Source organism: Ambystoma mexicanum, chromosome 10 (assembly GCF_040938575.1).
Source record: "Ambystoma mexicanum isolate Mex_15411 chromosome 10, UKY_AmexF1_1, whole genome shotgun sequence".
Taxonomy (NCBI): Eukaryota; Metazoa; Chordata; class Amphibia; order Caudata; family Ambystomatidae; genus Ambystoma; species Ambystoma mexicanum.
The window spans coordinates 1457642253-1458791841 of NC_090932.1; the positions used below are offsets into that span (position 1 = coordinate 1457642253).

A 1149589-nucleotide genomic window follows, 5' to 3' on the forward strand; every position below is an offset into this window, starting at 1 on the left:
ATCAAGTAGATTGGGTAGGTGAAGTTTGAGATTCTTGATTAGAATAAGGATATCAACAGCATACACTGCTATTTTAGTACATGATGCACCTGCAGGAATGTCCGTGATATTTTCGCTGGATCGTGAAAGAATATATAATATAGGTGAAAAGGGGCATCCCTGCCGAGTTCCTCTTAGTAGAGGAAAGAAGGAGGACATTTGGCCATTTAAATAGATAGAGGATTTGGGGGATGAGTATAAAAGTTTGACCAGGGTGATGAAATTGTCGCAACATCCGTGCCTGTGTAGGTCTTGAAACATAAAGTTCCACTTGACACGGTCAAATGCTTATTCCGCATCTAATGCTACGGCTGCATAGCCTTGTTTATCTTTTTTGTCTTTAGCCGCTAAGTTAATGGCATTAAGTAATAGCCTAGCATTTAAGGATATGTTACGTCCTTTCACATAGCCAGTTTGGTCTGATTTAACGAGAGCAGGAAGTGAGGATTCAATCCTATTAGGTAGTACCTTTGCGAAAATTTTACTTTCAATGTTAATGAGGGAAATGGGTCGATAATTGCTAGGAATTGTAGGGTCTTTATTTGGTTTGGTGAATATAATGAGTAGTACTTCTGATAATGAGCCAGATGATGACTTTTGAGATATAAAATATGAGAATAGTGTTTTAAGTTTGAGCTAAAAATGTAGATAAGTTAGAATAGAATTCAGTGGATAATCCACCAGACCTGGTGCTTTCCCTTTGCCCAGGCCGTTAATAGCTTTAATAATCTCTGTAGATGTAATGTCATTATCAAGGTGGGAAAGGTCAGTTTGAGGGTATGAAGTTCGGATGATATTAATAAAGGATTCAATATTTTCACTAGGAATGGGACTTTCGGGGGTGTATAAATCAGCATAGAACTTCCTAAAGCAATCCAGTATGTCTTTTGGACTGTGAGAAATGCCCTGGGTATCCTTGATGTGGGAAATATAGAACTTTTCCTTTTTTAGTTTTTAAATAAGAGGCAAGCATTTTGCCAGCTTTACTTAATGTTTGATGTATTTTAGTTTTATATGTCAGTATTGTCCCAGCAGCAAGATCTGTAAATTCTTTATTGATTTTGAAGCGCAACGCTATGACCTGCTGAAGGGTGGTCGAGCTAGAGTTTAGATAGTAGCATTGCTCAGCTTGGGTAAGTTGGGAATAAAGGTCTCCTAAATGTTTTTTTCTTAGTTTCTTTTTTTTTGCCTGAAAAAGCCATAATATGACCTCTTAAAGCTGCTTTAAACGCATCCCAATTATTTACAACTGAAGTGTCACAGTTTTGATTGTTAACGAAATTTTGTTGGATAAATGATTGAACGGATTGAGTGAACTGTGGGTCCTGTAGAAGGAAATTAAGCTTCCATCTACTAGTGGTTTTGTTCACATCAGAAAGACAGAAGGATGTAATTACAGGAGCGTGGTCTGGGATAATAATATTAGAGATTTTAGAATCTACAATGGAGCCGGAGAGGGTTTTAATTGCAAATATATAATCCAGGCATGATAGTGTATTGTGTGGGGGTGAATGGAAGGCATAATCTAATTGTGTGGGATGAGCTAGTCTCCAAGTGTCAATTAATCCTGTTTCGGCTAGACAATTAAAGGATTTATGGGTTTTGTTCGTTTTAAACATACAGCTGGATTTTCCATCCAGAAATGAAGGACCTGATTAATATCCCCAAACATAATTATATTAGTAAAGTTGTTTTTAGTATCATTTGTTTGATAGATGTCCAAAAGGTGGGATCTGGTAATGTGGGACCATAAATGTTTAAGATACAAACTTGTATTGTATCAATTAGACGTTTTGCCCAAACCCATCTTCCATTGGTGTCAGCATCTTGGTCTAGGATTTTAAAGGGTAGTTTTTTACTTATTAATATGGCAACTCAATTTGTTTGGGATACTGCTGCACTGGAGATAATCTCCTTAACCCATAGGGACATAAGCTTCATTGTCTCTCCAGTGGATAAATGAGTTTCTTGTATACATACAACCGATGGCTTACATTTATTTAGGTGAGCTATAATTTTACATCTCTTAATGGGATTCTTACATCCTTTAATATTCCATTTAATACACTTAAAGATGATTTAAACATATAGGTAATGGTAAGCATGCATTTTATATTTGTAGCACATTATTAGAATCTTGACCATATTAATGTGATTTGAAACATATATACCCAAACAGTGATACAAAAGGATAATAAATTGGGGATCAGGGAAGGGAGTAAGGGGTTTGATCATAGACTGACAGAATATGAGCAAGGAAACAAGAATGATTTCAGAGATCAAACAGGACATGGGGAATGAACATGGAAGAAGGATGTAGCAGGGGTAGGTTACACCAACTGGGTCATCAAAAGAAACAAAAACGACCACTCTGCAAGAGTGCCCACCTCAACTTGGTATAGTAATTGGGTACTGATTGCATTAAGTAAGTGGTAAAAAGGAAAAGATAAAAAAAACCTGAGCAAGTCAAGTTCTCAAGTTGTAGATGAGGTTGAAGCACTTGTAGGTGAGGAAGTGTCCATGCCATCACTTTTAATGGATTGAATGAAGGACCGAAGGTCTGCTGGATCATCAAACACAGCTGTACGACCTTCATGTGTTACTTTAAAGGAACATGGGTGATATAATCTGTATCGGATGTTTTGCTGCTTCAGGGCAGGACAAAAGGATAGGAAAAGATTTCTGCGTTGGGCTGTACTTCTGGCCACATCTTGGGAGATGAATAGCTTGTTTCCATGCCAAATGAGGGATTTGCGTTCCTTGGCTGTAGATACGATGAGTTGAAGCTGAGTATTTCAAGAGGTAAAATATGAGTGTTCTGGGTAGCTGGCGAGAGGTGGTTGAGACTGTATGTTGACCAATTCTATGGGCTTGCTTTATGTTAAAGACTGTTTCTGAGGGCAGATGTAGAATGGTTGGTAGGATTTTTTGTAGAAAAACAATGGGGTCAGTGCCTTCAGAACCTTCTGGCAGGCCTGCGATACATAGTTTGTTGCACCTACTGTGATTTTCTAAGTCTTCATTATGTTTTTGGAGCTATTTAATGGATTTTTCTAATTGTACAATTCTAGGGGATACATTTTCTACATCCCCAACTCTTTTTCACTTCCTCTATTCTGTTGTCCACTGCCAACCATCTGTCGTCTAGATGCTGTAGTTTGATATTTGTCGTTGCAATGAAAGGTTTAAGTGCTCTAATTTCAGCAAGAATGGTGTCAATGCCTGGGTCAGAAATTCCAAGTAGAGGTGGTGAGTCACTTTTAGGTCTCTTAAGATTTGTTGAAGAGGAGGTGGATTCTTTTGTAGTGGATATATTATTTTTATTTGCTTTATTATCGGCCATTTTGACACTTAATATAAGAGCTTTAAGTGTGGAGCAGTTTTCTGAGGCCGATGCTTGGAAATAGGTGTAGATCAATACAATATTCGACTTGCAGACCGTCGCGTGGGCACTTTTTTGTAATAGATTGGAGTGATGTTCTCAACTTGAAAAGGTTTAGTGGTACCTTTTTTTTATTTTCTATGACATCTCATAGTATGCAATTATTACATCCTTATTATGTATACTATCTTACTCTTGTAATAAGAGGTCAAATGAACAGACAGTAGATAAAAAGGTGCATACTATTGATAATAAGGAGTATAGTTAAATCACCAAATCAAGTGTTGTAGTGTAGAACCGTTCTTGTGCACTCCAGCTGCAAACCAAGGTTTATTCGAGGACTTAGCAGGTATTGATAAGAGGGGTATAGAATCCAGATGATATCTGCCAATGCTGTATATTATGAGGAAAGGAGCAAGCAGATAAAGCAATGAAGCTTTGGCGCTGAGATAAACGCTGCTAATGTTATCTGTAATGAGGTGAAGAGGTCGGGCATAAATGTTCAAGGCTGTATAAATTGTGCATTTGCACAATAACAGAGCAAAGCAGTGGATATATTGGGGTAATTTAAGTAGCACACAGCTATAATTCTTGACGGAAAGATGTATTAAGCTTAGAGTCCTTTGATTACTTTGAGAAATGCTAAAAGGAGGCGATATTTATGCTGCTTAATTGCATTAGTATTTATGAGTATGTCCCAACTTTATTATCATATATTCTTTCTTGTCTTCTTTAAACTCACTTCTCCTTCCCCTCTCCTCTGCTACTTCTCCTTATAATTCTCTGCTATTTCGGTTTCCATTTCCTTCCCCCCTTTATTTTTTTTTTATTTCCTTTTCTCCTTTGCTTTACTCCCCTTCCTCCTCTCACCTTTTTCTCTGTTTTTCCTGTCTCACATCAGACCTTTTTGTTCCCTTTTTCTCCTTTAATGTGTGTTCTTTGGTAAATGCTTCTTTCTTCTTACTGCAGTTGGCTGTTACGCCGCAGGTGGCGTTATATGTTCGAGGAAGTCCGTGTTGCTAGGCCCAAAGCCGGCGCATTACATGAAGCGCGACACTGCCCCTCTCCACATGAGGGCCGGTACACTTCAGAGCAGATGTCAGACCTCCGAGTCGGAACGCGATGCGGCTCCCAGCAACACTATAAAGCCTCAAAGCTACCGCAATTCTACGCAGACCAGCAAGGCAGCAAGGGATGTTGTTTGAAAGGTAAGTAATATCTGAAAAAAAGGCTTAATGCATATATATATATGTATTTTCCTGAGGCGGAGCGACCCTTTTAAGCGGCCATCTTCTCCGGCGTCCAAGCCACACCCCTGTAGTAGAACTTTTATCTTCAGACCAGACAGTACCATTAGACCTTCTCCCTGTGGCACTGCTATGCTGCTACCACTGATCCAAATGTATCCATGCAGCTCGGTTGGTGGAAGCAGGGGCAAGGGTCAAGCTTCTATGGCTTCCTATTATTTGTTGGCAGTATTTTTAACATCTAATTTCTTCATGGAGGTATCTGTCTGTTTTAGGGAGTAAAAGTGGCTGCTATGCCGCTTGTCCCTATGGCAGCCCACACCAGCATACCAAAGCCTACAATGTTTCATTGGAGATGATCTCCAGCAATCCTCTTGGATAGCCACCTTCCATTTCTACTTGCAATACAAGGATGTGGATATTGGCAGGCTCTGTGAATGTTTTCAACTTTTCTTACAACAATAACGGAACTGCACACTGCTGACAATCGCCAAATTTATGTTTGGCCGAAGCCCATTTTTTAGCTCGGTGTTTAAGGAGATCCCCTGATGCTCCAAGTCCCCCATTTACTTTTAAGCATCAAGTCCTCCAGAGGCCAGTGCATCCAATGCCCTCTACATTGCCAACACAGACCTTTCCAAGTAATTTGTTTTAGCGCATGCCCTCGCATGCCCTCGAATTAAGACCTAAATAACGGTTCCCATTTAGTGAGACTTTCCACCTCAGAGAAGGTAGAATTCTCCTTTATCCTACCCATAGTAGATTTAAGTGTTAAGGACATTTGCTCTGGGAAACCCACAAGGATCTCTGAAGAAAGGCATCAACCATCTTAGAATGCACATGGCTCCATCCTAGATGTTCTATTTTACAGAACAAGAAAAAGAAATGCTACCTTACAAGCAAAATTATAAACATATTTTTATTTGCTTTAGAAATATTCACAAATTATTTCAAAGTGAATTCTACATAGAATTTTATTTGCATAGAAAGACTGTAGAAAATGGAAATGTGTCTTTTAACCTATGGCTTTTAGGTTGTATCACAGTGTTATTTTTATAAATACAAAAATACCTTGTATTCATAATGCTTTCGATAAAAGAATCCTGGCAATATATAAAAAAGTACAAGTTAAAACATTTAGAAAGCCAGTTACATTTCTCTAAGTTATCACTTGAAGCAGGGTTTCACAGGTAAATAATGCTATCATTTGTATCTCCTATACACAGCAACATCCCAGTGCTTACATAATAAATATTCTTTTTAATACTTAAAATATCCAGATTTACATTCATATTTCCTTAGAAATCTGCAATTTCAATGCGCACGCAATGGTCAGTAGAAAATTGGTTAGGTACATTGTGTATATTTCATTAATTACAAGTTTATTCAAACTTGCGTTTAGTTGGATTGATTATTCTGATGTCAGTGTAAATCCAGGGAGCAATAAGACAGTACAAGGAACCGGATGCACAAATGCTATAGACCGAAAGCAGCTTGAGCCGCACGTATGGTCACTGCAGAAAACGCTGCTATCTGCAAAGTGTCTTATTGCACTTATTTTTCCCCAACGCGCCCATAGAAAATGAAAAACACCAGATCTTGCATGTTCTGACTTTTTATAAAGAACTTTAAAAAAGAAAAAAAAATATATATATATATATTTGCTCCTGTTTGTGATCTGTTTTTTCCATCTGTAGTGTCAGTACTACGTAGAAGAATGACAATCAGGCACGGTCATAAGCAGTGTGCTATTATGTTTGGGGGAAAAACCATCCAGATTATGTGAAATTAATATGTTTCTTGCATATAATGATTTGGCAAACATACATTTGGCATCATTCTTAGATTTTTCTTTTTCTTGGGTGAAATTAATGTGTTGAATACAACTTCAAGATGTCTCGATTTCCACAGTTTACAAAAAGGTTACAGCCTCACTCAATCATGTTGAAAGCAACACCACTGGTGACATTTATAGTATTGTTCTTGATGTTAAGATCACAGAATTAAGTATAGAAAAATGACTTCAAGAGAGAAGCAAATAAACACTGAGATCACTATCATCAAAGTGGAGAGAAACTAGAAAATAGGATTGTGGTCTATTAAAATGCTTACTTTTAACACCATCATTGAGCAGTCATGAAACAGTAAGAAGATGTCCCAAATTGGCCAGCTTGTAGTACGATGGACGATGTTTCTGACATTAAAAAGTGAGTCTCTGCAGAAGAATGGAACACGCTTACATCTTATCACTTAAATTTGTTCATGGGTTCTGCCAGTTCCACCCTCGAGTGCCCCAACACCAGATGCTTAGAAAAACATCCAGCTATGGAGAGAACAGCCATTTAGATCCACGGAATTCAAACTAATTTTGTGTGCATAGCATAAAAACATGGAAAGGACTTAACTGTCAAGAACCTGGCCTGGAGTCTCCTTAATTGTACGCATCTATGTTTGAAATAGAAATATTTCAACATATACCACTGTTAAAAACTTCTACTGCATTTATCCCCTTTAAAGGTTGAATTACGCCAATGCTTGGTCAGCTGTATTCCGTTGTACACTTCCAAAGGACTTGTGCAAGTTAGATTAGCCTTGCGGGTTATACGTTGTACGAAATTCCCTGCTCATCTATAGCCCAACCGGCATATTCCCAGACATTCCAAGGAACTGGCTTTTTTGAGTCTTCTAAACCCGAGTATCAAACGTTTCAGTGCTGCGATCCCATTTCACTCCAATAACCCACGTGCAATTGTCAGGAGCCCGCTAAAGTTAATCTGAACATTACTATGTTGGTTAAGATCTAGAACTGAATCAAGGCCTTCCAGGTGATCTTTCTTCTGAAAGTGCTGTGACCCGAAACCTGCAGTTTGAGAAAATAGCCAAGGGACACCCGCATTTCTTGACCATGCAAACAGGCCACATTCTTGAATCCATATTCCCATCTCATTTGTATAAATAGTTCTAATTATGCAAGCCCCCACCAGGCAGTAAAATGACACGGCTCGTTCAATATGCACAAACAAACCTCATCATTTACCAAATTAAATAAGAATGTATCAATGTATTTTGCTGGAACAAAAACAGAATATAACCCATACCCCATAGCCCACACTGAGGACGTTTATTCGGTTTTGAGCCCCGATAAGGTCTTGGGAAGTACTTTAGAAGTAGTTGGTTTGCAGATGTGTACCCCAACACGACTTCCCAAGAATGACATTGGGTTTGCACATGACGTGGCCTCCTCATCGTGAACCGAGGGTGGGTGAAGGATACAGGATGATCATCCTGCAGGTTGGTTTCAGGATATGTCATAATGGGGGGGGGGGCAGCACCCACCACAACGCACTTATACATGCTTTCTTAACTTTACCTTTTGTATATAGCCATGGTGCACTTTCTCGCTTATCGAGTTCCACTTGAAAAATATATGAACAATCTGGTTTTTTAAAAGGAAAATCTACAGAGTTCTTAAATTCTCACAATTCTTTTTTGAGCTCCACTTGTTGGAAGGTTGGACATGCTACAGTGGTGAGCACTGTTCTTCCCACATTTCTCCAGTGACAACAGCACAATATATGTTCAGACCCTTTAGTGTCTGTTTTTCTTTCTTCCAACATGCATTGATTGTTTAAAATGTATGGGCTGTGGGCAATGCGTTGTGTGACTATTTACAGTGATGCCATTGGGAGGAAAATGCGATTCCTGCAAGCTGGGGTTCTACAACTATTCAAATCCTGAAGCTGGGGCCCCACAAGTATTCTGAAGCTGGGGTCCTACAAGTATTCAAATCCTTGCAGTAAGTGCAGGGGCTTGCTCAGAGCAAATGTGAATTATGTGCAGAAGAAATTCAGTGCAAGAGAAAATATGTGCAAATTATACACTGATTGTGAAACCAACATGACTATCAATACACCGGCTAAATTTAGTTTGTTTTTTAAACTCACATTTTTAAAATTTTACGCTGGAATCAAAGCAACCAGTAACTTAATATGGCCTTATGCGCCACAGAGGCAAATTCACATATCCTGGGCTGGTTCCGGTCTTGCTTCTCATAAAAGCAAACCTTACAATGAAAACGTGTTTTGTTGGTGCCAACCGTTCCTTACCAGCAGGATAAGGAATGGTTCTGCACCAGCGGGGCTATGAATGTGGTCCCTGTGCTTCGAGTGATTCACAAGATACAGCACGTCCGACCCAAATCAAAAGCACCTTCCAAAACAAGCAAGTGCTTGTATACGGTTTGGTACTGGAAAAGGGTTTAGTATTTAGCTAATTCTTCAGTTTTTAAAGGTTAAACAGTTTCTAGATCAGCATTCCAAGTGCCATTGCCAGTTTGCTTGCTTTTCTCCCATCCCTGTGTTGCTACAGCACAACCTAGAGTTGAAATCGCTGTGTTCAAAGTTGCTCAAGAGATTGCTTCAAGAGTGCCAAGGCTGCTTAAGGTTAGACAAATGAACACCCTTTCTTAGGGTTTGAATGCCCACGCCTTCATATCATGGCTGCATTGCATGCCGTATAGCAACACAAAAAACCCTTTCATGTCTTCTTTATGTTGTTCCAAAAGGTTACATACCCCTGGACTACTTCAAAATGGAATCCCAAACAGGTTTCGAGTAATGTGGTTAGTCCAGGGACCTTCTCAGTGAGAGGAGGCGAACGTTTTAGATGCACATTGGGTGAAGGCATCTGTGGAACTCCATTTCCTACTGGTTTGGACTTCTATGACATGAATATAAATCTTTCCAGGATTAATGGTTGCGCCAAACAAAGCAAGCAAAACCAGAAACAGGAATATAAGGGCACACCAAACCACCTGGAAACTACTTATTCAATTATGGGTTGTCATTTTAGGAATATATTCTGGGAGTTGCGGACAATGGCAACTCCAATTCAACCAACTTCATTAATGCACTGGATACGAATGGTGTGTGAAAGGAAAGCCCAGGGCCGGAACAGCGGTGCCTGTGATATGGAGCTGTGCCGGCACCCAAAACAGAAAACCATTGTGGTACCAAAAGATGACAAAACGTGTAAGTTTCCACTTTTGTGGAAGAAATGGCAAACAAATGCACAATACCCAGCGTCCTTCCATGTAGCAATAATCCCAAAGGGTAACGCACCGCAAGCCCATTTTGCAGATATTACAGAGAGGTTCAAGGGGGCATCAAGCATTTCTTAAAATGCCTTTAACTATTTCAAAAGACAGTGCTAGTGCTGAACTATTTCAGGAGGAGATGCAAAGATGTTTTAGTACAGGAAACAGAATTTCTGAAAACGGAAAACATGCTTCAGATGTAGACAAAACACGGAATCAATATATGAAAAGGTATATTTTGGAATCCGTCTTCTTGTACTCCCGGCCTACTACCGGGAGCGCAATCAGTCTATCACTGAACTACCAGATGTTAAAGGTGGGCCATTTCGAGTACGTCCCCAATTGGAGCCAAATCGTCCATACATGGACAAAACACATGAAGCATCAAAATAATCAACGGCAGGATTTCCAGAAAATATGGAAGAACCAGTTTACCTAAGAAAGAAATGAACAATATATATACATTTCCTATTCTGCATTAGACACTCAGCTAGAGAGATGTAGGATTAGCGATCTGCTTAGCTTTCTTTAAAACAATTTCAACATGTTTTCTGGTTTCTTCCAAGTCATGTGCAAGCAGTGGCTAAGGCTCATCAAAACTCTGTTTCACAAACAATACTTGAGGACACATGCCTGGTTACTCATTATGTGGCCCTCCAGATGTTTTGGACTTGGGACTTCCATCATGCTTATCCAGCATAGCTAGTGGTTAGGATCCTCGGAGGCCAACGGTGGGTAGCGTGGACCACCCGTTTAGATGCGTCTTTAAAGCTCCTATCCTCCACGTCCTCTTTGGTTTTCAAAGTTCATTCCTTGTGGGTGGTTTTAGGAATCCTTTTATTCAGTTAACAGATTTGTATCTATGTTCCTACTGCGAATCCTTGAAATGTAGTGTTTCTACTTTTTTCATAAACACTTTTGGGAGACATAGAATTGTTGCCACAACAAGACAATAAGTGGTGGAACGCGTGTAGCTTCCTTCACTCCCTCCCTCCCTCCAGTGTGCTTTTTATGAGCACACGAAGCATGGAAGGGTAATGAGTGCATGCGCTCCAGCTGTCTTCCACAACTCGTGTTCCATACTGCAGATTGCTTGTGAAATAGCAAGATGTGAGTTACCGAACAGAGTGCTTTGATGCTGGACTACCTTGTGGACGTATTAAGAGACATGCCCCAATTTAGTGGTCTTATTGTGCCCTTATGATGTATATAAACACACATTCTAATTGCCAGTGGGGACTTAGTGTATGAAAGCTCCCATGTTTCCCATGGTGATGCGTGAGAAAGCCACCGAGTCCTGTTTTTGCTTGGAATTCTGGGACTTGCAGTTTTTTCAAACTCATTTGAACCTAAGGAAAACTCCAAGACCCAGAATTGAAAGGAATAGGTAGGACTGGATGGCCTTCTCCCGCATGGCCACAGGAAACGTGAGATCTCTGCTGTATGCTTCTCGGGACATCCTGGCAAAGTTCCAACAGTGCCCCTGGCCCAGGGGTCCACTAGGACACTTTGGCGGGTAAAGATTAGCCCTCAAAAGAGAGCTTGGTGGCTTGGAAGGACACTGGTCTCTGTTGAAATGTGTACATGAAATTTGTATTAAGCAGGTATGAACAGATTTTGTAACGTATTTTTCATTTGTACAACAGGTGTCGGGTCCCCGAGTAAGTGAACTGTGCCCGAAACACTGTCCACACTCTGCAGGTAAACTATTCAGCCTTTCCATGCCTCTGCCCAGTCAGAAAGTTACTCCTCAGGCAGGCTTTCCTTCATCTCCACGTTCTGAACTTCTACGTTTTAGAAACTGACTGCCCACCATTTTAAGTGAGAAAAGCATGAATGATCCATACAGCATGGAAACCCAGTATAGTCGCAATGAGAGCATTTGTTTTTCAAACTCGCCAGTTTCAGGAGGCACTTTGGTGCTGAAGTGTCATAGCTGTGACCATCTACCTGGCATAACACTGTGGAAGGAGCCAGATCTTTGCGGCACCTTTAAGCCCGAGATATTCCAGGCACCGGTGTGGAAGGGACAGTGGTGTGCTGGGGGGGAGGGGGCTTGGGGGGGGGGGTCGAGTAGGAGTGTGGGTGTCTGAAATGCAATTAGGCGGCTAAAAAGATGCCTGTTAATGATCAGCACCCTCATTACACCCACCCTTTCCAAATTAGGTAAGTAATGAACAATAATTTTAAAATAATATTTCCATAGACTACTCATAAAAAGTCAAGCACTTTAAAAAACCTCAGAACATACAACATGCCAGGAACGCTAGAGCTGCATAATCACCTGGCGCTTGGAGCCAGAGCGAGCTGTTGAGATCAAGAACGTTAGGCACATGGACAGAGATCCAGGGATCGGGTACACTCAGTCCACAGGCTTGAAGGTTTTCCGATGTCCATCACAGGCTACGCTGTGCAATCTTGCATTGTGGCTGAAGAGTAACCTACACTGTGTGTACCGGAAGTTAAGGCACAAGTCTAAAATGGTAGACTCTGGCAAGCCAAAAGGAGCTAGATCTGTAAACAGTAATGAAAAAAAAGCTGTGTGGCTGATTATAAGCTTTAAACAGGCCCTTCAACAGGCCGAATACAAGGTACACGCCCAAACTGGCGTGTACAATTTAGACACTTTGTTTCCCATGCCACCTAAATAACACAAAAATAAAAAGTTACATTCTTCTGGGACGCATGAGGATTTTGACAAAAGTCCTAAGAGTTGACCAGTACGATTGTCCATCTACTCCTGAGCCAACGCACGTGCCACCTTGTCAGAGTGGCGTGTATTGATTGTCAATCGCTCGGATGCGTCCCCTGGATGGGGAATCCGTTTCATAGTCCACGTCACGCTGGCGGCTTCCATGCACGCCACTCGCTTCGCTGTTCCGTAGGCTACGGTTGAACTCTTCTCTTGGAGGCAGAAAGTGGAAGATTTGCTCGGAGGGAGGCAAGTGATGTAGGTCGTCCATATAGTGGGACCGGGAGCGGATAGGTGATCGGACGTGCGGGATGCTGTGGTCTGAACTCCAGCGATGTACCGATAGAGGCGACTGTAATGCATTTGTTGAGGTGCTTGGCCCTGCAAGAAAAGTAAAGGGGGGAAATTAAGTCACTCATTTTCATAAACACGAGGCACACTTTAATGCTGGCATGAATATACTTATCTATGCCCTTTATTGAAATGCAAAACTGTCTCAGGCATAGAGCACAATGTACAGCAAATTAGATAAAGGCAGTACTATACAACACAGAAGCATGATTTAAAAACAATCACAACTATAGAAAAAAGCACAAGGCTTTTACAGCACTGTTCATCATAACCTATTAAGATTTAACGCCCCCAGCCCCCAAGAAAATAGTCTTCAATTTTTCCAAAAGTTCAGAATGGTTGGTGCAAGACACAATGAAAGTAGCTAGTCTTGGAATCCCATGTGAGAAGGCCTGAATATTGGTGCATGCTTTCTTTAGTCAGGGACTATCTGGGCTAATTAAGGATTTACTCCCAATTTCACACGCTTCATATTCCAAATAAAACCACAGCTACTAAAGAATGGCTTCATAGGCTAACCATCCTCAATTAAATTGCATGCCGCCTTCATTGAAAGCCAAAGTAGTCTAGAAAGAATATAGAAAATGTGGTCTCTTTTTTGCAACCCGCGATGTGTTCTGCATCGTGAAAAGTAGATCTCAGCGGTCTTAAAGCACATTGTGAGAAACCCCCTGCTCCCTCCCTAACCGGGATGTCCACATTATTCTGAGATAAGCCTTCTGCCTGCATAGTACATCAGTTCAAAAGGTCTGAAGCGGTCAGCTGGATTTCATTGGTAAGGGAACCCTAAACGGGGATGCGGCTATCAGGAAGAAAATCCAGATTGGGCAATAAACGTCAGAGTTTGAGACGCAGCATCTTTGGCTAGAATGGAGAATCACGAGTACAACAATGCTGCAGGGAGAAGGTGAAGACACTACACTTGATGGATTAAATTTAAGACTGCCTTTAGCATCTGGGACTCAATCACAGCCAGACAACTTCACAGCACTGAATGTCTTCAACAGAAGGCTCATTTAACCTTTCACCTCTTTTAGGGCATGTGTACACACCCGCCATACATTCTGGAGGAAAGCACTGAAGTCCCAGCAGTGAATGGGGTTAAGGTATAGATGTGTCAATGGCACATCCAGCCACTAGATCTCCCACGGGGTTCCTTATACAGGTGGAACAATGTTGAGGCCAAGGGCACCGTGAGGCTCTCGACATTGCATGGAGAGAGAACAGATTGGAGACTGCCCAGGAGAAATGACTGAATCCACTAGAGAACCTTAGGCCCATGCAGGCAGCTTGTGTAGACAGGAGTGCCTTGTAATCCACTGCATCTAATCCTGCAGAGAGATCACGCAGAACGAGAGGGCAAGTGGCGTCACCGTCCATGGCCTGGAGGATATATCCCATCTCCTGCAACTGTGCTGTGTCAAGTATGGAATGTAGACTTCTGGGAACAGAAGAGATACAATTTTGCGCTGAAGCTGGATTCATCTTTCCCGACATTTTGCCCAAGAAGGGCAGACTAGTGAAAGGTATAAAAAACTAAGTACAGTGTAATATCCAGAGTGGGTTTTTACAAAACAGGGGAAATGTATGCGTTATGTTTTTGAGGGATCAGGAAAGATTCCTTGGGAAAGCAAAACATTAAGAATAGGACACAAAGCTTCTGAAGATGGTTCCTTTAAGAAAGAGCATGGAAAGCATGACTGTGCGACCAACTCCTGATTTTTTTCATCAGACTCCAGATTTTTTTCACTAACTTTCTGCCACTAAAAATCGATATTTTGCTCCCTGTGGTTAGGAAGCAGCCACAGAGGATGTTGCAGATGGCCCCTCACTTTGTTGGGTGACGGTGACACTGGCCTCTTCCCTTTTCCCACATTGCCCCCAGTCGATTCAGAGTTTTGCTTTTCATCCTATTCATTTTACGTATAGCTCTTGGATGAGCCAAGATTCAGTTCCCAGACGCTGCTTCCAACCCTGCACCCAGCAGAATCTCACCCGCTCACAACTTCCAACACATCACCACCACATAGCTCATATCAAACGGAAGCCCAGCCCCAAATTCACACTCAAACCTTCAGTTTGTCCCCTAAACCATCCTCATCATCAACTTCAGACGCCAAACATTTCCACTGCTCCTCCTATCACTGGCAAGGACCTCACCAAAATCCACAGTCTCCCACATAACCAAACATCACCTACACAACAGACACCTCCCCCACCTCCTCACTTAGCCTCTCAGATTCAACCCATGCCACCTGATAAAGACTGTCACCTTGCCCACTAACTCACAGCCCTTCTTGACATGCACCTTGATCAACGCTCGATCCCTTCCTGCCGCTCGATATCCATGACCTCATCACCAAATTCAGCCTCGACACACTAGCCATCACTGAGAGTTGGTTTCATGAAGCTTCTGGCCCTGCCCTAGCTGTAGCCTTACCCATAGGATATACTGTCCTACGAACGACAGACCCACCTCCAGGGCGGCAGAGTAACTATGATTGCAAGAGATTCCACCCCCCCTTAGACAAGTTGACACGTCCATTTATAGAACTACGGATCTTCTCTCACCATCCCCTACCGGAACTATCACCATTCACCTTATCTACCACCCTACTGGCCCTTTTCCTAACTTTGAGCAAAACATACTTCATATCGTCCAGGATAACCTCAAAGCTTCCTCAAAAATATTCTTACTAGGAGACCTAAACCTGGACCTCCAGGACCCGAATGACCTACCTTCCAAATCATTATCTGACACTCTCAACACACTTGGCTTCACTCAACGCATCACCAATCCCACAAACAACAAAGGCCGCGCTCTGGAGTGGATTCCAGGCCACTACTGCCAAATCTCCACCAGCGCCAACACACCTGTGCCATGGTAGGACCACCATATTATCCATTTCTCCATCGCACAGCCAAACAAGCCAATAACACTACCAAAGCCACTTCCTCCTGCTGTTTGAAGGAGCGCTTAGAAGCTCACCAGAGACAATATCCTACCCCTGATCAACACTCCCTGCCTTCAGGCTCCCTTCGTCTCAAACCCCACCAAACAATCAGAGCTAAATCAACTCCTTCAACACTAGAATCAGCAATGTTACATCAGACGCAAATTAAATATTAACCACCACTAACACCCCGATGGGAACCAACCTCGCTGGAAGGGGAGAGCAGGTTGGCTCACCGGGTGTGACGAGGGCTGAGAGTCGACCCATGCTGGAAGTGCAGAGCCCAGACATTTTGTTTCCAAGTCTTGGTCACAACAGTTTTGTTCTGCATGGGACGGTGGCGACGATGGGTCAAAATAAGGCAGAGAGGGGTGGAAGCTTGAAGTTGAATTTAGATCTACTGGTTGTGCCGAGCATTGCCCCTTCTGTTGGTTATTTGGAGGGATGCTCTAGCCCAGACTTGAGCGTTGGCGCAGATGGGGCTTTTCGTGCATCTGGTGCAATCGTGGAAGGATTGGCAGTGGATTACAGGAGTAGTTCTCCCCTGGTGGCTAGTGCAGAGCTGCCCGTTTCCTCAGTGAGGCTTCCTCCCAAGCCTGCCTTGGATTTGAACCTAGGATCTTTCAATAAGTGGCTAGAGGCTGGTGGGGGCTAGATGATCAAGGATGGGGGTTCGAGGCAGGGGCAGTCACCCGAGGGGCTGGTAAAGATGGTGGCTGCTTATCAGTCCTTGTGTCACTTACAACCACAAAAGTGCTGATCCATGAAAATCAGCAACGGACTCCAAATCCTCTATTATCTTCTGTCTATAGGTTTGGCTCTGGGTCTAATGGCATAATAGAGGGGTTGTTACAAAACAATTTGGCTATCAATGGACGGGATCCATCAGCACCAGTGAATAGTTTTGAAATGGAGACCTTCCAAACCCGCTATGAGCTGAGAAGACCCCAACACCTTGGAGCCAATTTGGGGGGGGGGGTGAGGGGAGTTTCAATTTACCATCAAAATCTGCTACTGCGGTTGGTGCAAATCTCAATCAGATTCAAACTAAGGTGGGGGGGTCAACTACGCTAGTGGATTGATCACATCTTTTTCCTTTAAAAAGTCGTGCACAGCAGGTCTGGCATCCTGCCCCCAGAAATGTCAGAAATACTAGAGGGGGGAGTCTGTGTGTGGGGTGCTGGCCCCGGTTGCAACTCTTGTGTTGAATGGGTGTACAGAGGGCCACCTGCTGTGTTTTCAGCAAATTCTGAAACTGACACGACTAAGAATGTTGCTAGAAAAGAACCTGACATATTAAATCGTCTGGAGGCAGGTTTTGGACCTCTCCTAGTTCAACAAACTAGCACACTGGGCCAAATTGGGTTTGCAGAGGCTAAGGCTGGTGATAAGGCAATGGAACGCTCATTGAGGCACGACATTGCAAGAATTGAAAAGCTGATATATCTGGTGGATGACGGTAGGCCTTTGGCCCTGCCAACTCAGGCAAGCCAAACTAAGTACCTTGATAGGAGTACTGGTCATGAACACTCCATGGATAGAACCCTCATTGAGGCGGCACAGGAATTATTTGTCAATCTGGGGGGATGAAGGGAGGCAACCGCGTGTTCGCCTCTGCACATTTTTCCCCTTCAGTGGAATCTTCCGAGTTCATTTCAGGTACTGACGGGGGACGAACTATCGTAAGATAAGGGTCCCATTATCCCTGACCTCTGCAGCTACATGTCAATGTTAACTTTTGCATTGGCTTCGTCTCTAAAACTTTATGAGCCAATTAATGATAACATCAAGGACCAAGCTACACTGCTTGCCATGCTGCTTAGTAAGGCTCTCTTTATAGAGGGGTATATAGTCAGGATATCGAAGCTTCTCTTCCAACAAGCACATCACCTCCTCCTATATCTACTTGTCTTGCTTTAATCTCCCATTTTGCTGCAGTTTCCAATGCAGATGTTCTTTTTCTACTTGCGAAAGCTCACCCTCCTTCTCCCACTGACCCAATTCATTCTGCCCTCATCCCCAAGGTCTATCCTCTTCTTGTACTTTATTGTGTCTCCTTCTTTAATATCTGTCTTTCTACGTCTATTTGTTCTGCATCTTTTAAACATGCATCTATTATTCCTATCTTAAAGAAACCCACAGCTAATCCCTTGATTGTTTCTAATTTCCATCCTATTTCTCTTGTATCATACCCTTCAAAACATTTAGAACGTCTTGTTTATTCCCAGCTCTCCTTATTTGTCACCAATTCTTCTCTTCTTCCTCAATTTCAGTCTGGTTTTCGTCCTCTTCTCTCCACAGAAACTGCCTTGATCTCTGTGCTAAATTCTCTTCTTTCAGCTTGTTACTCTAAACCCTCCTCTTTTCTTATCCTTCTTGATTTATCTGCTGCATTCGACACTGGATCACTCCCTACTCCTTGTGTCACTTTCTTCATTTGGGTCTCAAAGGTCCTGTTCTGTCCTGGTTCAACTCCTATTTGACTAACTGTACTTTCTCTGTCTCTTGGGCATACAAGACCTCTGTCTTTCTCGCTCAATCACGGGGTGCCTTAAAGGTAAGTTCTAGGCCCCTTTCTCTTTTCTTTATACAGATCACAACTTGCTGCTATCATCTCTTCCTTTGACTCATCACATCATTTCTATGCAGATGACACCCAACTATTCCTATCCTTTTCTTCCTTCTCCCCGGATATTCACCACACTCTCACAGTCTCTCTCATTGCTATTAAATCCTGGATGTCTTCTCATTTTCTCACCCTTAATCTAGGGAAGACGGAGGTACTGTTCTTCCCTGCCAACACTCATCCTCCTCATCTTCCACCACCTTTTATATCCTTCCCACCCTTCTAAGCTCCCAATTTCAACTACAGCTCGTAAACTTGGTCTCCACTTTGACTCAAATCTTTCCTTTTCTCATATCCCCTTATCTCTCGTTCCTGTCGCTTTCATCTTCACAACATCTGCAAAGCTTGTCAGTTTCTCACCTTCCAAGCATCTACACTTAATTTCCTCACTACTCTTTTCCCCGACTTTTCAATAGTTCTACCAGTCTGTTTGGTCTCCCCATACCCCACCTTGCCCTTTTAGGATAGGTCTTCAACTCTTCTATTCATCTATTGTGTCTTCTTCCCGATCAGGACTCTATCTCCTCTTCTCTCGTTACACTTGGTTGGCTGCCCTTTCACTCTCAAAGCAAATTTAACTTTCTTGGCCTTGTTTTCAAATCACTCTACGGTCTCGCTCCTAACATATCTTTCTATATTCATTCTCGCCCTCTCCGGTCATCTTCCTATTTTAGAGTCGTGTTTGCTCGCCCCCCTTGTGTTCAGACCCGTTTCCGATCATTCGAGCTTCTTTCTCCTCGCTCCTCTCAACTTGAATGCTCTCCCACTTACTCTTTGGTCCATCACTGTCTATTCTCTTTTCCGTGGTTCTCTAAAAACATAACTACTTCAACACCCCTGAGTGATTGTTATCTGGATTTAACTGCCTACTGAATTGTATGGCACCGTGTTCAGTTTTAATGTTCAGCGCCTCCATTTAAGGTGCTCTATAAAAGACAAAATACAAATACAAAAATATCACAGCCCACAAGGAAAATGGCCCTTTGGCTGTAAAATAAACTGTTGTACTATTTAAAGGAGGGATAGAGGTCTCTTCTCAAGGCCTTGTATGGGTTGCATCTCCTGGATTGTTATGCAGATCATCCCTCATTGTGCAAATAACCCCTCTTTGCCTAACAAAGTAGTGGATTTGGAATTAACTAAACCAGACGGCCCAGTCTGTTATTCCACAGAATGATTCTGCGTAAGTACTGATGTGTGGCAGGACGAGGACCAACCTTTGATGGGCCCTCAGCGGGTGGTCCCTGACATATCAGCAAGTCATCCATGACGCAATTTGTTTTTGAGACAGAGGTTGAAGAGGTGGAGCTGTCTCAGGAGGTTTCAAAATCCTACCCGATTTTTGGCAGAAGAAAGATGGGCTGGGTTAGACAAACTCTGAAGACAAAAAATCAAAATGTCAATCCATTGGTCATATCAAATGACAAGACGATTTCTTAAAAATCTCTCCATTCCATCAGTTAAACCTGGCCATATAGGGAAAGGTTTGAGACACCCAAATAATAGGTTCCAGGGGCTTTGGACATAGACTTGATGGAGGCAGAACCAGCTGGGGAAGCCGCAGTCCAGAATTTGATTTTAAAGTGGTCGGTTTACTCAACCGGATATGAGGTGGTGGCTGAAAGCAACAAATGATTGGGGCAGATTCTGTGTCTCCGGAGTCTCCCATTTTGCTTCCTTCCTGCAAAGTCATGGACGTAAGGTTTCATAGCCTGGCCGAAAAATGTGTGGTGGCCCACTTAAGATTCCTGGCAAGCCAAAACCTTGATGCAGTCAATACTGCTCTTGCACCGGGAAGTGGGCGCCCTCTGGCTTTCGGGCCTTTTAGAGCCCTAACTGGGCCTGATGGTAAGCAAGTCACATTCTTGGGTGTGGCAGATGGTTTCTCTAACAAAGTAGATGGTTTCTCTAACAAAGTAGATGGTTTCTCTAACAAAGGAGGACTGTAGGGGAAATGTCGGTTGAAGAAAATAAGATGAACTTGAAAGAGGGTCAGAAGCAGAGGCCTAACACTGACAAGCGGGGGTCAACGAGGGAATGTGCCACTTAACCGAAGAGATGAGTTTCTTTATTTGCATTTGGATAGACTGATGCACTGCAGCGAAAGTCTATTTTTGAACAGAAGAAAGGTCTTGGCACTCTTTAACTGCATGCAGAGCCTCTGTCAAATTCTCTCAGAGGATTTGCAAGTGATTGTATTTATTGACGAGGTTCGTATGGATGCTGTCTTTTTGCACATTCCGTCCTCATTAGCAAACTGGAGCGTTTGCCTGTTGGGCTATGACTTTAACTCTAACAGATGTTTGTTCTGGAATTCAGGAGGTTTTGGGAGATAATATCTTTTTAGTGCCAAAACTGTTTATTGACAAAGAAGCTTCAAAAGGGGACGGACAGGCCACCAGTAACATTAGAGGTGGAGGAGCCAGGCTTTGGGGCAGAGTAACCTTAAGGGGCCACTTCCCATTGATGATCCTCCTATCGACCCGAAACAGATCTTGAGAATGATGGTTACGACAAATGGTGGCCCTTCAGCTATAAGAATGGTTGCAATTCCTAAGAAGATCTTTTCGGATGTTCCTTCACAAGCTCAAGGGTTTTGGCCTCCCAAGGGGCAACTGACTACAAATATGCAAGGGAGGCTTGAGGCTCTTATCTGTGGCTCTTGGAAAACTAGGTGTTTTTCCCCTTTCTTTAAAAAGGTTGCTGTTAATTTGTGCGATTGTGCCACTATTTGCTTCCAGGAGACATGGCTCTGTAGTAAGCTTAACTTTGATGGATTTACCGTGATATTAAATCCTGCCTCATGTGCATGAAAACGGGGACTGTCTTCAGGTTTAATATTTGCAGTGAGAAACTGAATTGGGCTAGAACCAAAAAGTGTTGATAACCCTAATTCAAAAATGCAGGTGGTGACCTTATATTGGAAAAATCATGGCCACCGGTTTGGGAGGGAGGGAAAACTTGTCTGTAATAAACCTTTATGGGAACCTGACTGAAATGGTCACTGAGGAGTTCATTGAGAGGGCCTCCAACCTCATCGATGAAGTATTGCTGACATGGAGGAGGGGTCCATTATAATTTGTGGGGACTTGAATAACATTTGTTTGAATGATTCGTGGTTCATAAATCGAGTCGATAGAATAAATCTGTTCCACTCTAAAAAAAAAGGGGGGTTGGCATGGTCTAATGGGCTCAATGGATTTTCATCTTGTCAGTGGTTATTTTGCGGGTGATACCCCATGTAAGCCCACATGGTCTAGAGGTACACAAGTGGCCAAGATTGATTACGCGTTTGTTTTCTGTGATTTATTCCAAAGGGTGAAAGATCTTGAGGTGGTGGGGTCTTCAGCGAGTGATCATAACTTGTTGAAACTGCAGTGGTGGGAGTGGGTAAAGAGGGTTGAGGCACGATGGTTCTGACTGTAGAATCGGTGAATGGAGGATGTGTATTAAGAATTCCCAGAAAGAATGTAGAGTCTTTGGTCGCCCAATATACAACAAGGGCAAACCTGGATAGTGGAGCTCTTTCTCAGTCCCCGACTAATTTGTGATCCTGAAGTCCTTTATGGCCAAAAAGCATGGCCGCTTGACTACCTTGGTGGAACATCGTCATAAATATGACGAAAAGATGGTTGGGAAAAGAAGTGAGTAAAAATGGCCATTAGGAGGGTCAAACTGTTTGGTACAGACCAATCAGCATCTGTAATCATTAAGTTGAAAATTGGCAACAAATACTGGCTTTGGGGATGCAAATCCTCAATGTTTCAACAAAACGCGGAGAATATGTAGAGGGCCACTAGCAAGAAAAATACAGTGGAAATCCGGGGGTTAATTAAGTCCACCCATATGACTCAGGATGCCTGCAGGTAAATGGGGTACCCGAGTCCTCTTGGGTGCATCATTTTAAAAATCTTTATTCTGCTCAAACTGTTTTGGAGCAAGCTGTTTGTATGGGAAACGTATGTGCTTTGGACGGTTCTGCAAACCACTGATGACATAGTGGAATTAATCAAAAGGGCAAACACATCCCGTGCCTCTAGCCCCGATGGGCTCACAGAGGTAATGCTTAGGCAGGAGCCAGAGATGTGGGCTGCCCCCCTACAGGTAGTGTTTGGGCAGACTGCGCGCGATCACTCCATCCCTGACTCATGGATATGGGCCACTATCGTCCTGAGGAGCCGTAGGGACGATCAAAACAAATATTGCCCTATTACTAATCTGGATGTCATGGGAAAGATGTATGGCACTTTCCTACTGAAGAGACTGAATGAATGGGCGGAAAGAGCTGACCACCTGGCTGGACCCATTTCAGACTTGTCTTGTTAAAGGCTTGGGAACCAGCCCTAATATTGCCCCGATTAATGTGAAGGGCAGGGAATTTAAAGGAAGGGGAAAGACATACAGGGCCTCGATAGTGTGAGTACATAGGTTGTGGGACAAATTGGAGAAATGGAGCTGTCCCAGGGACCTGGCGGAATAACTACGGGCACTACACGCAGGAACTAGCCTGAAAGTGAGGTTAAATAGAGTGGGCATGCAATAAAGATATTGACCCTGGAGAAAGCACAATTGGGAGCTAGAGGGTGGTTTCAGTGGTGTCTGAGTTTGACAAGGATGGAATTAGTCTAATCATTCCAATACCTGGGTGTTTGTTTAAATTCAAGTGTGGTCGAAGCCAAAACTGAAGCGTTAATAAAGATCAGGGCTAATATGTTAGCTGCTCAAACCAGGGTTTCTTAATAGGCGATTCAGCCGTTTCACGATCAGACGGCTGGTTGACTTTAATAAATTGAAGTTGAAGTCCCTTTTTTATCCACAAATCAATATGGCCCATAGCCGAGGGCCTTTTTCGGAAAAGAGTGTTGGTGATGTCGAGAGCAACCCCAATCCAGGTGATTAGATGGGAACTGGGGTTGATTTCCTTAGAGGGAGTGGAAGTCTGTTTCTGTTCAGGTAGCGTATATTGGAATATCATCATGTAGGGATAAAGCTCTTTTTAAATGGGAACTTTATTGTGGGGAGTTACTGGAAAAGGCTTCTGCCAGTATGGAAGATTGTTATTGGTAATTTATAACACGCTTAATACTCAGGATGTTTCGAAAGCACGGATCCGGGGATCGAACCTGTGTTGCTCTGCGTTGTCTTGCTACCCTGAGATTAAACCCAAATAAAGTAAAAAAGAACCTGTGGAGAGTTGACTGGATAGAGACCTTGGAAGAGGCAAACGACTTTGAACTCTTCTATAATTTAAAGTATGCAGCAAGGGCAGTGGGTACTCTTCATAAGTATCTTATCAAATTTCCAAATAGCTATTACAGAGCCCATTTCATGAGGCTAAGGTTTACCTTTTCCCCTCTAGTGAGGTCTTGGCTGTGAGGTTGGGTAAAGGACTGGGAAATGCACAACGTCGCTTCTGTACCCAAATAGGATCTGTGAAAACCAACAGGCACTTACTGTTTTGCAAATCTTTTACAGACAAAAGAACCAGGTTCTTTGCAGGTTTCTTGAGTAAAGCAAGTACTTTGACCGCGGCGGAGTGGTGGAAACTTTTGAGTGGGAAATGTTTTTCATTGATTTTATCAGCAGTGTCTTTTTTTCCACAGCATACTCTGGAAACCATGAGGACTCTTTCGGACTTGGAAGGTCTTAATGGGTTGATACATTGATTTACATGTGATAAATTGGGGTAATTGCTTTTTGATTAATTTGTTTATATGTGAAAATGGTTTGTAAAAGAGTTCTAGGCCTACCTCAATCAGTTGCTAATTATAAGGTTTAGAGAAAATGTAATTTGTCCTATATTGAGGATGCTTTGTCTTGTGTACCAACTTTCTGCTATGCAAACCAAATCTCGACAAAGGTTTGATCTAGTGATCGGGCTGTTGACATACCTTGATTAAGAGCACTGGAGAAGGATCTTGCTAAGCTCTGTACTTCCATCGCAGATGGTCTTAGGTTACCACCAGGTAAAAGTACAAAGTCATGTTTGAAAGGAGTGCTTTCTAATCAATGCATTTCTGAAAGATTTCAGGTAGAAGCGGTCTTGCAAACTAACAGACATATTGAGACGGTATCAGTCACGGTGTATGGTTGCTTATTTAGGTTTTTCCACCATATATACACCACCGTTTTGTAATAACAAGCGCATTTATTAACAGTTTAAACTTTAATTTCATCGTGTGGGGTTTGGCAGTATTGGAGGAGAGGTTTTCTCTATTCTGTCCGACTACTTTGGGAATTTTCCATCTCTTGTTATTTTGCCCAAAACATTCTATGCCTAGGAAATGCTACATTTCGTCTGTGCAGCCCCACCCTTTGTTTTTCTTATGTGGGATAATACCCGGGCAATGGCTTGGGCCCTTATGACGTTTCTGAAAACCACATTAAAACTTAGAATCCTGACTTAAAATGAATTCCCTTGGTCTTTGGTTCCTTCGTTCAAGTTTGTGAATATGTATACATTTTTTGCAGAATGTGTGGAAGATACAACTCGATGCTACATAAAATGCATATAAAATCATGTATCCAGCATTACATATGTACTTGTATGGGATTTGTTTCCCGAAATAAATGTTTGAATTAAGAATGCTATACCTCTCCTGACAACTTCTATAATCACAGTCGGGACAAACCCATCGATGGGCACCAGGCTCCCCCCTCTGGAAACAACTAAAAATATCCCAACAAGAACCACTGAGAAAGAGACCCCCTGCACAGAACGTGGGCACTTTCTGAACTGCACACATCAACACAACAGCATTGTTATCCTGTAGTGTCCCCTCTTTACCCACAAACCAACTCCCCACCGCCCTTCCAGATCTGCCAGAGCACCACGGAGGCATTGCAAATGGCAACAGAGCACTACACAAAGGCCAGAAACATTAAAAAAATGACAACACCAGCCAAATTCAATAGTGTGGACGGCCACCTTATTTACACAGCAACGGAGCTGGCCTAATCTCAACATATTGCCAGGGAACCTGCAAGAGTGTTTAAGCAACACAAATAGGACGGGTGGTTGGCCGGAAGGACACCCTACTCCAGTAAACAGCTGATTGGATGTAGACTGGGATTCTTAATATTTACTCCAAGGATTGGCCCACCCAACTAGTCTGCCAGTGTCTCGGGGCTGGTGCAAGAACGTTTTTGCTAACTTCCTATGCCACCTATTCTGGTGACAGCAACGTGTGGGTTTGTAGGGGCACATGTGTGGCCATTGTTGATGCCCTTGGCAGCAGTCTATTCTTGCCTAGGAACCAGCCATGCTGCTCCAACGTGAATCGAGTAGGCCTTTGTTTTCACACACCTATCCTTGTCGTGCTTGACCCACGCCATTTTCGTAATTCACTTCCTGTTTGTACCCCCAACAGCCTTATTCGCACATCACGTGTTCCTGTGAAACTGAATTACTGTTCTCCCATGCGTCGGAAGGCATCTGCTGAAGAGCTGCCATCCACTGGCAAATCTTGCCCGTCTAAAACTCCCCAAAAATGTGAAAAGGACGTTTTTTAACTGTTCAAGACCATTAACCTCTACAGACAGTCTTGCACGCAATGCGCTCTACTGAGACATCTCTTAGACTTAACTGAACATGTATTACGCACCCTCTGAACTGGAATTGGTCTAAATTCTTAATCTTTCTTTTGGAGATGTGGCTTCCATGACTATGAATGCACAGTAGTCAGTTCAGGTCTCACTATTATTTTCCGTTTAGTAGAAACAAGACCGGCATTTTTACATTGGTCATATTTTTACTCATCGATTGGTCCATATCAGTATTATTGGGTCCATCAATAGCATTGATGGACCCACTGCCAGACGTCAGATAAAATGATTCATTAGTATGTCCAGCTGCCTCCTTTTTCTGTGATACTTGCTTAGGATGCATTGTCCTGGTAAAGGAAAGTGAATATATAAAGGCTGAAACACTCAACACACATGTTTAGGGATTGATAAGTCTGGACTGGATGGTCGATTATGCATGAACACTGAAATTAACTTTAAAAGAACCACAAGCGCCCACATTAAACCTCCTTCACTTTCAAAGCACAAAAACTTTTTTTTTTTTAAAGCCTTCTTTGGCTTAAGCCGTTGATCACAAACACTTCATTCGATGATGTGTTCATAAAATTATTACATTAACATTTCTAATATTTCTAATTTAAAAAATACATAATGAGGACTAGCTGGTAAGCAACTTTTACTTCTCGCTTGCCCATTGTTTGGAGTCATAATCTATTTCACAATCTTAAAAACAGAGCTGTATTTCAACACTAATTAGGAATACACTTGCCGCCACAGGTCCTCTCTTGAACATTGTGAAAACAGGGCAGCAAAAAAAAAAAGGAAAAAGATTAGGCTTTCCATAAAATTGACCATTTCGTTTGCTTATACAGATAAGGATGGCAGGTGCAACCAATTATTACGACGCAGGGCTCGATTGGGGATTATTTGATTGTGTTGCCCCTAGTTCTATTTGTTAAAACAGGAAGGCCTTTGCGCTAAGATGCAGAGCCAGCCAGGCTGCAGGCTTCAGTGACATCACAGGGGTGTTTGCAATTTCCCCTCCACAGTACCAATGCTATCATGTGTACAGTTGTTAGAACGTGCACTACTTGGAGGCCACGGCCACCCTAATCTTATTATTAGGCTGATTACATAAATGTGTGGATCAGGTTTTGGGCCGAGCCATAGATGGGCGCTATTCCTCTTAGGATGCAGGGGCAGAGGGTGGAATGTCCCATCCTATTTTATGTGACACCGGCTTGTTTTATGGCTCAATGCCAAGATAAGTAAAGAACGATTCCGAGGGTATTTAACACAGCTTTGTGCCCTATACATACCTGGCATATTGGGCGTTAGATGAACTGGAGGAATTGAATACAACGGGTTATGGGGGCTCATTTATGGGGCTTCTTTTCTAAAGCTCTATAAGAAAGCTAGCAAGACATCGCCACAAGTGAATCACTCACCCAGACATTTTTGTTTAGTCTGCTTTACACAGGTTTGCATCCCGGCAGGGATGGGGGTAAAGGGTTTCAGAACTTCACCCTTCAAAGGTCGATAAAGGGAGTACTATTAAACTGGGCAAGAACACCCATAAGCATCCGAGGGAGGGGCTCCGACAAATCTGAGGGCCTGGAACTTGAGCATGAAACCATAATCACAGCTTGCGTTCTCTCCTGGACTTCAGTGTCCCTCACCCAAGTTTGTTTTTTCTTTTACTCACTGCTCCCCCAGACTCTACCATCCTGAAGCCCACCCCGCCAGTCTAGCCAATCTCGCTCCCCAGACTCTACCATCCTGAAGCTCACCCCGCCAGTCTAGCCAATCCCGCTCCCCCAGACTCTACCATCCTGAAGCCCACCCCGCCAGTCTAGCCAATCCCAAAACCTGCACTTCACCCACAATTTACCTCAGCAGCCTTCTGCTCCAGGTTGCCTCCTCACGCAATTTCACTGTTGCCATAGAAATAAAAAATGGACTTACTCCTTTTTCTGCTTTCTATTGCAGCCATCTTCATTTGCTTTTTTAAGGGAAATTGAACATGTGCAAAACGCATCAAGCAAGTTCCCTTAAAACAAATGTAAAAATTCCATGCGAGTAAATTGTAGTTGTGATAACCCCTGCATTTGGGCATGGACAAAGAAGTTGGCAGCCCTGCCTGCCCTTGAACGTGGGGGGGTATCACTATGTTATTAAATTGTATAGACGCAAAAGGAATATGGCATATAGCATATCTCCCTCAATTAAATTGCTTTCTCATTTCAGCCCAGAGTAGGAAGCCCACGCTTTCCTCAGGTCAATAGGGAGGTATGGTGACCTTCTAAAGCATCTTTTGCTTTAGAAATATTTTTTCATTTACCAGCTAAAGGCTTTAAATATTACTTTTCCTTTGTGGTCTAGAAAAACTTTACCAGATGTTTATTTGGGAGGGTAAGGGATGTATGAGTGCAAAGAGGATCCCCTCCAGACACCAGCAGTGCAAATCCGCAGGATACATCCATTTGAAGTGATGACATCAGATCAGTGCTGGGACCATCCTAGCCAATGAAATTCATTATATGCGTTACAAAATGTATTTTATTAGGGCATGCAAAAAACAAAGAAGGCCACCCCTGTTTGCAGTGGTGGTGATGGAGGGGCGGGGGGGGGTCATGTAATCATCAAACAAAATATATAGCCCCCGCTGCATAAATACTTATACATTTAGTAGAGTATTATTTCAAACTAATTGCATGTATTTATAAAGATATCACGCTTGCTGCCACCAAGAGTCAAAAGAGAAAAAAAAGGCAAAAAGCCGGTGTTCACATTAAATTGTGTGATTTATTCACACACCAGTGCTAATTAAGTTCAGAGTAAGAACAATAAGGAGACAAACAAGGGGATACGAAAAGGGACCAGAAAATTCAGTTTAGGTTATGCTTTACAAATTACATAATACATACAACATCAACGAGGTCTATAAAGAGAAAGGGTCTATAAAACACAACTAATGAAAGCACCTCTGCCCACCCCTGTAAGGGAAAACACAAAGTAGACTAGAAAAAGGGCATGCTGGGTTTGTAGACACGGGTGGCCAAGCCACGAGTTCAGCATCAAAATGTTAAGTTATTGAATATTGCGAGAAACCTAGGGGTATTCTCCGATTAAGACCCAAAGAGTCCTCTATTCAGGTGGCCAGGTGAGGGCCATTGTTCTTGGATCCCAACCCTGGGGGTGAACGAGGGACATGAACAAGCGAAGGAGGATCACCTGGGTAGGGTAACCGGGGTTGCCTTTGTGGGTATACCCCAGGCGAGACACAGTATTCTGACAGGGTGACAGAGGAGGAGGAAGAGGAAGTCCCGGCTGCCTTCATAGGATACACTGATTCCCGTCACCCTGATCCAGGTCTAATTTTCCCCAATTCCAATCCTGTCACCAATGACCCAAAGGGGTGGAAGGAAAGAGTTAAATGCCCATGGTGGGGAAGGAAGAAAAGCCAACTAAAACAAAGGTAGGAGTCTGATATTAATATCCATTCATCCTCTACCAATTTAAATCACAGGGATTGCCATCAAAGATCATGTTTGTATAATCAACAATCAGGAATATTGAAGGGGGCAACCATCCCCTTGAGGTAAAACCAGGCTAAAGGATTTCCCCATGTGCATTGTCAGTTACCTGATAGAGTAGCGGGCAATACATCTATCCTCCAAAACCCTTCTATCACCCCTCCTATTTCCAACTAATACTGGGACGGGAAAGAGGCAACTGTGAGCAGTGAAGATTACCCATAGAAATAACATGGGGAAAGGAAGGGAAACCTACTATAGAAAGCTCAAGTCGTCCCATTAATAGAGCCAGGCAGGGTCAGGCAATTAAGAATGACCACTCTCACCTGAGTCCACTTGACTATTTTTGTTTTAACTGTAAAAAGTGTGGTTTTTCACAAGGGGGAGAGCGAGCTGGGGATGCTGTCTGGACCATAGAAGCCAAGGAGCATAGAGCAGCAGGAGTTAAAGCCTGGAGGAGAGCGGCGTGCTCAGACACTGGCCAGATGTTTGCGAGGGGCTGCAGTGTTGCTAGGGAGCCGTGCCTCCAAGGAGCCGGAGTAAGGCAGCCTGTATCCTGCTGGTGGCGTTTGGTAAACTGCTCGTTCCCTTTGGACGTGTGCTGGTCCCAAGGAAGCCTGAGGGGCAGGTAATGAGACACTGACCTCAACCCCAGTGTATCCAGAGGAAGCGATTGTCAACGTGAAGCTGCCCAGTGGGTGAGAGAGTGTGCGTTTGACTGAAGCGGAGAAGGAGAAAGATGCAGTTTTAAAGCGGAACAGAGTGGTAAGATAGATAAAGTGTACAAAGGACAAAGCGTGAAAAATAAGCAGAAGAGAAATATAAAGAAGGAAGTTGCGCTAGCGGAGCAGCAAAAAGGCATTTGAAAAGTGCAAAGCGTGCACGATAAAGAAAGGACAGTATGTCAAGCATGCGGGAAGCATGAGAAAGAAACGTACAGGTGCAAGGATGCAAGTTAAGGGAAGAGAAAGTAGGTGAGGTGCGCAAGATGCATAATAAGAAAGCAAAGGAAAGTGCAAGTGTGCACAGTGGAACAAAAATAACAGCAAAGGGAAGGTGCAAGTGTGCGTGAGGCAGAAACAAAAAAGAAAACAAGGGGTGCAGGAAGCACCTAAAGGTGAAAGTTTTAAAAAGGAAGAGTTAAGGAATAAAGAGATAGGGGTACAGATCAGAGTGGTCACGCCTAGGAGGAGCAAAGAACCAGGTGTATTAGCAAGTCTCTGATTGTACCCCATAAGTGAAGTGTGTGTGAAAAAACTGTGTATAAAAGGAATGATACATCCTGACAAGTAGAACTTTGTTTGAAACCAAAAAGGGGCCTAAGCTTGGGGAAGGGAACCCTGAGAGGCCTGACCAAGTTGGAGATGTATTGCTTTTTACTGTTGAAAGAATTAAAGCTTGGTGAATGGAACCCTGATAAGCTTAAAAAATAACATATTTCTTTTGTGGTGTATTGAACTTGGACAATTGAAAGGGGCCTAAGCTTGGGGAAGGGAACCCTGAAAGGCCTGACTTATTGTTTTGAATGAAGCTTGGGGAAGGGAACTCTGAGAAGCTTCAAAAGGAACCGTTATATTTCTTTTGTGGTGTTTGGAACTTGAAAAGGTTGAAGCTTGTGGATGGGAACCAAGGATTCCAAAGACACTTAAGGTATTTGAGAATATTGCCAGGGCTCTGTGGAGATGCAAGGTACATGTGCGCATGATGCTTTTCTGTATGCAGCATTGGAAAAGTGGGATCTGATGAGCAGATCTCACTTTCAGAAACAATTACCTGCATCATTGTACTAGTAAACATAAAAAAATCTCAGGCTGTTACCCCTTGAAAATGGCGGAGTTGAAGTTTCAGCTCTGTCCAAATAGTACGTTTTCCTCGTCTGAAAATGGCTTTTTTTGGAAAATGTATACTTTTTGTTAGTGTTCTTCTGTGTTCCAAAAGATAGATCTCCAAGTGTAGTTTAACCCTGCAATAGCAAGAAGCACCACCATCAATATTGCGTATTGCTCTCCGAAGGATGTGGGATACCATAGGAGTCCCCTGCTCTTGATTTATGCATGCATTCCTGAGCCCATGGTCATTGTGGACCAGCAGTGGGCTCTGCCTCCAGCGATGGGGCCTGCAGTTCCAGGAACCACTGTGAAAGTCGCTGCTCACCCTATTTCCAGGGAACCAGTTCATAGTTGGCAGATTCGTTTTTTGGTTTGTAACTCAACTAGAGGCCTACATGATCATTTTAAAGTCTAAAATAGCTTTCACATGCATTTTCTAGCTCCTTAAGACTTTCCACCAGAGTCTGCTAAATATTTTAAACTCTAATACCCGTGCCACACCAGGACCACACGGTGAAATTGTGGAACACGATTTGCTCGGAGGATAGACCGGGTAGCTGTTAAATATTTGCAAACAAAAAAAAATCCAATTCCATTTGAAATTAAATGAAATGACATGGTCGAACTAGAATCCTGCGCCAGATCACACACTCAAAACAATATGCCAGCCTAACTTAAAATAGTCTAACACATATAGCTGCCATCACTTGAATGGCGTATTGCGCATTATGAAGGAATAGTCCTTAATTGAAAGGAAAAACTAATTTTATAAATCCAAGTCCTCACTGCTCATGAACAATAAAATGCTTAATAAAGTTCTCCTTATTTGTGAATGCAAAATTGATTTCGGCATTTGCAATTTGATGTCATGAATAGGCAATATTGATTTAGAATAAGCAAACGCAAATCTGTTTAGATAAGTGGTGGGCGGGCTTTGTGTTGGTCTTCCGGTTGCTTTTTGGAGATGTTCCAAAGCACGGGATGCAAGATTGGCATCGTCGGGAGCACCAGTTCTTATTCAAAACTCTTCCAGCAAATCCAGTATCATGAACACTGCCCGATACGAACACCTTGCAAAGGTGAGGGCGGCGATTCATTTGAATAAGTCAATGAGGGCGTTTGCACGCTCCTGTAGTATGCTCAAGCAAATCGATCGCCTCAGGCCATCACTGGGACTATAATGCCAAGCTTTTATGCAAGGGGGAAAGAACCAGCCTTAGAAAAACAAGCACATCGCCCATGCATTGAAAAACGCAATGTGGAACCAAAAAACCCCATAGAATAGCGTTCTAGAGTGGTGTGGGTCCCTGCCACGTGCAGAGTAGAATCAGGGGGCATTACACAGTTCTGCATGGGTAAACCGTAAATGAATCGAAATAAAACAATATTGGCTTATTCATGAACACATTTTGTTGACCAAGCATATTTCTCAAAAACACCTGCCTTGATCTAGGCAGCCTACATAATCCATACCACGGTCAAGATCAGATCTGGTTCTCTATACTGCGGCCAACTACATCTCTGCAATTTGTCAAAACATTTTGTAGGTGGCCAGAAAAAAGATTTGTTACTTTATTAATGGTTTCTCCAAAATGATTTGTTACGTTGCCTTTGATTCAGCTTTGTGCAACTGCAACCAGTTCTGCTGCTGCCACTGAGAGATGCTCCCATCAGACAGACGAATATAAACAAGTAGGGTCGGCACCAGAGGAATATAAAGAAGTAGGGTTGGCACCAGAGGAATATGACCAAGTAGGGTTGGCACCAGTTCGAAAGTCATACGCCAGATCTTCATGAAGCAGGCCTACGAGAGGAATGAGGAACCTTCATTGCCTATTTGGTATGCTCCATTTCCCATCGGAGAGAAAAACATTGCTGCACACAGTCGTTATCTTCATCTACTCTGCTTATTTTGGGGAGCTGCCTGGGGGTGATCAAATTGCAGCAGAGGACCCGATCAGCATCACCATGGATAGCCGGCCATCTCAAATCTTCATCACTGTCGGTCCCTGGTTCAGGATGAAAGTCTTGGTAATGATACAACTCACCATACAACCAGAATTGCAGATTGAGAAACGGGTCCAATTAGCTTTGGGCCTGTAACTGAATTGACCACACGCATCTATTTTGCTCTTTGTTTTGGTAAAAGTGCAACAGTGCCTCTATGAACAACAGCAACAACTTATTTTATTAGTAAAGCAGGTTATGATCCAAACAAAGATGGGTTCCACTGCCAGGAAATGGCTGTGATAGGCACAACCCTTGTATGCATTAGCCCAAGCCTGTCCCAAAAGCTGCAGCCTGGCCAAAACTGCTAGTCCACTTCAAAAGGGTCTCTTCCAATAAGCTCTTGAGACTCAGCTGTACCCTGTAAAACTAAAGCGTGTTAACTGCATTGTTTGTAATGCTACTGAGATGAGCTCCTGGCCCCCATTTCCCTCTAACCTTAGCCTCTAAAACTAAGAGTGCCCTCAACTATGGACAACAGCAAGAGCAATGGGTTCCTTGTTTTGGTGGGAGTTGGCATACGTGTGCCGAAAAGCCTAGCAGTATGATCTGGAATGTTTCGATTCTGTCCGGTGACCAGTGGCCTATAAAGGGGAGGGGTCCTGAGGGTGGGGCAGGTAAGCTTTCCTGTTAGGTGTAGGTTGCGAGATGCTCCGTTTACCATCACCTTAAATTGATGCATTCACCTGGTTTCTCAGACAAGGGTCAGGTCGGCACTTGTAGCGGGGAACACTGGAAAGAGGCGATCGCAGACAGTGGCAGTGTTGAGCTTGGCTAGATGTGGCTTTACAGGATGTGTACTGCGGTGTGCCAGATGTGCTTGGAAAGAGCAAGTAGGGTGAGCAGGCATTGCATTGTAGGATGGAGAGGGAGCAAAGTATGAGCAAGGAATACTAGGGGTTTGAAGCAAGCGGCTCGGATGGTGGAGATGATATTGTGAGATTGGATAAAGTGAAACTCCCAGGTGTGATCGGCTTTTCGGACCCACTGCAGGTAGAGCAGCACCTGATCCGTGCTGTGAGGAGGCACAGGGCACAGGTGTGGGCTGCAAGGAGAACAGAACATGGAGTTAATGTACAGGCTCTACTTTCTCCATTCCAGTCCGCTTTATTGATTGTGTGCGGGTGCCTTGCACTGTGAGAAAAGGGTGAGGCATCCTGCTGGGGTACATGATGCAAAGTGGGGGTCTTGATGCAATGTTCAGCAGGTGAGTGGTGTGGAAAGCACAGAATCTTCTTTTAGGGTTACTCTTGAACTGAGGTGTTTGCATGCGGGACAAGATTGCTTGATTTTTACAGGAAGAAACAGCCCTCTGTGAGCGAAGACTGTCCCCTGCCTTCAATGGCACAGAACAAACCAGTCAAACTGTTACACACAACATCCTCTACAAAACTGTCAACGGTGTCATGCCTTCTCTTCCTGAAATAGGATTCTTTGCCAAAGTGAAAGTGCCTGGGAAGAGGTGTACAGGCAGGGATGTTACCCTGTTGGCATGTAGTGTGGATTTCTTGGGTGAAAGCAGTTTGGCCCCCAGTGTCCCATGCAGGCCTGATCAGCCTTGTTTGCCGGAGGGGGTCTAGCACCCATTTCTAGTTTCACCGTAGCACTGCAGAGTACACCTCCAGCTGACGCATGGGGCATTATGAAACTAGCAATTGCCTGGCTGACTATGGCCATAGAATGATCAGCCCTGCCCAGAAAAAAAAGAGTAGCAGGTGGCAACAGCTTTCATTTTACAAGGTTGGAGAGTCCTGATGTTTTTGGACCATATATCAGTGCTCTCTGCAGCTGGAAATGTACAGTGCTGTGTTGCGTTTTTGTGGTTAGATTCACACTACACAAAGATCTTAATTACGCAAATGTTAAGTGCAGAATGCGCCCCTATAAAAAAAAGTGGCTGTCTGGAAAGTAGCAGAATACTCAGTGCCAACGGCTGATGCAGAAATTGTTGGTAATATCACCGAGATCCAACACAGGAAAGTCATGGCAAACAGAACAAGCACTGTCAATGCCAACAGTTTGGGATTTTGTGTAGGCATGGCAAAGGCACTTGCCAGGCACTGCCATAGCGGTACTAAATGGCTATTGATGGCAGCAGGTGCAAAATGGAACGACCACATTGGCATCTAATAGCAGTGCCTGGCAAATGCCCAATACATAAACAAGCCAAAACTATTGGCTTGACAATGCTTGTTTTTAACAGTACTTCAGTGAAACACATAGTACCTATAAATCGAGTGGCTGAAGGCCGACCAGGTTAAGACATGTTTATTACACCAGTAGTAGGTTTACAGCTCCAATTAAGACATTAACTCTCAGAAGACTGCTTTGCAAAAACACTGGCAGGTACTTCGAGTGGAAAGATTGATGGCAAGGCTCTATTAAAGAGAGCTTGCAGTTTCCATGAGGAGGTGCCTTGAGCGAGGAGGGGCAGTAACTGGGTTGGAATGGCCATAGATATTAGCATGGGTAGCCAAATAACCAAACACCTACACGCTGTGTGCCCCTCATATGCCTTTTTTAAGTCTAATGCAATAGTTTTGGCTTATAGAGGGTGCTAAAGCGCCACCTAATAGCCCAGACCTTGAATACATGGGCACAATGCAAGAGAGGGTGAGCAAGATGCAAGCTGCTATGAACTCTGAATGCTATAACTTGCAGGAGAACTTGGCAGACTCCCATGTGTTAAGGAACATTTTAAAGCGATGTAGGTTTGTGATCGCATGAGAATTTGAAGAAGCAACTATAACGATGTACTTGTTTTCACATAAGTCCTGTGCTATGGATATTCCAGCCCATTTTAATGTAATTCCATAAACATTCCCTAGCATGTATTAAAGAGCATTCACAAATGATCCCAGGTTTGACATCTGCTCATCGCGTACCACGTAAAGGAAACAAGCGGGTCCAAGCAGAGCAGGATATGAACACATGCTTGTAACAAACGGATGTCTGCGTTCTTGTAAATATTTACCACCCAGATGTTGCAGTCAAGACCTCAGCATCCACAAGAATGCAGAAGCTGCCTCTTTTGCAGTTCCGGTTCCTACCTTGCGGGTGAGCGACTGCTACTATGTAGCTGGACAGCTTGACGTCGCATGCCGCCCCGCATTCCAGGGGGATGGCGTGCTGATGGAAGTAGTGGATCATGTCTTCAATGGACTGGAACCAGAGGTGCTGAACCCGGCAGAACCCGCTCTCAGTCAGGGAGAGCCGCAAGTGCTGCAAGGAAGCAGAGCAGGCAAAAAACATGAGTTTGGCTTGAGATCTACGCCTCCCCAACAATGCGTCCGTAGATCCGTGCACTGCTAATGGTGGAATCCCTTCATGAGGCAGGTAATCTACCCAAAATTCACTTAAGCCCACAGTTCCACCTATGAACACAAACAAGCACAAACGATCCGTTAATGGCGATTATAATTTCTTCTGGTCAGACTCTAGCCACCTGCATTTGTTCAATTTCTTAGGTACATTTCTGTTCCCCAGACGGCTAAAGCTGCTCTCTAGCACACTGCTGCCATAAAACGTCCCAGAAACATACATTACTGCGGGGTTTATAGTCATTCCATCGAATTCTTACCATCGACAGACCATTGCATCGAAAAAAATGCACCGAAAAAAATTGCATCGAATGCATTTTTTTTAAATTTGATATGGGGGGTCCCCCAACCTCCCTTTTTACCCTTTAAAACCCATTAAAATTAAACTAAACCCTTTACCTTAAAAAACATGCATTCAATGCTTTTTTTTTCTAGGACATTTTTTAGATCAATGCAATGACCAGATACCTACTGGCTGTGGAGAACACCCAGATAGGGTCAATTTCTCCAGTTAATTATGGAATTGGCAGTCTTATAATTAACAAATCGATGTGGTCTGTGGCTTGTCCAACAAAGATGAACAGGGTCAGGCAATGATGGGCTTGATGGATCTCACAAGTGTCAAAATATCCAGTGGCACTACTTGCCTTTTTAGGAAAAGGAAGGCCATGGTGCTGCATATGTATGTTTTGGCTGCAAAGACATCCTGCAAACCTTTCAATAAAATGTTCAATTAATTTCAAAGCCCATCTTGTTGTGATTGGACTAGAAAATAGTCCAAACTAACAAAAAAACGAATGTGTTGAGAGACAGCCAAAACATATCTGCATTAATTGAAGGATACACATACTGAAAATGTTTACTGGAGGGCTCCTGAGAACATATTATTTAGAAACTGCAACCACCCTGGACCAGAGGATAATCTATGGGGCTCATTTGCTAATCTCCTTTTACCAATGTGCATTCTATCAAACAGTGGTGCCTTCGATTATTAGTGTTAACCAAACGGAAACAAAGAAAACAGGAAAAGCCCCACAAAGCATAATCCCCAAACACTCCATCATGCCCACTTTGATTTCATTATCTTGAGACAATATTATTTCAGACACCCAGTGAAGAACAGTCCAAGCTAAATAACACCAGTGACATGAACAGGGTGGACTACCTTTGCTCTTGATTGGAAATTGAAAGTGAGGACGTACTCCCCTCGCCTGGTTTCACTCTGCCGAACTAGAAAGATCCCGTGTCCGTCGACTCCTTGCGACTGAACTAGCTGAGCGGCTCTGAATCGCGAAATGGGGCCATGGAACCATGGACAGGAGGAGAGGAACTGGTCGGTTTTGTGGCACGATGGTTCGGATGATCCAAGCTGAACAGCACCTTCAAGAACAAGCAACAGTAATGAAACGACAGGGAAAAAGAGTGGATGCAATGCACTGACGGCAAACACCCTGCCCACCTTTGTTCAGCCACAATCCGAGAAAGCAACATGAATATGTTTAGAAATAGAACCACAGTCTGACTTTACAATCATAAATAGGATTATAATAATAGAAATGTTAATGTGGCATCGTCATTGGCCAATCTGCAGGCTCTGGTAGAGCTTGTAAATGATACGGAATACCACATTGCAGGGCTAGCAGCAGTGGGACGCCCACTGGAGCAAATGCTCAGACATTTTTGTACAGTCAATAGACCACCTATATGTGCAGCCAATTCCTCACAACTGCCAATGCAGACTTAAAATTTAACAGTCCCATGCGAACATTAATATCATTAACATGGGCATGGCATTACCCCCAGGAAATAGAGACCGCTAATCTACTTGTTATATGGGCCCAAAAAGACATTACTTGCAACCACCGTTTATGCCATTTTCACTCTCTTTCAAATCAAAGAGTGATGTGTATTATACCAGCTTTCTAAACCTCATCCCGTGGTCCTAACAGGTGCTATGGACCCATAGAGCGCCTTAAATGCCTATGATGCCCGGTGGTGCCCCGAGGGCAAGAAGGTGGCTGTGTATAGTTTAAGCAAACACATTAAAACAAAAATGTAGTTCATCACAAATCTGGTCCATTGGGCTCTTAACAAGAAATGAAAGATCCATATAATCCATTAATAATAAGAAGGTTTTATAAACACAGAAGCATTAATGGACTCATACATCTGATTGGGTAAATGCCCTGAATCCATAGCAAATGTTACAGAATAATTCTGTTGGTCTAAAGAGAGCTATTCCATGTTCCTTTTACATCTCCTCATATTGGAGCCAGGAAGGTCCCATCTTTTGGTGATCAACTCATGATAACACCTTCAAGTCCACATTTATCATTAAAAATTGTGTCGCAGATGGAACAGAAACCACTCTGAGTCTCAAGGCCAATTCAAAGGTTTTTATTGATTTCTTTCATCTCGCCCTCTCATCTCCCTTGGGATGTCCTCTATACCCCAGGTGTCCATAACCCCTGGCTAGTTCTACCGAATGGTAACCCCTACTGTCTGTGGTCTTCTCTTATCCTGGAAGGCTGCCTAGCTGATACTCCACAGGGACTTCCCAACTTGCCCTACTCTAGCCAAGCGTTAATAATGATCTAATGGACTTGGACCGTGCCTTGCACTTTGTCAGGCTAGATCAATCGCTCCCACTCAACTCTAGTCTTCTACCATTGCTACTACCTCTCCACTTACTCCTCCCTCCAATGTTTAATTCTTTTTACTCCTTGCCTCCACCCTTTATTGTAACCACTCCTCCCACTCCACTACATCCTCCCACTACTACACTCCTCTGCCCCCCCCAACAGTACTGTCCTCTGCACCACTGCTACTACAACACTACTCCCCCTTGCTACTACACTCCCCCTCCCTACTACTCTCCTCACGCCCACTCACTACACACTCCCCCTACGCCCACTCACTACACACTCCCCCTACGCCCACTCACTACACACTCCCCCCCACGCCCACTCACTACACACACCCCCATGCCCACTCACACTACACTCCCCCCACGCCCACTCACTACACTCCCCCCACGCCCACTCACTACACTCCCCCCACGCACACTCACTACACTCCCCCCACGCCCACTCACTACACACTCCCCCATGCGCACTCTACACACTCCCACTTTCTCACACTACACAAACAACCTCCATTTACCCAGTATCATTCACTTCACATACACTCTTTAAACCATCTTCTACTCGCACGCCACACTCAAACTGCAGAACCACTTTCAATTCTAAAGCAATACCTCATCTGCTCCAACAATCTCTTCTCGTTCTGGTCTCATGGTTGTCATTCACCTTTGACCCCACCCGGTGAACCCACACTTCCCACTGCCTTTTCCCTCCTTTCCTAGTGATTGGTTCTCTTTCCTTATCCAAGCTGGGCTGCTCTGCCCGCCCCGGGACGTGAATGAGCACGGGAAAGCTTTGAAAAGGAGCAAGTGGAAGATTATTGTTGTGTAACTCTTGTCAGTGTTTCCTCGCCATCTCTAAATGCTGCGTATGCCGGTGGCTTCCTCTTGCAGCTCGATCTCTCTATCCCATTCAAGTAGGCACTCACCACTTCTCCGAGATGCGAGGGTCGTCCAACATCTTTAGGAGGTTTCTGCAAGTTTTGTCAGTTTTTGCACCACTTGTGTTCTTCTCTAGGTCATGCTGCTTCTCTCATGTTACTGCTGATCTGTCACAATAAGAAACACTGCCAAACTGTCTGTTCAAGAGGCATGGTAGGAGATGAGGGTTTGCATGCAAGCATTCTGGTGCCATGGGGGTGGAGGGGTGAGAAGACTGAGGGCCCTCTCTGTGCTGCCACCGTCCATCTCAGGGTTATGGCTGGCTCTGGTTGCTCCCTGGTAGGCTGCCCACTCCCATATGAGAGGTCTTCCAGTGCCCTCTTACAAGGTGAGGTTACTGGCCTTGTCACAATTGCTACTGATGAATGCTCCGAAAGAACATTTGTATTCTAAACCTTTTCACCTCTGATCCTCCCAAGCACAGATCCTATATATATTTACCAAAGAAATGTGAAGGGCGGACGGTTTTGAATTATTCTTAACTGCTGGCATTTCAATCATAAATGTTGGGACATAATTGAAGGAATAGGATTTTCTTCTTGTCCAAAGAAGAGTCCACATAAGGCATTTCAAAAGTGCTACGGTTCATTATTCCATCAGATGATCCGGTCACTTGACAAACCTATATATCTTAACATATTTCACCAACTTGAGTTGTTTTTTAGAAGGAATTCCCCTAAAGAGGGCGATTTGTGGAGTTTGTTCAATTTGTTTTTGTGTATTTTTCTGGATTTAACTGTGATATGCAAATGTATTCATTTAATATAGGTATTGAGGAAATACAGGCGATCTACTTTAACATTCTGAAATAAGCCAATATTAGTATAAAAAAAAAACGCATGTTAAAAACATTACATATAAGAACAGGTTGCAGTCTCCACTTCTAACCACAGGTGTGGCAGAAGAAGACTGGGTAAGAAGGGTACGTTTAGGAGGGGTGGGGAAGATTTTGCAGGAGAACCACAGGCAGCATCTCCTAACCCTGTCTGAAACACCAAATTTGATAGCGATGACTTCAAACTAATTATCTCCAACCTCAGCAATTCACAGGCTAGTGGCCCAGACGGGGTGACGAACAGCATCCTGAAGAACAATACTCCTTCTCTGGGCTGACATCTTGGGACACCCGTTTGAGCAAATAGCTAGCCATGGCAAGTGTCTCGATTCTTGGATTGCTCAATTTTGATCCCAATCTTTAAAAAAGGAGATAGGGCATCCCCGGGGAGCTACCGCCTGATCTCATTGATAGATGCATCCTCCAAGGTATTCGCCACTATGGTGTTGCAGAAGTTGACGTCCTGGGCAGAGGCCACCAACTGCCTACACCCACTCCAAACTGGGGTTCGGAAGGGTGCGGGAACCCTGCAGAGCGGGCCAGTCCTTCATGCCTTTCTCTCTGAAGTTAACAGTAAGGGATCGACACATTTGTATGTTGCAGCTATAGACCTCTCGGCAGCCTTCGACAACGTGGAACTTCCACGTTTATGGAAGAAGCTGGCAAGTCAGGGTATTGACCCGGGCCTTCTAACCATGATACAGATGTTATACTCCTATAACATGTGCAAAGTGAGGTTAAACAGCAGAGGAGACCTCTCCAGATCCATCTCTGTGGCAAAGAGAGTTCGATAAGGGTGCGTGGTTGCAACCACACTCTTCAAGATGTACCTAGCAGACCTTTAGGAGGAAGCCAAGACATTGGGAGGATTAGCCCCGAAGTGGGGGGACTTCTTGGTGGGATGTATAATCTACATGGATGTTGTTGTCCTGATCGGCTACATGCCGGCAGGCTTAATGCGCTGCTTGACTAGCCTCATAACGTATCTTTTAAGAACCATCTCACTGTTAATCCAGCAAAATCAGTGGTGATGATGTGTAGCAAGAGGAAGAAACAAATCAGCTACAGGTGGAAAATCAATGAGATGTGGATCAAGAAAGTGGAGCGTTAATACCTCAGCTTCCGGTCTCCTATAAACGTAGACAAATAGTGGCAGAAGCTAAAATGGAAGAGAAGGTGGGGTCCAGCCTGTCCCTTGCGAAAGCAGTGAAAAGCAGACTGTGCAAATTCTCCCTCCTGCCCCTAATTGAGTTCTACAGGGCCAAGATCTCGGCGATCGCCTCGTATGGAGCAGAGTTGACTCAGGGCATGAGCAGGAAGTTCCTGGACATACAGGAAGGGAGGATCCTAAAGAGTCTTGGGGCTTCCAACCTCCGTTCCAGTGAGTCTAATCAGACGAACTGGAGCTGGTGTTATGGTGGGCACAAGTGATAAAGTGCTGCCTCTCACTGTTCTTTAAATTGGTGAGAGCAGAACGTCCACATATCATCCACTATCTGAATACCACTATGTGGAAGGGATTCACTCAATTTCTGCATAAATTTAAGAATAGGTGCGAGGCATTCATGGAACAGATGGACTTGAAGGGCCCGGTTTCTGATAACCTTTTAAAATCTAGGGTGCTGACTGCCGCCAAGATCTCAGTGGCAAGGCTCTGGAAAAATGTGGAGGGCCCATCGGTCCAAATGTGGTTGACTAAATGCTGGGACATAATTGCGGCTGAAAAAATCACTGCTCTCAGGTTCGGGAACAGAGACAAATTCTTTCTTACATGGTCTCCCTTCCTGGACTACGCACAGACATACCCAGGCCTGGCCTGGCAACCCCCCTCTCTTCGCTGGTTGGACAAATATGATTGAAAAGAATAGATGGATGGGCTGTCGGGAAGCCCCCCCTGGGGAGTTAAACTCCTGCAAGCAATAGCAGGGCCAAAACAGTGAAGCCCCGGGACGGGGCCCTCCCCCCTCACCCAACGGGATCTCGGAGAAATATCAACTGTTAGGAGCCCTTAACCCAAAGGGAGTCCTCGTGGAGTGCACACGCACCGAACCAAGACCTCCCCATGCATTCATCTTATCCTCTGACCTACAGTTATTGTTTATGTTTCATGTTTATTTTTTCGTTTATGTATCTTCAAGCTAGACAGTGCTGACTGAATCACCCACATTGCACATGCCATAATGTAGATCATGCTTGTTGAAAAACCAATAAAAACATGTTTGGAAAAAAAAATAATCTAGGGTAAAATAAATGGGACAGAAATAACAAACCTTCAAGACCTGGGCCGCCTAAAGAGAAATGCTGGGCAGGTAGCCTGGTATTTGCCCCTGAGAGAGCTTAGACTTTACATAAAAGAAATTCCCCTCAACCAAGCTTAGAGTTTGGTACCTCAAATTGAGATTGGATTGTCTGCCGACCCTTGTTGTGGTAGGGCCTACATTGGGGATTCCACTGGAGCTTAGACTGTGGGGTGGGGAACTGGAGTCACTGCAACATATGGTGACGTATTGTCACAGGGTATTGAAGGACAGGATTGCTACTTTCACCCCCTTCATTAAGCCCGGCAGGTCTCATAGCATCTGATCTATGGCATAGACCTAAAAGCACTGCCCACCTGTCCCTTACTCTGGCATTGGTAAAGTTCTTGATCTTCATCTTCTCCAGCCTGGAGAAGGTGATGCAAGGGGCCCTCTTAGAGGCAGAGCCATTGTTGGGCATGTGGTGGGCCCCCACGCACATGGAGGGCTATGCCCTCGGATCCGGGGCAGGTCTGTTGAAGGGGAAGGTTGCGGAGTGTATTTCCCAAGGTCAGCGAGAATAGCACTACGGAGCGACACAAACCTGGGATGTGCTTGGTGAGGGAGAATTCAGAGATGCTGATTTATGATTTTGGTGTATTTTTGCATTTTGTGTTCTAATTATACTAATAATGAATTGTATTTGTGATAGCATGTCTCTCACGTGGAGAGAGAGAATATTTTGTAAAAGTAGCTTCTGCACTGAAAACATTTTTCTTTAATAATAAAAAAAAAAAAGAAATAGAGACTTGCATTCATCCTTTGTTGGGATACTTTTCCCATAAAGGTTACTTTTTGCTGAAGTCAGTTTGTTCTATAGCGTCTGACAAGGCCAGTAGTCTGTCCTTGTCAAGAGGGGAATGGAAAAGACTGCCACAAAGTAATCCCAAACCAGTCCCAACCAAGATGGGGAACAGCAGCAATTCCTATTCCAAACCCTTGTCCCAGCAGGTTAAATGCTCGCCAGTGTTTCTCTTTTCGTTGCACAAAGACATGAAAGGCTCAGCAGGAGGGGAGCCAATACCACTCACACACAGGAGATAACAACCCCCTAGCAACACTCGCAGACAGCAGTTGATGCATGGGAGACTGCCCCCAAAACTCAGAAAGAAGCCCTCGCGCAGCCAGGGATGCCAGTGCTGCTACACCCGAGTCAGCAAGTGAAGCCCCAAAACAGTAGTGTTCGGATAGCAGAGAAGTGGTCGGATGGCAGAGAAGTGGTCGGATAGCAGAGAAGTGGTCGGATGGCAGAGAAGTGGTCGGATAGCAGAGAAGTGGTCGGATAGCAGAGAAGTTGTCGGATGGCAGAGAAGTTGTCGGATGGCAGAGAAGTGGTCGGATAGCCGAGAAGTGGTCGGATGGCCGAGAAGTGGTCGGATGGCCGAGAAGTTGTCGGATGGCCGAGAAGTGGTCGGATGTGAAGGAGGGACTGGTAGTGTGGAAGGGAGAGTAGTAGCGTGGTGGGAGGGGATAACATCTAAGGGAGGAGGGCGAGGAGTAGTGGCGTGAAAAACATCGGAGGGACAGAAGAGGGATAGAGAGACAGGCGGGGGAGAAAGGAACAGAGTGTAGACGGAAGTGAGGAAAGGGACACAAGAGAGTATGCGTGGAAGTACACATTGAATCTTAAGAGTATCTGCAAGGTAGAACACGCACAGGGTAGCGTATGGACAGTTAGAAAGTCCCTGAGGAAGACTAGAAAGCCATCATTTAGGGAAGACGCCCTATAGATGAAGCCAGAGATTGACAGTAGGGGTTGCAGATGCTTGAGCTAGGGAGAGAATGCCATGGTAGACGAGACAGAGGGGGACACCGTAGGGCCTTCAGAAGAAAGCATAAACACCCTAGAACTGTTATTGAGATTAAGTGTTGTCTGTGCCATGTAATCTTGACCTCGCACCGATCTTGGAAGCACTGGTGGAAGGTGTCCAGCAGATTTGTTTCTGTAACCAGTCAGCAGTCAGATTGTACTGAATGACAGCCTTTTGTTTCATCAACTGGATAATAATGATCTCCTTTCATGAAGGATTCGTATTCATGGTACAAGCTTTAAACCATGGTTCCAGGCTAGAAGTCCAAATATGTATAAGATCACCCACCCTAGCTTTGCATGTGTCATGGATTGGTAGTATCAATTAAACAAATGATGGAAGAATTAGCCATGGGGGCCAAGGTATTAGCCTCGATGGTAGGATTGGGTTAACCCAATATACAAGTTTACGAGTCTGCTGCTGGTTAGTTAAGAATACAGACCATTCTTCTTTGGAGACTATGACTGTCCCAATTGGTCTTAATATGCACATTCCTTTGAATGTGCATTCATAAAAGTCACCTGCATCCATTTGTTTCCATGCTGTTTCAAAGCTATAAATAAGGGTCCTTTGTTGCCCTGTTCTGCGAACAGTGTTTTGTGTAATCTTTTTTAACTTCCCTTTTCCCCTGTGAAGGTCTTGGTATCTTGTTTCTATGTAGATTCCACTGTTCTGCACCTTGCATGCAAAGTACACCTCTGGATTGTACCATCAAGCTGGGGGGTCCAAACGAAAAAAAAGGCACACATCCATTTGCAACTCGACTCTCACTTTCCTTCTACAAAATGCCACAGGCCTAGGCGACCATCCAATTATTTTCCCACCCTAAATGTTGATTTGCCCATCTTGGTTATACAATAACTTTCTTCTCACACATGTGTTAAATAAAGAAGGCAATGATAATCCCTGCCTGAGTCTAAGATCACTTTGATGCCAACTCACACGAAATAATAGCGACCGAGCGGGTGAAGTGATTCATGCAAGTTCCTCTTGTAGGCAAATGCCCGGCTACTCTGCCATTTGGGCAGCGATGACTTAAGCTTTAGGCCATTTACAGAACTGTTCTCCTAGGCCGATTTCCTTTCTTTTACGAGAGCAATCGGTCAGGTGCTCTCAAGTGCTTAGTGCAATGTTCTCATTCAGGTATGAGTCACCATTAGGTAAAGAGTCTTTGCAGTCCCCACCCAGCATAAGAAGAGGCTTAGGGAAATGCCAATGGAGTGTACACAGCGCATCTTCAACAGTTTCTAAGCTGATATACATTTGAGACGATGCGCAAATGTCAATATTTAAAAACACAGTTAACTCCTTACTGTGCCCAGAATCAAAAACAGAAAAGGCACCAGCGATTTCCAAAGCCAACATGGCCGCATAACTACATGGAATGATTGTGGCGTAGGGAGAAGCTTGAATATATACGTTTCATTGTAACCAACCGCCCCCAGCTTTGATCAAACTAAGATCCTTCAAAGCGTGAGTCGTGAACATTCCAGAGAAACTTTATTTTTTACCATCCAGGATTCTTGGATGCATATTAGGTGTGCGGATTAAAACATGTTCTTTTGCTCCGGCCATCTCATATCTATTTACGCTGCAGCATTCCAAGTTCTTTGCTGAACTGCATTAGGTACATGCAACTGCCCAAGCACGGTTGTAGTTTACTTGCAGTGATCACGCCAACCAGTCCCAGATTGATGTTTGAAGCACTGGTCTTTGGTACATCTGCTGTAGAATTTCCTAATCTTGAGCTATTGCACTAGGGCAGAGTAGGCGACATTTGTGTCCAACCAGTGCATTTGCTAAATATATAAAAGGAATTTAAAAACTATGAACACATTTGACGCACTCGTAGACACCCAACTAGTAAATAGTAAAGCCTGCGAGAGATCCTTAAACAGTAAAGGTCTCCGGTCACTATGCCCTCTGGTACTACTAGACCCATCAGATGCATTGAATTCCTCTGTAGAGATAGGAGTAGTTCTGACAGAGCTCAAATCTGCAGTTCTAAAGCCATGAACATGGAGTCGACCTAGACCCCGCGATCGCAAGCCACATCATTTACCGAATCCAGGCAAACTACTCAACAGATTATAGCATCTCAGGATTTTTTCCAGAAATAGGAAAAACTGATTTGATCACTACACTGTGCAAACTCTGTATTAGAGCAGTGGCTGAAGACACTGCCACATTTGTAATACTTGATGTCTGAGCAGAATTTGACACTGTAGGCCACCAACCGCTCCTTGACTGACTTTACCATCTCAGCTGGTAAGGCTAGGTCCACGAGCGGTTAAAATCATATTTCTGATGGCTGGATGTCTGGGGCCCTACTTTCCTATGAATCAACTGTGATCAGTCTCACATTTGGAGTCCCACAGAGCTTTGCCCTCTTTTTTGTATAAACTATTTTCATATTAAAACAAATGCACAAAACATCAATGTGAGTTGCCCCCACCTGCACCCCTAAATCCAATCCCACTCCCCCCCACCTCCCGTCACAATTGCCCGCTCAGTATGCAAAAACAATTCACCAGCAGTCTTTGCCCCCCCCCCCCCTTACCCTGAACCTTCTTCCCATTCCCCCATATTTTCAAGTATTTCCCTTGGATCCATCTACTCAGATAGATGATTTTTTTCCATGCTTCGACAATGCACCATGCCCAAATCCCAGTTAGTGATCGTCGGCATGTCTCTGGGCCCCCACTTGAATACCAGGTCCCTTTTTGCCACCATTGCTATCAGTTTGTTGTCCCATCTTGCCCCCTCAAATTCTCTGCTAGTGTGCAACAGCAATATTTTGGGGTCCTTGGGGACTGGTCTCCCCAGGATCCTAGTCATCTTGCCGAGGACCTTGTCTCACAGGTCCAAGATCAGCTGACATTCCCAAAGAAAGTGGTAGAAGGTACCCACTGTCCCCCCACATGAGGCACGTGTCATTCTCGGCTCTGCCCATCCTGTAGAGCGGGTTCCTCGAGTAATATGTCCTTCGCAAAACGTTATATTGATCACACTCATCTGCAATATATTGTCCTCCCTCACCACCAACATAGCCTTCACCCACTCCTCACTTTCTAGGGTGTTGAGATACCTTTCCCATTTTTGTTTTAGCTGTGTACGTAGGGGGGAGGAGGGGCGAGAAGTTATTTACGGCTTGGTAGAGTGTCGATATACCTTTCTTTTTCAATGCCTCGGTAAACGGATTCATTTCTAAGTGGCTTTGTTCTGGTAGGTCAAGATCTCCCCCGAAATGCGGCGCCACTGCATGAGCCCGACGCATATACGTGTATACTGCCCCTCCCGACCCCCCCGGCACAGGCCGTATCTTTCCTGCACACCCAGGGCGGGCAATAGAGCATTATTCTGAATCATGCCCCCACTTTAATGATCCCCACCTGCACACCCAGGGCGGGCAATAGAGCATTATTCTGAATCATGCCCCCACTTTAATGATCCCCACCCAGGCCCAGCTTGGCTGCTCCCTCAGTTTCCTAATTTTCCCCCAGGCTTGGGTTATCCCATAGTCCCATAGTGGCTGCAATCTGGTAATCTTCCCTTTCCAGCCCATTGCTTTTGTGGTTTCTTACCGTATGTGCACTAGTCTCTGACCCGCCGGGGGATGAAGATGCCACCAGGTGCTCCCATACAGTACATGCAGCGGTTCTGCGCCTTGCATCGAGTAATTCTAACCTTGTGTGAAAAAGTCCTCTCCCCAAACAACCATTCAGTGGGAGGTCCAATAGTATTTCCGAATGTCTGGTAGATCCATCCTCCCTCCCATACCGATCTGGTGAAGGTGTGCAGGGCTATGGGTGGACTCGTTTCCCTATGCTATCCCCCTCATCAGGGCGTTGATCACATCGAACTGCCCGTTTGTGAGTCGTACCAGTGTGTTTTCCAATACATACAACAACCAGGGAAGTGCTAGCATTTTGAGCAAGTTGACCCTCCCTAGCAACGTCACCTCAGTGTGGCTCAATGCTTTCGGTCCTCCCGTAGCCTGTTGACCACTGGGTTGAGGTTGCTCTCTAGGAATTTGGCCATATCCCGCTGTACTCTTATTCTCATGTACTTAAAGCCATTCGCTTCAACTCGGAGAGGACAACGCCTAGGTATAGCCGCCATTATACGCTTGACCGGCATAATCACTGATTTCCCCCAATTTATTATTAGTCTGCAATGCCACCGAAAGTCCTGTAGCAACTCGATCATTCTCAGACCGGATCTCTCCGGGTCCCTCCCAGGTACAGCAGGAGCTCGTCCGCATATAAGGATATTCTGTCCTCCCAGCCACTTGAATCCTCAGATGTTTGGGTCTGTTCTAAGGTTTGCACTAATGGCTTGGTCGCCAGGAGCAACAATAGGGGAGACAGTGGGCAACCCTGTTAGGTGCACCTTTGCAGAGGGTTCGTGTGAGATGTCGGGCCGTTAACCCACACCGAGGTTAACAATCGCGGGAAGAGCATCCGCACCCATCTCGTGTATCGGGGATTCCAATCCCATCTTGGCCGTCACTGCACAAAGGAAATCCCACCCGACCAAGTCGAAGGCCTTCTCAGAGTCCAGCGCCATGACCACGTGAGGCCACTCTAGAGACTCAATGCTAGGGGATTATGGAATATTTGGAAGTTCATCCGAGTGGCCCTCCTGGGCATAAAGCTGCACTAAGGGGGCCATTTTGGAAATCACAATCCATCAAAAATCGTCAAAACAGAGTGCCATCCAGGAGTACTGACAAGTGGAATCATGTCAGGTGGAAAGAGGAAATCAAGGGTGCCAGATCTGAGAATGTGGAAACAAATTTACGGAGCAGGAGCTCACCGTATTGGCTGAGCAGGTGGTGGCTCACTTCAACGAGTTGTATGGAGACCAACACTGGCAGACCACCCAGAAAAGCAAAAACGCAATATGGGCAGACATCCGGGACAAGGTGGTGGCCGTAGGAAATGTCCAACATGAGATGGACATGAAAAAGCGTTGGAATTAACTCAAGTGCAGGGTACGGACCCGGATTGCTCTACAACGCAGGGAGACAGCTGCCACTGGAGGCAGCACTGTAGAACCACTCGTGCTCACACCATGGGACGAGATGGTCGCCGGCATCATCCACATAGTTGGCATCGAGGGTGTGGGCCCTGCAGACTTCGGAGCCAGCAGCCAGGCAGAATCTGGTGAGCACCCGTGTGAAATGTGCATCCATACATGGACACCCCTGCATGCATGCTGCTTAGAATATAAATCCATCGAAGTGACATGAGCCCCAGCCAGAATACACAATCCAGGCCAGGTCCAAGTCCACTGTGATACCAGTCAGCAAACCAATGGCCCACATACAAGGAAGCCGGGTAGGAAGTGGAGGGGATAACGCCCAACCATCACCATTGCCAGGCAAGCCTCGAAGGCACAATGCACACCCATGGGCACACGCCCCGCCCCTTTTGGCACATGGTGACCACCCATGCACATGCAACACATACATCATGCAACCATATGACAATAGCATGCGCATGAATGTCAGACACACAGCCCATCAGCAGCAATGCGCAATGGAGGCACTCATTGCACACTCCATGCACATGATCACATCCACCTGACTTGCACACAACTCAATGCAGTGCAATCACCTTACTGCTGTACCACAATCAAAGCCTCAACAGTCCTGATGCATGTCTGGACAGGACAACCTGTAAGCAGTGCACCCCAACACCTGTCACCTAGTTGGCCATACTCAATGCATGGTCCCAACACAGTGGCAGACACATATGCATGCCCCCCCTCCCGGAGGAACATTGCACAGCGATGAAATTGTACAAGTGAAAACCAATGTCGTATCGCCATGCACCTCACCAAAAATGTGTTCATGGACATCTGAATTAAACCCCAACAGGCACTCAAGACACCCAGGAACAGGAAGATGTCACCGGACCCTCCAGGACACCAGCACCAACCAGCACTAGGAAGCACACACTGCCAGCCAGTCCTGTGAGTAGGACAGTGCCACCCAAAAAAAGGCACCTTGTGAGTATGCAATCCACAGGCCCAACAAGTGTTGTGAAGGACACAGTCATGGTGCATCCACAGACGACCATCACGAAAACAGCACCACAGGCCAAAACACAACCACAGCTGGGACGACTGTAGCCCCTCATGTGAGGCACAGTGTTGATGACAGGACGCAATCCCAGCAGGCCACTGCTGGCATGGCAGACACGCTGTCAGACTCTGCATCCCCTGCTTAAAGTCCACCACATTCGCCTGCCTGCCAGTTCTCCCCAGAATCCTCTCCCCATTGCACACCCCACTTTCCAATCGGGAATCACGCTGTGCACTCCAGTACCGTTATGATTCCTCCTCCTATCGCCAGGCTGAGGCAGGTGTCCATTCACCCCCTCCACTACAGCAGGCCAACCATGGCAGTGGCCATTCACCCCAGCCATTGCTTGCCCCCACAATGCAGGACATCTGGGACCATCTCAACAGGATGGAGCAGAGGCAGGCTGAGATGCACTCCATGGCCGAGGAACAATTGGGTCATTCCCAGGCCATGCGGGACTGTATCCAGGGGGCAGCCCGGCGTGTGTCCAAATCCATGGGCAAGCTGTGCAAGAGCACAGAGCGCAGTAACGCAAGCCAGTGTCTGATGAGTCAGAGGGTGTGTGAATTTGCTTAACAGTTGTCAACCTCCCATGAGGTCAGGGCCATGATATATGATATTATATGATATAGCATTTATAACGAGCCTATACACAAGTGTTAGCCAAAATTCAGACAAATATGCCATACGGTTTTTATTTATTTTTTCAGGCTTTTTGGACAATTCCGTGAGGATGTATGGCCTGAATTTGTTTTGAGGAATTCAGCCCCCCATAATATACCCGGTTTACTAGGCCCAGGGTTTTAATCTTAATTCTCTTTGCCACCAGGAGTTGGGGGATCAGCGTGTAGGGTAGGTGGAGGAGTTGGGGATCAGGATATGTCAGGTTCTGAAGAAATCCTGGTTTGAAGTTAGTGTTTGTGTAAAGTGATTATTCTATGGTTGAGTGAGTTGTGTATTCAGTGCCTCATTGATGCCCTCAGTGTTGCATAGGTGCATAGTCAAGGCCAATTGGCCCAGAGGTCCTTGCAGACCATCAGTCCTTCCATCACATGCCAACGTATGCCCTGTGCTGACCTGTTTACACCTTCAGAGACATCCTCATCCGAGCTAGGCTGTGTTTGGCCTTCAAGCACACAAGTAGTGCATCTTTGCAGTGATGCATACTATCTTGCCTATTTCATCCGGTGTACACATGAGGGCACCAACTGTGGGGCATAGGCACCTGAATCTGGCTTTCAAAAATCCAAATGTGCACTCTATGCATGGCGTTGTCCTTCTCTGCGCATCACCGTAGTCCACCTACTGTGGTTAGCCATGGTTCCTCACATGACTCCTCAGCCATGGTGACTGGATGGCCAGCTTCCCATACAAGACATGCATGGACTGCGTGAGGTTGATGTGACTCTTCAAACATGGTATAATTGCAGGCAGTCACATTGCAGGATTTAGCCGTAATCAAGGATTTCTCAGTGTCATGTCGTCTGCAAATCACTTTTCAGTTATGGTGCTGCAGTACATGTTTATTATGGTTGTGGCGGGTGGCCTGCATGCGTTGTGCTGCCTTGCATGGCAGGATACCCATAAGTACTGTCTGTGTACCGGGTCAGTCAGTGTACTAGGTCTGTTCTGTGTACTTCTGGCATTGCATCATGGGACTTGTAGTTACACTTTGCTGAACATTATGAAACCTAGGTGTGTGGCGGTGGCCCTGTGCGTCAGGTATGCCTATTTCTTAACCACGAGCCAGGTGAGCTGTCTTCTGTGTCTCTGCATGAACACCGGCAGGGTGCTGTTCCTCAGTATCATGGCATCATGTGTGGCCCCAGGGTATCGTGCGCAGCAGTGGGTGATTGTGAAGTAAGTGTCACATGGCATTTGCACATTAATTGATTACTACAGTTTCCTGTTCTTGTATGCCTGCTCAGTTGCCTTGAGGGTAGGGAGTGCTAATGCCACATTGGTCGCTATGGTATTGGTCAAATGGGCAATGTTGTTGAAGTGACTTTGCTACATGCACCTGCGCCTTGGTGATGTGCATGCCACATTAGCGCATCCATGCCTTGGTCCAGCACCTTAGCAAATGTGGGCTGTGACATCCCATGCAGTGTACCCACAGTGTGCTGGGATTTACCCATGGCACAGATATGAAGGACCAATGCCAAACTTTAGCAGGGAGTGGGGGGTGGCAGTTCTGATTCCAATAGCACTCTGGAGATCAGCCTGGATCAGGGTGAGTAAGTCTGTGGTGGTCGGGTGGTCCAAACAGTAGAGGGTCACTGATTGGCTAACTGTGTGTGTCCATGGGGGCGGGTGGTCACGTGGTATGGGTGCCCCCCATGCCATGCGTCTCCTGTGCCGTTGTGGTGCTGGTCTTCTTCCCTGCTGGAGTCTTGCATGCTGCTGCAGCTGTATGTGGAGTAGGGGGTAGTGATGCCCATAATGAATGTCTGCTTGTGGCTGCATTTTAGCTGCATGTGTGTTGGGGGAGGGTGTGGCCCTTACACACTCCTCCTGAGGTGATCTGGTGCACCTGCACTGTAATTTCAATGGCCTGTCTGCATTTACCTCCACCATTTTGGTGGAGGTATATCCTCTCTGTTTTTGCCTGTAATTCCTCCAATTTTTGGATGAAATCTGGCAATTCCGAACTTGTAATTCGGCAGAAGGAACAAGTTACTTACCTGTAACTGTTGTTCTCCAGCATGGGTCTGGCATGGATTCACATGCTCATGAATATTCCCCGTCAGGCCGGGAATCCTCGGTATAGAAAAAAATCAGTATCAGTTTCGTTTCTGATCTGTCTCTTAGTAGTAACCAATCACTGGTCTCTGGGTCATACTGCCCCCAGCAAATGACTGCCCTCTCCCTAAGCCCCGCCTCTGGCAGCCATCCTCAGATTTGGTAGCACGTAAAGTGGCAGTATGACCAAGTGAAGAGCTGCAGAGGGGTAGGCGGGAGGGTTCGCATGTGAATTCATGCCAGACCCATGCTGGAGAACAACAGTTACAGGTAAGTAACTTGTTCCTTCTCCAGCATGGGGTCTGGCATGGATTCACATGCTCATGAATAAGAGAATACATAGCAGTACGCACATGCACAACCACGGGAGGTGGCAACAGGCTCAACATTAAGCAATACAACTACTCAGCATTAAGCATCTCTTACCTCCTCACCAGGCTCACCTTAGGCGAACAGGTTGCGCAGCACTGCTTGGCCGACCCTGGACTCCTCCCTGGAGTCCCGATCGACGCAGTAGAATCTTGTGAAGGTGTGCGTCGACCTCCACATCGCAGCCCTGCAGATGTCTAGCAGGGGCACACCAGACAGGAACGCCGTGGTAGCAGCGATCGCTCTGGTTGAATGGGCTCTCGGACGGCCGGGCAGCGGTCAGTTCACCAACCGGTGACAGTGCATGATGCAGCCGGAGAGCCATCTGGAAATGGAAGTCTTCGAGAGAGCCTTCCCTTGATTCACAGTCCCAAAGTTCCCAAACAGCAGTGACGTCTTCCGAAAACTCTTCGTGCGGTCCACGTAGAACTTCAGCACTCTAGCTACATCCAGCGAGTGCAAAGTCCTCTCGGCCGGCGACAAAGTCGACAGGAAGAAAACTGGCAACACTAAGGGCTCGTTGAGGTGGAAGTCCGACGGCACCTTGGGCATAAAGGATGGGTGCGTCCTCAGCACCACCCTCGTGTCATGAAAAGTCAAGTATGTGGGCTTGCAAGATAGGGCCTGGATCTCTCCCACTCGTCGTGCGGAGGTGATGGCCACGAGGGAAGCTGTCTTCCATGACAGGAACTTCAGAGGCGCCGAATTCATAGGCTCGAATGGGGCCCCCCATGAGCCTGGTCAGCACCACATTAAGCTCCCACGCCGGGGCAGGAGCCTTCACCGGCGGAAATTAATTCTTCCTTCATGAATTCTTTCACCAGGCGATGAGAACACAAGGACGCCCGTCCCGTAGTCCTGGTATATCGGGACATTGCAGCCAGATGCATTTTGATGGAGGCGTGAGCCAGTAAAGCTTTGGCCAGCGACACCTCCTTCTCTGGAGAGAAGGTCCGTGTCCGTCGGCAGCTTGACTGGTGTGGACGTTGACAAGTCCAGAAGGTCCGGGAACCAGATCTGTCTCGGCCACGCCAGTGCGACGAGGATCATCCTGCACCGGGACCTCTTGAGCTGGTTGATGAGCCGGAGCAGCAACGGCAGCGGAGGGAATGCATAAAGAAATAGGCCGTCCCAGGGGAACGAGAAAGTATCGCCCATGCTCCTCGGCTGGGGGAACCTGCTGGCGAACCTCCGGCACTTGGAATTCGTCGCCGTCGCGAAGAGATTGATTTGGGGTTCGCCCCATCGTCGGAAGAGTCGATCTACTTGATCCTGGCGTAGTTCCCACTCGTGGCACGAGCGCAGCTCCCTGCTGAGTGAGTCGGCGATCGTCTTTTTTATTCCTGCCAGATGAAGAGGCACCAGAAACATCCGTTGGGCGACGGCCCAATGCCACAGATCCTGGGCTTCCTTGGATAGGGCCGGGGACCTGGTTCCGCCCTGCTTCCGGATGTAGAACATTGTGGTGGTGTTGTCGGTGAAGATCCTCACCACCTTGCCCTCGAGGGACGGGAGAAAGGACCTGAGGGCCCAGAACACTGCGCAGAGCTCCAAAATGTTGATGTAGAGGGACTTCTTCTCCGGGAGCCAAAGGCCTCTCACGTGAAGATCTCCGGAGTGCGCTCCCCAACCTTCCAGGGAGATGTCTGTCGTCACCGTCACCTGGTGAGCTGGGATCTGAAAGGCCGTGCCCGCCGACAGATGGGAGCGGGTACCCCACCACCAGATCGCCCGACGGAACGTCTCGTTGAGAGGGATCCTGTCCTCGAAGCTGCCCGTCGACAGGACCCAGCGGGCGTCGAGGAACTCTTGTAAGGGGCGCATCCGAAGCCTGCAAAGGCGCACCAGATAAATGCAGGAGGACATCATCCCGAGGAGGGACTTGATAGATCTTACCCTGGCCATGTCCGTGGCCAGCAGACGTTGCACCTTGCCCAGAATGGTCCTGGCCCTTTCCTCCGATGGCGAGGCCAGCCGCGCCACTGTGTCGCGCTTGGCTCCCAGAAACAGGGCGACTTGCGACGGAACCAGGTGGGATTTTGGAAAGTTGATGGAGAATCCCAGGTCCGTGAGCAGCTGGACGATTTTCGCAGTGTGCTCCACGGCGAGCTCCCTCGTCCTTGCCCGGATGAGCCAGTCGTCCAGGTAGTAGTAGACGTGGATCCCCTGTAGGCGCAGCCGCGCCACCACAGGTGCGAGGCACTTGGTGAATACCCTGGGCTCCGACTTCAATCCGAACGGGAGGGCCTTGAACTGGTAGTGCCGCCCTTGGACCACGAACCTGAGGAACTTTCGCTGTCTTTTTAGAATGGGGATGTGGAAGTACGCATCCTCCAAGTCCAACGACGACAGGAAATCGCCCTCCTCCAGCTGTCCCAGCACGTGCTGGAGGGTGACCATACGGAACTTCTGCGCCTTGATGTACTTGTTCAGTCGTCGTAGGTCCAGGATGGGGCGGCATCCTCCTGTCTTTTTTACGAGGAAGTACCTTGAGTAAACTCTGGAGCCGCGAAGCCTCTTTGGGACGAGCTCGATGGCACCCTTCTTGAGCATTGCCCTTACTTCCAACAGTAGTTGAGGGACGTGATTTTCCTTCCTGGCCACGGGTGGAACGCGAGGGCACTTCTTCTGAAACTCGAGGGCGTACCCTTGGGCCAGGGCGTCCAGCACCCAACGGTCGGTGGAGATGGACTCCCACACGCTGACGAACCTCGCCAGCCGGCCTCCCACCGGGGTGCTTCGGCGGGGGCCCGACCCCACGGTCGGTTCAATCCTGTTTGGAGGCCTCCTTGACCTCCCTGTCGACAACGGGCACCACCTGGCTTGCCGCGTCCCCTGTAGGCTTCCTGGGATGAAGATCTTGCCGCTTGGCGGTACGTGGAGGAGCCACTGCCGGATCCCTAGGAGGCACCTTTTCTGCCTCCGGAGCTCCGAAAGGACGGCCGTCGTTGTTGGAGCACTCCCAGTGCCGGGCAGTCTCTGTCTGTTTTGATGGCCTGAAGGGACTCATCAACCGCCTTCCCAAACAGGTTGTTCCCGTCGAAGAGCATGTCGAAAACCTTGGCTTGTACGTCCTGGCAGAAATCCGTGGCCTTGAGCCATCCTCGTCGTCTCAAGCAAACGCTGTTGCCCAATTGACGGAAACCGGTGTCGGCGATGTCCGTTGCCACTGTGATGGCGTGGTCCGAAGCAATCTCACCCTCCTGTAGGATTTCAAGGGCCTCAGCCCTTTTGGCGTCCGGAAGGAAGTCTAACAGAGGGGCGATTTTGAACCGCAACTCCCTGTCGTAGCGGGCTACGATAGCCAGGGCGTTGGCCGCCTTGATAGACGTTGCTGCGGATGAGATGATCCGTCATCCCATCGTGTCCAACTTCCTGCCCTCGCCGTCCGGAGGGGAAGTTGATGTCGAGGCAGATGCCCCCCACCAGCTTTCTTCTTTGCCGCTGCCGAGACGACCGAATCCGGGGTAGGTTGTGCCCGAAGGCATAAGGGGGCAGCGTCGGGGACCCGGTACTTCTTCTCGTACCGGTCCCTCTTTGCCGGCGCTGTGGCAGGGTTCTTGAGGAGGGCAAGCTCCTCATCCCAGATGTCATCAAGAAGCGGTACGGCGAGGACAGTCTTCCTTTTAGCCTTGCGCCGTTGGTAAAGGAACCCTTCTTTCTTCTTCTCTTCTGGACAGAGCTGGAAAAGCTCGGATGCCCTGGAAATCATGGCATGAAAGGATCCAATCTCGTCGGGCGGGGACGCCCGAGCATGGGGCGACGGGGGACACGTCCCGTCACCTCCGTAGTCATCTGTACCTGTCGTAGCCTTGTCCGTGCCTGTATCATCCCCGTGGGTAGTAGACCGGGGGGAAGGCAGAGCAGGCCGCAGAGGTGGGAGAGGTGGCGTAGGATGCGTCCTCCTCCTCTTATGCAGTGGACTTTCCGAAGGTCCTGGCTCCGGTTCCCCCGTCGGGGGAAGGGGCAACCATGTCCTTATCTCCGAGCATAAGGACTGAATCGCTGACAAAATGGCCGCCGAATTGTCCTGCGGCGCCAGAAACGACGGGCGTGAGGGCTCTTGAGGAGCCTTGTCGGCGACACCGTCGCTCTCGTCATCGCCCTCGTCGGGATCCCTCCCGATGGGCTGGGCCTCTTCCACGACTTCGATGAGCTCTTCTTCAGAGGTCGTGTCCGTATCCATGATGGCCACCAGCCCCTCCCCCACCTTTTCCAACGAGGACTTTGTGGGGGTCTTCTCAATGGGCCTGAAAGACGACTCCCTCCGCGGTGGCAGGGAGACTCTGGGTCCTGAGGGCGCCTCCACTGGTGTAGCCTCCACAGGCTGAGCCAGGGCCGCGGCGACATCCTCAATCGAGGTCTTAGCAGGGTGATTTAAGGCCATTGTCACCTTCTGGACGCCTGGGGCCTTCACCTTGGGGGGGAAGGTCCGAGCCACGCTCCCCCTCTGCCGGAATCTTCGAGATCGACCGGGGCCTCTCCAGAAGCTTCACGGGTTCTCGGACTTCCTCTTACCCGAGCCAGAGCGTTGGCTCGTGGTTGATGGCGCCGGGGAGGATGCGCCCTGCCTGGCAGCCAAGGAGCCCGACCGTTCGGCGCTCCCGGTGCCCGCGGACTCGCAGTGCTTAGCCTTTTGTTGGGCCCCCGTCGCCGGGGCGCCCTCACAGGACTTAAAAGACCGCTCGGACTTCTTTTTCTTCTTCTCGCCTGACGGGCTCTTCTCTTCCAGCCAGTTGGTGAGACGGAGGTGGCGATCCTTCATGGTCCGCTCCGACATGTTCCCACAAAACGCACAGTCCTTCTGTGTCTTGTCCTCATGGAGACAGAGGCATAACGAATGCTCGTCCTCCTTGAAAACATTCTGAAGCTGGCATCCAGGGCAGGTCCTGAACAGCTTCCCGGGCGTCGAGCTTCCTTTCTCCTGGGCCATGTCCGGGGTAGGCCTCGGAACTTCTGGAAGCCTCCAAAAGCATAACTCAACGAAAACTTCACCCTTGAGGGGCGTAGAAAACTCCGAAACGGATCCCCGTTGATCGGATGTAGCAACGGTGGAGCTTGAGGCTCTATTTAACCGAAAAATGATAAAAAACTCCTGAAAAAGCGCGCAAACGCAGCAAAAGCTCGAGAGCTAAAGCACAAGGACTCCCAACACTTGAACCTGCGGTAAAAATCTGAGGATGGCTGCCAGTGGCGGGGCTTAGGGAGAGGGCAGTCATTGGCTGGGGGCAGTATGACCCAGAGACCAGTGATTGGTTACTACTAAGAAAGACCGGTCAGAAACAAAACTGATACTGATTTTTTTCTATACCGAGGATTCCCGGCCTGACGGGGAATATTCACGAGCATGTGAATCCATGCCAGACCCCATGCTGGAGAAATAGGTTAATTTTTTTGGGGAGGTAATTCCACTAATGACCTTGGCTCCGGGGCTAATCCGTCCAATTGTTGGAGGATTTACCACTGGAGTAAATTCCCTGCGAGGAATATCCGCCAGTAGATTTAATGCCAATTTTCTGTGACTCAGAATTTGGCAGTAACAGAAATACCTCCAATTTGACTGCTTACTGCCAAACTCGTAATGAGGCCCTATGTCTCTATCGGAAAAACGTCTCCCGAGATGATTTCATAGGATCTATACCATTAACAATATTGGTATTGAAGAGGTTGACAATGACGTCTATTTGGCGATATGCAGAACAGGCAGCCAAGCAATACGGCAGGAGAACATTTTCACATGCAATGGAACTACATAAAATGCAGGCCATTACTGCTGCAAACCATGGCTGTGAATTATGGGGCCACTGCAACGTAGCCATATTAGAAAAGGAAGAACATTTAAAAATAAAAGAAATAAACAAATCTTAGTCTGCCACGAAACACCCCTTCTGCTCCCACAAAAGAGTAACTAGCTATCTCTCTTGGCCCATTGCCTGCTCCCACCTGTGAGGCTAAAAACATGGGGGTCATCTTTGACTCCACACTCTCCTTCTCTCCTCACATCTCTGATGTCTAAGAAGTAACACTATCAGCTGCACCTCCTCAGAGGTATCCTTCCCTTCCTCTCCTTCTTCCCCCAGAAGCTCACTGTCTCCAGAGCTCTGGTTCACTCTAGGCTGGACTATTGCAACAACCTCTTTCTAAATCTTCCTGCTTCTACACTCCGCCCTCTACAACTCATCCAAAACAGGACTGCAAGACTGGTCCTTGGCCTCAAGCCCAGGGATCGTATCTCTCCAAGACCGAAATCTCTGCACTGGCTCCCTGTGGCTGCAAGGATTAAGTTCAAAACCCTCAGCAGTGTCCACAAGGCTTTCTGGGGCCTGGAGCCGCAACACCTTTAACTCTCTCTTCCTAAAGATCTATCTTCTCAAGCTCTTCGCTCATCTGCTTCCAACTCCCTCAGGGTCAGTCACTTCTCCAAGCAACGAATTAGTGGTAGATCTCTCTCTTCGGCGGGGGCCTCCCCCTGGAATGGCCTCCCTTTCCTCCCTGAAACTTGAGGAGAACCATCTTCGCTTCCGTAAACACCTCAAAACCTTTCTCTTTGCTTCAGCATTTTCTCCTCTTCTCCCATGCTGACTTCCTGGTTGAAACCTAACTTGCACTCTTTACCTGGCCCCCCTCTGATCTTGGGCCCAGGTCCCCTCCCCGGCCAGTCGCACACCTGCACTGCCTTCCTGGCAACTTGGTGACAGTTTCTGTATCCCTTCAGTCCCACTCCAGCACTTGATACATGTTGTCTGCACTTACCCTTGCCACTTGCTGGCCGCACTTCTACTATTGTTATTTATTCTTTTTCCGATGTACTGCACTGTCCCCCCCCCCCCCCGCACTCTCCCCCTTGCCTTTCCCGTGTACTTGCGCGATCTGAATTACACCTGGCCTAGTAGGATCGTATGTCTGTATGCCCCTTGTTCCCCCTACCTTTCCTCGTCACGCCTTGAAACACTTGTGTATAGGCGTGTTATAAATGCCATATCATATCTATGGCATTATATTCTATATTGGTTAAAACAGTAACGTCTCTGAGCAAAAATTATATATGGACGCACTCTGTGAGGTGTTAGTACTGCAGGGAATTCCAATACTTCCATGATTTGCTTATGTAAAAGTAATGCTGGGGCAAATGTGCCTACCCTGTCTGTTGGATAACCCTCGCACATATGGTATCCAATGCAAACCTCTGGTACAAGAAGCCGGGTTCCTTAGGAGGCTGTGGGATTCCCATGAATAGGAAAGCTTGTCTGCAGAATACCTTGCACTAAATCCCAATTCTAATTTTGCAAAGGACCTGAACACCCCATGCCCCAAGGCAACCAAAACATGAATGACTAAACTGTACCTTAGTATTCCAACACTAAATAAATAAATATACTGCCAATTATTCTGGCACATGGAAATACCTCCCCATGTTTTTGCTCCTATGTCCACAGTGCAGCACTCGCAATAATTTACCTTAAGCCTATTTTTAAAGAGCACAGTATTATATCTTTAAATGATGCACTCTACCTGTTAAAAATGACGAGCAAGGAGCACGAACCAAGAGCGATTCTACTAGTCCTTGAAAAAGCTTGGCACCGTCAAATTAAATGTTTGAAAACGTCATAGGAAATGAATTAGCTTTCAATTGAAACAATTCGAACCATCATGAAATTAATCATTTTAAACTTGTATATTATATTAGGTTAATCATGTAATTTGATTTTATATATCGTGTGTCTGAGGCACTAAGCAACTGCTGTTTTGACAGGTGTAATGATCTATTACTTCGTTTAAAGCTTTTTTGGTGCTTTGATGGCTTGCAGACAAACTAAAGCTAATTATGAATGAACAAATGATGTTCGTTCTATAATGAGAAACTATTAAGGGCACACTTTAAGGCGACATGGCAACAGGGAGTATAGAGGGTTACTGGCAGGTGGTGCAGCTTAGGGCGGTTAAGACAGAGCCGATCTTAACAGGTTGGGGGTCAGGGGGTCTGCTGCTGTGTTCCAGTTGAAGCTATATTTCGAGGGGTTTCACACGAACTGAACTTTCCAACTGCACTGTTGAGATCCTGGATATTTCTGATAGGATATCGGAAGCAAGCATGTTCACTTTCATTCCACCTCCCCAATGAGACTTACATGGTAGCAAGTCTGACTTCACATTTTGGGTTTTATTAAAGAAATAGAACTAAAAACACAGGGGGAATTGAAAACTCCAGACAGGCCTCGCCACATGAGAACTGACCGCCAAGATCAGAACTGGTCACAACAGCATTAACACAGATCCAAGTTGTGTGTGTATGCAGCACACACAGCACACAACTGAAAACACAGGTGGGGTTACTCACTCCTCGCAGAATGGGAATGGATTCCTATTCCAACAGGCCAAGCTCCATCACCTTTAGCACTTGGTTCAGGCAAGGCACAGAATTTACCTAGGACACAAGTCTCCTAGTCGAAAACTCGTGTATTGTCCGACAGGAAGGACTGACCCAGTTTGAAGCTGTGACCGGGATTCGGTCTGTGTTGTAGTCGGTGGACACGGATATTGTGGTATACACTGAAGACAGCAGAGTAATGCATAGGCATGCAGAGGGACCTCCAGTCTTAGGTCTAGTATGTAGTCCCATCCGGAGATCTGGGCTGCTTCTGCTCCAGGTTTGGAGTGGAATCCGGAGTAATGGGTGTCTCGGATGACGTGCGCTTCTATGTCTCAGCGGGTGGGCACTAGTTATTCAGGTCACCAGACCGGGTGTGACTAAGGACCGATTTAGGGATGTGTGCATATGGCCCGATTGAAGGGACCTGTTGAGGGTGCAATACATGCCTGCGACAAGGACCATTGGGTAGGGATCATTTGAGTCTTTGCCAGGTCTGAAGTTTCATCTTCTGTGGTGCACGACAACCTTGGTATGACTAGGGTGTAAGTAACTTCTAGGGATGGGGGGGAAGTTTCACCCCCCACAGGTTTGCCTTTATCTTGAAGACTCTGATTCCGAAAGCTCCTGCATCTGGGTTCTGCTTGTGTTTGCGCATTGAACAGACAGGACGTGTTTTTGACGGTTGATGAATAGTTCTCTTGGACGGTTACTATGCTGAATTTTTGCAGGTAAAGTGTTTTTTGCTGACTAGGCGTCTTTGTGGCATGTGGCTCTCTTGAATTTGCGGTCAACCATTTGTTATGCCACTGTAAATTGAAACAAGTATAAATGGTTGGAGCATGGTTGCCCAATACAGAGTGCCTCATTCAGTGTGTCTTTCGAAAAGGCAGAAAAGGAGTTTCTTATTGGAGCAATACCATGTTGTTTTGGACTGTGGTTTGTGATTGGTATGGAGCGAGGGTAGCTTGATTGGAAAACGAATGACCCTGTGACCATGTGGGAACAAAGAGTGCCTATGATCAGTCTGTGCTGGAGGACTGTTGTAACCAGGCAGTATCTTTTGTTATGCAGTACTTAAGAGTTATTATGTGTCCAAGCTGAGACCTTCAAATATGTCAAAGTCTTCGGTGTCGCCATTGGCTGGACGTTGGGAGGAAAGAAATTGCTGTTCAACCAAGGAGGGAAAGTGCAAACAATTCCCTGGATGGACCTGGTGGGCTGTAGTAGGACACACATGTATAGTATGACTTAGTTGAAAGCCAAGCAGTTCGCCATCATTGCTTAGGTGTGGGAGTTAGATGAGGAGCCAGTGATTAGGTTCTTGTGTAGAACTGTCCCCTCCAACATGGCCTGTAGAACCGCCAGCATGGGGGAGGGAGTAGTTCAGGGGGGACAAAGCTGCCAGCCAAACCTCTGATGAAATGCATATCGTGATTTTCCATGGAAATGGCTGTGGATGTCTTGCACATATTTAACAGCAGACATGGCTTTAATGATGAAGCAGGGAAGCGAAGGGCATTTTCAGACTTTGGACCGGGAGCTATGGCAGCAGGATGGGATGCCCGAGAAATGTGGAGTAATCAGAAAGTGGCGAGACCGAGCTTACCAATTGTTTTTTGCACAGTGCAGGTGCCATAGGTCATGCCAGATGTACTGTGTGGGGTGTGTACCCGTACCTGGGTATTATGGCTAGGTAGTATGGGTCCTGGTTCATAGCCCATTTTTGGTCTGCATGTATATACTAAGTGTTAACCCCAGTTGTCTTGGAGGTGAAACACCAATCCCTTTCCTAGTGACTGGGGAAAATTAGACTAATCAAAATATACTAAAGGAAGGGATTAATAGAGCGAACTTAACGTCAGTAACACTCAATTACTCATTTAAAAAGTACACTTTCTTTATTCATTGTTAAAAAAAATATTTGTTCTTACAAGAGTAAATATAAGTGTACAGAAATTGTGAAGGAATAAAAAGCACAGACTGACTGCAACACAAACATTTGTTTTACAAAGAAATTTGACATAATCAACATCACAACCATTTACTACAACAGTGTGTTTATAACAAATAGATTAACATCACAGAAAATGGGAATATAAAATAATTTGTGAAATTTCATCAGTAGTTGCTAATCTTTGGACTAATCCTCGGTCTTAATGTACTAAGTGTGTACATCTTATAATATACAACCTAACAGGTTTCTGTCCCCTGTACTGCAAATGTTGGACATTCTTCAGGGATCTAGAAATATTAGTCATCCAGTAGGTTATGTGGTGTAGTCAATAAACCCCACGCATATTGATAGTACTGGAATCTCTTTGAAATTGATGCGTGATGTAACACATTCATTAAGGATCACAGCTCCCCTAGACATTTCTGTAAATGGTACTTCTTTGAGATCTGAATTCTCGGAATTTCGATTGTCCTAGATTTCAATTTTATATCTCCCAAAATGTCCGATTCTTACCCAGGATCTTAAAAGGGGAATAATTAGTATTCCACAAAGGAATTCTTCAATACACAGCGTCAGAATCTTGCTTGGATGTCCACTGGTCCCTGGTGCACAGGATAAGTGTAGCAATCTCACATCTTCTGAGTGACTTCTAGTCCTACTCCTCATCCCAGACCTTACATTTGAAAGGCACTGCTGCTTTCTGGGAATCTTTCTTCAAGCTTTTTCCTCTGTTGGCTCACCCCTCCTTGGAAGGCATGAACAGGGCAAAACAGTGGTTGCTTTGGTTGGATTCCATCCTTTGCTGTGGGACACCCAGGCCTAGGACCTCGTGAGAGCCTCGTAGAAGAGAGAATTAATCCAAGGCCACTTGACTTTCTGGGTTCCAACTGGGAGAAGAACTTGGGCAGCAGGAAAAGAAAATCTTAAAAGAACAGATATGAGGTGAAAGCTGGGTTAGGGATTCCTGTTGCTGCTGTTCGGAGTTAATCTGCCTGGAAATGGATGCATCCTTAAACAGCAAAAAAAAGTACAGCAAGCTTGCTAGTAGTTGTAAATATGGTGTACAACCTCCTAGCTTCATTTAACTGAAGTCGTTTCCAATTAATATTATATGTTCAGGGTGTTCCAACCCCACTCATGATCTTCCGATGTAACCCTGGATTATCACTTATAAAAAGACACAAGCTTAATATATTTTGTTGCATGGAGTTCCAAATGGGGGACCAAGTGCAGCGTATCAAAACCCCTCAGCCTATTCCTCAGCCAGAATTCAGCAGAATAAAATATTCTGGAAAATGTATGGATTGTATGGAGCACCTTGCTGAGGGCTCTCTGCTGCAACGATGGTGTCCCCAACCAAAGACCATCCCGCTGGGTGTTCAGCGTAGCTGCTGGGGCATCAGAGAGAGCAAAACGTAGCTACACTTGGGGTAAGACTAGTATGATGCCATGTCCACAGATAGATTCCCTGCATCCTATTGGAGATCATTTTGATCAGATTGTTTTTCCATCATAAACGTAATTCCAGGTGTTTTGTTTTACGATCATCTCTTGCAAATTGTATTTTATTCCTATCTGGTAGGGGAATAGCTAAAACGAGGGTGGCAACGTTGGTTGGGCGCCAACATGTCTGGAATCGCGCTGCAGTCTGGAAGAAGCGATGGCCTCTAAGTATCCGCTCAGCCTATGTCTGCACTACCAGGGGCACAGCAGGTTAGAGATAGAGTTACTATTGTTTTTCTTCACATACTTGCCAATTGCAGCTTCATGCCGGATGACGCGCAAGCATGAACCCACGTGGAAGAAGATGGACAAAGCGGCTGGGATCAATGGCCTGGCATCCCTGGGTCTTAACCAACCAGCCACGCGCTTTTGTATATTATGTCATTTATGTCACTGATGACGCTGTGTGCCTTCGTAAAGTGTTGTTCATACTGATTTTGCCAGCAGCAGAGTTCTTTGCTGGCGCACTTCCATTTCTTGCAAGAGGTGTGGTTGGCCTTTTTCCCTAACGGCAGGGGTGTTGCTAGGTCTGGAAAAGACCCGGGGCTATGCTGATGTCGAAATTGTCAGGACTGGGGGCTAGCTAGCCTTTTGGTTGTAGCTCCAGAGATTCTATCCGGGGCTACAACCAAAAGAGCAGGGGCTATAGCCCCCTTAGCCACCCCCTAGCAACGCCTCTGCCTAGCGGGCTGGGTTTTTTCCAGTGTGAGCGTTGAGGGACTTCTCTACTATTACAATACTACATTCACAGGTGAAAGCTTGGTCCATTTCGGTCAGGAAATCGGCTCTGAAAGTATTCATTCTTAATGGGCAGGAATATGAAGCACAACTCGAATGAGTACATTCAATGGGTTACTCCAACTCAACCCAGACCTTGAGGAATAGTACTCAAACAATGTCTCTGTATTTCAAAAACAAAGAGGCTTATTGTTCCAAGGCTACACTGCATCAATTGCTGATGAATGGATAGTAACATTGGTTCGGTTCTTTGTACAAACCTTGAAGACACTATTTTATTAAAGAAGTTTTTGTCAAATCAGGATTCCTTAATGTTTTAGCCAAAGTTACAGGGCAGGACTAGGATGCACACACAGTAGAAAGCCCTCCAACCTACACATGTGGGGAGATGCTCGGTGCCTTCACCTTTCCAGAGTGAGTCATCTTGCAAGAATACATCCGTAGGCCATGCCACATGTCAAGAGCAAAGACATCCCTTGCTCGGTTTGAACATGCCATATGAAGATTACATAATCAGGCCATCGCTTATTGATTGGATGAAAGAATAAGTGGGGGATTCTGCTGCAGCAACCTTTGGGGGGCTTTACAAGACCATGTACAGTAACAGGAAATGATGCATGGGTTAAGGAACCAGAGCCACGTGTAGAACGTAGGTCTTAAACGCCATTTTGGAAAGGTAGAATTCAGCCTTGGGTGCTATCCTTGAACGGTAATGTATTTTGGCAGACACACCTTTTCTGAGGGACATAATGTAAGGCACTGACGTTGCACGCGTGTTCTGCACGTGCCTGCTTCTTCAGCTCTTTTTTCGCCTCTACTCACGTTTCAAACCGATTGATTTTGAAAATACCTCAGAACAGCAGTAAATTGAAGAGTACAACTGTCTATTCATGCAAGAATAGTACGAAATGTAAAGGGCTTTCTAAACAGGCAAGAAGGCAGTCTGAACCGAATGCACGCAGAAAGGCGTTACAATTAAAGCTATCCGGATGGGCAGTACTGCAATGTACTATTTTCAGTGACTAACATACTGCTTTTCTTTTAAGAATGAAAGTTGTGGGTGTTGTGATAACTTGCGGGTAGTCCATGTCTCATGTAATGTGGCTTGCCAGACTCCCTCCCATATGCTTGTTCTCAGATGGCCTCCCTTCCCTCAAGTGAGTCAGCAGACAAATGCCAGCGTGTCAGAGAAAGCAAGATCTTTAATGACACAATTAAGAAAATCAATTTAGAATGTTGCGCCGCGAAACATTCTGCATTCTAACGCTGAACAGTGAGGCTGTGCCTGCTGAACATTGTGGAAAGAATGTTTTGTACGTGATCCAGTTACACAATTCGTCATCTGCGTGGGAGCGGGGAAGAGGAGGCACGTCGGGGGAAATGGAGTGGGAAAAGGAGCAAGCAGATTGGGAAGCAGCCTGAGATGAATGGGCAGGTGAGCGGAGGAGCGGGGAGGAGAGGAAACGGGTGGATACCCCAGAATACTCATAGGGAGTGGCCTGGGAGGTTAAGGGGGCCTCCTCATAAGTGCACAAAGGACGTTGCGTTGGGGTGTCGGGGAGGGGCGAAGACCCGTATGAGGAGGAATCAATTTTGCATTTCCTGTTGTGCGGAAGTCATGCCGCAATGGGAGTTGGGAAATGGATTGATTTGTAATACCGCCTTCCACAATATGGATGCAGAGGCAGTCAGCAATGGCAACGGGAGCTACTGGTGTACGCTAGATGGCTTAATGCATGCCAATTCTGCGGCTGGACTAAGGTTTGGGGCAATACAGGGGGTCTCTGGTGTGATGAATGCATTTCACTTGACATGATTTCATCAGAAATGGCAGACTGTCCAGAGAGGATTTCCCTGGTGTGCATACAGTAGGCATCATGCCGAGCTTTAACGCATGTTGGTCTTCCGTGTTCGGTTGCGGCTCGCATCGTCTAAGCTATAGTCTTCCACTCTTCAGAGATCTTAGTAAAATTAAAGGAAGGAGCAGGATTTACAGTAGGGTGGATTGGACTCAATTGTAATTTACACATCCAAAACGAGCAATACGTTGTAAAGTAAAGGCTAACCCTATTTTGTGTGGCAGGGATTGTACTGCTTAGTCCAAAGGTTACAACTTTTGGCAAGAGAAAGACAAGCGGGCGGTTGAACTAGGGTGTCACTTGTGTGAGATCACGGCATTTCACTTGGTATGCTCTCGACATAAAATGGCAAGCTCCTCGGCTTGCCTGCAAATATGTGTGTATGTGTATTGTACTGTACTGTAAACCCACTCACACACTGTTCGGTGGGGGCACCTTTCATCCATCCTTGCTAACCCCTCATCTCCAGCTGTACGAGTAATTCTTTCACAAGAGGATGCGTCTGCAGTGATGGTCAGAGTGGGACTGCCCTTCCACGTGCAGAATTATTCCCACTTGCAAAACACACCGCTACTGCTACACATATCAAGGAACTGTTAAAGTCATCAGCTGCAAAAAGGCTTTTTACAGTCAAGAAAACTGCAAGGTTGCTAAAACCATGAAGTTATCTTAAACGTTTCCCAGTTCAGATTGCTGGAACAATTGACAATATGTGATCCAACAGCTGACAGAAAGCACTGGGGAGAAACTCTAAAATGGGCCTGTTTTCTACATTAAATTTTAAGATTGCTTGAATACTTAAAAGCAGAAAAAAACATCACTGCCAAGTCCATCAATAAGTCATACGTGAACGGCTAAAGTCAGAGGCTCTCCACAAGGATCAGGCAGGGGCCTGCTGCTCAGTAAAAGATGCACACAATCCTACACGAGCCAGCCAACAAGTGTTCGCAGAGAGGAGTCATCCCAGACGACAGCACAAGCAACCGCGCAAGTCTTATTGGATCATTCCTAGGATAGAGATTCGGGCCAGTATTGTTAAAAAAGACCGGAATAGCAGTGTTAGGGCTCATGGAACAGATGTCAGCAATATGCTAAATTCTTTGTGCATCCCAAAAGAACCGAGTAGACGTGTATTATCAGTGCTTAATTTGTGGGGGTGGTTGCCAGTGGCCAACACTGGCACTCTTTTTTGGGCACCGGAACTCATGCAGGGCCAGCGCACATGCAATTGCTTTGTTTGTTCTTCCACTTCGCTTTGCATCGATTATAAATCATTGGGATTTGTCATTCTGATCTCGATCTCTCTCGTGCTTGCAGGTTGGAGGCCATGGCTGGCTGAGCCTGGGAGGGGCCAGCAATAGCAATGAACAACAAACTGTTACAAACAACAGCCAATGAAAACTACCATTCTGTTGTTACTATGCAGTATTTGATACATTCTTTATAGTAACACAGAATGTGCAGTTTTCATTGGCTGTTCTTCGGAGCCAGTGAAATTACATGGTGATGTGTTGTTGCCACTGGAGGCAGCGCGGTGCCACCTTCATTTCACGAGTTACTGTGAAGTGAAGGTATAGAGGCGTGGCGTCGTCGGTCCTGACTTGTGAGAGAGCGAGTCTGCCTTGCGTGGTGCGGCCTAGTTGCTTCCTGGGACCACATCTGCCTGCTTTTTCATTTGTGTGGGTGCCAGTATGCGCACCAGCCCCCCATCCCACCCTGAGGCCCTGACAGGAGACCAAGTCCCAGCCGTCAAAGCAGGTATGTCACTTTTTTGCGTGCGGTGCAGCCTGAACCTGTCACAGTCAAGTGATCAGGCAAGGCCCAGGTCGGGGCCCGGGTGGCGGCACGGTCCCCTGGTGGTGTCCTGACTGCCCAGGAGTCAGGACCCCACCAGGGACCCATCCACACCCGGGCTTCTGTCTGTGTGACCTCTGTGCAGTGTGCTGCTGACTGCAGTCAGTGCCAGGCCCAGGCCAATTTCTGTGACCAGGGGCTGCTGGCTGCCACAGATGACTCTGCCGCGGGCAGCCGGGCCCATGGATTGTGCCCAAAAGTACGTTTTTTACTTTTTTCTGTGAAAACCTGACCTTCCGTGGGGCCAGTGGCTGGGGCCCCGCCCCACGGAAGGTAGGTTTTTAAAGAAATAACTTATTTTGAGTGGCGGCTGTGGCCCATCACTTCGGAAGTGATGGGCCCCAGCTGCCCAAATATACGTTTTTTCTTTTAAAATCTTACCTTCCGTGGGGCCGCTGCGCGCGCACCTATTTTTGTCAACATCAGGCTCAGCATGGCCGTGGTGGTGGCGGCCCCACGAAAGGTAGCCTACGTGATTGAGGCAAGGCGGGGCAAGGCCCAGGACCGGGCAGACACAGCCAGCAGCGTGGGCCCACTAGTCTGTCACAAAAGGAATGAAATGTCATTTGGAACTTTGGCCACTTTTTCATTGGTGCCGAGCCCGACTCGAGACAATTGTATGCCCCAGTCCGACCCTGGATAGCATTCATCTAAGCGAAACATGAACTGTGAATTTTTGCCTGGGTGTTTCCGTTCTTCCTTTTAATGTTATCGGCCTCATTAGTTCACAAACGAGCTTCAGCGAGGGGACCCGGTCCAGAACGGTAAACGTATTGGGCCGAAACCGAACCGGCTGTACTTCGCGAGAAAAGCCCATGCAAAGACAAACTTCTGAAATGTCATTTCAGGCAAAGATACACACATGGAAACTAGATGGGGATAAACATGGTGCACGTACCCACTAATCTGTCATCATAAATAAAAGCACTAGTTGAGTATTCGTATATAATTCTCAACCGTCTTTCACTTTTTTTTTTACATAATTCCAGCGCATGTTTTCTATCCTGATGTGTGGTTTATACACCAGATGTGGCCCCTTAACCTGGGTACAATACGCTCCGAGCATGTGCTCCGAATGAGAGTACATGCAATCCTCAGATAGGAATCCTCAGATAGGGAGTTGGGTGCCTGTTACACCCCGCAGTTTAGTGAAGTATGCCAAGAACATGTCAGTGGGAAGGAGATATCTGAATATGCATTCTCCTCTGGCTCCTGAATATTGGGTGACAAAACATTTAGTTTTTTTAATATGTGTTAAGGTGGAAAGAGGCCCTAAAGCAGAAGTAGCACAGGCCGTTGATTGCACAACAATGTCTTGCAGAAATGACTTTTTCCAAGTTATGCATCACCATGCTCATGCTTGAAGGAAGGGTGAAGGGGGATGCATTTATGATATGTGATGACTGATAAGGGCTTGAGAGTAAATTGATTACACAAAACACCTGGATGAGGTGACTGAGGTACGGGCTGAGGGGAGGGTGCTCTTCCTGAGGTAACCAATTAACAATACTTGGTGTACTTTAACAGACTGTCAGATGGGGCAGAAGGGGTAGAGACAAATACAGTGCAACAGTGACTGAAACAGAATGATTTTTTTATTTATTTGCATTTTTAAAGCACTCATACAGCCCAGGGGCATCGAGGCGCAGTTACAGGAGGAGCATGTCTTCGTTGCGTATTTATAACGCGCTTAATACCCAGAGGTTTCTAAGCGAGGAGTCAGGGATCGAACCTGTGTTGCTTCGTGTCGTCTTGCTTCCAATCGAGCACATTACTGCTGAGCTATCCTGAGCCCCGGGACAATGATTGCAACGCAGCTCCACTCAGAGCCATTTGGGAAACAGGGCAGTTGGAGAGGGTGGGACGGGTGGTGGGGGGTAATTCTACAAAATTGACAAATAATATAACATCCACAGGTTTGCAACAATTTTATCAAATGCATTATCACTTCGAGGACAGAACGTATGGTCCAGACGTCTAACAAGTGTGGTCTAGAACTTAGAAGTGTGTTCAAATTTGCCTCTGGGTTTGCCGGAACCACTACACCGACCATAACCAGTGTTTTCCAACTTTAAAGCATTATACTTTCTCAACCCATGTGTGCCCTTACCCATCCATCCCACTACTAGCCTCTGCCAGCTGTTGCTGCAGCGCCAAACATGTGACATGGAGCAGCAGCAGTGTGATGGGCTGGTGGTGGACCGATCTAGGTAGGTCTAGCACTGAACTGGCACGGCCGGCGCGTCCGCGCTGAGGGCAGCGCAGCGACCGCGCTGAATGCGGAGCCACGCCTGGCATTTTGGGGCCAATATTTTTTGGGCACTGGCACTTATTTTTTTTTTACAAATTAAGCACTGTGTATTATTTGGAGATGTAGTGAACAAATGCACAGGCCAATTTGGTAGTTTTCATGGTCAGACTTTTCTATTGCTAAGCTTTGCATTCAGGGGAGTACATTTTGGTAATGTTCCACCAGCCAGGGCTTCGTAGGCCAGCGTCTAGTGAGGACATTGCCATGAGCACAGGTCGAGAGGCGAAAGAGAGTCTTCGGTACTGTCGAATGGAAAAATGGTTGACCACTGGAGAGGCCCAGGTGGCCAAGATGGCATGTGGATATCTTCCCCATTCCTGGTCACACGATTGCCTGCCACCACTCTGATAGGTGCTCTTTTTTCATTTTTATATGTGTCATGGTTATGAACGGCTTTAATTAGCAAATTTCTATCTTGACACTTCCTTTGAGATGATAGGATATTTATAACGCGCTTAATACCCAGAGGTTTCTAAGCGCGGACGGGGATCGAACCTGTGGTGCTCCGTGTCGTCTTGCTTCAAAGGCGAGCACGTTGCCCCTGAGCTATCCGCTCGAGACTGATCCAGTTTACTTTGGTTTCATCCTTGTGGAACCACTGCACGTGTTTCACTGTATGAACACAGCTTCTTCAGGAGATGACAGAATTCATAGTTGTAGTCTGGTATTATGTGGAGACTGGCATCCTTTTCGGCTTGCGGTTAACGAACACCGGCTTCTCCGTGGCAAACTATTATATACTTTGACTAGGCCTCTTCGATCATTTATTGAAAATAGAAGGCCTCATCAATTCAGTTTCCCAAGTCCATCCCCTCATTTACCTCCCCGCACCTGTACATGCCCTTTTAAAAACAGATGTAATGCTGCTCTTTAAACAGTTTTGATAAAGACATCTGATCAATAAGAAAGACTTTTACAATCCATACTATATTAATTCTTAATTAGCTGCCCATTGTAGTTATACCCATAATTCTGGCATTAACTAAACATCTTGGAGCCGATATATGCTGCATGAACAATAGCGCTGTATGGAGAGGGGGGCGGGGGTCTTCATTTTATTGTTGTCCGACGAGGTTATGCGATAGCGTGTCGACTTTGGTGTTTGATCGTGACCTCATGTTTAGGAGGTCTAATTGTATTCCATTTTAGAATGTAGAGCATCCTATGAGAGAACCGTTGTAGGATTTACTCCCTTATGTGCAGAATGGGAATGCCCAGGGTAGTCTGATAATGGGTCATTCTTCCACTTCCATTTTATGATCATGGTGAGCCTTGTAGGAGAATAGGATCCCATTTCATGGTTGTTTATTATTCATATGAATTCTTGAGTAACTTATACTGTGATCGATTCATTAATTCATAAACATGTATGATTGGATCGTTGTGATAATGTCATGTGAATTTTGTTGTGACGGTGTGTTTTTTGATTCCGAAATAAACATACCAAGAATTTTTTAAAAAAGAAGACTTTTACAACCAATAATATACTTATTAATTACTGTACCCAGCCAGTGCTAACAGAAACGTTGTGTAACAAGGAGACATACAATAAAATAAAAAAATATTCGGAAGTCATTTCCCTTTTTTTGAAGTCTAAATACTTCCATGGTTAAGGTTCTGGGCATTAATAAATTGCAAGACAGAAAGCTGACAGTTAACAATTAGCCATGGTGCCACGTGGAATTCTCCCACCTTGAGTTCATCAAGAGTGACGGAGAAACGCAGAAAAGCAGCATGGGTTTCATGTGGCCTCAAGCAAAAAGGCTACTTTCCCCCCCATTAGCAGGAGGCAGATGTTCTGTTTTTAGGGCCACTTCTGCCTCCCAAGTGCCCACACGCAAAGAAGATGTTTGTAAATGCCACAATATACTACCAACTAACAAAACCCAAGAAAGGGCAGTTACTTGAATCTGGGCACAGACTGTGGCGGGAGCGGCAGAGGGAGATCCTCACGGACACATGCGCCCACCCTGTTTAGGAATTCTTGTACAACAAATGGAAGAAAAAGGTCTTAATAAACCATAGTGTATGGGGGTCTTTGACTCCAAATTGGCACTTCCGGATCTTCACAACGTCTACAGGGGCGGCGTAACAGAAGCACCGATAGTCTACCCATATAAACATCAGTTCTGTAAACCGACGACTATACAGACGTTCAGGCAACACAAGTGACGCTCCTTCACGATAGCTCTTTTACAATTGAAAAGCAGTGCATGTATGTCTAATTTAATGGAATCCATGCCCCTCCCCAAGGCAACATGCTACTACTTGTAGCATTTACATCATGGTGCCCAGAATGCCATTCACAGCATGCAGTCTTTCCAAGGGCAGTCATGCGTACAAGGAAAATTCCGACCAGAGACTAAGAAGATTCCTCATTCACCAATCTGAAAAACAAAGATAAATGTGTTCCGGCACTCACCCTGGTTAATGGAATCGGATGCTTCGGCCTCTGGGTTGGCAGACACTCTGTCAGAATGTGGAGATGGAAGCAACTCTACATCAGAGTCATCGGATCTGGTGGCAAGAAAAAATAAACATTTCATTACCGACTTAAGAAGTCTGCTTGTTTGACAATCAGGTGATTGAGATGTGCTAAGAGGTTAGTTGGTGAACAAGTACTAGTTACTTGCCTGTTAACGAAGGAACTGTCATTAGTAGTGCTCTATGGGAACACATTAGAAAAGGCTAACCGCTCAATGGCAGATCAGAATGCTTTGGAAATCAATACTGAAACAAACATCTTAAATGTTTCTGATCTCTTCAGCTTGGTCATTCAGGTCGGGTCAGCGGCTTGGTCATGGGTCAGATTGGAGAAGTCATGTCCAAAATAAGACCACCACTTGATCCTATTAAGGTAATTGTTGAGCCCAGAGCTAGCTACAGGAAGCAACGGGGTGCTTTACAATCACAGGGGATAAACATGGTGAGGGAAGCAAAGAAACAAGGGAGCCAACAGGGGAGGACGGGTAGTTTGGTAGCAAGGTGTATACAAGCAATCGGTGGAGGACAAAGTGGGGAGCAGATGGCCCAGTCTCAGGTAGGGTGGTGTGAGGGGTCAGAAATGAGAGGCGGACAACTCGGTAAAGGTTTTTTCATAATTACCCATTTTATCAGTGGAGTAACTATGCTGAAAATGTTGGGGGGGTGGACATGACATTGAAGAAAAGGTGCCCGAGCCAAATTAATGGGGACAAAATGGTGTGCCATGAAAGTTGGGGTGGGAAAAACACCCCTGTCCGCCCTAAAATTACGCCCATGCATTTTATCAACTCATAAGAGTGTGATAAATGCCTCGCTATCCCTAAGCTAAAGAGGATTGCCCTACCCATCGAAACAGAACTAAAGGAAAACACTCTAATAAAGGGAATCTGTCCCGCACACTTATACATACAATAAACTCAAAGGTATAATATGGCATTTCAGATTCAACAAAAATAACAGTTCACTCAATATAAACCTGGAAATTATGTATACTTGTAACATGGGACGAATGCCCTTCCTCAGGTACAAAGCATGATCTCCAACCAAAGTTCAAAATAAGAAAAGTTTCTTTTTGTAACCAAGTTATGTTCAGAACGTTCTCCTTGTTCCAAAAGTATCTCACTTGACCCTTGACAATGTTTCCACAAACACAAAGGGCCTCATTACGACCCAGGCGCTAATGGGTTAACGGCGCCGTAAAAAGCTGCGGCGCCGTTAACCTATTAGCGCCTAATTACGAGGTCCCTTTGCGGGACCCAACCTTAACGGCTGGTGTAGACCAGCCGTTAAAGTAGGGACCCGCAAAGGGACCTTGGTGCTAATTACGGTGCCGCAATTTGCAGCACCATACTTCGCGCCTTCCCCATTCCCACTGAGGCCCATGGAGCAAAAATGGGAATGGGGAAGGGCCATGGAGGAAGGGGGAATTGCCGCCCTGCCAACCTTGTAATGGGGTGGTAATTCCCCCTTCCTCCATGGCGGAGTCGGTAACTTACCGGCATGGACCATGGTGCTAATAGCACCATGGTCTTCCGCCAGGGTCATAATGAGGCCCAAAGTCTTTTATCTTCCAACTGATATTCAATATCTCAAAAACAGTTCTTGGAAAACAAACGCCACCATAATTCTTCTCGATTCACAACAAGGTTCCTGTCAGGATGAGTTTTAACACAGTTCATCAAACACAATAGTGGCTTTGCCACTTTCATACCTTCACAATCACAACCACAATGCAGTACTTCAAGGTCTTCTTCCTGGTTCACTAACCTGCCAGGACTACCACTAATAATTCCTTTCCTGGTATACTCCCCCTGCCAGGATAAAAGCTCCGAACACTACTACAAATACTCTGTGGTGAGGCTTGCTTCATACTTTCAGAAAAGTCATCAACTTTCAACAATTTTGAGATTCACAACTTCCTCTGGGAGGACACAATACACATTGGTGCTGTTTGTTCCCATGTTTCATTTGCCACATGCAATGCAGGTTATATTCCCCCTTCTCCTTGAAACCTCTTACAAGGATGGCTTCTCTCCTGCCACTCTTGATCTCTCGATTTCACATCACACAACTGCTTCCAATGCCTCTATACAACATTTGTCTTTCTTTGGCTTAGGCAACGATTGTTGGCGTATTGTGCAATTATTGCCTCTTCTCCCTTCTGGGAACATTGGCTACAATTCTTCTGCAGTATCGTTCTCTCATTACTTGGTCAATGTGGGTTATAAGCTTTCTAAAGGTTTGTCCCCTCTTTACTTTGGCAATGGTGGTTATTGTTCTTCAGTATTGCCCCCGTTCTACTTTGGCCATGCAGGTCTTTATATGGTTTCAATATTGCCCCCTCTTCGTCCTGGCAATAATAGTTGTAACCTTTCTTTTGTGACTTTCCTTTAAAGTGATTGTAACAGCAATAAGACTTCCTTGCATTAGTTAGATATTCAAAATATGGGTTAGCGGTCAGCGTTCGACTACGGAGCGTTCCAGGGTTACCTAAGAAATGCCAACTCGCCGGTCTCTCTACACGTATCCACCCAAACCGTTGCCTTCGCTTCTTCTGGTGCTCTTCAAACACTGAACAGCTTTGATCGTGTTCTTGCAGCCTGCTCCGCTTGGCAAAAGAGCATGCCTTGCTCTTCCTGTACTCGGTGCTTGCCAGCCACCAGGACCAGGCACAAAATAAGGAGAGCTCCTCTCTCCAAAGGGACAGCCTATCAAAACACTGCTTCCCACTGCACAAACTCTACACTTCAGGTTAAAGATCCTCTCAGGACCGACATCCGCTTCAACAGCAGTGGCTCCAGCGCCTTCATTTTCCCTGCTTCAGCTGCTACAACTGCGGCTTAACTCCTACTACTAACTCCACCTTCTTGTTCCAATAGCCTGCACCTGAGGGGGCCTTAAATACCTGAAAGTCCCACTCAGGTGTGGATCATTTAACTGTATACTGTAGTTCCGTGCCTCTGAGCTCCTCTTCCTCGTCCCAGTACTTAGGGTATCGTGGGACTTTAAGTCCCCAGTGTTCTGATTACTTTTTAATATTACAGGCCCCAATCTTACAGTAGGCCATTCAAACTGTAGGGTCTCTAGGAAAGTTATTTATAGGGTTCTCTCCAATTCTCCTGACCAGAGTACCCTCTCATGTGATCCTCCTGCATTAAACACCCCCAGGGTCAGGATCAGGAAGTGCCTGCTTTTCCCTGGCCACATAGAAGGGTCCCAGGTCAGGTTAATCACCTCCAATTCATCACATTGGGGAGTGGAGGGTGTGTGGACCCAGGTCTTAGGGGGGAGCCATTCATTGAAGAGAAGGGTCTTGAACTCTTTGGCAACTGTTGAAGCGAGGGGGCAAGTCTGATGTTGACGCGGAGGTGGTTCCAGAATCTTGGAGCATAGACATAGAAGACCTGTCTTCTGGTTCTTTCCTTCCTGCACATGTCCTTACTGCTGGTGAATCGTTGACTTCCAGAAATGCTGAGTTTCTCACTGGGGTAGAGCGTGGGGACTTCAGTGCGACCTAGACACAAGAGCATTGAAACTCTACTCATAGGGATTGCTACGGTTACTGGGTACATAATCGAACTAGTTATTCTCTTCCAGACATTGTTCATATATTGAACTTTAAATGGACGTTGATGCAGGATATAAAAGGGAAAACTAGCGTTCATGCATTTCCTTGGGCAAGGAAACCCTGCAAAATCACCTCACCAAATGTAGAATCCAGAATTGACTGGAAGGCAAAAATGCTTACACCAAGTGGGGAGAGACAGTCCGTTTTAGCCCTAGAGAACACAAGACACAGGCCTTGCCAGAAGCAACAGGAGTTGGGATACCTTCTGGTCTAGGCTTTCCTGGCACCACATTAAAAGAAGCATACTAGCCGAAAATTCAGATGGCTCGGTGACCGCCACAAGTAGCATACAAAGGTCGGGCATATCTGGACTATGCAGACGAGACAAACCATTTCAAATGCTTTTGTATATCCGGCTCATACATTTCATTACACTATGAATTGCATGAACAAACAAACCCAATGGGTTTATTTCGAGCGAATGCCAATAAAACACAACAGTACAATAAAAAAGCACAAACACCCCCCCACATTAAATATTGTAATTGATCCAACAACATATCATGAAAAGAAAGCGATGTAAATATAGCAGAAATATATCTTACGCAAAAAACAATTGCAGTACATTGCCTAGGTCGACGAGTGCAAGTTTGCCTGAAGTAAGAACAGTAATGCTGGGCGGCATTGTCTAAGATGAAACATTTATACAACAGGGATCTACAAATGCTTCCTCTGCAGTTTATATTTTGGACAAAATAACAGAAAATGAATCAGCCTCTCTTTGTCCCCGGGGGTAAAAAGAGAAGAAGCTCCCATCAAGCAAGTTCCCTCGCCGCCTTGAAGTCACCATGTTCAAACAAAAACCATTGAATCCGAGTCTGGACATACAAAATCGACGATTGATATAAAGGGGCCAGGTAATATGAGGCTGCAGAACATCACTTGATTTAATTCTATCAGTAGTTCTACCTCCTTTCTTCCTAACTCATGGGATGACAGCATGGCCAGTTTCTTGGGGCGTTTACAATCATGATAATTACAAGATTACTCAATAGCTCAAGCTTAAAAGGAGGTACTAGGGAGTACCCCTCTACTTCTTTATTCATAAGGAAACACATCAGGATGTTTAAGACCGCAAATGAACTCCAAATGCCAGCATTTATTTAAAATTAGACTAACATTGGGATTTGATTAACAGCACAAAAAAGGGTCACATAAAACAAACCCATTCGATATTGAAGTCCAAGCTGCTGGTGATGTGCAGGTTTAGGATTGTAGCTGTTTCTAAGTCAGCTCCTTTTACAGAAAATGTTTAACGGTTTCAGATCTTCGACATTATTAACACCCCAGAGCTCAGCCCCATAGAGAGCCACATGTAACTTTAGCTTCATAGATCTGAATCATACATGCCATGGGTTGGGCCTTAAAGGTTTCTTGCAAACTTAAACGATCCCAGTAAGGGCTTTACATAGTTGGTCTGAGATTATGACTTGGACTGGAAAAAGAAGCAGTAAATCTCAAGCCCAATAAATCTACTTCAGAGACCACTTTGATTTGGGCACAGCCAGTTAAAACCCAAGAGGGCAACATTTGCTTTCTAGGAAAATATTGTGGCTGATTTACAGACATTCATTTTTAGCCACAAGTTAAACATACATTTAGGTGTAAGAATCAATCACGGTCTGTAGGAATTGAGAATTGAGAGTCAAGAGAACATGTCATCAGCAGAAGATAAAATTGGTACTTTAAATTCCCCTCCCAATACTGTTACATCTACCAACATGTCACACAAATCTGCACAACGAATTTGTGAAAGATTAAAAGTAAAGGGACAAGAACACACGGTTGACGCACTCCAATAGTAATTGCAAAAGGGTGAGCTGTTGGTCATGGAGGGCTGTCCCCAAAAGCAGCATTACCCTCATGCATCCATGGAAGAATACTTAAAATAGCAGAAGGTAAACCTAAACCTCTAAGTGCAGGCCGCAGCTAGGAGCAATCCAATGTGTCAAACACAATTCCCCTAAAGGTTGCATGCACTGACTCAATGTACAAAGATCTTAAAATCAACAAAGATTAAGTTCAGAAGTTCAGTGAGAACGCCTTTGTTAAAGTTAAAGTGAACTGAAGCCCAGATTGTGGATTATCGGTAGTCCAATCAATAGGCCTAGCCAATAAAACTTTAAATACTTTTGAATGAAAAATCTAAAAGATGTAGGGTGCTAACTCGCAGATAAAGAGCGATCACCCTTTAAAAATATGGAAAATATGTGGGCACTTCAACGTATGGGGAAAAAAACACCAGTCTTGATTTAATTACAGAGTAAGGGACCCCATAACTCAATGTGCTTTTTGTAAAAGGCAGGCTGGGTTCTATCTGTTCCCTGACATTTGTTTCTTTATGGTAGAACGTCAAGCTAAACAAAAATAGTCTGTACATGGGTCGATGGTAATAGCAGCCAAACTATAATTACACTCCTCTTTAGTGGAACACTGGTTATATAGCATTTGGTGAATGGTCATACAATGTAGAAAATAAATGCGAGACCCAGCCATTTGCAGGAACGTTGTTGTCACAGGCCAAATTTATTTTTCTTATCTAGGGCAACACAATCAGTTCCTAGAATCACTGAATGTCTTTATAGGAAATTACCATAACCAATTCATCCAATGCTTTCCCCAGATGTTTCCATCTATGTGTGGCCATTCACTTTCTATAGTGCTCATTTTTCTGTATAATTAATCATGTACAAGGGCTAGTACATTTCATGGTGTGTAAAGGGTCTTTCTGGGCCACCTTTAAGGGAGCATCTAAGGGAAACCAGCCATAACATCAATGCTAAAATGCCGACTCCCATTACTGCGCCCAAGTGGAGCAGGAGTTGCAGTAACGGAGTCGGGGTTGCAGGGGTGTCCCGCGCTTACCATTACAGTAAGCACAGGAAAGGAAAGAAACAAAAATGTAAAAAGGCCCCAGCAGCGTCAGCACCGCCCCAAGTAAGTGGTAGGAACAGACGCCGCAGGGGTACAGGACAGTACAGGTAAGTGGGTGGGTGTTGGAGTGTTGCGGTGCATCTGGGCAAAAGTGAGCTGATCACTGCGCCGTGCCGTAATCGGCATCGACATTTCCGTCGCGCAGTTACAGGTGCCGCAGTGATCACATTGCTTCCATCTAACCAGATAAACGTTTTCCTAGACACAGAGGGGTTTACATGATTTGCTCAACACAGCCAATTTTGTTGAATGCATCCAACTTACTCAAACTCGATGGGCCCGTTTCACTTTCAAGGCAGGTCCCAATAAGATAATTGGAAGATGTAAAAATGATTCTTAAAATCCCACTACTCAAACAGTATCCCACTTTATATGCAGATGACAATTGGAGAGCACACCCCCATGAACATCTGGTAAAAGTGTAGGCTTACAATTTGGCAAAAAGACGCTTCAGTAGCAACATTAAAGTAAAGTGGTCACTATCAAGTATAGGATTAACCTTTAAATCAGAAAGCCATTTCCAATAAATCGGAGAAAACGAAGAACAGAAAATGTTGATGAATCACAGGCACAAATAAAAGTCTGGTTCCCAGTGATATGGGCAAGTACTCCATCAACAGAATGATTTAGTAAGTGTTTAATGGGACCCCTAGCTTACTTCCTCAGCATCAATGAAATCTGGCAAATTAAAATGCCCAAGTTTACTGTTAAATCGCTGCATTAAATAATGATTGGAGGAGAGCTTCCATTAATATTTAGAATGGCGAGTATTTTATTATTTAGCCAAACGTCCTCTATTGCCTGAATAGAGTACTAATAGTTAATAATCCATATATTACAGTTCGCATTTAGAGTTAATTTGACAGTCAAAATGTTTTTTTTTTTAAAACAACAAGCTCAACATTTCATTTACAAGCCTTCAGGCAATCCTTTACACGTTTTTCAGTTACGGTCTTCCCCCCACACCCCATTTAACTCATGCTTGCACCTCAATTCCTTGGATTACCTTTCTGTGAGGCTAGTCCCCTTCGTCGTTCTCGGACATGTCATATTCACTAGAATCAATCTGTGTGGATCCCGACAATGTGGCTACCATTTGTCTCCAAGCTATCAGAGAGCCCACTTCCCCATCCTCCCCTCTGTTTGCTGCCTCGTGCCATACCACTGTCTCTGCATCTTCCCATTTCAGAAGGTCATTCCACCATGCCTCTAGCCTGGGTCTGTGGGTTGCTTTCCAGCCCATGGCTAGTCTTCGCTTTTCCAGGATGTAAGCCAGGTCCCTGAGTTTGCAGACATGTTGCAGGCTACGTGGTCTGGTGAACCCCCCTAACATGCACGCCCACACTGATTCCACATCTAGCTTAATTCCCTTATCAGACAGGCGCAACCTGACTTCCTCCCAAAACTTTCCAACCTCCAGGAACACCCAGAACATATGGAACATCCCGGCTTCTACCTCCCCGCACTTAAGGCATTTTTGTGCTTCCGTACCCCCGAATCTAGCGATCCTTTGGGGGGGGGTCATGTAGGCTCTGTGGGTGACGTATAATTGGAGCTGCTGCAGCCTCGCATTCCTAGACACCTTTTTACGATATCTTTGGACCCTTTCACACTGCCCATCCCACATTGGTATCCTAGCTTCCTCCTCCCAGTCCCGCCTCAGTTGGAGCAGCTCCGTTCCCACTCCAGACATCACCAGTTCGTAGATCCAGGATACCCCGTGCCCTCCCTCCGAGATGTCGTACATTGTTTCTATGGCGATGTCCGGTTGTTCTGCTAGCGCTATTTCGTACCACCTCTCTTTCACCAGTTTGATTATTCCAGTGTATGTGATGTATTGCCCAGCGTGTACTCCCGTTTCATCAACCAGCGTTTGGAAATCTAGTGCCTTCCCCTCCTGCCATAGGTCTCCAAGGGTCACTAGGCCCACCGTCTCCCAGTGTTTACGGATCCTCAGTTGTTCGCCTGCGGGGATTATGGGACCAGGTTTCCCACGGCCCGGCACGCCCTGCGCCATGTCTTCCAGCCCAGTTCCAGCAATCTCGATCGCCCGTGCAACTCAAGTTTGGGCAGCCATATCAATTCTTTTAAGAAGTAGGGGTCGCATTCCCTCCTCAACAATCTTGATTCTGCTGTCTCATCTTCCGACAGCCACCTTACGACGTGTTGTAGCTGCCCTGCCAAGTGGTATATTTCAAAGTTCAGCAGGTTTATTTTTCCCCCCGTCATACGTGCTGTTTAGTTTCCATAGGGCTACTCTGTTTCTAGAGTTGTGCCACAGGAAGCCTCTACACAAACTCTGGAGTTTAGTAAAGAAACATCTGGGCAACACACAGGGGATTTTTGTAAAGAAGTGCAGCTGTCTGGGCAGGACAACCATCTTGAGCAAGGCTGCCCTTCCTACCATGGCCAGGGGGAGCTTCGCCCAGAACCCCATGCGGTTCTTGATGCCCTCCACCAGCCTCTCTGTGTTATATTTATGCTCATCTAGGGCCTTATGATATATATTAATTCCAAGATATTTAAATGTGCTGGTCTGCCAGACTATTTCCAGAACAGGCAGGTTCTCCTGTGGGACTCCTCTGTACCTCCCTAGGGGAAACATGCATGATTTGTCGGGCATTGCGGTGAATCCCAAAAATGTTGCATAGCACTCCATCACCTCTAGGATATAGTGCAAAGTTTCCTCTGGGTACCGCAGATATAGCAACATGTCATCCGCATACGATATCAGGTGTGGTCCCCCCTTAGTGTGGACCCCCATTTCTTCGTACTGCTGTCTCAAGCAGATCGCTAGTGGTTCCAGTGCCAGAATATATAGCATTGGGGACCAAGGGCAGCCCTGTCTCAATCCTCTACTGAGTTGCCATTTTTCCGAGATCATCGCTCTCGTTTTGACCCTGGCTGTTGGGGAACTATACACCATCTTTACCCATTGCATATACCCTGGTCCCATCCCGTATTCCTTCAAGGCCGCCATCATCCATGGCCATCTCACAGAGTCAAAAGCTTTTACTGCATCTAATGAGACTACTGCTATTTCGCTTGGGTCATCCTCTGCCTGTTCAATGATATGGTGGAGCCTCCTGTGGTTATCGGATATGCTTCTGCCTGGAACATATCCAGTTTGGTTGGGTGTAGGAGTTTATTTATGACCTTCTTTAGCCTATTCGCCAGCACCGCTGTAAGGATTTTGCTATCCTGATTAAGCTTGGATAGGGGTCTGTACGACACACACTGTGTGCTTGGCTTGCCAGGTTTTAGGAGCGGAATAATCACTGCTTCCCTAAGGGATTCCGGCAGTATCCCTTACTCAAAGGCCTCGTTGAGCATTGCCAACAGCGGGGGAGCACTTCTTGCCTATATGTTCTATAAAATTTGCTGGGGAGCCTGTCTGTCCCCGGGGCTTTGCACGTGGGTAATTGGGTTACCACTGCCTCTAGTTCTTCTATGGTGATTGGGGTATCTAGGTCCTCCCTGTCTTCCTCATTCAATTTGGGTAGACCTATGTCTTCTAGCGTCTCTTGGGACTCCTGCTCTGTCATCTCGCCTGCATCTTCAGGCATTTATAGAATCTGAGGAATCCCTTGTTCACGCTCTCCTGGGTGTTCCGGACCTGGCCTGCCTCCCCCACTATGTCTCTAATTGCTAGTCTTGGTGTCTCACTCTTGTATAGCCATGCTAGGAGCCTCCCGGGTCTGTCCCCCCCCTGCGTGTTGCCTTTCAATGTATTTTTTGTAGTTCAAGTTACATAACCTCTCCCAGAGCCCCTCGCAAGTCTGTTGTAATTGGCTCACCTATTTTGCCTTTTTTTGTAAGGTGCCCCCTTTTCTCGTAATTGATTCTATTTTCTCTTCTGTCTCTTGTAGCTCGTGCTCTATGCCCGCCTGGAGCTGTCTAGATTTAGATATGGCCATGCCTCTCACCACCACTTTAAAGGCTTCCCATAAAGTTCCCTCTGACTCTACGCTTCCCATGTTATTTTCAAAATACCCGATTATCTCCTCCCTTAGGTCCTCTCGAAATGCTGTATCCTTCATTGTCTCTGTTCTAAGCCTCCAAGTTGGAATTCTGGCTCTGGGAGGCTAGTGTCTCCACGCCAGGACCAGGGGGGAGTGGTCCGATAGTATTCTTGCCTTGTATTCAGAGCCCATCATTTCCCAGACCAGTCCCGGCGTGGCAAACATGTAGTCCAGTCTCATGTACAGGTTGTATGGGGCGGCGTAGTGCGAGTAGTGCCTGTCGGTAGGATGTTGCTGCCTCCATATGTCCACCAGCCAGAAATCTCTCAGCAGGGCTAGTAGTGTCCTCGCTGCCGCGGTGGGCCTAGTTACTTTTTTATGTGACCTATCCATTCTGGGGTTTAGCGTGCAATTGAAGTCCCCCCCCCCATATATGACCGCGCCTCCTATGTGGGGCTGATTGTGCTGTATAATGTTTTAAAATAGGCCACTGTATCTTGGTTGGGGGCATATGTGTTTATAATGCACAGTTCTCCGTTTTCTACCAGCCCCCGGATTGCTACCATCCTCCCATCTAATTCCACCATGGCCTGTAACATCTGGAAGGGTACGTGTGGCGCCACCCAGATAATCGCCCCTCTGGCATACGCCGAGTACGTTGCTCCTATGGTGGTGCCTTTCCACTTTCTCTTTACCACTTCTTGTTTCTCTTTAGTGAGGTGGGTTTCTTGCAATAGGGCTATATCTACTTTCTGCCTTCTCATGTACATCATTACCTTGTTTCTCTTCAGGTAGCTGTTGAGGACTCTAACGTTCCAAGTTATTATTTTAAGGTCTCCCATTGGCATTTATGACTTGTCCTTCCCCCTCCTTCCTTATCCTACCCTTAGAGTTTGTTTGACGTGGGTGTAAGCCCGTTCCCCCTCCAATATAAACAAACCTCCCAACTAGCCCCCCACTCCCCCAAACTCCCCAACTAAAAACAATGCACTCCTCCCAACTCCCTTCCCTCCCCCCTCCCTTCCCGTTCCCAACTGTAGCCCAGCTCCATCCCTGGATCTCATGCCTTCCCGCATTTGGTTCCTATTCGGCATGCCGGTACTAGGGACCCAGCAGGGGGTTACCACTCTGATGGCGACCCAACTATCCTATCTATACGGGTGTAAGAAGGAATCCGACGTGTCTCCTGCTATTGTGCAACATCGCCTTATGCTCATGCATTGCGGCTTATGTGGCATGCGGCTTTACCCTTCCATGACTGTATTACCCTATCTTATATTCAAGTCCCAAAGTCATAGTTTACAGCACCTCAGCTCCGGTATCGCGCCTCACTCCTCTGTGCTGTCTAATTTCCGGCCCTCTGCTCCTGATGGACAGTTCTGGGCATCCAACCACTCCGTTGCATCCTCTGGAGTCTCGAGAAAAGGGCCTTGTTGTTATGGAACACCTTCAGCCTGGCCGGGTACATCAACATATATTTGAAGCCTGCCTCACGCAGTCTCTTCTTCACTACCCCATAGTTCAGTCGCCGTCTTTGTACCAGAAGTGTATAATATGGGTACGCCGTGATGGCCGCAGAGCCTCTCTGTATTATACCTCCTTTCCGGAAGTGTTCAAGTATTTTCTCTCTGTCTCTGTAGTTCAGAATTTTTGCAATTATCTGTCTTTGAGGTGCCCCTGGGGGAGGTCTTCTTGAAAGGGCTGTGTGTGCTCTCTCCACTGTGAGCCCCTGGGTGAGTGACCGCTCTCCTATCTCCTGAAGAAGCATGGTCTCAACGTAGTCTGTTGGGTTGGGGCATTCGGCTCCTTCCGGGATGCCCACTATGCGTATATTGCTCCTCTGGGTGCCTCCTTCGGCTTCATCCACCCTGTTTTCTAGGTTGCTCACTTGCTGTTTCAGTACGTGGATCTCCGAGGCATGGGTTGTGCGTGCTACCGTATTTGTGGACGTTTCTTCCTCCAGTTCATCTGTACGCTCCACTATTTTCCATACGTCTTGTCTAAGTAGGTTAACGTCCTCCTGTACAGCGCCCACTTTGAGTTCCAGCGCTGCCTTGAGTTCGGCTGTGGCTGCCTCCAGTTTGGTCTCCCACGTCGCCTTCAGGTCCGCAATCACGTCTAGGATCTGTTGGTCATTGCACATGGGGGTTCTTTTCTTTGTTTCTGGCCCCCTCCGCTGGTGGAGGGGTCTTCGTGTATTCCTCCATCGTAGGTTGCTTCCCTTTAGTTTTGGGGAGTTTGGATGCCATTGTGTTACTTTAGTATGTTCCAGTGCTGAGTAGCTCTCCCTTCTTTCCTGGGGCTGGCTTGTGAGGATACCTATCGCATTGACCGAAGCCCCCTTAATGCTCTGCCTGCGGCAGGAGTGGTCTTGGCCGGTCCTTGCGCCTGCGGTTGTCACCACATCCCCTCCGCTCCCGGGGCCTCGGCCGGGTTTTTAATTTTTTTTTATTAGCCTTCTGTGATGTGTGCTCATAAATGTCTTTGTGCCATCCACCTCTCTCTACCAGGTGTCATCATAGTGTGCTTATTTTGCCATTGTTGCCAGTCTGCCTATGCCGTGCATCCGGGCCTTTTTGTCTCGGGGGAGGGGGTCCTCATTATTCCACTGCGGCCTATGAGGTGGGCCAATCCGCTGTTGCCTTCTGTGGTGCTCGCAATGCCACCTGGCCGCCTCCTGACACACCACCATGATCACACTGCTGGTTTCAACGTTGTTGCTGCGGCGAGCCGCTGCCCAAGTCAGCAGTATTTAGGAAGAGGTTCCAGCATGTATCAGCGTGTCCCATGTGGCGCTGTACACATGTGTACTATCCCATACGCCCCGGGATCTTGTTCTTTTGGGCCTGATGTTCTAGTTCCATATATGGGCGGCGCTACACCCCACCTTCCTTGTTGGGCTTGCTCCACGGCCAGTCCTGTGGTGTCCCTGTGGCTTTAGCTATGTTGTGGCCCTTTGCTACAGTTTACTTTCCTGCTCCGTTCCTGACGTATGTTGCCTCCTCACTGTTCCATCTCATCTTGTTAACCATTGTGGGCCATATATTCCCCAGGATCCGGTGTTAGTAGATAAAATACTCAGACTCGCAGCATAGGGCTGTATAATGTGTGGTGCCCCTGCTCCGTCCGCTTATTCGTCGGGCCACTTCACTGCTGCGGTAGTAAGGGAGCTTATTTGGTGTCCTCCCCCCCCCAGTGTGTGGACTGGCACACCCTCCTGAGCCGTTTTCCCAGTTCCCCTTATGCCGGGGTTCTCCTCCATCCACGCATCCCTTAATGCGGCGAGCTCGCTTGTGTTGGGCCGCCAGTCGCTTCCACTGCAATTAGGGCCCCCCTCAGGCTCCAGCAGCCGCGTCAATTTCGGCTTTCCAGAGGCCCGGTCCGAGCCTTTATTGTGTTGCCACTGTTGCGCACTGATTAATTTGTACAGGGTTTTACAGTCCCTCTACTCTGAGCTCCGCTCCGAGTTTTTGCTACTGTATTAGTTTGTATTGGCCGTTTTTTAATGTCTGCGATCGCCACGGGCAGCGTTCACCTGCTGGCAGCCAGGAGTGCTCCAATCTGCTCTCCCGGCCCGATGAGGCTTCCAGACCCGTACTGCCGCTCCCTTTGTCGTTCAACCCCTGGCCTACGGTGCCAGGGTGTGTTACGCTCACCTGGTATCCACAGGGACACCACCCAGCCGGGTTAGTCGCTGGTATGCTTCTCAGTTTTGCCCAGGTGTGGTCTGCGGGGAAGGTTCTGCCTGAAAATACAGGAGGACTGTGTTCAAGACTGGCCGACTGGGGTAAGTATCCTCCCTCCACCCCCGTATGATTTCAGCCCCTCAGGGGCCATCTCCTCACCTTGTGGTAGAGTTAGGCGTGCTCTCTGTCCTGCCTTCTTTGCAGGGGCGCGTTGTCTTTCGTGGGCGTGTGCGGTCCAGTTACTTCACTGATGCCAGCCCGTTTGATATCGTTCAGGTAGGTCTTATTGCTGTTCTTTAATATTTGTTGCTATCCTGCATGCCTCTCTTTGTTTAATAATGTCTCTTTTTCTCCCTTAGGTATGCAGAGCTTCAGCACGGCGAACTGGCTTGGTTGAGCCCCACTGGTAAATGATGGTGCTTTAAGAGCACTATGATTCGGTAAGTAAGCGCTATGCGCAGTGCTGTGATGGCTTGCCTTTGCTAACTTGTTTTGTCTTCTTTCCTTGCAGGTTGTGGTGTTCTTCTGCGCGTGTGGATCTATCAGAGTGGTGCCAGCCGAGAGGCGACCAGCCAGGTAAGCCTTTTGAGCAGTTCGTAATTTGCAATGTCTCTTCTGCTTTCTTAATGTTGCCTCTATCTTCCTCTTGCAGGTAAGATGCTGCTGCTAATGATGTTCCTTTTGTCTCCATGCAGGTTCTGCTTCTCCGAGGTTCGGGGTATAGCTAGATACGGTGAGCGTCACGTTGCAAGCTGCAAAGTAACACAAAGCGTGTTGTCTTGCTCGGGTGTGGTTTAAATAGCCCCAACAAAATAGTCCAGGTAAAGTAGTCACTAGACTACCACACCCAAAACACTAGGCTGCATAGCTTTGTTCCGATGTACCAAGCTATGCGGATGCCTCCATGTTGGCTGACAACACAATAAAGTAGTTCCCAAGCACATTGTTTTTCAAAACCCAAGAGGGTTTTGGAAGAGGATGCCAGGCTCTATAGGCACGAGTCATGACTCCACCTGGCCAATGGGTTTGACAGAGGGGATTTTGGGCGAGGGTCGTGACAGTGTGTTGCTGCGGATCACCTGGTCTGATGGTGTCCTTAGCACGCTTCCTCAGCCGTTCCTCTCCACGGCCGAGAAAGTGGCTTTCAGTGCTATAGTTTGCCTACCATCGCACGCCAGTGCGGGCTTGAATCGCTGGTGGCAACTTTGTGTCACAGGTTTCGTTCATTACACAAGCCCTCCGGAGGAATCCTCTGTTCTCTGCTGATCACCATCTTGGTATTTCAGCGAGGGGACACTGCCCGTCTTTTCCTCATCCAGATTCCAACTTCTACACCGCGATTCTCTGCGTTGATCTGCACGATTTGTTCTCTGCATATTCATGCATCCGCACATGCAATTTTCATGAAAGATGGCTCTGTATGAGCATATCTTATGGCAGGATCATTCAGGATGGGCAGGAGCCCCGCAGGAACGCTTCCTATCGCATGGCTCTGTAGCCACGCCACTCGACAGTCAAACTGTCACCAGTTTTAGACACATTCAATACCAGAACACATTGATAGAAGTCTTATGGTTGCCAACTTCCTTCCCTCACCCCTTGCACTTGATTCTGTGGTACTCGGGCTGGCATAGCCATCTTTGTCCTGATTAGATACTGCTGCATGATTTCTAAAGTGCCAGAGTGTCAGGGTTATCCGATGTATGGGTTATTCCTGCAACATTATAGGACAGAATACCTACACACATGAAATTGCTACAGTCCTCCAACAGAGGAGCACAACCAGCCACCCCTATAGTGAAAGCCTTTAGACCGATCTCCAGGGGCTCGTGCATCAGTCAGTCGACCTCTTTTAGATCCGAAATAGGAACAAATCTATTGGACGTTGTCATCATGTGTTGCAGGTTTGCTTGCTGCTCCATTTCAGCAAAGGAGTTTCCCATGGTGGCATTTGGCTGCATGCAAGTTAAAATTAAAATAACAGGCGCACGTGAGATTGTATTCTCCTTGGAGCCAATCGTGTCATAAGGGGATCATTAGGAATAGCTGGATTAGCAAAGGTAATTAGAGAGCAATATCCCTGCAGGAGATTAGTCTTCGAACCAATAGGTTGTATCCACCTGGCTGTGCTTAACTTGGCAGGATCTATCGGTGCAGCTCCAAGATTACCATTGCGCCGATGGGGACATTTATCGAGTGAGGAAGTGACTCCACCTATTCATTAAGAAAAACTTGCGTTAAAACCACAGCCGGGGGCTCAGCTGCAGGGGTCCAGACAGCACTCCAGATAAGATTTTGAAGTTGGAGTATTTTACTCCCTATAAATCCAATTCACAACGAGTGTATTTTATAAGTGGGTAAAAATATGCTTTAACTGGAAAACAGAAATGTTTTTGAAATAATTACTTTGCACCTAGTATTTCATGCACATTAAAAAGATACACGTTTACTTCTTCCAATTAGACAGTAATAATAGTAGATTATTCCTGTGTTACTACTTAGATGACGACTTGAAGCCATGTGGGTGAAAGCAGGGGCACAAGGTCCTACTTGTCTGTTTCCTATTTTTTGTTGGGAGTATCTTTACTCTTCATTTTTAGGGAGTATTTGCCTATTTTTATGGAATAAAAGTGGCCGATACACCCCTTAGCTGAAGGGCTGTGTACGGAAAGAAAAAATAATGACTCGAAGGGTGGGGGATCACATTTTACAGGGCGCCCAGATTCAATAGGTGACTTGGAAGGGGAAAAATGAGTAGATTGTAGTTAAGGGGCAGCACAATTGTATCACTTTTTACCCAACACAGAATCTGGGGCCTCAGGATTCATTTTCACAGGAGCCTTGTTGATTAGGTGTTCAGTGCACATAGACTGATACACACTGGGTGGGCACATTTGACCACAAATATGCAGTATCTTGGAGATGCTACTTGGAGAGTTCTCAGTATCTGAAAGCATCACCAGAAGTGGAACTATCAAATTGACGGGCGTGGCCGTAGTTACGTCAAATGAAGGGCCATCCCACGGGTCTTTAGACAGAGGTTTGTCAGAGGGCCCCGAATATTTGTGCAGACATCATATTTTGTTTTAAACCCCTGTATTTGTTAAACACTTCTGGCCGGGAAGTTAGAATGGCCTGCACACTGGACTCTTCACCATTGGGGGTGTGGCTGCGGAGGAAGGCTTATTGAACTAATGAAGCTTTGCAGAGTGATTAAGCTTGTCCACTTTACCAGATGTATCCCGAGTGTACTGAACACAATCGCTGGATACAGCCAACGCACCTGAGCCTTCATGGCCATTTGCACCATTATCTGCAGAAGTATCTCGATTTCCCTTTGGTGGAGTTCTTACCAGCCTCATTAGGTGGCATCCCCTTTAGGTTTCTTCAATCCAAAGGGGAAGAACCCCAGAAGTCTGTGTATCCATTAGTTCTGATTGCCCACTGGTGACCGTACTGACCGCAGCATCAGCTGCCAGAGCCCGAAACCAGGTCAGGGACAGTGTTGGAGTGTCGATCATTCTCAACGTCAGCAGTTTTAGCTTCAGCGTCCCCAGCAGTTTCCCTCAGGAATACATACCGTGGCCACCGGGGGAGTTGACTACATTCCTCTGGACTCATGTGTGGGACTTCTGGTTCTGTATATTACAGATCAGTTACTTAAAGCTGAACTCTGGTCAGACTGTGGTTGCGCTCACACCGACACCAATTTCTTGAAGCCTCGCCAGTCATGTTCTCGGTCCTAAAATGATCCGACAAAATCACTGGCAAGCCGTGGAAGTGCGGGAAAGCCACCCTGCTTCAGTGAACTAACATAGGACTTGGAAGCAAAGCAGCATGTTAGCGTGTTGACTCCACTTGCCAGAACTAAACCGACAAAGAAGATAAAGGCTTGTGTGAAAGGTAGGGTGTAGTGCCCATTTTCCTTACCCCTCCTCTATGTGGCGAGGGTAAAAGAGAATGCACGCATTCTAATGGCAACAAAGTGACCCCCAAATTCAAACAACCTGCGTCTTTTAGGCCGAGTTGATTAATGGGCGTGGCTCTTACCAGATTCAAGTCACCGGGAATTTGCGGTTTTTATCCACTTTTTTCCTAAACTGGCCCTGAACCCACCCCTTTTCTGGTGCAGATTGGCACATTGGGAAATGCCTGAAGAGTTGGCCAATCAGCGCGAAGATGAGCTGGTTTGAAAAAGGTGCATTGTGCATGTGAATGGCTCTATGTACTTTAAAATGCACAATTTTTCAAAAAGGCTTCCAAAATGTAACCTACTGGGTACTTCGCAAACCGCTTCTTGCCCAAAGTCACGAATTGGGGTTTATGATGTTGGGTCACTTATTTTCGGTGTCTAGGTTTACTTATTGTCCCAGTTCAACACAGACAGCTTTACTTTCAAAGAGAAAAAGTGTTCTGGCTAGGCCACCTTCTAAGCGCTGGGGGAAAGGCCCCTTTTGATTACTTTTGGAGGCCAGCAGAGTTCAGCCCACTAGAATAGCATTCCCTGGATAAGCAGATTTCGGACCTTTGCACCACATGAAAGATCAACGCAACTTTTAGCTGTACAGGTAAAGTGAAGAGGGGTTTTGTAGCAGATATCACATCCAATGTCTCCCACGTGGATTGGGCTACAGTGTTAATGCACTGGAGTAACAAGGCCTTTGTATTCAGAGGGGGGGACCGAGGGACGCAGAAGAAGACCATCACACTGGCTTGGATTATCTGACTCCTAGCGCAATGAGGGACATCGTCCTCACCACAGTGGCAAGAGGACAGAGAACCCTACATGGCCCAGTCCAAGGATAAGAGGGACCTGCCCCCTTCTAAACTCGAAAGCTTTTAGCTGCTTTGAATACTTTAGGGGACGGCTTGGAACATGGTACTTCACCTGATCGGCCCTTGGGTAATGCGCAGCAGCAGGGCACTTTGGCATCGTTGGTAGGGCCCTCTTTCTCTGAGGCACTTAAAGGGTCATGCTTAAGGAAGAGTGCTGCCTTTCTATCTCTACACCGGTGTGCTGTTCCACTAAAGCCTACCTTGCATGGCACTTCATGAAGGGAGACATTAGTGTCGTCTCAGTCCATTGCCAAGCCACCCTCTGTCCCCTCCACCTGGAAGGAGTAGAGACAACGGGGATCTGCTTCCCCCCCCCCCCCCGAGAGCCAGGGGGAGCTTATGATACGACAGGTGCTTGGACTGTTCATTCCGCTTCTGGCATGAAGAGATCGAGACAGGAGAACAGATCCCATTTGCAAAAACCTGCAGCAAGGGCAAACCGCATCCATTGCTCGTTTCTTGGCAGCAATAGACTATTTGTTCTATAATAAATGGGCCATTAATATAAACCAACAGACACTTTCAAAGTGAAACACGTTGCTTAAACTTAAAGCCACCAGTTTATTTATTTTTTATGGGCATTCACCCACAAATACCCTGCCTTTTATATGCCCCTTCCTTTTAGTATTTTATTGCAAGGTATACTCCTAAAGTTGGCATTGGCGTGTCAAACTGCTCAATGGAAGTTACATGCTTTTATTAATCCGACAGCAGTCCTTGGAAATTGAACAGTCTGTGTGTGTGCCAATGTCTGATTTTCACCGTTGGGGCAGCACAGTCGGCTGAACATGAGCAAGCAATCAGTCCAACCCCTGGTCCAATGGTGCATTCTAAGGTACTTTTCAAAGCAGGATGTTAATCTTATCGCTTTTTAAACATCTCAGCAACAGTCATTGAACCTCCTGTGCTACCTAGGTAAGATCAGGACGTGACAGCATTGGACGTGGCCCGGATTCTGCTCACACGCACTGCATTAACCACGGTCAAGATCACATGCATGACTTTAAAGTCAATCGCATTAATCCAGGGCCACACTGAACCCGAGTCACATGTCGGGGTTACTAACACTAAGCATCCCAGTGGGGGCTGAGCGAGACCCGGCAGTTGCCTACCATCCACAGCTATCTTCTGTTAAATGGATTAAAATAACAAAAAAGGGTCACACGGAACAGATATGGATTAACTGTTAAAGCACCGAGAGGCTACTTAATGGCAGAGCCTTGAACTTGTAACATGTGGGTGTGGCTGAGGTTCAATTCAGGGTGACCTTCAAGGTACCCGATGAAGAGGAAGAGTAGGGGCGATTTCAGAACGTTAATTTATTTTGTCATATTTTGCCCAGGAATAGATGTAGAGCTACTGCAACAAAAGATGGCAACATGTGTTCAATAAAAACACACAGTAAAACACTTCATGACCAAATGTCCTTGGAGGTTTTTCGGGGCTTTTTTGCAACCGTTGAACATAGGTTTCCTCTTCGGGGTGCATATAAATTTGATGCAAACCTTTCATTTTCTTAAACCCATTCTAAACGTGCATAATGTCAGATTTTCAATAACTACAAACAGCTTGGCAAAATATATATCTACTCAAACCAGTTTGGCCTTTTGGCTCTTATTTGTGGCCCGAAGGGCTCTTGTTTTAGTTGTGCCCTCTGGTTTGCCACCCGCCTCCCCACAATCCCATTACCTGGATTTCTAGAGATGCCATGCACTAGATGCTCCCCATTTCCAGAAATGCATCCCCAAAGAATTGCAATGTATAAGCTCGACAAATCTGTCAAGCCAACAAAACCCGAAATGGAAGAGAACCTTCAAAGGACATGCAGGGCGCCAAAAACCTCAATCTGGCCAAAAATTAAATGTTTCCGGTAATCTGTAATAACTGCCAATGGAAATGGCACAGCGGGTTCAGAGCCCATCATTATTTGGTAGGAAGGAAGACGTTGACTGTGAGCACTTGATCTCCAAGTCCGGTGCAAGAGAATGAACTCCCCGCCATCATTTCTGGCCATCCACCCAAAATAAAGTGGAGCACAGAGAATCAAAATAAATGGGAGACAAAAAAATTCAGGGATTATCCTGAAAACCTGGTGCGGGCTCAGCCGTCGAGGATCTGACTTCACTTCAGGAGGCAAAGGCTGGCACGCCTCAGCCATTTTCTGACTGGAAATGTACCATTGGTTTTAACAGTAAAGCTGGTCGGCAAAAAAGCACATATCTGATTTGGTAGCATAGATGGTATCCATCTGTGTGGAAAATGGTGCCCACACCACTGTCCTCAACCGACCTGAATAGGAACTGCATCAAAGAGGGTTTCTAAACAATTCGTTTTTCAAAGGATCCTGCACTGCATTTTTCAGATGATCTTTGCTTTTCTCGGTGTGTGCTGCATTTATTTCCTCTGCGAGGCAAGAAAAAAACCAAACGGACTGAATACACGTTTGACAGCTAGCGGCTGCCAGTACAAATCGCAATTCTTTCAAAGGCAAACGCTTGAAAATTGAGAATATAAAACGAATCCTCTTCAGACGAGGTGTATTACACGCACATGTTGGAGGGGTAGGGGGCAGCAGATCAGGGGCACGAAGGCAGGGATTGCGTCTGGATTAATTCATGCGTCACTAACCACCTTCAGGCTCAGCCAAGCTGAGGAGTGGCTGAGCCCGGAAACGTGCTCATCATTCTTGAACAGGCAGGAACCCACCAGCAGGCAAAGAGCACCGAGCTCCCTAAGCGGCACCGCGATTAGTCGCCAGAGTTTCTCTGTATTTCAATAACAGGAAAGACCTCTAGGCGGGAGCGCTGAAGGCCCGTATTATACGCAAAGCCTCTAGGCCAGCTTGCACTTCCTGGATTTCCTGTCTCCGAAACCGCCATTGTCACTTTCTACGGTGCCAAAAGAAACAGGCCACTGTTGGCAAGGGGACTACGTGGACTCACTAACCTCCAGAAGGTATGGTCTATCTGGCTTTGGAGACCCTTATGCCAGGATGAGAAAAAAGGACAAACCGTTGTTGCCAAAGGCAATACATTGACGCGTATGGCAAGGACACCCAATTGTCCGACTACAGTAGGGGCTAGGGATGGACTGGCCTACAGGGAACTCTGGCGATTGCTCAGTGGGACTCTCCACTGGGGGGCCTCGTGTATCCCCTGGTTCTCAGATCTTACCCGCTCTCCTATGCTCCCTTTCAAGGAAAGAATGTTTATAATGATTCCAGCATGTTATTCCTCGCGCTTAACAAATAACTATCATACGTTTTAAAAAAAATGGTTTCTAATGCATGTATATGGGTAAATGTGCTTCAAATGACACTTCTCTCTACCAATGTGTCCTATATTTTCATGTGGGAGAAACCACATCCCGAACACCAATTCGAGGGATTGGGCTTGCTTGCATTGAGTAATACAGGGCCCTCTTTGAAAAGACTTTGAGGGCCACTTTTGGCCCTGTCTAGGAGAGTGCAGTTTTAGTAAGGCTTTTTGGCCACTAGGACATTCAACCATCTAACTACAGTAGGGGCTCATTGGCCTTTCCAACATTGGGAGGGGCTGTTGAGGGCCAGAACTTTAGTAGTGGCTTTTTAAGTAGAAAAACATCCAGTTGTTGGACTATAGTATGGTCTCTGTCCACCAAAGCATCCAATCATCTGACTTTAGTCAGGGGTCTCTGACCACTAGACTATGCCACACCAGCCACACACAGATATGCGCCAGTGGAAGACTATTAAAGTCTCCTAGGTCATTGGTTGTAAATGTTGACTGTTGGGTTATCTTGGAATGTTGCTGTTCTAGGAAAATAAAACTATACAAGCCCCCTTTGCCTCACTTTGGAGAAATGAAACATGAAATGGCCGCGAGACGCTATTGTGTTTAGTAGGTTTGAGCAACTTTAAAACTAGTGTGATTTGAGGATTCAGGGTATAACTCCAGCAAATCAACTAACCAATTTTGGTCTACTAGTTTACATACAATAGGTCAACTCCCATGCATTCTGCAGCCTACCTTGGACACCACTAGGCAAACGCCAATGCCGCCATATAGTGCCAGAGCTTAATAAGGAGTGCACTCATGGCAACATTAGTCTCTCCAAACGTCACCCATGTGGACTTTAAAGGATATTCACAGTAAAAGATACTTCTCAGAAGGTTGCAATATGCCAATCGGGGATACACAAACCAATGCAACTGAACTTTTGATATAGGATAGTGTTGGATTGTGGGTCACAAAGAGGTTGCCTGTCACAGGTTCATGAATTAGAGCAAGAATTATTTCCCCCTTTGCAAAGTTACATTTTTCCGGCTCCATCATTTCACCCTGAAAGCAAACACTCTGGCATCATTACTAATTTGCCATCCCCTGTTGATGCCACCTACACCAGCACCTTCTATGTTTTTGCACCCAAGCCCATACTGGTGCAGGTATTCTATCTGGGAGCAGGAACAGGGGATCAGCAAAGAAGGGCAAAATGAACTGAACCACTAATGGAGAACCTGGACATTTTACACACAATTAGAACTACTTGAGCAAAGGTATGTTTGAGTTTAATGCTTGTTTAATGTGAAACCGAACAGAAAAGAGCTACAGGAAAGAGTGACAGTAGGAGCCGTATGTCTGGGAGAGGACAATGAGCCCCACAGCGTACGCACAGACTTGTACAAGAGACACAGAGATGACCACCCACCGTGAACATGAACACCCAGGGTAACGTGGCGGCCATATTGGCCACGCAAGGGTGACAATTGCCAGTGTGTCCAATACTTAATACAATTCAAGACAATGAAAGCTCAACACTGCTACTCTCATTGTAACATTGAATGTATGTACCTTTTCTTTTTTTCCTTTTGTGTCACGCAACAATATGTACCTATGTTGTCCACATGATTATGCACCCAGCTACCTGAGGGTTCGGCTGCGCTCTATAAATAAACTAAACTAAACACCAGGAGTGCACACTTACCCGCGTGTTATGCATTCTTTGATTTCTGACGTCCAAGAATTCAACTGCTGATCGTCGTCAGTCTCAAAAATAACCTCGGTAACTTCGGTGGAACTATTCACCTACACAAGGGAACAGAGAGATAGAGTGGTCTTATCGAATATTCGGTTATAAAACACAGACATGCAAATATAGTTGCGCGCCAGTGGGCCACATCAAAGCAGTCGTTTCCGTTCTTGCTCCGAGAACCAGTCTTGGCACCGTTTCTGATTTTCCTCTCCCCCCATCCTGTGGGACTCTGACTTCCTTTGTTATTCATCTCTCTCATTCTCTTGTATCCCCCCCGACTCCCTCAGTATGCCTCAAATACTCTTAAAGGAAGTAGACTGCGGCATAGCCAAATTGAAACGTACTCCATAACATATTGTTCACAGAGTTCATCATTAAAGGGGCAAGCTAACGAATGATGCCAACATAGGTCTGGAAAACGTTCTGGAATAATTCAAATTGGTGAAGAGAGAGAGAGAGAACTGGGTGTTTTTCCTTTCACTACAAAGCACCTTTAAACATGGTTTAAATCAGTGTGAAGACCAGATGCGTTCTCTTAGCAGCTTTGACAACATTACGAAATTGAAAGGTGACAGACAAAAATCGGTCCCTTGGTTTAGCCGAAGGTTACATTCACATTTCAGTCCTTGGAGCATATGTCCACAATCTCAAATAAAACCCATGTACAGAGTGAACAGTATTTAAAAAATATATCAACCTGAAAGTGGTTGCAAGATTTATTTTTTTACTGAATTTAGTTACCACATTTATTGGGATTTTTTTTTACCATTAATATGTTATATGTATTATGGACCATATGTATAACCAGGATTGCATCATTTTGAACAAACCAATATACAATCAATTAAAAAAGTGGTTGCAGTTCTAGTTACTTTGGTAAATCAGAAACTATATAGAAATACTTAAATACGAGTCTCTGCTATTTCTGCTACATTTATTTTAACATTTGTGTAACGCCCAGGTATCACGACGTTTGTACAGGGTAATAACAGAGTAAAAACTGTACAGATCATTGCGTCAGTAGGAAGTAGTACCGGCAAAGTAGGGGACAGTCATGCTCAGAGTACTGAACAGGCAAACCTTCAGCAGTCACTTGAACGTTGGGTGGGAGGGCTCATTTCTTAAGTGTGGAGGTAAGGAGGTCCACGGGGTGGTTGCTGTGGTGCTGAAACTAACCCCACCTGCTATGGCTTGGGCCCAACATGAGAAAGCATCCCCTAGCATGAACTTTTGAGAGGATCGCGGCCACAGTTTTCCTGCCTATGGATGCATGTATTGGGCTAGGATAGAGTAATAAGATACAATAACAGGAATGCAATCACGAGGGTACAGCTCAAAAGATATGCAGAGATCCGACAGACTTGCTCAGTCCTGTGGTCAACGTTAGAGTTTCTCTGCTTGGCTGCCTTCTGTTAAGGGAGAGGAAGAAGAGGTCATCACTTTAATCCCCGAAGCTCCTCCCACATTCCTAATGCCTTTTTCTATGTCAATGTTTAGCAGCTTCAGAAGGGCAATGCTCATTTCTGGCGTTGGGGTGTGGGGCGGGGGATGGAGTTTGCCAGGATTCCACCCCTTCAATGTCTAATTAAGTTGAGTGGGTCATTTGTACTTCTTGAGCTTTGAGGTATGGCTATCACATTTTTTTAAAACATCTGATTCTGGATAGGCAAAGCGAACTAGCACAGAGTGCAGGACAGCACGTGTGACTGTGCCATTTGGGGTAATCCAAGTATTGCTGATGACCATGACTGAGAGGTGAGGGCGATACGAGTCAAAGTGGTTTGTGTTAAAGGAAGCCTTATCAAGGGGTGATGGTGCATCACGGGTCCAAAAGCCGAGGTTGTGCGGGTTTGGGGGAACAAGGAAACAAGGCAGTGGAAAGGGGAATATCATACATGGTGGTGGATTGTTTCTTTAAATAATTTTTCATTTTCAAAATTATTCTTTCAAAATGTAAACCTTCCAAAGTGAAATATCCTGCCGACAACAGTCTCTGGGTGCAGAAGAAAGGGCCTCCGTTGAGTAGGAGCGAAGAGACTGCTCTTATTTTGAAGACTCAGGGGCCTCTTCTATATTAGACCACTGTTGTGAAGAAATAAAGAGCAATGAGGGCCACCCCAAATGACACAATGTAAAAATGCACCATCAAATTGGAATCAGACTTCCAAGATACCCGAAATGTTGGACCGGGGCCCAGTCGATCTAGATCCAGCGATGCAGACTACCCTCCTCTGGGGCACACAAGCAGACATGACGCAGGCCGCCCACAGCATGGTCCAAGGTGTATAGTGCGCAGTGGCGAGGCCTTCTGTAAAGTTAAGCACTGCTGTCCGCATCTCATTGCCAGTTATTGCATCCAAGTACACTTTACCAGATTAAATGGATTGTGTCAATGTAAATATGCAGAGGTTTTAGCCTACCTTATGACAAGCCACAAATTGGGGAAGATCCTGTTACTCATTACCTGTGCCATCTACAGTCACAACATGAGAATAGCGCACACACAGGTGAATTATCACTCACTAAGTGAGAGGAATGCTTCCCTTTTTAGGCTTTCTTAATGCAAACATAGTTTAGGATTAGATCATCTAGATATTGTTCTGATCTTTACCTTAGGTGAAAAGGGTTTCCTAGCGCTAGCACCCAGTAGAAAGTAAATTGGCTTTCTCCAGGAACCCAAGATCCTCCCAATGTAGGGTGAGTTATTTTGTATTTTATCTAATGTGATAGAACACATTATGATTTTGATTTGAATGCCTAGCTCTCCACAGACTTCAGCATCTTAGTTCATTCTGTTTTTTAAGACAGAATCTAGTTTTGAATGAAGGGAAGAGGTTCCTTTCATTAGTAGTTCCAGCGCGGGATATCACAACATTTGACACTTGTCCACCTTGGGACATACAAGGTACCTTTGTTCAATCGCATAAAAACTCATCTAGAACTCTATCCCATTTTTTCTAATATGTAGGTCGGGGGTTTAGAGACCATACTTTGTTGGTGTTCTCAATGAGTGAAAACCTTTAGCGATTACCAATTGCTGCTCGTGCTAGTAAAATAGTAAAAAGTAACCATTGTATTCAAAGAACATTTATAAATTCAATACATTTCTATAAATCCCTTCTATGTGATCCCAGTACATAATACATAATTTCTAAAAACAGCAAATTCATTCACTATATACAACCTTAGAAAGACATACAAGTGACGTTTTCTATTATTTAACCACCCTTGGATTTTTGTACCAAGATATGGTAGGGGGGAGGTTAAGTCAATAGATCATCCTACCTCTTACTGTACTCAACATGTTTCAATTCTAAAACCCTAAATGGTGAACTTTCTTCAGGAGACTTTCTTATAGTCACTTCTGAACAAGTTATATTGACTTTTATTCATTGGCGGCTCCTCCTCATTGGCTGCGGGGGGGTTCTCTGGAAAACACTGGTGGGTTGGGCATCCACTACTCTTATTGTGGGCTCTCCCTGTTTATCCACTTAATAGGTCTTCTGGCGTACAGATACTCTTCAGTTTTTACTGGTCCTGTTCATTGTCTAGCGTAGTCTTTACATATGGCATGTCTCTACACAAGCGGCAGAAGGACAAGCAAAGGAAATCTTTTAGTTACGCAGCGTTTAGTTCCACTGCCTTACCTCTCTGTCATCTGCACTCTGTTCTCACCATGCTCCTCAGCGTTTGTTGTCGTAATGCTCCACTATAGAAGGAGTGATCCGTTTGTAAATTAACCTATTGTTCAATAACAGACTTACTAGTATGAATAGAATATGCATGAGATGTCTTGCTACATTTTACCTGGAGAACAGTACTTATATATCTTTGTATTTTGATTATTTTCTAGAAACTATTGAAAACATTGCCCCTGATGAAGAGAAACGATCTCGAAACGCGTTGGCTTTATCATTAAATATATATCATGTTGTATTTTTTTTGGACTACTTTTTGTGCAATTACTTTGCCTATGAGATTGCCAAGATAAATCTATGCACATATGAACATTAAGATTTTAATAACTTGATTGGTTATAATTATGATTTGAATGTTTGGCTGCATTCAACGGCCTGTGATAGTGTGCAGGAGACGACAGTTCCCGATCATTTGGGAACTCTGTTCTTTTTTCTATTACCTATTCATGTGTCAGGGTGAGTCTTCCCCCCCCCCCCCCACACCTTAAGATTGATACCCAGACTTACTGTTTTATTTGAATCCATTTCGACAAACATTCACCAAAGTACACAAAGGTGTTCATTGTACGTCACTTTTTGGTCCATATACCGATTTGGACATAAGTAACAAAGGATTTAATAACACTAGCTGTCAACTAGAACTTTGCAATGAATGGACAAATGGAAAACAATCATAACATTTTTCTTTGGGGTGGTGCTCAATATCTATGGCCCTCTGTGCCGGACCACAAAGCCCAGGCACTGGCAGAACTCGGGAGGGTGTTCAACCCGACAGAAAAAAAAAATGAATCCTGGTAATTTCTCAGGGCAAAAAATGATAATTGAAAAAAGGCATGGAGTAGAGGCTGTCGCAAACCCTACAAATCACAAATAAAATAAAAAATCTGTCACCCCGTGAATCAATTACTTGCTCTGAGAAATTGTTTTTGTGCATTGATTAGAGCTCCATTAGAGGACGATGAAACACGTCAATGTTCGAAGACTTGCTCACATGCCGAAGAAACTTCTGCAAGGTCTTCACCCCTGAGGAGACCACATCTTCACCCTCTTCAATCTTAGGAGTTTCGCCGCCTGACAGGGTGCCCATATAGAAAAAGCTCTACGTGTGTTTGTCAAAGACCACAACTAGACTGTATTATGGGGTCTTCAAAACACAAAAACAAAAACAGAGAAGAGAAAGAAAAGGATAACGGTGCCCAGTGCAAAAAACAGATCAATCCCACACTAACAACGTAATCTGGTCCCAGTCTGATGGCAAGCAGACAGGCGTTGGCAAAGCCAACAGTTTGGGCTTTTGTGTTGGTATGAGATATGCCTTTGTCAAGTAGCCATAATGGTACTTGGTAATAAGGTAGTGACAGCTGGAAAATGGTCTGAGTTCCTGGGCATGCAATGGCAGTGCTTGGACAATACCCATCTATTATGCATACACAAACTAAAACTGTTGTCCTGTTAAAAGACAGCATTGGCCATGTCAAGGAACAGATGTAAGGACACACATGTTGATTACAAATCAAGTGGCTGAAAGCACACTTGGTTAAGCCATATTTATTGCAACAACAGCGCATTTATAGCTGGAAGTAAGACATTATCTGTTACTGTGTAATATGGTTAGTTCAAAGACATCCCAGGAGTGTATTTTGGGAGGGGGTACGTAGTGGGTGGGAATTAATACAGGGCTTAGCATGGGCATGCATAGTTATTGGGCGAGTGAGTAAATAACCAACACTCACATTCTATGTGCTCCATCTCACATGCCATCCCTCTTATCTGTACTCCAATGCAATAGATTGGATTCTCCAAAGCACCACCCAGTAGTCAAAACTAAAATAAACGGACATGCAGTGTGCCACAAAGGAATTAAAACAGTCCCCCTAGCCCCCACACCTCGATCAAGAAAAAAACAAGGAACACATAATAATCGTGTTTCATACCTTCAGTAAAAATGTGTTGGGATTGTCTGGCATTTCAAGACACGTGCACTTCCTTATCTCTTGGACAGAAGAACAGGATGTATGCAGCTTTGGTCTGGAACACTGCGCAAGAGGAAACAAACACATGCAATTAGCAATGCCTCCACACACAGGAAGACACTCAAATCCGAAACAGTAAATGCTGCCCGGAACACATCTCACTCAACATCTTTTTTTAAAGGTTTTAAAAAATATTTTTATTACGTTTTTACTTTGTAACAAACGACAACCAAACATAATTGCATAATACGTCACATTACATTAACATGAGGGTCATACCCTATTAACTTACTTCCCAATTCTCCCCCCCCCCCCGCCCTGCCTATGCTTACTTCTGCGTTATCTGTTATGTCAATTGTCTTACAATTGGCTTCATGTGTATCTTCTAGTACAGCGACTTCACATATGTCTGGGTTAAACAGGGTCACTGTCAAGGCAATCCACTGCAGTATGGCCATGCCCAGATCTTGTTTCTGTTCCCTTAACGCCTTTTCTCACACCCCTGTTTCACCTGCTGACCATTTCTTTAGGTCATCCCACCCGCTGGCCACACTTGGTCCCTTTGCATCTTTCCACCTCATGGCTATGCATCGCTTGGCTATCTCCCTGTTTCAGCTGCTGCCCATTTCTTTAGGACATCCCACCCTCTGGCCACACTCGGTACCCTTCATCTTTCCACCCCATGGCTATGCATCGTTTGGCTATCTCCCTGTTTCAGCTGCCACCCATTTCTTTAGGACATCCCACCCTCTGGCCACACTTGGTCCCTTTGCATCTTTCCACCCCATGGCTTCCTGTGGCAGCACTTAGTGGTTGACTTGTGGGATAAGCCCAAAACTCCATTCCTACAATGTGTGGGATTCCACCTAGAATTCGACTCATGCTGTAAGTAATTGAGCAAACCAGAGTAGCAAACTTCAAATTCGCCTACTCTGGTTCTCACTCCCATTGGAAATGGATGTTGGATTTCATGGTCTTCATGAACTGGTCCCATTTTGTCTGGAGCAGTAAAATGTATTGAGCCTTCCCCCTTTCTCCCCCCCGAACGTGCTACTCCCTACTTCTATTCCGACATACTTGCAACACAATGAGGAGATGTTCTGGGGCAGTGAGTGCCAAAATGGTGGTATGCCACAGCCCGGGTGCGACAATTTGGAGATGCCCTGGCACAGTGGATGGCACAAGGATGGGATACAGGAGCATAGGTGCAACGATGGGGTGTCCTCAATAAAAGGGGCGTTCTGGCAGAACGAGGGGTTACTCTGCCAACATGATGGTATCTAAAATGGTGTGTATCCAGTGCACTGTGAAGCTCACACAACAAACAGTTCGCTAGGGCACTACGGGATAATAAAGGCCTTCAGTATATTGCACTGGTTTCCTGATATAGGTCGGTCTCAATAGGCCCCCACAGCTACATGTCTTGGTACTTTAAGACCCCTAAGGTGGTGATGTGCGCAGTATAAAAACTTAACATAACAATCTATCTCTGGAGCCATTTGTGTACCTTCCACTGTTCCCTTTCCTAGAAGAATTTAGGAGTTTTCCCTACACAGCCCCCACCCCTCGCACCTAACTGATCTGGAATATTCCAAGTCAATGAATGATCAAAGCCTTCCTTCCCTCTTCTCTCACCTCTCACCCCCCCACATCTTCCTCTTTTGCCCGGGTGCCACTCATTAGGCAGCGACTGTGTGGCAGTCTTGTTATGGTGCGTGCGTACCACCAGTGTTCTGGATTGTCATCAAGCTAAGCAGTTGCTACTTAATAAACCTTGGGGTGCAATGGCGGAACTCATCTCCGTGTCTGGTGTCTTCTCGGTGATCCTAATCACCACAGTGCTTGAGGTTGGCGCCTTACAAAAACATAAATAACCAAATGGGACCTTCTGCCGCGGCGTTGGATGGTGGCCATCGGGCATGTGATGGGATGCAGCAAAGTTTTGGTGCAATGATGGGAAAGTCTGGTGCTGTGATGGCGGGAGTCTGGCACAGTGATTGGGGTGGTCTAGAAGAGTTGTAACATAGAAGCAATACGCTGTAGCACGACTGGCGCAATGAGGAATTAAGCCATTGTAATGAACAGCCGCCACCCCCAAAATACCAGGCTTGATGGTAACTTAGTTGCACAGATGTATACCTGTAGAAATGCCCCAAACTCTGCCCTTTTCTCTCAGTTGGATCATAGCAGTTAGCCGTAGGTTATCACTGGTGAAAAATGGTTGATTGTGTGGCTCGGCTCCCTACATTTCCTGTCGCCCAATGTGGCAGCCAAAGACGCCAGGGCACAGCGTTCCTTAACATTACTTTAACACTACAAACAATATCACGGTCCTACTCTACAAAGAGAAAGCAACGTTTTAACTCAATTTTTCTACATGACAGAATAGACCCAAAATACAGGGTGGGCTTTAAATTGGATACTTCCGCTTTAAAAAAACAAAATTACTTTAGCAGAATAGTTTTACATTAGCGAGCATGAGCTGAAGAAACCATGGTAAAGGTTTTCAAAACCTGGAAGAAAGGCTCACATGCCAGTACTAACCTAAAAGGAAAAGAAAAAAACAAGATATAACTTTAAATGCCAGTCAAGTTTTTCAACCAACATAAAAAGGAGACTAACTATTCATTATCATTCGAGTGATCTGTTCCCCTTTCGCCTTATGAGGTTTTAGTGGGCTTTTAATACAGCTATAACGGTAACATAATTAGCCAGGGTAATAATGAGGAATAGTTTTACAAAGGTAGCGGGCGCCCCTCTCTCGCAAGAACAGACATGATAACCTGTTCAGTGGTTATTAACCACTTGAGAGTTCGCAGCCACTGCTTTTACTCACTGTGCCTTTCACAGATGGGAAATATCCATTTGCATATCAGTCTTTGTCCTGCCCAGGGGCAGTCCAGCACCGAAATACAATGGCAATTCCAATCTGAACGAGAGTACCACCAGCAACCCCATCTGTGAAAGGCACAGTGAGTAAAAGCAGTGGCTGCGAACTCTCAAGTGGTTAATAACCACTGAACAGGTTATCATGTCTGTTCTTGCGAGAGAGGGGCGCCCGCTACCTTTGTAAAAATATTTTTTAAGGAACCTGGGATTGGTAACCCTAGGTCTCCTGGGGGCAACCAGACGTGGTCTCCCTCTCACTGTGCTTAGAGAGGCATCAGCTTCACCTCACTGATGATCCCCAACAAGGGTGAAACACGTGTATGGGGTTGCTGGTGGTACTCTCGTTCAGATTGGAATTGCCATTGTATTTCGGTGCTGGACTGCCCCTGGGCAGGACAAAGACTGATATGCAAATGGATATTTCCCATCTGTGAAAGGCACAGTGAGTAAAAGCAGTGGCTGCGAACTCTCAAGGGGTTAATAACCACTGAACAGGTTATCATGTCTGTTCTTGCGAGAGAGGGGCGCCCGCTACCTTTGTAAAAATATTTTTTAAGGAACCTGGGATTGGTAACCCTAGGTCTCCTGGGGGCAACCAGACGTGGTCTCCCTCTCACTGTGCTTAGAGAGGCATCAGCTTCACCTCACTGATGATCCCCAACAAGGGTGAAACACGTGTATGGGGTTGCTGGTGGTACTCTCGTTCAGATTGGAATTGCCATTGTATTTCGGTGCTGGACTGCCCCTGGGCAGGACAAAGACTGATATGCAAATGGATATTTCCCATCTGTGAAAGGCACAGTGAGTAAAAGCAGTGGCTGCGAACTCTCAAGTGGTTAATAACCACTGAACAGGTTATCATGTCTGTTCTTGCGAGAGAGGGGCGCCCGCTACCTTTGTAATAATAATGAGGAATAGTCTTAGCCTTAATTAATGCAGACCACAAACTTAATTATTTTAGGTTCTTAAATCATAAATGCTATAATTGCGCAGCTCAACCGCTTCATTGACCTTGGAAGGCTTAAAATGATCAGTCGATCCTGACAGCAGTTGATCAAGTGACCTGCAGATCTCTGGGATGGGCCTGCAGCCTCCTGCCCCCCAGCTATCTCACGGCCCTCCTAATGACCTTGGGTCACTAGAGGTGTGGGGGCTGGGGGCATCTTAAAATGGCGTTATGGTCAACTGCAGTCAATAGAGGGCTATTCTAGCATTCCTGAAGACCATCACCTCAGTGATGTCTGGTCCAGTTAGAGTTCTGGAGCTTTGTGGAGAGCTATTACTGTGTATTGCAGCTTGGCAAAAGCTCCGACCACAAAAATACATCACCAGTCCCTAAAGCAGTGGTGGACTGGCCTATAGGGAACTCTGGAGATTTCCCGGTGGGCCTCTACACCCTGGGCCTCTTTTGTGTGGTATTTCCAAATTTTCTCATAGGAAAAGCATTGAGCTTGCTGAAAATGTGTACTATGGGGCCACTTTGAACTTTATTTCCAGGGCCTCTTTTGGTCCCCAGTTATTATTTCCAGGGCCTCTTTTATTTCCCAGTCCACCCTTGCCCTAAAGGAAACCATGACCATTTTGTATTCCCTTTACCACGCTTCTGTCTTGGCTATTTGTTGCCAGGACTGTCCTTGAGCTAACCCGATGGCGATCGATCACAAAGGGCCAGAGTTGCTACCGCTCAATGAACTTTTATCCCAGGTGCCTTGAGGTGGATGTGCCCAAAACAGACCGGTTGAGCGAAATGCTCAGGTGTGGGTGTCACCCTTCTAAATAGATATGACTGGGAACATGAATGCGGACGTTCTAGTTTAATTAACAGCTCAAGGCCGCAGGGACTTTCCTTCATTTGGGTTTGCAATACGTGCTGTTGGGACATCAGAAGATCTGCCTTTCTTGAAACACAGCAACATACGGGTTAATGCTCTGATCGAGCCATTCCGTAAATAAAAGGAGGCTCACAACCTGAACTTTCCAAAAAGGTCATGGGTCAAATGCTGTCGGTCCTGAATGATCGGTTGCCAACTAGAAACCTATTGGTCATTGCAGAAGGTGACCTGTAGTCTTAGACCCGAATAACTAGAATCCATAAGGGCGAGCGTCCTCGGCCGGGATTCCCATATTCCCAATGGAACGTGGGCCCAGGTCCATGCCTGTCCAGTTGCACCTCACACTGCCTCTTGGCTCCCCCAGCACTTGTGGTCTGTATCTGTAACCATACAGTCCCTTCTCACTGCACTTATGTGCCACCCGTTGGCTGCACTTTCTGATTACCTGTACTTAGCCACCCGCTGGCTGCACTTTCTGATTACCTACCCCCCCACCCCCCCTCTTTTAGCACTTCTCCGGTTCCCCTTCCCTACACTTGCACAAATTGAATGACGCAAGGTCTAGTAAGATCGTTGTTTGTCCTCCCTCTGTTTCTCCCCTTTGTCTCGCCTAAAAACACTTGTGTACAGGCGCGTTATAAATGCCATAAGGAATCATTGCCGACTCCGGCAATTGGGATTTAAAACAGTGCACAGACTGTCTTCAACTCGCCATCTCAAGGTTTTGTGAAAAGGAAAACGTTAAAGTCTTGTATAAAAAAAAGGTTACACCAGGTTTAACACCCCTGTTTATGCTCCAGGAGATTTTTTGCGGGGCAGAGAATGGGATGAGCGATTCAGTGGTGCATTCCTGCTCTACCTGACCTGCAAAAATATAATGGTTTTACACCAGCATGACGTTTTAATGCTGGTGTAAAATGAATGGATTCGTATGGAATCCGCCGTTCTTTTAGCACCTGCTGAAAGCAAGAAAATTCCATGGGAATCCATGCAAATGAATCCCATATGCTTCCTTGCGGTACGAAGCATGAAACAAGCACTTTAAGATGGATCTGGCACATGTAACACATTTGTATTGCGCTTCGTACGGCCAATTTGGAAAATTGACCAAAGGGGTCCTTACTGCATCGAAGTACAAAAGTAGGCAGTCTCCCTCCCTGCAGTTTACACTTCAGGGAAAATGAGCCCCTGTGTCTTTAAATCCTTCCCAGGTTGATATTGCCTGGGCTACTTGATTTTCTGGCCCTACCTTTTGCAATCGGATGCCTAAAATGCCCCGACTGGCATTGAAGGGGCACCAAGGTATACGTAGTACAGATCACTGGGTAAAGAACCAGCATTGGTTACTATTGCCCCATCTCAGTAGTACATGAATGAGTTGCTCCCCCTTTAGAGGTAAGCGGAGAAGTCGCCCACCCACCAGGCAGATGGTTTGCGTGGTCTGTAGACCAGTGGAATACGGCTTGAGCAGGTGTAATGGGGCGGCGGGTCTGCTCTGAATACAATAGCAAATCCTACGACATCTGAGGGAGAGACTTGGGAGTGAACCAGCGAGTGGGTATACTTAAGCAAAAAGGGTTCCAAAGCATTGTCAAAACCAGCAGTTTATTTAGATGGCGCTCCAAACCCAAAAGGTATCCGGGTGCAAATATACATGTTGCATACATAGGTTGCATTTAGACCAGGGGTCGGCAGCCTTTGCCTCTCCAGATGTTTTGGACTACAACTCCCATCAGCCCCATGCAGCACAGTCACTGGTGTGAGATCATAGGAGTTGTAGTCCAAAACATCTGGAGAGCCGCAGGTTGCAGATCCATGATTTAGACAAAAAGAGTTGGTGATGCCCATTACAGTTGACAAGGACTACAGTTTAGCAAGTTGTGAAAAAAGCAAGCTAAGAGTAACAGGTTAAATAGATCCATATCTTAGTATTAAAGCATATTGCAGTAGGGTTGTCATGGTTCACGAGTTACATATAGTTGATCATGCAGATGCAGTGAGTGGCCGGAAGCTTGGCCGGAATCATATCATGTTGTGGAAGACCATGCTCAGGGTTACAGGATTGAGCAGGTCACAGTATCAACAAGACTTACTTCTAAGACATGGATAATTCTTGCGCAATTAGCTAGGTTCTTAGTTTCTTTCGAAAGGGCAGGTAGGCTGCCACAACTCGGATGTCAGAAGGCAGTGCGCTCCACATTTTGGCTGCCAGCACTGGGAAACTCTTTCCTCCAGATGTTTCTAGTTTGTATCTTGGGATAGTGAGTCGATTCACCTGGGCGGATCTGGTGAGTCCGTCAGAGAGGTTTTTTGAAAACTTACAGGTGAGGTATTTCGGAAAAGTGTTGGCAAAGCACTTGTGTGTCAGGGATAGGCACTGATGTTATGGTAGTATCTGGCAATAGATGGAAAATGGTGCGATTATCTGGATATATGACAGCAGCGCTTGGAAAATGACTATTTATGCCTATACATAAGCCCCAACTGCTGGCTTTGTCTATGCATTTTTATAACAGGACTTCAGTGCAAAGAACAGATAATTATCCAGAGACTGAAGGCACACTTGGTTAAGACATGTTTACTGCACCATTAGCCATGTACTGCTGCAAAGAAGTCATTACCTCTCAGCAGACTGCTTAGGACCAACTCTGGCAAGCTAAGGTTTGATCGTACTGCTTGATAGTGTGCTTAAAGAGTTCCTAGAGGGTGCGCTTTAGGCAGGAAGGCGCTGGTAGTGGCTGGAAATAGCCATACGTCTTAGCATGGCAATGGGCAATCAGTGGGTGGGTAAATAACCTAACACCTACAAGCTGTGTGTCCCCTACCTCACATGCCATCTCCCACCTAGCTCTACTCTAATGCAATAGTTTTGGTTTATAGTTGGTGCTGAAACACCACCTTATGACCCAAACAAAGAAAAGGGCATTATTTTGAGTATCCACTTTAAAGTTTCCTGGTGTTGGGAAGGAGAGAGGGTCTTCCCACCCCCTGGGCAAAACCGAATAAGAAATAAATGCTGAGAGTACATATGTAGAGCAGGGGGGAAAGGGAGTGCACATAGAGGAGAATGCACAATCACCTCGCTGCATTAAGATGGTAGATGCAGGTTTGAATGCCATCTTGGCGAGCAGCAGCCATCCTAGAATTTAGGCCCAAGCGCGGCGAACAGCATTATATGTTTTAGTATTAGATTCCTTGCATGAGTGCGAACACCAACCCCCACCCGGGCCAGGTCTCATGAAATCCTCCATTCTTCTACAAAGTTACGGGCCCGCACGCACAGGGAAGAATGCACTCAGCAAGGTCATGAGAAGGGAACAGCACGCCTCCTGACAGCACCATCCCACAGTTAAGATAGCAAGGCCCTCCTGCCACCAGTGATCCCCACACAAGAAATACAGCCTTGCAATGCTTTTATCCTGGGACCCCTGCATGCCACAAGACCATCCAAACCCAGACCACCAACCATAAAACTTGTACACCCCTCGATCGATCACTAAGATCAGAAGGCTAGGCCATCATGCCTTCACAAGTGGGTCACGTGATTTGTGCAGTGAGGTTCAGGGTGGTGGCCAATTATAGCCCAAAACGGAGGTGGAGGACCTTGGGAGTTGTTCATCTGTCTGGGAAATGAGTGGAGCATGTGAGTTAGTGCGACTTCAGCCCTCCCCCCAAGCTCATCCCTGTATCTGCCAGGTGCACAGTTACTAAGATAAAATAACATTGTTTGTGTTAGTAGCCAATTCATTGTTCGGCCAACTTTACCTTGGATGACGAACCCAGCAGCGCCCACGTGTGCGAAGATGGACAGATGAAGATGGACCAATGGCCTGGCATCCCATATGGAACAGTCCCTACCGTTATAGAGACCTTCCTATTAAGATTGTAGAATTGTACTATATATAATTTCATCATCAGTGACGTTGTTTGTGCTTATAATGTTCTGCATGCACCTACGGAGCTCAGAACATTCTGCAGCAGCAGAGTTCTTTGCTTATGCACTTCTATTTTGTAAGAAATAAATACTTGTTATCCTTGCAAGGGTGTCTTGGGCCTTTTTCCCTAGTGGGTTGTCTTTTTTTCCTGGTGTGAGCATGCGGGGGTGTGCCTTCACTGGCCTATCTGAGTTTGCTCTGGGACTGAATGACGCAGTCAGCAATGACCCATTATATACATTGCAGTCTTGGAACAGAGTAAGGTTAAGTAGTCTCCACACAAAACAATAGAATAAACTATCCAGATTGGATGAATTATGAAGCTCAACCAATGGGCGGAGGGGTCACATGTGCATATGCATTGGTTTGAAGCTAATGATCAAGCATAGTTCACCTAACAGGGCTTGGTCAAAATATAGCTGCAAACATTGGCGGAGACCGAAGGTCAATAACGAGCCATATACCTCCCGGGAGCACTTTCAGCCACACTGAGCATATAGGTCTTGCCAGGTCAGAGCATGCTCCAGTCTGAAATTAAAGTGCTATACATTTTCAGACAGGCCCCAGAGCCTGGGTCCTATAACCCAACCCACTTAGGCTACTCAGGGTGGAAGCCCAGTGTCTTTGCAGAGTGCCCTTATGGGGCTGACAAACCAAATGACTCACAAATTACATACTTTAGTACTACTCAATAAAAATAATCTAGGATCTAATCAACAGCTCTACATCCCATTATTCATAAATGATCAGACAATGCCGACAGGAATAATGTACAAAGGCAACCCTAAAAAGTCCATAAATAGATGTACAAGGCAGCATCATTTCAATGCCATTCAGAGAACAAATTATCTTCAAAAAGATTATGCAGGCGCAGATATGGGGTACGTCCAGATGTGGGGTGTAATCAAAGGGCCAAACAAACAGAACTTAAAGGCCCACTGTGAACATTACCTGTCAGCCTTTCAAACACCTTTGCACTGAAAATTGGCCTATTAAGGCAGACTATGTGGATGTCCTTCTGCAGTTGAAATCCAGAGAAAGCGGAACAAATTTAATCAGAGTGCAGATTACAAAGGCACATCACAGTTCTGGCTGAAAGATAAATGCATCATTTCAGTGAAACTGCCACCCATCAAAAGGTGGTGCACTAGGACAACTCAGACCCATTTTCAGCATGAAAACGAACAGCAGATAATTAAAAATATATTTGTATTTATGACGGAAATAAACAGCCTTGTACTTTCAGTCGTCAGATTTTAAAAAACAATGCTGTGTGAAAAGAAAGAAGAAACCCACCGATGCAAAAGCAAAGTGAACCATGATCAGTCAAATGCACGTTATTTCACAGAGTAAAGGCCGATGTTAGACAATGCAATATGCGAGTTCTTTTCAGCCAAGGACAAACGGTGGGTCTCTGGGCAGAATTCACAAATGGCTTCCCCTACTGCAAGCCTGTTGGGCGCTGGACCTGGAAAGGAATTCCCTTGAAGCTCTTGTATCCCAGCTATTTACAACTGCAATAAAGTGTGGCCTGCCCTTATTGGTGTTAAAAGCAAACTTCCCCTGTTGCCAGACCGGTTGTCTCTGAAGGCTCATTATTTTGCAGGACAAATGGGCTAGCCAGTGTATGAATGGAATGTAGGCAGGATCTGCAGTGGGAGGTCTCTGTATAGCCGATGCATCCCAACTATTTATGGGACTGCAGCCCACCAACTTCAAACAACAAAGAGGCTAATGGGTTTTAACCCGGTCTTACAAAAAATGTTTAAAACAAAGTCCAGGAGGTTCTGATCACATGCTGGCCAAGAATGGAAACTGGCCTGAAGAAAAGAGCTGGGATTTGTATAAATACAAAGATTGACCACTAGTTTAAATGGACTATCATAACTGATGCATTTTCTCAGTAACCACAAGCCGCACTGCATCCATTAATGTGTCAAGATCATTTCAAGCCGATTTAAGTGAAATAAAATGTATTTACATGCGACTTATGGAATTGTAATGGCAAGCTAAAATGTGTTTCTGGCTGCTCTGAAAAAGTCCTGAATTTACAAATTGGCGAGCTGGTGGAGGGTAAAATTAGGTATTTGGAGAGTAAATTGCATGATCATAACTATTATGCTTTTTGTATGAATGGTGAAAAATTGTCACATGCCCATGCAACATGGTGCGAACCCGGCTGTTTTATTAAATTCCCAATGATTAGCCAACAAAAGGTCAGCTAGGGGTGGAGGGGGGGGTGGACGGGGGGTCTATTTAATTAGTGGGTGGGAAGGGTTGATGGCAAACTGTATAGATCCGTAGCCTGTTTGACTGAATATTAATTTAATTCCCCTTCGGCAAAACACCACAGGGTGATTTTTGTTAACAAATCGAAATTAACAAAGCTCATTCCCAGTGTACGCAGAAAACTATAGCCTGTGATGTAATTGGGTAATCCTATTTTTCCTCTTGACCCAGACTTTTTTTTAAGGAAGAGGTGTGTCCTTGTCCCTAAACTAAAAGAAATCCCTTAACTGCCAACCTCCACAACACAGGCCTTTAAGTGGAGAGGGGTCTGAAAATCCAAAATTCCTAAATCCCCATTTTTCTGTCCCACTTCCCCAACACAGGCCTGAGGTGGGGTCTGCAAAACAAACTTCTAAACTGTCCCCAGGCCCTAAATCTGGCCTTTGAATAGAAGGGTGCTGCATGTAATTGATGCTTTGGTTTTTAGGGTTCGGGGAGAAGTGCTTGCAAAAGCGAGACCTCATCTATCCAACACTGTTTTAAAGCACGCAGGAAAATTGAAATTGCACAGCACTGCATATGTAAATTGATTTTATTAATTGACCAGTGTTGATTATTCCCTGAATTGAAATCTGTATAAAGTAAAGTATTGATTTGTGTTTTCCAAAACAACTTGTGTGATTCATGTAAAAAGAAGTTTTATTGTGAGCCACAGAGAAGGTGGCATGTGTAGTTTTAGTGTGATCTCCATTACCTATAATTCAAATAATTATAACTAAATTTTCTGTACACTGGCCTGGTTCTTGGCTTATTGGTGGCACAGGGGGGAGGAGTCCAAGTGGCATGATCTGCATCTGAAATAGTGCTGAACAAAGAATCCATTAAACAGTTTGTTGTGGGACACCTTGAATGGGAAGGGAAGGAGCTCCCTGGGTTGAGAGTGGCCTCTCAAACCGTTACACAGATCACAGGGAAATACACTGTTGGTGTGTTATGTAGCCCCTGTTAAGGGAGCGGAGGCAATTCATACATGCCAACATGCTGGCTTGTAGTCCTGAATTTCCCCATTAGAAGCCCAGAACTATAAGATGCATCTCATAGGACTACACAATGTAAATATTATGCAAATACTGACCCTAGACTGACAGAATATTTGTTTTGTCCTCATATCTGTCTCCAGTCAATGTTCCCATAATACCACATGGATCACCCAGCCCCCCTCATCCAGCCAAACAGTGGATCTTGCAAAGGCACCCTACCACCCAGGGATTGCATTCACCCTCCGTTACCGTTTACTCTAGGTTATTGCTAAACAAAATGAAACCCCTTTCTTTTATGCTCCCTGGTGGCTTTTTGGGCCTTTGATCAATCACTATGAGTTACCCTTCTATAGTGTTGAAAGACAGAAAAAAAGAAAGACAGAAAAAAAGGCAACGGTCAGGTAATGACACATCCTGTGAAACGGGTCATCACTGGAACGCACAGAACTCAAAAAATTGAGGATCTAGGGCAGTGGTGGTGACACCATAATGGGCAAGCTGCCAGCGTAGACACTGCCACTGACAGAGAGGGCTCACAATTAGTCGCTCTGGTGGTGGGCTCGCTGCATTTCAGAGCTGCCATCTTCTTACAGTCACAGCTGCTTTCCAAGCCCTGATGCATGATGAAACATGGTCCTCCCCGAGGGTCTGCAGAAGGCCATGAGAACATCTTCTTTGAAGCCCCGCCACATGCAGAACAGTGGCTGACAAATTGGGCTTTGAAAAACGGGTAACGTGTTTACAAAGGGGCATGGTTGTGTAATGAGAGAGGGTTGGGCTACCACTAGAGGCATTGGGCAGTTAGAGACACCTAGGGAAGCCGGAGTGACTTTTGGGTAGGATTGGGGCAGGGAGCGTGTTATGGATCATAGCCGGGGTAGTGAGAGCAACACAGGGCAGATCTGGAGCAGCCAGAGTAACATGGCGCAGAACGTGTCATTGCCACCTTGGGCCACATTGGGGCAGAGCAACTGAGTGATACGGTTGAGCGACCAAGGAGGGCATTTGGGGGGGGGGGGTTAGACCTGGCTTCTGGAGCATTTCATGTGTTTATCTACAGAGCTGCTTGTAAATACTGTTGCTAAAGCCCCCCCCACCCCCTCCCAAAAACAAAAAAAAAAAAAAAAGAATCACACCTTTTACTGAATTCAAAATCTTAAAGGTCCCGAGCTCCGTTGGGCTCTGTCAATTAATATGCACCAAATGGGCGACAACACACCAGGAGCCCTACTGGCCCAGGGAGTGTGGCAGCGGGTACCTCATAGCTGACTTCATGTACAATTTTCATGTTAAGAAAGTTGTACTGCTCTTTGGGAGTCAAATAACCAAGCTCTTGTCAGACTGTATCCAATCCGAGGGTGAACGGTGATGGTGTATGCGCGAGTAAGCACAGCTTTAGGCCGAAATGTAAAGCTTGTAAAAACCCTGGCTTGGTTAGTGTTGGCTACCGCTATGCACAATTACAAAAGTGAAGTCGTCACTGGGGCAAAGCCAGGGCAATCTTAATCAATTTTGGGGCCCTGTGCATGGACATCTTTGGGGCCCCACTCCACCAAACCAAAGGAATTAAGTGAGCAAGAATATCTTCCCCATCCCCCCACCACGATCACAACCCATAGGGTAATATGTTCACTCACAGATTAAAAATAAGCATGCTTACTCCTTTTAGGTCCACTTACCCTCTTCATTCGTGTTCTAATCAGAATGATAAACAAGTACCATTTGAAGGCCAACATTATCAGTCTACGAAGAGGTTACTTCTGTTCTAGCATAGCTACAGGACACTTGTTATCAATAGCATCCAAGAAGGTATGCAGCCTGTATTATTAATGCAGGACTGTATGTAAAAAGGTACATGTAACCCAGAATAGACAGAGAACTTACATTTGCTGTCTCACAGAAAGCAAACGTGCTCAAGCATGGATAGAGGAGACCAATTGGGAGGAAGGAGAAAGCAACACATACCATTGCATGGATAGTGGATGCAGATTTGAAGCTAGCAGGAAGGTGTCTGTATCCAGACAGACTGAGATTATAAGTGGGGCATGGTTTTCAAATAGCGTTGCCATTAGAGATCAAAAGAATAAGTGCCTGTGTTGTGCAATATATCAATGCTCACTATTATAGTGGATGGAACAGTATAGCCAGTGAAACCATGAGTGAGGCTGTTTTGAAGATCATACTCTGAGAAGGAAATCACTCTGAAGGGCTGACAATTTTGAAAGGTTAAGGGACCAGCAATTCTGAGAGGCTAGGCAATACACAATTAAATTAGATGCACAGCATTACCCACACTGGTTGAGGAGTGAATCTGGGATTTGCGCCAACTATGCAATTTCTGCATTTGAACACTTTCATTACCAGTTCTCACCATGAACTAAAATAATCTACTTTTATAAAAACAGACTTGGAAAATACTCACATTACCAAACATGACAATTTTTTAAAACAAAATAGTATATAAGGGTGTAACACAGAATGATTCTAGCTTCATTCTCTCTATCATCAAGAGAAGTATATAAGTACCAGCATACCAATCAGTGTGACTTAACAGATTTAATCTGGGTTTGTCTTGAATCTTAAAGCTTTACATACTTCCAAAACACTGGCTTGTAAAATTGTCATTTATAAATGTGCAGAAAAACCTTTGACTTTTACAAAAATGCAAAGTTCTTTGTGTCAAATGAGCAGACTTTAAAATATGCTTGCCCGAGTCCTGCACCATCTGGTCCGCTCCCTTCTGTCTACCACCCCTTCCACTCAAATGGCCTACATAAGAAGAAAGATCAAGTAATGCGCTAAGTGATGCCACCAGCATGTGAGAAGGCACACTTCTCAGAAGACAGTACAGTAATGTATGAGATATTAGATGATTTGACCAGGATCACTGTATTTTTTGCTGGCAAATCAGAACAGAATACAAGCATGAATGCTTTGGTTCCAAATTTGGATACTTATTCATCTCTTGGACTAACAGTTTATGCTCATCGTTGGAGGTGATTGCCTGGGCTTTACAACACACCATCTGAACAGACTAATTTCTAGACCTTCACCATTAGGATGACATGTTCGTTTTTATTACAACCCATATCTGGTGCAGGTACATTGCTGATGATAGCAAGACCAGCACATATTCAGTAAGGTTTATAAACTTCAGACATAGGAAAGGCTCAACCATCCTTACAGGAATGTGCTATTCTAATCTTACATAGGAACACATCTCTGCAATGTGTGCTTAACACACTGAGCTAACTTCTGAACCACTGTGGCACTCAATTTACCAATATATATATAGAGCCTCAGCAGCATGCCATAAAATATCATGATGTGTGCTTTTTAAGTCTTGTGAACAAAGGAGTCTTACTTTTTTAGATCGGGCAGCTTTGTGGGGCCCCCGGGCAGGTGCCCCTTTTTCCCTCCCATAAAAATGTCTCTGGGCACAGCACTCCAGTTTCCCCTTGCCATGCATTAAAAGGCCATCTACTACTGTTTTCTTCTTGGAATTCTGGGGGTTGTAATTTTTTCTAAATTTAAAAAATGGGAAAGGAAAAACAAGTCCAAGGACTTAGAAGAAACAAATATAGGGCTGGTTAGTCTGCTCGCACATGGCAAGGGGAAACCAGGTGGCTCTGCAGGGGCTAGGGGGAAGCCCTCGGTCCCCCAAAGTACTACCTAGAACCACTTTGGAAGTGGCAAAAATGAATTACTATTTACCAATGCCTTTTGGCAAAATAATGCGGTGGTCTTGGCCTAGTGGGGTTGGAGTCAGATACGAAGTCTAGTTGGCATCCTTTGACTCCTGAAGCACTGGAGAAGGCTGCAGTGAATATGAAACATGGATATCGTTTAGATATTCAGGCAAGTTTGTGGCACACCAGCAGGGTGGGTGATGTGCAGGATGAAGTCAATCCCTGTATGCAAAACCGAACAGCTCTAGGGACCGGGGGAAGTCACAGCCTAAATTATCACCAGTGCGGATGCATTATAAATGTACGCTTTGATTCGGGCGTATCATGAGCCTTGGACTGCATCTGCCAAACGTGCATAAAAGGTTGACTTTAAATGCTCTATTGTTCCGTGGGAGAGTTGGCAGGTCTCCAGATCACGCACACCACCACCGTACATGCAGCGTGCCCCATTCTATTTGGGAGATGCCAGTCCAGTGCTGGTTTTAACTTTGTATTCAGGGGCTTGCATTCCCGGATTTCCCCATCATAAACCCAGAACTAGAATATTATAATAACAAACCCAAACTATAGAGAAGTGCAAACTTACCTCAGCTGGACCCCTACAGTGACCAAGAACCCAACGAGAGGAAGAAACTAAACATTTTTCTGAGTAAAACTTGGACAAAATGACGGTCAGATCACTAATGAGTGTTCTGAGGGCAGCGAGGCACCCCCGCATTCCAACACAGGGGGGTCTACAAACTCTGGGCCTCATCACGAGTTGGGCGGTAACGCTGGCGCTAATAGCGCTGGCGTTATCTGCCCTACCGCCAAACCCACCGCTGCTATTAGCGCAGGATCATGGGTTTGGCAGAATTGGAAATCTCCATTCCCCATTGAGCCCATTCGGGAATGCCCCATGCCCCATTGGGCTCAATGGGGAAATTTCGTGCTCTTACCGCTGGCGGATTTCCCGCTGGCGGTATGAGCGCGAAATTTCGGTGGATTCCCCCCCCAGCTAAAAGCTGGGAGGAAATCCGCCGAAGCCTTGATTTGGCGGACCCTTAAATCCGGCGGCAACAGCCTACCGCCGGATTTAAGAGTTACCGCAAAACTCGTGATGAGGCCCTCTGTCTCTCCAGATGTTTTAGACTACAAATCCCAATATGGCCAGCTTAGTCAATGATGCAGGATTCTGGGGGTCATAGTCCAGACTGTATGCAGAGCTGCAGGTTGTGGACCCCAACCAGGAAAGAAGCATGGTTAACCAGACTACAGATTCAAGCCCACCCCATTTCCCAAAAAAACCTATGTTGCTGCACCTATATTTTGGTCTATTAACAGCCTGAAGATGTATGTTAAATTAAAAATAAAGAGACTTTTTTGCAGCAAACACACAATATTCTAACGGCCATGATGTCTTTCTGAACACAACATTGCTTTGGGAATAATATGATATGACATGTATTACGTGCCTATACAAAAGTGGTCTTTTGTCTATTGCTGGATGCACATTCTCCATTTTAGCTAGGGATTGTGGTACTGCTCAAAGCACCACTCTATGCAGCGCATCCACTACGTAGCTTCCTCCTCCCGCGTGGGTGCAAACCTTCTGCTGCACATCTGGCCTTGGGCCTTGTGTCTCTCCCAAGTTTCCAACAGTGGCTGCCGTCCTGCCGGAAACAGGAAAGAATTGTGCACGAGACAAAAAGAAAGAAAACACGCTTGAAAAGTTATATAGTTCACAACTGAGTTTAAACGGGGCCAAGTAAGTTGAAATTTTCCCTCATCAGCGCCATGCAGCAAGTTCAAGCCTTTTGTGGTTGTGTGCTGTTCTTGCAGTTACCCAGAATGCCCCATTGAAGTTCACCTTTTTCAATATGCTAGACAATAAACTCGCCCAAAGTATGAATTTGAGCAGATTGCTCAAGTTCACATTTTTGGTGAAGTTCCGGCATCCAAGTCTAAACCCTGAACGTGACTGAAATATAAACTAGAACATTACATCTAAATAAAAATGGGAGCTGTCCTTGATTATAACAAAAACCCTAAGTTGGTCTTCAGGGCTGGGCATAAATTCCAAACAAGAAAGTAGAATAAATTGGAGCAAAATCTGCAACCACCGCCATCACTTCACTTGGCAGTGGGAAAGTTGAGTTGGCCCCACCTCCACCCTTTCCGATTGGCTCCAAAAACAGCCATGACGCCCAATCACAGCCAGTGGGTGGTCGGAACGTTTCCTGCATTGTGAATGTGCATCATTCCAGCTAATCCATTGTGGTGAATGGAGGGCATTCAAGCCAATCCTCTGGTACTCTCAGCCCAGTCCACTCTCGTAGCTAGCAAAAATCACAAAATTCTGCTGCGCATGCAGTGAGAATAACACAGGCAGTATCTGTGTTACTGCAGCACCTAGGAATGGTGGGCAGTACATGAACAGCACGTCGAAGCAGCGTGTGTAGTGAGATCAGCCCGCTCCCTCATCGCGCCACAACCTGTACTAGTCTCCATGGAGCTCTTATGCAGTTATGGATCTTGAACGTACCCTATTCACTCTTCCTCACTGTGGCTTCCGCGCATTCACCTTTTTTGCACAGCCAATCCATGGTTCTGTTGGTTGTCCCGGAAGACCAAGACCATGTCACTGGTATCTGCGTATAAAAAAATTTAAGTAATTTAAAAAAAAACCTACAAGACAGTTCTTGCTGCCACAAATCAAGGGCTTCCCGAGCACCTTTTGGGGCCATCACACAATTAGGCTTCCACCAACACCAGTACTTCTCCCACAATACTATGAACTGCCATCACTGGTAAATGGCTCGTTAGGATGAGATTTGTTCCACTGCACCATTACACACACAACACACTACTTATACAGCCCTATTCCCTTTACCTCAAATCAATGGTATCTTCCCAATGGGAATGTTCAAAGCATTCCTTACCTTTTCCAGCTCCTCCCTTCCCCTCACTTTTGTCCTTTTTCCTTTCTTCTTCCTGTACAGCAATGGTATTCAAACTTTATGCCGAGTCCCTCCCTTTACTAAAGTGTTGTTGCCAACCGACCCAATGCCTTATCTGCTTATGTGTCCTATTAAAAGCAGTCCCCGTACTTGCTTTTCAAAGTGCCTCGTGCCCCCTCAGGGTGCCCGAACCACAGTTTCAAGACCACTGCTCTGTAGAGTGGTCGAGGTACCCCGTAAGGGGGCACAATGTGCTATTTTCTTAGACAAGCTACTGGCACTGTAAGACCATTACATGGTGACAAGAGTAGTGTAAAATCTCTAAATACTACTTCAGTTCAGTTGTGAACTAACCGACAGCGAACTCTGGAGATGTCCTGGTGGGCCTCTGCACCAGGGGCCGCTTTCGTGTGGGTCCTCTATTTTTTGCATTGCTGCATGGTGCACACACAATGATGTGGAAAAAACAGAACCCTGCACACCCTACGGCAGCTCGGATAGGCAGACCAGTGTATTGTTTCTCGAAAATGTGAACTATGTGGTGTCAGATTCAACTTGCTAATGTGCAAGAGCCGTGTTGGCAGGATATCCATTCTGTGAGTGTGGGCAGAAGGCTGGGTGTGGGGTGCTATTAGGAACACCCTATATGTGCAGCTGTGCAAGGAAGGAAGTGGTCTTGCGACAGGTCTAACTTGCTAGGCCAGGTGATCTGGATGTTCGGCACTGTGTATGAGAGCTATACTTGAGAGGCAACCCGGTGGAGCGTTGGGATGGAGGTTTCTGCGAAGCAGGAGGGGAAGATTTCAGGATTTATTTGCATTTGATTTATTTGTCTACAAGGGGAACAATGCTCATTTGATCACAAAATAACGCTCAATAGAGAAGAAATCATATTTGACGGGAAGCAGTGAGCTTCTTACAGTGGGGCGAGCTTGAGGGACATTCTGACCAGGTTGTGGAGGGGAGTAAATGTAATAGTCACCGGGCACAACACATTGGTGGACATAATTGAAGGACAATTAAAATTTGAAATTTTTAAGTGCAGGTACGCAGTACGTCCAGCTGTGCTAAGGATTTATTTTCGTTAGAGCTTTCAAAGGAATTGGGGATTGCAAAACTAGCATATGCGTGTGAGGTATCACGGCAGTGTAGCACTAGCTCACCTCATGTTCCGTGCGGTCAATTCCATCAGTGGGACAGTGATAAAAGCCTGTATTCAGCGATTCTCAGGTAGTTGCCGACAGTGCCAAGTCCCTCTTCTTGAGCACCAGCAGCAGTGACCAATGTAAATAAACATTCAATAAACACCAATGAAATTGCACTATGGCATTCGCCCTTTATTCCGGAGATACCAATGGCTCCTTGCGAACTTAAATTCACAGAATGAGGAATGCATGCTACTGCCTAGTGCCCAAGGCCCCCGGCTGTGGGATGGGCTATGTCAAGGCATGAGAAGAATGGTCAGGGGGTTATTTCAATCTGGCTTTGACCTGGCAAACCATGGTTTGGCTTCAACTGGCAGATCATAATGGGCACCTACACCCATGTCAAGAAAGTCCTAGTTGACAACCCCATGGATATAGGGGGAATAATGTAGATAGCCAGTACACACTTGCGAGAAAGGAACCCCTTATGTACCAAACCCCAAGATGGGGACTAGATTAGCTTACCCATAGATGTATGCATGGCTGAGGTTTGCCGCAGGAAGATTCCTGGAGAAATATATCTTGGAAGTCACTGTGCTGTTTTGCATTCATGTCTATCGGGTCAGGCCGATATCGCTCAAGTCAAAGTCATTGCTCACTTTCTCGCAGGGATTGACTATTTCACATGCATGTCATGATCACGCAAACCCCTCTTCATTGGTCTCTGATGTCATCTATTGCAACTTCGGGAAGAGTTTACCACAGAATGGAGTCTTTCTGAGGTTACTTTGAACGTCAGGACCAGGCATAGCAGATGCTTAGAATATGCCTTCCTCTCCCATTAACATGCAATGCCTGTACACCCTCTTTCCACAGCCTAATATTCAGTGCCAGACCCAGGTTTCCCTGCACCCTGTTCGAAACTTTTGGGTGTGCCTCCTCAACGTTCTGGTCCACACACGTATAGTTGGCCCAGAATAAAATGACATGACACCATTTTTTAAAAAACCGACGTTGGGTATATTAAAAGTCATGCCGCAGTACAAACGCGCTAGACAGGCTGCTGTAAAATGCCAGTCTAGCCCAGTAATAATATACCATGATTGCTTTATCCTGGATGCCCAGAATTAAAAGTCATACCACATCCATACACACATTCACTCACTCATTTTCTCAAGCCATTCACTCCTGCACCCATACACCCATACACCAAACTACACTCGCTCATTCAGTCTCACACACAGACACATTACATGATACTACATAATACATCCTTGCGTGCATGCATACATCACAAACATGCAGCACAAATTCACATGTGCGCGTGAACACACACACAAAAAACATGTGTTCCGGCCTAATGTGTCTTCATATGGAAGACCTCCCGTGCTCCAACCTCCACTACGTGCAGTGGGTCCAGGCGGGAAGTAACGTTCTAGTTTCAGCCCCTGGGCAGTCTTAAGTGCTTGGATTGATGTGGTTTTTGCTCCTTTAAATCTCTCACACAGCCATCCTACCATCTCTCCTCATCTCAGCTCCATGACAAAAATAAATGATCTCACCAGCAGCACTGCTGCCCCACCTCCCCCAACCCACCCTGCAAAGAGGTTTTCTAATTTTGGGAGGTGGCAGGAATAAGTTCCATATCTTTTAGAGTTAGCTCTCATATCTGCACTAAGGTCAGGGCTGTCCGGTTGGCCTAATACGGCCCCATACCTCTGCCACCCAGAAAGCAGTGAAAACGTATTGCCTGGTGCCATATGGGGACCCTTGCTTCATTTTTGTACCTGAGCCTGCCATTGTGATATGATATATGGCATTTATAAACGCGCCTATACACAAGTGTTTCAAGGCACGATGCGGCAAGGGAGGGGAACAGAGGGAACAGAGACAGCGATCCTACAAGGCAGAGTGTCAATCAGATCGCGCAAGTGCAGGAGAAGGGGAAAGAGGAAAAGTGTGAAGTGGGGGGGGAGGGTACAATGCAGTACATGGGGTAATAGAATAAATAAACAATAAGAGAAGTAGGGCCAGCTGGTGGCAAGTGCAAGGGTAAGTGCAGATGGAAGAGGGAGATCGGTACAGCATGTCGGGCGTTGAGCTGGAGTTAAAGGCCCAACACTCCTCTATGGGATACTTTCCGCTCCCCCAGAAGCATGCTTGGTGTTAATGCGGGACCTTATGACTGCTACATGACAAGGACCTGGCTGTGCAGCATGTGCTACGAAAAGTATTGTTTTTACCACCACAGGACATACGTGTATTTGAAGGAAGTCAAAGAAAATTGTCATTTGCTGTACCCAGAGCGCTGAGGCTGGGATTCAAACCATGTCACTCGGGTTCAAGGCCAGACACCTGACCACAGGATTTTCTCATTGAGAAGCCTTACAATGGCTCATATTGACATTTTGCTATTCAGTGCACGTTCACAATGTTATAGGAAAATGTGTTCTATTCACAAATGCTCATTTGTCCTGTGAACTTCCTTAAACAGGGAAAGAAAACTGGAATGAAATCTGCGCATTTGACTTTAGGAAATGTTCACTTCCGGTGGCGTTCTTTCCCATTGCGCACATACGTCAGCGTTTATGTTCGGGCGGAAGCCCTGGACACAGCAATCATGCACTTTGTATCTGCAGTATCCCTTTTAATGGCCTTCTGTCCTGCTCTCAAGAGCCCACACGGTGATCGCATGGCTGCCGCTGCTCTGTGGTTCGGCAGCCCACGGCCAGGAGACGGGAAAGGAAACGGAAACCCATCCACGCTCTCCAAGGGGAAGGTCTGTGCGGAGGAATACCAGGAAACCGACTGCACCAGTCGGGGGCGGATGCACACACTCGTAACGCAGCTCGCGCCCGCTCCCCGCCAAAATAAGGGTCATTAAAGACCCTTCAATTGCACAGGGCAGGGCCAAAGTACAGGATCTAGGGTGGCCAACTGTCCCAGATTTCGCGGGATTGTCACGCAATTAGGGACTCTTGTCTCGCCGTTTGCAGAGTGGCTGTGCGGGACGCAGGTTGTCCCGACTTTCGTTGAGACAACCTGCCTCTGGCACAGCCACTCTGCAAACTGAAGTGGGCATGTATACAGCACGGCGCTGCCGCCTGCTGCTTTCTTTCTGAGGGCGGCTCTGCAGCCCTGGCTCCTTTAGAGCCGGCAGGTCGAGCTGTATTGTTCGACACCTGGCTTCATTCAAATGCTAATGGGTCGTGATGGTCATGTTTGCAGTTACAAAATGTGACCATCACCTCCCAAGGACAAACCATTTGCATTTCAATTAAGCCAAAAATTAATAGCCATTAAAAAAATGCTTCGAGTGTGGGATATGGCCTTGTGGGGAGACGGTGTGTTTCTGTATGGATCGGATTGTGGTGGTGGAACTGTTGTGGATTTACGTTGAGGTTATTGCTGTGATATGGAGTTGTTGATGTAATTTGATCGAGTTAACTTTAAGGTTGCCCTTTTTGGGTTCCAGGGGTTTTTATTGGGGAGTTTGGGTTATTTAGGAGAGGAGTCCAGGGTGTTGGGCTTCTTGGAAGTCCTTCAAAGATGGCAACCTTCTCCACATTGCCACACTTAATTCTCGCTCTGCTGTCAAACATTCCTCTGATATCTGCTGCCTTCTTGAGGAACTGGACCTTGACGTGCTCGGTCTCACTGAGACATGGTTCACGGCCAGTTCTGTCACCAGCTTTGACACACTCTTACCTGACGGTTACAAGATCCTCTCCGGGGCCAGGCCCAACCGTGTTGGGGGGGGTGTGGCCCTTATCTTCCCGGAGTGGATTCCTGCCACTGTTACTCCCACGCAGATCTACTCCTCTTTTGAATGTCTTGTCTGCCGAATCTCTCTCTCTCTCCTAGCCATTCCCTTACCGTGTCTACTATCTATCGGCCACCTGGTCAAATCTCCTCCTTCCTCTCTGAGTGGGCGGACCTCTCCTCCTCACTCCTGTACTCAACCACTCAACTCCTCCTTCTTGGAGACTTCAACATCCACCTGGATGCCTCCTGTCCCCCCTCTGGACTCTTTTGCGACCTCTGCGACTCTCTCTCACTTTCTATCCTCCCGTCTGGGCCGACTCATTCTGCAGGGCACACTCTTGATGCTCTGATTTCCTCTGACCTTCCACTCTCTGTCCCTCTCTCCACTCCTCTCTCTTGGAGTGATCACTTTCTCCTATCCTCCCACCTCACCCTCCCTACCCCACAGGCAAAGCCACAATCTTCACTGCCACCTACCTTCTCGGTCATCTGACCCATGAAGCGCGTGTCAGTTGAGGTTTTCGCTGCCACCTTCTCGCCCCCTCCTCTCCCTTCGGCTGACTCCCACCCTGACACAGCCCTCTCCACTCTCCTATATCTGATACTCTTGATATCCTTGCCCCTGTCATGAGAATCCGCCTGAAGCCCAAAGTCAAATGCAACTCCTGGTATGACTTGGATCTCGTCACCCTTAGACGCAAGTGCAGGGTGGCAGAGAGGAAATGGCGGGCTTCATGTTCATTCTCTGACAAACTGGCCTGTCGCCTGCTCCAAAGGCAATACCGGCTCTCCGTTCTCTCCAAGAAGAGAGTCCTCATCCAAGCTCGCATCTCTGCGGCATCTAACAATTCGGCTGAACTCTTTAAAATCTGCAAGGAGCTGGCCAACCCCGTTGCAGTCTCTACCTCTCCTGTCCCCTCCCAGGCCCTCTGCACAGCACTGGCCTCTTACTTCATTTAAAAAACTCAGGACATCCTGTCCTCACTCTCCTCCTCTCACCTCCCCCCCTCTATTCCCTGCTCTCCCTCTGGCCCTTCTGCAGCCACCCCTCCTCTCCCCTTCTCTGCCTTTCCCCTTTTTTCTGCCGACGAGGTTTCGAGACAAGTCCGATCTATGAAAGTCCCGTCAAAACAGGTCCACCCCTATTCCTCCAAAACTATCAAGGACCCCATTGACGCCTTGGCCCCTGCCCTTGATGACTTCTGCAATCACTCTTTCACCTCTGGAGTCTTCCCATCCCCTCTCAAGCACTCCCTTGTGCACCCCCTTCTTAAGAAACCCTCTTCTGACCCCTCCTGGCCAGCTAACTATCGCCCAATCTCTATCACTCCCTTCCTGGGCAAGCTCCTGGAGAAACTGGCCATCTCCCAGCTAAATCTCCATGCTGAATCTGTTGGCAGTCTTCATGACCATCAGTCTGGCTTCAGAGCTGCCAGAAGCACGGAAACTGCTCTCCTGAACATCCGTGAGGACCTGCTCTCAAACCTTGTCAACCATACCATCCTGCTCAACCGTCTCCGTGATAACCTGGGTATCACTGGTCAGGCTCTGGCGAGGCTGACCTCTTTCCTCTACAATCGACCCTCCCAGATCCCACTGGGGTTTTTCCTCTCTGACATCTTTTTCTCTACCTGTGGTGTCCCCCAGGGATCTAACCTCTCCCCCTGGCTATTCAACCAGTATCTGGCACTTCTCGCCCACCACATCGCCGCTCTCTGCTCCAACTTTCAGTGCTATGTGGATGATACCCAGCTCATTTACAGGCTACCCTCGGCCTCCTCTTCTCCTTCCCTCATCTCCGACTGTCTTTCTGCTATCCAGGACTGGTGTGCCGCCAATGACCTCTGCCTTAATGCCAGTAAGACTGAGATTCTACTCATTGGCACACCCACTCCCTCCTTCCCTGCAGCTCTCTGGCCGGTCTCCCTTGGCCCTCTTCCTGTTCCTACCTGCAAGGCAAAAAACCTCGGGGTCATCTTCGACTCCACACTCTCCTTCTCTCCTCACATATCCGACGTCTCTAAGAAGTCACACTACCAGCTACACCTCCTCAGAGGTATCCTTCCTTTCCTCGCCTTCCCCCAGAAGCTCACTGTCTCTAGAGCCCTGGTTCTCTTGAAGCTGGACTACTGTAACAGCCTCTATCTAAATCTGCCTGCCTCTACTCTCCGCCCTTTGCAACTCATCCAGAACAGGACTGCAAGACTTGTCCTTGGCCTCAAGCCCAGGGACCGTATCTCTCCAGGACTGAAATCACTATACTGGCTCCCAGTGATTGCGAGGATCAAGTTCAAAACCCTCTGCATTGTCCACAAGGCCTTCTGGGGCCTTGGGCCAAAATACCTTCAACTCTCTTCCTAACTATCTTCCTTATCGAGCTCTTCGCTCATCCGCCTCCAATCCCTCAGGGTCAGCCGTTTCTCCAAGCAACGAGTTAGTGGGAGATCTCTCTCCGCTGCAGGGGCCTCCCTCTGGAACAGCCTTCCTGCCTCTCTGAAACTTAAGGAGAACCATCTCCGGTTCCGGAAGCACCTCAAAACCTTCCTCTTCGCCTCCGCTTTCTCTCCCCCTCTCCCCTGCTAAAGTTACTGAAACTGCACTGAATGTGCAACTGGGCCACTCACCGTTCTCGGTCCTTGGCCCAGCCACTCTCCCCTGCACTGCCTCCCTGGCACCCCCTGCACTATGGGACTGTGTCTGTATCCCTACAGCCCCCCTTCCCAGCACTTGTCTGCACTTACTCGCACTTGCCACGAGCTGGCCCTTGTTATTTTCCTGTATGTTATTAACCCTGTACTGCACTTCCCCTCTTCCTTCCCCTTGCACTTCTCCCTTTCCCCTCTACCCTTGCGGGATCTGAATGACACCTGGCCTAGTAGGATCGTTGTCCATCTCCCCTCGTTACCCCCCCCTGCCTCGTCGCGCCTTGAAACACTTGTCATATCATATCATATCAATGTGTTTTAGAATTTTTTTTCTATAAGCGGTTCTTAGTATTTTGCATCTGTTTCAGAGGGGGAGGGGGTTGGCGTTTCCGGTTGGGGTCACAAATAATTTGGAAGGTTGGTTGCAGGGATCACTTTTGCATTGGCCGGAGGTGGATAAGCTGTGTTTGAAAATGGGGGATCAAATGCGAGTTGTCTCGTGGAATGGGAATGGTCTGAACAATATACAGAAAAGACGGAAAATGTTGGCTTATCTGAATGACCTAAAAGGAGACGTCCATTTTCTCCAGGAGACACACCTTTTGAACGGAAATTTGGATGCTTTGAGGAAAGGTTGGGTAGGGAGGGCTTATGGTTCATCTTTTGAGTCACGGTCCAGGGTTGTGGTTATTCTTATTAGGAAACATGCACCGATCAAGGTTGTCAAAGAAATATGTGACAGGGAAGGTAGAATGGTTGCTATTTTAACTAATATTCAGGGTAAAGAAGTGACCTTTTGTAATGTTTATGCTCCAACGTCGGATGATGGTACCTTTTTCAGAAAGGTGGCTCAAACAATTCAAAACCTTAAGCCCAGTAACATAATCTTAGGGGGGGGGGACTTCCATATAGTTATTGACTCTGCTATGGACAGGAGTAGTACCAGACATTGCAGGAGACTTCCATAATGCAGTTTAGCCAAATGCACCATCCTGATCGGATTTCTCAATTATTGTTCGGATTAGTGAAGTGCAAATACGCGAGCAGTTCCAGAGATCAGGGCAAGGAAAATGTGTGGGGGAGGGGTCGGAGAAAGCTTTTTCCAGCCATAGGCATTCAATTTTATAAATGAAAGCATTCTGGGAGTTGGTCTTGGGGGGCTTTGCAGCTTCTTCAGCGGGTGCCTGAAAGTAGTAAAGAAGGGCCTGGCTGGGAGCCATTCCTCCCCTCCCCCGGCAGAGAAGAAAAAGACTGGAGCGGGTATGTCAGCCATGCTAGGGACGCACAGCCTCGACTGCTGTTGGTCTTGCAATTTATTCTGGAGGGCCAGAGAGGACAATCTTTCCCTCAGGCTGTAACCCTATCACCATCTAGCGAGCACAAAGCCTAGACCAGCTGGACCCACAGCCAATGACAAACGTCACCCAGAAGACTTTCACCATCAACATGAAAGCAGGGGGCAGGCCTTCCAGGAAGGAGGAATATGTCAGGGCGACAATGATAAATGAGCAGGGAAAAGAAAAAAGAAATCGGCCTTCTGTGAAATCATTCAGCACCACTGAAATCCAGCGAAACCATGAAGAAACTCGCAACTGCTGGCAAGCAGAGCATGTATGCAGGCCCTCTGACATAGCACTTCACTGTCACTTCATGTCACAGTAGCTGCCATTTGACACCAGGCCCGGCTGAAGATGCATCACGGCTCGCGGGGGCCCATTTCAACATAATGGTTGGGGGGGGAGGTGGCACGGGGCTTTTCTTATAGCAGAAAACAGTCTGAAGCAGGCGTGGGGGTGCATACATTTTAATGGGGGACAAAGAAATACAGCCGGATGTTAATAGCCTCAGATTATCAAGAGACGGCCAGCCAGCAGGGAGCTGAAACAATAAATCCCCACTGAAAAATTAGAAATCCGTTGTCATCAAGGGTATGATATGCAGAAACCTGTGTTGAAGGCAACGAGATGATAAGAAAACTCATGTATACCCAGAGCGAGGTGACAACCTGAAGGGCTCCAGCAAATGCAGCGTATAATGCGAGCACTTCTAAGCACACATTTAAAGTCCCAGAATGAAAGGAATATAGAAAGGAATATATTTCTGTGTTTGAAGACTGCAGACTAACAACATGGGGGCAGCTGCTGGGGGCCCCTTTCAACTGAAAGACCCCGACCCCATCCCTTACCTATACGCAAGCCTAATTCCAGGGTGTTCAGGCGAAGCAACATCTGCCCATTAGTTCGCCAGCCATAATAACCAGAGGCAGAGGGGTTTGCAGCAATGGGGGCAGTCATGCAGATCCCCATCGTGTGCACGTACAAAGTTGGTGTGGGTATGCAGTCAAAGGGCCGAGTCAGCCCCCCTGACTCCCTAATCTGTTTGTTCTGTGTGCCGAGACGGTTCTGAAGAATGACTCACCAGGTCCAGAATTACTCCAGGTCTTTCCAATGGCTAAATTCATGAGATCATGAAACGGGTACAATAGTGTAACAGTTACTGTACAAGGTCTCAGCTACGATAGACCACACCTGCAGCCATCAGAAGCAGTCCCATGTCAATGTTATGTAGAAAAGCTTTTATACTGCGCCCATCTCCACTGTTGTGGTCTTACCATGCCGAGGCGTATCCAACCCTTGATGCTGAACAGCTTTCCACGCCATTTTTTTTTTTTGGTACTGCAATTAGTCAGAACATGCTTGTGTGATGCAATTGAGTTGTGCTCAAGTGTGCCTTTGAAAACTCTTTATTGTATTTTGATATTAATCCAATAACTCTACTTATCTTATAATTATCTTGTTGTGCAGCAGCAACCATTTAATGATGCAAGGGAATGCTCAAGTGAGAGGACTGAAGCCCTTCCAGGGCCTTCCTCCACGTGTGCTAACCTAAAGACAACTGCCCTTCCCTACAGGGCTGGCCTTGGGGCAGGGCAGCCCGGGAGGGTTACCCGGGGCACCTTTTGCCCCGCCACACCAGCTCGGTGGAGTCTTGCAAGGCCCCCCCCTCCAAGCTAGCATGATGGGAGAAGGAGGAGCAGGTGCCCTATTCACATTCAATGCGCCCCGCTCTCGGGAGCGGGGCGCATTTAACAATACGACATTGATGCTTTTGCATCAGCGTCTATTGAAACATATGGTGTCTCCCCGCTGCTTCCCCCAACCCCCTGCAAAATGTTTGTTTTGCTGCCTTGGGCAAAAACTCTGCGCTTCTCCACCTCTTGCCTTCTTTTCCTTCCTTTCTAATCACCCCACTGCTGCTGCGACTGATGGACCGATTCTCATGAATCTCACTGGATCCCAGGCCCTTCCTTCCAGTCAATACCAGCACCCACCCCCCACTGCACTGCACGGCACTGAGGGCCCCCCCTGTGGTGCCTCATCCCACCCTGAGAGTCACCTGAACCAGCACTTAGTCTGAGTTTCTTCCTCCTTGGCTCCCCTTTGCACTTCCCTCTCGGTCCCTCCCCCAGCACTTGCTCACCGCTCTGTTCCCCTCTCCATCCACTTCCCCTCAATGCCCCCCTGTTTCCTTCCCATTTAGCCTTGTGGCACATTTGAAACACACTTCTGTTGTATAAAGCGCCTTACAAATGCTCAATAAAATAGGGCTCTGCTGCCGCTAAACTGGCCCTGCTTCCCTAAACACAAACGTCTTTCTAAGTACAGCAACAATTTCCTTACTGCAGAGAACCTACTGTATCAACTCCTTCAAAAGGAGAGGCAGAGGATCATCTGGCATTATACAGCTTAATTATACCCCCACCCCAAAACGATTACTTATTAGTACCCCGTTGGAGGGGAGGGGGCATGTCACCTACCAGCCAATGAGGCGGGCCAGAGGAGGGGGGCTTTACTACATTGTAAAGCCCAAGCTCGGAGCATCCTCAGAGCATGAGGCCAGCATCTTCTCTCATCGGGTTCTGCAGCATCCCATCCCCCATCCCCGTTTACACACAAGGCACCCCCTGACCTCCCACCCACTTACCTTCTGCATCCATGTCTGTTGGCTGCGCTGGGAATAGGGGTTTTCTTGTCGCAGCTCTGACGCCAGCAAGGCCGCCATGGAAAGGGTGAAGGCACTACGTATAGTTCCCTTCTCCCCGACCTATGTCGGCCATTTTATTTTTTAAGTTGCATCGTTAGTATCCTGCCACGTAGAACCAAGATACAAATATCAATAAGCCCCGGGATAAGGGGCAGGGAGGAGAGCATTACAGCTTCAGTAAATTCCCCGGGGCACATAGTTACAGGTCTGAGCGTAGTGGTCAGGTTCTAGTAATTGCCACTTGCATGATCTTTCAACAGCTCGCTTAGGGAAAACATGCATGTTACAATAATTCCCTGAATGTTGTACAAAGGGAAGCACATTTCTTGTTTGAAATGGAAGGGGAAACACAAAGAGGTGATGGCTGGAAGGTTTAGAATGAATCTTAACCTCTGGCATTGCTCTGGGCAACCCTCCAGATTATCGCTCTTCGCCTGCCAAGCAATTACAGAATGGGAAAGACCATATGCAAATCAGGCTTGGTCCCATCCCAAAAGTGGCAGTCCAGAGCAAACTGCTAGGTCAGATCCCTTCTGCACGAGACCAAAAGCATCCCCAAACATTTTTCGGCCTTGTTGGGCCTCATCAGTGAGGAGTAGCTTGGGTCTCTAGGCCCAGCAGGCATGGGACCCACGGGGTGATAAAGCACAAACCAAGAGGTGATGGCTGGAAGGTTTAGAATTAATCTTAACCTCTGGAACTGCTCTGGGCAACCCTCCAGACCATCGTTCGTCACCTGCCATTCCATTACAGAAAGGGAAACACCATATGCAAATCAGGCTTGGTCCTACCCCAAAAGGAAGGAAGCGCACCAGAAAGCATGTTATTAGTCCCCCTTTGCTCTACTATTTCATTAACATGAAACCTTGAAACAAAGGTGTTAAGAGAACACAGGGCTTCACCAGGGGCATATCCAAAAGAGTACTTAAGCTGCTATTAAGGGGTGCACATGGACAAGGCCACATTCAAAGCATACGAAGAAACAACTGGGTACATTCACAGCGCTAAACTTCATTGAAATATTAGATCTCTGTCATTGTGTGGCAAAAAATGAATGAATGGAACATATACAATAGATTTTCTCCTGTCCTATTCCATGGGATCGATGGATCCCGAGATTACACAACCCAGCGCTATGAAACAGCCGCTAATAGTGCTTTGTTTTTGTGAAGTGCTTTCACCAACACAATAAAGACACAATGCTTGGAGGCTAATCCCTCCAACGCGGATGAAACTGATTGGGCGCAGAACTCTGACAGGTACACTTCATGGAATAAAGAATAAAGATGGCGTCCCTTCTAAAGAGTTCGTCCAACTTCAAACTGTGTACTGCATGCATGCCAAAATTACGGAATAACGAAGAGGGGGATTTTGCCGCACAGCTGGAGATTTTCGTTTGAAAATGGACTTTATTGGTTAGTAGAGTAGTTTAGGAAGGAAGGGAATACTATAAATATTGGCTAAACAAATAAGAGGTGGTCTTCTTTCTAGAACGGGCAGCTTGAAATGTCTTACACCCATTGCCCCAAAAGGAGAGTACCAGCGGTCACATTGACCACCCATAGAAAGATTATGTGCGTCTGTGTGCATAAACTAGAACATAGCTTCTCAGTAAATTCTATTTGTCCAAGATACTGCCAGGGTTACATTATTCAAAGTTGTTGAAAAAACTCAAGCATACTGTCGGTACCCCGATTGTTGCACTTGGAACCCATTTCGGGGTATCTGCGAGTGCCCAAAGCTCTTGAATTTGTTTTCAAAGTGCAACTCAATGCCCACATCGAGCAAAATGGATTAAGTGACAGAAATGAGGCTTCTGCCCTCACCAAGACACAAACTCCACTAAGGACCAACCAAGAGGTTTAGCTCCAGGCCGATGGGGTCTCTTGCACCTTGACCCTGCTTGACACACCAGTGGGCTTTTATACTGTGGATCAGGACATTTAAGCAAACCAGTTAAAAAATGCAACAGACTTCACAGGTTTTGCTCTTGAATGGTTTTGGAGAAGCAGCGCACACACAATCGTTATTGTGAAATAGCAAAGAGACAGCTTTATTGTCTTGCAAGACCGTCTACAGAGCCAGAACAATCCTGCAACAACCTGACCCCGCCCACCAGACCTCCACCTTTATAGGTTATGACCATGTGACAGAAACTTACAGCCCATTGAATACAATGGTCTACTATCCAGTGTATTGGAGGAGGCCTCTCTTCACCATCAGGCTCTTTCTGGGACGATCAGAAAGAATCCATCGACACAGATCTGTCCACCACATTGATCACCTGACCTGGATCCTTCTGGAAGGCTCCTGTCCGAGCAATGATCATGACCACCATTTTTCTTCGTACATGTGTGTAACCTTCCATTGCTACCTGCGCAAAGCCTTACGTTGGTATTGTTTGTACCATGTGACACCTTTGGTGCCTCGCTGCTAACTGCAGCCTTAGCAGCTTCCATGTGTCAATCGACAATTGGTCCAAGCAGTGAATTGAATGGGGAAACACAACACTAATAATAAATCAATCGTAAGAATGGAGTTTGACATTTCTTTTTCTTCCCAGCTAATAACAAACATTGTCAGAATAACACATGGCACAATGAGATCACGTGAACAATCATAAAAGCCAACATAAGGAATACATCTGCTTCTCTGAAGGAATGTACTCACTAGGTTCATCACCTGATCCATGCATGTCCCGTTCTGCAGAGATCCACTGTGGGGGCCACAGGGATCATCTCACTCAACACCCCTATTCAACATCTACATGACCCCAATTACACATTCTCTGCAGCGTTGGAATTGGTTTCTAAATGTTTGGCAATGATTCTCCATTTCACCTCAAAATACATTATAGCTGCGGATGTATTTTGGATGATTTCCTCATCTAAATCCAAGGATGGATGGCTTCTAACCGCATCTGAAATGTGCTCCACACTAAAATATATAACGTGGTGTTAGATTATTATAGGCAGGGCTCATACAATGAGGCTGCCCAATGCCTGCCTCCTTGATGTGACCTTTGACAGCAATATATCCTTTTGCACCTTAAGTGGCATTAATATTTATGTTTATTATTTGTAGAGCGCACCTAACCCAAGTTGTAGAAGCAACAAGAGGATTGTAAAGCTTAGTTACAGGGAGCGTAATAGATGGAGTCCAACTGAGGTTACATTGCTGGAAACATCAAGAACAATGAAAGCCGATACAGCAAATTATAGTTACAAGAAATATACAATATTTACAAGTTATATAATATGTCGAAACATAGAGGATCAGTAGATATACATAGTTATACACAATTTACAGTAATTATAGTATAGCACAGCAAGGAGAAACGTTAGGTGTCATGTTCCTTGAGCCAGAGGATGGTATTAGATCTGAATTGTAGGTAAGGGAGGTCTTCCCTGATGGATGGTGGAAGGGTGTTAAAAGCTGTTCCCTCAAGACATAGTACGTTTGAATCTTGGCACTAGAAGGAGATTAGAGTTGACCTTTCTGGAAGGGCGGCAGGATACTGGTCTAGTGAATCTCATTATCAAGTATTGAGGGGCAGCTTGGTGGAGGCATTTGTGAGTCAGAAGGATTTAAGGAAGATTTTGTCTTTCGTTGAACGCCAATTGACAGATCTTCTAGTCTCTGAGATGTGGGCTTTCTTCGGGAGGCTTAGAGCAGCTCTTAAGGCATTATTTTGTGAAATTTGAATTTTGTTCGTGATATATTTGTTGCTGCCTACATATAGAGCATTAAAATAGTCCAGCTTGGACAGGATCAAAGCTGTGGCTAGGGTGATACAGTTGATGGGTGAAAGGAATGGTTTAGCTGCTCTAATAAGTTTGCATGTATAGGATGTGGCGGATGCCATAGCGTTAACTTGTTTTTTGAAGGTAAATGTGGAGTCTAAGTAGAAGCCGAGGGTTTTGACCTCCTTGGCTACGGTGATGTTGTCATTGGCAATTACTAAGGAAGAGTAATTTTTGTTTATTAAGGTTGGGTGTGGTGCCTAGGATGAGGAGTTCCGTTTTGTCATCATTCAGGCATAGACCGTGTGAGGCCATCCATGCCTGAATGATGAGGTACACTCTATTTACAAAGGCCAAATCCTTGTCATAATCCCCCGTCAGCGGGATGAGGATCTGGACATCATCAGCATAATTAGTGTAGGTGATACCCAGACCATCTAGATCATCGAAAAGAGTCTTTGTGAAAATGTTGTACAGGGTAGGGGAGACACAAGAGCCCTGAGGCACGCCACAGGTGATGGGCGTTGGGTCAGCAGCTGCTAATGGGGAAAAGACTCTCATAGTACGGTTGTTAAGAAAGGATTGATCCAGTCGGTTGCCTCTTGTGAAAAGTGGGCTGCCGATTGTAAGTGATTGCAGAGGACCTCATGTTCGACCAGATCGAATGCAGCTAAGAGATCAAGAAGTAGCAGTAATGCAGTCTTACCCTCGTCTCTCAGCTCATCTATCTGTGCCTTAAGATCTATGACTGCAGACTCAGTTCCGTGCTGGGGTCTGAAGCCTGACTGTCGGACTTCTAGAAGGTGGTAATGTTCAAGGCAGTGTTGTATTTGTTGGTACGCTATTTTATCAAGGACTTTGAGTAGGAACGGCACTGTGGTGATGGCATAGTAATTAGTGGGAGTGGAGGGATCTAGGTTAGGTTTTTTAAGGAGTGGGAGGACCCGAGATTGTTTCAGATTATTAGGTATGGTGCCTGATGTGAAGGATGCATTTATTAGTTTAGTGATAAATGGTGCAAGTTCACAAGCTGCATCTTTTAGCAAGTGTGCAGGGCATAGGTCCCCAATGCAATTCGAGGGTTTGAGAGCAAGAATTAAATTTTCAACCTCTTTGGTGGATACTTTATGGAAGTTGAAGTGGGGAATTGGCGCAGGAGGAGGCATCCGGATGGATTGTGACGTTAAAAAAACTAGTGATGCTGGGTTTGGAGGTGGAGAGAAGGGAGTCTGTTTTAAAGCTGATCTTTGTTTGCAAGGAGGTAATTTTATACGCTAGGGCATTTTGTATACCCATGCACCAATTTTTATCCTTGAGGCAGGAGCCGGGCGTCTGTACAGGGGATTCTACCTCTTTCAGAATTACAAAAAGCTCTTTGGTGTTAGATTTGGCTTGGGAGATTCGGAGGTTATAGGAAGTTTGTTTAGCCAGGATAATTTCTTTTTTGTACTAGGAAGCTAGTTTGCTCAGGTTTTTCTTATTGTTTTCTGAGGGATCTGACCTCCAGATTTTTTCACAGCATCGTTTCTCCTGTCTGACAGCCTTAAAATGGGGAGAGAACCAAGTATACACATGTTTGCAAGGTTTACTCTTTCTCATCTTCAGAGGTGATGTGTCATCAAGAGATGATAGCATTACTTTATTATACAGGTCTACCATGTGGAAGGATCTGTGTGGTCTGGAATGGTGTTAAGGGTAGGTAAGATCAAGGGGATAAGGTTTTCAGGAGTAATGTTTCTTTTGTTTCTGGTCGGGACAGCTGGAGCTATACTGTCAGGTTGCAATCGTATAGCCTCTAAGGAGAACATGATCACGTAGTGGTCAGACCACGGCTGTGGCATTATAGATGAGGCCAGGACAGGGCAATTATGCGCAGCTAACCAATCAAGAGTTCTGCCTTTGATGTGGGTGGGATCTGTGATCTTCTGGGTAAAGCCTAATTCCTCTAAGGTGTTGTTAATTAGAGTGGCATTAGCATCTGAAGGGTCGCTGAGACCAAGGTTAAAGTCTCCTAATAGGATGCTTTGGGAGGAGTTCTCGAGATTGTTTGATAGGATGTTTGCAAAGGATCCTAAAGGGCCGGGAGGTCGGTAAATAAGGTGAATAGATACAAACTGCGTATTAGATAAGGTTAACTTCGCAGTTAGGGATTCACATGATCCTGTGTTGTGGGGTGGAGAGATTTTCAATGTTAGTATAGTTTTAGCTATTATGGTAAGACCTCCACCTCGAGAGTTGGTACGATCAAGTCTTAGTAGGGTATAATCGTCTGGTAAGGCTAGCATAATTGTGGGACCAGCTGCTGGGTGGAGCCAAGATTCGGTGACAGCTAGGAAATCTAAATCTTCATTGTATAGTAGGTCGGCTATGTCTGTTGCGTGGGCTACCATAGAGCGGGCATTTATAAGTGTGCCCTTTGTCCCAGACTGTACTGGTTTCAAGAATGATGGCTGAATTTTATGAATGCCTTTCGGGGCGAGGATAGGCTCTCGGAAGAGTCTGCTGTTGAGTTGAAGAGGGTGCTGGGAGTGGCTGGTGTTGCAGGGACTAATTTTGGCATTGTTTTGCACTTATTTGGTTAAGGGGTCATAGAGCCTTGGCAGTCTGGCACATAATTTGAGTTTCCTCTGTAGTACAGTGCAAGGTATAGTGATCATATCGATCTGTTTGATGAAGTTAAGCATTGGCGCGAGTAGAAGTGAGTTTAGTAGCATAGTAGGATATTGTAAACTATTAATATATAACAGTGATCTTAGTAGAACAGTGTACAGCAGTGGGAGATACATTATGTACGAGGAGCTAGTTAGGAATTATGCAGTGTGGCTACCGGCAATTGGCATACGTGGCAACTTAGATCTCACAGTTCTGACACCGTAGGATGCATAGGAACCTGGTGTTATACGGTGGGGGCTAAGCAAATACCACACATGATAAGGTAGTCGTTTGCATTGAGAGCCAGAAGGCAGCAGTTCAATATGCACAAACAATAGAACACCCAGATTCGATTTTTGCAATGGGGCCAGAAAGGCAGCAGTTCAATATGCACAAACAATAGAACACCTAGATTCTATTTTTGCAGTGGGCCAGAGAGGCAGCAGTTCAATAAGCACAAGCAATAGAACACCTAGAATCGAATTTACAGTGAGGATTGAACAGTGTGTAAGTGTACAACAAAATGCAGAGCACGCAGTCAGGGGTGCATCTGAATTCAGGCTATGCAGTGGAGGCTACCGCTGAATAACACGCAGTATTAGCCATAAAGTAGTGGAGCACCCAAGTCCGATTTGTATAATGCAGGCTTAAGGTGATATATGAGTGGGCGTGTAGTGCACAGGCAGCAAACCAGCGTTTAAAGACTAAGTAAGCGCAGGTCATTGAAGCAAAGGTTGTCACAGTAATTAGATGGCATACCGAATGCGAGTAAAATGTTGAGTAGGACTGTAAGTTCCGGGTGGCTGGTTATATTGAGTGTGCAGAGGCGGAGAGATAAGGCAGTCATAGGTTACTCACAGTCTCAGGACAGTTGTTGGCCTTGCCCTCAGGGCCTTTCCAGGAAGGGCCGGCTTGCGCCTTCCCGTGTCGGATAGGTGGAGAAGTAGGCTGCAGAAGCCAATCATCAGACGCCTCTCGTCTGATGAGGAAGCACAGTGAAGGGGATGATTCAAATGGCACGGGCGGCCATCTTGGAGTTGTTTCCAACTCGTGTGCTGCAATGGAGACCTTGTAGCAAAGGCTCAGCCAGATGGGAGGCCACAGCTTAAACGATGTTGCACATCTGATCAAAATACGTGCGTTTCGATTGGCAGTATTATGATGAGAAAAATAATGCAAGCGGTTGCCGCGCCTATCACGCTAAGAATAACCAAGTAGGTAGGCTAAATTCATTCACTTTATGGTAGCATACCTTGGTGTAATCCTGCACTGGAGGTGCCAGCTATGGTCCACTGCTCCTGCAGGGGACAGGAGCTCCTGCTCCCGCTCGGAAGAATTTCGAGTGTGTTAAGTCGGTTTTCGTTACATAAGGGGTGCCATCTTGCAGGCTCCTTTACATAGACGTCATGCAAAAGTGATGCAGGTCAATCTTAAATAGACCAACTATACATCAGGTAATGCTACAGAATGAACTATTTGTTAAACTTTTCTTTTTTCATAGTCCGAAGGAAAAACAAGGGCCATGTAAAACATAAGACAACCCAGGGACACTTACTTAACACATTTTGCATACAATTAACATCAAATACAGATGCACATATGCAAGACTGTCACAAAATAGTCTACACAGGCATTGACATACAAAAACCAGTGAACTACCACATTCTTGTGTGAATCACATAATACTATTATTTGGAAACCCATATTCATGTTCCCATTACACCATACTATCACTGGAGATGTACATTTATTCAGTGCGAATTAGTAGTCTACTGAACAATATATGTGTTTGACATTGTGGAACACTTTTTGACACGTAGTGTTTCGGGCCCCGGAACTACTCTTTCCCAGTATTAAGGCCTTCATCAGGACTGAAGCAATTGTGGATGTCTTATCAATGGATTCCTGTGAGTTCAGTTGTCTGTATTTTTCTATTTTTTTTTAGTGATTAAGATTAAAGAAAAAAATGATTATAGTTTAACAAATTATTAATTCTGTAACATAACAGGATATATAGTTGGTCTATCAAACATTCACCCTGGTCACTTTTGCAGGATGTCTATTTTAAGCCTGCCATCTCCATTTAAAGCTCCAGCATAAATGATCCTTCAAGTGTCTCAAAGGACCTCATTCTTCCCTGCAGCATTTATGTCCCGGCTAGACTACTGCCAGAGTATACATGTTGAAGCCCCTGCTAAAAACACTTCACAATCTTTAGGGGGTCCCAGAACAACCATGCCATTCGCCTCAGTCGTCAGCAAATACCATCAATGGATGGAAGTCATGATAACTCTACATCGACTAGCCACAAAAAAGCTTTCTGTGACCAGGAACCCTTTACAAAGTGCTTATTTGCTACCATTCAATCGGATGCCTAAACCATGGTGTAAAAATAACTGCTGGCTTCAATCTACCAAATTATGCACTTTTGGGGGGTAGATCACTACACCACAGAGGCTCTGCCCTCTGGAATTTGTTTCCAGCGCCATCTCCATCTACAAATATGAAGTTTACAACAGTGATAAGACATGTGCCCTGGTGTTGTAAGCACTTTAAATAAATCTACTATGTATCAAAAATACTATTTCAGCCAAAATTTGAGCGCTCTGCCTCAATTATGCGGCTGGTGCTTAAGGGCAAGGTAGGCTACACCTCAAATGTACAAAAACACAATCCATTACATGCATGGCGTAGCAACCACCTAATAAAAGGATAACAAACTAATCAATGTACTTTAATCCGGTGTCTGCCTCTCGAGCACAATGTAACCCGGTCAACTGCACTTACTGTTATCTTGTATGTCTATATTCTGTTGTAACCTGCTCTAAGTCTCCGGCGCCCCGTTACCCCAGGGTTCGGCGTGCAGTATAAATAAAGAAACTAAACTAAAGTAGCCCGAGCACACGTAGTAAAGTGCTTGGCTTGCTTTTTAGTAGTGCAAAAAATACAAACGCGATTCTTCACATGCATACAATCCACATAGACCAAACAGGATTAACCACTTAACCCCATGGCTAAGAAAATGCCCTGTGTTCCCCCCCCCCCCCCAAACAGGGGCTTCCTGAGGCTGTAAACACATCGGGTTGTATTCGTTTCCTTCCTTAGATCAAAAACGCTTGCCTCAGGTTGGTTCACCTGCTGACATGATGACCATAGAAAATGGCCTGGCGAAACTAAGCGCCATCTTGGAATAGGCATGGCTTCTGTGCAACACCAGTTCTAAAATCTATATATATTTCAGACATGTGGCTTAAATGCATCACAGACATCACTTAATGAGATGATGCTTCTCAGCAGGCGATCACACAGAGGCTTGCGATATACATTTTTCCAGTTCTCTTGGGAAACTAGATCACGCTAGTGCGAGCAGTTTGTTTAATCTTCGTTCAAAAGAGATGGTATAGTCTCAAACTCTGGTAAAATAAACCCATGAGGCAAGTGTAAAGCATGGATAGCCAGCAGCAGTTAAGGCATCATCTTATCTCAAGTGTGTATTGAAATCAGCATTGTCCATATATCAGGGCTGCATCTTCATTGCCCAATCAGCAGGAGCTATTGCTCCAGTACAGAGTGTACCCTTATCAATGCTCGAATTTCTCCCCAAAAATAATCGATGTGAAAGTGACATTGCATCCATATAGATCGATATTAAAGTAATATTTACATACATCCCAGCATTAAAGTGCATCATTGACACCGCTGATGCTATTGTATACATCTGTATGGGACACAGTAGCAGAAGTTCTTCTCCCCGAGTAATGATCATATTATAAGTATGAGATGTTTGATCATATTGATGCATTGCCTGGGTTTCAACAATAAAGTGCAATTGTAAACAAAATGTTCAACTAGATGATTAGTCAATAAAGGAAGCCATCATATTAGGTACCTTCCATAAGTTAAGGTCCTTGCAAACACGATAAAAAAAATGAAACGGGTTACCCTTCTTCTGTATCGATACCAGTGGCGTTCTACAGGGAAAGCTCGAAATGAGGTGTGTTCCCAGTCTCCCGCGTAGAACTTCCTTGCTGGCTCTTCTTGGCCCAATGCATGCACTAGCGCAACCCTTCGCACACCATCATGACTGCTGTTGTGTTGGGAAGCGGCACATGGTGTCACTGTGGGATAGTGAAGTCACACCTGGATCACTTGCATCAGTTTCCAGCATGGGGACACTGCCCTCTATGCAGATACATGTGCCCGGGCAAATTCATGCATAGACTACAAAGGAAGTAGCAGAGATCACCTTTCCAGTATACGATGTTACTTCAGGATTATGTGCAATTTGCGTGGTTTGTGCATAGGGCGTATACTGGGTATATACCTGCATATATTCACTAAAAGGTTGGCGATTTGCTTGGGCACGTGGACGAGAAGGTCCTTTTTATGATGATTCTGTGGCCTGCGTTATGCAAGGTGGGAGTTTGCTGCTGGACCATTTACATTTTGGCAACTAAGCAGTGAATGCTAGTGGCAGCCTTTGTACTCGGATTTCTCTGCATCACTTCTGGTCTCCCTTTAAGTGGGAAACTGATCTCGGCAGACAACACTCCCCTAAGGCAAGGCTTAAGATATGCAGGACGACATCGACAACCTCCATCTCATGTCAGTATAAAATGCACGGCATCAAACTACTATATAGATGGCATTATGACCCACTCAGACTAGCTAGAATGTTCCAAGATGTAAGCCCTCTCTGTTGGCGGGGATGCGGACAGAGGGCGGACTACTGGCATATGTGGTGGGGGTGTAGATCGGTCCAAGCATATTGGGATGAAGTCCTCAGCTGGATTAAAAAGCTCGAAGAGGAGGAAAGGGAGAAGCAATCACTCATGATCTTATTTCGCCTAGAGGAGACAGATGAGACAATGATTAAACTACCCAAAATGACGCACGGCCTCCTCTTAGCAGCAAGAGCTTGTCTCACAACCGTGTGGAAAAGGACAAGCCTACCAACGAAAGCGGAGTGGATCAAGATCTCCCGTAACATTTTCTACATAGACAAACTTACGGCAGCCATCCATGGAGACCGCACCTCCATTGATTAGGAGTGGTCTGAATTTCGAGCCAAGTACATTACGTAAAACCAAGTGTGCAATAGAATTTGTCTGAACCCCATTGTATCGAGCAGCATGTAATCTCAACCGTGTCGTCTGTTGTCACTCGATTTCCTGATCTCTCAGTATCTGAATGCATATAAGAACTCCCCTCACAGACTTTTATTTAATTCTACTGTTTACCGTAACCGTCAGGGTTGGTGGGTGGCGGGAGGGGGGCGGGGATCAAAACAGGGATATTTGGCATCAAAAGAAATGTAACGCAACTTCTTCACTTTCTTAATCCTTCTCTCTCACTCCCCTTCTCTCTCCCCCATCCCCTTCCTCCCCTCCACCTCCCTCTCTCTTCTCAGTTTCTAATTGCCTTGTTACTCTTTTACAAATGTATCGATATCCACAATGTCCTTGTTTTAAAAATCAATAAAATCAATTTTGAAAAAAAAATTTACAATTGTTTCATTTATTTGAACAGAGGATGCATTTTTTAAAAGGTGGCCCAAACAGAAATACTGATATAGAAAAAGGTCCTGTAAATTCAATGAGTAAGCTTGCAGATCACAGCTCACATCAACATCCAAAATTAAACCCGATGGTATTTTGGGTGGCTTGCGGTCCCAATGTGCTCCCGTGTCCTACCAGATTCAGAAGGGGATCGGCTACCATATTGCATTTGTGTTTAGGTCTAAAAGGTATCGTGGGCCGAAACATAACAGGGCCATTGAGGCTCCTGCGGGTATCTGGCCTTCACAGGGTCCAGCCACCACTTGATTTTACGCTACCAGATAAGTAGCGTAAAAATCAATGAGCCCCTAACTTTTTCCCTTATTCCAACTCCTGTAGGTCAGGTTAAACGGTCAGGGGTATAGTCTCTCCATCCATCTGGGCCGCTGCATCAGAGCCACAAGTTCTGTTGCATTCCAAAGCTGGAAGAACATGACAGATAACATGATTACACGGGCTCAGACGCCATTTTGGATTTGTGGTCAGTTTCATATCCTGATTCTGCGTTAAGAGCCAAGGGTTAGCTCGTTGCAATTTTGACAGTAAAGTGATGAGCTTGGCCCTGGTGCATTTGTGGAAAAAGACCCAGCGCAGTTCTGCTTGCTACCATAGTTTAAATCTGACAGATTCTCCAATCTCCAACAGTTTCCATGAAGTAATCTGTAGTGCGACTGCATAGTTTTAGGTTTAGGGACACTGATTGAAAAATGAACCCGCAATCCAGCACTCCTTACAGGGTGCAAGCTTTTTGTGGGTAGTTCTTGTGGTGCTCTCTTTGTGGACCAAGCACTTAAAGGTTTTGCCAACTAGTGGCACACAAAAATGATGTCACCCATTGGGCTTGCATACTGATAGCCCAAAATTGACAAACTTTTTTGTACCTCAAGATTTTAAGGTGGTGTCATGAGGCGACCTGCAATTCTGAGCCGTACCAAAGTCTAAAATTCATTTTAAAAACACCAAGCGCCAACCCAAAAATGCTAAACTTAGTTTCGTTTATATTGTACTTGCAATACTTTTCACGCGTTTTCTGTTATGGTTTAGGTTTGGCACTTTATATGTTCTTACGTTTATAGTGGTTTTTAGCCTTTCCCTTCCAACTCACCAGTTCAAGCAAATAATATCCAGGGACGTGAAAGGCTCTGCGATACATTTACCAAACATGTGACTGCGCACAAAGGAATTTATGCCGCTCAAAGGACATTTTGTGCCTATCCGCTAATATCTCCCAATACACAAAATTGCATTATGCACATTTGTGAACAATCTGGCTCTTCTGTGGGTGGGATTTATGCAGGGCCAGTGCTGGAAATGGAAAACATGTACTCCTTGGACCGGAGGGGCGTGGCCCCATACCAGGCCAGCCCCAAAGTACCTCTTCATAGAACCCAAGCCCGACGATTTGCATAAAAGCAAAGAGCATTATGGAACATTGGAGGAAGGCCCACAATTTAAAGTTTGGAACACGTCAGAGTGATTCAGCAAGCAACTCTTGAGCAAATAATGGAAGCGGGACGCTGCGGTTTCCATTGGTCACAATATTCACCCTAACAAAGTCCGTCATTGCAAGACATATACCAATTTGGACAGAGCATGCAAGGCTTGGGCTGTTTCTGCATTAAGTCTCCCATGCCGAGCCTTCTGAAGCACGGGCTGCTCGTGCACACGCGAGCTCGCCTTAAGAAAAGACCTGGGTGTTTTTCTTGGACTAGCCCCATGGCCTCCGGACAGAGCAGCGCTCCGGCAAGATGAACATTGCCGGAGCTCCGCTCCACCTTGTTCCGGCCCATTTCCTAACCTGTGCAATGCATATCATCCATTCTGAAATAACCTGACATTCCCGCCTCAAAGCTTGCCTTGAATGTACTCAGTGACGCAATGTTTCAGAACCAGTATGTAGACTGGACGAGTGGATTAACTACACGAGCATGTAGTCTGGACAAGTGCAAGTGTCTAGACCTGACGAGTGTGCGGACAGGACGAGTGCGCGGTCTGGACGAGGGTACGAACCAAACATTGGCTGCTGACTGGACGAATGGTGGAGCGGTCAAGTATGAGGAACGGACGATTATGTGCAACGGACGATTCTTAACATGCCTTGGAATGAAGGAAACGTGTGAAAACATACATCATACCACACCCCACTCTTACTCTCACCCTTACACCACCACTCATCTAGAACACAGAGATACTATGACACCATTCGGTATAACTGTTCTCATATCTACATCTCCCGCTTACTCCACATCACTCTAAGTAAACACTTGCTGGTTTCTCACCCCCCAGCCAGGCGTTCTTCTCAGGCCTAACGGAGCCACAATCGTTCCGGATAAAGCCGACCAGAGTGAACACATACTCCTCATCTCTCAACCACCACACCTACATCTAAGAAGCAGCTACCACTTGATTTCACACCAGCTGCACGCATACCTGGTGCGCACACGCACTTTTGGACTCCCTCTACTCTCTCTACTGACCTGAACTTCGGTTCCCAAGGGCGTTCAACCTACCAGCGCCTTCAGACCATACCAATGGTATATAAGGCGCTATATAAATGCAAAATAACATAACAAGAATGGCGACACAAGCAAAAGTGCTAAGGAAGCTCACCTCCAAGCGATCTTCTCATGCAGCGTTTCCTCTCAATTTTACGAATTGGATTCTTTGCCTCCATATACATTCCTCGGGTCAGAACAGACACTACAAGAGGCCCCACCCCCTCCCAGCGGAGTGCCAGCCCAGAACAGGTTGTGTCACGTGCTGATGAGGACCACAAAATCATTGCCACCCAGTAGTAAAATGGTTCATTGTTCCAGCACACCCGGGCAGAGCGGAACCCCACGTTACCCAGGCTTCTCCACCGGGAGGACAGAATTTGTGTTTGTCTCGGCAGACAACGGCTATGTACTAAGGGCCAGGGAGGGAGTGAGCCCCAAACATGTTAACTGTTAAAGTGAAAGGATCAATAGTTACCTAGGGCCCCGTTGTTACATCGCCAGGCTTTCTTTCATGGAGTATTTTGTTGAACATTTTCGACCGAAAAAACTCATCGGAAAATATGGGGGTTGGATAGGGGAATTAAGGGATAGGGGGTGTGGGGAACTCGGATTAGATAATAGGGACAGGGGATCTGGGGGGGGAGCCCCCCCAATACATTTTTTTTTTTAAAAGTGTTTGAATTTTTTCTGCTGAAAACATTTGGCAAAAAGCTAATCAATAAAAAACCTGGCGATCTAAGAACATAGAACTGTTACATGGTCATGTTACTGAGTAACATGCCCGCTCAAACTGAGTACAGTCAGCAAGCAGACTCAAACACAATTGCACTCAGCCAAAACTTGTTGCTTGCTGAAGGCATCACTGAATAAGCCACTTAGATGGTAGTCGGGTCGTGTGCTCAGTAAGGTGTTGAAAGCAAGAAAGCCTCCCCTTATATGGACCTGCTCCAGTGTTCCATCCACTAGAGCCATGACAGAAGACATTATTTGCGTGCTTATAGGTTGGAAGCTTCTGTGGGGAGGGCAGTTCGGCTGGGTTCTGGGAGGTAGGCATTAAGCCTTGTGCACAGTGTGGATTGTTTTGCATCTGATTTTAGGTCTGGTTGGCATGGACTACACATTCTGGTCTCCCGATTTTGTACTTTTTCTGGTTTGTGGGTAGGTTTGTTTGAGTTTAGGGACAGAGGCGTAATCCAGCCACACCAGGTCTAGGGATCACAGTAGCTAGTTGTGCAGGTTTGGAATAATCGCGAGTACGGTTTGGAGAATGTCCTAGTTGGAGGATTGCTCTTCACTGATAAGGTCCTCAATCTCCCTGATTAACAGACATCAGAGGGATCATCTTCAATCAAGAAGCTGCTAAAGACTCACTTGTTAATCCAGACCTTCCAATATTATTCCGGACCAGCTGCCCACCCGCCAGCAGACCATCAATGGGATAACAGACTAACGGGTATGGCCCCTGTTATCCCACCTTTCTCAGCCAAACCTACACTAGAATGTTTTCAAATGTGACTCATGACAATATGTAAACGAAAGGTTTCTCAGATGAGAGGTTTCCCCGAGTGCACACATTGGTCGTTTGGCCTAGTTTACAACAAGCTGGTCCTTGCCCGCCTTTTGTTCTCTTTCCGTCCCCATCCGATTTCTCTTGTTGCATTCAAACTTCGTTGCAGGGCAGTGCATTATAAAACCCACATGCAAAAATAAATCTAACCATGTATCGAATTGCATAATCCCTACTCATAATATGAAACCAAGTTATCGATTCTTACGTTGAGTCATTATGCGACAGCCACATTCAGAAATCGCACAATATTGCCCCGGGACACCTCATCTAGACACTTTCACTAACAAAACATCCAGAAACCACATTACAGGTTCTGAAAATAACCGCTCAAGAGACAGGATTCTTGATTTTAAACATCTCATAGTGAGGCACAGGCTCAGAGGCGCAGTGGAGCGCTTCGTAGAACATGGCAGCACATCTCGAACTCAAGAACTGCTCATAGGATGGAGAAGTGGTATTGGCACTCAAAAAAGGAGTGTGCCAGGGTTAAGTTCCAAGTTTAGTATGTAGGTTACAAATATGGGTTCATTAGCAGTCTTAAAAGCTGTAGTAATAATTTGCAGCATTGTGCTATGTCGAGACAGTCACTGTCATGTATAACCATCTACAGTAGGATGCAATGATGGTGGCCACCATTTCACAGGACCAGAAATGCAGCCTTTGTCAGGATACGAGGTGCCACAGCGCGGTCTCGATTGGCGTCTAAAATAGGACCACGAATAACCAGGCACCATGAGGCTGTGCAAAGGGTCCACACCACACTCCATGCAAAGCAGTGCTACCGTTGACCCAAGACGGAGAGGAACGGACAAGTTCCACATTCACAGTGGGGTCTGCGTGCACTGCTGCATTTCTGCAACACACAGGGAGGTATTAGCGTACACTGAAGATCTTTCTGGATGAATTGTCAGAGGGGCCAAGATTCACGAATTCAAAGTCATGACTTTTCACGACAAATTGGCGGTGACCAACACGATTTCAAATGAACAATTTCCCACAAATGTGTGCCAAAAATACTTCACAGTGCCCCAAGTCATTAAAATGCCCCCACATTCACCCAGAAAACTGGCTTATGAGGCTGGACCTTCGGGCATTGACCTTTGAGCCAATGCGACCCTGTCTTCTCCAGCACGTAGCACGATTTCAGTGTGTGGAAGGTTGGGGGAAGACATTTGAGTGAGCACATCAGGTCCGTTAAGGTTGCGACCACAGCTCTAATGGAAGTAGAAATGCTTTCTGTTGGAGCAGTGAGGAACAGGACTCCCCTAAGAACGACGCCCCTGAATGCTCTCCTTCCTGCTCTCTCTCCCGTCTACTCTTTCGCCTGTACGCTATTGCTTTTTGACGCACACCCTTCTGGCTCTGTTTCTTTGCGCGAGTGCCCCACAGTAGCCCATTAACTTAAACGAGAGAAAGCCAGACTAACCATGACCCCAGCAGGCTAGCCTCCTAAGGGAATGGCCAGAACAGGACTGGTTTATGCACGGTATGTCACTGTTGTATTTTGAATTACTGATCACAGATCTAATGGTTATAAGGAATATGAATTTTATAATAATTTAAGGATAGCATGTGAACTTTTTTTTGTAAATGTAGCATTGATGCATAAAGAAGCCCTGTTTTTATTTTTTTATTTTAAAACAGGTTAAATCAATGTTATTTTTGCTGCCGTTTTGTGGCCAAAGCCGAGGTATAGCACCCAGAGTAGGATTCCAGCAGGAAAGGCCGGTCCTCCTCAAATGTCCCCCTTTTTAGGGTTGGAATGTACGAGGAAATGCACAGGATTCTGCATTTCCCGACATGCTGTGAACTGGAGTTATAGAGCCAGTCAAGACCAGAGAAGGTCACATTCTTCAGATTCAGTTTCGGGGTGCAGCTCCTGTCCAGCATTGCTGCCAAGTGGCCCCACGTGACGAGGATGCGGTTGGCGCGCACACACACACATGACTTGGGGCCACTTGGAAGCTACGCATGACCAGAGCCAATTGCCTTCATGGGCAGTGTGTGCTGTAAAAGATCTGGTCATGATCCGAGGAACGCATACAACACTGGAGGCCGGCGGGCGTGCTGGGGGAACATGCGTCCACACGCCAGCATTGGCTTTTAGGCAGGTGTCGTCGGGTGACCAACTGGGCCAACCACCAAAGAGGACCACATCCTAGTGCTTTATTTACTCTACTTCAGATCCCATCCTGGTCTCACCACTGCAGAGTCTGAGAAACCTGAATAAAGTTTGAATGTACTTGTGCCCCGGCTAGGGATGCTGTCATTGGTCGCTGATTTCTCTCTGTCTGCTTAGCAGATGGATACCCCGTTTGCTGTTTCTAGGTGAAATTTGCTGTTTTGGCGAAGGTTTCACAACTTCCTAAAAGGCTGAAATCTTGACAAAAAAGCAATTTTGCTTTCGCCTGAACTTCTGATGGGAAAGCAACTGAAATGGCAATTTTCACTCCTCTGAAACATTTCGACGATGACGCCCACCCCATTACCGAACATCAAGGTTGGGTGACATGACTGAACTGGAGACAAATTAGCTCAATCGCTTTAAACATTATGTATTCTCGAAAGTTCCTTTCAGAACAAGACAATGCAACAACCACAGAAGTGACAGCTTTAAACCTTTCCTCCCGAATTCCAAATAGGAGCTTTGAGGAGCTGACCTCCCAAAGAGACTGAATGAGCTTCTGGGCACACTACACAGGTCTCGAGGATCGAGGAAGCCTCAGAGACTACTAGTGTCTCATGCCTTCCCAACTATCCGAGAGGACTGAAGGAGCTTAAGAGACTGTTCAAGCATATACTGCAGAGAAGAGACGGGGCTGACCTAGCGTGGGAGATGGGGGAATCATACCCCCAACAAGAGAAGAAGCTGACGGGAGACAATGGAGGTCTCACCGACATCCCGAAAGAGTGAGACACTGAACATCTGCTAGCTCCGTAATACATATTTTGAACCACAATATATATTACTGCATTCAGTCCGTGATCCATGAGAGAAGATTTCCTTCAGAAAATGTTTTGCTTGACGATCCACCTTCAGGCTGGGGTCAGTAGGTATGGAACAGCGGGCACCTGTATAGTGGGACGCCTGAGGTGGCCGGGCCGTCGAGGAAAGCATAAGCCCTCTTGATAAGCTCCTGCGACTGATTTTTGGAAGGCCTAATCTTTCACATAGTCGAGTCCACTTTCCAAGCAAAGCACACTGGATGCATCGCCATGGCCATCAATGGGGCATTGGCAGGAATGCCGCCACGGTTTTAATTTTCCAAGCTGGCTATGTGCCCTGTCCTTCAACTGGGTCCCCCCAATGAATCGCCACAGAATCACAATTCGATGCAGCTGTAAAAGACTGGTGGGCTCATCATTGCCAGATTGTCATGAACGCCAGGCTCCCCAGCTACTGGACCCTGCCAATAAACAACTCACACACTCAGCAGATGGTTCACGTTTTAGTTTGTTTGCTAATGTTTTTCCCCGATCCTCCAGCATGAATAAATGTGTGTAGCCTGAACTCGCCAATAGGTTTATGTATTTCCGGTTCAGAGGATGCATCTTTGAATAGCACCATGGGGAGGTGGGAGAGAGCTCAAGAAAACAGTCGCCAAACAATTGTTTTGGCAGTAGAGTACAAGATGCATATATGGATTGAAGAGGTCTGAGCTTGGAAAAAGATTTGCTTTAGGCTAATATTCAAACAGAATTAGGTTTAAACAAAGAGTTTCACTAAGAAATGGGGCATGTGAACGACTCGTTTTAAACTATCCAGATGATTAAAAACAGTTCCAGCACAGAATAAGCAGAAGCAAAAACAGCCTCATTTATGACCGGAATCTCCCACTGTGCTCTCCCTCCCAAACACCCTGTCTCTTGCCTGGTCTCTCCAACTCCCCCTGTGTCACACTACAATAACCCCCCAGCCATTCTGCTGTATACAGCTCTTCACCGCTCCACCCTGCTGCTCGCTTTCCTTCACCCACTCTTTCCCGTTCTGTCCCGCTCTCCTGCTCGGTCCGCGTCAGCCTCAAAACCCATTCCTCTCTCCTACTCCGTCCCTCTCTCCATCCCAAATCCTGCCTCTTTCCCTCCTGCACTCCAGAAGGATGCTGACGAGAACCGGTAGATCTCAAAATCCAGACACGCTCCAAGGGCTGTAAAATGGGGGTGGGGGGGGGACGGACGGTCGACGGGGTCTCATAAGCATTCAAGGACAAATAGCTGACAAACCTTCACTGTCTAAACACCTCAAGACCGAAATATTGCGACTAGAAAATAATAATTATTATGGTATTTTTTTAACGTGGACCTAGCTTCGAGAAGCAACAGAGTGCTCTACAGAGGTAATATGGCTCGTTTGCATTATGTTATTTAAATTATGTTCTTATATATGGCTTTTGGGGTGGGACCATGCCTGATTGGCATATGGTCTTTCCCCGTTTATAATGGCTTGGCAGGCAACGAACGATGGTCTGGAGGGTTGCCTAGAGCAATGGCAGAGGTTAAGGTGAATTCTAAACCTTCGAGCCATCACCTCTTGTTCTGCTTATACATGGCTTAATCACAGTTCCTCGTGCTTCTAGGCACCGTAATAACCGGTGCCATTACCCAACACAGTGGTACATGATTTACTGAAAGGCTGAAACAGTTCTGCCCCTGGCTTCAAACTTGCAAAGGGCAGGTTGACCCCAAAGGCAGAAATTGGTGCTTAACATGTAAGGTATCCTCTCAAGGTCGGGTGCCCCATGGCTGCCCTCCTGGTTTCCGAGCCCTGTATCCAAGTCGACAGGTGGGAAGTTAACCTTGCTTAAGGTGCGAAGGACAGGTCTGGGTCAAACAGTTACCAAATCGGCCTGCTCTCATATGAACTGCGGGTACCTTAATGGACCCCACTTGCCCTTGCAAGAGTCCTGCCCGACTCGAGTACTGTACTGGAATGGCATTTATGCTGTCCCCCCCCCCCCCCCCGTCCCTGCTAAAACCCTACACAATCTTCCTAGGCTCAAGAACCACACTTCCAACCTAATGAGTCATCCCATTGAAAATGCATCACACATCAGCGAACGATGAAACCCTGCACTTATTTTGTGCCTCACCAACGTAGGTTTCCATGGCCAGGCACAGCTCTACATCAAAGGGCTACCATACGAAAACAAAATGTGCCTTTTTTAGTGATCGGTCAATTACAGTTTTCTGTTCCTCCTTTTCATTCTGCAGCTACCATTTGATGAAGTCTGAGATTTACCCATCACTGTTCTTGCCCTTGACACACACTTGCATACTACCCGGCCACTCCAGGTCTACCTGCCCCAACACAGCAACCAAGAGATCTTGCATTTTCCCCTTCTCCCCACTAATGTACCCTCGCTCACTGGTTTTGGTACTCAGGTTTTGGCACTCAGGTCAGGTTATGGTTGTACCCATGCTCACCCCATTTTGATAAAACACCCCCTTTCCTTGTTTTCAACATTCATTTGAAACACCCTTCATTCATGAAATCAAGAAGCTTGTACACCCTGATACATGAAAATGTCTTACCTGCACAAGACAACCAGACATCCGTGTTCCCAGTCAAAGGATATTTTTCAAAAGATCTTTTCACTAAATGGTTGCTTTAGAAAGACTGCTCTGACCGCACGCAGTGAGCTGTGACTTGCCAGGGAAAGGGGCCATTCACACACTCTTGGGGAATGGCTAGGGGCCTGTGAAGCCCAGCTATGGCTTTTACCATCACTGTACTTCAAAGCCCTAGTTCGTGCCAACCTGCAGTATGCACACAAAAAACACACAAGAAAACCCTTTCGTTAGGTTTTCAAGGAGGCAGACCTGCGGGTTTACACTTCAAAAAAACATCCCTTTCCACGTTTTTGGGGACGAGGATGCATACCAGAGAGCAGTTTAAGTGCCACTACCACCGGGCCTCTCCCCCCTCTGCTGAATTCTCCAGAGCTCGTGGGGGGCCACGCCGATGGCGGCAGCGAGTGGTCTACATCTCAAAAACATAACTTGGAAAGCTAATGCACGGTTCCATAGGAGAATATTATTCACAGTGCGACGAATGAAAGGTGTGAAAACTGGACTTCTACATTAGGAAGTCGCCAAAGGTCACCTGGTGGAACTGAGCGCGGCATGAGGAAGTCAGTCAGACTTTCACACGCAGCAATGAAGTTTCGCATTGCTATTCGAGGATGTGGCTTTCACTAAAGGGTACATCCTACAAGCAAGGAGAAGTAGCAATAATTAAACTTGAATTATTTTACCGCACCAGAAAGGAGGCGGCTTTGGAGGGTTTTTCAGCAAAACGATCAATTTAAGCAACCCTCTCGGCATACAGGTAAGCGGCATAGCCGCCAGTTTTACTCCCTAAAACTAGGCAAATACCCCAAAAACTAAAATAGCGAGCAGAAAAATACCCCACATAAACAATTAACACACAGGAGCCACCCCTCCCCCCGCTTCCATCCACACAGCTTCTCGCATGGGTTCAGTTTTGTGGTACCAGCAAAGCAACGCCACAGGAAGGGGCGTCAATATTTATCACTGCGGATCTGAAGAGGAACTTTAGGCAGGAATTTCTAGGTGCAAGTAAATATGGTTTACAAATATATATATATATATATTTCTTTAATTAAAATAGAACCACTCATCTAAAAAAAAAAAAAAATACCCCCAATGGTAACGGGCTGTTATTTGATCCTTCTAGAAAAGAACTACACTACTAACTTCCAAAGATATGCAGTAAAATACTCCCACTTCAGCATTTTATCTGGAGGTCCTCAAACCCCTACTAGACATTTACTCCAGTAGATGCTTGGGACCTCCGATCACTTGCAGGCCGGTTGCACCGTTTGCCGTCCCCAGACCCCTGAGCGCAAGCGCAATGCACCAAAAGGCTTTTCGTGCTGAGGCTGATGCATAGTACAGGCTTGGGTGCAGCGGGCCGAGGCGGGATGCAGCAGTGGAGCAGGCCGCAAGAGAAAGAGTGGGGGAAATTGCGGCTGGTGCTGTAAGCGGGACCTTGAGGTCACAGAACGAACAGGGGTCCAGATGGGACTCACCCAAATGCTCTTGTTTGCAGTCTATGGACCCAGAAACGGTTGTGCACTTTGTCAGCACTCATGCTAAAGTGGTGATAAAGACTATGGGCCTCGTTATGGGACTGGCGGTAACCGTTCCTGGTAAAACCGGCAGGCTGCTGCCGGACCCGTAATGAATTACCGACACCTGACTTCCCGGTGCCACCGGGCTATTCCAAGTCCAGCGGCCGGGAAGTCAGGCGCCAGTAATTTGTAATTCCCCATTCCCAGGGAGTAGGACTCCCTGGGAATGGGGACCAGGGAAGCACTGGCACTGTTAATAACGGTGCTGGCGCTTCCGTGAAAATCTGAGGGGGGGTGCCATTCTGCCCTCCAGGTTTGACCCTGGCGGTCAGGACGGCACCTGCCCGCAGAGTCGTACTGTGCCGGTCCGGTAACAACGGTGCCGGTAGACTTACCGGCACCATTGTTACCGGACTGGCACAGTTGTAATGAAGCCCTGTCAACATTCTCCAAGCCCAGTTCTCAAGATCAGAATCCACGCCATGATTTGAAATTACACTTTATTACAGTGAATCTAAACTGGAGAGGGCGATATTCTCTGGTTATCCAGAGGCGAGGCTCTTGGAAGACTGGAACTGCAGATCCCTGGCTCATGCCTCTGTAATATGGTACTCTGCAGGTTGTGTGCATGTCGGACAATCGGTGCTGGATAAGGCCAGATTTCCTCAAAATGCTAAAAAATGGTCTACGATTCCTAATCCAGGATAATAAAAATCCCATGAATTTGTTGAGACGCTGTAGTAAACTGCACCTGCAGTGATCAGCTGTTCAGTCCGAGACGTTCAGAGCGCAAAATAAAAATGTCCAAGATGGCTTTTTGCTATGAACTTGCGCACATTTAAGTGCAGCTCGGATTAGACGGCTGCAGACACAGCAGCGAGCGAATGACTGGGAGCCACTATTGCATTTCAAGAGGTGCGTATGATTGGTATTACACGTGAGAGGCGTGCATAAAGCTGCATGACGTGCAACACAATGACCACAATCAGTTGCATTTTCTTTGACTTTGTTTCTTGCCAGATCCCGGGGCTTCTTTGAGGCTTCCATTAACCTGAATGCTGGAAATTGGAGGCTTCCATTCAGGATGGGGGAAATAATTCAATTAAGAAAGAGTAGGATTCTAGGTATGTCAAGTCAGGTTGGTTTATTAGGTCATTTCTTCACGTTTCAAGTCATCTCTGGAAAACAGTGTTTTCAATCTTGTCTTTGCAAGCCTGTCACTTGCCTGTCATAACTCCACCCCTAGTCACTCCCACAGCCCCGTGGAATCCCAGAGTCATTGTGCCCCCACAACCTTCCACATACGTTTCCAGGCAGGTTTGTGTTTTCTGTGTGGTTGTAGGTTTTTGGATGCCTGTGCACACTCCCATCTCATTTCCTTAAGTCTAACAATTTGTGAAAATCTAAATGGGCAATTTTGAGATATTTGCCCCGAAAGCACATTTTTTTTTGCATTTATTGAAACCCCTTTTCATGAAATGCCACTAGATTTCGCATGTGCATGGTTCTGTCCCGTGGATGAGGTCAAAGGTTGCAGAGGGACATCATTGTACAGTTCCCTACAGTGAGGCATCGGCCTGGAACTCCTGTGCAGAGTGCGGCATCCTGCCTGGTAATGCACGCGCTGCCCCGTTACTTCCATTTAGTGTTCTTGCCTTCTAAATGGAACATTGTCCCCTAAAAAGTACGACTGGGGCTTGCCAGGAGTTGAAAATGCCCTGCTCTCTCAAAGTCCTGGGTAGCGCGCTGTTATTTGCAAATTGCCCTGTAATCGTATCTACTGCGAGCAGTTCCGCAAGGCAGTGGCGCAGATATAAAAAAAAGCCGCTTCAATAGAAAGGAAATATTGCGGCGCAGATCTGTACATGCATCCAGTGACCTCGCCAGGAATCAAATTTAGGAGGGGCAGAGGGGGGCCAAAGACAAAAGTAGGGGGCACAGACAAAAGTAGGGGGAGAACATGGTCACTGCTCGTCTTAGGTACGGGGGCACAGGGTTTCACAGGGTGGGTGGGCGGCCCCCCCAGTCACCCCTCTAGCGACGCCAGCATCTATTTAAACTAAGAAACAGGCTGCCACTAACATTTCCGAACTCCAGTGACGCGCCTACGTTTGGCACGTGCACGTACACGTAAATGCCGTGCTGGGCTGGGCAGCGCAGGTGCGCAGGGCATCCGAGAACCTTAGGAATCAGCGGGTCTTTCCGACTTGACTTTCACACTAATTCAGCTGACTGGCAGATGGGGAAAATAGAAAATCTCCCAACGTTTCGGAAATGCGGGTGGGGCATTTCACAGTGGCAAGAGCGAAATTGCTTTAAGCTCGTCCAATAGCACTGCCCTCCCGCCCAGAACCTCACGAATCTGCCGACGGGGCGCGTTGCACAGTTTTGTCCGCTTGGGGCATAAGCTTCTCCAAGTTGCCTCCTTTTTCGAGCCCATATGAACCATAACACATGTGCGCCCTCGCTTCTGCAGATCAAGGAGGAGCCCAAGACCCTCCTCCCCAACACCTGGGTCCACACACGCTGCATTGCCCACCCAACCCGAGACTAGGCGGCCTGCTCCCCATCATTCCCTCCCCGGTTTGCGTGTAGACCCCTTGCTGCCGTATGGCCCGCCTTCCCCAGCCACGCTCTAGGCACCCCGCTGCCTTGTAATGTTTTGTAAAGCCTCAGATGCTTCTTGAAGCTAAGTCAGCACTCAATAAAATGGCCCAATAAGAATATGTGGCTTTTAGCAAAGGTAAACAATGCATGAAATCGAGACACATTAGTGATCCTACCTGGTCGCAACTGACAATGGCTCAGAATATTCGGATATCGGCAGTGTCCTGTAATTGTGTGCTTAGTATTCAAGAAATGTGTGAAATATTGTATATAAAACCTGAGTCAATCAGGGGTATATGTGTTGTTCCTTAATTGGCAGGCCGCACAGCTGAAGGAGTCCGGGTTGCCGCCTCCTAATTTCAGGTTGTAATAGCAGTGACCAGACCAATGGCAACGTATTGCTAAGCAAATGCTAAAGGAGGGTCAGAGTCGAAAATGCTGCGCGGTGGAGATGGGCTTGCGCGCGGAGGGCGGTGGATACCCGGAAGCGCTTCAGAGCCAGGAAGCCTGTCTTGTAAGGGAAGCGATGGAGGGCAAGTGTCCCCATTGTCCCACTGTCCAAGGGCAAGCCTGCGGGCAGAGGAGCAGTGCTGACAAACCAGCACGATTCACCAGCTTGCAGGAAGTGCTCACGCGCAATTCTCTTCCGGAAGGAAGACATGGCTGGTGTCAGATTAGGGGGTTGAAACGGTCCAAGGATGCTACAACTGACAGGTGCCGCATGACTGGGAACGCAGCCTCCCTGCATGCATCTCGTTGGTGCTGGGAAGCTGCGCTAAGCTCAGCCTACCCTAATCCAAGCTTAAATGGTGCGGCAGGGTTGTAATCGACAAGATCAAGCAGAAGTAAGTTAAAGGTTTTCCACCACAAAAGGCCCAAGCCCTCTACCCCCCAAAGCAGCACCACCACCTGCAACAACTTTTTTCAGTTTCTTTCCCCCACACATGTAAACAAATTAAAATAAGTGTCATTAAACCAGATCTCACATATAAACCACTTTCAGTACTACCTTTCAATTCTTATTTAAATCTATCACCATTTTAAAACACATTTCTTAAACTCTTTACTCACTGAAGAAGAGTTTCCACGATTGTATAGCTTTGTTACACGAGTCATATAAAAGGTCTTGTGTTCTTCGTACACTGCGCTGTATTGTAAATGTCTTAAGAAAAATTGCTCCCCGATTGCTATGCACAGCATAATTGGAGGGGTGTAAATGTTTCCCACAAAAAAGTGAGCTACCAAGCATATCAAGGGAGTGCAAACCAACTAAGGGGCAGTTTGGGGGTGATCCAGCCCCCTCAAAGAAATCTTTTTTAAAAATTGGTAAATAATGGGTTAAAATTGTGCATTTTACGGCATACTTTCTGCGAAAAATTAGGTCACAAGTCAGTCTGCATTCGCTTTTGTAGGGTAACATGAAAAAATACAATAGACAAGTCACCAAAACTGCACTTGGCCCACAATATATGCCAGTATAAAAAAAAACATGTTCATGCTGGCTGTAACCTTACAAGTCCATGCAGAATGTACCAATGCATGCCAGTATTCACATAAAGCATTCTCTTATTAGCTTTGCCAATTAAAAATGCCATGCAGCAAGTTACAAAATATATCCAGACTAGATGCAACAATTTAGGCCAGTCTAGCCACGTAATAACACTTATGCTTAGTTTACTCTTGATGCCCAGCAAACCATGCCATGCCAGAGTCAAAAAATGTAACCAGACTAGCCAGCAGCAATACAGGCCCGTCTAGCCATGTGACACTCATCAGGTTTGCTTTAACCTGGATGATCAATAAAAAAATGGCCCCAGCCTCCCAGGCCCTCTCCAGAGAGCACATCTAAACAACCACACGCATTCATTCAGCATTCATAACTTTCACCTGCGCACCCATAACATACACGCTCATTCATGCACGCACCCAAACACACTCATTCCTTCACATGCACACAAACATTTTTCCTTACCGGCAGCCTCATTCCAGAATCTGCTCTACCTCCATCAGGACATGCTCCCACGACGGCTCTCTGGCTCCCGCACACAATGAACAGGTACCTGGAAGCAGGGAGAGCTTCCTGGTTCCTTCACATGCGCCGAGGAGCCACAGAACTCCGTGCACGATGCCCCAGGCTTTCTGAATGTGCTGAGTGGTGCAGGAGCACCCCCTATGCACATTCAAAGCTGCAGTAACCCAGCATGCATCCTCAAAGGGCCATGCAAGGCTGTGGAAGAAACACATCCCTGCCATTGTATTGCCCATTAGACATGGCACTGCACACTGGGGTACCCAAACTGTCAAAGGGAATCCACGATTCCCTTTGACATTTTAAGCCAGGCCATGTGTGCACTCGGTTACCTGCTGCAACTTAGGAAGAGCCAAGTGGTTTCACTGGGCTGGTTTGCCCACTCGTCCAAAATGAGTGGTCAATGCCCAGTTAGCCATTATGGATGAGCCGTCCCTGTTGCATAGTACACGCGAGCACTTTGTTTTATTCTGAATGTTCTATTAACCAGCACATAGCATGGCCATTAAATGGAAGCATGCCAGAAATTGTCCCGGGAGGATAGCTCAGCGGCAACGTGCTCGCCTTGGAAACAAGACACCACAAAGCAACACAGGTTTGATCCCCGGGTCCACGCTTAGAAACTTCTGGGTATTAAGCACGTTATAAATACGCAACTAAGACACATCGCTGTAACAGCGCCTCGATACCCCCGGGCTGTGTGAGCGCTTAATAAATAAATTTAAAAAGAATCACCAGTTGCCAGTTTATGAAGTTTAAAGGATGCATAACAGGGTTCTCATGGTAGTGTGCCAGATGGAGAAAAGAACTACGCAGATGTCCAGGATGCTTGGTTATCTGGACTTTTAGAATTGTTTCCTGGCTCTATGCCATTCAGAAAACAAATTCTGTTAGCCAGAAAATATTGTTTTTTTTCCATTGATCCCTGCCCCAAGTGTGCAGATTGTGGCTTTCACTGTACGCCATAACATGGACAACAGCAGTAGAGGTCTTCAGGAAATAAAATGCTAGCTCCAGCAAAGCCTCGTTGGAGTCTCCAAAGTGGGGTCTGCACGGCTGTCGTGGCGCATAGGCCGGCCATCATGATTATTATTATTATTATTATTAGGGTATTTATTGTGCGTGGACCTGGATTTAGGAAGCAATGGAGGCTATAAAAGTCCTACGGGCAAGTGCATGGCCAGGGAAGCAGATCACAAGCGATCAATACAAGGGAGCATGGGAGGGGCAGGCGAATGGGGGGGGGGAGGGGGTCCTGAGCTCCTTCCTGAAATGTAAACAAAGTGTCATTAGATTTGCTGACTGAAGTGTAAATAGGATCTTTTCTATTATGATATGATATTTTATTTATATCGCTCTTGTACACAAGTGTTTCAGAGTGCGACAAGGCAGGGGAGGGGAACAGGGGAGACAAAACAACGATCTTACTAGCCTATAGTGACATTGATAATGCACAAGTCCATGGGAAAGGAAAAAGGGGACAGTGCATGGAAGGGGGAGAAGTGGAATGTGCGGAACAGAGGAGAAACAGATAAATAATAAAATAAATAAATAATAAAGGTAACAAACACTGGTGGTGCAGCCAGCAAGTGGCAAGTGCAGGGTTTAAGGCAGCAGACAGGGTATGTCTGATAAGTGTAGAGAGAAAAAAGAAAGGGGGGGCTGTATGGGTACAGATACAGACCGCAGTGCAAAGGGTGGCCCGAAGGCAGTGCAGGAGAGTGGCAGGGTGAGCAGATAACTGGGCCCGGAGGACAGAGGGTGGCCACGCTTTAAGATAAACCCCCATCCCCCGTCTTTGGATTTGTGGGCATTTAGCATGGTAGGCAGTATTTCATTTGATGATCTTCTCCAGTTCTAATACAGTGCGGCCCATGTCCACGTCTCTTGTCACTCGTCTGATGCGAAGATAGAAGTTCTTCACAATTCTTCCGTTCCTCATGGTGGGCGCCAACTTCCACACTTTCTTTCTTGTCCTTTGTTGCATGGAACCCCCTGTTGGGTTCCCTTTATAACCCCCTTTTTGCAGACTGAGGCTGTGCTCTTCGTTGGAAACCTATTGCAGTGTGTATTAATCCTGCTGGCCTCTGTACTGATATCGCAGAACACACTGTGGCTACTGCAAGGACACCAGACCCTGGAACCAATTTCTTTAAACACAGGTGAATAAACTGCAATTATTGTGATAATCACCACACTGGCACAATATCGATAAAGAGCACAATGAGGTGGCCTTTCAATCAATAGGTCAGTGGGGCCAATGCAGTCACACCTGGAATGTGCAGCAGCCTCTAGCTCATAGGGAGGACGTTTGCTAGTATCAGAAATAAAGGATCTTTACAAAAACCTTCATGACATATTTCTCCCGCTCCGAAGCAATGCGAGAATAGCTGTTATTACCCCGTTTATTGGCTGAGTCCGCCCAGCCCGGATACAAACTTTTGAAGTGCAGGCTTTTCCCATGTCAGAGGTGAGGACCATCCAACCGGCAGACTCAAGCGGCAACCCACCCTCCAAATCCAAATAGAACAGCCAGCTTTTGTGGTGATAAAGTGATCAGCTGCAAGCGTTGCCTATCGTCTGCTAGGAAAGATACGGGAGTCATGCATGCAAGCAAGTAATATGGCTTTCATGTCCTACCAGGAGGGAAGACTTGGCCTTAAACAGTCCACCAGCCCGAGCTAAGGCAGGCCCGAGCTAAGCGAGCGTCTCCACTCGGGCTGTGGGCCGTGAAAGGCCATGTCCACCCGCCTGGCAGGGCATGAAAGCCATTTGTACCCTGGGGTTTGTCTGAGGTGCAAATAGCTTTCACAATTCTTCATCTGGAGATCCTGATGAAAAATAGAAAGAAAAAAAAAAAGATGGCAGCTGCCATATGAAAAAGGGACAAAGTCGCTTTTCCACGTCTATGGCGGTGGCCAGACAGGAGGAGCTCCGGGACCAGAGAGCAATGCTCCTGTCCCGCAGTTGAGAGCAGGGGAAGGTGAGGCAACAGAGAGAGAGGCTCCCTGTTGCCTCCCCACAAGGAAAAAAAAAAGGAAAAAAAATACACCACCTGTGGAAGAGCCTCTGGTGGCTAGCACAGCAGGCAGGGATTGTGGATTTGTGCCCGCTGTTCCAGCCACCTGATTGGCTGAGTGCCCTTCCCTGGGTGCGAATGTAGCTTTCACGCACCCAGCAGGGGGGCGGACATGGTGTTCAATGGCCCGCCAGCCTGAGCTTTGGTAGGCCAGTGTGAAGCAGCTCGGACTGCGGGCTAATTGAATGCCATGCCCAGCCCCTGCCAGGGCGTGAAAGCTATTGGCCTCCTGGTGTGCGGATACATTTCTTTATTTTTTTTTTCGGCAGACAGATGAGCTCAGCGCAAGCCCATCTCCCACTGGAGAAAACAAAATATATAAAAATAAAATGGCCACCGCCATTAAAACGTAAAAGGGACTAGGTCACTGTGGCCATGGAAAACATGTTCCAAAATGGTAGCCATTGTCCGAGAAGGGACCTAGCCCCTTCTCCATTTTAATGCTGGCAGCCATTTTTTAGCCATTTTTGGTCAATCTGTCTTTCCCAGGTGCAAATGAAAGTTACATCATTTCCCTCCATGAACTCGAGGGATTGTGAAAAATTGTATTCACAGGTAAAAGTTGGTTTTACTGTTTTAATCAGAGTTACCAGTTGACAATTTACAAATGCAGCCTCCATTAGGTCTACCTGTGGTTGTGATTATAACTGGAAATGTTAGTAATTGAGAAACTATGCATAGGCGCAACATATATTGAAAATGAGTTTTGCAATTGGTAGCAATTTATAAATTCAGTGTGCCTGGGCCGAATACGTGGCCGCAGGTAGCCATGGTCGTCTAAATGCAAGCAATACCCCTAGACACCATTAACACAGAGGAAACCAAGGATTTCCTTGAGGCAAAAAAACAACATTTCCAGGCCCGGAAAGTTCAACTCAGCCAGTCCCATGAAGTCATTTCAAAATAAAAGATTATCTTTTGCAGTGCTCTCCAAAAAAGAAGCTTAATCAAGCACCCTTTTCTTGGAAAATACAAAAAGATCAACAAAAACAGTACTGGGAGCACTTTCTAAATTCCTCAAAAACCCTGTTCGTATTTTGCCAACTTCTCTTCTCGCAAGCAAGGGGGTGGGGGCAGGGAATCCTTCCATCGAGAGGCTGCGTGCGCCAGCTGATAGACCATCAAAGCCAAGCTTCTTGTCCATGATGTCAAACCGAACCCAGAAGGAAAAAGCACCTACAATTTTATGTAGCTTACCCTCCCCACCCGTCACTGGCTCCCTCCGAACCACCAAAGTAAAACCTGTCGTCCTGACACCTTGTCGCACCTCCCTTACTGCGCTCTCCCACCCCCCCAAAAGTATTTGAAAAAAACAGAGTTCTTCGTGTGCCTGCACCTCATTTTTCCTCAATCCCCCCCTCCCCGCCCCTCCCCTTCAATAGCAGGGTTGATTACCAACACTGAAGCCACAGGCCTGTCTATGAAACAAGGCCATGGCTCTGCTGCTGTTAGCAAGCAAGGTCATTGTCGGCACCAACGTCATGCTCGGCAGCAAGGTCACGCTCGGCAGCAAGGTCACGCTCGGCAGCAAGGTCATGGCGCTGGCCAATGCCCCAAGGCCAACACTGCTCAAACAGAAGGGCCGGTTTCTCTGAACTGTGCGTGGCTCCAGTGCAGTTAGAGCAGCGCAGGTCAAGTGCGCACCTAGCCTTCTCCTAGGACTGGGGGGTGGGTTAAACGGAGTGGGAGGGGGGCCAAAAGGGAGAGTAACTATAGCACAAGGGTCTGCAGCCTGTGGTTCTCCAGATGCTTTGTACTACAACTCCCATGATCACTTCCCCATTGATGATTTCAAGCAGTGCTGGAAATGGAAATGAGTTACTGGGGGATCCCACCAGCGGCAGGGTGTGGGGGGGCTGCGGCAGGAGGAGGAGGGGTATTTTTCTCAACCCTCTCACCCACAAATTAATATGTGCCTTTCAGGAGAGGTTAAACATAAGCCCATGCAAAATAACCCACAAGACGAGCGTTTCATTTTTCTTAATGTTGCAAGCAAAGCGTGTATGGTGCACACCTTTTAAACCCAAAAAGACTGTAGTCAACTATTTTCTGCAGGGCACTATTCTAAGAAGCGATTTCACAGGCCTGCTGACCAGACATTCAAGTGGTCTTGTAGCTAAGTGTGTGGACCCTGGCCCTAGAGTGATGGGATTGAATCCCATCTGGGCAAGATCAGTAACAAACTCTGCAAAGTTCAAGCAGGTCAAGAACACTGAAATACTGTAAGGGCCTAATTCACATTTCTGGTAGGGTTTTGCCATTAGAAAACGCTTCTATGAATGAGGCCCTAAGAGTGAAAATTGAATTCCTGGATCCAGGGATCCCAGATCCAGAAAAATCCCACGGATTCCACGTACCTGCACTGATGTCAAGCAGTGATGGGAATTGCAGTCCAAAATATCTGGAGAGCCAATAGTTGCAAACGTCTGAGAGAACATAAGGACAGGACTTTGCTTAAAAAAGAAGAAAAAAAAAGCTTGTGATATTAATTTTCTAGGTCTCCAAAAAGCAGCAGGGGGGTAGTTTGTAGATAGCAAAACTATAGATGTAAGGAGGATTAACTGGATGAAAAAATAAAATAGAAACCTACACCATTCCATCCTGTCGAGACAGGGTAGCTATCCTTTTGTCTGCAGTTTCGGATCCTGGCAGATATTAGAAGCTAAAACAATATTGATGTTGGCGTGAAACTTTCTCTTAAAGATAGTGGTGTGGATTAAAATTCGGTTCCCAAACCTAAGAAGGAAGGTTAGACGAGAAACATCTGCACATCCCCTGCCACTTTAAAGAGCAATATATTGAAAGCGAGACTTGCTGGAGGGAAGATGCGTTTGCCGCCTGCAGGACACAGCCACTGAAAATTAAATGCGGCCTTTGTGGGTTGCACGGGGGGGGGGTATGAGACTACTCCGACTTCTTACAGTGAAACCATAAACCCGGGGTAATTCAGTCCGCCGCCAACAACAGGAACATAAGAAAAATGTTCCATTTTGCTGGAAATGCATCTGCTGCCCTGGACGTCATTTAGTTGGCACGTTCACACTGGGCATCAGAAGGCATAAGTGGGTGAGCGAACACACAAGGTGCTCAGACCATGTCAATCCAGCCTCCTTTCTTCTCTCCAACCTGAAACCTATTTTGCAAACGGAACCCCTCCTTCCCAGTCCCACTGAAAGGAGGTAATGGCTGCACAGCAGGGTTTAGACTCGTTGCCTTTCGCATATGGTTTTATAAGCCATCTCCTCGACCAAGAAAGAAGGGCAGACGCACAGACCCTAGCCTATTTTAAAACCAAAAGGTTCGCACATTGGTAGCCTTTATCTACTCCAAAAACCTTTCCTAATGAAATAAAACACTCGGGCTCAGCCTCGGGCCATGCACATTCCCGCCACTGTTAGAAGAAGTGGTACAGAATGGATGCAAAACCGGCGTGAAAAGTGGCAGCGCATTCCTTGGCCTCGATCTGCAGGTTGCAACCCTTGGCTCTCCAGAGGTTTTCGATGGCAATTACCATCATTCTTAGGCAGCACAGTCAATTGTGAGGGGTCATGGGAGATGTCGTTTAAAACATCTGGCGAGTTAAAGGTTGCAGACCACTTACCTCGATGGACACTGAAGCCGTACCATAGTTCAGAGAATGTGGTGGTGGTAGAACCACAAAGACCCTCTCGCCCGAATTTTACAGAAGACTCAGGACTTTTTAGCTTAAAATGTTGGTATTTTACAACATTTTTTAACTATCTTCCATATAAAATGTTCTTTCCATCACTGCAACTTATGGGGGGGGGGGGGCAAACCTTCCTTATCCTGGTGAAAAATGGCCCTCTGAAGTGATCTCAAACGTTGGATGCTGCGGAAAGACCTTTTATGCAAGACTACACAAAATGTCTACACAACACCAGATTAGAGCCTTCAACAGTCTTAAAAATCCCCCTCAAGCTCCTTTCACAGACTGATCCATTTTTCTTGAGCCAAGAAAGCCAGTAGTACATCACAATGTTGAGTACTCGCGGGCGCTGAACAAGGTTCTCGTTATGTTGAAAGAACTGTACGGAGCCACACGGCGTGATGATATCTGGGGCGTGTGAAGCTTAAAAGCAGAGAGCCGATGTGATCTTGTGCCAGTGCCTCTGCTACTCTTGATACGCATCTGCCATGTTTGATGCCCTGCATCACTTGACACACCACAGACAACTAGCACATAAAGTGCTTACCACACAAGAGGAAAACCAATCCCTTTCAGAACTGTGGGTGCTTTTTAGACAAACATGCCGACATATGAACTGCTGTAGACCAGTAACCTGCAGATTAATTTTTGTAGAAAGGGCGTTCATTGTGGTTATTTTGGAATATCAGCTCTAAATGTTTTTGGAACACTTGCAAAAAAGCACTTTAAAAAACGGTTTCCGCTTGCTTTTTTTGCAGCCTTTGTTTGCAGGTTTTCTGTCTGAGGGCGAGAGGTAGAATTCTGGTTTTAGACTATTTGAAAATGCAGCACAGGATGGTGGACAAAGACCCCAGTTCTACATTTGGGAAAACCTTCCCCCTCTACCTCAGACTAAGGCTATCCAGTGATAATGTTGCCAGGTGGCGACATGTCCCTACAAATGCATCCTCTAGGCAATCACTTTCCCCAAATATTCTAGGATTGGAGGTAATAACATATAATTAACCCTCCTAGAATATTTGGGGGAAAGAATTTTAAGGCTAAGGATAAAAAAAAGAAAGTCGCCTGCCTGATGACTTTCACGGGCGACATTATCACATGGGACCAGACCAAGTCATTTCACTTGTCCTCAACTCCTCTGTTCAGTGCTGCATACGGCCATCAAACACCAGGATTAGCAGAAGTACAGTAAAGCACACATCAAAAGGAAGAGTTGTCCACAATCTTTGGGTCAAGACTAAGTGGGACCGGCCAGACACCCTCCGACTCTAATCATCCACCAGACAAAGTTTTGATCCTTTCTTGCCTTCTCCAGACCTGTGCCAAATATTGCAGAGCTCTGAATCGGTTGGAAAGCAAGCCGAGTGCTTCACAAATCTCAAAAGTAATAAAAAAATAATACTTAAAACAACAGGTTTTGGGTGCTTTCGGCCAGCTGCAACATGTAATAGAATAATTCAATGCGAACTATCACAGCACATAATATTTGTCCAATGGTGCGTACCAACAGGGAGCTGGAAATCGACTTCAGTAACACATCTGTGCAGTTTACTCTGGCAATCATGAATGTTTACCCCCTAGTTACTAAGAGAAGGCAATAAAGGTGGTGAAAGAAGGGTACCTCAAAATAAGATCAAACCCTACCAGCAGAAGACAACATCTAGAAGTTCAAAAGAGGCAACATCAGAGGCCAACACAAGTTAGGGATCAGAAAGCTTAGCTTCCACTGCCAGGCTGAGCAGGGCTACACCTACGAAAGCATGGAGTAATATCCATGGTGCATGGAGCGTTTTCTAGGCAGACGAACAAAAATAGACATGGAAGGTAACACCTGGCTGTTAGTGTAGGAGGAGGACAGCGTTCTCTAGACTGGCCCGAGTTACTTCCATAGCAATCCATCATTAACTTATGAATCCTTCTCTTACGAAATCGGAGACTTTTAGAACTGAGTATATGCACAGCAATCCTTACCCAGAGACTTGGATGAACTGATGCACTCCAGGTGGCCCATGGACCCTAGTGAAGGGACTGATTTTGCAGCCATCTGGCGTCACAAACTTTTTAAAGTTAGAGTGAATTCTGTGAAAAATAAGAAAATCACCAAGCCAAGTGTGCATTATGTACTTAGTGATGCACCCCTTTCATCACAGACATGTATTAAATATAAATATCTGCAGTCACTCTTATATTCCCAAAATATGGTTTGATTTTAGAAAGGAGCGAGGAACCCTCATTGGTGCCATTTGCTTTCTTTTTCCAATAGGGGCCTTTCAAAAGCGCTTCAGTTGAGACGTCAAAATGCCTGCAGCTCGAGCCAGCACAGAGCAGAAATCCAGCGGTCACTTTAGAAATAAAAGATTTCCAAACTCCTTTCTTGTAAAATATATTTGACACATTACTACCATTGACTGTTAAGGAACTGTTTATGGTAGTATGTTTATTGCGTGCACTGCTGGAGTTTAACAAGAGTGCATGAACCTGCATGTTCTTGCTTATTTTAAAAACACAAAACAGAAACGTTTTTTCGATCCATTTAGTTAAACTGCTTACATTATTTCTGCAACACATTGGAAGCTGTATATATATATATTTTTGTTTTATCGAAGCAGATTCTAGTTTAATGATTTGCATAGGCAAGTGGATAATTAGTTCACTTCATTAAGAGGCTATGTATTAAAGTTGATGACAATGTATGGCCATGTCATGCAAGGAATAAAAGAACCCCTTGCCACAGGTTATAAGGATATTGCAAGTCACCTCGGAATCCCGTCACCTTAGAGGGATTCGTCCTTCAGCCTCGTACCTCCATTGGGTTAAGGAACCTCAGTGACTTGTAATATCCCTATACCAAGAGGCCGCGGACTGGCAGGGTGGCCATCAGCACCAGGCCACACCCCTTTTTTGGTCACACCCCCGAAAAACCCCGGACTTGATTTTGCAAATGCATGGCAACAGGCAGCATTCAGGTAAGTGTTGCCTCTTAATTGGGTGCCACCCCCTTGTCGGGCGGGGGCCGACGCACAATTCAGAAAGAAAAGGCAAGGCTTTTTTTTCTGAAGCCTGAACCTCTTGCTTACACGCGAGAGCTTCAGGCTTCAGAAAACAAGGCATCTTCTAGCGGCGTGGAGTTACTTGGAGACTTTGGGGAGCCCCGAAAGGGCCCGGCTCAGACACCATTTTTGGAGACTGCCAGGACTCTGCCCCAGCCCACCTAAAGCCCTGGTAGGGAGTAATCAGTCCCATTTATCACCATTTAACTATATAGTGGCTAGCGTTGCCATTGGAGATAAACATATTTTAAAAAGAAACATTTTACAGTGTTAGTACAACAATCCCATATTTTATTTTTTGATAAGCAACTGCTTTTGTTTTGCAAAAAAACCCACAAACATGACCACCCCCAAGATAGCGACGCCCCCCCCCCCCACCCTCTGGTTGTGCAGCTGTCAGCAACAGCTGGGGTGGCTTCAGCAAGCACGCACCTCATAACGCTCCTCTCCCACAGAGTGAGAGCGAGGGAGAGTGGAAGAGTATAAGAGAAAAAAGGAACAAAGCGAGAAATAGTGAACGAGAAAAGGAAACCGAGCAATAGAAAGAAAGACAGTAAGCAGGGGAGAAGGAGGAGAAGGGGGAGAAAGGGAAAGGGGGGGGGAGAAGGGAGGGAAGGGGGGGGAGAAGGGAGGGAAAGAGGTGGGTGAAAGATCTAGATTGGCATTTGGTAAGCCGGGTACAGCTGGTTTATTATGACCTTGACCCAACTTTGTTCATGCGGAAGAGTGGCAAGCGGGAAGCCGCAGGTGGTATTTTACTCATGCGGGAGAGTGGCAAGCGGGAAGCCGCAGGTGGTATTTTATTCATGCGGGAGAGTGGCAAGCGGGAAGCCGCAGGTGGTATTTTATTAATGCGGGAGAGTGACAAGCGGGAAGCTGCAGGTGGTATTTTATTCATGCGGGAGAGTGGCAAGCGGGAAGCCGCAGGTGGTATTTTATAGTAACTCAATAGTACAATACAAAGACACAAACGGGTCCTTTATACAAGACAAGCACGTACTGCTGCCACAACCCGATGCACACACTGTGCACAGACCTGTTCTCACGTGCAGGGCATGCATCACACAGAAAGGGCTGCTCTCTTATACTGATGTAAGAAAGCAGTGTCTGCAAAGGCGCGGACCAGGACAAAGGGCTCCCTCGAACTGTGGAATTCTAGGAAACGGACCCTTCCAAAAATATAGATAGAGTGAGCCCCAGCAGAAAAGTATCCACGGGCGGCGGGCGAGTCCGGGAAGAGCCATGGCGCCAGCTTTCGGAATCCAGAAATCGGTGGCTCCAGGGAGCGAGGTGCAGGATCTTGACGGTGGATCCTAGCCCAGCACTGATAACAGGCCCGGAAGGAAAGCTGCAGGCACTTACCCCGGCGGTAAATAGTTCGCAGTCACCTAAAGAAGGGGGCTTTATGGGTCTTTGAATGGTGGTAAACACCAAAGGGCTGGAAAAACAATGGGCTTCAGAAGAAGGTCAAGTTGTGTTGCTTGTAAACTTTCAGCAGGGGCGTGTTTTAGGTAGCTGGGTATCAACGAACCCCCCGCCACCCCTGTGCTACATTAGAAGGGGTTGTGGGGGCGTATCGGCCATAGGATTGCGCCCCCTCTTTGGCACGGTGGATCGCTTTTCATTCTCTCACTGACTGCGGGAGGACCTTGAAGATAAAGTGACCTTGGATTAGGGCCAGGCACGGCTTTCAATAGGCGGTTCCAGGGCGATCAGCTGATCAGCGAGCAGGAGAATGCAGCGACGCAGCCCTGCATAGGGTGATCAGGCTGTCTAGGGTGACATTCGGGTAGGGAGAGCTGGATGCCTCTGAAAAGTTTGGGCTATTAAGCCAGAATGATTGCATTAGCATACAGATAGGGAGAAAACGCATTTGAGGAGGGAACACTGGTGTTGGTGATTTGCCCACCCGTTGACTGCCCATGGCCATGCCAATCCCTATGGCTATTCCCACCCAGTTACTGCCCCTTCCCGTCCAAAACACCTCTTCAAGGGAACTCTGGGCTCGCTTTAATCAAGCCTTACCATCAGGCTTTGCATTCAAGGTGCCTGAAAGTGTTTTTTCAAAGCAATCTTCTGAGAGTGAATGACTTCTTTGGAGCACTCTACAGGTGTAACAAAAATGTCTTAGCCAGGCTCTGCCACCAGCCACTTGATTTATAAGCACTATGAGTGTCCTTCAATTAAGTAAAACAAGCATTGACAAAGCCAACAGTTTTGGCTTGTGTATAATTATTCAGCATTTGCCGGGCACTATTAGATGCCCAGGCACTCGCACCATTTTGCACATGCTAGATCCATGGCCAGTTGGTACCACTATGGCAGTGCCTGCCACAAATGCCCAAAGTGTTGCCATTGCCAATGCTCGTTTTCGTTGTGCGGAAGAGTAGCGGCTAAGCCTCCAGTAATGCCACAGGAGTATACAAGCAGGAATTCTGAAAGTCCAAGCTCCAAGACAAGTGAAACAGGGGTAGCACGAGGGCAGCCCATGAGCATGGATGGTATCACGCGGTGCATGCAGCAATGAGGCAAGGCAATGGTTTTGAGTAGCGCAGGGTGGACACAAAGGGAATTTTCGGCCGGAAATCAGCGCAGTGGAAATAAGATTAACACACGAAGGTCAATGTGCAGCGATGGCATCAAGCAGAACTCTGCCACTCAAGGATCAGTTACATGGACATGGGGCAACGGTGGCAGAAAATGTGGCACAAGGCACCATGCACTGGTGTGGGGGCCACTGGCTCCGAGGCTGAACTAGGCCCATGGCACAAGGTAACGGGCCGTTTCAGGCAGTACTGCCTTCTATGTTGCAGCACGGCGCCTTGCGTGCGTAGTCGGACCCTCAAAAATCTAAATTCTCTCTCGTGGGGTCAAAGCTGTAGGTGGGTGGCAGTTTTCACTTTTCCACCTCAAGAGATGTAGAAGGCGGGAAATTGTGACTTTTGTGGACTGCCCTGGCGGCATCCACTTGCAAAGTCCACTTAAAAGGAGTAGAGTACTGGGGTCAGCAGACATCCTAGACTATTACACTATGCAATTAAGTGGTTTATGACGAGCATTAAAAAAATAAGCTGTTAATTCACTAAGCCAATGATTTGTACACTTCATTCGCATTTCTAGTTATTCTGCCGTCTTCATTTCTGAGGCTGCCTTAGGCACTCGGTGAGTGCTCTCTATGGCAAACCCTCAGGAAGCGCAAGGAAGATGGCGCAAGCAGCGCTCGCTTCAGCGATCTGCATGCAGGCCCACAGCACTCATCCCTACAGCCGTCAGCAGTCAGTTGGGTAATAACCATTACAGGCCTAAGAAGTGGGGTGAATTAATCTATCAAACATCTCTATATTAAAAGGTGATTGTATAAGTCACTTACAAGACTTCTATGTACAGCTAAAAAAACGGGGCTCGGCCTGCTAGCGAGAGCTAATATTACATATACTAACTCCCGGGAAGTACCAAATAGTATGCATTTATGTGGAAGGGATTTCTAAAGTCCAAGTCTAGCTATAAAGCATCCCAGAGACGTACAATTAGAGGAAACCGTACACAAGAGAAGCTGCAGGGGGGGGGTAGGGATAAGAACCGCATGCAGACTATCCATGCACATTTTTCCATCAAATCGGTTTCCATCGAATTTGGTCTGAATGCATATTTTTGGGGGGCAAAGGTTACATTTGTTTTTGGTGTGTTTTTAAGGGTTAAAAACGGGGAGTTGGGAGGAAATCCCCCCCCCCCCCAAAATTACATGCATTCAATGCACATTTTGTCGTTGGAAATGATTCGATAGTACTTACCTTCGATGGGGGGAAAAAAAATTTGATGGAAAGACCATAAACGGATAAGAGCGTCTTTAATGACAACATAATGTGACGGGGTGCTCAATGAATCCCCCAACGACCAATAAGACAACTTTTATTCTTACAACCGGTAGAGAAGGCATTTGGGCTGCCCATTCTAGGAGCTGTTGCTGTACTTCTTTCCTCAACCTTGAAGGGGGCTCTCTCCTCGCTAGCGCAGACTCCCCATCACACTACTACTGCCTGTTCCAAGATCGGTTGACAATGGCCAGGGGACCCCCGACTGTCCAATGCCCTCCTTTGACTCGTACAAAAGGTACGGGCATCTTCTACCTCGCACACACATACTGTGAAATCCCACTGTAGGGGGGGGGGGCACACCCGTTCTGCACTGGGTGGTGGGACTTATTCTTACAATGTTGCTAGGACCATCTAACAGATCAATGTGTCATAGGGAATCTCCGGCCAATTGTTGATCCATGACCCATGAACCCTTAGCTAGGTTTACAATTATAATAACAAAGTGGACACAATCACCAATAAACAGGTCCTTGGGGTAACTGAGGTTACAATAGCCTGAAAGTAAAGGTGTCGACAGTGTTGAGGAATCCCTCAACATTTCGTCGATGGCACCAGCTTCCCATTTATCATGAAGTTTATTAGGAATCAGCTGCGACAAGGCCAGTACCATGGTCTTGTCAAGAGGCAATAAGAGCCCATTTCAGCCAGATGCCAGAGCCAGTTCTACCCCCGAGGTGGACAGTGGTAGCCGAGGAGCCCAAATTCCCCCCTGCAGGTGCAGTGTGTTCCTATGCAAGTATTACATCACCCAATATCTGTGAACCAGTATGCTGGAAGAATGTGCTCTTCCAATTCCTGGAATACAGAAAACCAGGAATTACTACGGAGAAGAGGCATCATAGCGCTCCGCTGGGAGACCCGGGAAACATCCCGGCAAACAAGATCCATGGCAAGAGCGATGATACCTGCAAAGAGTATAAACGCAGCCCCAGCTTTCAGCCACTCACGAAGGGTTGAGACCGGTCAACCACACAGCACACGCTAGACCCCAAAGAGGAGTCACCTGCGGGGTCCCTAGACCACCAGAGACTTGAAAGGAGGTAGAAACTACATATGGAAATCACCAGAAGGGGTCCTCTAACAAGAATTGAGACAATGCACAATGAGAGCCGCCATTGTTGATAAACAGCAATGCCACATGTATGAAAGGTTCTTTTTTTCACTGCCTTGTAACTAAGTCTGCTTCTTGCAACCAGTAACAACTACTGTAACAGCGCCAAGATGCCTATGGGCTGCTTCGCGCTTTATAAATGTTAATAAATAGATAAATAAATAAAAAGGGGCAGGGGGGGGAAATCAACCCGACATTTAAAGCTTATGCCATTTGGCAAACTACCAATTCGTAGACAGGGAGGTGGGATAAGACAGCCCCCTGGAAGACGGAAGGTGAGATCAAAGGAGGTTGAAGACCAAACGACCAGCAGTCCCAGTGTTGGTTAGTGAAATTCAAGGCAAGTACATCTGTGGTAAAAGTGTGCGTAAAAGAGTAAGGAGTGTGGTTAGGTGAGATAGTGCAAGGAGTGACAGAAGTGACTGAAAGGTGGGTAATTGAGTAGTGTGGAGGAGGGAATAGTGGTGTGATAAAAGGTGGAGATGAGATTCGATGGTGTGAGATCAAAATAGAGGAGAACGTAGTAGATGGTGCAGTGGGGCCGGGAAGTCAGAGTTGTGAGCCAAGGCCATCAGATAGTGAGAGGGAGAGGAAGATGTGGGTGTGAGAAAGAAGACTGAGTCGCTGGGTGTCTGGAAGGCACACATCCTATTTCTCCGAGTAGGGCGAGCTAGGAAGTCCCTTAGGGAGTAGGGATGGATAATGCCACCCACGTGCGTTTAGGTGAACAGAGCAGTTTATTGAACCTTTCAGCATACTGAGGGCGAAACAATTATCATGGGGCTCGCTTCCTTCAAAGCCCTCAAACCTCTTTCACACCACTTGTGAGGTGACCGGTGCCCCGAGTCTCCCTCAAGGTATTAGCCTGCTATCCAAGCATACTAATCAAACAGTGTGAATGGACCATCTGAGCAGCCCAAGGACGTTGCATTCCTGGAGGATAGAGTGGTTACACCCTAGGGTATTAAGGGACATACGCTTCCTTCTCCCACAAAACATGTGTGCAATGCAGAGCAGAACCGAACCATTAGACCATCTTTGAATATTTAGGGACATCTACCTGCCCCCCCCCACCCCCGGCATAGAACTAGGACTTGAGCTAGGAATGAAGAATCGGACCATCCACGAATTTTTCAGAAACCCTACTTGTTCTCCAACCCCAGAACCCTCAAGAAGTATTCCAGAGCCAGAATTAGGAAAAATCAGTCACAAAATATCTGGTGAGGACAGATCGATTTCCAAACACTCTAAGGCAATATCCCTCAGCATTTCTAAATCTGGTTAGGGATGATTTCCCAAAACACCTAATCGAATGGAGGGGGCCTTCCAGCGTGCGCACTCAAGGGTGGAAAAGTAACACGTAGATCCAAGCAGACTATGCTCACGCGTCACCTTAGCATCCTTCATTGAAAGGAATCGTAAACGCCTCCCTCCCACCATGCACACATGGTAGGGGGCACCCAACATGGACGGCAAGGGATTCCATCCTTTTGTCAAAAGCGGTCGGTTTCCACAGAAATCCAATGCATTTAGGGCGGTGTGTAGGAAAATGCATTTGTTTTTGGCAGGTGGAGTGGATAGTGGGGGCAAAAATGGCAGTTGTGCTCCGGGCCCCTGCCTTGCCTCCCCTAAACATGATCGGAATGCTCAACATCAGTGTAAAACCTTGCAAAGGTTTTCAAGCACTTTTTTTTACAGACAATTTCCTGCTCTGGGAGAAATGGGAATATTCCCCCACTGTGTAAAGAGCGAGCACTGAAAGGAGTTCTGGGAGTTTTGTTGTTGAAACAAAGCATTTGTGCGCGGTCTCGCTAACCACAGAGGCAACCACCTGCGCAGAATTGTGCCGCCTTCACCGTTACAAATAAACAAAACGACCAAAATCAAAAGATTGATCATCATATGATATGGCATTTGTAACACGCCTATACACAAGTGTTTCAAGGCGCGACGAGCAAGGAAGGGGGAGCAGAGGGAGGACAGACAGCGATCTTACTAGGCCAAGTGACATTGAGATCGCGCAAGTGCATGGGAGGAGGGCAACAGTGCCAGGGGAAAGTGGAGGGGCAATGCTGTACATGGGATCAAAACAATAACAAGAAGTGCGGCCAACAGGTGGCAGATGCAAGGGTAAGTGCAGACAGCAGGTGTCTAAAAGTGCAGGCAGGGGGACTGTAGGGTTACAAATTACAGACCCAAGTGCAAGGGTTGCAGGGAGACAGTGCGGGTGTGCAACTGGGCAGGCAGGGACCTGGGCCCGAAATCAGAGGGTAACCAGGTGACCAGTGCAGTATCAGACAGGAAATCAGCAGGGGAGGGCAAGAGAGAAGGCAGAAGCAAAGAGGAAGGTCTTAAGGTGCTTCTGGAACCAGCGATGGTTCTTCTCAAGTTTCAGGGAGGCTGTTCCAGAGGGAGGCCTCAGCCGAAGAAAGATCTACCACAAACTCGTTGCTTGGAGAAGCGACTGACCGGGAGGGAGTTGAAGGTGGAGGAGCGAAGAACTCTAGTAGGAAGGTATTTAAAGAGTTGGAGGTATTGAGGACCCAGGCCCCAGAACACCCTGTGGACAACGCAGAGGGTCTTGAACTTAATCCTTGCCGCCACTGGGAGCCAGTGCAGAGGTTTCAGTCCTGGAGAGATGCAATCCCTGGGCTTGAGGCCAAGGACAAGTCTTGCAGTCCTGTTCTGGATGAGTTGCAGAGGGCAGAGAGAATTGAAGCTGGCAGATTTAGGAAGAGGCTGTTGCAGTAGTCCAGCCTAGAGGGAACCAGAGCTCTAGAGACAGCGAGATTCTGGGGGAAGATGGGAAAGGAAGACCACCTCTGAGGAGGTGCAGTTGGAAGTTTGACTTGTTAGAGACGTCAGAGCTGTGAGGAGAAAAGGAAGGTGTGGACTCAGAGATGGCCCTGAGGTTCTTAGCCTTACAGGTGGGTGCAGGAAGAGGGCCAAGGGAGGCCATCCAGCTAGTGACGGGAAAGGAGGGTGCAGGTGTGCTGATGCATACTTCCTAAGTAGGTCTGGAAAATAAACTGGATACCTTTTTTCCTTTAACTAAATTTGATATTTTTCAGTGTGCGCATCTATATTTTAATTGGAAACTACTACAGACTCCCCAATCAGAGAATGGGCTAATTCCCATTCATGATCGTTATTGAAAGCATTATTTTGCAATATTAAATTCAATGTTTTGAGAAGGATAGGGAATTAGCAGAGAACATTGTTGCACACATGCAGGATACTGACCTTTGTACAGTGCTGGGATTGGAGCATGTTTTTTGGGAGGCACTATGATAAAATGAGGAACGGACACAGCACTGCCTGCTTTACGCTTGAAAACATTGCGGGGGTGCAACCCCCGAATGCCTGGCTGTGGATCACCCAGTTTTTGTATTTGGAGCTAGTGACCCCCTAATTGCGAGTGGTTGAGAGTCTAGTTAGCCACACCACAGGGGATCTGCATTGCCAAGAGAAGCCTGCAAGAATTTAGGGAATACATGTTGGGCATGTGAAGGTGAATAATGAGTTCTCCGCTCAGAGGATACTACTAGGGAAGGAATGGTCCCATATTACATATACTGCAGTAGTACAATTTTGCACACGATTTTTCTCTGAGACAAAAAAAAAAAAGAACCGAGGTAATATGTATTGCAACAATGCAATATTTTTTTATTTTTTAAAAAGGCAACTTTTCATTGAAATGAAAAGTCATGTGAAATTACACTGCAAGGAATATGTATTATGGACACCACCATTTAACAAATATACTTAGTAGTGCAAGTCTGAAGGATAGGAAAAAATAAATTGCTTAAGTAGACAAATGTTAACTAGTGATGACCTCGCGCCCTCCTCCACAGCTGCTGGTTATACAGATCATAGACATTAACCATTTCCTGCCACTTTTTTTGCTCTATTTTCGTCGTTTTTGTTTCTCGGGTTAAAAACATCATCTTGTCAATTGGCAATGCCTCCTTAAAATTCCTGTCAATTTCCATCAATTTTATTTTCTTTCCTACAAATGCCTCCGACTGATACCAAACTGAGCAAAAAAGTTATTAAAACATCTCCTCACACCAGGGCGAGTCTTGGCCTGCTCCGATTACACGATATTCTGCAGATTACACTAATCAGCCAAATGCCAACTGTCCCCTCCTTATCCACGCCACCAACTGAGAGCCGCATCTTCTAGCCGAGATCGTCACGTGCCTTAGCTCACAGTCACTTTGTTTTTGGGGCTGGTCGTATTTTGACAAAACCAAATAGAAAGGGAGCTGCTGGGTACCGGCTTCATGCCACGTTGCCATCCAAGCTGCCTTTTGGCACCGATGGCCATTTCGGATTCATCAGCAAATTGCCCTCTGCTAATCGTGGATCACCGTAGGGCAGGGGGGCAGTCAGATTCTGTCTTGCAACCTGCCTCATCTTTGAAGAGTACTAGTCAGGCATCCCGTCTGCGCGGATGTGTTGCCCTATAGTGACAGATGTTGTGGTGGCAGGCGCGGAGGGTGTGCCTTGGGATCTTCCCAAACCCCTGTGCGCGTGTAGACGTAGACAGGTAACCAATATGCTTCAGACTGTGTGCATCAGGGCACGTGTAGGACTGCTAGCTGCTAAAGTGCCCGCATAGCATTTAAAACACCTTGTAGTGTGATGCTGTATGAATTTTTGGGACATGTCCGAGGTATGTTCTATGCACTGTTGGGCACGTGCACTGTTTTACTTGGGACTCAGTTGTGGGAGGCCCCCTGGATGTATCTGGCCTTGCCATTTGCATAAAAAGACGCGTTTTGCTTGCTAGTGCTTGATATACTGGTTCTTGCTGGTTCTGGGGCAGTCTCCTGTGGGGTCCCAACAGGGCCATCTTAAGCACTTTTGGGGCCCGGGGCATGGACACCCTTCCGGGCCCCCTCCACGGAATCAAAGGGATTGAGGGATCCGAATATCTGGTTGCTCGCACCTCTCTTCGCGATCACCACCCATACATAGCTTGATATGCTGGCTTGCATCGATCAAAATAAGCACGGCTACTCCCTTTCAGTCCCTTTATCCTATTCATTCTTGCTGTAATAAGAATGATAAACAAGTAGCATTTCAAGGGCACCATTAGCTGTCCACGGCAAAAGGTACTTGTTTTCTAGTATAGGTACATGCCACTTTTCATCATCAATAGCAGCCATGAGGAAGGTACACCGGTCATAGTATAAATGCCGGACAGAGATCGTATGAAAAAGGTGCACATAACCCAGAACAGACAGAGGACCCAGACTTTCTGCCTCAAAGAAAGCAAAAGTGCTCAAGCATGGCCACAGGAGACTGACTGGAAGTACAGAGCTACATATACCGTCTAATAGATAGTGGGTGAGGATTGGAAGCTGCAGGAATGTGTCCATATCCAGAGAGGCTGAGATTAGAAAAGGGACATGGTTTTCAAGTAGAGTTTCCATTAGAGAGCAGAGCAAAGCAAGGCAAGTGGTTGTGGCGTGCATACATATAAATGCTCACTATTATTATAGACTAAGCAAGTCTATAGCCAGTGAAACCACGAGTGAGTCTTTTTTGAAGATCACACTTTTGAAAGTTTTAGGGAGTAGTAATTTTGACAGGTTAGGCAATACGAGATTAAATGAGATTAGGATCACACATGGGTTAAGAAGTGATGCTGGGATTTGCACTCATTCTGCAATTTCTGCACTTTACAACTTTATTTTACAGTTATTTTCCAGTTCTTATCATAAAAAAAACGAATCCAATTTAAAAGACTGACTTGGAACGTACACAAATCACAAGTCAAAATGATTATTTAAAAAAACCAAAAGTTGTAGCAGCATCAAGGAAAAATATACAAGTACCAGCATACTAACTGATGTGATCTTAAATGATTGTGTCTGGTATTCTCTTTTGTATTATAAAGCTCTTTAAATATGCCCAAAACAAAGGCTTGTGTAATTGTTATTTATAAATGTGCAGATAAACCTTTGAATTGTATAAAAAAGCAAACTGTTTTGTGTCAAATGAGCACACCCTAAAATACCCTAAAATATGCTTGCCAGAGGCTTGCCAGAGACGTGCAACATCTGGTTTACTTTCTTCTGTCTAGAACCACTTCCAATTAAATGGCATTTATATATACAAAATATATAAAAAGAAAGATCAGGTAATGTGTTAAACAATGCCACCAGCATGTGAGAAGCTAAACCTTTCCACAGAACACAACACAGTATGGTCAGTCATATAATATGATTTGTCCAGGATCACTGTATCGTCTGCTGGCAAGGAGCGCCTTGCTTGCACGGTCCTGAATTTGATTAACTATAACTAATCCCATCACCAGACTAACACTTTATGCTCATCATTAGTGGTGGCTGCCTCGCTTTTACAACCACCCATCTCAAGAAACCAATTTCTAGACCTCCACCTTACTGATGTTATGTTTGTTTTTATAGACACCGCTAGCTAGTGCCAGTACATTGCTGATAATAGCACCTGATGTGCTAAAAACAAAGTACCTATACATGCAGGCAGTGCTCCAGATAAGATTTTGAGGTGGGAGTATTTTACTCTCTATTTTTAAACTTTGAGTAAATGTGATTTTAAGAGAGTAAAAATGACTTTTCTCCTTTGCAAGAGTAAAATGTATGCGACATCCAGCCAACGTGTGCAAAAACTGTATGGAAATCATTACTATGCGGCAGCTTTCTGCATTGTGACAGAATACACCTTTCATTATTTCTGGCCATTTGATCTCTCCTTTATATATTTAAATGTTGAAATCACAAAAACCTAGCAAAATTATATAGTAAAGCATACATTAATTTGTATTGTGTGTTTTGAGATGCAGAATTGCCTTTTGATGTTTAATGAAAGCCCTAATTTTCTGGAGCTATTACTACCTAATGGTATGGCAATGTTATGATACAACAGTGCAGAGAGGCAAGGACTCCATGCTAAATTCTATTTCTAATCTAGTGGTCATATGGTTATTTATATAGCTCTTTTGGCAAAGCGCTGTACATAGAACTTATTTATCACAATTACCACCAAACCAAAGTCGGTACTCCTTTATCGACCTCCAAAGGATGAAAGGCTGAGTTGGGCTTGCTGGGATTCGAACCCGCAACCCACAGATCACGCAGAGATTGCAGCAACGAGTGCTCAACCGGCTGATCTATCTTATTGGCTATTCCTTCAGAGGTTGGTTAACTGAGTATTGACTGAGGTATAATGATCACAGTACCTAGATGTATGACAAACCATGTATGAAGCGCTACATAAAGTTAAATACCTATCTGGATTATCACAGGTACAGGTTTTGCTGAGTGTCTATTTCAATTACCAATGTAACTTTCATTTGTTCGTTTTTGAACAGCGCTTGCACTTTCATGAGAGTCAGGTTTTGGATGTTTTATTTGTAGTATTGAATATTTGAGAGGCAGGAACATCTGTGATCAGTATAATGACAATTACCCTTGAGCAAAGACTCTGCTGCCACTGACCATTTATAGTAATGTACCCCATTGACTGCAAGGTTGAATGGATATAAAATAGATTGTGCATAGTCATCATTTTACATACTGTTTTTATAATTAGACTGTAAATTAAATTAGAAGTGTAAAAATGATCTGCCTCATGATTATGCACACAGCACCGGAATTCTGAAAAAAAGCATAACTTGTTAAAAAAAATTCTCAATTGCAACTTAGTTTTCCATCTTATTCATTATACAATCCTAAAATTCTAGGAAAACATGCACAATGCTTCTGAAGCTGAATGGAAAGAAACCATTCCTTTTATCAGTGTGCAGTTTCTTTTTTTGAAAGGCTTCAGAGAAATACATTCTGTGTCAGAGGTGGCTTGCAATTGCATCCATGTAGATAAAAATCACAAGAAGCCTTTTGGTTTCTGTCAAGTAACCGGACCTTTGCATTGCCTTCTGCTCTACACCTGTGTGTAAATGTACCCAGGAAAGTAATAAAGCGCCTTATCTGGAGCCCTGCATGCACGTTATCAACCTCAGACATAAGAATGTCTGGATTTGCTTGCTGGAACTTGGTTTTGTAATCTTGCATATGAACACAGATCTCTGCAATGAGTGCTTAACACACAGATATAGTCTAAACCATCCCAGCAATCGAATGCATCAATATGCATTTCAACTTAATCTATTGCACCTGATCACCATGATCCCCACAGAAAGGTCAGAATGTTACAAGAGTTGTGCTGCAGTGAATTCACAAACTATGCATACCACAGTGAACACAGCAGCATTACAGGATGCATTAATCGGAGCAGAATGTAACTGAACAACAGACAGGCAATAGGTTTGGCCACAGCAGCATGCCATACAATATCCTGATGTGTGCCCTTTATCTTTGGTGAATAAAGGAAACTGACTTCTTTAGATCAGCCAGCCTTGAGCCCCCCCCTGCCCCCCTTCAAGGTGGGGACCTGGGGCAAGTGCCCCATTTTCCCTACCATAGAGACATCACTGGGTCATAAAGGTCAGGTGGGACTGGAGGTCCTACCTGATACTCAGCTGTAACATGTATGGGCAAGTGTGTGTATAACGCCCTCCCCTAACTGTCCTTGATATGATAGGTTTTCTATAACGCGCTTAATACCCAGAGGTTTCCAAGCGCTGACCTGGGGATCGAACCTGCGTCTTCTTGCTTCCAAGGCGAGCATGTTGCCCCTGAGCTATCCTCCCGAGCTATTCTCGTTACCTCTGCTAGTCCTCTTCCTATAACCCCAGGCGTTTCCCCCTTGCACGGGGCTCTGATGCTTCCCAGAAGGATTTGCACTGCCATGCATCTACCAATTGAAGTCAATGTTATTTTCTGTAACTGTTTTGTAATTTATGGTGAAGTTCTGGTCTGGCATGCAAGGTTCTGAAAGCCATGTCCACTATACAGATGTTGGAATAGCCAACCAAAACGATGATTTGGGCGCTCATTGACCGCAGATAACAGCAGGAAGCCACGTGACTCCCCTGCTTCGCACTAATCTACATGGCAGAAATGCCGAGCACAGCACTTCCGGTCGGGAACGCCCCCAGAAACACAATAACTGGATTCAAAGGTATGTGCTGAAGGAGAGACGCGGGCCAATGCATCTTACACTACTGTATGTATTTCGTTTTCCAAACGTGCATTTATTCTCTAGCTCGATACAAGGTGCAAATGTTATTGCATGTGGCCCAAAGAATTCCAACTGACTGATGACCCCACCTGAAGTTTTAGCTTCACAACGCCACCAAAACACCCCCTTTCAATTCCATTTAGCAAGAAAGAAATGGATCGACCACGGTGAGAATAATGATACCTAGTAACAGCACACATTTGGGTTCCAATAACTCACTCAGCAGATGTTCATGCAAGCTTTACAAATTAAGAGATGGAGACCGGCTGTCAAACTAGGAGCGGGGAAGAGGGTAATGCAACAGTGCAGGGATCTGCAACCCCTGGCTCTCCAGAGGTTCTGGACTACACCTCAGATCAGTCCTAGCCATCACAGTCAAAGGCGAGGGACCATGGGAGTAGTAGGTCCCATAAGACCCCCTTAATAGTGGGACACTAGTATTAGAAAGGCCAGCAACTGAATAACTTCTGTAAAAAGGTAATTTATTAAAGAGCTCTCCCGTCAGATGTCCGAACTGTTTATTTCAGTTCCGAGGAGGCTTTGGACAAGATGAGCAAAAACGGTCTATTAGCATCTCCACTCTAAGAAGGGCATTGGCAGCCTTTGGTCCATTGTAACAGTGTTCAGATTGGGTTTAAACATTACAAACTTGAATAACGAATGCAAACTTCTCACATTCACTCAAGAATGCCCACAATGCACGGGCTCCCCTAACTTCTAGTTGGAGAGCAGCTAGTGTTTCATCTGCGCTACATGTACATCTTTCTGATGGCAGCACTCGCCATCCCCAGGAAATTCAAAGTGCTTGTCCCCTAAAGCAAGGGGTTTCTCAAACATATGCTATCGCGAGGTCACAGTCTTAGTGTATTGTAGGCTGAAGTGCTTGAGCCAGCAGAAAAGTCTGGGATTATCAAATGGCAACTGATGGAGATCCGTGATGGTACATGGACTCCTATGGGATATGTTGGGATAAATGGCACCGAAGACTGTCACCCTAAAGCCAACAGAGACTGGAAAAGCTGCACTGCTTTTTTTCTAGTGAGGCGTATAGGAGTCCATGATCTGGAGAAAACTGAATCCAAAACGGAATAGATGGTGCATTCTGTAAGGTACTACGCCTTACACTAGGACATGGAGACGGCCTCAAAATAATGCTGGAGGTGCTAAAGGAACATATGTTGAACAAAAATACATGTATATCCATTTGCGTCACTGAAAGACAGCACTAGCAACACGAGAATTAGCTAGCTGGAAGGATAGCTCAGGGGCAACACGTTTATTTTGGAAGCAAGATAACCCAGAGCAACACAGGTTCGAATCCCGGCCCCCTGCTTAGAGACTGGCCCTCGAGTAGATTAATCTGTTGAAAAGGAAACAGGGTCACATTGAAATGTGTTAAGGCTCAAGCATTTGGAACGCCATTACCAGCAAAATAACTTTGTTTGGGCCCCAGTATATTTATTTTGAAGCTCTGAAACAATTGACCAATCTAAGATTTTTCACGGTGAGGTCATATTCCTGATGTCATTTACAGAGGAAAATGCACTTGTGAATTACAAACTATACTTGCAATTTATTTCATTCAAATCAGATGAAATAAAATGATCTTACATTGGGTGAATAAAAACAAATCGTAGCTGTTGAAGCTTTTAGTATGTATAACCCTGAATTCTGTTCAGTCTCGGCAGGAAAGCTCAGGGGCAACATGCTAGCCTTGGAAGCAAGACGACACAGAGCAACACAGGTTCGATCGCTTAGAAACCTCTGGGTAATTAGCGCGTTATAAATAACCAAATATATCATACCAAATATCATATCCAAGTTTACATATATTCAGAAACATTTCAGCTTGGAGCAGTTTAAGTCCCCACCCGGGAATGTGGGTCATAAGACTCAGTTCATGAGATGTTTTGTCCACAGTAGGAACCACATGCCAGTACTGGTTAAAATCAGTTATTAACTCCAAATCACAAGTTTGCACCTGAAAATTACATGTTTGAGCTTTCCTATAGCAGTATCATAGAAAAGATCTTGTTGGTAATGTATCGCTGATGACATCTTGCGCCGGAAACTGTATTTTATTCAGATGCATTCATGTCCAAATGACCAAAAAGCTTCATGTTTTGTTAAGTAACTAAAATATTTAATCAATTCAAAATCAATACCTGTATAGTGGAAAGTGCCTGCAACCTGACACGAGTTAGGAGTTGTAGTAAAGAAAACATTTGTTCACCAAATGTCAAATTTGTGTTTGTTTACAATTAGAACTATGAAAATTATAAGAAAATCAATAACTCCCAGAATAAATGTTACCGACACATGTAATAGGTCTCTGTGTACAGAGCAACACAGTAATGGTTTTGTACATTTTTTGTAAAACGTTACAAGGGAAAAACTGAATCGCGATCTACAAGACTAGGAGTGGATCATCCCACCTGTATGGTCACATGATTAGGGGAAGGTTTTGATGACTATACACATATAGGGAGATTATTATTAATATTAACCCAAGAAGCTGGCTGGCATTATAGCAGCTGACGTGCTGGATTCCATAGAGGCTGCTGAAAAGATAGGACCCGTAGTCTAAAGGGGATGAGCAGTCTGCATTGGAACCTGGCCACAGCATACTTGAGGGACCTTGCAGATTGAGGAATTCCAAATTTAGGGAGTCCAGGCTGATTCCCCAAAATAGTAGGCAACATTTGAATGCAGGTATTAGGCCCTAATGTAATTACAGATTGTCCTGTACTTCCTGGGAGTTGGGCAGTCTGGGAGGAAAAGGGGATGCTAGATTCCAATAGCCACAAGAGCATTGTAAGATAATAGACACTGTTTATAATTGTAATAAAATGCAAAGCGAGACTCTATTCTAGGAGCACTCGTTGCATTTCTGTGTGGTGTGTAATGTAACACTGGCTGTGTATGCTCACCCAGACTTACTAGCCAATGCAGCCTACGGGTCAGTCAAATAAAGTGCACAGTCTGATAGCAAATGAGAGAGGATTTGCCACCTGTAGGAGCCATAGAGAATTAAAAAAGATTTGAAAAAGTGAAGGGAGATTAGATGTGTTATTTCCCAGCTCACATAAATTGATGTTAGGTGAAACCCATCTATTCCTAATTTTGAAGCTGCACAAGGGGAATCATATATGAAGTGAAAGGGGAGGTGTTCATGTGCCTATGAAATAGTACAAAGGAAACATTGGGCCTCATTACGAGTTTGGAGATAGCCATGTCCCTAATAAGAGCATAGCTGCCTCCAAACTCGGGTCTGTGGTCCCTGAATGGGGAAATAACGGGCCATTCTGACTTTGGAGGGCCCGGTATTTCCCCATTCAGGGACCACAGACCATCCCCATTCCAACACCCATAGGGCTCAATGGGAATGGGGAGCATGGTAATAACGGGCTCGTTAATGATGGGCCCGTTAGCATGCTGGTCCCCTCGCGGGACCCGCAAAGGACGTCCAGAGCGGGTCCCGCGAGGGGACCTCGTAATAGGGCGGTACTGGGTTAACAGCTCCGGCACCTTTACCGGCGCCGTTAACCCTTTACCGCCCTCCTCGTAATGAGGCCCATTATCTTATATTGAGTGGGTAAACCAAGGTTGTGTACACCCCAAGAGTCTTGTTTCCTAATCCAAGCCTGCAGGAATACATGCATTTTGTTCTTGCGTACATTTAAATCACCTGCACATAGCGGATACTTTCACAATTCCACAATCATATGGTGGAGGCATGGGGGGATACAAGTGGGATGAATATGTGCATGCAAATGTCATATGCCCAAGTAACTATTCTGTCACCATACTTGTTTTGATATTGGAGAAAATCGAGAATTTTGAAGAGTTTTGAAGGTGAACACACCAGCCGACATGTGGCAGTGTTATCATTGAAGTCCATTGTATTGCTTAGATAGAACCAATCCCAGGAGTGACAGTGTACGTGTGTGTGAATTGGCGATGCGATTTAAGCAGGCAGGTTATAAATTGCCTGTGGATGAGATGGATAGACAAGGCATTTTCATTTTTGTGCAGAATCGGTCTGTGATTGAGTAATATTGTGGTGGCTTCCCCTGCATAAAGTTGAACAGCACGTTTGTTTGGATTTGACTTTAATTTTCTTTAAATAAGTCTGGGGTTTCAAAACATTTAGATTCTTACCCGGAATTGTGGGGTGGTACTATATCAGTGGGGTTTGTTAAATAAGCGGTATTGCGCTAGCATAGAATGTATACATTCATTCAAATAATAGATCTCAGATATTCATTGGCGACTTATTACCCAACAATTTTGAGCATTACTGATCCCCAAGAAAAAAGTTAGGCGGGAGTACATGTGGGGCCTTGGAACAGTGAGTGCAGGGAAGGCAGAGGAGGGGGAGGGGAATGCAGAAGAGGCAGAGGGCAGTGCCAGTCAGTAAGCAGAGCAATTATGTGCCACAAGGTTAAACAAAATAAACACAAAATCAAGGATATGTCCTAGCAAGTACAAAAACAGTAGGATCAGGGGGTTCCACTACTGCATGACTATTGATGATCCTGGTCCATCACCAATAATACCGCTTCTAGAACGGTCCATTTCCTGGGCCACATGTCACTTTTCTTTTTCTACTGAAATGTCTTTGGTCTTTTTCTGAACAGCAGGGCATGGTGTTCTGCTCTGGGCTCTTTGGTAGGCAGAGCATGTCCCGTGCTTGCACCTTCAGTACCCGGTGTCCTGCCGCCAGCTGCAGGACAGTACTTTGCATCTTTTGTTAGAGGCATTTAGGACCAGAGCCCCAGTAGGTAGTGTGAATGGCGCAGTGCCTTGAAAGTGGGCAGTATATATCAAGGGTGCCAATGTAGGGATTTGAGATGGCATGATGTGGGCTCTAGGTTTGAGCCCAAGCATTCGTTTTGGGCCTTATTTTGGACGGTCTAGGTGTGGCGGCTCACGTTTTACGGTAGCACTGGTAAAGACTGTTAAAATAATGCAGACAGAAGAGGCCCATCGCTCTAATCTCCTGCAAACAGGGCCACACATTAAGAAAAGGAAATGTCTGTTTAAGTGTGTAGAAAAGAAACTAGCTTTTTTATTATCCCACGCTCACTGACTTGAAGGGAGACGATGAGAAGGCCATTGAAGATTACCCCCCCCCCCACCCCCAAATTCTTCGATATGGAGAGACGAGTAGGAGGGGTTTTCACAAGAGAAAGGGAGAGATGGTGGCAAAGAGGCACCCGAGTAGCGGATTTCCGTTTTAGAAGTACTTAAATAGCATTTCTTAATGGGACGGTAGGTTTGCAGCAAATCTCTAAGTGACAGAGTAGGGAGGGAGCCAGAACCAACCAAGGGGAGATCAGGGATGTTCGACTACCCCATGAACATTTAAAAAAAGGTTAAAATTGTGCCTTTTACTGCACACATTTTTGACAAACTGGGGAATAAGCCACACAGTGTGCAATCGGTTTTATAGAGAAACTCATGAAAATAATACAACAGATGCAAGTCACCAAGAGTACACAGGAGCATTTTATGCTGGGTGTGCCCATTCATTTCCCTACCAGCTGCAGCAACATGGCAGTATGCCCACATCAGAACATACTCCCGTCTGTTTTGTGCAGAATACCAATAATTATGCTATAAGGAAACAGGGCTGTGCTGGCTCAGAAAATATTATAGTATCACTACGCGAGAACATACTCCTGGTGGATTTGCAGGTAAAAATGCCATGCCACAATAAAGATTGACTGCACCAATATAGGCCAATCTAGCCACATGTTTGCTTTACTCTCAATGCCCATTAAAACAGGGCATGCCATAGTAAGAAAATATATCAAGACTGACACCAACATGGGCCAGTCTAGCCATGCAACACTTTGTTTGCTTTACCCTTAAGTCAAGTAGAAAATGCTATGCCACATTAAGAATACTAGCCCACTACATGCATGCATACATTCTCCAATTTCTCACACTCACAGATTCTACACAATCGCCCACACATTGATACAAAACACTAGCATGCACACATACAAAAGATAAATAAATCAATTTCTATGCTTACCTGCTGCCGCAGTCCGAATGCCAACTTTCAAGATGGCCGAAACGTGCAAGAAGGCACGGGAGCGCCCCTATACTCATTTAGGCCTGTGGTTCCCCAGCCTACATCCCCAATGGCCCAAACGAGATCAGGGAAGCAAAACTATCTCGGCCTCGCATTACCCATTGGGAACGCATGCTGGGGAAATGACACTGTAAGAGGGAAAACAGGTTGCCCTCAGATAGTTAAAGCCGGCCCGGGAGCACTTTCGTTGGGCTGGCTTTGGCTTGTCCATGATGGGGGATGGTGGTGGGGCGGCACCCATTATGTATGAGCCACTGTTGCTATCACCATTCACAAACATGCTGCTGATGATGATTATTTTAAGGTTTTAAAATAAACATTATGCATAATACAGTACTTTAATGTACTGGTGAATATTGCTACAATGGGCCCGTCCCATTCTCAAAGACACTCCGCACCAGTTAGTGACCGAATCAGCACCTTCCTCCAAGACAACAATTACACTGAGTCATAAAATAAACCCCCTTCTTTGAAGTGTGTGTGCGTGTGCGCACGTGTCTTTATGTGATTAAAGTAAAAAAAAAATCCAGGGGAGAAATGTTGTCTTTAGTTTGTTACAGGGGAAATACAGTAACACTAGTAATGTTTTAATGAATACGTTAATTCAGGATTTCTTATAGTAGTGGTTACTCCGTATGTAATAGTAGTGAGAAATCATATATCTTGGACAACTGTCTCTTGACCCCACCGCATGGAAACCACAGGGGACACTGTGGCCCTCTTCTGATTGAAAAGTGAAATAAATTCTATATTACACTGCTTAGTTGCACTTTCGATTTAATTGGATAGCTCACAATTAAAGTGCTGCTCTCCGACACGGGGGCTGCATTAAAACACTGCAGCAGAGGCCAATCACATTTTCATCCATCTAAGGTCAATAGATTAACTACCAAAAATGGGTGATAAAAAATAAAATAAAAATTGTATTCAGTCACTTAGAAGTGGGATGGTACGTCAAATGGCTATATACGAACACACATTCCTGTGTGTGATTATATGCATCACCCTGAATAAACCCATTCTCCACTCCTTGGCATACAGTCTGATTGCTTGGTGGACCCTAATTGTGTTTGCTTTTCACTTTTGTGTCCTCTTAACAAAGACTGGATAAATGTTAGCAGTGGTGGCTTGTCCATAATGGGTGACAGGCCGTTTACCCAACCATTTTGGACACTCCGCCACTAAGACCTCCTACAGATGCTTGTTTCAGCTGAAGAGTGCTTTCTGTGCTGACTTGAGTTCCCCTCTGACAGTTCGTACCCCCGCGCATGCTGAATGAGCCATGCAAGGAAGGGGCGTTTATGTCCTCAATGGGCATGCAGGCTGGGGTACTGCAGCTCTGAATACAGAGCTGTCAGAGCGTCCTCCAGGGAATGCTCCTGCACCCATGTGCAGGAACCACTGAGCAATCCCTGGTTCATGTTTCACAGGGGACCGCTCCGGGACCCGGAGAAGCCGATTCTGGATCGGGGCTGTAGGTAAGGAAATAAAATTGCATGTAGGTGGGTGAATGATAGAGGGCATGTTGTGTGGGTACGCTTGTGGATGAGAGAATTAATATGTATTTGTGCATGAAAAATTCAGCCCCTAACCCCAGAGCCCCAAATCAGAGACCCGTTCATGGGCCTCATTTGGGGGGCTATAGGTGCACCCAAAATCAGAGGCCTGCTCACCAGTGAGCAGGTCTCTTATTTTAGGCACCCCCCGCAGTCCCAAATCAGAGGCCTGCTCTTTTTTGGGATGAGGGGCTGCATTTTGTACTGGGCATCAACAGTGGGGGAGGCGGCTTTTGGTGCTGGGGGTGGGCAGATAGTTCCTGAAGTGGCACCAAGATTTCTAAACGATTTATGGGTAAGCAAGCCCCCGTGGGCTGCTGAATGTTTTCAGTGGAGGGTTTTAAATTGTTCCTCAAATTAGCACAAGCAAATCGAGCATAGCAAGGGAGCCCCCCCCTCCATAATGTTAGTTTAGGTGGTCACCCCCAACATTTATTTTTAAAATAAAGTACCTGAAATGATCCATTTTGTAGCACAGTTTCTGCAAACAATGAGGTAAAAAGTGATGCAATATACAGATGGTTCTCTAGGGTCCCACATGAAAAATAAAGCATGAAATAAAATAAAGTAAATGCCATGCCACCAACAGTGCACTACTGAAAGGTAGCACAATTTACAGGGATACCCCTTAAATACAGGTACCCCTAATCATGATCACACCAGATTAAAGTTCACCCCTCTAGGAAATTAAGGCCAAAAGGCTTGTCTTGCAAGGATAACAATTTAATCTGTACAAAAATGAGGATGGGGGGCAAAGGCCCCCCCCGACCAGCATTCGGTCGTCCTTCCGTGGCCGGCTCCGCCAGACTGATGCTAAGCAGGCGCTTTATATACGGTTGAACTTGGTTACTGGATACTGGCATAGCTCATCCAAAACTGTTCTTCTTGCCTTACAAGAGCTGTTGCAGTCTCCCTTCTTGCATGGCCAGGTTACAAACTACTTAGCAAACTGCTGCCTATGCAGGAATACATTGTAGCTCCCATTTGTCATCATTTGTTATATCACTCGCAACACTTCACTCAATATTCTTATATTTTAACTGGTCCAGTAATTCCGCTTAAAACCCTGGTTTTCCCATACTGTTACATTGTGTATATGATCACCAGCCTGCCTGGCTGTTTTGATGGGCAGGGTACAGTTGCCGAGTTACCTTGTGTGCTCTGCCAGCCTTAGCAAACACTACGGCAGTGCCTGTAGTCTATTTTTAATACAGGCTGCATTTCTTTTGGCACAGAGGCTTCTGCTCTTTACCGTGCTCTGAGAAAACTAAACACAATGTACCATTTTTACAAATTCATTCAACTAAGTTATTTGCACCGTATATTTAAATACTAACTGTTTTCATTTAGTGGCACCCATGTCTGTATGTGATTATATCTGCATGAAAAAGGCTTTCTCGGTGCTATAGTTCTTTGAGAAGTCTTGCCTAGTTGTAAAGCGCTTGGGGTGTGCAGGAAGGTGATCGCTCCTCCCCAACACTACACAGGAGCACTTCTTACTGTTTTCATAAGGCGGCAGCCACAACCTATCTATGCTATTAATGGTCAGTGTAAATTGCATGCATGAGGCTGCTGTCACATTCTATGCCAGTTACGGTCACTTTAAATTACATGCAAGAAGTGCTTCAGCCTTCATGCATATGATTTAAAGTGACCACTGCTGGCATAGATAGGTTGCGCCTATCTATGCCAGTATTGGTAATTTCACATCATATCCATGTGATTCACACAGCAGCGGCTCATCCATAATGGGCTCGGAGGCGTCGACCCTCCTCAGCCCTCACCCATCATGGAGGAGCCACACTAGCCCAGGATCCCTTCCTCAGCTGCCTGATGCAGGGAGGCTGGAGGGTGCACTGAGCCCCAGGGAGGAGCCAGAGGGCAGTCCCCCCCCCCCCGTGGTCCCCTTGCTCCACCACTGGGTGACAATGTTAAAGCAAACCTGATATCATGTTTGCTTTAATATGGATGCCCAGCACAAAACGCAATGCCAGAGCCAGAAAACGTAACCAGACTGTCGGCAGCAATGCAGTCCTGTCTAGCCACGTAACACTTATGCATGAAAAGTGTCTTTACACGGGTAGGCTGCCATTTTCATACAGCCAGTCAAGCCATTTCATATTGTGGCATGACATTTTGTTCTGGGCATATATGATAAGGGCAAGTGTTATTTGTCAGACACCTATTCTAGCATGGCATCTTCAATGACAAAGGCAACAGGAGTGTGTTCTTATGTGGCGGCACTGGCATGTATTGGCACTACCAGCATGGACGTGTTTTCTCGTATTATCATTACTAGCATTTATGCACAAAGCAAACAGCAGGATGTTCTTATATGGTAATACTGGCATGTAGAGGTGCAGCCAGCAGGAAAACATGGCGACAGCCAGCGTGATTTTTATTTGTTTATGCTGGCATATATTGTGGGGAAAGGCATCATGAAAATGCATTGGTATATGGTCTTGTGCACTATTGGTGACTACACATACTGCATTTTTTTAATGGTTTACCCTATAAAAAACGATTGCAAGCGGTCACAAAAAGGGTGCTGTATACCGCACCATTTTAAAAGGCATTATTTTAAAAGAAATGTGCGGGGAGCACCCCCGAAAGCTGGTAGCTTGCGCTTATTTGTGGCAAATATGAATGTCCCTCCAATTAAAACATTCACCAGCCACCACTGAATGTTAGGAGGTAAGGGTTTCCATTCACGGATCTGGAGAGAATGGGCTGCTAGGTTTGAATTGCAGCTCCAGCACTACCAGGCAGAACAGCCCAATACCCAAAGAGTAGACCTGTGGTTCTAAGAGTATCGAGCACGGGTGAACATTTTACAGTACACACCACAAGACACTTCCTCAACCTTAAAGGGGTGAACAGCTGCCCCAATCCGGACCCAAACCTTTTCCCGAAGTTCTCTGATCAGCATTTCCAATGCCACACACTCCGCACACTTGGGTAGGCAAGCAGCTCAGTGGCCATGTAGGGTAGATCATGGAGAAATCTGTTGTCAGTGTAGATGCATTTAAACTTGAAATGCATTTGTACCAGAGTTATTGATGCTACTTCCTGTGATTGTCCAATATCACCTGCTGACCACGCCCCCCCCCCCCCGTTGGCCGCTGGAAGAAACAGCTCACACACTAGTATTCGGCCATTCTTAAACCTGTGCACCAAATCCCCCAGATAGGAAAAGCTCCACTACTACCAGTGAGCCAAGAGTGCACTCCCCCACACTGAGTGGGAGCGATACCAAGAGGCCGCTCATCCCAGAAGACGCACACCATCAGACCCCCTGATCCCGCTCCCCTGGCCTCCTTGCCCCTAGCCCACAGGCAAGCGCCCAATGCATCACTCCACTGACTGACACCCCCATACCTGGGACTACTTCCAGGGCCAACTGACCCCAAGACAAAAAACTTTCCCTATGCTTCCCACAGCTCAGTGACCAGCACTCCCACTTCTGCGCACACCACACTATTGTGCCCAATGTTCTGCCAGTGAGTACCCATTAAGACCTCCTTGCCGGACAACCCCAAACTCTGGAACAGTTCCTTGGGGCAGCTGACCCTCGGGAACCCACTCATTTTTTGCCCAGTACTTCTGCTGACTCGTTCGACAGGCCCTTAAGCCCTTCCTTCGCAATTGTGCCCGATTAATTGTGAGCGTGCTCAAACACCCAACCGACTGATCATAGGACAGCTCTGAGACCTCATTTCCTCGAGGCACGGACCGGGGAACTTAGCCCTCCCATCCACTGCCCGGCTTGCCGATAAGCCATCGTGCTCGACCCATCTCTCCATTTCTTGGACTCAGCACCTGTTCTGCCTTCACTTCTGCACAGGTCTCGGGCTGGTGCGAAAGAGGACCACTCGCCCCCTCTCTTTTTACACTGCCCAAGACCCTCAGTTTGTGCTTCCGGTGCAGAGCAGCGCCGCCCGAGAATGGCGTCATCATGCCTCTCAGCGTCCGAATGACCTCCCCCAAGTCTTACTCCACTCATGACGTCAGCCCGTCACCACGCCTCCCAATGCACCGCCCGGCAAGGCGCCATTGATGCTATTGTTTTGCGACAATTACATAAAATGATTGTATAAGACAAGTGTGAAAATCACCCAGCAGACAACTTTGAAAAAGAGCACTGCAAAATGTGCCAGCACAGAGCCTAGGCGGGCCGAAAAGGGGTACGACTGTGAGGGGGAACAGTAGCGGGACTGGCGGTACGAAGCAGGAGTAGCAAGCCCAGAACTGAAGCTTGAAGGTTCTTTCGTAAAATATAGTTGCCTTGTGCTCGCTTTGCTGCTAACTTCATGCACTGTAACTGGGGGGATTTTAGATTTTAAAAGACTAACTGTGGGAAGTGATTTTAGAAGTTTTTAATAACACGCTATGTAACTGAGCATTTTAGCCTGAAGCGCCCCGAGTTCTAATATACTGTTTGCTACTGTTCGTATTGTGTTTTCTGCATACAACGGCATTCTTTTCCGAACTACAAATCAGAGCATTATTGTAGTTTCTATGCTTTTTTGAGAAGTAGTAAGACGCGTCAGTGCTGGCGTGTCTAAACGGATTTGTGTGCCAGGTCGTGTACGGTGAGGGATACCTACACAGAGTTGCGCTGCCCCTTTATCCCTCAGATTATCCATTAATAAGGTTTACACATGTCTACACGGTGCAGGCTTCTAGCTGCTATCCAGAAAAACCGTAAGGCACGACTTCAGGCAGTGTCGGAGGACACCATCTTGGGAAGTTGATCCAAACAAGCAGCAGCAACTGAAGACACAGGGATTCTGTTTACCTTCACCAGACAGTTTAAAACAAATTGCCATGATTCAAATTAATTTCCAAGTTCAGCCAGTCAATCTACTTAACCATAGCGACTGTGTAAGAACTCGGTCTGCTGCAGTAGTATCCAACAATATACTGAAAGGTGGATTATTAAATACTCTGTCTCTGGTACAGCATGCAGTTGAAATGTCTGATTTTATACTGGAAACCAATCTCGATGTCTTGGCAATTACCGAGACTTAGCTCCATGAGGCAGCTCTTCATGCAGTATCCTTGGCCACCCCTGATGGCTACTCCTGCCTCCAGCCCGATAGTTGAAGGGAGTAGAGGTGGGGGAGTAGACGTGTTTTTCAAGCAAGATATGAAATTCTATATCTCTGCCCTTCCAAAGTTTGATCAATGTGAGGCTATGTTTTTTAAATTGAATATGAACTCTGTTAATTCACTTAGTGTTCCATTCTTATAGTGACCTCCAAGGACGGCACTACTTTTTGAAGAACAACTATTAGCATTTATTGGTAGTGTTGTCAAAAACACAACAGCATTTATTATTCTGGGTGATTTTAATCTGTGGGCGAATAATCCACTGGATCATGAGGCCTCATCATTGTTACAGACCCTCCAATCCGTTGGTCTTTTTCAACATGTTAATGCCTCAACACATATTGGTGGTAACACGTTGGGACTGGATTCTATCCAAGAACCATAATGTGTCCCTAACTTCCGTGGAGAAGTGTATCTGGTCTGATCATCACTCCTTTTTGAGGTTCCTATCCCTCATTTTCTAAATAAAACCCTGAAATTTGATAAATCATCAGGAATGACTCGAAACTGCAGAAAGGTTACTCATGAGGCTTTTGACTGACTGGTTATACCCTCACTGGCAGAGAATATCTCTTGAAGTTTGTATATGCTCATTCAGAGCCGCAACTAATCAAGCCTTTGATTCTCTGGCTCCACTTAGATCTGTAAAGCAAAATAAAGAGGTTAGATGCAACCAATGGTTTACCTCAGAGGTTTTGTGTGCCAAACAGGTGAAATTTTAAGCCAGAACTCACATGGCGAAATACGTCCCTCTAATGACATGGCTGTGGCCTACAAGCTTGCAGCTAGGTCTTTTAAGACTGCAGTGTTTGAAGCTAAAGAAAAGATTTAAAATTTAAGGATAGAAATGACCAAATCAAGACCCAAAAGTAACTGTTCGCATGACATACAGGAACTAAAAGGAACCGCTGTTGAGTCATTCATGGTTGTAGATAATGACTGGTGTCGACGTATTCATGAAGGCTTTGTCCAAAAAAAAAAAAAAAAAAAACCACACATCAACGTATTCTGGACCAAGTTAAACTGGTACAGCCCACAGATCATTATATTTCCTTTTGGTAGCACAACGAATACAGAGACTGTTCTTTTAGCTTTTAAAGAGCTATTGGAAATTGAGGTTATGGAGACAATATATAAGATGAAACCTACATCATGTAAGGGGGGATATTTTCCTGCTTCACTTTTCAAGGATTTCTCTAGAACTCTCGTTGCATGGGTCGAAAGATTTATAAAAAGTTATTTTCAGGATGCCTATATTCCTGAGTGTATTAAAGAGGCACGGATCACACATCTAATAAAAAAGGAGAATCTTGATTGAACAGCCGCTGGCAATTATAGGCCCATTACGTAAGTGTCCTTCATCTTAAAAATAATTGACAGAATAGCTTGCTCTCAATACCAAACCTTTGTGGAGAAACATGAAATCCTGGCTAATAAACAGTCCGGATTTCATGTGAATCACGGGACGGAGACTGCTCTCCTGGATTTAAAAGCTATGATCACAGCAACAATTGAGAAAGGTAATGCAGCATTGCTCTTACTTTTGGATCGCTCTTCCGCTTTTGATCTGGTCGATCACGTCTTGCTGGCGGACCGCTCTGCTGCATGGTGGTTCAACTCTTTTCTGGCACCTAGGACGGCGAATGTGGTTAAGGGAAATGCCCAATTACAAAGAACGTTCTTAAACTGTGGTGTTCCACAGGGATCGTGCACGCCTTGGTTACTTTTTAATGTGTACTCCAAACCTTTATGCAATCTTATTGTCTTCTTGAGGGTCCTGTTTGCAAACTATGCAGACGACACCAAGATAGTGATTGAACTGGGTTATATAGTGAAGAGTCAACAAAGTCATAGGGCCATATAGGTGTGGGTGGCCCTTAACTCCTTGTACTTGAACAACTCCAAAACTGAACTGATTATTCTTGGCACCCAACAAAAGTTAAAAAACCTTGATGCACCGTATAAAAGTTTCATAGACAATGGTAATGCCAAAGTCTCTGCCTCCATTAAAACACTAGGGGTTTTCTTTGACTCACATCTATCTTTCAAGAAACAGGTCTCATATCTGAAGTCCTCTTTCTCCTACTATGTTCACCTATTGTGGAAGATTCGCCAATATCCATCAGAGGCAAATAGAGACTTAATTACAGCGGCTATTGTGAATACAAAGTTAGACTAGTGCAATAGTCTTCTGGTAGGCACATCTCAAGCTAATCTAATAAAGTTACAAGTGACACAGAATGGAGCAGAATGTGCTGTCTGGGCTAGGTTGATCTCAGGTATCCGAGACTCACAGGAAATTGCATTGGCTTCCTGTTGAACAAAGAATTCAGTTCAAGGGTTCTGTGCTGGTGTTTGAGTGCCTCTTAGGTGAAGCGCCTCAAGAGTGAAAAGAATTCCTTTTAGGTGGACTCTACACTCGAACAAAAGTGTGACACATCATCAAATGCGAGTCCTCTTAAAAAGGTTGGTGGTGCTGACTTTAACGCATGGGCACCTACCTTATGGAACTCGCTCTCCCCAGATATTAGTGACTTTGTATCAACGAACCAGTATAAAAAGCATCTGAAGACACTTTCTGATAGAGGGATGGATTAAATAATATGGTTACTGCTCCAAACTAGCTAGTTATGGCCGACTGCATTTCTTCTATGTTCTTTGTTGTAGGTCTTGTGAGCTCCTTGAGGCCTTGGGCGAGTGGTGCAATATAAGAAATATATAGAACAGGAGGAGCAGTCGTGGGAAGGAACAGAGAAGCGCGAGGAGGTGGTCTTGGTGATGTGTTAGCGTACATCTTGCAAAATTAGCAAGTGCGGCTCACTTCAAAGTGGGAAGGCTGTCTCATAATCGCCTCCGTCTTGATGGAGGGTAGGTGAGGACAAGCAAGAGCTGTTTGCAGGAATGGAAGGAGCAAGGAAACCTAAAGCAGAATACTGCAAAGACAGCTCAGGTGGTTAGGCGACTCATGTTATTCAGTATTTATACTGCGCCCATAACCACCAGCTGAGATTTCCGCGGCCCTGGACACCCAACTCCGCACAAATGCTGAAAACTCTACAGTTGCCCCACCCCCATGTTAACAAAGTGATCTGTCTCTGTGTCTCTCGTTTGCTCTTTCATTTTGCTCTGGGTAAAAATAGGCACAGTGAAATAAAAAGATTTGGTGAAGAAAGGATTTGGGGCTAGTCTGCAAACTAAGGACTTCACTGCATTTCTTCTCATGTTTTGTTGGTAGAAATAGACGTTAACGTTTGGCTTTCAAGAAACCCTTTTTTTTTTATAGAGACTTGAAAAGTACACAGGTCCTCATAAAACAACTGGACAAATATATTAATCCTTAAAGAAATTCAGGAAGCAAAATCTAAAAGTCGAAGTCTACGAACGCCAGAATGGAACGTAAAGCAGGCATACAAAACATTTCTCTGGGTCAATGTGTTTTAAGGAACAAAAACACACACAAAGATAATGCTACTTGCTTGTAGTCATTGATCGACACATTCTGTTATTTTACATAGTGTTGAGGATATTTCAAGTTCCCAAAAACAAAATGAAAAATGAGCGCAACAGTTTTAGAGTTGTGCGTGACTCAGTTTGGTAGCCGTAAAAGACAGAACAGATTTGGGTAGTTTACTTAATGATTATTTGGACTTTTAGAAACATAACTGAACCATTGACTTTTCAGCCAAGCATTAACATCTACAAGATCTTTACATTAAAATGCTCCACCAATAAAAAAAAGTTTAAGTATTTGTGAGCAGTGCCGGTCTTACGGCAGAGTCGGGCCGTGCGACTGCCCTGGACGCCATTAGCCCCTCGCCACGCCAGCTCCGAGGAGTCTTTCAAGGGCTCCCCTGAGCTGGCGTAGTGGGAGAAGGCGCAGCAGGCGCTCAATTGGCATTAAATGAGCCCACATTGGCGGGGAGCATTTAACAATAGCGTGCCGATGCAAAAGCATCAGCACCGCATTGAGATGATTACCTCCCCACTCGGACGCGGGAGCAAGGTGCTTTTCCCTGCCAAGTTATTTGTTTGCGTGTTGGGCCTTTAACCCATGCACTTGTAACAGTTAATCCAGGACTACAAGTCCCAGAATGCAAAGGAGAAACAGAACCTGATAATCCTCTCTCAAATGGAATGGGATATAGTGGCATGTATGAGATTGGAATATATACACATTGCGCTTCATATTTTTCCTCTGTACCTCATCACGGATAACCAGTTAACGGTAGGGTCGTCTGTAGAGCGACAGCATCGCCAGGAAGCTGTGCTTGGTCACATAAATGGGACATTAACTTGCGCTGTAACCGATCTGGGGTTAAAGGGGCAACTTCTGCCTCGAGAGCGCTGCTATGCGACCGTCTCTTCTTACAGCAGGCACCAATCAATCATGCCATCCGATCCGGCACTAAACACTCACACGCAGGTGCTGCTTTCAGGATTGTGTTGCGGCCTCAAGACCCTTCCAGTGACCGGATCAACTTGCAACATGTTTAGGCGGGTGCAGGTATGTTACAGTGCCGCTTTCACATGAGAAGGCATGCGAGACTGCGGCTCGCCTCTGCGGTCCCCGGCAAGACCCACCTCCGGGGAGAGCCCGCGCTTGAACCGGAGCACGGCGCTATTCATCGCATCAGTCAGCCCGTTACGTTTTGGGGATCCTTTCCTTTAACTGGTTAAACCCTTCCTGACTGCTTTAAGTGGGTTAAGAAATCAAAGTGTGGCACAAAACAGTGCACGACAGCGCCAGTTCTCGCGAGACACGTGCTGCGAGAGGCGCAGAGACCGGGGAAGCCCACACAGGAGAGACAGTGAGGGAGAGCAGTGGGGCACCACGCAGCTCCTGACGCTCCTCCTTGGGCAGGAGAACAGCTGCTCCCCAGCTCGCAGAGACTAAGGAACTTTCAGAGACTTGCTGTGCCATGACAGTGAAGACAACACTCACTGATGTATATACTTAAATTGCTTTTCCCATGTAACTATTAAAGCAAGTTATGACACCACAGTAAGGCCCGATTATTGTACAACAGATATTTAAATATGAATTCCAAATAGCTCAATGCACTCCTGCGGAGTAGAAGGGATGTTTATTAAGCATTTGCCCTTCTCTGACTAGACCTACAGGGAAATGCGTTGATCGCTCTACATGACTATATCCCTGCAAACGATTATGGAGTTCCTCCCTACCCCTCATTACCTTTCTTACTTTCACAACCTTTCATCCATTGCCCTCCGCCGCTGCCCTTTTTGCCTATTCCCTCGCAGGTCAAAGTCTGGATACCGCTGGCGGGGCAGGAATACACCACTCTCCAGACAAGCCTCAGCGCTGTCAGACCCCTAATAAAACACGCTTTACATTATAACGGCAGAATAAAGAAAGGCAGCCAGACGTGGAGCTGAATTCCCACAGGGCCAATTAGGAGAACAAATAAGCTGCGTCAGTCACAGCCGGGCCCCCCACAAGGGGCGAGGGCCACATTTCAAGGGAAAAGGTTGAAACGCCCAGACACTGGTTCTGCAGGCCACCAACACCACCTATACGCGAGGCAACATATCCCCAGACCTACATTAACACAGTATTACTGCAGGTCCCTCGCTTTAGCTGCAACGTGGCCCCAGGTCATGTGTGGGCCCTGCGACACATGACGTTGGTTCCGGCTTTTCAGCCAGGGGTCAAGTCCTAAAATTTAAAGTGGGGGGACTCATCAACAAACGCAATGGGATGCGACGTCGGCAGAAATTAGCATATCAAGGTGAAATATGCACATTTCATTAAATTGGCTTTTCATAACCGCCCAAATTGCACAGGACGAATGGCATTTGCCTTTCATAAAATCAACACACACACAAATCCAAGAGAGGATATTTTCTACTAATAGTGTTTTTGAAAACGTTAAGAAGTGTGCGTGTTTTAAACTCTAAGAACCAATGCATAGGTTTTCCCTGGACCTTGCAGTACCGAAATGGGACATTTCACCTTTAGTTGTTTGGTATTTTTCATCAGGTTATATAGTGCAGTGGTGAAGTGTCTTCCTTGCAAACCTGACAACTGTGGTTCAATCCTTGAGCTCGGCTTTAATTCATAAATTCAAATAGGACATTCAATGTTTCTCATTTTACCTGGGGGGACTGAGTCCCTCCTCTGAAAAAAGTGGGTGGACTCCATCCCCCCCCCCCCGCGTGTACCCTCGACTTGAGCCCTGTTTTCAGCTAACACCCCCTTGCATTCTGGGACTTGTGTGCTTCGCCTTTAAAACATCTCAAATAAATATCTTGCCGTTTAAAAACAGCGTTTGCCTAGAAAATATTTTTTAAAAAAGGACCCAGGTTATTCGTCTAATTTGAAAACAAACGCTTGCCTCATTTCTCACTCTGCTTATGGTGAAACCTCTTTGTGCCTATAGAATGACGTTTTTCACTCGCCATCTTTCACAACTGCAAACGTGCATATTAAAATGGTCCCACTTCGTGTTGCACATGTCGTCATTACTTTTATTGCCACTAGACAAACAACAAATTCCAATTGTGCCACAAGAACACGACCGCTGGCTGCTGTACCCATCCTTAGATTACAATAGGAGGCACCGCCACCCTCTGCCGTTACCACACAGGCCCCATTTCTACACTGGCACAAGCTGACACCCGATTCTTAATGGGAGGGGATGCCCCAGAAAAGCCGCCTTGCCCTCGTCGCACTGGACACCCACGTTAAGCGTTAATGTTATCTGCTTTCCCATTGGTATATCTTGGTTGTGAAAGTTGGAGACTGATTTTGCCACTGGGCATTTCTTGTTCTCCCCGTGACCCAGTCCTGGGGAAGGTTAATGGCCTGGGTGTCCTGGCCATCGTTCAGATCTCAGGCCAGGCTGGTGCCCTGGCATTTAACTTTCTTCAACATATGATGACGGATCTCGCTGTGTACATAGTACTGTGTAAAATGTTGTGCTTTTCTTGTGTTTTTTTTGTTTTGTTCATGTGTTATTTGATATACGCTGATTGTATTGGGATTTGTTATGGATGTTGTGTAAATAAAGTTTCAAAAAAAATAACATGACGACGGACCGCCCCCTTCGGGTCACTGGCATCTCCCCTTAATTCCTGCAACCAGCTTCCAGCACAGATATCAGATGGCCTTCATTCACTAATTGGGAAACTGCTCACCACTCCCACCTGTGGGATGATGACTTCTGAAATCATGTTTCTCTAGCGAGAAAGACACGGGTGCTTAGCAGGGCACGCTGTGAAGCCTAGCGAGGCAGCGCCAACGGAAAGTCGTTTGGAGCAGGAAATGTTCTCACCCAGAGAAGATGTTTCCTTATGATATGGTATGATATGGCATGTATAACGCGCCTATACACAAGTGTTTCAAGGCGCGACGAGGCAAGGGAGGGAAACAAACAGAGGACGGACAACGATCCTACTAGGCCAGGTGTCATTCAGATCGCGCAAGTGCGTGGGAAGGGGTTAGGGACAGTGCAGTACATGGGAATAGATAAAACAGTAAGTAAAGTGCCAGCCAGCAGGTGGCAAGTGCAAAAAGGTTACAAAAGGGATTAAAGTGGTGGGTTTTAGATGACACGTTGCAAATTATATGGCTTTTTATCTACTTTTCACAATTACTTCTGTAGGGTAAAATAAAAAAATCCAATACATGGCAATTTGCCAACAAAACATAGGAACAGTTGCATGCCAGCATTGTCACTGCAAAGCACACTTCATGATGCCGGTGTTCAAAATGTAAGCCAGTATCCTGTGAATGCAAGTAGACTTGTTCAGGCTCGCTGCTACCAATATATATGGCACGGTCAGAACGCTCATGTTGGCTGTGTCCAATAATGTCACTATCAGAAGGCCACGCCTGCTGTGCCAGTCTTGCCACTGTAAGAGACTGCATCCGGACTGTGCATAACGATGCTAGTATTGCCACTATAGCAACACGTATTGATGTGCCCAGTAATGCCGTATGTCCTCTGTAAAATGATATAGTCTTGCTGGATGTGCCGACATATATGGCTGTGGCGCCACTGTAAAAACACCCAATGTTGTGCACAATAATGCCATTATTGTGAATGGAACACATTTGTGTTCCCTGTGTCCAATAATGCTGCATTGATATTGTAAGAAGACAGTCATACTGGCTGTGCCAATACATGACAGTATTGGCCCGGAATACGATCTTGAAGCCAGTGTTAAATTACAAAATAAAACGTCTTTATCGTCCCAAACCACCTCCTGTCCGCAATAACGCCGCAGACCCACATAGACACATTCGCAAGTCTAGATTTACATGAATACACACACCTGTGCACACAGAACTGCTCAGTGTGCACATAGCCAACCCCTCACATGCATGCATCTCACCTGCTCCACTGGCCGCCTCAGTACTCCACACTGCAGTCTCGGGCTCCCTGTAATAGCTCACCCCTTGCCCTCTCCAGACAGGAAGCAGAGCCAGCAGACGGACACCTGCATGCAGCTTGGTTCCTGAGCTTGCACGAGGTCCCATAATTCGGGGCCCCAGACAGTCGCACCAGTGGGAATACGCAGGAGTTTCCAGTTCACAAAAAGTGCCCCCGCCCCCCAAGATCCCAACGAACATGCCCAAAGGAACAAACGAGGCTGGGTACGCCCAATGCCACCGGCATTGCATGTACCATTGAGAGGGGGGGGGGGGGTGGAGTCCCCCTGCTGGGGTCTCCCACCAGGTTCCCCCGTAACATCAGACGGATTCTCGATGTGTGGCGAGGCAGTGCCCCGCCATCCATTAAGAACGAGTCAATCCTACACAAACGTATTGCAACGCGTTCAAGGCCAATAACATAAGCGTTACATAGTGCGGACAAAGCCTCGTTTTATTTCATGTTGGCATTATATATATATATATATATATATATATATATATATATATATATATATATATATATATATATATATATATATATATATATATATATATATATATATATATATATATATATATATATATATATATATATATATATATATATATATATGATCGTGACATTCATCAACTCCTAGGAAATGATAGTTCCCAGAAGCTGCTTGGCATAACCAATGTTCCAATGGCAGAGTTTAAGGACTGATATTTTTCTAGGGTATCGCGTATCTTCTCAGAACAATGGAAACCCCAATAAAGACCGCAATATTGAGAGACGTGCATCATAAGACAGGATGACGAGCTCTTCCAGTCGAACTGAAACCACCTCCAAACCTCAGTGGAGCACATATGACCGTGCACTTCACCACTCGCTCGTCTCCTAGCGTGGGGGATGGGGGGAGGGAGGGCTCTGCTGGAGAAGCTCCAGGGCGGTTCTGTTGCACAAGCCTATATGCGAGGAAGCAAAGACTTCATTCAGAACGCCCTACAGCGCCCTCTTGCTCAGAGGATGGCACACGCCAGCTGGCATGAAAATAGGCGCAAGTACCAGGCAGCAGTGCCGGCCTTCATGGAGACGGCAAACAGAATCCCTGGGCAACATAAAATCACGCAGACAGCAGCCGCTGCGCCCCTTTGCCTAATGCGATCATCTGGAAAAAGATGGCAGATGCAATAACAAAAAAAATGTTATCGTTGTAGATACAACTACCCTCGTGTAGACCCATGCCCGGCTGTAGGACACGACTGACAAATGTGGGGGTCAAAATCAGTCTGTGTAAAAATGTGAACTATTTCCAGAAGCCTCCTACCCACGGGGAGCAAAGCAGGAGACGAGAACACTCCCGCTCCAGACAGTGGAGGTCTCCCACCAGCCGAAGACTTCAGTCTACCAGCAGAAAGCATGAATCTCCCCAAAAATATAGACAACAAAGAGGCAGGAGGGACGACACTCATCAAAAGCATTCAACGGACGACTCAAGGAGACGATCAACTCATCATAAAATAAGGTACATGGAGGCCTCGCCCAGACGACACAATGATTCGGATTCATCATCGTCCAGTGGTGACCGTAAAAGGGGCTACGTGCACGCCGTAGGAAATAAGACTGCAACTGAATACAGCCCAACATTATGGCTGCAGATCAATGGGAGGTCTCTGGAATTTTTAATCAACACAGGAGCCATAGTCAATGTGGTGAATGAAGAAACCTACCAAGGACTCACAAACCATAGGGTGCTACAACCACCTGACATCAACATCTACCCCTATGGTACAAACACACCACTGAAACGCAAGGGCATGTTTAAAGCCACGTGCACTTACACGGACAAAACAGCAAAGGGGACCATGTATGTACTAAAAGGCGAAGTGCCTGGAGGCAGCATTCTCAGTTTTCAATCCACCATACAGTTGGGACTGGTGCACATCATGTACCAAATCATAATAGCGCATACCGTAAAGCTAAAGGACATGATGGTGACGATGTTCCCAACACTATTCAAAGGCCTAGGCCAGCTGAAAGGAAAACAGATTAAATTATCCATCAACCCAGAGATCAAACCGGTGGCTCAACATTACAGAGGAATCACTTTTAACATCCAAAGGCAAATAGAAGGTGAGATCCATTCACTCCTCAACAAAGACATCACAACACGCAAATGGACCCACGCCCTGGGTATCGCCCATCGTTCTATTTCCCAAGAAAGAAAATAGCAACACTATTTGCATCTGTGTGGACATGAGGGCACCAAACATAGCCATTGAAAGAGGAAGACACTTAGTGCTGAGAATGACAGATATGATGCACCTGCTGCATGGAGCACAACATCTTCTCCAAATTAGACCTCAACAAGGGGTATCATCAACTTGAACTACATCCAGGGTCCCGCTATATAACTATATTTTCAACTCATCTAGGACTTTTTTTGCTACAAGCGAGTTAGCTTGGGCATGTCTTCTGCAGCGGATATATTTCAAAACGAAATACACCAAGTTATCAAACATATTCCCCAATGTCTGAACTATAGTGATGACATCTTAGTATTCAGAGTGACACAAGCAGCTCATGGTGATGCATTACGCCAGAAATGCATGGCACTAGAAGAGACCAATCTGCCCGCCAACTCCTAAAAATGCGAACTAAGTAAATCGACACGCAAATCTTTTGGACACATCTCGTAAAACGGAATGCAACCAGATCCAGACAAAGGTCGAGCACTGGTTGAAGGGCCCACATCGGCAGTCAGATCGTTTCTAGACATGGCGAGCTATTGGACCAGGTACATTGAAGACTTCACCTCTATAAGCATGCCCCTACGCCTTTGCACAGGAAGAGGGCAGGACTTTGAGTGGTCCACAGACTGCGAAGATGCATTGCAGGAAATCATGAAACGCATCACATCTGCGTCTTGCATGGCATATTATGACCCTGACCTGGAAACAGAATGGACCGTAGATGAAAGCCCCGTAGGGCTGGGGGCCGTTCTTGCTCAAGTCAAACAAAATTCATCATCGTCCTCTTCTGCATTCGCTCACCAGATTGTAGCCTATGCAACCCGCAGTTTGTCACCTACGGAGTGTACCTACTCACAACCCGAAAAGGAAAGTCTAGCGGTGGTCTGGGCATGTGAGCACTACCATCCATTTCTATTTGGGAGAAGATTCACCATTGTCAATGACCATCAGGCACTCACCACCATTTATGGCAAGTCTACAGCCAAGATGCCACCTCGCATTGCACAATGGGAGTTACGACTCCAAGAGCATTCATTCATGTTTGTTCATTGTCCGGGGAAGGACAACAATTCAGCCAATTTCCTATCAAGACATCCACTGCCTGCAAAAGAGGCACAATCCACCAAAGCTGATCAATATATCAAATACATTGTCAGCAATGCGCTTCCCAAATCGCTCACTATCCAACAAGACCATGTACTCAAGACAGTGAAAGACAGCTTGTCCTCAGGGAGATGGCATGAAAGGAAGAATAGAGGAATGCCCCTCTCCGAGACGGAACAAACACTGCTTCAAACATTTCACCTACTGAAGCAATCTCTACCCATTTCCTCACAGGGTCTGCTGTTGAAAGAAGACCGAATTGTCATCCCGGAGGGATTATAGGGCAGAGTCATTGTCATGGCACACGGGACAAATGGGAATCGTGTCCACCAAGAGGCAACTTAGGACAAAAGTGTGATTTCCACAAACGGACATGAAGATTGAAAAGATACTTGGAAACTGCATCGCTTTTAAAGCGGTTGACTACGCACATTCCCACAACTGCTCAAAATGACCTCAATGCCACTACAAGTCTGGGACGTAGTAGCCGTTGACATGGGTGGACCTAAGCCAAATGGCAAGTATGCTTTAGTCATCGTTGATGAAATGTCGAGATTCCCAGAAGTGCACCGGATACATTAGACAGCAGCACATGCAGTTATCCCGGCGTTGGACAAAACGTTCGCATACTATGGTATCCCAAGCACTGTAAAGTTGGACAATGGCCCACCGCTCAGTGGGCATGATTTTGCTATGTTTGCCGTGCATCTGGGTTTTCAACACAAGAAACTCACTCCTTTATGGCCTCAGGCAAATGGCATTGCTGAGAGGTTTATGGCCAACCTGAAGCGCACACTGCAAATATGCTCCATCACGAAGGGGTCGTTCATGCAAGCTATTTGCACTCTTCTCAGAGACTATCGCAACACAACTCACAGCTCCACGGGGGTGTGCCCATCAGAACTGATGTTTGGCAGAGTGATAAAAAACACTCTCCCTGGAAACCACAGACAGGGAAGCAGAGGTGGGTGCAAACGCAAAAGCCAGAGACAAAGACAAAGAAAGCAAGGAGAAAATGAAGAGATTTGCCCATGCCAGGAGGAAGGCAAAAGAAACAGAGATCCACAGAGGAGACCAAGTGTTGGTCCGACAATCACAAGTATCTAAGGAGCTGCCGGCATTCAGCCCAGAGCCTCTGGCAATGACACACAAAGGATCCATGGTGACAGCAGAAAGTCCAACTGGCACAGTCACCAGAAACTCATCCTTTTTCAAACAGATTGACAATGATGCAATTCAAGGACGTGAGACTCTGGCTGTCTCAGAACTCATCTGACAGTTGCTCGGAATTTGTAGACTGAGATGTAGACACTGATGAGTGACAGTGGTAGAGAAAACTACACCCCAGCGAGAAAACTGCACCCCAGCAGTCAGAGGTCCATCGAGAAGAACTATTCGCAATCCCACTAGGTGGATTGACGAGATGGGGTAAAGAAGGACCTTTGGGTTTAAGTGGGGGGGAGATGCAATGACCTCTGTCTATGTCCACTAGGGACAAGCAGCCTCCTGTCCACTTTCTTTGTTCAAGGATTAAGGGGCGGGGCAACAGCACAGCAGGGTTACCGCCAAGCAAGAAGGAAGGGAGTTTCAGTTTAATAAAGAAGTTTGAAGACACTGCATCGTGTCTGTCGTTATTGTGTCGCATTACATTGCCTGTCGAAAATAAACATTGCGGGAAGTAAAAATGTTCGGAAGTTAAATATTCAAATTTCATTCAACGTATCTTTCACAGTTGAAGAAAGTGCACAGGACAAACATTTGCCAATAGATTATGTGTTCCTACCGAATTGCTGGTGGCTAGTTACAAGGTCTAAGAATCCCTAACAGAACATGTCCTGTATAGCAGGATGCCATGCGAGACATTTTACCCGCTCCACCACAATAGGCGATTTGTGTTGTCTAATGGTGAAGTGTCATTTCACATCCGCACTACCCGGGGTTCGAGGCCCGGCCGCAGCACTACACTCGACAAATGGGGGCATCACATTTCATCACGGGGGGGGAGGGGGACGTCCGCCCGCGTGGTCCCTCGACTTGTGCCCTACTTCCTTTGCCTACTTTTCTTATTTAGATTAGTGCACAAAGGAAGTTCAGTCACACCCCTTAGCATCCAGCCCTGCTGTTAGATGGCGAAGATCCATGTCTAGATGTTTGGGACTACGACTCTGACCCGTCACCATTGACTATGCTGCCTAGGACGGATGGGTGTTGTGGTCCAAAACTTCTGGCGAGCCAAAGGTTGCAGATCCTCTGGCCTAGGGAGATCAGGACCAGGGTTCGTCCATTAAAGCTTCCTGCCGTGCTGTCGGATACGTTAACATTCTGTCACGTCCATATTTGCTTAGCGTTGCTATCGAGCAGTAGGCAGCGCTTAATGGGAACTGGGTCATGAGGGCTAATCTCGAGTGCACATTTATGTTGAAAAGGTCAAACTCTTACTGAAACGTGCTAAAGTGACGAGCAATGGCCTTCCGAATTTCAGTGTCTATCTCAGAGCCAGGAGTTGAGGGATACTTTTAATTTGATTGCTGCACATGATAAAAGCAGGGTCTTTTCTGGTTAATATAACGATGTATGGAGAGTTGACAGACATCTCAATTTGTTCCATTTAACCTGACATAGCACACCCTACTCCCTTTGCTGGAGTTCTGGCAAGTGGAGAAACAAAACTACACGACTTCATAGAAACAGCAGAGGAGGCGCCAATCACTCCTGGCATGAGACAGGCAGATATTTCGAGTTATCAAATTGTGGCACAGTATCATTTGTACATGCAGGCCATGGTGCAAAGACTGCTCAGGTTGTCCGCATGTCCTGCCGGACCAGCCTATCTCATCCACACAGTCTTCACATTCCTGTACCTATTGCACTGCTTTTAGAATAGCATCACCATAAGGATGGCTACAAGCAGGGCTTTAAGAGGGGTAAGAAATTGAGGCGGGGCCTCATTTGGGGGCGTGGCTGGCACGATGGGCGTGGCCTGAAAAGTAAACAAACCACAGTAAGGTACGGAAACAAACATATGAATGGTCACATTTATAGATGTGTGCATGCTATACTATGATTTGTGTACTTCAAGATGGCTTAAAAAGTACACCATAGTAAGGTTCTCACACAAACATATAGCATTTATATATTTGTGCGTACCTTACCAAGGTTTGTGTACTTTTCAAGCCTTTTTTAAACAGAGAAATATGTAACCTATTTCTAGGTTTATAAAAGATAACTTGAAAAGTACATAATTCAATCCATCTTTTATAAAGCTTTGATGACGGACAAAGCCTGAGGCGTCTTTGTCCGTCGACAATGCTTTATTAAAGATGGCTTGAATTGTGTACTTTTCAAGCCATCTTTTATAAACACAGAAATATGTCAGAGTCCCCAGGTTCGCCAAGGGTTAAAAATGCCCCAGTGACCTGGGGAGGGTAGGCAAACAAAAAGGACAGTAACTTCCTCTGGTGACCCCACCTTCCTCTATCCTGCATGCGAGGGCTCACCAGAGGAAGTTTAAGTGTCAGACAGCAGTGCCAGACAGCCACAGCGACGCTGTGTCTGGCACTTCAGTCAGCTTGCATGACGTAATGGAGGGTGCATCTCCCGGCCTGGCCATGGCAGGATAATGTGTACCGCCGTGGTGTGGTTGAACCGGGGGGCCCCCGGCTCAGCCCCCACTTTTTGGAGACTGCCGGGGCCCACAGGCCCCACCCCACTTAAAACACTGGGTACAGTCATGCAAAGAAACGAACAAAGAAGGGTGTACCACTCATTCCTCAAATGGTGCGAGGAAATATACATAGCACTCCTTCACAACCACCATGCAGGATAAGTAGGTATTTGTAGGTTAATAAAAAAGTGAAATTGGCTTCATGCCAGACTCTAGCCTTTAAGCACGGGACAGGGAATCGAACCTGTGCAGCTGCTCAGTGTCTTGTTCCAAAGACAAGCTCGTTGATACTCCAGCTAGCTCATAAGTGTACAGTATTTGTGGTTGTCACTTGCACTTTGCATGCGAGTATTTTTTATTTTTAAGACCCTACTTCGTGTACAAAGCAAAAACGGAAGTCAAATTCTATATTGTTCCGGGATTAAATTCCAAGGGGCTGGATGGAGGTTTCAAACATGCCATGGGACCAGGCAAGGGTACGTTTGAATGTTAGTCAACTCTCTGCACATCTGTCCAGCTGTGCCATCGCAAGTGTGAAGTACTTGCCAGTTCTAGTCCCAGCCTGCAGGCCCACATTACCCTGCATTTATAATGTGATAATTAAACTTAATTATTGTGTAAGAAAGCAACAGGGCGCAAGCCAGAAACCGACAGCTCGCAGAACATGCACAACCTGACTCAGTAGTTCCTTCACATTGTTTAGCCGCGCAATAGTAATCTGCATGCAAAGGACACTGCTGCCCCACATGTCTACTTCTCATCAGACTTGCACCCCAAAGTTTCTGACTCAGGGAATACCCATGGCAGAAGTATCGCCCAATTGGCTGGGATCTACCTTGCTTTCCCCATGTGGAGTCATTAGGGATTGCTTCCAGCAGATGACATTATTGAAATTGAGACTTTTGAAGGTCTATAGTGCTAGAATTTGTTCCCCTTAGAAACTGGTCCAAAGTCTTTATTGTCGCTGCATTTATTGATAGAAATGTAATTATTTCATACTAACAATTTTAATGACCTCGGAGGATAAAACAGTTCAATAGTATTAAGATTTAAAGTTGTGACCTACACACATACGCAGCCAGCCCTCAACACATTGAGCTATTGTTTTCCATATTGAAGGCATATGCTTAAATTATTGAGCATTATTCTATAGAACAAACAAAACCTCAAGATCGCGTGTCCATGCTGTGGACTCCAGAAGCCTCTTCCACATGTACAATCAGCACAATCGGCTCTTAGCAGGCCACGCCAGTGCTCTAGAGCCCTACTGGACTGATGTTCCTGCCGCAGGGACCCCCGGTCACCGATGAGCACTGCTGGTGGAAGCAAGCGGAAGCAGGAGATGGACATGACCACATAGTGTCACGTTGGTTGAGGGAAGACGGGGGAAGATGGCCCGTTACAAGTGCTCTTTGTGACTTAAATGAGGGTAGAATTAGAAGAACTTCAGAACAATGGCTGCCCCATTCAATCTAATGAAGCCAGAGAGAAGCAGGGCCTTGCGATGACCAGGGCGTGCAGCCCGCAGAGGGGCGCAGTGATGATCTATCAAGAGCTGAGTGGTATGGGCTCTGGTGAGGCCAGCTTACTGTGCTGAGCTTCAAGCTGCAGCCTCTCATTGAGCAAAGTCACACACATCCTCCAACTTCAACACAACGATCATTGGCAAAGCCAAACGTTTCAGTTGTGTGTAGACCTCTGATGAGCATTTGAGGCACTCCTATAAAAAAAGCACAAGTCATAATTGAGTTTTCAAAATGGTTTAGCAGTTTGCTAATGAAAATATTTTTGATTAGCAAACAAACCCATTTCATTAGCAATGTTATGTCACCAGAAGTTATTTGTACCCGAGACACAAAATGGGCAAAATTTTTGTGTACCAATGAAGTAATACATTAGTGAGATGCGTCTGTCAAATATAAATGTTTGCTGCATGAATAGACACTGGTTTGCAATTATTTTAAGAGAGAACTTTTTAGGCACATCACTCCCACACAGGTCTTTGGCCATTTTAAGCGTAGACGAGATCATTACTGCTGCACTCTCTCCCCATTCGCCCCTTTGAACTTTGGGAACAGAAGAACAAAGGGTGGAGAGAGCCCTGAGGGCAAGAGGAATGCAGGGTGAGCTGCGCTTTCATTAAACAGGGTAAACTAAATAGCTAGCTTTGCCAAACAAATGTCAATTTAATCAGCAAACCTACAGAATTGCATAGCAAATTGCTCTGCGGCACTGCTTATTGTATGCCTTGAAACACTACCTGGTTATGAGATGCCAACAGCTAAAACATGATTTGATAAACTGGGCATAAAATAGCAGTGCCTGACAAATGCTGAATACCTACACAGAAGCCAAAACTGTTTGGTTCCTCAATGCTTTATTTATTTAGCATTTTTAAAGTGCTCACATAGCCCGTGGGCATCGAGGCGCTGTTCAGGAATGTTTTTTTTGTCTTAGTTGCATATTGATAACACACTTAAATACCCAGAGGTTTCTAAGCGCGGACCCGGGGATTGAACCTGTGTTGGTTCTTGTCTTGCTTCCAAAGCGAGCACGTTGCCGCTGGGCTATCTTCCCAGGACTTATTTCTAACAGGGCGATATTGCAAGAAAAAGATACATCAAGAGGCTGAAAGCGCATGTGGTTAAGACATTATTACATCTGTAGCACATTTACAGCTGCAATTAATCTATTAACTCTCAGTAGACAGACTACCAATAAATACTGGCAGGTCAGTTTGTAATACTCCGTGACAGATCAAGCTACCTCAAAGATAGCCAAGAAGAATGAGCTGTGGGTGGAGTCGGCAGGTAGTGGGTGAGCATGGCCAAAGGGATTAGCATGGTCATGGGCAGTCAATTGGTGGGTAACTAATAAAACCCTCACAAGCTGTATATCCCTCCTCACATATCTCCCATTCAGCGCCAATTAAAATATTTCAGATTATAGGTGGCGCATAAGTGCCACATAAAAGCCAAAACTAAAAAGGCAGTTCTCCAGCAGTGCTCTGTGCGACGAATCAACTTCCGGGCATGGCCGGTCTTTGACGTCAGTCAGCCTCTAGGGGCCGCTGCGCCAGCAGTCCACAGTGCTAGAATACACGTGTAACACGTTCATTTCCTAACATTATAAAAGTGAATGTGCCTGTTCATTTTTATAATGTTAGGAAACAAACATGTTACACGTGTATTCTGCCACTGGCACTGCTGCAGGCTGTGACCTCGGCAGTTTCTAGTCCATTTGGTGCCCAGGGTGAAACATTAGGAATGCGCCCCCCCGCACCATATGCGTCACTCCCACCGCACCCCGCGCTCCACTCCCGCTGCACCCTGCACGCCATTCCCAAACTACACGGTTAAGGAACTCCTACCCAAAGTCAAACAGTCCGTCACACAAGGAATGAATTGTCATTTGCAACGGTGGGCCACTTTTTCACTGGTGCCCAAGACAATTTTATGCCACAGTCCCACTTAGGCTGTAGATAATGAGGACTGGGCACACCAACCAAGAGACCATGAATATGGCACAGAATGCAGTATATACAACCAACAAAGAACACAAGATGCTGAAGGGGGTTTGGAGGCAACCTAAGCCAAAAGGGAGACACCTGAACCCAATAAACAATCACTTTAACATTATTTGAATGGGAATCAAGGGTTATGCTTTCATACAGTAAAGTCTTGACTGTTTTAAGGATACATGGAGCAGGATTATTTATTCATGCAATGTTTGTCGGGTACCTGCATATTTATTTATTTATGCAATGTGTGTCGGATACAAGTATCCGACACATTGCATAAATAAATAATCCGTCTCCATGTACCCGACAAACATTGCATAAATAAATAAACCGGTTCGTAGCTTAAAGAATACTTACTCACCAACACTGGTCAAAACTATTATCCGCATAGAGAAGAAATAGCGCTGCTTTAAACTATTATTTTGGCCATTTTCTGGGCTTGCAGGGACGCACCATGGGCCCAAACGGGTCTCCGTTTGTACCGTGTCGGGGCCCACGGTGCGTCCCTGCAAGGCACGCACACTCCCCACAGCCCACTGCACCTCCCCTCCCATCCCATCCCAATGCAAGCACGAAACCATTTAGAGACTAATGGGCCACCATTAGCAGTTTCCTGTCGGCATTGTGATGGAAGGGGCTGGTCTTAGCTGCAGGGGGACCTAAGGTGTTTTTATTGGTGTGCTTATGGCCCCAACCCAAGTGGCGAAAAGTGGTCAGAGGGAGCCTCTGACTTCTGCAATGTCACATAATACTTTTGTACTACATGACATTACAGTCGGAAGGGGCTGCTCCAGCACCTGACCGGCGGAACTTTCCCCACGTCAATGCACTGCCCCACAAAACTAGGGAATTCCATCTCCTCCAGAGGCTCCAGGCACCGGGGCAATTGCGTCCCCCGGGGCTATTGCGCCCCGGGCAGTTGCCCGCCTCGTCCGGGCCAAGAAACAGGCCTGGCCTCGGCCCTCCTGCAGGGCAGGGCAATTGGCAATTAAATTAGCAACATTTGTTGCTTTATTACCTTCCCCCAGACCCGGCGCTGCTGGCGCCAGCCAGGCCCATGGGCGCACGTGTGGTGTGCCCTCTTCCAGGCTATGGGCGCGCACCGACACTGAAGTGTGGATCGATTGGGGCTGGCTGGTGTTGTCGGCCCCGGCCATTACAGAAAAGAGGAGCGAGTGGGTCACTAAATCCTGAAGTTGTTCCCATCACAAGCACACACTGCCAAGCAGCAGCACAATCAGCAAATACAAACAGTTGCTGCATCCTGCCCTCGCTGATTGGCCTTGTTTCTGGAAACCCGGCAGTAACTACAGCATGCCGAGGCAAGCACACTTCTTTCCTCCTGCTCACGTCCTCGCAGGTGGGGCCTATTGCTGCATAGGTGTTTTATTTATTTTAAAATGGTATTGAGGAGATGAATGGGCCATCCAAGAACAGCCTATGGAGGCCACAAAGCTAGACACTTTTGTCAAGGCTCAAGTAGTCATGAAAAAGGAAGCAAGCACTGGTGGTGGACTCTGCTCAGGAGATCAAAAGGCCGGTTCTCGGAAGACCTGGGCAGAGTTTCACCGTCAGCAGATCTTAGACAGTTGCACGTTCCAGCGGGGTTGGATTGGTCGCTCCGTTGGCCGGATCAAAATCACTTCGAGGGCGAGGCCCTGGGGGCCGGTACCACGCTTGGGCCGGTCTGGGGGTTACTACGCCCCCCCTAGTTCCCGCTCCCAAGCATATTGTTCATCGTTCCCTCTTTCCTGGGCATGCACTGCTGACTTTTTTTTAGTGCAAGAGTTTCATACATTTCACTGTTCGCTCAGACTTGTCTTATACTCTTCTATGTCGTTGTGCTTCTTTTGTTTGGAATTGCAATCACGCTAGTCTAGCGAGATAAACAAACACCTACACGAACGCGCCTTGTGAATGATGGTGTGAAGGATGGATGCAGGCGCTGGACCAAAAGCTGAGCGAAGTCTGCACAGCAGCTCGCTTGGGAAAGCGACTCAGCAACTACAGTAGAAACCGTCTCCGTGGACGGTTGGCCCGTCTTCCGTATAATGCAAATACCCAGACTTGTAGGATGCATGCTTCACTTTCTTTGTTCCATTGGGGCGACATGCTGTTGCATCAATTAATTGCCTTTAAAATACCCTGCACGGTGCAGCTTCCGATCTCCTTTAACACAAACACTGGGAAATGGCCATGACTAGCTAACGCCACATTAATCAAAGCCAGGTTTCTAAAGAATGGTTCAAGTGTTGGGGAATCACCTGCTCCCACTTTCTGTTGTGTGACCAAACAGTGTGCAAAAGATGTTTCAGAGCGTGGCCTCTTGATGCCACCCATTTCTGCATTTGAAACACCAGCAGCTAAACACACCCTGGGGAGGCAGCTCCTTCTGCATAGTCCATTTCTCTCCCAAGCTCGGGCCAATGTTCTTTACCATAATGGAGAATATGAAAAAGCGCAGGGCTGCAAGGCTTGGGGTGAGGGTGGAGGGCAAAGCGCACTACGCTTGGGGTACACTGGAGATGCTTCCCCTGATACCTGCAGTACTCCAAGTCCCTTGAAATGAAATTCGTCTATACACTGCACAATGTGCAAGGTCCGCTGTTATTCAAGCAACACGCGACTAGTAATTTGCAAAAAGTAAACTTAAAGAGTCCCATGAAAAGGTCATCTTCCACCCTTTAAGAATTTGATTGTTTTTGTTTTATGTTGGGATGGTAGACATCATTTTTCTTTGCGATTTCATGGTGCTGTCGGGAGCTAAAATGAGTGATCACGAAGGAAACATTTAAGAATTCTGAGAGTTCACGAGCATGAGCGAAACAAACCCCAATACTCGAACTGCCATGTCTCTGCCGCAGTAATGCACTGCAGTGTGTTTCAATGTAAAGTCCACATTGTAATGTCATAATTTTAGAACGCCACCTCTCCAATATTAACATTGGGAGCTATGTTGAATTGTACATGCATGTTAACTCTCTGCATATGTTTAAAGTATACTTTACCACTCACATGGAGTAGTGATATGTTTACGTGTGTCCCTCCTAAATATATTTAACTTCCCGTGAAATATTTGATGCCATACATATTGCATAAATGCATGTATTTTAATGCCGAGAGAGACAGGCTTGTACAGCTATCGGTGGGTATGTTGCTGGTGCTTGTTCTTGGAGGTTCGAATAACACTGTTCAAGACCAGTTCATCACCTTTTAAGAGTGGCTAAATGTTTGAGGTCATATGAATGACATTAGTGTAGATCTGAAATTGTCGATTCTCTGACCTGAGTCACAGCAGCAAACTGGTCATTGTTATTAAAAATGAAGAGCAAAAGTAGACTAACATAACCAGGCCTGTTCGGGTTTGACCCTCTTATTGCTGTTTTCTGAGGTTCATGAAATTCAGCAGATGCCAGCATTGACAATTTTGTCAACTCATAGTCCCCACTCCCGCTGCTCCGCCCATGACACATGCATGAGATCACAGGTCAGGGGAGTGGGGGTGCCAACGATGCTTCCCGCCTGGGGTGCAATCTGTTGTAATACCGGCCCTGCTTCCGGGACACCAGTGGTCAAGGGATGAATATCGGTTTCTAATGGGTTTCTAAACTATCAATCAGCCCCACACCTCTGGTACACCAGAAGGGATCCTAACAGATTGGAAACAAGTAAATTATAAACCTCCTTGTCCAATTTTGGTAACGTGGACGGAACAGGAAGCTTATCTGTGCAAGAATGTGGTGCATTGGTTAGTTGCAACGCAACGAAAAAACAATTATTACCCAATGATAAAAGGGACTGTCCAGTCAAGGTTGTATACACATATCTACTTTATAATTATTATCACAACAGCACAGTTCCAGCAGACTACAAAATACAACCCACCCTGAAAAGGAACACAGGACAGACACAGTTTCACGAAGGAAAGGGGTGCACTCTGAATACTGACAGGAAGATAGTCGGTAAAGCACTCAGTCTTAACTGTTCAAGGTTATTTGGTTTCAGCACTAAGGGAGCAAGGGGTTGTAAATGTCAGTAGGGGCCTTTGGAGAAGGACCCGGGGCATAGAACAACAATGTATGGGGTGCGTGAGATTATCTTCATGCTCAACAGAATCGAGTTGGTTCCAGGTTGCTTTGTAGCTCCTGCGACAGTTCAAGACTGGAGACAGCTGCAGGGATCGGGTGGCAGGCAGTTCACAAGCGAGACTAGGCGGACGGCTGCAGGCTGGACTACATGGCGGCTCAGGGTCAAGAATCATCTCTGTGCTGGTTGGTGGATCTGGAACGCTGGTCGAGGCATCTCGGATGGCTTTAGCGACTGCGGCATGACAACAGTCAGTGGTGCAGCCGGTTGCAGCTTGAGGGACTAGACTGTCTCAAAATTGTCCTTAAAAGATGGACGCTGGTTGATGCCTGTCGTGGCACTCCTCCCACCTTCTCTGCATGGCTTGTGTCGTCCTTTAAGGTGGACAGGCCGAAGCTGAGGAGAGTGTTTGCAGGCAAAGGCCTTGTCCTTTGTTCAGAGACTCTCTGGCACTTCCCACCTAGGAAGCTTGCAGGCAGAACCTAGCGGGGCACGTTGTGTGCTGGCTGGGTACCAGTTCTGGAGCTGCTGGACGGGTCCTCAGAGGTCGGCATCTCCTTCTGTTCCCTTGGAGATGCTTAGGGGATGGATCTTACTTCCCTCTTGGAAATCCTATATAATAGGAGCGAGTTAGCAGAAACCCAGAGCTAGACGGCAAATCCCTCCAGTCTGTAGAATATCTGCACTGGAACGCCTCCAAAATATCAGTGTTTGGGGCCGAGACCATACATCCAGAAAGTGGGAGGTGAAGACCAAGAGCCATCATTGCGATCTTGGGGCCGAGGGGTCATGGTCATTTTTTTTAAGACCCAGAATTAGTTTGCTGCTAACTAGCAAGATACGTGCTGGCATCAGGGGTTTTGCCAGCCTGCAGTTTGCAATTTTCGAATCCCAACAAGGAGACTCCGCAACCTTTGCTAGGCAGTTTGGGGCAAAACCCTGTAAGACAGTTCCTTTATGGCAAGGACAGGAGGTTGCACGGATACTTGGGAAGAAAAGTCCGAATGGGGACATATAGTGGCAAAGGGAAAAACAACCTGTAACCAAATGTGAACATAACAAGCACAACAAGTAGTGCAGAATTAATGATTCTACTACAAGTGTGTTAGGCATGAAGCGCCATGCCCCTCCTCCCCCACAGGCTTCAAGATGCTGGGAATGTGCTTGGTCAACATGGAAGCACAAGTTGGTTCGGACAATGTATGACAGGGAATGAATGAGTGGGCCTAAGAACTGAAGCCCCCCCCCCCACCCCTGCCCCTCCACCCGAAACTGCGCCTTACAGTGTACTGCAAACTTATATTAGCTTTCACAAAACAATTCAGCTACAGCACACACCCCAACACGCAGACCTATGCAAGATGCTACAGTGCACCAAACATCAAGTAAATAAACTGCTTCAATGCTGTCACAACATAAGCAATGCACAGCCTCTTTTTGGAGTCCTGCTTCAGAAGGACATTCTGATGACTGGATAGGATGGCAAGCAGCCTCGTTATGGAGTCCTGCTTCACAAGGACGTTCTGATGACCGAATAGGATGGCAAGCAGCCTCGTTATGGAGTCCTGCTTCACAAGGACGTTCTGATGACCGGATAGGATGGCAAGCAGCCTCGTTATGGAGTCCTGCTTCACAAGGACGTTCTGATGACCGGATAGGATGGCAAGCAGCCTCGTTATGGAGTCCTGCTTCACAAGGACGTTCTGATGACCGGATAGGATGGCAAGCAGCCTCGTTATGCTTCACAAGGACTTTCTGATGACCGGATAGGATGGCAAGCAGCCTCGTTAATGAGTCCTGCTTCATAAGGACATTCTGGGATGGCAAGCAGCCTCGTTAATGAGTCCTGCTTCATAAGGACATTCTGGTGACTGGATGGCAAGCCCCTTCACTGAAAGTGCAAAGTGGCGTGCTGGAAAATAACTGACAATTCGTTCCAAGACTGCAACTCTTACTACAAAGCAACCTGCTCCCCTCGTCTGCTCGGGCGTTATCCAATATTGTACAAAATGGGGACACAAGCTCAAAAAAACAAGGCATCCAATTAATGACAACCACAAATAAACTTCGTGCTACTGCACATCCGAAGTGAGATTAAAACAAAAACGAATGTGTACGGAAATGTGAAAGGTAAATTGGAAATTGCCAAATGACAGTCATCCATTGTGTTTTTCAGTACGAGAATTGTAAATAATGGGTTATTATTATAATTATTAAATTATAATTGTTATTTTATAACACGCTTAATACCAGAGATTGGTTTCTAAGCACGGGATCGGGGTTCGTACCTGCGTTGCGCTGTGTTGTCCTGCTTCCATGCTTAAAGCAGGCCAGCAAGCACAGAACCACTATTGGCACTTCCATTCTTGGTTTGAAGGACTTTCGGCATCAAACTGAGTCTGAGCACTTTCAATGTCGAGTTGGGGACCAGTGTTGATCGAATGCAATGACATGGTGCAGTTCAGCAGCGATGGAGGCGGCTTGGGTGTGGACTACGGTAGGAAAGGCCAGCTGGTGTCGGTTCAGTGGTGCTGGACATCTCAGCAGCCTCCGATGTAGAGAAGTGAAGACTTGATTTTGGAGGCCATCAGGTGCAACACATGGTAGTGTTACTGCAGCAGCTACAACTTGAGACCCAAAGAAACTAGTAACCAGGCAGGTGGCATCGACTTGGGGATGCTCGAAGAAAAGTCAGGTCTCTGATACAGAGACAGCAGAGCTTAGGCATCGACTAAAATTCTGATGCGTGAGACAATCCAGCTAAGTCAAACATGACTTGACTCTTTTGCAACAGCTTGGATGGAGTCAAAGGTTCTCAAACGCGCATTAAGGGGTTTGGAGATGCATGGAGCTAGGGGTCACATCCTTGGTCCTTTTGTAGCGGACCTATCCAGGGCTCCTAAGAGTAAAGAGTCCTTTATTCCGCACTCCACATGCAGGAAGGTTTTAGAGAGCACTTTCAGGGGGCTGTCCCCTCCAGTGAGCAGGATTTGGGGGACAAATGGTCTCAATTGCAGTTTGCCTCGTCTAGCCAGCAGGTTGCAGCCAAATATTTCTCCCTTCTTCGAACCTGGATCTTCCTCTGTGGCAGAGGACTTTGGAACCGACTATACCGCCTATAAAAGAACTAGGTGTAATCCTTCAGACGCCCAAAGATGATTCAACAACTTAAGATAGGCAATCGTCCACAGTGGATTAGTTGCCTTCTACCCTTCTGTAAGGGGTGCAATCCTGGTTGCGGTTTCAGAATCCTTTGCCTGCTGATGTCATACCCAGAGAACTTTGTTTGCAGGAGGGGGTGGGGGGAGGGGTGCACTGAAAGTTTGTGACTCCTTGGGAGAATCCACAGTGGTGGGACCCTTCTACAGACTGCTTCTTCGCTTCAGGCTATTCTAACTCTGCCCCAATCTCCTGTCTGCCTGCATGAAAAAGTCACTGTTAATTAGCCCACCCCCCTCAACCCCCTGGTGTGTGTAACTGTGGCAAGCAGAGCCTGTCCTTTGAAGAACTGAACCTCGCCATGCCCCCCTGCCTCCTCTCCACAGGCATTTGATGTCATCCTGAGAGGTGGCAATCATTTCCCAGGGAAGGCAAAGGCTTTTGCTGGGGTAGAGCCCAAACGGTCCGTTTTGGGTGAAACTCAGTCTCAGATTGAGTACAGAGTAGACCTGGACAGGAAGGTCACCAGATACAGCTCAATTTGAGATGTGTCGTCTGCCACCAGGTTATGGGAGCACGCAATTATAGGACTTCATTTAGATTCAGGACTGCCCACGTTTAAAGGCAGGCACAGGTTGCTGGAGATTTCAGCCCCATTAGTCAGATGGCAGGAATGCATGCCGTTCTGTACTGCCATGTTGCCAAAATACAAGGCAGCTGCTAGAGGGGTCAGCCGACTTTCACGATTGCACGATGCTTTTATGAATGGAGCATTATAACAGCGACGGGGGTCTGATTAGCAGAGACCAAACTACCTGCATCATTTTATAAATTCAAAAAAATAAAAAGAGCTCAGGCTACCACGCCCATGGCATTTGGTCACAGGGACCCATGTTTTGTTTCTTAAACTGGGGGCAAACCAACCATGCCACTACACGGTTGCCAGTCAACGCCAGAAGGAAAGGATTCAGAAAAAGAAAGGTAAAAATGGCTTTTCAGCAAAAAAACAAAACCAAATACGAGAGGGTTCTAGTTCCCGAAGGCACACGCGTGTCACAAGACAACAAAAGAGAAGTGACAAGACATCAATATAGTCATTATAGAACGTGTGTATTTAGCTATTAGTACTATAGATGTCAAACCTATCACTCGCCCTTAAGTGTTCCCCTGATCTCAGGACAGTGGTCTGGGCAGATGTGCAGAATAGCAAGACAGGAAACGGTGGGGCACAGCACCTTCCGCAGGGTGGCTGTCCAAACACTAATGGCGCCCTTGGAAACCGGCCTCTAGGTGCAATTGCACAGTGCCAGAGATAGAAACTGGAGGTACTTGCCCTTGGAAGCTGGAGGAGTTTGGCAATAAGCGCAATATAAAATCACCAATAAAGACAAAAATTCTAATACAACAATGAACTGGTAAACAAAGGAATACAAAGTAGCCAATCAAAATTGAGAGAAAATGCACAATTTAGACGTGTAACAACTATTAAAAAAATATATGTATGTAAAACTGCAGATAATGCTGATGCTGTGTATTTTATTTTATTTATTTATTTTTTTTAAAAAGGAAAAAACAAATACGGAGGATCGCCACGTTTTTTCCTTTTCCTTCACCTTTTATTCCCCTACATATTAAAACACCACCCTGGTTGTGACCAGTACCGCTCCAATGCCCCAAAATTTCAGAAAACAGTTTAGGACCCTGCTTTTTTTAAAGGGAATTCCTAGGTGTGATTTACGAACGCATCTTGCACTACCACAGCTCAGGATCGTCTTGTAAATGTACTTATCATTTTCTCACTAATGTATGTTAATGTTAAAGGATATTCGTACCGCGCGCTATCACCACCGGAGTGGTCCCCTGGCGTTCTGGCGGCTCTGAAAAAGGGAAGGGGGGCGAGTTAGTGGGAAAAGGCTGGACAAGTGCAAGGGAGCAGTGATGTGCTGTTGGCAGCCTCAGCCCGATGGGTTAGTCAGCTGGGCTTTGGGTGTTTTACAGTCGGTAGTCGCAGTGTGCTGTTGTGCGAGTCTATGTGTGGTTTGTTTTGTTGTTGCAATGTAGTGAAGTTGTTCAGAATGTTGTGTGGTAGGCTTGTGGTTGTGTTTGGTTAGAGTATGAGAGGCGTATGCAGAGGAGTGAGATTGTTAGTGGATTGGTTAATTGGCATTTCTGTCCTTGCAATTATGTCTAGATGTGATGCTTGCTAGCGTTCGCTATTCTATCCGAGGGTGATACTTGCTAATCTTCAATATCCTATTCAGATGCGAGGGAGGCTAGCGATCACGATTCCATCTAAGTGTGGCACTTGGTGACATTCCCAGTTTCATTTAAGTGTGGTGCATGCTAACTTTCACATTTCTGTCTAGATGTGACGCAAGCTAGAGTTAGGAATTACATCTAAGTGTGGCGCATACTAACATTTCACAATTCCATCTAGATGGGATGCAGGCTAAGGTTAAGAATTCCATCTAAGTGTGTGGCACATGCCAACGTTTACCATCAGTCTAGATGCGACACAGGCCAACCTTCAGTTCTCCAGGTGAGGCACTAGTTAGCATACAATTATGTTCATATGCAATGCATGGCAACATTTACAGTCCAGCCATAATAGATTTAGGCTAGTGGTCACAAATCTCTCCAAGTATGCCTGGGGTAAGTTCATGGCAGTCTACGTTATGGAAAGGTAAGGTAGAGTGAGTGGTGGGGGCTTTCTGGAGTAGAGTAATTGCTCTACACCCCACCCATGCCACACTTACAGTTTTTGTTGGTGTCTGTTGACTGGTGGCTTCATTGGCTTCCGCTATGGACACCTGCTGACACTTTCTGGAGCCGCCTCTGTTGGAGCCGCCCTTTGCCTCAGGGCCCTTAGCCAAAGGGTCTGCCGGACAGAGGGCTGCCTTGGGAGGTCAGTTAAGACCAGGTGAGTCTGCCAATCAGAGAGGTGGGCGTGGCCTGGAATCTTCTATAGAATAGCCTCAAATTGAGGAGCGGGGGATTAGGGCTCCACTCACTTGCTTTGTTAGGTGGGAAAGAAGCAGGGTTCAGATAGAAGGTCGCTAGACCTGAAACCAATCACCTGTAGAAGAAGGACCAATCAGGGGAGGTGGTCAGGCTTGGGAGGCGGGAGCAGGGAGGGGAAGGGACACGGAGCAACGCATGGGCAGCATGGAGGCAAGGAAGGACGCTGGAGCCTGGGGGGCTCCAACAAATTTACAAAAAGGCTAATCAAGGCCCAGTAAGGCCACACAGGCAGCACTCACCTGCAGCTCGCCAGATGCAAATGGCCTGCAGATGGTGGTGCCGGGAGTAGGCATCCACGGCACAGAGGGAAGGGGTACCAATCAGGGGAGGAGGGCAGGCTTGGGAGATGGGAGTAGGGAGGGGAAGAGACACCGGGGCCTGGGGGGCTCAAACAAATTTTAAAAAAGGCTAATCAAGGCCCAGTATGGCCATACAGGCAGCACTCACCTGCAGCTCACCAGATGGAAATGGCCATGTATGTACAAAGCGCGATTGTTCCCGAGCCAGGTCTGCACTATATAAAACCCAAGCTAGACAGGTCTATGGGGAAATGGTTGAACTAGAGACTGGGCCCACTGGTGTAGCAGATTAAGCTGCGACAGACCTGCGACTGATTCACCCCAGCCCTACCAGCTTTCCACTGGATGTGAATGCTCAGAATGAAAGCTAGTGGGACTGGGGTGGTCGCAGTTTCTAGAGAGGCCAGGGCCTCCAAACCGCAGCCTTCTGGGAACCTGGGCCAATCCCCTCCTGCAAATGGCTGAGAGAAAGGGAAACTCCAATGAAACAAATTCAAGTGATTGCGACCATGTTTTGCTTCCTCCCCTAGCAACTGTTCAACACGCACAGATCCCGCCACGCTAATTTTTAAATCTCAAATGTGTGTTCGGGGAAATTCTCTTTTCGCTTTTGGCAAGAGGCACATGGCTATGTAGCATATTTGCTTCAGTGTATTCTTGGCCGCAACAAAATCACTTCATATGTTCCTTCCGCACCGTTCCTCACGGCAGTAACGCAAAAAGGGAAGGGTTTTCAGATGGGATGGAGACAGCAGAAGGTCTCCAGCTGAAGCCCACGCTCGCCGCCTTCACAGTGATGAAGGTTTCCTTAAGCTCAAGAGGTGAGGCCCGTACATGCACAGGCCCAGCTCGGATACTGCCTCGTCCATTTGGGACAGCACGTTATCCCTACAAGCTGCAACAGGCGTCTGGGATTGAGCAGAGCTGGTAATAGCTTAGGGAGCAGAAAGCAGGGCCAGAACGTTTCATTTGGCCCAAAGGAAAACATCTGCTGGAATTCTGAGTGGCCCGGCCTGCAGGATGCGGACGGGCCACTGCCTGCTAGCGATGCTCGCAGGTAGGGCCGCCAAGGGTTTACCAGATGATGCCATGGAAACAATGCTGCCCTCAGCAAGAGTGGGGGGACGAGCCTAACTTTGGCTGGCCTGAAGGACGCAGGCAGGCCGCTGCCTGCTAGCGATGCTCGCAGGTAGGGCCGTCGAGGGTTTACCAGATGACGCCATGGAAACAATGCTCCCCTCAGCAAGAGTGGGGGGGACAAGCCACAAGTGGCCGGCCTGCAGGACATGGGCAGCGGGCCACTGCCTGATAACGAGGCTTGCAGGTAGGGACGCAGAGGGTTTACTAGAGGACGCCATGGAAACAATGCCCTAGTCAGGGGAGTATCCAGCATTGCATGAGTGGGTGGGGGTCGAGCCACGAGTGGCCAGCCTGCAGGACGCGGGTGACGGGCCGCTGCCAGCAGGTAGGACCTCCAAGGGTTTAAAAGATGACACCATGGAAACAATGCTCCTGTCAGGGTACTATCCAGCAGTGCAAGAGTGGGGGGGGGAGGGGCCTGCTAAAGATGATTGCAGGTAGGGCCGGCGATGATTTACCAGATGACTCCATGGAATCAATGCTCCCGTAAGGGGACGATCCAGCATTACAAGAGTGGGTGGCGATCCACGAGTGGCCGGCCTGCAGGACGCTGGCAGGCTGCTGCCTGCTAACGATGCTTGCCGGTAGGGCCGCTGAGGGTTTACCAGATAACGCCATGGAAACAATGCTCCTGTCAGGGGAGTATCCAGCATTGCAAGAGTGGGGGTTTGGGGGGTGGGGGGGGGGGGGGAGTAGGGACGAGTCACAAAAAAGGTCCTCATTTCGCACCCACAAACCACCCAGCCCTGTCCCAATCTACTTTATTGGTAACATTAGTGGTAGATGGCATTGTAACAACAAAAAATAAAACTGCAGAATGATTACAGACGCAGGAAACTCAGCTGTTAGAGCTCTGTCCAGGCACTCAGGGGGCAACATACATACAAACCTCCTAATTTTCATATGGATTGCACCAACAGAAATGACTTCACAGAAAAGGACATCACGAGGAGCATCATCAGTCTTTGATACTTGGAGGCACTATGGAAGCGACGTTAGAATAAGTTGCCATAAGTAAGCCAAGTGGCAAAAAACTTTATGGTGCAAAATACCTAAATTGCACTATTGTTATTTATGCAACAACTCTATAGTCAGGCTTTTTTTTTAAACAACAACATGATATATTAACATAAGCTCTGAAGTGAATCACTGAGCTGCATATAAAACACAGTGCGATTAAATGATCTGGCCAGGATCACACACTTTGGTTAAATGGTGAAAGCGGGGTGTGGACTATTTAAACAACTGAGCACATCTTCAGAGGTTTAGTTGATATAGATATTTATTAAGGTTTCCCTTTGCATTTCATGTGCTCAAATAATACTTTATTTAAAGCAATGCCTTGGAAGCAAAGCACATTACGTTAATGTTAAAGGACATTTGTAGCGCACACTATCACTACCAGAGTTGTCCCCTGGCACTCTGGCGGATCCGAAAAGGAAAGGGGATGGGGTGAGTTAGTGGGACAGAGCGGGAAAAGTGCAAGAGAACATTGATGTGCTGTTGGCAGCTTCAGTTCGGTTAGCACTGTTCGCTGAGTTTAGGTGTGCTTTTCGGTTGGTAGCTGCTGTGTTCCGTTGTGCAAAGCGATGTGTGAATTGTTTTGTTGTTGTGGTCTAGTGAAGTTTGTGCGGTTTGCTGTGCCTTAGGGGTGTGGATGTGTTTGGTTAGAGTTTGAGAGGTGTATGCAGAAGGGTGAGATTGTTAGTGGGTTGGTTAGTGGTCTCGCTAGCTAGATATGATACATGCCAATTTCCAAATTCTTTCAAGATCTGGTGCGTGAATATCTCCCAATCTCCATCCATGTGTGGTATCCGCTAACATTCACAAACCTGTCCAGATGCGATGCAAGCCAACATTTACAGTTTTATCTAGATGTGGCACTGGCAATATTCACAATCTTGTCTTGATGTGACGCAAGCCTATGCTCACAATTGTATCTAGGTGTCGCACTGGCCCACATCCACAATCCTGTATAGAAGTGATGCAAGCCAATATTCACAATTCTATCCCGGTGAGGCTCTGGCAGTACTCGCAATTCTGTCCAGATGCGATGCAAGCCAACATCCACGAATGTGTCGAAATGCGGGGCTGGCAATGCTCGCAATTTTATTTAAATGTGGCACTTGCAATATTCACCCCTCTCGGTTTGGCTGTACAGTCAAGGGTTCTGTCAGCCTGCTCTTTTGCATTTCCACTTTTATTGTTTCAGTTGCTTCCGTCTGGTTCCCGAAGAGTTAAAGAGGCAGGTTTTTTTGTAGTTTTCTGAATTTTAGGTGGCCTTTGGTGTTTCTTATTCCTTTAGGGAGGTAGTTCCCGGTTTTTGCTGCCAGGTGAGAGCAAGAGGAGCCTCCTAGTTTTTTTTGGCGTATGGCTTAGGTTCCAGTTGGATTTCATTGCTTAATCTGAGGAGTCTCGTTGGTTTGTAGATGGTTATTTTCTTCTGTAGGAATTCTGCTTCATGCCCGCTGATTGCCCTGTGTGTTATGCACATTGTTTGAATGTGATATGTTTTTTTTTAACGGAAGCCAATGTAGCATTTTTTTGCGCTGGTGTGATGTGATCTCTTCTAGAAAGTTTGAGGAGGAGTCTAGCAACTGCATTTTGGATGCGTTGTAATTTCTTCTGGCATCCTGAGGTAGATAGAGGCTGTTGGCGTAGTCGATTCTTGACATGAGGGCAACGATTGTCAGTGTTTTGGACAAGAATGGTAGGATTCTTTTTGTCGAGTGAAGGAGGAAGAAGCATTTCTTAATTATTGCATTTACTTGTGGTTGTAATCCAAGTGCGTTGTCCATTAGGACTCCCAGGTTTTTCACGTTTGATGGTGTGGGCGCGGTTCCCAATTCCATCAGCCACGTTATGTAGGTGTTCTTTCCTGGGTTGATTCTTAAGTTGTTGGCATTCATCCAGTCGTAGATTTCTTTGAGACATTCTCCTAGAGTTCCGCATTCTTGAGCATCTTCGATTTTGTAGATGATTAGTGTCGTCTGCGTAGTTGTGGCACGTAAGATTGTATTTTTCAAAGATCTTGTTTAGCAGAGTCTGGTAGATGTTAAAGTACAGTGGTGATAGTGAGGATCCTTGTGGTACTCTGCAGCCGTTCACTTGTGGAGTAGATTTGAAGGGCTTTATCCAGACAGCCTCTGTTCTGATTGCTAGGAATGATTTTGTCCAGAGTAGTGCTAAATCCGCGATACCTATATACCTTATACCAGTGAAGATAAAGCTTGAGGGGATGGAGAGGGTGTAAGATAGGAGAGCTGGGGAAGTTCTGAAATTGCAGAGTTGGAAGGGGGCATTGAGGAAAAGGACAACTGGAGATGGTAAGAGAAATGGAGTGGGAGTGGCAGAAGGAATAGGAGGTATGAGCGGAAGAGATGATCCTTACGATTTACATTGGATGAAAGATAGAAGTGGAAAGGATGTCTGGTGGAAAAGATTTGAAGAAGCGAGAGCTAGAGCAGTTGGACGGAAATACATTCTTCAATCACAACGTAATCACATCTATGCAATTGCGACATAGCATCGAGTGGAACAGGGGTTGGGAGTGGGGAATAGCCATGGGGGTGGGATGGAGTCCGGGTTCGACCAGGTTTAGTGAGAGGAATTGCTGTGCGTGGCTGGGTGGGGCGTGTCTGCATCCAGAGCTTTTGATTTTTAGCTGTTGACAGCGCTATACCTCAGGGCAGGTATCAAACAGAAAATCAACCTAAAGATCATGTGCGAGTGATATATTAAATGCCCGGACGAAAACTAAGGCAGAAAGATAAAATGTGGCTATTACTATGCAGCTCGACATGCAGACTTGTGTGAGGTTGTACCATGAGTGGTACAGCCCCAGACACGAGATATACTCGAAGTTCGAGTACCTTCACATTCCAATATAGGAGAATTGCTATGAGTGAGGACTATAGAGCATTTCATATGATCAAGATGTGATATATGATGTGATAGTTATAACGCGCTTAATATCCAGAGGTTTCTAAGCACGGACCCGGGGGATCGAACCTGTGTTGCTCTGTCTTGCTTGCAAGGCGAGCAGGTTGTCCCCGAGCTATCCTCCCGATAGCGATTGTGGGATACTGAAATACCAGCGCATCAACACAAAAGATGCTTCAAAAGAACATGCACACTAAAACTACCTTTAAGAAATACAGTCCTGAAAAAGAAGCGGTTACAGGTTCTTACTGAAAATAACCAATCTAAAAATTAAGAAAACCAAAAATCATCCGACTAGCAGTCAAAAATATTTATTTTATTTTTTTAATGGAAAAATCTGCCCAGAAGCACCATTATTGAGAGCAGGGAGGGTAGTGGAGGAGTGTAGACAAGAGACCCGAGGGATAGGGGCGCTACTCACCATTAAGTATGAAAGTACGCAAGCGCAAATGAGGGGGCGCAACAACATGGTCTGTTAAAGTGATACATATAGTTAGTACTTTCTTCATTTAAAAAAAGAGCATGGTTCCTGTTTACATTACTTTCAATGTAAACTTGCTTTTATTCAGCTCGAGTTAGAAGCCCTGGGATATGACCGCACAGACCGAGAGAGGTCTTGCAGTAAAAGGGAAAAGACGAAGCAGCTTCACGTTGACATAGAGAGGCCATCTTGGTACAGAACTGGTGCTACATAGTCAACACTTGCCGCTCACCTGATGTATTATGAACTAAACACACCTTTACTTGAGAAAGGAATTGATGCCGGTTGTGGCATGTATGCAAAACCATTCTCATCTGTGCTCCAGAAACCCAAGAGGAGCCGGCCCTGGTGGCTCTACCCAGCTGCGTGCCAGTGGGATTAAGCTAAGCCTGTTGGTAGCGAAGCTACAGGCAGCCACCTCATTTCAGTAGACTTGGCGACGCTGGAGTGCACAGCCCAGGGAATGCGCATGGCAACGCAGGCTCAATTCCCTTTTGGCAAGATCCATAGAGAGAAGTGACGTGCTGTTGATCTGCAGAAAGGTGAAATAAGGACACGCTGCATGCATCTTTTCAGCCAAGGGTTACAAGGCGCGGCCACCTGAAGGTCTTGCCTCTTCCAATACTAGTCTGCTTGGATTAACCATAATCCAATGTATGTACAGTGCCTCTATTCCTTCCTCAGTAAGGTGCCCAAAAGGTAGACACACACACACACCCCTTCCCCCCCCAAAGTTTGGTCCGGGGGGGGGGGGGGGGGGGGCAAAGTTATAGTGGGGTCCCAAAACTTATTTTTTCCCCCAAAACCAAATTTGCAGCAGGAGCAGCGGCTTGGTCCCGAAAGCGTGCTTTCGTTAATTTGGTGTAAAAAACGTCCAGTAGTTTCTTTTTTTTAAAAGACCAAAACGTAAGGCAAAAAAATGAGTGATATCTATGTCCGCTCCGCGGACCCACTTCCCTGTTTGCTCTGCGACAGGCCACGGATTGGCCAAGCGGCATGTGTCATGTCCGCAGACATGTGATGTGCTCTCCGATTGGCTGGGGTGAAGCGTGAAGTGGATCGACGCCCGCCATCTTGGATTCTCGTCCGGTGTCCGCGGACATCGCGGTAAAACATATTAAAAAACACAACATTGCACTCGTCAAACTTTTCAAATAATGTTTGGGGAGGTGAGCAGTGATGAGGATGGGATGGAATATGGCTGCAAGAAGCAAAAAAACATGTTAACTAAAATCCGAACGCGAAGAAAGCACGAAGCGGTGTAGACCACGCTCACGCAGTAAAGCACACGCGCACAACTACTTCACCCGCTTTTGACATATACTGCACCAGTCAAAACACGCAGACACTTTCCTTTTCAAACTCGCACACGTGCCTCATCTGAACACGAACACGGACACGGACACGCGTTGAAGAATACATGCAGAAATGATGACCGCGCACAGGAATTAACGGAAAACACGTAGCAGTGAAGACCGCGCACATGTGCTGTAGAAAACACATAGCTGCAAAGACTGCACACACGCGATGTAGATAACACATAGCTGCCAAGACCACACACACGCGCTGTAAGACCACGCACACGCGTTGAAGGAAGCACGTAGCAGTGCATCTTTTTCAAACTCGCACGCACGCTTTAAACAGATGAATCCGAGCTCACACACGCCTCATCCGAACACGCACACGAGCTCTAGATAACACATAGCTGCAAAGACCACGCACACACGCTGTAGATCACACGTAGCTGCGAAGACTGCGCACACACGTTGTATGAAGCACGTTTCAGTGTATCTTTTTCAAACTCGTACACGCGCTCTAAACAGATGAATCCGAGCTCACACGTGCCTCATCCAAACACGCACACGCGTTGAAGAAAAACATGCAGAAATGATGACCGCGCACAGGCATTAACGGAAAACACGTAGCAGTGAAAACTGCGCACACGCGCTGTGGAAAACACATAGTTGCGAAGTCCACACATGCATGTTGTGGAAAACACGTAGCTTCGAAGACCATGCACACGTGTTGTGAAGTGAAGAGGGGCCCTGTATGGAACCCGCCTTCCCTTTCCAAGGTGGCCATCTTGGTAAAGGATTTTCCTTCCTACAATGGGACGCCGCAGGCGTACCAGTTTGGGAAGAAAAAACTTTTTTTTAGCACCCCGGGTTCCGGCTTTGGGAACCTAGGGTGCTAATGGCCATCATCCATTTAAAAGGACGTTATGGTTAAGTTGCACTAATAAAAACCTATGAAATTCTGTAAAAAAAAAAAAACGTTATTAAAAGGGACGTTATGGTTCCAAGTAAAACCGAAAAAACCCTGAAATTCGCCAGTTATGTTAAGCTAAGCAACCATAACTCGCGCCACCACGTGCACTGCTAAGTCTAACACCCAGGACATCAAAGATGACATTACAATTGTCATTGATGACATCACTTACCATAACTGGCTAATTTCAGGGGTTTTTCGGTTTTAATTGGAACCATAACGTCCCTTTAACAACTTATTTTACTAATATATACACACACACACACACACACACACACACACACACCGCACCCAATCAGTAAGCCATGCATAACATCTCCTTTAAGAAGCAAAACACTTCACATTTGCCTTTCAATTCCTCAAATAAAATGCGCCCCAAACACTGCATAGCATGGCAAGTGCTAGTGTCTGCTCTGGGTCCCCTCCAACACTGTATAGCATGGCGAGTCTCCTCTGGGTTCCAGCTGACATCATACCATTCCACTGCCGGCACCGGTGCACACAATGCAAGCAGATACTACACAGGCAACGAGGATGGGATACAAATGAATCTGCTGAGCCCACAGATGAAGATATTTTGGAGAGTGGCTGTGATTCATGAAGTGTCCAGGAGAAATGAAATCATCAATGCAGAGCTAGCCAGCTGCCCTTGGAGAAGTATCCATAAGCCCTGTGTGATGAAGTTGTTTCCTGATGGGGGCTACAGCAGGTATAAGCCCTGTACGATATGTGCAGGCAGCCAGAAGACAGCTGGCAGTTGAGAAAGGTGCGGACTCCTTACTATTAGGGTACTGTCTATGCTATGCAGGCATTGTTGGGGTGTAGCAGCGTTAGTCTAATTTCTTGGTGTTCTAATCCGCGTCGGAGAGTGGAGCAACAGTTGTTTATCCTGTTCCGTATGATGAAGTGAAAACATTAGAGGAATGGCACTACTAGCGTGGATGAACGTGATGACGTACGCGAAAGGTCTGCATGGTCTCGGCCGATGGCTCAGTGGGAACTAGTCGCGAGTGGTACTGGCTGCGAGAGTAGCAGAAGTTGCAAGAGAGATCGGAGGGTGTTGCGCGGATGGGTTTGGAAGTGGCGGGTAGTTGGCGGAGCTGGAGACGGGGTGCGAGTTGGTGGGGGGCGTTTGTTTGCGGTAGGGTAGCTGTTGGTGTGGATTGGTGGGGTGTGGTTGTTTGCGGTTGTGTGGCTGGTGGTGTGGAATTGGGGGTAGTGGTTGTTTGTGGTTTGGTGGCTGGAGGTTCGTGTGGAAGTGTGGGTGTCGCTCGGGTTGGTCGCGGTGGGTGGGCGGCAGCGCGCGGTGCCTCGTCTGAAGCGCATGTGTAGGCGTACGGGCTGGGGTCTCGCAGGTCTGCGCGCCGGTCTCCGGGCTCGCTGGGTGGTGTGAGTTTGGGATGTTGTGTCTGTTGGTGTGGATTGGTGGGGTGTGGTTGTTTGCGGTAGGGTGGCTGGTGGTGTTGAATTGGGGGTAGTGGTTGTTTGTGGTTTGGTGGCTGGAGGTTCGTGTGGAAGTGTGGGTGTCGCTCGGGTTGGTCGCGGTGGGTGGGCGGCGGCGCGCGGTGCCTTGCCTGAAGCGCATGTGTAGGCGTAAGGGCCGGGGTCTCGTGGGTCTGCGCGCTGGTCTCCGGGGCTCGCTGGGTGGTGTTTTGAGTGGTGGTGGTGTGTGTTTGCGGTGGGGTGGCTGGTGGTCTTGGATTGGGGGGTGTGGTTGTTTGTGGTTGGGTAGCTGGTGGTTTGTGTGGAAGTGTGGCCTGTGTGTTGATTGGTGAGGTTGGTGCACATCATCCTTTAGGATGGGGAAGCGCCTGCGTGGGTCCGCCCACGCATTCGATAATTAAGAAGAAGTAGTCTCGGACGATGATCCTATAGGATATAGCGTGTTCTGTGGAGCTTCGCCGGTACAATGAAGACGTGTTTTGGTCGAATTTAATGAAAATGATTTGCGATACGGTTGCAGCGCTGCTACTGTAATGGAACACAACGAGATTCTGTTCTTAGGCTGTAATGCGTGGCATTATGTTTTCTGCCTCAAAAGGACGATGCTGCATGAATACATGATGGAACATTGGGGGCACCAGCAATGTTTCGTTTCGTCTAACAAGAGGTACCGTTCGCCGGAGAGTTCGACGTACAATTTATGGACGGTTTGCAAACTTATACATATGGTTTTACTGTCTGCAAATGTATATATGTGTTTTAACTGCTTAGGTGCAGGTGAAGTATGTTCAAATAGGTATAAACAGTCCCTATAATAACATCCTACTCTACTGACAGGGATATCAATATGTATAATACAATAAAGAGTAAGATAACACGTCTTGTTTTACTTACATCCAACCCCTTTACACAGGAACTCTATAAGGTTTTCCGGCATCACTAGTCCTGAAAAAATGGACCGTCTGCTATGATTGATTAAAAAAATGTGTATAACAAATTTTTATTCAAATAATTCGAACTGAATTTAAACATAAAACACTACCCTCACCTAACACAGTGTACTAAACACTAAAAAACAGTTACTAAAACATGAAATACAAAGTTCACTTATTTGCATGACACAAAAGATATCACATAACATAACACAAAAAAATCTCAAAGTGTCTCTAAAACAACAACCATCCCAACATGTTTCTGTTCTGGCGAACTGCCCAGTTCGGGCGAACATTCTTCAGGGGAAATTTTTTAAAAAAAAGCATCCACTAATCTCTTCAACACCGTGCTGAAAGGGTAGATTCAAACTTCTATACAGGCAAAGGAAGGAAAGAACCTCCGAGCCTGTAAGAGTAAAAGGAAAAACTAATGAGTTCCAAAAAGAGGGAAAGGAAGTACTACAAAATGTAGAAAAAGAACATGGCATAGAAGTTATGCCACACTCACACGGGTCCCAACAGGGCACCCACAAATTTACCTTTAAATGGTGAAACTTCAAAGCGCGTCACAGGATGACAAATTCGCTGGTTTCTCGCCAAATGAGAGACCACTACTTCACAAAAGCGTCATAGTCCGCTAAAGTATCGCCACACCTAAATGAGACAGAACCAATACAGAGAGACCACATGCTCGGTTATATCCAGAAAGGGGCTTCAAAATGCAATTACACATGAAAACAGGGCTCCAAATATCATAAAATAAATTACCTTCACAGATGTAGGGATCAAGATTGTAACAAGCAAAGCAGCAATCAACGTGTTTGCAAAGGAGAAATCCACACAGTCAAGCCGTAAAGTATCAATCTGGAAAACAATGGATGCATGGCAATGAACACCATATGTCTGGCATCACCCTTCAACATGTACCGATGGGAGTGCTTTTATTTCACCCTCGTGATTAAGACTAAGTGCCCGTACAATATATAGAATGCAGAAAAAACTTCCATGCTGTCCATCCTACACAACGTGGGAAACCCATGGCAAAAGATAACCAAACTACCCCACGCGTACAGGAAGGGAATGTACCGGCAGTGGGAAAATTATCACACACAGAACCACAATGCTAATGACTCACCTGTACACTCAGAGGGATTAAATCACTCTAATGGCAGCTTCCAAACGCACACAGCCAACACTGAATTCAGTGAAACCAAAAACTGCTGCACACTAACAGTAAGTCTATGGTCGTGCGGCAACACAAAGGAAGGACTACACTACTCAGTGTAGGAAGAGAAGTCCATCAAAAGGAAGGGCCATGTTGGAACGGACCCGGCAACATAGAAAAAGGACTACACTGCTCAGTGTTGGAAAAAAAGTCCATCAAAGGGAAGGGCCATATTGGAACGGACCTGAAGCCTACTGGTGTAGAACAGATTAGTGGACACCACGAGCACTAAACAGGTGTTTTTTAAAACAATGATATGCTGGCACCAACACAATATGGTATATGCATCTCACACTGTCAAAAATCATACTTGGCTGACCAAATACCAATCAATGCTTTCGTTGAGACCTAGCACATTACTCTGTAATTTAAAAATAATTTTTTGCTCTACATTCAATAATTTTCGATCCGTTTCAATTTTGGTATGTCCATGCACCTTTTTCAAAATCAGCCATGTGAAATCATTAAAACCATGTTTCTTTTCAATAAAGTGTTTGACAAGGGGAGCAGTAATCACCTGGTTTTTGAGACAGCTGCGATGTTCCACCATTCGAACTTTACATTGCCTATTCGTTTTTCCCACATAATGTAGGCCACACGGGCAAGTGATTAAATATACAACATTGGCTGTGTTACAATTTGTCATTTCACTGAAGACCCACTTTACATCAGGTAGAATTTGCAATACTCTAGTTTCTTTTGTTTGTCCACACATGCTGCAATTCCCACATGGAAAATGTCCTTTCACTTCAGGCATACCCCACAGTCTAGTTTGTCTAACCTGTGGAGTTCGCATTTCTGTCACATCATTTCTGATTAGAATATTCCGTAGATTCTGACTTTTTCTAAACGCCACTAAAGGAGGCAACACTTCTTTACCACAATAGACTTTCTTCCAAGTTTTCATCACAATGGTTTTGATTTTATAGGACAAATTCGAAAAAGTGTTAACAAAAACAGTGCCAATCTTTTTAGTAGTCTTGTTACTTTTCTCCAGCAATGCCTCGCGATTGTTATTGTAGGCTCTTTTTGAAGCATTTCTTATTACTCTAGACGGATAACCCTTGGCCAACAGTTTGTTGGTCAATACATCCGCACTTTGAGCAAAATCATCTTTTAGACTACTGTTAGGTGCAGGTGAAGTCATTTTCAAATGGATATTTAAATGTATGTGATATCATTTTCATTTTTGAGCACATAGTGTGAACACTTCTGTTTATCTATGTGCATGACTTTGCAATATATGTTTTCATGATATTTTGGATTGTTATGTGCATTGAGGCTGCAATGGATTTTGATGGATATGATTTAAGCAGTATGGTTACTGCAATTATATAAATGGTGTGTTCTTGCATTTTAATGGGACAGGATGTTGTGCATGTTTGTTGTGCCTGCATGGGAAGGTGCATGGTGGATGTGAAAATGGTTGGTGGTGCATTTTTTATGTGTATGCCCAGAGAATGTATAATCTATTAAATCTATCTAGATATCATAAAATAATACCAAAATAAAACATTTAGTTTTAACATTTCCTAGGATTTGCAGGTTATAAGTTTATGGACTGCACCTATGGACTTCATGTGCCAGGATTCGTTTTGGATATATATTGTGCTCTGATATTTTTTCTCAGCATTACTATAAAGCTGGTTATAGGAGCAATTATACATGATGTATTATTATATAGATTTGCATATGTGAAAACATTTTTTTAAAAATGCAATGATGATATCTAGTTATATGTATATAATGTGATAGTCATTAGTGATATTTTATAGGAGTAGTGACACTGTGCGTGACCTGATGTCATGGTGTTTTTTAACGATAAAAAGATACCATTACTGCGTCTAAAACTGATATCAATGGTACCACCTCTAAGACATCCACGAATGCCTCACCACCGCAATCAACCTCAACTCCTCCTATATCACTGACCCCCAGATTCCACTTTCGTAAAGTATCTACCAAAGAAGTTGAGAAAGTTATCCTCACCCTCAAACCATCCAATTGTCAAGGCGACCCATGTCCAGCCCAAATTATAAAAGATGCTGCCCGTGAACTTTCCCCCTTCATTACTAAACTTATTAATGCCTCATTCACATCAGGCACCATACCTAGCAACCTGAAACACTCCAAGGTCCTACCCCTCCTCAAAAAACAAACCCTCGACCCTTCCATCCCAACGAATTACCGCCCCATAACTACAGTGCCTTTCCTACTAAAAATGTTGGATAAAGTAGCATACCTACAAATTCAGCACCACCTGGAACAAAACCACCTTCTAGGTGTTCGCCAGTCTGGCTTCAGACCTAAGCATGGTACTGAGACTGCATTTCTGGACCTCAAGGCACAAATAGACACACTAAGAGACAAAGGTAAGACGGCACTCCTGCTACTCCTGGACCTCTCAGCCGAGTTCGATCTGGTGGACCATTCAATTCTATGCAACTACCTGGTCTCCGCGGCCTGCTTCTCACAGGAGGCCGTCGCTTGGATCGAGTCTTTCCTTGATAATAGAACAATGCAAGTATTCTCTCCACTAGCAGCTGCGGACCCCGCGCCTATATTATGCGGTGTTCCCCAAGCCTCCTCCGCCTCGCCCACTCTGTACAATATCTTCACAAAGCCCCTTTTCGATGATCTAGATGGTCTAGGTATCACCTACACTAACTATGCAGATGATACACAGATCCTCATCCCACTGATGGGAGATTATGATAAGGATTTGGCCTTTGTGAACAGAGTGTACCTCATCATCCAGGCATGGATGGCCGCCCACGGTCTATGCCTGAATGAACTCCTCATTCTAGGTACTCCCTCCAACATTAAAACACTGGGTCCTAATTATGCCTCCCTCATAATTGATAATAACCTCATTACCGTTGCCAAAGTAGTCAAAACCCTTGGCTTGTATATAGACTCCACGCTCACCTTTGGTAAACAAGTAAACGCACTGGCATCTGCCACATCCTACACTTGCAAACTTATTAGAGGAGCCAAGCCATTCCTATCACCTAACAGCTGCATCACTTTAGTGAGAGCCCTAATCTTATCCAAACTGGATTATTGCAACGCCTTATACTTAGGCAGCAATAAAATCATTACTTCCAAAATTCAAACCCTCCAAAATAACACCCTGAGAGCTGCTCTAAGTCTCCCCAAAAACGCCCATATATCTGATCTCAGACGATCCATCAACTGGCTCTCTACAAAAGATAAAATCCTCCTTAAAACCGCATCCTTAACACACAAATGCCTTAACCATACAGCCCCACAATACCTCACGGACAGACTCATTAGGCAAACAGCCTCCCTCCCCTTAAAAAAAGCCAACTTCAACCTGCTACTAATACCTAGATTTAAGCTCACTAAATCCAGTGGGAGCAGTTTCCCTGTTAAAGCAGCTCAATATTGGAACTCCCTTCCGCCTGCTCTTAGAGAAGATTTAGCCTACCTACAATTTAGATATAGTCTCATTCACTGGATAAAGGAACATGATGTCTGACCCACCTGACAGGCACAATCACCTGCATCCCTCCTAGGATCTTTTTGTATATACGTGACTTCATTACCTGTGTTATTTCCACGTGCCTCATACTTACTCCCGTTACTTACTGTATATACCTACCTGCTCTGCCCATTGTCTTCGCATACAGCATTGTAACCTTAGCTGTACTATTCTTGTATGTAACCATGTAACCTAAGCTTAACAACCCTCTTTATGCTTTCGCGCCCGAATACCTCCGGGTCTGGTGCGCAATATAAATAATAAAACAAACAAACAAACATGAAGTAACGGGAGACTGCATGAGGTGGATGTGATGTATATAGTAGTGACACTGTATGTTTCAGTTGTGAAGTGCGATAGTGCCATGAAGTATTGTATGAGCTCAGATGAATTTGATATTATTGATAATTGATAGCCCCGATGATTGAAAGGCCCCAATGCGATATGTGATGTGAGGGAGTGGGCGTTATCTATGTGCATGCTATGAGCGCATGTTAGTGCGAATATCTGATCTATTTGGTGTTGAGTGTAGTCATGATTGGTATGTGCTTGCAGGTGGCAGCTGTAAGACCCGGGGGTGGCAGTCCCGGGTAGATGGTGAAAAAGGGTTTTATGTTGGTGCAGGATGTTAGATACGAGATTGTGGAATACGCCTGTGAGGGTTTGTGATTTCGGTATGGTTTTCTTGTGTAGGTTGCAATGGATGTTGAATTTTGGTTGTTTCAGAGAGCCTGGTTGTGTGAATCTTGTGTGTTTTCATTGAAAGGAAAGAGGATGTCTAGTATCTGCTTGCACTGTATCCACCGGTGCAGGCAGTGGAATGGTATGATGTCAGCTGGAACCTTATGGGCCATCAGGGTTCTGAGACTGTCTATTGGTACTTCAGGATGGGAGAACTGATCTGACAGGATGCTTACTACTTCGCTCCTGCTTCCCTTCACCCAACCAGCCCTGTAACTACAATAAAGCTTCTTACTTTAATATATATCAGCCTCAAGCGTCATCTCTTCTTCCTGGCGACTTCTCCTGTATCCCCAATACTACAACTGCATAGCATGGAATGGCATGGCATGGCATGGCGAGTGCTAGTGTCTGCCATGTGACACGGGAGACCAGGCACTGGAGAAACAGATGCAGGGACAGCCAAGAGCACATCTCATTGGGAATCAGGGAGGTGGTAGCCACTTGCATGGTTCACTCCCTATATGCACCTTCTGCACGAGGGAAGCGCGGCTGCACCTGCCATGTGACCAGTAAAGACCAGTAGACCAACCTAAGACCAGTAAAGTAGCGTGCCCAGTCATGGGTAATGATGGCATATCTTCAACCTAAGACCAGTAAAGTAGCGTGCCCCGTCATGGGTAATGATGGCATATCTTCAACCTAAAACCAGTAAAGTATTACGATCAAAAAAGGCAGACGGCTATTCTGAGATCCAGCTGCATCTTGCCATTTATTTCTGCAAAATGTGTTTTCGGCTGCAGTTTTCTGATAAATGCAAAGAGCTACACAAAGCAAACCTAGATCCAAGTCCCGAGAGTAGACAAAACCTTGGTCAAGCCACAAATCTCCAATCCCGTTCAAGGCGGGAGTGTGATCGGATATTCACCACTAGTTTTCGGAGGAGATGGGCGCAGTCTGCTCTGCACTGGAATGGAATGTAAAAGAGAAGGCATTGAAAAGCCATAGGCGGGATGGTGGACCTTTTAGGCACTGCACATCTGGAGCCATGTCACAAGTGGCACAAACTGTATTTGTATGTTATGATTTAAAGCACGGATCTAGTTGAAGAGCAGTGAAGCACTGTACAGGGTGTGGATAGCCAGCATTTGGGCTTGCATCTTTTAACAGCAGTGCAGTACTGTGAGTTGCAGTCTGTGCGTCCATTGGGATCAGTCCTTGGTCAGGTGTTAAATGAATCGAACCAGGACAGGGGAACTCCACCCATTTTCAAGTTTAAAATTTAGGAGGCCAGGTGTCAGAAATTCGACCATCCGCACGGCGGGTGTGCACTCGGCTAGGCTTTTTTGATCTTTTTTAAAGAAACTGAATGATGGGAGATCAACCTCGGAAAATGTGTGGGGCTAATCAAGCACACATTTTCCTATGCCCACTGCACAACAAACACAGTCATGAGTACTCTGGGTGGACACAGCCTACAGATGCAGTCCTCCTGCCATGTTCAGTTAGAGTGTGACAGCCAGGAGTACATGAAAACAGCAAGAGGAGGAGGGCAACACCTTCCTCCTGCCATGGCCAGCCTAATTAAATATCAACAACTCCATGGATCCGCCCTATCCTTTGTCCGTCTGCTTGTGGCAGCGCATACTGATGAGTTAATAGAAGCAGGCCTGCGGGAGGCCTGGTTGCAGGACTGACAAAGGACAGGATACCCAACAGTCTTTTGATCTACATCTGTGTCAACTTGAAGTCAGCTCCTGCCCCTTAGTATGAAGGGCAGTGAATGTCATGTCTGGGACAACTGTTTACAGTGGTCATCCCTGCAGGGGGACCCCATACAGGAAGGTACAAGTAGGTGATTTGATGGAGACAAGGTCTGTTCTCGCCATAACTTCAAGGGAGACCTTCACTGTGATTAGGGACCACAGAGAACTCAATTAACCGGAGAGACTCTTTGATCCACAACAGACAGGAAGATAGGTGGGACCAAGTACATGTTTTCACCCCTTTACCTTTCCTGTTGCAAAGCACTCTGGCTATGACCTCACACATAACCAAAGATTGTTGGTGGGGACCCATGATTGGTTCATTAAGGTAGGCTTAGCCTGTACCAATCACAGGGATCCATTTGGATTTTAAAAAGGGCTGAGCCCCTCACTTGGCAGATCATCTGAAGTCTTCACAAGAAACAGGAAAGGACTCATTTCGACCCTGGCTGAAGGTACCGTCTGCCTTGCAGCTTCCACCATTGAAGGAAGGCCAGGATTTCCATGAGGGAAGCAAGATCCCCTAAACATCTCCTAGGGAACAGAGGAAGATACTGAATCCAGAAGACCCTCTAGCAGCTACAGAACCAGTACCAAGCCAGCACACAGCGTGCTCTGCTAGGCTCTGCAAGCCAGCTTCCTAGGTGGGAAGTGCCAGAGAGTCTCTGAACCGAAGGATAAGACGTTGGCTGCAACACTCATCAGCTTTGGGCCATCCGCTTTAAAGTACGACAAGCCCAGTGAAGAAGCTAGGAGGAGTGCACTGACAAGCATCAACCAGCATCCACCTTAAGGACATTTGAGGCAGTCGAGCCCCTGAAGCTGCAACCAAGTGCACCCTTGACTGTTGTCACGCCGCAGTTGCTCACACCGTCCGAGACACCTCGACCAGTGCTTCAGACCCGCCACCCAGCACTGAGACAACGATTCCTGATCCCGAGCTGCCATGCAGGCTAGCCTGGAGCCGTCCGTCCAGCCTCGCTCCCCGAACTGCCTGCCGCACGATACCCGCAGCAGTCTCTCATCTTGAACTCTTATTGCAGAAGATGTAAAGCGCCCTGAAACCGACTTGATGCTGTTGAGCACCAAAAACTTCTACAAGCAAAAGGTACATTGTGGCTCTGTCCCCATGGTCTTTCCCCGAAGGCCCCTAGAGACATTTTTTGACCCATTGCTCCCTTTGTGCTAAAACCAAGTATCCTTGCACATTGTGATTTATTACTTTACTGACTACCCTCCTGTCAGTATCCAGAGTGCATCCCTTTTGTTTCTTGAAACTGTTTGTCCTCTGCGTTTGTTTACAGGGTGGGTTGTATTTTGTAGTATGCTAGAACTGTTGTGATAATAATAAAGTAGATATTTTCATACAACCTTAACGGGGCAGTTCCTTTTATCATTGGGTAATAATTGTATTTTCGCTGTGTTGCAACTAACCAACGATCCATGACCTTATGACCTTGCGGAGATAAGCCTGCTGTTCCGTCCACGTTACCAAAATTGAACAAGGTTTATAATGTACTCGTGTTTCCAATCTGTTCGGATCCCTTCTGGTGTACTGGAGGTGTGGGGCTGATTGATGGTTTAGAAACCGATATTCATCCCTGGACCACTGGTGCCCGGGAAGTTGATTCGTCACACCAGGGATTATGGAACAGTCAACACGGTCACACATGACACGGGTAGTAATGGAGGAATGGCAGGTAGCCTGCTGTCCAAGGATGAGAGGGGACTCTTAGGGTTAAAATCGGACAGTCATGCCATTTATCTGGTGCCAGGTTCAGTAATGACGATGAGTCCGTTTTACTCTCTAAAATCAGGCCAATAACCAAAAGAATAGTGTGCAAAACATGCAGACTCCTCCATTGCTGCGTTCATGCGTGTCCACACAAACACGCACCATAACGCAGCGCTCACCTGGTGTCTGCCTTTCAAAAGGGAAAACACAACTCTTCCTTCATGCCTATTAAGAACATTGGTGGCAATTACGAACGTCAACAAAACTATACAATACGAGAAAAATACTGTCGATTTCAACTTTGACATACGTTTGACTTGCCTACTTTGCACTTGAGTAAACTGTGGGTCCTCTTAAAACGCCTTTTGCTCCCAACTGTGAAGCGATCCTGCCTGGAAATGTTCGAGTCTTTCGGGGAGCAGGTGTTTGCATAGGCCTTGGTTGCCGGGCACAGGGGAGCCCACGGATGGACTGGGCCACCAGGGGCGTCCCCTTGCGGGCCGGCATCCAGGCCAGGCATCATCACAGACGTCTTGCTTCGCACAAGAGTCTCCTTCTGAGCGGCTGGCAGCATGCCCAGTTCATGCATCACTGGAGTCCATGCAGGAGAAAGCTCGAGGCTGGACCAGCACCGTCCTTCCCAGGGGCCCACGTCACCTTTGGAGCTGTGCAAAGTTCTTGGATTTGCATCCCCTACACTCAGAGGAAACCAATAGAAATAGGTGGGGAGGTTGGGGGGGGAAGGGGATCAACACGCCTGCGCCTCGCCTGAGAAATATACATAGGAAACGTGACTCGAAAGGCAGATGTGTGGCTCATTAGAGACAGGATCTTCAGTTCAGCCGCAGGCCACCGCTGCCCTTCTTGGAGAATGCACGCACTGCACAGAGGACTGGCCTATGGGGACCGCTGGGAATTTCCCAGCAGGCCAGTGCCTGGGGACGATGCCAGCCTCTACTGGGCAGGGTCGCCCATTCGGAAAATGCAACTCATTTGCGCTTCCATGGTCCTCTGAATTTGGAGCACATGTAGACGGGGTGCACGTGCCAATGGGCTCCTAGGTTAGGTTGCTGCCATATGCACAGCACACTCCCGCCACTGGCATGGGCTCCATGCCCTCTAGCAGATTGAAAAGGGGGGGGGCAGCACAAAATGCAAGATAGCTTTGCGGTGGTGTTGTGCAGTGTTCTGCGTGCGCCTCTGTTTCTAGGTGGGCGGTGCGCCGGGCATGGAGGCAGCCTTGTGTGGCCATGCTGGGAAGATTGACCGAGTGGTGGCATGGAAGCTGCTCAGCTGTAGGGTTCCTCCTATGCGATGTCTGGGTAGGGACTGACAGTTACAGAGCGAGTGGCATAGTTGGTCTGCATATAGTGTGCTTGAGAGTGGGGAAGAGTTAGTGTTGGGAGGTAAGTGGGCCATTTAGAGCATCCAAAAAGAAAATGGAGGATCAGTGGCGGGAGAAACGCTGCTGTTCTGCCCAGGTTTCAGTGGCTGTTTCTGAGTTTCTTTTCAACATTTAGATTTTCATAAAATATGTACTTTCTGTAATTGAATGATGGATTTGTGCAGCAGCTCGTACCCTAGTCTGGGAATGGCTCTTTGGGTAGGGGACCCCTCCCAAGGGCCCTTCTGGGTGATTAGGTCAGACCTTGGGCCGGTGCATGGCTCTTTATAGGGACTGGGGACCCTCCTAATGGCCCTTCTGAGTGATTAAGTCAGACCTTGGGCCTGTGAATGCCTCTTTTTAGGGGCTGGGGACCCCTCCTAAGGCCCCTTCTGAGTGATTCGTCATAACTTGGGCCGGTGCATAGCTCTTGGGGTAAGGGACCCCTCCTAAGGGCCCTTCTGGGTGATTAGGTCAGCCCTTGGTCCTGTGCATGGCTCTTTGTAGGGACTGGGGACCCCTCCCAAGGGCCCTTCTGAGTAATTAGGTCAGACCGTGGGACGGTGCATGGCTCTTGGGGTAGGGGACCCCTCCTAAGGCCCCTTCTGAGTGATTAGGTCAGACATTGGGCCTGTGCACGACTCTTTGTAGGGCTGGGGACCCCTCCTAAGGCCCCTTCTGAGTGATTACGTCGGACCTGTGCGTCACTTGGAAGCTGCTGCTACATGGAGCCTGGCACTGGTACCACGACCCTCCAAGCCAAAGGAGCTCAGGGCAGCTTGGATCTGCATAGCGGAGTCAGCGCATCCGTTTTTGGGGGGCACTGCAGTGGAATAGTTATGAGAGCCACTGCAATACTGGGTAATGCCTCAGGAATTTGGATGCAAAGGTAGACTTGGGGCTGCCAGCTTTTATGGGCCACCAGAGGGGGTAGGGCCGCTGATGGCTTTGCCTAGGGTGGGTCTCCCGGCCGGTCCCCTGCCGTCATAACACTAATGATGAGGCAATTGCGCAACGGAAGGGGCTGCCTGTGGGAGTGGTAGCCATCCGGCGAGGACTCCAGCCATGGCCTTCAGCTGCTCAGGTCTTGTTGGGGTCCCATCCTTCCGGTGCAGGCAATGTTTATGGGGCCGGAAAGCAATTCTGCTTCTGTCCAACGTTCTTATTTTTGCTACTCTGTTAATTAGGCGCACTTATTTTGCATTGTGATTCATTCAGAGCTTTCCTCCTCCCATCGCCAACACTGCCCACACTTCGAAGTAGTTGCAGGGCTCTCGTGTTTCCCGCAGCCATGTGTGAAGGCTTTCCAGTCCTGTTTTCCCTTTGGCTTCTGGGGCTTAGTTTGTCTTTGCCATTTCAGAAAACTTCAGGTCCCAGAATTCCCAGCAAAACCAGAACTGGATGGCGTTGTCATGGCCATGGCAAACGAGCTTGAGTGCTGTGCAGCTGGACTGCAATTTAACACGTTATTTAAAAAAAACAAAAACTAAACAATCATGGAAGAGTGAAACGTTCTTGATACAGAGCTCACCCTGACCGCTAGACGTCCTGTGGCACTTACTTCCTGGACCAGCTGTGTCCAGCAGCAGAACTAGAGGAACACTGGCCTACTGGCAAACTAGGAGATCACTCCCCAGACTGGATGCTTTGAAAGGCCTGAGGCGTCACTAGGGGGGACGGGGGTGGGAGGGGTAGATTCAGATAGAAACTCAGGGCCTACAACCGAAAGGCTAGCTGGCCCAGAGTTCTGACGGTCCCGACTTTAGCGTAGCCCCGGATCTTTTCCAGACCTAGCAACACCCCTGGGAAGAGCCAGTCCTGGCCAGAAACTCACCAGCCTGACAGAAACGTGCGCCCCATTTCAGGTGCCACTTTTGCTTTGAGACACTTTGATCCAGGTTGATCACGGACAAGTGTCTTTAAAAGTGGTGTGGGGCAAATAAATATGGCTTACGCTACATCATCAATCTGCTTAGCAACGACCCACGGCGCCTCATGACTACCATGGATGGGCTTGTTATTTTTCTGTGTCTTTCCTGATCATCAGTGGTGGACTGGCCTACATGGAATTCCGTCGGCAGTGTCTTTCCTGATCATCAGTGGAGGACTGGCCTACATGGAACTCCAGCGTTTTCTTAGTGGTCCTCTGACTCACAGGCCTGTTGTGTGGGTACCTTGGTTTTTAGCTCCAATTAACCTGTTCCCCATCCACAATACTGCATCCTTTTTGAAGTAAAGCATTTGTTACAAAACTCCCTATTACGTTCTTTCGCCTAAAAAAATCTTACGTCTTTTTTTTACTTTGACTTTTTAACTTATCTCTGACTTTACAAGGAAACACAGAATTAAAGAACTCCTCCTCTCAGGAGGATCACAAACGACGTTCCCGCATGAACACACTTACGCTACCAAAGAGGTCGGTTTACCGTTGCATGCCAAACCAAAACAGAACATTGGGACTATCTCGTCATAAAGATCATGGTCTAACATTACAGGTCAAACAGGCTTTACAATTGAAAGTTTGGACCCACTCTTGCCAAGTTGTCTTGGGGTAGGACCCCCCTCAGTTGGGCTGGTCTTGCCTGCTACAGTCACACGCACAGTGCAGTATTGGGCCACTTTTGGCTGCCAGTCCAACCCTGTTAATAATCATCGGAGCACTGTGGTGTGGGATGGAAAACGCAGTGGCGGAGCAGCTACTTCCCAGCTGCACTCCAGAGTGGGAGGGTGGGGGGGGGGGGGGTCGGCGGAAGTTTGACAATCTGCTGTTACTAAAGCCTCAGACACAGGTGGCGCGCAGGCATGCTTCCCCCACCACTCCAAACACAAAGGCTGCAGGAAAATCAAGCCCCAGTTTGCCCAGAAGGCAGCCGGACTCCCAGAGAAGCCAAGGTAGCCCCAGTTCTTTGCAGAGAACAGATCAAGGTTTCAGGCGTCTTCTTTCCACACATTCCGCATTGCACAATTCCTTGTGGGCAGTTGCCTCCCGTTTGGGAGATTATTTGCAAACATTTGCAGTCTCCCTTTCCTGGAATCCGTTTGGGACCGTAAACAAATGTGTTTTCAGCGATGAAAAAAGGCTTAAAAAAATGAAAGCAATTCATTACAATCCGGAGAATAGCACAATTTTTTTAAAAAAACTTTCCTGTACAAAATTTGCTAACGTGACAAAGAAATAACTAAAGGAGATGTGCCATACCTGGAAAAAAAATAACGCTATAGAGAAATGGTTAATTCATACACTCGATGGGGGTTTATATGCAGAAACATAGGGTGATCAGAGGACTCCATGTTACCGTAGACACCCCACAGCACTCCTGTCCTGGACTTTGCTTTTATTTTAGATTTACGTTAGTAAATTTTACTCAATTGGGTGGGGAAGGGGGCGACATAAGGTGATGATCTGGCCCTTCTGGTTTATCAGGGGAGTGTCGGCACAGTTACACCATTATTGCGTTCGATACAGTTGATCATCCCACCTGATCCGGGCTCTCCGGCAAAGTACTTGACTGGTTCATTTCCTTTCTGGCCGATCGTTCGCAGTTGCTTTCTCATCCTCCTTTTCGCTCAAGTTCAGTCTCACTTTCCTGTGGTGTCCAGCAGGGATCTGCCCTGTCCTCAATTTTGTTTAACCTTTATATTAGGCCTCTTCTGTTTCTTATCCAGTCCCATGGCTTTCATTATTATTCCTACACCGACGACATGCAAATTCTGGTCTGTTTAGATCTGAATCAGTCTGATACAGCCAGTCGGCTTAGGAAGTGTCTCGAGGATGTGGGGGCATGGATGACGGCTAACTGGCTGTAATTAAATGGCAGTAAGACTGAGGTGTTGGTTGTTGGTACTAACTCTCCTCTTGGTTTCTGGACCACTGACTGCTGGCCTGCATCTTTAGGTCCCCTTCCTGCATCGGTTTTATCGGTCAGGAATCTGGGGGGTCAACATCTCTTCCTCTCTTGCCATGGATGGTCAGGTTGCGGCAGTATGAAAGAGCGGTGAGTTCAAACTTCGCATACTGAGGAAAGTCTTCTCATTCAAGCCCGCAAACTGTCAGGCCCCTGTGGTCGCAGCGCTTGTTACGAGTGGCCTAGATTATTGCAACTCCTATCTAGCTCAGCCACGCTATCTGATAAACCGGCTCCAGTTACTGCAGAATGCTGCTGCTAGAGCCATCTTGCGTTTCCCTTCTGCAACCAATATGACTCCACTGCTGAGACAGCTCCACTGGCTCCCAGTGGAAAAATCGGATTTTGTTCAATCCATGTGTACGGTGCACCGTGCCTTTTATGGCCTGGGGGCTGAATACATACAGGACAAATTTCCTCATTATACCCCAACTCGGTGTCTCCGATCTCAGACCGCTTCTCTTGTTGTGGTTCTTTGGTTTAGACTGATGGGGACAGGTGGACGTGCCTTTTCGGTAGCTGCTGCTAAGGCCTGGAATACTCTCCCTCTCACATTACTTGAGACTGTGGACCACTTTGCTTTTCGATGTTTACTGAAAGAATGTGTGTTTTAGTCTCTGATTGATAATCTATTCTGCTCACGTTTCAGCACCATGGTGCCTTTGCATGCTTAACAAATCCACATAACACGGGCAGTGCTGGAAATGGAAAAATATTCACTTTGGGACGCTTTGAGGAATTCGACCATCTGCACTCTCGCCTGGGCTTTTTTCAAATTTTAAATGAAATTGAATGATGGTGCATCAACCTCTGGAAAATGTGCAGGGTATTCCACACATTTTCCGATGCTCACCACAAGACATACGCATATACCCGTGTACTCTGGGTGGACACAGCCTACATGCGCAGTCCCCCCGTCATATTTAGTTGGGATCTGACGGGTGGAGTACACATGGTATCTGCAGAAAGGCTAGGGCCAAACCGTCCCAGCCGCGGCCAGCCTGATTAACTGACAAAGGCCCATGGATCCACTCTGTCCTTCTGTTGAGCCCTGCAGATGGTGGCAGTGATTAACCTCATTAACATACAAATAGAATGTACTTCAAACAAGCCCACATGGGGCCAGGCTGCAGAGGCTAACAAAGAAGACAGGAAACCCCCAACACCCGTTCATATACACGGTGTCCACCGGATGACAGTTCCCACCCTTAGTATCGATTGACGGTGAAATGTCATGTCTGGGACTGCGTGTATTAAAGTAGTCTTTCCCGCAGGGGGGCCCCCATTCAGAAGGTACAAGTGGAATGACAGCATCAGAAAATCTGGTCTTGCTGCAGCTTCAAGGGAGACCTACCGCTGTAATCAGGAACCACAGAGAGCTTCATTGACCAGAGAGATCCTTTTATCCACAACAGACAGGAAGATGGGTGGGACTTAGTATTACATGTTTTCACCCCTTTACCTTTTCTGTAGCAAAGCACTCTGTGTATGACCTCATGCATACAGGATATTGGTGGTGGGGACCCAGCATTGGTTCATTAAAGTAGGGTTAACCTACACCAATCCATGTGGTCCATTTAGCTTTAAAAGTGGGTTGAGTCTCTCTTTTGGGCAGATCTGAAAACTTTGCAAGGAGTAGCAAGAAGAACTCGTCATTGGACCCTGGATGAAGGTACAGTCTGTCTTACATCTTCTGCCAATGAAGGAAGGCCAAGATTTCCAAAGAGGGAAGCAAGATCCCCTTCCCTAATCATCTCCCAGGGAACAGAGGGCGATACTGAATCCAGAGTACCCTACCGCAGCTCTAGAATCGGTACCCAGACAGCACACAGCGTGCCCTGCTAGGCTCTGTAGCAAGCTTCTTAGGTGGGAAGTGCCAAAGAGTTTCTGAACCAAACCAAGGACAAGGCAGCGGCCTGCAACACAATCCTCAGCTTTGGGCCGTCCACCTTAAAGGACGAGGATCAACAATCTAACGCCGTCCGCCTTAAAGGACATTTTCAAGCCAGTCGAGCCCATTGAGCTTCAACCGACTGCACCACTGACTTGTTATGCCGCAGTCGCTTAAGCCGTCTGAGTTGCCTCGACCAGTGCTTCAAAAATTCAAACCAGCACTGAGACAATGATTCCCAACCCTGAGCCACCGTGTAGGCCAGCCTGAAGCCATCCATCCAATGGTTGCATGTGATTTGAACAAATCCAAAATAACTCAACCGATTACAATTAATAACATATTGAATTCCAAAATAACAAATTCATTTTCCGTTGTTTGGGGTGGGGGGAGGACCCCCCCCTCCCAAGGCCCTCCTTTTTTTGTTCCTAATACTTTCACCCCCCCACTTCCAAAACCACTATTCCTACTCCCAACCACTTTTGTTTTCTTCCAAATTCGTTTTTTTTGGAATTCGTTATTTTCGGTTCGTTGTAGTGGGATTACTTATTTTGTTATTCGTTATAATCCCTGCATGACCCGTCCAACATCGCTCGCCGCCTGATATTTCACGATATATTATTATGCAGCACAAGCAAGTCAGGGATCTCTTTCCTCTGGAATTAAAGTAGCGCACAATAAAAACGCTTTTTTAATTTTTTTTTACACCCGATTCTTTTAAGGAGGCCTCCAACCAATCTCACACCCACCTCCACAAGCACCCAGAGATCAGTAGACCAAATATGATTTTAACGGAATATTTAATAAACAAGTTACAATGACCACCAGGGAGCAGCAACACAAACCTCAGGGTATTCTTGGTCAAGTGGCACACTAGGACAACTCGAACAGGGATGGCACACGGGTTTGCTTTACTGATTTACCACTACAATAAAAAGTTCAAAACACCATGCAAACGAATGCAACCCACAGGAAAGTGCATGCGCACATAAAAGACTTGAGTCCAAGCAACCCCTTGAGTTCCCCCCCCCCCCAGACCTCCAATAGGCTTGTCAGCTTTGAAGGGAAGGCACCGACAAGGACTGAAAACACCAGGTTAAAATCGGATTTAAAATGGGGTTTTCAGAAACAATATGGGAACAGCAATGAATTGGACAATTCGTTTTCTGCACCAGGTAAATGTGTTTTTACTTTATTAAGACAACTGCTATGGGGCAGCACACAAGGGCTTTTTGTGCCGCTTGCTTTTAGAAGACAAATAGGGCTTCAGAACAGACTAGCTAGCACACAATAGGAAACTCGATTTTAGTACATAAAGCATATGAACAAAAATAAAAAGGGAATATAATTGTAAATCCGTTAATCAGAATACAGTAGGGGAAGAGGGATAGACAAGGAAGAAAACGGTTTTAGACAGGTTAAGCGAAACTTCCAGGAAAATGAAAATTCAAAGGACACTCGTTTTTAATATGGCTGCAAATGACAGACACGCTTTAAGCAATCGGAAACTCCCATAGGAAAATCTATTTTCAGTTAAAATGACAAGAGGCACATAACGGCTAGGCTCGGGGCAAAGGGATTACTCCTAATAGGAAAAACGGTTTGGGTTTAAAATGACAGATGCAAGTAGAAATTCATTGGGTAAAACACCTTTTTAACGCATGGACAACTTCGTTTTTGGCTCGCAATGAATTTGGTTCTTTGGTGAATATTTTATACTTATAATGGCTCACAAGACACTGGGAAGGAATAGTTCTATGTTGTGAATATATTATAGGCAAAGAGGTAAAGCCTCAATATATAACAGCATATCCCAATAGTGCAATAGCAAGGCAATACATAAGACTTAAATTTAATGTGACCATTGCCTTACAGACCATGGGTGCTCGACTGGGGTTACCACATGATTAAATGCTATTGTAGGCTGTGTGGAATTGACATACCTGAAACCCTTGAACATCTTTTGAGTGTGAAAGTCTGGCTGGGTTGGCAATATTTAAAATATGACAACAAATTAATACAGCGGATTTCATTAATATATGGCCAGCCTTTTTAAAATTATGTTATTTAAATTTGATTTTTTATATAGTAAAATTGTATTGGATGTGTAAGGAAATTATAAAGATATTTTATCTGAATTGTTTTTAAATAGAAGCTCTCATATTGTGATCTTAAATACCCAAATTGGGGAAATGATCTACATAATGTATTATGAATGTATTTTAAAATGGAAACTGGCATATGTGTTATGTTGCATACACAAAGCTTGTTGCCAAATGTGTATAAATAAATAGTTTTGAATGCTAACTATTCCAATCCCGTGAAATAATGTGGAAATTAATTGATTTACTGACAAAATATACTAGGGATCTACAAAAGCAACTGGAACTCTTTCAATGGTAAATGACAGAAATGCACGGGCAAACAGCGGATTTTCAATGGAAACAATGACTACAATGCATGGACAAGTGAAATATCCTTTGATGGGAAAATGACTGAATTACACAAACACAAAGAGGATAGGGCGTTTTACCATGGGGGAATATCTATGCTAATGCTGAAGAATGTAGGGCTAATTTAATCTATTGGTGGGGATGTCTATACCTGCAAGAGGAGGGATTGATGGACATCAAGGGGCACCAGGTCCTCACTTCTGGGACAATCAATGGGTTAGTCAAGGCCTCTCTCTGTCCTCCAAAATCAGCTACTCCAGCTCCTGGCTTCACGCCAAGATTTAGGTCCAACTCTGCAAGGATGGTTCCAAATTTGGTCATCTGCACCTCAGGTTTAATAGGGAGAGTCTTGATTTGAGGCGGAGCGACTTATTTATAAGGCAAATGACATCTTTGATGTGTTACGTTTCTGGCAAAATTGATAGGGCAGTGGGCAAGGGTTCCCTTCCATCTGCAGGCCGATAGGTCCAAAGAAAGTGGGCATGTTTTGGGAAGCCAAGAGAGGATACCTCATCCATCATCTAATTTAGACAAGGGTTTGGGTCTGCCTTTTTGCACATGGAAATGTCACTTATGACAAATGCCCTTTCTCATCATATTATGACCCATATGTCTGCATTTTTGAATACTCCATGTTTCAGGGAATCGCATAAACCTTGCTTGCTGTCTGTGTGACCTACTGGTGAGAAGCTACAGTATTTTCTCGTATATTAATGAAAAATCCGGCACTCGGTGGGCAGAATATGAATAACACTTTATTTTTCTTCCAATTTCCATGTTTCTCAGTTATACAGAGATCACCACCAGGTTTTCACTTGTAACGTGGTGTGTTGGTGTCACAAAAATCGTTTGGCTCACCAGAAGTGGGTCACTGACAGCTTTTCAGAAATCCGAACATGAACCGTGTATGATTAATATTTCACAAGCTATTCCCCTAAACAGATCTCCAATTTTGTGCACTGGGTGTTGAGCTGCGCTCCCACCCATAGAAGAGATCTGGTTTTAGCTCTCACGTCAAGAGGGATGCTTTTGTTTATAGTAGCCCAGAGCTGATGGGCAGTCTTTATGACGGCCTAAGTGGTTCTTGTCATACAACTTGGGGGAGCAGGGGAGTCCCTCATCTCGTCCCCCTGACCACGGGGCCTTTGGAATTTAGTTTCACACTTGAAGAACCCGCAGCAGAAACAAAACCAAGACTTTGGCTTTTCCCCCCACTGCAAGCATTTTAATCTTAAATCCCCTCCTAAAAATCGTGCAATTTTAACATGTAAGACTCTGGCACAGTGGTTACCTAAAAACAGTTCTGACAGAAGGGCACCATAAATATATGTGTCAAGACTTTATCTGCACCTTTGAATGCTTAAAGTGTTACTGTTAAAGGCACAATGGCAATGTTACTGGGGAAAGTTCCAGCCGTGAAGCCTTTAATTTTGTTGCAGTTTCACATTTCCTTGTAGATTTTTGTAAATTAAAGGATTCTTCTGTGATGAGCTCCTTAAGAACAGAACCCCAGTTCATTTGTTGCCCCTCTATAACACACATTTTAAGAAGCATATCTTTAATTGAAAGGGAAAAAAGGGATTTTTACATATAATGATTTCTGTCACAGTGGAAGCTCCTTTATGTTGCACAGGGTTGCACAGAATCTTGACACTTTCATTTACATGCTGGACACTGCCGTTTCTGCCAAAAGGACTTCAGCCATGTGAGAATTTTTGCAAACATAGCCTTGTGTCTTTCCTTTCGATGAGCAAATGAACATCTTTAGGCATCTCCAAGTTTTGATGCCTAATTTCACTCCTTTTCTCTTCGACATTGCAGGGCCTCATTTTGCACAATACTCCAGCGCAGGCCTTTCATTTTTGGGAGCCCTCATACTGACTCTGGCCTGTAATTATGGCATTCGGGGCTATTTCACTCCACAGATACCGGCAGCGGTCACCCGTTTTGAACTCTGTTGCAGAAGCTGCATATCGCCCTGAAACCAACATGACCCTGTCAAGCAATAAGAGCATCCACAGCACAAGGTACATTATGGTTCCGTCCCCGTGAACATTCTCTGCAGGTCCCTAGTGACATTTTACGACCCATTGCTTCCTTTGTGTTGAAATCAAGCATCCTTGAACTATTGCGATTAATTACTATACCAACTACCCTTCTGTCAGTACCCAGAGTGCATCCCTTTTCCGTCTTTGAAACTGTCCTCTACAAAATGCAACCGTACCCTGTGAATGAATGCATCGTGCTAGAACTGTCTGTTGTGATAATAATAAAGTCGATATTTGTATACAACCTTGACTGGACAGTCCCTTTTATCATTGGGTAATTATTATATTTGTGCTTTGTTGCGACTAACCTACCATCCATGACCTTTCGGAAATAAGCCTGCCGTTCCATCCAAATTACCAAAATTGGACAAGGAGGTTTATAGTTGACTTGTGTTTTCAATCTGTTCGGATCCCTTCTGGTGTGCAAGCGGTGTGGGGCCAATTGATGGTTTAGAAACCGATATTCATCCCTGGAGCACTAGTGCCCCAAATGTTGATTTGTCACAGACGCACACCCCCTTTTGGGGAGGAGGTAAGCTAAATGGGAAGGGCTGCGGGGCAGAGCCCCAGCCAAAGTTAAACAGCACCCGATCATTTCAAGTAACCCAATCCTGGCAATTCGCACAAAAGCAAAGAGCATTTTGTGATCGTAATTCAGGATACAACCCTTCTGATCAAGTAATTTAAGATGGTCTCTGCGGTTTTCATTGGGTTCATTATACACCCTAAGCCTAAAGGGAAAAGATTTGTAAATCGCAAACATATATTCCCATTTGAGTACTTGGACACGGGATGGGATGCAAGACATGAGCGGTTTCTGGACGGAGCTCATAATTTGAACTTTTAGTAAAGCGTGCTTCTTCTGAACCCTGCTTGTCGATGAAAGCGACCGAGTCCCAGTGCCGATTTTGGGGACTTTTGGGCTAGTCTAGCCCCAGGGGTTTGGGATTTGGAACAGCATTCAGGCAAAACAAGCTGTGCCAGAGCTGTGCTCCATCTTGCTGCGGCGCATTTCCTATGCTGGGTGTAGGATCTGAAGGTGTGTGCAAGTACCCCTTTCCATTTACGTGCTCTAGACAGACTGAAGGGCAGAATTCACACAAGACACACCTTTTACATGTATTTGTCACATTGTTTATTTTGCACCCAGTGGCATGGGAAAACAAGCCGGTCTCGTCAAGGGGGTGTGGCCTAACAGCGGGGGTCACCTGCTGGCCCATTCGGCCATGCTCCCTTAACAAGCCCCAGCTTAATGAACTGCGGGTGATTCCCCCCCCCCCGCCCCCCCCCTGCCAGTCAGCCCTTTGCAGAGATCAGCACCCTCTCCCCTTGAAGGGGTGGAGGTGCTGATCTCTGCATCACTTAACTAAAGGGATACCTAGCGGTGGTTGGAATCACTGGTTTACTTCCTAATGGTGGCACTGACCCCTGCCAGGCATCCATTTGCAGGATCATCACCCTCGCACCCCAGGGTGATAACTGCATCCCTTATATAAAAAGGGAAGCCTGGGGAGGGACAGCACCAAATGTTTTCATCGTTAATGGTGCGCTGCTCCTCGCCAGGCATTCCTTTAACTAAGAGGCCTGGAGAAGAGCCGAGCCAACCATTAAGGATGAAAAGGTGAGGCCGCTAAAGCAGAGGCTTTTTTTTCCCGAAAGCCTAAATCTCCCTCGAATGAGCAAGTACTTCAGAAAAAAAAGGCCTTGGCTTCCAGCGGCCTCACCTTTTCTTCCATAATGGTGAACGCTCGCCAACGGCCATCGCTTGGTCAAAGGACTGCCTGGCAGGTGCTGGCCACCACCATTATGTAGAAAAGGCCTTTTTTTCTAAAGCCTGAAAGCTCTTGCACATGCGCGAGCGCTTCAGGTTTTAGAAAAAAAAAAGTCTTGATCTCTTGCAGCCTTATCGGCTGGGGATGTCAAGGGACATTAGGGAGCCTAGGCAGGGCCTCAGTCTCGGAACCCTTTTTGAGAGACTGCTGGATCTCTGCCTCGGTTAGCCCTGGCCCACTTAAATCCCTGGTTACACCCATTACTAAACCGTGAACCAAAAAAAGTCAATTTTATATAAAAGGACCCCCTCCTTTTTGCTCCAAATGTTCCAGTCCACAGGTTCAAGCAAAAACGTAGATATGCCAACTCCCCTTATCCCACAATTACAAAAAGTCTGAACACACAAATAATCGCACCCACAGGCCACAGTGCAAATTTAAACATCACATTGTGTACAAGGGCATATTTATTTAAATCCACAGGAAAATCATTCCAGACCGAAGCCTGAAGACATGACGTCAATTAGTCAAGTAGCTACAAGTAATCCCACATGGTATTTCTACTTACAGTGCCAGGAAACTAACATCATGAATTGTTGACTTAGCTTAACATTCCCATTGGAGAGCCATTGCTCACGGTAGCCAGAACCAGTGCACCATAAGCTCAAGGAAGGCCGACCCGGCAGCAGGCGGTGCAGCACCAGCAGCCGTTTGAAGCAGCAGCACTGCAGCAGGCCAAATCGATAACCGGCTAAACCGACAACAGGAAGCGCCAGCAGCCACGCACTGCTTGAGAACACAGTTGCGCGGATCTCACAGAACGCTTAGAGGGCAGTAGAGTGGGAACACAGAAAAAACAAATAGACACTGCGCAAACAGAAAGTTAATGGCAGATACACATTTCTCAAGTTTAACCATGGAATTTTAAAATGCAAAAACGACACCCGTTTGATAGTGCGACGGTGCTCGGCCACCGCGCTAGATGTTGAACATGGCGCTCCCTAGACAGGGGATTCTTTCCAGTATCTTTTTTTTGCCTTTGCATAATTCACGAAAATGTGTAATGGAGCAAATTTGGTGAAGGCAGCAAACCTCATATTCCTGCCCGATTCTTTAGACCTTCTTCACAAAGCCTTAAACCGGTGCAAACGTGGGCATTCCCAGAGCGCCATCTGGAAGCACCGGGCACATTTCTGTTAATCATATTTGCATGTGAGCATCTCAAACATGCCCCAGGAATACAGCATAGGCTACAGCATGTGCAAATCTGGGCTTCAGATCTGCGCCAACGCAAAGCGGGCTCCTTGACTTAAGGGAGTTGCAAGGCGGAGCATTCTTACAGGAGCGTCCATCAGCTAAACTCTCTCCAGGCCCTGCTAAGAGTCATTCGTCTTGCCTGGCTGGACGGTGCTCGGGTTATGCGCTTCAGGGGGCACAAACATGCCTGCCTCAGGACTTTCTGTGGTTTATAAGAAACCTTTCCAGAACAATCCACCATCCCAATGCTACTTCATGTCAGGGGGTTCTTCCTAAGGACAGATTCTACAATGAACAGAACTCTTTCTCCAGCCCCTTTTCTCATCAAATCCATTTTCTGGGTCTATGGGGCTTCATACATTGCTTTTAAAACTACATTTAGATGAATTTGATTTTAAAGTATATGAATCTCACAGTCCAGAGGCGTCCCCTTCCCCCTTTCAAGCCCTGTGAAAGGTCACGCTCTTTAAAGCCACAGTTCTTGGAGGGAAAATAGCTACATTATTATTAATAATAGAAAGTAATACGAATACATTTACTTGATCCACTAATTCTAGTAAGACACGAATACATTATTGATAATAGATTAAGAATAATACTTTCTAAGAGCAGTAACAAATGAGTAGCATAAGAGGTCCTTTTCTAAATAAAGGAGTACTGTAAAGGTTCACCTTAATGCGCTTTTAACAATGAATTAATGATGAAGACATGTTGCATACCACAGTGTATGGCCTTCAAATACACCATTTTGTCATCATTAGTTTTGGTCATAATAAACCACAAAGGGTGGCCTTCATGATGTGTTTCGAGGCGCAGAAACACTTGTGTATAGGCGCATTACAAATGAACAATAAATAGAATGCAGGGATGTTCTCCCCACTCGATGTATCAAGCTCATGCGGGAGGGGAGCAGCGGCGCTTTCCGGTGCCCTAAGGAATGCGGGCGGGTGGGTGGGCGCCTGAAAGCCGATTAAGTGAAGAGTGGCTGTAAATCAGTGAGCTTGGGTTGAACCTCCCTCCTACTGCCCACCACTTCTGGGCGAAACCTTTGGTTGTACCATATGGGAATCTGCACTACTACTTAATTTGACAGCGTCCTCCCCATGACACAGATGTAAGCGTTCTGCCTCTTGCTTCTCCGAATACAGAGGAAGACGTCAGCTTGGCTCCTTGTAGATACTCCGATCATTGCCCTCAACTCCTTTACGGCAACGCTTTTGGGCTGCCGGAACAAATGCAGCTAGTAGAGAACATTTCCGTCCAGGCCACTCAACTTGCAGGCCCTCTACTGGCTTCCGTTTCGACAGCGCATAGGTCTTGTTGTGTATGGTTTACAAAGTTGCGTTTGCATCGTTTCATGAGGACACACATACTTATTTATTGACCATAGTCTCTTGCTCTCGTCTCCAAAATGTTTTGAGTATCTCTTGGTTCCATTGGCAATGTAAAAGAAGCCGAATCTTCTCGGCCTTGGCCTTCACTTACTTTCTTCTCTGCAGACAGACAGACAACCTGCGTTGGACTATTTTTCCAAAGCGACCTTTGCATTCTTAATAGCTCTTTTTTCTTTTGTTGTATGCTAATTCCCCAGCAGAAAGACTAACATGACAGATGCATACCTCAGAAGGCACAACCTTCATAGGAAGCACAACAGTCTTAAAAAAGGATTGCCCCGTATTCGTTGGTGCACAGATTTTACTGCAGGCCAAAAATGAGAAAGCACAAATATGCTGCTAACTTGTGCCCTAAATATTATTCAAAATACATATTAATTTAGCTACAAAGCTTTAAATATGTTGCTTCTGCTAGATAATGGCCAATGCTTCATAGAAGGTGTAGACGTAAGTAGCACCTCATGTGGCTGCACACCCACTTCCATTGTTGGGACCGGTACTCATACTGAAACACCCAACACAGTAGGATGGATTCTGGGCTTCAAAGACTGATAAATCCTACAGACTCCTCATTAAATCCCTGCCTGGTCTCCTCCCAGGTGGCCAGGGAAAGGCAGACACTTTCTGGCCCTGACCTTGGGGGTGGTGTTCTGTGGGAGGATCACCAGGGAGGAGAAAGGGCCAGGGGAATAAGCGGACTTTGTGGGGTGAGACATGGCATTTGTCTTCCTCTAGGGAGGATATCTCCTCAGTGGCAAAGTATGCAATGGCATGCTGGAATAACCGTATTTTTGTTCCACAAGCTAAACATAAATTTGGGTGAGAACAATCACAAAGTCTTAGGCATCAGGAGAAATAAGAACCCTTCCAAAATCCTTAACACTTATAAAGCTAAAAACCTCCCTAACGCCCAATAGGTACAGTGAATGGAGATCTGCGATTAATAACGGCTTAAAAGAACTGCCTTCTTTTCAATCAATTCTGGTAACTGATCCCTATAATAATCTTTAAAGGAATATAAGGAACAGATGAGTTTAAAAATTAAAATCAAACTCTAAACACATTTCTTCTCTAGGACTTCAAGTCCCACAATTCCCCAAGTTCTGGGACGGAGAAGAGGACGAATAAAGTACAATGCTACAGGAGTGGTTAGATCATCAATTCAGATAGCCCACATCTGAGGGAGACTGAGGCTTAAAATGCCCCCTCAGGTGCAGGCCATTAGCAATGGCAAGGGCAAGCAGCAGCAGCAATGTGATTCATGTAGGCAACCGATGTGGAAGCTGGAGGAGGGAGAACACGCCAGGACCACTGTTCGGCAGAAGACAGCTGCTGGTCCTGAGGCGGTCTGTGCCTCCAGAAGCCCAAAATGCAGAGGTCACGGCAGCTGGAACAAGAGGGAAGCTTGCCCTCTTCTGCACAGGTTGCGCAGCGGGAAGCGAAAGCGAGGGGAGCTCTGCTTTCGAGGAGGCTGTCTCTGGTGGCAGGCATGCACCAGAGGACCTTGGGAGCAAAAGGAGCTCCTGTTGCAGGTGGCACGGCCGACGGCGGACCAGGTGAAGCAGTTTGTCAGGATTCGAGGAGTCACATAAGCAGATGTCCTGTGAGCAGCGAGGGGGGAACGGATGCGCACACCTTACCCAGTGAGTTCACAAGCTGGTAGTGACCCTGGAGCTCTTTGCATCCGCTTGCGTGTTCAAGGCAGGCGTTCACAAATTAAGCAGCACTCACGTATGAGTGAAATGGATCCTAAAAGGGACTTTGGATCTTAAACTATTAAAAAGCAGAAAAAGCCACATTTAACAAAACTAAATGACTAACTGCAAGCATGTGAGTTTGTGGAGTACTCAGCATCCCGATGGGGTGTTATTATTAAGAACTAATACATACAACCATTGTCCAAGCCAGGAGAGACTAATATCAAGGCAATTCAAATCCAAGAGTTATTGCCAAAGGTAAAAGGGGGCTAATGAGAGGCCCATACATTGTGAAACCTGTTGCCCATACTTTGTACAGCATATAGAAAAAGCTGGTATACACTCACATTGCCAAAGCCAAGGGAGATACAGAATAAGACCATACCCTTGCCAGTATTTGGTTACTTGTGCAGTGGAGAAACAAAGGCAGCCCTTCTGGAAAAGGTTACCCAGAAGGAGAGGAGCATTTGCAGAGGAGTATAAAAAAGAGCACCAATGTGAATCTCGTTTTACCTGAAGAGTTGTTCAAAGTTTGAAACTGCAAAATGAAGAATATTTAGAAGCTGTTGAGAACCTATTGTCAGTTGATCTTAACTACAACAAGGATTTAAATTGGGATTTGTTGACCAGGAGCAAAAAACAGCTCCTGGGTTATCAGGCATCACTCATAGGCAGGAGCTATGTGTGGGAAACCTGGAGCTAGAACATAGTGTTTGAGATGCAAACAGTTTTTGTCCATTATATATTATCCAATACGATTTAAATGTCTTAGTTGTGTTCTCTATTCTCTTGTATACACATTCCCAAACCTACACAATTAATATTATATAGCTATGTTTGTATGGCACCACTTGCCTGGTGAGTCACAAATAACTCCTGGTAGCTCCTGGTTTCAAGCTAACCAGGCTCTCCTTGGCTATATCCAGGAGCTAAATAGCTCCCAGCTCCTGGCAATTTTGACCACTGTACAAAAGCACTTGTGGATCACTGAGTGTTGGAACCTTCTGTTGACAAATTGAAGATGCAAAGAACTGTGTTGGAACTTTGTTGCAAACCAGGATTTCCTTATTTCTTTTTGGAACTGTGGAACAGAATCCTGCTTAAATCCGGGGGAAGGGGAATTCACCTAGGTTATAAGGAGAGACTGTGTGTTACATTACAAACTGAATCATTACACTATTGTCTTCAAACTGCCATGCATTACCTCATTTGTTTATTGTGTGTATTAGTGTGAGGGGCAGATATCCTTTGTTAGAGTGTTTCCTTTCGTTTGTTTTAGGCAGGGAAATCCATGTCAGGGTAGGGATTGTGAAGTGTTTATCCAACCTTTTAATTTAATAAAATGGCATTTGTTGAAAAACCTTCACAAAGTTGTCCGCCTCACGTTTCTGACCCCTCACAATACCCACTGAGGACCATCTTATAATTTGGAGAAGGAACACTTACGAATTTTCCATTTGTACAACAGGCTGCTAATCTCGACCTTTAAGGCGTCTGGAAACGGCAGGCATCACCAAACTGCTCTGGCTGGTAAGTGTGTGGCCTCTTTGATCAATACACTAGAGGCATACCAATGTTACCTTCAGTCGTGCATGTTAACCACTAAGGAGCATGGCCAGCCTGCTAAAGCACAGAACAGGCACACCGTAAATAAAACACTGCAACAAAGACATAAATCATACTAACAGTTTCACAATGGTATTCACCAATTTTGAGGCTGTGAGTTAGTCTTCTACAGTGAGAAAATAATTAAACCGTGCACTGCTGCTGACTGGGAAGCATCATGTAATGCAGGGGTCTAACATTTGGTGCTCCAGATGTTTTGGACAGCAACTGCCATCAGACCTCACAATCCTAGTCAATAGCGAGAGTTGAAGTCCAAAAATATCTGGAGTGTTAAGGTTTGCAGAGTCCAGATATAGTGCAAGACGAAGTGTGCCAATTGTAGACTGTGCAAGCCTTTCGATCACCCATGGTAGTGGCTTCAATACAGATATGATGCTGCATATCCACTGACTTCATTAAGGAGGGACCTATAAGGGAAGGAGGTCCTTGCATCCTTGCAATACTTTGACGCGCAGCCGACAGAATGCCAGAACCGAGGGTAGGGCCCCATGAAGTCATAAGTCATGGATTCCTATATGCTGCAATGAAACCCTGGTGCATGGGTTTTTAAAGAACCCTGCACAAAGGGAGGCTAACACCAAACTATTCATCTTCTTAGATAACTTGTTAGGGGGCATCACCCCTACCAGATTCTTCCCCATGGGATGGCACTGTCTGTCCCGTCAAGGCACAATTCAACTCAAATGCACATGTGTACACTGCACCTATGTGAATACTGGCACACATTTCTGTATGTTCATAAGCATCCACATAAAGTTCTATGCAAAGCCTCTGCCCGCTCTGCTAGAGGCCCTGAAGACACTGGATGTGGTATATGGACTTGAAGACAATCCCTGGACTTGACAAGTAGGGAATTTAGCATCCAGATAAGTATGGTCCGCCTGAAAAACCAATGGCAATCATTTGCCAGTAGCAAGTCTACAGCAGAGATCAAGGTCAACAAGAGTGATATGTCAAGGTTTTGGACCAAAGGGTATTGAACAGAACATTTTTATTCCCAAACGTGAGCCTCAGCCACTGAGGCCTGGATTGAAAGGTCTGAGACTCGCCCAACTGTCATGTATTCTGCTTTTTCTAGGGTAGAAATATGTTTTGAAATCACAACATTCAGCATTTTGACCTGCTGCCGGGGTATATAAGGATACATGGGTTTATATAGAAAGCAACATGCTAAGCTCATGCATTCACAACAGGTACATAGACCATTACTATATTGCCAACAAACGGCCTCCAGTAGCTACGCATTCAGGGCACACACATACACCTTTCTAAAGCACTTAGAAAAAGCTTGCTTATTGAGAATAGTTTGACACAAATACTAGGTTTTATAGTTAAATGGCCACCATTCAAGGTTCAACAATTGGAATACCCAAAAGGTTATTTTGCAATTTGCTGACGCACAGTCAGGAACAACCCTCTTTAGAAAAGACTTAATTTGAATCAATTCGGCCAAGCAGATGAAAGACAAGACAAGAATCCAGATAGATGGGGAAGGAGACAGACCCAGTTTTATAGGGATGTTTTTAGTGAATAAGATATCCAAACAGAAAACAATAATGAAACCACATCAGTGTCCGGTGAGATAATGAAATACTCAGCAAATCACACTTGAGATTAGATTTTAATTAGCCCCAAAAACAAAATAAAAGGGGGCATAAATTAGCTTGTGAGAGCAGCCTCAAAACAACTGAACTGAACAATTGCACTCACAAGACCAATGGAAAAGATGTGCGCTATATAGAAAATGCCTGTTAAATCTTGCTTCTTGCTTCTACTAATGTAGTAGGAATATTAGCATGTCATCTGGCGACTGCAAAAGACACCTTTTCCACTAGATGGGACTCAAGACATACTAAATATTCTCGCAGATTCTAACATCTCACTAGAAACGTTGCTACACAACCGCGCTAGAACAAAGATGAGGCTATTCCAAATGGACTGGATTGTTACTATTGAGGAATGTTCTCGAATGAAAGATTTTGACATAACCATATTTGGCCACAAAAAATTGGGAACCTTGGCTGGTTATTTGCAGAAATATCCGTCTCCATACATGCGTAATCAATATTTGCGCTTTAGATGTAACTTATGGCATACTAGGTCAGTACTGGCAAGGAGGAAACTTATACCAGAGAATGAAAACTTCTGTAGATGGTGTAATATACCATCTCAGAAAGAAACTCTGAAGCATTGTCTAATAGAATGCTCGAACTTGCTGACATGCGAAAGAAATACTTTCCCAAAGTTACTTCTTCTTTACTTCCTATGAATCAGTCTGATGCTTGGAAATGGCTCTTTTCCACTTCTAACGTATCTGTGCAAATTGCTACTGTTCAATTTTTGAATGAATTATTTAAATCCGAAAATGACTAAATAAGCAATCTTACTAAGAAATATAGAACTCTAATTTTACTTTTGTTTTAGTTTTGGCCTATCTTAAAGTGAACAAAAATTTGGTGCATATATGTCGGTGCAATTGTATATATTTAATGCTCTTCTGTTTTAATGCAATGTTGGATCGTGTTTAAGGACACTATTTATCTTTTGTAAAGGCAAATTAACTTTAAATGATATAGTAGATGTTGTATTTGTATTGTACTTTCTGGTGACTTTTTTTGATCCTCTTGTAAAAAGGTTCAATGACTCGAACTAACAAAAAAAAGAAATAACAAAAAATAAAAACAACTGAAGTAGGTGTAGGTGCCGTACCACAGCTGTGCCGGCAGAGCAGAGGAAGATCTGAAAAGAGGAGAAAAGCTGAAACACCCCTGACAAGATGCATGCTGCTTGCAACTGAAGACATGGTTATGATCAGGCAGGGGTTATAATCAATACAAGATCGGAAGTATTTCTTTAGAAGCGCACACATGCTATTCAAATTACAACAACAAACATTAATCAACGAGATAGAAAGGCTTTAGTAAAGACTTTTGAGAACTGATAGTGAGATACAGGGGAAGCATTTTGAGAAACTCTACTTTTGATTATTTAGTATTACATAGAGAGATGGGAGACATTTCAGCATGTTAGTTTGAAGTCCAGAGCCAGAGGCCTACATATCAGTTTTCATTGAGCCCAATAGACTAAGCATGATTGAGGTTAGATCCACCTGTTCATTGTAGAGACAATACATGCCAGACTACATGTTTGAGTATATCATGTACAAACTGACAGACATGGAGGGTAAATGCAAATGCAACCATTGTACAGTACTTTATTGTAAAGAATGGATTCATACATGGTGGATACCTTTTGTAAGAAGATGCATCAGCCCAAGATGTGTTTTGTGTTGCCTGTGATGGTTAAACGAACATGGAGAATGATTTTTTAAATAAATATCTTTTACAATATACCAAACTGATATTCTTGCAAATAGTTCAAAACTAAGCAGTGTCGAGTTAAAATGTATATATTTCTTGTCATTAAAACGCATATGTGAAATATCCAAGGACAGGCCATTTCCGCCTAGAAATAACAAGAAAGCCAGAGAGAGGCATGGTATAAGATGGACAGGAAGTAGCGAGAACAGATTCACAGACTCACACCAGTCTATCTGATTTTTATAGACAGCGGGATAAAGTCAAATGTTACATTTATACTGTATAGTCATTTCTCTGAGCACAGGCCTCCATATAAATCAGACAGATTAAGTGAGAAATAGGAAGCCCTTTTGGTAATGAATAGGATTTTGTAATCTTTGCTATGAAGGAAACTTACTTTCTTTTAGGGCAAGTGGTCACAATCACCAAAAGTGCAACTTGCATCACAACCGAGTGTGACAAGACCAGGAACCGGACCCTGTCAAGAGGGGATGAGAACCCTCTCAAACGGAGGCAGGAGGACCCCCATGCCATTTCCCCAGAGCCAGTCTTGCCTCAGAGGCAGGATGCGTGAGTTGGGAGTGCCCCAGTCTGCCCCTTCTACCTGTGCCTGTCTGTGAACCAGGTACCACCTTTTCTGGTCAATACCTGCTCTGCAGAAAGCTGGCTAGTTTTTCTTTTTGTCCCATAGGACTACATTACCCAGAAGAGATGGGCGTCTAGCCTACAGGGAAGTCTAGCGTTTTCCTGGTGGGCCTCTGCACCATGGGACTCTTCTGCGAGCACTATTCCTGCATGCAACACACAATTAGGGTGCTAATTTCTCTTGGACAGAGGAATACGGGGCCACTTTAGAAAGAAGAAAAAAAAAAACAACAACCTCTTTGATCCCAATCCACTCAGGAAAGAGCAAGCAACCCAACTCGGAAGGAGCATGCAAGGACCTATCAGACCGCAGAGCGATTAGCACTTATAATCGTCAATCCAGACACTAAGTGACATGGACATTGAGTGTAGCTTCCGGAGGACTCTGGCACAGTCTGCATATCAAACCGGCTTTCCAGGTGTTCCATGTCATCTGGATATAAGTGCGGACATCGACTATTTAGTGAGCCACCCTTGTTGCATAGTGATGGACATACAAACTCTAAAATTGACTATACTTTGAGCAGGCTGCCATTTCCAAAGGATCTAGGATGGTTTGCCGATTTTATTTTGTTGCCAAATGACAATTTCAGTGAATTTGTTTTGGCTGATTTTGGCTCTTCGTTTAACCACAAACAGCGAGGGGCGACCCCCCTTCATACCTTCTTCCACCCCACCAGTCTCCTCATCTATATCTCGTATCCAAACTTACCATCTGTACGTTCTTAGTAAGAAAATAAAGTGTCACAAAATACGGCAAAAATAAAAATCAGTAAAATTGCCATTCGGCAAAAGTGCATCATACCATTTCCAAACACCGGCGAACGACCAACCTAAAAAGGGGTGGGGCGTAGATCCAGTTATATGAGCTTGTATACCTGTAACCCAGCCCCTGGGTTTAAAATTGAGATTCGAATTAGGAGTCAAAGGAGGAAGGCTACTCTGTGTTAACAGAAGGTTGAGTTACTTTTTATTTTAATTTCAGGTCGCCATTATTGCATAAAAGCGATTGACCATGGATGATTATTCCTACTTAATTTATGATTTCATCAACTAAGGACAATTTAACAATTTAAAGACCGCACAAGCCTCACAAGTTGTCATGAACTAATTGTGTTTATAGACCAAACACTGTCCTCGAAATGTGAGGACATTATGTCACTATTAGCCTTGTGTTTTTTTGTGTTTTCTAACTGATGTATTGTACCAGCAACACATTGATTGTTGCGTTTTAGAGTCTAGGAACTTTGATTAAAATTATATTTTTGTAATTGAATATAATTGCATTCTTTGGTCTAACTGTTGATAGAATTGCTAACTACCTCCTGTAATATTTAAAGGATTTTTACTTCAACACATTTTAGTTTGAGGACATGGGCAGCACTGATCCTCTATCAAGGAGCTTTAATTGGCGATAAATGTTGATATTGAACGCTACGCAAAGATGCCCTGAAGGCAGGCATTGCCATCATTCAAAGAGGATTTCTGTGGAAACTACTCGACTACAGATTTCTGATTAATTGGTAAACTCTCCACCCAAGTGGATTAGAACACCTTGGAAGTCAATGGCTCCTTATTGAAAAGGTTATACACCTTAGGAGTCATTTTTTACAAAGCACAAAAACAAGCAACTATTTCTTATTTAATGTAATAAAGTAATGACTATGGAGATGCGTCATTTACTCCCTTGTGTTGCCTTTGAGCAGTGTGAGAAGTTGAACTGTGGAGACAGTAAGTCTCCAGTCTGTTTACCTGTATCTCTAGTTGTCCCTTTGGTGCCCATGTACCAGGCAGCAGCAAACAAACTATTTGCAAACCGTCTGCATGAACTATTGAATTTGACATATATTCTATCAGAAACTGGTGGGCTAAATGTTTTTGTGAGGTCACCATCTCAGAGCACACTGTAAATCCATATAGTACTTAAATAATGCACCCATAGCAAGAAAACACTTTTTACTACATAAAATTCGTGTAAGTTAAGAAGTGCACACAGGAGCAAATAAAAACCGTTCACTGTCTTTCTAGACATGATCTTAGAAAGCTGGAAGCCGGTGGCATTTTGTAAATTGTTTGCCTTTTTTGTTTGTTTATGCGAGATGAATATTTATGTTTGTACAGTGAATAATTATTAAATTCATTATTCTGCTTACTCGAGTCAGTCAAGATTTGTTCATTTAATGGTCTTGTCTCGACTCCATGCTCGTTCTTTCTATGGAATCAGAAGAACCAATACAAATGATGATTTACTTGTGATGCCAATACACCCTGTAAGGAAAGCGCTTTTGGGATATCCTCGAACATCTTCAGACATGAAGCTACTCTGCATGCTTGGAGAATAGGAAGCGCCGCGCCAAAGTCCAGGTAACGAAGGAGCGCCTACTCCATCCTACCAGCAAATATCATTAAAAACCGCGGCTTCGAAAACTAAAACGGTATGAATTGCAGTAAGTGCCTGCCTAACTCTTTTAATTGCATTTCATTTACTTTTAGACAGAAATACAAGCAACATCAGACTTGGACTATGCTGCAAAGAGGGGCGGGATCCAAGAAATCATTGAGCAATGGAATGGGAGAAACAAAAAGGGACAAAAATAGGTTGGTTTCAGAATATTTTACCTCCTTCACCCAGACATGGCAGCTATCCCCCTCCCCCATCATTAAGGCCAGAGGATGATTTTTGCCCAGTCTCTGGTCGGTTGATCTTGGGCAGTTTTGAAGACATGTGCATCAGAAATGTAATTTGGCAGTCTCCAATTTCTGTACTCGTTTCTTCTGACCGATATTTTATGTGCATTACCCATCGGGTCCAGTCATGGGGTCCTTAATGGACAAATGGCCGTTAACAAATGCAAAATTCTAAGCCCCATGAAATCTCCACAATACGCTCCGTTCTTCCCGAGTTGGCAACTGCATCCAAGTCATAAGGATCATCCTTATCCAGTAATTTCTTTCAAGCCACAAGCACTTTGCATGCTGGCCTGGATGGCCCCAAAACCAACAGGTTACAAAAATCCAATCTTTTTAAGAAAAAACAAACAAGATTATAGGAAGTTGGGTCAATTGGCTTGGAGTCTGTCCTCCGTTGGATCCTCACTCATTGACAAGCTGATTTTGTAACACTTCCATCCAAAAGGATGTGGCATCCAAGTAACGATCTTTATTGTAAAGGGCAGGTGTCTAAATAAATGTGCGCTCACCACTAGCAATTGGTGACAAGTAGGAAATGGAGTGCTGTGTGGAGTTGGAGAGTGAGGTCGTGCCTGTCCAGTAGCTTGCAACTTGAAATTATGAACCTAGCTAAAGAGTACTTGTTTGCCTTCACCAGGACCTCTAAGGTGCAGAAAAATCAGGAGATCTATCAAAGAAGATGAAACAATAAAATTCACTGTAGGAGCTAAGGTACAAAGAGCGGAAAAGAAAAGCAGGGGCACAAATACCTACAGACATAATTCTGGGCAAAAACAAATACTTTTGTGCCTCTCATCTTCTCTAGATTAGAGCCATGTAAGAGGAGGAAAAGACAAGCAAAAATTCCACGGGAGGTCTTTCAGTGAGAGGTCATTGTCAAATCCAAGACATTTTCTTATATCCGGGAGCCAGGTGTCCCTGTCAAAGAACACGAGCAGTTTGGCCTACCACAGATGGTTGGGTGAAGTACAACTGAACCCCAGCAAATAGCAGAAGCCTATGCCCCACTGGGAGAAGAGACCCACTCCTCACATGCAGACATCCCTTGTATGGTAAGTTGAGTGGGTAAATAGGAAGGCCCTATCTAGAAGTGGGCAGGAAATCTTTGCTGATGTTGAGTATGAGAAGTCCCTCACCTAGGGCACAGAGTTCAGGGAGGAGGTTAATATGTGATTGGTGCAAGGGTCCTGGGAACACCAGTCCTCTCGCAGCCAGATCACTGCCGTTGCCTGGATCCACATTCTGGATGTGTCATGGCGGATCCTGAAGACCTGGAACTAATGTGGGTATTGGACTAGGGCCGCCTGTGTTTCAGCACCCCCCTAGCAGTAGCTCACCAAGGCCTGGATGCCAATTCATTGTCAAAATAGCCTTTTCTTTCTATGCCCCATGACTAGCTTTGCCCGTGAGCCGGCTGGCTTTCCAGGACTGGATCCCAGTTTGCGACTCAAGAGCATTGTTTCCTTTGGAAATTCAGCAGCCCTACCAATATCTGCACCTCCTCACATATCCGATTAAAGTCACAGAAAGGGGCAGATTACGCATTTTAACGTGAATTAAAACAAATGTTTAGGTCCCTGTTTCCGGGCTACATTTTTCAAATAGCAAAATAATGTTCTTGTAAAAGCAGAGCGGGAATCTCATCCCCCGGCAAGGTCCACTCTAATATTTTAAGAAAATTGACCTTCACGTCTCCAGACTTCTGAAAAATGCAATCTACATCATGTGACTAAACAAAACTGTGAAGACTTGTCCTGCGAGATCTCACGAGAACACGGGCGCAAAGTGCGCAAAGGAGAAGAAAAGCGCCGGACATGGAGGTAAACGGTCGTGCCCCAGTGCTCCCCCTGAGGTGAGGCTGAAACCTCCATTGAGCAGCCAGACACCCTGGTGCTACTCATTTCATATACAGAGCGTAATTCCATGGCTGACAGATGAAGTCTCCTGGGAGCTCTTGTAACTAGTTAACACATTGACCCAGAGACTAATACTTCAGTGCATTGAAGCCAACTGCACTGACCCTTCCAAGGACATAACGGAGTTCATCCAGTTCTCTGCATTATGCAAGGTGCCTAATAAAACACCTTACCCTCATCCTGGTGTCCTGTGTTCATTGGGCCACAACATAATTGGCCACGAGGACCAATGACGACCCACGCAGCAATCAAGCAAGGCGCCACGCTGTTCCCTGCTTTCCTCCAGTCCCCGGGCATGCCTGCTATTCCCTGGCAACAGTGGGAGCTGTTATTTACTCATTAGCTGGAGGCTTTGGGTGGTACTGGCTATTCAGCTGCCAGGAAGAAAGCCATGCTATTCAACACCATGGGTGTTGAAGGACAATGCATTTTCACGTGCCTAAAGACTGAGCCTGCTGCTGGCGATGCAGACAACATGTACAAAGAGGCAGTTTTTCGCATCATAAAACATTTCTCAAAGAAAACCGAGTCCTACACAGGCTCAAATTCTACACAAGGAAGCAGTGAGCCAGTTGACGACTATATCACCCACATGAGAGCTGGCGGCCCTATGCGGATTCAGGGACAATGTGAAGCAAGTCATTTATGGCATGTTGGTAGTACACACCAATTCCCACGAAGTACAGGACATATTCATCCAGGAGAAGGAGCTAGACCTGGACAAGTCAATTCAGATAGCAAGAGCAGAGGAAGAGACATCAATGGGGGGGGGGGATCTACGCCAGCCCTAGAAATGATGTCTGACCAGTGGAAGGTATGCAGTGACAAACATTCTCGAGACTCCACCAGAGCGAGAGGACCCAAGTGGAGACTGAGAGTGCCCCAGAAATGCTAAAGGTGCGCCAGCACCAGGCACTTAGTCAATGATAAGGACTGCCCTGCCAGGAACAAGGAGTGATCCAAGTGTAGGAGAGTTCGTCACGTTGCTGTTGCCTGCACCTGGAGAGAAAAGAAAGGTGCGTACATCGAGGGTGAGGGAGGTACAAGTGATTAGGAGGAAGCAGAAGACAGATCCACAGAGATCATTTCTAAACTCGACTCGAGCAAGGAGAGAGAAACCTCATTGCATCCTAAAAATGGACATCAATGAAACCTGGGTAATGGCCGACTCAGGGTCAGATCGGACTATCCACCCCATACAGACCTACAAAAATGGTGGGGCATGACTTGGTAGAGATCAGAAGCACCAAGCACAAGCCCACACTCTTTGGGGGGGGCCAAGGTGGACCTCTTGGGTTACATCAAAGTGAAACTTGAATTCAAGGACAGGTACACCACAAAGAAAGTTTATTTTTCGACCAAAGGTCCCGCTGGGCTGGGATGATCAGCACGAATTGAGTATTTGGGTAGACCCCAGCACAGAGGACCACGTGTTGTTGGTCTCCTCAGGAGGAGAACTAAAGCAATGATTTTCCCCACGTTGTTCTCTGAGGCACCAGGGAAGATAAAGAATCATGTTCACAAGATTTGGTTAAGGCCGCATGCCATGCCGGTGAAGCACAAAGTCAGACCTGTCCCAGCGACAGCAAGGTTGGCGTTAGTGTCAACTCTGCAAGATGGTTGAAGAGGACACGATTGAGACAGTTCAATCCTCAGAATGTTCAAGTCCTGTTGCGCTCATCAAAAAGAGATCGTCAAATCACTTAAGAGTGTGCATAGAGACGCCTGTCGGAACTCCTGAACGCGGAACTCACAGAGACCGAGGTGCAAGAGGCGCTAACACAGCTCCAACCCGGGAAAACCCCGAGCCCCAACGGCTTCCCCACAGAAACATGGAAATACCTCGGAGGTGGGCTATCGACCCATATGCACCGCATGTTCCTACGTAGCAAAGAACTCGGGGCGCTCCCCCCGGACCTCAGGAAGGCATGCATCATAGTCATACATAAACCCGGGAAACCTCCGGAGGAATGTGCCGCCTATCGCCCCATCTCATTCATTAATGGAGAAGCCAAAGTCCTCGCCAGAGCACTCGCCAACAGGCTTCTGACAGTAATAGAGACCCTTATTCATCCAGACCAGCGCGGATTTATGCCCAACAAGTCCACTCGTATGAACCTACACAGGGTCCAACTGGCGCTGTGCAGAGCCAAAGAGATACCGGCCCCACTAGCCCTCCTGGCGGTGGACTTCGAAAAGGCATTTGATTCGGTGGGGTGGGACGCTCTGTGGGCAATCATGGACCGGATGAACCTGGGACAAGCATTCATATCATGGGTCAGGCTGCTCTATGCATTCCCGGAGGCCACGGTAAGAGTAAACGGCAGATCCTCTAAACCATTCCCACTGGGTAGGGGTACGAGACAGGGGTGCCCGCTGTCTCCGCTTCTCTTCCTCCTGGCTATCGAACCACTTGCTATTGAGCTCAGAGCTAACACCAACTGGAGCGGGTTCGCCTGGCCGGGAGGGGGTGAAGACCGCCTTTCGCTATATGCGGACGATCTCCTTGTCTATCTCAGTAACCCATGCATCTCCTGCCCTATTGTTTCCCTCATCCTTAGGGAATATCAGAACTTTGCGGGTCTGAAAGTGAATGAAACCAAAACCATTTACTTCCCAATCCAGGGTGGTGATTCCGCGATTCCTGAGGCCTGCCCATACCACATCTCTATCAGGGAATTTACATACTTAGGCATACGACTCGACCCGACACTTGAAAGGTTCCCCCAACTGAACCTACAACCTGTGCTTGAGCGGTTCAACAGAGACACTTCCCACTGGCAATCACTCCCCCAGTCGCTGTTAGGTAGAGCCGCACTATTTAAGATGATGACCCTCCCCAGACTCCTCCACGTCCTCCAAAATGCCCCATTCGCCATCTCCAAGGAATTCTTCGCACTTATCGATAGGAATCTCCACACACTATTATGGGGAGGGAGGCAATCCAGAATTGCCCTTGATACGCTCCAAAGATCGGTCTGGGAGGGGGGTATCAGCTTGCCCTGCATATGTACATACTACCTTGCAACACAGATCGGAGTGGTAAATGATTGGATGCATGCTGACCCCACACTACCGCACATCCGTATCGAGCTGGAGACCATGGCCCCGTTATCCCCACTCCAGACACTGTATGCCACCCACAACCGTCTCCCGAGGCTTCCCAAGACGATTCACCATGTCCGTCGTGCTTGGCAGGAAGCACACAAACTGGTCGGCTGAAAAGGAATTCCAACACTGTCCCAACCTATATGGCACAACGCACTCCTCCCAGAAGTAGTGAAAATGGGTGCTTTGGCCCACTGGCACGTAAAAGGGATACACACACTGGCACAGGTGATACAGGGGGGGCGCATCCTAGACTTCGAGACTATGCAAGTACAGTTTGATCTGACGCCCATGGACCGGTTTCGACATGCGCAGTTGGCCCACGCCATCCACACCCAATTCCCAGACACGACAGACATACCCCCATGCTCGCCCATTGAGACCAATATCCTCCCCCAAGGCATCCCTTCAAAGGTCACCTCCACTCTCTATCAGGCCCTCAATTATTTTGGGACTACGCAGCTTGACAAGCTCAAAGCACAGTGGGAAAGGGATGTGGGTCAACTGGAGCCGGAGGACTGGGTCGATGCATTGATGTCCCCCAGGGAAATTGGGATAGAAAATAAACTCAGACTAATACAACTGAGAATTCTCCACCACTCTTATCACTCTCGGGCTGCAATGGCCAGATGGGGGGGGACTAGATGATGGGACATGTATCAGGTGCAAAACTGAGTCCGCCACCTTCTACCATATGATATGGGAATGCCCAGTGTTACAGCTCTTCTGGGGGGACTGCATTAATACGATCTCTGCCGCCATGGGAACACCAATCCCTAGGGACCCCAAAATGGTACTCCTGGGCATCTGGGGGGAAGTAGACCTGACAAAACATGGGAAAATGTTCCTCTCAATAGCATTAGGGGCTGGCAAGAGACTTATCGCGGCCAAATGGGGGTCCGCAGACGCACTGTGCCTGAACCAATGGAGGAATGACCTGAACAGGTGTGCGGCTTCGGAACGCCGGATCTACAACGCGCGGGGTTGCCCCCGCAAATTCAGGAAAATATGGGACAAATGGCTTGATGCGCAGTAAACCCCGCCGGTCGATACAGCTCAGCATCTTGAGTGACTTTATCTACTCGCCTTGACCTGCAACTGTCCTTGGCCCCTGGCCCTTCGATGCCCCCCCTCTTGCCTTGATAGTGTCTTTGATGCTGCTATGTTATGCTTTGCCTTTCTCGCTTGTCGTATGCCGATGATTCATGTTTCTTGTTATGTTGTTAAGCTCTAAAACTCAATAAACAGAGTTATAAAAAAAAAAAAAAAGAGTGTGCATAGACCTGCGCAGCCTCAATTTGGAAGTGGTCACGGGCAGTTTTCCTTTGCCAAGCATCAATGAAATAATTTTAATGATTTAAGAAGCAAAAACAAAAATACAAACTAGACATGCGAGACGCCTACGACTGCATAAAACTTCACATCCCCTCACAGCATTCATCACGCTGTTCGGCACATGCCAGTATACCTGCATGCCTTTCAGTTTGTCATCGGCTGCATCAGCATTCCAGAGAAAGATTAACTCCCTGCTCAACAGCCTCGACAAAGTCTTATTTCCAGGACGATATTGTGGTGTATGCCAAGGATCTGAAGACCCATGATGGGGTACTAAGACAAGTCCTCAACAAGCTCCAATATGCAAGAGTCCGCCTGCACTGTGAAAACATGCATATAACTGGTGGGTTTGTGGTCTCATGCAGGAGGCATAGCAGTTTGGGCTTGATTGCCCCTTTTGGGCAGGACTAGCCTGAAGCCCGATTCTAATATTGCCCATCCCTTTCTCGAATGGAAAAGCAGGCTGGAGAAAAAGAAAAAAAATAATGGAACGGAAGGCTGCCCGAAATAATTGCCAGCCCTTATGATTAATTGAAGGTTTTCCCATTCATAGATCTTCAGTGTTGCATAAAGTATAGACATCCTTTGCTGATGTGTACTGCATTACACTACAGAGACGAACATGTCCCTTACATTTTTTGGCAGATTCTGAAACCTGCTAAAAGTACAGTTCGGATCTCACAGCCAGAGTTGTGTAATATCTCACTCTGATGTAACGCTCTCTATTTACATAACTTTCTACCGGTTGTTTGTGGGACATACTTCCTGCTAGGCATTTGTGGGATAGGTGAATAAGGCCTGCCCTCACCCCCACGTAGGCTCATCCTTTGATATACAAGCAAATCATGAGGACTTTGGCGGGCCATACGGAGTGCTAGTGGCATATAGCACAGGTTCAATTGGGTGGTGGGCTGTACCACCTGCCAAACGCATTGCTGCTATTCGCACCTTGCTATATCTGGGGCGCAAAAAAAACACCACAAAACCGTTTTTTCACAAAATACCCCAAAACGCAAGTGGGAAACATAAATGCTCATTTACATTGACTCATTCTGCCACCTTCTTGTGGCGTGAAATGGTAAGATAGCCATGAGGAGCCAACTCCGACCCACCCATGCCCCCCTGAAAACCCCCACCAGCCCCCCACCCGCTCCACCAACACACCCGTCCGCAGCCAGACATGGGGTGAAGAGACATGTATTTCCATGCAACGGCTGAAGTTTTAGCGCCCATGCAGTGACGTCGCCCTAATGTCTCACATAATACACGGCAGGGTGCCTCTGCCCCGGCCCCTGTGCAGCCACATGGAAGTGGGCACACCACCAGTCTTTGATTTTGTAGAAAAACGAAACATTTAGAATCTTGGCAAATGCAAAGGCTACATTTGCATTACAAATACGTTTATGATGTGGGTGTGGGGCCCTGGTGCCCCTGGTTATGTATCCCTTGTATGTCACTTCTGTTTTAAATATTACCCTTTGACGCAATATGCCCCGAGGTGGCGGGCTCATCCTGTAGGTAACGGCCCACCACCCAAGTTAAGGACTCAAGCACAGCAGTAGTCCCTGAACAAGGGGGGCGGCTGGCTGTTACCTACAGGGTGTGCCCAGCCACCAAGGGGCATATCGCCATTAGCGCCCATGTAGATCCCTACATGGGTGCCAATGTTATTTTTATTTTGTAAAAATGAAATAAAAAATGTACCTTTATCGGCACCCGACGCAGCACAGTGCCTTCTGCCAGAACGTCAGTCTTCAATGTTGATGACTGAGGTCATCAACATTGAAGAGGGACTGCCTGACTGAAAGCACTGTGGGGAGAGATCATTTATTTATTTGAATTTTTAAAGCACTCACAGAGCCCAGGGGCATCGAGGCACTGCTACAAGGATTAGTCTCTTAGTTGCGTATTTATAACATGCTTAATACCCAGACGTTTCTAAGCGCGAACCGGGGATCGAACCTGTGTTGCTTCAAGTGGTCTTGTTTCCAAAGCTAGCACGTTGCCGCTGAGCTATCCTCCCAGGGCAATATATAAGGTAGGTTCTTTTTTAATAGAATTGTTTCAAAAAAAGTAATACGACCATTAGGACCCCTGTAGAGGGGCATGGGGAGCAGGGAAGGGTCCGACAACAAGCGCTCGAAATGCAGACTTTCCTTTGTGAATACAGCCCCGCGTTCTGAGCATTTTCATTAGCTCTGGTTGCCTCCCAGGGTGCTAATGTTTAATAACTACAAGCACAAAATACAAAAAAGGGGTGAATGGATGCAGGCGAAATGGAACACTGCGCATGCAATCATTAATAATTAGTAGCATATTCAGCTCTAAAACGAAGACGAGTTTAAAAGTGTGTGTTGAAATTAAAGTGTACAGCTACGTAAGCTCAAAGTGATTACGGCATGGAAACCCGATGATAATTTGCCTCAACTTTAAACAGGAGCTAGAGGTATCAAGGCTGCGGCTTTCATTACTCACCGTGCTGGTATTCGAAAAGAAAACAGAGCAAGGAAAATAAAGATTTGAAAGTCAATGAGAACAGAATTCAGGTTGGGTAGGTTCCTCCATGGACAAAAATCAACCACATTGGTAGATTTATTTCAGCATTTGTTTGAAGTGTTTTAACCAGGATTGGTCTTCCGGGTGCATTCAATGTATCGCTACTTCGGCTGATGAAAGAAGAAAACATGCTTCCACAAGCCTGTGAAAATGTAGCATTACCGCGCAGTATTCAGAAAATGTTTGACTGCATCACAAACAGCCAAAGACACTAACAAAGTTCAGTGGAGATAGAGTACTTTTGGAAAATCGAATTCCTGGTCTCCCCCAATTAGCACCAACGAGTGATGGATAGAAGGTTTTGTAGGTCCTGTTTTGTCCATTCACTTGCTACAATTGTATCTTCAACAAATCGATACTGTGGGTTTTTGTGTTCGAAATATGTCTTCAAATTCCTTATAAATGTATCACTCTGTAGATCGATGTAATTGCTCCCGATAGTAGGTGCAAAAGGCACGTCTTTGTTTAGTACTTGCATTTCTTGGTTAGATAGTATCCTGTCCGGGAAATTAATCGCTGGGTTCAGCTACTGCCCTCCTGGCTTCCCTATACTTGATCTTCTCATCTTGAATTTCTGCATCTTCGTTTACCACTTCTTGTGCCTCGTGTTCTGTATGGAGTATTCTTATATTTTCTACCGGGGCGTCCGTCTTATTGTAGTGTTAATTTTGTATCTGCACTTGGAACGATGAATTTGATCTAAAAAATACTCCTTCCTGACTGATGATCAATGGCATTCGAATCTCCCGTTCGAAAGTTCTGTCAGCTGTTCATTGTCCAACGCCAAACTCCCCGGACTCGTGGTGGGGGCATTTTGTTTGGATTGAGATGTCCTGGTTTTGTCATACTTGGGCTGAAACGTGTACACTGTCTTGCCGATAGTCCCTGTGATCTCGGAAAAAAAACTTCCTAGACTTCCCAATTTTCACTTAATATTGTTCATCAGACTTGATATAATTTGCACAATGAACACACCCATGCTTCTAGCAGTACATCTAAATGTATATAGCAATAGGCCCAAGACTGCAACATACCCGTGCTGCTCTCCCATATGCAATACAGCAACACAACAGACCCTGCATGACAGACCACCACTGAGAGCCATAGAAACAGACAATTGCTGTTCCGCAGCAATGGTTGCCATAGAAACCTTTAGACTTGATGAATCGAGATATGCCGACACAGGATGTCGCCCCTGTTTTTCTCCACCTACACACAGCAATCTGCATGGATTGGCGGGAGCGGGTGAATTGCCACTGTGTTTTCATAGCGATTTGATCCGCATGTTTATAATATTTATTATAATTTGTTGGTGGTCGTACATCTATAATTCATCACGTATCATTGGCATCTTAATAGATGCACATTTTCGAATTGGTAACTACAACATGACCAGAATGCCCATCAGATGTATATGGGAGGCCACATTCCAACATGGCCGCCCTGTTGAATTAGTCAGAACTGAGGCTGCAATGCGCACGTGTATCCTGGCAAGCCCGGGACTCCGATTCATCAAACGAGGGTGAGGGAGGCCACACACATTGTCTTGCAGCTGCATGGCGCATCACCGACCTTAGTCGCCACAAGATTAATGGCATATTAGGTAAGAGCTTCAGGAGCTACCTACGACGAGTGGGTTGATTATTTCACTTTCCTCTGGTCCTAGAATGCCCCCTTTGGACAAAGTATTAATATGCGACACAGAGCGCTAGCAAAAGAAATGAATGGTTTGTTGCCATGACCCTCTATCCAAGACCTGACGCAGTACCTTTATGATTGTGTGCAGGTCTGAAGCTATATAGAATTGAGAGGCTGCCACGCTGCTGCATCATATTAATAAGTTTCTGCATAATTGGGTAAGCATTTGTGTTTTTTTATATCCACAGTAGAATCTTACAACACCAGACAAGGTTCATTTTAACCCCAACCATATCCCTTTGCCTGCCCCTGCCCTTCCTGTCTCCCCACAGGAAGCAGAACTTTTCTATGCCCAGCCAATAGAAAAACATAGTAGAATGCATCCAGCAGCACCGGAATAAACGTGCTATCATATTAATAGCAACATCCAAGGTCCTGAAGCAAGTGGCAGTAGCATTGTCAGCTACTGAAACCGGTCGACCAAGCTTACTAAGGGATATCCCAATAATCATGGGAAACCCACGATACAAAATAATATGTGCACCCCTTGGGTCCACAAGCATTTTTTTTATTGCAGATATTGAGTTCCAGTGAACAGGAATATTAAAAGTAATTGGGATTCCTGCTTCAAAATGTTATGTGAACCCACTCCCATGTGATCAATGGGTTTTATAATAGACTAGCAATGGGGTCAGTCTCTTCTCTGTCCCCTCACCCTAGATAGGCGGCACGTAACCAACATCTAGGGGTTAGGTAACACCTGGAAGGACAGCTAGCCTGGTTGGGGGGCCAAATAGCGCTCATTAACAGAGGACGTGGAAATAACTGTTGCTCCACACCTGTACATATTTGTGTGAAAGTACATTGGGAATCTGTACAGTGTCTTTACTACCCCCCTACCCCCTCATGTGTACACAGACCTTGGAATACAGCTCAACTACTGGCACTCCCTCTGGAAACCTTGGATGCCATCGTTTAACCTGACATTAAAGAAGTGCCATGCCATAAGCAAACCAGTTTTAATCCTACCATTCCTTTTGAGCCAATTTCCAACGACTTTCTATTCATGGCTAGGGGTGGGGGTTGGGGCGTTGCAGCGAAGGCGTTTGGATGCACGCTCTGCCACCCAGGTACACTTGGCCCAAATAGTACATCCAGATCAGCTGGCCTGCTCATCACTCAGTTGCGAGAAACGAGCAGGTTAACGGGAATGCAACCCTTTGCTAGCATCCAATGTGTGCAATTGGTCGGCACAGACTATAGTCGAGTTCCTCAGTACCAACTCGCAACAATTACAGTCTGTTGCACTGAAGCCACCCCCTCCCCACAGTGGATCGTCCGCCGATCTCTATTCCTGCTGGGGAGCCGAATGGCCTACAGGCACCCCCTTTTCACTCCTCTAACAAGGTGCCGTGGAGCAGCTGAAAGGCAGCGTGTGGGGCTTCAAAAATCCCTTAAAATAATTAACTCTTACCCCTACCCGTAATCTCTGAAATGTTGTGATGATGTTTTCTGTTTAAGTAGGAGTAAATACAGTAAATTAAATTGTGGTGGGCCATTATTCAGAAGGAGCAAATACATTAAGCAAAATTCTAGTGGCCCATTATTCCGTTGTAGGCCCATTATTTAGTAGGAGTAAATACAGTAAGTGAAACTGTGGTGTGCCATTATTCAGTTGTTGGGCATTTATTCAGTAGGAGTAAATACAATAAGTGAAATTGTGGAGTGCCATTATTCAGTTGTTGGGCCATTATTCAGTAGGAGTAAACACAGTAAGTGAAACTGTGGTGGGCCGTTATTCAGTTGTTGGGCATTTATTCAGTAGGAGCAAATACAATAAGTGAAATTGTGGAGTGCCATTATTCAGTTGTTGGGCCATTATTTAGTAGGAGTAAATACAGTAAGTGAAACTGTGGTGTGCCATTATTCAGTTGTTGGGCCATTATTCAGTACGATTAAACACAGTAAGTGAAATTGTGGTGTGCCATTATTCAGTTGTTGGGCCATTATTCAGTAGGAGTAAACACAGTAAGTGAAACTGTGGTGGGCCATTATTCAGTTGTTGGGCCATTATTCAGTAGGAGTAAACACAATAAGAGAAACTGTGGTGGGCCATTATTTGATTTAGGTGCAGGTGCTGGAGAGGTTGTAAAACAAGACTCCCCTGAATGGACAGGCCCTCTACCATAACACGGCAGCATTGAAGAAGGCCACACTGATCAACATTCCAGTGTTGTGGAAGGCCACAAGCCTCCACTCGCTCACACAGAGCCCTAGGTGGAAACTTACATGGGGCAAGTCGTAATCTGGCTCACCCAGCAGGGTTTAGTCCCCAGTGCCCATGCAAACTGAGAACATTACCCTTTAGAAATAACTTGTCGCAGAAGGCAAGAATGTGCAACGACAGTGGTGTCTCTTTTGCAACTACAATGATGCAACATGAACCTCATTAAGAGTGGGTTCGAAAGGTGGGACTTCATTAATGGGTGCTGTGAACAATATGGTTTGTTCTTTGGAGATGTAAGCCTTAAAGGAGAGCTCGCGGTCGATGGTGAATCGGCGTTATTAAGTGCTGGGGGTGAGCTGTTGAACCTCATTTCAGTCAGCCATCTTTGGAGCAGTGTGTGATTGGTGGGGCTTCCCAGAAGGATATATGCTGTCCTTGGAAGACGCAGCTTCAAGTAGTCAGTTGACATCCAAAGCCTGCAGGAGGTAGAGGCAGGCTTTCCGTCGATGGATGTTGATACAGTAGATTGTCCAGGTAGATCTGTGCAGCATGATTGTAATGATGTAGCTTGATGTGGTTGGCCCGGGGTTCATCCAATGGCTGAACGTTGACAGAATAGTGACCCGGTGAACCCCCCCCCCCCCCCCCCCCCCCAAGGGCTGAGCCCTGTGGGAATACCAAGGTCATGAGGCAATAGTAGAATATATTGGCACACATTTGTAAGACAATAGGAAGTGGGAAAACCACCAGTCTATAATAGTAGTATCTAACTATAAGATGGCAAAAGGTGTTCTGGTGCCGATGTCAGTTTGCAGGCTATGAAGTGCACCAGCGTAGGGCAGCCTTGTCGATTCCGTGCAGTAGGCCAGTGTACTGTGCATAGCCTTGCAGTCTGTTGGCTTGCCATCGATGGAGGCCAGTGCATGGTCCAGAGCCTTGTGTTCTGTTGCCTTGCCATAAAGGGAGGCCAGTATACTGCCCAAAGCCTTGCGGTCTGTTGGCTTGCCATCAAGGGAGGCCAGTGCACAGTCCAGAGCCTTGCGGTCTGTTGGCTTGCCATCGCGGGAGGCCAGTGCACTGTCCAGAGCCTTGTGATCGGTTGGCTTGCCATCGAGGGAGGCCAGTGCACGGTCCATCTGTTGCCTTGCCATCGAGGGAGGCCAGTGCATGGTCCAGAGCCTTGTGGTCTGTTGGTTTGCCATCAACACTTCATGCACTTGCACTAGCAGAAATGCCGTCGGGCCTAGTTTTTCTGTTAGATCATGGGTGCACAACATACGGCCCGCCATGCTGTTTTGTCCGGCCCGCGAGGCACAAACACTTTCCTAATGGCGGGCGGCCCGCACGCAGCATCGGCCGCCCTCCATTAGGAAAGTCTTTGTTGTCTTCCGGGCCAGACAAAACACTGGCCGTCATTGGCTCAACACACGCACCACGCCGCTCCTACGAGCCACGTAGTGCGTGTGTGCTGCACCAATGGAGGGCCAGCACTACGGCTGGCGTGGCCAGTAAGGCTTGATGCCGGAAGGCATTTCAGCCTTGCTGGCCACGCCAGCCGTAGTACCACTCACCTCGCCAGCGTTCCAGCTTACCTGCCTTCCAGCACGTCCGGTAAGTGGTCTGTTTGTTTGTGTTTATGTGCCGGGTCTGTTCTGCTGTATGTTTGTGTTGTGTATGTTGAGATTGTCGGATGTCTATGAATGTTTGTTTTTGAGTTTTTGTGTTGTGTATGTTGAGATGGGGGTTGGGGGGGGTTCGGGTCTGTATGGGTGCATGCTTGAGAGTGTGTTTGGGGCATAGTGTTTGGTTGGGGTGGTCGCCATGGGGCATAGTGTTTGGTTGGGGGTGAGGGGGCCATGGGGCATAGTGTTTGGTTGGGGGTGAGGGGGCCATGGGGCATAGTGTTTGGTTGGGGGTGGGGGAGCCATGGGGCATAGTGTTCGGATGGGGGTGGGGGACATGGCCATGGGGAATAGTGTTTGGTTGGTGGAGAGGGGCCCATGGGGCATAGTGTTTGGTTGGTGGTGAGGGGCCCATGGGGCATAGGGTTTGGTTGGGGGTGAGGGGCCCATGGGGCGTAGTGTTTGGTTGCGGGTGGGAGCCATGGGGCATAGTGTTTGGTTGGGGTGGGGGACATGGACATGGGGGGGCATAGTGTTTGGTTGGGGGTGAGGGACATTGGGCATATTGTTTGGGGGTGAGGCGGCCTTGGGGCATAGTGTTTGGTTGGGGGTGAGGGGCCCATGGGGCATAGTGTTTGGTTGGGGCTGAGGGGGCTTTGGGCATAGTGTTTGGTTGGGGGTGGGGGACATGGGCAATAGTGTTTGGTTGGGGGTGGGGGACATGGGCAATAGTGTTTGGTTGGGGGTGAGGGGGCCTTGGGGCATAGTATTTGGTTGGGGGTGAGGGGCCCATGGGGCATAGTGTTTGGTTGGGGCTGAGGGGGCCATGGGCATAGTGTTTGGTTGGGGGTGGGGGACATGGGCAATAGTGTTTGGTTGGGGGTGAGGGGGCCATGGGGCATAGTGTTTGGTTGGGGGTGAGGGGGCCATGGGGCATAGTGTTTGGTTGGGGGTGGGAGCCATGGGGCATAGTGTTTGGTTGGGGGTGGGAGCCATGGGGTATAGTGTTTGGTTGGGGGTGGGAGCCATGGGGAATAGTGTTTGGTTTGGGCTGAGGGGCCCATGGGGCATAGTGTTTGGTTGGGGGTGGGAGCCATGGGGCATAGTGTTTGGTTGGGGGTGAGGGGGCCATGGGGCATAGTGTTTGGTTGGGGGTGAGGGGGCCATGGGGCATAGCGTTTGTTTGGGGGTGAGGGGGCCATGGGGCATGGGGATGAGGGGGCCATGGGGCATAGTGTTGCACTCCAAGAGTGAACCCAATAATAAAGCTAAAACAGGCACAGTTAGGAGATGTACATCCTTTGCTTTTTTGAGGAAACTTGACTCAACAAAGGCCATACTCCTCTTGGGCAACCCAAGCAGCAAACTATAGCAGTCCAAAGTAACGGAATGTCCAATCATAGGTCAATAAAATATATATAATTTAATTAAACAGACGATATACAATAACTAAATCGAAATAATTATAATAATGGAAAATATGTAGTACAACATGTAAGTTTGAAATGCAATAAAAATAGTTACCCTCAAAAACATTCTTTTTCCATGTGTTTAATACAAATTGGGGGTTGAAAAAGCCTCCTGCCACGCCCCGCCCACATTTACTTTTTGGCCCACTTTAGCCCTCATGTAAGGTACTTTCGGCTCTCTGTCAAAAGTAGTTGTGCACCCCTGGGTTAGATCATTTGGAGAATTTAAGGCCTATGAATGACTACTGTATTCCCTTGCTCCCTTCCTGCCCTGAAGCACTTTGAAGCACTTCACTTGTGTATAAGCACCGTACAAATAAACTATTACAATCGAGATCCAGCTTTATGACAGCTCATGCTGCATTTTGACTGGTAGGTTATACCGGGTTATTGTCGTGTAGCTGGAGGGTGAAAAGTGTTTGGTTGACCTTTTTGATGAGGGGACCAGTAGTTAACCAAGTCGCGGGAGTCCAGTGTGGGCTTATACAGAATTGGGGGGGGGGGGGGTCTGGCTGGTCTTCAATGACTCTAAAAAGATGACTTGGAAAAGGGCGGCATCGGTAGATTTTTAAAGAGGTAGCTTTGAGCCCTGTAACCCCATTGGTCAGGTGTTTCAGTGGGAGGGGCCATGAACTCAGTGCACTTTGGGAAGCTGCATAGCCGGATGGATGGGTGGGTGGGATGTCACAGGTCCAGTTGGGTCGGTGAATGAGATGATGGTTCAGGTACATTGAAAAACGTGTTGATGATGGCACTGCACTGGTCTGGGGATTGAGGGGCAGACTGTTGGCAAGGGTGGATGACGCGCTTGGCAGGATGTATCTGCTTTTGTTGGAGGGTAGCAGGTTAGTGGCATTTGTGCTGGCTGCGAGCCTAACCGCGATTCTGCCGGGGCACTGCAATGGGCAGCTGATGAACTGTGTATAGGGTGTCCCGCTGGCTCCATGCCACCAGGACACCACTTTCCCAGTGTGGGCTTTTCTTTTGTAAATAATTTGAATCAGGTGCTGAAATCCAATTTGTTCTTTTGAACCCAACCAAGTCTATAACTTCCAGAATGCGCAAAGCCCAGGGCTGAAAGCTTTGTGCGCCCTGAGAAGTCTCGTGGAAGACTGCCACAGAGACGCAAGCACACTTGCAAAGTGCTTCTGGAAACGATATGGAAGAAGAAAAAAAACAACTCAGAACTTGGGACGGCCGTGGGGGAATTCCATTAAAAAAAATCTAAATACATATAAAAAAATAAAACATGTGTGCGTCTGAAATCTACTGAATATGGAGTTGCGCTGAAATAGTTCACATGACTTCCCCCTCCTGCGCCGACAGCAGCCCAGTGAAAGCACTTCATCCCCCTCCTCCGGCAGCTGGACTAGGGCCGGGGACCACAAGGCCTCCGACTCCCAGGCTCGACCCTGCGAGCACCCATCAGCATCTGCCATCAGCAGCCCCGGTGCGATAGCAGCGCAGGCGCAGAAGCCACAACCTCTCCTTCAAGTAGTTCCGGTTCTGAAGCTTCTCCGGACAAGATGCAGAAAGGTCGCAGGGGCGTTGCTAGGGGGGGGCTAAGGGGGCTATAGCCCCTGATCTTTTGGTTGTAGCCCCGGATAGAATCTCAGGAGCTACAGCCAAAAGGCTAGCTAGCCCCCAGTCCCAACAGTTCCGACATCAGCTTAGCCCCGGGTCTTTTCCAGACCTAGCAACTCCCCTGCGCGCGTGCGCCTAAGATGGTCCCCCACCCAGTCTCCAGGCCCCCAACTGACTCCTAGAGCAGAAGCTTCTACAGTGAGTTTAATGGGATATCTGCTATTGGATTACTTGTTTTCCTACAGACAGAACTGTTCCGTCAACATTCCTAAAACGCCCTGGGCTGCACGCATGTACTGGGGCATTCCTAAATCACATTTGTGTACCATGCGTGCAGCAAACAACTCATCAGTGGTCTTTGCATCGATTGTGAAGCTTTAGGTCGACAAAACGCCACTTATGTAGCAATTTTGGACTCTATTCAATTGTTCCACAATGTGTTTTAGGCAAATAATCCTTGCGCGTAGCTTAATTCTTAGCCAGATGCACCAATCGATCATTACCGAATCAACAATCCACACCCAAGCACACAGTAACATTTCTGATGGTGAATCACACAAATCACTCTTGGTTTCAGCTACAACTCTCAGTTTAACGAGGACATCCTGAAAAGTGTTCTAATCCGTGTCTCCTCCCGGTTACATGGGCTACTGGTGGCCCACACTGTGGATAAGTAAAGTCGAGTTGGCACGCCGTTCCCTGGAAGCGGTCATGACTGTGCGTGCAAACTGCAGACCTCGGAGGCACGGCCACAGGTGCTCCAGCACCCCTCCACTTCTTGCAAGGCCTCCAGTACTTCCCAACAGTCCAGATGCATGGTGGCACCTGGACATTCGAGAAATGTTCTTCATGACATTCAATGCCCGGTACGCCGCTAGGATAGTCCTATTATGCATGGCTCGCTAGCCACGCTGCAGGACCATTGCCCAACGATAGAAACTGGCTGTGTCGGGGACTTAGTATTCGAGTAGTACCAGTTTGAAGCTAAAGGGCCCTGCGCTCAAGATTGGAGGCGGGGGACTGGAAGTAGGGGTGCAATGGAAGGGCCAATGTTTGCGTTACTCAATATAGAGGAGGTCCTACAATGACTCCAGATGGAAAATCTAACATGCTACCGGGAAGACAGTACTGGCCGGGAGTCCACTGTCAGTCTTGATGACCTGCAGTGGTGCAAGGATCTCTCCACAGCTGCCGGATGAGTGTGTTGGGAGATAGTGACCGCATCTCTAAATAGCCAAGGCAACCACGGCCGGAACAAGCAAGCAAGCAAGCACCACTTCAAACTTTCTCTCCTCCATATGTGCACAGACAACGAATTACCTTCCATGGACCCCCATCTTTTTCCACCACTACATACTTCACCAAGATCAAATCCGACAGTCCTAAGAAATCCTTCATTCAGTAACCGGAGAAATTGACAGCATTTGCAGCTAATACAGTCCACGTGTCAGAGTGCAGTCCTGCCACGAGCTTCAAGTGCGCGACTGCTTTTATGAACCCGTTACGGATGATTAAAAAGATATAGATTTTTAATATATAAAAATGCAGATTATAAACTGTGTATTCTATTTATTTCAAAATAAACCCTAATATAGAAAGCATACTTATCTTACGTTACTCAGGGACTTCAGACCTTCCTTTGCTACTCAAGAAAGCTCCCCCCCCACCCCCCCGATTTTCCACTGACTGGGCTGCACTGACCCACGCCCAAAATAAGCCACAGCTGTGTGCTTCTAAGGGGCAAGGTGAACCAGCCAGATTCCACCAGCATAGACCTACCTGGAAACTTTGACATGTCTCGACGGGACAAATTATTCTAGAAAATCTAAACTTCTAGGGAGTGTGTCGGGGGGGACGTGGGAAGGGAGAGAAAGAGAAAGAGAGAAAGAGAATCCTCTTAAAAAAAAAAGTCGTAAAAAAAAATCTAAAGAAGTTTGTGTGATTGGTATCGGAAAAAGAAACATCCGTTCAACTCGCATGGCCGCTGTCCCGGAGAGAAGCCTTCTTCCTAGTAATAAAAGCAAAATGTTTGGCACGCAATTCCACTCAGAGCTTTCCTTCGCCCCTCCATGTTCATGGAGTGGGAGCATAAGTTCTTCCGCATGAACTTGGGTTCTCCAGTGGCTGCAGCTGATGACCTAGGCAGTTGGGTCATGTCCGCCCCCAACCCGTCAACATATTCCCAATTCCTCTAACTTACTTTGTTTGAATAACTGGGGCCAGACCAGGCTCTTCTTATTGAGGCGCAACAAGGCCACAGTTTATTATTACATATTTACAACCATAAACACACATTAACTTTTAACCCAGATGATCACCAGCACCTTTTTGTTTAGTCTACTTCATCTTCAGCACCCCCTTTTTCATTTATCTCTTCTCCAGTCAGCTCTTTCTTTTTTCCTTATCAACTCTTTACAAAGTATACTTATGTCTCACTCTCCGAACCTTCCCGAGCCTCCCGCTCAGGGTGAAAACACATTGGCAGCCGCCGCTGTTGTGCTACGGGGAGCTCCATTATGCTTTTCTTTCCACCAGTCAGGGCTGGAAGCTGACGACCAAACAGGGAGGCACCTCTTTATCCGACCTTGCACCCCCCACTATGCTAGGCTAAGAGGGGCCATTTACTCCTGGTTATCCTTGCTCTCAAGGAGGTTAGTTTCGAAACTGCTCGATCGCCTGAGTAACCGCCACAGCAAAAAGGTTTTGTTTGCCCCCTTGCCGCCCCCAGCAATGTAAAAATTTGCTTTTTAATTCACAACCTTGCTCTCTTAAAGCGTCCTCTAAATTTAATAAAAAAGAGGTCCAACCCAATTTCTGAAAGATGAACCCTGTCCTTCTCACAGTACCCAGGCACTCTTAGGTTTATCAGTCCGTGCCTAATCGTTGGAAAAGCCAGCTTCCCCCTTCCATTGCTGTATGCGATTTTGCCCCTCTCCAAGGAAACCTAGATATCATCTCGGACCAAATCAATTCACAAGCCCCCAGGCCTTTGTTAAAGGATCATCTGAGCCAGGTCTTTCCCACCTAAATGAATAACCACCATATCAGGAGGGGCTTCCTTCTCAATCAACCTCTTCCTCATGCTCTTAAGTTTGTCCCAGCTCATTCCTCGCTTACCAAACCATTGAATGGTCAGTCTTTTCAAAGGCCCTCTTTTATTCATCCTGAAATTCACCCATTCAGCTGCTCTCACTACAAATGAGTGGCCAATCACCCATGCTATTTTTCTGCTACTCGTGGCATCCTCCATCACAGGGGAACAACAATATATAACCATCATTGGTGTGCCCTACATCCTTTCAATCCTAATATACTTCTTGTAGGCACCCGTTCTCCATTGCCCTATATCTTTAATTCCTTGAACCACAAGGATTACCATATCGTTCGCACACAATGGATGGGAAACGTCCAGATACCACTCCAGAGCATACACTCACAAACTGGAATTGCACTATGTTGCACCACTGCAAGCTGATCCGAGATACTACTACAGGAGGCCCAAATAAATGATTTTCTCTTACCACTCAAGTGTTTTTAAGTTGGTGTTAACACATAAAAAAACAACATTTCCGATCAATGTCTGGGCTTTAAGGATTACTGTACAACTCCCCCACAGTGAGTAGGATGAGTTAAGATACCTCTCCCCAAAAATCCTACTTGCGAAACTTGTGTCACACCTTATTGCTGCACAGAACGTCATGCTCTCATCAATCATGTAATGATGTGTTATTCATTTAGTGCTCACACCCAAGTGCCTCACAAGAACATATGTGCCTACTTACTATATCACCCAACCATAATTGATTTATTGACCTATTTATTGACCTAGGAAAAATGAATGGCTGAGTGGGCCTTGATGGACTTAGATTCTGCAGGCCACACACAAATGGCAGCAGCGAGGCGCTCCACCCGCCAAGCCATCTGACCAGTGGCTATTATCTGGGAACCTCACTCAAGAACACCTATCTCGTTCCAAACCTCGTGCGGTGCCGGCTACAGAGACATTTTTATGGAAGGGCAAAAGGGGCACTTGCCCAGGGCCCCCCACCTTGGAGGGGGTCCCCACAAGGCTACCTGATCTAAAGTAAGATTCCATTGTTCATCAGACTTAAAGGAATAGTTCACCCAAAAATTTTTATTGCAAAAAAGATGGGCAATAATAATAAAAATAGATAGGCACTTAAAAAAAAAAGTGCCAATGTAAAATTTTGAGCAAATGAAGCTCAAAATGTACAAAAGGAAGCACATGGGGGCATCCATTTTGTGAAATCGATGCCCGCCTGTGCTTGCTTTTGCGGCACTAATGAAGGAAAAGCCAGCCAGCTGTAGTAAACAAAAGCTACAGGCAGAAAAGCTGCAGCTGCATCTCGGTAAGTGCTATTTATATTTTTTTTAAAAGCACTAGCTGCGTTTTTTTTCTCTAAGTTTTCTGGGCTGGAGGAGCCCGGAAAACTTAGAAATAAAACTGCAGCTTTAAAAACGTTGTATTAATGTTTTGGGTAGCTTTGAAGCTACCGCAAACATAAATACAACGTTATCTTGAAACACAACCGCGTTGTGTTTCTGCCCCCAGGGGAGCACCGGAGACCCAAAGTGAAAGCCAAGGCAGGCAGAAACACAACACGGTTGTGTTTCCATGCCGCGTTGTGTTTCTGCCTAAAGCTGTTTTCCCATTTCGGGCTCTCAGGCTCCCCGTGGGGAGCCCGAAAGCCCCAAATGGGAAAGCAGCTTTAGGCAGAAACACAACGCGGTTGTGTTTTGAAAACGCTGCAGTTTTTCTTTCTAAGTTTCTCAGGCTCCTCTGGCTCGGAGGAGCCTGAGAAACTTAGAAAGAAAAACTGCAGCGATTTTAAACACAATAACGTTCTATTTATGTTTGCGGTAGCTTCAAAAGCTACCGCAAACATAAATACAACGTTTTTAGAGTTGCGGTTTTAGCCCGGAAAACTTAGCTAGTGCTTATTTTAAAAAAATAAATAGCACTTACCGAGATGCAGCTGCAGCTTTTCTGCCTGTAGTCTCCGGTCTGCGTCCTCCAAGTCCCGGCACCAATGAAGGAAAAGCCACCCAGTGGTAGCTTTTGTTTACTACAGCTGGCTGGCTTTTCCTTCATTCGTGCCGCAAAACCAAGCACAGGCGGGCATCGATTTCACAACATGGATGCCCCCATGTGCTTCCTTTTTGTAAATTTTGAGCTTCATTTGCTCAAAATTTTACATAGGGACTTAAAAAAAATAGATTGCCACTTTTTATTTTTTTATCATTGCCCATCTTTTTTTGCAATAAACATGTTTGGGCGAACCATTCCTTTAAATAGCACACGCCAGGAGATTTGATGGCATGCTGCTGAGGCTCTAAACCCATTGCCTGTATGTTTAGACAAGTACATTCTGCCTTGATCAATTAATCATGTAATGCTTTCTGTGTTCACTGTGGAATACATGGTTTCTGCGGCACAACTTCTGCAGCATTATTTCCTTCCTGTGGGAATTATGTTGATTATTGCAATAGCCAAAGTTGAAATCCATATTGATAAATTGAGTGCCACAATGGTTCAGAAGTTAGCTCAGTGTGTTAAGCACTCATTGCAGAGATATGTGTTCATATTAAAGATTAGAAGAGCACCTTCCAGCAAGGCTGGCTGAACCTTTCCTATGTCTGAAGTTTATAAACCTACCTGCATATGTACCTGGTTTTGCAGCCTAAGAGGTGCTATTATCAGCAATGTTCCTGCACCAGACAGGAGTTGCTATCAAAACTAACATGTCATTCGTATGGCGAAGATCTAGAAATTGATTTGTTCAAATGGGGGCACTATAAAACCTGGGCAATCCCCACCAAAGATGAGCATAAACTATTAGTCCAAGAGGTGAATAAGTACCCAAATTCAAAACTGGAACCAAAGTTCTCATGCTTGTATCCTGGCTTTGCCAGCAGACGATAGTGATACTGGTCAAATCATATAATATCTCTTGCATTACTTTGCTGTCTTCTGTGCGGTTTGCCTTCATGCATGCTGGTGGCATTGCTTAGCTCATTACTTGATATTTCTTCTTATGTAGGCCATTTAAGTGGAAGGGGCGGTAGACAGGAGAGAGCGCACCAGATGTTGTAGACTTTGGGCAAGGATATTTTAAGGACTGCTCGTTTGAGACAAAAAACGTTTGCTTTTTGTATTAAAGTCAGAGGATGTTCTGCACGTTTATGAATGATGAATTCACAAGCCATTGTTTTGCAAGTATTTAAAGCTTAACAGTACAAAAGTACCTAGATTAAATCTGTTAAATCACATCGATTGGTATGCTCGTACTTATTTACTTCCCTTGATGATGGAGAAAATAAAGCTAGAATCATTCCAATTTTGCGTAACACCCTGTAGTATTTTGGTTTTAAAAATTGTCAGGTTTGGAAATGTGATTTCTGTACTTTGCAAGTCAGTTTTATAAAAAGATTGTTTTAGTACATGGTAAGAGCTGGAAAAGAAAGTGTTCAAATGCAGAAATTGCAGAGTTGACCCAAATCTCAGCTTCACCCCTTAAGCAATGTGTGATCCTGGGCATCCAATTTATTCTTGTATTGCCCAATTTCTCAGAACTGCTAGTCCCTAATCCTTTCAAAATGATCATCCCTTCAGAGTGATTTCCTTCTCAGGGTATGGTCTTCATAAAAGCCTCACTCATGGTTTCACTGGCTATAGGGTTGCTTCCACTATAATAGTGAGCATTGATATACTGCACGCCACAGGCACTTTTTCCCCATGATCTCCAATGGCAACACCATTTGAAAACCATGTCCCACTTCTAATCTCAGTCTGTCTGGATAAAGACACCTTCCTGGTAGCTTCTAATCTGCATTCACTACCCATGCTATGCTATGTGTAGCTTTCTTCTTTCTTACAATTGGTCTGCTCTATCCATGCCTGAGCGCTTTTGCATTGTCTGAGGCAGCTAATGTGAGTTCTCTGCCTATTCCGGGTTAAATGTACCTTTTACATACAGTCCTGCATTAATACTACAGGCTGCATACCTTCCCGGATGCTACTGATAAAAAGTATCCTGTTTCTATACTAGAAGAGAAGTAACTTCTTCGCAGATTGCTAATGTTGGCCTTCAAATGCTACCCGTTTATCATATGGAGAGGGTAGGGGGCCTTAAAGGGAGTAAACATGCTTATTTTGAATGCTGCGAGGCAGCATATCAACCTATAGGTTATGATCATGGTGGGGGAGGGGTGCCACCAGATATTCTTGATCACTTAATTCCTTTGGTTTGGTGGAGGGGGGCCACACAGATATCCATGCCCAGGCCCCCAAAAATGATTTAGATGGCCCTGACCGGCTGCCCGTGAAAATTCCCTCATTGCGAATAATAAAATTAAGTAGAGCTTGCCACCTTCCTTCAATCTGGTTGCGAAACATTCAGCCAACAGTTGCAACTTGTTTAAGGGCATAGCGTGAGCGTATTATGAGCTAGGGATTTTTTCCTAGTTCCTCTTTTCTGGATTCTTTACATCCTTGTGCCAAGGTTTTATTGGTTCGCACCGATTAATTTTGGACTAACTATTTTCTGTGTAATCTTTTATTACTGTTCAACCAATTAGTGGTGCCCAGCCTTCCCTCCTTTATGATTTTGGTTATAGACTTATTTTTAATCTCATTGAAAACTTAACTGTCCCCATCTCAAAAAGGGCGTTCCCTGCCTCAAAACTAATACTGAAGAGGCTGTCAGAAAGTCTGTCAAATTAAAGTCCCACCATCCTGAGTCAAAATCCTACTCTAACCCTCACACTACAACGAAAGGATAACTAACAAAGTTCCTTCTTCTGGAGAATGACTCCTTTCCCCAGGCTTACGGGTTTCACCCAGTCTTTATGCAATTTCACACCTAGGAGAATGGCTCCCTTCACCTGGTGTAGATCTGTACAGTTTCCAATGTAGTCGGGGGGGGGGGGGGAAATGACTCCTTCCCCTATGTCTCCAGCACACCTGTCAGTCTGTGACCAAGAGAATGCCTTCCTTCTCCTGGCACGATTCAAGCAGGGATTTGGAGGGAGATCCTTATCCTCAGCAGGTGCTTCCATATGGAATAGCCTCCCTGCCGTCCCCCGTCTTGAGCCTGATCTTACGTTCTGGAAACTCCTCAAGACCTTCCTCTTCTCCCCTTCCTTCTCTCTCCCTCTACCCTGCTAATCTAGTGCTCTGCTCCTTCTCCCTCTCCCTCCTCTTCCTTACAACTTGCTGGCTTGCCGCCTGGTGTACCTCAGAGTCCCTCAGGTCATGGAAAGCCCCACCAGTCCTCTTTCGCACTTGCCTCAGGGCCCTACACCCCACCCACACTCACTGCACTTGGGAAATAACCAAAGAGTGGCTCTCTCTGCACTTACCCAGTCTCAACCAACTGGGCGCACTTGGACCTCCCCCCTCCCTGTGACCGTCCGTGCACTTGCACGATTTGTAAGCACCGCGCCTGAAGATTGTCTGTCTGTCTGTTCTCCCTTGTCTTCACCCCTAAAACTGCAGAATCGCTGTCAGGCCTATTTGCTGTATCTCAACTGTTATATGTACTTAATGCACTTACCCTGCCTGTGCTGACTATTAACGTCTCCGAATTTCAAGGGCTCTGAGCAACTGTTTTTTCCTCATGTTCCCACCCTCCTTGAACGCTTTGAAACACTTGCCCGTGTATAGGCACTTGATAAATAAACAAAACCATACCATATCATGAAAAGACCAGGGGTTGGGGCGGGAATGACTCCCTTCACCTGGAGTCTTTAACCCCAACTCCTGGGTCTGAACCAGGAGAAGGACTCCCTTCTCCTGGTGTTGCTTGTTTCAGTTCACAATAAGTCTAGGGGGAATTACTCCCTTCCCCTGGTGTCGTTTACCCAACTCCTAGTTTGGTACCAGGAGAAGGGCTGCCTTCTCCTGGTATGGTTTGGCACAGTTCTTTCTCACTGCTTTCAACGTGCCATATCTTCGTCCACTCCTGCTAGCAAAGTTCGAAATCATATTTGGATCCCAGACCATTCTCTGGTGGCCAGTGGTTTCCTCATTACCAGTATGCTGAAGAAGATTTCTTCTGATGCTCCCCTTCTCACTGTTCGGGTCCCAGACCCTTCTGGTACTCTGGTTAGTGTCCTCAGCCCTTCCTGCATTTGTGTTAGGGTCCTTGACCCTTCACTGGTCGTCAGTGGGTTTCACTCTGCCAATGACATGAGAAAGATTATACTGGAGGAAAAACTGACACTGGCTAGGCCAAATCGTTGGTTCACTCCCACTGGGCCATTTGAAAGCTAATTTAGCGACTCTCCCGCCCCTGCATCCACTCTGGTACCTCCCGATACCTTCTATCCCATTTTGAAGATCTGCTACACCAGTTCTCTCGGACGGCTGCATTCAGCTCGGCGGCAGGGCTTGACACATCCGATAGCCCTTTGTTCCTTTTTATACATTGCAAGCAGTTGCTCGCATTCAGATTACAAAAGTACTTCATCTCAGTTAACAACTGAATTCTCATGCCTCCTCAGGGCCACGTTGACCAGTGTTAACATAGTCCATGATCTTCAGGTCTCCTATGCTCTTCCTCGCCCTACTACTCTTGGCTTCCTCTCCTATGTTACAACAATACATAGGTTTGCTTTCAATGTAGTGGTTCTGGACATTAAGGAAGGCTAGGGAACGTCAGGGAGTAACGACATTTAACGGGTTGTAACCAAGAGGATTGCCCTTATCCCCTGGGGGGGCCTCCCCTTGAGGTCCTCTCACATTAAACCACCCCTAGGAGGGCTATTGGGTAGCGGCCGCACCTCCCTAGCATCATGGGAAAGGCTCCCCCCCCTTGGGGAGAAGCAACGACACCTTGTGAATCATCAAGCTTGGAGTGAAGATGGGGAAGGAGAACAAGATGTGTGTGTCAACGACAACAATGAAGCAAAAACCCAAGGAAGAGTTTAGCTTACCAAATGGAGATGCAGAGAATAAACAGGAGATGACAAAGGCCAGCACCTTGTGGAAATCATAATGGTAGAGGAGTTAAAGATGACATTTCTGCATTCTAGAAGATGGAGAAAAGAAAACAGCTAAGAAGGGGGCAATCCATGCAAGAGCATGGCAATGGAAGATGTAGGTACGAGAGGCATGAGTGGTCAGAAGCAGGAAATGAAACCGAGCAACCAAGGAGGAAGAATATGGAGTGAAGCTGGGAATGATGGGCAACAATAAGGATCAAGCATGAGTTAGCACTGTTTTCATTGAGTGTGCCTTGGGGAGGCAACTGAATGGGGTTGCCAAGTCCGTGCTGCTCAAGGTAAGCAGTGATGCGAGAGGGGTATCTAGCAAAGTAAAAATAAGCAGCGAGATTCCAGGGTTCTTTGGAATAGTGGTAAGGATTCTGATAGGGAGTGATAGTGGGGGGCCATGCAGGTGGGTGGAACACCTTGGTGAATAATAGGGCTAGAAGGACTATGAGGAGGATCAGGATGAAGTATCCTTCACTCACATCCACTATGTAACCGCACCATTTTTCTCACAGGATCCTGAGGTTACAGAGCAGATGCCCGAAGGTCTACCAGGAGGTAGGGCCTGACATGCGCCTTCAAAAGTAAGAATGGAAGCTCTAGTCAATGCCAGCCACCCACGGAAACCTTCAATGGTTAAGGAGGATCTAGAGGTGGACTCGCACGTTTAGCTGGGATGTGTAATGCACTCTAGGGTGCCACATTTGAAGCAAAATTAGCAAATGGGTACGCCCCCTATCAAGGATTGTGACGTAAAGTCCTGCCACTGCTGGAGAAATGAGGCTGCCTTTTCCCTCCAGTCACGCGTCGGTGGATGGCAGCACTGCCGCTTAGCTCTCCAAACTGCTAGGCCTCTGAACAAATGGCATGGCAGGAGCTGCCAGATACTGTCAGGTGTGTGCAGTGGGAGGGGTCAGGGATATGTTGTGGCAGAGTGCAATCATTTTGGGCTTAGTGTCTCTGGAGCATGGAGGGCCGTGTCATGGGTCTACTGAATTAGGCATTAGACTGTCAACATTGCCCTCAGTGTATTCAATACCTAACCTTTCTCAATGAATTTGATAGGTTTGTCTTCTATCCAAATGCATTATTCAAAGTGTTTATAAGTTAAAATGTAAATGTGGCCGAGTTTCTGGATTTACTTTTTAATTACAGACAGTGTTTGCGATTAAATGATTATTGCTCTCTTGAAGTATGGGGCTTAGTGGATAAAACTCATCAGGCCCACACTACTACTAAACCAGCAGTGATCCCCAATCATAACAGTGAAGCGTGCACAGCTCGACCGGTACACCACCTTCGCCCCCTTTTGGTAATGTGGGCCAAGGGCAGTCACTACTCTGCAAGAAGGAGGTGAGCTGCCACAGAAGTACCCATAACAATAGTACTGTGGAACCAAAATAAAAGAAAGTGAAAGGGGGGGGAGCGAAAGAGCGACCAGGGGGGGACAGAAACACTTTAAATAACCTTTAGGCTTGATCATGAGTTACAGCGTTGCGACAGGCTTCTATGTCATTTTCAGCAGTTTGAGTCAGCGTTGAGATGGAAGAGTCTATTGCTTCCAGGGGTCAAGACACCATAGAGACTGGTTGGGACCATTGCTTCAAGTCATTGGTTTCTACTGGGCAGAGTCCACATGGTGAAAGATTACAATGTGTTGGCAAATAGTGAGTTGTCCATGGCAGCTCTGGTTACTTGCAGCGGCTCATAAAGTCTTCTTGACACGTTCAAGCCGGCACGAATGATGATTGAAGTGGGCAAACAGTGCCCAGAGGTGGTTCTTGCCGGGTAATCGGCTTCAAGAAAAGGGCTCTGCTGAGTAGCAAGCGTAGAGGGCAGGCAGGCCTCTGCATTCTGGATGTGTAGTCAAAGTGATCTTTGAAAAGATCACTGTGATTGCACATCCTGACTCAGCAGAGCCCATTTTTTGAAGCCGATTACCCGGCACACCTGCCTCGAACTACCTATAACCTGCCTTGATAAAGAACACTGTTGGGTCGAAACACGTGTCGGCACCATAGATGTTAATAAACCAACACCCAAAAGTAATTGAGCTGACAAAGACTGCTCATTTCTTGTGCTCCATGTATTTAAATCGAATTGGACAAACTAAGCACTAAATATCCAGTGCCCAGGTGCTTGTGGTTCCCACAAACCTTTTCACCTACCTAACTATTGGGACAGAATAGCACTGTCCCCTGGGAACCCACAAACCCGGGAAGCAGGATCCACACTCCAAGATTACTATGATCTAACTTTCCCAGTGCTCTACCTCCTACCCTTATGTGCCAAATTAGCTGCAGGTTTGCGCCAAAGGATGAATGTTAGAAATGTAGTTCAGCCCTTTGCACTTAAACGTTTTACTTATTTTCCATGAGCAAACGAAATAGGTTATGCAGCAGAAATCTTAGTGTTGAAATCACATACGTCTCCATCTTGAAAACCTCTTAAGTACATGTTATAAATATATATACACCTATCGAAATAAACATGGTCTTTCTTGGGAATGCTACAGAATAATATATATTTATACAGTGCACCATCCACATTACATGTCAGGCCGAATGTGTACTTTTCATGAAGACTGCATTCTGGGAACCCGATGTCCTTCCCGTTTTCAAGGCCTTTTCCTCACCAATCATCACCACATAGAGCGTAAGCATTTTTCACATCCTCACTTTGTGCTCAGTGTAAGCAAAACGGGTTACGAAAGTCAGACATGAAAATGATTCATTTCAAAATGTCTGTGGCCTTTGTTCATGCGCTTTGTGACCTTACTCCCGGCGACAAAACAGTGGAGTCAGACGCGCACAAACAATTTGGGGGTCCCCTGTGAGCCATGCTGAGCCCCAAGCTCCTGAACAAAGCACGCCATGCTCCAGACCCTGGGCCAGCCTCGACCAGTACGAGTGTGCGATGCCCATGATCATAGCGCTGCAGGGGGACACGCAGTCACTACACTAGGTGAAAGATGCATGCCTGTTTTTTTAATCAAAGCTTAAATCTTTCACCTGATGTGGAAACAAGGGGGCACTGCCTGGCCCTTGTCTCCCAAATTTTATTTGTTTATTTAATTTGATTTAGTTGATACACATCTTTTCAAATATTAGTCATATACATATTAGTCATATACATATAAAAAAAACAATTTCAATAAAGAGTTTTCCGAGGGGCGTGGCCAGCAACGGGACGATGAGGACGTGAGCTCCTGGCGCTCCGACGGCCGCAGCAAACAGCTTGAATAAATAGCCTGCTACGAGTGGCAAATCCTTCCAAAAACATACCCTCCTGAAGGCAAGTGCCCCTGGCACACGCAGAGAAAGTTCTGGGCCGAAACGCACCACTTTGAGCGAGTTTGGAGCGGTGGAAAGGAGGTGCCGCGCGCGCGGCATCGCACGATCAAAATGGCCGCCCTCACCGGAGCGAGGCGGAACAGCGTTCTGAGGGAATACCGCGACCATCCACCGCAAACCGTACAGCAAAACGCCCTATACGCTACATATAACAATCTGCTGGGCGGCTCTGGACGACGAGGGCGAGACTCTTACCGCACGCCCCGAGCGGCACGACAGGGCCAGGGTCAGTGGAGAGGAACTGGTCGAGGAGGTGAACTGGTTGCCCGCCACACACCGCGGCGAACGAGGAGAAAAGGCGCCGCCGAGTGGAGCATAGAGGACTACCCCGGTGTCGAGACCGGTGAAAAGTGTTGCCGCCACCCCTTTACAGCAGTCTGGACTGCAATACATATCGGCATCCGGCATGGGCAAAGACAAATCCAGAAGATTGATATCCCAGAGCAGGATTGATCAATTTACTACGCCAACAACTAACGGCCAGCCAGAACAAGTGCATGACCAAACGGACGCCATGGCGGAAACAGAGGGCACTATCTCCCTAAAGGACATCATGGCGGCCATAGCCGACTCGCGCGCTTCCATGCAGCAGAAAATGGACGGCATCAGCATGGGCGTTTCCCTCCTGCGACATGACCTCCAGAAGCTGACATCGCGCACCGGCGAGGCAGAACAACGTATTTCGGGTGCGGAGGATGGAATAAGGAACATGGAACAGCAGTTGGCTAGAGTTACAACACGATTGAAAACCATGGAGGAACGGGTGGATGAGAGTGAGGGCAGATCCAGGAGAAATAACTTAAGGATCCTGTGGCTGCCGGAAAAAGCAGAAGGCCCACATATGGAGCTGTTTCTGGAACAGTGGCTTACAGTTTCTGGAACAGTGGCTTACAGACATGTTTGAAGACAATACATTCTCCAATTTCTTTTCCATTGAACGAGCCCACCGAGTGCCAACGGGTCGTCCAATTCCGGGCGCCCCGCCTCGCACAGTGATCTAAGTGATCACACTTTTGAACTATCGTGATCGCGATGCGCTGATCCAGTCCGCAAGGGCGAAAGGCACCCTTCACCTATAACGGATCCAAAATAGCATTCTTCCCAGATTACACCAGGGAAGTGCAAAAGGCTAGACAATCGTTTGACCCATTAAAAAAACACCTACAAGCCCTCAAAGTAAAATATGGCCTGATGTTCCCTGCCCAACTTAAAATCTACCATCGTGGCACAACAGCCCACTTCACCGACCCTGGAGAGGCGAGGAGATGGGCGGAACACCACATCGAGGGAGACTGGCAGGCAGCGAGGGGCAACAGACAGAGAAACAGAGCACCCCACGCCCGACCGGGTCCTGACCCGCCAGATCTACAACCGCCTGCACCGGGAATCGCACCACAACTGCAGGGATAACAGCACTGACTCCCAGAAAAGATGCGAACAGAAACTCTCGAGACCGGACCGTGCGGGGCCTAAGGTACTGTACAAGAACCTTATACTGACCACGTTTATGGACTAGCCGTGAGGAGACACACAGTTAAGTGGCCAGTCCAGATGGGAGAGCCCCCCCCCCCCTCTTCCTCTGGTGCGACCGGAGCCTACACAACTTCGAATAGTTTATTTGTTCATTTGTTAGCGGGCGCACTCAGCGGTTAGCTGAGGCTTGTTTCGTTGAATGTTCGGGCGACAGATGCTTCGAGTTAGGAGTATAGGGTGGAGGTTGGGAAGTTTGTTTAATTACGGTTTTGTTCAGAAAAGGGTCCAAACCTAGAACGCCATGCCACAACACCATCCGCAAATGGCATGTGCACATAGTGCTATCAGCCGATGATCAACCTGCACTCTTTACCAGATGGCCTCCATTAACACTGATGTCAAGACCCTACGACTCCTAACCTGGAATGTTAATGGGATGGGAACAGGAATCAAGAGACGACTTATCACACAACTCCTAAATCGCCACACACCAGACATAGCCTTCCTTACAGAAACAGCAGGCACTACATGTACTCTATTTAAACGCACCAACTATAGAATTGCAATACATGCTGGGTTCACCACGGGCTCCCGGGGGGTGCTTATCTTAATACATAAACGATTACCCCTGACCATGACACGGGTGACTCAAGATACCGGCGGCAGATACACACTTATTACTGGAACACTATGGAACCAGACGATAACTTTACTCGGGGTCTACTCGCCACCGACACTGCTCACCACCCTACTACAGGACATTACACCTCTGATCTCGGGAGATAACTCAGACCTACTAGTAATTGGGGGTGACTTCAACGAAGTCATGGAGGTGGGGATGGACCGTTCACACTTGAGAGGAAGAAATCCCACTGTTCGCACCAAATTAGCGGCGTTTACCACAGCCATGGGACTGCAGGACGTGTGGCGCGACCTGCACCCGGACGCAAGGGAATACTCCTTCCACTCAGGGGCACACGCCTCATTATCGCGATTAGATTACTTCTTTCTGCCCGTGCCAGAGGCTCACAGGCCCACAAAGGCAACTCTGCTGCCGTGCGGCATATCAGATCACTCCCCCCTGCTAATTGAGCTTAACATGGCTAGGCGACGTCCGCCCCCCTCCTGGCGCTTAAATAACTATTACTTGGGCTTCCCAGACTTTCTGGAGCAAATACAACGAACGACAGAAACCTATTTTGAGTTAAACACAGGATCAGTAGATGATCCGGAGATCCTGTGGGAGGCACTCAAACCAGTGCTGAGGGGTGAGATCCTAGCATGGTCCGCTGCACACCGAAAGAAACACCAACAGAAATTGGTGGAGGCCGAAGCACAAGTGACCCAGGCCGAACTTAACCACCTAGCACTAGATCAGATAGAAACAAATCGAGCGCTAACACTTGCTCAAAAACGTTTACAGAATATTGCGTTAGATAACGCTAGGCAGGCACACATGATGACGAGAGCTAGAATATATGAGACCGGCGATAAAGCCAGCAAAATGCTGGCATGGTTAGAGAAACATGAGAAAGGCAGCGGCCAGGTCAGGGCGCTAAGATCAGAAGGAGCTGAATCCTTACGGACCGACAGCGATATAGCCGAGGGCTTCGCGGCCTACTATACGGAACTTTACAGGTCACCCACATCGCCCATCAATAGATCGGTGCTAGATGACATAGCCCTGCCCAGTCTAAGCGCTGAGCACCAAGCTCTACTTGAGGAAGATATCACAGAGGAGGAACTGATAGCGGCCATGTCAGAACTCCAGACGGGAAAGACACCAGGGCCAAATGGCTTCCCGATTGAGTTGTGGCGCAAACTCGGAACAAATGTGATTGCCCCCCACCTACTGCAAATGTTCCTACAGTGCAAGGAGAGAGGACGCCTACCGGTAGATCTCCGGAAGGCCACAGTGATAGTGATTCCCAAAGCAGACAAACCGCCGGACCTCTGTAGCTCATACCGACCAATCTCACTCATCAATAGTGAGACCAAAATAATAGCGAAAGTACTGGCTAACCGATTACAAAAAGTCATCACAACACTAATTCATCCCGACCAGTGCGGTTTCATGCCGAAACAGTCGACCCACATGAACATCCACAGGCTACACACTGTAATAGAGCAAGCGCACTCCACCCGAGGCCCCCTGGCTGTACTAGCGATTGACTTCGAAAAGGCTTTCGACTCGGTGTACTGGGAGGCAATTTGGGAAATAATGGGCCGAATGGGGTTTGGTCCCCAGTTTCTGAGCTGGGTGCAACTCCTATATGAATCCCCCGAGGCACAAATGAGAGTGAATGGGTGGCCATCGCACACCTTTAAGCTCGGGAAGGGAACTAGACAGGGATGTCCATTATCCGCCATGATATTTGCCCTGGCTGTGGAACCGCTAGCTGAGGCATTGAGAACGTCACCGGCTTGGTGTGGTATCCAGTGGGAAGATGGGCGGGAGGATAGGGTCTCCCTATATGCGGACGACTTGCTTCTCTACTTAAAAGACCCACACCAGGCCTGCTCCACGATCGTAGCCATACTAGACAACTACAGTACCTTCAGCGGGCTAAGAGTAAACTGGCTCAAATCAATACTATTCCCAATAGGCACCACTACTTTTACTCCACCAGCTAACTGTCCCTTCCGCCTAGAAACCGAACAGTTTAAATACCTTGGCATACAAGTTTCTAACGACCTGAGCAGGTACGTGGCTAATAATCTTCACCCGATAATGACCAGGTTCATAGAAGATGCTAGGCACTGGGTCTCCCTCCCACTGACCCTACTGGGAAGAGCGGCATTGTTTAAAATGATGGCTCTCCCACGCTTCCTATACATTCTACAAAATGCCCCGCTACACGTCCCGGCGGAAGAATTTAAAAAGATAGATAACACACTGAGGAAGCTCCTGTGGAACCACAGACATCCACGTATTGCGCTGGGTACTCTACAACGCTCCATCTGGGAGGGAGGGATAGGGCTCCCCCGCCTACAGTACTACTACTGGGCTAGTCAAATGGCAGTGGTCAACGACTTGCTGCACGGGGACACTACGTTGCCGCACAATAGACTGGGGAGGGCCAGTGAACGCGCTAGACCACAAACTGAACTCCTTTACAAAGCGTCTCATAACTCAGCTCCACAAACAATGCTCTCACACATTGCCCGAGTATGGACAGACACGCACAAGTTCCTGGGATGGGAGGGGAAGATCACTCCACTACAGCCCCTGTGGAACAACAGAAACTTACCCGAGGTAAACAAACTGCCGAGATGGCGTACATGGTTACAGTGTGATATCAGCACGGTGGGTGATATCGTAGAAGGGGGCAAATTGGTGTCCTTCGAAACACTAGAGTCCAGGTTCCACCTCCCTGACACTGAACGGTTCCAATACACACAGATGCAACATGCCCTACAAGCCCATCTCCCGGCACTTAAAGACATGGCCGAAAGCACTCCCCTCGAAAGAAACATAGTGGAGACAAGCATAGAGGCCAAAGTAACGTCTACCATGTATACTGCCATCACTTCCTTTGCCACCACTGAACTAAACAGCCTAAGGGCAAGTGGGAAAGGGACCTAGGACTCATACAGCCAGAAGACTGGGTGGGGGACCTCATGTACCCCCGGGAGGTGGCCATTTCGGCCAGACTTAGACTTGTACAACTGAAAATTCTGCATAGAATTTACTACCCCAGGGTGGCATTATATCGTTGGGGGAAGACATCCGACCCACACTGTCTCCGATGCAAGAGGGAAGAGGGAACCTTTTTTCACCTACTCTGGGACTACACCCATATAAGACAGTACTGGCAAAAATGCTGCGATGAACTCTCACGGGTACTGGGGAGAACGATACACAGACCCAAAGCTACTCCTGCTCGGGATAGAGGAAGAGGGAGAGGCATCTTAATATGAGAAGCTGCTTTTATCGACGGCCTCTGCAATTATTAAAAGGAACATTGCACAATTATGGGGTTCGGAAACCACGTCACAGTACGAACAATGGGTGACGGACGTCAACATATGCATCGCGATGGAAAGGAGAGTATATGCGGCCAGGGGATGCCCGAGGAAAGCAGATAAGATATGGAACAGGTGGGAGGAGGCCCAGTGACTGCAATAACCTGAATAATGGACGGTAGGGCACAATTTGCATTGTGTAAGAGTACTCTGATCTGGCACTTAGCGTGAGAAACAACGGACACCACAAGACCCTTTTCTCCTTTTTCTTCCTTACTTTCATGTTTTCTTTTTGCCTGGCCAAGGACTGTTCCACTGGTCATACAGGTTGTATGTTTAGAAGAAGAATGTATGTTTTATGATGTTGAACCGAAAATACAATAAAATGTGTTATCAAAAAAAAAAAAAGAGTTTTCAATTCTTTAACAATATACATAAAATAAAAAAATTAAAAAAGAACTAATTCGCACCCAAACCCAAGCCACGAATACAAAATACAAAACGCAAGGGCACAGATTACCTTCATCCTTGACCATAACAACAAATCAGATGAATAAGAGAGCCATAATCAATAAAACAGAATCAGTAAAACAATGAAACAACATCAATAAAACACCATTCCACGCACAGAGCGCTTTACCCCTCAGCATATTAAAAAAAAAAAAAGGCACCATTAACATTTTCACCAAGTAACCCCACAGGGAAGAAATCGTCAGAGGGAATAAAACACCCTTAACCTAACTCAGATTCTCGTCGGAGCAAACACCACCAATTATGCCGATAATGTTAACTCCCGGAATCTTGTTGGATTTCTTCTCCACAAGGCAATACCAATCTTAAAAATTGCACTATCGCTATCTGTACCCTCTCTCTTGGGTTTGAGAACAGCATTTGCCAAATTTGGTCAGAAGACATTTGATTGAGAGTCATAACACATCGTTAAAGTATCTTACACGGACCTTCGTTAGGGCACCACACTCAACCAGCAGGTGTTGAAGAGTTTCCCTTTGCTCAGCCACTAGGCAATATCTGCAGTAATTTCGTTCTGTGGGAATCAGTTTCCGCCTACACAACACATCACGGGTGCCACATAGGTTAAATCTAAACCTTAGAAAGTCAGCACGAATGCGTGGCGAAGGGTCTCCCAAATGTACCAGCCACCAGTTAAGGCTGGTAAATCTTTTAATTGGTGTGGCGTAAATAGTTGCCACACATGTGAGGGTGACATAGAAGGGGTGATGGTGGGGGCTCCCGCCATACCTCTCACGAGAAAGCATACAGCACGCATTCTGTAAAAACAAGTCTCAACAGGGCACCGCAGGATTTCCCAATGCATTTTCATGCCACTGTCCACAACATATGCAATTGCAAAAAACATATTCACGCTGGCTCTGCCCATATATTTCCATGCTGGCTGCACCAATATATGGCAGTTTGCTTTGCGCATATCAATGATACTATAAGTAAACATGCCAAGCACATAGGGACATGCTCCTGTTGGCTCTGTCATTGTAAATCCCATGCAACAATAAGAAAGCATGCCCAAACTGGCTCCAATGTAGCCAGTCTAGAAAAGCAAGAACACGTATGCTCCCTTTATCAAAGATGCCCAGTAAAACATGTCATGCCACAGTAAGAAATAGCTAGGCTGGCTGCACCAAAATGTGAGTATAGCCACATAATGGCACTCATTATCATGGATGCCCCTTAATACAGTAGTAGCGTTTCCCCCACCTGCCCCCAAACCCGGCCCTCTACCACTTATCCCCAAAATCAGCTTCTCAGCCTACCACAAGTTCACACAACAGTCACTCATTTACATACATCACACACACACACACACACACACACACACCCTTTTTAGACCTGTTTCCAGTCACCTGGTTTTGGAGGGACTCCTCTCCAGCAGGCATCCGGCTATGCGCTCCACCGTGCAGACAGGAACCAGGAAACTCAAGCAGGGAAAGCTTCCTGGTGGCTGACATGTGCAGGGAGCCAGAACACATCCCTCTCGGGCCACAACGGATATTAATATTTCCTTTGCAGCACAAGGAGAAGCCAGAAAATGGGCTGCAAAAAGAATAATTTCTTTCTGAAGTCTCGAGGCCCTTTCAGTAAAGGCCCGTGTTGGGGAATGTGGACAGTAACATTTCTTTAGTGGGGCCAAGGGCATACCTTTGTTAAATACAATATTGAAAGAGTGGCACCAATTGGGAATTTTGTCTTAAGAAGAGTATACCTTGTATGTAAAAGCAAGGTTTTGGAATGTGTTTCAGTTGGGAATTTCCGTTTTAGGGACATGTATCTTTTGGTCTGCAAGGTAAGGTTTGGGGAACAATTATCAATTTCATTTTGGTGGCAAGTATATCTTTTGTTTAAAACAAGTTTTGGTAAGGGGTATCAGTTGGGCATTTCGTTTTAGGGAAGGACACCCCTTTTCCTTAGAGAAGTTAGGGGCGAGTAGGAAAAACCAAGGCACCCCAATTAGTTTAAATGACTATCTTGTATCTTTCCACTTGGCGAGAGGGTGAACATTTGGAATGTATTCATTTATTTTTACATTTGGGTAAGGCCCAGACCCACAGGTATCAAAGCGTTTGTACAGAGTAATATCATGAGAAAGGCTTAACATGTCAAAGTTACAAAGCAGAATGGATCGGTCATAAATGCAGTGTTAGTCATACTTATTGAACAACCAGGGATTCAACAGTTTCTTGAATGCTTAGTAGGAGGGCTCATTTCTTATGTGAGGGGGGAAGGGAGTTCCACAGGGTTGTGGCCATGGAGCTAAAACGCACCCCCTGCTTTGTCAAGTTTGTAGTGGGGGACCGCTAGGGTAAGCTGGTTAGAGGAGCGGAGTGAGCAACTGAACTGTTTCTTTGTGATGCAGCAGGTAAAGTAGGCGGGGCCTCATTGTAGATGCAGCAGGGTGCTAATTTTAAAGTTTTAAAGTCAATCTGTGCTTTTATAGCTAGCCAATGGGCTTCAATGGGTGGCAGAGATATGGTCAGATTTGTGAATGTCCAATGCTTCCCGCAGGGCTTTGTTTTGAAGCAGCTGTAATTTGGATAGGTTGGCAATGGAAGTGCCTTTGAAGAGGGTGCTGCAGTAGTCTAGTTTGCTCAGGATGATGGCTCTAGATGGCGTGAGGCAATTGTTATGGCTTAAGAATGTTCTGCTTAGTGACAGGAGCCTGGCAGAGGAGATGCGGCAGATGCCAGAGCATTGACGGGTTTTGGCATCTTTAAGGACAGGATTGGTGGAACCCTCAATGCTGAAGACAACATAGGCAGGGTCAAGGGATTTTAGACTGGCAGGTGAACCTACAATACGTAGCTGTCTTCTCATCGTTAAGGCAGAGGTTGTGGGTCGCCATCCAGGACTGGATGGTGCAGTAGACTTCGTTGATGGTATTGGTGTCGTTGGTATAGTTTCCTGAGAGGGGAATGAGGATTTGTGTGTTGTCCGCAAAGATGGTATAGGTGATACCTAGGGTGTCAAGAATATTAAAGAGGGGTTTGGTATATTTGTTGTAAAGAGTAGGGGACAGACAAGAGCCTTGCGGGACACCAAGAGGATCAGGGATGAGGTCAGCGGAGTGGTTATCAATGAAGACTCTAGACGTACAATCACTTAGGAAGGATTTGATTCAAAAGACTGCTTCAGGTAAGAATTGGAAGGACTCGCAGCGGTTTTGGTAAAGTAGGTCGTGTTGCACAAGATCAAAAGGTGGCTGAGAGGTCTAGGAAGAGTAAGATGGCGACATTACCAGTGTCTCCAATACGGTCAAGCTGAGTTTTGAGATCGATAAGGGCAATTTCAGTGTTATGTTTTGGTCAGAAGCCAGATTGTCTGACACTGAGGAGCGAGTGCTGTTCGAGGAATTGTTGGCATTGTATGTAGGCAATGTGGTCTAGGATTTTGAGCAGGAAGAGCACTGTAGTGATGGGTCTATAGTTGGTAGGTATAGTTGGGTCTAGCAAGGTTTTTATTTTAGTAAGGGGGTGACCCTAGGCTGCTTTGATGGTGGTGGATACTTTGCAGGAGTTGAGAGGCGTTGACAAATTTAGTTATGATGGGGTGAGACTGGGTGCACAGAGCTTAATGATATTAGCAGGACGGATTTGAGGGCCTGGATGGCCTTCAAGACGGATTCTTCAGATACCGGATGGAAGGAAAGATTTGGGACAGACTCCTGAGCTAAGTGGGGGGGGGGAATTGTGGTAAGGCGCTGCTGTGGGGGACTGATGTCTAGGTTTAGCTGCTAAAAGTGCTTTCTTAGTCGAAATGTTGTTTCAAAGTAGATTGGCGGTGAGCGCAGTTTGTATGGTGGTGCACCAAGCTTGGTTAGGTTGTACATAGGAGGTAGGTGCACACATGTTTTCTAGTTCGCGCAGGATGACAAAGAGTTCCTTAGTGTTGGAACTGGCCATACTGATTCTGTTATCGTAAGAGGCAGCTTCTGTTGTAAATATAGCATCCTTATAAATCTTAGAGGTGCAGGAGAGTGGCATTTCTGGGGGTAGGGTGTTTCTTATGTAGGTGCTCCGGTGGCTCTTTTCTGCCTACCAAGCTGGACTAATCCATCTGAGAACCAGAAGTTAGTAGGTTTGGCTGGTTTTAGGGATTTATTTTTTAGGGGGTTGTGTTGGTTTAGCATGTCTAAGAGGATGGCATGGTAGTGGTTTGCAGGAGCTATGGGGCTCTTGCAGTTAGTTGGGAGGCTGTGTTTCTTCCAAGCCCCCCCCCCTGCGTCAATCTATTTGGGAGTTAATACAATTATTATACAGTAAAATATGGCAAGGGTCTACACAATTTTCCCCCCACCGACTAATGGGAGGGAATCCACCAATGAAAGGGAATGGATCCACACGCTGACATTTGGTTCGACAATCTGCCTACTTTTGTAAATCTCTTGGCACTCATGGAGACTGAGCAGGGCTTTGCGTTCAGGGAAAAACAGGATTCTGGACAGCACTTCAGTCAACTGGATCCCACAGCAATCCTCCCTCCAAGGCTCCAGGGAAGTATCACAGCCTCCGATTTCTCGTCTCCTCAGCAATATAAATCTCCAGCCCTCTTTCTCCTTTGGTGATTTTTGGCAGCTGTCCATCTTTCATAGTGCAAGACTTTCACATGGAAAGAACATTAGGCGGTGCCAACTTCTGATCTTGCAACCAGGATTGGACAGTTACATTTCTCTCCACCCCCCCCAAAGTCCAGCCTCTAAGGATTAGTTCAGGAGTCTAGAGCAGAAATGTTGCAACTCCCCTTTGAGATTCACTTTGTTCCCCCATGTCAAAATGTTGCACTTTACCAATAAATGCCATGATGTATAGATATTAATATTCCTCTCCTCAAGACGGGTCAGTGAAGCTTACTTTCAATTCGGTACTTTATTGCACAGGTGAGCTATGATTATTTGCCCTTTTCACAAAAAGTACAAGAGCTATGAACCTGACATGTCATTTCCAGATAGCTAATTGTATAAACAATAAGCCCACCAATTCTTATGTTCAGGACATTTTAGGGACATCTACAAATAGAATTCAGGTGATAACAATTTCCAAAAATCACATGTGGATCATATCGACATCATAATAACCAGAGTGTTACTAGCTTTTAAATAACATATGAACAGGCGCAGTGAGACTTATCGTTGCTGAGAAAGTCACTAGTTATGATAGTGCATTTAAACTTATAGGAACTCTTCAGCGTGTATGCAAATCTGATTTCTCCATGTGAGTTTCGGTTCTCTGCAAGCACGTGCCCCAATCCCCTTGGGATGAATGATGGTTCAAGGCCCGAGTAAGCCATTAGCCTTTTGTTCTTCAAAAGTTGATGGGCTGAGGAGATCCTCATCATGCAGCAGACTGTTCACTGGTGCCCTGTGATGCCATGAGGCCATGCCGACATCTGGCATGGTCTCCTGTAATCTGAAGTTGACTACAGTTTCAATCTAAAACCTTCTATTTCTAAGCATTTTCCCCATCCAGGGATGGGTCTATGTTGATCTGGCCCTGTTGTAAATGCCTTGGGTGTTGATACGCTTCACAGCGATTTACCTTCCAGATAAGGAGCCAGGCAGGCCTTGAAAATCTGCCCAACAACAAGAAACATGGTCTGTCCTGGTCCTAAATGAGATTTAAATGTGACGCATGAAAACAAAACAGCCTATTTCAATAGTTGCCAGTATTTTGTGAAGCATATTACACATTTTAATACATGGCATCTTGCCAACACACACCAAATCTTTCCCTAACATTTTTTGTAGCAGAGGAACATTTTTCTTCATATCTTCATTTAAAACTGCAAAACGCACATGCAAGGTCATTTTTGTTTTAGTATTTAAAAACCCTGCTTTTAATGTCAAAGGGGCCTTTGATTTTCTCTTGCAAACACAAATTAAAGACTGCTTTTTCTTCAATTCCACCTTTCCCTTTATAATGAAAGATAGGCCTTTTGATTTCTAGTACTTGGCCATTTACATTGCATTTCATGTTATTACAACCCTTCCTTGTGTTACTTGCAGAAACACACAGTCTGCATTAATGGGCACATTTAAGTTTTTGAGGGCTGGCAGGTCCTTTTTTCAGTGGGCCTCTCCGTTATATTCGTTTGGGCTGTGATTAGACCCCACAGTTATGCCACTGTAAAAAAGAGATGTACTCACTGCTTGCAAAGTCCTGCCAATGGCAAAGGGATACAACCTGTATTCTATGCTCCCGTTCTCTAATTGCGGTTATATTCATCTGGCACCATCGATCAAAGCCTAAACGACTGAGTATACTTCAATGGGAAGGCAGAACAAGTCAAAGTAACATAGGGACAGATTCCTCAAGTCTACTGCGTGTGCACAGGTTGCCACTATCAAGACCCTGATTCTTGCAGGGTCTATAAAGTGGCTGTATGGGCCTGACTGCAGTGCAGTCACTAAAATGCACAGCCAAAGCAACAAGCCTACTTTGGAATATGTTAGTAGTTGGGGCGCTTCAATCATTGATGTTTTTGTTGGTCGGAGTTGTCCAAGTGATTGGAGGGCTACGGTCAGGCCCCCATCCTTGTCATAACCCAAACCACGTGGACAGTAAATGGCCTTAAATGCTGATTGGGGTAAGGAAAAGGAAATAGTAATAGAAATGGTCATGCTAAGCATGATCATTTCTATTCGGTACTGGGAGAGTTTGTCACGGATGTATGATGGGTTGCCATTTAGCAAGAGTGTTAATTTTTATTACCAGATGTGGGTAATTCCAGCTCTGAAAGGGAAATCTGCTGATCAGATTCCCCTTTCATAAGCTCCATGCCAAAAGCATAGTGTGTGCCTGTATCCTGATGCATCAGTATCCTGATCTGCACCACCAGTGGCACATAGCAGGTTCAGAGATCACAGGTGCCAATTTAACCAATGCAGTGACAGCCAAGTCTCTGCAGCACAGTGCTTGCATTTAAGATATGCACCCCTGTTCCAAAACCCTATAATTAGGAGTCTCGGAATAAGGTTTGGCAGAATAATCTTTAAATATAAGCCAGCTGTCTCGGTCCAAGGAGCACACCCATTCAAGGGGAGTAGCCTCACACCAGGGTTCTGCATTTTTAAAGTTCTTTGCTCCTTGTGAAAAGGGAAGGGGCAGGCTTAGAATACACAGGGGAGCGCTGCACAGTAGAGGACTTCCACCATCTTCTTTCTCTCTGCCTCCATCTCTCTTTCCTGTCCCCTCCACTTCCTCTGGAGCAAAGCACTTTGGATGTGATCTCAAAAGGGCAAAGTCAACTTTTTTCAAGAATAGGGATTGGACTGCAAAGTCCAATCACCTACAGGCTTACCTTAAAAAAAAAAAAAGGGTCACCCACCATTTCATTCAATCATCTTTGAATCATCTTTTGGGCTCTAACTTTTCAAGATTTCATTGGACCTCTGTTGAGAGAGTTGATCTTTCCAAAGTCCCCCAACCATCTCCAGGGACCGGTGGAGGCAAACTACTGCTGGAACAAGACCTGCCTGTCTGCTGGCCACAGCGGTACCCAGGACTTCTCTGTGTTGAAGAAGCACTGCAGTTGTGTGCCACCCTCCCCCACTTTGTTCACCTTGCCCCTATATTGGGACTCACAGCAGCTTGACAGCCATGGCAGCTGGGATTCAATAGATTCCGAACTGCCAATAACCGGAAAAAGGTACTATTGACTATCAACTTCCCCCTGATCCCGTTCTGGGCCCTATAGAGTAATTAGGTTACTAATTATTTTTTTGCAGCCAAGAAACCCATCCTTTTAAAAGAACATTGTGGTTTTTACTTGCCTTACAATTCCGATTCATTCCCCAGAGTGCTGCATAGTGCAATCCTTTCGTACCCATTGTTCTTTCCTCAGGGGTGTGTTTTGTGTAGTCTTTCTAGTTATTTTGCAAATTGTGTGTTTTATTAAAATACATCTATTTGTATAGAACCTTGTTGGACATTCTTGATTATGGGCTGCGTTGTTGTTAGGGTTACTACTGAATCACATTCACACCCCTCTTAAGAGCATAGCCTTCCTTCGGCCCACGTTACCACAAAAGGCAAAGGCAGTATATCTCTTGACTGTGTATGTTTTACTGTGCCTGTTTAACATTTATGATTGTCTTGGCTCTCTGTTTGTAGCAGTGCGAGGGCCAAGTAGGTGCTTTATCCTCTACTCATCCTTGTACTTCTGTAGGGCAGAATTTAATTGGTCACAGGATGGATCTACACAGACACCAGCCATTGGCAGCATCGTTCCTCTGCGCCTCTGAACCAAAGCACTGGTGCAGGCTGGGCCAGCCTTAGCACCGCCAGCGGGTGGGGTGTGTTAAGCCCCTCCCCTGCGCCTGTGAACCGAAGCATGGTGCAGGCAGGGCCGGCCTTAGCACCGCCAGCGGGTGGGGTGTTTTAAGCCCCTCCCCTGCGCCTGTGAACTGAAGCATGGTGCAGGGGAAAGAGCTCCAAGGCTGGCACGCTTCGACAGGTATCCCTTTCAGTATCACGATGCGCTATGAAGGAAGGCTGTCACGCCCACTCTCCACCCAGGGCCCGCAAACAGAATCCACACATACTTAAAACAGCGTCTGCAGTACACAAAATGCCTCTGCACGTTGATACTTTAGAATCAGGTCCTCACAAGCACTGCATGTGCACATCAGGGCCAGAGGGTAAAATACAAAAATAAGGTACCTCACAAAAGCCTAGAGTCTGGCTAAAGGCGAGACCAATTGGGTATTTTAGGCAGGGGCCTTCCGGTCCTGTACACCCACTGGAAAACAACTTGGGCAGGTCTCCGGTCTGCCCATCGTTCAGGTCCCATAACTTTTCCTCATCCTTTCGTCGGTTCCACACTTATTACGCGCAATCTACACAATGCATCTGCAAGGACGGCCTCCATATTCCAATCCTGCTGATAGACTTGTGCTCTGGACTGGACCCTCAGACCTAATTTTCACCTTCCCCTTTTTGGATTATATGATACAATATGATAGGTTATTTGTAACGCGCTTAATACCCAGAGGTTTCTAAGCACGGACCGGGGGATCGAACCCGTGGTGCGCCGTGTTGTCTTGCTTGTAAGGCAAACACGTTGCCGCTGAGCTATCCTCCCGAGACCCTCCCCTACACATGCTATTCGGACCCAAATTCCAGGCATACGCAGAGAAATCTGAAAGCTGCCTCATGCCTTCTTCACCCTACTCTGTCTTTCGCCTCCCAATCTTCAATTCCCCAAACGAAAACACACAAAAAAATATTAAAAAAATCAAAGTTAGACATGGAAAACTTATTTAAATGACCTATGCGGGTTGACGAGTACAGAAAGCTTTGCATTTCTTTCCACTCCCCTGCACAGCATGCTTTGAAATCAGTGAATGAAACTCACGCACGATCATGTATTGAGTGACACGTGCCTTCGAATGTTTGGATCCCACCACCCCCACTCCCTTTTGGGGTTGGAAATATGTCGGCTGCGAGAACTGATGCCATGTGGGAACTTAAATTCCATGCGGCAAACGGTATGGTAGCCCGAATTACACAATTTAAATTGATTTCTAAAAGATGGCTTTGCACCTTAGTGCCTTGGGCAAGGTCAGGAGTGCGGCACAAGCAATGTGTTCTGCAGTGAGCCAATGAGCGCAGAGAAACCTGCATCAGATGGGGCGGCCCATTCAAGAAGCGGTCTTGAAAGCAGCATTTGGTCTTTAAAGCTCTTCCTATCGTCTGGTTTTCAGTGGAGCTGGGTGCACCTGGTGAGGCTCGGGCTGCAAGGGCCATAGAAGCAATCGCAAATTAGGGCGGTGTCTACCTAACACACGGGACAACTGTCAAGCCCCACTGTGACGGCCCAACTGCCCTGCTGCATGAACATTTACTGTGCGGGTAAAGTTTCAATTAAAAAATGTGGAAGGCAAGCTGAAGCACATGTCTGTAACACACATACTGCTGCCTGACTTCCCGTTTCCACCCGCCTCCCCCATACCGCTGCTCACTCAACACAACTCTAGATTGGCTGATCATTGAAGCACCCACAGTGACTAACAATCCCAACCAAGCATGTGGGCATTACCAAATCTACTGCCGACATCCAGTGCATCCAATGAAGTCAGACAAAGCCACTCAAGCCCCACCTTTTGAGGGAGGGGTTGAGAAGATAACCAACCAAATTAATGTAAGCCATTTGAAACACGGCCCAGGCGGGCCTTCATAACAGGACTGGATCTGTTCAAACAGGCCAAGTGGATGAGAAAAGTGGAGTTGGAGCTGTAGGATCGACGACGAGGGCAGTGGGAGCACAGCTGGAACGGCGTGAGGCTTACAGATCTGGGGGGGAGCAGCGGTTTAAGAGAAAGGGAGCGTGGGTCAAATGAGACAAGAGTTTCAGGAGGTGTAGGTTGGAAATGGGAGACGAGGATATAGGAGGGCAATCAAAGAGGGATGGAGTGCACAATGGGATGGCACAGGGTGTCTTTTTGTAGATACAGAAGATGCAGTGTCGGGAAGAGACCGAAAGCATGCAGACAATGATGTAAACGATCTACTACCGCCGCGGATCAGGCCCAGCCGCACCACCATTTGAGCAGTATCCTGGCTGCAGCCCAATTCCCGCTCCATCATCCAGTGCTTCATACACCCTAACCCTCTCTCCCCCACCACCAGCATCCAAACAGCCTGGTCCCTGTCGTATTCATGCATCATCATTCATTCTGTGGAGCAGGATCAGGGGGTGGAGAACACTGGCATTTTAACACAAACCAGTGCTTCCCCAGCACCCACCATCAATCCCATCCATGTTCTCTGTCCATCACACCCCACCCCTGCCTGTCCCCACAGCATGTTCATGATTAAGAGACATACAAGAGGTTGCCAAGAGCCAAATAAAATTGTGGTGGGCCATAAAAGAATGGTCACCATTACATACGCTGGAGAAATAGGGAGGTCTAGTAAAGCATGAATGAGTTTTCCGCCCCCCACAACATACGTTGCAAACTTAATCACTTCAACTCCCAATGTTGGCAGACAAAATGGTGAGTTAAACTGATTTGGCCATGATAACACATTGGTTAAGTGGTGAACCCAGGATTTAAGCCCAGCCTGAGATTTGATCACATCTTCCTATGCTCACAGGTTGTACTGCCCCTTAAAGCCAGGTCACACACCCTGGCTCGGACCTAATGCATTTCCAGTTTCCCCAGATCTAGATTCCAGAATCATTTTGAAAGGACTCATCTGGTGATGCCAGACCCAACATCAACCCTAAAACGTCGAGCAACCTTGTTGGAGGTCTAGCAAAAATCTCCTCGCTGAATGTAGCAGTACGTTTCGAGCGGGCTCTCAAGTTTCAGATACTGGCTGTTCCTCCCTCTGAACCCCATGCTTTTTCCTGTTCTCTGACCCAGTCACCATTCCCATTGCTGTGCCGTGAACCTTCCATATTTGTCAAGGATCTCACCACCTTGAGGTTTATGCCCCAGCCCACTCTGGTAACTCAAACCTACCTTCAGGTGTTGTTCAGACAGTAGAGCACTCTTACAGAGCATGAACTTACAGTTCCGATTATTCCATTGTAAATACGTGCCCGCAAGAGCCAGCATGCAAAGTCCCGTTGACTAGAGCCAAGACAAGGTCACCACAATGTCACTGGGTCATCTGGCCCTCATAGGATGAAAGCATGTGCGCAAATGTGGCTTTAAAGAATTTAGGCAAAAGACCATCCTCTTACTCAAGGAAAAAGAAATGTGCATGGCAAGTCCCTTGAAGCACAACTCCACTGCACCAAACAGGAATACTTGATTTAAAAAAAAGTGTTCAAGTCTGGAGCAAGACCATGTTTAGAGAAGTGGACACTAAAAGGGAGGAGTCCTATGTGTTCAAAGATTATCCCAAAACTCAAGTCCTCTGCTGCATGGACTAAAATGGTACCTGCATACTTTGGGCCAGGGATCTGCAAGCTGAGTCGAAAACATTGAGAGCCAAACTCCTGTCTGGTCTAGCTAGCATGGTCAATGGAGAGGAATATTGGGAGCTGCATTAGGTTGCAGGCCCGTGCTCTAGGTGCTTCCGTGGCCGGGGCTGGCGTCCGGAACATTCATGTCCCTGTCGGCAGTGGATTGTTCTCGGGTTACATGGAGTACTCCTCACGCCCTAGCTAGCATGGTCAATGGAGAGGAATATTGGGAGCTGCATTAGGTTGCAGGCCCGTGCTCTAGGTGCTTCCGTGGCCGGGGCTGGCGTCCGGAACATTCAAGTCCCTGCCGGCAGTGGATTGTTGTTCTCAGGTTACATGGAGTACTCCTCACGCCCTAGCTAGCATGGTCAATGGAGAGGAATATTGGGAGCTGCATTAGGTTGCAGGCCCATGCTCTAGGTGCTTCCGTGGCAGGGGCTGGTGTCCTGAACATTAAAGTCCCTGCCGGCAGTGCTCGGGTTACATGGAGTACTCCTCACCCAACAGGTTTCATTTTTTAGGAACCTGGTGTGAGAATGAAGAAAATAACCCGCAAACAACCCTTCTCTCGTCATTCACTCACTCTCTGGAACTCGATCCTGGTGTCGGCTCGGGATGCCCCCACAATTCTCCAATTTCGCAAATCTCTCAAAACATGTCTTAAAGCCAGACCAAGGACTATGCCAATGGATGCACGTTCCGACGCACAGACCTCACAGTACTGCACTACTGTTCAAAGAGGCCAGCCCAAATGCCGGCAACCCACACTCTGTACAGCGCTCTGCTGCTCTCAAGCTAGGTCTGCGCTTTAAACAAAAAAAAATAACAGGTTTTAGATGGATGGCTTTATTCATCCCAAACGACCAAATGCATGTACCCTGTATCTGCTTTCTATCACGCCTAAAACTCTCGTGTATTCAGATGTTAAAGTCCCATTTCCTTCTACCCCAACGTACCTATATTCCGACCCTCAAGGCGATCAGCTCCTTCAATTCCTCTCTTCTGCCCCCCCCCTCCTGTTCCCCTATTCTCTCTCCCCCCTCCCCCTCCTGTTCCCCTATTCCATTGTCACGTCCACAGAGCCAGGACTAGTTACCCCAGGGATGGGCACCATATATTCACTGGCCAACTTTGGCACTGGAAGCCCACTATGGTGATAGCAGTGTAAATTACTGTTCCATTTTACAATCTGAAAGAATATATTCAGGGGCATGGGGGATAACAGCATGGCACCATTAGTAGTTGCCTTTTATTCACAGTTAAAGCTCAGCGGGTTGAGTGCTTGCTGATGAAATCTGTGTGTGATCTGCAGGTTGCAGGTTCGAATCCCAACAAGGCCAACTCGGCCATTTATCCTTCCGAAGTCAGTAAATGAGTACAACTTCGGTGGGGTGAGAATTGTATATATATAAAGATGCTCCAGGTACAGCGTTTTGACAAAAGCGCTATATAATTAACAGATCATCATTTACATGTCTTTCACAATTAAAGATTACATTGCTGACGTTAGCGGCCTGCGACCAACTCGCGCCAATTAATCGTGAGCATGCTTCTCCTCAGCAACACAGGCCCCAAAAGAAGAAAAACTCTTAAGCAATTAACATGGTGGCTGTGGTTTTGCTGCTAAAAGGTTTTCTTTCCGTGCCTTACTCAGGATGGAAAATGCTGTGGTTAATACATGACAAATAACTTCTTGTTTTAACGCTCTTTTTTCAAGAATCTAAATAATACCACCAAAACCGAAAAAAAAATGACTAAGAGCTCTGTTGCAGTCAGCTCAGCCCCGAGCCTTCGAAGAACAACGATTCAATTTAAAAGTGGAAAGTAAGAGCGGGGTCACCACATGCAGAGAAAGAACCGAGCAGCGAAAGTTGCCGCATGCAGACTCGAAATCGCCCTCCAGTGCAGGCAAAGCTTTGAGTCTGTGCCTGAAAGAATAAACACGCTTCTCGCCGTTCAGAATGAAACGGACTGTGGTTAGTTCACCTTTCAAGCCTAAGGGTACATTACCCCGAGCAACAGACTAACCTACGCCTCGAAATGTATATTTTCGGCACCTTAAAGGGTTCTTTCTGGGGAGGCAGGCTGGTAAATAGTGGGTAGAAGTTATGTTAAAGGTTCTTATATCACGTGCTGTTGCCACCTGCATGGTTTCTTGGCGCTCTGGCAGATCTGGAAAGAAAGGGGAGGGGGGGCGCTAGGACTGTGCGGAGGAAAAGAGCAAGAGAGCTGTGATGTGCTGTTAGCAGCTTCAGTTCGGGTTGACACCGTTCACTGAGCGTAGGTGTGTTTTTCAGTTGGTAGCCACCATGTGCTGTTCGGCGAGGCCATGTGTGGTCTGTTTCGTTGTTGTGACGTGCGTGCGGATTGCTGTGGTGTACAGGTGTGTTTAGTTCAGAGTTTGAGAAGGTGTGTGCAGCAGGACGAGTTTTTAGGAGGGATAGTTAATGACATTATCCTTTCTGGTTCTGGCTAACTGTGGCCATATCCGTTCCCCAGTCGTCCATTCTGATGTGCAGCAATTACCACCCCACGAGTTCCTCCAGGGGTGATGTGCTCCCTGTGCCCTGCGGTCTGTCCATGTGAGATATTTCTCCCCAACACAGATGGGCCAAATGTAAGATAAGGCTCACTAACACGGATGGGCTAAGTGCAGGATTTGGTTCAGTAACAATGAATGGGCTAAAAGCGAGACTAGGATCCCTAACAAAGATGTTCCAAATGCAAGATGTGGCTCACTAATACAGGTGGGCTAAGCCCATGGAGAAACGCCTACATTTGAGATACCCAAGCAGTGGGAGCAAATGCCTATATTTGAGACAGCAATTAATCGAAACCGGCTACTTTTGAGATCGGTGGGATATTGAATAGTTTAGTTGCACTTTTAGCTTTATTTTGCTGTATTTTGGATATTTGTATTGAGTTTCATTCGTATAAATGAACCTTGGTAGTGAAGCCCACAGGGGAGCTAAAGTCAAAGCAGTCTTTTATGCACTCCGGATGCTGAGGAATGAGCTTCCTTTTATCCCAGAAGAAGATCATGCAGTAGTGGTGGGAGCCATGACTAACCCCCACCTGGACTATTGTAATAGTCTACTGGCAGGAGCCCCAGCCAAACAGTTTGCCAGACTGCAGAGAGCACACAATGCTGCAGTCAGGCTAATTGGAATCTTGGGAAAAGGGACCAGGTCTCTGCCTTAGGAAGATCCCTACATTGGCTCAAGGTAGAGGACAGAATAAAATTTAAAGTGGTGTGCTTGATTTACAAGTGCCTGAACGAACACGCTCCAGGACATCTGGTAGATAAGATCCCCCGATATTGCCCGCGAAGAGACCTCCGCTCAAGAGACCAACTCCTGATTTGTGTGCCAAGGTCCAATTTGGAGTGTTTGGCCCGAAACTATGGAACCAACTTCCGTTACAAATCAGGTCCTGCAAATCTTTAATACTGTTCAGAAAAAGCCTGGAAACTTTCCTATTTAAATAGTCGGTTGTTCTTATAGAATGCATATTGAACTTACACTTATGAAAAGTCTATATATTAGTTGACATCTGGGCCCATATATAGTTTGCTCTGTTTGGTGCGCAATAGAAATATTCAAAATTAAAAATCATAAAGCAAACGCCATCAATCGAGAAGCAAAAGAAAGTACAAAAAGAAACATTAACTGTCTCCGCCACTTCCCCTTGCATCCCCTGCAAACCCTACTCCTCCCCCACGTTAAGCCCAGTCTGGATATTAAAAAAATAATGGATCATTGTAGGTTTAACAAGAGAGTGGGACTTCAGACTTAAAGTCCAGGGGGCCCCTTATCCTACCCTGCCACAAGTTAAACGTTCCACTGGTTAACTATCATGGGGTTTAAAGAAAAACAAGTGTCACTTATTTTCAGATGTGTAGCACTTATCAGCCTCTGCTGCTGATGCGTGTGCGCCACATGAAGCACCTGTTACCTAGTGCCATAGGATCTGTAAAGGGCCGTAAGTGACAATTTTAGGGAGCAATTTCAGCTTACATAAAAAGGGTTGCGGATATGGCGTCCACGACAGCCACTTGTGCACTGCACATGCACAGGTCTTCAGATTGCTTAAAGCAGTCATTGGCTTCCAGAGCAACAAGACAGACAATTACTGGGCTGCTGTGGCTTTCAGCTTCAACCAGCCATTTTCCAACACACCGGTCAAGATGGCTGCCAAAGTCAACAAAGCTGCAAGCCAAAGTATGCTGGGTGGATTTGTCTCCACTCTCTCTTGTCCAACCCCAGAATGAATAAAGCAGTCATATTGACCGGAGTGTCCATTAGGCCAAGTAGGCACCAGCCTATGGGCCCCACTCCTTTTAGAGGCTCAGCGACAATGAATCAAAATAAAGGAGTGCAGAAAATGTAAAAAACGTATTTGGAGATAATTTGCGTGGTGGGCCCGACATTTCGACTGACTAGAGGCATCCACAGTTTAAACCAGCACTGACCAATGGGCTTGCTTTTCCATGTATATGAGACAATGTGGCAGAACCCACAACGTCCTTCTGAAGGCTGCATGTGGCAGCACCCTTCACTTCCTGCACAAAGAAAATCTATGTCTTGGGAGGATAGCTCAGGGGCAATGTGCTTGCCTTGGAAGCAAGACGACACGGAGCAACAAGTGTTCGATCTGCGGGTCCGCGCTTAGAAACCTCTGGGTATTAAGCGTGTTATAAATCGATCATATCATATGCCAGCACACTTCACATTCTGCTGAAGGGCTCAGCAAGGCCACTGTGCACCTCTTCCTGAAAACGGTCTGTGGCAGAACCATTCAGCGCATGCACGAGACTCTGTGGCTGCACTCCCAAACTCTTTGCACCATCCACCTCCTCATTAAGGCAGTAAATACCTACTCCATGCGATCATGTGATCTGAAGAGCACTCTTCACCAGTGGCATTAATGGTCTCTGGTGAGCAGCCCTCGTGCCTGCACAACATAGCCTGTGACAGGAGACACAGCCACTTGCACAAGAAAGACTTTGGTAGCACTTGACAGTGCAAGCACAAGGAGGACTGCCAATACTCCCCACCTCCTATGCAAGTCTGTGTTGCAGCGCCATCCACCAGCAGCAAAATCCTAAGTGGCAGCAGCCCCCAATCCGGACCATGAAGCATAAGCACTGATTTATGTTTTGGGTTTTCTTTTGTGCTACATGACAGAGTGCACATCCAGCTCCCCAAAATAATGAAACTAAAGTCCCAAAATGTGAACTTCAGTGAGACTTTGTTTTAATACTTGTATTGCGCACCAGACCCGAGGGTATCAGGGCGCATTGCATAAGACAACTTGCTTGGTTACAGAAAGTACATTTACATAATACAAGGGTATACAATCCAGGATAAGATGATGTTGCATAGTCGGGATACAGATAAAATACTATATACAATTATGGTAACATGTTATGTGCAAGGGTAAAGCAAGAGGTGGAATGGAGTCATATGCCAGATTGCTGGTCCGGGTCTCTGAGCCAGTTTATGAGGTTCTGCCGGAATTGTGGGTAAGATTGATCTTCTCGCAGGGTAGGGGGTAAGGAGTTCCACAGTTGGGCTGCCTTAACCAGGAAACTGCGTCCCCCAACTCTGGAGAATTTAAATCTTGGGACCAAGAGGCAATTGGTGTTCGATAATCTGGATGGTTTTATAGAGGTTTTTCTAGTGATTCTCTCAGTAAGGTAGCAGGGAGCCGCATTGTTCAGACATTTGTATGTGAGAGAAGCCACTTTCAACTGGATTTTATCCTGCGTGGATAGCCAGTTGTTTAATCTTCTTGTTTCAGAGATCTGATCTCTCCTGGAGATACGGAGTGCAGCTCTGAGAGCATTGTTCCGGAGGAGCCGGATTTTCTTGATAGTTTCAAGTTAGCCCCAAAGTAGAGAGAGTTACAGTAATCCAGCTTCGACAGAACAAGAGCTCTTGCCAGGGTAATGCAGGTGTTGGACAGGAAGGGGTTACCTGCTCTGATTAATTTACAAGTGTATGCTGTAGTGGATGCCATTGCATTAACCTGTTTCTTGAAGTAGAGGGTCAAATCCAGGTAGAAACCCAGGGTTTTGACCTCGCTAGCGACCGTAATGGGGTTGCTATCAATATTGAATGTAGGGTATTTAGGTCCCAATTTTTTGAGGGTTAAGAAGTGCCCAAGATAATGATGTCAGTCTTGTCATTATTCAAGCATAGTCCATGGGTGGCCATTCATGCCTGGATGATGAGATATACCTCTGTTCACCAAGGTCAAATCCTTGTCGTAATCGCCAGTAAACAGTAGGAGAATCGGAGTAACATCTGCATAGTTGGGGTAGGTGATACCAAGAAGGTCCAGATCATCGAACAGGGGCTTCGTGAAGATGTTGTACAAAGTAGGAGAGACGCAAGAACCCTGAGGCACTCTTCAAGAGATGGGTATGGGGTCTGCGACTGCAGTGGGGGAGAAGACTCTCATAGTCCTGTTAAGAAATGATTCAATCCATATTATGGCTTCTTTAGAAAAGTGAGCTGCCGGGTCCAGATGCCTACAAAGGACCCCAAGATCCACCAGGTCGAAAGCAGCCGATAAGTCCAAAAGCAGGAGGAGGGCCGACTTCCCTTCATCTTTGAGCTTGTCAATTTGGGCTTTTAGGTCTATTAAAGTGGTTTCAGTCCCATGCTGGGGCCAAAAGCCTGACTGGCGAGCACCCAGCAAGTGGTTGGATTCCAGGTGTTTCTGTATTTGTAAATAAGCCATTTTGTCTATAATTTTTAGAAGGAAGGGCACTGTTGTGATTGGACGGTAGTTAGTGGGGATGGCAGGGTCTAATGTCTGTTTTTTAAGTAATGGGAGCACCCAAGATTCTTTTAGGTTGCTTGGTATGGTGCCAGAAGAAAATGAGGCATTGATAAGTTTCTTGATAAAGGGGGCCAGATCTCTGGCAGCATCCTTTATCAGTTGGGCAGGACATTGATCTCCCTGACAATTAGAAGGTTTGAGCGATAGAATCATTTTTTCAGGTCTCTATGATGGAGACTTTGGAGAATTTAAAGCGGGGGGGCAAACTGTATCTATATGTGGTGTGTTCGAATTTATGGGGGAGGTATTCGTTGTTCGTGACGCTTTTTTGTGGCAATTTTAGCTTGTAGGGTCCAAACCTTCTCAGATAGTGCTTGCTGTATGTTAGAGCACCAAAGTTTGTCTTTAACACAATTATCAGGTACTGGGATTCTAATTCCTTCACGATAACAAAAAGTTCCTTTATGCTTGAATTGGTTTGTGCAATTCTGGAATTGTAAGTTTTGCGTTTAGCTGCTATTATTTCACTTTTGTATAAGGCAGAGATCGTATGGAGGTTGGCTTTATTTTCCTCGGAAGGAAGTAGTCTCCATGCTACCTCACATTGTCTTCTTTTAGCTCGTAATGTTTTCAGGTGTGGTGTGTACTAAGCGTTAAGGTGGGCTTTAGGTTTATTTAGTAGCATTTTAAGAGGTGCGATTATGTCTAGTGAGGTAGACATGATTTTATTATACTCGTTCACCAGGGCTTCGGGACCCACATTTTCCAGTAAAGAGTTGAGTGGGGAGAATCGGAGGGAGCAGGTTATCGGGGGTAATGGTCTTTTTGTTCCTAGTTGGTAAAGGTGGGGCAAGCTGGGTGGTGCTAGGAGTTTGTCGTTTAGTTGCTAGCGAAAATGATCTGTCCAAATTTGAGGGGAGATGAATGAGAGAAGCATTACAATTGTAGTCTGCCACCCAATCAAGAGTTCTCCCTTTGATGTAGGAGGGCTGGCGCACTCTCCGAGTAAAGCCACCGTCAGTTAGGATATTGGCAACACTTGAAGCGTGTGGGTCTTTAGGGTCATTGAAGCCCAGGTTAATGTCCCCTAGTAAGGGGTCTTGGGAATAATGTTTTAGGTCATTAGAAAGGATAGTAGAGATATCCTCCTCGAATGTTCCAATAGGACCTGGGGGTCTGTAAATTAAGTGTATAGTGAGGGGCTGGGTTTTGTTGATAGATAGTTTAGCTGTGAGATTTTCACATGATTTAATATCAGAGGAGGGTGCTAACCTTATCGACAAATTAGATTTGGCAATAAGGGCTATACCTCCTCTGCGTGCTTAATTTCTATCAGCTCTTAAGATGTTGTAGCCATTGGGAATAGCCATCATGAGGGCAGGGCCTGCGGCAGCATGTATCCAAGATTCAGTGATAGCCAGGAAGTCATAGTTTTCAGATTGGATAAGGTCGGATATCTCAGTGGCATGAGCAACCAACGATCTGGCGTTTATTAGGGCGCCTGTAAGGTTGGGGCTCGAGATAGGTTCCTGTGGGCTGGACCTTGGGTGTGGTAATGTAAGTGCTGGGCCTATTAGGGGTAGGGTCAGTGCTTGTAATTTTTCGTTTTCAAGTGGCGGTTGGTTTTCTGAGTGGCTAAGTGCATAGATCTATTAGTAGGTTCATAAAGTTCTGTTAATCTAGAGCGTAGTCTAGCGTTCCTAGTAACAGTGTTACACAGGTACTTTGGGATTAGGCTCGAAGTGGGAATACATGAGTTTATCATAGTAGATGCGTTGCCTAGCTTCAAATAAATAGGATTTGGTTGGCCTCAGGGGTGAGAAGGGCAAAACCAGGCGAGACCCACAAAGCTGATAAATGTGAATAGGAGACCAAGGGCACAAATGTGATGACTTGTAGTTCGCATACTGCAGCAGGTGGGTGTAGTCTATAGACAGACACAACTATTATATTAACACTTCTAAATTAGCTATGTAGGCTAAGCTGATGATAACATGGCTGTGGAGAATTGTTTGACTAAAATGGTTAGGCACAGGCAGTACCAATAGGGTGCAAATACAAGTAATAGGCGAAGGCAGTGCAAAAACCAATAAGATGCCAATACAAATAGTAGGCAGAGGCAGTGCAAAAAAACAATAAGATGCTAATACAAATAATAGGCAGAGGCAGTGCAAAAAACTAATAGGATGCTAATATAAGTAATAGACAGGGTAGTGCAAAAAACCAATAAGATGCTAATACAAGCAATAGGCAGGGCAGTGCAAAAAACCAATAATATGCTAATGTAAATAAAGGCAAATGCAGTGTAAGAAACCAATAGGATGCTAAAGCAAGTAGCAGATAGGCTAATCTGAGCATAGCATTTGTAGGCTGAGTCAGTAGTCTAGGGTGATTTAGTCTAAACAGAGTGTCCCATTTAGTATGGTTATGATACATTTACCGGCTAGGCTGGTTTGGTGTTCACATGTTTAGGGTGAACCTGTGGACCAGAAGAGGAATTGGTGTGACCATGCACTGGGGTGGCAGTAATGGTACAGTTTGGACAATAGTAAGGCTTCACAGAGGGCTGCCTATGGCATGGTTTGGTGTAGCACAGTCTTCAATAGGACTGACAGCGTACTAGTAAACAAATCTAACTTCCATTTCTGAATAGGCAAGAATTTAAACACAGGCAAAGCATGAGGGCAGATCGACAGCAAAGCACAGTTCGGCAGTCACTGTATATAGGCTCCAAATATGACGGCTAGAGGCCTGCAGGTGGTAAGATCTGGATTGGTTATGTACTCACTGAGTAATGTGGCTGCCGAAAGGTCTTGCAGGGCTGGGTCAGTAAGGCAGTTCATGAAGAACAGACCGTGTCGGAATATGTTTGCTGCTTCTGCAATAGATATACTGTGAAAGGGGTTGCCTCCCGCTCGTGTGTGCAAATATGTTGCAAACACGAAGTGTAGCTTAGGTAGAGAATATTTTCAAAGAGGGGGCAAAAAGGGGTTGGCTATGCCGCGCTGCAAACGCATAACAGGCGCAGAACAGGCCTTTTCTTCGGAGGCCTTCTCCGAGGGAGGCCGGCTTCTGCCTGCCGGCGGGGGCCTTGTGGGTAGATTTAGAAGCTGTTGCTTGGCAACAGCAGGGACAGCCTCGCTTTCATGCCGAGATTCAGGTCGGCCATCACATGATACCAAGAGTACAGTGTGGAGAAACCATGCCAAACTCTTCAGGGTGCTACATCTGGCCAGTGAGCCCTTCTCTGCGGTCTATTACATATTTTTTGAAAGATAAATTGGTCTCCAGTTTTTTTTTTTAATCTCCATTAATACAAGATCAATGAAGAATACATGGTTGTCGCAATGAGCCACAGGTTTTCTTAAGTGCCACAAGTATCAAGTGTGTGTCCTCATGCAGTTTCACAGAACACATTTGTTGATCCAGTGCTGGATATATGTAAGCGAGAGGTAGTTTGATACTATCAACAGTTATGCCAAGAAAACCAATTTATCTCAAAAAAATACATTACATTTATTCAGAGTATAATATAAAGCACAATAATAGCATATTTTACAAAACTACAATGCATACAATTATTAAAAAACTATTATTAAAAAAACACAAGTCTGTGTGACAAAAAAGCTCCTTCGTAGTAGGAGACGGAGTACTAAATCAACTCTGTAAATTTTAGGACAACATCCCAAAAAAAAGGTAGGGAAATCACTAAGTAGTGATATTTTTGGGATTCCCCTTTTTGATATAGAGATCTATACAGCGCCACATTACATGTGAGGATGTTCGTGGAATATGTATTGAATTGTCCATGTAACTAATGGTACATTGGGAGTACCACCTGTAAGCTAAAAATTCGAATTTTGCAACATCTTCGAGTCATCAGGATGGTGGACCCTTTGTATCCGATGGCAAAACACTTCCAAGAACATAAAGAACATCTTGCTAGTAATAGACTGCTTTTAACTCTTTAGGGAATTGGTCATGTACCTGTACATCCCTGAGGTGATAGGACCTTAAAGGACCTTAAAACTTCAGCAAATGTACACCAAATTGATGTTGGATCTGGATGCCAAAATGCCTCCTGGGCAGAATAGTGGTGAGGAATTATACACTTTCATTGCTGGCCGATTATGAATTCAGCTGCGGTCTGCTTTTTTTTTTTATATGTCTTTGTGATTTATTTTCTTCATATTTTTGAATTTCTAAATAGTTTTATTGTGATTAAGTCTTTTCTCTTTCGGAGCTATAATATTGCTCTCATATGCTGATGATCGGTGTGGCTTTTCTAACTAAGGTTTGCATATATTTGTACTTTATGTATGGGTTGGGTTTCCATAGTTGCTATTCTAATTGCATTTTGCACATCTGGATCATTGTCGAGACAGGTATCTTGTATTCTCATTAGAGACCGATGTGTGAATACCTGCAGGTACTGGCTGGCTTTGCTGCATTTGCACTCTATCATATTCTGCTGATTTAGTATTCAGTGTTATTGTGCCTGAATTTATTCAATAGTGTTTTTCACTGCATGTTTGTTTCAGCACCATGTACTTCCACATAGTGTTGGGATTGTCATAGGCATTGAGCCAGGATTGTGATTGGGCACACGATTATATGAATTTTCCTGGCATTTACTGTGTGCAAGGTGACATTTTGGCATTTGAATGACTTATTGGGAGTTGATGTGTGAATTACCTCATATTGAACATGGCATTATTACATCCTGTAGTATTTGGCACTTGCCCTTCAGTATGTCATAACTGTGTACAATCAGAGGTTATTGTTGCTGTTTGCCAATGTTACTATGCCATTGCTATTGGAAATTATTGTCTAAGGCACCAAGTTACTATTGTGTTGTAGCTTTGCCTTATTAACCATGTCTTGGCAATAGAGGAAGGAATCTAGTCCATTTAATAGTTTTGCTTTTGATAGGTTGTGTGAACAAGCACCTTGAAGGTGTGAAGTGTGTAACCTAAGCCCCTTCCCATGAGGCCAGGAAGGTGAGACCGCTACCAGATAGTACCCCCTGCGGGTGGTACACAGTGGGAGGATCTCATGGGGAGAGACTATCCCTATGGGAGCAGGGACAGACATCTAGAGAGAACACAGTATGACTCCCTCTCAATAACCCCTCTCCACCTACACCCAAGGTACACCACAGTACCATGCTCAACCACCCCATGTACTTGCATAGTAGCAGAAAAATAAGATTCACTGATATGAGGAAGAGTAGGCACTACCTAGGCATGACTCCCTTAACTACTGACTTGAGGAAGAGTAGAGACTACCCCAGTAGGATGTATATGACAACCACTGGGACAAGGAAGATGTGCAGAGCAATGAAGAACAGTAAAGGGAAGAAGGACTGACCAGAGAGAGATCCTCCCAGGAGGAGCCAAGGGCCAGGAAGTTGTCCGACCTGGCGTGAAGACCGCTAACCAGGAGAAACCTCTCCAGAGGAGTCTTGATCTGGTCTGCAGTCAGCTGACCGAAGGAAGAGTTAGAAGGAAGGAGGCCAGGCAGAAGCAAGACCCGAACCAGGCAGTCATGGAGAGCCTACAGCTACCCAGCCTTCCTTGCTGCAGAGCTGCCTCAGAAGGAACCAACCCAGCGAGAGAGCATGGTAAAGCATACAGAGCTGCTGGAGCAGTCTGGACCAGGGGAGAGGTAGTGATCTTGGAGAGAGCCTCCAGCCTTCCTGCTGCAGAGCCGCTGCAGGGAGCATAGAGGCCGTGAGCGGGAGCACAGGAACCTGCACGGAGCTGTTGGAATGCTCCGTCCATACAGAGGAGCCCGAGTGTTGAACCCGAAGGTACCAGAATTGTTGGGGAAAGATTGGAAAAGCACGGAACACCCGAGAAGCAGGGTCAGCGACCCATATCCATATGCTGAGACTGTCTTAAGTAAATTCAATCAAAAGAATACCTGTCAGGGTGGTGAGCCAGGTGTACAAGTGAGGAAGAAAAGCACAATCCCTCTTGGCTGCAGTACCTTGAAGGAAACCAAGTCTGGATCCTGCATCCAAGACGAGAAGCCTGACAAAGGCCAGGGGAAGGGAGACAACCTGCCTCGCCCCCCCCCACCCTCCTAATCAGTGGAGAGTGAACTGTAATTTCAAAGAACCTTACAATTCAGAACTTTATACTTTGTTTTCTAAATGCACTTGCAACCTGGGGATAAGGGAACATCTTAAGGATCTCGTATCATCACGTTGGGGAACTTTATTTTGTTATTCAGAGGAAGGGAGACACCCCTCTGGACCAAGGAGACACTTATTTAGTCTAATTTGACAGGTCTGCAGTTTTACCCCTCTTAGCGTTAGGACAATTTATAAGAAAACTGTTTCCCACACCACTGCAGGCAATAGCCTCACAAGCTACACAGAGAAACTAAACAATGCCAGAGCACTCGAAGCCGTACGAAAAGAGTTAATTGCTTTATTGAATTCAATGCATCACATTGTAAACACATACATGGCTGACAGCCAATCTTGGTGAACCAGGAGAAAACACACTCACCCATCAGGGTTTAAAAAAATGCTACACGTTCCACTCTTCCCTCGAGCTTCCTCAGGCAAGAATTAATCGACATGTTCATTTGCTTCCCAACTAATTTAAAGCAGTTTGCCATGCTGCGCCTCTCTGCCCCACAGTCATGTGACTACAGGTCATGTGACCGCAAAAAAGGATTGCTCTCCAAGCTGGCAGCCCTATTGGAGAATCATCTAGGTGATGTAAATCTTATCTACGGCATACTACCATATAATTAGTAAAGTATGACTAGCGATTTAAACGTGGCACTATATATCATATCAAGAGCTTTGAGTGGCAACCTGGTTGCAAATGATCTGACAATAGCAGAAGCATCTTGTGCAAGTGCCCAATCTAATCATATAGGCGGCAACAGCCAATGTTACTCAGTGTGATCACTGACAATGTGTCCTTTAAAAGAACGCTCTGAAGCTTCGTCTTCAAAGTTAACACTCATGTAGTGTACCGTACACAATTATTGTGGTTGCATTAAAATCATAGGTCAGCGAGAGAGGAGGGCCTGCTCAACCCCACCTGAACAACAGTAAACCAAAGTTTAGAGATTGACCAGAATATATAGACAATGCTCTCTTAATAAAGTGCAAGTGCATAATCGAATACCCCTTATTGCACAAAGTGTCAAATTCTCACTACGTCACCTACAGCTACTCTAATGAGACTATGAGGCATATGTACGTGATGATGCAATTCTATAAAATTTGCATAATGTTCAAAAATAAAATCCTGATCATAAAGTGCATTCCAAGGTAAACTACCCCACAATAAAGAGTCAGCTCACAAAGCTCAAATTAATAATTATGTAGGCATACTGTATAAGTGGAAAAACTCTCAAAGTGCAAATGTAGACATGAAATGGATAATATGCAACGGTTGCAAATTCACATGTTATGTAAGAGTACAATTCTTATGAAATGCATGCAAGGGTAAATCACTGTACAGTGCAAGGTAAATTCACATAAAGTGCAAGTGTCATATCAGGTAAACAAACTGAATTAGAGACTGGACTGTCTTAAAGTGCAAATGCGAACATGGAAAAAGTGCATATTAACTGTCCAACCAAAGGAACATCTGTGGAGGGTAACAGTGCAATGCTATTTTTTTTTTTAATTTGTATGGTGTTCAAAGAACCTTTAAAAAATTATACAACAATACCTATTTGAACAATTTTGCAAAACAATACATTATTCAAAACAGTTTTTAAATTAAAAGAACAATATATCATTAAAGTAACAGAATCTCTTTTTCAATTACTTTTAGGAAAACAACCAAAGCAAAAATGTATGCCTTCTCATTACCTTGCATAAGTCGACTCCAAAGTGAGATCATACAAGGTTCATAATTCACATTGATAGATCTTAAGACTTTGTCCTTTCATCCCTAAAGAAAGGGCATTCTAAGATAAGATATCTTAAGGTTTCGTTACGTTGGGTACATTCAGGGAACCGACAATTAGAAATGCCCTGCTTATTTTTTTCCTGTTCCCCAGTACTTTGTTCGTTCAAGGGTGTGATGTTGGTTTAACTTGAAGCGCATATAGTACATTCTGGTTATGTTACATGGAAACATCTTAAGGTAGTCACTACAACCATCTCTTTTCTGGGGAAATTTCGCATATTCCTTGTATGTGCACAGAGTAGCAATTTCATCAATGGTTTTGCACCAATCATTCTGAAATAGCTTTTGTTTCACATAATTGGACGCTTGTACAAATCATCACTATCAACACTCAAACTAGTTAGGGTTTTGTCCATAGTTACGTAATAGCTGGTAATAGAACTAGAGGAGCAACCCTTTATGAAGTCAAAGAAATCTTGATAGATTGAATTATCAGGACAATTCAGAATTGGAGTAGTTGAATAAAGCACGCCATGTAAACCTGGTGGATAAGGAAATAAGACCCATCTCGTGTCTGATAATACAGTTGGGAATGGATAAAGACCAGCGCAGAGCTTTTTAACCATGCTGCCCTGTAATGAATCCAATTCCTTAAGCAGGCTACCAGGACAAATATCCAATGCATACAGAAGAATTGGTTCCACTTTTAATGTAAGGAGCCCGAGGAGCGGTAACATTGAGAAGTTGCAGAGTTTAGAAAAAATTAATTTCATGTGACTCAATAGAGGTCTAGCTTTTTGCTTGGAGTAGTATACCCATGAGTTAATGGTAGTTACATTACTCAGTCGGTATCCCAAATAAATGGTCTCTTTTAGTTCAGGAATGGGGATATCACCAATACTCCATCTAAATTTCTTAAGCTTTTTGCAGGATCGAAAAATCATAACATGGGTCTTGGATGGATTGGGTATAAGATCATGATTATAGGCGAGCCTTGAGAATATGTCCAATTTCGATTGAAGACCGGCTGGAGTTAAGTCGAAAAAAATTAGGTTGTCTGCAAAGGCTAGCCAGTGTAGTCTAAGTGCGCAAAGCCCTGCAGGATATGTGGTGCTGATTCCCAAAGATCGTCTATATCTGCAAGATACAGATTAAAAAGCAAGGCTGCAAAATTGCAGCCTTGCTTTAATCCAAGATGGAGAGGAACAGATTCAGTTAAAGACCCCGCCACCTCCCCGAGTCAAACGAATTCTGCATGAAGTGTTGGTATGAAATTTGGTGATCCAGTATATAAAATATTCTGGAATTACAAACTTACGCATTTTGTTCCATAGAACATGACGCACAACTGAATCAAATGCAGAAGACATATCGATAGAGGCAATGTAGACGGTACCAAGTTCCTTTCTTTTAACTCCAGCAATCAGATAGGCCATGATTGTGGCATTTAGGGTTGTTCCCATCTGACGCCTAAATCCAACTTGACATTTTGAGTAGATATTTTTCTAAGTCATAAATGACTAAAATAGAAAAAAAAAACCTTTGCAGCTGCATCTGTCAAAGATATGGGTCGATAATTCTCAGGCAAGCTGGAATCACCCTTTTTATAGAGAGGTATAAGAATAGAGGTGACCCAAAACGTCGGAATATAACCCTTTTGAAGGATACTGTCAAATTTGATCTTTAGGATCTTTCTCCAAAAGATAGGGTCAGATCTATATACACAAGATGGAATCCCATCAGGGCCCGGAGCACGGGAATTAGACAATTTTTTAATGGCCCACATGATGTCATACGTGGACCAAACAAAGTGAGTGGAGGGAGAACGGGGATCTATGTCATCATTTAGATTGATAAAGCGGGCTGGTATTGTGTATTTCTCCTTAACATAGGATATCCATGTTTCAGCTTTTATTTCACACTTGTCTAATCTATCTGACACATTACCCTTTTTCAGCGCAGTCCAAATGTCACGTGAATTGCAACAACAAATAGCTTCAATCATTTTACAATTTTCATCATTGTATTGCTCCAGATGAACACCTTTAATTTTGTATTTATATTCGAGGACAATACGCTTCTTTAACATGTGTTGCAAAACCGGTAAATTCCCCATTTCTAGTCTTCTAATGTCACGATTTTTAGATTTTTTCAACATTTTGATTTTGTAGTTGAATCTATGTTTGTGGGTAGACTCAGAAAGAGGTATTTTGGATCTATAATAATTAAGAGCGTCAATCATTGATGATTAAATTCACATAGAGTATGAGTTAGTGGAATCCCAATTAGTCAAGCCTTTAAGATGATTTTGCACCCGCTCTGCTAACTTCATGCATAAAGTGGGATTCCATCTCAAGGAAGTGTTATCCCTTTTGATTTCGATCGTGAGTAAACAGGTGTTAGAATGCCATTGATCGGTATCGAGTGAAGTGGTAAGAACAATAGGTGCATGATCGCTGTAGGAAATGTCCCCAATTTTAGCAGAGTTGGTTTTGATAACAGTGAATCAGAGAGACAAAAAAAATCAATCACAGAGCCAATTTTACCTCTTTTCCAGGTGTGTACATTAGAAGATTGACTGAATATGATAAATGACATACCCCAATTCTCAAAGTATTCACGGAATTCTGCCCCTCTTTTCTGACTATTTGAATTAGATTGATTACACGCAAGATGATTTATGAGCAGGCCATTACATTGCGAATTAAAGTCCCTGCCTACAATAGTCTCATAGTTGGAGTAAATGGTTGGGGCTTGATCATAACAACAATCTAGATCATCAAAGATATCCAGAATAGAATATTTCAAGGGATTACAATACACATTAATTATCAGGATTGCATTTGTCTCGTGCTTATCGAGGCACAAAATTACCACTAAAACATGAATAGATGAGTACACCAAAGTTATCCTACAAGCAACAGCATTATTAATTGCGATAGCTAAGCCACCAAAAGGCCTGCCTCCAACACCTTTAGAGGCAGAAGAGCAGTATGAATGGTAATCTGGGATAACTAGTGGATCCATTTTCATTGTTTCTTGGAACAAAAAAATTGTTGGTAATTTTGCAAGCGTGGAAATCCAAAGAGGAATGTTGCTAAACCCACACGAGTTCCATGAAAGGACAGTAAGGACAGACTTCTCCTTAACTTATGATGTAAACAAGTCAGGATTTGCAACAAATAATGTTTTTAGCAATGGTTCTAACCATGCCATTTCTTTATTGGTACGGGCGATTGTCAAGAGTTGAGGTATACAAAATGTATCATGTTTAACACTAGTTGTCGAATCGCCATCCATTTTCTGCTCATTTGAGTTACAGCGCTGGTTAGCATATAAAAATTCATCTTCCAATTTTTCATCATTAAATGTAAACAATGAGAATCCCATTTCAACAAGTTCGCTTCTGTATGACCAAATAAGTTTCAATACATGTTCAGAGAACAAATGACATGTCATACGAAAGTTGTTAGTTGGGGCTAATGCGATGTGATCAATATCGCTAGATGATATAAATCTCAATGACGGAATTACATAGAGAAGATCTAAGAGATATTTTCTACTGATTAGAGCACCACGTAATATTTCCTGCTTGCCTTCGAGCCCTATCATGTTAATGTGTTTGTTATTAGCATTAGAACATGACGGTCTAGCATCATCGGTGTTATCATTTGCAAGCAGGGTGCTACCTGCGTGGACAGCATTGGTTGGGTCCTTTTGATCAAGCAGGTGATCTTTGAGATTTAGAATGCTTTTTAGGTCCGTTAGATTTTTACTAATGGGACCAACAGCTGGTCCCATGGACACAGGTAGAGTATCAAATTGGACATTTACAGGCAATAAATGTAGAGAGTCAAGGTGCGCGTTAGAATCATTCCCAGAGGCTTGTGTATTTAAAAGCTGATTGATTATTTCAATTGGAGGAATGCCAGCTGTTAACGCGTTCCGCATAGACTCTTGCATATTTAAAACAGTAAAATTACTGCTCTGCGATGGTTGTTTGTCTATTTCGTGTACAACAAAAACAGAAACACCAGTTACAAACTCATTCTTTGCGGGAGTCTTACCATCAGATGAATCATTAGGTAGTATAGCAAGCTTTCCACTTCCATTTAAGGTAATAGGTACATTGATAGAGTTCATAGCTTGAACATTCACTGAATTTTTTAGTAATGTTTCCGAATAGTGCAGAGAAGCCTTTTTAGCCATTCCTCCAATAGGCTGATTGGATGCTTTATTTAGATCTGTGTAGATCTGTTAGAAGTTTTTTCCTACCAGCACTTTGAAAGTAATTGGAAAGTATTTTTGGAGTTTTCAGTACTTCCCCTTCAGTCTCATTCATATTATCTGAACCAGACTTTAGATCATGTTGGGGCGAGGTATCTGCCGATTCTGCATGTACCTCGGCTGAAACTATTAAGATTGTCGCAATCTATTAATTTGGCTTCTTTTATCTTAACTTCATTTTTACGGTCAGCACCCAGATGCGATTGACATTCCACAGAAAGCTGTGCCACGTCTATCGCAACCTCACCGCCACTGTCTGGGCTCACCAGGTTTTCTTTTTTGGAATTTCTTTTTCTTTTTTCATTGGCTGATCTATGTTTTTTTTCCCCCACACGTTTGACGCAGCGTTTTTTGGATTTTGTGGAATCTTCTGAATGAATAACCAATATATTCAGATTCACATTCCGCATAGCCTGTAGACTGTTTCTGTTAATCAATGAGCTTAAGTAAAACAGAGGGGCTATGAGCAGATTTTGCCCTTTTTTCTGGTGAAGAAATAAGGTTGGATGAATCAAGCTTATTCCTAAGATCGACTAGGGCGGAATTGATAGTCGCTAGTTCACCTCATAATAACACAATTTCATTTGATGGTTCAGTCACAGGGCCCGCTGTGTTATCAGGACAGGATTCTATAGTCTGTGTGCTTTGTTCATGTTTGATCTTAATCCTGGCTTCTATAGGTGTCATTGTTTTTAAAAATAGACCATCTAGAGCAAGAATTAATCCTTCCATCCTATTCACCTTGGAAACGATCTCATTCATGGTATATTTAATATCTCTCAGTTCTAAATGGGTGACGTCGTGCCCTTTATCTAGCAAATCAAGGATTCTTATCATTACCGGAAAAGTAAAAGTTTCTTGGTCTTTGGGGGTGTGAGGTATACTAGAGTCACTACCATTGTTCTGGGAGTATGGAATACCAGGATCGGGACTTAACGGAAGTTCTGAGTAGGAGGCTACACCACAATTACTGATATTTGCCCTAGACAGTGGCAGAGTGGTGTTGGATGGCAGGTGAGCATCATTTCCAAATACATTTTCTTGTAGGTCATGATTTCTGGGAATAGGTGGAGTCAACAGACCAATGATAGTCTAATGCGAGAATCCATGTCAACCAATGCTTTGATATCAAAATCGCTCTTAAGCGAGTTCCCTTCCTTGGCTCAACCTGGAGACACGATAGTTGATGTATTAGGTATCGTGACCTGTGTATCAGGGTTAGTGCTGCCAGCATCAACATCACAGTTTAGAGAGGGTATGGAACATTTCGCAATCTCGGTCTCATTACTAATACTAGTGGGCTGTGCCATGCCTGAACATTTGCCGCTTCTGAGACCATTTGCCATCGTTTATTTATTTTAAAGGGGAGTAGCAGAGCCGAGAGCTTTGCAATAGTCAGTTTACAGTGTGTATTAGTAAGTTCAGAAGGATATCATTGGACTATTAAACACTGTTACATACACTCAAATGTCTAGGGGACACTGTTCCTACCTTGATACTGTTCGAATAACGCAGCATGGAAGGTTAGCGAACAAAATAAAAAAAATAGAGAATTAAGTTCTTAAGCCGAACAGCCAAACAGCCTGTAACACTTGCAGGCACTAGCGGTGCGCGTGTACGGTTATTTTGAAAGAATGTGCACCAATCCCAGTAGGAAGGGGGAGGGGCAGCAGGCAGCACCGGGGATTATGGTTCATGAAGTCCCAAGGCACGTTTCAAGTAGAGAGCGCTACCTCTTGCTGACTACTCGCAGCAAAGATAGTAGGTCCAGCAGTCAGTCAGTCCAGGAGGTCAAACCAGCAGAGTCTGCAGCCAAACATCCTGTAACACTTGCAGGCACTTGCGGTGCCTCCAAGTGCAATGCTATATACAGTGCAAGTTCCCATCTATATCCCTATCTATTTGATGGTCATTCTAATTAATTCAATTAAGAAACACATACATTTCTGAATCTACATTGAGACCAAATGGTTTCAATGTGTTGCATTTGCATATCAATTTAGCTTTTAGTTGGTGCAGCTTCAGTTCTATTCCCCATTCTCTTGTGTTCTGGGATGTGAGCTAAACCATTCCCGTTGTGCTTTTCCATAAATTGTTGGGTGAGAGGATAGCTCAAATCACCATTCGTTATGGCTCTATAATGCTGCAATATGCGCAACTTCGGAGAACCAATTGTGGATCCAATATAATTGAGACCACAGCCGCATGACATAACATTTACCACAAATTTGGTAAGACAAGTTATTCTGTGTTTGTATATCCACATTTTGCCATCCAAGGTAGTAAAGGGCTCTTTTGTTACAAAATCACACATTTTACATTTTAAGCAGTTTTTAAAGGCCAATGTCTTTCAAGAGCCAGCCTTTAGATTCCCTCTCAGTTTTCATCATGCTCGGAGACAAGATGTTCTTTAAAGTGTGTGCCCTATAGAAAGTGACCCAAGGAGATGGGCCCAATACTCTATTGAGATCTTTGTTACTTGTAAGTATTTGCCAATGTTTTTGCATGGTAGCTCTAACTGTTTTGGCTTGATGGTTATACCCTGTGATGAATCTGATGTCCTCTTTGGGTTTAGCCTTGGGCTTTAAAAGGTCGGTTCTAGTGTACTGTTTGGCATTTTTGTACGAGTGTTCTATGGTAGTATGTCCATAACCTCTATTGACAAATCTTTGGCAGATTGTTTTCCCTTCCGTAATCTTAGTATTTACGACAAATAAGTTTTGCTCTAAGTAATTCTCCATAAGGTATGGATTATTTAAAGCCATGGGGTGATGGCTACTGGCATGAAGAGTGGAGTTGGAGCTAGTCTCCTTTCCATACAGTGTAGACTTTCATTCGTTATTGACAATTTGAAATTTGATGTCTAGAAAGACCAATTCCTCTTTGCTAGTAGTGATGGTTAGCTGTAAATTAATTCCGTTATCATCGAGAATGTTAATGCATTGGAAAAGGCACTCTATAAAAGCCATCTCATATGACAAAAGGTCATCTATGCAACGATACCACATTACTATATATTGTGTGTATGGCTCCAGCTCCTCTCTCCATGCCATATTTTCTTCCTGCCGTCCCATGTAGAGGTTAGCATACGTGGGTGCCATGCACAAGCCCATAGCTGTACCCTGTACTTGCCTGCAGACAATGTCCTCGAACAAAATAATTGTGTTCAAGACAAAACTGTAGCATCAGCCATGAATCTGATTGTGCTGCGGATCTGGTTTCCAAAAAGTGTTGGCATGCACCCAGGCCATATTGATGCTTAATTGAAGTGTAAAGTGACACAAGATCAAGTGATGACAAATATTGTGATTCATAGTTTACATATATATTACTTTGTTACTTGTAGGGCACTATATGCCAGTGTCTCCCTGCAGCGTGCCGATGCAGAACAGCCCCATATAATAGGAATATAATCCGCTGCTGGCCTTGAGAAATAGTACCTACATTGTGGGTCAGACATAGTTCTGTAAGAATCATGTAGGGCTCTCATGTTTCCCATGGCCATCCAGTCATTCTCTTTTCCCTTTGGATTTCAGGATGTATAGTTTGGTGACCTTGGGTACTTACGAAAACTACAAGTCCCAGAATTCCAAGCAAACAGGACTGGATGGCATTCTCACGTAAAACTTTAGAGTTCTGATCAGGTGTACCACTGGTATATAATCCGGTTGGAATTTGCAGGTTATGCACAAGGAAAATACAGAGAAACTGTGGCTAAGCTCCCATTTTAGGTGGACAGTGCCCCACAAGAGATGCATTGATCACAGAAAGGGGCACTGTTTTTCGGCTGATGATGAGCCTTTATTCTGGCAAAGTCCTTAAGCATTGGATCACTAAACACTATGCAGGCACAGTTGCTTTTACTATATTGCAAGCTGGCTTTGACAGTATTTGAAGCTGTAGTGCTCTGCTCGGAACGATCAATGGCTCATTTTCAGCCTCGTGTGTCTAGGATTTACTGATCCAATGTTAAAGGTATTTGTACCTCGCACTGTCACCAACGGAGTTGGTCCCCAGGTGCTCTGGCGGATCTGCAAATTAAAAGATGGGTTGGGTTAGTAGGTGAAGCGGGTTTAGGCTAGTGAGTGGAGTGGGGTTCTGTTGGCAGCTTCAACTCGGTATACACTGGGTGCTGAGCTTTGGTGCGAGTATTGGATCGATGTCAGACCTCGTGTGCTGTTGGTGTTGCTTATGTGTTGTTGCGGTGTTGTGAAGTGCGTACGGGTTTTTGTGTGAGAGATGGTTGTGTGAGATTTTTGAGTGAGATAGGTCTGCAGAAAGGCTGAGTTTTTTTGTTAGTCGGTTGTATGAAGGTTAACAGACGTTCAGAAATCTGTCCGAGTGTGGCACTCGCCAATCCTCCCAGTTTCATCAGGGTGGGCAAAAGGGCTACGCCTGGCAGGGTTTGGTTTGTGTGGGGCGCTTCCTGTGCTGTTCTAACGCACTTTGTAAGTGTTCCGATTGCTCCTCGCCGTTCTATTCTACCCAGTTCTGTAGGTGTTCTGATGCTGATGGATAGGTAGTTGTGGATTGGGTGTCTATTCTCATTCTTGGGTGCTGGTCTGGTGTAGCGGACTCCTCTCAAACTTTCTATCTAAATGCATCAGCCGGTTTGGATATGGTACGATTAGGGGAGTGGGTGAGTCATTTAGGGCTTTCATCTGGGTCAGAGTATGTGATCAGTCTCCGGAAGTCTCCTTTTATGGATATTTCCCATGATATCTTATGGTCTGTCGTGTGGTCGTTTCTTTGGGTACAGTGTTTGTCCATTTGAGAGTGGCCGAGGTTGGTGTTATTTTCGTTATTGTTTTAATAGGGTAGGCATTTTAGTGTGTCACTGTTGTGGTTATGCTGTGAAGAGCCATGATTTGAGGAGTTTCCTGAATGCTAGGTGGTTTGTTGTGTTCCGCATATTCTTAGGTAGGTCATTCCAGGTTTTCGGTGCCTGGTGAGAGAAAGAGGATCCTCAGAGTTTTCTTCCGTTATAGGGTTTTGGTTCCAGGCGGATGTTGCTGCTTGATCTCAGTGTTCTTGTCAGTTGATGTAGGCGTAGTTTGTCGCTTAGGAATTCTGCGCCCTGTTTGTGTATTGCTCTGTGCGTGATGCACATGGACTTGAACTTTATTCGCTGTTTAAATGGTTGCAAGTGTAGTATTTTTAGTGCAGGTGTGATATGTTCTCTTCTGGGTACCTTGAGGAGGAGTCTGGCTGCTGCATTTTGTATGTGTTTTTTTAGAAGTCGTTCAGGCATGCCCAGGTATAGGCTATTGGCGTAGTCTACTTTGGACATGATCAGAGCGATGATGGTAAGTATTTTGTTGGCGAACGACAGGAAGGGTAGGATCCTTTTTGCTGCTCGCAAGAGGAAGAAACATTTGAGGAGAGAGTTTACTTGTGGCTCTAGAGTGAGGTTATCCATCAGGACCCCTAGGTTTTTTACAGTTGATGATGGTTCTGGTGTGGTGCCGAGCTCTCTTGGCCAGGGAATGTAGCCGATGTCTCCTCCCTTTTTTGAAACAATCATTATCTCTGTTTTGCCTGGGTTGATTTTGAGGTGGTTGAGGTTCATCCAGTTGAATATCTCACGAAGGCAATTCTCTAGTGTCGTGTTTTCTTCTCGGGTGGCTTGTATGTTGAAGATTATTTGAGCATCGTCGGTGTAGTTGTAGCATGCAAGGCCACGTTTCTTAATGAGTTTGATTAGTAGGTACATGTAGATGTTGAATAGAAGCGGCGAAAAGGATGATCCTTGTGGTACTCCGCACGTGGAGCCTCTAGGTTTGGATTTAAAAGGTTTCATCCATACGCTTTCGGTTCTGTTTATTAGGAAGGATTTGATCCATAGTAGGGCGGTGTCTGTTATCCCTAGTCCTTCTAAACTCTTTATGAGGATGTCGTGGTTGACAGTGTCGAAAGCTGTGGACAGATCCAGGAGAATCAGGGCGGTGCTGTTGTCCGAGTCTGCGTTCGTTTTTAGGTCGTTCCATATTGAGAGGAGAGCCGATTCTGTTCCTCTCATTGGTCTGAAACCAACTTGTGCCTGGTCTAGTAGGCAGTGCTCCTCTATGAATTCTTGGGTTATATTGTAGACTTACGTTTCTAGCAGTTTGGCTATGTAGGGTATATTGGAGATGGGTCTGTAGTTGGATAAGTCCTGTAAGTTTCCTGTTGTGTCTTTGAGTAGCGGCTTGATGTACGCTGATTTGAAGGCCTGTGGTACTTTACCTGTTGGAATTGAGAGGTTGAGGGGGTCCCTGTGGTATTCCATGGGGGTTCCTTGTTTGAGAATTGTTTTGTATATGTCTGTGGGGGCAAGGGTCTTCAGGAGAGCCTGATTTCTTGCTTTGGTTTACCAGTTTGACGAAAGCCTCAACTGATATTTCTGGGAAGTTTCATAGCTTGTTTGGGTGTTCCTCGTCGCCGTCTCTTGGGTTTGAGCTGCGATTGCTTGGTCTGTTTTGTATGGTCTATTGGATGGAGGTTATTTTGTATTTGAAGTGGTCTCCTAGGTCATCGCAAAGTTTCAACGGAATTGGCGTGTTGTTGCAGCCCGGTGGGTTTTTTATTTAATTTATGATTTTATAGAGTTCTTTTTGTGCGTTTGGCGCTCTGAAGATTCGGTTGTCGTAATGTTTCCTCTTCGCTTTTTGTATTTCCTTTTTATATGAGCGGATCTGTTGCAGGAATTTCAATTTGTTTGCAGTGGTGTTGTTGGTCCTCCATTCAGATTCTAGTTTTCGTTTTTTTCTTTTCATGGCGTTGAGTAGTGGGGTGAACCATTTTGCTGTTTTCTTACGTGACGGGGTGAAGGGCTTTTCTTTGTCGATGTTGTCTAGAGTTGTTGCGATCCAGTTGTGGAGCAGGGCAACTTTTTTGTCTAGGTCTGCTTCTTCCATGGATGGGGTTTGCTGAGTTCTAGGAGCTTGGTTAGGTTGGAGTTTATGGTTCTCCAGTTTCTTTTCATCATGATTGGTGGTTTTTCTTGTTTTTTTTGTTGGAGCGGCCATTGCGATTATGAATGGAATGATGAGGTGGTCGCTCCAGAGTATTTGAATTGGGGGTGCCGTGGTGACAAGACCCTTGTTGGCGAAGATTGCGTCGAGTGCAAGTCCTGCTGAGTGTGTTGCTACTTTGACTAGTTGCTTTAGGTTCATGGCTGCTAGTTGGGCGGTTAGGGATTTTTGTGTGGTTGTGGTTTCTTCGTCGAACCAGATGTTGAAGTCTCTGAGGATGATCAGATGGTTGTACTTTATGGCTAGGATGGTGATTGCTTCCGTGAATGTGTCTATGAAAGTCGCATCGTAGGTTGGTGGTCTGTATATCAGTATTAATTTCAGGTTAGTTTTGGGGTTTACTGATAGCCACAGTATTAAGTATTCGTATTTCTCGATGTTTAATGGATCTTCCAGTTTGATGGCCAGTTGTTCCTTGTGGATGATTGCTAGTCCCCCCCCCCCACCCTCTTTTGGATTTTCTGTTTGCTTGGATGCATTTGATGTCTTCAGGCAGGCAGTTGAGGGTGATCTTGTAGTTGTCGTCTAGCCATGTTTCGGTCACAAATAGGATGTCTATGCCTCCTTCTGATAGGAGGTTGTATATTTCCGTTGAATGTTTCGACATTGACCTTGTGTTTATTAAGTTACAGTGGATTCTCTGGGTGTGATTTTGTTTTGTTGATATTCGTTGTTCAAGTTTGCAGTTGGCTGGTCGTGGTGTTTCCGCATTGGTGTTGGTAGGATGAAGAACGGCGACGGCTGCTTCATTGAAGCGGTCGAATAGGTTGTTAATAGGGCTGATCAGTCGTGGTGTTTCTGCTGTGATGCTGCTCGGATGAAGATCAGCGATTGCTTCTTCATTGAGTCCAATCGTTGGGTCGGAGGTGGCATTGTTGGTTGTCGAGGCTTCGCCGTATTGTGTGTGATGTTGCAGAAATCGATGGTGCCCCTCTGTTCTTGTGATGTAAGGGGTGATGGGGTTGGAGCCCTCCCACTCTCTTGCTGGGTGCTCCCATCTTTTTTCCGGGTGTTTCGGGAAATTCTTTGCGTGTCTCGAGGTTTCCATGTTGAGGCGTTGATGTTCCGCGGTTGTCGCGAGGTAAGGTGTGAGGTAGAAGGCTTTTTCTCTTACAGATTTTGTGCCGGTTATGGTTGGGTTAGGCGTGTTTCCTTCCAATGGAGCTGCTTCTTCTGGGTTCTGTCGGTGGTGTGTGTTCGCGTCTCTTGTTGCACGATCTTGTTCTCTTTGTGTCCTTTTCTGGGTCGGGACATTTTTTGTTTAAGGTGCAGGCGTAGTAGGGTAGTTGGTCCTCTATGCTGTGTTGTGCAGGCGCAGTGATCTTGGTTTTTTCCTTCTCTGGATACGCTGGGGTGCTTTCTAGCTTAGTCTGTATTAGGGTATTAAACAGTCTAAACATCATACCATACAATTTGGAGACAGAACCTCAGCTAGATTTGAGAGACCTTTATAGTAGGAGAGAGGCCTATCAATGCAATCTAAACGTCATAAGTGCAATTTGGAGACAGGACCCCTGCTAGATTAGAGAGACCTGTATAGTGGGAGAGAGGCCTAACCCTAACCATGCAATCTAAACGTCATAAGTGCAATTTGGAGACAGAACCCCTGCTAGATTTGAGAGACCTGTATAGTGGGAGAGAGACTCATCAATGCAATCTAAACATCATAAATGCAATTTGGAGACAGAACCCCTGCTAGATTAGAGAGGCCTGTATAGTGTGAGAGAGGCCTAACCATGCAATCTAAACATCATACAATGCAATTTGGAGACAGAACCCCTGCTACATTTGAGAGGCCTGTATAGCGGGAGAGAGGCCTAACCATGCAATCTAAGCATCATACAATGCAATTTGGAGTCAGAGCCCCTGGTGAACTGGAGAGACATATATAGGTCTATACAGAGGAGAGGCGTCTGTGCCTGGCTAGATCGGTACAGTATTAAATAATGATTAAGTTTGAGGGTGAGGGAACGAGATGCAGAGGGGGCTAATCACCTTCTTTATTTTGATTTTGGCAAGTGGCTCGGAATCCAGGATAGAGTAGTTACTCTACTCCTGACCCGGGCCACTCCTACCTTACTGGTCCTTGTAGATGATGGTTGATGGCTGGCCACTGCTCCCCCTGCGGACACCTGCTGACTCTTCCTGGGGCTGCCTCTGTTGGAGCCGCCCTTGGCCTTGGGCCCTTTGCCGTGGGGCTGCACGAGCAGAGGGCTGCCTTACGAACACCAGTGATGGAGGTCCACGGACCAATGGGAGCAGGCAGGGGCGGGATGGGAGGCGGGAGGGAAGAGATGCAGGAAGCGGTCGCGGGCTGCCTGGAGCGGGTATGGAGGGGTGTGGGGGCCTCAATGGAGTTTAGGCAGGTGGGGTGGATAAAGGGCGACACTCACCGTGCTCCGACGTTAATGGAGCCGGTGCAGTGTAGCCTGGAAGGTAGGCCAAAGCACCAGGGTCCACAGACCAATGGGAGCAGGCAGGCCACCAGAATGCAAGCATGTGAACAGGCAAAATAAGGGTCGGTGTGACCGATGCATCTCACTTGGGATGCTGCAAAGCTGAAGAAACAGGAAGCAAAAGGTCCAGTTGCAAGCTACTAGCCAGCCATACATTAGTCACTTGCCACCTCAATTCTATGCATACACACAGCACAACACCTCTTACTCGCCAAGAGTCAAATATTACCAGCCAATGACTAGAGGCGAGTGCACATTTTGCACACCGATGGAAACCTACCAAAATGTCTGCATAACCCTATGCCTTCAAGCTTGTTTCAGAGGTTTATATTCCTTTTTACTGTAGGCTTTCTGTATAGAACTGAAGCCACTTCTTGCTGGCCTTTTTTGCTTGGACTGTCACAGCAAGCTCGTTTTGGGAATGCCTTTGTTATAGGCGATTTAGAAGACATACGAAGAACTGACATAAATAACCAGGAACACAAAAATGTAAATACTGACATTTTAAATCTTGTCACAAAGACGTACTAACAAAAAGGTAAATGTAAAGACTTTCCTAAAACTAGAACTAACGAAAAGATGAAGAAAGGTCAAGCGAGCGATGTGCACCAAGGAAGTAATTGAAATGACCATTAGCCAAGGCATGTATTCCTCAGCAACCTAAAACAGACTTGAACCTTGCCACAGCAACTTCACATCTGGACTACCACAAGGCCTTATCCATAGAACCGATGGCAGTCACCCATCAAGCGCCAGAGACCCAAACACTACAGAGGTCTACTCATCTTCTACCTACAACACAGACCTCATCAAGGCTGCACTGAAGGACACGCATTGGCTACTAATCAAAGAACAAAATAATACAGAACTACCTCTGCAAGCTAGAGCACGCTGCCCATCTCCAAATATCCAGATCTCACCCACCCACAACCCGCCTACCATCCAGGAAGCCAAATACACAACACTTGACAGGAGAAGCCTTCACGCCCTGAGCTACAAACTCTACTCTTGGTCCCAGACAGGAGGGCTTTCTCATGGAAACATGTCCTCAAGCACTTTGGTGTCGCGTTAAGTCCCACACGTAACCCGGTCTTTACATCCAACTACGCATATAGACTGCCACTGAAGCAGTTGGGCGGACCTCATCTTGAAGGCCTTTGTCGCTTTCTACTCCCTCGCTCAAAGGGCACGGACCCAGTCAAACAGCAGCAATAAGAACTTTATTAATAATAATAATAAACTTTAGTATTTTTGGAATAAAGCCACTTCAACTGAGGGAACCTACAAACGAAGCGAGCAGGTTGGGTACCTGAAAGACTACAGGATATGGTCGACAAGTTTGAACAACTTCTGCAAAAATATTTATACCAACAAAATAAAAAAAAAAATAAAGACCAAAAAAAAGTAGACGTCGCACAAGAAAAGCACAGCCATAACCAGGGATTGGCACACAAAAGTAATAAAAGACTTAAAGAAGAAGAAGAAAAAACAAAAAACACAAAATCAAAAACACCACCTGTGTGACAGAGGACCTTTCTACATCACAATTTTAATTCAATATAAATGAGAATAAGATTTTTCAATTAGATCCTAATTGTATATTTATTTTTATTTTTGCATTTCATATTTTCAAAATGAAAATCGGTACTCATTGTATTGATCCGCGAAAGGTGAAATGTTAAACTTCTTGAGTACTTGAACACAGGTTTCATGAGAGGGTCCCCCTCTGGGGAGGTATTTCTCTGGCCTGGTTTGCACTTCTAACCGGGCAACATAAGATGGCTTCAAGGCCCAATCTGCACTTATTGGAAGATAGCATTTATCACCAAGCTTCTGCGAAAGCGGAGCAGTGCCAGGGACACAGAACAAGAAACCCACCATAACAAGCCGAGATCCGGGTATCAAAGCAATGGCGAAGCGGGGCAACACAGGCCCCAGCTTTGAAACTAGAGAGCAGTTGATAGAAAGGTGACGGGTCGGACAATATTAGTCTTTACGGGTCAGAAGGGACGTGGCTTACTTTCCTGAACAGTAACTGGACACTGGGATGAAAGGCCAGGCTTCGGAACTGAAAAAGAATAGCGAGGCAAATGCAGAAAGAGCTCCGATGAGTGATTGGGTGGTTGGGGGGGGGGGGGGGGAGAGGGGGCGCGTCGGTACACCAGTCATAACAAAATAAAATGAGCCCTAGCAAACTGTAGCAGGAAGCCACCCACATCTTACACAGTTCTATGGCCAATCTGGGCTGTAGGGGACTGAACGGATGTACTTTGCACATCAGGGTGTCCAACTTAGAAGGCTTGGTGAGAACAGAGGAGTACACCCTTTAACGAAAAGCACTAGAAGGCCGGCAATCTATTCAGAAATGGGTCTCAGTGGTTTTGGACAGAGCCCATGTGAGCAATGTAGCCTAGGAGACGAGCCAGGAGAAAAAAAACATCTGGAGAAAGGTTGGTGAGAGAAAGCAGTTAGAAGGAGGAGGGGGAGCGAGGAAAAGGTTTGAGAGAAGGGACAGAAAAGAGGAGGGGCAGAGAGCTAGGGAAAGGCTCGCAGAGGACAGCTGAAAGAGAAACACAGATAGGAGGAACTAACAAGGAAAACGTTGGCAGAGGGGAAGTGGCGGAACCAGAAAGGGAGAGAAAGATCCCAAGAAAGAACTACAAGGAGAAGGGAATGGCCAAGAAAGAAGGTGCAAGAAAAAGGAGACAGTCGAGGGGAAAGGAAATTATTCTGATGCGGTTCCTGGAAGGTGGAGGTGGGGGCGTGCTCAATTTCTAGTGGGAATCACACCTATGCTCATTACAAATGCAGAACTTAATAAGGAGGAAAAAGCACCAATGATGGAGCAGGAAGTGGAGTCTTGGGATTGCAGAATACAGACCCTGTTCACGGCCTGTTGGGAGCTGTAGCCCAACTCGTCATCCCACTCAACCAGAGAAGACGATGCACCCACTGTTCCTTTACTTCACTTATTGTAGGGCCTCAAACAAGATCCCCCATGCACAGAAAAGGAGTAGAACTATGTCAGCGAGGACACGGTGGCACGCCGGTCTTCCTTTGGGCTAGACATCACTTATATAGGGCCTCAAACAAGATCCCCCATGCACAGAAAAGGAGTAGAACTATGTCAGCGAGGACACGGTGGCACGCCGGTCTTCCTTTGGGCTAGACATCACTTATATAGGGCCTCAAACGAGATCCCCCATGCACACAAAAGGAGCAGAACTATGTCAGCAAGGACACAGTGGCACGCCGGTCTTGCTGTGGGCTGGACATCACTTATTATATGGCCTCAAACGAGATCCCCCATGTAAGGAAAAGGAGTAGAACTACACCAGCGAGGACAAGTGGCACGCCGGTCTTCCTTTGGGCTAAACGTCCAAGTCATCCTTATCCATTCCTGGCTTTTTAACAAAGCACATGTTGGGTCTTCTTATTTTCTGTGACAAAGACTGACCTACACGTGTCAGCATGCAAAGTACTGTTGAGTAACACTACAGGACGCAATAACAGACAGATGGCATTTGGCCTGTTGCCAACTATGCATTTTAGAGTTGTGTAGCGCAATAAGGGCATGAGTCTATGGAGAGCGATGGTCATGGTTACCAAAGGCGGATCTGGACTGGTAACAACTGCAGGTGTGGCCACTGGCCCATGGGTTCCTGGAGCAGAAACCATGCAGGCCAGTTAGAAATGCGTCATGGGCGTTCCCTCAGAATCTGGATTGAATGATCTCCTAACAGATTCCAAACGCAGTTCCTCCAAGAGTCGCGCCCTAATGCCGGGATAAGGAGATTCGCCCAAAGGCACGAGCGCTTTCTTCATGGAGGAAGAAGAAAGCCATGTTGCCAGGAAGTCGGCAATGAGGATTTGTTCACGGGTTTCCTTTGTTTTTAAATCAGGCCTCCTGTATCCACAAGGTGCAAAATGACTCCTGGAAAACCCAACTATTCTGGGTCGGACTACACGCTTTTGATCTTAGATCATAGTAGCAGAGACGAACACATAGCATCCAGAGCTTACAATGCACCTAGAGGAAAGATTTACACTCTACATTTCAAACCTTGAAATTGCTGGGGGTGACATTCTGCCTCTGAAATTCCGACGGAAGCTACCAATTCGGTGAACGGACAGGGGCGGTCGTTTTATTTTTAGGGAGGCACCGTTTTAAAAACATAGCTATGAAGTGACCCTATACCATGTGTCAGACTTTGAGCTAGCCCTTTTTCCCATATTCACCTCTTTGGTCGCGAGTGAAAAAGAAATTTGGATTTGAGATTTTTGTATTTTGGTATACAGAAAGGGGGTTGGGGTACGTGAGAGGTTGCAGGCAGAGTCTCCCCGCACATCTTGTGGGAATAAAAAAATGATTTTACCCACTATCAAAAAAAAAAATTGGCGTTCTAACATAGGACCGTTTTTTCAGCCAGCAGCACTCAAAGCCTCATATGAGCTCTGCGCCGTGCAACCTCAAGAGTGCGCTGCCACTCTACCAGGCTGAGCAGATACCCAAAGTCTAGTGGTGGCAACCACTTCACAGGCATTTTAGAGGCGTGAGACCGGCGCTCATCCCTCGGGCTCTCCTTCCCCAATCTTCAGCCTACAGCAGAGGCAGAAACCCAGAAGGCTTCTAAAAACGCACCTATTCTACTCAACCTGCTGCTCTTCTTGCCAGTGTCCAATCAGAACGCATCTCCTCCTAGCCGCAAACGCCCCAAGGAAGGCTCCAGGCAGTGCATTTACAGCTGCTCTTTGGGTCAAGAGGAACAGCGCTGGAAGAAAACGCAGTCCCGTCAAGATCTCGACAGACCCATCACGATCGACAGACTGTCTTCTCTTCACACTTCCTACAACTCTTCGCTTCTGTCTGCTGAACAGAAATATTAAGTGCATCTTCTGAACCTTTCCCATCCTCGTCCTCACATTCCTTTCCCCCCCTCCTCATCGCTTACTGCTTCTGATCTTGCCAACTATTCAACCTTTGAAGTCGCTCTTCTTCCCACCGCATTTCCCATTAATTCCACTCAAGATTTCGCTGATCTTTCCATCCTCTCTTTTCCCTGCCCATGACCTCTCCTCCCAGCCCATCCCCCATGAGGGATAGATTGCTACCTACTTAGCTCGGACGCACTCCACGGCTGCTCCCTCCCTAATCTGGTTTCCGCCCTTACCACCGACCTTCTATAGGCCACTCTCCTTTCAGCCCGCTATGCTAAACATTCTACCCTCCTTGAGCCCCTTGATCTGTCGGCAGCATTTCATACTGTTGATAACGCTGCTTCCCTCTACCCGCCCCCCTAATCTGGGCTTTCTGAAGTCGGTCCTTAACTGGTGTAGCTCATCTCTCTCAGTCCACACTTGGGCTAGCAGTGTCTCTCCTACCATCTGCCATAAATTTGGGGTACCCCAAGGCTCCATCTTTGACCCTCCCCTTTTCAGTCTATACATCCAAATCACCTCCTCAATGACATTTGTGGTTTCTTATTTTTATGCAGACAATTCACAAATCTTTCTGTCTCCACTCTTACATCACTCGCTACCTCCTAGCTATTTAATCTTGAATTTATGCAAACTACCTCAATCTCAATCCAACCAGGACTGTTTCTTCCTCTCATCTATTCCTCACCCCCCCCCCACCCCCTGCATCGGCTTCACTCCTCTCGATATTGCAGTCCGACATTAATATTGGTGTAATTTTGATCGCTCACATTTCTTATCACAACCATCGCTGTACCTGTCGTTTCCAACATTTATAAAATAGGCCCTTTCCTTTCCTTCCTTGCTACTAAGCTTCTGATCACTGCCCTCATCTTGACTACTGTCCGGCTCTTCTGTTAATCGATTGGCTGCCCTACACTCAATTTACAACTCAATCTTCTTTATAGCATTCCGCCTTCTAACTCCATCATTCCTGCCCTACCATCGCTTCAATGGTTTTATCCTTTGAATCTAGTATACATTTGAGGCATTGTATTCCAAATTATCTATGGTCTACCCCCCGCCACCCTATTTTTCTGCCTTGGTTTCCTTTTACTCCACGGCTCGCTCTCTACAATCAGAATTTCTGTTATCTGTCTCTCACCCCCCACCTCCCGATCCAGTTTCGTTCTTCTGCTCTTTTGCCAAAATACTGGTACAAGCTCCAGCTTCCTTTTAAATTACTTTAGTCCCTTCCTCTTTTCCATTCATAAATAAATATGAATAAAATCATAAATCAAAGATCTCTGATGCAATGGTGGGTCGGAGGTCCTACTTTGGTATGCCACGAGCAGGGGTGTTGCTAGGTCTTCAAAAGATCCAGGGCTATGCCAATGTCAGGACTCGGGCATAGATAGCCTTTTGGTTGTAGCCCCTGAGCTTCTATGCAGGGCTACAACCAAAAGACCCAGGGCTATAGCCCCCCCCCACCCCTAGCGCGTGCTGCTCAGACGTCCTTCCCATCTTCCTCTTTTTCTGTTTTCCACTCCCCTCCTTTCCTGTGCATTAGTGCTCTCAGCCCCTGTTCTTCTGCCTCTCGTCTCTCTCGCTTGTGTTTTGCTCCTTCCTCCACCCCTTTCATTTATTTCCTCTGTCCCTGAACAGAGGGAGGGGCTCCCTTTTCATAGACAAACTGTTGTATGCATATACATTTCCATGCCAAACACAGAAGTAGACCACTGGATAAAAACTACTGATGCTGTCTGGGGGTGGGTTTCACGGATCGGGTATAAAGAGCGGTTCTTTTTTTACTAATCATCTGTATGTAGAAGATAACATAAGTTCCCACATCTTGTTATATGGCAAGCTAACAATACAAAAGGAACGTTGGTTAATGAATGTTAAGAAAAAAAATATAAAAATAAACACATTGTGAAAAGGGTAATCGAGAAAGAAGAAAGTTGTGAATTCTCTCCAATTTGCCCTTAAAATAAATGATTTAAAAAAAAATCCAGGTGGGGTGAAATGTTATGAATAAAATACCACTGCCCTATCAGATGGAGGCAATTTTTCCTGGAAAATAACTGCTTGCATATTCAGAATGCATTGCTCACGAACAAGAGGGGAAATTCGAGTGATGGCTACTGGGTGCTGCTGTGGTATGCATGACTTAGCTGAAAATACCATCTCCTTTCACAGATCAGGTGGAATTCTTTCAAGCCCAAAAAATGCACCATAATTTCGCTTGGGTTTCTTACACATACCCAAAATGCTTCAACCACAAGGATTTCAGGCTACATTACACCTATCGCTAATTAGGATGAAACCGGTACACATACCTGCCTTGGGTTGAAAAAGCCATGTATAAAACAGCACTGCCTTACAAGACAAATAATTTTCGGGAGCAAAAAGGCATTCGAGTTAAGTTGCATTCGCCCAATTCCCAGGCGCTTGAGAAATGCATTCTAGATGAACTTCCAGTGATTGGTACTGGGTTGCGCGGTGGCATGCGTGGCTGAAATGACTTCAACGTTGGAAGAATACCTAAAATACAAACACACCAAAAAAAAAAATAAAAAAAAAAAAAAAAAAAAAAGGACAGACAATCCAGCCAGGTCCACCCCAATCATCCAGCCAATTTCAAAGAGTAAAACTGGAGACCAAATGGACAGTTTCCTTCGATAAATTAGATAACTCGGCGTTACCACTGCCAGCAGTGTTGGCCGCATAATTGTGTCATACAGCCAATACAGTTTCTAATGTGTAAGTTAATTGATCCTGTATAGCGAGAGCCCTTCTGGCACTTTTGGTGGCCTTTCTGTGTGTGGCTCTAAGAAAATAAATGGGGGGCCTGGAGGGGGTGCGTTTAGTGGGGTAGTGGTGGCAGGTGCAAAACTTGTGGTGTTGATGGGTGCCGGTCGGAAGTACCCAGTTCCGGTGTGAAAATCTGCTTTCTATTGGTATGAGAGAAACTTGGGAGTAGGTTATCTATAAAGAAGAGACCAAGATCAGACAGAATACAGCCCCTTTGGACCGGTTTAGCCGCTTTTCTAGCCAGACAAACCAGTCAAAGTCTCATCTGTTTTCAGTTTCCTTTTCTTTTGAAGGCACTAAAAATGGCGCAAGTAAAAACTGGATAGCATCTGCTTCTGATGTTTGCAGTTTCAGTAACACAAGTTTACGTTTTTGAACAGGAGTAAAATGTGAGTTCTGGCTTAAGCTTTTTCCTGTAGTGTTCAACAGGACAAGACAAACGTACTCTCCAGTTTCAGGCTGCACTAGTCCGCCACAGAAATGTGTAAGAAAAAAAAAAATCCAAAAAATTTTACAAAAAAAATAAAAGTAAAAACAAGAACAAAAAAAAAAAATCAACGCAGATCATAAAGTGAACACAAGTCATATTTATGGATTACCTACAATTACAGCTAGCAAAGTTTCCGGCTACCTGAAAAAGCATTAGTTGGAAAGGGTCCGAAATGCAGCAAGTAAAGATTTACATGTAAACACAAATAAAAAAAACATTCCAAGGCTGTCAGACTCCCTCAAAAAAAAAATCTTTAAAAACACACACAATTGCCTGGGGGTTTTAGGGACTGCAGGGTGTGTGCAGTGCTTAAACCCCAATCAAAACTATATATAATCTCCATACATACATCCCAGGGGCAGTCAAATTGTTAATTTGCTTTATATACGCTCAAGGCCTTTGCACGAGGCACAGCAGTTCCTTCAAGTGCAAGCGCGGAGGGAGACAGTAGATGGATCAGGGACAGAGGAAATAAATGAAAGAGGAGGAGGAAGGAGCAAAACACAAGCGAGGGAGACGAGAGGCAGAAGAACAGGGGCTGAGAGCACGAATGCACAGGAAAGGAGGGGAGTGGAAAACAGAAAGAGAGGAAGATGGGAAGGACGTCTGAGCAGCACGCGCTAGCGGTGGGACGTATTGACCAGTAGCCCCGTGGATGGTGTAATGGTTTCCACTGACCCGTTTGCTTCTGGGGAAATTGCGTGCTCTTTGTCACACGGTCCAGTTATAAAAGCAAGTCTGGATTTATTTTTTAAACTTTTATTTCAAACTTACCTGGCGATGTCCAACAATTCACTCCTTTAGCTGGATGCCAAATTCGTTGTGGTGTGCTTTTCTGATTTGGTAAGATTGTGAAGCAGTGTTCGGAAAGTATTGTAGCACACACACGTTTCAGCTTTTAGCCATGCACGAGGTAGCAAAACGGACAATACAAGTGCTCCGATCAGCAGCGCATTTGACTTGTGCATGCATTATCTATCTATTGCAGAGGGGAGTACTTTTGTTCCCCCGTCAGCCACTATGGGCATTGTGGTAAGACACTGGAGTACAGAATTCAGATCTACAATGTCTAAAACAGTCCCACCTTCCCACTCGCCCTTCAAATACTGCCCTCGTCACAGTATTTGCAAGGCTGTATTATGGATCATCAGCCACAATATCGACTGCGAAACATTAAGTGTTGGAATGCCGAGTCTTTCATTTACGTAAATATTGTTTGGCTTTACTATGCCAATGGATTGCCATCACCACACCCGTACTCAATCCAGGGGCGGGTAATTCATCAAGAGCCATGAGCCCCCAGCCCCCTCCTCCCCCCATTCTTCTTACTAACAGAGATGCCTTTAATGAAACCAGGTCAGGCTGGCTCTCCAGATGTGTTATACTACAACTCCGTCCAGCCCTAGTCAGCATAGTCACTAGGGGTGCTGCAACCTGTGGCTCTCTGGATGTTTCAGACTCCGAATCCCATGATCTCTCACCATCTACTACGATGGGCAACCCTGATGGGAGTTGTAGTCCAAAACCTCTGGCGAGGCAAAGGTTGCTGGTCCCTAGCATAGTCAATAGTGAGGGATCCTGGAGGGCATAGCCCCAACACGGGACTATAGATGCAGTTTAGCAGGCCTCTCTGCAGTGCTCACAGGAGATGAGGTCTTCAGGCAGACCTAGAAGCCTGTGCAAATGTGCTGGATTTCTAGGGCTAGCAAGTGTGGGTGGAAGGGCGTCAGTATTGATAAAGCAGAAAAACCGGAGGCAGTGCCGAGTGGGGTGGTTGCCGGAGAGTTCAAAGGTGGGCACATTGCGAGGTTGCCAGATATGGGGTGTAGGGAGGGGGTGGAATAAGTCTGCAGTTTGAAGACTAGGACTAGTAACTTAAATAGTGATAATACATTATTATAGGACGCCACACGCCCATAAGCATCAGAGCGCACAATCACCACCACAAGTCACACAATGCACAAAAGCCAACCTGCATGGGGGCAGTGGGAGGGGGTTCCGGGAGGATGTAGAGGGTTTGGAGTCAGAAACCAAGGCACAAGAGCAGGATTGCAAAGTAGCGAAGGAGACTCAGACCCAGACTAAAGTTTAGGCCTTTTGGAGAAGTGATGGGTAAGGAGCGGGCAGATTTTATGGATGTTAAAAGTGTTCATTGTAGCCACTTGTGGCACTCAAAATAATGAAATGCTGAAGTGAGGTTGCTGCCAAAAAGAACCCAAGGTTGCAAGCCAATGGGGGATGGAGGGGGTTTGGAAGGAGTGGTGGGTATATACGATATACATGAACTATTGACCACAGTGGAGGAACAGTCTAGATCTATAGCATCTAGAACCCAACAATGGTTGCAGGGAGTGTACCGTCTGAACCCGCAGGTCAAGTGCTAGAGGCGCACAGTGATCCCTCAGGGGTCACGAAGACCATGCACCAAAAATGCAGTCATGTTTTATAGAACATCTTTGATAAATCGGCAAGAAAAATGCCATGTTGTGCAGTGAGAGGTTACTGTACGCAACATTGAAGCACCACAATACATTAAAAGTGAATTAGTGCAGCACTTTACCCGCAATATGGCGGACATGGTTAGGATCTCCATCACAGTGGTCGGAGACGAACCCCTAACCTCCAGGCGGATACTCGCTTCAGGATGATCCTTCGCACCTGAAATGCATTGCTGGTCATGGAGTGTAAAACACTGCAGAGCCCATTTACAACGGGCACCTAGCAAGAAACTGCACCATGAACGCGACAAGGAATGCACCACAGAAACATTGCAGGGGTTTAAGAGTGCATAGTACACCATCAGTACAGATACTGGAGATTTACAGAAGGCTACCTGCATAGAGAACTAGTTTGGAAAGTCAAGAATCCATGTGGGCGACATCCAGTAGTAGTAGAAATTGCCATTTGATATTTATCCTGTAGAAGATAGAAGATGAGGGTGAGGGGCAGAAGCAGGGTCCCACTAGAAGCCCCCAAAGAAATTCATCATCATCATCATTAATCATAATGCAAGAAGGAATATGATACTTTGTTTTTACTGAAGAGAAACAAAAATAGCAAGCAACAGACGAAGGAGAGAAAGGAAGTCGCAAGAGACATCCGTGCAAGCTTTGGTCTGGTCGCCTGCCAAACAAAGAGGCTGATAAAAAGTACCTCGTTGCGCAAGGTGATACAGCAAAACTTTTTGGGGGATGGTTCATCTAGTCTTAATATCGTTGTTTCGGGTTCTTTATCTGCAGGAATCAGGACGTGTTCGGACTGCGAGCGGAAGGCCTCTTTAGGACTCCTCCCTTGATAAGTCAACAGGCCATGTCTGTTGGACATTATTAATGCTGTATAACAGAGGTGACCAGAGGACCCCATCCATGCCTCCAAGACACTAATTCTCCGTTGGTGGACTCGCGCAACAAACTGAAGCATTCAAGTAATTATTTGTAAAGGAAATTCCTAGGACTAGAGAGGTGGCATCGAAGCGATACGGAGCGACTACGTAAGCCTATTTGAGGCAAGGAGGAATAAATCACCCTGATCCGGAAAGATGAGTTTCTCCATCTAATCCCTTTCCCATGTTTGGATTCATCCCTAGGTGCATGATTTTTTAAACAATGTTACGATTGAACTTGTCTTAAAATGTCGGATTCTGGCCTCTCCAACTCAACGGCTTCTTTGGTTCCTCTGAAAATGTGAAAATACATGGAACTGGAATTTGGTTTCCCATGGTGACATTTCAATCAATAAATCGTAAAAATACTAAAAGTAACATGTAAAAATGAAGAAAGTAAAAATGATCAGACTACCATTTAAATTAAAAAGATTAATCCAAGCAAAATGCAAACAAAGAAAACTGCTTCGGCCAGGGGCAGTATGGTTTAGAGCGGTGCAGACTTTTAGGGAGGTCAAAGCATTTGTGGGCGCCTGTTTTCCAAGCATACCACAAATAGAAATCGACAATTGTCATGGAAGGAGTACAGAATTCAGCTGGAAGGAGTTAATTCACCCCCCCCCGCCCTCTTACTACTAAACCGATAAGAAAAACGGACCTGAATCTGAAAAGAATTTAGTTTTTCACTTTATTCATTTAGATTTGATTGTATTGTTTGCATTTATAATTAAAATTAGTTTTTGCGATTCATTCAGTCGCCGGGGTTCTTATTACCAGGATATTGTTACATTATTGCAAAATCTGATGCAGCGATAGGCTTTCAATGGAAATGCGGATGAGAGGAAGCGTCAAAGGTCGACAGGTAGATTTCAGCACTCTGGGACTAAATTGTAGGTTTAAGAGGGATCTCGGTCCCCAAAGGCAATCTGCTGTGCAAACATTACACGGCCGAGATGGGTTTCTCCTCCAATGAGATCACCGCAAAATGTCCCTCTGGCGTAGTAAGCAGACATTCCGTTGCCATGCACCAGTAGGGATGGGCAGGTTCGTGCTGCCATGGGGCAGTGCCAAAAGCTTTTTGGGTCCCAACCAAGACCTACCGCTAAAAGGCACGTGAAAGGGCCAACCTGGAGTGAAACGTGGACAAGGGAATTCAAAATCAAAAGATCCTACCCAATAGCATCTCTGTAAATTTACTCTGTGAACGCAAGTGTTTGTGCAGGACTATTAATGAGCAACAAAGGGTTGGGTAACCCAAGTCAAACACTGCACCGGTCTGTAGAAAACCGAGCCAACCATCAGATTCAGTAAAGGTTTACTTTGGAGTCATTTCAAACAACCAATACCTCATCTCAACACCACACGCTGTGAATTGATAGGATGCCCGCTGGCTAAGAGGGAAGAACATGAAAAGGCAAGGGAAAATTGAACGTTTTTGTGAAGTCCAGCCCATTTGTTTTACAATGGGAAGTTTTTTGCAGTAGCAGCACAGGCTGGGTCATTGCAGGTGAGGCTGGATCCTGGCCAGGGTATAGATGGCCAAACCTTTTGTTTGCACGTTGGGTGTCAGCTTTAGCCATACTGTTCAGTATCACCTACCAAGCACTGCCACCTTGACCTATTGGAGCACAGCCAATGTGCCATTGAGTTGGAAACCATCTTGAAATAGGATCTAAAAATCATGGCTAGACAGTGGAATTGCTTTGTGTCATAGATGCCTCCCCTTACCAGAGAAATGTACAGGCATTTCAAAATGTATTCTGGCTATGCCCATCAAAGGGAAGTCAAAACAGGCATGTCTTCTGCTCCACTCTGTGTCCTGTGTTTGGAAATCGGTGTACAGAGAGAACTTTCATATCGATTTAGAAAAGCTGGGTAACGCCTTCTGTAAATTCCACTTTGTTCGGTATAGCACCGAAGTCCACCACCAAGGTTACAACAAATGGCACATAAGACTGTGCCTGCGGCTTTCCATAGCACACTCCGTATAGGTGGCATCCACCTGGAGGGGTGGGGGAGGGCTATGGGGTACTCCTCCCTTCTCTTTACACAAACACTGGAGGGAATCTAATAATTTTGCAGGACACTTCACCACACTACCCCCAATCAATGGGGTGCAACTCTGGCTCTTGAGCAGACAGGCCTATCTGGTTTTCAGGATACCAATGAATGTGTAAACTACTTCACATTTGGATCAATCATATGCAAATTATGAATGACTATTCCTGATGAAGGCCCAGAAATCCTTTTCCGACAGCGGCACTCAAGGACCGGAGTGGAGTGTTCATGCTCTATAGAGTTACGAGAGGGCGAGAGAAGCAATCTCCTTACTTACAACCTCTCCCGACATTACCAGCAGAGGGCGTTGGCCTGCTTGTAGGGAATGGGGTGAGGTGTCTGGGGGAAATAGGAGCTGGAAACTGCAAGTAGGCTGCAATAGCAGCATGGCTGTGTGGTCAGGGCAAAGAAATGTTTCAGTACCTCACTCTTGTCACCATACTCTTGTCCACAGGTTTTAAGAGCTACATTGACTGGCCCACAATCTTAGGAATGAATGCACATACACAGACCCATGTACTCTGAGTGGACAAAGCCTACAGGGGGAGGGCAAAATATGGCCCGCATAATTAGCCAACAAGGGTCCATGGACCTGTCCATTTGTTAGCTCTGCTGCTGGTGGCAGCTTTGCATACTAATCAAAGCTTAAATCAAACAGGCCTACATGGGGCCTGGATTCAGAGGCTATCAAAGGAGCCAGGGAACCCCCCCCCCCCGCAACAACCTTTGATATGCACTATCACCCAGAAGCCAGTTCCCGCCCTTAGTATTAAGGGACAGTGAAATGTCATGTCTCAGTAGTTACAGTAGTCATACCCGCAGGGAGACCCCATGCAAAAGGAAGGAGTATGTGTTTTGATGGAAACAAAGTATGGTCCCACCACAGTTTAAAGGGAGACCTGCTACTTTAATCAGGAACCACAGAGCTCAATTAACTAGAAAGACCCTTTGACCCACAACAGACAGGAAGATGGGTGGGACTTTGTATTACATGTTTAATTCTTTTACCTTTTCTGTTGCAAAGCACTCTGGGTATGACCTCATGCATACAGGAGATTGTTAGTCGGGCCCCAGGATTGGTTCACTAAGGTAGGCCTAGCCTACACCAATCATTGTGGCCCATTTTGCTTTAAAAGAGGGCTGAGCCCCTCTTTTGGGCAGATCTGAAGACTTTGCCAGGAGTAGCAAAAAGAACTCAACATTAGACCCTGGGTGAAGGTACAGTCTGCCTTACATCTTCCACCAGTGAAGGAAGGTCAGGATCTCCAATTGGGAAGCAGGATCCCTCCCATTAAACACCTCCCAGGGAACAGAGGGTGATACAGAAGCCAGAGCACCCTCCAAGCAGCCCCAGAACCAGTACCCAGCCAGCACACAGCATGCCTTGCTAGGCTCTGCAGCAAGCTTCCTAGGTGGGAACTGCCAGAGTCTCTGAAACAAACCAAGGACAAGGCAGCTGCCTGCAACACTTACCTCAGCTTTGGGCGGTCCACCTTAAAAGAATGACAATCTCACTGAAGCTAGGAGAAATTTATCCACAGGCACCTTACAACGTCCGCCTTAAAGGAGATTTTTTTAGACAATTGGCCCCTCGAGCTGCAACCAACTGCACCGCTGACTGTTGTTGCGTCAGTCGCTAATGCCACCCGAGACGCCTCGACCAGTGCTTCATACCCAGCAACCAGCACCGAGACGTCAATTCCAGAGTCGCCATGTAGGCCAGCCTGCAGCTGTCTAGTTTTGCTCGCCAAACTGCTTGCCGCCCGATACCCACAACTGTCTCCAGTTTTGAACTCTGTCGCAGAAGCTGCAAGGAGCCCTGAAACTGACTCAACCCTGTCGAGCACCAAGAACATCTACAGCACAAGGTACATTGTGGTTCTGTTCCCCTGGGGCTTCCGCGAAGGCCCCAAGTCACATTTTATGACCCATTGCTCTCTTTGTATTGAAACCAAGTATCCTTGAACTATTAATTACTTTACCGACTACCCTCCTGTCAGTATCCAGAGTGCATCCCTTATCCTTCTTTGAAACAATCAGTCTTCTGCATTCCTTTACAGGGTGGGTTGTATTTTGTAGTGTGCTAGAACAGTCTGTTGTGATAATAAAGTAGATATTTGTATACAACCTTGATTGGACAGTCCCTTTTATCACTGGATAATAGTATGTTCAATGTGTTGCAACTAACCAACGATCCAGGACCTTTTGGAGATAAGCCTGCCATTACGCCCCCATTACCAAAATTGGACAAGGAGGTTTGCAAATTGCTTGCATTTCCAATCTGTTCGGATCCCTTCTGGTGTACTAGAGGTGTGGGGCTGATCGATGGTTTGGAAAAAGATATTCATCCCTGGACCACTGGTGCCCGGAAGTGGATTAGTCACGCACGGTTCTCCTTTTCATTTATATTATGCGTGCCAATCCAGATCTGCAGTTTGCTCATTGCACTCACTATGAGGGCCTAGTACTCGCTCATCTCCTTCAGTACACTCTAGCTCTACAGTTTCTACTGTATCGCCATTATATAATACAGGTTAAACTTTTGCATAATGTTTTGATGTAACGTTTTGCAAGCCTAAATAGGCATAACGGGGATTTTGCCTGGTTTGATGTGCAGACAGGTTTGTGGGCATGCCAACGCTAGGCAAAGGCTGGAAGATGTGCAGTAAAATGTGTGACTCCAGGGAATGAAACTGGGGAATGTTGGGGGGGGTCAAAGTGAAAAGATGTACCCCTGCTATCGCCTAGCTCCCCAAAGCCCTGGCTTGGTGCCGTTAATCCAGCCCATGAGTGGCCCAGAATCGCTCAAGGGACTGCGTGATCAAGGAGTCTACATGGGGTGGGGGAGGTCTTCTGTCCCCGCGGCAACCACTGGACTGGAGAGGAGCTAAAACATTATGGTCAAACATTAAGCTCTTCTAGAAATCAAAACTCATTGAACCATAAGCAATATACGGGCTGCCCATTTCACAGAGGACTGAGGTGTAAACTGCGCTGTACTCTCTCAAAAGCCCATCAGGCTAAAGGCTCCAAATCAGGCAGCGGCCATCTGCAGCTCTCCAGATGTTCTGGACTCTGATTTCCAGGACCACCACCACTGACTCGGGCTGATGGGAACTGTTACCCAAAACGCCTGGTAAGCCAATGGTTGCAGATTCCTGGCCCAACTTCTTCCAGAAACGGACATGTTACGAACCTGAGAAAAAGCCGAGATAAAAGAGTTCTGAACTACTGCATCAAACAAAATACAAAAAGGTAAATGCAGTGGCGGATCTCCTAGGACCCATGCACAGTGGCAGACCACCCAGGGCCCGTGCACACGTGTGGACTTCCCAGGGCCCGTGCACAGTGGCGGACCTCCTAGGACCCGTGCACAGTGGCGGACCTCCCAGGGCTCATGCACACGGGCAGACCTCCCAGGGCTCATGCACACGGGCGGACCTCCCAGGGCCCATGCACACTGGTGGATCTTCAAGGGTGTGGCATTGTGGTTGATCTAGGGTCCAAGCATGGTGCCCGAGTGCCAAAGGTCAAGGGACCTCAAACCGCACCTAGGTTTACCACCTGTGAAAAGGTAAAGGAGAACCTGATTAATCAAGTCCCAGTTCTTATATTCCAGCAGAGGCCCAATTTCTTAGGTTCATGTATCTAATGAGAAGTTCTCTTAAAATGGAAAGTTTGAATTTCATCAAATAAATCATGGAACTGAGCAAATACTTTAACACTGCACGGTCAACCATATACATCTGATTTGTTTTTAAGCCGAAGTCCACTCTTCAGCTGAAAATAGACACTGCCTCTACATTTCGACGCTGGTGCGGCAGAAGCAGTCTTGGACTATTGTGCAGCTGCAGAACCACCTGTCGGGTGGACACCCCAGCCTGACCGGAGCCTTCGTTCCCACAGACGCACCAGGTGGAAATCCCCAGTTCTGTGAGCGAGCGCTATCGGTTCCTCATTTGCCAGTGCCACTTCTGAATTCCAGGCACCAGTTCCTCAGAGGTGGGTTATAAGCAGTCTATGCTTCCTCAGGAGGCATCTGCTTCTTGGGCCGGCCGGTCAATGATGGCCACGCCATCCCAGTCAGCAGAAACTGGGGAAGCGGGGGACCAGCTGCCCTATATCGGAACTGCTTAACCAACATGCGGGTGATTCCGAAAGGCCTTTGGGGCCCGTGTGGAGTTAGGCACAAGCCAGTCGCATATCTGTTGCTCTCTGGCCTGCACCAGACCCTGAGCCTCTACCAGTCAAGTCTATGAAACTCATGAGTGGGCGCCATTTAAAGTCTAGTCTTCAAGAGCACAATCCAGTCCACGTTTTCAAGCTATCCACACCAGACACATGTAAATATAGTAATTCCGAAGTAGGAGCTCAACCTGAAAACCTGGTGCGAAATTGGAGATACCCCGACCCGAGCCCAGCGAGTAAGCTCCCAGTTCCGCCTTCTCCTGCACCCCCAACCCAACCATAAGGAGGGTTGGGAGGGGGTGCCCGTCAGCGCACGCCCACTTACATACTGTGGGTAGACAGACTTCTGCTACATGTGGGGGGAGGGGCAAAGAGGTGAAGCAAAGGTGAGAAAAACATGGGGGATTTGAAAGGGCACACAAATAGGATGTACAACTACAAAGTATTGCAGGATGTGTCATACTAAAACACAGAGGACTCATGGTTCAGCCACTGGTGCAGCCAGTTTCCAGTTCTGCCGCCCTCCCCCCTCTCGCCATATCATCCGAGGGTCCACGGGCACAGAGCCGTAGTGCCTGCCCCGTGCACCTCACACTACAGCCCTGCTTGTTGTAGGGTGTGGGCACAGTAGTAGATGGCCATTTCTGCACGAGGCCTGCCGTTTACCCTTTTCCTTTGGTAGTGGCGACTGGAGCATGGCTAGGTTTCCTGCTAGAGAGGACGTGCCTGCCCTGCCCCCCATGAGAGAGGCACATGGTCCCATTCTGCACTCATAGGCAGTCGTCACGCCATATTCTCTTTGGCCCATCCTTCTCAGGGAACTTCCAATGCCTTAGACCTACTCGAGTTTTAAGCGGCTCACAGAGCAGCAGTGTGAAAACTGCAAAGCTGCAACCCTCCGCCTCCCCCTCACAGGGGTTGTGAGGCTCTGAAAAAAGCAGATTAGGGGGCTGATTCATGGAATTTGTGCGCCGAAAAACGTGGATATGTGAACCATTCTGCCCGCAAATCCCCATTTGTGAAACAGGGATTTGCAGGCAGAATGGCGCACAAATCCCCGTTTTTCGGCGCACAAATTCCATGAATCAGCCCCTAGATCTGTGGTAAGAAATATTCGAGCAGTTCCACTGGCCCCAGTCAGCATTTATTTCTTACAAAAGAGGGTTCAACATAAAGAGCTTGGCGACTACCGCAGTCAAGAATACCTGTACTATTGTCATGTTAAGTATTTAGAGAAGAGTGGCGGAACTTCCTTGACGTATATGGCTGCGTTATCCAACCTCATCCCCGCTTCATCTCTCAGAAAAGGAGAAACCCTTAAGTGCGTAAATGCCATTTCCCTTATTTTTGGTACACTGATGTCTTTTTTTTTTTCATCGGGTAACCACTTCCCCCGTCCTTCGGGGTATGTGATGATGGGGAGAGGAAACTCCCTAGACAGAGCGGCACCAGGCACCGCCATTTAGCAACTTCTAGCTGTGCCGTGAGCGACACAGGTTCTCACAATGAACGTCTGGGCCAAGGCCACTTCCTCTGCGCGTGGGACGCAGGATTGGGTCATCTCTTGATGAGGCGCCCTGGTTTCTCTCTCGCTACCGCAGGCGCTTCATTAAGGTTCCAAGCATCAACAAAAAAATCCATGAGTGGTCTTGCAGCCAAGTTTCCCGAAACAAATTATATTTAACGGTACTTGGGGGGGGGGGGGCTGCAATAGCGGGCGGAGAATGTATATCCAGCCATTGGATTGGCCAATGGTCCTTCCTTGGGTGCGAATAGATCATTTGCATCTCATATAGAAGCTACAATTACTCTTGCCATGTACTTGATTCCTTGTTCCCCAGTGGTAGCTCCCGCTTACTGGGTAGTGCCAAGGACCGACATTTAGCAACTACTTACAAAATCTTTATTTCAACACCCATAAGAATATTGCACAGTCTCGTCACATTAATTTAAAGATTGGTGGCGTCGGGTTACAAGGCAAGGGGAGGCCATCTGTGTAAGGGGGACTGAGCACTTCTCCAGGGTTCCCACAGAAAGACAGTAGGTAGGGCAACCACTTCCAAGTTGCAAATTACTAGCCAGACAGAAAAGACACTTTCCCGCAGCATGAATGCCACACCGGTTTCTGCTCTCCCAGAGTGAATATCACGCGCCAATTGCGAGCGGCGAGTGTACATTTTATGGTCCAACCCCCAGAATGCTGTTATCCAGAACAGATTTTAGAACCACTTTCCCAAACCAGTCTTCCAAACTATCGCAGTTACCTCTGTTTACAGAAAAGCTGTGAGAAGGATGAATAGGACAAGGCAGATTCATACCCCCCCCTACCCCTTTCCCACAGTCAAATGGAGTCATTATTTAGCTAACAGATTGAACACCATTTGACAGGCAAGTGTCTCTGAACAAAAAAGTCCAAAGGGATTCGGCAGAGTCACGTTCACCAACTACGAGTTGGTGAATGGATGCGGTTTTGAATACAGGTCAAGGGAGAAGGAAACGTCAGGTGCTGGTCGCAGACTGGAGCATCCACAAGTGAATGGCAGATGTGCGACTCCGAATATCAATGATCCCCAGGGCTTGGCTGGGGTTAGACTAGTAAGAATTCGAAGTCCTCTCCTTCCACTTCTTTACATCCGTCAGCTTGCAATCCCCCCCACCCCCCACCTCACCATCCCTCCGGAATAATGAGAGCAGATTTAACATGTCCGAGTGCAAATTGAAAGTAGCGCGATCAGGTGCTCACGCCTCGCAACTCTACACTATGCAATAGGGATGGAGAGGAAGGGAAGTCTTCCCAAAACATGGCAGGATTAACCAATACAAGAAGATCAATGCTCTTCCTAGCCGCCCGCCACAATACAAAGATTCACGGCCTGTTCTAGAAACAAGTTGGGTGGCAGGCAGCTGAATTCTGAGGTCCTCACTGCGAAATTATCTCTCCAGGTCTTTGATTGCCTTGGCAAACCATTTCCATGTCTGCAATGGTTGAAGACACCTCGTTAAATCCCCTTCATTCAGAACATTGGCGATAGAATCAACAGCGTCCGAATGGCCAAGGTGACGACCCATCTAGACATTCGGGTGTTCGCATAAGGTTGACAGCTGTACTGCTGCACTTAGACTTGCGCTGTGCACTGGATCGGCTTGGCTTGCTCTACTTGCCCGCCCCCTCACTTGCACTTCTGTTCCAGAGTGTTCCAATGCTTTGAATGTTTGGAAACACCCCTCTCAACGCCCCCGCCAACCCACACGCGCTTGGAACTGCATTGCGAGCTAGATCCTTTTTAAAACAATAACTAGAATGGAAGTTGCAAGGCTAACTCTTAAGGGGAGATCAAGGGATACGTAACCGATTCATAGGGCAGAGAATGTCACAGGTGTGGAGCCCTGCGTGGAATACAATAATAGTACAAGAATGATAGAAAAAGTGATCATGATGGTAGCATGACAAAATGTGCCTTTGAACTGGGATATGAAGGAATGTGTCATTTGTACAGCACTTACCATTGGTATGCCATATCATATGGTCCTAACACACTGTAGGCTGAACGCCCTTTGGAGACAGAAGTCCAGGAATGGGAAATTCATCAAAGGGTTATAGAATATGAGAGAGAGAGAGAGAGAGAGAGAGAGAGAGAGAGAGAGAGAGAGAGAGAGAGAGAGAGAGAGAGAGAGAGAGAGAGAGAGAGAGAGAGAGAGAGAGAGAGAGAGAGAGAGAGAGAGAGAGAGAGAGAGAGAGAGAGAGAGAGAGAGAGAGAGAGAGAGAGAGAGAGAGAGAGTATTTTAGCCAATACGAAGGTAGGTAGGGGTGTCCACGTCCCTGCTAGACACCCATGTCCAGCAGGCCTGTGGATGGGTGCGGAAAGGTACTATGAGAATCACTGTGTGCAGCTAGACCGAATGTTATTGTGGGGGATAGGTGGATTCTAACGGCAGAGGTGTTGTATTCGAGAGCATGAAAGCAGATGTGTGCGGGTTGGTAGCCATGCTAGTATTCATAAGCATGGAGTGGGATACGTACCCATATGTCCTGGCTGGTTCCTGGTCGCGTAGATGCAGCGGGATTTAAAAGGGGATGAATTTAAAGCGTGGCTAAATTCTGGCCATTTGCTATATATATGCACCTAGCATAATACAGTATTGCCTACCCACAAAGATTCACCTAGATGCAATACACTGACTGCCCTCAACAATTCTTCTGAATGCAATAAATTGGTTACCCTCAAAATTAATCTCAATACAATTGAAGTAGTTGACAAATGAACTATTGGATTCCTTCAGGATTTTATTATCCTACCTAGAGCATTTTTTCCACTCCCAAACTATGAATGCGATACTATAGCATTAACTAGGAATTGGAATACACAGGTGGGAAGGTTGCGAGTAATCAACGAGGGGGCTTACTCTTTCATTGTGCCAGTGGGTGAAGTGTACTCGGGAGGCTGCACCCAGTGGATCATTTTGGGACCTTTGGGTTCCCACCAAAGGTAGAAAGTAATACTATGACGGACAGAGCTGGAGATTGTTCTACTTGTGACCAGACAGGAGCTCGTATCCTGAGCAAAAAAAGCATTTCAGGTGCTTCAGGGGGAAGTTCAGTTGAATTTGGGATCGTTAGGTCTAAAAATTTGAAATTTTTAAAATTCTGTTTTCATGAACACATTTTCTAGGAGGATACGTTATTTCTTTAAGTTAATGTATTCAAATAAATCTTTATATTCTAGCTAGAACAGCAAACAAGAATTCAGTAACGTTAAATATTACTTAAAACACATTCTTAAGAAAGGCCCATTTCCTGTGCGCAATATTGTGGATAGGTTTTTCTCTGAATGTTTTATCACAAAGCAAAACAAGACAAACAGGTGGGACTTCAGTTCTGCATTTATTAAACACAAACACAGTACCAAGAAACCTTATCCATTTCAAAATGGCAAACAGTTTAAATGTGTTTCATGTAAAAAAAAAAAAAAAATACCCCTGGATGCTTCAACATTATGTTCCTAACACTTGTTCTCATGTGCAATCTCTGGAGGTCCTCCTTGCTTTGTCGACGAGGATCTGGAAAAAAGTGGACCCTTCTTGCAGCAGAAAGGGATATATTTGAGATTAATTCTCTCATCATTTGGAACCCATCGTGGCTCAGGCTGCAGAACAAGAGTAAGATATACCCAAGCATTTTTGAGGATAAAACAGGAGATGTGGTGGATACTTTCAAAACTCCTTAAAAACAATTTATATCACAAGTCAGCACAGTCAGCTCGGCAGTTACGGTTCAGTTGGACTCCCGTGGAAGAACATTTTTGGATAGCTTTTAAGTTTAGTGCTGTTGGATAAATCTACGCAAAGCTTTTCAAGTTAGACTTGACTGAATTTTTTGGAAACCTTTATGCAGCTTCACAAGAGGTTTTTATGGGGGCTAAGAGGGGGGGGCGCAGGGAGGGGGTCCCAAAACTTAAAAGGTCCCATTCATTCTCCATAGATACATTTTTGGTCACACCGACAGCCTGACCCTCTAGATTGATGCAATGTTTTTTTGTTCTTTCTAAAGACCGGTTCAGCGTTTGGTTAAGAGGTCAGCGCCCAGGAAACGGGGAGGCCTCCAATGGATTCATCACATACCCTTCCCCTTATGACAGGCCCCTTAAGAAACCAAAGCTGGTTATTTTTACACCCACCCCCCCTTGCGCTGCAAACATAACGTCCCATTAAGAAATCTTATTTTTTTTTTTATTTATTTTTTTTACAAGCTTGAATTTTGTCGGGCTTTCGACCATAAGCAAGCATGAAGAACCTGAGCAACTGTAAGAAAGAAAAAGAAGAGGTTGAGCTTGCAGTCTCACCTCATTGGGTTTCAAGCACCCATAGCTCAGTGCGCTTCCTCCAGAGCCGACATACCTCCGGTGCTCCCAGCCTTTTATGTAAACCAGAACATTTACTTATTTTGCATACATTTTCCCTCTGCTGGCCTCACCTTCTGAAAGAGCCAAATCAAGGTATTCTGCTGAATTGTGATGAATATTTTGTTCTAAACCGGTGCAGCCCAGATAATAGAAATATACACATGAACAGCAACAGGATCTTTCACTAAATAACCACTTAAGAAAATGGAGATAAACAAGTAGTGAGGGTAGATTTTAGAAACACTTAACTGCCAAGAGCAGTGAGCCGACACAATAATAGTCGCCTCTATTGGGTTTCTCCAAAGGATAACAAAAATCTTAGACGAAAACAAGCACAGGCAGTTTTGCTTTTGACTAAGTTGAAATGGTTGCGTGGGTGAGTTTGGGAGCTCCGCTGCTCAAGCAAATATGAGAGAGACTTGCAAGACTGATCTTTCACAAGAGGTGGCAGTGAAGACAAGCGCTCTGATCGACTACTGGGCAAATATCGCAGTACATGCAGACCCTTCCAATCCGCTTGGCCTATATTTCCGGTTATCGCTTCCAGTGTATGCTGACTGCCCATAACTATATGGTTCACCTAGATTTCATGTTCTCCATTTGTGCGGGTGGTCCCTAACAATAAGGTCTACTTCTACTTTGGGTTACAAAAATCAATATGGTCCACCTATAGGCAGAGGCCAAAGTGGGAGAGAACAAAAAGGGTACGCCATCATCGTTCCCTTACTTTGTGAGACCTGGAGTACATTAGGAAAGACCACCTTTGTTTTTATATTATTTTTAATCTTTCCCCTTTTGGGGATTCGAACCTAGGCCCTGCCAATAACAATCCAGCGTCAGAACGCATGTGCTGGATTGGCTTTATTTCAATAGACTCCCTATGACATAAATCCCATTCCCAAGCAGTCAAAAAGACCAGCTCAGCAGCGACCTGGGAATTGCTGTAAGCGCAGGTGTTTGTAGGTAATGTGAGGGGTGGGGATGTGGCTATAGACATGGTCATGTCCCTTAAGAGGTGTGAAGGGAAGGGGAGGCTGCATAAAGTTGCATGCTGAGGGGAACAATGAAACTAATGGTGGTCATTTAAATGAATATTCGTCAATGTGCTTTCTTCAGTACTGCTAGAACTATTGTGAAGCAAAGTGTTGTGGAGTGGAGGAAAGGAAGGACACAGGGTGTTTCAATTGGGGGGCAAGGAAGTGGGAGTGAAGAAGTATGGTGGGGAGTGCAGGGAGCAAAAAAGGGGCATGGCAGAGGGAACATTGCTGCACTGTTTATTTTAACACTTCAACCACTGGCTATTGGTTTGTGTATGGGGCCTGTGGCGGGTCTGAGGAATTCAACCATCCACATGGTGGGTGTGCGCTCGCTTGTGTTTTTTTAAATTTTAAAAAAAATTGAATGATGGTAGCTGAACCTCTGGAAAATGTGTGGGGCCAATCTGCACACATTTTCCCACTGCACGACATACACATAGACCCGTGTATTCTGGGTGGACCCAGCCTACAGGCAGCACCCCCCCCCTTGTTATAATTAGCTGGGAAATGACAGCCAAGAGTACATCAAGGCATCTCAGAAGGGGGAGGGAAAAACCTTCTTGCTGCCATGGCCAGCCTAATTAACTAACAAAGACGCCATGGATTCGCCCTGCCCTTTTGTTAGCTCTGCTGGTGGCAGCTCTGCGTACTACTCAGTTAATTCAAACAGACCCACAGTGGGCCTGGTCAGAGGACTAACTAAAGAAGGAAAATCCCAACAACCTTGGATATGCTCTGCGTCAACCAGATGCCAGCTCCCACCACTCAGCATCAAGGGCAGTGACCAGTCATGTCTGGGACAGTGGTTTACAGTAGTCATCCCCGCAGGGGTGCCCCATTCAGGAGGTAGACATATGTGGTTTGGCAGCGACCGAAAGTATGGTCTCGCTGCAGCTTCAAGGAAGACCTACTGCTTTATTCAGGAACCACAGAGAGCTCAACTAACCAGAGAGACCCTTTGATCTACAACAGACAGGAAGATTGGTGGGACTTCGTATTAAATATTTTCACTCCATTATCTTTTTGTTGCAAAGCACTCTGTTTATGACCTCACGCAAACAGGAGATTGTTTGGTGGGGACCCAGAATTGGTTCATTGAGGTAGGCTTAGCCTACATCAATAACTGCGGCCCATGACCCTCTTTTGGGCAGATCATCTGAAGACTTTGCAAGAACTCAGCATTGGGCCTTGGCTGAAGGTACCGTCTGCCTTAAAGCTTCTGCCAGTGAAGGAAGGCCAGGATTTCCAAAGAGGGAAGCAAGATCCCTCCCCCAATCCTCTCCCGGGGAACATATGGAGATACTGAATCCATAGGACCCTGCAGCAGCTCCAGAACTGGTACCCAGCACACAGCATGCCCTGCTCGACTCTGCAAGCAAGCTTCCTAGTTGGGAAAGTGGCAGAGTCTCTGAACCAAACCAAGGACAAGGCCGTTGCCTGGAACACTCTCCTCAGCTTTGGGCCATCTGCCTTAAAGGACGACACAAACCCAGTGAAGAAGCAAGGAGGAGTGCATCAACAAGAATCAATCAGCGCATGCCTTAAAGGACATTTTCGATCCAGTCGAGCCCCTCGAGCTGCAATCGACTGCACCACTGACTGTTTTCACACTACAGTCGCCAACGTCAGAGACGCCTCGCCCAGTGCTTCAGACCTGCCAACCAGCACTGAGACAATTCCTGACCCCAAGCCGCTGTGTAGTCGAGCCTGCAGCCGTCTGTCCAGCCTCACTCGCCAAAGCCTGCCGCCTGATACCGGCAGCGGTCTCCAGTCTAGAACTCTGTTGCAGAAGCTACAAGGCACGCGGAAACGAACTCGACCCTATCGCGCATCAAGAACTTCTACAAGCACCACGTACGTTGTGGTTCTGTCCTCCTGGTCCTTCTCCAAAGGTCCATAGTGAAATTTTATGACCCATTGCACCCTTGGTGTTGAAACCAAGTATCCTTGAACTATTGTGATTAATTACTTTACAGACTACCCTCCTGCCATTGTTCAGAGTATCCCCTTTCCTTCTTGAAACTGGCTGTACTCTGCATTCTTTTACAGTGGGGTCCACCTATACATCTGGTTATTGCTTTCGTAGTGTGCTGTCCCTTACAATGGCGTCTACACCTACACTTCCAGTTATCATTCGTCTGCAGCAGTGGCGGGGCTGAGGTCGTGGATGGGGACCCTAACACAGCGGCGCTGATAACATCACTACAAGGAACTTTGGAACCGAGTTTTTAAATGTGTAAAATCATTGGAGTCTTTATTCTTAAAAATTGCTCAGCTACTTTGAAGGGGTGTCGCAAGCACGAGCGCCGTGCCCACATCTGAACAGGAAACCGTGCGGGGACTCCCAGAGCAAGGAAATGGGAAACAGCACTGCGTGGAAATGGGAACCATAAGAGGCTCGCAAGTTCCCGCCGTTTTTATGTAGCACGCCTAGTTGCCCTTTTCTTTAATAGCACACATCTTCCAGAAGAGAGCAGTCGGGACAGAAGGAGTGATTTAGGGCTGCAACATTCCAGCGATGAAACCAGAAGCAGATGCTGCAGACATGTGTCCAACATCGCGCGCTCAACAGAATGCCATTTTCTTTTAAAAACAGCATTTCCAAGCGAACTATACACATGTAGGCGGCGGAACAGATTTTCAGTGCCCCCCCTTTAAATACCTTGACATCCGTACGTGTTTAATGGTCGCTGAAGCCCTAGTACACAATACAGCAAGAAAGCAAGCACAACCAAAAGAACTAGCTTTGTGTAACGCTCTGTGTGCTCACCGCAAAGATGTGGTTATTTTTAAAAAGGTTGATATTTGCAGAGGACAGCCTTACTAACGAGTTGCAGGATGACCACACACGCTATAGGCCCATATCTTGTGAGGGACGTGGGTAGAATTCCTTGCTCAAAAACTTCTACCATTTATTTTGCTCGTTTTCCCCCCTCGAATTATAGTACCAAATGTAGATGATGGGTTGGAGTTGGGCAATATTGCTGAGCGAGGAAGGGGGGGCTCACGCTGCATTCTGTGGTAAAAGACATGTGAGGAGCCCCCCCCCTACACCCCTGAGGAATAGACATACACCCTTTATTAATACCTTTGCCGCAACATCCTTTTATACATTTTAACAAGGGCTATGGTTCTCTACGACGACCTCAGCCTTAATGACAAGGGTCTATGGTTTGGCACAAGGTGGGGAAACCGGCACGCTGGCTAGGCCGGGGTGGTCCTTCTCTTCCATCCAATTATATTTACAGTGCTGGAAATGGACAGAATGTACTGGGGAAACTCCCTTCCCTGCCCCCTTCGTGGACGTAGAGATTCAGTGGTGTGGGAGGGACTGCGGGCCAGAGCTAGGTGTCAAAGAATGCGCGTGGCCTGAATATAGAATGCTGGCTGCTTTGCATAAAAACAAAGTGCATTTTGGGAGCTAAGCATGACCACCAACTTCTCAAACATGTCTAATAGTAATTCAAAACATGCATTCCTTCTGGGCATGCAATGCGCACTGGGTATGGTTTGGGCTGGGCTATCATGGTGAGCAACTTGCAGACGCAGTTCATGAAGTCGCATATCGCCGCACTGATTGGATCCCGTTGGGATACAGGGCCACATTTCAGAGGTGCACGATGCACAAGGGCTAAATACCCTGGACGCCTTCAGACCATAGCACGCAGCTCCGCCCAGTCAAAAGACCCTGCAGCGGTTGGCATTCAGCAAATCACATCTCCTGCAAGGTTTCCAGCAAATATGCTCTTGGAACCTGTTCGCGAACTACAACTAAGCCTGCCCAGACCCGGCCCCGGAGTTGCAGTCCATCAGGTATTGGTTTGAAAGTTTGGCCACTTTCCTAGCGGAGGCAATCCCCAGACAGTGGGGAGCAGCATGCCCAACTGAGAGATACTGACCGCCATCATGAAGCTGCCATGGTCAACATCTTTACAGGTTCGTTTCACAGGTGGCTTTAAGGAGCCATAGTTACCGTTTGTACCCTGGGAAGTGGGGCGTCAGTTCCGCATTGGTGAAACGCTGCTTTGCCTATTGTTTAGATTAGTTCCAGATTGTCTGGGTGCGGTAGGATTGTTTGAGTCTTTTCCCAGTGGTTGACTGGTCATGACTCCAACCTTTTGACAGATTGCTTGTGGAGGTGTACAATCCTCAAGGGCTGTGTAGCTTACCCGCCAAGAACGATGTGCTCCGTGCAAGACAGCTTTGTAGGTGAAACATGGAGTTTTGAATATGATCTTCTGGGTGGGAGGGGGCGGGGGGTCAGTGACGCTCAATCAGTGTAAGCAAGAAGGTCAAATTTGCGGGCACCTGTAGTAAGGGCGTGCTGCGATGTAGGCTGCCTTGGGGTGGGGGCAGGCACATTGGCTGAAAGCCCAGTAAGTAGGGCACCTACCTCCCCAATCAATGTGTGTAATCATGGAGGGCTTCGACCACCATGAAGATGTCATGCAGAGGAAGAAAATGATTATGATTGGTCATTTATAACATGCTTAATACCCGGAGATTTCTAAGTGCAGACACAGGGATCGAACCTGTGTTGCTCTGCGTCATCTTGTGTCCAAGGCGAGCGCGTTTTCCCAGAGCTATCCTCCCAAGACTATTGCTTTACATTATGATTAGATGCATTTTGCAGCGTTTGGAGATTTGTAACCACGCAGTTTGGTTATGTGCGTTTGAAAGGAAAGGTTACTGGCAGAGTGACGGCTGCAGGGTGAATCCTTCAGATGCATGTTGTCCAGCTATTGTTACACCTGTTTTTGTTTTCCTAAGGGAACCAATGAAGACAAATGTAGTCTTGGTGGGGTTCAGTTTGAGGTAGACATTTGTCATCCATGTAAAATGGTAGCCAGGCATTCAATCAATTAGGGAACCAGTGTACTGAAGGTCATTGACCTTAAGATACAGCCAAGTGCACTCGGCATAATGATGGCTGTGTTGGGGTCATTTATGAGAGTTCCCAAGGGTTTCCTGTAAAGAATTAAGGTGATTGAGGAGAGGACATAAACTTGGGGACCTCACATGTGACTAGCCATCAGTTGGTCTGAATGAGCCCATCTGTACAGCCAGGGATCCGCCAGAGAGGTAGGACATGAACCATTTTAGAATGGTTCAGAGAATCCCATTCTGTCGGCGAGGAGGGAGGGGAGTGCTAGGTGGGCAACAGTGTGAAAAGGCCAAGAAGTGCAAGTATTAAGGCACCAGTCTTGCATCACTGATTTGGAGGACATGGTCCACCACTTGGATGGTTGAAGTCTCAGTGCTGCATGTGGGGCAGAAGCCGGACTGGTAGTCGTGAAAAAAGCCAAGTTGGTCAATTCTGGCAAGTAGTTGTGTTGTAACTACTTTATCGATGATGGGGAAGTTCCTGATGGGTGTGTAGTTGGCCAACTCCTCTGGGTCACGCATGGGTTTTTGAGAAGGGGTCATGCGAGACCCGTCTTTAATGCATTTGGTAATGTACCTTCACTGAGGGAGGTGATCACAATGCCGAGAAGTGAGTTAAACGCTGGGTGAGTGAACTGTTTAATGAGGGTGGGTAGGGGGAAAAAGTAATCTGTGTAAGAAGTAGGGTTAAGGGAAGCAAGTGTGTCGGAGAGATCCTTAGGAGAGAGGGGTGTGACGTTGGTCCAGGAAAGCAGCGCCAAAGGGGTACAGGGGATGAGTAGCAAGGTTCTGTCCGATTTGGAGGAGTCCATGAGACCTGGCATCTTATCAGTTTAGTTCATGAAGAAGGTACTGATTCCGTCACATTTCTCTTACGAAGATGGCAACTCTGGTTGGCTGTGCACTTGGTGCAGTGCAGGGATACTTTGCTCCCATTCGAGGCTGCCACAATTGAGGTGGTGTAGTAATCCGACTTGGCTTTGGGGATCTTGTGCCTGTTGAGTGTAAAGGGATTTCAGGAATGAGAGATCCTTTGATCTGCACTGCAGCCCTTGTGCGAGGGCTTTTCAAGGAATGGGATTGAATTGTTTGCGGCAAGCTCAGGTGTGTACCTGGCTGATGGCAGTTTGACTTGTGTGACTAGATTTCAGGGCAAGTGGTCGACTGTCCAAAAGGACCAAGGAATTCCTATGGTGGGATTACTGTGAAGGCTGCCTCTAGCAGGAAATTCTTGAAGGAGCAGCGCTTACTCACAGGGCATTTTTAAAGTAGCTTTCGTGGGGCAACTTTGTGTGTGATATGACAAGGGGGACTGCGACGTGGTCGCTCCAGTCAAGGAAGTGGGTGATTGAGCATAAGAGGAGTGGGGAGTAGGTGAACACCAAGCAGAGCGCGTGGCTTTGGCACGCCTGGGGAAGGAGTACAATCGGTTTCAAGTTCATGGTATCGGCCACGTAGTCACATGGGTGGTTTGTTGGTTGTGACTCGGGACATTGAAATCTGTGGACGATGGTATGAGAGTAGGAGACCGTTCCCAGAGAGATGTTTGCAGGTATAATTGATGTAACCAGTCCCCTAGGGGGCCTGTAAATAAGGTGGAATGGAAAGGAGTAATTTGAGATGGGTGAACTGGCGTGAGAGGTAGTCAAAACTGCTGTGTTCGGGGGGGGGTTGTATTATGGTCTAGGGCTAGTCAATCTTCTGGATGACTGCATCCCACCTCCAGCTTTTCCCATGAGTTTAACATTTTGGTTACTGTAGTCGTGGGGGTAGCTGGACGTCAACGATGGAGGAGAAGGATGTAAATATATAATTCTGAAAGCAAATTTAGGCAGGCACATAGTTGGAGTTTATATCAAGAGAAGTTGCACAGCTCCCTAGGGCCAAAAGCTTAAGTCCTTAATGTACTGTGGTGCTGTCCTTTTCAAAGCATCCTTAGATGAGTTTATGTGAAGCAGGATTCATTAGAGCGATTCATGGGATTATGCGCAGATACATTTTATTTTCCATTAGAGAAAGGTAGGGGTCCTTACACTTTAACACTCCACCTCCATTAACTCTCATATCTGGATTTCTCAGTCTGAATCATTCTCGGGGGCACACTCAAGTACCGGGACATACCCTAGTACTAGGATGTCCAACCAATTGCAGTGGTTCAAGAGTTTGGATGTTGGAGAAACCTAACACTTTACCTTGTCAATTCCATTTTATGAATGAACACTTGAGTCATCATTGAAGTGTTCTTTGAATGATGGAGAGGCGCATGCACAAAGAAAGGGGCAGGGGGACACCAATGACTCAATTTCCAGACTAACCGCAATGGATTCACAGTGAGGTTTCCTGCAGCACAACTCCAGAAGTCCCTGTGCCTGGAGGGAGTGGGTTGCAATCCGACAGCAAAGCTAAAGCCAGCTGCACTGTCCTTCAAAAAAATGTTTTTCTTCCACTGGTTGGCATCATTCTACCTGCTTGCACGCCCCCGGTCCCCCTCCTCTCCAAAACCTCTTCTGAGCACGACTTTGCTGGTGTATTCAGGTGGTCTCCCTTTATGAATCAGTCCCAGGGGTGACTCAAAAGGTTGGATTCCAAGCTATCCATAAAGAGAAGACTCTCTGGGCTCAACCCTGGCAGAGGCTCGACCTGTCCCCACCATCCTCCTGTCCTGCAAAACACTAAAAACGTGGCTCTTTAAACTATACCTGCCGGGAGGATTAAAATCCCCATCTCCCACCCCAGCAGTACAGCACAACTTTATAAAATGCCAGGCCTAATGCTGGTATCCTCCTGAGCGGTCAAGACACTACTCTTCATCTAATAAACATGCTTCACTCACACAACACTGTCAATATGACCTGCCTGCAGCATCTCCTGCATGCTTACAATGGAGAATGTATGGAACCAATCTGTATTGACTCCAAAAGGCTGTTCCGATGTCTCATGTAACTAAGCTCATCACATGTAACAACGGCTCGATGCCCAAAGGCTGTTTGCGCGCTAAATACATTTAAATAAATAAATGAAATAAAGCGCTCCGCTGTTCTAGAGCTAGAAGCGATCAAATAAGCGGAAACAATAAATCTGAGAGATGACCACCCCCCACAAGCTCAACCGACCCAGAACTATACATGGGGCAGGCGGGTCCCGTCCAGGCGGCTTCCGATAACAAAAGGTTGCCAAGGGCAATACATGCGATGACGCAACACCATGTAATGACCCAGCAACACCAATCGCCAAGAAATGATCAGAAGGTATATGTGGCTGCCTTACATTGGAAGAAAAGGATTCCATTTGTTGGTGCCTGAAATTGTAAATCATTTCTTAAGTTGGCAACGTGCATTACGAGTCTCCCTAATTAGCCCACAAAACACGTTAGGGTAAACCGAACTAAAATAATTTGGTGGAAACTAGGGAGAGTGGAGCTGCCTAGAGTCCAGTCAGTATGAAAGTGGTTTGTATGGAATAGATTTACTATTACTAAAATATGTCAGTCTTTCTAGGTTGCAGGCATATTCAAAGAAAAAGAAGCAATGCCACACCCTTGTTGACTGCAATGCAGGACACTCCTATGACGTCACCGACCAGGCGAGATGCATCCACTGCCAAGAAAACGGAAGGCGCAGAGTGCAGCCCTAGCAAAGGCAGATTCAATGGCCCATTGCCAGGTGGCAGCCGCTTGCTACGTGCTTTTCCCAGGGCCCGGCTGCTGCTGAGGTTCCAAACTTCAGTCGACCCACAGGAGGGAGAGGCCAAACAGGAGAAGCCCTCTGGTGTGCCAACTTCAGACATATCAACATGCCTCATTCCATTTTTGAAGATGGTTCTGCAGTTAAGGCTTCACCTTTGCATTCTGGAATATGTAGCCCTAGATTTAGGATAGGGAAACCAAGAGTCCCAGAAGGCCAGGGAACGGTCATGACTGGACCATCATCCACCAAATGGAGTGGTGCATAGGGTGACCAGACTTCCCGGTTTTGACAAGACTGTCCCGGTATTTAACCCTTGGTCCCAGAGTCCCGAGAGTTTTTGGAGATTTAAAGCCCTATCCCCCAGATTGGTTTTTGCTGGGACACGATTAAGAAATCCCGAAACCGGGCCCTGAACCGCTCTTCCTGTTCGCATGAACGTTTTTCACATCCACATTTCCTCCCCCTTTCCCTCCCTGGCCGCTCTACTTCAAAGAGGAGTGTACCTGTGAACACACCTATTTAACAGTCGAGCGACATAGAAGTAGGACTACAGTTTTATCGGAGTCTTGTTTGTGTCTAATGTAGTCCTACTTCTATGTCTATTGCCAGTCCCGGTTTTCTTGTTTTGTTTTTTTAATCTGGTCACCCTAGTGGTGCAGGCAAGTACTTTACTCTAGGTACTGTTTGGCTCCCTCTTTGATTTGTCCAACCTGATAACTTATCACAAGTATGTATGCTGACATGATTTGTCTTTGATACTGGAAAAAGCACTCAGCTACTAACAGTCATTGATCATTTACAAGCTGCAGCCTCGATTACCCCCCCTCCCCACCCCAGTGTTGCTCCAGTTCATCTGGTTCAGAGAACATGCATTTTCACTTTATTGACCCCCCCTAAAAGAAAATGCACCCCTCCCTGCGGGTACATGCAAACGCCAGTCGCACCGCCAGGACATACGGACAGCCAGTCTGGTGACAAAAAAAAATAATATTTTTTTTTAAATTATGAAAAGAAGCCGTATGGCAACAGTTGAGCCTTTCTCTGAGTAGGGCTTTTTCAAGGAAGATTGTGCACACACAGGCTCAGTTCTAGTAGGATAGCTCAGGGGCAACATGCTTGCCTTGGAAGCAAGACGACATGGAGCAACACAGGTTTGATTCCCGGGTCCACGCTTCGAAACCTCTGGGTCTTAAGTGCGTTATAAATAACCTATCATATCATATCATGTTGATGAACTCTGGCAATTTGCAGTTTACTCAAAATTTCACCAAACTTTTAAAAATAAGTTCACCTCCAAATAGGGTTCGGTTGACAAGGCGTCTCAAAGTGGTAGAACATACCATATTTAAAATTCCTATATTTTTTAAATAATACTCTCCAATTAGAAGCTAGGATGGCATGGGGTATTGATCGCATGTGGCATCGAGAAGCAGGACATGCAGTGCCAGTAGTAGTGAGTCCGGCAAGAGTGAAGAAAGTCCAAGGAGGAGGCAGAGAAAGCAAGCACATGGTACTGGTCCTACCTCAACGGCCACCACTGTACGATAAGACATATCTGGGCTGTTAATAACTCCCTTACTCTTGGCACACAGATTTCCAGCTGGTCTTTTCAATAGGAAGTCGAGGATAAGGCACAGGATAGATTCTGCCCAGAGTGAAGGCATTCTGAAAAAGGCGCTGGCAACAATTTATTGTTCATAATTTGAGCTGGTTTGCCCAAAAATGGCAAGGCGAGGACACTGTTCTTAAACATTAAACTTTGGAATGGAGGAAGACGTGAACATAAAAGATGTACCCCCCAAAGACTGACAAGAGGTCGAAGCGGAAAATGGTGGTCAGTACAGTCCAGCAATTACAGACCAGAAAACCCACTACGATTTCAGGATAGAAACGGGAACCAAAGGCCTTCAAGATTCCTGGTTCTCCAACTGGATTTTTCGTTGGGTGATCTTCCTCCAGGCCATCTTCAGAAGCATCATGCGTCAAGCTGCAGAGATCAAGGAGATATAAAAATCCCACTGCAATGTGTCTAGTCCATCGGATAAAGTGAGCATAAACCCTGGCCTCCTGGAGTTCTGCACCCATGTATGACCCTATAGTTCCAGAAGTCTGCATGCAGCACCAAGAAGTTCGGTCTCCGGCCTGCCAATCAACAGCCTGTGACCAACCAAAGTTCAGTGATATTTGCACAAAAAACGGGTTGTCGAGGTCCAATGTGCTCTTTTTTTATTGTATATTTTGGTTTGCAATAATACCCAATTGAAAAATGTACGAGATTTTACAATTTTATCAAAAAATTACAGCCAACCAGTAACTGTTGTAAAGCTTTGTTTGTTTTCCAAGTGAGGGTCAGGAGGTATTTAAACCGGTTGAAATGTTCAGTCCATCACCCATCACTTCATACGTATCCAAGAAAGGTTTAGTCTACACTGAAAACCTAGACTGCAACAATGCCTACATCTTGATTTAGAAATATTTTCACATGCCTGTTGCCATGACTTTATCCTGGAAATAAAGTAAGTTCTCAGACAAGTCGGTTTCCTTTAAAATATACTTAATTTCCTGGTCCTACAAACGTTTGAGTTTTGGAAACAGATGACATTTCTCTTCCTTCAAAACAAAAAAAAAAAAAGTATTATACCATCGGAAAGATCGAAATAAGAAGCTCTTGGGTACTTGGCATCACCCAGTAGGCAGCAGCTACTTCTGGGCAACCAGGAGCTATTCGCTTCGCAAATGTACCTCCCATACGAACTGCCATTTCATTTTGCCCATTATGTATGACCCACTATGCTTAAAACAAATTCCAAATGTGTCTGAATAGTCATTTATACACATCCCAAACACAGAGTTAATCTCGCTAAGGTATGATTTTATAGCACCAGTTGGCCTAAGGAGCAAAGTGTAGCTCCTGGAAGCTCTCGGTGTCAAGCTATCCAGGCTCTCCTAGATTATAACCAGGAGCTAAATAGCTCCAGGTTCCCGGCAATTTCAAGCCCTTCATCTGACTGCATAATTAGTGGTTCTTTACCAAATGACTATACGATATCTTGAGCAAAGAGTTAACCCTACCATACTTCCTGCTCACGCAGCACACAAATAGCTTTATTTCCAGGGGTCAGGTCCTTAAAAATAAATGAATGAAAGTGGGGTGACTCATTAACATACCAATTGAATGTGGTGTCACCAGAAATTAGCATATCAAGGTGCCCTCTGAAAAAGGTGCGAACCGTGTGTACCCTCAACTTGAGCCTGCTTGATCTCAACTAGGAGGGCCAGACCCAGTGACGGTTTCCATACATTACCATCTAGTCCAACCAGCCGATAAAGATAACCACCTACCCATAACTTAGCCCCAGAAAGGATACTCTGCACCATCTTAACGTTAGAAGCAGCCAGTGAAAATGTATTCTCTCATATTTCACATCAAATCCCATCCTCCCCAAACACCTACGCCTCAATATGCCATCAAGCCTGGTTACCGACAATCACGCTTCGGACTCTATTCGAGGTAATCAATTATTACACCAACGTATTTCAAATTCACGCACTACTTCAATTTTTAAGTAAGTGTTTTATTGGTCTGTATTATTCTTCAGCAAGCACTTGATTTTAGTGTTCCCCAAATTCATTTGAACTGGAAATACCCAGAAAATTGTGAAAATGGTTACTCCGTGTTACGGGGACAGAAGATATGGTTGCATTAAGACAGGATCCAATGAGATCGGTCTTGAGATTGGGCGCAGCTATGGGTCGCTCATTTCCTCATTCTTCCTCCCTCTCCAGAAAGCCTCAAGGATAGCACATGATTGGAGGAACACATAAGGCTATGGATGGAAAGATCATGCCCAAAGATAGATGATGAAATCCAGGCCAGTGTTCCAATCTCAACTGGGGATAGCCATGATGAAGCCTGAGACCAAGCAAGGTGGAAAATCTCTTGCCCCTTAATTGCAGGAACACCCCAGGGCCCGTACAAGGAGCTCAGGGCCCGACTTCTACCCAGATGAAGAAACCTACAAAGTAACGGTTGGGAACTCAGACCCGCAAGTGGAATTCACCCACCTCCCCCCCGCACCCCTGTCCATACTGCACCCTACCTATGATCTGAACCAAGCCTTGAAGTGTGAACCTTTTGCTCAAACACACATGTGCTGTTGTTAGAATGGAATGCATATCTTCTCTCAATTTGTCAGGCTGGCAAAAAGAGCGAGGCATTAGATCACCTGTTAAAGTAGAACTGTACCAAGTAGAATAAGAACATATTTATGTTTCCTGAGCCTGACGAGGCCAGCTGCCCCCCACAGTAGCTCATAATAGCCCCCACAACAGCGCAATGATTTTCCTCACTTCAAGAATGAGTAAATGAGTTTTTTGGACACCCTGGCATACCACAGCAAGAGTTGTATTTTTATATCCTGATCGGATTAAGCCCCTCAAAGCTCTCCTAATCACAGCAACAGATACCCCAATACATTTTCAAAACAAACCAATTGCTGGGCACATTTAATACAATTCTACTTTGGTATTTTTAACCAGTATTGCTTTTTGAACTTCTGATTCCTACATCCCAGAACACTTATTTGGATATAAGCTTTCAAGCTCTGCCTGCGTTACTATTGGTAAGTCAAGCAGTAATTCAGTGAAGCTTTTGGCTGGTCTCTACCGCCAAGCCCCTAGAAGGGCATTCAACTAACACAATTTAAGCCACTGCCACTGCCCCGCTAGTGCAATTTATCTCAAGGTTGATATTTAACAAATTCTGACAAATGTGTGTGTCTACCATCTCTCAAAGTGCACGGAAGCTGCAGTACTGGGTCCGTGTTAACTAAAGAGCCGCAAAAGATTGGAAAAGTCACCTGGCATTTCCTCAAGCCAGGCTCTGCGTGCTCCCTAATTGATAAGCGATTCAGATAACGATTTAAAACTGCGTAGGAGGATGTCACGTGTATTTGCTTCCCTCTTTTACAACGATTGATACCAATTAGTTTCTGTAAATAGAGATTAGTCCAGTGAAGGGAACGTCGACAAAGCGAAATCTGTACTTTACAGGGATCAAGTCCTAAAAAAATAGAAAGTCGTAGGACTCATTAACACACACAGTGGGATATCATAAATTAGCATATCAATGTGAGATACGCAGATGTGTTTCAATTGACTTTGAATAACCATACAAATTGCACAGGAAAGTTTAAACCCAGTGGTCGAAGTGTACAAAAAGAATTAGTGGTACTATGTTCCCTGCTGGCCTGCACCCACTCCCCACAAACCCCATCACCACGCCGCCTCCCACACACAATGCACACCCCCAAACACATGCACCTGCTGTTTAAGGGAACGTTCAGTGCAGTGCACTGAAAGTGCAAGTTTCAGCTTCTTCCTACACTTTATTTTTAAAATGAAACCATTCTGGAACAGTTTCTTTTTAAAATAAAAGTATAGGAACAGTAAAACTTAATTTAAAAAAAAAAGTAGAGGAGCACCGCTCACGCTCACTTGGACCACTGTTTAAAACGTGCACAATTAAACATTTTAAAACACTATTGGAAGAAAATATCCTCGTCTGGTTGTTTGTGCTTTGATTTTATGTAAGAGAAATGCCCATTGTGTACACGTTTTGGGCATTTCCCTTTCATAAAATCAAACAAAAAACCAAGCGAGTTTTTTTTTCTTTTAATATTGTTTGAATATGTTAAAAACTGCACGTTTTGAAGCGCAAGACTCAGTGCTAGTTTTCCGTGAAGACTACAGTCCCAAAATGTGATATTTCACATCTACTTCATCCAGGTTATTTGGAGCAGTGGTGGAAGCTCTGACCTACAAATCTGGCGACCACAGTTCGAATCCCTAGGTCACACTTCAAAGTGTGAATTTTTACACACGGCCTCTAAAATACCCAAGCGGCACCCCCCACCCGCGTGCACCCTCGGCTTGAGCCCCGATTTTGTACTAAGCTCCATGTAGCCAGTAGCAGAGCCAGTTTTGGGGCGGGCAGATAATAGGACACCTTTGAGAGGCTTGGGGGAGGGGGGAAGGAAGAAGAAGAATACAAACCCACGGCTACATACTCAACCCAAGAAGATGGAGTAATGAGGCTCAAGCCTCGGTATCCAAAAATCACTGCTGATGGATAAAAATCTATCAGCAAGAAGAACAAGAGGGCTTGGGGGGCAGCACACTGGACAGCAGGTGGGGGGTGGAGGGGTAGCCGCTCAGCCACTGCATGCGGCCTGCAATAGGGGAGGGAAGGTTGCACTACAAACGGCCAAGCTGCATTAGGAACTGAGGTCAAAGTTAAGTGATGAATTGCAAGAGATGGCCTCAAATTATCGGTTTAGGATTCTGGGAAAGCGACAGAGCTCAGAAACAATGCTGGTGCTGTGGCAACTCAAACCATAAAAGTCAGAGGGCAACCACATTTCCCATCCCCCTTGGCCCTCTACTCGTATGGAACTACTTTTACAATGGTTAACCCTCCAAGCTTGCATCACCTAAATCATCTACAGGCTCCAATATCCAAGACGCCATTATCCTTCGCTGAAAAGATCACAATTTCAGGATCTCACTGCAATACGATGAGCAATTATATCGCCAGACTGGAATCCAATAAGCGTAAGGAGAAGACAGAGAAAACAAGCATTCTCCCGCCATGCTCCTGCGCTCTGGGAAAACCTTCCTTCCAACATTGGGCTGGCTGCCTCCCTCCTACGATTCAGGAAAGATGTGAAGACCCTGCTCTTCAAAGAGCAATTCACATACAAACGAGGACCACCAACGACCGACACGAGAATCCCCTCACCCCCCCACACCTTACTTGTACGACGCTCTGTTGCTTTCTAGCTGGGTTGCATACTCCTCCCCAATCTCCGGGCCTTTCATCTACACAAGCTATAGGAGCACAAACACGCAGACGGTTGTTTTCACCATCTACTCTCGCTCTGCTGAACTACAGAAGAGCACAGTACTGGTGACCTACGCCTGGGTATGCTGCTGGAACAGTGCATGCCGCTAGAAATCTGGGATAGCCCCCTCTGTGGCAGAGCCTCCAGCAGCACCTGCTGGATGCTGGTGGATTTATGATGAATTTTTTGATGAAGACCGGTCCAACTGCAGGAAATCAGCTCCTGGAGAAGGGCTCGTCTTCGGCCTCCAACACACAGAGCCTCATAAATGGGCAAGTTGCTATGAAACAGTTCACATAGCAACAACATATGGAATGATCAATATTATAGCGTTTACTTTGAAAAATGAAGGGAGGGTGGAGAGAAGCTGGCAGTGCGGGCGAGCAGCCATTGGGTTCCATGGAACGAGGGCTGAGATTAGCAGTTTGAGCCAGCAATCCAAGGAGCTCGATTGGCTGCTCCACCCACCACGGGTGCTAACAGAAAATAAACCAAATAGTGCAACTACCAGTTATTAAATGAGAACAATACTTGCAAACTCTTATTTCTAAGATGGGACAGCCTTGGAACCGGTGAGCGGTCAAGCGTGCCCTCAAAAGTGTGACCCGGAGACAATGGCAGGATGCCAGGATGGCAGTTCAGGAGGTAGACAGAGAGGGATAGCAGTAATAGGCACAGAAAGAAGCAGGCACAGAGGCACGGCGAGTACAGTTGGGATGATGGTGAAGCAGAGGATGGAGGCGATGTGTCCAGTCATGAAGGGACTAGTGAGCAAATTGAGGTTGGGGATCAAGGGGAGCTGGGAGAACGAGGGAGTGAAAATGTCCAAGAGCGTGGGACTTGGAAAGTCTTGGGATGAATACATGAACGAGGACAGGGGATGGTATGGAAGAAACACAAAATGGTGATAAAATGCAAGTCACATCAAGGAAAGGTGGGTAGAAGAAAGTTGAAGGGGCCAAGCACAAATGCTGTGGAATCACCCACAAAAGAATTGGTGGCCAAGGCAGGAGATGATCAGGGGGAAGAGATTATAAAGGAAGTCAATTACCTTAAATGGCATGGGCCAAGTCTCTAGGAGAGCATGTACCAGCAAATGCTAAGGACAAGATATGGGCAAATGAATCTGTGGGAGCGTTCAAACCTATATATAGGGGAATACATTGTAAACATGTGTCTAAATCAGGAAGAATGAGATTAGCCAGACCTAGAGTGCCAATGAATATTAATAACCATGCATCAGCATGCCTAATCTTGGCTAGCATTTATTGTGCATTTACCACATCGGAGCATGACACTGAGAAATGCATGGTTGTGATTAGCAAGGCACACGTTAGCTTTGGGGGTTTTGCATGGCTTGGGCAGGGTTAAGCATTCTGGTACTAGTTTGGGAGGAACGGATCATGGTGTAGGAAGAATTGGACTCGGCCCTGTGGCTACGACATATGGTGCCCCCCTCCATGGTGGGGCTGCACCTGGAAAGTGGTCTACCAGTGCCCCACACTTTGTGGGGTGCATTTAAAGGCCCTAGATAGAAGCCCCTCACCTGATCAGCAGCATTTAAACACTGCAACCAAAAACAGCCTTGTTCTGCTTTTATTTCATCTGAAAGGCCAGTTCTAACCGGCAGCCAGAAACGGCCCTGCTTTGCTTTTATTTCCTTTGAATGACAAGAAGTTCTACATTGCAACCAAAAGACGGCCTGGCTTTACATTTTCACCTGAATGACCAGCCGTTATACACTGCAACCAAAAACAGCCCTGCTTTACTGTTATTTCACATGAGGGGCAAGAATTTCAACACTACAAATAACGGCTTTTGTCTTCCCTTTCACATGAATAGCAGCCCTTTAAACACCGCAAATGAAAAACGGCTTGGCTTTTTCTTTTGTTCACATCAAATTAAAGAACAATGTGGAAGGGGGCCTACCCCTCATTATCAATGGACCAACAGCAAATGAAAACTTACTCAAAAAGGAGAAATCAAAGAATCCTGTGACCTGCAAGACAGGATTTTAAACATTAGAAGCAAAAAGCCTGCACATGTGTGAAAAGAAAAACGGCTTTAAAAAGCCACAGTGAAAATATAGCACTGCTCACGCAGAAAATGGCAAGGAAATATGATGTGGGGGGTAGACCACAGCCAATGTACATTACGTTCCAACCCACAAAACTCCAGTCACCTTTGCAGAGAGCCTTACTGCCAGAAAAACCAGTTTGGGCTGAGGCACAAGCTTCAAAAGCAAAGGCCCACTTCCCGCTGAATATCACCAGTATCCTATAACCATCCAGCAATAAAATGTGATGCTGGAGAGGGTGTCATAATTCCCTGCTCTGCAGACCTGTAGGCAGGAGGAGGCAAAGTATGGCTAGAGCTTGACCAGGTTCTTCAAAAGAACCCACACCACTTCAAAGAGACTTCTAAAAAAACTCTGGTTACAGGCTGAGCCCAGGGAGACAGATGGCTGTGGGGAGGAGGGGGGGTAAGTGGCCCTCCCCCAGGTGGAACAAGACACGCCCAAGTTACATTAAAAGACATTTCATTTTAGGAGCAATCCGAATAAGCAGCAATTTCGTTTTATGCTATTTTTTTAATGTAATTTCCAGGTGGTTTTAAAGAGACTAATTGCATTTCCCTAAGACTCTGGGGAGTGAAATGGCCAGTTAAGACTAGTTTCTGGCTGATCTGAACAGGTGACAAATATGACAGTTGATGAAAAGATGGAAGGAGAAATTAGGAACATGCTGGATCATTTGCAGAGTCATAACGGTTATACATTTCATGAAAATGACAAAAATGTGCCAAAGGGCCATGCTATCTCGTACGGAGTTGGCGATAGGCTTAGCTAATTCCCCATGAGCAACTGAAACCGTATATCTATTTGATATGGCCAGGGCTAGTAGAAGTAGCAAGTTATGAGACATAGCTGGCTTTTGCCAAAAAGTGGTCATGGGAACAAAGAATTGTCATAAATGCAAAAAGACAGGTGGTGCTCTCTTCCCTTGAACCAATCATGCCAGGGGCTGAAGAGAGGAATGGTAACCGGTCTTATCCGAGCGGCAGGGATAATCACAGGGTACTCCCCCCTAGATTGTAAAGTTAGTGATGTCATTTGTGTTATATAAGGGGTGCTGAACTAGGTCAGAAGACACACAGACACCAAAATCTGGGGAGACAGGAGGACAGATAGAATGCGGCTGAACCTTACCATCTTTGAGGGTGCCGTGACCAGACCCCTTGCCCTAGCTGTCCAGAGTGTCCTGAGATCCAGCTGGTGGTCCTGAATCCTAAACCAAGGCTTGCTTTGTAAGTAGAATATACCCCAGCCCTAAATTGCATAAGCCCTTCATTTTTGTAGCATTGCATCTAATATTTGCCCATTGAAAACTCCATTGAAACCCTCAAATTTCCAGTGTAATTCAGTCACCTTCCCATAGAAGAATCATTTGCTTGTGTATGTTAGCATATCTCATTTGGAAAAACCTCTCAGTGTCTATGTAAATCCTTAGTGTACTTTTAAGTAAATCAAGTAATTTCCCCATTGAAACTCACGGTACAAGATTGTTGAAATTCGAAATTAACCATCTTGTACCTGGTGTTGTATTTAATTATTATAGTCATTAAAGTGTTGCCTCAAAAGAATTAATCTCCTTGTAACTAAAAACCAAATTTGTCTGTGTATTGTGTGCCTTAACAAACAAACTCCCATTTGCATCTGTCCTATTAAACCCCAAACAGTTGTTCCATTGTGAGCAATCAATCCCTTTTGCCTAGATGTCTACCTGTGATGTGCCTGTGTCCGTGTCAATGAAAACCGATTTTCCTATTGTGAGCTAAACCCCCTTCCCTGAGCTGCCGGTCATTGTAAACCCAGTGTAAACGAATTTTCATTTGCCACTGGATTTTCCCTTTGCATTTGCTATTCTCCCAAAGCCGATTTTCCCCCATTTCATTTCTATGTTTGCCCTGGTGGGCTGATTAGTAGTCCCTAAACTTTCCCTATCCCCAAAGTGTAAGCAATCTGAATTTCCTTCCATTCTGTTCCCTAGCAGTTGAGAGTAAGAATCAAAATCCCATTCTGACATTTTGCTCCAAAAACGGGTTTTCACTTTCTTTGCTGGCTCCCCATCTGGGGGTGGTGGGCTTTACCCCAAATCAGATTTTCTCTCTCTTTCTACTTCTTGCCACTGCCTTCCATTCAAAGGAATCAAGTTCAATTGATGTTTGGGGGTGAGTGTTGCGGGCGGGCGGGGGGGGGGGGGAGTGCTAAAACTGTAGCGCTATTACTTTCAACCTGATGGTATTTTCCTGTTTGTCATAACAAAAGTGAGTGTAACAGCCCATTTCCACTTGGTCACTCTAGAAAGGATATTGCATTTGTGTTCCCACAATTGCGGTGGCTGCTGTTTGTTGACATTTTCCTTTTACATTCATTAAATAATAAAATAAATGCCTTATTGATACACACCGACCTGGTTCCTAGTCCATTGGACATGGGGTGTTTGTGGAAGTTGGGTGCAGACGGGTTGGAAGATTACTAAAAAAAAAAAAAGAACATGTGGTTTATTAACAATAAAAAACACTTTATTGTGTGCCACATTCATTGTTGGAGAAGGAGTCCCTGGCTGGAGTGTTTCCCGTGTAATAAAACTGACAATATCTTTTCAGGGTCACCCCACCTAGCAAGAATGTGTCTTCATCCATGTAGTTTCAATAGGACCTACTACAATAGACACCAGTCAGAGAAAGACACAGATGGGCCGGAAAGGCAAGGTAATGTTTGTGGACAAAGTGCAGTGGCTGTGGTGAATTTGCAATTGACAAGGGACCCTTCGGTGTCAGGCTGCAGAGGAGAATGGTTTTGAGGGGGGCACACGGGGATGATCAATTTCAAAGCGCACATATTCTCTCATTCAGAGACTGCGATGTACCATGGGTTGGCTAAAGACTTCTCCCATCCAGAGGTCAGGTCACACCGCCTCCGCAGTGTCATCCGGGCAGGTCCTCTTCTCTGCACGATTCCCAACCACTTCAAAGTACTGGCCGCAAATCCACATTTCCTTCCAGGCACCACCCAATGTAAAAAACACAGCTGAGAAATAAACAATTTAAGAACCCTTAATGTCATGCCGGGAATCATAATCGGGAGAACAGAGGCCAATTGTCTTCGAGGAGACAAGGGTACATGAACAAACATGGGGTGCCTCTTAAGTGCCAGGCCTGGGTGCCAGGAAAGGGAGGGCTTCTAGTTAGAAGGGTCCTGTTAAGCTGCTAGTTCGGGTACAAGCGGTAGAAGTGGGCCTACCTGGTCCAAGAACAAGCAAGTAGATCTAGAGATGGAAACACACTGGGGATTTCACAGAGGGTCAGTGGCGGGGGGGGCATAAAAAGGTAGCCCCGGGTCAATGGCTATGGAGACCAAATCAGTGATAAACTGGGTTTAGACCAGCACGTCCGGAATGCAGTGACGGGACCATAGCAGCATATGTGCAAGGGTATGTATCTTTAATATGGAAGGCAAGCAGGGATGGAGTCAGGGCATATCAACCTTTTTAGTTCAAAGTGGCCAAGGGGGCTTCAACAACTGCCCCCATGTTCCCAGTCCGCCATGTTATAACTCTGCAATACATTCCCTTCTTTCGTTGTGGGGCTTTAACTGTGCACTTTGCAGTGCTCACCTTGCAAGCTGGGTTTGTTGGAGCCCCTCCGGCTCTCACTTCGGGGTATACAGAAGGGTCATCCCCTTGCTGCCTTTTAACACTGGTTCATCCACATCAGCCACTTGCGGAGAGAGGGATTTATAGCTTTTCAGTGTGCATTTAGGGGCTCATGTTCAAGTTCCCCAAAATTTTACGGTGGGGTCCTGTTACGTTTACACTGTAATGTAAGCAGGTGCCCGTTGCCAAATTTTGGTCATTTGCACTGCAGGGTGCAAATGTGAAAGGCAAAACACGGCGTACAAGCGTGCACACCACCTTTTGCTCTTTACATTTGCACTCCGCAGTGCAAATGAGTAAACAATGCCTGTCACGCCAGGCAGCGGTTACTTTGGATTGCGAGTGCCAGCATGGAAGGGGCGCTCACAATTCCTATTAAACACTCTCTGCGATACCAATAAACGGAATTACTATTACTGCCACTTGGTCTGGTGGTATTACCGCCAGATTACAAGTGGTGGTAGGTGGTTCTAGTCCCCATTAATTGGAGTATATAGGACTCCATGAGGGATTACCGCCAGCGGTCATTCCACCGAAATTGTCATTTTTTTTGGCAGACAGGTAGCGGATTTACCACCAGCTCTTATCTGAAAGTGAATCCTTCACCTCTCTGCCAAACTCATGGTTGGTGCGTTAATGCAGAAGTAACTATTACTGCCACATTTTTACCGCACGGCCCAACTTACAATGAGGCCCTTTGTCTCCATTATAATGGATGCACCACACAGGCCACTGAAGCGGTTTCCACTATAAGCAAGGGTGCCCCAACAATCATGTTGAAATGGGCCCCACACATCTTCAGCCGTGGCTGAATGAAAGGGGGTCATGGATGTAAATTGGATGACCAAACAGCGCAAAAAGACCCCGCAGATGAATTTCTCCTCTTGTGTGGTCTGTTCCAATGGAGAGAAAAAAGCTAAAGTGTGGTTGCAGAGAATAACGGGAATGATCCGGATACACGGAGCTGTTTTTCGCAGTTGGCCCACACGCACGGAAAATCACCTACATCAAAACACAGGGCACCCGGGCTCCTGTTCCAGAACAAAAAGGACAAAGTCAAAGGCATTCCTACCCTGCTGGGTATAAAACAGACACCCCGGCGCAGGTCTCGCGGCTGCAATGCTCATGCATGGTTGCGTCACTCGCAGCCCCGCCCACCGCCCGTGTCCTCAGATCCTGGAGCCCAGCCACGGCGACAAATGGCAAGTGAGGTTACGGTGAGGCAATGCCGCTGAATTCCGGCTCAGGGAGGAAGTGAACACAAATAGGCAATTTTAAAAAGGTACACAATGCGCATATCCAACAGCTGGCCCCAGGGCACTCCAGGCTAGAAGCCATGCAGGGTCCACCCTTCGGTCCAGAGCAGGCCATAAAAACAGACACATGCTTGATCCAGTGCTGGAAATGGAAATGATTAACCATGGGGGATCCCAGCAGCTGTCAGACGGCGAGGAGTGGGCTTTGGGGGAAGAGGAGGCATCTAGGAGTTGGCAAACGCAGGACCATTTTCTAAGCCCCCCCGCCCCATCCTCCTCACACATTGAATAAAATGTCAATTTTAAGAGACTAATTAGACCTGGCAAATAACCCAAGAGAGGTCCGTTTCCCATGATACTGCTAGCAAAGTATAAGAGGTGCACACCTTTTAAACCTACAAAGAGTACTCAAATATGTTCCTCAGTGTGCACTCCTAATAGATGTGTTCACATGTATCCCGGGAAGACGTTGGCTTTGTATTTTTGTATTTTTAAAGCACGCACAGTCTGGGGGCATCGAGGCGTTGTTACTGAAATATGTCTTAGTTGCGTGTTTATAACGTGCTTAATACCCAGAGGTTTCTAAGCGCGGAGCCGGGGAATGAACCTGTGTTGCTCCATGTCGTCTTGTTTCCAAGGCGAGAACATTGCCGCTGAGCTATCCTCCCGGGACATCAAGTGTTCCAGAGGGGAAGTGTCTCGACTTTCATCCCAAGGCCCGTGATCGAATCCCGGCATCCTCACAAGTAAACTAAAACATCAATGGTTTTCCCACAGGAGACATTTAAAACTCCGGCCCAATCACCAGCGCTGGATTGATCTAAAACCAGTCGTAAAAAGCTGGTTTTATTTGGCGCATAATTATCAAGGCCTTTCCTGAATCGATATATTTCTTTTAAAACAGAGTTGCTTTCTTTACTGCCTTACCCCGTTGCACCAAATGTCCTCCGAAGCCAAGCTGCTGAAAGCTGGGTTGTACTACATTCCTGCACATTAAAAAGGAGTGGTTTCACGCATCATTAAAAAGAACGAATGAACCATCAGATGCACTTGGGAGAATAGGAATAGACTGTTACTATACAAATAAGCTACATCTGCAAATGTATGTAGAGACCTGCACACCACAGCGTGTGCTCGCACACGCCTCTTTGCGCATAAGCCTCCAGCAGGAGACGCAAACCAAGACAATACATTTTTACATTTATGGTCCAATGCAAACCGTAGCTCTCCTGGTGTTTCTGGCTATACCGCCCATGGTCCCGCATCATTGACTATGCCATCTAGGGCTGATTGCAGTTGTAGTCCGAAACATCTGGCGAACCAAAGTTGGCAGGACGCTGCCACGCTGGTCTAATGTGCAGCACAGCTGCACTGTAGCCCAGTATTTACTTTAAGATTCAATGTGGCATCAGCTGAACAATGCCAGGCTTCCAGTAATGAGACCATTTCAAGTTCCTTTGTAACGTTTGCTGCAGAGTGGCAAAGATTTCTTCTAAAACAAGTGGATCGCTTAGCTTGGGTGCTAAATTACATATAGTCTATTGCAATTCTCCAAGATGCCACGGTTTGTTTTTCTACACAAAATGATTCAATGATGCACAACACCATGCCTTTAACTAAAAGTGAGGCCTCAGTCCCATAGTTTGTCCCCACATTTTTACTAGTTGGAGGGGTTTCATTTTAACTATAGATTAGTTGTGAGGGCAAGTATAGGTTTTGGACACAGATTCCTAAAGTGGACTTTGACCTTCCTTAGTGTTGGTTTGGTAGGGAAATCCCACCATACGATAGTTTCCATCCTGACCTTTAAGTTAATAAACTTGTATTGTTCATTCAGAGTCTGTTATTGTCTGCGTCTTACTCCAAGATGCCTTCACAGAACCAAGCGTTTAGATGCAAGCGGCCACCTACAGATCAGGTTTAGAGGAGCTGGTTCTATTCAAGGTGGTAATGGGTAAGGCTACTGAAATCCAGGGTCATAAGGGCAGCCAGTTCAAGTTCATCATTTAGAGGTGGCTCAGTAAGAGAAGAGGCTTGTTAATAAACGTGGGTAAAGCCCAGGAGGATTAGAAGGGGTGTGGGTACACTCCAGGGACATTAGGAAAGCTGGTGTAAAGCTCCAGGAGGATGTTAGGAGAGTTGGTTTAATGCGAGGTTAGTCTAGTGTCCACACCCAGAGCCGCAAGTAGCTTGGTTTCCACCCATGGTCATTAGGAGAACGAGTTAAAGGTCAGGCTCATTAGGAGAGCCAGTTTAAGTTGATGATCAAGAAAACCAGATGTACAAATCTTGGGCATCTTGAAGAGTGGGTTACGATCTCACCTTATGCAACCTCATGAAAATAATCATTCACCACCAGTGACAAAACTGCCTGGTGCATCAGCTCCAGTGAAATGCAACCAATGAAGATGTCGGCAACACATGCAACACCGGCTTGGACAGCAAAGACCCAATCGTCCATGGTCCTTTTGCGTGTGTGGGCCATACATTGGCCTTCCTGTGCTACTGCTCATCACAGACCGATGTTGTTCTCACTTTTGCAGTGGAGTAATACCAAATAAGTGGGGTCTTCATTGCCCCACAGTGCAGTGCTGAGGTTGGCCCTATAGTTTACTTAAGACACTGCCACAGCATTGGAGTGGTGCTTTCCAGTATATATCATACAAAAAAGAAAAAACGTATCGTCTACAGTTACAGTGTCCAGTTAGATCAAATACACACGACATTAAGGGCCTACAAATAAAAGCATAAAAAGTGTTCCTTGCACTTCTTTATATTATTTCTAAATATGTATTTCAATCTGATTGCTCTGCCAAGAAAACAGATTCTTGCTAAAAGAATTGGACATCTTTGGTAGCTATAGCATACAAATATCACATTTCATATATCTCAAAAGCTACACACACACAAATACATATATCATAAAAATAGTTTTCTACAAGTACATGAAGGATCAGAATAACGCATCGAGGCGCTGTTGGGAATAAGATCTAGTTCGCATTGTAAAAAAAAGGCTTTTATAAGAAGAAAAAAATAAAATAAAAAAAATTATGTCACTGGTGCAATGTTTGATCGAGACGCAACATGTTTCTGTACCCAGGCCAGTGTGGGCCCTTCAGAGCAGTGTATTGAGAAAAGTGTTTTTTAATATTCTCCAATTTTAAAAAAAAGTTTAAAAAAAAGATGCGAGTGTGAGCAATGGGATATAGCTACTACTGATGTACGTTACAAGTATGATTTTGTAATCAGTTCATTAAACTCTGTATTTTACCAGCTGGCAATCACTTTTTCCCTCAAATCCAACCATCTTGCCAGCTTGGGTGAAATAACTGGGAGTGTCACCGACCCCGACAAATCCAATTAAGCAAGTTGAAAAAAAAAGTGCTTTGTCTAGAAAGTAAGCAGTCGTTCAAGGGTTAATAATCTGAGTTTGTTGTCAAAAGCGAGGCCATCCTTTGCGTGTCCTGTCTATATAGTGGGCGGTGACCAATGGTGAAGTCAAACTCTTTGATAAAACTGCAATGTCCCAGTCATGTTTTGATACATCACATAAGCATGCCATCTTACGAGGTCAAAATAGAAGATCTACCACATGAGTGGCATTGCAATTAATTAACCTGGGTTGTGTTCCGGGCTTTCCATATTTGTGTTCATTTATTGCGGATAACATGTGTTCCGACCAGAAATACTAACAAAGCACTGCATAGTCAACAGAGCAATTCTGAGTAAGCTGCCATTCTTTATGAGTGGGGATGGTGAGCAAACGATGGATGATGGGGAGCACAAAACAGACAGAAGGCCAAAAAGACTGGCTAAGGCCGCGGCCTCGCAGGACAAGGCCGTGGTGTTGAGCGACGCAGGTGTGCAGGAGATGCTGCCCGTCGACCACGAATACATTGTGCCTGCGTACAAGTATCCAAACCTTTAAGAACCAAGGATCGTACCCTCTGCTGCAAAGCCCTCGCAGGACAAGGCCGAAAGTGTTGTGCGACACAGGTGTTTGGTGACGAAGGGGTAGCGGCGCAGAGTGCGATAGCGCAGCACAGCAGTCGCCCATCAGCGACCAAAAGGTAAGAAAGGTGCGGGAAGTGGGAGCAGCCGCTACTGCCCTCTATTAAAACTTCCCAGCCTTTGCGCCTAATTCCACCTTACCGTCTGACACAACATACTCTGTCTTTGTGCAACGCTAAGCTCTCCCCTGCAGCGGTTAGCCGTACTTTGTGTTTGGTGTCCTTTCACTAGGTCCCCTCATTGTGGGTAATATTGTAATGTGATCTGTGTCCTTGAGGCTCTCTCCCACTGTCTAGGTTCCCCCCCGCTCCAACTGTGGTTACTGTGGTCTGTGTCCCTTAGGCTCTCTCCCACTCTCTAGGACCCGATCGGGGTAATGTGTGTACGATTGAGTATACCGTCTGCCCCTTCTGTGTGAGTTCCTCCCCCCCCCTCTAACAATACGACCACACTCTTTAAATCTGCAAGGAAATGGCCAATCCTTCTGCAGTCTCCACCTCTCCTGTTCCCTCCCAGGGCCTCTGTACAGCTCTGGCTTCTCACTTCACCACAAAAAACTCAGAACATCCTGTCCTTTCTCTCCCCCTCCTCTCCCTCTACCTTCCTCAGCCCCCTTCCTTCTCTCCAACAACACCTGAAAAGGTTTCTAGACAATTCCGATCTATGAAAGTGTCATCCAAACAGGTGCTCCCCTACTCCTCCAGAACCACCAAGGACCACATTGAAATCCTCGCTCCAGCCATGGCTGATTTCTGCAATCACTCTTGCCACTGGACCTTTCCCCTCAAGCACTCCCTTGTGTACTCTCCTGAAAAGTCCATCTGCCAATACTACCTGTCCAGCAAACTACTGCACGATCTCTATCACTCTGTTCCTGGGCCAACTCCTGGAAAAGCCAGCCATCTCCCAGCTTACTCTCCACACTGAATCTGTTGGTTTCCTCCATGACCTCAGCCTGGCTTCAGAGCAGCCAGAGGCACAGAAACTGCTCTCTTGAACACCCGTGAAGATCTGCTCACTAATCTCGATTCTAGGCTTCCTTCTGTCCTCATCCTCCTTGACCTTTCCTCTGCTTTTGATATGGTCAATCACGCCACCCTGATCAATCTGCTTTGTGAGAACCTGGGCATCGCGGATCAGGCCCTGGTGTCGCTGACCTCCCCCCTGGACCGACCCTCCCAGGTCCAGCTTGGGTACTGTCTCTCCACCACATCTCTCGCCACATGTGGTGTTCCACAGGGCTCTAACCTCTCAGCCAGTCTCTTTAATGTCTACTTGGCCCACCTTACCTCTACCTTCTCCTATAACTTTCAGTGTTATGCAGAGGACTCGGCTCTCTTTCAGGCTACCCTCAGCTTCCTCTCCTCTCTTGCTCATTCCTGAATGTCTATCCATGATTCAGGAATGGTGTGCCTCCAACAATCTCTGCCTTAACACCAGTAAGTCTCTCCTCACATCACGGCCCTTGCCCAGAAGGCCCACTACCAGCTGCACCTCCTCAGAAGTGTTCTTCCTTTTCTCACTTTCCCCCAGAGGATCACTGTCTTGAGAGCCCTGCTTCTCTCTACGCTGGACTACTGCAACAGCCTCTTTCTCAATCTCCCTTCCTCTCTCTCCACCCTCTGCAACTAATCCAGAAAAGGACTGCGAGACTTTTCCTTGACCTGAGGCCCAGGGAACATATCTCTCCAGCCCTAAAATCTCTGCACTGGCCCAGGTAGCTGCAAGGATCAAGTTCAGGACCCTCTTCATCGTCCGCAAGGCTTTCTGGGGCCGGGGCCCGCACTTCATCTAACTCCCTCTTCCTAAACACCTTCCTTCTCAAGCTCTTTGCTCATCTACCTCCAACTATCTGAGGGTCAGACGCTTCTCCAGGCAGAGAGTGAGGGTAGATCTCTCTCCTCTGCAGGTGCCTCCCTCTGGAATGGCCTCCCTGCTCCACTCAAACTTCAGCAGGACCACCTGAAGTTCCGGAAGCTGCTCAAGACCTCTGCTTTTCGCCTCTGCTTTCTCACTTTCCCCTGCTGACTTACCAGTCTGATGTGCAGACTGGTTGCCTGGCTACCCTCAGAGCCTCACAGGGTACCAGGTACCTCCATGACCAGCCCCTGCATGGGCCTACCACGCACCTAGGGGCTGAAACTGAAACCCTACAATCCCCTGCTGCCTTGCACTTGCCCAGATCCACGCTGCACTGGCTGCACTTATTCAGAGCAATGCTGCCTTCATTGCACTTCACCCTCCACCCCCCCCTCGGCACTTCCCCTCTGCCTCCCCCCTGCACTTTGCGTTAACACACTTCACCATCTGAATGACACAAGGCCTGGTAAGATAATTTGTTTTGTGCTTCCTCGGTCCTCCCTCCTTCGTCTTGCAGCGCCTAGAAACACTTGTGTCCAGGCGCGTTATATCAAGTAAGCTCCATCAAGTTTTTTTTTTTAAAGGTTAATTTCAGATACAGAGCTATAAAAGCGTTCACTAAAACACATTCTCAAAATATCACAAACGAAAAAATAAATTCTTTAAAACCCCAGATTAAATTAATAGATATTCAACAACCTCTCAAAATCCAAGTTCAATACTTCAAAAAAACCTGAAAGGAGAAACAATAAGTAAATAAGAAGGCACCATCACAATTTGTGTTGCACCAACAGTTTTAGGTTATGCATTTATTTCGCCAGCTCCATGTTTGTTCAGGTAACAAGTGACCACAAAAACAGGAGCCTCGTGGTTGGTGGATTTCCACAAGTTTAAAGCCTCTTTAACCGCGCTTGTCTGGAGTGCTTTAAACATGGGTATAAGCCGGGTTCATTTCAGGCCTTAGGTTACCAGACAAAACATGAAATGCAAGCCATCCTCCTCATTGTTGCCTATAGGATTAATCGATTACATTAAAGCTAATGTACCCATTCTAATTTTTACCAGAAATACTTTAGCATAAAAAGTCAAATCCTACTCGAATAGGACTCGTAACCTAGAGAAATGTGTTCCAAATAATTCATTACTAGCCTTGAAAGGGAAATACTTTAGGGACCTACCCTCAGATTGGGTTTTTACCCTGTTCTATGTAAAACTATTTTTTCTGGATGTCGCATAGGTGGGAGACATTGATTTTACTAAGAGGGCTCCATAAATACACACACCATGGCCACAGTTTCTGAAAATCATCCTTCAAAACATCTAGCATAGCCAACTTGTAATTAACAAGGGAGGAGGTTAATCCATATTCGTTTCCAAACAAGAGGTCTGTGTAATGTCAATGACAAAGTATCGATGCAACCAAGCTCCAATTTCAGGGAAAGAAGGGTGCTAGCAGGAGGGATGGTAGATGCTTCAGAAAGGAGGGATTTACAATAGACACATTTTCATTGTGTGCTCCCAAAATTCAGCTCCATACTTAACAGCAGTTTTAGATGGTCTTCTGGCCACTTCTAAATTGTCTGCTATAACCTCGCGTCCACATTATTTTTAAAAGCCGAGTTCATCTCTTGAGCTACATTTATAAGGTTTTTCACTGATCAGCTGTTGTGGGAGCCAGTTGCATTTTGCATCAAAACAGATACCTAGATATTCAAAATGCTCAACATTTTCTATTGTTATGTCATGCAATTTTATTATATGGTGAGGGTTCTTTGGATGGCAAATCATACGCGTTTTTTCTGCATTTATCACCAGTCCTTTCATCTTGCATAACATACCAAACTCTGTTGCCTTTAAGCCACAGCATCATCGATACAAGCACAGCATCATCAGCAAATAATATGCTCAGCCTTTTATTACTTAACATGGGGGCATTGATTGGACCAGATAATGGACCAAGAGCAATATCATTAAGAAGTATTGAAAATCGTAGTGGGGCCAACACTCATCCATGGCGACTCCTTTGTTAGCAGGGAAAGCAGGGAAATGCCCCCCAACCCCTATACCCACCTCACTACAGGTCATGTGGGGATCTGGTGGGTGAGGGAGACAGGGTGATGTGGAAGGAAGATCCTTCTCAAATGAAGAGGTGAAGTTCTAGTGCAGATCTGCAAGAGTTGACTATTGGGAGCATTGTTTACGCGAGTACGAAGAGTTCCAGTGCAGTGAGTGAGTCGGAGCAGAAGCAAGAGGAGGCACTCGGTAGAGGGGCCGGCAGGGGGGGGGGGGCAGGTTGGCGAGTGTACTTGGGCAACAGTCTTGGATAGTCCAAGGTCAGGTTCAGTGCTGGTTTCCATGAACTTGCACATGAGATTTGCCACAGGTGGAACCCTTTTATTGGTGGGAGATCCTAAAATTCTGTCAAGATGGGTTCAACTACAGATGAAGGAATGCGTATGCCAATATGTACGAGGTGGCCACGTATGCTGATGCAGCTCTAGGAAAACCGGCTTTTAAGTTTAAGATCCATGTTTGTAAGATTCCAAAGAGGCGTTCATGCCGAGGGACCCCCCTTGGTTTGATTTGTGTGAATACATATTAAGATCTATTTTATAAAAAAATCTGGGTAATCTTGTACTTTTCTTGAGCAAAGCTATCTTTTTTTTTTAATTTAAAGTTCCCTTTTAACTGGTTTTGGTGTGTATACCTTAGTCACAAATTTTAGGGAGCACAGTCGCCCCTTTCATAAGCGCTTCCATTGGTATTACCCGAATTGTTCGTTTACAATTGTTCGAATGACACAATTGTTAGAATAATAGGGGTCGGAATTGACCTTCTGCACAATTGACCGTATGGTCATTTTTATATATATTATGGGTTGGGTTGGTGTAATAATAATATAAGGGGATTGGGTGGGGGGTTGGGGTGGGGGTTGGATTGGGTGGGGTGGGGGCCTGCGGGGTGTTTCCCCCCTGCATATTTATCCTAATTGACCATTTAAATTTGGTCAATTGTTATTCGAACAATTGTCATTCATACAATTCGTATACAACCGCTTCCATCTATAGTACAGAAAAGAGCCATATGGTGAAGTAGTGGGGATGGAAACTGCCTCATCCTACTAGAGAATTACTGGCAGTAGGTTTTTTTTTTTTTTTTAAAGGGTCATACGTTAAGTCGGCTGTCATTAGAAAAGATTGGGATATCCAAGAAGTCAATTTCTTTTTCATTTATAGATGAGGCGACTAGAATTAGCAAAATAATACATTCCTGTGCATGTTCTTAGTTTCCTTCCCAAAGGACAATAACATTGTCAATAAAGAAATCCCATAAAAGGTTATAAATAAAAAACATACGCTCTACAGAATATATGTAGGTTTCTTCCAATGCCTCCTCAGAGATTTGCTACACTGGGTGCATAGTAGGTCCCATAGCTGCCCATTCGATTAGGTGACTTGAATCCTCTATTTCTCCACTGTGATATGTTTTCTGATGGTTAGTCACCATTTTGATTGCTGCTCTCTGGGGTATATGGATATAGAGAGACTACATCAAATGCGAAACACTGAGTAGGATATGTCAGGTTTTCAACCAAGTTTATGTTGTGTGTGGTGCCTTTTACAAAGCTCCTAGTGCTTGGGATATGTTGGCCGAGGAAGGTCGAAACATTTTTAAAGTGGCTAGATGATTGAATTAATAATACCTCACACAATGGAATGCCTGCGGGATTCACCAGGATATTGTGGACTGTGGGAAAGAGTGTAGACAATAGCTGGTCTAATTTTACCCTGTATCAGAAAGGGAACCCCTAATTTGTAAAGTCAACACTTTTCCACTCCTGCTTCCACTCGAGTGAAAATAATGTCCTTTAGTGATGTGCCAGGGTAATCTGACTGATTTGCAACTGATCTAACTAATGTAAGCTTTAATGCATTGCCATCTGGCAAGGGTGTGAAAGCCCTGTTTTTTTGTATTCATTTATGCAAGTTATTCAATCTCTGAAAGAATAATCTGCTGATCATATTCACCTTTTATAAACTCCATGACAAAAACAGTGTGTACCCGTGTCCTACTGCATCAGTATCCTGATCTGCAGCGCCTTATCTATCAGTGGCAGAGAGCAGGTTCAGAGGTCACATGTGCCCATTTGACAGCTGCAGTGGCAGCCAAGTCTCTGCAGCACAGGGGCTGCATTTAAGATATGCACCCCCATACCAAAACTATGAGGATTATATGTAGCCCATGCTAGTGGCAGGAGACACTAAATATAAGCTATGCACAGGTTAAGGCATGGTGCATGGGACTGCTCATAATCATTGCAGCTACATCCACAATTATATCACTCTTGTGTCAGCCCTCTAGGTCCAGTTCATCTGTGGAAGGGTTATGTGTAGTATCCCCAGACAGGCTAGACCTTGCCCTACTGGCAGGATTGTAGCTGGGGATAGGGGTGGATGAATCACCACTTTGTTTGGGCAGGTACCAACCTTTCCTAGAGACAGCCACTCCACAGGAATCTGGCCTGGGAACAGAAATCCATGGACACATCCAGTCACAAAAGGCTTGGCCTCACACCAGGGTGCTGCATATCTAAAGGCCTTTGATACTATTGAGAAAGGAAGGAGCAGGGTTAGTGTAGACAGGAACACTCTGTACAGTTGAGGGAAGTTTCTGCCATCTCGTTTCCCTCTGCCTCTCCTTCCTGTCCCTTCCACTTCCTCTAGAACAGAGCACTCTGGGTGTGAAGGGCAAAGTCTGCTTCTTTCAACAACATGGGAGGACTACATGATACTACTTCCTGCAATGGGTGGCATGAATGCAACACAATCCTTCTAGCTTACTACTCCTCCAAAGTAAAATGGCACTTAAGTGAGAGGGCTGTGCTCCGCACATACAGAGTTCAGAACCTGCTTTAGCCACTTCTAGATTTTCAGTGGGAAAATCTAGGAGAGTCACATTATTTATTCCTATTTGTTAAGCGCGCAGCAGCCCGGAGGCATCGTGGCGCTTGTTACAAGAGTTTCAGAAGACTTAGTTACACATGAAGGACATTTACAGGCATGATTATTGTACAATTGCAGGACAGTTTGTAGAGACATGTAGTAGCGAGCGATTTAGATAGAGAGGGTAGTTTTAAGGTTTTTTCTGAAGGCAGAGAGTGAAATTTCTGCTCTTAGAGCAGTGGGGAGCGCATTCCAGAGCTTAGGGGCTAGAAATGGGAATCCTATCCCTCCTGCTTTGGCCTTGTTAATACGAGGTCCAGTGAGTTGGTTGGTGTAGCAATATCTAGTGGGCCTAGTTGTGAGGGATCTATGAATAGTATCTGAGAGATAAGTAGGAGCAGTGCGGTGGATACATTTGTGTGTGGTAGTGAGAATCTTGAATGCAATGCGTTCTTTGACTGGGAGCCAGTGCACAGACTATCTATTCAGCTCAAGACATACTTCGCAACATACCAGTTTGAAGGCATAAGCTTGCAATGAGGAATGTACAGTACATGTTGGACTACCAAACAGTACTACCACCACATCTGTTCAGATTGTAATACTCAACTGCTCCTCATTGGCAGGGTTGCAATGAAATATTAAACACCACTTGCTTAAGGGATCTTGACCAAGGATCTTTTTAAAAGGTGAAAACAAGCAAAGAAAGAAAATCATTCTCAAGAATAAGCCATTCCATCCTTCCATAATGGGAATAAGATACTCCAGAATTGCAGGCATGGCGATTGGGAGCAGAACCTATGGAACGGAACACAGCCATAAAGGTCCTAGAAGCCATGTATATGAAAATAAATTACCTAGAGAAACCACAGTGCAAGAGAGTGAAACATTGGCACATTTCAGATAGCGGTATCAGAGAAAGGTGCAAGACAACATGTACTATGCCAATCGTATCATTGAAATCAACAAAGGGAAGCAATGTAGATTGCTGGATTTAAACGCTGACATTGCTTCTCTAGCAGCAAAGCCTACTGCCCCACCAAATAATACAAACACTGATTGTTATCCCCACTGCAGAGTACTGATGCTCCTCCAGTTTAGTTCTATGCATTTTCAAATGTGTATATTTTATTGTACAGCCAACACATGGTGAGAGGTTGTCAAACACACTGAGCATCATTTTTATAAAGAAATGCTTCCTTTGGTTGGACCAAACCCAGCCATCATGGCCTTACGTTCAACTCCTATAGTGCTAAAACATTTACTAAGAGGAAACGATGTACCTAATCTAGAAATACCCAAAGCTAGGGGATCCAATCATATTGCTCTCTTCCATCATAGAAGACAATACAAAACCGAAAAGCAAAACAAAACTATTTCTCAACAAACCTCATCAGTTCATGGTACATCCTAGAATTCCAGAGGCAATTTCACTCCAACCAAATGTCCTTTTCACAGATAGCAAAATAGATATGGCACAGAGTATCAAGCATTGTCTGAAACTGGTGCCCATCACCACTTTATAAAGAGTATGGTATGATATAGACTACTTACCTTCGGTGGATCAAAGAGCTCCAACAAGTACTCATCACCATCCGAAATTCCGGCTTTGCGTAATACCAAACGGCACCTTTGTAAAATAGCTCCACTGTCCATGCTGACTTCGTCCACCATCCCATACTTTAAATGTCCTTCTTTCCTCACTTCGCTAGACGGATCTCTAGACACTTTCCATGGCAAGACTCTTCTGGTCAACCCATGCCAAGAGTTCGGTTCATCTGCCTCCGCCTCACTGTTCTCCGTGGGACTAGAGTCTGAAGATTTCCGTCGAAAGAAGTTCCGAAAACTTTGCCGTAATCTGCTGAAGCGCGATTGCCGTCTCCCGGGGGATTGGCTTGAACCTACAGGAAGCTCATCTGAACTCCATCGTTTTGGCGAACTGCGGCCATTAGAGTCCGATGGCAGCTCGGAGTGGTCAGAATGGACCGTCAACTCCACTTCAGTCTTGGCTGCAACCGTCCCAGTTAAATCTTCCACTACCCTCCTGCCAGTTTCTCTGTAATCATGTATTCTACTGAAAGGAAAGAGTCGCCACTGGTCCATAGCACAGCCCTCCTTCACCTCATTCTTGAAGTACTGCTGGAAGAGGTCTGTGAACTGTTCCGAGACATTCTCGACGGCCAGGATGTCATGGTGGGGGTTTTCCTTGGCAAAGAGCCAGTACTGCTTCGCGAGCTCTTTTGCTGTGGTGATGGCATGCCGCTCACAGAATTCATTCCAGCCCTGAGGAAGCGGGGATGTCTCTGGTGGAATAGTGTCTCCATTCATTGCAGTAACAGGAACATTCGCAGAATGCTGAAACACAGAAATAAAAAGGCAATTGTGAATGAAGGATCTTGCACAAAGATCACCAGACTCAGCTTACATAACCGGAAGGAGCTCTGCAACCCATTCAGAAGGTGTGTCTGGCAAGCAGCACTGTTTCTCTGTAGGCTGTCGCGCGCGCAGAGAGGAGATTTGCCCACAAGGGCCAGCAGGTACATTCCTGCCTAGTGACTAGAGCCAGCCTAATGTGCGACAGAAGTACAGCTGCCGTTCTGAACGCTAACGCACGAAGACTGAAGAAGACGCTGAAATAAGGAAGTAACATACTAATAACCAGCAACTTTTTAGATCACATATGGTTTAGAAACGGTGAGAAGGGCGGAAGAGAGAATGCAATTGTACTTCTGGAAATGGGTCGGCGTTTCCCCAATTTTTACAGTACTCGATCACAGATGAAAATACATAAGTCCAAAAGGGGTGGTGCAGAGTTGATGTGGCTGGTTACGGGCGATTGCCACCCCATACGAATAGACAATTAAAACCCCAAAATCACATTCTGAAAATAAATGCATATATTTGGACAGAATTTGCCTTCATAAAAAAAAAAAATATAGAAACACATTTGTTTTTACTGCATTCATTCTAAATGTTTTAATTTTTAATGTTTATTACTTTCAACTTAAATTTGGATGTTTGGTAAAATTCCTTCCCCCTTCACCGCCACAGGAGTTTATACTACAGCATAACAAAAAACTCATGCAGCGTCCACTTTTATGTTACGGCTCGAGATCAGCGGAGCACTTTACAATGGGAGGGGGCGAGCATTGGGGTGGACATTTTATACAGTAGCGCGGTACTGTTGGTGGGAGCGTTGGGGGGCTGGGCGGGGGGGACGACCCTTCCTACACCGCTGCAGAACACTAAAAGGCTTACTCCTGAAGTAATGTTAACCTGAGCACTGGGCTGAATCTGGTAATTGTGTGCATTAAGGGCCCCCTTCACATGTCTACTAATGGTCAACGAAGCGTGCAGAGCATCCAGTGACCATGGCTGGGCTGCATGAAGCAATGGAATATGCAGGACTGGAGGAGAAGGCTTTGCCTCCAGACCGGCATTCATGGTGCCTTCTATGCTAGGTGATATGGGGGGGGAGATTAGAACATGATCCCATCCTTCTGTGGCACGTTCTAAAAAGGTCAGTACAGTACACCAGAATACATCAAAGTCGCTGGTAACCCAAATCTCCCCCACCACCCTCACCTGCGAGACACAATGGGGTGGTCATAAGCCGGACAAATACTCTTCTGAGGAAGGAGAAAGGATGAATAGATAATACACAACATTTGCGTTTACGTACTTATGCACAGAGAGCACCTTTCGGTGTAATATGCAGTTGTGCATACCAGAACCTCCTGATGCAATCGGTGGCGACTTGGGATGAGCCTCCCACTCAGAACAGGGGCCTAGGAGACGGTGTGAAAAGCCAATAGGTTGTGCGAGAACACTTGGAAACGACCCAAGCGCTCAAGTAAATCAGCAAAGCTCTGCGGATCGCAGAGGCGTTCAAGTAACGATTAAGGTGATAGTAAGCGGGGCAAAGTAGGTCACTGCCTTTATATTTTAGTAGGTTAACAAATATTTGTGGAAGTCTCCAGATAAGCATGACCCCAGATAACCATGACCCACATAAAAAATCCATGTGCATCCTCTTTTCACAGATTTGGTCTATCTACAAGGAAGCAGCAGTTTCATAAGCATTGGCTGCTCAACAGAGGAGAAAAATGCAATTCTGGAGCCAATAGGGGTGGGCTTTCAAAGGAGTCGGCTCGCTCCTCTACAGCTTTTCATTTGGCACCCTAGTCTCTGGAATGAAGTCTTACTAGCGCAACCAATGACTGACCGGAGAAGAACTAATAAACTGGAGGGTAAATCCCTACTCTGTATGGGACTGAGATCTGGAGCTAACAAACATACATGAAAATGTGTCCCAGCAGGAAAAAAAACCCACACTTTTACAGTGCTGAAAGTCACTGTATGCTGTCTTGTTGAATCACTATAGAGAGGATCAAACTCCACGAGGTGTAAATGAATACCTCCAGTGAGGTGTCCTGATAAGGGCTCTATTCAAAATAGAGAGCAAGCAACCTATGTACATTAGTAACACATAATAATATGCCCTCATATTGGCTCCCTTATCTGCAGGGGCTAGAACACACTGGGCTAAATATTTGACAGTTATCTTGGTTTCACATATTTTATTTTTTTGAAACAAGTAAAAAGTTTTTTTGGAATAACAATATCTAAATATACATCATATATACAGACAAAGGTAAATAAAATAAAATAGTCCTAAAGTCAACATCAGAAGCCAGAAGGATATAAGGAAAGGAAGTAGAAGGATCAAAGCAAGTGCAGCTGGTATCCAAAACAGAGCAGTGTAATGACACAATCGATGAAATATTTCAATTTCTGGTGGCTCATGAAATATTCGGGGTCATTCCGACCCTGGCGGTAGGGGGTTAATGGCACCGGTAAGGATGCCGGTGCCTTTAACCCCCTACCGCCCTATTACAAGGTTCCTTTAGCGGGACCCGTTAAGGGACCATGGAGCTAATAAGGGGCCTGCAATTTGCAGGCCCGTTATTAGCTCCTTCCCCATTCCCATTGAGCCCAATGGAAGCTCGAATGGGAATGGTTTTCGAAATGGGGACTTACCGGGTCCGCATAGGCTGGAATGTCCCGGAAAGTCCCCATTCCAACACCACGGACCCGGACCCGAGTTTGGAGGCAACCATGGTGCTAGTAGCACCATGGCTGCCTCCAAACTCGGAATGACTCCCATAGTGTTTGTGGGGATCCACTGGGCAGACCTCGACACTTCCATGAGCCAGAGATTCCTGGCTACAACAGTAGTGTGTCCGTTTGTCCCCATTCATGGATCACACGTGCCTGCTTGGGATCGTTGTGTTCTACTAGATCACCATCTCTCTCCAGCACCCTTCAATGGTACTGCTCACCAACAGTAGAACACACAACCGGATCAGGCAGTATTTGCTGAATTGCTCCTGTCTCTTGGGTTTTAGTGGGTTAGGTTTGTGAAAGGGATGGCAGCCTGCCGCCAGTCTATTAGATCAGCTCGAGTCTGAAGGTCTTTATTGGGAGGTTTTCTGCCCGAGAGCTGCAGCGCCCTTTCCCTTTGCTAGAAATAATGCATGCTACTTTGCTTGCGGTTTCTCAATCATGAATTTATTTTGTTAGTTTATCTTTTGTAAAAACGTTTGCATGGATTTGATTGATGAGCATGAGGGGGGGGGGTTCCATACAATCCAACATTATCCACTCCATTCGGGTTATAGCTATCCAGTCAAAGTTTTACCTTTACTCTGCGACATTTAGTACTGGGGTTGTAAAGGGGCAAACCAGGACTAGAAGTCCTATGATGCAAAGTTAAAATCAGGACTGGACTAGTGTCTCTCGAACTGAATGGATAATGTGACATGCATAGGGTCTGCCTTGTGTTTCTAGTAGTTAATGTCCTTATGTTCTGGAATCTTGGGATCCACAATCTACTTAAATGGACAACAAAGTCCAGCAGCCATTTTCAAAGAAGATTGTTAGCTCCAGCAACCTGGAACATAGCAGATTAGGAGAATGCTTAGCATGAACACAAGAAGCATCACCACTCGCTCCCTCGATGCCACACAAACACAACACGGTTAGAATGCATCTAAAAAAGGTTGCCTTGAGTACATCATCTGTCCTAAAGAAGCCTTCCAGGTGAAAACATGCTCGCACAAAACATAAAACAATACATTGATGAACTGAGGAGCTACAAGTAAAAAAGCATACTATATTTCTAGGAAAAGCAACGAATGCCAAAGCTAGCCAAAACTGGAGTGTATGGGTGCCACCACAAGATGTCGAATATCTCAGCTAACTGCGTTTTAAGTTTCGAGCGTCCACCAGAGAACCAACTAACACTAAGGTGGAAGAAAAACTCAAATGTTCTGATGTCTCTACATTGGATCCGGAGACGCTGCATGTGTACTAAAGACGACCGCCATTACAACTATTTCAAATATGGCCGGTACATGAATTAACACTTTGTATTTTTTAGCATCCTTTATTCTTTTCATTTCATCATCTTGCCAAAGGAGAAGACGTTGCTGCCGATGCCTTTCGGACCTCTTGGGTCCATCATCAGGGCAAGCTCTACAACGACATACAAGTATAAATGAGTAACCGAACACATTGTTTCTTAGTAATATTTTAACAGACATGACTACTGTGTTCATTCTAGTGAAAAATGAAAGAGGCATGAATGGCCCACCTGCCTTTTCTTCCTTGCGTCTAGGAATGCCTCACAGGTTGTGTTTGTGACATACTATGGACAATCCATACAGATCTGCACTCTGTCCAAACTATCCAGCATTTAACAGACATCTATTGCGGGAGGTCTCATTCGTAATAATACCTTAAAAAAACAGGCAATTTCATCCCCTCCTATTTAAAGGAGAGGGTAACTGTTGTCTTCAATATCCAGTCTCAGCAAACTCGCTGTAAACAGATTCGGAAACATGCCCGACATTTACTCGAGGTATGATTCTTTTACATGGTCAAACATCATCTTCATCTATTGCGCTTTGCTTTTTCGCGTACCTGCTGTGTACAGCGGGTTGCTCTAAGCGTGGAGTGCTGCTTACCTGCACATCAGAGCTCTCCTTGCTAGTAATCTGCCAATTAATGAAAGTGGCATAAGTAGCCCGTGACGTCCTACGTATTATGGGGACACGGACGAGTCGTGTTAAAGGAGTCGGCGTGTATTGTGGGAATAAGCCAATTGCTGGCTGTAATGATGAGGTATGCCAATAATGTCATCCCTGTTACAGAAGAGGGTCACTTTCGTCTAATGGGGATCTGCTTGACCGAAATGAAGTGTTCATGCTGCTGAGATGGGGACGCCTTGTGAATAATCCATCTGATCATGCACAGCATGTGTAAGTAAATTCATTCATTACATAGAGTTAACAGAAAGCATCGAGTACACAAATGCTGCTACTTCGGTGCCGTACAATCATCATGGTGACGTATTACTCAGGACGTTAAATCGAACAACTAGAACCTCTGTCAGCATGTGTGGTTGTACTCATCCGTGTGTGATATTTGATATTCTGTCCATGAAGAACGTACCTCAGGCTCCCATCTTGGTACTTATGAGACACTGCATATACACAGGATTATATTTTCGATGGACATATCTCAAAAGAAAAATAGGATTGTCGATGTAGTTAAAGGTGGGTGTTAGTCTTACACGGTCTTAATGTCTGCTGGACAAATTGTAATGCATACACATATAAAGTTCCACTATCCTCTGATAGAAATTGCATAATTCGACCTTGCTTCTTATGCACTCCACAGGGACATTGCTTTTTTCCACACTTCAATTAATTACATTAAGATAATCGAATACAGGAACTTTGAGTGATGTATTCTCCTATATTCGGTAACAAACAGAAACACATTTGATGTTTCATTTGGTTCACAACATTCACAAGAAACAATGGAAATTGATCTTTGTTGAGGCCATTAGGCATAACTGTGTCTAATCGATCGATCCCGAAGGTTTCTCTTTGTTCAAGTGTCTTGTTAATGCTCATATTTAGATCTCTGTTTATCAGTTCAAGAGACTGAAACCGTATTTGTGATAAATGGAGTTTGTGTTCAGAAAAATGTCTAGCAACTGAGGAGTTTTGGTTGTGTGGGCGGATGTTAGATTTATGCTTGTTCCACCTAAAACATTCTTTCTGCATGTCTGGCCTACATAAAGAAGGCCACAGGGACATTTGCTAGTATACAACAAGTTTTTAGAATTGCAAGTAGAGAAGTGTCTAATGGAATCTTTGCTCCTGATCTGGGATGCATAACATTATCCTTTGATGATACGATTACAACTGTTGCATCCTAAGCATGGAAATATCACCTTTTGTTGTGGTGAAATCCGAGTGTTACCCGTGGTGTGGTTCTCACCAGATTTCTCAGGTTACTGCTTCTTTTGTGAGCAATACATTTTTTTTTCGGTGAAACATGCTTGGATTCTCTGGTCGCGTGTCAATATGGGCCAGTGTTTAAGAATTCTTTTTTTGATTCTAGAGGATTGATTGAATGCTGTACTTGTTGATGTAGACTAGTGGACTGTCTATTTTGTCCTTCGGCTTCTCTTTAGGGGCCAATAGGGATGGACGATCTCTCAGTGCTGCCTTGTCCGTGCTGCAAGTACTTCTTGATGACCTTGTTTCCGAAACCGGTTTGTGATACGCTCTACCTCTCCCTTACATCCCATCATTGTTAAAACTTCTTTTGATCCTCAGAAGCTGACTGAAAGGTAATCCTCTCAGGGTGGAGGTAATCCTCTCAGGGTGGAGGGTGGTTGAAAGGTCATCCTGTGTAATAAATTATTGCGATCTGTTGGTTTGTAGCAGACTGGTCAGGAAATTGGGTGCCTAGGGATTTACCAGAACACCAAGGAAATGCAGGATTAGTGTGCCAATTTCGTGGGTAAACTGGATTTGATTGTCTATTATGTGGAGATCTCAGAGGAAGTTGACGTTTTCCAGACTGCCCTTCCAGATCAAAAAAATGTCATCCATGTAGCAACCCCAATATTTTATGTAGTTGTGCCAGATTGGGTGCCGAGTCGCATGGTCATATTCGAATTTGAGCATAAATGCGTTTGCGTACGCACAGGCCATGAATGCTCCCATGGCGGTACTACTTGTTTGCAGGTAAAATGTTGCTTTGTGTTTGAAGTACGAGTTGTGTGCTATAAACTCAAATAGGCAAACAATAAATTGCTTTGATGATCCGACTTCACCTTCTCTTAGCAAAATCCATTCTACTGCAGCCTGGCCTAGGTCTTGCGGTTTTGAAGCATATAGACGTTTTATGTCTATTGCAAGTAGTGTATCTTTTGTGTCAAATGTCAATCTGCCCAGAATGTTGAGATGTGTTGCGTATTCTGTGCATCATATTTTTGAACCAATGGTTGTAGGGTGCTATCGACATACATGCCACGGGTGGCAGAAAAACCAGACGGGCAGGTGGCTTCTCTAGAGTCTTGTGAACTTTTGTTAAGAGATAAAAGCGAGCTATTCTGGGATGTATGTTGACTAAGGTCTTTGTCTTACCATTTAGCCAACCAAAACTCTCAGCCTCATCTAGAAAGTTCTTTAGATTCTCCATGATATTTGTAGGTGGATCTTGGTCAAGGACTGCATGTGTGTTGCGATCATCAATTTGGTTATTGTACTGAATTCCTGCTCAGTCATCTGTAAGAAGAACCACTAGAGCCCCTCTGTTGTCTGCTAGGCGTATGGTTATGGACTAGTTTTCATACAACACCCGTACTATGTTAAGATTACTTTTACAGAGGTTTCTAAACTGTGGTGTCTTAAATTTAAATTTCTTAAAATATATCTTAGAACAGCTTTGTGGAAATATCAATAGTATCATGCGGCAATGGGGGCATGAAACTGCTCCTAGGTTTCAGTTCCAAGTAGTCACAGCTATCAGAGTCTTGCATGTCTATATTGTCCTCCATGGTGGCAAAGAAAGTCTTGAGTTTAAGTTTCCCTTTTGTAGGATCGAATGTTCCCTTGCACTAAGTGTTCTCCTAGATAAATAAATTGCTAGGTTCTCCTCGATAGGCATCTCTGTTGTGTGCAAGTTGGTTTTCCTCTTCCCCTTACCCTTACCCCTCTGTTTTTTTGGTCTCGTGTCCGGACCTAAAAAAAAAAAACACACTGCTTCCTGGTCCTGTTTCACTGATATCTGATGTATTGGCTGTACCAGTATCTTGGCTTTGGTGCTGTGGGATTGTTGAGTGTAGGTTTCACCGAGAGATGACCTGTGGAGCAGTTTCTGAACCTAAATTGGATGGTTCATTAGAACTGCTCCTGTTGGATGCATCTTGGTTCTTTACCAGTTCATCCATGTGTAGACTTCATCGTTGTGATAATCATAGGTGTCCTTCTTAAACCTCCCAATTTGTGTCTGTTCCAGCTCAAATGTGTACCCCTTAAGTTTGTTGTTGATGTCATCTAGTAGATGTGTCAATTCCTCTCCACCTAGTGCAGTAGCAAACCCACTTTTAATATCTTCTTTTTCAGAGGATATGCTGTCTAGTGTATCTGAAAGTTCTTGGATAGTTAAGAGAATTATGTCTAAGGAGCACTTATTCAGAATGTTGTCCCATGTTTTGATAAAGTCCCTATTTTGTTTACAGAGTGTCGGGCGTAATGGAATGCATAGGCCCCTAGGTATGCGCTCGGTTCAGTAGTACTAAGCAAGTGTGACTGTGTGCAATTTTATGTTAATTTCTCTTCTAATGAGGTATTCTAATTGTTTAATGTGTTTGGATGGCTCAATGTTTGCTGTCCTTGGTCGAGAGTCTTTAATCAAATTTAGTATGGCTTCTGCCTCTCAGTCACAAACTGCCCCAATATAAATATCACCATCAATAAGACCAATGAGCTAAAACCCAGCCAGACTCTGCTACCCGTCAACTCGCAATAGGATAAATACCCATTAAGTGGACACAAAGGCAGGCATGCTTCTAGTCCCAATGTACACACTTGCACACAAAACTTCTCAAGCAACAGACATTACTATTTTTAAAGTATTTTGGGGACCTTCAACCCTGAGAGGCTGCACCAAGACCTGGTCGCTCCAGTTTTCACCAAGAAAAATAGCAAATGTCTGCAAAGCAACTGGAGTCAAGTTCATGTCAGGTCATGGATCCAGCAAGGGTGTTTATGAAATCCAACCATTTTAAAGCAGCATAGCGGCCAATTGGCCATGTATGGCAGACAGTGTTCCTAATTATCTTATGGTCATGTGGTGTGTGGGCCAAAATAATACAAATAACAGTTTTTAGTTAGTAGATGGCACGGGCTAGAAATCACAGTAAAAGATTGAAAGGCATGGTTCAGCTGTGTATTTTACATACTGTAAATCTCTGTAGCAGTTAAAATAGTGCAGTTAGCGGCAAGCCTGTGGACCGTAGTGCCTGCATGGTTGACTCAGCCTTTTATCCTTTAGTTAACACAAGGAATGGTAGCTAGTTGGATAATTAACACATCATTCAAATACTTAGTTTTTTTTTTTTTATCACATACTCCGGTATTCAGAGGAACCCTATAAGTGAGTGGGGAGGGAGTTGCAGAGGCATCACTGGCTATTACAATCGGTCGCCATCCTGCACAACAACCGCTTGGCAAGAAATTGTAGGGTCTGGTTGGTGCTTTCTGGAGGGATTTATCTGTGTTTTTACTTTGATTTCCAATCCGTTTTTGAACTGGTCTGCAGCCAGGGTACCCCATCTGTGGTCTGGCCCTTTGTTTCTGGATTTCTTCCTTTCCCCACACAACCCCTCAGCAACTGGCTAAGGCAGCCGGGTGTCCCTTTCCTTTCGTCTTGGCAGCCTTATCGCTCTGCTTCCCTCTGCCTTAACCCATCCATCTTAATCCATTCCCTGCCCCTCCCTCCCCACTCCCACCTATTCGGTTCTCACTGTTCCGTGCCCCCCACCCCACATGACCGGCACAGCTGCACTTCAGGAGGCCCCTCCTAGGGCAGCCATGCCCGGGCAGCTGGGCAAAGGCTATAGGCAAAGGGCAGCTCCAACTGCCTGTTTGCCATGGACGCTGTCTACTACTACAAACAGATAAGGTGGCAGGAATTGGGAGAACAGCCAGTGCTGAGCTTCCTAAATACTGCCACTACCTTATTACCAGATCACTACCATGCAATTCTTACCACGGTTTGAAATCTTGCTGTGCTCCAGGGCTAGCCAATGTATTGCATTTAAATGAATAGGAGGGTAGCAAAGGTATTGCATTTAGATTAATTTGAGGGGAACCATTCTATTGCAATTAGAAGAAATTCCTGAATTTAGCTGTACTTTGTTCTCACCCCTCCTAAATCCAGCTGCATCTACACAACCAAGAACCAGCCAGGACACATGGCTACATATCCCATTCCATGTTTATGAATACTAGCCGACGGCACAGCCAACCCACCCAAACCCCTCTGCTACCGTGCATTACTCTATGAAACATTGAACAACTGCCATTAGAATGCAGCTTTCCCCACAATAAAAATGTGGTCTAGCTGCACACAATGTGTCTCTCACATACTCTCCAGACTACCTCTCTGCACCCATCCACATGCCTATTTGACATGGGTGACTAGCAGGGACCTGACCACCGCTACCAACCTTTGGATTGGCTAAAATGCATTCTATAACTCTGACAAACTTCCCATACCTGGTCTTCGGTCCCCCAAGGGGGTGTTCATCCTATAGTACATTGGGACCATACCAATGGCTATACAAATGACAATTACATCACATCCATTAGGAAATGTCCTATAACCACCGCACTCCAGGGAATGGGTCGCCTTACAGCTGATGCCAGACCGTCCAAAGGGCTAGAGGCAGACAAATGGCTTTAGTACTCCTGCTCAGAGACAGCCTTAGGGGAGGGCATGCCGGATGGCCGCCACCCCTCTCCCCCAGGGTCCCATTAGCCCCTGCCACACCAGCTCGGGGGAGTCTTTCAGCTCGGAGGAGTCACTACGCCAGCTCCCCCGAGCTGGCGTAGTGGCAGAAGGCGCGGCAGGAGCCCCTTTGTTATTAAATGCGCCCAGGGTGCTGCAGCCCCCAAGGCCGGCCCTGCTCCTGCTCCTCATGCTTAAAACCCAGATGGAGAGGATTCCACAGCAACACTTAAAACAGTTGCAAAACTCCACATGGAACCAATGTGCCACATAAAAACCAAACTCTGCCAGTCCTAGAATCTCTCTGCCGTAAGAATAACAGTTTTATGAAATTAACCAGATCTGTAAAGTGGCCCTTTAAGAAATATTCTTAAAGAGATTATGTCCGAATTGACGTAGTGCAGAGGCTTAGTGTAGCCATTGGCTTCCTTGCAAATGTATTCATTTAAAATAGGTTTCTTGCCAAACAAAAGGAGATGCAAGCAATGTACACCAACATCTGAGGAGGATCCCTGAAGGCAGGCCTCACCCGATGGGACCAATGGGAACAGGTCTCAAGAGAAGCCAACATGGTTTGTGATGTGAATCATTACAACTCATCTCCCTAACCTTCCTTTCCCAGTGGACAGTCGCCAGTCTCCATCCCAGTTCACGCTTTTTACACCTATCCGAACCCCACGACAGAACCAGAACCTACCTTTTCTTAGTATCCCCCCCCCCACCCCATTTCATTCTTTTTCAACATTTATGGAGTCTATATTATAATCCGCGCATGTGATTTCATGGTTTAATTCACATGAAAGGCTTTAACAAACAATACACCGACCAAGATACAATGTATACCCATTAAAGAGTTGGTCTCAGAAAACTCACCTAGTGCAGAATAATTTCATGAACTTGCACCCCTTTTAAGCTTCTTTTCTTCCCAAACACAGGTGTGCGTGGGAGACCCATGAAGCCCTCAAGATTGCCAGAACAAACTCCTATTTATCAAGAGCAAAAATGAAACCTCCAAGTTTGACACAGGAGTAGTGAGAGGGGAGGAAGAATTAATTTAAGTTTAACAGAGAAACTAGACACACTAGGCCAAACGGATCGCCAGCAGACGCAAACCCTACACACTCGGTTTCATGATATGGTATCCCACGGAGGCCAAAGAGTGTCACTGAGGCACAAACGTGGAAGATTGACCCAATCCATGCTAAGAACATCTACAATGATTTCCTGTGCTACAGCTTACAAGCCTGTGCCAAAAAAAACGGGGCCAATTTAGAATGCCCATAATATAGCTTTTCATTAGGTTTCAAGATCACAACGTGTAATAAAATGGCCGTGCAGCCATGATGTGGGTTGCACACCTGGACATTATGCAGAGCGTTCATATGTATATTCAGGCATTCGGCCATTGCAGGACTTTGTACTTTGGCCGCTGTGCCAGTTCCTTTACCAGCTAATCTGTATTCAAGGAGATATGGAGCATATTCAAAAAGGTACAAAATAGAAGACTACGTATAAAGGGTAGGTATTATGTTTAGTGCAGGTGAGCAATCACAGAGCCAAAAAAACAGGCATATTAACAAGTAGGTGCACGACTAGAAGACAGATTAACCCTGATGATATGGATGTGGATAATGTTCTGGAAAAAAATAAGGAACATTAGATGCACCAGGATGCTTCGGAGGAGAGTCGTGCAGCTTCGTGTCCCTCATTTACCAACAAGAAAATGCTGTCAAATGTTCAATAAGGATATATCTGATAAACATGGATCTACACCACCAAAGGGGTCCCTTGGCTCTGACCATTTACGGGAAGCAAAGGGCCCGAGGAGCCAAGGCACTCAAACTAGAGTTCTTATTTCCTGAGCAGGAAGCTGCCTTTGACCTCGATTGGCCGGGCATTCAAAAGACAGGAAGTCTGTACGGAGAATGAACAGCCACCTGGGTGAGATTTCCTAGAAGACTATGGATCACCACGGAACCTGGCACAAGCGTAGTACAAACATTCTGAAGCAAATACACAAGATTAGGCTGAGCGTGCCCTGATCTATATCATGCCAGGTAACACCCATCAGGTGGCCTGTTGCACAACTAGGACACATTTCTACAAACACTATTAAATAAATCTCCCCGGTGCACAATGGACTGCGGAGAACAAGCGTCGAGATGCAATCCAATGGCAGGATTTTCCAGAGCAATGGAAAACTCGTTCAGAAATTGAACGTATTATGAAGGATATATACTAATCAGGTACAGCAAGAGGGTGTTAGACTGGTGTCGCCTCGACAGGTGAAACGGATCCATAGATGGTTTAGGTCAAGCCAAATAGAGGAACAGTGTTTGTGGGATAGAATGATTGCATGAAAGGATTAGAGGCCAACGGATGGACTAGGAGTGTTTGAGAGATTAAAATTATTCATTGAAAGAATTAGATTGGACCATGTCGCTCAGGAACTTATCGATCACAGACTGAAGATAGCAGTTACCTCTACATCAGGCCAACAAAAGCATGTTATTTACTGTAAAGTACTGCTGGTGCATCAAAAATAAGCTTCATGTTTGAGCAATGGATTTGACTTCTATAGTGCACTGCTCCAGTTTTAAACTACCTTTAGATGCCATAGTACCCGACCACAAGCAGGCTGCAGAGTATGAAAAAGTGGCACTTAACAAGTGGCCTGATTTTCTGGTGGAACTTTCAAGGCTGAGGTTATACCAAAGTTGGTTTCATGGTCTATGGCCCAGAAATGAAGCAGTGTGGGCATTTCCCCATATTAGATAGATGGAAGACTGATGGTTTTTGCTGTGGAATGCAGGGTTGCAATTGCAGTGTGAAATTGGATTTCTTGTAGCAAATATATTCAGTGTTGCCTTCAGACATCTACTTGTGAATGAACTAGGGTCAGGCTGGGCAACTCTATGTAGTCATGTCTGCGTATTGAAGGCGACTGCATCGCTTTTCTGAACATTGAGGTGAAACCTCACTGTGGTCCACTGGCAGCAGGGGAAAAAATGAGTTCAATGGTGTATCCACAGGCTAAAAGAAGAGGGCAAAGCTGTAACACCAACACTCATCCTCATTTCGGATTAATGAGGCAACTGGCTGTGTGACGTGGTAGAAAGAATACATGAAAGTATATTGCCCCATCTACTGACTTGCTCTTTGAGGTTTTTTCTCGGGTACGGTACCTTCATCCGGTGTAATACAGCAAGAGTAGAATTGAACTACACCATTTTCCCCCTCAAATAAAGGACCGTCTTTACATTTCAGCAGAGATGGAAGTGTAATATAAATCATTGGTACGCTGTACCACTAGTTTGTTTGCTTTTTATAGGGCATACTTTTAGTTCAAGGGCTCAAGAAACGCGTCCTGGATGCTTTGACCTTCTTCCGTGCCAAATACAGAATCCGCACAACCAGACATTAAAGCACTGCCAGTTTCCCCAAGTCGCAGCAAGACACACAAACACACACCCCCCCCAAACGGCTCTGAAGCCTGAGCACCTTAACGACCTCCCAAAAACATTCTCATCAACAGCAGAGCTTTTCATATGCATGATGGGACATTTCCAACAAAGACCTTGCAAAGCACTAGTTGCCTTGCAAATCTAGGATAGTTAAAGAGAGCAACACAAAGCAACCTTTTCAACATTTGTTTATATACATGTCTACTAGCTTGACATGCAAAAAATAAGGTTCCTTTATGTCACTAATCAAATGTTCTAAACATCGTGAATAACAACGAGCTTAAGGTTTGTGACAAAGAACCCCCATATTTGAGTTTATAACACAACTTTTATTATGGGTCTGAAATCAGTGAATGTACGGTGGGTTTAAATAGATTGTTCAGGTTTGCATTATCTTGTGAAAATTAAAGCCACAATGATCTTCTACTGGATTAACATGTTTCTATAAGGATCTACATGTTGTCATGTGGCTGCACTGTGCAAAGTGTGGATTCTATAAGTAAACTCTATAAGGCAGTATTATTGCAGACATTGAAATCCGAAACTAAAAGATTTGAAAAAATGTAAACTTGGAAGGTATATGTGCCGAGTGGGTTAAAATCCCGGCTTCACTGTTTAGCCAAAGTGTGTGATCCTGGCAAATTATTTATTCACATGGACTGAACTGGAAAAATATGAGGGTTTTTCCCACCCTCGAAATAGTGAAAACTTAATCACACTATTTGAAAAAGAGAAACCCTTGCAATGGGACAAATGTAATGGGTAGGAAGAAAACAGCATACACTCGTGCTCCTCTGTTAGTGGACCCCAAAGCTGTCACCTACAATTTCATTATTGGTGCGGTGGCCCTCCCTCAGTCCTTTATCACGTGATTTGATGGCCAGATATATAGTCTCAGCAGCGGGTCAGTCTGCTATACTAGAATCGTTGGTACAAATTGTAGCAGAGCCAATATTCGTTTTTGCCCCCTGCTGCCAGTCACAGCGGTGGCTTGGTCCAGGCAGAGTACTGCCCCACAGGAGATTGAGTGAAACTCTTTGCTATGTTCTCTTATGCTATTTTATTGCATCTTGTATAACCCAGCCGCTGCCATTGTCGCACTTTTAGGAGCCTTAGGATCTGCAAGCAATGGAGTCGGGGCATAATGTAGTAATGGGGCACCAGGGAAAGATTGCCTTGTTACAATATTGATGTGTGGGAGATCTGAAGATGCGGCTCTATGTGGTTTAAGTTTTATATATTTTGTGAGCCGCATACTGCAGTGGTTAATGTGCACTCCAGGTTACTAAGCTACTTGCTCACGTGGTTTTCTGTGGGTCTGTCCGAGTGATGCTTTAGGAGTGTGGGGAGTTATGTTGCTGTATCTGTAGTGCGTAAATTTGGGGTTTAGGGAAACTTCGTGCAGACACGTGCTTTCAGACAGTGCCTGTTCCATTGTGTAACCTGCGTTTTCTCGGTGCACAGCTAATGTGCTGCAATGTATTTTCAGATACGGTGGGAAGTAGAGTGATTTTGAAGCGGCTATTGTTACCATATCTTTCTCAAATCAATGGCAACCTTCATTGCATTGACACTATGCAAGAGTGGGAATTTGAGGACAGTGACTGACCAGGGAGTCAAGGACCAGATAAGGGGTGGATGGACCAAAGGAGCAGCTGCCAAGGGAGCCACCGACCAGTGGTGAATGACTCAACAGAACAGCCAGTGACTAGAGGGGAACCTAAACCTTTACCTTTTACTTTTGCATTTACCATAGTTTTACTTCAGTCCATTTTTAGTTTGGGCTGTTAGGTGGTGCTTACAAAAAGTATTGCACTGAAGTGAAGCTAGGAAGGAGAGGACATGCGAGAATTGACACAATTTGAGAGTGTAGTTTAGTTATTTACCAACCCATCGACTGCTCATGGCCATTTTGGTCCCCATGGCCATTTCCCCACCCCACTACTGTTCCCCTCCCTTCCGAAAACACATCCTCTTGCAAGATCTTTGAGTTAGCTCCATCAAGCAGTAACATTAACATTTTGGCAAGTCAGTGTTACTTCTACATAGTCTGCTGAGAGTGAACGATTAATCGCTTAATTGCATTTTTAAAAAAGCTACATGTTTAATAAAAACCTCTTAAACAAGTGTGCCTTCCATCACTTGATGTATATATGTTCCCTGCACTGCAGTCCAGTCTAAACAAACATTGACAAAGCCATGTTTTGACTTGTGTACAAGTATTAGATAGGAATATGTCAGACACTCATATGCCTAGTTAGTCACACCATGTTCCAGCTGTCACATCTTGTGGTCAGGTAAAACCATTATGACAGTGCCTGGCAAATACCTACGCCAAAGACAAATCTTTTGTCTTTGCCAATGTTTGGATTCAATCAAAGTGACTGCAGCCAGATGGTTACTGGCAACTACAAAGTGCATTGAGGTTAAGGTACAGATATGGGCCTGCTCAAGGTACTCAATTTCTGTTTTGCTCAATTATTGTTACTTACAAATAAAAATATTAAATAATAGAAAACGTAGAGTAATTTACCTGCCATAGATGGATTAACTTCCTGTACTATTAATATAGGGAAATTACATTTGTCCTCATGTATAGAGTCCTATACAGTTCACATTGTATTGCCAATCAAAATGTTTAAACTAGATTTGTAATTTGCACAGATAAAACAAACATTCTAAAGAGATGTGGGTCAAATAGTATCTTGCTTAATTTGCATGCACAGTGTAGCAAAGATTTCTATTCATGAATATGTTGTTTTGATATTGGCCAGTTTATTATTCCAGCCAATGCCTAGGTGACCTGACCTACCTCACCCTGTCCCTCCTCCAAATTCTTCCCTCTCCGCCCACCCCCTCCACATCTGTCTCACCATCCCACTCCCTGCTTTTTGGATGCAGCCACAGTACCACTAGTTCCTTTTTTCCCACTTCCACCACTGCAATGAAGTCCCTTTCTCTACTAAGTCGAAACTGGTGCTAGGTGTTAATATACAACCAGATGCTAACACATGCCACTGGCAATGATTCTAATCTGCTGGTGAGAGGTGAAAGAGCTGCGTTTGTGTGGGGGGGGGGAATGTTTGCATTTACTTATCCAACCACAAGGGACCGGGAGACGGAAATGTGAGATCGATTTAGACTGAAAATACCCTAATTGACTGTCCCGTTTGGCTCCAATGCTTCAGCACGCTGGTCGCCTGAGCGTATGTCTTTGTCGTGGGACCTTTACATCAAGGTTTTCAGTGCACCCGCAACCGCTTTTCCCTATTCAGGCCCACTGCCACCAAGAAATAAGCCTAAAGCATGCCCACTCCTACGTGGTGTCCCTTTTTCCAGGGGGCATTGTGCTTATTTCTCTCCTTATGGAAGGAGGTCGCCAGCATCACCTTATGGTCTCGCTGTGCCTGTCCCTCCAAACACACGTCTCGCACTCAGCGGCGTAGGCAGGATTGTATAACAAGTGGTGCCTGAAGCTAATGTGGTTGGGTCCACTCCATTGACATCTGCAAATGCCCATACAGTTCTGCTGAGCTGGCATGTACCGATTTTCGGTGGGCCTTGCCCGCTCAGGCCCTATCCTGTCTACGCCTCCCAGCCCACACCTCTTTCCTGTATATACACACTCTCCCAGATGTGAGGTTTTCTGCGAAGCAACCGCCACACCCACGCTGCACTTGACCTGTAAGGTCCTGTTCTGGTAAAATATGCCCAAATACGTTAAAACTAGAAAATATCAATCTTTTCACAAAAACATCCTCGAGGAAACATTTCATAAGCACATCTCATCTTCCCCTCCCTCCTGCCACACCCCACCCCCTCGGATTGGCTATTTTTTGTTAAATGAACTAAAACGCCTTAATTGCACAGGTTTCTTACCTTTAGACCTCAGTCATAGTTAAAACCTTCTGACGTTTCTTGTAGTCCTGTATACTTTTAAAAGCACAGACATGGTTCCTTTGGGGTACCTTTAATAAAAGGCAAAAAGAATTAAAAAGGGATTTCTAAGAGTGAAATTTGACAGAGATCGAAAAGAAAAAAAATAGGTACATTTACACAAGACGTATTAAAAAACGTTGCCCAATATAGTACTACATTTCTAAGCAGAGTAATATTCACGTAAACAGTAAACTCAGGCACAGGCAGCCCCGGAGCTCCCAGAAAGCTGTGCACGCGCTAAAAAACAAAAATCCCCCCAGGCCAAGCAAGACTTGAGGTTTCATTTTCCTCGAGAGCTGTCGTGCTTCCAAGTGGATTACAAAACACTGACAGGAACGTAAGATCCATGTTTGGCCTGAGGGTCGGAGAAGCAGCCATCTTGTCTCCACAGTTGACCCATTTCAATGCGGGCAAGAGACTCATGGGGAGGGTAGCAGGAAGAACGGCTTTGCTCTTTGCCCCTATCACACCAGCTTGATTATTGGGTGTCAAACAAACCCAAATCTTTGTGTTTTTTTAAAGTCACAAGGTCAGTAAAATTGGCAACAACTTTGTTTTTTGTTTTGTTTTTTAAAAATAAAAAGTTGAACAAGATATGTATTTTAATCATCCGGACTTCACGTTTAGAGAAGTCGACTCATGGATGAAAATGCTCTTGACAGCGCTTCTAACCACTGGAAAGTCTTCCAACAGTCAGCCTGTGCCATGAAAAATGCTGCACTGATAATAGGACATACAATTGCCAATCCAGAGTGCCCATACAGAAGCAGTCCAGCCCGAGCGTAGAAGGCACGCCACCTTTGCACAGGGAACACAAGCGACCCAACAGCTGCCAGGTGTTACTTGTAGGTTCTCAAGCCAACGGAACAAACATACCTGAGGAACTTTAACTCTGTGCATTTGGGACGATCTATAAATGTGCAATAGGACACACCGATATGGCATCTAAAGCAGTCATAGATAAATGGACAAAAAGTTAAGTTTTTATCTTACATTGACATTTGCGGAACACCGTGTACTAGCACCTCGTTGTCCAATAGTTCCAGCTCATGGACTCACCAGGAGCTGCTTTTAGCTCCCGCTTATCTAATGTTAATTTCAATCCCTATAAAGGCTCCATTGCTAGCTTAGCATAAAGTGATGGATGGACAGACTTCAACCTATGCTTGGTAATGACTGGTAGGGTCTTTCTTTAACTGCTCATTATAGAAGGAGCATTTTGTCCAGTTTGATTTTCTTTTTATATGTATGAAACAAACATCTAAGGCACATGGGGCTACTCAATTTTCACAGCACAGGCCCAGTTCCAATCAAACGAGCAAAGCAGGGACTAGGCCGAGCACTGGAATATCATGATATGATGCATGATATGGCATTTATAACGCTCCTGTACACAAGTGTTTCTCGGCGAGACAAGACGAGGTGGAAACAGGGGGAAGACAAAACAACGATCTTACTAGGCCTTGCGTCATTCAGATGATCTGGTCTCATTGATCTGGGAATGGAGTCATCTGGCCACTGTAATTCAAGCAGCCCCGCCCCTTCAGGCGCAAGGAATTATTAGACCCGTCTTGTCTAGAAGATTAAATATTCTTTCATCCAGGTAATTGGATTACTACGAGAAACAATGCTTGAATGTCTGAAGGATTCTTTTTGTCTACAAGAGGAGAAAAGACGGACATTTTGCAATAAGTCTATTAGTTTCAATGTATCAGAATGTTTTCAAATGATGCACTACAATAGATGTCTGGAATATTGTGCCAGGCCTTCACAGTACGGCTATGGCACTGCCGCCCCTTTGAGGTTTGCCATCAGCCGGTCATGGCTTTTGAGAAGACCCCTCCCCCCGTTCTCAAAATGGACCAACAAGTCCCCATCATGCAAGGCACTGTTGGGGGAAAATCACATGACATGTGACCAATTAGCGTCTGAGACTTGATGTAGTAGGACTGGGTAAATGTGCTAGATGGGGGGGCGCGATGGATGGGGAGAGGTGCCAAGCCATCATGATAGTCATAGTATTTCTTTCCAGTTTAAGTTGTTATTGGAAAAAGTGGATATATAATAGAACCAAACAATGCGAAGGATCAATGCACTAAACAGGTCTAGGATGACAATGCAGGATCTTCTGGATTTGAGTTCCTGCTGGTCAGGCTATACGAGCTTGGCCCATGGGTGAGAAATCGTGTTCATAAGTAGAAGTGGCCCATCAGGTGGCACCTGGAAAGAGCCCCATTTTAATAGGCAGGAAAATCAAAACTGTTTCGGCCTCTGACAATTCATACAGGCTACCTTGCCCCTGGGGACTGACATCATTAGTACAGTGCATCCAAGACAAATGATTCCCCCTGAGCTAATCCAATTAAGGTTCCTAATGCCCTACAGAAATGCAGAACATGTCACCGAGCAGGAACCTCCACCCACACGCTTGGGCGGTTGAACCTTGAAAATGAGACTATTCAGGAAAGTCAAAGGAATTTCAGACCCAAACACATGCAGGCTCGAGCGCAATCCATTTTAGACCAAAACTATACCTTGGAATATAAAAGAGTGGCTGGGAAAAAATATTTGCTCTGGGCCAAACAGGAATGCACATATGATTCCCAGCAGCAGTACATTAAGATCTCACGTTGACCAGCTGGAATGATTGAATGACCACGCACCACAAGCCATATCTCCAACGGAAGATCCCGTCTTATGTGTTCCTACAAAGCTAGACATCAAACTGCTACACATATCATCATATCCATCCATCCATCCATCCATCCATCCATCCATCCATCCATCCATCCATCCATCCATCCCCTGCAGGAAGTGCAAACTCCTCAGCAATCAAGAGAAATGGAGGATGTGGTGGCCTTGAACATCCTGCTCTAGATACAGTCAGAGAAAATAAAGAACCAAAATAAATAGAAGGGAGCAGCATAGACTAAAAACCATACCACCACCATCTGCCACGCCTGCCCAGTTTGTATGTGCAACCCACAGATGCTAATGGAGGTATACATATGCTTCCATGAAGAAAAAAAAACAATGTGCACAACTACGGCTTTAAAACGTTAGTTTGGAAGACTCTGTTTAAACAATTTGGTGCTTTAGGTTTTCCATGCAACTGTAACCCTGCTGCCTGTATTGCAGCAGCTTTCTTCTTTCTTATTTGGCCACTCCCATGGATATCCTCATATTGAGGTCTATCACCAGTTGCACCTTGGGGAACAGCAAGACTTGCAGAGACATTTCAATTAGCCCATGGGATGAGCCCTCCACTTGGGTTGTGTGTGAAAATATCTGTACAGTCAGTCAATCTTTCCAACTCTTTGCTCAGTATCAAAACAAAGATTGGTACCTCAGAGCTCCCATCACGAAGTGGCACTATTGCATTTGCAGTTATTGCACCTCACAGTTGAAGAATGATCTTCTTGCAAGTCCAACCTTGTGATGCTTTGTACAAATCCTTTCTGTAAACCACAGAAAAAACCCTGACCAAAATGCACACAAAAAGACGCTCACAAACCAGTGCTTTTGTAGAGACATAAGCAAAGTTTCCAAGGCATTGTGTGAAAAAACAGCCTCCCCATTAGGGACAGGCATGTCCTAAAAGGTGTAATGGCCATTGAAAAGCCATGATTCCAGCCCACAATGCAAGTGTAATGGGCAGTCCTTGGACGGACGGAGCAGCACCAAGAAACCTTATTTGTCGCTGGATAATCTGGCTGTTGATTACTGATTCGATATGGAAAATATTCACTTGGCCTTGCCCAATAGTAACCACCTGCAATACCAGGCAAATGCTGGCCTCCCTTTCTCCTGACCATGCAACTAAGTGGAGCGGTGCTTAACAGTAAAGTGTCATCTTAGTGATTTCTCATGTGTTACATGCCACCCTGGAGCTGCTTCACAGAACGGGCAAAAAGTGGGAAATATTGGTTATTCAAAGGCCGTGTAGCCTCAGGTGTTCCGATGGGTAGCAGTCTCCAGTCATTTGCTTTTTGGAAGGTGGATTCCTGCATACAGCTAGTTGCACATTATCTTTGGCACAAAGCCAAGACTATACATACAGAGAGTCCCTTTGTTAGATTTGCACCTCAAGCACTGGCCTTTGAATCCCCAAGCCTTTGGAAGCTCATGCAAGGATTTCAGCATGGATCTCAGGTGGTCTGTAGATTATAGGTTGAAGACAAGCCTTAGTGCTTGGTTTTGAAACTTCTGTATTGGGATGGTCAAGTTAGAGTGTGGTTCTACTAATCACACATCTCAGAGGAATTGCAATAAGGGGAGAAAGTGTGTCACAGCTGCTTCCAATGTTATAATCCTCAAGCTTTTATATAGAAGCGCTTTTGAACCTTCAGTCGCCGCAGCAGACACGTCACGTCATTGGCCCATCAACTGTTTCCTAAGCAGGCAGTGGTTGGCTGATCAATCTGCGGGTCCAATAATGTGAGCTTCCAGTAAGTTTCAGATTGGCTCTTCAGAAGTGCAGTCAATGACTCAGAGGAGGGATAGCCAACATACTTCTCATCGGAGCAACTCTGCTTCTACTTTCCGGAAGGAAGCCTGTGTCTAACGCACGTTTTATTGCAAGGTTGCAGATGTAACACGGATGGACTGAATTAATTGCACTGGGAAGGGAACTGCTCCAAATGCTGAATGTAAGAAAACATCCCGTTTCGCAACTTTGACCTCAGACGTATTCCAGCTAAACTAACTCCTACTTTGATCCTTGCATGTGTCCTTCCTCCTCCAAACATGCTTGCGTCACAGCTGCAGAGCCCAGGATAAATGATGCTTGAGCAATAGCAACACATGACTATAGGGACCCTGCTTACGACGGAACACATATAGAATGAAACACTTTGCCATCCTCCATTAGTGGAAAGAAAAGACTGAATAGAGATTGCATGTGTATACATTTGTAAATATGAAAAGCGAGGCGAGTCAACAAAGCAGCACTTTCTTCGTGAGAGACGCACATCCCTTGTGTGAAGACTATATATCTTCTTAGTGATCCAACCAATGCAAGAAATTGGGATTTTTCTTTAGGGCCTAGCTCACTCAGCATTTATATCAAACAGCTACAAACATACTTTGCATAGAAAAATAAATGTACCATCTTTCATTTGAAGACCATGCCAAAGAGACGCCTCTTAACTGTCTTCTGCCAATACAATATGCCAATATGAAAACGGGTAAGAAGCCAGCTTTTTCACTATGGTGCCACTGAACATACTTCATGTTCAGAACAAAAATAGCTTTTTTATTAAACGGTTTTCTTTATCAAGATGATGCCAGAACGTAAATCTAATGATTATTCAAGAGTTCCCAATTAGAGGGAACTTAGTTCCTTAAGGAATCAAGGGCAAGACAGGTCAATCTACTGTGGGGAACTAGTGAGCAAGCAGGATTTACACTTGAGGTTATCCATGGAGCTAATGTGGGGTGCATTTAAAAGGCCCCAAACACAGATTTCTTTCACATGAATAGCAGGCATTTAAACACTGCAACAAAAACAGCCTGGCTTTTGCTTTTGTTTCATGTAGAGTTAAAGAGCCAGGTGGAAAGGGGCCTACCTATCATTATCAATGGACAAGCAGCAGTTTCATTCACAAAAGAAGGAGGAATCAAAGAATCCTGTGACATGGAAAACAGGATTTCTAAACATTAAAAGCAAAAACGGCCTGCACAGGTACAAATAAAAATGGCTTTAAAAAGCCACACTGGAAAAAGATACCACTGCTCACAGAAAAATGTCAGGAAAGCAAAACCTGATGTGTGGGGTTGACCAAAGCAAATGTATATTATGTTTCACCCACAAAACTCCAGTGACATTTGAAGAGACACTTAGTCTTCAGGAAAAACCTGTTTCTGGATGAGAGCAAAACTTGAAAGGAAAACTCCACTTCCAGCTGGATGTCACTTCTCCCATCCAATGACCCCATGACACCCTTTGGTGCTGCTAAAGGCATCAACATTCAGTATGCTTCAGACCTGCTGACTAGGAAAGCAGGTACTTCAAGAGAAAGCCATTCTTGGCTGGAGGATGGCTAAAAGGCGTGAATCCTTGTTGCACCCACTTCAAAGAGCACACACTAACTTCAAAGAGACTCATAAAAACCTCTGGTCACAGGCCGGTCCAGGGGCACAGATGGCTGTGGGGGGTAAAGTAGACATCCCATTTGCTGAACAGGAACACTCACAATTAATTTTAAAGCCTATTTTCATTTAGGCATTTTGCGCAGCAATCATACTGTGGGTGGATTTAGTTATTATACCATTTTTATGTAATTTCCATGCAGTTTTGGGGATATAAAATGAGTCTGCCTGTGACTCTGGGAACTGTAATGGCCGGTTAGACTAGGTTTCCGGTTGATCTGAACAAGTTGTGAGAAAATGTACAAATGTGAGTTGGTGAAAAGGTGGAAAATGTAATTAGGGATATGCTTAATAACCTACATCTTCATAACTGTTGTGCATTTTATGGAAATAACAAAAATGTGACACATGGCCATGCTACATCATAAGGATTTGGCGGTCAGCTTATCTAATACCCCATGATCAGCTAAGACAGTTGCTAGTACAATTATGAAGTTGTGATACATAACTAGTTTTTGCCAAAAAGTTAAAAGAAGAACAAAGGTTGACAAATGGGAAAATACAGATGTTCCAAACCCCTAAACTAATCCTGACTAGGGGCAGAGAGAGGGTAACTGTCTAATCCTAGTGGCAGGGATTATTGCAGGGTACTTACCCTAGTTTGTAATATTGGTGATGTAATTTCTGCTATATAAGCGGGACTGCACTAGGACAGACAAAAAACAGGGAGACAGAAAAAGGAGAGAGACAGGAGGATGGAGAGAAGGCTGCTGAAACTTACCATCTTTGAGAGTGGAGTGACCAGACTTCTGCCCCATATTTCCAGAGGGTCTTGAGATGCAGCTGGCTTTCCTGAACCTTAAACAAAGGCTTGCTATGTAAGTAGCCATAACCCCAGCCCTGAATTACATACGCCCTTCATTCTTGTAGCAGTGCGTCCAATATTTCCCCATTGAAAATCCCAATGCCAGTGTATTTTAGTCATCTCCACATTGAAGAAACTTTGTTTGCCTGTGTATGTTAGCATATCCCCATTGCAAAACCCCTCATTTGTCAGTGTAAATCATTAGTATTTTTGTAAGTCAATCAATTAATTCCCCATTTAATTTCACAGGATCTAGATTGGTGGAATTCGAAACCAGCAATCTTTTTCTCAGCGTTTTTTGTTATACATTATAGTTATAAAGTGCTGCGTAAAATAATTAATCCCATTGTGATCTGGGATACGAATTTGTCCCGGTGTTTAAATTGTGTACTGCTAAGTGAATTTCCATCTGACACGGTCATTCCTCTTTGCATTTGCCATCCTAACCCAAAACTGATTTCTCTTTTGTAAGGTAACCTCTTTCTCAGCCTCAGTAAAAAACGAATTCCATTTGCATTTTCTTTTCCACTGAAATTAAGCTTAACAATCACAAAAAACGATCTGCCGCTTCCGTTCCTCTTTCCCTATTGTGTGGTCAAAAACGATTTTTCATTTGCATTCCCTTTCCATTGCTCATGTGTTGCATATTCTAAAAATCGATTTTCTCCTTGTGTGCCGATTAGTATTCCATAAAAACCATGCCCGTTTTCCTAAACACAAGCAAGCAAATTCCTTGCTTTCTATCTATTTCCCAAAGCAGTTGTGAGAAAAAAACATTCTTCCATTGGTGCTCCAAAAACTGATTTTACCCTGCTTTGCTGGCTCCCCATGTTGTTTCTGTGGGCACCACACCAAAACCGATTTGGCTCCTGTATTCTTACTCCCTGCCACTGCCTTCCATTCAAAGGAATAAAGTCCAATTGATGTGTGGGGGTTGAGTGTCGCACGGGGGCTGCTTAACCTTGTGTGCCATCATTGTGTTGAATTGTTCTTTCTCTGTTCTGCCATTTAAAAAAGGAAGTAGCTGTGACAGTATATCTTAACCTGGTTGTTTTGTAGAGATTATTGCATTTTGTGTTGCCACAACATTGGTGGCTGTTGTAAATTGGTTGCTTTTCCTTTGACAATAAATAATTAATAAATATCTTATTGATACACACCTGCCTTGTTCCTAGTCCATTGTGACATGGGGTGTTTGTGGAGGTTGGGTGCGAGACGGTTGGAGGCCTTCTCAAAAAGAATCCGTAGCATACTAAAAAAGAAAGGGTTTTATTTTGCACCACATTCATTCAGGGGAAGGCGTTTCCTGGCTTGCGTGTGCCGTGTAATAAACTGTGACACTACCAACAGACTCCATGCAGAACCCAGGTCTTTCAAGAGGCACATGGCAACAGAGGCACGATGCTCCATTGAAGAGGAGGCACACTTTGCTTGTGCTTTCCTTCACCATGCAGTCCCCCCGAAGTAGAATGTGTGGCTATGCAATCTCCACGCTCCAAGATTTCTCTGTCTCCGGGATCTGCAACACTTGGCCTTAACCAGGGGTAAGGGATAACAGAGGTTGCAGTCTGAAACATCTGGAGAGCCAAAGATTGCAAAGTCCTGCACATTTGGAGGCAAAGCAATTGGAATGTGAACTAAGATGATCAAGCATGCGAAAGCCAGGTTTCTGCTGAATCCTAGGAACTCTACGATTGGCATTCACCCCAACCCTTATTCCCCAATCTAGACCGCAACAACTTGCTGCTGAAAAGCAACGTGGAAGCAGACATGGGTCGATTATCAATGATACAGGAGCCTGTGTATATGTGTGCACATGTTCAGTATCACTCCTGAGCCAGTGTATATGGGTGCACATGTTCAGTATCACTCCTGAGCCAGTGTATAGGGGTGCACATGTTCAGTATCACTCCGGAAATGAACAGCAGTGCTCCACACCTTTGTGAAACCCTCACGTCCCTTGCACACCCTTTTTGGGTTGCAAAACCAACCGAAAGTATAGTAGTACTTGAATTGTTTGAAATAATAACATTAGATATGAAGTTCATAAAAATAACATTTTACTATTTTTGTGCATTTGGTTTCATACGAATAGTTATAGATATTATTACACATCCTTGAACCCTTAGTTAAGAACAAATCAGTTCATATAGATATATTCATTCACTTTTTATCGGTCTCCAGAACGTATTCCATATACACCAGTACAGTTATTCACAATTTCTTCCTAGACGATTTTCTGTCCTTAGACTCATAACATTGGTAATATTGCAATTTCTTGAATGCTTGCTCTATGCGTTTCAGGAATAATCCCCTTCTTAATGTGTAGTGTTAACCCTTTTCTGATCTACAATGTAAAATGTATAATGATCACTTGTTAGACGTGAATTATCATGTTCAATGTGTTAAATATTTATCAATAACCTTTCCTGTCATGCTTTAAGCTAAGATAATCACCTGGATGATATTGTCCTCTGTAGCCTCTTTCGAATTTTCTAATGTCCAAATTGTTTACGTCCTCCTAAAAAAAGGAGAAGTGTTGTGAGGCAAACAATACTTTCCATATTAGGAAGTGACATATTATGGTCTTAATGGCTAAAAATATCTATTGTTTGCTCTGTACGAAACGATTGCTCTAATAAATAAATTATTAAAAAGTATATGAAAAATATAGATTTCAAAGCTATTCCACCAAGTATACATGTGGGTCCTTATATTCAGGTTTGAGAGCAGAATTGTACCTTCAGTTATAAGTTGCCTCTTTCTGACTTCTTGCGGATTTCTTCATTGACCAAGTTTGGCTACAAATGAGAAGGAGGATTTCTATAAGTATACATTCTGTGAGGGTCCTATACCCAGAAGAGTTTTGCATAGCTTTGTCAATTGTAGATATACTTACCCAAAAGGTGCGTCTGCCTATTACGAGTATTCAATTTGCCCTTATATGAGGGTTACACCAAATAGGTGAAGAGGTGTCCAACATCAAGTATTTATGTAATCAAGTTAAGATATTATTGAACTGTGATACTGTATCGAAGCTACAAATGCCAACGTGCATTTGTAAACAAACGCGTAACGTCATCACGCTATTGCACGATGGCGCAATACAGCAAATAACGGCCATCTTGGATTTTGCGCTCCTTGCGGTCTAGTTTGGGAGTATGAGCTCGGCAAGAAGGAATAGGTAAAAGGTATGTTAGCTATCCTTATCCCAGTCTTAACAGAAGACAGGACATCCTAAAACCCTAAGAGAAACCCACAATATCCCCTCTGTCTATTCGTATCCAGAGGGACCTTCCAAGGAGCAAGACACTCAATATTTTTACCAAGAGCCTTAAATAATAATACTAATAATTTGGCTTTTATATAGCGCTACGAACCCTCAGGTATCTGAGCGCTGCTTATTATTACCCACGGTGTGTGGTGCTCATTTATCGACCTCTGAAGGATGAAAGGCTGAGTTTGCCCCCGTCGGGATTCGAACCTGCGTTAGCAGGCTCTGCACAGATGCCAAAGCAAGCGCTACTCGCTGTGCCACTTGACCAGGAGATAACGTGCAGCCACAGAACAAACAAGACTATAGCAGATACAGAAATTGGTGGAGATTACACACTTTTTGGGTAAGTCTATCTACAATTGACAAACATATGCAAAACTCTTCTGGGTATAGGAGCCTCACAGAATGTATACTTATAGAAATCCTCCTTATTTGTAGCCAAACTTGGTCAATGAAGAAATCTGCAAGAAGTCAGAAAGAGGCAATTTATGACTGAAGCGATAACTCCCTCTTTACCAGCACTTTGATGCTGAGGACTTATGCCAAACAGGTAAAATTCTGTTCTCAAACCTGAATATAAGGACCCACATGTATACTTCGTGGAATAGCTTTGAAATATTTTTCATATACTGTTTAATACTTTATCAGAGCAATCATGCCGGACAGAGCAAACAATAGCCATGTTTAGCCATTAAGACCATAATATGTCACTTCCTAGTATGGAATGTATTGTTTGTCTCACAACACTTCTATTTTAGGAGGACACGTAACCCATCTGAACAATTTGGACATAAGAAGAGTCTACAGATGACAATATCATCGATGTGATTATTTTAGCTTAAAGAATGGCAGAAAGGGTTATTGATAAATATTTAACAGATAGAATATGACAATTCAAGTCTAACAAGTGATCATTATACATTTTACACTGTAGATAAGAAAAGGATTAACACTACACAGAATAGAAAGCTCCTGAAGAAGGGGATTATTCCCCAAAATGCATAGAGCAAGCATTCAAGAAATTGCAATATTACCAATGCTAAGAGTCGAAGGACAGAACATTGTCTGGGAAGAAATTGAGAATAACTTTACTGGTGTATATGCAATATGGTCTGGAGACAGATAAAAAGTGGATGAATATATCTATATGGACTTGATTTTTTCTTAACTAAGGGTTCAACGAATGCTTGTATGTGTAATAATATGATATATATATAACTGTTCATAAGAAACCAAATGCAAAAAAACTAACATTTTACATTTTCTTTTTAGAAACTTCATATCTAATGTTATTATTTCAAACAATTCAAGTACGACTATACTTTTGGTTGGTTTTACAACATAACAAGGGTGTGCAAAAGACGGGAGGGTTTCACAAAGGTCTGGACCACTGCTGCAGTTCATTTGATGTACCACCGTGTGTCAAGGTTGGTTAATCTCTCTTGCACCCCATACCTTTTCATAAAATGTAAAGTGAGTAAGATAATCTAAAGGTGTGCTCTGAGACATCAACTAAACAGGCCTTTTCAGTATTGCTACAGAGCCTGTGTATAGCGGTGCCCATGTTCAGTATCGCTACAGAGCCTGTGTATAGAGGCGCACGTGTTCAGTATTGCTACGGAGCCTGTGTATAGAGGCGCCCATGTTCAGTATTGCTACGGAGCCTGTGTATAGATGTGCACATGTTCAGTATTGCTACGGAGCCTGTGTATAGAGGCGCCCATGTTCAGTATTGCTACGGAGCCTGTGTATAGAGGCGCCCATGTTCAGTATTGCTACGGAGCCTGTGTATAGAGGCGCACATGTTCAGTATTGCTACGGAGCCTGTGTATAGAGGCGCACATGTTCAGTATTGCTCCAGAGCCTGTGTATAGCGGTGCCCATGTTCAGTATCGCTACAGAGCCTGTGTATAGCGGTGCCCATGTTCAGTATCGCTCCAGAGCCTGTGTATAGAGGCGCACATGTTCAGTATCGCTACAGAGCCTGTGTATAGCGGTGCCCATGTTCAGTATTGCTCCAGAGCCTGTGTATAGCGGTGCCCATGTTCAGTATCGCTACAAAGCCTGTGTATAGAGGCGCACATGTTCAGTATCGCTCCAGAGCCTGTGTATAGCGGTGCCCATGTTCAGTATTGCTCCAGAGCCTGTGTATAGCGGTGCCCATCTTCAGTATCGCTACAGAGCCTGTGTATAGAGGCGCACATGTTCAGTATCGCTACAGAGCCTGTGTATAGAGGCGCACATGTTCAGTATCGCTACAGAGCCTGTGTATAGAGGCGCACATGTTCAGTATTGCTCCGGAGCCTGTGTATAGTGGTGCCCATGTTCAGTATTGCTCCGGAGCCTGTGCATAGCGGTGCACATGTTCAGTATTGCTACGGAGCCTGTGTATAGAGGTGCACATGTTCAGTATTGCTACGGAGCCTGTGTATAGAGGCGCCCATGTTCAGTATCGCTACAGAGCCTGTGTATAGAGGCGCCCATGTTCAGTATCGCTACAGAGCCTGTGTATAGAGGCGCCCATGTTCAGTATTGCTCCAGAGCCTGTGTATAGCGGTGCCCATGTTCAGTATCGCTACAGAGCCTGTGTATAGAGGCGCCCATGTTCAGTATTGCTCCAGAGCCTGTGTATAGCGGTGCCCATGTTCAGTATCGCTACAGAGCCTGTGTATAGAGGCGCACATGTTCAGTATTGCTCCAGAGCCTGTGCATAGCGGTGCCCATGTTCAGTATCGCTCCAGAGCCTGTGTATAGTGGTGCCCATGTTCAGTATCGCTACAGAGCCTGTGTATAGAGGCGCACATGTTCAGTATTGCTCCAGAGCCTGTGTATAGATGTGCACATGTTCAGTATCGCTACAGAGCCTGTGTATAGCGGTGCCCATGTTCAGTATCGCTCCAGAGCCTGTGTATAGGGGTGCCCATGTTCAGTATTGCTCCAGAGCCTGTGTATAGCGGTGCCCATGTTCAGTATCGCTACAGAGCCTGTGTATAGAGGCGCACATGTTCAGTATTGCTCCAGAGCCTGTGTATAGCGGTGCCCATGTTCAGTATCGCTCCAGAGCCTGTGTATAGCGGTGCCCATGTTCAGTATTGCTCCAGAGCCTGTGTATAGCGGTGCCCATGTTCAGTATCGCTCCGGAGCCTGTGTATAGCGGTGCCCATGTTCAGTATCGCTCCAGAGCCTGTGTATAGATGTGCACATGTTCAGTATTGCTACGGAGCCTGTGTATAGATGTGCACATGTTCAGTATTGCTCCAGAGCCTGTGTATAGGGGTGCACATGTTCAGTTTTGCTCCGGAGCCGGTGTATAGCGGTGCACATGTGCAGTATTGACCTGGTCCTTTTATTTTTAATTATCAATTCAGGTGCAGTTTACAGTCCCACCAGAATGCAACGCAAGTGGCTTTTGCTTAGTACGAGTGCCATGGACACCGTTAACAGTATCTTCTGCCAACTACTTGAAGAAGAGATTACATTTGTTTGGTTTCAGCAGGAATTAAGGACCATCAAATATTTTCTTCAATATGGAAAATGCCCCATGTTTTAATATGGACAGTTACAGAACTAAAGCTTATGTAGAGTAAGGCCACATAATTCACATATATTAGCAGTTCTTAAGACATGGACATTACGATTTAATGTTCATACGTTTATAACTAGTACTAGCAATTATAAGTAACTCGAACTGGGATCCCCAACACCTATATGTATAGAGGCTTAAGGAGCAGTACTAGAGATGTATTCCATTCCCCCCAAAAACTCGATCTCCTGGACCTGGCCAACCTCCGAGAGACAGCAGCGCAACACCATTGAGCCGACTGTGCTTCATCCCGCCCCGCCATGGACTTTTGGGCTAGGTTGACTCAACCTGGCGGACCTACAGAGCCGTGGCAGGACAGAACTGGGCTTAGCTGTTAACAAAAGCCCTGCACTTTAGCCCCTGCATTCATTTAAAGAACTTTATTTTTGGAGACTTCACAATAAAAACTAAAAAAAATAACAGTTACAGAACATTACACCCCAAACAAGGGTGAGTAACCCCCGTGCCTTCCCCCCCTTCCCAGACCACCAAAGTCAATGCTGTAATGCTATCCTCCAGCGAGTTGGCTAGACAGCCGCCAGTTTCTGAACCGCTGTGACGTTAAGAGCAGCGCATTAGGGACTGTGTCTCCCTGACGAAGCCGTGGAGGAGTCCTCGTCCGTTTTGTTAATCAAAAAGGATACTAGGGGGCCCCAAATGTCGGGGGTGCGTGCGTGTTGGGGAAGTGTTCTGATAAATACAGACTCAACGTCTTGACAGTACAGGATGTCTTTACGCCAATGAGCCACCGATGGGGTTGGTCCTCTGCCCCATGACATGGCTACTCTCCTCCATGCCAGGGTCAGTAGTAGTCCTGCCAGTTTCCTTATTCCAGGTGAGAGTCGTTTCGTCATCCCGAGAAAGGCCACCGTTGGGATGGGTTGTACTTCCTCTCCTATTATTACTGATGTGGTCTGGAGGATTTGTGTCAGAATGTGGTGAGTTTGGGGCAACCCCAAGCGAGGTGGACGAAGTCTGCAGATGCATATCCACACCTTTCACGTTTTGCTGATTGGACCGATTGTTGTTTGTTCTTTTTTTGGGGGGGTGAAATACGTCTGATGTAGATAGTTAAAGTGTATTTCTTTTAGGCGAAAATTAAGGGCTATTTTTTGGGTTTGTTTTAATATGCATGTCCATTCCTCATCTGGTATTGGTAGCTGTAGGGACCTCTCCCATCTAGTTTTGGTGCGAGTATCGATGGAAACCGTGTCTGATATGATGGATTTATAGATCTGTGAGACTAGTCTACCCTCGCCCGGAGCCTTGATCACGTTGTGAAGTAACTGCCAAGTTGGAGGTTGTTGCGGGAACGTAGGGAATAAGGCCTGTAGGGTATATCTGGTTCTAAAATAGATTAACTTATCTAGGGGTGTATTCCCTCCTCTTTCAGTTGCTTGTTGGGGTGTGATAAAGGAACCTTCACTGAACAGATCGCCAAGTGATTTTATCTGTAGCTTTTCAACCCATTGATTGAAGACCTTTTCAGAGGTTAAGGGAATCCCTGGAATAAATTTGATTGGAAGGAGGGGAGAATATCTCACCTGAACATTGTATTTGCGTGCAGGTTTTTTCCATACCCCGTATGTCTCTAGAACCACGTTCATCGTGTTAATAGGCACCGGGATCTGACTAAGGATCACAGCCCTTAATAGACTGGGCATTGCCAATGCCCGTTCTATCTGCACATGTGGTCTGATATACTGCGTGGTATACCAAAAGCTGAGGAATTGCGCCTGGGCTGCCCAGAAATATCTTTCCAAATCAGGGAGGGCCAGTCCACCACTAGACACTGGGAGAGTCAGCGCTGAGTGGGCGACTCTGGCTGGTTTGCCCACCCATAGTAGGTCGAGAACTAGACTGTTAATTTTTTAAAGAAAGGATTGTGGGATCAAAATTGGGATATTGGAGAATAGTTATAGCAATTTCGGCAATATCACCATCTTGACTAAGGAGGCTCTCCCCCATAAGGTCAGTGGGAGTGATTACCAGCGGTTCACTTTTTCTTGCAGTGTTTTTTCTACCGCTTCATAGTTGTCCCGGCAAACTTTGTGGTAGTTTAGCGACATCAGTATCCCCAGGTAGCGCACCTTTGATGTCTCCCATGCGAAGTTGTAATCGTCAGTGAATGGTTTGGTACTTGGAGTGAGTGGTAATATAATGGATTTCGTGTGGTTAATTTTTAGACCCGATATTGCCCCACACTTGATTACTTCACTCATGATTGGGTTATGATTCTCTGTGGGATCTCGTACAAATAGCGCCACATCATCGGCATATAAAGAAATAATCAACCTGTGTGGGCCAACGATGAGGCCCCTAGTTGTCGGGATCAAAGATTTGACGCTAATGGTTCCATTATTAAGGCAAAAATGAATGCAGAGAGTGGGCAACCCTGTTTGGTGCCTCGTAACCTAATTGGGGAGGATCTCGCTGATCCCACCAGTATGGTAGGCTGGGGGGTTGCTGTATAGTAGGGAAACGAGTGATGAATCAGGCTCCCAGGCCCATCTGAATAAGTACGGCAAAAGGGAAGGCCCATTCTACAGAGTCGAACGCCTTTTTGGTATCGAGTAGGTCCGTGACAGCCTGGCAGGTGGGGTCAAAGGCCTCAGTGATACCAAACGGCCTCCTGATGCCGAACATCGTGCAGCGCTAGGGCACAAATCCTGCCTGGTCCGCGAGCACAAGACCAAGCATCAGTGGTAACAGCCTGCTTGTGAGAATTTTGGCTAAAATTTTGTTATCGAGGTTAAGAAGGGAGATGGGTCTATATGATGCACACTCTTCTGGGGGTTTGCCTGCCTTATGTAACAGGATGATGTTGGCTTTGATCGTGGTAAGGGCCTGTTTCTAGCGCTTCAGAGTATACCTCTGCAAGTAAAGGGGCTATAGTTTCCGCAAAGGCCTTATAAATTCCCCGGTTAGACCGTCAGGTCCCAGGGCTTTGGTGTTTGGGAGGGTTTTAATAGCTTCTATGATTTCCTCTGGTGTAATGAGCTCATTAAGGGGTTCCCGCAGCTCTCTTTCTACCCAGTAAAGTTCAGTGTCCTCGAAGTACCTATGTAGGGCGTCTGAGGTGTATTTAGAGGAGTATAGGTCTTGATAAAAGGTTTGGAATTCCTCAGCGATTTCTTCATCTATGTGCACCATTGTGCCGTGTTTGGAGCGTATCCGCTCGACCATCGTAGGTTTCTGGTCGGCTCTAAACAGTCTTGCAAGGAGGGCTCCAGGCCGCTGGCCTTCACCGTATTGTCGGACTTCGCTGTTATGGCCTAAAAATGTCAGTTCTCGTTCCGCGGTGGTCTTGAAGTTTAATAGCTCTTCCTTGAGTGCTGCTTGGGTGCGTGGGTCGCTCTTGTTGGAGAGTTCAAGTTGTTTCAATTTTCCTTCTCTAGTGGTGAGCTCCTGCCGGATCAGCTTAATGATACCGTTCTCCTTGGCAGGGCAAACTCCTCTCACAAAACATTTCAGCGTTTCCCAGATTATGCTTAGAGACGTCACCGTGTCTAGGTTTATGTCTAAGAAGGTTGATATTTCATCACGAAGTTCGGATGCAAACACTTGGTCTTGTAGGGATCCAGGTTTGAAGCGCCACTGCAGCAAGAGTGATTTAGTATTGGCCGGATTGCAGATGAGGGTCACCGGTGAGTGATCAGAGAAGGTTTTGGGTAAAATGCGACATTGTTCCCAGTGGAGGGGGCCGTTGGCAGATACTAGTAAGTAGTCCAATCTTCAATTTGAGTTGTGGACTGTCGAGTGGAAAGTGTAATCACGCTGGTCCCAATTGCTGTGTCTCCAGGTGTCAACCAGGTTGTAGGCTCTGCAGATTTCTTGTACTTGGAGGCTGGCTTTGGAGGTCGGCAGGGTCGTGCTTCGCGACCTGTCTTTTATGGGGTCTAAGACGGTGTTAAGGTCGCCTCCCCATATGATCGTTGCTGCGGTTTGAGTTGAGGTGTGTTAGCACCCAATCAAAGTTGTTCGCTCCGCTGACGTTGGGGCCATAAGAGTTGACAAGAATGATCTCTACCAGCAATAATCCCTTTCACTAATAGTGATCTGCCTTCTATGTCTTTCTCAACGCTGATTAACCTGAAGCCAGTTCGATGGTTAATGAGGATCGCCACACCTCTGGCGTATGCCGAAAATGAGGAGAAGTACATCTAGCATCCCCAGCTTTTTGCCCATTGGTGTTCTTTTTCAGGGAGTAAGTGGGTCTCCTGAATGAGGGCGATGTCTACGTCGTGCTGCTTTAGGAATTGAAGAATCCGCCTCGTTTTAGAGGGGAGGTTGCCTCCTCTAATGTTCCATGTGGCGACCTTGAATTGAGTGACCGGTGTAGGTGATTAGGCTGGTGTTATTGTCTTTGTGCAGAGTAGACGCAGGACTTGGCATGGGATATATTCTATTGCTTGTTGGAGGCTTAGGCGACGTCCCACGGAGGAGAACAGGCTTGGTGTGCGGCCCGAAGGGCACAAGGGGGGGTGGGCAACGGGCCGGTGGCACTTTCCCTATCCCTTTCTCTGGCTTCCTTCCTTACACGGGCAACCCCCCCAACAGGCCGTTTGCTTAAGCCGTTCGAGACTGAACCGCAGCAGTGCATGTCCGTCTCCCACTTCCCCACCCATTAACAATGAACTGTTTTTGGTAACTGTACTGTGCACGTGGTACCAGGGACTTCCCAAGTTGCACGGCCTTGGAGTATTTAACTCCCGTGTTTATTTAGGTGAGGACGTAGTGTGACTTGCAAGAAGATGGGTGCCGTCAACCACGTTTTAGTTACGGTGGATTTCTGTGTGCTCTTTCCCGCTGTGCTCGTGCTTGGTAGGGGGCAGGCCCGGGGTATCCAGCTCTGTCTAGGAAGGCGTTGGCTTCTTCTGGTGTTTGGAAGAAGTGGGTACTCCCCTCATGCTGGATTCTGAGACGCGCAGGGAAGAGCATGGAGTAAGTGAGTTGGTTGCCTCTGAGCCTTTGTCTGACTGGAGGTGAAGGATCTCTGCTGTAATTGTACTGCCAGGGAGAGGTCTGGGTAGAAGTGCATTCTGTCTCCTTCATGGTATAGCTCTCCTTTTTCCCTGGCCAATTGGAGAATGGTGTCTCGATCTTTATAGTTGAGGAACTTGGCGATTATGGGTCTTGAGGGTGACCAAGGGCCGGGTTTAGAGGATGGAATCCTGTGGGCTCTCTCCACTACGAACATGTGGGAAAGGGCCTCGTGGCTGAATAGGGTGGTCCAAGTTTTTCAACTAAGTCTTCCATTTTAGACGGCAACTGCTGTTCCCTCACCCCAATAATTCTAACATTATTTCTTCTGGAGCGACCCTCCAAATCTTCGCATTTGGTGATGTCGCCTTCATTTAGGATTCCAGGTGACTGACTTTAGCTGCTAGGGTTGCTGTGTTGTCATCCAGATTTGACACTCGTTTGACCTCGTTGAGGCGTTGTGTGTGGGTGTCCACTCTGTGCTGCAGGAGATCCACCTTTGAGGAGAGCCCGTCCATTATATTATTGAGGCTCCCAATGCCAACCTTGAGGTCTAATAAGAGGCTCTTAATGTCTGTGTTGGAAGGTCCATCTTCAATCTGGGCCATGTTGCAGGTTGAGGGTTTCAGTCTTCTTGGAGCCTGGGGGTCTTGGGGAGAGCTCCAGATTCAAAGGTAAGCTTCCTGTGAGATCTGTCTGTTTTCCCCATTGATGTGGAGTGGCGGGAGACGCTGCAAGGGTTGTGGTGTTAAGTGGTGGTTGTTTCGCTGCTGGTTGACTCCAGGAGATGGGGTTGTCTGTTGTGGGCTAAGGTGGTTCGCAGAGGCAGTCATCATTGGAGGGCTAGGAGCCGAGATCTGAGCCTTTGTCCTCAGTTGAGCTCGTTGATTTTGGTATCCCTGCCGGGTAGGAGTTTGGTGGAGATGATGTAGATGCACGTCTCGCCGGTGGTGGGGCACAGAGAATCGCCAGGAGATCCGGGCCAAAGCCAGTGGTTCGTGGGTGTCCTTATGGGGTGGGGTATGTTCAGCGTAGAGGGTTTGGATGGATAGAATAGTCCAGCTGGTAGAAGTTGCTATACAAAGGACGGGGGGAGAGGAGAGCGATGCAGAGCTGGCGGCTGGTGTTCAAGCGAGGAGAGGATTCCGTGGGGGAATATGGAGATTTAGGGTGGTCTCCTTCCATCCGCTCCAAACCTTAGGGTTGAGGTGGGCTATGGGGCGTCAGTTTCTGCTCTCTCACTACCTCATATGATCCTCTCTGGTGTACTGCTGCCCTAAGGTGCTCGCCGTGTTTAATGCGTTGTGCGGGGCTGGGCGAGTGACATGGAAGAGTGGGTAGCTATGTTTGTTTCCTCTGCCCCCGTCGCTCGCCGCCGCCTGGAGTGGAGCCAAGATGGGTGCGGCTCTCTAAAGCTTATCAGCGGTCTCTGGGTCTGCATGGTTGTCTCCACCGGGTTGAATGCAGCATATGCGCTGGCCTCAGGCTCCGGGGGGGAGGTAGGGCCCCAGGAGGAGGAGATATGTTCTTTGTGTCTTGGTTTCGGGCTGGGCCGGGCGACGTTTGTTTGCCTTGGGGGTGTGGGGGCTTGCGCAGGGCTACAGAGAGTACAACGGTCTTTCCCCCCAGCGTGCTCCGTACCTGTTGCAGGGGTGTGTCTTCTGGGCACACTTCACATTCGGATCCACTTCGCTCCCGCTGTGCCGAGCCTTTGCTGTGCGGGGGGGGGGGGACCGCTTCTGTTCTGTGGTCTTTGGTCCGGCACCCTGGCGCCCCACGCCGTGTCGGCCAAAGCCAGCGAGACGGGAGGGGAGAGCCGGGAGGCGGTGCAGATCTGCTCCTTGTCTCGCGGCTGCCCTGCACGGGTGAGCAGGCGATCGCTCGGCTCTCCTATGGTTCTGCGCCGGTCCCAGATGTTCATCCCCGGTCCTGGCTGTTGTTGCGTAGACAGGAGGGAACGAGTGGTCTGGGGAGGTCCGCTCTGACCTCAGCTCGGAGTTTGTAGGCGTTCCCCTCAACCCCGTCTCCCGCGGTTCCTGCGAATGACAGGCGGGACTCCCTCACTCGGCTGCAGCCGTGATCCTTGTGGTCTGTGCTCACAGGGGGCATCCTGCGGTCCTGTGTGTTTCTCCCGGGTGCAGGGGGGGGGGGGCTGTGTTTTGGGCCTCCGGACCTCTGTTTTTGCCTCAAACCACACGGGGTGCTAGAGCCAGGTCTAATGGCACGGGTGGTCGACGGTCCGAGTAGATTTAACCTAAATTTACGGATGATTGAACCGGATTAATTTTAGGCCGTGTGGGAGCTCAGTAGGAAGCGGCCATCTTGGTTGGCCCTCTAGCGCCCTCTCAGCCCCTGCATTCATATGCATACCTTTTCAGGCAATTCAAATCATGGGGTTAGTACTTGCATACCAGGGAAGGGATTGGAAGGGCAGAGAGGGGGGACAGGAGATCGCTCATTCTCAGAGCAGTCCTTAAGTGGGTGCTTTCAGACTTAAAGGGGAGAGTTAACTGCTTGCAACATTGATGCTGCACTAAAAACAGTCTCATTGGAATGCGTAAAGAAGCTAGCTGCCCACCACGCAGTTTGCCCCTCGCCAACCATCTCTGAAGGTAGCACCTCTCCCACCATTTGAAGGTTTAATCCACCCCAGAATGTAGGTTTCGTTGCGTCCTGCCGACAGGCTTTACTTTTCAGGGAGGGCTCTTAAAACCCAAAAAGGAGGGTAAACGGTGCCCGTGAAATCAAGATTCATATGTAGATCGCCACCACTACCATTCCCCTACAGGTCCCTTCCTTCCGGGAGCAGCAGGGGAATGACCCCCACAGCACAGTGGAACCAGTGTGTAATCCGACTGCTAGGCAAAGGGTCAGAGGAAGTGATGCGGCATAGACTCTGCTCCATGCACCATGCTGTTAAGGGGACTGGGTCATAGACGGAAGTGGGGCTTTAGAGACGACTCACTTGAATGACCGGGATCCGGAATCTCAGACTAGTAATTGAACTACAGGGCAAACGGAGTAAGGGCTCAAAACATTAAAAAATAAAACAGCACCATCAAGTATAGGCCTGTGAAACTAGGTCAACGGTGTAAGTTACACTTACAGAGAATTCTCCAATATAACGAGGAAAAGCACCATTCCGGATCCAAAATGGTGACCGGGACTAGCGCGTTGTGTCTGGAGCGTGGTGACGTCATCACATTGCGCCGCAATGCTCCAGACGCAACATTTAGAGCAGCCATTTTGAGAGATGCATCGGACAATCGAATCCGATGCATCTCTTCAAAAACGAACCGCATCTGAGAACCTTAGAAGCATCCTGATACTCAGGTGAGACCAATATCAATGCAGTATATATTTCAGCTAAGACATCAATACCATGACAGTTTAGATTAAACTTCTGTCACTACTGATAGCCATACTAAGTTATGGAGACTGATAACGGTTTTTGTCACTCCCTAGAGATCCTGGTGTGAACCGTCAATCTGGATATATTAGACCTTGCAGACATCAAAGGAATAAGCTAAAGATGTACACACATAACGAAGCATAACATAAGTAAGTATTCATGCTAATCTATTTAATTTTTGGCATTTGGCATCAGTTACAATGGGGAAACAAATATTAAGGCAACTTCTCCTGTTCCCTTTCTCCTCAGCTTTACTGCACAATTGACAACAAAAAAAGCAACTGTGTATATATAAACAAATCCCTCCTGAAGAACCATGCCAAACTCGGTATGGGGAAACACGTGTAGAGGGTGCTAGCTCATACAACTAGCAACAAGAAGTGAATGGAAACAAAGGCTATCCTTTTCTAACCCGAGAGCAAAGAAATGTGAAAGAAAATGAATGTTTAATTTTCTAACATTGGAAAAAAGTAGCAAAAAGAGTGAAGTAATTCTGAAAATTCTTTGCAACAAAATCTTTTTTGAAATACAATTTTAATTTGGAGCGCAAATGTGGAGTCTGCGTTTCTTTTTCTACATGTTATTTCTGACATTGGTCAGTCGCAATGTCTCAAGCTCCACATGCAGCAAACAAATAGTGCATTATAAAATATAGACAATATCTTAAAAAACCAAGGTAGCTCGCTGCAGTTGCAACAGACTGAACCTTCCTGATAATCAACGGTGTAAATTAGAATCAGAAAACACAATAACTGCCTTGGCGCAAAACCCTCTTTGCCAGCATGCAATATTGGACACTCGTGCAACTCGACGTCACAACTGCCTTCTTGAAATGGGCCTCAACTGGCCTGTACTGTAGGAGTAATTAAGGTACAAAGTTAATTAAGGCGGTATGGGCATAGTTCACAGATGGAACACAATAGGGAGATAGAATAATACGTAACGTTACACTAGGGAGGGGCGTGATAATGATCACATGATCCACTGGGGAAAGACTGAAGCAGTATTGCAAACAATAGGGATATAGAATAATACGTAACGTTACACTAGGGAGGAGCATGATAGTGATCACATGATCCACTGGGGAGGATCACATGATCCACTGGGGAAAGACTGAAGCAGTATTGTTCATGAAATGTAGCCAACCCCGCCTGATAGTTGGTGTAACAACCTGAACCTGCACACACAAAAAATGGACGCTAAAGAGGAAAATCTTTGCGCAACCACAAGTGTATTTTAGTTGCAATACACATACGCTTTATTGCCTCAACATACAGTGTGTAAGGTTGAAGGGACGTTATTTAGGGGTCGCACCTGCGACCCCCGAGGTCTCCCTTCCTACCCCTAAAAAACGAAAGTCTAACTTTTTTTCCTTTTTTCAATTAAGGCTCCTGGTCTGGCCAGCAGCATGTGGCTCTTTGTTTCTGGAGTGGGTGATTTCTGATAGCTATTGCCGTTAAGATACCTCAGTGGGTTGAGTAATGTGTGTGTGATCTGCAGGTTGCAGGCTTCTGGCAAGGTCAACTCGGCCTTCATCCTGCCGACGTTGGTAAATCGTACCAACACAGGTTGGGTAATATTGCATGTTTATTTGTTCTGTATGAAGTGCTTAAGCGTAAGTGCTATATAATAACACATCATTATCGTTTGACCTTGGACGTCTGCTTACATTCACAGTAATTTGGTAATATGGGCATATACGTGCTGATATTAATGATACATATGGTGATCCATTCTAGTGTAAATGTATATCACTTTACATTGATATTGTAACCATATTTTTCGTAGTGAACTTAGAAACAATGCTATGTGATGCCACTTCCTGTTTTGTCAAGGGGTAAAAGTTTGTGTTCCATCGCTTTCCGTGATGGGGTAGGGTAAAATGACATCACTTCCTGGGATGTCATCAGGGGGTCAAGGGTCATGTTATGTCACTTCCGCTAGCCCTCGCAATTTGGTGAAATGACATCCCTGTAAGGTCGCCTTACAATTCACAACAGTGTTATATTAACAGACCAGGGATTTGTATAGCACAGTTTACTGTTTTTAAAGTACTTCCCCTGAACTAGAGGCAGTCCATATCTACAGAAAACCTAACTGGAGAAATAGGTTTGATACTTCCATGGAATCCGAAAACTCCACTGGAACTGTCTGCAGGTTAGGTCTACACTTTGAGGATGATTTTAAAGTCTGTGCTCAACACTCTGCATGTTCTGCATAAAGACCTGCCCCACTCTCTGGATCCTGCTGAAGCACTGACACTTCTAGTTGATGACGCGTCGAAGGACCGCGAGAGAATTCAGGAGATGGGGAAGATCAAGGAGCAGCCACCAGTCCAAGAGGCTAGTGGAACATCACATAGCAGCCACAAGTCCAAGAGGCTAGTGGAACAGCAAGGAGCAGCCACCAGTCCAAGAGGCTAGTGGAACAGCAAGGAGCAGCCACAGGGGCCACAGGAGCAGCCACCAGTCCAAGAGGCTAGTGGAACATCACATAGCAGCCACAAGTCCAAGAGGCTAGTGGAACAGCAAGGAGCAGCCACCAGTCCAAGAGGCTAGTGGAACAGCAAGGAGCAGCCACAGGGGCCACAGGAGCAGCCACCAGTCCAAGGGGGTAGTGGAACATCAAGGAGCAGCCACCAGTACAAGAGGCTAGTGGAACATCAAGGAGCAGCATTTTGTATTTTATTTATTTATATAGCGCAGAACCAGGCCCAGAGGCTAACGGGCGCATATCTTCAACAGTTGTTACAACAATACATGGACATGGTGCAGATCATGGGAATCCCAAAACATAGTGCAAAGGTACAGGTAAAAAACATAGTACATGTCATAAGAATCAAGCAACAGAGCAGATAAGACACGCATACATGTCAAATTGGGGTATCAGCTATTCAGTAGGACATGCAGTCATATGAGGCGGCTAGCCTCAGATGACTGCAACCAGTCCAAAAGGCAGCAACCAGTCCAAAAGACAGCAACCAGTCCAAAAGGCTAACGGAACATCAAGGAGCAGCCACCAGTCCAAGGGGCTAGCAGAACATCAAGGAGCAGCCACCAGTCCAAGAGGCTGGTGGAACATCAAGGAACAGCCACCAGTCCAAGAGGCTAGTGGACCAGCAAGGAGCAGCCACCAGTCCAAGAGGCTAGTGGACCAGCAAGGAGCAGCCACAGGAGCAGCCACCAGTCCAAGGGGGTAGTGGAACATCAAGGAGCAGTCACCTGTCCAAGAGGCTAGTGGATCATCAAGGAGCAGCCACAAGTCCAAGTGGCTAGTGGAACATCAAGGAGCAGCCACAGCAGAAGCCACCAGTCCAAGAGGCTAGCAGAACAGCAAGGAGCAGCCACCAGTCCAAGGGGCTAGTGGAACAGCAAGGAGCAGCCACCAGTCCAAGGGGCTAGTGGAACACCAAGGAGCAGCCACCAGTCCAAGAGGCTAGCGGAACAGCAAGGAGCAGCCACCAGTCCAAGAGGCTAGCGGAACAGCAAGGAGCAGCCACCAGTCCAAGGGGCTAGTGAAACATCAAGGAGCAGCCACCAGTCCAAGAGGCTAGTGGAACATCAAGGAGCAGCAACAAGTCCAAGTGGCTAGTGGAACAGCAAGGAGCAGCCGCAGGAGCATCCACCAGTCCAAGAGGCTAGTGGAACATCAAGGAGCAGCCACCAGTCCAAGAGGCTAGTGGAACATCAAGGAGCAGCCACCGGTCCAAGAGGCTAGTGGAACATCAAGGAGCAGCCACCAGTCCAAGAGGCTAGTGGAACATCAAGGAGCAGCTACAGCAGCAGCCACCAGCCCAAGAGGCTAGTGGAACATCAAGGAGCAGCCACAAGTCCAAGAGTCTAGTGGAACATCAAGGAGCAGCCACCAGCCCAAGAGGCTAGTGGAACATCAAGGAGCAGCCACCAGTCCAAGAGGCTAGTGGAACATCAAGGAGCAGCCACCAGCCCAAGAGGCTAGTGGAACATCAAGGAGAAGCCACCAGTCCAAGAGGCTAGTGGAACATCAAGGAGCAGCCACAAGTCCAAGAGTCTAGGGGAACATCAAGGAGCAGCCACCAGTCCAAGAGGCTAGTGGAACATCAAGGAGCAGCCACAGCAGCAGCCACCAGCCCAAGAGGCTAGTGGAACATCAAGGAGCAGCCACCAGTCCAAGGGGCTAGTGGAGCATCAAGGAGCAGTCACAGCAGCAGCCACCAGTCCAAGGGGCTAGTGGAACATCAAGGAGCAGCCACAGCAGCAGCGACCAGTCCAAGGGGCTAGGGGAACATCAAGTCAAACTCATATTTTAATTCTTCTCCTTCCATGAATTAAAGGCATTTAATACATGGATCAAGAGGTGGAATATTTAAATTGCATAGATAAAGTGAGGTAGTGAATTAAAATCGGGTCACATAAAAAAAAGACATATGATAGGGTGCGGAGAGATAGAAAGTGAGCCAAGCCACACATTCCGCAACGCCACCTAGTAGCCATCCCTGGAAGTTCACCTTCAGTTCTGAGCAGCATCGGCAAGGCATTGTGGATATGCAAATTAACTCCCTCTTTGGCCGCATCGTTCGCTGATAATATTCAAAACTTTAAGACTTTTGTCCCCCCCTCACATCCCCCGCCAATGACTAGCCTGCCACCATCCTATTAAGAGATAAAGAAAAATATACTCTACTTGGATACATCAAACTCAGTTATGTTGCAATATTCTTCTGTCATTCTAAAACATTTCACAGCGTCGCGCCCAGAAAAGATGGAAACCAACGAACAAGGTATCCAACACGCTGCACAACTCCAGCCTTAGCAAATGAACAAGGGCAAAGAGCCGTCCATGAGGCCGAGCAGACATGGGTATAAGTGCGCAGTAGAGGATTCTGTAAAAACGCAGTGCTACGCAAATCGAACCAACAGAACAGAGAACCAAATTGAGGTTAATCATTTTTCTAGCCGACAACCCTGTGGAAAACATCCATTGCGCATCCCAAAAAGACTGTACGGGGTTGAACCAAGAGTAGGAACAAAAAAAAGAAAACAATCTGAAGCCGATCAAGCCACCCTGAACACACCCTACTTCCACTCATCCTCCTAGCTGCAACACCAATTCAAGTATGTCCAACCACCATCAGAGGCTGCGGGCATGGATGGGATAATGGCCTATGGCATCTTGGCAACTTGATGCATTAAGCCACTTCTGCAAACAGAATTGCCTTGATGCAATGATTTCATGATTGTCTGAAGCAACAAGACAGAAGAAAGTCCTAGGCCCCAAGCAGGCAACTCATTCGCTAGCAGACCTAGCCACCCTATACCAGCCTCAAACTTACTACCAGATTCAAATCGGAGCAGAATCTTTAGTAACACGAGAAACCGCTTTTGCCAGTCCATGAATGCCAATCGTGCTTTCAAAGGAATGAGACATGGAAACAGTGGCAAACGGACAAGACCACAGGGCCCTGGATGAATGCTGCAAAACGGCCCGGAGCGTCATCGGCATGCAGCATTCTATTAAAACAATGGAGGGCATGGATGGGAAGTTCAGGCACAGAATTCCAGTAGATACACTTGGAGTGAAACAATTGCTCAACCTAAAACCGATCGAAGGGAAAGCGTGGACTCGATTGCAACCCTAGGTATTCCCATGCAGTACTTCTTGATGTTTTTAGAGGTCTCCAAGTGGGGGGCGAGCAGAGCAGATTCCCTTGGGGGTTGAAGTCCCAGGCAGATTGGTCTTGTTCAACTTGATCAGTAAAGTGGGCCTTGTGCTGCCGTACAGGATGTACACAGCCTAACCCATTTGGGCAAAAGTGCCCTCCATTTGGCAAGGGCCACGACTGATATGCATATGGTTGATCCCCTGCAAACACAACAGGCAGTCTATAGAAGTATCGCGTCGAAGCGGCCCAGAGGGCTTCCTGGGGGCTAAGAATGATTCAGATTTTCAAGAAAAAAATCCAATTCTGAAGAGCTGCTCCCGACTGCATGACCAGAAGAAGCTACACATTGCAGGACTGTAAAGATCTTAAAATTACATTGAACCCGACGACTGTGGGGTTCATCTGATAAGCACGACATACCATGAGTGTTCATATTATTGTACCAACCAGACAGTCCCTTACTCCGGGGAACCACAGATGCACCTCACCATGTTCACCAATATCCTATATCCAGTATCCTATTCTGCCTCAAATACGGAACCTACTTGCAGCCCAACAGCACTACCTTCCACCCCTTTCCTACAATAGTGATGCGATACGTAATGATTTTTTCATGTTCCAGATGGCAACAGCTGCGGGATCAGGAGCCGGACGGGCAATCCACTGGACAAAACCCGACCCCATCAAACCGGCCCTAACAGCACTTTGACTCCCATAAGGCCCTATGCTGGAGAGACAGCTTATAGGTCTCAAGTTTAACTATAGTGCCCCTTGGTACCATACATGGAGGCACCCTAGGGGGGTTGGGGGGTTGGGCGGGGGACTGGTAGTGTCTTCTTCTAGAAGGCCCTAGCTTTCAGTGCAAATCAAGATACAAATTAAAGGTTATCTGCATCATGACTGACGTGTTCTGAAGAAATGGCCAGTAGATTTGCAGATGCTGGCAATTCCCAATCACAAAATACACACCTTTCCACGAATTCTTACCTCCCAGACCATGCATCTGCAAAAACTCATCCACCAAAACCCGGGATGCTGGTCCCTAGGAGTCGAGGGGCCTGGGCTCTGTCTGATGGCACATACCATTTGGGAAGCTGCCGAAAACTGAATCTGGACAGAAAAACTGCGGCTGAATTACTGCCAAAATCGGTTATCCTTACTGCCACTGTCACGTGGTAAACCGAGGGATTAGAAGTGGTGGTATTGCAGTGTAATTCCCAGTTTGTGGAGTCCATACCACTGAACTGAGACTTGTGGCAAATGTACCATTGGCAGGATTACAGTGTGGGAATTCCACCAGCCTGGAATTTGCTAAAAATTCTAATTTGGTGGAGCATCAAAAATGGCAGTAACTCCGCTACCGCCATAAAAAGTATTTGTGACGCAATTACCAGCACATATTTCCTGCAATGTCAAACTTGGAACGAGGTCCAACGTGCTAAAAAGATATAGTGGTGCCGGATTCGCACAAACAACAAGTGACATCGTATGAAAAACACATGGGCAACATGTACCTGCCACTCAGTGACAAAGGGCATCACAGGCAGTTGCATAGTAACCAAATTAGAAATTGTTGCCAGAACACCCAGGAGGTTTTGTGATGGCTACTGTCAGAAAAGTACACAAGTTGATTCCAACTAACGTCCGCAAGGGTCATACCAAAGTGAAAAAACAGTGGTTGTAGGTGACCGACACCAAAAATCACAATTCCTACACACCAGAAAATGTCCAATTACTCGTTGATAACATTTCTAGGAAAACAGTGAAGACTTTATAGACAGTAGTACAAGGCGCTGGACGTTCCAACGATCAGTGCAGGATGATTTTGGACAACAGACCTGAATTCTTTGATGAGAACTTATTGAGGAAAATGCCAGCGAAATAATAAAAACAATGAGGAATTTTTAATAATGGCAAATCTGATTCAAACAGCAAATGCATAGTCGACAAAAGCTTCTTTGGCTTGTGGCAACTTGCTACTAGCATAGCCCGATGTTTCGACACCTTTCACGGCACGGCTTGCGCACTCTGGCTTTTTAGGAACCTAAATATTTATATTAGATTCTCTCCGCAACATTTGTTGTCTCCAGTGGATTTCTGGCCGATTTGTGTTAGAATTTCTTTACTTCAAGCCTCCAGAGTTCGCATTGTACTTCGATTTTGAATGTTTCACTACATCAAGGACATTTCAGTTTATTTTTGTGGGATCATCAAGAGCTGCACAAGCAAATTTTAACAAATGATGTTTTAAAGCTTATTTTCAATAGGTGATTGGATGTGTTGCAGTAGAGAAGTGGTGTTCAGTGCCAATGGGATGTGGGCACAGTGGACTGGAATATAACGCATGCAGCGGGAGACCCCACCCCCCCACCCACTCCGATTTTATTTGTGTTCAATGGCGACTGTTAAATCGGTCTTGATCAGTAGGTTTTAATGAAGAAATTCCTTCTTCCAAGCAATCAGTTTAAGTGTTTCACACACATACTTATAAAACTATTTGCAAAGTGTCATTCAAGTATTGTATTTGGCACCTTAATGCAATTTTGTTCCACAGGATGCTTGTCTACAGACCATTAATACAAAATACAATTAAAATTCTATACATTTAATGTAATCAATATTTTACTGTAATGGTCAATTAGCACTCTAGATTTGAACAAGAAAACCACTGAAAATCACTGGCCAAATTTTATGATTGCAATCAATCTTCTCAATAAACCTGCATCACCCTTACATTTTTAATCCCAACATGTGGGTGAACTTGCAACCCATTATTTTAGCTGGTGGTTCAGAAGCATCTCTGGCATTAGACCATTTGTGTTTGGCCTTTGACTCTGGCATCACCTCCTTTTAGGTAGCTCACACCCAATTGTGTGCAGCGCCAATTTAGCCAAAATACTCTGATGTAATATGGGCTTTTGGATTTGTGCAACGATATAGCGTATATCAGAACATTCATACAATCAGGTTTTTGCCAGGCCCTTCTATGGCACGGTCGGGCACACCTAGATTGGATTTTGACCCAGTCGCTGCTCCCCTCCTTCCCTAGCACCCGCAACAAGGATTTTGGTCGGGTCCTTCAAGCCTCCAGAGTTTGCATTGTATTTCGATCATGCCCTAGTAATTACCTCTACAAGTGTAAAAATGGGTAGAAGTTAGGGCTTACACGCCATTACATTTAGAATAGACCTGGGCATAACTTTCTTAATGAAATAACGCACATATGCCAACTAAACATCCAAATGCATTTACTAGGATAGGGCCATTTTAAGTAAGGTTACCATCTCAGAGGCCCAGATTTTGAGGTGCTTGCAAATGTAGGAAAGTGTTCTTCCATGAAGGAAGAACACTTTAACAGAAAAGGGTGCTTTGAAGTAAAGTGATAATGTGTCGGCCTCACATCAAAGCCACCACTTTTACATGTGCCACATTTACAGCTTGACAACAGCCTTAGCAACCATGAGGAGTACAGGGCAGGCAATACAACGAGAATTATCCTTTCAAACGCACTGGGTTTGTACATAACAAAAAAAAAAAACTACAACACCTCTGAACTGCAGTTATCCTCCACGGCACACTTTTCCCCGTCTAAAAATGCCATTTCCCAGACTTCATCACCACTTTTCTAAATTTCTGAATATATAGGACGCTTCACAAATTAGAAAAGTGTCAATCTTTAAAGAAATGCTCGTACTGCCACTGATTTCTCCCATAACAAGAGATTTTAACAGCAAGAAAGTACAACATCTCCCCTCCAATACGTCAACCCACCTCAGAATGGTGGTGCTAGAAACTGGAGGGCAGAATGGAGGCTTTCAACGCTACTTTTGGCTCAGAATGTGCTGTATACATTGCCTGTATCACTAAGAATTAAGCATGTACAGTGGGAAAAATGTCAAGTTGCAAGCTACTAGCCAAGTATAAAACGTTACTCGCCACCTGGATCTCCACAGGCACACCGCAAACCTTTTCTGATTCGCCAAGAGTCAATTATCACTAGCAAATGGCGAGTTAAAATGTTGAGGCCTGTAACATGAATAATGTGTGCACGTTAGGGCTTGCACAACAGTGGGATTTATTGTGCACTCTGTGTCATGGAAGGGGATTACAGTGGGCATCAATCCTCATTTGTATTTAGTGGACCACCTGTCATGCTCCCTCTCCACGCTGGTGGATGAGGTGTAGGTTTATGGGAAAGCAGACCAAGTGCGCCTGGCTGCAAATACTCACAAAATGTTTTCACCATTCAACAGCCACAACTAATAGCTTTGTCGCGGCTAGTCCGCTTCTGCAGAAGAAGCGTGCCAGGAAAGTCTACCAAACATGGGGCCTCACCTGGATATTATGTTTCCTTGCGGTTTATTTTCACTGCTTACATTCCGCGCCCTAAAGCCACTGCACCTTCTGGAGTTCGTTTTACACATTCAACTATTAAATTAAGCATGAAATTGGATCATATATCCGGCAAAACGGCACAAACATGTTTGCCCTGAACTAGTCCCATGACCCGAGAGAAAGCAGCTGGGAGCACACCGGAAGATAGGAAAGCTGTAATGGCAGAAGCTTTTAAAGTAGGACAAACAGATTTATTTATTTCAAATTCTTGTAAAGCGCTAAACGCCCACAGGCCTCAGAGCACTACACAAAAACCAAGAATTTACAAACAACACAAACATAATACATTAAGAAAATACATGGGAACCACCCAAAATAAACAGGGAAAAAACTAAGAAAATATAGACAAGTACAGATGATTAAGTCTCCGACTATAAGTCTTAAATTTGAGGATCCCATTGGCAAATATTTACACAATCTTAAAAACCCGGGGAGGTTACTGGTTCCACATCCAACCACAAAGCAATTCCTGTTCTTCAAAGTACTCCGATTGTCAATTTTAACTCTGTGTAGAAACTTCAAATCAAGGCTTCCGACTATGTCCGGACCAGTTCTAAGGCGAAGCCATGCCAGTACCTTATTACGTAAAGATGCTTGGATTAAGTCAGTGGAAGAAGAGGTTTTGGTAGAATGGACAAGAATTTGGTGCCAATATAAAAGAGGACAATTTTATTAAAAAAAACTAAAAAACACAATGTGGTCTGATTGCCAATGCTTTAGGAAGGAAGTGTACCACTGGTTAAATATTTCTTCTGGACCATTAGACAAGAGATTTTATATGTATTCTTGGTTTCTGTACCTAAGCTCTATAAAGCATGGATCGTGACCCCAGCCCCCAATTCTTGGAGCTTGCCTGGGTATTTGGAAATTGTGTCCTCCGTTATGGCGCAAGCCATTCGGGCAGACCCCTATGGCCTCTGCGCCCCTTTTTGGTGCAGCTACAGTGGCGCACCAGCTGATTTGCTGCGAGGGTGATTTTAGCAGCAGACATTGCAGTGTTCTTGGTAAAACGTCCTCCCATCTAATCGGCGCTGAATGATCTCCTATAAGTGTCACACTTCGTAGGCTGTGTGCAATGTGTTTGCACACAGCCTGTGAACGCAAGACATTCGCACAAGATAACTGTCTAAATCGCCATCCCAAACAGTGGCGTCGCTAGAGAGGGGCTGGGGTGGCCGCCCCCGCCCTGTGAAACCCTGTGCCCCCCCCTTGTACCGCACCTACCTAAAACGAGCAGGGACCATGTTGTCCCCCTACTTTTGTCTGTGCCCCCCTACTTTTGTCTTTGGCCCCCTCTGTGCCCCTCCTAAATTTGATTCCTGGTGGCGCCACTGATCCCAAAGTAGGTGCGGTGGCGATTAAGAAATAGATTTTAATGTCAGCTAATGAATACGGACATTTAGCTGGTGCTCCCAAATCACCCTCGCACTAAATGAGCACCGAAACATGCTAAACGTCCCGTGTGGAAATGCTCCTACAATCACAAGGAGGGGGGCAAGTGGATCTGCGAAAGGGATGTACACAGGTGCCGATATAGCCAGACTATGAGGGATCTCCAATGGAAACAAATCCAGATCTCATCAACCAATCAGTCCTGAAGAAGGGCTCTTTGAGGTCTGGTTGTGCTTGGTGGCCGAGCGGGACATTGGCTGACTTTATAGGGTCCTTTGAGGTCTGGTTGTACTTGGTGGCCGAGCGGGACATTGGCTGACTTTATAGGGTCCTTTGAGGTCTGGTTGTGCTTGGTGGCCGAGCGGGACGTTGGCTGACTTTATAGGGTCCTTTGAGGTCTGGTTGTGCTTGGTGGCCGAGCGGGACATTGGCTGACTTTATAGGGTCCTTTGAGGTCTGGTTGTGCTTGGTGGCCGAGCGGGACATTGGCTGACTTTATAGGGTCCTTTGAGGTCTGGTTGTGCTTGGTGGCCGAGCGGGACATTGGCTGACTTTATTAGGGTCCTTTGAGGTCTGGTTGTGCTTGGTGGCCGAGGGGGACATTGGCTGACTTTATAGGGTCCTTTGAGGTCTGGTTGTGGTTGGTGGCAGTGGGGGACCCAAGATGCTCTCTTTAAAGAGGGACTTTAGTGAAAATAAACCAGTTCACTTTCCTTTACCTATACCAGTGTAACTCAGGGTTTAAATTGCTCCCACTCTTGCCCGGGCTACCGTATGAAATAGGCACACCTATACACTGAGCACACCTATAGACACACCTATAGAATGTACCGTCTGAAAACGGATTCATCAATATAAAACGGAAATAGATCAATAATATAGCAATGGGTGCTGTAAGCGCCCCCAATAAATGCACATACCCTTGTATTACTCTTGGAACACCCTGTGAAATAAAATGGCTTATTTTGATCTATGACCTTTTAAGTGTAATTGAAAGTCATCGGTGCCCTTGAAATTGCAACATAAGAACCAGTCCCTGCAGGAGGGGATCGGGGAGGGGGGCACTAGCAAGTGAACTTTAACCCTGCCTGTCAGTTGCCCTCACACCTGGCAACAGGGGGCTCTTGGAACTGCCCCGCCCCTCCCCCCCACATCTTGGGGGCGCGGGGGAGAAACATTTTGATCGTTTGATTAACCAGGGAAGAAAGAGGGGGGGGGGCAAAGTAATACGTCCGCTCACTTCAAGTCTCAGCCCAGGTGGGGGTGCACCGCCAATGAGAGGGAAGGAAGGCTGCATACATGCCATTAAATGCGAGCAGTGGGAGAATGGCAGCGTCCCCTGGTGCTGGGCAGCAGCCTCCTTATGAGGGATCTAGGAAGCATAGCGGAAGAGGGTCCCGGCTCCAGTGCTGTCCTGCTGAAAGGGGGGCGATGTGCGGCCAAAGAGGCGTTACTCGCTTTCCCCCGGTGGTATGCGAAGCAGCGGGCCTCACAGGTGTGGAGGTGATGCTGAAACTGGTCTGAAGGAAGTGGTGCCCGTAGTTCCTGGGGGGCGGCGTCCTTCACACGGCCCCAAGGAAGAGAACGGTGCGCACCCAGTGCCACAGGCTCAAACCTCCGGTGCGCACCCAGTGCCACAGGCTCAAACCTCCCCGCGCTCCAAAACGAAGAGCAAGGTGGGGGGGGGGGGGTTGGAAGAAAAACAAAAATCATGGTAGGGCGCCACCTCTTGCCCCTCACCAGAGCGGCCCCTGGAGAAGAACACGGTGCACCCACCTCCCCAGGTGATTAACATGGTCCTGCATGGACAATTAAACGGGCCCCGGGTCCAGTGCAGCAAGGCAATGCAAATAGTCACCACGTTAATGAGTGAACCCCACCACTGCAAGGCTTCCAGGTGTACACACTGGGTACACGGAGTGAACACCGCCCCTGCGAGCGTTCCAGCTGTACACAGTGGGTGCACGGAGGGAACACCGCCACTGCGAGCGTTCCAGCTGTACACAGTGGGTGCACGGAGGGAACACCGCCACTGCGAGCGTTCCAGCTGTACACAGTGGGTGCACGGAGGGAATACCCGCCACTGCGAGCGTTCCAGGTGTACAAAGTGGGTGCACGGAGTGAACACCGCCACTGCGAGCGTTCCAGGTGTACACAGTGGGTGCACGGAGAGAACACCGCCACTGCGAGCGTTCCAGGTGTACACAGTGGGTGCACGGAGAGAACACCGCCACTGCGAGCGTTCCAGTTGTACACAGTGGATGCACAGAGTGAACACCGCCACTGTGAGCATTCCAGCACGGAGTGAACACCGCCACTGCGAGCGTTCCAGTTGTACACAGTGGGTGCACGGAGGAACACCCGCCACTGCGAAGGTTCCAGCTGCACACAGTGGGTACCGCCACTGTGTGCGTTCCAGCTGCACACAGTGGGTACAAAGAGTGAACACCGCCACTGCGAGCATTCCAACACGTAGATAACACCGTCACTGCGAGCGTTCCCGGTGTACACAGTGGGTGCACGGAGGGAACACCGCCATTGTGAGCGTTCCAGGTGTACACACTGGCTACCGCTACTGCGAGTGTTCCAGTTGTACACAGTGGGTGCAAGGAGGAACACCCGCCACTGCGAGCGTTCCAGCTGCACACACTGGGTACCGCCACTGCGTGCGTTCCAGCTGTACACACTGGGTACACAGAGTGAACACCGCCCTTGCGAGCGTTCCAGTTGTACACAGTGGGTGCACAGAGGGAACACCGCCACTGGTGGGTGCACGGAGGGAACACCGCCAGTGCGAGCGTTCCAGCTGCACACAGTGGGTACCGCCACTGCGTTCCAGCTGCACACAGTGGGTACCGCCACTGCGTGCGTTCCAGCTGTACACACTGGGTACACAGAGTGAACACCGCCCTTGCGAGCGTTCCAGTTGTACACAGTGGGTGCACAGAGGGAACACCGCCAGTGCGAGCGTTCCAGCTGCACACAGTGGGTACCGCCACTGCGTGCGTTCCAGCTGCACACAGTGGGTGCACAGAGTGAACACCGCCACTGCGAGCATTCCAGCACGGAGTGAACACCACCACTGCAAGCGTACCAGCTGTACCCAGTGGGTACACGGAGTGAACACCACCCCTGCGAGCGTTCACGATGTACACAGTGCGTACACGGAGTGAACACCGCCACTGCAAGCGTTCCCAGTGTACAGAGTGGGTACACGGAGTGACCACCGCCAATGCAAGCATTCCCGGGGTACAAGGAGTGAACACCGACTGCAAGCATTCCCGGGGTACAGAGTGGGTACACGGACTGAACACTGCCACTGCAAGCGTTCCTGCTGTACACAGTGGGTACACGGAGTGAACACCGCCACTGCAAGCGTTCCAGCACGGAGTGAACACTGCCACTGTGAGCGTACCAGCTGTACACAGTGGGTACACGGAATGAACACCGCCCCTGCAAGTATTCCAGATGTACACAGAGGGTGCACGGAGGCAACACCGCCACTGCGAGCGTTCCAGCTGTACACAGTGAGTGCACGGAATGAACACCGCCCCTGAGAGCGTTCCAGATGTAAACAGTGGGTGCACGGAATGAACACCGCCCCTGCGAGCGTTCCAGATGTAAACAGTGGGTGCACGGACTGAACACTGCCACTGCAAGCGTTCCTGCTGTACACAGTGGGTACAGGGAGTGAACACCGCCACTGCAAGCGTTCCAGCACGGAGTGAACACTGCCACTGTGAGCGTACCAGCTGTACACAGTGGGTACACGGAATGAACACCGCCCCTGCAAGTATTCCAGATGTACACAGAGGGTGCACGGAGGCAACACCGCCACTGCGAGCGTTCCAGCTGTACACAGTGAGTGCACGGAATGAACACCGCCCCTGAGAGCGTTCCAGATGTAAACAGTGGGTGCACGGAATGAACACCGCCCCTGCGAGCGTTCCAGATGTACACAGTGGGTACCTCACATGCCACCAAAAAAGTATGGATCCATCAAGGTCTCTTGTCCGCACGTGCACCAATATGTGCAATGCCATGTGCACACGATGCATGTTAAGTCAATGTATGCACTTTAAAGCAAGTAGCACATTTGTTTTGCTCATTTTCACTTCATTTAATTGAGGTATGGAGATACATATGCACTGGATTTTACGATTCGTGATGCTTTCTTGGATTGTATTTGTTATTATTATCTTTATAATTGATAATACACCACATATATCATGTTGCTCTATGAAGACATGTGTGTTATATTTAATAGTATGTCCTGGTCTTCATAGTATTAGCAGGACCGCTGGTGTTTTTTTCTTTACAGGAGAGGACCGCCTCGTTGGTGCACGACAGAAGAGCGCCAATACCGGTCCTTTGGGACAGGCCAGAGATGCTGAGCGCAGGCCAAGAAAGGACAGATTCAGAGATCTGGGTCAGGATGCCCCACACATGAGTAGGCCCTTACGGACATCAGCGCGTGCGCAGATTCCAGCAGAGGCAGCACTTCTGTTCCATCCGAAGGACAAGGCCCAGGAGCTACTAGAGTGTGCCCTAGGATCCAGCACGCGCAGCCCTCCAATCACCATCAGTGTCCCATGCAAAGGTTGGGCAGCCAACCAGATTGCAATCCAACCTATACTTACGCTGGTGTGCATGGAAGCACAGGGATGCCGACTGGTGGGTCTAGAAGACCCTCAGCCATTCACAGCTGGAACCTAGTCACACAAAGAAGCCTTTGTGAGCTCTGACCAGAGCCCAGGAGGTAGAAGGTGGCCATTCCTGCAGTGAAAGGTACACAAAGAAAGACTAAAAAGAGAAATGACCAGGTTACATGACTTTAAACGTATTAGTCATTTTGCTACTGCAGCAAAACGAAGACATTGGTGAAGGAAACATTAAAGATACAGCGGTCACGAGCTGGGGGTGAAATGGGGCCCCTTTAGAGCCACAGAGGCCACTTAGAAGAGTGTGCCAAAACAAATTTAGCTTTCAAGACGACTTTGGAAAATCTACACTTCAGAGAAAAGGAGTCAAGTCATTAAACTCTCTACAGGTCTACCACCCCTAGAGATAAGGGTACCAGCCACTTTTACTTCCAGCATCTGCCTTGTAGTGGCAACATGGCAGGGCCCAAAGGTCACATGTGCCTTCCCGAACACAGCCTGCTGCAGCCCAGAGCTCCAACAGACAGGAACAGCATTTTACCATATGTAGCCCTGATCACAATTATATAATTGTGGGATCCCAGAGTCTGGTGGCAGTTCGATTAGTGGAGCGTGGAAACACCATTTTGCTGTATAGTGTGCCTTATAAATAATAAATCAAAATTTTAAAAAAATTGATAATGAAATGAAAGCCACGTCTGATTTTGACGTGGTGGATGCGAGTATTGCCGATTATACAACCACATTCAGTGGATGTCATTTTAATCTCAGCTTGCTGGGCAGAGACTCATTCCTGACAAGGCCAGGTGTGTATTCAGTCGTCTGGGCTGCTTTCACTGAAGGCAGCCATTTGGGTTCAACCCAGGCAACCCCATCTGATCCTCCTGAGAACGCCAGTCATGTTCTCAAAAGTCCAGTAACTTTCCCTGTGGGGTTAGCTAGGCACCACAGCTTCAAGGGCAGCCCTGTCCTCAAAATGGGAAGCTCACACCAGGGTGCACATTTCTGTGAGTCATGTAGGCAGACAGGGGAAGGGAAGCGGTGGGGGAGAAATCATTAGCCGAGGAGAGGACTCCCAGGGTAAGAAGGGTTTGTATTTGTATGTTTATTATTTGTATCGCGCACCTAACCCTGCGGTAACTGGCCGCTGGAGACAAACTTGAGAATGTTACAGGCATACAAAGGATAACAGGCGAGCCGACCAAGGTTACAGGTAGGTCTAGTGGCCAATAAATACAGAAAAGAGCATAGGTTGTAGTTAAATGACAATACAGTAGCAACACATAAGCCTATGTAATAAATAGGTGACAAGGTTCAAGTTGACAGCAGCTGTGGTCAAAGTGTGGGCTGGGGCTTCAGTTGGATAGGTTTATCTGTGACCCAACCCTTTATGAACAGAAGGAGGGTTCCATTCTGATGGCAGGAGGCAAGGAGTTCCAGCATTTGGCGGCCTGAACTGGGAAGCTAGCTCCTCCAGCTGTTTTTCGGTTGAACCTTGGTACTGTGAGGCAGTGTGAATGGAAAGATCTAGTGGGTCGGGGTGATTGATGTTTGGAGAATTTATCTGACAAGTATTTGGGGGCAGAGTTTTACGAGCATTTATGGGCGATAGCTAGGAGTGCGTAATATTATTCTGTCACGCACCGGGAGCCAGTGGGCCTCCTGTCTGAGATTCGAGATGTGGCTGGACCTTGGAATGTTTAGTGCTGATCTCAAAGCGTTGTTTTGTAGGACCTGTAGGCTGAGGTTCCCTTTCGGAAGTTCCTAGGCAGAGTGTATTACAATAATCATTTTTAGATAGCACTAGGGCTCTGGCTAACGTAATGCTGCTATTAGGGGACAAGTATGATTTACAGGAATTAATCAGCTTGTAGGTGTAGGCCGTAGAAGATGCTTTAGTGCTTACTGGTTTCTTTAGTGACAAGGTAGAATCAAGATAAACTCTTCTCCATCTTCTTAAGATTTGTTCGGGCTCCCAAACGTCCTGTCCCACTTCCTGCAGACGGCACTCCGAGTACGACATCAGAAGGCAACAGACTCTTGTTACAGAAGCAAGGATTTGGCCCCTTAGAGAAAGCTGAAAAAGAAAGAATCTGCTGTGACGTCCCTATATGAAAGGGGGAACCGCTCCCCTTTGTACTCCCAACCAGGTTTAAGATCAATCCTTCAGGTTTCCAAAGTAAAATCAGCTGTCTAATCCAAAGTCCTCTGCTAAAGAGGTGAATACCAAGATTTTTAAGAGGCAAACTCTTCCTCCTAACCTTCCCAAGGCAATATTCCGAATGACCTGCTGGCTGAAAAGGGCCTACTGTAGCCGAGACAACTGGAACCCAGGAACCTGCTCACTGGAGGGGACAATTCTGCAAGTGGTCTTTGCAAACATTCCTGGTTGGGAAGTGCAGAAGTAAGGATTTACCTTGTGCCCGGAGAGCCCCCCCAGTAAATAAAGAACCATACCAGTGGCCCCTGGCTCTCCTTGCATCTCCAAACCATTTCAACACTGGTTTGGGCAACTTGTCAACATTGCTAATCCTCTAAATATTTCGTTGTCAATTCCCAAGTGTAATTTAGTCCTCAGAATATGCTATTAAAAAAAAAGCCTCAATCGTGGTTTAATTCGTTATAGTGTTGCTTAATACACAAACCGGGACCATCCATTGACTGCACAAGTAATTTATTTCTCTGCACACTCGGGCAACACGTCTTGAAAATCATGCCTTCTTTAAATCTCAGTCAATGTTCATATATATGCGCCTGCCTGGTAATGTCCGATCCATATCCTCTACCAGCAGAGGCATAGACCGGGTAGGGCCTAAGCGGGTCAGGCCCATCCACAATCCAAGTGCCCACTCAGCCATGCTGTGCAGGCTTTTATGGATGTTAATGTCACTGCTGTGGGCCCAACTACATTAGCTTCAGACCCCACTTGTTTGACAATCCTGGCTACGCCTCGGTCTACCAGTGCTAAGGTAGGTGCATCTGCCTTGATGCTGCCCATCTGCCTCCTGTTCCCATGTTTGAGAGCTTGTACATTCTGCCAGACTGCTACCCGGATTTCTTTAACGATGATGGGGTAGGTGCACCTTGTTCAGACGGCCACTGGCCCGTGTCCACATTAAATACAGCTTTTCCACCTTCCTCGTGCTTGCTATAGTGAATAGTGATCCTGTACCTACACTAAACCACAAGTAGTCTTTGGAATAGTGATCCTGTACCTACACTAAACCACAAGTAGTCTTTGGAATAGTGATCCTGTACCTACACTAAACCACAAGTAAACTCTTCGTCGGGAGACTTCAAGTGAGTTCCAATGCTTATTTGGACTACTGCCAGATCAGCCTATCAAGCTATGGGTCACGACTGAGACGAGGGGGGGTGGGGGGGATAACAGATTGGTGGATACCTCAATATCTCCGATTGGGTTCAGCGGTCAAGTTTAGATACGCCATAACCCCCTCCTCCTCAAAATCTTTAGATTGCCCGGTTTGAGCTAGGTCTGAGGAAATATAGCCCTGTCAAGAGAGAGCAAGACGGCCACCATTGTGGCTTTTTAGTGCTTGCATTTTAAACGGGTCTCCAGGGATAATCACTGGAAAAACCTCGAGGGTGACCATATATTTTTTTCTTTAGTTTTTTTAAAGGCACTATGCAAAACTTTTCCCAAATACTCTAGGACTGGAGTTTGTTGTTTATATAATTTCAAAAGTCTTAAAATATGTTGGGAGGGGGGATTAGTGCCTTTTTTAAAAAAAAATAGTCATCCTCAATGTTTTTCCAGCGATTTTATCACATATAACCTTGAAATGTTGGAACTCAGAGGCAGGGTGGGCAGGACTATGAATGGGCTGGGGCAGAGCCCCGGCAGTCTCCCAAAACCTTGATCGAGCCGGGTCTCGCACTACCCCCAGACAGCCCCAATAAGCACTTTTATTTTGTGTACAGGATTGGAACTCGCGTACTGCTGGTGACTAGCCAGCGTCACGGTGCACTGTACTATTACCTAGGTGGTGGATTTAGTGTGTTTCATTCATAGACTGCTTGACACAAAGCCGATAATGGGCTTCATGTGTCAAGCAGTCTATTGTAGAAAACCAATGAAAGTGTGCACCTATGAAATAGCACAATGCGCTGCAGTACTGGTTTGTCAGTGGCAGGGCTCGTTTGGAATCCCTAGTATTGGACAATAAAAAAATAAACATTTGTATTGCCCCAAGCTGGGTATTCAAGCCAGAGCCCTGCTGGTGACAAGGCAGTGTCATATTGCACTGCGCCTTTTCGTAGGCGCCATTTACATTGGTTCCATTCAACTGCTTGACACAGTGTATTGAATGAAACAAAACGAAATGAGCACCAATGAAAACAGCACAGTGCAATTCGACACTGGCAGGGCTCATGTGAATCCCCTGCTTGAGACAAAACAAACAAACACACAGTCACTGACAACTTTTTTTTTTTATTGTCGTGTGCTGAAAACCCTTCAGGTCACGCCCATAATTTAGGCCACACTACCTTTTGCTCCCCCCTCGGACCCTCCTTTAAAAGCACTGACGACAGGGATGATGCTTTTCCATGCCAATAGTAAAAGCTAAAAAAAATCAACTGGACACAAAATACTTTGCAAATCCAGCAATAAAACTGCAGTAGAAAACAAAGTAGCCGAGCATCGCTGCAGCCCGCTTAAATTCACCGATCCTGTGCGGCTGATTTCTGCAGCCCGCTTCAGATTCACCGATCCTGTGCATCTGAATTCCGCAGCCCGCTTAAGATTCACCAATCCTGTGGGACTGATTTCCGCAGCCTGCTTAAGATTCACCGATCCTGTGGGACTGATTTCTGCAGCCTGCTTAAGATTCACCAATCCTGTGTGGCTGATTTCCGCAGCCCGCTTCAGATTCACCAATCCTGTGCGGCTGAATTCCACAGCCCGCTTAAGATTCACCAATCCTGTGCGGCTGATTTCCGCAGCCCGCTTCAGATTCACCAATCCTGTGCGGCTGATTTCCGCAGCCCGCTTCAGATTCACCAATCCTGTGTGGCTGATTTCCGCAGCCCGCTTCAGATTCACCAATCCTGTGTGGCTGATTTCCGCAGCCCGCTTCAGATTCACCAATCCTGTGCGGCTGAATTCCACAGCCCGCTTAAGATTCACTGATCCCCTGTGTGCCCGATTTCTGCAGCCCGCTTCAGATTCACCAATCCTGTGCGGCTGAATTCCAAGGCCTGCACAGTGCACTTCACTTACATCGCTTGCCAATGCTGTGCCACAGAAACAGCAGTCAATCATCGAGCGTGTGCCACACATTGTAGGGGCACTGCTGGATATGTCACACCTCAGTCTTTGGCACGCCAGGGCGCCTTTTATTGTTGCAGGTCTCCCATATCCCACCTACTCCCATCTTCCTCCAGGTATATACATTATATAGGGGGCGGGGGGGGGTTCTTGGGCCACAAGTGCCGCTCTACACATGACATTAGCACACACATGCTGACTCGGTCAACTGCTGCACAGGAGCACTCCGTTAGTGCACTCAACTACCAGGGAAGTTGTGAATTTGGTGCATGAAGGCACCGAAACGACAGAGGAGTGGACTGTGGACTGAAGTGCAGCTTCTACTGGTTATGTGTTTTCGGAGCATGTTTTTGGTGTGGAAAAGGCGATACCGTAGAAGTGACCGCATCCAATGTTTGAGGAAGAAGTGACCGAATTGTTCAACATTTTTACAGAGAAGAAAAAAAAAACAATATGTGGGAGGGCTGCGGGGGGGGGGGGTGGAGGGGGGTCTGCCCTGCAATAAAACAAAAAATATTCGGTCACTCACCCTTTTGAAAACATGGATTCGGTCAAATCACCTACATCCTGGAAAAGGACACACCCCAATGGGTTCTGCTGGCGATTCCAGCCACATTCAAACTGACCCAGCAAGGGAGAAAGCAGTTAATCATATGTGGCAAATTAGAACTGCCTGGACAAGAATAGCAAGCCAAAAGCACCCACATTGCCCCCAGTTTACGAGGGAAAGGGGACATATGTGTTGCCAACGTAATCAGGGCTCTGGGTTTGGGAAGGATTGAACCTCAGCAGGAAAGGCTGAAGGGGGTACGTTAGACGCAAAAGCGAGCCATTGTTTTCAGGCCTCCATTTAATGACCCCATTTCCCTGCTAGCCCAGGGTGTGCGAGGGCAGCAGCCAGGGGTTTGCATCTCCCCTTTCCTTCCCTCCTTCTTGAAAAAGCACATGACATGACGCCTCCATGTCAGTTTCATGCAGCTGTAAATCCAATCAATGTATTACAGTGGAATACGCCTCGCATTTACACCACGTAAATAGCAGGAGGAGTCCATTATAAACCGGGGCCAGCACGTCTCACAATGCAGAGAGTAAAAAATAAATGGTGTAAACGCGATTTTGCCTTCATTTACTCTTATGCCTTCATTTACTCTTAAATGTTTACACTCTGCTTTCGGAGTGTTGGCAACTGCATGCAGGAGACCCAACAGCAGGCAAGGGCTCACGTTCGCCAGCCTTTGCATGCAGTGGGGATGGTTTTTAGAAAACGACCGCTCAGTGGGTCCCCGTCAAACCTTGAAAACGCGTCTGTTTAACGTTCCTACCCATGTGCTTGCTTATTCCCCCCCCCCTACTACCGCCCCCAACCCCCCAGAAATTCCAGTGCCTCTCAAGGCTCTGGTCTTGTGTTTTGTTTTAATGGATTAAAAAAACCGGTAAAAACAGTAGTTCTCGGATAAACAGATAACGAAGCTTTTCATCGAAGGCCAAAAGATAATGCGGCGACGCAGTGCGCGCATCAAAATCTTTAAGAATCTGAAACAAAACGCAGTACAAACGGTCCTGGGAGACAACAGTCAGATCTGCCGGGCCGCAGGAGACCGGCTTAACACAATGTATATTAAAAACGGGTTTCCGACGTAACGCACAAATTACACAAACGGGTTGCCAACCAAAAAAAAAAAAGCTGTAAACATTCGCCTTTTGGCATGAAAACGGCCACGGCAAATCACTTGCAACATAATGGATGTACAATTATGAGGACATGACTCAAATAACCCAAAATGAAGTCTCGAGCAACCGATATTCTGGCGGAAAGTGCTGCCCTGCGAAGGATCACTCGTCTGGTTTCACTAGTAAGGCCTACTGGCGTAAAGTGCTGCTGGTGAGCTGGGAGTGCGTGTGTGGACGTGCCTCGCGGCGGATATCCCTGCAGCCCTGCCCCCTCTACGGGCCTCCCACCCGGGCCCTATATCTGCGTTGCCAGCCCGCCCATGACTCAGCAGCCGAGGGCACAGAGCTCTCGCTTCCTGCCACAGGCACGACAGTCCCTGTGCCCGAGGGCTTACAGGAGCCGCTGAACTGCCAATTCCAAGGCCCCGGCGGCCCAAGGGCCAGGGAGCCTGGGGCGAAGGAAGTCGCCCTTCGCCGCATCCTGACAGGAAGAGCACCCTGGAGCCGGTGAACACGGTGCCCAGTACAGCACCCCGCCCAAGTCGTCCCTCATAACATCCTGGGGGGAGGGAGAGGGGTGTTCCAGCAACCCTAGGAGCACAGTGCCCGGGGAAGCACAGCACAACGACCCCACCAAAGGCACCCTTCGTCACATCCTGTCAGGAGAGGCTGCTGGAGCACAGCAGTCGCCCTGAATCTCACAACCTGCCAGGGTCTAGGAGCGGGGGTGGGAATGGGTTCCAGCAGGCCTATGAACAGTCGCAGGAAAACAGCACCCACCCACAAATGCACACATCTTTACAATCTGCCAGGAGGGGGTCCCTGCAGCCACATGAACACAGAACTTGTGCACAACAGGCACCCTTCATAACAGGATGGCTGGGACAGGTGGGGGGAGGTCATGTGGAGTGTGGCTGCCATCAGCCCTGTGAAACGTGTCCAATAAGCAACTCCCACCACCACTATGAAGTTCGGGTAACAGGTAATTGTCTCGGGAGGATAGCTCCGGGGCAACATGCTCGCCTGGAAGCAAGACAAGAGGCAACACGGGTTCGATCCCCGGGTCCGCAGTTTAAAAAACCTCTGGGTATTAAGCACCTTATAAATAACCCATCATATCATACATAAGGTCCCCATACATAATGTCACTGGGAAAAGCCATTGGTGACGACATGTATGGGGACGGGTTGCAGGGATGTCCCCTGCTCCGCTTGTAAAAAAGGTTGCAGGGGTGTCCCCTGCATGGTCAATGTGATAATGTCTCTGCAAAAAAAGGCAACATTTTTGAAGGACATTATTACCTGCAACCAAAGTTTGTTGTCCAGGTAGCACCATGCAACCCCACCAAAGCGGCCCATATTACCCAGAGACACCTGGCCCCACCAATAATACCCTGCACCCCTCCCATCCCATCCTGCTAAGAAGGGTTCCCAGCAGCCCTGTGAATACAGTAGTAAGGGAGCATCAAATGCTGTCAGAAGGTAGTCCTCTGTAGCAATATTTCAAAAAAAGGTAGCAGGCGCTCCTCTCCAGAACGAACATGGCATGATAACCTGTTCTGAGATGAGAGTTTGCAGCACACGCTTTTTGCTCACTGTACCTTTCACAGATGTTATGTTATCTTATTTTGCATTAATATAGCGCCTTATATACCATTGGTATGGTCTGAAGGCGCTGGTAGGTTGAACGCCCTTGGGAACCGAAGTTCAGGTCAGTAGAGAGAGTCCAAAAGTGCGTGTGCGCACCAGGTATGTGTGCAGCCGGTGCGGAATTCAAGTGGTAGCTGCTTCTTAGCTGTAGGTGTGGTGGTTGAGAGATCAGGAGTATGTGCTCGCTCTGGTCGGCTTTATCCAGAACGAGTGTGGCTGCGTTAGGCCTGAGGAGAACGCCTGGCTGGGGGTGTGAAACCAGCAATGTTTACTTAGAGTGATGTGGAGTAAGCGGGAGATGTAGATATGAGAACAGTTATACCGAATGGTGTCATAGTATCTCTGTGTTCTAGATGAGTGGTGGTGTAAGGGAGAGAGTAAGCGTGGGGTGTGGTATGATGTATGTTTTCAAGTGTTTCCTTCATTCCAAAGCATATTAAGTATGTCACGCTGTTACGTGTGGGCAGGTCCGTCTATGCATTTTTGTTCATTTCAGGTGTTCGATTGTCCTACACATTCACGTCTTATTCATGTGCTCTGGTTCACGTTGCGAGCTCAAGTCTGACCTTCATTCTCCAGTGTGCTTCACGCATGCTCTCATGTGTTCCATCCGAATGCAATCCTGTCCTTCTTGCACATGCACACCAGTCTACCCTGCGCTTGTACTTTTGTCTGCTTACGCGCTCATCTGCTCAAACACTCAGATGGGAAATATCCATTTGCAGATCAGTCTTTGTTCCGCCCACGTGAGCAGTCCAGCACCGAAATGCTATGGCAATTCCTCTCTGAACAAGAGTACCTACAGCAACCCCATGCACGTGTTTCAGCCTTGTTGGGCCTCATCAGTGAGGTGAAGATTATTTTAAAAAAAAGGTAGCAGGCGCTCCTCTCCAGAAAGAACATGGCATGATAACCTGTTCCGAGATGAGAGTTGTAGCAATATGACCGCCTAGGTCACCTGAAGCACAGCCTTCCACATGCAGGCGGGTGACACATGGCACGTATGTTCCAAGTCCCAACTGACCCTATACCAAGATGGTCACCACACGTCGTGCTTGCAGTCACTAGCTTTTAGCATACAGCATTGCGCATTCATATTTTATAAAGCGCTTAATATCCAGAGGTTTCTAAGGGCAGACCCAGGGAACGAACCTGTGTTGCTCAGTGTCGTCTTGCTTCCAAGACGAGTGCGTTGCCCCTGAGCTATCCTCCCGAGACATCCATTCAGATTATTGTAGCCCTACTCCTATGCCCCCCCCCCGCTCATGTGTGGGCCTATATAGCCCCAGCATACAATTGGAGTTGTCAAAAAGCCAGGGCTGGATAGCATCTCGTGGCACTGGACCAGTTTTTGGCTTTGCAGTTCATTTCTCATTTGCCTGCGTGGAATTGGTCATGGACATATCGTATCAATGACTTGCATGTAAGGGTCTGCCTTCACCCCAACGGTGGCACTCTACAGTTGTACCCGTGCTTAGTTTTCTTTTTAAACCCCCCCCCTTTCCTTGTTTTCAACATTCATTTGAAACACCCCTTATTCCCGAAACCAAGGAGTCAGTAAATTAATGACACCACCCTTATCCTTCAACATGTGTTACCTTCCAAGAGACAACCTACATCTCTGTATACTGCCCTCCTGTCTTCACAACAAAGACGTCATTCTTCCACACAAGAATCTTGCGAATAATATGTGCAAGCATGCAATGCATTAACAACACACAGTTTGCACGTTAACAAATTAGACCCATTAAAGACTAGTGAGCATTGGTAAGTTAAACAGGGTTCTGTGATGGAGGTATTCACTGTAAAGAACACGCCAAATGGAGGGGCTTTCATATGGCAATGGCCCCTCCCAGGGAGCTCGGACTTCAGAGAACGGGACAGTAGCACTCTCCATTTCACAATGTGTCTCCCGGAGTCCAGTAACAAAAGAGAAGACTTGAAAGAAACAGACCTGGGAAATGACTCAGAGATTGTGAAGCCGTGCTAGGACTTGGCCATCACATTGTCACAGCCCTTGATAGGCGTCAGCCTGCAGCATGCCAAAAAAAACCATCAACCCTGCATTAGGATTTCACAGAAGCAGACCGCCGTGTTTTACACTGCAAACAGTACCATTTTCATGGACGATGATGCGAACCACACAGCAGTAAGTGCCGCCACTGGGGTTTCTGCTCTGTTGGAAAGATGCTTGCGCACCGAGCGGGTTAGTTTCCCTCAGAAATCCTAGCAGTCAGGTGGTTTGACTGGGGAGAATAGTCTTCTAGCCCATTCAGAAGCTCAGACTGGAAGGAGGTTGAGGGCAGAGGCAGCTGTCCAACACCGTATCAGGGCAATCTTCCCATCCGCCATCAGGGTGTCCAGTGATAAAGTCGCCTGGGAAATGGCCGCCAGGGGGCGACATTTCCCCCAACAAATGCACCCTCACTAATAATATCAATCACTTTCCCCAAATATTGTAGGATGGGAGGGAATTATACCCCTCCTAGAATATTTGGGAAAGTGTTTGAGGGGGTCAGGGAAAAAAGAAAGTCGCCTACCTGGCGACTCTTTCCAGGTGACATTATCACATGGTCCCGCCCTCAGATATACACCATGACCAGGAGTGGCCACTGGGGTCAGACATTCAGCAATGCAGCGGGAAGGTCACCCAGAGCTACAAGGTCAGGAAAAAGCTGCACACAGTTATTCCACAGAACAGCAGGAGAGGATTTGGACTGGAAGAAGATGGAGCCGCACTCTGGCAAAGTTGGTCTTGAAGGAATGAGACCCAAATGCCCAGGGCTGGCAGTACCAAGACAGCTCTGCTTCCAAGCCGATATTGTGTGGCTGTTGCAGAGAAGTTGCATGTGTGCCGATCTTGTGTGCAGTGAGCACGTGGAAACAGATTCCTTTACTAGCGCCATAGCGAACAGCCCAAGCCTCACAACCATACACTCTCCACATGGATACGGTCTAAAGACCCTGTTCTGCTAGGGCGAGGAGTTCGACACATGACACGAGCAAGCGCGGCGTGCATTACTTGGAGTTTAATGCTGGACTCACCTTCACAGCCACGTGATAAATATAACCTGATGTGGTCCTCATCTTCCCAAAATGCTCTTTGCATTCATGCACATCGCCAGGATGCAGTACCTGTGCACATCGTGGGACTGGGACAAGAAATAGGCCCGGTCACCCAAAAATAAGGGGCCCATGAGACGAGGGGTAAAAAATCACATTTGTTTTCTCCCAAACCGGCCCAGGCATGGCCAGAAACCGGCCCTCATTCCACAGGGGCCGGGCCGAAAGGCCAAGGGGCCAATCCGACCCTGCAGGGTGTGCACCCCCCCCCCCCCTTGCCTCTACTCATTCCTCGACTAGATCAGCTAGAACTGGGGTGGGTCACCGTCCTTTAGCCCCACCCACATCACAGACCACCTGCCCACGTCCCTAGCACGAAGGGGGGGGGGGGGTGTTTCCATCACTGTATAACATAAAAAGAAGACCAGCCCAAAGTGCCCATCGTAGGTGCCCTTGGGTTGGGAAACTGGTGCCAGCCGACCATTATAACAGCAACATTTTGAATGGCCAAAAGAATCGGAATAAAAATACCAGCTCAATCAGACCTGTCGAACCTCACAATCGTTTTGGGTTTACTTCCGCAAACTTCCCTTCAACATACACACCAAAGGAAGGCGTGCACACGTTGCGCATGTGGAACCGGACTCTAAGCACGTCATACTGGTCTGCGTGGGAACACCACTCAATGGAAACCTCCAGGTTCTCCCCGGCGGCGAGACCTTCTCCTCGCAAAGCCCCATGTCCTCGGCTGAGAAAGGCCTGCTCCTTCCTCCCTGTGGATTTCCTGCAGGATCCCAAAAGCTTAGAGCGCCACAATCGGCGGAAACAGGGCTGGCCTCCCTGCCCACAGCAAACGGCCTTCATTTGACACACAGAAGGCAATAATAATAGAATCATTCTAGATCAGGGGTCTGCCACCGTTAGCTCTCCAGATAGTTTGGACTACAACTCTCATGATCCATCGCCCTTGGCTATGCTGGCTACGACTGATGGAAGTTGTAGTCCAACACATCTGGAGAGCCAAAGGCTGCCGAACCCAGTTCTAGAGGTTATAAAGCAAGCGGACACGTGGAGCGGTTTACCGATTGGGGCAGTATACAGGGATCCGGATTATACATAATGTAAATAGGACCATTGGCACTGTATTCACACTTGGCAAGTGTCACGATTGGTGCTGGGGTTGCCCAGTTTGTTTACATAATGTGTGATGTGAAAATCGCTGTGGCACCGCCAACTGCAAAACACCAGTAGACTAGAGGCTGAAATCTGGGGCCAATCCACGCAAAGTCGATAAAGAGGACCTTTTTGCTAAACCCGCGCAAGTGCCTTTTTAACGTAAATAGGGAAATAATGCTTTTGATAACAACTCTTTTTTTAAATTCCTTCATGGAAAAAAAAATATATAAAAAATAAAACAAAAACACACAGTACACTGTAAATGGCGAAGGAAAAATATGTTACTCCACTAGGGTGACCAGGCGTCCCGGTTTTACCGAGACTATCCCGGAATGTGCTGCTCTGTCCCCCTTTCTCAAGATTGCATTGGAAACTGCAGTGGTCCTGGTTTTAGTAGTAGGTGTTCATAGCTGGCAGGCCGCAAAGCACAATCTTGCTGCATTTTACAACTTAAGATAGTATTCGTTTGTGATAAATGAATTATAACGTGTTTATTTGAACATTAACACTTAAACCCCTTTCCCCTCCAACCGCTACTGAAGTGTAGTGACAGGCACTTTCAAGAGTTAGTCCTACTTTTATGTTAGTTGCCCTGTCCCGGTTTTTTACTTTTTAAATCTGGTCACCCTATACTCCACCCACTCCCCCAACTTCCTCCCACCCTACTCACCTTCTAAAGGAACACGCGGTGACTATAAGTAATTATATCTAAAGCATCATATTGTAATGTGTCAACAATGGTTTTACAATCCATCCATTTATGCAAACCTGACAATTATAGTTGACCAGTCACAGGGCAGGAAATGGGCCAGAACAAGACAGAACTGAGCTCCAGCAAAGTTGGTCTTGTCGGAGCGCTGTTTCGTACTGTTCCAGAGCAGGAGCGCTCACCCATGCCCACCCAAAAGCAGGCTTCGTAAGACTCACGCAAGCAGACTGAATGCTGAACTTATGAGCTCCGTGCAGAACCAGACCAAGCCTCACATCCTGCGGACAAGCTGTTCAGATGGTTATATAGGTCTTGAAATTTACGGACATGTTTGCAATAGTGAAAATTACATTCACATATTCATTAAACACAGAAAAGCCAAACAAAAACCACAAACATTTTCACATTAATCCAAACCCCATAAGTCACCCCAGCCCTTCCCACATACATGAAGAGGACATATCACTTAAAGCATGTGAGGAATATGACCATCCGCACGGTGGGTGTGTGCTCACCTGGGCTTTTATGACATTCAATGATGTTCGATCAACCGCTGGAAAATGTGTGGGGCTAATCCGCATACATTTTCCTATGCTCACCGCACAACATACACAGACCCATGTACTCTGGGTGGGGACAGCCTACAGGCGCAGTCCTCTCTCTTATTCACCCAATCCAGGACCAAGAAAAGTCTCCACATATTTAAAGATGGACTACGGCCAGGGACAATGCCAGTGTGGTCTTCATCTATCAGCTTCTTCACACCACTAGACAAATCCATCTGCAAGTATTTTACTTAAGATTTTGACATCCGCGTTTACTAAAGACAGTGGTCTTATGATAACCGCCTTTACTATCGAGCCTTACGGGTTCCAAGAGCAATATTATGAGGGTCCCAACATGAGCGAGGAAAACATACCAACCGTCATTGCCGCCTCGAAAACCTCAAGCAGGCGTGGGACCAACAAGTATGGGAAGATCTTGCAAAACTCTACAGGGAGACCATCAGGCCCCAAAATTCCCATTGGCCACATTATGTATAACCCATGCCACATCTTGTTGGTGGAGCTGTGCAAGGAGGCGTTTTCCGTCAACTTCAGATAGTTGGATCAACTCAACCTCTTCTAAAAACTCTAGGATGTGTAAGGATCAAACCGTTTGTTGCATGTAGAAAGTTTTGTAAAACTCTCTAAAGGCATTGCTAATGCGCATAGGGTCTCCAGCTATCATCTCTTGGGCAGTTTCTAGTGATTGGCTTCCCATCCTGTGATTTTGTAGTCATCCAGGACAGACACTCTCGGCTTGTCTGCATTCTTGTGCAGACGTCTGATTTACTCAGATTGGCCAAAGATAACCAACCTGTCCAAGGCTTGAGCCTCAGCCAGTTGTGAAACATCATTACCCATGGCAAACTTCCCATTTAGCAATTTAACTTGGTCTTTCAGATGGCACCCCATCGTGTTGACATGACAAATCCCCTAGCACTGTAAGGGGCTCCCAGAGAATGCATTTTCTTCCCAGTGTGAATTCCTGGCAGACTGGTCTCTCCTGATCAATGCTTCCTCCCCTGTGCAAACCACCCTCTCCACGTTCCCTAAGCTGCTGTCAGCGTAGAGAACGCAGTTGTCACCCCTTTACCAGCGTTAAGGTGAGCAGAATTTGGAACAAAGTCAATTTATGTGGCTACGTCTTATCTTGATTCCAGTCCCCTTCTCGGGTGTCTGAATTGTGGGTCACTTGTTGCTTACCATATTGTTCCCGTCTGGTATGCGGTTTGCTTTATCCTCCATATCATGCCCGACAGACACCGAGGATCATCCCAGACATCCCGAAGCCACAGAAGAATTAGGACTGAATAGGCTCGGCATCCCTACATCAATTGAAAGGGTGAGTCTCCCATGATGGAGTTGGTGGTGTGTGTGTTCTCATCACCTCGTTTATGTCATCATGAGAATCTCTGCATACAGCTATCCTGCTGCTCTTTATAAACATTTTCACCCTGCACACTTTCCACTCTCCAGTACTGGGGTGAGGCCAGGTGCTTTTGAGGCAACAGTAAATTGTGCTTCTTTAAAAGATGTTCTCGTGCCGCAGCACATGTGTCCCTGCTCCCCTCTCCCCCGTCCTGTCCTGTCCTGTGCTTCCTTGTGCGTTTGTCCCTCTGCCTGCCTGCCCTCCCTCCCTCCCTCCGTCCGTCCGTCCGTCCGTCCCTCCGTCCGTCCGTCCGTCCCTCCCACCCTCCCACTACACTCCTATTGGTTGGCTGGCCGTTTCCTTTTTGGCCACCCAAGGCAGACCCTTCAGCCAAGGACCAGAGCCTAAGGACAGCTTCAGTGTTGTCTACTGATGTCCGTTGTAGTAGCACCTAGCCTTCAGCCATCAAACTGCTAAAAAAAAAAAAAAAAAAAAAAAATCTAACCTTTTGTTCAACCTAGCCTCCCCTCTCCCCTCCCCTCCTCCCCCTTTCCCCCTTCTAGGAAAGTCGAATCTGGGTGTGCTGTATTGTGCAGTGCTCAAAAAACCTAAGCCCCCCAGGCCCCCCTTCTAGGAAAGTCGAATCTGGGTGTTTCACATTCCGGTAACTGTGGCACCGTTACTGGGTCTCTCTAGGCTCCCACCTGGAGAGCCCCTAGCCCCTTTCTAGACATGCCATTCTTTGTTGCGAGCTCTTGTTCCCCTCCTGTGTCCTCTTTGATGTGACCCTGCATCCCCTTCACCTACCCGACCTGAGCATTTCTGAGTTATGTTGCACAGGCCTGTGCGTCTCTCTCTTCTCTCACTCCCTTCTCCTCCACCTACCTCCTTCGCACCCTCTGTGGTGCTCTGTCTCTCCCATCTTCTCTAGCTGCTACTCTATCTCCTATCCTATCCTATCCTATCCTATCCCTCTTACTAAGCCTGGAAGGAAGAAGTTCAAGAGGGACATCCTGGTCTCCAACCCAGGCCACCCCATTACTGATATCCACACCAGTGCTTCCTCTACACAGACTCTCACCGACATCCTCTTTGTCATCCCCTCTCCAGACTTATGGACCCTTCATATGGTCTGGTCTCTCACCTTTCTCCTCCTCTCCCATTAACGGTGGCACTAGGTGGGAGGTCCTCTTGAACCCATTATACTCCTCCAAGACCATCATTAATGTTCATCTGATGGCACCCTCTTGGTTCAGGGCCCTCATCCCAATCTCCTTTTTGATAGGCTTTCCTGCATCTCATCAACTTCCTCCCTTCTCCTGCTACTCCTTCTGCCACCTCTCTGACACCCTCATCTTCCTCCTTTGCCCACCCTTGGGCGCCTCTAGCACCTCTGCATGGTGTACCTAAAGCCTGTACCCCTCCGCGGAAGTCTTTTAAACGTGGCAACCTGCTCCACGTCGCTACTCTCAACTCTCGTTCTGCTGTCAAACACTCCCCTGACATCTGTCACCTCCTCGAAGAACTCAACCCAGATTTTCTTGATCTCACGAGACATGGTTTACGGCCAGTTCGGTCATGATTTTTGACACACTCCTCCCTGTGGACAAGTTCCCCTCCAAACCCAGAATCGTCAGGCCTGGAAGAGGAGTATCCCTGGTCTTTCCGGAGTGGATCCCTGGATCCGTCGTCCCTACGCAGGCCTACTCCTCCTTTGAATTCCTGGTCTGCAGGCTCTCTTTCTCTCCTGGCCTCTCTCTAACTGTGCCTACTGTAGGCGAGGCATGGTATCACAAGTAGGACACCGACAATGGATACAATTTGTAAAACCTTCATTGAAATTGTTGGGGTTGGAGAAACTCCTACTTTGCCCTATAACTAGGATAGGAGTTGTCTCGACCATCAAATAACAAATAATGCAGTCCTAGTGGAGTCTGTCCAATTAAAATGGCCTATGCTAATAAAACCTAATGCCTGCCCCATCTCTAGTACAAAAAAAAAGTGTAAAAAAGGAGAAATGTATGCAAAATCAGAAACTAGTGCCTGAATGAATACATTTTGTTGAACCAGCTCTCCTCCCCACAATAGACCTCACGGAGTACAGCTGTCCCTGTAGGCAGGATAACACTCTGGCTCAACTTCACAATAAACAGTTCCAACACTTGGATCGAGGACCGTCTAGCCTTCCATGTTTAAATCTCCTTTCTTTTACTTCAAAAATAATTTTTCATCAAAACAGTTCAGAAAGGTCCCCCTCTCTCGGGCTCCGGCCTTGTACCACACATTTCTCATTGGTTCCCCCCCTCTGCCAGGTTCAGACCTCTCAAAATAAAGTTCAAACAAACAAGCAAACAACAGGCTCCCTTTTCCAAGCTTATCTGACTTTGGGTCTCCCTCTGTCGGGTTCAGACCCCTTTTGGAGGTAATTCAACACAAACTTGCAAGAGGGATACCTTCCCCAAGCTTATCCCGCTTTGTGTCCCTCTGTCAGGCTCAGATCCCTCAGACCCCTTTCGGAGGCCGAAGACTTTCAAATATGCTTGGTTCTCTTCACAGACCACAGCAGAACCACTTTGACTAAATGTTCACAGCTCAACTTTCAATTTCCCCCTTCTCTGGGAATCAACTTCTTTATTTCACTTTTGCGTTTCATACACTTCACTTTAAACAATTCATTTTACACACAGACTTTAGAGTGGGCTACCCGCTTTCACCGGTCCACGCCGTTACTTAGTATCACAGTCTTCAGAGCCGCCATTTACTTTCAAAGTTCATTCATAGGTTTGCATTTCATTCACACATGCGCAGCCTTCACTTGAGATATAATGTTGCTATTTCAAACTTTTAACACACACCAGTCTTTCAGATTGCTTTGTCAACTCACCAGCTGTGTTCGGCTTCCTGGTTTTTAAGATTCACAAATCGTGAGTCAAGGTTAGTAACAGAGGTTTGACCTCGCCTCCCCATCCCTGCCTTTCAACCGGGAGTCTCAGTAGTGTTCTTGGAACACAATGCAATCTTCACATGGGGGATCTGGCCATCTCCACATGTCTTTCGTGGCCTGTCAGAGGCAACAACCTCCAGTAAGGAACTCTTGGGGTTTCCAACCCGCTGAGCCCGTCCCCTGGTCAGTCGTTCTGCTCCAGTAGGTATGCCTTCGTCTTGCTCGTACTCTTGTTCTGCCTTGCTCAGAGTGTGGATTTGGGTGCTGCCTTTTATTTGTGTGAGGAGAGATAACTGGTATCAGGTGTATGTACTTAGCATCAAGTGCCTGACTTTGCCAGACCCAATTAGCGGAACATGTCCAGTACGATGTGTGTAAGTGGATGTTGTTACGATCAGTCACCCTCTTTCTCGGTCCAGTGTTTGTGTAAAAAAAAGGGATGGGGGTGGCGTTTGTTGGGACCTCAGAGCATCCGAAAACATAGGATGGGTTGGATAAACAAAATGGGGGGGTGGGAGGAAGGAATACTGCATCTCACCATCAGCGGCCTCACCCCCACTCCCTGAAGACCCCTCCCCCAGGTGATCCTCCCACACTGGTCCCCCCCAGGGTCTGGATCCAAAGGGGATGGCTGCAGTGCTTTAAGTGGGGTAAGAAATTGAGGGGGGGCCCTGGTTTGGGGGCGTGGCTTCCATTGTGGGAGTGGCCTAAAAGTGCACAAATCATAGTAAGGTGCGCAATCAAATATATAAATGTATTTGAGCATTTATATATTTGTTTGCGTACTACTATGGTTTGTGTATTTTTCAAGCCTTCTTTTATATTCGTAGCAATGTTACATATTTCTATGTTTATAAAAGGTGGCTTGAAAGTGCACACACCATAGTAAGTTACGCACACTTGTGTGCTTACCTTACTATGGTCTGTGTACTTTTCAAGCTGCCTTTTATAAACATAGACATTTGTAACATATGTCTATGTTTATAAAAGACGGCTTGAAAAGTAGGCATCTTTTATAAAGCGTTGAGGACGGACAAAACCCAAGGTGGCTTTGTCCGTCGACAAAGCTTTATAAAAGATGCCTTGAATTGTGTACGATTCAAGCAGTCTGTTATAAACATAGAAATATTTCTACGTTTATAAAAGATGGCTTAAACGTACACAGTTGAAGGCATCTTTTATAAAGCCTTGCCAAAGGAGAAAGGCGCCTCGAGCTCAGTGATCTCTGCTTTGAGCAGAGATCACAGACCCTGAGGCGTCTTTCACCCTCTGCGAACCCGCGGGCTCCGTGATCTAATCTGCATATTTGACCATGGAGCCCGCGGGTTCGCTGAGGGTCAGTGACCTGGCGAGGGAACACTAAAGGACTCTAGCTTCCTCCGATGGCCCCTCAGAGGGGTCATCAGAGAAAGTTACAGTGACTGACGGAAGTGCCAGCCAGGCACAGCAACGGTGTGCCTGGCTGGCACTTCTGTCAGCTTGCCTGACGTTAAAGTGGTGGGCGCATCTCCCGTCGCGGCTGCGGCCGCGGCGGGATAATGCGTCCTGCCATGGCGTGATGAGGTCGGGGGGCCCCGGCAGGGCCCCGGCTCAGCCCCACTTTTTGGAGACTGCCGGGGCCCGGCCCCGGCAGGCCCCGGCCCACTTAAAGCACTGGATGGATGTGCCCTGGCCACCTGAGAGAAAGATCCCCAGGGACTAGCAGGTGAGACACCCTCTGGTTTCTCACACCACCATCTATAGGCCACCTAGCCAAGCTACCCTCTTCCTCTCCGAGTGGGCGGACCTCTCCTCTCCTCTCCTTGCCTCTACTTCTCCTCCTCAGAGACCTCAACATCCACCTTGATGCCTCTAATCCCACCTCTGGGCTTTTCCGCAACCTCTGCTCCACTCTCTTTCCATTCTGCCCGTCATACTTGAGGTTCTCACCTCCTCTGCCCCCGCCCCCTCTAACCCTCTCACCACTCCTCTCTTGAACTGACCACTTTCTACTCTCCTCTTACTTGAAACTCGTTCCATCAGGAAAAGCCCCCCACATTCCCAGCACTGCCACCTACCTTCTCAGTCATTCAGCCCATGAACCGTGTATCAGTGGATGCCTTTGTCTCTACTTTCTTTGCTCCTACTCCTGCGGCTGACTCACACCCTGACATAGCCCTTTCTAATCTGCATCTTTCCATTTCCAACAGCCTGGACATCCTTGACCCTGTGATGAGAATCTGGCTGAAGCCTACCTTCAAGTACAACTCTTGGTATGATTCCGACCTAGTCATCCTAAACACAAGTGCAGGGTGGCTGAGAGGATGTGGAGGGCTTCGGGGGCATCCTCAGAGAAAATGGCCTGCCGCCTGCTCCAAAGGCAATACAGACTGTCCTGTCCAGAAGAGAGCACACATTCAAGCCTGTGTCTCTGTGGCCTCTAACAAAACGGCCAAACTCTAAAATCTGCAAGGAACTGGTCAATCCTGTTGCAGTCTCTACCTCTCCTGTTCCTTCCCAGGCCCTCTGTAAGGCTCTGGCCTCACTTCTCCACTAAAAAACAAGGCAGCCTGTCCTCCATCTCCTCTTCCTCCCTCTGTCTCTCTGTGGCTAGCTCTCAATCTCCTCCTGCTTTCACCTCTCCGACAACACCCGACGAGTTTTCTAGACAAGCTCAAACTATGAAATTGTCATCCCAACAGGTGCTCACCTCCTCCTCCAGAACCATCAAGGACCAAATCGACACCCTCCCTCCAGCCTCGGCAGATTTCTGTAATCACTCTTGCCACTGGAACTTTCCCCTCTGCCCTTAAGCACTCTCTTGTGGCCCCCCACCTCAAGGAGCTGTCTGCCGATCCTACCTGCCCGGGCTAATTATCGCCTGATCTCCATCACCTCTTTCCTGGGGAAACTCTTCGAAGAGTTGGCCATCTCTCACCTTACTCTCCACATTGAATCTGTTGGTTCGCTCATGACCATCAGTCTGGCTTCAGAACTGCCAGAGGCACAGAAACTGCTCTCCTGAACACCCAGGAAGATCTTCTCTCTAACCTTGATGCCAGCATTCCTTCTGGCCTCATCCTCCTTGACGTTTCCTCTTTCGACACGGTCAACCACGCCATCCTGATCAAAAAACTCCGTGAGAACCTGGGCATCACGGAACTGGCCCCGAAGTGGGTGACCTTCCTCTTGGACCGCCCCTCCCAGGTCCAACTTGGTCCCTTTATCTCTGCTACCTCTCTCGCTAGCTGTGGCATTCCTGAGGGCTCGATCCTCTTGCCCTGGTTTGTCATCCTCTACTTGGCCCACCTGATCTCTACCGTCTCCTCAGTGTTATGCTGATGACACTGCGCTTTCTTTCAGGCTCCCCTCAGCCTCCACTCCTCTCTTGCTCATTCACTGAATATCTATCCGTGAGTCAGGATTGGTGCGTCTCCAACGAGCTCTGCCTAAATGCCAGTAAGACAGAGATCCTTCTCACTGGGACACCTGCTTCTGCTTTCCCCTTTCACTCTGGCTGCCCACCTTGAGCCCTCTTCCTTCGCCCTCCTGTGAGGCAAAAAACCTTGGCGTCATCTTCGACTCCACTCTCTTTTGCTCTCCTAACCTCTCAGACGTCACCAAAAAGTCCCACTACCAGCTACACCTCCTCAAAGGGTCTCTTTCTCACTTTGCCCCGGAAGCTCACTATCTCCAGAGCTCTGGTTCTCTCTAGGCTGGACTACTGCAACAGCCTCTTTCTCAATCTGCCTTCCTCTACTCTCTGCAACTAATCCAGAACAGGAATTCAAGACTTATCCTTGGCCTGAAGCCCAGGGAATCTCCAGCCCTGAAATCTCTCCACTGGCTCCCGGTGACTGCAAGGATCACGTTCAAGACCCTTTGCATTGTCCACGCTGCTTTCTGGGGACATCCAATGTCCTCTTCCAAAATGCCTTCGCTCAGCTACCTCCAACTCTCTACGGGTCAAATGCTTCTCCAGGATGAGAGTGGGAGGCAGATATATTCTCTGCAGGTGCCTCCTTCTGGAATGGCCTCCCAGCCCCTCTCAAAATTGAGCCGGACCATGTGAAGTCTTCTCCATTCAGAGACTGTAGGCTGTTCACTGGCACATCTGTTAGGGTAGCCAATATTCACTCGTCTTTTAACCAGGTTGCCTCCCTTTCATTTCTTACTGGAAGTGGGGGATACACAGTTCACCTGTTGCTGTAAATACCCTTGGGGTGGGGGATGGGGAAATGAGGAGTCCAACATCCTCTGAAATACAGATGCCACCGATGACAGGCTAACCTGCATCTTTGTGTAACTGACGTTGTTGAAGGGAGTGGTAAGAGGTCAGTAATTTGGAATCTTTGTACAATCTGATCAGGTGATGCACATCTCTCAGTTCAATGTTGGAAAAGACTATTGCATTCTTGAGCATCTAAATCAGTTCGGATATGTTCAAAAGGGAGCAGGGGCCCCTTATATTCACTTAATTGAGACGCCCAAGGTCCACACTGAACCATATCTGGTCAGTGCCTGCTTTTTGATAAAGACTGGGCTCAACCACCCAGATGCCTATATTTGCTCGATGAGGTTGTTCTCTTGCTATCCTTGTAAAAGTTCTTGCAGGGCTTGTCTCGCCGTGGCAGGTACTGATCAGACTTTGTGTGTCCACAAAGTTAGGCTGCGCCCAGGAACAGTCACACCAAGCAAAATCAGCCCAGCTTCTTGCTTAAAAAGAGGTCACTGCCACGTCTGCCTATTCTTCATCAACCAGCCTCCTCCAGGCCCAGTACTGGACCCTGACAGTTGTAGTACAGCATTTTGTCCAACTTTACTTAATCATGCTGATCCAGGACTGCAGAGCCATGAAATACACTTAGTGTGGGCTTGGCACAGTTTGAAGCCGAGCACACAGTTCTTGAATCCCAGCAGATTGACGGAGTGACTGCATTAGTCTGTGGGTGTCATTCACATTTCTGACACTTAAATGATCCGGACACCATGCTTTCATAATTATAATTGTTTTTTATAAAGGGCTTAATACCCCAGGTTTCTAAGCGTGGACCCGGTAGGATCGAACCTGTGTTCCTCTGTATCGTCTTGCTTCCAAGACGAGCGCGTTGCCCCCGAGCTATCCTCCTGAGACAAATGTGGAACTATGGATGACTGTAGAGTACAAACTAGAGTCTGCCATTAGCTCTACTTGAGGGTTATCAACACTCACTCGGCAATGATGTTTGTTTATCGTCCTGGCTCCTATAGCGAAGGCCAATATAGTGTCCTCCTGTAAAGTAGACTGTAGTGATCCACTGTTTGCAGTCTATGGTGGCCACTTGGTTCTTCGTTTATAGACTTTAAAAAAATGACTCAAGCGTCCACAAGCTGCACATGTTTTTGTTCTTGATAATGCAGATGCGGTTATTGGCGAAGTGTCTCTCGCTAGCATTCCTGTGGCACAGGGCGGTCGGTTTGCCCCTAGCCTCTTGCTTCTAGGCTTTGGCACTCTTGTGCACGTGGTCCCTTTCGACGAAAACTAGGGAGTAGTGGCACATATATGGCTTGTATGTCTGGTTTCTGTCTGGCAGTTTCTTCACATGCCCTTGTAGAGAAGGAGCCAAGTAACCCCACCTCAACCACTTCGCCCATATTGCCTATATGTTGGGAACCAGAGTGTGAGACACGTGCAGTACCAGTGAAAATACTGATAAGAGAATCCTGAAGGCAAGGTTCCCATTAAGAAATCCATAACTGCATACGAGACAATATGATGGCCATTTGAATCAAATCCCAGAAGAAGCAGCACCTATGAATGGAAGGGAGGAATGGTGATGACATCACCACCATCCCATGAAGCAAGCTGATGTGTATATGGAAGAGATGCAGAGACAAGAGAATGCAGATATTCCAATAAGGCATCAAGAGAGTATTAAAGGTAAGTGACATCTTGGGCTCAAGATGAAGAAACCTATGCTACAGAAACGATGAAGATATCAAGTAATTTCACACGTGTACAGATGCAAAGAAACGCAAGCAGACAAAGTATTCTTGAGGCTAGCTTTATGGTGAATAGATTGCTGCATGCATATGTTAGGAAGGCCTCTTTTCCAGTGTGTTGCAATTGAATTACAGAAGCAGATCTCAGAAAAGTAAGGCTTGACTAGCCCCAAGAAGCCAAGGTCTTAGGCTGGGGTGAGCAGACATTGGACACAAATTGTGTGAAAGAACGAATCTCCTGTTCAGAAGACACGGACCAAAACAAGGAAGACGTCAGCGGTCAATTAGAAAATAGTATTTTAAATGCACTAGAGCTCGATTTTGTGGTCTTCAGTCACGTTGAAGGATGAAGTTGGACGAGCATGACCGTCAAACCTACGCATGAGGGCAAAGCGTGCCTTCACTCCCTGAATTCTCCAGAGCAACAGAACACACCCAAGGACAAGTGCAAAGCCTTAATTGACAGAAGACCACTGAGGTGATAGATAAATATGCTAATTGGGGAGAAGCTATGGTTAAGACTAGCTCACCAGCACCTGGAAAACCAGCCTGCGTGCTGCTAACCTAGGTGGAAAAGTACTGGCGGAGGTTAGAATGCCAACCAATGGTAGAGGGCCACGTGATTAGGGGTCCTATAGTTTGTGTAGCCAATGGGACGTTGTGTATTTAGTGACCATCATATTGACCTGTTTAAGGGGAGGGCTTAGTTGCTGCACCTGATGTTAAGAAACCTATCACTTTTCTTCACTCTCTTAGATGAGTATGGATCGTATGCTTAGATGTTCCTTAAGAGCCACTAGGTTTTTGTAGTTTGTCACGTAGGATGACGATAGTAAATACGTAGGTTGACGTCATCAATGACGATTTTTTGCTATAAAAGAATGCTTTTATTTAAATGTAAGTTTTATTGCTTTTGAAACACAAGGGTTATATGCATACGTACATTCTTGTTGTATTCACATAGGTAAATCAATATGTTATTATTAGTAATCATACCCTTGTTTAATTTCAACGATGAACCCCCTCTCCCTTATGTGTAAAGTGTTCTTGTTCCCTCCCTCCATTCCCAAAACGGTCCGACGAGTTTGTCCATTTTGTCGGTGACAGTTTAATCTGAGGTTAGCGCGAGTTGGGATGTCAATCTCGGTTGGCTAGCATGTGTTCGTTCGGTGCGACAGGCCTGGTTGCCTCTATGCTGTAGGATGGCGGCCGGGTCTCGTGTGTTCATATTTGATTATGACGGTTCTGGATCTTCCGGCGTGGTTTGTCTTTGGCTTGGGATGTGTTCATTGGCGAATTCACACCAGGTTTCTTCGTGGCAGGCTGCCTTTTCATGGAGGGCTGCTGTGATTTTTCCATTGTATATATGTTCGTTGCAATGGCAGTCCATTCTTTTTTGGTTGGAAGGCGTGGAGATTTCCATTTGATAACCAGACCGGCCCTGGCGGCAAGTAGGAGTGGGGAAGCGAGTCCCTTTATTCTACATAGTTCATCCTCCTCTTCTTCCAGGCCAAATAAGGTCAGGAGGGGTTATGGTTCCCGCTCAATGCCGTCTATTTCTGTGATCCATCCGAGCACTTCGTTCCAGTATATACGGACTTTGGGACAGTCCCACCACATGTGCCAATAATTTGCCTCTGCTCCACATTGTCTCCAGCATTTGGGGCTGTTGGTCTGGTACATTTTCGATAATTTGTAGGGGTCGTACTGCCATCTATGAAGTAGTTTTATGGCATGTAGTTTGTATTGTGCAGCAATGGATATTCAGGACAGAGTTTTGCAGATTGTGTCCCATGCCTGTTGATCAAATTCTCTGTTGAAGTCCTTTTTCCAATTTCTCCTTGAGGCGATGGTTCGGGTTTTAGCCTTTGGTGATCAGGGTACTGTACATGCGTGCGATCAGGACTTTGTTCGTAGAGGTTGTATCGAGGATTCTCTCGAAGGGAGTGAGTTCTCTCTGTATCTTGGTCTTCCACTCCAGTCTGGTTAGAACTCCCTTTAATCGGAGATAAAGGAAAATCGGAATAGGGTGCAGTTGAGGGCGTCTTCCAGGTATGTGATTGATATAAATTTGTCATCTCTCCATAGTTGTCCAACCCTTTCGAGTCCTACGTCAAACCAGGTTTGATATCTCAGATGTTCCGGGATTTCCTCTCTGACCCCAGGGGCCCATAGGTAGCTCATGGGGGATGGCTATGTGGTAACTCCCACCATCCCTCTCCCTTCTTTCCAGATATTCCATATGGTTACCAGTATAGGATGGTTTTGCAATTTTCGTGTGAGTTGTGGTCTGGGAAATCATAACCATTCAGATAGCGTCGCAGGGGTCAGGTTATGGTTGTCCAGCTGGACCCACTGCAGATCTTTACTGTCTCTGAGGTGGGGGATAAGGACTCTCAACTGCGCTGCCTGATAATATCGTTCAATGTCGGGGAGGCCTACCCCACCTTGATCCTTTGGTAATATGAGAGTTTCGAAGGGTATTCTAGGCTTCTTTCCTTCCCACAAGAATCCCGTTATTGCCCTTTTCACCTGTTTGAAAAATTCTTCTGGGACTATGACGGGAAGTACTTGGAAAGGGTATAGTAAGCGTGGTAGATTCACCATCTTAATAGCGTACAGACATCCCATCCATGAGATCATGAGGGGTTGCCATTTTGCGAGGTGTGGCTTTAAAGGCGGCGAGGAGTTGGGGGAAGTTGGCCTTGTATACATCGGCAATGTCTCTCGTCAAATTGACACCTAGGTATCGGAGTGTGGGACCCCCTATGATGAGGCCGAGTTGCTCGAGTTCTGCTCTTTGGTCGGTGGTGGGTTCCTGTAACGGGAAGAGGATTAATTTAGCTTTATTGATTTTGAAGCCTGACAGGGCGCCATATTGTTCAATGAGGCGGATTGCTTCTGGAATTGATGTAATCAGGTTCTGCACGTGGAGCAGGATATCGTCCGCATACAAGTCCAACTTATATTCTTTCCCCCACACGTCAAGCCCTTCAACGCCTTTGTTGGCTCTCAGCATTTGCACTAGTGGTTCCAATGATAGCGCAAATAGTATTGCGAAGAGGGGGCACCCTTGTCGCCTTCCTCTGCTTAAGTTAAACCAGCGTGAGTATTGAGAGTTTACTGCTACAGCAACTCGGGGTGAGGTCTATGCAGCTTTGATTCCGCATCGGAGAGCAGGGCCAAGACATATTTTCTTTAATGTAGCTTCCAGGAAACGCCATTCAACCCTATCAAATGCTTTTTCTGCATCAATTGAGAATAGTGCCGGTGAGTTTGACATCCTCTTGGTTCGTGTATGAGGTGGAGGGTCTTGCAGGTTGAGTCTGCACCCTGTCTTCCAAGTATGAATCCCACCTGGTCATTGTGGATTATAGCGGGCATGTGCGTCTCCAGTCGTGCAGTGAGAACCCTTGTGTAGATTTTGGCATCCGTGTTTAGGAGGGAGATAGGTCGGTAAGAGGTGCACTGGGTGGGGTCTTTTCCTTCTTTCGGGATGACCATGATCAGGGCTTTCGGAGAAGGATGCGGGGGCGATGCCAGTTTGGAAGATATAATTGAAGAGCTCAACCATTACTGGGAGGAGGGTGTCACTAAAGGTTTTGTAGAATCCTGCTGTGTAACCATCATTGCCGGGGGCCTTTCCTGTTGGGAGTCTTTTGATTGCATCTGCTATTTCTTTGCCCGTGATAGGGGCGTCAAGAGCTTGTGCTGTGTCGCGAGGTAAGCTAGGGATGGTAATTGTATTAATGTATTCTGCGATTACACTCTCGTCTGTCGGGGTGTCCGAGGTGTACAAATTCTCATAGAAGTTAGCGAAGGCTTCAGGAATGTCACATGGGTGGTCCATGTGGGGTTCCATTTCTTCGTGTATAGCTGGCACCCATCTCTCTTTGCGTTGGCCACGAAGTCTGGCCGCAAGGAGCGTGTCGGCTTTGTCCCCTTTCTCGTATTGTTTCTATTTTAGATATTGGAGTTTTTGAATGGTCTGGTCTATTTCCAGCTGCCGCGGTTCCTCTCTCTTGCTGGTGGCCTCCTCTATTTTTCGGTCTCTGTCGGAACGGGGGGATTGAGCGCTGCAGTCTAATTGCGTTATTTCGCTACTTAGCCTGTTTTCTATGAGTTGGCGCTCTCTTTTACACGCTGCTCCTTCTTGGATTAGGGCTCCTCTCCAAGTGGCTTTCCCCGCCTCCCATACTGTGTTTATCGAGACTTCACCTGTGTTATTGAGCTTGAAGTATTGGTCAATCTCCTTCTGAAGATGTTCACGAAATACCAAGTCTTTCCAGAGCGTTTTGTTGCAGCGCCATTTCGAGTTTCTGTGGGGGAGTGCCATACGATCGAGGGTAACCGTGGCCATATCGTGATCCGACCATCTTATAGGGGCTATATCGGATGCAGACATCGCCTCTGTTAGCTCTGGTGTGAGGGAGAGATAATCGATTCTGGTGTATGTGGCGCTGAGTAAAATGTAAACGTCGTTCCTTGCGGGTTCATGTGGCGCCAAGCATCTGTTCGTTTGTAGGTGTCCATCATATGGACTATCATTGAGCGGCCGGCTTCTGGTGGGGTATTCGCCAGTGGGTTTCCGGCTTGTCTGTCCAGGGTTGGGTCGGCCCACATGTTGAGGTCACCTCCCATGATTACTTTGCCTTGTGCTTCAAGCATTACTATAGGGACCATGTGTTTTAGGAACCTGGATTGGCCGGAGTTGGGTGCGTATATAGAGGCGAGTGTGATGGCAGTGCCCTGTATCCTACCGACGAGCACCAGCGCTCTGCCACTCACATCTGCCCAGGTTTTCTGTACTTCGAATTGTATCCTTTTTGCTATCAGGATGCCGACGCCAGCTTTTCTGAGCAAGCTCGAGCCCAAATGATCTGCGCCTGTACGGGCGTTTATGATCTTCCTTTCTCCCCCTTTAATGTATTTGGTTTCTTGCAAGAAGAGTATGTCGAGCTTTGCCCTTTTGAATTCCCTCATCACGAGTGACCGTTTGGGGGGGGGGGGGGGTTAAGTCCCTTGACGTTCAATGTCCCCATTTTGATTGTGGTTGGCCTGTCGTTTACCTTGATGTTATTTGCCATTGTGGTGTGTTCTTGGTTTATCTGCTGAGTCCCATCTTTTGTTACTGAGTGCCACCGGGCTCGGAGTGTTCCGTTGTGTGCCAGACAGTCTTAATCTTTGGCGTCTTTACTTTCCCGTCCCCTCCCCTTAGGGGAATACAACACGGTATCCCTTGACCTCTGTTCATTTTGTTCATCTATCCCCCTATCATTGAGGGCTTGCATGTTGACTTGGTGGCGTCTCGGACTGGATGGAAACTGTAAGTCCGGTGTCGGACCACCAGTAGGAACCGTTACCGCACGGTCCTTTTGCACATATAAATTCAATTATAACATTTTGAGCCCCCCTCACCCTCTCTTCACTCCCCATTCCAAACTTTTATAACTCTACAAAGATTTTTATCGGAACAAAAAGAGATATTTTGATATATGCAGTTTGAGGTCCATCATCAGGCAGCTGTGTCATTCCTCCCCTTATGAAAGGTCTCACCTGCAAGTCTCTATCCACTTTGAACCCTTATGGTTCGCCTAGATCGTATTGGATTGTCCATGTTACAACACTGGGTCCTGGGCCTTCCAGGTGCGGGCCACGGGAGGATGGGGTCATTTGTCGCTCTCTGGAGTATTGTTGCCCTTTCTGTACTTCCTTGAGCCTTTCACCCTTTCTCCTTGGGCCCTGGAGTTCCCAGCACCGACTGTTCTGTTAGGGCGCTTCACGTTCTCCTTCCCTTGGTCCAGTACCGAGGAGGTCAGCGATGCAGTCACGTATTTCCTCTTCGGATCGCAGCTGGATTCTTCTGCTTCCATGTTCGAAGGTGAGGGAGATAGGGTATCCCACCTATATTGGGTGCCCTGATCTTTGAGCCATTTTGTGAGAGGGCTGCATAGACGTCTCAGCGCCAGAGTGAGCGAGGATAGGTCCTGAAAGATGGTTATCTGGGCACCCCCAAGGGTAGTGGGGCCTCCAGATCTAGCCTTTTCCAATATTCTGGCTCTGTCTTGATATCGATGCAATATTGCGAGGACTGATCTTGGCCCGCCGGGCGGCCCACCGGCTCGGTGTATTCTCTCCGTTTTAGGCTTATCGATATCCTCATCCGCCATCAGAATTTTGATAATATCATGAATGGTGTTTTTGAGGTCCTCTTCCGTTTCACCTTCATGTTCTGGAATACCGAAAAAGCGTAGATTGTTTCTCCTCTTGTGATTTTCTAAACATCCATTTTGAGTCCAAGTTCCTCCTCTCTCTTCTCAATCTCTCGTATTCTAAGATCCATTTGGGTCTCGAGACTGTCTATGGAGGCTTGATTATTCTCGAGCCCTTCTAGCCTTTCTTCGATGTTGTCCATTCTCTGTGTTATTTTATCTATTTTGCCGCCTAGATTAGCTCCCATATTTTTTATCTCGTGGAGCAAGGCCGCAATGTCGCCTTTGGTGGCAGCTGCACCCGTTTCTGCGGATTCCATTGTCTCAATGTGCCCGGTGTCGGGGGTCGGTGGGGTTGAAGAGTAGGCAAATTTGACCAGTTTCGCCCTAGTGTCCATGAGGTGGGCACTACAGCAGAGGAGGCACACGCCCCTGAGTCGGGGGGCCCAACCCTCTGCACTGCAGTGCTCGCAGATGTCTTCAGAATGATTCCAGGTGAGGGGTGGGGTCCAGGGTCTCTGTCCGTTGGTGGTGGAGGGGAGATGCGTAGGGCACGGTGTAGTGCGGTCACTAGCAATTCTTTTAGTTGCGGGGGGGCTGGTTCTCAGTCTTATTTATTCCTTGTTGGTTGCTGTTTTATTTAGGGCTGATGTTCCTTTTCAGATGGGAAGTGACGGGATAGGGTGGTGTGCTATATTCTGCTGATGATATAAGCTCTTTGGTGCGATCCGGTGCCAGAACGTGTGGATGGTGGGGAGGATGACTCTTCGTTCTTCTTTCGGATGTGTAGGTCACTTGGGTCTGCTTCAGGTTGCTGGGCGTACCCCAGCTCCTGCTGACGGTGCTTCTGAACAAAAGGTCAGGCATCTGGGCCTTCGTGGGGCGTTCGCAGTTAAATGGGCTGGTACACCCTGTTATCTCTGCCGACTATGCAATGGGGCATGCCCAGAGGCTTGTGAATGGCATCTAGAGGCTCTGTTATGTTTGACAGGATGCCCGATGAGGAAGGGGGAAGGCAGTGGGCCAATGTGCGGTATTTGCACCTAGTGCATCTCAGTGCTGAACTGAGGGAAGTTGGGTTTCGCTGCACAGTTCAAAGGCTGTGTACAACCTTTAACACCCTGTACTGTAGAAGAGTTTGTGATAGGGTGGCTCCCAGGCTCGGGCTCCTCCTGGGATTGGCCCGAGTGTGCCGTGTTCACAGGCGCATTGTTTGCACATTGAAAGTCTGAGGGTTTCTTTTTCCTTTTTTTAATTATTTCTATATTATTTTTTTATTGGTTTTTCCTCCCATGCTCTGTTTACTGAAGGACCATCTGCACGTTGCGTCTATTCATGTATTGGAGGGCTCAAGGGTCTGGTAGGTGTGTGCGCCCCTCCTCTCCCTCCTGACTTGCACTGGAGGACACGAGCCACAGGCCCCGTGCCGGCAAGACTACCTTCACAGCCCGCTGCCCCCCGTCAGGGGGCAGGGGGGCGTTGCCGCATTGATTTACAACCTGCACGCAGGGTTAGAGCGGCTCCCCGCCGGGGGTCTAGCGGCAGTGTGCGGTGGCTGTTTACACTGCGCTACTCCGTGGCCAATGGGAGGGGGGCCGCTTACCTTGTCTACTTGGTGAGCGTTCTCCGTTGCTCCCGGGTGCACCGGCTGGTGCGTCCGGCAGCGCGGACACTCTGAGCAGGGGGCGGGATAAGTTTCCTCCTCAATCCCGAAGGCGGGGGGGGGGGGGGACTCCGACCGCACTAGGGGTGTCGAACCGGGCCTCGTCTCACCCACACGGTCAAGGGCCCGCTTCCGACTGCCCGGGCTCTCCGGGGCTCAGGTTCTCTTCAGAAGGGTCGCGTGTCGGCTCTTCTTCGGCGATGGGTTTCTCCACTCTCCGGGGTCTGATTTCAGTCGGCTTTTCCTTGATTCCGGGTCTGGGGGAGGGGGGGGGGGGTCACAAGACGGGGACTCAATTCGCTCAAGGACCCACAGCCACGGAGCTCACATGGAGTTAGGACTCATCCGTGCGCCCCCTGGTGGCCAACTTAAAAATGCTTTTTTCAAGATGCATTGGGAGATGTTACGCTGAGACATCCGTTGATGTCTGTTGTACTCCCTGTTTTTAGATAATGGATATTAAAACAGCTACCTTTTTGCCAACTACCTAAGTCGTTTCGATTATTGATGTTTGAGTAACTTTTGCATGCCCATCCATCTCAAGGCTATTGCTAGCTCGTTTTAAAGGGCTGCTGTCCACCAGTTCACCCTGGCTGTCTCCACTGCTTTATCCAAAAAAATTCTCCAGAATGTACTTATCCCGAGTATTTTTGTTGTGCACATGCACCAGCAGCATTCCCTCAAAACCTTCTTAATCCTATCATCATAGTTGCAATACAATAGCATCCCTCCAAGTTTGATCATAGTCATCTATGGATTGATTTGGAAACTGGCCTCTTAAGAAAAATCAGATGTTACGAAGGCCACCATTTTCTTGGAGGACGTACCTATCGGTCATCCTTCTGCCGGCTTCATCATATACAGTGGCATCATCATAAGCTTGCATTAGGGGTACTTCTTTTAGGCCCGCCAAACTTCCCCTCACCTTCTACAGCCAGCACATTAAGTAGCAGGCTTGCTTTCTTTGGGGTGCAAACGATAGAGTCCACACACATCATAAAGAGCCGACTGTTGTGCTTTACCATCTGTTTCAGTTGATGGCATGCTAAATGTTTTCCTCTTGGACCAATCACCTCTGCTCCCAGGTTGCCCAAGCAATACTTTGTTAACTCCACTCGCATGCTCCCGGCCACACCATTTAGAACTACGGCAATCAGCTAGGAGACTATAGATCTTCACAAAAAAAAACAAGATTCCAGGTCAAAATAAAAAATAAAAATGAAAATCCAGCCATAGTTATGTTATGTTATGGGTACTTGTATAGCGCACCGTCACCAAGGGAATTGGTCCCCAGGCGCTCTGAGGGATCTGTAAACAGGAAGGGTGGGGTAGGGTTAGTCGGGAGGAGGGGAGAAGGAGAGTGGGAGATGTGCTGTGCTGTTCGCAGCTTCAGCTCGGTATACACCGAGTGCTGGGCTTTGGTGCTGGTATCGGATCGATGAAGGCCTCGAGTGCTGTGAGTGAAGTTTATGTGTTGATGCGGTATGGTAAAGTGCGTGCGGATTGCTGGGAGAGAGATGGTTGTGTGGTTTTGTGTGGGTTTAAGTATGCAGAAGATTGAGGGTTGGGTTAGTGGGGTCTGTATCCAGGTTCAGGTACTTATGATTCCGTTAGAGTTGTATACCTGTGGGTTCGGATGTTGCTGGTTCCTAGTGGCCGACTTGATTTGGTGGTGTTGCGCTGATTCAACTGTATCCTATTGAGTATAGTTTGGATCGTGGGTGCGTCTGAACCTAATCTTCAGGTGTGGTACTGGGTGGGCGATATCTATTCTTAGGTGATCTAGTGTGACCCTGGTCGGTTAAGGCTTTAAGTGGTTCAGGGTTGCGGTCATGTTGAAGTGTTGTCCTAGTGGATCCGTCTTGGTGAGCTTGTGTATTAGACGTTCGTATCCTTCTGTCGTGACTGATTCTTAGATTTCCGTGGGGTGAACATCCTTGAGACTGTTTATTTGTGGTTTGTGTGGTGGGGCATTGTGCTTCCTGCTTTGTATTGGTGGACTGTGTGTAGTAATGGAACATTCTGTTTCTCACCCATAGAATTGGGCCCGTGATGCATTGCTTCCTTTCCTTCTCTATGTTTGTTCTAAGGGCTGTTGGGGAAGGTCATAGTTCGGTCCTGGTCCTCTTGATGATTCGTTCTAGTCTTTCTGTCTTAGTTTGCTATGTTTACTGTCTTTGGTCGTATTGCGACTGTCTCCCGTTTGGTCCTTCAGTATGCTGTGGGATATTTACCTCCGCTTTTCCCATTGATTGATCGGTGCATATCGCAGTTGCTCTACGTTCGTTGATGTTTTTTGGTATGTCGATGCCCCTGTGACCAGTCTTTCTAGTTATGACGTGAAGAGCCAGGTTTTGAGTGATTCCCTGAATAATAGGTGGTTTCTTGTGTTACAGGTTTTCGGGGCTTGGTGAGAGAAGGAGGATCCTCCAAGTTTTCTTTTGTTTAGGACTTCGGTTCCAGGCGGATGTCCATGCTTGATCTGAACGTTCTTGTTGGTTGAAGTAGGCATAGTTTGACTCTTAGGAACTCAGTTAAAATAAAAACGAAAACAATGAGCTGCAACACTTCAATTTGAAAATACATTTCTGTACAAATGGAAAATATCGATTGCAGGGCAACGTGTGAAAACAGGCCTTACCCAAGAACTCCCAAGCTTGCCCCCTTTATCCCCCGCACCATTAGGCAGTGTTATTATACAACTCACTGATGGCAATAGCCTGGAGCCCTCTAGCTCCTGCTTGCAGCTGAGAAGAACCTGGCTAGCTGGACACCAACAGCACCAGCACCAGGAACTACCTTTGACTGCCAAGGGCAACTGACACCATGGCATGAACTCGGGAAATTGTATAAAGGAGAATTGGGGCCCCATCTAGAGGTTAGCGCTTAATGGGTCATATACAATGGACAGGTTATTTTGTATCACATACGGAAACCTACATCGGCTAAATGCAATATTCTAGCTCCTAGAGAGGCAACAATATAGGGCTACATCGGATGGGGGGGGAGGAGGGCGTGGGAGGGGTGGATAATCCGCTCGCAGCCCTGAAAATTCTTCCATTATATCCATATTTTTAGAGTGACACTGAGTGAAATTCTTGTAAGCTACTCTCCTTCGCATTTGGGCTACTTCAAGCGATAACCCGATACCGCTAACATTTTACCTGCCTCAATGTATGGCCCTTGCGCTTTTTAAAAGTCAAATAGTCAATTCTGTGATTTATGACATGTGAAATGGGACTTTTCCATACAGTGCCGTTATTTTTATAATATAAAGCTGCAGCCTTCATTTTATCCTCTTAATTTTAAATGAACTACTTTGTGCATTTTCTTTTTGACTGTATGGTATTGTCATGCGATTGTGTAACTGTACCCAAAAAAAAGGGAGGGGGGGGGGTAAGTCTTTGTATGTATTAGGAAAATTCATAGCCCCATTTAAACTTTTTTTAATGCAGCACTTCATGCCAGATTCCTCCTGCTTCTAAGTGCTGCAAAAATAGATTGCAATTGAATTGGGTAAGAACATAGTAAACATGTGCACATGTGCACAGGCGAGTTATTAATTGCTCAGATCATATGGATCTTGGAAGGATAAAGGGCTGAGTCCGCACTGCAGGGATTGAACACGTGAAGTGCAGTCTGGCCGCATGCTTTTGTGCTCAATTCTGCTCTGTAATGGGGGTGGTCAGGGGTAATGCATTCACAACCAGTGGTAATGTTACCAACGGTGGTAAACTGGAAAAGTGAGATTTAGAAATAGGCGGTGCCCCCTGTCTAGAAAGGCCAGCATTTTGCTGTCATTACTGCTCGTGGTGTTCGTTGGCCCTGCTGTAAAAAGTCCCCCTCACGTCCCATTTTTAGTTTTGGCTATTAGGTGGTGCTGAAAGCGCTACCTATAAAGCTGAAACTATTGTCATTAAAATAAGAGCTACATGAGAGCTTGAAACAGGGGCTTTAGATGCAGGTTTGTTGTAATGCTTTTCAATTCAGGTTGGCATATGAGGATGGATACATGGTAGTTTGACTATGCGTCCCAGCCATTTAACGCCCATCGCCAAGTGAAATGGATGGGATTTTCCACCCCTTCCCACCCATCTCCACTCACAACATGCGTCTTTTTGCACTCTTTGGTTGAATTTCTACTGTGTCGTGGATTTGGCGGCCATTTTTACTTCCAAAATGGCAGCCGCCATGTTTTAATGTTATAAAAAAGTTATTTCAGTTGATCCATGCTTTTAGAAATATTCACAGTTATGGTGCATATTTTAATGTAACAGAAGTAACTAGGGGTCGTGCGCTATATGTAATCACTCAAATAAAAGCTGGATCTGCAGCGTCCACACACTTCCTCTGGGCCCCCTAGAAAGTACCAGGATAATGTAGAAAAGCATCAATATTAAAGGTGCATCTGACGCGCTGATCCTGAGAAAATTGATGAAGCTATGGACATGAGAAAAGCTACTGAAACATCTTATCATTCGAGTTAATTCAAAGTCTTAATAATAAACTCAAAGTAGTTGAATCGTGGTGTTTGAACAAGATCTTTATCATTGTTGCAAAAGTAAAAAGAGTCTTGAGAATCAGCCGACACGTGTTTCGACCCTCAACGGTCGTCATCAAGGCATAAGGTTAGATTCTGCGATTGCAGGTTCAGCAAGAGGATGTAGTGATGAAGAAAATATACAGGGGCGTCATCGTGTGACTATTGGTGTATCCAAATAGCTATTTCGCCTAATATGTCCAAAATAACTGTGTTGCAATATATAAAGGGTCAAATCCCTTATTAGTCGGACGCCGTGAAATCAGCGCGTCAGATGCACCTTTAATATTGATGCTTTTCATATTTTAATATATTTGGTTTTCAAAATAAAGAATTTATTGTAAAGGTACGCGGTTGGTAAAATGGCTTTCAAATTGTACATGGACTTGCTTGTGGGTATGGGTGTGTAGTGTTTTCTGCTGTAGTACCAGATTGGATGTCAGTTACAGAAGTCAGCATGATTTGATCTCCAGTCTACTTTTGTTTTCCCCCCCAGGCAGCCATTTTATTTCAGCATTATTAGTACAGCTGGGTTACATGAACACCGCGGCACGCACGTTCCAGGAATCCAGCTCATCTTGTTAAACGTTGGTGCCCTGGTTAATAAACAGGAACCCTCACCTCCCCTCCCCCCTTTTTGTACGGGAGAGGCCGGGCACTGGGGAGTGAGCAGATGCCATCACTCACAGATCCCGATTTTGCTCGGTGTGCTGCTGCTTCTGTCTGTTCATGCAGGGCGGAGACACTGCTCTTGAGTAAGAGGCATCGCAGAGGTGCACGCAGCCAATTGTCCATACAAGGGAGAATTCCCAAACAGTGCGGTGGAGCAAGGAATACACATCTGTGATAGCAAATATTACACAACACAGGAGTGGAGGTTTGCCCTTCCAATATGGCTGCATGCATAAACCAGGGCTAGAGATTGGCTCATTTGGAGCAGGCCTCCAGAGCACAGGGAGAGCCCCCTTCTCCCGCCCCAATTACTGGCACTCTAAGTTGGTGCTTGGGACCTATCTATGGTGGCTGCTCTTCCCCTCACCCTGCTGGTACCCAAGACCCTGCACGGTCGGCAGAAGGCCAGGTAATGATTGTCCCCTCTACCGGTGGTGGGAACACGGTATATTCCTTACAGATCCCCTCTTCCCTCCCTGTAGGACCCCCAAAGTTCTACACAAGCGCACCAGTAGGGACACCCCAGACGCGAGTGTCGGTGGGGTGAGGGGTGTCAAGGGTTTTGACCCATGTTGAATTATTAGACGGGGTAGATGTGGGGGATGAGCTGTCGCCGCCCATCATTCTATCCCAGAACAAAACTAAATCAATAGACTGGGCGGATGTGGGGATGAGCTGTCGCCGCCCATCATTCCATCCCAGAACCAGGAAAACCGCGCGGTTGTGCGCACACCAAAATGGCTGTCTAACCTGCCACCCACCAGTGCCAGCATGATGGACCGAAAGCGCCAGGGGTGAAAGGTGGTGTCAAAGGAAAAATAACAGTGTTGTTAGACCAAAAGTGCCTTAAAAGTGCCTTAAAATCACCTTTGTTTTCCTGAATGCAAGCTCAAAGTGCCTATTTCGAACATTGCAGGTTATTCAAAAATCTTACTGAACACCAGCAGACATCTGGCAGAATGAAGTGTTGTGTGCATACAAAATCTGGGAAGATGAAGAGCCCAAAACAATGTTTATAACAAAACTGGCTGAGCTGTGGATGTCAGCAGCTTAATTAAAATTGGATGTAAAACCACTAAAATCGAAATGTTTAAATTAAATGAGTGACCTACTTTTGAGTGTCACATAGCTGCAACTGTTAAATGTCATGGTTTTGAACTTAGAATCAGCATTCTAGCTGCATGTGTAAAAATTGTAAGTTTGATTTAAACTGGGAACTAAAGTGACATTTAGCTGAATTCTGCCTGACAACTACCCCCGACAGGAGAAACCTGCTCAGCCACTCTTCCCAGGCCTAGCTGCATCCTGCTGCCCCTGCCAAAAGGAGATGACACCTCTCTGATTGGGTTAGGGGAGGAGCACCTGGGGACTGCAGGAAGTTGAACAAAGCCCTGTCCTGGACTCAGGCAAATGTTATATTGGGGGGGCCGTAAAGTGGCTTCCCCTTGGGAGAAACTGGGAGGGGCAGTGCCTGTGAGAGTAAACTGAGCTTGGGGGAAGTGGATAAACCAGTTATTGCACCATGTGATGTGGGAAGCCACACCCCTTTTTGACCAGGGCATAATTTTAAAAAGATAGATAACTCATAGTGCGGACTGGTCAAATTTATATAAGTAATATCATTATTCTTGTGATTTTTCTGTGCACGTTTTAAGAGGTGTTAGGATCCTGTGGTGTATTCTGAGGGGTTGCTAGCAGAAAATAGGGTCTTACTCCAAATGTCTGCATGTTAAAAATCTGACACTTCATCAATTAATGTCCATACTCCTTGCGCACATTTGTGTAATTTTTGGTAAATGTCCGATATTGGTAAACCGACCAAAAAGCGCAAAATGTTGTCATTTCTGAATCCCAGCTCGCAGGAACATGGGGCTTGAACAGAGACCTGTCTTAATTCATCTGTAATATGTACATGTAATGTCAACCACTTGTGTATCTGGGAAATATGTATTTGAATCAAATATAGATTTGTGGGCAAATTGACCAGGGGAGGATCCTCTGACCCATAAACAGACCTCATCATGATGACAATACATTTCCTTCCCCCAATCATGGGAGAGGGGAGAATTGGGCCAATGACAAGTAGAGAGGGGCAGGCTCAGTTATGCCACGCACACACCCACTTTCTCAACACATAAAAGCAGACAGTGCAGGACAGGTGGGGACATTCACTTTCCACTTTCTTGCGGGACGCTTTGCCGGGAGACTTCAGACTTCACATCCAGAGATCCGGACTTCAAATCCATTAATCTCCAGAACCTGTAGCAGAAATTAACTCCAGAATTTGTAGCAGCGAGGCCTGAATCCACAAGATGAATCCTCTTCAGCAGGCCTAAAAACCAACTAAACTATTCAACAGCCGGGCGAGCTGTTTGAATTTTTTGCCAAGAACTTTTGCGAGAACCTGTAGCAGTATCCAGAAAGCAGTGCTGTATCCGGAACCAGAGAACCACAAACCAGACCGTTGTGAGCAGAACGGTGCTCGACAGACCCAGAGAGCAGAGCTGACCCAGATAGCCGGGACTTCAGAACCACCCACCGGAAGTCCCGTCCAACCTGACCAGACCTTGACGGCTTATTTCAAAAATATAGTGCGAGTACTCACTTTGCCAAAACCAATCTCTTAGTTTAAAATAATCTAATCCAAACTATTTTAGCCTATTAGAACTGCCTCCTAGAATCGTGTCATTCTGTCATCTTTAAAACTGAAAACTGTCATCTGTCATTCTGAGCTTTAAAATTTCTAATCTGAAAAACTACCTTGACTAAATCGGCCGTATCTCCGGAACCGTTTGTGCTAGGAGCGAAATTTATCTTAAAGCTAAGATTCTAGGCTTTCCAACGAACCTAGAACCGACTTGCTACTCCTTATAGGGCCTCCTTGCTTTCCTTTGCTAAAATTCGTTTTAACCTGCTAGTTACTCAGATCAATTTTAGCATCATTTCACTTCATTGCCACCACATTCAAAGCATTTTGGGCCTGTGTTTTAAAATCATACCTGTTTTTCTCTAAGCTTGCTAGGGGGGAACTGCATTTCGTAATGCATTTTGTTGGGATTCTTGAAGACTGTGCTCTCCTTCCATTTCTTACATTGCAAAGGGGGGGGGTGAATTGCCAGAGAAAAAGTGATTATATTATCTTTTTCTAAATCATATCAAGTTATTTCTGTACTGCATTTTATTAATCATTGCATTGCCCTTGAAGCCATAAAAGCATTCTCAGCTACTTCATCCTCTCTATATCACTTCTAAGCCATCAAAAAGAGTGTACCACGGTAACATTATCCATTGTTGATCACTATCATCCTCACAAGTGTGCTATCAAATATTAATTTACAATAGAAGTGTGATAATTTTTCAAATAAAACCTTTTAATTTGCGAAACAAACCTACTTCTTGGCTCAGTGGGGTCAGGGGGATTCTAAGAGGGGTGTGATATAAGGGTTGTCAATCAGAGTACATGAACTGGACATAAAAATATATCAATAAGGGTTTCCATCAGCATCCCAGACTAGGCATTGACTTAGCTGTAGTGTTGAATTGAATCTGCTTACAGGGGTTTATGGGAGAGGGTCACTTTAGCAGGGGCCATTCAGCAACCTGCAGCCCTAGTCTAGGGTACGCGGTCACCCTGCCACGGAGCTTTCCCGGCGACACTACTGGAGCCTTTGGTGCAGGGGATGTCTGGAAAAGCAGGGGCAGAGTTGAGTGGCCTGGGTTCCATTTCACCAGCCAGGTTTGCCAGCGAGTTACCTTTTCAGTGTCTGCAGACTCCCTACCTCCCTGGGGACTCCGACGCGTGCACGCGGTGGATGCAAATGGTTTTCGGTTATACACACAACCTTGTTTAACAAAAATGTCCTGTGCCAGGTAGAAAGAATCTTTCCCAAAGAGAAACTCATTACAAACTGAAAACGACAGTATGCAACTTGCACGTTTATCAAAACATGAATCCCTTTTAACCCGGGTAATGTAACCTAGACCCTAGTCGGTGATGGTTGGCTACCCAGAGTGCACATAGTGAATGAGACTTGCAGAGATGGGGGAGCTGGCTCCTATTGCAGTGCATATAACCTAGGAAGGCGTAGGTCGAGCTCGGGCTCCGCGCAGAGGCTTCAGGAGGGGTTTGTGTTGACGTGGGGATAATTTTGCTGTAGGTGTGCTACAGCACAGGGGTGTTGTGCTGTGGCGAACGCTGTAGAATGCTTCACTTTTTACATTCAGCGGAATGAGTCGAATGGAAAAAATGGGGGTGGGGGCAGTTAGCTGTAGGAATATGTGAGGACCCAGACACAAGGAGTTCTTTATTTTTTTTTTATAAACCAGCATTGGCAATGCGAAATGTTTTGGTAATTTTTTGTAGCCATTTGCCAAGCACTGCTTTAATGGTAATAAAAGACCTTAGATGGTAGTAGATCCAAAATGGTGCGAGTAACTGGGCTTATAATGGAAGTACCTGGCAAATGCCTAGCACGTATACACAAGTCAAAACTATTGGCTTTGCCAATGCTTGCAATGCCAACATGTTGGGCTTTTGTGTAGGCATGGTAAAGGCACTTGGCAGGCACAGCCATCCTGGTATTAACTGGCCATTGATGGTAGCAGATCCAAAATGGTGCGAGTACTTGGGCATCTATTAGCAGTGCCTGTCATTTCCTAATACTTATAAACAAGCTAAAACTATTGGCTTTGCCAATGCTTGTTCATAGTTGACATGAGTAGAGCAAATACAAAATTGCGTGGCAGATTTTTCTGCACAAAAAGTTGAATTCTTACGAGCACAGACGTTCACAATTCTACACAGATTTGAGAACTTGCCTGCAGATGTCAGGCTGGACAGTGCCAGCAGATTTTCCCTTAAACTACGGATTTGCTAACTCCACTGAAATATGAAAAATATTCCTGCAGATTTTCACAAAGTTTTAGATTTTGACTGCTTCTGCATACGAGTCCTGGTTAATTGGAGGGTTTTGCTTCCATACGGCTGAGCCGTGGACCACCCAAAACCCATCTCCCTGATCACATGCGCACAAGTTCAGAAAACCAACACAATTTCCTAAAGTTACAGGACTCGGTGAAGCTTAAGATGACAGTCAGTCAAATCTGCTTCCTGCTGAGCAGGGCTCTGGCAGGCAGAGGATTCCATGGGTCCACAGTGCCCCCCCCAATATCAGGCAGAAAGCAGGAGATAATCGCTGGGGCACAAAGCATAGCTCGAAAGGGAGGCCCGTGTGCCCAAGAGAAAGGTGTGCAACAAAAAAGGGCCGAGTGCCCACTACATAGAACCCTCGCGTGCATGGCTCGGTCCACCGGAAGAAGAACAGCAGGTGTACACAACGTTGTGGAACACTCCCATCCCTTGCACACCTATTTACATTGGAATACCACAGGAAGCCCACGGTGCTGCTCAGCGGCGTCGGCACATGCTATATAGTATTGAAAGGACGCGGGCCTCACTTCGCTATGATTAAGCGCATTGAAACAAATAAAAACACTTGTGTTCGGAGCTGCCACGAAGCTTGCCTGCACAATATTTATGTTGATAACCCGCAAATATATTCTGTCATACAATTAATGGAGTAGTACTCACTGGGCAAGAATGGCAACATGGCAACACGGCACGGAGAGGAGGTAGTAGGTTTGCGGGAAGCTCTAGCACCCCAGTAATTCAATTTATTTTTCAATGGCGTGGGATAGGTCACTGTCACAACCAAAACACTAGGCATCGCAATAACCTGCAATTAAACGCATGACTAATACCAGGAACCAATACCTAGAAACACGCCTTGCAACTGGAAAGTGAAACCCTGCGACCTTTCACAGCTACCGATACCAGTCACCCCACCACCAGACACCTCGGTGATACTTAATGAGGATCAAGCCGCCTTGGACCGCACTCCTCTGCAAACCTATCCACCAGCGCCCGAGTGAGGCTGATAGGTCGCTTCCTGAACAGAGTAATCATTTACTAAGCAGAGTTCCTCGGTGTTCCCCTTATGGAGGCGTTCATGAATGATTACCTCTATGCCACTGGAATTCCTGGATACACCCTTCCGTGTTTGCCAAGAGTTATTCTGGGAATCCTGCAAATCTTGGGCAAGCGCCATTAACAGCCTTCTGTTTAGCCAATCTTGCTCATTAGCTGGCAGACTCCCGCGCAGAGTTTTAATCTCGCCTGACATATACTCCTGCACACAGTGCAGACAATATGCACACATGAAGAATTGGCTCTTTTAGTAGCCTTCACCGTGTCCCTTAAATTCTGCAGCAAAACGTCTGCACCATGTCCTTGGGCCATTCCTATGCACAGCCCACTAAAGCCCTCGCCCGATCCCGCAAACCTGACGCACTCCTAAAGGAGGGAGACACTGCCTAGGGACCCATCCGCAAATAAGCCAACCATCTTGCCTTCAGATGGAAGCTCAAGAAGCAACTAAGCCAACCATATTGCCTTCAGAAGCAAGCTCAAGAAGCAACTAAGCCAACCATCTTGCCTTCAGTTGGAAGCTCAGAAAGCAACTAAGCCAACCATCTTGCCTTCAGTTGGAAGCTCAGAAAGCAACTAAGCCAACCATCTTGCCTTCAGATGGAAGCTCAAAAAGCAACTAAGCCAACCATCTTGCCTTCAGATGCAAGCTCAAGAAGCAACTAAGCCAACAATGTTGCCTTCAGATGCAAGCTCAAAAAGCAACTAAGCCAACCATCTGGTCTTCAGATGCAAGCTCAAAAAGCAACTAAGCCAACCATCTGGTCTTCAGATGCAAGCTCAAAAAGCAACTAAGCCAACCATCTTGCCTTCAGATGCAAGCTCAAAAAGCAACTAAGCCAACCATCTGGTCTTCAGATGCAAGCTCAAAAAGCAACTAAGCCAACCATCTTGCCTTCAGATGCAAGCTCAAGAAGCAAATAAGCCAACCATCTTGCCTTCAGATGAAAGCTCAAGAAGCACATCTCTGTGGATACATCGGTACCACCTCATTCCCCATCAAGGCTGCACATTGACCAGAATCCGCAGTCGGACACCACAATGCAATTGTATGGATTAGTTCATTCATTCATTCATTGGTGCTCCGATTTGATGAACACTTTTCCCCAGCTTGAAACCCCCCCGATAAAGAAGCAAGGAACTGAATGAAGGTGTGTAAAAGTGGTTACGTTAAACACTCTTTATCCTGCACCAGTCTCCATCATAGTGGCCAAACAGCACCAAGGTTGGTCCATGGACTGGCATATTCTGTCCCCGGCAGGAGCTTGCAGCCCAGTCTGCATTGGGAACAGAAAAGTGCAAGTGTGACCTTGGTAGGTCGAAGGTCACGCCCATCCTAAATTGCCATACATGTGCTGGAGATTTGGCTTTCTGGGGATGGATTCCTAGGACATGGCTTGACTAAAGATGACAGTGCAAGGTGGATTGGAAACACACTCTACAAACAATCTCACCAACAGTTCACTTTTCATGTATGCCCCCTTTAAGACCTCCCCTCCAGAAAGCCCATTCCATGGGTCTCCCTTTTTTACACCCTTTGATTGTATCCCTCCACAGCAAAACCATTGCGCTACGTGAGAAACGAAGGGCTCAGTGTAATGCTCAAAAGATAAACACAATGTGCTCCACAAAGATTTGATACTGGCCACTTTAAGATTAAGGTTCCTTAGCCTCTACACGGCTCCAAAGCCTTTGTACAAACACACCAAGAGAACATTAAAGGGATTAGACAATGCAGCAACTCATTGGATGCCCTGGTCTCATGCATTCACGCTCAGCAGATTACACCTAACACTCCAAGTTGAACCTTGAACTGTTTCCGAACACTCTTCTTGGTGAATAAATACGCAAGGGCCCCTTGACAAAACTATGGGTTTGTAGAATCCATGAGATGTCTGTGCTCCGAATAATCATTAGAAGCACATGACCAAGGACCGAAGACACAGATGGCAGAGTGTGTCCGCCAGGCTTAACATGATCAAACCAGAAGATTGAACCAGAGCCGAGTCAGAGGTTTGGCTTGGCGCTGAGACCCAAAGTATGAGCCAAGCCAGTGGATACTGAAAGGACAGCAATAGATCGGAACCATTTCCTCACAGGCCCATTTGTTCACTTTCTTTTAACAAATTTCACCACAAATATATATGGGTGTTAGGATTAGGTATTCATTGAGGTGGGGAGGGCGTGGGGGCCTTGCAGGGGGGGTCTCCCTCCACATTTTCTTTGCAGTGGTGTGTGTTGAAAAGAAGCCTTGAGCAAATGGGCCTCAAACAAATTTCCTTGAGGAAACATATCCAATAGATCTAGATGCATGATCTGATATGGGATGATCAGATCATATCAAGCATTTCTAAGAAGTCTGACTCGGCCCGGCTACACCCACACATAAAAAGGTAGAGTCAGAGCCGAACACACACCTGCAGTTGAACTTTCATTGGCGTGACAATCTATGCCTGGGTCATACACTGAAATCGTATCAGTGTGACAAGAGGAGGTAGCCAACCCAAGGGCATCTGCTCACATCACATTTTTAAAGAAGCAATTTAATGAAGAAAAATAGAGTTTTATCGCCTTCATCGAACCCCAACTCATCGAATCGTAGAGATTTGACCCATTTCTTTCCCAGGCCTGGTGCAAGCATGGGTGGGGTGGAAGGAGGAGGAGGCAGTATTAAGGATCCATTAGGAGTTAAGGCAGGAGGATTATGGGGTGGGGGTAAAGACATGCATGGGGACAGGGCTAGGTAAGAAGGAGGCTATGAGATGCTGGCCAGTTGCTGAAGAGGGATATGGGGTTCAAACCCCAAGGAGATAGCTTGGAGGAGTGAGGGAACGGTCTGGCTTATTTGCCATGGTTGACAGCAAGTATTTGGGGCAGAGACCCTGATTCTCTGCACCCCTTTAATTATTCTGGCTTGCCACATGTCCACAGTGCAGGAGAAAAAAAAAAAGTGTCAGCTAGTTGGAATTGTCGTGAGGGGTCACAGAGGGCAACTTTGGCGACAACTCAGATTGTAAAAAATATTGTTATGGTCTTTCTGGCTTAAGAAAAGAACTTTGAATCAGATGCAGGATGGCTTTTACTTGGGCCGCACACTTTGCCAAGTCAACCCTCCAATCAGAAGCCAAGGACCAATGGACCAATCAGAAGCACGTTAGGCTTGGTCAGTTGGCTGATGGACAACAGCCTCCATGTTAGTTTGGTATGCATTTAGTCTGCGAGATAGCAAGTGCCTACTAATCTTCTAGAAGTGCTTTACTTGTTTTACAGCAAGATAAAGGGCAAGGGTGGAGGTAACCCTGTAACACTGTTTCCACCGCCTGAGATCCTGGTGCCACAGGGGCATTACAAGTCCTGGCAGCCCGGGATCTCGGGTGGCAGAAAAGGTCGTTTCCCACTCCCATAGAGTCTCACAGGACTCTATGTGAGTGGGGACACAGAAGCACTGATGTGCCTACCGGGGGCGCTGAGCCCGGCAGTTCAGACCTGCTGGCAGAAGAGGCCCCGGCAGGCACAGTTGTAGTCTGCCTGTCCGGAATGGGTGCCGGTACGTTGCTATGGCCACTCTCAATTCCGGACTGGGAAACTTTTAATAAGACCCAAAGTGTAAGAGGCGTTCCAGGCTAAAGGAAATGGTTACGTTGCAGATGTAGGATTAGGAGGGTGCTGTGAATAGCTCTATCCTTTTATGAAGCTCAAGAGGAAATGTGTGATGTAAATTATACAATGGGGGAAGGCAGCTTTGGATACAGTATTAAATTCGGGGATAAAAACTTTTCCAATGCACTTTTGTTCCCAAGTTACGGGTAGGACTCATGCCAACAACATTTGGCATAACTATGTACCTGTGTTTTTGAAGAGCCGGCACAGATCCTCAATCGGAACCCCACGTTCACCTTAGTTAGGCTAAAGATCGCTGAAGGCCGAACAGTGCAACACTTGCCAGGCAGGGACAGATGTACACATTAAAGGTAAAGCAAACATAAGTGTTATTATGTGGTTAGAGAGCCCTACATTCAGTGTAGACCGTCTAGGCAGGTAAGAACACTGGCCAGGTTTCCTTCACTCTTGGTGCACAGTAACTGCGGATCAAGGTACAGCAAAGTTAAGTGTTATTACGTGCATAGACTGGCCTGCATGTAGTGTGGGACAATCCAGCCACGTAAAAACACTTACCATTTTGGTTTTACCCTTGATGCATGGTACTGTCTGCAAAGGTAAAGCAAATAATGCTATGCCCCTAGAATACCCCACCCCTACGTTTAGGGGTGAGGGCTGAGACACACAAACACACTTTCACCCACACGTCATGCATACAACTCCTTGCATGCATTCATATAAAGAAACACCAACATACAAACATGCTTGCACCCATACACAATACAAATATTAATTTCAAAAACACTTACCTTACCTCCACGCACCCTTCATACCGCCTGTGCAGCCACAGGGAGGAGCAGATGGCCCCAGCAGTCTTCTCCAGGAAGTAGACACGTTGACTGACAGGAGAGCACACACTGTCAGGCAGCTTGTCCAAGCTGCTGGTGTAATAACGATAGCCAGCAGGGCCAATCTTTGTTAGTAGCCGCTATGTTTGTTTTGGAGCCAAAAAGGCTCTGAAACAAGCAAGACAAAACAGTGTAGTGGGAGACGCACACGTGCCGCGAGTCAGGCACCCCCCCCCCCCCCAACCCCCCGTGTGAATAAAGCACAACCGGTCAATCAGGCGACGTGGCGGCCTGCCGCTCAGGCTGGGGAGCAGTATGGAGGGGGGGGAAGCCCCCTCCCACACCCATAGTGGCGGGTGCCACTAGTTAGGAAGTCATGGCACGTGGAACTCAATATAGAAGAACCACTGCTGGTGGCATAGCTCCACGCTGTTATGAATACTCCACAGCTGGGAGCTAAGGTTGGGGCTACTGCAGTTACACAGTAAAGCTGGCAGTATGCCATTAGCATCAGTGGCAATCAAAACGGGTGGCAAAAATACATATTAGCACAACAACTTCTGGATAATATCTTCAGCAGGAATATCACAGGGATAAGCATGTACTCCCTGTGCTAAAAAATAAAGCTCGTCACAAAAAGATGTAAATTGCAAAGGCAGGTATGGAGCCCATGGGTGTCCGGTCAAATCGTCGAAAATAAAAGATCGAATGACCATTTGATCGAAAGTCAAATGGTCGAAAAAAAAAATGGTCGAATTTGTTTATTTATTTATATATTTTTTGAGATTTGTTTGGTAAAAAAAATTAATATAGAAAAAGGGGGGGTTGGGGTCAACGCCCATAAATTTTTTTTAAAAAAAAATAAAAAATCATCGACCATTTGATTCTCGATCAAATGGCATTCGATCATTTGGTTTTCGACCAAATGACCTGCAACCGAGCCCATACAGCTCAAATCATTCCTTGGGTGCATATGGAGCCCGTGCAGCTCAAATCACTGCTTGGGTGCATACAGACTCCTTGGGTGCATACGGAGCCCGTGCAGCTCAAATCACTCCTTGGGTGCATACGGAGCCCGTGCAGCTCAAATCACTCCTTGGGTGCATACGGAAGTGCACGATGACCACAACTGCCCAAGATTCCGACAGCAGTAGCTGGTTCACGTTTTGTGCCTCCGAAAACAGACCAGCCCAAATTTTATTTTCAGTGCTGATCACCACCGTTTTTTTCACTCTAAGAGGCCCATGATGCACAACTTCAGACATTCTCAATAGTCCCACTAAGAAATTGATAATCGGACAATGACTTCTAAAATTAAAGGGATTCTGTAAGGATTATATGAAGTAACAGCCTACAGGGCGCCATTACGAAATAACTGACCACTGCCGCCAAGCCAAACAAGAGTGCCAAAAACAAGTGTCTAAATCCACTATTATATGGTCAACATAGATTACTGCTATTGAAACACGTTGCGCTCGTGCAGAAAACTAGCACTGTGGCTTTGTTTAAAATGAGCCCAAATAAACCAATTGAGACAGTGCAGGTGGTTTGCGCATCACATCCTGTATATACAGTACAGGTGGAGCAAGTGCTTTCTCCATGAATCACATTAATTGGTTGGCCAGGTGACGAAGCTGGGATCTTAACCCATGTCTCTGTGGTCCAAAGTGAGCCACTACACCACACCACTCTCCTTTTCAGTCATTGAACCTATTCATTGAAACATGAATAGTTGGTGGCTCATTTTTGGGGTAGCCGGTTTGCGTTGGGGGTGCTACCCAGATCCACTAGATCTTCACAATCCAATTAACGACATGAAGATAGGGCCATCTATGTTAGGCTGTTTGGGTCATGCTGATGACCTGCTTTTAGACTATACCCCAAAAGGCCTTCAGACCAAATTAAGTGCTTTGGAGAAGTTTGCAGATCTAAATGGACTAACAATCAATTTAGGTAAAACGAAAGTCATTGCCTTTCTAGGAAGAGATAAATATCTAGGAGCAAAAAAACAGGTGTTTTTTTTCAGGCCAGCACATTGACATGGTGGATTGTTCTAGATATCTGGGTGTCGTAATTGATCAGAAATTGTGCTGGAAAAAAACAGTGGGTTGAAACAAAAAGTAAATGTCTGAAAATCACAATGGCATTAAGTCATTTTATTGGCACCCAAGGTGGATGCTCTCTTAACACAATCGTGCTGCTATACTCCTCCAAAGTTGTTCCTGGTTTACTTTATGGAGCTGAAATATGAGGAAAGAAACTCAAATCGGAGTTGAACAGATTCGAAGGGAAGCTCCTAAAAATTCCATTTAGAATACCAAAATCCCTCTTTTGCGAGTACATACTAATGGAATGTAATTTAATGTGCATAGGTGACGTAATGGACTACAAAGTCGCAATGCCCTTTGTTAAACTATGTACTTTGGACAATGACACATTCATTATCGACCTTATGAGAGCATTTAGTGATCTTGATAATGATATCGGTCTTTGTGCGCTAGATTACACGAGAGCCATCTATTGCGAGTGGGCAAAGGAAAATGAAGATGTCTGGTTATAATATTCTCATGCAAAGGTCAAACGCCAATTGAAACATGGTATACGTGATTTAGGTAAAGAAAGAGACTGGATACAATTGGCTACGAAAGTAAATAGTGGGATGTTCATCCAACAATGGTTGTGCTACCCTGGCACAACGAAATATCAATCTGTGTTCCCAGACAGTCAAATAATTGGCAATACCTACTATTCCAGGAATTCCAAGAGGAAACAGGTGGTGTACACTGTGTCAGACGCCATCAATTGAAACTGGTGAACACATCTGTCGATGTGAGAGTCTCATTACTCCAAGAATTAAATACTTGAAGGCATATAATTCCTTTGAACTTTAAGACATGAATGAATTGTGGGAAATTCTTTTAAAATGAAATATTAATGTAATCTTTCATATGCTGAAATTGTATGAACTGTTTATATACTCTTAAACAATTATCTCGTGCCATTTTTATCAATAGTTATTTTTAGCATTGTTGTATAAGACTTGCTTTTAAACATTTGTAACAACTTATTGTGGATGTGTATTTCTGTGATATGAGAACGAGACAAGTAATGTCAGCCACAAATGAACTAAGATTTGCTGCCACGCGAGTGCCTTTAGTCCTGTGTACACATTTGACATGTATCTGTTGGGGATTTCTATCGCACTTCATGCTGGGTTCCTGAGGCTTCCAAGCTCTGGACTGGGGATTGAACCCATGTTGCACAGCATCGTCTTGCTCCCAAAGCGAGCACACTGCCTCCAAACTATCCTCCCATGTCCCAGAGAAAATGGTCTAGTAAAAAGGAGAGAAGATAAAATATCACTTTGCCCAAGATGTCATCTGGAGGGGCAGGTGCTGGCCAGTTCGTGCAGAGCAAGCTCTTCATGGAGGATGATTGCTGGCCTGATCTGAGCAGAGTGGTTTTCGATCCATAGGCTGGAGTCGCCAGCCAGCATGTGGGCCGTCTTAGAGGCGTGCAAGAGGTTACCTTCACGGCAGGGAGATGTCGCAAAGGAAGGAGCGCCATTTCTATTGTGGCAGAGAATGCCAAATGGCAGACATGAGCTGGTAACATTCGCACCCGAGTACTACAGGAGTGGAAGGGGAACTGGGCACTTGGGAGCGCCGGTGTGTTACGTTATGCCAACAGACCTTTATACTGTGCCCGATCACCACCATGGAAGTTTGTGCGCCTGGGCTTGGTCTGTGGAGTGGTCTACTGTGCCCCCAGGGACAGCCTTAGAGGCAGCAACGCCCTGGGCGAATTGGTGCCCCCCCCCTCCCCGCGCAGCCCTGGTCAACAGGGGGAGAGGCGGGGGGGGGGGGGGCAGGAAAGCCACATTTGTTTTGTCCCTCCATGCTCCAGCCAGCACCTCGCAGGGGGTTAATCACTGGAATAGGACGCTCATGCATGCTAATGCACGAGTGCCCTATTCCAACGAAACCGCCTCGCTCCCGCGTCAGAGCGGTGAGGTAATCACGTGAATAGGGTGCATTTAATTACATAAGGGCGCCTACCGAGCCTTCTCCCACTAGGCCAGCTCAGGGAGCCCGAGCTGCCATGGCAGGGGGTTAATAGCAGCTGGCGTGCATGGCGCCCCAGGCCGTCGCCCGGCCTGCCCTGCCCCAAGGCTGGCTCTTTGTGCACCCCAACCAGGGCCCAGGGGATCTAGAGCTCCAGGACAAAGGGGAGGAAAAAAACAGTGCCTTGCACCCAAGCTAGCACAAACACTCAACACTCCACCCTCCTCCATTCCCCCCCCTTCCATCTTATACACAATTACAACCCAACCTTTGCTCCACAAGGATGGGGAGCCATGGGAAGGGAATGCTAGCATGTATATAATCTTTTGCTTTTCTTAATCGCCCTGTCGCTCTTCAGTGTTATGCTCACCTCCTGTTTAGAGCACTGCACCCTACCCTTTTAGGGCAAGATCTGCCTTATTAAGCCAGTTTTCTTAAATCTGTCTAGTTGCCCGAACAAGAGTGTAAGAGCCTCTTCAAATCCCTGGCAGAACACGGCACTTCCAGTTTAGAAGTTGGATGGTGTTTTGATGCAAAGAAATCTTACATCAACAGAATGCCGTCAGGTCATGGGTTGAGAGTCGAGTTGGAAAACAAAAGACTTCCGAATTCCATTCGTGCAAGCAAGCCTTTTCCGGTCTGGCACTGCATCCGGTTCCACGGCGTGTCGTTCCTGACTGGGTCTTTGCAAGACAGCCAGCGCTTGTGCAAAGTCAGTTGCTTTAAACTCCACCAATGACTCATCCTGCCCAATCCCTACCCGCCTTTTAGAAGCACGGTTCCGTTGAAGGCTCCAGATTAGCCCCATTACCTTAATCTCCCTCTTGTTGCAAGTTACTGCCGCTCAACGAGAGACTGTAAATAGCACAATGTGCATTATAAAGGAAGGCCAATAATTTAGCATAATATAATAAAAGGTGGAAGAACTCCTTAAGGTATGCTACAAGGAGCCTGATTTCCCCCCCCCCCTTATTACCCCCAGGAGTTTCGGGACTGTATTCAGGATCAAGGCCGAAAGCCAAATCCTTTAGTTGGTCTTGGAACGGCAAGGCTACTTTCATGGCTTTAAGTGTGCCGGAGCTAGCCAGGTCTCAGCCCCAGCTGTCTCCACATATTGCTCTTGAGCCAGGGCTCTGACAGAGCTCTCCGAACTGACCTTCACAACCAAACATTGATGTGCCTTTTCTCGGACCAAACAGATTGTGCATTTTTCTACTTATTAACTACTAAAAAAAAAATCTTTTGTGACCATATTGGACTCGATTTTTTTAAATTTGGGAGTTATTAAGTAATTGCAATTTCCAATGCAGATTTTGTTTGAACAGCTCCATTTTAACTCTAAAACACATGCATTTTTGCATTTAGTAACTGATGAGCATGAAGGTGCATTTCTGCCTTCAAGTTCCTCTTCAGATGATGCAGTGAGACTAGTGGAGGCCCTTCAGTGGCGCTGCTTTGCTGGTACCACTGATCCGAGCACATGTATGGGGCCGGTTTCCTATTTGTTGGGAGTATTTCTACTCCCCATTTTAGATTGTTGGGGGCATTTGTCAATGTCTAGTAAGTAAAGTTGGCTGTTACTCTGGAATTCTAAAACATTCTGAATCATGGAATTTGTGCGCCGAAAAAGTGGGATTTGTGCGCCATTCTGCCCGCAAATCCCCGTTTAACAAATGGGGATTTGCGGACAGAATGGCGCACAAATCTGCGTTTTTTGGCGCATAAATTCCATGAATCAGCCCCTTAATGTTTTGCGAGTGAATGGGGATTGCTAAATCATTTGGAGTTTGTATAAAGCCCAAATGCAGCAACTGCCCCACCCTCCACGTCCACTCGCCCATTCTTTTCCTGGATGGGAAGCGCTACTCATGCAGTGCATGCAGGGAAGGGAGGGAGGCCATTAAAAATCCGGACTGCGGACTCCAAATAATGCCATTTTAGTCCATGGTTGCTTAGTAAAATGCCCCACTTACTTCAAAGTCTTCATCAAATGAAATAAACTAACCAAACGAGATCAGAACTGGAGTACACATTTGTCAAGGGTAGTGTTTATGCTGCTGTAGAAATAATTGCGGTTATAAAAAGGAGTCACAAATGTGCAGGGTCACACTTTCTGTAGACAACCTGAGCTTATAACTTAAAACTGAACGAGACTTCCGCAATCACTGAACGGGACTTCCCTACCGCGGGTGTAATATGTGGGGTTTGCAAGACCTATATTACAAGCCATACACAGTATCCTTATTATGGCCGAGGCGTGTCCTCCCTGCTCGCCTGCAGTAAGAGGACCCTGGCTGCTGAACTCTCATTCCCCGTCGAGAAAGTGTGGGATCCAGGCCAGAGAAGCCCCCATTCTAAGTTTCTCCTTTGCGCTTGTCACAGCTTGCAGCTCTCTAGCCAATCAGCAGACTCGGAATGGAGGCTCCAACTGTCTGCAAAGGCTGCGTATCAAGCTTCCCTTTGCGATAAGCCACACTGGGCTCTGGCCAAGGAGACCCGGGCAAGCCTCGTCACAGGAAGCCCCCCAGGTGAGGCCACCTTCCGCACCCAACCGGAACAATCTTTAATTGCACGATGGCCCTTACCAACAGGCTCTAGTGTGTGCGCGAAGTGACCCTCGCCCCTTATAGGGCCTCTGCTTAGGCTCGGCATATCCAACTTTGGCAGCGACCAGACAAGCTGGCACAACCAATACATACCCTAGAGATTAAACCATTTCTTGGTTTTGAAAAATAGTAGGTTTGTTTTGTCCATTAAAATGGCATTTTTGCACTTTTAAAAATAATTTCCTCAATTTCACATTACTCGTATTCCTTTTGAAGTTAAATTCCAAGCATTTTGTGCAACTTCATGACATTGGCAAAACTGAAGTTTCCTTGAAAGGAGAGGTACAGGTACCGCGCGCATGCAGCAAAAACGGGTAAGAACGAATGGATGCAGGTTTCACAACGACAAAGGCACCAGGAGCACTATGCATAGCCCATTAGTGCCCCTCCCACCAATGCAACCTCTGGAGGGTCCGAAAGATCATGCACGTTGGACTTGATAGCCTTACCATTTGAGGCTCACCCCTCCTGCTGTCTACCAATGTTCACCCGCAAAAACAATCATAGGGTTGGCCTAGATATGTACATCAATGTGCCATGTGCCAACATGCGGGAGGGACACAGTGGCAAGAGGACAGATGGCCCTTCCATTCCGGGGGTGCCTTGCAGTAGCTGGACCTCTGGCGGTTTCACGTGTAGGGTGGCGTGCCAGTCTACACCCTCCTTGCAGCTCTATGCCAGGGTTTCTAGGAAAGGGCCCCTCAGCCTCCAGTCACCGGTTTTGCCTGGGGCTAAGAAGCTCAGCAAGACCATAGATTCGAAATCAACAGCTTATATTGCATGAAGGGGGCCTCATAAAATGAAACTGGACTCTTGCCAAAAAAACTGAATGGTCATGATGGTTCTTGTGGTTGGTGCAGCTGTGCCCTCTTCTCCCCTCAGATCTTCCCACAATGTCCTCTCTGGTGTTCTTGGATTCGCAGGTTGTCCTTGTGACAGCATTCCAACGGCCAGGGTGGAATAACCAGAGTTAAAAAATAAACATTTTAATACAATTATGCATTTAGACCAGTTTCTTAAACGGAGGTCTGCTAATCAGCAAAATGCTCCATAGTTAAAAGCATAGTGCAAGCATGCAACTCTGCTAGGCCCATCTAATGACACTGCTCAGGTTGGCAACACAGAGCTACTGTGGCACATGCATTCCTGCCAGCGGGCCGATGGAGCACAAAGCTCCAACAGCCAGGATCTGCTTTTAACCATGCGTAGGCGAGATCCTAAATGAAATCAGAATTGTGTGTTCCTAAAACCTGGTGGAAGAAGACAAATGTACATACCATTTCTCTAGCTGTGCATGACATGGTGGTCTCTGGATATCCACAAATATATCCGTGTAATTTTATAGTCCGCATTGTTTATAGGAGCCCTCCTGTCAAGGCCTCCTGTGCATTCACTGTCTGGGACAGAGTTTCAGACAAAATAGACCATTTGGGCTTTGTCCCAGCAAAAGACTTGGTCTTCCCTGAAAAATGTTTGCCATCTTCCAGGCAGACAGAGGGCAGTGCTGCAATTCAAAGGGTAGTCACCGCCAGGCGAGGGGAAATTACACCAGTGTGGTCGTTAACAGATTCTTTGACATAGACAGACAGAAGGGGCAGGCTTAGAGGAGCCAGGAGAGATGCACCAGTCCACCAAAGGGTCCCACCATTGTGGATTCTCCCACTTATTGCAGACAAAGAATTCTGGGTAGGACATCGACAGGCAGAAGATTCTGAAACAGCAGCCAGGAATGGATCACTTACAGATGGCTAGAAAGGAACCAATCCACTGCAGAGGATTACCTATTTGAGGGGGGAGACCAATCCTCTGTTGAACCATATTTGGGCACTAATCTGGAATGCCGTTTGTTCGAGTACAGTCTGAACCAAAGCCCTCCGCCATGGAGGTAAATTAAGACATCTCACCTCTCTCCCCATCCCTGAGGAACATTTGAGTTGATCTGCTTGCTGGAGAAGGTCTACTGTCCACCACTTCTTCTCGCATCTCTGTCTGCTATCCAGGAGTGGTGTGCCGCCAACGGTCGCTGCCTTAATGCCAGTAAGACCGAGATTCTCCTCATTGGTACACCTGCTCCCGCCTTTCCCGTCGGTCTCTGGCCGGCCTCTCTTGGCCCTCTTCCTTCTCCCACCTGTGAGGCTAAAAACCTCGGGGTCATCTTCGACTCCACGCTCTCCTTCTCTCCTCACATCTCGGATGTCAGATGTCTCTAAGAAGTTACACTACGAGCTGCACCTCTTCAGTTGTATTCTTCCTTTCCTCTCCTTCCCCCATAAGCTCACTGTTTCCAGAGCTCTGGTTCTCTCTTGGCTGGGACACTGCAAAAGCCTCTATATCTTCCTGCTTCTACTCTCCACCCTCTGCAACTCATCCAGAACATGACTGCAAGACTTGTCCTTGGCCTCAAGCCCAGGGACCGTATCTCTCCAGGACTGAAATCTCTGCATTGGCTCCCAGTGGCTGTGAGGATTAAGTTCAAAACCCTCAGCATTGTCCACAAGGCCTTCTGGGGCCTGGGGCCTCAATTCCTACAACTCTCTCTTCCTAAATATCTTCCTTCTCAAGCTCTTCGCTCATCTGCCTCCCACTCCCTCAGGGTCAGTCGCTTTTCCAAGCAACAAGTTGGCGGTAGATCTCTTTCTTTGGCTGGGGCCTCCCTCCGGAACAGCCTCCCTGAAACTTGAGGAGAACATCTCTGGTTCCAGAAACACCTCAAGACCTTTCTCTTTGATTCTGCTTTCTCTCCTCCTCTCCCCTGCTGATCTTTTGACTGAAACTGCACTTGTTACCTGGCTACCCTCTGATCTCGGGCCCATGTCCCCTCCCTCACCAGCTGCACACCTGCACTGCCTCCCGGGCAACTCCTGCACTTGGGGGCTGTTTCTGTATCCCCTACAGTCCCCCCACCCCAGCTCTTGTCACTTGATGTCTGCACTTACCCCTGCACTTGCCACTAGCTGGCCGCACTTTTACTTACTGTTTTTATTTATTTTATTTATTCTTTACTGTACATACTTAGGTCCTATGCATACATACATCCTATGTATACTGTACATACTGTGATCCTATGTACTGAACTGCCCCTTCCCCCCTCTTCCCCTGCACTTGCGTGATCTCACAGTCACCTGGCCTAGTAAGATCGCTGTCTTTGTCTTCTCGCTGTTCCTCCTCTCTTGCCTCGTCACGCTTTGAAACACTTGTGTATAGGCGCGTTATGTAGCTTAGACCACTGGTCCCTAGGAACCCGCTGACTGGGAGTGACAGAACCCTGCAAATGCTCTCTTAGAGCTTTGTGGCTGGGAAGTGCAGATGAAAGAACTTGGAATTGACAGCGGTCTCTCCCTGAATCTCCTAACCCCTTGGATGCCAGTTTGGGCACCTGCAACACCAACCAAGCTGCTGCAAGGGAACCACCAGAGTCATTTTTTTAACCACCATGCTCGACCGCCCCACACATCTCGGAGTTTCGCTCAACGCCACAGCTCCACTGTTTCTGCAAACAAGACTTGCAGATTTTTCTAGCATCTACAGCTTGACACCACCTACCTGGTTACCAGGTCCTTCAGGCCCCAAGCAATCGCTGCTGCAGGATCATGACGATATTGAGGCATTTGAGCTCATATCGGTGCATTTCACCAAATCCATTTTCACCTATTGTGAAATCTTCGACAAAAAATGTCTTCGAATTTGGTTGGGTAAGTGGGTACATTTTAAAACATAGATGGGGTGGGGTATGGCGATAGGATAAGGTAAGGGGAGGTCTATCACACATTAAAAAAATAGAAGGAAAACATTCAAAGATTTTACCTTTAGGTGAAGTAAATTCGGTGAAATCACATGCATCCATTTGAGCTTGCTCACTGCCAAAGGCAAGCCTTTGCTTGCATCTATCCGTGTTTTAGACAGAATCCTGTGCAGTTCCCTTGGGGAACACTGCAAAACGATTAAGACTACAGGAGCAGCAGTAAACCCAATTGGTAGCAGTCTGCACCACCCATATGTACCTGGTAGCTGTGGCTAAGCAGTCAGACTTCTCTTAAGAAGAGTAGGGCAGTATGCAGAGTACACACAATAGGGTCAAAACACAATAGAGCAAACAAACACTGACCAGAGCTTTGTATAAAAAGTATATAGTTATTTATTTAAAACACACTTTAGATGATACACTAGCACTCTCAATAAAAAGTAATCTAAAACACAATCAGGTAAGTATACACACCTCCCTTGATAACTATCAGACAAGTCAGGGTTAAAGCACAACTATTTGTTAAAACAGAAGTGAGTGCTTAACCTAGAAAGCACTCCAATAGTTTAGGTTAAAAAGGGAGAGAAAAGGCAGAGCATAAAATAAAAAAGTTCCCAACACTTAAGAGTTCAGAGCAAGGGGAGAAAGGCAGGTTATACTGTAGAGCCAAAGTTCATAGGCCAGGCCCACTTTAAATGGAGCAAAGTAAAATGTGCCCAGGATCAAACGGTTTAAAGTGCACTGAAAGTCTTAGCACAGTGTTCAAAATAGGTTGGGGTGATTCAAAAGATAGTCAGAGGTCTGGAGCCAACCCAGTATAGAAGCCAAGGATTTAAGGATCACCTTTAGCAATCTGTAGAAAGGGAGGCCAGGCAGGACACAGTACCTTAAAGAGAAAAGAAGCTACAGCGGGGGCAGTTTTTCCTGGAAGTGGTTGCAGTTCGTTGTTCCGACCAGGGAACAAGGATCTCGTCGAGGAGGAAACTTGGAGTCGTTGCCCTGCACAGGGATGAAACCAGCTGCGGAGTTCCCGATTAAAAGGTGCAGTCCTTTTATTTGCGGTCAAAAGTGGTGAGCTTGGCTATCCGGCCGCCAGGGTACTTGGCACGGGCGATTCGACCAAGGGCCGTCTTTGGAAGGCGAAAAGGGTGAACTGGTTGGTCCCACCAGCTCAGAGGAAGAAGACTCGTCCAGCAGAAGATCTTTTGTCGTTGGAAAAATGGTGAGGTAGCTGCAGCAGGGCTTCACCGGTGGTGTTGTCGTTGCAGATGGCTCAGCTTCGTCCCTGTTCGGATTCTTAGGTCCTGTGGCGACTTCTGAAGTTCCAGTCCCAAAGGCCCTGCTTTTATGCAGAAAAACCCCCATTCATCAGCCTAGCTGTCAATCACACATGCTAAGTGGTGAGCCGGGCGGCTCACCACTGGGCCAATCAGAGTAGAGTGTGACTTGGGTTGCTAAGGCAACGCAGTCCAGGGTGCCAATTCCCCCCTCCACCCTTCCTGTGGAACCCAGACAGAGTGGCACCACTTGGAGGGCTTCTGTGGTGAAGCCCGCCAAAATAGTGGAACAAAGGGCTCAACCTTGGTCAGAGTTACAGAGACAGACACAAACGCCATTTTAGAATAGAGTTCTGGCAAAAAGACCCAACCAGTGATTTAATATTAAATAAACCAGTGGTATCTTTAACGTTGCACCAAAAAGTGGTGCGTTTAAAATGAATGGGAAAATCCTATAGAGAATATTCGGGGGGAATATTTTGCGTGGTAACCACTGCCACCAGCCAGAAACTCAACGAGGGGGGGATGGGACAGTGCCCCCTCGAAAAAAGACTCAGGGGCAATCAAATTACCCCTTACGAGTACTTCCACAATATGATGGTTTGTACTGGTTCTGGTCACAATTTTGGACTAGTAAAGCCAATGGTGACTTTACATGCCCTGGGAGACAGTAGTCAGTCCCAGGGTATGGAGTCTATGTTTGGGGGTCACTGACACCCCTGTGGTACTGCACTGAGGGTGCTGTGTACCACACATACATAAAAACAGATGGTACCCTATGGAGTAAAAGAAACCCCATAGCCCATAAGCACATAACAAGTCAAAGACATACCTCAAACCAAGCCTAAGAGTGGGAGTAAAAGAGTCTCACTCTTAGCAGGAGAAAAAAGAAAAAAAAAAATCCAGCAAAGCTTCTGGGGGACTCACTAGGTTTGGGAAATTAGCCTTATCAGAGAATTCTCCCTAACACCGTGGATGCCAAATCATCCAGCACCAACCTCCCAACGCAATCTGCTGTTGCCCAGCTTCAGGCCACAAGCCATTGCTGAACCACCATGTAACGGATCCAGTCGATGCTGCTGCCAGACCCGATACCCGTTTGGCACGAAAAGCACCCTGACTCCCGGTTCAATGCCAACAAGCCTACAAAGCAAGGATTTAAATAAATAAATAAAATAAACCATTTAGTCCTTCCGCCACCCTGGCCTGCTTTAAAGGGCCCCAGCAATATTCAAGACCACACTTCCCACCTTTTCAAGGCAATACCTTTAAATTGTGATGTGCTGCAGAAACGGTTGGTCTGACTACCCCCTTCTCGTCAATCAGAGTGCACCTTCACTCCAAAATCTGCATTCTCTGGGTTTTTCCATACAGGGATGGTCATTCGTATTTGTATTAGTTGTGTGTATTTTTGTTTAAAGTATCCTGTTTTTGAAGGCATCTTGGTTGACAGTCTTCTATTTTGGTACCATAATACGATTTAGTCTTCGTCTGTGCTGGCTCACATACCTCCTGAAGAATCTTGCAAGCAGATGGGTCAGTGGGAGCAGACAGCAAGGAGAGTTGGAGTGAGGGGGCCGGGGGGGTAGGGGGTAGGGAGGTGAAAATGTTTGGTCTAGCCTGGGTTTCCTTCCTGGCTCTTCTCCCCTCAACTCTCTAGTCCAAAGATAACCTCCCCATTGGCCCTCATTGCTTCTCCCATCGCCTGGTCCTGCCTAGAGCCGACCAGGCCACCCCAGAACCGTTGTACTTCATCCACAAGGTTGCTCTCAACCTTCTCCTCGGTCCCCTCTCAATTATCTGATCTTCTTATTGCCTCCTTTTGCGTTCAGTCTTCACCGCGCAAGGTTACCTTTCCTTCTCCCTCTCCTCACCACTACCTGGCCTGTGCTACCATCTCCACCTGCTGTTACCATCACCAAACCCCTTTCTCCTGCAAGGTAGCTCCTTCTTTCCTCCGTTTTAACCTACCCACCTCCTCTGTGCCACCTTCAAAATCACCAAAGTGCTGTCTCCAATGGCTCGGTTTCACGGTCTCCACTGGATGTTCCCACCTCCTCTGTGTCACTTTTGGCCTCCGGTGTGATTTACTTCTCATCCTTTAGGTTTTAACACCTCCTCCTGTACCGTAGGTCTAATCAGCTTCCTTGCAACCAATCATCCTCATGTTTCCACCTTCTCCTGTAACCTCTCGCTCTGATGTTACCACCTCTTCCCTCATCCATTTAGCTTTCACCAACTCATCCTTCTCCCCATGGCTTCCACCTCCCCAATCTCCTATGTCTCCCCAGGCTCTGCCCTCTACAATTCATGATACCCCAACACTTTGGCATCCTGCTCCTCAAACCCACTGTGGCTGACTAGGACCTCTAGGTTTATAGACCATACTCCTCTCTTGGGTCGGACTGTTAGTCTTGTTGGGAGGTAGATGTATATGTCATCTATAGCTTCTGCCCACCCCCAATCCAATACCGCACAGGTGAGAAGCGTTACTCAAGCAGACAACCTGAAGGTCTCTAGGCATTTGTATATTTAAAAGCATGCTGAATCCGCAGAAATACAGAGCAGTGCAGAACTCAGGAAGCAGTTGGTGCCAAGGCCAGAAGGAGATGGGTTGGATGGAAACAGAGGATCAAAGACATGAGATGGTAGGATACTCACCATTAACTCAAGCGTACAAGAGCACAAACGACCCTTGAAAGTCAAAGGCACGGCACCGTGAGCCAAACGGACCCAATGAAGAATAATTCGAGAGTCACCAGAGACAGCAGAATACACGGCACACGCATGAATAGCTAAAATTCCAATAAATGAGAGCAATTCCACTTCATACACGGCCCTCTAACATGTGACTCGTAGTTGGAAATCACCGGCTATTCATTAGGTGCCAGCAGAAAATAGGACACCTGTGATACTCCCTAAAAGCACAACCAGACCAAAGGCCAAGAACATAGAAATTGATCAACTCATGCTACAAGGATGGTAGTTTCTTAAATGAATAGCACACAGTTCATGGTCCTGGCTCCCCCTATTGCCCATCCAGCACATATCTTGAGGAGCTGTCCAAATGTCCAAGGTTGGTTAGCAAGAAGCCAACGAATCAAATACCTTGGTGTCATGCCGCCCACCATGTAGTATGTCAGCCAATTCGTTTTTTTTGTTTTTTTAGAAGTGATGTATTTTTACCTTTAGCAATATTGGGATGGTCTCAGGAGGAGCCATGAGATATCACTTACCCAATTAACTGTGCAACCCTAATATTATCCACATGTAACCACATCCCTCAACCAATCCCCATTCCGCATAGGAGTTGTAAAATTGTGATGTAGGGCGCGAGAAATGACACGTCAGAAGTACTTGAGGTGTTTCGTATGTATTTGGGGGAATACTCAAGATTTGAATGCTTGTATGCTGTCCCCGATTTATTTGGATGATAATAAAGCTGAACTTTGACATGCACTTTATTTCATCATTGAGTTTGGCTTGGAGTAATTTCAGTACCTCTGACATACTTTGAGTCCCATTTAACAGTCTGCACCTGTGGTATGCTATTGGGACAGCACTAGGATTGATTGAGGTTTAGGAGTACTCCCGTGACACCTTTGAGCTTAGGGGACCGAACCAAGAGCAGAACGGTCTTGCCCCCCCTCTTCAAACTCAGTAATGGCTTTACTCTTGTTACCAGCGAGCCCGTAACATCTGGGACATCCTTGCATAGTTTTAAAAGGGATGCACACTGAGCCGCTCTCGTGCTGTCCATTTTGATTCTAGATCTGAAGTTCCTTCAGCATGTGAATGCATGCTGGGGAAAACACTGGGTTACATTGCATCCATGCAACGCCCTTGCTCATTGTGCATCCCTTTTAAAACTATGCAAGGATGTCCCAGATGTTACGGGCTCACTGGTAACAAGAGTAAAGCCGTTACTACTGATTCTGGGTGAATTAAAAAAATATACTCTAGTTAAAGAGACGGGTGTATTTTTCAGCTTCTCGAATTTGGGTCTGCTTAGAGTGCTTCAGACTCCGAGTTGGGCAGTGTTTGTGCCTTATCACTGCCCTGCATGGTGTCTCTATAGTGTTTTGGAAGGGGGTGGAGGCGGGGAGGAAATAAAGGCTTTCATAACTGGGTGGTGGAGAGTGGAGGGTTCAGACCCCCCCACCCCCAAGCCTAGCCTGTAATGCAGTACTGTGATGTCACCTGCCACATGATAGGACCAAAGTAGGGTGACATGGGTACCCCCGCCCACCCCCACATACCAATCCCCCAGGTCCAAGATCTAGTGGCCCGGGGTGGCACATGGCCATCTGAATCTCCCTTAGTAGTTCCTAGAAGCAAGCAAGGAACTTTATCACGCTCGCCAAATTCCTGGTGCACTTTTCAGGCTTTAGAACAGGCACGGGTGGCAAGATCCCCACCACCCAACTCAGCAGATCATTCATGTGGGCGTGACTAGGAGGCACTGTGGGACCTCACATGGGCTTATTGGTCACCCCCCACCAGCTGCCCAGAGCGCTCACTTGGTATGGAGTGGGTCTGTCAGTTCACCCTCTTGACGCCATGGCATCTGGAACATGCAGACGGCTGCATCTGGTTGGAGAGGTGGACGGGTGATCACAGGTCGGGCTAGAACACAGTGCCATGAGGATCCTAAGCAAACCTTTTAGGATAATCACGGTACATACTTTAACACAGGACCAGCCCGTTAACAAGTTTAACTATTTAAGGTAATGGGTTCTGGAGTAAACACCCTAACAGGTCTTCAAACAGGTCATCAGCGTCTCCATTTCTGCAGTGCCCGTCTTCTCCTCCCCATGGCCTTTCTATTCGAACCCCCGCAGCCTTCGCCCCCCCACCAAATGGTGGGTGCTCCTTCACGCCTCGGGAACTGGCATCAGCAGACACATCCCATCAGCCAGCTTAGCAGCACCTGCTCCACGTAGGGCATGGCACGACGATACCGAGAGTAGAGTGGATGAGCCTAGAAGATGAACCTTGACAAGGGGATACCCGCTGGCCTAGCTGCCCGAATCAACATGAACAGGAGGCTGAATCATCCACACCTGCTGGCCCAAGTTCTTGGGCAACCCACAAAGTAAAGAAGATGATTGCATTTTTTGCCATCCCAGGAGCCCGGAGAGTGCGTGCGCCTAGGAAGCGCCTTGTTTGCATCTTTTAGCCCATTCAGTGGCACCCCGAGCCTGAAAGCAGGCCCCTTGCTCCCCTTTCCCTCCCCGCACCACTTCCTGAATCCTCGCCCTCCCGCCTCCCGTCCGGCTCCTGCCCGCTCCCATTGGTCCTTCCATTGTGATCAGGAAGCCTGCCGGTGAGTCCCCCGCCCCCCCCATCTAGGCCTCTAACTTTATCTCCCCTGCCAGGCCAGAGGCCACCCCAGGCCCGTGTGCAGCCCCATCAGCACCGCTCCCCAGTCCGCCTTCCTTCTGTGTTTCCCTTCCCCAAGTCTGCCCCGCTCCCCGATTGGTACCCCATCTAGGTCATAACGACTCTCCCAGGGCAGCCCTACCGCACGTGCAGCCCTGCGGCTAAGGGCCCTAAGGCCAAGAGCGACTCCAACAGAGGCGGCCACAAGATGTGTCTTCAAGGGAAGCAGTGGCCGGCGTCAACCATCATCTACAAGGACCAGTAAGGTAGGAGTGGCCTGGGTCAGGAGTAGAGCAACTACTCTACCCCAGACTACGAGCCACTTACCAAACCTAAAGTAAAGAAGATGATTGCATTGTATGATGCTTACATTGCACTTATGGGCATCTCTCCCACTACACGGGTCTCTAGAGTTTGGCGGGGGTTCGGTCTCCAAATTGCATTGTATGACGCCTAGATTGCACTAATTGGCCTCTCTCCTACTATACAGGTCTCTCACACCTAGCAGGGGCTCTGTCTGGAAACCGCGCTAAGTGATGTTTAGACTGCATGGTTAGGCCACTCTCCCACTGTACAGGTCTCTCAAATCTAGCAGTGGTTCTGTCTCTAAACTGCATTGTGTGATGTTTAGATTGAACTGATAGGTCTCTCTCCCACTATACAGGTCTCTCAAATAACCTAACTGCGCTTAGTTCAGTACTCCATCAACCCGGAAACCCACCACAACCTAACTCAATTAAGTCCCATTCCAGCAGACCGTTAACACCCTGACCCCCCCCCACCCCCCCTCCCGACAGTGCACCCTTAGGAAACACACCCTACCCACTGACAGAAAAGCAACACTGAGCCAGAGTACACCCCAGCATCTCCAGAGAAGGGAAAACCGAGGTCACTGCGACAGCACAACACAGCATAGAGGACCAGCTACCTTACTACGCCTGCACTTAAACTGGAATATGGCCCGACCCAGAAAAGAACGCCGAGAAAGAGGAAAAGACCATGCAACAAGCGACGCGAACACACAACACCGACAGAACCCACAAGAAGCAGCCCCATTGGAAGGAAACACGCCTAACGCAGCCATAACCGGAACAAAATCCACAAGAGAAAAAAACCTTATACCTCACACCTTACCTCGCAACAACCACGGTACACTGACACCCCAACACGGAAACCTTGAAACATGCAAAGAATTTCCTGAAACACGTGGAAAAAAGATGGGAGCACTCAACAAGAGAGTGGGAGGGCTCCGACCCCATTACACCTTACATCACAAGAACAGAGGGGCACCATCGATTTCCACTACATCCCGCACAATATGGCGAAGCACCAACAAACAACAAGTCTACCCCCCCGCCCTACAATCGGACTCAATGAAGAAACCACCGCTGATCCTCATCCGAGCACCATCACAGCAGAAACACCAAGACTAATCAGCCCGGTTATCAACCTATTGGACCGCTTCAATGAAGAAGCAGCCGTCACCGTTCTTCATCCTACCAATATCAATGCGGAAACACCACGAACAGACAACTACAAACTTGAGCAACAAATAAACTCAAAACAAAATCTCACCCAGAAAATCCACTGTAACCTAATAAACGCCAGGTCAATGTCCAAACATTCAACTGAAATATACGACCTCCTGTCAGAAGCAGGCATAGACATCCTATTTGTAACCGAAACATGGCTAGACGACAAGTACAAGATCACCCTCAACAACTGCCTGCCTGAAAACTTCAAATGCATCCAAACAAACAGAAAATCCAAAAGAGGGGGAGGGCTAGCGATCATCCACAAGGAACAACTGGCCATCAAAATGGAAGACCCACTAAACATCGAGAAATGCGAATCCTTAATACTGTAACTTTCAATAAATCCCAAAACTTACCTGAAATTCATCCTGATATACAGACCACCAACCTACGATGCGACTTTCATAGACGCTTTCACGGAAGCAATCATCATCCTAGCCATCAAATACAACCATCTGATCATCCTCAGAGATTTCAACATCTGGTTCGATGAGGAAACCACAACTACACAAAAATACTTAACCGCCGAACTAGCAGCCATGAACCTACAATAACTAGTCAAAAGGAGCAACCCATTCAGCAGGGGACACACTTGACTCAATCTTCGCCAACAAGGATCTCATCACCACGGCACCCCCAATTCAAATACTTTGGAGCAACCACCTCATCATTCCATTCATAATCACAACAGCCGCTGCAACAAAAAAGCAACAATAAAAACGACCCATCGTGATGAAAAGAAATTGGAGAACCATAAAAAACTCCCACCTAACCAAACTCCTAGAACTCAGCAAACCACATGTATCAACCATGGAAGAAGCAGACCTAGACAAAAAAGTTGCACTACTTCATACCTGGATCGTAACAACCCTAGACGACATCGCCAAAGAAAAGCCCTTCACCCCATCATGTAAGAAAACTACAGCAAAATGGTTCACCCCGCTACTCAATGCCATGAAAAGAAAAAACAAAAACTAGAATCTGAATGGAGGACCAACAACACCACCGCAAACAAATTGAAATTTCTACAACAGATCCGCTCATATAAAAAGGAAATACAAAAAGCAAAGAGGAAACATGACAACCGAATCTTCAGAGCGCCAAACACTCAAAAAGAACTATTCAAAATCATAAACGAAATTAAAAAAACACTTGGCTGCAATAACACGCCAATTCCATCGATGAAACTCTGCGAGGACTTCGGAGACCACTTCAAAAACAAAATAACCTCCATCCAACACTCCATACAAAACAGACCGAGCGATCACAGCTCAAACCCCACCAACACTGATGAGGAACATGCAAACAAGCTACAAAACTTCCCAGAAATATCAGTTGAGGCTTTCGTCCAACTGGTAAACCAAAGCAACAAATCAGGCTCTCCTGAAGACCCTTGCCCGCCGGACATATAAAAAACAATTCTCAAACAAGTAACCCCTATGGAATAACACAGGAACATTCTCAACCTCTCAATCTCAACAGGTAAAGTACCACAGGCCTTCAATCAGCCTACATCAAGCCGCTTCTCAAATACACAACAGGAAACTTAGAGGACTTATCCAACTACAGACCCATCTCCAACATACCTTACATAGCCAAACTGCTAGAAACGTACGTCTACCAAATAACCCAAGAATTCATAGAAGAGCATTGCCTACTAGAACAGGCACAAGTTGGTTTCAGACCTATGAGAGGAACAGAATCAGCTCTCCTCTCAATATGGGATGACCTAAAAACAAACGCAGACTCGGACAACAGTACCACCCTGATTCTCCTTGATCTGTCTGCAGCCTTCGACACCGTCAACCACGCCATCCTCAAAGAGCTTAGAAGGACTAGGGATAACAGACACTGCCCTACTATGGATCAAATCCTTCCTAACAAACAGAACAGAAACAGTATGGATGAAACCTTTTAAATCCAAACCCAGAGACTCCACGTGCGGAGTACCACAAGGATCATCCTTCTCACCGCTTCTATTCAACATCTACATGTACCTATTAATCAAACTCATCAAAAAACACGGCCTCACATGCTACAACTACGCCAACGATACTCAAATGATCTTCAACATACAAGATACCCGAGAAGAAAACTCCACACTAGAGAATTGCATTCACGACATATTCAACTGGATGAACCTCAACCATCTCAAAATCAATCCAGGCAAAACAGAGATAATGATTGTTTAAAAAATAAAAAGGAGGAGAGATCAACTACATCCCCTGGCCAAGAGAGCTCGGCACCACACCAGAACCATCATCAACTGTAAAAAACCTAGGGGTCCTGATGGACAACAACCTCACTCTAGAGCCACAAGTAAACTCGGTAATCAAGAAATGTTTATTCCTCCTGCGAGCAGCAAAAAGGATCCTACCGTTCCTGTCGTTCGCAAACAAAACGCTTACCATCATCGCTCTGATCATGTCCAGAGTAGACTATGCCAATAGCCTATACCTGGGCATGCCCGAACGACTTCTAAAAAAACTGCAACGAATACAAAATGAAGCAGCCAGACTCCTCCTCAAGCTACCCAGAAGAGAACACATCACACCCGTGCAACAAATACTACACTGGCTACCACTAAAACAGCAAATAAAGTTCAAGTCCATGTGCATCACGCACAGAGCAATACACAAACAAGGTGCACAATTCCTAAGCGACAAACTACGCCTACATCAACCGACAAGAACACTAAGATCAAGCACCGACATACGCCTGGAACCAAAACCCTACAACAGAAAAAAACTCTGAGGATCCTCTTTCTCTCACCAGGCACCCAAAACCTGGAATGACCTACCTAAGAATATACGGAACACAACAAACCACCTAGCATTCAGGAAACTCCTCAAATCATGGCTCTTCACAGCGTAACCACAACGGAGATGCACTAGAATGCGATCCATTAAAACAACGATGAAAATAACTCCAACCTCGGCCTCTCTCAAATTGGACAAACACTCAAACCAAAGAACCAACCACTTGACGGAGTATAAGATATCATGGAAAATAGCCACTAAAGGAAGGCTCGAGAGACTGATCACATACCTAGACGAAAGCCCTCTATTGACTCGCCCACTTGTACATACCGGACGGACCATATTCAGACCGGCAGACGCATTTAGATAGAATTGTGAATGTTAGCATGGCCACACTTGGATGGAGTTGTGGATAATGGCCTGCGTCGCATCTGGATGGAACTTTGAATGTTAGCATGCCCGCACCTACGCTAAACGTGAAGACTAGCACAGGCCACACTTAGAATTGTGGACAATTGGCCTGCGTCGCATCTAGATAGGATTGAAGGATAGGATTGATTGAAGGATAACATGCCCGCACCTAGATGAAACTTGAATGTTAGCAGGTGCCACACCTAGAGTTGTTAACACCAACCTGCGCTGCATCCAGATTAAGTTAGGAATGTTAGCATGCCCACACCTAGACAGATTTCTAAACACTAACCTGCGCCGAACCTAGAAAAGACTGAATGTAGGCATGCCCACATGTGAAGGCCAACAAGTGCCACACTCAGACAAAACTGTAACTGTCAGCATGCTAAAGGTCATGTAACCCACTAACTAATATAAGCTCAAACTCTGCATACTTATCTCACTCAAAAAACTCACACAACCATCTCTCGCACAACAAGCCGCACACACTTCACAACACTGCACCAACACATAAGCCGGAGCAACAGCACACACGGACTGACACCGATCCAATACCCGCACCAAAGCTCAAGCTGCCAACAGAACACCACTCCTCTCACTATCCTACTCCCTCGTCACCCTACTAACCAAACCCCCCCCTTATCATTTACAGATCCGCCAGAGTGCCTGGGGACCAATTCCATTGGCGACGGTGCGCGGTACAAATACCTTTAACATTTAACATGTATGGCCACAGGGCTTCCTCAGTCACCACCAAGGATCTGTCTGCACAGCCTATCCTCGACCCCTTAAGGAGACCCCTCAACTCCAGCGCAGGCGGGTAGTCCCCCGCTGTCCTCCACCCACTCTGAGCCAGGACATCATAACCCAAAGTCGATTTGGGCAGAGTTCAGCTGCAGAGACTCAACGCTCCCTTGGCTCAGCCTCTCAGTGGGGTCCAAAGGGAAGGTCGACTCCATGCACTGCTTTGGTCTGAAGGAGCCAGATTCTGAATACAAAGCAACGGTCCATATTGCCAAGCCCATCAAATGAAGCCCTTCAGCCAAGGCCAGGTGGTCAGAGGAGCCTTGCCCGCGCCCCCTGGCCTGCAGGCTGCTGCGGCAAGGTAGCAGCCGGCGTGCCTTCTCCGTTCACAAGTATTTCCGCCCTGCTCGGAAGCTGCCCAGTGCAGCATTCCTCCGTCACCGGCGCTAAACCTCGCGTCATCGGTGCCAAGCAACAGCAGCTCGGCGCTTACCTTTAATAAAGGGGCAGCCGCATACAGCATGCATGGCAGCACTTGGCCGGCTGGAAAGCCGCCCCGCCCCCAATCCAAAGAGAGACGTTTGCACTCGTACTCCAGGCAGCATCCCCGTCCGTTTCAATTAGCACCTATGCGTAGTAAACGCTCCCCCCGCCCCACTATCACCCCCACCCCGCCTCAGTCATGGGGGGCAAGATCTCCAAAAATCCATCTCTAAAACAGTTAATGGCAGCGATTCAACTGGGGTAAACAGCCCAGCAAGAAGTGGAACCCAAATGAACTTCACGGACACCACAATGCCATTGTGACGTCATGACGATGTGCCCGTCAATAACATTACTCCTCGTGATGAAGTAGTAAGCATTCATCCATCACACTGATGAAATAGCGCGTTCACACTGGCGGGGGTGCCTCTCAGTCATGCTCGGAGCCTCGGAGCGCTTGGTGCAGCCTCTCCCCCAGCTGCCTGAAAGGATCATCGCATTCCAGGAAGGCGACCTACACCAGAGTCGGCTGAGCAAGTTTGGGAAGTAAAAGGTCAGATGAAGAGGGTTAAAGGTCGACTCAACCAAGAAATACGAACCGTGGCACAAGTACATAACTCTCTGGAATGTAATTCCGCCCAGGACGCAGCGCTGCTTCCTTAGAAGCTTCGGGAAAGCAACGGTGGGACGCGCCAATCGAGAAGGACCGGGACGGAAAGCGCCCATCTGAGCCCCCTCCTTCCCCTCCCCCACGAGACTGAGCAAAAGAAAACAAAAAGAGGCCAACTCACAGCCAAACGAAAAAAATACTGCAAAACGGAGCATGGCCAGCAGGTCGTTAACTTTGGAAGGCCTGAGGGGCTGGGGCAGAGCGAGTCCATTCCATGACATGCAATGCAAGTTTGCAGATTGCAAACAATCTACTTCGGACCACGGCTCATGGAAAAGCCGGCTCCTGGCACCGACGTATGTCGAAGATATGTTATAACACTAACACACACACAATACATATATTTTTTGTAACATATTTGATTGTTTATAGGAATAAACAACCAACGGAAAACAAACCACTGATTGGTTGGTACTTGTAGGTCACAAACACTTATTCCTGGGATGATGCAATACATCTCATAACTTGGACTATACAAACTAAAAATGAGTATCGAGTCAAAAATCAAAGCGGTACCCCCTAACCTTACCCTTCGCATTTGCCACACACTCCGGGTCTTAAAAGTGCAGCCAAGTACATTATAAACTCTCTTCTCTAGTGTACACGTGTTTTTTCTCTCGCTCTCTCTCAAGCTCTCCTCTTAGAGCAGCACACCGGGCACGGACACTGGGCTTCAAAGTCACCAGACCCATGAAGAGTGGCAGTGGCTGCCTTTGCCTCCACCTACTCTCCTCCACCCATTCCTGCGGCTGACTCCCACCCTGAAACAGCCCTCCCTAACTTCAATCTCTCCATCTCTAAGACCCTTGATACTCTTGCCCCTGTCATGAGGGTCCAACTGAAGCCTTCCAAAAAGTGCAACTCTTGGTACAACTCCGATATGGCTGCCCTTAAACACAAGTGTAGGGCAGCTGAGCGGAAATGGAATTTGTCGGGTGGACCCTCGGACAAACTGCCCTGCCACCTCCTTCAAAAGGCAATATCGACTCAGCATCCACTCCAAGAAGTGTCTTTATTCATTCCTGCATCTCCGCGGCATCAAGCAACACAGACGTACTTTTCAAAGTCTGTAAGGAACTGGCCAATCCTGCAGCAGCCTCTTCTGTGACACACCCACCCAGGACCTTTGCTCGGCCCGACTGTACACTTCATCACAAAAACCCAATAAATCCTTTCCTCCCTCTCTTAAGCACCACAGCATACACCAACAGAGCCCCCCTTGGTCCCCCCGCCTTCACTTCCCCCTCTCTTCTCCCTCACCCGTGACACCTGATTAGGTCCCCAGACAAGTCCGGTCTATGAAGGCTTCATCCAAACAGGTAGACCCCTGCCCCTCCAAAACCATTAAGGACAAAATCGACTCCCTCGCCCCAGCCTTGGCTGATCTCTGCAATCTCTTTTGCCACTGGAGTTCTCAACTGCTCTTAAGCACTCCCTTGTGCACCCTCTGCTCAAGAAACCCTCTGCCAACCCCTCCATTCCAGCAAACTACCTCCCTATCTCCAGCACTCCTTTCATGGGCAAACTCCTTGAGAACTTGGCTATCTCTCAGCTGACTCTCCACACAGAATCTATTGGGTGCTTCCACGACCATCAGTCTGGCTTCAGAGCATCCAGAGGCACAGAAACTGCTCTTCTGAACACCCATGACCTGCTCTCAAATCTTGACATTAACACTCCGTCCTCATTCTCCTTGATCTCTCCTCTGCCTTTGACATTTTTCACCACAACATCCTGATCGCACCCCCCCCCCCAATCTCCAAGGAGAATTAATTCCTTGGACCCAAAAGCAGAAATAACCAGATACAAAATGCAGGCGACCTTGATGGCAACGGGTTCTGGAAGGCAGTTTGCCTCAAGGGGAGAGGTTTGAGGAATGTCCTGTAGGGACTGGAATTGTGCACCTATAGCCTGAGCAAACTGCATATGATGGTCACGCGTTTATTTGTAATGTTCCAGCCTTTGAACATGCGTTGGCAATGGGACCCCTCAATTGCACAATAGCTTTGAATGTCCAATTGACCACACCTTCCGCGCCTCCTTTACCAGGAAATGAAGTGAACACCACTGGTCACCCGCGAAAAAGGCTCTGGGCGTTACAGAAATGGAATATATCCAACCACCGGGGATTCCAGCGGCTTCGACAGCTGAGATCACAGCAGGATCCTTGGAGCACCTCTTCATTAATTGGCAGGCAGTAGAGTAACTTAAAAATGTTGGGGGGGGGTCTATGACATAGAAATGAAAGCGGCCCCTGCCAAATGAGTGGGTCGAAATGGTGTGCCACCAAAGTTGGGGGTGGGGGGGACAAACGCACTTGCCCCTCTAAAATGATGCTCATGTTGACAGTGACCCTTGCAAGTAGTGGTTTCCATACAGATCAGTAGTGCCGCATTCACGGGCCATTAGATGGGTCAAACAAGGCATTGGTAAGTGGCAGAAGAGTCGGTACGGGCTGCCAGTCGGAACAGAATTTGTATTAGGCTCAGCAGCATCTAAAATTATCTATAACCCCCAGCCCAGCCTCCTTTGTGCAAGGTGTAGTTTATGTTCACTGCAACCCCATAGCTCCTCCGGGACAGCAATTATCTGAGAAGAGTTCCTGCCGTCTTCTAGAGTCGGTGAAAGTAGGCCGCAAAAACAGTTTATGGCTGTGTGGCCACCATCGGTCACTTCATAACATACACGTTGTATTGGTCCTCCAATGCAGGACAGAGCTGAATTTACGGTGACAGACACTTTTTGTTAGTGTCCATTAATGAGGATACCCGAGCCGCCAGATCTGAAAAGGCACCGACTGCCTCGCATGGTCACCCCTTTCCATCAACAGCACACATGGGGTCTCACTCTCAAAAATGCGCAGGGGAGCAAATTAAGGGATTATCGTGAAGAACACTGGCTTTTATAATCAGATTTATGGCTATTAAAACCCACTTGGCCCAGTTATCGAGCCTCTTCAACCCCTCCCCCAAAACCAGACACTGTAACGAGCGGTGTATTACGAAACACAGCAAAGTGAAGAACATTCCGAAATAACCTAGGGTGGAAATGCCCCCAGCCCCCGTGTCACAAAGCGCCCACAAAACCCAAGAGCATCCTACAATCCGCAGTTCGGTTCGGCGCTGGTACTGCACCCGCAATCCTCTTATTTGCAGGTTGAATGGCCGCACAGCGTTGTGAAAAGCATCTACAGTTTAAGCAAGACCAAACTCTGCGGTGTTCTCCTCCTTTCAGTATTTAGGAAGCAAGGAATGTTGACCATTTTGTCTTAAATTTGGAAACGTTTGCCAAAAAATAAAACATTTAAATAAAATAAAAAAGGGGATACAAAGGTTTTCCTTCCGGTCTTAAAGGGCCTCACCAAAATTCGTAAATGGGATTCTTTATTCACACATGTACTGCCCCGCCCCCGCCCCGTGCCCCAAGAATTCTCCCGATACAGTGCCACTCCCCCTGGGAATTTTCCCAGTATGGTTCCACCCCTCCCCAGGATTTCTCCCAATATACTTGAACCCCTGGGAACTCTCCAGATATAGTTCCACCCCCTTCTCCCGAGAATTCTCCCAACAATAGTTCCAGCTCCCTGGGAATTCTACTGATCTCATCGATAAACTTAATAAAACGTTCAATAGCATAACACATAGACTGCTTAGCACATCTTTCTGGATTCTGTTGCACTGAAAAATATGGTTTGAAGTAGGCCAGTGTATCTCAATACTAACCTATACTCTAAAAGGTGCACCTGCCTCTTCCCAGATGTATCCTGTCATCAACACACAAAGAAAAATGATCAGGGCGATTCCGGATCAATAGCGACCCATACGATTATTTTCTATACAAGGTCTTCCAGTGTTATTCAGTGCAATTCATGCAACAAAAAGTTAAATAAAACATTCATACAAACCAGTAAACTATACAGTGCAGTACAATACATGTGCATTCAATTTATAGATAAAAGTGTTATTCATTCATAAAAATACAGACTCTATTGCAGCTCATTAGGCTGAAATACTGTTGTGCCCACAAGTAAAGCAGGCAGATGTACTTAGATAGCAGCAGTTCAGTAAAAGGGTCTGCATTTTTGTAAACGAATAACTATTTTGAACAATACATGTACTGCACTTTCGCTCCCAATACCAACCTACTGAAACAGGACATTTTAAAAAGGAAAACTCGATATTTAAGACACTCATGCTTACAATTACCATATTTTCGGGCAGAGGACGGGCTACATTTGTAGGGGGTTGGTCTCCCCGGAAACTAGACGATAGACCACCGCCAGCGCGCCGCTACGCCCCTGCTAGTGCGTCCAATGTTGGGGCACAGTCCAGTCCCGGTTCAGCCCGACATGTGCCGCACTCGGCCCTGCGCCAGACCTAAATGCCTTTTTGCAGCTTCGGGCACAGTCCAGTCACCTCCAGCTCAACTCAACAGTAGACGGGACAGAAGGGCCAACGTCAGATGAATGCGCCTTTCAGAGCTGGAAACAATGCTGCGTTTATGCACAAGACTATGCATTGCCACCGTGCAAACCAAATGAGTGACTTAGTCACCCACCAATGTAAAGACCCAGGGAGCTGGGAGTGCAAAGGAGGCAGGGATGCCAATAGCCTCACTTAACAGGAGGCCGCCTAACCTTGCAAGCTTCAGAAATGACACGCTCCAATCACGTGCACGTGTTTATTATGGAGCCAGCATTCGTGGTTGCATCGCGGGTTCCGTAGCAGGCATATACATATACACACACATGCGCGCGCGCTCACACACACACAATGATCGAGGCCATGCTCAATCACCAATCTGTCGAGGTTTTTGCCTACAGAACGGCCCATATCACCCAACCAATATACTTTTCTACCACTGCACACGTGCTGTCGATCAATGCATGCGAGATCACATCTGCACCATGGGGCCACTGCCATGACGTCACATGCAGGAATGGACCAGCACTTAAGTGGTTAAACGGGAATACTTAAGGTCCAACGCTGGCGTTCCATTTGTCTTTCCATACAGAATCGGGTGTTCAAAACGATATGGGAAGAAGTGGGGTGCACTTAGTTATGGAATTCCATCAGATATTTAAAAAGAATACGGTTCTACATGCAGGTGGTTCAAAAGGTTATGCTGAACACGAGTGAAAGCTCAGCACTGTAAATCCCTCTAGCCAGCTCCCTATTCCATACTGGTAGCACATCTGTGCCCAGGAGAAAGGGGCAAAGCCCACATGCAAACTCGTCTTGCCCCTGCCTCCACGAATGACAGACGGAGGGGTGTATTAACCACTGGGACGGAGATCGGCGAGGAGGTTGTCCACCCCCATCACTGGGATGAAGATCGGCAAGGCGGGTTGTCCACCCGCATCACTGGGACAGAGATCGGCACAGAGGTTGTCCACCCGCATCACTGGGACAGAGATCGGCATCACTGGGACAGAGATCGGCACAGAGGTTGTCCACCCGCATCACTGGGACAGAGATCGGCAAGGAGGTTGTCCACCCGCATCAGTGGGACAGAGATCAGCGAGGAGGTTGTCCACCCGCATCAGTGGGACAGAGATCGGCGAGGAGGTTGTCCACCCGCATCAGTGAGACAGAGATCGGAGAGGAGGTTGTCCACCCGCATCAGTGGGACAGAGATCGGCGAGGAGGTTGTCCACCCGCATCAGTGGGACAGAGATCGGCGAGGAGGTTGTCCACCCGCATCAGTGGGACAGAGATCGGCGAGGAGGTTGCCAACCCGCATCAGTGGGACAGAGATCGGCGAGGAGGTTGCCCACCCGCATCAGTGGGACAGAGATCGGCGAGGAGGTTGCCCACCCGCATCAGTGGGACAGAGATCGTGAGGAGGTTGCCCACCCGCATCAGTGGGACAGAGATCGGCAAGGAGGTTGTCCACCCGCATCACTGGGACAGAGATCGGCAAGGAGGTTGTCCACCCGCATCACTGGGCCAGAGATCGGCAAGGAGGTTGTCCACCCGCATCAGTGGGACAGAGATCGGCAAGGAGGTTGTCCACCCGCATCACTGGGAAAGAGATCGGCGAGGGGGTTGTCCACCCGCATCACTGGGACGGAGATCGGCGAGGAGGTTGTCCACCCGCATCACTGGGACAGAGATCGGCGAGGTGGATGTCCACCTGCATTACTGGGACAGAGATAGGTGAGGACGTTGTCCACCCGCATTACTGGGACAGAGATTAGCGAGGAGGTTGTCCACCTGCATCACTGGGACTGCGATCAGCAGGGTCGGACTGGAACAAGAAATAGGCCCGGACACCCAAAAAAAAGTGGCCCTCCCTCGCCTCAAAAAAGTGGCCCAGCCTTCAAGGTCACCTCAAAAAGTGGCCCACCCCTTGCATCAAGAAAAGTGGCCCTCAAACCATCATCAATGCAAGCAGACGTCCAAGGCCAAATGATAATATGTTATTGTATAGCACCTACTCTTAAGCTCTTTTTTATAGAACAAATATGCATACAATATCACCCAACCTGTGTTGGTACTCATTTATCAATCTCAGAGGATGAAAGTCTGAGATGGCCTTGCAGGGATTCGAACCTGCAACCTGCAGATCACACACACATCGCAGTAGCAAGCGCTCAACCCACTGAGCTATCAAATCAGCAATAGTAAACTGAGCAATTGTTATGTAGTGGATACCATTAAACTGGTAACTGAGATTTAACAGCAGACTAGTTAAGTTCATCTGCAAGTCTGTGCAAATTTGGCCGCATTTCAAGACTGCGTGCATCTACTTTTCGGGCTTCAGATTAGAGGTTGGCAAAATAGGGAAAGCAGCACACTCACAGGACATTCCATACTCTGAGCACTCGTTACCTCATACATGCAAACAAACATCCTGAACAGCATGCTATGCAGATAGGAAAGATAGACACATTACAACAAGGCATTCATTGCGGCACAATGAAGACTAGTCAATGGCCACTTGATGTGCATGGTCAAATATTTCTACACTGAGCACAAGCTTTTAGGCACAAGGATTTCCACATTTCCAAGAGGCAGGCAGCATTTGAAGAAGGTGCATCCGTTGCACCTTTTTTTTTTTATTCTTTCAGTAATGGGGCAATGGAAGCAAAGTGTTTTGCACAGGTTCAATCACACTGACATGTAAGCTGGAGTATGAACTCAGGCATCCTGGCTTCACGGGACTACAGCTAAAGAGGCAGTGCTTTCTTGTTACTGACTGCTTGATTACCAAGCATCAGGTATTCCCCTCATAGGCTATTGCGGGGAATATGGTTTGCGGTAATACTGCATTACAAATCTGACTGTGCATTATTCTAAATAGTACGATGTGCTACTTCCATTCCCATCCCCCACACTGACTGGGATGGAACTTTTTTTTGGTTAGTTAATAGCTACACATGGCATGATTTCTGAAAAATCGGCACATTTTAGCAGTGGCAGTTGGGCAGCAATCCGTAACACTGCAACAGGCCCGCATGTAGTCCGTATGGTGTATACTGTATGCCGTCAGTTATCATTACATTCACTAATTTAAAATATTATGTAAAATGCCTGTTTTTTGCAAAAATGTGAGCTCTTTTTCAAAAGGTATGTTTCTTGCTTGGGCTCAATTATACTGGAGTGTGTTTACTATTTATAGTTCACAAACCACATACATGAAGAGCTCATCTGTTGGACACATGTGTGCCCTCAATGATGCATTCAGCAACTCCTCTCTGCGTCTCGTGTTAGTGTTAAGTGGATGTAAAAATCAGGAAACTGGAGCTTGTCTGTGGAAGCAACAGGGAGGAGAAAGGGAGAGGACTCAGGAGCCTTTTTAATAAATCACATTTTTTATGGATGACACACACAGAAACCCACTGACCGTCCACCCCGGCGAGCGAACGAACACCAAAGAAGGCAGAGCTGCCAGGGTGTTGCAAAAAATAACAATGAAGGGCACCTTAGGCTTCGAACACAACAACCCCCAGTAAGGAAAATCCAGGAGTGTCTCCTAATGTTACACTCGGACTAGAGCGTAGGTAACCCCCTCCCTCCACCCAACAGCAACACACTGGCCCCCTTTGTGCCTGCGCGGTGCAAATCCACCCCGTCAAACAACAAACATGAATGTATGTGACCGCAGTGGTCCTGTCAGCTTTGCCCTTTTATGGGACAGCCTGACAGCCAATGACCCAAAACATTTTCTGGAAATGAGTTCACACACAGGCGCTTTCCAAGTACGGCGAAATTTGTGATAAGAGTATTTTTTTAATAAACTACTAAACAGTCAACATGAGCAAGCAAAGGTGTGCCAAAGCAACGTGGAACATTTGCTTTGAGATGTAAATGGCCCCACCCCCAGTCCACTGCTAATTATCCCAAGCATTCCCTCGTGTGTATGATGTAGACCACGCTAGATGTTTTTCCATTGCAGGCCATCATCAATTGGAGGGGTCTGCGAAATTTATGAGCCAACTCGTAGACCGGCAGCTACTGCCATCCAGCACTGCAGATACATGGGGCTCGAGTCTGAGCATAAAAAAAAGGAAGTGCCCGTCTCCACAATCATGCAGAGTAGAGTGTGGAATGCAGTGTGGAAAACATGCCACAGTCTGTCGCTCTACTTATCACGCAGAGTTGCGATGCCCTGTGGTGCATACCTCCATTCCCTCTCTTTGGGTGGGTGTCACCAGCCCTGGACAATGTACACCCTCACGTCAAACCCAAGACCACTCCATAGACTTCAATGTGCCTAAATCATCAAAAACAAAAACATCCGATTTCATCTGCATTGTCCATTAACCAGATTTAGAGGCCAACCATAGTAGTCTTTCCTTGCTCCTAGCTGCCAGTCACAACTCTCCACAGCAACGCCCAATCATGGCAAGCAGTGAGTAGGAGCATGCCCTGCGGGTCGCTATCTCATGTTTTTGCCCCACATGCATGGCAGGAATGTTCCTCTTTCACCCCAACAGCATAGCTTGCTGCTCCTTGAATCTAATGATGCTGTGGTGGGCACTGGTGGAGAGAGAGTTGTAAGAGTAGTGATCAAAAAGGGTGAAGGGGAGGCAGTGGGAGAAAATGAAAGGGCAACAAAGAATGGAGCTTTGGTTATCAGGGTGTGGAGCTAAGAGATACAAAGTGAGACAGGTGGGGGGACATTAATGATAATGATGTGTTATTTATATAGCGCCTTAATCCAAAGCGCTTTACATACTTACATACAATATCACCCAACCAAAACTGGTACTCATTTATCGACCTCGGAAGGATGAAAGGCTGTGTTGGCCTTGCCGGATTCAAACCTGCGACCTGCAGATCACGCTCAGATTGCAGCAGTGAGCGCTCAACCCGCTGAGCTATTTTACCGCCCATAACAGCATTTACGGCCGGTGAGTCTTACCTCCTCAGCTCAGCCAGGGGTGTCTCTCCATCTCCGCTGACGCTGTGGGGTGGTGACTGTGTGGGCAGGGAGGATCGGGGGGGGTCGCCCGTGCCCGAGTGCCTGTGTGCCCTCCTGGGCTGGCCTCTGCTGCACTGCTGGAGACGAGTCGAGGGACTCTTGCTGTGGTGTGGAGACAGGGGCCTCGACCTCGCCCATGGCACTGGTAAGGTCCTCATTTGTGCGCAGCTTCCTGCAGGCTACAGCTCCAATCCTGACCTGGGCTGGGAGTGAGGGGTGGTGGCGGCACGGAGCCTCGCCGCATTTTCATTGGCCATGGCCAATATTAGTTGCTTTCAAATTTGCAAAGTAGCGTGCAACGAAATGTGTTGCTTGCTTCCTGCAAAGTTGAAAGCAATTTATCGTGCCTCTGGCCAAGCCCAGCCCTGCAGGCGGCCTCCAGGCTCCTCCATCAGACTGCCTGCTGCTGCCCCAGGTCCTTCAAGGACGAGCAGTTGCAGGAATCTGTTACTTTTTTACAAAACACTGGTAGCGGGCCGGGCTGAGGCCAGCCCGACCCACTACCAGTGTTTTGTAAAAAAGTAACACTTCCTTCACAATCACCTAGCAGCAGCGCCATGGTGTCATTCTCGCGCCGACTTGCTGCCCGCAGGCCCTGATCATGCAGAGCAGATCAGCACCGCAGGCAGCCCTGAGCCAGCGCGAGACCGGCCCAGACATGGGCTTGAAACCGGCCCCTCGCCAGCCTCTAAGGATTTCGTATCGGCCACGGGCCGATCGGCCGACGGGCCAATCCGACACTGGCGATCAGAGAGGAGGTTGTCCACCCGCATCACTGGGACTGAGATTGGCAAGGAGGTTGTTCACCCCCATCACTGGGACGGAGATCAGCGAGGAAGTTGTCCACCCCCATCACTGGGACAGAGATCAGCAAGGAGGTTGTCCACTCCCATCACTGGGACTGAGATAGTGGAGGATTTTGTCCACCCCTATCACTGGGACAGATCGACGAGGTTGTCCTCCCCCATCATTGGGACGGAGATCAGCGAGGAGGTTGTCCACCCCCAATCACTAGGACTGAGATGTGGGAGGAGATTGTACTTCATCCATTTTCCTAAACGAAGGATTAGGCGTGGGGGGGGGGGGGGACTATCCCCCACAGAGCCACACACTTTCCTGGAGTGCAGTGCAGTCAGATGTTGGGTGTTGTACAATGCAGTGCAAGGGGGCACATGGCGTTTGATTTGCTCAAATACAGTCATGGGTAAACTAAATCGGAATCGGTAATGATAGCATTTGCAATGCAAGTCTCTGCGCCTACTTCCATACAGCCAATATTTTGTGAAAAGGACACTGGAGTGGGTGTTCTTATAGGTATGATAAATTTTATGATTGGCCTACCTAAAGATTACAGTAAACTGCTGTGGTCCGAACCTTGGGGTCCAAGGGCTTGAAGAATCTCCTGTCCAGTTAGGATGGCAGCTTTTCACTTCTGCGGGCACTGCCCTATTCTTCCACCCGGCAAATGGGCACCACGCCTTTTTAAATCAATCTCCAGTGATATACCTGATGGGAATTTTTTAGATAGGTGATGGGCTGGAGAGGACACGTTCTGTGCCATTATGACAAACAAAACAGGCATAATTTGGTGTTTAATTTAAATAAAAATGCTTGTAGGCCTGAAGGCTTGAGCGCACAGATCTACAGCCATCGGGTGTGGAATAGAGTGGGGTTGTGCTGGTAACAAAAGCCAGTGTCTTTGATTGGCCCCAACCCTCGGCCCCCAAACCCCTCACATCTTCTGAGCTGCAACACAAAGGGCATGGATGCTCCCCAAGAGAGATTTCCAGTCATCACTCTTTAGTGGAGTCTATTACTGAACTAAAACATGAGCAGCCACGCCACAACAAACCCCGAAAGGCACCCCCCTACTTGCCAATTAGGCCTTCACGCTGTGCTCCTCTTGCAGAGAAGCGCTTTAATGCTAGTTTTTAGTACCCAAAGTAATGGTTCTCAATGCATCTACCTCGTGAAGATGAAGGGCGGAGTTAGTACTGCTGGATTCTAATTAGCAAAGTGCAAGGAAAAGCGAAACTACAAGTCCCAGTATGCATCTTCAAAAAAGCCTTGACTAGAGGTGATCCTAATGGCACGGCACCTGCTGCTGGAAACGTTGTGCATATCCAAGGGAATTGTGCTCCACCAGACACCAAGACAACTACCGTCCACAGAGATGACCCTGAGAGGACGGAGTCCAGGCATCCGCCTTGGGGGGTATATTGTTTTTAGTTTCTGAGCGCAAGGCCTGTGAAGAGAATCTCACTTCCCCAGTGAAAGGTTGCCCCGCCTTCCATAAATACCTTCCTCCACCCTACAACAATGAGGTGAAGACTGGCAGGTGTCCTATGGCCATTAATCAACAGCAGGAGGTCACAGCACTTGGGTGACCTCAAGGCTTAGAGCACTACACTGCAAATGAGCTCAAGTTGATGCAGGGAGAGTAAGTGGACTTTGCGTGCTGAAGGAGCCACAAAAGAGTGGTAATGAAAAGCACAGAGTGTTAAGCCCGTCCTGCACGAGCCTTCAAGGGCAATCTGCAGATGTTCTAAAGGTTGTGTTTAACATGCGAGTGGATTCAAGTATGGGCAGAGAGTCAGAGAGTCAGAGAGTCAGAGAGTCAGAGAGACAGAGAGACAGAGAGACAGAGAGACAGAGAGACAGAGAGACAGAGAGACAGAGTGTGGGATAGATGCATGTCTTTCAGTAAGTTCCAGGTATGTACACACTTACTTGAAATTTGAGTGTATGGTTTTCCTATGTAAGACATGGGTGGTGGTCTTGTAAGGTTGTGTTGTGGAGGTTGTTTGCAGTCACCTGAGGAAGGGGTGTGTCTTACATTGTGTGCAAGGTTTGCTTGTTGATGTAATTAATAGTGAGCAGAGTATGCCTCTCTCTAATGCTCACAACTCCAACTCTTCTTTATTCATCCCTAAGAACCTTTCTCCCACATTTCAGATGGTCAACCACTCCCTTTAATCAGTACATTCGGTTTTCGCAAATCAGGGCTTGCATGGGTAGCCTCTAATATGGATGGTTGATCCTTAAAATCTGCTGGAATTCACAAACCTCGGACTCCACCCCTCTCCCTGTTGGTGTCCCCCAAGGATTAGTCTGGACCTCTGCTCTACACCTTCTGCCCCATACATCTGACCTGGGAAGGCTTCTCATCCTTTGCTTTTCACCAGCACCTTTTTGCTGATGACACGCAACTATTTTTCTCATTTCCGTCCTTCACCCCAGTCATCTCGGAACGGATTACAAACTGTCACTGAAATTCATCAATCAATGGCTCTTGCCAAGGTCCTCTTTTCTCCAGTTTTCCAATGCCATAATCTCCTTCCCTGCCCCACAATCCCCTCAACCCCCCGCCCATGTCATTTCCGTATAACCTTCTTGCTCCGGCATGGCTCGTAATCTTGGGGTCCTCTTTCATAGTGACCAACTAATGAAACAATTCATCATTACCACTGCTGATCATTTTAACCTACTCAACAGTCAGAAAATCCATCCTTTTCTTACTAACCACTCCACTCTCGTACCCAGCAAACATGGATACTGCTTAAGCCTTGGCCTTCCTAGCTACTCCATCCTTCCTCTAGACAAAGTCCTCAATTTTGCTACGAGCATTCTCTACAACTTACCCAGATCCTCCCCCACTACCTACTGACATGCTGCTTGGCTCTCCATGCACAACAGCTCCCTTTTCAAGTTCCTTCCTCTACTCCACAAAGCTATAAATGGTTTTGCTCCTCAGGTGTCTGTCCGATTGTATCTCAGTTTGTTGAGCGACAGATGAATATGTCATCCATAGCTACTGCCCCTCCCCCAGTCCAACACAGCACAGGTAAAAAACGTTACTCACTAAGGCAACAGTACTACCCATATCCCAGACAGGTACAACACGAGATGAACAAGATCTAAGCTAAAGATGGTAAGAAACAAACAATGAAACAATACATGTGCGTGCATTAGACACAAAGTAAATGTGCACTAAACACCAAGGAAATAAACAACAGTTAATATATGCATTTATACATTTCAAATATTAACATGGCATCCATAAAGACAAAGAATACTAAACATAAGCAGCGTATAAGCTGAATGCAACAGGAACGATATGCAAATATAGCTCACTTTTGCAAAATAGAAGCTGCAGCACTCTAAGTAAATGAAAGGTCTCAGATTTCATGAGAACTCAACATTCTGAAGTTACAGAAATACAGATCTGTGCAGAGCTTAGACAGTAGCTAGCAACCAGAGCCAATGTTACTGAGAAATAAGGGAATGTACAAAAGTTAGAAAAGGCAAGAGATAATTCCCAGAAAAAGAAGAATACTCCCAGTCTAACTGAAGTCTGGAAGAGCACAGCAGACCATAGTAAGCAAACTATAAATCTAAGAAGACTCATGAAGAGTAGCTCAAGAGTGTTCCCAGTGGTAAACTGAACCAGAACGCTCGCACCAATATTAGCTAAAATACCAACAAATGCAAGGTGAAATAATTTCAAATGTGGTCTCACCACACGCGACCCCTAAATGAAAAACGCTCTTCTATTAATTAGCAATGGATATCAATAGGACACATGCCTCACTTCTTACACACATTTCCAGACACAAGACGTGGTACAGGGCCAACTACAAAGAGATCAACCTGGCTCATGGCCTAGGAATAAGTGATGATATCTTCTTTAATTGAAAGAAAAACATTCCATGGACCTCTCTCCCCCTACTCCTTTCTGGATCATATCTTCACAACCTGTCAGTTGCCCAAGGTTGGTCAGTAAGAAGCCAACCAATCAGAACCCCTGATGTTAGGCCGCCCAGTACGTAATATGTCAACCAATAGCTTATTGTAGAGATGCCTTTTTACTATCATCAATTTAGAGGTGGTCTCAGGAGGAGCCATCGGAATATTGTTACCCAACACAGGTTTAACCACTATAGAATGTATATGTAGTCAATCCCCTCAACCAAGCCCAATCCCTGTAACCCGTAGCTTTTGGTAGCTGAGAGATGATGTTAATTATGACAAATAGTGGGTATAAAAACTGTTCTTTTGGATAAGCAACAACATTTTATGCTTGTATGCTGTCCCTGCTTTATTTAGATGTTAAGAAAGCTGTGTTTTGACTTTCACTTGGTCTATTTGTATTATAGAATCTGGGGTTTTCTGGTTCCTGATCCTCTGCGTTACTTGGGGTATTCTAGTTTATTCACCGTCTCGTTCACTCTGATCCGCCACAGCACTCAACCTCACATTCTTTGCCCCCATCGAGCCCTCATCACTACCTCCAGTGACGATTAACATAATTTTGTATATTTAAATAGTACTACTCTACTTTGAAATGCTTGCTCTCTTAGGTTAATGTTACCTTTGTAAGGCACACTGACCCACATTATAAATAACATTTTCTATTAATTTTGTTACTGGTAAATGTCCCAATTTGTTTTTTTTTACAGCCTCATATTGGCTCACCACTTGTTCTCATCTTTGTGCTATTGTACAAGCACCCATCGTGGGAATGGCTCTGCCATCTGTAAAATGTGTTACTGCAAGTCACATAAGCTCAAAATTGACATCCATGTTCTTCCAATAAATATAAATACTTTGAGAAATTCAGTACCTATTTGGAATGGGTTGCCAGGGTCAAATCAGGATTGCAGCAGTGGTTGCATTACTTGAATGATTTTTCCTTTTGCACTCCGATCCCCCCCCAACCCCTGACTGGCTTATCAGAAGGTTCTGCATGCTAGTCGGGTGCTCCAACAGGTCCCATGTAGTCTACGAGTGATTTTGGCAAAGGGAAGCGCACATGGCCATCGACAAGATTGACATTTCTGGGCATGGAATTGGATTCTCAAGTGGGAGTACGCAGGTTGCCAGCGAGAAAGCTTGCACGTTTAGGGAAACAGTAGAGTTTTGACTGAGAGCAACAAAGCAATGCTGCGGCAGTTGTAGGTTCTAGTAGGTAAATTGAACTTCATCTTGAGGATTATGCCTATGGGTAGGTGTGAGGTAGTGGAAGCGAAGGAAACAAGGGTGAAGGGAACACAGAGCACCACGGCAAAGAAAGGTTGGAGAGCCAACTGGAGAAGGAGGGACAAGGGGGGGGGTGACGGATGGCTGATAGAAGGAATCACAGAGACAGCGCAACTTACGGTTCTTTTCTCTTGTCCCCAGGAAGTGCCAGCTGAGGAGGAAGAGGAGAACAGTTTTGTGTGGGCCTATTAACGGAAGACCGTTGGGCTGAAGTGAGGGATGTGCTACGTTGCGAGAGCCCCATTGGGCTGAAGTGAGGGGTGCACTGCCGTGTGAAAAGCCCCATTTGGCTGAAGTGAAGGAGGAGCCGACTGCTGGAGAAGTGTCCCGCTCCACCGGCACTTCTTCGTTGCAGCAGCCGCGTTGGGAGCTGAGGGACAGAGAGCGGAGGAGGAACGAGTCCCAGTGGGACTTCGACGACACCGGAGAAGCATCAGTTGAAGTTATTTACAACCCCTCACCCCTGTGTTCCACACATACCCGGCACCGCCTGTTAATCCTCCTGAGCCGTGGGAGCAGATGGATAGCAACAAGGATACCAAGGTTCCCGCGGGGCAAACCCCTTAACAGTCTCCCCCTTCGTAGGTCTACTTATATTCTAAGTAAGACATGGATAACAAGGGTGTGAGAGACAGCGGCCCTATTCAAAAGAAGTTCAGGGCAGGAGTCATAAGAGACAGAGAAACAGCCAGGGAAACATTGCTGAAGGATTTGGGGTTTGTGAGCATTTAGAAAGGATTAAAAAAAAGGTGTTAGGAACAGAAACAAACCCGATAGTTGTCCTTATTTCCCACACTGCACGTTGACAGAAAGTCATTCTCAAGATTCATTGAGGAACCTGTTGAGTGGCTTGAAAGAAAACCCCCATTGGAGGAGGGTATCCAAAGATGATAAGGCGGGTTTGCTTCTCTGGGCTGCCTTTGTCAGATTTTCAGAGGATCACAGGTTTTGACAGTGGCAGAGGTGATGAATGGGGAAATTGGTCCGTTTGCCAATGCCGCATGTAACATTTGTTTTTTGGCAAAATCTTGGGCAAGAAATGGTTCATGGCTTGTACACCAGAGGAATTGTTATAGAATGAGTTAGTGAGGAATGTTACCCTTTTAGAGCTCCTCCCCCATCATGATAACGTTGTATACATGATGCCACAACTGCAGGACATGAGTATGAGATTTTGGTCTGTAGGATCAGAAACTACTTGGTGGCATTTTCCATCCATCCCAAGCGGTCACAATTATAATTTATTTAATAAAGTTATTTTTTGAACCCGGGTCCTCCATTTAACAATATTGATTCCCTACAGCTTCCCTCCCTTTTTTGGACAAGAAACACTGTGCTTCATGGAAGGTCTATGTATTAATAAATACAAATATTTTAATCAATTTAAATATAAACAAATCATGCATCTATGAAATTCCAACTTTAATGAAGAATGATCAATACATTGGTCGCTACACTTTTCTATGCTAGATATACTTGAATAAGCACTTGGAAACTCACGCATTGCCATTTCTACATTTGGTTTTCGCTGAGTGCCCATCCAAGATTGAAAATTGAATGAGGACTTCAGCTAAAACCTTCATTTGATAAAACAAAATTGAATCAGAATATCCATGCCCATCTTGGTCTCTCTACTTCATCTTTATTGAAAATAGATAATCTCCTGCCTTACTCAATCGGCATATCAGAATTTCAAACATCGTTCTAGAAAACTCAATGGAAATACCTGATACTTGACATTCTTCATGTAAATCGCTTGTAAGGATAAAAAAAGGCCCATTTTCTAGATTCCCTTCAATGGTGCTTAACTTGTAAAAGTGTACATGGACAACTTAAGGTGGGGAAATGGGTAGCTGTTAATTTCCCTTTCTCCTTTGTCTTGAATAGTTCACTGGCAGTAACAGAACTCTGCTTAGAGATGCAACCAAGAAATTACTTATATTCTTTTTCTAGTTATGCACACAGTATATCATTTTGAGTCCCTGAATACTTGTTTGATAATTAGACATAAGGAGGCAGGGGATCTCCCAGCATGCACACCGCAGGCCCTATTCTATCAAATCTATAATTCCAGAAGCACATACGCTCCTAAAATATTAATTAATTTCTCAGTATGTCTAGTCAATTCACATACCATGCCCCTCAGTACTTACAAATGATAGGGGCCCGGGTTTAAGTCATTCCCTTTAGTGTTGCTCCCCTCATCATTATTTCTCCTTAATATTACAATTGCATATGAAATTCTTTTGCCTGTCTCGCAGACAACATGGCACCTTCTTATGGATTGGTTAATGTTTCCCACTCTAGGAACTGGTGGGCAACAATCAGCAAGATGGGGTCAATTTCCCTCCACAGGCGGGTTCATTTATTTGGGACAGTCTACAGACTTTCCCACTGAAAAAGGCCTGGGACTTTAACTCCATGGAGGCCTCTCTTGCTGTGTACCGCTAGAAATCCAAAGATGGGTTCAAAAGAATAGCAACCTATTCCCTTCTCCTTTTTGTTATCAATTCTTCTTCCTCCCCTCACACCCAGTCAGCCAGCCAGTGAGCGAGTGAGTCTGTACCCTCTAAAATCTATTTGTTTTTTGTCTTTAATAGAGCACAAACCACTCCCTTTAGAGGTGGGTATACTTTCTCTAATCTAACTTGTCAGTATATGTGAGGGACAGTGTTCCAAAAGTGACACCACACTAAACCATCCACTTCGTACTCATTGGGTATATAAATGAGAAGGGCAGTCTAATGAGTGTGACTTCGAAAACCAATTTCCCTCCCATTTGATGATCTAATTTTAGAGATTCTGATATTAAACAATTGCAGCTTTGTAAAACATCATATTCCGTACATGTGAGGTTACTAATCAGTTTATCGATTGCTCTCCGTCTGATGAACCAAATGAAGTTAGTCTGATCTCGGCATGACGTGCCATGTATGGGTTACAAACAGTCTTTCACCCTGATGAACAAGAATTCCATTCCTAGCTCAAATTCTAGGCTACATGAATCTTGGGCCCACACAGTTTCTGCATGAAAATATCCACATTTGGGTATTTTACATAATGAAATAAACATTATAAAAATATTGTTTTACATTCAGCCGATATAACTTTTCAACCCAGGCCATTATTTAAAAACGATTCGACAACCTTTGAGTTACAAGCAAAAATGTGATTCCTGATGCAAAATTCACTAATGTTTCTACTTTACAAAATATTAAATAGCATCTCCAGTTCTTCTGGATGGTAACAGTACATCTGGTGTCATACTGTTAGCTCCTTGGAGTTCAGACCTGGGGCATTTATGACTACTGAGAATGCTGGTTGCCATGGTGCATTCGCACTTGAAGTACAGAGATGGTAGGGACAGTTGAGACCCAGTCATGCCTCCATGATTGGTTCCAGCATCTGCCTGTCCCTTTTATCAGGCATCCAGTCTCCAAAGGTGCAACGTTTCCTTCTCCTGGCTGATGAGGGATTTGTTTATTTGAGAGGAGACCACTGCAGACCCCTTTCATGTCAGATAAGGACTGGCCTTCTAGATCAGTGTGGCTAGGCCTAGGTAAGTCCAGCTGTCTCGTGTTTCCCTGTTCTCTATAAGTGGTATGCATGAGGTCAGTTCCAGTCTGTACATGGGAGGCTGTGGATAACTGATATGAGGTCCATGACGGAAGGGGCAGCTCTCCTTTTTCAGAGGGCCCTATCTCATTCCCTAACTGGTCAGGCTGACTCAATGTCAGTTTATATTTCTCTATTTCGTTGGTTAAACTCACACTTGCTTCTCTCTGTCCTGATTTCCTGGTTATATTCAGAGAGCTGAATTTCTAACTCTGGCACCAAGTCCTGGCTGGCTTTGAGCACACTGCTCTGACCCACCAATCAAGCCTTAATTTTCTGCATTTCATCTTGAAGCACTTCATATTCTCTGAGCATCTTGCGTTAAGCGTGCATATTGAAGGCACTTTTCTTTCAAGATAACAAGTTCTTTCTCTTGAGCATCTTTACAATGTCCTGCCTGCAACAGGTCAGCTTCTGCTTGTCTCAAACACTCCATGAGCTCTACATTCTTCCCCAATTCTGGTCAGCTCCTGAAAACCTGACTGACCCTTTCCGGCATCCATTTTAAGAGGTCTTTCACTAATCAGTTGCATCTTCTGTTTCAGAGTATTTACATCTTGGTGTATCTGATCAAATTAATTTTGGTAATTCATCCCTTTCATAATTAACTGACTGTTTTCGCTTTTTAGTTCATTTACGGTTGGTTTAAAGGCCATAATCTAATGCAACAACACTATTGTGAATAGTCGGATCATGAAATTCGTGTTGAAGGTGGCTCACGGTTTCTTTGCTCCTTATGCAAGTCTTGTAGTGCAGAGAACTACATTGCTCACTCAACACTTCCCTGCTGAGAGATCTTCATATTTGAGCTCTGAAATATGGCTTTGCTGTAACTCATCTTGTAATTGCTGAAGTAATTGCTGGGCCTGTTCCAGGAAACTGGCTGATGAAAACAAAGTTCCAAAAGGATATAGCCCGCTAGCTGGTATTTGCCAGTAAAGAGACAACACAGTGTGGATTGTGGTATGCCAAATGCAAGGTAACCCAGCTTTATGAGAAGTATGCAAGCTGGGTAGAACAGAAGATCAACAGCAAAGCTTTCTCTCTCAAATTCCTCACCGTTTTGAACAGAAAACAGTTTATATAATGCCAGTGAGTCACTCGGATGTCATCATGATCACTGAGCTATGAAAACCTATCTCTACTGCTCATTGGTCCTAATTGCTAAGCTATGTATAGTAACTATATGTCCCATCCTACTGATTGGGTAACTCTCTAAAGTCCCGCCCATAAAACATCCCACAAAAATGTATGACCTCATCATGCTTGTAATATTATTGGTAAGCTCTAAATTACTTCTGCAGTGAAAAGGACATATGCTCATCAGTTAACATGCGGTCACACTCTCTGCAAACTGGCGGTTTGATGACATGTTTATGTAGATGGGAAGAGAGGACAAGTCTATCACCTTTGTTCTTAATTAAATAAAACAGCCCATGTATCGAACCTCATCCTTGCCCACTTTCAGTAATTCCGGACCTCCTCTGTCTTGCAACAGTAAACATGCCATTCTGTTCTTGACACAATTATGAATAACTATCTAGTGAGTCATGCTACTTCCACCATGTTAAGATTTCGTCGCAGCAATTATTTGTCTTTTTAGCTGCATCTGTGTTCTCTCACGCCTAGTCAATCGCCGAGACATTAATCCGTCAACTACTTATGAAATTTCCTGAGATGTTCCATTCATGGACTTCAAATAGTCTGCCGTGCTGTTGTAACTTGATTTACCTTAATAGTTGAACGCTCACAATGGCATCTTGTTCCGTTATGTAAACCTCCCCTCTGGTGTCCTGGGCTTTGACATTCCTTTGCATTTTCCTGAATTAAATGGATTTGTTCAAATATCTTGCTTTGCTGGGGGCCTCTCTTAAAGCTACAGAGCTTAATTCTCTGCTGTGCTGGTGCACTTTAAAATGTCAACTGCTTGTCACGTTTTCTTCCCTCTGCAGACACATTTGCTTTGCTATTTACCGGTTTCCTGGTGCATGCCTGCACATGATTTCCCTTCATATGGGTAGCATCAACCTTATCTGCCTACAATGTTCCGCACTACTTGTGTAGTGAGTCTCTATCTTGTCTGCATGCCTTCCTGTCACCTAATCTATTCTATTTTAAAAACACACTAAATGTGCAAGCTTATGCCTTTTCTGTTCACTACTTGTGTGGCGCAGAACGAACTATTCTTTGTGTCGGCTGCATTTCCAGGAGAATTTAAAGTGCAGTTTCAAACATGTCCTTTCTTATCTTATAAATGTGTTTCTTCTGAGGAAGGCACAGGGCCAGAGCCTGAACATGCTCTCTAGTCAATTTCCCCACTACACCTCTTTATTTTGCAATCACTCTTCAATTCATTGCAAATGAAAATATAACTGAGCCATAAGCAGAGTCATCTGAATCTATTGTGGGTCATGAAGAATCCCTCTAAAGCTTTGTGTAACATCCCACATTCAAGCAAAATGTCAGTGCTTATTGCGGTAGCATCCTGTACCATTCTGGCTTGACATCCCCCAGCATCCATCTCTGCCCACTCACCACAAATTATTAACTTGGCTAGGAGATGCTTTTTGGCCTGTTCCATTTCAACGGCACTCCTTTTAAAAGGGGCTTCTTTTTGCAACTTTGTAAACCCTTTACACGTAACAAAAATCTTGCCCTTTATTCCTATTAGATTTCCACAATCATTGTTAAACCAAATCAGATTACATTTGCATTACTCTGCACAATTATATTCCCGAGTACACCTCCCTGATTCTCAGGGGTTGAGCCACAGTGGTACTTCAACAAAGCATGAACAACCTCAATGCACTTGTCATGAATCAAAAACAGAAAGCTAGATTCTGGCTACAAGCCCCCACTTGCAACAATATATTTAGAGACTACCCATAACATGGGGAGTTCCCACACCACCTCCCAATTAAAGCGCCACACAATATTATGATTTGTCTGATTCAGTCTAGTCCTTTCTATGACTGTCATCTAGATACCTCCCCTTGTGCCACCAATATGCTATGAACCAGGCTGGGGTACAGAAATAATATATATTTATTAAATAATAGGTTCCATGAATATTTGCACCAAATGATTACACACATTACCTTCTATGTGGCACAAAACAAACCTTCAAAACAAAAAATAAATCACTTTTTGGGACTCATGTGCATGGAACACAGGCCAAATAAACAGTTCAACCCTCATGTCCCACAAAAACCCCTGAATGTCAATACTGTGTAACATTACAAGAGCATTAGCATTCCTTGATAAGGTTTAGATTTAAACAAATGCGGCGTTTTTTCGTTTTAAAAAGCTATTTCACACATGTAGCGCTTTCTATAATTAATTTCCCTGTGCACTTGAAAATGCTAGCAGTTTTGAAAGCACAACATACTTTTGATAATACTTTCTATAGATAAAACACTTCTTCCTTCGCCCCTATGCAATGCATAATCTCTTCTACCAGAAGTCACCTTTCACATTCTCTGTAGTGTATACATTTCAATTAGGGACCTGACTTTATTTCGTTAGCAAGACACGTCTCTGCCCCAGCACCAGAAACCCTGACAGTGTACATTCATCAGCCCTTTGCTTTAATGCCAGGTCTGAAGAATGGTGAACAATTGGGCATTTCGTTTTTAGACAAGGACACCTCTTCCCTTGAAGGAGTTTTGGGGTTGGGAATGAAATTAGGAACAACAACTCACTTTAAATTACTATATGTACAATTCACATTGGTAGAGGTTTTGTTAATTTCTAATTTTAACAAGAAAACCTAATGTTATTTAGCTACATGGGGAATGAATGGATTCTTATTGATCAAAATATACCAAGAGTCTACTTCTATCCCCCCACCCACTAAATAAGGGGAGGGTTTTAACTCAAACAGACCCCCCAACCCCTTTGGTTCGGTTAGACAAGCTACTGACATTGAACATCTCTCTTTGTTGCACAAGAAAGACATCAGAATTTCAGGACCCTCGCTTGGAAAAGCACAGGAATGTGTTCAGGTACTTCAGTCATGGATAGCCATCAGCATTTATCCCTCTATTTTGCTAACCTTGCAAAGATCCCAGCCTCTTGAGTTCTTTCTCAATTGCTGTCTCCCAGGCAATGTTAAGTCTGCAACATTTTGTCAACAGTTGCACCCTGATGATTTGTAGGCAGGTCCCAGGCAAGGTTAAATTCAGTAACCCTCTTTCAGTATTCACCCAGATGATTTTAGGCAGCTCTCCTTTCTCTGTCTTTGGAATCCACTATGCAGCCTCAAAGCCACACCTGAAATATTAAAATTAGGAGGTGCTAGCTTATTAGCCCTACATTTTAATTTTACCCCTATGGTTCTCTCCACCACCCCCAAGGCCCAGCCCCTCTCTGGAGACAGGGAGCTGGGGCGATGCAGTTGAAATGATGGGAGGGATGAATCCACCCACTGGAGTGCTCGTTTCACACTTTTCAATTTTTCACTTCAAAAGTCACTAAATGGCAACTTTTAATTTTGCACATAAACCTAACGTATATATTTTTGGGTTCCTCCAATCATGCCACTCGTAATGAACTAACTCCCATCTCGGCAGGAGGTTGCACGTGCGAACAGCAATTTTTTGCAGTTCATACAAAAGTTAGATGTGAAAAGTTCTACCCTTATATCCAATTTATTAAGTTATCACGTCAGTCTCTGCTTTGTGACATTTTCTGGGGAGTTAAATACATTTTAGGTTGCAACTCTTCCCACAGCCCAAAAGGTCGAATTTTGATATGGGTTACTTCAACAAACAGGCCTGTTCTTTAGTGACAATTGAACCATTATGGTACGATTTACTATTCTTGAGAAAATTAAACTATGATCGCCCATTTACCCTAATTGGAATCTTCAAACATATATGCAGAGCTGGATTTTCATTTCACAGTTAAGTTTAATTTCTCCTCAGAGTATCTGCTCCAGTAATTTCTCCTCAGAGTATCTGCTCCAGTCTCTGCTGCTCTGTTGTTGACTTAAGCCTGTATTATCCCATCAGCCTTTCTTCTCTCAGGGCTAATGGTTATCTTATTGCTCTTCTCACAGAAAGATGCCCCAATAAAAGGCCTTCCTGGTCACTGCTTGAGTGTTCCGAATAGAAACTTTAAGTCATACCTCTAGAAACTTACACTAATATTTGTGAAGTTTACATTTCTTTGGGTACGTGAGGCTTTTTTAAGATAATTGCATCTTGCTACCACTTGTTCATTTTCTCGTCGTTATATGTTCCTTTTGGAAAGGGAACTTTTAAATCTACGTGTTTATTATTTCTGCTGCAAAAATGCACCCACTATCATAATCACAGTTTCTGTGTTTGCAAGGCCATGTTTTCCATGCAGAAAGAGCCTTTAATTGTTCTTGGCTTTATCAATCACATGCAAGGCCCAATCAGTAAGTGGATTTCTCTTCATTTGAAACAGCATTACATTTGGCAGATGCTAATGAAATACTGCCTTTTCAGTTTGGTATTCATCTCAGCAGGTTTTAAATGCCCTTCATTTTTTAGGCTCAATGTGGCTAAATGCAGTTTCCATCTTCTTGTGCAAATTATATCTCACAAGAGTACAGTTTACACAACCAAAATTGTGCGACTCAGCAGAATCTTCTCCAAGTGAGGTTTACGTTTCCTTAAAATAAAACTAAACTACTAATGTGGGGTTAAAAAAACTATTAACCAGAAAAAGGGCACAGAATTTCAGAAACCTCAGTTCAACATGGTTAGAAATGGCCCAGTTTTACCGTCACTTTCAGACAGACGTTCAACTAACCACCCTTTGCATGCTGGACGTGTAGTTTTTCTCATATCTTATTACTAAGAATGGACCTTGAAGTAGGAGCATGTAAATTGCTGCAGGATTAAACAATCAGGACTGGATAAAAAAGATCCCAGGTGGCAAGGTGTCACCTGGCACTTCTATATTTGAAAAGGAAATCCCCAATAACTCAGTGTCTACCTGCATACCATACAAGTCATACAGGCAAGCGTGCCCCCCCCGTTTATGTAACCCATAGATATTGAAAAGGAGGGGCAAGAGCCCCGTTTTTAAATTCAGGAAAAGCACCAAGAGGCCACAAAATACTAGAAGTTGTGCAATACAAGACCACTTAAAAAATGTCCACATCAAGTTGGCAATACTTCCAACAATGCAGTCAAGTGGTATCCACGTAGTTCCACTGCTATGGAGTGTGGCTGGATAACTGCTGCCAATTAATTAGCAGATCTTCCGATCAGATACGAGTAAAGCTGAGTTTGTTAAGCTCAGCTAGGCCACAGTGGGCTCAGATGGCGTACTGTGTGTTCGAACAATAGCAGTGAATTACCTGGACACCAGTTGACTGCATGTTTGGAAGTATTAGCAACTTGAGGTGGACATTCTGGAGTGCGTCTTTGGGCTTTGTATTGGCCTTAATAAAGACCTATTTCGGTTGAAACACACGTCCGCTGAGAGCTTAGTCTGTAATGATGGAGACAATAATAAACAAATTGACATTTATTAAAGAATTGCTTTTTTTGTACTTCACCTGGGGGAGCGCTTGCTGGTCAGGGCCTACATTCAATAAGTACCTTATTCTGTGGCTTGGCCTTTTGAGCATAGCCACACTTGGGTCCAGACCTGGGCTGCACCTCTTTGTAAATTCACTATATCCCATAACTCCCACCAGGAAACAGAGTTGCTCTTGCCTGCAGGAGCCCATATTATTTGTGTTTCACTCGACATTATAATCCCCTTTGCTCCAAAACCAGCTCTCAATATCCAATGACATCCTTAGAAGCCGCAGGGCCCCGGGCAGCAAAACAAACACTTGCCATCCCTCCCTTCCCCCTGCATGCCCCTTGTCATGCAGGAAGGGGTGCCAGATTCTTCAATAGCAAGGGGTCCAATTGTTATAAAATGCACTCTGCTCCCGTGAGCGGAGCGCATTTAATTTCAATAGGGCGCCTGCCGTGCCTTCTACCACTGCACCAGCTCGTGGTAGCTAATGGCAGGGCACCCCTGGCTGTCCCATGGGAGGCCCGTCCCTAATGCCGACCCTGGTCACAGCATAGACCTTTGGCCCCATATCTTATTTCGCACTGTAAGAAAGTGCTGGCTTTTAGTTAAGATGGGTTTGTCAGCAAATAGAAAAAACTACAACTCCCAGATTGCACAGTGCAGCTAGCTAAAAACAGAGGTCTGGCAACTTGAAGGTATCCCATGTGCAGCTATCGGCAAAATCTCCCCAAGCAAACAAAACAATGGCCACGGAATCCTGGCTAGCAAAGTGTACACAAATACCCTGGTAGAAGAGCGTTTGAGCGCGGCAAGGTATAGATCTGCGCTCAAGAGCACAAGCACAGGGCTCCCAATCAGGACCCATTTTAACATGCCTTCCGGTTCTGTGTGCCAGAGACCACCCATCACCAGGGTTGCTATTATCGGCGCATAGCAGTTATGTATTTTGGCCAGATCACCACATTCTGTATTTCTGGGGTGAACGTTGGTCCTCTGACCGTTTTATTTTTAGCACATATATACAGGGACATCATTTGGGGGCTAAGAGAGGTAGCAGCTGCCTTGGCTCCCCCTCTGCTACCAAGACCTTTCCTTGTGACCCCTGGGCCACTGGACAATGAGGTAGTGCCAAGAGCAGATATCTGTTGCACCTGAAAAAGGCAGTTGAAAATGCAGCTAAACGTGCCACAACTTTTTTCACCTAGATCTCGTTCGCTGGAGAAATAACAGGGATGTAGGAAAAGCCATGAAGCCGCCATCACTAACAGGTTGGCAGTCCATTAGTGATGAATGCCTCAATGATTGGGTTCAGAGGCGTTGCTGTCTGTGCAGCTCATACCCAGTAAATGAAGGGGGCTAGGTTTAGCTAGCTGGGAATGGTTAAGAGCAGCCTGCAGTACTCAGTGACAGCACAGCATAATCGCAAATCTCCTATGTGTTTCTCGTGGTCTGCTTTGCACATCCAGTGAGCCACTGGGTCTGTGATGTGGTGTGTGCCCCAGTGGCTTCCGACACCAATCCTGCCTGGACACTGTGACCTAGACCTGATCTGCCAGACCTGCATCACAGGCACACACTAGATAGACACATGGTGAGATTATTAATGTACATGAAGTTGCCCTCTGCCTTTGAAGTAAACCATCTGTTGCTTCCTCAAGCAAAAAATATATATATATTTGGAAGGATAGTTCAGGGGCAATGCACTTCCTTTGGGAACAATAGGATGCACTGTAAGATTGGTTCAGTTCCGTTCCAGTGCTTAGAAGCCGGAAAAGGCTGGCATTAAGAAAGATAAGGACCAAAGAAAATAATAAAATTGGCCATTTCTATGGGTGATGTCATGGAGCTGCGGCTGCGGTTTACAAAAAAAATGGAAACCCAGCAATTACTGTGACCTGCAACACATGCTTCCCCCCCTATCTCCCAACTAACAAAAAAAACTTGGGATGTTGGGGGGAGGGTGCGCAACATTTATGGCTTGGCTGAGTGCACCAAATTTGAGGTTGGAGAGACACTGGTCTGGAAAGTTGCAGATGTTGGCGGATGATGTGCAGATTTAAGATACGGCAGAAGCGGGCAGGAGAATTCTGATGTTTAACAAGTGTGCCTGAGATTTAAGCCGTTTAAGGGCCACTGGGGATGTGAGATGTTGGGGGGCCGGGGGTGGTGCTGTAGACTTAAGATGTTTGAGATTGTACTTAAGTGTTGGGGTGCTGAAGTCTTAAAGGTTGCTGGATGTCCTTGAGGCTCAAGCTAATAGAGATGGGTAGTTGAGAGAGATATTGGGGAAAGTCCTCAAGACTCAAAGTGCTGTGGGAAGAGTGCTGGAGACTTAAGATGCTCGAGGATCTAGACGTTAAAGAGGGTGTAAGAGATGCAAGATGATAGTTGCGCGTAACAGAGACTTGAAGTGTTGGGGTGTCAGGATTTAAGGTGTGTGCTTGCGGCTCAATGGTATGAACGTTGGTACTGGAGTCTTTGTACTAGTGATTTACAGATGTTGGGAGAGAGTGTTTGAGACCTAAGAGTTGAAATGCATCGAACACAGATAAGATCATTGAGGCTCACACTGTTGGGGTGTTGAAGGAGGGTACTGGAGACTTATGCTGCCAGTTTGCTTGAGGTTGATGGTGTTGGAGAATGCTGGAGACTTTAGTTGCTGGAGGGTGGCACTGTGTAAACATGACGGTGTTGTAGCAAGACATTGAAGGTGTAAAGTGCTGGAGGGCGGGAGTGGGTGTCAGATATTTAAAGCTGTTGAAAGAGGGCAGTGGCGTTGCTAGGGGAGGGTCTGGGGGGGTAGTGCCCCCCTCTGAAATCCTGTGCCCCCTCTTGTGCCCCCCCCCTACCTAAGGCGAGCAGTGACCATGTTCTCTGTTGGTGGTGTTAATTGTGACTCACTGAGGCAAATGTCTGCAGATCACACAGCAATACTTTGTTTGTCTCAAAGGTAACAGTGATCGAGCAGCTTGCAGTCTCTCCCATCAGAATGTAGGCATTCTGATGGGAGGGGAAGTGCAGTGGGGTGTGGGTAGTTGGTGTGGACAAAAGCCTCTCTGCAGGAGTGCTTGTGATGTCACACATAACCTTTCATAGGCAGCCCCCTTACTTTTGTTTTTGCCCCCCTACTTTTGTCTTTGGTCCCCTCTGTGCCCCTCCTAAATGTGATTCCTGGTGACGCCACTGACGGAGGGCCCTTAGTGACTTGCAGTGGGTGGTGGGGCGCCCGTGGAGAAAATAGTTGTGGGATATTCAGGCTCTGGGTGACTGGCGAGAGTAGGTTGCTGTGCAATGGTTCAAAGTGCCCTATTGACAAGAAAATCTCTATGCCTATTGTCCAAGTGTAAAAGCATGAAGTGGCACAACCTCAGATTGTCTTCCTTGTCGGACCTGTGTTGGTCTGCTGCTGTTTCCAGTCTGTGGCCAGACACTTGGCAGACACTGGATGTCTGCACTTTGGGGCTTAGGCCTCTTTGCAATGCTCTCAGTTTATAGTTTAGCAGGAGTGATGTACAATAGTCCAGGTTGTTGTGTTGGACGTCTGCTTACATTCACCGTAATTTGGTAACGTGGGCCTATACACACACTGATATAATACTACATGGGGTGATCCATTCATGTATGAAATGTATATCATATTACAGTGATATCGCAACCATATTTTTTTTAGTGTACTGAGGAACAATGCTATGTGATGCCACTTCCTGTTTTGTCAAGGCGTGAAAGGTTGTGTGCCATCACTTCCCATGACGACACTTGGGGACGGGGTCGAATGACATCACTTCCTGTCATCAGAGGTCATTGTGACGCGAGGTCACTTCAGCTACCCCTGGCATTTTATTGAAAGGAGATCCTTGACTATATAGCGCAATCCTAAACACCATACGAAAGATGCAAAGTAACGTACTTTAAGCTGCAAGATGGAACAAACAGAATAAACTGCACAGAGCATAAAACAGTATATAAGAAAGCTGTGGCCCCCTGAAAGCGAGCCCCGCTAATACTTGCATGCAAGAACCTCCGGCTCTGCGATGAGAACCACCCGACTCCCTGTAGTGCCGCCTCGCGAGCCTGGGCACATACGTACAGATATTGTCCAATTTTATGGCGTACCAATCTCAGCCTACATTTAAAATAGATACTATGACACGCCAATCGCGCTCTTAAAAGATTGCAAACAAGTGTGCGTCCCGTCTGGGGTTTGCATTTGTTTTCAAAAGTGAGCATTTGCGCTGGGACTCACCGACAACATCAGGATGAACAGAGCATGCGCCAAGGAGCCCTAGGAAGGAACCGGGGGAGTGAGAAGCGAGAGCAAGAAAACAACGAACGAGAAAGAAAAAGAGAACGAGGGGGAGAGCGCTAAAGAGAGACTGCCATTGCAATACGCTGTATATTAGATAGTTGCTGATGACTGCCATTAATCCAAGGTGACTTCCTTTGCTTAATTGGCATGCAATGTTTCCATCACAATAGGCTAAGCTTTTCTACAGGCAACAGTATATACACGTTTAACATTACAATGCCGGAAAGCGATGACAGTGCTACTGAGCTTAATTTCTGGTACAATATTATCACTGCTTTTTCGGATAAATATTGTAAAGGTTGAAACGTTTTAACCGTATATAATAACAAAAATACTGATCGTTGATGTTTCAATAGAAAACTAATAAAACAAGGCACGTGTGCTGGTGTGCTCTAGTACTTAGAAGAGGCTGAAGGAACACGGGTTAAGAAGTGGGTAGCTGTAACGAACGCATTGGCTTCCAGGCAGCTGTTTCTTGCCGACAGAAGTCGTTGCTTAAACCTTGTGCTCGTGTAACAAGCGCTTAGATAACCGAATGTGACTATCATATCGGTACCCCCACAGAAGGTACCCCAAACGGTGCCAGGCCCTCGTTTATTTTATTTTTTTTGTGTATACAGATCATGTTCTCACGGGAGTCGACGGCATCCCGGAGAGGGGAATTCTAACCTTGCCAGGCCTGGCCAAATTACCTGGGGTAGACAGCTAAAGGAGCTGCGTACACAACGCACGCGGGCACACGTGTCATCAAGGCATGCCGGGCCCGAGCCATCATTTCCCGAGTCAGATAAAAGGGGACCACAGCGCCCACCTGGTAGGCACAAGCTTCAAACTGTGAGCCCTGACCAACCCCTCAGGCGGACTTTAAATAAATAAGCATATCTTGGAATTGTAGGGGCGTGGGCTCGGAAATATATGTTAGCATACGAGCGCAAAGCGTGCCAGGGGACTCTCGTACTTACTACTGCCCTCCCCCACTCCTCACTCCCTGCCTCGGTCTTAGGGTCCTTGGTGTAGCCATGGTGTCAACCGAATTACCTATAGAGGCTTGGTGGACAAGTGCAATTACTGGAATGAAGCACAATTCGTGTTTGGGCCAGGGGACGAGGAAAGCCCAAGTAGCCCCAGGCAGACAACCGACCTCTTACAGGCACGTGACGCTGGCTCTGGGGGAACCACAATACTGGCACACGAGCACTGATATACCTTTGTGGGAGACGGTGCGCGTGTATTAGGCGCACTGTACGAATTTAATCGTCTCTAGGCGTCGCTCAATGTTTCCTTTGTCACGCAAGCTATGGTGGAGTCCTCACTCCTGTGACACGGACCTTGGTGCAGCCATGCCTGCGACACCTAGGACACCACTCACTACTGTCACGCAAGCTCTGGTGCAGCTCTCCCTGCTGTGACACGGACCCTGGTGCAGCCATGTCCCGTGACACTTAGGACATCACTCACTACTGTCGCGCAAGCTCTGGTGCAGCCCTTGCTCCTGTGACACAGACCCTGATGCAGCCATGTCCCGTGACACTTAGGACATCCCTCACTACTGTCACGCAAACTCTGGTACAGCCCTCACTCCTGTGACACTGACCCTGGTGCAGCCATGTCCCGTGACACTTAGGACATCCCTCACTACTGTCACGCAAGCTCTGGTGCAGCCCTCACTCCTGTGACACGGACCCTGGTGCAGCCATGTCCCGTGACACCTAGGACATCCCTCACTACTGTCACTCAAGCTCTGGTGCAGCCCTCACTCCTGTGACACGGACCCTGGTGCAGCCATGTCCTGCGACACCTAGGACATCCCTCACTGCTGTCACTCAAGCTCTGGTGCATCACTCCTGTGACACAGACCCTGGTGCAGCCATGTCCTGCGACACCTAGGACATCCCTCACTACTGTCACTCAAGCTCTGGTGCAGCCCTCACTCCTGTGACACGGACCCTGGTGCAGCCATGTCCCGTGACACCTAGGAAATCCCCCACTACTGTCACGCAAGCTCTGGTGCAGCCCTCGCTCCTGTGACACGGACCCTGATGCAGCCATGTCCTGTGACACCTAGGACATCCCTCACTACTGTCACGCAAGCTTTGGTGCAGCCCTCACGCCTGTGACACAGACCATGGTGCAGCCATGTCCCGTGACACCTAGGATATCCCTCATTACTGTCACACAAGTTCTGGTGTAGTGCTCACCCCTGTGACACAGGCTCTGGTGCAGCCATGTCCCGTGACACCTAAAACATCCCCCTTTACTGTCACACAAACTCTGGTGTAGCCCTCACTCCTGTGACACGGACCCTGGCGCAGCCATGTCCCGTGAGACCTAGGATATCCCTCACTACTGTCAAGCAAGGTCTGGTGCTGCCCTCACTCCTATGACGCGGACCCTGGTGCAGCCATGTCCCGTGACACCTAGGACATCCCCCTTTACTGTCACACAAACTCTGGTGTAGCCCTCACCCCTGTGACACGGCCTCTGGTGCATCCATGTCCCATGACACCTAGGACATCCCTCACTACTGTCACACAAGTTCTGGTGTAGTGCTCACCCCTGTGACACGGGCTCTGGTGCAGCCATGTCCCGTGACACCTAGGACATCCCCCTTTACTGTCACACAAACACTGGTGTAGCCCTCACTCCTGTGACACGGCCTCTGGTGCATCCATGTCCCGCGACCTCTGGGACATCCCCCACTACTGTCACTCAAGCTCTGGTGCAGTCCTCACTCCTGTGACACGGACCCTGGTGCAGCCATGTCCCGTGACACCTAGGACATCCCTCACTACTGTCACGCAAGCTCTGGTGCAGCCCTCACTCCTGTGACACGGACCCTCGTGCAGCCATGTCCCGTGACACCTAGGACATCCCCCTCTACTGTCATGCAAGCTCTGGTGCAGCCCTCACTCCTGTGACACGGACCCTGGTGCAGCCATGTCTTGTGACACCTAGGACATCCCTCACTACTGTCACGCAAGCTCTGGTGCAGCTCGCACTCCTGTGACACGGACAGTGGTGTAGCCATGTCCCTGACACCTAGGACATCCCTCACTACTGTCACACAAGCTGTCGTGCAGCCCTCACTCCTGTGACACGGGCTCTGGTGCAGCTATGTCCCGTGACACCTAGGACATCCCTCACGACTGTCACTCAAGCTCTGGTGCATCACTCCTGTGACATGGACCCTGGTGCAGCCATGTCCTGCAACACCTAGGACATCCCTCACTACTGTCACGCAAGCTGTCGTGCAGCCCTCACTCCTGTGACACGGGCTCTGGTGCAGCCATGTCCTGCAACACCTAGGACATCCCTCACTACTGTCACAAGTTCTGGTGCAACCCTCACTCCTGTGACACGGACCCTCGTGCAGCCATGTCCCGTGACACCTAGGACATCCCTCACTACTGTCACACAAGCTCTGGTGCAGCCCTCACTCCTGTGACACGAACCCTGGTGCAGCCATGTCCCGCGACCTCTGGGACATCCCCCACTACAAGCGAAGCCCTGGTTCAGCATCTGGGTCGTCACTCGCTAGATGCGCACGATCTCTAGAGCAACCCTCGTACTTATTACACGCAATCTGGCGAAGACCAGTCTCCGGGGCGACCTGTGGTGTAACCGGGTTTCCTTCACACAGCCCCTGGCGGTGTATACCTTGCTTGCTACTGATGGCCCACAAGCTCTGCTGAAAAAAGTCGCCCCCCGAGAGTTCTAGTGCACATCTTCTCCTAGCCCCACCCCTCTCTGTCCCACTTGCTCTGGCTCCTTCCTCTCCCACCAGCTCTGGCGCAGCCCTGGCTCTTATCACAAGTGCTCTGCCAAAGGACTGTTTCTGGCGCGTCACTGCTATGACACGAGCTGTGGTGTCGCCCTACTAGCACCTGCTGCCGTCACCAGGGGCGGACTGGCCTATAGGTTACACTGGAGATTTCCCTCTAGGCCTCAGCACCCTGGGCCTCTTTTGTGCCAACTTATTTTATTTCCAGATTTTATCATAGAAAAAGGGTTGGGCTTGCTACACATGTGTAATATGGGGCCACTTTGAAAATTATTTCCAGGGCACCTTTTGGTGCTCAGTCCACCCCTGGCTCTCGCACAAGCTTTGGTGAAAAAGTATCGTCACAAGTTCTGGTGCAGCCGACGCCCCTGTCACACTGGGACTGGTGCAGCCCTCCCTTCTGCCCTGCAGGCTGTCAGCCGCGCACCCTACGCAGTAAGAATATATCCGCACCCACGCATCGCCGCCGGGGTCTGCGCAGCACAGACGAACTCTGTGGCTGGGAACAAGTGATGCTGCTCGAAAGGGTTGAAGCAGATCGCCCAGGGTGCCCCACTAAATCGCCAGCCCAACAGGGGCAGGGAGCCCTCTGGGAGGTCCCAAAAACACAGATACGCCCCCCCCTCCCAGAGAAGGGGCGGGGCTCTACATTTCAGAAGGATGCGGGGGCATCTCAACATTACACATTCTGCTAGCTCCCAGAAGCTTGAAGCTAGGGTAGGGTTTAAACAACCCCTCGACCCCCGTGACTGCAGAACGGCCCAGGACCACATCCGAGGCCATTTTACAGCTGCCGGGAGAGCACGCTGTCTGTCCCTGGCACCGATCCCACCAGCTGCCACTCACTACTTCTACACCGTGACACACATGCCAAGCAACACTGCTGCCCCCATTCCGCGCTCCCCATGGCAACAGTGTGCCCACTGCTCCCACACTGCCCAGTGTTAATGCTGCTGCCCTGTGCCCACTGCCCCTCACACTCCCATTTCCCCCATGCCAACACTGATGCCCCTCATCCACTGCGCACTGCCCCCATACAACCACAGCCCGAAACCACTGAACTGCACCCAGTGCCAACACACGCCAAGGGTTCATATGCCAACATTGTTCGCGTTTACCTCTGCCCATGGCCCACCAGGCTCGGACGGGCCTATAGGGCAATGCCCGAACCAAAAACACAAAGTGCTAGTGTGTGCCAGTTTTGGGGTAAAAGTTATCCACTTTTTGGTCTAATGTGGGCCAGTTTGATGAGTTGCTTCACTGTGCGGCTAGTTCACCCATTGCTCCTAAATACACATTCTTTAAAACGTGCACAATTTGCACTGCATTTTATCAAAAACTCCCCCTTGGGTGCAATTCAAAAAGTCTGTCACAAAGTAAATGAACTGCATTTTGCAATTATGGGCCACTTTTTCCATTGGTGCCCGAGACAATGGTACGCCCCAGTCCGTCCCTGGCCACCACCCAGTACTGCCAGGCACTCAATGCCACCTGCGCCCGCTGCAAAACCAGCAACGCGTGGCTTAAAACACAAAGCTTCCGCTAGCGCAGAGCCCCAAACACAAGCGAGTAAGCACGCACGCTTTCAAAAGAAGCATCCCGAAAATTGCCCTTGGAAACGTGTTCAGCGGAATAATGGATTTCAGGGCACGGAGAAGAGTAACTGCACACAGGGGTCGCTTTTTAGCTTCTGAAAGAGGGATCGCGAGGGCGTGCGAAGCGCATCGTCGGGGGTTCTGGTATTACGTTACTGCCAGCAGCACTATTCCTAGAAATGCAGCAATGGCAGCCGGCCGAGGACACCATAAACACGGCCACAATATGAAGCCCTGCGGAAGGGAGGGGGGGGGGGTGCGAAACACGTGTTGACAGGTCGGTGCATTGAAAGGCGTCGCCCACCCGCCCCCGACACACATTTTCATGAGCCGATCCTTACTAGGGTTTCAACTGAAAGTTGGGGGGTCAGGGGAGGTGGTGGTGCTTGCTCGCGTGGGTCAGCCCACCCCCCCTGGCAGTGCCAAGCGGAGTGGAGTACTCCCTTGCTCAGATCCTGCACGAGAGTTGGTCTGAGCGCACACTTGCTTCACAGCGATCTAGTTCAGGAGTGGTATAGGCGGGTCTGACTCTGAACGCTAACTTGCTTAAGCTCCAGCCTAGGATCGCTATAAGGGGGTGCTGAGTGCGCCCTTCGTTCAGATCCTGGCCACGAGCGTTTGTTATGGGGGGGGCGTTTGGAGGGGAGGGGGGGTTGCTCAATTCGTCCAAACCGTACACCCTGGAGTTATACGAGGGTCTGGGTGCTCGCTCCATTCAGTTCTTGCCCAGCGGGGCTATAGGGCAGTCCGGGAGCTGCCAGGCTCGCACCAGATGCTGGTCACGAATGGTATAAGGGGGTCTGGAAGATCCTATGGCAGTAAAGTTACAGGGGGCCTGCGCGACGCCTTCCTTCGGATCTTGCCCCTGGCAGGTTGGGGGGGGGGGCATATGTGCTTCAGCTCCAGCCCAGGTGTGCAATTAGTGTGGCAAGGCGGTCCCTGGTTCCAGGCGCCTTATTAAAGGGTCTCTGAACTCCTGGGGGCAGGGAGGGGGTGTTATTATTATTATTAAGCACTCACCTGCCAGAGAAGCTGCCGCACTCCTTCTCGCCCATGCTGCCTCAAGCCATACCTTCACGAGGCGCCCTCAGGAAGGAAACCAAGCGACGAAGAAAACAACTTACAGTCTCCACATTTCCGCGGGCAGAGAAGCTTTCAATTCCAGACCAGAGGAGTCCAGCGCCCAAACTCCACAGACGGGCGCAGAGCGCGTGTGCGCGAGCGGGGAGCGCTCCAGAGTGCTGGGGCTGCGGCGAGGGGCCCGCGAGGCATGCCTGTCCCGAGCGAGGCTCACCCTTCCCCGGCTGCCTTATGTAAATGAGGCGAGGAAGGGCTGGAGGGAAAGGGAGCTTAGCTGTCAGATGGCAGGCGGCGGAGCAAGGCCACCGCGCCGCGGAAAACAGCCCGAAGCAAGCCCCGCCCAAGCAACGACGGGGCCTGGTCACGAACCACGGCATGAATCCCAATCCCCAACGACCCCTGCCTGTTCCATGCATTCAACATGTGCACACTTCACACGGTGTGCCCCACCAAACCGCACAGGTGGAAAGGGGACGAAGAGGCCACCTTTATATATTACAAAAAGAAAATGAAAACAGAAATTATTACATTACTATTTCAGTTTTCAAATCAAAATACATTTAATGTATTTTTCTCCCAAAAGCTTATAAATACTTCTGATAAAATGTACGGTAGCTAAAACCATGAGGGCAAGGAGCTTTATTATAGGTACCCAACCGCCATGATGCCAGGCCCAATTGCCACTGGTGACTTCACAGGCTACAGAAACAAGACCTGGGAGTCATGTGACAATGTGCAAAGGATGTGCTATTTATATAGTGCTTACACCCAGGGCCATCTTAAGCACTTTTGTGGCCTGGGGAACAGAGGCATTTGGGGGGCCCCCTCCATGGATCCAAAGGAATTAAGGGTTCCAAATACCTGCTTGCTCTGCCCCCTCACTGCTATCACCACCCATAGCTTGATATGATGCCTCCCAGGGATCAAAATAAGCATGGGTACTCCTGTAACAGCTTATTAAGAGGCCACCTGCAACACCAGGTGTTCCTCCCCTCCCCAATCTAGGTGTCACACAATAAAATGTTTAATGTCAGTTCTATATTCAGCCCTATTTCTGATGCATATCATACTCATTGGATCTCCCCCTTTGAGCTACCAATGAGCCAAGAACCAGGCTGGTGTGTAAAGGAAATATATTTGTATTTATTTGGATGGCAGGTAATAGAAAATCACACTAAAATGTCACACACCACTGTTTCCGTGGCACAACACAATAAACTTCTCTGTACATAAATAACTCACACAATTTGGTTGCGAAAACTCAAATCACAATATTTTACTTTATACAAGTTGCAAAATAAATGATCATCAACACTGGTCCCTGAATAAAATCACTTTACATTTGCAATGCTGTACAATTTCTGTTTTCCTGCATGCTTAAAAGGCTAGCAGACTGGTTTATAGATTTGTACAAATGCATATGGCAATTGTTATTTCACCCTGTGGGGTACATTTAAAGGCCCCAAAAAGAAGTCAATTTCACCTGAACAGCATCATTTAAACACTGCAACCAAAAATGGCCTGGCTTTTGCTTTTATTTTCACTGAGTGGCAAGAATTTAAACACTGCAACAAAAATGGCCTGGCTTTTTCTTTTTGTTCATGTAAAATTAAAGAACCATGGGGAAAGGGGCCTACCTGTCATTATCAATGGACCAGCAGCAATGTAATTCGCCCAAGAAGGAGGAATCAAAGAATCCTGTGACATGGAAAACAGGATTATTAAACATTAAAAGCAAAAACTGCCTGCACAGGTATTTGCAAATAAAAATGACTTTAAAAAGCCACAATGGAAAGATATAACACTGCTCACAGAAACATGTCAGGAAAGCAAAACCTGATGTGTGTGGGTGACCAAAGCAAATGTATATTATGTTTCACCACCAAAAATCCTGTAAATATGTGAAGAGACACTTCAGGAAAAACATGTTCTGGCTGAGTTCTAAACTTCACAATGAAATGCCCAGCTTCCAGCTGGATGTCGCACCTCCCAGCTAGCAACCCTGCAATAAAATGTGATGCTGTTGGAGGCGTCAAACTTCCCTATTCTGCAGACCGACCGGCAGGAGAGCAGAGATTTTAAAAGAAGGCAATCCTTGGATAAGGCATGACAAAAAGGTGTGAGCCCTTGCTGCATCCACTTCAAAAGAGCCAACACCACTTCAAAGAGATTTATAAAAAAAACTCTGGTCACAGGCGGGCCCAGGAAGACAGATGGCTGTGGGGGATGAAGCGGCCCTCCCACATGTTGAACAATTGATATTAAAATACTGTTTTCATTTTAGGCATATTGTGCAGCCATCAGACTGAGGATCGATCTCAATTTTATGCCATTGTTCATGTAATTTCCAGGCGCTTTTGGAGATATACATTGCATTTACCTGGGACTCTGGGAACTGTAATGGCCAGTTAGACTAGGTTTCTGGCTGATCTGGACATGTGACAAATGTAAAAGTGGGTGAAAAGATGGAAAATTAAATAAATTGGGAATATGCTTGATGACTTGCATATTCATAAATGTTTTACATTTTAAGAAAACTACAAAAATGTGACACATGGCCATACTATATTGTACAGATTTGGCGGTTGGCTTATCTAATTCCCCATGATCAACTAAAACTGAATATATGTTTCATATGGCAGTGGCTAGTATAATTCTGAAGTTATGATACATAACTAGTTTTTGCCAAAAAGTTGAAATGAGAGCAAAGGATGGTAATATAAGGGGAAAATACAGATGGTACTCCAAAATCCCTAAACCAATCCTGACGGGGTGGAGAGAAAGAGAGAAACGGTCCGATCCTGGCGGCAGGGATTATTGAAGGGTACTTCCCCTAGATTGTAAAATTAGTGATGTCATTTCTGCTGTATAAGGGGGACTGTACTAGGACTCAGGACACACACAACAACCGGGGAGACAGAAAAGGAGAATGGAGAGAAGGCTGCTGGACCTTAGCATCTTTGAGAGTGCAGTGACCAGGCCCCTGCCCGTTCTTTCCAGATTGTCCTGAGATCCAGTTGGCTTTCCTGAATCTTTTTTTTAAAAAACTTTTATTTTTGTTGGCAGAGGAAAATAGCTTACACATACTTCAGAGCAGCCAAAGGTAACACAATACATTTTCAACTGAGTACAGTGGTACATATGAGCGGTAATATAAAGACAGTCATGAGTACAGCATCAGGAAGCGTTAAAAGCTGTAGTATTTCGTGAAGATGATTGCGAGGAGTTTCCCTCAGAGGAGGACGCATCTAGGCTGTTGAGATAGCTGTTAAAGAGAGACGAGATGTTTTTAGGCCGGGAGTGAGCCGGGAGGGTAGTGAGGTACTCCTCCTCACAGTTCTGAGACCATGTTAATAAGTTCAGCCATTTCTGAAATGTGGGGTGGGGAAGAGGACTTCCAGCTCTGCAGCACACACTTCCTAGCAATTATACAGCTCACATTTAACAATTTAGCAGCACCCCTGGCTCCCTCGGCCCCCCACGCCCCGAACAGAACCCCAAGCGGGTCAGGTTCAATAACAATATCACAAATTTCTGACAGCGTTTTCAAGATCTCGCCCCAAAACTTAGCTAGCCTCGGACAGTCCCAGAACACATGGAGATGGCCTGCATTCTCTGCTCCATACCGAGGGCAGAGTTTTGGGTTGGAGAGAGCAAACCTGGAGACCTTGCATGGGGTATAGTATAACCTGTTCGACAGTTTGTACTGAATGGTGCGGTAGCGAAAGTTCAAGGAGACTCTATTAGTGTTGCAGCACATTTTCTTCCAAAGTTGGTCAGTGAGTTCCAACTCCAGTTCGGATGCCCAGTCATCCCGGGCCCCAGAGGGCAGTGGTGGGGCAGTAGTTAGGAGGAGTTTGTATAGTGAGGATACCACCCCGCGGGCCCCTCCCGAGTTGGCGATGTAGGAAATCCCAGGGGAGTCGGGGGGTTCACCGGGAAACTCAGGCCAAGCACCACGGAAAGCAGCTCGGAGTCTGTAAAATTGTAGATGTTCCAACGGTAATCCTGAGTGGCCGGACTTCCAGGTCTGTGGTGTTATGAACTGCCCACCCGGGTAGAAGTCAGTTAGGGCCTGGTATCCCAGGGACTGCCAGTGTCTGGCCAGGGCTATGTCGTTTGTGGGTTCCAGCCCGGGGAACCGCCAGGTGGGAAGCCACTTGTAATACGGGTGGTCCTCGGCGCCCGTAGCAAATATCCGCCCCCAGGCATGCACCGTGGTTCGGACCGGGTCAATAGCCGAGTCCGGCTCGTATCGTCGATGTAGTATTAAATACATCATGTTGGTGCCAGATGACGCAAGGGTCTCCAGCTTGACATGAGGGCATGGGGGTGCCGGGGTACAGTAGGAGGCGAACTGTGCCTGCGCAGCAATCCAGTACCGTAGCATGTCAGGGGCAGTGAAACCACCTTCTTCGTAGGGTAGTGTCATAGCAAGCCATTTTTTACGCACGGCCCCTGAATGCCACAGAAACTGAGCGCGCAGCTTGTGTAAGTCTGCAAAGTATTTCTTGCCAGGCCAGATAGGTACATTAGTGAATACGTACAGCAGTTTAGGAAGTAGTATCATTTTTACCAGTGAAAGTCTACCCACTAGCGAAAGTGGGAGAGGGCGCCAGCGCGTTATCTTGGCTGCAGCCTGTTCTGCCACGGCCAAGTAGTTGTCAGTCAGGAGGGTATCTTTGGTCAGGGACACCTGGATTCCCAGGTATTTAATCCTGCCAGGGGACCAGTGGAGCGGTTACTCGGTGGCAGGGGGCGCCGTGGAGCTCGTGAGAGGGAAGAGTTCAGACTTGGTGTAATTAATCGTGAAACCAGAATATGTCCCAATGCGGGTGATGTCACGCAGGATTGGGTCACGGTGGTTATTGGGGTCTCTGACAAACAGCAGCACGTTATCTGCGTAGAGCGAGATAATTTCGGGGGTATCCTGCAGCCGTATCCCCTTTCGTGAGTGGCGGTCCCTGACATAGACCGCCATTGGCTCGATAGCCAAGGCAAACAAGATCGGGGAGAACGGGCATCCCTGGCGGGTGCCTCTGAAGAGAGGGATCACACTGGAAGTTTGGGAGTTGACACGGATCCTGTCCGCCGGGGAAGTGTATAGTAACTTAATGCATGCAATCATCCTGGGTCCTATGCCCGTGGTCTCAAGGACGAGCCACATGTACTTCCAAGACACCATGTCGAAGGCCTTCTGAGCATCCAAGGTGACCGCAACCGCACTCACCCCCTGATCGATTCGCGCCATAACGTTAAGAAGCCTCCTGATATTATGGGATGTAGATCTCCCGGGTACAAAGCCTGACTGGTCATCATGCACCATATAGGACATGACAGGAAGGAAGCGGCTAGCGATCACCTTGGTGAAAATGTTAGTATCCAAATTCATCAACGAAAGGGGCCGGTAGGACCCACATTCATTGCTGGGCTTACCAGGCTTGAGCAGGCCTCTCGTAGTGTCGGGGGAAGGGATCCCAGCCTGAGTGACTCATTCCACACCCCAAGCAGTTCAGGGGCCAATATTGCCACGTGTTCCTGATAAAATTCAGCCGTAAGCCCGTCAGGGCCCGGTGCCTTTCCTTTAGGGAGACTAGACATGGCCTCCACTATTTCTTTCAATGGGCCTCATTACGACCCTGGCGGAAATCAGAAAACGATGGCGGAAATGCAATACCGCCATCGAATAGCGCTCGGTGCGACTATGACCCGTCACCGCAAAGTACGAAGCCATTAGCGACACCGTAGTGAACGCCAACGCTAACTGCACCAAGTACGCGCGCGCGCGCCATGCCAAACCGTAAATACCACCATGGCGCAAGGGTACGCGAATTCCGACCCTAGCGGACATGTACCTAACGCCATCAAGCATGGCGGAATGTACCATTCCGCCATGGTGAGAAGTACGGCATCGCGAATCAACCGTAAACGGCCCCACTGAGTGCCTGTACACCGCTCCCTGCCCACAAAGTACAACTCCCCGTAGGTGCAATGAAGTCACAATGCAACCAGTGAAATGTACAAGTCACCCATGCATGCCAACGAACAAAAGAATCACAAGAGGGGCCAATGGGAGCTGCAGGGCACAGATGGCACGAATACAGAAGCCATTCCAATGGACATGACCACAGTCCCCCACCAAGAAACGCACGCAAACACAGGCACCTGTGACCAGCAATATTCCGAAAATCACATCATTCCACCAGTCCACCTGGCTGACCGCCATCTGCTACACAAAACCCAATCCCCCGCCCCTGAGCATGACAACATTCAAACAGTCATATTGGCAGCCCCCATCCCTGACCTCACTGGGCTTCGTAGGCAAACGCGCCCAGTACAGTACCACGCAACTAAACTCCGAAGCTGGAACCCAATGCAGATCTCCTCCCAATACATCGCTCCCCAAATAGGAATATGCCACATCACTTGCAAAGAAGAACGCTACACGGGCCAAATCAGAATAGAAATTTAATGCACAACAAAATCACCAAGCCCATACAGCCATTAGGCCATGAACTCCAAAACACATTTCACCATTGTGGGCTGCATCCGCAAGAAATGACCAGCCACTACTTGTGTGACGCCCTGTTCCATCATGGTACACAGAGCCACATACACGTACGAAAAGGCAACATGGAAGCGCACAGAACCGCAGGGCCGTCCCTATGGGGAGGCACTAGTCCAGCTGAAAGGCCGAAATGTTGCTCCGAGCCACTAGTACTGCGTAAGGGCATGTGGCCCATTGGCGATCGTCCCATAAGATCGTAATGCTGCTCCACTGATTAACACGAAGCAGCAGGTGTCGGGAGTAAAAGCCATCTGCAGGAGTGGCATACAGATGGCAGTGGCAAAAGGGGAGGAGATACCTGTCAACCAAAAGAAAAGAAAAAGAACAGAATGGCCATCAGAACTACATTCGAACAACTCACTTCAATGATCACACTAAATCCACAGCCATATGCATGCTAGCCCACTCCAAAGGATCATCACCACCCCAAAACCACTTGCGACTCATAACCATCTATATCGAGGTGTAAACACCATCACAAATGAGTGTACCTGTGCATGCGTCTGTCAAAACAGAATCCATCATATGGGATTGGTAACGTGCATGGACACAAGTGTCTGAGGGCGCGTCGAGACAGGGAGGGCTCAACAAGGCCAGATAGACGATGGTCCCACTATGGCAGCCCTGCATCACATAGCGCAGGGGAGGCGGATAGATTCCAAGAAGCCCTGTACATGGCAAACTCTGTATCAAATCACCTGCCCATGCATCCATTCATCATTCCCTCATCCCGGTATAAAAACGCCTGAATATTTACTCACATAACATTAGAAATATCCATTGAGTCTGTGCGTTATGCAGCCTGCAAAATCCACAGTGCCCCAGCCCGTAATTCCAGTGTTGTGAAGTAACATGTATTTGGGAACGTCCGGCCTCATCGCCCACGTCGCTATTGCGCATCCCAAACCATTCATATCAATCATTGCATCCTCGCCATGGCCCCTGTCTCAAGGACATTGAACAATAAAACGTTATATTTGCAGTCAGACCTGTGGGCATCTCCTCGCCGCTAGCTGATAACCGAAAGCGCCGCCCTTCGAATTCCTCATTTGCAACATCACGTCGAAAAGGCATCTGTGGCCGTTTGAAATCACTAATTAATCCATCTAGTGCGGCTGTGTGTGGAAATGGCAAATGCCTTCACCCACAAATGGGACGCCCCGCCCGTCGTTGCAACTCGGTACAGTGATGCATGAGGGCCCACCGTTACTCGAGTACTACGTTCCACTGACCCTCACACGTCTGTTCGCGACTGCAAAGATAGTATGTGAAACAATGGGACCATAGCAGAATGAACATATCAACCAATGTTACACGGCCATCGGGTACAAATACATGATTGCAATAGCAAGATGCCATTCCTCGAATTGCAGCGTTGTGTGCGGGACGTGCTCGGCCAAAGGGGAGAGCAGTTTGCACAGGTGGAATGAATCACCACAGGTGGAGGCCATACAGCCTGAAAACACATAAATTGCACACCCAGTCTCCTCCCACAACCACACCCACTCCGAAATGCTACCGGCAGGACTCGCGATGTTGGCCCTGGGGGACCTGATAGCACTGCAAGTACTCCAACTCCAAGAAGAAGACGAACACCAACTACAACCGGCCGCACGGAGGAGACGCAGGAGGAGGAGGAGGGCAAGGCAGGGCCAGCAAGGGCCGCCAGCACAGCCACTACCACCACGCAGGCAGCCCGCAATCCCATGCCTCCGAGCACATCCATTCAACCTCACTGATGAGCAGATCCACACCCTCTACCGTTTGGACCGGGACACCATAGCCGCCATTGTGGACATGACACAGGCTGACCTTGTCAGCATGATAGATAGCCCAACCGCCATCCCACCCCTACTGAAGGTGGTGTCTGTACTCCACTTCCTGGCCACAGGCACCTACCAGCACACAGTCGGACAGTTGCATGGCATTTCTCAGCCACTGTTCTCACGGACACTATTGCAAGTGCTCGATGCCCTCCTGCAGCACGCAGACGACTACATCTCTCTACCACGCTCGGAGCAGGAAATTACCAACACAAAAGTGGGATTCCATGCACTTGCCGGCATACCGGGTTGCATTGGTGCCATCGACTGCACCCATGTGGAATTGGTCGTCCCACATGCCATGGAGGCCCAGTACCGCAACCGAAAACAATTCCATTCCCTGAATGTACAAATGGTGTGTGACTCCAACAGGATCATTACACATTGTTGTGCCCGATTCCCTGGATCAACCCATGATTCTATGGTCTTGAGGAACTCAACAATACCACGCTACATGGAGCGACACGCAGGGAACAGATCCTGGCTACTCGGTGAGTCTCATTTCATGCATGATGATGTGGGGTATGTGAAGCGGCAATGACCTGGCAGGAAGGGGGGGGGGTGCGTACGTAGCAATGGCATTCCACATCATACGTTTCTCGTCCACATACAGGTGATGCTGGGTATCCACTGAAGAGATGGCTCCTCACACCAGTCCGGAACCCACGGGACCAGCATGAGGAGGACTACAACCATGCCCACTCACGTACCCGTGTAGTCATTGAACAGGCATTCGGCCTACTAAAGACTCGTTTCCGCTGCCTCAGCAGGTCTGGCGGGGCACTCCTGTACCGCCATGAGAAGGTTGCAAAGATGGTGATGGGATGTGTCATGCTCCACAACATGTGCGTACGTAGAAATGTGCCCATGCCCCCTGACGCAGAACTGCAAGCACCTGATGATGGTCATGATGAGGGTGGGGATGTGGCAGCACCTCAAGGAGTCTGCGAGGCACCGGAGGGCCGTGACATTCGTCAGCATCTCATTGATGCATGCTTCTAGCACTCACGCCTGGTGGCTGATACATGGACACGGGACTCGTGGCACTGTGTGTGTCTGGTACATGCACAATATGGACTGTACGCCTATGATGGCCTAGTACACAAAGATCATTGTCCACACATCTCATTGGTTGATCGTGCACTGTTTATGGCATATGTGATATCATGTTGAACACCCTATCGACCCGCCACCCAAGTGAGCCCAACACACCCCCTCCACCCTCCTACCTCCCCCCCGAACACCAGTGTCCAAAGATGCTCATTGTCAGTGGGCTGTCGCTATTGCAAGCCCCCTCTGCGGGTATCAGGGGCACCCCTGCCTGTGGAGCGCAGGTTCCTCCCAGATCTACGTTGGGGGCTGCCCTGGACGGAACTTGCAACGGATGATGTCTCTGCCTGCTCACGTCCATGCATGTCCCTAAGGGTTTGCGAGAGCTCAGTGAGCACACGGCGCACTGCGGCAAGTTCGGCACATACGTCTTTGGACGTCGCATGCAGTTCCCCCCTCAGGCTCTCGGTGCTTCTCTCCATTTGGACTCTCAGGCTCTCGGTGCTACTCTCCATTTGGACTCTCAGGCTCTCGGTGCTACTCTCCATTTGGACTCTCAGGCTCTCGGTGCTACTCTCCATTTGGACTCTCAGGCTCTCGGTGCTACTCTCCATTTGTGCCCTTAGTGTCTCTGTACTCCTCTCCATTTCTGCCCTAAGTGTCTCAGTTGATGTTTCTATGTCTGCCTTAGTGCCCCCACATTCATCGGCATGGTCCTTGAGGAGCGTGGCCAGTTGCTGCTGTTGCACGATTAACTGGTCGAGGGACTGTTGCCTCTGCTGTGCCATGGCCATTTGCGGGGGTGTCACAGAGGGGCTGTTGACCTCATGTTGCCTTGACACAGGGCTTGTGGGGGATGGCCAGTCGTCGTCTTGTGGGTGCCCCTGCGTGGTATCCTCATGTTGTACGGGATGGGACAGACAGGGGGATTGGGACAGGTCATGGATGGATCTGACTTCGACATCCCCGTCTTCTGTGTCGGAGCATGCTGCCATCAATGGGGTGTCACCTATGGTGCTGCTGCCACCAGAGGCAGTGCCTTCTGTGGCATCCGTTGGGGGGACCTGTGGTGGTGGTGTTGTGGGCATGCTGGCTGCTGGGGAGCCTGTTTATGTTCCCTCCTCTGTGCTGCCACCTGATTTGTGCTGCTGCCGTGTCTTGATGCGTGCAGCTGAGGTGGAGGGTCTTTGGCCGTTGGTCTTGGCCCTCTTTGCAGGTGTGCTTGTAGGGGTGTCCTGATGCTCGTCGTTTGGATCGGACCCTGTGGTGGAGTAAAGGAGGGCGAGGGTTATTAATGGGTCTGTGGGAATTGGAATGGCATTGTATCACATGCATTGGGGTGGTACCTGAGGGTGATTTGGGTCGGGGCCTTGGAGGTGCTTTCATTTGTGTGTGGAGTGAGGGTGCAGTTGTTTGGCAGCCTGCAGTTAGGGTGTGCCTGCTGCACGTGTAGTGGGTGTTTTAGGGGTTTTTAATTATTTATGTATTTATTGTGAGTTTTAAAGTGCGCTATCAGGCCGATGTGTGTGGACGTTCTCCTGGACATGTGTTTCTGTTGCACTATGTGGACACATGGTACTTCACATGATTGGACATTGTGGATTTAGCATTGTTTTATCTGGCCCACCTACCTGAATCTTCGGATGTCTGCACTCCTTTCTCCATCCCTCCGACTCCCTCTATGCTCTCCATTCTGATGGTGGAGGCACAGATTTCTTCCCAGGGGGTCAACTTGATGGGTGATTCAGGACCTCCCCCGGTGGCTGTGGCAATGTTGCGGTTGCCAGAGAGTATGCTGCGGACGCGTATCCGCAGGTCGTCCCATCGCTTTCTGCATTGCTGTGGGTTGCGGGGTGCGGTCCCCACCGCACTTACCCGCTGTGCCACCAGAGCCCATATGGCCTTCTTGTTCGCAAGTGCCGTCCTGGTCATTTGCGTGGAGAAGACGACGGCAGCATTCTCCTGGAGGGTCTCTGTTAGCACGGTGAGTTCTTCACGGGAGAAGTGGACCTGCCGCTTGCGGTCGCACGCTTTCTTCGCTACTTTTCCCATTTTTCTTGGTTTCGCTAGGGTGGATGACGGGTTGGGGTGTGTCTCAGGGTAGTGTTTTTAGTGGTTGTGTGGTTTTTGTGGTTTTATAGGTGTACGGCGGGATGTTTCCCGTTCCGGGCCCATGTTTTTACTTCCGTTTCCGTATATTTCCGGTCACCGTACTTTCCGGTAGGCGCACACTGCGGTGTCCGCTGTGATGGGTGGCAGTATTGCACCTAGGGCGCCGTACGGCGGCGGTGTGGGCCGTTTTGGGGTCATTTCCGCCATCGCGGACTTTGCACTTCCGCCATGCCGTGGTGCTCGTGCCCGATGGGTCGGAATGGGCCGCACTTTGCTCCTTCGTGCAATGGCGGAAACGCTATTTACGCTGTGGCGGTCCGGTCAGTCACTTTCCGCCAGGGTCGTAATGAGGGCCAATGTAATAGGGGAATCTAATTTGTCTCTAGTGGGAGGGGAGACACATGTAGTAGGAATCTGCTCCAGGAGTTCCCGCATCTGGGAGTCACTATGTTCAGGGGGCTGGGAATATAATTCAGAATAGAAGCCTGTAAAGACTTCAAGGATTTGCTGGTTGGACCACTGTATAACCCCCTGGCCATCTTTTTTTTAAAAAAAAAACTTTAATTTTGGTTTTTCAATCTTCTCACCATATAAAGGCACCTCTAGGGCGCTTAATCAGAGTGAGACAAACACAGCACAATTAGAAAGAAAAAACAAACCCCCAACTTCAAACAACCCTGCCGAGCCACCCCCCCAAAGCGCTCCTTACAGGATCCCGTGGGTTCCTTCCTTATTTCAGTTTGAGATTGCCAAGTGCCCTCTTGCGGGTCTGGACTTCACCGCACATCTTCTAGTTCACAGATATATCAGAATCTGAGGGATCAGCATTTCTCAGCAAATAATTTATGTATGGACCCCAGATATCATTAGTAATGGGAATACCGGGAACGAATCTAATGGGCAATAATGGGGAAAGTCTTATTGTCACCCCGTATTTATTAGCTATTTTTTTCCAAATTGCATAGGTGGATAGGACTGTGTTTAGCGTGTTATATGGGACCGGAATTTGACTGATAATAACAGCCCTCTTGAGGTTGGGGGAGGCTAGGGCACGTTCCACGTGCACGTGGGGTCAAACAAAGTGGACCGTATACCAGTGACTGAGAAATTGGGCTTGGGCTACCCAATAGTACTTTTCAATATTGGGGAGCGCAAGACCCCCGTTCGCCACTGGCAGCGTAAGTGTGTTGTACGCCACACGCGCTGGTTTCCCAGACCACACCAATTCTAGTATTAGGCTCCTGACCTTTTGGAAGAAAGACCTGGGGACCAGTAACGGAATGTTCGTAAACAAATAGAGGAGTTTGGGTAAAATGACCATTTTCGTTAAGGAGGTTCTTCCCCATATCGTTAAAGGTAGAGTTTTCCACCTGTGAATTCGTTCCTGCAACAAATTTAATGTACAGACATAGTTATCCCTATAAATTTCATGATGATTTCGAGACATATAGATACCCAGATAGCGAACCTTTGAGGTTTCCCATTTAAAACCGTAATCATCTGGGAATTCAGTTGTGGTTGGGATCAGGGGGAAGATTACGGATTTTGAATGATTAGTTTTGAGACCCGACATTCGGCCAAATTTCATGACTTCTCGCATTACCGGGTTGAGATTGGCCTGGGGGTCGCTGACAAATAACATAACATCATCAGCGTAAAGGAAGACAATAGGCCTCATTACAACCCTGGCGTTGGACCATGGTGCTATTAGCGCCATGGTCCATGCCGGATTCCGCCATGGTGGATGGCGGATTTACCGCCCCATTCCAAGGTTGGCGGGGCGGTAAATCCCCATTCACCATGGCCCCTTCTCCATTCCCATTTTTGGCCCATAGGGCTCAATGGGAATGGGGAAGGCGCTAATTACAGCACCGTAAATGATGGTGCCGTAATTAGCACCAAGGTCCCTTAGCGGGTTGGACTTTAACGCCTGCAAAAAGCAGGCGTTAAAGTGTGAATCGGGCGTTAAGGGTTTAACGGCGCCGCAGCCTTTTACGGCGCCGTTAACCCCTTAACGCCAGGGTTGTAATGAGGCCCAATTAATTTATGGGGACCCAGTTTGAGACCTTGTGCCAGATGGTTGGCGCGAAGCCTGGATGTCACGCCCCTTCGAAGGCGGTGGTCCTTGTGGCATCGGTGGACCTTAGGAAAACGGGTGTCAGCCATTTTTACTAGTAAGATGGCCGCCGTAACTGGAGTTGCGGGTCTAGCCTCTGCACGACTCGTTTTCCAGGAAGTGCTGTCTCCCTACCCGAGTGTAGGTATATCTGTTCCTGTGATCAGCACACAATTGCTTTGCTACTCTGCTTCAACAACGCTACGTAAGTTCGCATCTAGGTATCCTGATACGGCTTGCTAAACACTACCTTTCAGCATTCTAAACTTTCTTGCTCTGTCTTAATTTCAATGCATTCCTCACTGTCTCACTGTCTCCCGATTCCACGGACTCCATCTCTTTCTCACCCAAGTTTGCCCACCGGTCTCGTTCCGGAGCGCGGTAAGCTTTATTCGGAATTCTCCGGCATATTGAATTCCCGTTTCTCTACCTTTCCCGACTTACTATTCTCTCTTCCTTCACATAGTTACAGGCTTATGTCACACCGGTATTGCGACCGCCCGTGCAAAACCCTGCTCTATCAAAACAACTCCTAGCTCGGCCCTTCATGCCTCTCAGGTAAAGACTTCCCCGTGGCTTTCCACTATTCAATCTAGTTATCTTACTAGTTCTCATCAAAACCTTTCTTACTATCGTAGAAGTTTTCTGAAGTTTCTGACTGGCACCTTTTCCCACACATCGTTCCTGTTTAAGGGTAATCAACATTCCTATACATCTGACATATCCATTTTTCCACTTACCTGCTTATACTTACCAGTCTCTTTCTCTTTCAAGACGAACGTCCTCCGGACTTCACCTGAATCTCCGCCTGCAATTGAAGACATTTTACCGCTACCTTCGGCACAGGGTTTTCTTCCCCAGAGGGTTTCCCTGGGACTTCTTCTCCTACCTGGTTTATCTGGGAGGGGGAAGAGGTACTTGGGAGACTTTCACTTTCATCTCCCCGCTTGGAATAAGGAGAGTCTTCCCTTGCTGGAAGGTGTCAGTCACAGGACAGGAAGAGAGGTAACGGTGAGTCCTTGGGGTAACCTGCCAGTTGTTTAAATTGTAATGATTATTGTGACATTCATCACTTATGACAGTTAGCAACGCCTAAAAATATATTATTGAGTTTCAAAGTTTAATCTGAGTTATCAGGAATTCTGAGCAGGTTATCTCAGGGGTTCAGGGTTGCAGGAAATATGGACGCATCCCAACAACAGCAATTAGTCACTGCTGTACAAGCGTTGACGGCTGAAGTGCAGGCTTTAAAACAGGAGAATGCCTATCTCCGACAACAGGTAGGCAGAGTCCCTAGTTGTTCTGAGATACCTCCTGGCCCAATTCCGGGGGGCTTATATGATGGTAATCCTCATAAACTCAAGGCCTTTATTGAAGCTTGTACCGTTCAGTTTTCATTCAAGACAGCCTTTTTTCAAAGTGACCGTGATAAAGTAGGACACATGATTGCAAATTTAACAGGTCCCGCTTTAGCATGGGCCACGCCTCTTGTTACTACAAATAATGCCGTGCTAGATTCATACCCTGCCTTTTTAAACAGTCTAAGAGCTATGTTTAGCCGTCAAGAAATCACGGTTTCAGCCCAAGAACAGTTATTGGATTTCAAACAAGGATCTCAAGATCTGTTGTCTTATATCACCAATTTCAAGCAGTTAGCAGCTGGCACGTCATGGGCTGACGATGCTCTGATCACTATATTCCGCAGGGGATTAAATGAGGAGTTAAAAGATGAGATCTCCCGAGTACCCAGACCTCCAAATCTGGCAGAATTAATAACCATGGTCATGCAGATAGACTACCGATTTTAAGAAAGATTAAAGGAACGACGTCGCGGCCGTCCCGTGAGACAACCTGTTACATACTCTCCTACTTTAGGGAAATCTCAAACGGAAGAACCTATGCAGATAGGAACTACCAGAGGTCGTCTTACTCCAGAAGAGCGTAATAGACGTCGAGTCAAGGGGCTGTGTATGTATTGTGGTTCCAAGGAACACACTATTCAAGATTGTCCTCTCATCCCAGTCAAAAGACAGGGAAACGCCATTTCCCAACCGCAAGGGGAACCGCGGCCAGGTAATCAGTAACAGGTTCCTCATCCTCTATGATACCATCACAAGTAACAGAGATCCCCGATCTTACTATGTTGGCCTTGCAAGTCCAAATCAAATGGGGAGATTCTGATCCCATTCCGGTCACGGCCTTAATAGATTGTGGGGCCGCGGGGAATTTTGTTGATACCCTCTGGAAGACCACTCATAATATACCGTGTTCAGTTAAGACCTTGGCAATACCAGTTGAGTCGGTGGATGGTAGCCTGTTAACTTCAGGACCCATAAAGGAACAAACAATACCTTTGCGGATGAATATTTCCTCCCATCAAGAATCTGTTGTCTTTGATGTAATCCGTACAGCACACTATCCAGTAATTTTAGGGTTACCTTGGCTTCGTACCCATAATCCTTATATCAATTGGAAGGCGGGCACTGTTTTTCTGGGCTCTGAACATTGTTTGACGCACTGTCTCTTGGACGGAGCTGTTGGGTTTCGTCCTACTATTTCCATGTTGGAAAATACGGGTTCCATCTCTATGTTGAACCATATTCAGGAATTACCCCTCGAATACAGGCAGTTTCAGACAGTATTTTCCGATTCAGAATATGCCGAACTACCCCCACATCGGAGAGATGACTGTGCCCTGGAACTAGTTCCAGATACACCGATTCCTTTCGGTCGCATGTATGTCCTATCAGGACGAGAACGTGAAATTCTTAAGTAATATCTTCAAAAGAATCTTCGCAATGGACTTATTCAAGAATCCACCTCGCCAGCTGGAGCTTCCTTATTCTTCATCCCCAAGAAAGAATCTACGGAACTCAGACCGTGTATAGATTCCCGGGGCTTGAATAAGATCACAATCCCTGATCGCTATCCTATGCCTCTCATACCAGATATACTCGAAGCCGTTAAAGGAGCTACCCTTTTCACAAAGCTAGATCTCCGCGGGGCTTACCATCTCCTCTGTATACGAGCTGGCGATGAGTGGAAGACGGCTTTCCGTACTCCTTTGGGACATTATGAATATAAAGTAATGCCTTTCGGCCTGTCCAACGCCCCCGCTGTCTTCCAACGTTTTATGGACCACATATTTTCAGACATTCTTCTTCACACAGTTATTGTCTACTTAGATGATATTCTGGTTTTTTCTACATCCCCATCGGAACACCGTCAGTACGTGAAGGAAGTCCTACGGAGACTGTTTAACAATCATCTCTATTGCAAACTAGAGAAATGTGAATTTCACAGGAACAAGGTTGCCTACCTAGGATACATAATTTCTGCAAATGGAGTAGCCATGGACCCTAGGAAAGTTTCAGCTATTACTGATTGGCCTATACCGACGTGCATCAAAGATCTGCAGAGATTTCTGGGATTTACAAATTTTTATAGACGTTTCATCCCACATTATTCGCAAGAAATTCTCCCCCTGACGGCTCTTCTTAAAAAGAATGTACGATTCTTTTGGTCAGAGGAGGCACAACTAGCATTCGAGAGGCTGAAGGAACATTTCCTCACAGGACCCATTTTGATTACTCCAGATCAAACCAAGAGATTCATTGTTGAATCTGACGCGTCTCATTGGGCCCTTGGGGCCGTTCTGCTTCAAGAAAATGATCAAGGAATAGAATGTCCTATAGCCTATCTTTCTAAGACGCTGTCTCCCTCTGAAATAAATTATTCAGAGCTTGAAAAAGAACTACTAGCTATAAAAAGGGCATTTGAAGAGTGGAGACACCTGCTGTTGGGGGCAAGACACCCAGTTGAGGTCCGAACTGATCACAGTAATTTACGCGTTCTACAATATGCTCAGACCCGAAATAGCCGACAGGCACGTTGGGCACACTTCTTTTCACCGTATGAGATTGTATTCACCTTTATTCCCGGGAGAGCCAATCTCAAGGCAGATGCTTTGTCTAGAAAGAATTATAACTCCTCTACGCCTTTCCGAACAGAGCCTCTGTTTCCCAGAGCCACATTCGTGCAGGTAGTTACCACATTTCTGCAAAACGTGGCTAACTCTACTTTGCTATTCATCCAGTTGAATCCAAAGTTTCTGGCAAACTTACCTTGGTCTAAGGATGTGCTTATAATAACAAAAAGCTCTTCCTCCCTTCGAGTGAACTACGAAGAACGGTTCTGAATCTCTGTCACGACTCCTACCTAGCTGGTCACAGAGGTGTGGCTAATACTAAAGAATTGATCCAGCGTAATTTCTGGTGGCCGGAAATGACTCGAGACGTAATAGATTATGTTTCCGCTTGTGCCATCTGCTTGCAATCTAAATGCCCGCGATCTGCCCCTTCGGGCCTCCTCTCAGTAATGCCAGTTCCTAACCGTCCTTGGCAAATGATTTCAACAGATTTTATTGTCGATCTGCCACTCTCGGACGGTTGCACAGTAATCATGGTCACTATCGATTACTTCACAAAATTGGCACATTTTGTTCCACTTCTGCGGATTCCTACCGCATCCCAGATGGCAAAGATTTTTCTTTCACGGATATTCTCTCTTTACGGACTTCCTGAGACCATCGTTTCTGATCGAGGTTCACAATATACATCTCGTTATTGGCAGCAAGTATGCAAGAGTTTGCATATCTCCCGGGCATTGAGTTCGGGATTCCATCCACAGACGAATGGTCAGACGGAACGTCTAAATCAGACCCTTGAGGGTTATTTGCGTTGTTACATCTCTTCCTCACAAGACAACTGGTATTTTTTGTTGCCTTTGGCAGAATTCGCATATAATAACTCTCGACACTCAGCCTTGGGGTTCAGCCCTTTCTTTTGCTCCTACGGATATCACCCTCAGTGTTTTCCCAGCGGTCCAATCTCCGCATCTAGGTTTCCCGATGTGGACAATCTCATCAATGCTATTCAGATGGGTCATCGAACAGCCAGGACCTCTCTTCTGGAAACCCAGGCCCGTGTCAAACGCTCTGCTGATAGACATCGTACTCCAGCTCCGAGAATGGTGCCAGGAGATTTAGTTTGGTTGGCTTCCCGATTTTTACCTCGTCATCTGGTGCCGTCCAAATTGTCCCCGAGATACTTCGGTCCCTTTCCCGTTTTGCAATGAATGGGGTCGTCTGCTTACAAGCTCAAGCTCCCTCCGTCTTGGTCCAGGATTCATCCTGTTTTCCATGTGTCGCAATTGAAGAAGGACGTGGTGGATCGTTTTTCCCGAGTACGGATGGGTGCACCCCCTCCTGTCATCACCCCGATGGGTCCCGAATATGAAGTGGCTGGTATTTGTGATTCTCGTCTTTTTCGGGGACGTCTGCAGTTCTTGATTTACTGGAAGGGGTATTCTCCGGCTGATCGCTCTTGGGAACCTGCATCGGCTGTTCATGCTCCGGCTCTGGTCCGCCGATTTTTTCGATCCCATCCGTATAAACCGGGTGGCCTGGGGCATTTGAGGGGGCATACTGTCACGCCCCTTCGAAGGCGGTGGTCCTTGTGGCATCGGTGGACCTTAGGAAAACGGGTGTCAGCCATTTTTACTAGTAAGATGGCCGCCGTAACTGGAGTTGCGGGTCTAGCCTCTGCACGACTCGGTTTCCAGGAAGTGCTGTCTCCCTACCCGAGTGTAGGTATATCTGTTCCTGTGATCAGCACACAATTGCGTTGCTACTCTGCTTCAACAACGCTACGTAAGTTCGCATCTAGGTATCCTGATACGGCTTGCTAAACACTACCTTTCAGCATTCTAAACTTTCCTGCTCTGTCTTAATTTCAGTGCATTCCTCACTGTCTCGCTGTCTCCCGATTCCACGGACTCCATCTCTTTCTCACCCAAGTTTGCCCACCAGTCTCGTTCCGGAGCGCGGTAAGCTTTATTCGGAATTCTCCGGCATATTGAATTCCCGTTTCTCTACCTTTCCCGACTTACTATTCTCTCTTCCTTCACATAGTTACAGGCTTATGTCATACCGGTATTGCGACCGCCCGTGCAAAACCCTGCTCTATCAAAACAACTCCTAGCTCCGCCCTTCATGCCTCTCAGGTAAAGACTTCCCCGTGGCTTTCCACTATTCAATCTAGTATCTTACTAGTTCTCATCAAAACCTTTCTTACTATCGTAGAAGTTTTCTGAAGTTTCTGACTGGCACCTTTTCCCACACATCGTTCCTGTTTAAGGGTAATCAACATTCCTATACATCTGACATATCCATTTTTCCACTTACCTGCTTATACTTACCAGTCTCTTTCTCTTTCAAGACGAACGTCCTCCGGACTTCACCTGAATCTCCGCCTGCAATTGAAGACATCTTACCGCTACCTTCGGCACAGGGTTTTCTTCCCCAGAGGGTTTCCCTGGGACTTCTTCTCCTACCTGGTTTATCTGGGAGGGGGAAGAGGTACTTGGGAGACTTTCACTTTCATCTCCCCGCTTGGAATAAGGAGAGTCTTCCCCTGCTGGAAGGTGTCAGTCACAGGACAGGAAGAGAGGTAACGGTGAGTCCTTGGGGTAACCTGCCAGTTGTTTAAATTGTAATGATTATTGTGACATTCATCACTTATGACACTGGATGCCAGGGGTTCCATAATGAGGGCAAAGATAAGGGCGGAGAGCGGCCAGCCCTGTCTTGTTCCACGTTCTAGTGTTATGCCTGCGGACTTGGAGTTTCCAAGAGTAATATATGAGCGGGGGGCACTATAAAGCAGGGACACTAATTTGATGAAGAATTTTCATAGGCCCATTTGTGTAAGCGTTGCAAACATGAATGGCCATTCAACCGAGTCAAATGCCTTCTCGGCGTCGAGAAGGACTGCTATAGCCCGTTGTGATGGATTTAGGGTCTCTATAACGCCAAACAGTCTCCTGATCCCATAGGTTGTGCTTCGCCCCGGGATAAACCCAGCTTGGTCTCCGATTACAAGTGCGGGCATAAGAGGCAGTAACCTTGCAGCAAGGATTTTAGCTAGAATTTTATTGTCCAGATTAATCAAGGAGATTGGCCTGTAGGAAGCACAATCGTCCGGGGGTATGCCGGCTTTGTGTAGCACCATTACGTTGGCTTCACATGATGTGGGGGAGAGGAAGCCGAGCTGCGAAGATTCTTCAAAAACTCGGAGCAGAAGAGGGGCTAGGATGGATGCATGGGTCTTGTAAAACTCTTAGATGAGCCCGTCGGCCCAGGCGCCTTGGCATTTGGGAGGGATTTTATTGCCTCCAGAACCTCCTCAACTGTTATCAGAGCATTTAGGGGTTCACGTAGCTCCGATTCAACCCAGTACAGCTCTGTGTCATCGAGGAACGTTTGTATGGTTTCTGGATCGAGGCCCCTTTAGAGCTATAAAGATCTTGATAGAAGTCTCGAAATACCTTGACAATGTTTTCTTCAGAATATACCAGTCTACCCTGGTCGTCTTTGATACATTCAACTTGAGTCGGGGTTTTGTCTATAGATAGGAGACGGGCTAACAAGGCGCCTGGTTTCTGGCCTTCCCCATATTGGCGGACCTGATGCTTGCGGCTCGTGAACTTTATTTCTCGTTCAGCAGTTTCTTTAAACTTCAGCAGTTCTTTATTTCTGCCTGAACATGTGGGTCTTGAGTAGTGGAGGCTCTCATCTCTAGTTCTTTCAAGTGTCGTTCGCTACTGGCCAAGTCCTTCTGGATCAGTTTTAATATGCCATTTTCTTTGGCCAGGCAAACTCCTCGTACAAAGCATTTTAGTCTTTCCCACATGGTGCTGGCCGAGGCGATCAAGTTTTGATTTATTTCGATAAAGGATGTTATTTCCTTGCTAAGTTCATCCGCAAAGACGGTGTCGGTGAGTGCTCCGGGTTTGAATCTCCACCGGAGTCCAGGATTGGTGGTGCCTGGAAGAGTGGCTTCTAGTGTGACCATTGAATGGTCAGAGAAGGAACGCAGCAGGATTTGACTTTCTCCCCAATCAAAAGGGCAGTGGATAGATGCTAGAATATAATCGATCCGGGAACTAGTGTTGTGAACAGCAGAATGAAAGGTGTACTCTCTGGCGTCTCGATTGTGGCGCCTCCAAGTGTCGGCTAACTCAAACGTGTGGCAAATCTCACGGACTTGGGCACTGGCTTTAGAGGGGTGTCCCGTTGTATTATGGGATTTGTCGAGTATGGGGTCAATTGGCGTGTTACGGTCCGCTCCCCAGATAATGGTTGTTGCGTTGAACTTCCCCAGCTGAGTCATGACCCAGTCGAAGTTATTGGGCCCATCAGTATTTGGTGCGTATGAATTTACTATTACTACCTCTTTCCCTGAGATCAACCCTCTCACCAATAGAGCTCTTCCTTCTGAGTCCTTCACTGAGTTGATGAGACTAAAGTTCGATTTCCTCTCTATCAAGATTGCAACACCTCTGGCGTATGAAGAATATGATGAGAAATACCTGTGACAGCCCCATGATTTAGCCCAGAGTTGTTCCGATGAAGGCAGGAGATGCGTTTCTTGTAATATAGCTATATTAATTTTGTGGCGTCTGAGATAATGGAGGATTCTCCTAGTCTTCGCAGGATGGTTACTTCCACAGATTTTCCAGGTGGCGATTTTAAGTGTTGGTCCCGCCATCTGGGTGGTCAGTTAAGCTCCGGTTTATCAGGACTAGAGGTGTTGACTGGATTCTTGCGATCTGAAGGTGGCCGGAGGGCCCGGCTTGTATTGGACTAGAGAGGAACCTGATAGTTGTTGTAGAATAAGGGTGAGAGGTAGGTAGCGGCCCGGCTGAACTGGAATCCCACCCTTGAGTGGGCAACCCCCAACTGGCCCACAGAGAACAATCCCTTACAAACAGAACAGACAACATAGCAGTGCTAGGGGCGCCAGTGGCCCTCCAAGAGGCGGCTGGCTCCCAACTCTCGTTGCAAATTACGGCCCGTGGTGAAAGAGCCGCTGTATGAGTGTTGTTGAGGCGTCATACCTGGTGCACCAACTATGGAGCTCATGTTTACGGTGGATCTCTCCTCGGTCTGTTACCCCTCTGGGGGATGTGGTTGTTTGGGGCGGGCCGGCAGCCGGCTCGGTCTAGGTATTCGCTGATCTCGTCTGGAGTGTTGAAGAACTGCGTTTTGCCTTTGTGCTGAAGTTGAAGTTTCGCCGGGAAAAGCATGGAATATTGGATCTGGTTTTCTTGAAGTCTTCGTTTCACGGCTGTGAAAGTACGTCTTTGCGCCTGGACGGCTTGGGAGAAATCAGGGAAAAACTGAATCTTATCACCATCGTATTGGAGCTCTCCTTTGATTCTGGCTGCTCTGAGATTGGCGTCTCGGTCCTTATAATTGAGTAGCTTCACAATTATAGGTCGGGGGTTTGCTCCGGGAATGGGTTTTGCATTAGGAACCCTATGGGCTCTTTCGACAACAAAACATTTAGACAGGATTTCTGAACCAAACGGGTCCGTGCAAATTTTCTCCACGTATTCCTCCATTTTCAGGGCGGGTTGGTGTTCTCTGATTCCGACTATCCTTATGTTATTACGGTATGAGCAGCCTTCCAAGTCCTCGTTTTTGGTGTTTACGGCCTTCATTTGGGCCTCCAGTTGGGATGCTCTGGAGGATAAGGCCGACATCCCATCATCAAGGTCGGAAACCCTCTGTTCAACAGTGTCGAGTCTGTCAGCATGTTTATCCAACCGATGTTGGAGCAGGTCAACTTTGGAGGAAAGCAAGTCTAGTTTGCTCCCCAGGCTCCCTATCCCCGCCTTGAGATCTAACAGAATTTCTCTGATGTCGAAGTCTTGTCACCTCATCTTCGTTGGGCGGACTTGAGTTGGGTGGTTGCGGTCTGCTGTTGGAAGAGGACGCTTTGACTGAGGAGCAGCTCTCAAAGTTCAGTTTTCGTTGCGATCTATCAGTTTTCCCCATGATCACAGTGGAAGAGGGTGATGAAGTGCCGAGAAGGCGACACGGAGTGAGCTTGAAAGGGTCAGTCAAGAATCTGCTGGGTGAGTTCGTGGCGAGCTTGCCGGGGATCTCTTACGGCTTGCTTTGGTGCGCACACTACAAATTTTGGTTCCTCCTCTGTCCCCTCTATTGTCTCCGAGAGGCGCCGGTGAGGGCTTTGGTGTCGCGGTTGTGGATGAAGCGCCAACGTCCCTCAGAAACACCAACCTCTAGATGAGCACTCGGGCAATATGCGGGGACAGGCTCAGCGATCGACGCCGTTTATGGCCTAGAACTGAAGCAGTGACCTCGCGTGGGCTCCAGGGCGGTTTCACCGTCAGCGGCTTGTGGTGAAGTGTTTCTGCTGCAATCCGGGGCACTGTTTAATTGACTGGCAACCCGCTGTGGAGTGACGCACATATCCGTACAGACCTTCTCATTCTCGGGGTTCCCGGTGCCTGCCCCGTACCCTCTAGACTATGGATCTTAGTAGGCCTCACCGTGCCGTTGCGGTCGCAGGCTATGTTGACGTGCGGAAGATCCGGAAGACCAATCCTACTTAACATGGGTGCTGACGATTAAGGGGGCGCTCATCGCGCTCGTACCTGGCTTTCCGCTGGCGTTTGGTCATCGGCCTCCGTTGTTCTGGCTCATTCGCGGCTGTCCTCTGGGCCTTCTCCGAGCTCCGTGGCCTCCCAGCGATTGGCCCCTTCCCCCGTCTCCCGGGAGTCTCGATGCAGCGCGGCTGGTGCTTGGGGGGGCCACCGCCGCACACCGCTGCCTTGTGACTTCTCTGCTCCATCTAACGCCTCTGTGGTACGGTCGGTGCCTTTTGTTGTTGCAGCCGGGCACAGCCGCCTCCCTTACGACCGCCCTGCCTCGGCCTCGCCGTGGTCACACCGCCACCAAGATGGCAGAAGGGGGGGTGAGACCTTTCTCGGGCCGTCGTTCGTGAGCAAAAACTCACGCGACAGCCGAGCTCGTTCCAGAGTTGTGCACAGAAACGCCTTAGCTCTCGCTGGGTTTTCACAGCCGCTTGGCAAGTCACCACGGAAGCACGCTATTTTCAGGATCTTTGGGGAGCTATACGGAGCTCACAGGAAAGCCGCCATCTTGGACGGCTCTCTAGCGCCCTCTCCCCTGGCTATCTTTGACACAGGTTATTTGGAATTGGCCCCATTCCCCCTTGCCAAAGCGGCCAGTGTTTTGCCGGGTCTGTCACCCTCGCCATATTTACGTGCTGCTTGTGGACGACTGAAGTACTGGACCTCTCTGGACTTCTCTGGTAGCATGTTCATTGAAGAGTTTGAGCTCCTCTCTAATCTGAGAGAGGACACTTGGGTCGACCGAGGCCGGATGGGCTCTTACCAGGTCCCGTAATTTAGTTTCGGTGCGGGACAGGGTGGTTCTTATAGATTTGGGGACACCAGACTCCCTAGAAATGGACGCCCCCCTGATAAAAGCTTTGAAGGCGTCCCAGCGGATCCCTAGGGTGGTATATGTGATGCTGGAAATGCATCGGAGGGACAGGGCCTCCGTATCCTTGTCCTTTACTGCTTTTTATCATGTGTTCTGTCGTGTTTTCCGCACAGGAGTTCATGTGGGCAGGGGCGTAAGAGACACATAAAATCTGTGGGGGACAGGGGACATCTTGGGGACTTTGCTTTATTTATTTATTTATTTATTGTGTTTTAATGAAAGAACTCGACTTTTCACAAAATTAGAATTAAAATAGCAGTACGCATTAAATTACAACTATCTCTGTATAAAACAAGAGAAAAGAAGAAAAGAAAACAGAAGACAATTAAAGGATACAGCAGCAAAGAACATGTCTTTGTATGTTGCATTTCTGGATTTTTCATCTGACTATGAGCTTATGGTAAAAGAGAGGAAATAACAATTACTTCCAGTGGGCCACAGCTAGGACGCCAGCTCATTAAGAGGCAGATCACCTGTGGACTCCTGCCAAATAAAGGAGTTGAAGCCTTTTCTACCAACTGCAAGTTGCTACTTTTTTTGTGTGGGGCAAGGAGAAGTGTGTGTCTCTTGGAATGGAAAGATGGGGGTTTCAAAGACAGAGGAAATTTTGTTTGTACTTCTGAGTAAGCCCTGTTATGGGAGTAGAGGGACCAGGTGTGTGATGTTGCTGCTTTGACTGTCCTTCGTTACAGCAAACAAGGAGGATGAGCGATTGCAAGCCCACCCTCTTATAAGCACTCCCCAGGTCCACGGCCGGACGTGTCTGACCCGGGGGATGCCTAGTAGGTGGGGTGTATGTGGACCCAGGGGGGTGGCCAGAGGGGCAGCCCGCTAAGTGGGCTGCCCCTCTAGCGCCCCTGCGAGGGCTGGGCCAGCCTCTCACAATGAGTCTGGTCCCTCTTTTTCCATCTCATGCAGGCTTCAGAGCCTAGTCTTTCTTGGTCTTTGTTATTCTGAATGCAGAGCTGGACTCTGTTCCTTTCTCGTTTAATATTTACTGCAAAGCCTGATCTATTTGATTCTGCCATATGTTACTAGGACAGCAGAGCATGGGTCATCTGCCCTGTTACATTATTCAAAAAGCCCCTCTGGCTTTTCTTTGCCGCTCCCTTGTCTCACTGCTTGCTTGCTTAATACATACCTCCTTGCTTGAACACTCAACATATTCTCCCTAACACAGCAATGGCAGCTGCAGTCTGTCTTAACTTATATTTGTTATGTGTCTTGAATTGGCCTCTTATTTGATATTTTCTGTCTGCAGGGGAAAGGCATTTGGCAGTCACTGTCAATGTTGTTTCTACCGGGCCATAAGAGGGCAACAGCTAGCCAATATTGGAAGAACATGGCATATTATGCCAGAGGCTGGCAACTGCCTTCCTAAGACACAACTCTTGCCTTTGTTTCTAACAGTAATTCAGTGGATGAAGAAACGCGGGAACACACATATTGCTTATAAATAAAGGGGATGATGTCACACTTGGTTAAGATATTTTGATCACGCCAGGAGCAAATTTCCAGCTGCAATTAAGCGATTACCTTTTAGACTTCTGGCTTTAAATAATGTTAGTATCACCTGGAAAGCACAGAGGTTGCTCAACAGGGTTCCTGGAGCACGAGGGGTACCCTACTCGTGGGCATGGATGATTGGAGGGCATTCTTGCCCTGGTTTGAAGCCTGGCCCCTACAGTCATGATGGGGGGAGGGGCCTATTTCTTTTGGTTGTACATACCCTTTGAGGGTGGGCAGACATTGCCTCCTTCTTTAGCCCACTAACAGCTCTGCTTTGCAACTTTATCACACATACCTGTCAGGTGGCATGTAACTCAATGCTACTAATGTTATCAGCCTCAGAAGTCTGGAATCCTTTGCCACATCAACTAGGATACAGGCTTGCCACCTGAGACTTACCCATGTCTGAGTCGGCATAGGTCGTCCTGTGGGGAAGACACACAGAGAAAGAGCAGGGCACAGTGCCCTTGTGGGTTTTTCACACTTCTTCCTCGGGGTGGGCACAATTCACTCCGCAGAGAAAGTGGCACATGCTGGGCACCATTCTCCCACTTTGACAATGTCACCCAAAGAGCAAAATTGGCCATTTGAAATACCTCTGTCGACTTATTATTTCACACTCCACACTGATGGGTTTAAGCACCTGCTTAACGCGAGATGGCAATTCAGGGCATTTGCCAACGCACTCAAGAAGCACACGACACCCTCTTACCAGCGACATGCCATGCTCACTCATTCTGATCACGAATTGGCATTTATCTGGGGTCATGTTAAATGTATTTATTTATTTATTTATTACATGTGTAACATCACGCAAAATCCCCAAGCATCAAGGCGTGAAGTAAACTTAGTGGAAAAAACACAATTTTTCCTCTCCTAAAACCCAAACATCTAGTGGGGATAAATCATCTGTGGGTAGGAATAAGAGTAGTGGTCCACCTGCTGCAAAGCAGGCTCCTGGTGGTTCCAGTACCGTACCCCGCACTCCCGGCACTTGTTGGGATGTGGGGCTCTGGATCACAAAAGGGGTGACTCCAAGTGTAAAGGTTAGGCACTCGGAGTACAGGCTGTCAGCCTGACCTACCCTTACCCCATGTCTGAGGTGGAGGCCACTGTCCTCCCCTCCTCTACAGGAATCACTTTTGGTGCTCCCGTAGAGATTTCCTTAGTGTCCCTTGGGGCCTGGGACCAGTACGCAGAAGTACTGGCGACTATCCCACAGAACACCCGTAGATTTTTGAGAAGTGTCCTCCTGAATGGCCAGCCTTCTACTGGTTTGAGAGACACTGGGGCAAGCATGACAGTGGTGGACAGGAACCTGCTCAAGCCAGAGGACTATGTAGATACTCCTCTGAGAACCACCAGGTTAGCTGGTGGGCCTCCCAAATTATCGCCTGTAGCCCGAGTCACACTCGTAATTGGAGACAAGACAGCAAAGCTTCCTGTCCTGGTTCAGGACAATGTCCCTGCTAACATTCTGTTAGGTAACGATCTAGTCGAGTTGGGATTGATCGCGGATGGTCTTCCCATGACTGCTGTTGCGGTCACTAGATCACAGGTGACACCGGGTCTGGCTGTGAGTCAGGTACCCGAGCCAAAGGCGCGGCCTAAGGCACGATGAAGGAAGAGCAAGAAGGCCACTTCTGTGAAGGGAGCTCCTTCTCTTCCTGCTGTTCCTACAGCACCCATTGCGATCCATGCTCCGAACGGGCTGGGTCCAGTGGTAAACCTCGTCTCAACTCCTGTGGGAGAAGAGCCAGAAGACTCTCCTGTGGGTGAGGTTCTCAACCCAGAGGACCATCCCGATCTTCAATGCTTGTTAGCTGAAGGGGGACCCTCCCTGGAAGACTTCTGTAAAGGACAGAGAGAGTGTCCCTCTCTCGAGGGTCTGAGGAAACAGGCCCTGTCCCAGGCACAAGGAGAAGTGCCTAGGACTTTCCGGATTTATTGGGAGGGTGAGCTCCTTGTTAGTGAGCCCACTAAGCCTGAACCTGGTGCCCTCAAGAGGTTGGTGGTACCCCAGGTTTACAGGCCCTTCCTACTGCAGTTGGCGCATGAGGTGCCCTTGGATGTTCATCTTGGTACCAAGAAGACTAAGCAGAGGCTCTCTGCCAATTTCTACTGGCCTCGGATGGGAGTAGAAGTGGAGTCCCACTGCAGGACCTGCCCAACTTGTCAGTTGTCTGGCAAGACTGGAGGCAGTGCCATCGCCCCACTGCAGCCATTGCCAGTGGTTGGCACACCGTTTGAGAGGGTGAGCATCAACATTGTTGGTCCCCTTGACCCTCTCACGTCAGGTGGACATCGGTTCATCCTGGTTTTGGTATATCATGCCACCAGGTACCCTGAGGCTATACCCCTTCGGACTGTTACGGTCAAGGTGGTTGCCCGGGCTCTCCTGGGCATTTTCACCCGTGTTGGATTCCCCAAGGAGGTTGTCTCTGACCGAGGATCCAACTTCATGTCTAGTTACATGAAAACCATGTGGAAAGAGTGCGGGGTAACCTACAAGTTCTCCACTTCTTACCACCCCCAGACCAATGGTCTGGTTGAGAGATTTAATAAAACTCTCATGGGCATGCTAGGTGCTTTGGAAGAGCCCCTACGGAGGAAATGGGATCTCCTCCTGACATGCCTGCTGTTTGCTTACAGAGAGGTACCTCAAGAAGGCGTTGGTTTCAGCCCCTTTGAGTTACTCTTTGGACATCCCGTGAGGGGGCCCCTTGCCTTGATCCGAGAAGTTTTGGAAGCCACACATCCCGGTCCCGCCAAGCAAGTGGGGGACTATGTGTTAGGCCTCAGACGGAGGATGACACAGATGATGGGTCAAGCAACGGCGAATCTCAAGGCCAGCCAGGAATTGAACAAATACTGGCATGACCTTAAAGCATCGCAAGTGGATTGGACTGCGGGACAGGAGGTCCTCGTGATGGAGCCTACCAAGCCTCGGGCATTGGCAGATAAATGGACTGGTACCTTCCAGATAATCTCCAAGATGGGCGAGGTCAACTATCTGGTTGACATGGGAGTCCCAGGGGTAGCCCCTCAGGTATTCCATGTCAATAGGCTCAAGCCTTTCCACAGGCGAGCAGAAGTCTCATGTCTCTTGCTAGCTTCAGAGCAAGAAGAGGATGAGAGTGAGCCCCTTCCTGATTTGCTGCATAGCAACCCTCAGGATGGCTCAGTGGAGGGAGTGCAGCTCTCTCCAGATTTGACAACCGAGCAGCAGTGGGCCTGCAGGACTTTGCTCCAGCAGTATGCCTCTCTGTTTTCGCTGACGCCAGGCCTTACACCGTGGTGTAAGCACGAGATTGACACTGGTGACAGCATGCCTGTCAAGAGCAGGAGCTACCGAATGTCAGATACGGTTAAGAACCAAATCCAGGCTGAGGTCGCCAAGATGTTGGATCTGGGTGTTATTGAACCCTCAACCAGTCCCTGGTCCAGTCCCATAGTCCTTGTCCCCAAGGCAAGTTCCCAAGCAGGTACCAAGGATAGGAGGTTCTGTGTGGACTACCGAGGAGTCAATGCCGTCACCAAAACTGACGCGCACCCATTGCCCAGGGCTGATGAGCTCGTGGACACCATAGGTGCTGCCAAATTTGTGAGCACCTTTGACCTCACCTCAGGCTATTGGCAAATAGCTCTGACGGACCATGCCAAGGAAAAGACGGCGTTCTCAACACCAGAGGGACTCTACCAGTTTAGGGTCATGCCTTTTGGGTTGAAGAATGCCCCTGCCACCTTCCAGAGATTGGTCAATCATGCTCTCAGTGGGCTGGAAGCCTTTTGTGTGGCTTATTTAGATGACATTGCCGTCTACAGTTCCACTTGGGAAGAGCACTTGACACATCTGGGTAGAGTGTTGCAGGCCTTAAAGATGGCTAACCTCACTATCAAGGCCACCAAGTGCCAGATAGCTCAGGGGAAAGTCACGTATCTTGGTCATGAGGTAGGAGGGGGTCAAATCCAACCTCTCCCCAGTAAGGTACAGGATGTACAGGACTGGGAGACTCCCACTACTCAAACCCAGGTGAGAGCCTTTTTGGGCCTCACCGGGTATTATCGCAATTTCATGGCGGACTATGGAACCATAGCTGCACCACTGACAGCTCTGACTTCACCCAAGCAGCCTAGGAAGGTTAATTGGACTGAAGACTGTCAGAGGGCCTTTGATGGCTTGAAAGAAAGTCTGTGTCGGGCACCCGTGTTGTGTGCGCCTGACTACAGCCGACCCTTTATCGTCCAGACGGATGCCGGCGACACCGGAATTGGAGCTGTCTTGTCCCAGTTAGATGACAAAGGGAGAGAACATCCGATCATATTCATCAGTAGACAACTCAAGGGTAGAGAACTGAGGTGGGCTACTGTTGAAAAGGAATGTTTTAGTATAGTTTAGAGCCTTAGGCTTTTTAGGCCCTACCTTACGTGGTCAACCTTCAAGGTCCAAACAGATCATAAGCCCCTGAAGTGGCTTATGCAGATGAAGGGTGAGAACCCGAAACTGCTCAGGTGGTCCATTAGCCTGCAAGGGCTAGACTTCACCATACAGCAAAGACCAGGGAAGAGTCATGATAATGCAGATGGCCTTTCCAGAAGGTATGTTGACCGTCTGGATGAGGGTGCCTCTCCCGTGGGAGATTAGGCACCCTCCACCTGAGTCTGGGGGGGGGCGACTGTGATGCTGGAAATGCATCGGAGGGACAGGGCCTCCGTATCCTTGTCCTTTACTGCTTTTTATCGTGTGTTCTGTCGTGTTTTCCACACAGGAGTTCATGTGGGACTCCTGGCGGTGCAGCTCTCTTTCTTTTGGTTTGGTGAACGGATCCGTGGGAATCCCTTATGGCACCCATGGGTGAGGGTACAACCCTGTGCCCCTAGTGTATGTTTTGGGCACCTGTGGGTGGCCCACAGAGCAGGGTATGGGCTGGTGGCAGCTGCATGCTGAATGTGACAGGTGCGCGGCGTATCCTCCATTTTGGGATACCCCGGCGCTGCCATTGGGATCAGTTGATTCCTGATGGAAAACAAGATGGCCCCGGTGACCTCTTGCTTTCTATTACCCATAACCTTGTTTCCCCAAAGTCCTGGGAAGCCCTGACTCTGTCCCTTCACCCTGACTGACTGTTGGGTGGAAATGCCATATATGGTGTTGTTGTGAAGGCCCGGCCAGACTAGCTGGAGCCTTCCCGGTGATGTATGTTGTGGGTACCTCCTGTGGGTGGGACCTGGGTGAATAGAGTGTATGACAAATATGCATTCTGTGTTGTGGGTGTGTAGTATCTGCTGGTTGACACAATGACTGAGACAACCCTGCCCGAAACCGGTATGAATGCAGCTTGGAGTGTTGAATGGCTCGGTACTTGTCCCAATATACATAACTTGTTGTGAGTGTCTGGAGAGAAGTGAATGGCCTGAATATCTCGTGTGCCTGATTGGCTGCCTGCCTGCATGAATGCCCGTAGTCGTGATTGGATGCTTGAGTGTGACCCAGCGGAATGAATGGGAGATCAACAGTATATCTGGGGACCTCTCACTGCTAGGAATCGTGTTCAGAAGCTGAAGTCCACTACGACGAGTAACTGGAGTAACTGACGCTTGACCTTGAAACCTCCGCTGGACGATAAGGAGTGCTGTAGCTCTCCCTCGCAATCTGAAGGCTGCTGTGTTTCCAAGGACTGACCCAGAGAGGACCTGGTAAGGCGCCCTCTTCCCGAGCTTTGAGGGACCATCGTGCACAGCTGATCTTTGCCAACGCTCCCTGGTAGACAGAGCTTCGACAGGCTGCCCACCCAATTCGGGGATTGCTGTGGAACTCCAAGGAGAAGTACCCAGACTGTTGTCCGCCACTGTCGACGACCGCCGTCGCCGACCTGAGCCACCGTGCTCCCGTTTGCCTAAGAACTTTAATTGATCATCGAACGCTCTCGTCTACATCATCATCTGCTTTTCTTCCGCTGGAGAAGGCCTGACCGTCGACGCGCCGAGGAGCATCCACAGGTGGGTTTCCCGCCACCTAAAGACCGCAGAGACGCCGACGACTCGACGCCCTTGTTGGGCCACAGTTCTTCATCATCTCTTTGCGGTCCAGAACTATCGTCACCGAGGTGCCCCGCATGCCTCTTCCTTGCAGGACGCCAACGCTCTGTCGTCGATGAGCACCGATAGGAACGAAGCTGCCACTTCCCTGCCGTAGTTCAACCTGTTCACCGTCGGACGTTCGACGACCCGTGACTCCCGCCTTAAAGGGAGGGCACTCAAGAAGGGCTGTCGATTCCCGACACCGAACGCCAAGTTCCCCGACACCTCTCGACGATCCGTGGCTCCCGCCTGAAAGGGAGGCACTCAAGAAGGATCGGTCGGCGCATCGTCGGAGAACTCTACTCCACCAGGTACATTGGGGGGGTAAAACCTTAATAGGAAGAAGTGAGACTATTGAACATATGGACTGGGCTTGTGCGATATATCTTTATTTTGCAGGTTGCCCAGGTGGGGGGATCTCCACACAGAACTGTGTCTAGGTAACGGGGCCAGCATTCTGCCGATTGTTTCAACCATCTTACGTTCCTGCCTATCTCTATTGCTGGTTTCCTCGTTATTAATCTGTGTGACATTTTAACCGTACAGTTGATGCACTTTAATGAGATTCGATAACATTAGGGGTACCACTTTAGAAATGTATATATTTATCATTATTGAATTCAGAGTACAAAGTGCGTTATTGTGATTGTGTACATACCTTTGAATATTAATTATATAAAGACTGTGTTTTCAGTAATACAGTGTGTGGACATTCCTTTGTGGGGGTTCGGGGACTACATTGTACTTAAGAACCAGCCCGCATCACCTCCTGAGAAGCTAGGCCTTGATTGCTTGTCCATTGCTACCATATAGAGAATCTTGGCTGCGGTCCGCTGTGCCTCTCCTCTACCATATAGAGAGCGGAAGTACAGACACCCCCTACCAGTCTTTATAGTAGACTGGGCCAGATTATGTCCGAAAATAAGTCTGAATGTCGGCAAGGATATCCGCCTTGAATACAACATCCCACAGGGCGGCTGATTTGAATCGCCATGTGTGACTAGTAGGGGCGGGCATCCCCAATTCCAGGGTAATCAAGACCGGTGAGTGATCAGACAGTGTGCGCGCGAGTATCCGCGTTTCCACTACCCTGCCCAGCAATGGGCCGGACAGCAGCACCAAGTCGATCCTGGAGGAACTGTCATGAACTGAAGAGTAATAAGTAAACTTGCACGCTTGCAGATGCAGGGCCCTCCATGCGTCATGAATGTCAAGTGTCATGGTGTGGGACAGCAATCTGCGCCAGACAGGGACCTAGGGGCTGTACCGGTCCGATCCAACCCGGTATCCAGTATAAAGTTCATGTCCCCCCCCCAAATGATCTGCACCCCGACGTATCCTAGCAGTATGGATGCCACCTGGTCCACAAAATCGGGAGAGTCAACATTAGGGCCGTAGGTATTTACCAGCAAATAATCCCTGTTGGTTATGGCGTAGTGTAATACAGTGTATCTCCCCCCCGGGATCTATATAGCTCTTGTGGAGAACAAACTTAAGTGACTTATGGATCATCGTTACCACCCCTCTAGCGCGCGTGGAGTATGAAGTGAAATACCTGTGTGGTCCCCATGTTGGTGCAATACTCTTGATCAGAGGGCCCATTGAGTGAGTCTCCTGCAGGAGCAGTATTTTACACTCATGTCTGTTGGCGTATGCCATAATTTTACGAGCCTTGGTGTAATTGCTCAGGCCTCGCACATTCCAGGATATCACTGTTACAGGCATGTCAATGATTTAGGTAACATCCCACCACTGCTGTCGTAAAATGAATCCAGGGCGGAGGTCGCCCTCGTAAAGGCCCCCCGATGCACTGTGGTCTGCCAATCTGCCTCTGCCTTTTTGGATAACATACAACAAGCCCACTACACCCCCCTCCCGCACCACCCCATCCAAGCGGGCAGTGTTACCGCCCTCCCCCCACCCGTAATTACCAACGTGTCCCACAACAAAGAGGACAACAGGCGGTGTCCAACACGGGTCCGCAATCTCATTGGCCCAACCGGGGCCTATACCCAACTTCAAATTAGCAGAACTGAACATTGCAATCGCAGTGGGGTGCGCCGTTGCCGTGTGGTGGACACTTAACAGAATAGGGATAACATTGGGTTACCAGCGGTATCCTAAGTGATTCATATGCATACACAGCACACCTGGCACACGCAGGCCAGGCCCAAATAAGTAACAGAAAGGTGGGTTAAGCGGACCGGAGGGTGGCGGCTCCCCACGCCCAGCTCCCCCACCCCCGGAGCCGGCCTACGGTAGCAAGTGTAACAATAATCAACATGTGGAACATTCAATAGTGGCCAGCCGGTGTGCACGGCGGGGAGCCGCCCCCGGCCCAAATGGTGAAACCATGCATAAGTGTTCTACACCGGTATCCGATGTGCAGCTACAGGAGAGCCCGAAGGGCTGCATTATTATCAACACATAAAAAAGCAAGCAATAATAACAAAATTTCGGAGCTGTGAAATGATCTGCATTCAGTCATCAACCACAGGGTTACCGTTGAGATTAGGCAGTGGTATCTGTGACTCTATAAATTTGACAGCCTCCTCGGGCACCGTGAAAAAGAACAGCTTCTCTTTAAAAGTAATTTTAAGTCTGGCGGCATATGGGACATTGCGCTCTCGTAGCAGTTTCTTGACTCCCAGGAATTGACGTCTCTCCTGTTGCACCCCAACGGAGGAGTCAGGGAATATCCGGATGATATTAGAGTCAAGGCATAGGTCTCCCATCTCGCGTGACAGGCGTAGAATGAGGTCCCGATCCCTATGGTGAGAATCCTGGCGATGATAGGTCTGGGGAAGTCTCCCGGCTTGGGACGTGGGGACAGGGTCCGATGGGCTCGCTCGACTGTAAAGAAAGGGGATAGGGCAGGGTTCCCCAATAGGTCCTTAAGCAGGTTCTCGACAGCCAATTCCATGCGCCCCTTCAGGGAATTCTCGGGGACCCCAATAATGCGCAGGTTGTTTCTACGCAAGCGGGATTCGAGGTCGTCGCACTTTGATTTCACCGCCTTCATTTCGCGGGTCAGGATGGCCACGGCATCCTGTAAGGTGTGAAGCTGGTCTTCGTTAGCCCCAATTCTGTTTTCTGCCTCAGTAATCTGCGTTGCCGCCTGATCGACCTGGGACTTTAGAGCGGCGACATTGGCATTGATATTGTCCAATTTTTCGTGGAACGAGGCAAAGTTCTTGGCCATCGACTCCATCATGGTGGTGAGATCCGGGGCCGACGTGCCAGGGGAGGGCTCAGAGACAGGATCTTCATGGACGGGTGTTGTGTCGGGACGAGGGGCCACCTTCGCAAATCTGTCCATGGCGCCCACCTTGTTTGACCCCCTGGATTTGTTTGCATCACAAGTATGTTGAGGGGGACCAGATTGGTCAGGCCCTGTTTAGTATGGGACACCGAGACACAGTGGCAGGGCCCACTCCCCAGGCGGTGCAGTCCAATGGGGTCAAACGAGGGTAAAGGTGGACTGTGACACCCTTAGTATAATCACAGTGTAGATAGCACTGGGCCTATGCACGAACCAAATGAGGGCCGTAGGCAGCACTGAAGTCCAACATGGGAGATGCAGGGGATGGCGGAAGCCGCTGCAGGACGCTGCTGGCACGGAATTAGGCCAGATGGGGTAAGCAGGAAGGCCTGAGATACTGAGGAATGCCCAAGGGTGTTCTAAAGATAGTATTTAGCTCATTGCCTGATCTTATTTCCAATAAGTGAAGGCCTGGCCCCCAGTATGAGGCAGTGCCCTCCAGGGCAGTCCGGAATGTATGTGGGGAGAGGTGGTAATTGGAGCCCCCAGTGTGAAGCAGTACAGCTGAAGGGAGCGGGCTGCTCAGTGCACCCACAGATGACCCGGCCCCAGCGGCCAGCCGGGCTCAGGATGCGGGGCCGCAGAGGAGGCAGCGCGGCCCGTGCAGGCAGGCCTGAGGGAGAGGCGCCGGTCCGCGCTGGAGATCAGCACGCACTGATGGGGGCCTCCACCCCGGCCAGCTCCTCACCTGGGCAGCCGCGGCAGGCCGCCATTCGCGAACAGTGCTCCGGGGCTCCCAGGTGACAGCTGGCAGGTCGTCGGGTCCAGCGGCCCGCACGGGAGCGGGGCCGCGACGGCGAAGCAGGGAGCGGGGCAGAGCAAGCACCAGCCCGGACGTCGCTCCTGTCCTCTGGAGCAGCAGGATCGGGGGCAGGAAAGCCCCGATGCACAGATGTAGACAGGGGGCACCCGCACCGCCTTATACCAGGGTAGGTGACTGCAGGCGCCGCTCACATGCGCCACAGCCAAGTTGGAGGATCTCCGCTGAGGGCAGGCCCGCGCCGGGACCCAGGCAGCGCCGGGGCGCACACAGGAACACAGGCCAGAATTGCAGATGCGGCCCAGCAGGGCCTATAGTGCCCGATTCGGGCTGGGAAAGCAGCAGGGTATGCAGCGCGATGTCGGCAGTAAACAGGGCCGGCGTAGTGTTGAGAAAAGTGAAGGTTCGCGCTGATGATGGCGGATTTGGGTCCCTGCCACACAGAGCTCCAAGACTAGGTGGCAATTTTCAGGCTGCTCAACAGCGCCCCCCGGCTTTCCCGAATCTTAAACAAAGTCTTGTTATGTAAGTAGCAAAAACCCAGCCCTAAATTGCATAAGACCTTCACTTTTGCAGCACTGCATCCTATATTTCCCTATTGAAAACCCCAAATTGCCAGAGTAATTCAGTCATAACACCCATAGAAGAATCTCTTGTTTGCTGGTATATGTTAAGAAAACCCTGCATTTGTCTGTGTAAATCCTTAGCATTTTTGTAAGTAAATCAATTAATTCCCCCATTGAATTTCACGGATCAGGATTGTTGAAATTCAAGACCAACCATACTTGTCTAGTGTTTTTATTTAAATTGTTAAAGTCATTAAAGCATTGCATCAAAATAATTATTCCCATTGTGAGCTGGAAACTGAATTTGTCCCTGTGTCTAAATTATGCCATTGTCATTCCTATTTGCATCTGTCCTATTAAACCCAAACCGCTGTTCCCATTCTGAGTAATCTCTTTGCCCAAGGCCTACCTGTTAGCTGCCCCTGTCATTTTCATTAAAACCGATTTTCCTATGTGCCTTTCTCATTGTTGAAAGTGTAATTTCTAGCCCCAGTAAATTAAGGTGATTCCCATTTTTGTTTTTCTAAAAATTTGTTTTCATCCCTTAAAAAAGCATTTTTCTTAGGTATTTCCCTTCCTCTATCAGATTCTGAGTGCAGATTTTGAATTGCATTTCCTACATTTTATATTGCTCAGAGCTTGCCTGTCACTTCCCAGCCGCAGCAAAATTAGTGTGATTTGCCTTTTCGTGTTTCTAAAAATGTCTTTTAACCTTTGAAAACTGGTTGTTCCTAGTTCATATATCTTCCCCTACTGTACCCTGATCACTGATTTTCGAATTGCATTCCTTTCATTATTTTGATATTCTTTCTCATGTGTTGCCTGTGTTAAAAATCGAATTTCCTATGTGTGCTAGCTAGTCTGTTTTGAAGCTCTATTTGTCTCTAGTGTAAGCAGCCCAAAGTACCCTTGTGTGCTGTCCCATAGCAGTAGTATTGAATCATTGAAACCCCATTTTTCCATTGTTGCAGTGTGGAGTGCTTAACCGTCAGTGCTATCACTTTGTGGTAAATTATTCTTTTTCTGTTCTGTCATTAAAACACCAAAATTAACTGTGATAGTATATCTACACATGGTTGTTGTGTAGAGACTATTGCATTTTGTGTTGCCACAACTTTGTGGCTGCTGTATTTTGATTATACTCCTTTACTATATTGAATAATAAATTATTAAATATCTTATTGATACACACCGGCCTGGTTCCTAGTCCATCGTGACAGGGGGTGTTTGTGGAGGTTGGGTGCAAGACGGGTTGGAGGCCTACTCAAAAAGAATCCGTAGTATATTAGAAATAAAAAGCGTTTTATTGTGCGCCACATCCATTGTAAAAGAAGGAGTGTGCCGTGTAATAAACCGTGACAAAGTGGGGACTTGTGCCGTGATTGAGAGAAGTGTTTTCACCCATGGCAGTGCAGCACAGCAGCCTACCCATTGAAGGTATTGTTACTTTTAGTGGACAGAAAGCTGGGTTGCATTATAAAGGCGCCATCCAAAAACTTGTACCCTATGTATCAGGGATGTGTCTCAAAATAAAATATTGTAAGCATAAACTAGGCAGGAGCAGGGTGGAGATTCTGCCCTTGCATAGATAACCCAGCAGGTACAGAACAATTCTCACAATGAGCACCATGGAAATTAACATAGCTAGGAAGCACCTTCTGTCCAAACTGTTCATTAAAGGGGAATGGGCAGAACAGGAACAAAACGTCTGGCAATCTACAATGATGCAACAGGTAACCTCTACACATATGGATGTGTGGCAGGACAGTGTCCTGTTACATCAATCCCTGACCGACTTTTACATGCCGCAGACTACTAAAGATGAGGAAACTAAAATGGTCCAACTCACTGTATACATGTACTTCCACATGATAATCTTGGAAGAAAGGTACCAGGACAGTGTAGCCTCTGAACAGAATCAATCTGAGTTATTGGAGTAAGTAAAATGGGAGTTAAGGCAGGTAGAGGAGAAAATGCGAGAGAGCGAGTTATAATTAGGAAACATCATTCAGCAGCTAAATGAATAGCATCCTTCTTGGGCCCTTGCATGGTAAGGGTCTGTGTGGGTAATAATCACTCCATCCCCATCTCTAAAACATGCAGTATTCCACAGGGCTCATGCATGTCGCCTCTGCTTTTCAATTTGTATATACGACCACTACTGGATCTCCTAAATTAATTAGGTGTTCGATATACAAATTATGTGGACGACACTCAGATTGTCATCCAGCTGAGCGGTCACTATAAAAATGATGCTGAAACTATCAATACCATCTATAAAGCCATCCAGAACCGGATGGCCTACGGTGTCCGGTCAAATGTTCGAATGCATTTGATCGAATGACAAAATGCTCGAGTCAATTTGACCGAAAACAAAAAGGTCGAATGTTTAAAAAAAAAGTATATACATTTTTTTTGCTCTAGTATAGATAAAAAAGGTGTTTTAACACCAAAAATGGGGGGTTTGGGGGCCCCCCCCCAAAAAAATAAAATAAAAAAAATAAATTCGACCCTTTTTTTCGGTCAAATTGACTCGAGCATATTGTCATTCGATCAAATGCATTCAAGCATTTGACCTATAACCATAGCCTACAATTCCCTGGCCCTGAATAACAATAAAACACAGCTCATGATGGTATCCTCTAAGAACACCCGAAACAAGCTAGACACAGACTATGCCAACTTCACTATCGCAGACAATTTCATCATGGTCCAAAGGAAAGTAAAAACATTAGGCGTTGTTCTAGATGACAAACTATTCATGAAGCCCCACGTCTCCAGCATTCGATCTAGCTGTGGACTGATTAATAAGCGAATACACTATATTCACCCATTCACAACAAATGAAAACTGTGCACTTCTGTCCACCGTGTTGATAAATTCTAGATTAGATTATTGTAACAGCCTACTGTCCAGCACCACCGCTGCCAACATACAATATTTGCAAGTGGCTCAGAATAATGCTGTGCGCACCATCTTTAACCAATCGCGCCACACTCACATTTTCACCTACAGAAAGAAGCTACATTGGCTTCCGGTAAAACACAGAATAGCACATAAAGTGTTAACAATGACACATAAGTGCGCGTCCTTAAGCAGTCCCTCATATTTGTCAGAACGCATCAAAGTCAAGACAACCAACAGGAACCTTTGTTCCTCTACTGCTACAGTGCTTGCTTCCCCCAGATTCAAAATCGCTAAATTTGGAGGTACCACTCTCGATTTCCAGGGTCCTCTCCTATGGAATGTACTTCTACCTGCAATACGCCAGGTTCAAAACTACCCTCTTTTTAAAAGAGCTATAAAGACTCACCTTTTTAACATAGAGTAATCCTACGACCTCTCCACACTTCCTCTGCTTCAGTCTTTTAATGTTTTGTTTGTCTTGTTTTCGTTTTCTGTGCGCAGGCATGTGGCGTGTAACAAGAATTAAAATAAATAAAATAAAGGAGGAGTTGGCAGTACAGCAACAAAATATCTCAGAGCAGGAGTCCCAATTATCTGTACTAAAAGAGGAGTGCCAAGAAGGGTTGATTCCCTGAAAAAGAGTCAACTAAAATTGAACCAACAAGTGATATACAATAGAGCCTGCTTAGAGGATATGGGTGCTCTTCAAAATCAGATTAAGCAATTGGAAGAGGAAAATAACCGGTTGATTATTAAAGAGGTCCATTCCCAAGAGGAATTTGACCAGGAGCGCCAGACGTTAAGCGCTATGAAAAAAGCAGAGAGATAACCTGACTGAACAGAATGGCACACTGTATCAGGAAAAATATGGCCAATGCTAGAAAGTGTGTCAATTAAAGACAGACCTGGAGAAAAGTGAGTCATGTTTTCAGGAACTGACTAACATAAAATTAGAGAATGAAAAATTAATGGGGCATATGAGACAAATACAATGTGACCTAGAGCAGACAATACAGACCCAACATGCGCAGAGTGAGGAGATTAGTCTCCTGCAACAGAAATGGTCTGAGTATTCCCAGACAATACAAGAAGCACAGAAAGAAAATGAGGCCCTTCGTGATGAGAACAGGGAACTCCATGGCCATGTAGTAGCACAAGGTAAGGTCATAGAAGCCAGTCCAGCCCTGGTAGTCGAGTACACAGCTCAGGCCTCTGCATACTACCAAGAAATAGGGACTAAGAAAGTTAAATCAGAGAGATTAGAGAAGGAGTGAGCTAGGCTTAATCGGGTCTTGAGGAACCCCAAACAGTTAGGGAATGGAAGGGCAACCCCTGACCTTGGTGTGATGTCCTCTGTACCTGGAGACTCAAGCCAACTCACCACCCTATATGCACAAGGCACTGCTAACTGCATACCTATGAGTTCACAAGAAAAAGGGAACATGAGGCAACCAGACTCAATTAGGTCTAGCATGATTGAGTTGGCAGGCCAGCATCCATCAGAGATTGATGGACGTGCATCACTGCTTAGGTTCAAAAATATTTTGGCAAATGTATCTGACCAGAAGGACTCCTATCAAGAGAAAATCAGGGAGTAAAACTGGTAGAGGCATCAGCTACAAAGGGACCATCTGGTCCACTTTGCAGACAAAGAAGAGTCAAAAGAGCATCCTGAAAACCTCCACCCGTTCAGGGAGGTGGGGGGAGCTCTCCACCAACCCCGGAAGGAGGGAGGAGTTGGATGAGTACTCCCCTGTGGGAAAGAGGGAATCCAAGGGACGTGACCCAGAAAGCTTACAATGCAACAGGGGAGAAGAGATTAGGCCCTGTCATTCTGGGATAGACTCGTGGTCGGAATCAGGGAGCACCTAGATGATAGGGATGGGACCACAAACAGCAGCAGCTCTGAGTCTGAGGGTGAATGGACTCAGGTGCAGAGGAAAAAGAAGGCTGCCAAACAAAAGAGAACTTTGGTAAAAGACCCCATTAGACAAATAAAAGCCATTAGAAATGTCATGACCCTTTACCATAAAAATGCCAAGTACTCAGTCCGGGAGCATCTGGAGCTGTATGACCATACAATGACGTCATTTGTCATTAAAAATTACCAGAATTCTATGGAGTTTGCCAAATGGACATTCTCCTCAGAATACTCTAGCTTCTTTGCTGGGCTGGAGAATCAGAATCATTCAAGGTGGTCTACCTACAAGGAAGCCATCTTGAAGCACTTCTCCGTGCACCGGAACCCCCTGGAGGCTCGCAAGGCAGCCTACAACCTGCAGTGCGATCAGGCACCGAGAGAGTTTGTCCAAGAATTGAAAAGGACATTTGCCCAAACTGCTAGACAGGTGCACACAAACAGTAGGGAGTTAATTAATACCTATTTTCATGCCCTCCCTATGTACACAATGATACAACTGGTTAGGGACTTCCACGATGAAAGGACCCTAGACTGGGTAATGGGTAATAGAACAGGCTACCCGGATTTATGAAGTCCAGAATCCTGTAGAAAACAAACATTTTCCTAAAAATCCCAAAATAGCAAACACCCCTGCTGCTGCCAAGGTGGCAGAGGTGAAGAATACCCCAATTCTGGACCTAGACATGGGGGGAGGGAAGCCTAAAAATACACCTCCCGCTAACAAACCAACTGAGAGGCAGAGAAGACCCTCTGACCAGTCCCAAGTGGGTGGCAGCCAGGCAGGGTACCCCATAAATCTGCCACCTACATTAGCCCGAGGTACAAGGGGAACAGGCCCATCTTGGGGTATGCATGGACTCCCCCGGCTCAAGTGGGGGGATCCAACCAGGTAAATACAGCCCCAGGAAATATTCCTCCCAACTTCCCTCCACATTTTCCACAGAACTGCCCTCAGGAAGTCAGTAATCTTCCACCCTCCAGTTTAAGTAAGTTTCTTCCCTAGGTACCCTCCAAACCCCAACATACAGAATAATCCTTCTCTCTCTCCCCGCTTTCAGGAGTCTGGACCCCCAAATCAGGGAGAAGGGATACCCAGGATGAAGGGCTACCAGGGAAAACCTCCATACGCAGGCTACTCTGGGAGAAGGGACAGTTACCCTTCCAGAGAGCAGCAAAGATTTGACCCAAGGCCCCGGTATCAGCCAGAGAGGGTGTCACAACTGGAGCGCCAGGTCCAGAGCTTGACCCAAGACCTGAGCTGCATGTTGAGGGCTCAGCAGAGCCCTAAAATGAACATGGCTGCCCAGAACAGCTCAAACCAAGGGTCTGGCACCCTGGAACAATGACGGGGAGAAAACCCTGACAACCAACAGGTTCCAGAGGAGGAGGCTCAGGAGGAAGGGGGAGGCAAAGCAAAACCCGTTAAAAGCCCCTAGAAACCTCTGAACCTGAACCCTGCGAATAACATCTTCTATTTCAAGCACTGGGGGGATTCCTCCCAATGACAAATGGGTCCCAAAAGACCCGAACTTAGACTGGGTAAGTATGGGGACTGACCCAGAACCACAAATCCCTAAACCCCAAAAATGTCATTCCAATGACTCAGAAATAAATGAGGGATCCTCCCCCCAAAACCGGTTCAAGTGACTGTCTCCAGGAAAAGGGGAACAGCACAGAAACAGGGGAAAAAGGGGATTTCTAAATTCCCCAAACCGGTTCAAGTGACTGGCTCCAGGTAAAGGGGGACAGCACAGAATCAAGGGAAACAGGGGATTAAAAAACTTCCCAAATCTCAGGATGCCAAATTTTCTTCACAGATTCCCGAACTCTGACACAGAAAATTGCTCAAGACCACACAGTGTCGGCATTCAAAATAAAGAAATTCACTGCCCAGCTTGCCCAAAATGCACATTGTCTTTGCCCCCTTTAGGAGAAAGAAGGTAGATGTTATGCCCCCGTCAGGGTGCAAGGACAGTATGCCTTTTCAGCGCTGGTGGATAAAGGATCCCAACCCACCCTCCTGTCCAAAAAGGCATTTGAGCAAACTAATTCAGGAAGGGGGGAGAGTCACCAAATTCCTCTTCAACCTCTTCCTGCACAACTCCAGAACTTCGACAGAAATTACATTTCGATCGAGGGGACTGCAGACCTGGAGATCAAAATTGGGCGACACAAGGTGAAACATCAGTTATAGTTGTCACTCCAGAGGGAACCCCTGTCTCCTAGGGAATTACCTTCTTCTGAGGTTGTCACCCCTAATAGACTGTGTGTACATGGTCCTCTGGACACAGACTAACCAGCCAATAAAATTAAAGCAGAGCACGACCTATGTAAGCTTAAATGGCACATGACATATGGCCGAGCAACGGTCTGACCAAATTGAGTTCCACTTGATGAACAATCAGGACCCGACATAACTGTAATTGCTGTAGGAGAACAAACTGGTGATGGGATCTCTTCTCCATTCTTTTTTTTTTAAATTCTTTATTTACATAACATCGGCAACAAAACTCAAAACAACCAATATAAACAAATAAAACACGGTAAACAATACAAGAAAGTACAGCATTTTACACAGGTCTATGTACAAAGTGAGATACTCATCACCTCAAACCCCCAGCAAATCAAACAAATCCCTCAATCACCCCCCACCCAACAAACACATTCCCAGGTTAAAATCACTGAAGAAATCCACCCCATATTTTTTCAAATAAAACCAATTTACCCTCCATATCCGCCAATTCATGCATCTCAGATAACCACACCTCAATATTCAATGTTAAAGCATTCTTCCAATTTCGCAAGATAATTCGTTTACCAGTCATCGCCCCTCTGAATAACCACTTCTTCTCACTCTGAGTGAGATCACCCAAAGACTCATCACTCCCCAATATGATCACACTAAAATCCAAGACCGGGAGATTCACAATCACCTCAACACATATACGTCCAATCTCACCCCCGAACAACCTCATCAGCCTACAATCCCATAGTAGATGTTCCAACGTACCAATCTCACATGAACACCTCCAACAGTCTGCATTCTCCATCATCCCTCTCATACATACTCTCAGGTGTCCAATAAATTCGGTTTAGAAGTTTAATCTGCCTCGATCTTTCAGTGAGTCCTAGCGAGCACAACTTCACATTCATACACATGTTTTGCCACCAGCCCTCTGTGATATCCAACCCGATTCTCCTGCTCCACTGCTCTCTCAAAGAGTAATTTCCTTGAAAACATGACACAAATACTTTATACAGTTGACCGGCCAGACCCCCACCCGATCTCACCAAATTCCGTGCAAACAGACCCAGCTCAATTTTCCTCTCCAAATCCACAACACCTATTGCACGCTTAAGCTTTACAAAGTCAGAATTCCTAAAATGTTCAATACCATACTGCTGCTGCACTTCCCTGGCGGTCATCCAGCGACCATTTGTAAACAGATCACCAACCCGCCTCACCCCACCCAGAACCCAATCTCCATTCTTGAAAATCAACCTCCCTCCCAGATTCGAGTGGCATTCCACACTGGAAGGAAATAGCCTGACATTTTATACTGATCCACAATTTGAAGAAAACCCAAACCCCATGATAAAAGGTGATGAATAGCCAGCTCAAAGCTTGACTGATATTCAGAAAAAGGGTGAACAGCTGTTCCTTCCCATTCCGATAAATGAGGATGGGAGCCTGTTCTCAACCAGAGAATGCCTGAATAATGGAAAAACCTTAATCAGCAAAGTGTTATTCAGGAAACCCCCAAAAGATCATACCATTACCACATTTAAGTTGATAGGTAAGTGGGAAATGGGCCTGGAACTCCCAATTCCAAACATATCCTGCCTAGCAGGTGCATGCTAAAAATGTCCATTGGTGATAAAAGCATAGAACATCATTTTTGGGTTGTGCAAGATGTCCCCTCTGCCTTCTACTTAGGTAGTGGCATTCTCAATCGATTCGCAATTTATTTGGACTCAGTTAAGTTTCAAGTCTGGTCCTGACAGTCGGGTAACCCCCTAGGCTTTGACAATCCTGAAAAGGCATTTTGGTCAGCTCAATTGCTGCCGTTTGCAGTTGAAGTTCAAACTGTAGAAGAGGTCACCATCCCTGGACTGGTCCGGCCATTCACCATCGCCTAATAATTAAGAGAGCCGGACTTGTGGCTGATTAGAGAACCCAGTGAGGGTGGAGCCCAGCAATCTTCTGAAGAGTACAGGTTAGGAACTGGAACCCGGATGAAGAATATATATATATATATATATATAACAGAAAAACAGAGTAATTTACTTGGTGTTATTGTACAAATGAAGACAAAAGAAAAGAAAGATAAAATTGTTTATGAAATTAGAAGATTATGCATAACTAGAGGTTGTTGTTGTTGTAACTTCTTGTAAATCATCTGGGAAAATTGTGTGTAAAAAGTACTGAAACTTGTTTTTTTTAATCTTCTATTAGAGAATGAACATCCTTAAATTCCAGCATGGAGAGGAGAACCCCGGGGACCTGCAAAAGGGGTGCCGCGCCACACCCTCCAACCCAAAGATGGAAGGGGAGGCTGAAGTGCCCACTCCCAAAAGAAGGAAGAAATGGGGTGTGCCATACCATAACCCAAACCCAGAGACGGAAGGGGATACCGGAGTGCCCACTCCCTGATGAAGGAAAAGTACGCCTCAGAAACCCCACTCTGCCCTGCTGTTCCCCAACAAAGAGCCATGGAAAAGCAGGGTGGGGGCATGTGGGGTACATTTAAAGGCCCCAAACAGAAGTCCCTTTTACCTGAACAGCATCATTTAAACACTGCAACCAAAAACGGCCTGGCTTTTGCTTTTATTTTCACATGAGTGGCAAGAATTTCAAAACTGCAATAAAAACAGCCTGGCTTTTTCTTGTTGTTCATGTAAAATGAAAGAACCATGGGGTAAAGGGGCCTACCTGTCATTATCAATGGACCATCAGCAATGTAATTCACCCAAGAAGGAGGAATCAAAGAATCCTGTGACATGGAAAACAGGATATTTAAACATTAAAAGCAAAAACGGGCTACACAGGTATTTGCAAATAAAAATGGCTTTAAATTCACAATGGAACAAGATACCACTGCTCACAGAAAAATGTCAGGAAAGCAAAGCCTAATGTGTGAGTGTGACCAAAGCAAATGTATATTATGTTTCACCCACAAAACTCCTGTAAACATGTGAAGAGGCACTTACTTCAGGAAAAACCTGTTCTGGTTGAGTTCTAAACTTCACAATGGACTGTCCCGCTTCCAGCTGGATGTTGCACCTCCCAGCTAACAACCCTGCAATAAAATGTGATGCTGTTGTAGGCGTCAAACTTCCCTATTCTGCAAACCGGCCAGCAGGAGAGCAGCGATTTCAAAACAAGGCAATCCTTGGCTAAGGTCTGACAAAAAGGCGTGAGCCCTTGCTGCACCCACTTCAAAAGAGCCCACATCACTTCAAAGAGACTTATGAAAAATATCTGGTCACAGGCGAGCCCAGGACAACAGATGGCTGTGGGGGATGAAGCGGCCCTCACTGTCATGGGTATCAGGCAGGTAGTTGGGGCAAGCTGGGTGGAGGCTTGGCAGGCCTGGCATAGGCACACAAAGAACCCATAACAAATCCCTCCTTTCATTCCTTCCTAGTGTTTGTAGTAACTTCCTGGTTACCACTTCCTGTTGCCAAACAGGAAGTGCATGATAACTCATGAGCTCTCTAGTGTTTGGGTGTGGCTGGCTATATAAGCCACACCCAAGATTCTTCCAGTGCTTCGTGTTGCTTACTGTGAGCTGCATCAGCAACACACTTGCCATGCTCTGGATCAGCCAGCATCTGCTTACCTTCTCCGGATCATCCTGCTTCTGCTTACCTGCTCAGGATCATCCTGTTTCTGCTTACCTGCTCCTGATCATTCTGCTTCTGCTTACCTGCTCCGGATCATCCTGTTTCTGCTTACCCGCTCCGGATCATTCAACTTCAGCTTACCTGGTACTTACTCCACGCCGCAGCTATCTCCAGTCAAGAGGGGACTCCTACACCAGCACCTGTAAGAACAAAGAAGAACAGCGTTAACACGTGCACATCAGTAATGCTGCACATACTCACCGAATCATCCCGCAATGCTGGAATCCAGGTTAGTTGCACGAGCGCACAAACCCCTGTGAGAAAGAAGAGACATTATTCATTGCACTCGCTCCAATAACGCGGACACTTATTTCACTGCGTTCTCTCTCTCCACGCGGTGCATACTTACCAAAGGCCTCCGGCCAAACTTACTTAACCACCAAGTCTCCAGTAGCGCTGAACCCGGACTTGAGGCGCTAATACCACATAATTTCTTCTGCAAGGGAAAGGGAGAGACATTACCAGGCGCTCTCGGGCGCTGCACAAACCTACCAGCAGCTAGCTTCTACACGCAGCGCTACTCACCCACAAAAATACCGGCAAACAAAGACAATACGGACAATTTTGGACACTCAACATTCTCCGCGCAACGTTCACTTGTGGGAAGGACTTTCTAGCCAGTGAAGAAACTGGCGCCTTGAACTCTCGGCCTCGCTGAGAAGGCATAAAACAGCGTTTGGCATCTGAACTCAGCCTACAGATATTGGCACCAATCACATGAGTGAATCGTGCCCTTGCGAATGCAGGATGGAGTGCACACCCTACTAAAGATCAAGGTAAGCCCATAGGGGAACATCACAGCACACAGTCTGAGTGTACACTTTGTATTTGACAGGTATTCCTCCAGGTGGAACAGGGGAAGTGAAGACTCGGGGTCAAGGGAGGCTCGTCCATTGCTCCTGCAGAGACAAAGGTGAGTGTGACAGAACACAAAGCCATCCTCAATACCTGTGCCCGAGCGATGGAAACCTCCAAGGTAGACCAGCTTTCCCTATTGTTAGGTGAACTACAGGCCGAGGTGCATGCAGCCCGCTCAGAGAAAAATGCCTTAAGGTGCGAACTGGTAGTCAACAGGGACAAAACAGACAATTTGGCAAGACAGTTCCTACATACCCAAGCTGGTCTAGCACCCCTACCAGGTGGAGTTCCACAGGGGCAGCCTACCGTGGCACCTGTAGCCCCACCCATTCAGGTATTGCTTACAGGCAACATCCCTTTAGCACCCCAGAACGCTTCTCTGGGGATCTCAAGAAATTTGGAGCATTCATGAATCAATGCCAGCTACATTTCATATGCAAACCAGACACCTTTCTGAACGACCAAGCTAAAGTAGCTTTTGTCCTCTCCTATTTAGGAGGGCATGTGGTGGACTGGTCTGTCCCGTTAGTGCTTATGGACGACCCTTTACAGAGAAATTACCCAGGTTTCAGCATGAACTGGAAAAACTATTTGCCCATCGGACTCGAGGTCAGGCCCTGGATGATGAGCTACTCTCTCTCCGACAGGGTGGTCAGGATCTTATCTCATATGTCGCCACATTCAATCGCTTAATAGCCGAATCAGGTTGGCCAGAGGAGAAACTAATAACGTTATTTTATCAAGGACTGAGAGGAGAATTAAAAGATGTCTTGGCGCAAGTAGTTAATCCTCCTGAAGATTGCAGTGAATACAGCAACCTAACTATGCAACTAACTAGACCACTGGTTACAGGATCGCAAGGCCGACCGAATCAGATCAGAGCATAGACCAGTGTATGTCCAACCAAAGGAAGCGTCCCATCGACAGGCCTCAGAACCACACTCAGAGCCCATGCAATTGGGTGTTCTCAGGGGAGCACTCACCAAGGCGGAGAGAGAACGGAGGCGTCAGGAAAACCTTTGCTTATATTGCTGCCAATCTGGTCACCTCTTCCGGAACTACATGATTAAACTCCCACGGAAGACAATGGGGGTACTAGATAACACAGGGGAAGACACAGGTGCGGTAGCGGAAAACTCCAAAGCCCGGCAGATGTAGAGGTTGGTCTGTCGAGCCAGGAACGGAGCACTCAGATCTCACATTTCAGTATTCCTGTGGTTTTGGTAGACCCTTCACAGCCCACCTGAATGCATGCCCTCAAGGCTTTCATAGACAGTGGGTCTATTGGGAACTATCTGTACATAAACACTGCAAAGATCTTGGGATTAGCATTCTACCGTAAGGACACCGCAGAAAGCGTGACAGCTGTGGATGGCACACAACTCCTTTTGGGACCAGTAACACAGTGTACTTCCACCATCACCTTAATCTGCCAAGAAGGCCACAGAGAAAGTATTAGATTCAACCTTATCACTGCACCCCAATTCCAGCGGATTCTTGGGATACTGTGGCTAGAGACGCACAACCCAAAGGTAGATTGGCGAGCTCGAACCTTACTCTTTTCCACAGAATGTGCCTCTTGTTATGACATCAAAGGGATCAAAGGAAGCCCATTGTTAGCTACACAGGAAAAGATAGCAGGTTTAGGCTTGGTGGGCACTTTACCAGAGGAATACCAGGAGTTCCAGGATGTGTTCGCGAAGGAGCAAGCTAATACACTACCACCACATCAAGTTTATGACTGCCAGATTGACCTGCAACGAGGCGCACAAGTACCGTGCAGGTGCATTTATGCATTAAACGAGGAAGAAAACACTCATCTACGGACCTACTTGGATCAATATCTGGCCAATGGCTTCATTAGACCATCTAAGTCACCAGCCGCCTCCCCACTCTTCTTCGTACCGAAGAAAGTGGGGGACTTAAGAACGTGTATTGATTACCGGGCCCTAAATCAAGTCACCACAAAAAATAAATACCCGTTATCTCTGAAACCAGTACTCATAGACCAGGTGAGATAAGCAAAGATTTTCACCAAGCTAGACTTACGCGGCGCATATCACCTGGTACTCATGAAGAAAGGGGACTAAGTGGAAGACTGCGTTACGTTCCCGTTATGGCTTATACGAATACCAGGTCATGCCCTTTGGGCTTTGCAATGCCCCGGCTGCGTTCCAGCATTTTATGAATGATGTGTTACGGGAACTCCTCAATGTCTGCGCAGTTGTCTACATCGATGACATTCTGATCTACTCCACCACTCCCCAAAAGCACATAACCCACTTGCGAGCTGTACTACGCAAACTGCGTGAAAACCAACTGTACGCAAAGCTAGAAAAATGCTCCTTCCACGTCACCGAGGTGGAATTTCTGGGATATGCACTGACACCAAAGGGGTTCAAGATGGACAATAGAAAAGTGGAGGCAATCCTCACTTGGTCCTCACCCACGTCTGTAAAGGGAGTACAGAGCTTCCTAGGGTTTGCAAACTTTTATCGACGCTTCATACCAGAATTCTCACATATTGTACATCCAATAATGTCCTTGCTGCGCAAACACCGAAAGTTCGAATGGTGACCGGCGGCGGAAGAAGCTTTCCAAGCTCTCAAGGAAAAATTCACCTCAGCCCAAATTCTGCAACACCCACAGCCCGATTTACCATACATCTTGGAAACGGACGCTTCAAGCATTGCCATGGGGGCCGTTTTGTCTCAACAAAATCCTAAAACTGGATGCCTTCATCCCATTGCCTTTTGGTCAAGGAAATTTTCCCAGCAGAATTAAACTATGCAATTTCTGAGAAAGAACTCCTAGCAATCAAAAGCGCACTGTGTGAATGGCGACATTACTTACTAGGAGCAAAACACACCATCACAATTATATCAGATCATCGGAACTTGCAATACTTACGCTCAGCAAAAGCTCAGTCTTCTAGGCAGCTCCGTTGGGCCCTATCCTTAATGGAATATGACTTTGTAATCACCTACCGCTTCGGAGTTAAGAACGGGAAAGCAGATGCGTTATCCCACAATGGCACAGGAGATGAAGTCTACAATGCCCCTAACCCGGTGGAGATCATACCCAGCCATAAAATTCTTAGCCTCTGCATCGGCCCATCTCCGTTAAATACTCTGCAGGAAACAATAAAAGAAAATATGTCTGAAGAAGACCTACTGGCTTGGACACGAAGGGAGATCAGTTCACCATTCAAGACAAACTACCATACTACCAAAAACACCTCTATTTTCCAACTAAGGATCTGCAACAACCAATCATATCAGACTACCACGACTCGCTGTTAGAAGCCCATCCGGGTATAGCCAAAACCATGAATAAAGTAAGCAAATCTTATTGGTGGCCAACTTGGTGAGAGGATATTGCCACCTACATAGGCACCTGTGAGGTGTGTTCACAATACAAAACATTCAGGCAAAAACCAGCCGGCTTCCTTTAGCCAATCACCATTCTGCCAGCGCCCTGGCACGCAGTGGACTTCGTCACTGATCTACCTCCTAACTCAGGTTATAATACCATCCTCGTAGTAGTGGACCTCTTCTCCAAAATGGCCCATTTCATAGCTCTAAAAGGTATTCCCTCAGCTCAGACCCTGGCGCAGGTTTTTCTAGACCGAATCGTCAAGTTACATGGATTCCCTACCATAATCATTTCTGACAGAGGCAGCCAATTTGTATCTCGTTTTTGGAAAAAATGTTGTGACCTGGCAAGAGTAGAAGTCCGTCTGTCTTCTAGTCACCACCCTCAAACGGACGGCCAAACTGAGCGCACAAACCAGACCATGGAACAGTATTTGCGCTGTCTATTAAACCAAACAAGCCAAAGCTGGACAGAAATTCTAGGGATGGCAGAGTATGCCTACAACAACTCAACACATTCATCAACCCAAGCAACACCCTTCTTTACTATATATGGTCGAAACCCCAGAATGTCGGTCTACGATCCACCAGAAAAGATTGAAATGCCTGCAGTAAAGAATCTACATGCCAGCATCATGAAAACAGCCAGAGAAGCCAGCAGGAACCTACAGCAAGCCAAAGAAACACAAAAAAGAAGCGCTGATCGCCATCGACGAAAAGCCACAGATTATCAAGTGGGAGACTATCTGGCTGCCAACTAGACACATTGCTTTATAGGGTCTCAAGAAATTTCAGCCTAGATACATCGGCCCGTATACAATAGAAAAAGTCATTCATCCAGCAGCCATGAGACTGGCGTTACCTCCACATATGCATATACATCCCGTATTTCACATGTCACTATTAAAACCAGCACACCCAGGAACCTGAACTTCCACACCTCCCGCACCCATTCAAGTGAGTGAAGAAGCACTAGAATATGAAGTAAAGAACATATTAGATTCCAAACAAGTACGAAAGACCCTGTATTATTTGATTGACTGAAAGGGGTACGTTCCCCAGGAAAGATCATGGGAACCCAGCACGCACGTGCATGCCCACCGATTGCAGCGGAAATTCCATCGGGACCATCCTGAGAAACCAAAGCCCTCATACACACCATTGGGAGGGGCCTTGGGGGGGAAGAATGTCATGGGTATCAGGCGGGTAGTTGGGGCAAGCTGGGTGGAGGCTTGGCAGGCCTGGCATAGGCACACAAAGAACCCATAACAAATCCCTCCTTTCATTCCTTCCTAGTGTTTGTAGTAGCTTCCTGGTTACCACTTCCTGTTGCCAAACAGGAAGTGCATGATAACTCATGAGCTCTCTAGTGTTTGGGTGTGGCTGGCTATATAAGCCACACCCCAGATTCTTCCAGTGCTTCATGTTGCTTACTGTGAGCTGTATCAGCAACACACTTGTCGTGCTCTGGATCAGCCAGCATCTGCTTACCTGCTCCGGATCATCCTGCTTCTGCTTCCCTGCTCCGGATCATCCTGCTTCTGCTTGCCCGCTCCGGATCATTCAGCTTCAGTTTACCTGGTTCTTACTCCACGCCGCAGCTATCTCCAGTCAAGAGGGGACTTCTACACCGGCACCTGTAAGAACAAAGAAGAACAGCGTTAACACGTGCAATTAGTAACGCTGCGAATACACACCGAATCTTCCTGCGACACTGGAATCCAGGTTAGTTGCACAAGCGCACAAACCCCTGTAAGAAAGAAGAGACATTATTCATTGCGCTCGCTCCAATAACACGGACACTTATTTCACTGCGCTCTCTCTCTCTCTATGCGGTGCATACTTACCAAAAGCCTTGTGCAAACCTACCTAACCACCTAGTCTCCTGTAGCGCTGAACCTGGACTTGAGGCGCTAATACCACATAATTTCTCCTGCAAGGGAAAGGGAGAGACATTACCAGGCGCTCTTGAATTGAAGGCGCTGCGCAAACCTATCAGCAGCTAGCTTCTACACACAGCGCTACTCACCCACAAAAATACCGGCAAACAAAGACAATACAGACAATTTTGGACACTCAACATTCTCCGCGCAACGTTTACTTGTGGGAAGGACTTTCTAGCCAGTGAAGAAACTGGCGCCTTGAACTCTCGGCCTCGCTGTGAAGGCATAAAACAGCGTTTGGCATCTGAACTCAGCCTACAGACATTGGCACCAATCACATGAGTGAATCGTGCCCCTGCGAATGCAGTGCACACCCTACTAAAGATCAAGGTAAGCCCATAGGGGGACATCACAGCACACGGTAAAGAGAAGGGAAGGGCCCAGGGCAATCGGATGAATTCAGGTCTGAGTGTACACCTTGTATTTGACAGGTATTCCTCCAGGTGAAACAGGGGAAGTGAAGACTCGGGGTCAAGGGAGGCTCGTCCATCGCTCCTGCAGAGGCACAGGTGAGTGTGACACTCCCACATGTTGAACAGACACTCCCAATTGCTATTAAAAGACTGTTTTCATTTCATTTTAGGCATTTTGCGCAGCCATCAGACTGAGGATTGATCTCATTTTTATGCCATTGTTCATGTAATTTCCAGGTGGTTTTTGGGATATAAATTGCATTTACCTGGGATTCTGGGAACTGTAATGGCCAGGTAGACTAGGTTTCTGGCTGATCTGGACATGTGACAAATGTAAAAGTAGGTGAAAAGATGGAAAATGAAATTGGGAATATGCTTGATGACTTACATATTCAAGACTGTTGTACATTTTATCAAAAACGACAAAAATGTGACACATGGCCATACTACATCGTATGGATTTGGCGGTTGGCTTATCTAATTCCCCATGATCAACTAAAACCGAATATATGTTTCACATGGCAGTGGTTAGTACAATTCTGAAGTTATGATACATGATTAGTTTTTGCCAAAAAGTTGAAATGAGAACAGAGGATGGTAATAAAAGGGTAAAAGATGGTACTCCAAAATCCCTAAACCAATCGTGATAGGGGTGGAGAGAAAGAGAGAATCTCTCCAATCCTGGCGGCAGGGATTATTAAAGGGTACTTCCCCTAGATTGTAAAATGAGTGATGTCATTTCTGCTATTTAAGGGGACTGTACTAGGACTCAGTACACACACAACAACTGGGGAGACAGAAAAGGAGAATGAAGAGAAGGCTGCTGAACCTTACCATATTTGAGAGTGCAGTGACCAGACCCCTGCCCTTTCTTTCCAGAGTGTCCTGAGATCCAGCTGGCTTTCCTGAATTTTAAACAAAGGCTTGCTATGTAAGTAGCAAAAACCCAGCACTAAATAGCATACACTCTTCACTTTTGCAGCACTGCATCCTAGATTTCCCTATTGAAACCCCCAAATTGCCAGTGTAATTCAGTCATCTCCCCATAGAAGAATCTCTTGTTTGCCTTTATATGTTAGCATATGTTAGCATATCCCCATTAAGAAAACCCTGCATTTGTCTGTGTAAATCCTTAGCATTTTTGTAAGTAAATCAATTAATTCCCCCATTGAATTTCACGTATTGGGATTGTTGAAATTCGAAATTAACCATCCTTGTCTAGTGTTTTTATTTGATTGTTATAGTCATTAAAGTGTTGACTCAAAAGAATTATTCCCATTGTGAGCTGACAACCGAATTTGTCCCTGTGTCTAAATTAAGCCCTGCTAAGTGAATTTTCATTTGCCAGTGTCATTCCTATTTGCATCTGTCCTATTAAATCCAAACCGTTGTTTCCATTGTGAGTAATCTCTTTGCCCAAGGCCTACCTGTTAGCTGCCCCTGTCATTTTCACTAAAATCTGTTTTTCCTATGTGCCTTTCTCATTGTTGAAAGTGTGGGTGTCATTTCTAGCCCGAGCAAAATTAGTGTGATTAGCCTTTTCATTTTTCAAAAAAAAATATTTTAACCTTTGAAAACAGGTTGTTCCTAGTTTAAATCGCTTCCCCGACTGTACCCTGATCACTGATTTTGAATTGCATTCCTTGTATTTTTTTTATTTTCTTTCTCATGTGTTGCCTGTATTAAAAATGAAATTTCCTATGTGTGCTAGCTAGTCTGTTTTCAAGCTCTATTTGTCTCTAGTGTAAGCAGCCCAAAGTACCCTTGTGTGCTGTCCCATAGCAGTAGTATTGAATCATTGAAAACCCATTTTTCCATCGTTGCAGGGCGGAGTGCTTAACTGTCGGTGCTATCACTTTGTGGTAAATTGCTCTTTTTCTGTTCTATCATTAAAAAAAACAGAATTAACTGTGATAGTATATCTTAATACTGTTGTTTTGTAGAGATTATTGCATTTTGTGTTGCCACTACATTTGTGGCTGCTGTATTTTGATTATACTCCTTTACATTGAATAATAAATCAATACATATCTTATTGATACACACCAGCCTGGTTCCTAGTCCATTGTGACATGGGGTGTTTGTGGAGGTTGGGTGCGGGACAGGTTGGAGGCCTACTCAAAAAGAATCCAAAGTATATTCAAAATAAAAAGTGTTTTGCGCGCCACATCAATTGTAGGGGAAGGAGTTCCCTAGCTGGCATGTGCCGTGTAATAAACTGTGACAACCCACACCTTTGCTTAAAATAAACACATGGTGATTTAGCAGTGGGCTTTTCAGACCCCCCGCTACTTTGGTCTTTGTTGCAGCAGTTGGACAGAAAAATTGGATTTCAGACCCCCTCCACTCAAATGTATGTGTTGGTAACAATTGGGAAGATTTGAGAATTTTGGATTTCAGACCCCCCTCCACTTAAAGGACGGTGCTGGGGAAGCTCGCAGTTTAGAGATTTTTTTTACTTTAGGGACAAAGACACCCCTCTTCCTAAAAGAAGTTGGGGTTAACAGGCAAAATATGATCACCCAATTACATTACAGTGTATAGTTTTCAGCGCACGCTGGAAATTAACTTTGTTAATTTCCAATTTTAACAAAATTCACACTGCAGTGTTCCACCAAGGGGAATTCATTAAATTCATATATTTAGTTAAATAGGCTAAGGATCTACACCATTTTGCCCCCCGACCCACGCTGTCCACCATTAAGGGAAAGGTTTTAAGGCCAGCAAATTCACCCACCTTTGGGTTGCAAATGGTTCAAGTCTACTTACATTGAAAACCTCTGGGTAAATTTCAGGAAAGCCAGCTGCATTTCAGGGCCCTCTGGAAGGACCTGAAGGGCAGGGGTCTGGTTCCTCCACTCTCAAGGATGGCCCCAGCTCTCCACCACAGGACCAAGTCAGCTTTTAGGCGTTCCCAGCATTGAACAGCTCCACCCAGATGCACTCTCAATAAAAGTTTCCTTTGGTGTTTCTTTGTGGCTGTCAGATGGTAATTTTCAGCAGCTCTCTCCTTTTCTCATAGTGCATCCACTTTATATACCAACGATGACACCATCAAGTTTACAATCTTGGGCAGTACCCTGCAAGAGTTCTCGCAAATAGGATTGGACAGTTACCCTTATCTCTCCTCCCAAAACCAGTCCCTCTCTATGGGTTGGTTTAAAAGTCTGGAACAGACAAATGCCAAGTTCCCTTTGAAATCCCCTTTTGTTCCAATGTCAGCTGTTTGGCAAAACTTTGTTTTGTAGCAAAACATCATAATTTACTAGTAACTGCCATAATACACATATATTCCATTTCAGGTACTCATGGGAAATGTAATAAAATGACCGCCAGGACTGTACAATGTTGCACGGGCGTTTGGCAATTTTCTGCAGTTTTTACAAACAACATAATACTTATGTATATGCAACTTACTCCCCAGATTCTGAATTTTGCCCTACACCAGTTCGCCAACTCTAAAAATTGGGACATGTTCAGAGCAGCCAGGAACACCTTTTATCTGGTCTTTACAATTCCTCTAAGTCGCAGGTGGAGGAATTTTATTTCAACAAAATTGCCTGAAAATTATCTAAAAAATGACAAAGAAATTAAGGCAGTACAACTTATGGTTTCTGAGAAAACTCAACAATTGCAGCAGTCCATTTAAACAAAGGGAATTTTCATATGTGCAAATATGAGCTTCCCTTCCTCCAGGCCATTTGCCACCCTTGCCCAGCCTGTGACCAGAGGTTTTTTTATTAGCCTCTTTGTTGTTTGAATTCAGAGTTGAGCCTTGATTGCAGCACCTGTTTTCACAACTCCTCCCTACATTCCTGTTATGCACCAGCTAGCGCCATTTGTCCTGAACAGAGCTGGACTTTCATAGACAGCAAGTCTAGGGGACAATTGGTTTTCAACACTCTTAGCACCACACTTTATTGCAGTTTTAAACAGCTGGGAGGCAATCCAGGCTTTCAGTTGCAGAGTCCTTTGTGAAATGGGCCCTTCAAGAAGCAAAAGGGTCTGCCTCAGGGCTACAGGAACCTTTCATGTGACCCATGGAAACAGAGTGGGATTTTCTTTTCAAATATTTGCCAGTATTTTGAATGTGAAGCATCATGTACATTTCTTTTTGTCAGCACACACCATGACTTTTTCCTGACATCTTTATGTTGGCAGGTGAACATGTTTCTCTGGACTTGCTTTAAACTGCAAATGCCCATGCAAAGTCATTTTGGTGTCAGTGTTTGAAAATCGTGCTTTCCTCGTGAAAGGGACCTTTGCATTTATTTTTGCCTCTATGAATTAAAATGCTGCTTCTCCTTTTGTAATGACAGGTAGACTTTTCTCACATCGGCACTTACTTGTGTTCCTTGCAGAAACCCCACAGCTCGCCTTAATTGGCCCATTTTCAGTGGGATGGCTCTGTTATTTTTTTATGGAGGCTGGCAGGTAATTTTGGCCATGGGTGCTTCAGTTCTGTTGGTTTGGGGCATCTGATTACACCCCACACTCCCTTTCAGTCCAATTAACCTCTTCATCCTTGCTGAAATCAGGATAAACAAGTAGCATCCCATGGGCAACATTAGCAATCCATGATGAGGGTACAGGACACTATGTTCTAGCATAGGTACAGGACACCTTTCATCAATAGTAACCACAAGTAAGGAATACTGACCATAATATAAAAGCAGGACACAGGTCGTATGAAAAAGGTGCCCATAATCCAGAATAGACAGACAACCCAGATTAGCTGCCTCACAGAATGCAGAGATGCACAAGCATGGATACAGGAGACCAATTGGAACCAAGGCGAAAGCTGCCCATACCATTGCATATATAGTGGATGAAGATTAGAAGCTACCAAAAAGGTGTCCGTATCCAGACCGACTGTGATTAGAAGAGGGACATGGTTTTCAAATAGTGTTGTCCAGTGGTCGAAATCTACCAAAAGAAGTAGTGGAATTATGTTCCATGCTGACCTGATCATGTTTCCCACAAACCCCATTGCCATGCCCTTTTCCACATGTAATCTAACCCCTCAAACAAACACACCTGCTGTTTAAGGTAATGTTCAGTGCAGCGCGCTAAAGCACAAGTTTCAACTTTTTCCTACACTTTTATTTTAAAACTAAACCATTCCTTAATGTTTTATTTTTAATCAAATTATAGGAACAGTAAACGTTTTTTCCCAAAGTAGAGGAGCACCGCTGACAACTGCTCCCGCCCACTTTGACCACTGGTGTTGTCATTAGAGAACAAAGACAGGTGGCTGTGGCGCGCAATATATCAATAATCACTATTATGGAGAGGAGGAAACAATATAGCCAGGGAAACCATGAGTGAGGCTTTTTTTTGAAGATCACGCCCTGAGAACTAAATCACTGTGAAGGGTTACCATTCTGAAAGGTTTAGGGACAGGTAATTTTGATAGGATAGGCAATATGAGATTAAAGAGGTGACGATCACACAATGGTTGAGAGGTTACGCTGGGATTTGCGTCCATTTTGCAATTTCTTTACATTATCCATGTCTTACCAGGATTTATCAAGAACTAAAATAATCCAATAGAACTGACTTGAAAATTAAATACACATAGAACCCAACATGACCATTTCTAAAAGCAAAATGCCATAGAAGCATATTTTGCAAAATGGGAATAATTCTAGTTTTGGTGTCTCCATCATCAAGGGAAGTATATACATACCCGAATTCTACTTGATGTGATCTTAAATATTTTGTCTGGGTTTCTTTCTTGTATTTTAATGCTTTAAATAATATATGCCCAAAACACAGGCTTGTGAAATTGTTATTTATAAACGTGCAGCTAAACCTTTGAATTGTACAAAAAAACACACTGGGCCTCATTCCGAGTATGGCGGTAAGGGATAGCGGCCACCGGTAACGAGACCGGTGGCGGTAATCCCTTACCGCCATACTCCGAGGTTCCCTTTGCGCCCTCGCCCTTAACGCCTGCTTTGAGCAGGTGTTAAAGTCGAGGGCGCAAAGGGGCCTCCAAGCCAATAACGGTGACCGTAATGAACGGTCACCGTTATTTGCATCTTCCCCATTCCCATTGAGCCCTATGGGGGCTCATTTGGGAATGGGGAAGAGCCTTGGTGAATGGGGAAGTACCGCCCCGCCAACCTTGGAATGGGGCGGTAATTCCGCCATCCACCAAGGCGCTGCCGGTCCGGGTACGACGTCAACCAAGGCGTTAATAGCGCCATTGGTTAGCGCCGTAGTCGGAATGAGGCCCACTTTCTTTCTGTGTTAAATGAGCAGACCTTAAAATATGCTTGGTCAGCTTTCTTCTATCTGGATCCCCTGTCACTCAAATGGTCAATATGAAAAGGAAAATCAGGTAATGAGCTATACGATACCAAGCGCATGTAAGAAGGCACACCTTTTCACAGAAGACAAGTCAGTGAGATAAGATGATTGTCCAGGATCACAGTATTGTCTGCTGGCAAATCCTGGATACCCGAATGAATGCTTTGGCTCCACAGTCTTGAAGTTGGTTACATAAACACTACTCCAAACTAGCATTTTATGCTGCTCATTAGGGATGGCAGCCTAGGTTTTACAAACAGCCACCTGAAAAAAACGATTTCTAGACCTTCACCATACTATTGCTATATATGTTTTTATAGCCACTGATATCTGTTGCAGGTACATTGCTGATAGTAGCATCTGATGTGCAACAAAACAAAGTTCATGTAGATGCAGGTTTATCAACTTCAGACATAGGAAAGGCTGAGTCAGCCTTACTGGAATTTGGTATTGTAATCTTGCTTATGAACACAGATATCTGCAATGAGTGCTTAACACACTGAGCTATCTTCTGAACCATCGCAACACTCAAACTTATCAAAATGAATTTCAACTTTGGCTATTGCACATGATCAATAGGATCCCCACAGAAAGATGATGAATGCTACAGGAGTTGTACCATAGACGAATGCACAAACTATTTATACCACAGTGAACACAGAAAGCATTACATGATGAATTGATAAAATGAGAATGTACTTGTCAACAACAGACAGGCAATTGGGTTAGCCTTAGCAGCACGCCATAAAATCTGCTGACGTGCTATTTATGTTGGGTGAACAATGGATACGAACTTCTTTAGATTAGGCAGCCTTGTGGTCTCCCCCCCCCAATGTGGGGCCCCAGAGCAAGTGCCCTTTTTACCACCTATAAAGACTCCTCTGCTTATGCCTAAGCGCTTTACAGAGACCATGGGCCTCATTACGAGATTGCCCGGTAAGGCAAAAACGATGCCGGTATGGTAATACCGGCATCGTTTACCGTCCCGTTGCATTCCGACCCACAAACCCGGTATTAGCGGCACCCTAAATAACGGTGCCGCCAATAGCGGCATAGGCGCGTACATGCGCCCCTTCAGGGAGCAAATACCGGCATGCCGGTAATAGGGGGAAATCCCAACCTAAGCAGACATGCAAATACCAGCATCGCGAAGCCGGTAATCACGGGCTGCACGATGCCGGCAATACAGCCATCGCGGACCACCCGCAAACAGCAATCAGGATACAAGGCAGCTGCCACAGGTGCACACAATCCCCACAGGTGGAGTCAATGGAGGCTGGGCTAGTATAAACTGAGCACCCCCCCTAACCCCCCCCACACACAGGTGGAGGCAATGTAGACTGGCCCAGTACAAAAGGAGCACACCTACACACCACATCACTTCCTACACCAAAATGCTACCACTAGCTGTTGCAATCATGGCGCTGGAGGGCATGCCTATACTGCTACAACTACAGCAACAACAGCAACAACAACTACAGCAGCAACAACAGGCAGCACAGAGGAGACGCAGGAGGAGAAGGAGGGTGAGACAGACCCAGCAATTACCACCAGCGCAGCCAACAGTGCCTCGTAGGCAGCCACCAATCCCTCGCACCAGACCCAGCCCATTTAACCTAACTCCTGAGCAGATCCACACCCTGTACCGGATGGACCGTGACACCATCACCACCATAGTGGACATGATACAGAATGACATTGCCAGCCACATAGAAATATGCACTGCCATCCCCCCACTACTAAAGGTGGTGTCTGTGCTACACTTCCTGCCACAGGCACCTACCAACACACAGTGGGCCAGCTGCATGGCATTTCACAACTACTATTTTCAGGCATGCTGAACCAAGTACTGGATGCCCTCCTGAAGCACGCAAGCACCCACATATCCCTACCAGGGACTGCCCAGGAGATAGCCGAAACCAAAGTAGGCTTTGATGCACTGGCAGGCATGCCCAATTGTGTTGGTGCCATCGACTGCACCCATGTGGAATTGGTAGTCCCCCATGCCATAGAGGCAGTGTACTGCAATCGCAAGCAATACCACTCTATCAATGTGCAAATGGTATGTGACTCCAGCAATATCATCACCCATTGCTGCGCCCGATTTCCTGGATCCACACATGATGCCATGGTACTGCGCAACTCCACGCTACCCCGTCACATGGAGCGACATGCTGGACCACGTGCCTGGCTGCTTGGTGAGTTGCACAACTGTCCCATGGCTATGCTGTGGGGTACTGATGTGTGCGGATGCAGAAGGGGGGCTACTGCACCTGGGTGGGAAAGGGGGGGAATAGTTCACCAGGGTGGGAAAGGGGGGGAATAGTGCACCTGGGTGGCAATAGCCAGTGAGTGGAGAATGCATGCAGAGCTAAACACTCCTCACCTGAACCAGCCAAACGGAACATGACACATCACTGGGCCACATATCACAAATAATGCATATGGATGACAACAAGTAAGAGGCACAACCAGGCCACCATGGTGATGGCAAGCAATGCATGACTGAACAGGATGGCAACTGTGGCAATGTGGCTAGTGTGACCATGCATAGTGAAGAATATACAGCATGAATTGGAGGCTAAACATTGTCGCACTACCACAGCACATCTGCCTCAGCATGCATGATTACACTCTGCATCATCTATCTAACCCCATCCAGTGTACCACACCTCATTACAGTATACATTGCATCTAGCTGACTATTTTGTATACGTACAGGGACATGTGCATGCCCACACCAAATAGCTGCTGTCATGACTGTGCTCCCTGAAGGTGGCAGTTCAGAGTGACACACACCTATTTGTATCTGCTTGCAGGTGACGGAGGATATCCCTTGAGGCCGTGGCTACTTACCTCTGTGCGGAACCCACAGAACAGCCATGAAGAGGAGTACAATCGTGTGCACACTCGTACCCGTGTTGTGATTGAGCAGACCTTTGGCCTGTTGAAGGCACGGTTCCGCTGCCTAAGCAGGTCTGGTGGGGCACTCGTATATAGGCCTGAGAAGGTGGCAAAGATCACCATGGCCTGTGTCATGCTGCACAACATGTACGTCCGGAGGAATGTACCACTGCTACCTGACATTGACATGTATGGGCCGGGTGAGGATGAAGGGGATGGAGACGGAGGCAAAGGAGCCCCCCCTGCCAGTACGTGATGCACGGGATGGCCATGCTGTACGCCAAGCACTAATCGACGAATACCTTTGAAATGCAGGGACCATGAAAGTAATGTGCCAGTGACACAGTGGCTGCATGTGGACATGCACACTTGTTTTGTTAGAAGTTCACCACTGTACACCATCACACATTAAATGTACATGCACGAAATGAAGTATGTCCAGCCATTGATTTTCTTGCAAACAACGGGTGTATTTTTCAGACATGTGATAATGTAAACATATTCCCCTCAAAACCCCCAGAGAACTCCCTCACCCACCCTACAAACCCCAAATGTCCACAAATGTACACCAAACACTGTTCCCCTGAACAACGTCCATTTGTCCAATGGCATTGTCTGCCCACTCTACTTCTTTGCTATTTTGGGATCCGGGGGTGCCATGTCCAAGCGCCATGCACTCCTCCGCATCATCCGCACGGGGCTTGATTGGGCTGAGGTCGAAGGGGTTGTGGCAGTGGAGGTGTCAGTGGCCGGTCCCATGCCTGCCCCAAGGTGTGGGTGCTGCATTTGAGGCAGGTTTGACATCAGGGCTTGCGTAAGTGCCCCCAGACACACCCTCATGGCAGTTGTGGATGCCTCAACAGCAGCAGTGTTAGCAGCAATGGCTGTAGCAATGGCCCTCATGGAGTCATTACCATCGGCAATTTGTTGCCGCATTAGTTCAAGCATCGACTCCTGTCGTGCCTCAACCCTTGACAGGCGAGCCTCGAAGGAGTCGTTGGCAGCAGGAGTGCTGGTGGCCGGGGTGGTGGTAGGCAGGCTGGTGGTAGGCAGGGTGGTGGATGGCACTTGCGTGGGGCCCACGTCCAGGATACAGTCCTCCTCAAAGAGGCATATGTCAGACTCTCCAAGGTCTGAGTCGTGGAGGCATGGATCGTCACTGCTCTCGGCCTCTGTAGGGGGGGGGGCTGGTAATGGGGCTTGGGGTGGGTGTGGTGGACATGACTGTGTCACCCTCATTCTCCACATCAGCATCCGCAACGTCTGCGGTGGTTGGCGGAGCGGGAATGGAAACGCCTCCCACTGTTGTGGGTGGCTGCTGCTGGACTCTGGCTGCAGGTGTTTCCTGCTGGGTTTCTTCCCGGTGTGGCACACTGCCAATTGGTCTGGGCAGTTTGTGGGGCTGGGGGGTGGCGGTGGCCATGGTCCCTTGCCGTGAAGTAGATGCACTTGCACCCCTGTCCTGCCTGCCATCTTTCTCATCGGTGCCCGGGGAATAGAAGAGATGCAGGTCATCAGTGATGGTGTCAAATGGCAGCGATAATCTATTGCGCCTTGATATGTTCATACATTCATGCATCCAATTCTTACAGGGGTGTGGCATTTGGTGTTCTGAGGGGGCATGTGGGCAATCAATGCATGGCTGGTGGCATGGCATTGGTATGGTGTCTGTGTGGTGAGTTACATGGGCACGGTCGAGTCATGTTGCACATGTGTTGGGATTGGGATTGGCACTCAGCATGCATTTGTGTGTGGCAGGGTGTGGCACACATTCTTGACTGGATATGTTGATGTGGGCCTGGGACATGCATTGCCTTGCCTATTCTCACTTCCACGTCACTTGTGCCACATCATGGTTTACCCTACAGGGATGTGATGGGTCACTCACCTTCTTCTGGGGATGATGCGGCGCCCACCTCCTGCTCTCCGATTCCCTCTATGGACTCGGGATCTATAAAGGTACTGGCTGTCTCCTCCCATGGAGTCAACTTCACTGGTGAGTGGGGCCCCCCGCCTGTCGCCCTGGCGGCCCTCCTGTTGTCTGCCAGGATCTTCCTCACCCTATGGCGGAGGTCATCCCACCGCTTGCGACAGTCGCGCACACTCCTTGGGGTGGTTCCCACTGCCGAGACATTCTGTGCAACCTCCTGCCAGACTTCCTTCTTTTTGGTCAGGGCCGCATGCTTCATGTTGGTACTCCTGATGCTGTCCGCATGCTGGGCCAGGGTGTCAGTGAGCATACTAAGCTCAGCGTCTGAAAAACGCTGTTTGCGATTCCTGGGGGTCATCTTCCTGGTTGCTTTGGACATCCTGGTTATTTTGTGCCACAGCACAACACAAATGGACTGGTGGTAGGGGAGGGTGGCAATGGATTGTGTTTTCAAAGATGGCCGCCGGCCCTTTTCCCGTTCTTGCGCTATGACGTAATTTCCGGGTCCGTTTTTTGCGAACACGGTATTACCATGGTGGTATTACCGTGCCAGTACTTAGGGGTTGGTATGAGGCGGTACCGCTAGGGGCGGGTCCTGCGATGCTGGTATAGGGGAGATGGAGGCCCTTTAGCGGCATGGCGGTATTGCCATTACCGGCATGGGGGAACGCGCGTGCTCGCGCACTCGTAATCACCCGCTATTAGCGGGTTCATACGAGCACGGACCCGCTCATTCCGGCGTGCCGGTAATGTACCCGCTTTTACCGGGCTACTCGTAATGAGGCCCCATATATACATCCAGGAGTGCTCTGTGAGTGTTGTTCGGCACTGTGTGGCAGCGGGCTCTTTCTCCGTGTGATAGAACTTGTGTCGGGAAGGCTTGCAAGCATTTACTTTGAACACTGTAACAAACTTTGAATCCTGGCCATGCCCTCTTGTACTGGAAGCAGCACTTAAGGAGCCGGGCACGCGCATCTGTGTGCGCACATCCGGGAGTGCTCCGTGAATGCTGTTTGGCACTCTTTGGCAGTGGGTTCTTTCTCCGTGTTGATAGAACTTGTGTTGGAAGGTATTTGAGGATTGCGGAGAGATGTGCCATTGACTTTTAAATCACTCCTGTGTATATTGATACTGATAGCTTGCTTATCTCATTTATTCAGGCTTGCAAGCATTTACTTTGGAAACTGTAACAAACTTTGAATCCTGACCATGCCCCCTTGTACCGGAAGCAGCACTTAAGGAGCCGGCAGTGCGCATCTGCACCCGTGCATCCGGGAGTGCTCCATGAGCGCTGTTTGGCTGTTCGGTGGGCTCGGGGGCTCTGGGCTAGGCTGTCAAGCTAATTGTTGTTTTAAGCTCAGGGAAATTGTTTTTACTTTTGAAGATTGATATAATACCAGGTTGAGAAAAAAAACGAGGGCTGTAGCTGCCATCATTACGGCTCCACTGATATTTTCAAATCGTAGAGACAGTGGGCCTCATTACGAGTTAGGCGATAATAATCAGCAATTACCGGCATGCCAGTATTAACTTGTCCGGGTAGTACTGCCGCCGTAATCAGCATCTGATTATGAGTCAGAGTGCACGCGTGTATCGGCATGCCAGTAACAGATGCACTGTTATGCCGGTAACGTCCCATCGTTGACCCCTTTAATAACGGCACCGTTCTTACCGTCAACGTCAATACCGGAAACCGAAAACAATGTAATCGCGCCGGAACGGGAAATGCGCTGGTTGCCATCTTAAAAAAACACAATCCATTGCAATCCACTGCAGACAGGACCTATGCACTAAAAATCCCTACCCTAGCTGGAAGATAATGTCGAAGGCTACAAGAAAAGGTACTGCTCGCCTGCGCAAACCGCTGTTACGCTCACCTGGCTCCCACAGGGGTGTCGAGCGGAACTGGACATGATGCGTAGTGCAGAGATGACTGACTGGACTGGCACACCTAGCTTCGTCTGCTTGACCCATAGAAGTAGTCTCCTAAAGACGGGGACAGGGAATTAGCCACCCGTGGATTTAAGTATTAACACCTCAATGCGTCCCCACTTATCACTTCTGACATTCCCTTTCACAAAGCTCACCTTATAGTTTTGTATGATGAGCTCTCCATCCTGCGAAGAATGCAGGGGCGCGTTGATGGCCAGTTACTTCACTGGCTTGAGGATATTGGAAGAGTTCTGGACAAATCTTGGCTCCAAACCTCCGGGCGAAAGGCCGTAAGTATATAGTTCTAATGAGTTCAAAATGTCCGATTAATCACTCTTGTCCAATTCCTTGTTTCTTTTGCAGCTTAGACCCAAAAGATGATCGTCTTGTGGCAGCTGAAAGCGTTCAGGTAAGAGTCTGTGTTTGTAACACTGTCTGGTAAATGATGCCAAGGTTTAACTCGCTGCTTTCTCTTTTCTTGCAGGTGCAGCGTAGGAAGATTTGGCGTGCTGGTTGATAATACCTCCTGCGGTAAAATCAAGTAAGCATATGGTGGCAAGAGATTGTCCTTGTTTGTTCCCTTGGCTCACCTTGTTGTTTTCTTGTCCCCCTTAGGCGCTGGAATGCGGCAACCAGGTGATGGAGACAGCACCGGATCGTAGAGATGCTGCGAGGAACGGTGAGTATGGCGCGGCCCTGCTGCTGGCGATTCGACACGTTTAAAATGAAGTCTGTTTCTGGTTCGAAGATGTGCTGAATCCGAAATCAGGTAAGAAATCCAGTAAAGTTCTTGTTCTGACCTTTCTTCTTCTTTCTCTTCTTTCTAGGCGCTCTGGTCTCGAAGCGGGCCTGGCAGGATGCTGGATGCTGACTGCAGACACGGTGAGCGTTACGCTGCTGGATGCAGAATAACGCAAAGCATGTGCTGCTCTTCGGGCGTGGTTTAAATAGCCTTCAAAGTAGTCCCAGGTAAGTATTCCTCCACAGCCACACTTGAGTAACAAAATAGTCCCTAAAATAAAATAGTCTCTTCAAGCCTCACATGGGCTTGGAAGCTTGGATCCCTTGCAGCATGGTCTGCATCAGGTAAGTTTTAACATATGAGCCTGGCGCCTATGGCGCCAGGACTGATGTCCCATATGAGCCTGGTGCCATAGGCGCCAGGACTGTACCCAGATAGCCCCTAACAGGGGTTGCTGGGTTTGCTCCAGGTAACATGATGCCTGCTTCCGGGGTTGATGGACTTGGTCTGGATGCCCGGGGGTAGGCATCATGACACCCGCGCTTCAGCAACAACGAACTCAACATGCTGGCAGACACGCTTGTAGAGCAGGCAGATGTGGTGTTCTGTGAGGACCTGCGGTGTGCAGCGCAATTGCACAAGAAAGAAATATGGGAGGAGGTTGTAAGGAAGGTCAGTGTGGTGGGAACAACACCACGCACCGTCAAGAATTGCAGAAAGAGATGGCATGACCTGCGCCTGCGAGTCAGGAATATACTTTCTGCCAACCGCAGCCAGGAGCAGGCAAAAGGCAGCGGTCCCAACTCCCCCATCAAGTTGGCCAGGTCGGAGGAAACATGTAGCTCCATCATGGACATGGAGTCGTTAGAAGGAGTCGGACAAGCAGAGTATGGAGTACCACAATCCGATGATGATGGTGAGTAACCCTTTGCGCACCACAGAAGCTCCCACGCACCCCTGACATCCCAAATACAAAGTTGGCCACCAAATGTGAGGTCGATGAGAGCATATATATGGCCCATCAGCCACCCCTACACACATTCCTAACCCAAACGCCACATCCCTGCCACTAACACACACAACCAACATATGCATGCACACATACACATCCCTGATTAGATGCTGGCCTCACCACTGTCACATCATAATGCATGCTGCATGCCTCTCCACTACCGAATATACCCCCGATACCCAACCAAACTGCACATGGCACACAGCACCCAAGCCACAACACAACTGTAGGCCTCACAACAGACACCATGAACATCATGGCTACACCTGAGGGATGCCAGTATAATCCCCCCCAATCTTGCAAGCACCATGCCCGCCACTCCAACCAGCACACAATGAATCACATGCCCCAAACTGCACCAACAATGATGCATGCAGGATGCAAGTCCTTCTATTAATGATGCCATGCCTCTCTATCCCCCACAGGCACAAATTCAGACAGCAACAGCGATGATGCCGCAGCACAACCAACAACACCTGTACAAAAGTCCAGGGGTGAGGACGATGCATCCAGGGGTGCAGCAGCAACCAAAGGGAGAGCCAAAGCACATACCCATGCCCAATAGGGTACACAGCCCCTACCACAGGCTGAGCAGCCACCTGCCCCAGTCACCCTAGAGCACCATGGCAGAGGAAGCCGTGCCAGCTGCCGAAAGATGCTGCGGCCAGGAAAGTTGCCCACATGCAACAGTCGGCCCCCAAGGAGACACCACTTACCGAGGATGAGCCAACATCAGTGGCAAGTGACATGGATGGCACACAGTCAGCAGCCACCAGTTCCTTGGGTGAGGTTTCAGCATCGTCCCACCACAGTGCTGACGGGAACGAGGGGCCTGAGGAGGATCCTAATGCAGGAGTCAGCATGTTGGGGGATGGCGGACACATGCCCAGCCCGCAGAACACAACACAGGGCACCCCTGAGCATGAGTCCGAAGGCCACTGCGGCGAGGAGGAGTCAGCTCCACAACTACAGAGCCCTGTGTTCAGCATGTCACCACCGCCCATGCAACCATCCCAACGCACATCAATCAGGGACCTAGAGGGGCGGTTGGCCCGCATATAGGGGAGACAGGAATCAATGCATGACATGGTAAGGCAGTGTTTGGCTGATGGGGAGGCAACCGCGACTGGCATACTCAGAATGAGGCCCATAGTCTTCAATGAGAAGGCCTCAGGATACCTGGTGGCATGGTCGACCAGCACTAGGATATACCTATTGCCTGAGGATGTTTGGGCATCAAGAGGACCAACAATGCCAATCCCTACCCTCTCAAATGGTACCCCCACAACTGGGAGTGGTGCCAATGGAGCTTGGATTGTTGTGCCACTATTCCCAGATAACTGGCATGTGGCACAACTCCTGCAGTGACCTTCTACTTGCACCCCCATCTTGAGCCAGTAGAAGTGCATCGATAACCTTTGCTTTGTTCTCCTGATGCCAAGGTGACCAGCAAGGGGGACTTCATGCACCAACTGCAAGAGGAAGGTCCTTACAGCAGGGGTTCCACCAACCTCCTATGGTCTCCTTCTGTAGACTCATTGTAGAGGAGCCCACCTTCCCAATAAATCCTTTGCTTCCCAGGAGGTTCACCGTCAAGCTGGGAGCAGGCATGTCTCCTTAGGCCTTCCAAAGATGGACACTCATGTTGGCCCTTACTGAACCCAACCCTATCAGGACCACGTCTACTAACAAACTCTGTAGTTCAGGGGTTCCATGTGTTAAAATGTTGGCAAGAATTGCTGTGGTTACAAAATATCGTGGCAAAAATGCTGTGGTTTTGCTGCCACAATCCATGTAAAGGATGTGGGGGACACCCCCGCACTCCTCAACCCATTATACCATTTAAGGGCGCAACCCCTGCTCCCCTTAAATGGTATAAAGCAGTTCACCTTTACCGGGTCAAACCACAGCATTTTTGCCGCAATATTTTGCATAGGTGACATTTTTGCCACGATTTTATCACTGCATACCAGTTCAGGATGGTCATGGGGATTTAGGATTTTATGCAACACCTCTTCCTCATCACGTTCAGGTGTTTGACCCACTACCTGAGTTAGGGGGAATATTTTCTTTCTCGCTTCTGTCTTTTTTGACTGCTTTAGCCCTGGGATTTCCCTTTGGCTTAGGCTGGGCATTGGACTTGGCCAGTGCAGCCCTTTTTTGTGACCTTGTGCATGGTCTCTCTGCTGTGTTACCCACAAGTCCTAAAGCTCTGAGATCATTCCCCAGCAGGACCTCTCCTGGAACTTGCCTCTGAATGCTCACTGGAATCTTGACCACTGTACAATTTATAGTAAGATTTACAGGCATTACTGGAAACTTGAGAGAGGGATCATCAGCTAACATAGTGAGTAATAAAGGAGATTTGGCAACTTCCTCTGGGTCTACCAAGGTATAATCCACTACTGTTCTGATGGCCCCACTACCCCTAAGGGCAGGAGTGTCAACTCCATTGATCAGCACACTGGCTTTGAAATAGTGCTTGGTGTTATCAGGAATTCTAGCATAAGCCTCGGAGACATTCGGTTGCCAGGAACTCATGGAAACTAGGACTAATTCAGATTACATCCCTCTGGGGAAGGAGTCTGATGAGAAGGATGCCCCTGTGATCTCTTCCTCCTCATAGGAGGGGTAGGCCAGACTCACAGAGTGGACCCCCAAGGTTTTGACCTTATATCTGGGGTCCCCCTTCACATGGTCACCTGCTCCACAAGCCACACAAGATCCACTGGGTCTTGGGACGTAGAGAGGCTTACTGTAACCAGAGTTCTGCTTGGAAGGATAACTTGTGCATTCTCCTGTGACTTACCCTTACATATCTTTTTCTGGCTCTTTTGGGAGAAGGTTTATCAGGCCCCGACCCTCTTTATCCTTTGACTTTTTCCCCTCCTCCTGCTTGCCAGGATGAATCGTGTCCTTATGGGACACTCCATGTGACACCCGCAAATCTGCTGCGATGGCCAGCTTCTTAGGATCAAACTCCTTTGAATCTGCCAAGTGTTGCTTAAGCTCAGGGGAACAAGATGCAAAACTATGTTCAAGCATAACAAGACATATCATACCCTCAAAAGTGAAGACCTTATAGCCTTCAACCCAACCAGTGAAGCTATTTAAGGAATCAGTTACATAAGACACCCAAGTACTACCTTCTTTCTTTTTGTACTCTCTAAACCTCTTCAAGTATTAGGTAGGAATCTTCCCAAACTTTAAGATGAGAGTTTGCTTCAATTTTGCAAAATCTACTCTTTCAGCCTTTGACATCTCCATAATAGCACCGCAGCCATAATGGAGTAGTCTGCTGAGTAACCATGCAATTTTATCAGCATTTACAATCTCTTGAACCTCACATGCATACTCAAATGGATTCAACCAGTCCATAATGTCATTTGTCTCATCATATACACTGAGCAGATCCTTAGGAAGTCTTGGATGAGAGGAGGACCCAGACCCATGTCCAGATCCCTTGGATCCATTTGAAACTTGAAGCTTGGCCAGTTCCAACTGGTGATCCCTGTACTTTGGTTTTTCTGCCTGCTTAGCCATGTGAAATTCAGCTCCTTCTGCTTAAACAGCAACTCCTGCTTCTTGAATTCCAACATGGCATCAGCATCAGAACTGGCAGATGAAACCTGGGACATTACATCATCCCAGTCATCATGGCCACCATGGATGAGGGCAGCGACAGAACTATCAGTTATGTCAGTCGGAGCAGCCCCACCTCCTTTTGCACTCTCTTCTGGTACTATGGCTTCGAGCTGGGACTCTTGCCATTCCATGATCCTTTGGGTCATTTCAATCTTTGTACCTTGAGCAGACAAGCCTCTCTCAGTACACATCATACTCAATGTCGCCTCGTAAATAGTATTAATCTGCCTATACATTTGTTCTTATCAGTACTGTTTTAATCACTTTTAAATGTTTTCCACGTATTTACTTTAAACCTGTATATTCTGTATAATATGCCTGTATACTTTGACCTATTCCTTACGTCGTTTGTAACTCTATATTTTGCTTATGATGCCTGTATACCTTGACTTGTACCTATGTCACTTTGCAACAAAGCTGAAAGTCTTCTTGTGTTTTCTGCACCCTGATACCTTTTGGTCTGGCATGCATTATAAATAATAAACAAACAACTAAACAAATAAACAAACAAACAAACAATGTTTCAGATTTCTAAGCATTCAAGGTTACATTGGTAATTGTTTCCATTATTATAGATAGGTCTATGGCCTTTAAAGTTACTTACTACTGATGTCACTATGTGTCCTGGGCAGGGGTAATCTGAAATGCCTTCACTAGTGTGCAACACTGGATACCTTCAGTCCTATCCCACTGCTGTACACCAATTTGTTAAGATGGATTTCTGAACTCTGTCCTTGTTGGCAGAGGTTCAGAAGGCCAGCCTAGTTTCTTGGAACAGGGTAACCTTCTGGACAAGCCAGACCAATCAAGGTAGCATTGGCAGCGGTAAAGACTGTGTCAGAGTGACTGAAAGACCTCAATGAGCACACAGAGTAAAGGACACCACAAATCACTGCCAGTCAGGTGTATATATGTATTAAAAATACATGTACATTCCAACACAAAGCAATTATTCAGTAGTAATATATAAACCAATGCAACACTACTATAACACATATATACAATACCAAGTGGCCTAAAGGGTTAAAAAGCACAGCATGGGCCCACAGCCTAAAAGGGGAGGAAACAAGCAGTGCAAATAGTCTTTAGGCAGTTCATCATTAAATTAACCATAACTGAGAGGCAGTCCATCCCTACGGAGACAGGAGCCTAGCGCTCAATGTACTTTCAAATGTGTATGCGATAGTGCTGAAGGGCGAAAACAGGGTCTCTTGCAGGGGCTGTAGCAGCACAGGAAGGTGGGTGACACAATGAAGAATAAGTTCCCTCTATTCGTGGAGGGTCTCCCCAAGAGGGCAGAACAGTTTCTAGGAGTTGGGAATGGGGCGGTGGCACAGGCTACCTGTTGAAAGGTGAGTGGCCCTCAGGGGACACTTGTGCGTAAAAGTGGCTGGAAGCGCTACGGGCCACCGGTAAGGGTTGCAGGTACTCACAGACCCCCGGCGCACTCTGGACCAAACTTCGGCAGTCAAGTCCACTTTGGCTGCAGGTTCAAATACGGCAGTTTCGCGGCGCTGTGGCTTTCAGCAGGGAAAGTAACAGTGATGATTCCCCGACGGGTCAGTGGTGATTTCTCTGCTTGTGGTGGATGGATTAGGCCAGTTTCACTGTAGCAGGCTTCAGGGCACAGAGGGGTACAGCAGCAAGGCACTTGCGAAGTTCGTCACCACGGTTGGGCGACACAATAATGGTATGTGCTCCGGTTCAGGTGCTCTCTTTATTCCAGACCTGGGAATGCCAAGTGTACGAAATTCGGTGTGAGAGTGCTGTGAACACAGAGCTTGCAATGTACCAAGTTTCAAGGGTCTCCTCGAAATGGTGGATGTGTAAGAGCAAAGGACCTGCACAAGCTGGTCAGCCCACTGGTTGGCCCAGGGACATTTCCGAGAAGGCTTACTTGCAGGGTTTGATGAAGGTGTGGAGAATAGTTGGTCCCACTATTCCAATTGGTTGAGGCACCTTCAATGACCTTCTAGTTCGATCAGATGCAGAGGGGTACAGTGGGACAACAGCGGGCTCAGGGTGCCAAACCTTCCAGCGGGTCACCAGCGGTTCCTCAACTTGGTTTCTTAGTTTCAGGATGCTTGGATCCTATCCTAGGTTCAATGAGAACTCAAGAGATTGACCTGGTGTGGATGTTTGGGGCCTTCTCTTATCTGGAATTTCCTTCGCACCAACATGAAGAGGACCCAATGGGAGATCTGCTCACATACAGGCACACCAGACATGGACCAATCATGGACCATGGTGGCCCCAGTCATTCACAGCACACCATATTCTCTGGCACCCAGGATGTGTATTGGAACTAGACAGACAAAATCCTTTGAGGGAGTCTAGGGCCTTTGAAAATGAAAGGAAGACCCAAGCGCACTGTACTGTAAGGTACATTGTGCACTTGTAACATGTTGCAGAATAGTTGCAACATTGGAAAGGACTAAGGGAAACAAAGTCTCCCAGTACTGACTGTCTTCAAGGGCATGTCAGTTTCCCCATAACAAAAGTGAGCAAAAGCCCAGTGGAGTGCAGCTGAAGGCTGTGCTTCACTGGCAAAGTGACTGTGGTGTTTAAACAGCAACAAAATGTTGAGGGATACACATCTGGAGGGAAAACTTCACATACATGGGAATCTTTCCTAACAGATACCCACACTCAGATTAAACCTCAAAAGGAGCAGCCTATTAAACAAGAGTAGCGACACTCCCATATGAGTATTGTACCAGCCAGAATAGTATCCCCCAACTGGGGAAGCTTTCAGATGCCTTTTTCAAAATAGGATGCAGGAATCATGTTACAGAGACCCGATGTTTCTGAATTAATTGAGTCTTATGTTAAACCATATGTTTGATAAAGGGGTCTGGATTTTCTGAACAGGATCAGAGTCTTGTGATTGGTAAATGAAATACCTGCACTTCGACTTATCACATCTAAGGACATCAAACTGGTTGATTCCATTCACATGGGGCGATATGACCATGTGCGGTTGGTGATCCCTTCTAGGATGGTGTATGGAGCTTTACTGAATGAAGCACAGAGCTTTCATAAATTGGGTGTTGATCTTTGTCCCTTCAACACCCCATGCATAGAGGAACAGGCAAGACAGGAATTAGAGGGGCTTGACACGCAGATTGGGAATGAAGGCAGATATGGTGCAGGTGTGGGAGATAATGGAACTTATGATACGGGGAGGGAGGAACCAAATTGGCATTGGCTAGCGCTATCACTTAAAGAGGCCGTCGCTCAATTAAAAGGTCTGAAAGGTCCCCTTTAGCATACATTTTGATCTATCTTTGGTCTCTGGGAATGCCAGATGTTTTTCGTCACTATGCACAAATACATCTCTGTGTTGTTTTTTTACGATCTTTTACTTTTATCTGCTTACAAGACACTTGGCTCACTAGCCCGCCAGTGTTTGGTAGATATGAAATAGTAATCGAATCTGTGTTGCAGGGACCAAGGGGCCGGCCGGCGGGGTAACTGCTTATTGCTCTTCAACATGGAATGGGCTTTCAGATCACAAATTACTTTTATTTATGCACAGGGGTTTTAGCGGCGGTTATACAAATTGACAAGAGAGAGCACCATGGTCAAGTCTTGCTGATAATTATATATTGGAACCCAGATGGTAATTTGGAAAACACGATTGAGACCTTGAAAGAAAAAATAGAAGACTGGCTTATGGTGATTGTCCTCAGGGACTCTTATTTGGATTGTTCTGAATCTCTAGTCCCGGATTGTGAACAGCAACTTAGGGGCCTTTGGATTCAAGATAGGGACTCAAGTCATTTAGATCAGAGGGATGGAGATGTCAGACGTAAAGTGATTCAAGGCCTAACATGGTGTTTAAATCTGGAGGGTTGGGGGTTATGTTTCTTATGTGTAAACAAGGGTGGTCAACCTGAGGCCTCTGCAACCTGGTTTGGAAGTACTACTTCATCCACTATCGATTACATCTTTGTCTCAAAAGCTCTGTATAATTATATTTTATCATTTGAAATTCTTCGTACTGAGTATAGTGATCATGGGATGTTGTTGGTAACTTTCCAGTGGACGAAAACTGAACAGTCTGTCGACATATATAGAAGATCTGTCACGACAAATCAGCAACGTAATCGTTTAAGATGGAATGGAGGAAATGTTTTTGAATTCAATACGCTGATGTTGAATGATTTTGAGAACTCCACCCTATAACTAAAGAAGTCAACATATACCTCCACCTCCTTTAAAAATTACTTAATGTCAGAAATGGCAATAATTGGGAAAGGAATGACCATACAAACGTAAGTAAAATCTCATGCCCATAAACATGACCCCCAAGTACAAATCATGAAAAGGCTTATTCGGAAAGCGATAAGGCAGATAATAAGAACACCGGTCGGGATAGTAGATAAGATGACTACTATTAAAAGGTTAAAGCAAAAAATGAAGAACTGGGTAAAATCTTACTGTTATGAACTGTATCAAAAGGATAGTGAGGCAATGTTGGCCGCATTGAAGGAGGGGAGTATTCAAAACCTTTGGTCTTTGATTAATGATCTTGAAATCAGACAAGGTACTGTACAAACTAACTCAATATCCGAGTACTTGTGGTCTGACCATTTTGGAGAGTTGTATAAACCAGGAGTGGGTCCCAGATGTCAAACCCCTGATATAAATTCTGACCATTGGTCTTTAGGGTTTACTATGGAAGACATGGGTGAGAGGATTTCCAAGGCTAGTACTTCTAGAGCAGGTCGACCTAACCTTTTAACTTATATGATTTTTAAACAAAATGTTGCCTTGTGGTCTAGAGTACTGTTTGTACTTTTTGCTGACATTGTGAGCACTATGAGTGCCCCTGCCCCCTGGAAAATATATGTGAACCCAATATATTAGAAAGGCGACAGGATGTCTCCTATTAATTATCGACCAATTGCTATTATTGACTTCGACTCAAATATGTTTGCCTCATTATTACTGGGCCATATAAAAGAATGGTGTGTAGACAACCACATTCTAAACTTATTTCAGCGGGGATTTAGGAAGTCCATTGGCGCGCACTGTGTAGGCTTACTACTAAGTACTTTACAGTAATTGGCTTGAAGTGACAGTTTAAAATATATATATGTAGCTTCTATGGATTTGTCTATGGCTTTTGACTGAATGGATCGGCTGACACTATGGGCAAGACTAAATAAATTGTGATTTCCCGCTGGTTTATTGGGCATATTAATCCATATTCACGAGGATTCTATTATCCAAATTAGATTAAATAATGAGGGGTTAATGACTAAGGCAATTTTAATCCAAAATGGGCTTAGACAGTGGTGAAAAATGGCTCCCTGCTTATTTAACATCTATGTTTGTGATGTGGGAGATGCACTCTCCAAAGTGACGTTTGCTCCCCCAAAAATCGGAAAATTAAAAATGTCATGGGCAGCATACACCGATGATTTTATATGAATCAATCAAACTCCAATTGGCCTTCAAGGATTAATGAAAAGTTTAATCAGTATGTCTTGAAAAATAACCTGCAAATTAATCCCCAGAACACGATGATTTTAAAATTGAGTAGATCTTGCAAGAAAAGTAAATTTGTGTGGCACATCAATCAAACTGAGCTTCAAGTGAAAGAGAGCATGATTTATTTAGGATACCCGATCATCTCCCATCCAATAAAGAGCTTTTATAGAAATTATCTAAGGAAGAAAGCATCCAGATTTGCTGCCCAAATGCTAAAAGTGGATAAGAAATACGGGAAATCCTTGGTGCTACCTGTAATAAAGTTCTACATCACAAGTAATTCTGAGATTGACCTATGGATTGGAATTTTTTCCAGAATGGCTAATCTCAGAGTTAGGTAGTTATGAGGCAATAATTTGGAGGAAGGTTTTCTTTCACTTACCTAGGTGTGTCACATTTGCAGCGATCCACTACAAACTAGGCCTTCAACCCCTTGTAAGTCGAGTAGAGCGCAGATATCTGGCTCTTTTTTCTAAACTTTATGTTAATTCAGAACAGATTTTATACACTGTCCTGGGTAGAGAGGGAAGGGAGTGCTTCTCGAAGGATGGTTTTATATCAGTGTTTAATTCCCATTGTATGCGTATATTAGAAAAAATCTACTTTAGATGAGCTGATCAATAACCCGAATTACGTAAATAAGAAAAGTCAAAGATTTGATTGGGCCATCACTATTGAAGATGTAATTAGAACCAGCTTATACGGCCAGATTGTTTCTTCTCAGAAAGAACCATGCATCCCGGAAATATACTTGTTGTGCTTTCCCGAAAATAGAGCAAGAAATCATTGTATGTGTTTTAGACTTAGGGGGTCACCACGAGTAGGGCGGTAAGGGAGACCGGTGCCGGTAATACCCTACCACCCTATTCCTAGGTCCCTTGGAGGGAACCGTAAGGAATGTGTGGTCCGACCACACATCCCTTACCGGTCCCGCTAAGGGACCAGGGCACTAATAACTGGCTTGCAAGTCGCAAGCCCGTTATTAGCGCCCTCTCCATTCGCATTGAGCCCTATTGGGGCTCAAATGGGAATGGGGAATGGCATGTTCAATGGGGACTTACTGGTCCCGCCAGGGTCGGACCAGACCGGTAAGTCCCCATTGAACGGGACAAGACACAGGCACGGTATGGGGGTAAGCCATGGAGCTAAGAGCTCCATGGCTACCACCCATCTCGTAATGAGGCCCTTAATGTACTGTTAAGCAATTACATTATTTGTATAAGGAGTGGAATACAGCCTAAGATGGCATTTAGTAGGTTCTGTAGAGATTATTGTGAAAAACAAACCTTGTCACACCTAATAATTTATTACACAGCACTTAGGAGCCAGAGGATTCCATTTTTCTCTAGGTTTGTGAGAAACCCGAGTTGGGTGATGCTGGACTATTTATGGTTGGATATGATGCACGGTAAAACAGTATCATTGAAATTAACAGTTTTAAAGTTTCTAAACAAGGTTTGTAATTTATTGCCATGACCACAGGCCCCAGAACACAAAACCACACCATCTGGTGATGGGGGCAATGGGTCACTTGACTCACTTATGTCCCTTTGGGACCTGTAAACACAGGGGCCCTGGCTGGACTCAGTCCTGGTGCCTTTGGCGCCAGGCTCATATAGAGATGTGAGCAGGAACCCTTTATTTCAGTGCAGGAGTGCTTTTACTTTATTTCAGTGCAGGAGTGTTTTTATTTTACAAGAACTTTCTAGGAGCTGAAAGCATTTATTCCAGAGAACATCCTCATGTGCTGACTCATCGGGTGTGGCTCCCTGGGCCTGGTCTTCATGTGCTGAATCATCAAGTGTGGCAGGGTGTGGCAGGCAGGCTGAACCTGGTGGGCGTGGCTTCAGAAGCTCAGCTATATAAGCTGCTCCATCCTTAAGGCCGGTGCTTCGCGTTACTGTGCACTCGCATACAACGTGACGCTCACCGCCGCTTGGACCAGTTTACTTACCTTTGAAACCAGGCGTTCTCCTACATACTCACCTTCAGGAAACCGGTGCTTCATCGCTTCATCTGCAGACTCATCTCCTGACATCCAGTGATCTTGAGCCTGACGCCGCATCACTACACTCCGCATCCACGAACTTGGACCCTGTGAAGAAGAAGAAAGACAAGGTTAGAAAATCCGTCCTAGGGCCGCGCCGCATTTGAACCCTGCGTGCCCCCTAGTTAACAACATACCAGCTACTGTACCGCAGCAGCTTCGTTCCTCATTCCCTCCGGCTGTCGCCTCGAGCTCTGCAGCTTCTGCCGGGCCGGCAACATCACCTGCAAGGGAAGAAAGCAAAAGAGCAAGCATCAAAAGTGGAACGGACAGCAATACAAGACAACAAACTTTACAATACAACAAAAACAGATGAGGAAAGACAGAGGCAAACAGGAACACTTACCTGAAGTATAGTGGCTTAGTCGCAGCAGGACTGGACTACCACGTGCAAGGGACCAGTGAAGGAACTCGGTCCAGATCATACAAGCACCCCTGCCAGAAGCAGCAGGACGGAGTGCTCACCAAAACTAATCAACAGGTAGCTTTCCAGGGACGGCACATCCCACGGTACCACAGTTTGGGAGAAGGGGTCTGGAAGAGGATCAGGCGCACAAGCTGGCATACTCACGTCCCCTATTCTCCACGCAGGAGCAGTCCCGAGCAGCATCACCTATTACCACCAGTCACCACATAAGCGCAGAGGGCGAAGTCGGACCCGAGCGACCTCACCCCCGGGAGGGCTGCAACCATGCCCCAACGCCTCCGCAGAGACCAGGTGAGCATAACAGAACGTGAAGCCTCTTCGAATCTCTGCCTGGGCGTTATGGAAACCTCTGAAACGGACCAGTTGGCCCAATTACTGGGAGAGTTACGGGCTGAAGTTCATGCCTCAAGACAGGAAACCAATGCCCTAAAGAGGGATCTAATTGTGAACCAGGAGCGGACAGATAAACTAGCAAGGCAAATGCTCAAGGCACAAGCAGGCCAGGTCCCACTGCCGGGGTATGCCCCTCCGGCTGCATCTCCACAGCCCACGCCAGTACAGGTGGTTCTTCCAGGGGGGTTCCCCTGACCCCCCCGGAACGCTTCACTGGCGATCCGAATAAGTACGCTATCTTTATGAATCAATGTCACCTACATTTCTTGTGCAGACTTGGGGCATTCCCCAATGATCAAGCGAGAGTTGCATTTGTACTCTCATATTTGGGAGGTAGTGCAGCTGACTGGTCAATACCCTTGGTAAACCAGGATGTTCCTTTGCTTCGATACTTCAGAGGTGTCCAGCGTGAAATGGAGAAACTATTTGCATGGCATACTCAAGGGCAGGCTCTGGACAATGAACTGTTATCACTATGGCAGGGTAATCAAGACCTACTAACGTATATCACTTCCTTCAATCGTCCGATAGCACAAACTAACTGGCCAGAGGAGAACAGAACTACGCTCTTTTACTGAGGCTTGCGAGTGGAACTTAAGGATGTGTTAGCCCAAGCAGTAAATCCCCCGGAAAGATGTGCTGAATACATCGACCTGACAGTGCAGCTCGATCACAGATTGCAGGATCGGAAGATGGATCGGGCCAAGGCCGAGGGGCGGTTGGTCTGCATGCGACCCCGTGAGAATCAAACCAAATCACACAATCAGTCCGAGCCAATGCAAATCGGAGGCTTGCGGAGCCCATTCACCAAGTCAGAAAGGGAGAAAAGGAGACAGCAGCAGCTTTGTTTGTACTGTGGAATTATTGTGGGAACTTTTTGGATGATATCACTTGGTAACCTCTGCAACCTTTTTAATTGCAGTATTGCGCTGTCGCATTGGTGTGTCAGAGAACGGAGACTTTGAGTTCACCTATTCCGTTTGTCGAACTTGGAAAGAAATGCTTTGAACACACCTTATTAGTGCGCCAAACATGATGCTGAATCTGAAAGTATTTACTGAAAGATAAGTTTAATGTGGTGGCACTTTAAGATAACACGTGTTACGGCAAAGTGCCTTTCTCAAATCAGGGCTTTTCCAGTGATGTCACACTTGGCCGTTAAGGTGGTTTTTGCATGTAGAATATTACGGGGGTTAAACCCAACTGAAAATAATTGTCTTGCGTCTCGCGTCGGTCTGAAATGGTATCAAATGATAGGGCTTGATAGGGCTTGGTATCAAATCATACCATTTCAGACCGACGCAAGACAATTATTTTCAGTTGGGATTTACCCCCGAGGAGGACCACGTCAACCATGTCCGGGCAGTTTTGGCAAAACTGCGGCAACAACGGCTATATGCCAAATTGGAGAAATGCGTCTTTCATGTGACAGAGGTAGAATTCCTCTGCTTTATTCTCACACCACGGGGCGTACGCATGGACACGCGGAAGGTAGACGCTATCCTTAACTGGACCTCAACAACATCCATAAAGGGAGTACAGAGTGTACTCGGGTTCGGCAACTTTTATCGCCGGTTCATTCCCGGGTTCTCCCAGATCGTCCGCCCAATCACCTCTTTACTACGGAAAAATAAACAATTTAATTGGTCTGCAGAGGCAGAGAACGCCTTCCAGGAACTAAAACAAGCATTTACCACAGCAACAATTCTATGGCATCCTCGACCAGAACTACCATACGTGGTTGAATCTGATGCTTCCAACTTCGCAATGGGAGCAGTCCTGTCACAACAAGACCCGGATAAAGGACAGTTGCATCCCGTGGCATTTTGGTCTCGCAAGTTTTCAGCCCCTGAATTGAATTATGCAATCACTGATAAAGAACTGCTAGCAATTAAGGCAGCGTTCAAAGCCTGGAGACATTGGGCCTCATTACGAGATTCGCGGTAATGGAAAAACGATGCCGGTAAGGGAATACTGGCACCGCATACCACTCTGGCCTATTACGAGTCGACAACCCGGTATCAGTGCCACCACTGAGACTGTGCTCCTCCGTACCGGCATGCATGCGGGCACGCAGCCCTTCGGGCTGCCAATAACGGGATGCCGCTAACAGGAGGACATCACAAGTCATGCGGACATGCAACTACTGGCATCACAAAGGCGGTAATAAGGGATACTGCGATGCTGGCAACACCGGCATCGCGTATCACCCGCTAACAGCAATGTGCACTGTTCCCAACTGCCACAGGTGCACACAATCAGCACAGGTGGAGGCAATGGAGCCTGGCCCAGCACAAAAGGAGCACACCCACACCGATTCCCACACCAAATGAACCCACATGCAGTTGCGATATTGGGGCTGGAGAACATGCTTGCATTGCTACATCATGAGCAACAACTAGAACAGGCACCACAGAGGAGACGCAGGAGGAGAATGAGGGTGAGACAGGCACAGTAAGTCCCACCAGTGCAGCCAGTGGTACTACGCAGGCAGGCTCCAATCCCTCTCATCAGAGCCAGTCCTTTCAACCTAACCCCTGAACAGATCCACACTCTGTACCGCCTGGACCAGGACACCATCACCACCATTGTGGACATGATACACAACGACATTGTCAGCCTAATTGAAATACGCACCACCATCCCCCCTCTACTGAAGGTAGTGTCTGTGCTCCACTTCCTGGCACACAGTGGGGCAGATGCATGGCATATCAGAACCTTTTTTTTCACGCATGCTGAACCAAGTGCTGGATGCCCTACTGAAGCACTCAATCAACTACATATCCCTACCATGGACTGCCCAGGAGATCTCTGACACAAAAACTGGCTTCCATGCACTGGCAGGCATGCCAAATTGTATTGGTGCCCTTAACTGCACCCACGTGGAATTGGTGGTCCCACATGCCATGGAGGTGGCGTACCGCAATTGTAAGCTATACCACTCCATCAATGTGCAGATGGTATGTGACTCAAGCAAGTTCAGTACACATTGTTGTGCCCGATATCCCGGATCAACTCATGATTCAATGGTCCTGCGGAACTCCACGCTACCACGTTACATGGAGCGACATGCTGGACGACGTGCCTGGCGGCTTGGTAAGTTGCATGACAGGCACATGGCAGTGTAATTGTGAAGGAGATGCACACAAATCAATTCCACCAAGGGAATTCACTGCTTGTCACTTGCCCACCACCACAGTAGCGCTGCATATTACCATGGGAATTATAAGTGCTGAATGACTAATCATGATGAGACTTGTGCCAATGCTGATAGTAAAAAAACATTCGAATCACTCCACATCATATAGATGATAGCAAATACAGCGGTAGGCATCCACAGTGCATGAACTACAGCAAGGAAGTGGACACCCTGCATCATCTGGACGACGCAACCCAAACCTGTAGACCATGGGACAGTACACATGGTGGCAAGTTAAAATGTGTGCATACATCCAGGGACATGTGCATGTGAACAACAAATATCTGCAGGCATGAGAGTGATAAGTACAGGTGCCATGTTAGGAATTGACTCACACATACCTTATTTTCACCCATGCAGGTGATGCTGGATATCCCTTGAAGCCGTGGCTCCTCACCCCTGTCTGGAACCCACAGAACAGGCACGAAGAGGACTACAATCGGGCCCATACCCGTACCCGTGTGGTGATCCAGCAGACCTTTGGCAGCAGGTCGGGTGGGGCACTCCTGTACGGGCATGAGTAGGTGGCCAAGATCATCATGGCATGTGCCATGCTGCACAACATATGCATCCAACGGAATGTGCCTCTGCCCCCTGACATTGAACAGCAACCACCAGGTGAGGATGAAGATGATGAAGAAGAAGGGGTTGCACGTCAGCCAGGTGGCAATGCACAGGAGGGACGTGCTGTGTACCAGTCTGTGACAGGTCAATATATCTAAGACACATGGATGCAGAGGGTGCCATGGATGTGGGACTCTGGGCACTGGGTGTGGGGGTACATGGACACTCTGCACTGTAAACCAATAAAGCACACATACACAATAACCACTCCTCCCACAACTTACCCACCCCCTTGCCCTTGCCCCCTCCCCCTCTACCACAACTCTCCCACACACACCCTCCCCCACAACACCCACACACACCCCCTCCTCCCACCCCTCCCCCCACAACTCCCCCACACATCCCTTCCCCTCCCCCTCCCCCACAACTCCCCCACACACCCCCTCACCCCTCCCCCTCCCCCCATAACTCCCCCACACCTCCCTCCCCCTCGCTCCACAACTCCCCCACACATGGTGTGCAATGGTATGCAACATGAGTCCAAATTAGTCTGGACATGCAGGCTACCCCTGCTACTTGTGTCCTCTGTCGGCCTCCGGGGCGGCATGTCAGTGCGCCGTGTGGTTCGCGAAGACCTGCACAGGGGGCTTGTCTGGGTGGAGCTGGCCAATGAACCTGTGCCCACATGCTCCGCTGTCGGGGCAGGACGAAGAGCCTACAAGGCATCAGCAATCCTGGCCAGGACCTGCCTCACTGCTGACAGCTCCTCACATATGCGCATGGTGCTTGACTCGATGGCCCCTTTCATGGCCGCAGTGTTCTCACAGGCCTCCTGCCTTGTCAGGGCACTATCTGAAATGTACTGTTTCACAAAACCTGTCAGCTACTGCTGCCGCCCCTCCATTTGTGCCATGCACAAGTCTTGGTTCTGGACCCCTGCTGAGGTGGATGGGACATCTGCCATGGGGCCCAATGCAGGTGAGTCCTCTGTGGGGCTCCAGGGCTCTGGTATTGCCTCTGCTCCAGACTGGTTGGGCTTGGTGCTGTTGGGGGTGCTCATTGGGGTGTGCTCTGGTGTTTGGCCGGGGCTTGGTGTGCCTACCACTTCTGTTGACAGGTTGTAGTCCTCAGGGACACATGCCTCAGCCTGCCACTGTCCTTCATCGCCACTCTCGGGCGCTGTGGCTGCTGCCTCCCCTACAGAGCTGTTAGCAGCAGACCGAGTCTCATCTGCCACTGGCTCAGGCTCAGTGGATTTCACTGGTATAGCCACTGTTGGTATTGCGGCTGTCCTTTGCCGCCCCTGTGCCTTGCCATCCTGTGTCGGCTTTGCCTTCGGTGGCTGTTGTTGCTTGCCTAGGCCCTTAGATGTGGAAGGCCTGTTGCCGTCTTCCCTGCCCCTGGCCTTCTTTGATGGAGTTGTGGCCTGTGCAGCTGTGTTCTCAGCATCGCTGTCAGAATCTGAGCCTGTGTGGGACCAAGAGAGGGACGGCATCATTGATGGTTGTACATGCATCATGCATACATTGGTTTTATAGCAGTTGTACACATTCAATGATTTGCTGTCTTGGAGTTGTGACATATAGGTTGCTTGCTATATGGGGGGGTTATTCAGGCATATGCCTTGTTCACACAAGGTGGTGTTTGCTGTGGGGCATGCCTTTGTGTTGTGGTATGCGTGCAGTGTGACACATGTCGTTTCGATGTTTGTTGGGTGTGTCTCATGTATGGCACTGGCATGCTGCATTCATGTAGATGTGATGGTGCTGGGGACTGCATCTAGGCAGGGATGTGTCCATGTATGTATGATGGCCCATGCATTGGCTCATGTCACTTTCACATTTGTGGCCCATCATCATACTTTGCATTCCAGTGGTTTGTGTGGACACTCACCTCCATCTGCCGATGATGGCACTCCACGCTCCATGTCTTCCACACCCTCTATCGCCTCCATGCCAATGGTGTTTGCACAGGTTTCTTCCCATCGGGTGAGCTTTATTGGGGAGTTGGACCCACCGCCTGTAGCCAGACCCTGGCACTGATTTGCTGATAGGATATTGCGCACACAGAGGTGCAGGTCATCCCACCTTTTTTTGACATCCTTGACGGTGCGGGAGGGGGTGGTGCCGCCCGCACTGACCTTCTGGGCCACCCCCTCCTATACTTCTTTTTTCTTCAGCTAGGCAGCTCGCCTCAGGTCTGATGCATACACCATATCTCCATTCTGGGCCAGAGTGTCTGCTAGCATGTTTAACTCGTCCTTGGAGAAGCGCTCCTTTTGCTGGCGGGCTGCTCCTTTTTTAATGGCCTTTGGCATTGTGCTGGAGGTGTAGCTGGAGATATAGCTGGTGTTGTGTGGATCCAGGTCCTGTGTCTCGAGGATTGCAATGGATTGTGTGTTTCAAGATGGCAGCCGTAGCATTTCCCATTCCGGCGCAATGATGTTACTTCCGGTTCCGATATTGCCGGGCCCGGTATTGCTGGACCCGTCATTGCCGGTGCCCGTTATTTAGGGGTGGGCGAAGGCGGAGGAGGTGTCAGCGCTTTGCATGATGCTGCTAACGGAGGCTTTAGGGTCATTTACGGCATGCCGGTACAGACGATACCGGCATGCCGCTACACATGTGCACGCATTCTCGTTAGCGGAGTCAGTGCTACCTAGACGCAGTATTGCCTCCATGCCGGTAAGGTTTGCTTTTTACTGCAAATCTCGTAATGAGGCCCATTATCTTCTTGAAGCTAGACATACAGTCACCGTCGTCACGGATCATCACAATCTACAATATCTGAAGACCGCAAAAGCGCAATCATCACGCTGTTACGCTCACCTGGTATCCACAGGGACGCCAGCCAGCCGGGTTACTCGCTGGTATGCTTCTCAGCTTTGCCCTGATGAGGTCTGCAGGGAAGGTTGTGCCTGAAAATACAGGAGGTCTGTGTTCAAGACTGAACGACTGGGTTAAGTATCCTCCCTCCACCCCCGTATGATTTCAGTCCCTCTGGCGCCCTCTCCTCACCTTGTGGTAGAATTAGGCGCGCTCTCCGTCCTGCCTTCTTTGCAGGGGCGCATTGTCTTTCATGGGCGAGTGCGGTCCAGTTACTTCACTGACGCCGGCCCTGACGCCGGCCCGTTTGATATTGTTCAGGTAGGTCTTATTGCTGTTCTTTAGTTTTGTTGCTATCCTGCATGCCTTTCTTTGTTTAAAATGTCTCTTTTTTCTCCCTTAGGTATGCAGACTTTCAACGCAGCGAACTGGCTTGGTTGAGCCCTGCTGGTAAATGATGGCGCATTAAGAGCGCTATGATGTGGTAAGTAAGCGCTATGCGCAGCGCTGCAAAGTCTTGCCTTTACTAACCTGTGTTTTCCTTCCTTGTAGGTCGTGGTGTTCTTCAGCGCGAGTGGAATGTCCAGAGTGGTGCCAGCAGAGAGGCGACCAGCCAGGTAAGCCTTTTGAGCAGTTCATAATTTGTAACTGTCTCTGCTGCTTTCTTTAATGTTGCCTCTATCTTCCTCTTTCAGGTCATTCTGTCCAGGAGGCGTGTAGATTCGAGGAAGCTGTTCTCAGTAGCTGCGAGTGTTTAAAGATGAAGACTGCAGGTAAGATGCTGCTGCTAATGATGTTCCTTTTGTCTCCTTGCAGGTTCTGCTTCTCCGAGGTTCAAGGGAATAGCTGGTCATGGTGAGCGTCACGTTGCAAGCTGCAAAGTAACGCAAAGCATGTTGTCTTGCTCGGGTGTGGTTTAAATAGCTCCAACAAAATAGTCCAGGTAAAGTAGTCCCTAGGCTACCACACCCAAAACACTAGACCGCATAGCTTGATTCTAAGGAACCAAGCAATGTGGATGCCTCCATGTTGGCTGACAAAACAATAAAGTAGTTCCCAAGCACATTGTTTTTCATAGTGTATGAGCCTGGCGCCATAGGTGCCAGGACTGGCCCCATGAGGGCTTTTGAAGAGGATGCCAGGCTCTAGAGGCCCGAGTCCTGACTCCACCTGGCCAATGGGTTTGCCAGAGGGGGTTTTGGGCGAGGGTCGTGACAGCACTCTCCCCTAAGGCCCCTTTCATGATGTTCCTTCTGTCTGGCCCAGGTTTGGTTGGGAAATTCCGATGGAATTTCCTGATAGACGTGGTGTGTGGATATTCTCACTGGGCTCCCAGGATCTATCTTGTGGTCCAAATCCTTTCCAATCGACGAGATAATATAGCTTGGTCCTAGAGTATTTAGAGTCCAAGATATCTTTGACTTTGAATTCTGGTTTTCCGTCAAGTATGAGTTTAGGTGGTGTCCCAATCTGTGTGCCGGGTTGCATTGGTTTCAGGAGGGACACATGGAATACCGGGTGGATGTGTAGATTAGGTGGTAAATCCAGTTTCACGGCTGCTGGGTTGATAATTGCCTTAATGGTATAGGGTCCTAAGAATCTGGGATGAAAGGTCCGGGTTCCCTTGATGGGTACAAATTTAGCGGCTAACCAAACTTTGTCTCCTACTTGATAATCAGGGGCCTTTTTCCGGTGTTGGTCAGTGAATCTCTTTTGTTTTTCTTTGACATAAATAAGGTATTCCTTTGCCCTTTTGAAAGCCTGAGTAATGCTTTTGTGTAGTGTCTTTACCGCTGGCATTTCCAAGCTGGCTGGAAAGTCTAGTTCAGAGGTACGTGGATGTCTGCCATAAAGGGTATAGAAGGGCGTTAGTCCCGCGCTTGAATGCAAAGAATTGTTATATGCATATTCGGCTATCCATAGTACGTCTTTCGAATTCCTTTGTTCGTGGTGCAGCATGCACCGTAAATATTGCTCGAGTGTCTGATTGGTTCTCTCGGTTTGGCCGTCTGTTTGGGGATGGTGACTGGTAGATAGCCGAACGTCGATCTGCGCCATTGCACAACATTTTTTCCAGAAATTTGAAACATACGGGCTGCCTCGATCAGAGACCAGAACCGAAGGGAAGCCATGTAGCTTAACCACGCCCTCCAGGAACACTTTTGCTAAAGTGGCTGCGTCTGGGAGGCCTTTGAGAGGAATAAAATGGGCCATCTTTGAGAATAAGTCCACAACTACAAGGATGGTGTTGTACCCTTGGCTTGGAGGTAGATCAGTGATGAAGTCAAGGGAAAGAGTGTGCCATGGAACTGGAAGAATGTCCAAAGGTTGTAGGAGACCAGATGGTTTTTGTTTCTGTGATTTATTTTGTACGCAGACACCGCAGGACTGAATATACTGAATGATGTCCTTACGCTAGGTAGGACACCAAAAGTTCTCTTTCACCTTAGCTAGGGTTTTGGCGATCCCAGGATGCCCTTTGATCAGTGAATCATGATAGTTTGAAATAATATGCTGTTGTAATTCCTTCTTGGGTACATATAGGCGATCCCTAAAAAAGGGTAGATGGTCCTTGATTGTATATTGTTGTCCTTGAGTTTGCCATGCGGGGTAGGCATCAGGATTCATTGTCCATTGGATTTCTTTTTTCGTAGTTCTGCTTGTGTTAAGGCTGTCATGATACCCAAGAGTTTGTCTTCAGGTATAATAGGTACTGGGTCTGGAGTTGTATATACTATTTCATCTATGCCCATGCGAGATAAGGCATCCGCCTTTCCATTTCTGACTCCTGGTCCAAATGTGATTACATAATCATATTCGGCGAAGAAAAGGGCCCACCGTAATTGGCGCGAGGACTGGGCCTTGGCTGTTTTGAGATATTGCAGGTTTCGGTGGTCTGCGATGACTGTAATGGTGTGTCTGGCCCCCAGAAGGTAGTGCCTCCAGGCTTTAAAGGCGGATTTGATAGCCAGGAGTTCCTTGTCCGTGATGGCATAATTAATCTCTGGAGGTGAGAACTTTTTCGACCAGAAGGCCACACGATGTAGCTGGCCGGTTTCCGGGTCTCTCTGTGAAAGGACGGCCCCCATTGCGAGACTGGACGCATCAGTTTCAACGACATAAGGGAGATCTGGACGAGGATGTCGCAGGATTGGAGGGGAGGTAAACCTTTGTTTAAGTTCCTGAAATGCTTCTTCTGCTTCTTCGGTCCAAGCAAACCTTTTATTGTTTTTTCGTAATAGTACTGTGATTGGGTGCACAACCTGAGAGAAGTCTGGGATGAACCGGCGGTAGAAGTTCGCAAAGCCCAGCATGCTTTGTACCCCTTTCAGAGACGCCGGTGAAGGCCATTTCAGAATGGCATCTACCTTGTGCACGTCCATTCTGATGCCTCCTGGAGTAAGGATAAAACCAGGAAATTCTACTTCGGTGACATGAAAAAAGCATTTTTCAAGCTTTGCAAACAAGCGATGTTGACGGAGCTTGGTGAGGACTGAACGAACGTGCCTGGCATGATCTTGTTCCGAGGCTGAGTATACTAAGATGTTGTCTATGTAGACTAAGGCACACACATCAATTAACTCCCTTAAGACGTCATTCATGAAATATTGGAATGCCGCAGGAGCGTTGCATAACCCGAAGGGTATGACTTGATATTCAAACAAGCCGTACTTAGTACGGAAGGCGGTTTTCCATTCATCTCCTTTTCTGACTCGGACCAGGTGGTACGCTCCTTGAAGGTCTAATTTGGTATAAATCTGGGCATCTTTAACTTGGTCTAGCATCTCAGGGATAAGTGGCAAGGGGTAGCGGTTCTTCACGGTTATCTGGTTCAATGGGCGGTAGTCAATACAGGTTCTCAAGTCTCCTTCCTTTTTCGGTACGAAGAACAAAGGACTGGCTGCGGGGGACTTCGAAGTACGGATAAATCCGTTTGCAAGGTACTGGTCTAAATAGGATTTCAAATGAAGGTTTTCTGGTTCTGTGAGAGCGTAGATCCTGCTGCAAGGGATTTGTGCACCAGGAACAAGGTCGATCTGACAGTCATAGGGCCTGTGCAGCGGCAATGTATTGGCTTGGTCCTTTCGGAAAACATCCTGGAAATCATGGTATTCACTTGGCAAGGTATTAGTTGCTCCCAAGGTTGATATTGTCGCTCCGGGAGTCATTGGGATACAGATGTCGGGTTTCTCCTCTTGGTAATAGCAGGCAGGGGAGCAGTAAGTGGAGAAGGTTAATTTTCGTGCCTGCCAGTCTATCAAAGGGTTGTGAGCAACCAACCATGGCATCCCTAGTATTAGCTTGAACTGAGGTGCCTTGATGAGATCGAATGAAATAGACTCCCGCTGTCCGTCCTGGCACAGCAAGTTTACCCTGGCTGTGCACTGGGTTACTGGTCTGGAAGCGATTTCTGTCCCATCAACGGTAGTTACCTTGTCCATAGTTGGCTTATAACACAAAGGAAGCCCCATCTCTGCTGCCAGTTCTTGATCAATATAATTTCCAACTGCTCCGCTATCGATGTATGCTTCAACGGCATACATTCTTGATGACTGTTGGTGGTTAATTAAGATCACTGGTATTGCAAAGTGAGAGGTCTGCAACTCTTTCTTCTCACTCGACAAACTGACCTCTACGTTTGTCGAGCTTGGTAGTTTTCCGATTCCTTAGCTGCATCCTTCTCTGTGGCCTGACTGTTCTTCTTGGGGGTTTTACTGGACAGTCCTTCAGGAAATGTCCTGGTTTCCAACAATACAAACAAAGCTGTTGTTGTCTTCTTTTGTCCCGCTCTTGTTTTGTTAATGGAGGCCGTATCCCTCCAATCTGTTTGGGTTCTACAGCATTTTTAGGTACACGGGGTGTGTTTTCCCTTGGTCGAACATACACGGTCCGAGGGTCTGTTTTAGACAGGTCTGCCTTTCGGTCCTGCAACCGGTGGTCTAGCTGCACAACCAGATTTATGAATTCTGCACAGTCTCTGGGTGGATCAACCACCTGGGCTAAGACGTCCTTTAATTAGCCTTGTAAGCCTCGATGGAATAACGTGGTTCTTTTGTTTTCTGGCCACCTAGCTTCGGCAACCAGTCTGTTGAAGGTAGCAATGTACGTTAACAAGTCCTGATTCCCCTGTCGGAGGGACAAGAGTTAATTGTCTACTGCTTGTTCCTGGGTATGGCGAGCAAAAAGTTTTTCCATTTGTCTCTGGAACCCCCCAAAGTCATGTAATAGAGGATTGTCATGGGTTACCAACGGCACCGACCTATCTGCTGCACTACCACTCAGGTATTATAAGACAAAAGCTACCCGAGCTTGGTCGTTTGGAAATGCTCCAGGCCTACAAAGAAAATGAAGGCGGCACAGATTGATGAATGCCGCATACTTCCGTGGGTCGCCTGAGAACCTTTCTGGTGGTGCCAGGGGCACTGTTCCAGGTAACGTGATCTGTACCGGAGTGGGTGGTATGGCGGGGTTTTGCATCATTGGATTGCTTCCAGGTAGATGCGTCTGTCCTGCCTGTGATTGCAAATATTGCCTGCTAATCTCTTCCGTGCATTCTTTGGTCACTATTAGGTCTCTCCGGAGGGCATTAGTCTCTTGTCAGGCAGAATGAACCTCAGCACAAAGCTCTCCTAGTAATTGGGCCAATTGGTCCATTTCTGATGTCTCTATGGCGCCCAGGTGGATTTGTTATGGTAGGCTTCGCGTTCTGTTACGCTCACCTGGTATCCACACGTATGCCACCCAGCCGGGTTACGTGCTGGTATGCATCTCAGCTTTGCCCTGATGTGGTGAGCAGGGAAGATTCTGCCTGAAAATACAGGAGGACTGTGTTCAAGACTGACCGACTGGGGTAAGTATCTTCCCTCCACCCCCGTATGATTTCAGTCCCTCTGGCGCCCTCTCCTCACCTTGTGGTAGAATTAGGCGTGCTCTCCGTCCTGCATTCTTTGCAGGGGCGCATTGTCTTTCATGGGCGAGTGCGGTCCAGTTACTTCACTGACGCCGGCCCGTTTGATATTGTTCAGGTAGGTCTTATTGCTGTTCTTTAGTTTTGTTGCTATCCTGCATGCCTTTCTTTGTTTAAAATGTCTCTTTTTTCTCCCTTAGGTATGCGGAGCTTCAGCGCGGCGAACTGGCTTGGTTGAGCCCCGCTGGTAAATGATGGCGCATTAAGAGCGCTATGATGTGGTAAGTAAGCGCTATGTGCTGCGCTGCGAAGTCTTGCCTTTGCTAACCTGTGTTTTCCTTCCTTGTAGGTCGCGGTGTTCTTCAGCGCGAGTGGAATGTCTGGAGTGGTGCCAGCCGAGAGGCGACCAGCCAGGTAAGCCTTTTGCTAATGATGTTCCTTTTGTCTCCTTGCAGGTTCTGCTTCTCCAAGGTTTGAGGGAATAGCTGGACACGGTGAGCATCACGTTGCAAGCTGCAAAGTAACGCGAAGCATGTTGTCTTGCTCGGGTGTGGTTTAAATAGCCCCAACAAAATAGTCCAGGTAAAGTAGTCCCTAGTCTACCACACCCAAAACACTAGACCGCATAGCTTGGTTCTTAAGAACCAAGCTATGTGGATGCCTCCATGTTGGCTGACAATACAATAAAGTAGTTCCCAAGCACATTGTTTTTCATGGTGTATGAGCCAACCGCCATACGCGCCAGGACTGGCCTCATGAGGGCTTTTGAAGACGATGCCAGGCTCTAGAGGCCCGAGTCCTGACTCCACCTGGCCAATGGGTTTGCCAGACGGGGTTTTGGGCGAGGGTCGTGACACACGCCAACTCTGCTGGGCTCTCTTCTTTGCCAAATACAACTTCTTCATCACCTATAGACCCGGAGTACGCAATGGAAACGCTGACGCCCTGTCTTGCATGAGTGAGGGAGAAGAGGCATTCACTACACCAGACCCCTTGGCCATCATCCCTGAAGGTTGAATACAAGGCTTGATTGCCGCAACCACCACTCTAGACAACTTAAAATCTGACTTGCAACACTTGATGAGTCCACCAGCGCAACAGGAATGGCTACGGAAGGGAGACCAGTATACAATCATGGACAAGGTTGTCCATACTACCAAGGACGATTGTACATCCAGGATAAGAAATTACAGAATCAAACCATCACAAACTATCACGATTCATTAGTAGAAGGGCATCCGGGAATAGCCAAAACTCAAGCTAAAATAAAGAAAAATTACTGGTGGCCAACTTGGCGAAAGGACATTGTCGAGTTCATCGCAACCTGTGGCACCTGTGCACAACACAAGTCCCAAAAACAAAGACCCGCAGGTCTGCTACGTCCATTAGAAGTACCCCCAGCACCTTGGCATACGCTATCAATGGATTTTATTACAGACCTTCCCTCCTGTAGCGGATACAATACCATCCTAGTCGTCGTAGATCTGTTTTCCAAAATCGCCCACTTTATTCCCCTGAAAGGTCTTCCAACTGCTTTCACTCTGGCTACCGTGTTTTTGGAACAGATTGTCCGGCTACACGGGTTCCCATCAATATTGATATCAGACAGAGGAACTCAGTTTGTCTCTGAATTCTGGAAAAGGTGTTGTAAAATTGCCAAAATCGACCTCTGGTTATCTACAAGCCATCACCCCCATACCGAGGGCCAGACCGAATGGACTAACCAGACCCTGAAGCAATACATAAGGTGTATGCTGCAACAAACCGAGGATACCTGGAAGGACATACTTTGGTTAGCAGAATACACATATAACAACTCCATTAACACCAGTACTGGACAAAGCCCATTCTACATAGTGTACGGTCAACATCCACGGACATCTGCTTAATCCGGCTATACGAGGCTGTGCCTGCAGCTTCACCCCGCAATCCTCAACACCAACGGCTGAAGGCACCGGGACCATGGTGAAGGGGGGGCAGCAGGCTCATGCTGAGGTGACTGAGCCCTCAGAGGGAACAGGGGAACGATCTGCCCTACAGTGACAATTGCTGGTGCCTGATATTTACCCAGTGGTAACCCAGCGATCTCTAGGACAAATTACCTCTATACTTACCCAACAGGTCCAACAGCGGGGAACATTTGATGACGAGCCTAGAAAGACTACTCTACGTGCGGGGCGCTAGATTGGAACATGCTCTGCTGGAAACTATAGGATGCATCAGTACCCTGGTGGGTCCTAGGAATGGTGACAATTATGCAACGCACACACATAGTGCCTGTTGCATCTATGATAACCCCCGCTCCCTCTGTACAATAGTGACAGCGAGTCCGACAGCTTACCTAACACGGCTGATGCACTCCATGTGAATCTCACCCAACCAAATTATCCCTGCTGGCCATGTGGGGGCTACACCCTGTGATACCACAACAAAGTAATAGTGTGAGCGGACCACTGGGCTCATAGCATCCCAGACTTGGCCCTCCATGCAACAGAAACCGCTTGTAAATCCTCCTTGCGCACCTCTGCCGAACACGCTGGAGGGACTCACCTACACGGAGGGCCGCGTTGGGCTGTGTGATAACAGAGAGACCGAGGATCTGCAACAGTGAACGATTCTATATAAACTAAGAGCCTAATCCTCAATATTAGACGCAGCAGAAAACTGCAGAGGAGTGGTGATATGGCTGAGTGCGGTGTACATCGACGACAGCCAACTGGAGGAGCGAAAGCACGATCCGAACTCCCGCCGCCTGCACCATGCCAAAAGGAGGTGGCAGTGGGAAGAAAACTGGACCAAACTATACCACTCTCAATACCAGGGAAGCCCCAAGGACTATACCCACGCCAAACATGAACGACTCACAGAATGTAACAACCACTGCCCCAGATCTGGCAAAAATTATGGAAACCTTGGCCAAAAGCTTCGCAGCTGTACATGAGAAGTTAGATGACATTACATCCAATGTTGCCTCCATAAGAACCCAACTCGCCAGAGAATCAGGGCGGATAAAAGAGGCTGCAATGCGAATCGGGGCTACAGAAGAACATTTTCAAAACCTCCAGAACACCATCTCGACCTTGGTGAAAGATATGAATGCGGTAAAATCCAAGTGTGACGATTTAGAGTCACGCTCAAGAAGAAACAACATTAGGATTGTGGGGGTACTGGAAGATGCCCTGACGGGAAGCATGGAGCAGGCAGTAGAGACCCTTCTCTCGGACCTTTTAGGGCCACCATCCTTGTCCCCCTTTTTTGCATTTGAGCGAGCCCAACATGCCCTGGGTCCACTTCCGAAACCAGGGGACTTCCCATGGGCCATCATAGCAAAAATCCTTAATTATAAGGACAGGGATCACCTTCTTCGCCTGGCCAGGAAAAAAAAGGAACTACGCCTAGGATCCCAGGTAATCAGACTCTTCCCAGACTTCTCCCTGGCGGTGCAAAGCGAACCCCGGCAATTCACTGGAGTAAAAAAACTGCTCTGTAGTCGCAACATCCAGTATGCCATGCTGTTCCCAGCTAGGCTCAAGATCCAATTTAACGGAAATCTTTACTTCTTTACGGTCCTGGACAAAGTGGTTAAGTTCATCGAGGCACAGATTCTGATTCCCGACGGACCTGAGCGGGCCGCTGAAGACCCACTGCCGATTTAACATCAAGCCTTCCATCGAACAGGCCGTGCCATGCTTTGATACACCTGTTAGACTAGTGATGATATTGTTTTGATGACGATATATCTACTTACAACATATCCAATCCTGTTGCACCTTTGAGCACATAGGTAATGTAGTGTCCCCCGCTGTATAACTGACTCTTAAAGCAGTATGGCAGTCAATCATGCTTACATAGCGGCTCTGAGCACCGGCAGTATACCCCATAGCAGTTGCTATTGTTATGTTAATTGTTGGGATGAAGGGGAAGCCATGTTGGGGAAGGCTGACCAAGAGCTGAATTGGGGGTGGGGCACATACACTGCTTAGTTTGGCAGGGCAGTGAGGGAGGTTTTTTCCAATTGGGACAGGTAAAAATAAAACCGAAAGGAGCTACGCAGCAAAACACATGTCAGGAAATGTATATATGAGTATTACAGACGCATTATCCGGTGAACACGGGCGGGAAATCTGGTATGTCCCTTGAAGTATCAGATGACCACTAAGTTAATGTGTTGGAATGTCAGAGGGGTGGGTAATTTCACTAAAGCACACAAAATTATTGCATACGTACAGAGACATGGGGTGAAGATACTCCTCCTGCAGAAGACACATGCTAAGAGACATATAGCGGCTGGCATAGCACCAATATGGGGATCTAATCGATTCTACACCGCTTTCTCATCACACGCAAGGGGAGTACTGACGCTAGTTTATAAATCAGTCAGATTCACCTGAAAAATGAGCTATATAGACCCTGAAGGCAGATATGTGATCCTGCATTGTGTAATAGCTGGTGGTGAGTATTTATTGGTAAACACGTACTGCTCCAACGTCGACACCCCAGAATTCTTTGATACTCTATTTTGATGGGATACATTGGGATTCAGATCATTTGGGGAGGTGACATTAATCTAATACTGGATGCCAATCGGGACAGAGCAGGGACAGCCCCTAGATCTATATAGCGCGCAGCCCGCAGACTAACCATACACATGGCATCGCTGGGTCTACAAGATGCCTTGAGAGTATTGCGTGTTCAGGAAAGGCACTACTCATATTACTCATCTGTGCATGACAGCTCCTCACAAATTGACATGTTCCTTACGTCTTGTACCTTGATGGGCAAGATTGAAAGCACTGAAATACTCGCCTGCACGTTATTGGACCACCCCCCAGTGACATTGTCAGTGGTGCTGGGGGTCGATACCGCCCACCCATGCCGCCTGGAGCTTTAAGTCAGGGGCACTGTCGGATATCGTGTTCAGGGCAGAGATCCAATCTCATAATGAGAAATGCTTTGACTGCAACATTCTACATGACACAACAGCGGGAGTAAGGTGGGAGGCCTTCAAGGTGTACATACAGGCCATGTTTATATCTAGGGAATCAGGCATATCAATGATTATTAGGAATGACCTTCGGCGTTCCGGAAGCCAGGCTCAAGGGACTGGAGCAGGAATGTTCAACTGCAGCGAGCTCTGATAAACTAGCACAGATACGAGCAGAATTAGAGATCTTTGAGGCACATGCCCTTATGGAAGAACGCTACTTCTCACGTCCACAAACACCAAAAATAGTAAGGGGAAGGCGAAAGACCAGGTAGGACACTAGCTAAACTGACTAGAATAGACGGTGGTCAAACCCAAGTAGAATGTATTACCGACGAACATGGTGACCTGCAATGGGCGGATCATCGAATTCTTGACATTTTCTCTTAATTTTACAGTACCCTGTATACATCGAGCAAGCAGCACGATGCAAACGTTATTCATGCCTTCCTTGACCATATCCCCATGACCTCCATTAGCCCCCAAACTAGGGATTACCTCGAAAGCCCAATCACATTGGAAGAAATAGTGGAAGCTATAACCAAACTCCCGAAGGGTAAGGCCCCAGGACCAGACAACCTCACTCCAGAGTTCTACCAGGAACCCGTGGTGCTTCTTGCCTCACGGTTACTGTAGGTCTGGACCGAATTACTCTGTGAGTCCACCCCCCCCGCTCCCTGCGCAAAGTGACCATCACTGTCCTCCTAAAACCAGGAAAACCGGGGACTGAATGTGGATCATATAGGCCCTTGTCACTTATGAATATAGATACAAAATGTTCGCGAAAGCCCTGGCAAATAGGTTTATACCACTCATGCCTCACTTGGTACATAATGATCAAGGAGGGTTTGTCCCTGGAAGATCAACATCCCTAAATATTAGGAGACTCTTTAATGTAATGTCCAGAGTCGACCAGGCGGCGGAAGCAGTGGCAGTTGCATTGGACGCTCAGAAGGCTTTCGACATGGTCTTATTGCAATACATGTGGGAGGTCCTAGAATAGATGGGTATTGGGACGGAAGTGATAAGGTACATCAAATTACTATACACATGTCCCACGGCAAGTGTGTTAGTCAACTCCCAGAGGTCTGCCCCTTTTACATTGAGCAGAAGTACCCAGCAGCGATGTCCGTTCTCCCCCATCCTTGTGCATTGGTCATAGAACCAATGGCTGATTACATCAGAGCACGGCATGCCCAAAAGGGGATACGGCTGAAGGACCACCCTGAGATAATATCGTTATATGCAGACGATGTGCTGTTATACATCAGAGATCCGTCCACGATTCTAGATCCAATATTGAGAGATGTGATCCAGATAGGCACCTTCTCTGGCTTTACGATCAATTACAGTAAGTCTGAAATTTGCCCACTCACCATGGCAACCAAACGTCCCTCATGTGAATATCCTCTCTGTTGGTCTCCTGACGGAATCAGGTATCTGGGGGTCCAGATATCCAGGTCTAGGTCGATGCTGTTGGCAGATAACTATGTCATGGCAGAAAAGTATGTTGAAGCTACACTTGCAAGATGGCGTACCCTCCCAATCACTGTGGCGGGTAGATTGTCCCTAGTGAAAATTATCCTAGTTCCAAAACTCCTATATATCTTTGCAAATGTCCCTATCTGGCCTGGTAAGCAATATTTTGATGGACTACACGGCATCTGTGCACAATTCCTTTGGCATGCTGGGGCGGTTCTCAAAAAATTGGCACTACCCTACGAGAGAGCTGGCTTCACTGCCCCTAACCTTAAATTATATTGGATAGCAGCGCAAGCCCAATATGCTTCATACTGGTATGCTCACTCTGGGAGTCCACCTCATGTTAAATTGGAACAACTAGCTGCAAATGAAATGAATATTAGGATGCTAATTCTACATCAGACCTATGAGGACGACTCCCCGCTGGACCCTACAGCGCCACGCTATTTGCATGGGGCAGGGTGTTACAATCACTGACCGAGTAACGCCTTTACTATAAGTGGCTCCCAATCTGGAGATTCCCTGGACTCGAGCCCACACACGATACAGCACTGATGCAACATTGGCACGAATTGGGTTACAGAGTTCTTACCAATCTATTTCTTGAGGAACGGTTCATAACACCCCAGACATGGCGAGCTGAACACACAGGGTCGGCACTAGACATGCTACAATACTATAGGCTCGGCACCTCTGTCTGTGCCATGCGGCCTTGTTACCCAGAGGAGCCCCCTGACACACCAAAAATACACTACATTGCCAACTCTATTGGCGCTCGAGGGGTGGTCTCCTCTTTATATAAGATGCTACTAGAGAAAATCCCTGACCAGCCACCTAGAGTGCGTGATACGTGGGCAAGAGAATTGAACCTAGAAATTTTGGACGCCCTATGGAAAGATATGTGTTCCCACACACGCAGGGTGTCCCTTAATTTCTGGTTCCGATGCACGCAATACAAACTTTTAAACAGGTTATACTACACGCCTTACAAGCTCACAAGGTTTGCCCAACACTCACCTAACACTTGCCCGAGATGCCACGCTGAGGAGGCCGATCATATACACATGTTTTGGACATGTACTAAACGTCAAAAATTTTGGAATGAGGTCTTGCAGACACTCTCCGAGATTGTAGGTAGTATCATAAGTCCGGACCCAGTCGGGGTCATGTTTGGTGTATGGGGAGCTATCATAAATAAGAAAATGCTAACCTTTTTGAATGTAAGTTTTGTTGTGGCCATGAAATGTATTCTTCAGCATTGGAAGCAACCCTCTCCTTCGACCTTTGCAATGTGGTTGAATGCACTTACTTGGACTCAAACATGCAAGGAGGAATATATAAACTCACTGGCCCCACATTCTCGTCCAAAAAATATATGGACTGAATTTTGCACCTACCTTTCCAACCAATCTGATAACAGACCTCAAGCATCTGAACTGCATCTATTCTATTTACTAATCTAATTTGTGATATGTATGCTTGTGATGACTCTGCTTGGTTATAACACGCCTCGTACTTACCACCTGTACATGTGTAACCTGTCTGTATAATTATACTGTAAAGAAATACCTGGACATGTATGCTGCAAGCGTTGCCAATAATTAAAAAATAAGTAAATAAAAAAGAAATTACTTAAGAAAGGTGTGTTAGGTTAGGAACATTGGCAGAATTATTTTAAAATGATAGACAATGCATTACTGTGTGAGGATTCCCCCCACCTGGTCAACAACCTGTAAGGAAAAGGTAAGGTGTACTTTATCTTTTATATTACAGCCCAGTCCAAATATGTTCAATAATGCTATGCTTGCTGTTCTGCAGATTCCACTACCCCCAAAGTATCTTGAAAGCCACAAGAGAACAGGATCCAGCGTGAACCTGGGACACCTGGAAGAATCCTGAGGATGGAAGATGCTCTTCCTCATCACATTACCTTGGGTGCCTTGGCAGGCGAAGTGGTGGAGTTTCCTGGCTTCACTCAATGAGACCCCTCAAGGATAGAGCCCCACTCCCTTGGAAGAAGGAGTCACTGGGATGTTGGCGTCGAGAAGAAGCAGTGTTGGAAATGCAGCAATTCAGGTCTTTTGTGATGGTCTCTGATGTTGGGTTACTATGCAGGCTGTGGATGTCCCACAATGATAAAACTTGCTGTGGACCTCGGCTGAAGAAGCTAAGACCCCTGGGTGGCCATGGATGACTTTCGGTGGTGATGGGTGCAGTGGCAGAAGCAGGTGATTTTCGTTTGTTTGGTGCTGCAGCTGCAACATGGAGCTCAGCATGGATTCTGGCAACGTGGCCATGACCACTGAACTGTGGACCCTCAACAAGCCTGGACCCTCGGGACATCATCTTCAGATTTTGGTGGTGGAAAATCCACTGGTAGACACGCCTCTGCAGACAGCGACCCTGGGCCTTCTCCAGTGTGGACAAGTGGACAGATGTCATGGCAAGCATGCCCCTTGAATGATTCTTCAATGATTTGGAACCTTTGCAGTTCTGGGTGTCAAGCAGTACTATGCCAGGGCACCCCCTCTTCTCTGTGATGCTCAGCAACCTGGCTTCCAGGCACTCCTCTTCTGGACCCACTAATATCCCTTTTCTAGACGGCAGGCACAAAGGACTGGCTTCCAGGACACTTCAGGTGAAGAGCAGCACAATGTGTAGCTACGGGAAGAGGTCACCTATCCAGGTCTTCACTGGTTCAGTTCCTGAATCAGCATGGCATCTTTCTTTTTTATTTATTGATTCAATTGTATTACAATATTTTCAAACATAAACAGAAATGAAAAGAGAAAAGGAAAAATAAAAAGAAGAAAAAAAAAAGGAAAGAAAGAGAAAAAGAAAGAAAATCCAATCCTTATGTCCTTTTGGTTTTTGTTCAGTCTAGCTTTATATTAGGTCCTCCACTGGTATCTCCTCCTTGTTTATTTTACTTTAAATAGTCTGAGTTTCCTGAGGCACCATTGTTCCTTGTTCGATAAACCAATTCCCATCAGTCTAATCCGTTTATTATGGTAACATTCTTCGGAAAAAAGAGACCACTGCTATCACCAAAGTTTTGTCTCTGTTCATCAGTCGCTCCCACCAGTCTTCTTCATTGTATGCCCGAAATTTCGAGAGTTGGTGACCCATGGTCGTTTTCATTTCTGCGCTTAAAGCAAGCCAATAAAGTAGGCAGTGTTTCAGGCTTTCAACTTGGTCTGTGATTTTACAATACCGACATTTGTTTTCTGCCGACTTTCCCCTGATTGCATTTATGCAATTTGTCTGGAGAAAGTTAAGCCGTATTCTTAGATAGTTGTCACGATATGCTTTGGATGGAAATTTTGCCAGATACCATGGGAGCTCGTTTGGCTTCCTGCAATTCATTGTTAAGCTTGCAGTTAACTTACAAGTGGTGGCAGTGGCGAGGGTACAGATCCAGTCACTTTCACTCAATTTCTTTTTTACCCGTAACAGGTTTATCTCCAGGTCTGCTTCAGCCGACTTCTACTAATTTTGACCTGCGTTTGTTCATTCATGTATTCAGCGTTTTGTTTGACCCACTCAGCATCTCTTGGTTAATGATGTCGTATATTTTTGGTCGAGTCTTTGAGATGATTTTTCTTAGTAGCAGCATGTATTATTAGCACTGAAGTGGAGTTTGGCATCCAACCTGGGCCATAGTTTTCCTGGGATTTCTGGCAGCTCCTCTGCTCCATAGGTCAGAGCCGGCACTACTTTTGCCTTCAAGGCTGGAAGTAGGGAAAATCATTCATATCTCCTGTCCATTGCCTTTGCCTGGCTCACCAAAGTTTGGGCTTTCTCTAGAAGTGCAGTCTGCATCAGGATCTCCACAGAGCTGTTGTTAAGGGTGACGGCCAGGTATTGAAATTGCTTCACTCATTCGATCTGCGTTTGGTTCAAGAACCATTGGACTTTCTCGTAGTTTTTTGCTGATTTTCTCCGAAACACATGACATTTGTCTTTTCTTTCATCGAGGTATTCGTCTGGAGGGCTATAAGTGGTTCTAAAATTTCTGCCGGACAGTTCCGCTCCACTAACTTTCCCCACACATTTTCACAGTTGACCCGGTCGAAAGCTTGGACCGGGTCCACAAAAGCATCAAAGATCCTAGGCTTTCCCTCCTGCACCCTTCCCTTCAAGATGCTTAGCATGAAGATGTTTGCCACCGTACCAATGTTTTTTACAAAACCTGTTTGGAGTGGGTCCTTCCATCAGGCGGTCTCTGTCCAGGTTTGAAATTTGCTCAGTAAAAGGGACCTGAAGATTTTTCTAATTACGTCCAATAGGGCAATTGGACAGTAATTTCTCAGGTTCACTTTTTGCCCTTTTTTGAAAATAGGGACCCCTGTTGAAGTCCTCCATGAACCTGCAATTGAACAAGTTTGAGTGGGTATCTCTAGTACCTCATGAATAAACAAAGCCCATTCCTCTGGGTGCTCTTTGAGGATGGCGTTTGTTATTCCATCGGTGCCGGGAGCCCTTTTGATGTGTAATTTTTGGATATTCCCTAATATTTTGGCAGCGTCATGAGGGATGTCCCAGGTTCTGGTCAGATTTGGGGGCAGATTGTGGGGTGGGTAATTTGATCCTTCAAAAAGAAGCATGAAGTGGTCGACCCAAGCTTTCTCACCAAAGTTGTTTTGTTGCTGAACACTAGTGTCTCGAGCTGTGGTTCTAACTAGGGACCAGAATTCTTTCGACTTTCTGCCTCAGACTACTCACAGCATTTCCTCAGAGTCTTTTTGGTGTATCTTGAGTCTCCGGGCAGCTATCCAGTTTTTATAGGCCTTAGATGCAGCTTTTGCCTGGACTCTGTGATCTTGTTGACTTGTTTTAGCTGCTAGGCGTTTTACCCTCCTTAACTCTTTTCGTTTTTCGACCAGCAATTTGTCATACACATGTAGCCCTTGTGTTGGTCTTCGCGTACCTGACTTCTTTACTTGATAGCATTTGAGTAAGGGAGCGTAGTCGACCATGTTGCACCCCAACTCAGTTTTTGAATTTTCATCGTTTTTTATGTAGGCTTGCGTTAGATTTCTAATTGCAGGGCTACTCATTTTTAAGCAAATACCTCCATTATATTCCTCCACTTGGGCCATCATTTTCAGACTAGGCTGTTCTACTGAGGCGTGCCAGGTTGCCGTTAGCAGATTATGATCACTGTTTTTCGCCCTGAACACTTCTAATGATGTTATGAGGAGCAAAGGTTCTCTGTTTACAAAGATATAGGGCCTCATTACACAGTAGGCGTTAACCATGGCGCTATTAGCGCCATGTTTGCCGGCGGTATTTTACCGCGTCCGCCCTGGTGGATGGCGGAATTACCACCCTACTCCAAGGTGAGCGGAGGCGGAAATTCCCCATTCACCAAGGCCCTTCCCCATTCCCATTCTTGCCCCCATAGGGCATAATGGGACTGGGGATGGCGCTAACTACGGTACCGAAAATTGCAGTACCGTAATTAGCACCAAGGTCCCTTTGCGGCACCCTACTTTAACGGCTGGTAAAACCAGCCATTAAAGTCGGGTCCCGCAAAGGGAACTCGTAGTGAGGCGGTAAGGGTTAACGGTCACCCTAGTAACCCCTACCGCCTTCCGTGTAAAGAGGCCCATAGTCTATATCAGCGTTCTGGCAGTCTTTTTCCCAGGTAGCTGCTTTAGTCCTGTTTTGAGTTTTTTCACGATTGAGAGAATGAATGTCTCAGGAATTCATAAGGGACAACCACCATCTACCTCTCTCTGCTGATGGTAGATTATTACTGTATCCTTGATTTCCTCGTTTTTCCTTTGAGCAGGTTGCATTTAAATCTCCACACACTATCAAGTATTTGGTGTTGTGGTTTATTAGAGAATCATCGATCAGATTTGCAGCAAATTTGAGGAAGTTTGTGTTAGTTATAGCTAGAGGGTTCCAGTAAAGATTTATTATTGAAAGATTTCCCAGAGGAGTTTGGTATGACGGGGTTGCCTGATGTTTCCAGCTCACTAGAAGTGCCAGGGAGAATAAGTTTGAAAAGAGTGTCTTTACCAGGTTCATACCACTAACTGATCTGACCACCGTTAGCAGGCCTGATGTTGGACTTCCTATAGTCCCTTTAGATGCAGGAGAAATAATTAGTTCAAAACCATCCAAGTGCGGTTTTTCCATTAGCCAGGTTTCCTGGAGGCATATTGGTTCATGTCACTAGATGCAATTATATGTTTGAAGCCCCTCGTGTTCCACAAGGCCATTTTTAAAAGGGGAAGAGCCTTCCTAACAAGCTTCTGGCTAGTCTCTGGTAACGGAAGGTGATTCTGGTCCTTTGGTCGCTATGCATGAACTTGTTTGCCAATGCTTCCAGGATCCATTACCATTTCTGTTGGTCCTGTCGGTTCTTATTACTGGATGATTCTTTATTGCTTCCTCTTTGGTTTTCCACCTCCTGCGATTGTTTGAACGTTACACTCAAAAGGTGTCTTGGGCCACTTGGTCTCAATCCCACGCTCAGAGGGTCCTTAAGCTCCAAGATATCACCAGTTTCTTCCACTTCTGCCGAAGCGGGAGGCAAGTTAGACTTTTAGATTTCTGGAGGGTTTTTCGGTCTCCCTGTTGGTTGCCTAGAGGGCCAAAGGTCAGGTTGGTTGTCTTCTGTGGGTTTAACAGATGTTAAATCGAATCCAAGCATTAAAAGGCTCTCTGCGGATTCCATCAACATCCCCTTTACCACTGGTGATGCAATGTGAAGGTAAATACTGTCCATCCGGTGCTCCTGATCGAATTCGATTATCTTCACATTGTCTGATTGTAGTTGCTGCAGGTTGGGTACACATTGGAATAGGGCCATGACAGTTTTTCTATTTAAAATTAAGTCGTTGCCTTTATCCAGGACTCTCTCTAGTTTAAGCGTACGTTCACTGTTTCTTTTAAGAATTGAAGGATATTCAGGGGTGTCATGATCCTGATTCACATGAGTATTAAGTTTCAACACATTGTCTCCCACATAGACCCCCCTGGGGCGTTACATCTTGCTCTATGGCAAGCTACTCAATAAAGAGGTTGTGCTACTCAATGTTTATGGGCCCAACATTGATGACCCTGAGTTCTATACGCACCTTGCTTCCCTGCTCGCCTGATTCGCCCTTGTTCCGATCATGTGGGCAGGGGATCTCAATGCGATCCTTGACGTAGACTGGGATAGGTCGGGGACCAGGCCCCATCAACTTTCCAAGGCAGCTAAAGTAATTCTGAATGCTCTATCTCAATTGGCAGTCTTGGATGCATTGAGACTAATATGCCCCGATTCACGAATGTACTAATTCTACTCTTCGGTGCATGATTCACACTCCAGGATAGATAAGTGGCTTACATCAGACATACTTATTAGGAACATCACACATATGTCAATCCTTCCCACGGCGCACTCGGATCACTCCCCAGCGGCCATTTCCCTCCATTGGGGCTCAGACCATGATAAAACCCGATTGTGGCGAATGAAGCAGCAATCTTTGTTGGATTTAGCCCTCAATACTGACCTGGAATCTGCTATAGATGATTATTTTGCATTAAACACCGGTTCGGTATGTACACATGCTACTCTTTGGGAATCATTCAAAGCCTACAAGAGGGACATAGCCATCTTCAAAGAATCCGGGATCCTCCAAGTGATCCGGAGAGGCATATCGAAGAGCGAAACAGCACTCTCCTCCCTTGAAGCCCAATATGCTCAGTTACAGTCCCCTGATATCCTTTCCAATATTGGTATAGAATTAGATACATTCCGCATGCATGTGGAGCAGGAAAGAAAATTCATCGACCTTCCTGCCCTCGCTAGAAGATATGGTCAGGGTGAACATCCTGGCCATGTTTTGGCCAGGCTAATCCGCCAGGAAACGGGTTCTCCTAATATCCCGGCCATAGAGTAATCTGATGGTTCCTTGGCCCTTCTTCCACAGGACATTAATGCAGAGTTCCTGGCTTTCTATGAATCCTTATATTTCAATTTTGATGCCGCCCCTATTTCTGAGGAGGACGCTTACTTGGATAGCCTCCCCCTATCCATTCTCTCTGACGAAACTAGCAACCGACTCGATGTACCAATTACATCCGAAGAAATATCAAAATCCATTGATTCCCTAGCTTCAGGTAAAGTCACTTGCTCCGACGGCCTCCCGATTGAATTTTATAAGCAATATAAATCCTGGCTGGTCCCCCAGCTTCAAACACTATGGGAGGAATCCTGTGAGGTGGCTATATTACCCCCGTCCCTTCGCGAGGCCACTATAACTGTCATATCGCCCTCTTTCCCTCATTAACTGCAACATTAAGATTTTTGCTAAGATTATGGCCCTGCGACTAACTCCTTTTATGTCCCACATTATCCACCCGGACCAGTCGGGATTTATCCCTGGGAGATCCACCTCTCTCAACCTGTGTCGTCTGTTTAATATTATTAGTCGAATTGATCCTAACGCTCAGGCTGTGGCGGCCGCCCTCGACATGCAGAAGGCTTTTGACTCCGTCTCGTGGAACTACCTCTGGTGGGTGTTTGCGAAAATGCAATTTTGGGCCCCGCTTTCTGTCATGGGTCAAATTATTATATTCAGATCCGGTAGCCAAAGTCTGTTCTGAGGACAGGTGCTCACGCCCCTTTCCAGTAGCCAGGGGCATGAGGCAGGGCTGCCCTTTCTCCCATTTGATTTTTGCCGTACCTATAGAACCTTTAGTGGACAGGATACGACAGACCCAGTCACACCGGGATCTGAGATTTTTAGGCATGTCGGACATTATCTCCTTATATGCAGAAGACTCCTTACTCTTCATTCGTTCACCAGAGCACAACCTTGCCCCGATCCTAGAGGACGTCATCCACTTTGGACGGATATCGGGACTCAAGGTTAACTGTTCTAAGTCGACTCTTTTCCCCCTTACTGATGCCACCTTCCTCCACTCAATCTTATGGGGTTTGTCTGGTCACAATCTAAATTCACCTATCTCGGGGCAGTGGTCGCACACCAATCTGAACTAGTGTTTGTGGCCAACTTTCAGGAATACTTGATTACGCTTACCAAGAAATGTTCGGGCTGGACCAATCTCCCTGGCTGGCAAGGTCGGTATTTTAAAAATGATTGTGCTTCCTCAACTCCTTTACCGCTTCCTTAACCTTCCTCTGTGGCCTGGTAGAGAATTTCTCCAGTCTCTAAATCGCACGATCAACGCGTTCCTATGGCATTCCGGCACAGTTTGCCTCAAACTTGACACATTGGCTGCTCCTATGGATAGTGTGGGCTTTGGAGCTCCCAACTTTGAAAAATATTGGCTGGTCGCCCAGGCGTAGTTCGTGTCACACTGATTTACCATTACAAATCCTCCTCCACATGTTAGACTCGAGCGGCATGCGGTCGGGGGATGGGATATTTGCTCCTTGGTTCTTTCTATCCCAAATCCTAAATGGAATTCCTTGGATCTGGTGGGCACCACGTTCCTTGCTTTGTCTAAAATATGGATGCTGTCCAACATTTCTCGTCCCTTTCACGCCTGTTTGCCTCTCTAGAATTTCCTCCCGGGAGCCCCCTATATTCCCCCTTGCGTAGTACGCCTCTGGGCGGATTCAGGATTCAAAACCATTCAGGATGTCTTCGATCAAAGCAGCTTCCTGGAATGGACGGACCTGCCAGTAGACTTACGACAGAGGTCATCCATTTGGCTTCAATACTTAGGCCTTCGCCAGTTCCTCAAGAGGAGCTACCCATGTTTTCCCATCATACCCCCTGATGATCCTATTTTAGCCTAACTCATGAATGCTAATACCTCCAGCCAGAACTACTCCTCCGTTTGATAAGCTTAAACGCTCTTGGGCGGAGGACCTAGAGATCGACATGACTGATCAATGCTGGAAACGTATGTGTGCTCGTACTCACAATGTATCATTTAATTCCCGCTTCAAACCTATTCAGTTTAAATTTTACACAGATTTCACTACACTCCAATTAGATTACACCGCATATCAGCGGATCACTCCCCCAGATGTGGTTCCAAAGATGCAACTTACATCCATATGATTTGGTCCTGCCCTTGTCTTGCCCAGTTCTGGGCGGAGATCTGCTCCATGCTGTCTGATGTCCTGGACCACGATATTACCCCATCCCTGCTAAAGTGCCTTTTTCACATATTTCCTAGATTTGGTCGAAACTCACAGAAATTGGTGGGGCTATGCATGATTTTGCAATGCGCTGTATTCTGCTATGCTGGCTCTGGCCCAAGCGCCCAAACACTATCACAGTGGCTTGCCGCATGACCTGGGCCTCAGATACGGAGGAGCCTGGGCGGTCCAGCAACCTCCTATGTCCAAACCCAGAAATATCTGGTCCCCGTTTCGCTCCTACATTTCCTCTACTTTAACCAACGATGATGTCTTCTCCTATCAATGTTTCCACCTGAACTATGACATTAACGGCTGGATTACATGTGTGCTTTCAATGTAGCCTTGTGCAAGGCCTCCCCTGCCTGATTACTGATACCGCACACCAAATGTTTGTGTCTATGCTGTGATTGCCGATTACCAATTATTGCTCAGTCTTCTACTGTTATCGCAAGCACTATAAATAAAGCTTTTTTTAAAAAAGAATGGAAGGATATTGTCTCGTTTGTCAATGGTCTTTTCTCTTGACTATTGCAGGACTCAGTTCAGGTGACCTGTTTATTGCATTCTTTCGGTTAGCTCCTGTTCTACTGGTTAGTCTTGTGCTTTGTGAGTCGCTATAATGGCTGCGTTATTGTCTGCGGACAATGACCTTGAATTCCTTTGTTCATGAGACTTTGAGACCTCTTCGTGCCATGTTTCCCAGACGGGTATTCTCACACAAAGTGTTCTGAGTGTCTTTAGTACTTTGACTCTTAATGGCAAAAAACTGAGGTGTCTTCACTGTCTGCGCTTCCGACCAGTGTCAAAAGATTAGCCGCTTTGAGAAACAAGGAATGTTTAGAAAAAAGAAGAAACTATAATGTAGCCGCTTATGGTTTCATATGTTATTATTAGACAACATATATCATTAGGTGTGTACATATGAACATAAACTTCACAAATTATAGTTCCACAAATAATTGAAAACATAAAGTTCCAACAGAAAACGCCAACACCTGCTTCAACCCTTCCGGGCCATCCTCAGGGTGTGTAAATCTATAAGTAACTGAATATCAACCAAAAGCGCATTACTGTTGTCCAAAAATAGCATTAGTGAATTAAATCCAACAAAAGTAAAAAGATATTGTATATGATATGACATTTATACAGTTCCAAGGGGAAAGCAGGGAGAGGGGAGGTGGGAGGGAAAAGGTTTTGGACAGAAAACAAAAAATATAAAAAATAAACATCATTAGTGATCAGATATACATAATTAGATTTTAATATAGATGACACTTGATGAGCGTAACCCCATCCCTATAACACTACATAATGTAAAAATTACTGAAGATCACCTGACAAATAGTGGGCAAGGTACTAGTTAGTCGTGTGTTCCCACACAATGCTTAGATGCATGTTCTCCTGTTTTTAAAGCGTCCAAATTATGTGAAATCTGAAAGCAGACATGACCTATTTTTAATCCTATTTTAAGAATTATTAGGAAAGTGGAAGTCATATCAAACGAAAATAAAATCTAAGTAAATAAACCCACTGCTTACCCTCCCCATTTGCACTTAGGTAATAAACGAGTGAGCATATTTGGGAAAGTTCTGTAGCAGTCGTTTCCAAAGTAATTGGTTGTTGGTTGTTAGTTGGTTGTTAGCAAATGATGCAAAGTTTCCAAATGTTAACTGGAAAGGAGAAGTCATTATTTAAAGGTTTTGCATGTTGGATGAGAACCATCTAAGTTGAATACTCTGATCATGTGATAGGTCATGTGGCCTGGTGTTGCCTGGCCTACGCAATAGTACGTTTACATTGGCATTCTCATTATACTGATTAAATACACCCAAACTTCCCCTGCTACTTGCTGTTTTCAAGCAAAAAATTGCGCTTTTTTACTTTATCCAGGAGGTTGATTAAATTGAAACCTCCCGAACATTGCCTTCCACTGCACTTTGCCAAGTGTGATGGGGGTTCCCTGTGCCTCGGGCCGCCCTGTACTAGCATCAAAGTATACGCACACAATGAGACTCGCACATGCACGTCTGATCGTTCCAGGGTCCCGGCGGCAACTGCCTCACGGACCGTCTTTATTCACAACGAGGCTAGCGCATGCGCGGTGTCCAGACATTTGGTCGACCTAAAACTGGTCGAATGACATTTGGTCGACGCAATTTGGTCGAAAACCAAATGGTCGAATTTTTTTTTTTCATTATATATTTATTTTTCGGATTTTCGTTTTTTACAAAAATGGGTTTTTAGAAAAAAAAGGGGGTGGGGGAGGACCCCCCAAAAAAAAAAAAGGGGTGAAAATAAAAAAATAAAAAATTCGACCATTTGGTTTTCGACCAAATTGGTTCGACCATTTGTCTGGTCGACCAATTTTTTTCGACCAAATGTCTGGTAACCCGCATGCGCACATGCATTACGGAGGTAACATCCCTTTATTTCTTTAAACAAAAGAAACAACAAATTACAACAGCAACACATTTACATTTCAACCATGAACGTTACCAACATTAACTTTCTGAATAGTGTCTCATTGACCAAGGACAGTCACCTGTTCAGTCTCCTGAGTCTAGAATGTAATCTTTGAGCCGAACAGGTATGACGCAGCCTTGTCGCGCTGGGTACCGTCGTTCCGCCTGCGAGCTGAGCGGTGGGGTCCCGACTGTCGGTGGTGGACCCACGGATGGGTCATCTTCCGGCACCTCCGTATCTTTTCCTGCTGCGTAGGCCTCGTCGGATCAGCTTCTGGTGGCCGGCTGTCAAATTTTTTGAAAAAGGACTGATTGCGGGTGATGGTTCCACGTGCATTCGCTGCAGTAATCATAGATCCTTTGACATGGTTGACGACCCACGGTTGGGGTTCATATGGCAGTGACAGTTTTCCCTCTGGCCTGCGGTTGCGTACCAGTACCGAGTCTCCAGCCGCTATGTCCTTTTCTCGTAGTCCTCTCCTTTCGTTCTCCTTGGCATTGTGGGCTTCTCGTTCCCTTCTCACCCGGTCATTGTCTATGATCCCCGGCTCACGACCTTCCACCTCCGGGAGGAGTCCCCTCAGACATCTCCCAAACAGAGCCTCGGCTGGAGCCACACCTGTGGATTGATGCAGTGTCGACCTATATTCTTGAAGAAACTCAAATAGGGTTCTTTTTAGTTCCACCCCACTATTGCCCGCTATGCGGAATATCTTATTAAGTGTCCTCATGAGCCTTTCGGCCTCTTCATTCTCTCTGGGCCACAGCGGCGACACCTTCCGATGTTGTATGCCCCTTTCTCTCAGGTATTGTGCAAATTGGTTCCCAGTGAATGGTGGCCCATTGTCCGAGCAAAGGATTTCAGGGAGGCCATGCGTGGCAAACATCTTTTCCAATGCAAGGATCGTATGATCTGTGGCATGTGAGTCAACTAGTTCCACCTCCGGATACCTTGACCATTGATCCACTGCCACTAAAAAGTACATGCCCTTCCCAGTTGACCCAAAGTCAGTGTGGACTGTTGCCCACGGCTTCTCGCTCCGTCCCATAGAATTTATCAGGGGTGCTCTTTCTACGGGGCTGGCCGCCTGGCACGACAAACACCCTTTTACATGCAGCCCAACTAGGGCTTCCAGATCTGGGAACCAAACCTTTGTGCGCAGCCTCGCCTTCGTCTTCGCCACTCCCTGGTGTCCGGTGTGAGCCATTTCCATGACTCAGGCTCTTAGCGACCGTGGTACCACTATCTGCCGTTCTTTAAGTAGCAACCCATCCTCTGAAGTGCAGAGTTCATCATGGATTTTCCATAGTGCTTGAAGATCCCTCTGGGCTCTGTCCTCCCTCCTTGTGTTATTCTGAAGAATGCTTCTCCAATCGCCACTCTGAATTGCAGCTCTGATGATTTTAAACTCCTCGTCTGCCGACTCTTGTGCCATCTGATTTCTGTCCAGCGCCACCGGCATGGCAACTGCCATGACATTGTGTATGAACTCTTTGCACTCTGCCACATCTCCCTGATCACCTTCCCTCTCCATATTGGGATGGCGGGACAAGTAGTCCGCCAGATTGTTCGTCCCTGGCCGGTACACCAATTTGACCCTGTATTCAATGAGGGCGAACATCCACCGTTCTATCCTGGGAGGATGTTTCGAGGATACACCCGCTAGGATTGGAAGAAGCGGTTTGTGATCCGTGATGACAGTTACCGGTTTCCCAAGAATGTACAACCTGAAATGTCTGCAGCCCCATAAAATGGCCAGGGCCTCTCTCTCTATCTGAGAGTAGCGACATTCAGTCTCCGTGAGAGCTTTACTCGCATATGCGATCGGTAGCATTTCGCCTCTCAAGTCCTTCTGCATCAGCACAGCTCCTAAACCCACCGGACTTGCGTCTACGACCACCTCAGACTCGGCTGCGGGATCAATATACGCCACTGTGTCCTGATCTGACAATGCCTTCTTGATCTCAATATATGCATCTTATTCTTTGGTACCCCAGACCCAAGCAGCGTCATTTTTCGTTAGGGCCCGGAGGGGTTCAGAGATTGACGCCAACCCCTTGATGAAGCGGCCGCAGTAATTCACCATCCCCAGAAAACTGCAGACTTCCGTCGGCGATTGGGGGGGTGCAGCCTCGCGAATGTCTCTGACCTTTTCCGGATCCGGGGATACACCGTTGCCATGAAACACAAAGCCAAAAAAAACAATGCGATCCCTGAAGAATTCACATTTCTCCCGGTGTACGGTGAGTCCAAGATCTTTCAGTCTCTGTAGGGTTGCTTCTAGACGCTTCAAGTGTTCGGCATGGGTAGTGGCAAAGACCAAAATATCGTCACTCATATTTATTACTCCCCTTAGACCTGCCAAAGCACCCCTAATGGCACTCTGAAACAGCTCCGCCGCTGAGGGTATCCCAAAGCTGAGTGCTTAAACTGGTACAGACCCTCGTGCGTTGTAAAAGTAGTAATGTACCTTGAGTCCGTATGCAACTCCAGCTGGTGATATCCCGCTCTTAAATCTAGTTTCGAGAATATCTTGGCACCCTGCAGTTCATTGATGATATCATCTATAGTGGGGGTCTCTTTTGATAGCAGCATTGGGAAACCGCATGTCCACGCAGATGCAAACCTTGCCCGGTTGTTTGGGCTTAGGTGCCACCACGATTGGCGAGACCCATGGAGTCGGCCCTTTCACCCTTTCAATGATATCCATACTGATCAGTGCTTTGAGTTCCTCTTCAACCTGGGACCGAAGATGGAACGGAATTCGTCTGTGTTTCAATGCCGTTGGGCGGATCGTTTCATCTATGTGCAGTCGCACTGGTTCTGCTTTTAGTCGACCAATCCCGTGAAACATGCTCTCAAATCTCTCCAAAAGTGAGTCTATGTCCCCTTGGTAAACTGCACACACAAAGAGGACAAAATCTAATGCTTCCGAGGCTGCACAACTCAACAGGGACCGCGGGCTTACATCCGTGACGAAAAACCTCGCCTTAATCATCTTTCCTTCACAGGCTACAGGAGCTACAAACACCCCTTTGATTGGTAGGGGAGTGTCACCCCCGAACGTGAAGATCTTCGCCCTCGAATGGTCCAATGGAGGGGGACCTGGGAGGGCTTCGTAATGTTCGGTAGCCAACAGACATACTGAGGCACCAGTGTATATTAGTACCTGCGTAGGGACCCCTTGAATGTTAACAACACATATCGGTTGTCTGCGTTTTCTCGCCCCGGTAGCCAAATTTGAGATGAAAAAGACCTCTTCATCCTCTTCCTCCTCCTCTACGATGTTGAGTCTTTGGACATCCTGTTCCACTGTAGCGACACTGCGTTGTTTCCTATATCCACCGCCTAACCTCGCGGGTCCCCGCTGTGTGGCAACTGGGGCAGCAGCTCTGCACATTCTGGCATAGTGCCCTGGTGTGTTGCATCTTCCACAAGTCCTCGATTTGCCTGGACACTCTTCCGAATGCAGCAAATTGTACCCACAATACTGACAAATGACCGCATTGCCTTGTGGAGATGTTTGTTCCTGCCTCTTCTGGCTCCACCTCGACTTTGTCTGGGACTGTCTCCCAACCGCAAAAGCTTCCTCGAGCTTGCCTGGGCATGCAGCAGCATCCATTTTAGCCCCTCTACTCTCAGCAAGCTTGTATACCCTTCTGCTGTCCAAAATCTGCGCCAGCGACATACCTGGCTCTCTCAAGACCTGCCTCCGCAGTTTCCCTGAGCTGCACCCTTGGATCAGTTGGTGGCGGTTCATTAACTCAGCATCCGTCCATCTGCACGTGGTGGCTAGCTGTCTCAAACGTGCACAGAATTGATCTAATGTCTCCTCTTCGTGCTGCTTTTCTCCACACATGACAAACCTGTCAAAGTCCACGTTGGATAAGGAGGTAAAATGATCCCTTAGTGCGGTTTTGACCGCATCGTAGTTTACCACAGGTAAGGTGAGAGACTCATAAATGCGCAGTACCTCTGTGCCCGCCGAGTACAACAGCGTCGCCACTTTGGCATCATCTGTTTCTCCGGTGGTGGCGAAAAACATGTCAAGTTTTTTTATCCAGAGGAGCCATCTCGGGCCTAGTTTCGAGGGGGACCCGAGGTGTCAAATTATTGCATTGGTTGTAATGAGCCATGCTGTCTTCTCACCACCCTCACTGTTCCAGAGGCCTCTCCGTCGCTGCCGTCATGTTCACAGGTCGCACAGGCACCTCAGACCGTGTTAGAGGCCGCAAACCTGGCTATATCCGTGTCCGATGTACCTGACTTGACAAAAGGGGCAGTCTCCCTTCCTAGGAAGACTGCGGAATGTCCAAGAATTTAGGGATTGTCTACCTCAGTGTTTAGACAGCGCACGAGCACCCTCGCGGGCCGCAAACGCCTTAAACACCATAAACAAAATGGCCGCTGTCACTCCTGTGAGGATCGTGGCACACGTGAGATGAAATGCCCATAACGACACATTTGTACGTGCCGGGCATTTCTCTCCCGTATCCCGCCTCGTTGCCAGTGTGATGGGGGTTCCCCCTGCCTCGGGCCACCCTGTACTAGCATCAAAGCATACACACACAATAAGACTCGCACACGCACGTCTGATTGTTCCAGGGTTCCGGTGGCAACTGCCTCGCGGACGTCTTTATTCTTTACGCGCATGCGCGGCCACAACGAGGCTAGCGCATGCGCACATGCATTACGAACGTAACACCAAGCAACCTCGGCTCCTGTTAGATTGTTATCTTGCACCTTTCCGATTAGTTCAAGGGGCCAAAGCCCACACAGTCAGCATACTTGTTACGCGCTAAATATTAGCACACAATTTTCGGTTCTTAGGCTTTGTACTTATTCCAACATGCGCTTTCAAATTGGTTTTTGACCAAACAGGTTTATACACTTATACAACGGATTGCTGCACACTTGGTATAATCGTTACACAGTGTTGCCAGGCAACACCAGAGCACATGACCTATCACATGATCAGAGACTACTTCACTCTCCAGTGATGTTATAGGCTCGCTCATGCCAACTCCCCCATTCCATTACAACGCGACCGGCTAATCAGCACTTTTCTTTTTCCAAACGCATTTACGCTGCAATTTGGTGAGTTTTTGCTAAGTAAAAGCCACGTTAGAATCTACTCTAACTTCACTGGGATCGCAAGCTTTAATATACAAACAATTGTAACTTACATTCCCAAATGTTAGTATACAACTTAGATAGTTCTCATCCAACATGCAAAACTATTAAATAATTCCTTTTCCTTTCCAGTTAACATTTGGAAACTTCGCATCATTTGCTAACAACCAATTACTTTGGAAACGACTGCTACGGAACTTTCCCAAATCTGCTCACTCGTTTATTACCTAAATGCAAATGGGTAGGTAAGCAGTGGTTTATTTACTTAGATTTTATCTTCGTTTGATATGACTTCCACTTTCATAATAATTCTTAAAATAGGATTAAAAATAGGTCATGTCTGCTTTCAGATTTCCCATGATTTGGACGCTTTAAAACTAGGAGAACATGCATCTAAGCATTGTGTGGGAACACACGACTAACTAGTACCTTGCCACTATTTGTCAGATAATCTTCAGTAATTTTTACATTATGTAGTGTTATTTGAATGGGTTTCGCTCATCAAGTGTCATCTATATTATAATCTAATTATGTATTTCTGATCACTAATGATGTTTAGTTTTTATACTTTTTGTTTTCTGTCCAAAACCTTTTCCCTCCCCGCTCCCCTCTCCCTCCTCCTCTTCTGCTTTCCCCTTGGAACTGTATAAATGTCCTATCATATTCAATATCTTCTTACTTTTGTTGGATTTAATTCACCAATGCTGTTTGTGGACAACAGTAATGCGCTTTTGGTTGATATTCAGTTACTTATAGATTTACACGCCCTGAGGACGGGCCGGAAGGGTTGAAACACGTGTTGGCGTTTTCTGTTGGCACTTTATGTTTTCAATTATTTGTGGAACTATAATTTGTGAAGTTTATGTTCATATGTACACACCTTGTAATATATATTGTCTAATAATAACATATGAAACCATCAGTGGCTACGTTATAGTTTCTTCTTTTTTCTAAACATTCCTTGTTTCTCAAAGCGGCTATTCTTTTGACACTGGTTGGAAGCGCAAACAGTGAAGACATCTCCGTTTTTTGCCATTATTAAATCCAAGGCTTTTTTGAGAAATTGCCCATGTTGTATTTCCATGCTGATGCATACCTTTCAACAACTAATGTTTTTATTAGACATATTCGACTTTCTTTATTATATTGTTAGTTGAGCACACATCCAGCTGTAGGATAACTTCTCACACCTATTTACAGTACTTTGACTCTTGACTGCTCTTTGTCGCTTTTCTAATAATGTCCAAAAAGGCGGTGATTGCAAGCCACTTGTCTTTATATCCATTTGTTCTGCAACTTTGGTCGAGTGTAGAATCGATTTCTGTCCTTCCTGCAGTTCCAAAAATGGCAAGGGCAGCCCTCATTCAGACAGTTCTATCGAATACTGGGATAGACCCATCAGGTCCTGGGTTGTGTGTAAGTCGGTGTTGAGTACTAAAAGTACCCATCTTATGCAGTTTTAGTTATGCCTGATTTAATTTTTTTGACTTCTTGCGAAGTAGACCCTCTTGCCATTTTTCTGGGAACTGGTTTCGGGGCTAATGGTTTAGATTTGGCCTCTCTATCAGGCACTTCCACCGCTAAACTGCATTGCATATCTAAAGTCGGTGGTAGGGTTTTTACATCCGCTTTCAAGGTTTTCTTTGGGTGGAGAAAAATAGAAAAGTCCTTGTTCATTTTCGCAGGCGCTTTTGGTGTGTTTTCTATGATTTTGTCAGAGGTATCTTCCGAGGTACCCACAGTTAGTTATTTGCTTTCCAATACAATGCATTCATTTATTACCCCTTTCTACCCCCCGAAGCTATGATGGTCCGTTCTTCTGGGTCCCTCCCCGTGATTGTACCTGTTCAGTGACAATCCCCGACCGCTTGGTCGGATGGTTTATTTTTGCTACCTAATTTGCAAGCCAGTGATAATTCTCTTGTTAGGTTGATTTCTTGGGTTTCCTTGTTGTGGCTTGCAGTTGGTGGTCTACTGGATTTTGATGTGAGTGCGGTTCTCACGATCTCTCCCTCCTCCATTAGTGGTTGAGTTTGTCTTATGTCCTGTTTCCTTGTTTCTATGGCAGTAATGAAGCCCTTCAAGTATAACAACTTAGAGTGCAGCATAGCCAGCAGGGCGTATGATCTTCCAAGGTGTCATATAATGATTCATAAAGTTTGGTAAATGGGACCAAGGCATTTGTTACTGTTGACATTATCGTGAGTTACTCAGGTTTTTTTTGCATTTTCTTTGCCTTTGGGATCAGGTTGGCTGCTTGAGCATCTGTCTTGACTAGTTTGGTTCGCAGAGTCAGCAAGTGAGGACGTTGTTTGTGGATAATAGTTAGCTTCAATTGATGGCTGCTAGTCCTCTAATGAGTTCTTCTGGTGTAGTCTTGATGATAAATGCTGATGTGTCCAGTCTAGGGACCATGACTCACTCCTTAGTTCTTTTTGAGAGCCCAACGAGTGGCCCCTTCTGCTTTTGGGTTGGTCCATCTTTTGTGTATGCTTATTGACTTCGGGTAACAGTCGCCTGTCCCCTAGTACACTTTTCTGAAGATATCTTGAGGGTGAGGGGTAAATGTGTCTGAGCTAACGATCGTGGGTAACCTGTTAGTTCTTAATGAGCCTCAGACGAGTAACCTCTACTGCCAGGGTCCCTTGGATATTCAGATAACTTATTGATCTTGTTGCTGCTGGGATCCTGATTTAGGGGACTCAACTGTTCTAGGTCAATGCTGTCAAGATGACTTGGTCGAGCATTCAAAGGGTCCCCAGGAGAGCTATCATTTGGCCTGTGATTTTTTTTGACTTCGTACGGATCAGTGTAGTTTATTCCATATGTTATTGGTTCACAGAGCAATGCAGGGGTTTGTGAGCTGGAGTTCACTGGTGGGCTTTGAGGCACTAGGAGTTGTCGGTACAGAATAGAACTGCCAGGTATAATTTTGCTGTGGATTGGCTTGTTTGTGACGGCGAACGGTTTGGCGCGCAATTATTTAACTGTTTTCCTGATATTGAAGGGCCATGAGAACTGGCAATATTTTGTGAATTTTGACATGCGGAAAGGCTCTGTAGCTTTAGCACATTTGGGACACTATTCGAGTTTGAGGGATGCCATCTTCTTTTGACTGGTCTTGATGGTAATCCTGGGCTAAGTTCTTCGCACTCTCGAGAATCACTTTACAAGTTCATGATTTCATGATTTCGTTGACCCCTTCCAATATTCTCTGGTTCGGAGAGTTTATTTGCGGGGTCTCGGTAGTGGGATTTTCTCTGTTTATTAAAGATAGGTTTACAGTGAAGGGCGCCCTCTTCAGTGATTTATTTGTTGCAGTTCCAGGGTGCTGCACTAGCTTAGTGTTAGACTGAGCTGTTCCGTTCCGGTTTAGTAAAGGTTTAGCCTTTGTTTTGAATTTGAAAATTTCCCCCGGAGTTGCATTTGTTGTTTGTGATCAGTTAGTCTTGTTTCTGACAACAGGTTTGTCTTTTGAAAAATGCCGGCAGTACTACAGGGTTTAAAAGGATTTTCACATTGAGATGCTTTTTTCCTTCCTCTAAGATCATGTTCATTGCATATGTTGCAGGGGGTAATTTCAATGGTTTCAGTGATTTCATGATCATGTCATTTCTGATGGCCGGATTCTGTGAACCAGTTCTCCAGACAAAGTGAGGCCGCGTGGTGTGGCTTCCGCGTATGGGCGCGGAGTGTGTATCTGCACATGCACCACATTTTGGGTCCCTCGCCTTTCTTCAATAGAATGAGTCTTATCAGGCACTTCTACAGACTTTACATCTTCAAAGATAGGCAGGGTTTCTGATTTTCCCGTTAAATTAACCTCACAGGTTTCGGTGTCAGAAGGTACATTTGCGGCTTGATCCTGTCTAGTGGAATTGGCTTCAGGTTTTCTGGACTGCGTAGAAGATGGTGAGTTTGTGTGAAGTGGATGGGTAAACGTCTTGAGCGTGGAAGTTTAACAAAGTCTCGTCTCCTGAAAGCACCCCTGCACTGCCAACAACTGACAGGTCAGGCAAGGTTGCAAGTCCTGTAACAGCCTTGCTAATGGCACCAGAGAGTAGTTCCACCTCTGTTCTAACAGTGAGGGGTGGTGTTGTGAAGTGTTGATCATGCAGGGAGCTGTGCGGGGATGAAGTTGGTAACCCAGAGGTGTCCCATGAGTGTTCATTGGGTATCTTACCTGCCACAGTTGCTCCAACACACATCACCAGCTCTTCTTGTACTGAACGTGGTCTCGGGGGGTCAGGGTCGTCCTCACGCCACAGTTTTGAACTGCAGAGACACCGTCCCTCCTCCATGTCCTAACACTTGCTCACCCCAGCTGCAGTCAGGATTTCCGTTCCTCTCCCCGGTTTTTACATGTAATGCGTGGTGTGTTTTATCAGGTGCCTGTAGTTGGGTGAGCCTCAACTGGTTCTCCATTCAGCCTTTCACCACTAAACACCAAAACACACTGCGCACTCTGCGAGTGTGACCGTTTTTACATCCAGCCTCCTGGCTAAGGTGGGGAAATGGTAGAAAGACTCAGATTTTGCCTCCTGGCAGAGTCAGAGCAATGAAGCAAGATTTGCGCAGTGTTTCACAGCAAAACACCAAAACACACTGCACACACCTATTGCATCTTTCTAGTTAGATCAAGAGATGCAGCTGCAGACTTCTTCCTCCAGCTGAATTCTAGGATGCAAGCTTAAGAAGACTTCAGCTTCTGCTTCAAGTTTCTTGTTTCAGCTTCTGACTTCAGTTTCAACTTCAACTCTCTGACAAGGAGCTGAGTGTGAGGCCCCCGTTATACAAGACACTCCCCATTCACTCAGGCTGAGCCAGGCTTAGCCAGCCAATCACATACAAGCGCATTCATGCAGGCAGCACCCAATCAGGCTCACAGGCATTCAGGCCATTCACCAGAAACCAGACACCCATGACACAGGATGTGGATTGGGGGCTACTCCCCAGCCTTTCAATGAACTACACTGCATTCATTCCAGTTTCGGTCAGGGTGCATCAGGCATTGTGTCACACAACCAAAACCATACACCACAACACAGAATGCATATTGACTACTCATTCCATTCAGCCAGGCTCCACCCCAAGGGTGTACCCACAACAAGCAGCCCCAGCGAAGGCTCCAGCCAGTCTGGTAGGAAGCAGCCTGTGGAGAATCCTGCAGTTCCTTCACTAAAACCCTGCCTAGATTCTCCTCCAAGGTGGCCAGGACAGGGCAGACGATTCCTGATCCCAATCCTGGGGGGTGGTCTACTGCTGGAGGATCACCTGGATGGAGACCAGGCACAGGGAAGTGGGGAGATTGTACAGGGTGAGACAAGGTATTATTTCCTTAGAGAGGAATAATGTTAACCCAAGTTTAAAAGAGGAACTGCCTTATTGCCATTTTGGTACATCTCAATCCTCTATTAAGGGTAAAAGGGTCAAACCTGAAAGAGTGACTCCACTTTCTGTTGAACCCACAAAACAAATTATTTCTAAAACTAGGGTCCCATATCCTCCACAAGATCAAAAGTATTCTAATGGAAGCAATGCATTTGTAACCTTTTCTGTCCCTTTTGTCTCTAAAATGATTACGCATTATAATTCATCCCTTAATAAAATCTGGGGAATAAAAAACATGTTTACACCCTTTGAAGAAGTAGAGAAAAGTAATTTTTCTCAGGCAAACTACAAGTCCCAGAATTCCTCAGGTACTGTGAAGAAGAAGAGGGTTCAAGAGGCAGGCAGGAGTCCAGGTCGGGCAGACAAGCCCAATGACTCTAAACAAGGTCAGGCAATTAACCCTAAGGGCCTGCACCTGAATCTACTCAGCCCACATGAGGGGCATAAAAGGCTGCCTGAGAGTGAAGCAGCAAAAAGAAGCTGGGGCAGGAGCTGAAAGGTCGGAATGCGTAGAAGCAGAGCAATTAGCCAGCAGAACACAAAGAATTGTGACCCCAACAGGGACGCTGCAGTAGATGGGAAAATTCCAATTGCAAACCCTGAAGAGCAGTGGCAGCACTGCAGAGAAAAGAAAGCAGCAGGCATCTTTCCAGGTGCGCCTCATTGCTGTGCGCCCCGAGCTGAAGTTGCAGTTGTTCCTAAGAACCTTGTGCAGAGTCCAGCCGAGAGAAAATGGAGAGTGGGAAGCTGTCCCTGAATGAGGCTGGATCGCAGACACCCATGCAGTGAAGAGGTGTGGATCCCACGAGTGCCCACAGTAGTAGCAGGAAAAGCAGCAAAGTCAGGAAGCTGCCGCAGCCCTCAACCTTTATAACTGGGTGTCGGAAGAAGAAGCTATGTACTCCTAAGAAGCAGTATACCCTTGCCTGTAACTGTAGCCATCTTTCAATTGTACTCGCTTCGAGTTATGACCGAGTACAAATCAACCGTAAAAGCGGGAAGTCTTTTATGCACTCGCCAAGATCCAACCTATTCAGAGGGAGGATATGTTGCAGCCAAAAAGTAGGGCCCCCTATGCTGAACACAAATATTCCCATAAGAGTAACCAAATGTATGGGATGTTCCAAAAACATTGGCATCTGTTATCCTTAGATCTGGATCTTCAAGAATATACAGAGACTAAACCTAGGCTCATTTTTAGTCGGGTACCCACACTCAAGAACAAACTTTGTCCCTCTTTCCTCAGACCTGATTCTGATGTAATGACCACGAGCAACTGGCTTAAGCTCAAACATGTTGGTTTCCACTAATGTGGAACATGCAGTGTATGCATATTTGCACATCCAGTGACAACCAGTTTCGCATGCCATGGAGGAATTAAAACAGAAATTAAATACTTCATTAATTGCAGGTCGAAATATATAGTAACTGGCATCATTTGTATTTGTTTCAAGGTTTACCTTGGCAGTACCATCCGAGAATTATGGATACGGATTAGCGAACACTTATTTCCACCAGCGTGACGTGTAGCGCCGAGATGACTGACTGGACTGGCCCGCTCAGCCTAGTTTGTCTGGCTCGCAAGAATATTCTTCTGCAAAGGAGAAGAGGAATTAACCACCCGTGGAATTGAGTGTCAACCCACCTTCCCCACTCCCGTTGTCTTCCCACTGATCACTCTTGATGTCCCCTCCTTAGTCTCACCTGATGGTTTGGAAGGATGAGCTCTCCATCCTGCGTCGACCGCAGGGGCGCGTTGATGACCAGTTACTTCACTGACATAGAGGAATTGGTGAGTTCCAGTATTGACTCTAAAGTCCAATTGTTCATAAGAGTTCAAATGTCTGCTCTTCACTCTGTCCGATTCCTTGCAGGTTGCCGATTAATCCACTCGAAGATTTCCAAATGGCACTCGGTAAGATTCAGGTAAGTCTATTGTGTTTTTCCCCTTAGGGGCCGGGGTACGGCGATGAAGCAGAGTTGACTGTGCTGACCCGAGATGAGGTGAGACCCCCGTGGTAAATCAGGTAAGTTTTGTGGGGGGGTAACTGGTATTGTCCTTGCTTTCTCCCCTTAGGGGCCGGGGTACGGCGATGAAGCAGAGTTGACTGCACCGACCCGAAATGAGGTGAGTACCTCCCGTGGTAATCAGGTAAATCCTTGGGGGTAGCTTGTATGGCCTTAGAGAGTCCCCTTGCTCACCTTGCTGTCTTTGTCTCCTTAGGTGTCGGAGGGCGGCCGCGAGATGGAGAGAGCGTGATGGAATGCTGAAGTACCACCAAGCAGGTGAGTTCAGCGCGGCGCCATAGAAATGCGAAGCAATGCTTCAAAGACTTCTGTCTTTCAGTTCCGTGGCGAAATGGATCAGGATTCAGGTAAGGATTAAAGTTAAAACTCCTGTTCTAACCTTTATCCTTTTGTCTTCTTGTTTCAGGAGTCCCAGGACTGAAGCGGGCGTGGCTGAAGACTGGAGCTGCTGAAAACACGGTGAGCGTTACGCTGCAGCAAGCAGAATAACGCGAAGCACGTGTGGCTGTCCGGGCGTGGTTTAAATAGCCTTGGAAGAAGATCCAGGTAAGTATTCTTCCACAGCCCCACCCAAGTAACAAAATAAAATAGTCCCTTCAGTAAAATAGTCCCTCCTAAGCCTCATTTGGCTTGAGTCTTCATGCAGCATGGTCTGCCTCAGGTGAGTATGCAGCATGGTCTGCTCAAGGTAAGTTATCAATAATGAGCCTGGCGCCCATGGCGCCAGGACTGACTTTATCTTTATGAGCCTGGCGCCATAGGCGCCAGGACTGTACCCAAACAGCCCCTAACTGGGGCTTTTGGGCATGCTCCAAGTGGTATGATGCCTGCTTCCGGGGCTGCTGGGTCTGGTCTGGTCTTCCGGGGGCAGGCATCATGACACACTTCATATGGTGAGTCACACATCAATTTAGTCAACATGTACGCATGTGCAATCTTTGCAACGCACCCCATACTAGGCAATTTCTTTGGAATTAGCTAATCTGCTTGCATTATGCGTTTTCTATCAAAAATATCTATCACGGGCGAAATTGACTTTCTTTTAAAATCTTTCATGAAATTACCCAACCAATCAGATTCGTGGGGGGGATTCACAAAACCTCAAGTTAACCAACAAACAGTCCCCCGTGGGGTGAGCACTTGAGCAACATTGATTATGACACTTCTATAAGCAACTGTCTTAGGGTTCCGTTGATCTCAGGCTGACTTGCCCTCAGTACTTTGCAGAGTAATTTGTGGCTTACAATGTAAAATTATCTAGTACAGGTATCAATCGTGTATATTTGTGGTTTATTGCTGCTACATTCACACAATGCACTTTAATCTAATCATTTTGTATGTATTTTTTGTCCACCCTTTTTTCCCACCCTCTCTTTTGCTCATGTGATTGTTCTAATCGATTAATTAACTCTTATGCATGGATTGTTACACCCAATATTCCATCCATGTTATTGTATCATCTACATTAATTATGATTTGGTTCACGTGACTGGAACACAATGAACGCACCATGACTTAATGCTTCTGTTAATTAAGTTTATATGATTTAATGGTTTGTCAAATCAGACGTTTATCTCATCCCATTGCCTTGAAAAAGACTGCATCGGTCGAAACACGCATTGGCAAGAAGAATGCACTATTGCCGCTACTTTGATTAAACAGCAGAACTGTTACTCTCTCAATTGTTTGATGTTTTTGTTATCTGGAGAATTCATGTTTGGACAAGCGCATTGGTTTGGCACACCCACGTTTATCTGTAGTATTATGCAAGGCAGGGGTTAGCCTAGCAGTGCCATCATCTGCAGATGTCAAGCTCATTCTGAGTTTAGCCTCCGCCTCTACTTACCTTTAGCCAGAGCGCCCACATTCACCCCTTATACCCCGCATTCTTATACTTTTAAAGATGCCATTGAAGCAGCATATCGAGAAGCAGCAGAAGTTGTAGTGGCAGTAACATAACTGTGGTTGTCAATATTGGTGAAGCTAACTGTGTGGCCAAGGGAGCTGTTCTCCCAGTTATATTGTAGAAGGACGTTAGTTGAAAGAAGAGTGAATCTCAAGCACAAACTTCCTAATCTATTGTATAAATGCCACTGCAGACTTCAGATGTGAAGTAGTTGTTGGCAAAGTGGGAGAAGAAACTTTTGCCAAATTCATCTGTTCTTTCTTGAAAAGTAGTAGTTCAAGAAACTCATTGGTGTTGTTTATTATTTGTGGCACTCTAAAGAAGGGGGTCTTTCCCCCACCAAAGAAGAAGCGTTGACCAGTGGATTTTATTTTTGCGAACATTTGGTTTCCTTGGAGCTTCTCAAGACTTTTGTTGAAACTTTTTGTTACTTGGAGAAAATTGACTTTGGACATTCTTGGGCGGGGGAGCAAGATCTGTCAAGGACCACGAGAAGTCATCCAAGATACTGGGTGTTTGGTAACCTTTTATTTATGTTTTATTTATGTTATATGAATGTTGATATTGTTTATGGTAAGGGTTCGTTTTGCTAGGAGGTTTTCCCTTAAATCTTAGAATAGGTAGGGAATCCCCTGATAGAGTAGGTTTAGTTAGGAATTTTGTTATTATTTTGTACATAATAAAATTACAAATTCTGAGAAAACGCAATACAGTTATAAGCCTCACATTACTGACCCCTCACACAGCCCCAGAGTCATAAATGGTCCTTCCACCAAACAACCATTCAGGGGTAGGGAACACAGCCAAGGCTTCTCAGGACTTTGTGAAACAAGGGGGTAAAGCAAAGGAAACCAAGAGGCCACCAGTGGCCATCTTGCCTTTGTGTCGGAATTGTGATGAATCCGATGGAGTCATCACAGATTCCCTGGCGGTAGCTTCCTCCCATGTGGCCAGGAAATGGCAGCCATTATCTGATCCTGACCCTGGGGGAGACTTTATGAGGGAGGATCACATGGCAGGAGATAGCCTCCGGGGGGATGCCATGGCTTTATTGGATAAGGTGTGGTATTCTCCACTTTCCCATGAGGGAGACTACCTGGATTATTGTCTTGTTAGTTCTCCTTCAGGTATAACTGTTCTTCCATGTGAAATCTTTAAGAAAAACCTTTCAAGAATCATGCATCAGAATCCATCAATGGGCTTTTATTCCCACAACCACCTAAATCCTCAATGTATATAATTGGACTTCAATTCCCATAACCAATCAAGTACTGGGACGAGGAAGAGGAAGGAATTGATATTGAACAGCAAGCGTGGTGAACGTGTTAGTCATTGGATCGAAACACCTGTTCGCAGGACCTTTAGAAATGGTCACTGCACTGAGAGAAGGAGCTCAGGAAAAGACGTGATCTCTCCAGGGAAGGCGGACAGAGGCTGGAGGTACAAACCGGGGCACAGAAGCTGGAGGCAAGGGTTCGTGGCAGAAGCTGGAGGTGTGAGTCGGTATGGCGAAGTGAAGAGGCTGCCGGCAGAGAAGAAGGAAAGAAGTGTGGTGCGAGTGAGGTGGGCCTTGCACCGCAAGATGGTCCCTGGGTATCCGGCAACCAAGAGAAGCAGCTTCATTTCCCGGGAGCCAGAGAGAAGTCAGCGTGCAATCAGCTGAGCCACAAGAGAGCCTGGAGAGATGTCAGAGCCGCACAGAGTGGAGAGCCAGCAGCGAAGGTACGCTGAGGAAGCCTGGAAACACTGCAAACTACCGGTGAGTCTGCCAAAGCAGAGTAGGGACCCCTGGGCATTTCGGCGACTGCGCTAAGGAGAAATAGAGCATTGGGAAGATACAAAAGTGGGATTGCGGAACAGCAAAGTTAAGGTAAGAATTGTTTATCAAGTAGAAATACCAAAGCATAAAAGAAGGGTTTTTGCTACTTGAACAGTAAAAATAAACTGTAAGGCATTTGAGAGTGCAAAGAGAAGTCCTGGCAGGAGAGTACACCAAGCATTAGAGAATGCAAAGAGATGTCCAGGCAGGAGATTACACAAGGCAATTCTAAGTGCATAAAGAGTCCCGGCAAGGAAGTATACCAGGCAAATTGCAAACCTACAAGGAGTGTTAAACAGGAAGAAACAGTGTTTGTGTTTAAAAACAAAAAAACCTTTGTTGCAAGAGAACTTACAAGACTGAACTGTGTCCATATAACAAGATTATTGTGGGCCGAGGAAGGCATCAATAACTATCAGTCCTAGAGACATGTGTGATACCTGTGAAGAATCCAGGGGTAGGGAATTAAGGTCTTCTACATTCTGGAGAACATTTACCTTAAAGCCATTCTACTTTTATTTTGAGAACACCTTTTTACAAATACCAGGTTATAAACATTTCCTTGTCACTTTGTTATTTTGTTTTAGTGTGACTGTCAGGATAGATGGTTTTGGACACAAGGACAGATTTTTTATTTTTTATTTTTCTATTTACTTGATTTAATCAAATAAATGATTTTTACAAGAAAGAAAATAAAGTAGTCGTAAAGAACGTATGAGTCAAACAGCTACATCAAAAGAAATCAGGAGAAAACAAAGAAAGAGAAAAAAATATGTCCGGAGTCCAAATCACTGCTTATCAAGTTCAGGACTAACATTAAGAATCTGTTTCAGGGTTTGGGCTGTAGCAATTGTCCAGGCCATCTTTTCACCGCTGATTAATCTCTCCCACCAAATTGCTTCCTCCTGAGTGTAAGATGCCGTCAGGTGGGGGCGGACATATTTTTCGCTGATTGACTGGGTTCCCGGGCAGTTCAGTAAAAGATGACAAAGGGTTTCGGGCTCTTCTCCATTTTTGCAAAATCGACATCTATTTGAGCTGGATTGGCCTCTGATCACCCTGATTTCGTTTGTCTCTAAAAGGTTGAGGCGAGCCCTCAAAAAGATGTTTCTTACTGACTTGTTAGGAAATTTTGCTAGGTAGTGCGGAATTGTGTTCAATTTGGTCTGTTGAGATGGAAGATGGTTGGTGGACTTAAACTGAGCCGCTCCATCAAGAGTTTTTATCCAATCTAACTCTTCCAGTTTCCTTTTTATTTTTGTAGGATTCTGTGAAAGCTCCTCTTCTGATTGCGAGATTTCGTTCAGCTTATTTTTACACAATGTTTCCCAGATTTTCAGAGCTGGACATTTCCCACCTTCGATTTCCTCCCTAATTATGTCCAGAATGGTGGGTCGGTTTGGGAGTCGGGTTTTCCTATAGAGCATCACACTGTGGATTTCGATGGTCGCTGCCAGCGAGAGGAGACGTAGTTCTCTTCGAATCAGCAGCATAGATGTACCCTTCGGAAGGCCTAAGACAGTGCGCCAAAAGAGCCCCTCCAACCGAATCCAAAGTTTCTCTGGAATTTGTAGCATGGCCTCCGCCGCATATGACAGTGAGGGCACCACCTTTGCTCGATAGAATCTTAGCATTGGGGCCAGTGAGAATCGGCCATATTTTTTGTCTACCGCTCGTGCTTGTGCAGCTAAGTTCAGAACCTTGTTCAGGAGAGCTTCCTGTGCTGCTTCGTTATTTTTTGTACAGTCAAGCATCACACCAAGATATTTGAAACAGTGAACCTTTTCCAGTGCTGTTCCATTTAGGAACCAGCTCAAGCGTTCTTTGGTCCTTTTTGACTTTTCCAGTACCAAGATCTTGGTTTTCGCTACATTAATTTGTAGGTCGTTGAGCTGTATAAATTCTGCCAGGTTGTTAAGTTGGCGTTGGAGGCCGATAGTGGTAAGATCCATCAGGATCATATCGTCGGCATACAGCAGACGAGTAGTTTTTCTGGATCCCATAGTTGGAGGAAAGGAGCGAATTGAGAATTCGGTGGCCTGAAAGTCACCCATGTAGGCTATAAAAAGAGCGGGCGCTAAGGGACAGCCCTGCTTCACCCCTCCGCTAGATGGAATTTCCTTTGATAGCAGGCCTGCTTGGTTTAGCCTGACTCTTAACCTGGTGTTCTCATGCAGCGCCCGGATTGGTTGTAAAATTTCTTGTGGGCAGTTCCACTCGCAAAGTTTCCTCCATAGAGTTGTTTGATTGACCTGGTCAAACGCTTGTGCCAGGTCAATGAAGGCCAGAAAAACGCGAGGTGCCCCCTCAGTGATTTTATTTTTTAATGCGCTCAGAAACAGAATATTTGCTGAGGTCCCGATGTTTTTAGTGAATCCAGTTTGGAAAGGATCCGAACACTCAGCGTTTTGTGTCCAGCGCTGGAATTGCTTTAGGAGGAGGGCCCCAAACACTTTTCCAATTACATCCAGAAGCGCTATGGCGCGATAGTTCGAAGGGTCCTCTTTGCTGCCTTTCTTGAATATGGGGACCACTATAGAGGTGGTCCAGGATGATGGAATGGATTTTGAGTTCGCGCATCGCTTGAAAATCACGCTAATCAGCTCTGACCACTCCTCCGGGTGGGCCTTTAGATCGATGTTTGTGACTCCATCCGGTCCTGGGGCTCTTGAAGATTTAAGCCTACGAATGACCTCTACTATATCGTCTTTGTTACTTAGATCGATCCATGATGTCTGTGTGAGGTCAGCTTCAGTTTCAGTCAAAGCTGATGGGGACTTAAAAAGATCTTTAAAGAAATTCACCCAGGACTCTTCTCCAATGTTGTTTGCCACACTTTTTACCATTGGTGTTGTAGCGGATCTGAGCAGGGACCAGAATTCACAGGAGTTTTTAAGACGCATTTTCTGCGACATCAGTTCGGCGTCCTGCTGATAGAGCGTATGACGATGGTGCGAGACCCAGGATTTGTAATCAGATTGTGCTTTGCGCAGCTGATCAAGGGTTTCTTGCGAGGGATTTACTTTAGCATGGCGCTTCAGTTTCCTTAGGGCCCGTCGTTTTTCTACCAGGGTCTTGCAGTATGTGTGGCTTTGAGTATCTGACATTGGTTTTGACCCTGTGGCTTGTGATGTAAATGGGACCAAATCGGGGACTGTCGCCACAGCATTAGCTGATCGTGGTTCAGGTTTGCTTAGGTATTGTGTTGTGATGATCGCTAAAGACTTTACCGAAAGTTTCAGACGGTTTCTTTGCTGATTACACTCAATTTGGCACAACTAGGAAGATTTTTCGGTGTGAAGAGATTTCCACTTCAAGGATAGCAGATTATGATCACTCGCACTTGTGGCGATTACCTCAAAAGAAACAGCTTGCTCAGCCAGAGGCTTGGTAACAAAAATGTGGTCAATATCCGCAGAAGATCCTCCTCTCGACCAGGAAGGCAGACGGTTTAGTCTTGGGAAAAGGTCACCTGCATTCACGAAGGCTCTAGATGACATTACATTTTTCCACTTTTTGCCTCTAGCTTCCCTGTTACGCGCAAATGTTTGCTGGGCGCCTGTCGTTTCCCGTGGGCAGCAGGTAGCATTTAAATCACCGCATATTATTACATTTGCCGCTGACTGGTCCACCAGCATTGTATCAATGGCTTTTTCGAACATGAGGAGAAAGGTTTTATCATCAATGGTTGGTGGGTTCCAATAAACGTTTATGACACCCAGCAACGATGTCCGAGGTCTTTTTTTCGAGTCTGTGTGCTGCTCTCATTGGAGTAGTATTCCAAGCAGGTGCGTCGATGACAATACAATTTTCAGGAGGTGTAGCCCGCTACCTGAACGGATCGAGGTTAAAAGTCCGGACGATGGGCGGCCAAGGGCCCCTTTTTGGGCAGGGGCAAAAGCTATGGTGTATCCATCCATAATGGGTTTGACCATCATCCATGATTCCTGGATGCAAAGGACATCAAATTGGCCCAGGTTTGTGTCGCCTTCTTTGGTCAAATGGAGAAAACCCCTGGTATTCCAGGATCCTAAGGCCAGCTTATCATTCCGCGTTGGTCTTGCAGTTTCAGCGTCCAGTAGAAGGCGGGCGCATTCCTATTGTTTCCTGCTAATTGTTAAAGCCTTCGGAATCCAGGACCAGAGATGAGCAAGCGGTGCCTGCTTCGTTTTTAGGGGAGAAGGTGTGCCGCTCTGGTTCGGAACTTGCAGAATCGTGCGTTCGATGATGTCTAACGGGCCTTTGGGGAACCGGCCAATACCCAATGGGTCTTTGTAAATTTGGTTATTCCCTGTCTTTCTTGGTGTCTCGTCTTGCAAAGATTTAGAAGTGCAAGAGCTCCAGTATTCCCTTTGGCTATGCACTCCCAGGGCATGACCTGGATTCGTCACTTAAGTTGTCTTTTTGGAGATGGTCCTTTGTTTTTCGTGAAGAGTGCTCTTGTATATCATGCTCCTGGTAGACTGGGCCTTTGGACTCTTTTGTGGAAGTAAATTCATAGCGCTTGTTTTTGGTTGAATGTAGTGCTCCAGTGTTCAATTTAAGAAGATCAAACCCCAATTTTAGGAAGTGTTCTTCGGCGTCCGAGATCATGCGTTTTGCTGAAGTAGAAGGAATGTATAGGTATGCGGTTGCTTGCTTTCCTTCATGGAACGGTTCAACCAACGCAATGTCCTCAGTTTTCAGACGCCTCAAAGATGGAATACATTTGAAGAGATTTAATACATAACCGCGGTTTAGAATGATGTATTTCTTATTGTCAGGAAGTTGTTCTAACTTAAAAGTGCGGGTCTTCATAGACATGCAGGGCGATTTGCGGTAGCTTGCTTTTTCATTGCGTTTTTGGCCCTGCAGATTATCTTTTCCTGAGTGGGGGTCTGCAGGATCTTGAAGTTGAGTTTTTACTTTTCTATTTGAGAGATCTTTGTTTACTTTCCCCCTGCTAATATTTGCAGATGGCCGTACGGGGGACAGAGACCGCATATTGACTTTCTCAGAATTAATTTGTTTAGAGACTGATGACGCAATGTATTGGTTGGTCCCTAGTTCGTTTTTGGGTGCATGGAACACTTCTTTCATCTGGGCCCCAGGTGGAGTTTACGGTCAATTTCTTGCAGCGATCCTCTAGAGTTAGAAATTTGGAATCGGTTTCTGCAATAAGGTTTATTGGAAAAGCTGTTATTGCGTTTCGGATACTGAATAGACACTTAAGTTCATTAGATCCGCGTCGAAGTCCACAGCAGCTTCTTTGTCAATAGGGGCAGAGCAGGGGATTGTGGCCGCACCAATGGGCTTGATCTTAAGTTTCGCCTCGGTTGTCACGTTGATTTCCTTAATGGGTGCGGTCCCTGCTTTCTCTTGTGTCGGGAGCCATATACAGGGTCCCCCCTCAATGTTCGAGGTGGCCGTTGCTTGGAGCATCGGCTGCGAGCTTGGTTTCGAGTTGTTTGATTTCCGCACAGCTGGGTTAAAGAAATCTTTATTTGAGATTGGGGGGATCCTGTCTAAGGAAACCGTTTTGGTTTGGTTATTCGAATCAGACTGAATCGTAATCACCTCTTTGTTTATGGAACCGTTTGTACTCTTGCCCACAGGTCTGATTTTCTTTTTTATCGGTATGGCTATTTTTACCTGATCTGCTCTTTTCTCCAAGTGGATCTCGTTTTTGCTGGTCGTCCAGACCAAAGGAGTCTGGGAGCTAGTTTCAGCATTTTCAGGTGGACTGTTGAGTGTGGAAGTATCACTGGTGATGTACGAGAAATGAGAAGGTTTTCTCACTGGGTCGGTACTTTCTCCCAGTTTTTTGTCTGTTCTGTTGTGCAGGGCGTTTATATACCCCTCAAGAAAGATCAGCCTGCTGTTCATTGAAGCTGCAATTGATGTATGATCTTTTAGGGTGTCGTTTATGGATTCATATAATTTACAGAACGGAGCAAGAGCAATCGTTACTGTAGACATGATAGACATCAGGTCCGGCTTTTTCACCGGAGGATCTTTGAGAGTGTTTGCCGGTAGTTCACTTAGCCGTTGGCCCCTCCGTGGACTGTTCTGGGTGAGAGGTCCCCTGGGTTGATCTTACGAAATAGGGGGTCTAAAATCTGCAGTCTCATCGACCTGGGCTGGCAGATGAGCCCCTGTAGAGCAGTGCACGCTGGGAGCTGGAGCAAGAGATGAATATTCAGTGTCTGGCTCTGTGCCTACATTTAAGGCCCGCTCAACGACCCCACACCCATTTGGCAGGTGGACCCCAGTGGGGCAGTGCTCACTTGGAACTGGGGCAAGAGATAGGACTTTGCTGTCTGGTTCTGTGCCTGTATTTGCGGCCTGCTCATCTCCCCACGCCCATTCTCCGGGTGTATTTGGGGCGCGGTCTCAGTTTCCGAGTGAGGGGTAGCAGTGTTCGAGCTAGTTATTTCAGAAGGTTGCGGCAAGACGGTTTAATTGACGACAGCAATGGAAGGAGAGGGGACAAAAGAGAGGACTGTTTTTGGGCCCTGAGTCTTTTCTCCTGCTGTTTTCAATGGTAGAGCTGTGGGGGTCACCAGACCTCTCTTCACTGTTGGCCAAAGGGTTGGATTTGGTACAAACTGCTGAGAGTGGTCAGGTTGTCTTTGAGATCCAAAGTGCCACCCGACGACTGGTGAAGGGGAAATCCAGGGCGTGGTGCCGCCTCCTGATCCATTGCTGAAACCTCGGCTGCACATTGTTGATTCAGCGTTCCTATTTGAGGAGCAGCCTGTTCGAGGACAGCTTTCAGAATTTCTGTGTCTGAGAGTTCATCTGGTGTTGTGTCTTTCCGTTTGTGGAATTTGGCGAATACGTTTTTTACAGGCGAGCTAGCTGCTGTGATTTTTGCTGCGCTCTTTGGGGGAGCCGTTGTAGAACTTGTCGGTCGATTTGGCGTTTTTAAGCTTAGGGTGTGCAACACTTTATTTCCAGATTTTTGGCGGAGATGGACACAACGCTTTCTTCGAGCAGGAGCTGTCTTTATTTTTAGCAGACTCTTGTTAGAGGACCTGTAGTTTATTTTTAGTGGTCGAAGATTTGGTGACCCACTTTGAGGGCTCTTTGGGCTGGTTTGGCAAGATGGTATTTCTGTAGGCAGAATCAAATCCTCAGTGAAGCTTTGCTGAGCTTCCCAATGCTCATGAAACGCCCCCACTCCAGATAGGGACGGGCAGGGGTGTAGCTGGATGTAGACTTCTGATCGGTTTGGGGTGGGCAAGTGCGTCACAGGCAACACATTTGCCAAGGCAACCTTGACCCCTTCCCCCCCCAATGAGATGGACCTCCGTGTAGTTCCCTCGTCTATAGTGATGAGGGCTGCAGAAGCACCGGCAGCGGGGTAAAGGGAGCAGGACACTTCATCAACCAGCACCCGATCCTCCTCCCCCCCCGCCCCATGCATTTCTCCTTGGAGCCGCTCCTTACCTGGATCCTCCGGTAGGGCCTCTCCTCCGAGACGCACTCCCAGGTTCTCGACAGGCTGCGGAGTAGTTTTCTTGGGAAGGTGGGGAGTCGGGGGTGAAAGCCTTTCGTCTGTTTCGGCCCGCCTTTTGCCCTCTTCCATATCTGATAAGGGCTTGTGAGCCATGTGTCTGTCCATGTCCGTAATTTTTTTTGAGCTTCTTAACTGCCTGCCTTCCTCCGTAGGCGGGCCTGTACGGGGTCTGCGGTTCAGCAGCGGGCCTGCCTCCGACTGCGAGGGGTTCCACTCTCCCCCTCGGGCTTCCATCGTCTCGGCCCGGCTCGCAGCACCGCGGACTGCCGCAGACTGCAATTTACACCGCAAGTCGCACCGCGGTCCGCTCCGCGGTCAGTAAGGTACTTTAAGTGTTCAAGTGGGTCCTCCCACAAACAGAAAGTAGTAGTGGCCAGAGAAAGAAGACTCGAGGAGGACTGCCGCAGACTGCAATTTACACCGCAATTCGCACCGAGGTCCGCTCCGCGATCAGTAAGGTACTTCAAGTGTTCAAGTGGGTCCTCCCACAAAGAGAAAGTAGTAGTGTCCAGTGAAAGCAGACTCGAGGAGGACTGGCGCAGACTGCAATTTACACCGCAATTCACACCGCGGTCCGCTCCGCGGTCAGTAAGGTACTTCAAGTGTTCCAGTGGGTCCTCCCACAAACAGAAAGTAGTAGTGGCCAGTGAAAGCAGACTCGAGGAGGACTGCCGCAGACTGCAATTTTGATTTATGAAATCCTGACAAAGACAGATCCTTTGTTTTTTGTTTATAGGTAGGGAATCTCCTCTTTAGAATAGGGTCAGAGAGGCATTTCCCCAACCCTTTCAATTTGAATAAAATTGTATAATCAAAAATATGACAGGTTTATGTTCGGCTTTCATTTCTGACCCCTCACAGAATCCATTGATTCCTATGGCAGGGCCTGGGTATCCGAAAATGGAGGATACCCAGAGCCACTGTCACATCAGCATGTAGCTGTCCCCAGTCCATACCCTGCTCTGTGGGCAACACACATGTGCCTCAATGTAGAATCTGATAAAATGAGGATGCCTGGATTTGTTATCATTAGAGAATCATTACAGAATCATTACTCTTTGCTATGGAATCATTCCATTATTGCATCCTGTTTAGTAGTACATTTTTATATCATCCACATTATTAGACTGCCACTTTGTATGCATTAGCCATTTGCATCATGCATTTGAAGAGTGAAATAGGCCCTGTTATATGTGTGTTAGTTATGTTATTGCCATATATGACAGAAAGAGATGGTTTTAGAATGATGTATTATGCATTTATGTAGCGCTTAGGCTGAGAGAGAAACATGCTAGGCACTAGAGAGAAAGAATGAGGCCTGAAATGAGACACTGTCATATTTGAAAATGTCATGTAGAACCATCTAGAATGACACATTGTTATGCTTTGTAGTTACACATGTAGAGACTGTCATGTATACATGTATGCATGTATAGAGTGTGCACTTAGAATATGCTTTGAGCATGTAGATAGCGCTTGGGTTTGCGAGAAGAAAGCGTAAACGTTAGAAAGCATTTAGCTGGCATTTGACGCCATTTCTGATGGAGACACACAGAAGTTGTTTGCGCCGCGGAGTGCGGAGAGATTGTTATGAGTTAGTGTGCCAGGAATTCGTAAACAGTAGCTTGGCAGGCAGACAGATAACATGAACCTTTGCCTTAGTGGGGAAACGGCCTGGCTAATCAGCATGGCTTGTGTGCCGCGGAGACAGCAAAGGTGGGGAGCAGCGCCACATCGGGAGATGGGAGAGGAGCCTTTTCAGGCAAGGAGATGCTTTGAACACGGGCACAGAGAGAGGATTTTGTGATGCAGAGAGAGCCAACAGTGGAGTGAATGGACAAATGTAGGAATAGATAGTGTTTTGCACCACACACAGAAGGCCAAGGCAGAGATATGATGTCCAATGTCACACGTAGTGACCAGAACAGGAAACAACACACATAAAACAGACTGGCAGGCATTGTTAAATGCTGACAGAGAAAGAGACATTCTTAGCTTAGAGAATGTAAGTAGCCATGGAGAATGAGTGCGTCATGGATTTAGTATAAGCAGAGGTGAAGAGAAGGGAGGTGGCTAGTTTCTGGTAGTTGCTGTTGGAGAATGGGGTTAGATACTGATGGAGTTCATTCGAGCTAGTTGCTGATGGAGTTTCGGATGGAGCTGCTTTCTGAGAATGAGGGAGAGATGTCTTGGTGCAGCAGAATCCGATGGCTTTGGGAGCGAGATGGCAGAGCTTGGCAGAAGCAGTTTGAGTGACCAGATCTTGAGGGGCCTGCCACCACTGACTGACTGATTGCAGAGTAGCGGGAAGAGGAGAGACCTGGCCCTGACAAAGACAGAGCTGGAGACAGAGAGATGCACAAGCAAATGGGAAGTATAGTTTATAGCCTAGATACACTGATTGATTAGAACCAGTGGAGTAACTTTGCTGATGGGATTGGAGAGGACATGACATCTGAAGAGGAGGTGCCCGAGCCAAACGAGTGGGGATAGAATGGTGTGCCATGGAGGTTGAAACCCCCCCCCTTAGAATTGCGCCCATGATTAGAACAGACACTCACACAAAGAGCTTTGGGTTTGGGAGAAGGGGAAATCAGACAGGGATTGTCTTAGATAGAGAGTGTGAAGTATGGTATAGATTGGTGTGGATTGGAGAGGATTGATTCTGCATGAAGGAGAAGATTGATGGATGTTTGACGCTTGCATTAGACTGCATTAGAATCACAGGCTTGCATCACAGGCTTGCATTAAAAACCTGAAAGGCTTTTAGTTATTGCATGGTAGATTTGCAGCAGAAGTATAAAAGGTGCAAAGTTGAGATTTGCTTAGTTTGAGGAATGCTTGCATTATCATCATGCTTTGCTGTGCATAAATAAATGTATTTCATTGTTACAATTGAATCGATTAATGTGTTTTCTTTGTGTCTTATGTATTTGTGTCCATAGAAGTAAGATAGGTGTCTGTTATTGGGCGTAAGATAGGAGTAACACAGTGCACATAGGCCCTAAAATACAAAAGCAGGGGGGTATAGTGATCCACACCCCCTTAGGAGATTGTCTAAGATTGTCTAGGTCCGGTGCATGGTTGCCCAGGTGGGCAAGACGATGGTAGGGATTAGTTTTACGAACTAACACCAAAACATACACTAGGATACACAGGTGTACCCCTCCCCATGGGTGTCCCATGGGTGTCCTAAAGGTACTGTTCACCAAACGGTAACAATGAAGAGCTGCACTGCTAGGGTTCCAAAATGGACTCCTGTGCAGAAGAACACACAGAAAACACCAACAGAGAATTGGCAGGACAATGATCAGGAGGCCCTGTCCCTCCAACAGCATTTCCAGCATCACACTCACTCTCTTCTCTTCGGATCTCTTGCCAGGGAACTGACATCTGGATCCACACTCCGCCAGGGCTGGCTTGACCCGTCTGCTTCCTTTCTCTTCCATGGCTTGCTTGACCCGTCTAAGGTTCACAGGCCTTCCTTGCTTTTTACCCCCAGAGCGGGCTGTTGGTTCTGCAGTGGGCTTTTGCCTCCTTGTCTGATCTTCTTCATGTCAGTGATTGAATGCGCTCCACCTTTATAAGCCTCACTCTTCCTTGTACCAGTATGATCTTTATGAATGGATTCCTCAAATCTACATAGAGGTGTGGGGAATCATACGGGAACTGAGTGGGGTGAAAGGAAGGAGGGGACTGAAAGGAATACTGCGTTCTCCCAAGGCGATCGTCACAGGTCCCATGTAGGGATTCCCTTCCTATGAGATCCACCTGCTGAGTACCACCACCAGGGGGACTGTCGGGTAGCGACCTTACCTCCATGGCCTCATGGGAAGGGGCTTCCCCCATGGAAGCAGCGACAATACTCTGGGATTCTTCATAGTGGTAAATAAATCTCTCGAAACACTGTTGCCTAATAAGCCCAGTTTTTTGACAATAAATAACAAGGTGTTTAATAGTTTTGAAGGCCTCATGATTTCCACACAACCAGCAAGTTCTATATTCCTGGTTTAGTCCCAGCCTGGGCCCAAGACATTTAGTGATGTGACTTGATTCAGCTTGAATCTGATGTAAGGGGTTCTAAATTTGCTAGAGGGAAAGAGATAAATATACTTTGATAGACAGGATCTCTTCTTAACAAACTTAGACTACTCTTTGTAGTACAAATGTATACCCAGTTTTCCAAAGGTTTGAATCCAATCCCTCTCATGTAGTCTTTTTTTGGTTTTATTGGGATTATTAGCCAATTTTTCCATATCGGAACCAGTATATTTCAATATTCAGATCCTTTTTAGATCAAAAAGCATCTGAATTTAGCCAAAGAGGCGATGGAATTATCCTCAAGGGCTAACTTGAGGTCGACAAAAAGCTATATAATACACAAGTGGGTCAGTACATTGTCTAAGAGTTAATATGACATCATTGCCGCTTTCTGTTGGTACGTTATCATATCAGTTAGAGTTTCCATTAAGTCCAGCTTGTAAATTGTTTTGTAGGCTTGGCTAAATGGCTACGGCTTTGCAGGATTACAGTGATGAGTAGTGAATACAACTGCTACTCATCCACAACATTACTACTCTACTACTAAACTAGCATTGATCCCAATCATAAAGGTGAAATCAGCATAGCCCAACTTCCTTCGATTTATATATGGTGCCATTGGCTCAGCGAAGACTATACTCTTCAGGTGGGATTTGAGCTAGTACAGAAGCAGACCAAACAACAGTAGCAATATGGCAGTCATCTTACCAAAATAAAAGAATGTTTAAAAAATGTTAAATAAACATAGATTACTTTAATTAACCTAAAAATACAAACACACCAATCAAAATCGCTATGCACCACAACCGTAAAAGAAGACACAGAATATGTAAACTTTGTAAAGAAAGAGAGTATTCTGGGTCTGACAGCGATGCCTAGTGGGGTGGATCAGTACAAGGAGTTGGGCACGCCGAGGACATGATTCAATACTTTTATTAAATGTATAAGTAAAAAGCCTAACTTTCCCTATCACTGAAGGGAATACCCAACCTGTTTAAGGAAACTAAAGGTGCTTGCCAGTTGTTAGGAAGTCCAAAAGTAAAAATGTCCTCCATCCAAACTAACTCTATCTGACCCTATCACTATCTTTAACTAACTTAAATAGTGCAAGAGAATGTCTTGTCTTTGCCTGGCCTTTTCTTGGCCTTACAATGGGCATTCTATTTACAGTGTTTCTCTGTGGTAGAGATAGTTCTTGACTTAACCTCTTTGTTTAGTCTTTGAGATTTATTCTTGTAGTTCTTCAAGAATAGTCTTGGATTTCGTATTTCTTCTGGTTGTATATTTACAAGAAATTCCCTTCAAGTACTTTCTCATGCTTGTCATCACTAACTCTTTCCTCTGTTTACTTTCAGGCTTTCTTGATGTAGGTGTATATTGACCTTTTTTAGGCTTTCTTTGTCATAACTTCTTTCTGTTGCAATGTCTCTTCTTTTATCTTGTTCATTCAAGATTTGTATATCCTGTTTCTCATTACATATTATTATGTTACATTTGCCCTAGTCTTCAATTGGGAGAAGATGGGGTTTCTTCCCTTCCTCCGAGGGAACTTGTCTGCGGTCTCTGCTTATTGCCCATCTGGGTTGCTTAAACCCATGTGTTACAGGTTTTTCACTTCTGGCCTTAACTGGTTTCTCTCTTGGTATCTCACCCAAAGGACTGGGACAAGTTGCTTTCTTCATATAATAACCTCTTCCCTGTTTGGGTGTTTTGTTACTGGATCACAATTTCAATAACCAAGTCTTAGTATTAGTTTGTCGCCATTAGGACTGAGATGGGTTTCTCTCATATAACAACCATCTTCCCTGGTCTGCTTATTGGTTACTTCTGTACAACTCCAGTTATACAATCTTTGGTCCTCATTACGAGTCTGCTGGTAACCCGCCAGTCGCACAAGCAGACTTGTCTTACCGTTACCGGCACCTGATATCCCGGTGTTACCAGGATATTACGGGTGCCGCCAATGGCGGAAAGTTCCCATTTACTCCATGGGTTGGGTAATAGTAGGGGCCTGAACACCCGACAGGTCGGGCCTGATGGTATTTCACTGCCCCTACCGGCAAACTCGGAGTGAGCTGCTCCGGTAACAATGGCGGATCTGGTAGCATCGGCTTTCTTTCCAGCATTGTTACCGGACCGGCTCACATGTAATGAGCCCCTTGGTCTTATTTTCTCATCCTTAAGACTGTGACAAGTTTCTTTGGACTTAGCATCCCACTTCTGCCGGCTCCCCCGTTACCTCTCTCTCTGTTGGGGATGGTGACAGGGCTCGACTCTCGCTCTGGTGAACATTCTCGTTCCTCTCGCTCGTCGGATTCCCTTTTCTGGTCCCTCATTGGGATACTGCTCTGCACTCGCACTGGCAATTGGAAGCACGTTCCACGCTTCCCCAATCGGTGGTCTCAGTGTTGTTCTTCAGGCGTCCTGACCACCACGCTGTATCTGTGGTCATGCCACCAATGGATAGCTCATTCCTCTCTTTCCTCATGATGCCCTTCACACATCTGCACACGGCAGGCCTCTGGCGTCTTGTACTGGCGTTCTCTGCTTTGTTGAAAGTTGCAGGATCTGCAAATTGCCTTTGCTCCACCTCCACACGGCACAATGATGCCAGTGGGCTTCACCTATGCACCAAGTTCTCGTACTTCTCTTCTCCCCATCCCAGTTAAATATCCATCTCTTGTTAAAGAGACAACTTCATTTTCGTTCACAAATGGTAAAGAGGCCACAGTATTTGTTCCAAGAGGTAGTCCCCTCTATGCGCCCATGGTAGAGGGCACAGGGAGCTCCTCAAAGGAACAGGAGGTCTTGTCCCCAAAAGGGTATTCTCTCCCGGTGAGGTCTGTAAGGGTGCAGAAGTAAGGATCAGACACAATAATGGTATACTTTTGGTTATAGACTTTTATTCATCAAGCAAGGGTTGAAAAAATGCCTCTTTATCCCCAAAACTAAGAGGGGTTTCCCTACTTCAGAGAAAACAAGTGCAATTGTCAGGATTTCTAAAACTCAAGTCTGTCGCTGTCGTGTCTCAAAACCCACCTCTGCCCCTAATACTTATTACCTAAAACAACTGTGCAATGATGATCTCTTCTCAAAGTAAAAGTGTTTCTTGTGGTTTCAGCCAACAGAAAAGTTCCCAGTGTCTCTGGTGGTAAAAAGTAATGAGAAAACAGCGTTAAAAAATGTAAGATTCCAATGCTAGTGTATTGCTCCTTTCCCCGAAATTTCCTTGTATCTTATTTCTCTTTGTTTATGGGCCCTGAGCCCCTTTCGCCCTTTTGGTTAAATGTCACTGGGACAATCACAAGAATATACTTCTTGGATTCACAGATCTTTATCCCACCCACCTGGGACACTCAGCTACCAAGTGTAGGATTCCTTTTTACATGGATTTGCAGTTCTTCATCCTAGCAACTTGCCGTGCTCCGCTACCAAGTGTAGGATTCCTTTTAACATGGATTTACAGTTCTTTATCCTAGCAACTTGGCGTGCTGCGCTATCAAGTGTGGAATTCCCTTTAACATGGATTTACAATTCTTTATCCTACCAACTTGGCACACTGAGCTACCAAATGCGGGATTCCTTTTTAAAGGGATTCATAGTTCTTTAACCCATGCAGCTGGGCACACTCCAATACCAAGCGTAGGATACCTTTTAATATAGACTCACACTTCTTTATCCTACCTACTTGGTACACTCCGCAACCAACCGTAGGATTCTTTTTACCAGTTCCAGTGTTCTTGACCTTCTTATTCTCAAATCGCAATATTTGTTATGGCTTGGTTCAGCCTACTGTCAAGTCAGTGTTCTCCCATGAACTGTGTCTATTGCTCTCACAGGGTCCCAGACGCTCTTAATCTTTGTCACTTTAAACTTTGGTTTCTCATAGGGGTGCGGGTGTCAGGCTTGCACTGAAGTGTAATATCTGCTTGGTTTACATCCCTGCAAAGCATACACCTCTTCCTTGTTGGATTATTTTCTTCTCAGGGCCTCAGACCATCTTATTCCTGATTTTCCTATTTGAGTGCGGGATCCAGACTTGCACTGTCGCTTTGTATCTGCTTGGTTCACTCTCCTACCAAGTACATAACTCTTGGTGATTTGCTGCTTTTTCATTCAGGATCCCAGACCCTCTTGTATTCAACTCCTTATCAGTTTCAGGGTCCCTAAACCTCTCATAAGTTTCTGTGTCCAAACCATTGCTCCTCCAGACCTCCAGGACCTCTTGGGCAACATGCATACCTGTTTGTTTTTTATGGAGCTGGTACAGCATATCCTATCCAGTAGCGTCCCTTCTCGATGCTTTGGTAGCGATCGGGTGACCGGTGGGTCTGCAGCAGCTCTGCAGAAGTCTGACTCTTCCCAGCTGCGCGTTTCCTCTGTCTCGCGGTTCACCAGGTCCTTGGGTGTCCAAAGGATTTGCTTAGCAGCAGCCTGAGTAGTCCTCTCATCTGGACCACACTCAGGTGCTTCTGTTCCTTCGGTCATAGCTCCCTGTTTGGTCCGCGCCTGCCACTCCGGTACACAGCTCCCACTGTTCCTTCTCAGAGAATCCTTCTCTCCATTTAAACTCCTGCGTGGGATTGTTGTACTGCCTTGGGCCAATCACTGGCCTTGAGGAGCTAGACCGCTCACTCTGCTTCTCCAGAGTGACCCTTGGGCTCCTGGTCATCTTCTTCTTCACATTATCAGTTTCTAAACAATTTTCATGATACTTTGTACTTTCTGGTCTTTTGGTCTCATCAAGTAAGTTGGATTGACTGACTTGACAACAAAACACATTGGCTCTATCTAAAGAGGGGGAAGGATGATTTATGGGTGGAGAAGAGGACACAGGGTCAACCGCATTCTCTGATAATGGTAATCTCTAATACCATAGAGGGATTCCTTGCCCATGTGATCCTCCCTCAGTGCACCATCCCGAGGGGGACCATTGTATTGTGGACACACCGCCCTGGCACCATGTGAAAGGTCTACCCCTAGGGGAAAAGGGATCACATCCTCCTATTCCACTTGGCACGGCACTTAGCGGGGTCTTGCAGAGACAGGCTCACCTCCTTAGTCTCACAAGCGGACACTCCCAATTGGGGAAAAGGGGTGAATACCTGTGATTCGTCACACTAGGTAATAATTTTAACAGCAATGTCAATTCACTGAAGATGTCTTTTAAAAATGTAGAGTGTGGTCTTTTAGTCATCAGGACCCTTTAAGGTGGGTCAGAGGACAGAACTAGTTCAACTACCTTTAAATGCTTGGTTTTGGGGATGAACAGAATTGAGCCAGGCTTCCAGGTATTTTAAATGGGTCAAGTCGGTGTTGGGGCATTTCAAGTCGGTTGTGCACAATGAATAGCAGACTTTGAGACAGTCGCTTCAGCTTCAGATAGTCCAGCGACGCAAGGCGGTCCTGGAACAGTGACTGTCTTGAATCTCGTGAAGAAACCAGGCAGGCTAAGGTCGAGTCGGTGCCTCATATCAGACAGGTTGGCTCGAAGAGATCCAGTGATGCAATACTGTTCTTCATTGGCAATCATCTAAAAACTTGACGACTAAGCAAGCGATGGGTAGAGACAGCATAAAAGCAGCAAGTTTGAAAGGCAACTCCAGGTGCTTGCAGCAGCTCACAAAGTGAACCGGCTCTAAAACATATCAAAGCTGGAAACAGGGTGCAGAACTGTTCATTGATTCTGGGTGCTCGGGGACCCCATCTAGGGTTTCCAGGAGCAAAGTCCTTTCCCCTGTGCCTTCCAGGCAGGAAGGATTTAGAGAGCACTTCACATGTTCTGTAACCTTCAGTGAGCAAGTTCATGAGTGCCAGTGGTCTCAGCTGCAGTAGGTCTTATCTAGCCAGCAGATCACCCTAAAATTTTCTTCCGGAATGGTTAAGGGAATGGTCTTTCTACTTTCCTGGAGCCTTTATGTAAGAGGTCCAATCCGGGCAGAGTGCACTGCCTCCAGGAAGCAGGGAGGAGAGCACAAGAAGACTGGGAGAACCTCTGAGAATCAAAGATGGTGTGACCTTTTTGTGGACTGAGGCTTCTCTTCTGGCTACTCTAACTCTGCCCCTTCTCCTCTCAGCCTACATCATCAGTCATCAGTCATCATCAGTCATCAGTCATCAGTCATCAGTTAATTACCATACTGGTGTGATTTCAATTGGCCTGATAGAGCCTCTCCTTTGAAACACTGGACCTCCTCCTGCCTCTTGGGGGCAGACCAAGTCTTTGTGTGAGATGACAACCCTTCCTCAGGGAAGACAAAGGCTTTTTCTGGGGCATAGCCCAAACGTTGTGTTTTGTGTGAAACTCACTCGTCCCAGGCAATGATTACACTGGAGCTCTTGGCTGGAAGGTCACTAGAAACCAGTTGACAATACAACTACACCAAAAGGTTTTAGCCAATATAATTATGAGTCCCAGAAACAACAGTGTCGTAGCCACATATGGCTTATTTGTCATGTGCACAAGGTTCTAAATGCACACAATTATATGATTTAACTTTGGCTCAGGGATGCCTTGGGTTCGAGGCAGATCCTGGCTGTTGGAGATGTATGCTCCATCAGCCTATTGGAAGGAATTAACTTTGTACTACCATATTACCAAACCACAAGACGGCTGCTTAGAGTTGTCAGTGGACAGGCCGAGCAGAGTTACATGCTTGCATTATGCTTTTCAGCATGGAGCATTATGAAAGGTGGTCAGATTAGGACACCTCACTTTTAGAGCTAGGTCTAGCTGCATCATTAATAAAAAACAAGATCAAGCTATTCCAACCCTCCCAAATGGCATTCTTGCCAGTATGCATATTCACAGTATGCTTGGACAAACATTCCCGCAACAAACCATAATCACACTTTTTTCAATTGATTTCCGCTAAGATAAATCTTCAAAAACCTTTTTTAAAAGTGCATATGAGGCTCGCCCACATTGTCTGAAGGGTACACCTTGCTGAAGCTCACATTCAGTTTCAGGCAGCTTTCAGGGAGGCCAGCTTTCATTTCTGGAGGTAGGCTTAAGATATCTAGGGAAGTTTAGAGATATTTGGAGTAGATGCAGTAAGAAGGTTAGGGAGTGGTAGTGAGTGACAGGGACCCAGATTGAGAGTGCAATTTAAGGTTGAGTTTTTTTGCAGAGCATTTTGTGACCCTTTCACTGAATTGGAGTTGATGAAAGTGCCGTCACCAGAAATTCGGGGAGGCGGGTGGCGCACCAGTACTTGCCATCAGTTGCCAATTGGGAGAGGGGAGCTGGAAAGCCTTGAGGTCAGCTTGTGGGAGAGTCACACTTTGTTGGATTGTCATCCAGCGACATTGTGAATGCCATGACTTGTTTGATATTTGTTAAATTATACAATGTTGCAGGTAATTCTGTTTCTGAAAGGCTAATCTGCTAACTCAACCGCCTTTCATAAAGCTCGATGACAAAAACATAGTTTATACATTTGTCAGTGCTTCACCAGTCTACTGACAACTGCAACACCTTCTCTACACATTGGCACAGGGCAGATTCAGAGGTCACATGTGCATTCCTGATAGCTGCTGTGATGCAATATCACTGCAGCTAATGGTGGCATTTTAACTTTTGCACCTCTGATTCCAAATGTAATGATTGCTGTCCTATTTGTCTGGTGGCAGATTAATCTACAAGAATATGCTATACCTGGTTATTATATAGTGACTGATAAGAGCACACAATTATTAAGGACGTAGCTATTTTATATTATACCAGCCGCAACCCTGTGAACCTTGTCCAGCTATGTGAGAGCAATGTGTATTGAGGGCATACTGGCATGCCCTTCACCTTGTGGTCACACGGTATATCAACAATTGTCAGCCTGTCAAAGAAATGGTCGATGTGGCCCAAAAGATCAGCACCCATTTCATATGGGCTTACAATGCCAAAAATCAACTACGCCAACTTCAGCTGCGACCCAATTTGCCACTGTATAACTTGAACATCTCAGTGGCCACTCATTGGAACTCTACTGTGCAAAGCTGCCACAGATTACTGCAACATATACAGCAGAGCTCAAGATGAGGCATTTTTGAAACGGTGTCAGTGGCAGCTGTTATCTAATGTCTGTTCTGAACTACAACATTTTGAGGAGGACATCGAGCAAGTTAGCAATTAAAATAACTCCCTGAGTGCGTTGTGTTAGCTTCAGCTCAACCTGACTAACATGGCATGGCCTCATGCCTTAAAAAAGACTAATTGAAACCAATGAGTAACTCAAACGCACACCTCTCATGAATACCTCCCTCATCAATATACTATTCTTTTCAAAACAGATGAAATCTATTACTTTCTGCTGTTAAATTTAAAACTCATTCATAAGAAAAGTGAAGGAATCGTGAATTGCATACTGATATATTGACTGACGATCAGTCCATGAGATTTTAATTGGAACAAGGATTGTTGAATAGGAATGTACAATCTTAAATCATATATAAATGACCAAAATTCATGAATGACCATTAAACAGAAATATGGATTGTGTTTTATTTTGTTTATTGTAGAGGAAAGTTTGAAGATGAAATTTTGAAGAATGTCACTTTTCTTATGAATGGGTTTTTAATTTAGTAGCAGAAAATAATAATTTAATCTATTTTGTAAAGAGTAACATATTGATGAGGGAGGTATTCCTGAGAGGTGTGCATTTGGGTTACTCATTGTTGTCAATCAGTCTTTTTTGTGACTATTTAATTTGATCCTTGAGCTGGGGATCTTACCCACTTGCACCCTAAGATAGATTCATTAAGATTCTAAAGTGTTTTTTATGTTGAGCTGTGCATTTCCACCACTTGCTCTTTCTTTTGAGTTGTGGAAGGCCTCATGCCTTGTCAGGTGATGCTCATGTGGCACAGCTAGTGAGGGACCTTCCTTCAATCCTGCATGGTGATTGATGTAAAGTTGGATTTAAAGGTTACATTGAGTACCTGCTGGTTTCTTTTGTGGACCAACGTTTGAAAATAAAAGTGTCCTCTTTTCAACACATTTCTCAGGGAATGAGTAGGCATCACAAGGACGAGACACTGTGTAACTGTGCAAGCATGCTTTGCTGTAGCACTCCCAATATCACTTTGTGCAAGAACACAAGCAGTAGCAAGAACACCAACTAGTGCAAATCTGAACCGGGCATGTCAATCTCACGAATTATGGAGGCATCAATGAGCAGTACATCACCTACACCTGTTGAAAGCTTGCAGAGCAGTGCGGGTATAGCCTACGATGGGGAGGAGAATCTGTGGGATACCATCCCCAGTGACCCAGGCCTCCTGAATACATATGGGTCATCAAGAACAGAGAGTGGAGCCTCAGGCACACAGATACTTGATGCCTACCTACTGGAGACTTCACATGTGGGAAGTGTGAGGAACTCATGGTGGCAACAAGTAAGACAGACACAAGTGATCACACAAGTTTATTGAACAATGAAGGTTGTATGCAGGTTGGAAAAATGCCTAATCTAAACCTATATTTAAGATGGGCGAAAGCGTCAACCATCAAATGAAAAATAAGGCAGACCTAGTGGCGTTGTGTCAAAATAAAAGCACCTTTAGTAAGAAACCTGTTGCCAAACCTTACAACTAATACAAACAGGGGCGCGGGATAGTTCTCAGGAAAAAAAAGAAGTGTTCTCAAATAATACATCAGGATGTGGTAGCCTGGGTCTCCCTTCCCCACATTTTGAGCATGGGGTAAGGTGGGATCCTGGAGCACAGCACATTCTCGAGCTTTCACTGCATGAGATGACAGTTCAGTTTTCAGCTATCAGGGCCGTCGATGGCCAAGTCTCGTTTCACTGAAAGTCTCTTGCCTTCGAGGACCTGATGTCTTCAAAATAATAAAACAAAAGTTCCTTTAACAAATTAAAGTTTGTTTCTTCGTTTCACTTTGGGCGTGGATTCTCCACCCTTGGGTCCCCCACTTTCTGGCGCTGACCCCTCTTGATCTAAGCCTCCCTTGGTTTTGTTTACTATGGCTTTTCCTTCTTCACAAATATTTTTGTCTTTTTAAATAGTTCCAGTGGACATCCCTCGGCCGGGTTCACTTCTGTCAAAACACTGTTTCTTGGGACTTCAGACTTTGCCCCTCTTGGGATTTGCTTCCCTTACTCTCACACAGTTTGTAGATCAAAGTCTTTCGATTGTACAGGGATTTTTCTTGACCATCTGTATGACCACTTTGACCTATTTCAGTGGCCCTCCTATGGCATCTTGGTTTCTGTAGTTTCGTTCAAATGGGGATCGACCAGAGTCTCTTGAATTAGCACCCGCGTGGTGCTGGTTTCCCTCTGCAGCTGCTCTCCCTTTAACACTTTTACAATTCTTTCATAGTTCATTGACCTTGGTTAAAACTTTCCACTTTACAATCCTCAATTAACACAGCCCGGTTCTTAACGGTTCTCCCCATGACTCACCTGCTGTGATAAAAATTCGGTCCCAGTTCATCCCATCCTTGTCTACCAATTTTCATAGAAGAGTTTGAAGGTATTATTGATTCTTTCTACTAGACCATTGGTTTGTGGATGGTACACAGATGTTTGCAAGGTGGTAATATGGAGTAGCTCCTTGACTCCGGCCATGAGCTTATTCATAAAATTTGAACCCTGGTCCGTTAGTATTTCCTTGGGAAGTCGACCCTAGAGAAATACAGTAGAACATGTTTCAGGATCTGCTGAGTGTTATTATTTCGCATTGGGAATGCCTTGGGGTATCGGGTCACATAATCCACGATTACCAGGACATACTTCTTACCCAATTTAGATGTTTCCAGAGGTCCTATTATGTCCATGCCAGTTTGTGAAAATGGGACTTCTATAATTGGCAACGGGTTCAGAGGGTCAGATAATGGAACTTGTGGGCTGGTCTTTTGACATATCTTGCATGTTTGTATGAAAGTTATTACATCGACATGGATACCTAGCCAGTAAAACTTTCCACTAATATGCACCTGGGTTTTAACTTGCCCCAAATGTCCTCTTGTGAGATGGTAATTTGTGATCTCTAGCCCAACCCTTCAGTGACTTTTAAATATTACCAGTTGAGTTTTTACTAACCCTTTGGGGGAGGTTTCTTTTCTGTAAAAAGTAACCCTAATTTTAAGAGGAAAAAAAGGACTTGCCTTCTCTAGATCTTCTTCTTCAGGAATCGCTTGTAAAAATGCTTCAGCAAGGGCTAGATAATTTCACTGGGAAAGGGCTAGGTCGGGATAGATGGTGGGTTCCTCTACTTTCCTTTCATCGAGGGTATGGGATTTATCAGCTTCTCCAAAGCCTAAGTTAACTCTGTCTGTTTCATCTGGGCCACTTTCTTGGAATTGAGGGAACAGAGCTCTTTCTGAAATTCCCTGTGCAATTTGGTCTCCCAGACTTACCTCAAAAGGGACTTTGCCATGATTCTGTAAGAGAACCTTCACGTCTCCTCGGAAATCAGGATCAATGACGCCTGCTAAAACGTCTATCCCCAACTTCCATGCTAAGCCAGATTTTGGGGCTAATCGGATGTAACACCCCAGAGGGGGAATCAAAACTAAATCTGTAGGAATCATTCCTCTTTTCTCAGGGGGAATAATAAAAGCTTCCCTACTACTACAAATGTCAAATCCTATTGACTCCTCGGTGGCAATGGAAAGGTTGCAGGCTCTTTGACTAAGCTTTTGAAATTGGAGGGTTCCCCAATGTGTTTCAATTGAGTCAGATGCCATTGCTGACACCATATCTGAGGAAGTCATGGGAGCAACAAATAAGACGGACACAAGTGATCACTGTTGAAGGGCGTTTATTGAACAATGAAGGTTGTATGCAGGTTGGAAAAATGCCTAATCTAAACCTAAATCTAATATGGTAGCAAGCGTCAACCATCAAATGAGAGATAAGGCAGTTCTAGTGGCGTTGTGTCAAAATAAAAGCACCTATACTAAGAAACCTGTTGCCAAACCTTACAACTAATACAAACAAGGGTGTGGATAGTTCTCAGGAAAATAAAGCAGTGTTCTCAAATAATACATCAGGATGTGGTAGCCTGGGTCTCCCTTCCCCACATTTTAAGCATGGGGTAAGGTGGGATCCTGGAGCACAGCACATTCTCGAGCTTTCACTGCACAAGATGACAGTTCCATTTTCAGCTATCAGGGCCGTCGATCGCCAAGTCTTGTTTCACTGAAAGTCTCTTGCCTTCGAGGACCTGATATCTTCAAAATAATAAAGCAAAAGTTAATTTAACAAATGTAAGTTTGTTTCTTCATTTCACTTCTCTTCTGGGCACTTCTCTTCTGGGCACTTCTGGGCACTGACCCCCCTTGATCTAAGCCTCCCTTGGTTGGGTTTAGTATGGCTTTTCCTTCTTCACAAATCTTTTTGTCTTTTTAAACAATTTCAGCAGACATTCCTCGGGTTCACTTCTTTTAACACACTGTTTCTTAAGACTTTAGACTTTGCCCCTCTTGGGATTTGCTTCCCTTTGACTCACACGGTTTGTAGATGAAAGTCTTTTGATTGTACACAGATTTTTCTTGACCCTCAGTATGACCACTTTGACCTATTTTGGTGGCCCTCCTATGGCCTCTTGGTTCATGCAGTTTCGTTCAAATGGGGATTGACCATAGTCTCTTGAGTTAGCACCCACGTGGTGCCGGTTTCCCTCTGCAGCTGCTCTCCCCTTAACACTTTTACAGTTCTCTCATAGTTCATTGACCTTGGTTAACACTTGCCACTTTGCAATCCTCAATTAACACAGCCCAATTCTTATCGGTTCTCCCCTCGACTCACCGGCTGTGATGAACCACTTGGCTTTTGGCTTCTCTGGAGTCAAGGCCGGTACCACAGTCACGGGAGCTTCCCTTGCTCCTGCTTATTGGCATAGGCTTGCCCCGTGTACCATTGACATCTGCTGTAAGACATTTGTGCTATTGTTTGCTGTCTTAGGCTTTCTTCCTCGAAGGTTTGGTGAGTCTGGGATGAAAAGGGCAAGATCGCTTCTTTCCTCGCCAGCCACTCAATTCCTTCCCCCTTTCTGCTTCTCGGGAATTGCCGCGCCCGATTAGCCGTCTCATTGTGCTGTCTGCCGTGCTAGTACTGTGCTCTCAGGCTCCACCTTTCATCCCTGTGGGGAAGGGAAAGGGCCATCAGGTGTGTGTGATTCAGGTTAATTGCCTGACTTTGCCTGACCCTTGATATGGGACATGTCAGGTAAACAGCTCGGATGTCAGTCCGATGTCCTTTGTGAGAAAGTGTTCATGTTGGAAAGGGGGAGGGCAGTGGTTCCATTTGATCCTCCCTCACTGGTCCACCCCCAGGAACTGGATCCAATAGCGATGGGTGTGCCTGGCCACCTGGATGACAGATCCCCGGGGGCTAGCTAGAGAGACACTTCAGGTTTCTCACAGAAGGGATGATAACCCGCTGCAGTATTGGTACAGAAAGCAGTTATTATGGCAAGCAGCACCTGTGTAAACTGCTGTAATATTGCTAAGCTGCCCACTGCAAGTGTACAGCCTGATAGAGATTTTTGTGCGGTCAGGGCTATTGTATCGGAAAATAGCAGAAGCCTTTGTGATAAACCAGGTGTCTCACCCACTAGTGCTCAGGGATCTGTCATCCAGGTGGCTAGGACATGGCCATCACATTTGGATACAGTTCCTTTGTGTGGACCAGTGTGGGAGGATCATCTGGGTGAGGGGTCTTCGGGGAGTGGGAGTGGGACACCGGATGGTAAGATGCGGTATCTGCTTCCTTGTAACACTTTTACCCCATCCTACCAGGTAGGATATTTAGGAACTCTGACCCCTCCCCCTTTACAACGCAAACACTTTCTCACGGACAGCCCGCTATGAGAGAAAACAGACTAACACCCGAGCTGTATACCTGACATGTCCCAATACAATGGACAGGCAATTACTGATTAAAACACACACACCTGACTTCCATTACACTTCCCCACACGGATAAAATGCAGAGCACGAGAGCACACTAGGAAACAGCAGTTCCAAGATGGCAGTTTAACGAGTGAAGGAAGATGGCAAAACAGAAAGGGATCGCAAGGAGGGAAGTTCCCTTGACCTTTTTCGACAAGGAACCGTTACTTTCATGAAACCTCGAGAATAGAAAGCATAAGACCAGGAAACCAGGCTGAATAATCATGCATTGTGTATCAGCGGTACCTGGGGTCCTCTCGCATCAAGAGTCAAGAGGGGAGATGAAGCGCCAGCTGCCGTGGTACTGTCCTTGGATCCAAGAATAAAAAAGCTTCAGTGATATCAACAAAGCCGGTGAGTTGGGGAGGTCGATACAAGACCGGTCTGTGTTAAAGCCAAGGTTGCAAGCAGAAACATTGTGTGTCGAGCACTGGAATGAACATTGTTAAAACATGTGTGATAAAGGAAGCAAGTAAAGTTGAACTACTGATGAGTGATTGAACTTTTAAAGCAAGATACACTACCCTTGACAGAGTGGTCCGGCGCCACGTGGGTGCTCAGTCGAAAGTCTCTGTAAGGTACCCAGCTGAGAATTCGTAAAGTGAAAGTGAGAAAGGGAGCATATCAAGAGAAGAGTGAGTAATTGTGAATCAAAGTGGTCCTGCAACCAGTTGAGAAAAATCCCACGCACACTCAAAAGTCTTCAATTTCTGTAGAAAAGAAAGTGTGTAAACATAGAGAAAGTTGGTCCAAGCCCGACAAAGGGAGATCAATTGAAAGTTTTGTGTTAAAGTGGGTCTGTGTACAGCAGAGGGGGCACCGGGGTGAATCGAAAATTACCCAAGAAATTGTGAAAGAGAAACCTGAGGATAAAGAAATGTTTTAATGTTTGTCTGTCGCATCAGGCCCTCTGAAGTAAGAGACTTTGAATGGCAAAGAGACTTTGACACAGAAGGGCCTGATATTGGGATTTGAACTGCATCCTCCTGCTAGAAACTGTGCTAAGCTAGAGTGTGCCACCTTGTCCTGTGCTGAAAACGTAGGGAAGGGATGCCAACGGCTTGAATATCCTGACATATAATTTCTTGAACACTTTTCTTTTGCATAACATTGCTTCCCACATGATTTTGTATTTAGAAGTAAGGACTGGCAAAAGGGTTTATTAGTAACTGCCCTTTTTATTTTGACATACTCGACTAGGGCTGTGTTATTATTATTTGATGGTCGTAGTTTGCTCCCACCTTTAGATTTAGGATTAAATAGACATTTTTCAAACCCAATTGAAGTTCAATAAACACCCTTGAACTGTGATCACTTGTGTCTGTCTTACTGTTTGATACATGCCTTCTTTAGACCTTGCAGTGCTGCTCGTACAACAATTGACATTTACAATGATAAACAGTCCCTTCATTGCAGAAGACTATGGGGCATCTCCCCATAGCCCAAAACGCCACCTCAGGGGATGATGACGATGATTTGTTACCCAGGACATGTCAGACACTGAACATTTGAGCAGGGTTGATTCCCAGTATGTCAGTCACTGAAAAGGTGATCAGAAATGTTTCATGGTGCTTGTGTTTGGGGTTCAGGGTAGCAGTGCAGATTTTTCAATTTTAATTTAAACAGACAGTTTGTTGTTAATTTGAGCAGATTATTGAGCGTTATACACCAGAGTTGAGCAGGGGTGGGTGCACTATGAGGAGTCCCTATCTCGCCCTCCCATGGGCTTTCCACTGCCCTAGAACAGGCTTTGCTATTACCCAGGTTAGCAACTAGAGATATGTAATCCAAACTATCTAGTGCTCGCATTTACTGAGGGCCTAAAGGCAACTGCCATTTCTATCTGTCTCCTGTGAGGCGTAAGCAATGCGTGGCAGACAGCTGTTTGATGACTAATCAACATGTGCCATTTTGTTAAAGAATAAATCAAGAGGAATGCCTCACTGTCCCTACTCTGCTGAGTATTTTCCTGCCAAACCAAAGCTAAAGGGAAACACTGTAACACAGGGGTGCACAACTGGTTTTGCTGGAGGGCCGACTTTTCTAGGGCACATGATGCAATGACTTTTAATGGCATGACTTTAAGCCAGGAAACACTTCGTCATTAAACACATGTGACTGGGAGTGTCATAAATTATGCCCTAAAGGGCCACGTTCGAGCCATGGGCCGCATGTTGTGCACCACTGCTCTTAACACAAGATGCCTGGCCCTCACACTAAGCATTAAATGCAAAGAAAATATATGGCAATTGAAATAAAATCAACAACATTCAAAGTTTCTTGATAACCTTTCAATATCCTGGGCGAGTTCCCTTACCCAGGATTCAAAGTGCATTCTGCAAATAAGGAAATCCCTGTATGTAAGATAGTCTCAAATCAGTTCTTGATGTTTCAATGTCAAAATAAAGTTGTGTTAACCACCAACTGTCACGACTTGTTTGAGGGCTCACCTTTTGGGGCTTTGTGTGCTTCTTTTTTGTCTCATGATGAGTTATTTTCCAATGATCCAGTCAGGGACCGGAAAGCTGATGGACATACTAAGAATGCGGGGAGGCAGATGAAGGACAGGTACAGGAATCTGGATCGGGAGGTTAGGTCTTTAAGGGAAGGGTATGTGAAGAGTCCTATTGATCCCTCGCTGGAACCCTGCCTAATGTCTCCTCCCAGGTGGCCAGAGAAAGGCAGACACTTTCTGATCCTGACCTCGGGGGTGGTGTACTGCGGGAGGATCACGTGGGAGCAGACAAGGCCCAGGGTGGTGAAGAGATCCTGTGGGATAAGACGCAGTGTGTGCCCTTTGAAAAAGAACATCTCTCTAAATTGCCAAAGCAGATAATGGCGTATTGCCATTAGAATATATCTGAACCACACATAAAATCTGTTGCTCTGGGCACAAGTACTATACAACCTGAACAAACCTTACCCACAGAAGGACCCTTCACAGTATTTCAAGATACATATCCTCCTTTCTCAGAAAGGTAAAATGGAAAGGAATCTAAAATTATTGCCTTAAATAGGCTGTCGTCCTCTGTAACCACACATTTTAAGGATTTGTCCATAAATAACTTTAAAGGGATTAATAAACCCATGAGTTCTGGGACGAGGAAGAGGACAGAAGAGGAATGATGTAGTAGTAGTCAGGCAATTAAGACTAACAGCCCACACCTGAAGGAACCTGTGAGGCATAAAAAGCTCTCTCGGTGCAGGCAATCAGAAGGAGCTGTAACTGTGACCCAAGTGCGTGCTGAGTAGCAGAAGTAGAAAGAAGAAGGCACAAAGCTGGCAAACCAAGCAGAAGTGGGAGAACCAGATGGATGCCGGAACGTGGATGCAGAAAATTTCACCTGCTTGTTCTGAGTGGGTCCTGTTCCCCAAAACTCTGAAGTGCAGAAGGTGCGCAGCGGAAGACGTTCAGGAACACTGTCTTTCTCCATGTGAGCTGATTGCCGTGGTTGCCGTGCAGAGAACGTGTCGGAGACCGAGGCGTGGAGCTGAAGCCAAACTGTGGGTCTCGGAAGCGAGAGGGGCTCCTTAAAAGGGTGGCCGGGCCATCCCTGTGAAGCCAGAAGCAGTAGAAGTTGTGGAAGTTGTGGAACCCGCAGAGCAAAGTTCACAGAAGTCGGTGAGTGAAACCTGACATTCTGATTCCTTGCACAAGCACATGTCGGCAACAGTATCCAGTTTCCTATTCACTCACGTATAGTCAGAAGTGAACTGAAGTTGTTTGTTGAAGCTGTAATAAAGGAACAATGGAAATGTAGCACTCGTGTACATCGAGTAATTCCCATTTGTTCGAGTGAAGAGCAAACGCTGCGAGAAGCCATTGTTAAACCCTTAGAAGACTATAACCCTTATGACGAAGTGGTCGCGTGCTGCTCATTATGAAGAGTCAATGTAGCGAAGGTCATTGCTGAACATTTTACTTTTAAAAACTACATGAAGAAGTTTTCGTGTGTGCCTAATTGTGCTTTCCAAAAGAAGCCTGAATAGTATCCTTTATTTCCCCTGGACATTCATCTCTTGTAAAAGAAGTTAAGCCATTAAACATTGTTTGTTTGTTTATTTTATTTATATAGCGCAACCTGACCAAGGGGTATCTGGGGGCTTTTAGAATATTGTTACATACAAAGGAGATGCCGTTAGGATGGAGATGATGCATACATAAAAAGTTGTAGGAACATAGCAGATAGGTACAAATATACAGTCAAATATACAGTCATGGTACATGGCATAACAGATAACTACAAAGAGTAAAATGATGTTACCTAAGTAAGTGAGGGGCATTTATACATGGCAAGACGAGAGGGCAAGACATGTGGAGCAAGACAGTAGTTGTCTATGTTACTGGGAGTAAGAATCATCAAGTGCTGAGTTGGTATGGTGTGGGCAGGTGGTTTTAACAATTCTTGCTGGTTAACCAGGAAATTACGTTTTTCCTGCAATTGGAGAATATTTGGATGGATTCGATGTCTGAAGGGAGGGAGTTCCATAGTTGTGAGGCCAGAACTGGGAAACCAGACCCTCCGGATCTTTTTAGGTTGTGTCTTAGGACCACTATGCATGAAGTGTCTGATGATCTGGTAATGAGTGTAGATATTCTCAAGGTGAATTTTTCTGTGAGACATGGAGTGGCTGTTTGATTCAATACTTTGAATGAAAGACAAAGAGTTATCAGTTCAATCTTTTCTTTTATGGAGAGCCATTTGCTATTCTAATTGCAGAGATATGCTCATTTCTTAGTATGTTGAGTGCCGCTCTAAGAGCATTATTCTGCACTATCTGGAGTTTGTTAATTACAGTCTTGTTAGCGCCTAAGTAGAGGCCATTGCAGTAGTACAGCTTGGACATTGTGAGAGCTCTGGCTAATACGAGACAACTTTCTGCAGATAGTAAGTGTCTGCAGGTTCTAAACAGCTTGCCCATGTAGGCAGTGGCTGAAGCGGTCATACTCACTTGTTTACTAAGGTTGGAGGTAGAATTGAGGTAGAAGCCAAGTGTCTTGACTACTTTGGCAGCAGGGATGTTGTTCTCATCTATGTTGAGTGAGTTGTAATTGTGACTTAGTTTGTTTAAATTTGTTGGTGAGCCTACAAGGAGTAGTTCTGTTTTGTCATCATTCAGGCACAGGCCATGGACAGCTATCCATGCCTGAATGATGGTGTTGATCTCATTCACACGACGTACATCTGTGTCGTACACGCCTGTAAGGGGTAGGAGTATCTGGGTGTCATCTGCATAATTGGTGTAGGTGACACCCCGATGGTCCAGTTCGTCAAACAAGGGCTTTGTAAAGATGTTATAGAAAGTTGGTGAGACGCATGAGCCTTGGGGCACACGGCAGGTGATTGGTATGGGATCAGCTGCTGCAGATGGCGAGAAGACTTGCATGGTCCTGCTATTTAGGAAGGATTGTATCCAAGTGATGGCTGACTTGGAGAAGTGGGCAGCTGAGGCAAGGTGATCACATAGTATCTTGTGATCGACCAAGTTGAAAGCAGCCGACAAGTCCAAGAGCAGCAGGATAGCAAGTTTACCTTTGTCTTTAAGATCGTCAATCTGGCTTTTTAGGTCAATGAGGGTGGTTTCTGTCCCATGTTGTGTCTAAAGCCAGATTGCCTGGTTCCCAGAAGTTTGTTGGTCTCCAAGTAGTCTTGGATTTGTAGGTATGCAACTCTATCCAAGATTTTTAGCAAGAAAGGGACTTTAGTGATAGGTCTATAGTTCGTGGGTATGGTAGGGTCTAGGGTTTGTTTTTTAAGAAGTGGAAGTACCCAAGATTCCTTAAGGTTACTGGGTACTATGCCACTTGAGAATGATGTGTTGATTAGTTTTGTTATGAAAGGGGCTAGAACTCTGGCCGCATCTTTAATAACCTTTGCTGGGCAACTATCACCCTGGCAATTAGATGGTTTCAGAGAGGCAATGGTTTTTTGTACTTCAGGTATCGATACAATGAATACAATTGTATTTACAACTGAAGAGAAGGGCAAGCATTGACCAAGCCAAGAGTCTTCCCATGCCGATATTGGAAGTAGCCTTTACCAGAGAGAAAAAAGCAATCTAACTATAACTGTGAACCCAATAGCAGTTCAACTTTGCCTAACATACAAGTGTAAAAGCATTATCTGGAGCCAAGAGAGTGGCACCAAAGATCTGGTTAATTACTTGGGCCAACAGTTGGCAGAGAGGTGAAAGCAAAGTTGGGGAAGAGGAACTTGCTGTTGATGAACATTATTTGAAGTTGTTGTTGTGGCAGACAGACAAGAGAGGGAAAGAGGCTGCCCCTTTTGAAGAGAGATATTTAGGGGAAGGGTGCCTTGCCTGCTTCAAGGTGTTGAAGTACTTTGAAGTGCCTCTTGTCAAAACCTGTCTTGAATCACAAATTACTGAATCTGTGGTAGTAGTCCAGAATACTGAAGCTGTGGTGGTATATCTGGTTGTCAGTAGATGCAACATTTCAGTAGCCTCAACGAAGTGGAGTACTATGAGGCAAAGGACACTGTTCTCATGGTAAATTTGAGTAGAAGTGAAGTTGTTGAAGTAGAAGCAGCAGCACTGTGATGACATCCTGATGAATATACCTACTGTGAATCCCACTCTTGTAACTAATAACATACTAATTGTTATACAAGAACTGTGTTTCACTGACAGTTGTAGAAGTTGCATTTTTTTTAACTGTGTCATGTCTTCTTGGATTACTGAAAGTATTGAAAAGCATTGTGGCTGGGAACACCATTGATGCTGTTCTGAAGAAGTGGAAAGTCCATATTTCACCAAGAAGAAATGATTTGCTAGTGTTAGTGTCATGAAACCACGCTACCGCCCCCTTTGGATGCCCTGGTCCATACAACAATGTGCCAGAATGCTTCCCACACCCTCCCAACATGGCGGACGCCACTCTCTGATCAGCGGTATAGTTTCTAGCTCGGCTAGATAAGCGCCCCGCCCCTGCGTTCGGCGCGTGTCAATCCGCTAACAGTTCCTAGTCCGACTGTTGTTCCTAGCGTTCGCTTCTAGGAATTTTCCTTGTTTCCATTGTGCCTTCCTGGAATTCCCGACCGCGGACGTGCCTCGCCGCCTTCCGCGGTACTCCTTCCAGGACTGCTCTTCCACGGTTGCCCTTGGACCGCTTACCTCTTCACCCAGGATTTCCGGAGCCTTCCGGACCCTTGACCGTGTCTGTGCCTCACAGCCTTCCACGGTCCTCCTTCCAGGACAGATCTTCCGTGGTTGCCTCGGACCGCCTTACCTCTTCACCCAGGACATCTGGAGCCTTCCGAATTGCTTGACCGCAACTGTGTCGTACTCGTCCAGGACAACTCACCTCGCGGTCGCCTTAGGATCACTCAGTCTCCTCCAGTGCATCTATCTACTTCTTGAATACTGAACTCTAGGCCATCAACTATCGACAGAGTGGCATCAGAAGAAGCCTGTGCTTACCTCCACGAGACCCGCACCTCCAAGAAACGCGGGCAGCAGAACCAACAAAAAATGAATCTTGAGGAGAATATGAAATTTCTATTCCCCTTACTTGATTTTGCTTAGTTCTTATTTTCATTTTTGACACAAGGAAAATCCATTCATCAAACCAGGGAACTTCACTACCCAAAACCAAAGATGTAGGAAGATCAGGTATATCCCATAAGTTTCCAAGTAGAAGGAAGAAGGCTAGCCTGTACGACACGGTTTTTACTTCCAGCGTCTATCTGGGCCCAAATTGTTTTTCCCTGTAGTAATACAGGGATTCGATAACTGGTTTTCTCTCCAGTACACAACATGTCATCTGGTTGTTCTTTTCCCCTGGAATTAGAAAAGTTTACAGATGCTATACTTTTCTCAGATATTTCTTGTTTTTCTTCTTCCCACTCATCTGCTAGTTTATTAAATGGATATGGTGACCGGCATCCATACTCATTTTGTTAAAAACTTTCACATCTTAAACACCTGGACTCAGGAGATATATCTTTCTCTGAAAAGCCTAAATCCTTAAATGGTAAGGTGTTTTTCTCTGAAATTCCAGAAATAGATTTTTGGGAAGGATTAAAACCTGGAGATTACATTTTGTTATTGAAAGAGGAAAATATACAAGTATCTGATATCCTATTACTAGACCTGCCAATGCTCCTGGATCGGGGTTTTGTTCTTCCTCTAAACTCCAAGTCTCCTTTGACTGATCTTTATAAAGACGTTCAAGGTTAGGGCAAGTAACATCCTTCTCAATACAATATAACATGGTATTCTTATAAACCTCTCTCTTTTCCTTGTCAGAGAAGGTGTCATTTAGTTCATAGGTGGAATTATGTTTTTAGGTTTAGTCAAAGTATTTGTTGGTATAACCTTCTCCAGATTCCATGACTCCCAAGTTACATCATACATCAACCTGTCCACTCTATCCCTCGATGTATTTCACAGGTAGTGGTTGAAAAATGGAGGATATTGAACCTCAATTCTTTCCCCCTAGGGATAATAGGATAAATCTTAAATCTGGGTCCTTGGTCAGGTATAACATAGGTGGATATATACATGGGAAATTCCACCTCCAAAAGCAAAGACACTATCAATTTATCCTTTCCTGGTATCATATGATTCTGGGGAAATATAGATGGCACACATTCCCTTCAACATATTGGGCCTCATTCCAAGTATAGCGGTCCGGAAACAAGGGTGCCGGTAAGCGTACCGGCACCCTTGTTTCCGGACCACCACACTACAAGTCTGCCTGCCTGGACCGCTCCACCAAGCAGGTCTGACGCTGCCAGGCGCAGCGGCCCCTGTAGGCAGAGTTGTTATGGAAGCACTGCCACCGTTAGCAACGGTGCCAGTGCTTCTGAGTCCCCTTTTCCATGGAGTCTTAGGGGAATCCACGAGTATGGGGACTGTAAGGAACTCATGGTGCAACAGTAAATACAGACACAAGTGATTACAGTTCAAGGGTGTTTATTTAACTGTATAGGTAGGTTGGAAAAACACCTAATATAAACCTAAACCTAAGATGGGAGCAAGCTACAACCATCAAATAATAATAAGGCAGTCCTAGTGGTGTCTTGTCAAATAAAAAGGACCTATACTAAACAAAAACAATTGCCAATCCTTACAACTAAATGCAAAACAGTGTGGGATAGAGTTCACAAGAAAGAAAGAAGTGTTCACAAATGATAAGCCAGGATGTGGTAGCCAGGGGTCTCACTTCCCCATGTTTTGAGCACTGGACAAGGCGGGACTCTGGAACACAGCACATGCTAAAGCTTTCCCAGCACGAGACGACAGTTCCGTTCTCAGCTATTAGGACTCTTGGTGGTTAAATCTCTTTTCTACAAAAAATCTCTTGCCTTCGAGGACCTGATGTATTCAAAATAACAAATAAAAAGTTATTTTCTGTATGTACGTTGGGTGATGACATTTCACCCTTGGACCCTCCTCTTCCGGGCTCAGACCCTTCTTGAATGTTAACCTCCCTCCATCGGCTTCACTACAGCTTTTATTCCAGAATATTTCACCTTTCACATTCACAAGTCTTAATGTCTTTTTAAACAATCCACTGTGGACATCCCTCCATCGGGCTCACTTTTGTCAACACAATGGGCCTCATTACAAGGTTGCTGGTCCAGTAAAATCGATGCCGGTATTACCGTTCCGGCATTGTTTACCAGACCAGAGTATTACGAGCTGCGATGCCGGTGTCACCGGCATTGGCAAGGACCCGCCATGATGGGCCTCACCCTTGCCGGTATCAGCGTTAATACGTGGCAGCAGTGCCAGTGACACCGGCATGCCACAATTAAGTGCACATTAAGAGGTGCACAGACATGCAATTACCGGCATGGACATGCCGGTAATAATGGATACAAGGATGCAGTTAACACCGGCATCACTGTGCAGGCGTTAATAGGAATCTGGTGTGCAGAAACCTGCCACTGGTACCCACAATCAGCACAGGTGGAGGCAATGGAGTCTGGCACAGCACAAAAGTAGCACTCCCACACACCACTCCCCTCCCAAAGCCACAATGCTACCATTAGCACTAGCAGTACTGGAGCTGGAGGACATGCCTGCACAGCTACTCTTTGAGGAGGCAGTGAGCCAGAGCATGCAGCGTATGCGCAGGAGGAGAAAGAGGGGGAGAATGGGCCAGCACATACCCAATATGCAGGCAGTTGTACCCCTGCAGGCTATCACCAATCCCTCGCCTAAGTGCCAGGCCATTCAATCTAACCCCTGCCCATATCCACACCCTGGATGTGGGTCAGTTTTGGAACCAGTTTGTAAATTTATTGATGTTTTCTTAAAACCCTTAAGCATTGAAATAGGTACTTACCTACGTGACACCATACACACGATTCAAGTTTTCGAGAAACTCTCGTTTGACCCTCAGAAACAAAGACTTGTAACAATGGATATCAAATCTCTGTATATAAGTATCCCCCAAGATCAGGCTATTGAATGTATACACCAAACACTCACTCATCATGATCAACAACAGAGAGTACCACACAATTTTATTCTGGAACTGATAACTTTAGCCTTATGTAAAAACTTCTTTGAATTTGACGGGCAATTCTATATGCAGACGAAAGGGACAGCTATGGGTGCTATGTTTGCCCCCCAGTCTTGCAATATTGTTCATGTCCAACTTCGAGTCTAACCATATTTTATGTGACAAGAACCCCTACCAATCCTGCTATTTCACATTGGAAACGATATATTGATGATATCGTTTTCATTTGGAACGGCCCTGAACCCGAACTTCATCTTTTTTTAAACTGGCTCAACAATGTTGACAACAACATCCAGTTTACTATGGAAAATAGCAACCAAGAAATCTGCTTCCTTGATCTTAAAATTAGGCATGAAGATGGCATCTTAAAATGCAGTGTATACCGGAAGACTACTGCACGGAACACCCTCCTGCACTTCTCAAGCAATCACCCACGCCACCTACGTGAAAATTTACCATACGGCCAATTCCTCAGAATAAGGAGGAATTGTACCAACTTAGCAGACTTTTACCAACAATCTGAGGATCTCACAAACCGGCTGCTTGACAGAGGCTACCCCAAAAAATGTATTTCAAACTCAAAGAAACAAGCTAGATTTACAGATAGGGACATCCTTCTATCCAATAATACCACCCGGGAACACCCCGACTCTGACAAAATAACCTGCGTGATCACACATGGTCTCCACACCTTTCGGATTAAGAAAGCAATACACAAATATTGGCCCACTGTTAGACTAAATCTGCCAGACCTCCCTATGCCACGGTTTGCTTTCAAAAGGGCTAAAAACATACGTGATTCCCTGGTGCACTCAAAACTTAAAAAACCAGCACCCAGAACAGGACTCTGGGATCTTAGAACGACCACTTGACATTTTCTGTGTGGCTCCTGCTCAGTGTGCCAACTCACTTCCAAAATCAAAAACTTCAACATTGGAACTAAGACCTGGCATCTTAATTTCATGACAAACTGCAAGACAAAACAAGTTGTCTATTGCATCGAATGCCCTTGCGGCCTAAGGTATGTAGGCCAGACAAGCAGATCAGTGAACACCAGAATCTTTGAGCACTGTTCACGCATCAGATGTAAAAACACATCTGCTCCCCTCGTGAACCACTTTCTAGAAAAACACCATACCCCGAATGACATCAAGTGGTGGATCTTAGATGTAGTCAAGGGCTCTGCCAATATATCACGCAGTCTGCAGCAAAAAAAGCAAGGTGGATCCACAGACTCTCTAGCCACGAGAATGGCCTCAATGAAGAATATGTCCCCTTAATTTAATTCAACTTGAAGCTCTACGCATGAGCATATCTACTTTAAACTCACAAGCAAGGACAGAAGCATGTCTTGAGTGGCCTCTTATGTCCTTCTGACTGGCCACCGCAAGCACGCCTTGGACCATTTAAAATATCTGGACCCACCTATCTTTGACAGGTAGGGGAGGTATTAGTTCCCAGTTTTACTCAACTTCATTTTGTCCGGCTAAACTTTTCATGTTACCGGCTGACCAAAAATCTCTTAACATATGTCTCCCTGCATCATGAATGAATGCCAGGTCCATCGAGTATCTCTCAAGTGATATTCTATGATTCACAATCATGCGGCCGCAGATCATGCCCCCCTGAGCAGCCCCATTGAAATCTGCACCCGCGCTGAAGATTCATCATGGCTTCAATGCATATATTGTTCGAGTTTGAATGCTGGAGGGATACACACACCCACAGCAGTGAACGACTGACAGCCCAAACGGACCAATTACAGGGTACTTTCACTCCACCTATTAGGAAGGGTGGCAGCTGATCGCGTTCTCTTTCTTTGCTGTGGTTTAAGTTTCAATGCCACAGCATCAAAAGATTGAAAGTCTCACCGCACCTACTACAGGGCGCCTCCACTCAACCCAGTAGGAAGGGTGGCAGCTGATCACGCTCTCCTTCTTTGCTGCATTTCACGCTTCAATGCTGGAGGAACACACCCCCATAGCATTGTGTGATAGCCAACCCTAGCGCGCCTATTACACTGCGCCTCTTCCCACGTTTCAGTGCTGGAGGAACACACCCCCATAGCACTGTCTGATAGACAGCCTTAGCGCGCCTATCACATTACGCCCTAAGATCTGGCCAATCAAGCCACTGCGTTACGAGCCACACCTGCTACAGTCACGGCAGTGCTGTCTGCTCGTCAGCTATGACTCAGCACCAAGCCAGTTGAGACAGCCTGCACAGCGTGCACTCACGGCCACAGCAAAGGCAGCTCCACGTAAAAAAGGAACTCTCACCAAGGTATTAAATGGACCGCTGTGTCCTGCATTCTGGTAACCTTTTCTCTGCCAGAAATCTGAATTAAGCCCCCGTCTGTGAGGCTTTTCTACATACAAGAAAAAAACGCCATTTTTTAACCACAAAGCAAACATCACTGATTCTGTTTCTCTTCTCCCATTTTGTTTTGGGCTACTTTAGGCTGTGCATTTTCACAACAACCACTGAACCTTACGCACTGAACGGGAGCAATAGTAATTCAGACATGAATTTTATCCACAAGTGGTATGTTAATATCATTTTCATTTATTTATTTATTTATTTATTTATTTTTTCTCTTCTTAGCATATGAACTATAGCAATTATGAGTTGCCAGAAAGACAGACCAATTGGTTTTTGTTCTGTTCTTTCCCCGCTATAGAACAATTGCCAATATGACTACGGGTGGCTGCACCCTGGGGTTCCTCGTGCTCCGAGCTGTGTCCCCGCTGTTTGTGCAAGACCACAATCCCAACCCAAGTGGTTTTTTCTTGATCTAGTCCAAGCCCAGAATCAGGGTAAGTTATATGCTTCTAGTAGGGGCTTTCAAATTATTGTTGCAAAAAATCTTCAAGCAAATAATTTTCTTTGGACTTAGACTTATGCCACAAAAGATGAAAACATTCCTTAAATTCAAACCTGTTTTGTGATACCCCTCCTCTCTTTGTCTGCCTTCATACAGGGTCAAGTTTGTATTTCCCCTCTTCTCTTCATTTCTCCGCCCTGAGGAAGGCACTACTACAACTGTACAAAAAAGGCAGACCTGCATTCTTTTATTTACTAAAATAGTGGCACCTGTATATTGAAATGTGGGCCGCTTAGAGTTTCCCTCCAACTGAGGGTATTTGGCCTGAGGTGATTTTGGCCTCTGTGTGTTTGCTCTGTCTTTCCAAGGCAGACCTGCATCCACTCATTCAGCAAAGCAATAGCACCTGTATATTGAAATTTGGGCTGCTGACTTGTTTTCTTAGGTATTATAAATGTTTTTGTATTTTCCACAAGCGATGGTTTAATTATTGTTTGCATTTATTTACTTGTCAAAAAAGTGCACTGATTTGTCTCTCTGTTAGATCTTCTTTGAATTTGCAGTTCTATTTTTTATTGTTTTACTTTCATTCCAAACTGCATTTCCTATTCTTTGTATTCCTTAACCTTATTCATTTGAGAACACAATAATAAATTACTTTGTGAAAATAAGGAATGTTTTCTAAGTATAAATACTGTGGCTAAATAATATTTGTGATTTCCTTGCTTTAGGTCACACTATTAACGTTGGTTAAATAAACATTTGTAAAATAACTTTGTTTCATTCTAGCAGAGTGGATACTTTTTGGTATATAGATATTTCTCACATTAGTCCCAATCCACTTTCTGCTTTAAGGGACGACCTCGATATATCTTTTTTTATGAGGCAGATCCACACCCTGTACCGGCTGGACAGGGACACCATCACCACAGTAGTGGACCTCATACATGATGACCTGGTGAGCGTAATCAATATCTGGACAGCCACCCCCCCCCTGCTGAAGGTAGTGTGTGTGCGCTACACTTCCTGGCCACAGGCACTTATCAGAACACAGTGCGGCAACTGCATGGAATTTCCCAACCCTGCTTCTCCTGTGTGCTCACCCAGGTGCGAGGTGCACTCCTGCCCCATGTACACGACTACATAAGTATGCCACCGACTGCAGAGGCGGTGAATGCCGCCAAAGTAGCATTCCATGCACTTGCAGGCATTCCCAACGTCATAGGTGCGCTCGACTGTACACATGTTAAGCTGGTTGTCCAGCATGCTGTTTAGGTAGTGTACCGCAACAGGAAGCTGTACCATTCCCTGAATATACAGATGGTGTGCCATGCACACAAAATAATCAAGCATTGCTGTGCAAGAATCATTGGCTTCACACATGACTCCATGGTGCTGCAGAACTCCACGCTGCCCCGCTACATGGCACGAAATGCTGGACTTCGTACATGGCTGCTGGGTGAGTGTAAACACAGGGGCATGATGGGTGTTGAATGGGGGGCGGGCAGTTAACAGCATAGGCTACCTGTCTGCTGGGTGGGCCATGAGGGGTGTTGAATGGGTAGGGTGGCAGTTAACAGCATAGGAAACCGTCTGCTGGGTGGGCCACAAGGGGCATGGTAACATAGCATAGGATTGCATTACTGAGGAGCACAAAGGCACACTGCATGCATGAATGCATCACCACTCCTGCCAAAACCCATAAATATAACCAGGTATGCAATGAAGTGCAGAGAGAGTGGGTAGGCCAATAAAATGCTCAGTCAGATGTGGAAATAGACCAAGCAACCTTAGCATTACCAACATACACACCATGCAGCCTCACACATTGATTAGAAAAAGACCACACACACTGTACTGGGTTCCCTGAAGTATGAATTGTGTAAATGTACCAGAATGTGCAGCACAGCTAATGCATGCAGATATTCAAGGCCTTCACAGCAGTGTCTACATGCAAACAACAGATGCAGAGCTCACACCAGCACATGTATTAGGTACATCTGAAAACCTAAACCACATGTACCACAATGCACCACCCTGTAGTGACAATGCATGAAATCTGATCTATGCAAAGCAAATCACGAGTCAGGATGCTCCGCCAGAGAGAAAACCATCAGTCCCACCTACAAAATCAGTCGCTGCACTCAGTCCACTGGTATACTGCAGATCAGTACGCCTGTCCTGTCACCTTAAAGGACACCTACAAGTACAATTGTTTGAATATGAAAACAGAGAAATGCACAATTATTCACTACACCCAAGACATGGCACTGAGGTGCGGGACACATCCAATATAGTACCATTCCACCATGCTAGCACCCACCCAGATGTTTTACAGAACCGTCACCCATCACCCATGCCACATATTACCTATGGACATCTGACATAGTCATATGGGGGTATGTGTCGATGCATCTGTACATGGAGACCAGTGTATGTAGGGAAAGCCCTGTATCACATTGATGAGAGCAGGCAAATGTGTGACTTGCCACTGTATGTCCACACTCCTTTCCATTGGTAACACAATCATGAAAACTGAGACTGTAGTGGTCTGTAGGACATGAATTGTGCATGTGCAGGTTCTCATTTAATGGGCCATGTGGCAGCAACTGCACCTACCCCACCCCCCACAAGGATCAGCCCATTGTTCACTTCCTGGGCAACAGAGAATGACAATTGTCATGTACTGTCATGTCATCCTCAGTTTCGGTGCATTTTGTTAACAACACTGTACAGCCAGTGTTCACATGGAATGACCAAATTAGTCACAAGTACCCTTTCCCTTGCTCCTATGCAGGTGATGCCGGGTATCCCCTGATGTGCTGGCTCTTGACCCCGATCAGGCAACCACGCAACAGACACGAAGAGGCCTACAACTGTGCACATGTACACACTCGCGTAACCATCCAACGGGTATTTGGCCGTTGAAGGCCCGGTTCCGCTGCCTCAGCAGGTCGGGGGAGCCCTCATCTACGGTCCAGAGAAGGTGGGCAAAATGGTGCTAGTATGTGCGATGCTGCACAACATGTGCATCCGGCGCAGCGTCCCCCTGCACCCTGACATGGACATGATGCCACCTGAGGATGAGGATGAGGATGAAGAAGATGCTGGGATTCCTCAGCACCACCATGACCATGATAGACATGCCACACAGCAAGCATTAATTGACAATTACTTCTGATGGAATGTTAAAGACATGGCACTGGGCATGGGTCACACTGGGTGCTGGACACTATACATGATTAAATTGACACACACTCAAGGAGCAATGTCCAGCCATGTATTTTGTGCTACACCAGGTGTATTGAATGATGAAGAACTATGTACAGATTATCGTTTTTAAAACTTAAGACTTCTATCCCCCTAAATTTATCCCACACCCCCACCGCCACTACCCCCACACCCAATGCCCCAACACCCCCTCCCCCACTACCTCCTCCCCCACTACTCCCACACCCAATTCTCCAACACCCCCTCCCCCACTACCCCCTCCTTGCTCCCCCCACACCCAACACCCCCACAACCACCACCCCATGCCCGCTGCTCCCCCCATAACCCCCATGTCCCCTTCCCAACTACTCCCTCCACACATGCACTGGTTACATGGCCTATTTGTGACCCCTTTTTTGAGGATGGGGTGAGCCCCCTGTGGGCGATTCAGACGCTGCGACCGACGCACAGGACTACTTTGGGTGGAGCTGCTCAGTGTAGCGCTACTGGATGGGCCAAGTGGGGTGGTGATGTGCCGTTGTTCGGCTATTGCAGTCACCAGCATGTTTATGGACTCTGCCATAGATGACATGACTTAATTCCCCTCACACACATGCCTTGCCAGTTGGTACCCACCCTCTGTTGCCCTGCCGAGCATACGTGCAGTGTTGCGGGAGGTGTCCTGCATTGTCTGGCGTGTCAGCTGTGCCTTTGTGAGGTATTGGCTGACCAAGGCATGCATAGCCTGTTGACACTCCTCTGTTCTACTAAGGCGGCCCTCAATGTCTCTAATGTGGCGCAGTCCTGATAGTGGCAAGGGAGGTGGGCTCTGAGGGCCTGGGGGAGTGAACACAGCTTCTTCATCATGTGCTACATCGCTCTGTGTGTCGGGCCCAGTGGCCTCAACTTGCAGAGTGGGGCGCCTGGCTGTGTGGGGGGGATTCCAGATCTTCCGACAGGCTCAGGACTGGGGATTCCGGATCTTCAGGCAGGCTCCGTACTGATGATGTGCCGCCTTTGCCGCAGATGTTTTCGGCTGATGTGCCGGCTTGGCCACAGGTGTTTTTGGCTGCTCAGCCGGCTTGGGCGCAGGTGCTGTAGACTTGCGGGGATGTTTGCCAGCGAATGTTGTGGACTTGTGGTTCTGCTGGGTAGCAGGTGTTTCCTGGTGGCGGGGGGGATGAACGGTAGATGTAGTGGCACACTCGGGTCTTGCTGTGGTGGTGCTTCGCTCATGGCTAGTGGGGGTTGATTTTGTGTGCTGGCGACATGCAACAGTGGACTTAGGTGTGTTGGCAAGTTCACCCTCAATGTCAGATGATGTGCCTGTGGGGGACAGTGAGGAAGGGCATTAGTAATGTGTGTGAATCCATCTGACATACATCAATGCTAGTACATTCATAGCCATGTGCATTGTCATGTTCACGGTGTAGGCCATGGCATAGTGCACACGTGATTGTGTGGGGAAAGCAGTGTGGGGCCATATTTATAGTGTGGCAATGGAGTGCGCAGTGTCTGTTGGCTGGGGTACTGGTGTGGAGTGGCCTGGGTGTTGTGGCCATGCCACAGGGGCTCTGTGACATGTACAATTTGATCGTGATATGGATGTGTTCCACTTGTGGACGTTGCTGCATTGATGTTGAGTCTGTGGGAAGGGACATGGTGGGAGTGACAGGTGTGCGACTGGTGTCATTGATGTGTGCATCTTGCCATGAGGTGGATTGGGCCATGTGGTTGCACGGCGGCGACGGCAGCTGTTGGACAGTGATGTGTGTCTGTGCATGCAGATGGTACTTGTGTGTGCATTACAGGGGGCCTGTGGGGTGTGCCACTGGGGTTTATTGCCTGTCTTCCTGGCAGGTACATACTTACGTGCAATGAGGCTGTCGGTGGGTGGCAAGGCAGCAGGGATCTGGTGCCACTGACTTGTCATTTGGACTTCACCATTAGCTTGGGGATACGATGTGTGTGATGTGACTTTGGGATTTAAGTTATGGGCACTCACCGGCATCATCGGATGACACTGCTCCCGTCTCTGCATCTCCTACTCGCTCGATGCTCTCCATGTGGAGTACGGTGCTGCAGGTCTCCTCCCATGGCTGAAGTTTTATGGGGGATGGCGCACCACGTCCTGTGGCCAGCCCCTTGCTGCGCTCCGAGGAGGTTACGGACCCGGAGACATAAGTCGTCCCACCTCTTACGACAGTCTCTGACAGTCCGGGGTGTTGTTCCCACCGCAAACACTTTGGTCGCCACTTCCTCCCATATCACCTTTTTCCTTAATTGTGCTGGGCGACGCAGATTAGCTCGAAACACCACATCGGCATGCTCCACTAGTGTTTCAGCCAGCATATTCAGCTCCTGCCCGCGGGGTTTGTGGCGATGGACGGTGCATCGTGTAGATGTCATTCTCCTCAGTGTCGGTGTGCACTTGGTTTAGCAGTTGCAGTCCTGTAGCATGAGGATTGCAATGGATTGTGATTTTAAAGATGGCCGCCGTTGCATTTCCCATTCTGGCGCAATTATGTTGTTTCCGGTGCCGGTAATACGGGCACCGGTGATTGCGGCATCGTCAGTGCTGGTGTTGATATCTGCAGCATCAACTATGCCGCTATCTGAGGTTTTGAAGCCGTTACCGGCATGCCAGTGCTACTGTATCCGGTATGACGGAATGCGCATGCACGCTTACTCGAAATCTACTGTAGATTCCGTCAGCAGTGCTACATGGACACGGTAGCACCGGCATACCGGTAATTAACTATTTTGACCGGAAAATTATAATGTGGCCAAATGTTCATTGGGGCATCATACTTCGCCCCTTTTTGTCGGCATCCCTCCATTGGGTTCACTCTTGCCAACCACACAGTTCCTTCTCCTTTCTTACTATGGAGGATTAGTCTCCCTTAGTTTTCCAATTACGTGCTGGTCAAAGACTGTCAACTGTACAGGGAGTTTTGCTAGACCTCTGTATGACACTTTGACTTTTTCTTGTGGCTCTCCTAAGGCCTTCTGGTATCGGTAGTTTCAACAAACGGGGAATCAACTGGAGTCTCCTCTAATGATCAGCCACATGGTGTTAGACCCCTCTGCAGCTGGTTTTCCCTTAACTTATTAACAGTTCTTTGAGCTTCCCTCCATTTTTCATTGGCAACTTTTGTTCAACACAGTTCAGTTTGTTATTGGTTCTCCCCTTGACTCACTGGCTGTGATGGACCGCTTGGCTTTTCTGGTTTCTGGAGTCAAGGCCGGTACCACGGCAAAAAGCGGTTCTCCCTGTCCTGATTATCAGTGTAGGAGAACTCTGTGTACCGTTGAAATCTGCTGCAACAGACACTGGCTATTGTTCGTGGTCTTACGACTCCTTGTGCAGAGGCTTCGCAGGACTGGGTTAGAAATGGCATGGTCGCTTCCCTCCTTGTCACCCCTGCGGTTCTCGCTGCTTTTCTCCTCCTCTTGAACTGTCGTACTTGGATAGCTGTCTTGTTGTGCGGTCTGCCTTGCTCGTAGTGTGCTCTCATGCTCCACCTTTTATCCCTGTGGGGAAGGGTGTGTGTGTGATTCTGGTCAATTGCCTGTCCTTGCCTGACCCTTGTGTTGGGACATGTCAGGTAAACGGCTCTGCTGTTAGTCCTTTGTCTTTTGAGTTTTGCGAAAGTGTTCATGTCAGAAAAGTGGGAGGGTGACGAGTTTCTGAGTATCCTATGTGGCAGGATGGGGAAAAGGTGTCGGAAGAAGGGCATCGCATCTCACCTGTTAGTGCCCCACTTCCATTCCCCGAGGACCCCCATCCAGGTGATTCCCCCCTCACTGGTCCACCCCCAGGAATTGGATCCAATAGCGATGGCAGTGTCCTGGCCACCAGGATGGCAGATCCCTGGGGACTAGTCAGGGAGACATCTTCAGGTTTCTCACAGGACTTACGGAATCTCCTACCTGACTTCCCGCTCTGCCGGGACATGTAAGGTCCTGGTGTTACGGGTAGTGCAGAAATCCATCGGTAGCAACGGTGGGTTACAGCCGTACTCGTAATGAGGCCCATTGTCTTTTGGGAAGAATGGCCTGGCCTGAAACTTTGAAAACTTTTAGGCCAATATTCATCTTAGGAGCCGACTGGTTACAAGGGACCTCTCTTGTTCCACTGGTTCCTTTGATGGATTGAAATCAAATGACCTTTCCTCCCCTCTATGGAAGTATCAGAACCATGTTTTGAACTTTTCTGACTTAACTTCAGTTTGATCAGAATCTGCCATATACATAATGGTTCCTGTGAGAAACCTGAGGGTATTCTCACTCCCACTCCCCTGGGATGCTCTACGCAGGTGGTCACGAAAAGGTCATCGCTTTTGGATCCTAACCCTGGGGGTGGACAACAGAGGGAGGATCACCTGGGTGGATGGTCCTTGGGGATTGAGAGTGGGATGCCTTCAGGTGAGACATGGTATCCTCTTATCCTAATGTCAACCAATCTAGCCCTCCCGTGACCTTCATGGGATATTGAAGATCAATTTCCCTTCTTTCCTCTCTTGGTACACCGGACGGTACTGAAACAAGGAAGAGACAGCTAAGAGTAATGAACCACACACATTCTCCCCGCGCTGGTACTAAGACGAGGAAGAGACAGCTAGGAGTAATGAACACCACACACTCTCTTGTGATGATTTGCAGGCTGGGAATAAGAAAGGTTGATGAAAGAGGGAGGGAGGATCTGGTCGTTTCCAGGGAAACAATGCTGCTTGTGTTATGTCACATGGAATGAGGTGATGTTTTCTAATGCAGTGAGGAATGTTTTTTTTTTCTTTTCTCCTGTCTGTATGTTCATTGCCAGAGAACTGCCCAGCTGACGGAGGACGAATATGCCCGTTATGAATGGGCGTACTAAAGCTTACAAGCCCGGAAAAACATTAATTTTGTTGTTATAAAGCGCTGTTGCGCTAGTTGAGTGTTTCGTTGGATAAAGCTGAAGAATTGCGTAAATACGTTGAAGAGGGAAGGCTGCTGGACGAGCGCTGAAATCCAGCACGAGACGTTCCTGTGTGGATCAGGCAGTTGGTTTTCTGAGCAGGAGCGGAGGTCGGAGCTGAACCGTAAGAGGAATCAGGCAGCAAGACGATTCTCCGAAGTTGGGAGACTCGCCGAGGAGGGGAACTGTCTCTGCCTCCAAAACAGAAGAAGGAAGGAGGAGTGTTTCGTCAGAGTTGAGGGAGGGGCGAAGGATCAGCGTATGACCGCAGTGCAAGCGGACGAGCCTCCAACAGCTGATCGTCACCTACGCCCACCGCAGAGGAGGAGGAAAGATATCCATAATACAAGGAAGCTGCGTGACGGGCTCCCGTACTACTAAGTTGCCAAGTAAACGGGTAGAAATCCCGATTGCCAGATGTACATGTTGGTGTGAGGTAGGAAAGAGTGAAGAGAAACCTTTTAAAAGAGAAAACGAGAGAGAAAAACTCTTTAAGAAGGAACGTTCTTGCCAGCCTAAATATACCTTACTGGGGTATTCACGCACTGCCATGGCCAAGGCTTTCACGTTGCCAAAAACAGAAGTGAGTCCTATTAATACATAAAGAACTTATGAACTAAATGAATAAGAACAGTAATAAATCGGACTGGTAGGAGCAATATATTCTATTTGCTGCATTTCTCTGACCCAGCGGAAATGTGCAAGGAGTGATGTTGTTTCTTCATTTCAGTGAGCCAAGTTGTTGGTTGTTTAAGAAGGAAGCCCTCATATGGTTTTGGAAAAGACTGAACTGTTAGGAGAAATATCACAAGAACCCCTACATCAAAGAGCTGGAGAAGGCTGTGTTCTTCTGGAAAGAGTCTACAGCGACTAGTATCCTTTTACTTGGAAAAGTTCATTGAGATCCTTGGTTAAAATTATTAAAGTTATGTTTTACGTACTGACTGTGTGTGTGATCTTTTAAAACCACAAAGTGACATCTCCCCACTCTGGTATTGAGACAAGGAAGAGACAGCTTAGAGTAATGAACACCACACACTTTCACCACTTAGGTACTGAGACGAAGAAGATGCATGAAAGGTATGAAGGCCAGGCATGGCCTCTTAATCAGAGTCAGGCAGAATTGAATGATGGAAAACATCAGCAGCCTATTGAAGGACCACATGTGTATAAAAGGCAACATGTCTATAAAAGGCAAAGCCATGAATGAGTTAGAAAGAGAGACCTGGGGAACTTGGATGGAGATTGTTGTGAAACCAAGGGAGTCCAGAGGCAGCAATGGTAGGACCGGAGGGCGAGATGAAACACCGGCCAACATCCCTAAACCAAGCCTCCTGTAGGACGTGGGAGCAAAAGAAGCTGTGACAAGGCAAAAACACCAAGAACGCTGTACCGGGCCTCGCAGAGGCATTGAAGTCACTTACGCCGACCAAACTCCTATCCCCACTCGAGCAGGGTTCGCAGAAGCTGAAACAGTAGCCAGAGCGGACCGCTGGAGAAAGACGCTTACAACCAGTGAGTTCTGGGGAAGTTAGCCAGAGACCAGAGTGCTCTGGGCGGGCTACACAGATTACAAACAGCACAGAGGGATTAAATACTTATATTATAAGTGGAATGGTGAAGTTAAATGAAGGAGCGAAAAGCAAGTGGAACAAAAAACCATTAGCTGCTAATATTGAATACCAGATTGAATGAAAACAGCAAAACTGCTAATATGCTAATATTGAATACCGAATTGGATGAAACCCCCCCCAAAACTGCTAATATTGAATACCGAATTGAGTGAAAACAGCAAAACTGCTAATATTGAATACCGAATTGTATGGTAACAGCAAAACTGCTAATATTGAATACCGTACTAAATGAAAGCAGTAAATCTGCTAGTCTTAAATAACAAACTGAATGAAAATAGTGAACCTGCTAATGCCTAATCATATACTGAAGGAAAATAGGAAACCAAATTGAATGAAGGACTCTGACTGCAGAGTTGAAGTCAAGTCTGAAAAACTGTTTGATTTTGGAAGCTGCCTTTGAGAAACCACTTCTTTGTTGAATACTGAGCTGCACAAAGAGAACTCAGGATTCCTGGTTGCGTCACCTGTAATGGGTGGATTGTGTGGTCTGACAACTGTGCCAAGACCAGAGGACCCTTCTATGCTAACAAGAAAACCTACTATTGTGTCAAGAGGAAAACTACTATTGACATCTTTTGATATTGAACTTGGGGAAGGGATCCCTGAGACATGCTGCCAAGAAATTGTATTGAACTTGGGGTAGGGTATCCTGACATTTGAAAAGGCGTGGAACTATATAACCTTAAATCCAAGAGAAGGTAACTTGAGTATTGTGATGAACATTCGATGTTTAAGTAGGAGAAGCTGAAGAATAAGCTTGAGCCGGAAATAGCTCAGAACTTAGATCCCTGTGAGGGCAAGCATAGGTTTTTGGACACAGACAGACTTTTAAGTTAAACTTACTGACACAGACTATCCTTAGTTTTGTTAGGTAGGAAAATCACACCTTAGCATAGGGCAAGTTAGGCCTTAAACCATCCTGACATTGAAGTTAATAAAGGTATTTTCATTACATTGAATCTGCTGTCTGAGTCTCCTTCCACGATGCCAACCTCACAATCCCCAGTTTGTATCAGCTGATTCCGATCCAACTACTCACACCATATGTGAGGGGTCACCAATGAGAGGCAAATAACTGTTTGATGATTGATCAACATGGGCCATTTTTCTAAAGACTACATCAAGAAGAATGTCTCACTCTCCCTGCTCGACTGAGGATTTCCCAGCCTAACCAAAGCTAAAGGGAAACACTCTAATGTCTGGCCCTCTGTTACGCTCACCTGATATCCCCGGGGGCGTATGGAAGGCTCTGAGATCTGGAACCCTGGATGCGTAGTTGCCCAGTGCTGAATAATTAATCTTAGTTATTTGTAGGGTGATCTATCCGTCCTGCGTTTCTTGTGCAGGGGCGCTTGATGTTTGTTGGCGAGCTGCCCGAGTTGCTTCACTGGTGCAGTACGCCTTCCTTGGGCCCAAGCCTGCTGTGACCCCGAATCTGCTGGTAGGCAGGTAGGTTTGTTAATTGTAAGTCTTTGTTCTGTTTATGGTGGGAATTCGTTAATATCTTCATCTCCTTCTTTTCAGGTGCAAAGGTCTTGATGCTGGCGTGCCGGATTGAGAGGCACGTTTTCTAGGTAAGAGAAAGCCCAAAGCGGAGCGCCTTTATTGTCTTTTAAAGCTAATCTGTGTTTTCTTCTTCTTCTCCTCACAGGCCGCTGTGGTGCTGCAAGCGGATGAGAGCGCGATGAAAAACAGGCCCCCGGAATCCGTTAAGGTAAGTACAGTGCTGTGTGGTTGTTTAATATTGAAAGCGAACCTGAATATGTCCCTTTTCCTTTGCAGATGTTGCTGTGGTGCTCCAGATGGAAGCATAGCGCGATGGAATTCTGCGAAGACTGATGGAATTCGATGCTTTGGAAGCGCATGTTCTAATATTGTTTTTCCCTTTCTCGTTATTGCAGGTCGCAATGTTCGAACAGCAGCTGTGGTAGCGGTTTGCCGGAAGTCCTTAAACTAGTACTCACAGTTGAGTGATGTTTCTTCTTCTCTCGGTTTCCACAGATTGTAGCCCAGTTGAGATGCTGAGTGCTGGATGGTGTTTTCTCAGGTAAGACAGAATAATCTTGTTCTTGCAGGATTACAGGAAGATGCTGAAGACCAGGAGCTGGACACGGTGAGCGTCACGCTGCGGGTTGCAGAATAACACAAAGCGTGTTCTGCAGTCAGGGTGTGGTTTATATAGCCCAGGTAAAGTAGTACCAGGGAAAGTAGTTCCAGGCCTGCCACACCCAAAACACTAGACCGCATGGCTTGGTTCTTAGAACTAGACTGTGTGGGTGCTTCCATGTTAGATTTAAAAGCCCATGTACATAGATGGGACCTAGTTTGAACAGCCCTTCCTTCCTACATATGAGCCTGGTGGCAAAGGCGCCAAGACTGGCTCCAGGAGCCCTGTTGCACTGGTTTTAAGGCCCTCAGGGTTCTGGTGGGAGCCTGCTTGTGGCACAACTTGAGCCCCCTCACAGTGGTCATGACACCCCACATTAAACATTAAATCCAAAGAAAATATATAGCAATTCAAATAACACCAACAACATTCACAGTTTCATGATAACCTCTCAATATCCTGGGCGAGGTCCCTTCCCCAGGATTCAAAGTGAATTCTACAAATAAGGAAATCTTTGTATGTAAGATAGCCTCAAATCAATTCTTGGTGTTTCAATGTCAACATAAGGTTTTGTTAACCCCAGTTCCAACTCTAGCAACTCTTTTCTCCTTGGTGAAATATGGACTTTCCACTTCCTCAGAACAGCACCAATGATATTCCCAGTCACAATGCTTTGTCACTGCTTTCAGTAATCCAAGAACACTTGCTACAGTTCAAAGGAAATGCAACTTCTATAACTGTCAGGGAAACACAGTTCTTGGTTAACAATTAGTATGTCATTAATTACAAGATTAGGATTCACAGTAGGTATATTTGTTACAAGATTAGGATTCACAGTAGCTATATTTATCAGGATGTCTTCCCAGTGCTGCTGCTTCTACTTCAACAACTTCACTTCTACTCAAATGAGAATAGATTGCTTTGCCTCATAGTACTCCACTTCATTTAGGCAACTTAAATGTTACATCTACTGACTACCAGATATACCACCACAGCTTCAGTGTTCTGGACTACCACCACAGCTTCAGTGTTCTGGACTACCACCACAGCTTCAGTGATTTCTGATTCAAGACAGGTTATGACAAGAGTCACTTCAAAGTACTACAACACCTTCAAGTAGGCAAGACACTCTTCCTCTGAATATCTCTTTTCAAAAGGGGCAGCCTCTTTGCCTCTCGTGTCTGTCTGCCACAACAACAACTGCAAATAATGTTCATCAACTGCATGTTTCCCATCCCCAACTGTACCTTCGCCTCACTGTCAACGGTTAGCCCAAGTAATTACCCAGAAGCCACCCTCTAGGCTCCAGGCAATGCTTGCACACTTGTATCTAAGGCAGAGTTGAGCTACTATTGGGTTCTAAGTTATAGTTAGATTGTTTTTTGTCTATGTGAAAGGCTATTTTTAATCTTAGGTTCTGCTTGGGTACCTCTGCAAGGCACTAGTCCCTCAGTATATAACTGGACTTATATTCCTGTTAAATAACCATGGCATAGTCTTAGACTTGTGTGCCCATATGTCTCTAGTGTATTAGTTGCCCATATGTTGACAAGTGTTTTGACCGTGCTTGGGTCTTTGTTACGCTCACCTGGTCTCTGCGGGGGAGTTGGGGCACGGTTGGAGCCCTCCCTCGACTGGACTCCCCTGGATCGCCTCCCCCTCCCAGTTGCCGCAGAGCCTGCTGTTCTGGATGCTGGTGTTGCCTCTGAGAGGAGATGAGAGGCAATGAGAATGGCTTGGTGGTGTCGCGACTTCCCTCAACCCTCTTGTGCCGATATGAAGTGCGCAAGCATTTTCCCATGCCAGCTCACCTGTTGTGTTGTAATGTTGAGCTATCCGTCCTGCTTCTTATAGCAGGGGCGCGTAGAGTGGACATAGTTGCTTCACTGGTCCGTGGAAGTGTTGATCCAGACTGGCTGCGACCAATAAACTTAGAAGGTAAGTCTTTTGCTCATGAATATAGTTTGTTTGTTATAATGTCTTTGGTCTTGATCATTAATAGTAATTCTTGCAATGTCTTATCTCTTCCGAATAGGTGTGAAGATGTAGATCGGGGTCGTGGAGCGAATCCGTGGATTTCCCTGGGGGTGATGCAGCTCCCAATTTATCTGGTAAGTTGGCCTTTATAATGGAACTCTAGTCTCAGGTATGGTGCGGCCAAGCGTTCGTTATCTATATGATTTCTAACCTGTTGTGTTCTATTTCCCTTGCAGGAGAAGGCCGGCGGCGTACAGCGAAGTCTGGAAGCTCGGTACAGGTCCGTGTTTGCAGGATGAAGGTACCGTGATGGAGAAGAAAAGAAGTGGTGCTCTGAGTAGCTGGATCAGGTGAGAAGAAGGCTCCGACTCCGATAGTGATAGGATGCAGGTAAGAGGCACGCACAGCGATGTAGCAGCTGGAAGTAGGTAAGGTGCGCCTTCAGCGGTGAAGTAGCTGGATTCAGGTAAGAGACGCCTTCAGCGATGGAATAGCTGGAATCAGGTAAATGCGCCTTCAGCGGTGGAGTAGCTGGATTCAGGTAAGAGGCGCCTTCAGCGGTGGAGTAGCTGGATTCACGTAAGAGGCGCCTTCAGCGATGGAGTAGCTGGAATCAGGTAAGATGTCTTCAGAGATGCTGGAATCAAGTGGATGCACAGGTAAGGACAGCGGTAAGCGTTACGCTGCAGAAGGCAGAACAACGCGAAGCGGAGGCATGCAGATGGGTTGGCCTTATGTAGGCTCGCCCAGGCCCCACCCTTTAGCCCCGCCTAGTGGCTCCCCTTGCCCCTCCCAGGGACTTCTGCACGTGCCTTCCAATGAGGTTCTATTATCACGCCCGGTCCTGATGCACATGCCTTAGGCACAGAATGTACAAGGCACACTTTTTCATGAGCCTGGCGCCAGAGGCGCCAGGACTGGGTCCATTTGGACCCTGGGGGTGAAGAAGGACTGGACCCTTGTCCAGTGGCCATGACAGCACTCCCCGGCAAGGCCCCTCTCACGGGCGTTCCTCTCCCCGGTCCAGGTTTGGTGGAGTTGTTATGGTGAGGTGCATGGACAAATTCCACAGGTTACCAGGTGCGATCTTGAGGTCCATAACCCTCCCAGTCGATTAAGTAGTACAGTTTTGATCATACTATTTTAGAATCCAGGATGTCTTTAACCTCGTACTCAGGTTCTCCTCAAATAATTTCAGGCTCTGGTGTTTTTTTGATCCGGGTCTCAGGCTTTAAAAGGCTTCAAGAGAGAAACGTGAAACACATGATGAATTTGCATATAGGCGGGTAGATCTAGTTTTACTGCGGCTGGGTTGATGATGGCCTTAATGGGATAAGGTCCAAGATATCTGGGACGGAAGACCCGAGGTCCTTTTAATTGTATATTTCTGGGAGCCAACCATACTTTATCCCCAATTTGGTAATGTGGAGCTTCCCTTCTATGCCTGTCAGCAAACTTCTTTTGTGGTTCCTTGGCTTTAGTAAAATTCTTGGTTGCTTCCTTAAGGGTTTGGATAATAGTCTTATGTAGAGAGGTGATTGCCGGCATTTCTAGCTCGTCAAGCGGGTCAAAGGAGGACGTCCGAGGATGCCAGCCATTCATGGTATAGAATGGGGTTTGTCCCGTACTAGTGCGGATAGAGTTATTGTATGCGCTCTGAAACACGTATGAGCGCGATAGGAATAAATAAATAAAATATCAATCAATCAAATTCAGTTAACCAAAGAACGTCCTTCCAGGATTCTTCAGTTTGCTGCAGCATGCATCTCAGATATTGCTCTAATGTCTGATTAGTCCTTTCAGTTTGACAATCGGTTTGGGGGTGGTGACTGGTGGATAGGCGAAGATCAATCTGCGCTATCTTGCAACAACTCCTCCAGAAGGCTGAGACGAATTGCGTTCCTCGGTCAGAAATCAGTACTGAAGGGAAACCATGTAGACTGATTACTTGTTCTAGGAATACAGTAGCCAGAGTTCCAGCAGTAGGAAGTCCTTTTATTGGAATAAAGTGTGCCATCTTGGAGAATAAATCTACCACCACTAAAATTGTGTTGAAGCCGTCACAGGGAGGTAGATCTGTAATAAAGTCCATGAATAACGTATGCCAAGGGACTGGTGGTATACTTAGTGAATGCAATAATCCTGCTGGGCTGGACTTTTGGGATTTTTGTTGTGCGCAAACTCCGCAGGTTGCAATAAAGTGGGCCATGTCCTTTCTCCAGGTTGGCCCCCAATAATTCTTCCTGAATTTGGCTCGTGTTTTAGTAATCCTGGGATGTCCCTCCACTAATGATTCATGGTAATTGGCTATAATCTTGTTTTGAGTTTCCTTATCTCTAATGTATAGTCTCCCCTGGAAATAGAGTAAATTGTCCGTGATGGAGTACTGGTCTCCTTTGTTTAACCATTCTTGTTGGGAGGTTTGGTCCATTTGAGACTGGAGTTCGACCTTCAAAACTTCCCAGCAGGCGGTTACTGCGATCTGATTCTTAATTCGCTCGTCTGGAATGATCGGTAATGGTTCTGATGGTATAAAGGCACCTTTGTCTTCTCCCATTCGTGACAGAGCGTCTGCTTGTCCGTTACGCACTCCTGGTCATTATGTGATCACAAAATCATACTCCGCGAAGAAGAGAGCCCAGCCAAGCTGATGAGAAGATTGGGCCTTGGCTGTTTTTAAATATTGCAAATTATGGTGATCTGTAATAACGGTGACAGTATGTCTAGCCCCCAGGAGGTAGTGTCTCCAGGTTTTAAGGGCTCCTTTGATCGCCAATAGTTCTTTGTCGGTTATGGCATAGTTAATTTCTGATGCCGTAAACTTACGGGACCAAAATGCTATGGGATGTAACTGCCCGGTGTCTGAGTCCCTTTGTGATAACACCACCTCCATGGCCACACTGGAGGCATCGGTCTCAACCACGTAGGGTAGATCAGGTCGAGGATGCCGAAGAACAGGTGTTGTAGTGAAAGCCGATTTCAATTCCTGGAATGCTTTTTCAGCATCGGGAGTCCAAGAAAACTTTTTATTCTTTCTTAGGAAAGAAGTGATAGGATGAACGATTTGAGAGAATCCTGGGATGAATCGCCGGTAGAAATTGGCAAACCCGAGCACGCTCTGCACTCCCTTGGTTGATGTCGGGGATGGCCAATGAAGAATAGCTTCCCCTTTACGAGTGTCCATTTGCACACCTCGTGGGGTAAGCATAAAGCCCAAGAACTCGACTTCCGTGACATGGAAAAAACATTTTTCCAGTTTGGCAAATAGCCGATGCTTGCACAGTTTTTCCAGAACGGTCCTTACATGGTCCACGTTATCTTCCTTGGATGCTGAATAGAGGAGTATATTGTTGATGTATACAAGGACACAGACGTCCAGCAGTTCGTGGAGTACATCGTTCATAAAGAACTGGAATGCTGCTGGTGCGTTGCATAACCCAACGGGCATGACCTGGTACTCGAAAAGCCAGTGTTTGGTTCGGAATGCTGTCTTCCATTCATCGCCCTTTTTCACTCTTACCAAATGGTAAGATCCCCGTAGGTCTAACTTTGTATAGATTTGAGCATTCTTTACTTGGTCAAGTAGTTCGGGCATGAGTGGCAGAGGGTATCTATTCTTCACGGTAATCTGGTTTAACCCCCTATAATCTATACAAGTTCTGAGGTCCCCTTCCATCTTTGGCACAAAGAAGAGAGCTGAGGAGGCTGGAGACTTGGACGGGCGGATGAACCCGTCAGCTAGGTACTGATCTAGATATGTTCTTAGGTGCTGATTTTCTTTCTCAGTCAGATCGTAGATTCTACTGCAGGGGATTTGCGCTCCTGGGACCAGATCGATTTGGCAGTCGTAAGTTTGGTGTGGAGGCAGGGTATTAGCTTGTTCCTTTTGGAACACGTCCAAAAAATCTTGATATTCGGAAGGTAATGAACCTGAAATTCCTAGGATGGGTTTCTCCTTGAGTTGTAGATTCCTCACATCCCTATGGTAGCAGCTCTTTTCACATTCTTGAGGGAAGGCCAGCTTTCTTGTGCGCCATTCAATCCTTGGGTTATGGGTTTCAAGCCACGGCATTCCTAGGATCATTTGAAACTGAGGGGCTCCTATAAGATCAAACAAAATGCTTTCCTGATGACCACCCTGGCATGTCAGCATTACCTTATCGGTGTGTTGAGTTACTGGCCCTGAAGACAGCTGAGAGCCATCCACGGCAGTAACGTTTTGCGAGTGTGGCTTTTGCTGAAGTGGAAGGCCTATCCGTGTGGCCAGATCCTGATCGATGTAATTTCCCATCGCACCACTATCAATGTAGGTTTCTAGAGCATATACTCTTGACGGTTGTTGGTGATGGGTTATTAATACCGGGATGACCAGGTGTGAGGTCTGTACAACTTTCTTAATTCCGCTCGACAAGTGTACCCCTACACTTGCCGGGAGTCTGAGTTTTCTGGCTGCTGTTCCTTTTCTTCGTTGCCATTGTCCGTGGCACCTACCATCTTCTTGGGGGGTTTAATAGGGCAATCTCGCAGGAAATGTCCAGCCTTTCCGCAATATAAACAAAGTTGTTGTTGCCTCCTTTTTTCCCTCTCAGCCTTGGAAATGGGAGCTCGTAATCCCCAATTTGCATAGGTTCAGTGGTTTCATGAGCCCTGGTTTGATTGTCCCGAGGTCGTATGTAAACTGATCTCCCTTCCGCCCTCGTGCGGTCCATTTTTCGGTCTTGTAATCGGTGGTCCAATTGCACAGTTAGGTTGATATATTACGCACAACATTCGGGCGGATTAACAACTTGAGCTAGTACGTCTTTGAACTCACCACGTAGCCTCCGGTAAAAAATCATGGTCCGTTTCTCCTCAGGCCAATTAGTCTGTGCTATGAGGCGGTTGAAGGTGGCAATATAAGTCAATAAATCATGATTTCCTTGTCTAAGAGATAGTAACTCGTTGCCTAATGCTTGTCCTTGTGTGTGCCTGGCAAACGCAAAAAGAATTTCAATTCCCATTGGAATTCCTCAAAGTTCTGAAGTATTGGATCATCCTGGGTCACTAATGGTATGGACCAGTCAGCTGCACACCCGCCCAAATAGGAAAGTACAAAGGCCACCCTTACGCTGTCATTAGGGAAGGCTCCTGGTCGGCACAAAAAAGTGGAGACATCACTGGTTCATGAACACAGCATATTTGTTCGGGTCGCCAATGAAGCGCTCTGGTGGGGCCAGTGGGACTGCCCCTCGAAGTACCACCTGCACTGCTGGTGATGGCTGTGGCAAAGGAGTTGGTGTAATTCTGGGTAGCGGAACTTGTCCTGCGTGTGCCCGGAGCATTTGCCTTGCAAATCATCCGTCCGTTCTCGGGCTATAACAAGGTCTCTCCTCAAGGAATGAGTCTCTTGTCTTGAGGCATGCACTTCAGCCCGCAGCTCCCTCAGTAATTGAGCTAACTGGTCGGTTTCTGAGGTTTCCATAACGCCCAGGCAGAGATTCGGAGAGGCTTCGCGTTCTGTTACGCTCACCTGGTCTCTGCGGGGCATTGGGGCACTGTTGGAGCCCTCCCTCGACTGGACTCCCTGGATCGCCTCCCTCTCCCAGTTGCCACAGAGCCTGCTGTTCTGGATGCTGGTGTTGCCTCTGAGAGAAGATGAGAGGCAATGAGAATGGCTTGGTGGTGTCGCGACTTCCCTCAACCCTCTTGTGCCGATATGAAGTGCGCAAGCATTTTCCCATGCCAGCTCACCTGTTGTGTTGTAATGTTGAGCTATCCGTCCTGCTTCTTATAGCAGGGGCGCGTAGAGTGGACCTAGTTGCTTCACTGGTCTGTGGAAGTGTTGATCCAGACTGGCTGCGACCAATAAACTTAGAAGGTAAGTCTTTTGCTCATGAATATAGTTTGTTTGTTATAATGTCTTTGGTCTTGATCATTAATAGTAATTCTTGCAATGTCTTATCTCTTCCGAATAGGTGTGAAGATGTAGATCGGAGTCATGGGGTGAATCAGTGGATTCCCCTGAGGGTGATGGAGCTCCCAATTTATCTGGTAAGTTGGCCTTTATAATGGAACTCTAGTCTCAGGTATGGTGCGGCCAAGCGTTCGTTATCTATATGATTTCTAACCTGTTGTGTTCTATTTCCCTTGCAGGAGAAGGCCTGCGGCGTAGAGCCAAGTCTGGATGCTCGGCGCAGCTCCGCGGTTGCAGAAAGAAGGTACAGCGATGGAGAAGAAAAGAAGTGGCGCTCCGAGTAGCTGGACGCTCGGATCAGGTGAGAAGAAGGCTCCAACTCCGATAGTGATGGGATGCAGGTAAGAGGCGCGCACAGCGATGGAGCGGCTGGAAGTAGGTAAGGTGCGCCTTCAGCGGTGGAGTAGCTGGATTCAGGTAAGAGGCGCCTTCAGCGATGGAGTAGGTGGAATCAGGTAAGATGTCTTCAGAGATGCTGGAATCAAGTGGACGCACAGGTAGGGACAGCGGTAAGCGTTACGCTGCAGAAAGCAGAACAACGCGAAGCGGAGGCATGCGGATGGGTTGGCCTTATATAGGCTGGCCCTGGCCCCTCCCTTTAGCCCCGCCTAGTGGTTCCACCTTGCCCCTCCCAGTGCCTTCCAATGATGTTCTATGGCCACGCCGGTCCTGATGCACGTGCCTTAGGCACAGAGTGTGAAAGGCACACTTTTTCATGAGCCTGGCGCCAGAGGCGCCAGGACTAGGTCCATTTGGAACCGGGGGGTGAGGAAGGGCTGGACTCTTGTCCAGTGGCCATGACAGCCTTCTTCAAAACTGGTCTTATGTTATCTGTTCATGTACAATTTTACATAACATGATGTTGTCAGCCACATCAATTATACAAAAATATGATGACATCACAACAATAAACATGATCCATAAACCATTGTTGCTCATCCATCACAGTCCATATCAGTCAAAATAAAAACAAATAAAAAATATGAAATATAAATTTTCTATTTACAAAAGAGTTGACCAGCATTACAGAAACCAAAATGGTGTTAATGTTGAGAAATTAATAAAAAAGAATGGAAAGAAAATAAACAAAATTATTGCATAGGGTTGGCATGGGGAGGATTGTTGGGGAAAGAGAAGTATAAAATATATCAATCAGTACATGTTGCTACAAGTGTTGAACAACAGATAAATATTCTCTTTATATCATCGAGTGTTCAGTGTCAATAGGTGCAAGTCACATGCACACCCATAGTTCTATCTGTCTTTTTGGTTTCCATATCACAGTGACTCATTGTGCAATATAGTGATTAGGAGCTGAGGATGTGCTCTTTTGGGTCATGCATTAGAATTATACTTTGTGTCAGTGGTGCCTGTATTTAGCCTCGTGCAAGCTCACCTGATTTTCCCTTTACTGAATAATGAGGAACCCCTCAGGAACAAAGTTGTATGGTATAATTTCCCTTGCACCTGAAAGAATGTTTGATATAGTTCTCTTACTCCTTTGGATGTTACATACTCTATGTCCTTTACCTGTCAGTCAGTGTCTTGTATTACTCAGTGTGTGCTATCCCATGGAATATGTGGTGAGATAATCGCGGACTCTAGCCTGACCTTTTTTAAAGCCAAAAGTTATTCTAGATCACATTTTACTCATGGTGCAACAGCTATTCATTTCGAATGTAGGGGTTATGCCTTAAAAAATGTGTGCTTTGTAATCACAAGTGCCCGTTTTATAGTTTGTGTTGCAAGCCAGACAAAGTGCTGCTCGTGTTGCAACAGCTATTTATTGCAAATTGTAATTTACAACTCAATATAATATGCTGAGTATAAATATGTGCCCTTTATTAAGGATTAAAGTCGAATGTAAGGCTAGAAAAGTGTATCACTTAGTAACCCCCGGTTCAGGTTGAGAATGGGTAATAGTTGCCCCATGTCTGTTTGTGCAAAAATAATTATCAAATGGGTCGCCTGACATAAACAATATTGAATTGACATTTACCTTTATAGCTTTATTCCAGTTTTACCAAAGGATAAGAATGGCCCAGGCATACTGATATGCTGCGGGTGCCCTTTTTGATGTCCTTAAGATATGGTAAACAAAGGTGATGTTACACGTTATGCATGTGACGTCACACGTTTGGGCTACCATCTTGGAGAGGGACCCAGCACTTGTATACTATTTTCAATCTTAGTATGGGGAGACCCTTGGCTTGGGCAATGCTTGCTCATCTATTCAATTGTAGATACAATGGGCCTCATTACGACCCAGGCGGAGGACCATGGTGCTATTAGCACCATGGTCCATGCCGGTGCCCGCCATGGCGGAATGGGGAATTACCATCCCATTCCGAGGTTGGTGGGGCGGTAATTCCCCATGCCGCCATGGCCCTTCCCCATTCCCATTTTTGCCCCATAGGGCTCAATGGGAATGTGGAAGGCGCTAATAACGGTACCGCAAATTGCGGTACCATTATTAGCACCAAAGTCCCTTTGCGGGTCCCTACTTTAACAGCTGGAAAAACCAGCGTTACGGTCGAGTCCCACAAAGGGGCCGCGTAGTCCGGCGTTAAGGGTTTAATGGCGTCGACACCTTTTACGGCGCCGTTAAACCCTTAACGCCAGAGTCGTAATGAGGCCCAATGTTTAACTGCTTAACTTCTTTTACAATAGATGAGTGAAATAAAGGATAGAGTTCAGTCTTCCTTTGGAAAGCACAATTAGGCACACACGACCACTTATTCATGTGGTTTTGAAACGTTAAAGGTTTAACAATGGTCTTGGTAACATTAAGGGCCTCATTACACGGAAGGCGGTAATGGTTAACGGCCACCGTTAATGGTAAAGGTGGCCGTTAACCATTACCGCCTTACTACGAGGTCCCTTAGCGGGTTGGTGTTTTAACGCCTGCTTTTTGCAGGCGTTAAAAACCAACCCGCTAAGGGACCTCAGAGCTAATTACGGCACCGCAAAATTGCGGTGCCGTAATTAGCGCCTTCCCCATTCCCATAGAGCCCTATGGGGCAGAAATGGGAATGGGGAAGGGCAATGGCGGAAGGGGGATTTACCGCCCCACCAACCTTGGAATGGGGCGGTAAATCCCCTTTCCGCCAAGGCGGTGCCGGTAATTTACCGGCATGGTCCAGGGTGCTAATAGCACCCTGGACCACCGCCTTCCGTGTAATGAGGCCCTAAATGTTCAGTAATGTCCTTCGCAACATTTACTCTTCATAATGAGTGACACGTGACCACTTCTTCATACGGTTTACAGTCTTTTAATGGTTTAACAATGGTTTCTCACAGCGTTTGCTCTTCACGCGAACAAATAGGAATTACCCGATGTACGCAAGTGCTACATTTCCATTGTTTCCTTATTAAAGCTTCAACAAACAACTTCAGCTTGCTTCTGACTATGCGCAAGTGAATAGGAAACTAGATACTGTTGCTGGCAGTGCTTATGCATGGAATCAGAACACCAGGTTTCACTCACTGGCTTCTGAGAAACCTGTTCTGCATGTTTACAACTGCCACAACTTCTACTGCTTCTGGCTTCACAAGGACACACATCCATCCTCGCTGAAGGTGTCTCTGGTCCGGCAACACTTTGCTCCTTAGACCCACGTCTTGACACCAGCTCCTCGCCTCGGGTTTCTGACACAGCAACCACAGCAATCAGGCTGACACAGGGAAAGACAGTCTTCCTGCACATCTTCCGCTGTGCAGCCTCTGTACTTCAGAGTCTGGGGAAACAGAACCATCTCAGAACAAGCAGGTGAAATCTGCTGCATCCATGTGCCAGCGTCCCTCTGGTTCTCTCACTTCTACTTGGTTTGCCAGCTTTGTGCCTTCTTCTTTCTACTTATGCTACTCTAGCATGCACTCCAGTCACAGTTCTAGCTCCTTCTGATTGCCTGCACCTGAGAGGGCCTGTTATGCCTCACGGGTTCCTTCAAATGCAGGCGGTTAGGCTAAATTGCCTGACTACTACTACAGCATACTTCTTCAGTCTTCTTCCTCGTTCCAGTACGCATGGGATTATGGGACTCATAGCTCCCAACAACAAAGTAAGTTCTTTTAAATAACATTTGATTTTTAAGGGTAGATTTAATACACTTAGGGCCTCATTACACGGTAGGCGGTGAACCATGGCGCTATTAGCGCCATGGTTCATGCCGGTAAAATACTGGCACCGCCTTGGTGGAAAGGGGAATTACCGCCCCATTCCAAGGTTGGCGGGGCGGTAATTCCCCCTTCCACCATTGCCCTTCCCCATTCCCATTTTTGCCCCATAGGGCTCTATGGGAATGGGGAAGGCACTAATTAGCTCCACTGGTCCCTTTGCGGGTTGGTTTTTAACGCCTGCAAAAAGCAGGCGTTAAATTCCCTAACCCGCAAAGGGACCTCGTAGCAAGGCGGTAAGGATTTACCGGTACTGGTAAAATACCGGTACTGGTAAACCCTTACCGCCTACCGTTTAATGAGGCCCTTAAAGTTAATTAAGGACAGATCATTAGAATTTATAGTTACAGAGTGTGAGAAACCTGGTGTCTCACCCGCTAGTCCCCTGGGATTTGCCATCCAGGTGGGCAGGACATGGCCATTGCTATTGGATCTAGTTCCTGGGGATGGACCAGTGCAGGAAGATCACCTGGATGGGGGGGTCTTCGGGGCGTGGAAGTGGGACACCAAAGGAAGGGACGCAGTATCTCCTTCCTTATGACACCTTTTCTCCATCCTACCAGGTAGGATATATTGGAACTCAACCCTCCCTTTTCCGCTACAAACACTTTCTCACGAGCAGTTCATTGTGAGCGACAATGGACTAACACCAGAACCGTGTACCTGACATGTCCCAACACAAGGGTCAGGCAGAGTCAGGCAATTATTGATAACTACACACACCTGACTTCAACACACTTCCTGATATGCATAAAAGGCGGAGCACCAAAGCATAGTCTGAGCAAGGCCAAACGCACGAGGAAGCAGCTATACCAGGATGGCAGTTTAAACCGAGGAGAAAGGCGGCGAGAGCAGAGAGGATGACAAGGAGGGAGTTATACTTGCCCTTTTAAAGAAAGGATTGTGATTTTCAAGAAGCCTCAAGGAAAAGAAACATAAGACCAGGAATTACAGCTGACTAACCATGTAGCATGTGCCAAAGGTACACAGGGCCCTCCTGCATTGATAGCCAATGCAGGGAGAAGCGATTGCCACTGTGGTACTCTCCTTGACTCTGACAGCAAAGCGATGCCAATGAGTTCAGCGCAGCCAGTGAGTCGGAAGAAACTGATAGCAGACCGGACTGTGTTATGCTCAAGGCTGCAAGTGGCAACATTGTATGAACCAAGAACTTGTGTGCGATTAAATTTTATGAAACCAAAATAGTGGGTGCTCACTCGAAGGTCTCTGTTTGGTACCCCCAGAGCTTGTAAATATTGAATGGTGAAATTGAAGTGGTACTGCAACGGGTTAAGTTGAATCCTGCGCACATTCCAAAGTCTACGATTGCCTACGAACTGAAATTGGTCTCAGCCCGGAAGAGGTGGACTAATTGTGTAAAAGGGGATCTGAGCCCAGAAGAGGGGATCCAAGGTGTACAGTAAAACTCAACAGAGAAGATATTGTTGTGGCAAATGTGGACCCAACTGAGGGATGCCTACAAAATGAAATTGGTCTGAGCCCGGAAGATGGGCACTAATTGTTTAAAAGTGGATCTGACCTCGAAAGAGGGGGATCCGGGGTGAACAATAAAACTGTGGCAAATGTGAACCTAACTGGGGGATGCCTGCGAATTAAAGTCGCGCCAAACCCGAGGGAGGCTAATTGTGAAAGAGGGATCTCAGCCCAGCTGAGGGGGATCCCAGGCAAAGAGTAAATTACCCAACTTGAATATTTGAAAAAGAAACTTTCTTTGTTGTTTATGGTACATCAGGCCCTCTGAAGCAAGAAACTTTGAGCGAAAGAGACTTGTGCACAGAAGGCCCTTATGTTGGTAAAAGGAACAGTGACCTTGTGCCGAAGAAGCCCATGAGTGAGCTGTGCTCAAGCCTTGTCCTGTGCTAAAAACGTGGGGAAGGGAGGCCAACGGCCTAAGCATCCTGACTTATCATTTTGTGAACACTTTTTCCTTTTTGTGAACATTATCCAACACTATTTTGTAGCATAGAGGTAAGGATTGGCAATAGTTTTATTTTAGTACAGGCCCTTCTTATTTGACTGGACTCCACTAGGACTGTATTATTATTATTTGATGGTCGTAGCTTGCTCCCATCTTAGATTTATGTTTAGATAGGTGTTTTTCACCTATTTTAATAAAGTTAATTAAACACCCTTGAACTGTGATCACATGTGTCTGTCTTACTTTGAACCATGCCTTCCTTACACAGAGTAAGACAGCCTTTTTAAGGCCATACTTTGAGATTTCTTTCCATGATACCTTTGGGAGTAAGGTGGATGTTTATTCTGAAATACTTTGAATGGTCTTTCTGTGGGTACGGTTTGTTCAGGTTTTATAGTACTTGTGCCCAGAGCCACAGATTGTATATATGGTTCAGATATATTATAATGGCAATAGGCCATTACCTGCTTTGGCAATTTAGAAAGATGTTCTCTTTCAAAGGACACACACCCCACACACCCCACAGAATCTCCTCACCACCCTGGGCCTTGTCTCCTCCCAGGTGATCCTCTCGCAGTACACCACCCCCAAGGTCAGGAGGCTTTAGACAGGGCTTCAGTGAGGGATCCCTAGGATTCTTCACACTTTCTCTGGGGATTGCCCTAGCCTAACACTCCCAGGGTTGTCAATATGGCTTGATGCAAAAAGTGCCAATATCCGATGCTCTGGTTCAGCCTCAACCGCAGGCACTCCCTTTGTTACCTCTCCCTGATTGTACTACTCCCTCTATTCTACTCACTCATTTTTACACACACACACACCCTTTCTCACACCACACTACTGTTGTACTCATGTTCAGGATCAGGCACTAGGAACCAGTGTAGACGGGATCCGACTGCTTGCCACCCGGACACGCAAACAAAAACCCAAAGCGGGTTTCCTTAATTGAGGGCAACCTTTTTCCCTAGAGACTGGACTACACGTAGATATGATCTGCAGTTCAGTGGGTAGAATGAAAGAGCAAGTGCAACTGCACACACCAAGCTAGGGAAAAAGAAGACAACAGGGCGTTAGATCAGGGAAACTAAAGGTGAGTGTAAAGTATGCACAGTGATGTCACTAACCTTTTATGAATGCAAGTAGATCTTGGCTGTGTGGCTTTCCTATCAGGATTTCTGGGTTGAATCGCAGACCGTAACTGGACAGGACTGGGAGGTTAGTATGTTAATAGGGGCTAACACAACGAAACGAGGAAGTACTAGACAGTTCATCAAAGGTTAAATCAGCATAGCGTCCAAATCCGTACATTGTGTCTCTTACAATTCAATCCAGTAGGTATTTAGCATGGAATCTATATGATAGGGGAAATGTTTTGGTGGTGAAAAGTAAGTAAGAAGAGGATTCAGGAGAGGGGTAAAAGGAAGTAGAATGGTACCTATGCACTGAAGAGGCAACGTAGTTGTCAGACAGGGATTGAGCGCTGAGAATCCAGGTACGTTCTGTGGCCAGCTATCAATCAGCAGCATTAGAGCAGATAAGTAGAAGGCAATTGGAAAGCCGGGGATGATCCGTGTTCATGGTGTAGATATCAAGGTCCAGGCCGATAAGGAGCAGGCAATGGGAAGTCTGGCGACGTGCCGTGGTCGGGAGGGAAGGGAGGGAGGCAGGGAGGCTCCGGAGCATCTGTGGTTCAATGTGGAACAGGAGCACAGGGATCATCCGGGAAGTTCCAACGCACACAAGGAAACAGCAGGTAACCGAGCCGTAGCACAACTTCAATCAGAAGCGTCAGAACAACGTTCTGAGCAATAGATACAGATCATGAAGTGGTAAGGTGACCGCGTAGCCCACTTCATATCTTCGGCGACGGGGCTCATCCGGCAGGTTATGCGCATACGTAGCTGTCCAGAAGCTAAATTTGTTGCCTGGACAACAGAACATGAAGCGTTCTATGCTGGTGCACACAGAACTGAGACAGACGCCATGGTAGTTGCCATGAACACGTCCGTGGATAGTGATTCCTGGGGTATTCACATCGTGAGGAGCCCAGCCCCTGACCAACCATGACAGTATCCCTCTACAAAGGTCAGGACACACCGCGAGAGGCGTGAAAACGGGCAAGAATCCATGGTGCATGAATGTTCTCAGTGAGTTCCCAAGTCGTATCCTGAGAACCGTAGCCTTTCCAGTCCACCAGATAATAACATTTACTCCTACGTAATTTGGTGGTAAGGATAGAGCAAACATCGTATTCGTCAGAACCGTGCACGGGGACAGGAGCAGGACATATAGGCAAACGGGTAGTTGGAAGACATGGTTTTAATAGGGATACATGAAAAACCGGGTGGATGCGCCAATGTGATGGTAAGTCCAGACATACAGCCACAGGATTTATGAGATGGGATGACAGAATATGGGCCAACAAATTGAGGTAACAGCTTCCTTTTACCAGGTATATGCAGGTTCTTCGTGGCCAACCAGACTTGATAAGAAGGAGCCGGAAGTTGATGTCGATCAGCGGATCTCTTAGATCTATCCTGAGTTTGTATCAAATGGTTCCTAACATCAGTATGTATGGCAGCCAAGTCACGGATACATGCACTGACTGTTGGAATGTTGTCTGGAACTGACTGGTCTAGGGAATTGATCTAGGGTGTTCCCCTATAAGGCAGAAAATAGAGAGGAGCCAGTGGGAGAGTGTTTTGATTTATTATAGGTGAATTCAGCTGTTGGTAGAACCGAGAGTCAGTCAGCCTTTTACTGTAAACAAAGACAACAGAGTTACTGCTCAAGTGTTGCATTTAATCTCTCTGTCTGTCTGTCTGTCTGTCTGTCTGTTTGAGGGTGAAAGGCACTCGAGCACCTGTCTTCGATTCCAAAGGATGAGGTTAGGGATTTCCAAAATTGTGAAGTGAATTGGGAGCCCCTGTCTGTAAAAATAATAGAGGGTAAACCAAAGAAAAGGACGATGTTCTTCAAGTACAAGTCTAATAGCGTGGGTGCAGAAGGGAGACCCTCACAGGGCAAAAAGATTGCTAGCTTTGTAAAATAGTCGATAACCACCCAGATGCCGTCATGAGACCTGACTGGTGGTAGCTCAACAATGAAATCCATCAAAATCATGTGCCACGGTTTATGAGGTATAGGAAGAGGTATAAGAAGACCCATGGGCTTACTGACCTGGTCTTTCAACTGGGCACATACAGAGCATGTTTTCACCTAGTCCACAACGTCCCTGTACATGTTCGGCCCACAACAACAACAACGTAGTAATTCCAAGGTCTTTTGTCTACCAGGATGCCCCGAGATGAGAGAGTCATGACACCACAGAAGGGCGGAGAGGTGTGTTTCTTCATTGGGCATGTATGTACGTTGATGGGTATAGGGAATACCATGAGCTACAGTTTTTTTCAAATCCTCCAAGATCTACGGGTTCAAACAAACCCATTCTTGAAGTTTGCTTTTGAGTGTGGTGTGAGGGGTACATGCACAAACCACCTGTTGCGGCGACAGAACTGTGATATCCCTGGTACCTGAGGGTGCAGCCTCACCCAGTCGAGACAGAACATCGGCTTTAACACGCTGGGTGGCCGGTCTGTAAGTTAGGGTGAAATCAAACATAGAGAAAAAGTTGTGCCAACGAGACTGTCTGGCATTGAGACATTTCTGAGATTTCAAGGTCAGCAAGTTACGGTGGTCAGTGTAAACCGTGACCGGATGGAGAGCACCCATCAAATGGTGTCTCCACTCTGAAAAAGCATCCTTAATGGCAAAGAGTTCCTGGTCCGTCACTGAGCAGTTCCTTTCGGCAGGGGTGAGCTTACATGAATAATAAGCCACAGGGTGCGTCTTATCCGTGCTAGGACACCATTGGGACAATACGGCCCCTAATGCTATGCTAGAGGCATCGCCCTCAACCAAAAAAGGACGCTGAGGGTCAGGGTGCTGCAAGACAGGAGCTGTAATGAAGGCCACTTTGAGGGTGTAAAAGACTTTTTGAGCTGTTTCATTCCAGGCAAACAAGACCTTGGGGCTGGTGAGAGCAATAAGTGGCACCAAAATGGAAGAATAATTGTGTATAAAACCTCTGTAGAAGTTAGCAAATCCAATAAAGGACTGTAAAGCCTTGACAGAAGCAGGAACTGGCCAGTCTAAGATGGCTTGGACTTTAGAGAGACACATCTGAAGCCCTGCATCTGTAAAGTCGTATCCCAGAAACTCCACTATATGAGCGTCGAATATAAATAAAATTACTTTAGCATATAGGTGGTTCTCCTGTAGTCTCTGGAGAACAGAACAAACATGTCTCACATGGGTTTCGTAGGTATCAGAGTATACTAAGATGTCATCCAAGTATACCACCACGTACTGGTCCAACATATTGTGAAAGATATCATTCATGAAATGTTGGAAAGTAGCTGAGGCATTGCAAAGCCCATAGGGCATGAACCGGTACTCGAACAGACCATATCTCATCTTGAAGGTGGTTTTCCACTCGTTCCCTCTGTGAATGCAGACTAAGTTATAAGCACCCCTTAAGTTCAGTTCAGTAAAGATGGTGGAGGACCCGAATCGATCCAGCAAGACGGAAATCAGAGGCAGATGGTACTGATTTTTTATCGTCACTGCATTCAGAGCCCTATAATCTATGCAAGCCCTTAGGTTCCCTTCCTTTTTAGGAACAAAAAACAAAGATACAGAGGCCATGAACATTGAAGGTCGTATAAAGACGGTTTCCAATGACTTATCCAGGTATTTCTTCAACACCTGATCCTCTTTCATTGTGCAGGAATAAACCCATTCTTTTGGGATTTTGGAACCAGGAATGAGGTCTATGGGGCAATCATAACTGCAGTGTGGTGGTAACCTTTGAGCCTTCTTCTTGTCAAAAACATCAGAAAAGGAACGGTATTCTTCAGGCAATGTTATGACAGATGTACCGAAGACCACTCCAAAACTTGCGACGGAATCTAAGATAGCTAAGTTAGATGTTCTAGGAAACCCAGGGGTATGGTCAAAACAATTAACGTTACAATGCTCTGACATAAAGGTATCCTCCTGGGCTATCCAATCAACATGAGGATTGTGGATTCTCAACCACGGGAGACCCAATATAATCTTGTATTGTGAGGCTGAGATAAGATCGAAAGATTTAGACTCAGAGTGACCGTAATTAGCCGTCATCTAGATAAACAGGGTCTGTTCCATTACTAGACCTGAGAGCAGTTTTGTTCCGTCTCCAGCATTGACCATTTCAGGTTGAACCTTAGATGTGACAGGAGCGCCAATCTGATGGCCGTATTCTATGTCCATGTAGTTGCCTGTGGCTCCTGAGTCAACCACTGCCTCAACCTGTAACTGGGTATGCAGAGATAATGTAAGCGATACCGGAACACAGACCAGAGCCTGATATGTATCGACTTGGGAATCCAACAAATTAACACCCAACTGTAGGACTCCCTTTACTGTTGAGCTTTGGCGTTTCACTGCTTCCTGGTGGGTTTTACTGGGCAGTCCCTAAGGAAGTGATCTGGAGAGGCATAATACATACACAGATTATTCTTGCGTTGGTGTTCCCTCTCTGCATTAGACAGAGGGCCTTTGAGGGCCCCGATTTGCATGGGCTCAGAACCATTAGCTGGGAGACTTAGAGGGGTCTGCTCTGGCTCCCACAGGTAACGTGTTTCTTCTTTCACCTCTCTGTTCAGTTCTCTGGGTGTCGATCTGAAGGACCAAATCGAGTAATTCAGAGAACCCCACTGGGACCTCTGGGATCGTAGAAAGGGCGTCTTTTAGCTCCTCAGACAGCCCCTTACAAAAAAACGCAGCCTTCTTTTCCTCAGGCCAGCCGGTCTCAGCGTCCAACTGGTTGAATTTGGTGAGGAACGTCAGTAGCGATAGGGAACCCTGTTTTAGGCTCAGGAATTTAAGGTCAGTTGCCTGAGTCTTGTACCAGGTATCAAAGACCTGGTTCATGGAGGTAATGAGTGCATCACAGTCGTACAAAAGATGACTGTTTGACTCCAATAATGGATTGGCCCAGGCCACGGCTGTCCCTCCTAAGTATGAGGGTTGTGGAATCCGAAAGCTAGCAGGATGACATAAGAAATGCAGCTTTCATTGGTTGATAAATGTGCGGTAATGTCTAGGGTCTCCCAAGAAGCGTTCAGAAGGGCCAGAGGAAACTGTGGACATTAAGATAGGTACAGGATTTTGCGCAGGAATGGGATAAGGACGAACAGAGGGAGCAGAGGCCCCCGAAATCAGCAGTTGCCCCATGAGGTTGGTTTTTATACAAAATATCAATCCTATGTCGAAGGGCCGAATGAGCTGAAGTCATATCGGTCCTGAAGTCTGCAACTAATTGCAGCAGATTGAACAGTGTGTCGGCGGCGGCCATGGCTTCTGATTCTGTTGTACTCACATATACGATCAGGCACTAAGAACCAGTGTAGATGGGATCCGGCTGCTTGCCGCACGGGTCTTCTCAATTGAAGGCGACCTTTCTCCGTAGAGACCGGACTACTAGTAGATATAATATGCAGTACAGTGGCTAGAATGAAAGAGCAAGTGCAACCGCACAAACCAAGATATAGAAAAAGAAGAACACAGGGAGTTAGATCAGGGAAACGAAAGGTGAGTGTAAAGTATGCAGAGTGATGTCACTAAACATTTATGAATGAAAGTGGATCTTGGGTGTGCTACTTTCCTATCAGGATTCCTGGGCTGAATAGTGGACCGTAACTGGACAGGACTGGGAGGTTAGTATGTTCATAGGGGCTAACCCAACGAAACGAGGACATACAGTTCATCAAAGGTTAAATCAGCATAGCGTTCAAATCCATACAAAGTATCTCTTACAATCCAATCCAGTAGGTATTTAGCATGGAATCTAAATGATAGGGGAATTGTTGCACTGTTTTGGTGGTGAAAAGTAAGTAAGAACAGGATTCAGGAGAAGAGTAAAAGGAAAAGAGGACCAAGGCACAGTAAAATGGTACCTATGTACTGGAGAGGTAACATGGTTGTTAGACAGGGATTGAGCGTAGAGAATCCAGGGATGTTCCATGTTCAGATATCAATCAGCAGCATTAGAGCAGATAAGGAGAAGGCAATCGGAAAGCTGGGGAAGTACTGTGGTCGTGGTGTAGATATCAAGGTCCAGGCTTATAAGGAGCAGGAAATGGGAAGTCTGGGGCCGTGCCATGGTCGGGAGGCAGAAGAAAAACAGCTGATCAGCGGAGAAGCAGGGAGGCTCGGGAGCGTTTGCAGTGGAACGTGGAAACGGCCAGACGTAAACAGGAGCACAGGAATTCCTGGAAGTTCCGACTGACACAAGGAAACAGCAGGTAACCGAGCTGTAACTGAGCTGTAGCACAACTTAAATCAGAAACGTCAGAACTGCATTATGCGCAATAGATATAGATCATGAAGCGGACAGGTGACCGCGTAACCAATGTCGTATCCTAGACGACGGGGCTCATCCGGCAGGGTACGTGCATGCGCAGCTGTCCAGAAGCTAAATTTGTTCCCTGGACAACGGAACGTTCTATGCTGGTGCACTGGAAACTGAGACAGACGCCATGGTAGTTGCCACAAACGCGTCCATGGATAGTAATTCCTGGGGTATTCACGTCGTGAGGCGCACAGCCCCTGTCCAACCAATACAACTGGTACCACTCTCTCTCACAAATACCTCATCTGCACTCTGCTCCAACTCTGGCATCAACTCTTCAGCACTCCACTCCTCTGCCTGTTCTCTCGTGTCACCTCCATACCTCCGAAACGCACCCCTGCAACCCACACTATGCCTCTCATTATGTCTCTTATTATACAGTGGTCCTGCTAATTCTGTCCACTCTTCGCCTTTCCGTTGGCTGCACCTGTATATAGGGACCTATCAAAATCAGTTACTTCCCCATGAGTTGCGTCACATAGTTGAAAGGCTTTAAAAAACCCTTTTAACCCTCCCCCTTTCCCAGGACGGTTATGTCTGAATTCTCTGATGACCTCTCAGCTTGCTGCATGTTTGGAATTTCATTTTCTAGGGATTGTACTCCTGTGCTGGTGAGTTCGGCTTCAAGTTCGGATTTGGGAGAGTCCCACTGTCAGGGACGTCATTTCACCAAAATGCCAGGGGTAGCGGAAGTGACATCACACGACCCTTGACCCCCCTGATGACATCACAGGAAGTGATGTCATTTGACCCCGCCCCAAAGTGATATCGCGGGTAGCGATGGAACACAACATTTCACCCGTTGACAAAACAGGAAGTGGGATCACATAGCACTGTACACTACGAAAAATATAGTTACGATATCACTATGTGATGTAAATTTCATACAAGAATGGATTGCCATATGTATCATTAAGATCAGTATGTATAGGCCCATATTACCAAATTACTGTGTATGCAAGCAGACGTCCATGACCAAATGATAATGATGTGTTATTATAAAGCACTTACGCTTAAGCGCTTTATATAGAAAAAATATACACCCAATATCACCCAACCTGTGTTGGTACTCATTTATCGACCTCAGAAGGATGAAAGGCTGAGTGAGGCGTTTAAGAACAGACTAAATCAGTGACTCGCCCCCTGAAGTGTGCCTGAAATAAACATTTAATGAGCCTAGCAATTATTGTATAGAATTCCAGAAAGACACATTATTTGGTATTCCTATTCTTTCTTATTTAGGGTCTGTGCTGAAAGTGTTAGACTTGTGTTAGACTTGTGTTAGACTTGTGGCACTCTTGTTCTTATTTTTCTTCTTTTTTTAAGGGGCCTGAACAAGAAAGCCAACCACCCCAGAAGTAAAGAGCCACAGCCCAGGAGCTTGCATTACAATAAAAAAAAGACGTTTTTTTTTTTTTTTAGAGGGCGTAAGGGAGACCACAGAGGTCGCAAGGGAAAACTCAGAGGTCACTGTTGCGACCTCTGGCGACCCCCAAATGACTTCCCTGCAAACTGTCTCTCATGTTACCTGCAGTCTCTTCTCACTAGCTGTTTGTTTTCTTCTGCCCCTCCATTCACCTGCCAGTGTCTTTTTCTGTTCCCTGCAGTCTCCTCACTCGCTGTTTGTTTTCTGCTGCCCCACCATTCACCTGGCATTAGCCTGGGGTTTGTAGGTCCGGTGTTTGATGTTTGATCTTTGACAAGAGAAAATCAAGTCCAATGCTTGTCTGTTCTTGATTCCATTCGACATGCTCTAATCTGGGTTTTCTTGGTGGCGCACAGGTGTATTCTGGGAGCTGTAGTCTTGTAAGAGGAAAGAGTGAACATAGGCCAGAAAGAGGGCCGGGAGGCATTGTCTGATAAAGTGTGGTACCATTAATGACCTTCACGACACATAGGGGGGGGGCTTCAGGGACTGGACCCTCCAACTCTCACTCCCTGCATTCGAGAATGGGCTGGCTCTAGCTTTGGACCTGGTAAGTCTCCTGCCCCAGGGTGCGAGGAGTCCCTTGGCCCCTTGGCAGGGTCATGACACTAACCCTCTCACATACCTCCACCCTTTCTCCCAAGCCCCCTGCTCTTTGGATTCTCTAGCAGATGTAGGTGTATTTTTAAATATTTTGTTTTCTAGGCTTGCACTGGCATAACATAAAACATAAAACATAAAATACCCATTTATATAATTTCACCCCACATTTCTGGGCAAGGAACAGACATAGAGGTAGCCAAAATCAAAATGTATTTTAAAAGAAAAATGTAACTTCATTAAGGTTGGTTTCCAGTTCATCGCCATGGAGACTAACATAAAGCTATTGTAAAACCAACCAACATTCAGTTACCTGCTATTGTCAGTCCACTCAAGCATTCATTTTCATTCTGAGATCTTGTACTGTGAGAATCCTGAGGGTATCCTCACTTCTACTCCCCCTGGATCCTCTTCTTAGGTGGCCAGGGAAAGGCCATTTTTTCCCATCCTGACCCTTGGGGTTGAGAAGCGAGCGAGCATCACCTGTGTGGAGGGTCCTTGGGGATTGGGTGTGGGGTGCACACAGGAGAGACATGGTATCCCCCCTTCCCTATTGAGGACAACCTAACCCTCCCCAGCTTTTATAGGCTACTGTAACCCAGCTCCCTTATTTTCCCACATTTTACCTATGACCGTACTGTGACAAGGAAGAGGAGACTAAGAGTAATGAACACTAAACACCCATTTCACCACTCTATTACTGAGATGAAGAAGATGCCTGCAGAGTACTTTGGGGGTCAAGCATGCCCCTTTAATTATAGTCAGTCAAGGCCAATTGAAAACCCACACCTACAACCTTTGAAGTGGTTGCGGGTGTATAAAGGGAGAGCCACAGAACAGCAGAGAGAGCAACAGGGAGGCCTATGTGGGAGAGACCGGCAGGTGACCCACATCGTGAGGAGGGAGCTGTGGTAGGACCTGAGAAGGAGCCAGGATGCTGGCCGATGTCCTAGAGGACCTGTGGAGCCCAAGGCAAGTTGGCCCGTTAGGTTGCCCCAGGTGTGGGAGCCTCCATGTCAGAGAGTAAGCAGCTGGAGCTGCAAGCGAGCAGGAAGAAGGGAGGACGCTGTCCGCATCCGTGCAGGGGCAGGGGATTTGCCGGCATGTGGAAGACAGCATGCGATGTACGAGCGGGCCTCGCAGAGGCCGCCCCGCCATCCTGAGAAGCAGAAAGGAATCAGCAGGAGCCGCCGGGGAGAAATGCTGTGGACTGGTGAGTGTCGGGGAAAACCACTCAAAGGTGGAGCACTCCACGCGGGCTGCGCATGAGTAACAAAGTACCTAACTGAATGAAAACTGGAAACAAAGAAGAATTATGCATATTGAATACCGAACTGAATGAAAACTTGAAATTAAGCATATTGAATAATTAATTGAATAAGACTTTATGAGCAAAGCCAATAGCAGGTGACTGTCAAAGGGAAAATGCTGTGTGAAAGCAACCTACGGAAAAGAGCACGTGTGAAACAGTGCCATAGAAGGTGATGCATGAATAAGACCACCATTAAGTGAGTTTTATGATATGATATGATATTATATGGCATTTATAACGTGCTTATACACAAGTGTTTCAAGGCATGTCGAGGCAAGGGAGGGGAACAGAGGGAAGACAGAGACAGCCATCTTACTAGGCCAGGTGACATTGAGATTGCGCAAGTGCAGGGGAGGTGGGTGGGTGAGGTGCGAAGGGGAGGGAAAGTGCCATACATAGGATAACAGTAAATAAATAGAAACAATAAATAGAAACAATAAATAACAAGTGCGGCCAGCTGGTGGCAGGTGCAAGGGTAAGTGCAGAAATCAGGTGTTAAGTGCTGGTAGGGGGCTGTAGGGATACAGAAACAGCCCCAGAGTGCAAGGGTTGCCAGGGGGGCAGTGCAGGTGTGCAACTGGCGGGGAGCGTACCTGGGCCTGAGAACAGAGGGTAGCCAGGTGACCAACGCAGTATCAGCCAGGAGTTCAGCAGGGGAGAGTATGAGAGAAGGCAAAGAGGAAGGTCTTGAGGTGCTTCCAGAACCGGAGAGGGTTCTCCTCAATTTTCAGAGAGGTAGGGAGGCTGTTCCAGAGGGAGGCCCCAGCTGAAAAAAGAGATCTACCACCAACTTGTTGCTGGCCTTGTGGACAATGCAGAGGGTTTTGAACTTAATCCTCGCTGCCACTGGGAGCCAGTGCAGAGATTTCAGTCCTGGAGGGATACGATCCCTGGGCTTGAGGCCAATGACAAGTCTCTCAGTCCTGTTCTGGATGGGTTGTAGGGTCGGAGAGTAGAGGCAGGCAGATTTAGAAAGAGGATGTTGCAGTAGTCCAGCCTAGAGAGAACCAGAGCTCTGGAGACAGTGAGCTTCTGGGGGAAGGAGAGGAAAGGAAGAATACCTCTGAAGAGGTGCAGCTGGTAGTGTGACTTCTTAGAGATGTCAAAAATGTGAGGAGAGAAGGAGAGTGTTGAGTCGAAGATGACCCCAAGGTTTTTAGCCTCACAGGTGGGAGCAGGAAGAGGGCCAAGAGAGGCCGGCCATAGAGAGACAGGAAAGAAGGGAGCGGGTGTGCCAATGAGAAGAATCTCAGTCTTATTGTCATTAAGGCAAAGATCATTGGCGGCACACCACTCCTGGATAGCAAACAGACAGTCAGAGATGCGAGAAGGAGATGAAGTGGCTGAAGGGAGCCTGAAGAGAGCTGAGTGTCATTCGCATAGCACTAAAAGTTGGGGCAGAGAGTGGCAATGCAGTGGGCAAGAAGTGCCAGGTATTGGTTGAGCAGCCAGGGAGAGAGGTTAGACCCTTGGGGAACACCACAGGTAGAGATGGAGATAGGGGAGAGGAAGGACCCAAATTGGACCTTGGAGGGTCGATCGGAGAGAAAAGAAGTCAGCCAAGCAAGGGCCTGATCAGTGATACCCAGGTTATTACGGAACCGGTTGAGCAGGATGGCATGAATGGATGCATTGTGGCAAGACAAAAGACTGGCAAGAGGTGTGTGACACGTAATACTAAAGCCAAGAGGCTAACCAGGAGAAGCCAGAAAAGTGTAAAACTGCACATAAAGTCAAGAGGCCGACAACGAGGAGCTTGGCGAATGTGACTCTGTACACTGGGACAAGTACAGCGGAATCTGTGCTGGCTGTGAGTTCAAATATTTGGGAACGGAACTGCAAGTGATGTCCTGAGAACAAAGCCTCAGGACCCTTTTGTTTTGAACTGTGTTCCTTGGAACTTGGGGAAGGGAACCCTGAGAGTTGCGTGGAACTGTATTGCCTTGAACTTGAGGAATTTGGGTGATTAGGTCGAAGCGGAAATGTTTGTGGACAAATAGACCGTAGATCATTAGTACATAGTAGTACAATTTTTGGAATCACCCAAAATGACTGAAAAAAATCACTGAATGCCTGATGTGGGTGAATTTCGACCGTTCAAAAATTCTGAACGGCCGAAAAGTTTGACAAGATTATGCATTCGGTGCTGGGGACTGTGGGGGGGTCCCCTGCACCCTTACTCACTATATTGTGAGTGAGGGTTGCAAGGGTGCCCACCTCAGCTGTCCAAAATAAAAGAAAATAAAGGAAAGGACCCTGCAGCGCTGGTTCCTGATTACGGAAGTGAAAGGGAACAGACCCTGCAGGGACCAGCCAGTTGGAAGCAAGGACCAGGTAAGTAGTGGGGTGGGATGGGGGTATGGGTGTGTTGGTGGTGCGGGTAGGAGTGTGTTGGGGGTGTGGGTAGGGGTGTGGGTAGGTGTGTGGGCCAAGCCAGAAATGTTCAGGGGAGAAAAGATCAAAGTTTATTTTGAAAAAATAATCTTTGGTCTTTTCTCCCTCGAACATTTCTAACTCGGTCTTTCAACCCCGATAGTAATTTGTTCAAATTCAATCCCCCCGCCCCTACTTACTTTTTTCCTGGCTGCTGATTCATCTATACCCCTGCGGCCTCAGTTCCGTCCCTCTAACACGTGTTGGATCTGATGCTGCATTGTCCCTTTTTCGTTTGATTTTTTTTTGGGAGTCCCTAAACTTCCAATGTCTAGGAAGTGGGGGGCAAATACCAAAGCTGGAAATACCAAACATGGGGAGCTAGTGACACCCCCGCCACCCGCACTCCTCATGTTAGCTATTTTCGGCTTTGTACGAATGGTACTGGCCGAATACAGTCAATTGTACCATTCGTACAAAATAATTTGGTATTTTGCGGCCTTTCCAACTTGAGATAGGTACATTTGAGACTTTTGAGGAACATTCTTAAATTTGGGGAAGGAGAGCGAAAAAGGAAGCTATGAGCTGGAAGAAGCTCATAACTGTGTGTTAATCACCATTTCTTTTATTATTGACATCCCTACACATTGATTATCTTTAGTTGTAAGGGCAAGGATAGGTTTTGGACACAGACAGACTTTTAAGTTGAACTCTTTGACTCAGACTTTCCTTAGTTTCATTCAAGTAGGGAAATTCCACCAGGGCAGGTTAGGCCTTCTACCATCCTGACATTTGATTAAATAAAGTATTTTATTTTGAACATTGAATATGTTGTCTGTGTCTTGCTTCATGATGCCTTCACAGTACTTTTTTCCTGACTGCTGATTCATCTATACCCCTGCGGCCTCAGTTCCGTCCCTTTAACACGGGTTGGATCTGACGCTGCATGGTCCCTTTTTCGTTTGATTTTTTTTTGGGAGTCCCTAAACTTCCAATGTCTAGGAAGTGGGGGGCAAATACCAAAGCTGGAAATACCAAACATGGGGAGCTAGTGACACCCCCGCCACCCGCACTCCTCATGTTCGCTATTTTCGGTTTTGTACGAATGGTACTGGCCGAATACAGTCAATTGTACCATTCGTACAAAATAATTTGGTATTTTGCGGTCTTTCCAACTTGAGAAAGGTACATTTGAGACTTTTGAGGAACTTTCTTAAATTTGGGGAAGGGGAGCGAAAAAGGAAGCTATGAGCTGGAAGAAGCTCATAACTGTGTGTTAATCACCATTTCTTTTATTATTGACATCCCTACACATTGATTATCTTTAGTTGTAAGGGCAAGGATAGGTTTTGGACACAGACAGACTTTTAAGTTGAACTCTTTGACTCAGACTTTCCTTAGTTTCATTCAAGTAGGGAAATTCCACCAGGGCAGGTTAGGCCTTCTACCATCCTGACATTTGATTAAATAACGTATTTTATTTTGAACATTGAATATGTTGTCTGTGTCTTGCTTCATGATGCCTTCACAGTACTCTAAATAAAACTAAGGATTATAATTATTCCTATAAATTCTTTGATCTCAGAAATACAATTGTACTTCAATACTAACATTGCAGCTTCTCGGCTAATTTCTTTATATTTACATGTAAACATTCCAAAGTACTTTTCTGAATACTAATTTATCTCCAATGTCAAGACAAGTATGGTATCGGAGAAAATGAGGTTGAGTAATTGCTTGATAGTATAACCACCATCAACCAACTCCCCTGTGCAGGTGGTATGTTGTGATTACTGTCCGTATGTGTGCATGTGTAATTGTGAACACAGCTATGTATGCAGCTTTGAAGTTGCTTGTATGTGTACTGTTTTAAAGCTACTTGCATTTGCAACTCTTCAATCTGTGTAGGCCTGCATAACTTTAATGTCTGCATGTAGTTTTCAAGCTGCATGTGTTTTTGGGCTGGAGCTATACTATTCCAGTAACACTTGTGACAAATCAATGGTATTCATCCCTTCTCTCCAAGGGGGAACCTCCCCCTTGGAGGCTAGGGAGGCGATCCCGCTCTGCAAGAGCATCCCTATGTGTCTGGGCAAGTGGGACCTCACAGGGAGAGACTCCCCCTTAATGGACAAAGGCTCCCATTGTTGTGAGGAACTTGCTAGACTATCCACCATAATGGCATATATGGGATTGTCAGATGTAAAGAACATTGTATGCTCCAGGGACTTTGCCAAAGACAAAACTAAAATATCCCAATGTGCACCAAAAGCAGGAGCTGTCTCTTTAAAGGGAGACGTTCATTTACCTGAGACGAGGAGGCTGGCGAGAGAGAGTACGTCGAGTAGAGGCACAGCACGACCAGAGAGAGAAGAGCATAAGCAAGGGAATCCCCCTGACAAGATGACGTTGGGAGGAGGTGGAGCCAAGGAGAGCTGCAGAGCCTGTGACTTTTGCAGGAGTCCTGGGCAGCAGAGGGAAACACGAGAAGCTCTTTGTATCCGAGGAGAGAGCAACAAACAAGAAGAGAAGCCTTATCCCCGTAGTGCATGACCGTGAGGATTTCACGGTGGGTAGTCCACCTGTCGAACAGTGCCGAAACCACCAACCAAGAGTGTCCAAGAGAGGCCCTGTGACCCGTAGTCCGACGCTCTCGCATAGAGGACGACAATGGAGTGAGAGGTACAGATGCCAAAGAGGAATACAAACAGCAGAGTAGAGGAAGAGAACCAGAGTGAGCAGTGACCCCAAAAACAATCCCCTGTAAACACAGAAGCAATGAGGAGATCAGGAGTACAGGGATGCCACCGGGGCATCTCTATGTAAGAGGAGAAACTTGTCCCAGGCAAATTGAGGAGATATTAAAAATAACACCAGTAAAGTGGAACTGTATGATCATAACCATGCGAATAACGATTAAGCCTGAGTGAGAAGGTTTCAAGGAATGGATACCAAGAGAAACTCGTCCCAGTGAAAGTGACAAGTCTCTAAATATAAAGCACATGAAGTGGAACTGTAATAAGGTGATCCCGAGAATCTTTATGTATAAAACTGAATGTATGTATTTGTGTGTGTTTGTTTGTCCGGCTTTACAAATCCACACCATTGAACCCATGTCTACCAAATTTTGCATGGATTCCTCTTTTGTCTGGGGCAAGATCGTAGTCTATGTTGGGATGCAAAAATCTTTCTATGCAAAACATTTTTTGGATGTGTGTGTATATGTTTGTCCAGCTATACAAATCCACACCGTTGAACCCACTGCTACCAAATTTTGCACAGATTCCTCATTTGTCTGGGCCAAGATTGTAGTCTATGTTTGGATGCAAAAAATGTACTCTGCAGACACCCACATTTACTGATGCTCACCCCGATTCACTACAGTAGGTACTAGAAGGAGGCAAAATTTGACAAAGGGCCTCATTACGACTGAGGCGGAACAGGTTAACGGGCTACGCTAAAGGAGGCGGACCCGTTAAACACGTTCCGCCTCATTACAAGCTCCCCTCGCGGGACCCGGTAAGTAGCGCCTGATCAAACCAGACATCCTTACCGGGTCCCGCAAGGAGAAGAGAGAGCAAACAACGGGCCGCTCGTAATCGGCCCGTTGTTTGCACCCTCTCCCATTCCCATTGAGCCCTGTGGGGGCTCGGATGAGAATGGGGAAGGTCCGGGCCCGGGTTCCTGGATGGAGGAATTACCGTGCCCTCCGAACTCGGAATGGCCTGGTAATTCTACATTCTGGGAACCCGGACCCGCCAATAGCGGCATGGCTACCGCCGAAGTCGTAATGAGGCCCAAAGTGTCTGAAGCAAAATGTTTGATGTGTTGGTTATTCCTTTGAAATTATTATTGCTGTATACAGCTCGACAGGTTTTTTAAAGCATTTTTAAAAGGATTGTTTTTAAAATACTTTTTTATCACACCACTCCAAATATGCGAAATGCCAAGGTTACAGTTTACTTAAGTTCATTCACAAGAAGAGAGCACAATCAATCAATCTTTCTTGGATATTTTCTCAAATGTGCTGAAGCAATTGGGTGACTGAAACATGCCGCACACAAAGGGAACATCACTTGGAAAAACTCCATCTGATTCAAAGCAAAAATCAATATCAAGAGCTTCTGAAACACAATAACAAACAGCAGCACCAGTTGCCCACCAGAGGACAACAACAACTTTCTCCTGGGAAAATGAGATGCCAGAGCAAACTAAAGCAAGGCTTGCTGACATGAGGTCATGAGCGACATCCTCCAGGGCACATGAGACAACAGAGCAAACTGAAGCAAGGCTTGCCGACAAGAGGATATGAGAAACATCCTCCAGGGCACCTGAGACACCACTTGATCAGGATACGGGCAACAATGGGTACCCCAGCTAGCAGTGAATAAACCTGAAAGAGAAGGGGCCTCATTCCAAGTAGGGCGGTAAGGGTTAACGGTCACTGGCAACGAGACCAGTGCCGTTAAACCCTTACCGCCCTACTATGAGTTCCCTTTGCGGGTCCTTCCTTAACGCCTGCTTTTAGCAGGCGTTAAGGATGGGAACCGCGAAGGCACTTTAGTGCTAATAACGGTACCGTAATTTACGGTACCGTTATTAGCACCTTCCCCATTCCCATTGAACCCTATGGAGGCTCAAATGGGGAAGGGCCCTGGTGAATGGGGAATTACCAGTCCCTTCAACCTTGGAATGGACCGGTAATTACTCCATTCACCAGGGCGGAGTCGGAACGATTTTGGAGGCAGCCCTGCTGCAAATAGCGGCGTGGTTACCTCCAAAGTCGGAATGAGGCCCAAGGTGTTAAGAACTGGAAACAAACACCCTGGGAAGAAGGGCAGGAATCTAAATCAGAAATTAAGTCTAGTGAAGTAGTACAGAGAAGAAGTGATCAAACTGAGCCACACCAGGAAAGGGGAAGGCTCACATTGTTACAAAGGATAGCCAGCTTAAAAGGGTCAACGCTACAGACATCAGAAAACCAAATACACCTGGAAAAGAATATAAAAAGGAGAATTACAAACCCTTGTGGAATAACTATGCCAAAAGGGGATAACAAACCTAAGTAAATTGTAAGAGGACAGCAGGACCGTGTGCAGAAGGTGAAAAGAGACTCAAGATATCTTACTAACAAGAACTATGAAACAGATAGAGGCAATGCCATAACAGAACAATCAGAAGGAAGAAACATTTTCCCAGTACAATTTAAGTTTGTCAAATAGTGGTAGGGTCAGTTAGAATTAGTTTTGGATGGCGTACATCTTCATTTCAGAAATTCTGACAACTGATGAGCACCTTAAGTTATTTATATAGTTATATAGGGAGGGAAAGCCTATAGCGATAGGGAAAGAAAGGCTTATTCTTATTGTTTGAATAAACCAGACACAAAATGTTCTTCAAGTGTCCGCCTGCTTCTTCTGAGTTGCCTCACATGTAAAATGTGTATGAACCCCCTTTTCAATCTCCTTATATATGAATCTGTCTGCATGTTAATTTGGGGGTTTACATTTTGCACAATCTATATTTATAAAAGTGACAATTTGTGGGTGTCTGGATTTGTGGCAAAGCATGGTTCCTTATATAATTCTACACTGTTTGACTAATCTGCACCAAACTTTGCATAGTTACCTGTTAGGACCCTCCGGACAACAGTGGCTACATGATATTTGGACACCGGACCACGTTCCCTGAATTTCAGCCCAAGTCATAATTTGTGGGTTTGCAGCTTGGCAAAGCGTTGTTTCTTCTACACCCAGCCCTGTCCCCGAATGTCAGCAAAACTCTGAAATTGTTTGTGGCTTGGTGAAGCATTGTTCCTTATACAATTGCACACCATTTCACCAATCTGCACCAAATTGTGTGTAGTTACCTGTTAGGACCCTGCGAACATTACTGGCCACATGACATGTGGACACCCCACCCTTTTCCCCGGATTCCAGCAAAACTCTACATTTGTTTGTGGATTTGTAGCTTGGCAAAGCATTGTTCCCTATACAATTCCACACCAGTTCACCAGTTCACCAATCTGCACAAAATGTTGCATAGTTACCTGTTAGGGTTCTGTGGACATGACTGGCTACTTAACATTTGGGCATCCAACCCTGTTCCGAGCATTTCAGCACCTTCACACATGAGACCATTGCCTGAAATCGGCGAAACATACATGTGGTCATAGAAGGACCGGTCAGACATTAGGAGCAAAACTCGAGGTCCCATCACATTTCAATGCCCTAGGATGCACAGTTTCCAAGATATTTGCACGGCAATGCACCACAAGGAACTACATCATTCCAGAGTGAGGCGACAGGTGGGGAGAGAGCACAGAAGTTCCAGTATGCAGAGGTACACCAACTCTCCCCCCACCCCCAATGGCTGCTCCGAAGTATGTCAGCCTGCCACACGTGCTCATGCTCAGCACAATTTTCTTCAGGGTGCACAGCACATCAAGCAATACGCGAATCGGCACAGCAACCTACAGGATCATTGTCTCGGGAGGATAGCTCAGGGGCAACACACTCGCATTGGAAGCAGAATGATGTGGAGCAACACAGGTTTGATCCCCAGGTCCATGCTTAGAAACCTCTGGGTATTAAGCATGTTATAAATAGCCAATTAAAATTACAATTGATTTTCAACAATTGATGAGAGTGTTATCAGGACTGTCTACAGAACCCGTTCAGAGCACCAGTACTTTTGCTAGTTCTTAATAAATCAAATTAATTTTTTACACCCATTTTTATTGTGCCAACATCTGATCTATAACTATGGCTTCCCCCAGCTACATAAATGCACATTATCATCTTAGGCAATTATATTCGCAAAGACATTATGACCTACAATGACTCTGGGCCAGTTTAGGGCACTAATTATATTTAAAATAATACTTAACATTACAAAAGCAGTTCCAGGTTAAGTGGCACCAAAATGCATTCAGCTTTGCATTTCATTTCTCAATACAAATTACATTAGGCTTTAAAAAACAGCATCTAACTTTGTATTCAATATAGATGAGGAAACACATGGCATTCACATATTACTACACTTAATCCTGTTTTCCAATTGCAATCCCTACAGCTCCCTTTAGTTTATCATCCCAGATTTCACTCTGGTTAATCTAGCTGGACAATTTGGGGTTGGGAGGCGTTTAATTTACCTTTTGAATGTAGCATCTGATTTTGGATAGCCAGCAGAAGACTCAGCCTGAAATCATTCTTTAAAGCAAACCCTTACTTCAAGTGACTATTTGGAAATCATTCTCACTTAGCCTGTCACTCTTCTCTCAATTAACTGGCCTCCTTCTCTCCTGTGGTCAATCCTTCAAGTTCTGTTCCCCCTTCATCAGATAGTTCCTTCCACCCATCTCCCAATATTACATAATTCTTCTGTGTTTTATGTGCATGCAATTATATATCTTTCCTATCTCCACTGTTGCCTTGTGACAGAGGTATGGTTTTCAGTCCCAGGATCAGTAACAGTGGGAGGGAAAGGTACCCCTTCTGCAGAAAAGCCAATTTTGTATTTATGCTCTAATTTCTAATTGAAATATGCTATATTAAAAAAGAAATATTTTCAGCCCATAGCCGTAACTTGCAGAGCATGGGAGCAGGTAGGGCGCCTCCTGGATACTAACACGTGTTATTTCCCTGACCTCCCTTTGTACGCAATTAGCGGTATCCAGCTGACACACAAGAGAACCTTTCAGATCCATTTCCAGAAATTAGCGTTCTAGACACTGGGGGACCTGGTCCACGAAGAACAGTTCATTAAACTGCTTTTATACTTCAGCGTCAGAGGGATACTGAAAACCAAATGGCCCAATTTTCTTTGGGCACCTGCCCCTCATCAAGCACTCTACTACACAGCTAATCCCCTATCCACAAGGACACTGGTGTCGACCATCTACAAAATGCTAAGAAGGGGGAGGATGGGAAGAGGACAGACTTTCAGGGATACATGGGAGAGGGCGCTGGGAAAGGGGCTGAGTGATGATCACTGGAAACTGGTGGGGCTACAAACACGTAATCTGTCTCTAAACTGTCGTTTCAGGCTAATACAATGAAAATCCTACATTGAGCCTATTTTTCCCTGCCAGATTGCACAGGTTCTACCCATATAGATCCCCGGCATGTATAAAATGTAACATAGACATTGCAGATTTTTATCATGTTGCCTGGGCCTGCCCACGTATTAGACCCTTTTGGGCAGAGTGATAGGAGGCTATGACTACAATGCTGTCAATGGCACAGACTTATACGCCAGAACTGTAGCTCCTGGCATTGATTCAGGAGGGCTCCCGATCTGAAAAGAGGTTACTGCGGATGGCCTCAGTAACGGCAAAGGGACTTGATGGCAAGGTTATGGGGGAAAAGTACTGTACCCACATTCACGAGATGGCTGGACTTCATGAACATCTGTGAACAAAGGTCTAGCTGATACACCCTGACTTTCCCTGTCACTAGCCGTCCATTGGACTATTGCCCCCCCTTTCGACAATACTACTCAGATCAGCAACAAGACACCCAAATGCCTGGGGAGCCACTGTAGCGAACTAAAACCGAACAGGGGAAGGTTCTTTATGCAGACAATTCATTGGGGCTATGAGGGACGAGCAACATGTGCAACAGAGAGGTCGCTTGCTTGGCGAGACCACGAGCCTGCTGGGAGAGGACCTGGTATGCCTTGAGAGGGTTGACCCTTCTACCTGGAGGGCCTGTGAAGCCATAAATAGACACAGAATGGAATAACGTGACTGATTAGAAGTGCCTGATCTATGAGTGGTACACCGGAGCCAGTACGGCGGGAAGGGAGTGGGGATGGGAATAGAGGATGTATACATTGAATGTTATTTGCTATATAAAAACAATAAAAGAAAGTTTAAAAAATAAAATTAAAAATAAATAAAACAAATATTTCTAGATTCTGCAAGTCAGCACTGTGATGAATCTGGTGATGTCATCACTCCTTTCCCACAGGTAGCCTCGCCTCATGTGGCCAGGGGACAGCAGCCGCTAACTGGACCTAACCCTGGGGGTGCCTATGAAAGGGAGGATCACATCAAATGTAACATAGTATCCCCTTTCCCTTTTAGGGATATTCCCTCCATTCCTCATGCTCTGCATATTGTAGTAATTCCCTTCAACCGTTTGCCAAGTCTGCTGATAGAATCTTTCAATACCCATCGTATGTAAATACTGAGATGAGGATGAGGGATGAAGTAATCAAGAGAGCCAGAAACGGCAAACCGACGCAGCAGTCTAGTGTCTGGAAGCTATTGAACAGTGGCGGGAAGTTTAAAATGGACACAGATGAGAGAGAAAGCGAGAGACACTCTGTAACATATGGTGATGCAGAGCGCAATATGAAAGGCAGAGACTTGGAGAAAGACAGCTCTGAGGCTGTCGCGAGGGAGCGGTGCTTGCAATTTTATTCTGACACCAGTCAGAATCCTGGAAGCAGGCAAACTGGTGAATGCAGCACAAAGGCCCTCACCGAGACTGAGTACAGTGAGTGAGCCGACGGAAGCACTGTGTTGAATGACCGCAGACAGACAACGCAGCTGAAAACAGAGGAAGGTTGTGTAAGGGCCACTGGGTAATTGCATGCCCGCTGAGCCAGCGAAGGAGGAGGAAGGACCAAATCAGTGCCTAGGGATGAATGCCATGCCGAGATTGAAGAAATGAACAGTGATGAACAAGGGTCAAGGACTCACTTGCTAGAAGGCGAAGGGAAGCCAAGTCCAAAACTTTTTACAACAAGGGCACTGACCCCAAAGTGGAAAGACATAAAGATATGGTTGAGAGAAAGAGTGAATACGAAGAGAAAAAGCCTGGCAGGCTAGTGAACCAGGGTGTGTACAATTGGAAGTGCACCAGAAGAAGAGAATCATTCCTCCTAAGGCAAACCTGTGCATTTTGGGACTGTGGCCAAGTCCTGACAGGAAAGCCAAGTGAAATAAAGTGTGCAATAAACTGCAAAAGAGAAACCCAAGTAAGAATCATGCCCTTAGCATTCTGAACTGTATCGAAGGTGAAAGAGAACCTGCCAGGATAGTATTCCCTAGGAAGATTCATGCCCTTAGGATTTTGAGTTGTATTGAAGATGAAAGGGAACCTGGCAGGAGAGTATTCCCAAGGAACATTCATGCCCTTAGGATTTTGAGTTGTCCTGAAGGTGAATGGGAACCTGGCAGGAGAGTATACCAGGTATTCCCAAGGAATATTCATGACCTAGAGATTTTGAGTTGCATTGAAGGTGAAGGAGCACCTGGCAGGAGAATATACCAGGTATTCCCGAGGAAGACACATGCCTTTAGGATTTTGAATTGCAGTGAAGGTGGAAAAGACCTGAGGACGGTAGTCGTTTCCCCAGGAGTGGATTGCTACACCAAGATGAGGAAGCCATACTCTTGGGTTATAAATAACTTTGTTATTCATTTGAACTTTTGTTTTGGTGAAGAAGAACATGGGGAAGGCAGTCATTCCATGGAACTCTTACATTATTCCGTCGGAACATTTGTTGGATTTATACCTTTTTGTTGAACTTGAATATTTGTGCACTTTAAGAGTCAAAGACAATACCCTTGGCACCTTAGAGTTACTTTTAGAATGAGAGGGCTAAGATAGGATTTCAGAGACAGAACATGTTTGCTTTGGACATCTTGACACAGGACAGACCCTTAGTTTTTGTTGAGGTAGGGAAATAGATCCTAGATTAGACACAGTTGGGCATTTTCCAACTCCCTTGCATTCTTGAAATAAATGTGTATGCCAATCACCATGTGTCCTCTGTGTCCGTGTCTCATTCCTGTTTCCTCACAGTGCGCATATTTAGAGTCTTTGTATGATTTCTTAATGATAAGATTTGGTGCACTTATGCATTTTTGACACATTTTGTCTATTCAAATAATGGTAAGGTATATCTTTTATTACATATACTGATTGATATTACTGCTATTTACAAACTTTCGAACCTTTGCATTGATCGAACCTTGCAATGCAACGCAGAGGTCAATTTAGTAATTACACATTTCAATGTGAAATATTCCTACATGTTAAGAGGAAACAGGTTTTCTAGTGTGAAGTTACGGACGTTTTTTAAAATATTATCTTTTGTATGCTATGTGTATCCAGAGTATGTGTCTTTTGCTGGACATAAATTCCATAACCTTTCTTTTAACTGTGTTCAGAACAGATGTCTTTTTGCTATGCATAGTTTGGTGACCTTTCCCTTTACCTGGCCTAATGCTATTTTTATGATATGCCTGGATTTTGATACATGATGGAAAGGCATTTGAACCTGGGGGCTTGAATCCCTTAGTGTAACGTCTGGCATGGCCATTATAGATATGATCTTCAGAAGTTGCCCAAACCCGACCAAATAAATCCTTTGTGTGTTAATCATGAGAAGTGCACCTTGTAATGTTTAATTTCCCCATTTTGACCATTTCTAGCCCTCCTTCCAACATGCATGGCAAAGCAGAAATTAAACTTTAAATGAGGTTTCAGTTCTACCCTGCATTTTACATCCTTTTGGTTAAAATATGACCTATGCAAATCTGTTTGCTGGAATTGTGCATACAGTGATGATTCACATAATGTTAAATTAGGCCTTAAATATTTTTTTGCAATTTTGTTCTGTGCTCAAAAATGCATCGTAAAGACAGTCCGTAAAATTAAATCATATTTAAACTGCAGATAAACATTGTTCTATACAGGGCATATAAAATAAAAAGTTCTGTTTTTTGTATATAGGGAATCCAAGAATGTTTCACTTGTGACAAAATCCCAGACTTTGCTCTATATGTATCAGGTTCTTCCACAAGCATTCTGATCCTGCTGAATTATTTTGGGGAGTAAATAGACTCAAAGGTTGGGGCTCTATCAGCCTTGTCCTTTTTAATTGTCGCACAGTCGCTGAAAGAGAGTATGTAATCTAAACCATTAGCTTTACATGTGAAATCTGGAGGCAAAAATGATTGCAATCCAAATGTTACTGGTCAAACAAGAAGGAGGGAGGCACGCACTCCAGTTCCTGGCCAATATATTACCTGAAAAAGGTTACTGGGTTAAATCCCAAAGTGTCCAGTACATTCACAAGGTTAAATCCCAATTGCTGCCCAATCGTTTACAGGGTTGATTCCCTTCTTTCACTGCTGTTCTCCTCCTAGCGCTTTCGTGTCGCCAACACTCATCAGGGAGGCTAAGTTGCCTTTCTGTTCAGGTGAATCCAATATAATTGCTGTTGCAGTCTCTATGAATTGTGGTAGCAGTAGTGAAACCATTTTAACAATTCAGGTGACCAGGAAAAGACTCCCCTCCAAAAACACACATCTTACCCTTAGCAGGGGGAGGAGGGAAAACCATAATTATGGCTCTCCAATGTAGGGCATAATGACCCCATTACTGGACACTTTGGGATTTAACCCTTTAATCTGTTTTTCAGGTAATATATTGGCCAGGAACTGGAGTGCGTGCCTCGCCCCTTCTTGTTTTTTCAATCCAAAAGTTACTTTCACCATATATGCAATGATAATGGGCATGCACAGATTTCTGTGCACTTTGCAATGGCATTCTAGTTGAACATGACAGTGAGCAAAATGTGCAATCCTACAGGCACTGTGACAGCAAGCAGGGGGTTGAAATCAACAAATCATAAAATCCATGGCTGGTGCCTCTCTTGCTCTGCCACGAAGGCCTTTTTATAGCTCACTTTATTTTAGGCCATCATCTATTTTTGCCTTTTATTTTATTATCCCACTTGACTCTGTAGCTTTAATTATTTGTTGTAAGGGGTGAAGTCTGTCCCAAGGAGTACTTTTTGTGTAGGCTGGGCATGACCATTATGGGGATGATGAGGCATTGTCCTAGCACCCATATGCCCACCTTTGACGGGTATATAAGTTGATATCCCCAGGAACACCAGTGCTTTGGAACAGGAGCCCTGGGTGGAGATATTCTGGAAATATTAGGCCTGGGTTAATGGCCGTTTCCTTGGTCCCAGAGCCCAATAGAGTGTGGGTCGATATTTCTTGGACTAAGACCTGTAGGGGGGTTTCTGGTCTGACTTGTTTGTGATATACCACATAAGACACAGGGAATGTAAGGTCACGTCCAGAAACGGGTCTAGAACAACTGCCGGACCTGGTAGTGCCATCCCCAGGTGTATTTCTGTATCTGGGGGGAATCCTTCCTGAAGTTCGGGCCTCCCCCAGCATGATAACATCTTCCCCTCGCCAGATGTGGGATGGTCCAGGGCCTATACCGCTCCTCCGGAGGAAGTGTCCTATGGGGTGTTCTCCCGAAGGCTATGTTTCCTCAGGGGGGCTCTGAGTTTGATTCTCCATGTCTCCTCCTGTTGTTCAGGTAGCTTTCCCACAGAGATAATCTGGTTGGGGTCTGCCCATTCTACTGTTGCAAGTCCTGGCAAAGACAGTGGGGATTGGACCTCTTCTTGCACTGCCAATGTTTCTTCACATCCTGCTTCAGGGTTCTCAGTTATCTCCAGCAGTACACAGTCCGATAATCCAACATGTTCAGTTTCTCTTTGCGGTGTTCTACCATCCCGCAGAAATGCACCTTAGTCTTCTCTGTCTCCTCTCAGTCAATGACCTCCTTCATCTACTGGACTAGGATCTTCTTCCACACTAGTTGGGCTATGGGTTGGCTTGCTTTGATTACATTGTGATTCCTCAGATTGAAGAGGATGATCTTCACTTCCCCTCATTTGTCCCCATCGACAATTCCGGTTCACCTGTCTTGTGTATTTTTGTATGCCAAACTGGATTTCAGGGCAATTCCTCTGTGCATGCCTAAAGGGATTTCTTTGCTAAGATCTGTCTTGTCCAATGCCTTTTGTCACAGATGGCACTTGAACCACACCAAGACTCTGTGTCATGAGAGCATAGAGGTAGTGGATATAGAAAGGGAAATGTGCACATGATCACATAATGAATAGCTTTGTGTCAAACAACATGCACGCAGGAACCAAAAGACATGCACACTAAAGCCTAGGATGTGTATGTAGAATATGATAAGAATAAATATAGAAGCTCCTTATGATACAAAAAGAAAGTCGGCAAGTTCCTCACCCACAATTGCTGTTACAGGGACTGTCAGTGCTAAGCCCACATACAGGACAGGCAACAACATGATGTGTGAGCTAACACCCTTGATAGTATTGTATAAGGTAACCGAAAGACAATACTCACAAGGATGAGAAATACTACCTGACATGTCAACAAGCCCACATACCCTGTTGATCAAAAAGGGAGCAGGAAAGGTATAACAGCAAAGGGAGGATAACATAAGACTCTTGACAAGGGAGAAGTAGGAACTGTGATTACAGAATAGTGAGGAAAATATAGGAGCTGGATACAACAGCATACTACACCTAACAATCAACACAGAACAAAGGGAGAAGTGCTAGGCAAAACAGGAACAGACTCCTAGAGAAAGTAAAGATACAGGAGCAGGGAACACGAAATTACAAGTGCAAAATCTCACTCTTCCCCACCCAAGGAAGGAAAGGAAAATGGGACAAAATAGTACATCTATAAATGAGGGGTGTCTAAAGGATTAAGGTTACACTGCAGAATAGGGCAAAATCAAAGGATTAAAGAACACTGACAAACTGGCCTGCATAGGAAAAGAAAACCACTGGAAAGTGCTGACTGCAAAACAGAGGAAGACAGAAAGGGAATCCAAGAAGCAGAGAAATACTAATAAGCACACTAAACAAAGAACCAGGAACCAGGGACCGGTCACAAACAGGAACACTGCATCAATGACCAGCGTTGTACTGAAGCAATCAGATACATTTAAAGCTGGTTAACAAGCACATGTCTCAGGTTTGTTGCTTGCTAGCAACTGCCAGCCAAAGGAGCTGCTTAATTCCACCCAGCCTTGCCCTGCAAGGGTGGAGATGAAGCAGTGGGCCAGGCATTCTGGGAAACATAGGGCCTCATTACAAGTCCGCCGGTAACTGTGCCAGTAAAACCGGCAGGTTGCTGCCAGACTTGCAAATTATTCCGGCACCTGACTTGCCGGAAACACCGGGGCATTACAGCCCCGTCGGTCCGTGAAGTCAGTCACCGGAAAATGTAATTTCCCATTCCCATTTGAGTCCCACAGGACTCAATGGGAATGGGGACCACGGTAGCACCGGCACCGTTAATAACGGTGCCATTGCTTCCGTGCCCGCAGACTTGTAGTGTGCTGGTCCAGTAACCGCACACTTGTAATGAGGCCCATAGTGTTTTGATTGAAGCAGCATACTCGCTGCCAAAAACTTGGAATGGAACTGGGAACTCATCTTTCTTAGCACTCGAGAGTAGTACATTAACAACCAATAATTTAGGAATTGCCTGCAAGGTTTCTGGTTCTGTAGACTGTCGATTGAGCTCATCAAAGCATGGAATCTGTACTTTGTCTGACTGTTCATTGTGACTCACATTGGTAGAAGAAAGAGTGAACACAGAGTTAGCATCGAGTTCCACATCAGCTAGATCATTTACTTCAGTCGCAGCAGCTGGGTCAAGAGCTGAGGTTAAGCCTACTTAGGGCCTGAATGGATGTAGGCCACTCTTGTGGATTGCGTTTGGAAATCAGAAGCCTTTGTGTGTGCTAGTACAGGGTAGTGACAAGCTGCTACACAGGAAATCCTATGTAAAGGAGTACATTATGTATCATCATCTAACTGGAATCCATGACAACCGGGAGGGCAAATGTCAGAAATTGTGCCCCGGTTAGGAGCTGCACTAGAAAAAACCCTCTCAGCCCCAGCTGACCTTACATACTGACAAATATCATGGTCTACTAACGCCTCGGCACCCAGGGAAGGTCTGAGGTGTATTCGGAAAACATATAAACGTTCTATGTAAATTCAAAGCTGTTCATCGGCCTGAATAAAATCTGAGGGGTCAGGGATGATCAGACGAGGCATAAATGACAGAAATCTAGTCTCCAATATCTTGGCAATTTATTTTTCAATCTATCAATCAATTTTTGTTATTCGGAAAAAATAATGATTTCCATCAAAGAATATACAACATAAAACACAAAACATCATCAACAATGCATATGTAACATGAATAATATAGCATGTCATCACTAATGTATTTAAAATAATAGCAAACATGCACTGTTTAATTTACAATAACTGACTACGCAATTGAAGGGCGTTTTCAATATTCGAATAAACCCACTGTGCAGTAGACAGATCAGGGTCTGTTAAAAGAAGCCTAAAGACTGGTAGGCATGTCTCACTCCCCAGGCCCTCGATACTGGGAGGACAAATGTCTTCCTCAGAGCCAGAAAGGCAGGGCAGAAAAACAAAGTGTTGCAAGACATCTGCGTTATACCAAGAGCAGACACATGTGCGCTTGATGATACAATTGCGCTGCGTAGAGAGCACAATATTACTTATAAATAATACATTTATTCTAAAACAAAAAATAATTGCCCTTTTCCTTAGGGCGTAGCCTGGTTTATTGACAGCAGAAAGAATGTTCTTATGATAGAATTGCAAACTCTGTTTTTGGAATTCTTTCTCCCTCCTAACATTTGCTTTATGTTATGTTATGTTATTTGCCATTTATATAGCGCTCTATATATCATTGGTATGACCTCAATGCGCTGGTAGGTTCAACGCTCTTCGGGGACCGTAGTCACGGTCAATTGAAAGAGTAGGGTGTTGAAGCTTGCTTGGGTGCACCAGTTAAGTGTGCAGCTGATGTAATTGCCTGATGGTAGCTGCATCCTAGCGTTAGGTGTGGTGGTATTGGTATCGGTACAATGTGTGCAGTCTGGCCGGCAGATACCAGGACTGGGCTCTGGCTGCGTTCGGCCTGTGGGATGCTTATGTGTGCAGCTAGGCTGTTCTTTTCGTGGGATATAGCTGCGTTCTATTAGAGTGATGAGGTGTTCGTGGGGTAGTGTTCGTATGTGAGCAGCTAGGCTGAATTGATCGAGGGGTGTAGCTGCACTCTAATTGTTTGATGGTGTAGAGAGTAAGCACAGTGATATGATATGACATGATGTTTCATCCACGCAGCGCCCACACACAATGCGCTCCACAAGCGCTCGAAGACAACGGAGGGAACGAGGGAAAACGTAAAGACTCACTCCCACAGTCCACAAGCAACAGGAGTGTGAAGATTAGGCACTGCACTCGGCCTAGCGACACCCAGACAGTATAGGTGCCAAGACATAGACCGAAGGGAACGGTACAAGAGGACCCTAGGAGCTGGTGCGCACAAGCGACACTGTGGGAGAACATTGGCGCTTGGGGCACACAGCCAGGAAAACATCGGGAGACCAGAGGGGCTGGGGGTACACAGTGGCATAACGAAAGGAAACCACCCACCAGCTGCCTTCTTTCGACATTACTAACGGATGGAGCTTTCCTGAAAAGGCCTTCAAAACCAGAAATGTGCAAAGAAGATTTAATGTAGTTTAGCCAAGGAGAGGAACTGCAAACATGTGAGGACCTTACATCCTTTACCAAGCTTCTGGCTAACGACAGTTAAGGGTTTTCCCATAACAGAAATTTCAGTTTTCCATTTATAGGGAGAGAGGGTGAGTGATATCATCCACATTCCTGCACGAGTTTCCCAGATTTAAGAAGTACAATGATAATGGCCTCACGTGGGGAAGCAGGGAGGGTTTTTCGTGGCTAAGATTCCTCTCCAAGTATCAGAAGGTATCGGCCTAAAATTGCTGATACTCTCTAGATTTGAGATACCACTGCACCAGACCCGGTTGCTTTGTGATTTGGAAACGCCTCTATATCTCACTCAATGTCTTAAATAGTTACCAGAAGCGTGAGATGACGTCATGCCTCGGCTGGGAGTATTCAGAATGCAATGGAAAGCAGAAAAGTGGATATCACCTCAGCGATTTTTTCCTCCTGATATGAGTAGAGGCTCGAACAGAACTGGAAACACGTATCATTCATTCCAGCACTTCTATGCCGTATCAAACCTCTCTCAGTCCTTGTATAATGAATATTCCCACCCCCACTGTCTAGTCTACCAACTGGGACAGTAGCCTTCCTGTAGCTTCACCATGCAGGCGCGTCGCGCCATCTCTGGCGTCACAGAAAATGTAGCTCCATCTGAGCACAATTTACCAAAGGTACAAAAGCGCCAAAGCGGGCGGTGCCAGCTTCCCTGTTGCTGCCCCTATTCTCTGGAATCCGCTACCCTCCCGCCCTGAGAGGCGAACCATCCTTCATCTAGTTCTGGAGACTTACCTGTTCACCCAGCCTCCTCCTGAAAACTTACTGCATTTCCATGTACCCTGTCTCTATTTTCCTGTAACTAGCGCCTAGACGCCCTTGGGTGGAGTGGGCTCCTACAAATGTAAAATAAATAAATAAAATAAAAATGCTGTTTAAATTTCTAATCATAATGAGTTCATGGGTGTGGCGCATATTGCTTCTCCAGCTCTCTTAATGCAGCTTCTAAACTTTTAATGTGTCATCTTACTGTCTCAAGGACCCCAAATTCTGTGGGTATAGCAATCCCATGAACATAAAAATGTAAATGCTTGCCGGAGTCTTGCTAACCGATGTCTCTGAGCCCTTGTTTTTCTCAAAGAAGAGGTTCATATCATGTATATTCATTGTGAACGCTGCGTCCACCAAATCAGCTGCCTTCAAAGTCGACGGGGGTCTGTGATATTCATCCTGTCATAGATTCACCACCCGCTTCACATGCGAGTTTGAGGCAAAATGTCACACGCCACTGCTGTATCCATCATATGAGGGGACAGCAGCCAGGCATCGATTCACAGGGACATATGGTGTACTGTAGAATAACATGTCCACCATCTCTCCTCAGGATGTAAAGTTGACCGAATGTCAAGAGTTTCAAATTGAGCCATTCCACCCAGTAAAGCCCGAGCTGCATCTAGGATCATATCGGCAACACGCCCAGTGACGTCCAGGCACACATCTAGGAGCATATCGGCAACACGCCCAGTGAGGTCCAGGCACACATCTAGGAGCATAACAGCCACACGCCCAGCGGGGTCCAGGCACACATCTGGGAGCATAACAGCCACACGCCAGCGGGGTCCAGGCACACATCTAGGAGCATATCAGCCACACGCCCAGCAAGGTCCAGGCGCATGTCAGCCACACGCCCAGCAAGGTCCAGGCACACATCTAGGAGCATATCAGCCACACGCCCAGTAAAGTTCAAGCACACATCTAGGAGCATATCAGCCACACGCCCAGCGGGGTCCAAGCACACATCTAGGCGCATATCAGCCACACACCCAGCGAGGTCCAGGCACACATCTAGGAGCATATCAGCCACACGCACACGCCCAGCGAGGTCCAAGCACACATCTAGGAGCATATCCGCCACACGCCCAGCAAGGTCCAGGCACACATCTAGGAGCACATCAGCCACACGCCCAGCGAGGTCCAGGCACACATCTAGGAGCATATCAGCCACATGCCCAGCGAGGTCCAGGCACACATCTAGGAGCATATCAGCCACACGCACATGCCCAGCGAGGTCCAAGCACACATCTTGGAGCATATCAGCCACACGCACACGCCCAGTGAGGTCCAAGCACACATCTAGGAGCATATCAGCCACACACCCAGCGAGGTCCAAGCACACATCTAGGAGCATATCAGCCACACACCCAGCGAGGTCCAGGCACACATCTAGGAGCATATCAGCCACAAACCCAGCGAGGTCCAAGCACACATCTAGAAGCATATCAGCCACACGCCCAGCGAGGTCAGTCACACATCTAGGATCATATCACCCACATGTCCAGCGAGCTCCAAGCACAGATCTAGGAGCATACCAACCACACGCCCAGCGAGGTCAGTCACACATCTAGGATCATATCAGCCACATGTCCAGCGAGGTCCAAGCACACATCTAGGATCATATCAGCCACATGTCCAGCGAGGTCTGGGCACACATCTAGGAGCATATCAGCCACAAGCCCAGCGAGGTCCAGGCACACACCTAGGAGCATATCAGCCACACGCCCAGCAAGGTCCAGGCATACATCTAGGAGCATATCAGCCACACGCCCAGCGAGGTTCAGGCACACATCTAGGAGCATATCAGCCACACGCCCAGCGAGGTCCAGGCACACATCTAGGAGCATATCAGCCACACGCCCAGCGAGGTCCAGGCACACATCTAGGAGCATATCAGCCACACGCCCTGCGAGATCCAGGCACACATCTAGGAGCATATCAGCCACACGCCCAGCGAGGTCCAGGCGCACATCTAGGCGCATATCAGCCGCATGTCCAGTGAGTTCCAGGCACACATCTAGGAACATATCAGCCACACGCCCAGCGAGGTCCAGGCACACATCTAGGAGCATATCAGCCACACGCCCAGCGAGGTCCAGGCACACATCTAGGCGCATATCAGCCACACGCCCAGCGAGGTCCAAGCACACATCTAGGAGCATATCAGCCACACGCCCAGCGAGGTCCAAGCACACATATAGGAGCATATCAGCCACACGCCCAGCGAGGTCCAAGCACACATCTAGGAGCATATCAGCCACACGCACATGCCCAGCGAGGTCCAAGCACACATCTAGAAGCAAATCAGCCACACACCCAGCGAGGTCCAGGCACACATCTAGGAGCATATCAGCTACATGCCCAGCGAGGTCCAGGCACACATCTAGGGGCATATCAGCCACAAGCCCAGCGAGGTCCAGGCACACACCTAGGAGCATATCAGCCACACGCCCAGCGATGTCCAGGCACACATCTAGGAGCATATCAGCCACACGCCCAGCGAGGTCCAGGCACACATCTAGGAGCACATCAGCCACACGCCCAGCGAGGTCCAGGCACACATCTAGGAGCATATCAGCCACACGCCCAGTGAGGTCCAAGCACACATCTAGGAGCATATCAGCCGCACGCACACGCCCAGCAATGTCCAAGCACACATCTAGGAGCATATCAACCACACACCCAGCGAGGTCAGTCACACATCTAGGATCATATCAGCCACATGTCCAGCGAGGTCCAGGCACACATCTAGGAGAATATCAGCCACAGCGAGGTCCAGGCACACACCTAGGAGCATATCAGCCACACGCCCAGCGAGGTCCAGGCACACATCTAGGAGCATATCAGCCACACGCCCAGCGAGGTCCAGGCACACATCTAGGAGCACATCAGCCACATGACCAGCGAGGTCCAGGCACACATCTAGGAGCATCTCAGCCACACGCTCAGCGAGGTCCAGGCACACATCTAGGGGCATATCAGCCACATGCCCAGCGAGATCCAGGCACACATCTAGGCGCATATCAGCCACACGTCCAGCAAGGTCCAGGCACACATCTAGGAGCATATCAGCCACACGCCCAGCGAGGTCCAGGCACACATCTAGGAGCATATCAGCCACACGCCCAGCGAGGTCCAAGCACACATCTAGGATTTATTTTCATATCCGAACCCGATATCACAGAGGATGTAAAGTCACTAGCACATATGTGGAAGATATTTCGGCAACATCGCAATCATCAATATTCGGGCAATGCATATTGACAATGAGAAGGTCAGTGGCATTAGCTTTGCTATGGACTGTGATGTATTTTCCCCACAGGGTCAATCTTAGAGACGCAAACAGAATACTGCGATCTATGCATAAGGGTCAACGCCTCCACTGACTGGGGAGAGTACACTCTATAATAACGGAAGTCAACCCATTGTCTTGCAAAGCCAGCACCAACTTCTGTTACGGCCTGCACCTCCTTCAGGGTTAGTATCCGAACCCGTCATCGATTCAAGTATCCAATCAATTTCCGTGCCCTAATGGGCTTTCCCAGCCCTCTGACATGCCAGCTCATACAGGTAATGTTATCACTGCCCTTCCTCATTGCAAGTGTGTATTTCTGCCAATATGAGTAAACGGTACAATTCAGCCGCCTCACGTATAGCAGCTCACCGTCATACAACATCACAGTATAAAAAGGCTGCCAAGTGCTATCTTTAGTTGCGTGAATAAAACCCCCAAACCTATATAGATGGATTGATGAGATATAAATATAAAAATAATAATAATTTGCATTTGTATAGCGCTACGAGCTCTGCAGAAAGTCAAACCTAGAACTCTACACGCTGTGCTATCGACCGGCTATGTAAATATGTATAAAGGTTTATTATAAAGCATACATACTTAATCAAAATAATTTAAAAAACTAAACTAAACTTCCCCCACTGCAACCCAAACTTTGGCAGTTTACAGAACCATTCCCATGAAACCCTGCTTCACACTGAGGCTGACTGCATAGAAGCCAGGTGACTTCAACTTCCTTAACAACATAAAGAGAAGTATATGTTGATCAACCAAGGTCAAAGCTCCTGTGCACTTGATGGACATATATGGAGATTGGCCCTCATTACGACCCTGGCGGAAATCGCGGTGCAAAATGCACCATGGAGCACGGCGGAAAGCTGCCGATAGCGCCATGGGGGTTGGCGGATTTACCGCCCCATTCCGACCTTGGCGGGGCGGTAAATCCCCATTCCCCATTTTACCCTTCCCCATTCCCATTTTTGCCCCATAGGGTATAATGGGAGTGGGGAAGGCGTTAATTACGCCACCGTAAAATACGGTGGCGTAATTAACAACAAGGTCCCGTAGCGCCATGGATTTCTCCGCCCGGAAAAACCAGGCGGAAAACGGCTCCATGGCGCTACGGGAACTCGTAGTAGGGCGGACGGGTCCGCCGCGAATAACGCTGGCGTAGACCCACTCCGCCAGGGTCGTAATGAGGCCCATTGTAACTTACTGTTCAGTCCATTGTTGCAGCTGCGCCTTACTTGACTGTATCTAGCATTCTTCAGTGAAGTGAACTACTTCTTCAGAGATGGTAAAACAGTATAGGGCCCCATTACAACTCAGGCGTTAAGGGTTAACGCCACCGTTAACCCTTAACGCCTGATTCTGATTTTAACGCCTGCTTTTAGCAGGCGTTAAAATCCATGGCGCTAACCTGCCATGGTGCTAATTACGCCGCCGTAATTTACGGCGGCGTAATTAGCGCCTTCCCCACTCCCATTATGCCCTATGGGGCAAAAATGGGAATGGGGAAGGGAAAATGGGAAATGGGGATTTACCGCCCCACTCACCTTGGAATGGGGCGGTAAATCCGCCATCCACCATGGTGTAAACGGAGTTTACACCATGGTGGTAAAGTTGGTGCACTTAGCACCAAGGTTGTAATGAGGCCCTATGTCTTATTCGCAAATGAAAAGCAGAATGTGCCCGGAACAGCATGGATGTACGCCACCTTTTGCCCTGCACATTTGCACGCCGCCATGCAAAAAGGTAAAGCCTGCTTACCGTGCGTGCATAGTAAGCAGCATTTACAATTAACTGTAAATGCTACCCGACATGTGAGCATGTGGCAGGCTTATTTGTAATTGTACACGCTGTCTGCCACGTGAGCATGTGGTCCGCCTGCTTTAGTGGTCTATAAAGCTGACAGACACCATAGGGATCCCTAGCATTTGCACCGGCATGAAAATACATGTGGGCAAGTTGTGTTTCACCACTCCTCTCTGCCATAAAAAGGAGTGAACATGGGGTGCAATTTTAATGGAAGGCGTTGCAGCCTTACTCAAGGCTGTTATGGTTTCCGGTACGCCCAGATGGAACATACGCTCCAATGTGTTTTTGTGGCCATGCTGGTGGCATGTTTTGTGCCCACTTGATCATGGGTGGTGCACTGGCGAGTATGCGCACGTTATATTGCTTTGTAACGTCCTTTGCGCTGGTAAGTCTTCAGCACATGCGTGACAAAACTGCTGAAGGGGTGCGCGGTGGGCATTGCTGTCGAGCTTGCTTCGTTTAGGAACCTCTTTCGAGAAAACGTCCTAACTGTACGTGCGGCCCAGTTACGAGTGCCGCGAGCCTTTTACAGGGCTTTTGCGGCCTTTCATTTTCAGCTCTAATGAAAAAAGGAAGTCATTTTTTTGTGTGTGGTCTTTTGGACATTTTTTTGAACGATCAGGCTATGGGGGCGCAGGCTGCACCAGGTGAGCATTCTCAACGTGCCAAGGCAGGAACCGGCTGTAAAAAGAGTGACGAGCTGGGCTAGCGAGTGGAAGAGGACAGCTTGTCCATGAAAGGGGTTACCAGGGTGACAGGATGGGATGTCATTCTTAACTTCCTGCCCGTGTGTTTTTTTTAGCCGCGTGTGTTATTTTAAATATGCCTGAATACAAATGCGGATTTGAAAGCAGCGTACTGTGTTTCAGTGACGAATATTGGACTAGTGAAAACGTGGCGTTTCAGAGTAGCTGCAGGTTTAATCTTTTCATAACAGCAGCTCTCGAGCCCGAGTCAGAGAATGTCGACTTGCAGGGGTTATCAGGAACGACCCCCCTCCACCAAAGAACGAGCGAATGGGGGGAGCCCGAGACCCACCCATATGCAAATGGTACGGTGAGTTGTATGAACCATTTTCCTGATGAAATTGGTGAAAAAAGCCCAAGAAACTCTAAGCAACTCTGAACATGTTCTACTACAAGAAGGACTTTGGGCCGAACCCTGGGGCATGACATAAGCGAGAGCGAGCCACCCCACAACAAAACACTAGCTAAAATCCAAAATACCCGCTTACCAGTTAACTCTTAAAAGGGAATCGCTCCTGTATTACAGTTTATGTTATGCTATGTTATGGTGCATTTGTATAGCGCCTTATATATGGTTTGATCTCAAAGCGCTGTGGGATGAACTTCCTCGCGGACCGTGCTCTGTATCTGTGGAGAGAGTAGCGTAGCACACAGTGGTTGGGTCCACTTGGTATGTGTGCAGCCAGAATGGTTTTGCGCGGGTTGGCAGCATTCTAATGTTAGGTGTGGTGCGGTGGACGTGACAGATCAGCGTAATGTGCGCAACATGGAGGGTGGGCTCCTAGTCTGCATTCTGGCTTCCATGGGGCCTGTGAAAGAGAGTATGTGTGCCGCTAGGCCGATTCCTCGTGGTGTATAGCTGCGGTCTACCAGGCTGTTGAGGTGTTCTAGGAGCAATGTAGGTATGTGTGCAGATAGGTCGAATTGATCGAGGAGTGTAGCTGCGTTCTATTGTTTGTTGATGTAAAGTGGAGAGTGAGCATATTGGTAGGAGCGAGTGTCTTTGGTTATCGGTAGGAGGCTTTCGGAGCTCAATGTGCCGGTTGTGTCTGTCCTAGTGGTTTGTAATAGTGGATTTCAGAGAGAGGTAATCCGTCCGGTGAGGGTATGTTGTGTTATGTCGTTCGGGTGGTCCTTTTCCAGACGCTCTGTAGTAGGACTCACAGGGCTTAATTTCCAGTTCCCTGCTGGAAGTTTAAGGTGGGAGGCTGGGTGCTTCCAAGGGATATTGCAAGATTCTGTGGAGAGTCCAGCCAGGCATAGTTACTTCTGTGTCTCCAGTGTGGGGTTCTTGCCTCTTATTCCTAGGTAGGCAGGGGTAGCCTCTATTGATCGGTTACCACCAGCTATGCCTTGGTGGTCGAGCCGGGTGCGTACAGCCTGCAGAACCCCTTTGGTCCATAGGGCAACTCTGTGCCCTGACTGTTCCTGCTTTTCCGAGGTGAAGTATTTAATTAATTAGACGGCTTCTGTGGCTCTACTGTTGCTGTGTTTCGAGTTAATGCCGATACTCTCAATGATGTGGCCGTTGGTGGATGGATTTTAGGCGATTCCTTTCATGTATTTGGGAAAAGCCATGTTAAAACGCTTTACGAAAGGCCATGCAGTCTTGGTTGTGCCGAATATGGGGAGGCAGTGAATTCCACAGAGTTGGTACCAAGGTAGAGTAGGCTGACCCTCCAAGCCTGGCTGAGATGGAGGCTGGGATCACTAGTAGGAGGGCCGTGTTTGACTTCAGGGTGCGTCTTGTGCAGTAGGTCATAGTCTTCCCTTGGAGGTATGTCGGTCCGGCCTTCTGCACTGCTCGGTGGGTGATGCATAGGATTTCTAACGTGGCCCTTTGTCCAATAGGTAGCCAGTGGAGGGTGCAGAGAGCAGGCGAGATGTGGTCCCTTCGTCCCAGTGCAAGGAGGAGTCTAGCAGCTGCATTTGGACTCTTTGTTGTTTGTTAAGTTGCTAGCCGGTGCACCCAGGTCAGGTACATGGAGTTTGCATAGTCCAGTCTGGACATGACAATGGATATAATAGAAGCTAGTATGTTTTCGTCAAATAGATATTTATTTCCTTCACATACAATCAATATTTAAATAGTCCTCACGTTTCATAAAGGCCAACATATTACATAAATCACACACACCCCAAAGTGCAGCAATCCCAGTGTACATCCTAAACAGCATACATAACAACTGAACTGCCACAGTGACGTTTATGGGTTCAGATGTTAAATTTGCAAATTATGAAAGTGAAAAACAAGTATGTGGGCTAAGCACCGCTGTATTATTCAAAATACCAGCATGCAAGTGATTACGTTGTATTATATATACAGTGCATATTTTTTTTTTTTTTTGTTTATTTAATCACTTCGGAGTTTTTAACAAAGCAGTGGATTGAATTGAATTTTTCTTCTAGTCCGAAGGCCAAACAAGGAAGATAGCAGATTAACGAGTTTTCTTCCGCCGGGGACGTGAAGGATCAGGTTATGTGTATCTCATGAGTTCCTTTTAGATTAGTTGGTCGTGATGGGGAGAGTATTCGGAATGTAGAGTGGAAGCTTCACGTTGATGATATATTCCATAATGTTTACGGTCGCCAGGGCCCAGCCTGGTTTGTCGCCAGCGATCAGCTTATTCCAGCAATTTTCCTCATCTAGTGAAGAAAAGTCAGAGATGTTGTTCTTCAAGTAGGTGAAGCGGATGTCGCGTGTCTCTGGGCAGTTCAGGAGGAGGTGGCGGATTGTTTCTCTTTCTGTGGAGGATTTGCAACAGCGGCATGTGTTTGTTGGTGTTAAGCCTCTAATAGCCAAAATTTCGTTTGTTCTCAAGAGGTTCAGTCAAATTTTCAAAAAGTAGAGTCGAGCTGATCTACTTGGGAAAAGTTTGAGGTATGTTTGCAAAGTGTCCAGTTTGTTAAAGAATGGTGGGAGGTGGCTGGTCAATTTGTATTTATTTGCTGTTTCTAGGGTTTTTATCCAATCCCACTCTTTGATTTTTTTAGAGGTTTTGACTGGATTGGTTATCAGTTCATCTTTGCAGCTTTCCACTGAGTATAAAAGGTTGAGCATCTTGGATTCCCAGTTCTGGAGTGTTTTGCATGATTTCAATTCCAGTTCTTGATTTATCAGGCGGTAGGCGTACAGGGATTCTGGCATGATACATTTCCTATATAATAGGATACTGTTTAACGCTACTGTGGTTCCCAAAGATAGAAGGCCTAGTTCTCTCCTGATCGAGGCGATCGGGGTCGATTTTGGAAGGCCAAGAATTCTTCTCCAAAAAGAGGCTTCCAATTTAGGCCAAAGCTCTGGTGGGAGGTTTGGCATAGCGTCCGTCCCGTAGGTTAGCGATGGTATTACCTTTTTTTTATAAAAGTCTCTCACTGGGATTAGCGAATAACGTCCGAATTTGATGTCTATAGCCTTCCCCTGTATGGATAGCTTCTTAGCTTTCGCGATGAGAACCTCTTGCATAGCTTTTTCTTTTAAAGAGCTGTCTAACGTGACACCCAGGTATTTAAAGTTAGTCATGATTTCGATTTGGGTCGAACCCAAGTGGAGGCGAATCTTTTCCTTCGATTTAGATGTTTTTTGGAGCACCATCGTTTTTGTTTTTGACTCGTTGATCTCCAAGTTGTTTTCGGCCATGTATCTTTGCAGGTTATTCAGTTGTCGTTGGAGACCTATTGGGGTGTGATCCAATAGGATCAGATCGTCTGCGTACAGCAGGCGACTGATCTGAGCACCTCCTAACTTAGGTTGAAATGAATGGATTAGTTTTTCTGAGTCTTGAAAATCACCTAGGTAGGTCCAAAATAGGGCAGGTGCCAGCGGCCAGCCTTGTTTTACCCCTCTGGCTGTTTTTATCACCCCAGATAGGGTCCCTTGTTGGTTTAACCGTACTCTCATTGACGTATTTGAGTATAGAGCCTTGATTGGATTCAGGAGCTCGGGAGGGCATTCCCATTGAGTTAGTTTCTGCCATAGTCTTGCACAATCCACTTTGTCGAACGCCTGGGTTAGGTCCACGAACGTGATGTATAGGTTGGGTTTTCCTTCCAGGATCTTATTTTTCAGTGTATTCAATATTAGGATGTTGGCGTTCGTGCCTAAGTTCTTCTTGAAGCGGGTTTGAAGGTTGTCTTGACAAGGGGCGTTGTTTGCCCACCTGGTGAAGTGTTGCAAGAGAAGGGAACCAAAAAGTTTGCCTATTGGATCCAAAAGGGCTATGGGGCGAAAGTTTGCTGGATCAGCCCTGTTTCCTTTTTTATAAATCGGGACAATGTTCGCGCAGGTCCATGATGGTGGGATAGATTTAGAAGTCGAGCAGCGGCTGAAGATTATGCTCAGGAGTGAGGACCACGCTTCCGGATGTGATTTCAAATCAAAGTTTGTTATGCCGTCCGGTCCAGGGGCACGAGATGGTTTTAATTTTCTTATTTGAATTTGGATGTCTTCAGGGTCATCTAACTTGATCCATGGGGAGTCAGTGCCGCTCGCTAAATCCTGAGTGGTGGCTGGTTGTTGGAATAGGGTTTCAAAATAGGTCTCCCAAACTGCAGTGGTGATTCCGTTAAGTTGGCAAGGGAGGGCTCCAGGTGTAGCTGAATGGATGAGAGTCCAGAAGTCTGTCGCGTGGTTGCCGTTTATCGCTGTGAGAATGTTTTCTGCATCCTGTTGATAGAGGTTGTGGCGGTGGCCTTTCAGCCAATGTTTGTAGGCTTTGACTGCTGTTGTAATGACAGTTTGTGCTGATTGGGGATTAATTTTCCATGCTTGTCTTTTTGCTCTTCTTAGCTCCCTCTTCTTTTCTGAGATTAGTTTATCGAAAGTGTGCTTCTGTTGGGGTCTATTGTGGTTATTCTTTCCACTTGGGAATCTGAATATAGTCAACAATGGAGTATAGTCGACCAACGAAGACTGGTTGCGTGTAGTTAGATCTTTATAGGTTACCGTCAAGGAGCTTATTGCTCTTTCGTTCATTCTCAGTCTTGTGCCTTGTGTTGTTGGTTCTATATTGGTTGGCATCGAGATGTTTTTAAGCGGGGCCGAAGACCAGGTGGTTTCTAAGAGGTTGTGGTCACTCTCTTCTGTTCTTATGACGTTGAATGATGTTACTAGGTTTAATAATGGCCGAGAGACGAAGATGTGGTCAATTGTTGATTTAGAGTTTGCTCTCTCCCAGGTTGGACATCTTTTTGGGTCGTAGAAGACGTGGTCAAGGTTGAAGAATGCTCTGGAGTCCATTAAGTTCAACCATTTGGATACCCTTTCGTCTGTTGGTGGTCCTTTGGATTTTGAAGTAGGAGGGTCAGCAAGGTTTTGACAACTGATGTTGAGATCCCCGCATATGAGTATGTGGTCTACTTGCTGGTTTAGATAAATCCAGTCAATTTCTCGTTCCAGTTCCTTGATGAATTTTTGGGTATTTATTGTGGCCGGGTTCCAGTATATGGTGATGATAATCATTGACTTTGTCTGGAGTGTGTTAGTCTCTGTAGCGAGTGACCAGTTTAGCTTCACCATTAACATGTAGTGGGTCTCTTTTAATTTTTTGATGTTTGTTAGGCCACGGCCACTTCGGATTGCCACGAGTAGGCCGACAGTCGGCCTTCCTGTTAAGCCTTTTTTGGCTGCGACTATGTTTGTCTCGTAGCCATCGATAATCGGGGGTTGAAGAAGCCAGGTCTCTTGGAGACAAATAATATCGTATTTGTTCCAATTTATTGAACCCAAGGAGGTTAGGTGGCAGAAGCCTCTGGTGTTCCATGAGCAAATCTTTATTTGGTCGTGCTTCGGAGTTTGTTGATCTTCGTTCGTGTCGCAGTAGGTCTTGTACTTGAGTGGCTATTTTTGGCGTTTAGGCTTCAGAGCCTTTGGCAGCCATGACCACATTGTCTCAAGTGTGGATGCTGGAAGAGATTTTACCACGTTGCAATAAGTCTCGTTTTGAACCATCCTTTGTATTTTCTGTGGGCCTTTCATTTGGCGTTGTTCCCGCTTATCTCTTTGAGGTGCTGGAGAAGGTGGAGTATTTTGGGGTTGATCACGAGATAATAAGTGTTGATCAGATGGTTTTATAGATGACGTCGGGTCTTTCTTGTAAGTCGGGTTTTCGGGCTCTTTCTGCGTTTGAATAACTCAGGATCTCTTTGTGGAGCAGTGTTGTTTTTGAGAGGCTTGTTTCCTATCCGTATTTCCCTTTGAAGAGTTAGAGCGCTCTTCTGAATCTGAGGGTTTGAGTATTTTTCTTTTTCTTGAAGATTCAGTTAGGTTATAGCCCATCATTAAGAAGTCTTCTGCGGCTGATCTTAGTATTTTGTTTGTAGTTGAGGATGAGATGTAGAGGTGAGAAATCGCCTTAAGATTGATATGGCTTGGGTCCACTGTCTGGAGATCAGCTGACTTCACCGCACACAATTTCGGGATGTAACTAAACAGGTCAAGAACTGTTCCTCTGTTTAAAGTTACATTATCCCGGTTGCCTGAAATTTGCTCTAGTTTTAGGATCCATCTAATTTGAGGTCTTTTGCGGAGGTGGTCTAAGAGGGTTTTTCGGCTTGCAGTGGATCTATTAGTAGTTCTTTGCAAGCGGTCGCTTGATCGTCGGACGTCAGATCTGGGGCGTTGGGTTTCTTCGTTGCGTCCTTTCAAGTTGTGAGAGCGGTTTTCTCGCGTTCTTACTCCATGTGTTTGGTGAGTTGGTCTTTCCTTTGAATTATGATTCGATCGATGAGGTTCAGGTTTCCGCAAGTCCTCATGATTCCTGGTGGCTCTCCTTCTACGATTTTCAAGGGTGAGAAGTGGAGACTCAGTCCCTGACTCTTCGGCGTTGGATCCTGTTTGTAGTTGAGCTAATGATTTGACTGTTTCTGGCGTGAGTTTGTCGTTCAATGACTGAGGTGTTGTCGAGTCTGTTAGATGTTGTGAAATGTTCATCAAGTCCTCGTTATTTAGGAAGGCCTCGACGCCTCTTGGCGAAAGGTTAATAGGGTCACTTTCTTCCGATATTACTCTTTGCTTTTCTTTTGCTGCAGACAATTGGGTAGGATGGGTTGCTGGAATTTTTAGAAGCGGCGGGAGTTTGCCCTTTGGGGCGGCTTGATGTTGAAATATTGATGCGACGGTTGTGATTATTCTGGATTTTGAGATGGCCTCTAAAGGCTCTTTTGCGTTCTTTTCTGTTGCTGTTAGTGCAGGAACCGATGTTATTAAGTCAATAAATGATGTTGTTTGGGTCCCCTTGGATTCGCGTGGTATCTCTGCTTGCCACGAGGAATCCACACTCTCGGGACAATTTACAGTTGTGCCAGATGAAACAGGTTGCTGAAGCCGACGACATTCAGACGACGTTGTATTATACATACAATGCATATTACATTCAGTTCCTAACGGACCTCCTATACACCGAAAACTAAAATGTCACTTTCATGTTTTCTTTTCTTTTGATACAAGAACTATTGAATCCTAAACGTATTGCACAATACCCTTCAACCCGTGTCACCGGTTCTTCAGGAAGTGAATGTAACATGCACTGCATTTATGAGACAATGCAATTTCTGACAGGCTGTGATTTCTGATGTATAATGTACAAACAATATAATAAAAAGATGTTTTTATAATAATCAAGAACTATATAGGAATTGTTTATTTTTTGCCCTATGAACTGTGTTAAAGCAGCAGCTAAAAGCAGGATTACAAGTGAGTTTAGAGTAAGATTGTTTCCAACTTTCAGCCAAAACGAAAAAGGGAAGGCTCATGGGGGAAGTTAGGGGTGGGGTTGCCCCTATAAAATATCATTGGGATACAATAAGCTATCTGTTGTTTACTTTGTTTTGCAGGAGCTCGGGAGTTTGCTGGTTTACTCTGTTTTTCAGGAGCCGGTGAGCTTGCAGGTTTACTCTGTGTTTTGCAGAAGCCAGGGAGTTTGTGCGGGTTTACTCTGTTTTGCAGGAGCCGGGGAGTTTGCAGGTTTACTCTGTTTTGCAGGAGCTGGAAGTTTGCCCTGTTTTAAATGACCTAGAGAGTTTGCGGATTTACTCTGCTTTGCAGGAGCCAGGGAGTTTGCGGGTTTACCCTGTTTTGCAGGATTATTGGAGTTTGTGGGTTTACTCTGTTTTGCAGGAGCCGTGGAGTTTGCAGGTTTACCCTGTTTTGCAGAGTCGGAGAGTTTGCAGGTTTACCTTGTTTTGCAGGAGCGGGGGAGTTTGCAGGTTTCTCTGTTTTGCAGGAGCCGGGTAGTTTGTGGGTTTTCTCTGTTTTGCAGGGGCCAGAGAGTTTGCAGGTTTACCTTGTTTTTCAGGAGCCAGGGAGTTTGCTGGTTTACTCTATTTTGCAGGAGCCTGGGAGTTTGCAGGGTTACCTTGTTTTGCAGGAGACAGGGAGTTTGTGGGTTTACTCTGTTTTGTAGGAGCCAGGGAGTTTGCAGGTTTACCCTGTTTTTCAAGAGCCAGAGAGTTTGCTGGTTTACCTTGCTTTGCAGGAGCGTGGGAGTTTGCAGATTTCTCTGTTTTGCAAGAGGCCAGGAGTTTGTGGGTTTTCTCTGTTTTGCAGGAGCCAGAGAGTTTGCAGGTTTACCTTGTTTTGCAGGAGCCGGGGAGTTTGTGTCTTTACTCTGTTCTTCAGGAGCCGGGGAGTTTGCTGGTTTACCTTGTTTTGCAAGAGCGCAGGAGTTTGCAGATTTCTCTGTTTTGCAGAAGCCTGGCAGTTTGTGGGTTTTCTCTGTTTTGCAGGAGCCAGGGAGCTTGCGGGTTTACCTTGTTTTTCAGGAGCCAGGGCGTTTGCGGGTTTACCTTGTTTTTCAGGAGCCAGGGCGTTTGCGGGTTTACTCCATTTTGCAGGAGCCAGGGAGTTTGCAGGTTTACTCTGTTTTGCAGGAGCCGGGGAGTTTGTGGCTTTTCTCAGTTTTGCAGAAGCCGGGGAGTTTGCGGGTTTACTCTGTTTTGTAGGAGCCAGGGAGTTTGCGCGTTTACTCTGTTTTGCAGGAGCCGGGGAGTTTGTGGGTTTACTCTGTTTTGTAGGAGCCGGGGAGTTTGCGGGTTTACTCTGTTTTGCAGGAGCTGGGGAGTTTGCGGATTTACTCTGTTTTGCAGAAGCCAGGGCTTTTGTGGGTTTACTCTGTTTTGTGGGAGCCGGGTAGTTTGCAGAATGAAGGCCCTTTGAATGGTGGTATTCTCTGACTCGAGCATCCCACACAAGTCAGATTGAAGCACACCCGATCTTTCTATTCCAGAGCCAGTCATGAAGCACACTTTTGGGGGCGTGGAGGGTTCTCTGGATTGCATCCTGACAGTCAGCATGAACAAAAGCCAGAACCCTTGTGATGCACACTGCTGTTCCCTCCTTTATGCTTGCATAAGCTCGTCACATGCCATGTCCGTTGCACCTTGACAGTTTGCAATATGCACCTACCTTTGTGGAACCCAAGGTTGCAACTTGCATTAAATGAGGCGTGAACATTAAGTGACGACTTGCAATTCAGGCCAGCAGGAGAGACACATGGCCTATTCACAAAGCTTTTTGGTGGACACAGATCTGTTTTTGGCTGGAAAAATGTGCATATTGCGAGTCACAAAACAATGAAAACGCCATTTGCGCCCAGCCACAGCACATAAACGTGTACCTGCGACTTAATGGGTGGGACGGGGTGTACCGTCACTATCAATAACTTAAGCCAAGCCAAGATCATATTGCAGAATCTCACACTTGTTCATTCGTCGGTTTCTATATACATCTTCCCAGTGAAATCATTAACAACCTCATTGGGAAGTGGCGCGCGACTACTGAGTAAAGGCTGACCAGGTATTTTTGGGGTGTGAACTCGGTTGGGATAATTGCCTGTATAATTCTTCGCAGCTATCCGCCGAAGTTAGTTGCCTGAGCCAAGCAGTTTTCGAGAGGAGGGGGGGGGGGCGCATCCAGGTCAACGCTGTGTGTTTATGAGGTATTAATAACCTCTGCTGCCTCTGCCAAGCTGGAGAGGCATCCACAATAGGCAAGGGGGTGGATCAGGCGGGACAGCCATGGCCACAATCAGAGACAATACGACCACAGTCCCACAAGTATTTACAGTGGAAGGAACATGGCGTGTAGTATGGTTGATGAAGAATTTCAAAACGCAATGGTTCATAGATACGCGTTTGCTCTGGAGGCATAGTTGCCTTCATTGTCTGTCCTCCAGCGGTACAACAGAGCCCCCCATCCCCCTCCAAGTGGTGTGGATAGGGACCAGCTTTAGTGATGTAGGTTAGAGTAGGGCTTACTGTAGGGGAGCTAGGAAAGGCATCTCACCCTTCATTCCAAAGAATTATACTCAATGCCTGAAGGACATATCATCACGTTCTTGAAACCTCTGTAGAGATATAAAAGTGTCATGTACTTATAAATCATCTTAAGTAATTAAACCAAGCTTGCTCAGCTCTCTCACAGTTCTACTATGAATCGTGAAGGGTACCTGCCCTTCCACTTTGTGTAAGTAAACAGCGGCCACATAGGAGGAGGTTGATAAAACTTGCCTTATCATCTGTGGCTAGCCCATTGCATTGCTGCTATAGTGTTAATCTCATGCGCTTGGTGTTTGGTGTGGGTATCGGCCAAAAATGCTGAATGCGCAGTTACTGCGCTTTCAGCTGTTTGTGAAATACCGACTCCCATTACACTGAACAAGGGGAACGGGAGATCTGGGGGTGTTCCCGCTTCCATTACATGGATAGCGGGGGACACTAAAGTTAAAAAAAAAGGGAAAACAAGAAGAAGAAAGGACCCATGCAGCACCAGTTCCGACCCACATTAGAGGAAGGGAACTGACACTGTGGGGATAGAGGGGAGTCAGACCGAAAGGTAACTAGGGAGGGGAGGAGGGTATGGGCATGTGGGAAAAAGTTATCTATGTGATCAATGCGCCTCACTGTTTTTATAATCAGCATTTATTTGGACGACATTTGCGGCGGCGCAGTGATCACCAGAAGATGGACTGTATGTGTATTATGTATTGTGGTGAACCAGAAGACGGACTCGGATGATTGTACGCCATGTTTCAAGGGTTTTATAAAAAAAGGAATCAAATGCCTAACTTGCCCTATTTCTAGGCGGCAAGTTCCCTACCTAACATAACCCAAACTAAGGGTGGATGCTAAGTCTAAATTTAATCCAATCCAGCTAAATGGCCCTACTACTATAGAAAACACCTAAATAATAGAAGGAAAAGGGAATATTTTGTACACTAGCATCAGCAAGACTTCTGCCTGGTCCAGGTTACACTTGACTTGTTTTCAGTATTCCGCAGTTCCTTTTCCCTAGCGGGATACTCTTTCCATCAGAAAGACTTCTGCCTGGCCCAGGTTATACTTGACTTGTTTTCAGTATTCCGCAGTTCCTTTTCCCTAGCGCGATATTCTTTCCATCAGCAAGACTTCTGCCTGGTCCAGGTTACACTTGACTTGTTTTCAGTATTCCGCAGTTCCTTTTCCCTAGCGGGATACTCTTTCCATCAGTAAGACTTCTGCCTGGTCCAGGTTATACTTGACTTGTTTTCAGTATTCCGAAGTTCCTTTTCCCTAGCGCGATATTCTTTCCATCAGCAAGACTTCTGCCTGGTCCAGGTTACACTTGACTTGTTTTCAGTATTCCGCAGTTCCTTTTCCCTAGCGGGATACTCTTTCCATCAGCAAGACTTCTGCCTGGTCCAGGTTACACTTGACTTGTTTTCAGTATTCCGCAGTTCCTTTTCCCTAGCGGGATACTCTTTCCATCAGCAAGACTTCTGCCTGGTCCAGGTTACACTTGACTTGTTTTCAGTATTCCGCAGTTCCTTTTCCCTAGCGGGATACTCTTTCCATCAGAAAGACTTCTGCCTGGCCCAGGTTGTACTTGACTTGTTTTCAGTATTCCGCAGTTCCTTTTCCCTAGCGTGATATTCTTTCCATCAGCAAGACTTCTGCCTGGTCCAGGCTACACTTGACTTGTTTCCAGTATTCCGCAGTTCCTTTTCCCTAGCGGGATACTCTTTCCATCAGCAAGACTTCTGCCTGGTCCAGGTTATACTTGACTTGTTTTCAGTATTCCGCAGTTCCTTTTCCCTAGCGGGATACTCTTTCCATCAGCAAGGCGTCTGCCTGGTCCAGGTTACACTTGACTTGTTTTCAGTATTCCGCAGTTCCTTTTCCTTAGCTGGATATTCTTTCCATCAGCAAGAGTTCTGTCTTGTCCAGGTTACACTTGACTTGTTTTCAGTATTCCACAGTTCCTTTTCCCTAGCGGGATACTCTTTCCATCAGCAAGACGTCTGCCTGGTCCAGGTTACACTTGACTTGTTTTCAGTATTGCGCAGTTCCTTTTCCCTAGCGGGATATTCTTTCCAGCCTTGATACCAAATTAAGCTTTGCAGCCTCTCCTTCTAATAAAGAAAATAGTTTCTTGATGCAAACAATTCCATTCGTCCAGAATTGCCTGAGAACACACACACACAAAAAACTTTTCTGTCCTTTTCTGTCCTTTCCTCCTTCAAGGCTCTGGGACTCCCCAAGGCCCCGTAGACCTCAGGTAGCTTCTTTTCTTACAAGTTATTTTGGATAGGGTGGTGGTCTGCCCTGGTTGTTCAAAGTTTAGCAATCCTTCTGGCTTTCTTGTCTTTAATTCAATTATTCATATCTCCTTCGTTCCCCTTTCATGTGTTAGATGCATACTCAGGCTTCTCAGGCTCCCGTAACCCGAATAGCTTTTTCCAGCCCTTATTCACACTTTTAGTGCTTTTCTCAGTCTCCCTTTCATAGGGGTTTTACTCTTGGGCTTCTCAGGCTCCTGGAACCATAATAACATTTCCAGTTGTCATCCCCAATGTTTGATTGACAGTGTTTGTATTCCTTTCAATTCTCCAGATGTATAGGATTTTCCACTCTCTGGTTTCTCAGGTTTCCATAACATTGTCTTGGGAGGATAGCACAGGGGCAATGTGCTCGCCTTGGAAGCAAGACGACACGGAGCACCACAGGTTTGATCCCTGGGTCAGTGCTTAGAAACGTCTGGGTATTAAGCGCGTTATGAATAACCTAGCATATCATATCATTGATAGCTTTTCCCAGCTATTATTTACATGATTCGTGTTACTCTTAATCCCCCTTTCACAGGGTGTTTGCACCCTCGGGTTTCTCAACCTTTCCAGTGGTTTTTCACAAAGTTCATATTACTCTCACTCCCCCTTTTATAGGGAAATTGTACACTCAAGTTTCTCAGGCTCTCATAACCTGGATAGTTTCTCCAGCTATTATTAATGAATGTTCGTGCTTTGTAGTGGTATGCCTTCTGTCAGGTTTCTCAAGCTCCCGAAAACTTGTTGGCTTTCCCCGTGATTACGTATCTTGGTCGCTACGTGCACAGAGAGTGGGGATCCGGCTCCCTCATACGGTCTGGTCTCAGCGTCTGTTACCAGCCTCCCGGGCCAGCCGGTGCTCTGCATGGTCATGCTACCAGACAAGATGGGTGTCTTTCCGTCTCTGCTCCTGTTCCAAACTGGGTTAAGATAGAACACCAACCCACAGGCATTCAGTTAGCGTTTCGCTCACCCTCCTTGCCTCTGCTGGCTCCATGGCCCAGTGTGACCCCACCCCTCCAGGACATCAATACTGCAGATGCTCGCCTATGTGTAGCAGTCCCACCACCTCAGTAGGAGTCTTTCTTTGCTTTACAATCTGCCCTCTTCTTACATATGTCACAGAAACAATTTGAACAGTGTCCTTCTTTTTTGACCAGGGCATTCAGGTTTTGTTCAGCATTACCTGCAGCCAAGAGAGGTAAATAAGGATCTCTGTAAAATACTATGGTTTCAGGAGATATCCAAGTCTTTTCCATATTCGTATATGCAGCCAATGTAGTTTCGATGGGGAGTTCCATTCTCTAATGGGAGTACTTCTCCCCAAGAGGGGAGTCAGGCCCAGTGAGGTCCCACTTGTGCAGACCCCTAGGGAAGGTCTTGCATTGTGGGCTCATCGTCCAGATTCACCACAGTATCAAGAAAATGAATTCCAATGAGTTAGGTACTGGCAACAAAAATTCGGAGCAATGCAATTAACCAGTGGCGATTGCCAGAAGGGGATTGATTTTTTTGCCATGGCAAGCAATGCACACTTCTCTAAATCTGGGACTCCCAAACCTCCATGCTCATAAGGAAGAGTCATTATCGCCCAAGACAATTGGGGCCGCATCTCCCCACCCCTCAACGAAAACAACAGATGCAGCTTTCAGCTCAGCCAAAAAAAGTTTGGTGTAGTTGGATTGGAAAATTGGTAAATACGTACAATCATTTAGGTATGATAAGCATCTTAATTAAGGACATTTTTGCCATCGTGGAGATGAGTAGCTTACTCTACTTGCGCATTGTATGGCGAATGCAACTAGGAAGAGGTTGAGAATTCTAATCATATCTCCTGAATCTGTGGAGGCTAGGGCAGGAGTGTCGGCTGCAACCCCCATGCCTCCTGTAAGGCTGGCACTGAGCACCAGCCCTGATGATATTTTAAAAAAACATGGAAGTGACATGCCAAGGTGTGCAGCGAGCATTCCCCGCACAGGTTGTTTTAAAAAAAAATATCATCTGGGCTGGCACCTACCACTGACTGAGCACCAGCCCTGGTGATATTATAACAAAAAAAACATGAGTAACATCCCGACGTGTGCAGCGCAGCGCACCACTTACAGAGTTATTGTGGCAACCACATTGGCGTTACTGCATGTATGGGGCTGGCACTCCCCAGGGATTGAAGTCCCTGGGGTGTGCCGGCACCTTGCGCCTTCATTTGTCCAGTGTGCTGCCTGGCCCCGCCCTGTCCCCCTAAAGAGACGTCATGAGGTGTGTGTTTCTGCATGTGTTTTGTGATTGTGTTATGTGTATGTGTGCTTGCTTGTGCGTTTGAATGTAATGTATTGTGTGTGTGCGTGCATGACTCGTTGAGTGAGTCTGTAGCTCTGTGTGCATGTATGTGTATGTTGGCATTAGAGTGTGCGTGTGTGTGTGTGTGTGTGTGTGCGCATTAATGCATGTGTTTGTATCATCTCTGCAAGGGATTTAAAGTGACCAACCATGCTGGCATATATATATATATGCCAGTAATAGTCTATAAATCATATGCATGAAATGCTTCAACATTAATGCATGTGATTTGCATTGCAGAAAGGTTCTGGCAGCAGATGCATGAATGTGATTTAAGCTGACCATTACTGGCATAGACAGATCACATGCCTGAAACTTCTGCCAGAACCTATCTGTGCCAGTAATGCTCACTTTACATCAAATTCATGAGGCTGCTGCCACAACTTATCTATGCCACTAATTGTCACTTTAAATCACATGCATAAATTGCTTCATGCATGGGATTTAAAGTGAACCTTGTTGGCATAGATAGGTTATGGCAGCAGCATCATGCAAGAAATGTACAATTATCATTACTGGCATAAATAGATCCCGGCAGAAGTCTCATGCATGCGATTTACACTGATCATTATACTGGCATGGATAGGTTGTGGCTGCATTTTCATGAAAATTGTATAAAGCGCTCCTATTTAGTGTACTGTTGGTGACATGGCATTTGCTGGATTTTGTTATGTGTTTCATGTATCATGTTTCAGCACATGTATGATGCTTTAGTCGGGTGACAACTAATTCCGGGAAACCTTTTGCCCACCCCAAACCAGGGGTGCACAATTTTCCTTTATTCAAGTTAATTTTATGAATCTGGGACCCCCAATTTAATAGCATTGATTTTTTAGAGCTTCCCTCCCCTTGTGGGACAAGAAACACACAGAGTTGCACAGAAGGTCTATTGATTAACAAAATAGAACATTAAATCAATTTAAAGGTAAATATGTTATACATACATGACTGCTTATATTCAACACACTAGTCACCTTTGTTTTCAGTGCCAGTTATAGAAATAGAGACCTTTCTAACACACACTTCACCATAGGTATCTATACATTTAATTCACCCTGAGCGTGCATGCCCCATGGATTGAATGCATGAGAGTCCAGGAGGAATCTTTCATTTTTGAAAAACAACAAATTAGTTCATGTTTCCCTGCCTATCCAATTCTTGCTATTTCCCCTTTATTCAAAATAGATACCACCCCCTTACTCAATAGACATGTCAGAATTTCAACAACATTTTAGACTCAATTGCAACAGACTACTAGACCTTCATGTATGTAGGTTGCTTGTAGAAACGAAAATGTATGTTCAGCATGTATGTAGGCTAAAATACCTTCAATGATGTTTCTATTTAACACCTTATGTGCTAAGGATGAGCTATCTCGTCCTCAGCACTACGTTTGTAGTGCAGAGGATGAGATAGCTCTGCCCTTTTAGCACTTCAGTTTGTGCGATCACTGCAGCGCAGCGATCGCGCAAACTCTAAATTCAACCCCCGGGCTATGTGAGGAGGAGGTTCCTTCTCACAGCCCGGGGGTTGGATTTCATTCAGTGTCACGTCAGCGTGCATAATGCGCGCTGACGTGACACTGAATGGAATTTCACTTGCCGCAGCCATTTTGGCTACGGTGAGTTAAGAAGAAGGTAGGTTTCTCCCTCGATATCTGGCATTTCTATGCCGTTTTGATCAAAGGAGGTGTAGTTGGAAAGGGGAGACTCTCCCCTTCCCAATGACACCTACCTTCAAGCATTGCTGGGCACAGATTGCTCGTCCGTGCCCAGCAACACCACTACACCACCAGGGATATTTTTTTTAAAAGTGGGGGCCTGTGGGGGCCGCTTAGTATATAAGTTGCCCTCTCCCCTTCTGGCCCCCAAAGCATGGGGCATTGTGTTTTGCCCACCCTGGGGGCAGAAGGGTAAAATGATCTGCCCATCTGTCCCTAGGGAAAGGGCAACTCAGATGATACCAACAACAAAAATATATATTATTATGCTTTTACTGGGGGTGGGAGGTGACTGGACTACCAAGGATTATTTATATGAAAGGGGGTGTCCCTCTCCTCCTACCCCAAATGGATAGAGGCATGTTATTTAGTCCTCTGTGGGGACAGACTGACAGTGTAATCTGTCAATCTGCCCCTAGGAAGGGGTACATTTGTTTTTACTGGGGTGGCTTGCATGAACGGGGGGAGTGGTCCTCTCCCCTTCCTGCCCCTCCTGTCTCAAACAGATGGGGCATGTAATTTGGCCCTCCTGTTAGGGAGAATACTCATAATTCCCTTCACCTCAGAGACCCCCAGCAACTTTGCTGGATTTTTGAGGACTTTATTTTCTTACCTGGAAAGAGTGTGAGCTTATTTTCCCACTCTTTCATGTATTTTGATGTGTGTTTTACATTTGTGTTCTTTGATTATGGAGTTTTAGATAACTCCATAGGCATCATCTTTCATGTGTGTCATACAGCACCCTCAGTGCAGTGACACAGGGATGTCATTTAGACTTCCCAAAGGTTTAAATACCTTCTCTTGGATAAACTATTGTTTCCCGGAGAAAGTAAAGTGAAATTGACTTTACTAGACTTTCCAAATTCCTAGACCCAGCACACAACATCTTACAGTGGAGTCATGGAGTGCTGGAGGGGTTACATTGTATCCCCTGTGTCTAAATGCTCATGTAGCAGTCAAATGCTACCCTTTCTTATTGAAAAGGCTAGTGGCAGTGGTTTTTACAAGGTATCTGGTCAATCCGTTGAATGCATCTAACACCAATCCATTGAATTATAAGCATCGAAATGCCATTCCATTGAATTATCATTTCATTGTCTATAATTCGATGGATCCATCGAAATGTGATATATTGGATTAGGGTTAGAGTTAGGGGTTGGGGGTAGGGTTAGATTAAGGGTTAGATTAGGGTTAGGGTTGGGGCTAGGATCAGATTTAGGGTTAGAGTTAGGGGTTAGGGTTGTGGTTAGGGTTAGATTAAGCGTTAGATTAGGGTTGGGGTTGGGGCTAGGGTTACGGGTAGGGTTAGGGGTTTGGGTTGGGGCTAGGGTTAGATTAAGGATTAGATTAGGGTTAGGGTTAGGATTTGGGTTAGGGTTTGGGTTAGGGTTAGATTAAGGATTACATTTGGGTTAGGGTTAGGATTTGGGTTAGGGTTAGGGTTTGGGTTAGGGAGGGTGGGCGTGGGGGTTGGAGTGGCTGTGGGGGGGAAACCCCCCAATATACATAAAAACTTAAAAACGTTACAAGGAGCTGGCCAGTGCCGAACCTTCAGCACTGGACAGATCCATGTAACAGTTTAAAGTTACAAAAAAAGCATTGAAATGCTATTTTTTACATGTAAAACTGCATTTCCATTGAAACCAGTCCATTTATATTTTTGATGGACTGGTTTAGATGCAAATGCACTTTTACATGTTAAAGATAGCCTGTCGATGCTTTGGCAGACAATGCTTTGCATGAGCTGTTTTGGTATGTCGATGTTTTTTTCCGACGGTTCGACCCTAAACCATTTACAACGAATTACCATGATTTTTCCCGACCGCGAACACCGGTAGCTAAAAATCACGGGAGCCATGTTTTTCAAGATTGCACCTTAAGCCCCTTTGTTTAAACAGGTCCCGGTCTTCTTTTTGGAAAGGTCCTTCTAGTGTTTGTCCCTGTGCGCCAAACCAGGTTTGGTCCCTTTGTTCGTATGCCTTTGGCAGGCTTCAGGACTGAAGACCGCCTCTGGCATCTGAGTGTCTGCTGTGGGCCGGAAGTGAGGGAGGTGCTGAAACTCCCTGTGCTTAGTCTCTTAAGAGACCCAAATGCACTCTAGCGCGATTGGCTGGCTGACTGTCTGGCAAGGACAGCCACCCTGCTGGGTGAGTGGCAGCTAGGCTGGAATGAACGGGAGAGAAATGTTTAAACAGTGAGTCTCCAGGGCTGGAAAGCAGAGTTGACCACTGGAACAAACGAAACTGGAAGATCTGGAAGAGGACGGCTGCTGCAACTCCTGGACCGTTGGTTTGCCCGGTGAAGATCTGCTGCGGGTCCGAATTGCCAAGTTAATCTCGACAGAGAAGCCCCTTCAAAGACGACTTCTTCCTTTCAGTTGGTCGGACCAATCAACTCGTAAGACACCTGGATATCATTCTCAAGGCTGGTTAGGATTAACCAGGGAGAGGGACACCAGCTTGTGCGCTTTAATCTTCAGCTACTGGAACTGAAATGACTCCATCTTATTTGTTTTTTTGACGATCCCGTGCAGTGCAGGAGTCCCCCAACGTCCTCCCTCTTGTCCCCATGACTGAGGCTCAGGAACAGCGAGATATGCAGGACCTGCCAGGAACCAACCTCGTCAGCTGCATTTTGTTCTTCATACCAAGGTACTGTGCCAACCCGATTGAGAGAATGCCACTCTTTCGGTGAAAGTTTGTGAAACTTTCCCAACTTGCATGCCTAATCAGGTTGTGACCCGATATATGATTCTTTTTCGCCTAAACTACTTCTAAGAACTTTCGCAAAGACTTCTCTGTTTGATGCCAGAACTGCTCTTTCCTATCCTGAACACTAGCCCATTGACTTTGGCCTGGCATATTGACTTGAATTGAACTCTTCTGGTGAAGTGAAACTATTTGCACTGTCTAAAAAGTATATATGATCTAATTTACTTACCTTGTGCCTTTTGCCTCCTCCTAAGTAACAGAACTGCCATTTGGCTCCTATTTCAGGGGAGTTAAAACTGTTGTAAAACCTTAGGAGTTTGTATTGAAGTGTATTGGTTCATAATAGTAAGTTGTCTCCTAGTGAAATGTTTTCTAAATGATTGTGTAATAAATTAATAAGTGTTTTATCAAGAAATCTTGAGTATGTGTTTACTTGAACCACTGTGATTGAAAGTCCTCTCTGTAACTACTTGTACTGCTCACATTCACTCTTGAGATAAGCCTGGCTGCTCAGCTCGCTACCAAAAACTCTGTGGTACAGACTTATACCAAAGGTTGGTTTGGCTAACACCTGTAGTGTTAATTGTGTGTAGTGGTCCCAGAGGGTACTGCTGCAATTCTGCCTAACAACTCCCTAGGGGCAGATTGGCAGTACAATCTGCCAATTTCCCCCTAGGCCGGGGCAAATGTGTTTTTACTGGGTGGTGGCGGGGTCACTTGACCACCAGGGATGAGTGTGTGGCCAGCAAAAGAAGGATGCTGGCTGCTTTACATAAAAACAAAGTGCATTGCTGGGTGCGGATTGCTGGATCCACACCCAACAACGGCACTAGACATTGGTGTGGTGCATATTTCCTGTGCACAGTATTTTGACAGAGGAAATGACCACCATAGTAGGTGTGCATTGTGTGTTCTGAAGGAATGAACATTGTGACTACCCTGGTTACTTAGTAGCACAAGCACTTGGAACTGTATGTCTCATGCTTGTGCAAAGCATGACACATACTGTTCCATGTGTTGCACTGTTTAGGAGGGTGGTTAGTCGGAAACGCGTGTGCTAGTATTGCAAACGTTCTTTCCTTTAGAGCATGCAATGCACACGTGCTATGGTGCTCATTTCCTTTGTCACAATAGTCACCCTGACAGTAAAATGTGTGAAAAGCATGAGACACATATACATACAGCTTTAGACAGTTTCATTGTTAGTGCTTGGGCTGGTGAGCGAAGATAGAGGCATGATAGCTTAGAAATGTTTTTGCTGGACTGACCACAGATAAGCAATGTGTTTTGTTTCATTTACAGGTCTAGTACTGTTGAAGCTTCTCCTTTGTTATGTGAGTAGAGAATCTTCTCTTTTCAACATTGTACATTATACACGGGTGGGTGGGTTGTCTGTGGGGTGGGTGGGACTGGGGCTGGATTGTTGCTGGTGTGGGCGGGAGTGGGGGCTCTTGCCTACACAGAATGGAGCTTCAGCAAGACACTGTTTTCCGGAACGCAGCTCCATCGTGTTCCGGCCCAAATCCTCCTCTGTTCCTGGGGAAGTATTTCGGTGGGGCTGGGACACAATTGCAAGGTCAGGACACGAAATGCCCCCCATGCCAGCATAGCATTGCTGTTCCCCTGGGAGGGCAATTTGGTGGTTTGGACCACAATTTTGACAGCCCCAGGAGGCAGCAATGGCCATCTGGAAAAGTATGTTCTGGGTGGTGGGAGTTTCCATATGCCCATTGCCCTCATCCGCATTTGCAGTTTACCCTTCCTTGGTGGCAGTGTATGGTATGTACTATTTATCTGGCCCAAGGAAGGGAAAGGTTTGCCCAGCAGCATGAAAGTTTGGATGTGCTTTTGCTGGGCTGACCACAGATGATAAGATTTCTTTTTGTTTCCTTTACATTTGTGACAGGCTGAAGCTTTCGCTGGCTTATGTAAGTAGTACGAAATGTCCTTTCGCTATTATACATCATAATTGGGGCAGATTGTCAGTGCAGTGGGCGGGACTGTGCTGGTGTGCCAGTGGTGTGGGCGGGAACGGGTGGTGCAGAGGTAATTGTAGAATGATGTGTGTGCCCTGAATAGAGGATGCTGGCTGCTTAGCATAAAAACAAACTGCATATTGGGAACATAATAATGATCACCACTTTGTCAAACATGTTTGTGCTAGTAATGCAGATGTCTGTTTCTTCTTAGCATGCAATGCACACTTGGTATGGAACTCTTTCCTTTTATTAGAATGGTCATCATGTGGGTCGACTGCGTCAAAGTCCAGCAGCGGTCGCAGGGAGCCTCGGCAGGGTACCCATCCCCCACTAGAGAGAAAAGCTGTAATGTGGCATGAACAGAGATCCAGGATGACCGGGGGTGCTGCTCCTGGCCTTGGGTGCCTCTCTCCCATGTGAGTCGACCATCCCCAAGTCCAGCGGCTCTCCCAGGGAGCCCTGGCAGGGTCCACATTCCTCCCCAGAGGGGAAAGCTGTAACACAGCCCAGCCAGAGGTCCAGGATGGCCGGGGGTGATGTCCCAGGCCTTGGGCGCCTGTCTCCCGTATTGGTCGACCGTCCCCAAGTTCAGCGGCAGTCCCAGGGAGCCCTGGCAGGGTCCCCCATCCCTCCTCAGAGGGAAACGCTGTAACACATCCCAGCCAGAACTTCAGGACGGTTCGGAGTGATGTCCCCGGCCTTGGGCACCTGTCTCCCATGTGGGTGGACTGTCCCCAAGCCTCGCAGCGATCCTAGAGAGCCCCAACAGGGTCCCTGTGCTTTCCCAGAGGGAAAACCTGTAATGCAGGCCAGCTCCAGGATGGTCGGGGGTGATGTCCCCGGCCTTGGGTGCCTGTCTCCCGTATGCTCGACCGTCCCCAAGCCCAGCAGCTGTCCCAGGGAGCCCCGGCAGGGTCCCTGTCCTTTCCCGAGGGAAAAGCTGTAACGCAGGAAGAGCAGAGCTCCAGGATGGTCAGGGGTAATGTCCCGGGCATTGGGCTCCTGTCTCCCTTGTTGTTGGAACGTCCCCAAGTTCAGCTGCGGTCCCAAGGAGCCCGGCAGGGTCCCGATCCCACCATAGAGGGAGAAGCTGTAAGGCAGCCCAGACAAAGCCTCAGGCCATCCAGGGTGCTGCCCCCTGCCTTTGGTTCCTGTCTCCCATGTGGGACGACCGTCCCCAAGTCCAGCGGCGGTACCAGCGAGCATCAGCAGGGTCCCCAGCTCTCCCTGGAGGGAAAATCTGTAAAGCAGCCCAGCCAGAGCTCCAGGATGGTTGGGGGTGATGTCCCCGGCCTTGGGTGCTTGTCTCCCAGGAGGGTCAACCGTCCCCAAGTCCAAAGGCAGTCCAAGGGAGCCTCGGCAGGATCCCATCCCTCCCAGAGGGAAAATATGCAATGCATCCCAGCCAGAATTCCAGGAGAGTTGGGGGTGATGTCTCCGGCCTTGGGCGCCCGTCTCCCTTGTGGGTCGACCGTCCCCAAGCACAGCGGCAGTTCCAGGGAGGATCGACAGGGTTCCTGTTCTTTTCTCGGAAAGGAAAAGCTGTACCACAGGCAACCCAGAGCTCCAGGATGGTGGGGGTGATGTCCCAGGCCTTGGGCGGTTGTCCCCCATGTGGGCCAACCAACCCCAAGTCCAGCAGCAGTACCAGGGAGGCCCGGTAGGGTCTGTTTCCTTTCCCAGAGGGAAAAGCTGTAATGCAGGCCAGCCAGAGCTCCAGGATGGAAAGACACATCAAAGAAGTGCGTTTGTGTTACATGCAGTACAATGGGCCCCAAATGGAGGAGGCAGGTCATCAGGCATTAAATGGCCATCAAGAGGGCTCAAGGTTCTCCAATTGGCACTGAGAGAACCAACGTCGATATAGATTAAATAAACATAGAACATTAGGGTGGGCACACACCCCACACATCCCACATGTTTAATTTTAGCATTACTAGGGGACTTATGACTATGGGCCTCATTACACGGGTGGCGGTAAGGGATTACCGGCACTGGTAAGGGCACCGGTTCCGGTAATCCCTTACCGCCCTACTACTAGGTCCCTCAGTGGGTGCCGTCCTTAACGTGTGGTCAGACCACACAGTAAGGACGGGACCCGCTGAGGGACTTCAGAGCAAATAACGGTACCGCTAATTGCGGTATCGTTATTTGCTCCTTCCCCATTCCCATTGAGCCCCATGGGGGCTCAAATGGGAATGGGGAAGGGCCATGGTGAATGGGGAATTACCGTCCCCGCCAACCTTGGAATGGGGCGGTAATTCCGCCATTCACCATGCCGGACTCCGGCGGTAACCATGGCGCTTCTAGCGCCATGGTTACCGCCATCCGTGTAATGAGGCCGTATGTCTTTTTCTTTAGAAGTGCTTCAATATGAGCTTCCTCAGATGCGGAAAACTCTGCAGATCAAAATTGCTCCGCAGTATCAGGAGCCATTGCAGGGTGCATTTCTATCTTTTTTAAAACACTTTTCTGTGTATCAGAACATTTTAGATAAGGTGGAGGACATTTGTGAAGAAAGAGATTGGACTGCCCCATAGAGTGATGCGTGTAATTTAGTTAAATCTGCAAATTGGTATCAAGACGTGTTTGAAGTGCCTTTAACTGGACTGGAATCCTTCCCATCTCCCATCCTAACTAATCTGCAAATGGTAACAAAATAACACACTGCAAAAAAAATCAGAAGACGGCAACAAAACCTGACAGCTAAGTAACTATGACACAGAGTCCATGTTCACGCAGTCTGTGATAATAGAGACAGAAATAGGACAACAGTAGTAGGTTAAAAAAACAGTGTGCATGTACACCGTAGAGGGGAAACCAAGGGCTCTGCATGTGTGCCCTTGAGGGGAAACTAAGTGCCCCGGCGCTGAAACCTCAGCGCGGCCCGAACAAGTCAAATTAATCTGTACAGGAAAAGAGCTCCCCCCCAGGAAACACAGCCGCCACATTCAAACTGCGAGCAGGACCCTCGCCCCCCATCAAGGGACCGATAGTAGGAGGGAGAATCCACCCGCAGTCGTGTTGCACGCCGGCAAAACTCTCTGTACTTGAGGGATTAGAACTGCAACATTGCCTGCATGTGAGGGATTATTCTGCTGCCGGTCATAACAGTGTATAGTAATGAAGCATCACGCTGAACACGTGCCCCAAGCAATCATAATGAGAGTAAAGGATGCGCAACATAGCATGCACAGAAACGTCTACTTAACTGGCTGGCGGCAGCAAAGAAATGTACGTTCCTTACACGCTCAGATATTTATACATTGTTAATTATGATCGTGTTCACCTGGTCCACGTTAGAGTGCTTTCTCTGTTTGTTTCTCAAGTTCGTTCAATTCTATTCTTTGCTGCTGCCAGTTCGGTAAGGAGGTTAAATACAAAAATCGCAGCCTCCGTGTCTTAACCTAAAATTAGAAATGTGTGTGTGTGGGAGGGTTCAGATTCAGGTGCAACTATCACAGCTGTAATCAATGAAACAGTAGCATCTTTTCAGAGAGTATGACATGCACAATGGTCAGCGTTGTATCCCTCCTGCTGGTGCTGCCGAGGAGAGAGAGAGAGAGAGAGCAATGGGGGTTGGGTAGTGGTGCATTATGGGCCTTCTGGTGTGTGGCACTGGAGCTACAGAACACGGTCACACCAGTTTGGAATCGTGCCCGACCTGCCTGCCTTCCGGCAGGGTGGGCCCTTTATTGCCCCTCACATCACTGCGCATGCGTGACATGAGGCGGATATAACATCCCTCCTTTTTTCCCAACTAACTAAACACAAATCTACAACAGTATTCAAACATCAGAAACTCCCCTGTGCAAATCTCGTCCAACACAGGTGCATACTCTCTGCCTTTTCTCTCACCATTCATAGTCACTTAGTCTCTCTGGGGCCTTCGGGCCTTCCCTTATGTTATACCTACTGGGCCTCTGCCGGGGTGTTGTCTCTGGGTTGTCTCGCCCCTCTGGCTCAGCTCCATCTTCTGGATATGCCTCCTCATCTTCTTCATGCGGCTCCCCTGGAACTCCATTCTCGGTTGCTTCTTCTTCGCATCTGTGACTTAGGGCGTGCTGTGACTGCTCCTTGTCTTCATGCGATTCTCTTTCACTGTATGTCCACATTTGCTGGGGCACCCTTTGAACCAGGACGCATTCCTGGCCATTGCTGTCCTCGTGCCGCTGTCACCATCGTTCCTTCCGTTCGGGTCACTGTCCAGGGTGCGTAGTCATAGCGTGTTTCCAGCTTGGACTTAGTGGGGTTTCGCAGTACCAGTACATGATCTCCGACCTTGTGCTTAGACTTCTTGAGTGTCTCCTGTCGCTCATATGGCTGTTTGCTACAACTCTTTTCCTTTGTGTGCATTTGCTGTCGTAAATGTCCACCCCTCTGCTAGGGTAATGTGGTATGGTTGAGTTCACCATGGTCCCATACATGAGGTCTGCTGGGGGTATGTTGTTGGAGCTGTGGGGCGTCACCCTGTAGTTCCATAAGAATCTGCACAGCTCCACTTTTCAGGGGATTTTTTGGGACCTGGATATGTGCAACACTTTGTTGATGGTCCTCATGAATCCACAACCCCGTTTGCCTGTGTCCACCTGGGCGTGATATGCTGATGTCTGATGTGTAGATCGTCCATGTATTTTTTAGCTACGCCCCCTGGAATGGCAGTCCATTGTCGCTGCTCCTGATGCATCTTGGCAATCTGTTGCAAACATCTTCTCGAGCGCTGGTATTACGGTCTCCGCCGCTGTCTGTTGAGGATACCGCGAGTGGTCACCAATAGCCACCAGCAGGTATCCCTTCTTGCACTGTGCAGAAATCGATGCTGATGGCGTCTGTGATGCTGGAAATGCATCGGAAGGACAGGGCCTCCGTATCCTTGTCCTTTACTGTTTTTTATCGTGTGTTCTGTCATGTTTTCCATGCAGGAGTTCATGTGGGACTCCTGGCGGTGCAGCTCTCTTTTGGTTTGGTGTACAGACCCATGGGATACCCTTATGGCACCCATGGGTGGGCGTACAACCCTGTGCCCCTAGTGCATGTTTTTGGGCACCTGTGTGTGGCCCACAGAGCAGGGTGTGGGCTGGTGGCAGCTCCATGCTGAATTTGACAGTTGATTCCTGATAGGAAACAAGATGGCCCCTGTGGCCTCTTGCTTTCTATCGCATGTTACCTTGTTTTCCCAAAGTCCTGGGAAGCCCTGACTCTGTCCCTTCCCCCTGACTGGCTGTTGGGTAGAAGTTCCATATATGGTGTTGTTGTGAAGTCCAGGCCAGACTGGTTGGAGCCTTCCCAGTGACTGTATGGTGTGGGTTTAGTTTAGTTTAGTTTCTTTATTTGTACCGCGCGCCGAACCCTGCGGTTACTGGGCACCAGAGACTTAGATACAGTTACAACATGGTAAAAATATACAATACAGACTGTGAAATAACAGCAATAAGTGTGGTAGACCAGGTTACAAGATGGTCGACAAGGACATGTGGAGAAGAAGTACATTAAGCAGGATTTTTGTTGGAAAGCCATTTTTTAGTTTTGGCTCTAAAAGTCCAAAAGGAGGGTTCTGCTCTGAGGTTTAGTGGCATAGCGTTCCATAGTTTGGCAGCTAGGACCGGGAAGCTTGCGCCACCTGCTTTTTTTAGGGAGAATTTGGGAACAGAAAGGCAATGTGAGTATGGCGTTCTAGTTGGTCTAGTTGATGTGTGATAGTGGAACTTGTCTGCCAGGTATTTGGGTGTGTCATTGGAGCGGCATTTATGGTCAATGACGAGGGATCTGAGAGTGATTCTGTCTCGTACAGGGAGCCAGTGAACATCTTGCCTGATGCTGGAGATGTGGGCGTGTCGTGGGATACTGAGGGCGACTCTGAGGGAGTTATTTTGAAGCAACTGTAGTTTGTTCAGGTTGCGTTCTGACGTGCCGAGAAAGAGTGTATTGCAGTAGTCAATTTTTTAGAGCACTAGCGCTCTGGCTAGTGTAATGCAGCTGGAGGGAGATAGGAAAGGTTTGCAGGCGTTGATAAGCTTATTAGCTGTGGATGAGGCTGTGGCATTCACCTGTCTTTTGAGCGATTGAGTAGAGTCCAGATAAACCCCAAGGTTTTTAATTTCTTTGGCTACTGTGATTAGGTTACCGTGTATGTTGATGGACGCGTGACGGGGGTCTAGTTTGTTTAGCCGTAGTTGGGAGCCGACAAGAAGGAGCAAAGTTTTCTCGTTGTTGAGGCATAGATCGTGCTCTGCCATCCAGGCTTCGATCTCCAAGTATAGATTGTTGATTCTGGTGGAGTCCTCATCGTAGCACCCTGATAGGGTGATGAGAACCTGGGTATCGTCAGCATAGTTTGTGTATGTGACACCCAGGTTATCTAGGCGGTCAAAAAATAGCTTAGTGAAGATATTGTATAGGGTCGGCGAGACGCACAAGCCTTGAGGGATGCCGCAGGTGATGGGGACAGGGAGTGCTGAGGCCCCCGGGGAGAAGACCCGGGTGGTTCAGTTGGCTAGGAAGGACTGGATCCAGGCAGTCGCCTGGTTAGAGAAGGCCGCTGAGGTCATCAGATGTTCCGTGAGGATCTGATGGTCAACGAGGTTGAAGGCAGCTGATAGATCTAGCAGTAAGAGAATGGCTAGATTACCCTTGTCCTTTGCCTCGTCCATCTGGATTTTTAGGTCCAGTAGGGCTGACTCTGTTCCGTGCCTTGGCCTGAAGCCGGATTGTCTGAGACCCAGGAGGTTGTTGTCTTCCAGGTGCCTCTGTATTTGCAGGTAGGCCACTCTGTCTAAGATCTTTAGGATGTAAGGAACGGTGGTGATTGGCCTGTAGTTGGTTGGGTTATTGAGGTCTAGACTAGGTTTTTTTAGTAGTGGCATGACCCAGGCCTCCTTGAGGCTGCTAGGCACTGAGCTTGATTTGAAGGATGCATTGATAAGGGCTGTTATGAAGGGGGCCAGAATGTTGGTGCCTTCCTGGATGATGGGAGCTGGGCATGAGTCCCCTTGGCATCTGGAGGATTTGAGGCCCTTAATGATGCTTTCAACTTCTTTAGTGGATACTGGTGAGAAGGAGAAGGGGGGGGCAGGTGGGTGTTTTGGGAGTGGTGGACGGTGGATGATTTGATTTTTTGGATAGGCTAAGCTTTTTCTGTTCGATTTTGGATTGTAACATGGTGATTTTGTCTGCTACTGCTTTTTGAATCCTCTCACATCAGTCTGCATCTTTCACACAGGTTTCTGCCAGTGTGGGGGAGGGATTCGAGTTCCCTGAGGATATTAAAAAGCTCTTTTGCTTTGGATTTGGCGCTCTCAATTCTGTTGTCACATGTCTCTTTTTTGGCCTTGAGGATGGCAGTTTTGTAGGTGGTGGCTGCTGTCGAGAGTTGTGTTTTGTTGGAAAGGTTGGGCGTTTTTCTCCAGGTGGCTTCTGCGGCTCGTTTGGAGTTTCGGAGGATTTTTAGCTCTGGTGTGAAGCATTTGTTCATGTGGGCTGCCGGTTTGGCTTTGGTGAGTTTGAGTGGAGCGGTGGTGTCTACTGCTGATTCTAACGTTTTGTTGTAGAGGTCAGTTTCTTGGCATCTAGGTTAACGTAGTTTGTGGGGGTAAGGATGTTGTCTATGAGTGGGCGAAAGTTTTGTAAGGTAATGTTACGGTTATTTCTGGTGAGGGTTTGAGGGATGATGGGGGTTGGAGTGTTTGGTTGTGATTTCCCTTGGATGGATAAGGAGATGGCGTGGTGGTCAGACCATGCAGTTTGCTCGTTTTTGTGATGGCCGTAGAGCAGTTGAGATCCGCTAGCCAGTCCAGGATCCTGCCTTTGTTGTGGGTAGGGTCTGTGATTCTGAGCTTGAACCCTAGTTGGGAGATGGTGCTTTCCAGGGAGAGTGCATTGGCATCGTTTGGGTCGCCGAGACCGAGGTTGAGGTCGCCAAGTAGGATAATTTGAGATCCAGTTTTGGTGTTGGTGGTCAAGAGGTCAGATATCTCTTCCTCAAATGTGGTGATGGGACATGGGGGTCTGTAGAGGAGGTGTAATAGTATGGTTTGCGTAGCAAAGTTGGAGCTTGGCTGACAGAAGTTCTGCAGACCGCAAGCTGGGCGGTGGGGGTTAATCTAAGGCCAAGGGATGTTTTGGCGATTAAGGCTACTCCTCCTCCTTTACCCATGTCCCGGTCTTTTCTTAGTATTGAATAACCTTCTGGGATGGCAAGGGATAGAGGTGGGCCTGCTGCTTGGTGCAGCCAGGTTTCAGTGATAGCCAGGAAGTGCAGGTTGTTGGCAGAGATGAAGTCTGCGATATCTAGCGCATGGGCGACCAGCGAACGGGCATTGATGAGGGCGCCCATGATCAGTGGCTGTTCAGAGGTGCTCGAGGGGGCTGTTTGGGTGATGTTCAAAATGTGAGCGGTGTCAGCTTGATTGTGCGTGGGATGAGGGGAGTGGCTTTTGGCGAGTGTCTTGGGGATTATGAACCGAGAGCCGAGTCTCAGGTTTCCGTCTTTCAGTGTGCATGGGTTCCAGGGAGTGGGCGGAGCAGCAAATCGGCGGATCCATGCTATTGGGCTGAGGGTGCCGTTAGGCTGGTCAATATGTTGGGCCTCGAAGAAACCCATAGTTGAGGTGTATGAGGGATGTTGGGTTGGGGGTGATTGTGGTCGAGGTTTGTGGTGGGTGGTGTTGTTGTGGTGGAGCAGGGCAAGTGTAGCCGTTAAGTTGAGAGTGGCTAAGTAGAGGTTTGCCATGGGTGGTCAGTATGAGACCTGGATGTAATTGGGTGAGGTTGACTAGATGGCAATAGGGTAGAATGAGGTGGAGCGGGAGCCGACTGGGTCGGGATGGGCAGGAAGTCAAGTAGTCAGAGTCAGAATAAGGTACAATGGGCAGGCACAGTGACTAGCAGGTAGGCACATTCAAAAATGAGGCGCAGTGGTAAACAGACTAAGGCACAATGGCTAGCAAGTATGCACATTCACAGTAAGGCGCAGTGGTAAACAGACTAAGGCACAATGGCTAGCAAGTAGGCACATTCACAGTGAGGCGCAGTGGTAAACAGACCAAGTCACAATGGCTAGCAAGTAGGCACATTCACAGTGAGGCGCAGTGGTAAACAGACTAAGGCACAATGGCTAGCAAGTAGGCACATTCACAGGTGAGGCACAATGGCTAGCAAGTAGGCACATTCACAGTGAGGTGCAGTGATAAACAGACTAGGCACAATGGCTAGCAAGAGTTCAGCGGGAACTAAGAGGGAAGTGCGTGGTGAGAGGCTGTGGCCGTGGTGGGCTGCGTGAAGAAAGCAGCGGTGTGTGCAAGTATGTCTTAACGGCAATGGAGCAGTTCTCGGGCAGCTCATAGACAGACTTCAACAATGTTCGCCGTTGCGGCTGTCGCGTGGTACAGCAGCTAGTGTCATGTTTAGGGCGAGGGACACCGTGCCTGCAGCTGATTTCGTTTGCAGTGTACTTAGAGTCTGGTGCCGACAAAATATGGCAAACGCACGGAATAAGCAGCGGGCAGCAGAGGGCTCATGTGCAATCAATAGGGAGTCACGATTAACTTTACTGTAGTGATAGCAGTGTTAACGAGGATGATGACGTTTAGGTGAAGACGGTTGCAGAGTTAGATATCAAATGAGCATGGAGAGCCATGAATAAAGATGTTGGTGTTACCTTGACGGTGGGCTAATGCAGGAGCCATGGGAGCTGGTAAACGGCAACCACGGCAAAACAGGCTCAAAACAGGAGCTGGCCTTGCCTCCCGTGGGCCTTGGAGGGAGTGGGCCGGCTTCGCCTTCCGACGGCCAATGGGAGCAAATATGGGCCCAAATGACCAATCGGCTAGCATCAGGGGCCTGGACTAGGTGGATGGTGCAGGATGCACTGGGCAATCGGCCATCTTTGAATGTTGGGTATCTCGTGTACCTTGATGGCGGCGGTGGGCTAGAATAGCCTTTTATATGTATAGGCGCATGTCATTTCCTTTCACAGGGTCCGGGATCAATGCGTGCTCGTCTTGTGAAAAGTGAGCGCTTTGCAAATTATTTTTGCAGCGTTAAGCAGGGGCCATCAGCACTTACCAGAAATCATGGGCAGGAATGCTGGGCAGCTGGTGTGCTCCGTGGGTCCTCTGCTCCTGCAGGGAAATGACCTGGAGCTCCTGCTCTACAGGTGGGAGGTGGGTACTGCTGGCAGGCTCAAAACAGGAGCTGGCCTTGCCTCCCGTGGGCCTTGGAGGGTACACCCTGGGGGTGGGACTGGGTGAATGGAGGGTGTGACGAATATGCACTTCTTGTTGTGGATTTCTAGTTTCTGGTGTTTGACACAATGACTGAGACAGCCCTGCCCGAAACTGGTATGAATGCAGTGTGGAGTGTTGAATGGCTGGGTACTTGTCCCAATACACATAACTTGTTGTGAGTGTCTGGAGAGAAGTGAATGGCCTGAATGCACTATGCACCTGATTGTCTGCCTGCCTGCATGAATGCCCTTCTGCCGATTGGTTGCCTGAGTGTGACCCAGCAGAATGAATGGGAGATCAACCAGTATATCTGGGGGCCTCTCACTGCTAGAATTTGTGTTCAGAAGCTGAAGAGAAACTGGAGTTGAAACTGAAGCTTAACCTTGAAGCCCTGCTGGAAGAAAAGTCTTGCTGCTGCTCTACTTCACCAATCTGAAAGATGCTATGTCTCCAAGGACTGACCCAGAGAGGACCTGGTTAGGCGCCCTCTTCCCGAGCTACGAGGGACCATTGTGCACTGCTAATCTTAGCCAGCATGCCCTGGTAGACATGTCGAAATAGAAAGTATACTGTGCCTCCTATTGTAATAAATATGTTTAATATTGGCCTACGCCAAGCTGCTCAAAATTCGCTTGCGTAAGAAATCTGTGTTGCAAGGTCCTGACCTTAAATCCATGTAAGCCGTAATTTTAGGTCAAACCGACATTCTAGGATTCGTTGTGTGAAAGTCACCCTGTGAGCTAAAATGGTGGACGATGTCATTGCAGAATACAACATGGCCGTCTTGACCTCTGTACATAGCTAATGTGTAATTTGCCTGTAGGCCACTTGTTGAGGTCACGAGTCTGAGACCTTGTCCTTCACTGACCTGTGTGTAAAAGGATTACTCGTGCAATGAAAACTAATCCACGAGCATATGTTGAGACAATGTATTCAAATACTGAACAAAGAACATCAGTTTAACTACATTGTATTAATGTTTAAGAAGGTCTGCATGGAAAACTTTAGAATACACAGCTATTGCATACGCTTGTTGATACATGTATTAAAGGCAAACCAGTTATATGCGGTTATTTGAGACTTGGCACGAACCCTAGATCGGTGATATATTAAAAGGAATATTAACTCGAAGTGGGGCTGGACATTGCACCCTCTAAATGTATAAAAAGCAAATGCATTCTAATGTACAGTGTCTCTCACTGAACACACTGAACCAGGCTGGAGTTTGTTGTGTTGTACTGAGGGCCGATAGCTATCTGATTTTGCTCTGTTTTTGTAATTGGATTCAGTATAGAATTAAATACTTTGTATGTTCCTTTGTAACCCGTGTCTGGTGTATTTCCTTTTGGGGTACTCAGCCTAGATATTCTTTTTCTGTTTTCACAGTTGGCGCCCGAATAGGGACCCTAAAGATTGATGTCGGATTGTTGAAGGTTGACACACGCTATCGGACCGGGATCGGACGGTGTGACATAAGGGGGCCTCTGGATGAGACGCAACACCTCAGCAGCGCTGCACGACCCAATCCCTGGACGATTAGCTTGTGGTCTGAGACGGCATCTTGACGAGGGTCCACTTATCGAGGCGGGCAGATTTGCCGAAATCACCATACATGAGGTAAGATTAGTTAGGTGAGATTCTTAGAAGTACCGATCGGTCCTCCTTAGGTTTGGTCAGGTGAGTCGTGACCCGATTCTTAATTTAACCCTGACAATTTGAATTTTGGCGCATTGTATCTGCAGACACAATTATTGACCAGGTAACACCAAGAATTTGCCTGGGAAATTGTCTACCTGCTTTAGGGCATTATTCCGCAGTGATAGACAATCATTGGAATTTAGCCGTCCCGCACCACAGGAGGGGTCGCTGGCATGTACTATGTACTGTAAGTACGGCATTGGAAGTATAGTATTTAATGATATTTGGCACAGACAAACCAGACATGCCTCTGAACTTGAGTGGCCAATCAATGGTAGTTGTGAGATCCCTCGCATTGAATATTTGGAGTCAGTCTTGTTAAAGGAAAAGGCTAGACCTGCAGCATTTGATGATTTGCAGAATTGGAAAAAAGAAGCGTTGCAGCAACTTAAAGGTAGAGAGAAACATGCACGTCGTCATAAAACGAACGCTGAAAAAGCATTATTATATGACCAAAACAAACAGTCTGAGGCGACTAAAAATATGGATAGGGCTTTCTCACTTGGAATTCAGAAAATCAATCCTTCTAAAGATCTTCATATTTCTGATGAGTTTATTGACAAAATATTAAATGAACGAAGGCCTAGTGCCTCTGCGCCACCTCCGTATGTTCCTCTTCCCACTGCTGTACCTCTTCCTGCTGTTATTCCTGCTCTTCCTACTCAACCTGTTGTTCCTATTTCTCTGGTTTTTGTCCCTCCACCTGCTCCTCCGCCTCTTTTTATCGCACCATTTATAGTACCTCCATCGAATTTGCCTGCTCCCTCTCTTCCAAGTGGTCCTGAGCCGCTTGTAATCAAACAAGGTACAGGAACAAAAGTTGTCACTCGCAATACTGTACCGCCAGAGAAGAAACGTGAGTTAATTGCATGGGCTAAGCATTGTATGGAGAAGGATGATCAAGCTAGTGTTTTTGCCACACTTTATAATACAGATAATTTTCCTGAGAAAAATGTTTTTATTGAAGGTTTAGGGATTCAGTTATGTATAATGTGGGAAAGATTAAATAATGTGGATGTTCTGCAAGGGTTAAGGGATCTAAATACTCTAGCGCTTTCTAGAGACACTGTGGAGAAGGTAAATGAGCATGTTGAGATATTTGGGTATAGAAAGGAGTTAGAAAAGTTACAGAATGAGGATGATGAAGAAGAGAATATGTATGTACAGAAACGGTTCCTTCCGTGTCGTAAACCGATATCGGAGGAAATGCGAATTTGTAAGAAAGACGCGATTAGATGGATTTCAGACATATCGATAACTCCAGTTGAGGTATATGACACATATAGTCAATATACTTTGGAAATGCGGAGGAAAGTGATGCAGGTAATGGTAGAATACCTACAGGATGAATGTGTAAAAAGGAAGATTAGTTGTCCCACAGAGTTATTGAGCATTTATAAGAGGGCTTTTTCACTTGACACTTCTTCGACTGCTTAAGCGCTCGACTTGGCTCTGTTGCTTAGTAAGCGTTCGGAGTCGCCTATTTCTCAGTTGCCTATGAGAGAGGTTCCTCTGCCGATGCTGTAAATAATATAGTCGCTGTGAACATTCCTGCACATTATGTATCACAGTTTGTTCACGTCCTGTTCTCAAGACAGGAAGTGAATACTATTAGGCAATCTATCTCCGATATTAGGAAAAATCCGACAGGGTTCTATAAGGAGATGGAATCCGTTTTGCAATCCTCAGTGTTCACCTTAGGTGACATTGATTTGTTGTTTCCTGTACTTCTGCCCGTAGATTTATGGAAACAAGTTAGAACTATTGACGATGTACCCGGGTTGGGAGATACATGGGCGAATATAACCAGACTCGATGGGGAAAGGCCAGCTGGCGAAAGACCACAACAGGTGATATTAACTCTGCCTGATAGAATCATTGCTAAATTAAAAACCATAATTCCCGAAAAGAGAATTATTTGGGACAAACCTTACGGCCTGTGTCCAAGGAAAGTCTGAAGGTGCTACCGAGTTCTTTAATCGGTTCGAACAGGTATTCTCGGATTTCAGTGGACAAGACTTAGGCACATAGTCTGGGAAAAGATTATTTGTGGACAAATTTGTACGTGAATTACTGCCTGACATCCAGTCACATATTATGTCTTCTGAGAGGGCTTGGCAGGCAAAATCACAATCAGAAGTACTGCACATGGCTCAGTACTATGAGAACCGTGTCAATAATGAAAAAGATAGGATTGAAAAACGGAAAGGCGATTTAAAAACTAAAGTGCTATTGCAGCAAATTGTTAGGGGCCCCAGAGGGGGTAATTCTCAGGTCAGAGGTCAGTATGTCCCACAGGGGAATGTGCCCTTGGGTCCTGTGAATATTAACCAGTGTGCTTATTTTCGTCGAGAGGGTCATTGGCGAGCACAATGCCCCGTCCTTCAACAAAGGTCGAATAATACATTTGGTAATATGGGTAGGCGATCCAGAGGTCGCCCGGGTGTAGGGGGCCCTGGAAGAGGTCAGTTTACACAGGACCCTCAACAACTTATTTTGCAGGACAATCAGACTCCAAGTGAGGACACTAGGAATATATTTGATCATCCTTCCGCTGCATATTTTTCTGAAGAGCTTCCTTTTGATGATATTCTGTTTCATTAGGATTGCCCGAAGCAGGGTTTGGAACCTACACCTATTCCCGTCAATCAGAAAGGTCCCTACGTTGAAATGGTGGTGGGAAATAGGAAACATCAGTTTTTGATAGACACTGGAGCACAGAAGTGTTCCATTGATCATTTGCGGGTTCCAAACATTCCACTGTCAGGGCAAACCAATGTTTCTGTAGGGTTTTCCGGTACACCAGTTGTTTGTCCGGTTTCTATGCCGGTACCTATTTCTTTGGGTACCTTTACGGACCAGTGTCCCTTTCTGTTGACTTCGGATCGCGGAGAGAACTTGCTGGGGTTGAATTTGTTAAAATAATTAAATGCAGTGATTTATTGTTCTTCTGATGGAGTGTGCTTGATGATTTCACCACAGCAATTTTCTGCCTCGCAATTTTTGACTAGACCTTTGCCTCCAGAATTCATTGATGTACCAGAGAGCTTGTGGGCTGTCGACGACAATGATGTCGGTGTTTTACAGATAGAGCCTGTTAAAATAGTTTTGAAACATGGAATTGAGCTGCTACGCATTCCCCAGTATAAGATTTAGGTTGAGGGCGAGCGAGCTTTGAAATGTATTGTTTCCGATTTTGTGCACCGCGGTGTGATTGAAGAAATTTCAGGAAGTTTGTGTAATAGTCCGATTCTACCCGTGTACAAGAAAGGCGATAATGTAATTCCATTCGGTTTTATAATTGATTTACGTGCCATTAATAAAGTTGTGGCACCACTATTTCCAATTGTGCCTGATGTAACGACAATCCTAACCATGATTCCATCTACAGCTACTTATTTTAGTGTTGTGCATTTAAAGAATGTGTTCTTTAGTACACCTATACACAAGGATAGTAGATATTTGTTCGCGTTCACCCTAGGGGGACGCTCATTTACATTTACTCGTGCACCTCAAGGGTACACAGAGAGTCCTAGTATTTATAGTAGGGCTTTGAAAGAACAACTTGATACCCTTGAATTGCCCTCTACCTGTACTTTGCTTCAGTACGTTGACGATTTGCTTCTAGCTGCTGACTCTGAGAGTGCCTGTAAGGAGGGCACCGTGTTATTACTTATTCATCTAGCTAAGCATGGTCACAAAGCTTTGCTTAAAAAATGTCAATATTGTTGTCAGGAGGTCGCCTATTTAGGCTATCTCCTGTCAAAGGAGGGAAGAAGATTGACACCTGAAAGAATAAAACACATTTCTGGCATGTCTGTCCCAAATACACAGAAGAAAGTTAGGGCCTTGATAGCTATGGCTTCTTACTGTAGGTTGTGGATCCCCAATTTCTCACTAGTGATCAAACCGATGGTGGCTTTGACAAAGAAGGGTATTTCTTCACCATTGCCACGGAACACAGTACACCAGCAGTCGTTTGACTTGCTTAAGACTGCATTATGCTCTGCACCAGTTTTGGGCACACCAAACTATGAAAAGGCCTTTGTATTGTTTGTGCATGAGTGTGATGGATGTGCTTTGGCTGTATTAATGCAGGAACATGGAGGGAAGAATAGGCCGTGCGGTTACTATTCTTCCGCCCTTGATCCTGTAGCATGCGCTTTGCCAAGATGTTTGCGCGCTGTCGCTGCTGCTGCCGCGTCTGTAAAACAGAGTGAGGGAATGGTCCTAGGCCATGATCTAACCCTGATGGTGCCTCACTCTGTAGAAGTTCTATTGAACCGAACTGAAACGCAACACCTCACTTCTGCACGGATGACAAGATATGAATTGATGTGGTTCGCTCCTCACATTCAAATTAAGAGGTGTTGTGTCCTTAATCTGGCTGAACTCCTACCTTTTCCGCAAGATACTACTTGCGGCGATGAAGAGTCACATGATTGTTTGTATATGACCGAACAAGAAACAAAGGGCAGAATTGATTTGAAAGACACTCCTTTGGATAATCTGCAAGGAGAGCTGTTTTGTGACGGCTACTGCTTTAAACTTCCGGATGGTACATTCACAGCCGCTTATGCAATCACTACATTGAGCACGGTTGTGGAAACGAAGAGAATTACGCATAATTCAGCGCAGGCCGCAGAGATTATAGCATTGACCCGAGCTTGTGAACTTTCTGAAGGGCTTGCAGTAAATATATATACTGATAGTTAGTATGCCTTTGGGGTGGTTCACAACTTTGGGAGACTTTGGTCAGAAAGAGGGTTCCTAACTTTGCATGGTATCAAGATTCAACATGGCTCCCTAATAGTGCAACTACTCTCAGCGCTTGTGCTCCCTACTCAGTTAGCAGTTATGAAATGTGCAGCACATCGAAAGATTGTGGATGATATTGGAAAAGGGAATGCTTTCGCTGATCAGATAGCTAGACAAACTGCCACAGATCTCTTCACGGAGATGTATGTTTCAAAGGAGATTGTAGATGCCTATGTAATGGATGAGGGTTTTGGGTCTGTACGGGATTGAAGAGGGAAAATCGAGACCAAATCCATGCCCCCTCACCCCAAGCGCATACATAGAAGAACAATAGGAAGAACAAGGAGCGCACTTATCATTTGAACCAGGCCCCAGGGCACCCATGGGTGACAAATATGCTGAAACACGCCCACTTCACCAACAGTGCAACTTCCATGCTACATTAGAATCAATGCTGCAATATCAGAATCTACAAACACAAAAATCCCTGTTTAAAGGCTTGCAAATGCCTATATGAATTAACATGGTCTAAATGCACAGTGTAAAGCTATGTTTCAGGAAAATTACAGCTAAGTTCATTTCACTCACTGAACACTGGCTGCGGGAGCCTTATCAACATTCCTCGCAAAACATTCGAACTGCCAAGGCCGCAAATTCAAGATAAAATTGCTTTCTGCAGACAGACATTTTTTAATTATCCACAAATGCGAATAAATCACGGCAACGCAGTGTGTTTTTTTTTCTTTCCGGGAAAGAAAGACATTTTCTCAAGGACTCGCACAACATTGAAACATAACTTGTAACAAGCAAGAGCCCAGGTGCGAACTGTTTGTTCAGCTAAAAGTTATGGGAACAAAGTCACATTGCAACAAGTTAAGAATTAGGTAATGGGGGCTGGCACAGCTAAATCAACCCACTGACGCAGGAGGTTAATATCCAATTATCAGGCTCTCTATAAGGGCTACATATGTAACCCACCACTTTGCAGCCAATAACAGGAGGAGATAGGTTTCTGGGAGCTGATCCAATTCTGTGAGGTCAGCCTGCAGTGTGATTATAAAACTTACTTGCAAGACAGCCCCGGGGGAGACGGCGCCTGAACTCGCGATGCACGATGCTCTGTGCTTTTCTTTTGCTTTTTTTTTTTCTTTTTTCTTTGCCTAGAAATAAATGCAGTTTGAAACATGCTGCTGCCTGCTTGGGACTCTGTTGCATTTCTGGGGGCCGTATTGGAGGTGTTGGGGCCTCCCATAGCTGGTGAGGGTATGGCTGCTGGCCCCCCACTGCCCTGGGGGGGGGGAGAATCCAGCTTCTCCCCAACAAGCAGGTGCCCTCTGTGAGGCTCATTGCTCATTGTAACATGGGTGAATGAGCTCTGCCTGCGCAAGCCCTGCGGTGGACTGAGCTCCCTGCCGCCGACTCAAGGAAGCTGTGGGACCCTCGCCTGCACCTGAAGACCACCGGAAAACGCGTAACCGGCTAAAGGCTTCGGGGGCCACTTGGAAATACCCCGCTTGAGGGCAGGTGAGAGCCCTGCAGGAGAAGGGGTCCGGTGAAGCGCATTGAGGGGGTGTCCAGCAGCGGTGCAACTGCCAGTGCAGCATAGGAAAATGTAAGTCAACCAGCAACATGGGCTTTGAGGGAGGGATTGTAAATTGGGTGGTGGGTGATTGTACATTGTCACAAAATTCAGCGCATTGGTGGTGATCGGCACGTGAATTGTAGTTGGGACTGGGGTGGTGGCAGTGGTCCCTTCTTGTGTTTTTGAGCCTATTGGGTGGGGTAGTAACTCCCTACATATAGAACAGGAGTGCCGCGCTGATTGGTCTGGATGGTGATTTCATGTACGGGGTCTGGATTTCCTATGAATTGACGTTATAGATCAATGAGTAGATGAGGTTCCCTGCTAATTGAGCGTTTTAGTTCAGTGAGTGGATGATGTTTTCCCGCAGGAGGTAGCTAGATTGTTCCCGAGTGCGGAAGATAGTTGGCTGGTTAAGGTCCCCTGGTGAGGAGCGTATCACACGCTAGGCGACGGAGCGTGTGCAGTCCAATTATAAGAGTTTTTGTGGTTCACCTTGTTCCAGTTGAGACAGGAAGACAGCTGTGGGGATTGTGGGGTTTTATTTTGGGATTTTTGTGGGGTTGGGAGAAATGGGTTATTGTTCTGTGTATGCACATTTGTATTTTCATTTGCATTGTGTTTTTAGTTTGGTGACGTCACCTTCAGATTGATGCATAAGGACACAAAGTTTTGATGGTGAGGAGATAGTGGTGTGGTTTTGGATTTGGAGAATAGGTGACCCAGAGGCGGTGTGTGGAAGACACATGCGCAAGATTGTGGGGGTGTGCCGGAGAAGGCAATGGTTTGGTGAAGATGGATTGCACGTGGAGTGCACTGGCTAAGGTGCGGAGCCAAGAAGGCTCACAGAAGTTGAATATTGTTCAATTATCTTCTAACTTTTGCTCCCTGAACAGCGGACTATCGAAATTTTCGAATTGAATAGAGGTAAAATGTATCACACAATACAGAAATGACTCCCCTTCACCTGTTGTGTAGCACACAGCTTCCATGCCGAAATAAGTCAGTAAAACATAGTGTGCAAAGATTAAAAAGTACTGAAGGTAAATTAAAAAGACCATGGCTGCTCATAGGCGGCTTCTCCAGAAGCGTGCAGCAATCGCTAAGGACACACATACACAGCACTTACACGGGAATAGCTTTAAAAGCACATGGCTACAGTTGAACTGTGTGCACGAAGGAAAGGGAAAATGCGAGGGGTCAGCTGATGCTGAACCAGCGCGAGCATAGGGAAGAGGGGACTCACCCTTCTGAACCTCCGGGAGTGTAATATTTGATGACACAGGGGCAGAGAAAGGCAGATGAGGACAAGTAGGCACAAAATAAATCATTGAAGCATGCGATGGGAGGGGCAGTTAAAAACAGCTTCAACACACACGCACAAGAATAACAATAGCAGTGTCAACAATCACCACAATATGCACCGCCCATGTGGGGAGGATACATGGAGCAGGATGGGATCATTTCAGCAGACACCACAAGCACCAATGCAGGTACTGTCACCACTACATGTACAGACACAACAAATGACAGCACCACTACCCCAGGACTGACTAGAATGACAACACAGGGGCACTGCACAGCAGCCAGCACCCATACAGAACACTGACACAATAGCAATGGTACCGGTTGCATGACTGGGAGGGGTCTTCCTGATGGGGAACAAATCTTTCAAAGGACATAGATTGACATTATACCGCTAATAGGACAGCCCAAGACAAACTTGATTTGACTCACTCTGCCACACACACTCATGCTCCACCTCCCCGACAGAGCGGGCGAGACGCGCGCCGACACACACACTCACGCACGCTCAATAATGCAGAGGACAATTGCATAGGGGTGGTAATAGGTATCAAAACATTTTCTTTTCTGGGTGACAGTGGGGCGACTAGGCCATGAATTAGGGAAGAGAGATTTGTGACATCATGAGCAATGTGGATATGACCACCTTATTAACAGAGAAATCCATAACTTGTTAAACACCAGACATACACATGTTGAAAGTAAGGAAGATTGGTTAAGCATAATGGGGGTGCACGGTACAGAGGGGGGTGCATAATGATAGCGCATCACAAGAGAGTACATTTAGCTACATTTTGAGCACACATCTTTCAGTGAGGAGACTGGGCTCATGAATACACGATTAACACAGAACAATTAAATGAGACACACAAGGTGGAAGAAGGTGCACTTGAGGGGGGAGGCCTACATTTCATTGACAGTTCACCACAGGAGGAGAGAAATAGGGGTAAAGGGTGGATGATCCATGTTCCCAACAGAATTAATTTGGCGACAAAATGACAGTGCAAGTGGTAATGCCACTAGCGCTTTTGAAAATAACACTGGCACAAATGCATTAGCCAACACACATAGGGAAAGAGGTCATTGCTGCACGAACTGGAGAATAATGGTTGTATTAAAATTTGAGAGCAGATACTGTGGGGAGAAATATATATTGTTTAAATGTAACAGTAATTAGAAATATATATTGTTTAAATGTAACAGTAATTACAGTAGTGGAGTAATAAAATACTAGACTAAATGTGTAATTAACATAGTAGGTAGGCTTTAAAAGGTGGACATGGGGTGGGATAGAGAGAATGGGAGTAAATTGGTAGCGGATTTCATTAGTACCAGCTTAAAGTGCCTGCAGTTCACTGCGAGGCACACCCTGAGAAGTGTGAGAGGAGACATAGAAAAAAAAAAAAAAAAGATTTAAAAACCCTGCGATTATTTTAACTAAGTAACATGGTGCACTTAATTTAGAAACACAGCCACCCTATATGACAAATGTACCACCCTGATGTTTCCCTATTTAGCTTGTCAGTGCCTGATGCCCCACGGGACAAAGGCACGCACTATAAATAGCTTACAACAAAAGCACAGTAAATATAAAGATCCAAAGGCCCATTTGTACACTAGCACCCAAATTGCATATATATGATCCAAGTGTGTAATGAGTATCTTCACATAAATTAAGTGCCTACCCATTTTCTGGGTACATTCCGAATTGTGTAATAATTTACAGTCAGACCGCCATTGAACGCCACCAGGTGGTGACAGGATGGTGCATAGGTGTACCATTGGCTCCTCCCACTAGGACACTGAATAGTGTGAGAGTAGTGCAGAGAGGTTAGGTCAAGAAAATGAAGAATATGTGAATTCTCAGGTCTCAAGCGCTTCCATTTCATTTCCCGCCAGATACAAAGGACCCAGGGCAGGCCTGAAGACAACGGACAACCAACACCCAATGGCTATGGACTACAGTGGGACATTTTCCCCTCCTGACAGACTTTGTTATTTGTTAGAAGTGTAAGGCGTCAAGCCCTACAAAGCGGTGGCCACCCTGGCAACGAGGGAGCAACGACCAACAGGGCCAACGCAAGAGATTTTCATGAACTGCAAAAAAGCACAAACTCTCCCGAGTTAGGGAAACATGGCCATCCCATGGTCCAACGCACACTAGCAACTAGAATAGGGACTGACACACGCATTTCCAAAGTTTAATTGAGTTGCATATTACATTTCTTGCACCTACAGCTGTAACACTGTTTTGTTTCTTCTCTTTTCCCCGCACATGCAGGTTGTTGCGTATGTATGCTGTTAGAAATGTGTAGGAAATTTCCTTAATGTTATCTTCCATTAGAAATTGCGAGGTCTACTGAGTAAAACATTGTGAAGCATTCGCCACTCAATTGCCCACCCTATCAAGAACCTCAGACCCCTTAGAGCATGTTTCCCTGAAGTATATTCCCTTGCTTCCATTGAATAAACAGCCCAAGATTTTCCCTACCCATATTGAGAAATTTTGAAAAGGCGAAATGTCCAGGGGGAGGTTTGATTTTTGCCCTTAGTGATTGTTTAGTTCGCGGAGCTTGAGGTTACTAACAAGTACTAACGTATTAACGCCTTTCTTGCGATTTTCAGGCGGGCAACTTTATCATCTCATCAGCTGCAAGGACCCAGCAGCGTAAGTGGTTATGGGCAAGCAAATAAGGACTTTTACCTTCACGATGGGACTATTACTGATGAACGAAATAATGGGGGTGGTAATTTGAAAATTAGTTGTAATAATGAGCATTACCGCTGTATCCCCTGCTAACATTCCCTAACCTAAGCAGGAAGAGTTACGGCGTCAGTGGGTAAGGAAAAGCTGCTGCTAAAGTAAAGAGAGTTAAGGGCAGACACAAGGGGAGTAAAACATACGCATAACACACATATCAGAAGTGACCAACAACATGCACACATGTACAAAATTGGTAGGGACACCACTGGAGAGAGCTGTCCTGACTGTTCTTTAACATATGCGGGAAGAGAATTGATTACAACAGAAATCACTACAGCAGAGCACGACGCCCATGTATGACAAGGTGCGAAGAAGATTGCAAGGGAAGACAGCAACATTGAGATTGAAAATAAATAAATAAATAAATAAATAAATAAATAATAAAAGAAGAAAGAAAAACAAAAAGAGAGAAGAAAAAATAAAATGAAAAAGACAAAAATATGATAAGTGCCTAACAGAGTGAGAGAAAAGAGCAAAGATGGTCACTGAAGAAGGACGTATACTGTTAAGGTACCAACGTTATGTTACCAGCACAACAGTGACAAGAAGTGGACAATCATGCTGGATGCGAGGAGGTTGAGAGAAGTTGCGAGATGAGAGCAGGAACATCACTGCTTATGGACTACTATTGAGCACATGCATCCAAAGATCAAGAGAAACTACCACTGAATTGGGGAGGAGAGTGTTCATTGGTGCGCATCAGCATGCCCTTGTTGGTGATGACCAAGGAAGATGTGAAGAGTGACACATTAACAAAGATGGAAAACAACGGAAGAAGAGAAACAGACAGAGAAGTAAAAAGAGGGGGCAATTACTTCTCGAGCGAGAAAGAAGAATGAGTGGGTGCAGTACCAGCAGACCAAAAAATGATCAGCAAAAATGCATCTGAAAAGAGAAAGCAAAGAACTAGCTAGTGCTTGCATGGTAATGGATGACATCATGTCTGCCTGGTTGATTGAAGGTGATAACGGAAGGACGAGTACCGAGCACAGCACCATTGTGCAAGATAGAGATACATTGCAAGAGAACAACAGAAGAAGTTATCGGAATGCAAATAAGAGACATGGTGAAAGGAAGAGCCGGACTAAGGGAGAAGATAGCTGTGTGCAACATGGTTCCAGCAGTAATAAAGGCGGCCACTCCCTGTGATCAGAGGAAGTACGAAGGGAAGTGAGTGTGGTGGAACACAGAAGGAGAACACTCCTATATGTACTGTTGATCAACAACAATGCAGAAAATTATGGACACTTCAAGGAATTGGCAAGGATATGCAGACCGGAAGGAGGTGAATGTTGCCTGGTGGTGTGGTCGACAAAGTCGACCAGAGGGGGGACTGAAGAGGGAAAATCGAGACCAAATCCATGCCCCCTCACCCCAAGCGCATACATAGAAGAACAATAGGAAGAACAAGGAGCGCACTTATCATTTGAACCAGGCCCCAGCGCACCCATGGGTGACAAATATGCTGAAACACACCCACTTCACCAACAGTGCAACTTCCATGCTACATTAGAATCAATTCTGCAATATCAGAATCTACAAACACAAAAATCCCTGTTTAAAGGCTTGCAAATGCCTATATGAATTAACATGGTCTAAATGCACAGTGTAAAGCTATGTTTCAGGAAAATTACAGCTAAGTTCATTTCACTCACTGAACACTGGCTGCGGGAGCCTTATCAACATTCCTCGCAAAACATTCGAACTGCCAAGGACGCAAATTCAAGATAAAATTGCTTTCTGCAGACAGACATTTTTTAATTATCCACAAATGCGAATAAATCACGGCAACCCAGTGTGTTCTTTTTTCTTTCCGGGAAAGAAAGACATTTTCTCAAGGACTCGCACAACATTGAAACATAACTTGTAACAAGCAAGAGCCCAGGTGCGAACTGTTTGTTCAGCTAAAAGTTATGGGAACAAAGTCACATTGCAACAAGTTAAGAATTAGGTAATGGGGGCTGGCACAGCTAAATCAACCCACTGACGCAGGAGGTTAATATCCAATTATCAGGCTCTCTATAAGGGCTACATATGTAACCCACCACTTTGCAGCCAATAACAGGAGGAGATAGGTTTCTGGGAGCTGATCCAATTCTGTGAGGTCAGCCTGCAGTGTGATTATAAAACTTACTTGCAAGACAGCCCCGGGGGAGACGGCGCCTGAACTCGCGATGCACGATGCTCTGTGCTTTTCTTTTGCTTTTTTTTTTCTTTTTTCTTTGCCTAGAAATAAATGCAGTTTGAAACATGCTGCTGCCTGCTTGGGACTCTGTTGCATTTCTGGGGGCCGTATGGGAGGTGTTGGGGCCTCCCATAGCTGGTGAGGGTATGGCTGCTGGCCCCCCTCTGCCCTGGGGGGGGAATCCAGCTTCTCCCCAACAGGATATCCAAGCAGATGCCACAATCTAAGTCTAAGAGGTGGGCTGAAGGCTTGGGGAAACTTGATGATGATGGGTGTTGGGTGGACATGGTCGAAGGAAAATGGCTGTTACCTGACGCCTATGTCATGATGATGGTTGTCATGGCACACGGCCCTACACATGTTTGTGCCCAGCAGGTTACGAAAATGTTAGAAACCGTTTGGGCAAATGACAAGATTTCGAAAATTGCCCAGCACTACGTCCAGAACTGCATGATTTGCCTACAACACAATGTGGGAAAGGGGACATCAACTCCAAGGGGAAGTTTTGGCCCACCTTCTGTCCCCTTCGAAGTTATTCACTTTGATTTTATTGAAATGGAACGATGCAACAATTTAAAGTATGTCCTTGTGGTCATTTGTGCCTTTAGTAAATGGGTTGAGGCTTTCCCTGTTAAAGATGCTACAGCCATGACCACTGCGAAAACCATGTTAAAGGAGTACTTCCCTCGGTTCGGGTTGCCGAGAGTTATCTGGTCGGACAACGGTCCACATTTTGTCACCGCTGTAATCCTACAGATATGTACAGCGTTACGAATTGACAAACGGTTTCAGTCGGCCAGACATCCTCAGAGCGCCTGACTAGTAGAAAGACACAACGGTATAATCAAGAACAAGCTCGCTAAAACGTGTGCCGACACCAAACTAAAATGGCCGGACGCCTTACTGATCGTGTTACTAGCCATGCGTGCAACCCCTCAAACTAAGACTGCGCTCTCTCCATTTGAGGTGGTGATGGGGAGACCTGCCAATATCTGGAATCTTCCAAAATGCCGAACATTAAAGAATGTTGAAAATGTACTACTTTCAGATTATTGTAGCCAATTGAATAAAAACCTGTATTTGATTTACCACCAGGTACGAGAAGCTTTACCTGTACGATACGAGGGCCCGGGCCACAGCATATGACCTGGATTTTGGGTGCTCGTCAAATCATTTGAGCGCACCTCCTGCCTCGCGCCTCGCTGGCGTGGGCCATTCCAGGTCCTGTTGGTCACCCAGACAGCGGTGCGGGTAGCTGGACGAAAGAACTGGATCCACGCGTCACACATCAAGAAACTTCCTTGCCCTGTGCCACACGCTACAGAAGAAACCGAACCCCTCGCTGATACTGCAACCAATGATCCCAAAGCAGTAATCAGCACTGAGAGTTTGTCGGAGAATATCTCTGAGCCCGGGAGGCTTGGGGAAGCTGCCATTTTGTCTCCACACTCTCTACAAATTTTGCACCCGGAAACGGCTGTTTCAAATTCAGCCTCTTCACTTGCCTCTGACACATTGCTTCCAGCAGGAAGTGACGACATATTGTTTCAGGATCAATCAGTACCAGGAAAAGTACAATACAACTTGCGACCACGAAGATAGACTTACGGCACGGTTCGGCTGTGCATTCAAAGAAGGAAAAGAGTCATAGAGGGCTTGCTTTTGCCCAAAATTTGAGAAAAAGGGGATTCTGTTGGCTAGGGTTGTGGAAGGACTAAGAAATCGCGCGACCGGGGTGTCGCCAGCAACAAACATTGGGGTTTCCATCCGAAGACTACAATGCCTGCTACCGCCACCGCTCGTATTGGACTTGCAAATAAGGGGGTGACCAACCAGTACAATGGACAAAATCCCTGGGCCCCGAAAACGTATTGCTGTATTTTTGTAATGATATTTGGTTTTTTAATAGTCGCTGCCTTAGGATTATGGTACCTCAAGGAAACTCACTCTTTAGAACTTTTGTTGCCTACTGAAAGTGCACCCATTGTGCCTACTCCCTTTGTACATTTGCACATTTTATCCCCTTGGGATTCCCAGCACAGACAAGGTACCATAATAACACTATACTACTTATCATGAATGCTACACATGCCATTTTTAATAAATCCAACTGCTGGGTCTGCTCACATTTACCACAACACGGGGATAAGCGGCTAAGTTGGTATATTCATCCTTTACCGTTGACAACTGCCTTCTATGCTTCTCTTAGAGCACTGTTCTTTGGCCGATGGAATGATAGCATCTCAGGGAACTTTGATGGCACCAATTTGAATAGTTTTGAGAAACGTGTTTTGACTCCGCTGGGATGCTCGCTCTTTGCAAATAGGAGTAAACCGAATGTTGCTTCTATTAGGCCTTCTGACAAACTGTCTCACCCTTCCCAATCTTTTATTTCTTTTAAAATGGCTCTGATAGGCAATAAGGATGCCATGCCTCCTTCTTACACTGTTAACCATAGCCCCGATTCAGTTTCTTTTTGCATACAGAGGAATGGAACTCAGTCAATGGGAACATTTTTAGGTTGTGCCAACGTTGCAAATTTGACTGGAGAGAACAGACCTTTGTATGTAGGCGAACCTATCTACTTTGTCTGCGGTAATGTAGCATTCCCATGGTTGCTCAGGGATTGGCAGGGAACCTGTTATTTAGGGATCCTGTTACCTGTGGTGTTTATAGCTAGTACAAAAGAAGTTTCGAAGGCTCGTCCATGGCGGGATGAGAATGGTGACACCCGGCACAAGTATTGGGAGATATAGCAAAATCAGTTGTGCCATTTTGGGGGCAGATAGCGAATTCAGAAGATATCAGAAAACTAGCGAGAGTACTGGAGAGAACCATCAAATGGACCACGGACATACTCTATAATATAACGTTAGAACAAAAGGCGATAAGGTTAGTAGCACTTCAAAATCGAATGGCATTAGATGTCATTCTAGCTGAGCCTGGTGGAGTATGCAAATTAGTGGGGTCCGCTTGCTGTGTTTTCGTACCCGATTCCTTCCCAACTATCTTCAAGGCAATACAGAATCTGCACGTCCTTAGTTTCGAAGTGCATGTTCCTGAGGGAAACTGGGATCTGAGCGCTTGGTTCTGGGACTTCTTGCGATCTTGGGGTTGGAAGGTGCTTTCGGTTTGTTTGTTTGTTTGTTTGTTTATTTATTTGGTATTGCTCATCAAACCCTTGGGTATCCGGGCGCAGCAGAGCTTAGTAACAGAATGTGTACAAAGAATCATATAATATACAAAATAGTTGGAAAATAGGTGCTGCCAGGATAGTTACAATGGCATATGGAAGGAAGCACGGTAAGAGACATGCAGCAGAGACAACAGTGCAAGGTACCGAGAAGTAAACTAAAGGTCATTCGTTCGTAGCCATTTAATTACATTGAGTCTAAATTTGGGATACGGTTGTTCCTTTCTGAGGTCATGCGGTAATGCATTCCAAGTTTGTGCTGCAATAACTGGGAAGCTAGATCCTCCAGCTGTAACACGTTTAAATCTAGGTATTTCCAAGGTGTGGGCATTGGCTGCTCTCGTTGGGTGTGTGGACGATCTTCTGTTTATCCTTTCAGCAAGGTAGGGTGGGGCTAAGTTGTTTAAGCATTTGGAGGTGAGGGAGGCTGGTTTTAGGAGTATCCTGTCAGATATTTTTAGCCAATGAACCTCTCTTCTAGCATCTGAGATGTGTTCTCTCATAGGGATATTCAGAGCTGCTCTTAGGGCATTATTTTGCATTCTTTGTATTTTGTCGATGATATTTCTGTTGGCACCTGAGTAGAGAGCATTACAGTAGTCTAGTCTCAACATTACGAGGGCATTGGCCAGGGTGATGCAACTCGAGGTAGAGAGGAATGGTCTACATGCTCGGATAAGCTTACAGGTATAAGCGGTGGAGGATGCGAGTGAATTGACTTGTTTCTTGAGCGAAAGAGTGGCATCAAGATAGAAGCCGAGTGTCTTGACCACTGGCATCACCTTGATGAGATTGTTGTCGATATTGAAGGTGCTATAGCTGGGGCTAAGTTTTTTTAGGTTAATTTCAGAGCCTAGGATTAGTATCTCGGTTTTATCGTCATTCAGGCAGAGGCCATGAGATGCCATCCATGCCTGAATGAGGAGGTATACTCTGTTTACTAAGGCTGTGTCCTCCAAAAAGTTGCCCGAAAGGGGGATAAGGATCTGGGTATCATCTGCATAATTTGTGTAGGTGATACCCAGTCTGTCCAATTTGTCAAACAGAGGCTTAGTAAAGATGTTGTACATAGTAGGTGAGACACAGGATCCTTGGGGTACTCCACAGGCGATTTGCATTGGGTCAGCAGCTGTTAATGGGGAAAAGACTTGCATTGTCCTGTTAGCCAGGAAGGATTCGACCCAGGCTATGGCTTCCCCTGAAAAGTGTGCCGCCGACCTAAGGTGGTTGCATAAGACTGCATGATCCACTAGGTCAAACGCTGCAGAGAGGTCCAGGAGAAGTAGCATATCGGTTTGTCCCTTATCCTTTAACTCTTCAATTTGAGTCTTAAGGTTTAGCAAGGCAGTTTCCGTTCCATGGAGTGGGAGGAAGCCAGACTGTCGTGAACCTAGTAGATGATTAGCTTCTAGGTATTCCTGAATTTGAATATATGCTACTCTATCAATAATTTTAAGTAGAAAGGGGACAGTGGTAATGGGTCTGTATTTGATAGGGATGGTGGGGTCTAGTGTTTGCTTTTAAAGCAGGGGGAGGACCCAAGATTCTTTGAGGTTATTGGGTACTGAATTGGTTTTAAAGGAAGCGTTAATAAGGTTGGAGATAAACAGGGCATGGTCTCTAGCAGCATCCTTTATAATTTGTGCCGGGCAGCTGTCGCCCTTGCAGTTTGAAGGTTTTAACGAGAGAATGATTTTTTCCGCGTCAAGGATGGAGATTTCTTTAAAGGTAAACAGAGTAGTTGTGTTTCGCCCTGTGTCAGGGGATGGTTGCTGCTCAGAGGGGAGCAGAGAGGCCTTTTTAATTACTATTTTCTGTTGGAGTGTAGTGATTTTATTTAGGAGGGCTTTTTGAATTGCGGTGCACCATGGCTTATCCTTGGGGACAGTGTCTGCCGGTGGAATTGGGGCTTCCATTTCTCGGAAAATGGAAAACAGTTCCTTAGTATTAGAGCTACCTTTTACAATTGTATCATTGAATATGTTTTTTTTGTGTTGGTTATTTCTTTTTTATAGTGTTTGGAGAGTTCTGTTAATTTAGCCTTATTGACAGTAGTCGGGGAGTGGCGCCAGATAGTTTGCAGTTTTCTTTTCTGTAATCTTAACTCTTTAAGTTGAGGTGTGAACCATGCGTTGAGGTGGGATTTTTGTCTGGCTTAGATGTCATTCTAGCTGAGCGTGGTGGAGTATGCAAATTAGTGGTGTCCGCTTGCTGTGTTTTCGTACCAGATTCCTCCCCAACTATCTTCAAGGCAATACAGAATCTGCACGTCCTTAGTTCCGAAGTGCATGTTCCCGAGGGAAACTGGGATCTGAGCGCTTGGCTCTGGGACTTCTTGCGATCTTGGGGTTGGAAGGTGCTTTCGGTCTTATTGATTATTTTGGGAATACTGTTGTTTCTTTGTTGTTGTATTCAGTGTCTGCCTGGTATGTGTTTGATACTAGGGGGATGTTGCGCACAAGCGATAGGTGCGATAGGACATAAAGTGTATGCTCCAGATAAGATTTCCAAAAAATATGTATTGAAGGATATTTTAGCAAAAGACCTAATGGCAATAGATATTTCTGATAGTGATTCAGGGTGCATGGACTATGATGCAGTTATTTGCAAAAAGATCCAAAGTACTTTTTAGCACTTGGCATAGGCCAAAAGGAGGGTTTGTCCAAATAGAAAGTATACCGTGCCTCCTATTGTAATAAATATGTTTAATATTGGCCTACGCCAAGCTGCTCGAAAGTCGCTTGCGTAAGAAATCTGTGTTTCAATGTCCTGACCTTAAATCCATGTAAGCCGCCATTTTTGGTCAAACCGCCATTTTAGGATTTGTTGTGTGAAAGTCACCCTGTGAGCTAAAATGGTGGACGATGTCATTGCAGAATACAACATGGCCGTCTTGACCAGCTAATGTGTAATTTGCCTGCAGGCCACTTGTTGAGGTCACAAACTGAGACCTTGTCCTTCACTGACCTATGTGTAAAAGGATTACTCGTACAATGAAAACTAATCCACGAACATATGTTGAGACAATGTATTCAAATAATGAACAAAGAACATCTGTTTAACTACATTGGGCCTCATTACGACTCAGGCGGTAAGGGTTTTACGATGGCGTAAACAGCGCCGACCCTTACTGCCTGAGTACGAGGTCCCTTAGCGCCATGGCGGATTTAACACCTGCTTTTAGCAGGTGTTAAAATCCATGGCGCTAAGGGACCATGGAGTTAATTACGCCACCGTAATTTACGGTGGCGTAATTAACGCCTTCCCCACTCCCATTATGCCCTATGGGGCAAAAATGGGAATGGGGAAGGGTAAATGGGGATTGGGGACTTACCGCCCCGCCTAGGTCGGAATGGGGCGGTAAGTCCGCCAACCACCATGGCGTAAACATAGTTTACGCCATGGTGGTAAAGTCACGGCCCAGGCGGTAACTTACCGCCTGGGTCGTAATGAGGCCCATTGTATTAATGTTTAAGAAGGCCTGCATGGAAAACTTTAGAATACATAGCTATTGCATACACTTGTTGATACATGTATTAAAGGCAAACCAGTTATATGCGGTTATTTGAGACTTGGCACGAACCCTAGATCGGTGATATATTAAAAGGAATATTAACCCAAAGTGGGGCTGGACATCGCACCCACTAAATGTATAAAAAGCGAAATGCATTCTAATGTACAGCGTCTCTCACTGAAAACACTGAACCACGCTGGAGTTCGTTGTGTTGTACTGAGGGCCGATAGCTATCTGATTTTGCTCTGTTTTTGTAATTGAATTCAGTATAGAATAAAGTACTTTGTATGTTCCTTTGTAACCTGTGTCTGGTGTATTTCCCTTTGGGGTACTCAGCCTCGATATTCTTTTTCTGTTTTCACAGACAGACCTACAACAGGCTGCCGACCAGAGACGGGGACCGCCACGGAATCACAAGGAGAAACGCCCAGACACTATTGTCCATCACCGTCGACAACCACCATCGCCGACCGGAGCCGCCGTGCTCCCTTTGCCTAAGTAACATTTGATCCAAAGACGCTCTCGCCTGCCCTTCGACCGCTTTGTCCTGCCAGAGAAAGTCGAGGCCGCCAATGCGCCGAGGAGCGCCACCTGATGACCGTAGAGACGTCGGACGACTCAACGCCCTTGCCGGGCCACAGTTCTTCACAATCTCTTTGCGGTCCTGAACTATCGTCACCGAGGTGCCCCGCATGCCTCTTCCTTGCAAGACGGCAACGCTCCATCATCGACTAGCACCCCTAGGAACAAAGCTGCCAGCTCACCGTCATCGTTCAACCCTTTTTTCTCGTGGGATCTCAACGATCCGTGGCTCCTGCTTTAAAGAGAGCCGCTCAAGAAGGATCCGTCGATGACCCGACGACGAACTCTGCTATTCCAGGTACATTGGGGTTGTAGAACTATTGTAGAAGGAAATAAGACTTCTAGATCAATGTATGGACTGGGCTTGTGATATATCTTTACTTTACAGGTTGCCCAGGTGGGGGGATCTCCACACAGAACTGTGTTTAACGGTAGAGGCCAGCATTCTGCAAATTGTTCTAACCAACTGCTTTCCTCCTATGTCTATTGTTGGTTGCCTTTATGAAGTAATCTGTGTGACATTTAACCAGAGTATAGTTAATGTACTTTAATGAGATCTGATAATAATTGTGGTACCACTTTAGAACGGTATATATTTGCCATTATAGATTAACTAAGCACAAAGTGAGTTATTGTGATTGTATATAACCTTGAACTTAATTATATAAAGACTGTGGGCCTCATTACAACTCAGGCGTTAAGGGTTAACGCCACCGTTAACCCTTAACGCCTGATTCTGATTTTAACGCCTGCTTTTAGCAGGCGTTAAAATCCATGGCGCTAACCTGCCATGGTGCTGATTACGCCGCCGTAATTTACGGCGGCGTAATTAGCGCCTTCCCCACTCCCATTATGCCCTATGGGGCAAAAATGGGAATGGGGAAGGGAAAATGGGAAATGGGGATTTACCGCCCCACTCACCTTGGAATGGGGCGGTAAATCCGCCATCCACCATGGTGTAAACAGAGTTTACACCATGGTGGTAAAGTTGGTGCACTTAACACCAAGGTTGTAATGAGGCCCTGTGTTTTAACTAATACAGTGTGTGGACATTTCTTTGTGGGGGTTGGGGACTACACTGTACTTAAGAACCAGCCTGCATCACCTCCTGAGAAGCTAGGCCTTGATTGCTTGACCAGCGCTACCCTATAGAGAATCTTGGCTGGGGTCCTCTGTGCCTCTCCTCTGCCATATAGAGAGGAGTACAGACACCCCCCTCCTGTCTTTACCTGTCCCTCCTTGATGATCCACGCTCTGCTGACTGAATTGTCTCAGGGTTTGGAGGTGCCCCCGTAATTTGGCAGGGATGGCAGGATGTGACGATCTCCTCCACCTTGGTGTCGATGCACGGGACCACACTCATTGTCGTATTCTGGCCTTTGTCCTGACCATTCCCTGGTGGCCTTTGTGTGCAAGTGCCATGATTCTGTCCTGCAAGCTGCTGGGGGTGACTATGTGGGTTCCTCTGAGTATTTAGTCCTTCGGTAGTGACGGACAGCTCCTGACGTACTGGGAACATACCGATGAGGAAGTCTCCACCCGCTGGTGTGCAGTTGCATACATGGCAGAGGAATGATTTCCAATCATCTGATATGATTGTGTTTTTCACTATGTCACAACAAGGGTCGTTTTTGGGTGGCTTCCACAATGTGGTTGATAACGACGGCCCTGAGCTTCATGGTGTGTATGATTTGACATATGTGATCTCCCCTGCCTCGCTCACTTCTCCCAGGCTCGCGGCCCTCGTGTGCTGGACAGGAAGTCTGCCAGGTTGTCCGTACCTGCCTGGCAGGCCAAATCAAACTCATACTGCTGTAGGTGGAGCAGCCACTTCCCAATTCTAGCGGAGGGTGTGCTGATGACCCTGTGAAGATCGGGATGAGTGGTTTGTGGTCCGTGTATGCCCTCAACCTTCGTCCATAGAGGTGGATATGGAAGTGTTGAGAGCCCCAAAGTACCACTATAGCCTCCTTCTCGATGTGCGAATACCGCTGTTCGGTAGGCATGAGGGCATTGGGAGGCGTATGCGATGGGCTTTGTTTCCCCTGTCCGTGACTGTTGGGCAAGGATGGCCTGAGGCCAATGGGGCTTGCATCGTCGTAATAGGGAATCGTTGTGTCCAAAGTAAGAGATGTCTTGATTCGTTCAAATGTTTCCTGACATTCAGGGCCCTAGTCCCATTTGACGTTTGACCTGGTAAACTCTTTGAGTGGTTCGGACATGGTCGCCAGGTTGGGAATTAATCTGCTGCAGTATGTTGCCATCTCCAAGAAACTGCGTACTTCTGTGGGTGTTGTCAGAGGGGATGCCATCTTTATGTCTGCTACCATTTGTGGGTCAGCTGATACCCACTTGCTGTTTAAGACGTACCCGAAGAATGTTATCTCTTCTTTCAGGAATTCACATTTGCCCCAGTGGATGGTGAGTCCTGCAGTCTCCATCCTGCTGACCACCATTTCTAGGCGACGCATGTGCTCCTGCCTGTCGCTGGCATGGATGAGGATGTTGTCACTGACATTCAGCATTCCCTGAGGAAATGCCAAAGCTAAGCCTCTTGTACTGCCACAGACCCAGTTGGGTGGAGAAAGATGTAATGTACCTCAACCTAAGTCTTGGTGTAGTTTCAATTGGTAGTAGCCAGCGTTGAGGTCAATCTTTGAAATAATCTTCGACCCTGTGAGGTCCGTGAATATCTCATCTAATGTGGGGGTGATGTGCTGCTCCCTTTTAATCGCTGCATTAGGTTGGCGCATGTCTATGCAAATCCTTACCTTCCCTGCTTGTTTTGGCTTTTTAGTGACCACCATGGGCAATACTCAGGGCGTTGGTCCCTTCACTTGTTTGATGATGCCAGCTTTTTCAAGTTCTTGTAGCTCCTTTGACACGAGGCCTCTCATGTGAAATGGAATTCTCCTATGGCGTACTGCCCGGGGCTGTACTGTAGGGTCAATCTGTAACTTTATGAGTTTGCCTTTTAGGCATCCAATGCCTTTGAGGATACCTGGGTTTTTGGCTATTAGGTCAGTGACGTCAGTGGAATCTGCAACATCACAAATGAAACAGATTAGTCCTAGGTCTTCAACTGCGTCCCCGCTAAGTAGGCATTTGATTCCAGCATTGACAACCTATATCTTTGATTTTATGGTGGTCTCGCCTCTGCTTAGCTCTGTTCTGAAGCATCCCTCTACCGTGAGTGGCATCTTGCTGCCATAGTCAAATAGGAGTGTTTCAGTTGCCTTGAGATCTGGTTAAGGACACAGTGTCCAGAACATTGTGGTCGGCATCACATTTACTGATGCTCCACTGTCTATTGTCATGAGTGTCTCTTGACCCTGTATGTTTATGAGGCATTTGGGTCACCTGCATTTCTTTTTTGGCTCAGCGTTTCCATGTTCCAATGCAGAGGTCAGGTGGATTTTGCTCCTCCTCCTCGTTCTCCCAGTTCCCACATCTGTCGCTTTTTCTCCATGGTCGTTTCCGGATTCGTCTTTTGACGAGTTGTCCTCGGCCCATACATGACGCGTATCCACTTGATTCTTTTTCTTGGAGAAAGATTTGGCCTGTTGCAGTTGTGGTTATGGGCGTTGAGGCTGCCCTGAGGATCTGCAGACACATGCGTTGTGGTCCTTCCGGCCGCATGCTCCACACGTGGTACCTTGCGCTGGGCAGTTTCTCCTTCCGTGATGTGCTCCACCGCACCATCTGCATTCGGTGGCCCCCGGGATTCTTGGTTGCCACGGGAGTGTGTTGTTTGTTTCGTTGTAGTCATCCCTCAGTGCTTGACGGTTGGAGATGTGTGCTATTACCGCTATCGTCTGCGCCAGTTGAAGTTTCTGTAGTGTGGTATTTGTGCTGCGCTCGTATGCGACAGCTCCATTTAGCACCCATATTCGAGAATCCTGGCCAGGGTGATGCCTTTTTTGCCCAACACCATTCTGTGCAGTTTCTCCGAGTACATGCAATTCATGGTTTGACACCTTATCTCCTTTTTGATGTTGTCGAATTCACATGTTAGTGCTAGTTTTCTTAGTCTTGTGTGGTAGGCATCCAGTGTGATAAAATGTGATGTGAGGGCGTCCTTGGCCAGTTGGTATATGTCTTCACTGTCATCGATGACCAAAGAGTTGAAAATGTGCAGCATGTCGTCGCCCATGTTGAGCAGGAGGTGCAATCTCATTTTTCTGCGTGTTGTGATGTCCTTGCAGTCCATTGCCATCTCAAACTTCTGGATCCACAGCATCCAGCGGGGCCCCACTGAGGATGGATCTGTGTAGGGGTCAAAAGGTCCCATTGCAGCCGTGATGCCTCCATGATGGGACGGCACTGGCGGTGTCAGTGTTCTGGCCCTTGGCGTGGAGAGACCAGTTGCTGTGTTGTCCTAATGATGTGTGCGCCCTTGAGTGTAGAGTGGCAATGGGCTCCTCCTCACCTGTGATTCCTGCAGTCTCGGTGCTAGCCAGTGGTTTCAGCAGTGCCTGTGCCTTTCCATATTCTTCATATAGCAAGGTTTGTAGCAGCCGTTGCTTTTATCTTGACCATGTGTCGGGAAGGTATCCCCACTGTGTTTTTCAAAATTCGATCCTTGTGGTCGTGTTGAGTAGTAAATTGTGTGCTAATTACTGCGCGTATGCTTAGTTCTGTGAGCTCTTCGCCAGTGGGGGAGTCACATTATGGGCCTTCTGGTGCGCGGCGCAGGAGCTACAGAACACGCGTCGCACCAGTTTGGAATCATGCCCCGAACTGCCTGCCTTCCGGCAGGGCGGGCCCTTTATTGCACCTCACGTCAACACGCATGCGGGACGTGAGGCGGATATAAAAGTCAGATTTTTCAGACATGTTAGAAAGCATGTGACAGGCCAGAGCTAGGTCCTTCTTGCAAGCATTTCACACAGATCTGTGTGTGGCTCACCACACTGACCCTGGGCAGGTTGCCACTTGTAGTGGATCAACCCAAGTTGCCTCTAGAAACCAATTAATATTATCTCGGTTTTTTGTTCATTTTTTTAAATAGACATTTTATAAACATACAGGGGTTGCAGTGCATATTGATTATCCTTATTCCAGTGTTTTTACTAATCACTAAATGAAGTCCAAGGCATTGGACCCTTAGCTGCATTTACCTTTTTGTAACACATTGCACTGCTCAGAAAAAAAAAAAATGATCTGAGTAATAAAGTGCATAGCCTCTTACGATTGCTGGGTAGAGAGCTCTCGAGTTAAGTGCTAGTTAATGACATAGTGCCAGCTTGAACTTCGCAAGAAGCATGGGATCACGTATTTAAAAAAGTGCTTTGCTTCTTTTTTTTTTAAAGTGTGTTTTTCAAGTTTGGAACAAGGCTACATGGCTACATCTAACTCTCTCCCCTTAAATACCTCCCTGCTATATCCCTTCTGTCTTGTAGCTCCAACACTCTGCAGATCAGAGCGATGGTAGATCTGTTTGCTCGGCAGGAGCCTCCCTCTGGAATAGTCTCCCTGCCCCTCTCAGGCTTGAGCAAGATCTCCTTAAGTTCCGCAACCTTCTCAAGACCCTCCTTTTCTCTTCTTCCTTCCCTCTCCCATACTAATGCCCCCCTCTGTCGCATTGACTAGCTGCCTGGTCCCTTCCGAGCTCCACAGGGCACCAAGCCCTCCTCACCCAGGCTACCCCAGCACTGTTTCTTCCTGACCCCCACTCCCTCCTTCAGGCCTCCTTTTCCCTGAAAAACCTGCCAGGGTGTGCATCCCTACCGGGCCTGGTTCACTCCCTTCCTCACACTTAGCATGTGGTCCTCACTCCCCGCATCCCCTGGCACTTGCCCACCTGGCCTCCCCTTAGCACTTGCCTTTGCCCAGCCCCATGGACCCCCTTCTTCCTCTCTTCCTTACCCCTGCACTTGTATAACTACTCCTGCCCCGCAAATCCCTCCCACCCTCGCATTATGCCTTCCTCCCCGACCTACACCCACTGCCCCACTCCCTCCCCCTGCACTTCTTGTTACTGCACTTGCACGACCCAAATGACACAAGGCCTAGTAGGACCGTTATTGTTCTTTTCTTCCGTGTCCCCCCTCTCTTTTTTGTCTTATGGCACAATTACTATCACAGCGCTTGGAAGTTGGAAGAATCCAGCATGAAGCCCTATATAATTTTTGAAAAGGTGCATTGAAAGTTATTGTTGCCTTATATGTTAACGCTTACTACCACACTGTGCACCCTTGTACGATATTCCTTAAATTACAGGCGTCCTATGTCCGAGGGCGAAACTCACAGGGTGGCCATGCATATCTGTTTCATGAGACACACTTTCAGTTTATAAACAGGCCTTTTACGCTGACAGACGTCGTGGGGCTGCTCGTTTGTCTGTTAAAATAGTCTATTCCGAATAAAAGCCGCTGATTTTTGGTCTCTGAGCGTAATTTACACAAGAGCCATCCATACATGTCAGTCTGCAGGGCAATCAGTAATGTTCGTGGTGAAACGCATGGTAAACACTGATGCCGTGGTGTGGTCTGCCTTCAAATGTTTTACCTAAAAAGGACAAGGACTCATGAGCACAAAGACATGTTTTAGCATCCGGTTTCCGGGGAAGACAGGGGCCTACATTTTCAAGAATTATATATCTTGCTTACTGTCCGGTTGAATGTAAATATAGTGACTTTGTGTATGTCGCTGCTGCCATCTAGTGGACATTTTAAGCAACCGCTTGAACACAATTCAAACAAAACGTGGAACATTATTGAGAATCCATAAATACCAGAATTTCAGGGCACTTAGAGAAAGAAAGAGGTCAAACTTGATTTGGCAATTGACGTTTGTAATTTGGAAAAGATAATTAAAAAAATATTTTAGAAAGAACAATTGGTATTCCCCTCCTAAGTAAGGGAATTAGTTGATATAGATATGAAGCACCTATTTAGATACACAGATTTACCTAACGGAAAGTTGGGAGATTTTCTGACAGCCTGATGCCTCTGAAAGGCTAGATGTGCTGTGCGGAAGCGGTTACGGCTGCTTGGCATCTGACTAAATGTCGAGTGACTGGCTCTTGCCCCTCGCTTGCTTGGGTCTTTCTAAAGGCCCGAAAGCTTCTCAGCTCTTTACATGAATTTCCATCTACGATACCATAAAATAGCAGCACACACAAAACATATTGATCAAAAACCACATCGGCAGTAAGCTAGACCAGTTAACCCACACTAGCTGTACCAGTCTAGAGCGCTCTCTCTCTCTCTCTCTCTCTGTCTCTCCCCCACTCTCTCTTTCTCTCTCCCTCCCTCTGTATTTCCCACTCTCTGCGGTGTATTCTCTCAGCCCTGTAACTCCCCATCTCTCTCTCTGACTATGAGGGTCAGAGTCCTGCTGCAAAGAGTGCGCTTGCTAGAGCCACCCCAGCTTTTGTGGACAGCTGAATGACCAAAGGTTAAAAAAAAATCTCTTCACTGGAAGGGGTTAAAAAAAATCTCTTCACTGGAAGGGGAGAGGGGGGGGGGGCAGGAATGTGTGTTTTGCAAACTCAGCTATTAAAAAAGGAAATTATTTAATATTGAATTGTACTGAAGTTGTAAAGTGGCAATTTCTTTTAACATTTTGCAATTTTAATTCCTAATGACCACTTTCAGCACATATTTTAGTCATACTCAGCGAAGCACATTATCAAAGCTTAGAAAAAAAACATGTGACCTATTTTCTAACAGAGACTGTCTGGTGCACTTCTATTGCCCTCTTTTTAAATAGCCCTATGAGAAAGGGGAAAGGGGGAAGGGGACAATACCACCAGTTAAGGTACCAACCTGCTTTGCGTCAGATCAAAAAGCCTTCTGGGAACTTAAGGATAGCCCCAGATCTTTATATTTGGCAAATATGTCTCTGATAAACCAGTTGCGACAATAAGTACATGAAGCTAGTCTTTGGGGTTTCATTCTCTTTTTCCCCAACCCTCACCCTAATATTTAACCATATATATTGATTCAGCAGCCTCACAGCTTGGGGCTGAGGATACAGTGCCTGTGACTTTAGTCACTACATTGGGGTCCAAAGGCCACGCCTCTGCATTACTTTCGCAAGGACTTGCAATAAGGATGGCTCTGCGCATGTTCAGTTCCCCATCCACAAACATCTTGAGCGAAATATATATACATATGTATATATCCATAGATAGATATTACATAGTGTTGCTCCAGAAAAGACAGGCAGATAATTCCATAGTCAGGCTAACAAAGTCATTTATTTGAAGCTTTGGCAATGTTCAGATGACTTCATCCGGCAGAGGGAGAACGAATGAGGCTTTTGGAAGAGCAGACCAAAGAAACCTCATTCTTCCAATGAAGTAATCTGAGGATTGCGAAAGGCTGCAAATAAAGGACGTCATTAGCCTGGCTAAGGCATCATCCTGTTCTCTTTTTTGGAGCAACACTTTTTATAGTTCCATTGGCTAACATGGTACAAGAATAATGTGTGGGTCCCAGTGTCAAAGAAGAATCAATTGCTCTTACATTCAACCAAGCAGCTGCGTATGGCTGCTATCCAAAGATTTGAGTGATTTGCTTTGTGAATTTCATTATACTTTTAAATTGGTTGTAAATGTGTTTCAGAGCAAGTTACCCTTTGTTGAGAGTTCTGACGCAGTCCTGAGGAAAGATATATTGTGAGACAATTCATAAGACGTGGCAGTGGAGAAGCTTGGTACTTCTGTACCCCAACCTCCTCCCCACCCGGCCCCTCCATCCGGCACCCCATCCTAGGTCAGCTAGTGTCGATAAGAAGATTAATAAGATCTTGGATGATAAGGAAACACACCATCATTAATGGTGGAATAAGGAGGTATACATCAAAACTCTACAGGTATGGTGTGCCAAACAATAGTGATTTTCAAATAGAATCATGTTTGGTGAATGAACGATGGTTTAACTCATAAGTAAATGTTTAATGGTCGTTTCTATGTTTGTTTTTAGATGTGATAACTTTGCAATGTGGTCTCTTGAGGAATTTCCTGCATTGTTTATATGGAAAAAAAACATGGGTGACAAGACCAATAACTGGGCCTTGTTAAGGGCAATTGGGGAGTGGTGTGAACCACCCTCATCCAAGTGTAGGTGGCCGACTAGGGTTAATGCCAGAGCCAGTGCTACCCCTGAGGTGGACGGTGGCAGCAGAGTGGGATGTAATTCCTATCCCCCACTTGTGGGCCAATCTGTCTGAACAGAACCATGACTCCAGCCTTGCCTCTGAGTGCCTATGCCTGTCAGTATTCTTTTACTGTTTCCGATGTTGATGCATAAGAGAGGGAAGAAAACCCAGGGAGCACCAAGATGCAAGAAAAGAAATCAGAAAAACCTGAAGGCGAGCGCCACAGCGACCTGATCACCATGGTGGAGCGGTTAATGAGAGAGAGATGCCGACTCCAATCGTGCCAAAGCACAGAGCAGCCATGCAGCAGCACTCAGCAATAGGCACAACAAATGGGATTGTCAACGCCCGCTGGTAGTCCCGCAACAAAAGACAATCCACTAGACCACCATGTATTTCAGAGGGGAAGGTTTGGCGGACTTACCCCAGGGGGCCCGCAGATGCAACCTCGAGAACGAACTTCGGCATTGGTTTTCCATCACCGCCAGATCTCTTGGGAGGTAAACTCATGTGGAGAAAGTGGGTGGGGCTAAAACCTGCATCTAAGCATTTTTGCACATATTCATGCACAGGGAGAGGAAGGAAGCAAAGAGATTGGAAAGGGGCAACTGACCAACCCTTGCCAGGGGACGCATATATAAGCAGAAGGCAGGAAACAGGAAGTGTGGTTGAATCACGTCAGAAAAGGTGGTGGACGGTGACCAAGAGACCAGCAAGTGTAGTGGTAAGATTGTGGAGAAGAGTTTTAGAGCAGGTGAGGCATTGGATTAGGAGTGACAGTGGTTCTTTAGAATGAGTGAGAGAGAGAGAGAGAGAGAGAGAGAGAGAGAGAGAGAGAGAGAGAGAGAGAGAGAGAGAGAGAGAGTGTGTGTGTGTGTGTGTGTGTGTGTGTGTAATTATCGGAGGGACAGGAAGTTGGTGGGGAGGAGCTAGGGAGTAGAAGGGAGAGGTGAAAGTGGACATGAGTGGAACCAGGTGAATCTTACCAAGATGATGCAAGGCACAACACACCAAACTTTCCTCATTAGAACACTAACCTGTGGCAAGAGTAGGGAAAGTTAGGAAGTCCCTGAGGGAGTTAGTGAGCCTGCTTTCAGGGAGAACACCTTTTATATAAGGCACCTATTAGACAGCAGGGGTCAACAATCGGTTGGACTAATCAGGGGTTATGGACGATTGGGTTAGGGAGGAGGTTTGTGGAAAGGCAAGATGGAGAGAGGCAGCCATATGCCCCACAACGAATTTAATAAAGACCCTTGAATTGTCCTTGAGACTCAGAGTGATTTTTGTGCCATCTGTGACCCATGTCAGACACTAGTAATGACCTAGACCTTTAAACATTGAGGGTCACTAATGTAGTGGGGTCCCCCTCAGCCCTCACAGTGCGGGGGGTCCCACCACACCAGGTCTGGGGGGGTCCTGGCCTGGTCTGCTTCTATAAGGGTGAAGGCTGGGGTGGGGCTCGTAATGCGAGATGGATGCACTTAGTAGGAGTTGGAGCTTACCATGATATGTGTCACGTGTCACATGCCATGTTCAGCTCCAACGCTTTCCCCTCCGGCTTCCTCACGTCTCATATACAGGAACCAGGAAGCTCTCCCAGGTTCCTGGTTCCTGTTTTGAGCAGCATGGAAGGAGCTGAGGGTGAACTGAATTGACGGACCAAAGCTGAAAATAACAGATAAGAAGACTTTAAAAAGAAAATGTTATGTTTACTTTGCAAGTGTGAAGTGAGTGTCAGATGTATGTTTTCACCATGGGTCAGTGTGTGGTGGGTGAATGAAGGAATGTGATAGTGTGCGTTTGATTGCTTTGGGTGGGTGGTTGGACGGGTGTGTTCCTGTGTGGAGAATGGAGTGAGTGTGGATGTTAGAGAAGGTTTATGTGTTAGTGACTGGTGGTTGAATGTGTATGAATGTGATAGTGTGTGCTTGCATGTTCTGGCTGTGTGGGTGCATGCCTGTGTGCAGGATGCAATGTGAGTGGATGCAAGAGAATGTGTCTGTGTGAGTGATTGGTGAGTGAATGAGTATTAATGTGATAATGTGTTTGAATGTTCTGGATGGGTACGTGCCTGTGTGGAGAGTGTAGTGTGAGCGGTGTGAGAAACCCAAAGGGGTCTCCCCCACTAGTCCCCAGGGATCGGTCATCCACGTGGCCAGGGCACGGCCATCGCTTTTGGATCCAGTTCCTGGGGGTGGACCAGTGTGGGAGGATCACCTGGTTGAGGGGTCTTCTGGGAGTGAGACACTGGATGGTGAGACCGGTACCCCCTTTATTGTAACACCTTTACCCCTTCCTCCCAGGTAGGATATTTAGGAACTCTGTCCCCCACTTTTACAACACAAACACTTTCTCACGGACATCCCGCTATGAGAGAGAACAAACTAACACCCGAGCAGCATGCCTGATGTGCCCCAATACAATGGTCAGGCGAGGTCAGGCAATAACTGACTATCACAGACACCTGACTTCCATTACACATCCCCACATGGATAAAAGGCCGAGTATGAGAGCATACTCTGAGCAAGGCAAAGCACATGAGGAGACAGCAGTTTCGAGACTGCAGCTGAGTAAGTGTAACGCTCACCTGGCTCCCACGGAGGCGCTGGTCTGGGTTGCTGTGGCCTCTTCAAGCGTGATGCGCAGAATTCGGACCACCGATTGAACAGGACCCCCAAATCTTGCTTGTCTGGCCCATAGGAATATCCTTCTGCAGATGAGAAAGGGGATTAACTGTCTGCTGAATAATGTGCTTGCTCCCCCCTTTCTCCCTTTGTTCTCCTCTGACTTCCTCCAAAACCCCTGGTTTAAGCTCACCTTATGGTTTGGAAGGATGAACTCTCCATCCTGCTTCTGATGCAGGGGCGTGCGTTCGTCCAGTTACTTCACTGGTTTTCAGAATGGCGCTGGCAAATCCACTTGACTTTACTGAGCGATACGCCGTAAGTAGGAAGATGCAAAAGTTCAAGTGTGAGCCTCCTTTTATGTTGTCTTTTTCTGTCCTTTATTTCAGGTGCAGAACAAAGGCGATGCGTTGAGGGGTTCAATTGCCGGGGTAAAATCAGGTGAGTCAGTGATGAGGGCGACCCCTCTACATGTCTTTATAATTCCCCAGTAATGTCTTTTGTCCTTTCCCCATAGGGGCCGGGGTGCGGTACCTGCCAGAGATGTGGCGCCGACCCGAGATATGGAATGGCTCACCAAGAATAGCCGGTAAGTAATATGGCTGAAAATCCGGCTTTCCTCTTGTGTTCCCTGGCTCACCTTTTGTCTCTTCTTCTCTCCCTTAGGTGCGGTGCAGAGATGTGGTGACCGGCACTGAGAGCCGCGATGGAGCCGGGCGGCGTCTCGGGAACAGGTGAGTGAAGCGCGGCGCTGCAGCGAGCAACGCAGTGCTTTTAAATGGAAGTCTTCCTTCAGGAATGCTGGCGTGAAGATTCCGGATGCAGGTAAGAAGGTTGAAATAGTTCTTGGTTTTCACCTTTCTCTTCTCTTATTCCCTTACAGGTGTTCCAGGTTCGAGGCGGGCGTGGCTGGAGTCCAGGTGCAGGAGCAGACACGGTGAGAGTTCAGCTGCTGGGATGCAGAACAACGCGAAGCACATGTGGCTGTCCGGGTGTGGCTTAAATAGCCTTGAAAGAAGTTCCAGGTGAGCATTCTTCCACAGCCCCACCCAAGTAACAAAATAGTTCCTTCAGAAAAATAGTCCCTCCTAAGCCTCATTTGGCTTGGTTCTTCATGCAGCATGGTCTGCATCAGGTGAGTGTGCAGCATGGTCTGCTTCAGGTAAGTGCAGCAAACACTTCCCTTTATGAGCCTGGCACCTATGGCGCCAGGACTGATGTCCAACATGAGCCTGGCGCCAACGGCGCCAGGACAGAGTCCAAAGAGCCCCTATAAAGGGCCGCTGGGCTTTTACCCGGGGGTGTGATACCTGCTCCCGGGGGTGCTGGGCCTGGCCTGGTGCTCCGGGGGTAGGCATCATCACAGCACTCCCCCCCAAAGCCCCTCCCAAGGCCTTTTCCCCAGGAGGTTTCGGTTTGTTCGGGAAATTCCGATGGAACCTTTTTACTAGCCGAGGTGCATGTACATGGTCGCTGGGTTCCCAAGATCTTTCCTGAGGCCCGTACCCTTTCCAATCAGATAGAAAAGTTTTGATTTTGAGATCGTAGAGTCCAAAATGTTCTTCACCTCGAATTCAGGCTCCCCATCTATCTGGATTGGTTCTGGTGGCTTTATTAATCTGGTTCCTGGTTGCACTGGTTTCAAAAGCGACACATGAAAGACGGGATGAATCCGCATGTTAGCTGGTAGATCTAGTTTGACTGCCACTGGGTTAATTATAGCTTTGATTGAGTAAGGGCCTAAATACCTTGGATTAAAAGTCCGAGGTCCCTTAAGTGATAAGTGTTTGGTAGCCAACCATACTTGATCCCCTATTTGGTATGGAGGCGCCTCCTTGCGATGCAGATCCGCATTCTTTTTGTATTTCTCTTTCGCATGTTGTAAGTGTGCAGTAGCATCCTTGAAGGCTTGAGTAATCGTAGAATGCAAATGGTCGACTGCGGGCATTTCGAGGCTCAAAGGTGAGTCCAGGTCTGAAGTACGAGGGTGATGTCCATATAGGGTATAAAAGGGACTCTGACCAGTTCCAGAGTGTATCGAGTTATTGTATGCATATTCAGCCACCCATAAAATGTCCTTCCAATTACCCTCCGATTGGTGCAACATACATCGTAGATATTGTTCAAGGGTCTGGTTCGTTCTCTCCGTCTGACCATCGGTCTGTGGGTGGTGACTGGTTGAGAGTCTTACGTCGATTTGTGCCAGTTGACAACACTTTTTCCAAAAACGAGAAATGAACTGGCTTCCCCGATCGGAGATTAGTATGGATGGGAATCTATGCAGACGGATGACATTTTCGAGGAATTCCTTGGCAAGAACAAAAGCTGAAGGTAATCCTTTCAACGGAATAAAATGGGCCATCTTGGAAAATAAATCCACCACAACCAGAATAGTATTGTATCCATTACAAGAGGGCAGGTCCGTGATAAAATCTAGTGACAAGGTGTGCCAAGGTGCTGGTGGAATGTCTAAGGGTTGAAGAAGACCAGCAGATTTTGTTTTTTGATTTTGGTTTGGGCGCAAACTCCACAGGACATCACGAAAGATTTAATATCCTTTCGCCAGGACGGCCACCAGAATTTTCGTTTAATTTTTTCCTCTGTTTTGGCAATGCCAGGATGTCCTTCCATCAGAGTATCGTGATGACGGGAAATAACCAGTTCTTGCAATTCTTTTCCTGGCAAAAATAAACATCCTTGGAAGTAAGGTAAGCCATCGTTGATTGAAAAGGCAGACCCCCTTTTGATCCAATCCTGCAAGGCTGAAGAGTCCAGGAATAGTTTTACCCGTGCTTGAATGTCTTCAAGGGTTTGTAAAGTGGTTATCCCCAAGAATCTTTGTTCGGGAATTATCGGCATAGGTTCTGAGTTTGTGTCCATTTCTCCCATTCCAATTCGAGATAGCGCGTCCGCTTTGCCATTCTTACAGCCAGGACGGTAGGTGATTACAAAATCAAACTCAGCAAAGAATAAAGCCCATCGGAGCTGTCGTGAAGACTGAGCCTTGGCAGTTTTTAAATATTGTACATTTCGGTGATCAGTGATCACGGTGATGGTATGCCTGGCGCCAAGAAGATAATGCCGCCAAGCCTTAAAGGCGGACTTAATGGGTAACAATTCCTTATCGGTGATTGCATAATTTATCTCCGGCGGCGAGAACTTTCTGGACAAAAATGCTATGGGGTGCAGTTGGTTGGTTTCGGGGTCTCTCTGAGACAGTACAGCTCCCATGGCTAAGCTGGATGCATCGGTTTCGACTATATATATGAGATCAGGACGCGGATGTTTCAAAATAGGTGCGGACGTAAATTTAGCTTTTAATTCCTGAAAGGCCTGTTCAGCTTCCTCGGTCCATTCAAAACGTTTATTCTTCCGCAGGAGTGCAGTGATGGGTTGCACCACCCGTGAAAATTCTGGGATAAACCTGCGATACAAATTGGCAAAACCAAGCATGCTTTGGACACCTTTCACCGAACTAGGTGATGGCCATTTGAGGATGGCATCCACTTTCCGTGAGTCCATTCGGACCCCTTTTGGTGTCAGGATGAATCCAAGAAATTCACGTCGGTGGTATGGAAAACGCATTTTTCCAGCTTTGCAAACAGTTTGTGCTGGCGCAATTTCTCAAGGACAGCCCTGACATGTTTTCTGTGATCAGATTCCGAAGAGGAGTACACCAGAATGTCATCGATATACACGACAACACAGACGTCGATGAGTTCCCGAAGGACATCGTTCATGAAGAATTGGAAGGCAGCAGGCGCGTTGCACAACCCGAAAGGCATCACCTGGTATTCGAACAGTCCATATTTTGTACGGAAGGCCGTTTTCCATTCGTCGCCTTCTTTAACTCGTACCAGATGATAAGCCCCCCGGAGATCTAACTTGGTGTATATGCAAGCGTCCTTCACCTGGTCAAGGAGTTCAGGGATCAAAGGCAGAGGGTAACGATTTTTAACAGTTATCTGGTTCAATGCGCGGTAATCGATACAAGTTCTAAGGTCGCCTTCTTTTTTTGGCACGAAGAACAAAGCCGAGGATGCCGGAGACTTTGACGGGCGAATGAAACCATTGGCTAGGTATTGATCTAAATATTGTCTCAAATGCAGATTCTCCGGCTCAGTAAGGGCATAAATCCTGCTACAAGGGGGTTGTGCACCGGGCACCAGATCAATTTGGCAATCGTACGATCTGTGAGGAGGTAACGTGTTGGCCTGTTCCTTTTGGAAGACGTCCTGGAAGTCTTGGTATTCCGGAGGTAGTTGCATGGAGACAGAGGTTACTGATGCTAGACTGACCATCAGATTTTCTGGGTAGCAGGTTCGTGCACACTCTGGAAAGGTTATTCTCTTCGCTCACCAATCAATTCGAGGATTATGTGTCTCTAACCAAGGGATTCCGAGTATAACCTGAAACCGTGGAGCCTTGATTACATCAAACACAACTGCCTCTCGATGGCCGTCCGGACCTACAAGTGTTACCTCAGCTGTGGAATGTGTTACCGGTCCCGAGGCAATTTTGGTTCCATCGACTGTGGTGATGACATCTTTGCTGGTTTTAGGACGCAGGGGGAGGTTAATCCTGGAGACCAATTCACGATCCACGTAGTTTCCTATAGCCCCACTATCGATGTATGCCTTTATTGCATGCAACCGCTTAGGCTGTTCCGGATCTACGAGGACCATTGGCACAGTGAAATGCGAGGTCTGAGAGTTCGTTTTCAAGCTCGGCAAGCAGACCCCTACGCTTGTCGGGCAGGGTCGTTTCCCAATACAGAGGTTTCATGGATTTTTTCAGCGGCTCCTACCACCTTCCTGGGCGGCCTTGCCGGGCAATCTCGTAGAAAGTGTCCAGAGGCTCCACAATAAAGACAAAAGTGCATCTGCCGTCTTCTTTCACGTTCCTTTTGCGTTAAAGGTCCTTTAACTCCTCCGATTTGCATTGGCTCTGAGGCTTCAGCCCCCTTGAGGTTAGCGTGGGTCTTGACTAACACCCGGGTCTCAAACTTGGACCGATCTGCTTTTCTGTTTTGCAGTCTGTGATCCAATTGGACCACTAAGTCTATTTATTCAGAGCACTCTTGGGGCGGATTTACAAATTGGGCCAGGACATCTTTAAGTTCTCCGCGTAGACCTCGATAAAATAACGTGATTCTTTTATCCTCTGGCCACCCAGTTTCCACAATTAGTCTATTAAAGGTTGCAATGTAGGAAAGGAGGTCTTGGTTGCCCTGTCGCAGAGTAGAAGTTCGTCATCTAGAGCCTGCCCCTGGGAGTGACGAGCAAATAATCTTTCCATGCTTGCTTGAAATCTTTGAAAATCACGAAGAATCGGGTCATCTTGAGTTACCAGTGGAACTGACCAATCGGCAGCACTGCCGCTGAGATATGACAATACAAAGGCTACCTTGGTCTGGTCATTAGGGAAGGCCCCAGGTCTGCACAGGAAATGCAAACGACACTGATTCATGAATACGGCGAATCGTTTGGGGTCCCCAGCAAAGCGTTCGGGTGGGGCCAGCGGCATGTTTCCAGGTAGATTAATCTGCACCGGGTTACTGGAAAGCACAGGAGTGGGGTTCCCTCCGGAACCGGGTAAAGGAGTTTGTCCAGCTTGACCTTGCAAAAGCTGTCTAGCCAGGTCATCAGCTCTTTCCTTTGTTACAATCACTTCCCTCCTGAGAGCATTAGTCTCTTGACGAGCGGCGTGTACTTCGGCCCGTAATTCCCCCAGTAGTTGGGCCAACTGGTCAGTCTCGGAAGTTTCCATAGCGCCTGGGTGGGAATTTGTAGGAAGGCTTCGCGTTCTGTAAAGCTCACCTGGCTCCCACGGAGGCGCTGGTCTGGTCTGGGTTGTTGTGGCCTCTTCAAGCGTGATGCACAGAATTCGGACCACCGATTGAACAGGACCCCCAAATCTTGCTTGTCTGGCCCGTAGGAAAATCCTTCTGCAGATGAGAAAGGGGATTAACTGTCTGCTGAATAATGTGCTTGCTCCTCCCTTTCCCCCTTCGTTCTCCTCTGACTTCCTCCAAAACCCCCGGTTTAAGCTCACCTTATGGTTTGGAAGGATGAACTCTCCATCCTGCTTCTGATGCAGGGGCGCGCGTTCGTCCAGTTACTTCACTGGTTTTCAGAATGGCGCTGGCAAATCCACTTGACTTTACTGAGCGATACGCCGTAAGTAGGAAGATGCAAAAGTTCAAGTGTGAGCCTCCTTTTATGTTGTCTTTTTCTGTCCTTTATTTCAGGTGCAGAACAAAGGCGATGCGTTGAGGGGTTAAATTGCCGGGGTAAAATCAGGTGAGTCAGTGATGAGGGTGACCCCTCTACATGTCTTTATAATTCCCCAGTAATGTCTTTTGTCCTTTCCCCATAGGGGCCGGGGTGCGGTACCTGCCAGAGATGTGGTCCCGACCCGAGATGTGGAATGGCTCACCAAGAATAGCCGGTAAGTAATATGGCTAAAAGCCGGCTTTCCTCTTGTGTTCCCTGGCTCACCTTTTGTCTCTTCTTCTCTCCCTTAGGTGCGGTGCAGAGATGTGGCGACCGGCACTGAGAGCCGCGATGGAGCCGGGCGGCGTCTCTGGCACAGGTGAGTGAAGCGCGGCGCTGCAGCGAGCAACGCGGTGCTTTTAAATGGAAGTCTTCCTTCAGGAATGCTGGCGTGAAGATTCCAGATGCAGGTAAGAAGGTTGAAATAGTTCTTGGTTTTCACCTTTCTCTTCTCTTATTCCCTTACAGGTGTTCCAGGTTCGAGGCGGGCGTGGCTGGAGTCCAGGTGCAGGAGCAGACACGGTGAGAGTTCAGCTGCTGGGATGCAGAACAACGCGAAGCACGTGTGGCTGTCCGGGTGTGGCTTAAATAGCCTTGGAAGAAGTTCCAGGTGAGTATTCTTCCACAGCCCCACCCAAGTAACAAAATAGTTCCTTCAGAAAAATAGTCCCTCCTAAGCCTCATTTGGCTTGGTTCTTCATGCAGCATGGTCTGCATCAGGTGAGTGTGCAGCATGGTCTGCTTCAGGTAAGTGCACCAAACACTTCCCTTTATGAGCCTGGCACCTATGGCGCCAGGACTGATGTCCAACATGAGCCTGGCGCCAACGGCGCCAGGACAGAGTCCAAAGAGCCCCTATAAAGGGCCGCTGGGCTTTTACCCGGGGGCGTGATACCTGCTCCCGGGGGTGCTGGGCCTGGCCTGGTGCTCCGGGGGTAGGCATCATGACAGTAAGAGAGGAAAGACTGCAAAACTGAAGGGGATCGCAAGGATGGAAATTCCCTTGACCTTTTCGACAAGGAACCGTTACTTTCCTGATACCTCAAGAATAGAACGTGTAAGACCAGGAAACCAGGCTGAAGAATCCTGCATTGTGTATCGGAGATACTCAGGGTCCTCCCGCGACCATAATCAAGGCAGGGAGAATCACCAGCTGCCGTGGTACCATCCTTGGTTCCAAGAACACACCAGCGTAAGTGAAGTGAACACAGCCGGTGAGTTGGGGAGACTAATACAAGATCGGTCTGTATTGAAGCCAAGGTTGATAGCAACATTGTATGACGAGCGCTGGAACGAACATTGTTAAAACGTGTGTGATAAGAGACGCAAGTGAAGTCAAACTGCTGATGAGTGATTGAACTTTAAAACAAACTGCAATACCTTTGACAGAGTGGTCCGGCACCGTGTGGTGAAGGTGTCTAAGTGAGTGATTGGTGAGTGAATCAGTGATTGGGAATCAAAGGTCTCTGCAAGGTATCCAGCTGAGAAGTGACAAACACAGATACATTTGGTCCAAGCCCGGTGAAGGGAGACCAATTGAAAGAGAACAAATAAATGTGAATCGAAGTGGTCCTGAGACTGGTTAAGCAAAATCCTGCACATAGTCGAAAGTCTTTGATTTTGATGAAGTAGAGACATTTTGGAAAAGTACATGAATTTGGTCCGAGTCCGGCAGAGGGAGACCAATTGAAGGTATTGTGCTAAAGTGGGTCTGAGCCCCGCAGAGGGGGACCCAGCATGAACAATAAATCACCCGAGAAGCTTTATGAGTGAAAATCTTGAGAAGAAAGGAACTTTAATGTTTTGTCATGTTGCATCAGGCCCTCTGAAATAAGAGACTTTGAATGGCAAAGAGACTTTGGCACAGAAAGACCTAATGTTGTAGTTTTGAACTGCATCTTCGTGCTAGAGAAGTCAGAGCATGTGCTAAGCTTGAGTGTGCTGCTTTGTCCATTGCAGAAAACATGGGCAACGGAAGCCAATGGCTTGAATATCCTAGCATATCATTTCTTGAACACCTTTCTTTTGCATAACATTGTTTTCCACACTATTTGTATTTAGAAGTAAGGATTGGCAATATGTTTATTAGTATAAGACCTTTTATTTTGACAGACTCGACTAGGACTGTGTTATTATTATTTGATGGTCATAGCTTGCTGCCATCTTTAGATTTAGGATTAGATAGGTGTATTTGAAACCCAATTGAATTTCAATAAACACCCTTGAACTGTGAGTCCTTGTGTCAGTCTTATTGTTTGATCTCATGCATCTATTACTTATGGTGTCAGGGTGGGATCTGACTCAGTTGAGACAAATTGGGAAACCCTAAAAGTCCAGAAGCTTATTCATAGTGTGGGATATTTTGACCCACTCAGCTGTGCTATGCTACATCACCTTACTGCATTGGTGCAAGAAACAGCACAAAATGGCCGTGCTGACTCCTGTTCGTGCCGAGATATTTAAACTCCGTTTTTGTAACAACCAGGAAATGGCTGCACCCCTGCCACACACATTTCAGGTGGGGTGAAACAGAGTACTCACTGCAGGAATGTGGCAGTGTGCTCTGCAACATTGAACATGGAGTGAAGTGAAAGAGGCAGCATTATTTTGCTGGAAAACCCAAAATGTCTCTTTTAAATGACACTTTCTCAACCTTAAAAGTGCTGCTTGGTGCTAAATTCATCAATTTCTCATGAACCACTGTGATCATTGCGTCTCAGAGGAACCGGGCCTCATTTGAATAACAGCTCCTGTCCAATGTATCCTTGAAAAATCAAACAGGGGCTTTGTTTTATTTTTTCACGGGAAACATGTCTATTTTCTTTGCAACAGTATCAAGAATCAGCTGTCCAGAGAAAGACTCGAAATAGATGCCTGTAACTGTATCCATGTTGCAAAAAAAACCTCCAGCACTCAAGAAATTAACTATAACTGCACAAAGTGTATATTTGTTGGAGATGAAAACCGAGTTTAAAGAAATGGTAAAATGTGTTTTTTCCTTGACTGAAGGGGGAAAATCGCCTATTTAAAAGTACATTGTTGTGTAAAGGCCTGATTACTTAGAAATGTAAAAGGCTTTGTTACTGTTGAAAATGCACATATAAACTGTTTTAATTCTATAGATTTAAAGTTAAGATTTAAAAGGATAAAATCAAAGCTAAAACCCAGGCTGAGTTGGCAAACTATATTTTAAAAAAACTTGCTCTGCCAGTTGCTAGCCCTGAGAAAGGGTGACACCTCATAAACTTCTGGCACAGGAAAGGCTAATTGCTTGCTTAGAGGCTTTGAATACCCAGGACAATGGGACTTCCCAAGTTGCATCAGGCATTCGTCTTTGCTCCAGGCTGGGACAATTTGTCATGTCACGCGGGAGACTGGGGTCTGCCGCTCCCATTTCCTCCTGGCGAGTCTACCCGCGCGTTCGCGTCTGGGGACTCGCCGGGAGGGGAGCAACGGATTACAGGGCCGGCGGCCTTCGGCGCATGCGCGGAGGTCCTCTCTCTCGGTTCCGCGCATGCGCCGTGGGGGCTTGCCTTCCAAGCCTCGTTCTGGGTTCGCCGGCGCCCGGAAACGGAACGGTTTGCGTTCCAGGCCTCTCGGGCGCCGGCGGCCCATAAAAGAGGCCGCTAGTCAAAGCTGCCCGCGTCTCAACGCGGTTTGCTTCGCTTTCCTCGTTGTTCCTGCCCAGCCTTACCTGTGGCCTGTCCTGGGCCTACCTGCCTCCAGCCTTACCTGTGGCCTGTCCTGGGCCTACCTGCCTCCAGCCTTACCTGTGGCCTGTCCTGGGCCTACCTGCCTCCAGCCTTACCTGTGGCCTGTCCTGGGCCTACCTGCCTCCAGCCTTACCTGTGGCCTGTCCTGGGCCTACCTGCTTGCCTCCAGCCTTACCTGTGGCCTGTCCTGGGCCTGCCTGCCTCCAGCCTTACCTGTGGCCTGTCCTGGGCCTGCCTGCCTCCAGCCTTACCTGTGGCCTGTCCTGGGCCTGCCTGCCTCCAGTCCTTACCTGTGGCCTGCCCTGGGCCAGCCTGACTCCAGTTCTTATCCGGGTCCTGTCCTGGGCCTGCCTGCCTTCAATCCTCACCTGGGTTCGGCCCTGGGCCAGCCAGCCTCCAGCTACTACCTAGGTTTTGCCCTGGGTCAGTCTTCCCTCAGCCCATTCCGGAGTTCTGTCCTGAGTCATCATTGTGTAGAGGGGACTTATCCCACACTAGCCTGCATTCCCCCTGTTCCATCTTGGGCACGTTCCTACAGTTCTCTAATTGGCCAGACTACTAGTTCCAACTGTCCTCACTCTTTCCTGTCTTGCCTGACTCCGAATCTCATCCTGTGTACCATTGGAACTATCTGCACCAGCCAAGCTCCTTTGCCTACTACGAATACCTTTCTGCTACACTGGTCTATCTATCAACTGTCGCTGCACTGAGGTTCTTGGAAGATTCATGGTCTGGACAACAAGCTCTACCTGGACTATGGTTCCCTCCATCTGAGCCTACATCCTCTTGTCACGCTTACCTGGGAGAGTGCCTTTGTGACATTGGGGGTTGGTCCATCCTTCACCCAGTTCCTCATTTGGGTGGTGGAGAGGCTGATTCCTCGTGCCGCTATCTCATCAGTTCCTGGACTCCAGACTGGCGACCTCTGCGAGACCAACCACCAAGACTACAGGTACGCGGTCCTCTCGGGCCAATCAGCTTGACAGATTGAGACGCCTTCCTCCTGATTCAGAGATGGATGAATCGCAGGACATGAGGAACGAGTTGCTAGCGCTCAGGGCCGAGATGACCGCCCTGCGTCAGGAGAATCAAACATTACGACAAATGATAACGCAAGGAGCACCTAGTACCTCTCAAGGAGAGGGATCATTGGCTCATACAACACCCATCAAATTCGACGGAGACCCTAGACGGGTGGCGGAGTTTTGTAACCACTGCAGAATACACTTTCTCTTCAGGTCTACCTACTTCAACACTGATAGGGCCAAGATTGGTTACATCTTGGGGAACCTAACTGGGAACGCATTAGCTTGGGCAACTCCGTTTGTGGTTACGAACAGTCCTATTTTGAATGACTTTGCTGCCTTTGAAAAGGCCTTTCTTGAGGTATTTCAGACGCCGAACCTGGCCTCCGTTGCACAGAATCAATTGATGGACTACAAACAGGGAAGCAATGACGTCATCACCTACATCAGCCGTTTCCGACTTTTGGCTACTGACTCCCAGTGGCCCGAAATTACACAGAAGACACTGTTTCGTCGAGGCCTGAGAGAGGAGTACAAGGATGAGTTACTTCACATCCCTGAACCAGAGAGCCTTCAACTCTTGATCGATCAAGTACTCCGTATTGACCAAAGGCTAGCCGAACGAAAGGCTGAGAGACGTCGGCTTGACAGAAGCGGTCCCCGGACAACCAACACACCTGCTGGTTCGTTTGGGTCGACCGAGTCCGGACCTGAGCCCATGCAAGTAGGAGCCATGAGGGGACCTTTGACGGAAGAAGAGAAGAAACGAAGGAGGTCTTTGCGTTTGTGTCTTTACTGTGGAGCAGCTGGACATTATTTGGGTACGTGTCCTTTGCGTCCGCAGAAGAAGAAGTCGGGAAACTAGGAGACCTGTCGTATACAGGAAGGGCAACGACAGGTCCCATTCCTTCCTCAGACCCTTCTGTTATTTGTTCTATACGTCTGCCCATGCAACCAGCGGTACTACAGACCCTGAAGGTCCGAATTAAACTACCAGACAAGAACCTGGAAGTATCCGGTCTACTGGACTGTGGGGCTTCCGGCAATTACATCGACGAAACGTTCGTCACCAGACATAAGATACCACTCGTTTCCAGACACACGCCTCTGTCGGTGGAGCTTATTGATGGTACTCCCTTGTCTTCTGGACCCGTTAGTCAGTTCACAGTTGGACTGGCCCTTCTGATTGCTGATCATTACGAGGAACTAGCCTTTGATGTTATCAAGTCACCGAACTACAAGATGGTTTTGGGATTACCTTGGTTGCAACACCACAATCCTTTGATAGACTGGAGAACCCAGACCTTGACCTTTTCATCCGAACGGTGTGCTCAAGAATGCAAGCTACCCGTTCCCACCAGGACCGTCTCGACTTCTCTAATAACGGACAGCAATGGGGTTCATCTATGTTCCACGTCTCTGGTCCCACAGGAATATTCCGAATTCAAACATGTGTTTTCTGAACCTGGCAACATACCCCTTCCTCCACACCGTTCTTTTGATTGCTCCATTGACCTGCTACCGGACCACGTTATTCCCCATGGGAAACTATATGCTTTGACACGTGACGAGAAGCTAGTTCTTCAGGAGTATTTGTCGGAGAGTCTAGAAAAGGGGTACATTGTGCCATCGAAATCGCCTGCAGGATTCCCCCTGTTTTTTGTAAAGAAAAAAGAAGGTACATTGAGACCCTGTGTCGACTACCGGCAGTTGAATGACATAACAGCCAAGGACCGGTATCCTTTACCCTTAATTCGCAGCATCCTTGAAACCCTGCATACTGCGCGAATCTTCTCCAAATTGGACCTCCGCGGAGCTTATCATTTGGTGCGCATCAGGAGTGGGGACGAGTGGAAGACAGCTTTCAAGACATCTTTTGGGCATTTTGAATACAGGGTTATGCCTTTCGGCCTATGTAATGCTCCCGCTGTTTTTCAACGATTCATGGACTACATCTTTGGTGACCTGTTAGGGTTATCCGTTTGGGTTTATCTGGACGACATATTGATATTCTCTAAATCCTTAGACGAGCATGTGGAACATGTTCGTGAGGTCCTTCATCGGCTGTCCGTCAATAACCTGTTCGCCAAAGCGGAGAAATGTAGCTTTCACCAACCCAGCATTGAATTCTTGGGATTTGTTATCAATCAAGAAGGCATTGGGATGGATCCCAAGAAGGTGCGAGCCATACAAGAATGGAGACATCCACACGATATCAAGGCTCTCCAACGCTTCCTGGGATTCGCAAACTTTTACAGGCGCTTTATCCCACAGTTCTCACAGATCTCGGCGCCCCTCACCAGGCTAACCAGCAGCAAGATCACGTTCGAATGGGATCTCGTGGCTTCCCGGGCTTTCGACGTATTGAAGTCGGCCTTTATGGCTGCCCCGATCCTGCGCCATCCCCAGGAAGAGTTGCCTTACATAGTGGAGGCCGATGCTTCCAGCTTTGCTGTAGGGGCAGTCCTTCTTCAGAAAGATCCTATCACGTTGGTAGAACATCCAGTAGCCTATTATTCTCGCAAGTTGAGTCCCAGCGAACGAAACTACGCGGTGATTGAAAGGGAACTGTTAGCCATCAAGACCGCATTCGAGGAATGGAGACATTTTCTCCTCGGAGCACGCTTTTCTGTGGAGGTGCGGACAGACCATCGCAATCTGCAATATCTTCGCTCTCTGCAATGTCGGACTCCTCGTCAAGCCCGGTGGGCCTTCTTCTTCTCTCCGTTTGAGTTCCATGTTACTTATATCCCGGGAACCTCCAATACGAAAGCGGATGCGCTTTCCAGGTCCCTGGAAAACGTAGATGGGACGCCCTGTCCAGAACAGCCACTGATTTCTCCTCGCCATTTTCTGCTGGCCTTGTCCTCTCACCTTAAGTCCATCGCGGAAGCCACTCGGTCGGATCCAGAAAGAACGTCCCTTCTTAGTCGGCAACTAGTATCAGAACGAGACGGACTGTTGTTTTTTCAAAGAAGACTCTACATACCCAGAGGAGCCATTAGAAGGGGCATTCTACACGGATTCCATGATTCACCCATAGGAGGACATCGCGGGGTCAGAGCCACTCGAGAGTTGATATCCCGACAGTTCTGGTGGCCTGGTTGGGCGACCGAGGTCCAGAAGTACATTGACAGCTGTCCAATATGTGCCCAGTGCAAGGTTCCCAGAAGACGACCGTTGGGTTTGTTAATGCCCACCGAAGTGGCTCCCTATCCATGGCATACCATCGCCACCGATTTCATTGTGGATTTGCCTCCATCTGAAGGGTACACCTGTATAATGGTGGTTGTGGACAGCTTCACCAAACTGGCCCATTTCATCCCATTCCGGAAAATCCCTACAGCTACTCAAATGGCTTCAGCGTTTCTGCACGACATCTACCGGTTGCACGGCCTACCGGAGAAAATCATATCGGATAGAGGTACCCAGTTCCTTTCATCATTTTGGAGACAGGTGTGTGGTCATCTGGGAATACATAGAGCTCTAAGCTCAGGCTATCACCCACAGACAAATGGGCTAACCGAAAGGACCAATCAGACTTTGGAGGGGTACCTCCGCTGTTTTGCCAATGCCACACAGTCTAATTGGAAAGGTGGGCTAGATCTGGCCGAAGTATCCTACAACAACACTGTTCATGCCTCCATTGGAGTCAGCCCATTCTTCTGTTCCACTGGTCTACATCCTCGGTTAATGCCTTTTCAACCAGTTCCGTCTAGTACTGTTCCCTCTGCTGATGGTCTGGTCTTACACATCCGGGAACAGCAAGAACTTGCACACAAGATCTTAAGTGAAGCCAAGGATCGGATGAAGAGACAGGCAGACAGGAAGAGGAGTGCAGAACCTAATTTCCAGGAGGGCGACAAGGTGTGGTTGTCCTCAAAGAACCTGCCTCTCCGCAATCTGCCCGTCAAACTGGCCCCTCGATATTTGGGACCCTTTGTTATCACCAAACGGTTGTCCTCTGTAGCCTTCCGTCTTCACCTACCCTCTTCCTGGCGTGTACATCCCGTTTTTCACGTGTCCCTGTTAAAACCCTATGTGGTCGATGATTATGGCCGCACCTCTCCTCGTCCGGCCTCTGTTTTGGTACAGGGGGGCCCTGAGTTTGAGGTACACGAGATCTGTGATGCCCGGTACCGTAGAGGGGTGCTCCACTATTTGGTTGACTGGAAGGGGTACCCGGCCTGTGATCGTACCTGGGAACCGCGCCAGCACGTGCATGCTCCCCGGCTGATACGTGAGTTCTACGTACGGTTTCCCTGGAAGCCTGGGGCCCCGGGTCTTCCTGGGAGGGGGCATAGTGTCATGTCACGCGGGAGACTGGGGTCTGCCGCTCCCATTTCCTCCTGGCGAGTCTACCCGCGCGTTCGCGTCTGGGGACTCGCCGGGAGGGGAGCAACGGATTACAGGGCCGGCGGCCTTCGGCGCATGCGCGGAGGTCCTCTCTCTCGGTTCCGCGCATGCGCCGTGGGGGCTTGCCTTCCAAGCCTCGTTCTGGGTTCGCCGGCGCCCGGAAACGGAACGGTTTGCGTTCCAGGCCTCTCGGGCGCCGGCGGCCCATAAAAGAGGCCGCTAGTCAAAGCTGCCCGCGTCTCAACGCGGTTTGCTTCGCTTTCCTCGTTGTTCCTGCCCAGCCTTACCTGTGGCCTGTCCTGGGCCTACCTGCCTCCAGCCTTACCTGTGGCCTGTCCTGGGCCTACCTGCCTCCAGCCTTACCTGTGGCCTGTCCTGGGCCTACCTGCCTCCAGCCTTACCTGTGGCCTGTCCTGGGCCTACCTGCCTCCAGCCTTACCTGTGGCCTGTCCTGGGCCTACCTGCTTGCCTCCAGCCTTACCTGTGGCCTGTCCTGGGCCTGCCTGCCTCCAGCCTTACCTGTGGCCTGTCCTGGGCCTGCCTGCCTCCAGCCTTACCTGTGGCCTGTCCTGGGCCTGCCTGCCTCCAGTCCTTACCTGTGGCCTGCCCTGGGCCAGCCTGACTCCAGTTCTTATCCGGGTCCTGTCCTGGGCCTGCCTGCCTTCAATCCTCACCTGGGTTCGGCCCTGGGCCAGCCAGCCTCCAGCTACTACCTAGGTTTTGCCCTGGGTCAGTCTTCCCTCAGCCCATTCCGGAGTTCTGTCCTGAGTCATCATTGTGTAGAGGGGACTTATCCCACACTAGCCTGCATTCCCCCTGTTCCATCTTGGGCACGTTCCTACAGTTCTCTAATTGGCCAGACTACTAGTTCCAACTGTCCTCACTCTTTCCTGTCTTGCCTGACTCCGAATCTCATCCTGTGTACCATTGGAACTATCTGCACCAGCCAAGCTCCTTTGCCTACTACGAATACCTTTCTGCTACACTGGTCTATCTATCAACTGTCGCTGCACTGAGGTTCTTGGAAGATTCATGGTCTGGACAACAAGCTCTACCTGGACTATGGTTCCCTCCATCTGAGCCTACATCCTCTTGTCACGCTTACCTGGGAGAGTGCCTTTGTGACATTGGGGGTTGGTCCATCCTTCACCCAGTTCCTCATTTGGGTGGTGGAGAGGCTGATTCCTCGTGCCGCTATCTCATCAGTTCCTGGACTCCAGACTGGCGACCTCTGCGAGACCAACCACCAAGACTACAGGTACGCGGTCCTCTCGGGCCAATCAGCTTGACACAATTGCAGGCTGATACTCTCACCTTTCAAGTGTGAGGGACAGTAAACATCAATCAAAAGAGAAGCTCCTCATCCTGCTTCAAAGGAATTGACATTTGCTTGCAGTTTTGGTTCCAGTGGATAGGGGAGGTTTCTAGTCATTGTAAAAGTCATCCCATAAATATGACATCCTTTTCTGTGATCCAATCAGCGAAGAGCAAGGCGGAAATTATGCTCTTGCCCAATCCTTGCATTCTGGGTGTGGGAAGTAAGCCTGCCCCTCATTGACCTCTTAGAAATTGCACTTACTAAGAACTATTTTCGGTTTAAGGAGGACTTCTTTTTACAAATCAAGGGCACCGCCATGGGAGCCTCATTTGCTCCGGGCTATGCCACTTTATTTTTGTGGGCATTTGAGAAAGTTTCCATCTTTGATGAATCCAATCCTTACCTTCAATCTATCATCTTCTACCGAAGATATATAGATGACATTATAATAATCTGGGACAAAACTAAGGGCAATCATGAAACTTTCCTTACATGGATGAATTCATTGAATGATCATCTTCCTTCCACCATGACGGTCAACAACATGACAATACCCTTTTTGGACCTTTTGTTAAAAGCTAAGGATGGGGCAAATGTAGTAGATTTATATCGCAAGCCCACAGACAGGAATACCATCCTTCATTTTGAAAGCTTCCACCCCCAATCTTTAAGAGTCAGTATTCCCTATGGCCAATTTTTAAGGGCAAGGCGCAACTTACCGACAAAAAAGACTTTCTAATCAGGCCGATACCATTGAAAATAGACTTGTGGATCCAGGATATCCCCATCACGTATTGCGTCAATCTCGTAAGAGGGCACGCCACCAGCATCGCGAGATTCTCTTATCTAAGAATACTCGTGACAACTCAAAACGGTCAAGAATGGTCTATGCGATGACTTACAACACTCATCATTCGGCCATTAAGAAAGCAATTAGCAAGCATTGGCACCTTTTACAGTTGAACCATTCAGATTTGGATCCTCCTATGTTTGCTTTCAAAAAAGGTAAAAATCTTAAGAGTTGGCTTTCCAAGGCTGATAGGTCCTCGCCTTCAACAGGACCCAAAACCATCACTGAGATGTGGGGCATGAATAAAGTTCATGGTCATTTCCCATGTGGGTACTGTTGCCACTGCGGGTCAACTACAGCCACCACCACTGTGAATATTAACAACAGGGTATGGAACCTTAGGGACCATACAACATGTAACTCTAAGAATGTCATATATGCAGTTACATGCCCCTGTGATAAGACCTACATTGGTAAGATGTCTAGACCTGTGAAATTCAGAGTTTATGAACACAAGTCTAGGATTCGCACTGGCAACCGTACATCTCCCCTCGTACTCCACGTCCCAGAACACCATCATGGCTGCGATGATTTACGCTGGTGGGCTGTGGAACAATTAAGAAGCTCTGATCCTCATGCCTCTGTCAATAGACTGTCAACTCGAGAAAACTGGTTGATTTATACCACCCAAAGCCACACAGTGGGCCTTAACTCACAGGAAGAGTGGGCTGCCATCCCCTTTGTATCTGCCTAAAAATTGAATTAGTCATTGCCTATTTCATTGCTTTTTGAGTATTGAGTTTCAGAATGAATTTTCTCTTTTTTCCTCTTTTTTTGTTGCCTGCATTAGAAATTATTGCAGTCACCATCATAATTCATTATTGCTTTATTTTTGTCTGCGTGGTTTGTCCAGTCCAGATGCTGAACCGATGGTTCACCCATCCAGCAGTTTGTGATTACATTTCATTTCACATTGCCTTTTTATTCTTATTTAATATTAGTTGTTTTTCTCCCCACGTTCTGAGCCGTTAATATTTACAGATATATTGCCGTGATTGTGTTGCATTCACATGTCGGTTCCATTTTTCACTATTCTTCAGCTTTTTTCTTACATCTTGAGTTGTTAGCATATTCATTTCAACAACTCAGGTCAGTAGTTTAATAACATGTGGTCTCGAACAGAGGTACTTATCCAACACAAGGTGGCGACTCTTCGTCCCCGGCAACGGCTTGCTTTGTGCTAGCACGTCTATATTTTTGCGAAAACGTATGACGCAGGATGCTAGGACCCGCCCTTTAGGATATTTAAATCCTCCTCGCAGATGCCGCGGGAGATCTGTTCGGGTTTCATTGTAGATTTTGCATGTAGGACTACATGCTAATATACTAAAGGTGAGTCGGGCGATATAGGGAGGGGTTTTAGCGCTTGTGAGACGTACGTACGGCTGCAGTGATTTTTTGCAACCCGCAATCATTTATAGCTGCCTCTGCCCCTATTTAGGGTCCTGGACCGGCATGGGTCACAATAGCCTCGGCTACATGCTGAGATCCTTGATTCAACCTTGCACCCTGCGCATTAGTGCTATTCCATGCCCCCCAAACAATTGGGAAACCGTTGTTTTCCCATATTATGCTTTCTAATGCCGCACTTTTTGTGGCTTCTGCAGTACCTACACTGCTTCATTCTTTGAAACTTAGGGACACACAATTTGGCCATCCTTGGCTATTAGTACGCAGGTCTGAGCATTAACTATAATTGTGCTAGTAGATATAATACAATATAAGTACTGCCTGTTATGCAATGTTAAAAACAGGTTGCTTACACCGTTCATTTATTTGTATCATTGCAGCTATTTACGCGCCAATTACACCATGCTGGATATTACTCCGCTCTGGTAGGACAGACCTTTCCAGACGTCCTATTGTCAATCGCTGATTGCAATATAATATCGAGGCTTAATTCTATTGTCTTCTGATCATCTTTACTCAGGTGAGTATTATTCCCTGAACAAACTTTTCATATTGGGAAGGGCTGCCGTTCTGTGGTTTACCCCTGATTTTTGGAGTGGGCACTAGTCATTTATTGTCCCTCCAGCATTATAACATGTTCCTGTTCTTGCCTGTTTTTTTGCAGTTCTACTTGGTAGAGAACTTGCCTTGTTGATCAACATTTATTTCCCAGGATTTATATTCGGGAAGAGGCGATCAGCTCAAGGTTGAGAAAATGGTAATTTGACAATTTAATTGTTTAACCTACTTTCTCCCTTTCACAAGTATAGAGGTCCCTTTCCGGACAATTCTATAGGGAGGCGGGCATCTGTTTGGTATTCACAGATCATTTTCACTTTATTCTTTGCTTTTTGACTTAGCTTTTTTAGCTTGTTTTACAACCATTCATGGGTTTGTTTGATTGTGTTTTTTTGTCCGTTTTTGTCTTTTCTCTTTTGATGTTTTATCATATACATCAAAATTCCTAGTGCTAAATATTCTGATGGGAGTGCGCCGTCCTGAAGAAGATGGGCATCAATCATGAAACAGCTTAGATGCTCTGCACCATCGAAACTACTTCCTATTTTCATGTCAGACCGAGGGTATATAGTAGGTCAAGGCAGTTTAGTAGTTGATGTACGGCACCCATTTTAGCTTTAGAAGAAACCATTATTGCCTTGTCTATGTATTTGTGGTTTTTCGTATATTGGTAAATGCATCTGTAGCCTCTGACCATCACTCGGATGATCCCCTTCATCCGGTTTGATGTCCAGACAGCTCGGCAGCATTAAGGTAGTATTGACTGAATTAGCAGTCTTGTTTTTATAAAGGCACTTTTGTCTGATCATGCACTTTATTCTAACTAACAAAATGCTGTTTTTTGATATGAGCTTGAAATAAGATTTAATATGTATATTCTAAACAAATAATGAAATTCAAATAAAACATTAATGTTTTCTAATTAACCTCTCTTTGCGTGTCTTGATCTGTGGTTCCGAACTTGGGGGCCCTTCTCCCTGACCTATTTGCTGGCTTCCTTTATAATTTGTGTTTCGATTCCGCTGACACACTTTGTGTTCACTACAGTAAGCCTGCCCCTGCCATATACTTTAGTGATGTCATTTGGCATGATACATAAGGGAACCTGACAGCACACAGACACAAACTGACTCCTGACTTTCTTCCTGATTTCCTGTGTGGCGTCCTGTTCCTGATTTCTTCATCCTACTTGATCCTGATTCCATATTTCATTGCAAAGCCAAGGCCTATGCATTGCTGAACCACTTTTCAGCTAGGCCTCAAATTCTCAAAATTACAAAAACCCAAGGGAAGCATCCTGAACCAGTCTGGCTTGCTACTGCTAGATGCATGCTTGCTGCAAACTGAGCTGCCTATCACCGACACTCAAAAAACAACTGCTAAAAAAGACCCTCACGATCCCAGATGTCAGTGAACTTGCCAGAATCTTCAAGAGAGTAGATGCCCAAGCCGCATCGATGACAGGCATGCTGACAGCGAAACACGACACCTCGGAACTCATAGCTGTGGTCCAACAGCTAGTCTCATGACTAGGAGACAGGGAATACCACCCCATACAGGCATTCCAACCAACAAGTGCCCAGACAACAGAGGCAATGCTACCGGTGCGGCATGGCATTCCCACATTCCGGATCCTGCCCAGCCCTGTCGCAGAAATGTGCCAATTGTGGTTGAGAGGGCCACTTCCAATCCATCTGCAGGGAAGGCAGACCATTCCCTATCATGAGGCCCCAAGCACCCACCAGAATGTCATATCATCCACCACAACCTCAATACTTCCAACAGAGTTTCTATCAACCCAGCCCACGAAGGTATGTTCGGGCTGTTGACGAATATCAGTACCAGGACAATCCCTATGGCTACGCAGGCCATGAACAACCATCTCAGCTGACAGATTAGTACGAGGAACCCCTCGAGGGGTACCAAGAAGAAGACAGCTACTACGCTCCAATGCCCACCGCTGGTGCCCCCTATTATGCAGGATGAATACGGCAACCTCTTACAAGACAATATAGAGGCCAAGGAAGCTCCACGAATCCAGGTCAAAATGGGCAACTGCCTCTTTCACTTTCTAGTGGACTCTGGTGCCACTGTAAACATCATGCGGGAGCAAGAATACCTAAGGATCCCTGACACCCCGACACTTGAGTAAACCCACTTGCGAATCTTCCAGTGGGGCGCAGTCATGCCCATGCAGACCATCAGCCACTTCAGACACTGCATCCTCCTCAAAGGATGGAAAACAGGCACAACCATCCATGTAATTCGATGCCCAACGAAAGGCCACTGCTATACGGCTTCGTGTCTAGGTCTCATCGACATCCATGTTGGAACTGATGATGTGATAACATCGGCCGCAGTCAGCCAGAAATGCGAGGACACCGTAAGAACCATCAGCACCGACAACACCCACGGCATCATCACCAAGGCTGACATCATGACGAATTCTCCCAACTGTGACAGGTTTAGGAAAACTAAAGGGTTCCCCGATCAAACTACACATTGACCCTGCAGTGAGACTGTTTCCACAACACCCTAGGAGAGTTGGATTCTACCTGCAAGAGAGCTTGACCAGCTGCTCTCCGATGGCATCATCGAGCCAGCAACAGAGCCCACACCCTGGGTGTCATCGTGCCGAAGGAAGGAGGGAGGCTGCGGCTGTGCATTGACATGAGGATGGCTAACACTGCATCCAGAGGGAGAGACACACAGGTCCGTGCATCGAGGACTTGATCGTGCAACTCAACAACGCTTGTTTGTTCTCGAAGCTAGATCTGATATAAGGGTATCATCAACTGGAACTACATCCCGACTCCAGAGGGATAACAAGTTTCGCCACCCATAAAGGACTGTTCAGGTACCAGAGGCTAAACTTCGGCATCTCCTCAGCAGCCGAAATCTTTCAAGAGGCTGTGGGACAGATCATCAGGCCAATCAAGGGCGGGCTAAACTATAGTGACGACTTCCTCATCTTTGGGGCGTCCAAAGAAGCTCACGACATGGCACTCCTCGCCACCTGTGCAGCAGTCCAAGCCGCTGGCTAAACTCTCAACATCGACAAATGTCGATTCAGCAAGTCAAAGCTGAAGTTCTTTGGGCACATATTTTCGGCCGAGAGGATGGTGCCTGACCCGGAGAAAGTGGACACCATCACTAAGCTCAAGGAGCCACTACAGGTGGCAGATGTATGTTCCTTCCTAGGGATGGTGGGGTATTGTGCCAGATACATCCCACACTATGGGCCTCATCACGAGTTTGGCTGTAACCCTTAAATCCGGCGGTAGCGCTATTACCGCCAGATTTAAGGGTCCGCCAAATCAGGGCTTTGGCAGATTTCTCCCCAGCTCTGAGCGGGGGGAAATCCGCCGAAAATTCCTGCAATTACCGCCGGCGGGAAATCTGCCAGCGGTAAGAGCGCGAAAATTCCCCATTGAGCCCAATGGGGAATGGGGAATTCCCGAATGGGCTCAGTGGGGAATGGACAATACCCGTTCTGCCAAACCCGCGATCCTGCGCTATTAGCGCCGGGGGGTTTGGCGGTAGGGCTATTAACACCAGCGCTAATAGCGCCAGCGTTACCGCCCAACTCGTCATGAGGCCCTATGCCTCAATCACTGAACCGCTCAGGAAGGAAGCTGCTACAAAAGGAGGCCATGTTCAAGTGGACCCCCACCTGCCAACAAGCGTTTGAAGACATCAAGAGAGCCCTGACGGAGGCCCATCGCCTGGCATACTTCAACCCCTTCTGGCACACAGAAATCACAGTGGACGCTAGCCCTGTAGGCCTGGGTGCTATCTTGGCACAGACAAGCAGAGCAGACATCAACCCCAGACACATTGTGGCATACGCCAGCAGGGCTCTGTCCACGCCGGAGTCCACATATTCTCAAGCTGAGTAGGAGAGCTTGGCTGCCGTATGGGCCTGTGAACACTTCCACAACTTTATCATTGGGAAGAAATTCACTCTGATCACTGATCACCAGGCCTGGCTGTCTTTGTTTGGCAACCCGCGGACCAAGATGTCCCCGATTATCGAGTAATGGGGCATCCAACTGCAGGAATACGACTATGATATCATACACCAACCAGGGGGCTACCTCAACCCAGCAGATTATCTTTCCCGCCACCCTGCGGGCCCTCCCATCACCCGTGGGGGCGATGTTGCCTACATTGACTATGTGGTTGACAACTCTCTACCACCTGTCCTTTCCCTGGACACGGTCGTGCCCGCCTCCGCTGCAGACCCCACGATCGCCCTTGCCAGCAGCCTGATGAACACCAACATATGGAAGGACTACCGACGAGCAACTCTGGCTCATGGTGTGCAAGGAGGAAATAGAAAGACTGGCTAGAGTACAGTCTGAGCCGGCCGTAAAAGACCACAACATACTCCTGAGAGGGTGCAGAATCGTCATTCCTGCCGCTCTCCGAGCCGGCGTAATCCGGACAGCTCACGAGGGAGATCGGGGAGCTGAAAACACCAAAAGACAGCTACGCTGCCATGTCCGATTCCCTTTTCTGGACTCGCTAGTGGATGAGTGGACAGCACCGGCTCAACCCCCAGTGCCCCCACAACCTACCCAAATCCCAGAAAGGCCATCGGAGAGAGTGGCCATTGACTTCTCTTGGCCGCTAGAGTCTGGGGAGTATTTCCTCCTCTTCATCGATGAATACTCCCGCTTCTCTATCGTCAAGAAACTCACCACCACTACGTTCCCCCAAGTAGCAGCCACCCTGGACAAAGTGCTTAGCGAATGGGGCATCCCAAGAGTGTTCAAGTCCGACAACGGACTGCCGTTAAATGCACATGAGTTCGAGGCACTGGTGAAGCATCTGGGGTTCAAGCACCTGATGATAACACCCCAGTGGCCGCAAGCGAATGGGATGGGCGGAACGCTTTATGGCGTCCATAAAGGAAATTCTTCAACGGGGCCACATAGAGGCCAGTAATCCCCATCAGGCCCTATGCCGGCTCCTACGAGACTATCGCAATACCCCACACAAGGCTACCAATAGGACCCCAACTGAACTCATGGTTCGATACGATGTACACACTTGCATCTTGAGAGACTCCTGGACCCCAGGGGGTGCGGACATTGAAGTAACTCAGAGCGATGCCGAGGTGAAGGAAAAAAAGAAACAGGAGTCTGACACCAGGTGCCGGTCCCGACCCAAAGACTTCCAGGTCGGGGATGAGGTTCTGGTGCAGCAACCTATGATAAAGAAGATGGACTCTCGATTTGCCTCAACCCCCATGTGTGTCAACGCCGTCAAAGAGACAATGGTGACGGCCCAAAATGAAGACCGAGCCATTACGAGAAACAGTTTCCTCTTCAAACACTATGCCAAAAGGGAAGATAGCAAGTCTCCCCCGCCGGACCCTGACTTGATACCGCGGAACCATGAGATGACCCTTAGCTCCCGCCAGGAGTAGATGCGAGTCAAGGAGACACAGTAGGCGATCGCCCAAGTGAGGGAGAAGCTGGCGACCATCAATCCAGACCGCAAAGAGTGACTAAGAAGCCATTAAGATGGGTCGAATAATGTTGACCCGGAAGTTTGAACATTTTGTCCGGGCATGGTGTTACCCGTCCCTGCCCGTCCCTGCCCCTATAAGTCAAGAGGGGTCAAGGGGAGGAGTGTTGGCGCTGTGACGCCAGTTGTTATATGAAGTTCAATAAAGAAAGTAATGCCTGATACTGCTCCGGCTCCGCGTCCTTCCTTACCTCCATAGCCCAGTCCGGGCTACAATGTTATTTATATTTTTTTGCATTTATTTCAGCATGCAAAACACAGAGGCATCTAGGCGTAAGTTACAGAAAGTTCATAATACATTTCATAAAGTGCAAGAAAACGTAAAGGGTAGGTGGGTCTGTGCAGAATGGGAGGTCGTCACCTCATGATCCCTGTGTAATCCCGAGCTGTGCTACCCCTGCACCTCATACCACAATTTATATAGATTTCTTAGTACATAGACTCAAATACAATGCAGGGTAGATTGTATGACTTCACTGGAGAGGATGTTTCTTCTTCCAATTAGCACCATTCACTTCTATGAGGAGATGGGCAACCCTGGTCTGCCAAGTTCACTCCTGCCTCCATTAAGAGATATCAACACAGGTATGCATTCCTAAAACTCACACTTTCTTATCATTATTTGTTTGAAGCTGTTTTGGTTAGTACATAAATATACTCTTGGCAGAGTAAGCAAGGTTAGAAATATTTGTGCTGACACTGCAGAAAGCTAGTGTGTGAGTAAAATACTGTTTCAGTGTGCCAAGTTTATCTCCATTATGACAGCAAACATATGATTCAAAATAGAGTCTCTATATACTACACCAGGCCCGAGTGATGAATATAAGGCCTGGTCCTCTCACATGAGTATACTTTTCTCATTTTAATTTAGATTCTCTTACCATCACATTTCCGTCTACTTTCCTTAGACAATCATTTACATACAACTGCATTTTTCTTCCACACCTCAAATCAGTCTTTTCTTTCTGTTGCTACTTAACTCTGGCACTCAATGATGTCACCACATAGCCCAGGAACTCTTCCAATTTAGATGCACAACTACAATTTAGACCCATCTACCTCTACAGTCACCTCAGGCACTGCTGTTTTGACATCCACTTACCCTATGTTTTACTGACAATCCATGAACTGAGTTGGGGACCCAAGCCATGCTTGTAAGGGGTGGTTGTTAGAAATATTGGTTTATCTTTGGAGAGAATACATACAAAGAGTTCAGCACTTAACTAAGAGCACAACACAACTGCCCAAGTGTTCATTAGTCTTTCCTGCTGCCCTGAGGAAGGCACTGCCCTTTGCAACACGTTTGGCCGATCGAGCCGAAACTCGAGTGGGCATTTTCTTTTGTTCAAATATGCTTCTTTTTACGCTATGGATGGACTGAATTGGATGTTGTATTTTAGACACCTGGTTTGGCGCTGGGCCAACACACAAGTGTGGCATAAGGTGTATTCTCCTTGAGGTCTTGGTGATTGATTTCCTTTTTTCTTTTGCACATTTTTGCTTCATGCTGGTTATTTAGTGTCCAGGCATCGGTTGGCACTTTTTGGTGGCAGGGACTTCTTCTCCTCTCTGCTTGCGTTGTTCTTTCGGGCTGGGTATTGTTTGACTGTATTTTGCATCACATGTGGTGCAATATTTTACACCCTACAGCCAACTAAATTGCTTCCTCCGCCCTTGAATACCTCGCTACTGAATCTAGCGCTTTTAAATACCAGATCCCTGGTCAAACACACACTGGATGTTCGGGTTTACATCCTTGACCATAGCATTGACATTATGTGTGCTACTGAGACTTGGTTATCGGAAGCACATGGACCTACTATTGAACAGGTCACCCCACCAGGCTACACATTCTTTGGGAAACACTGTAAAGATGATCCCAGTGGCGGGGTTGCCGTCATCTGCAAAGAAGAGCTAAAAATGTATGAAACTAAAATTGATTGTGAGGGATGTGATATCTTACACACTAAATTCATCCCCAATCCCAATTGTAGTATACATTTGATAACTGTATATAGCCCACCAGGAGTTTCAATGAGGACCTTATAAATGTGTTAAATGCTATCCAGACGACAAACTCCACTATATACTAGCAGGGGACTTGAATCTATGGAAAGGAAATGCTACAGATAAAAAAGCCAAGGAATTGAAAAATTGCTTAGTAAAAATAATATTTTTGTGAACAATAATGACCCGACACATATTTAAGGGCATACCCTGGATTGGATGGCTAGCTATAATATAGCACTAACAGGGACTATAACCACACCTTGCATATGGTCAGACCATTCAATTGTCTCAAGTAAAATACAGCTTCCCTCTCCCTACAAGCCTAGACATGAACCAATACGCAAGGTTCAGAGAAATTACAAGGCGCATACGGCAGATACATTTTCCGAATGTATGGCTTCCCTTATGGAAAAAACTAGTGAGCTGGATCATCCAGACACACTTGTTGAGGAATATAATAGAGAAATGACTAGTCTGCTGGACAATGTTGCCCCTATGAAGCCCAAAACAACCAGGAAAGCTATTCATCAGCAAAAATGGTTTACACCTGAATTGACTAAATTAAAAGCCAGTAAGAGACGTGCAGAGCATATCTGGCTTAAAGAACAAAATATAAATAATAAAGTGGTCTGGAAATCTCATGAAAAAGCGTATAAAGAAAAAATCATGGAATCCAAGTGCACCTACTATAATGACCAGATCGAAATAGCAGAAAATGAAACGAAGGAGCTTTTCCTTCTCTTTAGGTCATGGGAAAAACCGGATGCATTAAATCATGCTATTACACCCACTCAAGAGGTCTGTATTAGAACACAGAAGGCCTTTTCTAATAAATTGTTATGTGCCCAAAATAAAATCAGAAAAGAACTACAGGATCAAAACCTAGATATAGATCCTCTCATTTCGGGGAGTGCTGAATTTAGTCATATGACTAATCTTACACCAACTAGGAACAAAGATCAGGAACCAACTTCTATAGGTTTCAAATTTCCAGAGATATCGGTCCCTGAAATCCACCAGTATACTACCCAACGCAATTACCGTTACTGCCACTTGCTCCAGCGGAATTACCACTGGATTACAAGTGGTGGTGGTGGTGTAAATCCAAATTTACAGCGGAAATATGTACTGACCAGGAATGTTGCTGATCGGTTCAAGATGACTCGTGTTCAGGAAAATGTTGCCAATAAGAATGATCTATTCGTGGAAAGGGACCTTTTCTTTGTGAGGCAGAAATACTGGGAATGTTGTGACAAGATTGGTAGGTTGTTGGCTAACAGGTTAATAGGTTGAAGAGGATGACTGAAAGATCATATATTCAGAGTGTAGAGGATGAGCATGGTTGTGTAGTTTTGAGAAACACTGATATTTGCAAGTGCTTTTGCTCATTCTATGAACCATTGTATAATTATATGTTAAGTATACCTTTCCCTTAAGTTTAGACTTGGAAGAGTTTTTTGAACTAGTTGACATTCCTTTCTTGACCCTAGAGGATAATGCTGCTTTGGATGCGCAGATTGAAGTTGGAAGACGGCGATTGAGCAGCTTAATGTTGGCAAATCTCCAGGATTAGATGAGTTATTTGTGGAGTTTAACAGATCATTTGGATCTGTTTTGGATCCTTTTCATATAATGGTTTTGTACGAGAAAGGGTTTTATGTCCATCTATGTGAGAGACATTGATCACATTAATTCCAAAACCAGGCAGAGATCATAAGAAGTGTGGAAATGACACACCAATTTCGTTGCTTAATGTAGATGAGAAATTGGTTTAAAACATTTAGGCAAATAGGTTAGATCAGTGTATTGGGGATTTAATTCATACTTCCCAGGTAGGTTTTATGAGGGGCAGGTTCGGATATGATAATATCAGGACCATAATTGATGTGATGGGGCGTTGTTAGGATGTTCTCTTGGATACAGTGTTGATATTCATGGATGCCGAGAATGCCATTGATAGAGTAAATTGGAAATTCTTGAGATATACTATGCAGAAGATGGGGTTTGGTATTAGGTTCCTAAAGGCGATCCCTTATTTGCATTACGCAGTGATGGCAAAAATTTGGGTGAACAATGAATTGTCTGATTCATTCACTCTCACGTGTGGCACGAGGCAGGGCTGTCCTTTGTCGCTCATTTTATTTAATAATGTTGCTTTGGAGCCACTGGCTGCCTATATTCATCAGAAATGGGGAATCCGAGGTCTTAGCTTTGGCGATGCAGAGATAAAAGTGTTATCTTATGCAAATGATATGGTAATTATCCTGTCTAATCCATAGGAGGGAAAAGTGCCTTGAAGAATGCATTTGAAAAGGTGGTTAGACTTTCAGGTCACAAGGTTAATTGGGATATTACGGACGTCTTTGCACTTTACGTGACTTGTTGAAGGGGAGATTTTGCAAAATGGAACTGTAAATGGTCGAACTCTCATGTGAAATATTTAGTAATTTATTTGACCAGAGATTTGAGGATTATTGTGGAGTTTAATGTGGATAGGCTAACAAAGGCGTTGTTGAATGATGTGAGGAAATGGGAATGACTAACGTTGGTTATCTGGGCTGAAGTCAATGCTATTAAGATGTCTCTTCTACCGAAGGTTCTTGAAGTCATCCAGTCGTTACCCTTATGAATCTCGAAAAAATTGCTGATGATAATTGATTGGATTTCACAGAATATCCTGCGGGGTGAGAAGAAGAAACCGCAAATCCCTAGATTCATTCTGCTAGTGTTCAGGAAGGTGGTTTTGGTTACCCAGATCTTTTAAAAAATCATAGGGGATTTATAGTGAAGAAGGCAGCCCACTACTTTGTGCCTGGAAATATACAGGAGCCAATTTGGTTGCCAATTGAAAAAGATAGATTTTCTCCATGTGGGTTGCATAACATCTATTCTATGGGGAAAATGCTGAATGTGAGTAATAAGTTACCCTCTACTAATGTGGCTCGAGAGGTCCTTACCCTGTGGCTGACTGACACTGATAGGAACTTGTGTTTGCATTATAAGACTTCTATTTGGCATAACCCTAGTCTTCAAATTGCAAATAAAACATTGTGCTGGTGAAGTTGGATCTTGAAAGGGGTTTTGGAGTTAGGCGATTTGTTGCGGGATGGGCAAATAATACCTTTTGTGCAGCTTTAGCGTGTTTGTGTCATGGGCACTACTTTGCTGTCAGGGCATTACCCTCCTTCACCCTTTAGGGACCTCCAGAATATCCACATGGGGTCTAGATGGGTGCTGGCTTGTCGTTCCTGGCACCTCCTACAGTCAAAGACAGCCCACACCATTAAGGAATAAGACACGTCCTGGTTCTAGTAAGATGGCTGCTTGCCTGGCCTCTGTTTTGTTCTGAAGGACTCTAGTCTCTGAGCGTGGCTGCCTATGTAAGCGATGCCTAGAGATGAGACTGTGCTTTGCATTGATTCTGCTTTAGCAGCTCAACGCTTACCGCTGCCCGTCCCGACCTGCAAAGGAAAGAAACACGAGATCATCACCACGAACCTCCAAGCAAAGGACAGTAATCGTGTTGGCTAATACTCACCAGTCCTCAGTGGAGTTCATTGATCCTCCTCGACTTCAGTTCCTCATCGATTTCTGAAACCTGCATGTTTCTTCAGATCTTCGGCTCCTCCCGCACAACGCTCTCCGCAGCAGCACCTACGCGGACAAGGTAAAGACACAGAGATTAAACAAAGACATTATTCACAAGTCAGCTACCATGCCGCAACTATCCCGCGCATTGGCTGAATACTCACCTGAAGGTGCAGATCGCATAGCACTCTACCACGTGCAATTGCAGACACCACGCATCTTCTCTACCTGCTGTCTGCAGTCATGCCTCACCATTGCAACAGAGCATTGCACTTGAGTGCACACACTGGATCCTGTATGTGCGCATACATTGAGGCTTCGCCCATGATTCATCAGCACCTGAAGGAGAACAGGACACAGAGGATTAGGGGAAAGAGAGAAAGCCAGACTTTTTCATGCTCGGCGCGCGCAGCATCAGACAGGACACACCTTCATCATCAGAAAACAAAGACTCATAGAGAGCAACAAAACTACTATGCCACTGAGGCTGAACATCTCTAGTCGCAGCAGGACTGGACTGGGGAGCCAGTGAAGTAACTGGCAGCAGTGCTTCTCCTGGAAAAATTCACCCTTGCATGATGCAGGATGGAGAGCCCACCTTTCTTATCATACAAGTGAGCTTGCACACCACATTCAGGGACGTTCACTGGGGGTAGGGTCACTGAGGGTGGACAACAGATTAAGGAACCCTATAGGTCAGTGATTTGTTATTTTGCATTGACAGAACCCAAACTGCATCCCGGTTCCGCTCATTCCCAAGCACACATTCAGAGGAGGTCTCTAAGGCTCCTGCAGAGTTCAGGTAAGCGTTACAGTTTGGTCTGGGGAACAGGGAGATGGGTAGATTTAAGGAGTTGGGGTCCCTTCTGTTGCAAAGACTGAACATGTTTGCCACCCGTATGGGGAATGAGCCGAGTGAGTGTGCTATATTTACGTCATCACCACGCATGGCATCCACATTCCTTAATCTAATGCTAACGGATCCTTTATAGGTTGAATCTTGGGGAAAATTACAAAGATCTTGGGAGGATGACTTGGGATGTGAAATTCCGGATAAGGAGCGGGGACAGGTGCACGGGCAGGTTTTAGGAGTAAAATGGATTTTAATTTGAGACTCACACACCAGAAGATTTTAGGTCGCCTATACTGCATCCCAGTGTATATGCATGGTTTTGGTTTGGTGGATACTGATATGTGCTGGGGTTATGGGAAGGAGAGGGGCACCTTGATACATATGCTGTGGAATTGCTCTAGGTCAAGGGAGTTTTGGGAAAACGTGTTGGACAGAGTGGACGCAATATTATCCATAAACCTTCCAAGAATGCCTCTTCAGATTCTTCTACTGTCTGGCAGGGGAAGATGTGTGATTGCTAAAAAATATGGCCAATGGATAGATACAGTACTGGTGGTAGCAGCAAAACAGAACCGGTAGTTGTGGAAAACCAGGAAACAAAAACCACAGGTACAAAATTGGTTGAATGATGGTCAGGTATTGTCAGACTTTGAGAAACGTTGGTTTCGTGGGCAGAATCGGGGGGGAGCATTATTTGGAGATTTGGACACCCTTTAACAACTCCTTTCTCCTCTTTCTCTCTGACCACCCCCAACAATGTTTCTAGACAAGTCTGATCTATCCAATGTCATCCAAACAGGTGCTCCCCTGCTCCTCCAGAACCATCAAGGACCACATTGATACCCTTGCTCCACCCTTGGCCGATTTCTGCAGTCACTGTGTTGCCACTGGAACTTTCCCCTCTCTCCTCAAGCACTTCCTTATGACCCTCTCCTTAAAAAGCTTTCTGCCGATACTACCTGTCTGGAAAACTATTGCTCGATCTCTATCACTCCTTTCCTATACAAACTCCTGGAAAAGCTGGCCATCTCCCAGCTTACTCTCCACACTGAATCTGTTGGGTATTTCTATGACCATCAGTCTGGCTTCAGAGCAGCCAGAGGCATGGAAACTGCTCTGCTGAACACCTGTGAAGATCTGCTCACTAATCCCGATTCAACGCCTTCCTTCTGTCCTCATCCTCCTTGACCTTTCCTCTGCTTTTGACATGGTCAATCACGCCACCCTGATGAATCGACTTGGTGAGAATCTGGGCATCACAGATCAGGCCCTGGAGTGGTTGACCTCCTTCCTCCTGGACCGATCCTTCCAGGTCCAACTTGGGTCTTTTGTCACCATCACCTCTCTCTCCACATATGGTGTTTCCCAGGTCTCTAACCTATCACCCTGGCTATTCAATGTCTACCTGGACCCTTCGGTCCACCTGATCTCTACCTTCTCCTCTAACTTTCAGTGTTCTACAGATGACACTCAGCTCTCTTTCAGGCTCCCCTCAGCCTTCTCTTCTATCTCGCTCATTCCTGACTGTTTATCTGCGGTTCAGGATTGGGCGCATCCAACGATCTCTGCCTTAATGCCAGTAAGACTGAGATCCTTCTCACTGGGACCTCTGCTCCCGCTTTCCCTCTCTGTCTGGCTGCCCCACTTGGGCCCTCTTCCTTCGCTTTCCTGTGACGCAAAAAACCTTGGTGTCATCTTCAACTCCACTCTCACCTTCTCTCCTTACATCACGGACCTTGCCAAGAAGGCCCATGAGCAGGGCCCTGTGCCTCTCTATGATGAAATTGGGGCCATGGACGGCCATAACGCAGTCTCAGAAATCCTCCTTCCATACCTCCCATTTGACCATGGGCTCCCCAGGTCTGGGAAGGAATTGTATTGGTAGTGCACTCATGCCGGCTGCCAGGCTTTGTGAGCCAAGCTCCCAACAATTCTCAAACAAAAATATCGCAATAGGCAGGACCCCTGGGCTATGCAAATGTTTGCAGAGAAGAATCAACCACAAAGGTACCCGATACCTATGACTTGAGAACTGTTAGAAATAGCGCCAATAATAAAGAAATTGCATACCACAATAATGCAATAAAGATAAACTTAAAATTCCAATACTTGCAGATGGAAAGACCACTTGACTTTGCCAATGTTGCAGCCTGCACTTTCTCAATGAAAGCACGACTCTCCTTTCTAAGGCTTCTTTTTTTTAACCCAAAATAAAGATCTTTAAACTTCTGCTTTAATTAGAGCTCCCTTCCGCCTTATTCAGCGCTTTCATCTAGTGCCCGACACCAGGCCCAACGAAATGCTGCTCCATGGAGACCCCGGACACAGTGGGAGACATGCTTGAGCTTTCAAGTGCACGTCTTCCTGATGTGTCGCTATAGTAGAAAACGAAAAGGTCCTTTCTTCTAAGGAGACTCAGAGGCATACACCTTTGCGAGCGCGGCACCTCCCACAGCAAACCAGGGAATAGATATGGGGCCGCTTGGGTCAACTCCTTAGCGCAGCACAAACTGCCGTGCAGACGAGATGTAGGGCAGACTCGGGCCCTCCTGGGCTAGAGGAAACAGCTGTAAAAGGGCGCAGGTGTCGGATGAGGCCTCCTAGACACCTCTGCCGGATGAGATCTCCTGGGAACACCTGCTGGTAGAGCCACCCTGGGACTCCAATTGGCACTATCCGGCGCTCCGTGAACGAACAGTCCACTCAAGCGAAAGAATGGAGAAATAGCAGGCCTCTGCAGGAGCACGCAGGGCGAGGGGCAAGCTCCAACTCGCCGACAACTGTGATGTGTGGAATGAGATGAGCACACCAGTTTCTGTTAAGCAATAAGGTTTATTGCATGAGTTCATACAAATGCCCCTCTTCACTGCCAGGCTACAACTGCCCAAGCCTCATCAAGGAGCCACCTTATACAAACAGATAACATCTACCATATTACAATGCAGCAGGCTGGGCAGGAGCCCCAGTATGGAAACAAAAAACGTTAAAAGAATACATAAAGTCACACCTGTTAGGTAAAGTGAATATAAATACGTAACTGGATGTAAACAATATAACGCAGAGCTCTTGAGACATTATCACTTTGGCTTTAGGCCCTATAGGGGTGCTGAGGCAGCCCTCCTTGATGTTAAGGCTAATCTCCTGCAGATAATGGCTAAAGGAGAGACCAACTTAACTGTTGTCGCTGGACTTGTTGGTGGCCTTCGATACCCTTGACCACTCTGTTCTCTTTGAGATCCTGGGTGAGGTGGGGGGAATGTCCTGGCAAGCTGGGAGATAGATTAATAGCTTCCCAAAGCTCCAACAATCTAAGAGCACCCTGAGTGGGCATGGATCTTTTGTCTCTTTGGGCGACTGCGATATGCCTCAGAGCTCATGTTCATTGCCGCATCAGGAGTTTCTACTGCAGGAGGGAATCGAATTTCACAATTACTCCAGTGACATCAAGGTCATCTTTAGTTTAAATGGTAACCCTGTAGTAAACCAGGTTTAGGTGAAAGACCCATTAAAAATCACCAAACTGGAGATGACCAACAACTGGCTAGGCCTGAACCAAACTAAGGCCAGCTCCTAAAATAGACAACAGTATTGAAATGAAATCACTGTATAATTCTTTTTCTATGGCATACCATTCATTTTCGACTCTACTCTTTCCATGCTCCCCTATGCCAGTTCCCCCATAAGTACCACTAATAATGAACTGATGCTATGATGTCATCTCATAAATGTCCTCTCTGAGCATGGCTTTGAGTCTATTGAGTGGGCCCTCATAGGTGCCATGCTGGATCACTGAAACCTCCTGTTTCTGGGAGCCTCAACAATGATGCTGAATCGTCTACATTTTGTAGAACCTTTCAGCCAGGATTGTTACTAACACCTCTAGGCGCGATCATTTCTCACCTGCACTCCATAGAATGTATTGGGTGCCTGCGTAGGCCAAGGACAGATTTCAGGGGTTTACTCTGACCCAGAAGGCCCTAAATGGCACAGTCCCGGGTTTGAGTGATTGCTCCGCTCCAGTAACAAGGCCCATTTGAGGGTTCTCTTCTTGAAACCAGCTAGTGCTTTGGGGTGATCCAGTGGGTCCGGGCAGCTGAGTTACGCCTGATAACTGATCTGGTATGTTTCAGGCATCTAAGTAACACACTGATGTTTTAATTGTTTAGTTTTCTGTATTTGCGATCTCCACCTCTGTATTGCCTCTGCGGTTGTTAGCATTCAAATAAATAGACAGATAGATAGATCGATAGATAGATAGATAAATAGATAGATAGATAGATAGATAGATGGATCGATCGATCGATCGATAGATAGATAGATCGATCGATCGATCGATCGATAGATAGACAGACAGACAGACAGACAGACAGACAGACCGATCGATCGATCGACAGACAGACAGACAGACAGACAGACAGACAGACAGACAGACCGATCGATCGATCGATAGGTAGATAGATAGATAGATAGATAGATAGATAGATAGATAGATAGATAGATAGATAGATAGGTAGATAGAGTTCCATGCAAATCCAAGGAACCTGTTGTCCAACAGCGTCATGAGATGCGACTGCCTAAATGCACCGTGTGCTGCCGCTCATTTTTCTGCTCTGCATTGTCCTGTCAACCCTCCATGCAGTTACGCCATCACAGATCCTTTCACTTAGCTGAATGCAGAAAGTGTCCAGCGATACTCTACTCTCAACATAAGACCCTGAGCTTCCCTTCTGACCCCAACACCTCAGGATACACCAATATCCCTGCCAGCCTCACTCCCCACGCCAATCTTCACCCAAAGATCCTGATGGAAATGGCGTCTCCTCTCCACAATCTGCTCCCACCTTTTTGATGGTGGCTTTCTTACAGTGTTTTTACTTTTAGCGCTGCCTAAGAGCCAAAACCACTGCCACGGGAAGTGACGTTAGGAGAGAGGGATGGAATGTGAGGAGGGACGCTCAGCCTGTGGAGGATCTTGGTTATTTACCCACCTATTGACTTCCCATACCCATGCTAGTATCTGCAGTGGTCGAAGTGCACGAAAAGAAGTAGTGGAGCTATGTTCCCTGCCAGCCTGCACCCACTCCCCACAAACCCCATCACACCGCCTCCCACACACAATATAAACCCCCAAACACATGCCCCTGCTGTTTAGGAGAACGGTCAGTGCAGTCCACTGAAAGTGCAAGTCTCAACTTCTTCCTACACTGTTATTTTACAACGAAACCGTTTCAGAACGGTTTCTTTTTAAAATAAAAGTATAGGAGCTGTAAAACGTAATTTAAAAAAGTAGAGGAGCACCGCTCCCAGCCGCTCCCGCTCACTTCGACCACTGAGTATCTGTGACCATTCCAATCCGCTTCCTGCCCCTCCTAACCTAACACACACCCCTCTGGGATCTCCTTGTTCGATAGCTGTGCCTTCTGAAAAGTAGTGTCTTCATTGTAGCTTTAAAACAGCTTCTTGTGTAATAAAACTCTCCTATTCAATCGGTCGCGTGAGTTAACAACAGTATGTGTATGTGCATCTGTTCCTTGCACTTAATTCCAGTTAAGTACATGCATTGGCAAAGCCTACAGTTTTGGCTCTTGTATAGACATTAGATGGGTATTTTCTAGTCACTACCAACATATGCCCAGGTGTTCACACCATTTTTCAGCTCTTTGCACCTTATAGCCAGGTAGTACCATTATGGCATGCCTGGAAAATGCAAATCCTGGCCCTATGCAAAAGGCAATACTGTTGGATTTGCCAATGCTTGTTGTGAACATGTTAGGGCACCGGTTTGCACGTTTGCACCCCAAATGCTTTGCACAAGATGAATGAACATAAAAGCTGTTGTCTTCCCATGATACTGGGCCCCTCAACACCATCAACGTGAATATACACCTTTGAGTATAGCCACTGCATTAAAGTTTGCTGCATTTTGTAGTACAGCCACTGTATTGAATTTAGCTTAACTTTTGAGTGTAGCCACTGTATTAAAGTCAGTTGAACCTTAGAGCATAGCCATTGTATTTAATGTAGCTAACTTTTTGAGTATAGCCACTGTATTAAAGTCAGCTGAACTTTTGAGTATAGCCACTGTATTGAATTTAGAAACATTTTGAGTTTAGCCACTGTATTAAAGTTAGTTGAATCTTGGACTATAGCCACTGTAATGTAACTCTCAATTTACCCTACTAAAAACTCTCCAATATCCTGCATACCCACACTCAAACACAGAACAAAACCCACTCATACCTCGACTGTAGCAAAATCCCCAAACCACCACAAACTGCACACAGTAGGAAACACCCAAACTAAACCACCTACACACACATCACCACATACACCAAACACCAGATAACGTCTACCAACTAAAAACAAACCAGAACACAATCACCCTTTTTTTTTAACAGAAACTACCAACAGCACATCAAAACTCTCTTGCGCTTTTCCCTCTCAATCCCACTAAGCCCTCCCAACCCTCCCACCTTTTCAGATCCGCCAGAGCACCTGGAGATCATAAAAATGGCAGTGGCGGGCAGCATAACTCACAATAACATAACATAACATAACATAACATAACATATCAGTTTCTTTGTCTGTGGGCAGAAATTGCTGTGGCCTTGCACTCTGATGACGGCCCAGTGTTTAAGCAATTCCCATACTCCCCAATTCTCCATTGGTATGCTATGTTAGGTGCACTTAAAGTGCACAACTGTCAATACATGCTGTGGTCTCCTGGCACCGAAGGAACCGAAATGTGTCATGCACTATCCAAAATATTTCTACGTAGCAGGGGGTAATCCTGGGACTGTGGATCCTAAACCATAACAGGGAATTCCCTAAAAAGCAGCACCATTTTTGCTGACTAGTTTTCAAAAGGCGTGTTTTCATTTTCCTCGCAGAAGGGAAATGACCCAGGATGCTTTTTCTAAGGCTTAGCTGCTCGTGTGGAAAAAGCACGCCCACCCCAACCTAGCTTTCCTTGCCTTTGGCACGTGTAGTAGCCAAGCAGAGGTGAATCACAAGTGGCCACTGGGAGTCTGTCTCACAGATGTGTCTAGACAGAGTGTGGGCCCCAGTGCCATTACGAGTGGGGTGCCTGGGTGAAAAATGGCCCCGGCCACGCGGGGTGGACATTCCTCCCTGTCACTGCATATACAGTTCTTCATCCTACCGACATCAACGCGGAAACACCACGAACAGACAACTACAAACTTGAACAACAAATAACCTCAAAACAAAATTTCACCCAGAGAATCCACTGCAACCTAATAAACGCAAGGTCAATGTCCAAACACTCAACTGAAATATACGACCTCCTTTCAGAAGGAGGCATAGACATCCTATTTATAACCGAAACATGGCTAGAGGACAACTACAAGATCACCCTCAACAACTGCCTGCCTGAAGACTTCAAATGCATTCAAACAAACAGAAAATCAAAAAGAGGGGGGGGGACTAGCGATCATCCACAAGGAACAACTGGCCATCAAAATGCAAGATCCTCTAAAACATTGAGAAATGCTTAATACTACGACTTTCAGTAAACCCCAAAACTAACCTGAAATTCATACTGATATACAGACCACCAACCTACGATGCAACCTTCATAGACGCTTTCACGGAAGCAATCACCACCCTAGCCATCAAGTACAATCATCTGATCATCCTCTGAGACTTCAACATCTGGTTCGACGAAGAAACCACAACCACACAAAAATCCCTAACCGCCCAACGAGCATCCATGAACCTACAACAACTAGTCAAAGGAGCAACCCACTCAGCAGGGCACACACTTGACGCAATCTTCGCCAACAAGGATCTCATCACCACGGCACCCCCAATTCAAATACTTTGGAGCGACCGCCTCATCATTCCATTCATAATCACAACGACCGCTCCAACAAAAAAGCAACAAGAAAAACGACCCATCATGATGAAAAGAAATTGGAGAACCATAAAAAAAAGTCCAACCTAACCAAACTCCTAGAACTCAGCAAACCACAAGCATCAACCATGGAAGAAGCAGATCTAGAAAAAAAGTTGCCCTACTTTATACCTGGATCGCAACAACCCTAGACGACATCGCCAAAGAAAAGCCCTTCACCCCATCACGTAAGAAAACCACAGCAAGGTGGTTCACCCCACTACTCAACGCCATGAAAAGAAAAAACCAAAAACTAGAATCTGAATGGAGGACCAACAACACCTCTGCAAACAAATTGAAATTCCTACAACAAATCCGCTCATATAAAAAGGAAATACAAAAAGCGAAGAGGAAACATTACGACAACCGAATCTTCAGAGCACCAAATGCCCAGAAAGAACTATTCAAAATCATAAACGAAATAAAAAACCCACCGGACTGCAACAACACGCCAATTCCATCGATGAAACTCTGCGAGGACCTTGGAGACCGCTTCAAAAACAAAATAACCTCCATCCAACACACCATTCAAAACAGACCAAGCGATCACAGCGCAAACCCCACTGACACCGACGAGGAACATGCAAACAAGCTACGAAACTTCCCAGAAATATCAGTTGAGGCTTTCGTCAAACTGGTAAACCAAAGCAACAAATCAGGCTCTCCTGAAGACCCCTGCCCCCCGGACATATACAAAACAATTCTCAAACAAGGAACCCCCATGGAATACCACAGGAACCTCCTCAACATCTCAATCTCAACAGTTAATGTACCACAGGCCTTCAAATCAGCCTACATCAAGCCGCTACTCAAAGACACAACAGGAAACATAGAGGACATATCTAACTATAGACCCATCTCCAACATACCTTACCCAGCCAAACTGCTAGAAACGTACGTCTACCAAACAACCCAATAATTCATAGAAGAGCATTGCCTACAAGACCAGGCACAAGTTGGTTTCAGACCCATGAGAGGAACAGAATCAGCTCTCCTCTCAATATGGGACGACCTAAAAACAAATGCAGACTCAGACAACAGTACTGCCCTGATTCTCCTTGATTTGTCTGCAGCTTTCAACACTGTCAATCACACCATCCTCATAAAGAGACTAGAAGGACTAGGGATAACAGACACTGCCCTACTATGGATCAAATCCTTCCTAACAAACAGAACAGAAACAGTATGGATGAAACCTTTTAAATCCAAACCCAGAGAATCCACGTGCGGAGTACCACAAGGCTCATCCTTCTCCCCGCTGCTATACAACATCTAAATGTACCTACTAATCAAACTCATCAAAAAACACGGCCTCACATGCTACAACTACGCCGACGATACTCAAATAATCTTCAACATACAAGATACCAGAGAAGAAAACACCACACTAGAGAATTGCCTTTGTGACATATTCAACTGGATGAACCTCAACCATCTCAAAATCAACCCAGGCAAAACAGAGATAATGATCGTTTCAAAAAAGGGAGGAGACATAAACTACATCCCCTGGCCAAGAGAGCTCGGCACCACACCAGAACCATCATCAACTGTAAAAATCCTAGGGGTCCTGATGGATAACAATCTCGCTCTAGAGCCACAAGTAAACTCGGTAATCAAGAAATATTTCTTCCTCCTGCGAGCAGCAAAAAGGATCCTACCGTTCCTGTCATTCGCCAACAAAACACTTACCACCATGTCCAGAGTAGACTATGCCAACAGCCTATACCAGGGCATGCCCGAACGACTTCTAAAAAAAAACTGCAACGCATACAAAATGCAGCAGCCAGACTCCTCCTCAAGCTACCCCGAAGAGAACACATCACACCCGCGCTAAAAATACTACACTGGCTACCACTAAAACAACGAATAAAGTTCAAGTCCATGTGCATCACGCACAGAGCAATACACAAAGAAGGCGCAAAATTCCTAAGCAACAAACTACGCCTAAATCAACCGACAAGGACACTAAGACCAAGCACCGACTTACGCCTGGAACCAAAACCCTACAACAGAAAAAAACTTGGAGGATCCTCTTTCTCCCACCAGGCACCCAAAACCTGGAATGACCTACCTAAGAATATACGGTACACAACAAACAACCTAGCATTCAGGAAACTCCTCAAATCATGGCTCTTCACAGGGTAACCACAACAGAGACGTACCGGAATGCACAGACATTAAAACAACGATGGAACTAACTCCTCTCCCAACCACTCTCAATCTGGACAAACACTCGAACCAAAGAACTAACCACCAGACAGAGCATGAGATATCATGGAAAATAGCCACAGAAGGAAGGCTCCAGAGACTGAACACATACTTAGACACAGACGAAGGCCCTCAAGTGACTCGCCCACTCGCACGTACCGGACGCACCATATCCAGACCGGCAGACGCATTTAAATAGAATTGAGAATATTAGCATGGCCACACTTGGATGGAGTTGTGGACATTGGCCTGCATCGCACCTAGAGGGGACTCTGAATGCTAGCATGCCTGCCCTTAGATGGAGTTGTGAATGTTAACATGTCTACATTTGGACAGAATTGAGAATGTCAGCCTGCATCGCATCTTGGTAGGACCATGAGTGTTGGCATGCCCGCACCTAGGTGAAAGCTGAATGCCAACATACCCACACCTAGATAGACTGGTGAAATATAAGCATGCGTTGCACCTAGATAGGACTTCAAGCGTTAGCATGTCCGCACCTATGCGAAACCTGAAGACTAGCACATGCCACACCTAGAATTGTGGACACTGGCCTGCGTCGCATCTAGATGGGACTGATTGAAGGATGGCAAGCCCGCGCCTAGATCAAACTTGAATGTTGGCGTGTGCCACACTTGAATTGTGGACACCAGCCTGCGCGGCATCTGGATGGGGTTGCGAATGATAGCATGCCCACACCTGGATAGATCTCTGGACGCTAGCTTGCGCCGCATCTGGACGGGACTGTGTATGTTGGCTCTCCCACACCCAGATAGAATTCTGGACATTGGCCCGCGCCGCATCCAGATAGAGTTGTGGGGGACAACTGGTGCCACACTGGGACAGAACTGCAAATGCTAGCTTGCCAAAGGTCAGGTAACCTACTAACCTATATAAGCTCAAACTCTGCATACTTATCTCACTCAAACTCACACAACCATCTCTCGCACAACAAGCCGCACGCACTTCATAACACTGCAACAACACATAAGCCGGACCAACAGCACACGCGGCCTATCACAGACCCGATACCCGCACCAAAGCTCAGCATCTGGTGTATACCGAGTTGAAGCTGCCAACAGAACACCACTCCTCTCACTATCCTACTCCCTCTTCACCTTACTAACCCACCCCACCCCACTTTATCATTTACAGATCCGCCAGAGCGCCTGGGGACCAATTCCGTTGGTGACGGTGCGCGGTACAAATACCTTTAACATTTAACATCTACTTCTCTGTGTGCATGCAAGCTACAGGGGGTTATCGCTGGCACCATCAGGCTGGTCCGAGCATACATATGGGTTTGGCGCATTCCCTGTATGTTTATTTTTTTGTTTTGGCTGTTAGGTGGCACTTTCGAAGTACAGGAGGAGGGAGATGGGTTGTAAGGACGACACAAAGCCTGCACAAATTGTTTGGTTATCCACTCAGTGATGGCCATGCTAATGCCAATGGCTGTGTCATATTTATTTTTCGTTGACTAATAAGGCACACAGTCACTTCGGGCGAATGGCTGATTATAAGGTATAAGCATTTCACCCAAAAACCCTTACTTGTTACTTTAAAGTCATTAAATGTATATTTATGTACAGTTCGTTCAAATGTGGCGAGCCCATGCATGAATAGCTCGTACAGCACAAGTCACAGAATTCAAAACTCTAGCCCTGGATGAACTAGTGAGGAATGGCACGAGGAATCTGCAGCTGCTGTTTTAAGATCATTGGAGCAGCAACTGTACAATTTAAGTACGAATTTGATTTTCCTGCAACTAAATTGTTTATTTTCCTGATTATAAGTAGAACCTCTGTTGCAATGGCAAGATACAACTTCCTCAATTCGTTGAAGAATCACAGAGATCGCAACTAGATACATGTTAGACAGGAGTAGTCCACCCAGTCCTGTTTTTCCTGTTGCATTCTGAGCGTGTAGCCTTTCACTTTTAATAAAATGTCATAACGCAAGTCCCACAATTTAAAGAAAGAAACACTGAATGCGCTACTCTGGTCTGACATGGGTCTATTTAAAAGCTCTGGGCATTGGCCAGGGAACTGACTATTTTTAACAGTCTGACTAAAGCATTACCTGTCTAGATCAAATCATTCTATGTTATGTTATGTTTTGCTATGCTAATAGACTTGCACACCAAGACATGACGACTGAATGAAAAATATATATTACAACATAATAAACAAAAACAACCAGACGTTACCTATCATTCTGTGGGACATGGGATATGTCAAGGGGGCGGGAAAATAGAGGCCCGCCTTGACATGCCCCATGTCTTTACCGCAATGCTTTTGCATCGATGGATGGTACCATAACGCAATGGCGGTACAAGTATGGAGGGGCTAAGGAGGTGGGCGGGGAGTGAGAGGGTAGGGGTTCCGCAGGGGTCCAGATAGAGGCTGGGCAGGCAGGGAGGTGCACGGACAAGGTAGACATGAAAAGGAGCGGACCAAAAAGAAGCCACAGCATTCTCACAGTTGAGTGAGTAGATGTTTGGGACAGATGGCGTGGGTTTTGGAGGGCAAAGGGTGGAAACACCCCCTTCGAGGGAGCATAAGGTAGAGGATGTGGAGTGAAGGGGGGACACTCCTTCGCGGAAGTTTGTCTGGGAGGGGCAGGGGGCAGGCATTGAAGAAACATGCTCTTGAGGTATTTTCTGCATGGGAAAGACACACCCTGTAAATACCTCTGGAGCATAGACTTTGAACCTTTACATGGTATCTTGGTTTCTCTTAGACTCTATGGCTCATTATCTAAGCTCTCTCTCCACCTCTTGCTGACTCGATTGAATTGGCATTTCTGGAGTTCAGTTGGATACTCACAGTTCCCTTTGAGCACCATTACCACGCTCGCCCTTCACTGCTTCTCTGCCACACCCTCAGTATGGATCTGCCCAGCCATCCAACAACTGAGGACAAAATTGAGGACAACCTTGCCCCTCAACCTGCCCCACTCGTTGCTTCCATCAATAAATTGCTCCTTGGTCTTCATACTGCTCTGGTCTCAGCCAAGCACAGCTAGCACACTAATCTCATTGTCCATCTCTCCTCTCATCCTCGCAAACTTTCGATGACCATCCAGTCAAGACTGATGACCTTTCCAGCTATTTCACTTCGACATTTCCAAGAAATGGGACACCCTGTATGTTCTCCTCTGTATACCTCCTCTTTCTTCCTTCTCTGTACCATCCCCCACTCAAACCAATTAATTACAATCAGACTTAAAAGCAACGACACCACCCGAGCAGGCACATATCATCTGGACTTCCAGTCCCTGCTGCTCTCCTGATGACCATATCACATGACAAACAGTCAAGGAGCTGGTACTTTGATCTGTTGCTACGTCTTAACTCCCTCCAGCCTTTCTTCTTCATTTGATATCTCCCTAGCCCGACACAATTCATCATCTCTCCCTTTAATATATTGTCTTACATCTTGACTGTCAGGGGACCATCCTTACTTGGATGGCCTCCTACCTGGCTGACCACGCCTTTTTCCATTTCCTAGAACATTGGGACCTCTTCCAATATCGCCCTCCTGGGTGGAATCCCACAGAGGACTATCCTTGGTCTCCCTCTTCCTCACACTCTACACAACATCTCTCTGCAAACTCATCTCCTTCAGAATCTCTTGTGATCTATTTTCCAAAGATACTCAAATCTTCTTCTCCTTTGCCTAATTCACCTCTGAGCTGCCCTTTGGCATCAGTAACTACTGATCTCACCAGTGGCGTAACACAAGATGTGGGGGTTCCCCTGCGAGCCATGCTGAGGGGGCCCCCCAACTCAGCAACAAATCAAGGGTCGCACCACTCTCTGGGCCAGCCTAGATTATCACACTTGTGCAATACGCACAAACGTGCTGCTGAACGGATATGCCGCACACTGCACTAGGAGAAAGATATACATATGTGTTTTAATATAACATACAGCACACTGTCTGAGAAAAATTGGCTACAAACCCAGAGTGTTTGCAATTGTTTTGTAGGGTAAAACCAATCCAATAGATGCAAGTCACCAACAGAGCACAGGAACATTAAAGCTTTGCTATTAAAAATGCCATGCCACAATGAAAACGTGTCCAACTGGCTGCACAAGGTAGACCAGTGTCGACATGTAATAACAATATAGTAAAGCTTGCCAGGCCGCATTTAGACATATCTAGACTGGTTGCACCAAAATGGCAGTCGAAGCAATAACACTCATCAAGAATAGAACACACATTAAAGCCTGTGTCTCTGTGGCCTCTAACAACACGTCCAAACTCTTTAAAATCTGAAAAGGACTGGTCAATCCTGTTGAGGTCTTTACATCTCCTTTTCCCTCCCAGGCCCTCTGTATGGCTCTGTCATCTCACTTCTACGCTAAAACTCAGGACATCCTGTCCTCCATCTCCTCTTCCTCTCCCTCTTCCTCTTCCTCTCTCGGCCCCCCTTTGGCCATCTCTACCTCTCTTCCTCCTTTCTCCTCTTTCTCTCTGACAACACCTGACGAGGTTTCTAGACAAGTCCGATCTATGAAAGTGTCATCCAAACAGGTGCTCTCCTGCTCCACCATAACCATCAAGAACCATATTGACACCCTCGCTCCAGCCTTGACCGATTTCTGTAATCACTCTTTCCCCTTTCCCGTTAAGCACTGCCTTATACACCCACTCCTCAAGAAGCTTACTGCCGATCCTGCCTGCCCGGCAAACTATCGTCCAATCTCCATCACCCCTTTCCTGGGCAAACTGTTGAAAAAGCTGGCCATCTCCCAGCTTACTCTCCACACGGAATCTGTTGGTTGTCTTCATGACCATCAGTCTGGCTTCAGTGCCAGAGACACGGAAACTGCTGTCCTGAACACCTGTGAAGTTCTGCTCTCTAACCTTGATTCCAGCATTCCTTCTGTCCTCATCCTCCTTGATCTTTCCTGTGCTTTCGACATGGTCAACCATGCCATCCTGATCAATCCTGATCAATCGACTCCATGAGAACCTGGGCATCACGGATCAGGCCCTTGAGTGGCTGACCTCCTTCCTCTTGGACTGCCCCTCCCAGGTCCAACTTGGTCCCTTTCTCCCCGCTCCATCCTCTCACTCTGGTTTTTCAACCTCTATGTGGCCCATTTGACCCACCTGATCTCTACATTCTCCTCTAACTTTCAGTGTCATGCGGATGACACTCTGCTTTCCTTCAGGCTCCCCTCAGACTCCTCTCATCTCTCGCTCATTCCCAACTGTCTATCCGCGATTCAGGATTGGTGTGCCTCCAACTATCTCTGCCTTAATGTCAGTAAGATGAGATCCTTCTCATTTGGACTCCTGCCCCTGCTTTCCCTCTCTCACTCTGGCCGCCCGCCTTGGGCCCTCTTCCTTCGCCTTCCTGTGAGGCAAACAACACTGGTGTCATCTTTGACCCCACCCTCGTTCTCTCCTCACATCTCAGACGTTGCCAAGAAGTCCCACAACCAGCTGCTCCTCCTCAAAGGGACTCGTCCCTTTCTCACTTTCCCCCAGAAGCTCACTGTCTGCAGAGCCCTGGTTCTCTCTAAGCTGGACTACTGCAAAAGCCTCTTTCTCAATCGGCCTTCCTCTGCTATCCAGCCCCTGCAACTAATCCAGAAAAGGACTGCAAGACTTATCCTTGGCCTCAAGCACAGGGATCATATCTCTCCAGCCCTGAAATCTCTCCACTGGCTCCCAGTTGCTGCAAGTATCAAGTTCAAGACCCTTTGCATTGTCCACAAGGCTTTCTGGGCCTGGGGCCCGCACTACATCCAACGCTCTCTTCCAAAATATCTTCCTTCTCAAGCCCTTTGCTCAGCTACCTACAACTCTCTAAGGGTTGGAAGAGAGGCACCTGTAGAGGAAGAGAGTGGGGATAGATCTCTCTCCTCTACAGGTGCCTCCCTCTGTAATAGCCTCCCTGCCCCTCTCAAGCTTTAGCAGACCACCTGAAGTTCTGGAAGCAGCTCAAAACGTTCCTCTTCTCCTCTGCTTTCTCTCTCTCCCTCCCCTGCTGGCCTACCTGACCTACCTGTCTGCTGTACCGACTGGTTGCTTGGCTACCTTCAGAGTCTCACTGAGTCGAGACTCTTTCTTGATCAGTCACCCTTGCCCTGCCTCTGGTCCTACCATGCACTTAGGGGCTGTAACTGTAACCCTACAGTCCCTTGTTGTCCTTGCACTACCCAGAGCTGTGCTGCCCTGACAGCACTTACTCAGAGCATTGCTGCCCTGTTTTTCCCCTCCCCTCTCCCTTGCACTTCCCCGTCCCTTTCCCCTTGCACTTCTCACTATCGCACTTGCACGATCTGAATGACACAAGGCCTAGTAAGGTCGTTTGTCTTGTCCTTCCTCTATCTTCAAACCCTTGTCTTGTCACGCCTAGAAACAGTTGTCTGCAGGTGCGTTATAAATGACTTATATCATATCATTTGATCACAGATGCCCAGAAAAATATACAATGCTGCAGTAAGAAACGGCTGACTGGCAGCACCCAAATGGCAGTCTAGCCAGGTAATTCACTTAGCAGGACTGCTTTATCATAAATTCCCCATAAAAAAAGTCATTCCAAACTGAGGAATGACGAGACTGGCTGCACCAAAATGCCTCACTAGCCACTAATACCACATATCATGCCTGCTTAGCCTGGACATGGACAGCCATTATAATTTGTTGTATAATCCTGCCACCCCACACATCCCCTCTCCCTCCCACCCCAATCTCCAAAATCAGCTCCTTGGCCCAGAATTACCTCCACGTCCCTCTTCCTTGCCCCAGAGCTTACGGTTGAGGCTCCTTGCCTCATAGGTAAGTATTGGGATGAGGAAGAGTGGGACTAGGAGTAATGAAGATTACATGTAGCTAAATCAAGCATTACTTCCATGTACCTCTACCTCATCCCAGTACTTGTGTATGAGGCAGAGGGCCTTATACACAAGAACTGTCTCATACACACTGGGACGAGGAAGAATAGGGCTAGGAGTAGTGAAGATTACCAATAAGTAATCCAGGCATTAAACACAAGTATTGGTGCAACACCATTGAGTTGACTGGGATTCAGCACCCTCCCTCCCCTGAAATGTTGGGCTATGTTGACCAGGCCTGGCTGACCTTCAGAGCAGTTGCCAGACAGAAAAGGACACAGATGTTAAACGGCACCTGGGCTTCTCTGTTAACAAGAACCCACCAATAACTAACATAAAGCAATTCACTGTTAGTACCTGCATTCAAATGCCAAATTTTTTAGGCAATTAAAATCGTGATGTGGGTTTAATACTTGCATGCCAGGGGAGTGATTGGAAGGGTAGAGAGGGAACAGGAGACCACTCATTCTCACATCAGTCCATAAGTGGGTGCTTTAAACCTTAAAGGAGAGAGTTAACTGCTTGTAACATTGAAGCTGCACTAGAATAGTCTCATAAAAATGCATAAAGAAATTAGATGACCCAAACAAATAAGTTTGCTCCTCCCCCACCGCCCATGAAGTTGGCACCCCTCCCAACATTTGAAGGGTTAGCCCCCGAAATGTAGGTTTTGTTGCACCCCTGAACGCAAGCACACACACCATTCACCATATACACACACGCACGCCCAGCCATCCATACATTTAAGTGTGCACCCTTTCACCATACAGGCACACCCAGGCAGCCACCCATAAAATTACGTGTGCACCCTTTCACCATACAGGCACACACACCCAGGCACCCACCCATACATTTAAGTGTGCACCCTTTCACCATACACTCACACAGGTAGCCACCTATACATTTAAGTGTGCACTCTTTCACCATACAGGCACACCCAGGCAGCCACCCGTATATTAAAGTGTGCACCCTTTCACCATACACTCGCACAGGCAGCCACCTATACATTTAAGTGTGAACCCTTTCAACATACACTCACACACGCACCCATCATGGGGTTGAGGGGAGCCCTAACACTTAAGAAATTGGGCCTCATTACAACTATGCCGAACTGTAAACAACGGTGCTGGTAAGCTCACCGGCACTGTTGTTTCCGGGCCGGCGTATTACAGCTCTGCGGGCGGTTGCCGTCCTGCCCGGCAGGTCAGACCTGCTGAGCAGAACGGCACCCACCCGCATAGTTTTCACTGAAGAATTGGCACCGTTATTAACGGTGCCGTTGCTTCTATGGTCCCCATTCCCATAGAGTCCGATAGGACTTTATGGAAATGGGGACTTACCATTTGCCGGCGCCTGACTTCCCAGACCGCTGGGGTTGTAATCCCCGGGTGTTACCGGGAAGTCCGGCGCCGGTAAATCAGTACGGGTCTGGCAGCAACCTGCTGGTAGCAATGGCACGGTTGCCGCCAAACCCGTAATGAGGCCCATCGTTTCTTTTTGAAGTCACTCTGACTTCATAAAGAAATTATTTCTGTTACAGAAATAATTTATTTATAAATGCAGAGGGAATTCAAAAAGAAAAAAAAAATATTTATTTTTTGCACAAAAAAAATATTTTTTTTTTCTACAAGTGGGGGCCCCTCCCAGGACATGTGCTGGCGGGGCCCCTGGCACTGTGGGGGCTGCGGGGCCCCTGTTACGCCAGTGGATCTCACTAGATGATGCTTCATTGCTTGAGGCTCAACACCTCTACATTTTAAATTATCTTTCTCACAGCTCCAACAACATGCCCCTTATTGCCTCTCCTGGATCTGTTCCACCTGACTGTGATGCTGGAAATGCATCGGAGGGACAGGGCCTCTGTATGCTTGTCCTTTACTGCTTTTTATCATGTGTTCTGTCGTGTTTCCCGGGCAGGAGTTCGTGTGGGACGCCTGGCGGTGCAGTTCTCTCTTTTGGTTTGGTGTACAGACCCATGGGATACCCTCATGGCAACCATGGGTGGGGGTAGTGGGGGTGGGGGCCCCTAGTGTATGTTTTTGGGCACCTGTGTGTGGCCCACAGAGAAGGGTATGGGCTGGTGGTAGCTCCATGATGAATTTCACAGGTGTTCTGAGTATCCTCCATTTTGGGATACCCAGGCCCTGGCATTGGAATCAGTTGATTCCTGATAGGAAACAAGATGGCCCATGTGGCCTCTTGCTTTCTATTGCCTGTTACCTTGCTTTCTATTGCCTATTACCTTGTTTTCCCAAAGTCCTGGGAAGCCCTGACTCTGTCTCTTCCCCCTGACCGGCTGTTGGGTGGAAGTTCCATATATGGTGTCCAGGCCAGACTGCTGGAGCCTTCCCAGTGACTGTATGTTGTGAGTACACCCTGTGGGTGGGACCTGGGTGAATGGAGTGTGTGACCAATATGCACTTCTTGTTGTGGATATCTGGTTTCTGGTGTTTGACACAATGACTGAGACAGCCCTGCCCGAAACTGGTATGAATGCAGTGTGGAGTGTTGAATGGCTAGGTACTTGTCCCAATACACATAAATTGTTGTGAGTGTCTGGAGAGAAGTGAATGTCCTGAATGCACTACACACCTGATTGGATTCCTGCCTGCATGAATGCCCTTCTGACCGATTAGTTGCCTGAGTGTGACCCAGCAGAATGAATGGGAGATCAATTAGTATATCTCGGCGCCTCTCACTGCTAGAATTGGTGTTCAGAAGCTGAAGTCCACTACGACGAGTAACTGGAATAAACCTGAAGCTTACCCTTGAAGCGCTGCTGGAAGAGAAGAATTCCATTGCTCTTCTTCATCAATCTACAAGCTGTTGTGTCTCCAAGAACTGACCCAGAGAGGACCTGGTAAGGCACCTTCGTCCCGAGCTACGAGGGACCATCGTGCACCAGCTGATCTTTGCCAAAGCTCCCTGGTGGACAGACCTATGACAGGCTACCGACCTGAGATGGGGACTGCTGCGGAATCCCAAAGAGAAGTGCCCGGACTGTTGTCCGCCACTGTCGACAACCGCTGCCGCCGACCGGAGACGCAGTGCTCCCGCTGCCTAAGAACTTTCAATTCACGGATGCGCTCGTCCGCACTGCCTCCCGCCTTATCCCGCCGGAGAAGGCCAGGCTGTCGACGCGCCGATGAGCATCCGCCAGTGGGTTTCCCGCCAACCAAAGACCACAGAGATGCCGACGACTCAATGCCCTTGTGGGCCACAGTTCTTCAAACTCTTTGCGGTCCTGAACTATCGACACCGAGGTGCCCCGCACGCCTCTTCCTTGCAGGACGTTTATGCTTCCCCGCTGACGAGCACCGCTAGGAAAGAAGCTGCCACTTCACCGCTGTAGTTCACCCTGTTCTCCGTCAGACGTTCGACGACCCGTGACTCCTGCCTAAAAGGGAGGGCACTGAAGAAGGACCGTCGATTCCCCGACATGGAACGCTACAACGGCAGGTACTTTGGGGTTGCAGAACTATTGGAAAGTCTCTTGTGAACAATATATGGACTGGGCTTGTGATATATCTTTATTCTACAGGGTGGTGATGGCGGACCTTCTGGAGAACAGAGAAGTGAACATTATAAATTTGTACGACCCTAACTATGATACAGCGACACACTTTAGGTCTCTATATAGTAAAGTTAGCCCCCTGGTGGGTGGCGCTACGGAGTTGGGAGGGGACTTCAATTGCACCTTGAACCCCAGGATAGACAGGTCAGATGACAAATCAGAGAAGCCGGAGCCAGCAGCCAAAGCGCTGAGGACTCTGTTGACAGACCTCGGCTTGGAGGATGTGTGGAGACGTTTGCACCCTATGGAAAGGCAATACTCTCATTACGCTGCGCCACATGACCTGCACACGAGGCTAGATTATGTGTTTGCTGCTGCCGAGATAATGGGAGAAATGGTGGGCGCGGAATACAAGGCCCGGGTGCTATCCGACCACTCGCTTTTGATTGTAGAGTGGCGACATCAACCCCCCAGGGCGCGAATCCCGACATGGAGGCTCCGAACTGAGGCTGTGCAGGATGCAGGATTCCGAGAGGATTTGAGGGAGGCCATAGAGGAATATTTTGAAATTAACACGGGCAGTGTACGCTCTGTGGGAACGGTATGGGAGGCATTTAAGGTGGTGGTGCGCGGGGTAGCCATATCAAAATCCAAGGGGCTCCAAGGGGGAATTGAACGGGAACTGCAGGAAACAGAAAGAGAGCTAGAGGGCCTGACACGAAATGAGGGGAACACCCGAGAGGATAGCGCCAAGATAAAGGACTTGCAGATGGCTTGTGGTGAACTCTGGGACAGATTATGCAGACTAAATTATAAGAAATATACAGAGAGGCTGCATGCCGGGGGAGATAAGCCGGGTAGATTACTGGCCTGGTTATACAAAAATGAGACCCCCCGCCCGGTGATCAGAGAGGTCAGTGACGCAGAAGGTCAAATCTATGACACCCAAGAGGGGGTAAACGGGGAGTTCCTCAAGTATTATAGACGACTATTTGAGGACGCAGGAGAAGAAATAAGCCAGGAAATACAGGAAACAATAGAGGACATAGGGCTGCCCACCCTAGATGATCTAGAACGCGCAGATTTGGATGCCCCCATCACCGGGGACGAGCTGGAGATGGTGATCCAACACTCTCCATGAGGCAGTGATCATCCCGCTCCTGAAACCAGGCAAGCCAGACGTGGAGTGTGGGTCTTATAGGCCCCTGTCTATGCTGAATCAGGACAGCAAAATACTCACGGCAGTGCTGGCCAATAGACTAAAGAGGGTAATTGGCAAGTTGATACACCCGGATCAAACAGGTTATGTCCCCGGGAGAAACATCACGGACAACCATATGAGGTTTCATCATATCATTGATCAAGCCGAGGGAGACTCGGGCGAGCTGGCTATCGTGTCGTTGGACGCAGTTAAAGCCTTTGACTCAGTGTGGTGGCCATGGTTGAAGGCGACCCTGAAGGGATACGGGTTGGGGCCAGGATATATCAGATGGGTCCAGATGCTATATAGCTCCCGATGGCGAGAGTTAAAACGGGAACCACAATCTCAGAGAAATGGCAGCTCAGCAGGGGGACCAGACAGGGATGCCCCTGGTCGCCCATGTTATATATTTTGGCATTAGAACCGCTGGCAATTTGCCTGCGACAACAATATGGGGAGGTGGGGATACGTACGACAGGAGGCACACACCTGATATCACTATATGCAGATGATATGCTCCTCTACTTGCGCTACCCGGAGGAGAACCTGCAATATGTGCTGGAGGTGATGGATCGTTATGCCACTCTCTCGGTCATATCGGTGAACCCTGGGAATTCCAGCTTGTTCCCCTTGGGAAGGTACAAGAGTACCCCATTGGAGAGACTGCCCACCCTGCAGATACCCTGGCAGCCCGTGACATTTAGGTACCTAGGTGTAAACATTTACCATAGGATAGAGACAGAGCACAAAAACAATACAGAGAAAGCGATTGAGGGAATTAAAAATAGCATGGTGTTCTGGTCCCGATTACCCCTAGCCATGATGGGAAGGGCGGCCCTGCTCAAAATGGTGGTCCTGCCCAGACTCCTGCATTTTATTGTGACTGTCCTGTACCTGATCCCCAGACACTTTTTTGTGGGGCTTCATGGCATGTGCAGGGGCTTCATATGGGGCAACTCCAGGAATAGGATGGCCCTGTGGAAACTACAGAACACATGTGATAATGGGGCATAAACCTGCCGAATTTCGAGCTGTATTACTTAGCAGGACAGCTGTTGTATGTGGCTAGGTGGTTGTCCGCAGAGGACTCGGCAGAAGCCAGGCTTTTGCAAGGTGATGCAGCTCCATACTTCCTGAGAGAGATAGTGTGGCTGCATAAAACTAAAATGGCGGGGATGGGGTGACTATTGGAGGTGGGCTGGGAAGTTGGCACAGAGCATGGAGAATTGTGGGTGACCCAGGCCTGCTTTCTAGGAAAGTCCCGCTGATGGTGTTATGCGGGGATGACTCCCAACTGTTCAAGGGGGTCTGCAGATTTTGGGCCTAGCCACTCTCGGAGATATATGGCAAGGGGGGCATTGGAATTTCAGAGGTTACAAGAGGAGACTGGGCTGCATAGAGGCCAATACATTACTCATACCAGGCTCATGAAACATGTGAGGGAGAGGTGGCCTGAGACGGTGCTAGCGGAAGAACCTGATGCCACCCTGGAGATGATGTATGATGTCTCAGAGGGTGGGCATGAAATATCTAGGATATATGAGCTCCTGAGGGCGAAAGCAAGGAGGGAGCTGCTCCAACTGAGGTATGACTGGGAGGAGGAGGTGGGAGAACCCATGACAGAGGGACAGTGGGATAGAGCTCAAAGGTACCATAAAAAGGTGTCCCGGAATGCGAGACTCCAGCAGATCCAGCTGTATGTTACCCACAGAGCCTATTTGACCCCCGGAAGAATAGCCAGGTTTGGAGGCTCGGCTATACAGAAATGCCCAAGGTGCGGGGAGGAGGAGGCAGGGCTGCTGCACATGTTCTGGGTTTGCCCTGAGGTCCAGAGGTTCTGGGAAGAAATAAAAATGAGAATGGCCAGTGGGGGAGTGGTGCTTGACGTTGGGTCTGCTTGGGCATGTATGCTCAGGATTTTTCCCAGGCCACGTCACTCCAAGCATATCAGTAAGATGAAGGACCTGGCCTATATATTAGCCAAGCGTAGAATTGCAATGTGTTGGAAAGCGGCCCATAGGCCTAGAGTGGAAATATGGTGGACGGACCTCTTGAGATGGGCAGAAGCAGAAACTGTGGTATGGTTTGAAGCTGTCACGAGGGGGGGCGAGGAGGAAGTGGGCCCCCTGATAGCCTGGAGGCAACTGGTGACCACAATGGCGAACCCCCACCAGGTCAATCATGAAAGAGAAGACTCAGAAGAGTCGACAAGCACTGAGATTCCTGAAAATGATCATGCAGGTGGCACGGATAGAAAGGCTCGAGTTTGTGGGGAGGGAGGTGGGATGACAGAGAATAACAACGTATAATATGATGTTTTCATATTGATTATGAACACAAAAGGTTGCAATGTTTGGTGTGTTTGTTAAAATAATAAAAATTGTTTTAAAAAAAAATCTTTATTCTGCAGGTTGCCCAGGTGGGGGGATCTCCACACAGAACTGTGTCTAGGTATCGGGGTCAGTATTCTGCCAATTGTTCTAACCAACTGCTTTCCTCTTATATCTATTGTTGGTTTCCGTTACAAACTGATCTATGTGCCATTTAACCGTACCGTTGATGCACTTTAAAAAGATGTAATAGTAATTGTGGTACCACGTAGAACTGTATATTTGCCATTATAGATAATCGAGTAAAACGTGAGTTATCGTGTTATTGTACATAACCTTGAATATTAATTATATAAAGACTGTGTTTTAACTAATACAGTGTGTGGACATTCCTTTGTGGGTGCTTGGGGACTACACTGTACTTAAGAACCAGCCCGCATCACCTCCTGAGAAGCTAGGCCTTGATTGCTCGTCCATTGCTACCGTAATAGACAATCTTGGCTAATCTTGCCTGGGGTCCTCTGTGCCTCTGTGCCTCTCCTCTATCATATAGAGAGCAGAAGTACAGACAGCCCCCTCCGGTCTTTACACTGACCTCCTTACTTCGTCCACCAAGGCTTACTATATGAAAGTTCTCTTTGATGACCTAAAGCTTCAGCACTTCATTACCATTGCTGCTGCAGATGCCAGGCTAAATCCCCTTAAAATCTGTAAAGTATGTCCCCATCTCACCTGTCACTCTACCAACGCAATCAGTCATTGCACCCCCATTCCTGAGCAGGCTGGATTACTGCCCCAGCCTCCTCACATGATTCCGTTCCAATCTTTTGCTCCTCTCAACAAAGCATTAAAATGTGCTACCAATGCCCTCTACAACCTCCCACAATCCTTGGTCTCCTCTGCATACTGCTTTTATGTGGGGCTACATGCAAACTAGCACCCTATTCAAATTCCTTGTAATTGTGTTTAAATCCATCCATTTGCTACCTCCAGTCTCCAGCAAGAATTATTCTACCTCACCATAGGCATCACTCAGACTGCATTCCCAACCTCGCCTAAGCCCAATTCTCTCTTGTGCACCCTCAGCTGTCTGCTACTTTCACTCCTTCACCTCTCTGGCTCCTCACCACTGGAACTCACTACTTCCTGAAATGAAGGATAAACTAGCAATGACTGCATCAATATTGCCCTTAAGATCCAACTTTATCTGTATATATCTGTAAAAAAGAGTTTAATATTGTGGGGAAAAAAGCCAGGGATTTGAAATGTAATGACCTAACCACAATTGCATTATAATACTGTGCTGTAAATGCAAACTGACATGTTTAACCAGTGCCTTATTGCCATTGTGAGTCGAACCCTATGTTCCATTGCACATGTCTTAATCCCAACAGCTTCATTGCCTAGTGTGTAGCAGTCCTGGCCTCCACATCTCCCACCTCTGACGTATTTCCCTTTTGGCATCAATAGGCGTGTTTTAGGATGCCACTTTCCTAGATAAAGTTGCTTTAGTACATGAAGTTATCATATAGTAAGCAAGCTTGCCTACTTGAACTGTGTGAGAGTTGTAGAGGTGGCTTACCTCTCATGAATTACTGTATCGTTATATGTTGTCTTGATTGTATTGTGCAGAATGTGAGAACGCAGCCTTTTGCCTTACACTCTTATGCTGAGACACTGTCCTTCTACTTGACACATTTTTTCTACAAGCGAGCTTGACCTGTCTACACCTCCCTCTCCATTGAAAGGCATGGGCGCAATGTTGAATAAAAGCCGACACCTGGAGGAGTTCAAGGTTGATGCACTGAGTTTCGTACTGCCATTGGTTTGTTGCTGTCCTGTGGCTTTGCTAGTGCTAGTAAAACCGTTCACTTATCCATTGCAATATTGTGTCGGTAGTTTCCCACAACAGTATATTAACTATTATATTGTGACTATCACAATTTTGTCATCTTGCCCACCAGTGTTGCTCCCAAGGGTTTTATGTAGTCCAGTCATCAGCTGGCGTGACAAGGTGTTCAGTAAGCTATGTGACAATTTAAGTTTGGTTTCAGTTTTTATAAAAGACTAGATAAGAAAGGCAATTGGAGCTCCCAGTATAGGGGCGGTACCTGTACGGTTTCCCTCAACATCGAATGGGGCGCCCAGCTCCCTAGCCCCGCCTTCCTACTCCCAAAGATCTTGACACAGTATGAGTTCACTTCAACCAGGGTACCCCTACTATCTAAGTTGACTCTATCGTTATATGTTTTCTTGATTGTATTGTGCAGAATGTGAGAACGCAGCCTTTTGCCTTACACTCTTATGCTGAGACACTGTCCTTCTACTTGACACATTTTTTCTACAAGCGAGCTTGACCTGTCTACACCTCCCTCTCCATTGAAAGGCATGGGCGCAATGTTGAATAAAAGCCGACACCTGGAGGAGTTCAAGGTTGATGCACTGAGTTTCGTACTGCCATTGGTTTGTTGCTGTCCTGTGGCTTTGCTAGTGCTAGTAAAACCGTTCACTTATCCATTGCAATATTGTGTCGGTAGTTTCCCACAACAGTATATTAACTATTATATTGTGACTATCACAATCTTGTCATCTTGCCCACCAGTGTTGCTCCCAAGGGTTTTATGTAGTCCAGTCATCAGCTGGCGTGACAAGGTGTTCAGTAAGCTATGTGACAATTTAAGTTTGGTTTCAGTTTTTATAAAAGACTAGATAAGAAAGGCAATTGGAGCTCCCAGTATAGGGGCGGTACCTGTACGGTTTCCCTCAACATCGAATGGGGCGCCCAGCTCCCTAGCCCCGCCTTCCTACTCCCAAAGATCTTGACACAGTATGAGTTCACTTCAACCAGGGTACCCCTACTATCTAAGTTGACTCTATCGTTATATGTTTTCTTGATTGTATTGTGCAGAATGTGAGAACGCAGCCTTTTGCCTTACACTCTTATGCTGAGACACTGTCCTTCTACTTGACACATTTTTTCTACAAGCGAGCTTGACCTGTCTACACCTCCCTCTCCATTGAAAGGCATGGGCGCAATGTTGAATAAAAACCGACACCTGGAGGAGTTCAAGGTTGATGCACTGAGTTTCGTACTGCCATTGGTTTGTTGCTGTCCTGTGGCTTTGCTAGTGCTAGTAAAACCGTTCACCAATCCATTGCAATATTGTGTCGGTAGTTTCCCACAACAGTATATTAACTATTATATTGTGACTATCACAATCTTGTCATCTTGCCCACCAGTGTTGCTCCCAAGGGTTTTATGTAGTCCAGTCATCAGATGGCGTGACAAGGTGTTCAGTAAGCTACGTGACAATTTAAGTTTGGTTTCAGTTTTTATAAAAGACTAGATAAGAAAGGCAATTGGAGCTCCCAGTATAGGGGCGGTACCTGTACTGTTTCCCTCAACATCGAATGGGGCGCCCAGCTCCCTAGCCCCGCCTTCCCACTCCCAAAGATCTTGACACAGTATGAGTTCACTTCAACCAGGGTACCCCTACTATCTAAGTTGACCCAAGCTTTGGGGGGCCCAAAGGCCATCGTCCTATCCCTCTAACTCCCACAGAGAAATCCTAGGTGTCATAAATTGGGGTAGTCTGATTGCCCAGTAGCAGGAGTACCACTTCCTCTTGTGACAGTCTTTCACTCCCTTCCCTCACTCTCTCCTGACAATCCTCTTCTCTACTCTACCTCTGCCTCGCTTCTTCTCACTCACCTCTTTACCCTCCACCCCCCTTGTGGTCTTAAAACTTCTCTTTTTCTTCCTCCACTCTCCACCTCCATTCTGATCTTACCCCACCTTTCACACCGGCTCTCACTAAATCTTTCTACCCCCCTTTGCCCTGCTGGTCTTATTGCTCCTGTCACTTCCTCTGTCGCCACTTTATGCATCCCTCTTATTTTTACTTCCTCCTAACTCTGCTGATCTAACTTCTTTCTCTCTGGTTTTCTCTCTCTCCCTCTCTCTCTCTCTCTCTCTCTCAATTACATTCAAACATTCAAAAACATGTGGTACCACTCTATCAATCCCAACACCTTACTTTCACTCTCTCTGCCGATCATGCCAAAACCCTGCTCTAGTCCCCCTCCACCTTTTGCACACTTCTCTCTGGTCTCTTGGTACTTCTTCATCTCCTTGGACCTCACCCAATCACCTTTCACTAGACTGACCCTCCTGCCTTATTATAGCCATTCCCTTCCTGTCTAGAAAGTTCTGTGATCTGCCAGTTGACACCGGTCAGCTGCTTCCCTGGGCCAATCTCTTTCTGATTTATCTCCAACTCCTCCCATCTCCCCCATGTAGGCTGGAATTTTCCCTGGAGGTCTTCATATGGGCATTTAGCCCCACACCCATTCTATTTCTGTCCAGCCTGTCATGCAGTTCCTAGGATCATTTTTCCTCTTGCTTCTTCCTGTACTTGGTAAGTCAATGTTGTGACAAGGTCAGAGATTAGACACTGTCAAATAAGGGGGGCTACGTCCCTCAAATCACCTCATGTGCCTCGAATGTTGATGTGGGTGTACAGGAGGGCGGGAAATTCACCGACGGGCCTATAGGTCAGTGTTCACCCTCTAGTACTTGTAAGACAGGATAGCTGCACTATGTAAGGGATGGGGGTGCAGGATTCACTTACTCCAACATGACTCAATAATGAGGACTAGTTTGGCAAAGGGAAGTCTGTTTAATGACAAGTACATCAAACAGGGAAACAAATGGGAATCAGCATCGTTGCGATCACCTGTCTCGCTCCAATTTCCTCGAACTTCAGTTGAACAGCAATTCTTATAGGCAATATAATTGGTTAGGAAAGGTAACTTAAGTATAGGTGCTATATCTGTATATGATAATAGAGCATGCAGATTGGATAATTCTTATCGGGTGGGTGTCTACGCCCCTCCCTCTACATCACACGTGATAGACGTCACTGCAAGTATGACGTCTCCTTGGTTCTATGATACATAGGACCCCAGATGACTTGGTCCATTGTGATTGGGCAGGTTACACCCCTATGCATAAATTTCCACTTTTAATTAGCAGAATGGACACTCAGGTGCCTGGTGTCCCAAGTTTCACCCTGCCTCCCTTCCATCAATCAGTATCTTGGGCTATGTGTCAATTAGTTGGCCGGGTATGGCCTTGAAACTGTAGCCTCTTATAAGGAAAAGTTATGGCATCCTCGGGTTCTGGGTGACATCAGGCGGTGGTACCTCTTCGCGCCTGGCTGATCACGTGCTAGTTCACCATGAATCTGCTTCCGTTTCCAGCTTTTAGTGTATTTAATTCTGTTTCGGCCTCACCACCTGCATGGGCCCCCCTTATCTTGAGAATTGGTAGCAACCAAATAAAACCCTGGAATGGTCCAGTTAGGAAGGCCAAACTTTCTTCAAAAAAACAAACTTGTGGTATGGGGTGTATATAGAGTCAAGGCTGTGAGGGAAGACAGAAGGATAGAGCGAAAAATATGCTATCCCTACCTAAGTGCACTCTCAACTAGGTTGCGGTGTTACAACGCCTGTTTAAATAGTGACAGAATAAGAGTGAAACTAGCATCTTCTATGATGTGTAATACATTCAGCCTTGTAGTTCTCATACCACTCTCTTCCACAGGGCCAAACAGAACTATTTGATACAAGGGGTGGAAGACTAGAGTAGAAGAAAGAAAACTGCGCAATGAGAACGCACCAAGGAAGATAGAAAGGATGTTTTTCCTTTTCTAAGACTCTCGTGTGGCATCTACTGGGCTTGCAAACTTTTTTAATGGCCCATCGATTGTCACACTAACCCTGGTTTGTTCAGGTTTAAAAAGACACACATTCGAGAAACAAAAAAAATGTTCTCGTCCTAAAACACAAAGACTATACAGTCACTATTTCCCATCTAAGGTTTTTGTAAAGTAGGGGGAAGTAGGACAATGTAAAAAGGTTTGCCCAAACTCTCTACCATAGGCTAAATACTGCCTTATTGAGTGTGGCAAACACTGTCGACCGGTTTCAGTGGTATTACTTAGATAGAACCACATTCGTCAGGACAGTCTTAGGTTCCTCCATACTGGTATACTTCGTTATTTAGACCACCAGTTTGCGAGAAACAAAATGCGGTAGATGGAATGAAACTTTACCACCTTTCCGTAGGTGTCACAGGACTGGAACAGTCTGCAAGGAAACCTGCGGGTCAAAACAAAATTGAGCCACAGTTACTCTACGGTTGCTAAATTCCACTTAATGGATTGTGAGTCAACACGCTAATGTGTGTCACTCAACTACACGGTCAGAGACTCTTTTGCATCACTTCTTACTTCAAACACTGTGTCTCACTACTTGTATCGTTGTCAAATTCCAAAACAAGATAATTATATTTATACCAATTATCCTATCCGTTACAACCACAGCATAGCTTATCATATGCTCAACAAATTGTCAATGGCCAAGTAAAACAGTGTCACAGTGCACTCACCATATGTTTAGTTCCCTTCCAGATGATACATAAAGTGGGTATTTTTACTAAGAAACGCCACATAACAGGCCAGTCCACATGCTTTTAGTCTGTAAGTAAAATGGGAAAGCATAGAGAGGTTTTAAGTACCTCAATTGTTCCTAAATAATAGGCTGCAAGCAATAAATCCTTGTAATTCTTTTAAGCCAACGTTGCTACTAGTTTTTAAACACACGTACATAAGACTGAAGCACTACATTTTGGATTACTCTCTACAAAGGAAAATTGCTCCCTATGCTTGTTGGACCAGTCTCCGTTCGCCAGGTTTGCACTATCACAATGTATTCGCAGTTGTAATCAGACTTACTTGGATGTATTTGCATGCCGGATCACTGGTCCAGCAAGCATAGGGAGCAATTTTCCTTTGTAGAGAGTAATCCAAAATGTAGTGCTTCAGTCTTATGTACGTGTGTTTAAAAACAAGGATTTATTGCTTGCAGCCTATTATTTAGGAACAATTGAGGTACTTAAAACCTCTCTATGCTTTCCCACTTTACTTGATTCCGCTCCTTCTCTTGCCTCTGGCTGTGTTATGAAACTTGGCCTGTCACGCCTCTGCCAGCCTGGGTACATTTCTGCTTTTACAAAATGGAGTCGCACTTGTATAATGTGTCTTATTGAGGTAGATATATGGTTGGCGCTTGCCGCTCTAATATTCTACTAAGCATTGCAAGCAGTATCGTTTTCTTTAGCTTCTTGTGTTCCAAGCCTATTTACACACGTTCAACTGGTCGGTTGCTTCCATCTTGTCTCATAGCAACGTTTCCTCACGTTTTAACATTGTCTCTTCTCTGTGTCCATTACATTTATTTTCGTAGCTACTCGCACTGGCGTGCTATCTTCGATGGCTGTTTTCGTTCATTCGCAAGTCTGTCCAGGCCCTTGTGTCATTTCCACTGGCCTTCCATTAAGGCTCCTTGGGTCTCTTCGTGGACCGTCTGTATGTACTCTTCGTTTCGTATCAGTGGCTGGTAAGGCTGTCTGATAGGGTACCGTGCTGCCCAGGGTTGTCTGGTTATGGGCGCTTCAACAGGTATGTATCTTCTGATGTACACTGGGCAGAGCCCCAGTGCAGCTCTTTGTTGGTTCATTTGTTCCTCATGCGTCACATACCTTGGTGAGTACTCTCCTGGTACCTCGAAATGAGGGGCAGGGGTGCAGGCCATGCCTGGGACCTCCTCTACACTCCCCCCTCTGGTTGGTTCATCGATCACTTCTGTGATCTCCTTTGCATTTATTTCCTTTGATTCTTCAGTGTTATGTTCATCGTCTTCAGGGTTTGTACATGATGGTGTGAATGTGTGAGTTTTTGGAGTCCATATTTTTATCACCCCTTTTAAACTCCCTGCTGCTTTCACATGCTCATCATTGTTCCATGTCATTAGCTGACATTGTCCATTTGGGCTGCAGTAGATCCATTTTCCTTCATACCTTCTTTGTTTCTTAGGATATGTGAACTTCGTTCCTTCTGGCGCAAATTTGCTGGCCTTCACAAAGTCTCTTATTTCTTCATCAGTCAGGTCTCTGGGCTTCCATCCTGGTTCGACATCAACCATTATTTTCATCCTTATGGCTTTCTTCGCAGTTTTCTGGCACTGTGCAATGATTATCTTGATAACACAGAATCCTAGCAGTACCATTGCTAGTAAAGCTCCCAGAAGCTTGAATATATCTGCCATACATTGTGGGACCCACGGGAATAGGTCTCCAAACCAGCTGTCATCGTCCACTTCATCACTTTCATCGATCATCTGGTTTTTCAAGTTTGTCAACATACTTATGGCTTCTGTTAAGGTTCCGTTTTCTTCATCGTGCGATGGTGCAAATGTGCAACATGATTCTCCGATTTTTGCACAGACACCTCCATCCATTGCTGTGATCATGTCAAGCACATATCTGTTCTGGAGGGTCATCAGTCTGATTGCTCTCAGCTCTGCTTTGATCGCGTTAAATCCTTTTATAGTGGTATTGATGGTCTGCAATAGCTCCCATCTGGTTATCTGCAACCATTTAGCATTCACTCCAATTCCAATTTGGATGTATGGCAAAAGCATCGTGGTGAATACTGTTGAGGTGAGGCTGAACAGCCTGTGTTCGTATAGGGGTTGCATGGAATGCCTGTTCTGATTTGGTAGAAAAGTAATTTTCTCTCTTCATTCTGGATGCCAATTCCACAGATCTCCTTCTCCTTAGATGAGCATCTGCTTTCGGGAAACTGTCCAACTTCAGGTCATTCTTAGGGATCACTAGCACGGGAACGCGGACGTTCACCAGTGTGCATATCCCTCCCCAGTTTTTCGGCAGCCTTATCTATGCCTTGGATCCACATGCCCAGTAATGGTTCATAATAACTGTGGTTCCCTGTGTCATTCCTGGGGCTTCAAAGATTCGTCCGCAGTTTACATTCTCACCCATCGTCCTCGTGCCATTATATCGGAAGCATAGTTTTGGGCTTTCCAGTGGTACTATCTGCAGGGGTCCTCCTCTGTCTTCGACCCATGTTAGCAGCTTTACCAGTTTTGGCCATAGAGGTTTGCACAACCTCTGCGAATTCTCTATTGCTTCTCGGCAGGCTCCAAAGACCATCCAAGCTCGGCAGATTACTACTCCTTCTTCCCATCCATCTGGGGAGACCACTGTTCCCCAAATCTGCATTTGGCCTCTGTTTTTTCAGGTCTGCGCCTCTTTTGCAGTTTTCCTTGAACGTTCAATCTTGGGTTTATTACCCAACGTGTTCCTGATCCTTTGACTCCTGGAGTCTCGTATCTGATCACGTGATTCCTTGTGTGCGCCCTGTTTCTTGTCTTAATGTCCTGGACGTAGCCATCTTCATCCGGGTGATCCTTTTCGTTGGCCCATATCAATGAGGCGTCTCTTCCCATAAATTGTCCTCTGGTGTTGCACATTGCCACATGTGATATACAGTGTGCTGTGGGTACATCAATTTCTACAGCCACGAAGACCTTGTATTTTCCCATACTATATGGTAGGAGTGCACAGACGAAGCATTCTCCTTCTGGCTCACTTCGTCCTACTTCCTTCTTGTGCTGGTACCATATGTTGTTTCCGAGGTGGGCTGTGCTGTCCAGGTAATCATTGAGTTCATTGTTGTTTTCATGTGGGTTTCTCTTAATCCTCAATGTCCTTTTGTAGTTAGCTATAACCACGTCTCTAAATGCGTCTATGTGACTCTTTCTAGTTGGAGGATTCTTGGGCATGCTTGTTAGCGGAGCGGGTTTCATTACCTGTATCGCTGTGGTAGGAGAAGGTTTTGCGTTTCTTTTCCTTTCCTTTTGTAATTTTTTGTCGATGTTCTCTAACCACCGTTGGCTCACCAACTCCCCAATGCTTGGCTGCGTCGTACATCTGGTGCTTGTTCCTTGCGTCTCAGCTGGTGTGCTTACTGTTCTAGTCTCTGCAGTTCTATTTTTCAGCTTCTCGTGCAGTTTCCTTGCTTTGACTATGAATGACAACAAATAGTCTATCAGTGTTTGTGTTTTTTCTGTGAGTTCCTTTGTGGCTATTTCTGTTCTTATGAGGGATTTTGATATGCCCTCTTTCATTGGTTTCTCACTTGTTTCTCCTCAGTCGCTTCCGCTATTTTCTGGAACTGATTGCTCGGCAGGCAGTCTCCCCTTCTCTACTGCCTTCGTTGGAGGCCCTGTAGCCATAGACACTTGCCCTTGTCTGTGTGCATTCTGTGTGTGGGTGCGTGCAGTGGTCAGCGCTGCGTTTTCATTCATTCCGTGTTGACCCTGTCTCCAGCATTTTTCTTCATTCATTACCTCAAGTGTGTATGAATCACTGCTAATTACATTTAGTTTTATCTCGTTTGTTTTACCATCAGCTTTTCTGGGAACTGGGATCACTATATAGGGCCTGGGTGCTTTCGTAGGCCCCAGACATTCATTATCTGGTGGGTGCACTGAGATTGGGACGCTTTGTGCACCAATAAAGAAAGCAGTTCTGATAGTCAACGATAGAAAGACAATGATAATTACTACGCATATACACATAATAGACTTGTAGGATATCTGGCAGCATTTCCTTCCAGGGAAGCGGGGGCGCCCCTGTGCTGGTGGTAAAAGCAAGTTACTGTTCTGTGCCCCCATTTCAAACAAGTCCATAGTCAGTTATTTATTCCTCTTCTTGCTCTGATCTCGTAGTTCAAGAGTTCATTACTACTAAAGTGATGAGTGCTTTTTCATGTGTCCCCCCTATTGCGGTTGCTGTCAGTAATCTCTGACTATAATCTAAGCAAAACCAATAGCTTCCATACTGCTATAAATTCAAGTGAGAGAATTTATGTAAATTATTTAATAGGTGTACCATACAGGTATCACAGAACCATTTAATATAAGGCTACTGTAGACTCAAAAAGCAATTGTGGTAGTCTCTAACTAAAATCAGGCAGACCTGTCAGTTAAATGAATTTTGATTAACTTAATTTGGTAAAAACAAGAAATGTGTCTCAATTTCTACAATAAGATGATTATTTCTGTTTTTGCTTCTCTTTAGATTAGTTACTCATTATTAATTTTTGGGTCATTCATGTAAAAATGTGCTTGGTTCAAAAATCTTTTTCTTTTTCTACGTTGCTTTTTTAAAAATTAAACATGTTTACTGATTTTAGCTAGAGACTACCTCGATTGCTTTTTACAGTAGCCGTATATTAAATGGTTCAGTGATACCTGTATGGTACACCTATTAAATAATTTACATAAATTCTCTCACTTGAATTTATAGCAGTATGGAAGCTATTGGCTTTGCTTAGATTGTAGTCCCTTTCCATTACTGCTTTTTGGGACAGTTCGCCCTCTCTTTTGTGGTAACCTCTGGGTAGGCGGTACAGTTCCTGTGCTAGACTATGGAAAAAGGGTTAGGCTAGCAACTTTGATCTATCACATTCATAATGCATATTTACAGTAGGTATAAACCCAGTGCATTCCTCGACTTTGCCTTGGCCCTGAGGACATGCTGGAACCTGTTCAATGCGAAGGAATAAAAAGATGGAACTTCTAAAAATCACACAAAAATAAAACGTAGTAAAAATAAACATAAAAATAAAAATAAAAGTGAACATGACAAAATAAAAAACAAAAAATAAAAATAAGGAAAAATAGAGGAAAAAGCAAAACGAAAAAATAGGATGGTGTAGTTCTTGTCTCTGCTCTCCTCGATCGGTCCTGTGGTGGAAAATTGAAGAACTGTGACTCTGTCCTCGGTTTGTTTCACAGCGAAAGATAAAGCACTGTCTCTCTGTCTCCACGATCTGTCCCACGGCGGAAAGTCTCACTGGAACCTCCTAAGGTATTCTCGCTGTAAGTTAGACAGCTCCACCTGGAGCATTATGCCATGGAGGAGTGTACCCATGTGTGGGGCGTTGGCCGGATCTCTAAGGAAGGTGATGACGTCAACATCTGCAGGCCTCCCCACCATTTCCGCATAGCCTGTGACTAGTCTAAGCAGGACGTTATGCGCCAGCCGGGTGTCTTCGGGTGATAGGGACATTTGTCCTGTTTGGCAGGGTCCTTGTCATGAGCTTTTCTTTTGATTCGCACAGTCTCTGCACCTTCCTGTTACGTGGACTACCACAAGGTGATTTAGCTTAGTCCACAGTTGGTTCAACTGAGCTTGGTTTCTTGGGTCTCTGATGAAAGTACATGTGTCAGTTGTTCTCCCGATGAGTCCTGGGCATTTCTCGATTATTTGAAAGAACAAAGTAAATGTGAGTTCATCAATGTCTACTGGCGTTGGAAGCATTTGTGTCCTCTTCACAGTGCTCGGGTAGCTTGGCGAAGGCTCCCGCGATGACAGTCAGTAGTTGCCTGATTATTTTCTTGTTCGCAGGGTCTTGAATAAAGTCTGTGATGCTAGTTTCTCTCCCTATGAGTGACGGTTATGATATTACCACCAGTTGAAAGTACGTAAGCACATCCCACTTGAGGCTTCTGCTAGGAGATACCATGAGTTCTGTGAACAAAGTCTCGATAGTGGTTGCCCCAGGATACTGTGTTATGCTCTCACAAAATATTTTATTTGCAGTCTATCAGAGTCTTGATTCTTTGTACTACTTGGGCTTGACGTGCCTCCAAAAGTTTTTTTTATCAATGTTGTTGTGGCTTTGGATGTGCTTGTCTTTACCCTGCAACTAGGATGCGCAGAGTGTTCATTTTATGTCCTTTATCATCTTTCACTGGGTTGAGAAAATGTCTTGTTCAAAAGTCACAAATTGAAACAGAGTTCTTTTGTCATTGTTTTGCTGCTCATGCGTCCTTCTTCCTCACCATGGATCTTGTCTGCACGTGCTGAGGTTCTTCCCCGTTGTTTGTAGTTTCTTCGTGATTGGATGCAGCTGGAGGTCTTTCTCCTATATAAGGTTCAATGTCATTCAGGAAGAGCCATGCCCTTCTGCCCTGGACCTTGACGGCTGAAGGAGTGCAGTCCTCTAAAATGAAAGGACCATTGAATTGTGGCTCATCCCACTTCTTCCTTGTAAAGTTCCTTATGAGGACAGCATCTCCAGGGAACACGGGTGGCACACATAGACTTTGCACGGAGTCTTTTCCAGCACTTCCTGTTGTGTTTTGTGCTGCACTGCACCCTTTTCTTTGTCGCTGCAGCTGGCCTGAAATGACAGAGACGCTGGATGTCATACAATTCAAGTACTCCTGCATCTCTGTCCCCAGGACCTCACTGGTTGGCTGGACATCACATCTAGCTTTATCTCAGGGATAAGAGGGGTCCTCATCCTTCTGCCTCGTGCGGCGTGAGATGATGGTCGGAGCCTGGTTGGTTCCGGAGTGCATACAATGCCAGTGGTAGACAGTGCAACCATCCCTTTTTTAATGTGAGCTTCAACTTGGCTATCTTCTCCTTTAACATGCCATTGAGCCACTCACATATACCATTCCCCTCCGGATGATACGCCGACGAGAACCTGTGCTTTATACCAAGCAACAAGCTGATCTGTTCGAAAACTGCATTAACAAAGTGAGCCCCGTTGTCTGATCTCATTACCTCGCACACCCCCCATCTAGGGAACACTTCCCTCACTAGAAATTTGCCAGCACAAGTAGAGTCTGGATGTGCAGAGGGACCTGCTTCTATCCATCTAGAGAATGGACACACCACCACAATTAAATACCTGTACCCGTTGCACACTTGAATCATCTTGACATAGTCGATATGCAAGTGCTGGAATGGTCCATTTGGCAAGGGGGATAACTCCTCTCACTAATTTTAACGTGTGCCCAGCGGTGAACTGTTGGCAGATAATGCAGTTCACCATGAAAAATGCAACATGCTCTTCTAAATTCGGTGTAAAACAGTCTTCTGCGAGCGTTGCAGCAAGATTTTCTTTTGACATGTTTATAGGGTAGTGTAATTGCTCCAAATCTACTTTCAGTAGGGCGACGGGCATTACTGGTTTTCCAGTGCTGTCTTGCCTTCACAACCCGTCAGAGGGGTTTAAGGAACACCCTCAACGCTTGCACAAATTTTACTCCTCCTGAGGTGCCTCCCCTTGTTGCTCCATTAGCTGAGTCTGCCCCATGTTGCTATAAGCTTCGGGTGTGGCTCGTGCTACCATCATACGCTCATGGGTACGTGCCACCTCCACGTCCATGATTGTTTTGTTTTTGGATGCCATATGCTTGGCTTCCGTGCCCGCTTTATGATTTCCATGTGACACGAAATCCGTCCCCTTGGTATGAGCGGCGCATTTCACGACCGCTATGCCCACTGGGAGCTGTAGTGCTTTTATCAACCTGTCCAATAAGGCTGCATGTTGCACTGGCGTGCCGTCTGCTTGGAGGTAGCCTCTCCTTTTCCAGCGCGCTAGGCCTGCATGCACTGTGGACGTCACATAGGCGGAGCCCCTGTACACCATTACTTCCTGGTCTGCATGGTTCTCAATGGCGAGTATCAGCGCCAATAGTTCTGCAGCCTGTGCTGAATAATGAGATGGTATTCGTGCACTAACGAGTACTCGAAACTCTCCATTTGCTAGGTGTTTTACCACGGCCACGCCTGTATATCTTTGTCCATCTTCTTGATCGATTCTTGAGGAACCGTCAATGAACACGATTTCATCACTTGCCAGGGCATTTTCCTTTACCCTGGGGATTTCATCATAGAATTCCTCATAATTTGCCCATTCATGTACAGGTTCTCCCTCTGTGACCAGCTCAGCTATGAACGTAGCTGGATTCACAGTTTTACATCGCACTATTTTGATCGATGGGTTAGAAATAATCACTTCATATGCGGATGCTCTCTGAGATGTCAGCGTGCCCTTTGGCTTCTCTAGTATGGCGAACAACGAGTGCTCGACATACAATGTCATAGAGCACCCCATCACAATGGATGACGCCTTTTCAATGGCGAACGCGGCAGCAGCTAGATTTTGTTCACATGGGAAGTGGCCCTTCATGACCGGGTCCAGACTCCCGCTGTAATATGCAAGGGGCTTGTACCCTAGTGAGGTTTGCTGTGCAAGCACTGCCGTCATAAAATTACTATCGGTGTGTGAGAACAGGTAGAATTCCTCTGCATAATTAGGAATCCCGAAAACTGGGGCCTTACAAATCGCCCACTTGAGTTCTGCAAACCCCTTTTCCATTGCCTCTGTCCATTCGATGTTTTCCCTTGTCGCATGGGCCTTCTTTAGGGCTTGAAGCAAGGGCTTGGTATACAGGCTGTAGTCGAAGATCCATGCTCTGACATAATTGCACAGGCCTAAGAAGCTTTGCATTTGTTTTATCGTGAGTGGTTTAGCCGTGTTCATGATAGCTTCAGCCCTTTCTGGGGTTACCTTTTTCCCTTCGTGTGAGATTAGCTGTCCTGTGTACAGCACCTCTCTCTGACAGTATTGTAGCTTTTCCTTGTCAACTTTATATCCTTTGTCAGCCAGGATACTCAATAGCTGGTCAGAGTCGCGCCTGCATTGTTCCTCAGTGATGCTGTAGATCAGAATGTCTTCCACATACTACAAAACAACACTGTCTACTGCAATATTGCTTAGGTCCATCTGCAGGACTCTGTTGCAAATGGATGGAGACTCACAGTATCCCTGTGGCAGCCTCATGCTTTTCAGGCACATTTGCCTGAAAATGAATGACGTCAGGTCTTGTGAGTCACGGTGCAACAGGATTGAGAAAAACTAATTTTTCAAGTCAATCACTGTGAAATATTTTGCCTCAGCAGGTATGATGCATAGAATTGTGGATGGATTCGGGACTAGAGGGAACTCGGCTTCAACTATATTGTTTAATGCTCTTAAATCTTGGATTAAATGCCAAGACCCTCCTTTTGATTTCTTGACAGGGTAAATCACCGTTTTGCAAGGTGATTCTGATGTCACTAGGATGCCCTGCTCCATCATGGCGGAAATTGTCTTCGCAATCCCTTCATCTGTCTCTCTGGACATAGGATATTGTCGTGCTCTTGGTAAAATTGCTCCTGGTTTCAGTTTAATTTTCACTTCGCCTGCCCCCTTCAGGAGGCCTACATCGTAGGGCCCTGTAGTCCATACCGCGACAGGCACTTTGGCCATGTCGTCATCAAAGTATTCTGGACGTATTAGCGCCAACATCATTCTCTGTGGCACCTCCCGTTTGATCATTTTGACCAAAATATGAGACTCACTTCTACTCTTGTCTCTTCTAGGTCAGGGTGTTCTTCGAACAGATCGTTATCGGTGATGTCAGTCACTCGATACCCTTCTTCGATGGCGATAATCGCACACCATTGTCTGCCTTCGTCGTCATATCCTTCGACCAATACCACTTTCCCTCGTACTGCATCAGATTGTATATTAAGGGAATACTTGTCCCTCCTTTTCGTGCATAGGTATTCTGGGTCTGAATAGAAACTCATCACGTGTCCTCATAGTTCTATCTGCGAGGCCTGGTAATCCCGCCATGAGCACCCGCACGCCATATGCGAAGACTTCTGGCTCCAATGGCATAGCTCTCATGGCTATACGTCCGGAGTATGCTTTGATCATTTTGCACACGTTTGAATAATGCATTCCTGGAGTGGAGCATACTATACCATTCTCGGTAAACGAGATTGTCATATTCAATTTAGTCAATAAGTCCCGACCCAGGATGTTTACTGGGGTATGACGTGAATATAATAAGGGTAAATTCATTTTGCGCTCTCCCACGAAGACTGGGAGCGCGTCTGTAAAGGGAACTCTATTTGAGCTCCTGTGAAACTCTGAGTATCTATGGCTTCGCCGGACAAGGTAAACTTGCCTTCTTGTATGCACGAGCGCGTCGCATCTGTATCAACTAAGAAGGAATATTCTTTACCCCCTATGTTGACATTCACCCTAGGTTCCCTATTAGGGTCTGGTGTCACTGATAGGATAGAACACATCAGTGTCCCCCGTGAGCTGTCCTATTTCATATATAAGTTCGGCCCGCTGTATACTTGCTGATTTCCCCCATCCCCAGGGGTGACTCCCCCTCTGGAGCTAGTGCCCTGTGACATTTGCGGTGGTGCCTGCTGGGATTGTCCCTGCGGTACGTTCCCCATGTGCGGGGGTGGAACCGCTTGCTGTGCACCCTGCTGCAAGCCTGGTGCCTGCTGCTGTACTGTTTGATTTTGTGCACCACCCTGTTGGGGGACGGCTGGCTGATTGGAAAAACAGCAGGGTGCTGCTTGCCTCCGTCTTGTTCGAGTGCTGTATCAGGGTATACAGCTCCGGACTGGTGATTGTGATGACAAACAATTGGATCAATTGACAATCACCAGTCCGGAGCTGGAACAATCACCTGGCTGCTGTTTTTCCAACTTGAACTCGGTGCCTTGAGCAACCTTGGATCACTGACCGCCTCCTACCCTCCCATTTAGGATGCCTGCCCAGAGGTGACAACAGCAATTCTCTACTGGTTCAGCATCCTTCTGAACCTTGGCAACCTAGTTTGCATTCCAAATCATGGTCCTGATGAAGATGGCTCGAATTTCCTACGCCATTGAAACCAGTCGACCCCTTTCGGTCATGAGGGCTCTCATGACCCACCTTTGATCTCTCCTACACCAACAAAGAGACTTTATTTTCTGAAAATCATCCGCTGTAGCACACTCTTCACCACCGAGTGAGCTAAATATTTTTATAAGAGCCAATTTTTAGTCCTCCAGCCCCGTGGCTGGGTTTTGCTGCTTCACCCACCAGTGGTTTCTCCAGCTGGACTGTTTTGCACCCCCACCACGGTGACCTACGGGCACTATTAAAGTTGTACACTTTGGATGGAATGTAAACAGTTGACCTGATTCGCAGGTTGTACCCATGTTCAAGATCTAGCAGCCACAAGATCTAATCCACAACTTGGTTGCACACCGCTACACCGTCTGGAGAACACCATGTTTTAGATTTTTTCACCTTTGGACAACCGTGTCTGCCTACAGACACTGCCACTAGTATAGAAGGCTGAGGGACAGTACTCTCCTCTATATCTGTTAGATAGGCGATACACCACACGCTACCCAGGGACAGGCACCCCCCCTAGGGTCAGGGTGTTCTTCCTTAGGGCTAGGTAGGCCGAGCCGTGTGGCCCCTTTTCCCTTTTAGTGTTTGAGTGTGAGCACTCTAATTGATCCAATTGTTTGCATACTTAAGATGCACTTTGAATACCTACCTTCCTAAAAAAACATTGTTGTTGTGCTACCATATGTTTCCTTGTTAACGGTTAAAAGGACGAACACGGTTGTAACCGTGCCCTCTAGCTTTTTTGAAGCTTTCCTTGTTGTTTTCAAGACTAGCAATTAAGAGGCCCTTAATGTCCCCTATAGCTAAGGTGACACCCCCGTCATTTTCTCTAACTCATGTATCCACTTCCCGGCTCCCGATGTCAGCATTGGAAGCTTATTTTTTAGGTTCTCTCGGTCCATGTGTGGCCATGGAATATATTGTGGTCTTGCTCCCCCTTTTTCTAGCAGCGGGAATTGGAATGCGCAGTCTTCCTTTTCTTTCCCCATAGCTCTCCTGTCTACCGATGGGGTGGCATTTCTGCCTTGCCGTCTCCCTGGCAATGCCCTTAATCTGTCTGCATAGGTAGGTGCTGACGCCCCCCTCTGACCGTGGGGTGTTCCTTCATGTCGGCCGGACTGCGCGGCAGACTTCAGTGGCCTACTTGCAGACTCGCTAGCGTCTGACCATCGTATCCCTCGGTCCCATGGGAGCCGTTTTTTGCACCGTCTCCCTTCCTCATGTGCCTCATACTCTGTTTCCTCACCAGAGTCAGATTCTGAATACTCCCAGTTTACACAATTCCTTGCATCTTCTTCATTTTGCCCAATCTCCAGCTTGTCTAGGGACCGTCCCCTGCTCCCACTACTTCGGGTGACATCCTCAGTGTCATATAGCTGAGTGCTCTCCAGCCACTCATCTTCCCTTCCCCCTTGGGATATTTTCTCCAGCCCCATCTCATCATATATTTTATGGATCGTTTCCCCGATACTTTGGGTGTCGAAGTCAACTTCAATATTTGTCCCACTTATTCCTTGCACCGAGTCGTGTGCAGGAAAGAATTATTCTATGTCTTCCCATTCTACAACAGGATTGGGTTTTTTAACTTCCGCTCCAAATATTCAAGATCTCATGCCCTCTGTCTGCACTTAAGTTCTGCTTCATCATCTATTCCCTTGCGCTTCTTCGCTTCTTCTCTAGCCTTGTCTACTTCCCTCATCCTTTCATTTCTACGTTCCTTTGCCCTTCTAATTTCCTCATCTTCTCTTCTCTTCATTTTCTTCTCTCATGCTCTTTGCTCTTCTTCCGACCTTTGCCTATTATGTTTGTACTGCTCGTAGGCTGCCTTCTGGTTGTGATCGAGCTGTTTCTCTTGCTCTTCGCGATACAGTTGTTCTCGCTTTAGCCTATCCTTCCTTCTTGTTCTTTCGTCCATTACTTCAATCTCTTTTTCTCTCTCTCTCCTTTGCGTCTCATCAGACCTCTCTCTAGGCCTTATATCATCACTTCCTTTTCCATCCAACTTCAGCAATATCTGACCTCCCATCCATTCATCTTTCACGACTGCTATCTCATCAACTCTACCTTCATTTCCCTTTCGTTTCTTTCTCTCTCTCTCCTTATCAGGAGGTGCACAACCCTGTGCCCGATCTTTTCCTTCATCTTCGCGTCTCTCCTTGTCCCTCGGGACCGCGGAGGCAATATTGTTTTCCTGTTCCTTTCCCTTATTGTCGTCACTACTGTACGTAGGCGACTCATATGCAGGGTTGCTATACCCCGCGGCTGCCTTAAGTTCTCTTAGCGGGTAAAGCCCCTCTGTCTCACTCCCTTCAATGACTGGCTCAGGTGGGCTGGTGGCGCGGTAGGCGTCTCACCCCCTCCGTACATACATTTAGTATCCAGTCTGTGGGTGGTTCTTCCACCTTTGTCTCTTCAAACATCTTCCACAATTCTAGAATAGCAAGACGTTTCTCTAGCTTCTTGCCTGTATATGTGGCAGATTAAACCCCTAGACATAAATTTCCACTTTTAATTAGCAGCATGCAGAATGGACACCCAGGAGCCTGGTGTCCCAAGTTTCACCCTGCCTCCCTTCAATCAATCAGTATCTTGGGCTATGTGTCAATTAGTTGGCTGGGTATGGCCTCGAAACTGTAGCCTCTTATCAGGAAAAGTTATGGCATCCTCGGGTTCTGGGTGACATCAGGCGGTGGTACCTCTTCGTGCCTGGCTGATCACATGCTAGTTCACCATGAATCTGCTTCAGTTTCCAGCTTTTAGTGTTTTTAATTCTGTTTCAGCCTCGCCACCTGCATGGGCCCCCCTTATCTTGACCTTCATGGGGCAGGCTGGTACGCTCTGAAGTCTGAGTCTTGTTAGCTGACACTCTCCTCCTCTGCTCTGGATGACCTCGATTTCCTATGCATGAGCCGCTCTTTGTTGAGTTTCGATTCCGCTCCTTCTCTTGACTCTGGCTGGGTTACGAAACTTGGCCTGTCAGGCCTCTGGCAGCCTGGGTACATTTCTGCTTTTACAAAATGGAGTCGCACTTGTATGATGTGTCTTATTGAGGTAGATATATGGTTGGCGCTTGCCGCTCTAATCTTCTACTAAGCATTGCAAGCAGTATCGTTTTCTTTAGCTTCTTGCGTTCCAAGCCTATTTACACAAGTTCAACTGGTCGGTTGCTTCCATCTTGTCTCGTAGCAACGTTTCCTCACGTTTTAACATCGTCTCTTCTCTGTGTCCATTACATTTATTTTCGTAGCTACTCGCACTGGCGTGCTATCTTCGATGGCTGTTTTCGTTCATTCACAAGTCTGCCCAGGCCCATGTGTCATTTCCACTGGCCTTCCATTAAGGCCCTTTGAGTCTCTTCATGGACCGTCTGTATGTACTCTTCATTTCGTATCAGCGGCTGGTACAGCTGTCTGATAGGGTACCGTGCTGCCCAGGGTTGTCTGGTTATGGGCACTTGAACAGGTATGGAACTTCTGATGTACACTGGGCAGAGCTCCAGTGCAGCTCTTTGTTGGTTAATTTGTTCCTCATACGTCACATACCTTGGTGAGTACTCTCTTGGTACCTCGAAATGAGGGGCAGGGGTGCATGCCATGTCTGCAAACTCCTCTACATGGGTACCACCCCCGGTCACCAATGCAAATGAAGCCTACCTACTTTTGTCTCAGTAATCACTTTTATCAAAACATAGAACATCCAGCTGGTTATGTGTTCTCACAAATGTCCATATATATAAATATGAAGCATTATGCCTTTGCGCACTGGGTCAACCCCTCCCCACCTTAGCATCATATGATATGACAAATCTAGCAACATCGTCACTAGTTCTCTGGAGGGAAGCTTCTCCTATGTGGCATGTGAAAGGCAGAAGCTACCTGACTCTGACCCTGGGGGTGGCTGTCTGCGATAGGACCACATAGGGGAAGACCAACTCCAGGGAGGCAAGAGAACACTAGACTTAAACAACCCTTCAGTGGCTACTCCTAGTAACACCCAAGGACCTATATTACACTCCTGTATGGCTTATTGTAATTTAGACACTGAATTCCCAGGCTATTCTAGCCAACAACACTATGCACCTATCCCCCCTTTTCTAGTACTGAGACAAGGAAGAGGGATGGAATAATGAGAATGACCAAGCTGTGGGGTACATTTAAGGCCTAAGGCAGAACCCCTCCCCACAACAAAAAAATGCATTAGAAATAATGCCACTTTTCTTTCCATGGCGCACATGTGAGGCGAGCTTTGAACACTGCCACCCCAGAGAATGGCAGCATTTGTTTTGCTTCACATCAAGCACAAGAAAAATCCCTGCATTCAAGATGGCATTGCACTTTGTTCCTCCTTTCATTTGAAACACCACAAAGTTTTGCTCCATTAAACACAGCCCTGCATGGGTATTTCATCTGATTGCCACGAAGCAAGGCAACACCTCCCAGAATGGCATTGTTTTCATTAATAAAGTCCATGAAGAGCTAATAATTCTGTTTCAGTCCGCACGGCTATGATTTATTTATAAAATGAACCAGCGCATGCAAATTACTGCAAAGGAAAGTAATAGCGTGGCTCTCCCTCTTGCCTCATGTCAATTATAAAGAAACTCTTTGCAGCATACCTTTGTGTCCAGAAACTGACTGTATCTTTAAATGCCTTCCAGAAAGTTAATCCCAAAGTAACTGTGTGCGACAGAAACCGCATTTGCGAAATTAACATGAAAGAAAATAAACCCATGTGTAAATCTTCTTTCGCAAAGCTGGAAAATGCCTTTTTAAAACTAAAATGTTAAATAATACCGTGCGTTGCACAGAAACACAATTGTGTATGTGGGTGGAGGGGCTGCAAAGCTATGCATATTATGCTCTTTCCCCCCCAAAGGACTTCAATCAGCCTAGCTGAGGCCCAGGAATTCCAGTCAAACCAGTTTGGCAGGAAGACTTGCCTTCCAATTTCGCACTTACCAGTGAACTGATGCTGCAAGGAGATGGGCTGGGATTGACAGTGTGATAATTAATGGTTCTGCCAGACTGCCAGGCAGAACTGCCCCAAAGGACAAAGGAAGGGGGAAACCCTGTGTTTTGACCCAGAGGTGTGGTTTCCTTCTACATCCCTTCCCAGCACCCACTGGATGGCTTCAAAGAGCATCATGGAAACCTTTGTTCAGGCTGACCCAGGAGGAAGACGATTTGTTTGTGAGGTGGGGGGAAGTACCGCCCACACAAGTGACTAATCTAGTTCATTGATTTTAAAACTGTGTACATGAAGACATTTTGCCTAGCACCCTAAATAAGCAAGAATTCAATATTATGCTAGTGTTTGTGGGATTTTTGGACAAGCACGATGAGACCATGTGCATCTTTCTGGCATGTGGTGAACTGGAATGCAGGAAAAATGCATTTTTGGGTGAAGTATAAATGGCACAGACATCAAACTTGAGGAACATATGTGAAATAGTACTGGGCATATGTGTAGTCATTTTCAGAATTTTAAATATGATGTTTCTCCTAAAACAAATAGTGAAATTGTGCCCAAAAACGATGCTACCTCACACCAAATTGGCGTTTGAACTGGCCAATTTCTTGTGAAATATGGGATATGCATATCTGCTTTTATATGATGGTGACCAGTGTAAATCTGATGTTTTGATCCATAACTCATTTTGTCAAGAAATAGGCTTTGTGAAACAAAGAAAGTCATAAATGCCCATACAGATAATGATGTCACTTCCCCTGAACCAATCAGCTCGTGGGGAGGAGGGAACACGAGTAGCCTGGTCTATCCTAGGATAGGCATATCTCCAGAGTACTTCCCCCCCTGATTGTAAAATTCTATGACGTAACTCTGGCTATTTAAGGGGGAGACACAAGAGAGATTCAAGATTCAAAGACTCAAGAACCAGATCCAGCGGCAGCTGACTCCATCCAGACAGGCCCATCCAAATCCAGACAGAACCACCCATCCAGACCCAGGCATACCCAATAATCCAGGGAGAAAGGAGGAGAGGCAGCTGATCCCATTTAGGAGAGCCTAGCGACCAGACCCCTTGCCCAGCTGACCCATCCTGCTGTCCACAGTGACCAGACCTTGCCCAGCTGATACCATTCCGGAAAGCCCAGCTGCTCCATTGACCAGATCTCTGGACCCCGCTGCCCTGTGACCAGATCCTTGGCCCGCTGTCCAGAGACCTTGCTGGCTGTCCAAATTACCAAACTCAAGCGTACCTTGTAAGTATCACATCACCCAGTGCCCCAAAAACTGTATATCCCGCTCTTTTACTTGGGCATCCTATTTTTATTTTTATTTTGGATTTGTAGAGCACACTGCAGCCCACAGGCATTGAGGCGCTATAAAGGATACGTAAGAAGGCTTGCTTGAGGGTTACAATAAGCAGCCCAGGAATACAGCTTCAAGACAGTTACTTACAAGATTATATTACATATTACAGTATTCTGCATAGCATAATGTGTCATATTCAGTGGTTGAAGAGAAGTAACATATGCAAAATGTCGCACATGGGGATAAGCCATTTAGACAAAGAGCCTAGTTTTTAAAGCCTAGCGGAAGGCATCATGAGACTCGATTGATCTGATCTGGTCTGGGAGGTTGTTCTAGAGGGTAGCAGCCATTGTAGGAAACTCGAGCTCCCAGCACGCACTCTCTGCGTGGGAGGAACCATAATGCGGTTGGCATAGGTGGAACTGGAGGCTCTGGATGCTGTTTGTTTGGAGATCCTTTGCGCTAGATACCTAGGTGCGAGTCCGTGAAGACATTTGTGGGTTAGGGCCAGTGTTTTGAAGACAACCCTTTCCTTGATAGGTAGCCAATGTACCTGCCTCCTGACCGCTGAAATGTGCTTCCTGCATGAGATGCCTGTTGTGGCCCCTAAGGCATTATTCTGGGCTATCTGGAGTTTAGCCAGGTTTCTTTGGGAGGTTCCAATAAAGAGGGCATTGCAGTAGTCCAGTCTGGAGCCAATGATGGCTCTGGCTATGGTAATACAGTTCTGTTGGGACAAGAATGGCCTGACAGCATTGATGAGCTTAGAGTGATACGCTGCAGAGAAGGCGATGGCATTGACCTGCCTGTCCATGGTAAGGCTTAGTTCAAGGTACACGCCCAGTGTTTTAATCGCTTGTGATACTGTGATGGAGATGTTGTCAATAGTAAAGGTGTGATGCTGATACTCCTTGGTGAGTTTGCTCAATGTGAATTGAGATCCAATCAGCAGGAGTTCAGTTTTTTCACTATTTAAACAGAGCCAGTTAAAATCCTGTTAAAATCCCACTCATATCCCAAGTTGCCAGTATTCTCTGTTCACCCTTTCCCTAGAAGAATCTGTGTTAGTCTGTATCTGTTAGCATATTTCTTTTCTAATTCTTTCAGTTATCTGTGTAAATCCCTAGTATCATTTGAAATAAATCAATTCATTCCCCTATAAAGAAATTCACGGTGAGCTGGTTGCAATTCAAACTCAACCACCTCATGATAAATGCCTTTCTTTAACTAGTATAGTCCATAAAATGTAGTCTCAGTAGAACTAGTCATTGTGCTAACAAAACCGAATTTGCCTGTGTATTTTGCTTTTCTTTCAAATCTAACTTGCATTTCCCAAAGAAAAACCCACATTATCACCCTATTAAGAGTCATCCCTTCCCCTCAGAATCCTATCTGTTCTGTGTCTTTGTTTCTCATCCCAAAAACCAATTTCTGATTTTGCTAACTAAGCCCATTTTCTTAACTGCTGGTCATTTTAAAACCTGTGTAAAATAAGAAATTGCAATTCTGCCACGTGTGTTTTCTTGTGCATAGTGTTCCACCCAAAATTGATTTTCTCGCCTGTGTTGACGTTGCTTTGGTGCCCTGCTCAGTAGTCTGTAAGCTTCCTTATCATTTAAGTGCAGCCACACACATTTCTGTCTTAGCTATCCTAACGCAATTGTAAACTGATAGACAAGTAACCAGTAAAATCTGAGTTTGACATTTAGCTCCTTTTGAGGGTTTTCATTTTCATTTCTGTCTTCCCAATCTGGGGTGGTGGGCTGAATCTTAAATCTGATTTTTGCCTCTTCTTTCTGACTCCTTGCCACTGCTTTCCATCCACCAAGAATGTAGTCAGAAGATGTTTGGGGGAAGTGTGGCAGGCGGAGTGCTTAACCTGTGGTTGATTCTGTGATTGTGAAGAAAAGTGATTTTGTTTCCATTTCTATTAAAGGTGTATGTATCCTATGTTAGAAGTTGAATTAACTGTGTTATAAGATTTTGCATTAGTATTGCCACACTGTGTTGGCTGCTGCTAATTGTTACACACCGGCCTGGTTCATAGTCCATTGCGACATGGGGTATTTGTCAAGGTGGGTGTGAGACGGGCTGGGGCCTACTCAAACCAAGAATCCGGGAATCAAATAAAAATAAAAATGTTTTCAGTGTCAGTGGAAGAAGTCCCTGGCTGAAGTGTGCCATATTATAAACCGCTACAAAACACAGCAAACCAATGCCGTGTTCTAGTCGTTTGAAAATGCTAAGTAACACCGGGACATTTAAAATTGACTCAGCTGAGCAAGCAGTGAGAGAGAGACAGAGCCTGCAACTGCATCCAACTTGTTCTGATGCTGTTTGGGACACTGGAGGCGTGCAGAGTGGAGAACGCGGCACATACGCTAATGGGAATGGTGTGCAGCGAAGCCAAGCTGGGAGAAGTTTGCTGCTTACCTTTCACAGGCAGCTGGAGCTGCCCGTCACAGAAGGAGGCCAAGTGGGAACAAAGCGGCTCACAGGATGCTCTTACAGTCAGCGGGCTAGAAGAAAAGATGATATAGAAATGCACCGAACGCAGAAGACACTGAAAAACACCAGTAAGGCCGGGGAGAGTACAGGGGTTACTGGGGCGCTTCAGGGTGAATAACACGTACTGCACCCAACGCGAGGGAGCCCACATGAAGAAGGAAGTATAATTGATACAAATACGAATACGAACATTGCGAAATGCCTAATTGAAGGCAATAGAATTGATACGAACATTGTGAAAAGCCTAGGTAAAGGCAGTAGAACTGACATGAGCATTGTGAAAGGCCTAACTGACATGGATGCGAACATTGGGAAAAGCCTAAGTTAAGGCAGTGGAATGAATACAGAAGCAAACATTGTTGAAAACTCAAATAGAGACAGAGCAATTGATACGAAGCTTGTGAAGAAATGATCAGTGACCCAATACTGGTGAAATGTTGTTTTATGGACACAGGATAGTGAACCAGGCAAGCGGTGAGTCTGGGACTCACACCCAAGTAAGAAAGGTGTGACACCCTGGCAGAAGAGTAATCCAGGGTTGAAAGAAGAGTAAGAAGAGACAAAGGGGTTAAGAACCCCCACCTTGAAAGCATGGAACAGTAATCAGTAATCAAGGGAAGCGCCTTGACCCTTTTTAAGAAACTACAATGCTCTGGCGGGAGAGAATACCAGGGAAAGGAAAAAGATTTAGAAAGCTGATGGTTCAAAACCCCTCTGTGAAAGTAAGAAACCATAAACGTTGATGCAGAAAGGGAAAGGCCATACCCATTTGAGTAATAAAAGAAACAAGAGAAGTAACAAAACAGTGAAGCCCTGGCAGGAGAGTAAACCAGGGGTAAGAAGATAATTGAATAAACCTGAAATTGTGGAATAGTAGCAAAAGGGGAAACTACCCGTTTAAAGAGGAACAAAATCAAGAAAGAGACTGAAATTAAACATCTCAAAGAACTGTAAGATTGAACGGAAACTAGAGGGGGAAGAAAAAGATCTATGTTTCTTTAGAGTGTCAAGAAACCCATTGAATAAGTGAAGACTAAAGGAATTTAAGAGTGGAATCGTTTCCCCGCCTTGAAACTGTGAGTTAGAGTGGACAAACAGGGTTATTCAGGGAGGGAGTCATCTCCTTTGGAATCATTGACACATTATTACCTGTACCGGAACTACCTGACAGTTCGTGACAAACCAGAACCTGGTGGAACATTATTCTTTTTCTTTTCTGCACCTTAAAACCTTTATGTTTGGAACTCCAAGAGAAAGTTATAAGTCTATTGCTCAGAGAAATCCCCATTTTCACCTTGTATTTAGTTTAGTGTGCAAGGGTCAGTTTAGGGTTTTGGACACTGTACACAGGATGCTTTATTTATTGAACATCCTGACACAGACATTCATTGGCTTTGTTTAGGCAGTGAAACCCCTCATAGACCTAGGGACAGGTAGGATTTCACCAACCCCTAGTTTTACTTTGACAATAAAAGTTTATAACCAACAGTTAGCATGCCACTGTGTCAGAGTCTTACTCCTAAACCCTTACAGATACTACAATGTTGATTGGGAGGGTTCTGTGATTGTTTTTTTCACTAATGCACACCCAAGGGAGCAGTCTCTCTAGCTAAGATTGGTCCATGAACCTGGTGTGTCATAAGTGTGAGTTTCACCCCAAAACTCTCATCTTTTTTGAGTAAACAATGCAGCTTGGTTGCAATATTTATTTTGATAGAAATATTAGTATAAATATGTAGGGTAATGAAAAATAATGTACTTTCATTTGTGAGAACATTCTGCATCTATTGATGTATCATACATTGTTGTCACTAAGCAAAGTGGTGTTAGTAATACATTGACAAGTAACTTGATTTAATGGCCCATGTATCTATTGGCTAAGGCTAAAAGGTGTTTAGCTACAAGTGAAAATACATTCTTAGCACTAAATGCTTTCAATGTCAAACTCAAATGCATTTCTCTTTCTACAAACTCTAATGCACCAGTGACTGTATACTTATCTTGAGAGTGATCGTCATTCATCAGGGTAAGAGTGCAGGTCAAATGAAAATTTTAAATGAAGGACCAAAGCTCTCCATTATCTATGCATATTTGGTATTTTCCTTTTCAGAAACGAACACAGCTGTTGATATTTATCTACAAGGTGTTTTTATAAATGACATATTAATGAATGCCTGGAAATTCTTCTGGATGTAGTTCAACTGCAGGACACTGTTTATAGTCTCATGGGAAGGGACAGTCCAATGTATTCTCTGTCACATTTAAAACAAAGGAATATTTTTTTTTCTCTTTTCACCTTTACTAAGACAATTTCACATGTGATGAATTATCCAAAGAAACATCTGATATTCCTTTTATTCATATATATAATTTGATATTATTGTGCTGTTACTCGATGCACATTTTACTATGGAGTTGTACTAAAACATGGATTGCTTTGGTCTCCATGTTCATGTTTTACTGTGTAAATTGTCCAAACATTTATGAAAGAGGACTTTATTTTGAAACATCCCAACAGCATACAAACATGTACTCTTGTTACTTGTCTACATACAGTCTAATGAATTACAGGACCAAACTTCAGCCCTGAAACCTTTTTAGTCATTGCTGCTTTTCCTTTACTCAATCCCAGCAAAGATCATGGTCAGGAGGTGGAGTCATAAGTGCTTGCATTGGGGTCAACTGCCAGTTGCTTTTACCTGTGAGTTTATGTTTATCATCATACTCTTGGATTTTGGAGCTCAAAGTCCCAGTATCTGCCATTCCGCCTGCCCCAATGTTACTCTAAACCAGATCCTAACCATTTGGCCTTTTGGTTTCACTTTGTTAGGAAAGCAACTGCCCTCCTTTCCAGCTTGAAGCCCAATCGGTAAGCTGCACTCTATTCCATCTTCCTTTTCTAGGTCAAAACTGGTCTTGAAAGATGCATTCCCTTTTCCAGCTTGATAGCTGATTTGGAAGTTCCATGTTTCCAGTATGAACCCCTTTTTTTTTTTTACAGATTTCTTGTGTAATGCTTATGTATGTTGCTTCCTCAGCCATCTGTGCAGCACCGCTTTAATGTTTAGATGTGTTAGTTATTTTACCCATGTGCTGCTTCCTGGTTCTAATTCAAATAGTCTAGCCCCAGTGTCTAGGAATTGCCATAGCATTCTGTTTTCCCAGAGCTACTATGAAAACTGTTGCTCCATGATAGAGTTTCAAGTCTTACTTATATATTAGTGCAAAAGACTAGTTTACGGCTCTCACTTTATTACTGTTAGCCCCAGAGTTACAGATATCTCAGATGTCTAAGAAAATGCCTTGGTTATTCTGTTATTTTCCTCTCATGCCTTCCTCTGTCTTGTATATGTAACTCCTGATTTAGGTTCCATTGTCCCAATCACTGTGTCCAAGAACCAGACCAGGTTGTCCTTAGAGCCATGTTTTACATATGATAACATGGTCATAAAGAGCCAAATTGCCCTCTAACTGGCATTTGTCAAAAAAGAGACACCACAGAGTGTGGTATTCTAAATGCAGGGCAACCAGTTTATTACATTATACTGGGGAAAAAATCAAGATTAAAATCCAATCTCTCACTCCAGAATTCTCCAATGTTTGAACAGAAAACAGGAGTTTACATAACATGAGTGATGTCCCAGTTCTGAAAACCTATCACTCTAATCATTGGCTCCCACTACTAAACTACATATGGAATTTATATGTGCACAACTAGGGATTGAACAATCGTTATCTAAAATCCCACCCATGGACCTTCCCCTAAAAAGTGCTACCTCATCATATCTGGAAATTAATTGGTAGGCCCTAAATTACTACTGCAGTGAAAAAAGACATGTGCTTCATCGGGTAGATTGTGGTCACACTATCCATGAACTGGCTGCATGATGACACATTTATATAGATGAGGGAGCGAGAGAGACAAGTGCATCACCTTATTTTGATTAAATCAAATAGCCCATGTTTACCGCCATGAATGCCAAGGCTCAAGGCCTTGCTCGCAATTCGTGATCGCCATCCTTCTCTTGACAGATTTATGAATAATTATTTTGTGGGTCATGCTGCTAAGATTTCATCGCTGCATTTTAGTTGTTTTTTCTTTAACCGCTTCTTGCATCTTCCCTTCACGCCTAGCCGGGTGCAGAATACATTAATCTGTCAACTCCTGATTTCCTGGGTTGCCCAGTTTCGTCCCACAAACTTGCCATGTCTTTGCAACTTGATTTATCTGACAGCTGACCAAACACAATAATATCTTATTCCGCCATGTACACTTCCTGCAAAGGCTCAGCCTTGACATTCCTTTGAGTAGCCACCATCTAGCCGGCTACAGCATTTTCCCTGATTTGTTCAAGCATGTTCAACTGGGCTTTCCTTAAAGCAGCAAGCTGAATTCTCTGCTACTGCAATTTTAACATTGCACGTTTATATTTATTCTGCAGGACATATTTGCTCTGTATTTATATGCTGCCTACCGAGAACCTGGTGCATGCCTGGCACATCTCAGTTCTACATATAGTTATGCTACAACCTCATCCGTGCCTATAGACATACTGCCATACTAGTGTCATGAGTCCCTATCTTGGTACACACTTTCCTGCCACCTAGTCTATTCTATTTAAAAGGACACATTAATTGTGCAAGCTAATGCCTCTTCTGTCCCTACTTGTGTAGTGAAACTAACTATTCTTTGTGCCAGCTGCATTTCCAGGAGGATTTAAAGTGCTGTTTCAAATGTGTTCTTTCTGATTTTGTAATTCCGTGTTTTCTGGCGAAGGCAGGGGGGCACCTACTCTCTAGCCAACAATTGCCCCACTACATTCCCCCCTCTGGACAAGTCATCGAACACACATTTTATCACATCATATTATAGCCATACTTGGGCAGCCACACTCTGGTGACCACCCTCACATTACCTCCTTGTGCTCCTTGTGCTACATATTATTACATTGTCATTGCATCTCATCAGGTGGTCATTGTAGTTATAGGCATCGTTTGGGCATGCAAACAATGCTCTAGCTTGTCTAGTTGGTGGACCCAATGTGTACATGGGAACAGTACCTCATCATCAGTTTGAGTGTACTGATGTAAGGTGTCAGCCACATTAACCATTACTGTCATTTGGAGTGCCTCCTTGCCAGTCTTTTTACATTGCCTTATTGCTATTTTCAATGTGCAAAAAAGCCATTAGGACCAGCACCAAAATTGCCAACAGAAATGTGAATGCATCTGTCAGCCATGTAAGCATCCAGGACAATAGATAACTGAACCAGCTATCGTCCTCAATGTCATTTACTTCCTTCTCAAGAGTCCCATTCTCCTCATCATGTGCGGATACATATGCCACCCAAGTAGGGTGGAATCTGCCTATACGCTCTCGTACCACAAGCCCAGTAATGGTCCATTAGTACAGCTGCGCCAACTTTCATACCTGGCAAATCCATAATGCGTTTGCACCCTTCATTGCCACCAAGCTTTACTGAACCATTATTTCTAAAGCATAATGTTGGTGTTCGTAGTTTGGTTATGGGTAGTGTTAAACCCATGTTAAACATTTTGCAGTTTCTTTCCATTACTCACGGCACAGTCTCTCCATGCTTTTTATCACTTCTGTTTGCTCAGTCCATATTGCCTCTGCTTTGCATTCCATTATTCCATCAACCCATCCTCCTCAGGAATATACGTCCCCTTTTATTTGTAATTGCTGTCTGTCAGCACAATGTGGTATCAAATTAAATTGGGCATTGCTACACCTTAATATTTGATGATCCACTTCTTCAACACCTCCTCCTTTTTGACCTGATAGTATGAACTTCAGTATCTTACTTTTCATTCTTATATTCTACATCATATGTGCTTCTTTTATATAGTTGTCTACGCATGGGAATTCTGATCCTGTGACATACTTTATCATGGCCCATTGTCCCCGAAATTGTCCTCTGGTCTGGCATACTGCGAGATGTATCAAGCAGTGTGTTCTGTACTCAGGTACTTTTCGAAGTATAAATACTCGAGAGGCTGTCTTAGCGTAGGGGATAAGTGAGCAAACAAAACAGCTTTCCCTTGATCTCTCTCTCTCTCTCTCTCTTTCTCTCTCTCTCTCTCTCTCTCCCTCTCTCTCTCCCCCCACCTTCTCCATTGACCTATACCATGAGGTACGTTCAATATTTATGGAATTATCAAAATACCTTCTCATGAAATACGCATCTGTAATACTTCTTCTAGCCCTTACTTTCTCTACAACTGGGTGGAATATCATTTCCTGCTCTAACTGGAATTCTACTTGTTTTCTAACTTATTTACTAACATTATGCCATAGGGACACATTTATCTGATCAGTTAAATGTAACATGACCTAAAATAAGAAATAAAATAACAAAAGAGAAAGGAAAACAGAAGTACTGCAATAGCCATGATGTCAATTGTTTGTAGATGTGTCCTGCAGTGTATTGATCGGGGTGTTATGAAGAGATCAGGTACATAAGGATATGAAAACATTCACACAGTTTGCTTACTATGGGGCAATAGTGAATTAGTATTTTGCAAGCGAGTGAGGCGAGCTGTATATACCTATTTTCAAAACATTTTGCAGGAAATGACAATATAAAATATGTGATTGATGATTTTCAAACCAGTTCCACTATTATGTGGTTCATTGAAAAATATAAAAAATAAAAATAGTGCTGATAAAAACATAAAAATATAAAAAATGTGGATAAGAGAAATAGTCTCAATTAAAAATGTGAAGATAAAAAGTAGGAAAAACAGTCTGTAGTAGATGTATGGTCTTGTATAAAATAGTATAAAAAATATTCCCAATAAAATGTAGAGGTAGGAAAGTAGAGAAAATAGTCTGTTGAAGATGATTGTTCTTGTGAAAAATAATATATAAAATAGTCCCAATACAATGTTGAGGTAGGAAGGTAGAGACAATAGTCTGTTAAAGATGATTGTCCTTGTGAAAAATAGTCCTCAGCATCAGAAGAAATACTATGATGGTGATGTATTCAAAAGTCCTCGGCATACTGTAATTTAAATCTGCACCTAGATGTGGCTTGCCGCTTTGTTCCTTTGGGATGTGTGCGCTAGGATCTGAAACAAACTTCCAGCACCAACTCCTTTCTTATTTTTCTAGTGAAAGTTTATCCTCAAAGTTCAGCATCAGTGTTTGTCAAGTGGTGCAATGTGATGTATATCCTTTTTACTCTCAAGTTCCTAATTCCTTTTATTTTTTTCTCAGCATGTGCTTGAGCTCTTTGTCCTGGGTTTCTTTTCGTTCTCTTCTCCCTCGGGATCCTGGTAGCTGGCCAGGAAGGCGGCACTCTTTTATCGTCTTCATGTTGGTTATGTTGACCCACAGAAAAAAGGAAAATGTTGACAATTGCAGCAGCATTTACTTTTATCTTGTCTTTTTCTGTGCCTTCTGCGACACCTCTCTGCCGTTCCTTTCCTGTCAAGAACCGAAAAAAAGAGGTATTTAGTCATGGACATCAAATAGTACTGTAAAACATTTACATACAGTCGCAGTGCTATGGGAATCTGTCTGCGTGGGCATGGACGAGGTAATGACATGTATCCTACGACCTGCCACCAACTCATAAGAAGTCAGGTGCAATCTTGCTAATCTTGTGACCCGTGATGCCCGAGAGTTTCATGCCTTTTTATGTGTAAGATAAATAAATAAATAAGTAAATTTGCACGACTCTCCCTGAGATTATTTCACTATGTATATACAGCAGTGTTACAAGGAGGTTCTGATGGCACTATCACTCCCTGTTTAAGGAGAACATTTATTATTGCATAAAACACTCTCATCTGCTTCTTTGGACATTTGGGTACTGCTTTACTGAGGTGAAATTGCCCCTCTCTTTAATTTTATTTGTACTGCTTCAATTCCTTTTAACAACCTGACAGCATATGGAGCATATGGACCGGTCATGCTGGGTACCCTTGCCAAATCCTTTCCCATAATTGATGGTACCTTTTAGCTAGCATTATTTGTTGTGGCACCCCTGTATTCTCTACTTTCAATTTAAGGCTTGTATGTATTCTCTTTCTGTCTGGAAGCATATGCCTAGTGTACATCATAATATGCTGTCCTCTGTAAATGATATTGACATATTGAGTTTGGACATAACATCTCTTCCCAATACGTTAACAGGTGTCTTCCTGGAATATTGGAATGGGATAGCTACCATCTACTCTACTGTCACAGGATTTTGCTGTCCCAGTGTTAACTAAGAAATAAAGAGTATGGTAGCCTGTAGATATCTCCACCCTCTGTTCCTGTTCAGTGTCTGTGGTTGCTGATAGCATAGGGCACATCAAGCTATTCTGTGAGTTGTCCTATTTGGGATACATGTTCAATCCTGTCCCTGTAAAAGTGTCCCCCTCAACTGCTGTCACTCTTCTTATCTGTGGTGTGTGAGGCAATATATTGGTATCCCATTGTGTCACTGCTTGCTTTGATTGCGCTGCACTCTGGGGTTTCTGTGTCAATGTCTGCTGTGGTCATTGTGGCACTGTCTGTGGCTGTATCTGTAGCCCTGGGGGTTGCTGCACCTGCTGTGCTTGTACTTGATCTGGTTAATATTGTGTGTAGTCATAGTACTCATAGTTTTGCTGTGGTGCACCATGTGGTGCTGGATATGCTATCCCCCTCTTGGTCCATTCTGTATTACACCTTGCTGCATTGCTCCTCTGCTTCTACACACTCGTGAAATGTGTCCTATTTTCCCACATGTCCAACATACTGCTCCAGTTCCCACAGAGCCTCCAAACCTAAATCCTCTTCCTCTGTGAACAACTCCTCTTCCTCCTTTAGGGTAAAAACTACTCTTCCCTCAGCAAAACAACCACCCATGCCCTGCTGTGGCATGATAACTCCCTGTCCATTATTTCTCAATACCGCTCCTTCTACTGCCATTTTATATAATTGTTTCTGTACCAATTTTGCCTCTTCCTTTTGCCTTTCCTCTACTTTATTTTGATCCTTCTCCTGCTTTAACCTACAGTGATGGATGATAGTCAGTTGTATTGCTGGTCATGGTCTCATTTCAAACCCCACAATCTTTTTTAACTGTCTCTGTACTTCTTCAGGTAGGCCCTGACATAGAATATGATAAAATACTGGTTCATTTTTAGCCCAATGGTCTTTAATTTTCGAATGCCAATGTTTTTTAATGTCTTGAATATAGGCAGCGGGGTCGTAAGTAAGCACCATCTTTCTAGTCACTATGTCACTCTGGTCATAGTGATCTGGAAAAAGCACCCTCAGTGCCTTCCATACATTAGCTCTGTAATTATTAAAGGGTGACACGTCATGTTTAGTGGTGTTATGTTCTGTTACTGCAGCTAATGCTATCCCAGCTATCTCTCGCTCTAGCTTGTAGAACCAATGGCCCGCCCCTGCTGTCAGTGATGGCAGCTTATCCATCAAGTTATTTTTGTCAGTCTGATTCCATGGAGTATAGTGGGGTTGCCCTAATCCCTTGTGGAGCAGTGGGGATTGTGTTATCCCTTTCTTGCGCAAAGGTGATGCTGTGCGGGTTTTCCTTTTCAATGTCTCAGTTACACAGTGTCGCTGACGTTTTGGCCAGTTTAAAAAAAAATATGGTGATTTATTGTCATCATTTATGGGCAGTGCTGATTTTAGGGGCAGCTACATGCTTAAGTTTGGCCCCAGTAAATCTGCTATCTCTCCCATGCCTGGTCCTGTAGTATCCATTGGTGCGGCTTGCGCTGCCTCTTCCCCCTATCTTCACCATCCATGTGGAGTTTCTATAATATGAGTGAGTCATTGTGATGTCACCGTTATGAAAACCTATCACTCCTAATTATTGGCTCCCTCTACTAAACTACATGGGTGCACAACTAGGGATTAGACAATTGTTATCTAAATCCCACCCATGGACCCTCCCCTAAAAAGTGCTACCTCATCATATATGGAAATTAATTGGTATGCCCTAAATTACTACTGCAGTGACAAAAGACATGTGCTTCATCGGGTACAATGAGGTCACCCTATCCATGAACTGGCTGCATGATGACACATTTATGTAGGTGAGAGAGCGAGAGAGACAAGTGCATTGCCTTATTTGAATTAAATCAAAAAGCCAGTGTAATTTCACATCCTTACTGTTCATGGCCTGTAGGAATGTCATTGTATGTTCCCTTGTTCCCTCCCTTGACGTGCTTTTAAACACATTGTATATAGGCGCTATATAAATAAACTATCATATCATAACTATCATATCATGTTTACCTCTCATACCATGAGTGCCGAGGGTCAAGGCCTTGTTTGTAATCCGTGATCGCCATCGACAGATTTATGAATAATTATTTTGTGAGTGATCTTGCTACGATTTCATCGCAGCATTTTAGCTGTTTTTTCTTTAGCCGATTCTTGCGTCTTCCCTTCACGCCTAGACAGGTGCAGAATACATTCATCTGTCAACTCCTTCTGATTTCCTGGGATGCCCAGTTTCGACCAACAAACTGACAGCTGACCGAACACAATAATATCTTATTCTGCCATGTACACTTCCTGCAAGGGCTCAGCTTTGACATTCCTTTGGGTACCCACCATTTAGCCGGCTACAGCATTTTCCCTGATTTGTTCAAGCGTGCTCAACTGGGCTTTTCTTAAAGTAGCAAGCTGAATTCTGTGCTGGTGCAATTTTAACATGGCACGTTTATATTTCTTCTGCAAGACATATTTGCTCTGTATTTATTTGCTGCATACTGCAAACCTGGTGCATGCCTGGCACATCTCAGTTCTACAAATAGGTACGCTGCAACCTCATCCCTGCCTATAGAAATACTGCCCTACTAGTGTTGTGAGTCCCTATCTTGGTACATGCTTTCCTGGCACCCAGTCTATTCTATTTAAAAGGACACTCTAATTGTGCAAGCTAATGCCTCCTCTGTCCCTACTTGTGTAGCAAAACTAACTATTCTTTGTGCCAGCTGAATTTCCAGGAGGACTTAAAGTGCAGTTTCAAATGCGTTCTTTCTGATTTTGTAATTCTGTGTTTTCTGGCGAAGGCGGGGGGGGGGCACCTGATCTCTAGCCAACAATTTTGTCACTAACTTATTGCCCTTCCCTTGCTCCATGAGACCTTTTCAGTTTGTGCTGTGTTGCAGTTGGTATCTGTTTAGATGCACTAGCTGTCTTTTACCAAGGGTGCTAGTGAGTAGAATATTTATAGAGTTTTGCACACACAGAGATAATCATGGCTCTCTTTCCCCTTATTGAGGTTGGGTCATTGTCGGAGTTAATATTATTTGTTACACCTTATTTAAACAACGGTTGTGTGATGGGTAGAGCAAGGTCCTAGCCATCGTAAAACCAAATTTGATAAGGAATGAAGGATTGCTATGACAGTGAAAGATAAACTAATGAACTCAGAGGAGCAATGCAACAACTAGCAAAACTAAGCGGTAATCTCTCAAGAATAGGGAAGGGTCAGAGAAGTAACAATTAGGAGGCCTGAAATACAAACGACTCTTTTGAACAATTGTCATAAATTGACCTGCTGTCAAAATCTGCAAGCAAGAGGATGAAAACGCTGAGGAGGAGTGACATATCCATGTGCTTAAAGTATATAGCTCAGAGCTAAGTGGGGTGAGGATACCTGACCTTGTGCTACAAGAGCTGGACACGGTATCTAGCAAGGACATAATGAGATCTGTGCCCCAAGAGAGTTTGACTGCAGCTAAGTCCTGAAAAATGGAAAGGAAGTTAGTGTGGGTACGGTTCCTGCAAAACTGTTTAAGCCAAGCAGACAACTCCCCATATCACAGTACCCTTGTATGCAGCAAATACGGTGGGAATAATACCCACCTTATGGCAGAGATCGTAACAATATTTATTAAGGGTAACAGAAACGATCCAGTTTATTGCCATCCAATTCCCAAATCAAAAGCATGGCTAAGATGTATGTAATTTTCCTATTAGAGCAATTTAAATTGTGGATGATGCAAACTAAGGAAACAACCCACTGGCAGCCAGGGTATACAAGTTATAAGTAAAATAAACCTGGCCTTCTGCTTATATTTAATAACATAGGAAAAACCATCAGCTGCTTCATTAGATTAGAGTTGGGAGTACCATGTGGGATTTTGACATACCACTATTAAAAGGTTATCAACCTGGGTACAAGTAGAGACCTGGAATCCAACCAGCGTAAGCGTTTCAAACTGAGTAACTCTTTGGGAGTTAACCATCTAAAACACTTGGGTATAGGTGTGTTACAAATGCCATATCATATCATCATATTATATCAAAAAGGGTGTCTTTTGTCGACTATGCAGACATTAGAATGATTAATAATAGCAACTGGGGGCACAACCTAAGAAAACTAAACTTGTCATCCACCCTAGCATCTCACTGAGATCCCAGACATAATCTGCATCACTCTAAAAAACAGAATTTAGAGTATTTATGCCACGAAATAAAGTGGCCAGGAAAGAACACTCTTTTTCAAACAGTTACTTTAATAATAAGAAGCCAGGCATATGAATGCACACTCAGTAATTATTATTATTATTATTGAGGTATTTATTGAGCACAGACCTTGCTTTGGGAAGTAACGGAGCACTTGTAATGTATACATAGCATAATATGTAAGGTAAAGGTACTGTTACATACGATCAGAACTTTCTCATCACTTAATCTGCAGCTGCAGTAATCTGACATTGTCACAATGGGAAAGGAAACCCTCTCAGCTGGGGCATGAGGTCTACCAGGGTGGAAGCCAGAGCCAGTCATACTACCAAGGCGGGCGGTGGCAGTTGAGAGGCCCCCAATTTCTGTTCCTTCCCCAAGACCCACTTGCATCACCCCATGCCTCTAGACAAAAAATGCTGCCCAAGTGCTCTCTGTCTTTTCCAGACCCAGAGCCAACGCCCATCAGCAGCTCATGCTATTTACATTTCAGTGACCCAAAGTTGTAATGTTTTCAGCATTTGCCATTTTTATTAAAAATAAAAAAGGTGTTTGGATAAAGGCCTATCTGTTCCTATCCTACCAAGAGTGTCCCTGCCTATGAAACTAAAAATAAAGCAAGCTGACCTGGTGTCCAAAATATATCTGACCCTCACCCTAACATACACAATTAAAACATCAAGGTAAATGTCGCTGTTTCCAACTCAACAAATTATGCACAAATACAAATGTGTAATTCTGACAAAGCAATCCTTGTGTTCAAGGATTGGTTCCCTTCCCCTGAAATATTTCAGGGAAGCTGTTGAAAGTGTTTTGGTCCAACAATGTTCTGTTAAAGTCAATGAAAACGTCTCTTTCACAAAATTCTTTCCTTAGGTTGACAAAGCAAATGTCCCTTCTATAGAATACTTTTTGGATGGTATAACACATTTCTTTTCCATAGAAAACTTTTCGCAGGATGGCATAGCAAATCTGTTTAACAGCTGCTTCAAATGATAAAGTATCTCTTTCATACAACTGTTCAAATTCCTGTTGTACACCCCTTCCAGGAATCGCCCATTCTGGTTCTCACAGATGCCATGGTGTACTCTCCTGCCAGGTATCTCTTTCCACAAAGGGCTCACTGCCTGATGTGTATCTTTCACCAGGTCTTTTCTACAATGTTCGCTTTGCTTAAAAGTATAACACAGTTGTACTTCTTCACTGTTTATACTGTGTTGACTCCAGGTATCCCTTGCTCCCACTTCCCCCTTATTGATATCCCACAACTGGGGGGTCGATTCAAGTTCTGTCTGTCAACTTCTTTCTTAGTGTCTTTTGGATGTTGGCAATGCTTGTTCCAAGGTTCCCCAAATTGACAGCTCTATGTGATTTTAACAAATAAATAAATAATGAATTATACAAAATACTGAATTTTGTTTTGGGGGGGCATCCCCCCAAAACCCTGATTTCCACATGTTAAAAGCTCCACCCTAATCCCCTCCTCTCCAAATGTAACACCTTAACCCACCCTCACTCATATAGATATTTTTTTAATGCAGTATTTTGTTTTGTTTTGTTTTTCATTTGTTAAAATTCCATTCGTTATTTTGTATTCTTTGTAATCACTGTATACCCAAATTGACATCTCATATAAGGTGAATTGTACAACATTTTCCCTTTTTTATTCTTCTTTAGTGTTTCTTGGTTTATGGCAATTCTGGTTCCAAGTGTCCCCAAATTGACATCTCATATTAGGAGATTTGTACCACTTGTGCCCTTGTCTTTCAATTCGACTTGGTCGGTATTCAAAATAATTCCCCATGGTCTTTATTAAGTTTTTGGAACATCCCGGGGCCCCAAACTCTTCTGGGTTGACCCACGGGTGTAACCTGCATCTGCGGCAAAGTGTTTTCATTGGGCAGGCTTCCCCTGTCAGGCAGAATCCTCTCTGGTTCCGGCGTCAGCTTTTCACTCTTTTCCAATGAAACCACTGCCACTCCACAAGACCACGTCTCCTCCAGTCCTGCGGCAAATGTCTTACTTCTAGTGGTCTCTCCAGGGCACCCGTTATGTCTTTACCAGAGTTCCTCTCGTCCAGTATGATATGCCTCCAGGGGGTTGCCTGTTAGTGTTTTCTTCTTCCTGCATGGCTCGTCTCCGAAAATATGCCTTTGCCTCTGGGTTCGCTTACCGCTCTGCGCTCTCTGCAGCTCTCCTCTCTTCTTCCATTGCAGGTGATTTTCAAGTTTAAATGTCCCACGAAGCTGACTGTGCACCATTGTGCTTGGTATTACTTTAAATCCATATTGACTCCTTGCTCCTCTTCTTCGTCTCAGTATTTCAGGCTTTCTGGGACTTGGAGTCCAAAGAATGTTTAGACTATTTTAAATTACATTGTTGAACACTGCTGTTTAAATAACAACCATCATAAACGCTAGATGTTAAATGTGTTTTAGAGGTGTTATGTACTTATGAAGAATGAATAGAGTTCTGTTTGGTAGAAGTGGGTTTCAGGGTTTTACCACTGAAGGGTTCTGAATAATGACAACATGCCATCAGGGATTCTGGAATTAAAGTTTCTTCTTCACCAGACAGAGAAGAATAGAGCGTCACTCCTATTGGAATCACCACTTCTCCCCGACGGCCATCTCCTCCCATGTGATCCACCCTCAGAACACCACCCCCAGGGTCAGGATCAGGTAGCACCTGCCTTCCCCTGGCCACATGGGAGGAGACTCCAGGCTGGGGATCAGTGATGACTTCACAGGACTCATCACACAACAGTCCTTACTTGTCTACATCAAGGCTGGCCTGTGGGCGATAAAGTTTAAGCGGTCTATGAAATGCTCTAGGTATCAGTGAAAGTGCTTTGCATGCCTGTGTGTGAGTCTATTAGTGTTTCAATCATCATACCTTTACTAATGGCTGCTGGAAGCCTTTAAATGAGTCATTATAAGCTTGGGGTGAATTGTAAACCTTCCTAAAGTTGGGGTAAACATACTGTGATAAGAGATGGATGAAAAGAAAATTATTAGCAAGGATGTACATTGACTTTTCGTGCGTTGTTGTTTATCTTGCATTAGACATGAAGACGTCTCTTCAGTTCTGTGCCCATCTGAAAAAAACAGTGCGTTTCACTGGGGCAGTTCTTCTGAAAAGGGGCGTGGCTTGTTTAAATAAAAAACTGGGCTAGGAAGAAGAGTTTACCTAATTGATTTTTTGTAGTGGAATCATATTGCAGCAGGAGAGCGCTGTATGCTATACTCTTTCACAGGTCTGATCCGTTGCTTCAGTTAACTTGCTAGAAAAAGCAGCAACAGTGACTGTGTTTGGTGGAAACGTGGGATCTACTTCACAAGGCTGCCTATCATGTGCCCATAGGACTGTCAGGACCAGGCTTCAGAATCCTAGGAACAGCTGAACCACACGGTCCCTCCTGGGCTCGCCATCTCAAATATCTCTGCACTGACTAGTTGAGGGTCACCCTGAAGGAGGGAAAGGGAAACTGGATAAAATAACAAAGAAAAAGACTCATCTTCTCCCTCTGGAGCTGAAACCTGCAGATTAGAAGAGAGGAGCAGGACAAGCCTCTTTCATTCTTGTGTATTTAACCACCTTCCTTCTCCCTGTCCACCCATCTCCTTATTTTACCTGCTACTTTGCTGCTGGTGCCTAGAGGAGACTGCTTTTACTAGGTCAGAAATGGTGTCTTCTGATCACCATCTACATGCTCAACACTTGCAGGATCCTTTAATGCTCAGACTCTATTGTTGTTCTGTTAGTAGAGTTTTAATTGTGTATTTTCCCTAAGTTAGTCTGATTTTTTTCGTAGTGAGAAATATTTACATATATACTAAATCCAGTTGTACAGATAACCTTCAACTTTTCCCAGGAAGAATGAAGGTCTTTTTAGTCTCAAATTCCTTCACTGTGAGAGGCTATTCTCTTCTTTCATTCATGTTAAATTCTGATGTGCCTTTATGCCGGGGAACACCACCAAGCGCACGAGCCACGCGCCTGCACGCAACGGAACAGTGACGCTTTGCACAGAGATGCCAGGCGGCAATCCCAAACATGAGACCAACCTTTCTACAATGAGGGGCCTAATCATGCAGCGACTAAGAACTCCTCATCCATTACACACGCCCTCCAAGGCTTTGCTTCTCACCTCCAAGAGAACCGCCCCTCCTTCATTTCTCGTTTTCAAGCACTGTCAAAGGGAGCAATAAGGTGAAGCCTCCCAACGCATGCCGTAGCTTCACCTTGCACTACCAGGCCAGAGGTCTCAATGTATTCCCACACGCAGCTCTACCAAGGTGTTTTCTTCTTATGTCAACTTTTAACAGTGGTTACTAGTGCATTAAATTGTTTGCTGAGCATTCAACCATATAAATGAAGACATTTCTAAGCCTGAGATAAGTTTTCTGTAGCCACATTCGTGTGGTGCCAGGATTTGGGCCCTCCTTGAAGAAGCCCGTCAACACATGCCCTGCTTCATCAAACACTATATGAAAGGCAGCTATAGAACCCCAACACAGGTTTTTACTCCCCCTGAGCGTTCCAAATCAAGCTGACTCCAGACTCTTTCCTCCACCCTGGCTTGGCACACATTCCAACTTCTGTAACTTCCAGTTAAGGAAATAAGTATTAACCTAAAACTAATCATTCACAAACAAGCCCTCACTTTTCCCCAGGGAAAACCTCACCCCACCACGTGTACCACAGCATCACCTATGAAGTCTGTTCGGCCGCCATGATGTGGATGGCGCAGGGTGCTGGGAAAGGTCTGTTGGTGGTTGGCAAGTAATTTAAACATGCCATTCCAAGCACAACATTGCTTTTGGGAATGCTCAGTGGAAGTGTCTATTGCGGGGTGTACAGTGCCTACTTCTCTACTGTGGTGTAGTTCAAAGCAAGTGACACTTTTGTCACAGCAAATGAGGGGGTGCACAAACAGTTGTCTTTGCGCGGTGCTGCCACTAATACCTCCCCCTCTGCGCAATCAGAAACCTTATGTGCACGTGCCCTGTTTGTAACCTCGCCATTTCAATGTCGATTCTTCCGTTAGTTGGGGAGAAAATATACGATAAACGATGAAGCATCGTTAACTGGACACCCTTACGTAAAAGGGTTTTGAGGTGCATATGCCAAATATTATCTTAACATTTTCGCCTGTGTAACAATGACATTTCAGACGCATGCATTGTAAACTGATGTAATACACTTTTCATCGATGCATTTATTTTATTAATTATGCTATAAATTACCCATATTTTGCATATGCTGTGCCTTGACCTTAAACCAATATAATGTGTTTGTTAAAATGGCGGCCGTCACGAGGTAGATACTTCATCTCCTTGCCCGAGATGAATCACTGCACGTGCTTAACTGTTCCTCTTCACAAGCCTTAGTCAGTGAGGGTGAGTCCGGCCGACCCACATGCTTCCAGAAAAAATATTTATAGCTCATCCTCTGATCGAGTTATAAACACACCCACCCCCACGAATGGAACATTTTGTTTTTCACGCTTGTATTGTATTAGCATCAACAACTTGAGGTACAAACTGCACATATGGGTGGAAAAGAGTTAATCATAAGTACCATGACAATTGTCATAAATGACTTGAAAAATCCACATACAAGTATCATATAGGTTTACGCAATTTTTAGGCTCTTATAACCTCTGAAAGGTGATGGTCTGAACTTGGGTTCCCCGCACTTCCCTCAACCTCCACGGGGCTCCCTCCGCCCCAGCTCAGGCTTCCCTGCTCCCCACCATTTTCCCCAAGGCTTGTACTAGAGCAAGTTACTTCCTACTGTTTACATTCACTGCTCCTAAAGTGGATGGGGGAGGGGGGGAGGGGGGATTAGCATTCTCTCTCTGTCTCTAGATTGGTCTTTATCCAGTGAGTTCTATCACGCCCTCTATCGTTCCCCCAGACTCACTCCTCTTCTCACTCTCTCCACTCTTGCCTCCCACTTTCCTCACCTGCCTCCACCTACTCTACTAACCTTCTGTTCTCTCACTTTGATCTTGATAGTCTCACTCTCTCCTTCTTAGTCCTCCCATCTACCTTTCACACCTCTCTCCTTCTCTGTTCTGATCTTCTCCCACTCTTCAGTTCGCCCTTCACTGCTCTCCCTTTCTTTCTCTCTCCTGGTCTTCCCCTCTTCCCTCCCCCCTCGCTCCCTCTACTGCTGCACTCTCCCTCTACTTCTCTTTTTTCTCCCTCTCGCTTCCTCTCGTCCTGCTCACTCTCTCTCATATCCTCATCTCTGCCCTGTTCCTCTACTCATCTCCCTCTCCCTTTTTCTCTCTCTATCACTCTAACACATCCGATCACTCTTCATGCTGCCTAACGTCCCCCCTTCCTTGTCTACTCTCACTCACTCTCACTGTCTCTCTAAACCAGGTGGGCGATGCTGGGCGTCCCACTTGATATTTGGGCTCCAGTCTGGGTTCTCGTGGTTATGCCCTGAAGGCGCCTGAGCCTGGTAGTTCTGAACAGGAAATAGCAAAGACCTGGGGCAGGAAAGAGGTTAGGAGGCAGCATGGATGGGACAGTGGTACCAGAAGTTATACAGGTCAGACAATCTGGGGAGTCAGTGCTGAGATCCCCCTCACCTACTGCACCCCACCTCTGGGCTAGAATCAGCCCTGACAATGCCCTTGCAGGCCACCTACCCCAGGTTGCGAGGGGTCCACACTCCTCTCCGACAGGGTCATGACCCTGACCCTGTCACACAATGAAGAGTTGAACATGGGCTACAAAGATTATCAGTACTTAAATCAGGAACCACCGAATCATGCCTTCTGCTTGTATTGCATGTGAATGCACCATTGAATTGCCTAGTCATGAAATGACTCACTAAACAAAATGGATACATATAAAGTTGCACTCATGACGTAACGGACTACACGAACAAGGTACCAGGCCAATTATAAGCCACTGTGAGGATAAAAGAGCGGAATATTGATAAAACATTGTAGGCATGCCCCAATGCTCCAACCACAAAGCATTCAAGACAATACTGCACTGATGATCCATAATAATCGTGAAACCAGGTATCTCGTTGTCTTGCTGCCTGTCTGTCTTGGGTTGATTAAGCTGTGTATATAAATGTATGAAGCCCTCTAAGACAAAGATCATTTACTGGAGCAAAAGGTTTGCATTTGGGCTAATTTGCATAGCCACAATGCCTTGCTGATGTGGCTCTGATCTGGAGATTACACTCCAGTGATGGCTACTAGGTGGCATTGTGGAATGTGTGACTTTGCTGAAATGAAGTATCCTATATATATAGTGTGTTGGGATAGTGCGGGGAGAGGGTGGTGTGAGAAAGGGGCAGGTAGGAGCAAGGATGTGGGGGGACCCCAGTAAAGGAAGACAAAGTGAAGAAAGGTCAACGAAACACGAGTTGAAGTAGAAGACCACAAAGTAAATGTGGTCAATGGAATCGCATGGAACGTTCCACACATAACAGTTCCTCTTGGTCGGAGTACAACTTTGTGACCATAGGCTTCCGTGGTTAGCACACATGCAAGTCATAATGTGCAAATGCTTTCTCCGATATTAGTGCCAGAGAATGGAATTTATTTTATCACTTGTCGGAGACTTCCTTTCCTAAGCCAGATATCTAGCTAGGTAGCTTAAAGGACTCCCCATGTGTGCTCACATTAGTGAATGGAGTCTCCCCGAGGGCTATGGCCACCCCATTTCCTTGTCATGGTCATAGGTAGGGGTAGGCTTGGTGAGGCTTTGAGTTTGCATGCGACTCCCCCACTAGTGGTCTTCCACTTGGGGGCTGAGGAGTTGGGCCTTCCAGGGCCTGCCAGATCCTGGGCTTTCCCTCAGCCCTTATGTGGGCTAGGCTGAGACTCTGTACTCTTCTCTCAGGGTCGGCTCGCCCTTTACCTCTGGGACCGGGCCTCTCTCTCTACTCTCCTCCTGCCTGGGCTGTCCGTTGAGCCTCTGTGTTTCCACCGGGAGAAGTGAGTCTTGTGGGCGGAAGGGGGCAGCAAGGTCTCCGCTCTGGAGGGCGGGGGGTGATTAAGCATAAGCTGTGAGGGAGACCCAGAGGTGAGATGGCAGCAGGAGACCCCCGGAGCAAAGGGGAGGCCCCTCATGAGCAGAGAATGCTGATATAGGGGGCACTGCCGCTTGGGACCCAACGCAAGGGTCACCTTTCGAGCCAGAGCCAATAGAGCCTAGGGGACTCCAGGAAGCGGCTGGAAGAGGCAAGACAGTCCCTTCACTGGAAAAGAGTCAGCACAGCTGCCGCCAAGTGGGGACTCCGGGGGAACCCTTAACACGACCAATAAGATGATAGGAAAAGCATTGGGGAAATAATTCACATCTTTCAGTCGGCCAGAGGGGCACAGGGAAGAACCTCCAGATGCCCCATGAGTGCCACCCGAGATCGAACGGTATAGGACAAGGCCTGAGAAAGGGACAATATCTAAAGCTAGGGGAAAAGACTCATCAATAACCATGAAGGCTACCAAGAAACTCCCTGAGAGCAGCCTCCAGAAAATGTAGGGTAAAGAGGGGTCTTCCCCGGAAGCAACACTAAGAGGACAAGAGCAGATGGACCTGGGTGAACCCCAGACTGAGGAAGGTCAGAAACTAACGGTGACTCAATCACTTAAGCAATTTTTTATGGACATTGGGGACAAGATAACTGAAACGGTCCAGAAGCTAAATGACCATCATGAGGGAAGACCTGGCGGCAGCTCTACAGGAGATAAAACAGGGCGTCAATAAAATGGAGAAAAGACTGGACACAAATTAAAATGCAATACAGGAACTGACAGAGGACTCAAGACGTACAGAGACCTTGATTGAGCAACTGGCCACAGCAACCCACAACCTAGAACTTCAGACAGAGGACCGTTAGAACAAGTCAAGGAGATCTAACATATGGGTCAAAAATATGCCAGAGGAGGAACAAGACAAAGACTTAGAACCGGTAATGAAAGGCATGTTCGAAGACTTACTGGATATAGACAGAAAACCTGATGTGAGAATGGACAGAATCCACAGAGTAGGCCTCCTCAGACTGGAACTAGGGGCTCGGCCCAGAGATGTGTTGGCAGCCATACAAGACTATAAAATGAAGGAGCAGATTTTGCAGCAATCGAGAAATGCCAAACAAATATCTTATAATGGAGCCGATTTGCTCCTCTTTCAAGACTTGTCACAGATAACCCTGGCTAAAGGGAGACAAGGACATCAGGTATAGGTGGACTTTTCTATTGGTCTAGTGTTCGAATGGCAGGGGAAGCAAGTCCTTATGAAGAAGGTCTGAGGATCAGGGATTCGAGGAAGATGACCAGGCCAGCAGGCCCTTGCAACCAAAGGCGAAAACTGAGTGTACAAGCTGGGAATGGTCGACCATAGTGAGACCAAAGTGGAACAAGAAGGGGGGTATCAGCCCCTATTTAAGGGTCCTACTACTGGAGGAGAGTGTGAGGGGAGGCACTTCCCGAAAAGAAGATAGTTTGAAGATGGAGGGATATGCGTAAGTAAGCCCGGGGAGTGCAAATAATGGGAGGGACATGAGGGGCCCTGGGGGAAGGGGGCAGGTGGGGTTGGAATCCAGAATGGGTTGGGACAACCCGCTCAAACAATGGCTGGAAAGAGTAAGGCCCTAAATTCCTGAGGGGGAGATTTGGGGGGGGGCTAGAGGCCGGTTGAGCCCATGCAGCTAGGGGGGGGGGAATAGGGAAGGAGGAGTGGAAGGGGAATGGGAGTCTGGACGCAAAAGAAGGTGGAGGCACATGGAAGTCCAATATCCCTTTGAGAATGGATAGCCACCAATGTTTGGGCATCTTATCCCTGAACATAAAAGGGTTAAACTCCCCTCTGAAGAGGAAAAAAGCGGAGAGATACTTACGAAGGGAGGGTCCCAACATAATAGCGCTACAAGAAACTCATGTAAAAACCAGGGACAGGGATTGGTTGCGAATACAAGGCTTTCCCCAAATCTATCAGGCAACGGGAAATAACAAGAAGGCAGGAGTTACGGAAAAACATTGATCTAATAGACGGATATGGACAGGGACACTCAGGGGAGATATCTAGCTTTAAACATAAAACATAAAAGGGAGGGTGAGGGATATACGCTAGTGACCCTTTATGCCCCAAACAAAGGCCAAGAGGCCTTTTTTCAATGGTCCAAGGTCAGAATAGAGAAATTTGCGAAGGGTCCCATAATGCTGACGGGAGACTTTAATATGGCCTGGCACCCAGAAAAGAACAGATCCGCGAAAACCAAAGGGGCCCAAAGGAAACCCTCAAGAGAATTAAGGGAGAAAATGGAAAGGCTGACCCTGGTGGACATTTGGAGGGAAAGAGAGGGGGGGCGGAGGGGAGAGAGGGATAAACATTATTTTCACATGCATATCGGTCTTCATCGCGGATTGACTACATGTGGACATATCCAAAGCTTTTTGGATGGGTGAGGGCATTAGAGGTGGGAGAATAATCCTGTCAGATCACACGCCCCTGCCACTGAAACTAGATAATAGCCCAGGAGCCACAGGCCTCTGGAAATGGAGGATACCTGTTTCAGGACGAGGTCCTGAGGAAAGAGTTGAGTGAGAGGATTAAAAGTTTCTTTGAGGACAATAGTATAGAGGAAACAACAGAGTAGATGAGGTGGGATGCTTTTAAGGCCACAATTCCGGGGGAAATTATTGCAATAAAACCCGCCGAGATAGAGAATTGAGATTGGCGGAGAAGGACCTGAAGAAAAAGTTAAAGAACATAATGTCCAAGATGGGAGTGGGAGCGAGTGGGAAAATTAGAAAGGAATACAGAGCCATAAACAGCCAATTGGAATTAACACAAAGGCAGCAGAAAAATCCTTAATGTTCCAAAAACAGAAGTACTACATTAAGGCCAATAAATCAGATAAAATGCTTGCCAGGATGTTGAGAAAGGAAGAGAAGGCCAAAATTATCACCAAAATAAGGGTCGAGTGGGGGGACTAGTGCGGAAACTGAGGACATTACCCGGGAGTTTTCAAAGTTTTATGCAGCGCTATATAGCTCCATGGATCCTAGTGAACAGAGCTAACAAGAGTGTATAGGAGCGACAGGATTGGTCCAAATATCAGATCAAGAGAGGGAAATGCTAAAAGGGGAAATTACCTCAGACGAAGTAAGAAGGGTCATCATGACTTTAACCATTAATAAATCACCTGGCCAGATGGTTTTAGTGCTGAATTTTACAAGTCCTATAAGGAGACCTTGATCCCGTACTTGGTTCCTCTTCTTAACAATATGGGTAAAAAGGGGAAAATTACAGCTACTATGGAAGAGGCTAAGGTAGTCCTAATTCCGAAATAAGGCAAAGGCCTACAGCATTTGGCTCCTATAGGCTGATAGCCTTAATCAACGTGTACATGAAGATTTTTACAAAGATCTTGGCAAACCTGTTGGACCATATATTACCAAACATAATAGGTCCGGATCAGTCGGGATTCATCAAGCGCAGGCAACAACAGAAGGAGAATAGCTTCCCTAATCGAAAATACCAACAAAATGAAAATACTGCAATCCTAGTAGCCCTGGACGCAGAAAAGGTCTTTGACAGGGTGGAGTGGGGTTCCTGTTTAAAACACTGAAACAAATGGGCTTCAGGGGAAAATTCATTATCAGAACCCATCCATGAGATTGGCTATAAATGGCCAGCTATCAGAGCCCATTAAGCTTCAGAGAGGCACTAAACAGGGATGTCCCTTCTCTCCCCTGCTCTACGCAATCTACTTGGAACCACTCTTAGCGACAAGAACAAGTGGGGAGATACAGGGGATTCCATTTGGGGGTAAAGAGTATAAGATAGTGGCATTCGCAGATGACATTTTGATGACCGTGACTCATCCGGAGAGCTCTTTAGAGACATTGGAGAGGGAAATTCAATGGTTTGGATGAGTAGCATGTCTATAAATATATACCCTAAAGACAGAAATTCTGAACCTCACGGCCACAAGGGAGATAGAGGAAGGGCTTAAAACCATGCTCCCATACAAATGGGTGGATTAAGCCATTACTTACTTAGGAATAAAACTAACTAGAGCCTTGGAGGGACTGTATGGGGCCAACTACACGCACTGGTTGGAAACACTAAAGTCTAAACTAATAGACTGGGGACCACTAATGATTACCTGGATGGGCAGAATCAACGTAGTAAAGATGAGTATTCTCCCGCAGCTGCTCTATTACTTTAGGTCCCTCCCCATTCAGGTTACCACCTCTTTTTTTCAAGCGGTCCAAAAGTGGACAGGGAGATTTATTTGGAATAACCGAAGACCAAGGGTAGTCAGAAGGGTGATGATGACGCCTAGAGGTAGAGGAGGTATGGGGAACCGGATCTAAAATCATACTTCATGACTACACAAATGCAGATAATGAGGGATTGGCTCAAAGATGAGCGGGGGAAGATATGGAGAGAAATGGACAAGACAGTAATAGGGGAAATATAGAGCAGGTTCTCTGAAAACCAAGAGGGGACATGCCAAAAAGATATATCTCAGTAACATCCTGAGGGCGGGAGTGGATTCCTGGGATGAAGTGATAATGCAGGCCCAATTTACCACGTTTCCCTCTCCATTCACACCGATCCAAACTTCACCCCGGGGTGTGGAGACAATGGTTTCGAGGGAAGGAGGGTGTCAAAAGATTCAGGACATGTTTGAGGACTCAGATATGAAATCATTCATCCATTGCAAGGCAAATTTTGGTGTAGAAGAGAAAGAGAGGTATATATAGTTTTTAACTAAGGTACTGGCTAATGCAACCAGGCACGATTAAAGCAGCGACTCGCAGCCTGACACCCTTTGAGAAATACTTAGTGATGGAAGAGGGAGATAAACCCCTAATGGGGGCACAATACACCATCATCAAACAAGGAGAGGTACCAGAGGATAGGAGATACATGACTTTCTGGCATGGGGTAGCGGGCCACGAGTACAAGGAAACAGCTTGGTTACGACTTTGGGGGAATATACACAAGCTAGCAAGATCGATAGAGATCCAGGAAACTTGGGTGAAATGAATGATGCAATGGCACCTGACACCGGATAAAATACACCAATTCTATCCGGCAGCATCTAACATATGCTGGAGACAATATATAGTGATGGGGACCTGGAACCATATCTGGTGGGAATGCCCAGCTATTCAGGAATACTGGAAGGTAGTTTGGGAAACACTGGGAGAAGCAATGGGTCTTAAGAAAGGAGATAATAGAGGGCTAGCAATCCTGGAGATCGGGGGACAACTGGAGGATCTGCCTTGTAAAATGGAGCGTAAAATCTGTGATTTTAATGATGGTGGGATGCTGGGGGTGGCGCAAAAATGGAAGTCAAGGGACTCTGCAACGGAGCATGAATGGGTGGGGAAAGTTTGGAACTTTGCAGGACTAGAATGGGCTACCTACTCCTTACAAGGGGACCAAAGAAGATTTTTGGAGGACTTGCCCCAGACACTGAAATTTCTTCAGAAAGGGGCAAGGGTGGCCTGGTTCTCGAGGAGGATGAGACTGCTGGGCCTGGTGGAGTAAAACCGGGTGACGGGGACGATTGAAGTTATGAACCAGTGGATAACGACAGGATTTAAAGGGAAGGGGTTGGACTCTCGGAGGGTGGGGGGGATATGTTGTGTCGGAAAATGTTGGAATTGTCAATAAAATGTTATATGGTAAAAAAAAAAAGACCCTGTGGGGGAAGTTCTGACCCTCAATGGAGAGGTGGAGCTTGTGCCGCAGGGAAGGAGCCGTGCCTGTGCAGAGGAAGTGCAGGAGAGAAACAGGAGGTACCTCTTAAGGGTTTGAGGGTTAGGGGGTGCAGGGTGGGGGAATAGCAGGCCGGGTGTCATGTACATGACTATTATTTCATTACAGGCATTTCAAATTCGTGATTTTCAAATTCGAAATTTTCATTAACGAAATAATCATGTACATCCGTAAAACTACAAGCTAGATTAGAAAATGAAACATTCAACGTAAAAAAGTTGTATGAAAAACGATGTTTGAAACACAGCTCTGGTTAATCCCTTTAATGACTTGGCATGTGCAGAAATGGATCTGACATGAGCAATCCTATAACATAACTTGGAGTCCATTACAAAGTGTCAGGTGTCTTCAGCATTAGACAAAGCATGATTGCTCATATCCTTTCTAACAGGTTGGCAGAACAATTTAGTATTTCTTTCAGCCATTGCAAAGGCATCCCAGGCCTGGGTTTCCAGTTCCTTTAAAATGTGTTTATGTTTTTTATGAACACTCTTCATTTGTTGTAAAATGTCTTTAAATATATAAAGCACCTTCCCCTAAGTGCTGTACATAATTAGAAAAGAAACTGTGACAAAGTTTAAGTGAGCAAAAAAAGTTGAGACAAACTCAGAATGAAGTGAGAGTAGAAGCAGGGCACAAGGATGAAGGGAGGGAAGTCCATGGGTTGGGAGCAAGAAGAGCAAATGAACAGACAAGGGAAGGAGGGCCAGGCCAAGTCCATAGGAAAAGTGGCGCCATTTACAGACAGTTATTGAAGAGTTGAAAGCGACATGAACAAGCAAAGGAAGAGATGGATGAAGTGCAGGAGCCCGAGGAATTCTGTATATCACCAAGATTCATTGCGAGCAGGAGAAGAAAATAAAAGATGGTTGGGGGATGGGTGGGGAGTGGGAGCAGGACAGAAGAGCATGTTTTCCTGGGGGGCGCAGAGGTAAAAAAGCATGAATCCAGCACTTAATGGCAGAGCGATAGCCAAGGAGAGGTGTTGGTAAATTAGGGAAAGGAAAGAAAGGGCTTGGACTGTGTCAGCATGAAGGTGGAAGTTAAGACGAAAAGAAATAACAATAGATGAACAAGGGATAATATAGGGGGAACATAATAAAGGACCCAGAACGAGGCCTTGAGGGACACCATAGTAGAGAGAAGTAGCACTGGATTGTATTCTGCCACAGGCACAGAATAGATGGGGCTCAAAGGACAAGAGGAAAACCAAGAAAGAATGTTGCCCGAAATGCCCAGGCGAAGAGTGAAGAATCGAATAGCTATCCACTGTGTAAAAAGCCACAGCCAAGTGCAAAGGAATAAGAACAGGCGGCTACTTAGAGTGGTGAGAGAAGTTAAAGAAGGTTAGCGACACACAGAAGAGAGTATGATCATTTATTAAGCACACAGTACATACGCTAATCACCTCTTGGCGCTGATCATTACTGCAGAGAGAATGTTTATCAGGCTGAAAAGAGAGGACATTGGGAGAGTCAAAGCAAAACTGATGTGACGAGGACCCTGAATTTAATATCATTATATTTAGCTGAGATATGGCCTGTGTGGTGGCTTTATTTAGTACTGGCTCAGGGAAGAAGTTGGACCAAACACCCCTAGAAATTAGGTACATTTCTACAAACAAGAATGAGGTTCCTAAAGCAATCAGTGTCAGCGATGGGTTTCGCAAAGTGGATTTTTCTCCAGGTGCCTGACACCTTCTATGACGGGGGTCCAAATCATAAAGTTTCTAAATTATTCTGAAAGTCCTGGTCCCTCCTGGGACATTCTATTGTACAAAAGATTCCAAAGGATGTAGTCAAAAGAAAGTTCCAAACACTAGTGTTATGAAGTCTTTTTAGCCTTATGGCTGCTGACAGGCTTTCGCCTTACCCATTTGTGGACTGGAAGCTGTCTGCCTCTTCTTCCCTATGGAAGCATTCGTCGTTATGGAGTGCACAACATTCCAAGATGGCGCCGCTGGAGGTCAAGGGCCCTGTTGTAAAGGTGACGCCATGACGTCAAAAACTGTCCTCTTCCATTTGAGATGGCATCAGAGAAGGAGTCAGAACTATAAAGGCAGCTGATGCCGGTAAGCAATGCCTTCCTGGTTGCCATACGCTCTGTGCATTTTTGTACCCTGCTTTCCTGCGTGCCTTACTTGGCTCCCCTCCTTTGGAGTTCTTGTGTCCCCCTGGCTTTTCTCTTTTCTGGCACCGTGTCTCCTTGGCGCTTTGTTGTCCCTGTTGCTTGGTTCTCTGAAAACCTGCATGCTTGGTTCTCTTTCGCCTCGCATTTCTACATCTCTTTTTCGATACTTACTCGGATCCCGTATTCCTTATTCCTGTTCGAACTATCTGGCTCAAGTGTGATTCTCTGGAACCTTCAGGCATCTTCATTTCTTCTAAAGACATTCTCCGATCACTTGCCAAGGAGGTTTTTTTCCTGCCAAGGTTTTGCCTCCTTGTAACTTGGCTGTGTTCCCGGGGAGGTCACCAATCCCTCTGTTTCTACTCAAAGTGGGAAGGTGGCTTTTAGGGGAGACTAGCCTCATTTCTTCACATCTCCGTCTCAAGACGCTTCTCAGGTAAGGCCTGTCGCTGATAGCAGCCTGAAGATTTTAGAACAAATGTTCCAAGTTTTGGTCCACATAAAAAGAGATCATAAATTATGCTCTCAACTGTCCAATCCTAACCTAATAAAACAAAACAAATAAGTTCTCCCCTGGGAGGCTCACAGTCTGTATTTATGGAATTTACACAGCACTTTCAACAAAGTGCTGCAGAGAGTAAAAAATGGTACAAAGTAGGTGATACTGAAATACTAATTTAAGACTGAAACGGGTAAAGAAAGTGCTGCCTAAGTTGCACATTGAGAGTAGAATAAGAAGGAAATCTAAGAGAAAGGTGTAACAGGTTCCATGTTTGGGGGCAAGAAGTGAAAAGGAACAAAAGAGAGACTTGGTGCAAGGAGTTTGTGGAGTGATAACAGAAAGACGAGATTAGGAACATAGGGAATGAAAAGGTCTATAGAGAGAAACAAGTGATGAAAGATGAGGAGGAACCGGGTCGTGAATACACTTATAGACAATACTAAGAAAGTGAAAAAGAAGATGAGGCTCAAAAGGGATTGAAGAAAGAGAGACGAGAGGCCTTTATAGAATGGGAGACATATAAAAGTAAACAGAAAAGGGCACAAATAGTGGAGTTATAGACAGAACGAAGATGGGAGAGTTGGTAGGCAGGAAGTCCAACCAGCAGGGCAGAACAATAGTCAAGATGAATAACTATCAAATAAGAAATAAGGATTTTAGCTGCTTGAAATTATAGAAAATGATGAGTTTTACGTACCTTATAGCAATGAAAGCGACAAGTGCATGTGAGATTGAAGAAAAAAAGAAAAGATGGTGGCAGGAGGTGGAATGTAAGATGCAGGAAGAAATAAGACGTGTTTAGGAAGGATTAATATGGAGAGAGTGGAAGGTTATCCAGGACTTATTAACAAAAAGGCAGGAATAGAGTAGAATGAATAGCATCCAATAATGAAGAACACAAGAGGAAGACCTGAGAATCATCAGTGAAAAATGCAATGAGAGACCAAAGGAAGACATTAGAGCAAATAAAGGAATAGTGTAATATGAAAATAGAAAAGGACCCAATACAGGGCCTCGAGGAACGCCAAATTGGTGCATGGACCCCACTTCGGTCTTCCTTCTTTCATTGTGTCTTTCAAGACTTCCACCAGGTGTCAGGATTCTCATGTTCCTTTTCTCAGGCTTTAACTCAGCCTCTGATTTGACCAGCTTGCACTGGCTTTCCCACAACCTTCCATTGGTTTTCTTCACAATACACTGTAGTGTGTATTTCTTCCTCCTCGTTGGGGGTTCTTTTAATGCAGACAGTATTGCCTAACCCCCCTGCCAGTAGTCTCCCTTCTTAAGGAAGCATTTCACTGTGACATCTCCTTCTGCTTGGCTGTGAAACCTCTAGCTAGATCCACTTTCCTTCAAACAGCATATCCTCCTGTAGGTTGGTTCCCTAGTGTAGACCTCTGTAGGGTACCTGCTGTGGGCTTCATAGGTAATGGGTCCCGTGTGTATGCAGGGATGAGCTGGAAGCTCATCAGCTCCCTGCCAACCTTCTCCCCTTTCATCTTTCTTCCATCCTCTGTTATTATTCCTCCAGAATTTTGGTACTTGTCTTAACTCTCAGGATTGGCTGGTGCCATTATAGGTTTGTCTCAGGGCTTTGGATATTCTCTTCATTTGAGCTTCCCCTAACCGACATTCAAACTCTTCTTCCTGACCCTTTTTGTGTAATTAGCTGATTCCCTCATCTGTTCGTTCCACATTTTCTCCTGTCGCTCGTACGTTGCGGCGGCCATCTTGGAATCATTCTGGTGCATGTGCAAGCATTCATGAAACATGCACCGGAATGATTCTGCTGGTACAGGCTAATGTCACACAGTGTCTTGTTGCTTCTCTGCCCAACCACTGGGAACATGATTGCTTAAACCCTTTGCTTGGTGTGTTTGAGAACTTCATTGTTCATGTTGCGCATACTTTGCTTTCCAAACGCTATGCCGGTCATGCTGGGATGGGTTCACTCATGGTCTGGAAGAGTTTTATTTTTTTTATTTTTTTTTTATTGATATGGTTGCATAAATATTCAACCTTTCAATATATACAACATTTTATTATTCTCATAAAATATCTTAAAACATTTGTGTTTTGATACGTCATAAAAGACAAATATTTCCTGAACTATTTCTAGACATTTATCAACAAAGAAGCAACATTACATTGCATTATAAAATTACTAATAGAAAAGAAAAACATAATCAGTACAGTATAATACAAAGCATAACATTTGACTTGGGCAACATTCAATCTCTTATTAGGGACAAAGCAGGAAATTCTAAAAATGTAATTCCTGCTAAAATGACTGATATCTGCTATTAAAAATAATCGACCATAAGTCTTTAGAAGTTAAGCCATTTTGATCTAAAAAAAAGATGTTCAAGATATAGCTTTCTAAATTCCAGCAGGGCTGGGCATTCTACCATAATATGTTTTAACGATTCCAAAATGGAGCAATTTTTACAATGTCTGCAGGTCCTATCCACAAACAAAGCCTTTGCTCTTAGCCGCATTAAGTCTTTAGTCGAATGTTGATTCAGTCTCATTCTTAAAAACATGTTTCTATATTTAGGACTTGGACATTTAATCAGATATTGTTCAGTCTGATTAAGAAGTTTTAGGGCAAAGCTATTTTAATTAAACCAGTGTTAACTCTCACACAACTGCCTTGTCTCCTGCCAGTCATACCACCAGAGTTTACATGTTGCTCGGGTTGGATTATCAATCAGCATATCTTTTGTTATGTCAGCCTCTTCCATACATTGCAAGGGGACTGTCATCCAGGGTTTCATTAGATTATCCATGGTTGGTGTCACTAAATTTGTAAAATTAATAGCAAGTTCTGTAACTGGCCCTTTAGTAAACATTTCCTATACAAGGATATCATTTTCCAAACTACCATCATATGCAGAGATATTAGACGCAACTCATGCCTTATCATTCCTATAGGTTGACTCAAGGGGGGATATAGTACATTCTTCCAAAACTGACCCTCTAATCTACTCCAGAAATGTACTCCCAAATAAGGCCTAGACTCGGCCCAATAGGTTAGTATGGGAACACATTTCTGTGTGTAGTAAATGATGATAGGTTTATACATAAACTTCCCAAACTTTTTGTAAATCAATTTAGCTTGTGAAGTTTGGATTTTTGTTAAGATGTAGATGGTAGGGTAAATCTGAACAAGATTTGTTCATATGAAACCCTAAATAGCAATATGAATCCACTCTTTGTATGGGGTTGTTATAAAGTTTCATGTGGCCTTGCGTTTGACTTTGCGGCAGACCAGAATCTTGGTCTTATCGAGGTTAATAGACAGTTTGTTCTTTACAGCATAATTTCCCAGTGCTTTTAATAATTTCTGGAGCCCAATCAGGGTTTGAGATAGCAAAACCAAGTCATTGTCATAGAGGAGCCATGGGCATGGGGTTGCTCCTAATCTAGGCGGATCAGAGATTACTGCTTTCAGGTGAGTACCAATGTCATGAATAAAAAAGATAAACAAAGTTGCTGCAAGTATACAGCCTCTCTTTAAGTCTTTGTATGTTTTAATTGAACTCAATATAGATGTATCTGAATAGAACTGGCCAATTAGGGCTAGCATATATTATGGACACTATGCTTTGGAGGGGAAGTTGGTTTATTTGATAAGTTCTATTCAGCGTTGCCCAAAAGTGGGCACTATTTTTTGGATGCAATGGTATTTAAAATGTGTCCACCATCTTGTTGATATAATTTTGCTTGACGAGCTTTGCACCCATTTCTGTAAGTCATTTTAAGATGATGTATCTTTTTGGATTTTAAAGGTAAGTTGTATCTTGTATAGCTTGTATCTCTGCTCTTAATTATCTTTTTTTATCAGCAAGTTCAGGGTCAAACACGTGTGTGGCTATAGCATGGCTTTGACATGCTTGATGGCTGTAATTTGAACAAATTATTTACTGCCACATATTGACCCTCTAGATTATCTGTTTCAGAGTCAAACCTCACATTTTGGGTGTACATATGTTTATTAAGCTTTGCCATGGTTTCCTCAGTCCAACTAAATCATTTCCTACCACCTGATACAATTAGGGTGTCTATAATATTGTATATTATTGTCTGTTATCTGCCATTTCCAGGTGCATTGTAGCAAGTCATGGTCACTTTCTTGCTGTTCAATTATCTCAAAATGTAAGTTATCATTTAACATGGTTCTCTGAATAAAAACATAATCTAGTGTTGACTCTGAAATCCTGCATTTCCATGTTGGTTTGGACGGGTTGTCGCCTTTCATTGTACCATTCAACATTAGAAATTACCTCTCTTCAATCAGAGCCATCCATTGCTTTGTGGAGTCAGTTAGATCTACGTTCTTGTCCCATATACACTTTCTATTGAGATCTCCTGCAATCACAACACCAAGTATATTAGGGTCCGAATTCATGAGATCCAGCATCAATATGACGTCTGCAAGGAAGTTCTGCTCTGATATGTCCATGTGGTTCCAATACAGGTTAAGTATCGCTAAACTACCTCAAGCCATCTTCAGTTTAAACACCTAAATATATAGGTTTGGAGAGTCCCAAGGCTCTAGGACAAGACCCAAAGATATTCTAGTGGCTACTAGGAGTCCTGACTTTTTTAGCCGAACAAAGATCAATGACATAGCCATCCCACACCGGAGGATTGATGTACATGTTTCCTGTAATACAATAATATCATAATTTTTGAGGGTATAATTTTTATTAAACAACAAGTGCTTGAACCCTATGGCTAACTTCAGGTGTCGCAAGCTTTTTCCATTGAATTGTTATGTTTTATTTGTGTTCCGCTCATACTCCTGTTTTGTCACTACAGTGAAGGATTTCCCAAGTTTTGGACAGATTAAAAATAACTTGGTGGTTTTCTCTAAATGGACCTTTAGTACACTCTGCATTTGTTCTGACACGATTGCCTTCTTCAATTGGTGTATGAAAAATTTCTCATCGTATTGAGGTAGATGAAGAGGGTATTTATTTTTTTGGTTCACTGATGTCTCATTGTGGTGTGTATGGTCTTGATTCAAGGAGAAGCCTAGTTGCGATCTAGCTTGCCATAAAGAGGTACGGATTACTCTGGATTGAGTCCACAGCCTAACTATACTGGGATTGTTTTCTTGGATGAATTCTACTTGCATTATGCCACATGATTGAATATCCTCTAAAGCATCAACATCATTAAGAAGATTTAGGATGCTGGTTCTATTTAATACGTATTGTGGAGCTGGTGAGGGGTAACATTGTAACAATAGGCTGTGGCAGTATTTCTTTGTCAAGATTGGGAGTTCAACTTTTGTTGTCCGAGTTAAATTAGTGCTAGGTATTACATTAATTATAGGACCAGACGATTTCATATCAGCACATGTGTGTTAAGGGAGGTAGAGATACATCATCATATGTATTTGGGATAATTTCTGATGTATGGAGGATGGATCATTTCCTACTAGGGCATTTCTTCTTTATTCCAATGTTAACAAAGGTTTGTCTGGGTTCCAAGAGTTGAGTGAGTTCATAATACTATCAGTAATACTAAAATGGTTTGCATGTGTATCTTGCCTGATCTTTTGAGGATAAATATCTTTACCTTCTGCATTAGTAGTTTGTCGTTCTCATAGCATTTCAGCTGCTGCTTGGATTAGATCATCTAAGGACTCGTATTTCAATAATTTGATCTGGTTCGACAAAAGGGTCATGAATTTCAGTGGCCTGACTGATCAGATTCTCCAGTAGAAACCATGTTCTTCGGGGTGATTTGTATATTGTTCTTTTTTAATTTTCTCGTCACACGAGATTTAGATTAAAATGTTATCTTGTCTGGTATCGTGAGAGTTTGAATACATTTTCTAGAGCCATACTTTGCTCCTTTAGGTGGCATTTTTGGGTCTTGGATTATTTTTATTGGAGATGGTTTGACTTTGTTTTTTTCTCCAAAGAGTTCAAAAATAGGACCCTCAATCGGGGGAGGCAAACTACTCGATTATAGAATATTAGTTTGTGAGGCTACAGACGCCTTGTCTCTTGACTGAGTCAGTTGTAAAGCTGGATCTGTACATATACAGGATGTATTTAAATACGCTTTAATGAGGGGTGGAGCCTTTTTACTGTTACACCCGGCAGTTTCATGGTCCTGATGAGGTTGGACAGTCCCAAGTTGTTTGTGAGAGATTGTTTAAACTCATGTAACATGTTAGATTGGAATCCTACTTTATTATCCAGCGCCTCATATAATTTAGCAAGTGACATCAGGGCAGTGTTCATGGCCCATGTGTTACTTCTAACAATGCGGGTGAGTCTTGTTTACGTAAATCTAATCTGCGTGGGGTTGGATTAGTAAAGGAAACTGATGCACAAGTGAATGAATCACTGGAATTGGGTGAATTTATACTTGAAATGGGTGATTGAGATAGATCATGTAAGTTTGGGATAGGACATAGGGACGTAAAATCAGGAAATTGGGCTTCTGGAAAAACAGTGAGCTCATTTTCTCGAGTGTTTGAGGGCTGAGGGGCAGGTATGTGTACATTTCTGGCAATTAAAGTTTTTGCCAGCGAGGTAGGGAGCACTGGTAAGTAGACAGCTTCGCTGGCACAAACGCCAGGCGCGGCGATACACAGGGTTGTGCTAGTATGTGAATTTGCGCCATGACTGTATGTAATACAGATTCTGAAATCGGAGGATTCCGTTCCAGCATTTTACATTGCTCATTGGCATGTTGCAGATCATTTGGCAACTCGACTAAATGAGTCGCAGCATTCGCCTCATGATCTGCAGCCGCCGCTGACATCAATGAGTCTGTTATATCAATGGGCTTGGTTGGCAACTCTTTATTATTCTGTTTGTGTTGTATAAGCCTCAACATTTCTAAGTTTCCGGTCGCTGACAGCTGATGTATATTTGCACAGAACTTTGGATTCCATTATGCTCTTATATCAGTCGTTAGCGAATTTGTTCTTTTCCGACTATTGAGCATCGGCGGTATCAGCGCAATGCTTTCTTTTTGTATTTGGTGATTTACTAATTCAGATGCTAGGTCAGGAGGTCTAAATACACAGGCATCGCTGATTTCAATGTATAAGCGGAGCTTATAAATAGAAAAATAACAGATATCAAATAAATAAATGGCTTTACTGGTAGATGCTAATATCGTTTTTTCAATAGAGTTCAGGCAGCCAGCGCCCAGCCGCCCAACTGCGTAAATACACTTGCTGTGCACACATTGAATGCACGTGTCCAAATGCACGCAAGGTATTGTTTTATATAGCAGGTTGGGCTCGGTGGGGCGTGGCTTGGACGCAACTTCGAGTAAGACTCTAGAACATAGGCGTTATAGGTCCATATGAGTTGGAAGGTCCAAAAAAAAAGTTGAACAATGTCAATCACAAAGCTCTAAAAATAGTAAACAAAGAAATTAGATAAAATTGAAAGAGGTTACAAATCTTCACTGTGTTGAGGGAGATCAAGTGGGCCATCCACATACCACAGATCCTCCTGCGTAACTGCACTCGCTGTGCACTCTTCGAATGCGTACATGCAAATGTGCGCAAGGTATTGCTTTTATAGCAGGTTGTGCTTGGAGGGGCATGGCTTAGACGCAACTTCTAGTAAGACTCTAGAACATAGGTGTTATAAGTCCATATGAGTGGGAAGGTCCAAAAAAAGGTTCACAATGTCAATCACAAAGCTCTAAAAAGAGTAAAAAATGAATTAGATAAAATTGAAGCAGTTTATAAATCTTCACCATGTTGAGGGAGAGGAAGTGTTCACCATCCACATACCAGAGCTTCTCCTGCGTAACTGCACTCACTGTGCACTCATCGAATGTGTGCGCGCGAATGCGCGCAAGATATTGTTTTTATAGTAGATTGGGTGTGGAGGGGCGTGGTTTAGATGCAACTTCGAGTAAGACCCTAGAACATAGGAGTTATAAGTCCATATGAGTCCATATGAGTTGGAAGGTCCAAAAAAAAAGGTTAAAAATGTCAATCACAAAGCTCATAGCTCCTTGTGCGTAACTGCACTCTCCGTGCACTCGGAAGAGGCTTTACATGGAGCATGGGTGATGCAATGTGTTCTGGTCACACATACAGAGTGGCTCAGCTGACATACAAGTGGTTATTTGGCGCGTGAGTGCACTACAGTCAAATTGTAGTCAGTGCCCCATCATTTAAGGTCACCTCTGTAGCCTATTGGTTGTTTCAACCTTTTAAATGACCCTACTTTATAGTCAGGAAATTACCAGTTTACTGCAATGAACCTCCAAATGTTTAGTAAGAGTCATGCATTTCAATCGAAGTTTAATTTGGACCAGTACTTTAACCTCGCGAAACCAACATTGCAACCTTGACAGGTTGAGTGCATTGCATTTACCCATAAAACGTGCACATATATTCACCTATTATGCTTGTCTTGACTGCATAAACTACTTTGGATAAATATACAATTGTAGCCCCTGAGCAATATGGTAGGTATTGTTTGGACAGTTGTCATAGAAAACATTCTATACAGTTTTCAAATTAACTGGGTATATGGCTTTTCATTGCTAACTTACTTTCCAAGAAATGCTGGACAATGCGTATACTTGTGGGTTCACCCAGATATTTATTAAAGTATTGAACATGAAAGTACCATGTGTAGCCAACACATGTCTATCCATGCAGTATTTTTAAAATGGCATGAATACATATACTTTAGTTTTAGAGCAAGCACAGCAATACATCAATTGTGGGCTCAGTACTTGAAGCGCAGCCTAATTCTGTATTGCTTGACAAGGTATAAGTATCAATCAGCTTTTTTTATGCTCATGAAAAGCTTAAGAACAGTCGTGCTGCAATTGCAGCTTTTTTCATTCAAGAGTTTGTGACCAAAGGCATTTCCATCCATTTTGCTGTCCCTGCACAAGACGCCTAACCTCCTCCACCCCCGCACCTCCACTTCCTTGCTTCTGCCTGTGAGATATCGGTCTTGGCTACCCCATGTCTGCCCCAGAATGTTCAGGTCCTGGACGGTTCTGGGCCTCGCACCTGCCTGAGGTGTGTGACCTAATTCCGATACTGTTCTCTATCAAGATTTCATCCTGCCATGGTTGCGTGCTTTGCCTTTCCAGTGAGACCTTCTGCAGCCCAGATGCAGCTGTCAGCAGGAAGCACCATTGCTTCCACTGCAGAGTGGAATGGAGCAGGGTGATTGCTGCATCAGTTAGCCCTGTGGGTTACAAAAGGGCACTCTACATTTGTCCTGCTACAGCTTTAGTTCTGATAAGATTACATATTTTTTTTATATTTCATTACATCACAGTGAAAACTTGCTCTTTGGTTCCTCTTGCTCGCTAGTGCCCCAGGCAGCAGCCCGGTGTGCCCAGTGCTTGGACCAGCCTTGCTGGGACACCAGTAAAAAGATCCTTTCCGGAGTAAGCTCACTGTATCCCGCGCCCCCACTTCCCTGTTTTTACCTGTGAGATATCAGTCTTGGCAACCCCATGCCTGCCCCAGATCTTTCAGGTCCTGGACGTTTCTGGTCCTCTCACCTGCCTGAGGTGTGTGACCTAATCCCGATACTGTTCTCTATCAGGATTTCATCCTGCCATGGTTGCGTGCTCTGCCTTTCCAGTGAGACCCTCTGCAACGTAGAAGTACCATTGCTTCCACTGCGGAGTGGAATGGAACAGGGTGATTGCTGCATCTGTTAGACATGTGGTTTCCAGAAGGGCACTCTATATTTGTCCTGCTACAACTTTAGTTCTGATAAGATTAAATCTTTTTATATTTCATTATATCTCAGTGAAAACTTTGGCAACAGTGAAAGCTGCTATCTGGAGTAAGTTCAGTGTACATGTGATTATGAGGAATAATCCTTCGTCTCGGGGATGAAGTTCTGCCGTATATCAGCAGCTCAGGGCATGCCACTTATTTTTAAGTTTAGCAAATACAGCCTCTGACATCCAATATAGGGAATTCAATGCACGCTCTGTGGATGGGTAATATACCAAATTGAAATCCCTTGCTACAATCAGTTCCCTTTCCCTAACTTGTTGAGCAACCCCAGACACTCCCTGAGTAATTAACCCTGCCCTGGTTGAGAGCATATACAGACATCAATGACAAACTAAAACCTGAAACCTGCCCCACAATTAGACTATATCTGCCTCTATGGTCCGCTCACACGCGTTCTACCTGAAATGGAAGGTTTCTGTGATGGATGGTTCCTGTGATGTAAAGGGACCACTGCAGGTGATTACGATCTAATTACTGCATTAAATAATATTCTGTAGTCTCTAAATGCAAGCCAATATTGAACTAAGATGTGTCTCCTGAACGAAGACAATTCCTGGGTTCTATGTCCGTAGAGTCCTCAGAAATCTACCGTTCTTAATTGGAGAATATAATCCCTGTATATTCAACAACCATATTCTGGTCATAACCACTTGACAGGTGAAAGATAAGCAGGCATAATGCCCATCTAGCCAATCCCCATGGAACTCTGACTGGTGCCATATTAAAGAAGCCCACTCAATATTTGTGGATAGCATACAAACAATGTATGGTTCTGAGTGTTAACAATTCCCCCCTCATGTTCCCCTTCCTTCACATTCCACTCAGAAAATGCTAGGTATACAATGCCGGCTGTCAACATGACCCTCCAAACCTCGCTAGTCTCACTTCCCTGCTACTCCACCCTCCATCGCTATCGCATAGAGCATGTACTAAAAACAGATAAAAAAATAAAATACTGACAACCTTTCAGACAAATCTGCCATGTAACCTTTAACAATGCACCTTAGCTAAACCACTCTGTACCTCACCACACAAATGGAAAAATAGAATTGATTTTTAACTGTTACCCAAAGACATCATTCTGCACTACACTAACTCCGGTAAATCGCCAGCAAAGAAGCAAAGTATCACCACTGTTCGCCTTGAACCCTCTTTGCTGCTTCCAGTTGTTATGAATCCTTTTCATTAAGAACTCGTTCATTGGAGATAAGTCGCCTAAACAATGCATTCTTCAGACTTGATGACGGTGCAGGAATTTCCAAAATGTAGTCCAAATTTAGTGATTGTGTGAAGTCTATCAGTAAATTTAAACGACAACCCAAATAAGAAGTTCCCAGCGAATCGCACTGTCTCTGCTTGAAGTGTTTTCACTATAGTTCCCATTTCTCTTCTGTGTGCAAAGGTTACAGGCAACCATCTTGAAAAAGTTGAATGTTGCGCTCAAGAAACTTGATGTCAGATTCTATCTTCCTTGGTTAGGAAGTTAGGGAATTTCACAAAGATATTCCTATAGGGAGCCGCAGGTTCCAACCAGCATCTGTCCACTTTGTGAACTTGGACAAGTATGTATGATGTTTCGGGAGGATCCTTAGTGACTGTGCTGGAGAGCATTTGCATGGGCTCTCCTATGTTGTAACCAGGGGTGTTGCTAGGTCTGGAAAAGATTAGGGGCTAAGCTAATGTCGGGACAGGCGGGACTCGGGGCTAGCTAGCATTTCGGTTGTAGCACCTGAGCTTCTATCCGGGGCTACAACCAAAAGACCCGGGGCTATCGCACCCTTAGCCAACCCCTAGCAACGCCTCTGGTTGTAACCCTTCGATTCCTCCGCCAGGGGTCTGAAGCAAAGATTTTCTCTGTGAGAGCTGCTCTAAATCTTCACCTTTTTCAGATAAAGGGCCTCATCACGAGTTTGGCGGTAACCCTTAAATCCGGCGGTAGCGCTATTACAGGGCTTCAAGGTGTTCATCGGGCCCGCAGGGTGAGCTAGCAAGAAAACTGTGCCTCCACTTGGCTTGCACACCAATCTCCCTGACAGCACATATGTGGGCATCGCCATTTCCTGTTTCACGACCCCATCGCCAGTCTGCAAGCCTTCACCATTCAGGGGGAAACACATCTTCCTCTCAAGTTTTCTCCAAATGGGCTTCTCTGCTGCTCGCTTGCGCTGGGGGGTGAGCCTATGATACACAATGTGCCTCCGCTTACCATGGGTGCTTGTCTCCCTCAGAGCACAGCGGTAGGGTCGGCCATTTTCTATTTCAATGGCTCAGGTCTAGTCAGTGCACCTCTATCATTCAGAGGAAAAGAATCTTCACAGTCTCACCTGTGCATCACTGTGAGACTCCAAGATTCCCCTGCAGTGTTCCCCACCTCTATAGCCTGCGCGTGCGGCGAAAGGGAGAATCACGGGGCGGGGCAGAGCAGCAGGAAGGTAGTATACTCTCTGCACCATTTTGGCCATGCCCCCTCATCTGCCGGTTTTATCACAATCAGCCAGAACTTGGACCTTTGCTCGTTGTCCATGCAAATGTCCTTTAAGAACACCATAACTTTTATAATTTCAGGGGAATAATGGCTTGGATGGACACAAAATCACTGTTTAGGCATCTCACAAGAAGTAATCCCGATCACCATGAATGGATAATGAGGCTACCCTATACTTGGTTTAATACATGACTTGTTGGTGGTGCCTGCTCACTTACACAGTGTGCTTGAGTAGATCTCAGGACTCACACACACACAATGCACCATTCATATCTCGGAAATCAGCTCCGGGACATCTGCTTCTAAACTAGTTTTGCTGCTCAAACCGGTACGGAAATCCCTGGCACGGTTAGATTATGCCAAAAATTGGACATGTTGAGGTGGTCAGAGACCAGCACGGTGGTGAATTGGTGTAGGTCAAAAGCTCTGTAATATAACACACAACAAAGAAAGGAAATCTTTTCAGAAGCTCCCCAGTTAGCACCATTCCCTTAAACTGGCAGTGCCTGCGGCAGAACTTGGACCACAGCTTGAGGAGCACATTGTTTCAGTCCGAAGAGATGCTGAATGCAGCATTCTGTATTGAAAGGATATCTCCTGGCATGCAGCAGCAACAGCAGGGGCAGTGGGTGACCACAGGCTGGTGTGACGACAGGAGATCTGCAAGTGGATGTGTGCCCCGCTGCTCTATACTTTTTGCACCACCATAGTTAAGAGCTGATATGGTATTTCCTGCCACTACCATCTGGGTAAGCTTCTAGCACCATTAAAGTTGTAAATACCAAAATAATGTAAGTACTGTGTTTTCTTTGCCTCAGCAAGACTTAAAACATTGTCCATGTTATAGCACTATGTCCATGTTAAACCAACTGCTTTTGTGTCCGTACACGAGGCCCAGGGTTTTCGCCTCGAGTGCATATTACTCATAGACTTAGGAATGTCCCCCTGCTCTCCTTTCCCGTAAACCTACATAAACAGCGTCTGTTAGCACTTTTACACTCCCCTCCCACAGTGTGCAGCTTTGCAGGTCAGCATGTGTTCGCCGACCCTAGGGTCTCTTTTATAAATAATGATTGTCCGACATCCGCGCTCTTTCCTGGGAACATAAGCACGAACCCATCTGTACTGACTTTGTTATTCTCTGGGATGTGTGTGAAAGGGATTGTTACAGGTGCTTGTGCGTCACTCTGTAAAAGATATGTCCTGCTTTTGTTCAACAGCCCATAAATGGACATCATTATCATTACAGCAACAGGATATGTATAGCTTGCAAAATTCCCCCTGTGTCAAGTTTGATGAATTAGCTTGTTGTACGACCATACATGTCAAAGGTTATATCTGCATCCTGAAGCGTATTATGACTTGCTTAGATAAGTTATATGAGTGATGACCATTTGCGATGCCCGGCCTTTGTAAAATCTCACCGCAATGTCTGGGAATACAGCCAAAAGTGTTCAGACAGGAATTTGTATATTTGGAAATGTCTGGTTCTGAGCCGGGCATAAGACTCAATGGGCCTCATTACGACCCAGGCGGTAAGTTACCGCCTGGGTCGTACCTTTACCACCATGGCGTAAACTACTCTACGTTTACGCCATGGTGCTTGGCGGACTTACCGCCCCATTCCGAGGTCGGCGGGGCGGTAAGTCCCCAATCCCCATTTACCCTTCCCCATTCCCATTTTTGCCCCATAGGGCATAATGGGAGTGGGGAAGGCGTTAATTACGCCACCGTAAATTACGGTGGCGTAATTAACAACATGGGGCCTCATTACAACTCAGGCGGTAAGGGGTTTACGGCGCCGTAAACAGCGCCGACCCTTACCGCCTGAGTACGAGGTCCCTTAGCGCCATGGCGGATTTAACACCTGCTTTTAGCAGGTGTTAAAATCCATGGCGCTAAGGGACCATGGAGTTAATTACGCCACCGTAATTTACGGTGGCGTAATTAACGCCTTCCCCACTCCCATTATGCCCTATGGGGCAAAAATGGGAATGGGGAAGGGTAAATGGGTATTGGGGACTTACCGCCCCGCCAAACTCGGAATGGGGCGGTAAGTCCGCCAACCACCATGGCGTAAACGTAGTTTACGCCATGGTGGTAAAGTCACGGCCCAGGCGGTAACTTACCGCCTGGGTCGTAATGAGGCCCATGGTCCCTTAGCGCCATGGATTTTAACACCTGCTAAAAGCAGAGGGACCTCGGAATCAGGCGGTAAGGGTCGGCGCTGTTTACGCTGCCGTAAACCCCTTACCGCCTGAGTCGTAATGAGGCCCAATGTAATAGTTTCCCTATAAAAAGCATGCTCACCGTAACACTGGCAGCACACACTAGCAGCATCCCTATGATGATGTTATGTGTTGGCCCTCCCGCGGAAGCTTTGTTTTATTGCAATAAATGATTGTTAAACTCACTTACGAGTGCGTTTATTTTTGACGGAGACTTCCGCCTGGTGAATTTTAGCAATGACTAATTGGCGTCCCTGGCTGTTGGCCTTGCAGATGCAGCTCATTGCTTTGATGCGTGCCTTCCAGTGAGCTCCCGTCTCCGGCGGATGACTTATTGGGCCCAAATTCTATTGCGCCTTTTCGGCAAAAGCGGAAATCCTCAACTGGAGACGGAGATCAGGTAGAAGGAGAGACGACTGCTCTGCCAAGGACCAGACGAACCAGACAGAGGGGAGGTCTCCTTGGTGCGGTGAGTGAATTGTATCTGCAGAAATTGTATTGGTGGACGGTAAGCCACAATTGGTATCAGTTTTATGGTACGTATTATTTGGGTTTGGTAAGGTATTTTATTAACTTGTGTGACCGAAACAAAAATGAGGAACCTATGCATGCGCCTGCTGAAGGCACTACGTGTTATACTATGCTAACTAACTATGGGCTGGGGGCGGTACAGTTTTGCAAAAATTGGGAGGACTACACAAAGAAGTCCGTTCAAATTAGATGGCCTCCTAAAGTCGGGACTTTTGATGTTAAGACAATCGAGCATCTGGAATTACTATTATTAAGAAAGAAGGTCCACCCTGCCCAGCATGATGGTATTCACCAGTGGCGAACAGAAGCGATAAAACAGAAAATGTCCCAAGATAAAAAGGATAGAAAGAAACAAAAACAAACCTTGCAGGAGAAGGCCTGTGAGTTGGATAATAAAGAGTTTGAGCACCAGCTAGATGTAGAGGATCGATCTGCCCTAAGAAAATATAGTAAATGTATGTACCCACTTCTCCCTAAAACAGAAAAGGAAATCGCCAGTTTTAACATCGAAGCTGATCAGGATGCAGTCAGAGTAACAGAAAATCTTTTGCGACTAACAGTACCTGTCATATCCCAATCTAATATTGCGCCTAAAGAGCCTTCTGCACCTACTCCTCCACCCCCAGCCCCAGCCCCATATGGTACCCAGATCGGCACCATGGATCCAAATAGTACTGAGGAAGAGGAAGCAGGGCATTTGCCTAGAAAACCCCCCTTCTTCACTCCGGTTGAATTTGCCAGGTTAGAATACATAGCAAACGATTTGTTTGATAACCCAGCTGGAGGGGTAAAACAGAAATTGAACACCTGCCAGAAGAAGGAATTTCACCAGGTAATGAGAATACATTGCGACCTTGTTAACAAGTGGTTGAGAGATGATGCCGAGCGCCCGTGGCCCACGGGTTTGCATAACATTTATAAGGACCTTGACACTGAAAAAGATTGGGCAGCTCTATGGGATAAATACAATCAGATAATTGACCGGGTAACAAAGGAAATGAAAGATTACCACGACCAACTGATGTGGGAAGAAAAGGAAAATTGTAGAAGAACGCAGTCCTTGCGTGATGCCAAACCGACGGCTAACGCTTTGATTAAAAGGATACTTAAAGTAGAGGAGCCAGGGAAGTTATAATATGGACGGACATATTTGCCACCCATAGCGAGGCAACTCAACTGGTATGTCTGGAAGGACTTTTGAACAAAATAGGATCGGAATGTGGAACATGTGGGCGGGAGGAAGTTTGTAAAAAGGTGAGAAAGTGCGAGGCCGAGTTAAAAATGTATAAACCTAATTGGGAAGTAGAGGATCTCAGGACGCGCAGATTGTTCAAAGAATTATTAGAAGTATTTCTCCCAACAACCCCAATGATGGCACCCCTGAGGGAATGCGTGCCTATTGTTACAGCAAATGTAGACCCAGCCAAAATCCCCACTGTAACCATATGTCTATGTACCCCGCACTAGAGCAGAATTGTTTAGTATAATAAAAAGCACCCCAGACCCTAGGACTAACGCTGCAGGATTCTATAGGGAGCTAAGAGCGCTATTCAAAATGTGTACCTTGACTTTGCAGGACATTGATCATGTGATGTCTGCCGTGACACCAGCTGATGGATGGGAACCCTTTAGATCTCAGGACCCTCCTGGGCATGTCATCAATTGGAAAGCATTAGAAAAAGAGGATACAGACCGGAAACCAATTGACCCCATTCCAGAGGGCCTGAAAACACTAGGGACGAGAATATTAAAAGCATTAAGTGACGTGTTGCTAGAGGTAGATGTGAATGTTGAGAAAATGGATGCTGTTATACAGGGCCCTGTAGAAACAGTTGGGGACTATTTCCTGAAATTTGAAAGTGCATTTAAGGCACACAGTGGTCAGTCTGTTAGCAACCCTACGGGTCAGAGGTATTTTGCTATGGGCTTTGTGAAGGGTTTGCGTAAAGGAATTAAGAAACCACTCAAATTGGGCGAGAGCACTTGGCAGGCAAGCACTCCGTCCCAGATTCTAGAGATGGCTAAATATTACGAACGGCAGGAGGAGGAAGAAATGGAAGGTAAGAGACAGGCAGACAGGAACTTAAAAAATAAGGTGCTAATGCAACAGCTGGTACAACCAACTTATAGTAAACAAAAGGGGCAAAAACCCCAGGTAAGAAACCCAGCAGGTAATGCCCCACAATGGACACCCCCACGAATTGATCAGTGTTCATTTTGCAAACAGACGGGGCATTGCAAAAACAAGTGTCCTATATTGATGGCACGAGGTGGTCAACCGGCGGGTGGGAGAGGAAGAGGCCGAGGTGGACCTCATACGGGAGCACCCCAAGGACAGGGAAGGTTTGCAAACCCTGAAAATAATCTATTCTCAACTGGCGCGGCACAGCGACAAATGGTTGAAGTGAATGGCAATGGGTTTGCGGAAGATGAACTGAGTGGAATGATGGTCTTTGATAACACAGCAGCAATGAGTTGAAACGCCCCTAGTGAACCTGGGGAGGCGGTGTCTGTTCCTATAGACCAGAAAGGACCATATGTTAAATTGCAAATAGGACAGCACCCCACAGTTAAATGCTTGGTTGACACCGGGGCAGGTAACAGCTCGGTTGACGCCAAGGCCGTCCCCTCAGTTCCACTATCGGGTGAAAATAAGGTTTCTGTAGGGTTCGGTGGGGAACCCATATGTACTCCAGTGTCTCAGAAAGTTGAAACATCTATACGTGGAGTGAAATTGACTAACAAACGGTTACTTACTAACAGGTGTCCCGAGAATCTCCTTGGATTGGATCTTTTGAAAGCTCTAAATGCAACCATTTATTGTTCTCCGACAGGTGTGCGAATGACCATATGTAAATCCAAAGTTGGTGGTTGTTACTGACTGAACCTTTGCCGCCAGAATTACAGGCATTGCCCGCAGAGCTTTGGGCTACTAGTAGTAATGATGTGGGGGTTTTGAACATTCCCCCTGTTGTGATCAAGGTAAAACATGGTGTCCCTCTACCCCGAACCCCACAGTATAGAATATCTCCAGAAGGGGAAGCAGCATTGGTTAGGATTGTACAGGACCTGATGCAGCTTGGGGTTGTTGAAGAATGTGATGACAGTCCCTGTAACTCCCTGGTTCTTCCAGTCCATAAGAAAGGAGATGAAGTGACCCCATACAGATTTATTATTGTTTTCAGTAGAATTAATAATGTTGTGGACCCCAGGTATCCGGTTGTCCCCAGTATGACTAGTATTCTTACTATGGTCCCCCCCACGGCTACTTATTTTAGCGTCGTGGATTTGAAAAATGCCTTTTTCTCCATACCCACAGCTGAAGAATCCAGATACCTTTTCTCCTTTGTGTTAGCACAACGGCAATATAGGTTTTGTCGAGCGCCCCAAGGCTACACAGAGAGCCCAGCTATTTTTAGTCAAGCACTAAAACAACAATTGGATGAAATTTTGTTACCCCCTGGTGTGATGCTCATCCAGTATGTGGATGATGTTCTTATTTGTGGAGACACTGAATTGAGTTGTAAAGAAGGTACCTTGATCGTGTTACAACATTTGGCATATCATAATCACAAAGTGTCGCTTAAGAAAATGCAATATGTAATGCCTAAGGTTGATTATTTGGGATATGTTCTCACTGCAGAGGGTCGATCACTGTCACCTGAAAGGGTACGATTAATCCAAGAAATGGTCTATCCCAGTACCTTTAAAGAATTGAGACGACTGTTGGGTATCACCTCATATTGCCCCCATTGGGTCCCCGAGTTCTCCCTGCTAGCAAAACCCCTGTTACAATGTCTGAAGACAGAGAAGGATCAGATACCCTTCACCTGCACGCAAGAAATGAGAGAGGCCTGCGACACTTTGAAAAGCGCCTTGTGTAGTGCCCCCGGGCTTGGGACACCCAATTATGACAAGCCATTTACTCTTCTCGTACATGAACAAAAAGGTTGTGCCCCAGCTGTATTGACTCAGGAACAAAATGGAAAGCAAAGGCCTTGTGCTTATTTCTCTGGCATATTGGACAGTGTGGCTGCAGCACTTCCCCCTTGCATGCGATCAGTTGCCGCAGCAGCGGTAGCTCTCAAACAGAGTGCTGGTTTGGTGCTGGGAACTGCTATAATTGTGAGAGTTCCCCATGCCGTAGATGTGTTGCTCAATAGAACTCAAACTCAGCATCTTACAGCAGCCCGCTTGACACAATATGAATTGACATTGTTTGCACCAAATGTAACTATCATGAGATGTAATACTTTAAACCCAGCTTCCCTTTTGCCCTTGCCGAGTGGTGAGGGAGATCAAGACATGCATGATTGCCTTATACGCACTGATGAGCAGACCCGAGGTAGGGTCGATCTGAGTGACCTTCCCCTAGAGGGAGGTGATGGGGTTCTATTTTGTGATGGCTTGTGTTACAAGCTGGAAAGTGGGGAGACAGTGGCTGGGTACGCGATTACAACTGAAAGTGAAATAGTCCATATGGAACGCATACCCGAGTTATCAGCGCAAGCTGAAGAATTAAGGGCGTTGACAAAGGCTCTAGAATTAAGCAAAGGTTTAGCTGTAACCATCTATACGGATTCAGCCTATGCACATGGTGTGGCCTTTAATTTTGGCCTGCTATGGAAGGAAAGAGGGTTTCTCACCTCACATGGTACCAAAATAAAACATGGTAATTTGATAAACAAATTATTGACGCCATTGGCTGAACCCGATCAGGTGGCCATAGTGAAGTGCTCCGCCCATAAAAAGGTGGTAGATTTTGTGGGGCAGGGAAACGATTTTTCAGACCAGGTGGCTAAATATGCCACGGAACACTGTAAACTGCCCCTTCCAGAGTGTAACATGCTGCAAAGGAATGTGGATGGGAAGAGGGATGAGGGTGAATTGGGAAAGGACCCTCAGGAGATAGTAAAGGACATTCAAAGGGAAGCAGCAGATTGTGAAATTAAAGCATGGACTAAAGACAGTAACAATGGACAAACTTCTAAAGGGGTGTGGCTGGACAAAATCAAAATGAGGTGGTTGCTCCCTGACAGTTATTTACCCATGGTAGTTGACATGGCGCACGGGAATGCCCATGTTAATGCAGGTGCAATGGAGGATATTCTAAGCAAGGTGTGGAAGAACCGGAAAATTGGATCGTATTACAGTGTGCCATCTGCCTCCAGCACAATGTGGGCAAATCTGTGAAGGTACCAGCAGGTCATAGCAGACTCCCTACGAAGCCATTTGAAGTAGTATACATGGACTTTATACAAATGGAACCAGTTGCTAAACTAAAATATTGTCTTGTAATGAGGTGTGGGTTCTCTGGTTGGACGGATGCTTATCCCCTAAGAGATAACACTGCTATTTCCACAGCTAAATGTATCCTGAAATACTGGGTGCCCCAGTACACGGTGCCCAGCCTTCTGTATTCCGACAACGGAGTACACTTTACTGGTCAAGTTGTGAAGTATGTATGTACTGCCTTAGGTATCGATCAGCGATTCCATTCCATTTATCATCCCAAGAGTGCCGGGATTATTGAACGATCGAATGCCGTAGTTAAAAACAAACTGGCAAAAATCTGTGCCTCCACAAACCTGAAGTGGCCAGATGCCCTTCTTTTGGCATTGTTGAGTATGCGGACCACTCCAAAGGGGAAGCACAAATTGTCCCCCTTTGAGATCGTGATGGGCCGCCCCCCAAGTGCCTGGTCTGTCCCTAAACCAAGGGTTATTGGTAATATTGAACAGCCATTGTTGAGGGATTACTGTGCTGAACTCACACATAAACTATCTATTATCCATCAACAGGTGAAAGAAGCAGGTCCGCCGGCCCTAGAAGGAGAGGGCCACGCCATCAAACCAGGGGACTATGTCCTGGTAAAGAGCTTTGATCGCACAAATTGCCTGCAAGCCCGCTGGAAGGGGCCATTCTTGGTCCTCTTAGCAACACAAACTGCTGTCAAGGTAGCGGGTCACAAGACGTGGATACACGCCAATCATCTCAAGAAGGCACCACCTCAGATATTCCACCCCCGACCAAGGACACAGATCATTTTGCCGCCGAACTAACGGATGACACTCCAAGGTAAGATTTGCGCCCCAGGAAGCAACATTGATTGCCTATGTTTGAACTCTGACATCTGGCTGAGAAAGGACTTGGTAAAGGGTCAGAACAAGCAAGGACAATTGAAAATACAGATGAAATGGCCTCAGCAACCTCTCCTGGGTATGAAGTAGCCCCACCGAGACACAGATGAAATGGCCTCAGCACCCCCCAAGGATAGGAAGTAACCTCAACGAGACGAGTCAAGGTAGGAGCCAGAAGTGGTGACAGCAGGACGGGTTATACTGTGCAACCCTTTGCGATCTAGCGCATAAACGGACGGTACCGTTAGGGTAATTGTTAGGGACTTTGAGCCTTTTGTGTAAAATATATATTATATATATATATATAATATATATATATATATATATATATTTATATATATATATATATATATATAGTGACATTTGACAGCCAAGTTCCGGAACTTAGCCACCTGGGATCAGCCCTGTGCGAGGGAACAAAGTAGGTTGTTAAAATGGATAATGAGGATGCAGGACAGAGGCGTTCCCAAGTAAATAGATATGCATGCACCCCAAAGGAAAAGCTCATCTAATCCCTTGTCTGTATTTTTATAACAATAGGGTTCGCCATATTCCTCTGGTACCTTGAGCATCATGATATTTATGCTGCCCGTAACCTGCTACCCACCACATCGCAGCCCCCTACACTAGAACCAGTGACTATTCCCCATGTAGCTCAGGAGTATCGGAAGAAACACCCCAGGAATAGCATCCTGACATGGATGAATGATACAAATCAGATTCTAAATAAAACCAATTGTTACATCTGCACGTTTGTTCCCCATAGCCATGAAAGCGGACCTGAATGGTACGCGACTCCCGCCACAAATGATACTTGCGTACCCCGGCAGAATTTTCTCTTGAGTGCCTCTAGGAATGATACCTCCACTTATACTATAACAGATGACCATTTCGGTGAAAATACAAAAAGGAAATTAGCAGAAATGGACCGTAAATATCACGCACATAAAGAACTACTGCGCTCGGTAACTGATGAGAATAGAGAACAAATACTCGACATGCTCAACTCGACAACTTACGATAGTGGGAAAAGGGAGGACCGGAGGTCGTACACAGTTAAAGTTTCATCGGCCCACATTCCCCTGACGTCAAACGCAACCCGGTATCTAAATAGATCCGCTTCCTGTCCGCCAGATACAAGGTTCATAGATCCGGTCCTTCTTTATACAGGAGATGGGAGGGAAGAAAAACTACCCTCCCCGATACCCGTGCAAAATATAATTCGACAAGCACCCCTTTTTTACCAACGAACCCAGCCGCCTCATAAGGGTGTCTTTATGGGCCAACAAACCTGCCTGATTACAGTGGATTTAAACAGTTTGTCAGCACCCCTCCTTCCTCCAGAAGGGGCCATGTTTATTTGTGGGGAAAACGCTTACCTCTGGTTGCCTAGCTATTGGAAAGGCAGATGTACTGTTGGCTATATAATGTTAGGACTACATTACAAACCATTAGAAACAGCTAACTTAAGGAAAGAAACTAGTAGAACAAGATTGAGTATGGGGAATTATGGGCGAAGGAAAAGAGGTGTTATCACTAAGGTAGACACTACTTGGGATGAATTCTTTGATTTTCTAAAAGGCATAGTGATGCCAATGGGAATAGTTATGAATTCCAGGAGCATTAGGCACCTGGCTAGGTTAGTGGAGAAGGAATTAAATGTGACCGGCGACATACTGGCTAACCTTACTAAAGAAGTATAGGCAGTCCGGATGGTCGCATTACAAAATTGACTGGTATTAGACACAATGCTGGCAGAGGTAGGAGGGGCTTGTAAAATAATTGGCACTTCCTGCTGCACTTATACCTGATTATAGCACCGATATCTTTAAAGGGATCGATGAAATGCATAAAATGGCAGCTCAAATCCATTCTGAATTTGGGCCTGGGGATGGGACATCCTGGTTCTGGGATTTATTACGAAGCTGGGGATGGAAGCTTCTCACCCCTCTTCTCGTCGTGGGAGGATTAATAGCTGCTTGCTGCTGTTGCATTCAGGGCTTTCCCTTCTGCATATCTGTCATAGGAAACTGCTGCAGGAAAATGATGGGAACACTCACACCAAAACCCACAAATGCCATGGTCACTAATGAGATGATAAAATTGGACGAGGCGATCGAGGGGTTACACAAGATTGACGTATCAGATAATGAAAATGAAAGAATAATTAGATACAAACCAAACCAGGTGTATTATTGATAAAGTCTTGCTGAAGCAAAAGGGTCGTTTGTAAATACCAAAATAATGTAATTACCGTGTTTTCTTTGCCTCAGCAAGACTTAAAACATTGTCCATGTTATAGCATTATGTCCATGTTAAGCCAACTGCTTTTGTGTCTGTAAACGAGGCCCAGGGTTTTCGCCTCGAGCGCATATTACTCATAGACTTAGGAATGTCCCCCTGCTCTCCTTTCCCGTAAACCTACATAAACAGCATCTGTTAGCACTTTTACACTCCCCTCCCACAGTGTGCAGCTTTGCAGGTCAGCATGTGTTTGCCGACCCTAGGGTCTCTTTTATAAATAATGATTGTCCGACATCCGCGCTCTTTCCTGAGAACATAAGCACGAACCCATCTGTACTGACTTTGTTATTCTCTGGGATGTGTGTGAAAGGGATTGTTCTAGGCGCTCGTGCGTCACTCTGTAAAAGATATGTCCTGCTTTTGTTCAACAGCCCATAAATGGACATCCTTATCATTACAGCAACAGGATATGTATAGCTTGCAAAATTCCCCCTGTGTCAAGTGTGATGAATTAGCTCGTTGTACGACCATACATGTCAAAGGTTATATCTGCATCCTGAAGTGTATTATGACTTGCTTGGATAAGCTATATGAGTGATGACCATTTGCGACGCCCGGCCTTTGTAAAATCTCACTGCAATGTCTGGGAATACAGCCAAAAGTGTTTCGACAGGAATTTGTATGTTTGGAAATGTCTGGTTCTGAGCCAGGCATAAGACTCAATGTAATCGTTTCCCTATAAAAAGCATGCTCACCGTAACACTGGCAGGACACACTAGCAGCATCCCTCTGATGATGTTACGTGTCGGCCCTTCCGCGGAAGCTTTGTTTTATTGCAATAAATGATTGTTAAACTCACTTACGAGTGCGTTTATTTTTGACGGAGACCTCCGCCTGGTGAATTTTAGCATTGACTAAGTGCTCCCAGTAATTTGGGAGCTGCTGATGGAGGATGCACCGTGCAACTTCTTAACCAAAGCCTGATGTTACTGACAGTCCAGTGTCACCCTGAGCAGCATCCAGGCATGTAAGCAGCATTCCGATAGTGGGAGTGCACATGCACACTGAACAGCACACTGAGATAATGAACAGCACTCCGATCAAATGTAAATATTTTAGCAGTATTCTAATACTATTTGCAGGCAAGGACATATTAGAGCCGGTCTCAGTAAACTGGCCACCACCGACTTGTGCTGCACAGAACTGTGTCATGTTACTCATCTCTGTGCTGTATCAAATGCCATTTGGTCACATATTCTGAAGCTCTTTGAGATATCAGACAGCACAGTGAAATAATTGTCTGTACTGTCTTACAGGGTCGCATATTGGTCCTATTGGGGCAAATGCGTCACCTGGGGAACACGATGGGTTGGCTCACAAGAGTGCTAGCTCAGCACGTGAGGTAGTGTCCAGGTTCATTAGTAGTGCATCATTCTGAATTCCACGGTCTAATAATGTCAGACAAGACTAAACTATCATATTTTTTGGCAGCACATTTTGTTTTCTGGGCATTACAAATGCTGACATCAAATCATATTATATAATAAAATGGCAGATGTATGTTTGTCCGAAGCCATCCTGCTGGCTTCATCGGTTATCACCACTTACGCATACAACAATAATACTTCAAATTCATCTTCCAGGCCGAATAAAATGTGTATTTCAACAATGATAACATAACAGAAAATATATACATTTAAAAAAAAACATGAACAGAAATTAATTTGATTAAGCACTATTTCTCAGACAAAATAAATAACTTTTTTTCTTATGTATTATGGATTTATTCATTGTAATATTTCTTGGTATGTTATTATATCAATAATATTCTTCATATACGTCTTAAACTTTATTTGACTTCAATTTGCTTTATTTTATGATCTCATGTCAACTTCGAATCATGCTTCACATGAATGGTATTACTCCGGTATCCCTCAACATTATGTATTTGAGTCCAAAACCCAAAAGTGCAAACCAAGTCAATGAGAAGCAAATACAACAATTGGCGGTTTGTACTATGTTGAACTTTCCACAGATTCTGTGACATTTTGTTTGAGGTTACTACTCCTCCACGTAAAAGAAGCAAGATCATTCAAAAAAAAGAAATATTCTATTAACATAAATTACATTGAAATATACTACATAATACGTGTGTACTCTGAAAATGTCTTCCTTTATGCACATTAGCTCATGCACACAGTCTTTTCCACTAGTATCATATATATTTGGTGTTAATTTTCCTGGAACAGCATTTATGATGGACACAAATATCATGAGGCAGACTGCAACTGATAGAAACTATTTTGTCTGCTGTGAATTCATTGGTTTTGCCGAGCAACAAATTGTCTTGTGGATACTGACACATAAATATGATTTAATAGAGGAATACACCCTCTGGCTATGATGGAGCATGTTAATGTACTAGATTATTTCATATCCTTTAGTTAAAAACGGTATATAAAAGGTATTGCTACTGAGACAATATTTTAGAATAAACAATGAAAAAAGTACCAATCAATCAAGTTTATTTGCATAGAAATCCATCAAACATCTAATTCAACAATAAAATCACACCATTCCAGTTACTAAATGAATATACCAATGGACCAATTTAATATTAAAAACCAAAAAAAAATAATAGAACATCAGCCAAAACACAAAACATATTTGTCACTTATTAATAGCCCTAGTGGTTAAAATAGTCTAAAAATACATTAAAACTTATACTGCATATATGATTCAAAACAAATTAATGTCATTTTTAAATATATCGCAACCAAATCACCTAGGGAGCCTATCGACAGCTTCTGAGCACTTCTTTTTCATGTCCATTGGAGATATTATGAAACCTTATTTATTACAAGGGGTGAATTTGATTATCTCTACAATAATAGCACATCAAACACAGGGCAAATGTGATGATTTATCATTATTAGTCAAAGTCGGAATCTTCTTGCCGTCTGGAATAAAGAGCAAATGAAAAGAAAGTGGGCCGAATCCTCTTTCTGGGGTGAATAATCAAAGTAAAACATACTATGGTCCCTTTTCCAACATGCAACAAATGATACAAGTGGTAATAATTTGCCCAGATTCATCTGCACATTACAATAGCATTCTTGCTTGAGCTAATTAAATAAAATCAAGAGATGGTACAAATTACACTTTTTCTTTAATTTCAAGATAACTTGATAATAACGTTCCCAATCTAGACTTTGTTGCCCACAGGGTACATTTTCATTCCCCAATGGCCAATTTCAGCACCATTTTCGTTTGTTTATTCATTGTATCAAAGAGATGCCATAGATCCATTAAATTAGCATGCAGAGCTAGATGGCTGGCAGTTGTTGGCCAAGGAAAGTAGATTAGTACCTGGCAGCTTCAGAACATTGACTAGGGCGCTTCTGTAAACTGCTAGCCGTGGGACAGGCTAAGGTAAAAAATTAAACTGATAGTATAGCCAAAGCCCATCTATCCCAATTTAAGCAATAACAGAGTTGTGGGTGCACTGTTGGGGAGACCCAAAGGTTTTTTGAAAACATACTGTCCCTTATCTCCAGACAGATAAGGTACATTACTAGTTACACAAATCTCTGATCCGGCAAAAGCAGCCAAAGCTGAGTGTGCTCTGTACATTGTCATGGTTGGTTCAATGGCTCTACTTCCAAATCTCAAGGCAAAATTCTTAATTCGTCCACGGTGCCAATCTAAAATCATAGCACTTTTTTCTAATTGATCTGTATTGCTAAATCCTTGATTTAAACACGTCTCCAGATAATGAAAATTGTTGACTTGCTCAATTCTCTCCCCATTTCACTAAGCCAGACATAATGTTCCTGTCTAGTCATTCTTACAATGTTAAAATGTCACCAAATAAAGCATATATCCCACCCAATGTTAAATACATTGTTATTCCTTTTGCACAGCTTTGTTAAAAAAATTATGCAAACACTTCACTGTGTCATTTCTGTAATGTACAAACTAAATTGAAATAGTAATTAAGCAAACTATTTAAATGAAATATGCGTTCTTTTTGCGCAACCACATTAGAAAAATAAATCACAGACTGTATTTCAATGTACCAGAAAGCCACAATTATTTTTGTCAAATGTACTAGGCAATTGTCGCACTTATAGGTTTCCAAGTCACTTACACAATCATGGTTTTTATCTTTATGGCTCACCTGTTTGGCCTTGGACACTTTCTTATTGGCGGTGATGGGGTTTCCCTTCTTCTTTGTACTGCGGGTATCGAAGAGGGAAGGCCGAGCCTCCCCTGACGCCATTATTAGTAGGACGAGCGGCTTCCAGAATCGAAAGGAGGAAGCACGCGAGCCGGCACACAAGGACCAGGAAGGGAAAAAAGGAGATGAAAAAGCACGAAGGCAAGCTCAGAAGGCACTTTCAAAGAAACAAACAAGTTGTGCTGAGCACCGGTACACAGAGCATTGAGATGCGCCATCGAAAGCAAGGGCTGGACTTTTCAAGGCACTCCAGGTAGGGGTCCAGGCGGCTGGACCGTTGAATTCAGATCACTACTAATAGCAGCCATGTTGGAGGGAATAATGGATGCCGCAATGCGCTGGCGAAGCGACCAGAACGTCTAGAAGGGGCGGACCCGACGGTTCATGACAGCAATGTACCCATTTTTGTGATTTTATAGGAGTAAGTGGGTGTATTATTATGATCATGGGTATACGCAATTGATAGTGTTTTTAAGAATAACTATGTAACAGTATGAAATGTTCTTTTTCTATTTAATGTATTCTGACACTCTTGTTTAAATTGTAAAACCTGTGGTTTCACCCTAAGGAACCCAGGATAATCCAAACGTGGACACCTTGCTCACTGTGCTTAGAGAGTAACAGCTTCACCTCACTGATGAGGCCCGACTAGGCCGAAACACATGTCTAATGTTGCGGTTGGTACTCTTCTTCAGAGAAGAATTGCTAGCATTTCGGTGCTGGACTGCCCAAGTGGGTGGGACCAGACTGATATACAAATGGATATTTCTCCTCTGTGAAAGGTACGGTATGCTAAAATGCGGTTGTAGACCCTCCCGAGTGAGCACCTTCAAAGCGAACAGGTTATTTGACTAAGTTTGTTCTAAGTAGAGGGGCTCCCAGAGCACTTTTTTTTAATTTTTAGGAACTTGGGGTTTTACCCTTAATTACCCAGGGTAATCCAGATGCAGAACCCTTGCTCACTATGCTTAGAGAGTCACAGCTTCACCTCAATGATGAGGCCCAACTTGACCAAAACACGTGTCTGTGGTTGCTATTGGTACTCTTGTTCAGAGGCGAATTGCCTAGCAATTTGGTACTGGGCGGCCAAAATGGAGGAGACCAGACTGATATGCAAATAGATATTTCTCCTATGTGAAAGGTACAGTGAGGTAAAACTTGGCTGTAGATCCTCCCAATTGAGCACCTTCCCAGGGAACAGGTTATTTGGCATGTTTGTTCTCGGTAGGGGACACCCAGACCTCTTTTTTTATGTCGAATTATACCTTGGAGGTAGCTGATGAGGATCCCCACAAGAAGGCCTTTTTTCCAAAGGGATCATGTTGCAGAAGCTTTGCCTAAAACAGAACCTGAGAGGGATTTTGGAAGCAGAGGACCAATGGGGGTGTAAAGACTGGAGGCAGGGTCTGTACTTCTGCTCTCTATATGGTAGAGGAGAGGCACAGAGGACCCCAGACAAAAGTCTCTATAAGGTAGCAATGGATGACCAATCAAGGCCTAGCTTCTCAGGGGGTGATGCAGGCTGGTTCCTAAGTACAGTGTAGTCCCCAAACCCCCACAAAGGAATGTCCACACACTGTATTAGTTAAAACACAGTCTTTATATAATTAATATTCAAGGTTATGTACACTATCACAATAACTCACTTTGTGCTCAGAAAATCTACAATGGCAAATATATAGAGTTCTAAAGTGGTACCACAATTATTATCAGATCTCATTAAAGTGCATCAACTATACTCTGGTAAAATGTCACACGGATCAGGGAATAAAAGTAACCAACAATAGACATAGGAGGAAAGCAGTTGGTTGGAACAATTGGCAGAATATTGACCCCTACCAACTAGGCACAATTCTGTGTGGAGATCCCCCCACCTGGGCAACCTGTAAATAAAGATATATCGTACAAGCCCAGTCCATATATTGTTCAAAAGAGCCGTATTTCCTTCTACAATAGCTCTACCACCCCAATGCACCTGGAATAGCAGAGTTCATCGTTGGGTTGTCGACAGATTCTTCTTGAGCGGCTCCCTTTAAGGCAGGAGCCACGGATCGTCGAGATCCCATGAGGAAAAAGGGGTAAACGATGACGGCGAGGTGGCAGCTTCGTTCCTAGCGGTGCTCGGCAACGACGGAGCGTTGGCGTCCTGCAAGGAAGAGGTGTGTGGGACACCTCGATGATGATAGTTCAGGACCATAAAAAGATTGTGAAGAACTGTGGCCCAGCAAGGGCTTCGAGTCGTCCGGCGTCTCTACGGTCATCAGGTGGCGGGAAACCCACCAGCGGATGCTCCTCGGTGCGTCGGCGGCCTCGACTTTCTCCGGCGGGACAAAGCGGTCGCCGGTGCAGGCGAAAGCGTCCTTGGATCAAATATTACTTGGGCAAAGGGAGCACAGCGGCTCCGGTCGGCGACGGCGGTCATCGATGATAATGGAGAACAGTGTCCAGGCGCTTCTCCTTGTGATTCTGCGGCAGTCCCTGTCTCCGGTCAGCAGCCTGTCATAGGTCTGTCTACCAGGGAGCTTTGGCAAAAATCAGCTGCTGCACGATGGTCCCTCATAGCTCGGGAAGAGGGCGCCTTACCAGGTCCTCTCTGGGTATGGCCTTGGAGACACAGCAGATTTCAGGTTGATGAAGTAGAGCAGCATCAAGACTTCTCTCCCAGCAGGGCTTCAAGGTTAAGCTTCAGTTTCAGCTCGAGCTTCTCTTCAGCTTCTGAACACAAATTCTAGCAGTGAGAGGCACCCAGATATACTAGTTGATCTCCCATTCATTCCGCTGGGTCACACTCAGGCAACCAATCGGTCAAAAGGGCATTCATGCAGGCAGGCATCCAATCAGGTGCATAGTGCATTCAGGCCATTCAGTTCTCTCCAGACACTCACAACAATTTATGTGTATTGGGACAAGTACCCAGCCATTCAACACTCCACACTGCATTCATACCAGTTTCGGGCAGGGCTGTCTCAGTCATTGTCTCAAACACCAGATACTAGACATCCACAACAAAGAATGCATATTCGTCACACACTCCATTCACCCAGGTCCCACCCACAGGGTGTACCCACAACATACAGTCACTGGGAAAGCTCCAGCCAGTCTGGCCTGGACTTCCCTACAACACCATATATGGAAATTCCACCCAACATCCAGTCAGAGTGAAGGGACAGAGTCAGGGCTTCCCAGGACTTTGGGAAAACAAGGTAACAGGCAATAGAAGGCAAGAGGCCACAGGGGCCATCTTGCTTCCTATCAGGAATAAACTGATTCCAATGGCAGGGCCTGGATATCCCAAAATGGAGGATACTCAGAGCACCTGTCAAATTCAGCATGGAGCTGCCACCAGCCCATACCCTGCTCTGTGGGACACACACAGGTGCCCAAAAACATATACTAGGGGCACAGGGTTGCACCTCCACCCATGGGTGCCATAAGGGTATCCCATGTGTCTGCACACCAAACCGAAAACAGGAAGAGCTGCACTGCCAGGAGTCCCATATGGACTCCTGGGCAGAAAACAATACAGAACACAAATGAAAAAGGACTACAGGACAAGGACAGGGAGGCATCATCCAGCATCACAGGGGGGCAGAGCTGACTAGGTCAAGCTGCCTGGAGCTGCAGAAGCCCTACCTATCCTGGATATTTAAAAGACAAACCAAAAGTGAGTACAATAAATCCCTGTGTATTTAGATATATGTCCCCACAAATAGTAAACCCCCTGATAACAATTGAAACTTCTTCAGGGGAATTTACCAGGTAGACCACTAAATGGGAATTGGGTTGTAAGAGAAACAATAGGGAAGTGTATTTCGCACCCAGGAAAGACAGATAATCGAATCAAAATCTGTCTTTTCCGGATGCTTTTCTGTAATCACTGCCAGCACCCGAGGCATAAAACAAAAAAAGAACTAGATCCCTTTTCAAATATCAGCAGACATTTCTTTCATTATTTTATGGCCACTGTCATACAAAAAGAGACCTAGTCCCTTTTCCATTTTAATGTTTGCAGCCATTTTTAAACTTTTCTTTTCTTTTCCTCAGAAGAAGGGTTCGCTCACTCAGCACTGAGCTCATCTGCCAACGTAAAAATAAAACATTTGCACCCCGGTTTAATCCTGAGGTGCAAATGGCATTCACCCCCACAGTGGGCTTGGGCCTACCATGGCTCAGACTGGCAGGCACCCGCCTAGGGGGTGAAAGCCATATTAAACATGGAATGCAATACAACGTTGAGTGTGAAATGCATATACATTTTATTCTCTCACAGTCACCAAATAAATTAATCTCTGACTTTTCATAGGTGCATTTTATGCCCTGATTTGTGAAATGGTTGCAACATTGATTATTTGAATATTGGAAACCATAGTAAATAAAAGAGACATCTTCAATGAAGCTATGTCCTCAAAAGTGAAGTGGAAAAGAGTTTATTTTGTCCTCTTTAGTCTCAAGAAAACTATGCCAATTTAAATGCCCAATGTCATTTTTCCAAATAACATTGTTGCAAAAAAGGAAGTAAGCGGTCTTCTAATGCCCATTAGAAACAAAGTGTTTTTTCATGTTTTATCATGAAGTTATTTTCTCATGTTTTCATGACACTTCAAATTAACCTAGATTTTGTGATCTCCAAAAGTAAACATTTGATTCTAAACCCAAGCTTGTAGACAGAGCAGTCCAACATCATGCTTTGCATTTTAAATACATGCCTAAACTAGACATTAACCATACACTAGATTCAGAGTAGGATTGTTTCGAAAATAAGAACATTTATTATGATTCCAATGTATGTTTTCTCTGATGCCAACACTTGTTAAGTTAAATGTATATTAGAAAGAAATTCTGAAGCCCACATTTGGCGATGGCATTAGAAAAACAAAAGAGCATTTACACATGTCAAGGTGAGTTAGTAGTAGTAAATAGTTTATTTCAGAAGAATGTCCATACACCCAAACAAGTAGAATGTAAAATAACGTGCACATGTAGACAGGCACACATTATCAACCAGTCATTGCAATTACAGGTTAAAGCATGCACAGGCCATAAACATACACATATCTGAGAATGTTCTATAATCTCTGTATAAGGATAGTTATTCAGACTTGATTTCATATGAATGGATGTTGGTGGGCATTGTAAACTAGCGAGATAGTAGCAGACAGGTTATTTTTCTCTTCTAGAGGCAAGCTGCCTGTATTGTATAAAATATGGGGTGGGGTGACTTCTCCAGCATAGGCTTTGGGACCCACCTTTGGTTGAGATTTACTATCTATATATCTATATAAAAGTGAAAATGTGTGGGTTTGTGGCTTTGTGTATGTACCCTATACAATTCCACACCGTTTCACCAATCTGCACCAAATTTTGCACAGTCCCTGTTAGGAACCTCCAAACATTACTGGCTACATGACATCTGGACACCCTGCCCCTGTTCCCGGATTTCAGCAAAAGTGAAAATGTGGGTGTGGGTCTGTGGATTTGTGGCTTTGCGTATGTTCCCTATACAATTCCACACTGTTTCACAAATCTGCGCCACATTTTGCACAATCACCTGTTAGGACCCTGCGGACATTACTGGCTACATGACATCTGGAAAACGCACCCCTTTCTCCAGATGTCAGCACAAGTGCAAATTTCGGTGTGGGTTTGTGGCTTCGCGTATGTTCCCTATACAATTCCACACCATTTCACCAATCTGCACCACATTTTGCACAGTCACCTGTTAGAACCCTCCAGACATTACTGGCCACGTTACATTTGGACACCCCACCCCTTTCCCTGGAGTTCAGCAAAATTCTTTGGGTTTGTGGGTTCCATATACAGTTTACACTCTGTCACCAATCTGCACCAAATTTTGCACAGTCACCTGTTAGGACCCTCTGGACATTACTGGATACATGACATCTGGACAGCCAACCCCTGTTCCCGGATTTCAGCAAAAGTGTAAATGTGTGGGTTTGTGGCTTGGCAAAGCTTTGTTCCTTACACAATTTCACACCATTTCACCAATCTGCACCAAATTATGCCACAGTTACCTGGATTTATGAGAAAATGAAAGCCAGGCAACACCGGGTATAGCAGCTAGTTTTAAATAAAACAGAATATTCATATAAAAAATAGCCTCTTTTTTTGTCCCAGAATTATTGGGTGGGGCTGTTGTAGTAGGATGAATTAGACCAGTGGGTGCCTCCCCGCATAATTACGCAAATTAAATACAATCACTTACACAGTTATGTTATGTTAATGGGCATTTTATGGCACCTTTCACCATTGACAGGGTCTCAACGCGCTGTAGGTTGAACGTCCTCGGGGACAGGGTGCAGGTAAGTGGAGATAGTCAGAGAAGTAAATAGTACGTGTGTGCACTCTGGGTGTGGGCAGCTCGACCACATTTTTCATGGACAATAGCTGCATTCTAAAGGTCCTTGCAGTGTGCAAGATGGTATATAAGTATGTGTGCCACTAAGCAAAATTTATCATGGGGGATATCTGCATTCTATTGTTGTTGCTAAGCGGAATGTCAGGGTATTGGGGGGTATGTGTGAGTATCCATGGAGTTGAAAGAGACCTCCCTGCCCCTGATTGCCTTCCTGTGCCCACGGATTTAACTGTGCTCACATTTATAGGCGTCTGGTGCAACAAGGACCTCTAAGTCTAATATGAATCTTAGCTCTATCTGTAATACATGGCTGTGCCTTCCTGGGTCTAGCACTTCAAGCAATGCTGTGTTTAGTCACCTGCCACCTGTTGTACGAGGCTAGTAACTTCCAGGTGCAGAGGAATGTTGAATAATCTAGGTCCAGGCATGGCTAGGGCTGGTGAGCGAAATAACAATACTAAGGTCATTTTAGTGCAATGCAGGACCAAGGCGTTACAGATCATCTGTCCACTATCCCTGTGTCTGCCTGATAGGCTCTTGCTCGTGGATTATAAAATTCTAAATTGGCAGATACATCCAGTTTAATGAAAACTTTGAATACTTCCTGCAATATGTGGCTGGATCCTCCAAGAACACAGACTCATCCGCTGAACCAGGTGACTGGTCAGAGTCCCCAGGGTAGAGAGAATGTTATATTTGTTTTCCCTTAAAAAGATTTGCTTCACATCTTCTCTGGGATCAGTCAGTTTTATTTTCTGATCAAGTAATGGAAATAGGTTACCCCACAGGGATATCTGTTGAAACGGTTCTATGTGATATTTTAGAATATTGAAGGCCACATTCCAAAAAGACTGATTTTTTTCGGCTGATTTGGTGAGACCTTCATTATTCAATAATATCACTTTTCTGGGGGGTTTCAACCCCAGAAACCCCCTGCTAATCCATCCCCCACCCGCCCTCACCCTTTAAGATGGGAGAGTTCACCTCTGAACCCCCTTTCTTCTCCTGCCTCCTACCCGCCCTGACCTTTATTCTATAGCCCCCACAGCCTCCCCCACAGAAGCAGACACATACACAAACACAATCACACACACTTATTCGCCCCACCACCCCTTCCATGCAGCAAACATTCCTCCTCGACCCACACACACTTGCACTCCCTTCTCCCCACCTTCTCTCATCCTTCCCATGCTACCAACCCCCCACCCCCAAACATAGATACACAATACACTCACAGATTCCGTCTTCTGGGCCCGCAGTACCTGCCAGCACCTGTGCGCACTTGTGTGCAGCAGGGGTATGACAGATTTAGAAAGACCGCTCTGAGCGGTCTCAGAGAGGTCTTTCTAAATCAGTCTTTTTCATTTTCAAGAAAATAAAAAAAACTAAAAAGACCAATTCACTTAATATTGTGGAATCAGGTTGGCAAACAGGTATCAGACATTGGTGTGTTTGGAGTAACGCCGGATCATCTTAATAGGTGTCAGGTAAGTTCTGGGCTGAAGTAGTAACATCACATGACTCTAGCTTTCTAGGTACCTAGGCGAGGGGTGGGGGGGCAAATGGGGATATAGGCAAAAGTCAGAGGAGACTGAGAAACAGTGACAGACTCCTTTTAGCGGTCTATCCCTATGGAGCAAATATGATGTCTGGACTTCTGATGACCAGTCTCTAGCACCCGGGGCTGGGGGGAGAAACAATCAGGTTGCTTGGATCACAGGCTTAATCCCATGGTCCAAGCCTGTGTTCGTTCCGAGCAACCCAACAGCTGCTTTGCTCACCCCATCATCTTCCCCCACCCTCCATCCTTCCCCCTTCAATTTCCTGTTCCTACCCCACCCCAACTTACCTGATGCCTTCAGCAGCAGTGGCGCCACTGCTCCGTCTTCCTTCTGGCTGCCATAAAAACTGAAGAGGCACCAAACTCGACTACTGTAATGCCCTCTTCCTAGGCACCTCTTCCAAAAACATCAACAAATTACAATGCACACAAAACAACGCCCTCCGGGCAGCACTGAGCACCCCCAAAAGGGAGCATATCTCCCAGGCTAGGAGAGAGGCACACTGTCCGCTGGTCAAACAGCGCATCCTTTTCAAAACCCTCGCCATCATACACAAGTGCCTTTCACACAATACCGCCCCTACCTATTGGAAAGTATCATCCCCATCTCATCCTCCAGACCCACAAGATCTCACCTCGCTAATCAGATATACATACCTTCCTTCAAAAGAGCTAAAGCAGGGGGTTCCAGTTTTCAACACCTAGCACCCAATAACTGGAACGTTCTCCCTACAGCACTCAGAAATGAAACTTCATACACAGTATTCCGAAAAGCACTAAAAACTAAACTATTCATTTATACACACCTGCCAACCTTCCTTCTCATATCTGTAAATGAACTGTGTTCCCACCCTGCTCCAATGTAACCACTGTAATAGTTCCACTGTAACTAAGGAACCTGTACTTTTTCCATGATACTATTGTTTATTCTAAACTGTTTTATAAACTGTACAACCAAGCAAGAATTCTGTAACAGCGCCACGATGCCCTAGGGCCGCTGTGCGCTATATACATACATATAAATAAATAAATAAATAAGATGGGGCAAATGTGGATATAGGCACAAGTCAGAGAAGACTGAGAAAAAGTGACAGACTCCTTTTAGCAGTCTATCCCTATGGAGCAAAGATGATGTCTGGACTTCTGATGACCAGTCTCTAGCACCCAGGGCTGGGGGGAAAACCAATTAGGTTGCTTGGATCACAGGCTGAATCCCATGATCCAAGCCTGTGTTCGTTCCGAGCAACCCAACAGCTGCTTTGCTCACCCCACCATCTTCCCAGGGCTGTCACATGGTGTGGTGAGGGCCGGGGCAAACAGTTTGGTGAGGCCCCCTTATAATTATAATACAGGAGACGCAGGAAATCTCCCCTTGAGTTTGTGTGGAGGAACCCAAATATGGTTCATTATTATGACAGCAAATCAACTACAGCAAAGTGATGTTTCTGTACTGAAGACAAGTTCACTCCAGAATAACAATTCTGCCATATGCATAAATATATATAGGATGGCGTGACGGCGGGTGGTGTGTGACGCCAGCCGTAGGGAGCGCCCTGCCCCTTTGTGCGCATTAATACACACAACATACATCGTGACAGGTAGATGATGTTGAGTGGTGGCTGATACATCTTTGAACTGGAGAGCCTTAAATGTTTGCACCAATCATGTGGGATTGTCAGAGCACAGTGAGGCAGCCCAAACCAATCAAGGGGTGCTTGAGAGGGTTTCTCGCCCCAAAATGTTTTTGAAATCAATGAAAATGGTGCATTAACAACACTTTCTTGAAAATTTTGGTTAAAAACCCAATACATGTTAGTCACGAACCTTGCACAGCAGCATTTTACATTGCATTTCATGCCGCCTATGCCCACAAAATATGCCAGTATGATTTTTTTTTTTCATGTTGGCTGTTCCTATACATGTCCATGCAGGCTGCACCAATATATGCCAGTATTACCTATAAGGACTAACAGCCAGTAAAAAATACCATGCCACTAAAAGTATATCCAGACTGGCTATGCTCCATAAGTGTTATCACTGGCTAATCTGGGAAATATTCAATGTAGGCCAGACTAGCCACCTGATAACACTTATCTTTTCTTTACCTAGGCCTGGCTGAAGATGAGTTGGGGCCCATTTCAACATAACGGTTGGGGACCCCCAATTGCTTAGAACGGAAAACAGACTGAGGCACCCATTGGGTGCATACATTATAATGGATACATAAAAATACAGCCAGGAGTTAATAGACACTGATTATCACAAGACAGCCAGCCAGCAGGGAGCTGAAACACTAAATGCCCACTGAAATTCTTTAAATCACCTTTGTCAGAAGATGGCTGATGTGGAGGAACCAGTGTTAAAAGGCAACTAGGTGATAACATTTCTGTATATCCCAGGGAAGTGACAGCTGAAAGGGCTCCAGGAAAAGCAACTGTAAGGCGAGCATTTCAAAGCGCTCATTTTAAGCCTGAGAATGAAAGCAATATATAAAGAGGAATATATTGCTGTGTTACAAGACTGATGACTGGCACCATGGAGGCATTTGCTGGTGTCCCCAAATTCCACTTTCAACTAAAAGAGCTGAAAGGCCCCGGCGAGACAGCCAGCTAGCAGGGACCTGGAACACCAAATGCCAGCTAAAAATCTTTAAATCCTCCTTTGTCAGTAAGTGGCTGATGTGGAGGAACCAGTGTCAAAAGGTAACAAGGTGATAATACTTATGTGTACACCAGGGAAGTGACGGCCGGAAGGGCTTCATCAATCGCAGCCTGTAAAGCGAGAATCTGAAAGCGCTCATTTCAAGCCCCAGAATAAAAGGAATATATTGCTGTGTTACAAGACCGATGACTGGCAACATGGGGGGCATTTGCTGTGGTCCCCCCGAGGACCCTTTCAAATGAAATGTCTGAAAGGCCCTGATGCTGTCCCTAGCTATACCCTCATGTTTGCTTTATCCTTGATGCATGGTTCCACGCATCCTGGGTAAAGCAACCCAACGGCCACCTCACCTTAATTTATGGGTGGGGACTGGCACATACAACACTTTCATCCACCAGTCACACAACTCCTTGCATGCACACATACATAAAAACAAACACATCATTGTCACTGACATATATGAGCCCATATATACACAGTTAATTGAAATACACATATATACACACACAAACACACACATGTAATGTTAAAACAAAACACATACCTCCATAGAGCAACCCAGTAGCCCCCCCACCTAAGTGTAGTGTCCCCCGGGCTAGTAAATTTAGGTGTGGGGGCTGGCACATATATATAACCCTTTCACCTACGCATTCACCCACCAGTCACACAACTCCTTGCATGCACGCATGCATACAAATAAACACATCATTGACACCAACACACACACACATACACAGTTAATTTAAATGCACACACATATATATATATACACACACACACTTAATTTTAAAACAAAACACCTTACCTCCAAGCACCCTTCTTCATACAAGCCAGCGCAGCCACACGGGAGGAGGACCGGATGGCCCTCCCTCCTTTCCAGCACCTAGACACAATGCCTGACAAGAGAGGAGGCCTCTCCTGTAAGTCAGCATGTTCATGTTGCTGGTCTCTGCACCGTGAACATGACAGGAGAGGCCTTCTCCCCTGTCATTCAGTGTGCCTGAGCTGCCAGCACAGTAATGAGAGGCGGCGGAGCTCACTTCTGAGCCCCGCCGTGTCTCATTATTTCTCAGTTCAAACAAAAAAAAAGCATTTTGCAGGGGACAGGACCCTGCTTAGAGGCAGGCAAGAACGTCCCCCGTGTCATGGACTGTGCTGCCTTTCATGCTGGTGCAGGGGGTGCTGCGAGGCCCCTCCCATCAGCAAGGCCTGGGGCAGCCTGCATCTTCCCCCACCCTTCTTCCTTCCCCCTTCAATTTCCTGTTTCTACCCCACCCCAATTTACCTGATGCCTTCAGCAGCTGGCCGCCATAGATACTGAAGAGGATCTCTGCGGGGAGCCCTGTCTTCCAGCTGTGTGGCAGCCATCTTGTAGTATCCCGTTCATTGTTCACTGTTCTCATATCAACATTCGCCGCTCACTCCACATCATTCTAAGTAATCACTGCTGGTTATACACCCCCCAGCCAGGCGTTCTCCTCAGGCCTAACGCAGCCACATCCGATCTGGATAAATCCCGCCAGAACGAACACATACTCCTGACCGCAACCATCACACCTACCGCTACAAAGCAGCTATCACACAGATACCGCATGAGCTGTACACATACCCGGTGCTCACACGCACCTTTTGACTCTCTCTACTCTCTCTACTGATATGCTGATATGCACTTCGGTTCCCAAGGGCGTTCAACCTACCAGCGCCTTCAGACCATACCAATGGTATATAAGGCGCTATATAAATGCAAAATAACAATAACAATTCATAAAAAAGACATGGCCATAACCCCCCCGGATTGGTAATTCGGGGTGGTAATAGCAACAATCACCAACTCTCAAATTAAAATTGGGGAGGTTAGACATTACATGCCATGCATTTGGTCTTATTTAGATTCTTCACAAGGCCTTTCGCTGTACAGATGTCATTGAAACAGTTGCGTTGGTGCTGAAGCCCAGACATGGTTTTCGATACTAACATTTCATCCTCTGCAAATAAAAGCAGACGTATAATTTAATTATTAAGAGTTGGGGCGACTGCTTATGGTAAAGCCAATCCCACTGATATATAGAGAGGAAAGGAGGGGACACGTTCTGTGCCACTGGACATGATTGTGTCTTTTCGCTTCCAAGGCCCCACCACACTGACATAAAGTTGTGAGCATACAAATATGTACAGCGGTCAACAGTCTAGCTATCCGGCCATTCATTATTTTACATTGTTTCCTCTAATTCATACTGCATTCGAATTGGTTATTTACCAATTCAGTACATACAAGGACAGCTCTCTTCCCAAGTCGAGGCCAATCCGGTAGGGCTTGGGCTGCAAGGTACTTTTGTCAAGCTCTACTATTGTGTCAACCAACACTCAATTGCCACTCAGCCAATTCCTGTCTCAGACACCTCTGTACCCGGGCTCTGCTTTACCAGAACCCCATATGGCTATCAGCATGAGGGAGTCCAGTATAATTATCTGACTAGTAAACTCCATAACTCCTGGGAACTCTGGCCGTGACGCATCCTCAACATATGTATTACCACCACCACATTAGTAATGACCTTCCTGAAAGTTCTGGCAGCCAATAAGGGAAGCTCTCATCCCTGCTTTTCATTACATTGGGCCTCATTACGAGTCTGGCAGTAGCCGTGCTGGTAAAACCGGCAGGCTGCCGCCGGACTCGTGGGGATTTACCGGCTCCGGACTTGCCGGAATCACCAGGGCATTACAGCCCTGGTGGTCCGGTAATTTCCAGAGCCGGCATCACGTTATTTCTTAGGACTCCACGGGAATGAGGACAGTGGAAACACCCGCACCATGCGGTAATGGTGCCAGTGTTTCCACGTCCGTGTGCGGCCGGTGGCATTACATCCTCCAGGTAAGACCTAGCAGGTGTAACACCACACGGCCATGTAACTCTGAGTTAGCCGATCCGGAAAACGTTGCTGGTACGGTTTTACCGTCACCGTTTTCCAGACTGGCTAACTCCGAGTTAACACTGAATCTATACAATCATCCCAAGGGTCCCTATTACTGACTCTTATGTTTTCATTTCGATGCCTGCTTCTACCCATTCCTGCTCCCCTGGGCCCTGGTTCCTTTCCACAACACAGACCTGGGACAGGGCTCTACACTGTCAAGGTTCGATGCTTTAAGACTACCACAGTGGTGATACGTGCAGTATAAAAAAAACAAATAAAATAAAAGTAAGGATAGACCTTTCATGTTGCCAGTTCCTCCCACAGTTGTTTACCCGATCCTGTGCCAAAAGATTATTTCAGGCCAACAAAGACTAGGTAGATGTCCCGAAAATAACACATTTCTGTAATAGAAGAGTTGAATGAAACACCTGGGCCCAGAATAGGAAAAGCGAAGGGGAGCATGTACAACTTGCAGTGGGACTCATTATAGATTTGCCTGTATCCTTGGCAGGGAAATCCAACCAGGATACCGGCAAATGTACCTACCGGTTGCGTCGCATGAGATCATATTACAGGTGGCGGAAAGGGCGGTAAATCCCAATTCCTGGGACTCCATGGGGGGATTTGCTGGTATTTTCAGCACCATCTGTTTTACGCCAGTGGGGGGGGTCTGAGTTACCTCCAGCTCTTGGCTGGAGGTAAGTACCCCCACTGGCTTACTTATACTCTGTCGGCCCGGTAAAGTGCCGGTATATCTTAATACCGGCACTTTATTACCGGACCGGCAGGATTATAATGAGGCCAATGTTTAGCCCCTTGGTATTAGAGGCTGCGGTTGTGTGGAAAAGGAAGCAGCGCAGTGGCGCACACCCAGAGTGGCGCACGCCCAATGTGTGCAGCCCGCAAAGGGCTAATGTTAGTGCATACATGCTAACGAAATTACCATTTGCGCAGACGATATGCACATGCTCGCTAATACCGGAAAGGGAGCACTGGGCCTGGGCACGATTATGAATTTGTGTTTGCGCTGGGGCAAAAGAAAAATGGCGGCAATGGCTTTTGGAACCCTTGAGGTGATGCTGTTGTTGTTGATGCATGGTTTACTGAAAGGTTGGCGGCCATGTCCTTTATCGGCTTCCGCTTAACTCTGTTGTTCCTTTCACGAGAATGCTTTGTCTTTTTATGGTATCAGTGCCTGGGGAAGAACAGTGTCTCTTTGTCCTCAGCTAAGGGGCAGTCCATATGTGAGGGGAACAGTACAGTGGAAAGAATAGTTCGCTCATCTCATGCGAGGGCCATTTGATGCACAGCTTGTTGTCAGTGTTGTTTGGTCCCGGGGACAATGAGGCCAGACGCGACTAATGTGGAGAAGCCAGTGTGCAGTAGTTGCTGTGCGTTTCGGATTAGTCTGTGTTTGCATGTGTGAAACCTTTTTGAAAGGGGAAGCATTGCTTTTTCACAATACCACATTGGTTGTGTAATTTTCTGCTGCTATGTGATTGGCAGAGAAGACGATTGAGGAGCTTCGACAGCAACGAGTGCCATGTACCATCTCAATGTATTTGGCATGCACATAGGCTACCTTTGACCCTTCCAGCATATGTCCCATGTGCCATCACCCCACCAGGGACGTCATTTCACCAAAATGCCTGGGGTAGCGGAAGTGGCATCACACGATCCTTGACCCCTGATGACATCACAGGAAGGGATGTCATTTGACCCCACCCCGAAGTGATATCATCGCGGGAAGTGATGGAACACGACCTTTCACCCGTTGACAAAACAGGAAGTGGCATCACATAGCATTGTACACTACGATAAATATGGTTACGATATCACTATAATGTGATGTACATTTCCTACAAGAATGGATCGCCATATGTATCGTTAAGATCAGCGTCTATAGGCCCATATTGCCAAATTACTGTGAATGCAAGCAGACGTCCATGACCAAATGATAATGATGTGTTATTATATAGCACTTACGCTTAAGCGCTTTATATAGAAAAAATATACCCCCAATATCACCCAACCTGTGTTGGTACTCATTTATCGTCCTCGGAAGGATGAAAGGCTGAGTTGAGGCATTTAAGAACAGACGAAATCAGTGACTCACCCCCTGAAGTGTACCTGATATAAACCTTTAATGAGTCTAGCAATTATGTATAGAATTCCAGAACTGTAACACCAATGTCACTTCTAATGATGCATGCGCCTGGTCGGACCATCATGTTATTACCTTCCTCCTTCCAGCCACCAACCCCCAACCCATACCTACCATTGCCCCCGCTATACCTACCAGAAACAAAAAAGATATCACCAGGGAGAAACTGCTTCCTCTTATCCTCCCTTGCTTGAACACCCTTGCTGCACAGCAGAAGGATAAGGACCGCACTGTCCAAGTAGACATTTATAACAGCCTAATGACCAATGCCATTGAGAGCTTAGCTCCTTTAAAAATCCGTAAAGCTAAACAACAGTCCCACCTGAACACTTGGTTCACCCCGCAGCTCAACGCGATGCGTAAAGAAAAGCGCAAAGCTGAAGCCCTTTGGAAAAGCCATCCCAGTGCTGCTAACAAAGCCTCCCTTCTAATCACCTCTCTTAATTACAAGGAGGCCATATTACAAGCCAAAAAGGAGACATACAACACACGAATATGCCAGGCAGAATCGAACACCAGGGAATTATTCAAAATCCTTAAAGAGCTAGAATCTCCCTCCCCTGCACCGGACACGTGCACTAAGGACAGCACCTGGTGCAACAACATACAAAATGCCCTTCTTAACAAAATATCCACCTTACAAGCCAAAATCAACGCCAAACAAAACACCCTCCACACCCCTTCATTTAGCAATACCAGGCCACCCAAAATAACAACCCTCGACTCCCCGGTGCCGTTTAGCTTCACACCACTCACCGTTCTGGAGGTTGAAAAAATCATCCGCAATCTAAAACCCTCAAATTGCCAAGGGGACACCTGTCCAGCCCCAATCATTAAGGAGTCGGCTCATGACCTCGCTCCTTTTATAACCTCTTTCATCAATGCCTCCTTTCAATCGGGAGTTGTCCCCAATAACCTAAAGGATGCTTGGGTTATCCCTCTCCTAAAAAAACCCACCTTAGACCCGGAGGTTCCAACCAATTATAGACCCATCACAACGGTCCCTTTTCTGCTAAAGATCTTAGATAGAGCAGCCTATCTTCAGATACAGAACTATCTGGAATCAAACAACCTACTAGGCATGAGACAATCCGGCTTCAGACCGAAGCATGGTACGGAGACAGCCCTCCTTGATCTCAAGACCCAAATCGAGGATATCAAAGACAAAGGTAAACTAGCCATGCTACTACTACTAGACTTATCTGCTGCCTTTGATCTGGTTAATCACCAAATCCTCTGTCACCACCTGAAAACTGCAGCTCACTTCTCTGACATGGCCACAAACTGGATTCAATCCTTCCTGGCAAACAGACAGATGAGGGTATTCTCGCCCACCTCTGCGGCTGACCCTGCACCAGTCCCGTGCGGAGTCCCCCAAGGATCGTGCGTTTCCCCCACCCTTTATAATGTATTCACTAAACCCTTATTCGATGTGCTTGATTACCTGGGTGTTACCTACACAAATTATGCGGATGACACCCAGATACTCATCCCTATCACGGGTGATTACACTTTAGACTCAAAAGCCTTGAACGATGTCTACCATGTCATTCAAACTTGATGGCCCAACATGAGCTCTGTCTCAATGATGACAAGACAGAGCTCCTCATCCTAGGTACTCAGCAAAGACTAAACAAACTGAACCCTATGTTTAGTTCCTTTAACATTGATGGAAACATAACTAAAGTTTCTAAAGACACAAAAACACTTGGAATCTACCTTGACTCCACCCTCTCCCTTCACAGACAAACCAATGCAGTTGCGGCCGCCGCCGCCTATACCTGCAAGTTGATCACAGCCTGTCGTCCTCTCCTCTCCTCGCATAACTGCACTACCCTGGCTAGGACCCTGGTCATGTCTAAACTTGACTATTGCAATGCATTGTACCAGGGCACTAACCAGTGTAACCTAGACAAGCTCCAAATTATACAAAATAACGCCATCAGGGCAGCCCTCAATATCCCCAGATCTGCACACATCTTGGATACCAGGAAGAACCTTCACTGGTTGTCAGTCACCCAAAGGATCTCACTAAAATCGCTTGCCCTTACCTACAAATGCCTGAACAATCTAGCCCCCACGGATCTCTCCTCACGATTCACGATGTACACTCCAGTCCGATCACTTAGATCTACCCTGAATCAGAGCCTAACGATACCCAGATACAAGCTCCAAACAGCCGGTGGGTCTAGCTTCCCAGTCCTGGCAGCCAAACTGTGGAATACTGTCCCCTTGACTATCAGAAACCTCCCCTCCTTCAACCTTTTCAAACACAAAGCCAAATGTTGGCTCGCCTCCTCCAATGCCTAAGATTCTTACTAAAACGTGCTGCAATAACATCAGTAAGGATGCATTTCTTGACTTTCCATGTACCACCTACACATGTCTATTTCTATGCCTTACTTATTGTTGATATATCATCATTGTATGCAACGTATGTAACCATTGCCTTAAGAAATGCGCCCGGTAGCCTCCGGGCCTGGTCTGCGCTATACAAATAAAATAAATACAAATACAAATACAGAAAGACACATTATTTGGTATTCCTATTCTTTCTTATTTAGGGTCAGTGCTGAAAGTGTTAGACTTGTGGCACTCCCGTTCTTATTTTTTTAAGGGGCCTGAACAAGAAAGCCAGCCACTCCAGAAGTAAAGAGCCACATGGTGCTGACCAAAGCCCAGGAGTGCATTACAAAAAAAGGTTGCAAAGGACGCCAAGGAGGTAGCAAGGGAGACCTCAGTGGTAGCAATTGACCTCTGGCGACCCCAAAATGACGTCCCTGCCCCCCTCACCTTGCACAGCCTCACCAGCAATCAATAATTGAGCTGATTAGTAGTAGTATTCCAGAGAAAGGTTTCACGTTGCATTCTGGGATCTGTGGTCCTGCATTCATAAGGTTAAAACGGGGGCTTTGAATGCAGCGTTGAGAACACATGCAGAGCTATGACAGCATCTTCCTAGTTGAATGTGTCAGCGTCGCATGTATGAGCATAAGTCCGAGTCCAGCCTACGCTGTTTCTGTGGCAGGAGTACACACGTTGTGCATGCTTCTTCCCGACTGCCTGACTGTGCTATATATGTCCACATTGCACTTGGGTTTGCATCGCCAGTGCTGACAGGCACACACATTGCAGAAACCATGGGGGCGAGGCATGCGTGTGGCAGCGCCAACGGGGCTGCACAGTGGCTCACATACAGTGGCGTACCAAGATTTTAAAGAGGGGCCTGCAACGTTAACAATCTCCCCCGTGCAACTGCTCCAGGTTGTGGGCTATTAGTGAGCAAGAAAAGGCTTGCAGGCTATGGCGTATAGGTGCTGTTCATACACTAATGGTGATGTTCTTACAGCTTCTCAAGAGCGAAATAAGATCTCAAAGAATCAAATCCAAGTTTCTCCATGTCATGGTATTGTTACAAGTTCCATTCCAACTCAGTTGCTAAGAAGGAAAATGTGCCTATTGCAGAGTTCTATGCCTACCCTGACACTTCTGGGTTCAGATGACAGTAGTTTGGCATATCAATGTGGCTGTTGCAGAGATTTTCGATTATCTTGCTAGTGTAAGGTTAGCTTCCCTGTAAAATAGCTGAATAGGTTAATGTGACTGCTGCAGCTAAGTCTGCCCTGCAAGTTATAACCCTTTCCCTGATGGATGACTTGGGGCCTCATTACGACCCAGGCGGTAAGTTACCGCCTGGGTCGTACCTTTACCGCCATGGCGTAAACTACGTTTACGCCATGGTGGTTGGCGGACTTACCGCCCCATTCCGAGGTTGGCGGGGCGGTAAGTCCCCATTAACCCATTTACCCTTCCCCATTCCCATTTTTGCCCCATAGGGCATAATGGGAGTGGGGAAGGCGTTAATTACGCCACCGTAAATTACGGTGGCGTAATTAACGACAAGGTCCCTTAGCGCCATGGATTTTAACACCTGCTAAAAGCAGGTGTTAAATCCTCCATGGCGCTAAGGGACCTCGGAATCAGGCGGTAAGGGTCGGCGCTGTTTACGCTGCCGTAAACCCCTTACCGCCTGGGTCCTAATGAGGCCCTGGTAAATTGTCCCATCATGGTACTGTGTTCCACACTTAACATGCAGATTGTGGGGTTCGATTCCAGTGACTACAAACACTGCCTTCATTCTTTTGTAGTGGGGACAATGAACACCTTTGAGATGTGCAGCTGGCTTGAAAGAATACAGAATGATCAACCCTAAGATCCGACCGTGGAATGTTCTTTTGCTAGACAGATTACTTACCAATGTGAGCAGTGTGCCGGGGGTCTTCCATTGAAAGGCACAGAACATCAGTTCCACAAATGTAAAAACATTCGGTGAGGACAGAGGGCAAGGAAGCATCTGTCCTTTTAACATTGCATACAATTTTGCCCACAGCTCATTGGCCTGCAATGAATGACTGGCATTTCCTCTGATCACTTCCTTCACAGATGTGCTGGAGACGTATCAAATAGGCTGGGTCCACAAGATGCCCCTTCTGTACGTTCACACATAAATCAATGGCATATGAATATGCCAGCGGGAAATAATGACCCCTTCAAACGTTTGGCAGCTCCTCCAATGAGGACAAACATGGTTCAAATTACCTGTTCTATGGAATGTATCCCACTCATGAGGGTTTATTGCCAGGTTTCAGCGCACTGCAACCTGGCAGAAACTTTGGAACAAAATGAATGCCTAAAATAAACTGAATTGAAAAGGTCTTCCTGAAAGAGCAAGAGAGGAACTAGTCACCAAGTATGTCATTTGTCGGAACTCTATGCCGCTTGCTCACTTTTAGGACATAAAGGGCACCATGTAAATACAAAACACAGCGCACAACAGTGTATGCACCTAATAACATTGTAAATATGTTCAAAGTAACTTTTGGATTGCCATAATTGTTTAGGCCAGATTTCACGTGTAAAGCCAAGGGTATAGATTACATATTTTCTTTCAGCGACTGTGTGACATTTCAAGGCTGAGAACCAAACAAGGGCTATGTTCCATCTAAAAGACAAACCTAAATCCTTTCAATGAATTTAATTCCCAAAATAATTCAGCAGACTCAGAATATTGCAGCAGAACCTGATACAGATATAGAAAAGTCTGGGCTATTATCACAAGTGAAACGTTCTTGGATTCCCAATATAGAAAGAACAATTTTTATGTTATATGGCCTGTGTAGAGAAATGTTTCCCCAATTTAAACGTGATTGCTAGCCAAGGACCACATTCACTATATGTTATACAGAATGGTATAAATCACAAGGTAAATCACAAGGCCTATTGCACCATTAAGCAAAGGAAATCTAATTGACAGCTTATGAGTCATAGAAAACCACATATAATGTCCATGACTGTATTTGAAGATGTTTCATTTTACTTAAAATAATGCAATATAGAGCCATACAGATTCTACCATCCACATGACTTGGAGTCCTTGCATTCGAAGTCCTTGCACTATCCAGGAAGCTCTAGCAGCTAAAATAGAACTACTCCAAAACAAAATCACAACCAAAAAGCAATTACTAGCAGACAAACCTACCATTCTTAATCCGACCCTGTCAACTCATGAGATCACCAACTCCCCATTCCATTTCACACCAGTTTCCCAAAAAGTAGTATTTGACACCATTTCCAAACTCAAAGCCTCCAACTGCAAAGGCGGCTCCGTGCCAGCGTCTGTAGTCAAATCTTGCGTCCACACCCTCACGCCAATTATCACTGGCTTTGTAAATGCGTCCTTCAATACCAATCTGGTCCCAACAAGTATCAAAGAAGCCTGGGTCACTCCCCTATTGAAAAAACCTACCTTGGACCCCACAGTGCCCACCAACTATATGCCAATAACAACTGTCCCATTTCACCTGATAATATTGGATAAACCAGTCTACAACCAAGTCCAAGCACACCTTGAACAGAACCAACTCCTTGGCATTAGGCAATCTGGCTTCCGCCCCAAACACAGTAGAGAAACGGCTCTCCTGGATCTAAAAATCCAGATGAATGCCATCAGAGACTAAGGGAAACTCTGTATCCTCCTCCTACTCGATTTCTCCACAGCGTTTGACCTAGTAGACCATAATAAACTTTGTTCCACACTAGCCAAAGATTTCAATTTCTCCACTGAAGCCACCACCTGGATCAAATTCTTTCTTGCAGATCGAACCGCCAGGGTTTCCATAAGTAAAGAAGCTGCCAACCCCATCCCAATGCCTATTGGGGTCCCCCAAGGCTCCTGTCTCTCACCCACGCTATACAATGCATATACTAAGGTCCTTTTCTCAGCCCTAGACGATATTGGTGTCATCTACACCAATTTTGCAGATGACACCCAGATCCTCATCCCACTATCGGGAAACTACATTCAAGATACTCACACCATCAACAAAATCCATGCCATAATTCAAAACTGGATGGCATTAAACAGCCACTGTCTCAATGACTAGAAGACGGAGGTGCTTATCGTGGGCTCCCAGTCTAAAATAGCGGCATTACATCCTGATTATTCACCCATCAATATTGATGGCACCATGATACCGGTACTCAAATAAGTAAAAACACTAGGTGTTTACCTAGATGCCAATCTTACCAAGACCAAACACAGTAACGCCCTCTCATCTTCCACGTCCTATACCGCCAAACATATTTCCCTCAGTCGCCAATTCTTGACCCCCACTAACTGCATCGCCCTGGCAAGAGTGCCGATTTTATCCGGACTCGACGACTGTAACATACTCTTTCTTGGAACCACTAAGGCCAACTTAAATAAACTCCAGTTTGTTCAAAATAAAGCCCTTCACGCGGATCTTGGAATAAGAACATCTGAACACATTTCCAATATCAGAAGAAACCATCATTGGCTCCTCATCAAATCCAGAGTCATTTTAAAAACCCTGTGTTTCACATTCAAATGCCTCCACACAAGCCACCCTATTTACCTTAACCACGCTATAACCAAAAAAGAAACAAAGAGACCCCTTAGATCCAACAGCCAAGCACTTCTAATAATCCCTCGCTACAAGAACACTAAGGCAGGAGGCAGCAGCTTCCAATACCTAGCCCCCACCCATTGGAATACTCTCCCCTTTTTCATCAAAAATGAGCAATCAGTTACAGAATTCAAGAAATCCCTGAACACGTGGCTATTCAACCAAGGCTAACACTCCATACTATGCGTCAGGGAAAAAGTCTGCTAATGATTACCACTGATGCATTGTAAATAGATTTTATCATGTATGCATGCTTTTGATTGTCAACTCATGGACACGCTACTGTCCCATACTCGTGTATGAACACCAATGTTTTAAATATCTTGTATTGCGCCCGGTTGGCCTTCCTAATTATTGTTCTTAAACCAAGCTGCCTGCATCCTCGCTGTGATACCCAAGGGTCTGGGTGTGTAACAAATGTAATAAAATAAAGAAATAAAATTAAATGAAGTTCAAAGGGAATATCTTGCATCTGGTGATTGAAGGGGGAGTTCAAAACTGCTAAAGAGGCCACTAGAAACACCCCAGGTATTCAGATAAAAGGCCTGACCCAGCCCTACAATTTGCAATAACAACAAAGTAAGACCCTGCATACAGGGGGCCTTAATGATTGGTTTGCTGTGGTCCCAATAATTAGACCAATCATTCAAATGCCAGATGTCAGTAATAGAGCTGAGCTGTGAATTTGAAAGGCCTTTTCATTATCGGTCAAAGCCCAGGCCTGCCATGTAAGAACTCCATTAACACAGTTAAAAGGAAGGTTATGGACTTTATGTTCTCAAAAGACCTCTACTCTGGGTACACATTCATAGCATACAAAAGGGAGTATATGCAGGTGAGGCACTGCCACTGCCACTTGTAGGAAAACATCAGTAACTTCACACTAGAAAACCTGATTCATATAAACATAAGAGAAAATCTTAGATAAAATGTGTAAATACCAAATTGATCACTGGGTCGCAATGCAAGCTCCAATCAACACAAAATATTGACAGTTTGCAGATAGAAGTAATATCTATCAGAATATGTAAAAAATATATGCCTTAGCATGTTTTGAATAGGTGACAAATGGAAAAAATGACTAAGCGCGCCAAATGTTATCATAGCAACATTCTCAAGTGTCTAAATGTACAAATTGATGTATAGAATTTGAAAATATTCGTTTTTTATTAACTCTGCATATATTTATCAGAAATTAGAGTAAAAACACAAAAAATGCTTATCACATTAGGAGTGGTTTTCCGGAGACGTGGCCTGGAGTGCTATCAATGTGGCAGCTCCTCTAATGACCTCCATGTGAAGCCTGCCTTTCGCATCTGTAACGCACCGTTCCCGCTGTCGTCCAAAAAAAGGGAGAGCAACCCTTGAAACCGGAATGTTTTGGCAACACCCAGCGACGTTTTGAGCCCCTAGCGCTCTTTGAGCTCCGAGATTGCACAGGAAACTTGAAGGGCCCGCCGCCGAAGGGATGCAAGATGGCGACCGGACCAGATGAAAGCGGCTGCCGTAACCCAAGACCCTACTGAATACAGCCTGGGGATGCTTGGAAATTCTTCTCGGAGGTGTGAAGCCCCGACTTTCCCACTGACGCTCCATATACGGCACCAGCACTGTGGCTCAATCCCCCGCACTTCCACTATGAGCAGTGGGAAAGGAGACCCCCCCAGCCGCGGAGACCTTGCACCAGCCATCCATAGCCGACCAACAGGCTGGCCCTCGGAGATACAGAAGGGCACCAACCTCACTCCCTGGTGAAGGGGAGGGATCGGGAGTGGCTGCCTGTGGTGCTCACTCCCGCCGAAGCAGACCCACTCCCAAAAGTGAGGGAAGGAGAGCCTTATGATGGCGCTGACATATGGGGACCCCGATTGCCATCTCCTATCCGGCAGTCTGAGGGAACACTGTAGAACCACGGCCCTGAGAACCTCTCACACAGACAGCCTCCCACGTAGCTAGGTGTGGATAAAGAGGAAAAACTATGGCCTGATGGTAAACTTATGCTGATGCACGGCAACCACAGGGGACCCTCTGCTACAGCCCCGGAAGAGCTAGACTATCTGAACGGGTCTAGCTCGGCCTGCCCTGCCTCTATCCAGCTGGGGGTGCTCAAAATCTGCTCCCTTGGGCCACTTTCACTTGGCAGGACTCCGGTACCCAGGTAGGCTTGTCCGCAGTGCGGCTCTCACCCTGGGCACAGACAGCGCCACCAAGAACTTCGCCCCTCATAACTTTCCGGACATCACAGAATCTCCACAGCTGCTCGTGGCTCAGAAAAGCTCCATCTCCTGTGTCCCTTTTAAAAAAAAAAAACATTACTCTGCAGTAGACACCCTCCACAGCTGCCTCTCTCAGCGACACAGGCTCCTCGGAGAAGTCATTTCTCACAGCAACGCAGCAGCGGTCCCTTAGCTCCCCACCCCTGGGGATAAAGGAGCGGACTCTGTTCCTTTGAGACACTCCAAAGCCGGTACCAATTTTACCAACCTCCCTCTTAATCCCACTGAGCGTACCACTCTTTTTGGGTGAATAGCACCCTCAAGTGCCTGTACTTGAGTTCTGCGCCCACCCCTGATGTCCTGCACTTGCTTACCCCACAAACCCTCCGTAGGATCAGCCACCTGGAGGATGCTGCAGCAATCCTACACCCCAATTCCCTTGAGGGGGCAGAAGAAGGCTTGACGAAACCCAATGCTGATGATTCAGAGAACCCCCTTCCCAAACCTAAGCGCTCGACCTGGACGAAGATATTGAGGAGCCGGAATGTAAGATGACCATCTATGGTCCTAGCTAACAATGGACGACGGCGGAGCGAAGAGATGCAACTATACGACTGCGGGCTTCACACGCCCCATGCCCTACTCAAGCGTGTACTCCATCTATGACCCCCTTGGAGTGGGATGCAAGATAACCTCTTACAACCGGTTAGGGGCAGCGCTGAGACAAAATGTTTGGTGCCCTTTAAGTTCGTTGCTGTTGCTTCACGTTTGAAGCGTAAGTTAAAATTTCAGTTGCACTGTGGGGCCAGTGCAAAGGATGACATGAATGGTGACTGATTCACACTTGACCCCCTCCGCAACCCGCCCTTTTATTGGTCTGCTCCATACTGGCCATATCGCGCATTCTACTTTGCTGTTTACTTGAGGCTTCAGCTTCCTGGTCCAGTCTGGCTTGCAGCTTGTTGGAGACTGCCTCTAAGAAGATCAATTTTGAGTGGACCATAGCCAACAAGGTGGCTTGGGCCTTAAAATCCTCATTAAAAGATTTGTAGAGCTTAATGAAAGGGGCCAGCGAGATTGAGAGTGTTGACATAATTATTGTGTGAATTTGCTGGATTGAGAGGCCATCCACATGGGGGGTTCTGATTGTGCATATTTGGAGAAAAAATGGAGTCACTCAAAGAGGATGCTTCAGATACTTGTGAGGATTCCGGCAACATTTCAGAGAGTATAGGGGAATGTCTTGCAATGTCTTCAGACATCAAAGGTGACTCTGCCAATCGAGGCATTACCTCCCAAAGTTCCTCCCTGGATTCGGGGGGGGGGGGCAAGGAGTCCATAGATGGCAGAGTAATGCCATGTGTACTTGGCATTTTCAAAGACCGTAGATCACGATTTCCTGAAATTGAGACCCCTAATGAGATTGGTGAGGCCAAGTCCTTTAAGAGGTCAATCACCTGTGCTGAGTTACTCTTCTTTTCAGATTTAGCTCTATTATTCAAAGATGCTTGGATAAGAGCTATGTCCTGGGACAAGTGAAGTGCAAGCAGGGAGGATGACAGCGCTATGTGGGGCTGATCACCAGTGGTGACAGACGTTTTTTCCACCAAAAGATTCCTCTGCATGGTGTCCCCCCTGATGGTTGGAGCGGGGCGGTCACTTAATTGTGTTTCAAGGGTTGCCAGCTTATCTCCCTTGGCCACTGTCATAGTCCGAATCTCGATTGCGCATGGTTGAGAGCACAAAGTAGCACAGGCCTGATTGCCCTCTATCAGTGTATTTAGACTCGGTGTAGTGGCTTCAGAGTCTGGGTTTAAATTACGCAAGCCACTTCCAGAGTTTCGCTTTGTCGTGTCCAGAGCCGACGGGCTACCACCAGCCAAGCCTAGCATTTCACCATTGGTTACGTCCAACCTGCAGGTCGGAGCAACGGCCTCCACGAGAGGTGTTTCCTGTGTTTCCCCAAGTCCAATGAGGAGACCCCTGGAGTCAAGGCAGGAACAGTTCTTTCCCCAGGATCATCAGTGGGGGAGAAAACCAGATCATCACTTGCAGTGCCAGCAGCACAAGCTCACCTTGAATACGTGCTTGCCTCCTGGTCCGGCCCAGCATGGTTTAATTCTCCCCCTCTGTCATAGTCGAACCAGCAGGTCGCAAAGATCTTCAGGCGGTCACTCCCTGCCGCAAACTGCTGCAAACTGCTTCTACAGACACCGCAGACTCTGCAGCGCTCTGTGTGTTGATAGGGGTTTAAACTCCTCCTCACCCGTGAACAGCTATGAAAGAGTGCTGCTCACTCTGTACACCGCACACAGTGAGGGAAAACAAGGTCTGCTGCAAACTGCTTCTACAAACACCACAGACAGTTCAGATATTGTAACTTTACTAATCCCAGCACAGGGGGGTTGTTCAATGTCGTTTCCCAGCAATCCACCCAATCTTTAATATAGAAATTAAAAAGGAAAGGTTCAAGGGCACACTGTTGTTGTAACCCTCGGTTGGTTTCAATCCAAACCGAGGAGGTCCCGTAAGCATCTAATCTAATAATTATTTTCGTCCCCATGTGAAGGCCTTCCAGAATACTGACTAAGGGGCGACTTTTCCCAGAGAGCTGTCCTACTGAGGTGGTCAAAGGCTTTGCTTATGTCCAGGAAAGCCAGAAAGGCTGGCCTTCCTTGATCTTTTACCTGGGCAGCCAGGAGGGACAGAACAAAACTATTTAACGATGTCCCCACACCCTTTTTAAAACCTGACTGACATAAATCCAAGCTATTTGACCCAACAGCCCAAGTTTGTAATTCTTTCAGCAGTACCCTAGCAAATATTTTATTAGTATTGTCCAGCAGTGACATTGGCCGATACTGCAACGGCAACAAACAATCCCCCCCGACTTGAAAATTAAAACAATCAAGGCTGCACCCCATGACCCAGGTACTTCCTGCTGGACCAACATTTTTCCGAACAATCGCAACAATACACTAGCCCACAATGGCAGGTTAGACTTAAGAGTTAGATTTGTTAAACCATCAGGGCCAAGGGCGTTTGATTTTTTACTTGACTTCATCAGGAGGATAATATTGTCTGTATCCCAGGAGACGGCCCCCTCCCAGCTCACACGTGGGTATAGGGGCTGCAGAGATAATACGTATTTCACATATAGCTCCTTAAAGTGCTTTATCCATATATCTTCCATGGTACCTTGAAGCTGTAGATACTGATTAATCCCCTTGGGCTTAATAAGTTGCCAAAACCTGTTGATGTTAGTTCCCGTTATGCAGTCTAGCATTCTCTCTGCATCATTAATGGCTATTAGGAATGTATGACCTCTCAACCAGTTCTTAAAGTTCCTTTTCACGGAAGCGATGTCTTTGGGCACATTCCCAGACCTACCCATACTGATGTTTTTAATGGAGGCATGGATCTGTTTTTATGGTCCTGCACTTTTAAATCAAATGCATGAGTATGACCCACTGTCCTGGACCTTTGTGCCAATTGCTTTGCCGGTACCAGGGCACCAAAGGTAGAGAAAATCTGCGGGACAAAACCCCTTGGTGATGTTAAACTCTTATCCTTACATGCCCATAAAGTGGAAATCTGATCATCAAAGACCTCCGAGATGCTCTGTGACCATTTAACTTTGCAATTACAGGGATTTATCTCAAGGACCATCCCAGATGGTCTACTGCCACCAAAAAGAACCATAGGGAATTTGCAAATCATCATGCAATGGTGTTACGCTCACGTGATATCCCCGGGGGCGTCTGGAAGGCTCTGAGATCTGGAACCCTGGATGCATAGTTGTCCAGTGCTGAATAATGAATCTGCAATTACAGAAGGAAGGATTTGTGATAACTGTCTCTAATGGGTGAATCTCCCACCTCCCTCTGACCGATTCCCTTCCCACTGGGTTCTTTTCTCACCTTAGTTATTTGTAGGTTGAGCTATCCGTCCTGCGTTTCTTGTGCAGGGGCACTTGACATTTGTTGGTGAGCTGCCAAAGTTGCTTCACTGGTGCAGTACACCTTCCTTGGGCCCAGGCCTGCTGTGACCCCGAATCTGTTGGTATGCAGGTAGGTTTGTTAATTGTAAGTCTTTGTTCTGTTTATGGAGGGAATTTGTTAATGTCTTTATCTCCTTTTCAGGTGCGAAGGTCTTGATGCTGGCGTGCCGGATGGAGAGGCACGTTTTCTAGGTAAGAGAAAGCGCTAAGCGCAGCTCCTTTATTGTCTTTTAAAGCTAACCTGTGTTTTCTTCTTCTTCTCCTCACAGGCCGCTGTGGTGCTGCGAGTGGATGAGAGCGCAATGAAAAACAGGCCCCTGGAATCCGTTAAGGTAAGTACAGCGCTGTGGAGTTGTTTAATATCGAAAGCGAACCTGAATATGTCTCTTTTCCTTTGCAGATGTTGCTGTGGTGCTCCGAATGAAAGCGTGGCGTAGCGCGATGGAATTCAGGTAAGACTGATGGAATTCGATGTTTTGGAAGCACGCATTCTAATATTGTTTTTCCCTTTCTTGTTATTGCAGGTCTCAATGTTCAAACAGCAGCTGTGGTAGAGGTTCGCCGGAAGTCCTTAAGCTAGCACTCACAGGTGAGTGATGTTTCTTCTTCTCTCGGTTTCCACAAATTGCAGCCCAGTTGAGATGCTGAGTGCTGGATGGTGTTTTCTCAGGTAAAACAGAATAATCTTGTTCTTGAAGGATTACAGGAAGATGCTGAAAACCAGGAGCTGGACACGGTGAGCGTCACGCTGCGGGTTGCAGAATAACACAAATCTTGTTCTGCAGTCAGGGTGTGGTTTATATAGCCCAGGTAAAGTAGTACCAGGGAAAGTAGTTCCAGGCCTACCACACCCAAAACACTAGACTGCATGGCTTGGTTCTTAGAACTAGACTGTGTGGGTGCTTCCATGTTGGATTTAAAGGCGCATGTACATAAATGGGACCTAGTATGAACAGCCCTTCCTTCCTACATATGAGCCTAGTGCCAAAGGCGCCAAGACTGGCTGTAGGAGCCCTTTTGCAGTTTTTATAAGGCCCTCAGGGTTCTGGTGAGAGCCTGCTTGTGGCACAACGTGTGCCCCCTCACAGTGGTCATGACAGCACTCCCCCCCAAGGCCCCTCTCATGGTACCCTTCCTGTCCGGTCCGTGTTTGGTGGGGTTATCCAGGTGAAACCTCTTAATCAGACGTGGTACGTGAATATGTTCACTTGGTTCCCAAATTCTGTCTTGAGGCACGTACTCTTTCCAGTCCACTAAATATTATAGCTTAGATCTGGTACGTTTCTAATCCAGGATGTTTTTAACTTCAAATTCAGGCTCTCCATCAACTAGCACAGGTTTTGGTGGTGTTGAGACTCGGGTTCCTGGTTGTACAGATTTTACAAGTGACACATGGAACACTGGATGAATTTGCATGCTTGTTGGTAAGGCTAACTTGATGGCCACCGGATTTATCACCAATTTGATGGTATAGGTCCTAGAAATCTTGGACGAAAGGTCCAGGTACCTTTTATGGGCACATGTTTTGATGCCAACCAGACTTTGTCTCCAACTTGGTAATCGGGAGTTTTCTTTCAATGCCGGTCCGAGAATTTTGTTTTGTCTGTCTTTGGCTTGCAGTAAATGTTCATTTGCCCTTTTGAAGGCTTGGGTTATGCTTGTGTGTAGAGTCTTTACCGCTGGCATTTCCAAGGTCGTGGGGGAGTCTAGTTCAGAGGTACGTGGATGTCTTCCATATATTGTGTAGAACAGGCTTTGTCCCGTGCTGGTGTGTATGGAGTTATTGTATGCGTATTCCGCTATCCATAGTAAGTCTTTCCAATTCTCTTCCACTTGATGCAGCATGCAACGCAGATACTGTTCTAATGTCTGGTTTGTTCTTTCTGTTTGTCCATCCATTTGGGGGTGATGGCTAGTGGATAATCGAACATCGATTTGTGCCATGGTACAACATTTCCTCCAGGAATTGGATACAAATTGGCTTCCACGATCTGAGATTAGGATTGAGGGGAAACCATGCAGTTTTATAATCTGTTCAAGAAATGCTTTTGCCAGACCGGTAGCGTTAGGAAGTCCTTTGAATGGAATGAAATGTGCCATTTTAGAGAACAGGTCTACAACCACCAGAATGGTAGTAAAACCTTGTCAGGGAGGTAAGTCTGTAATAAAATCAAGAGAAAGAGTATGCCAGGGAGCCGGTGGAATATCCAGTGGTTGTAGGAGGCCAGCTAGTTTCTGTTTTTGTGATTTATTCTGTGCACATATCCCACAGGATAGAACAAATCTAGCAATGTTCTTACGCCAGTTTGCCGCCAATAATTCCGTTTAAACGTGGCTAGAGTCTTAGCAATCCCGGGATGGCCTTTGATCAGGGAATCAGGATAACCAGACATGACCAATTCTTGCAGATCTTTACTTGGTAGATATAGTCGTTCTCTGAAGTAGGGTCATCCATCCAGAACCGTGTGATGTTCATTTTGGGAATTCCATTTCTGCAAGACTTTAGGGTTCATTAAGGTTCAAATCTTATCTTGAGGTTCACTCAGAGTCAATGTGGTGGTGAGTCCCAGTAGTTTATCACTTGGGATGATGGCAAAAGGGTCCAGCGTACTGTTTGTTTTCTCTTCAACACCCTTACGAGACAAGGCATCGGCCTTCCCATTCCGAACTCCCGGTCGGTATGTTATTACGTAATCGTATTCTGCGAAGAATAGAGCCCACCGCAACTGTTGTGATGATTGGGCTTTTGATGACTTTAGGTATTGAATGTTTCGGTGATCTGTGATTACTGTGATGGTATGTCTGGCACATAATAGATACTGCTGCCAGGCTTTGAAGGCTGATTTTATTGCCAACAATTCTTTGTATGTAATTGCATAGTTAAGTTCTGGTGGTGAGAATTTACGTGACCAAAAGGCCACGGGGTGTAATTGGCCTGTCTCTGGATCTCTTTGAGAGAGAACTGCTCCCATAGCTACGATGGAAGCATCAGTTTCCACTACATAGGGGAGATCAGGGCGAGGATGTCGTAAAATTGGCGCATAGGTGAATCTTTTCTTGAGTTCTTGAAAGGCCTGTTCCGCATCTTCAGTCCATTGGAATTTGTTGTTGTTTTTTCTCAGTAACAATGTGATTGGGTGGACTATCTGTGAGAAATCTGGAATAAATCGGCGATAAAAATTCACAAAGCCGAGCATGCTTTGGGTTCCTTTAAGTGAAGAGGGTGACGGCCAATTAAGGATGGCATCTACTTTGTGTAAATCCATCTTGACTCCCTTTGGCGAGAGAACAAAACCGAGGAACTCAACTTCGGTGACATGGAAGGAGCATTTCTCGAGTTTAGCGTACAGTTTGTGCTGGCAAAGTTTTGCAAGGACTGAGCGAACATGTTCCACATGATCTCTTTCAGAGGGGGAATACACCAGGATGTCGTCAATATAGAACAGGACACAGACATCGATTAATTCCCGTAATACATCATTCATGAAGTATTGGAAAGCAACGGGAGTGTTGCACAGCCCGAAAGGCATTACCTGATATTCGTACAGGCCATACTTGGTGCGAAATGCGGTTTTCCATTCATCCCCTTTCTTAACACGTACAAGGTGGTATACTCCTCTGAGGTCTAGTTTGGTGTAGATTCAGGCATCCTTGACTTGGTCCAACAGTTCCAGTATAAGGGGCAAAGGGTAGCAGCTTTTTGCTGTGATTTGATTAAGTGCGCGGTAATCGATGCAAGTCCTCAAATCTGCCTCCTTCTTGGGTACGAAGAATAAGGGAGAGGCTGCCGGTGACTTTGATGGGCGGATAAACCCATTAGCCAGGTATTGATCCAGATAGGACTTCAAGTGGAGATTTTCGGTTTCCGTAAGTGCATAAATTCGACCACAAGGAACCTACGCACCAGGTATCAGGTCGATCTGACACTCATAGGGCCTATGTGGCAGTAATGTGTTAGCCTGTTCCTTGTGAAAAACATCTTGATAATTGTGATATTCTTTTGGTAAGGTGTCCATTGGTTCCGCGATCCCCGATGCTATTCCTTGAACAGATTTCAGGTTTGGCTGTGGTATAGATTTCGGGTATCAAGCGTGGATGCATTTGTTGGAAAAGGTCAGTTTCTGTGCACGCCAGTCTATGTGGGGATTGCGAGTTACTAACCATGTCATCCCTTAGCTCAACCGGAACTGAGGAGCTTTGATGAGGTCAAACGTGATTGTTTCTTGATGTCCATCCTGACACAGAAGGGTTAATTCTGTTGTGCATTGGGTTACTGGTCCCAAAGCAATTTCTGTACCATCAACAGTAGTTACTTTTTCAGTTGTTGGTTTTGTGCATAAGGGAAGTCCCATTTCTGTTGCCAGATCTCGATCTATGTAATTACCAACTGCTCCGCTGTCTATATATGCCTCTATGGCATGCATCCGTGACGGTCATTGGTTATTGATCAAGGTTACTGGTAGGGCAAAATGTGAGGTCTGTGACTCATCCTTCTCGCTCGACAAGCGGACCTTTACGCTTGCCGGGCCTGGTAGTTTTCCGATTCCTTTCCATCATCTTCTTTCTCTGTAGCGCCTACCACCTTCCTTGGAGGTTTCACTGGGCATTCTTTGAGGTAGTGACCCGATTTACCGCAGTATAGGCATAACTGTAGCTGTCTCCTCTTGTCTCTTTCACCCTTGGTTAAAGGGGGTCATACTCCTCCAATCTGCATGGGTTCTGTGGTATTTTCTGATGGACGTTGAACATTATCTTTTGAACGTACGTAAATGGCACGATTTTCGAGTCTACTTCGGTCTGTTCTTCGATCCTGTAATCTCTGGTCCAACTGAACTACCAGGTTGATAAACCCTGCACAGTCTTTAGTTGGGTCTACCACTTGAGCAAGGAAATCCTTCAAGGCTCCTCGTAGGCCCTGATGAAACAACGTGGTTCTTTTATCTTCTGGCCACCCCGCTTCGATAACCAGTCTATTAAAGGTGGAAATATAAGTCAGCAAATCTTGATTCCCTTGGCGGAGGGACAGGAGTTTGTTATCAAGAGCTTGTCCGGGCAAAGTGTCGAGCAAATAACTTTTCCATCTCCTGTTGAAAACCCCTGAAGTTCTGCAGTAATGGGTCATCCCAGCTCACTAGAGGTACCGACCAGTCTGCGGCACTTCTACTCAAATATGATAACACGAAGGCCCTCCTCGCCTGCTCGTTTGGGAAAGCCCCAGGCCTACAAAGAAAATGGCGGTAGCACTGGTTCATGAATGTTGCGTACCTTCTGGGGTCTCCATTAAACCGTTCTGGTGGTGCCAGGGGTACTGCTCCCGGCAACGTTATCTGTACTGGATTGACTGATGATGGTGTAGCGATGGATGGGGAGAATCCGGGCAATGGAGCCTGCCCCGCCTGTGTTTGTAGTAGCTGTTTGCTTAGTTCATCAGTGCAGTCTTTTGTGACTATTAACTCTCGTCTTAAGGCATTGGTTTCCTGCCGGGCTGCGTGTACCTCAGCGCTCAATTGTCCCAAAGCTGGGCTAAATGATCAGATTCAGATGCCTCCATGACGCCCAGGTGGTAAGGTTTAAAGGCTTTGTGTTCTGTTACGCTCGCGTGATATCCCCGGGGGTGTCTGGAAGGCTCTGAGATCTGGAACCCTGGATGCGTAGTTGCCCAGTGCTGAATAATGAATCTGCAATTACAGAAGGGAGGATTTGTGATAACTGTCTCTAATGGGTGAATCTCCCACCTCCCTCTGACCGATTCCCTTCCCACTGGGGTCTTTTCTCACCTTAGTTATTTGTAGGGTGAGCTATCCGTCCTGTGTTTCTTGTGCAGGGGCGAAGCGTGTTCTGCAGTCAGGGTGTGGTTAATATAGCCCACCTAAAGTAGTACCAGGGAAAGTAGTTCCAGGCCTGCCACACCCAGAACACTAGACCACATGGCTTGGTTCTTAGAACTAGACTGTGTGGGTGCTTCCATGTTGGATTTAAAGGCCCATGTGCATAAATGGGACCTAGTTTGAACAGCCCTTCCTTCCAACATATGAGCCTGGTGCCAAAGGCGCCAGGACTGGCTGCAGGAGCCCTTTTGCAGTGGTTTTAAGACCCTCAGCGTTCTGGTGGGAGCCTGCTTGTGGCACAACTTGTGCCCCCTCACAGTGGTCATGACAAATGCTCACTTTGGTCTGGCTGGACCACCTCCAGCCTTACACCGGCCTCAACAATGTCAGTGGAGACAAATAAGTAGTCCAAAGTAGAGCGCTAAGCAGAGTTATGCCATGTAAAGGGCAGGGGCACATCGCCTTCACAATTACCGTTTAGTAGTGCAAAGTCCCATGCCTCCAGTTCCTGCGTGACCAAAGCACCCCTTTCTCAAGCTACAGAAGATGTTTTCATCCTATTTGGGGTCTGGTACCAGTGATTTTGCAAGCACTCTGAATAGAAATCACCCAAAACAATTATTGATGCTCCCTCCTCTGGGATGTCACCCAACAATATGAATGAAAGTAGGCATCACGCTAGACGTGAAATCAGTATGGGCGTGCATGATGGGAGGGTTCTCTAGACCACGTAAAATGAAGCACGTTGGTAAACTAAAGGATTTGGCTTACATCTTGGCCAAACGCAGAATTTCTATGGGGTGGAAATCGAGTCAAAGACCTAAGATAGAAGTGTGGTGGCAGGACCTCCTGAATTGGGTAGAAGCAGAAACTGCAATATGGTATGAGACAGTCTATAGGGGGGAGGATGAAGAAGTGGGAACACTAACAGCATGGAGACAGCTGTTGGCCACACTAAGCGAACGCACCCAAACAGATCCAAGTGACCATGAGACCTCCGAGAGTACAGAAGGATAGGTGCCCATGAAGAGGATTATGCAGAAGGTGAAGCAATAAGCTCAAGTTTAAGGGGTGGGGAGGGAAGACAGTGGTATACATATGTTAACAAAAATGATGTTGAATATTGCAATAATCACTGATGGGTGTGCTGTGGAATTTGTAACAAGAAAACAATAAAAATGTTTTTTTAATAAACAATATGAATGTAAGTGCACATTGCGCCTTCTCCATCCGCTCCAGCTCTTGATTTAGGCAGACATTTACCAAAATACATTTCTGAGGTCCCTTAAGGCCATACACAGGCCACTCCAGGATGACAGCAAACATGTTGTTTCTATTGAGGTCTATTTGGTGAATTTTAAAAGCTAGGTTGGGCTTAACTGCTATCAAGAGTCCCCCATAAAGGTGACCCCTCCTGCTTCGCTGGGCCATGACAAACCTCACATCAAACCCCTCAACGAGCGGTGTATCCATCAGAAGAGTTTCCTGCAAACAAATGACAAAATATTCAAGCCTAGCCTGGTTACCCATGATGCTAGAGAAACCTCTAGAATTCCAAGATAAAATCCTTCTCACCGTCAATCACTCTTCCCAGTCATTTCTTCCTCTATCTGGACGGGAGACAGCCATAGATTGACTCCAATCCCGAACCCCCAATCCATCGTTTCTCAGCCCACCTTTGTTATGCTTGTAGTACAAGCAATCCCTTGAGGTACTATTTACGCCCTCCCCCTTTTGCACATTTCCTTCCTTCCTCCTGCCAGAATTGCTTTTTTGATGATTTGGGAAAGCAGATGGACTTTCACAATATCAAAGTAGTCACGATACAAGAATTCCACAATTACAATATCCTCTCGAATGTAACCAAACGGAGGTTTGGAATTTCAAATAGCAGGGAAATAATGTATTGCCTATTTAGAGGAATCCTAATGGAGCTTTCAAACAATCGACTCAAAAGCACACAATTTGCATCATTTAGCAATTTACCTGTCAACTGTAGTACCTGCCGCTTTAGACTTGCCCCCTTTTAACATCTTTTTAACCCTCCATTTAAATGGGATTTTTACCGCCGGTCTGTCTGGTAATATAGTACTTTTTGCTGGCACAGACCTATTTTCTTCAATAGTGCGGAATAAGGGGAAAACCTTCTTCAGCACTGCCTGTGGGGCCTCAGGAGTATTTTTAGGGTCTCTAATGCCCTGAGCTATGGAGAATATTGGGCAGAGAATCAGGTTATTAGGGGGCACTTGCCCTATTTCTTTACTCATGGTCATAGGTGGAAGTGAGCATAACTTACTCCACTGCAATGTTTTAACATTTAAATCCCTTAGGATACAATATTTACCGCTGCCGGACCCTGTTTCCGGGATCAGTGTCTGCTTTGGCTGATATGCCTGGGCCTCCACCATGTTCATATCGATTCCGTCGGGTATGCAGTGATTATGTGGAATCACAAAATAACTAATCCAATTACAACAAATCCAAAATGACTAATTACAAAATAACAAATTTGGGGAAAAACTAAAAATAGGGGTTGGGAGTGGGAATAGTGGTTTTGGGGAACAGGAAAGTATTAGGAAACAAAAAAGGGGGGGCTTTTGGGGTGGGGACCCCCCCACCCCAAAAACAACCAAAAAGCAATTTGTTATTTTGGTATTAGTTATTTTGGTATTAGTTGTAATTGGATTAGTTATTTTGTGATTCCACATAATCACATGAAACCATTCCATCATCAAATGAATAGACAGAGATGTTACTTAGATGCAGAGACACCTCCTCTCCAGTATTTTTAGGCCGACAAAGTTCTCACGAGTCAAACTCCAGCCTACCCGCCTTCGAGGGTACCCTTACAGAGGGAGTTCAAAGGCTTTGAGACCTTTTAACGCCTTTCCTCTTACTGGACTGCCCTTTTTGCTCAGGATCCACATCCACTAAGGGGAAAGACTTAATAGACTGCAAGTTTAAATCATTTATACATTTCCAAGACCCCCTATTCTTTTGCTTACTTGGCATCCTGCATTTCTTTGCCACCTTCCCCTTTGGGGGCCGGGGTGTTTACACTGGGTTCAAGGGACTGAATCTCAATGTGGCTACTACTAAGGATATTATGAGCCGTTACACCCCCAACACCCAGAGAGATTGTATTTGGTTACTCAATTGGAGCTTTGACTTCAGCAGCCAATTGCTCCTGAACGTATGGAGTAGGACCACTGGAGGCAATATCCACCTTATCTTTCCCACAACATATGTTTTGGCACTGGGGCCCAGAGGATGCTATAATAAATCCCTCGAGGAAATTGACCTTCCCGCAACCTCTTTAAGCACCCGTCTTATCTCACGCAGTTCAAAATGTAAGGTCTTGTAGCCCCTATCCATAGAGGCCAACAACCGGGCCAGCACCGGAAATGACAACTCATCTATTACTGTGGCATCTGGCCGGTTATGACAGACCTCTCCCGCAGTGTCAGCCCTATGGGCGCCCTAGAGCCACCTCCATCCACTTCCCCCACTACCTGTGCAAAAAGGACCTCTTCAGGTGATGGATCAGCCATACTCCCCCGTGGCCAACCGCAACTAGATGATGGTAGCATGGGGGAACAAGCTGTCCCTGCAAACCCTGAGCGCTGAACTTCTGGCTGATGTAGCATCATTTCAGTAAAAACATGTGAATTCACAGGGCATTCAGGAATTTTACATTGATTAGATTTAAGTTCCAGCAAGAGTCTAACTCGCTTACCCAGTTCATGGGATAAAACCAGGGCCAGCATAGAGACGTCCAAGACCATGTCCTCTCCAGCACTCATGTCTCCTGACACCATGTCCTGGATATTTTCCTCCAGTCTTGTCAGTGCTTGGTCAAGGTTGCTGGTAAAACTCGTGATTATATCCCCAGACCTCTCCCGTAACTCCAGCATTGCATCAGAAGGGGGTTTTGGAGACACTCCCTCCTTTTGCTCAACCCCCAAACATGAACCCCAAGCAGGGACTTCCCATCCACAGGGGCCAGAGCAGTGTTAGGGAGTGAATCCACCTCAGGTTTGTTCTTAAGCACTCAGCTGCAGACAGTGCAACTGAGACAGATTCCGCTACTTTAACCACTACCCGCGGGAGGCCCTATGAACTAGCAGTAGTCGATGCCCCTTCATTCACGGGGCAAGGTGAGTTATACATTGTTTTACCGGACCGCCCCCTCCCAATCTTCTCAGAGTTGCCACCATGGTCAAAGAATGGGTAGAAGAGTGCCTAGATCTAAGTGCAGCGTTAAACCTCCTCACTCGCCGGCGGCCACTCCAAACAGCTACAGACCTCCAACCTTACCGAACGCAAGAAAACGGGCACGGCTCAAAGGGCAAAGCCTCACAGTTACTGAGCGCAAAAGGAAGGCAGCGCTGAGAGAATTGCGACAGATCCAACGAACACACAGGGCACTCTTCAGCTGCACTAGGAGCACGAGAAGACCTGCAGAGAAAGTTTGACGCGGGCTATGGCAGGCTATGCAGAGCCGCGAGACAAGTCTGTGGTGTCACTGTTACCACCAAAGTGGTCCCCTGGCACTCTGGCAGATCTGAAAAAGGGAAAGGGGGTGGGCTGAGTTAGTGGGATTGAGAAGGGAAAAGTGCAAGCGAGCAGTGATGTGCTGTTGGCAGCTTCAGTTCAGTTAGCACCGTTCGCTGAGCTTGGGTGTGCTTTTCTGTTGGTAGTCCTCGTGTTCTGTTGTGAGAAGGTTTGTTCTGTTGTGATTTGTTTTGTTGTTTCAGTGTAGTGAAGTTTGTGCAGCTTGTTGTGCTTTGGTTGTGGTTGTGTTTGGTTAGAGTTTGAGAGTTTTAAGCAGAAGGGTGAGATTGTTAGTGGGTTGGTACTTGGCCACGCTATCCTGATGTGGTACGTGCTAATGACAATTTCTTTCTAGATGGGGCAAGCGAATATATCCATATTTCTATCTGGATGCACGTTGGATAATATTCACAATCCTGTCTAGATGTGATTCAAGTTAATATTCACAAGTCCATCTACCTGTGGCACAGGTAAACATTCACGATATTGTCTAGGTGTGACGCATGTTGATATTCATGATTATATCTAAATGTGGCCCTGGCTAGCATTCGCAATCCTGTCTAGAGGTGACTCGAGCCAACATTTACAATCCTGTCCAGATGTGACCCAAGCTAATATTCACAATTCAATCTAAATGTGGCACTGGCTAACATTCATAGTCCTCTCTAGATGTGACACAAGCTAATATTCACAATTCTATCTAAAATGCTCACTCTGTAGCTGACTCCGCGGTGCAACAAAACAGACTGCTCACACCAGCTCCACATCTCCTGTAGCATCTCCAGTAGCTGCAGCTCACTCTGTAGCTGACTCCGCGGTGCAGCATGATTGAGTCCAGTATTTATGTTCAGCTTTTCCTCCAGCAGAACAACAAAAGAGCAGACTGCTCACACCAGCTCCACGTCTCCTGTAGCGTCTCCAGTAGCTGCAGCTCACTCTGTAGCTGACTCTGCGGTGCAGCATGATTGAGTCCAGTATTTATGTTCAGCTTTTCCTCCAGCAGAACAACAAAAGAGCAGACTGCTCACACCAGCTCCACGTCTCCTGTAGCGTCTCCAGTAGCTGCAGCTCACTCTGTAGCTGACTCCGCGGTGCAGCATGCTGGAGTCCAGTATTTATGTTCAGCTTTTCCTCCAGCAGAACAACAAAAGAGCAGACTGCTCACACCAGCTCCACGTCTCCTGTAGCGTCTCCAGTAGCTGCAGCGGACTGTGCAGCGCTCTGCGCTGGAGTCCAGTATTTATGTTCAGCTCCTCCTCCTGCAGAACAACACAAATTAGCTGATTGTGTTATATCAGGCTCGTATATATATGTATATCAGTGGTCGAAGTGTACAAAAAAAAGTAGTGGAACTATGTTTCCTGCTCGCCTGCCCCCACTTCCCACAAACCCCACCGCCATGTCCTCTACCATGAACAATACGAACACCCATTCCAATGCGCCTGTGTTTAAGGGAATGTTCATTGTGCACTGAAGTGCAAGTTTCAACTTCTTGCTACACTTTTATTTTAAAAGGAAACAATTCCGGAACGGTTTCTTTTTAAAATAAAAAGTATAGGAATGGTAAAATGTAATAGAAAAAAGTGGAGGAGCACTGCTCCCAATCGCTCCCCCCCACTTCGACCACTGATGTATATATATTGTTCTTGGTAGGTTGTGGCTGCTTAGATTGTAACTTGATTGGTACTGAATGGGAGTGATAAGACCCTTACCATTACTTCCCTGCGTGTGATGCATTCTTCTTATTACTGTCAACGAGGATTTGAAGAAGCAGCCACAGCCTGAGCCTTCCCATGAGCAATATCTCGAGGACAGAGGCCCAGGAGAAATGAACCGGAGCATCTGCAATGACGTGGAAGCCCTGCTTAGAGCACAAAAGCTAACTGGACATGGCGCACCAGCCTGCTGGAGATGCCCTCACCATCATAAGATATTGAGCACCAGGGGGCAGGGGGCAGGGGCCACGCATACATAGTCTGAGAGGAATGTCTAAGGGTGCACGGCTTCCGCAACTCAGGCAAAAGGAGCTGTGTGGGCTGAGAGCTAGGAGCGCAAGCAATTGAGGGACAGGGAGCACCCTGCTAAGACCCAAGTGGCAACTATACTGAAATAACATTACACTTGCATAGCAACGCAAGACGATGCGGCCCTTTTGAGGTCAGGCGACTTCTGGACATCATTAAAAAGGTGCAGGGCAGTCATAAAAAGGTCCCACAAACTTGAGAAGTGACTTTTTCAGAGTCAAGAGAACCCCTAAAGTGCTGAGCAGTTAATTTAAGGTCAGGTGACCGCTGGACATCAATGAAAAGAAAGTTGACTGGCCATCAGCAAATGAGGGGCAGCCTTTATTATACTGAAAAATGAATATCCTAGGACCAATATTGTTTTTACTGCACCTATTGGTAGCCACTATGAAATGGGATGATTGGAAGGAAGGGTTCATCAGATATATCATGGGGTATATGTCAGCAACTTCGCCAGCGATAGAAAAGACTCTTTGGGCCTCATTACACATTGGGCCTCATTACAACTCAGGCGGTAAGGGGTTTACGGCGCCGTAAACAGCGCCGACCCTTACCGCCCGAGTACGAGGTCCCTTAGCGCCATGGCGGATTTAACACCTGCTTTTAGCAGGTGTTTAAATCCATGGCGCTAAGGGACCATGGAGTTAATTACGCCACCGTAATTTACGGTGGCGTAATTAACGCCTTCCCCACTCCCATTATGCCCTATGGGGCAAAAATGGGAATGGGGAAGGGTAAATGGGGATTGGGGACTTACCGCCCCGCCAAACTCGGAATGGGGCGGTAAGTCCGCCAACCACCATGGCCCAGGCGGTAACTTACCGCCTGGGTCGTAATGAGGCCCATTATGCGGTAAACCATGGTGCTATTAGCACCATGGTTGCCGCCGTTACCATAACGGTACCACCATGGAGAAAAGGGGAATTACCACCCCATTCCAAGGTTGGTGGGGCGGTAATTCCCCCTTTCTACATGGCCCTTCCCCATTCCCATTTTTGCCCCATAGGGCTCAATGGGAATGGGGAAGGAGCTAATTACGGTACCGCAAATTGCAGTACCGTAATTAGCACCAAGGTCCCTTTGCGGGTCCCAACTTTAACGGCTGGTCTACACCAGCCGTTAAGGTTGGGTCCCGCAAAGGGACCTCGTAGTAAGGCGGTAAGGGTTTACCGGTACCGGTGCCCTTACCGGTACCGGTACACCCTTACCGCCTACCGTGTAATGAGGCCCTTTGTTTTATCATCGCTTGGGCCAAAAAGCACAAGCAGTTTTCAAGAAACTACCAGAACTGCCAGCAAATGAAGCTGAGGGTTTGACAAGCTTTGAACAGAGTTTAGCAAGATTGGACAAACATTTTGTTGTCAAAGAGAATATATTCCTGGCAAGATACTATTTTGCTATGCAATAACAAATCCATTGAGAAATTTGTAACAGTGCTTCGTGGTTTGGCTATAAAATACATATATGATCACTGTAGAGATGAACTTATTAGGGACCAACTAATGATAAGGTGCAGTGACCAAAAGGTCAGAGAAGCTTTGTGGTGCAAAGGAGAATGCACTACAGACATAACTCTGGAGAGAACTATTGAAATAGCGAAAATGGTAGAACACACAGACAAATCCATCAAAGCCTTGGATGCTGAGGCCGGTAAAGTTGATGTACCGGCAGCCAATGTGGTAGAAAAGATGCTACAAAGAAAACAGTTAATGAATAAGGAGGAGGTGAGAGTAGCACGGAGGAAGAAGATGGAAGTGAAACAAAAGTACCTCACGAAATTCGCCAACAAAAGGTGCTACAGGTGCGGCAATCCAGATCACATAGCAAGTGACAAACAATGTTTCGCACATCATATAGTATGCAGAGAGTGTGGCAGGAATGGTCACATTGTTTGCTGTTGCAAACACTGGAGCAAGCCAGAAGGAATAAAGACAATTGGGGAATGCCCAAGCTACTGGCAACAAGGTGGTACAAGTGATGAAGAGGAATCTTGTGTGGTAATTGCAATTGATGCGAGGCCGAGAAGAATAAAGCCACATGCCCTGATCGATGTAAATGACGTTCCGGTGAATCTACTAATTGATAGCGGAGCAGACTACACACTTGTGAATATGGATACATGGAGGGAAAAGATTAACCTGTGCGAACTACACAAGCCCACTGTGAAAGCCCATGCTTATGGATGGCATTGATGTTCAAAATAACTGTCCCTTTGCTCGTCATGATGCCTATCGCCATCTGTATCGGCCAGGGGGTTATCCATCAAAGAAAAGCACATTATATAATGTCTGCTAATAGAATTGAGCTCGGTAAGGTGTTAGGTACGGACCCCAAGCGTAAATGAGAGTGAGGATGATGTTAATATTTACAGCACCCCCACAAGCCTTAGAAAACTATGACGCCCTTTGGGGCGAGTGCTCACCTGATGGGACAAAGATGCTAGTATTTGGAAAATGCATACAAGGGTGCGAAGAAGAAGAGGACATAAACAGGGTCACTCGTGTATGGGTGCACACGGAAAAGGGTGATGTAATGAGTGGGAAGGAGATGCTGCTGGAAAGATCAATCGAATGGGGGAATGTATTAAAGGTGCTAATTCAGCACCAGATAGGGGGGGGCACAGCTACGACCTATGAAAATAAGCAAGGGGGGACAAGGAACCCTCTAGGGGGGAAAACCACAGGAACACAAACAAATTGCAGTTACACCACGAAGGAAGATCTTGTGGGGAAACATGGGGGTGGGGGGACACATTGTGTGTACTATCAGCTCAAGGGACTGTTCTATGATTGGCATTTGCGAGTAAAAAAGTAGCCCCGGTAAACACATTTGGCAGGGATGCCCCCAGGAAGGGCCCCGGCCAGGAAGCCCCACTCTAAACACTTGATCACCACCCCATGGGACAGAGAGGAGGGAGGTGAATCTCAAGGTGCGTGTCACAGGCATGACTGAAGCAGCTAAATCAACACTGGGTGATGTAATGTCAGGGCGGCAAGCTAATCCTGCCGGCACTTGGGGGTAGAGGGAAAGTGGACGTGAGCCAGAGAACTGTTCACATGGCCACAAGCAGTGGTCGAAGTGAGCGGGAGCGGATGGGAGCGCTGCTCCTCTACTTTTTAAAATTACCTTTTACAGCTCCTATACTTTTATTTTAAAAAGAAACCGTTCTGGAATGGTTTCGTTTTAAAATAAAAGTGTAGGAAGAAGTTGAAACTTGCCCTTTCAGTGCACTGCACTGAACGTTCCCTTACACAGCAGGTGTAAGTGTTTGGTGGTGTGTATTGTGTGTGGGAGGGAACGTGGTGATGGGGTTTGTGGGGAGTGGGTGCAAGCCAGCAGGGAACATAGTTCCACTACTTCTTTTCGTACACTTCGACCACTGGCCACAAGTGCCTATCAGCAGGTGACTATGGGAAGGGGAAACTGGACAGAGCGGTGTTCCTGGGTGCCTATCAGCAGGGGACTATGGGAAGGGGAAACTGGACAGAGCGGTGTTCCTGGGAGGGCCAATCAAAAGGTACGTTAAGAAGTCTCTGGGAGGTAGCCAGCCTTCAGAGTATTCAATACAGGGTTTGCAAAGGCTGATATCTAGCAGGTACTGTGTGAATGTCTCCCTTCCCACCAGAGGCAGGGTGTCTCATGTTCTTTCCTCAATGGTGGTGACCAATGGCAGTGTAATAAAGTTCTGACGGCCAGCACAAATGTTATTTTAGTAATTGCAAACTGTTCCTCGGAGGGGTAGAATCGATGTGGCGCCATATGGGGAGGCGATAAGTTGGTATACTGTTGTTGAACTGTTTTCTTCAATCATGCTTCACTAACATACTTCCAAGCACTAAGAAACATCAAAAATATGAACATACTAAATTGCAATTGTTTCTAAGAGTCTTGACCATTGTGTTTTATAATATAAAACTAATGTTCACTTTACTAACAGATGTCATTGTTACGCTCACCTGGTATCCACAGGGACGCCATCCAGCCGGGTTACTCGCTGGTATGCTTCTCAGCTTTGCCCTGATGTGGTCTGCGGGGAAGGTTCTGCCTTGTGGTAGAATTAGTCGTGCTCTCCGTCCGGCCTTCTTTGCAGGGGCGCGTTGTCTTTCATGGGCGAGTGCGGTCCAGTTACTTCACTGGCGCCGGCCCGTTTGATATTGTTCAGGTAGGTCTTATTGCTGTTCTTTAGTTTTGTTGCTATCCTGCATGCCTTTCTTTGTTTAAAATGACTCTTTTTTTCTCCCTTAGGTATGCAGAGCTTCAGCATGGTGAACTGGCTTGGTTGAGCCCCGCTGGTAAATGATGGCGCATTAAGAGCGCTATGATGCGGTAAGTGCTATGCGCAGCACTGCAAAGTCTTGCCTTTGCTAACCTGTGTTTTCCTTCTTTGTAGGTCACTGTGTTCTTCAGCGCGAGTGGAATGTCCGGAGTGGTGCCAGCCGAGAGCCGACCAGCCAGGTAAGCCTTTTGAGCAGTTCGTAATTTGTAAATGTCTCTACTGCTTTATTTAATGTTGCCTCTATCTTCCTCTTTCAGGTCGTTCTGTCTAGGAGGCGTGCAGATTCGAGGAAGCTGTTCTCAGTAGCTGCAAGTGTTTAAAGATGAAGACTGCAGGTAAGATGCTGCTGCTTATGATGTTCCTTTTGTCTCCTTGCAGGTTCTGCTTCTCCGAGGTTCGAGGGAATAGCTGGACACGGTGAGCATCACATTGCAAGCTGCAAAGTAACGCGAAGTGTGTTGTCTTGCTTGGGTGTGGTTTAAATAGCCCCAACAAAATAGTCCCGGTAAAGTAGTCCCTAGACTACCACACCCAAAAGACTAGACCGCATAGCTTGGTTCTTAGGAACCAAGCTATGTGGATGCCTCCATGTTGGCTGTCAATACAATAAAGTAGTTCCCAAGCACATTGTTTTTCATAGTGTATGAGCCTGGCGCTGTAGGCGCCAGGACTGGCCCCATGCTGGCTTTTGAAGAGGATGCCAGGCTCTAGAGGCCCGAGTCCTGACTCCACCTGGCCAATGGGTTTGCCAGAGGGGGTTTTGGGCGAGGGTCGTGACAGCCATCTCTCATCAATCAGTTATAGTCCACTGTTTTGTTTGATTTGTCCAGCTGTAATAAACAGCGTTGCTTATTACCTGGTATGTGCTCCTTTTTTAGTGCAAGTTTTATATGTTGTGATCGGAGGACCCCTGAGTACACAGCCGTGCAAGCAAGATTTCCAGTTTGCGGTGATTGGTCTGGACTGAATTCCTCAACAGGATCTCCTTCTCACTGTACTTCCATTTAAGCCTCTGCCTAGAGGCATCCAAAGACACCTCAAGAAGGTACAGCTGTGGAAATGGAGCACACCTAAATGGGGTTTTAAGTTCCAGTCTGATTGGGAAATGATCACTGCAGATATCCCCACCACTTCAAATCCCTCAAAAGACCCAGAATTTGACCAGGACACAGAGATAATCAATTGTAGAACAGACTTGCATAGAGGAAAATGTGGGCTTACTGGGGATATCATCAATGAAACAACCATTAACAGTGCACAACCCCCAGTCGTAAAGATGATGCCACAGCCTCAGCCCTCAGCCCTTCCACACATGTTCTGTCATCCATCAACAGGTGTGAAGATTCCTGCCAAAGCATTCTCAGAAACATCATACTGTGTGTTATCCAGTCCTTCACCCAGCTTTGTATTGAAATCCCGCCACCACCCCCCCCCCACCCAAGATAAAAAATATATTTTGTGAGGCTATCATGATGGTGAGGCCCTCAATCACAGATGGCAAAACAAAGAAGCAATTTGTTGCATGCTGGGTATGGGGGCTATTATAAAAGTTAACCAACATTATGTAATTCATGCCAGTTCTGCATATTTGGACCACCTGGAGGAAAGAGTGCAAAGGCTCGAGGGGGAATAATTTGCTCACGAGGTTAGATTTAACCAGTATACACAGACCTCCAAAATTACGCCCCCTCTTATTTCTCTGAACCACCACTGAATGAGCCACAAAGCCATTCACACATACTTCCTCCTGTGACCACGTCACCTTAAGGAGAATTTAACCTGCTTTTTCAAAAAGAGACGGGCCTCATTACAAGTGTGCCAAGCCATCGAAGTATGAGTCGCGATGCCGGAAACACCATTGCTACAAAAAGACCACACCCACAGCCCACACACACTGCAACACAACCATGCTTCCACTAGTAGCTGCAGCCATGGAGTTGGAGGTGCTCCATGCAGGAGTGAATCTACATGCACAGGATGCTGATAACTGGCAACATGCTGACAGGCAATGGTTTAGAAGGAGGAAGAGGAAGCAAATAGACATTCAGAGGAACAATGTCCAGCAGGCGGTAGTGCCCACTGATACCCTGGGCAAAAGCCACACACCGGAACCTGATGGACACCCAAATCCATACCCTCTACCGCTTGAATAGAGACACAATCCTGACATTAGTACAGCTTATCCATGATGACATCCATAGCGCCATAGGGATCAGCACTGCCATACCCTCCCTGCTGAAAGTGCTGTGCGGGCCGCATTTTCTGGCAACTGCTACAGTCCAGCACACAGTGGGTGAGTTACATGTGATTTCACAGCCTGCATTTTCAAAAGTGCTGGGACAGGTCCGGGATGCCCACCTCCGCCATGTCTCACAGCACCTTGCCCTGCCAACGACGCAAGCCCAGGTCAATGCCACTAAAATCGGGTTCCATGCCCTTGCAGGCATGCCCAACGTGATTGGGGCCCTTGACTGCACACATGTCGGGCTAGTGCCAAGGCATGCAACAGAAGAGGTCTACAACAATTGCAAAATGTACCACTCCCTGAATGTGCAGGTGGTATGTGACCCAGATATGATCATCACACATTGATGTGCAAGGGTTCCTGGCACCACTCATGACTCAATGGTCCTGCGCAACAGCACGTTGCCTGGCTACATGACACATTATGCTGGCCCGCGGACCTGGCTATTGGGTGAGTATAGACAGTGACAGCAAACATGTTGCATGTGCTGTTAATGGGGGGCACTGTACACTGTCAGGAGTGCATGTCACACAAGCACCAAGCAAAGGCAGTGACCCACTTGCATGCTAGAGTGACTGCCCATGACAGGCATGCACAACCGTGGTGTGTTGAGGGACACAACAGCACAAACAGGGCACTAATGGACAGGCATATGTAATGCACTACAGGACCCACAATGCATCACTTCCAATGCACAAATCACAGCACGACCACACCATGCCCCACCCTCAAGCACAGAACCCACCTCAGTGTACCCATTGCTCCTATGGCTCTTGACCCGGTGAGGCATCCACAGGACCACCACAACACAGCCTAGAACCACGCACACATGAACGAGGACTACTATTGAGCAGACCTTCAGCCTGTTGAAAGCCCGTTTCCATTGCCTGCACGTCTCTGGAGGTGCCTTGATGTACATTCCCGTTAGGCATTACTGATGAACCCATATGCATGCATCATAGTAGGCCGAACCCCGACCCTCACCCAAAATTATTTGTCTCACAACAATTTGTCAAGTGTTGGCAATAAAAGGACGTAGGATTTTATTGTACTGATATGCTTATGCAGATAAACCAATAATCACATATCATAATATACTTTTGGGCACCGGGTCCTGAGGTTACCCCCTCTGGCCCGTGCCGCCTTCTCATGTCCCACGACTCGTTGTGGACACCATACAGTGCCCTGTACTTCTTTTCCTTTGTTCTACTCCCTTATTTGTAGGGTGGGAGGGTTTTGTGGTAAAGAAGCAAAGTGTGGAAGACGCTGAGAGAACAGCGAACCTCCTGTCAGTTTGGGTCCCTGTTCAGGGCCCACAAACAAATTGTGTTCTCTTAGAGCATTCTGCTCTTATTTAAAAGACCCAGGGAAGCCCTGGGTCTTTGATGTGCATACAAGTGGGGGCTGTGCGTCAGCCCCTGGCCAGATAGCCGACATGTCTGGCCCCCTGAGGAGGGGGCAGGTCTTTGAACCTGGGCCCTGTGTGCCTGTTGGTTTTCCGTAGGTGCTTAGCACCTTGTTGTTTGGAGGAAGGGTGAGGCGCTTGTTCACACCTCACCCTTCCTCCGCTTTGTGTGACAGAGATTGTGTATCTCTGTGCTTGTGGGGGAGAGGAGCAGGCGTGGGGGCGGGAGCTGCCCCTCTAATAGCCTGCCGGATGGTAACATCATTTACTCTGCCTCGCCTTGGGCGGCCCTGCGGCATTGCCCAGAATTGTCTTGGTCTGTGCCATGTTACACAATATGTGCATCCTGTGCAACATTCCCCTGCCCCCGGACATGGACATGCCCCCGGCAGATGATGGAGATCAGAGTGTAGATGGAGCACCTGCCGACATGCATCAACAGCATGGCAGGGATGACACGGGTGGGCGTGCATCCCCCCAGCAAGTGATTACCAGTTATTTTTTATCACCGAGCACCTGCACCAGCACATGTAACTGTGCAAAAATAAATACATATGAGCACAAATGGAATGTCCAGTCGTACGTTTGTATGCTACACCATGTGTATTGAACAGGAATAACATAATAGAAATGCATGACCCACCAAATCCAAACACACCCCACAACAACACCCTACCCATGCAAACCCCCAATAACCCCCCCAACAGCCAACTTCCCATGCAACTCCCACCCCCTCACAAACAACTCCCCAACCCAGACAGGAAGAACGGCAAGGTAACCCACCACCAACAAACCCCCAATGCCGTCAGTGTCCAGTGGCAGCCCAGCTCACTTCCTTTGGTCTCTTTGTGGCAGCCTTGCCCCCCTCAGCTGCTCTGAACAGGTGCCCGGACCTGCGCCTCGGGCTGCTTTGCTGTGAGCTTGCAGGCATGGTGCTGGTTGAGGGTGTACAGGATGTGGGTGCTGTTCTAGGGCCACCTACAGGGACAGAGTCAGGGACTGAGCCATGGCTGAAATGGCCTCATTTCCCTCGCAGACCCTCCGAGCGATGAGCACCATAGCAGAGGTAGCCCGTCCCAAAGCAGGTGCACCGTGCTGCCTGGTGGCCTGCACACTGTCCCTAATTAGCTGTGTCTCAACACGCAGCAAAGCGTCCTCCTCCCGCATCAGACAGGCCTCATCTAGGTGCTGCTGCATGAGGCCTGACATGTGCTCATGCCGTTCTTCCATGCAACAGAGATGGCCGTCCATGTCACTGATACTGGGGAGGGGTGGGGCGTGGTGGGCTGTGGTTGCCAGACAGGCTGAAGCTTGGCCATCGGTATGGGGTGTGCTCTGAGGTGCCATCTGAGGAGTACCCAGCATCCTGTGCATCCCCCTCTTCACTGGTGGCAGGTACGTATTGTGGAGGCTCGTGTGGGCTTAGGGGGGTGGCTGACCTCTTGCTGGCACCCTTGTGGCAGATGTAGCCATGACAGTGGCTGCAGGCTCAAACTCAGGGGCTGTAAGTGGTGCAGTGGCAGTGGCTGCTGGCTGTACCTCAGGGGCTGTAGCCGGTGCAGCAGAAGTGGCTGCAGGCTGTATCTCAGGGGCTGTAGCTGGTGCAGCAGCAGTGGCTGCAGGCTGTACTGTGACAGTTGCAGCAGGAGTAGGCTCTTGGGCAGGCGACCTGCATGTCTGGGCCTGTTGTTGCATGTGTGGTGGTGCTTTGCCCCAGGTGCTGGTTCTGTGTGGAGTTGACCTCCTGCCACTTCTGGTGCCCCTTGCTGTGCGTGGCCCAGTGTCAGCGTTGTCAGATGATGTACCTGAGGGTGGAAGAAAGGCATGACGTTAGACACCTCTGTGGCTTCCCATCACCTTGTAACATGCAAAATGGACATTGTGTGGCATCCTGTTGAGGGGCCATGCTGTGGGACATAGCATGGTGCATGCATGCATGTGTTACAGGGCATCAGCGGCAAGTTGGTGGATGTTTGTACATGCAACACAGCTGTAGTTGATCTCCTGGTGTGCTGACATACCATTTGCAGGTGTCGCTGTTCTCAGCTAATACCCCCTTCCCACCTGATTCTTCTTCTGTGGAAAGCGCCTCCTCTTCGACGGATGCAATCGTGGATCCTTTCTTCTTAGATGTCTTTCTCTCCTTGTAGAGATAGGGCCGACCCAGGGAGGTGGCCACTATGACCCCTGGAGGCACCGACCTCCACAGGAAAGGTGAAGGGAAAAAGCCTGAGGCCCAAAAAACCCTTCTTGTTTGAAACTGGCGTATAATAGCTTCTTTGAACCCAGCAGGTAGGTGTAGAGTTCTGGGTCCGAGAGAATTCAATGCAGAGGTAATGCTTATGGGAAGCAGAAGGAGCTCCTGGTGAAAAGAACTCAGATTGAGAGGAGAGAGAGATGGGCCTGGAAGCGTAGGCAGCTGAACAGAGAGTGAACTCGAGAAAGGGCTGCAGAGAAGATGGGAATTAAACCCCAAAAGAACAGCTGGTTCCAGGAAGATTGGCTGTAGTGTTGGCCGAAGTGTAATACAAGCGGAGGAGCCGTGATGAAACTCAGCATGAATACTTCATATGGAGAGAGGCTGCCGCAATGGGTGAGCGGAGGAGCCGCAATGAGAACAAGAAAGCCCAGAACGGCAGTGTAACAGGAGCCGGAGGGAGAGGCAGCAGCTCTCAGCGCAGAGGAGTCGCGAAAGAAAGGGGAGACCCCACAAGGCAGTTTAGAAAGTGCCGCAGAGAAGTTGACAGCCACTCACAACGTGGAGGTGCCGCGATGTGAACCGGAAAGCAGAACACGGCAGTGCCGTGAACCAGCGAGAAAGTGGGCGCTGAGCGCCAAAGGCAGAATACTGGCCGAGATGAAAACAGGCAGCCCAGAGCAGAGAGCAAAGCAAGGAGGGCAAGCGTGATATTATGACACGCAGCATGCAAGCACAAAGGTTGCAACGCTGCAATAAGGGGGCAGAGCCACCTTCTAAACCCAGCGCGAAGCAAACGGCTGGAAAGGGAACTCTCGTACTGAAAGTACGTAGTGGTGAGTTCAATGGAGGATCTGCCATCTCCTCCCTATGCTCCAAGTGCGTAGACCGGTGACAGCAGGGGACAGTGCCATGCAGTTATGGCCGGAATGGGGTTCTGGGATTTGAAGGGGGCAGTGTCCAATATTGGGGGGACGGAAGGGGCAATGCTCATGTTGATGAGTGACATAGGGTTCAGGTCCAGGTGGGGCCTGTGGGGTTTGGGGTAGGTAGGTCTGGCCGGGGTATGGATGGTCCATGTCCTTGCCATTGCAGGGGAGGGTGGCCCTGCATAGGTGTTGGTGCGGGCTGCCATTGTGGGGTTGTTGTGGATGTTGCAGCATGCTAGACACACATGCTGTATGTGGTACTAGACAGCCATGCGTCTCTGTCTTGGATACATGCTATTTCCTGAAGGAGGTGGCTTCTTGTGTGGGTGGGATTCGGGCAGGCATGGGAGACAGGGCATGTGACTTGGTTGTCACAGGATTGGATATGTTTGGGAGAGGATGGGGTGCTGGTGCAGAATGTTATGTTAATGTTAAAGGATATTTGTACCGCGCACTATCACCACCGGAGTGGTCCCCTGGCCCTCTGGCGGTTCTGAAAGAAAGGAGGGGGGGTTAGTGGGGATGAGCTGGAGAAGTGCAAGATGTGAGATGGGAGATGGAGACTGAGAAATTGGTAACTCAGTGTTGTTGTGGTATGGCGGAGATGGCAGGGTGGACAGGTTTGTTTCGGGTTGGATAGTCAATTGAGATGTTTCATGCGTCCCAGAGCAGATGGGGGTGATGTTGTGGACTGGGTAGGGCGACATTGCACTTGTCCATGTGTGTATAGCAGATGGGCATCCCCACTTGACCAAGTGGGGTGTGTCAGGGCGCATTTGGTGCATGGCAGTGAGTGTGTGCTCAGTGCACATTGCTCCTGGCCATGCCACAGTAGGGTTTTGGGGACTCATGTATGGATTTGGTGTAGTGTTGTGCATTTCCATGAGACACAGTAAAGGGATGCCGTTCCGGGTACAGGGTGCTGGTGGCATCGTACTAGCACCCTTTCCGGGCCACCACACTCTCAGTGCTCTGGCCTTCTGGGGGTACCGGCACCTGCAGGCATGGTATACACAGTGGCACCGCCACCGTTGCTGTCAGTGCCAGTTCTTCCGTGTGCCTGTTCTTCCGTGTGCCCATGTCCATTGTTTCATATTTGCCTCAACAGGAATGGGGACTTACTTTTCCGGTGCATGACATCCCGGGCCATAGGGACTGGTGCTGTCCCATTGGCTACGTGGCTTCAAGCAGTGAAAATGTGGTGTATGTTGGGCGCCCAAAACCCAGTGGCAAGGGGGGAGAGCTACTTAATTGTGAGGTGTGTTTATTATGTCGTTGCATTTTGCACTCACTGCCCTCGCCAGGTGTCCCAGCTCCAGCCTATGCGTCTCCGACGCATTCTATCCCCTCCATGTTCAGCATGCTGCTGCACTTCTCCTCCTGTAGCATGAGATGTATCAGTGAGGATGTTCCCCCACCTATGGCCATGCATTACCTGCGGTGGGCTGATAGGAGGTTTCACACCCTAAAACGGAGGTCATCCCACTACTTTTGGCAGTCGAAGAGAGTGCAAGGGGTGTTTGGGCAACTTCCTCCCAGATGGTATTTTTTCAAAATATGGGTGCTGCAGCGGTGGTCGGTTGCATACAGCTCCCCAGCATGTTGGACAGTGGTGTCCATGCGCATGTTCAGCTCGGCCTCTGTGAGGAACGGCTTGCGTTGGCATCTCTCCAGTATTTTTGATTCTATTGCTGGTGATGGACTTGCACAGTCGGGAGGTGTGGATGGCTCCTGGAAACTGCAGATTTTTAGTGCATTGAGTTTTCCAAAATGGCCACCGGCGAATTTCCTGTTCCGGCAAGCATGTAATTTCCAGTCATGGTGTTTCAGGTGCCGTTTGTTCCATTGCTGCTGTTTCCGTTGCCACTTTGGGCAGTATAGACATACCGGAAATGGTGGCACCGGCACTGTGGCTTACAGTGCGACAATTTTTTTGTCCATTTTCACTGTGATTCCATGATGTCGGTCAAAATGTTTCTAGCATGCCGGAATGTGCGTGGACGATAGGTCGTTGTTTGCCAGTGTCTGTGTCGCTACGGGGAGAGAATCGGTGCCACCGGCAACACAGGTTCACCAGAAATGTATCAGCCATCTTGTGATGAGGGCCAAGATGTAACTGGATGTTTGTGGATTATAAAAGGAAGAGAGATAAGCATACCTCGAATTCACGGATTCAAGAGAGACAGAAAGAGTACACGCTATAGTTCGATATCGGGGCATTAAGGATTCTAAAGGCAGAGCCTATTAGAAGAGCATGTACTAAACTCCCAGAGGGGGTGATAAAAACTGAGGAGATTACACCCTCTAAGGTAGTAGGGAAAGACTTTTGTAAAGGGGAATATAAATATATCTTGGAAGTGCACATATATAAAGGGTATAATATGATTGTATAGAAGATAACGTGTTTAACATAAACAACAAAAAAACAAAGAATAGTGCAAATAAATAAATAAAAAACAATGTTTTCCTTACACTTTGTGACAAAGGATCGACATCGACCAAAAAGCTAGAACTAGATGAAACCAAAATACAAGTAAAAAAGACAATTTGAAGATGCTATAAAAAAAAGAATGGTATAGAAATGATTAACGGAAAGGGTAAAGGAAGGAGCTAGAAAAATAGTGTCAAATACATTTTGTTTTAAAAAATAATAAACGAAGGTAGGGAAAATATCCTGATCTCTTGGAATATGAGTGGCGATTGATGGTGCCTATTCAAATATATTTAAACAATATATTTAATTAATTTGGAAGAAGAAAAATTCAAGTAAGAATTGACAGTCTGAATTGGCCTGTCATAATGGAAAAAACACCTCTCACACACAAGACATACAGCCAAGATTATGAAGCACCATTCCGAATGGCTTAAGGGCACCAATAAGACATTTATGCCCTGGCCTCCAAGAGGCTCGTTGTCAAATACAGTATTATGTAACCTGAAAACATATTTACATGCCACGCATAAGGAAAATAAGTTAGAGAAAGGTTTGGCAGTACTAGAGCTTTGGAAAATGTCCCAGAATGAGAAGGAAGTCCCGGTCTATAGGGAGTGGATGCTTAGTCAGCATAAAGGGGAAAACGTAATGCCTTCAGCTCCTTTTCCTCCTCCCGAGAAACAAGACATAGAGGATAAAGAGTAAAGAATGCAAATATATACAGACACGCAATGAAAGTAAACCGCATGATGAGAAAAAAGATGTACAGAGCAAACAGATAGAGATAGAAGAAGAGACAGAGAAACACAGAAGAATAACAGATATAGCTAAGAATATGACAATAGTACAGAATGAATGGATGGGAGGACAGATATTGCTCAAACTAGATGGCAAAGTTATTGGTAGAGTTCAAGAAAGAGAGGAAAGGGAAGAGCAAGAAAAGAAAGTTAAAGAGTAGGAAGAAGAGAGGTTATACAAACAAGAAAGAGACAAGGAATGTAAGTGAAGGGAAGAACGAAGAAATTATGAGGCAAAAAGGGAGAAGGAGAGGCTAGAAGAAGAGAAATTAGAAAAAGTATAAGCCCAAAGAATGAAAGCACATAGGTTACAAAGAAGGCGAGAGGAAGAGGAATTAAGAGAAATAAGAAGAGAGGAAGAAATAGGGGATTTAAAGATGAGGAGATTGAATATGTATGCCGTAGAGCATAATACCCATAGAAACACAACTGTCCTGTGGAGGATGGCTAGGACCATTAGATATGCTTACATGGACAGAAGATACAGAGAGCATAGGAACAAGAATGGGGAAACTATATAGACAAATGAGGGATAAAGAAGGGTATAGAACTCAAGAAGGTGAACAAGGAGCATCCTTTAGGGGAACAGGAGGAAGCTTGGATGGTGTCAGAATAAACAATCGTATAACTATATCCTTAAGTGGGTTAGATCTTGAGGACGTGGAAGAGGACAATAGTCATGTGAGTTGGGACATCATAATGTCAGACGAGGAAAGGAAACAAAATAAAAAGACGCGAGAAGAGGGTGCATATGGATTTTCAGGAGAATCGAGTGTAGAGAAAGGGGTAAAATGGTTAGATCTAGAGGAATTTATAAGAAAAACACTAGAACCAATACCATATATTGAACAGACACAAGTACGATCGCATAGTATAGGGGATGCGTCCCCACCTTATGTGAGCAGACTAAGGGCATTGCCAGGAAGGAAACAAGCAAGCGATGATAATGCTGCCTGGAAGACAACGAGTGTGGGTAGGTATAACAAGGGATCAGGGTTTTCACAGTTCCCACTATTAGAGAAAGGAGTGGGTCGACCACAATATATGCCATGGCCCCAAATGGATATGATAGGTTATTTATAACGTGCTTAATACCCAGAGGTTTATAAGCATGGACCCGGGGATCGAACCTGTGTTGCTCCGTGTCGTCTTGCTTCCAAGGTGAGCACATTGCCCCTGAGCTATCCACCTGAGACAAGGGAGGATAGAAAGGGGATAAGGATAATTCAAAATGCACAATTCCGAGTTTGACTTCCGGTGTGGGAAAATGGTTTAAGGAATTGGAGAAAAGGACTATAGCTATAGGAGATATAAAAGGCCTATTATCAGCTATACTAGGGGAAAGATCTGATGACATTTGGAAAAGTGCAGGGTATCCAAAAGTAACTGCGCAGAACACAGCGCGCGATGGGGCACCATTCAATAAGTGTAGAGCAGACCTATGACGAGCGCTTAGAGTACAATATCCAGATACATTAGATATTGCAGCGATAATGACTAAGAAAACGAGGAAGGATGAAGACCCCATTGCCTTTATTCAGGATATTCAGGACAGATGGAGTGCAGAGACGCATGAACCACGGGATAAAATGGTAGCGTTATTTTACCACATAATATTCCAAGGACTGCCCGAACCAGTACAGAAGCAGTTAAAGAAACAGGTGGGAATGGAAGCAAAACCATGACAAGAGATACAATTGGCAATCATGCATTATTGCAGAATGCTAAAAGAGAAAGAAAAGAAGAAAACTGAGGGTGGAAAGCAAGAAGAGGCGAAGTTGGTGTAGAAGAAATTATCAAAGTTCGCCATAGAGGGAGCAGTGTTGACAAGTAATGAGGGAACCACGGTGGAAATAGTAGTTTCCACAGCCAAATAAAATAGCCAATGCCCAAGATCAAAATGGGTATAATTACATGCCGAATGGGCATAATTATATTCCGAGAGGCATGGGTCTCAAGGAGGAGGACAAGGAGGATTTCAAAACCTTCAAGGAAGGGGAGGATTTAATGGCAGACAGCTTTTGACATGTTGGAGTTGGGGAAAAATAGGACATGTGGCTAGAGTATGCAGGAGTAGAGGAGGCATGCAACAACAGAATTGGTAATCTCCAAAAGGGGGGACAGGATATGTTCCACAATATCATATAGATTCACAAGGATATGCCCAAGATCACACGCAGAATCAGGTATATGCGCAACAATCACAGCAGTTTCAGCAAGTGCCAATGCAGACACAATTGTCACAACTTCAGCAATTACAAGTACCAATGCAGACACAGTCGTTGCAGGGGCAGCAACAGCAAGCACCTATACAAATGCAACAGGTACCCACTCAACAGATACAATATATCCCAATGCAACAGACAGGTGCATCACAATGGCCGATGGACACAGGAGCTGCACAAGTAGTCAAACCCAAACTAGGGAGTGTGACTGTGGTGGGAGGGAATCCTTTCACAGACATGGGGATGAATTTATACCCACAATAGGATAGCCCACAGGACGACCTGAGGTGTTCAGTATGATCTGTAACACCGGACGCCCAAGAGGAACCAAGGGTCAAGGTGACGATAGGAGGCAAGACATTCTTGTAGACACTGGAGCGACTCGTTCCTGTGTCCGTGAGGGAAAATATCCATTGTCAGGCATTGCCAAGAATGCTCAGGGATTTACTGGAGTGACAAGTTTAGTTCCATTTACTGAAGAATTACCCATGTCTATACGGGAACACGACATGTCTATGCCATTGTTATACTCTAAACCGATGCCGGTGAACATACTAGGACGTGATTTAAAGACAAAACTTAACTTAACGATATCTTTCACTGACGAGGGCATAGTGTGTTCGACTCCAGAGATACATTGTATAAATGTGAGGGAATTTATATTAGCCTTTGCAGGACAGAAAGTCTTAAGGGGAGTCCCTCTAGATGAGGAAGTGTTCTTGCATGGAGTAAACGTTTTATTTTCATTGTTACCTAAATTGACAGGTAAAATAATAAGTATGCTGAATACATTTTCGTTCAGGCCAGAAATTCCCATGGATGACGAGGAAGGGCAATTTATTCCTTTGGAATTAGAAGCAGCAGTGGTAAGAGAAGAAAGGGTGATGCTTCATGGTACAGACGATGAGGGAAGAGGGTGGAGAACAGTGATAGCCCTCAATGAAGGATATAGACTGACAGACTTGATAGATGAGGAACTATATGGGGATGACTATTCAGATGACAAATTGGTATTCTTTATAAGTCTCACTTATTGGATCAAAGTTGAGAGCATAGAGGTACCACAGGGAATAGCGTTGGTAAAAACAAAGCCATAATCTTTTAAGGAAGACATGGAAAAGGTGCCAAGGACCTTATGGACCACAAGTCCATATGACGTGGGCCTATTGAAAGGAATAGGAGTGGTGAACATTAAGCTTAAACCAGGCGCTATTTTGCCATGTGCTAAACAGTAACCGATGTCTAGGGAAGCGGATGAGGGGATATTTAAAACTATATACGCCCGAATGAAACAAGGTATTCTGAAACCATCAGATTCTTGATGTAACATGGCTATGTACCCTGTCAAGAAATCAAAGGGCGGTCATGGAGATTTATCCAGATCCAGGACCTTCGCCCTTTAAAGTATATAGTTGAAGCAGAGTTTCCTTTAGTTCTAAACCCTGCAACAATATTGTCCAATATCCCGTCAAAAGTCATGTATTTTACTGTTGTCAATTTGAAAAATGCATTTTTCTCAATTCCTTTACACAAAGAGTCACAGGATTTGACTTACTTTTCAAATAGATCAATACGCTTGAAACATTCTAGATTACCTCAGGGGTACTGTGAGTCCCCTTATATCTTTACTAGAGACATTCAGATGGATTTAGGAAATGTTGAATTCGAGAGCTCCAAAATTCAATAAATGAATGACATTTTAGTGTGCAGTGAGACAGAAGAAAGAGGCAGAGAAGACTCTGTCAAACTTATGACGGCACTTGCAGAAAAAGGGTACAAAGTAGACAAAGACAAATTACAGTATTGTCAAGAAGAATTATTATTCATAGCACAGTTAATTTTGCATGAAGCAAAAAGAGTGACACCTGAAAGAGCAGAAGCCATTATGAGAACTGTACAGCCAAACACAGTGAGACAAATGCAACCATTTTTAGGTTTATGCAATTATTGCAGGGCCAGGGTCTTACATATATTCGACGACAGGTGGCTAAAACTAAATTAATGTGGACGGAAGACATGACTGAAGGATTTAATAAATAAAAAAATGTAATTAGTACAGCTCCTGTATTAGGGATTCCAAGTTACAGTGAAGAATTGTATTTATTTTCCCATTTGAATGGAGAAATCATGACAGCAGTCCTTACACAGAAAACAACATTAGGACATGGTCATAAACCATTAGCTTATTACAGTGGGATCTTAGGTCCAGTTATGAAAGGACACTATCCGTGCAAACAATCTTTGGCTGCTGCTGCATTTGCCATAGAAAAGGCTTCAAGTATAACTAGGGGCTGTTTCGTAACTCTATTTGAAAAACATGCATTATTTGCAATTCTATACAAACCCAAATGTACGTTGACCACTCAAAGAACATCGGGATGTGAGGTAATTATTTCAAACACTGCTATCAAAATTGTAAGATGTAGTATAGTGAATCCAGCAACTTTCATAGCCAAACCAGTGGAAGAAGATGATGATATGCATGATGGTGTTACCTACACCGAGTGTTATGATATTTCCCATGTTACAGCAAATGCTCTAGGAGGGGGTAGTGGTTTTCATTGATGGTTCATGTAAAATCGACCAACAGACTGGGGTGAGCTATTCATGATTGGCAGTAGTAAGGGGGTCCCCAGAGGGCACCTTTGAAGTATTAATGAACAGACGATTACATCAACCTGTTCAGCACAGACTGCAGAATTAGCTCTGCTTACTGATGCACTGCGAAGTTTTGAGGAATTAGCTGTGCTTACTGATGCACTGCGAAGTTTTGAGGATGAGGAAGTGACGGTGTACTCTGACTCTGCCTATGTAATGTCAAAAGTATGATATGATATGCCATTTATAACACGCCTATTCACAAGTGTTTCAAGGCACGACAAGGCAAGGGGGTAAACAGAGGGATGCCAAAAAACAGTGATCTTACTAGGCCTAGTGACATTCAGATCCCGCAAGTGCAGGGGAACATGGAGGGGAAAAGTGCTGGGGGGAGTGGGAGGTTGGACAAGTGCAAGACAAAGGAACAGGAAAGAACAAGTAATGCAGCCAACGGGTGGCAAGTACGGGTGTTCAGAAGTGCAGAAAACAAGTGTCTAGTAAGTGCAGAAGAGAGGACTGTAGGGTTACAGATATAGACCAGGCAGTGCAGGTTTGCAGCTGGACAGGCAGGGGCCTGGGACCGAATTTAGAGTGTGGCCAGGTGACCTGTGCAGTATCAGACAGGAGATCAGTTTGGGAGAGGAAGAGAGAAAGCAGAAGTAAAGAGGAAGGTCTTGAGGTGCTTCCGGAACCGGAGATGGTTCTGCTCAAGGTTCAGAGAGGCAGGAAGGCTGTTCCAGAGGGAGGTACCAGCCAAAGAAAGAGATCTTCGACCCAACACATTGCTTGGAAAAGTGACTGACCCTCAAGGAGTTGGAGTTGGCCGAGCAAAGAGCTCAAGTAGGAAGACATTTCAGAAGAGGGATTTGGAGGCATTGCAGTCCCAGGCCCCAGAAAGCCTTGTGGACAATGCAGAGGGTCTTGAACTTGATCCTTGCAGTCACTGGGAGCCAATGGAGAGATTTCAGGGCTGGAGAGATACGATCCTTGGGCTTGAGGCCAAGGACAAGTATCGCAGTCCTTTTCTGGATGAGTTGTAGAGGATGGAGAGTAGAGGCAGGCCTAGAGAGAACCAGAGCTCTGGGGACAGTGAGCTTCTGGGAGAAAGAGAGGAAGGGAAGAATACCTCTGAGGAGGTGCAGCTAGTAGTTAGACTTCTTAGAGACATCAGAGATGCGAGGAGAGAAGGAGAGTGTGGACTCAAAGATGACTCACAGGTGGGAGCAGGAAGTGGGCCAAGGAAGGCCGGCCAGAGAGTGATAGGAAAGGAAGGTGCAGTTGTGCCAATGAGGAGGATCTCAGTCTTACTGGCATTAAGGCAGAGATCGATGGCGGCACACCACTCCTGGATTGCAGAAAGACAATCCGGGATGAGAGAGGGAGAAGAGGCAGCAGAGGGGAGCCTGAATGCAAGCTGAGTGTCACCCCCATAGCACTGAAAGTTGGAGCAGAGAGCAGCAATGCGGTGGACAAGAGGTGCCAGGTATTGGTTGAACAGCCAGGGAGAAAGGTTAGACCCCTGGGGAACACTACAGGTAGAGAGTGAGCTAGAGGCGAGGAAGGACCCAAGTTGGACCTGGGAGGGTCGGTCCGAGAGGAAAGAGGTCAGCTAGGCCAGAGCCTGATCAGTGATACCCAGGTTATCACGGAGCCGGTTGAGCAGGATGGCATGATTGACCATGTCAAAGGCAGAAGAGAGATCAAGTAGGATGAGGGTAGAGGGGTGATTAGCATCACGGTTAGAGAGCAGGTCTTCACAGATGTTCAGGAGAGCAGTTTCCATGCTTCTGGCTGCTCTGAAGCCAGGCCGATAGTCATGGAGACAACCAACAGATTCAGTGTGAAGATTAAGCTGGGAGATGGGCAGCTTTTGCAAGAGTTTGCCCAGGAAAGGAGTGATGGAGATCAGGCGATAACAAAAGGGGTCAGCTGACGGTGTCTTGAGAAGAGGGTGCATAAGAGAGTGCACGGAGGCCTAGCATGTTGGAAATGGAGGGTCTTCCTCCATGCAGACGGCACTTCGGTGCAATATGCAGGGCTATTAGACAAACTCATTGAAGCTTTAAGCTTTCCAGCCATCATAGCCATTGTGAAATGCGCAGTGCATTAAAAAAGAACACATTTAATCTCTTGTGGGAATGAAGCCGCAGACTTACAGGCCAAATGTGCCGCATATTATTCAACTATGAATGAAGATAAGTTAAAAGATTTGAAGAAAGCGGCAGGGCGATGGATGTTGGTTAAAGATGGATTTAATATGACATGCATTGTACAGTTAATTGAGATACAAGGACGAGCATCACAAGAAAAAAAGGAGCTATGGAAAATGTGGGGTGTTCTTTATCCCCCAGTGAGGCAATTTGGAGACAGGATAGTACAGGAAAGCCAGGTATGCCTCTAGCATTATTGAGAGTAGCATTGGAGCAGCTTCACTATCCCGTACATGTGACTCCAGAGATTCTAGCTGCTACAATAGCAGAACACTGGTTTGCACCGAACCTCATTGAGCATGTGGTACAGTTCATTGTAAACTGTATTGTGTGCCAGAAATTCACAGCAGGGCACACCCTGCAAACGGTGAGAGAGGTAATCGCCAGACCTAATGGCCCCTTCCAACATTTGCACATAGATCATGTGGATAAGTTGCAAACATGTAATGGTTATCAATACATGATAGTTGTAATTTGTCCCCTTTTCAGATGGATTGAAGCAGGTCCATGGACGCATCCTGATGCTGCATGTGCTGCAAGGTTTTAGTTTACGATGAGTTTTCAAGATGGGGGTGCAAAGTTTTGCGATCCGATAATGGACCACATTGTGTGAATGAACTTTTTGAAAATATAATCTCACTATTAGGCATTAAGCATAAATTTGCTTCGGGCTATCACCCACAAGCCAACGGAATATGTGAGAGATTAAATGAACTTCTGAAGGAAAGTATAGTGAAGCTTAAATTGAAATTAAACAAAGGATTGCTACATTGCCTACTCCTTGATTTATATGCACTTAGAAACTGTCCTGGTTCAGATCCCCATTTAACACCCCATGAGCTGCTGACTGGATGCCAAATGAGAACTACTTTCACCCCATCAACCCCAACAAGGGCAAATACAGACACCAACAGCGTAGCGAGGGCAATAGGCAATGAAATGCACGTTTATTTAAAAACACTGACTCAAAATATTTATTTTATTTCTCAACAGATCAAGCGTCAACAGGAGGGGGTCAAATGTAAATAAAGAAGACAATTTGCCTATCAATTTAGAAAACTCATTAAAGATATTGCTAGTATATATAGGCAACCAGGTGCTAGTACGCAGGTTTGTGCGTACATGTAGTACCCTTTGATTTGAAGGCCCACATGAAGTGGAGGACATAAACCCTACTGCAGTTAAACTAAAGGGAAGAAGGGCGTCGATCCACCTACATGATATCAAACCTTATTAAATTGAAGCAACATTGAGCTCTCCTGCACCCGCCCACAGTGAAGCAAGTATCCCCAGTGAAGCAAGTACCCACAGTGAAGCAAGAGGAGAGCAACAAAGGATGACTATGCAAGCAATTACCAAAAAACGTGGATAATGAAAGTGAAACATTTTTAGATTAGGTTTGATTTATGAATTAATTCATCTGCAGTAATCTTGGAACATCTTCCCTAGAATGAGATAGAGAAGACTATGAAATAATTGAAAGAGGAAAATAATATTTGAACTTTTATGTTGCCGATTGTTCCTACATTCTTACCTGCTGTTTTTCCTATATACTTTAATCTTACCCAGCTTTAATACGAAGAACTACAAACATTGTGACATTTTTCTGAGATCCAAAGAATGGCTTCATCATTTTAATTGTTTTGGCAATCATTTATGACTTAAAACGATAAGAATTGATATATTAAAAATAAAGTGGTAACAATGGAAATGTTCCAAGAGGTGACGACTGTAGCTCCACAAAAGAGATGAACCAAGCGAAAAATCATCACTGGAGCTTTTTGGGGCATTTTGATTTTGACTATTCTCCTATAACTTTAATATGATATGATATGGCATTTATAACGCCCCTATACACAAGTGTCTCAAGGCACGAGAATTGGCATTTACACATGTTATAAGCAGTGAGGAGTCAGAAAATAAGACAAGCCCCACTAGTCCCATTATTCCTATTGTCCCTATTAAGAACCCCAAACCCCCATTACGTTCTGATACAGAAATAACTTTTCCTGAGTAAAGAGAGATGCTGGGTAAGATAATTAAAGTATACTTAGATAAATTGGCTCATTTGGCAAATAACTTATGGTACCAGCACATGAAAGAGGTGGTAAAAAGAACGTCAGAAGAAAGTTATGTCTGTTCCTTAATACTGTATGCTATGAATGCAGTAAGAACACTTATTGCAAGAGAATGGTCCCCACACAATGGAAAATGTCTCAGTCATCTAGCAGCCTGCAGTACGAGAGGTCAATTTGAAGGGAAGTGGGAATCTTGGCAATCAAGACAGACTTTCCCATACGAAGATACATACGTAAAGACAAAGAGGATGGAAAGAGGATTAGGGTGGACAAACAAAAAACGTATAGATCCATCCCATTTTTGAGAGAAGATACAAGGCGTTGACATGAAGAGAATGAATTGCTCAGGCATGACTGAAAAATCACAAGAGCCAGGATGATGGGAAAGAGCACAGCTGTTGGTGTATGGGAGTGTAACAACTGGAAATGGATGGGGAGTTGGATTATATCATGCCCTGCACACTACACTTATTGAAGAGAGGCTCTATCCACAGAGTGCAAAAGGTAAACAACAAGTGCTTGGAATCATGGGCATGGGCATGGGCTTGGAAGCATGCAAAACTATTAACTTGGGTTGACAACGAGGCAGGACCAGTGCATATACTACAATTGAAGAATACAACAACCTGTTTCAAGAATGAGTGCAAAGTCTATATTGGAAAGAACAAAGGATGTGGAGAAACAATTGAAGTACCAGGAATGAATGGATGAACTGCAGTTCTGACGGATCGATATTGGGCTTACGGATCCAGCGCATACATGCAGTTGCCTAAAGATTGTGGAGGAGTGTGCTCCATTGTAAATGTACATATCCCAGCAATAGTGATTCCCCAGAGTGACCTCCACATTGAAGAGTTCCCAAAAAGGAATGACTATAACAGAAGGAAGAGATAATTTCATCTTTGTGGACTGAAGAGGGAGAATTACTTCTCATCGAAATCAATAAGGGCTTACGAAGATATTCCAGATGAGCACAAACTATTCAGTAAAACCGTCATGATAATGACATCTATATTCACACCATGACTTCAAGCTGCAGTAAACACCAAATGGTTACAAATCACAAGATGGGAGCTGTTACAGACAATCAATGCAACAATAAAAGGATTCAATGCAATAAAGGACGATTTGAGAGCCATCAGGCTCATGACTCTCCAGAACAGGTATGTTCTGGATCTGATAACATCTATGGAAGGAGGCGTGTGCGCCAAGGTTGGACCTTCCTGCTTCACATTTCTACCTTCTCATGATGGAGAAAATGGGACCCTGACAAAGGCAATAACGATGCTGATGATGCTACACACAAAGATGGAAGATCAAGCTGACGAAACAGCAGGAGATCATTTGTTTTCATCTTTGTTTGGATGGATTCCATCTTGGTTGGCAAATGCTTTTAAACTACTTGGAGCAATATTATTATTAGTAATGTTGGGGTTCTGTCTCATGAAAATCAGCGTGGGACAGTGCCAGAAAACAGCCAAGAAAGCTATTGGAATGAAGATAATGATTTACATTAACAGTTATACTGGATAACAGACACAGACAGAAGAAAGTACTCAAGAGAATATAAAGAAGAAGTTCTATTATCGCCAGGATTGGAAAACATGTGTAGGACAATGGATATTTTGTGCACCGGCAGGAGTTGTCGTCTGATGACTTGGAGTGTGGATGAACATATAAAGAATGCTGGCCACCTGAGGGGGGTGACAAAAATATGGGTCCCAAAGGAAAGAAAATATGATGAGATGATCAAAGAAGATGAAGCAAGAATTGGAGAAGAGGAGGCAAAGAGTCTGGTGGAGAATGCAACCAAACAGGGGAATGTAGAGGAGCAAGTGGACACGTTCACCCTAGTCACTGCCCCCTCACCCCCATCCTATTGGAATGACAGACGAGGAGCCACAATTGGGAACCCATGCACAAGTTCATGTGACATGTCCATACCACGTTGATTATATGAGAGACGATATGCACTGAGACAGCCATTCAGAAGATACCCTCACTTTGAAACAGTGTAGGAAAGCTATCAAGAAGGATGTCCCTTGTTGAGTTGCCAAAATGCAGCCATGGATAAATGGTGCGCGACATGGATGTACGTCAAACAAAGTCTAATAACAGCAAAAGAATGTCCTAAAGAAGATATATGAACCTATGCTGAAACAAGATGAAAATACTTAAGAATGACAATGTAACTGGAGCACTAAGAGAGATATGTGCTCTATAATGAAGTACATGCAAACACAAAGAAGAATGAAGTAACTCACTGGTCAATAACTGTAAATAGGCTGAAACGCAAGGTAGAAAGAATGCATAGAAGCTTGCTTATAAGAGGTATGTATTCAATGTTTAGGACGACCGTTAGAAGAAGATGGACGACGGCTCATGTCAATCAACACAGCTACCTCACAATACGAGCCCAGGATCTTAAAATGGAAAGATGATGAAGAAGCTGTTTTCCTTGCGAAATAGAGGAGTACATTGGCTGTGAACAAAGGATGATATTTCGAGAGATGAAGCAAAAGCACAAAGGGGAGTCTAATAAGCAGACCATGTGCAAGGACATATTTCCAAAAGAATAGGACGAACAAGTATGTTTACTGATGCCAAATATTGCACAATTAAAAGGGCATGAAGTTAATATGGGATGGAGTGAGCAAGCCTCTAAAGGCCAAGAGGAGCAACTACACCCAGCATAATTGAATCAAATACTGTTAAATGCACCGGCAAAATTGACAATTTCATGGTCTTGTAACACGTGATGAAGAGCTGTTTAACAAGGGCTATTCATTGAGTCCAAAACTAAGATAGTGATGTCGCTACACTCCTTCGAATGTCCCGAGACAGTTCAGACTGGCAAGGTCAACCATCAAACAAAAGACACTGGCATGAGGCCTACCGATGAGACAGGGTAGACTAATTGGGGAAAACAAGGGGAAAGCTGACGTATCTCCAACCACCTGGGTTTCGTTTCTATGTACATGCTGCTTGCAAGCCAAATGTCCAAGGATGGATTCAGGTTGCCACCCAATTAGAATAGCCTGCCATGCACTTTTAAATACAATGTTGCAAAAGTATTACTCTTACTGCCACATTCTCCGCTATGATAAGGGCCTTACACCATGTGAATAGAAGTAGCTCAAGGTGTGTCTCACAGATAAGAGACCACCAAAGAGGGACTAATACACATGTATCCACACTGACACCACACGTCTCCTACCTCCTCATATAATGTGATTTGTAATTTGTATTGAAAAAATATGTAAAAATAATTGTAAATTGCTTCTTTCCATGTAACTAAGTATTGCTCACACTCTGTAACAAGCGCCACGATGCCCACGGGTTGTTGCGCGCTCTACAAATATGAATAAATAAATAAATAAGTAGACATGATACTGTAATCCAATCCCACCGCTCGATAGGTTTTTTGCAGCTTGCCACATAGGATGACATCATATAGATGACGCATCTAGCATTATATAAACTAAGAATAACCGTAAAGACAGTGTGATCTTGCATGAATCGATTTGATGAGTGTTTATTCCCCTGCTTTCCTTCTTTGAGTTTAAAGCAGTATTATATCATCTCCCTTGAGTCTGCCCGGTTATTGTTCTTAAATACACTGATGCTTCAAGGTGCTAGCGCACATTACCACCTGGCTTTATTACGTTTTTCCTAACCCCTTGGGCCTTACTTGTTAAGTGTGGAAGAAGATTACCTATAAGTCAATCACATTCTATAAGGACATTCTCTTCTTTGACATCTTCTCTGCAGATGTCTTCGATGTTAATCATAACACCATTATATATGGGTTTCATGTCTTGGTACGTGATCGTCGTCCACTTTATTATTTTTCGGATATGAGCATCTACCACTAGAGGCATCGCCCTAGCTAGCGTCAGAGCACACTGTGAGGCATGATTGTTTGTTTTGATGTGTACACATAAGGGCTTGTGGTCGCTGTCTACTTTAAGACCTCAAAGTTACAAGCCCTCTTGCACTCCTTTGCAGATATTAAAATATAATCTATTATGCTGCTACCAGCAGGACTCAAAAAGTTAAAGTTGTCTGGTTTGTTTATTTTAAACAGACTGTTGCAGGCCTTTAAACCCAATTTATTTAGCATGCAGATCGTGTCTATCACTTGCATTTGAACCCTCCTTGGTTTCAGAGCATCTAGAATTGGAACATCCAAGGAACAATCCTGATCCTCCCACAATCCGTCTAGCTCTGGGATAGGCTCCAACTGTAGGTTGAAATTACCTCCCACATATATAAATGTCTCTAGTTGGGCAGTCCGCCCATTATGGATTACCAGGTCATGTAGTTTCTTTATAATAACTGGCCCTGGTTTGAGCGCAGGCCTACTGCATACATTAAACAGGAGAATAGAATTACGTGCTGGGGTCTGCACAACCAGATGTTGCAAAAAAGGAAACCAGTGGCTTTGACAATTATTTACTAGTTTAGGTAAGTATCCACCCAGATGGATATCCTGCCACTCGGTCTACCTTTTGGATCTTTCTTCGCCAAGTTGTCAAACGGTCGAAACCCTTCGATGGTATATGGCTCAGTAGGCCAGGTTTTCTGGAATAATATTAAGTGGAACCCACTGATAAATTTAGTCCATTCCGGGTCATCCAAATGCTTTGCGATACCCACAATATTCCATGAAAGGATCCTGCAGGCAAAGTCGTTTATCAGGCAGATGTTGCTCGGCCCCAGTCAATCGAGTGCTTCCAAAACCCCAACCTCTGTACAGTTAACCTCTCCCACTGTTCTCAATCCTCCTCTACTATTAACTGTGCTGCATTGGATTCACTGAGATTGGGCTATGCCCACGCAATACTTCAATGTTTCAATGCTGGTTTTTTCTGGGGCATATAGGCCATCCACCAAGTCCCAAGATTGAAGAAATACTTGAATACAATCATATGGCCCAACTTGTAAATGGATTTGCTTACACTTTACAATATCGCGTCTTAATCGATACGCAACACTCTACGTATCTTATTCAATTAGTGCATTTGTTTTTATGTGAATGTTGATCTTCATAGGAATCTTGACTCAACCTTGGGACATTGAACATTTTGAAGTTTGGGTAGTTGCCGTTACGCATTGTAAGGCTATCCCGGCACTGCGGATATTCTAGGAAGCAGTCAATTTTTTGATTTCCACTTTGTAAAACAGGAGAAAAAGATTGAGGCACAGTCTGGTAACCATTGTGCAGTTGTGAGAGTCGCAATGTCCCAGGGCAGACAGGGGTTCTGTCGGAGATGGCGAGCTGGGCGACAAGATGGGAGAGAGCCAGTGGTGGGGCTGCGACGCTACCAGAACAGAAAAAAGTTCCCAGAAGGAAGGGCGCGTGTGGTGGAGGACGAGAACCCCGGGCCCCTCGACATGTGTGGGGAAAACGCATCTTGGACCTAAAAACCCCAATATAGCATGGAGCGCAAATGCACTCATACATGCCATCCCTCCCAATTTGGGCGGGAGACTCCCGATTTTTTCATCTAAAATGTTGCACATTTTTACTTTCTCCCTCCTAAAATATTTGTAACCTCAATTCAATCCAATGGGAACATTCCTTCTCCCGATTTCTGACACAAAATCTCCCTCCCAGCTGTGGGAAAATGTTGGCATGTATGCATCAGAGAGCAGCAGCACAGTTCATCGTAATTCTAGGAACCTGGCGATGAAGAAAGAAAGTGGCAACCTCACTTTTAAAACCCCTGCGATGAAAACAAAACACAAGGATGACCACCAAGCACCCGATAGGAGGGTTGTTTGTACGGGGGAGAAGGATGCAGAAAGCAACATGGCTACAGGGAAAGAGGGTGAAGAAAGCAACCCCGGTTCACGGACCCAAGTCCATATTAAAAATAATAACACTTCAGTAGCTAATAATACGGAAAACACAGACTTATTACCTGACAATTTCCCAAACTACGAGTTGGGGCGGTAGCACGACCAAGAGGCATTATGGGAAGGGGGCGAGGCTTGGGGGGCTTATCAAGGCTTTCCAGTATACAGACTCCTGATTGGCCAGTTGCTCACCAGCCCCTACTTAAAACAGACATGGAGGAAGGACCAACGGAATTTTCTCAGTTCTATTTCCGAACCGCAGGAAGGTGACGAGAGAGCTGCTGAGCACCGCTGGGCCTACGAGGACTAGGTCCAGACTGCCCCCTTACTCTTTGAAGAGCTGTCTAGCCAGATTGCATTAGACTACTGGAGAGTGTATTTGGATCACAGGAAAAACTTTCCTAAACCTGCTTTTCATTTTTATTTTTAAGTAGTCAATAAAGACTATCTTTTGTTAAAACAACCATCTTTCCAGCGTGTTCTTACAGCAGTGTAGCTAGAGGCTGCTTAAGATTGCAAAAGATCTAGGAGCTGGGGTAACCAAATGTGGGTGGTTTCTAGTAATCAATAATGGAGCTGAATTGAGGACTGTGTTATACTTGAAGTATGGCAGAGTATTTTTTCTCTCAGTGTTGGGGTGACAAGTTGTTAGATTGATGACTGAACCCAAACCCAAACTCTGTGTTCCCTGGATGACTGCTCCAACATCAGTGTTGTTGGAAGGCACATTCTGGGGAAGATATTTCCCAGTGGGATTGACATTAGAAAACAAAGCAACAACACTATATTTTATCACTTTGATTTCGATCAGTAGTTCAGATAAGGTTTTCCCAATTTCACCCACAGTACATTTCTGATTTCACTGAGATACTCTCTTAAATCGCACCTCACCCCATCCATGACATCTCTAGCTAAAGGCTCAGATGCCAGTGATTGGTATTTTGGTTCAGTAACTGTTTTCAAAGGGAGAGTACTATTTTTACTATGTGCGCACATGGCCTTGATGTGCCTTGTACTTTGCTTTTTTGCCCTAGTTCTCCTACGACACTTCTTCAATTCCATCTGAGTATTTTGCATTGGTGTAGACAAGTTGTCAAGCGGGCTATACCTGTTATGCAAAGACAATGAGAGGTCTATCTTTACAACCTCTCCTGTGTTTTTGTTTTGCTTCGCCACCTCATTTGGCTCTACTTGAGGTGTGGAGGGGGGCATACTGTCTTTCATACTGTTATCACTTGTGGGTGCGATGTTACCAGGAACGTGTATTTCCACTATATCTATTGAGTGATTTATCTGTACTTCCTTGACCCTGCCTCTTCCTATTGGTAAATTGTAATTTCTGCCCCCGTGATGCCCGGTCTTTTGTCAACTTCAAAGGGGGAGAGGGGATCCCTTCGGTCAGTTTCATTAGAATAGGAGGTTGTAGTTGTTAGGGGTTTCTCTGCTGGCATAGGAAAAAAGGAGATTGGATAGTCCTCCAAATTATTAATCACACAATTAGATTTGATTGGGGGTATTAAGATCAAACCTACATTTGTATTTTCCTCAGGTGTCTCAATTTCCATTACAAACTGATGCCTCTACGGTTGGGTTAGGGGCTGTACTTTCACAAGAACATGAAGCAATTGAACACCCTATATTGAACATGATACAGAAACGTTTCCCCAGGGAACAGTCCTATGCTACTGTGGAATTGGAAACCTTTATCATAAAATGAGCTGTCACCCACTTGCGGTATTATCTGACTGGCAGAAAGCTCAGGTTAATTACTGATCACTCTCCCTTGACCTGGATGACTTTGCAAAAAGATACGAACGCCAGAGTAATGAGATGGTTCCTGGACTTACAACCTTTCTGATTTTCAGTCGAGCACCGAAAAGGACAAGAACAAGGGAATTTTGATTTCTTGAGCCGCTTTACCATCAGTCAAGAAGAGGAAGCTACAGAGATAAGGGGGAGGATATGTGATGATTCGAGGATATTCGTTCTTTCCCCCCAAAGGGGAGCCCCCCCTTGTCGGACGAGGGAGGCGAGCCCGCTCTGCAACACCCTGCATTTGGGGACAAACACTCCCACTCCTGTGAGGAACTCACTACAGCTACGCATACCATGGCCTACATGAGAGACCCTACAATACTAGAAATTACTAAGGATCAAGAGTGGGACGAAGAAGCACTCCATAGATGTCATTATTATCAAGAAGAAGATTATGTCCCTTTAAGTCAAAACATCCAATCCACTGGGACGAGTACATTGAAGAATGCTGACTCAGCAACTCCTGACGAGAGAGACCTGGAGAGAGAAAAAGTCACACGTAGACACAGGAGGACCGCAGGCTACGTGTTCTGGATCATGAGGGTTTTGCGCGCTGCTATAACTGTAAAAATAAAATAAAATACATAAAGTAACAACCAGAGAGTGTGAGAAGGGCATAGGCGAGGAGGCCCACGAGTTTCAAGCTCACTTGACGCTGCAGAGCGAAACACCAACACTACAGTGAATCCCATGGGGAAGCAACCAAAAGGACCGGAGCCCGGACAGAGGTGGTGGTGAGACCATGGAACGGCTATGGTGGACAGCCAGTCCCCAAAACTTCACCGTCACCACCAGAGAGATATTTCAGTGCAGCATCCATTCCCACACGAGAGATTGAGAGAACATACATGGAAAAGGGAACCCAAAGCAGAAAATGCTGATGAGAAATGCCGAGGGCCAGATGATGCCAGGCAAAGGGCTCCCAAGGTACGAGACTCCTGAGGAGGTTCTCCAGTTGTACGGCAGGCATGTTATCACAAGCAGAGACTGACATAATGGGTACAATTTGTAAAACCTTTATTTAAATGGTTGGGATTGGAAAAACTCCTATTCTGCCCTATGACTAAGATTGGAGAAGTCTCAACCATCAAATAAAGAATAATGCAGTCCTAGTGGAGTCTGTCAAATCAAAATGGCCTATGCTAAAAAACCTAATGCCTGCCCTATCTCTTGTACAAAAAGCGTGACAAGGAAAAATGTCTACAAAAGTAAAAATCAGTGTTCTACTGATAATGTGGTTGAACCGGCTCTCCTCCCCACGTTAGACCTCACAGAGTAAGGCAACCCTTGTAGGCAGGATGACAAACTCAGGCTCGGCTTTCAACACACTATCTTCAGTTCAAAAAGCTGTGGATGGAGGACCGCCTGGCCTTCCATGCTCAAGACTCTTTCTCTTTCTTCCAAAATAATGTCTTATCCAAAATGTTCCCAATAGATCTCCCTCTGTCAGGCTCACACCTTTCACCACACAGTTCTTTTAGATCTCCATCTGTTGGGCTCAGATCTCCTACGATAAAGTTCAACACAAGTTGCAAGGGGGGGCTCCTTTCCCAAGGCTTATTTCACTTCGGATTTCCCTCTGTCGGGCTCGGACCAATCACAATTACTGTCAACACAAACTTTGGCCCTCCCTCTGCTGGGCTTGGACCCCTTTTGGATGTTGAAGACTTTCGTATGTGCGTGGGTTATTTGTCAGAACACTGCAGGACCACTTCGATTCAAAGTTCACTTTCTTACTTTCACTCTTCCCTTCTCTAAGTATTAATCTTCTTCCTTTTACTTTTATTGTTCATTCCCTTTCTCGCTTTAAACAAAGTATCTTTCACGGAGACCTTCGAGTGGGTTACTTCCTTTCACCAGACCACTCTGTTACTTAATATCGCTGATTTCCCAGCTGTTCTTTACAACAAGGTTATTTCACAGGTCTGCCTTTTTTTGCATCTCACCACATGTGTGCAGCCTTCACTTGTGATTTGATGTTGCTACTTCATTCACTTTAACACCGACCAGTCTCTCAGGTCGCTTGCCAACTCACCGGCTGTGTGTTCCTCTTTCTTGTTTGGCGTTTTCTGATTTTCGAGTCAAGGTTAGTACCACAGGCTTGACCTCACCTCCCCAACTCTGCCATGCACCCGGGAGGGTCGCTGGCATCCTTAAAACACAATGCAATCCTCACTTGTAGGAACTGGCCTTCTCCATGCATCTTTCACGGTCTGACTGCAGCATCGACATCCATTAGCAAAGCCTTGGGGTTTTCGGCCCATTGCTCTTATCCTTCGGTCTGTTGCTCTGCTCCAGTAGGTGTGTCTTCATCCTGAAAGTTCTGCTTATTCTCGTGTTGCGCCTTGCTCAGAGTGAGTGTTTTTGGTTTCTGCCTTTTAATCGTGTGAGGAGAGCTAATTGGTATCAGGTGTGTGCACTGTGGATTAAGTGCCTGACTTTGCCTGACTTTTGCTGACCTGATTAGCAGGACATTGCCAGTATGATGTATGCAAGTCAGTGTTGTTATTCTCAGTCATCCTCTTCCTCGGCCCAGTGTTTGTGTAAAAAGGGAGGGGTCGTGATTTCAGAGTATCCGAAAACATAGGATGGGTTTGATAAACAAAATAAGGGTGAATACTGCATCTTGCCATCTGCTATCTCACCCCCACTCCTCAAAGACCCCTCACCCAGGCATTCCTCCCGCACCGGTCCACCCCCAGGGTCTGGATCCAAAGGCAATGGCCGTGCCCTGGCCACCTGAGAGAGAGAGATCCCCGAGGACTAGCGGGTAAGACACCTTCTGGTTTCTCACACAGTGCACATGAAGGTAACAGGAAGAACGGATGTCATGGGAGGGCCAGCAGGGATCATTATACTGTGCAAGTAACTTGTCTCAGTACAACTGATGACACAAAGTTAAATCAGAAGTTAATGAACTTGAAAGATTGTGACTCAAGAGAAACTAATTCTAATTATCTAAGCTTGAAGAGAAAGGAACAGTGGATAATAATATCCCATGAAAAGGGGAATAACAGTGAGCATTCTCTATATGAAATACAGAATAGTAAAGAGAAAGAACCGCATGAATCATAGCTCAGAAGATCTAACCAATTGAAACGTGTGGCAAGCCAAGCAGGCCAGAATGAACTGAATCATAATCATCCAGGGGGAAAGGGTATCAGAATAAGGATCTAAACCAAGAATATGTTGAAATCAACAACCTGGATTTAAGATCTTACAAAAGATTCCCAAAAGTGATTTCCAAGGAGCCAAGAACAGTCACTAGTCCCTTTGAAGAATTACAAAGACTAATCCGTGAAGACACAAGAGACTATTTAAGAATGGTGTATTAAGCAAGAACACTGTCGACTGGTACTGGAAGTACCCCCAGGAGAAGGGAGTCATTCTCCTGTTATAAATTATTTGTAGTGGTAGGGTCAGACAGGTTATTTCAGACAGCAGACTTATTTCTTTTTGGACTTTCACATATGATGGACAAGCACCTTAGTTAGAAGATAGGCAGGGATCATCCATAGTGATAGGGAAAGCAAGGGTTTATAACCTTACTTTAATAAAAATCAGTGAACTATGTCCTTAGAGTGTCTGCGTCCTTCTTCTGGCTCGCCACAATGGTCAATGCAGAGCTAGTCAAAATTACTCCAAATCCTGGCAAACCTTTGGCATGTGTATCTCAGTATCCCATTTCCCTACAGGCTGAAGAAGGCATTCGCCCTGTAATATAATCCCTTTTCCAACAAGGTATTATTGTACCAACTCATTTTTCTTACAAGACTCCTTTGCCTACTAAGAAGCCAGGTACCAAGGTTTATCGTTTCATCCAGGACCTGCGTGCAGTTAATGCAGCGGTGCTGCCAGCTTTTCATGTTGTTCCGAACCCGGCTACCATTCTCTCATGCATTCCTTACATAGCCAAGTATTTCAGTGTTGTAGATCTGTGTTCAGCATTTTTCTCATATTTGTATTTGTTTGCATTTACCCATGAATTGATGCAGTATACATTCACTCGTCTTCCAATGGAATACGTAGAGAGCCCTACCATATTCTCCAAAATTTAAAAGAGAGATCCTGACTCTGTTTGGTTGCCAGGAGGGTTGACGTTGCTGCAGTACATAGAGGATCTGTTCCGAGCCTTCCCATCCCTGGAAGCATGCGAGGAAGACTCTCTCATTCTGTTGACAGCTTGTGCTGAAAAGCGTCAAAAGGCATCTAAAGACAAGTTACCGTTGTGTCTACCCCGTGTGCAATACCTGGGCCATGCCATTTCAGCTGGAGAAAGTAATCTATCCCAAGAACGGATTACAGCAATCCAGACAGTCCCAAGCCTCAGAAGAGAGAGCAGATGAGTGGGTTCCTCTGGATGGCCAGTTACTGCAGAGAGTTGGTCCGGGATATGTAACCATAGTTAACTCCCTTCAAAGTCTCACGCATGATTCCACCTCCAATCCCTTGCCATGGCCTCAGAAAGCACAAGATACCTTTGCCATCATTAAGCAAGCACCCACAATGGCTACGGCTTTAGGTTTTTTGCTGGCTAATAGCAAGCCCTTTGTGCTGTACTGTGACAAGCGCAATGGTTTTGCTCATGGTGTGTTGACCCAGTTACACACTGGCAAGTGTCGGCCCCTTATCCTACCATAGTGTAGCCTTAGATCCAGTAGATGCGGCACTCGCAGCTTATCTGTGAGCTGTCAACGCTGCTGCTTTGTTTATAGAAAATACTGGCTCACTGGTACAAGGCCATCCTGTCACAATTGCAGTTCCTAATGCCATATTGTCATTATTGCTTAAGGGAAGACACAGCATGTGTCTAATTCCCATCTCACCCAATATGAAAATGTGCTCATTTCTACCGTTAATGTAACCTTGAATCAATGTTTAGTCTTGAATTCAGCTTCTTTGCTCCCAACCCCACAGGACGGGGAACTGCATGACTGTCAGACGTTGTAGAGACACTTATGTACTGTAAGAGGATTCAATTCAGCACTACAGCCAAGTCAACGCCTAGTCTAGAATACTGAATGAAAACCCTTATTGATATATCTTTATGTCCAGTTCATGCGTTCTGGATGACTACACCTATATAACACCCCTCTCTTGGAATCCTCCTGACCCCACTGAGCCAAGAAGTAGTTCTGTTTTGCAAGTTAAAAGGTTTAATTGATAATTTAAACAATATATATATATATATATATATATATATATATCACACTTTATAATAAATTAATAATTGAATATCACACTTAATCTGATATGATAAAGATTAACAACGGAGAATCTGGCACTAGCACACTTCTTTATAATCACTAAGAAGTTGACATGAAATGGATAAGATAGCAACAATACTTTTATGGTTTCCAATGGATGCAATGTGGAATGAAATGCAGTACAGCAAATAACTTGATAGGATTTCAGCAAAAGACAATGTAATCACTTTCTTGGACAATTCACCCCCCCTTTTATGCAATGCAGGGAAATGGAAGGAAGGCACACAATTCTCAGAAATTCAATTCAAATGTAATTCAGTTCACCCAGCAACTTAGACTACAGAAGTTGAAAACACAGGCCCAAATGCTTTTAAATGTGCTGGCAATGAAGAAAAAAATATGCTAAAATGCTTTAAATTCCCTCTAGAGGTTTAGGGTGAGTGGTATCTAGTTAATATTAGCTCAGGCTCACTCTAGCAATGATCTAGGATTAACTAGCAGGTTAAACGAATTTTTGGCAAATGGAAGGCAAGCAGCAGCAGATTTTTACATGTGGAGAAACTTGCAAATCGCGGTAAAATTCGCGGGTGCGCCGGGCTACAGAGGAACTACAAGGACTATCACTATCGTTTTGGGGTCCTAGGAAAGCCTAGGATCTCAGCTTCCAGATGAAAGTTACTGCAAGTCTCTAGCACAAACGGTTACGGAGATATGAGCGATTAAATAAAGGTCGTTTTTCAGATTGAAATTTTAAAGTTCACGAAGACAAGTGCAGCTTGCAACTAGCAAATCACAGGTGACAGCTTTACAAATGACAGGTGACAGTTAGGAGTCAGTTCTACTTAGATTAAAATAGCTTGAATTATATTATTTTAACTAAGAGATTGGTTCTGCACAGTTTTGCTAGGTACTCACACTATATTCTTGAATTAAATGGGCCACGCCACGGATCTGGTCAGGTTTTAGACTGGACTCTGGTCTCTGCACTTCACAGTGATCTGGGTCAGCTCTCTCTGGTTCTGCTAACAGGTCAGCTCTACTCTGCTGGTCTGGTCTGGGTCTCTGAAGGTTGATGGAGGTAAAGTATGGATTTTCCCGGCAGAGCTTCCAGCTGCAAATGGATTTGAAGGTCCCTATCTGTCCTGTTTCTCTGCTTTTATGTGTTTTTAAAATGGGTGTGTGTGAGCAGCATCACTAGCCAGCCCCTCTCCACTTATCATTGGCCAAGCTTTCATTTCTCACTTGATTGGGGGAGCTAAGTTGTGTCAGAGTGATGTCATTTTACAGCCTGCAGAAAGTCCACTCCTCCTGTCAACTTGCTCACAAATCTAGATTTGAACCAAATACATATTTGCAGAGGTACATATTGTTTTAAAATCATATGCACCCATCATGCATTACAGGAGGTATACCCTGTTCAAACTCTGCTCTTCCTGAGAGCTTGCATTCAGAAATGGCAATATTTTGCACTTTTTAACTGGTTTGCAATACCGGACATTACCCCAAATTTACACACATGTGCGCAAGGAGTATGGCCATTAGTTGATGAAGTGTCAGATTTTTCACATGCACACATTTTGAGTAATATCCTCTTTTCCGCTAAAACCCCCCTGAACATGCCACTGGTTCTAAAAACCTCTTAAAATGTGGGCAGAAAAATCACAAGAATTATGGTGTCATTTAAATAATTTTCACAAGTCCGCTTTATGAGTTATTCATCTTTTTCTAAAACCATATTCTGGCTATAGAGGTGTGTCTTTTCATGTCACATGGTACAGAAACCAGTCTTTCCAGTTTCTGCCAAGCTCAGAGACCCTGCCCCTCCCAGCTTCTGCCAAGAGGAAGCTCCATTTACGACTCCCGCCAATAAAACATTTGCCTGAGTCAGGACAGGGCTTTGTTCAGAGCTCCTGTATTCTGTGGGGGCTCCCCTTAATTCAATTATCAGAGAGATGGCATATCCCTAGTGTGGCCAGCAAAAGGCAGATAGGCCTGGGAACACAGCTGTGACTCAAGTTTCACTCCTGATGGGGGTAGTTGCCAGGCAGAATTCAGTTCCTTAAGCCAGGTTTCAGATAAAATGTCACTTCTGTTCCCCAGTTTAAGTCAAGACATTTTTTTACATATGCAGCTAGGATGCTGATTCTAAGTTTAAAACTATGACATTTAAACAATTGCAACCTATGTGACACTCAAAGTAGGTCACTCATTTCTTTTAAACATTTAGATTTGTAGTGTCTTTCAGTCCAAATTTACTTAAACTGTTGAAATCCACAGCTCAGCCAGTCTTGTTATAAACCTTCAAGTCACTTCAGAATATAACTTTACATTGGATCCACCTCTTAGTAAGTCTTTCTTTGGCATGTTTTGGGTTCATTTATTCAGTTTTCTACAAAAAAAAGTAAAATCTGGTGTTGTTTTAAAACGCTGGCTTTTTGATAGTGGTGAGTACTGGTACTGCACCCCTTTTTGGGATTTAAGAAAATGAATTCCCAACAGTTATGGGTTTGCTTTTGGCAATCAGCATTGCCATTCCCAATGGTTTCAGACTACTGTGTGGGTAGTCCAATGGTGGTTTTAGGCAGTGTCCTTCTGTGCCCATAACATCGGCAAAAATGGGTGGCAGCCTATTCTTCATGCACTTCCCTGGGCATTTTCTGGGAAGCTCTGGCCATCATGATGTTTTCCATGTCAGTACTGCACAGTTTTGAGGTAGGGCTCGGATGCATGGGTAAATACATCCCACAAGCCCCCCTCTTGCGATGGCCATTCTATTTCACGAATGGGACTCGCAAGACCTGGGATGTTTCCTCATCTTCTTCCAATAGATGGCACAGTTCAGCATCTTTTTCTCCATCCGGTCGGATCGATCGGTTCTCCTCGCCGGTCCTGATGGGAATATTGGGCGGTACTCTGGGCCCGTTGCGTCTCTGCTCCCGGTCTCCGGATCGTCCTCCTTGGCCCGTCTCCCAGTTTTCTTTCTCCTAGGACAACAAAGGAAGAGCGGCAATACCTATTCATAGACATTTTTCCACCACTGTTGAGATAGTGGGGCAGCATATGCATTTCATCATAACGAAACATTACATTCTTATTTTGAAAAAAAGAACAGTATAACTAAGAGACAGTTTCATGCAAATCACAATATTTTAGAGACTAGATGTGGTATGTTTTATGGTTGGAACTGAATTAGTCTGAGACAGAACCCGCTAGGATTCCAGAGGATTCCTCCAGTTGTTGCAGAGTGTGCCTGGGATGGCAACATTTCAACTGGTTTATGTGGACCCACTTGTCTTCCCCCGCTGCCAAAGGACCTTTGGGGATGTGGATTTTGTAGGCCACAGGGGAGATCTTGTCGATGATCTCAAAGGGTCCCTTCCATGTAGGCAAAAATTTGCGCTGCTTGGCCTGGTTCCTTTGGAAGTTGTATAGATAGACCCGGTCTCCCACCTGATATTCCTTCCTGGAAGTCTTCAGGTCATAGTGGGTCTTCATGCTATCAGCTGATCTTTCTAGATTCCGCTGAGCATAAGCAAAAGCATGTTGAAGGTGTTTCCTTAAATTCTCCACATACTCATGAGTTGTGGAGGCATTTATTAGTGTCTGCTCTTGGGTCCTATAGAGCAAATGCTGCGGAAGCACCATCTTGCGCCCAGTCATCAACTCAAATGGTGACATTTTGGTTGCAGATGAAGGGGTAGATCTGATGGCCATTAGGACCAGAGGTAATCGGATATCCCAACTTGGCCCAGAATCTGCCACAAACTTCTTTAATATGCTCACAATGGTTCGGTTATATCTCTCTACTGCCCCAGAAGAAGCTGGCCTGTAAGCAATGTGTAGCTTTCTCTTGACCCCCAGTATCTCCCACATCTTTGTCATTACTTCACTGGTGAAGTGGCTACCCCTGTCTGACTCAATCCTTTGAGGTAGACCAAAACGGGAAAAGATGTGGTTAATCATCAAGGCAGCTGCAGTTTCTGCCTTGCAATTTGGGGCTGGGAGACATTCCACCCACTTGGTAAACAAGCATGTCACAGTCAACATGTACTTATTCCCCCTAGCCAAGCGAATCACGGGGCCTACAAAGTCGATTTGCAAATCTGACCATGGCAGTGTCATCCCCCTCTTTTGGAGAGGCGCACGGTGCGTGAGGGATGATGGCTGAAATTGTGCACACACAAGACACCCCTTCAAATATTGGTCGAGGTCCTGCCCCATGTGTGGCCAGTATGCAACCTCTCTTAAGATTTCCAATGTTGTGTGAAACCCCCTATGACCGGCGGTGGCCGCATCATGGGCGTGACTTAACATCAGGCTTCGGAATGAGGTAGGAACCACCCACTGGTCATGGCCAGCTTTGGATTTCCTTACCAACAAACCGTCTTGGATTCGGAACATTTTTGGACATTTCATCAACACTCTTAGGTCCTCTTTCCCAATGTAATCGGTATCCGTCAGGGGAAAGTTCTCAGGGTCCTCAAGGTGCTGGTAAAATTTACCAATTACTGGATCCCCCTTCTGAGCTGTAATCAAATCAGCATCAGGGGTCTCCTTACTCCATTGTGCAATTGAAAGGTCGTTGTGAGCATTTGTCTGGGACCTAGTGATAGCAGTGACCTGGATTTCCCCCAACAGGGACTCAATCTCAATTAGATCCCCTTGGATGGCCCCGGTTTTGGCCAGCTGATCAGCTAAGTCATTTCCAGTTTTGTCTGGTCCCTCTACTTTGGAATGACCCTTGATCTTTTTCCAATAGATGGTCATCTCATTCGAGGTGACCAGATCATCGATGTTTTGGATCAACTTCCCATGTTTCAAGGGTTTGTTGTTAGCACATAACATGCCCCTGGCTTTCCAATTAACCAGGTGCTCCACGAACCCTTTCCGTACATAATCCGAATCTGTGATTATGACCAGTTCATGGAGTTGATGCTGGACAGCAGTGAGGATGGCCTGATGCACAGCCATCAATTCTGCCACCTGACTACTTCGGGGACCAATTTTGTACCCAGCGGAGGGTTCTGGGGACTCATTCACCCATGCATTTCCTACGCCGGCCACCAGTTCTTTCTCCCCGTTGTTGTCAACATGGTAAGAGCATCCATCCACATAGACAGTGGGCATTCCCTCACACTTGTCCTCTTCAAAGACTTTGTGTGGGGAATTAAGGTATGCCTCCGTGTTGTCCTTGATTTTTAGACTTTCATCCTCGAGACAGTTTTCTCTGGCACAATCATGCAAGTCAGCCAGACCTTGCGCAAGGGGACTCTTCTTGTTTTGGCCATATCTGACCTCCACAGGAAAGCCTTGCATTGACAGAATCCAGGAAGTAATTCGGGAATTACTCACATTTCCGGCCCGGATTCTGTCACTTTGGAGATACTGCAGAGGCTGGTGTGGAGTCTCCACTATGATGTGTTCCCCCTGGATAAACGGGCGGTAATTCTTCAATGCCCACACCGTTGCCAGGAGTGCCTTCTCACAATCGTTGAATTTTTCCTCCACAGAGGATAAAGTTTTGCTCGCATAAGAGATTACTTTATTGACCTTGTCATGCTTTTGGTATAATACTGCCGTCAAGCACGTATTAGAGAACCCCGTCTCCAGGAAGAACTCCTTGTTTCTGACAGGGTAAGCTAGGCAAGGCGCTTGTGAGAGGCTTCTTTTGAGTTGTCTTACTGCCTCGGCTTGTTCTGGACCCCATTCCCACTTGACCCCCCCCTTCAGGAGATGAATCAGGGGTCTGGTGATCTCTGCGTAGCCCTCAATGAACTTTCTGCTGTAATTAGTCAGTCCAAGGAGGCTCCTTAGTTCCCGCAGAGTTGTGGGGTCTTTCAGTTTCTGAAGTGCTTCCACTTTCCTTTCCTGGGGACAGAGACCCTGAGGAGTAATCTCATGCCCCAAGAAATTAACACAGGTTCTACACCACTGTGCTTTCTGAAAGGAAAGTTTTGCTCCGGCGGCCCTCAACTGGGTCAGAACATAACGGATCTCCGCTATGTGTTCCTCCACAGATGAACTTTTGATGAGGACATCATCTACATAAGCCAGGTTACCCCTCGCACCCAGGTCGGGCATGGCCTTATGTAGGAAAATGTTGAATTCATTGCCAGAGTTGAGGTATCCGAAGGGAGTCCGGGTCCATGTGTATTGCTGGCCCCCAAAGGTAAAAGCCAGCTTGTATTGGTCCTCCCTACTGACATGCACAGTCCAGTATCCATTGGTCAGGTCTATTGCAGTGAATACCTGTGACCCCTGAATCTGGGCCAGCCCTTGGTCAATGTAGGGAAGAGGCCATCGGGAAGTATGGACCCGTTTGTTGAGCTCCCTGAGGTCGGCGCAGAGTCTCCACTGGCCGTTTGGCTTCAATATTCCCAGCACCGGGTTATTGAAGGTGCTGTGGACTGGACGGATTATTCCCCTGGACTCAAGGTTCTTAATTATTTCAGTAAGGGACTCCATGGATGCGAGAGGCAAGCGATATTGCTTCACAAACAATGGAGTCATGCCAGGGTCCGTGGGGATTGTTGTTGTGTGGATGTTGGTGCGACCACAGTCATATGAGTCTACCGCAAAGAGATCTTGGAAAACCAAGAAAACTTGTTTCAACTTTTGCTTTTGTTCCAGAGTCACACAGGCATCAGCTAGGTTGACTCTCTCTTCCACCATCTGCCTGAAGCCTGGAAAGACTTCTGGTTTGGCTATCTCAGCGGCCTCCTCCAGCTGGGTGGAGAAGTCCCTGGTCAGAGTGCTGATTTGGACTGGAGGCTTCAGGTGGGAAAGGCAGCCCTCATGGACCTGGAAAATCACCTCATCCCTCCTGAAGTCACAAGTCACATCTTCCTTACCATAAGGGCAAGAAGTGTACACCAGGAAGTTCCCCCCATGCCGGGTAAAAATCCTGTCTGGTGTGGTATTGTCATCACTGTCACTGTCAAAGCAGTCCTTGGGGATTGGCCCTAACAGTTCATTTCCAAGATCAATGGAGAAATGTCGGTCATCAACCGCCATTCCAATAATGGTGCCTGCGGCTAGAGTAATACTCTTTAAGTCGCTGTTATCCACCTCTATTGGAATGGTGTCATGTTCTATGTTGACTAATGGAGTTGGGTTTACCCCCAACCCTTGCTGTTGGAGAGAAGCGTTTAGATGTATGTAAGCATCAGGGTTTTTCAACTCTTGTCCCCTTTTAGCTTTCACTTCCAGGGAGAATTGTCGGGTCCTTTCTGGGATGGTGACTTTCTCTTTAACCTGAATTTCAACTGCATAAGGTAGCAATTGAGCTGACCTAAACGCTTTTTCTGGATCATCAAAGCCCATGGGATTATCCGCTAATCGGGACCAAGCTTTGACGTTTATTAGGTCCAAACTAATGGCAAAGCGATTGAGAATGTCACTGCCTGAGTAAAAGGTGGCAGGGACGTCTCGCACGACCCAACAATTGTGGACTATGCTCTTGTTGCCAATGGAGATTTTGAGCATACACGTGCTTGGCAGGAGATGTTTGGAATTAGGTGCTTCCAGGTCCATTTCCCATTTGTCTATCAGTTTGAAGTTGGGAATGGCTGGATCTTTTGGGAGTTGGCGGAACATGGCTTCGCTGATGAAGCTCTTACCGTTGTTCACACACACTCGAGCGAGAACAGAGTCCTTCCCATCATTTAATTGGATAGGGATGAACCACTGCTCTCCAATTTGCTGAATATCAGCCAGGCTCTGAGCTGATTTCACATCTTTCTGGACTACAGGAGTGGGAGTTTCTGATTGTGGATTAGTATAGAATCTCAGAGTGTTTCCTTCCAGCGTGGAGTACCACTTTAGACTGGAAGGAAGGTTGATTTTCAGAAATAGAGAGGACCCCCCATCACCAGTCTGTTGTCCTACTGCTATTACTGTCACGTCTGGAATCTGGCTATTCTGGAAGTGAAATTCTACTTGGTCAGATTTTTGTTCAACCATGTGGCAGGTGCCGTTTAAACTAACATGGTTGACACTCTGTTTTAATTTTATTGGTCGGCTAGTCTGGGTCCAGAGGACCTTGTTTACGCAATCTATTAGGGGTGACAACCTTCTCAGGAGGTCATTCCCTAGTAAACAAGGGGTGCCCTCTGGGGTCACAACTATGACCGGGTGTTTCAACTTGTGTCACCCAATTTTAATGTCCAAGTCCGCAGTCCCCTCAACGGGAATTTCCTTCCCGTCAAAGTTCTGCAGTTGTCCAGGAAGAGGGGTGAGAGGAATTTGGTAATTCCCTCCCCTTCCTGCATTCAGTTCATCAAAGGCCCTTCTGGACAGAAGGGTAGCTTGAGATCCCGTGTCCACCAGTGCCAAAATTGTACCCTGTCCCTGTACTTGTACCGGGGCATAGTATCTTCCCTCCTTCTCCTCAAGGGGGCACAGATAATGCACATTTTTGGACAACTGGTGGGCTAACTTTCTGGTTTTGGACATCGCTAGCGAAGAGATTTGGGCAGAATTCTGTGGAGAGCCTTGGGAATCTGAAAGAAAAAATTGGCAACTGGAGATCAGAGCCATTGTGGGTTCCCCTGGCTCCGGTTCTGGGCCGCCCCCCCCTTTTTGGAGGCAGTCACCAGGATGGGTTTGAACCATGGGATTTTCTTGCTGTTGGTTCTGGGATGAGATGGTGGGCGGCGGTAGCTCAGTCTCCACATCTCCCCAGTCTGGATTTGCATCCCTAGGGACCCATTTTTCTTTGGGAGGAGTTCCCCCCTCTCTGAAGGAGAAGATCCTTTTCCCAGGATCCTCTGAGGATCCCTCTCCCTCAAATTGGAAGATCTGTACCTCCTCCTCAAACTGAGTCTGTTTGGGTCTTTTGTTTCTCCTACCCCCCCTCTGCTCCTTAGGAGGCAGACTTTCAGGGGCAAGAGATTTTGTTTCCGGTTCCTGGGTTTCCAGGGGCTGTTTACAAGTGAGGAAGGAAGCTTCCTCCAAGGCTTTACACCCCCCTTCCCTTTGTGCCTCCTCCCTGGGAACCGGTGAGTTATCGGGGTGCTGCCCCCATCATTGTTCTGGAGCACCAGGTCCAGAGTTGGTTGCGTTCTGCGCCGGCACGCCCATCTGAGGGTTCTGCTGAGCCCTCAGTATGTGACCCAGATCCCGCGCCATGTTTTGAACCTGGCGCTCTAACTGGGAAACCCGCTCAGGCTGATACGGGGCCCTGTTTTCTCCCCTGGGCTGATCCCGGGAAGGGTAGCTGTCCCTTCTCTGGTAATACCCCGGATTGGGAAGATTTGGGTACCCCTCCACCCTTGGCCTCCCCTCTCCCGGATTAGGTTGTCTGGGCTCAGGGAATTGGGGAAAGAAGGATGGATGGTTTTGGGGCTGAAAGTCGGGTGGATATCTGGGGAAAAAGTTCTGCCCAGGGTTTGGTAAATTTCTGCCCTCCTGTGGGAAGTTTGGAGGGAAGTTCCCTGGGTTCGGTGATCGGTTGGATCCCCCCCCTTGGGCTGGGGGAGTCCACACATAACCCAGGATTGGACTGTTACCTTTGTAGCGAGGACTTACATAGTCAGGAGAGCGAGGGACCCCATTGGGGGGACTACCTCTTTCACTCCCTGCCTGTGACTGGCCCGAGGACCTCCTGGGCCTAGCATTATTAGGTGCAGGTAGGTTTTTAGGCCCCCCATCTCCAAATCCAAAACGGGGGTGACCTTTACCTCTGCCACCTTGGCAGCAGCAGGGGTGCTGTTGGCTTTGGGGTTTTTCTGGGCATTACTTTTGCTATCTACCGGTTTCTGCACCTCATAGATCCGGGTAGCCTGTTCAATGACCCAGTCTAAAGATCTTTTCTCATGAAAATCCCTCACGAGCTGGGTCATTATGTATTTGGGCAAGGCATGAAAAAATGTATTAATGAATTCTCTACTGTCTGTGCGCACCCTTCTGGTGGTCTGCGCAAAAGCACGTTTCAGTTCTTGCACAAATTCTTGTGGGGCCTGATCCTCCCCACATTGCAAATTGTAGGCTGCCTTGCGAGCCTCTTGAGGATTTCTATGAATGGAAAAATGTTTCAAGATGGCCGCCTTATAGGTGGACCATCTTAAATGATTTTGGTCCTCCAGCCCCGCAAAGAAACTGGAGTATTCCGGGGAGAAGGTCCACTTTACATATTGAATACAGCTTTGGCTGTCCTTCAAATGGAAAGTCTCCATCATTTGCTCAAACAACTCTAAGTGCTCCCAAACAGAATACTTAGCGTTCTTATGGTAAGGCGTGATGACGCTCCTGATCGCCTTAATCTGCTTTAAGGGGTCCTTAAGCAAGGCCCTTTTTGCCTTATTGGCCTTTTTGGTTCGGGTAACCCTTGTCCATTCATCCTCTGACTCAGAGGCACTGCTCCCAGAGGTTCCTGTCTGCTCTTCCAGGTTTTCCCGGATTCTGCGAGCCTGGGAATGGCTGGCCGAATGTGGGGACCTGGTCTCCTGTGTCCTGCGCAGTTCAGAGGAGTCTTCAGATTCCTCCTTGCTGCCAGGATTTGATGGGTACCCCCCCCACTGACCTAACTGGGCAGAGGTTTTCAGGATGCCCTTAATGGGCCTACTCTCCTGGGGTTCCCCATTAAATTGCACTGTGCTGGGGTGCCCATACCCGGATGCCCGCCCCTCCATACCTGGGTGGTACTGGCCTATGAGCCCCATACTTTTGTCTGGATAGTAGTCTGCCATCCCTGTGGCCCGGTGCTCATGTGCGCCAGGGAATATGGGGGTGGCAGAGTCCAGTGACTGAGAGGCATGAGGGCCTCTGGTACTCGGGCTCCTGAGGTTATGCTCCGGAGCTTCCCTTTCCCAGCGAACCTCATCTCTATCCGCCCCTGCTCCCTGTTGCAATGCAAGAGCCTGCATTTGTGCCTTCAGTTCCTCAGTTAAGGCCTTACTAGACTCTATCAGTCTCTCCTGCATCGCTACCTGTTGCTGGAGCCTATCATTGTGCTGGCAGAGAGCCTCATTCTCTCTCTGTGTTTCCTGATTGGTCCTGGAGCACTGGGCCAGTCTTTGCTGCAGGAGGTTTACCTCCTGAGCCCCATCCCTACTGGCCTGCTCCTTTCTTGCCAGAGCATCTTCCACCCTTCTGGTGTGCTCTACCAAGTTCCGGTTTTCTTTTTGGAGGTCACCCAGCCCCTGGAGGGCCAGGTGATTTTCTTCAATTTCCTTTTTTAAGTGGCAGACTTCCTGGCCTAAAGTGTCTCTTTCCTGACTGAGAGCCTGCATCTGTGCTGCCAGGTCGTCCCTCTGTCGTTGAAAGGCACCAGCTTTTTGGCGCTCCTCATCAAACTCTGCCTGGGTATCCAGGTCTTTCAAAATCAGCTTGTTGCTCTCTACCTTCACTCTATCTAGATGACTTTGCAGGGTGACTACCTGCTCCGCGCATGCCCTGTTGAAATTGATCTGTTGCTCCAACTTTTTCTGGTTCTGCAGTAAGGAGTCCAAACTGTCTTGGTGCTCCTTCTGCAGGGCCAGAAATCTGGTATCCTGGTCTGTCTTTTCCTGTTGTAGGATGCCCATATCCTCTTTTATTTTAATGATATATTGCCTACTATCATTTTCTGACTCCTGGCTCCTCTGCAGCCTCTGCTCAGAAGAGGCCAGATCAGATCGGGCCTTCTCTAATGCCATCTGTTGCCTATTTGCCAGATCTTGGCTTTCAGTGCATTTATCCTGCATGTCTCCCATATATAGGTACAGGTATGCTGCTATCCTGGCAATCTTATTGTGTTCATCCTTGGCTTTAGGAGCCATATATAGTTCACTCAGGGCCACATGTAATGGACCCTGATCTCTCCATAGGTCTGACCCTGTTTCAGTGACCTGTCGCGTGATGGCCTGCAACCAGGAATCCTGGCCCTGTTCAGTCCATTCACCTCTCACAAATAGTTTATGTAAGAGGTGCTCTCTGGCTATTTTCATGTCTACTAAGGTCGTCATTCTAGAGATTGGTCTCTGTCCTGACTTACAGACGTTTGTATTTTATTTTTGCAAAACAGACCTTTTCCTAAGAGCGTTCCTATGAGGAGTGCTTTACAGCGTAACACAGCGTGGTGATCCGACCGGATATGTGTATCTGGTCAGCTGGCACGCTGTATTAATCTGCACAAGTGATAGATCTAATCCAAACGTCCGGCACGAGCCCCCAATTTGTAAGAGGATTCAATTCAGCACTACAGCCAAGTCAACGCCTAGTCTAGAATACTGAATGAAAACCCTTATTGATATATCTTTATGTCCAGTTCATGCGTTCTGGATGACTACACCTATATAACACCCCTCTCTTGGAATCCTCCTGACCCCACTGAGCCAAGAAGTAGTTCTGTTTTGCAAGTTAAAAGGTTTAATTGATAATTTAAACAATATATATATATATATATCACACTTTATAATAAATTAATAATTGAATATCACACTTAATCTGATATGATAAAGATTAACAACGGAGAATCTGGCACTAGCACACTTCTTTATAATCACTAAGAAGTTGACATGAAATGGATAAGATAGCAACAATACTTTTATGGTTTCCAATGGATGCAATGTGGAATGAAATGCAGTACAGAAAATAACTTGATAGGATTTCAGCAAAAGACAATGTAATCACTTTCTTGGACAATTCACCCCCCCCTTTTATGCAATGCAGGGAAATGGAAGGAAGGCACACAATTCTCAGAAATGCAATTCAAATGTAATTCAGTTCACCCAGCAACTTAGACTACAGAAGTTGAAAACACAGGCCCAAATGCTTTTAAATGTGCTGGCAATGAAGAAAAAAATATGCTAAAATGCTTTAAATTCCCTCTAGAGGTTTAGGGTGAGTGGTATCTAGTTAATATTAGCTCAGGCTCACTCTAGCAATGATCTAGGATTAACTAGCAGGTTAAACGAATTTTTGGCAAATGGAAGGCAAGCAGCAGCAGATTTTTACATGTGGAGAAACTTGCAAATCGCGGTAAAATTCGCGGGTGCGCCGGGCGCGACTACAGAGGAACTACAAGGACTGTCACTATCGTTTTGGGGTCCTAGGAAAGCCTAGGATCTCAGCTTCCAGATGAAAGTTACTGCAAGTCTCTAGCACAAACGGTTACGGAGATATGAGCGATTAAATAAAGGTCGTTTTTCAGATTGAAATTTTAAAGTTCACGAAGACAAGTGCAGCTTGCAACTAGCAAATCACAGGTGACAGCTTTACAAATGACAGGTGACAGTTAGGAGTCAGTTCTACTTAGATTAAAATAGCTTGAATTATATTATTTTAACTAAGAGATTGGTTCTGCACAGTTTTGCTAGGTACTCACACTATATTCTTGAATTAAATGGGCCACGCCACGGATCTGGTCAGGTTTTAGACTGGACTCTGGTCTCTGCACTTCACAGTGATCTGGGTCAGCTCTCTCTGGTTCTGCTAACAGGTCAGCTCTACTCTGCTGGTCAGGTCTGGGTCTCTGAAGGTTGATGGAGGTAAAGTATGGATTTTCCCGACAGAGCTTCCAGCTGCAAATGGATTTGAAGGTCCCTATCTGTCCTGTCTCTCTGCTTTTATGTGTTTTTAAAATGGGTGTGTGTGAGCAGCATCACTAGCCAGCCCCTCTCCACTTATCATTGGCCAAGCTTTCATTTCTCACTTGATTGGGGGAGCTAAGTTGTGTCAGAGTGATGTCATTTTACAGCCTGCAGAAAGTCCACTCCTCCTGTCAACTTGCACACAAATCTAGATTTGAACCAAATACATATTTGCAGAGGTACATATTGTTTTAAAATCATATGCACCCATCATGCATTACAGGAGGTATACCCTGTTCAAACTCTGCTCTTCCTGAGAGCTTGGATTCAGAAATGGCAATATTTTGCACTTTTTAACTGGTTTGCAATACCGGACATTACCCCAAATTTACACACATGTGCGCAAGGAGTATGGACATTAGTTGATGAAGTGTCAGATTTTTCACATGCACACATTTTGAGTAATATCCTCTTTTCCGCTAAAACCCCCCTGAACATGCCACTGGTTCTAAAAACCTCTTAAAATGTGGGCAGAAAAATCACAAGAATTATGGTGTCATTTAAATAATTTTCACAAGTCCGCTCTATGAGTTATTCATCTTTTTCTAAAACCATATTCTGGCTATAGAGGTGTGTCTTTTCATGTCACATGGTACAGAAACCAGTCTTTCCAGTTTCTGCCAAGCTCAGAGACCCTGCCCCTCCCAGCTTCTGCCAAGAGGAAGCTCCATTTACGACTCCCGCCAATAAAACATTTGCCTGAGTCAGGACAGGGCTTTGTTCAGAGCTCCTGTATTCTGTGGGGGCTCCCCTTAATTCAATTATCAGAGAGATGGCATATCCTTAGTGTGGCCAGCAAAAGGCAGATAGGCCTGGGAACACAGCTGTGACTCAAGTTTCACTCCTGATGGGGGTAGTTGCCAGGCAGAATTCAGTTCCTTAAGCCAGGTTTCAGATAACATGTCACTTCTGTTCCCCAGTTTAAGTCAAGACATTTTTTTACATATGCAGCTAGGATGCTGATTCTAAGTTTAAAACTATGACATTTAAACAATTGCAACCTATGTGACACTCAAAGTAGGTCACTCATTTCTTTTAAACATTTAGATTTGTAGTGTCTTTCAGTCCAAATTTACTTAAACTGTTGAAATCCACAGCTCAGCCAGTCTTGTTATAAACCTTCAAGTCACTTCAGAATATAACTTTACATTGGATCCACCTCTTAGTAAGTCTTTCTTTGGCATGTTTTGGGTTCATTTATTCAGTTTTCTACAAAAAAAAGTAAAATCTGGTGTTGTTTTAAAACGCCGGCTTTTTGATAGTGGTGAGTACTGGTACTGCACCCCTTTTTGGGATTTAAGAAAATGAATTCCCAACAGTTATGGGTTTGCTTTTGGCAATCAGCATTGCCATTCCCAATGGTTTCAGACTACTGTGTGGGTAGTCCAATGGTGGTTTTAGGCAGTGTCCTTCTGTGCCCATAACATCGGCAAAAATGGGTGGCAGCCTATTCTTCATGCACTTCCCTGGGCATTTTCTGGGAAGCTCTGGCCATCATGATGTTTTCCATGTCAGTACTGCACAGTTTTGAGGTAGGGCTCGGATGCATGGGTAAATACATCCCACAGTACCCCCATGCGGATTTATCAGATGGTCCGCTGTTGAACCCTGATCTGATCCTCTTTGTGGATGGCTCGTGCATCCATGTTCCAGAAACTGAGAAATTGGTCTCTGGTTATTCTGTGCGTACCCACCCCCTCCCCCCAAACCCCCATGCTGTCATAGAAGTATATTGTGAGGAACCAGTAATGCAACACGGGCACAGATGACTCATGGTGATTGGTATAGAGTTTTATTAAAAGAAAATAAGGGGTTGAAAATGCCTCACCGTCCCTAATCTAGGAGGTATTTCCCTACCTCAACCAAAAATTAAGGTTCTGTCCTGTGTCAAGATGTACAAATCAAAAATGTCATGTGTCCAAAATCCTATCCTAGTTCTCTCATTCTAAAAATAACTCTACGGAGTTAAGGGTATTGTTCTTTGGCCTGGAAGGTGCTCAAATGTTCAAGTTCAACAAAAAGTTATACATCCAACACACATTTCAAATGGATAATGTCCACAGTTCCAAGGAGTGGCGCCCTTCCCCAGGTTTCTCTCTGCAAACAAAAGTTCAAAAGGATAACCAAGTTCTTTATAGCCCAAGGGAATAGCCCCCTCCTCTTGGTGTTGAAATCCACTCCAGTGGAAACTGCTCCCTTCCCCAGGTCTTTTCCATATTCAATGCAATTCAGAATACTAAGGACATGAGTCTTCCTGGGGCTTCTCTTTTCAAAATACCACAAATGCAATTAAAAATCCTTAGGATTCCCTTTTCAACGGACCGCAACTTGGGTGCAGGTCCCAGACTCGCAAAAGACCTGGTATACTGTCCTGCCAGGTTTTCTCATATAGTTCCTTTACACAATTTGGGTGCAGGTCCCAAACTCACAAAACACCTGGTATTCTCTCTTGCCAGGTTTTCTTACTATGTTCATCCACTTTCAGGATCTGAGGGCATATGCTTTTCCCCCAAGTTCCTCTTATCACTGGTGTATTTGTATCTCTCCAAACACTGGAATTATAAAAATCAGTTCATAATGTAAGCCTGATTTTGTTCCAATCAGGGACTGCCTTCTCCAGCCCCCTCTCGGGACCTGACCTTCCACTGTGGGCTCACTGGCTTAAGGATGGCTTACTTGGCTTCTCTGACCCCGCAAAGTCCTTCTCTGGTTCTCTTGCTTTCTCCTTTGGGCGGCCCGTCTCTGTGGTTGGTGGTGGTCTACACGTCACTCCAGCTTCATTTGCCAGTGCACAGCTTCTTTGCCTCACTTCCCATTTTGCTGTCTCTTCTGCTTGCGGGAATGCATCTCCGCTCCAGATGCTGCCTCCACTTTTCTTTGTGCCGCTTCTCTGCCTTGCTGGCGCCCCCCTGGATTCCCAGCCCGAGCTGGGAAATCTTCTCCACAGTTCTTCTGCATCTTCTTGCTCACCTGTCCACCTGACAGCTTTCAGCTGTTCCATCTTTGAACTCCTGATTCCAGGAAGGGAGTTGCTCAGAGCCATCAGCTTCATCCAAGCAATGGACTGCTTCTTCTGGTCAGCCTAGTAATCTTAATTTGGGTAGTCCTCTTTCTTTTCTCAGTCTTTGTAATTTTGTTTGCTACAGAATATTGAAGGATGCTGTCAGCAGGCTTTACAGGTTGTTGAAGGGGATTATCGCAGTTTGCCATCAAGGCACGAGGAATGGAGGGGATATCCCTAAAAGGAAAGGGTGATACCATGTCTCATCTGATGATACCTGTCCTTCCCCCTGAGGGCCCCTCCCCCCATGTGTTCCTCCTACAGATAGCCACCCCCAGGGCCAGGATCAGGTAGTGACTGCCATCTCCTGGCCACCTGAGGAGAGGCTACCTCCAAGAAAGGAGTGATAACATCATCAGATTCATCACAATATCAATTACACATAGCCAAATCCACACAGGTTGCTGAACCCGTAGCTCTCACACTTGCCTGTGCATTGGCCCGATATAGAACAGTGTGGGAAATGATCCATTCATAATGCCTGCTTGTGGACACAAACACCAAAAATGAGTTACTGCCAGAGCACTAGTATGGCAGTCAAAGGTTTATTAATTCAGAATACGCTTAAGCGGAGAACAAGCAACAGCTTCGGCTTCACTCGGATCTCTGAGGTTATTCTGGAAACTAGCAACTTTTATACACTTGGTAATACATTTCTTTGTGACCGGTGTTAAATCACAAGCTAAACATGAACACAGAGTTAGGGTCTCAGGCTACTGTTAGTGTAGCTGCTGTCTGGATTATTCTCACTCATTGAGTCTGTTCTAAGAATAAATGTGTATGTGCGAAGCAAGGGGTGTTTTTACTGCAAGGCAAGCATACTATGGTCCTGTGCACAGAATGACATGATTAGGGAACTAATGTTCACTTATTTTGCCGAGTCCCTACAATTACTTTTTCCACAATTTTCCACAATCAGCCTTTGAACATAGGTTCTATTATCTTGATGTAGTATTAGTGTAAGTAGGTTGGTCTGTTACATCTATGGCTATCATACTTATAAAAGAAATCTCTTGCATAATAAAAGCATTTGTGGTGGATACTGAAGTTGCCTGTGGTCTGAAACATGAAGCAAATATCTGGCACAAGGCAGAAATGCAGTTAATACAAAGACATATGAAAAGAAAAAAGGCCGACAAAACAAAGATAATGGACAGTAGCTTCCATACAAATGTTGTCATTAGGGACCACAAGGATCCACCAATATTTAATGTGCCATAGGGATGTGTGCTTGGTCTGCAATACTCTGGAGGTTTTTAATAGCATGCCACACTGAAGGTGAGGTGTGAGGTATGATCTGGTGAGTGTGGTGTAAACAAAAGTATTTTTCTCTATGATCCTTTCTCTTTTCTCTATGATACTGTAGGATTGGAGACATGGTGGCGTTGGGGACACTGAATTACTGTACCAAAATGGGATGGTCGCTAGGTAAATTTCAGAAATAACCACCCACCTAAAACACAAGCAATCAATCCTAACCGTACTGCATATATGATCCCCTTGGAACAATACAATTTTCAATTTTTGTCTTTGACAGAAGCATAGAGCTGCACGGACCCTCTCTGTGGGGAAATAGCCATACACTCACGGTCTGGCAAAACTTGTATATGGAGCAAAACAAAACAGCAAAAGGAAATTCCAACAAGACAGGTTTCACAAAGCTTAATTGCTCCTTGGCGTGTCTCTTTGTGCTACTGCACCCCTAAGTAGTCCATTAAAGTTGGCAGTCTTGACTGCCTGCCAGTTGTCCCTCACAGAAAGGGATTCCTTATAGTTTCCTTGGTCGTACATTGTACCTCGGCCACTCTACTATTCCAGTAATGTCTTTGGAGCTAGTAGCAATGATGCAAGTGTCAAATGTCTCCACAGAAGGGGTGCTTTCAGCACCGGACACGGCAGGCAATGGTGTGGGTAGCAGAGAAGTTGGTGCTTGTTTTATATGTGTAGCGTAGAACCATTGCTTGCGGCCATGACATTTCACAGCTGTCTGAGTGGCGAGTAATACCTGCACCGGCCCTTTCCACCTGGGCTGCAGTCCTGATGCTCATTGGAAGATCTTCATAAATACCCAGTCACCTGCAGGCCCCTCCAATGATGCTGGTAGGCCATCAGCAACCTGTATGCAGAGAATGGACAGGTCTTTAGTTAACTCTTTACAGAAGTCGATTAACAGTGGATATGGCACATTTCTAAGTATTGGATTTGGCATGCCCCATAAATTTGCTGGCCGGCCCATGACTACTTTGTGAGGAGACAATCCAACATCTGAGTGCATAATAGTTTGCATGGTGAATGATGCTAATGGGAGCACGTCTACCCATCCTAGGGCACCGCTGCACATATTTTTGCCAGTTATTCTTCAAAGCAGAATGTGTCAGTTCCACCAAACCTGCTGTCTGGGATGGAAAATTGCATCGAATGTTTGCCGTATTCCTAATGCTTTACATACTAATTCCATTGTAGTATTAACAAAATGCACACCATTGTCGCTCCAGACAGTGTGAGGGAGTCCAAATCAGAGTACATACTCATTAATGAGTATTTTAGCTGTACTTAATGCAGTATTGTCTTTTAAGGGGCATGCTTCTACCCATTTGCTGAACATACATACTTCCACTAACACATACTTTTTCCCTTGACATGGAGGCAATTCAATAAAATCCATTTGTAACACTTCAAAAAGAAATTCAGGTGGCCAGAAATGTCCTTTTGGGGCTCCTTCACTCTTCCGAATGTTATAGGACATACATACTAAACACTTTTTACATAAAGCAACCTGGTTGGTCTTAGCTTAGTTACTCCACACTGTAGTGAGCAACGTGTACATTCCTTCTGCACCTACATGAGAGGTGCCATGAGCATAGGACAACATTAAAGGAAAATACATATGCGGTAATGTCCATTTTCCCTCATCCTGCTTGTCTACCCAACAACCATCTATATATTTCCCAGTCAGTCTCCATTCCTCTAATTCTTGGGCAGTAGCCTCAAACTGGATGAGTTTTACTGTCTCTATAGTGTTGTCAAATGGCGCAGTGTCTTCTTGTCGTGTGGGGCAGACATACATAAGTGATACAGAATACTGAACAGTTGCTTTGGCAGTCTGATCAGCAAAAGCATTGCCTTTACCTGTATCATCTACAATTGTTTTGTGTGCACAGCATTTAATGATGGCCAATTGCTTTGGCAATGGCAGGGAATTCAGTAATTTCTCTTTCGGCCCAATAACCAAAATTGTGTGCTACTCCAAAAGAATACTGGCTATCTGTGTAAATGTTTACCGTAAGTCCTGTACTGAGTTCACATGCTCGGGTAAGGGCAATCATTTCGGCTGACTGCTCCTACAGGTTTCAATTATTGTTTTTAAGGTTCTAATGGCATATGCTGCTGTAGAGGTGCCATCTGCTAATTTAAAACATCCACCCGTCCCTTCGTTCCCTTCATCAGTGGTTAGTACACAATCATGCATTTCAACAGAACCATCAGAAGGGAGTGGTAGTAGGGTGGCTGAGTTCAGGGTATTACAATGCTGAATCATAATGTGAGGTGACAATAATGTCACTTCATACCTACTAAGCCTGGCATTCGTTAAATGTTGGGTCTTGATGTTATTCATCAATATGTCTCTTGCATGAGGAACTGAAAGATTGACAGGATGTCCTAACAATATGGCATCTGCTTGTTTCACGGATAATGCTGCAGCAGTAATACCTTGCAAACAGTTTGGTAGTGTCTTTCCTACTCAATCCAAACTGGAGGAAAAATATGCACACAGCCTATTTTTACCCCCTTGCGGTTTCATTAGTACAGACAATGCACAGCCTTGGATTTCATGCACGAACAGGGTAAAGGGTTTCGTATAGTCTGGAGTTCCCAAAGCAGGGGTGGTACAAAGTGCTGTTCTTAGTTCGTTAAAGCTTTCCTGGTGAGCAACAGTCCACGGCAAAGGTGGCAAAAGTGTTGCTTGAGGTTAGTTCTAGCAATGGTACAGCCAGGAGGGACCAATTAGGTATCCACTGCCTACAGAATGAGGTCATCCCTAGAAACCCTCAGACTTCTTGCTGCGTTTTTTGGGACAACTTTTTTCATAATAGATTCCAAGCACTGCGCATGCAGGCATATCTCCACTTTTGACAATAGATGTCTTTGTCTTACAAAACGGCAATTTACTGGGAGATACTTTGTGCCCAAGGGGTGCTAGGAACTGTAATAGACACGCTGTGCAATCTGTACATTGCTCTTAGGTGTTGGCTGCTATCAAACGATTGTCAACATATTGTAAAAGCACTGAATGAGTGGTTTGAGTGAACATGTCCAATTGCATCTTTAAAGTTGGCTATATATGCTTGGACTTTCAGCGTTCCCTGTGGTGCTGTACAGAAAGCATACGATCGTCCTTCAACATTAAGGTAAATACGTACTGACTGGGCCTCATTACATGGTAGGAGGTAACCATGCCGCTATTAGCGGCATGGCTATTCCCTTACCGCATACTGGGTCCGGGTAGGCGGTATGGGGACTTACTGGATCATTCCGACCCTGGAGGACCCGGTAAGTCCCCATTCCAAATACCAGTCCCCATTCCCATTTGAGCCCCCATAGGGCTCAATGGGAATGGGGAAGGAGCTAATAACGGTACCTCAATTTGCGGTACCGTTATTAGCTCTGAAGTCCCTCAGTCAGACCAGGCATTAAGGACGGGACCCGCTGAGGGGCCTCGTAGTAGGGCGCTAAGGGATTACCGGCACCAGTGACCTTACCGGTGCTGGTAATCCCTTAGCGCCTACCGTGCAATGAGGCCCACTGTCTTTGTGGATTGGAATGCTAAAAAACACATTTTTAACATCAATGACAGTAAAATAGTCAGCCGAGGATGGAATCATAGTAAAAAGGGAGATCATGCCAGGGACCACAGGGAACTGAGGAACTGCGATCTTGTTAATGGCACAGAGATCAATTATAAGTCTTCACTGAGTAGGAGAATCTTGTTTTCCTTCACTTTGCTTCTTTATGGGTAAAATAGGACTGTTACAGGGACTACCCATTATTTACTTTAATATCCCTTTCGTCAACAGGTCCTGTATTACTGGTTTGATCCCTTCTAACCCTTCCTTTGTTATCTTATATTGGGGTACTCTGGGTAACAGTGCCCCTGGTTTTGCTTTAATGGGCTCCACTACCATGCAACCTACATCATTAGAACCAGTTGCCCAGATAACTGGATCAACTTGTTTTAATGCTTGAGGTAATTAGTTAGTGGCAACAACAAAGCACTTAGAGAAGGTCTCTGCACAACACGTCAAATATACTCCATCAGGTGAGCAATAAATGTTAGCATGCAAGCGCTTAAGTAGATCCATGCCCAACAAGTTCAAAGCACATTTGTCTGTGACCACCATGCAGGAGATAGGGCCAATTATGACTAACACTGGTTCTGATATTGAGCTGCAAATAGGTTCATTTGAGAATCTCACTAATGTATTAATATTCCCAAAGAGGGGAATCGAAGATACTATTTTGTGGGATATTGATGTGTTGGAGGCACAGGTGTCTAGCAGGAATCTAACACCTTTGCCATGTACCACCATTTCAACAAATGGTCCCTTTGGATCTACAGGGATACACACACGTCCCTTTCCCTCTCCTGGGCAGCTCTATCACACATAGTTACCCACTGTATAGTCGTCCACATAACATTCCATAGCCGAATACTGCTGACCCTGCCGTGGGTCAAAGTAATTGAGCTGATCGCTATTTCCTTTAGGTGCCCCACTATTCATTTGAATGCCGCCATCAGCCTTTGTAAATGCTCCCCTTGACATGCTGAAGCTTCATGATTGGCCAGAACCTCTTCTCCTTAGCAGACATTCTCGGATTCAATGATTCTCACCCTGACAATTGTGAAAACCCGAGTCCCCTTGTGTCCCACCACCTGGTGGAGCATTTCCTCCTCTTCCTGTGCACATGCCTCTTCCTCTCTGCATGCTTATGTTTCACCTACCTCTTTCTGGAAAAGCCTGCTCCATTAATGCTCTGGTCTTTTACTCTCTCATTTCCTTTTCCTTTTCCCCCTTGTCTTTAGCATGGCGATTTGCATAATACCTATCCATGGTCAATATTTGAGCAGCACTTTGGGTTGGCCAGGTGGACTCATGTGTCTGAATGTCATTTTTTAAGTGAGGTAACAACCCTTCAACAAAATGGTAATGGTGCCGGTGCCGGTAACCCCATTCTTCCCTATCACGAGGTTCCCTTGCGGGACCCGCACAGAACGTCTCGTCAGACCAGACGTTCTTAGGGGGTCCCGCGAGAGGACCAAGGAGCTAATAACGGGCCCGTTATTAATGGGCCTGTTATTAGCTCCATCCCCATTCCCATTGAGCCCTATGGGGGCTCAAATGGGAATGGGGATTGGTTTTGTGAATGAGGAAATACCGGGTCCTCCAAGGTTGGAATGATCCGGTAATTCCTCATTCACAGAACCCGGACACGATTTTGGAGGCAGCCATGGCGCTAATAGCAGCGTGGCTACCTCCAAACTCGTAATGAGGCCCAATGTTGGGAGAGCGGTACCCAAAAGTATGTCTGTGTGTCCAGTGTCAGAGGTCCCTTCCTGCACGGTCAGACAGACTTCAGGCAACTCCCCACCGGCATGAACTTCACTTATTGTTTAGTGATGGTAGATGTATGTTTTGGGAGGGTAGAGACCTACCGATGTAGAAAGGCAGAGGTTATTCCGGTGTCAAAAAGTATTGCTGGCAGAGTTTATACCGCAATTTGGACTGCCCCCTAGCAGAGACAGTGAGGGAGGCACACATTTTACTGGTTAAGTCATTAAAGAAGTGTGCAAAGTTCTAGGATTAGCTCAACATTTCCATTGCGCTTATCACCCCCAGTGTAGCGTGCATGTAGAACGCTGCAATGGGGATCTTACGCAAAGACTGACTAAAGTGTATAAAGAGACAGAGTTGAGAGGGCCCAAAGACCTGCCTCTGGCTCTGTTTACCATGCATAATAATCCCCTGCGTAAACAATAACTGTCTGCACACTAAATCCTCCAGCAGTCCCCCACATTCAAAGTTTTTTGTCAGAGGATGACACTTTACTCCAATAATGTTGCATGTTGATTAAAATTGTTCAATCTCTCCATGCTCAGGTACGTGAAGCCCTGCTTGAACCAGCTACTGAGCCCTGCCACTCTTTTGAACCAGGAGACTGGGTCCTGGTGAAGGTCCATCAGCCCAGACGGCGCGGCCTATTCCAGGTCCTCTTAACTACGCACACAGTGATTAAATGTGCTGGGATCCCGGCCTGGCTTCATAAAGCACATTGTTGCAAGATTGCCACCCCAGTCGACAACACCATCTCCACTTTGACCGACCTGTCACTGTGACCACTGTCTCCTCCACCAGTGACACCGTCTGTCGTTTGCCTATCTCAGACCCTTCCAGCGCTACTGGAACGGAACGACCAGTACCGGAGTATGAGAGCTCAGCCGTTGATCACCCAGTATGCTCACATGCTGAACCAGGGTCCGCAGCTTCTGAACCTCTTCCACATGGTGAGGTACCTGCGGGAGCTATTGCAAAGGCTTCTTTGGCAGTCGGTCGGAGTTCCATAGCGAATGACTCTGATTCAGGCCCTATTTCTGGTGTTCCACCTTCAGTGTTTGACCCCCCGGATCTCATAATGCAGCCCCCAAAACGCATGCTTGCGATCATGCGGAAGAGCTACCGAGAACCAGTAGCTCTGAACAAAAAGGCAACTTGCCAGGTCGCTCACTCCTGGATTTGTCCCTCAACGATGATGAATCCCCTGAGGTGGCAGTGCAATGGTAAAGAGTTTAGGCCACCAATGTTGACTCATCAATACCTACAAGTTATGGCCCCTGCTGTTACAACCTGCTGGTCATTCTTTTTGTTTTAATGACCCTCATATGCATGTGGCTCTGGTACTTCGGATATCTCTGGTTGTAACTTTTAGTTGGAACATCTGATTACAAACTATGGACTAAGGAATTCTTTGTTCAACACATGATTTCTGTTGTAACTTTTGAACAGTGAAATTTACCTTGCAGCAACTTCACTGAGCCTATAAAACTTTGAACTAAAAGCTCTGGCCTGGTGAGTTTATATCACTTGTGCATTGTGCCCCGCACATTGCCTGCCCTGATGAATTGCACAGAAATTGGGCCTCATTACAAGTAAGGCGTTAAGTGGTAAAATTGGCGGTAAATCTGTTACCGCCAACTTTACCACTATACCAAATTATGAGGTTAGCCCTGGAGTGGAGGATTCACCTACAGAAAAATGCTGGAGGTAAATCACCCAACTCAGCACCAAAAAATTGGCAGAATCGGCAGAATTAATGCAACGGAAATTCTGCCGCAGTAATTCTGCCCAAAAAGCCCAATTGAGTCAAAGGGACTAAATAAATGGCGAATTACACTGCCACTGCCACGTGTAAGTCCGCTGGACCAAGTAGCAGTAACGGTAATTCAGCTGGGTGGTATTCAAGTGTTGTTAATAATTGGAAAACCTGAAAAATGACTGTAACGCCTTAATCGTGGTGGGCGCCTGCCAGTTCAATACAGCCTGGACTTTGGTGTGGTTCATACATACTCCATGGTCTGTTAGATCATAACCGAGGAACTCGACCTCGCGGACGTGGAACACACTTTTTTTCGGCTTTTGACGTAAAGGTGGTTTTCTCTAAGCCTTTGCAACACCACCTTAACATGTCCTACGTATTCCTGGAGTGAGGAAGATTATACAAGGATATCATCCAGGTACACTATTACAAACTGATCCAGGAGATCCCTGAAAACGCCATTGATGAAGTTTTGGAATGTCGCAGGGGATTTACACAAGCCAAACAGCATTACATGATATTCTTATAAACCATACCGCGTTTTGAAGGCCGTTTTCCATTTGTCCCCTTTTTTGACATGCACTAGATTATAAGCGCTGCATAGATCGAGCTTGGTGAAAACCACTGTGGCACCCAACTGATCAAGAAGAACCGTGATCAAAGGTAAAGGATACTGATTCTTTACCATGATACTGTTAAAGGCCCTGTAGTCAATACATGGTCTTAGGTGCCCCCTCTTTCTTCGGACAAAGATGAGGGGCACGCAGCCGGGGAGCGAGAAGGCTGAATAAAGCCTAGCCGAAGAGCCTTCTTGATATATTCTTTGAGGACCTTGTCCTCCTGGACAGTAAGTGAGTACACTCGACCATTCAGAATCTTAGCCCCATGGATAAGGTCAATGGGGCATTCATACGGCCTGTGGTGCGGTAGCTGCTCCGCCATCCCTTTGCCAAAGACAGTCCGATAGGAGTGGTACTCTGATGGTATTACAGGAGCAGTAACAGCAGCCACTAAGTTGCCCGAAGGCATCAGGTCCAAGAGTGCCATACAGGGTGTACCTTGGGTGACCTCATGGGAGCGAAAACAATGTTTGTTGCAGTAAGCGGACAGGAACAATACTTGCCGAGCGTCCCAGTCTATGGAGGGGTTGTGAAGGAGTAACCAGGACATCCCGATAATAACCTTGTATTGAGGGGCGACACTATTGTCACACTCGATGTCTTCCACATGCGCTTCGTTGGTAGTCATAAGAAGTGTAGCTGTGTGTTTGGTAACCATACCAGAGGCCAGGGTGGTACCGTTGACTGCCTTGGCATGGACTTCGGCACCACGGGTATCTTGTTATTTTCTGCATAGTACTGGTCGATATAGTTGTTTATGGCCCCGGAATCGAGTACCGCTCTAGTGGGTATGACCATACCCAAGGTGAACTGGAGGGACACCGGCAGTACCACTGGTGAAGAGAGAACAAGCGCACAGGAGTCCGCCATATGTGAGATCGTCAAAGGGACCCCTTCTATTGTCGGGCTTTGGTGTTTCCTGCCTTTCTCAGGGGTCTTTTTGGGCAGTTCCTCAAGAAATGTTCGGCAGAGCCACAATACAGGCAAAGGTTGTTCTTCCGCCTTTTCTCTCTTTCACTGGGAGTTAGGGGACCACGGACGGTCTGACTTGCATGGGCTTGGTGTCCAAGCTCCGGATTCCGAGTACAATCAGAAGTACGGTCACGTGAGCCAGCGTTTCTTTTATGGCCCAACGTGAAGCAGCATAAGCGCCACAATGAGGAAGCTGGGGTCACGTGGTCCGCTGCTGAACTGATGAGCCGAACAGCGGTGCGTGTCTGATGTGCCAAAAATGTGGAGCATAACCATGCGGCTCCCAACGGTTCCATGGTGACGTCCCTGACACTCTCCATGCCCCAAACAGGGGGCGGGTACTGCTGCGGGAACTGCGCTGGCTCTGCCCATACCGCGCTGCAGAGCTGCAGCGCACCTTGGACGAGGAACCTGTAACCTGGGTCATGATCCTAATTAGTTCATCTCACATTTAGAAAAGCTGAAGATAGCTATTGGGGGCACCAAGTGACTCTTTTATTATCTTAGAACTCTCTATAAATCCTAATTATGCTATACTCATGGGTAAATAATGTGTTATCTCTACTTGCATTGAAACAACTAAAAACCATAAAAATGATCTTTTCTATAAATAATGCTGTTTCTCTTCTTTCAGTTTTGCTCTCCTCAGTTACTTCATCATCTGAGTTTTGCGACCATATTTCTTCCTTGCTTGCTTCTAAGGTGGTCTTGATTTGGGCTTCCATTCCTTCTGTTTCCTCTGTTATTCCTCCATTTGTTTCTTTTTACCTTATTTTCCTTCTTCTTTTGCTACTATCACACTGGATACATTCACTCATCTGTCTGCTGATGTTTTAGCCATCCATATTTAAAAATCTAACTCTGCTCTCCTCTTGATCATTGTCTGTTGTGTTACATCTAGACTTGTGCTACACCTGTTTGGGATGCTCTGTTACAATTCTGAAACTTCTCTTTCCTTAGAACTATTTCCTACTTGTCTTAAGTCTGCAGTTGCCACCCAACTTCTAATAAAGCCTTCCATGGGCCCTCTTATTCCTGCTAATTACTGCCAAATGTCACTGCTTCCTGTGAAGGTGCATTCTCCTGTTTTCTTGAGGACATGTACATGCCTACTGATGATGGCAGTGTTGTGAGCCTCATCCTCCTTGATTTATTAGTGGCATTCAACACCAAGACTGGCAGGACAACAGTAACCGATGCAGTAAGGTACTCCAGCCAAGTTTGAAAAGTTTTAAATGTTCACCTCCTGTGAAACAGGCATGCTATCAAGAGATGATACAGACAACTAAAGTGTATTGTGAAAACCTTTATTTTCAACTAGCTTACCCTTGCCACGCGTTGCTGTGGATCAGTCTGGTTAAATGGAAAAGAAAGAAAAGAGAAAGCGCACGTTTCTAATATGTTTAATTTCACAATGCTTGTGGGTATACAATATTTTTTGTTGTTCCATCAGCAAGCAAAGTTTTTATTGGCTCTGGCGGTTCTCCAAGTTGAAGCAGTCTAATTTTACCGGCGGCACAACACATTCCTTTTGTTTCTCCATTAAATTTCAGAGCCTTGCAATTAGGACACACTTCAGTCATAGTGCCGATGAGAACATGCCGGCTCAAACTATAATCATCAGCTGGGTTGTAACGGAATGCAAGGCGATTGTATCGCGTGATTGCTGAGCACAGAGTCGTGTTTGACGCTGATCTGCTGTTTCTTGTTGACGTCTTTTAGCCACTCTCAGCCTGTACAACGCAATCGCCGTGCTCGCAACCGTGCATCCTGAAGTCTGGCTGCACGTCGCTCTGCTGCTTCCTTGGCACATATATAAGCCATTCTACGTGTGTTGCTTTTACGGCCACCAGCTGGCGCTGTTTTTTGAAAAAGCATGAAAATGTTTAGCATAGCGTGTGCTGCTTTTACGTCCAACAGATGGCGCTGTTTTTCGGAAGAAGCATGTTTTTACCTGTCAGAGGTGTGACATCTATGTATGGTAGGTATATAAAAACTTGCACGTATTCGAATGCAATGTTGTGTCAAAAATTCAAAGCAATCGGTGCAGAACTTTCAGAGATTTAAGATTTTGAACAAACAAACATTTACATTTTTATTTATATAGATGATTAGGGTGGTATAACGTGAAACTTGCCCTAACTCTAAGGTGGAATGGTCCCTAACAAAAAGCAAACTAAGGGAAGTCTAAGTCTGTCAGTTCAAAACAAAAAACTGTCTGTGTCGATACCTATGCTTGCCCTCACTTCTACAGAATAACATAGTGTACGGGATGTGGCCAACTCAATAGTGTTCCAAGTGAAGTTAATGTGACAATGGAGCTCTTCCGCAGCTGCCTTCCCCAAGTTCAAGGCACTCAGGATTATAAAGTTCCACAGGCTTTTCAGGATTCACTTCGCAAAAGGTTCACAGTACCTTTTTCCCTTGTAAGTTCTTTAAGCTCCTTCGGGTCCCCTTTCCTTGAACCCAGAAGCCCTCTTATTCATACTTCTTCAATGGGTCTCTTAGGCCCGTGCCCAAGCTTAGACCCTGTTGATTCTACAGTGGTTACTTTTCAAATCACCAATGTTCAACTGGTCCAGTTCCACTTTATTTTAACACAAACGTTCAACTTATTAAACACAAAAGCGACATTTGCAAAACATCTTAGTTCACTTGGGTTCTTTCGAGACTCCCTTCCCCATTCTTAACCAAATCCCTTTTAGCTTTTAACTTTAACAGATCATGCAGTTCCTTTCTTTCAAGTGTGTCTCCCCCGGTTGTGGCGCAGTAGTCAGATCGCATGGTCCACCCATTAGAGGTCATGCAACCAGGTGCCTTAAACTTCAGTTGTGTCCTCTTTTCCTCATAGTGGGGTCTCTTTGGCCATCCCAGATTAGTCTCCTGCCTGGTGGCCACTCCAATCCTTTATAAACACTCTTTGCTTTGTTTAAACACTTTCCCATAAACTCTGGGAATTTTCTTCCAACTTTGTTTTCTTCTGTAAATCCCCCCTTTTAGGATTTCTATTTAACTCACACTTCATGTTAGCGCACAGTGCCCCACTTTACAGAAGCTTCCATCTTTCACACAGAGTCGTTCGAGAACATGTAATCATACATGCATTCAACCACTTTGCCACTTTGTATCCTTGCATTATTCTTTTTTCCATTCGTCAATTTCACTTGACGCGTCTTCAGCCTTACGCAATCGAGCTCCTTTGTTGTATCTCAATTGCTTGCTTAACGCACAACGGGCTACCACTGCGTTTGACTCACCGGTTGTGTTTTCTCAGTTCTGCTGTCAATGTCCTTCCCGTCTGAGGTCAGAGTCTCACCACCTGCCCCTTAGACACTCGTGGGCTCATGTCCTGGTCCAGGGGAACGAGCATCTCATGTTGCCAATTTCAAAAGGGATCAGCCACCTCCTGGCTCCCTTGTTCAGATCCTCTCCGACTCGCTGGAGATACGGTTCTCTAGCCATGCTTTTCCAGGGTGCTTCCACATGCAGACCCTCAGCGTCTCAGCATCCTGGTTTCTTCCAGCTGGTCCTGGGCCACGTTGGCTCCTCAGCTCTCTCCCCAACTCGTTCTATTTGCTGAATGACTGGGATCTTTTTATACTCTCCTGAGTGTTTAACAGGCTGCAGGTGTGCATGTTTCTATTGCCTGACCCTGCCTGGCCTTGTTAATGGGACACGGCCAATGACGATGTTGGTTTGCCTCTGTATGCATCTTCTTCATCCCAGTAACATAGTGGTGTTTCACATAGAAAGTCAGTATTCCTCTTGACTCCCTCTTCTTCGTCACAGTACTTGAGTTATATTTGGGGAAATGAAGAGTGTGTGTCTTAATATATCCTATGAAGGCAGAAAGGGGATTGTGTAGGTCACTGTTAAAGAAGGGGGGATACTGTGTCTCACCCTCTGGAATTCCCACCCCAATCCCTGGGGACCCACTACCCAGGTGATCCTCCCTCGCCAAGAATCCAAAAGCGATGGCCCTCCTCTGGCCACCTGTGTACAAGATCCCCGGGCAGTAGGTAGGGAAAGACCCTTAGGCTTTTCACACTCCATACACATCACTGTGAATACTTCTGCACACAGAAGCGGCACCACAGAAATAGAAAACTACACACATTGCGAACATGGCTATGCCACCAGAAAATGAACTGATATTGCCTCTCAAAATCTTTGCTCCGAATCAGCCAACAATGCGCATGGGCCGTGGTAAAAAAAACATAATTAATAATAGTGCGTATTATACAGTGCTTCTTACCACATAATCTTATCCCCAGAAAAAAACAATGATTTGGACCTTCTGCAATTTGACATAAATCTCAACTTTTTGTGACCCAAGTCGTGTGGAAACACCCAATTTTGTTTTTGGCGGGTGAGAGCCCACTGACAACTATGGTTGTATAAGGGGCTTGGCAGGTATACGAGCTAGTTACATAGTGCGTGACAACTGCAAAAGCGTGTGAGTTGAGAGGTATGATGTGGACATGTGCAGTGCAAGCAGAGATCTCAGCAGCAAGCTCTTAACACAGTAAGCACATGAGCATGAGCCAATGACTAGTGTTTACACTGATGTCTGTAGAAGAGCGGTGTTGCAGAAAGTCACACTGGTCCACTTTAGCTATGCTAATGTGTGATTGTAATCATTTTGTCTCTGTTGATGCAGCCCTGGCTTGAGATAGCATGAGAGAGGGTAGTGATCACATGCAGCAAGGCAGTCCTAAACCAGCAAGAGATCAACCCTGGAGTCTTAACTGCTGCTGGCCCACCATGCAAATGCCCAATCTGCTTAATGGCCAGTCTGCCTGTTGGCAATAACTCCGGTCTGAAATCATTTTCCAGCTATCACCACATCCGCTGTGGCAGGTGCACAGTTTCTCTACCTGACCCTTCAACATGGAATTCCTTTGCCCTCTCTATCTGAATGTCTTCCTCTGTTGTGGTGTTTTGCTTCAGCCATCTCTGTTTAACTTCTTGTGTGGTTCCATTCAAGAATCCACTTATACTGATTCCTCACGGTATAAAACTTACAGAATTACAGAATTAGGCGTGTTTTTGATGTGTGCCTTTTGTCCGTAAATTTTACACTTGGCACAGAATTTTCATGATGACTGGCCAGAAGGTTGTCATCCTTCTGTAAACGTCTTAAAACATGTGACGCGTGTTTGTTCAAATGACTGCCACGCCATTCCCTGTCATGTGTGATACCTGCTTTAGACAGTCCCATTTAGCCAACATCAGTTTTCCACGATTGGATTATGGGAAATTTCTGTTCTGGCCTCGTGCATGCTGTACTTCAGGTGATGCAGTGTAGAGCCAAGCCGACACAGTGACACAATTGTAGACTTTGGATGTCACTTCTTTATTGGCCCTAGTCACACAATCTTATCTGTCAGCTACAGACTGGGTCCCAACCAGATCAACGGTGCCCACTGTTGTGATGTCAGAATCAGCCCGCTCCTGACTGCACAGCTCCTGGTGCTTCAAAGGAGGCCAAGAGACAAACGTGTATGGGTGTGGTACGACCCGGCTCCGTACTGGCCCAGAAGGCCTAGTTTGCACCCCTTTAATTTCTCGTGTCACCACCCATGCGCATTGACGTGTCAGAAGTGCTATGGTGTGAGGGATACAGCACTGTGATATAAAATACCTTTTCTTTTTCATCAAACAAAATTCAACTACACCACTGTTGCAAAATCTAGTAAAGGGCTTCATCTCACGAACAGGTATAGTCTTTCAGTCTCACTGGCGGTGCCAGCGGCGCGCAGGTGGTACCTCTCATGGTGACGGGCTGTCACCTGTGTGGGACTGACCTCCTCCAGGGTTCTTCGTCCTCCGGCTGGGATTGTTATGTTATGTTAAAGGTATATAGCGCACCGTCACCAACAGAATTGGTCCCCAGGCACTCTGCGGATCTGTAAACAGGAAGGGTGGGTATGGTTAGTCTGGAGGAGGGGAGCAGGAGAGTGGTAGAGATCATGTACTGTTGGCAGCTTCAGCTCGGTATACACCGAGTGCTGGTCTTTGGTGCTAGTATCGGATCGGGCAAGACCTCGAGTACTGTAGGTGATGTTTATGTATTGTTGATGCGGCATGGTAAAGTGCGTGCGATTGCTGGGAGAGAGATGGTTGTGTGGCTTTGTGTGGTTTAAGCATGCAGAAGATTGAGGGTTAAGTTACTGGGGTTTGTGTCCTGGTTCAGGTACTTTCTGATTCCGTTATAGTTGTATCCCTGTTTGTTGGGTTGATGCTGGTTCCTCATGGGCCAACTCGCTTTGTTGGTGCTGCGCTGACCCCTGTGTATCATAATGAGTAGTGTTTGGGTTGATAGGTGCATCTGAACCTTTCTTCTGGTGTGGGGCTTGGTTTGGTAGTATCTATATTCTCTAATTATCTGGTGTGACAATGGTCAGATAAGGTTTGAATGGTTCAGGGTCGGAGTGGGGTAGATGTGGTGTTCTGTTGGTTCTGTCTTGGTGAGCCTGTGTATTCAGTTGTACGTTTCCTCTTGTTATGACTGTCTTTCCATGATTCATTGGTTTTTGTGGGGTGAGCATCCTTGGGGATGTTGTTAGTTGTAGTTTTTGTGTGATGGTCAAACAGAAAATGCAAAAGCATTTATAACATTGGTTTAATATTGCGCATGATTCCCATAGATTATTTTTAGTTGTTTTAAGGAAGAAATCAAGGATATCTTTTGATACCATGCAAATTAAGACTGTAGTCCACTAACTCATTGCTTTACAGCTTTTGCATTTTCTGTTTGATGATTTGAGGCCCCCGCAAGAGCTGTACCGCAACTTGGGGCAATCCCCTATTTTGTAATTGTTGTTGTGTGATGGGGCATTGCGCTTCCCGCTGGGTGGTCGGTGGACGGTGAGTAACGATAAACCTTTCGGTTTCTCACCTGCCAGGTTGGGGCTCGTGGTGTAGTGCTTCCTTTCCCTCCATCTATTGACCTTTGGTCTGTTGGGAGGGGCTATGGTTTAAGGTCATGGTCCTCTTGGTGATCCGTCATAGTGTTTCTGTCTTTGTCTTGCTATGTATATGGTCTTTAGTCGTATTGCGGCTGTCTCCCGGTTAGCTGTTTAGTATGTTGAGGGATGTTTCTTCCTCTTCATCAAACTTTAAAGACTATTCCCTTACCTCCCCAGCGTCTGTTCAGGCATCCGGCCGGGGGTTCCTGCCCACACTTGCAGCGGTAGTTTCTTGAACCATGATGAATTTCTGGAAATTAGATATGGTCCCCGATGGGCAGTGACCAGGATGCCCTGCCTGTCCACCACAGCCCATGGTTTGTCATTGAACGGTAATGTCAGCTTTGATCTGTTTTGGTTGTTGAGAACTAGGAAATCTCCCAACCGAAGGTGTGATGTTTTGCTGTGTCTCTTGTTTCTTATGCAGGAACTGGCTTGGAGATGTTTGGCCTGCACTTGCTGCTGGTCAACGGTCTTTGCCAGATTTGACTTGTGGTGAGGTATGGACAAATTTAGAACTATCCTGAACATAAAGTCAGATGGTGAGGCGTTTGTGGATGTTTGTGGTGTGAGTCTGTAGATCCTCAGAAACTGATATAGTTCCAGTTGCCAGGGGAGACCTTGAGCTTTAGCTATGTAGAGGGTACTGTTCAGGGTCCGCATGCCTGAGGCCTTTGGGCGTGATGCGGTGGGTACACCCCCTCCTAGACTGTGCAGATGTCGATGCTGATGGATTCCCAAGAAGATTTTCCTCGAAGGGCAGAGGAGATGGGATCCAGTCTCAGGGGCGAAGGGGTACCTGCTGCTTGGCATAGGATGCAGGAGGTTATGACTTTGTCCACTTTTGAGTCCAGGAACGGAAACCACACTCTACTTCTGATGCGCAACTTTATGCGCACCAGGCCCTGGCGCCCCTCATGAGCGAGGGCAACAACTCTGTCTTGGAGGCCGATTGGGATGACGATTTGTGCCTCTCTAAGGAGGAGGCCACCTGACGTGATGGAGAGTTCATGGCGGCCTGTGCAAATTCCTGTCAGGAACTCTGGCTGTCTTTGTGTGGTTGTATGACAGGAATGAGTTTCAGTCTCCCAACATTACTGCATTGCTTGTTAGATCTGTCTTGGAGGGTCGCTTCCACAATGTATGATATGCTGATGCCCTTGGGCTACATCGTGTGTACCACCTGGCAGATGTGGTTTTCTGTTTCCATGAACTCCCGCACTACTGCTGCTGTGGCAGGCAATGCAAAAATCTGTGAAATTGTTCACTGGTAGGGGCCTTTTGTACTAGCACTGCTCCCAACCTAGCGGGCTTGTGTCCACGTAGAGTTCTGGCTGCAGTTCCTTATTGTAATAAACCATTGTGGCTTCAGCAGAGAGGGAATCTTTGATGGGCTGGAATGCTTCTTGGCACCTTTTGTCCCACTGTCACTTTACAGAGGTGTTGGTCGAGTCTCTCAAGTGTTCCGAGAGTGTGGCTAGGTTGTTGAGGAAATGGCCGCAGTACATCGCCATGCCCAAGAAGCTTCTAACTTCTGTGGGGGTCGTAGGCGCTGATGCTGCTTTTATGTCTGCCACTTTGAGAGCGTCTGCTGACACTCCTCTACTGTTGAAAACGTAGCTGAAAAAGGACCGTTCCTCTTGGGGGAATTCGTATTTCTCACTATGTCGGGTGAGATCCATGTCATCGAGGCGGTCCAAAACAGCTGCCAACCGTAACAGGTATTCTGCTTTATCAGCTGTGAATATGAGGATGTCATCACTGACATTGACGACTCCAGGGAGTCCCTGCAGGACTTTTATGAATGGCATGTTGAAAGTTCAGCTGCATGTATCGTCGCAAACCGAGATGGGGCAGAAAAGTTGTGATGTAGCGAGAGTCCTTGTGGAGCTTTAACTGGTGGTAACAAGCATTGAGGTCTAGTTCGGGGGAACACTTGTGATCCCATTAGGTCCGCAATCATTTCATTGTGTGTGGGGGTGACATGCCATTCTCTGATCATATTGGTGTTGGGGGGTGCATGTGTCCGACTGTATCATACCCTCCCGAACCTCCTCCTCACCTCGATCTTCAGAGGAGCTGTCCTTGGTATCTGATGGCTTCTTTCTGTGTGTCTTCCTGGTGTCTGGTTCCTTCCTTTCCTTTAGCTTTCTTTCTTTCTTTTCGTGCAAGTAGGGTCTGGCTCCCTCAGAGGCCACTGTGGCAGGTTAGGTACCTGCTGCCGGGAAACTCCAAGGAGCTAAACCCCAGACCAGGGAAAAAGCCGGAAGGCAACAAAAAACCCTGGGAGTTGATCCGATTGATATGTGTTTTATAGTTGAGGAGGTTTAGCAAATCATAGAAGGTAAATTCTTCCAGGGTGGAACGTTCGTGCTCCGTTGAGGTAGACCACGGGATGCTGGGATATGTAGTCTATGAAGGAGTCTTGTGATGGTACCCAGCATCTAAATTATCCAATAGTAGGTTCCAACTAATGGTGGCCATCTTGGTAGAGGACTAGACAGCATACGCCGGTTCTGGTCGAAGTCCCTAATGTTTCCACGCTTGCCACAGTTTCCCTGGGCGAAGCCTGACAGTATACCCCCTTCCACTTGGGGAACCCCCGGGTTTACCCGGGTGCAGTTGGTGAAACCTTTGTATTAGTCTGGTAGAATGGATTTGGCTTCTGGGTTCCAGCTCCTCTCTTCCTTAGTGTACCCTTTCCAGTGTACGAGATACTGCACAACACCCCTTCAGTAGCATGAATCCACTAGATAGGATACCTGGTACTCCTCAGGAACACGAGGTTCGGTAAGTCTCAAGCCTTTCACCTTTCTCCTGTAGGGATCTTCCTTGTGTTCCTTTAGTAAGGAGATATGAAAGAACGGATACACTCGGTGAAGGTTCTTCGGTAGTCGTAACTTGAAAGCCACTGAGTTGATCCGAGTTAGTATCGGATAGGGTCCAATGTATCGAGGGGTGAGCTTGCCTGCATGAACCCATCTGGGAAGGAACTTGGTCGACAACCAAACCAGCTTGCCTGGACCCCAGTCAGGATTAGGCTTTCTGCGGCGGTCTGCCCATCTCTTATACTCTTGTCGACTTGCTTCGAACGCCTTGATGGCAGCGTCTTGTACCTTCTTCAGTTCTTCAGTTCAGTGAGAAGACTGTCTATGGTGGGAGAACTAGTAGTAGTCATACCAGTCCACAGGAGATGCTGTGGGTCAAAACCATACGTACAATAGAACGGACTCATGTGAATAGAATAATATGTGGTATTGTTATAAGTAAATTGCACTTGAGGAAGGAAGGATGCCCAGTCGTCTTGCTCCGTGTTGCAAAAGCATCAGGTGTACTGTTCTAATTCGGCATTGAGCCTCTCTGTCTGGCTATTGCTTTGTGGGTGGTATCGCGAAGAAAGAGCTCTGTGTATTCCAAGTTGTTGGCATAAGGAGGACCAAAACGTAGAGGTAAACTGTGTACCTCGGTCAGACATTGTAGTTCTGGGTAAGGCATGAAGTCGTACAATATCACATTAGAAGACAGCTGCCATCTCTACGGCTGAAAGTAGATGAGTGAGAGCCGAAAAATGAGCCAGCTTACTGTTTGAGTCAATTGTAACCATGATAGTCGTCATTCCCTTAGATCTGGGAAGATCCACAATAAAGTCTGTTGAAATATGCTCCCATGGTCGGCTAGGAATCAGAGGTTGTTTTAACAGACCTATTGGATTGCCGGTTGCGGTCTTGCTGGTGGCACATATCAGACAAGTGAGCACATATCTGGCGATATCCTTTTGTAGAGAAGGCCACCAGAAGCGACGGCTGACTAAATCCTGTGTCTTCTTGATCCCTGTGTGTCCAGCCAGGGGTGAATCATGACTCCAAGAGATTACCTTAGTCTGGAGACTAAGATATAATGCCTCTCCATGGTAGTAGAGGCCCTCTTTAAGACTACACTGTAATCTATCATCCAAAACACCAAATGGCAAGTTATATTGCTGCATGAGTTCTTGCAGGAATGGAATCACTGCAGAAACAATTCTCAACTTGGGAAAGATCTTTTCCTGGCCCTGATAACATCCTGTGTCTTCTCCTTGACTGCGAGACAACGCATCTGCCACCTGGTTCTCAGTACCAGGAATATAGGTGATCTGAAAGTCATATTGTGAGAAGAAATACACCCATCTAGTGTGACGGGAGTTGGCACACTCCATCTGCTGTAGAACTCGCAGATTTCTGTGGTCAGTGCGGATCAAAAATCTATGAATCTATGAACTGCCCCTTGGAGCAAATGGCACCATTCCATAGATGCCCGTTTGATAGCCAGCAGTTCATTTTCCAGAACTGAGTAATTGCGCTCACTAGAAGTCAGCGTCCTTGAGTAATAGGCAACCGGATGTTCGGAATTGTCTTCCGTCTTCTGCAGTAGCACTGCCCCCAATGCTCCGACTTAGGCATCAGTCTCCAGGATGAATTGTTTACTCTGATCCGGTTGTACCAGAACCGGGGCTGTTGTAAACAGATCCTTAAGGAATCGAAAGGCTTTTCTGGATTTTTGGCCGAAAATAAACTTGACTCCCTTCTTGAGGTGGGCAGTGATCGGGAAGACGATTTTGGAGAAGTTTCGAATGAATCATCTGTAAAAGTTTGCCAATCCTAGGAACTGCTGTACTTATTTGACATTCTGTGGTTCCATCAAGTCCAACACTGCCTTCACCTCATTAGGGTCCAAACAAGCGCCATCATCAGAAAGGATAAACCCAAAGTAGGACCCTGTTGTGGCTTCGAATTGGCACTTCTCAGGCTTTACCAGGAGATGGTTGACCATCAGGCGGTGAAGCACTTCCTTCACCTGTCTGCGATGTTCTTGCAGGTTCGAGGAGAAGACCAAAATGTCATCTAAGTAGACGACAACAGACAGGAATAACATATCCGTAAACATCTTGTCCATAAATCTCTGAAATATAGCCGGGGCATTAACCAGACTGAATGGCATGACTCTGTATTCAAACAGGCCCAGAGGGGTCCGAAAGGCCGTCTTCCACTCATCTCCCTCTCTTATCATCATGAGGTGATAGGCTCTCCTGAGATCTAGATTCGTAAAAAATACGCTGCACCTTGTACTGCTTCCAAAATGTCCCGAATGAGCGGCATAGGGTACCTGTCTCGTGTTGTCACTTGGTTCAATCCTCTGTAATCTATACACGGCCTGAGTTCAGACGTGTCCTTCTTAGAAATAAAGAAACGCGACACTCCATAAGAAGACCGGAATTCCTGGATAAGTCCATTCTGCATGTTCGCGTCTAGGTATTCCTTTAAAGCTCTTCTTTCCGGTAAGGACAGAGGATACATCCGCCGAATGGAATGGTTGCATCAGGTACCAGCTCAATAGCGCACTCCTCAGCTCGGTGTGGAGGTAACTGTCGGGGCAATGTATCTCTGAAGACTCCGGCGTATTTCTGGTAATGTAGAGGAATTGAAGAGACCGTCATCCGTGTCTTGGTGATATCGGTCTTTTCCACCTCCACCTTGGTACTGGGTGCCTCCATGCAGTGGTTTCGCCAGAACTGGGAATTGAAACACAACTGGATGAATACCCAATCGATATGAGTGTTGTGTTTCCGCAACCACAGGATTCCGATGATGATCGGAAAATGTGCTGCTCTGATGATGTCAAACCACATATATTCTTGGTGTTCACCCATACTCATCCTGAGAGGAATGGTTTCTTTGATTATAGGTCCAGAAGAAAGGGGGGCACCATCTACCCCTTCTACTGGTATTGGCTTCTGATTGGCTTGTAAGGGTACTTGGTTCTCCTTCACCCAATCTACATCAACAAAGTTACCGGCTGCACCGCAGTCCAGCATAGCCAGAACTTCCTTTGGTTCAGGAGTGGTCAGCCATAAATGTACTTGAAATACCATCAGACGGTTGTCTTCAGTTTCTTCTACTGGTTGGGTGTGGTTGCAAGGACTACTGGCATCTCCCCCGACATCTCCCTTGCATGCGATCAGGGGCTGGCATTTCCCTTCCACCTGAGGGGAACTTCAGGACAATTCCTGAGTAAGTGCTTAGAGGATCCACAATACATGCAAAGTCCTGTTTCCTTGCGTCTCTTGTGTTCTTCTGGTGTCAAAGGACCACAGGTAGTACCTATCTTCACAGGTTCTTTTGTGGTCTGAGTTTCCTTTGGAGTAGGTAAGAAAGAACCAGAAGGAGGGTAGGAAGGAGGTCTTCTTTTCTCCTGCCATCGTTCTCCCATCCATTATTCAATCTGTAAAGACAACGTTATGGTTCCTGGAACGTCGCCAGATGGGCAATTCTAGCTAACTCATCCTTAATATCTACGTGTAAACCCTGCCTGAAGACAGTCTGTTGAGCGGAGTCTGGCCGTCCTGCCTTGGCTGCCAACTTCTGAAATCGAGAGACATACGTCTGCACATCAGTGGTTCCCTGGCGTGCATCAAGCATAGCTTCAAAAGTGGAGTAGAGAACCTCAGGTCGATCAAAGCGTTCCCGGAATAGACCTAGGAAGTGGTCGGAGTCATTTAAGGCAGGATCGTTGTTGGTTACTAACGGGGTGGCCTAAGCTAAAGCGTTGCCAGTCAGGTTGGCTATCATAAATCCCACCCTGGATCGGACAGTCTCATAAGTGCGAGGTCTGAAGGCGAAATGGATCTGACAGGCATCCAAAAGGTCCTTAAATTGACTGGGGTTCCCATCATATTTCCCAAATGACAAAGCCATGGGGGCAGGTCGCCTCGGTTTTCATCACGCACCATCACCTGTTGGCGAAGCACTGCATTCTCTGTGCACAAAGCTTGCACCTCTGCTGTAAGGTTCTGCATAGCGGCCACCAATTCCTGGTACTGTTCCAGGGACGCCATAGTGATTTCTGGGTGTTATATTCTGTTCGACTGTATACTACCCTCCTCACCTCGATATTCAGAGGAGCTGTCCTTGGTATCTGATGGCTTCTTTCTGCTTGTCTTCCTGGTGTCTGGTTCCTTCCTTTCCTTTAGCTTTCTTTCTTTCTTTTTGTGCAAGTAGGGTCTGGCTCCCTCAGAGGCCACCATGGCAGGATAGGTACCTGCTGCCGGTGAACTCCAAGGAGCCAAACCCCAGACCAGGTAAAAAGCTGGAAGGCAACAAAACACCCTGGTAGTTGATCCGATTGAGATGTGTCTTATAGTTGAGGAGAGTTAGCAACTCATAGAAGGTAAGTTCTCCAGGGTGGAACATTTGTGCACCGTTGAGGTAGACCACAGGCTGCTGGGATATGTAGTCTATGAGGAGTCTTGTGATGGTACCCAGCATCTAAGTTATCCAATAGTAGGATCCAACTTGTGGCTGGTAGGGTTAACAAACATCCACACCAGATTGGGCAGATCAGGGAGTGCAGAGAAGGAGGCCTGCGTAATAGCCAGAGAGGGAAGAATATGCTCTCTGTAACTGGGTTAGAATTGTAGCTCAAACGAAGGAAGAAATGGAAGTGTCAGTACCGGTAGCGGTAGCATAGTGGAACGAGCGGTAGCATAGTGGAACGCAAGAACGTGGAAATAGAATGAACAGAAAGGTAGGTGAGGAAAGTGTAAAGAGTCAGCACCAGTAACGGCGGCAGAGTGAAACACTAGAACGCGGAATAGAATGAACAGGAAATTAGGTAAGGTAAGTGGAATGCGATGGTAAGAAGCTGTGCGAAATAATAGAGAAGTGAAACGCAGGGACGTGGAAACGGATGAACAGGGAAGCAGGTAAGGAAAGCGGAATGCGACAGTAAGAAGCTGCGCATAACAACAGAGATAAAGAGGGATCAGAAGCTAGGAAGCAGCACAAGCGGAGGGAGAGTGCTGCCAGGCTGCTAGGATGGAAACTGGAGCGGGAAAACCCGATGGCAAGCAGGCACGGGAGAACAAGAGGAAACGAAGAGAGAAAAGCTGTGTAACAACACGGCAACGCGGTCCAAAAGCGAATGGACGGATACAACGCGCTGTTTAGGGGGAGTGGCACAAAGTTATTCTAACTGTGGCCATCTTGGTAGAGGACTAGACCGCATACTCCGGTACTGGTCGAAATCCCTAATGTTTCCACGCTTGCCACAGTTTCTATGGGCGAAGCCTGACAGCATGTCGATGCACACTCACATCTTCCCCGGCTGTTTTGGTTTGTGGACGACAACCATGGGGGAGACCCAGGGAGTGGGTCCCGTCACTTTTTCAATAATGTCTGCTTTCTCCACTTCTTGGAGTTCCTTTTCCAATAGGGCTGCATGTGGAACGGCGTCCTTCTGTGTCGCACAGCCTTGGGTTGGACTGATGTGTCGAAGTGGAGTTTCCCTAACCGACTCTTGAGGCATCCAATGTTCTGTAGCATGTTGGGGTGTTTGGCAAGGAGGGCCTGGACTTCATCAGCTATGGATACATCTCAGACAAATTAGATGAGGCCTAGATTTTCAGTGGCCTCCAAACTATGACATTCCAGTCCCAACAACATAGTTTTTTTGACTGTTTTGCTGACGTCCCTTCTTGTGATCTCTGTGCGAAAACGCCTGGAACGGGCAAGGGTTTCTAGCTGCCATAGGCGTAGAGAAGAGGGTCTGTGTTTTTTAGGGATGGGCAGGTGGACATCCGCATGAACGTCAAATGAGGTAGCCCCTCTACAGGCACCGCTGTGTCGATTGTTACCGTAGTGTTTTGTCAGGCTACTTGGACTTGTGCATCTTGGCTGCTTCCTTTTTGTCAGCTTGTCCCCTCAATGCCGAGATCATGTGCACTTTTCTCTTTCGCTTAGTTGTAGGCCGGGTCCGCACGGTTGCCTTTGGTGCCTCTTCTTCATCGCAGGACTCAGCCGTGGACAAGTTCTCGCTTGCGCCCACTTAGCAAGCTCTTGCTTGTTTTTTTCTCAGCTTGGGCCTCGACTGTGTGGGGCGGTTCAGTGATGTGGAGCCGATGAGTGGCACGCTTTGGCATAGTGGCCTAGGTAACCACACGGACTGCAGGTTGTGCTCTGCGCAGGGAAGTTTCTCCTTGCGTGGCACGGTCCACCGCACCTGCTGCATTTCTTGGAGTTGGATGGGCGTGAGCACCAGGGTTCGGAATTGTTTGATTCCCTATTGTGTCTCTCCTGCTGGTGTTAAGGGCGACTTTCAGTTTCTTCAGTGTGAGTTCCATTTGAGCTGCTCTGGCATGGACGAGCTCTCGCTGACGCCCATATTCCAGTATTCATGACAGAGGGATGACTTTCTCGCTGAGGACGATGCGTCTTAATTTAATACATGCTGTTAATGACCTGGCGCCGGACCTCTTTGTCGTCGCTGTTGTCATGAACCGTCGTCAGCGTCCCTTCTGGACCTCCTGGTCCCTTACCCATAGGGGATTGAATACAGTGATCCTTCCAACATGGCCGCTTGAAACGGAATGCTCCTGGCCAGTCTCTACGCTCCACGCTGCACGCTCTACAAAACAGACACGCCCCCGCGGCTCTGCGCGTCTCAACGCTACCGCTTGCTGTAGTTGGAAGTGTGTTGCCGGAGTTCGTTCGGGGCTCTCTCCTGATTCCTGGTTTCCGGTTCCTTGAAACCCCGTCTTTCCTCCCATTCCTCTACCTTACCTCTGATCTTCCTGGATTTCTTCCGCGCTCGGGTCACGGCGTTCCGTGCCTCCGAGTGCAACTTCATTCCTTCCTAGTATCCACCTTGGACTTCTGAACGCTCCCGGAAGTTGGATAGCGAACCTCACGCTGGAATCCGAGGACCAGCGTTCGAGTTTGTACAAATCCTGGACCGTGAGAAAGAAGACATCACAGAAGGTCACAAGCAAACAACAACAGCAGGTGAGAAGGGGAGAGACTTGTGACAGATTGAGACGCCTGAAACACGATACAGATACAGAGATGAAAGCCGCTGTTCAAGACCTCATGCGAGGCATGCAGGAACTAACCACGCAGGTACAGAATCTTAAGGCTGAGAATGCTGCATTAAAACAGCTAGTTTTGTCACGGTGACTCTGCAACTAAAGAAAGCTTGTTATTGGGAGGAGTAGTGGACAAGTATGATGGTTCATCCAAGACTCTCCGTGCTTTCCTTGATTCATGTTTAGTGCACTTCACCTTTAAGCCCTACTATTTCTCCACTCCTAGAGCAAAGGTGGGCTTTATGATCTCACACCTCACTGGAAATGCCTTGACCTGGGCAACCCCCCTAGTCAATTCAGGCGACGCTCTCCTGGATGATTATGATGGGTTTGTGGATGCTCTAAAGGCTTTGTTTGATCGCCTAGAACAGGTGTACAGTGCCCAAGAAAGACTGCTCGAATTTCAACAAGGATCCCAGGATATGCTCACTTATGTGACCCGTTTTAAACAGCTCGTGAAGGAAGCAGATTGGTCTCAAGAAGCCAGCTTCATTCTCTTCCGAAGAGGTCTGAATGAAGAAATAAAGGATGAGTTAGCTAGGGTAGCTCACCCAAGCTCCTTCCAGGCTCTCATGGACCTTTCCTTGCAAATAGACTTCCGAATACAAGAAAGAAGAGCGGAGAAAAAGAAGTCTTAATCGGCTTTCCAAAAGGCCACCACAGAACATCCGCCTAGATCACAGTTTCTCTTACCCTGGACCTAGAACCCATGCAACTGTGGGCCTTCTGTGGACCCATTACCCCACAAGAAAGGATGCGATGGATTCACACTGGTCTGTGCATGTATTGTGCCTCCGATAAACACCTCGTGAGAGAATGCCCTATTGCTCCTCCACGGTGTTCGGGAAACGCCAGCTCCCGATCCTAGAAGGGGCACAGTTTTGGGAGAGAGATGTTTGCTCCACATCAATTCCATCCTGGAACTCTCCTGGACAAAATAATGTTGTGGTTCTACAGGCCTTTCTGTCGCCTTCCAAGAAAGAAACCTACCCCATCCTGGCATTAGTAGATTGCGGAGCCATGGGTGTATTCCTAGATCATGATTGGGTCACTGCTCACAACATTCCACATGAAAGTCGAGGAACAATGCAACCTGTGTCACAGGTTTCCCCTTTTCTCACCTGTTTTCTCTGTTTTGCAGAGTCCTTTGTCAGGGTTTTCTTTCGAGTAGTTTGGGTCTTGTACAAGCCCGCTCGGCCGTCTTTGGATTCCAGGATTCGATCAGCTTCTTCATCCGGGATCTAGGAAACTCCAGGAAGCTTGGAATGGAGACAGCACATGGAGGCGGTTTGCGCGGAACGCGGAAGAGACAGGATCAAGAAAGGTAGTAGGAAAGGAGAAGGCGGAAGGTCCGGGGACCAGAAAGCAACACAGTTCAGAAGTACGAACTACGGAGCACGTCAGGCCACAGCTATCGGTAGCGTTGAGACACGCAGAACCACAGAGGAGTGGCTAATTTATAGAACGTGCTGCATAGGACGTTAAGGTCGATAGACCGCGTTCCGTGTTTACGGCCATGTTGGGTGTACTACAGCGAGTAACCCCCGACGTGCCAGGGACCAGGAAGACCAGAAGGGCATGATCGATGGATCATGACAGCATGCCCCCTTCTAAAACCCGTTCCACCGGGTTTACCTGGATGTATTCGGTGGAACCTTCTGAGCAATCTGAGGGAGTTTAAATTCGAGACTGGTTCCCAGGTACGTTCACTGGGTGGATAGCCCTTCCATTCCACCAGGTATTGAAGCCTGCCTCGTCTATATCGGGAGTCACAAATACAAGAAACTTCATATTCCAGCTGGTCATCGACAATCACAGGACTAGGTCTAAGAGTAGTCCGGGTGGTTTGGATGAATGGCTTCAACAGAGATTTGTGAAAAACTGGATGTATCTTCTTCCAGGAGTCCAGAAGTTGGAGTCGAAAGGCCACAGGATTAATGATTTCTTTTATAGTGAAGGGCCCATAATACCGGGGAGCCAATTTATTCAGTCTGAGATGTCGGGGCAGGAGTTTCGAGGATAGCCATACTTTATCCCCAATAGAGTAAGAAGGTCCTGGTCTTCTCTTTGAATCTGCATAGTGCTTGGTTAGGATTTGATGTTCCTTGGCATCTTTCTGTACATTGATGAGTGTTTCGATCCAGGAATCGACAGTTGGAACAGGTGTTGGGTGTGGAAGAACAGAAGGTAAGACCGAAGGGTGGAATCCTTGGCTGCAGAAAAAAGGGCTGGTCTTAACAGCCGAATGATCCGAATTATTGTAGGCAAATTCGGCCACTGGTATTAAAAGTGACCAATCATCCTGCACTTGGGTAGAGAAGCAACAAAGATATTGTTCAAGGGTTTGATTCACTCGTTCTGTGATACCATTGGTTTGGGGATGATATCCCGAGGAAAGAGCTCGTTGGATCCCTAATATCCTGCAGAGGTGTTTCCAAAACTGAGAGATATACTGTGGTCCTCTGTCCGATATGATCTTGGAAGGAAGTCCATGCAGTCGGAAGATGTGTTCCAGGAAAATACCAGCAAGTTCTGATGAGGATGGTAATTTATACAGAGGAGTAAAGTGAGCCAGTGAGCCAAATGAGTGAATAGGTCAATGGTGACCATGATAATGGTATAACCTCTGGAAGGCGGCAATTCCACAATGAAGTCTGTAGCTATGATTTCCCAAGGTCTTGTTGGTGGAGTTGGCTGTAATAAGAGACCTGCTGGCTTCTGGTTATCATGTTTGTTCTGATTACAGACGGAACAAGATTGAATGTACAGCTGTATGTCTGTCTTCATCTTGGGCCACCAAAATTGTCTTTGTATTAGACGGAGGGTGTTGGAAATACCACGATGACCGGAGTGAAGAGTATCACGGCAGAGATTTATTATCCTTTGTTGTAGTTTCTGGGTGGGGATGTCCAGGTTAGTATCCTTGAACAAGTATCCATCCTTGATTCTTAAGTCCCATTGATTCTTCTCTGAAAGTCCTTTCCAAAGTTCCGAAGTCTGAGTTTGCACGCAAATCTCTTCCAGGAGGTTGTTTGCTTGAGCTACAAATATGGTATGAGCAAACATCTTGGGATACGTTCCATCCTCCGGATGTTCATAGTCTGGACGACGAGAAAGTGCATCAGCTATTACATTTTGGGTTCCAGGGACATGGTGAATCTGAAACTGATATTGGGCAAAAAAGAAGGCCCACCGAGCTTGGCGACTATTCCTACATTCCAGGGCTTGCAATACTTGTAGGTTTCGATGATCCGTGCGGACATGGACCGGAAATTTGGCTCCTAGAAGTAAATGACGCCACTCTGTGAAGGCTTGATGGATGGCTAGCAGCTCTTTCTCTAGGACGGAGTAATGGGTTTCACTAGGAGTTAATGCCTGAGAAAGGTAGGCGATGGGATGCTCCAAGCTATCCTCGAATTGCTGTTTTAGAACGGCTCCAATGGCGTAATTGGAGGCATCTGTCTCCACTATGAATGGTCGATTAACATCAGGCTGAGCAAGAATGGGAGCTTGTGTAAATGCAGACTTTAACTGTTGGAAGGCTTTCTCTTGGGCCATGGTCCAATGAAAGGGAACATCTTTTTTCAATAAGGCAATTATTGGTTGGACAATCTCTGAAAAGGAAGGTATGAATTTCCTATAAAAAATAGCCAAGCCCAGGAAGGATTGTATCTGTTTCACTGAGGCGGGGCTAGGCCAGGATAAAATAGCCTTGACCTTGGACTGATCCATACCGTACCATCGGGAATAAGGACAAACCCTAGGTAGTGAACAGTAGAAGTATGGAAGATGCATTTCTCGAGCTTCGCCAGGAGTTTATTTTCGCGTAAGCGTTGTAAAACTGCTTTCACATGTTCTTCATGCTTGAGAGGGTCCTTCGAAAATATTAGAATATCATCCAGATAGACAATCATAAAAAGGAACAGCATGTCCGAGAACACTCGATCCATGAAACGTTGGAACACCGCTGGGGCATTAGCAAGTCCAAAGGGCATGACCAAGTATTCAAAATGCCTAAAGGGTGTTCCAAAGGCTGTCTTCCACTCGTCACCTGCTCTGATATCAAATGATAGGTGCCCCTGAGATCCAGCTTGGTGGACACAACTGCGCCTCTTACTGCCTCCAGGATGTCTGAGATCAAGGGCAACGGATAGCGGTCCTTGAGAGTACATTGATTTAGACCTCGGTAATCCAGACACGGTCTGAGTTCTTTAGTGTCTTTTTTAGGAACGAAGAACAGGGAGGCCCCTGATGGAGATTTAGATGGTCGTATGGTGCCATTTGCGAGATTAGTATCCAGGTATTCACGAAGGGCTTTCTTTTCTGGTTCTGATAGGATGAACATCCTTCCAAAAGGAATCAGAGCGGAAGGTTCTGCCTCAATTGCACAATCTTCAGGTCTGTGGGGAGGTAAGGCCTGAACAATGGCAGAGGAGAAAACATCGGAATATTCCTGGTAAGCCTCCGGGACCCGGATGATGTTTGAAACTGAGACTGTGTTCTGATGAGTTGTAGGAAATTCCTTAGATGGTGTAGGATCAAGGTCTGGATGTAAGCAGTGGGACATACAAAACTCAGAACCCAGGAACAAGGATCCCGCTGCCCAATTGATATAGGGGTTGTGTCTTTGAAGCCAGGTCATTCCCAAAACCATGGGGTAATGGGCAGACTGGATGATGTCAAATCTTATCCTTTGTCGATGTTGATTTATAGCAAGCTCGATCTCCTTGGTCTGCAGGGTTATAGGTCCGGAAGAAAGGGGTCTTCCATCAATTGCTTCCACAGGTTGCATGATAGTCCGGGATTCATAAGGAATATGGTGTTTTAAGACCCATTCATGATCTATGAATACCCCCATAGCTCCACAGTCGACCAGTGCCAGGATGGGATATATTTCTTTCTTGGATGTTGTCAAGAAGGCCTGTAAAATTACCAAGGAATTTTGTCCAGGAGAGTTCAAGGATGGAATAGAGGTGGAGCAGACATCTCTCTCCCGAACCTGCGCTCCATTTAGGATCGGGAGCTGGCGTTTCCCCTAGCGCCGTGGGGGGGCAATCGGACATTCTCTTACTAAATGTTTGTCGGATGCACAATACATAAATAATCCAGTATGAATCCTTCGCATCCTCTCTTGTAGTGTAATGGGTCCACGGAAGGCCCCTATTTGCATAGGTTCAGGCTCATTGCTTGGAGTAGAAATGCCTTCTGAGCTCGAAGGGGTTCCAATGGGGTTTTTCTGGAGTGGTGTCACACACCGCCGTGACTGGCGTGCATGGAGCCAATGGCGTTGGAGCGCCCATTAGCCGTTCCGCCACGTCTCCATGCAACGCTCAGCGGCGGTCTAGTCTTTTTGGCCGGCCGCCGGGGAGGACCGTTTTTAGCCGCTCCAACCTGGAAGTCTGTGCGTTGCAACCCACTCGCGTCAGGCTTTCGGGTTGGAGCGCTCGTAGGTTTTCTCCCTCTGTGTCCTGCCCTGCACCTTTTCTCGGCTCCGGCTTCTCTTCCCTGCTGCTGGCGCCCTTCCTCCTGTCTATCTTTTTGCCTCCTCTCTCCTGGGACTCGTGGGCTCCCACCAGGTTTCGCAGGGATCTTATTCCCTTTTCCCTTCCCTTTCCTCCTGTTTTCCCTCTCTGTCTTAGATACAGTGTTTCGCGGTCTGTCTTTGGGGCTTGCCCCCAGGTTCCTCTCTAGGCTCCTCCACTCCACTCCTTACTGCATGCCATTTTCCTGCCGGCATCTCATCCCTGTAATTCTGAACTTACTTTCTGCTATATCAAGTGTGAAGACCACCGGAGACCATTACAAAGGGGTTTTTTATGCCAACGGCTTTTTCCCCTCTGGTCTGAACCGGAGGAGGGGCCCCCCCGGACCTTCTATTTTGGGGTCAGGGTGGCTTCCCTTTGGGGCAGATCCCTTCCACAAAAAAAAGGAAAGAAGAAAGAAGAGCTGTGGAAGAAGCGGTTCGGAGGAACCTTACATTCAGAACTCACAGGTGAGGAGGAAGGGGATTGGAGTGACTCGGAAGGGGTGAAGGGAACATCTGAACCTGACAGTTTGCAACGCCAAAGGATACCAATAGGCTACTCCTAAGCAATTTCAAGAGTTGGTAGCCGCGGTTCAGGCTATGAATGTAGAACTACAGAACGTCAAGACTGAGAATGCCACCCTGAGGCAATTGGTCGCTAACCGAGAAGCTCGGGAGTTGGATTTGCCTCCCATGGCCTTGTCCTCGGGCAAGTTTGACGGGGCTCCTAAACGCTTGAAGGAATTTTTGGAAGCATGTTCAGTCCATTTTGCCTTTCGCCCACAGACCTATTCCACAGACCACACAAAGGTGGGATTTATGGTGTCTAATATGACCGGAAATGCCATGGCTTGGGCTACACCTCTCGTCACATCCAATGACCCAGTTCTTCGGAACCATGATGCCTCCCTGTCTTTGCTGAAACAGACTTTTGAACAGCCCGACATCACACATGTAGCGGCTGAAGAGCTACTCGAAGTGCAGCAGGGATCCAGTGATCTGCTTTCCTACATTTCCTCTTTCAAGCGATTAGCTACGGAAGCAGGGTGGCCGGAACAGGTCCAGTATACCCTCTTCCGCCGAGGCCTCAGGGAGGAACTCAAGGACGAGCCAGCTCGCATCGCTCGACCCACAACCTTATCAGATCTCATGTCGATCGTTCTGCAGATAGAACTTAGTCTTTCAGAACGAAAGGCTGAAAGGAGGAAGCATAAGACCCCAGTCACCCATCCCTCTGGAACCTCCTCTCTACCTGCCATACCATCCTTGTGCCATAAGGAAGAACCAATGCAGATTGGAACAGCTCGGCCTCCTTTGACACCAGAGGAAAGAAGACGACGGAGAGAATCTGGTCTCTGCATGTACTGCGGATCCAATGCCCATCTTCTCAGAAACTGCCTAGATGTACCACCTGGGCGGGTGGGAAACGATCGACCTCGGACCTAAAGCATCCGAGGTCTAACCCTTAGTCCCTATGTTACTGTGACTGTTTCGCCCCAAGTCCCAGCAATGGATGCCCGTCTCATGGTAGTAGCTATCCAGTTGAAGACAAGACACGTAGAACTTACCACCATGGCTCTGCTTGATTGTCGGGCCGCTGGGGTGTTCATGGACACTGTATGGGCCAACCAACAAGGTCTCACCTTCTTGCAACGCGAAGATGCTCAGAAGGTGGAAGGAGTGGATGGTACCCCTCTCTCCTCCGGACCTATTACTCAGTCTACTGAGTTTCTAACAGCGACCATCCTTCAACATTCCAAACTGATACAATTCGATCCCATCAGAGCTGCTCATTTTCCGATTATTCTCGGAATTCCATGGTTTAGGGTACATAATCCAACCATAGACTGGACCCGCAACACTATGGCTTTCGAATCAGATTTTTGTAGACAGAACTGTCTCACACAACCGCCGGTTGAAACCGTGCAGATCATTACTCCTGAAAATAAGAATGTTTGTGCTGTGTGTCGTATTCCTCCAGAACTGTCGGAATACCAAGAAGTGTTCAAGGAAACTCCTGTCCTGGATCTGCCTCCACACCGTCCGGAAGACTGCGCCATAGAGCTGGTACCAGAAGCTCTGGTACCCTTTGGGCGCATGTTTTCGTTATCCTTGACAGAGAAGAAGGCCCTTCGCGCCTATCTGGACACTCATCTGACTAATGGGCTCATTCAACCTTCACGGTCTCCTGCAGAAGCCTCGTTATTTTTTATACCCAAACGGGATTCTTTGGAATTGAGACCGTGTATTGACTATCGTGGCCTTAATAAGGTCACTATTCGGGATCGCTACCCGATGCCGCTCATCTCCGACATCCTTGAGGCCGTACAAGGTGCCTCTGTCTTCTCTAAATTGGATTTGCGGAACGCCTACCATCTCCTCCGTATCAGAGAAGGGGATGAATGGAAGACGGCGTTTAGAACTCCTTTCGGCCTGTTTGAGTATAGGGTTATGCCCTTTGGACTAGTCAATGCACCGGCCATTTTCCAGAGCTTCATGGACCGTCTCTTCTCGGATTTACTCTTTTTGAATACCATAGTCTACCTTGATGACATCCTGGTGTTCTCATCCTCTCAACAAGAACACACCCAGCACTTGAGGACAGTACTTAACCGTCTTCAAACTCAACACTTGAAGGTCAAACCTGAGAAATGTCTCTTTAATGCTTCATCCGTACCATATTTGTGGTGTATCCTTTCTTCCGAAGGCATCACTATGGATCCAAGGAAGGTTTCGGCCATCCTGGACTGGCCAGCTCCTACTTCCCTTAAGGAGGTTCAGCGCTTCCTGGGGTTGGCAAACTTTTATAGGAAGTTCATAGGTCAGTTCTCCCAAATAGTTTTACCCACCACCGCCCTTCTCAAGAAGGAGTCACAACCCTTTCTCTGGACAGAACAAGCTGACCAAGCCTTTCTAATGCTTAAAGAGAGGTTCTGTTCTGCTCCAGTCTTGAGCCAGCCAGACCAAACCAAGCCTTTCATTGTAGAAGCAGACGCATCGGCTAGAGCCTTAGGAGCTGTTCTTCTTCAATTCAGAGATGGGAAGGAACATCCAGTGGCTTACCTCTCAAAGACCCTCACCACCAGTCAGAAGAATTATTCTGTGATTGAGAAGGAATTACTGGCATTGAAGGCTGCCTGCGAGGAATGGAAACACTTACTATAAGGAGGTTTGCATCCATTTACCCTACGCACGGATCATAAAAACCTACAGATCCTCAGGAATATGGAATGCGTAAATTCTCGACAAGCACGCTGGGCTAATTTTTTTAGTCAGTACGACTTCATCATTACCTACATACCGGGAACCTTAAACAGTTTGGCAGATGCCTTATCTAGGCGCGATGTCCCCGAAGTACTGCCAGAACCCACACCTGAGTATATGTTTCCTAGGAACCGTATTGTGGGCTTGGTTTCCGCCTTTCTCCAAGAGGTCAGAATGGTCACTACACCCGAATCGGAGACTCAGATACCTCGGAACCAACAACACCAGGTCCGATGGTCTGATGGTTTATTGCTGGTTGGTCAGAGGTTGTTCATCCCCACTAAGACCCTACAATCTAAGATCCTATGTTGGGGTCACGATCATGCGACAGCAAGTCATAGAGGTATAAGGGGTACATTAGATCTTATCTCCCGTTCTTTTTTTTGGCCCACTCTTACCCAAGATGTCAAGAGACATTGTAGAACTTGTTTGACCTGTGCCAAGAATAAGAATCCAACTCACAAACCTTATGGATTCCTCGAACAACCGGAGACCCCTATTCAACCGTGGTCCCATATTTCTACAGACTTTATTGTAGATCTACCTCCGTCTCAGGGCTGTAGCTGTCTGATGGTTACTATAGATTCTTTTACCAAACTGGCTCACTTCTCCCCACTACCAGGAGTGCCATCTGTTTCAGCTATGGAGGAAGTTTTTCTAAGCGACATCTTCAAATTACATGGGGTACCTGAGAAGATTATCAGCGATCGGAGAAGTCAATATACCTCCCGATTTTGGGCTGCGCTCTGTCAGCGTTTGGGGATAGAACGTGCCCTTTCCTCGGGGTTTCATCCGCAGACTAATGGTCAGACGGAGCGGCTTAATGCCTCACTTGAACAATATCTTAGGTGTTATGTTAATAGCGTACAAGATAATTGGGTGGCCCTCCTACCTACTGTGGAATTTACATATAATAATTCCAAGCACTCAGCTACAGGTCTCAGTCCTTTTTTCTGCACCTATGGAATACACCCACGGGGATTGCTTCCTTGTTTCAAATCCTTCTCCAATATACCTACGCTTGAATCCCATTTAGCTGAGATAACCTCCGCACACAAGTCTGCTCAGCAAAGTTTACGTCAATCAAGCAGTAGGTATAAGGAGCATTCTGACCGATCTCGCCTTCCTTGTCCCGATTGGAAGGTGGGTGACCGAGTATGGCTGTCCACCAAATATCTACCTCGATAGGTTCACCCGACCAAACTTACTCCCCGATTTCTGGGTCCCTTTAAGATTGCCAAACAAATAAATCCGGTGGCCTTTAGATTACAACTCCCCAGAAGTATGCATCGGATTCATCCTGTATTTCACTCCTCCCTACTCCGACCGGTTGATCCTGATACTCCTTACAAACGGAAACTAACCATACCTGTAGCCCAACAGTCTCTCCCGAGGAGTATGAAGTTTCGAGTATTCTGGATTCCAGGTATCAGAGAGGGCGGCTTGAGTATTTGGTGGCCTGGAAGGGGTATCCCCATTCTGAGGACTCTTGGGAACCTGAGTCTTATGTACATGCACCCAGGTTGACTCGGCGGTTTCATCGACTCCATCCGGGTAAACCTGGGGTGTGGGCCGTGGAGGGGAGCATACTGTCACACACCGCCGTGACTGGCGTGCATGGAGCCGATGGCGTTGGAGCGGCCATTAGCCATCCCGCCACGTCTCCATGCAACGCTCAGCGGCGGTCTAGTCTTTTTGGCCGGTCGCCAGGGAGGACCGTTTTTAGCCGCTCCAACCCGGAAGTCTGTGCGTTGTAACCCACTCGCGTCAGGCTTTCGGGTTGGAGCGCTCGTAAGTTTTCTCCCTCTGCGTCCTGCCCTGTGCCTTTTCTCGGCTCCGGCTTCTCTTCCCTGCTGCTGGCGCCCTTCCTCCTGTCTATCTTTTTGCCCCCTCTCTCCTGGGACGCGTGGGCTCCCACCAGGTTTTGCAGGGATCTTATTCCCTTTTCCCTTCCCTTTCCTCCTGTTTTCCCTCTCTGTCTTAGATACAGTGTTTCGCGCTCTGTCTTTGGGGCTTGCCCCCGGGTTCCTCTCTAGGCTCCTCCACTCCACTCCTTACTGCATGCCATTTTCCTGCCGGCATCTCATCCCTGTAATTCTGAACTTACCTTCTGCTATATCAAGTGTGAAGACCACCAGAGACCATTACAAAGGGGTTTTTTATGCCAACAGCTTTTTCCCCTCTGGTCTGAACCGGAGGAGGGGCCCCCCCGGACCTTCTATTTTGGGGTCAGGGTGGCTTCCCTTTTGGGCAGATCCCTTCCACAAAAAAAAGGAAAGAAGAAAGAAGAGCTGTGGAAGAAGCGGTTCGGAGGAACCTTACATTCAGAACTCACAGGTGAGGAGGAAGGGGATTGGAGTGACTCGGAAGGGGTGAAGGGAACATCTGAACCTGACTAGTGGTAACTTGGTTTTCTTCTTTTCTGCCTTTCTCTCCTGAATGCGAAAGTCAATCTGTAGAGCGAAATCCATTAGGGCTTGAAAGGAACCCGGTCGTGCTACTGTGGCTAGTTTGTCCTTGATCTCTTCGTTTAGCCCTCTTCGAAATAAAGTAAAACAAGCTTCAGAGGACCAATCCGCTTCCTTAGCCAGCTGTTTGAAGCGTGTGACATACGCGAGCAAGTCCTGGGTACCCTGATTAAAGTCGAGTAGACGTTCCTGGGCACTGTAAACTTGTTCCGGGCGTTCGAACATGGTTCCGTGTATACGGCCATGTTGGGTGTGCTACAGCGAGTAACCCCCGACGTGCCAGGGACCAGGAAGACCAGAAGGGGCGTGATCGATGGATCATGACAACCTGTAGAGGCTATTGATGGGAGGCCTCTATCTTCAGGACCCATAAACCTTCAGACTAAAGAGATTCTACTCTCTATAAACCACCATCGAGAGAGGATCAAATTTGACATTATAAAATCAGCCCATTATCCGATGGTTCTAGGAATGCCCTGGTTACAAAGGCATAACCCCTACATCAAATGGGCAGCAGGCTCCCTATTCTTCGTATCTGAACACTGTATGTCTCACTGCTTATCCCTAGATTCCTTACCGAAGTCTTCTGAAGACTCGCAAGAGGGTCAGCAAAATCCAGTCACCGTCTCTGACATCATCCGGATTCCCAGGGCCTACCAAGCCTTTTCTGATGTATTTTTGACCGCTATAGTTCAAGCTCTCCCTCCTCACAGACCCGAGTATTGCGCCATTGATACTGAACCTTTGGCAGCGATTCCTTTCAGCAGGATGTTTATTTTATCGAACCTGAAAAAAGGGCCCTCCGGGAATACCTGGATACTAACCTGGAAAATGGCACCATACGAACATCTAAATCCCCAGCGGGTGCTTCATTTTTCTTTGTTCCCAAGAAAGACACCAAGGAACTCAGACCATGTCTAGACTATCGTGGCCTTAATCAGTGCACTCTCAAGGACCGCAACCCCTTGCCCCTCATCTCGGATATCTTGGAAGCAGTCAGAGGTGCATTGATCTTCACAAAATTAGACCTAAGGGGTGCCTACCATCTTATTCGTATAAAGGAAGGTGACGAATGGAAAACAGCCTTTAGAACCCCCTTGGGCTATTTTGAATACCTGGTTATGCCCTTTGGACTTGCTAATGCCCCAGCGATATTCCAACGTTTTATGGACCGAGTGTTCTCTGATATGCTGTTCATCTTCGTCATCGTATATCTGGACGATATACTGATATACTCCAAGGATCATCTAAACATGAAGAGCACGTGACGGCAGTCTTAAAACGTCTACATGAACATAAGCTCCTGGCCAAGCCTGAGAAGTGCCTTTTCCATATATCAACTGTTCACTATCTCGGATTCGTTCTCAGACCAAAGGGAATTGGATTGGACTCCTCGAAGGTAGACTCCATTTTGTCCTGGCCCGTTCCAACTACTGTGAAACAGATTCAATCCTTCCTGGGGCTTGCTAACTTCTATAGGAAATTTATACCAACCTTTTCAGAGATTGTGCATCCTATCGTTACATTGTTAAAGAAGGACACCCCCTTCCTGTGGACCTCAGCCCAAGATACGGCGTTCCAACGGCTGAAGTCAGAGTTCACACAAGCTCCCATCCTAGCTCAACCTGACTTTGATCGACCTTTTCTTGTTGAGACTGATGCTTCCAACTACACCATTTGGGCAGTCCTGAAGCAAGAGTTGGATGACAAGTTAGAACACCCCATTGCCTATCTTTCTCGTACCTTGACTCCCAGTGAAACCCATTACTCCGTTTTGGAAAAGGAACTACTAGCCATCCGTCAAGCCTTCACTGACTGGTGTCATCTCCTCCTGGGAGCTAAACACCCAGTACAAGTTTGCACGGACCATCGGAATCTTCAAGTCCTACAATCTCTAGAATGTAGAAACAGTCGTCATGCCCGTTGGGCCTTCTTTTTTGCTCAATACCAGTTTCAAATCCATCATGTCCCTGGAACACATAACATTATAGCTGATGCTTTATCCAGATGTCCAGATTACGAAACCCTTGAAGATCGGACCTTCCCAAAGATGTTTCCCCACACAATATTTGTTGCCCAAGCACTTACCCTCCTGGAGAACATTCGAAGTCAAACTCAATCCTCTAAAACCTGGAAGGAGTTTAAGAGAAACAATAAATGGAATCTCAAAACAAAGGAGGGGTATCTATTCAAGGACAATCGGTTGGTCATTCCCACTCCTGGACTGAGACAAAAGATCACAAGCCTATGTCATGATACCCTTCATTCGGGACACTGTGGCATTACCAACACCCTCCATCTAATACAAAGACAGTTTTGTTGGCCGAAGATGAAGGATAATATCAGGATCCATATCCAGATATGTGCAGTCTGCAATCAGAACAAACATGATAATAAGAAACCAGCAGGCCTCCTGCTCCAACCAGCAATACCAACAAGACCCTGGGAAATCATCGCCACAGGTTTTATCGTGGAACTACCATCCTCCAGGGGCTACACAACTATCATGGTTACTATTGATTTGTTTACTCATATGGCACATTTTATACCTTTATACATACTGCCATCCTCATCTGACCTTGCCAGAATCTTCCTAGAACACATATTCCGGCTTCATGGGCTACCCTCCAAGATCATTTCTGACCGAGGACCCCAGTACATATCCCAGTTCTGGAAGCAATTATGTTGTATACTGGGAATCCAACGTGCCTTGTCTTCAGGCTATCACCCACAGACCAATTGAGCTACTGAACGTGTAAACCAAACTCTAGAACAATACCTTTGTTGCTTCGCTACCAAGGTCCAAGATGATTGGTCACTCTTAATACCTGTGGCCGAATTCGCTTATAACAATTCGGATCATTCAGCTATCAAAACCAGTCCCTTCTTCTGTAGTCAAGGATTTCATCCTTCAGTTCTACCCTCCGTTCTCCCACACCCTACCCCAGTTCCTGCGGTAGATTCCTGAATTGAAACCCTTATTACCATACACAAAAAAGCAAAGGAACACTTAGAAAGGGCCAGAAGAGACGTTAAACATTATGCTGACTCCAAAAGAAGACCTGGACCTTCCTACTCACTAGGCGATAAAGTCTAGTTGTCCTCGAAGCTCCTTCCTCAACATCTGCGCCCAAATAAATTGGCTCCCAGGTATTACGGACCCTTTTCTATACAAGAAATCATCAATCCAGTGCCCTTTTGACTCCGACTACCAGAATCCTGGAAGAGGATCCATCCAGTCTTCCACACCTCACTGTTAAAACCATATCTTCAGTCATCTCGAACAGCTCCAAAATCTACCCCAGTGATTGTAAATGACCAACTCGAATATGAGGTTTCCAGAATCTGTGACTCTAGGTACCGACATGGTCAACTACAATATTTGGTCGAATGGAAGGGATACCCTCCCAGTGAGTGCACCTGGGAACCCATGTCAAACATGAATGCCCCCAGGCTGGTTCGAAGATTCCATTTTATTCATCCGGCAAGCCCGGAGTAGCTGGGTTTCAGAGGAGGCATACTGTCATGAACCATCGTCTGCGTCCCTTCTGGACCTCCTGGTCCCTGACCCAAAACAGGGGATTGAATACAGTGATCCTTCCAACATGGCCGCTTGAAACGGAATGCTCCTGGCCAGTCTCTACGCTCCATACTGCATGCTCTACAAAACAGACACGCCCACGCCGCTCTGCGCGTCTCAACGCTACCGCTTGCTGTAGTCGGACGTGTGTTGCCGGAGTTCGTTCGGGGCTCTCTTTTGATCCCTGGTTCCCGGTTCCTTGAAACCCTGTCTTTCCTCCCATTCCTCGACCTTACCTCTGATCTTCCTGAATTTCTTCTGCGCTCGGGTCACGGCGTTCCGTGCCTCCGAGTGCAACTTCATTCCTTCCTAGTATCCACCCTGGACTTTTGAATGCTCCCGGAAGTTGGATAGCGAACCTCACGCTGGAATCCGAGGACCAGCGTTCGGGTTTGTACAAATCCCGGACCGTGAGAAAGAAGACATCACAGAAGGTTGCAAGCGAACAACAAAAGCAGGTGAGAAGGGGAGAGACTTGTGACAGCTGTTGAATGTGTAGTAGAGCACCTGGTGGCAAAGGCGGGTGTGGTAGGCATCCATTTCAGCTTTTACTGTCATGCAGTAATTGAATATTTCGTAATCTGGGTTTTGCTGTAGAAATGGTTGGCCAGTGCCTCCTTTGCTTAATCATCTGCAGTGCCTGTGTTGGCGAGTGAGTTGACAGTGTGGAGGACATCATCTCCCATGTTGAGTAGAAGGTGGGACTTCATCCTCCTGGGAGTGATGATGTCCTTGCAGTCCATCATTACTTTGAATTTCTGTAGCCAGATAGTCGATCTTGGGCCTACCGATGAGGGATCGATGTAAGGGTCAAATGGAGGCATGAGAGACCCAGTCCCAATCTAACCCTGCGCTAGAGTGTGGGGCTAACCCTGGCCACCAGCCTGGCTGGGGTAGCAGCACCAGAGGGTTGGTGGTGGCCCGTTGGGCTGGTTGATCCGGTGTGAATGTGAGTTCACCTGCACCTTCACTAGCATTTGTTTTAGGTGATATACTTGCCGGATTGCCTTTGATGGCGGGCAATCCACATGGGTTGCTTTCTAACGGTGCTGCCATTTTGGGATGCAGGCACACGCGATGTGCAGCGGCTTAGTGAAGTGTGCTGCCTGCGTATGTGATGACATCTCCTGCTCACGCTTCTCATTGGGATGCAAAGTTATATCCCGCACTTGTCGCCAGTGTTGTGATGTCAGCCCGCTCCAGACTTACAAAGGAAGCCAAGATCACTCCAAACAAACAAAAAAAACACCTACAATGATCAAATTATCAAAGCTAAATATAGAATGAAAGAGCTCTTTAATATTCTGAGAGAGCTAGTATCCCCCTCCCCTTTACCAGACACATGTATTAAAGACACCACAAGGTGCACTAACATCCAGAAGGCCTTACTCAACAAAATATCAATGTTACAAACTAAAATAGAGACTGAAAAACTCAGTCTCCCACCCGACACAGTGCAACCCCTACCACCAAGTAAACAACCCAACACTATTGAAATGTTCAACTTCTCACCTCTCCCCATCAAAGAGGTTGAGGACATAATCTCAAAGCTGAAACCATCAAGATGCCAGGGAGAAACCTGCACGGCACCATCATTAAGGATGCAGCTAAGCATCTGGCACCATTTATCACAACTCTAATTTACGCATCCTTTGAATCAAGCATAGTCCCAACTAATTTGAAAGACATGTGGGTTCTTCCCCTACTGAAAAAACCACATTAGACCCAAACATTCCCACTAACTTCAGGCCCATTACAACTGTGCCATTTCTCTTAAAATTCCGTGATAGAGCAGCCTACCTGCAGATCCAGAACCATCTAGAAAAGCACAATCTCCTGAGCCTCCGGCAATCAGGCTTCCGACCAAAACACTGCACGGAAACGGCCTTGATTGACCCCAAGACCCAAATGGACAACCTAAAAGATGATGGCAAACTCACCCTCTTAATATTATTAGACCTTTCGGCTGCATTTGACTTGGTTAAGCACAAAGTCCTTCGCAACCACCTCTCATTAGCAGCTCACTCCTCCGACAAAGCAAATGCCTGGATTCAATCCTTTGTAAATAATAGATCCATGAGGGTCTTTGCACCCTCGGTCTCTGCCGATCCAGCTCAGTCACATGTGGAGTCCCTCAGGGGTCCTGTGTATCACCAACATTATACAACGTGTTCACAAAACCTCTGTTTGACGACCTTGACCAGTTGGGTTTCATCTACACAAATTATGCAGATGACACCCAAATACTCATTCCTATCACCGGGGACTACACTAAAGACGCTAAAGTCCTAAATAGGGGTGTACCGAACTTCGGCTTCGAGTAAACCTTCGGCCGAATTCCAGCGGAAATCAGCTATTCGGTATTCGGCCGAATGCCTCCTGGAATTTTACTCGAAGCCGAAGTTATTACACACTGCTCTGCAAGCTTGAAATATCCTCATTATAAAGCGTGAGCTATTTTTCGCCAGCAGGTGACGCCATTGCATCACCGTTCACGCTCACAGTGGCTGAATCAAAGGGTAAAAATGTGCCATTAGCACCGTCTTTGATATGGAGAACAGCTTGAGCCTTAGGTTTCAGGCTGGCCCCGCGTAGTGAAGCCCAGCAGATCTTCTGTTGGCATCTATTCAGTTGAATGCAGAAGTTACGTCCGGAAAACAAAGACATTTTGCATTTCAAAGCTGGAGAATCACTATGCAGCGAGCTAGTTCCTGGAGGCTGCCTTTTGCCAACACAGCCATAAACAAAAATGACACCCTGGAAGGCTGTTCTCCTTTATGGCTTCCTGTTGGCGATTAGTTTTTATTCTGGATGCTGCATCCTATTGTGACTTAATAGCAGGCCATTGTGGAATTCGCACTAAACTGTGGTGAGATGTGGCATTTTCTCTGCAGGGTATTTTTTCTCCGTTTTTAGTAGCTATTGTGGTGGGGGGAAGGATCTGGGATGTATAGGTTTTATATAGGGCACAGCACACTGGGCGGAAAAGAGACACGGGTGGGCACACCCAACCTAGCATTACTAATAGTAGCGTTCCACTAGAGTGGGACTCATCCCAGCAGTTGACAGCTATCCACCCATAACATTTCATATTGCGCCATGACACACTTGAAGCGCCATGCATTTAGTGGTGTGTATGTTTACACA

The 1149589-nt window shown here is 46.3% G+C and overlaps 1 protein-coding gene and 1 long non-coding RNA gene across 3 annotated transcripts; one reads left to right on the forward strand and one right to left on the reverse strand.

Moving 5' to 3' along the window:
- Window positions 1-5568: 5568 nt before the first annotated feature.
- SH2B3 (SH2B adaptor protein 3) lies at window positions 5569-576332 on the reverse strand. Of its 2 annotated transcripts, XM_069619527.1 has the most exons (9): window positions 576029-576332; window positions 429807-429895; window positions 411139-411939; window positions 105093-105194; window positions 99413-99513; window positions 75343-75437; window positions 37768-37982; window positions 36333-36504; window positions 5569-12836 (listed from the first exon to the last, which is right to left on the reverse strand). In XM_069619527.1, the coding sequence occupies exons 3-9, from the start codon at window positions 411910-411912 to the stop codon at window positions 12529-12531; spliced, it is 1767 nt and encodes a 588-aa protein (XP_069475628.1). In that variant the 5' UTR covers window positions 411913-411939; window positions 429807-429895; window positions 576029-576332; the 3' UTR covers window positions 5569-12528. The 2 variants fall into 2 exon arrangements, with proteins under 2 accessions (XP_069475628.1, XP_069475629.1); XM_069619528.1 differs by lacking the exon at window positions 429807-429895.
- Window positions 284834-623049, forward strand: LOC138492404 (uncharacterized). Its single transcript, XR_011276200.1, has 3 exons — window positions 284834-284921; window positions 285105-285174; window positions 622678-623049. It is a non-coding gene; the product is annotated as an uncharacterized lncRNA (long non-coding RNA).
- The last annotated feature ends 526540 nt before the right edge of the window (window positions 623050-1149589 follow it).

Coding starts and splice junctions, on each gene's coding strand:
- SH2B3 (XM_069619528.1), bottom strand. CDS start 411,912: ATGAATGGAGACACTATTCCACCAGAGACATCCCCGCTTCCTCAGGGC. Junction 75,438..99,412: donor AAAGAATGCATAACACGCGG/GTAAGTGTGCAC, acceptor TCTTGCCACCAG/ATCCGATGACTCTGATGTAG. Junction 36,505..37,767: donor ATTTCCAATCAAGAGCAAAG/GTAGTCCACCCT, acceptor GCTTCCTTGCAG/CACTTGCGGCTCTCCCTGAC.